General features: G+C 45.8%; 10 protein-coding genes and 1 non-coding gene across 15 annotated transcripts; 5 read left to right on the plus strand and 6 right to left on the minus strand.

Annotated features, from left to right (window-relative positions):
* Positions 1-4866: 4866 nt before the first annotated feature.
* UNC5B (unc-5 netrin receptor B) lies at positions 4867-158971 on the plus strand. The gene is made up of 17 exons (XM_065407776.1): positions 4867-4957; positions 117724-117945; positions 128303-128446; positions 131809-131912; positions 135712-135892; positions 136941-137108; positions 137800-137964; positions 142501-142533; positions 145156-145350; positions 147891-148280; positions 149107-149194; positions 150358-150526; positions 150920-151153; positions 153930-154079; positions 155357-155521; positions 157359-157537; positions 158806-158971. The coding sequence occupies exons 1-17, from the start codon at positions 4867-4869 to the stop codon at positions 158969-158971; spliced, it is 2844 nt and encodes a 947-aa protein (XP_065263848.1).
* Positions 158972-161901: 2930 nt separating this feature from the next.
* On the plus strand, positions 161902-206068 carry SLC29A3 (solute carrier family 29 member 3). Its single transcript, XM_065408190.1, has 6 exons — positions 161902-161920; positions 180535-180836; positions 196463-196545; positions 201803-202029; positions 203783-203945; positions 205390-206068. The coding sequence occupies exons 1-6, from the start codon at positions 161902-161904 to the stop codon at positions 206066-206068; spliced, it is 1473 nt and encodes a 490-aa protein (XP_065264262.1).
* Positions 206069-216698: 10630 nt separating this feature from the next.
* On the plus strand, positions 216699-764657 carry CDH23 (cadherin related 23). Its single transcript, XM_065408191.1, has 69 exons — positions 216699-216954; positions 269549-269659; positions 286659-286736; positions 364374-364516; positions 375271-375318; positions 375892-375984; positions 457470-457664; positions 461985-462113; positions 472608-472686; positions 496357-496469; positions 498988-499176; positions 518703-518852; positions 521118-521276; positions 575457-575521; positions 577049-577286; positions 579715-579820; positions 580708-580835; positions 591130-591202; positions 593563-593679; positions 595847-595959; positions 599734-599841; positions 603497-603686; positions 605404-605549; positions 606499-606718; positions 610175-610327; positions 612819-612932; positions 614464-614612; positions 636436-636496; positions 637499-637647; positions 639224-639359; positions 640015-640403; positions 640505-640606; positions 642136-642138; positions 645017-645166; positions 646657-646785; positions 647869-647997; positions 649979-650206; positions 718638-718859; positions 718963-719082; positions 722894-723074; positions 725851-725984; positions 727335-727544; positions 730577-730684; positions 732146-732248; positions 733675-733800; positions 734015-734218; positions 735592-736050; positions 737236-737352; positions 739747-739971; positions 740569-740738; positions 741511-741648; positions 741979-742098; positions 744229-744406; positions 745449-745660; positions 747148-747342; positions 750401-750511; positions 751218-751347; positions 753585-753848; positions 754546-754707; positions 755282-755538; positions 756890-756987; positions 757703-757823; positions 758585-758664; positions 759258-759298; positions 759734-759794; positions 760477-760606; positions 761180-761302; positions 761830-761943; positions 764334-764657. Exons 1-69 carry the CDS (start codon positions 216699-216701, stop codon positions 764655-764657), a joined length of 10377 nt encoding a protein of 3458 aa, XP_065264263.1.
* Positions 622283-622702, minus strand: C7H10orf105 (chromosome 7 C10orf105 homolog). The gene has a single exon (XM_065407144.1). The coding sequence runs from the start codon at positions 622700-622702 to the stop codon at positions 622283-622285; it is 420 nt and encodes a 139-aa protein (XP_065263216.1).
* VSIR (V-set immunoregulatory receptor) lies at positions 659690-707155 on the minus strand. Its single transcript, XM_065407226.1, has 7 exons — positions 706921-707155; positions 686574-687026; positions 684799-684855; positions 679879-679986; positions 670308-670335; positions 662930-663117; positions 659690-661913 (listed from the first exon to the last, which is right to left on the minus strand). The coding sequence occupies exons 1-7, from the start codon at positions 707003-707005 to the stop codon at positions 661876-661878; spliced, it is 957 nt and encodes a 318-aa protein (XP_065263298.1). The 5' UTR covers positions 707006-707155; the 3' UTR covers positions 659690-661875.
* A 17248-nt stretch (positions 764658-781905) lies between the features above and the next one.
* LOC135881424 (prosaposin-like) lies at positions 781906-824431 on the minus strand. Its single transcript, XM_065408080.1, has 14 exons — positions 824371-824431; positions 801897-802030; positions 799046-799120; positions 797732-797857; positions 795858-796052; positions 793899-794042; positions 792268-792324; positions 788640-788756; positions 786893-786991; positions 786152-786335; positions 785749-785918; positions 783865-783945; positions 783170-783277; positions 781906-781941 (listed from the first exon to the last, which is right to left on the minus strand). The coding sequence occupies exons 1-14, from the start codon at positions 824429-824431 to the stop codon at positions 781906-781908; spliced, it is 1587 nt and encodes a 528-aa protein (XP_065264152.1).
* Positions 824432-827237: 2806 nt separating this feature from the next.
* LOC135880768 (prosaposin-like) lies at positions 827238-872696 on the minus strand. 2 transcript variants are annotated; one of them, XM_065407094.1, is made up of 14 exons: positions 872640-872696; positions 847835-847971; positions 846412-846486; positions 845963-846088; positions 845182-845376; positions 843503-843646; positions 842820-842876; positions 838299-838415; positions 836599-836700; positions 836109-836292; positions 835721-835884; positions 832007-832087; positions 831248-831355; positions 827238-830537 (listed from the first exon to the last, which is right to left on the minus strand). In XM_065407094.1, the coding sequence occupies exons 1-14, from the start codon at positions 872674-872676 to the stop codon at positions 830502-830504; spliced, it is 1563 nt and encodes a 520-aa protein (XP_065263166.1). In that variant the 5' UTR covers positions 872677-872696; the 3' UTR covers positions 827238-830501. The 2 variants fall into 2 exon arrangements, with proteins under 2 accessions (XP_065263166.1, XP_065263167.1); XM_065407095.1 differs by having other exon boundaries at positions 847835-847968; positions 872640-872687.
* A 100090-nt stretch (positions 872697-972786) lies between these two features.
* On the plus strand, positions 972787-975658 carry CHST3 (carbohydrate sulfotransferase 3). The gene is made up of 2 exons (XM_065408501.1): positions 972787-972923; positions 974386-975658. The coding sequence occupies exons 1-2, from the start codon at positions 972787-972789 to the stop codon at positions 975626-975628; spliced, it is 1380 nt and encodes a 459-aa protein (XP_065264573.1). The 3' UTR covers positions 975629-975658.
* A 48593-nt stretch (positions 975659-1024251) lies between these two features.
* TRNAL-UAA (transfer RNA leucine (anticodon UAA)) lies at positions 1024252-1024334 on the minus strand. Its single transcript has one exon. It is a non-coding gene; the product is annotated as a tRNA-Leu (tRNA).
* Positions 1024335-1046083: 21749 nt separating this feature from the next.
* AIFM2 (apoptosis inducing factor mitochondria associated 2) lies at positions 1046084-1072710 on the plus strand. Its single transcript, XM_065408182.1, has 9 exons — positions 1046084-1046274; positions 1047516-1047734; positions 1050009-1050124; positions 1052430-1052549; positions 1058913-1059005; positions 1059493-1059601; positions 1067694-1067846; positions 1069971-1070171; positions 1071904-1072710. Exons 2-9 carry the CDS (start codon positions 1047560-1047562, stop codon positions 1072056-1072058), a joined length of 1122 nt encoding a protein of 373 aa, XP_065264254.1. The 5' UTR covers positions 1046084-1046274; positions 1047516-1047559; the 3' UTR covers positions 1072059-1072710.
* Positions 1072711-1073171: 461 nt separating this feature from the next.
* LOC135880952 (core histone macro-H2A.2) lies at positions 1073172-1099384 on the minus strand. Of its 4 annotated transcripts, none has more exons than XM_065407387.1 (8): positions 1099213-1099384; positions 1094120-1094226; positions 1093177-1093362; positions 1089250-1089360; positions 1087293-1087392; positions 1080845-1080934; positions 1077929-1078103; positions 1073172-1073607 (listed from the first exon to the last, which is right to left on the minus strand). In XM_065407387.1, exons 1-8 carry the CDS (start codon positions 1099382-1099384, stop codon positions 1073442-1073444), a joined length of 1107 nt encoding a protein of 368 aa, XP_065263459.1. In that variant the 3' UTR covers positions 1073172-1073441. The 4 variants fall into 4 exon arrangements, with proteins under 4 accessions (XP_065263459.1, XP_065263458.1, XP_065263457.1 ...); XM_065407386.1 differs by having other exon boundaries at positions 1089250-1089354; positions 1093165-1093362; XM_065407385.1 differs by having other exon boundaries at positions 1093165-1093362.
* Between the last annotated feature and the right edge of the window lie 48040 nt (positions 1099385-1147424).

Consider the following 1147424-nt stretch of genomic DNA (forward strand, 5'->3'; position numbering starts at 1 on the left):
GTGTATCTGGCTCTCAAGTTCTCTCACAAAACTCCCCAGTTGCTGCTCCCTGCTTGCTATCTCGGGTAGCTGAGGAGCTGTCTTTTTAAATCTCTGTTCTCCCTGAGAGAGTCCTGCCCCCTTGTCAAGGATCCTAAAGGGATTAGGGAGCAGAGTTTGGCTAGGCTCAGCACGAAGACCACACTATAAACTTCAGTCAAGTAGGCCGAGGGCAAGCACACAACTAACAGGCAACAAACTTACCCCAAGAGTCACACATTGTCTTAATGTGTTAAAATATTATTCTCTAAGTGTTTTCCCCCTTGGTAAGCACTTTTGTAGGCACAATAAATAAATGTTCAACAGGAAAAGCATCTCCCATCCCCAGGGTGCTCTCTGGCCCAGCTGAAGTAACTCTTAAAAGACCTTGTGGGTGCAAAGATAATCTTTGAGTTTTACCTGGCTCAAACTGACAAGTGGGAAGGTGCTGCGTTAACAATTCACCATTGTTAAAGTCAAATGAGTGCATTCAGACTGAAGTTTGGCTGGACTTTTTCATGCATCTCCTGAGAAACTGACGCTGACATTTTCGAAAGTGCCTATTCGAAAGTTGGTTGTGCTGTTTGATCTTCTTTGGTAGAATGATGCCTGAGGGCCACAACAAAAAAAGACACCTACTGTCTCTTGCCGGAGATTGGGAGAAACCATATACAACAGATCTAGGGACTGGATGGGAGCCTTAAAGCAGTGACTTCCCCTCTGTCCGGAGAATACACTGGAGTGGTTAAAGTTGCAGAGCTCCCCCTGGTGCTGATTTTTTACTATTGCAGAACAGCAGTAGGAAGGGGAGTTTTTAATCAAGCTGTTCTTACTGTTTTTGAGGTTCTTACTTAAATAAACATCTGCCATGTCTTTTAGCTGAGACCAGCCCAGACTGAAATGGTGCAGCGCAGAGAAACAACAGAACTGCTGGCACCAGATACTCCATTGATCATTGAGGTCCATCATTGTTTTCTGTGTTTCATTAATAACTGTGTCAGGAAAAACCCAGTGGAAACTGAGAGCAGCTTTCTCTTCATTTGACTTTGCAACAGCGCAAAGCTTTAAAATTACAAGCCAAAACTTGTAATTAGCGTTAGCTGACGCTAAATCACCCCTTCAATAAGGTCCGCAGTAATATCCCATTAGCTTTTCACTCCGCATCAAATTATGAAGGGGATCCACCCGGCTTGTCTGCGTGTTTGGCGTGGGGGAGGGGAGATGCCTCTTCTCACACAGCATTTAAAAACCCGATCCACTTCACAGTCCCGCTGGCATGTTGTAAGGATACCGCCAGAGTCAGTGAAACATACGTAACCAAGTTAGTTGCTTTAACAATTTGGAGGGGATGAATAGGGGGGTAAGTTCAAAACAATGGGGGAAAACATGTCTCTGCAATAAATATGTCGAGATTATTAATTATTATTATTTATTTCGAAATCAGGACAAAAATGCATGGACTGTATTAAACCACCGCGAAGGTTTCTTGTTTGAGAAAACGGCACACCCACAACATGCAGCGGAGTGCTCCACTTCTCCCTGGAAAGTTTGACCGGTCAGATCTTTCCCCTTAGTTTCCGGCTGGCAAGCCCAGGCTGCGCGGTTCTGTGGAGTACTTTCAAAAGTCAATAAAGAAAAAGAGCCAGGTACATCGCTCGCCGCGTCCTCCAAAGGAGTGAAACCTGACCGGGGACCCCCCCCAGAACGGTTCGCTGTAATTGCTGCCTGCTGTAGGAGTGCCCCTCTGTTGTAACTCTTCACAAAGCTGTGGGAGGAAATATGTTCCGAGCAAGTGTGGAATTGCATTGAGGGGAGGGGCAGGGAACGGGGAGTCAGGTATTAGGAGGATAAATGTAGTTATTGTTTCTCTTCCCCCAAATGATTGCTTGCGTGGGGTGTATTTTTACACTCTCCCTTTCTGCTAAATCCCCCCTGAACCAACATGCAACTAAAGATATTCGCCCCCAAGCAACCTGCAGACTCATGTCCCTGATCTGGCGCAGGCACTTGTGTTGGCGCGAGCTCTAGAGAACCCATTGGTCTGGGTCGGTGGATGTGAATGAAACTGTACACGTTGCAAGTAATTGTCGAGCTTTTTCGGTCCTAACCCGCCCTGCATGGCGCCAGCGCAATCACTTCATTCTGCACTAGAACGACATCAAGGGCAGGCATCAGATCGCTGATAACTCAGGCACCTTCCCTGCCCTGTAGAATTGTTCAGGCCAAAGGGAAACGTGGCTATCTAATCTGGAGGAGCGGGAGGCGGGCCAGGGTGTCTGGGGAATGTATAGAGAGTGGCCCTGATTCTCCTGCCACTTACTACAGTGCTGAAAATTGAAGAATCAGGCCAACTCCTGTCCTTTCGCCGGCCCCCTACTTTGGGGGTCGCTCAGAGAGATGGTGGTAGGTAAGGGAGGGGAGGAAAGGGAACCTGCTCACCAGTCTCCTTGTATTCCATGATGATCCAGTTCAGGAAAGTTGTGAAAGAGAAATACAGTAGATGCCAAGGGGAGACAAACGAAAGAAGCGTCCCCTCCACCGCCCCCTTTTAATCAAACAGAAGAGGCTTTGCTTGGATAGAGATCCAGATCCTTTTCCCCCTAAGCAATAAACAGTAGGAGAAGCACCAGACCTGCTACACTCTCTCTGCCTAGGGAACTGGAAGAATTAAACGTAACAGATACCTCGGAAGCTTCTAACGAAGGTTCAGAACAGCACGGTGTGGATGCTTATTCCGGCCAATTCTGCTACCTCCCCCCCAAATCCCCTTCACAGAAGGCAATAATTCCACTCTGGGCACGAATAAGGTCACATAAAGCGATCAGCAGAGCGCAAGCAGCCCATCAACTCACCCTAATTGTCCTTTTCTTATCCTTTTCAGATTTTTTTTTGAGGGGGGAAAGGTGGTTAGAATTTCTCTGCTATGGATTTCTCCACTGTTAATCTATTTTACTTTGATCTGTTGCAGACCAAATAAAATAAAATAAAAATAAATCAGGCAAGCTAAGAGTGCCTCCTAATACTTGGAAAACCCAGTGACTTTTTTTTTTTTTTTTTTTTTAAGTTTTAAATCTAAAACACCGTACAGCTTGTTTCAGGGCTCATCAGACCTACAAGAAAAGGAAGGGAGACCATGAAGGCCAATCCCTTTCAGGATCTCCTCCCTTCTGCTCCTAAATTTCATTTCAAGGGAAATTTGTTCGGGACCATAGGAAGGGCACCTAAAATTGACAGATCACGTTAGCTTCCCCACCCTCCCCCAATGTTTCCTCCCTTGTTTCTCCTTCTCTCAGTTGGACGTCTCCTCCTCCAGACAAAGAATTTATGTCACGTACGGGTGCTGTACTCACCCACTACAACCCCCTTCTCCCCCATACTCCATAGATACAGTGCATGTGAAAGCAGCAGGAGGGAAAGGCCAGTGGGAACTGAGGATTGTTTTGGAAACAGCTGGACTGGTTTTTTAATTAGGAAAAAATCAAATGGAAAATGAAGTATTGACCAAAGAAAAGGAAGGGGGCAGGAAGCATTGGAAAACATCACAGAATGCGCGAGGGACACATTAAGTGACTGATAGGAGGATAAAGGAAGAGAGAAATAAAAGTGTTCTTAAGGGTTTTTCAGGTGTGATGTTCTGTTCGGCTCCACCTGGAACATCCGAGGAAAGAGCAGTTCTGGAGTATGTTTGTACAGTAACCACCACCAAATCCAAGCACAAGGGAGGTGGTGTGTTCAGGGGTAGGCAACCTATGGCACGCATGTCAAAGGCGGCTCGGGAGCTGATTTTCAGTGGCACTCACACTGCCTGGGTCCTAGCCACCGGTCTGGGGGCTCTTCATTTTAATCTAATTTTATATGAAGCGTCTTAAACATTTAAAAAACCTTATTTAGTTTACATACAATAATAGTTTATTATTATAGTTATATATTATAGACTTATAGAAAGAGCCCTTCTAAAAACGTTAAAATGTGTTACTGGCACGCGAAACCTTCAATCAGAGTGAATAAATGAAGACTCGGCACACCACTTCTGAAAGGCTGCCGACCCCATGGCTAGCTAGACCCACAATGTATGGCGGGGGAGAGGCGCTAGAAGCTCACTGCATGTAATAATGTATAAAGCTGAGAGCGAGCTGAGGGGAAGGGGGGGCTTGAGGGACGCGGCATGAGGGGGGAAGATGTGGGCCATTGAGGAAAGGGGGAGGCAGAAAAGAAATTGACGGGCGAAGAGGTTCCAAGCGGACTGGAGGGAAGTGCCGAGCGGCTCCAGCTCCGGCTTTCACTGCGGATCCAGCCAGCCGGGTTTTCCGCTGCGCGTTGCTGCCGGAGCGGCGTGGGCCGTGCCGAACTCCCTGCCGCCCCCCTGCGCCCTGCCCACGCCGCTGCTGCGGCTGTCGGCTCCCCCTCGTGGCCCCCCGCCGCCCCCCTGCGCCTGGGCTCCGGCGTGCGGGACACCTTGGCAGTGTGGCAGGAGCCGGGCTGGGGGCAGGATGCAAGTGCGGTGCTAGGCGCAGCGCCCGGGCAGGGAGGCGGCGGCAGGAGGAGCCTGCAGTGATGCGCACCCAGCGGCCGCTCCTCTGACACGCTCTCCTTGGCACCCAACTTGGGAGGGGAGCTGCCCAGCCTGGCACCGGCGGGATCCAGCGGCAGGGGCGGGACCCTTCCCCGGGCTCGCCTCCCTTGCCTTGCCGAGACCCGCGTCCCCCAAGCGCGTCGGGAGGAGGCGATCCCGGGCCGGGGAAGTGCCGGGGAGCTGGGGGGCTCGGGGCGAAGCAGGCAGCCGAGGAGAAGGAAGGAGCCTGGGAGCCAGCCCCGGGGGGACGGACACAGACGCTCAGCCGGGGAGCGATGCCTTCAGCTCGGAGCCGGGCCGTCTCCGCGCCCGGGGTGCTGCTCCTGGCTCTGATGCTGCACTGCAACTTCGGGCGCTGCGGAGCAGGTAAGGAACCGAATCAACAAGATGTTGGTATGAACTAGCCGCGGCGCCTCTGCGCCCGGCCACCGCCGGCCTTCTGCCTCCGCGGGGGTCGGGCTGGGCGCCCACTGGGGAGGCAGCCCCCCGGAGCCCCTCCAAAGTTTGCCCTCGCTCTCGGCTTCTGAAGCGCACGTTTGTTCTCTTCTGCCTCCGGCTGGGTCCGCGCTGTTCCGCGGCGGCAGGAATGCGAGCTGGGCTTTAATAACAGGCTCGCCGTCAGGAAAATCGCTGCTTTGCTGGCCCCGTGGCGGCTTCCGAGGCTGAGCCGTTTTTAAGTCATTGAAAACCGAGAAACGTTCCCATTCTATTTGGAGAGGAAACTGGAGCAAATTATTCCACATCTGCACCGGGCTGGTTTCCCACTGCTCCCTAACTAGTGATTTAGCTGGAAGAAACCAAGCTATTTCAATCCGGCCAGAGGTGGGAAGAGGGTTATTCACTAACTCTTCCCGTACTTTTGGTTACCTCGTTGATTAATTTTGCACAAGTGAAAATGCTTCACACTCAAGGGTAGCCCCAGGCAGGAGGTTACTTTGGATTCGGGCTGTAGCATTTGAGAAGTGGGTTTTTTTCTTTGATTGTTGTTTTTATGAAGTTGGAAACTGTTGGTAGAAGAGGAAGGCAAATTGGACATGGATGTTAAATGGTGGCACAGAGAAAGAATGACACCATTAAATACCTCTAAAAGGGGGTTTAAAAAATGTTTGCTCAGCCCGTCAGTTACTTGTAAGACCATGAGTAAAGAAGTGGGAATAGGGCCTGCCAGTGCATTTCCAACCCCTCAAACTATGGGCCCTGTTCTTCCACCTTTGCCTAGGTTGACAATAGTCTCATTGAAGCCCTTGAGGCGATCCACGGTGAGCACAGGTAGTAAAATGGGTCTCATGCAAGGGAAATAGGAGCATGCTCACCTTTGCAGAAATACAGTTCAACTTTAGGAGCTGACTCTGCCACTCCTTACTTTTGCTGAGTAGCATCTTACTTCAGGATTAGTTCCATGTCTAATCCTGGAATAAGATGTTACTCAAAGGCCCTTGTTTGTATAATATCTTTCATATGAACTACACAACCTCAGATGCTTTCCTCTAAGGTAAATAATTACAGTGGGAAGAATTAAGAGGTCTAGGCAAGGGAGAAAATAAATATCTTCAGATGAAACTAGAAAGGAGTTGGAGAATGAATGAGCAGTATTAGTTTTGCCTTTTTAGCTGCAGTATTTACTGCTGAAGGCCTCAAATTCCAGGGGAAAGAGGGGACCAGAGTTTGGACCTTTCAGATGGTCAGATTACTTTTGCAGTAAGAACAGTGTAGAAGTTTTGACCCTCTAGTGTCAGGAGGGTGAGTCAAAGTCCTCTTCCAGTGGATCATTGACATTTTTGCCTATCCGATTGCTGATGGCTGTGTATGTTATGTTCTGTATGTATATTAAAGAGACCTTTCTGTGGTGGAAGGGAAGGAGACAGTACACTATCTAATTAGGTAGGTACACCACATGTTTTTGTGCTTCTTAATCCTTTTGTATCATGTGCTGTAGAAAAGTGTAACAGACTCTTAAGTTACTGGTCCAAAGGAAAAGGGATTCTCTCTCAGGCCCATGTATGATCTACTGTGAGAGCACTGGTCCATCTTTAAGCTGTTCTGTGTATCTGAGACCTGCTTTTTGGCAGAGCTTTAGAACAACAGATGGAATTTTTTGTATGTCAGACAATTTTGAAATCTAAGGCTAAATTGAAGGACAGATATGCAAAGACTATATTGGTGACAATTTGTGTCTGGTTAAATATTTATAATTGGCAATGGTTGCTACCCTGTGCAGCAGCTAATATTTTGCTAGTCTCATAGGCTGAGTGCCTTTCTTTTCTAGTTCAGTGTTTGTTACAGTTCTAAAAAGTTGCAACACTTATAATTTGATCTTGGCTAATTATAATTTGTCCAGAGTCTGGTATTTAAAGATGTATTTTGAAGTTGCAGTTAATGATAGGGGGAAGGTTCAGTACTGAATGGAGAACATTGTTTAAAGGGATTCAGGAATGTGAAATAAGAGCACTGGCTTAAGAACATTCAGAGTATGTTTACGAATGTGCAGTACTACAAATTAAAGAGAAGTAAAGCAATAGAGCAGATATTCCAAATCAAAGGCTCAATTCTGCATTCTTTGTGCACCCAAAACACCCACTGAACTCAATGGGAAACTTGGGTGTGCAAGAAGCATGGGATTGGGCCCCTGCACAATATGGAGACACTGAATGGAGAGAGTGGGCCTGTTTTGAATTAATATTAATAACAAAGGTGCATTCCTTTGAAAATGATGATTTGGAGGCCACGGATGAGGGAGAGGAAGGGAGACAAGGAAGCCCAACTGAGTGGGTGACTTGCAAGCTGCCCCTGCTATTAACTCCAGCTTTGTGATTCATTTGATTCTTACTGATGTTTTGTTTTGTTGGCAGGGAAAATTACATCCCTGCTTACAATTTCATTCTATTCAATAATCCGGAAAAACTAGAGGTGCAGTTCGAATTATGGGCATAGGGGCTTCTTACTGTGGGAATAAAAAAAGGCCAATGTAGTAATCATTGCAACCACTGAACTCTAGAATTACCTTTTAATTATGGACTCTGATTTCTTATTGATTCAAACATGGAATTGAATCATGTTCTTCTCATACTTGATCTTAATTTTGTAAATCAGGCTGCCATGGTCAGACTAAGTTACGTAAGCCTTTTCTAACAGCTCCCAAAATTTCCTAGGGGCAAACAAATCTGGTGATCATGAGTCATTTAAAGTGAGCCCTTCAAGTTGTTTGTGTGTGTTTGTGATCTCCCCCCCCACCCCGCAATAACTAAGGAGCATGTATCCTGCTTCCTACCCCCCCATCCCTGATTCCTATGATAAAATTCAGCTGCATGCTACCCAGAATGACTTTACTTTTGATGCCTGGCCTCTCTTTGTCTCTTGATTCTGCACCATTTATCCTTTGTCACCCTCCAGCAATAGGAAAATAAAGGTGTGAGTGTTTTCCCTTTAAGTGCAGATATAAAAAGATGTCTTCAGCTTTAGATCTCAAAAGTGAGGCTCTATAAAGTTTGATGGCTGTGGAGTTTGGAAGAGACCATAACTATAAATGTCAGACCTTTGGAGTGGCCTGTCAGCCTGTGACAAGCAGACAGCTTGTAATCTTTGTTGAAACTTTAAAGCCTAACTAACATAGCTGGTCATTTTCCTCCCATATTGTGAAGAAAGAGGATGACAATGGAATGTGGTAGGTGTGTGTCACCAGAACTGGATGTTGTGCAGATTTGTCCTCGTCTTGTTAAAAGCATTTTTTGACAATGTGATCTTACAGGAAAATGAACCAAGCCTTCATTTTAAAGGGTAATTAAAGATGAGTAGGAATTTTGAGAGTGTTTCTCAACTAGAAGATTTAACCCCCCAGCATGCTTCACTTAGGAAGATTTATCTTTTACAAAGGTACTGTTTACAATGTGGGGAAGGGGAAATAAGGGTTGGGGGGATGGACTAGTTTTAATGCACTGGACCTTTGCTTCTAGAGACTGACATTAGATTTCAGTCCTGGGTAGCGTAAGTGAAAATGAGTTGGTTGTTTGCAAGCTTGACCCATAATAGGGAATGTTTGTCCATTTAGGGGATACAAAGACAAGGAAAAAAACCACACAAATATTCTGGCACGGTTAGCACTGTGTGCTTCAGGGAGACGCAATCTATTGGAATATAATAGTGTGGTGCAAGTCAGGATTTCAGTGCGTTGGCAAAGTTGAACAGAGGCCAGGGGAACTGGGATTAGTAAGGGTGCTGCAGGTCAGGATTTAGGTGCGTTGTCAGAGCTGCAGGGCTCAGGATGGGGATTAGAATGGGGTGCTGCAGGTCAGGATTGAAGCGTGGTGGCAGAACTGTGTGGGTGCCCAAGACTGGAATAGCAGGCTGAGTGCAGGTTTAGAAAGAAAAGCATTGGATTATATCTATATGTGTGGGAAGGTCGTACAGCTCTTGTCCTGCTCTGTCTGACGCTATCTGTCCTCTAGTTTTGTGAGCACTAAACTCAGAATTAAAGTATAATTAAAGGAAGAAAAGGAATTAAAAACAGGGTGGGGAAAAGCTGAATATATGAGGCCTGACAGGAGAGATTTATTCTCTTCTTTTTAATAGAAGAGAACTTTAATATTTTTTATTGCGCTGTATTTTCTGTTAAAGAGGGAAATGATGTTTAGGGTTTTATTTATCTTTCGAGAGCTTTCAGCAGAGAAACAGTAGGAGTATTCCTTCCTTTGAGTTTTCTTTGTTGCTCCAGAAAATGTTACTACCACCCCGATCATAAGGTTTGCTTGATAGGAATTCATTGCCATTCTCTGACATGGAGCTGATTTTGTTGTGCATTTGGTTTTTATTAGAATTGGCATGTACAACTTGGAACAAGGATCACAAGCTCTCTAGGGTACATTTCCCTCTCCCTCTTTCTTCCCCCACACCTCAGTGCCAACTCTATGTGGGTTGTGTAGTGGCTGTGAAAAAATGGAGTGTGATGTTGTGACACTGACTACCATGCTGTACCAGAAACAGCGTGAACCTCTGATTGTTTATTGCAAGGTAACACCATCGCTTCTATTTGACTAAGATATGGGCCAACACGCAGATGGCTTTAAAAAAATAGATACACTGGTGTTTATCCTACTTGACAGAGATGGAATCTCTGGGAGCCTAGGATTAAAATAGCAGTAGTAGAAGGTGTGCAGGTCAGGATTGAGATGCATGAGCAGAGCTGTATGATGAAAGTTTCACAGCACTGCCTGCACCATGCTAGGTTTTCTCCAGCGCTGTCAGTTTTGCACTTTCATCACTTTTTGAAGGGGTCTTACACCTGGGTCTCTTGCCCATTAATATACAGAAAAGGTAACAGGAAAGAGAAGGAAACTTCTTGTCCCCAGCCAGGATTGCAGGCCCTTGCCTAGCTGATATATGGGTACACTAAGGTGTAGGCTTCTTCAGGCACCATAGCCCCAAATACACAGCCAGGGGCACCTCTGGATCCTCTGAGCTAGAGAGCCTTAATTGAGGATCTGTAGTTTTCAGTTTGGCCCTTTCATAGTAGGCCCCAGGCAAACTATTGGGAAGACAGTGCAGTAACAAAATAAGCTAGCACCATTATCCCAAACTAATTGGAAAGTGGATGCCTATGGAATTCTACATGCTGTTTATGTGAATCCCAGTGGAATTCCTCCCAAGTGATGTCATTGCAACTGTATGGCAAAGGGAGAGAGACATTAGATTGACCAGTCAGTGAAGCCAGAAATTGCATAGGAAAGAGACCTGCTTGGCTGAAATCAGCGGTGTTTGAACTTCTCCTATGTTGTCTATTTCCCCCCCCCCCCCCCTTATTCTTGGACTGGGTCCCCTTCCTAAAATAAAAAGCAGGTCCCCGCTTGCTGTCTCATTATACTAAATGTTTCTATTAAGAACAGTGAATCTGTGAAAATGACACCGTGGGGTTCTGTGTTTAGGACTTCAGGTGCCATTTTCTTTGCTTGCAAATCTAAAGATTTTTCTAACCAGCAACTCTGCAAACACAGCCTGAAAAGTCAAGTTGTGTCCTGTATGACTGGTGGTAACATAGGAGACAGATTCTACAGTTAGACCCTGAAGGGCAGTGCAGCTGATGCTGTACAAACCAGATTGGAATCCAGGTCCCTTTCCCTTTGCTGCACTAGCTGTGTGATGCTAACAGGAATAAAAGTTTGTCAGGAAAGAGAGCTCATATGACTGGATGACTCCAGGGAGCAGATCTGTATTGAGTAAGACGGTCTCTTTACTTAGTTTCTTTTCTGATTGTAATGACACTTTAAAGTCACTAGTTCCATGACTTCCCCCTTTATGGTGTATTTTGACATGAGCTGGCATGCAGTGTGATCCCTGTAGGTAAATGGGAGCTCCACATTCTGAGCTACTTTTTTTTCCTTTCGTTCTTTCATTCTTCCTTTCTTTCAAAAGACACACAGGCCTGGCTGAGTGGCTTGATGCGGTCACCAAAAAGGCGCCCACATGGCTAATATTTGGGTTCCTGGATTTGCTGGCAGTGTGTCTGGAGAGCAGGCAGGAAGTGGCCAGCACTGAGGTGATGATGGAAGGGGCTGTAACGGAGTCTGCGAGGAGTTCATTACAGCAGATGTTAGTGCCGTAAAGCCACAGGTTCCTGCTGTTTCTTATTCGCTTATGTCCTTTCAGCTTTAGCAGTGCTAATGTTAGTGAAAACATTTGCTGAAGTGGAGGCATAAATTACAAATCTCTTCTCACCCCAACCCCCCCAGGTCTTGTCTTTCCTCTTCTCTTCATCTTTCTCTCTCTTTTGTTTGCCTCTTTCCTTCCCTTCTACATAACAGCAGCAGAGTCAGTGGAAACTTGCACATTTCTCCCCTGCAACAAAGAGTGCGTATTAGCATCTCTTTAGCAATGTGGGTTTAATTCAGTGCTGTTCAGCAAACACCACTCTGTTACTGTCTACACACTCCCTCCTTCCCTCCCCAAGTATGCTGACACTCATTCACGTGCATCCTGCACACAATAGCACACTTCTGATCACCAGCTCACATGCAAGGACCTCGACCCCCTCCCCCTCGCTTGCCTTCTCCCAGTCTTATATAAATGATTTACCCAAGAAGCTGTGATGTTGATAATGATGCATGGCCTGGAAATAATTCTCACCTTGCACGATCTAGCTGCAATAATCTCACTGTAACTCTTTATCTCTTCCATGACAGAGATACTTGTTTCTCCGCTGATGAAGAGAGGGGTGTGCATGTGCGCGTGTGTGGGTGCATTAAAGAATAAGCAGTAGAGTTGGACTCTGGTAAAGCTTTCCCCTGTGGATGGGGAGGGTTGAAGTAAAGGGGAGTCCAAGTGCAGTAGCTGGTGTTGGGAGTGGACATTCCATCGGAGGATAACACCTCAAAATCCCTTGGGTGTTCCTCCAGGTGCTCAGGATTTAGGATTGCTGCAGAGAAAGCTGAAGAGCGACTGCCCTGGACCTTCTCGGTGACCTTGATCTCGGTTTGTTTTCCCAGTTTGAGGCTGAGCTGTTGCCCTGATCTGATTGTTAATGAAAACCTGCTTTATTTGTCCCCAAAAAGGTTGTTTTCCCCTGAGGGCCTTTCTAGGCTCCATTGTGATTGAACTGACTCGCCTCTGCTGGCTACTTGGGAAGAGAGACAGATGTACACAGGCACACACAGTACCTGTTAGAGAGGAAACAGCAGGGGTAACTTCCTTCTTTCCCAACTGGGTGTTCAATGTATTCCTATTTAAACAAGGGTGAAAAAGAGAGACCGTGGAAGTGAGTGATGGCAGCTGGGATTACTGAGCCTCAAGAAGTCTGGGCTGTGGTGGAACCGGATTCTGTTCCCGTGCTTTCACCAGTCTGTTATATTTTCACCCACAACACACTTTAAACCCTTCATGTGGTTATTCCTGGTGATGCCTGTCTTTTTTTGAGCTCCCACCCTGGAATCTGCTGTGAGCAAGGGGCTGGATTCTAGGGATGCCATTTATGTCTAACATTTAGGATTTGTATCAAAGGGTTTCATAGCCCCTAATGCAAATGAGAACACTTTCAGGTACACTTAAATTGGTTTTGTTGAATCTTTTTTAAGCCTTGTTCCTTTCAATCTGGAGTAAGTTTTGTCACTTTGCTGCAGTGTTGGGAATCCAGACACAATAGCTCTGTTGTGCTAGTGCTTGAGAACTAGAAAGGGGCTCAGTGCAAATCAGTGAAGTTGGCTAAGTGCATTGTGATTACTTTCTGCATGTCACTCAGCATAGGCAAACAGCACACATTGCTCTTCTAAAATCCCTTCTGTTCTAATAATTAAAGGTGGTACTAGGGGTGTAAGGAAAGAACATGTCTATTTCTTTAAATATGACAACTGCGGTTGAGTGAAATTAATCCTTACTTTCCCATTGTAGCTATGTTTAGAAATATTCTTTTTGTTTATGTGAGAAAAGGGAAGGACTTGGGAAAGAACAACTAGAAATTACTTGAGCAGGTTGAAAAATGGGGGAAAATTTTGTGCGGAATTCATCCTTTTTTGTCAAAATCTCAAACTTCATCCCAATTTTGAAATTCAGAAAATGTTGCTCAGCTCTATGCTTACCAGAAAGTAGAATGACTTTTTTGTGTAAAATTCATCCCATATTTTAATAAAACTTTATTGCAAAATCAAAATTTGGAAAATTTCATCTACTCTAGAAATTGGTCTACATGAAATTAAGTACTTTTTTTTTTTTTTTTTTAACAAATAAAGTGCAGTAACTCTTCGTCCCATGGCATAGCCCAGCTATCTTTCCAGCTAAGAAGGATTGGCTGGGACTCCTTTCCATGATGTTGTTTACTTGACCAGAGTAGATGGTGCTATAGACTGAACTATGGGACTCCCTTCCACACCACAGAGAGGCTGCTGATGCTGAGTGAAATCCTGGCCTTGATGAAGTCAGTGGGAGTTTTGCCACTGACTTCAGTGGGTCCAGGATTTTATTTGCTGTTTCCACAGCATTTCTAGTCCTTTGAGCTTGAGGAACGAGAGCCTAGGACACAAAATAGGGTTTCTTCCTGAATGAAGGAGGCTGTTTTGTATTTCCTTTGAATTGGTCTGCTACGCCCCAGCTGTGTGTAGGCCTGTGACTGAAGTGGATTGTGATTTTATTTTTCACCAGTGGGGCATATTTCTCAATAGAGCTCTAGATCCCCCTTCTCACCAAGCATCATTCCTGCATGAGCATTCCAGAGAGAAGGAAAGTCAAAGTGCGCTATCTTCTCCCTGAACCAGAGCTCTTCTCTATGACGACCTTATCCAAAGTCCAGACAAGTCAATGAGAGTCTTTCCATTGATTCATTGGGCTTTGGATAGTAGCAGTGCTGCTATAAAGACAGATGGATTGGTATATGCACCACATGATCTGCATGCCGTTGTTGACGTCATTAGGCCTATATATATGAACCAAAGTTCTTCCATGTTTAAACTCTGTCCTTCCATGTTTAGCTCTAATCGGCCTCAAAAGCCAAGGACAGAAATTGGAATGTGTAAATAGCCAGTTACCAATTACGACCTTGCTCATACCAGGTACCAAGCAATAATGATGAAGTTTGCATGTTTTTAGCTGGAGAAGGGGTAATAAACTAAGGGTAAACAGAACCAAATAACTGTTTAGAGGAATGTTACTAACAAGCTAGATTTATAGCCCTAGAATGATTTAGCGGCTTAAATATATAAAGCCTTCGGTAGAGAGGGGAGAGGGAGTAGAGGGGGGGCGGTGGTAGAGGGGGAGAGAGGGGGGGGCTTAGTTGTAAAAAGTATAAGAAGAGAGAAACTGTTTTTTGCTGGTGTGCTTGATTTGATACTTGCCTGTCTCCTTGCACCACTTTGAGATCTCAAATAAACTTCGATTGTTTCTCCACCCCGGTATGTTTATTGACGCGAAGCACGCCGGGCAACGAACCCCGCTGTTGCTGTCCTCGGGCCTCTGTGCCAGCAACACCGTTGCACCAAAATGTATCTGCAGTCCACCTAACACTACACAGCAAAGAACAATTGTTATCTATTTTTGCAGTGTAGACATAAAACGATCCCTAACATGGCAGGTGCAGTTGGACCTAGCAAAGAGTCAGTACATGCCTGGCTGAAGAATGAAAGCCTTGCCTGTTGCCATAAGAAATGTTACATCATGAAAATGAAGGTATTTGGTATCTGTCTTAAAGCCCTAGCTCCTGTTATTGCATGAGAATCTCATCATTTTATTTTTTTGTTTGTTTTGAAGTAAGTTTCTAGCCCTCATAGTTGTGGAGAAAAGCTAGAAAACATGACGTCCAAAAGGTTCGGAAAATGGAAAGCAAATAAGAAGAACCCAAAATATATTAAGTTTCAAATCTCATGACTTTGAGGGGGCCTGACTCAGGGCTTTGGAATGCCTGTGGTTGGCAATACTGTGCCCTACATAGTGGCAGGGGAAAGCAGCCTTCTCTTGCTCTGAAACCAATTCCCCCTTTAAAGTGCCAGACTGGGTGCAAGCACCACAGCTATTGTGTTGTGTGTGTCACACAGTGGCAGTTGCCAGAAGCCACTTCTTTGTCCCCTTTGTGTGTCTGCTAAGTTGGGGCCCTCTTGATAGGGTCTTCTTTACTGCCGCTGGTCATGGCAGGCTACAGTTAATTTGGCTCATGGGGAAGCTTGGCTGGCTGTGAAATAGGCCATGGCAGGCTGCACGTGGACACTCTCTCTCCCCGGCCATATGCTGTACACCTCTGTGTCAGTATGAGTGGAGGAGGTGGGGAAATCGGGCATGAACTCTTAGACACTGAGGACTTGCCTGCTCTGTTGAGTCTGCTGATTTAGAAAAGGAAAGATCCAGCACAAACCCCACAGTTCAAACAAGAATTCAACTGGGAAAGACTATGCAAAGCAACACTTAAAAATAGGGCCCTACCAAATTCACGGCCCATTTTGGTCAATTTCACGGTCATAGGATTTTAAAAATCGTAAATTTCACGATTTCAGCTGTTTAAATCTGAAATTTCACGGTGTTGTAATTGTAGGGGTCTTGACCCAAAAAGGAGTTGTGTGTGTGGGGGGGTGTCACAAGGTTATTGTGGGGGGATAGCGGTACTGCTACCCTTACTTCTGTGCTACTGCTGGCAGCAGTGCTGCCTTCAGAGCTGAGCAGCTGGAGAGCAGTCCCTGCTGCCTGGGAGCCCAGTTCTGAAAGCAGAGCCATTGCCAGCAACTACACAGAAGTAAGGATGACGTGTTGTGGTATTGCCACCCTTACTTCTGTGCTGCTGCCTGCAGAGCTGGGCCCTTAGTCAGCAGCCGCCACTCTCCAGCCACCCAGCTCTGAAGGCAGCAGCGCAGAAGTAAGGGTGGCATGGTATGGTATCGCCACCCTTATTTCTGTACTGCTGCTGGCGGGGCACTGCCTTCAGAGGTGGGCGCCCAGCCAACAGCTGCTGCTCTCCGGCCGCCCAGCTCTGAAGGCAGCACAGAAGTAAGGGTGACAATACTGCGACCCCCCTAAAATAACCTTGAAACCCCCTGCAACTCCCTTTTGGGTCAGGACCCCCAATTTGAGAAACGCTGGTCGCCCCTGTGAAATCTGTATAGTATAAGATAAAAGCACACAAAAGACCAGATTTCACGGTCTGACGCGTTTTTCATGGCCGTGAATTTGGTAGGGCCCAACTTAAAAAGGAGAAGGAATATGAACTAAGTATTTAATGCAGGACCTGCTCCAGGATGTCCCACATAGCTCACACCCTTCAGTGGGTCACTTAAACTGTGTGTGCTTCCTTCCCCATTCCAGCCTATCATGCACACCTACTAGGTGCTCCCTGTAATGTGCTCTTGCAATTCATTCCATTCTGTCCTTCAGGAGCTACATCCCCTCCCACGAGGTCACTCAAACTTCCTGTGTTGTTTGTTTCTTGTCCCAGAAAGTCCTTCAGGCCCTGCACCCCTTTCATTAGGTCTCTTTAGCGCCCTATTGTTGTTTATGAGAAAACAGATAAGGCTGTAAATATGCAGGATACTTTACAAACTTGTATAAAGATATGCTCCCTACTTTGGAGGGCTTAGAGTATAAATAAGATAAGGAGGACAGCTCCTCAGGGGATGGAATTGCCAGTGGTAAGAAGGGAGGGGAGATTGAATGAGGAGCGAGCTGTGTTTTAAGGAGGAGAAAGGGGGTGTTTGGCAGGTAAGGACATAGGGAGTGTAGAGGGCAAGATCTAAGGAGGAAAGCAGCCAAGAGTAAGAGGAGGAGACAAATGGAGGAGTATGGCTAGAGGACTGGGAAGAGTGTAGGTGAAGGGAGAGGGGATGGGGCAGAGCTATAGGTGAGGACAAGAGGACATAGAGCCTTGCAGGTGAAAATGAGGAGTTTGCTTTCCTGTCTCTTACAGCATCAGATTCAACAGAGAATTTCAAACAGGAAGAAAAAGGTGCCTTTAACAGTGGGATTTTAGACAGACTCTGAGGAGACAGCTGCAATGATCAAGGCAAGAGATGAGCAGCATGTGGAGGGAGTCTGTGAGGAAAGGGCAGATTTTGTGTGCTATGTGTTTTGTTTCCCCTCCCATCCTGCCCTGTAGGACCCACACCGTCTCATTAGGTCACTTACATGGTCTGTGTGCTCTGTTCCTCATACCAGCCCGCCCTGCAGGACTCCCACCCTCTTTGCTGCTAGTAGGTCACTGTAATTCCCCTTGCAATGCTTCCATATTTATTCCACAGCTCCCTTGCTGAAGACTCTTCAGTAGGTCCATAATCACCCTTTTAGACCCTGGAAAATAACAGGAGAGGAGATAATAAATTGCTGACCTTGCTCAGTGCCATCATTTGAATATTAATGTGGTTTTGTGGGAGAAAAGAGAGGGAATATCTGTTCACAAAGGCCCTGTGAGAAATCCTTGAAACTGCCTGAAGTGTGTGTGAGATTCATGTCCACATCCCTGTGCATGTGTGTGAATGTCTGTGGCTACACCTGAAGGCCTGGATTATACTTTGTTCTTGTATGACACTTTCCACCTGAGGCTCTCCAAACACTTTACCAATCTCAGAAACACCCCCCTGTGGTAAATATGATCATTCCCATTTCACAGCTAGAGAAAACAGAGGTCAAATAGCTTCTTTAGAGTCATGTAGGAAGCCTGTGACAGAGCCAGAAATAGAACCCAAGTCTCCGGAGTGCTAGTTCTGTGCCTTAACCACAAGGCCATGCTTCTTCCTGGAGCTTTGTTTCTGCAGATGAAATATTTCCAATGAGCTGGTGGGGAAGCATTTATTGTCATTGAAATGTGGGGCTTAGTTCACATAGCCATGAGACTGCAAAGGCAAACATTTTGGATCTACTTCTTCCTTCCATTCCGGCCTCTTTCCCCCTCAGCTTAGTTTATTATTGCATGTTAAAAGTACAGAAAGAAAAGAGCAAAATCTGATGAGGAGGTGGGACTCAGAAAGTGAAGAACAGAGTGAATGGAAGCCCATCTAAAGAACGTGTATCCGGTTATACAGTAGGTAGACTTGGAAGGGCTCCAACGCATCTGAATCTGTAAGCATTGAAAGACCGTTTGACTGAGCATCTACACTCTCCCTCTCTGTGGACAAGTAGGGGTCCTTTTGTTAGTGAATAACAATGCCACAGATTGTAAAGCTTCTTTCTCAGTCGATCTCCCTCCAAGTCTGGTCTGATGTAGCCCATGAGTTATTCACAAAAAAGAGAGACATATAATTAATGAACCCTAACCACCCAGACGTGTTTCCATTTTCTTTTCAATGAAGTAGAATGAGAGTTGGGGAGGGGTGCTGTTTTAGAATCATGGCATCTTCCGCTAAAATGTAATATAAAGGAAATTACCCCTGTTCCCTGCAGCCAGCGGGCCCCACCCTCCAGTGCAAGAACTCACAGGGAGATTCCCCTGCCTGCGTTTTTATTTTCTAAAACAGAGACTTATCTGCAGTGGAGTGAGCTCTCCTCCAGCTGGAGGTGGGGGGTGTAACTGCAGTCCACAGAAGGGATGGATTGCCTTCCTAATCATTACAAAATCTTCATCGATCCAGAAACAAAAACCAGATTCCAGCATTGCTTATGCTCCCAGGGGGTCTCACTAGTGTGATTTCTTTAAGGGTCCTTTGAGTGACCTTTCTTTTCCCCAATTCCCCTTCCTCACACACATGCACTGAGCTCCAAAGCGAAGGGATTGTTTTCCTTTGAAAGAGCGTGGAAAATCTCATTTTGAGAAGTTTAATGCTTATTACATCCATCTGCCTCTGGGGTGAGCTCCCTTTCTCTCACTTGGAGGCCACCAAAAGAGAAGAGCCAGAGACCCTTTAGCATAATGCACAGACAGATGCAGAGTGCTGAAACGGAGAGGTCTTTCTCTTTTTTAGGAAGCAATACTGTGGGCAAAACCTGTTATCAGCAGTTAATGTACATTCATGTTGGTAGCTAGAGGGTTAGCATGCAGATATCAAAATGAGAGAGCTGTCTTCTGCACAGGTATGTGTGTATTTGGAAATGTACAGAATTGCTCCAATTGATAAACACATGTACATGATTTAGCCAAACAAACACACACAAACACCATCCAACACTTTCCTGATTGACTTGGCTACTTCATATTGGTTACATTAATATATTGGGCCAAATCGTGCAGCTGTTACACAGGCAAAACTTCCACAGAGTTTTCTGGGAGATCTTCCGAAGTGAGGTGCAGGATTTGGCCCATTGACTAGAATTTCCTTGTGTGTGTTGTAGGCACTGGGCTGCTCTTAAAGTTGTAACTTTTCCCATTAAAGGTATGTGACTTTGCTTAAGGTGCAGCTGCTGCCTTTGTTTCAGATCCCTGGTAGAGGAAGGAACCCACCAGCAGCAGAGAACAGGTGCTGCTGCCTGGGCTCTCCTCCACCACTGACTTTGTATTACACATTTTAGCATTTTGTTATCCACTGGTCTATGCAACCCAAGTGGCTAGCCTCGGAGTTCTCAGGTCTTCCAGGGGCACTGCACTTACTTGGACATGCCAGACAGAGTCCCGTCCTGGATAACATGGTTGTGGTCCCACCTGATTCCATTACCAGTGGGCAGTAGCAGAGACTGACCTCCCTAACTGTCCTTCCCCAAATCCTGCTTCAAAAGCTGCACTTCACTTCCACCTTCTGGTTTCCCAACCCATCTAACGGTTCCTCAGAGGACATGGATCTCACAAACAGGTGATAGTTTGGGCTGGCAGGAGGTGGCCAGTGAGGGTGCCATGAGTCCATGAAGGCAAGAGGACCTGGATATAAATGGGGAGGCTGCTGGATAGGCTGTCCATGAAAACTTTCACAGAGCCCCACAAAACCTAGAGCTGGGCTTTGCTTTTCATCCTGTTGGCTGACAACCAAGGCACTAAAATAGCCTTGCCACATAGGAACAGATTCATTTGCTTTGGTATATTTTCCTCTGGCAATAGGTTAGACTGGTTACTACTTAGTACAGCTTAAAAAACCCATATAAAGCATTGGGCAAATAGCGTACTCCATGGGGAATGGGATGGGTAAATTCATTTGTAACTCAAGATGCTGTCAGCTGATGCCTGAAACCATGAGAGTTGGTCAGCCTTACAACTTTTTAACCTAGCTAATATACACCTCTACCCTGATATAACGCTGTCCCCGGGAGCCAAAAAATCTTACCGCATTATAGGTGAAACCGCGTTATATCGAACTTGCTTTGATCCGCCGGAGTGCGCAGCCCCGCCCCCCGGAGCACTGCTTTACCACGTTATATCCGAATTCGTGTTATATTGGGTCACGTTATATCGGGGTAGAGGTGTATATGACTATCCCACTCAGTCAAATGTTAGCATTGGCATTGGTTGCGAACATTATGAAGGCAGCACATTCAGTCCTTGGGGGGAGAATCCTTGCTTTACTGAACAGCTACTCTGACTGAGACAGAGATGCATTTGTGGAGTCCTACCTAATCCTTTGGTGAAATGATGGGGACTTCAGTAGGGAGGAGACTTAAAGCAAGCAGAAGGCTGGGAAGGGGACCTTGGGATACTGCATGGAGTTTGGAAGATGCTGAGGAAAGGGAGAGGATGGAAACATCTTTTTCACATCCAACTTGACCACCTTGAATTCTCTCTTCCTCTTCCTGACACATGCTTTTCTCTCAGTACCAGCTTCTCTTGGTCCAGCTGGACTCATGTCTCCTGTCTTCTGGAGACCCTCCATTAGGTACTCTGGAGGTGTGGGAGCCAAGAGGGTAGAAAACTACTCCTGCTTTTTCCGCCACTGGGTTAATTTCTATTCTGATACCAATCCTTTTCATTTAACTTACTGTCCTGGCCAAGCAGCAAATGAGCTAAATTCCCAGACTTGTTAAAGGGATGTCATTTTTCTCATGGTTTGATTGTGTAATATATTATAATAGCTTTGAAATACAGGTAATCAAAAACAAACATTGAGATGGTGCCAAGAGACTTCTATTGTCTCCGCAGGAGACACTGAACCTCTGGTATTGTTCTGTCCCAGGACTTTATTTGTTATACCCCATGGAGACTTACCCATTGTATGGGATGACTGTTAGCAAAACAGTGAATTCTGTTGTATTTTTGACAGGCCATGTTTTACTGTATCATTGATTTGCTATATTTTCATTGGCTTAGAGAACAGACTGTCCTTCAGCCAACTAGAGAGTGGTTTATCCATAAAATTGCAGAGTAAAGCCCTATGCTTACCCACAGAGTGGGTACAGCACAGGCAAATGTTAGGGCAAACTTCCCCACTTTGACCTGAAGGGACAACCTCTAGGGGCAAGGAGGTAGGCCGTCCTCTGCAGAGACTGGCAATTAGGCTGCTAATTAGTGCCAATTATGGTGGTGGTTCCTGTAATGTGGACATTCTGTCCACTGGGACCTGGCCCGAGGCCACCAACTCATTTCACACAGGCCACTACCCAGCCCAGATACAAGCCACTTTCAGTCATTTCTTCCACCCTCTGTTTACCCTAAATAAACAGTAAGAACTGTGAATACAACACAAAACATAGTTTCTAATTTGGCTGATTTATTTTTAACTCCCTTCAGACAGTGCTGCAGCGTTTTGCATTTTGGGTCATATTTTGAAGGGTTTTTTTCCCTGCAAACATGAGGGCTAGAGACTTCTCTTTAAATGAACGCTTAGACTCTCCCAGCACAATTATGCAGCAGTTATGTGGCTGCATAATCATTCTGCGTAGGCCCTGCCTTCAGTATTTCCTCCCTTGAGTTTGGTCCCCTCACCCCATTCTCAGCAGGACTCACCTAGAGGACTTCTCTTTTCAATCTTAAAATTAAGCCAGGGAGCAGTGTCCTATACTGTTGGTCTGAATAATACTAAACCTAAACCCACTGCAAACAAGCTGTCTTGTTTCTGCTGTGAGGTGTCTGGGTTACTTGCATCAGGAATTGCACATTTTATCTTGCTTCAAGGGCCCCCTTGGGAAAACATCTTGAAACCAGATAGTACAAAGTAACAACTTGAAATGGCCACTAAATAGCTAGCTAGCTGGGGCAGTGAGAGGTTAGTTAGGAAGAGACTAAGGGCTCTCTTTAAGCCTCTCACCCTGCTGCAATATTGTCACTTCTTCCCTGCCTTCAGCCAGAGAGAGAGGACTTTAAGGTCTCTAATTATATGAGAGAACATGAGGTAGGAGCCCCGTCAGTTCTGTATCAGGGGGTCAGTTCTGTATCAGGGGTAGCCGTGTTAGTCTGTATCCACAAAAACAACAGGGAGTCCGGTGGCATCTTAAAGACTAACAGATTTAGTTAAACTTCTTCGTTTTTTTATCCACAAAAGCTTATGCCCAAATAAATCTGTTAGTCTTTAAGGTGCCACCGGACTCCTTGTTGTTCCCGTCAGTTCTGTGCCTGATGTTTGCTTTTCAGGGCTGCTGAAATCCCATTAGAACCTAGAAGATGACTGGACAGTGTGTGTTTGTAGCTGTTTTCTGTTAGAACTTTGTCCTTTTATCGGAGGGCTGGTGAGATAGATTCTAGGTTGAAGGCCTGTGCCTGCCATTATTTTATGGAGCTCTTTCCTGGAATTTTACATGTTTTGGGAGGAGTCTGTTCTTGGTCCCTGCTTCACTGGAATTGAAATAGCTTTTCATGTACTGCCAGAATTACTGTTCATGGTGGTAGCAGGGGGCGGGGAAGATGAGAGTGAGATGGGGAGGGATTTAAGCAAAGCTAGAGTTAACTGTCTTTTCTCTTGTTTTTTGTTTTGTTTGGGTTTTTTTTATTTTTATTTTCCAAAAAATCCCTGACAGCTCCTCCTCCTGCCTCCCCATTCTGAACCAAAGGTCAGAATAGTCCAACTCCCAAGCATTATGTCAAGAACATTTAGTGTTAGTGATGGGCTTAGTGCCATTAGAACAAACCCACCATCTGCTGTTCCCCCCCAGAAGTTGCATAATCTTACAGTAGATTGAGTGTTCTGATAGATTCGGGGGACAGCAGTGGGGCTGTTCTGCTGGCAGATTCGTCCCAATATGCCTCTGGGTGATCACACTGTTACATGGTTTACAGCCCCCATTGAACTTCTTCCCTGGCCTGTTGGTTTTTACTGTAGTTTAAGTTCAGAGATAAGCATTAACATAGTAAGTGTTGCTGTTTTGTATGTTCATGTGTTCCAGCTTTTGTTTCAATGTTTATGAAAACAAGGAATCATTTGCACTGCCTAGAACCAAACATAGCCCAAGCAAGCAATGCGTGAGCTTCCCGCTCTCTGTCCGTGCACCTCAGTCCTGGCCTGTAACACCCATGGCATTCCAGTCCTAGAGCCTTGCAGTTCAGTTTCAGTCTTGGTTTTCTTCGGAGCGCAGGCTGTGCTGAATTGTGTTGTGTATTTTGATGGAACAAATGGGCACTAGACATTATCGGATTCCTCTGACCTTTTAACACAAGTCAGGTCTGAACTCTGGGCTCTAGAAGGAAATTCCTAGTTCTTTATCTATCTTAGGTTTTTATATAGCATCTGTCAGTGTGTGGCATATAAGTGACTGCCCAGTGAGCCTCTCCTCAAATTCCACCATTTTGGATGTTTCCTTTTTCTGCTGAGGAATTCTGTGTGAATTGTCTCCACCCTCTTAAAAGCCCATCTCTGAAGTGTCTCTGAGTAAAATGAAAATGGCAGTCTGTAAGAGTTTGGAAATGACTGGTGCTGAATTTGGGTCTTGACACTGGTCTACACTACAAACTTATGTCGGTATAGCTAGGTCGTCAGAAAATCCACACCCCTGAGCGATGCAGTTACACCGACTGAACTCCCAGCATAGACAGCACTATGTCGACGGGAGTGTCTTCTCCCATCGACGTAGCTACCGCCTCTCGGGGAGGTGGAGGACCTACACGGATGAGAAAAGCGTTCCTGTCGGCATTGAGAGTGTCTTCACTAAGCGCTACAGTGGCACAGCTGCAAGGGTACACAAGCCCATAGTGTTAGAACTCATGGAGCCAGCGGTCAGCTCTCAGAGGTTGTGGGTGAAAATCCTTGTGTTTACAGGCTAGTCTGAGACTGCCACCAGCTGGCGGCATTAGGCCACACACAGTGTAACTTTGATAAGCACCAGCTTTGTTTGTCTGTCTTAACTGATGCCTTTAATTGCAGCTTAGCAAGCTAAGGTAACGTGCTGACCCTCAAGACCTTTTCCCCTCTTCTTTTGTGTGTGCGTGAATGTGTGTTTTCTTGAAGCATTTATAAAATTGTTCTTATTACACTATCATAGCAACCCTGGGTAGCTATCCTGGATACTTGCATGGTCAGAACCTTTATTAGCCAGTCAGATTCCTCCTTTCATGCACCAGTTTTTAATAATGATAACAGAAGGCTTTGTTTCAGACCGTGGGATTTTACTGAATGGATGTCACAACATTTAGCTCACCCTCCTACCCCCGTTGCCCCTCTGGGGCAATTCACTCAACTGTCTCTGATCAGGAGCGGGAGTGTCTAATGTAGTGTTAGACCCCAGTAAGAATACTGGCATCGGACATTAGCGGTGTGTCTCCAGTTGGACAACTGCACACACGTTTTTGCTCCTCTGGTGGACATTGCAGAGCAGACATAGGACTAGTACTTAACTCAGAGCTGGGTTAGACCAGGTGGCAAATGCCTAGTGAAGCAGGCTGGGAGAAATATTTTGAGGTGATTTATCCAAGGACAAGGTTGATCTCAGACTTGGTCGTCTGTCAAAAAATTATGATTGTCACAATTTTTTTGAATCCTGAATTTAGCCATGTGCATGCTTCTTCAATTGCAACTGTGCAAGCTAGAGGGGAGATTGAGCAAAATTGAAGGCCTAGTAAGCAAATCATCCGTTTCTTTTGCTGTTCACTGGGTTTGCAAGAAAACCAAGGCAGGTGGCCCAGTTTTCATTTTCAGCCTAGATAAAATCTTCCAGGCAGCTACTCATGATTTTTAAGTGGTGTCCTGCACCTTCTCTGGCAGACATTAAGAGTGGATCACCCCCCTTCTATAGCCAGAAGGAATACTCTGAGGCTCACGTTGCTGAGTTTTCCTCAGACCACTAACTTGAAGGGGAGTAGGGTTGCCAGGCGTACAGTTTTCAACCGGAACGCCTGGTCGAAAAGGGACCCTGGTGGCTCAGGCCGCTAAAAGTCTGGTTGGCTACAGTGGCTGGCTCAGCGCAGCTCCTGGAAGCGGCTGGCATATCCCTCCGGCTCCTAGGTGCAGGGGCGGCCAGCGGGGGCTCCGCACGCTGCCCCTGCTCCTGCTGTGCCACTCCGAGCACTGGCTCTGCAGCTCCCATTGGCCAGGAACCGCGGCCAATGGGAGCTGCGGGGGCGGCACCTGTGGACGGGAGTAGCACGTGGAGCCCCTTGGCCGCCCCTGTGCCTAGGAATCAGAGGGACATGCTGGCCACTTTCAGGAGCCACCTGAGGTAAGCGCTGCCCAGAACCCGCACCCCGAACTCCCTCCCACATGCCAACAGCCCTGAGCCCCCTTCCACACCCATACTCCTGGAGCCTGCACCCCGAACCCCCTCCTATGCCCCAATCCCCTGCCCCAGCCTGGAACCTCCTCCTGCACCCAAAGTCCCTCCCGGAGCCTGTACCCCCTCCCGCATTCTCTCCCGCACCCTAACCCCCATGCCCCAGCCCTGAGCCCCCTCCCACACTCCAAACCCCTGCCCGAGCCTGGTGTCCTCTCTCACACTCTGAGCCCCTTGGCCCCACTCCCCAGCCTGGAGCACCCGCCTGAACCCCAAACCCCTCAGCCCTGGCCCACCCCAGAGCCCGCACCCCCAGCCAGAGCCCTTGCCCCCACCCCAACACCCTGCCCAGAGCCCCTTCCCACCCTCCAAATCCCTCAGCTCCACCCTTGAGCCCCCTCCTGCACCCCAAAGCCCTCATCTCCAGCCGTACCCCAGAGCCCACACTCCGAGCCGGAGCTCTCACCCCAACCCACACCCCAACATCCTGCCCCAGACCAGAACCCTTTCCCACACTCCAAATCCCTCAGCCCCACCCCTGAGCCCCCTCCTGCACCCCAAAGCCCTCATCTCCGGCCCTACCCCAGAACCCGCACTCTGAGCCGGAGCCCTCACCCCAACCCCCTGCCCCAGCCCGGTGAAAATGAGCGAGTGAGCGAGGGTGGGGGAGAGTGAGTGATGGAGGGAGGGGGGATGGAGTGAGCAGGGTGGGGCCTCAAAAAAAGGGGCAGGGCAAGGGTGTTCAGTTTTCTGCTATCAGAAAGTTGGCAGCCCTAAAGGGGAGTGATTGAGGGCTCAGTCTAAAGCCCACTGAAGTCAATGGACAGGCTGCCCTTCACTTCAGTGGGTATTGGATCAGCCACTTACTTTCAGTGGCCTTTGATTCACTTGGAAAAACAAAGCATGCTGGAGTTCTACTTACAGAGCAGATTTTCTGTTCAGCACTCACTTATTGCCTCACTTTCTCTCTGTCTCCATATACACATGACTTATTGGATGGGTTTTCATTAGTATTTATGTACTAGCTGTAAGGGAATGCAGCAGCTCCAGCCTGACTGTTAATGACCCTTCCATGCAATAGCAAAGACCACTTAGCTGACTCAGTTGAAGAGTTTTACTGCCAGCCTGTCCATCTCATTCTGCCTATGTCTGTCTTATTCCTTTAGAGAGTGATATAAAAATGTCTGTGATTTTCACTTAGAGCAAGTGTGTGTGTGTGTGTGTGTTTAGAGAGAGGATGCAAAATATGTGCCTACAAGGCTTAAGTTGTAAAGTTAAAACAAAAATGGAGGAAATGGAAATAGTTATGGTTCCTACAGTTTAGCTACACTGTATGTTTTGTGTGCATTGAATTATGCCTTTAGCCCCAATGAAATATGGGTTGCAGAATTGGACCCTAATTATGCAACTTAATATGTTGAGTAGCATTTTCCCATGCAAAGGTCCCACTGAATGTAAATGGCACTACTTGTGTGAGTAAGTGGTACTGAGTGTGAGTGAAGGTTGCAAAATTGGACCCTTAAGGAAAACAGGAATAAAAACAACTCTGCATTATCCTAATTCTTTACAATGTTAACTGTGTAGCCTTAATATCACAGGCACATAATTGCTTGTATTTAACTTCCTAGGCTTAAAAAAAGGGGGAGTAAAGGGTGGTGGTGGGGAACCATGAATAAACTATCTTAATGTGGACTTCCTGGAGGCACAGGTACATTCCTTCTATGTACTCTACTAATATGTCTTTGAAATATATACTCCTTTAACCTCGTCATTTGTACACCTGCTTTGCGTGGTTATTTTAGGGGTATTGTTTTTAAACATTTTGGGTTGTTTGTTTTTTGTTTTTCAAAATTTCTTGTGAATGTTTTTCAGTTTTTCCAATTGAAAACCGAAACTGCAAACTTTAAGATCTTTTAAAAAAGACTAAAACGTTTAAGGAGTGTGTGCTGAATGTAGCTACTAAAGCAGCATTTATTTACAGGTCTCTGTGGAGTCACACAAAAAGAGACTGCAGCAAAGGTCTGTGTGGATCCCTTGCTAATCAGGGACTGGAGGGGCCAAGAGATGCTAGGAAGCAGCCATGGAAACCAAGGATGAAATCTTGGCACTGTTGAAGTCAATGGCAATATTCCCAAAGGCCAAAATTTCACTCCAGGTCTCCAGCTGTTCATCTCATATTTCCATGGAGAATGTCTGGGGGCAGGGCCGGCTCTAGGATTTTTGCCGCCCCAAGCAAAAACAATTTTGGCCGCCCCCCCGTTTTTTTCTTACCCCACCCCTGGCCCCGCCTCAACTCCGCCCCTTCCCCAAATCCCCAGCCCTGCCTCCTCCCCCCAGGCTCTCAAGCCTAGGAGGGAGGGAGGGAGGGAGGGGGAGAAGCGGCGCGCGCGCCGCGGCCACTCGGGATCTCCCCCTCCCTCCCAGGTTTGAGAGCCTGGGAGGGAGGGGGAGATCCCGAGCGGCCGCGGCGCGCAAAACAGCTGATTCGCGCGCCGCTGCTCCCCCTCCCTCCCAGGTTTGAGAGCCTGGGAGGGAGGGCGAGTAGTGGCGCGCGAGCGGCAGCAGCAGCGGAGGTGAGCTAGGGCGGCCGGGGCACATTTTTAGGGGCGGCATTCTGGCGCCGGCCATGCAGCCCCTAAAAATGTGCCGCCCCAAGCACCAGCTTGTTTTGCTGGTGCCTAGAGCCGGCCCTGTCTGGGGGCTGTAGGCATTCTGGGGCACAGTGCTCAAGGGTCAGGGAAGTTTGAACTGAATGTGTGTTCCAGTGTTTGGATGTATGTTCATATATATCATATCTTCTTGTTATATCGCTGGTAATATTAACACTTTTTATACCATGAAAGATGGTCCCTATTACACTCTAATTCTGTTAATGGAGTTTACATTAGCTCACAGCATTGTTGAGGGGCATAGTCTTTTTGGGGTCCCCTTGTCATCCACTTAGAGGGGGCCAGCAGGAGGCCTTTTCACAGAAATGCAAGGACGGCTGTTTTCTGGCTTTACAAAAAATATGTGTATAATATGTTGGCTGCTATCCTGTTTCTAGTACAATCTGCTGAGTGATGTGATAATTGATTGAAGTTCAGTAAGAAAGAGAGAGACAGTTGCCCTGCCGGTTGCAAAGTAATCCAAGTGTTATTGTCCCTGAGTGGTTACTTTTTAAACTCGATTGGCCAGGCTTTTTGCTATATATTAAGATCTCCATCGTCTGTACATTATTGCACTCCTTTAAATCTTCTTAGCGTATGTGCAGCATGCCTCAGTGGCACGTGACTAGGATTCATCACTGCATTTGGTCCGCTGGTTGGATCATTTGTTTCCCTGGCCCGGGCTGGGTACTGAAGGGGAGTGCGATGTGAATGCCGATCCCCACCCCCTCACTCCTTTAAATGATGAAGAGCAAAGTAATCCAGTTTCTCCCCTTCCCTTAGTGCCTGCCTACTTGGACTGCTTGCTCTCTCCATGCTGAGTTACCTGGCTGCTACCTCTTCTCCAAGGCCTCCTGCCAGATTTTATTAAAAGTTATATTTGTCTTCTCTTTCCTGATTCCTGATGCTTATCTGCCTTTTTCAAATGGGTTTTCATTGAACTGCTAAGTCACTTGTCCGGAGACTGGAATGTGTCCCAGGATTCTTTGCATGGCTGCAGAATCTCTTTTAAAGAGTCCTGGTGACTGGTGCCACAGCTGAGTGGGGAACTGAAAACCCATTTCTAAGTGAGAGCCCACTTCCAAAGAGGTACCTGAGGACTAAGCTGGAAAATGCTTTTTTCTTAAAGGAGAGAGAGTTTTCTATATTAATTAAATTGGATGACCTTGATTGGGATGATGCACTGTGCAGTGGTGTCCCTCAGCTCCAGAATGTGTTCAGACCCTACATTGGGTGGAGCTCTAAGACCTGTGCTAACCGTGTGTGTGGGCACTGCCCCTTTAAGCGCTGGTACTTCCTGAGCTGGCAGAACTCAAAGAGAATAGTCAGTAAAAAGCAGTTCCAGCTGGAATTGTTTGGGGACTAAACTCTAGTAGTGGGGCTGGAAGTAGCTTATGAACAAGGATACTGCCGCTCCTTTCTTGAGTATTTTGCTGTTCCTTTATTTTATTTATTTATTTTCTTGTTCTGATCCAGTTAAAATCCTTGTAGTTAATTTAAGGGCATTGGTGGGTGGGTTGGTTTTTGAGCGACATAAGAAAATAAATAAATAAAGTTAGTTTCTAAGGTGCCACAAGTACTCCTGTTCTTTTTGCGGATACAGACTAACATGGCTGCTACTCTGAAATAAGAAAAATAGATGGTAAAGACGGAGTCCTTTTTGGAAACAGCAAGCTGATCTGAGATGCAGCACTGAAGAAGAAGAAAAAGAAAGTAAAATAATGGTAAAAGTGACTACATGTCGGGGGGAAATAGATGGTCTCTACTTTTATGAAAAAGCAAGTTTGTTTTTCCCCACAAAAGCTGTCGTAGGGTTTTTATGCCAATAACATAGGAGGAGATAGTCACATAAAAACATCCATTATCCCAACTCTGGTTGAAAAAGAGGTATTTGCAGCCCTGAAATATGTATAGGTTTCCCCAAGTGAGTGTTGTGAATGTTGAAAACTTGACTAAAGTGCTTAAACCCTCCCCCCCAAACCCCCCCCCCAAAAAAAAAACCCACAGTAAGTTCTCCAAGCAAATTTCCTAACTGCGAGAGATCTTTCATTTAAAAAACCAAAGGGATAGGGAAAATATCTGATTTTCCTGGCTAGTCCTAAAAGGCTGTTCACACCTATCATCTTGGTTACCATCTAATTCTACTAGAAGCCCTCAGGAGTGGTTCTGTATCTGGGATCAGAGTCCAGAACTAAGAGAGAGGCTGTTGAGTATTGTTCACAGAAAGAAACTGAACCTAGAAGCCGTGGTGGATATTGTCTTGGTGGTTAAGTCCCTCAGAGAAATGTATTGCAGTTCAAGAGAGCCCTTATACATCACATAAAGAAAGCAGTGCCTCTCAACCTTTCCAGACTACTGTACCCTTTTAGGAGTTTGATTTGTCTTGCATACTTCCAAGTTTCACCTTACTTAAAGCTACTTGCTTACAAAATTTGACATAAAAATACAAAAGTGTCACAGCACACTATTACTGAAAAATTGCTTACTTTCTCATTTTCACCATATAATTATAAAATATATCAATTGGAATATTAATATTATACTTACATTTCAGTGTATAGCATATAAAGCAATATAAACAAGTCATTGTCTGTATGAAATTTTAGTTTGTACTGACTTCGCTAGTGTGTTTTATGTGGCCTGTTGTAAAACTAGGCAAATATCTAAATGAGTTGATGTACCCCCGGGAAGACCTCTGTGTACCCCCGGGGGTATGTGTACCCCTGTTTGAGAACCACTGACATAAAGGAAGGAAGCCCATGGGCAAGGAAAGTGACCAGAGTTACTACCCCCAGGAAGACATCAGCAAGCTGGAGGGATCTATTTTTCTATTGTTTGGGTATCATCATTCAGAGCAATGATTTTTCAATAAGCTAAAGTGCAGGTTCTATGATAAGAGGACATCCAATTTATACAGGGACAGGAATTAAACTAATTCCTGTGTATTTTTGCATCTGTGAATATATCACACCAGCTATGGGAATTTGAAGACAAAAACTGCGCCTGTGCATATTGAGATGAGTTGTGATTTATACCACTTGTGAGAATTGTTTGTGGTACAGGATCAATGGGATGCTAATGTTCCATATTGGGTTAATGTAAATATAAATAATGTAAATAGGAGGATGGATATTGATACAGGTGCTGGAATAGCTGTAATTTCTAAAAGAAATGCACAAGCCAAAATTTGCTAATATTAAACTAAGAACTGAAGCTATATTGAAAAACTATAGTCAAGGTGGGATGAACACTGTAGAATGTCTTCCAGGTCACTGTAAAATACAATGATACTTGTTTTTTGTTTGATACCATTAATAGTTACGGAGGCAAATGGTCCTTCACTAATTAGCAGAAATTGACTTCACAAGATGAATCTGAATTGGAGCCCAATACACATCTTTTAGACCTGGTAAAGAAATTAAGAGAAAAATGTGAATCTGTTTTTTATATAGACATGGGGTTAGTAAAAGATATAACAAAGAAACTGCACATTACACTGCCATTCCAAAACTACAGAAGGCTCATCCCATACCTTATGGTTTGTGAGGACATGTAAAAAGGCAATTAGAATGGGAGAACCATGGAAAAATTTCACCTATAATTCAGTGAATGGGTTACACTGATTGTGTGTTTCTACTACTGATGGAAGAGCAAGTAGGTGTGGGTACTAGAAAGGCATTCTAAATCCCCGGATCAGGGCAGATCAGTATCCAGTTCCAAAACCACATGATTTATTTGGTTTAGATGGTAAACTCTTCAGGGCAGGATTGTCTACTATTCTGTCTGTACAGTGTCTATAGCAGTGGGTCCTTGATCTTGGTTGGTCCCTAGGTGCTACCATACACAGGGCTGCCCGGGGGGCAAGTGGGGCAATTTGTCCCGGGCCCCGCAGGGGCCCCACGGGCCCTGGCTGAAAATCCCTTCCCTAGCTACTCACCCGGCGGCGGTCCGGGTCTTCGGTGGCACTTCGGCGGCGGGCCCTTCAGTGGCTCCAGGTCTTTGGCGGCACTTCGGTGGCGGGTCCTTCAGTGCTGCCAAAGACGCGGAGCGAGTGAAGGACCCGCCGCAGACTCGGAGCGCCGCCTGGTGGCGCCTTTTTTTATGTCCACTCCCCCGCTTTGCCCCAGGCCCCCTGAATCCTCTGGGCAGCCCTGACCATACAAAACAATTAGTGATGATAAACTGGCAGAAGAGATCAAATTCATAAAACTTAACCTATCTCAAGCATATTGACAGGTGGCAATAGAGCAAGAGCCTTAAAAAATCTTATAGTGAACCCACACAAAAGGGTTAGTCAGATGCGAAAGTCTCTCAGGCAGTGTAGCTAGGGCCTAGCCATATTTCAAAGAATAATGGATCAAGTTCCTCAATCTTTGAACCATGTTGTTTATTGATATGACATTAAGAACACTTGAGAAACCTTGAAGAGATTCTAAAAAAGCCACAAAAATATGCATTTAGAAGTAAGGAAATAAAGTGTGCTTTCTTCCAGAAGCAAGTTGATTATTTAGGGTATAGCATAGATGCTATAGAGGGGCTATATCCCTTACAAGAAAAACAAAAAAACAGAAGCTTCTGAGAATGTGACTGTAGTTCATAATGTTTCAGAGTTGAGGTCATTTTTGGCTATGTTAAACTATTCTGGAGGGTTTATACTGAAATTGTATGCATTAGTAAACTCAAAGTCTTAATTTTTCTAGAAAAATGCATAATGGGTTTGGACCAACAAGTAAAATAAGACTTTTGAGGAAGCAACAGCAAAACAGAGTACTTGTGATGTGTTTGGTAATCTTTAGTCCAGAGCTTCCCTGCCTGTTAGCATGCAGTACTTTTCCAGTGGAATAGGAACCATAATTTCCAACACATGCAAAAATGGAACAAGAAACCCATAACATTTGCATGAATGAAAGCTGGAAAGAATTCACTCAAATGAAGAGGGGCACTAGATGTTATTTTTGAAGTAATTGCATTTAATGAACATTTATTTAGAAAGAAATTTACCCTGTTAATTGATCATAAGCTTTTGGAAAAGACAGTAGGCCCAAAGCAAGTATGCTGTCTCTGGGAGTAGCCAGGATTCAGAGGAGGGCTTTAATTTCAGTGGCAGATCAGTACAGTGTAGAGTATAAGTGTTCAGTGCAACTTAAAAACAATGATTAATTAACTCAATTGTCTCTAAAAGATGAGACCCAGCTAGAAATAGAATCATTGTATAGCAGTATCTCTTTCTTAGAGGATCTTCCCATTACTGCAAAAGAGTAAATAATAGAAACTAAGGAATTTCCTGTTTAAAGAGTGCAATATACTCTTTGTGGCTGGTGAAATCATATAATGAATGAGAAATTTTATCTTTGCTCTTCTAGGAAAAATTGAGTGTTCAGAGAACAATTGTTTACAATAGGGTACAAGAGTGATGATACCCGAAAGCTTTAACGACAAGATGCTGTTTGAATTATATGACTATTCCCAAGGCATACTGGAAAGAAAAAGGTTGGCTAGAAGTTATTTTTGGTGGTGAAACTTAGATTAAGATATTGAAGGAGAAATTAAGCAATGTGAACTCTCTAGTCATCACTGAAATGTGTCAGAAACCATTCCATGTAATCTGTGTAAATGGGCCACTAAGCCTTGGCAAAGAATACGTGCTGATTTTGGTAGAATACATACTGATTTTGGTAGAAAAGAATTAGCAAATGTATTTAATGGTAGTTACAACAAGGTGACCAGAAGTGGTACATATATCAACCTCTGTTGGGGATTGGAGGAAACTTTTCTTGGGAGCAGGTTATTTCATAACTGTCTACTGCTGAGTTTCTTGCCTCTCCTCTAGAGCATCTGCTTCTGGCCACCATTGGAAACAGGACAAGGGCTAGATGGACCACTACTCTGATCCAGTATGGCAGTTTTCATATCACACACACTTCTGCTACCAAGACTATGGAAGCACTATCAACTATGTCTGCTGTACATGATTTGTCTGAAGAAATAGTTTGGAATAACAGTTCAGATGGTTTCAGAAGGATTTCAGATTTTCCTCAAGAAGAATGTAGTAAAACACACTAGATCGGGGTCAGCAACGTTTGGCACGCGGCTCGCCAGGGTAAGCACCCTGGCGGGCCGGGCCAGTTTATTTACCTGCTGACGCGGCAGGTTCGGCCGATCGCAGCCCCCACTCGCCGCGGTTCGCCATCCCGGGCCAATGGGGGCGGCGAGAAGCGGCGCGGGCGAGGGATGTGCTGGCCGCGGCTTCCCACTGCCCCCATTGGCCCGGGACGGCGAACCGCGGCCAGTGGGGGCCGCGATCAGCCGAACCTGCCACGTCAGCAGGTAAATAAACTGGCCTGGCCCGCCAGGGTGCTTACCCTGGCGAGCCGCGTGCCAAACATTGCCGACCCCTGCACTAGATCATCTACTTCTTATTCAGCATCGGATGGGTTAACAGAATGCTTTGTGTAGACACTTAGAGTCATTAGAGAAAAACAAGGGTAGAACCCTCCAAAGCTGTACTGTAGACTGTGTTTTATTGTATAGGTCAGCACTACAGACCACTACACAGAAAACTCCAGCAGAGTTATTTCTTAAACATCAGTTACGAACCAGATTCAATTTGCTTGGACCAGACATAGCAAAAAAACTAGATGAAAAACGGCAGAGAGCAAGGAACCCACAACATAAGCCTCAGAGATTTTTATCTAGAACAAAGGGTATTAGTTTTTAATTACAAGGGAGGAGAAAAGTGTGGGGGGAAGAGGTTAGAAAGGTGTTGTAAGAAAGGTATTGAGATCAGTGACATGCCTGGTTGAGGTAAATGGAGCCATAATGAAGAAGTGTATTGTTACTGAAGGCTTAGAAAATAGAAGAGGAATTTAAATGGATGCTTACCATGTAATTACTATGAAAGAAAATTGTTCTCCTTTTCATTGGCCTGATGGTGGTATCAATGTCAATATAAATGCAGAAAATGAATCTAAAGATGCAAATGTTACTGTAGAAAATGAATCTGAACTGGAGAAGCAAGTGACAACTGCTCTTCCTGACATGCCCGTCCAACCAAAACAGAATCGTAAGCCTCCCAAAAGCCTAAACCTATCATTTAAAAATGACAAGGGAGGAGAGTGGTATGCGAAGCGCTAAGAACTGTGGTTACTGCACCTTTAAGACCTGGAACATTCTGGATGCAGAGCTCAAAACAAGAGTCTCGTCATTTGGAAGTAATTGCAGCGAGAGTTGGTTGGAAACCAGACCCAAGAATGCAGCAAGGAGGGATGTAGCTTGCAAGCAAGGGCCCTCTCACTGGGTTAACTGACTGAATCAGAGCAAGAAAATAAACCAAAGTCCTCGTAGTTAAATTAATGACATAGCTGGCTGACTGTTTTTTGGGAGACATAACAGCCCAGTGGAACAGCAGCATAAAAAGCCAGGATCAGAGTGTCACTGCAGTAAGGGTGTGAGCAAGCCAGACATCTTTTAGGCCTTGTCCTCATGGGAAATTTTTTCCAATTATACAGATACTGTATACAGGCATTACCCTCACCGTGTGTAGACATTTTCCTGTATAAGAATGGGTTTTTGTGGCTTAACTTAAACTCCTTCCCAAGCGACATAAACTAACCTGAAAAAGACATTTTTTACACCAGAATAAGTGTATCCGCATGGGGTGGGCGGTGTGTGCATATGTGTTCATATCATTATATCTGCTTAAATTCACACATTAAGTTATGCCAAAAAATCTTCCCTGTGTAGACACGGCCTTAGAAGAGCCTTACTGTACCATGGCTGTGGTGCGGATGAGGTAGCCTCACTGGCTGGCTGTGCCAAAGGGGAAGAGAGGCCAGTGAGGTCAGACAGCTGCCTACTGAGGTCCAGATGTGGGGAGAAGGCCAGACAGCCAGAGGTGAAGAAATTAGTGAAATGGGAGCACAAGTCTGCCATCTTCCCCTCCTCCACTCTCTGAACAACAGGAAAGCAACCTATTACCTTTTTTTTTTTTTTTTTTACAACTGTATGAACTTCGCATTGGTGGAAGATGGGAGGTTGACAGCCTTGGAGCCTTGAATCCTCTCTTACCACTAAAAATTGGCACTGCATGGATAGTAACGGTGAAAGCTGCCCCACCGTTAAGCCCAACTACTAGCCTGGAGGGGTCTCTAGTCTCCAGGCCCCCTCAGTTGACATTTCTCAGATTTGTTTTTTAAATTCAATAAATTCAATCAGTAGAACTTACTAATGCATCTTATATACACACTGAACATTTTGGCTCAGCTGAAGTGTGTTGTCAATATAGTATCTGATAGGTCCTCTGCCACAGAGTCTATATCCAGCCCTTGGTGGGGTTAGTTTAGTAGGTTTTTCTCTCTACAACTATCTGAACATACTATACTCTTGTTCCTCAGATAGGGAGCCTTACGAATGTAAATATACATTCTAGATGACACTTTACTTAAAGGTTTATGGTGTTTTACTCTGTTTTAAATGTTCATAAATTGATTGAATAGTCTTTTTTTGGCAGAGGGGAGCGAGGATATATGTGTGTGTGCTTGCGTGCTGTTATTACAGTAGACGCCTCTAAACGTGTATCAGCATTAGCCTGTGACAATTAAACACCCACAGCGTAACGATGGAAGTTTTGCCTTCATGGAAGGAGGCGTCACTGCGCCTGTTAGTGAAGATAATTGAAAAGGGCAGTGCTGGAAGACATTGTGGGTTTACATACATGTGCATTAAACTCCAGCTGGGAAAGTGGAGACCAGGAGTAAGTAAGTTGGGCCAGGTGGAAAGGGTTTTGCTGGCAGCTGGTGAAGCCTGAATGGGTCACGGAGAATTCTTTATGTGTTTTGTGAGCAAAGTGGAAGGTTGTGGTGTTGGGAAACCAGTGTAATGAATGGGCAGAACTTTTGTAGATGTTTCTTCCATTGTTTAGTTTTGGAGCTGGCAGAGCTGAAATATCTTGGCCTAGAAAGGGTGCAGGGAGTTTCTTGAGCAGGAGCACTGGGCGTTAACCTGTAGTAAGGGCCATGTAGGTTTGTGGACAGGAAGCGGTGATTTCCAACAGCTTGATTTCCCCTCCCCCCCCCACACACACATCAAGACTAGGGCTATAAAACCTCAAATTTGAATGGCCTTGTGCTGCTGTCGAGCTGGGAACTCTGTCCCCTTACGGCTTTGCATGGAGAGCTCTAATAGCAGTACCTCAAAGGAAGCCATATCATTACAAAAGAGAGAGTACAGCAAGAGAGGAGGGAGAATTCCCCTGTGCAAACGTGTTCCAGCTCTCCTGATCCCAGCTATGCCATGCCTCCCTAGGCTTCCCATTCTCTCCACTGTAGCATGGTCCCTGACACACGTTGAGCCTCTGGCTCAGATAAGGAGGGTTCTGAAGTTCCTCCAAACTGGGGCTTTTCATGTGGCAGTACATTGTGGTGATGGAACGGTAGGGCTGGCGTGCCTCCCTTCTCCTCTTGAACTGTACTTCCAGTTATTAGATTTCCTTGTACTGATGTAGAGAGAGAGAAAATCCTGGCTGCACAGCCATTTGCTTCATTGCTGTATTTCTGCTTCTTAGAGGGAGTGGGAAAATAGCCCTTCTTAATTCCGGGATATCACTAGCAGTTTCTAACTTGTACACACTCAAGTCCTGGCTGCAGTGCACCTACAATCTCCCAAGGTAAGCATGGAATTACACATTATATGACCGTCTGTGCTGTGGTTGCAGTTAGACAGAAGGATCTTGGTGTGATCCAATCAGATCTCTCAAGCTGGGCGTGGTAGCAGCCGATGAGTTCTTTGCTAGGAGGCTTTGAAGGGAACATCTATAAGCTGCAGGAATTGGAGGTGATGAATCAGCAGGTGGGATTCTTGCATGTTAATGTTGAACTACTGCCCCGGTTTGGTGCAAGGGAGCACTCAGTACTGCTGGAGGTGTCCCCCTTTCAGAGATGTAAAACTGAAGTTCTGATCGATAGTGGCCATTTTAAAGATCCCAAGTCACTTTTCACAAGGCAAGGGGTGGCTAGCTCTGATAGTCTGTCAAAATTCTAGCTATGTCACCTGCCTCCCACCACCACCACCACAGCAGTTTCATCTGGAGAAGTTATGCTTCCATTCTTGCCTAAAATTGTTGGAGTGTGTTGCACTATTAAACTGCTTCCACGCTCCACCCCGGAGGTGGCTGAAGTGGTTTTTGTGTACACTGCCCATGGCACCCAGCTCTTGGGGATTCTTTTGAGATGAAGGCACCAAAGAAAATGTAAGCTATTAGTAATATTAAGGTAGCATCTAAAGACCCCAACCCAGGTAGGGACCCCTTTATGTTAGGTACCACACAAACACAACACAAATTATGAGAGAGCCACAAAGAGCTTACAATGTAAGGGGCTGGCCAAAGCCCACTACTGTTAAAGGGAGTCTTACCATAGACTTGAGTGGGCTTTGGATTGGGGCTTAAGTGGGCAAGGCAGACCAAATTTGGGAGAAGATAATAAAAATAATATTTCCTAAGATATCTAGCCGTCTGTTTAATAAAAGGTCTGAACACAATCATTGCCTGTGACAATAAGAAACAATGCCCCAGGAGAACTAAAAGTGTATCTCATGGGAGTCATGGCATATATCGGACTGCCACCTGACCGAGTGCCCTGTCGCTATAGGAGGTGTAGGGGATATCTGTTGTGATTTACTGAGTATTCCTACGAGAAGATACAAAATAGCATTGGATGCCAAGGCAGCTACAGTGAAACAAAACAAACTTAATTTCCTTAATTAAAGTGCCTGTAGCTGCCATTTCAAGATGGGTGAAACAATAATAAATACAGAGCAAAGAAAGTCAATCTGTATCCAAAGCACTTTAATAAATAAAGGTACAAAAATAAAACCACTGTGTCCCTGTTATCTCCCCCAGGCTCTTGGTTTTTATTTGCTTTTAGATGCCCCTTAACAAAAAGAATGGGAAGAAATGGAAACTATCAAAAACCAATTTGTGTTTGGGCGAGATACTCCAAGATACCTGATGGTTGAAAGCTGCCGTGCCAGCCCCAACGTCTGCCACTACTGGGGCCTCTAGTGAGAACCAGCCCCTTCCCTTCTTGCAGGTGACTGGTCTGGTAGGTAAAAGGGCTGGACAGAGCAGAGCTTTTTTAATCAGCCCCAATAATGACAGCGGGGGGATTTTCTTAAGGACAGTTTATAAAAGGCATTTTCCCCTCCCTCCCCAGTGAGGGAGAAGGTTACAAGTAGTTTACTTGCTGTGGGGGTTTTGTTTTGTTTTGAATAAAGTGATCAAATCTTTGTGGCATTGGGGTGACCTTTCAAGTGGGCTGAGCTGCAAAAGCAGAGAAGCAGAATCTGCCTTTGCCCCTCTTTGTAATGCAAGTGGGAAGCTGCAGGTCTGCTGTTAACTTACTTTCTTTGAAGGTCAACTAGGGAACCCTTGTTGAAGTATAAAATTAAAGGAAGCCCATGACAGTTTGTTTTGAGAACATCGATTGGAGTTTGCTTTCGCATCATGCTGGAGGGAACTTCACTGCTACTGTCAGCACATAAATAAAATAAGAGCTTTGTTTTAAATTAGACTCTTTCTTCTGTTGGTTAATTAGACGAGCTCCTACCTGCAGATGCATTACCTAGGCACCAACTGTACTGTGCATATTTGAGGCATATGGTTGATGCCTATTGCTTCCAAACTTCATCAGCCCCCTATTATTTTTTTAAATGCCCCTGTTAATTGGATGCAAATTCCTTGAGGCCTGCTAGCATAAACAGAGCCCTTTGTAGATAGATGCACATGAAACCATCCAGCATTTCTATACAATCCCTTGCAAAGATTATGCAGCCGGTTGTTACCACAGATTGGGACACAGCGGCAGATACTGTTAATGGGAGCAGCGTATCTAAACGGCCACGCACAGTGCTGGAAATGAATTCATCACTGGCATGAATTTACTGTCTGTGCTGGATTGATGAGTTCTGGCAAACGGGTAATGGTCTAGGTTTCTAATTACAAGAGTAATCGCTTAGAGTTTTCAAGTTTGTTAAAATGTGGCTGAGAGTATTTGCACCAGAAGGATTGGACAGAATGGAGGTTAAGATGAGGCCAGGCTCCAAGAAATTGTTAGTATCTTCACTCCCCACAGAGTCTTTAACTACATCATCAGTCAGACATTTGGGAGTTCCTCTTGCTGGTTTTGAGTCTCTGTGTCTTGTGTGTGCGTCCAAAGCACTCTGCCTCCTGCTCCACACTCATTGGACTTGCACTGGCTTGTAAAAATCTCCGTGAACTTGTTCAGCTCTACGTCTGACCTCATATCCACCTACTCCCCTCCCAGCTCGCTCCACTTCTGAGTCTATTCTCTGACTCCTGCCACTGTTGGGGGTCTGTCCTATGTGCTGGAAACTTCCTCACCCAACCCACTCAATTGCTTTCTCTCTTTAAATCACTATTGGGCCCTTACCAACATTTTGTAGGAGTCTATATAAGTGATGCTGTTTCAAAATAATATTCATTCTATTTATTTAGTGTGTTACAGGCTGACCTCAGCTGAGGCTCAGAGGTGGCTGAGAGGCAGCCAGCCCCCAACTGGAACACTTTTGGACTCTCTCCACTTTTAGGGTGTGTGGGGAGAAAGAGGGATAAATGGTGTCACACAGGATTTCAGGAGGAGAGTTACTATCCTAGAGAGAACCTGTGTGTGCACACACAGGCATTTGTGTAGTCAGGGATGGATTCTCTTAATATTCAAGACCCCTGGCTGAACTATGCTCATTAAAGGAACAAAGGGGTGCAGGCTTTATTTCACCTCTGCACTGTATGCACTGTGTTGTACGGGCAGGCTTTACGTCCGTCCAGTCCCTAGCATACATTAGATCAGCTTTGAGGCAGCTCGAGCTTGTGCCAGATGTCAATAGCTCCTAGGGATGTTCTGTCAGTCAGGAGCAGCTGGAGCACAGTGGCACTTGCCTATGCCCTGTCTCCCCAGGCTTGGACCCCTACATTTTCCCTACCCAAGGGGTAAACCTGGCGGTCAGATATTATGGCCCCTTTGAGCCACCGGAGCAACACAGATTGTCCGGCTTGGGATCCAAGTGCAGCACAAGCCCCACAGTGCTGCCAGATGCATCCAGGATATGCTAATGGCTGTTCTACTAAAAACTTTACGGGGTCAATACACCCTCCGTCCAGTGGTGAAGGAGTTAACCTCTGTTCAGTGGTGGCTGCTGCCATGATGACTCCAATAACCCTAACCTCTTTGAACTCTTTTTATTCCCTGGGTGTTAAACCAATCCTTTATAAAGCAAGCAAGGAACATAGCATGCTGCTAAGTCTAAGTACCACTCCCCCACACCTTCCTCAGAGCACACTTTTTTTGGGAGGAGCTGAGGAAAATGCTAGTCTGAGCTGGAAATCTGTGCTCCCTCGACTGTCACCCCACGCTCTCTAGCTAAATGCTACCAACAAAAAAAACGTGCCAGATGTTGCCCCTGCTTTTCCCGAAGAATTAAACTTTTCCGTCATGCTGGTACACTAGGCACGTGGGCTGGTATCCCCACGTTTCCTTCCTCTTGTGCCCTGGCCAGCTCCAGCGACTGAGGGCTTGACTACATAGGAAAATGTAGCAGAATAATTATACCAGTATAATTATACTTCTATAGTTGTTATACTGGTAAAACTCCTTCTGTGGACACTCTTATTCCAGAATCAAGAGTGCCTTCTTCTAGCTTATGCAGCTTTAGAAGCAGTACACAGTTAAATTGGAAACGGGGTGCAGGGGAGGGGTGTTATGCTGGTATAATTACAGAGCTATAGTTATGCCAGTAAACTTTCCCATGTATAAAAGCCTGGAGCCTCTTGCCTGCTTCTTCTACTGAAAGGCAGCTCTCTTCCTCCCCCCTCCTTTGTATGTGTGTGTGTGTGTGTGTGTGTGTGTGTGTTTTTCCCCCTCTCTGAAAATGTTGTACTAGTTTCCCTGATCCAACATTCCTCTTTACAAGGAGATAAGGATCCTGTCTGGCGCCTGGGTTTCAAATCTGCTCCCTGATTATCTGCAGACACCCTGGTATGAGAGCCCCAGGCAACAGATAGAGAGAAGGGAAGGCATTCTTCAGACCACAGCAGCAGTCTCTTCCCCCAGCCTGTCTGCTCTGTTCGCTCCAGCAAAACAAAACCCCACTGGGCTATTGCTTAATGCCACCATTGTGCTGAGGAAATTGTTAGCCCTGGTAAAAAGGGTATTTTTGCTGACAGGCTTTGTTAGAGGCAATGGGAAGAAAACCAAAAAATAAAATGAATCCAGGAGGAAGAGCTTGACTGGAGCTATTTCCTGCTAGCGAAAGGACAGGGATGGCCATGAGATACCAGGTGGCCAAATGTGACTTTGGGAGTGAAAAGGCTGAAAGCTATCACCACGGAGCCAAATAAATAATGAGATGAAATCAAAGTGAAGGAAAACTATGCTGTCCAGCTCTCCATGCTGAGCAACTCCTTCCACAGATGGAAGTGAGGAAACCAAAGCCTTAATGAAAGGCAGCTGTTAGAATTCTCCGCATTTGGCAAAGGGGTTTGATCCCTACCTGCCAGGTTGAGAGCAGGCAAACCCAGGGCTGGAGGGTAAGTGTATTCCTCCTGGCATGCAACTTGGGAAAGAAAAAGGGAGGAATGGGATGGCCCGTACATAGCAGTGGGAGGCAGAGAAGAGAGAGTCTGTCTGTGGTCATTGCATTAGTTAATCATCTCCACTTGGATCCAGAAAGAACAGAGGAGATGCAGTGAAACCTACAGTCTGAGGGTTGGCATCTTGCAAAATTATGTTTTCTTGAAACCAAACCAGGGAGATGCAAGCCTTTTTGAGCTTTAGTGTTTCTCTCATCCCTCTCCAGAAGAAAACAGCAAACAGCCTAGTGCTGTGTTTCTTAGGGTTTCTTTGTTTTGTTTTGCCTGCTTCCTATCCTCTTTACCCTGATCATAAATTTCTGTCACCTACCTTGCAGCATAGTTTAAAGTGCCCTGTTTTCATTCTGGGCCTGGTGACACTGAAGTGCAGTGGTACAAGATTGCATCTTAGGGTCAGCATGCAATGCCATTGCATGCTAACCATATGAAGCCACAAGACCCTCACACATTGGCCTGAGTTATGGGTATGTTGTATGGTTTCAGAGTAGCAGCCGTGTTAGTCTGTATCCGCAAAAATAACAGGAGTACTTGTGGCACCTTAGAGACTAACAAATTTATTAGAGCATAAGCTTTCGTGGGCTACAACCCACTTCTTCGGATGCATATAGAGTGAAACATATATTGAGGAGATATATATACACACATACAGAGAGCATGAACAGGTGGGAGTTGTCTTACCAAGTCTGAGAGGCCAATTAAGTAAGAGAGGAGGAAAAAAAAAAAAAAAAAAAAAAAAACTTTTGAAGTGATAATCAAGATAGCCCAGTACAGACAGTTTGATAAGAAGCAAGTGTGAGAATACTTACAAGGGGAGATAGATTCAATGTTTGTAATGGCTCAGCCATTCCCAATCCCTATTTAGCCCTGAGTTGATTGTGTCTAGTTTGCATATCAATTCCAGCTCAGCAGTCTCTCGTTGGAGTCTGTTTTTGAAGTTTTTCTGTTTTAAGATAGCCACCCGCAGGTCTGTCAAAGAATGGCCAGACAGGTTAAAGTGTTCTCCCACTGGTTTTTGAGTATTATGGTTCCTGATGTCAGATTTGTGTCCATTAATTCTTTTGCGTAGAGACTGTCCGGTTTGGCCAATGTACATGGCAGAGGGGCATTGCTGGCACATGATGGCATATATCACATTGGTAGATGTGCAGGTGAACGAGCCCCTGATGGTATAGCTGATGTGATTAGGCCCTATGATGGTGTCACTTGAATAGATATGTGGACAGAGTTGGCATCGGGCTTTGTTACAAGGATAGGTTCCTGGGTCAGTGTTTTTGTTCAGTGATGTGTGGTTGCTGGTGAGTATTTGCTTTAGGTTGGGGGGTTGTCTGTAAGCGAGGACAGGTCTGTCTCCCAAGATCTGTGAGAGTAAAGGATCATCTTTCAGGATAGGGTACCCGCATGGCCCCACAGTATGCCAACATTTTTATGGCTGACTTAGAACAACGCTTCCTTAGCTCTCGTCCCCTAACGCCCCTACTCTACTTGCGCTACATTGATGACATCTTCATCATCTGGACCCATGGAAAAGAAGCCCTTGAGGAATTCCACCATGATTTCAATAATTTCCATCCCACCATCAACCTCAGCCTAGATCAATCCACACAAGCGGTCCATTTCCTGGACACTACTGTGCTAATAAGCGATGGTCACATAAATACCACCCTGTACCGGAAACCTACTGACCGCTACACTTACCTACATGCCTCCAGCTTCCATCCAGGACACACCACACGATCCATTGTCTACAGCCAAGCTCTAAGATATAACCGCATTTGCTCCAATCCCTCAGATAGAGACAAGCACCTACAAGATCTCTATCAAGCATTCTTAAAACTACAATACCCACCTGCTGAAGTGAAAAAACAGATTGACAGAGCCAGACGAGTACCCAGAAGTCACCTCCTACAAGACAGGGCCAACAAAGAAAATAACAGAACACCACTAGCTGTCACCTTCAGCCCCCAACTAAAACCTCTCCAGCGCATCATCAGAGATCTACAACCTATCCTGAAAGATGATCCTTTACTCTCACAGATCTTGGGAGACAGACCTGTCCTCGCTTACAGACAACCCCCCAACCTAAAGCAAATACTCACCAGCAACCACACATCACTGAACAAAAACACTGACCCAGGAACCTATCCTTGTAACAAAGCCCGATGCCAACTCTGTCCACATATCTATTCAAGTGACACCATCATAGGGCCTAATCACATCAGCTATACCATCAGGGGCTCGTTCACCTGCACATCTACCAATGTGATATATGCCATCATGTGCCAGCAATGCCCCTCTGCCATGTACATTGGCCAAACCGGACAGTCTCTACGCAAAAGAATTAATGGACACAAATCTGACATCAGGAACCATAATACTCAAAAACCAGTGGGAGAACACTTTAACCTGTCTGGCCATTCTTAGCCACCCGCAGGTCTGTCAATCTTAAAACAGAAAAACTTCAAAAACAGACTCCAACGAGAGACTGCTGAGCTGGAATTGATATGCAAACTAGACACAATCAACTCAGGGCTAAATAGGGATTGGGAATGGCTGAGCCATTACAAACATTGAATCTATCTCCCCTTGTAAGTATTCTCACACTTGCTTCTTATCAAACTGTCTGTACTGGGCTATCTTGATTATCACTTCAAAAGTTTTTGTTTTTTTTTTTTCCTCCTCTCTTACTTAATTGGCCTCTCAGACTTGGTAAGACAACTCCCACCTGTTCATGCTCTCTGTATGTGTGTATATATATCTCCTCAATATATGTTTCACTCTATATGCATCCGAAGAAGTGGGTTGTAGCCCACGAAAGCTTATGCTCTAATAAATTTGTTAGTCTCTAAGGTGCCACAAGTACTCCTGTTATTTTTGCGGGTATGTTGTAATGCAGCTCCCTGGCATTGCCACATGGCTGTTTAGTCTTGTAGACTGTCAGCGTTCTGTATGTTTCCTGCTCCAGACCTTAGAGTCTGGGTTTCACCAGCTATAGGACAAATTGCTGTACCAGATGGATGAGTCTTTAGCTGGGCAAAAATACCTATCACGTTTGGGCATCTGACCTGGTATTTCTACTACTCTGTTTAAAATCCAGGTGTCCTCTCTCTCTGCTCTGCTAGGGAATTCAGCAGCAAAGGAAGAAGTTTGCTCTGCTCATTTGCATGCTGATAACTGGAACACTTTTCCAGCTCACAGTTCTTTCACAATTGTGGTAAAATCTGAGCTCTGGGAAGAAACCAAAGAGTTATTTTCTTCTACTCTAATAGAATGTGTAAATAGTATAACATTCCAGTGTTTATATTTATTATTTCCCCTCTCAGTGGTATTCTCCATACCCCGCTCTGAACTCCCAGAAATTCCCCTCACCTCCAAGTCTCTCACTTTTTTATATACTTTCTCTGCAAGCGGGATGCTGCTCCATCTGGAGACTGAACTCTCTTTCTGACATCAGCCTCATGAGGTTGCTGGAGTGTGGTGAGGTGCTCCCCCATTCAGGGAGTGAACAGTGCTCCCCATTCCTGCTGTGGGAGAAGGAAGAAATTCAGCTTGGATCCCCCACTTTGTGTATGTGTGTCTGTGTCTTGTCTACAACTCTCATTATTTCATCATGAGTCTTGCAATATGTGGTGTTTTCCTTAAAGCCCTAGCTCCAGGAGTCAGGTGATCTCAGCTTTCATTTAAGAAAAGTAAGTTTCAAGCTCTCATCGTTGTGAAGAAAAGCTTGAAAATGTGACCCTTAGAGGCTCAAATGCCAGAAAACAAATAAAGGGAACCCAAAATGTATTTTGCCAAAAAACCAAAAAAAAAAACAACAAAAAACTCATTAGTAGGGCCCTACTAAATTCATGGTCCAATTTGGTCAATTTCATGGTCATTCGATTTAAAAAATCATAAATTTAATGATTTCAGCTATTTAGATCTGAAATTTCACAGTGTTGTAATTGTAGGGATCCTGACCCAAAAAGGTGTTGTATATGGTGGTGGGTGGGGGATTGCAAGGTTATTGGTGAGGGGGTTGCATTACTGCTACCCTTACTTCTGTGCTGTTGCTGGCAGCGGCGTTGTCTTCAGAGCTGGGCAGGTGGAGAGCAGTGGCTGCTGGCTGGGAGCCCAGTGCTGAAGGCAGAACTACTGCCAGCAGCAGCTCAGAAGTAAGGATGGCCTGGTATGGTATTGCCACCCCTACTTCTCTGCTGCTGCCTATAGAACTGGGCCTTCAGTCAGCAGCCTCCACTCTCCAGCCGCCCAGTTCTGAAGGCAGCAATGCAGAAGTAAGGATGGCATGGTATGGTATTGCCACCCTTACATCTGTGTTGGAGGGGCGCTGCCTTCAGAGTTGGGCACCTGGTCAACAGCCAATGCTCTCTGGCCACCCAGCTCTGAAGGCAACCCAGAAGCAAGGATGGCAATACCGTGACCCCCCTGAACTCCCTGTTGGGTCAAGACCCCCAATTTGAGAAACGCTGGTTTCCCCTGTGAAATCTGTATAGTGTAGGGTAAAAGCACACAAAGAACTAGATTTCATGAGAGGAGACCAGATTTCATGGTCCGTGATGCATTTCTCATGGCAGTGAATTTGGTTGGGCCCTATTCATTACAGTTAAACCAGTCTTATTTTTGAATGCTTGGGTTTGGCAGTAGTGTGTATGTCCACAGATAAGGAGGGAAGCTCTTTATAGAAACACTGGTTCTCTGAGGAGGTAATAGGTATCAGACAGACTGTCTCTTTCCAGCTCCTGGACCCATCTGTCTGTGGCATAAACTAAGCTGAAAAGAAGGTTCTCTCATCCTAGTTAATCTGTTCCCATGGGAGATGGCAGCTTCCATGAAACAAGTTCTGTGCCCTCCTCTGCCACAGAGCAATGCTGAGTCTTCCATGGGCATTCCTTTAATACTGGTTAATATTGGATATTTTACGTCAATAAATATTTATCTCCACAACACTTAATGAGAAAAAATCTGAAGACGTCTCTTAACCTGCTGCACTGCTTTGTTCAACAACATCTTTGGGTACTTCACAAAATACCGATGTGCTCTAGATGTATTTTTTACATAAATCACTGTAGTTACGCTATTGTTATGACAAAGCAGTGCTTCCTACACATATTGCTCGCCATGTTCATGTGGTATTGGGAACACAGTGCCTCAGTGAAGATAAGAGAGAGCATCCCACCTATTCCCTGGGGGAAGACCCTCTGAGGGTAATACTGTATCCCTGTAGGGGTGTACGGATACACATACACTCCCATATACCTACACTTCCATGCTAAAGGCCACATTTCCAGATACTCAGCTCCCATTGTGACCTGTTGAAAGCAGAACACTTAGGAAAATCTGATCAAGTAATTTGGTACCTAATTGGGAGCTGAGCTCTTTTGAAAATGTGAGAGGACTGGAGTGAGGGTCAGAGCACTTTTTCCAAGGTCTCCTGTCTGGCACTATAAAGAGGCAGGTGGCTATTGTGAGAACCCACATGCAATTTTGTTGCATGCTTGAGACCAAAAATAACTCTATTGATTTTGTTTGTAGTTTTTAAAAGAGGTTATCTTCCTTTGTAGCACCAAACCCAGCATCAGAGCCTTCATGTTAGCCTCAGTCATCAGTAACCCTCCTCCCAACCCACTTTTTTTAGCCAATCAACCATAAAATAAGGACTCTGAGATACAATGAAAGGGAGATCTCCTCCACTATGCATTGGGGAGGGTCTGGAATGCACACATGCTCTCGTTTCCAGTGTGGTTTCTTTGAAACTTTTCAGCATTAATGTTTGATGCATTTCCTTGGGGCAAACATTAAAAAGAAATGGCCACCAAAAAAAAAAATTTGGGGGGGGGGGGGGAAAGCTGAAATAAAATCATTTTTTATGGCTTCCCGGAGCTACTTGGAAGAGGACGGGATGGCAGTAGGTCAGAAACAGAAGGCCTGATAGCCCTGTGATTGTCTGCCTCCTTGCATCTTTCCCTTTCAGGTCGTAAATATCAAACCACTGTTTGGAAAACAAAAAGGTCATTAAGCTGTCAGCGGGCTCCTTCTTAGAAGGCTGTAAATGTTTCTTTTAGCAGCGCCTCTCACTCCTGTCTCAGCTGAGGGCTTAGGTACCCTCTGTCTCCTGAAGAAGCTGTAGCATGGCGAGGTGCTTGGTTTGAGCCTGTAGTAAGCAAGGGAGGAGGACTCAGATCCCATTCACATGGTTCCTGAATTCACACCCCCAGCCCCCAATTCTCTGAGGAGACAGAGGACTGTTACCTCCCCCTTCCCCCCCCCCATCTCCAGGTATGAATTCTAAGGAGTGCTTCTGTCATTTCCCCCAGCTTACTTCCCCTGACCACAAGTATGACTGACCCCCCTTTGTGCTTGTCCTCTGGGGCTTGCGCCTTCACCCTGTACACAACATCTTCAGGCACTGAGACAGCACCCTCCAAATGCAGACACCAGCATGAAGTGAAGACTTGCCTCCTCGCAGGGTGAGACTTGAAATGAAAGTGAAACTCTCTCATCTGCCTACAAGCTGGGTTTCAGTGGCTGGATGGGTCTCTCCTCAGTGCTGCATCCTTATTGCCCTGAGGAATTGCTGCTGAGCGATGCAAGGCACTCCCTATGCTCGTGCCAAGCCAGAACCAGGCAGAGCGCTGAGCTCTACTGAGTTGTCTCATTTTGGGATAAATGTTCTCTCAGGATGGCACAGTACTCACTCCTGTTTGTTTCTGCTAAAGAAACACATGTAGTGGGCCCTGCACATAAGGGCTGCCGGTGTACCTTGTGCATCCACAAAGCATGCATCTTTAAAGCGTCTTCTGTCCACAGCTGCTCTTTTCAGGGCTGCTTCAGAATTTTCTGTGGCTGCCGTCTCCTCGGACTGCACAGTGATGGCTTTCTTAATAAAGTTTTTAATCCTTGTGTTAGGTTAAGGATAATAAAATCTGAAATTAGATTAACTTTTCCTAATTATAGTGAGTTGGGAAGACTGTGTGTGTGTGTGGAGGGGGGAGGGATAGAGGAGTAGAGGTAGGAAAGGGAGAGGAGTGGAAGATGGAATGTTAATGGGAACCTGATTTCTGAGCCTGTTTGCATTTACAGACTTGCAGGTAATTACGACAGGCAGCCTTCATTTGCTTTCCTGTGTGTGTAGGAGGGAGGGGGGGCAAAGCAAGGGCACAGAATCCTGGCACTGTACCACCTCATTAAGTTAATTACAAATAACTTAACGCTGCTGCTTATTACTTGCTGAGGCGGGAATTAGGGACAATTCAAATAAATAAATGACATGATAAAACCAATGAGAAGGAAGAGCTTGTGACAGAGGGCACTGTAGGAGTAAGAGAGTGTGTGTGGCTAATAACAAAGTCCCACTTACTAATGTGTGGGAAAGCCAAGATGTGGTACCTCCTCAGGATCTCCTAGTGCCCCCCTACTGGTGGAAGTTGCTAGCATCAAGGAAGTTGTGAAGCAAAAGGCCAGAGCTGTCAGGTGGAATCCATGTCTTAAGGGAGAGGCATAGGCACGGGAGGTGTTGCAGCACCCTCAGGTTTTACGCGAGGCTCTACTCCTGGCCCCACATGTGTGGTCCTGGCTGCCGGCCCTGTGCCTGGCCCCACACATGTGCTCCCGACCCTGTGCCCGGGACTCCACTGCCGATCCCGTGTCCACCCCGTCCTCGGCCCCCTTACCTCTGTTTGGGTCCCCCCCTCCTGGAGACACAGCCCTGCTCCCGGCCTCAGCTCGGGGGTGTGGGGTGTGGGGCACGGACAGGCTAAGGGAGCTGGCTTTTAGCACCCCCACTATTAAAAGTGTTCCAGCGCCACTGGGGAGAGATGACCACATAGGCATAGTTTGACTTCTATATTGGGGGGGGGGGGGGCAGCTCCAGCCAGGCCAACGGGGATGAGGAGGGGCAAATTCCATGCCTGCCCAAGGCTTTCAGTTTGGGGACACAATGCCCCCATGCCTCACCCATGGGTGACCAACTTTAGTCTTGCAGGTGAATCTGAGCTAACAGGTGAAAAGCATCAGTAATTAACAGGTGTGATATGATGGATGGACTCAGATTATGGACCAGATTCTGCCCCCCTTACCCATAGTGAGTGGCACCTTGCTCTACTGCAGTAGTTCCCAAACTTTAACAACCTGTGAACCCCTTTCATGAAAATGTCAAGTCTCACGAACTCCCTCCTAAAAATGAATACTTCCAGGGATTTTCTCCTTTACCTGAGTATAAATTATAAAAGCAGTGATCTTGGAAATACACAATTTGTTTTTATGACATGCTTATTACACACTGTTTATTATTAATTATTATTTATCATTACAGTATTTTTATTACATTATGAAAACCGCAACACTCTTCCAAGATCTCGCTATCGTAGCTTGTATCACTTTGAATAAGCCTGTTATAAGACAAGGTTCCTATGTTTCATCAAGGAGTATCAGATGTGAAACAGCAGGAAGGTATTTAAGAAGTCAACTCAAAGAGTTCCTCCTACACAAGCATTCAGGTCTTGAGCAGTCCAGGCAAACAACGCACATTACAACAAAGCTTAAACTTGTTCTTCATAATAATTTTAAAAACAACACTAGCTGCCTATTTCATTTTAAAAACAGCAAAAAATATCCACCTCCCTTTCCATTTCTTATAAGGAGTCTTGAAGTTTAAATCTCCTCAATGTGATAGATAGGCTTGCTTTGATCTGCTTAGCTCTTGGAAGTCCAGGGGCTCCGGGCTGCTGGCCCCGTGCTGCCCAGGATCCTTAGGGACAGCTCTGTCCGCCATTAGGGATTTTTTCCCCGAGAACCCCCTGGAACATTTTGTGAACCCCCAGGGGTTCACGAACCCCAGTTTGGGAACCACTGCTCTACAGGTAGCTCCACTGACACCATTAATGGAGTAAGATGCTACCCAGAGTAAGTAAGAGTGGCAGAATCTGGCCCTAGATTTGGACCAGACTTCAAGGTTGAATTGTGCTCATGAGATTTTTGACCCCAAATGGCGGAAATCTCTTTGAGATCAGTTGGTCTCACAAGTTGTTTCCATTCTGATTGGAAAAAATCTCATGAAGTCAACTGTTCTTGCAAGATTTTCACCATCTTCTGCCAAACTGGGCAGGGCCTGGGTCAGATGACCTCCAGGCACAGGTATGTTATTGACCCCGCCAGAGCTGCAGCTTGACCTGCCAGTTAGTCGGTGCAACAGCACTACTTGCACGGGAAGCCTCCTGCTGCCTCACAGTGTTAGGGTAAGTCTACGCTGCAGTTAAACATCCGTGCCTGGCCTGTGTCAGCTGACTTGGGCTCGCAGGGCTTGGGCTATGGAGCTGGGCTCAAGGACCTTCCCCCTCATTTTTTTTTCCTCTTCCTTTCCCTCTCTTCCCCCCTCTCTCTTGGCTGGCTATGTCTAAACAATAAACCTGTAGCATGGGAAATAAAGGAGGGACATTGCAGAGGACTCGATTATGCAAGAGGCAGTTTTCTGGTAGCTCTTGTTCAAGTGTGCTGCCTCAGCAAACTCCCCCTCCCACAATGGGACAGTCATTTTCTTTTCGTAATGCTGTCTCTCTGTGGGTTCTGAGAATACAGCACTGACACCTGTCCTCCCTCTTCTCTCAGCTAGGCATCTCAAGCTTGTATGGTTGCATCCCTTAACTCAGTCAAAACAAATCATTAGGCTTTACTTTCACTGCCTTTGCTTATGAGGCTGCTTCCAGCTCCTATTCCCACCAGACTCTCAACCCTAACTCTGGTCTCAAGCTAGCAGTTTTCATGTTCAACTGAGTCCTAGCTAGTTAACACGTTCACCTGTTGCTATCCCAGCATGCTGCTTTCGGCAGAAAGGCTTGTTTTTATTAATAGACAGACATGGATCTGCTGTAGATTGATGTCCTTGAACCTTGAAGAATGTGCCATGATTATGGAGAAAAGAGGAGCAGTTGAGACGAGAAGTGGGACCAGGCAGCAGAAAAGCATGTGCTGGGGCAAAGGGGGAAAGAGGAACAGAACAAACAGAGGGGAGGGAGAGAGTAAATGGAATATAAACACAGTAATTTCTTCATTCTTTTTTCCAAAAACTCTTATTGATCTCTAAAAATACATAAATACTTTCCTAATGTTACTTTCCCATGTAAGCAGTTGCTCTTGGCTCAGGGATGAAATGCAATTGTGAATGAGAGGGGAGACAGTCAACACAGTTGGAAGTAGGAGCAAAGGTGTCTGGCAGACAATCTGTCCATTAAGATGGGTACTTTAGACTACAAATAAGAACTCCATCCATGCAATAGTTTTTGTCACTTATGCCCCTGATTTTCTTCCATGGTTGCAAACTCCTCAGTGATTGGTTACAGGCCACATACTGAAAAACAAAACTCCTCTCACGTCAAGTGACTGTACTTATCAGCAACTACAAAGCCATGTTTAAAATAGGAGAAGAAGGAAAGGAGTGAGAAATTAGAGATGGAAAAAACCTATTAGATCATCTAGGCCCTGCTCTAGGATTATTTCTATTGCTTTGTCCAGTTTTTGTTTTAAATGTCCCATGGGCTTCCACCACTTCCCTTGGAGACTATTTCATTGTGTATTGAAAGAGACGTGAGCCCTGATAAATTTAAAAGCTTTGTACAATAGAGTTAAAAGAAACAGCATGTGTCACTACTATTGCATTGTTTTCTGTAGTCAGCTTCGCTTTTCACTTTTTTCAAACCTATTTAGCTGGGATTTTTCAAAGGAGGCTGAGGAAGTTAGACATCCTGTTCCCATCGAAATTCAGTGGGAACTGGGCACCCAACTCCCATAGGCTCCTTTGAAACTCCCAGCCTTACATCTTTATCATCAACATGACTCCATTACATCAAACACTCTCTCAAGTGTGACTGACACTTTATTAGTGGCTTCCATGTTGTCATGTAAGACTCTGAGTCCATGAGGGAGTGAGGAAAAGGAAAACTGCCTTGTCTGGCATTGCAAATTGTACTAAAGGACAGGCACAAACAGCAGATAAAGATGCTGTTACTTGCCTTAAGTCATGCTCCCTGCTGAGTCCAATGGACCCCAAACTGCATGAGGCTTCCCATAGATAGGGTGGTGGTTTTATTTAACTAGGAGATTAGTTGTGAAGAGGCCTCTATCTTTAATCCACTGATCTGTGCTTTTAATTGAAATGCAGCATTGATGCTAACTTATCAGGAGGGCTGGTGGCCATTGTTGTGGGATCCAGTCTGGCCACCAAGGGGCTCATATTAGAAGTGAAAATGAAACCAGCTTTTGCAAAGGTGGCAAGTTTCTGGGTGAGGTCGTACAGGATTATCTCCAGGCTGTGGAACCCAAAGGCAGCAGCCAGTCTGCGTTCCCACTATTGGGCTACAGGCCTGGAGTGCATGCTGGCAAACTATATTCTGATTTCCAGTTGTCATAAACAAGCCTTTGAATTAAGCTGAGCAGTGTGGGAAAGGTGCTTCCCATCACACTGTCTGTTCTTCTGTGACCTCACGGCATTTCAAAGAAGATAGAAAGTATGTGTGTGTGTGGGGGGGTCCTTGTTCCCCCTCTCTGCGCCCCCAGGTGGTGCTCTAGCATGGCGCTCCTGGGTAGTTCTTGAGAGACTCCCAAGGAAAGCACTGCTGAGTAAAGAGTGGCTGTGTGAAGAAATCCCACCATAAGCTGTTTCTTGGTAGTCAGTTTATCTCACCGTCTGGTCCTGATCACGAATATTGGTGGGGGCTCTGTGAATTCATCCCCGTTTGAAGTGACTCTGGATCCTGGCCTTCTAGATGTTGTACTTGCCTCAGTGTGGATTTCGGAGGGGGGTGGGGGCTGGGATTTTGCATTGGTCAGGGGATGCGTGAGTGGCATAGGTGTTGAGGGTGATGAAGGATTCTTAACTGTTTACAGCTGAAATAGAGTCGTTCCAAACAGCCTGCCAGAATCCAACACCTTCTGCTTTTTTTCTTAATTGAAATAGTCTATTTGCCCTCCTGCTGTATGTGTTCAAATGTCTTCAAGAGACAGTCTGCCTGCTTGTCTAGCCAAATGTAGCTGTGGTGTCAAGCACATGTAACTTCTTCAGTGCTGTTTTACCTCCTGGTGCCAGGGCTGAATTTGGCTTGTCAGATTTCTCTGAAAAAGAAAATGTGATTTAATAGCATGAAAGGGTTATTGGGTCTGGGAAGGGAAGGGGGGCGGGAGCGCATAATCCAGTGGAATGGGCATTATACTGGATGCCATAAGGCCTGGATCTACTAACGTAGCACAATTCAAAAAGATTCAGAAAGGGATTGGATGCTGATCCAGTACAGCAATAGCTATGTCCTTGTGTTTCCTGCTTTGCCTTCAGGGGCGGCTCCAGGCACCAGCACAGCAAGCTGAAACGCCGCCGAATCCCCGTGACCAGTGGACTGCCTGCAGGTGTGCCGCCGAAGGCCGCCTGACTGCCGTGCTTGGGGCGACAAAAAACCTAGAGCCGCCCCTGTCTGCTCTTGACCTGTTGTGTGACCTTGGGCAAATCACTTCACCTCCTTGGGCCCACTTTTCCTTCCCACCCTTGGTCTGTCTTGTCTGTTTAGACTGAAATGTTTTGGGGGCAGAGGCCTGTGACAGTGCCTGACACAATGGAGCTCTAATCTGGGAAGGGACCTCTAGGTGCTACTTTAATATTACCAGTAGAGAGGGAGTTGTACCTCTGTACAGCTAAAGGCTGTTTTGGGGAGCTTCTTTTGGTGGGGAGGGTTCCCAGCCACAGCCCAACCACCATGGGTTCAAAATCTGGTGTAAAGCCAACTTTCTATGTTAAAAAAAAATTAAATAACTTACATTGCCCCTGGGTGTGTTCCCTCCCCCCAAGACTAATCTATAATTCTTACCTTTAAGTGTTTCCGTTCTGTTTCCTCCCAAAACAACTCTTCTCTTTTTGTGATTTTTTTTTTCCGTCCCCTCCCCTCCCTGTTTTTACCTTCAGGGTTTTTTCCCTCCTTCTCCTCTCAGCTCTAATCTTTTCCCTTCACTTTCTCTTTCTCTCCTGGTCCTCTTGAGGCAGGGCCTAGGTCCTACTTGCCCTCCAAACTAGTGTGTTTCAGAGGGTGGATGGGAGAGAGCCACTCTAGTACAGGCAAGCCCTGCTTGTAGTGACTCAAGCAAATACAGTGTCGTTTCCTTCTTTGTAGCACCTGCTGTACCTGTGTGCACAGGTGTGTGCACAGGGTGTGCCGGGTGTGCCTAGGCACACCCTAATGCCTTGCGCTCCGGCTGGGAAGGCTGCTCCTCCACCCTCCCCTCCTCAGCTGTTTGCGGGGCAGGCTCAGATCAACTGCTCCCTGCTCCGGCAGGGGCCGAGTGAGTCTCAAAAAAAAAAAGCCTTAGGGTTAGGTGTGGGCAGGAGTGCGGGGCTATCAGCAGCAGCACAGCCAGCCCCTGCTTACCTAGGGCCGCCCCGCACCTCTTGGGCTGGTGGCCATGGCGTCCACGTGTATGGCTGCTCCCTGCCAGCCAGGCTCGACTCCGGCCGCAGCAGGCAGCAGGTGACCCACTGGAGCCCAGCTAGGCTAGGGCTGGGTGCAATGGGAGGAGAAGCTCCAGATACCGGCAGGCGCCACGCGGGGGTGGGGGAAGAGAAGCCCTGGACGGGGCTGGAGCCACGTGGAGGGAGGGAGTGGGGGTGGAGGAGAAGCCCGGACCCCGGCAGGAGCTGCACTGGGGGTGGGGGGGGGAAGAGGAGAAGCCCGGACCCCTGCAGGAGCTGCACTTGGGGGGGGGGGAGGGGAGGAGAGGAGAAGCCCGGACCCCAGCAGGAGCTGCACTGGGGGGAGAGGGGGGGGAGAGAAGAGGAGCCACACTGGGGCAGGGAGGAGAATCCCTGGACCCTGGCAGAAGATGTGGGGTTGAAGTCCCCATCTCGGGAGCCCCAGCCACCCTAGTGGCAAAAGTTGCAGGGCTTCAGCCCTGACCCCACTCTGTGTGGAGCTGGCCTGAGCCCCTCTCTCTCCCATCCTCCCTGTGGAGCTGGGGCTGTGCGCTTCCGCGGGGAGGCTAGGAGCCTCATCTCATGGTAAGGGGTCCGGGGCCAGGGGGGTTGGATAAGGGATGGGGGCAGTCAGGGGACAGGGAGCAGGGTGGGTTGGATAGGGGGTGGGATCCCGGGGGGGTGGTTAGGGGCAGGGGGTCTCTGGAGGGGGCAGTCAGGGAGCGGGGGGGTTGGATGGGGCATGGGAGTCTTGCGGTCTGTCAGGGGGCGGGGGGTGGATAGGGGTCAGGGCAGTCAGGGGACAGGGAGCAAGGAGGGTCCTGGGGGGCAGTTAGGGTGGGTGGGGGTCTCTGGAGGGGGTGGTATGGGGACAAGGAGCTGCGGGGGTTGGATGAGTTGGGAGTTCTGAGGGGGGGGGCTGTCAGGAGGCAGGGGTGTGGAGAGGGGTTGGGGGAGGCAGGGAGCGGGGGGGTTGTATGGGTCGGGAGTTCTGGGGGTCCTGTCAGGGGGTGGGGAGCGGTTGGATAGCCGTGGGTGTGGATAAGAGTTGGGGCAGTCAGGGGACAGGTAGGGGGTAAGGTCCTAGGGGGGCAGTCAGGGGACAAGGAGCAGGGAGGCTTAGATGGGGGAGGAGTCCTGGGGGGCAGTTAGGGGCAGGGGTCCCAGGATGGGATAGTCAGGGGACAAGGAGCAGGGAGGGTTGGGGGTTCTGAGGGGGGCAGTCAGGGGGCGGGAAGTAGGAGGGAGTGGATGGGGGCAGGGCGGGGGCGGGGCTAGGGCAGGGCTCCCTGGGTGCACACCCTAATGAAATAGGCTGCGCACGCCTATGCCTGTGGGATGCCAAAGTGCTTTACAGAGCAGTGAGTTAGATCTGGGGGGTTAGTACAGTGATGGCTGGCCAATGCTGCAGCCATTATGCACTTGACAATAGTGTTTGTGTACAGCCTTGAACTCTAGAAGCTGGTTCATTAAGAGAAGGAATGTTGGGTGGGACTTTGGGGTTATCGCGCTGCACCTCACAGCAACCATCTGAGAGCTCATCTGAAGGGCCCTTGGTTTAATCTATCATCCAGAGGATGGCGTGCAACTCAGTCACCATATTCCATGGGGTGTTAGCTGTAGTGCTCTGAGGAGCCTCAGTCCTGAATGATATAGGATTGACCTCACTTGTATTGTAGCTCCCGAGAGTTTGCATGTGATAGTGACGCGCTGAGCACTGTACACCGAAACTCAAACTAGCACTGCCGGCATACATATGTACGGCATTAACAAATGAACAACAGGACACCAGATGTTCTGCAACCCGGGAGCGTGTCTATCACTTTGACACCTGTTTGGTCCAGCAAAGCTTTGGCTGTAAAATCAGGGAGCTGTCTTTAATCCTCACTGTTAGAAAATGCAAACCACTAATCCTGGGACTTTTCACAGAATGAGTCGGAACCTCCTCTCCCTGCTCAGAAAGCACAGATGCTAACAGTAAACATGAGAACCATGACTTGCTCTAAACACCTTCTAAAGCGGCTTCACTCCCTGATGATCTGCAAAAAAATCCTACCCTTATGTTAGCTGCCGACTTGCTTCTGGTCTCACCTTGCACCTAAATGAAGCAGAGTTCACTGAAAGTTCTACCTCTTTCTCCCACACCTTTGGCCAAACTGCTGCTGTTTTATACAGCAGCTCCACACATGGCAGGGTGAGTTTTCCTCTCAGTTACACCTCTGTAAGTCAGGCATAGCTTTTCTGAAGTCAGTGGAGTTACACTAGTGTAAAATGAGTGTTAAATGAGATTTCCCTGTGGGTTAAGTATCCCTAAACAGAGAAAAAGGGTTAGAACATCGACTGTGGCTGAAATATGTTCAGCACAGTTGGGTTGGGGGGGAAGAAGTGATCTTGGGGTTCTTAGCATAATTGGAAGCAGCTTTGGGGCTGCTCTACATTACACATAGCTGCCGGCAGCTCCCTGAGGGCCTGCTCTGTATCAGGGGGTTGCCAGAGTGTGAAAGAACCTGTTCACACACCCCTTCTCCCAAGATCACCCTTTTTGCCTGGGGCTGGGAGGTGGGACGATGCAGAATTGCTACACTGGCTCTCTACCACAGGAGCTTCTCTCTCACTTAAAGGGAATCCACAGGGAGCCAATTAAGCCTGCTTTCTGACTGCTTTGCTCCACTGGAGTGGACTCAGGAATCGGGCCCATAATCTCTGCAGCATCCAGAGATTTCTGATCATATGTCTAAAGTTACGTTAAATGGGCATTGAGATTAAGAAAGAAAATACCCACAGCCCCATAACTTCTGGGCAGGATCCTTTCAATCCTCCGTAGAAGGAAGCAGGGGCAGTGAAAGGTGATTTGAACATCAGGGCAACATGTGGCCAGTAGCGTAGCTAGGAGGGAGCAGGCCAGCGGCTGCTCCCCCACCGAGCACAAGTGGCGCCTTTTTAATTTTGCTCACCCGGGAGCGGGGGAAAAAAAGGCGCCACCCGCTGCGGTGCTTTTACTGACGGGGCGCTCCGGGTCTTCGGCGGCACCTCGGCGGCGGGACCTTCACTCGCTCCGGGTGTCTTCGGCGGCACTGAAGCTTCATCGCCGAAATGCCGCCGAAGACCCGCGACGCGAGTGAAGGTCCCGCCGCCGAGGTGCCGCCCTGTCAGTAAAAGCGCCGCAGCGGGTGGCGCCTTTGTTTGTTTTCCGCTCCCCCTGTTCCCTCCATCTGGCTCCGCTCCCAAATGCCAGCTTTGCTGGGGATGACATATGTGCTTGGAGTAGGAGAGAGCTCCAGGAAGCTCAGCGACTCAGAGGTGCTGTACTACTGGGGGAGACTGATTTCCCCCACCCTCCTCCGCTTGCTTTTGAGCTCTGAACCTTGTGTGCCTCGCCTCAGGAGTTGTTGGGAGAGTGGAAAAAGCTGAATGTGCAGGTCCTGCTGTGTTGCTCATCAAGGATTAGCCCATAGGGGTGGGGTTTGGTAAACCAGGGTGGACCATTTCCCCCCCTTCTGTCTCCAGGGGCTGTAGCAGAGCTTTCTCCAGGGACACATCACATGCTCCCTCCATCTCAGTACCATGCTATAGCAGGGCTGTCACAGCTGCTGCCAATGCAGTGTGTCATTAGTCCCCTTGCTGTCTCTGCTGGGCCATAGCAAAGCTGTTGCAATTGTTTGAAATACACTGCGCACCTTCCGTTATTCCATGGGGTCAGTCTGGCTGCCGGAGATATACCACGAACCCTTCATCTCACTCTCCTGTGGGCTGTAATCGTGATAAGTTATTTTAGACTCAGATCTATTGTCACTGACTGGTTTGGCAATACAGATGCTGCAAAAAGAGATGTCACTGCTACACAGCTCTCTCTGTCCTGGTGTGTGTATGTAAATGTTTATGCCAGGTGTGTGTGTATTTATAGTACAGTGGACTTACCGGTTTAACTAGGCAAAGAGAGGGATTTAAGGGTGGGCGGGGGAGGGGGGGCCTGCGGAGAGAAGGAGACCTGATCTAATCCTGGGATGTTTAGGAATTGCTGCATTATGTATCCGATGAGATGGATTGAACCAGACCCTGTCAACAGTGAGAGCCCCATACATGTAGTGCCCTTCAGAATCAAAAGGGCAGGGGTGGGAGTTTAGGGAAGAAGGGACAAGAGGCAACAGACCTATTTAGTCTTTCATTATTTCTGAGACATGGCACCAGGTACCCTGAGAATCAAGCCACTGTAGGCTTGCAACGTAACAACGGCCAGATGTTTCCCAGATGTTTTTCACTTCCTGTCTGGCTCCTCCGCATTTAGCTTTTTTGTGTGTATGTATTTGTTTTGGACTACAAACAAAATAAAAAAAGGCTTTTATAACCCTGTTCCCATGCAAGGGACAAGTTCAGGATATAATTTGAAATCTATTCACTATTGTCTTGGGGCATTTCACCTCTCCCCCACCCCTCAACACCCTACACACTTCTTTTGTTAAAGTTTTTTCCCCATATGATACCTTTTCTCAGTCGGCCACTGGGCATTTTCTGTTATCTCTTCCAGCCATCAGAGAAATGGTGGGAATGTCTTGAGGTGGTTGGGAATGAAGCACGTTTCCTATATAGGTTGAACACTTAGATAACCTGATTCTGGCTGTCATGTAGGAACTGTGGGCTATTAAACACACACGTATAATACTTCTGGATAGGATTCTCCTTCCCTGTGGGTAAGGAAAGCTCTATCAAAATGCATTAGGAGTATATTTTGGTGTTCTTGATATACAGCGTATTTTGTGCGTGTACGTGTGCAATTATGAATGAGTATATACAGTATTGAGCACAGCCCCTTTTACCTGAAATGCTTCAGTGACATCAAAGACAGGTAGGTAAATAGGATAATTAATTGTGCTTGCAACCCTTACCATATGCAATATATTTAGAGAGAGCACTGAGAGACAGAGAAATAAGACAGCCCTGGAGAGAGAGTGAGTGAGAAGGATAGCACTTTAGACCATTTTAAATAGGATCTGTGGCCCAAGTATTTTGATTTATTCATTTATGGGAATAAATAGGAAGCTGAATGAGATACCAAATAGCTAAGGAAGAGAGAAATGGAAATATTAAAGGCGGCACCATCAACTTGAAAAAAAATCATATTTCTGTCTGAAAATATTGTACCTACAATCATTACAAGTAGTCCCTAAGGTTACTATAAATATCGGCTAATTGCTTTCAGTTATAGTAATCTTAGGGACTACTTGTAATAATTTTTAGTCAGTTTCATTGTTCCTCTGTATACCCAGCTAATTAGTCACTTTTTTCCATGCTGAAAACACCCTTATAAAGATCAGTGAAAAAGTCTTTTAACAATTAAAAAAAGCAAAAAACAATTCAGGACATGTTGCTTAAAAGATGCTCTGGCTGAAACTGGGGAAAACAAAATTAAGATGACAGTATCCCTTTAATAAATGATTGTCAGCTGGTTTTTGTGCCCAAGTTAGCCTTTTCTACTTTATGGAGTTAGTCTCTATCTCTCTCTTTTGTCCCCTCCCTCTCCCTCCTTTAATTGCCTGTTAAATAATTTAAATATTTAGGACTAAAGGGCTTCAATTATCCATTAATTTACATTAGTAATTTATATATCAGGCTGAATGGACACACTGTTAGTATAATGGGCCCCAGTGGACTGGCAGAATCCACACTGCAATGCATTTTCCTGGAATATGATCTGTTTCTTTACACCTCCAGGCCTTTATTTTAAACACACGTGGGCACATGTATTTGATTGCATGCATGCACACAGACACACACAACTGTGTGCATCTGCACACACAGAGAGGTATGTATGCACACACATGGAGGTATGAACACCCGCTCTTTGGTGACTCTCCCCCTCCCCCCTCATGTACAGAAGTTTGCATAGACACACACACACACACACACACACACACACACACACAGGTAGCTCACTTGCACCTATTCACTTTTAACATGCACACATATCCACTTGTTTTAGAATACAGAACCTCCTTCCCTACGTTTCTTGAGCAATTCCAGCCCATCTTTTCCTGAGAGCTGGTGCTTTCCTGACCTGTGTAATTTGTGCAGATTTGCCTCAGTGTCCTGTTAATCAGCATCTCACAGGCCTGAGATCACTCTCTTGGCAGTAGCATAGCAAAGAAGAGAATATTTATTGTCTATTTAATATTAAAGGGGACATAAATCATAGTGAGGGAGGGTATTTTTCATCCTTCAGAGGCCCACTATGCTTCTGCCAGGGCCCTGAGGATTCCACACACCCTCTCTTTCCCTCCCCTCCTTTCAGTACTTCTTACAGTTCCACCCTGGGACTACGCACATCATGACCACCCTCCTTTTGACTAAGGAGGGTTACACTGGGCACCACATAAGAGCCCATTTTTGCCATTCCTTTATCAGCCCAGGGGGTTGCAGTCGTGCAGTGTAAGGGATTTGGTCCTCCAGCCTCATTAAGGCTGAGCATGCTGTCACCAGGACATTTCCTGCCTCTGAATTTTTTGGTCGAAACTTCAAGAAGAGACTGCTCTTTTGGGTGCTTTTGGCTTGAGATACTTCAGTTCTCAGAAGTGCTGAGCATGCCTATCTCCAACTGAAGTTAGTGAGAACTGTGAGTTCTTAACCTCTCTGGGAATCAGGCTCAAAACATGTCAAGTTGGGTCCCCAAAACCTGAGATGCCCAGAATCACTAGGCACTACTGAAAGTGTTGGCTTTAGGATTTACAGCCCTTTTCAGATGCTGTCTTCACTGCTGCCTTCAAGGGCACCTATGAGTTCTGTTCAGTTCTTCCCTGAATTCTCACTAAGCAACATCTTTCCTGCCATTCGCTCGGCTCTCCCCGCTGTTCTGGGTGACACCTGCCTGTCCCCACCTGAGTGACTGTATGGCTGTAACTTGGTTGCGGTTTGCCTGCCCTGACATGCCTTTCTCTAAGTTCTTACGATTCACAGCTGTAGGGCTAGGCTAATAACCTCCAGTGCACCTGTGGTACTGAATGGAGAAGGGCAGTGGCCAGAGACTCCCTGCCCATCTCCAAAGCAAAGAGCAATCCAGTTAGGGTGACCAGATGTCCCGATTTTATAAGGACAGTCCTGATTTTTGGGTCTTTTTCTTATATAGGCTCCTATTACCCCCCCATCCCCGTCCCGATTTTTCACATTTGCTCTCTGGTCACCCTAAATCCAGTTTTGAAGGCAGAAGCTTGGTCTTAGCATTGGTTCCGATAGCAAAGCCAGGCTCTAAAGCCAATCAAATTAGCTGTTGAAGATCTGAATCCGCTTGGATATGGAGTTCCCCATTACAGCTGTGGAGAGGGGTTGGGGGAGGATAATATAGTGATAAAAAATCCTTCTACTCTTGTATCTTAATTGTTCAGTTTTCCTTCCCCTCTAGGGTACTAGGAATGAACTCTCCTACATGATTTGCATAGCTCACTCAGTGTATCACATGCTCTGTCACAGAGATGTATCCCACCCCTGTCCCCAATGACTCTTCATCATATAGGTTATGTCTTCACTGCACAGTTAACTCAGGTGATCAGCAGCTGGGTCTGAGTGCCCGGGTTAACCTTGCCCATGTGCAACAGCCACATTGCAAAGTCACACTCAAGTTTTTGTGTCCTCTCCGGTGCTATACTCCCCTGTGTGTGTCACTAGGATTTTGGGGCATATCCCATGGGTCTTTGTGCTGCAGTGTTGTTATCTGTATTGTGGTAGCACCTAGGAGCCCTAGAGCAGGACCCCATTGTGCTAGGTGCTATACAAACATAGAACAAAAAGATGGTCCTTGCCCCAAAGAGCTTACAGTCTGGGTAAATGTAGTGGCTCCTTGACTCCTTCCCAGTGAATTGTGGGAAAACTTGTCTATCCTTCTGGGCACATGGGAGAGGGGAATTGTGGGAAGGTATTGGAGGACTCTCAGGCTAAACCACTCAAGCACTATGTTCTCACTCCAAAGTGGGTGGCTTACTAGCCCAAGTGAAAGCCTCACTTAACCTATAGCTTCGAGTGCCCTTGAAGGCGGCAGTGAAGACAGCATCTGATAAGAGCTTTAAATCCTAAGGCCAACGTTGTCAGAAGTGGCTAGTGATTCTGCGTGACTTAGCTAGCCTGAGTTTAAAACACCACCGCACTCGGGTCAGAGGGTTTTGTGTGTGTGGAGATGAGGCTAGGGGCAACACCTGAGCTCCTTGGTAGCCAAAGTCTTGATTGTGATCTGGTAAAAAGAACAACACTGGTACTGTAGCAGGGTGGCTGGGGCTGAGCAGGAATCTTCTCAGCTGACTCTCCCCAGCACAGGATTCAGAACTTCTTTGCTGAATAAACACCAATGGCCTTTTCTAGTGAGCTTCACTGCAACAGTGGAGTGACGAAACAAACTGCATCTGTTACGGCAGCACTTTTGATGACACTGATCAGATTGGCACTTAGGGCATTCAGCATTGTGAGGCCTTTGATAGGATTTTTGTGTGGTTGTGTGTCTGTTCTATAATGCATGCGTAACCTGCAGCTTCGAGTATTCCATCATACGGTTGACCATATTTTCAACCTTCTTTGTAGCAATTGTTCTCCACTATAAAACTCAGATCTAGCCATTCAGGAGTTATACTTTCAATGAAACCCAGTATTTTGGATTAGGACAGGAGCTATGAATACTATTACATGGGTATGTCTATGCCTCAAAATGAAAAAAAAAAAAGATGGTAACTCAGGTTAGCTAAATCAACTTAAAATGACAGTAAAGACACAGCAACTCTGCTCTGAACTTGGGTTAGCAGCTCAAGTTCAAAAGGCAGCCTGGGATTGAACTCACTCTTCTTACCCAGGTTAAAAACAGAGTTGCAATGTCTTCACCACTATTTTAATCTAAGTTAGCTAACGTGGGTTAGCTAACCTGAGTTAAGAACATCCCTTTCTGTGCAGTGTAGACATAGCTGTAGTAGTTAGCACTAGCTTAAGAAATGGGGCCTGCATAGACTTGTGAGAGCACTAGAACGAAATGGATAGTACTCTCACAGAATAGATTCCTTCAGTGCCTTTTATTTGAGGGGTCTAGAAACTGCTTTACAAACTCATGAGTTCTAGACAGCACAGTGGCTGGATAGACAAATAAGACAGCCATCATGAGTTCAGTGACAGTTCACACACAGCTGTAGAAATCTGTTTCAAATGGAGAGATGATAACCCAGGTGTTGTCAACAGCATTTTTTATTCCCTCTGTTGTAGAAAGGTGCCACTGGGTTGTTCGCTTGTCCCAGAGACAGGCAGAAGGAGCCTGTTTGCTCTCCTGTCCAGATACTAACACCTCTTCGCTTCAGCACCCCCTTCTCCTCAGAACTTCACTCCACTGTCGGCATGGGTTAGCCTGGGAAAATGCATTGTCCATGTAGCCAGCTCTAGCACCAGCCAATGCTAAATATCTCTCATGTACCAGGTAGGAAGAAACCAACTAATAAGAAAATATTTACATTAAACATTAATCACTGTTCTATGTGGTGCTGCATGGATAGGGAAAAACAGGAAGATTAAGGTGATAGGAAGCGTAGAAACCTCGAAGCTTTGTGTACAATGGAACCTCGATAATCTGAACCTTGATTAGACAGTCTGTTATCTGAAGGTCAGACTTGACCCCCAAGATTTGTTATCATTCTATGGAAAACTTTGTTCATTAAAGTCCTTAAGCATGTAAACCTGCAGTTTGTGAACTCCACAGCAAAAAGGCTTTTCCCTGAGGAATATGTAAATTCAGCTGCCTTTCTTCTGCAGGGTTTTTCTAAACTCAGTAGGCACTTGACTCCACTAAACCCATTTAGACAAATCTTTAATTATCTAGATAAACTTCATGTCCCCAGTTCCAGTCAGATAATTGAGGTTACTCTGTGTCTGTTGGAGAATCTCTGAGGATATGTCTACTCTGCAGTAAAACACTAACAGCTGGCCCAGGTCAGCTGGCACGGGCTATGTTTGGGGCTATAAAATTGCAGTGTAGACATTTGGTGTCCCAGAGCCAATGGTGTCCCAGAGCCTGGGCTCCCGTCTGAGTACAAACATCTTGCAATGTTATAGCCATGCAGCCTGAGTCAGCTGACCCGGACTAGCCGCGGGTGTTTTATTGCAGTATAGATATACCCTAGGCAATCATCTCACTAGTTTCTGGCTATCCTGTCCCAATTAGTGGGAGCACACAGCTTTGACACAGATTTCCTTAGCAGAGTTGTGTGCAAATTCTGTAAGGTAGTGGTATAACGTAGACAAATAGGTACAGGGATCTTGTGTTGACCAAAGTCTTTCTGAACTAAACCAGATTTCAACTCTGGTCCCTAGAAGTGAAAGGCCAATGTATTTACACCCTCTGCTGCAGCAGGCAATTAGTTAACTTTCCAGACTCAGTTTAGCATTGCTGGGTTTCTTACCGTCTCAGCTGGCTTCTCCACTGCAGAATCTCTGAGATGAAATTCAGAGATGTCAGGCCCCCTTCCTGTCACAGACTAACACTAGATTACATGAACTGCCAGTCACCCATTATTTCATTGTCACAGAGATGCTTGTTTCTGATGAGGCAGATTCAGGTTGGCAAATCGCCTTGCATTTAAATCTTAATGGCTAATGTCCACTGGAAAATGACAGCCATTGCTCTTGTCTGCTGTCATAGAAATCCAGCTCAGCATGTCCCAAGCACAATATCTAGACTCCACTCTGAGAAGGCAGGTTTCCTCCTTGAGGTGGCACACAGGTTCCATTCCAGATGGGCACCGAAATCCAGGTCTCGTAGTGGCTAATGAAATCCAGTTCAGGTTCTTGCCATTCCCAAAGAAACTGCATCAGACAAGGAGGGCTTCATGGTCTATCAGTAACTATATTTTTGCTTTTCAAATGGGGACCCCTAAGTGAAATTGTGGACTGAATTTTGATGACTTCCTGGAATGGATTTTGGATCTGCTTCTGGAACTAGCAGAGTAAACCAAGGGAGGATGAGGAATGGGGGAAGTACCTTTATGGGCCAGATGAGCAAGACTACTGCGATCAGCAGGTGGACGTGACAGACACTGATGGAGCAAAATCCCTTAAATTACAGACCTGGTGTCAAGGGAGATGGGCTAATGTGGGAGAATCAACCCTTAGGTAGGAGTGAACAGTACCTATAGTTCTGTTCTGGTTCCCTGGACAGCCAGCTGAACTTGGACATACGCAAACCGAACCTCGACAGATCTCAGAAGGTGGTCGTTAGCACTCTTGCTGGTTTGTTGTAATTATTTCCATTTATACAGTCTTGCTGCCACTAACCCAGTCATTATGGTAGTACCTCTTCTCACAGTCCAAAAGGCACCAGACCAAAGGTCTTAGAGTACATCTGCTGATTAGTAATTAGTGGCTCATTCACACCTTTGGGCCTCATACCGTCTCTCAGGCTATCCACAGAAGTGGACACAATAAGCAAATCTATTTGATTAGGGCATAAACTCCAGGAGCCTTGACTGAGGACAGCCATACACTATAACCACAAAAAAATCACAATGCTGCCTGGGACATAGACAACGTTAGTAGCTGAGTCCTGAATCGTCCCATGACGGGGGACTTGCACTCTGAAAGGTAAAATGATTGTGTGTGTTCTGAGCATGGGAAGCTAGTGTTGGGCATTGCTGGAAGTTTACCAATTCCAACTCTTTTATCCAAGATACCCAACAGGACAAATCACCAGAAGAGGCAGGAGAGTAACTAGGGTATGATTACACTGCAATTAGAGTTGTATATCTAAGGGTGCTGCAGTCACCCGAGCTAGCTTTAAATAACAATAGTAGTGAAACCATGGCAGCGTGGGGGGCAGCAGGACTGTACAAGCCCACTGGGGACACTGTTACGTTATCATGCTGCTGCTACGTAATCCATGCTGTGCAGCCTCACTGGTACTGTTCAAGCTCGCTAGATCAAAGCAAGCTCAGGTATGTCTACAGGTGCTGCAGCCACACCTCTGATTGCAGTGTAGATATACCCTAGTACGGGGGTAGTCAGTTATTTTTGTCAAGGTCCAAATTTCTTGGTCAAAATAATAATAAAGATAATAAGTAAATACAAAGATTTCAGGGTCCATTCAAAAGCGTCTGGCAGTCCAGATTTGGCCCGCAGTCTGTCGATTGACTACCCCTGCCCTAGAAGTTGGTGGAAAGTCAACAATACTAATAAAGTTGTTCAGTTGTGGTTATATTCGTGTGTGTGTGTGTGTTTCTTTCTGTACATTCAATGGAGAGTTTTGCCAAGTACCTGTCATGATGCATTATAGGAAAACAAAGCATCTCCTTCTATGCCCCGTCATGCCAACGCACCTCCTCCCGTCCTGATTTGTAAATTACTATTAAGTGCTGACGGGAAGGACATAGAATGAACTGTCAGGGGTAAGAGCAGTAATCATGGCTCATGTGTCAACATGAGTTTGTCATTAGAGTCCTTCTTCCTCCTCATTCTGGGATGCTTACCAGTTTTCATTTTGACTCTCTTAAGCAAGCTGAACAGACAGATGAGGAGAGGAAATACCAAAGAGGACAGATGAGGGGCATAATTTGCTTAATGGGCAGATGCAGGGGTTAAAGTGGTGGAGAGTAATTCCCCAGAAAACTTCAAATGGCAAAACTATTTTACCCAAACATGGAATATAAAGTGCCCTGTGGTCTTACTTCCTTTCCAACCATGGCTGACTAGAAGCAAAGAAACATGTGCTGTCTTTGCTAATTAGTTTGCTCCCTGACTGCTTCACTGATGTCATAGTCTAGTATCTGTGACCTCACAGTTGTTATTGTGGTGACACATTGGAATTGATGGGGGGGGAAATAGAAACCAGAGTCATACTGGTCCTTGCCGAACATCTGGACTGCAAGTGCTAGGCTGGGCCTGGCTGGAGGTGGATTACTTGCCTTTTTTCAGCCTTGACTGTAAATTAGTTAGCATTCCCACCATGCTTTGAAGTTCTAAAGCAACATAAACATGCTAATTATTACTTAAAATCCCAGTTAAATAAAAATGAACCAATCCAGTAACACAGTCACTGAAGCCCCTTGCCCCTCTCTGTTCCTTCTCATGGAGGCAGCACATCCTTCTCTCTGGGGGAGAACCTATGAGCAGCCTCTGCTCCCTCGTAGCACCGCATGAAGAACACTCTCTGGCAGGCCTCAATGCCCGCCCAGATCAGAGGTCGTTTCATGACCCCAGTTACCTGTCACATGGCCTTATGTAAGGCTGTTCACTATTGCCTCCTGCTTCTTCTCCTGTGCTGACAGCCCTTGCAGTTCAGAATTGTGCGTCCTCCGTCCTTTCTCTTTCCTGAAATACTTTGGGTGCATTCTAATGTACTTGGAAGTTAGGGGCTGAGGGCACAAGGAGAGGCTGGAATATGTAGATTAGGCACTACACAAGCTGCTGCCACATAGGTGCACTGGAAATTGCATCTCTCCGCACTGGCTCGCAGCACACTCTGCTCTTCCAGTTGTGTGGGGGTGATGATGGAGGCAGCACAGCTAAGCTAATGCCCCTCTGTTTTGAATAAAGCTGTTTCCTGCCATTCCAGCCCAGGGTTTTAGCAAATCTCTGCTGGTTCACAACAGTTGTGACCTGCAGCGCCTCCATCCTTCTCCGGTCTGTGAGTTAGCTTTGATTTTTTGAAAGTAGACATAGCACCCTTGGAAAATCCCCCGGATCAGACCTCAGGGCTTTGGCAGCATAGGAAGGTCCCTTTGTGGAGATGCTGATACTGATGCAACGTGCAGTAACTGTGGGAGAAAGCAGCCTGGAAGCTTTATTTCTTCCTTTGCATGGGGATACCTGTGCCCGTAATGTAAGGTTTTCAATGCAGTTGTCAGGAGCTGGAACCTGATGTAACTAGCACCTTGCTTTCTTTTTGTTTTGGTTACAGTAGGTTCAGTCTCTGTTGCTTATAAGACATACACATGTTTTCCCCTAGCCTCTTTATCTTTAGTCTGTTGCCAAACACTTGACTCTATTTCAGCTGGCAGCAGTTCTAGCAAAATGACAATATTACTAATCCCAGGCTACCCGGAAGGTGCAAGGGTTATCATGTCACCTTTGGACTCAGACTCTGGGGCTGGTGAACATTCAACTGTGTTGTTGAGATGGCGCGTTCAGAAGCAGTGTGTGTAGCGGAATAGGTGTGTATGATGAGGCTCCCTGACAAGTGGTACACTCACAGGTATTATCAGTCTTAAATCAGCTTGCGACTGGTGGGTGGGAGGCAGAGAAGCATGGCCTATGGATGACAACTTCACAGCCTGGGGATTGCTGTAATTAACACTGAGGACTGTACCAACTTCCAAATGGCCCCAAGAGTGGGGGAGCATGAGCAGGATCTTAAAGGGACCTTTGCATCCTCCTGCCCGGCTGTGCTGTACGCCCCTCAGCCGCCCTCGCAGACCTGGCCCAAAGCTTAGATGTGGATCCGTACTTTAGTGAAGATCAAGGGTGATTAGATCCAGAGTTCTCATTTGAGATGATCTCTGTCAGTAACAAACTGAACAGCGCTAAGTGAATGATGTATATTTCTAATAATAAAGTGATTAAAGTTTCTGGATTCTTTTTATCAAACTTTTATTTCACTTCCTCCTCTTTTCGCCTAGCAGGTAAGATTCCTCGTTAACACACAGAGAAGAGAAGGAAGGGCTCCAGCGTTCCTAGAGCAATTGCAGGGCTTTGGAGCAGAGCTCGGAGCTGGAGCGCGGAGCAGCTCCGGAGAAGTGGAGCTGCAGGTTTTTGCCTGGAGCTGGAGCGGAGCCGGAGCACAGCTCCAAAGCCCTGGGAGTGATAGAATGGTCCTTAGTCAATTTATGCATGCATGCATACATGTCACAAGTTTCTGGAGGTTGATGTGAATTTGCATGCTGCTGCATAGTATCATATGGACCAGCAATAATTGTACAGGTAATTTGTCTCAGTGGGCTCTCCCCTAACATTATTGGGATTCCCTGCCACAGTTGTGTGGTGGTGCAGTGCTGCTCATGCAGGTCATAGTCTTTCATATCTTTAGCACCCTGGATGTCACCAAACATCATGAAAATGAAAGATGTTCTCAGGGAAATGGAAGGTACTGGGTAGCTTTGGTGCACAAATGGGAGCTGTTGTATGAGAAGATTTACTCTTTGTATTGATATGGGTAAGAGCCAGAGTATGTATTTCCGGCTCTCGCTCATTCTCAGGAGTGCCATCCTCCATAATGACTGCCTGCAAAGTGGCTTGGGCCCAACAGGCATTATGTGCTAAAAGCTTCATTACCTACAGTCGCTGCAGTTTCATGTACAGTGTATTCCATCTGAGAAAGGCCTTTATTCCTGAGTGGCACGTGGTGGGGGAGGGGCATCGGGTGTGAGCAGTCCCAAGCTTGAGTGACCTTTTAAAGATGACGTGCAGGTAGCTTGCTGCTATTGCCCATCAGGTCTTCAAAGGCCTGTGTGGGTCTTGTGGTGCTAACAATGTCAACACGAACACATGGCAAAGCCGTGCAATTAGAACAGGGGCTCGCATGCTTTGACTGTGTTTTGGGTGGAGACCAAAACCCAAGCGTTTTCAGTTGTAGTTTGAATGCTGAGGTGTAGCGTACGCAATTGCAACCATTGCCTAAGGAGTCCAAGTCCATGTGGCTACATCAAGTACCCACATGGTCTGGATCTTCATCAGCAAATCAGCCACCTGTATTCTTTCTTCTCCGTATCGATTCTGTTTTGTGGGACTTGAATTTGGCACTCATGGACGGGGAGGGACTGGTGGCTCTAGTTAGACACAGGCAGGTGCTGTGCAAACTTCTGATGCACAGCTCTGCCAAAGCACCGCAGTCCTCATTTATAGCCCTCCTGCTGCTGTCCTGGGCTTGGGCCCACCCTGTGCAGAGAGTGTCAGTCACACTGAATTATGTTCTCCTCCCATACCTCTGAGCAGCCATTGGCCCAATCTCAGAATTACAGGGTGTGGAGATGCTGCTCACTTGGTGTTGGGCTCTGAGGGTGCCCCTGCTCTTAACATATCTTATTGGCATGTCTTTTGACTCAGTGTCTCTCTTTCCAGTGGGGATGCTAACTGCTTTGTTAGCACTCAGTTAATTTCTCCCAGGAATCTTGGAGCGCTGCCACCACATTCCACCCCAGGGAGGTGCTCTTTGCCATTTCACCTTTTGGCAAAATCAACTATAGCATTTTGCAAAAGTGACAGTGCATTTTGCAAAATGATGGAATGTATGTTTGAGAAAACTGAGTTGGGGGGAGGGGAAGCAGGTTTCTGCAATGACGTTGTGTGAGCCTAGGGAATACTGAGAAAGAGACTATGGGAGGGAATTGTTTTTTCTGTGAAAGCCCCCCCCAAAAAGTAACACAAACCTACCACAGGGTGGAAATTCCCAATAGTGAAAATAGGAAAGAAATGGCATTAAGTCTGGCCGCTGGATCTGTGTTTTGAATATATATTTTTTAAACAGTTTCTTTGGTAGCAGGTTTTGATCTGTGCTCCAGAGCTGGGAACGGAGGACTAATCATTTGGAAAATCACCAGTTAAAACTTACCGGCTCCCTGTTTCCAAAACACTAAAGGCCATGCATGCATGCAGGGAGAGAGTCTCTTTATAGCTCTGATTAGGAAGTAATCCAGTGGCACAAGAAGTGCCTGGAGCCAGTTCCTGTTTGTAAATGTTAATAATACATGGTGAAAGCATAGATGCCACATATCGCCCAGCTGCTCCTAGTGCGACTGTGGGGCTGGGTGGGAGGGAGGGAGCCAGCTGCGCCTGGCTGCAAGACACAAACCTGAACAATTCAAGGAAACTCCCAAAGGAAACCAACAGGCTGCAGGCACAGAGCGTGAGGAGCTAACTGTGAATGGAGAGGCTTCCCACCAATGGTGAGAATAAACAGCCCGCTTTAAGACTGGCTTGCAATCAGTGGGAATGGAAGTGGAGGGAAAGGACTTTGTTTTCAATATAGATTTCCTTTCTTTCAATATTTCTTTGTTTTTCTCACCCCCTCTCCCCCTTCCCTGTCTGGCCAACAAACAATAACATCAGTAACCTTAAGGAATGAGCTTTCAGCAGCAGGTGCAGTTAGGGGGTCTGCTGTAATGAAATATCTGCACTCAGAGGAGGAGAAGTCATGCAGCCCATGAGCAGAGAGAGCAATGCGAAGTGTAACTAAAGGACACATCACTCTTGTGTTTTATATCGCCAGATAGAGTTATGGAGCAACTGAGATGTTGAGTCATTTATACAGACACATGAGCACGTATGGAATGGTGGGGTGGCAGAAAGTCTGACTTTGAGATGGTCCCGTTACTTGTAGCTGAAAATGCCACAAGTGCACTATACTGTTCCTCCCAAAGCAGTTCTGATAGCACCTCGCATGCCATATAGCCCACAGATGTGACAGAAGAGCTATTTTACGAAGGTGTTCAAGAGTTTTTAGGCTGGGATTTTCAAAGGGTATTAGACACCCAAATCGCTTAAGATTCCTTGAGAACAAAAGTCTTAAACTACTCTGTATGTCTTGTATATCCTGTAAAGCTAGGTGAGGTTCACATGTACCAAATGTGCAGGGCTTAAAGGGGAAGGAAAGAATCAAACTAATAAATACTTCTGAAAATGCCCTAAAATTGCATTTCTGTACACAATCAAGGTGGACATAGTATTGACTGGAGGTGAGGTTTATATTTGGAAAACTGTTCCCTGCACAGGTGGAATAAGTGACTGACAGTGGGACAGAATGCCCAGAGCTGCATGGTGACGGTATCCATACCTTACTTAGGTTGTAAACTCTTTGGGGCAGGAACCATCTTTTTGCTGTGTGTTTGTACAGCACCTAGCACAATGGAGTCCTGGTCTATGACTGGGGCTCGTAGGAGCTATTGCAATATAAGTAATAATAATACTTGCATATACAAAATATCCAAAAGTCGAGGATGTCATTGTGCAGCTGGGTTTTCAACCCCAAAGTCAATAGTGTTCCATATAGTCGAGAACCTTCATTCTCTACGGCTGCTATCTCCCCTCCATCAATAGCAGTGGCAGCCATCTTGGATACATGCACAGGAAACTGTTAGCAATTTTTAATTTGTTTCCTTGTAGTCACTGTGAAATTTTAGTTTTGTTCAGAAGTTCCTGGTGTCCCTGGGATGGTTGAGAAGCATATTTATTTAGGGTGGGGTTTTTTTCCACAATTTTGTTCTTTATGATGTTTCTAAGAAACCTGAAAGGATACAGTAGAGCCACGATATGTGCCCCAACTACTTTATTTAGGGCATTGAGATCAGTGGGACTACTGGCATTTGTAAATATTTCTAGGATTGGGCCCTTAGGGTGGAATAAGTTTGTTTCTCAAATACACGGGATTTACCCTTCAATGCACTGCAACATCAGAGTTGCCACTCGCTGCAATTAGCTGTTCAAAAATATTTGTAGATATGTCTATATATTTGTTTCTTTTTAAATGTTTTTTTTATCGAAAAACTGAAGTAGGAGGAAAAAAACTGAATAGTCTTTTAGTTTTCAAAAAACAACATTCTGAAATATTTTGGGGGTATTAGAGTTTTTTTAACCTTTTTCTCTTTCTTCTCCCCTTTCCTCCGTTCCACCACCCCATTTTTGCTCTTTTTTTTTTGCCTTTCCATTTTGCCATTGGAAAAAGGGGAGAAAGAGATGGGGGAGAAAACAGACAACAGAAAGCTGACAATGGAAATCTAAATATTTTCAGCTTTCATTTTTAGTTTCTTAACAAAAAATAAACAAAAATTGCAGTTTTAAAAAAAAGAAGTTTAAAGTTTCCTGCAAAAAAAAAAACAATTGGCATTTTTTCAACCTGCTCTAACTATGATGTTTCTCTTTGAGAGATTAAGGGACTTGAACCCTTATCTCTGCTGATGTCTTATCTGCTAGTAGATTAATTTTGGGCACCAGATCTAGTTTTGTTTATAGGACAATATTAAAGCTAGTTGTTTGCCAATCTCTAGCTGTAATGTTTTCCGTAGCAGGCAAGGGAATGACCCTGGCTAGTGTATGTGTATTTTGTTTCCACATTTTAGGAGTGGCTGTATAAATCTCAAGCAATGGTGGAGTGGAGTGAAGTGTATCACGCTGCCTATTGCCACATGTTCTGTTTATACCACACCAGAGAGATGGGCTGCAGAGCAGCACCAGGGATAAGGCTTTTGCTATCAGTACAGTTGTTCATGTTATCAATATAGTTGCTAGTAGAAATGTAGAATTGCTGTGATTTATTGATAGCTTTTATTCCCCGCTGGTGCTATTTAGATGTATATTTATGCTATAAAGGACAGGCTGCACTGAGCTACAAGAAGATATTTCTATCAAGGAGTTCTGGTGACAGCAAAAATCACAAGAGGTAGAAAAAGGAGACTGAGGTGGTCTGCGTGTATTGGGAGGGAGAGTTTTATCACCAGCATACCAAATTAAAATGGTTGCTGTTACATTTCTGGAATATTCTCCATGGATAAGAAACTGTCGGAGCTGAGAGCAGGCATCAGAAGCTATGCAGGGATTTTATGGACCAGGTCACTTATAACATGTTCTAGAATCATAGGACTGGAAGGGACCTTGAGAGGTTATCTAGTCCAGTCCCCTGCCTCATGGCAGGACTAAGTATTATCTAGCTCATCCCTGACAGGTGTTTGTCCAACCTGCTCATAAAAATCTCCAATGATGGAGATTCCACAACCTCCCTACTAATTTATTCCAGTGACTAACCACCCTGACAGTTAAGAAGTTTTTCCTAATGTCCAACCTAAACCTCCCTTGCTGCTATTTAAGCCCATTGCTTCTTGTCCTATCCTTGGAGGTTAAGAAAAACAAATTTTCTCCCTCCTCCTTGTAACAACCTTTTACGTAGATAAAAACTGTTATCATGTCCCCGCTCAGTCTTCTCTTTTCCAGACTAAACAAAACCAATTTTTTCAATCTTCCCTCATAGGTCATGTTTTTTAGACCTTTAATCATTTTTTTTGCTCTTCTCTGGACTCTCTCCAGTTTGTCCACATCCTTCCTGAAATGTGGCCCCCAGAACTGGACACAATACTCCAGTTCAGGTTTAATCAGAGCAGAGTAGAGTGGATCTCGTGTCTTGCTTACACTACTCCTGCTAAGTATCAGAGGGGTAGCCGTGTTAGTCTGGATCTGTAAAAAGCGACAAAGAGTCCTGTGGCACCTTATAGACTAACAGACGTATTGGAGCATAAGCTTTCGTGGGTGAATACTCACTTTGTCAGATGCATGTAGTGGAAATTTCCAGAGGCAGGAATAAATATGCAGGCAAGAATCAGTCTAGAGATAATGAGGTTAGTTCAATCAGGGAGGATGAGGCCCTCTTCTAGCAGTTGAGGTGTGAACACCAAAGGAGGAGAAACTGCTTTTGTAGTTGGCTAGCCATTCACAGGCTTTGTTTAATCCTGAGCTGATGGTGTCAAATTTGCAAATGAACTGAAGCTCAGCAGTTTCTCTTTGAAGTCTGGTCCTGAAGTTCTTTTGCTGCAGGATGGCTACCTTTAAATCTGCTATTGTGTGTCCAGGGAGATTGAAGTGTTCTCCTACAGGTTTTTGTATATTGCCATTCCTAATATCTGACTTGTGCCATTTTTCCTTTTACATAGGGACTGTCCAGTTTGGCCAATGTACATAGCAGAGGGGCATTGCTGGCACATGATGGCATATATTATATTGGTGGACGTGCAGGTGAATGAACCGGTGATGTTGTAGCTGATCTGGTTAGGTCCTGTGATGGTGTCGCTGGTGTAGATATGTGGGCAGAGTTGGCATCGAGGTTTATTGCATGGATTGGTTCCTGAGTTAGAGTTACTATGGTGCGGTGTGTGGTTGCTGGTGAGAATATGCTTAAGGTTGGTGGGTTGTCTGTGGGCGAGGACTGGCCTGCCTCCCAAGGCCTGTGAAAGCGAGGGATCGTTGTCGAGGATGGGTTGTAGATCACTGATGATGTGTTGGAGAGGTTTTAGCTGAGGACTGTAGGTGATGGCCAATGAAGTTCGGTTGGTTTCTTTCTTGGGCTTGTCTTGCAGCAGGAGGCTTCTGGGTATGCTTCTGGCTCTGTTGATTTGTTTCCTTATTTCCTTGTGCAGGTATCGTAGTTTTGAGAATGCTTGGTGAAGATCTTGTAGGTGTTGGTCTATATATTAGGAATTATCCTCGACAATCCCTCCGTAATGTCTCGGATACAGGCCCCTGGCAGGTGCGTACCTCCCAGGATGCCACGTCAGGGCGACAGATGGGTGCCTCTGTCCCCCTCAGAAGAGAGTCACCAACCACGTTTCCTCCTTGGAGTCATGACTGTGATCCTCCCAGCCTTGGGGGTACATGGCTTCTCCTCCTCCACCTTTCAGGGTGATTCCTCATCGCTCGTTGCCAGGGCAGCATATCGGTTTTCCATCTCCATGGTGGGTGGGTTGGGAGTTAGGGGTGGAGCACTGCCTGCTGCCAGAAGAAACCAGCTGCCAGTGTCCTCCCTGTGACAGAGCCATATCCTCCTCCCCCAGTGGTGTGATAGCAGTCCTCTGTAGCTGGATAGTTTCCTTAGCCTTGGATGATTCCATATGAATACTCATGGGCACAGATGCTCCTCAGCCTAGCTACCTCCTCCTGTAGCTCTCCCACCTGGTTCCTGAGAGATTCCACCAGCAGGCACCTTTCACACTGGATGGTCCCCCCAGCGGGAAAGGCAGGCCACAGTCTCTGCAAATCCACACTAGGATCTGGGTAGAGGCACACATGGTTAGATTGTCTGTCTGGATACAGGTGCAAGTGGAGGGGACAGGAGCAGGCTTGGCACACAGGCGATGCAGCCCTTCCTAACCATAGTGATTATATTACAACTCCCTCTTACAAACTCCCCTGTTTGCTAGCTCCTCTTGGTTGCTTAGCCTTTAGCTTTTAAGGCCTTCTCTCCTAGGTCAGCCGTACCCCCTCATTAATCACACAGGGGTAGGCTGATCGCAAGGCTGATCAAAGATGATCAACTGACCCAGTAACTGAAAATAACTGAAATAACCTGAAAGAGAAAGAAACACACAAGCAGCCAAACAAAATCACTCACCCCAAAGTTAGTACTCGCACCTTGTTCGTTCAGCAGGGGGTAGGGTGACCAGATGTCCCGATTTTATAGGGACAATCCCGATTTTTGGGTCTTTTTCTTATATAGGCTCCTATTAACTCCTATCCCCTGTCCCGATTTTTCACACTTGCTGTCTGGTCACCCTAGGAAGGAGGTAAGTAAGATGTTGATCAGATGGCAAAGAGCAATGATTGCCTTTCTATAGTGAAGGTTATAAAACTACTGTTCCCGCTGTTGGGCTAGAGAAAATGAACACATTTAAAGTTATCCATGCTGTATATGCTGTGGAGCACACAGTTGTTCTGCCTCCTGTCTCTCTCAAAATCGTTTCAGAGAGGTATTGATTTCTGAACACTCAAATGCAGATTGTCTCTGGGCCTCACTTTCTAAATATGAATGATCTTCCTCCTCCTCCTTAGCATAACACTGTCCCTGGGGAGCTAACAGACAAGCTCTGCAAGAGTTTTATAAAAAGTGATTTGAATGGGGCTGACTCCTGTGATTGGAAGCTGAGGTAGAGCAAGTAGTCCTGCATCAGAGGGGATGATAGAACTGCAAGGCTTGTGTGGTAAAGAGAGCAATTACTCAGTGTCTGTGTATTGTACTGTACAGTAGCAGCGTCCTCTCTGGCTATTGGTACATGCTAAATGTCATGCAAATGAGCAGAGTGAGGAAGAGAGGTAGAGATTGAGCCCCATTACTGAAAAAGGGAACTGTTTAGGCAGAGCCTTACACCTGCACCAAATCACACTTGTAGTCAGTAGGGCTCTGCATGGAGTCGGGGAAGGGTCTGCTTGCTTAGATCACTTTGTAGGGTAGGGACAAGGTAGATCTTCAGGCTTGGTCAGCCACTGTATATCAGTGTGTGTTAACAGTACAATCTATATGTTTGTATGCTACAAATGAAGAGAAATGATCTCCATGATGGCACCTCTTCTAAGGGGAAATGTAAAACTTCTCTAGCACAGCACTAGTTGGCTGCACAAGTGAGGTGGAAAGGGCATTTAAAAGGGAGCGAGCTAATGAGAAATCATTTATCGAGGTAGCAGTTGAACCAGGCTTATTACTAGGGCTGGTCAGATACTAGGGCAATGATAGCTATATAAGTTTCTAGACAGACAGGAAGAACCTGGGTGAGTTTCTAGAAAGTTCTAGCAGTTGCACAAAATTGCTCCAGGTTGTTTTTGGTTCTCCAGAACGTTTAGAATAGTTCTAGAGATCTCAAGAGTAAAAAACGCTCCCTTCCGCCCCCCTCCTAAATGGGATTCTAGAGCTTGGAATTATGAGTTCCAGGTTGCCCCTCAATTCTGTGTGTCATTGGCTTTATTTGATATTGGATACAGTACAGCCCATCTTTTGCAATCTGATCCCTTGCCATTTGGATCCTGAGCCACTTTCAGCGGGATGCAGAACCCTGACAAGTCTTGAAGCTGTGGGCAAGGCAGGAAGCTGCATTGAGGTTCCTGGAGAATCATAGAATATCAGGGTTGGAAGGGACCTCAGGAGGTCATCTAGTCCAACCCCCTGCTCAAAGCAGGACCAACCCCCAGACAGATTTTTGCCCCAGATCCCTAAATGGCCCCCTCAAGGATTGAACTCACAACCCTGGGTTTAGGAGGCTAGCGCTCAAACCACTGAGCTATCCACCCCCCCCCCCCCCCCAAGTGTTGCTAGCTTTGGTCTCCTTAGTTTTTCAGTTGAGATCTGCCTCAGCTAGTAGCGAGATCTACAATATTGTGTCCATCTTCTTTCCACATGGAACATTTTTGTCTCAGGTGGTTTAAAAGCATTGGTTACAGCTTTTTAAGTCACCTTACATGCCTTAAACAAAACATGATTGCTGCCTGATTTCCATGTTAAGACAATGCATTGCAAAATAATTGCTTTAAATTATAAACTCAACTGAATGTTTGGGAATTTAATTTTTTAAATATATGTGTAATTTCCATTAATGTGAGACCACTTTGTGTGTGCAAAATGGTTCCTTTATTTTCCACGTAGTATTTTTAAAAGGTGTCACTCTTTAAAAGGTTTTGCCCATTCCTTTTGTCTGAATCATTTATTTCAATGAGATTTCATATTGTGCTTAATTTGCTGTATGTTGGATGATAACTAATAATAATGCTTTGGACTTTCTGACATTAACTGGAGCAGTCACTTCCCTTTCTTCTTCTCTTTTTTGTTTTAAAACTGTCATTCATTTCACAACAGAAGTGCAATCTAGTGATGCATGTGAAGAAAACAGAATATTACTGCATTAGTTACTGCTGGATTTTTGTATATGGCGTAAAGCCCATATAATTATTATATCCATTAAAATAATGTTGGGGCTCAATAAACAGAACAAAATATACACGAGTAAAATGATAATAGAATTAAAACAGCACAAAGAGAAGTTTCTTTTCCATAATAAGAACCAGCGCTAGATGAAATTTTGAGAGAGTTTTCAAACATAACTGCCTCCCTAAAGGAAATGTGTAAAATAGTACAAAAGAATCTAACACAATAGCAGAGTATAATATGGATTTGCTACATATTATTTTTAATCTCCCTTCCCTTGGTATTTATGGAGATTCACAAGGCTCATGGATATGCCCTGTTAAAACCAGAAACAAGGAACAATTTGCTCCAATCTGCCTGTGATGTGTTATAAATCTGTGTAATGAAAAATGAGCAGGTTCATACCATGACAAATCTCATCTGTTTACACTTCTCTGTCGGTTTCCCCTTTGATTATCATAATCATAAAGATAAACCAAAGAATAGTACTAATAGCTCTATAAATACTAAGACCTAATACATAATAAACAGGCAGTCTTCTCCTAACTCTGAATAGGGCAAGGCTCTGGCAATATCTCGTTTTTGTCTTCATTGAGGGTTGGTTTTCTTGATTTCTATCCTTTTGGGAGACAACTTGTATTTGTGGCTGTTTAGAGTTGTTCTCTTTTTCATGGTTGAGGTTTTGACTTGTGTATTGGGAGCTTTTGGATTATATGCAGAAAATGGAACTGAAAGGTTGTCACTGAGAATCTTTCTCCTCCTCCCCCTATGCCCCCTTTGGAGAGCACATGGATTAATCATTTTAATACTCTTGGTATTGTCCTTCATTGTGGTTTGGAAGCCCCAGAACAAGAAGCTGCAGACCCAGTGTTGGTAAAGGGTTACCGCAAAAGTTGATTTTTTCTTAGGTAACGTGTCTTCTCACTTGGGCCATGCCGAGAGGCCATAAAGCCAATCACAGAGATTTCGAAGCAGAAGTAAATTCCAGGTGGTTGTGTTCAGTCTTAGGAGGAGTTAGAGTGTTAGATACATCAGAACCCTCAAAATGTCTGAGTCCTGAGATACTGTTCAAATTCTTGTCACGATCCCTCCTAAGGAACTGGCCATGGATGCTATTGGGGAGCTAAAGCTCATGTCCCCTCAGAACCCAGAGTGTCATGTTAGAACGGGGCCCCAGAATATGCCGAGGCGCTTGGATGCCATTTTTTTGCAATGAGAGTAAGGGCATTTCTAGGACAAGCCTATTAGCAAGTCCCATATCTGTTGTAATGTGTGCCAGCGGAATCCCTGAGCAGCTGAAAACATCCCCATTGGGCTAAGCCTTGAGAGGAGCTGGGCACCTGCAACTCCAGTTGATTTCCAGGAGAATTGCAGGAGCTCAGCACCTCGCAGGGTTTGGTCCTGTATATGTGTGTGTGTGTGTGGTGGTGGTGGTGGGGGGGGGGGATGCATGTGCGCTAAACTTCGTTCTGGAGCAGATTCCTGTTCAGCCAAGGCCCCTTGCTATACCTGTGATCAGTGCATGGCATATATAGTGCACATGGTGAATGGTGAGCTCCCTTCTCATGGTAGCCAACTTGTCATTCCTGCTGTAGCTGAAAGTTTATGGACCTTGCCAGAGGTTAATGAGCCAAAGTGCACCATGTTGTAAGTCTGTCAGTGGTGTATATTGAACCACAGCTCCAGCATGATGGATGGTGCCAGTTCGAACCTTAAAAATATAAAAATAGAATGAATCTGGACTGCCCCACTCCTATAGTGCTCCCCAAAGAGATGGAGTGTTGTTTAAAGAGGATGGTGTGACCAGACTGGAGCCCGAATGGAAATTGCCAGGTAGGTGGGGGTGGCGCATCCCCATTGGTGTCAGGATGAGTAGTTAGATCCCTTGCTAGAGAGGCTAATAGCTAATGACTGGAGGTGGGAGGGGGAAGGTGAGAGGAAAGGGCATGGTGGATGATACCTAATCAATATACACCATTCATTAACACAGAGACTTTCAGGCTGTTTGTCCTCATTCTTCCTGCCTAGGAGAGCAATGCAAGGTCAGTTACAGCAGACACTGTTCACCTATTTTATTTTAGTTTTATATTTTAGAGTGAATGTAGGACTCATAAAAGTGAGAGAATAATAACGTTGGCTAGTGCTGGCACGCTCCTTGCCAGCTTCCCATGCACACAACTCCCCGCCTCCCCACCCCACAGCATCTTCAGTTTGTCCAGTTCTGGGACCCACTCCTACCTTTGCTTGTGCACTTTACCATTGCCAGTCATGCTGGGCTGTTGGTCCAGGTTTCTTCCACATAAAATGGCACTGATGCCAAATTTTGCAATGGTTTATGATATTCTTGTAACAGTGGAGCCTACATCGCAGCTGAAAGCAGGCTCTGATTGTGCTGTACAAACATAGCAAGAGGCAGTCCCTACCCAAAGTGTTTACACTCTATAGATGACAGGAGAAAAGTGGGGAAGAGAAAGAGTGAATCCTCTTTCACAGATGGAACAAGGCCCAAAGTCACACAGGAAGTCCATACCGGAGCCATTAATTGAACCCAGATCTCCTGAGTCCCTTTCCAGTGGCTTTAACCACACAACCATCCTTCTTCATTAAGAAGCTGATGTATGTTAACTGTTCTGGAAGACCACCAAAACAATTTTATTTGTGTCCTGAGGCAGGATTTGCATCCAGGAATCCAAAGGTGAATGATCGCTGCTGTAACTCTCCTTCCAGAAGCAGTAACAAAGCTCTGATTCAGCCAGTCAAAGAAGCAGGGGACTTTGTGTGGAATCTCCACTTAACCCAGTGCCTGACCATTGCAGATAGAGCACTAGCAGTGCAGTGTTTTTTGTTTTGTGCTTTATGTTGACAGTGTTAGATTTTAAGCTGTTCAGGGCAGAGGCTGTCTTATTAATTTTTTTGAAGCATCAAGGACATGAACATCATGTACATTTACCGTGCTATAGAAATACTAACACACAATAAGTCTGCTCTTCTGTGGGTTGTAATACTTTGGTCTAAGTTCGTTGGTGGGTTTACTGTGCACTTGCTGGGTGGTATTGGTGGCCTGAGAGACATAGGAGGTCAGACAAGACGATCCTGTGGTCTTTTCTGGTCTTAAACTCTATGACGATTTCCTGTAGAAAAATAATTTTCCCTGTCCCATCAAACGCCTTTATTATCCTTACTTCTATCCTCTACCTCCAGCTGTGCAGCACCTTGGGAGAAAGTACAGGAGGAAGCAGAATTCCTCCCAAAGTGTAGAGCATTGCACTTCCTGTGCCCGGAGGTGCCTGGCAGAGGTTCAGCCAGCCCAGCAACATGGTGAGGAGTCCAGGAGGAAGGGGGTGGAGAGCATAAAGGGGAAAGTGCAGGCCCAAGGCAAAGGAGCAGGATGTTGGGGGTCAGGGCAGTGTTATTGGTTCTTCTCATTAACAGGGCGAAAGTGACATACGCTGGAGGCAGTTACTTAGGAAGAAATCCTGAGCCCTGCCAATCAAACTGTCACACTGAATGTGGAAGATGGAGAAGAGGAGGCAGAGAGGCAAGAAGAAGTGGGTGAATCACTGTAGGGGCTATTTTTGCAAAAGGGCATCGGGCAGCTGAAGCTGGGTCAGGGGAAGGACATGGATTGGTAAAGTGTGACAGTGGGGGAGACAGAGATTGCAGCAAACGGTCAGCTAGACCCCTCCTTAGCTCAGCGCTGAACTCTTAAAGTGAAAGGGACCAGCGGGGGAAAGAACTCAACCCAATAAAACAAGAGGCTATTCAGCCAGCACTCCTGAGCGCCAGCCCCTCCCTAGTTGGTTACCAAACTTTTTTTCTCTTTCTTTGTATAGACATCCCTCTCCTTTTTTCTCGGTGTCCAATCCCCATTTAATAAAGGTGCACAGCAAGGGAGTTCATCTGCAGACTTTTAATTTTGCTTGGAGAAGAATCTGCTTATTTTAAAACTGTATAATTACTGCTGGCTTAAAGCACCCCCTCATTACTGGAGTCTGGAAGGAATGCTCTGTAATTACAGCATTCATCTACTGCAGGGAGGGAAGGAGGGAGGGGAAAGGAAGGGATCTGCTAACAGGTCTCAGAAGCTGGAGACAATTCATGTGTGAAGAATGTGTGAGAGCACACTCGGTTTTCAGCCAATCGGTCAAAGGGAGAGGCTCAGCCAGCCCATGCCTAATACTAGGGAAGTGTTCACAGGTTCAGGCTAGCTGGAGGCCCTTGTTGCCCATGAATCTGGTGTGAAATCCTGGCCCCATTGAAGTCCAGTGGAAGTTTTGCCATTGACTCCAGTGGGGCCAGGATTTCACCCTTGAAAGTACAGAAAACCCTTGGAATCAAGTACAACAACAACAACAACAGTTGATACTTAGCACTTGTATAATGCTTTCACCTGATGATCTCAAAGCACCTTGCCAAGGAGAGCAAGCATTATAATAACTGTGATACTGGAGCACGGAGTAGTGGAGTGTCTTGCAGTCACTGAAAGTGAGTCAGTGACAGAGCTGGGAATAGAAACCAGGTCTCTTGGCAGTGAGGGGCTGGTGACACAACTCCCCACCTGGCAGGGGGAGGGAACTGCAAGGTTGTCAAATTGAAGGAATTGGGAGGGGAGGTGTTTCTTAAGAGAGATCCTCAGGTTGGAGCTTCCTCATAGTGCAGCGGTGGCCTTGTCAAGACACCATGAGGAAATGGAGAGATGTGACTGGCATCATCCTCAAGAGGAGGCCCATGTAAGTGAGGTTCTTCAGGAACCAGCTGACGAACCCACTGGTTGGCTGGTGTCACCTGTTTACTGTGGGAGTTTAAATGGGCTCTAGCCAAAGGAAGAGAAGAGAAAAGTGTCATTGACTCACTTTTATGCAAAACAAGTTGTGAGGTGATACACCTCGGGAAACAGGATCTCCCAGGCCCCCCATAATCATGAGAGAGACTGTGTGCCTCCTTGCTTAAAGAAAATAGAAGACTAGGTCAGATGCAGAGGGATTTCACCCTAGCAAGTGATTCCAAGTTTGACAGAAAGGGACACAAAAGGGACTATGAAACTCCAGGAAAAGTGCAATTGGTGGAGGAAAATGAGCCTGTTATTCAGACAGAAATCCTTCTGGGAAAAGGTTAAGTGTTTTTCTAAAATTAGTTATTAAATAAAAGATTATGTAGAATAGAAAATGTTGTCCATTGTTTTGCATGAGCTAATCTTAGGGAGGAGGGAAAAGTGATATTTTTGGAAAGCGCACTTAGTGTAACAGTGGGTGAGACCACAATGCCAAGTGTGTTATACAGAACTATTCATGCTTATGGTTAGAATCACCTTCTACAACACTAGCTGCTTTTTACCATATTTCGTAGGCACACAATCAAAGGAGTAGCAATGCAAACTGCATTATATTTTGGGGCAGGCTGGAGGGGCATTGGTAACGCTGAGGGGGTCCGAGTGCTATCATGACAGAGCGTGCCGTAGGCCAGCATTGCCAGAGCTGGGTTGGAGGTCTAAGACTTGAATAGCCAGGACTGTTGCTGGCAAAGAGGGAGATGTGCTGGCAGAGTGCTGTGGGTAGAGGGGAGCTGCAGGTGACAGTTAAACCAATAATAATTGTAGCAGTCTTGCATTTGTATGGCACCGTTCGTCTACGGCTCTCAAGGCTTTACAAACAATTCATCCTCGCAGATATGCTTTGGTCTATGCAGGCTAAGAGCTGCCAGGGTAAGGAGTGCTGCAGGACAGGGTTGAGGTATGTTGGCAGCACTGTGTGCATTAAACCTTCTGCATTAGGACTGTCTCTGCCTAGTGTTACTAATCTTTTATTTCCTAAGCACTGAATTTTACCCCCTGCACCCCCCACGCCCCCAAATCAATCTAGACAGATAAAGGGGTTTAAATCTGTTTGGCTTCCTTGTACAATTGGTGTGTCACACGGCCTCGGGGGTTCCTAGCTGTCTGCCTAGTTGCGTTCAAAATATCTATCCCTTTGGGGGCTTGGAGGGATACACAAGAGGGTCATGCCCTGCTTCAAGGCATAAGACCTCACTCCAGTGATGTTCCCTGGGTCTCTGGCAGTCTGAGAGCAAAGGTACAGTGTGGTATGTTGATATAGGGCAGGATTGGGCAAACTACAGCCCAGCCCGTGAGCAGTTTTAAGCCGGCCCCCGAGCTCCCGCTGGGGAGCCGGGTCGGGGGCCACACCACGCGTCTCCCAGAAGCCTCAGCATGGCCCTGCTCTGAGGGTCTGGGGCCACTCCGTGCATAGCAGCTGGAGAAGGGACATGCCACTGCTTCCTGGAGCCGCTTGAGGTAAGCGCCGCTTGGAGCCTGCACCACCTGAGCCTCAGCCCTGATCCGCCTCCTGCTCTCCAAACCCCTCGATCCCAGCATGGAGCACCATCCTGCACCCCAAACCTCTCATCTCCAGCCCAACCCCAGAGCCCGCACTCCCAGCCGGAACCTGCATCCCTTCCCACATCCCTGCCCCAGCCCTGGTCCCACTCTGAACCAACTCGGTTCCAGCCCAGAGCACCCTCCTACACCCCAAACTCCTCATCCCCAGCCCCACCCTAGAGCCCGCACCCCCAACCAGAGCCCTCAGCCCCTCCTGCACCCCAACCCCAATTTTGTGAGCATTCATGGCCCGTCATACAATTTCTAGTCCCCGATGTGGCCCTCAGGCCAAAAAGTTTTCCCACCCCTGATGTAGTGGGTTCCTTCTTCCTTGTGTTTTAGGGCTAGGCTGTGATCTGCCCTTGCATGGGTGCTCAGGAGGAAAGGGGGCTGCAGAAAAAGCTTCCTGCACTATGCATGGCTAAGCAAGATCTGATGAGACTGCCCAGTCATTGCTCCCAGAGCCGGGTGTGGATGACACAGGTTATCCAAGATTTTGCTGGTGCTCCCCCTGGGCAGGGTAGCTCTGCACCACGCCCTGCACAGGGCTCTGTGCAAATCCCTTAGAAAATTCAAGTTTGGCTGTGAGCTGAACTAGAGAAATGAATCCCCCTCTCCCTTTGCCGGATCAGTGGGTCATTGGTTCCTAGCTCAGTGGCTTGAGACACACTGTTCTCCTTTGGTGCCCGTTCATACATGCTAACATTAAAACAGCAGAAACTGTGGCTCCATATAGACTGATCATTTTTACAGAAAGAAATGCGGTATAGACACATCCAGACAGCCAAAAATCATGAGTCAATCCCCAGAAATCTGTGAGAATTTTAAAAATAATAAATGTAGGGGTTCTCTTTATTTCCCTGCTGGTTTTTGAATCTTTAGGGTGCTTTCAGCCAGAAGGGCTAGAAACTTGGTGGTTTTTGTGTGTGTGTGTGTGTGTGTGTTAAGTGACAGTGGGGATTCCCATGTGATAGATGACAGCGGAAGTTGGTGCATCAGGGAAAACACCAAATACATTAAAGACTAACAGATTTATTTGGGCATAAGCTTTCATGGGTAAAAAACCCACTTCTTCAGATGTAAAAAACCACTTCTTTAGTCCTTCTTGCATCTGAAGAAGTGGTTTTTTACCCACGAAAGCTTATGCCCAAATAAATGTGTTAGTCTTTAAGGTGCTACTGGACTCCTCGTTGTTTTTGTGGATACAGACTAACATGGCTACCCCCTGATACTTGACACCAAATACATTGAGACTTGGCAACAATGCAACTATGTAGAGCAGTACATTGAATGACAGACCTTTTCAATTTTAGGAGCAGATTATGATTTCAGTTATAGGTCTATAAGCCTAGTAACTGTACTGCAATCGGGAGCATTACTCTGCATTTGCACCAGTGTAACTGAGATCAGAATCTGGCCTTTAATGTATAGTGTACCATTTCTTTGTTGCAATTGAAATAACTAAATCATCTTATTACCTCCCTAATACACCCAGATCATAATGTCTCTGATTTCCTTCCTCTCAGTACTTATTTCCTCCTCTCCTTCTCTACTGAACCCCATTACAAAGCCTTCGTGACCTTGAGAGAGAGAGAACTGTCCTGGGGAATGCATTCCTGGTCCAGTCTCCACTGAACCTCCTCTCTGTGACCTAACTTGTCACTATGGCGATCTCGTGAGCATTGGGAATTTGATTGGCACTTATATAGTATGTACCAGCATGAGATGTCAGATGCCAAGGGGATAGGAGCCTTGTATAAATACACAGATGGGTAGACATGCACCATGCCTCCAGGTTTCTTACTCACAATTTCAGTTTGTAGCTGAGATGTAAGGTATAAATATTTCCCAACTGTCCTTCCTTCTCTAACATCTCATCCCAGGGGATCTGTTTCTCCTCCCCAGATTCTCTCCCTCACAGCTCTTTCCTTCAGATGCAGTCTCACACCCCCCACTTGTAATCACATTCCTTTTTTTCCCTGTCACACAGACACATTTGTTTACCCTGTTGCACTGTCAGTCCTCCATGCCCTCCCACTCCTCACTTAGAAGGAGAGGTTAATGTACTCAGCACTGAGTTAATGAGGACGAGGGATTACATCAGCAAACTGCAAACAACGGCGAGAAGGTAACAGCAGCTCTCCCGGGAGGGTGGTGACAAGGCCCCATTATATCCTCTGTCTCTCTATTTCATCGACTGTTTCCAACTTGCATCAGCCTTTTGCAGCTCCTTGTCGTCAGTGGGTAGGGGCAAGCACATTGCTCACAAACAGCCACGTAGCCATGTCCTGGAAGTTTGATGCAGTCACAGACCCTTAACTTTGCCAAGCAGGATTTCTTAGTTTGCAGGCATGGCCTTACCCATAAGCAACCCTAGCAATCGATTGAGGCTTCCCTGTTGGGTGGCACCATGGTCCTGCCCAGCTCAGCTCACAGACTACTCTGGCCACTAGACCAGAGTGAGGCAACTCCCCACACGCTCTCCCTGAACCTCATAGTAGTGGGACCACAGAGGGAGACAATTTCCAGGCCATTATTCCCCCTGGCATCTTAGAGCTCTGGTCTTGCTTGGAGCCCTGCAAATTGCAAAGCCAGCCTTGAGGAAGAGTCTGCAGTTTGCTGTACAAAGGGGTAACCGGCTAGGAAAGCAATCCCTGAGCTGGGGTTATGATGCACAGACTATATAAAGTGGTTTCAGAGTAGCAGCCGTGTTAGTCTGTATCCGCAAAAATAACAGGAGTACTTGTGGCACCTTAGAGACTAACAAATTTATTAGAGCATAAGCTTTCGTGGGCTACAACCCACTTCTTCGGATGCATATAGAGTGAAACAATATTGAGGAGATATATATACACACATACAGAGAGCATGAACAGGTGGGAGTTGTCTTACCAAGTCTGAAAGTCTATAAAGTGGGGAGATCCCCACAGAATTCTGCTATGGACAAATAGAAGATTCTTGCCTTATGGAGACTTTAAGGAATCAATTGAGCATCGAAGTAGCATTGGAAATGGGCACTGAAGGAGGAATTAGTTTAGCTGACTCAGGTGCTGACACTGCAGGTATCCAAAATAACCACATGCCTTATACAGACATACACAGACAGAGAAACCAAAAGGAGAGAGACTCATGCTGCTGCCGACTCCCTGCTTGTTTAGTTAAGGCAGCGTGGTATAATGTGGAGATTGTCAGACCAGCATCTTGCATATATGTCTCTGATTATTACATATAAATATATACACCACCAATGTGGAGATGATAGCCAGGTGATGAATTGGAGAGCCATGTAATAAATAGATTTTATCATGCACTCTTTGAGCACCTCTCCTGCCTTCTGCCCATTAATCCATCTTCCCCCAGAACTTCTCTGACATCCCAAAACCTGACCAGCTCCCTGTCCTTTGCCCCACTCCACCAAATGTGCCCCTTTCTCCCTAGAATGACCATCAAGGCCAAGGACCGTCAGGATTCATTCCTGCACCATGATTCATTTATGGACCAATACCCTACAGTCCTGCACAGCTAGAAAAAGGTGCTTCATACTGTTGGGAAGGGGAGAGTCCCAGTATCCAGATGGGATCCAGCATTCACTGCAAGTCCTGGGCGGTCTAGAGGCATCAGTTGTTCAAGTCATGGCATACATGGAAAAGCTATTTTTAGTCTACTTTTTGGAAACATTTTACAGGCATTAGTTTTAATTTTAATTCCTCTCTGAGATGCACAATTGGACTCCTGGTAACCAAAGCAGTTGGATTCACAGGCAGAGGGATACAAAAATAGTCCAAGTAATGTGTAATAACTCTCTAACTCATTGGTAAGAGGTTTTACTACAGCACATGTGACATACATTGTTCATGGTGGTGCAATATGGTATGAAAGTTTTAATTACACATACTTGGGAGACCTGCAGAACTCACCTGTAACTTTGCCACATACGAGTAATGTGACCATCCCAAACTCATGCTGGTAAGACCTTTTTACCATGTCGCACCATTATGAATTCTCTCTCTCTCTCTCTCTCTCTCTCTCTGTATGTATGTATGTATGTATGTATGTATAAAATCAGCCTTACAAAATTGTCATGAGAATTTACCAGCCTAGGGACAAAATCCACCTATTTTCCCATACAACGTGGTATTGATGTTAATGAAAAAAAAAAAAGGTTCTGGTAAGTGGATGAGTAGAATTTTACCAGGCTGATATTGTAGGTATGTATGGCTAAGGACTTATAGCACAGAAATTTTCTGTTTGTCCCACTGGATCAATGCAATACAAGATGTTAACTAGCTCACTTCCCCATACTGATTACTTTAACACTGACCTGCAATTCCATTCTCTTGCATCCTTTTTCCCTCCCCTTTCTCCTTCTCTGTGTCTGCAAGTGAGAGTTCCTGGACATCTGCCTCATTTGCCAGCAGAGACTTGTGATTCCTCAGAAATAAAAGTAATCAGTGCTAGAATATATACTGCTCTGTCTGCTTGTGGGTTATAAAACACTACCTGTTAAGGGCAAGATTTCCCTTGCCACTTATAGTCAGCTCAAGAAGGAGAGGACAGCTGAGGGCAACCAGATCTAAAAGAATGGAAACTAATGGAATAATTACAAATATAATAGTTCCATAAAACCAGACCCAGTAATTGAGGATCCTGAAACAGTGAAACCTGACATACAGAGAAGTATGGCTTGAAGTATTTGAGCACCATGCCAGTTTCATATCTCCTGTTTGCATGTACCTGTTGTTACATTCCGGGGTGCAATCCAGACCCGTGAGGGGCTGTGTCACTGCTTGCTCTGCAACCTTCGATGCCTCACAATTTGGCAGTGCCCTGGTCCATGGAGTGAAAGGACTCTTTCCTGTCCACACATGTACCTTCACCCCACAAAATCCTGAAGACTGGAGAAGAGTGTAGTTCAAATCCCAGCAATAGCATGTGGTCACAGAAGAAATGAACATGTCCCGATTGTGAGGCTGAGATAGAGTGGGAGAGAAGTTCTCTGGCCCGTGCTATGCAGGAGGTCAGACTAGATGATCACAATGATCCTTTCTGGCCTTGGAATCTATGACTCTATAAGGTTTCATGGAGCAGACTCAGGGGACTTGCTGTCCGTACTTTATGCCACTGACTGTGCTTGCTTTGTTGTCTGCTAGAACCTCATGCCTTGGGGATGCTCTGAGTCACAAGGTCCAAGAGAGTTTCCTTCCGTTGTCCTCTCATATTGATGACAGAGGCATGACATGGGGGTGTTCTATGTGTTTACTTCATTTTCAAAGCCCTGCAGATCAGTTGCATCATGTGATATAGTACAGAAATAGCAAAGGGAGGGCAAGGATGTCCTGGAGCCCAGCACAGGGGAGGGAGAACAGCTCAGGCACTCCCAAAAGTTGCTACCCTTTCCCTATTCCCTCCTCTTTAGCTCTCCATCTAAACCCAGGAAATCTTGGTAGTGGGGATTCTGAAACAACCAGTCCCCCAGGGACTAGACTGCTGTGGCATCACAGGGCAGGGAGCATTCTGAGTGGTATCATCTAATAAGAACACTATACAATTCTATAAGGCCTTTCATCTGAGGATTTCAAAGCACGTTCTTACTAATTAAGCCTCACAACATCCCTGTGAGCTAGGTAAGAGATAAGGGGGGATGCTTCATTAATTAGTTACTGTTTGTAAAGTACTGTAAAGATGAAAACATGAGTGCTGAGCAGAGATGGGCCAGAACCAGAGCCTCAGATGTAAACACCATCCCGCTATGGGCAAGTTCACATCTGGATCTGATCTTAACAGCTAGCTCCTAAGGCTCCAATCCTCAAAGGCATTTAGGTGTCTATCTCTCAATATGAGTTGGGTGCCTCTGGGCCCTAGCTCTTATATGGGCCAAATCAAAACCCAAGAGCCCAACAACGACCCAGGCTTTGGGGAAATCTGAAGCCAAAATTTGTGTTGCGGGGCCTTCTTATAGTAGTATTAAACAGGAGTATTGTTTTTTCACTCCTTACTGAAATTCAGCTATCCTTCAGGTGGGATGTGGCATTTGCTTATAATAGTGCATGGTGCTACTATAATAATACAACATTGGGCACGAAGGAAGGATACTGTCTCCATTAAAACTTCAGGTAAAATTTAGGTTGCCAAATGTGTGTGGGTGATTTATTAGAGTTAGAATGGGGCCAGTACACCAAAAATTAGATCGCTGCTCTTGTAAAGAGTACCATGAGATTTGAAAATAGGCACAAGGGATCCACCCCCGGCCCCAACCCAACCTGCCGTGGCCAGGGCGCCAGAACCCAGTCGCGGCCAGGGCGCCCCGGCCCCGGCCTGAACCCAGCCCCAGCCTGGACCCGCTGGGGCCGGGGGAGGGGTGCCTATCTTGCAGTCCCAGTCCTGGAGTTGCCCCGGCAGGGAGAGGCTCCTCTCCCCGCCAGCCCAGGTGCTGCTGTGGGAGTCCTCCCCCTCCTCCCCCTGTAGCCCTGGAGCACCCTCCTGCACCCCAAACCCCTCATCCCCAGCCCCACCCTACAGCCCGCACCCCTAGCCAGAGCCCTCACACCCCTGCACCCCAACCCTCTGCCTGAACCCCTCATCCCCGGCCCCATCCCAGAGCCCCCCCAGCCAGAGCCCTCACACCCCTGAACCCCAAACCTCTGCCCCAGCCCTGAACCCCTCATTCCTGGCCCCACCCCAGAGCCCACACCTCCAGCTGGAGCCCTCACGCCCCTGCACCCCAACCCTCTGCCCCAGCCCCGAGCCCTCTCTCACACTCCGAATCCCTCGGCCCCACCCCCACCACATGAATTTTGTTATGTGCACCAATGGTTCACATAACAAAATTAATTCCGTACATAGATGGGAAAAAATAGAGGGAACACTGCTGTCCACTATCTTTTTTTAAAAGGTAACAGGCTTGGTTCACCCTAATTTGCCTCGGAAGGTGCAAATTGTTTCTCTCATTAGGGGTTGTGCTGGAGCACCACTTCAGATTACAGTCATTGGGCAATAAGAGGCTGCACTGAAGGTAGCTTGATCAGCATATACCCAGCCATCCTAACAACCCCCTGGCCTGGCACCACCCACTGTTGTGGCTGTGACAGCTAAGTCAGCGACCTCTTGCAGAGGGGAGTTTGTGGGCCTCTTGCAGAGCTTGATGTAATCCAGCAGTGAAGTGAGGTCAAATAATTTATTTTAATCACTCATCTCAACTATTAAACTGTACCTGGGGGTCATGGGAGGAAGAAGGGACCGTGTCTCTCGTTCCTCGGATCCAGAGACTGGTCTCTGTCCTGCAAGGTTAATTCTAGCCTGGTATAACTGATGGGTTTTGCTGCTTCGTCTCCCCCAACCATTCATTCATCTCATGCACAGAATGGAGACAGCATCACCAGTTGATACATTGGCTGGGAGGAGGAATCTCTCTCCTCTGTCCTCTGGTAACAGTGGTCTTGCTCGGAGGGGGAGAGGGAATGTAAGATGTGTTGTTTTTGCAGTGCTAATCCTTAAATGAGTGTTTGTTTCCCCTGAGGCAAGAGGGAGGATAGTGGTAGGGTGACCAGATGTCCCGATTTTATAAGGACAGTCCCGATTTGGGGGACTTTTTCTTATATGGGCACCTATTACCCCCCACCCTGTCCCAATTTTTTACACTTGCTATCTGGTCACCCTAGATAGTGGGGAAAGAGAAATTAGGGCCAGAGAGTCAGAGTCCTGGTCCAGACTTTCCACAGGTGCCTTGAGGTGCCTTCTAAAATAAAACCAATGAAACAGCGCTGGAAGTCTGGCCTTAAAGAGATAGCAGCCCTGTCAACTGGTACAGAGGGTTTTGAGAGCAAGGTGCATCTGATCTCTGTGGTCACACTCAAGTGAGATAAGCTATAATAATACTGTACACGTCTATGGGAATTCTGTGTGAGAATCTCAAAGTGCTTTACAACAAGGAGTGAATTTAGCCACTGCCTCACAGGGTACTGTGAGGAATATTGTTATGGTACATGTGGGGAAACTGAGGCACAACGGTTAAGTGTCCAAGGCCACATAGGAGATTTAGCAGAGCTAGCCATAGATTTCCTGACTCCTGGCCATGTGTTTAATCCTTAGACGATGTTCCTTTTCTCACTGTATGTCTGCATGCCTGCGCGTGGCGCAGTTGGAGAGGGGAAGAGAGGAAGTGGGGGATGGACACTGGGTTTCTCAGCCACTAATGCTCCCATAATCTCCCAAATGTTTTGATGGGTAACAATTGCAGGAGAGAGGATTTTAACGCTTTCCTGCTGATGTTTGCATGTGACGGAGACAATTGCCCTGAACTGTGGAACAACAAGCCAACGGGTGTTGGGAAGTTGTTTTCTGAATCTGTCTCTTGTTTTCTTTGTTTAAACTGATTTCCCTTCAGACCCTCCCCCAAAATGCCACCCCCCATGAAAGACTCTCCTTGTTGGAGGTTGTCAATCTTTTACAAGTTGAGAGAGCTGGCTGCAAACATCTCCACATAAGTCACGGAGGAACAGATGTTGCGGGTAATCCGGATCAAGTCCGTCGGATTAAAATGTGTGACATGCATCCCATCAAATATGCTGTGCGCCAACATTTCACCTACTGTCAGAGAGAGAGAGAGAAAAGTCATCTTCCTGGCTAAAGGAGACGTCCGTGCCCCTCCCCCTCTCAGTCTCTCGGATTCCGTTTACTCATTCTCTGGGCTGTGGTTTTCTGTCTCATACAGTCAGCACGCAGCCACTTTTGTCTCAAAATTCCACTCCCTGATCATCCTTTTGCATGCAATAATCTCTGGCAACAAGACAGCAGCAAAATGCTTGAGAAAGAGGTAGTGTCCCTTGCCTGGGATTGCCTCCTATTGATCCACGTATAGCAAACAGCACACATCAAGTAAAGGGTGGAGTGTCTCATTGCACACCATGCCCCTGACCGGTAACAGCAATCTAATGGATGCAATGGCCATAGGGAAATAGGGCAGTGGGTGTGAAACTGACTGGAAGAATGTCCATGGCAAAGTGGACTACCAGCACACGGCAGCCAAGCCCTGGCCCAGCCGTGACTCTGTCCCCATGCGGGTGGAGCTGCTGGGCGGCGCAGAGTGGGAGTACTTCCAGGTGGCAGTGCGGCTGCAGGGCGGCGCGGAGAACACGGCCCCCTCCCTGGGCTTCGCGGCGCTGCTGGTGGCCAAGGTGGATCAGTTTGTGCTCACTGCCCTCACCCCTGACATGCTGGCAGCCGAGGACCTGGAGAGCCCCCCAGACCTGCTGCTCTTCAGCCTCACTGCGCCCTGGCCCAGCCCCGGCAGGCGGGAAAGCGAGGATCTCCGGCTGCGGGGCTACCTGCTCAGCACCGACGAGCCCAGCCGGCCGCTCACCTCTTCACACACCCCGGGAGCCCCTCTCGCCGCCGCCGCAGCCCGGGCTTGGCTCCAGGGGACGCCACTTCCCTCCCTCCCTGGCTCCTCACTCACTCTGGGCAGGGCTGCCCAGAGAATTCAGGGGGCCTGGGGCAAAGCAATTTCGGGGGCCCCTTCCATAAAAAAAAGTTGCAATACTATAGTAACATGTATTTGGAAATGTAAAAAATAACTAGTGAAATAGATTCAAAAATTAATTTGTAATAATTTGAAAATACACTAAATACATTATTTAAAAACATTAAATGCTTTAATGGTATGTATACATTTGCAATTACATAATGGGCTGTTGCTGGGTGATGGTTGGTGCCAATGGGCTGTCGCTGCCTGGGGGTGGTGCTGCTGTTGCCCAGGGCTGGGTGGGGAGCTGGGCTCTGGGTTGGGGGGTACCCGGCTCACAGGGGCTGGGCTCAGGGCTGTGGGGAGATGGGGTCGGGGGGTGTCCGGCTCAGAGGGGATGGGCTCGGCGCTGGGGGTCAGGGCTGTGGGGGGGATGGGCTTCGGGGGTGTCCGGCTCAGAGGGGCTGAGCTCGGAGCTGGGGGTCAGGGTTGTGGGGGATGGGGTCGGGGGGTGCCCAGTCAGGGCTGTGGGGAGGATGGGCTCGGGGGGTGCCTGGCTCAGAGGGGCTAGGCTCAGAGCTGGGGGTCAGGGCTGTGGGGGATGGGGTCGGGGGTGCCCGGCTCAGAGGGGCTGGGCTCAGAGCTGGGGGTCAGGGTTGTGGGGGTTGGGGTCGGGGGTGCCCTGGCCCCTTACCATGCCGCTTACCCCTCTCCCAAACATCGCTGCAGCCGCCTGGTGTCTCCAGTGGGGCCTGAGTTCCCGCCGCTGGGCCGCAGCTTGCAGCCCCGCCCCCTTACCGGCTGAGATGCCGGGGGATGGGGGAAGACGGAGGCGGGGGGAGCCTTGGACATACCCGGGGCCTGGGGCAAATTGCCCCACTTGCCGCCCGCCCCCCCCCCCCCCCCCCCCCGGGCGGCACTGACTCTGGGAGCCCCTCTCGCCTCCACCGCAGCCCGGGCTCGGCTCCAGGGGGCGCCGCTTCTCTCCCTCCACGCTCCTCACACACTCCGGGAGCCCCTCTTGCGGCCGCTGCAGCCCGGGCTGCGGCGGTGGCTAGAGGGGGTCCTGAAGTGTGTGAGGAGCGGCGGGGGGGAAGGGAAGGGAAGGGAAGACTCGGCGCGGCAGCAGCAGCAGGACCCCATCTCCCTCCCTGCATCCCGGGCGCCGCTTCCTTTCTCTCTCTCCCCCCACCCCCCCCGCTCCTCACACACTCCGGGAGCCCCTCTAGTCACCGCCGCAGCCCGGGCTGCAGCGGCCGCGAGAGGGGCTCGGGGGGGGGGGGGAGGGAAGCAGCGCCCGGGATGCAGGGAGGGAGATGGGGTCCTGCTGCCGCGCCGAGTCTCCCCAGGGCAGCGCTGTACAGGGCGCCGCCGGGCTGGGCAGGGGGCGCGGATCCTAGCTCGCGCTGGCAGGGCGAGTGGCTGGGCCAGGGCCGGCTCCCGGCAATGCCGCCCCAAGCAAAAAAATAAAACATAAAAATAAAAAAGGGGGGCCGGAGTGCCGCCTCTTAGAAAGTGCCGCCCCAAGCACGTGCTTGGAGGGCTGGTGCCTAGAGCCGGCCCTGAGTGTTTTGCACAAGGAGCAGTCAGAGTGTGGTATAGTGTTGGCGCACTCTAAGGCTCCAGTGTCAGTAGATAAGCTCCCATATGAATATGTTCAAGGGTGCTGATACGCAGGTGAGAGAAAATGACACCTCCTGCATAGGCGCCGACTCTGTGGGTGCTCTGGGGCTGGAGCACCCACGGGGAAAAATTGGTGGGTGCTCTGCACCCACCGGCAGTGCACCGCCCCAGCTCACCTCCGCTCCACCTCCTCCCCTGAGCGCACCATGTCCCCACTTCTCCCCCTAGCTCCCAGCGCTTGACGCGCCGCAAAACAGATTTGGGGAAGGGGTCCAATAGGGGCAGGGAGGGGGCGGAGTTGGGGCGGGGACTTTAGGGAAGGGGTTGGAATGGGGGCGGGGCCGGGGGCGAGCACCAGGAAAAGTTGGTGCCTATGACCTCCTCTGCACATGGGTTTTGGATAGCAGTAAGCAAGCCATGGTGCAGGAAAAGCAGAATCAGAGGCGGATTAGGGGTTTATGGGGCCCTGGGCTGGAGCAAGTGGGGGCCCCTCCCCACCCCTTCCACCTGCAGTTTCCCCCCTTCCCCCCAGCGCTCCTGCTGGGTAGCGGGGTCATGGTGTGGGGGCTTCCCCCGCTCCCTGGCAGAAGCGCTGGGCAGGCAGATCAGGGCAAGCCCCCGCTCCCCAGCAGGAGCACTGGGCAGGCAGAGTGGGGCAAGCCCCCACGCCCCGACCTGCTCCCCAGCAGGAGCACCAGGCAGGCGAAGAGGGTCAGGCACCGGGGTGCCCATTTTTATGGAGGGTCCCAATTGGCCGAGGCCCCTAGGCATGGGCCCCGTTGGCCCAGTGGCTAATCCACCAATGTCCAGAATGGTTCTATGTTGGCCTCTTTGTGGCTGCCATGTGCTAACCATGATTGCTGTGCAGCTCTCTGACATTGCAGGGATGGACAGGATGAGGTGGCTTGTGTATAAGCCATCTTATATCTGGTATGTTAGTTATGGCTGTCCCTGTTCATCTATGACATAGTGCTCTTCCATAAGTAGGTCCCATGTTGAACGACTATATTATCTCTGGGTTGGCTGGTATGCATTTGCATTTACCCTGATCTGGTTCCTCATTAGCCTCCAGGTGGCAAGGGGCCTGGCTGTAGCTATAGATACATATTCCAAATTATGTCTGTCCATATACTGCCTGGTTTCAGAGTAGCAGCCGTGTTAGTCTGTATCCGCAAAAAGAACAGGAGTACTTGTGGCACCTTAGAGACTATATGCATCCGAAGAAGTGGGTTGTAGCCCACGAAAGCTTATGCTCTAATAAATTTGTTAGTCTCTAAGGTGCCACAAGTACTCCTGTTCTTTTTGCATATACCGCCTGTCTGTCATAGATAGAGCAGCATTAGCAGAGTTGTGTGGAGGACCAGGGCTGGTGTAGCATTGGGGGCCATTGGTCAGCATTAAGGTTCCTAGACAGAGCAATACAGAGGAGCCTGCTAACACTATGCCTGGCTCTGTGTGAAATCAGTTTCTCACTTTGGTTACCACCAAATAAGGAAGTTTAATGAATTGTATAAACCGGTGCAGTGAAACGTTTCTCAGACTATGTCTACACTACGCACCTTTTAGCAACACAGCTGTGCCACTACAGCCATGCCACTAAAAGGTGCGCAGTGTAGCCGCTGTTTGTTGGCAGGAGAGAGATCTCCCGCCGGCAAAAACCTTCCATCCCCAACAAGCGGCGGTAGCTTTGTCGGCAGGAAAGCTCTCGGCGCTTTCGTCAGTAAAACTTTTATCTTTGGGGGGGAGGGTGTTTTTTCACACCCCTGAAGACAAAGTCCAGTGTAGACAAAGCCTCAATCACCACTTGCTGTTTATCAAGCCATCAGCTGGAGCTCCTTGCACATGTTACTGCAGTCTTGCAATAATGTTCCCTTCTGCTCTGGAGGTCATGTGGCGTGGCTCTGAATCGAATCCTGGAGTAGACATAATGCTCATCAGGTGGGGCAGAAATACAGGGGAAATTGGTGGGGTATGTGGGGTTTTTTGGCTCTCACACTCTTCCATGCTGCCCATCTAGAGCTCTTGAGGGTTGCTTGCTCGAGTGAGGTCAGCGAGGCAAAAAGGACTTTGTTTACAGAAGCCAGCCGGCCTTTTGTTGCCACTCAGAAAAAGCCCCCAAATTGCCAAATGTAGCAGAAAGTGCTGAGCGGTGTCTATTGATATGTGTCACGTTCTGAAGCCTTTTCTTCTTCCCTCACTCCCTGCCATCCCCTTCTTTTCTTTCCTTTATTTTGGCCTTTCTCCTCCCCGCTCCTCAAAAATGTCCCATGACAGGACAAAACCCGGCCCCTCCCCTTTTCTCAGTGCCCCTTGCTGAGGGAATTGTCCTGTGGGGTTGAATAGGCTGATGGCAGGCGAAGGGGGAAGGAGGCCTTGACCTGCTGGTACTAGCAAAGCAAAAACACAGTGTAGGGCAAAACAATCAAAACTTCGCCAATACAGAGAGGACCTTTGTAATCTTTAGTCCCAGCTTGTGTGTGTTCTGTTTTCCTTTCAGAAAAGGAGGTGAAGAGACTCTTCCTTTTTTTTTTTTTAAACCTACTACCCCTTCACAAAATAAATAAACCTGAAATGGAAGGGAGGTTAAATTATTGCACTATGTGCAAACTTGGGGAAAGGAAATCATTTGGAGTTGTGGGGGGTGTTTGGAAAGCAGAGCATCATTAAGTCCTGTATGTTGTTAAGTCCTGGTCAGGGAGACTATAATTGTTTTGCGCTTGAAAGAGGACATGAGGCGAGAACACTCTCCCTTTGATTTAGTTAACACTTTATTGTCTTGTCAGCTCTGATGATTAGTGGTGGTGCCTTATTTCAGGACAGACACACGAAGAAACTCCTTTGCAGCATAAGGTGCCGAATGCAGCCTTTTGATTGATTCCTTATACTGATTTTTGCTGGTAAAAGATTTGTTGTAATTAAAGTCAGGATTTAGTTGGAAATCTTTGTCCAAACAAGGAAGGGAAGGGCATTTTCTTCTTTCTAGCTGCACTTTCTGTAACTACTTCAAGTCAATGTCGTACTTGGAAACATCATGTACTCATAGCTTGAAAAAAGCAGCCTTCAAAGTACTCCTGTCCCCCCTCCCGCCCCGCCAAATAAAAATGTAGGTGTTGTAGCACCAAATGTATGTGTTTTGAAATGCACCCTTTTCCCTACATGCTGGATTACTTTGGTTTATAATGACTGACATTTATATAGTACCTTTCATCAAGATCCCAAAGCACTTTGTACACATGAAGAACCAGTGCTAAATTCAACCTGACAAAACATTATTTGGCGGGGAGGGTCAGAGGGATCATTTAAAATCCTGTGGCTCTTTCCTTTTAGAAAGCACTGCAAACGTAACCCTTTCACATTATGCCTGTGTCCCAATGGTAGCTAGTAGCAAAGGGCTTGGACTTGATCCTGCGCTGCCTCGTGTGATGGCCACTGACACACTGAACCAGAGACCTCCAGACCTGAAAGGAGGAGTCGCCACAGTTTGAGCTGAAGAGCCAGGCTCTGTGTCTTGCACTGTAACTGACTCTCATCCTCCGCGGATCGGGAACAGAGGAGAATGCGTAACACACACTGACCGGGGGTAACACTTGCACCCTCTGTAATAATCACTTAGAGGTGTGCACTCATTTTGAACAAATGTAACTGCATACATAGGTGGAAGACTATAGTACAGTATCTCAGTTGTTTCTTAGGGCTGGGATATTTTAAAAGGAATTGAGGGAGTTAGGCACCTGGTTCCCATTGAAAGTCACTGACATCAGAAGAATGACATCCTCTTTAAAGATCGCAGCCTGAGACAGAGGAATCCCCCCCCCCCCCCCATAAATGTGTGCAGGAAGTAGTGTGATCACAGTCAGTGCACTATACTCTCAAATATTATTGGTTTCTTTGTTCAAGTTTTGTTGCCTGTGTGAACGGTATAGTAAATCTACTGCATGGATATGTAGGAGAATCTTTCTCATTCTTACGTAAGTGTGTGTATCTCTCTCCCGTGTGTGTATGTTTGTGCCATAAGAGAATGTGTCTCTTTCCTTCTATTCTAAGGGCCATAATGTGTTCTCAGTTACATCTGCAACACTGGAAATTAGTGAAGTATACACAAGTTGTAACTGAGACCAGAATTTGGGGTATCTTATGTTTTTAAGTATCTAAATGACTTGGTAGCAAAATTCTCATTGAGAATCAATGGGACTTGTGTTTCTATGTCACTTAGGCACTTTTGAAACTCCCTCCCTTTGTCAGGTTTATTATAATTACTTTTTATCTGCTAATAGCATTAAAAAACGTGGAGAAAGCAAGAGAGAGTGAGAGAGAGGTGCTTGTATGTTTCACCCTGAAAACATCCTAAGTGCCTGGGTTCAGAAAACATCACATTTCTTGTGGGTAACCGCGCCTACCCTGTGCTGCCATGCTTTCTGTCTTTCTTTATTTTCACAAATGTTTAGGACCTGAATGGCTTGTAAAATGACCTTCGGTTGTAGTGGAGTTTTCGCAGGGTTAAGGAACACTGTTAAACTACAGTTCTTCCCTTCTATAGTGCAAGACCAACACACATTTTGATCATGGTTGGAGCTACTGTGTTGTAACCAGGTCCCCCCATAGATTTGAAACAGTATAGACAGGATCTTAAAAACTCCCAGTACCTCTGGGGAGACCATAGTTTGACAAGGGGCAGGAGACACCCAGTGTTAACTTTCAGTCTGCTCCGTTCCAAAGGCCTGGGTTTCAGTGTAGCTAAAAGGTACGTGTGAATTTGCTGGTCTCTGTGTGGCAGATGTTTATTTAAAAGACCAGCATGTAGTTTGATGTGACTGGCAGCCTGGCCTCGGGAGGCCGGAAGGTTGGAATAGCAGGGATATTATATGTCCAGACGGAGGTGTGTTGGCATCACTGGGAAGGAGGAGGAGTGCACAGTGCTGGCTTTTCTGCTTGGATCTTGCCAGTGCTATTAGTGCCTCAATACTAGGAGCAATATGCAGCTGATTAAATGGCAAAAGGTTTAAACCTTAACCAAAATTGCATCCAGTTTTGTTTTTGGTTTTGTTTTTAACAAGGCAGAGAGCAACACATTTGCCTGATGTGCCCGAGGAGAAATTACGGCTCACAGGGGGATCGTTAAGAAGGAAGCTGTCCCCTCTGTGTTGTCTGCCATGGTTTGATAATGACTTTTAAGCTGTGTCTTTGAATGAGTTCAGTAAGCTCACCAGGTGAGTGGGGCGTGATGCTGACTGGCCTGGCTCTCTAATAGCCGCATTCATTGCCTTGTATCTCTGGACTTTGGGGGCTAGATTTATCCCTAGTGTAACACCTTTGACTTCAGTGTAATTACTCCAGGGATGAATTTGGACCTGTGTTCACAGCAAACATTTCTTCTCTAGAGGTGGAAAAGAGGGAGTCAGGAACCCGCAGCAGTTCAGATATGGAGAGGTGGGGTCTTTCCCAGGCATTACCCTCTCTCATTCTTCACCAGCTTCTTCAGCCATCATTCAGGAGAATGCCCACTCTACCCTCACCCCCCACCCCCACCTTTCTGCCCCCAAGCAGAGGGAAAGGCTCTATCCTCGACTCTGCTTCCGTATTCTGCTAAGTAGCCTTTCTTGGGACCCCTGGCTGCCCAGCAGCAAACTGAGCTTTGCTCAGGATTCCAGCGGGGGAAGTAAAGGCAAAGCGAACAATGGAGACTCTTGTTCTCCAGCTGCACTTTTCCCTCCACTCCCAGTAATCTTGGTTTCCAAGGCAGGTTGTGGAATCCCCACCATTGGAGGTTTTTAAAAACAAATTGTATAAATACCTGTCAAGGATGGTCTCTGTTTACTATACCCTCCTTCAGCACAGGGGGCTGGACTTAGTAGCCTCTTGAGGTCTCTTCCAGCCCTACATTTCTATAATTCTGTGGCTTCTCTGCCTGCATCTGTGGCTGGCTCCTTGTTCCCATTCCAAGCAGTCTGTTCCCTCTGTAGTCCTCCCTGCCCTTTTACGCTCCCTTTTCCTACTAACACCTCCTTTTTATTTGACCTTTCTTGAAAGGCTAGGGAAGTGACGACTTCCTGCTATGCCAGGTGGAAGTGGCAGATCAGGTAAAGCAGGGATCTCAAACTCAAATGACCACGAGGGCCACATGAGGACTAGTACATTGGCCCAAGGGCCACATCACTGACACCCCCCACCCCCGCTGCCCCCGGCCCTGCCCGCACTCCACCCCTTCCATGAGGCCCTGCCCCTGCCCCGCCTCTTCCCACCCCTTCCCCGCCCCCATTCCAACCTCTTCCCCAAAGTCCCCACCCCAACTCCGCCCCCTCCCTGCCCCTATTCCAACCCCTTCCCCAAATCCCCGCCCCTTCCCTGCCTCCTCTCTGCCTCCTCCCCTGAGCGCGCGGCTCCCCACTCCTCCCCCTCCCTCTTGGAAAGCGCTAAGCACCGCCAAACAGCGCCTGGAGGTAGGCAGAGGAGAGGGGCCGTGGCCCGCTGGGGGGGAGGAGGGGGCGGCAGGTGAGGGGAGCTTGGCAGCCGCAGGAAATAACTCGGGGGGAGGGCGGGGGGGGGGCCGCGGGAAGCTTGGCGGGCCGCAGCAAATAACTCTGCAGGCCGCATGCAGCCCGCGGTCCTTGTGTTTGAGACCCCTGCGGTAAAGGAGCTATAGAAAACTTCTCCTAGGGGAATCTGCCTATACCAGGAAGCGGGTGCTTCTCTGTTGCAAGTAACCCTGCTTTTCCCATACCAGTCAGCTTCCATTTAACAGGTGTTTGGTTTTTTTTAATTAATGCTCTTAGTGTTTCCCTTTTTATATTAAGAAGAGCCAGGATCATCAATCTATTCATCCACAATGAAGCTGGTGTAAAAGAAAAGGGGCTGTTTTGTGTGTGCGCTCCCCCCCCCGCCCCAATACTAAATGGATTTTTTCCCCGTGGAGAGAATGTAAGAGATTTCCCATGCAGTGGGTGGCTAGGGCTGGCTGGAATTAGCAAGTGTCAGGAAGGGGTATGAAAGGCTGTTTTGATTGCTTATGATAAATGTGCCCAGCATGGTACTCTTCCTTCTTCCCAACAAAATACCCCTCCTCTCCCCGCCGCCATCCCAAGCTCCCATTCTCCCACTCGCCATAGCTCACTGAAACATCAACTTTTGCAACCTGCCGAAGAAGCAAATGTGCTCTGTCAAGCTGCGGGGTCCTTTCTTTAGCTACGGCTTTCTTCTCTTTCATCCACACTGTTTGGGCCACATCCACAGATGCAGCAGAGCTGTGCTTCACACAGCTGGGCAGGCAGGGATGGGAAAGGTAGCCTAAAGCACTTCCCTAATAGCGGGGCTCACAGGAACCACTTTGACCTCTGGTGTAAATCAGGGCTGCTAAATTTGACCGGCTGCAATGGCTTCCAAGGGGCTGTTGCACAGGCTGGGCATCACTGGTGTCCAGTCCCTTTCAGCCATGCCCCAGTGCTGGAAGGAGGGTGGCCTTAGGGCAGCTTTATGGCCTGTGTGCGCTGCTAGAGTGGGGCAAAGGGGCAGGAGCCAGGGAGCACTGTGGGGACTGGTTTCAACAGAACAGTCCTATGTGAATATGCCACCCAGATCCTGTGCTGCTCATTAGGACTGCATTTCCGAGCCCAGTCCCCACGGCTCTCCCTGGCCTACATAAGATTCTTCCAGCCATCCCCACTACAGGGGCAAATTCTCAGGTTTGAAACCTGCCCATCTGAGCCAGTGGCAGACGTTATCCATTTTGATATTCACCTTTTTAAAGGTTTTTAGCTCTTTCAACTTAAATGTAAAACCAAACAGGATTTGAAAGCCATTAAAACCTAGACTGATTCTCAGTGTGGCCACGGGGAAATATACACATGAGCTGGAACCCTCCTCCACCAAATTAATTGTGTTCCCCATGGATAAGAAACCTGGAACATGTAGGGCAAGGTATGAAACAGAAGTAGGGAGGCCCCTGAGGTTCAGTGCCTTGTGCCGCTGTGCATGGGGCCTTGCTTTGACTTCTTCCTCATATCTGTAGGGGTTCAGAGTTCTACCTAAGAAGCTTGCTCAGCTCTGTCAGGAGGGCTCCCACTGCTTAGTGACGAAGGAGTTTCCTTGATCTGAATGGTGGTCGTGACCTGAGTGGCAATGAAAGGGGTTCAAGTAGGGAAAAATGAGGAGTCAGTGCTCCAGAAGGGGCCCTGAGGACCACAGCCACCCCATCCTGAACAAAGAACCATTAAACTTTAACAGGGACCATACCGTTGATGGTAACAGCCCAGCCGTTAACTATGGGAAAGCAAGGCCCAAAGAATCCACTCCCAGCTGAGGCTTGTTGTTTCACATCTTTTGGTGCTGCAATGAAATGACTGGAAGCCTCATGTCCCTGCTCAGGCAGGGACAGCCTATTAGATTTGTAAAAATGAACAGGAGTACTTGTGGCACCTTAGAGACTAACAAATTTATTAGAGCATAAGCTTTCGTGGGCTACAACCCACTTCTTCGGATGCATCCGAAGAAGTGGGTTGTAGCCCACGAAAGATTATGCTCTAATAAATTTGTTAGTCTCTAAGGTGCCACAAGTACTCCTGTTCATTTTTACAGACACAGACTAACACGGCTGCTACTCTGAAACCTGTTATTAGATTTGTGGCACTGAAAGGAGAAGGGGGGAGGTTAATAACACACGCTCTCCCTTCCCCTGAATTGTGGGCTGGCTGGGGGCTGGAGCACTCCGCTGTTTGATGGTAATAAAGATTGCTAGCAGTTATTCCTTTCTTCTCTTCCCTGGCCCCCTCCCTCGCTCACTTTAAGTCGTAGAGAAATAAGAGGCACGTTACAGGGGCAGGACGCCTGGCTTGAGCTGCCACTTTGTGTATTCTGTCTCTTCAATGCTGGCTGCAAGCAACAGCTGAAGTGGAGAGAGAGAGGGAGCTGTCTACCTGGGAGCTGGGCTGATGGTTTATTTTCTCTTCCCTTCTCCATTTTCAGAGGAAAGAGAGGAGCAGTCTCTTAGGGCAAAGCTCAGCCCTGGTGTAAGCAGGTACAGACACGTCAGCGGAGCTGGGCCTTGCTGACACCATGGCTGCTGGTGTCCCTCACACTGGGGTGGTCTCCCTGGTGAAGAGTTAGTTTGCTGGGTTTAGTGCTGTGCAGGTATTTATTTAAATGAACCAAATGTATGGGAGAACAGGCCAGGAGGGGTGAGGGAATGTAGCTGAAGGGTGAGCATTGCCAGACTCTGGGTGCCGGTGATACTTGGTGGGGAAACGGCTCTTTGCCCCTTCACATGAATGATGTGCACAAGCTTTGTATAAGGAGTAGAGAATTGGCTGCTTTCCCATTGTCCCATCCTCAGCAGATACCGGGGTTGGATCTAGATGGGGGCTGGACGTGCAGGAATCTTTTGTCTCTTTCTCCATGCTGCCTAGTGACAATAGTTGCTTGGAACTCATTGGTATTTCCATGGCGCAAGTTATTCCATATAAGACTAGTGTGCATAAGAAAGAGGGTTGTGAGATAATATGCTGCTATCCACATCCCCAACATCAGGAGCCTCTCCTTTTCCCCTCACAGAAACAAAGGAAGGCTGGTCACCTCGGCAATATAGTTACGGGCTGGTTCACGGAAATGAAAGGGGATTTAGGGAATCATGTGATCAAACGATTAGAACAAAAGACAAGGATAGAGATGGTCCTGTGTTCTAATTCCAGCTGAGCTGCCAGCTCTCTATGTGACCCCACTGGGCATGTCACTCAGATTCCCTCCTTGTGCTGTATAACTGGGGTGAGGAGCCTTCCGGAAAATGCTGCCTCTAGGTGGAGCTTCCTGAAGGACATATTTCTTACACCCCAATATTGTGGACTTGTGCATTAGGCACTATTGGAATTCCGTAAGTATGTTAGAAAGGGAAACGTGTTTTGAACTGTAAGTAGGGCTGTGGTTTTGTCACAGGAGGTCCCAGGAGTCACAGACTCTGACTTTCTGGTTTTGCAGGCTCTTCTTGCTGCTGAACCCCATGCAGGGCACTGACGGGCTGTCTGTGCTCCTGGGCAGGGATAGTACAGATCATTTTGCAGATAATCAAGGATGAGTCAAATCTGCAATTTTTTTATCCACTTTTGCCATGACTCATCTGTAATTCCCCCCTCTCCCCCCTCCAAAATCCTCTCTGATGACCCAAAGCCCCAATTATAATCAACAGAGAAGCAAAGTGTCTACTGCGGTAGGGAAAATGTCTGGATTTTGTTTTGGTTAATGATGAGCCCTCTCACGCACACCAGAAGGATTTGCATGTTATTCTGTAGTATGGAAGAGCGCCTGCCGTCTTACCTAGCCTGGGTTCTGGGACAAAGCAATCACATGGCAGTGCCACAACAGAACATAGAGATGTTTGCATTTGGGGTGTTGCCTTGGCATATGGTGATGTGATGTAGCAGCATCCTGTCATGACACTATGTCTCCGTGTGAAGATGAAAGGTCTCCAAGTTGTGATGTCTCAGCCCCACTGCACTTGAAGTCAATTCATGCCTCTCTGGTCACTGTATGAGCTGGGTTTATATGACATGGGGCAGGCTGGTAAGCATCAGAATACTCCCATGAATTTTGGGTGGGAGGTGATGCTATATGTAAGGTCATGAGGAAAGAATGTTGTAAACTAGAAGGCAAAGGTCCCTTTCCTTCTGCAAGTCAGCGCCCTGCTTGGAGGAAGTTCGTGCTTGTACAGCTTGTAAATTGCAGTGCTGTTAGCCCATGGCATAGGGTTTTAAATCTGACTTAAAAAAAAAAAGTGAAATAAAAAACTAACTGGCGCACATGCAACGGAGAGAAACTTAATCGGTAGCTTCAGGCCTGCATTACAACTCTGGCCAGGGATAATATATCTTTAAGTACTTGTAATCCTTTGAAATTCCCTTCAGCCATGCCTGGGAGAGGACTGGAGATTACCGGGAGGGCTAGGGTGGGGGAGAACTCTGCCAGACGCACTTTAAGAGACTAATGGATTTCTAATGTTTACATTCGGTATATACAAACCTACTTTATAAATGATCCTGGCATTAGAGTTGTAAAACAAAGTCATAAAAACGGCCTGCAGCTCAGGCAAAGAGCATAAATGGGGGAAGCAGAGCACGTCGCAGAGCACGTCGCAATCAATATTTATGTGTGTATCTGCGTTTCTGCAGTACAGGAAGGAGGTGGAGCATATGCACGATATATGCCGCGAGCCATTATGGTGGGACACTGGGATTACCTTTTTTTTCCTGGATGAATGTTGGGTCTCAGGAAAATGAGGGACAGGAAATGCTGTGGGTAGAACCAGTCAGGTTCTGTGCAAGTTTCTCCCACAACGCTCTTACAGTACGTCTCCGCTTGACCTTCAGTCTCCTTTTCCGGTCCCCAGCTGGTCCAGTGTTGGTCCAGCTCCACCAGTGCGCCTCATTCCTGACCTGTAACACACCCAGTCACTCCAGTCTCTTGCTTCTCCTAGGCAGTGGCTGCTAGGGGGATGAACTGAGATACCAGCAGCTGTCCTGTAGAGACTTTATTGAGGATACCAAATTCATTACACCTGTGATCAAGACTTCTTGTTAGGTCTCTATGAGTGAACAGTCAGTGCATCCATCCTGGGATCAACCACTTCTTTGAGCATAGATGAGTTAGCAGAGGAGACTGGGAGTCTGGAGATCTGGGTTTTCTATTCCTCCCTGTCCACAAGCCAGCTGCTCTGACACCATGGCCAAGTCACTCTCCCACTGTGTGCCTCAATTTCCCCATCTGTGTAAGGGGGGGATAACAAGAAGTTATCATTGCAGAGATAGACACTTTGTTAATTTTTAGTAAGACAGTTTGGAATCCTGGTAGGAAAGTGCTGTCAGAATGCAAAATATTATTTTAAAGGAGGTTTTCACACTTCATTGGCTGATGCTGGAAACAGATACCCTTACTATTCAGCCTCTTTTGCCAGAAAATCTAGATTTGTGGAATCAAAGAGGTTACATTATTTTGCCAAAAAGCCTGGTGATTGAACAATGGGTAAAACAGGTGAGGTTCCCTGTGATCCAGGAGCTCGTAGTGTGTATGAAAGGTGTCCGTTTAAGAGGACGTGATGTAATGCTACAGCAGCCACTGTACTGCCACCCCAGAGGTATAGGAAATTAAATTTTAAATTAAATTAAATTAAATTAATGGAGATATCCTATCTCCTAGAACTGGAAGGGACCTTGATAGGTCATCGAGTCCAGCCCCCTGCCTTCACTAGCAGGACCAAGTACTGATTTTGCCCCAGATCCCTAAGTGGCCCCCTCAAGGATTGAACTCACAACCCTGGGTTTAGCAGGCCAATGCTCAAACCACTGAGCTATCCCTCCCCCCAAGGAGGAGGAAGAAGGAGGGAGGAGGGATAGCTCAGTGGTTTGAGCATTGGCCTGCTAAACCCAGGGTTGTGAGTTCAATCCTTGAGGGGGCCATTTAGGGATCAGGGCAAAAATCTGTCTGGGAATTGGCCCTGCAGGGGGTTGCACTAGATAACCCGAGGTCCCTTCCAACCCTATGATTCTGTGAAATAACTAGAGGCAATGGAGGCTGAGCACTTAGGCCTGGTAGAGCCTCGTATGAACTCATTAGTGACAATGACCCATAAATATGGGTATGGTGATACATAATGGCATTTTTGCAGCATGCATTGGCTTTTTACGCATGTGCACGTTGTTAAGAATGTGTTGATTTATGGCACATACTGGAAGCACCCAGGAGTCACTGGGAATTCAGTCATGAGTGACTTGGCACTTCCCATCTCTTTTATCAGCTGTTCTTACCTGCTGCTTTGCAAAGGTCTCTGCAGTGCTGCACTTGACCATCCCTCTGAATCAGCAATGCTCAGCCAAATGCAGGGTAGAAGCCTCTCCGGCACTGTGCTAATCCATCCACTCACCCTGTTGCTTGTAGCCGTATTACCTTTTTCCATGACTCTCATCAGGCCAGGTTAGAGACGCAGAATGCGGTCAGGCCAGTGCCTAGATGGGAGATCTCCAAGAAACATGCAGGTTCTGCAACAGGTAGTGTTGGCGATTTAGTGAGAAAGTGATGCTCCTCCCCCTGGGACGGTGCTGAATCAATACCACAGCATGGCGCTAGGTGTGCTGCGGTTTTCAGATGTGAGGTAAAATAGAGGTCTTGACCTCCACTTCAGCTGTTAAGGATTCCACCGCACAAAGTCTCATGGTCAGATTGTGAGGACGTACAGTGCCCTATGAATTTTATACTCAAAGCCAGGCTCACAGACCTGCTCTTCTCTGTAAACCAGTAACAGTGTGTTCCCAGCGGCACCTGGTCTGGAGAGCATTGAATATGGTGACTAGGGAGGGTGATTATAGTCAAGTAAATGGTTTGTAACATGGTCATTTATTTCTTACCTTGAACATGTATCTTAGGTGCCGTGTATGTTCCACTTCACCTGGTTTCTGTTGATCTAATGCACTTCAAAAATTCGAGTGACGCTTTTTGCGATATGAACAGTTTTTAGCCTTGGCGCCTGGCTAAAATTTCAACTCTAATAGGGTCTGCTGTTGTGTTGTGTTGTGTTGCTGTGTAATAGTTGTTTTGCTTCACCCCAGAGGTAGCAGCATTTCAGTGATGTGAGGTATAAGATGATGTCTTCCTGATGAAAGGTGAAGGCTTCTCCTGTACTGCTCCTTTCTGTCCATCTGTATCAGTTGGTCTCTACTCACTGAGGGCAGAAGCCATTTTGGTCTTGCTCCTGTCCTTTGTGCTCCATAGTTGGCCAGAACCTTGCTATGCCTATCAGTTGTGTTTGGTGTTGTTCGCAAAAGACCATGGTCTAATGTCAGGCCCAGCAGTAAAATCCATGCACTCCATTGAGAACATCACCTGCAACATTATCATGGTCAGCAGTTTTGACTGTGATTCTTCCGTACCTATTTCCCCCAGTTCTGATAGGCTCTCCCCACCCCCTTGCTCCTTATCTTTGTAACTGATGGGGTGCTTATGTCACCCCCAGAGCTGGTTGTCCTCTCAGATATCCTGCTGAGCTTTGTACTAATGTCTTCTTTTTAAAGGCCAAAACAGAAAGCTGTGAACATGCTTGTTCTTTAGTCATCACTCCCCGCTGTTTATCTGTGGGATCTACACTGAAGGACACTTATTCATTAAATCCTTCAATCCTCAAGTATTTGAATGTTCATTGCACTGTGTTCAGTTCTTCACAAAAACATAATGCTCTCTTGCCTGTTTCTTCCCCTCCTACCCTGTGATGGCTTGGGGCGCCAGCCGGCAGCCTGGTGTTTGAGTTGGGCAGCAGCTCACAATAGCTCTCCAGGAGGGCATTGTACATCCTAATTATTCTGTGTCCCAGTGCAATTGGTAGGGTGCTGAGAAAATTACAGACCTGCAAATGAAATCAGAGAGGGAATGGCTGGTGGCAGCAGCAGAGAGGGGAAGAGCCCGAAAGAGAGAGAGAGAAGCTAGCCTGGAGTTTAATTCATTGTTTCCAAAAGAGCAGTTAATGGATTATGACAAATTTCTTACTGTTCTCCCTTAGTGTTGTGTTAAAATGGAAATGGAAGGTCAATTTTCCTAAATGGATTTTAAATGACTGACCTCGTGTGTTTTTTCACTCGCTGCTTTTCACTCAGGAGGCAACTTGGTCATTTTGCTTTCTTGGTCTGCTTGGCTTTTGTTTTCTTTTTACTTCCTATAACACTTTCAATGTTCTGTGGCCCTCTTTTATACCATAGCTTTTTGCTACGGGTGACTGGGGAGTGGGCTCACTTCAGCATTGCCAGCTCTCAAGATTTTATCACCAATCTGGCAACATTTACTGTGAAGCCCTAATGCCTGGAGCTGAGAATTTCAACTTCCACTTCCCAGTTGAAAAAGGATAAGCTTATAGCCCTCAGGGTTGCAGAGAAAAGCCTGAAAACTTGACCTGAAAGTTACCTAAAGGCTCTGAAACCAAAAAGTCAAATAAAACAACCTTCAAATTTTAAAAATTCATGATTTTTAAAGGGCCTGATTTTGCGATTCGTGAATGCTAGGGGTTTAGTGATTCTTAGTTTACATTTTAGGGCTCATGAAGGTGATGAACTGGACAGCATTCATTAGAGCTGGATGTAGGGCATGCAGGCAACTCTGCTCAAGCATCTTAAGCCCGACCTGCTACGTCCTATGCTGTTTCCTGGGCACATACAGTTCTGCTGTGGTAGCTCAGTGCTCACCTACATCACCTCTGTTCTGTGTCACTACTTGGCCTTGCCTGAACACGAGCTACCAATTGTCCCTTTGTGTCAACTTTTGGTATATGTGGATAAATATTCACTAAGATCATACCTGACAAACTCACGACACTTGTGACCAAAATATCATACCTGAACTCAGGTTTCTAGAGAGGAGACTAATATATTAAATCCTTGCTCCGCTGTCAAGTGCTCTAGGATCTTGCTTTCTTTATAGCTCTTGATTCCTAAAGCAAATGGCCTGGCTGGAATAGAAGTAGTCACGTGTATGTGCCAGGGAGATTGTGAGTGTGGTGTCCAAGTCCATTACCAATTCAATGGTTTTAGTCATGGAAAAAAAAGTCACTGGTACTTTGGATTATATTTGCAGCTGCTGCAAAACCTCTATTGTTGATCATTCATGAAATATTGTGATCTCTGTGTTGGAGTGTATAATCTTCTGAGAGGGATGAGCAGGGCATGGGCAGGGGTAGTGGAATGTGAGTGTTATGCAAAAGAAGCGGGAGAGTTGGCTGGTGTGGGGACCACTGGAATCCAAAAAAGAGCTGTGCCTAAAACCTGAAAAGACAGGTCTGTGTGATTTATGTTGCGGTCATGGTCAGCTTTCCCAATGCAAGCCCTGCTGGGGTTTTGTTTGGATCATACCAATGCATTCCTTTAGGCTGTGGGATTGGAGGCCCTGGGGCAGTGCCAGACCCTCTGCTCATTCTCACAGAAGGGAACCTGTGAAAAGAGCTGACATGGAACAGGAGACTGGGAGGAAGATAGTGTGAACAGCCTCCTTTCCATTTCAGCGGCTTGATTTTCTTTAACCCCTTTGGTTCTGATCCATGACTTGTAGGTACATCCTCCAAGCACCCTCCTTCAGAGTAGCCTCAAGTGCCTTGTGTCCTGATAATGCGTTCACATTGCTGTTTGGGCAATGATGAGGTAGCTCTGACATGAAGTGCCCACCCCAACTCCTGGATTTATCGTGTGTTTTCCCTATTGCAAGTACCTCCACCCAGCAAGAATTGCAGGATTAGTGTGACTTTGGAGTGCTAGGGTGCCAGTGACACACTATGGATGCCCTGGGTCTGGTTAGCAGCAGCATGGCTGTGGGTCAGAGGCACTTGGCTGAGTCATATGTTGCTCATGGCTCCAGTGAAGGGTGGAAGAGCAGGCTTCTGTTGGAGCACAGAACATGTCAGAAGTACATTTAATTTATAATCTAGTGACGAATGTTCTCTGGATTCTTAATATTTGTTTTTTCTTCTCTGAGGGCCTCCAATCTCTTTCATAACCATAAACAGAGAGATATTCCCCATCCCCTTCCCTTAAGGTACACATTGTATCAGCCTTGCTTCCAGGGGATGAGGTCAATATATGCAACTTCTCCTGAGCCGGTAAATGCCCCTCTGTGTATTAGCCAGAGGACATCACTGAAGTGTGATTAAAAGGGCTCCCTTCCTCTACAGGCACTGGCCCTCTGTAGGGCTCACAGCCTTGAACTGGTCCAGGAGCGAGGCACCCAAACTTGGGTCTCCTTTGATGTCTCAAGGCTAGTAGGCTGGCCCCTGTTGGATTCTGTTTCCACCATTTGTATGTGACACACTGAACGTTACTGAGAGCTGCCCTTGTTGTCAGCAGTGAAAACGAGCACTTCCCCACTCACATGGTGCAGGTGTCTGAGAGAGAAGAAAGGGAAAGGCTGCCGCAGAGCAGAGAAGCATGAGGGATAAACAGGGGAAGGACAAAATCTGGAAGAAAATAATCATTTTCAGGCTTCTAAGAGGGTATGGCAAACTGTGTGGAGTGGAAGTAATGGTAGTGAAGTAGCTGGCGGTAATACTTTACATAAGAATGGCCACACTGAGTCAGACTAATGGGGCTTCTAAGAGGGTATGGGAAACTGTGTGGAGTGGAAGTAGTGGTAGTGAAGTAGTTGGCAATGATATTTTACATAAGAACGGCCACACTGGTTCAGACTAATAGTCCGTCTAGCCCAGTATCCTGTGTTCTGACAGTGATTGGTGCCAGATACTTCAGAGGGAATGAATAGAAGAGGGCAATTATCAAGTGATCCATCCCCTGTTTTCACTTCTGGTAGTCAGAGGCACCCAGATCATGGGGTTGCATCCCTGACCATCTTGGCTAATAGCCATTATGAAATTATCTAATTCTTTTTTAAAACCACTTATACTTTTGGCTTCACAACATCCCCTGGCAATGAATTTCACAGGTTGACTGCATTATGTGAAGAAGTACTTCCTTATGTTTGTTTTAAACCTGTTGCCTATTAATTTCCTTGGGTGACCCTTGGTTCTTTTGTTATGTGAAGGGGCAAATAACACTTCCTTATTCACTTGTTCCAAACCATTCAGGATTTTATAGACCTCCATCATATCCCCCCTTAGTCATCTCTTTTCTAAGCCAAAGCGTCCCAGTCTTTTTAATCTCTTCTCATATGGAAGCTGATCCAAACCCCTAATCATTTTTGTTGCTCTTCTCTGTACTTTTTCCAGTTCTAATAAACCTTTTTTGAGATGGGGCGATAAGAACTGCATGTGGTATTCAAGATGTGGGCATACCATGGATTTATATAGTGGCATTATGATATTTTCTGTCTTATTATTGATCCATTTCCTAATGGTTCCTATCATTCTGTTAGTGTTTTTTGTTTGTTTTGTTTTACTCTTGCTGCACATTGAGTGGATGTTTTCAGAGAACTATTCACAATGACTCCAAAATCTTTCATGAGTGGAAACAGTTAATTTAGACCTCATCATTTTGTGCGTATAGTTGAGATTATGTTTTCCAATATGCATTACTTTGCATTTATCAACATTGAATTTTATCTGCCATTTTCTTGCCCAATCACCCACTTTTGTGAGATCCTTTTGTAACACTTCCCAGTCTGCTTTGGGTTTAACTATCTTAAGTAATTTTGTATCATCTGCAAACTTTGCCACCTTGCTGTTTGCCCCTTTTTCCAGATCATTTTTGAATATGTTTGTAGCACTGATCCTACTACAGATCCTTGGGGGAACCCACTATTTGCCTCTCACATTGTGAAAAATGACAATATATTCCTACCCTTTGTTTCCTATCTTTTAACTTGTTACTGACCCATGAGAGGACCTTTCCTCTTATCCCATGACTGCTTACTTTGCTTAAGAGCCTTTGGTGTGGGACCTTATCAAAGACTTTCTGAAAGTCCAAGTACAGTAACTCCTCACTTAATGTTGTAATTATGTTCCTGGAAAATGCGACTTTAAGTGAAACGATGTTAAGTGAATCCAATTTCCCCATAAGAATGAATGTAAATGAGGGGGTTAGGTTCCAGGGAATTTTTTTTTCACCAGACAAAAGACTATATATATATAGTCACACACACACACAGTATAAGTTTTAAACAAAGAATTTAATACTGGTACACAGTGATGATGATTGTGAAGCTTGGTTGAGGTGGAGGAGTCAGAGAGTGGGATATTTCCCTTACTGCTAAATGATGAACTAGCAATTGGCTGAGCCCTGAAGGGTTAACTCTCTCACTCTGCAAGGCAGCAGGAATGGAGGGAGGGGAGACAATTGCAGAGACACATGGTATGTGTAAGAGAGAGAGATGCGCATTTCCCCTTTAAGTACACTGCCTTGTTAATTAGATCAGCTTGCTGAGACCACAGCTGCTGCCAGCAAGCTCCCTCCATCCTGAGCCCTGTTGTGTATCCCCCCTGCTCTATGGAAGATGGGTAAGCGGGGTGCAGGAGCAGGGGGGAGGGGGACACCCTGACATTAGCCCCCCTCTTCTTTCCCTCCCCCCTGCACAGCAAGCAGGAGTCTCAGGGAGCAGCTCCAAGGCAGAGGGCAGGAGCAGCACATGGCAGTGGGGGGAGGAACAGCTGAACTGCAGGCAGCTGCTGCACAGGGAACTTAGGGGAGTGGGGAGCTGATAGGGGGGCTGCCGGTCCACCCTGGTTCCAAGCCCCCACCAGCTAGCTGCAACGGGCTGCTCTTCCTGCAAGCAGTAGACAAAGCAGGCGGCTGCCAACCGACATTAGAAGGGAGCATTGCACAACTTTAAACGAGCATGTTCCCTAATTGATCAGCAACGTAACAACAAAACAGTGTTAACCGGGACGACTTTAAGTGAGGAATTACTGTACACTATATCCACGGGATCACCCTTGTCTTATCCACATGCTTGTTGACACCCTTAAAGAATTCAAATAGATTGGTGAGGCATGATTTCCCTTTACAAAAGGCGTGTTGACCCTTCCCCAACATATTATGTGCATGTATGTGTCTGATAATTCTTAAATAAAGAGCTTATTGGTTTAGACTCTGGTTACGCTAGTGGAAGCATTTGTGGAGCATGCTCTGTAGGAGTAACTGTTTTCCTGACTCTCTCTCTTTCCTTGCAGGAATTGAGTACGGCGATGTGCTTCCAGATTCCTTCCCATCAGCCCCTGCAGAGACCCTCCCCCATTTCCTACTGGAGCCACAAGATGCATACATTGTAAAGAACAAACCTGTGGAGCTGATCTGCAGAGCCAACCCAGCCACTCAGATTTACTTCAAGTGCAATGGCGAGTGGGTCAATCAGAATGACCATCTCACTAAGGAGAGCCTGGATGAGGTGACTGGTAAGAAACCATTGCAGACCCGACTCTCTTTTTACCCCATTCCTCCCCTCCCCCCCTTCTCTTTCTTTTCTGACTTTCTCTCTCCTCTGCCACTTCATCTGTCTACTCCCTCTCTCTTTTTAAGGCTCTGTAGTGTACAACACAGTGGTATTTAAAGCACATTACTGTGCAGGCATGCTTGAAAAGGAGGAATAACTGGATCCCTTTCCACTTTGGATGAGGAACAGTATTACCGCCTCCTTTCAGCATCGCCTGACAGGATGGGTCCCCTTTAAAAGTGTTTTGTAAGCCCCTTCTCTGGTTCCACAGTCAGATTTTGCAAGTTCAAGGAAGACCTTCCCACCACGTAAGAATGAATTTCCTCTCCCTTCTTGTTGCCTACTCCATCCATACATTTGTAGACTGATATAATGCCTCCCTAGTACGCCTTGTTTGGTCAAGCTATGTGCATTTTACTTTGTCTAATTTTCCTTCAGGCCACTGAAGATTTTTGTTAGTCTTTAGTAAAGTCTGAGACTGAAGTGTCCATGTGTGAATGTAATATTGGAGAAGCATTCACACCAGAGCCAAAGAGAACAGGAGTGTGATCACCCTTCTCTGTGCTGTGAAGTGTCCTCATGTGCCACCCAAAATCGAATTGATCTTTTCTGCTGCCAGATCCTCTTGCAAGCGCATGGCTAATTTGTTGTATACTATTGCCCAGAAGTCTGTCTCAGAATTTACCACTTTCTAGTTTTCTTCCTCCCACTGTATATCTCTGTTTGAGATTATTTCCCCCAGATATATTAGCTTGTATTTTTCCAATTCATTTGATCATTTCCTGTCCATGTGTCCAAACTGTCTAGGTCACTTTTATGTGATTTCTCTGTCTTCACTGCTATTCACAGCTCTTCTCAATTTTGTATTATCTGTGACTTTTAGTAGAAAAGCTGTCCCTCCAACTTTGTTGATGAGGATATTAAATAAGACTGGACCTATCAAACTCCCTTGCGGTACCCCACTGAGAAGCAATTTATCAACATGTTAAAACAGTTGCTTCTTGGAACAGCTAGTTCTAGAGAACACAAAAGGAGACAGTGTTCCCAACTTAGTTGTATGTAACCCACAGGAGTTCAGTCAAGAAGTAGCTATAGTTGAGCCACTTAATAATAGTGACTACAATGTAATTAAGTTCAATACCCTTGTGGGAGGAATCATACCAGCATGGCTTTTTTAGATGAAAATTGTTCCTCTCCAAGCTACAAAACAGTGTTGATAAAGGAGAACTATTAGATATAATTTAGTTGGACTATCAGAAAGCACTTCACAGGAGGTGGTTGAGAAAACTAAGTAGTCAGGGTAAGGCGTAAAATACTGACATGGATTAGAAAGTGGCTGAGACAGGAACCAAGAGCAGGAATAAATGGTCAGTTTTTAGCATGGCAAAAGGTGAACAGTGGCGTGCCCCAAGGATCCATACTCGGACCTCTTCTGTTTGATCAGAGAAGGTTGGAAGATTTTTGGTTGGGATTTTTCAAGGAGCCTCAGGAAGGCCTGCAATACCCATTCAGTTTCAATGGGATTTGGGTGCCTAACTCCCTTAGTCTCTTTTGAAAATTTCAGCCTTTGGCAAAATGCCTTTCTGATAGAAAAGTGGTGCAAAATTCTCAGCAAAAATGTCAGGTTTCAGAGTAGGAGCCGTGTTAGTCTGTAGCCGCAAAAAGAACAGGAGTACTCGTGGCACCTTAGAGACTAACAAATTTATTTGAGCATAAGCTTTCGTGGGCTACAGCCCACTTCACAAGGGGCCGGCAACCAGAACCCCAGACCGGAGGTGCAGGTGGGAATGTGTGTGGGGTGTGTGTGTGTGCAGGAGCTCCCGTTTGGTGCTCAGGGTGAGGGTGGGGATGTGTGGGGGGGGTGCAAGAGTCAGGGCATGGGGTGTGGGGGGGCTGGGTATGTGTGGGGGGTGCAGGAGTCAGAACGGGGGCTGGAGGTGTGTGAGGGAGTGCAGGGGTCAGGGCAGAGGGCTGGGTGTTGTGAGGGGATGCAGGGGTCAGGGCAGAGGGCTGGGTGTGTGTGGGGGTGCAGGGGTCAGGGCAGAAGGCTGGGTGTGTGTGTGGGGGGGTTCAGGGGTCAGGGCAGAGGGCTGGGTGTGTGGAGGGGGTTCAGGGGTCAGGGCAGGGACCCCAGACCGGGGGTGCAGGTAGGAATGGGGGGGTTCAGGAGCTCCAGTTTGGTGCTCAGGGTGGGGGTGGGGATGTGGCGGGGGGTGCAAGAGTCAGGGCATGGGGTGTGGGGGGGCTGAGTATGTGTGGGGGGTGCAGGAGTCAGAATGGGGGCTGGAGGTGTGTGAGGGGGTTCAGGGAACAGGGCAGAGGGCTGGGTGTGTGGGGGGGGGGTTCAGGGGTCAGGGCAGAGGGCTGGGGTGCTCGGCTCGTGGGGGTGCTCACAGCAGGGGGCTGGAGGGGATATGCCCCATTCCCATCCCTTTCCCTAGGGCCCAGTCCCCACCTCTTCTCTCTCCCTCCCCCTCGCAAGGGCGATCAGCTGATCGGCGGGAGGGAGAGGGAGGGGGAGGGGCAGGAAAGCACCACGCTGGGGGAAGAAGTGGGGGAGGGGGGAGCTTGGCTGCCGGCATGACCAAGCTTCTGCCTCCTGCTCCTGCAGGAGAAATTGGTGGGCGGGGGGGCTGAATGGGGCCAGGACCCCGGCAGGCAGCAGCGTGCCATCAAAAATCAGCTCGCGTGCCGTCTTTGGCACGTGTGCCGCAGGTTGCTGACCCCTGCTCTAACCACCAGACATTCCTTCCTCTCTAATTGAACATATTCACTAATGGTCTGGAACAGGCTGAACAAGTAGGTGGCAAACTTTGCAGATGACACAACTTTATTTGTGATAGTCAATCTAGAGAGCTCTGAGGAACTTCAGAAGGACCTAACAAAGCTGGGTGAATGGATGGCATAATGTCAGATGAAATTCACTGTTGACAAAGACGCGTTGGAAGCAACAACGTGAATTACTCACACACTTTGCTGAGTTCTAAATTAAATGGAATCACACAGGAAAAAAAGCTAGGGGTCAGCTCATTGAAAAGCTTTGTTCCGTGTGCAGTGGCAACCAAAAAAGCAAACAGGATGCTTAGAGAATAGGATAGAAAAGAATATTGAGACTTTTATAATGCCATTATATAAATCCTTGGTATCACCCTCACCTGGAATACTCTATTCAGTTTTGCCAACCCTATATCAAACAAGGTAAAGCAGAAATACAAAGGGGTTCAGCGGCTGGCAATGAAAATGATTACAGGCAGGGGGAAAAATTGGATGAAGAGAGATTGGAAAGATCAAGATTTTTGTTTAGAGAGAAAACGAACGAGAAAGGGAGATTATACAAAATAATGGCTGGTCTAAAGAAGGTAGGTCAGGCACTGGCATTTATCTTTCTCATAATCCAGGAATGAGGGGACATTTAATGAAATTGAAAGGCATTTAAAACTGATAAAAAGAAAATACACAACACATAATCAATCCGCAGGACTCATTGGTGAAGGGTATCAGAGGCCAAGAGCTTAGTCAGATTCAAAAAACAATTAGATCTTTAATGGATAGTGAGAATGTTCATAGGTAGAATTTAAAATATATATAAGTGATATCAACTCTCTCATGCTCAGAGCATAAATCAACCAGTAGCTGCCTGGACTAGGAAAAATGTATCTTATGGGCATATTATTCCATAATTGTCCATTACTGGATTTCTTGCACTTTCTTCTGAAACCCTCGTGGTTCTGGTCACTGTCAGAGACAGGATAATGGACTGGTTGAATCATTGGTCTGACTTAATTAAATGGTTTGCTAAAATTTAAATATTTTACATCTACCCGTCTCTTCATCACTAATTTTGTAACTGTGTCCTGAAAAAAAAATAACAATCAAGTTTCTCTTATAAGTTATGGGTCTGTATAAACCCATGGATGTGGTGAAGTGATCATCACTTGAAGTCTTTAAATCAAGATGGAATATCTTTGAAAGATATGCTCTAGCTCAAACAGAAGTTACGGGGTTGATGCAAAAGTTATAGATCGGGGTTCTTTGGCCTGAGTTGTGCAGGGGATCAGACTGGATGACCATAATGGTCCCTTCTGGCCTTAAAATCTATTAATAATGTCTATTGTTCATGATCCCATTAGCCCCTAGATAATGATTTTCCCCCCCCCCCCCCCCCCAATATTTTTACCAGAACATTACTAACAGCGCAGTAATTACCAGGCTCACTCTTCTTTGTTTTTAAAATATCAGCATTATAGTTTCTTATCTCCAGGCAATCAGTACCTCCCAAAGTTTCCATTAGTTTTCAAAATCAAATGTCAGTGGTACATGACATCTGGGTCAGCTGATTTGTGCATGTTCACATTTATAAGTATTTCATTCACCTGCCTGTTATGAAGAGCTTCTTAATTGTGTCAATGTTTTCCTGTTCCATCATCCTCATATCATCACCATCTAGTTTTAACTGTGAGGTCACTCAGTTCTGTGAGTTCTTGCTTGGTTGCCTTTCCAAAACTACTCTGTAAAGGGAAGACTGTTTATTGAAACCTGAGATATTTGAGCAGTTCTTCATGAAGCCACTTTTCCTGTTCCTTGCATTTTTCTTTTCCTGAGGATTTGCAGTCCGCTATTCCCTACTTACACTCTTCCTACAGGATTCCCCAGTCACTTTCCATTCTAGTGAATTTGAATACGCCTTCCAGTCGCACCTTATTCACTATGTCCCAGATTTTAAAAGGTATTGAGGCATTGCTGCATTCAGCATTGTAATGCCTAACTGATTTAGGAGCCAAAATCTCATTTTCAAAAGTGATTTTAGGCACTTAGGAGCCAAAATTCCATTGATAAGCAATGGGGTTAGGATACCTAAGGGTGTAAATCACTTTTGAAAATGGAATTTAGGCTCCTAAATTAGTTAGGCATTACAATGCTGAGTGCAGGAATGCGCGAATACCTTTAAAAATCTGAGCCTAGATTTCCTAATAAATGCACTCAAGATTCCTTACTTATCTTGCATGCCGTCTTTACAAGTTGCAGGTCAGACCCATAAAAATTAGGATAGTTGTGCCAATTTTGGGATGGGTGGCTGCTTTGAAGGGAGGTACATCACAAGTCAGACATCTCGTTTAACCCCTCTCCTTCTGGATTCATGCAGGGCAGCTATCTCCCCCAGCTGGGGATTACCAGGAGAAGGTGTGTGGGGATGAAGTAGAGTTGTTGTTCTATCATAAGTGATGAGTGATTGTAGGAAGGAAAAATGCTTGTTCCTGAGCAGTTAGTTTTTGTTCTTGTTTGCGGTGTTCAGTTTTCTATCTAGAATGAACGTATAACTATAATTAAAGTGTCCATTAAAGAAATGCATGCTGCACTGTTGAACTTCTGCAAAAGTCCATATGAAATGGGTAAATTTCTTTAATTAGTATCTAAATTACCAGTATGAATATCAAATGAATTCAGGATGGCAGGAGGCTTTACATTTTCAGGAGGCTAGTTGCTGCGTACTGCTGTAATTCCAGCTGTGTGACCATCATACCAGCTAAAGGAGCCAAATGTCAGGTGTGATTCAGAGGTGGTGGAGCCAAGGGGCAATGCAAAGGAGTTTAGTGAAGCTAGGGAGATGGGCACCTTATATGAGCAAGGGTGTGATAACAAACTAAACCTTCTAATAAAGGTAACCGTGCATGGAGATGTACGCAACATTTAGAGCAGCGAATGCTGTAGTAACTATGTGTTTTATATCTGTAACTAGCTGGCAGTGCTTTCTGGAGTTTATAATTCCATCATGGATCTTTGCTCAGAGTTGGAACTTTACATACCACAGAAAATAGAGAAGCTGGTTGTCTCCAGTGATTCTTCTATGCTCTGCAGTTCAAAAAGGGGCTTCATTTTCTCAAGTGGAAATGTGCAGAATCTTTAGTTCAGAAGGTGGGTGGTTACCTTGGAGAGAAAAATGCAGCTAAAAAGCCCACCAAGAGCGATTTCATTGTAGTAAGGTGGTGACTTCTTGTGGCTTCACTCCTGTTGGAAGTAATGACACGTGGTGACTGCTTGCTTTTAACGGGTACTCTCCAGATGTTGCTGAAGTAGTGGCCACCTTTCTGAGGCCCATGAGCAGCTTTCCACAGTTACTGGGCAGACTGCACCTTTGACTGCTCCCGGTCTTTCTGAGCGCACTCCCTCTAAATGTCAGGTCTGTAGCTGTCACCTGTCTCTGGGAATGGAATCAGCGCAGGGAGCTGGACTAGAGCTCTCGAGGTCCTGTCCACCCCTGTATTTCTGTCATTCTCCCACTCTGACTGACTGGGCCCTGGATTGCATTCTCCTGTGCATCAACCGTGAGTTGCTTCAGTAAGTCTGACTTATGTCCAGACCCTGCAGCTCTGTTCCCTCCAGGGCAATGACAGTGGTAACTGGTGACCAAACAGCCTCCTTAAATCCACTTACTTATTTAGAACAAAAGCATTTTGGAGAAAACATATCTTAAAAACGATATAATGGACTGTACGCATGTCTTAAGCTTACCAGGTATATAACCATCTTCCACAGGGGGACCTTGGTTGGACTCACTCCATGCAGACTTCTCCCTAGAGCCTCTCAGTTTCAGCCCTGTGCCCTGTCAGAGCTCTCTGACAACTCCCTGGATAGCCCCTGGTAACTTACCCTCCCGCCCCCACTTGGCAGGAATCAAGTCACTTTAACTCTTTATAGCCCTTTGATCTGGTAATTCCGTGCTATGGCAAAACAAGGTTTGCAGCTGGTTGAGACAGGATCTTGAAGTTAACGCTTTGCCCCATTGTCTTGCACGTATGTGCTTAGGCATTCTTATCTGGGAAGCCATTACATGGCCTTCATGCATTGAACCCTATTGAATTTGAGATTATGGATATATAATGAACAGTCCACTTCCCCCAGTATAAATTAGATCGATCTGTTACATAGGAAATTCAAATAACCCCAATATACAATAACTTCCTCCTACTGACTAGTTACCTATAGTGTTCATAAAATTGTTACATCTCAATGTTCATAACATGGGAAATAGTGGCCATTTTGAGTAAGGGAGTATTGTTGATATAGTGGAAAACATAGGGAAACATTGCTAATAACTTTGCTTAATTAGAACCTAATTTCTTCAAAGGCATATTTGAAGGCATTTGGCAATGAGTTTTAACTATATGAAAAGTCTGAAGGATAAAAAACTTTCATTTATGAGCAAAAGGGGTCTGGAAAATGTTCTCATGTTGGGGAAAATTTTCTTAAAACCCCCATTTCTTATAATTTTAACTCATAAATGCAGTAACAGATTTAGTTGACAGTCCTCAGAAAATTCAATCTTCACTCACAGATTAGGTGCTGTAAATTTGGGGAGAAAAAATTTGTTCTTCACTGAGGTTGAATTGCAACTATAGGTGAAAAACTGAATCCAACTTTCATATAGAGGCAATACTGCACCTCTGTAAGAAAACTATAGGCAGCTGGCTTACCTGACCAGCAGCCATCCTGAGAAAAGAAGCTAAAATCAAGATGGCCTACTTTGCTAACAGTATGCATATCAGGTGTCCACTATGCATTGATAGAACAACTGCAAAGGGGAGAGGGGTCACAAAATTGCCCATTTCAACTTAACATAGTAAAGTTTGATTCCCTTAACACAATGTCCTTAGCTACAGATCAGAAATACGGGCTTTGAATAATAACTTTTATGACAAATTTTGTTGATGTAAACATACTTTAAAAGTGTTGTAGTGTATCTTAGTATATTTTATGTGGAAAAAATGAAAATAAGCCAAATCAGAGAATAATAATTCAGACAGAAAAATAGGTAACATCTGTACTAGCAGCCATGCTAGAAAGTGGCTCTCCATTTAAATGGCCCTGGGGAGCAAGACATATGAGTGTTAACTTTGCACTGCTAAGATGCATAAACTCGCCTTGGTCCCAATTGTTTTGTTCAACTTGATTGTTTAATGTTCTAACATGGCAGTTTAAAGCTATAACCCCTCTTTATGTGGTTAAACAATTCAGCCAAGATTTTCACAAATGACTAGTGATTTGGGGCTGACTTCTTGGGTGCCCAACTGAGATACTGTAAAGGGATGATTTTTCAGAAAGCGCTGAGCACCTCCCTCTGAAAATCAGATCCCTTTGAAGTGTGTAAAGAATCTTGGCATCCAAAATATGAGTCACTTCTGAAAATCTTGGCTTTTTTTTTTTTTTCTTCCCTAAACTTTCTTTTTTTCCCATGGGAAATCTTTTTTGTTTGTTTCAGGTATCTCATTTTTTCTATAGAAAGGTGATTACAAATAAAGTAATTTCTAATTGCATTGATGGAAATAAATTAACCAAAATTTTAATTAACAAAATATACAACTGCACATGGCTTTGAAGTCTGTGCCTTTAAAATGCAAGGCTAGCACATGATCTATTAAGTTACACAGACTTTGCTAGACCACTAGGCAACCCTTCAGGTTTCCATCTTGTTCTGTCAATGTAACAGAAATATATTAAGGAATGGAAAGAGTTATAAAAAGGGCACTATACATTTTTAACAAAGCGTGTTCCTCAGTTCATACTAAAGCCATGTCTACACTACCACTTATGTGCCAAAACTTATATCGCTCAGATGTATGAAAAAAAACCCACCAACAACCCCTGAGTGACGTAAGTTTTGCCAGCGAAAGCACTCGTGTGCATGGCGCTATATCGGCAGGAGACACTCTTCCGCTGACATAGTTACTGCCACTTATTTAGGTGGTTTTATTATGTCGACGGGAGAGCTCTCTCCCATCGGCAGAGTGGCTACACGAGTGATCTTAGAGAGGGATACATGTATGGAATATGTTGTGAAAGATAGGAAATCATTCCCTGTTTTGTTTCTTCAACAATAGATAGGAGGATGAGAATGTTCTATATGTTTCTCCATGGGTGGGACACCTACTAAAATAACACCTTTCCTTTATTTTTTAATGTGATGTAGATGTGACTAGGTTTGTACAAAAACACAGAAAGGCTACGGTATCAGTGCCTGGTATTGTTGAGGCAATAAAACAGATTCCTTAGTCTATACAGATAGTAACTGGGGATTTATTTTAAACAAGACCAAGTTCTGATAGTGACTCCTCATATAAGTTATCACACCCTGGGATGACTAAACACAGTCCAGCTGGCTAAGACATGTTCATGTGACCAGAAATAGTCTCAGAAGTTGACCCACTTGACCACTTGCCATGACCTTGTTCAGTGCAGCTAGATTGCGTTTCTCCGCTTAAGAGACAGAGTCCTCACCTCCCTCTTTCTTCTCCTCTCAGCGGCCACTTCTCTCTCTCAGACTGTGAGGGGCTGACATACTGTTCTTCCCACCTCACTTCACTACCAAATATGAGCAGTCACGTGATTTATTTCCAAACCATTTTGTGCCTTCAGGGCCTCTCTGCTGGGTGCAATGGCACCATGTGCATCATCGGAGCTTTAATATGTCCAAGGGTCCTTGTCAGCTGCAGACAGGCACTTTAAAAGGACATTGTCAGGCTGATTTTGACACAACATTTAGTCTATGTAGAAACAAGATTTAATGGGACCTAAAGTGAGCTCAACAGAAATGTGTGTAGATTTAAAAAAAAAATTCCAATGGAAAAAGATTTTTTGTTTGGATTTAAACATTCCCCTGCCTTGTTTTGGAACCCAAACTTTTCAGCATTGTGGTAGTACATAAAACCCAGGAAGGGAACCTGACAAGAACCTGGCTAGAAACAAAAGTGAAATTGACTACTTTACTTTCATTGCCCTGCCTGGGCGAAATGTAAAAAGTAAACAAGCAAGAATCAGTGGTAAAAAGCAAATGCGATGTTTTTAAATCTTTCAGTTTTAATAGGGTATGGTGGTGTTACGAACTCAGGATATTCAGCTTATTTGTTTTTGAGATGAGATTTAAAAAAAAAAAACCCTTAAATGGCAATGCAGCAGAACCACCAGCATATCCAGAAACATAGTATCATCTTTAAAACAGTGTGTGTGGGTGGAGGGGATCCTGGCATGGATCAGAATCTGGGTCAAGCCCTTAAAAAGAAGATGGGGCAAGAGAAGAAGTGGTTGCAGAGGAAGAGAGGAGATGACTGCCTCATGAAGAAGGGGTTGTGTCTCTCATCAAATGCATCCCTCTCTCAAGTTCCTTTTTCGAGCTGCAGGACCATCATTTTCCTCCCCTTCAATCAGTGCATGTGTGTGTGAGTACACACATGCTCACACACAGTATACTTCCATATGCAGCTTATTTCATAAAGGTTCAGCATTCTGGCCTCCTTAACCCTCTGTTTTGTTGTCTCTCCTTCCAGGGATGCTGGTGCGGGAGGTCCAGATCGAGGTCTCCCGGCAGCAGGTGGAGGAGCTCTTTGGTTTAGAAGATTACTGGTGTCAGTGTGTGGCATGGAGCTCTGCTGGGACCACAAAAAGCCGAAGAGCCTACGTCCGGATAGCGTGTAGGTGTCATACACACTTCTCATTCATCGCAGCCCCTGTCCCTATCTCTGTCACTTGCTCCTTCTTGCCAGCCTATCCCCACACCCTGCGTGGGAAATCCTTTTCATCTGCCCTCGTGGGGATTTTCCTCCCAATATAGTTCCATGACTCGTCCTTTCCCACTGCCTGCCACCATAAGTAAGCTTACCCAGGATAACCACTGATGTAGATGCTCCCATTTAATGAGCCAGTGGGGTTCACTCAGTGTGGCAGAGCCTCATTCCCCCATTACACCACCCTGCTGGACTTAGTGGATAGGGTCAGTGCTGTCTAGTGGTTACAGGATTAGGGCCGGGAACTCTTGAGAACTGTTCTCAGCTCTAGCATTGACTCAAGGTGTGACCTTGGGTAAGTCATGTACTCTCTCTGTACCTCAGTGTTCACACCTGCAAATGGGGATAAACTTACCTGTCTCACTAGGGTGTTGTGGTAATTAACTAGTTAATGTTTGTATAGCACTTTCAACATGCTCAGCACTTATGTGGTGCTTCATTATTTTTAGCAGCCTGACAAGTTAGCACCTCAGCCACAGAGGTGATTTGCCTGATTCAGCAACTTTAAATCCTACATCCTGGCTTGTCCTCCTGTGTTGTTTCCTTTACCAAGTGAATAGCTCATGCGTTCTTAGGGTGGGAGAACTCTACAACTGGGCTATTCTGCCACCCAAAGGATGTAAGAGGTGATTCTCTTGTCAGGGGGAGAGCTGGCGAAACAGTGCATTGCAGTGTGGAAATTTCAGTTCTGCCAATAGGGAAGTTGTTCTGTGATTAAAGATGCTTCCCTATAGAAGCATCATGCTGAATATTGAAAGTCCATATGGAAACCTACTTTAAGAATATGTTACAGTTGCACTGTGTACAGCTTGCACGAGGGAGCCCCCTTCCCCATATGCACTAGCTACACAGCTGAGCAAGGCAATATGCACCTTCCCCTTCTGCAGAGTTCCTAGGTGCATCTTAGAGCATAGCTACACTATGAGAACTATAATGGCATAGTTATAGCCAGGACTTTGGAGCTGTGCTCCAGCTCCGCTCCAGCTCCAGGCAAAAACCTGCAGCTCCACTGCTCCGGAGCTGCTCCGCGCTCCAGCTCCGGGCTCCGCTCCAAAGCCCTGGATAGCGCCGTACATCTGCCAGCATAGCCCCATAATGTAGATGCAGCCTACACCGATGGAAGGGGTTTTCTGTCGCTATAGGCACACCACCTTTTAGCACGCTGGTAGCTAGGTTGGGGGAAGAATTCTTCCACTGACCTAGCTACGCTACGGGTTAGGTCAGCCTAACTGTGCCACTCAAGGATGTGGATATCTCACCCGCTGAGTGCCATAGAGATGTCGACCTAAGATTTAAGTTTAGACCAGTCTTAGTGGGCCTCCCTCTTGCACACCTTACAAAGGGTACAGTATCCCCTTTGTACCTTTCCACGAGGCAGCTGCGTTAGCTGTGTGTGCACCTGCAGTGCCGCCTTCCCTCCAGAAGACTCGGAGGGACTGAAAGCAGGGCTATTTAGGGTGGAAACTGTTATGCTGTTTTATCTGTAGCAGTTGCTTTTCCCCTGCTGCAGCAACTGAAGTGTTCTCAGCCTTCAAGGCAGTTTTGACACAAAGTGATGCTTCCTGCTCTCAGTTGACAGTAAGGCCACAGCTAGGAAAAAAAGCTGTCTGTTTCTTAGGAACACACAGCACTTTTTTTTTTAACTTGCCTGCTTTGAGGCTACATGAAAAGCCTTCTCTTGTCTCCTTTCCAAAATGGTTCCCAGCTCGGTGACATTTGCTAATGGACTTCTGAGTTTCCCGAAGTAGCCCTGTGGCAGTCAGCCTGCGCTTGTCACACACCCCATAAAAGTGTGTGTGTGCGGCGGGGGGGAGGGGGGGGGGGATGTGGGGATCACAAAAAAAGTTGGTGACCAATCACACTTAGCTCGAGTTGGAGCAATGCTTGTTGGAAGCAATTCCTATGGATTGCAGCGCCATCTAGTGAGGAAGGGAAGGACTAATATCAGTTGCTCCTTTTCCCCTGCTAAGCGTAGGCCACGAATGTACAGCATGCCTTCACATGGTGGTGTATTGGACTGCTTGTCCTCTTTCTTTTAACATCCCATGTGATCATGAGTAAGGACATATGTGTTCTATATACATTAGGCCCAGTTCTGCTGTCCTTGTATTCACAATGAGTGGTTTCTTACTATGCAACTGGTGCCAGTGACTTCAGTGGGATTATTCCTGAAGTAAGGTGCTGCTTAATGTAATGATGGCAGAATAGCACTGTAATATATGACCACTTTCATATTAGATCCTATCTGACCTACTATGTCACTGCATATTCTGTAATTCCAAATGTTAACACATACAATATTTATGTATAATTCACTTAGAATAAAATAATTGCAATTTACGTCTGACAAAGGCACAGTGCCAGATTTTCAAAAGTGCCGAGATCCTGGAAGTTACTGGGAGATGGGCTCTTTTGAAAATCTGACCACTTCATTTAGGGACCTAAGTGGAAGCAGAGCCCTTCTGAAAATGTTGTGTCTCATTTAGGTGCCTCAGATGGAGCTTTTGGGGGCTGAGCTCTTTTGAGAATCTGGCCCATGGATTTCCTTGAAATGCACAGTGCTACCTACTAGACAGCATGAATTCCAGATCATAATGGTACATCACCCCTGTGAATTAAGCTGCTCCAACATGCACTGCCAGATGCTCAGTCCCTCTGTTCACTAGTGCAGCAAAGCAGCAAGCCCGTACTTCAGTGGTCCCCTTTCAGAAACACAAGACTTCTTCATTTTTGATTGATTTTGATGAAAGAATGTGAAGTTTCTCGGCAGGAACATGCCACTCTGGCAATAGCGGACCAGAACGCCCCCCCCTTCCGCCTGCTCTGAACAGTTCATTTAAGGGAAGGAGAGTGAATCCCATTTCAGGAATGGGAGAGCACTCAAAATCATGTTTTATCCATGGGCAAGTGGATGTCAGCCCTTGTTCTGAGACATCCTTTGGCAGACTTGGCCTCTTTCTGCTGGAATATGATTCCATCTAGAAGAAACAACAGTTCTTACATTGGCAAGGATAAACTGAGGTGCAAAGAGCCCAGCTGGGTGGGTGGGGCAGGTAGTAGTGTTACCAGGAAAGAAGGGTGGAGGTGGTAGACAGGAAATCCCTGGGAATTCTGAGGTGGCTGGTCAGCAGGCTATGTTACAGTAAACTCCTGATAGATTTTATCTCGCTGCAGGCTCCTCTGTCCATATATGGTACCCCCAAGGTTTTGTGGGTTGCTCCATTCCTGTCACTGGCTGATAACACTTGGGGCTCATTTTTCTTTCCCAGACCTGAGGAAGAACTTTGACCAGGAGCCTCTAGGGAAAGAGGTTCCACTGGAACATGAGGTGTTACTGCAGTGCCGCCCCCCGGAGGGGGTGCCAACAGCAGAGGTAAGCCATGCTCTCTCTCTCACACCTCCCAACAGCAGAGCTGGCCTGAGGGGCCACACCAGGTAGAAGGTGCCAGCATGCTGGGGATGTATTTTACTCCCACAAGAACAACTCTACTCACCTGAGTGCTCATACATTTTAGAACAGCTATTTCCCCCCAGCATCTTTGTCCAAATAGACCAGATTTTCCATTGACACTGACCCTGGCAGACAACCCTCAGCAGCACAAAACCCTCTTCCTAGCGAGGGATTACTACAGGGGAGGCTGCACCATCTCCAGTCCACTGGGGGCCTTCAGTCGAGCAGCAGCATCCCCAAAATGGGCAGCACTGGCAGGGGATGGGGCATGGTCAGATCAGCAGAGGGATGTGCTGATTTACCACAGCCTGTGGTGGTGTGGCTCTTAGGCATCCCTCCACAGATGACTAGAGCTGCCCTCCCCTGGCAGAAAACCCTAGGGAACGCTGCCTGCCCTCGGTTGGCTGTAGCCCCCCAGGGATGTAATGGGCTAGACTGGCCCAATAAAACCGACTTCCTTGCCCCAGCAGGAGCGACACCATTTCAGTTCCCAGCTGCCAGCCCCACCACTATTCAGGCTGACTCATGAAAACACTCCTGCAGTCCAGTGGGAAGGAAGGAATGCTAAGCACATTTCCTCTCTCAGCTGCAGTCTCTGTTTATGGCTGTCCTGGTGGTGTTAGTCTGGAGAGACTCCACCCTCTTAGATTTGCGGGAGCTGCTGGCTTGTTTCTGAGAGCACCTGTAACTGCTGGAAATATCTTTCCACCTGCTGGAGGCAGATGCTGGAATAGCTTTTACAAGACTCCTGGCATAGCTTGTATTTTGCCAGTTTTAGCAGACGCAGCTTTCTGTTATAGATTTTACTGCCCTGCCCCTTTTCCTGCTGTGGTTTTTGTTTATCTTTAATCAGAGGCTATGGGAATTTACTGGTAACCAACCCCTCCCACCTGCCCTCCCTGCCTCCCTCAGCTGGACACAGCTGTGGCTTCAATGAGGCCTGATCATGAAGGTGAATAATTGCTAGCCAGCTTCCTACATTCACTATCGTGATCCATTAATAAAACAGCACAAGCTATTTCCAAGCCACCTTTGGGGATGCGGCCTCCCCCAAACTCCGGTCAGCCCACAGCGCTCGCATCTTCCCCATTGTCCCTTGCAACACCTTGCTAACACCTCAGCAGTGTGCCAGTTAAGTTCCAGCGAGGAGCGAGGGAGAGAGCATATGAAATAGATTGGGCACATCTTTGCAGATGGATTGGGGCCATGATGGATGGCCTCATGTAGGCCGTCAGCTTCCATTATTCAGCAAAACTGTTTATTTTGGGCAGTGGATCTGTTATTCTGACATCTAATAACACACTTAATCTCAACACCTGTTCAGCCCATGCCTCCCTCCTGTACATGCTCATCTGCCATTAACCCCTTGCAGGAGTGATCTGGAAGAAAAGAAAGCACAGAATGATTTGTTTAAATGCTATGGGTAAAAATGAGTGAGTGAGGCCTGGAAAGAAAAGTTCATGGACTCTCCTAGCAAAGCAGGGCCTTTCCCCAAGGCCAGTCACCTTTCCTCCTTGCTCCAGTAATTCAGTGTAGTACCATTAGCATCACCGTGAGTGTGCTCTGTGTGAGATTAGTTTCTGACCTGTCATCTCTCATAGAAAAAGCAATTAGATGGACAAACCAGGCTAGTGCCAGCCCAGCTTGTAGGGGAGATGAGAACAGTTCTTGATTGGTAAACAAAACCCCCGTTTTTGGTTTTGATTGGTAAACAAAACTCACATGCCTCATGCTGTCAGCATATCTCCAGGCAACGCAAGCCTCATTCTTGTATGGAATTTGTTGACCGTTGCAACTTTTTTGATAATGTGTAAATAAGCGACACCTAAAAGGTTATTTTAAATCTTTATTTTTTTCTTTCTCTTTCACACCCGCATGTACTTTAACAAGCCCCTGCACACTGACAGATGCAGAAATACGTACACACATTAGAGAGGCAGTGTTCTTCAGTGGGGAGAGCACTGGACTGGGACTTGGGGAACTTGGGTTCTATTCCTGGTTCCTGGCTTCATCACTGTGCCAGTGACCTGATGTATGGCCATGGGCATGTCACTTTATCTCTCTGTGCCTACCTTTTCCCTCCAGCGCTGTTTTGTCAACTTAAATTGTAAGATCTTCAGGGCAGGGACCAGACTCTCACTATGTGTTTGTACAGTGCCTGGCACAGTGGAGTTCCAATTTCTTGTTACAGCCTCTAGGTGCTACTGTAATACAAACAGTTAATAACTAACACTCTCTGAGCTCTCTCCTACATATACTAATTCTCTCAGAGAAAGACACACACACACATGCACACATTCCGTCACACACAATTTGCACATACCCCTCCCAAGTAGCCTGCACTAGTGCACAGCAGAAACAAATCAGCAACACTACAACCCGAGTGGGATATGTGGTGTGCACTCAGTTGTCCCCACCGAAGGAGGATATATTACCCCAAACTCCGACAGTGGGGGGAAGAGCCATCTAGAGGGCTGGCTGCCTAGACATGGCGCTGCAAATGCTAAAGCAAACAAAGCTAAGGCAACAACTGGGCAAAGCAAGCAAAGGCACCTGTGCTTAGCAGGACCTGATTGCTGCATCTCACAGAGCACCTCCCCTCTACTGATTGGCAGGACATCTGAGTACAGGGAGATGTGCCAACTCATGCTCAGAGTGTGACCACCATGAACGCACAGTCCCAGCAATGGACTCACCGAGGAGCTGCATGATGACATCACGCCTCATAGGGCTATACGTTGCTCACTCCTAGTTCTGATTCATAGATTCCAAGGGCAGAAGGGATCATTGTGATCATCATCTGGTCTGACCTCCTGTATAGCACAGGCCATAGAACTTCCTCAAAATAACTCCTAGATTAGATCTTTTAAGCAAACATCCAATCTTGATGTAAAGATGGTCAGCGATGGAGAATCCACCATGACCCTTGGTAAATGGATCCAGTTACCCTCACTGTTAACAATGTAGATCTTATTTCCAGTCTGAATTTGTCTAGCTTCAACTTCAGAGCTCATTTCCCCCTCTCTTTGAGTCTTATTCCTGCTCGTCTCCTTCTGTGTGTCAATCAAATTACCTTCTACTCTGTAGTTTTCCTTACCACCCCAGTGCAGGGTTCTTCCTGTATAATTAAAGCAACTGGTCCCTGATTTGGTTTACACCCCGCTTACACCATTTGTAAGCCAGCATTGTGGTGGGGACCATATGGCGTTCGGATTTCTTTCCTAGCCTTGCCCCCACTCCCATTAGCCACATCCCATGTTAATTGCCTCTTCATCCCTGCACCCACTGACCAGCATTCATTGTGTGCTAGGAGAGCACAGTAGCTCAGGAAAGAGCCAGCGTGCTTCACATCTCTTTGGCCACCTGTTAGTACACCTTCCCCTTCTCTCATCCTGTGCAACGAGCAGGATGGTTGAGGCCACCTTCTCACTCACTCACCTAGCTATTTATCATTTCTTTTCCTGGGTGTGCAATGATGGATTTTGAGTGGTGTTCTCAGAGATTTAGCCAGGCGATTTCTGGTAGTGACAATGGGCGCTCGATGTTTAACTCTGTAATCTTGCTTTCTCATGATGATATCTAATTGCCTCTGGTTCTCTTTCTCTTTTTTTCTCCTTCCTCTGTTTTCTTTTAATAACTTTACCAACCCTGTCAACTCTTTTACTCTTCTCTGTCTTTCCTTTCCTTCCTTTCTTTCTCCCCTTTTTTTCTGCCTTTCTAGGTGGAGTGGCTGAGGAATGAGGATGTTATTGACACTACCCGAGACACCAACTTCCTGATAACCATAGATCATAACCTCATAATCAAGCAGGCCAGGCTTTCAGACACCGCCAACTATACCTGCGTGGCCAAGAATATTGTGGCTAAGCGCCGGAGCACCACAGCCACTGTCATCGTCTATGGTACTGACCCTTTGTTCTTAGGAAAGCAGGGATTAGCCATAGTGTGTGTCCACAAGCCCAGGGGAACCTAATATGATTATCTGTGGCTTTATCTGTAGAAGTACCAGAGTTATCAGCTAATGCACATGCCTGATGTGAGGCGTAGAACTCATGCCATTCAGCATCAGAAACGCAGACATCTTGAGCTGAAGGAGACTCTCCATCAGCTTATACCAGTACTAAAGTTTATTCTTAGGCTTTTGAAAGCAAACCTGAAACTAGGGGGGGGGAGAAAGCCTTGCCCGGTTGCTAGTTTTGATACAAACCTGGCTGGTTCACTGAAATATATACATGGTGCTTCAAGTGAAGCTGGGCTGCATCGTTTGAGCAAACCTAGACAAGTTTTGCAAGGAAACCAGATGAAATGCTGGATTTGGCTGAGCTTTGCTTTGAGTTTCACATATGAGAAACCCAAAGCAAAACTCAGAGGGTGCGAACCACAGTGAACTAAAATGAAAGGATAAAAGTCCAAGCAATGTGTGTCTATTCAATTTCTGGAGCAAAATAGTGGCCGTTTTCTGCTCTGTCCCACTGAAAAGCTCTCCAAGTCAAAAATATTTGTGAAGTTAAAACTCCTAGGCCAGCAGAGCTGGGGTAAATCAGTGCAGCTCCAGTGAGGTGAGAAACCAGGAACATTTCAAAAATGTTCAGGGTTTTTCAAGCAGCTGGAGCTGGGAGGTGGTCACTTGAAGGCACATGTTTATTTGTTGGAGTGTTGTGAATGGGGATGTGTCAGATTAAAGGAGCCTGGTGATTGGCTGGTGTGGATCAGTCTAGGGAGCTGGAAAAGAGTAGGTACAGCCCTCACCTTGTTTAGTGACCCCTCCAAGTGGGTCCATGAAACTGTAGTGTTCACTCCAGCAGTAGCTTTCCCTGTTGGCTGTAGTGACTGCCAGAGAGGGAGAGGACAAAAGTGGCTGGACTGGTGCTGGGACACGACTATGATGTTACTCCTAGGCTCTGAGTTTTTAAGCAGCATGTTTGTTCCTGTTTCCTTTTCTGTACACAGTGAATGGTGGCTGGTCCACCTGGTCAGAATGGTCTCAATGCAACAACCGCTGTGGCCGTGGCTGGCAGAAGCGCACCCGGACCTGCACCAACCCAGCACCTCTCAATGGCGGCTCCTCCTGTGAGGGGCAACCCTTCCAAAAAATCGCCTGTACCACGATGTGCCCAGGTAAGGGCAATTCATGCAAGAGCCTGAGGCCAGCTGTAATCATGGGTGTGTGCTCCCCTCTTTGGATTGTCCAGTTCAGCACTATCTCTAGCACTGCCCAGGGGCTTGTGGAGATGGTGTGTGTTGTGGAGGGGGATCTGCAGGAGGTCAGGGGGCGTGTGTCTCAGAGCAGCCTCCTTCCAACTAGTATGAAGTGACTTTTCCCTGTTGAAAACTCTCATTGTGGACTGTGAAAACTGAAGGTCCTAGACGAGAGAGCAGCCATGCACCTTACATTCCCCAGGCCACTGCAGGACTGGGCTTGACATACAATGGACCTCCATAAGACCTCCCTCAAGTACCTAGGCTGGTGGAGCTGTCTCTTTTTCTAGATCGCCCTTCTCCCAAATGATCTGCTGAAGCCCTTCTTTGCCTGCCCTGTCATTTAGAGAACAAGCCACCAGTGAGATGACCTTCCAGTTCTCAGCTCTTTGGGCTGCTAAAGCCAATTCAGATCTGCATTTCTGTAATGGCTTAACCTTCCAATTCAGAGGTTGTGCAGCAGCTGCCTCATCCTAAGGTTTCTTTTGATTGTTATCTGTTAGGATTAGAGAAGCCAAGTGACTGCTGTATATACAATACTGATTCAAATCTCTCTGCTCCTTCCTCTAAGCCTTCAGTGAATTGTTCTCTCTCTCTCTCCTGAACGCAGTAGATGGAGCCTGGACAGAGTGGAGCAAGTGGTCAGCCTGCAGCACGGAGTGCACCCACTGGAGGAGCCGGGAATGCACTGCCCCATCCCCGAAAAACGGAGGCAAGGACTGCAGCGGAGTGTTGCTGGACTCCAAAAACTGCACCGATGGACTGTGCATGCAAAGTGAGTGAGCCAGTGTGGGGACAGCATAGGAGGGAGGGAGAGGGAGGAAAGGAACAACCAGAAAAAAAAACCATGCTAAGAGGGTTTTATTAAAAAGGAAGGCATTGCAAGCTGAAGGGTTTGTTCTGCTTTTGTCTAGGCCAGGAGTTCTCAAACTGGGGGTCACGAGGTTATTACATGGGGGGGGGGAGCCTTTAGCTGTCAACCTCCACCCCAAACTCCACTTTCCCTCCAGCATTTATAATGGTGTTAAATATACAACAAAGTGTTTTTAATTTATAAGAGGGGTTGCACTCAGAGGCTTGTTATGTGAAAGGGGTCACCAGTAGAAAAGTTTGAGAACCACTGGTCTAGGCAGCAGGCACTTTACCTGGTCTTCCATTCCGGGTGGGCACAGAACTCCAGCTCAAGATCATCTCTTCCCAGGGATTGCCCCCACGGCTCATTCCAGGTGGTCCCAGAAACCCAAACCCACTTTAGAGCTCCTCTTACTGCAAGTGACATTATAGACCAGGGTTGCTGTCAGCCTGTCTGACAGTATTGCCGACTTCATAAGCTTTTTACATCGGACAATCACAGGAAAATTCCAGAGTGGATATCCAAGCTGATCTGGAATGGATTCTGATTGCAGTGATGTACAGCACACAGCTGACTTGGAGAGGTAGTGACAGCAAGATGCACAAAGCCCTTTAACTGTAGGAAATAAAGGTTATTCATACTCATTTAGGTGGATGTGGGATATATTCTTAAGCACCATTACTGGACTCCCCACCTGTTGGCAATGCTAGCATAGAATTCTGGCACAGCCCCCTAGCCCAGTCGGAGCCTTGCTACACTACTTGTAAACCTGAAGGTTAGACGTTTTTAGGGTAGGCAATTGATTACTGCTCCAAAAGGTTGATGGAAGTTGACTGCATGGGTCACTGGGTGAAGCACCAGCCTCTTTCTGTGGCACCTGGCTTCAAATCTAGCTGACACCCTAAACCTCATGGTACGCATTATCATTGAGAACACTTGGCGGTGTGCTCCCTGCTATGGAAGGACCTAGGAATGAGCTGCTAAAAGAAAGCAAAATGTTTGTCATCCCTGGTGACCTTGCCATGGCAGAGTGGAGGTCACTGGCTGCACCAAAGAGAGTGAATGTGCACAGCAGGTTCCTGGCCCATGCATGATCAATTTCCATCACTACCAAGTCCATTAACCTTTAAAAAAGCATGTGTGTTCCATGTATGTTGCCAGAGGAAAGGAAACTGTGGTAGGAGGGATGAAGGGTGGGGAACAGAGGGCCAACCACTTCTTTTAAATATGCCTCTTCAGGGGTAGTTGTAGTCCTAAATTTCCTTAGTGACTCCTCTGTGTATTTTTCCACTCTGCACGCTCACACACCACTTCTTGAGGTACAAGTGTTTAAACACAGGCCTCTCCTGAGCAGACTGAGTGCTGCCTGTCACCCCCAGGCCTGGGAAGGGTTGAATATACAGCTTGACTTCCCACAGGAGGAAAGTTCCATTTAGTGCCACAGAAAAGGGGACCATTCAGCAGTGACGAGAGGCTTGTTTCGCCTCTGATCACTGTACTTCACTGACGTGACAAGTCGTGGCAGACCTCCTGGGTGTTCCCATCCTGAACCTGCCTCTTGCTCTAGCAGAAATTGTCACCCACTCCCAACGCTGATCCAGTCCCACAAAGTGCAGAGTGCTGAGCACACACATCTCTCTTCAGACTTCATTGAAGTTGCATGTGCTCAGTACTGGATCAGGCTCTGTGCAATGTTTGTGTCCTGATGAGACCCAGCAAACTCATTTAATTTATGACCTAAATCCCCAGTGAGAAAAGATTTTAATTATTGTTTTGTTTTTTTCTTTAAATCAATTGTTATAAAGTCTATGTCCCAGGGCCTGGCGTAAAGCCAAAAATTTGAAGTCTTTAAAACGTCTCTGCTTTAAACCTTCTCCTCTAGAATTCAGATGAAGTGGAGAAGGGCTTGGATGTTTCCTGTTCCCCATTTGGGATCTAAATAGATCTAGTAAATATTCTGAAATACCAACCCTATTCTTGGTCTGAGTGGAAATGAGTGTGATACATTTCATGGGGCAATCCAGGTGGACTTCCTGGACCTGAATTTGGAATTCCTTGGACTCACCTCATTCCTTAGTGTCACTCCTGACCAGCAGCCATGGAATGGTCCCAGTTACAAACATGGGGCGGTGCTACAAGAGAAACCTGCTTTAGAGAGTATAAAAGTGTCCTTCTTAGTCTGCTTAACAGCCAGCAATAGTGCCAGTGCTGCCACCTGCTTGTTCTATAGCAATATCTGCCCTGGTGCCTTGCAGCTCGTTTGCTTAGCATAACTCTGAATGCCCCCTGTGCTGTAATCTGCTGTAAAGAATGAGTTAGGAGTGCACAACCCCTTCCTCGCTGTATGACTGCCTTCATGTCATCTTAAATAAACTCACCGTGTCGATCCATGTTGGCAATGAGCAAGGAGGAGGGGGGCGGGTTGAACCACAGAAGTGGTTTCAAAGAAACATCTTGCAAGCCAGTGCCTTCTGGGCCTGGTAGAAGCTCATGGCTGGGAAAATTAAGGCATCGTGACAGCAGAGGTCGGGTCCAGCTCGCAGGCAGAATCAAGCTACGTGTGGTGCCAACCTGGTGCTAGCTGTTAACACTTAGCAGGCGGAAAGCGCCTCACAGAGAAAAAGAAAATAGTGGAGTATTGAGACAGGGGCTTCCTGCAGCAGCGAACCTGCAGGGTGTGGAAAGGAGTGTGGAGGGTTGTTTTATATCAACGGCGACAAATAATTGTTCCCATGCTGGGGACGTCATGCTTTAGACCAAAACCAAAGGAGTGACCTTACAAAGGGGCTTCCATCCTGGATCAGACTTGGACAGTCCAGACATGAAGGAAAAATATCTGTGGGTTCCCATGTAAATCTGTCCGATTATTTGCCAACCTTGGGTCTGAACAAAGCCCTTTCTCCTGACACAGGGTCAGCTTGCTAGTGGCCATCGCCGTCCACAGCCGCTGAAACTGTTGTGCTGGCCCATCTTGTAACTCAAGGCTTCAGTCCAAGCTGGAGTTAAATGGGAGGATGGGCCAGGAGGGAGAAAGCTATTATTGCATAAGGCTAATAGCTTTGATAATCAGCAAACCAGACACAGGATAATGTTGACAAAGCCTAACATGTAACAGGACAATGCTTTTATGTTTCAACCACTGATTTCCAGCCTGGGGGGTGGGCACAAGCCCAGTGTGGGAGAGGAGGGAAGAAGAGAAGCGAAGCAGGAGGGTGTGTGGGGCGGGAGAGGTTTCAAGAACCCAAATCCTCCCCATTGCAAATGTCCTGCAAGTTGCTCCCCCCTCCCACACGCTCCTTTGGTGGTCTCTAATGCAGATTCCATGAGACAAGCTCACGTGTACAGGCTCAGACAGTAGCCTGGCAACCAAGCTTCTCTCTTCTGCACACACAGTACTCAGTGAAGCCCTGAAAGTTCACATGGAGGCTCCTCTGCGCTGCCAGGAACGTGTAGCCATCTGATGAGTGAGATGAAGGGGTACACTGGGAGTAAAAAACAACCCAAGGGAACAAGCAGAAGAATTAGAGCAGAAAGCAAACAAAGAGGGAGAAAGTGGGATGAGAGAGAGAACAGAGATGAGAGAGAAGAGGAGGAATGGAGAGAGAAGGAGAGGTGGCATAACTGTGCTAGGGGTATGGTAAGTGAGGAGATGGGTAGAGAACGGGGACACTCATCTCTCAGTCCATCACAAGGGAGTGCCAACTAAAAGACCAACCAATGGGTGGTAACCACTGGTTTTAACAGAATGAATGGTTCTCCCTGCTGCACTGGACTCATTAAAATAGCACTGAAATTCAGTGTGGCTTTCTCAGGTCTGGGCTGAGCCTAGGGGGACCCCTCTCACGCTCCACCACACCTAAAAGAGGCAGAGGCTGGCCCTGAGAACTGGGCACCACTTTGTCACTGGGGCCTGAAGTGCCTGGGGTTTTATGTCTGTTGAACCCCTTGGGAGGTGAGTGAATTTCATTGTCAGAGCAGGAAGCTGGGCAGAAGAGAAGCAGATTCTGCTCCCCTAAAACCTCAGGTGAGCAGTGGGTGGAGCGGCTTGGGAAGCTGTCTCCCCACTCGTCCTTTTGAAGTAAACGATTTAATGGGAAGAGGTCATTGTGCTCTCAGTCTCCTGCAGCCTATTGGAAATGTAGATCAAAATTTGCCATTCTGGTTGTGCAGCTTAGGCCCCTTTGGATGGGCAGCAAGGCCAGCCAGGCTTGCAGGGTGGGAGAGTGGTCACAAGCCTACTTTCTAAAACTACCACATGGGCAAGGCTTCTGCATGGCTTCACAGAGCTCCAAAGAGCCTAAGGCTCCTTGTTCTCTCTAAACTATTCACTGGTTTTTATGTCTCATGGGACCCTTCTCCTTGGTGTGCTGGGGCTGATGACTGTGTTTGTTTCCTTCCATTAGCATCATCACCATCATCATTTTCACCTTTTGTTTTTAACTTTGTTTTTCCTAACAGATAAAAGAGTTCTAACCGAACCCAAAAGTCACTGTAAGTCCTCATTTCATAGCCACTTTATTTCATTGTGATACATTACTTTGTTTTTTCTTTTGTTTGGTCATTGGCACCTCTGGTGTCAGCCTGGAACTAGAAAGCTCCATCTCCAAGAGCTTCTCTATGTAGTTGCTCTAGTGAGCAGGGGAGGAGAGAGCTGAAATACACCAGAAAGGGTTAGCAGATGTTAAAGGGACAGTTACTCCATCAAGCTTGAGAGACCTAAATTTAACTTATATTCTAGGCATCAGTTTCTCGATTTACATGGGCTAAACTTTATTCTTAGTTACAACAGAATATATCCAAAGTAACCGAAGTCCATGAAGTTATTCCAAAATGAATGAGAACAGAATTTGTTTGTATACATATAAAAAAAGTTGGAATTTTTGGTTTGTTTTTTGCTTCAGAACAAGTGCCTAGATTCCCCTGCCCTGAATTAAAACCAGTGCCAGCAGTTTGTTCGTTTCCTAGCCCTGTTGTTGTTAATGCACCCAGAGCAACTTAGGAAATAACACTTCTTTCCCGAGGAAGAGCTCTGTGTAGCTCAAAAGCTTTACCCGCCACCAACAGAAGTTGGTCCAATAAAATATATTCCCTCACCTACCTTGTCTGTTTCATATCCTTGGGGCCAACACGACAACAACAACATTGCAAACTTCTTTCCTTGCCAGTTTTGTCCTTTTCCATTTGACCAATGGTTTTTCTCTCCCGGGATTTCAGTAGAACAGAAACTAATGTGGCTGTTTTATTTACTTCCCTCTTGTGCCACTACATCCCCAGTCATGTCAGCGTTATAAGGTTTGATAGTGTGTGCTCCTTCTCAGTATTGCCAATCACAAATGTTCAAAAATCACGAGTCAGGCTCACTAAAAATCATGATACTGGCTTTAAAATCATAAGATCTGTAAAAATAATAGATTTGGTGTTCTTTTTATTTGCTTTCTGCTTTCTGAGCCTTTAGGGTGCACTGGGTCACATTTTGTAGCTTTTTCCGTAGCCACAAGTGCTAGAAACTTAATTTTTCTTTAAAAATGAAGGATGAAATCATCACATATCCACTTGACTCCAGGAGCTGGGGCTTTAAGGAAAACAATAATTATAATGAGACCAATGATGAAATCATGAGCTTTGGCAACACTGCCTTCTAAAGGTGCAGAACATAAAACATTGATCAACAGTTCTTGAAGACAGTGAATTTAACACATGTAAAGAAGAACACTTTAAAAATTGGATTCTTCCCACAGTTTAGAAGAATTTTGGAGTACACAATAGCTCTGAAATACTGTGTCCTATTAACATTTTTCAGTTGGGAAATGGGCCTTTCAGGTTCTTTGTGAGTGTAAGTTTCCAGCTATTCCCTTACCATCAAATTGGAATGTTTCTGTGATACTCCTACCCCTGCAAAGGACACACACACACACGAAATAAAAATAATCATAACAAACTAGCCTTGGTTCTGATCCATATACCTGGCACTGGCCCTGTACAGGTTAGAAACGCTGAAGCTAAACTAAACATCATCTGAGAGCACCTGGAAATCAGGAAAGGAGAAAAGAAAAGAGGGGGTAAAATAGAGAGCATGAGTGTTCAGGCCAAGCTGTTTGATGTATCTGGAGTAATTTTCCTGGAGGCAATGTTCAACTAAGACACATGTGTATGTCTCAGAAACAGCAGCATCTGATTCTCTAATATGGCCTGACTCCACGCACTTGACACCAGTCAATGGTGGGTGCAGAGTCTGTCTTTGACACTAAAATATGCTGGAGGCAAGACACTGATGCTGCAGGATCCTTGAGGAGTTAGAATTCCTTCCCTTGGCAGAGTGGTGTCATCAGAGCTCATTTGAAATCAAGGGAGCAAATACCCTGGATAAAATAGGGGTTAATTTGCTATTGAAGAATGAAAGGAAGGGAGTCAGGGATTTTAACAGCAGTCAGTGACAGAGGCAGAGATTCATGGGCCTGGTTCAAGCTTCCTCAATCCTAACATTGTACATTCCCAGGCTAATGTGACACATATTGGCTTAGGTGTCCCTGTAGCAGCAGCTGACCAAATCTCCAGAGCAGCCATTCCGGAGCAGTTGGTACTTTCCTTCTCTGAGTTGACACATCTACTGGTTTGAGATGGGAGCAGACGGAAGAATGCCCAGTGATCGCTTTATGGCATCTCTCCATGCACTATCCTATTAGCTCATTGTCATCATCTTTTCCATTTACATGTGTATCTTCTTTCAAGGCAGATTTCTTCCTTCTCCCTGGACTGGGGAGCCTAAAGATCAAGAGTCATGCTGGGTGTGGGTGTGTCTCTGTGTCTAACACACACACACACACACACACTCTGTGACTCTTGATTTTGGAGATACAGATATGCATATCCAACATGTTGCTCTCACTTTTGGACTACACTTTGAACCCATTTGTTAACTTGTTGTGCTAGCCCAGCCTCCCCCACCCAGCATTTGCCAAAAGCTTGGGTTAATCCTAGAATTTGTGGTGTTTTTTGTGCCAAGACAGTGGGTTGATCATGCAGGGATCCAACTGTGGGTGGCACAGTTCTGATGGCAGATTCGTGCAAAGCCCCTGTTTCCTTAGTTTCCCTTTTCTCATTTCTCTCTCCTAGTGTTGGAAACCACGGGGGATGTGGCCCTGTATGCCGGCCTGGTTGTGGCCATCTTTGTTTTCATCGTCATCCTGATGGCCATCGGAGTGGTTGTGTACCGGCGCAGCTGCCGGGATTTTGACACTGACATCACAGACTCCTCAGCTGCCCTGACTGGAGGCTTTCACCCAGTCAACTTCAAGACCTCCAGGCACAGTAAGAAGAAATCAGTTGGCCTGCTCCTTCATATCATGTCCAGCAGTATCTTTGCTCCCCCAGAGGAAGGAGGCTGAGGGAGGAAGGTGAAACCAAAATAAAGGGGCTCAGACTCAGGGGAAGAATAGGCCACATTGAGAGGAGTTCATTTATTATCCAACTGGGAGAGGTGAATTCAAGTTCTCCTCATCTTTCCATTGCCTTCCTGTGTGTGAGAACCACAGTCAGTGCTCCAGTACTAAAGAATCCATGATGCCAGAACCCTTTGCATACAGAAGTTTGTTTTGTGTGTGTTCTTCAGAAAACAAAAGAGGTTCAACTGCCTGCTTCACCAAAGCCACCACTGCAACTGAAATGAATTGGCACTTTCTCTGCAGTGACTTCCAGAGACCAAATTACCCTACAGGGCATTGCAGGGAAGCTTGCATTTCCACTTCCTGCACTGTACCGGCTCTGTGGGCAAACAGAGGACTTCAGGCTTCATGCTTATCAATCCAGCACAGGGGTGGTCAAACTTTTTGGCCCGAGGGCCACATCTGGGTATGGAAATTGTATGGTGGGCCATGAATGCTCACGAAATTAGGGGTTGGAGTGCGGGAGGGGATGAGGGCTCCGGCTGGGGGTGTGGGCTCTGGGGTGTGGCCAGAAATGAGGAGTTCAGGGTGTGGAAGGGGGCTCTGGACTGGGGCAGGGTGTTGGGGTGCAGGGGGTGAGGGCTCCGGCTGGGGATACGGGCTCTGAGGTAGGACTGGAGATGAGGGGTTGAGGATGCAGGAAGGTGCTTTGGGCTGGGACCAAGGGGTTCGGAGAACTGGAGGGGGATCAGGGCTGGGGTAGGGGGTTGGGGCGCCAGAGGGGGGTCGGGGTGCAGGCTCCAGGCGGCGCTTACCTCAAGCAGCTCCCAGAAGCATGCGGCATGTCCCCCTCCAGCTCCTACGTGGAGGCACAGCCAGGTGGCGCAGGTGCTGCCCCTGCAGCTCCCTTTGGACGTGGTTCCAAGGGGAGCTGCGGGGGCGGCACTTGGGGTGGGGGCAGTGTGCGGAGCCCCCTGGTTGCCCCTACATGTAGGAGCCGGAGGGACATGCTGCTGCTTCCAGGAGCTGTGCAGAGCCACGGCACGCACGGAGTGGAGCAAGCCCCCAACTGGAGCGCTGGAGCGGGGCAAGCCCCGGACCTTGCTCCCTGGTGGGAGCTCGAGGGCCAGATTAATACATCTGAAGGGCCGGATGTGGCTCCCGGGCCGTAGTTTGCCCACCCCTGATCTAGCACCTTTCATTGGCATTAAATTGCCCCCAAAACTTGTTTAAAATAAAAAATCAAATCAGAATTTCTATCTTAAATAGGCAGTAGGTCCGTTGGCTCTGAGCTGTTGGAAGCATTTTCTTCTTCCATTCACCTATTTATCCATAAATACGACAGTACCCATGGGAGAGGGATTTCTGTCTGCCCTGCACACTGACCTGACCGATCAGATTCCATTTGATTCCTGCCTATTAATTCTCAATGGAGACAGAGGGTGGGTCAAGTCTCCATGTTCCCATAGGCTGAGAACTGAAGTAACAGGCGAGTTCACAGGTCGAGCTGGTTGGAAAAATTCTGACAAAACAGTTTTTCATTGGAATGTGCTGATTTGTCAAAATCAGAACCATCTCCATGGAACACTTCATTTCTATGAAGTTCCTCCAGAAACCAGGTAGTCTTTGAAACCTGCCTGATTTCTTTCCAGCTCACCAGCCCCACCTGCAGCCCCAGGGCAGCCAGCAAGATGGACTGCCCCCCAGAGTCAGAGACGCCAGGGCTTCCTGGGTCAATGGTTCTGGGGCAGCCCCACCAGTTCTGTCTCTGTGTCCGGACCCCAGCACTTGCCTTTTCATGGAGGACTTTGAAATTTGGGGGTTTAATTCTGAATTGGGGGGAAAAAACAAATTTCAAAGTATTGAAATCCTCTGCAAAATGGAATTACCAATCTTCACCCAGCTCTGCTCACAGGTCATTTTATTTTTGAGCTTAAAAATAAGGAAACAAATCAAGGAAGATAATGACTTCATGTTTATACAGTACCTAGCACAGTAAGGCCTTGATCTTGATTGGGGCCTCTAGGCACAACAGGAATACAAATAATAAGGAAAGAGAACTGGTAGAAAGTATAAAAAACACAAAGCATTTCAGCTATTCAGCACGAAATGAAGTACCAACTCCTTTGTGAGAGTTACAGGAGAGTCAAACTACTTTCAGATTCTTGTTAAACTTTCTATACATACACTATGATGCAGCTTCTCCTTCATTCTTAAGGGAGTTTTGATCCTGATTCTCAGTCCAGGCAGTTTCCTTTCAAGTAATTGATAAAAGGGAGACAGATGTGTTCAAAGTCCATGCTCCAGTCTCTTGCTTTATAACCTGCTTCTCCCAGGGACATGTCTTACACATCCTGAGCCCATTGTTTCACTAAGGCTAGGTTTCCATGTAGGTCTCTTTTGATTTATGTTTAAATTCACAAGTTACTGAAGTTTTTGCCTTTTTCATCTTTGTTCTTCTTGCAGACAATCCCCAGTTGTTGCACCCTTCCATGCAGCCTGACCTAACAGCCAATGCCGGTGTATATCGTGGCCCGATGTATGCCCTGCAGGACTCCTCTGACAAGATCCCAATGACCAACTCCCCCCTGCTTGACCCACTCCCAAACCTAAAGATCAAAGTGTACAACTCCTCCACAGCATCCTCCTCCCCCAGGCTGAATGACGGGGCAGACCTGCTTGGGGCAGTGCCCACGGGCACCTACCCAGGGGACATTGCCAGGGACAATCACTTTATGAACATAAGGAACAAGGCCATGGGCTCTCAGCATCTCCTCACCCTGCCCCGGGAGCATGGGAACAGTGCCACTGGCACATTTGGCTGCTTGGGAGGAAGGCTCACTATCCCGGATACAGGTAAGAGCCAGAGTGGGAGGTGCAGCTTTGGTTGCTGCTGTCCCAGTTGCACTCTAACGTCAGCTAACTTACAGTTGAGTAGTGAGGCCTTGTGATGTTGGCCTCTGGGTTTGAAGACAGTGTGGTGCTGATTAGGAATGAAAGATGCATCCAAATATCCCTTTCTATAATGACATCCCCATTAAGCTGCTGGCCTGTGTATCTCCCTAAGGTAGAGTGAATGGGAATCAGTCACCATCGTGAGGTGACCCTCATTTTGTATTTTTGCTACTCCAGTTGTAACCTGTTGGAGAGCATTGGAGGAAAACAAGCACCGCACTTCTTGTGCTAAGGGTTATCCTGTCTCTGAATGCTGCCTGACTGCACGGAGTCTGGCGTGATTTCCATCTTGGCAGGCTAGAAAGTCTCTTAGGCCCTGCCACAAATTCAAGGGTGGCTGCTTTCAAATCATATTGGTGAAAGCATCTGGGCCAGTAGCTGAAATAAACCCAACACATGATCATTTCACTGCACTTGCCAATTTACAGCTCACAGGCCTTACCCAGCTGCCTCTGAAGGTATCCACTTCTGATACAGACAGTTCAACACAATGGTATCTGACTTCCAGTGGCAGTAGCAGTCCCAGATTCTGGGAAGCTTTGGGTTAGAACAGCAGGAGGCTTCAAGCTCTCACACCACTGTCTGCACACAAGGGAGGCCCCCAGTTCAGTTTGCACAGTGTTCCCACCATTTGAAATTAACCCATGAGGAAACTGGCTGTTCTCAATGGGGTTTCATTCATTATTTCCTCACTGTGAAGAATCCCCCCTTTTTTTCTTTCCCCTAGGAGTGAGTCTGCTGGTGCCTCATGGAGCAATCCCACAGGGGAAGTTCTACGAAATGTATCTGATCATCAACAAAGCAGAAAACACACTGTAAGTAGAATGTACTGTACAGCGTGCTGCAGTCTGCCATCACCGTAACTACCACCTGAAGGAGATAGCGTATCTGAATTCCCTCTGCACTGTCCTGCATCTCAGCTCTCATTTCCTGCTACTCTCTCCCTGGCTTCTTACTCGGACCAGGCCTCATGCCTAGCCACACTCCATCTGTCTCTTTTCCTATCCTCCACTTCACAGCTTCTTCAACTATGCCTTTTACACCTGGAACACCTTTCCTTCCTTCCTTTCTGGGATGAGCATCTACCTTTGCTTCATTCAAATCCGTCCTTAAAGCATTTCTTCCACTAAGCTTCTCAATTCTAGCTGCCAAACAAAGAAGAATTTATTTTTCTCATAATTAACAATAAAAAGGCGATGCTTCCTTGTGGTAAATTTCACCTGGTGCATTCTGTGTCTGAATTGGATTGCTGTGTATGTGTGCTTGTGAGCACTTTGAGTCAGCTACTATATCTTCCTCTGTGCTTTATAGATCATTGAGCATTTTCTCTGGTGCTTAGTAAATAACGAATAAGGGGTTTTTACTTCTGCACCCAAAGATGCAGAGACTATTGCTGGCGACATAGGGAAGAGGAGGGAAAGCAGTGTGTCTTGCTGTGCAGTTTGCTAATATGGCGCAGAATGAGTTCTTTTGCCACTTGTATTTATTTTGTGACCCATTGTCAGGGGATTTCTGTGCAGCACTGGGCCTCTCACGAAGGCAGTGAAGATTCCAGAAGCAATGGCTACACTACAAACTTGGAATCTTTTGGCCACTTGTCTGTCCACTGTTCAGTATGTGTCCTCTGCCAAACAACTCCCTGGCTTGCTCTTCTACAGTATTTCCGTAGGCCAGCAGAACTCCTGGTAGCAAACACAGTAGTTCGATTGCCAGTAATTGCTCATTGTCATCTACAGAGGAACCCCAGTATCTTTAACCCCAGTAGAGCTGATTCTCCACTCTATGACGTGGTTGTAATGCTGCTGGTTTCACAGTGTGGGAATCAGGCCCGTTAAGTTTAGAGGATTCCAGGTTGCCCCTCTCCTCAATTATGAGCAGCACATGTCAGCACTGTGCAGGCTGGCCTTCTTTCTTCAGGTGCATGACTTGGCTGGCATAGGCTAAATATTTTCTGTATGTGTTTATTCATCTCCTCCAGCTTACCTTCAGAAGGCACGCAGACAGTATTGAGTCCCATGGTGACCTGCGGACCCACTGGGCTGCTCTTGTGTCGTCCAGTCATTCTCACCATCCCCCATTGTGCGGACATCAACTCCTCAGACTGGATTTTCCAGCTGAAAACACAATCCCACCAAGGAAACTGGGAGGTAATGTGCACTTTAATAATACAATGGAAACAAAATGTCATCACAGAGCTCCACCTCAGTCAGCAGGAGACATGTGGGAATGCAGGCTGCAGAGCAGGTCACAGCAATTCCAGTCATAGCCTTTTGAGGAATTGTCACTGTCAGGGAAACGATAGGAGTTCAGATTGGGGCGGGAGGGGTGGGGGTGGGAAGGGGTTGGTTGTCAGGTTTACTGCAGGGATGGAGTGCTGTTTGTGTGGAAAGCTCACAGCTGTTCTCGTGCTAGCTTGCTGCAGCACTACAGAAAGTGTCATGGTGAATGATGAGTGGAAACTTTTCAGTGCCTATGCCAAACAAATTACTCTGGAGCAAAAGGGCTGACCAGGAACCTTTGTTTTTAATCCCTCCCTTTAGGAAGTTGTGACCCTGGATGAGGAGACCCTGAACACTCCCTGCTACTGCCAGCTTGAGCCTAAGTCTTGCCATGTTTTACTAGACCAGCTTGGCACCTATGTTTTTGTGGGAGAGTCCTACTCCAGGTCAGCCATCAAGAGACTTCAGCTGGCTATCTTTGCACCTACCGTCTGCACCTCATTAGAATACAGCCTCAAAGTGTACTGCTTGGAGGACACACCAGACGCATTGAAGGTAACGCTGCCTGAGAGTTTGGGGTCACGAGTAAGCAACCCCCCACTGTCACATTTTTCTATCTCCAGCCCCATTTTAGTACCTGTGGATTCATAAGATCGTTTCTCCATAGAGCAAATAATGAATAATCACTAAGCTATAAAAGTGTTTCTTTTTTGAACTCTGAATGTCTTGTCACTCTCCAGCTCTTTCTCATCCTAAGACTGCAGGGAAAAACACTGATTAACTGTGAGCATGTTCTGCTCCATGACAGGGGAAAGCAAACTAGCTTAGAGCCTGGTAGTCCCAATGGGCAACAGACATAAATCCATTTTCGTTAGCCCAGCACTAACGTTAGACAATATATTCATCAGAGATTTTCAGGTAGGTTTATCTGCTGCACTTGATCCAGAGCTGGTATAATCCTGAGGGCTTTGGAATCTTTCCATGAAGTGATCTGTAACCTGAACTATGCTTTGAGTCGGTCACCAGCCCACAAGTTTGTTAGTCCTTGTGCAAATTTCTAAATATATAGGGCCAGACCACCAGCTGGTATAAATCAGCACAGCTCCATTGACTGTGGTGGTTTACACCGGTTGTGACTCTGGCTCACAGTAGCTGGTTAATATCAAGCTTATAAATATCCTATCTCCTAGAACTGGAAGGGACCTTGAAAGGTCATCGAGTCCAGCCCCCTGCCTTCACTAGCAGGACCAAGTACTGATTTTTGCCCCAGATCCCTAAGTGGCCCCCTCAAGGATTGAACTCACAACCCTAGGTTTTAGCAAGCCAATGCTCAAACCACTGAGCTATCCCTCCCCCCTAAGTTTAAGTGCATGTAAGTTTACTTATGAATACTGCGCTTCCAGCTGCCTCAGTCTCTGTATTTGGGCTACAAATTGCTTCAGCCTGCTCCTGCCATTGCTTCCAAATGTGGTCATGCTGGCACGCAAGATGCTGTGTGGTGTCTCTCGGAAAGGTCTGGCTCCAGGGAGCAAACAACCTGATGCAACCCTGTGAAAAATGACCAAAGTTAAATAATAAGCATGTTTACTGTGTTCCCCAGAGATCAGCCATAACATTTTCCATGGTCCTTGGAGGAAATATCGAGGGGAAGGGAGGGTGTTTCATAGCCTATATTGTGTGCCTTCTTTCTGCAGAGATTACACAAGGGCTTATGTTGTTGTCACTGCTGGAAGATTTTCTCTCCTTCCTGTGCTAATGAACCCTAAATTGATATACCATGATAATACTCAGTTCACCACAGCTCCCACTGTCCCTAGCTTAGACACGTTTCCCTATTTCTACTCGAGGATTCCTTGTCTGTCGGTCTGTGGTATATAATAATAATTAATAATAATATTAAACTTAGTTCTTATAAATCATCTCTTAAGGTGGGTGCCTTGGGACCTTTGTGCTTGTTCCATTTATTTCTTGTGTTACTTTCTTGCCCTTGTTGTGATCTCTCTAGATGGAGTTCCACACTTGGCAATCTTATTGGATCTTATTTTTCTTATAAAAACAACATTGTCTTACACTGGTAAAATAAAGTTTAAAGTGGTGATGAAAAAAGAACATGCTAGAAACCAGTAGGTGTCTCTTGAACTGAAAATAACTATTGTGATTTGGGTTGTTATTGAAGCAGAGCAGTGCTATTAACACTGGTGGCACACACACACTTGTTAAAGTGCCCCACCTGTACATATTTATGAAATACAGACCTTCAGATTACCTGAAAAATACGGCAGGGTCCAACGTCCAAAGCCAAAACAATGTTTCTGGCCTCACTGTGTTGTGTGCTGTCTCATTAACTCTTATACTGCAATCAGCATCGTTCTGTTTTCAGATTCTAAAATATCCACGGGGTGACTTATGAGGATGCACAGACTTTCACATCTAGGTTACTCAAATCCAAATCAGGATGGTAGTGACTGAAAGTTGTTCCCATCTGATGACTATTTGATGGCCTCTATGAAATGAGTTGGTGGCCTAAGTCCAGGTTCTGGTGAATCGGTGTCAACATCACACAATGTACTATCATAGCTCCTTAACAGACAGGCCAAGAATGGAATGAGGGAGAAAACTGAATTCCCATCTCCCCCTTAGAGGTGATCCTTTGAGTCAGGGTTTAGTTATATTGCCCAGGCAGTATCTGGAAGCTTGCACTGTTGTAGGTCTTCTTTGGATAAGTGGAAGAATTTATTCTCCAGGGCTGTCAATATGGCACATTTCACCAGCAAAAAATTCATTGGGGTCTAGCTTAGAGAGAGTGTGTTCTGTAGAATCAGAGTAACTTTCAAATGATCAGCCCTTCATCAGGGAAGTAACTTACCCTGAAGAAGGCCCTATGGGAAGCACAGCAAGGGTTGTAAGCATTGCCTAGTCTGTTATATGTTAAAATATCGCTTTAGTGCAGGATGCTGTACTCTTGTTTTATCATTGCACCTGTGCAACTGTTGTAATTCTTAAGAGACATGTCACACCGTGGATTTGAATTTCCCTGTGTTTTGCTGATTACTAGGGCTAAACTTGGTGTCATTCTTCTTGTCATTTCAACTCTGGTTGGTTGGCTTGCATTGCAACACCAACCATTATCCATTATGTCAATATCTTCAAAACATACTAAACTTGAATGTAGTTGTTGTTGTTGTTTTTGTACTTTGTAAAGTTTTTTGGCAGAGTTCATTGAACAGTGTGGACCCTGCATTGACATAGCGCTGCCTTAAAAACTCATGTGCTCCACTTGATAGTGGTAACCTTTGATGTCATGGCTTCCCATCCTCTGTCTGCCCCATAGGAAGTGCTTGAACTGGAAAAGACTCTGGGTGGCTACCTGATAGAGGAACCCAAGCCACTACTCTTTAAAGACAGTTATCACAACCTACGCCTCTCCATCCATGATATCCCCCACTCGCTGTGGAAGAGCAAGCTGCTGGCTAAATACCAGGTGGGTGGCCAAGTGGTAATATGGGTCACATGGAATTTTCATGTGTAGCAGTACACTGGAACTTTAGCTACTAGTGCAGAGGTTGGGGGGAAGGAGAAGGACAGGGCAGAGTGATCCGAAGGTGCCCCCAAAAGGGAAACTTTACTAAAATGGTCCCTATAGAAACAACCGCTATGAAGCAATTATTCATCCATCTGTTTGTAGAAAAGAACACCCGTTCACACAGGGACCCATGTGTCATGCTCACTCATATATAATTAAGCAATAACGCATGAATGACAGTGTATATATACTCTGTGTGTGTGTGTGTGTGTGTGTGTATATATATATTATAATATATCAATATTTGAATGCCAGCAGCAATCCAGGCGCAAAAGTATGTTTGGATTATGCTTTACATGATCTGATATAGATCTGTGATCATGCCTTTGATGGTGATAAGTAAGCAATGTTCATACTATTGAGATCTAGTAATCCAGCACCTTGCCTACTCACTTTCTTATCTAGTCAAGATTTAGGGCTCCCCCATCTACCTGTGATTATCTGCTAAGAGAGTGATATATCTCTCTGCTCTCTCAGGCTGTCTTCTAAGGCAGTGGCTCTCAACCTTTCCAGACTACTGTACTCCTTTCAGGAGTCTGATTTGTCCTGTGTACCCCAAGTTTCACCTCACTTAGAAACTACTTGCTTACAAAATTAGACATAAAAATACAGTTTGTACTGACTTCGCTAGTGCTTTTTATGTAGCCTGTTGTAAAACTAGGCAAATATTTAGATGAGTTGATGTACCCCCTGGAGGACCTCCATGTTCCCCCAGGGGTACACTTACTCCAGGTTGAGAACCACTGTTCTAAGGGAAGGAGAAGGCAGCAGGGGAATTTTCACTTACCATATTTGACTCAGGGTCCCAGCATGGTAGCTGGGTCACTGTCTGTCAGCTTTCCCTGTCCCACCCTGCCAGTTGTCAGCACAGAATGATCCCTATCTCCTGCCAGTCGAAGTAGAAGCTGGGAAATCTAGAATATGACTTAAAAGCAAATCTATATGGTATTTACAGGGCTGTGTGGTCATTATTATGGTTGTTGTACAGTTAATTGTCAGGCCCCTAGAACCTTTTTGGGAGGCATTTAAAAAAATTACCACTTAAAGAAATAATAAAAATAAATAATTTCAAATGTGAAAAAACCCAATGGGTTTTAGTCAGGAAGCCCTTCCTGTATTTACGAAGGGTTGTTGAGATTTGTGTAACATTCTACTGAACTAATCTGCTGTGACAGGAAATCCCCTTTTATCACATCTGGAGTGGCAGCCAGAGGGCTCTGCACTGCACCTTCACCCTGGAGAGATACAGCCTGGCTTCCACAGAGCTCACCTGCAAGATCTGCGTCCGGCAGGTGGAAGGGGAAGGGCAGATATTCCAGCTGCACACTACACTCGGAGAGGTGAGCAAAGAGAAGGGGAAGAGAGCAGGGAGGCCGTGCCCACTCATAGTTATACCTGGGAGGGCAGAGGAAGGAGCAGGGTCTGATGATATCTCTTCTGGGGGTATTGACCTGAACTCCCAGGGGCTGATTCTGATCTGAGTTTTCCACCAGTGTAATTCTGTTGATGTCAATAGAGTGAGTGCTGATATGTGTGGTGTAAGTGAGACTGGAATCAGGCTCTCAACTAGCTCAAAGAAAGCTGGTGCTGTTGCCTCAGGGGTACACTTCCCTTTTTGCCACTCTTGTTAAATAAAAGAATAACAGCATCCTATTTCTTTAAATGTCCCTTGCCGTGTTGCTGCTGTTGCCATAGATAATAGCCTGGGATCACTGAGGCTCAGCTACAGCCATCTGTGGTTGTGTCCACTAGGCTAGTTACCAAAGAGGAAGTCCTCCATCCTCTCTAGTAACAGAGAAGACTAGAAATGGTCCTCAGATGTCCTCCATGAATCCCGGTATATCGATTTTATCTAATATAGAGGTTGCCCATCACTATAGTATCTGAGCCACTCTCAGTACTCCTCAGTGTTTTACCACTGTGGATGCCACGCTACATTAACATCTGTGTTGGCCATGGCCTCCTGTTTCTTAAGTTTGTGGTTCAGTCAGAGATTTGTCTCACAGTTGGTGGTAACTAGCTCTCTTTGTGATTCTCAGGACAATGACCAAGGCCTGTAAACCGAACTACCCTCTTCTGCTCAGAGGTGGCCCCTGTACAGCCAGTTTGTGGAATGGCAAGGCAGTGTAGGGAAACTGGCACTGTTGCTCTCCCTGCCAGGACTAGAGAAATAGTGAACCTTCAGTATCTAGGTCTGTCAACCTGCCACCTTTCACTAGCATTGCTTTCACTTCGAGAGAGAGAGAGAAAGAGGTACAGAGAAAAGCCCACTGAATTGAATGATCATCCAGTTACAGCTATTGCTGAGATACCAGCAGATCCTGGCAGTAACAACAAAGGGGCTAAGTTGTGATAAGAATTTGTTACCCTACTTTTGAAAATATCGATGAGACATTGATTTTTGGTACATGAGCAACCCCTAGAACACTCACCTGTGGATCACAAAATAATAGCACATAACCTCTGCTGTGTACGAGTTCTGTTTCCCAGAGTCTGTTTTGGGGATGACACTAAAATGCCAGTCGGCACTGTCCCCTCTCACAGCCAGGTGAAAGTGTGCACTAACCAATGAGATGGGAGTGAATGAAGAGGCCAAGGGCTGGGATTTGGTAGCCAGTGCATTTGGAAGAGTCACTGGGAATTTCAAGGCTTTAATATTTCAAGGCAGCCCTGAAAATGTGCTCTGATGCTACTGGCTCTGCTCCAAATTGTTTAGCCACATGCACTGATATTTGGAGGTTACTTCCGACTGGGTTCACTGAAGGGACCCTCAGGGGAAGAGCTTGGTGTCACTAAGAACTAGCTGCTTCACTGTTATTCTTTGTGGCATGTTATCCACCTCTCTCTTTTTGTTTCTGTTCTTAGACATCCATGCCTAATGCATTTTAGTGAATGTTACCATCTTGTATCTCTCTTTCCCTGTCCCGATCTTTTTTTCTGTCTGTCTGAGTCTCTCTGTGATCCCAAGTTATCTTTGCTGCTGGATAGTTTTTGAAAGCACTGCTGAAATTCCACATAAAGAAACACAATCATCCCTGCTCTTGGGCAGGAATGCACAGACCCTGAATTGTGGGCAGGGTAAGGTGACAAGGGGGGGACACAGTGCAGGCTGATAAGGGAGGAGTTCTCCATTGAAATCTTTTTTCTTAAATCATTCTGAAATGTTTTTTCTCCCAGAATGCCAGCTCCTTTGATGCCTTCTGCTTGCACCATGGCAGTGCTGTGACTACCCAGCTGGGACCCTATGCCTTCAAGATCCCGCTATCCATCCGGCAGAAAATCTGCAACAGCCTTGATGCCCCCAATTCAAGAGGAAATGACTGGAGACTTCTTGCTCAGAAACTTTCCATGGATCGGTGGGTTTCAGTTCACTGTATAGCACTAGATGCTCGGCTCTCACCTTCCTGCCTCACACCTGTCATTTGGGAAAACAGAGTTTTGTATTTCCTTGTTACTCTGCACTCTCCCCGCTTTCTCCTCTGAGGCAGAGTGTGGGGGCTGGTGTGACCCAGGTGTAGCATGATTATGTGCTGGGCGTTTAGTGCCCATTGTTTTACATTTATTAGAAACAATCTGAGAGAGCGGATTTACCCCAGCCTCCAGAAGGCGCTCTTGCAGCATTGCTAAGTCTCAAGGGGCAGTTACTGACTCACAGGGCCAGCCTTGGAAAGTGATTATCTTGCACAAGCCTCGAGGAGAGTGTCTGACCAACAACACAGAAACCTCTCAGGGCTTTGCAGCCCCCAAGTACAGCACTTTGGGGATCCAGCGCTGTTTCTCTGATGACACGAAGCCGGCAAGCATCGAGAACGATAGTGGGCTTATAAGGGAAGGGAGAGGGAAGGAATACTGTGTGAAAAGCCACAAAAATGAAGCTCTGGTGACTCAGAAATACCACTGTGTAGCACTAGATGTACATTCAGGAACTACTTTATCCTTGCAACCCCTTTGTGAGGTAGGGCTTTGCTATTATCCCTGCTTTACAGACGGGGAGCTGAGGCACAGAGAGGGTGAAACGATTTCTATAAGGGTGCACAGTGATCCAGTACTTGAGAGAGAATTAGAGCTCGCGAGTTTCTGATTCCCAACCCTGTGCTCCTTCCGCTCGGCCACAATGCCTTGAGACCTGGAGGGTGGGGAAGTTGATATTCCCTGTTGGGTTTGAATGGTGCTTTCCCCCCTTTAATTCATACTGTAGAGCCCTGAGTGATGTGCATCCAGTTAGATGGCTGAACGTTCCTAAAATTCTGCCATGATTGTGCAAAGCAAGTGCCTCCGGCCAGGGACCTTGATGGCTCTTGGGCTGTTCTGTTTTAAGATTTCACTTTGGGGGCAGGGGTAGAGAGAGCATTTGTAATTTTAATAAAATAAAATATGCCTTGCTTTTCCATGAATGTTTTCTGCATCAGTGCTGTATAATAAATGTAGATGATGCCCTGAGGAGCTCTGCATTTCAATTACAGCATTTCCATCCCAGTACACATCAGAGAGAATTACCCAGATTTGCTCCAGAGTCTAATATCCTGGCCTCCTTTCCCAACACCCCTTTCTGCTGCCTTCAGACCATACCAATAGGGTAAATGTGTAAAGTTAAACACAACTTTCTCTCTCTCTTCGTTCACAGGTATCTGAACTACTTTGCCACCAAAGCCAGCCCAACAGGGGTGATCCTGGACTTATGGGAAGCCCAGCACCAAGATGATGGTGATCTCAATACCCTGGCTAGTGCCTTGGAAGAGATGGGCAAGAGCGAGATGCTGGTTGTCATGGCAACAGAGGGGGACTGCTGATGTTACTTTCAAGTAGCTGGTAGTCTTTAGGCAATGGATGAGAAGGACAGAGTGGAGGGGGGAGAGAAGGAGGAGGAAGAAAATAGAGAACAGCCTTTCCTGAACTGGTAGGGATGGGTTGTGGGGACGGGGCCAATTTCTACTTTGTGTCTGGTGGGTTGCTGATCTGTAGCTAACAATGAGGGGTAAAGGCAAACTCCTTCTCCCACTCCTCCCTCACCAAGTCACTATCCGCCTTAGAGATCCAACCACACCGTTTACAAGCAATCCAAGTGTTAAACAGGCTCTCTCCTCCTCCTGGCCATCCTCCGGAGTGCGGCGCAAGAGCAGTGCATCTTTGGTGACCATGATGACAGCCATTGGTGGAAGTGGGCAGCTGCTTCCGCCATAGCATGCAGGAATATAGGGCTTCTAGAGTCTGGGTTGAGGTTTATTTTTGTTTCATTTTTGGGGGGGTTTCTTCTCCCCCTCCACCTTTGTTCTTCTTCTTTAATGGCATTTATGCTTAGAAGACTCGAGTACAATCTAGCCAAACTGCTTACTTCTGTCAAATGCTTCAGACAGCTTATTAAGGGGGAAAAAAGGAAAAAAAACCACAGTTTCTTAGGAAACGCAAATAATTTATTATCCAGATCTTTGGATGAGTCCTTTTTAAAAAAACAAAAACATTAAGTCTTTTGTGTGTGAGCAAGAGTATCAGTCTGCTTTGCGTGAGAATGAGAGAGAGAGAGAGAGAGACAGAGAGATTTAAAGTAAAACACTTGCGAGAATTAGTAATGAAAACACACACAAAAAGTCAAGAACAACTTGTTTCCATATCTCTGGACCCTTGCTGAAGTCAGATTGGTTAAGTGCCTAGAGACCCACGTGGCACAGAAGGGGCAAGCTGAGCCCTCTCCCTTATGGCTGCAGCACAATGCAAAGAGACCACTTAAGCAACCAGCTCACAGAAGAACAAACCCATTTTTGGAAACAAGGTTAAAGGGACATTGTCGCTCTTTTCATGGTTTTCTTCAAATGGCAACTAAAGTCCTCAGCGTTGTTACAGAAGCTGAAACCTCACACAGCCTTCTCTCCCCTCCTTTCAGGGATCGTTCCTTCCCAATCCCATCTCATCTCTGTTTCAATCAAAGAGAAGAATGTGGCTTCAGAGCATTAGCTTCTTTTTGTGTGCACCAGTGTCATCATTTCAATGGAATGATAATGTACAAAGGACACTTTCAGCTGCATATCAGGGGAAAGTGTATTCGTCGTTGGAGTATGGAAGTCTCTCCCAGAAGAAGCAGTAGACACCCTCAAATGAGAGATGTTTAAAACTAAACTGCAGGGAATACTCCTGCACTGGCAGGAAATTGAACAAGATGAGCATTACTGGTAATGGGCCTTTTCCTAGTTCCTAAGCAATCAGTACAGCTCTGGGAATTTCCTTTGTTAGAAAACTCACTAAACGCCCAGCACAGCCAGCAAGGGGAGGACAAGAGGCTACAGTAGCGGTTTGTTTGTTTGGTTTTTCTTCTCTTATGTGGGTTGTTTAGGAGGGAAGGTTAGTGCTTTAACACAGTGGTGAATTCATCAAAAGCTAGTTGGCATCTATGGGACAGCCTCCATCAGATTATTACAATTCTGGGGTGGGTCAGATTTTGGAGCCCAAAGTATTTAAGATCCGTATTTTTAGGAGGAAATTCTTTTGGGACATTTGGGAAAGGAAGAAAGAAACTTGTTAGGATAAATAGACCTTCATATCAACAATGTAAATACACACACTTACTGATACAGTCGTGCACTAACACACAGCAACATGCCACCATCCATAAGCCAAGACTGTAAAAAATGGGAGCCTACAGTTAGACTCCTAAATCTATATTTTGGCACTTTAAACAAGTGGTTCCCACTGGGAGGAGTGTTGAGTGAGAAGGGGTTATTTTTACAAAGCAAGGTCCAGTGGCCTGCGATATAGAGGTTAGTTTGAAGACCACATCATTTTAAAGTCCTTATAATCAAATACATCTTTTGATACAATGTTTCGCAAACTCTTACTTTGATAAATTGATTGAAATATGCTTGTACTGAACGCTGGTCGAGAGACCATAAAGAGTAGTGCAGCAAGTGGGAGAGGAGTTTGGCATGGTCGTGCAGTGGTCAATGATCTGTAAGAGAGAGTAAACAGCACATTAATGAAATTCATAGGTGGTACAAAACTAGAATGTGTTGCAAATACCAGTGAAGAAAGAGAACTAATACAAAGGGGACCCAGTGAGATTGGAAACACTGTCTGAAGATAGCAATATGAGATTAAAATTGGAAAATGCAGCTGTTTTATCTGCAGAAAAAGATCATCTGAAATACAAACTCATTGGGAAAGAGAAACCTGGCAGGCACTAATGCTAAATGAAATTGTGGGGTGGGGGAAATAAGAAAACACTGCAAATTAGACATTTGCAGCACCATGTGGCAGCAAAAATTATCAATGCAACACAATGGCATATGCAGTCAGCATTGAGTCATGAGGTCATAGTGCTACCGCTATGGCATACTGCATGCAGACTTCAGTGCAACAGTACTAGAAATACATTGACCCAACTGTAAGGAGATAGGAGACGGGCAATAAAAATGATTAGGTGTTTGATGGAGGGACTGACTGAGAAAAGATTGCGAACTAAGAACCGACTCCTCAGGACTTGTCTACACTTAATAAAATGAATTTGGATTAAACCAGGGTGTGAATTTAAAGTGCAGTAACTATTCCTGAAAAACTCCATGTGTAGACAAGCTGATGTAAATTACCATAACTCCATTGTCTGCAGTGGAGCTACATCAGTTGAGGATCTGGCCCATAATATGTCAAACTTGACTAAAGGGTGTATAAGTCTACACATATTTGAGGGAAGATGAACTATTTAGGGTGGCACAAGCAGATATAAGTAGGAGTAATGGAGAAACTGAGAAAAGGTGAGGAAAATCCCTAACAGATTAGGCTGGGGAATTTGTGGACCATTTAAAATTACACTGGACAAATATTAGAATATGTATAGTAGAAGACAGTCCCTCACTAATCTGTCTGGGTAACCTAATTTGTCTGGGAAGGATGGCATGGAGCTCAGTGGTTCTCCCTCTTAGAATTTAGCAGTTCCTTTCTTTCCTTCTTTTCTACATTAAAAGTGCTCTGTTGAAGTGAAGGTTGGTTACATAACAAAGCTGATTTTAATTAAGGGGTATCCATGAACACAACATAAGTTTCATCTCCAGGATGTGGTATTTTAATGAAGGAAAAATATTCTGAAGGGTACTTTGAATAGCCACAAATGGAAATATTTTACTCTGGTTGCTGCCTCTTAAAAGTTTCTCCTCCAGGATAAACACGTCATGACACAAACAATACAGCATTATATTGTGATGCTACTGCATCTGCTCTGAAACCCCCAATGCACTTACCACAAGATCTTTGTGGCCAATAATTTAAAACTGTACAGAATACAGTGAGCTTCCCATCATGTATTTCCCCATTCTTCTCCCTCCAGTCCACCATCTGTGGTATAGTTCTATAGCTAAAGAAAAAGTAAACACAAACTCAGGGAGCCAGTGCATAACAAAATAAGACATTGCCCTTATAAGGTAGTTTGGTATTTCCTCAGGATCTAAACCTCCAGTTGCTTAATTCTTTGGCACACAAGTACTTGGAAGCCTGTTTCCATCTCTAATGCTTCCAAATTGACAGCAGACAGTAGGAAAAGGGACCCACAGGGTCTACTTAAACAACCACATTGGGAATGGATGGATTCATTGTACAGAGGTACCATAACAGTGGCAGAACAAATCAGCCCCAGTCTTGAAACTTGATTGAAAAGGACAGTCTCAGAGCTTGGAGCCTTGCCTACATGTAGGAGAGGCTGTACCTTCTTGCCTGATTAGTCAGATGGAAGCTATTCTGGGTTTTTTTGTTTTTAAATTAATACTGGGACCATTTTTATGGTGAAAACACAATCTGTTTTCTTCAGAAGTCCTTGTATAAAAAGTTTCTTTGCCAGCACTTCAGCCATTTTCTCCTAGGTGTACACTTGTGTTGTGAATTTCAGGGTCACTAGTGTAATTCGCAAACAGAAACATCTTTTGTTTCACACGCAAAATGTGCGTTAAATATTATGTATATTAAATTTCACTTTCCCCTTTTTAATTGCAAAAAGCCGCTAAAACCTGGAAATCTGCATATATCTGTAGGTAATATACAGATCTGGATATGTATTCAGAGTTTTGGATGTATATCTTAATGAAACTTTTAAATCATCTAAGACTCAAAACTGACTACTTGGATAGATCAAATGCTCCAATGTAGCTGAAAATATTTTTGCGTGGCTGTTTTTTTAAAAACAAACAAACAAAACCTCTTAAAGCAAACAGTGTGACTGCACGGTATTCAGGAAGTTTGACAAACATGACCTTTCTCTATCACAATCCCATTTCCCAATCCTGGGAACTGCGTTGGGAGGAGAGCTCCAAGCTTATCTGACATTTCTTTGTGTTATTACATCAACAGGGTTTTCAATGTGTTGTGTAGACTTGGCTAGAAACTGAGGGGCTGATCCAGTTCCCCTTAAAGTCAGTGAATAGACTCCTGTTGGTTTTGGTGGGAGTTGAATATGGCTGTAATATAGAGAGAGTTCTACCAGTCTGTGTGACTTCATTTCATAATCTGTTTTGTTGAAATTTTGCTTGTAATCTGAACAAAATAAGCAAATATGGGAAGTAATATAGGAAGTGATAAAGCACTCAGCTAATACACAGACATTTTAACATTTTCAAAGCTACCGTAAATAACCTGTAATTGTTTATTTTCTTAGAAATTCAGTGGTATCCATGAAATTTATCCTAAATGCTCTGCTCTTGGAAGACAGGTGTAGATTGTAAGTGTGTCTGACTCTCTCTCTCTCTCTCTCTCTCTCTCTGGTTAAAGAATCACAGTGTGTTTGTCTCACTCTCAGATCAGCGTGTGGGTGAGATCAGGAGATCAATGTGTGTTTGTGTCCCCTTTTCTCTGAGTACAGAACCAGAATGTCTGTATATGTGCTTTTCTCTCTCTCAGATCCCTGTGTGTGTGTGTGTGTTTCTTAGGCTTTCTGATCAAGGGAGCAGTGTGTGTGTGCGAGGGAGGGAAAGGGAAGGGAAGGTATTTGCTTCTCTCGGATCAGTGTGTGTGTGTTGTGGCCCCTTGTCTGACTTCGTCTCTCTTGGATCATGGGATTATAGTGTATGTGGCACTCAGATCACTGGGTCAGAGTGTCCAAGTACTGTACATGCTGCCTTCTCCTTTGGTCATATGTGTGTGTATCTCTGTCCCTCGGAGATGCACTATGCTATGATCACACAAAGCAGGGTAGCAGCTTTGTGATACTGGGCAGGCATTTCATAGTTTCATTGAAAAAAATCAGCTGTTGTTTCTCTTGTTGAGAGCATCCATTCTCTTGCTCTGCATTCTGTTTGCATATTTATATGTCCAGGGGATGAGTTTGTCAGCATCCTCTAAACACACATCTGTTTATTCTGTAAACTAAGAACTGTAAATAAAGTTTAGCATTCCTATTGTAACAAAGTAATTTTTATGCAATAAATTATATTTCCTAGTCTAATAAAAATGAAATGTGGTTTGCTTCTTTATTCCTGTTTCAATTCCAGGTGGGTTTGGCTCCAGCTGGTCTTATTTCTAGGAAAATTTAATCTTGGTTTCACTGCCCAGCACTCTCGTCCTGCCATCTCTACAGGCCCTTTCCAGCCCACTACTCGGTAATGGCTTTCCAACACTCCTATCCATCCTCATCTGCACTTGTCAGTCACTGCTGGGAGAAGACCTCAGCGCTGTTCCAGCTATTAGATGGAAGGGAGAGTTCGATTGGAACTTAACTGTGGGTGGCCAGTGTGGGCTGAAGAGAGCCTGCCACTCCAATACCAGTCCAACTCCCACACTGACCTTCCCTTGTGGCTGAAGCTCTGAGAGCTGGCTTCATCAATCTCCTCACTGTCACAGATGGGCAAACTGACTTCTCTCAACTCTGGTTCTAGCGTTACCCTTGCCATCACACACCATAAGGAGACCCCGGCCACCTTACCAACCATCCAACACCCAGGTGCATCCCTGCTCCCCGTACCTTTTACAAGGTCCAGTGCTTCACTGTAACCACGTCCACTTTGTTTCCTTGAACTCTCAACCTTGCCCAGGCTGTATTGCACACCAGATTTGACATTGAAGGCATCTAGTTCCCAGTAGAGACCTAGCTGGACACAACAGTGCCTCTGAAAAGGGAAATGGCCCAGGAAGACCTAGAAAGCAGGGGTTAGCACTAGAACTGGTCAGGATTTTGTTTATTTTTCATCAAAAATGCCAATTCATTGAAACCGAAATGACATGAAACCGCGTCGGATTTGACAAAATGTCAAAAAAGTTTTAAAATTGTTAAAGCATTTTCTTTTGACATTTTAAAAATGAAAAAAAATCATTTTCTGGATTGAAAATATTTTTGTCTTGAAATGTAAGCTGCTAATTAGACTGAAAATGTTAAAGTTTGAAATCAAAACATTTGAAAATTATCACGAAACCTTTTGATTGTCCAGAAATGGGGGGTGGGAGGGAAGGGTTTTGTTTTGTGAGTACTTTTGAGCTTTTGACTTTTTGTCCTGAATCAGGATGGAAAAATATTTCAAACTCTCAAATATTTGCAAGAGGGAAAACCGGTAACCAGGAAAACCATCTCTAGTCATCATAAGCCGTGAACTGAGCAGCTTCTCCCCTCTTGAGGCCTTGACTGAGTGAATGGCTGATCTTTGATAAGCAGGTCATCTTACCCACAATTCTCTCTGTTAAAGAAAACCCATCGTCTACCTTCATTTCAGCCCAAAGCAAAAGAATATTTTGCTCTTGAACAACATGCCTTCAGCTGAGATGGAGATAGTGCCTCCCTGAGAAGATTGCATCCCAAACCAGCAGGTAAGATGCCGTACTAACGCCCAGACACAGCACTCCACTAAGCTTTTTCTATAGGAATATAGTCTCTTTTGGCAACAGTTAGCCTTTTCAACTTCTCCTCTAACCCAAGGTATATAAGGGACCTGTGTATCCAAGGGGAGGTTTTAGTGGTTAATCCCTGTTGCTGTCCTTGCTATCCATAGCCTTTCTGTCATGGAGGAGTAAGTAGGTGACTGTGGGAAGTGTGCTGAACTGTACTTTGGAGTAGAAGTCTCTTCGTTTGCCACCAAGTTCTGACCTAAAGAGAGAGAACTATTCCTAATTTATTTGTATAGAACATTGAAACCTGCGCTTTGGCTGCCTGCATTCAGGCAGAATTAGCCTATATGGCTTGGATGCTCAGGATTTTTCCACAGGTTTCAGCTCAACCAGTTGTGGCACCAGAGGAAGTGCTTATGTAGACAAGACACTGGTACTTATCAGTGCTTTTCCCACTGGGTCATTTAGACCCCCACTTAGAAGGATTAGATGACATAGTATTTAAAAATGCAGGAACATTGTCTACATCAGTACTCCTCACTTTGCTGTGACGCATGGAAGTGAACTACTGGGAATCTTGGCAAAAAGTCTAGTGTCAACACAGCTCACAGGCCAATATGCTGGTTCATTATTTCACTAACCACTTTAATGCAGCCACCTCCAAGGTGGAAAGTGGCAGCTGTTCAACAGTGCAGAGCAACACTACAAATAATTTTGGGCAGGAAGTGAAGGAAGGGTTACCTAGGGAGGTTGTGAAATTCCCATCACTAGAGATTGTTAAGAACAGGTTAGACAGGAACGTCAGGAATGGTGTAAGTATACTTAAGCCTGCCTCAGCATAGGGGCTGGATTAGATGACCGTTTAAGATATGTTCCAGCCCTACACTTCTATGATAATGTGGATTAATACTTTCAGAGTAGCAGCCGTGTTAGTCTGTATCAGCAAAAAGAACGAGGAGTACTTGTGGCACTTTAGAGACTAACAAATTTATTTGAGCATCAGGTTTTTTTCGCCTGCTGATAATAGCCCACCTTAACTGATTACTCTCGTTATAGTTAGCATGGCAACACCCATTTTTTCATGTCCTCTGTGTATATATATCTTCCTACTGTATTTTCCACTGCATGCATCCAATGAAGTGGATTTTAGCCCACGAAAGCTTATGCTCAAATAAATTTGTTAGTCTCTAAGGTGCCACGAGTACTCCTCGTTGGATTAATACTGTATCTGATTGAAGGTAAAGGAGAAGGTGCAGGTAGGTAGAAGTTATTTAATGGAACTGAAATGCAACCAGGACATCAAGGCCAACATCCCTGGCAGCTGACTCTCCACAGAGTTAGTGCTTTCCCTATAAGCTTGTCACATTTCTGAAGGGAAGAATGTGATTATTTTGCCAGGGGAGAACACAGTGAGCTGCAGAAACTCCAAGGAAAGCATCCTCCATAATATCCTCACAGAACCTGCTTGCCCTTTGAAACGTGTGCCCAGTCCAGTGGGCATCATTTCAAATTGCTTATACTCCAATATGTCTCTCCAGGGTGTTGTTGGGAAGAGGAGGATTCCTTAATTGGCTAAAGAAGTATGCTGCATCCTAGGCTTTCTTTAGGCAGGTACATCAGAGGCTGGATCTTTTTGCTTTCCTCTCCACCTGAGCTGAGAATAATGTATGTGTCATCTGTGCTCTGTCTGGGTGGTAGTGTGTAGGGGACACATTGATTGTGCTGGGTGCACTGGCCATAAGCAAGTGTGGTTTTCCCCCCTCAAATAAAGTGCACTTTTCAGTTTGAAAGATCCCAACCACCAAAGAGAGAGAGAGAATTGGGAACAAGTGACCCCCTGTTACCTTTACCATGTCTATCTTGCGAGGATCCATTTTGTTAACAGAACTGTGGAAGGTTTGTCTGGTGGCTGCTGCTGCCACCGCCTGGAGCCCTTATGCTAATTTTTTTATTAGTATTTAAAAGAAAAAAGGCTGAATCCGAAAGCCTTTCACAGCGATCAAATGCAATGCATTTTTAAAAACTGTTTTCAATTTGCATCATTTTATTCTTTCCATGCTGTGGTAATGAGACGTGTTTTGTGCCTTGCCTCAAAGTCTTCCTGTTCACTTTAGCCTGTGATTCATTTAAAATCCCACTCCCCCTTCCCTCTCTCTAGGTCTTCCTCCTTCCCCTATCCCCTCACTGTCACTAGCCTTCAAGAATATTTAAGTGCATACTTGCTTCTTGTAAACTTCCTCTATTTTTTCTTCTTCTCAGTATCTTATGATGCTTCATAGAAAGCACTGTATGAGAATAAACAGAATGTCCTAATGGGCATCCATTATCTGGAAAGGCATGGGTGCCCTGCTTGCAATGACATACATTTTCCATTAGATGGCAACATTGCTCCTCCACCCTGGAGCCGGCATCTGAAACAGCAAGTCTGATGTTTAGTTAGAGGAATGGGGGATGCATCTATTTTTCGATCACTATTATATGCTTGATGAAATGCCACTGTAATAATTAAAACATGGCTATGAAAAATATAGTAAATACGACAAAATTGCCTAATAAGTGATGAATTGATCACAGTTACTACCTGATCGGGCAGTTGCCGCACGTTGTCGTCTCAAAGGCAAACGCTGAGAACAGTGCTCCCTTTTTCTTCTTTTAAATCAACTCAAACAACCCCAGATGGCCTGAGGCTGAGCAGGAGACCTGCTCATATACAGACAGGTGCTTTAATACCACAAGTCTAATTGTCCAGGCTTCTGGGGGAGAGGAAAACAATAACTCATACATTTTAAAACCTCCAGATGGTGACCTAAACTAGTTTTTCTAAATATAAGAGTGCCTTGATTTAAAGGTCTAACGTCCTGGGGTCTTCCAGGGCTAGTGCAGTTTGCCCATTGGAAGTCTGGGAATCTCCTCTTTCCAGCAACGTACACCTCTTGCTTTTAGCACTTAAGGCTCATAAAATGTCCAGCTTAAACCTGATGCTGTTTGAGTTCTGTACATTGCCTGTGTAAGCCTTTGGGACAGTGTGATTTTTAGATGGACACCTGACCTGGGAGAGGTGACAGAGTGTCATCCACGTACATGACCTAAAGTCATGTTAACTGTGTTGAAGGATCAACAGACACACACCTCGTGCCTCCCTTCTCCTCAACCCACCATTCCCTGCCTTCAGGTGGGCTGTGGGTCTTTTTTGAGGGGGGAAGGGGATAGATATGTCGGCCCTCACACTCCAGAGCAGGATTGTGTATTGGGTGCCTCCCAGCAGACCAGCTGAGGGTTCTCCTGGCTTCCATCTTGACATCCCAGTAGAGAGTCCTGTGTGAACCCCTGATCCAGGGACTCAGGGTGCTCTCTCCTGGGAACTGTTGTTCCTGGAGTTGGGCTGATGACTCTCTCTCCAGCTGCCAGATGATAGGTGGTAGCCCCTGGCCCCCCTCCTCCCCATCCACAGGTGGAGAATTACAGTGGCAACCAGCAAGTCCCCCTCAGCCCCAAGTGCTTAACTGAGTACCTGCTCAGCTGGGGCTTCCCTCCACAGAACAAACTGCCCATGATGCATGCAGTCTGCTCAACATGTGCTCCTCAGCTGCACAAATGACATTTCTGAATCCAGTGCCAGGTCTTGAAATTATAAACAAAAGGAGAGGTAGTCTTCTGAGCGCCACCCACAAACCAAGCTCCATCCACTGGGGATGACAAAATGAGACACTGCTCATAGAAGATTGCAGGTGTACAAACTTGGTTCTGTCTGCTCCGCTGGCCTTCTCAGACTTGACTCCCTTTCAAGGGGGTCAAACACACCCATGGGCAATTTGGGTTTGGCTCTCCCTCAGTGGAATCTGGAAGCTTCACTAGACTCCTTTTTTCTCCTCCTGGTTTTTTGGCTCTATGGATCAATTTGGGGGATGCGGAGAGGAGGGAAAATTGGTGGTATTCTCCCAAATGCCACCCACTCTTCGCACCAAAATGAATCATTCAATAGTTCATGCAGATCTCCATAATATGATCCTCCTCTTTCTCCCTTACATGCTTTGTTCAGCAGTGAAATATTTCATGTTGATATCATAATTGGACATCTGAGTTTACACCCCACTGGGATGAACACGGCTGTTCATTCTTCTCAGCGCTATTATTTCAAGATGTTTGCAAACTCAGGTAGACATCACTCCATCAGTTTATATGTGGTTCATACTTTTTTTTTCTTCACACAATAAAGGACAAGGATTTACCTTTGGAAAAGAAAGCTCAGCTTCTGGACTACAAGATGAGACCCAAAACTGGGGGCTGTATGCACAGGCCCAATGGTTAAGATTGCCCTTGCAATATTCCGTCCTAATTCCCAAAACACTTTAACCCTGTGCTAGAGCAATTATCACCAGAGTTGAGCGTGTAATCCCATTATACCATATATACGGTGGTGATATCCACGTGCTAAACTCTTTTATCATGCACCTTTGACCATTTCACCTGCCTTCTGCCCAGCCATGCCAAACCCGCAAAAAAACAACAATGCAGAAATTGGGCTTGGTTTTGGCTTAATTGGCTTGTGAGTTGCTTGTTGGCTAGTTTATGACTTGTTGCTTGTTTGGCTTATAGCTTGTTGCTTCTTCTTTTTTTTTTTTTTTTGATAGGTTCCCAGCAAGCAGGGGCAAGGGGTGGGGAGAGTCAGGGGTGCACAGCGGGCCCACCACAGTCCCAGACTACTCGCCGGAGGGATCTAGGCACATAGAGTGTTGGGATTCTTAGGGACTGGCTTGTTTTGGCCTTGTTTTGAAATGGGATTAGCTTGATTTTTGGCTTATTGTGAAAGTCGGGGTGCTTGTTTACCGCGTGAAAGTTGGCAACTGTGCTTCTGCCCACTAATCCATCTTTCTCGGGGCTTAGTGTAAAATCCCAAACTTCTGAGCAGCTTCAAATGGCTGGCTATTAATTTCATTTTACTTGGTACTAAAATAGCCTCCCAAATAAATGTTTCCTTCTTAGGCCCTACACAGGCAATACACAGAACTCAAACATTGTCAGGCTTAAGTTGTACATTTTATGAGCCTTAAGTGCTAAAAGCAAGAGCTTTACACCACTAGAAAGAGGAGATTCCCAGACTTCCAATAGACTAACTGCACTAGCCCTGGAAGTTCCCCAGGACAGTAGACCTTTGAGGAAGGCACACTTATGTTTAGAAAAAGTGTTTTAGGTCACGTCTAGAGGTTTATAAATGTACGAGTTATGGTTTTCCTCTCCCTCAGAAGCTTGGACAATTAGATGCAGAGTGCTAAGGCGCCTGCCTGTGTAAGAGCAGGGATTTTTAAAAAGTCTCAGTAAATTTATTGCAATCTCTTAAAAATTATACATATTTTTTTGGTGAAACCTGTAGCACATACAGAATAGCCAAATGTGTGATACAAAGGTTTTACCAGCATGAGTTTGGGCTGGCTGCATTACAAATGGCACGGCAGTTATGGAGGTTATCCTACAAAAATACCAGTAAAATCTTTATACCACATCACAGAGCAATGTACATAAGTCTGGCCATATTGGGTCAGACCAATGGTCCATCTAGCCCAGTATCCTGTCTTCCGATGGTGGCCAATGCTTCAGGGGGAATGAACAGAACAGGAATCATCAAGTGATCCATCCCCTGTCGCTCATTCCCAGCATCTGGCAAAATGTAGTTTCTATTCATTATTATTATTTTATTTTACTTTTTATGGGCATTGGGGTAGCACCTGGGATTCCCAGGACCCCATTGTACCAGATGCTGTATAAACAGAATAAAAAAAATGTAGTTATGTCCCAAGAATCCTTTAACTGCCCTCCCCTTTTCTTCTTTGCTTAGAGCTGAGCAAAGTTTATTCTGCCATTGCCTTCAGTATCTTTTCATTTCTTTTGCCATCTCCAATAGGGGAGGGGAAGAAAATAGACTTGGGCAAGTCTGGTAGAAAATCCAACAGGACCTCCTCATATAGGTTCTGATCCAAAGTCCACTGAAGCCAATAGAAAGACTCCCTACTCCATGGGGCTTTGGAATGTGGCTATAGCTCCTGGGGAAGGCAAGTGATAGGGCTAGGCGGGGAATAGCAGTAGAAAAAACATGTCACAAGTGTATGTAAAATCTGTTCTGGTCCAACATGTAACGGTGTTACTGATTGAACACATCCATCTTTTGGCTTTTTAAACACTTTCATGGATACTATTTACTTGATAGACCATGACAGCTTCAGTTAAATACAGATTTTGTTACCAATACTAATTGTATTGTTTACCCTGGTAGGCTGTCACGGTCTCTTGTGCTAATCTGATCAGAGGCACTTTTTAAACAGTGGATTTTTTGACATGATAGACCATAGCAGCTTGGAAATATCAGGCAAATCCTTCTGAGCTGATGGATTACAGACCCAGATAGGCTGTAAGAGCTCCTCGGGTGCTTTCATGGTTTGATATGTCAATGCAGATGAAAATCCCAAGGAAAACTAGGCAGTGAAAGAACAACACTCATACAGAGTCATTCAGTCTTAGGTACATTCCATTTGGTACCGTACCTCAGGGGTGGCCACGTTTCCTTCTTGTTTGCTGGGGGAAAAAATAGAGCCCAGGGTTAATTTTACATCTGGATGACCAAGCCAGTCTGATTTATTTCCCTAAAAGGCTACGAAGAAGGTGGTGCAGTTGTGTTAAGGACAACGCACTTGTTTCCAGGCAGCTGTGGGTTGTTTTATGTATGCATGCAGTGCTGCTATGGGTAGCTGAGGTGTTTGCATATCTATTCTGCAGTAATTGTTTTATCTCTGAAAAAAATAATTGTACTAGAATTTCTCAAATCTTTCTGCATGTATGCAGTCCCAGTGGAGGGCTCTGCTGTTTCTTTGCCAGTTTTGATGTGGATGGTGACTTTCAAACTCTGTAGACAAGTAGGAAGTGGCAGGAGCCATTTGGACCTAGAGACAAGGCAGTCATGTGCAGGCTCCTGTGCTCCTGCAGAGACGGGATACTGAACAAGATAGACAATAGGCCTGATCCAATGTGATAATTCCAGTGTTCCTCTCCATCCTTACCTGTTTCCATACAGAGACACTCCCTGCCACTAGGGAAAGGAAGCAAAGTCTCTCCCTGCTCTCCCTCCTTCCCCCCCAAGCCTGAACCAGAGGACATAGAGCCAGATTCTCAGCTGGTGTAAATTGATGTAGCTCTATTGAAATCAAGGAGGATATGGGTCTGATTTTCAGAAGTACTGCTAAGCACCTGCAAGTCCCACAGTGAAGTCAATGAGAGCTGTAGGTTCCCAGCACCTCTGAAAACCAGACACGTTAGAACTGTAAAGGTTACATGTGATTGGCTGCAATTTTTACTTTCCGTCTAGGGCTCTGGTAGGAAGGAGAGCAGCAGGAGAGTAGGAATGCACAGGATGATAGGACAGTGAATTAACATAGGTTGGTTAGAATGAACAGCTGGAATGGTAGTTGGGAGTAGTCTGTATTTAAATTAATTCAATTTAAAAAAAAATGAAGCTAACAACAATGAGGTAGAGAAGCATTTGGGCATAGGTCTTGTTTTGTTTTTTTTAAAGGAGGGCAAGCCTTTAATCTCATATATTTTTAAAAGGTTAGGATATAAAAAATAGAAAGATGCCAGTGTTAAACTCTATATTTTAAACTATGCACACATATATGAGGCAAAGGTTAAGCCAAACCTGAAAAAGGTCATGTTTACTATAAGCAAAAATAGGACTAAAATTAACACAAAAATATTCAGTAAAAATCAAAGATTAACATTATTTTAGAGATTAAAATATAGGAAATGATCAAATTAATACAAACAGAAAAAAAGGGAACAAATAAGATGTGTGCCTGATCACTTTGGGCCCGATATTGCAAACATTTACAAACATTAATAAAATTACTCACCTGTGTAGTCCCATTAACTTCTGTAGGACTACTCATGCATAAAATTAAGTATATGTGTAAGAGCTTTGAAGAATCAGGGCTCTGAGTAGCCCCACTGACTTCATGTGGGCAAAGTCATTCATGTGCTTAATTCTTTGCAAAATTGCCCCCCTAGACGATAAACTTTTTGAGGCAGGAACCTTTTCTTGTGTGTTTTTTCGGTACCTTGCACAATGGGACTCCAATCCTGACTGGGGCTATTGAGTATTACCACAACAAAAGCTAATAATAATAAATAATGTTTTCAACCTTTTTTTTTATGGGTGATCTCATAAAAATCACAATCCATTTTTCTGGTGAAGCGAGAAAAACAAATGTGATAATGCTACTGTGACAGAATATACCCCTGTGTTCACACCCTACACATTACTGTAATAATGTTTATACAAGGTATGCCTAGTGAGGTATCATTTAAAAATTCATAATTTGCTGATCAATAATAACATGGCAAAGTACACATAGCAGCGTTATGTGTAAAGTTATAAACGTAAGCTGAGCTCATGACTAAAGGTATATTTTCCAGATAAGTCTGGGGAGTGGCCAAGCCAGTTTCTCACAGACAAATGGCAAGATAATGCCTCAGTCAGGTATAAACAAGTTCTAATGGACCATTACCAGCTAAGTGGCCCTTCTCTGGCAGGAAAGGGGTCGGGGCAAAAATCTCCATCTTAGCCAAGAAACAGCATGGAGTTTCCTTCCACATAGACTGCCTGCTGCCTTGCTCCCAGCTAGAAATGCTTCTTAAAAGAGGGACAGGACTATTAAAAGAAGGGGGAGACATCCCAGGCCTGCCCCTCCCCCTGCCCATCACATTCTCGGCACCTGAAAAGATAAAGGAAACAGCTGTTGGAGTCTGGGGGAGGGGTCCTGACCTAAAGAGTTTGATCAGTATGACTGCTGAAAGCATGCAGCGAGAAAACGTTGCTTTGAATTGAATATAGTTTGTTAAGGTAGGCACCAGTAAGCATTTGATCTTTATTTTTCTTGTAACCATTTCTGACTTTTATGCCTCATTACTTATAGTCACTTAAAATCTCTCTCTTTGTAGTTAATCAACTTGTTTTACTATTTTATCTAATCCAGTGTGTTTAAATTGAAGTGGCTGGATAGCTATTTAAAATAATAAACTGGCATATTATTCCCTTAAACTAAGGAATGATGGATGTAATATATTCGTATTGTTCAGAAACAGGCTTGGCAGTACAGGACATACATTTCTGTGAGAAGATCTGGGATGGGGGTGTATTGGGGTCACCCAGCAACATAACTAAGGCTGGTAAGAGCCAGGGTGTGGCTGGCTGCAGCACACCCAGATACATAGCTGGGAATGATTTGCATGCTGGAGGCTGTTTGTGAGCTGTCCAGGTTGGAGGCTACAGCAGCAAGGCATTGTAAAGGGCATGCCAGATTAGAGGGTAGGGGTCACACAGCTCCCCACTAGTCTGGATTATGCCCCTGGTATGTCATAGCTACCAAGTTACAATGTTATAGTTTTGTGATTTTAGAGGTATTTATTGATTTTCAGGTAAATATGCATTCCTGAGATGAAGGTGAAAAGCTCCCTATAAAAAGAGGAGAGAGAGAGAGAGAGAGAGAGAGAGAGAGAAAAGGAATAAGAAAGATAAATTATACTTTTATAACAAATTCATTTTTTTATTGTGTGCTCTTTTATTTGAATTGATCTTAAGTCAGTGTACAGGTATCCCCTCCCTCCCCCCACATACTGGCACCACTTCTCATTGGACTCTCAAGGGGCACTGTAAAGCCTTCATTCACATCTATAATTGGGGAACACAGCCCATTTGCTTGACAAAAATCAAAGAATTGCCTTAAAAGTGTCTGTCTTAAATTTAACTTAGAGGTAAATCAGTAACTTTACCAAGAAATTTAACACTCTTATGTGTTCAAGGAAGTGAAGTGAATAATGGGCAGATGCCTAAGACAGAAGAGAATACCTTTTCAGCTCACCAGTGTTTGGTATGTCATAGTCTGACAATGAGACTGAACGTGGCTTTTTTGGAAACACTGATTTTTGTAGTAGTTCTTCTGCTAGAGCTTATTAATTGCAAATAAAACAGCTGATACATTTAGTTGGGGTTTTTTTTCTGTTCTTGATTTGTTTGTGAGCCAATGTTCCTTTCTGCAAATGTATCCATAAATATTCACCAAAAAGTTGGACCAAAAAAATTCAGCCTTTGGGTTATTTGCAAACTTCACTTTGATTCTTCATAGTGCAGGGTCATTTAAGTCACAATATTGTTTCTGTACTGATTCCTCGTTAGATTGTTGAAACTTTAAACAGAAGAGCAACAATAAATGGCAAAAAGTGGATAATGACTAAAGACTACTCTTGCATATGCACAAGTATCCTTGTTAACAAGTCTTCATTATGTCCAGCTCTAGCTTAACAGGAGTGAGTAGAGACTAGCTGAAATTGCTGAGAGAGTTTCAAGACAGAAATTTCAGGAAATGGGGAGCAAAAGGGAAGAGTTTCACATTGAGTAAGCTTAAATAAAGATTCTTCTTCGAGTGTTTCCCTTCCTATCCTTTGTTGGGTTTGTGTCTGAGTAATCACAATAAGTAAAGGCAAGCATGTGTGTAAATTTTTGCAAGCTCAGCTCTGCAGAGTGTAATATCTTTGGGACAGGGGACTGTCTCATGCTGTCTGTATAGTGCTTAGCACACATGAGGCCTCTGGGTGTTAAAGTAAATAAATAATAATGCTCTCTTCCACAAGCAAGGGGAGAGTTCTGTAGTCAACAATTATCTTTCTGTAGTTCCCAGCTGTGTGGACAGCAAGTGAAATTTGAAAGAAATCAGATGCTTGCCCTGAACGAGGAAGAAGCAGAAAACTGAAATAACAGCAGTAAACAATAACTGGAAATAGGGAAGAAAGTAATAGAAGAAAATGGAAATTTTGTTCTACAAACAATGTTTTTTACACTTCTACAGTGCCTTTCCTCTTGAACGATTCCAAAGAGCATTGTATGATGTACAAACTAACAAGGGATCACTTTGTCCACAACCCTGCGGTGGAATGTAGAATTTCAACAGTTGTGAATAAGCAACTCTGCACAGTTGGTTGGGACAGAAAGTGACTAATACCCTATCTAACTGAAATTTCAGGGTATTTAGAGAGGCAGAAGGTAATTACATGCACTAGAATTTGGTCAGGACATTAAGGTGAACACCACTATTTTTGCACAAAGTATCCCAGGCTTTTTGATGACCACAAGCAATCAGAACTCTGGTTTCCTATTTAACCTGTAAGATGGTGCTTTAGGTGTTCCCTAACATTGGTTCAGTACCAAGGTATCTACCTACTTTTTGTGATTATAAAGGATCACTATAAATAGCATAGGACAATGCTTAATTTTAAAGGCCAGCACCACTGCGTGTTTTATTTGTGGCACAAACGCATGTGTCCCCCACTGTAAAATCCCTGCAAACAAATATTATGATCCCATGCTTATGAATGGCTCTTCAGTGGATGATGGGTGTCAGGCACCAGATACAAGCATTAAAATACAGGATAGGTAGATACCACATTTGGGGCTGACTCTGAGGGATGTGTGTCACCCGAGGCTTGTTACACATTGTGTTATTCCGGAATAGCTTTCCTGGAATAACTATTCCTGCATAACTCCATGCAGATGCTCTTATTGCAGGCTGGTTACACGGTGTTCCCATGGGCTTTAATCCAGTAGATTGAGCTAAACTGCACAAAGCTCAGTCTGCCATGAGCCCGTCTACACAGGGAGTTATTCAGGAATAAGCACTGTGTTGAATCTAGATTCACAATCTACCTTAATCCGAATTGCCTTTCAAGGGTAGACCCCGTGGGCAATCCCATCCCCCCAGTTTTTAAAAGCGTTGCCCTCTGCCCCCCAACCTACGCCCATGTTAAAAAGTGTGGGGCATGGCCCCTACTGGCTCCCCACTCCCCCGGTTTCGGAGCCGGTGGCCCCCACTTCGCCTCTGCGTCCTGTCTGCCTGCGAGCCAGCACAGGGGGACCCTGCGGGGCCGGGCACGGCAGGAGGAAGGAAGACCAGCCCAGAGCCAGCCAGCCAGCCTGCGAACCCGCCCCCGGGCAGGGCCGAGCGGGGCGGTGCTGGAGGCCGGGCCTGGGAAGCACGGCGGGGGAGGGCTGTGCGGCGTAGACCCGGCGCGGTGGAGCCCTGCCCGGCCAGGCCCTGCTGCAAACCCCGGTCTCGGAATCGTTGCTGCCCCGAGCGGGGCTGGAGCCTCACAGCAGCAACAGTGAGTGGCTGCTGGGGTCGCTTCTCTGGGGCCGCCGGGGACCCTGCCCCGCCTCCCCGCTCCGCTCCGCTCTCCCTGCCGGCCCGGCTGCCTCTCCCCGCGTTTCCCCTGGCCCGAGCCGGGCCGGGGCGGCTGTCCCTGGCTGCCGGGCGCCCTGGGCAGTAGCGGGGCTAAGTGGAGGGAGCACAAGTTGGGCTGAAAGCAACGTTTGTCGAGCTGCTTTGGGGGGAGCCCCAAGGGCGAGCTGAGCAGGCCCCTGCCCCACGCAAGGTTGCTGGAGCTGGGGGCACCCCTAGGGGCCATTTGCCTTGTGGCCACTGGCGAGGAGGGTCTGTTGAAGGGTTTGGGATTGAAGAGCTCCGCCACACACGGGTGACTGAAATGCTAAGGTCTGGTCTGCACTACTGCTTTACATCGGTGTGATGACATCGCTCAGGGGTGTGAAAATCCACCCTCCTGAGCATCATAGTTATACCAACCTATCCTCCTGTGTAGACAGCTCTGTGTTGGTGGGAGAGCATCTACATAACTACAGCCACTCGGGGAGGTGGATTAACTGTGCTGATGGGAGAGCTCTCTCCCGTCCGGCTAGGAGCGTCTTCATTAAAGTGCTACAGCGGCATCGGTGCTTCAGTGCCGATGCAGCATTTTAAGTGTAGACTTGCCCTAAGCTACTTTCTTTGTTGTCTTTCACTTAAAATGGCCCACCAGATTTCATTTTGAACTTGGTTTAAGGATAGATAGGCACAGGCTGATGCTGCCTTGTGTAGGGCATGAAATATGTTTGAGTTACTGTTCTGTGTGATGAGGGTTTATGATGGAAACATTGAAATTAAAGCAGAGGTGGGCAAACTATGGCTCACGGGCCACATCCGGCCCGCCGGACCCTCCTGCCCGGCCCCTGAGCTCCTGGCCCGGGAGGCTAGACTCTGGCTTCTCCCTTGCTATTCTCCCTTCCCTGCAGCCTCAGCTCACTGCGCCGCCGGCGCAATGCTCTGGGCGGCGGGGCTGTGAGCTCTTGCCGGGCAGTTCAGCTACAGAGCCACGGCCTGACCCAGTGCTCTGTGCTGCATGGTGGTGTGGCTGGCTCCAGCCAGGCGGCGCGGCTGTAGCGCCGTCAGCCACCGGTGCTCCAGGAAGTGTGGTAAGGGGGCAGGGAGCAAGGGGGGTTGGCTAGAGGGCAGGTGAGTTCAGGGTGGTGGTATGGATAGGGGTTGGAGCGGTCAGAGGGCGGGAAACGGGGGTTCAGTGGGGGCAGGGGTCCCGGGGAGGCAGTCAGGAAGGGGGGGGTTGGATGGGATGGCGGGGGGCAGTCAGGGGCAGGGGTTACAGGGGCTGTCAGGGGACAGGGAGAAGGAGGGGTGGATGGGGCAGGAGCCCCGGGGGGGCCATCAGGGGGCGAGAAGCAGGGGGGGGTCGGATGGGGGCGGGGGCCTGGCCACGCCTGGCTGTTTGGGGAGGCACAGCCTCCCCTAACCGGCCCTCCATACAATTTCGGAAACCCAATGTGGCCCTCAGGCCAAAAAGTTTGCCCACTCCTGCATTAAAGCATTGACATTCAAGTAATTATTTATTGGGGCTCCACCCCTGTTAGAACAAGCACAGTGATGTTGTACAATCAGACATGCCCCACATACTGCAGCGGGTAGACCTGTCTGACTGCATGACAGTTCGTTAGATACTTCTGTGTGGGGTTATTGTCGTTGGCCCAGTGCTTCTTGTGACTTCCTTTAGCCCTAGAACGGATCCATCTGCTATTGTGCCAGTGAGCAGAGCATCATGCCTGTAGCCCCTCATGCACTGCATCATATCCCTCGGTGTCTCATCTCATTCTTTGTCCCATTGTTTCCATCATCATCATCTCACCCTACTTTAAACCTTTCTCAGTCATGGTGTTTCCATCTTTCATTGTAGCTCCTGTTCACTGTGTGTGGCCAGTGACCATGTCTCCTCTTTGTCATACTTACCTTAGTCTGGAATAACATCCCTGTTCTTTGAAAGCAGCATACAAACTAACCCATTAATCCTCAACATCCTTGTGAGGTACGTTTCCCCACCGTATGGGTGGGGAAGTGAACACAGAAATCAAGTGTTTTGCCCAAGGCCACACAGTGAATTAATTGTTGGCTAAACTGGGATTAGTACTCAGGAGTTCCCAATTCCCAGTCTCATCCTGCTTTCTTTTTGGACCACACTGCCCCTCTTTCTCTATGGGCTGAGAGAGAAAACTGGGATATCTTCCTCTACAAGCTGACAGGAAATGTGTGCCTTGTGTTTCTTGACTTCCTGAGATATTTCATCCAGCTGGCATATAATTTATGATTACTTTTATCATACATAATAATCTCTCTCTTTCTTTGCTTTCCCCTGGAAGTGGCTGTTGATTTGGAAGATGGAGACGACCGATTTCAGCACAGTGCTAACTCTGCATATAAACCAGTGAATACCTCTTTCCGAGAAGAAGAGCCTCTGATTGAGGAGCCAGTGGGGAACAGATACAGTCTGCAAAAGCCGAAGGATCACTTAAATGGTGCCTATGTTATTTTTTTCATCCTGGGTATTGGCTCTCTGTTGCCTTGGAACTTTTTTATCACAGCAAAACAATACTGGATATATAAACTTCAGAACTGCTCCAATCAGCAGGATCCAAAGGGACATGGAGTCTCTGATCTCCGTGTGAGTATGATGGGTTCCCACTTAATGTCAGCGTGCTAGTGCTTGTGTCAGCCACTAAATCCAACGTGTTTGGGTTCTCTGTATTTTAATCTTAGCAATGGTTAAGAGGAATACTAGGTACTGGGGTCGAGGCAGCTGACTTCTGCTTTCATATTGTTTAAACTGCAGTGGTGTTCTCTAAAATGGGCCTGTTAGTCACTCAGAACTAAGGAGTGGCAATAGCTGCTCTATAATTAAAGGTTGAAACTAGTTGTTGTTATAAACTTGATTTCTTCCCCTCCATCCCTTTGGCACTTCTGTAAAAAAAAATAAACAAATCCCTCTGAAGTTTTACATACTGTATCTCTTGGGATAGAGAGGTTTTTTTTTTTTTTTAAATTTGCTATAAACATAACTTTCAAAACCTCTTTTTATGTTTAGAACTTTTACCTGAAGTTCACTTACGATTCCTCCCCCTACTTGAAAAGTAAAATCTTATTTCTTATTCAAGGAATCTGTCTCCAATTATAGCCTACAAATTTAATATGTTTTGACTTTTGCATATATTTTTGTAAATTTTAAGGTGAATTTAAGGTTGGGAATGTGGTGTTAAGGTCGGGAATGTGGTGTAATTCTGATGAGGAAAGAGTTAATGAGAGACAGATTATATGACATTGGAAAACTCTGGATCTCATAACTATTCCTTTTCAGACCACCTAACTTTTTTTTTTTTTTTTTTTTTTTTTTAAGGTTAGAATTTTTGTAAAGTGAGTCGAATACTGTTTTGGAGTTTTAGCTGGATTTAAATAAAATACACTTTCAGCCTTAGTTCTTTGTTCATTATGCTTTTCATTCACAAATATGTTTTAATTAAACAGAGTTGATTGTGTGCTTCAGCTTCAGTGCAAAAGCTCACATCATAAATTCTGATAGGCAGTTGGATCTGGAGTTATTCACTACATTGCTCCATTTCCTCCTAAAAGTGAACTTCCATTTCCCTTCTCCTGTAATTTCACTGTGTGTTGCTTTCCAAAAGACAGTTCAGCACAGAAACAATTAAATATAGAACTGGAGGACACCACTTTAGCAATAGTCCTGTTCAAAGTTAGGTGCATAGGTCAGACAGGACCTAATAATGCAATGTTCAGCTACCATTATTTATTGCTGTACTTGGGTCCTACTGAATGGTTGCTGCGCCTGTAGACAGTTGCCTTATGGAAACTTGCACGTGCGCGCACACAGCCCACTCCTGTCCAAAAACCAATTTTCATAAATGGTTTCAAAGTCTAAAATAGAAGCTTTCTGGCTAGTCTGTTAAGGTGTGTGTGGAAAGATAACTCTTGTAGCTGGTGGACTGTAACAAAAAAAGTAAAAATAATTCTTAGTTGTGAGAGGAGACATGGTGGATTATGGAGTTAACTTCCTGCTCTTCTTAAATTCCAGAATTAGGAATGCTGGTGACAATCTCGTTCCTGATTAAGATGTCACCACAAAATAATGGCACTTAAAGAGTATATCTCTCAGATTCACTGACTAGGGGATGGGGGGTGGGGAGGGGAGGGGAGCGGATTCCTTTGTACTGGACAGTTTCTATTCAGTGTAGCAAAATCTTGTTGTATGGAAGCATGAAACCTTGAGAAATCCAAGGCCAGCCGGCCTTCCTCAGCTGAGCTTCATCAGATAAAATTAACATCTGTTTGGGCTGTAGTTTGGAGCTGGATTGCTGCTGCACTATGTAGCTTCTGGCCGTATTCGGAATAGACGCTTTATAGTCAGTTTGGTTATATCAGATGTTTCACCATGCACAGGGAAGACAGGAGGCACACGGTGTCTGTCTGCTTTGCCGGAGACAAGATTAGTACTAACATGGCCCTCTAAAGAGGCGTTGTGCCGTTTTCGACATCTTCCCCCTGTGCACCTAGTGATGAAGCATGTACCTTAGAGGCAAAAGGAATCATGACAGCAGGACTTTGCAAATGACAATTATAGCTGAACTTCTATGACACTAAGCCTATTCCAGGTCCTGTTGTTTACAATTCTGCAGGCCACCTTATGATTCAGTACAGGTTTTTTCCAAGTGCTGGCAGGTGTGGATGTGGTACTTGCTGCAGCATTAAGCCTCTGGCTTTTGGCATGTGAGATGAGAAACTTGTCACCTCTCGATTCATGGTCCAAACCTTGAAAAGCAAACTTGCCATTGGAGGAAGTGGTTTTGTGCTTTACATTGCATTTTTCTTCTTAATTCCTTGTTTCTTCAATTCTCATTGCTGCTGGATTCTTGAGTTCCCTGCAAGAGGTGCTACTCTGATGCCCCAATCTGAAAGCTCCTGTGGGTGAACACAAACACACCTGGCATCACAAGCACCTGCAGTCAGATCATTTCTTTACACTAAAAAGAATTCATTCCAATTCTGCTTCTGAGTGTTGCTTTCCAAAGTCAATGTTGGCAAGAGAAGCTTCCCTGAGAGCAATCCTGACAATCTGAAAGTCTTCATAACCCACCTAAGCAGTACAGCTTGTAATGGCTTGGGAACTCTCAGGCTGGATGTATTTTGCTGCTTCTTGGTTTCTTCAGGTAGAAAACACATTTCTGGCTACTCCCGTTAGCATTTCCATCAATCGCTAATGTCTTTTAATCATAATGATTTATATGACTTCCATCCCAAAGGGTCACAAACCACTGCCTAAATTTAGCAAACTGATGTAAAAAATTATACATGGATCACCTCACTAGCTGCTCAAAGGCAGCAACCTCTAGTTTGAAACATAATTATTTAATAATGCACAGGAACTCTATGCTACAGTTCAGAGCAGGAAGTGTATATTACCTTTCTAAGGAATTTAGTTGGGTAGAATATAACTTGAGCCTGAAATTTGACCAGGGCACTGAGGTTAACATTCCAATGGCTTTTAACTCTAGTCCAGCGGTTCTCAAACTCCATTGCACCTCTGACAACAAAAATTACCGCACGACCCCAGGATGGGGGACTGATGACTGAGCCCGCCCGAGCCCCTTCCTCTTATTGTTTGTTGCACTTCATTTTAAATTAAGTCCTGATTCTGCAATCTGATCTATGTGGCCACAGCCCCATTGACTTCATTGGGATTCTATGCAGGAATAAGTTTACTGCATTCAGATACAAAAAAGACCTATCTCTGTCATGATTTTCCCACAGTAGTACCCTCATTCATTCATTTGTTCATTTTAAAACACCCTAAGCCTGCTTCTTAGGGTATGTCTACACTAGCCACCGGATCGGCGGGCAGCGATTGATCCAGCGGGGATCGACTTATCGTGTCTAGTCTAGACGCGATAAATCGACCTCCGAGCCCTCTCCCGTCGACTCCTGTACTCCAGTGCTGCGAGAGGTGCAAGCAGAGTTGACGGGGGAACGGCAGCAGTCGACTCACCGCAGTGAAGACACCACGGTAAGTTGATCTAAGTATGTTGACTTCAGCTACGTTATTCATGTAGCTGAAGTTGTGTAACTTAGATTGATTCCCCCGCCCCCCCCGCCCCCTCCCCCCCCCCCCCCCCCCCCGTAGACCAGGGCCTAGTGGCAGGGAAGTGTGGGGAAAGAGAGGCATTTGGTTACAGTGGTTGTGAAGGCCATAAAAGTATCCAGATACATAGGAAGATCGGGGGATGTCTATGTAAATCAGATTGCAGGATCAGGGCCTTGGATTGTAAACGCTGAGGCAGGGCCTGGGGCTTCCTATGTGGTGGCACAGCACCTAGTACAATGGGGCACCAACTGGCAGATATATTAGCCTGCCTTTGCCCAAATTAAATCCCATTTTGTTATCTTCTGCCCATGTTTCTAATCTAAAGCCTCCTTTCTAATCTGTCTCCTCAGTAGTATTTGCAACATCTCTCAATTTTGTGTTAGCTGTGAATTTCATTAACATGCTGTTTACTCTTGTCTTTCAGTGCATTAATCAAGATGTTAAATAAAGATCTGATCTAATATGATCACTAAGGTGGCACTCTATAAACCTCCCCCCAGCTTGTCACATTGCCAATTATTATTAATTTTTGATTATGGTCACTTAGCCAGTTTTCATTCCACATGAGAGTTTCTATCCAAGCCAATTGTAATTAATTTTTCAAGTAAAAAAATATTGCTATATGTTGCGTCTACCTTCCCTCCTTTGCTCCAGAGTTTAATATTCTGCTGCCACATTAGGCCCTAGCACACTCATATCACTTTGAAAGAGAAGAAATGGATTGAGCAGATGAGGCATTTCAGAAAGTAGATGATAGGACTTCCCAAAAGGAGAAAAAATGCATTCTGTATTTGTAGCATGATTCTGAACTTTTCAGCTCGACATTTGTGAGTTCATTTTGGGATACACACCCTTCCTTACTGCCTATCTTCTCATTTTGGGTGGGTTAGAACAGTGGTTCTCAACCAGGGATACGTGTACTTCTGGGGGTACGCAGAGGTCTTCCAGGGGGTACGTTAACTCATCTAGATCAGTTTCTCAATCGGGGGGTTGCAAACCTGAAGGGGGGGGGCACAAGTGCATGGCCAGTGTTAGAGGGTGGCAAACAGGGCAACTGCCTGGTGTCCCATGCCACAGGCCCCTCCGCAAAGCTAAATTACATGGTTCTGCCACAGGTGGCGGGGCTTGGATTTCAGACTCCTGAAAGGGGTACAGTAGTCTGCAAAGGTTGCGAACCAATAGGTTAGGATTTCTCTCAAACTGTTTGATCTTCTTCCCTACTTTTAAGGCAAGGCTCATCCCTAGAGCATTATTGATTAACTAATGTCTTTTTAGTCTTAATTGGAATTATCTTTCTCTCTTTTATAAACAATTTAGTACTCATGAAAAGTGCTATCTTGCCAAGCCTGAAGCCTCTACTTACCCACACACCAGCTATAGCAAAAGCAGGCGCAGTAGAAGCTTTCCCTAGTCTGTGCCCCACCCATAAGATCATATCTTTACCCCTGATTTGAAGGGACCACCCTTCTAGGGATGTGCCATGTCCATCTGACCCTTGATCTCTCTGCCAATGAAAGAGCAGTTGCATTTTTTTCTGAAGTGGACCTCTATCCACAAGGAAATGGATTGAAATCACCAACTTATTACCTAGGTCTCTAAATATCCCTAAGTGGAGTCTGGTCATTCTTCCTTAGGTGGTTTTGGGAAGGGGAAATTGTATCAGTGCTTTTAAGATCCAGGCTACTTGCTTATCCAGGAGTCAGCTCAGTGCCATTCACAGCTTCTCCAATAGAGTTCTCTGTTGATGCCGCCTTGCCCCCTGAAGATGCTGATGCAATGATCTCTTGTGGTAAGGCATTCTCATGGAGAGCAGGGATGGCAGGAGAAGCTGAGAGAGGAAGTAAAATCACCTTTGGCTTCTTTATAGGTATCAATTAATTGGAAATGTAAAGAAAGTAATTAGTCAGAATGAGGAAATAGCCTTATGTTTTCTTCTTCCTGAAAACTGTTACCCAGCACTTTTAAGGACTAGAGTATTCCTAATCGAAGGGCACTGCCCACTATTTAGCTTGAAGATCATGTTTTTTGTTTCATACTTACTTTGTTCTTCATATGGGAAATATTGAGTTCCTTCCTCATTCCTGTGTATTCACTGGTGCAGAAATGAACCTGGTTTTGTTTTGTTTACTTCCTTGATGATGCACCAATATCAGAATTTATATCCTACATTGTGGGGTCAGAGGTTTTAGTTAGCTTGCTGCAGAAGCAGTGGGATGCTTAATGCCAGTGGGATTCGCAAGAACATGAAAAAAAGGAAAGTCAATTTGTATAATTTCTTTGCAGTGGAGAGATGGGTTTCCAAGCCTTCACATCACAAAGTTGTGCTGCTTCATCACCATGTGATGGAAATTGAGTCCATTCAAAAATGAATTTTGGACTCATTCCACATTCTGCCCTTGTGGAACATGACACTGACTTTGAGAATTGTGATGAGAGTCAGCTCGTATGTCTTCATCCTCCAAATTAATTTCAGTATTTACGTCTATAATCTACATTTAATTTCCAGAAAAGCAAACCCATTTCTTAGTTTTATTCAGCCATTATAGTGAAATGACTTAACATGTTCATGCCAGAATATCAACATTTTTCTCCCTTTCATATTGTGAAACCATAGGTGCTTGGACACTGTGGGATTAGTGCTATAGATATGCCAATAAGTAAATAAATTAATGTTCAGTCATTTGCAACTGGCTTTCCTCAGATTCACCCCAGAATACTTTGCACTAGTCCTTGCAGCGCTTCAGGAAATAGTGCAGCAATTTATGTGGCGTCTGAGAAGGACCAGTTGCAAAGAGGCTGAGCAAATCCATCTCAGCATATGCCTGTGCATAAGGAATGGGAGCAGGTTTGCCACTCACCAGTGATGGCTAGCAACCTCTTAGGTGTTACAACCTATGTACTGAGAAGTGGAGCTGAGCTTTGAAAATAGCAGAAAAGATTCCAACCAGTTCTCATGGAAATCTAGCTCTTGCCAGTTTGACTAATTTAATTTTGGTTTTAAGTCCTTGTGTGGTCATTGTTTCGGTTCCTAAAGCTCCTTAAATAACAAACTCTGGGGATCAGCGTGAAGTGCTATGTCATGGTTTATTAGAAGCTCATGGGTGACTAACTCATTCATGTGGGTGAGGTTTCTATGGATATTTAAGCAAATAGAAATAACTAGGGTGTGATGGTTGCAATATAGTTGCTGACGGCTTGATATTTGCCTGGAAAGCCTTCCTCTCCGCTGCATTCAACCACGTCAGATTGCAGGAGGGTCGAATTCAAACAAGGAAATGGATTTTCTTTTTGAATACTAGTGAGATTTTCAAAATCTCCTAAGTGAATTTGGAGCACAGATCCCCTTTATTCATATACCTAAATCATTTGCCCCCTTGAGAAGCAACTGGATTTGTGCTCCTTACTCACTTTTGAAAATCCCACTCTGAGTGAATTTTGACGACTGTGAAAGGTGGTGGCTTGCCAGACCTGAAGGATGAAATCCTCTATCTACAGACTAAATATAGCATAGTCGGCAGCAGTGCAGGCTTCCAGTATCCCACCTTGTGCTGTCCTCATGACTTGGAGGAGATATCTCTAGGCGTGGAAGGGGTAGTCCAGTCTCCTTGCCCATTCTATTCTTGTGTGTCTGCTGAGACTGTAAATGGTGGTTTGGTAGGGCAGATTTTGTGGTCTCAATCTAGTTCCATAGTCAACAAGGGCTGGCAACCATATTTTGCACCAACCATCCTCAGATGGTAGTAGCCTTTGGTTACTACCAATCTACAGTCCTGGAGCCTTAAAATCCCACCTCTCTTGCAGGAAGGATGTGCCTTTTTACAACTGTCAGGGAGGAATCCCCCTTCTGGACATTGGGCCAACATTTTCAAAAGTTGGGTGCCTAAAGTTAGGCTGCTAAATTTGTATGTAGGCACCTAAACAAATGGGCTGATTTTCAAAAGCACCAAGAACCCAACAATTCCTGTAGTTGTCATTTGGGCATTGGTAAGAAAATCTTGGCCATTGAATTTTAAGGCACCAAGATTATGGGCTGGAGTCAAGCCTGTAACCTAAAGATAAAAGGCTCTGTTTGGAATTTAGTGTAAAATACGATTAATTACACTGACTTCCATCTGAGGATTTCAAAGTACTGTGGAAACCTAAATTAAGCTTTACAACATGCCTGAGAGAGAAGGAAGTATTGTTTTACAGGGGGAGGGACTACAGCACAGAGAGGTTACCTAATTTGCTCAGGAAGTCAGTGGGAAAGATGGGAGGAGAACCCAAGTTTCCCTGACTCCCAGTCCTGTGCTTTAGTCTGAGGACCATCATTGCTTTTTATTAGGATGCTCATTTCTTATGTCATATTTGAAAGGAGTCTAGTTCTGGTCACTAGGGGCATGAATCCTCCTGTCAGGCAAGTGGCATGGTGTTGACTCCCTTGCTACAGGGTTTTCCAGTGTTGCCTGCTTTGGAGCTGATACTACCCAGGCTTTTGGGGTAGGAGTAGTGTGCTACCCCTGCAGAGTCATCAGAAGCACAGCTCTGCTATCGAAAGATGAGTTTACAACTGCAAACTATTCTTGGCTCCAACCTGCTTGCTGCTGCTAATTTCATGCCCTGTGATCCAGGTAACGCTCTAGTGCCTTGAGCCGCCACCCTGGGCCTGAATTGCTTTTCTAGCTCAGCAGGAGCCAGCTGCCTCTGCTGCCGAGTTTAGGCTGTAGCTGAATAAAAACTACTTTGCAGAAGCATTTTGGCAGCACAGAGCAGAGTCTGCTGAAGCTAGTGACTAATTTGCTACTTTGGTGTTTTGTTTTGTTTTAAAGTACCCAGTATGCTGTTTGAATAACATCACGCATATGCAGAGATCGCAGTATTGTGTTTGAAGATGCTGTAATTAATATTGGTCATCCTCTCCATTATAAACCTCAGTTCTCATAGATTTTAGAATGCTGGTGATTTAGTTCCTTCTGGGTTGATGTGAACTATATTGGAGATTGGCGAAAAGTCCCCTCCCTCCTTTTATAAATGTGATTGAAATCAGCCCAGCTGGCTGCTTGGCATTCTCATTTTGCTTTGAAGAGGAAAAAACTTGTTTTGTGCTGCATACGTAGTTATTGCATCACAGAATGGAGAGGTGACAGCCCTCCCCCCGCCCCCCTGTTCTGGTGACACCATGACTGGAATATTGTATTGGGCTCTGATGTAGACAAACTGAGTGAAGCTCAGAGAAGAGAAACATATACATGGGCCTAACCAGGAAACAGTAAGAACTAAATGTATACAGTGTAGCTGAACTAGGAAGCTGGGTAGGGGTGGAGGGACAGAATATAAATCTACAGATATGTGAAGAATATAAACACCAATGCTGGGGGAAGGCTTATTTAAGAGGGACTAAGGGGTTATGAGTAGAAGCAATCATGACATTCAGAAAAGGAAAATATTAGGCTGAATTCTGGGGCATAGAAGATGGTAATTTCCCAACAGCAAAATGTAATAGTCTGGGAAATAGTCTTCTATGGAAAGTCATGGAAGAGCCATCCCTGAAGATATTTAACACTAGGCTGGTCAGGGTACTAGCAAATGTTCTGTGAGGTGCCATCCTTGTCCTTGGAGCATGTAATGCTGTAGACCTATTTCTATCTCTAGTATCTGTGATGCTATAGTATATTATGTTTTAAATTAACACAGTCAACAATTATGTTAATAACCCCTTAGATTATTCAAAGTGAAAGAATTTGAAGAATTCAATGCACAGTACTTGGTAGTGTTTGTACTCTGCTTTATACACTTTTTTGGCATGGATGCTAGCAGTCAAATTTCTTTTACTATCAGGTTTTTAGGGCCTTGAACAGCAGGATCTGGCTGTGCTTAGTGCTGTGGAGTAAAAATTTCAAAGCATCTAAGTCAATGGCAGTTAAGATCCTAAGTCACTTAGGCACTTTGAAAATTTTACAGTGTATGTAAAACAGATGAGCGCTTCAGTGTTGAAATCCAGCTACTTTAATTGGATTTTCTAAAATGTGGAAACATTTCACTGGTCAAAAGTTTAATAAAGGCTTGTTTTCACAAAACTAAATATGAGAGCGATAGTTATGGTGACAGCATCCCTTTAAAAAAAAAATCCGCAAACAAGGCTAAATTTTAACAATTAAATTTACATTTTTCTTGTAATTGTACTCTCCTGTACCACATCCCATTTCCCACAGCTTTGTGTTTGGAGTCTGTTCATTCATACTACAGCTATAGTAGATTCATGTATTTGTGTCTCGTTCTCTGTGTGAAATCGTAAGCAGTGATTATTAGATTCTTTGCTGCTTACAGTAAAACTCTTTATGGGAAAAAGTAAATGAATATGCACATAAATTGAGTAAAAGACTATAGTTCAAACTCTCAGAAATAAGGAACATTTCAGGTAAAGGGAAAATATGCCAAGTACCTTCTAATTCTTGGCCACAATATGGCACCATCTTTGTACATAGGTAACAAAGAATTATATAACCATTTCCACTTCCTGTATATACTTCTCCACATGATGACCTACACATAAGCCTTTCTATTAGCTGAGACAGCAAAGCTATCAAAACAAAACAATAATTCTGCACCCTAAAAAAGGGGGAAAGTAATGAGTGTTTTAACAGCATAATAACACATAAAATGAATTCAAAATATAAATACTGATCTGTGATGTTGGCACAGAAATCATTGCCTTCATTGTAGTCATTGCTTTCTGTGTCTCTTCTCATTGATATTGTTGCCTGGTTTCACCTCTGTATGTCAGACTTGCAAATATTGACCTAAATGTCAGCCAAGTTACTCAGGGCATGTCTGCACCAAAAACTTAAGTCAACCTATATTAGGTCGACTTACAGCCACCACATTAATTACTGCAGTGGTTCGTGTTCACACTACCCTCCTTCGGTTGGTGGTGAGCGTCTTCACTAAGAGCGCTTCCACTGACCTAAGAGGGGGAATGTGTGGAGCCGAGAGTCCAGGCTGCCTCTGTGTAGTGTAGACCATGGCTTAGATGATACATGAGCAAATACAGTAAAGGTACATTTGAGTCCAAGCCTTTGGCTCTTTCACATAGAGTGTGTGTGTGCCTGGTGTGTTCTACATGCCTTCTTTCTAGCTGCAGATGCTTAGTGTTACAGGATATGTCTTCTGCAGGGCCCAAATAACTGTGGATGGAGACGGAAGAAACAGGTTTGATTAATCATTGCAAACTTTCAGTTTAGTTAATTAACAATAATGTTTTTGTATAGTACTTCCATATAAATGAATCCTCCAACACACCTGTGAGTCAAGTAAGTGTCATTATTCCCATTTGATAGGTGGAGAAACTGAGGCAAAGTGGTTAAAGGATTTGCTCAAGGCCAAAGAGAAAATAAACATCAGAGGATTAGAAACTCTGCAGATTGTGGCTACCTGTCATGTGCTCCAGACAAAAGGCCTCATTTACATCAGTGTTCGTGAAGGGAAGGAAAGTAGGTCCAATGGTTAGTCTAGGACTAAGGATACCCACTTAGTTTCTCTCTGCCTCAGTTCCCCATCTATAAAATAGGGCTAATAGCCCTTCCCTACTCACAGGGATGTCGTGAGGATAAATACGTTAAAGATGGTGAGGTGTTATGGTACTATGGTAATGGGGGCCACATATGTATCTGAGATAGATATCAGATTAGTTCTGAGCTGGGCATATGTGCTCTCCGTGGAGGCCAATGTGAATAGGTGCAGTGCTGTTGAAGGAGACGATCTTTTGATAGATGGCAACCAGCGTTCTTTTGGGGATGGAACCAAAGGGGTACATCTGTGACACACTGTAGTTTTGGGTGAAGACTCTTCACAAACAGCTAAGGTTTTAAAAAAATGAAGGAATCCTAATAAAAGGCATCCACTGCTATTGGGAGAAGGAATGGAAAGTTGAAATTAATTGGAGTCTTGTGTCTGTTTCTACATACTCTTCATTCTGCCTTGAGAATTCTTGCAGTGGAAGTTCAAAGGTCTCCAATTAAAAGCTTCATTTTCTTTCCTAGCCACCTTGTCCTTCCCTGTCTGTCTGTCTCTCTCTCTGGCAAATAATACAATCCCAGATTAATAGCTGCTAATTCTCATGGATGTGGAAATATACTAGACTATAGACAAGGCTGGCCTGAAACACAAAGTGACCTCTGGCAGCCCAGGATATAATAACAGCTCTGTAAATTGCTCCATACCATAGCTTTGTAGCGTTAGCAGGGGAATTGGGGTGGGAGGAAAGTACTTATTGTCCAGGGTTGGATAAAATCAATGATTTAAAAAAAATACAGATTTTTAATTTAAATTAAATACAGATTTTTTAAATAAACCTATTTAAAATTAAATTTGAAGTGATGAAAACCTATGTTAAGCCTATGATCTATTAAAATCATTTATATTAAAAACAAAAAATAATATTAAGCAGTGTTATATTTGCTGTCAAGTTTTAAAGAAAATCACAGCACTGAAGTGGTGGAAGTCACTGGCTAAGCACCTGGAACCAGAGTTTGTTGAAGTGCTAAACCAGCTTTGGACAGCAATAGCCTCTTCTATAAGTGCAGAGAGAATAATTTCTTCATTTCAGTATATACAACTAGTTCAGTTCAGTGACTAATTCTTTTTAAGTTAAGAAACCAATTGGATGTTGAAAAAGCAGGAAAGCTTGTTTTCCTCTTCCAATCTATGAATTAAAAACTAGGCGTGAAAGGATGAGATCTACTCGTTTTAAAATCTTGGAGGACATGGTAACCAGAAACAATCAGTTCACTTCGCTAACTACAGACAATACTTTCTTTGTTTAATAAATCAGTTAGTTTTAAATGCACAACATGTTTTAGTAAACTTTCTGATAAACCTTTTTTCTGATGTATCCCCCACATTTAAGGTAGTTTTATTGAACTAGTAAAACAATTAAAATACTGTTTTTGTGCAGTTTAATTGAATTTAAATTTCTATCCAAATTGAGATTAGGTGACTACTTTTTTACTGTGATTTGTCACAGTCACTAAGAAGTGCATCATTCACCATTTTCTAACATGATGATAAAAATATACAAATTAAGAATCTGAATAAATGTATGTTAAGCACTATATATTTTTTTTAAGTAAATGTGTATAGCTATAGTATATGGTCCTGTTTTAGCAAAAAAAACCCACAACCCACCACATGGGGTGTAAAGGCTATATTTATTTGCAAATCAACATGTTTTAATAAGCAACAAAGAGTCCTGTGGCACCTTATAGACTAACAGATGTATTGGAGCATAAGCTTTTTCAGACGCACATGTTGCTTATGCTTATGCTCCAATATGTCTGTTAGTCTATAAGGTGCCACAGGACTCTCTGTCGCTTTTTACAGATCCAGACTAACACGGCTACCCCTCTGATAGTTGACACCATGTTTTAATGGTTCCCAACTAATGAGAAGTAAGCTATAGGAAAATAACTAAAAGTACCAGTACAAAATATGATTAAAATCAATTTTTTAAATCAAGGTTTCTTGCTTGGTGATTTTAAACATTAGTGATTTAAAGCACTGCAATTTAAATCAATCCACCCTTTCCTCGTCAGTCCCATTTATGCTCCTGGCCATGGGATTGGAGGGCCTGACAAATCACTACCTGATTGTCTGCATATACACAAGCTTTCCACACAAATACAGAGGTGCTCTAAATCACTAAGACCTCTTAATGAGATGTCCTTGCTGGCTGCTCAGTCAATTAGTCATTCCATTTGCAGTGCAGGAACATATGGGATTTCCCATACTGGATCAGACCAGTGGTCCATCTAATCCAGTGTCCTGTTCCTGCTGCAGGGGGAGGGTATAGGAAACTGTGTACTAGGCAGATATGGGATTAATTGCCCAGGAAAACCTTTAGTTTGCTCCTAACCCTCTGTAGTTAGAGGTTGGCTTAAGCCCTGAAGCTTGAGGGGTTATAGCTCTTCCACAACTTTTGTTTGTTTTTATGCTGGATATTATTGTTAGTCACATAACGTCTAATCTTTTTCTGAATCCTACTAAACTCTTGGCCTTAGTAGCATTGTGTGGAAATGAGTTCCACAGCTGCACTGTGTATGTATGTCATATAAACAAATATTTTATTTTTTCAGTTTTGAATTTGCCATCTTTCAGTTTCATTAAATGTCCCCTTGCTCTTGAGTTATGAGACCAGGAAAAAGAAAGTTTCCAATCTGCCTTCACCATCTAATTTATAAAATGCTTTGGAGCATGTGCTATGATGGAGAGAGAAATGTATTCGGTGGTTAAATGTCATGCCATATTGTAAGTAATAGAGAGGACAACTATGTTCTGAGTGAACTTTCTTGGGCAGTATATAGTGACAAAGTTGGGGTGGGGGAACACACCACAACAGCCATTGCTTGGCCCACCAGGGCTTGGAATGCAGAGTCTAGCCTGGTTAATACACTAGAAGTCAGTGATCAGTTGAGCCATTCTGGAATCAGCCACTCTGTCTTAAAGAATATGAATATATTTAGTCGCTTGTGCTGTTTCAGCCATTGATTAAACCCTTGTTAGATTAGGGCGGGGGTCGGCAATCTTTCAGAAGTGGTGTGCCGAGTCTTCATTTATTCACTCTAATTTAAGGTTTTGCGTGCCAGTAAAACATTTTAACATTTTTAGAAGGTCTCTTTCTATAAGTCTATAATATATAACTAAACTATTGTTGTGTGTAAAGTAAATAAGGTTTTTAAAATGTTTAAGAAGCTTCATTTAAAATTAAATTAAAATGCAGAGCCCCCCTGGACCGGTGGCCAGGACCCGGGCAGTGTGAGTGCCACTGAAAATCAGCTCACGTGCCGCCTTCGGCACGCGTGCCATAGGTTGCCTACCCCTGGATTAGGGGGACCTGACCTGTTGTTTCACTTCCCCAGATGCACATACTTACTCTACCCTGCCAGGGTTGAACAAATCACCATACTACACACATTCCAGAGGGATAATGTGATAAATGAGAGGGGGGATAGCTCCCTTTTGTGGACACCCAGACAGCCAGTTGGCTATGGAATCCCTCTTGGTGGTTGTTCTCTACTTGCTTTACCTGTAAAGGGTTAACAAGCTCACAGGTAAAAGGAAAGGAGTGGGCACCTGACCAAAAGAGCCAATGGGAGGGCTAGAACTTTTTAAAATTGGGGAAAAAACTTCCCTTTGTCTGTCTGTCGTTCTTAGGGAAAGAGGGGAACAGGGAGCAGTTATGCTATTAGAAGCTTTAAGCCAGATATGAAGATCATCAGATCATATCTAGAACTACTTTTAACAACCCAAATATGTAAGCAGATCAGGAATGTTTAGAAAGACACGATTAGGTTTATTTCTTATGGCTAGTGGACTCTTCTGTGCTAACCCCAGATGCTTTTGTTTGCTTCTAAACTTTAAGTTGAACCCCCAAGAAAGCTATTTTGGGTGCTTAATTTTTGGAATTGTTCTTTTAAAAATCTAGCAAAAGCCTAAGTTCGATATATTTTCTTTTTTGTTTGTTTTTAATAAAGTTTACCCTTTTTAAGAACAGGATTGGATTTGTGTGTCCTAGGAGGTTTGTGCATATGCTGTTTAATTAGCTGGGGTCAACAGCTAATTTCCTTTCTTTTCTTGCTCAGCTCAGCTCAGCTGAGAGAGGGGGGGGGCGGGCTTGAGGGTACCCCACAGGAAGGAATTCCCAAGTGTGCCTTCCTGGGTTCCAAGGGGTTTGCATTTGGGTGGTGGCAGCATCTACCCATCCAAGATCAGAGAGAAACTATAACCTTGGAAGTTTAATACAAACCTGGAGTGGCCATAATTAATTTTTTGAATCCTTGCGGGCCCCCACCTTCTGCACTTGAAGTGCCAGAGTGGGGAATCAGCCTTGACAGATACTAATGCAGTAAATATTTTAGTAGCTCATACTATTTATGGTAGCCAACACAGTAACGAGCTGGAAGATTAAGACAAGTGCATTAGAAATAAGTTTGGTAAATTGCAGCTCAGTCTGTAGGCCCACAGGCATTATGATGGTATGGCAGCTGAGAGCTTTGTCTTGGTGTTCTTGATTTGTTCGCTGCTACTTGTATCGGAGGTTTCTGAGGTAGTGTGTAGCTAGATTTGTTTCTGATTTTGGTTTTAAATGCCTTTGTTGCTTTTTGCAGGACTACTTTGAAAGTTACATTTCCATTGCCTCAACTGTGCCTTCAGTGCTCTGCCTGATTGGAAACTTTGTGCTAGTCAACAGGTAAGTGCAGTTACATCTCCAGTCCAGGATGCATTAAGCACCACCATTTCCAGGCTTGCCTGCTCCCTCTGCAGTCCAATCACTCCACCCTTTTCTCTAGTTTTTAGTGCAGCACAGCAGTGGGCTTGAAGTCAAGCTGAAACATCTAAGGGGGAACTACATTTAACCAGGAAAAAAATGTTAGCTAAACTGCTTATGAAAGAGACTCACTCTGCTGTTCTGTCTCCACAGCAAAGCCCACTCAAGACACCTCTTAGGTATTAGACCAGGCACAGATACATTTCTGTGCACAAACTCATGTATATGTTCTCTTGTGTGATGATATTTTTTCAGAGAAATAATAGCCCACTGTAGAAAAAGGTTAAATATAGTATTAAGTTCCTTGTTACATTTCCCTGTGAAATCTGTGTTCTGAATGCTACTGTAGTTTATAACATAGTACAGGTCACTGGAATCAGTGATTCTTCTTCGAATGATGGTCCCTATATGTATTTGTGGTGGGGTGACGACTCACCGGCGTGGCGCCTCCTGCTGGTCGTCTTGGGAATTAGCTCTTTCCAGCCCAGAGCGCCCTCTGCAGGCCGGTGGCTTGCCCGCCGCTGGCCCCCGTGTCCCTCCCAGACCCCGGTACCCCTCTACTTCAGGGTTCTGCCCCCAGCAGCAACCCACTGTCTCTGGGTCTCCCCTCCCAGGGGAACCTCCAACCCTCTAGCCCCACCTTGCCTCAGTGGCTACTGCCAATCATCATCTAGTCCCCACTCACTGGGGCAGACGGCAGTCTGTAAACCACTCATCATCGGCAAGGGGGGTTAGGACCTGCTGCCTTTGCCTATCTCTGGGCTGCCTCTCTGCAGACCCAGTACCCTTTCATAGGCCTTCACCAAGGCCTGCAGCCTGGGGTTTTATCAGACTGGAGCTCCCCAGCTCCCTCTACCCTTCCCCAGCCCTGCTCCACCTCAGGTACCCGTCTCAGCTCCCAAGCAGCCAGGTTCTTCGCTCTCAGAAGCTAGGGAGAGAGTGTCCTCTTTGAGCTCATGGCTCACAGCCCTTTTATAGGGCCAGTTGTGGCCTGATTGGGGCATGACCCCAGCTGTGGCTGTTTCCCCAATGAGTCTAGCTTTCCCTGCTGCAGCCTTCTCCAGGGCTGCTTTATCCCCTTCAGGCAGAAGCGGGGTGACCACCCTGCTACACACCCTCCCCCTTAAGAATGTGTGTGGGGGATCCCTATTGCCCCAGTGCCCCTCGCTACTGGGCTCACAGGGAATCCCTCTCCTGCTGCAGGCTCTCCACTATGTGGAGCCACCTGCTTCCCTATATAACAGTCTGGGTCCCCACCGTAGCCCTCTCAGCTCCCACTTGGGTTCCCCTCTCTGTTTGAGATCCCACCGTAGCCCTCCTGGATCCCGTGTGGGTTTCCTGGTTTGTCTGGGGCCTCTCTGCCACCGACAGTTCCTGGTTTGGGCCCCCAGCCTTCCCTGTCCCTCCAGCCTGGTCAGGCTCAGACTGGGCCCCTTTGTCAGTGCTCCCCCTTTCTCTTAGGGGCAGTGCCTTTTTAAATGGCCCTTGGTATGGCAGTGGAAGCACCTCCTGTACCTTCCCTTTGTCACGGCCCTCCCTTGGCCGGCGCTCTCCCTTTCTCTTAGAGGGCAGTGCCTTTTTATATGGCCCTCATTGTGGCACTGGAAGCACCTCTTGTGCCTTCCCTTGGCCACGGCCTTCCCACTGTCTGTTTCAGGCTTAACCCTTCCCTCAGGGCTAGCCTGGGCCCGGCAAGTCCCCTGAGGGCACTCCCTCCTTGTGTGCCCGGGCTCTTTACAGGCCCAACATGTTCGGGGGCCCCCCTGTTACCCTCACAGGGGGTGCGCCCTCAGTTTCTTCCTTGTCCAGGTGGGGTCCCCAGGAGGGGCACTCCTGTTGGTAATGTCCCAGTCGCCCACAGGCGAAACAGTCTTTAGGCCCCGGCACCAGCCTCCAGCCCCAGGTGCCTGGCCCCCGATGAGATCTATGTGCCCTCCCCCACAGCAGCTGAATCAGTCCCGCTTGCTGCTCGGCGAGCCGGGCCACACAGACTCTCCAGTACCAGTCCATCTTCACCACCTTCACGTTCTCCACTCTCAGATCTGGGCAGTAGTCCCACTGTCCCTGCCCTTTGTATCAGGGGCGGACCGCGTGCCCACATTCTCCACCACGTGTGGCGGGGCGCCGACTCACCAGCGTGGCACCTCCTGCTGCTCGTCTCGGGAATTAGCTCTTTCCAGCCCAGAGCGTCCTCTGCAGGCCGGTGGCTCGCCTCACCTCACCTTCAGGCGGAAGCGGGGTGACCGCCCTACTACAGTATTCCAAATGTGGGGTGTGCATGCACACCATGCACCGGAGCCAGAAGATTTTCTTAGCAGTGCCCTTTGATCCGCACATGTCGTGCATCCCCTTGTGCTTGCACCTGACGGTATAATAGGCTGTGTGGGTCGATGCCTCTCCAGTCCTTCTTACCGCCACATGGCCTGAGTCAGAACCCTTGTTCTTTCGCGCGCTTAGTTTTTACTAAATCTGTGTTCTGAATGCTACTCTAGTTTATAACCAGGGCCCTACCAAATTCATGGTCCATTCTGGTCAATTTCACAGCCATAGGATTTGAAAATTAGTCAATTTCACATTTGCAGATGTTTACAGCTGAAATTTCACAGTGTTGTAACCATGGGGGTCCTGACCAAAAAGAAGTTCTGGGGAGGTTGCAAAACTGTTGTAGGGGGGTTGTGGGATTGCTACTCTCACTTCAGACCCGCCTCTGGGTACCTTTCCCTGCTGCAGGAAGCTCCGCCTTATTCCCATTGACCAGTTTACCCCGTGCCAAGAGAATCTGAGACACAGGGCAAAGGTTTCCCCACCCACTAGGAGAAAATCTTTTAGAGGGAACTATAGCGCTGTACTTGTCTTGATTCCCTGTTGACTGGCAACTATAGTTCTATTTTCTGTACCTACGGTGTTTGCCTGTGTGCCAGTCCCTTTTATCTGCCTTATTCTGCGAGTTCTAATCACTGAAGAAAGAATGGAAATTAGTCTGAAGATGAGCCATATCAGTGCACAATGGCAGGAGGTGAGTATGTGTGTGTACAGTACCTACTTCATATTGAGTAGGTACTTTAATGTTCACCATTAATACCATAGTAATTATTAGCCAAGTGATAAATTCCTAAAATAGGTGCTCAGTTGTTACCTATTTTAGCATGTTGCATGCAAACAGGGGAAAGGGAAAGAAAGCAAAGGAGAACTTCAGAAAATAGCTCTTGTTTTTCTTGCATATCATTCAGACTGCTAATGTATCCATTTCACTAAACTATTATGTATTTAATGCATTACATTTAAATGTAGCATCTATCTCCTGCATATCACAGATTCTTCTGACTGGTGCATCTATAATCAATAAGTGTTTTATTATGTTAAATTTTCAACATCATAAATACTCATGAGGCAGATTAACATTATGAAGAATTCTGAGCAAATCGGTTCCCTGTGGTTCAAATATTATGCAGCATGTCTGGCTAGCATATGCTCCACCTTCAGTATAACAGCATCTTTGAGAGCTAACCATTATTGCTGTTTTAAAGTAGTGACACTGTCTGTGGATACCAACGCATATGAGATCATGAAAGTTTTTCTTGTACATCATTTGGGAGAGAACAACAAAACCAGGTAGTGCTGACTCCTTGTGGGTGCGTGAATACACTTGTATTCATATCCGTGCTCCTGTTTGACCAGATATAATTATTTGTGTTTTAATTGCTTTTCAAAAAGGTGTTCCATGCACACAAGGCATATTTGTCAGGAGTCCTTCATCCTCCTAAAAATGGGCCAGTCAGACTACAGTATTTGTCGTTTGGGTAACTATGAGGCATGATGCACCATATTGTGGTCCCTGGGAGACCTGCCTAGGAGAATAAGGTTTAGAACAGGAGACCTTGTATCTGAGGATGAAAGGAATATATTTCAACACTTCATCTCTAGATCTTGATTGCTAGCTTAGCTTTTCTTTTTCTTCCTTTTTCCTTCATCCCACCTCTGCCCTGAAGGTGAGCTGATAAAGTCTTGTGTGTCTATAATAAGTAACCTTCCTGTTCAGGCAACTAATTATCTTGTAGTGACAAGCATGTGATTGCTTTCACCCAGCCTGCCGTATTCCCCAAGCAGACTTTGTTGCTGCTGCGTGTTGCTCTTCTGAGGGGAATATCTCCTGTTTCTGCTAGAAATAGATATTTACAGCTTGGTTGGGTTTATAGACTTATTGAGTTGAATAAGCACTGATGGAAGATGTGGAAGTCATCAACTTGATATCAAAACACTTTAAAATAATTACTTTTTATTTCTCCCCTTTTTCTTGGACCTTCCCACCCCAGAGGAATTAGTTCATAGCAACTTCTACACTGGCTTCATTTCTCTAGGCACCTGGCTTCCTTTGTGCTCTTGTATTATCTCCCAGTTGGCTGGCACATCAGCAGCCTGCCTTAGCCAGAGTATGCATTTCTAGGCTGTCATTTGTGCTTCCAAAACAACTCCATTGTCAGTTCCCAAGTTCCCATGTTGTGGTGTGGCATCTTGAGTGTGTGCTCTAAAAAGTGGGACAGGGTGACAGCTACACACTTGTACGCTGCATTTTGACAGCAGTCAGTACTACTAGCACATGGCACTTCTTGGCTACCTTTAAAGCAAAGGTCCTTAGCTTGGGTTGTGAAAATTACTTAGTTTGTAGAGTACTTTGCATTTCTGTACCCTTTTCCACCCAAGAGTTTCAAAGTTACAAAATGATAGCCATTACTGTATTTGTCTGGAAACTTTTCACTGACTAGGGTTTTTAAAAATGAAATATGTAGAATAGAGTAGATTGTGCCAGCCTGTAGGCATTTGAAGATGAGTCACATGTAAGGAGAGGCAGTATGGTCTAGTGCATAGGGCACTATACTGGGAGCCAGGAGACCTGGGTTCTTCTGCCAGTTTGCTAACTTGGGGAGAATCACTTCACCTCCCCCAGCTCTGTTTCCACTCCCCTTCCCCATAGTCTGTGTGTTTAAATTGTGAGTGCCTCAGAAACTGTCTCTTACTATGTGTGTAAACAGTGTCTAGCATAATCGGACCCTGATCTCAGCTGGGGCATCTAGGCACTACTGTAATAGAAGTTATGAATAATAGATTTCTGTGACTAAAATAGATAGTGGGGGGGGGTCTCATTTTTAAAAAACCCCAAACCATTGCATTTCTTCTCTAGGGTATCTGCCAGCATCCGCATTCTGTCCTCCTTGGCTGTCATGCTGGCTGTCTTCGTGGTGATCACTGTGCTGGTGAAAATGGACACATCCACATGGACACAGCGTTTTTTTGTCATAACCATAGTTTGCGTGGTTATAGTCAGCAGCGCCTCGACCATCTTCTCCAGCAGCATCTTTGGCCTGACAGGCTGTTTCCCCATGAAGAATTCGCAGGCGTTGATTTCAGGTTAATCTCTCTCTGATATTCAAAATGGAATCGGTGGCAGTAAGTAAATAATTAGCTTTTTCAATGGAAAACTACCCACTCACTGAGAAACAGACTGACGAGAGCTTAGAAACTGCTTAGAATCATGGGTTTTAGTTTTGTGACCCATGCTTTCGGTTCTGTAGCACATGCTCCATCTTGGTGGAGGTTTTGCTGCATCTTGCATTTAGACGTGCTAATGAGGTCTGCATGTTAGCTGAAGTAACATGACCTTTCCTTTATTTAAAAAAAATTATAATCTGTAGACTGAGATAAAGGGAAGTTCCCAAGGAAGAAAAACAGCCAGTCATGTGAGCTGACTCTCTAGTTTCTGTAAATGTTTTGTAGACTGCCATACTTCACTGTATAAAACAGTATTTGTTCTCTCAAAAGAGACAAGGAGAATACCACATCCTTGGTATCCATATCCTGTAGGTGAATTTCCCCTAAACAATGTGAGACAAAGGACCACAGAGTTGATTTTTCTATAGGGGGTAGAACATTCTTTAGTTCCACATTTGTTTATATCTCAGGAAATATTAAACTTCGCATTGTCTCTCTTTTTATATTCCACATTTATGCTCATTTCCATAACTGATGAGGGACACGCTGAGAGTCATGAGTGATGAGGTCCCTGGAGGTTTGGCTGTTGTTGATACCTACCCTGCAGTGCATTTAGAATGTTAAGAGAGAGATGAGGGGGAAGAAATCAAGACAGTGACTTCAGAAATACTTCCTTGGGCCAAGGCAGGAATGTTTTAATGATTTCCCCCCCCCCCCCCCCCCGGTGAGGGAAATTGGCTTGTCTCAGATGTGGCTGTTCCTGTTGTAAAAAATGTGTACGTGGTATTGGCAACTTGATTTGCATTTTGGGAGGTAAAAGAGAGAGACTATCAAACTCCCAATTTTAGAAAACCAAGCTTGGGTTTCTGATCCGGTAACTAACACTCTACCCTCTGAAACTAGGCATAGGAAATCCACATTAAACCCCAGCACACCAGACCCACCTGGCCCCCACAATGTAATGTATTTGTGTACCCTTGCTGGAGGGGGGGAGAAGGATGGATGGAAAGCGGAGCTCCCATTTCACTACACAACTAGTACACAGTAGGGGTTGTGATCCAATAAATAACTGATTTGAGACCAACATAGAAGTAGAGGCAATACCAAACATGCAGATGGGCTTTCCCTTTCGAGGCTGCTGGGGTAAATAGATGATCCAACGTGTTAATGCACTGGCTTTTCACCTCTGGAGGCCGAGACTACAGTGAGGCTTGGGTCAGACGAAATGAGTTTAGAGGTTTCCAGATAGCCAAATATTTGGGGGTTTTTCTACATCCCAAAACTACCATACAGCTTGCAGCGATTGGCTGCCTTGTGTCGAGAGACCTGGCGCTGGAATTCAAGCCGTGTTCATCGGTTAGGATTGAAGTGCATTGGCTAAGCTGTGTGTGAGCACTTGCACAGCACTTGCCAGCTCTGTGTATGGCTCCAGCCAATACTATCAGTGGCTCTGTTCCAAGAGCACTGAAGTTTGCCTATACATTTCAGTTAAAAATGGTTTCTGAAATTCCTAGGTGCAAGCCTCTTACCCTCATCTCTCTAATTCCGGCCCTCTATTTCGGCTTTGAAGCTGCTGTCTACCCAAGTGTCTGGGCCTGGCTGAGCTAGTATAAGCTGGGCATTATTACCTGCTTCTTTGACACTGAATTCTTGCTTTTTCTCCCCCATGTAGGTCAGGCCATGGGGGGCACAGTCAGTGCTGTGGCATCGGTGGTGGACCTGGCAGCAGCAGCTGATGTTACAGACAGCGCCTTGGCCTACTTCCTGACAGCAGATGTCTTCATCGTTGTCTGCATTGTGGTATACCTGATTCTTCCCAAGTTGGAATACTCCAGGTAAAGCCTGTCAAGCCACCAGGCCATTGACTATGCAAATATCCTAAGCATGGTTCACCTGATATAGACTTTGGATGTGGTGAATGTGCCTCAGTTGCAGGTAGAGAGGTATTTTTCTCCCTAATAAGAGCTACAAAGTACATGATTGTAGTATGCTGAGGTGTGAAAAGCCAGCAGTAAGAACAGCAGTGCAAACGTGGTAGCTGGGGACCTACTTTCTCTTTCATTGTGTAGCGTAAAGGGTCAGGAAAATCATAGTCTTATGTGATGCCCATTTCTCCTGCCTCCTGCCATTCGGCAGTCTTGCCTTTTATGTTGTTTGCTCACATGCTTGTCTGATTGTTGCAAGAATCCCCCTTCTCTCCTACCCTGCTCGGAGGGCCATGCAACACACCCTGAGCTTTGCTGTCCTGCTGCTTGTGTTCAGTTCCTTTGCTGGGTCTCTTTCATATGATCTTCCTGATTTGACAGAAACCACAGACAGAAACTGGAGGATTTGCAGCTTGTCTTGAGTTTCTGAAAAGCTACTTTTGTGAGGAAGAGGGGGAGGGGAATGACTGAAACCACATAAGCAGCTCTAGAATTGCTTAATCAGAAGTAGTTAAACTAACTCTTATTCAGATTAACCCCTGAAACATACAGATAACAACCAAACAGGTCCCCTGGTTCATGCAGTAACCAGTGGGACATACCAGTATTTTGGACTCCTCAACATCTGGATTCTCCAAGCCTGATTGGTTTTGAAATGTCTGTCGAGCCCTCCTGTGAATAGCTGGGCATCTCTGTGCATGAGAGGCATTTCTTGTTTAATTATGACACACTCAGGTTGGGAGAAGGGAGTTGGAAAGTCCATGGGATTTGAGTAAATTCTATAGGAAGCACTAGTTAGAGTGCATTTGTGGTGATGTAGGTAGGTTCATGTGGGAGCAGGAGATAATGTTTTTGTTTTGTTCACAGCCCTCTTTTATTGTACAATGAAGAGCACAGGAAACAAGTATTTTGTACACTCCCCCATGATATGATTGACATGTGCCCATATTGTGTAGGGAGTGGGATCTTGGCAAGGAAGAGGAATGTGATCTTATGTGTCTATTAAATCCTAAGGTCATTGAAGTAGTCTGTATGTGTAGCCCTTTATTAAAATAGAATCCACTGACAGTAACTGTGGGGATTGCCACTGCTTGTGCTGAATTTCTGTTCTCCGTTTCCCTGTTGACAAGGTTTTAGGGAGTTTGCGGACATCAATCTTCCCTCTGGATTCTGGGCTGGGAAGGGGATAAGTTTCTAATGAGGTGGGCAGTACAAGCTATATAATCTAAATACTGAATTCCTTATTTGTTGGGTGCCAGCAAATTTTCCTGCACAGCCAAATTCTGTTCTCATTGCAGCTGTCCATCTTGATTTCATTGGGTTGTTGACAGTTTTCCTTCCTCTCTCCTTTCAGGTACTACATGAGAAGCCACAAGGGTAGCACACACCCAGCTGGTGTATTGCCTAGCAGTTATTTAGAGGGAGTGGATGAGTCAAAAGGCATCACCAACAGCTCATTTCCAGCCAAAGCGACTAGTGACCAAAATATCCCACCCCTACGTCCTATCCTGAAGAAGACCGCTGTCCTGGGCTTCTGTGTCTTCTATGTCTTTTTCATCTCTATCATCATATTTCCTTCCATCTCCTCCAGCATAGAATCTGTCAACAAGGACTCGGGGAGCTTATGGACCAATAAGTACTTCATCCCCCTCACCAGTTTCCTTTTGTACAATTTTGCTGACTGGTGTGGACGGCAAATCACCGCCTGGATCCAGGCCCCTGGCCCAAAGAGCAAACTGCTCCCTGCTCTGGTCCTCCTGAGGACTTTGTCACTACCCCTATTCATGTTATGTAACTATCAGCCTCGGAGCCATATCAAAATGGTAATCTTCAACAAAGATGTCTACCCGGCTGTCTTCATTGTGCTCTTAGGACTCAGCAATGGTTACCTGGGTACCTTAGCTATCATCTATGGCCCCAAGATCTTGCCAAAAGAGTTGGCAGAGGCAACAGGGGTGGTGATGACATTTTACCTGACGTTAGGATTGGCGTTGGGATCTGCCTGCTCAATTCTTTTGGTCCATCTAATATAGAAGAGAGGTGGGAGGGTGAGGGTGTTACCAGCATCTTGGGCAGCACCAGATTGAGGCCACCAGCAGTTGGCCGAAGAACCAGCTCCTTTCCCCAGGGAATCTATGAAGTTACATTCCTGAACCTCTGATCCTGATCAGGTGTAGTGGGGCTTGGAAATCAAGCTCCTGAAAAGCAGGTGGGCAGGAAAGTTGAGGGAAAGCAGTGGAGTTACTTGCTGAACCTGAAAGTCAGGTGAAATGCATCCCTCATTAAGAAGCTCATAAAAGGAGTGCCTAGCTAATATGGGGAGAAACAAAGCATCTGCAGAGATTCTCTAGGCTCAAAAAGGAGCTTGATATGTACCCTATTCATCGCTGTCACCATGTCTGTTATCATTTTGGTCTTATATTAACTATTTGCTGGCTTCCCAAGCATGAAGGCTGACTAAACTGGTTCAAGTTACCGTTTCGGTAGAGGTGAACTAATAATGAGTTTTGTAAAAGAACACGAACAAATAAACAAGCGCCCATCCCCCCCCCCCCATGGTTTGTGGGGAAGTTCCCACAGACTGTGTCAAAGGGGGTTAGTCCAGAATGCCAGTTGTGATGGTGTGAAAGCTTCATCTCCAGGAACAACTCATTAGGTCCGGTGGATGTGCACCAAATGTTGCTCTTTTCCTTCCACCCACAATTATGTCTTCTTTCATACATCTGCTGGACCCAACATTGCAAGACCTAACATTTTCAGATGCTTCAGTAAGCCCCACTATTTTCTGCTGGACAATTTAAAAGGACACTCTTGGAGGATTTGTAATTGTTTTATTACTGAATTAATGCTGTGGGACCTTGAAAATGAAATCTATTTCCCTGTGGAATACTTCCCTCGTATGATGTACATAAACACTGCTTTGTTATTTAGGATTGCTTATTACAGTTGACATTGGGTAAGTGTATAACTTTTAATGCTGTTTGTATGTGTATGATGTGGAACGAAGCAGTGAAGTGTTATTCTTGGGAAAAACCACAGCAAAGTACAATACTTGGATTTTATACACTTTTTCTAAGACAAGGAAAAACTCTGAATATTGGGCATAACTTCCTAACAATGAGATCTATCAGACTGTGGAATAGTTTCCTTAGGGATGGAGTGGAAACACCACTGCCTGCGTCATTCCAAATTAGACTGGGCAAAGCATTGATAGGGGGATGTCCTAGATCTCCTCACTCTTAACTGCAGATACTATTGGAGAGTGGGGTAATACTTTGTGCTTTACTAGACTTGACAACAGCCCTTTTCTGTGACTAGCATAGTAGAATGATTAGCGGCTTAATTGTGGGTTTGTTTGTTATTTTTAAAAACTTCCTGTGCTGCTCTTTTTACCTAAAATCTTTGAACTGGTTCATGTTGTGGCAACTTTCACAAATTCAAGTGAATGGACACTAATGTTTTTTCTCAAACCTACCAAATGGTGACCAATTAAATCTTAAACTGAAAAGGATCCAGTGATAATAAATTTTGCTGATATTTTTAAAAGTTCTACAGTGTGTGTTGAGAGGAGGAAATTTTATTTTAAAAAAATGATTTATTAGAGGGAGCGCTTTATTATGTTTACTAAATTCACTGTATGAAAAACATTGAGACCCCAGTTAATTCAAGTGGACTGGCTGTGAGGGAAGGGAAAGATTACACTGGTGATCTGGCATTAGATAAATTTGGCCTATACTGTTATCAGAATAAGGAGATGTTATAAAACAAAAAGATTGTCTCCAAATGGGATGGCTTTTTAAATTTATCTATGAAATTTAGATGAAGCACAAACTAAACTAAATACGGTTCTGATTATATTTTTACTCTAAAATTGTATGGAGATATATGCTGTAAAAGGAGATTGACTAGCAGCCTAATTTTATAATTTGGCATTACAATTGAATGCCTCTGGGGAAAATAACCATGGAAAATGTTTCTGGCCCGGGATTTGATGTCTCAAAGAATTGAAAGAGGAATATCAAACCTTTTGCTTCTAGATAACTGTTTCAAATTCACCCTCAGCTGGTAACTTCTTTAGATTTTAGTCTCTCCTTTGAGTTCCTAATGTGCCGGCGGTCATGTGCCAAAAAACTGCCACCACAACTCGTTCTCATGGTAGAGATGCTATGGGATGAATAGTCTTGGGAGTTAGAACTCGCCTAGAGTTAGTGCCGGTAAGTCATAAGATTTTGTCAGGGTGGCGTGGCCGCATGCCATGCTGCTGCCAATGCAGGGCCATTTCTGTGATGGATATTTAAAGGCTTTCAGGCTTTGGTGTGGATAGTTAAGAATTAAAACTTGAAAGATATATTTAGTTTTTTTCCTATTTAACACTCGACAGAATATTAATTGGAAAGTAATCTGGCCTAGTTGCTGAAGTCAGTGCCCTGTGTTCTGGAGTCTCTTCCTTTTTTGTGGTCTGTGTGGGCAATAACAATAGATGATAAGGTTTTAAAAATTGAAGTTCAGTTTTGATAGCTGAGAGTTTCACAAAGTGACTACCCACTGCTGGCTTTCATTACTTTATATAGAGAATAATACATGGCTAGCATATAACCTACCATGATTGACAGCAGTTATTGAGACTGAACTAAGTGTTTTTTCAGTATTTAGTCTGGGATCATTGGTAACACACATACAGTTCAGCTTTATAGGTAATTTTAAAACATAAAATCCAGACATGAGTGGAAAATTTACAGGGCATGTGATGCAGAAGGAGAAGCTTTACAGAATGTGACTTTGCATAGCATAGGCTTTAAAAAACTGAAATGAATACTGTCATTTCACTAGGAACTAATCCTTTGGCCTTCATTGCGTGGAAATCTAGTACAGCCTGGCCAAGGCTGATACATGTTCAATTCCATTTTTGTTTAGATTCTAAAGGGTAGCTAAATGACTAGGTGGTACAGTTTAAATGCACCTCTACCACTGACAACCATTCTGCAGAAGCCCAAGGCGCAGGTATGTGTGTAATATTGTTTTAAACCAAAATAGGACTTGGTTCGTACTGGTGCCTGTCACCTCTGCAATATTGTGGAGATTTAGGAGCCTTTGTGTAGTGTAGCAGGGTACTGCACTAGTCTCTCATCACTGGAGAGCTGAACTCAAATTCACTTTAACAGATAAAGGCATAAAGGTGACATTTGTGGTCGTAACTATTTCCCACTAACATTTTTGCCTATATCACATAAGCCCTATGCAATATCGGATAATTTTCATTCTCTTTGAAGAAAAAAACTGAGCCTGGAATAGAACTGTGTTGGGATATATATGTACATAACCTCCATTCGGGGTAAGATATTTTAAAAAGAGGCTTAAACCCAGCATCCAGTTTTATAGCTGCAGTCAATTGTACAGACACAAACAATGGCATTAACACTTCTAATTAGCTGATTGCAACTGCAAATCAGGTAGATGCCTAAATACAATCTCTTGTGTCTGCAAATGTAAAGCCATAATTAAAATATTGCCTGTTGATAGCTCTGGGCGGGGCTGAATGTAACTGTGACAAAGTGGGGTTTTTTTACCTTGTTATGTTGCATGTGAGTCTTACTGTCCTGTACTAATACTGTGTGTATCTCAGTTTCCCTGTGTACTGCCCCAGTGCGTAGGTGGTGGGAATTGGGTGCGTGACTTTTGCGGAGGCCCTCGAGGCAGGTGAGGCTGCCCAGCTGCCTGCACAGAGGTGATGGTCGATGCCTTTCGTAACCTGAGAACCAGGAAAGGGATGCAACCAGGTGACATTTTGCCCAGGAAGCAGGACAAAGAGCGGAGGAGGAGCAACGGGCATGTCGGAGGCCAGGCAGCAGGGTCCATGGCAGTCTGCTGTGGGGAACTGGAAGAGGGGGAGTCCAGGCCATCTGGCCCAGGGATCCCCCAAGATGGACTTGGCTAAAACTCACTGATTTCAGTGCTAACAAGTTCTGTTCTATGCTGTGTACCTGTCAACTAATAAACCTTCCGTTTTACAATGCTGGCTGAGAGTCATGTCTGACTGCGGAGTTGGGGCGCAGGGCCCTTTGGTTTCCCCAGGAACCCCACTCAGGCGGACTCGCTGCAGGGAGCACATGGTGAACGGGGATGCTGAATGCTCTGAATTTCAGACACAGGAAGGCTGAAGGCATGTAGACTTCTTGCCCTGGCAAGAGTGGCATGCTTCGCCAGAGTCCTGACTGGCTCTTAGAGAGCAGTTCCAGAGCATCGGCCCGGTGACTCCGTGACCGTTACAAGGCGCTCTTCCTAATGCTAAAATTTATTTCAAATGCTTAAGACTGAAAGGACTTCAGCTCAAGGTTTGCTCTGCAGTTCTTTAATATACTTGCTATGGGTGTCTAAAAGTGTTCTCAATGGGTTTTTAAAATATGAAGCCACCTGCTCAATGTTCCTTCTTTTAAATCTCCCTAATTGTGAGGAAGGTACATAGTATTAAGAGAGAACACGATCCTTGGGCGGGATTGCTCATTAACTGACTATTTTGAACTTACTCTGATTCTGTCCACAGTTAAAAAGGGAAATGAGGTATTATCTCTTGAAACAGAACCCTAATTGTCTCATAGCATTACTAATAAAATTAATTTAGTACTGGGTAAATGCTGGAGTCTGAAGTGCGTGAATTTTACTTTGACATATTCAGAGTCTAAGGCTATGTCTTCACTACGGGGGGCGGGGGGGGCGACTTACCCCGCTGTGAGGACGGCGGCAAATCGACCTCCGCGGCTCCCCCGTCGACTGCGCTTACTCCTACCTGCGCTGGTGGAGTACAAGCGTCGATTCGGGGATCGATTGTCGCGTCCCGACGACACGCGATAATTCGATCCCCGAGAGATCGATTTCTACCCGCCGATTCAGGCAGGTAGTGAAGACGTAGCCTAAGCAAGCTTTCCACTTCCATTACTGATCAACGGAATGCATTTTCAGCCACATCTTGTGATCAGTTTCCCCCATTACTGGTTACACATTTGGTGTTATCTTTACTGAACCAGAGGTTGAGAAGCCAAGAACAAGGGCTTATATACATACACACACAGCCCAAATGTATACTGAACTCTGATTTGAACCTGAGTATTGTCATTGTTTTGTCCTGAGAGAGCTTTTGAAATGTGACTGTTGACCTCGGTAAAGTCTTGGCATTATCTTACAGTGATTCTCCTGTATCCACTCTCAATTTATCCTCCCCTACTATGTGTTTATTTTAATGCCTTTATACCTCCCACTTCCATAGCACCTTTTTATAGAAGGATCTCTAAGATAGAGAGGTTCTACAATCGCTGTTAACCTTACAAACATGTTAAGTATTACACCAACAATATATCACAGAGATGGAGGGGAAAAATAAGAAGCTTAAACCTGGCCTCTGATTTTATGCCAGCAATTAATGGGTAGTGCAACTGACATCATTTGCCTGGCTGTTGCGATCAAAACTGTGCTCACAAAATTTGAAGGCAATGTCTGATGGAGCAAAAGAACAATAAGTAGTAATGGAATCCACAACTTCTGACTCTGCCAATCCTTCTGATTATTAGACCAGACTGCATCTCAGATAAAAACATTGTTGGAGGCTCAGAGTAATTATGGGAAGTGTAGTGAGGTAGGCTCAAAAAGAGTTTTGGAGCCAGTTATAATGCAATACCGTCATATGACCTGGAGGAAGATGCAGAGAGACTGCTTACTGAACTTACAGGTGATGCAAACGAGGGATTTCTCTTACCTTTATTGGTGTTATTAATCTAAGGGAGTTAGATAAATGAGGGGAGAGGGGAAATCAATAGAGGTTCAGTGTAGGAGACAGAATCAGACATAAATAATATAAAATGGAAGAATCCTGGTCAGAATACAACACCACAGAAGATTTAAGGCAATGACAATTTGAGCATGTGCTGTGATGCTGCAGCGAAAAGAGACACATAATTTATAGGGTATTGCATATAACAACTGGGATGTAATTCTTTCTGTATACAGCATGGGCAAAGCCACGTGATGCATTGCGTGCATTGCTGTGCTGTTTAAGAGAGATCAAACTGAAGAGTATAGAAGAATGGCAACAGAAATACTAAGCAAAAAGTGCCTTTGAAGAAGGTTGGCTTTGCAGAGCAATGCAATGACCTAGCAAGCATGTTTTTACAGCCACTGTTGTTGAAGATATTCCAGGCTAGGCCTGACACCCACTATCAGGAGGAATAATTAGTCAGGAGGCTAGAGGTAGTATACAATAGCCAACTAGAGGTTCCTTCCCAACCCAAATTAATCCAGTGTTGGTAGCACAAACCAAAAGGCTGCAGTTTACTTCAGCTCCTTTAGACACTCTGGGATGGGGAAAAGGAATTCATGCTTGTCAAGCAGGGGTAGAGAGATTGTTTTCAAGCTTCTAAGAGCAAACTGCAAATAACTGAGCATCAAAAGCATTACAAAAAGAAGATTGCCCTCTTAACAGAATGATAGGAAAGCTCTGCTGAAGAATCCAAGCAAAACCCAAAGCTATGTATATTAAGAGAGGAAGGATGGTGTAATGGTTAGGGCACTAGCCTGGGACTTGGGAGACCCAAGTATTGTTTACTGTTCTGCCACAGACTTCCCTTGTGATCTTGAGCCAAGGCAGTTAATTGCTTTGTGCCTCAGTTCTTCACCTGTAAAATGGGGACAATAGTAATTCCTTACCTTCCAGGGGTGTTGTATCAAATACCACTGTGATATGGGGAGAGGTGGGACATATAAGTTCTGAATATAGAATAATTATATTCTGTAATGCCAAAGTCATTCTTATAGATGCCTTGGTGGAAATAGTAGTAACAATAACAATTGTATTCTTGATTTTGTTTAAACAACAATTTTTTGGCACTTATAAAAATACATAAATGTTTGATGTGGAATTAAGTTGTTAAGCCTGGTTTAAAATTCAAGAATTACAAATTCTCACTGCAATCTACCAGAATCAAGACGAGCGAGCAAATTAAATATCCTGCTTCAATTTAGCATTGATCAGTACTCCAGAAATACTGAGGAAATTTTACCTTCTTCTTCGAGTGATTACTCATGTCCATTCAACTTAGGTGTGTGTCCTCGCCACATGCACCGGTGCTGGAAGTTTTTTCCCTCAGCAGTTTCCGTAGGGGACTGGCTCTGGTGCCCCCTGGAGTGGTGCGCATATGTCCCTCCATGCTCAGTTCCTTCCAGTTACGGTGCATGGAACTGGTGCTAGAGCTGTTGCTTCTCGTTCTTTCAAACTCATTTGCCTCTTGCAAATAGTATTGTATATAGTTTCCCTCTAGTTTAGTTCAACCTATTTGTTAAGTTAGAGACTAAAGAGACTTTGCCTCGGGACAGGGCATGCCCTGGTCCCCAGGCTTTAAACCCTGCGATCGCTGTAAAAGTCCCGTGCCCATTAGCAATCCACATAATAGTTGTTTACGGTGCTTGGGCAAAGGTTACGTTAGTGATAAGTGCAAAATCTGCAAGTCCTTCAAGCCCAGGATGAAGAAGGAGCGTGGCATTCGTTTGAAGGCGCACCTGATGGCATCTGCCCTTATCCCAATGCTGGAGCAGCGCTCTGATTCGGCGCTGAGCACCGTGATCTCGGTGTGCAGCGCCCCGCCAGTACCATCTACGAGCTGGCCTGGTCTCCTTCCGTGGCTCCAGCCAAGGAGCCCTGGAAGACGAGATGAGGAAGGTCTCCAGCTTCCCGCAAGGGAAAGGACAAGTCTGGGGTGGACCAAGGCCCTGTCTCGGGCGCCTCTTCACCCCCTTCGGGATCTGGGGCCCCAGCTCAGGTTGAGCAGTGTAGCCTATCCCACTCCCTGCTGGCTACTCTGGATAGTGGCAGAGGTCCTCCTCAGCTCCGGGTGCTGTCCACACCGGAGGCCCTGCAAGCCGCGCAAGACATTATGTCCCTCTCAGTGCCTCCCACTCCACCCCCTGCGGGGTCCCGGTCCCGGGGTAAACCCGCATTGGGATCACCACAGTCTCCACTTTCCGGCAGCGCTCCCCGTCACGGAGAACGTCCCGCCAACGGTCGCCCTCTCGCAGCCGACACACTTCTGACCATGACAGGCAGAAGCTTCGCAGCCCCACCTGGTCTCCGGACCTCAGACAATGGCAGAGAGGCTCGAGGCGCAGCTTGCTGGTAACCGGGCACAGACCTCTGGAGACACGCACCCCCCCGGCAGGAGTTTCGGAGTCTGCGCCTGGAATCTCTGTGGCACTGGTACTGCTCCAGGGACAGGTTGAGGGACCAACGGTACCATTCCCCGGACCGTCACCGATCCCCCAGGGCAGCATCACCGCCTGCAGCTGCATCTTCACAATGTCAAGCCCACTCTGGTTCCCGGTCCCGCTCCACATCCTGGTACCGCATGTTAAGTGTGAGGCATAGATCGCTGACCCAGTGCCGTCGTGGATCCGCCGAGTGCCACTGGTTGGCGAGGCCCTGAGCCAGATGCTGGTTGAGGTCAGCCAGATCCAATTCCGGGAGGGGTGACCGGTACTGATCGGCACAGAGCCACCAATCAGCCCCTTCTTGGTCGCAGGGGAGTGACTGCTCGGGCTCAGGTTAAGAGCAAGGTTCCCTAGCGGTGGGACAGCCTCCAGCACCTTTGGCGCGGACTACGTTGTCGGGCCCGTGGCCTCAGACTCTGTGATAGACAAAGTGGTACCCATGGAAGCCATGTGGGTTCTCTCAGCCCTCTCAGGCCGCCTGCTCAGTATCCGGAGCTTCGGAGAGACCGGCTACCACCCTGTCTCGCCCCCTCCAGCCCAAGAGGCCTCGGCTGCAGGCACCCCGCAGGCGCAGGATGAAGTGGGTGGGCGAGCAAGCCACCAGACCACCTATGGTTGCGGAGGACCCCTTGGTACTGGCTTCCTCCTCCTCGTTTCCAGACAAGGCCACATTGGGGCCCCCTCCACTGGTGCCCCAGGATGATGCTAAGGTGCATCAGGAGCTGTTAAAGAGGGTTGCCGCCAACCTCGGCCTCCAGGCGGAGGAGTTAGAGGAACCTGCAGACTCCCTCTTTAATGTTCTCTGCCCTGTGGCCCCGGCCAGAGTAGCTTTGGCCCTACATGAGGTGGTCGCTAAAATTACAAATGCCCTCTGGCAAACCCCGTCCTCCTTGCCTGTGATCTCCAAGACGGGGGAGCGCAAGTACTTTGTGCCATCCAAGGGTCATGAGTACCTTTATACCCACCCTGCTCCCAACTCCCTAGTGGTACAGGCAGTCAACCACAAGGAGAGACAGGGTCAACTGGGGGCTATGCCTAAGAATAAAGACTCAAGGAGACTAGACTTGTTTGGGCATAAAGTTTATTCATCCTCCAGTCTACAGTTGCAGGTTGCCAACCATCAGGCCTTACTAGGCTGCTATGATTTTAATAGGTGGCAGGCCATGACCAAGTTCGAGAGCGCCCTTCTTGAGGCTTCTAGGAAGGAGTTCCAGGCGATCCTGGATGAGGGCACGACTGCAGCCAGAGCAGCTCTCCAGACGGCATCGGACGCTGCGGACACCGCCGCCCGTACCATGGCATCGGCCATCTCATTGCGCCGGGCTTCATGGCTGCTCCTCTCTGGGTTTTCCTCGGAGGCTCAGCGGTAAATGCAAGACTTCCCTTTTGACAGGCACGCCCTGTTCACCGGACAGACGGACATTAAACTCCATGGCCACTAACCTCTGACTACATCCCAGGCAGGCTCAACCGGCAGTAAGCAGACGGGCAAGCGCCCGTTTTGAGGGTACGCCCAAGGGCGACCTACTGGATTGTTCCCCGGATCCTTCCTCCCCTGTTTGCCAATCGCCTTTCTTCCTTCCTCCCTGTGTGGGCATCTATAACATCAGACCGATGGGTCCTCAATACGGTGGGTCCTCAATACACTCTTCAGTTACTTCCTACCCCTCCTTCCCCATCCCTCTTCAGGGACTCCTTTTACAAGAATCTTCTTGTACAGGAGGTAGAGGGTCTGCTACAGTTGGGTGTGGTGGAGGTAGTTCCTGTGGAGTACAGGAACAAGAGGTTCTATTCCCGATACTTTTTAACCCCCAAAGCCAAGGGCGGTCTGCGGCCCATACTAGACCTGCGGGGCTTGAACCACTACTTAGCAAAACTGAAGTTCCACATGGTCTCCCTGGCTTCCATCATCCCCTCCCTGCATCTGGGAGACTGGTACGCCATCCTCAATCTGAAAGATACATACTTCCACATCGCCATCTTCAAGGGACACAGACACTTCCTCCGGTTCATGGTAGGTCCTGACCATTATCAGTTCACAGTCCTTCCGTTTGGCCTAGCGACAGCACCACAGGTATTTTCCAAGTGCATGTTGGCAATGGCGGCTTACCTCAGACATCAGGGTATCCAGATCTACCCATATTATAATGACTGGCTCGTCAAGGGCAACTCCAGGTCCAAGGGGACGTCGTGATGCTGCTAGCCACATGCCGTCACCTTGGCCTGTTGGTGAACAACAAAAAATCCCCTGGTACAGAGGATAGAGTTCATCGGAGCGGTGCTCGACTCGACCTGTGCCAGGGCGTTCCTGCCACTGGAGAGATTCAGGGCACTGACAGACCTCATCGCGGAAGTCTCCGCATTTCCCTAGACCACGGCCAGGGTTTGCCTATGCCTACTAGGTCACATGGCAGTATGTACATATGTAGTGCTCCATGCCGGATACGACCCCTGCAGCAATGGCTTGGAACAGTGTACTCCCAGTCCAGGGACCACCTGGAGAAGGTCGTCACCATCCTCACGACGGTACTTACCTCGCTGCAATGGTTGACCGACCCCGGGAAAGTCCTGGAAGGAGTTCCCTTTGTCAGCACTCCTCACTCAGTCAAGTTGGTTTCGGATGCCTCGGACCTCGGCTGGGGGGTGCACCTTGGCACCCTCCAGACCCAAAGTATGTGGTCCCGAGAGAAATTGACATTACACATAAACCTCAAAGAGCTCAGGGCAGTGTGCAGAGCATGCATGGTCTTCCTACCTCACCTGTTGGGCAGAGTGGTCAGAGACCTCACCGACAACACAGCCTCAGTGTTCTACATCAACAGGCAAGGTGGAGCGCAATCCTCAGTCCTTTGCCAAGAGGCACTCCATCTCTGGGACTTCTGCATCGACCACGGAATCCTCCCCAAGTGAATTTGTTTGCCACCAGGCAGAACAGGAGATGCCACAGGTTTTACTCCAGACAGGGTCTGGGCAAGGGCTCCCTCTCAGACACCTTCCTCCTGCCATGGGCAGGAAGCCTGATGTATGCATTCCCTCCAATTCCTCTCATCAGCAAGGTCCTAGCAAAAATCAAGAGGGACAAGGCGCAGGTTATCATGATTTCCCTGGCGTGGCCTCTCCAGCACTGGTTTGGGACGCTATCAAGCCTGTCAGTGATCCCTCCCTGGCCCCTGCCGAACTGACCGGACCTGCTGTCACAGGATCACGGCCGACTCTTGCACCCCAACCTCGCAACCCTCCATCTCACGGCGTGGATGTTGCGTGGCTGAACGGGCTTCTTTGGAGGTGGCGTCTACTTTACTTTCCACATGAGCCAGGATATCTTTTTTCCGGTCTTCTGCCCTAAGCCCCATGAGATTAGTGAAGAGCGGTGCCTTCATGCTTTGGATGTAAGAAGAGCTCTGGCTTTCTACCTCGATCGGACAAAACCTTTCCTTAAGTGGACTCAGCTTTTCATCTCTACAGCTGATAGGATGAAGGGCCTCCCAGTGTCCACACAAAGGATTTCTAACTGGATCACCTCTTGCATTCGGACCTGCTATGAGTTAGCGGGAGTCCCTCCACCACCGATCATCAGAGCCCTCTCGACTAGAGCACAGGCATCCTTGGCGGCCTCCAGGGGGCGCCAGAGCCGGTCCCCTACGGATACTGCTGAGGGAAAAACTTCCAGCACCGGTGCATGTGGCGAGCACACACACACCTAAATTGAATGGACATGAGCAACACATCTCGAAGAACACTAGTTACGGAAAAAGGTAACTGTCTCTTCCACCATTATCTGTCTTTCCCTGCAAACAGCAGCCAACAGTCCGTTTAACATAGCCATTCCCAGTAAATCTAAGTCTACCACAAAGACTAGTGTCTTTCTAAATAACACCTTTTCTTTAATAATTTAATAAAGACCTACAGGAGAATTTATCATGCATCGGTTAATCTTTTGTCCACTGCCCTCCTCTGATGGCAGGCTTATAATGGATTTGCGCAAACTTTTGTCACAAAATCAGAGATGATTGAAATTTTTCAAATTTCCAAAATTCCATTGAATTTTTTTCATGGAAAAACTTTCCCCATTTTTTTTTTTTTTGGACTAGCTCTATCCTAAATCATATGATGTTATTCAGATGTTGTGTTTCTTTGCCATCTGTGAGCTCAGCCTAGGTTCTTTGCGAGGGTTCAGAATCATGACCCTGTGTCAATTTATGATTTCACACTGCAACTGGGGAAAGCTTGTCATTTCACATAGTTTTGAGGCAAAACCAGCTGAAGTGCTGCAGTGTTTTGATTTGTTTCACTAATGGATGTAAGACCGGCGAATGATTCTTACAAAATGAATGAGTGCGAACCCATGTGAAATGAAACCAAATAAAAGATTCACGTGAACCCTTCCAAACTTCCAGTTGATATAGTCCAGTTTTGCACAGCGCTCGTATACAGTGTGGCCAGAGGATACAAGACAAAACAAAGATAAAACTGAAGCTTCTCCACGCCTCTCTGGTGAGGACAAGCCTGGAATGGTAAGGATGCTGAAATGGAAATGGCCTGTATTTTCAGTTGTGCCCAGCCAGGCAAAAATGAAGACTTTTTACCAGAAAAGTGAAGAGGCTAGGGGGGTACCTGCACTGGGAAGGAAGTTGGCTGAGGGGCTGGTGGGGCGTGGAGGAGACATACCCACTTACAGCATAATATGCCCCTGTCACCCTCCCCACAATTTCCTTACCACCATACTGCCACTCTCAAATGTTCACAAGTCACGAATCAGTTCTGCCTCCCTCCCCCCATCCAAAAAGTAAGATTGTAAAAATAATTTGGTTTTTTTAATATGCCATCTGTTTTTTGAAGTAGCTTAGGTCCCAATCTGCTCATGTGTTCAAGATTTTCTCTGCAACCACGAGAGCTAAAACTTTTACATGAAAGATATCAGGTAATTACATGACTCCAGGAGCTGGGGCTCCACATCCATGAGACGGGGCCAGTCTGTTGCAATGGCGTAGAGGGACAATTGGTCAGAGTTATTCCTGTGACTTTAGAATAAGGCAAACAGGCAGGTGTGTGCATGCTGTGGCAATTCTTGTTCTGTCTGTGCAGCCTAACCATAAAGCCTATCTGCAAAGTTCACAGGCCTCCTAATGAGCTGTATGCATATTTCTCTCCATCTAGGTCCACAGGCCAGCCAGTATGACTTCACTCCTAATTACCACTCTCCTGTCAGTTTGATTCGTATGGGAAGGGAGGAAGCATCAGTGTTTTTCATCACCACACTGATTCCAGCAGAATGTTAAGAGATTTCCTTATTACAGGTGGGTCTCTCAAGTCATTGCTCTCTGACCTTCCTTCAGCATCTCATAAGTAGCTGCATTTAGAGACTTTGCTACCTTGACCTCTACAGTCAAGGGCAATGCATGCTCCTGGGACAGTCCTACTTGTTTTGGACTATTTAAAACATTGGCCCTATGGTTTTTTGGTTCCATTTTTTTTTAAGCTATAGTTGCTTGGCAGTTGCACTCCCCCACTGCCACACCTCAAATTAGCTACCTGCTTCCCCCATCCGTATATAAATGTGCACCTAAGCCAATGTTCTAAAATGCTGGTGGTCTCTTACATGGACTGAGGGAGCACCAACACCTGGAAGTGGGGCTCCAACTCTGAAATTAGACTATTTTACGGCCTAATCCAAAACCCATTGAAGTCTATGGAAAGACTCCCAGTGTCTTGAATAGGTTTTGCATCAGCCCCCAATGATGGAGTATTCCAGGGCAGCTGGTCTGATCCCATACCCACCCAGACAGGATCGTTGTATCTTGTAGCATTTCACTCTGTAGGAAAAAAACATGCTTTGAAATGTAGACAGCCAGCTGCAGGCTCACCCTCTGACTCTCTGTTCCTGCCCTTCTTTTGCAAGTTTTATGGAGTGATTTGTACTATATTTACACAATGGTGATAAACAGTTTTTAAAATGGAACTGAAGAAAATGCAGTTGAATGAATTGCTTCAAAAAAGCCCTGTTTACCATCCAAAAAAAAAAAAAGGTATAAAAATCACCATTATAGGGACATTCTGTTAGTCAGATTTGGGTACTTTTCTGTTGATTTGTGTCTCTAATGTGAGGAGAAGAAGTCACAGATGCATGTTCAATTCTGCAGAGAACATATGCATGCATTTAAATCATTTACAGCTTTTTACTGGTGCAATTGTAAAGCACATTATTTTTTTGCATTTGTAATTAGGTTCTAAACAGATGGTGAAGGACTGTAGCTCCCAGTAAGACGGGCTAGTGCTCTGTTGGATTGCATTGGAAGAACTAACTGAGCTAGGAAAGTTTTCTAATTTATTACACCATATTGGGAGGGAGGATAGAACTATGTAACAGGGGTTGGCTAAGTACGAATTCCAGCGTGTGTATATCTATCTGGACAAAATTGAACTAGTCCACTTATCTGCTTATAATGTAATCAGCACATTTATATGAATACAAGCAGTCTTCACCCCCAAGATTTAGCATAGATTCCAGATTTCATAAATATGAGTGATACCCAGTAGCTACTGCATGATTTGTTCTGCACAGCATAGTTTTTATTATGCAATAGCATAAGACACAATATCTGCTTTGACAAATGTTTTTAATATAAAGCAGAAGGTTTTGATTTGAAAAGAGACTTTAGAATTAGAGCAAACTTGAAACATGAGATCACATACAAAGGCCAACTGTCCTGTTTATGGTTTTCACTTTGCTTTTCAGCACCGCCTTTCCCCTTCAAACCTAACTTCCCATTCTGTTTGAAGATATGGTGTAAAGTTCATTTAATCCTCTTCCGAGGACAGCCTTGTAAGCTGCAGCAATGTCACAAGCTCAGTCTACGGCTTTCATTGCAGGATTAAGAAGAAGGAACACAATGAGCTGTAAGGGAGAAAACCCTGCTTTAAACATCTCTCACTAAGGGCTGGCAAAGATGGTTCTGAAAAACACATCACATGAGCAGTTAAACTGTTGTGTGTGTAAGTGTGATCCATTTTAACCTTGCTCCCAGAACTGTACCCTTTGTTAGTAACTTAGTACAGGACTATGTCTACACAGGGATAAAAAACCCACAGCTGGCCCGGGTCAGCTGACTCAGGCTCGTGAGGGTCGGGATCTGAAGCTGAAAAACTGCTGTGTAGACATTCTGGTTCGGGGTGGAGCCTAAGTTCTGGAGCCCTGTGAGGGTGCAGGTCCCCAAGCTTGCATTCCAGCCCAAGCCTGAACATCTACACAGCGATGTTTAGCCCTGAAGCCCAAGCCCCGTGAGCCTGGTTCAGCTGACCTGGCCCAGCCGTGGCCCTGCTGCAGGGCTTTTGTCCCTGTGTTGACATACTCTTAGAGATAAACTAGCTGGATATGTAGATATTTGCCTTTACCAAGCAGCAACTGCTCTTTATGGGCTAAGTAAGCATCATTTTCATAGATGCTGTGGCTGCCAGGTGACCTCAGTGACCCAGCTGTTGTGTAAAGCAGGCATTCTTAAGATGCATTTCCTTATATTATGAATTTATACATGTCTATACTTCTGCTGCATCTGGCAGGGAAGAGAAGGAAGGGGAATTAGGTGTGCACACAGCTAGGACAGGATGAAAATAGACAGGTGGAAATGCAAGGAGACAAGAACAAAATTGAACCAGCCTATACCAAGAGCATGCATCAAGGCCGAACCACTAAAATAGACATGAATGGCTTTATAGGTAAGGCACCGGACTGGGATTCTGGGTTCCATTCTCAGTTCTACCCCAAAGTCCCTGTGTGACCTTGGACAAGTTGTTTAATTTTGCTGCCCATCACTTCCCCACATGTAAAATGGCAATAATGATACTTCCTTTCTCCCACCCTTGGCCTGGCTTGTATATTTGGATTGTAAACTCTTTGGGGCAGGAGTTGTTGCTCATTATGTGTATGCACCCAGTTTACCCCAGTGGTGCCCTGTGCTTGGTTGGGTCCTCTAGCGCAGTGGGAGCTCTAGTGGAGACAAAGTGCTGGCCGTTTTACTACCATGTCATCTCACCCTGCTCAGCGCATGTCTAAATGACAGTGACAAAAATGCCATTGGTCACCAGCACGTTACCTACGCTCGAGCTTAGGCTGTTGTTACTACTGGCAGTAGTGGGAAATCTTAAAGTGCTCAATGTAGGCAAAGCCCTGAATCTATGCAACAAGAGAGAGGCCCAGCTTCTGCTTCGTTCTGTGCTGCTCATTCCCCTTGTCCTTCGCTCCACAGCCAGCTCCCTGTTTGGTGACTCATGGAGGTTCCACTTCCCGTTTGTAGGGCAGCCAAGCAGGCTGAGCCATCACAGCAAGGGAGAATGAGAGAATAGCTGGCAGCAAAGATGCAGGATGCTCTGAACTGGTGAACAGTTCAGCTCCTTGCTGTGGCAGAGGCACTTACTAGGCAAACATTTTAGCATTTAGAGCACACCTCCGGATCAGGTGTTGCTGGTGCCATTTTAAGCCAGGTGTTTTTGTTCTACAGTGGTGCCAGTTCCTCCTCTCTGTGTTTCTCTCCCTTACCTTCAGTTTAAGAGGCCAATGGTGCCAGCGCAGGTGTTCCTTTACAGAAAGGACTTGCTGGAGGTGAGCCACTTATCCACCATTCCCTTGGGCAGGAAACTGGGCTTTATAGTGGTGGCTTTCTGCGTGCTAGAGAGGAGAAGTTGGGATGGGAAAGTGGCAGTTATAGCTTCCAAATGGCAGCCATGATCTGGTGACTGGCAAAGGAACTTTCTGAGAATTCTGCCCTGGGTCTTGGAGCTCCTGTGGCCCTAATAGGCCTAGATTGCAGAGCCACATAGGGACTTTGAGAGGGGAGCAAAAGAGATCAAGGCTCCCTCCTGCACCATGTTCACCTGGATGGGAGAACAGGGGCTACTTGTCCAATTCTCCCAGCTGTGGGCAAGGGAGGAGGAAGGGCGTGGAGAGGAGAGCAGAGGAGAATGAGGGGAGTCCTGGCCCCATCCTCTTACCAGCCACAGTAGCTGGTTGGCCACACAAAGGGAGGGGAGTAATTTACTTCCCTACCCAGCCCCAGAAAGGGGGGGAACAGGGGAGGAATTGAGACAGTTCATTCTCTGCAAGACTCCTTAGCTTCATGAGGAACAAATATTTGTTAATGGGCTCTTCAATCTAGCAGAGAAAGGTATGACACGATCCAATGACTGGAAGATGAAGCCAGACCGGAATTCAGATTCAGACTGATGAGAGTAATTAACCATTGGAGCTATTTGCCAAGAGTTGTGGTAGATCCTCCATCACTGGTGATTTTTGAATTGGACTGGATGTTTTTCTAAAAGATCTGCTCTAGGAATTATTTTGGGAAAGTTCTTTGGCCCGTGTTACACAGGCGGCCAGACTAGATGATCACAAAAAATGGAGGGCAGGTTGTCAAGTTCCAATCTAGCCCATAGCCATCACCTCAGCATCATCTCCTCACTGATTTCTGGAAGCATGCACCAATTGCAGATCTTCCCCTCTCTCTCTGCCTGACGCATCCAGCACAGAGGGATGGCATCAGATGAGCAAATGATGAGCAAAGTCATGACTTTATAATCTGATGCTCCTTTTGGATTCCACACTTCCATCCAGAGAGGGAAACGGAACTAGGGACTAAAAAACCATGTTCCTGGTGTTTATGACCGAAAGCCCAGCATACTGTGTACAATACGGGCAGTTCCGTTGCCCATATTAGGCACATACTAAGTGGAATCTAATCTCTCCGTGGTAGGGAATGCTTCATGGACAACTTCCTCAATTTTAGAAATGAGTCAGAGAAGTCCTGTGCAGCCAGCCCTTGCCAGTGCAGGATTGTTCCCTAAGGTATGTAACCTAGTGCTCTAAACCCCTCCATTCTAGGCTGACCTTTGCCCTGCTCTGGAACCCATCTACCCCTCAGCTGCTTACTCCAGTCACTTAGCACCTGACTGCGCAGAGAAGTACTTCGACTGTGAGCTCTTTGGGACAGGGACCATCTCTTTGCTATGTTTGTACAAGTGCCTAGCACAATGGGGTTGGGGCTGCTAGGTGCTACCACAACACAAATAATAATAATTATTAATACTAATAAGCAATCTCCGAGCAGACCTAACTAATCTCCCCCTGGAAATGCATCTAGTCAATTCCATCACATGCATTTATTATTAGTTAATATTTACATTATTGTGGCGCGTAGAGAACCCAGTCAGGGTTAGGGCTCCACTGTGATAGGCACTATACAAACACATGGAGTCATGGCTTACAAAGAGCTTACGAACAATCTGTGCAGTGGAAGATGCCCTCAGGCTCTGATATCCCAGTTGTGAGCGTCCTTAGCTAACAGGGCAACTCATAGGACTAGGACCTATTAAAGGAGGGGAAACCAGCTCCTTTTGGGAAGCTGAAGAGCTAAAAGGCTGTAGTGTCTACCGTCAGCCTGTAGATGGCACCTTTTACTGTGTCTGTGGTGATGCTGGAAATAAATGGTGAAAAAAAAATAGTGCTCTTACAATGTAAGGCTCAAAACTGAGGCTAGGTCTACACTACAGCGGGGGTCCGACCTAAGATACGCAACTTCAGCTACGTGAATACCGTAGCTGAAGTTGCGTATTTTAGGTCGGCTTACCTAGCGGTGAGGACGCGGGAAAGTCGACCGCTGCCGCGCTGCCGCCGACTCCGCTGCCGCCTCCTGCCGAGGTGGATTTCCGGAGTCGACGGCAGAGCGATCAGGGATCGATTTTACCGCGTCTTCACTAGACGCGGTAAGCCGATCCCCGATAAACCGATTGCTACCCGCCGGATCGGAGGGAGAAGGGAAATGTTCGGACTGTCCTAAAGTGGCATCTAATCTAATCTGGAGCAATGGCTCCAGCTTGCTGCCATCCAGATCCAAATAAAGGGACTTGAACTCCAACTCTGCCTTTCCCTGCCCATAACTCCTTCCTCACTTGAGACTTTGAATCATTGAATAGTTGCCTTTCTGTCAATCTCCTAACACTCCCCTTTATAGAAAATTACTACAACAGCTAGTTCAGAGGCTAGAGAAAAGAGGCTCTAACTACTTGGATTGGAGTTGTAAAATTATGCCGGACATAATGTTATTTAACCCCTCATGTGTTAGTTTATGAGAAATAGACTCTTTTAAACCTAGGAAATTTCTTTAACTCTATGGAAATGAATGTATCTAATGTAAATAGCACCATACAAACCAGAAAAATATGATAAATTGCTAAAATGGAGATATTCTAATCTAAATTAGATTGTAAACAAAGATTATTCCTTCAGCTTCTCTTCAATTTAGATAAACTGCAGTTAGCCAAATGTTCTCCACTGTCTACTTGGACAAACACTTTTCAGTCTTTGGAGTAAAGTTATGCTTTTGGGTCTGCAGTGGCAAAATGTTCAGAGCTGTACCTGCAAGCCCATTCCATGGGGGCCTAGAGCTCCTGTCCAAATGCTTATTCCCAGGGCAGTTAACATCTCTATGCCTCCGGTTGCATGATATCATGCTCTGTTACTGATAATGAGGCACATTCCAGAACATCTAGCTCCTGTTACCAAGGGACTCTGAGGGATCCCTAAAGCAATGCAATGCAGATGGTACCATCTGTAGAATGCAAGCCATCCAATCGCTGGCCAAGAACTATGGGATCCATGAGGATAGATAGATATCCCAGCACGAAGGTCTTTTGTGTACCCAGCCTTTAGTCTTTCCATCATGTTTAAATATGTGTGATTTTCACAATGGATACTTTAAAATTTTATAAAGATAATTACTTTCCCAAAGAATAAAAATATCTTTTTCAGTGCAGAAAGATCAGCTTATATATAAGGAATATATATTCCATCCCTTTAATCACCAGAGTGGACTATCCCTTAACTTTGCACAGGCTTCTTCTTTGCCTCATTCATTTATAATTTTCCAAATAAATAGCATGATTCTAATACTGGTCTTAAAATGCTGCATAAAATTAACCTAGAAATTCATTTCACGCAGGAAGAATGGGTCACTGTCAACCATAACATTCAGATATGTTGCATGGACTATCAAATCAAGCAAGTTCAACACAAAGTCGTTCACAGCATTTAGTTAACCTGACTTGACTGTACCAAATGGGTTGTCCCAGATGTGAGGGGCTGAAGCTGGGGTGGGGGAAAGACACTGTAGTGGGGCGGCTGCCCCACTCCATGAGAAAAAGGGCTGGAACAGGCCAGAGAGGCTGCGCAGCCCAGCAGCCAATCAGCAAAGTCCTGTGGAGAGCCAATCAGGGCCAGGCTGGGCCGTATATAACTTGCTGCTTAGCAAAGGAAAGGGCAGTCTCTTCCCTCAGGAACCAGTCCTCCTCCCTTGCTAGTCAGGAAGGAGGTAGCACCTTGGACAGAGCAGTGCTGGGCAGGCTTGGGGGAACAGAGGAGAGCTCTGGCCCAGTTACCTGCCAGGCTGTGGCCCCTGCTAAAAAGGGTCAAGAAGGTGCATGGGGCCAAAGGGGAAGTGGCCCAGGGAAGATAGGAGGACAAGAGGGGAGAGAAGGAGGGCAGAAGGAAGCTGTCGCTAGAGGGTCCCTGGGTCAGGACCCAGAGTAGCGGGTGGGCCTGGGCCCCCCCCCCTTCCCTCCTAGCACTGCACCTGGCCACAGAGGAGTGTGGCCGAGACTGACTGCAACTTGCCCCTGAGGTGAGAGACTAGACTTTGGGGTTGTGGTTGGCCACTGAGGCAGATGCAAGCCGAAGGACTGTCGTTACCCCTCCCCCCACCACCCCCGGAAGAGGGGTGAGAGTGGAGTAGTGGGCACTGCCGGAGGGCAGTGTCCTGAAGCGGACACCGCCGAGTGAGGAGCAACATGGTTCCCAAATCAGCAGAGCAGACAACGGGTGAGACACCACACGCAGAGGGCACTCCACAGCTGACAAGAGCTAATTCCCGGAGCAACCAGCAGGAGGCGCCAGTGGTGGTGAGGCAAGACCCGGTTACAGACACCATCACCCACGTGCTAGTCCCATTTTAAAGTGCTGTTGAATGAAGAATAGCATTAATGCTGGGAATTTCTATGGATCTTGATCTATTGGCTTTTCTACTGGGTAATGCCAGTTCTGTGCATTTCTTGACAAGTTGGAAGATGTAGCTTTCTGGTGCCCCGTGTGGTCTTCAAATGATAGTTCTGATGAACCTGGATGGGTTAACTGACTATTTGTGTAGAAGCAAGAAATGATGCTTAATTCCATGTTGCTGAGAGCAATGGTCCTCCCTTTGTCACCAAAATGAGGGATTATGATGATTACAGATGGTGGAATTATTAATAGCAAATAATTAACTGATCAATTTAGCTCTTTTGTCTGCTCCTATTCATATAAATTTTCACCTATGGCTTTTCTTTACTAACTGGTTGCTTATGAAGTGTTGTTGTTTGGGGCTTTTAGGCACTACTGCAATACATTCAGGACCAAGACCCTCTTTGTGCTGGGTGCAATAAAACACATAGGAAGACAGTCCCTGAAATGTTTACAGTCTAAAAAGACAAACAGCGATGAAAGGTAGGGGAAAGGGCTAGACCATACAAGCAAAAGGATCAGGGAAATGGCAAGGCATGACAGGTGTCCTTAGTTTCATGGCTTTAGTTTCATAGGTTTTATTGATTGTACAAAAACATTTTGTGGGGGGTGAGGTGGTGAGTGCTCTGGGTTGGAGAGGGGGTGAGCAAGGGATTGTTGGAGTAAGCGAAAGGAGTGGGCAGAAGCAAGGTAAGGAGAATAAAGGAAAAGTGTAGTTGCAGTATTATTCAGCAATTACATGTGTCTGTGTGCTGCACAGGATTCCAGACAGGATGTCTGGAAACAAGGAAGACCAAGTTGGAACTCAAGCTGTGTGGGCGCGTGTTTGTACTTGTAGCTGTTTTCTTTAATACATTCCTCCTGGTAAATACAGACTATGATTCCACATGTTATGGCAGGAAGAAGGATGAGAAGCATCATGGTCAGGGAAAATGAGTTTGGACAGCTGAAGGGTTGCAATGGTAGGAGAAAGGTGATATGAAATGGGCAAGAACCAACTTCAATGGCTAGACAGCAAATGAGAAAAAAAATTAGAGTTCAAATTCCAGGGTTGACTGAGTGATTTCAGGAAGCTGTGAAGGTTCTTATTAGCTGCTGCTCTTCTCCATACTGAGGGGAAGCTACTGGGACCATTGCTACCAGGGTCCAGAATGGGGTGGGTGAGAAGATTAGGGACATCTGGAAGGTTCCGGTACAGCCCCCGTGCCCTTGGCTGTAGCTTGTGCTAGCTGCTTTGCTTATTTGCGCTGTAAGCCTGGTCACCTAAGTCTCATGGTATAGTTTCTGTTCCCTGTTTGAATGACATGACCAGATAGCATCCTTTTTTTTTTTTTTTTGCAAATTTTTTACAAATATTTCATAATTTCAGTATCAGAGGGGTAGCCATGTTATTCTGGATCTGTAAAAAGCGACAAAGAGTCCTGTGGCACCTTAAAGACTAACAGATGTATTGGAGCATAAGCTTTTGTGGGTGAATGCCCACTTCGTCAGACACATGTAATGAAAATTTCCAGAGGCAGGTATAAATTTGCAGGCAAGAATCAGTCTAGAGATAATGAGGTTAGTTCAATCAGGGAGGGTGAGGCCCTCTTTTAGCAGTTGAGGTGTGAACACCAAGGGAGGAGAAACTGCTTTTTTAGTTGGCTAGCCATTCACAGTCTTTGTTTAATCCTGATCTGATGGTGTCAAATTTGCAAATGAACTGAAGCTCAGCAGTTTCTCTTTGAAATCTGGTCCTGAAGTTTTTTTGCTGTAAGATGGCTACCTTTACATCTGCTATTGTGTGGCCAGGGAGATTGAAGTGTTCTCCTACAGGTTTTTGTATGTTGCCATTCCTGATATCTGACCTGTGTCAATTTATCCTTTTACATAGGGATTGTCCAGTTTGGCCAATGTACATAGCAGAGGGGCATTGCTGGCACATGATGGCATATATAACATTGGTGGACGTGGTGAATGAACCGGTGATGATGTAGCTGATCTGGTTAGGTCCTGTGATGGTGTCGCTGGTGTAGATATGTGGGCAGAGTTGGCATTGAGGTGTGTTGCATGGATTGGTTCCTGAGTAAGAGTTGTTATGGTGCGGTGTGTGGTTGCTGGTGAGAATATGCTTAAGGTTGGCGGGTTGTCTGTGGGCGAGGACTGGCCTGCCTCCCAAGGTCTGTGAAAGCGAGAGATCATTGTCCAGGATGGGTTGTAGATCACTGATGATGCGTTGGAGAGGTTTAAGCTGAGGGACTGTATGTGATGGCCAGTGGAGTTCTGTTGGTTTCTTTCTTGGGCTTGTCTTGCAGCAGGAGGCTTCTGGGTACACGTCTGGCTCTGTTGATTTGTCTCCTTATTTCCTTGTGCGGGCATCGTAGTTTTGAGAATGCTTGGTGAAGATCTTGTAGGTGTTGGTCTCTGTCTGAGGGGTTGGAGCAAATGTGGTAGTACCTCAGCGCTTGGCTGTAGATGATGGATCATGTGGTGCCATCGATTATGGAGACATAATTTCAGTGTCTCTCTCATGCCAATTATAGAGGTTTTTCAAAATGGCCATGATGGCACATCCTCCACAAATATTCTGGTGGACATTTTTTTCATTATAACATTCACAACGCCTTTGTTTTCTTCAAACCAGAGCTCATGAACATCAACAAAGCAAATGAGTCTGATTTGCAAGAATATTGCCAAAAATTCCTCTCCCCTTTTACTCAGACAACATGGAGACTTAATTTAGGTTTCATGATGGGATCTGCACCATGGATAACTATTTCAATTTGGGCCCATACAGTCACCTTGGTTGCAGTGATGGTGTCTGGAGATGTATTTGATCTGACTATGCTTTTATACGTAGCAAAGAGTCTTTAACAAAGTCCCAATGTTTGGCTGTTTAGCAATAGAAGAGTTGCAGACAAACAAGGTAAAGGAGCTGTGCATATGATGCAATATTTAGTCATACCATAGTAGTGTGGAGTTCCTTAGGATAGTGTTTCCCAAACGGTGGGTTGCAATCCACCAGGGGGCCATGGGAAGTTTCTAAATGAGTTGTGGGCCAGTGTGGAGGGGAAGCCTTGGGGGAGGTTGGAGAGCAAACCTTCCCTGCACTCACCCCACAGAAGCAGCACCTTTCCCGCAGGCCTGGGCCAGAGTCCCCAACCCAGCCATTGCAACCTGTGCATGGGGTCACACTACCACATTGTGAAGGAGGGGCAGCCAGGCCACATTTGAATGAGTAGTGTCGTGACATGGTGCCAAACTTAATTGGCACCGTGACCCTGTGAGTCTGGTCGGAATATGCAGAGTGGGGATCCAGGTTTAGCCCCTCCGTCACTGCACTGAGAGTATGGGTGGGTTTGCTATCCAATACCCCTTCCCCTCGGGGCTCCTCTCCATATTGTGCTGGGATTCGGGGTGCAATGCCAGGGTGGAGGGTGCTGCTGCAGGTGGTTGATGGCCCTTTGACGGGGCGAGGAGGAGGCACTGGTGAAGAAGGATGACACTGGCTCTGAGATGCACCCTCCCTCAAATTTGTACCCTGGGTGGGTCAAAACAAAAGGCAGTTGGTGGGTCACCTTAGGACAAAGTTTGGGAACCACTGACTTAGGAGGATACTTAAAAAAAAAAAAAAAAAAAAAAGAGAGAGAGAGAGACCTGCTGGCTGGCTTAAACAGACCACAGCTCTGTGTATATGACCTAAAACAAGTCAGTCAAGGTTATATGGTGAATGGTGTTCTGTGGTGCTGTAGAATATGAACGAGAGGAATAGGACAATGATTCTTAAGTGTAAGAGAGCTGCACTTTAAATAGAAACACTGGCCTGAATTTATCATGGCGAGTCATTAAGTGAGCCATCATCTGTGTGAAGTCCGAATGACTGCAAATGGCCAATCCTGAGCCTGGTCTGCAAATAGCTTTGTGTGGAATTTTTTTCTTAATTATTTTGTCTCTTGCTGTTCTCTACTTTAATTATTTGTCTGTGTTCTATGGATGTGACTGAAATCCATCTATACAGTTTATTTGTGTATTCCAGCAGCACTTAACATGGGGTAAGGGCTGGACCACTCCTGCCCCAAAGAGCTCCTAACCTAAGAGAACAAGCAACATGTGAAGGGTGCAGGAGAGAGACACAATCCAGCATGTAATTTATGTATATTAAAGTAAGTCTCAGCAAGACCTAATAGCAGCACCTCACTATATTCATTATTAGTTGGCATTTCTTTTTATTCCAAGTGAATTAAACTCCTCCCTGGTTCTGTGCGTGCCTGGCCCCTTTCACAAGCAGAGTCTCCACCTTCCAACATTAAAGGGCAAGCAGATGCTTCTCTCTTGGTCCAATCCTAGTGCAGGGTTTGAGTGACCACTCGTCAGCAGTGTGACTTCTGGAGTAAGGGATTCTTCCACCTGCTAGACACTAAATGATGCTTGACCATCATAACATTACTCCAATCCAAGATGGGCAGTTCTCCCTATGACAAATCACCTGCTCCTCCCTGCAGTGCATGGTTCTAATCTGCTGTTGCAGTACATCCCCTTCTACCAAGGGAGTGACTACCGCCTTCAACACTACGTTTGTGCTCCAAGCCAAGCACAATGGGGGTTGATGGAGGGGGTGGTGAATAATACAAAGAACACCCTTTGTCCCCTCCTCTCTTAGATATGGGAAAGGTAAACTCCATACCATTCAGCTTGTCCAGTGCTCCTATAGCCACTCTTAGGGCTAATCTACACTTGTAGCTACTCACTACAGCAATGGGAGGGGCTCTCCCATCAATATAGGTAATCCATCTCCCCAAGGTATAGAATTTCCCGAGTGTGATACTGTAAGTATTTAAACCCTGAAACCACTGATTGGGGCTAGATCAATGGTGTTTGTTTTGCCCATTAAAACAGATTAGATGATTGTATAGTTATCACTGTAGGGGAGGTTCACGAGGGAGGCAGGAAGCTGGATGGGATGAGCCAGGAAGTCTTGTCCAACCCTGTCACCACTCTTTACCTTTGGTGTAACGAGGAACTTTCTTGCTGCAGACAACTGTTCTTGAGAAGATGTTTTATAATGCTGGTTTCATAATTCAAGGTCTAACAGGTCTGGTAACAGAGAGACGCTTAGATTTACAGTGTGGCTTGCTCTAAGGTACAACACTGGACTCAGAAGCCCTAGAATGGAAGGTTATATATAGGCTCCCGTTTGCTTCTCCTTCCCCTGAACTAGTAACACTGCTCACAGCGTCTGAGCCTTCAAGAACCTGCGGAGCCAACAGCTGCATCACAGCAGAGAAGCAGATTAACCTGAGGCTATTGTAAACAAAGGCTTGTGTGATTTCCCTTCTGGAGCAGGTATTTCACACATGCACTGTGGAGGCTAGACTGCACAGTTACAGATTATATACGTGAATCACCTCTGATACCAGACCTGTTTGAAGGGTTGTCGGTGTCATGCAAACTCTTACTTCATTTACAATTCTTGGGGGGCTTTGTGATATGCAGATTACCAAAATCAAACTGGCTTGTGGATGTCAGAGTAAATATTTGATTACATCTAGTCAGATGCACTATTATTTTGTGCTTTTGAAAAGGACAATTATTCAAAATGCTTAATTAAAGAGATCTCCATGGTGCAGCAAATGAAGGCTCTAGTCTAACCTTTCACCTTCAGTTCAAATTTTGCTCACAGGCAAAATGATTTACTAACATCAGTTTAGACCACAGTAGCTATTTGTCCACTCCAAATCAATAAGCACCACACAGTTTGGTAATGATATAATTGTCCACAGATGTTCAGGAGAGTCCTAGGATTAATCAATGCTACCAGACCCTGACTTCAATAATCAGTATGAGTCACTCATCCAAAGATGTTCTTAAAGGGGGAGGGAGTGTTTGAGTAACAAAGCATCCAGGAAGAATTCTGTAACAGTCTAAAGCTGAATACAGATGTAGGTTTACCAAAATTACTAGTGTTTATTGGGTGCTTAACTTGAGACACCTTAAAGGGGCCTGCTTTTCAGTGGGTTGGTGCTCATTGCTTTCTGAAAACCCGTCATCTTCAAGCTGGGCCCCCAAGAATTCACTTTTGAAAAATTAGGACATAATTTTTAGAAAGGAAAGTTAGAAGTCTTTACATTTCACTAAAAGGCTAGGCTATTCCAAGTTTGCTTCCATGATTCTTGAGCCCCTCATGAGCCCAAGTGTGGGGTCAAAGGGATAGAGTTGGCCGTCTCTACTGAAAAGAAACTCTGGGCTAGTGCAGTGAGGACATTAAAGGTTAGGACTGAAGTGTGTTAGGCCTTGGCTACACTTGCAGCTGTACAGCGCTGTGAGGTAAACCTGTCTTCGTGCAGCTGAGTAGGGAAAAGCGCTGCAGTCTGTCCGCACTGACAGCTGCCAGCGCAGTGGTGTGGCCACACTTGTAACATTTGCAGCTGTGTTGGGAGCGGTGCATTATGGGCAGCTATCCCAGCATTCATGTGGCTGCAATGTGCTTTTCAAAACGGGGGGCGTGGGGTGGATTGTGACAGGGAGTGTGGGGGGAGAGAGAGTGCTTTTTGGAGCATGTCAGCTCTCTATTTTGCAAGTTCCGAACTCCCGGCCCCCTGCTCATTCATTCACTCACTCAAAGCAAGCTGCAATCTGTTTACTTTTCTCTGTGGTAAGAGCTTTGAAACCGGCACTTCCGCATTCCTGCAGCCGGTCACAACAATGGAGAGGATTGGCCACTTGACAAGGTGATTAGTACAGCGCTGCAAGCCGTTTACACTCACACCCGTGAGTCCTAGCCACTCCGCTGCAGCTGTGATTCCTCTCGGGGAGGTGGAGTACCTGCAGCGGTGTACCCAGGGAGATACAGCGCTGCAAGTGCCCTGCCAGTGTGGACGGGGAGTGAGTTACAGCGCTGGGAGAGGCTTTACAGCGCTGTAACTTGCAAGTGTAGCCAAGGCCTTAGTAGAGCTGCAATGTGTGAGAATTCAGTACTGGCATAATAGAGGCAATACCGAGTTATTAGCAGGCCTAGGTGTTGTGCATTAGGATGGAGGTGTATTGTCAGTGTGGAGTAGGGAAGGTTGCCCAGTGCACCTAAGTGATTAGAGACTTTATCCTGGGAAACAAATGAGTCCACTGCTGCATTAATTGCATCCGGAAATGCTCCTTCCAGCTTGATTCCCTTTAGTCACCTGTTGCTTTTGCTTGTGTGATTAAAGTTGGTCCTATGTGCAAGCAGACTGAATCCTGTTGTCACATTGTATCCTCACTCTGCCAACATGCAAGAAAACACAGTGATTGAGATGGTTTTACTGTACACTTGGCTAGTCCTCAGACAAGCCATGTTTAGTGGATGCAATTTATCATCATTAAGAGAGTAACTTGTCATTAAATGTAAAACTAAATCTCTCTCCATTACTTGTATTGAGAGTTACTGGAAATAACTTACTTTATGACATTCATGGAGCAAAACAGGTGCAGAGAAGATTTAATTGCCCTCTTCCTTAGTGGAAGTCAGGTGCCAAAATCAAACTGCCGGTAACAGGCAAGATAGAAATAACAGTAAGGGGGGAGGCATTGCCTATAGAAGCCAGAACCTCAGGCACCAGAGAGCAAGAATACAGTTCACCTCCTCCTTGCAACATTGCATTATTCCAACTGCATGCTCCTGTATGCTAACTGCCAGGATCTGCTATTTCATGTTCATCTCTGATTCATGCCTGTCCCAATAATCCAAGTCATTCTATGCCCATTTTTATTTGCTTTTAATATTATGGTTGTAGACCGGCTTATAAATAGATAATAGTATAAAGGCCAAGATGAACTTTACGTACATGCACAATGCCTAGTTTAGACTTATGGGAAGAAGGGTGATGGGGTTGTTAGAGACAATTGTTTTCCAGTGCAGTTTATGCTACTAACAAAACCTAGCCCCTTTTCTAGGTGATTTTTGTTTTAAATGCTGAGCTATCAGCCAGAGGCCAACCTAATTATTTAAAAAAAAAAAAAAAAGTTGGATGCTTTAGATTTTCCAGACTCCACAATTGAAAAACCAAATTTCTATTCAAACATGCTAGTTTAATGGAGACAGAGATGATTGAGGGAGAAGGAGCCAAGGAAATAGGAAATGACTCTAGTTGCTGATGTTTTTTAAATCATTGCATACGTCTTAAAAAATAATCCAAGGTCTGGGGAAATTGTGCATGTACTCTTCAGACAGGAGAGTGACTAAACTGTTCTAGCGGGAGGGGGTGGGGGGGTTACACTGAAGAGAAGCGGAGTACTGCTGAGAATATTGGTGGATGCGAGGCAAGATTGAATTTCATACATGTAGCTCCCCTCCATGCTAAAATGTGAACTTTGAACCCCAGCAAAAAGGCAGCGGCAGCTGGTCTCTTGATTTCCCCCCAGCCTGTTGGGGGATTCTTCAGCCCCCTTTACAAACTGCAGGTACCGCCTTGCCAGGTGCTTTGGGCTAGAGCCTGCTCTCCCTTACAGCCCTGTAAAGCCGGAATAGCCCCCGTGGCATTGATGGAATTGCTCTGGCTTTACCCTGGACGCTGGAGGGATCCGCACCTGCCCCTTGGGTACCTGGGTTAGTCTCAGGGCTTTGCTCTGCCAGCTGCTTCCGTCGTTCGGCAAACTCCCAGAGCGGGCAGGGGCTTGAGGAAGGGACGATCGCTTTACATCGAGCAGCGTTATTTAAATAACTACATTCCTGCTCCCTAGGCAGATAAAAAGCAGCAGTCGCCCTGTGAGTGAGTGAGAGCAGAGACAGCCCGTGCTGCCGCCTTCTCCGGGCAAGGGGAGGATCGGAAAGGCAGGGAACTCACTAGCAAACAGCATCAGCTGCTGTACCTGAGTCTGGTTTCTGCGCTCCGCTCGGCTTCTCTCTGGGGGATTTGTAGAGTCACCAAAGCAGCAACTACCATGACATCAGCTGAGGGCAGTTTAACGCGCACTGAAATATTCATTACCTGGCAATGAGGCGCTGCCGCCTTGCAAAGTGATCAGCAGCAGCTGTGCTGCTTGCACTCATTCGCCCATCCCCTCTCTCGTTTGCATTCGAGGGGCTCAGTTTACTCCTATTGTTTCCAAAGCCGGGGTGCGGTCGAATCCCCGGGAGTCCCTGATGGCGCTGCCCCCGCGGAACCCCGCAGCACCCCCTTCCTCTGCCCCGCGGCTCTCGCAGAGGGGAGCAGTGTAAACGGACCTAAGGGGGGAGAAAGAAGCTAAAGTTGCCCGCGGCCGCCATGGCCTCGGACAGAGCAGTCAGCGAGGCGCTGGGCTACAGCAGGACTCCTCCAGGGTGCGCTGGGCTGTGAGGGCATCGCTCTGCCGCGGGTTGGCTTGCGCCGAATCAAGCCGTGTGAACGTTCCCTACGCGCAGCGGACACGCCATCGTTGTTGGGCAATGGAAACGGGCTGGAAGTGGCGGGGAAGGGCTCCGAGCTGGAGTTGATGACGGATCTCTCCCTGCCGGCCTTGAACTTTCCATCCTTTGCAAGGGACTCGTTAGCCTGGAGGAGGGGACGGGGGGAAGAATTTCCAACCTTGCAGCCTCTGAAGGGGTAGAGTGAGCCTCCTCCCGCGTCATTACAGAGCAAGCGGTCCCCAGACGCGGTGCGCTCCCGGGCGTCAGGTAAGGCAAAGTTTTACAGCCTCGGTAGCTGTCGGTGTGATCGTGTCTAGTCCGGAGCGGACGGGAGAAACACTTGTTACCTCGCAGCCTGTTTCTCTGGATCGCATCCCTCAGCTGTTATGTGAAGAGACACCCCCCCCCCCATTTCGTGTCTTTGTGTTGCGCTGTGTTTTGGTGGGGGGTGGGAGGGAGGCAGCCAGCCTACCTTGGAAGATCAATATTTTAAATAGAAAGTGAAAGCAACAATCGATTCCCCACTCTCTCCCTCGCCCCCATATCCTTTCTCTTCTGTTTTGCAAGGAAACTTTTTTTTTTTTTTAAATTCTCCCTGTCAAATTGCCCAGGGAGAAGGGGCTTTTTCGGCGGGGTTGCCCCTATTTAATTTCTGTGCCTGCGATCATTTAAAAATATCTGTTAACCCCCCCAGCCCTTCCCGTGACTTGGTGCCCTGGCAATATGCTGAGATGGGGCATCCCTCAATGGCCGCACGTTGTAAGTTTCTGACAACTTGTAGTTACCTTCCAAACGCAGTTATCGCTACGGGCATGATCGATCTCGCGGTGTGTGCGGAGCATGCCAGGCTGGTGCCATGCCAGAGAGCTGCATGAGTTTGGCTAGGGATTAGCGGGCCTGGCATTCCTCCCCCCGCTTACACATGGAGTCCTCCTAGGTAATGGGCAGAAGACACCCTCCTGCCCCCCCCCCCCCCCCCGGACAAGTTGAATCTTATTTATATGGTGCCATAGATGCGCATCGCTCTTCAGGTGCCTGGTTCATTCACAAGGTTGGCGCTGCAGAGGCTGTCTGTAGTATAACACACCCTCTCTGGGGAGGGGTCACAGCACAGACACCGCCTGTCTATGGCCAGCGCCTCGGTTTCCAGCCGAACCTCTCGGCATGCCAGAGCAGGGGAAATCTTCGCCCGCTCCGCTGGGCTCCCAGCTCGGATAGGCTGAACCGGCGAGCCGCGGGCTGGGGGAAGGTGCGAGCCATGTCCTGCCAGCTGGCCAAGCGGCGTGTCCCCCGGCCCGGAGCGGCACAGCCCCTTACCGGGCGGGAGGTTCGCTCGCACAGCTGGCGGCTCGGCCTCCAACCCCAGACGGGGAAGCCTTGACGTACAGACCAGGGACCCTGTAGCGCCGCGCTGCTTGTCCTGCGCTTGAACTAGTTGTAGGGGTGGTGGGTACCTGTTGCAGGCTAGTCTGTGTCCTGGCATGCGTGTGTTGGACGTAGGGAGCCGTTCGGACCCCTTTCTCCAGTTCGGGGATGCTAATGGAGCGGTATCAAACTGGGACCACTCCTCCCCGAGCGCGAACAAGGGGGTAACCCCGCCAGATCGCGGAAGAGGGTCTGTTTAAAAAATAATAAGCCATAGGGAGAGAAGGTTCTTTGCAAGGATAGTTTGATAAGCGGATTTTATTGCTTAACCTACCACTAGTTCCAGTTTCAATTGCTTCTGTACAAAAAGGCTAATATTTATTATTTCTATAGTGCCTGAGGGGTACATGATGATTGAAAGGCAAAGTCTGTCCTGAGGACAGTCTAAGCTAGACAATGGAGGGAAAGATTAAAACGAAGATGGATGAGGACCAGGAGAGAGGCTTTCATTGTGTATACATTTCGGCCCTGATTCTGCAATGAGAACCATGAAGTGGCCTTCTGCCTGCATGGAACTCATGACAGATGGTTCCTGTTTGTTTGGAGTATCTTTTTTGGGTGGGGAACTGAATTTGATATTAATATGTCAACATACTAACAAATCAAAATAGAAACGATCAGTTTGTGAGGGTAATAAGTAATAGCCAACATGGATTTATTAAGAATAAGTCATGCCAAACCAACCCACTTTTCTTATACTCAAAGAGTATTTTTCAGGTATCTAAAAGGGTGTCATAAGGAGGTGGGAGAAAACTTGTTCATCTTAGCCTCTAAGGATAGAACAAGAAGCAGTGGGCTTAAACTGCAGCAAGGGAGGTTTAGGTTGGACATTAGGAAAAAGTTCCTAACTGTCAGGGTGGTTAAACATTGGAATAAACTGCCTAGGGAGGTTGTGGAATCTCCATCTCTGGAGATATTTAAGAGTAGGTTAGATAAATGTCTATCAGGGATGGTCTAGACAGTATTTGGTCCTGCTATGAGGTAGGTCTCTCGAGGTCCCTTCCAGTCCTAGAGTCTATGAATCTTATTTGATAGGGTTAATAGCCTACTGCATAGGAGGGAAGCCATAGTTGTGGTATATCTTGATTTTTAGTAAGGCTTTTGACACAGTCCCGTATGACATTCTCATATGCAAACAAGGGAAATTACCAAAAGCTGGGTGCATAACTGGTTGAAAGAGCATACTCAAAGAGTATTTATCAATGATTCACTGTCAATCTGGGAGGATGTATCTAGTAGGGTCCCCAGGGGTCTGTCCTGTGTCCACTACTAGTCAGTATTTTCATTAATGACTTGGCTAATTGTCACGGAGTATGGGGGGACTCAGGGCCCTGCACCCCCGGCGTCCTGCGATTCACCATGACTCTCAGCCAGCCAGTAAAGCAGAAGGTTTATTTAGACGACGGGAATACAGTCCGAGACAGGTCTTGCAGGCACAGACAACAGGATACCCCTCAGTTAGGTCCATCTTGGGGTCCTTGGGCACCCTAGCCCCCCTGGGAGGTCAGAGCCCCGTCTGCCTCCCAGCCATGGTCACTAGCCAGCTCCTCAGACTCTGCCTTCAGCGACCCCTCCCACAGCCTTTGTTCAGTTTCCCGGGCAAAGGTGTCACCTCGCCCCAGCCCCCTCCTGGGTTCTCAGGTTACAGGCTCAGGTATTTCCCTTCAGTCATTCTCCCATCCCCCAATGGAGACCATCCTAGCCACACTCCCCTGTCAGCACTTACAGATCACAGTAAGAACAGTCCCAGTTCGTCACATCTCCCCCCTTCGAGACCGAACTGAGCGGGGTCACTTTAGCCAGTGACCCGGGGAAGTTCGAACCTACCCCCGTTCCCATGGATGCCCCAGCATCCCTCCCATTCCTGGGTGAGAATTACACCAGGCCCCTCCAGTTTCACTCCCCCCCTTAGGTCGGGGGTGCTCGAGGGCATTTGCAGCTCGCATGTGGGAAGGGTTATGCGGCCTGTGCCCTTTTCCCACCCCAATACCCCTGGGGTTCCAACTGGGCTGCGGTCTTCTCCCAGCGCTCCAGTCTGGAGGTCTGTGCTTCGGGCTCTCTTGGTTCAGAGCCCCCCTTTTAACCTTGGCCACCCTCTGGAAAGGCTCCTCTATGCTGGGCAAGGGTCCTAAAGCCGTTTTCCCCTTGTCCCGGGCCTTCCTTCCCCTCTGACAGGGGTCACAGGATCGGCAGTACTGCCGGACAGTAACAAAGACCCCAGGCCAGTAAAAGCTCCGTAGCAGCCTCTGCTGGGTACGCCAGGTTCCCTGGTGCCCTGAGAGGGGGGTGTCATGGGCCCGGTACAGCAGCTGGCGGCGATACTTCTGGGGTACCACCAGCTGCCTCCTGAACCCCCCTGACTCCATTTTCCCTGGGGGAGCCCATTCTCGGTACAGGAACCCCTTCTCCCACAGGAACCTTTTCCGGCCACCTCTCCCCATGGCCTGTACCGCACCGAGGTCGGCCAGGTCCCTTATCTTCCGTAAGGAGGGGTCTTTCTGCACCTCGGCCTGGAACTCAGCAGCTGGGACAGGGATGGCCACCTGCTCTCTCTTGCCGGCTGGGTCTGAGGCCGCAGCCTCCCTGAGCCGTGTCCCTGGGCGTTCCCTCCCCACCAGGTTAGGGTCCTGCACCTCGGGCAAGGCACCCTCCCCAAGGCCAGGGCGCAGTGCCCCTCGCCGGCTCTGACGGCGGGTCACAACCAGTGCACTTGGTGGGTTGCTTGACCAGTCCTCCAGGTCCCCCCCCATCAACACCTCAGTGGGCAAATGCGGGTGCACCCCCACATCCTTGGGGCCCTCCTTGGCCCCCCACTTCAGGTGTACCCTCGCCACGGGCACTTTGACTGGTGTCCCGCCCACCCCCGTCAGGGTCAGGTAGGTGTTGGGCACCACCTGCTCTGGGGGCACCACCTCGGGCCGGGCCAGCGTCACCTCTGCGCCCGTATCCCAGTATCCATCGACCTTCCTCCCATCCACCTCCAGGGGAACGAGGTACTCTTTCCGGAGGGACCGCCCCGCGCCCACCGTATAAACCAAAAACCCTGAGTCTGGAGCATCCCGCCCCGCAGAGGAGCAGGCCTGGAGCTCTCCTCCCTCCTTAGCAGGTGGTACTCTGCCAGCCCCCCTTCCCTGGGAGTGCTGCCTCTCGCCCGGCTGGGTCTCTACCCAGTCAACCCTCTGTGGGTTTGGTCTGCTCAGTCTGTCCCTGAGCCTGGGGCACTGGGCCCGTATGTGACCTCTTTGGTCACAGTGATAGCAGACCATGTCCCAGGGGTCCCCTCGAGTGGGTTGGATGGACCTGACGCTGGATCTTCCCCTTTGGTGGGGTTTCTCCGCATTTTCCCGCTGGGATGGCCCATGGTGACTCTCGCTCTGCGTTGAGGTGGGACTGTTCCTTTGGGACTCCTCCCTGCCAGCCCCCGACCGGCTCTTTACAAACTCATCGGCCAGCCGGCCTGCATGTCGCGGGTTCTCTGGCTTTTTGTCCACCAACCACAGCCTCAGGTTGGATGGGCACCGCTCATACAGTTGCTCCAGTACCAGCAGTTTAACCAGGTCCTCCTTTGTCTGGGCCCCAGCAGCCCACTTGCTGGCGTATCCTTCCATGCGGACGGCTAGTTGCAGATATGAGATCTCCGGGGTTTTATCCTGACTCCGGAACCTTTCCCGGTACATCTCAGAAGTCAGCCCAAACTCACGTAGCAGGGCCTTTTTGAATAGTTCATAGTCCCTTTTTTCCGCCTCTTCCAGTTGGCGGTACAAGGCCAAGGCTTTGGGGTCCAGTAAGGGGGTGAGAGCCCGGAGTTTGTCTGCAGGATCAACCTGGTGCAGCTCGCAGGCCGTCTCAAAGGCATCCAGGAAGTCATCCATGTCCTCCCCCTCCTTACGTGGGGCCATGATGCACTTATCAAAGCTTTGTGCAGTCCTGGGTCCCCCCTCACTCACCGCAGCCGGGGTCTCGCGGCCCTTCAGCCTCGCCAGTTCCAGTTCATGATGCCTTTGTCTCTCATTCTCCTCCCGTTCATGCTGCCTCAGTTTCTCTTTCTCCTCCCGTTCATGCTGCCTCAGTTTCTCTTCATGCTGTCTCTGTCGCTCTTCATGCTGTCTCTGGTGTTCACGATCCTCCAGCTCTCTCAGTTTTAGCTCTTTCTCCCACTCCAGCCCATTCCGCTCCACGGATGCTGCGCGTGGCCGGGAGGATCCCCTGCTGGCCGGCGAGCATCGCCGGGAGGATCCCCTGCTGGCCGGGGGGGACCCTGCGCCCTCGGTATTTGCTGGGCTCCTCCCCACCCTTCCCCTAGGCATAGGAAGGAGGGGTCTCGGGAAGCCCTCAGCAGCCGGCTGACCACTCCCAGCTGGGACAGACACTGGGGCCTGCGCTGCATCTGCCAGGCTGCTTCCCTCAGAGACAGGGATCAGTTCATTCGCGCGATCTCCCTTCTCCAGCTGGGCAATGAGCTGTTCTTTGGTGAGCCTCCCAATGCGCACCCCCCTCTGCTTGCACAGCTCCACCAGGTCGCTCTTAAGCCGCTTGGCATACATCTTCCTGCTGGCCACTCACAGGCCTGTTTGCTCACCGCTCCCCACAGTCTCCAGGGAGACCCCTAGTGTGCCAGCCCTTCTCGAGGTCACCACCTCTCTGCCAGGGTCGAGCTGCAGACTCCTCCGCCCCTGGGACCACTCGCTGCGATCCCCCGGGGGACCCTGTTACTGCAAAAGTCCTTCTCGCTGGTCACACACTCCCAGGGGTGATAACCGTCTCTCTCTGACTCCTCAGCACGCCTGGTCCCCGTCAATCCCCCTTCGTTTTACTTCTCCCCAGTCACTTACTGCAGGAAGCGCCGTCCACGGGGTGCAGTAGATCCCACCGCTGCCACCAGTTGTCACGGAGTATGGGGGGACTCAGGGCCCTGCACCCCCGGCGTCCTGCGATTCACCATGACTCTCAGCCAGCCAGTAAAGCAGAAGGTTTATTTAGACGACGGGAATACAGTCCGAGACAGGTCTTGCAGGCACAGACAACAGGATACCCCTCAGTTAGGTCCATCTTGGGGTCCTTGGGCACCCTAGCCCCCCTGGGAGGTCAGAGCCCCGTCTGCCTCCCAGCCATGGTCACTAGCCAGCTCCTCAGACTCTGCCTTCAGCGACCCCTCCCACAGCCTTTGTTCAGTTTCCCGGGCAAAGGTGTCACCTCGCCCCAGCCCCCTCCTGGGTTCTCAGGTTACAGGCTCAGGTATTTCCCTTCAGTCATTCTCCCATCCCCCAATGGAGACCATCCTAGCCACACTCCCCTGTCAGCACTTACAGATCACAGTAAGAACAGTCCCAGTTCGTCACACTAATGGAATATAGAGTATCCTTAAGATTTGTAGATAACTCCAAACTGGGAGGGTTGCAAGCTCTGTGGAGGACAGGATTAGAATTCAAAATGAGTTTGACAGATTGGAGAAATGGTTTGAAATCAACAAGATGAAATTCAATAAAGAAAATTGCAAAGTACTAGAATTAAGAAGGAAAAAAACAAATGCACAACTACAAAATAGGGAATAAGTGACTAGGTAGTAGTACTGCAGTATAGTGGATCACACACTGAATATCAGCCAACAACGTGATGCAGTTGCGAAAAAGGCTAATATCATTCTGGGGTATATTAACAAGTCTGTCATCTATAAGACAGGCAGGAACTATCCTGCTCTATTTGGCACTGGTGAAGCCTCGGCTGGAGTACTGTGTCCAGTCTGGAAGCCACACTTTAAGAAAGATATGGACAAAGTGGAGAGAGTCTAGAGGAGAGCAACAAAAATGATAAAAGATTTAGAAAACCTGACCTGTGAGGAAAGATTTAAAAAGAACTGGGCATGTTTAGTCTTGAAAAAAGAAGGCGGTGGACAGGGGGAGTGGAGGGGGAACCTGATAACTGTCTTCAAATATGTTAAGAGCTGTTTATAAAGAAGACAGTGATTGATCGTTCTCCATGTCCACTGAAGATAGGACAAGAAGTAATGGGCTTAATCTGCAGTGAGGTAGATTGATGTTAGATAGTTGGAAAAACTTTCTAACTATAAGGATAATTAAGTTCTGGAATAGACTTCCGAGGGAGGCTGTGGAATCCCCATTATCTGGAGCTTTTAAAGAACAGGTTAGACAAAAAACTGTCAGGGATGATCGAAATGTACTTGCTCCTGTCTCAGGGCAGGGGGCTGGACTAGCTGACCTCTCAAAATCCCTTTCAGTCCAAAATGTCTATGATTCTATTTTTGCTTATATGTTGTATCCACATCCTCCATCCTTTGCTTGTTTGTATCTTTAGACTGTAAGTTCTCCAGGACAGGGATGATCTCTTCTATGTTTATGCAGCACAATGGGGTCTTGCTCCTCCTCTGAACCTTTGGGCACTGCCATAACATAAGTACTTACTACTAATAATTAATATTTGAGAGAGAAGCAGAGTCTGGCAAGAGGTCAGCCATGGAAGAATATCTGAATGGAGACCAGATTGAAAGCTGCGTGGTATGTAGACTCTTGGAGGGTATTCCAGTTCTGAGGGTTCGTAATCACCTGTTTAATGTGGTGCAATCTGCCAGTAGCAGAGTTTCCAGAAAAAGCTGCTTAGTGCCACAGGGTCTTACTGAAGTGGAGATATTGTTTGTAGGTGCGCCCAGCATAGCTGTACCAGCACATGAAAAATTCAGAGAGACCAAAATGATCACAAGACAAAGAGTATTTCTTCTTGCCTTGAGATCACGATGACAAAGATGAAACCATTAAAGCACCTGGAGAAGTTTTAAATCGCAGTGTAGAAAAGAAAACGTGAAGGAGTACTTCCCTGAGGCAATGACAGTAATGGAATAATCAATCTATTGTTACTATTGCATGAGCCAACTTCTTTTCTCCTTTAGAAAGATATCAGAAAGTTGATTCACTCAAACTGAGGTCCTATAGAGGCCAGCATTTTCCCATGACTCAAGATCCCTGGTTGGGTGCCAAAAGACATAGCTATAGATTTTTATTTTTAACTGTGAGCTTTTCCTGGGGATTTTCATTATAATGATAAAGCTAAGTAAAGAAGTCTGTCCTAGTGAGACAGGGTAAGTGCCACCCTCAATCCTTCCTGTGCCACGTGGGTGTAAAACACTACTGCTGGTATGAGAACCAAATTCTGATTTGGGAGTGGCTTACACCCACTTTGCACAGTTGTAAATGGCTATACAAGGTGCAGAGAGACTGGCGAATCAGGCATAATATTCAGCTGTGGAATACTTCAGTTTGCCTTCTCATATCTGAGATGTGCATGAGGAAGAGGCCAGTCTAGAATGTGGCATGTCTAGTGATTGACATGCCAAGTTGCAGTAATACCTGCCTAGTGAAAGTCTTCAGGAAAGGGACAGACTAGGAAGAACACACCTGTCCCAAGGCTGCAGCAAGCTGCCTGTGTCACCACGCAGCAACAGTGACATATTGGTGAGTGGAAGGGAAGTTTAGGAAGTAAAAGAACATGAATAACTTAGTGGAAATGTCAGTGTGAGGACTGTAAAAGCAGCAAAGAGTCCTGTGGCACCTTATAGACTAACAGACGTATTGGAGCGTGAGCTTTCGTGGGTGAATACCCACTTCGTCGGATGCATGTGTGAGGACTGCTCTGCATGCCAAGAAATCAGCTGCTCTGATTGCTGGAGTATATGTTTGCATTTCTTATTACTGAACATTGTGTTTTTTAAATATATATTTGCTTCCATGATACGGGCTGTAGGGAGTGCAAGTTTCTTCTGGAGTGAGAATTGAGGTGAGCAAGGCTGCCACTTGAGTAGATGACAGAGACCAAGTTGAAGGGGAGGATGCATAGTGATTACAGAAGAAATGACATGGTGGTTCTGATTTTGACAAATGTCATATTCATGTCAATTTCCTTGCATCCAAGACTTTGCAAATCAAAGGCCAAATGACTCCTGGTTTTGATTTTGGATGCCAGGCAGGAAGCAGGGAAAGACTCCAAACTTTTTAAGGCAGATAGTAGAAAAAGGAAGAGGACTGAACTTCCAAAAACGCATAATGTACAGGAATGTGTCTGTACCACAGGAGCAAGGGTTTGAATTAGGCCTCCTCTGCAGTGGTTCCTAAGAACAGTTTTTAAAAAATGATAACCAGACAGAACTGCTTTCTAGCTAATGAGAGTTGGGGGTATCTTAAAATAAAGAAAATACAATATTGAAATGGAAAATGTCTTTTTTGACAAAACAACTTTTTACAAACGAGTTTTTTTTTTTTAAAATAAATTATTGGGTTTTCAGGTTGTCTTTTTTAAAAAATTAAAAACAAACAAACCAGTGGACCAAAACAAACAAAAATAATCTTTCATTGAAGTTCTTCAGTGGAAAACAAATCCTTTTCTGACCAGCTCAATTTGACTGGCCAGTGTGGATGCCCCCAAATTATATAAGAACAGTGGCTCTCATTATTTGGTTGGTTTGTTTTTAGTGGGATGGGGACACAGTAGGAGCTTTTTTTAGAGCGTCCTCTAGTCTCAAGAGTATTGTTTTGACAAACTCTTGTAACACAATTTGGTCCCTGTTCATACTGTCCGGTCAAAATGTGTTAGCCTCCCATTTGGCTACAGGGGAGTTCAGGCCTAATTTAGATGGTAAACTCACGGGGGCTCTTTGTCTCTGCTCTGTGTTTGTACAACACCCAGACAATGGGGTCCTGGTCCATGTCAAGGGGTCCTAGGTGCTACCGTAATACAAATAATTAGTAGACCATGCTTAATTGCCATTTTAGACATGGCTGGGGAAAAACAGTTTAGTTATTAACATTAAATTAAAAAGTAACCAGAATTCTTGACAGTGTAAGTTTTATTTTGCATAAGTATGAAGAAAGAAGGTGATGGGCTGAGGCAGCCTGGTTGATGAGACGAACTAAGAGACATGAAACAATTTACTGCCTGTGTTAGATTAACAACTGAGCTATGTGAGGGGAAAACAGCAACTCAGAAGCTCTATTGCAGGCAGAGAGGGGAGGAATAGCAGAATAAAAGTTGGCTCTGTGGATACTGAGAGCCCAGAGAGGGGTAAAGGCCATTGCATTAATTAGCTCTATCTAGAGTCCTTGGGAGTCTGGAGTTCAGCTACATGGCCCCTTCTTTATTGTTCAGCACCAAACTGTGTGCAGTGCCTGGGGACTTCCCTGTGTAACTCTTGGGTTCTCTGGCACAAGGCAGGGTCCCTTATGTAACTGGAGAGTTTACAGTTAGGCACACATTCAGACTCTTCAGAGAAGTCCCAAGTTAAGTGGAGAGGAGAATCGCCTTCTCTTTTTCTCTCTCATGTCCCTCTTATCTCTCCCCTTATTCCCATCTGCCTCCAATTTGTCTGGTGCTGCTGCTCCTTGCCACTGCTTAGTGATGCTGAAAATTTCATGAGTTTTCAGGCCCATGTAAATCAGCTGTTTCTGATCTGGAACCATAACTGTGTTTGAGGGGAAGAGGGCACTTTGGATCTGGGTTCCTCAAAATTAGGGTGTGGGGAGGTTTGGAGGACCCCATCTCTAGTAGTGCTGCAGGTAGAGCTTGAGAGATCGTGTGTGTCAGAGAGCAACTTAGATTTCACTCCAAGTGCAAAATGGGGTGAAATGTCATCAGGGCCCGTAGCTCCCTGTCATCTGCTCTGTTCCTCAGTTATTCTGGCAGAGGATGTCACCTGCTCTGTTCCTTTCCAACAGATCCCACCTGACATGCTGCCCAGTAACAAGGAGGCTGTGAAGGCAGCATAGTGTAATGAGTAACTACAGCTGGCTGAAAATTTTCCAATGGAACGTTTTTCCATCAGAAAATGCTGATTCATCTAATCAAAATGTTCTGCTGTGTAACAGTGTGTCCTGCCCCTTTAAGGGCCAGGAGGCATTGGGTCAGCCAGCCCTGTCTAATTAGCCCTGCCACACTGCACCTGTGTTGGGGATGGGACTTAAAAGGGGCCAGAGTAGGAGCCAAGGAGATTCTAGCTAGGTGGGACCAGTTGTTCAACACAGGACAGAAGCCTGACAAGCTGCAGCTGGGCTGAGGAAACAGCTGTAGGTGCATGTTGTGGGGAGCAGGACTAGCTCCTGCTGGAGGAAAGGAACTGAAACCAGTTCTGAGAAGGAGGACGGGGGGGGGGGGTCTCCTGACTCAAGTGTGGGGGAGATGCACTAAACTGGGGCTGGAGCCTGGAGGGCAAGAGTGTAAGGACTAAGTAAATTGAACCCCAGAAGGGGAGAGTTTTAATTACTGTTGGATTGTGAGGTGAGGTCTTGTGAGAGAGGGAAACTGAGGCAAGATGCTGCAGTGTCACCTCTGGCCAGAAGGGGGCATGTGGGAGGCAGCCCATGGGAATGTGTTGGTTCAGAAGACATTTTGTTTAGAAAAATATATCAAAACATTCCATTCTGGAACCATTAAAAGGAAAAAAAAAGTTGAAATGACTTTTTCATTTTTTAAATGTTGCTACCCATTATAATATAAAATAAAGACAACACTGAAATGAAATGTTTTTATTGTAATGAAATGGTTTGTTTTCAATGACCCCCCCCCCTACCCCCCAATCATTTTGTGGGAAACTTCAAAATTAGATGTTTCATTCCTATTTGGAATTAAAGCAAATTTCAAAAACATGGCATTTCCCATGAAATAGAAATTCTGGTTCCCACACAGCTCTGAGAGTAACTGTGGGGCTTGTTGGGTTTGCCTCTGCATGCTACTAGTCCTGAATGATTTGCGGGAGAGCTGTGATCAATTGGTTAACAAGGGACCCAACGCACCGATTGTATTCTGCCACCTTTCAATCCCATTAAAGGGCAAGATTGTTCCACAACACTACACTACATGTATATTGCTTAAAAAAAAAAAAAAAAAAAAAGCAATGAGATGTTTTCTGTTTTTTTTTAACCTCCCTCTCCCTCCCCCCCCCCCATGGCCTCCAAGGAGTACTGAGAACTCTATCTTAAAATTGATTTAATTTGTCAAGTTTCTTAAATGTATTGGCTGCCCTCTGTGCAGATGACTTTAAACGCAGATCCCTTTTAAATTTAAATAGTTTAGGATACAAGATTTGCTTGATCTGGGGCTGTGCCTTTCTCTTTCTTTAGAACATAAAGAGTCCCAGCTGTTGCTGCTGCTGTTGCCATGAGTGTATATGTGCAGGCACAACATATGTCTTGACATCATCACTGTAGAATTTTAAATGTAGTGCTTGCTCTCTGATTACATGTCCTTTTATGCTCATTGGGCAAACTGACCCCAATTGTTCATAACAGCCACTGGAATTTTTCTCCTGTAAAATTCCCTTCACTGTACTAGTGGCAACTACTGTAATAATGCTACTTTGTGTGTTTAGGGCCTGGGCTTGCATGCATGTAGGCCCATGCTTAACTTCAAACACATGTTTGTACAGCGCCTAGCACAAGTGGGGAAAGACAAACAGGGTGTCTCGCCAAGGGCTGGGCTGGGCTTGCTCTGTGTGTGGGCTGCACCACCACAGTAGCTGAGGCTTGAAGTGGAAGCCTTTGGCTTGGTCTACACTTACCCCCCAAGACGAAGTAAGGTACGCAAATTCAGCTACGTGAATAACGTAGCTGAATTCGACATACCTTACTTCGAACTTACCGCGGTTCAGACGCGGTCCACACGCGGCAGGCAGGCTCCCCGTCGACTTCGCGGTACTCCTCTCGCTGAGCTGGAGTACCGCAGTCGACGGGGATCACTTCCTGGTTCGATTTATCGCGTCCACACCAGACGCAATAAATCGAACTCGGAACTTCGATCCGCAGCCGTCGAACTACCCGGTAAGTGTAGACTAGCCCTTAGTGGTCCCTGGGCAGAGAAGCTTCTCTGACTGTGTTGAGCTAGTAGGAGCTGTACTGAGCTTCTATTAGATCCCCCCTCTTTTTTCCAATAACTTGCTAGTGGACAGACCTGCAGGAACACTGGGGCATTTTGTTCTCTTTCGTAGACCTGGTATATTGGAGGCTGGGGGCTAATTCCTCCAGAGCGGGGAGAGAAGGGTGTATGTGTGTGTGTGGAGGGAGAGCTTTGAACAACAGGCTAATCTTGACACTGTCTTTGCTGGATTTAATGGACACAAGCAAGGATCTGAAAGTCACTGAACTGTCACAGAAACATACTTAGGTGATGAGTGTCTCTCTTGGTGTATCTGAAGTACCAGATTTCAGGAACTGCCGTGTGGGGCAGGGGTGAGCCAGAGCTACCGTTACAGGGGACCGCCCTCAAAGAAGTAATAAAAGCCATCCATTAAAACATTTAAACAACAGTACATGAGACCAGCCTTAGCAGTGTGCTCTTTAGGTGACCAGAGGTGGGTTTCTTCCACAGATACAAGAGCCTCTGCCAGACATTGACAACTTCTAAAAATAACCTGTATCAGTGAAACCCCATTAAACCTTGCTGCCCTCTTTCCTGTATTTATTTCCCCATTTTTGTTTGTTTAGCATCCAACACATGCTAGGGGCTTCTCAAACACAGGGTGTGGCGGTGCTGCCTGTGGGAGCCAGCTGAGGTCACTCAATTAGGGTGAACTGCAAACAAAACGGGGCAGACAAACCCCAAAAGCTGGTGGATATTCCAATGCTTAGGTTTACCAAGCCAGCACAAAACAGCTCCTGGTTACTGGTTACTCACTGGTTACTCAGAAGTCCAAACAACGCAGTTCCCTTAAAGTACCCAGCCTCAGGCCTCCGTCCAGACACACCTGTCAGATATGATGATGATTACTGAAAATCTTACTTCATCATAAAAAAGAAAAGGTTCTTCCAATCCCAAAGGATCAGCCACATACCCAGCTCTAATTATAACTTAGAGCTTACCCAAAATACATGCTATAGCCAATTCTTATTAACTAAGCTAAATTTATTAAAAAAAGAAAAGAGAGATAGTGTTGGTTAAAAGATCAATATACATACAGACTTGAATTCAATTCTCGAGGTTCAGATACATAGCAGAGGTGAGCTTGTAGTTGACAAAAGTCCTTTTAGAAATAGTCCATAGGTTATAGTCCAATGTCCATATTCAGGGTGGCTCCAGTCAGTGACTGGGGATCTCAATCCTTGTGGCTTAAGGTTTCCCCCTCTTGAAACCCAAAGCAAATCTGAGATGAAGTAGGATCATGTCCCAGGGTTCTTGTACATTTCCAGCAGCCTTTCGGCCTGAGAAAACAATAGGCTTAACTCTCCTTCTTCCAAACATCCTGGCAATAAGCACAGGATAATTTATCCATTAAACAGTTCAGATACAGGTTACCACAACCTTCAAAGAGACATAGAGACAATAATACTATTTCACTCAAGTATCATCATAAATGTTAATATTCCTTTTTGATCTTTGAATTTAAAACTATAGCAATAGACAAGACTTGTTTGCTTACATCACAAGCCCTGAGCAAACATCTACCCTTTTACCTCTAACAATGCAGACTTGCATTTCAAAGCTCTATTCATTTACATATCTTCCTAACCAGTCTAGGTTCACCCATGGGTCAGGTCAGTCTGAGTTAATTAACTCTTTTTGGCCCTGTCACCTTCCAATGAAATATTATATCACACTCATAACGTCACACAGGGTCAAGATTCCTGCTCTAAGGACCTACTGTCCAGATACAATGGGCACACAAGAGATGGGACTCAGCTAAAGCAAAGGATTGAGGAAGTGATAATTCTCTCCTCTCCCCACACCACCACTTCTCTCTTAGGCTACGTCCTCACTACAGGTGGGGGGGTCGATTTAAGATACGCAAATTCAGCTACGTGAATAGCATAGCTGAATTCGATGTATCGGAGCCGACTTACCCCGCTGTGAGGATGGCGGCAAATCGACCTCCGCGGCTCCCCTGTCGACGGCACTTATTCCTACCTGCCCTGGTGGAGTACAAGCGCCGATTCGGGGATCGAATGTCGCGTCTCGACGAGACACGATAATTCGATCCCCGAGAGATCGATTTCTACCCGCCGATTCAGGCTGGTAGTGTAGACGTAGCTTTAGTGTTCCTTTTTCTCTCTGTTCTTCCCTCCCCTCCCCTCCCCTCCCCACCCCTTCCTTAGTGATTACCAAGAGGCTGGTGGTGTAACATGATCTTGTGCAGATCCTCTCCCAATTCCTGACCAGGGGTCTGGAACAAGTGAAGAAGGCTGTCCCTCTTTTTAAAAAAACACAAATTATCCCAAGTTTCATACTGGACCCATTGTATATGGGGTTAGGACTTGGGTAGGCTTTGCATTGCTTAGTTGGATGTCCATGCAGCATGGACATTTCAATAAAGCTGATCAGACAAGGCTGCAATGAAAATAACGCAGTGTCTGAGACTCATCTTGGGCAAGCACCCAAAGGCTCTGACGTTCATGCAAACTATCAAAATCTCCTCTTAAGCCTGAAGGATTGGGCAGAAACAAGAACAGCTTTTCTTTTGATTGGAACTACAGAGCCAGGAATGTAGTGAAAAGCTAACCGATGGCCTTCAAATCTCAACAAAGGCTGAAGTTTCAGGTGTCCTGTCTTTAATCCACATTGATTTGCCCCATTCCTCAGCCAAGTCTGAGGGTTTGACATCACCACCACTTCTGAGAAGTGAATTGTGATCTCACCAAAGTGTCATAAATGAAAGACTCGAGGAAGAAATGAGGCTGAAGAGGAAGGAAAAAGACTATTTTATACATAAATCTTGGTAGATTGTAATGATGAGGAAGGAAACATGGGGAAAAAATGACTGGACAGCTTAGTGGGACCTCAGCAACTGATCAGGAATGTTTGCATAAGTGTGTGTGTTGTGGCTGTTTAACTACTGAACATCTAATAAGTTGCAAAATAGTTTGTTTCATGGTAGGTATTTTGTTTTTCATTTTGTATCTATCCTTCTTTGAGCGAACGAGGCGGCAGGTTTGGTCTGACTGTTCTAAGTAGCCCCTTCTTCCCTTCCTCTTACTACCCCCAATTTTTAAAAGGTTTCAACGAGCAAGTGATTAGCCACAGCGTGCCCACAGTGTTACTATATCAGGCAAAGTGTCAGTTTCATTAGCTTGAACAGCTAGTGGGCCTTGGAAAGGTCTGTAGCAGAAAAGTGCCTCTCCCTGAGAGTTAAGTGAGCTTTGTGCAAAATCAGCAAGGACACTCTCTCTCTCTTGATTTGGATGAAGAGAAAAATGGGTTGAAAGCTTTTGCAGCTGAGACTGCCTAGAGCGACCTGTGCTTCTGGAGCACCCTTTGGGGTTTTTTGAGATTTGCCCTTTCAGCCCCCTGCTCCACAGCTGTAGGAATGGACAATACGCCACATAGGTTGTTTATTGCAAACACCAAATGCAAACACCCAAACTGGAATTGCAGTAGTTAGAGATGGAAAAGAATGATGAAATCCTTGGAGTTCATCCAACTGCATCATCTGCATGTGTCTGGTTCATATACGGATACTGAAATGGAGTTTAGATGGAGTCTGGGTATTTGGGGGTAGGGAGAAACAGAAATTTGGAAGGGCTTTAAAATATAGCTTGATTTCTGGTATTTGTGAATTTCCAGTTTTTAAATCGGTAGCTTTTTTTACTGAATTTGCCATGTTTAGCATTTGCATCCAGAATTCTTTACAGGGGAAAGCACAACTTAAGGAAAATAGAGGCGGCTTTTCTTTTTGCTGGGAGAGGGAAAATGTTAAGTGTTTGATGGACTGAAACAACAGAAAGATGTATTCTAGGCTAGTGTTTCTCAATGACTGGTACCAGTCTCTGAGATCTCCCTGACACAGTTTAGGAAGGCAGTAAGCTGGCCCCTGATATCAAAAAGGTTGAGGAACACTGCTCTAGGCAAGTGCAGATCAAATTCACCCCACACAGTGCTGTCAATGCACAGCAATCCTGGCCTGCAACTCCCCGCTGCTCTTCCAGTGCTGCACCTCATGCCAGTAACGCACAGACTACAATCCTGAGTGATTAGCGATCTGACTCGTGTGCATTTGAAACTAAGACGACAGTCTTATTCAGTACATAAAAAATGAAGCTGCTGCCTCTGAGTCAAGTCCCCTCTGTGGATGTCTTCGAAAGTTGCAAAATAAATTATTGTATGACTCTTGTTCATATGTGGAGTAGCCAGAATTTCCCATCCTGGAAAGCTTCCATGCGGGATATGTGTACGTACAAATACACTGCCAGAGGGTGATAGATTCTAGGCCAATATATGAGCATTCAGGGCTCCTCTTTGAGTCATTCTGATGATAGCTGCTTGAAACCAGCATGAAAGTGCAGTGTAATTACGGATGAGTCATATGAGCAGGTGGATCTTGTTAGGTCCCACCAGGGTATAAGAGGAAAGGATGTAGGGTCTGGAACACAGAACTCCTGCAGGGAAAATGCTATGAACAGCTAAATATAGGGAGGAAACTTAGGCTGAAGTTTGTGTGACCTAGTGGATAGGTCACTGGACTGGGACTTGAAATCGGAGTCACAGTTGTGCCTCCATTTTCCCAGCTGTGAAAGGGGATGATGCTAGCCACTTTTGTAAAACACTTTGAGCACTGTGGGGAATTGTGGGTGCACACAGAGCCCAGGCATGGGTGGCGGGGAGCTATTGGTATGGATGGGGGAGGGACATGGCACAGACAGAGCCTCTGATGTGGCAGAGGAGTGAATGGGAGGGCACAGATGGGGGGAAGGGGCTGCAGAAAGTCCCTGAAATAGAGAGGGATGGGAGGGTGACCCACAGGGAGCTTATGGGGGCAGGGGGAGGGAATGGAGGGATGCAAGAAGCCGCTGGTGTGTGCAAAGAGCTTGGTGTACATACGCAACCAAGTATGTGACACTGTAGTGAAGCCAAAGCCCAGGAAAGGGTGAGTTTGGACTACATGTAGTGTGTGTAAGTATCCAGTTCAGAGCAGGAGGGGGAATCTACCTCCTGACAAACTGCTGTTCAGGTCGGGTTGGATCCTGCTCTCTGTGAGGTAAATAACGAAACTCCCATTGACTTTAAGCAGAGCAGGTTTAAGCTCTAAGAGCCTGGAGAGTCTCCCATTGAGTTCAGCGGCCTTTGTATCAGGCCTCAAGTGCCTAGCCTTTCCTGAAGCTGTTTGCCCCTCTATGGCAGCAGCACAGTGCCCGTTTGTGTGTTTTAAATACAGCCCCCTCTGCTGAGTAGAGTCCGCCCGCCGTTCAAAACACAAACCGACGCAAACCGCACACACTGACTTCATGCGTGTGTTCATCTTCTGTGTCGCTTGAAGGAAATGTTTGCCTTCCAGAGAGAGGGAGGCCTCCCAAGTGGAGGCTGATTGCTAATGACAGTAGAATTAGATGGTAATTCGCAGATCAACTGCAGAGACACTGTGCTGGCAACTTTGGATTTTACCCAAGGAATTGATCTCGTTTCCCTCTGTGTATTGTGTTGTATTCACAGCATACACACAAAGACAGAGATGAAAAACAGGAATACTCTTGCTGGAAAGTTGCAACATGACACACTTATTTCTTAGAATTCAAAATTGCACAAGAACCTGAAAGCGCAGAGAGGGAAAACTGGCTGCTTCCTAGGCAGTGAGGCACAACTCACCCCACCTTGCATGAGAATGGCTCTTTACAGACTGACTGTGCAAGGGCCCTATAGCCTGCAAGCAGGACCAGGACCGTCCCTCTCCCTCTCTTGAAGTGATAGCTTACAATACACCACATACTGGGGCAGGGTTGCTCTTTTTTCATTCTGTGTGTGTACGTACAGTGCCTGACACAGTGCGGCTCAGACCCCTGAGTGGGGTCTCTAGGCACTACCACGGTACAAATAATAAATAGCAGTAATAATACCCAATATTCCTATTAGCAGCCACCTAGCACAGCAAGGAGGTGGATCTTTCTTACCTCCCTCAGTCTCCCGTTGTAAATAGTGCAGAGTTGGGGGGGAGGGAGGGGAGAAGGAGATGTATCTTACATTTGGCAACTCAGCGTTACAGGAAAAATGGCTTTCTGAACAGACACTGTGCTTCTCAGTGTTAGTACAGTGTTGCAGCCAATTGCATGCCCATCATAGAAGGAGGAGGTCATACACTGCAGATTATTCCGAGGACACCCTCTTTTCCCCTTTCTTTTCTGCCAAGATGGGCAGGGGAAAGGTGCAAATGTATGTTTCCCCCCTGCCCACTTTAGTGCACTGGTCAGGAGTAGGGTGACCATATTTCCCTATGCTGAAAATATGGGACACCTGGTAAAATTATTTGTATTCGAGTGAGTTCAATGGCAATCAGTCAGAACTAAGCAGTACAAACGTTCAAATTAACATCAAGTTGCATAGGTGCTGACTTGCCCTCTGCCTGGTGGGTGCTCGACCTGCTCCTGCCCTGCCCTCGCCCCGCCCCGCCCCCATTCCACCCCTTCCCTAAAGTCCCTTCCCCCAAGGCCCTGCCCCTACCCCGCCTCCTTCCCTGAGCATGCTGCATCCCTGTTCCTCTCCCTACCTCCCAGAAAGTCCTAAGCACTGCCAAACAGCTGTTAGGTGGCAGGAAGCACTGGGAGGGAGGGGGTGGAGCAGGGACATGACGCGCTGGTGGCAGCAGAGAAGGAGGTTAGGAGGGGGGAGCTTGGCTGCTGGTGGGTGCAACCACTAATTTTCCCCCATGGGTGCTCCAGCCCCGGAGCACCCACGGAGTCGGCGCCTATGTTAAATTGACTGAGCCCCTGTTAAAAAGAAATACTGCGTAGTTGGATTCTTTTTATTTACCTTCTTATCTTTAAGGCTTTAGGGATCACATGGGGAGGGGTCACACACACACACACACACACACACACACACACACACACACACACACACACACACACACACACCCTCTCTCTCTCACACGGGGGGGTGACCAACTGACCAGACCCTCCCTACCCAGCCCTCTCTACCCTCCATGCCTGGCTGGACCCCTGGGACAAACCCGCCTCTCCTGGTACTCGCCACCACACCTTCCCAAGTCAACCCACTGGGGGCGGGGCGGGTGGCACGCCAGGTCACATGCCCGCTCCCCAGATTTCTGCCAGGGTTCACACCAGAATGTGGCCAGCAGCAGCCTTTAAGCACTGTGTGGATGGGAAGGGAGCTGCTTCGAGCTGCAGCAGCGGGGGTAGGAGGGATGACCTGGCCTGTGTCTTTGCAGAACTCCTTTCTCCCCCCTCCCCCCCCCCCAACCTTCTCCTGTGGCTCGAAGCAGCTTGTCCTTTCCTGCCTGCACCGTGTGGAAAGGCAGCTAACACCTTCAGGCTGCTGCTGGCCAGGGCCGGCTTTAGGCCGATTCAGCCGATTGGCCCCGCAGCTGTCCACCCCTCCCCCAGCTCATTTTCCCCTCCTCCCCTTCCCTGAATGCTCCGCCCCCTGCTCCTCCCCCTCCCCTGCTTCCTGCGAATCAGATGTTCGCGGGAAGTCTGAAAACAAGCAGGGGCAGGCGGGCAGCAGCAGGTAAGCTGGGGCGGAGGGGGACGCGAGGAGGAGGGCTCTGGGGAGGCGCGGCGCGGCCCAGTCCGGCCCTGGCCAAGCGGCTCCCTCCGGCCCCGGCCCGGCCAAGCGGCGCCGGCCCCGCTTCCGGCCGAGCGCGCCGGCCCCGGCCCCAGCGGCTCTGGCCCAGCTCGGGCCCCGGGGCGCTGGCCCCGGTTCCAGCCAAGCGCGCCGGCCGCGGCTCCGGCCCCAAGCCCCGCGACCCCGGCCAGAGCTCCGGCCGGAGCACAGCCTGATTCCTGGAGGCGGGGCTTGCCGGTTCCAGGAATCAGGCCCCGCTCTTGCTAAAGCCGGCCCTGTTGCTGGCCACCAACATAACCCATCCGCCTCTTGTCACTCGGCTACAGTGTGGGCAGAAAGGGGTTAAGCCCTAAACAGTAAGGATGCATTGTGTACCAGGGCCTAGGGAACCTGACTGTAGGGGCTTCAGCAAACCCGGCCAGACAGGTGGGTCAGCAGAGGAGGGTGCCTAGAGGACGGAGCAGCCCGTGCTCCCTGGGGGCAGGAACCGGGGTAGGGGTGGGTGAAGAGGGTGCTATGCCCCTGTTGAGGGGGCTGCTGTGGAGCCTGCAGGGTGGGGGCATGAACAGGCTGGAAATTGCTCCCTCCTCCCCCGCATTCCAGAGCTTAGCTGAGGGGCGGAGAGGCTTCCCCGTGCCAGCCCTGAGTGCACCAAAGCCCCGCACAGCTCTTGGCTCCTCCTGGCCAGTGCCCCGCGCTGGAGGGTCTTGGGCTTTCCCGGGGCACTGGCTCAGCCAGAGGCAGTCGGGGAAGGAAGGAACCTGCCGGCCAGGCTGTTGGTGAGCAGAGTGCTCTGACCAGGGGCTGGTTCTCCGCTCAGTGCTGGGTGCAGGACGTGCAGGAGGGATGTGGAGGAGCAGTGGGGCGGGGCGGGGGTGAAGGGGCAAAGCAGGGAGAGGACAGTGAGAGGGGAAGCACATAAAGGGTCGATGGGTGGGCAGCAGAGGTGACACACAACCCGCTGGCACCTGCCTGCACTCACCAGCCAGTGCAGCTTGCAGCGGGCAGCCAGTGGCGGCCGGAAACAGGACGGGGGCAGGGACCTGCTGGCCGAGACCTGCTGGCCGAGAGCCAGCACACAGTGGAGGCTGTGCTGATGGACCAGAAGGGGGAGTAGCTGGCCCTGCCCTGCCACCAGCCTTGCACACCCTCCCACATCATCGGCCACTGGACCCACTCTCCGCTGGTGAGCAGGGATCTGGCCAGCAGCAGAACCCACCTGTACTGATGGGGGAGGGCAGAGACGGACAGAAAATGCGGGAAAATTTACCTGTTATTAAGAAAAAGTCGGAACACCTGCAGGAGGGCTTTAATATGGGACTGTCCCTTTAAAAATGGGACATCTGGTCACCCTAGTCAGGAGGGAAGGTGAGGGAGTTGATTTCATAGAAGGTTTTCAAATGTGCTTTTTCTCCTATGATGCATGGGACTGTCTGTCATAGCCACTTGCTCTGACTCTGTTTGGGACATAGATCTTGGGGGATGTGCTTTGTTGTAAGATTTAAGGGTAGATTGCTGCGGCTCCATTTTGCAAGGTACAATTCAGGAGGGGACTTGTTGCAGTATCACCCCCTGGACCAGCTATCCTTTCCCTCCTTGCTTCCCTAGCCCTCAGCCATGTTGTGATAATTTTAGAAGCGGGTGTATCTTGATCATTCAGCCCATGGGGTAACCAGCGGATCCCAATTCTTCTGTGAAATTGCTTGCCTTGTCTTGCTATCCAAGAGAGAGAGATGTGGTGGTGAAGGGTACATAGATGGGAGACTAGACTCTATATATTAAGCATCCCGCCCCCCCCCCCCCACACACACACACATCCGCCGTGGCATTCACAAAAAAATTGTTTTATTCTTGCCTCCCAAAACACACTGGCCATATTCATGCTCCCTTCTCTCACATCCCTGTGCCTTACACCCCCATCAAATGTCTACAGATATGTTGGCCCGTATTTATTTAACAAGGGAAGGTTTTTTTTTTTCTTTTTTCCCCACCATGGGGTTGGAGGTGGGGGGTGGAGAAAGAGGGCAAAATTCTTCACTGGGAACAAATCTCATTTTCAAGAGTCCTGACAAAATGAGCCATAAAATTACAATATTTCAAAGCGCTCTGTAATTCCAGTGCAGATGGCTCTTCATCATGGAATCTGAAAGCTCAGAAAATCTAAAACTCATTAGATTAAAATAAACCACCTACTGCGAGGAAGAAAAGCTTATTTATCAATATCAATTTACTTCTGATTACCCTGCTCTGCAATTTGTTATTTTCAGGAATTATGACTTGTGTATTGCTCATGCCAATGTAATTTTTTTTAAACTTTAGTTTACTTTTCTGAAAAATGTATTTATTTTAAACACCTAGCTAGAAACTAGTGGTAGATTCCTGAGCAGGAGGAGCTACTAGCAAATTGTGACAAAAAGTGAACCATTTGTGTTGCAAAAGCTCCACAAGTTATTGGAGGAAGGGGGGAGGGAACTGTGTGCGTTAGTAAGAACTGGGGCTCTGATGCAGTAGTATAATGGGGCAGGGATTTGACCAGGGAGCTGTGGCAGGCACATAGTAGAGGTGGGAAAAACATTCCGTTCATAGAATTGGCCTTGGTTGGAGCTGGACCCACATTTATGCAGCATCGGTGGTTTGTACAAACTTTGCACAAGTTTCTTGTCAAGTTGGATCCAAATGTGTTTGCAGTCTGTAGATACTAGCGAATGTTCGCAGGCTGAAATTTGCTGGTGCTTTTGGAACACCGCTTGCATTCACAAGGGGGAGGGATAGCTCAGTGGTTTGAGCGTTGGCCTGCTAAACCCAGGGTCGTGAATTCAATCCTTGGCTACTTAGGGATCTGGGGCAAAATCAGTACCCGATCCTGCTAGTGAAGGCAGGGGGCTGGACTCGTTGACCTTTCGGGGTCCCTTCCAGTTCTAGAAGATAGGATATCTCCATATATTATTATTATTAGTTAGAGGTCACATGGGGAAACTGGTGTCTTTCAGTAGCACCACTTCTTGGTTCTGTCAAAGCTGACAGGTTCTGTCCCACATGTTCTCACCAGGATTCAACATGAGGTTAATTCAAAGACTAACCGTTTTAAAAAACAATTTCCAGCTGGACTTGGTCATGGTTGCTTGGCTTTACTATGCACAAATCTCTGAATAGAAATTCATTATGAGGCCATGTCTACACTGCATAACTATGCTGGCATAGGGTATATCTACATTGCAGCGGCTGCAGCAGCAGAGCTATGGAGCCACAGCTGTGTCACTGTAGCATCCTACATCGATGGAAGGGTTCTCTCTGTCAATGTAGGTAATCCACTCCTCTGAGGCCTGGTAGCTAGGTCGATAGAAGAATTCTTATGTCAACCTCGGTGCATTTATAGTGGGGGTTAGGTTGACCTAACTAAGTTGTGTACACAGCATGAAATTGTTCACAGCCTTCAGCAATGTAGTGAGGTCACCTAAGTTTTAGGTGTAGACTAGGCCTTTGATGCAGCCTGTGCCAACAGAAAGAGGAGTTGTGCCAGCATAGCTACACCACTTCCCTAGGCAATGTTTAGCTATGCTGACAGAAGCACTCTTCTGTTGGCATAGGAGTGCCTATGCTGGGGTTTTGCTAACATAGCAATTCAGCTGGGCCTGGGTGTCTTTGTGTGCTAGCCAACAAAGCTATGCTGGCATAAGTCTGTAGTGTAGACATGGCCTGAGGTGCCATGGGATCACTTGGGATCCAAATTTAATTCTGCGCCGATTAAGTAGTTAATTGTGGCAGTATCTTAAATAGTTGTCTTAATGCACTTGGTGATTTCCCAGTGATCATCAAAGCTCTGGACAAACATTAACTAAGACAAATGTCCATAGAATTGCTAGAGGTCAAGGGACATCCTTCATTTATGTCTGAAAGAGGTGCTTGAAGTTCAGAACTGAAATCTGATTTGAATCCAAACTTCTACCAAATTTGAAGATGTTTAGGTTAATTGTTTTGGCTCAAACCCGTTCTAGAGAAGCTTGAGTAGCAAGGCAGATCCAAAGTTGGGGACCAGAGTGAGGGGCTTGTCATCATGCATATCGAAGATCAGATTTTGGCCCTAAATGTTTAAATATGGGTTAGAATGTGTTGAGAAGCCCAATTTAAAGTTGTCTTTTGTCTGTCTGTCCATGAGTGGTTCTGTATGTGGCTATTTAATAACAGGGTTTTACAAAGGAAGTTCTCCTCTCATAGCCTACTGATGTTTCTGTATGTGTGTGGGGTGGTGGTGTTTTTTTTTTTAACATCCCTGCTTCATACTATGATTCCATTGTGGCTATTTTGTTGTTGTCATTGCCAATGTGTTTCCCCATTTAGGGGTCTTTCTGTCTACATTTTAAAGACCATCGTCATGTTGAAATCTCCATGGGTTAGAAAGAGGGATGTGTTTTCCACTTCCTTTGTTCCTGAATAATTGGGAGCAGAAGGAAGAGAGAGAGCCAGGTGTGATGGGGAAAATCACTGCAATGGTGGCAGTCAGAATGCCACCGCAGAAGAAGCCGCCTTGACAGGTGGATGAATGCCACATGCGCACACACACACACGCAGATCCCTATTGGGTTGCCAGTGATCTTTTTTGTCTTGTCTTTTCTAAAGGAAGCAAATACCATTAGTGGGTAGCCCCAGCTGTCGTTTTCCAGCTGCAATTATTCTGTGAATGGGGGGAGAAGGAAAGGGCGTGGGGCGGAGGCTCATGAATTGCTTGATGTGCGTCTAGAGAGGCGGTTTGGGGAAGGGGGCTGAGAGGGGCTGTGTACTGAGCAGTTCCTCACACAAAAGCCGATTGGGAGACACTTTTGATTTATACTTTCATTTCTTCTTTATGCTCTTGGAACAGCATGCAGCAAACAGAAAGACTGACACTGTAAATTAAAGACACAAATATTGTGGTGGTGTTCGGGAAAGAGAAGACCAGGTGGGGGAAAGGGAAGAGGCGATTGTAGGTTTGGGATTATAAAAATGCCAGCAGCAGCCCAAATGTTTCTGCATGGCTGCCAATAGGGCACAGGCAATGCAGAAGCTGCTGCTGTTCTGACTAAGGCAATTAAGGGTACTTTGTATGTATAACAACTCCTCTCGCACAGAAGTGTCCCAACAGTGCATTTTAAATAACCAATACAGGTGCACAGCCCTATCAACTGCCACTTCCCAGCCTGATAACAATACACAGAACAGCAAATCCAGACAGGCGTGAGCGGGTGCATCAAGTCCATAATTCTTCTAGATGAAACGCTGGCAGCTTCTCCACAACTTGTTGCCAATTTCACCTTGATTAATTTACAGAGAGGGCATGGGATGGGGAACTGGAGCATGGGCCTCCTGGGGTGACTGCAACTCAACATAACAAAGTGAAGACTAAGTCCCTTGAAAGAGCATTTTTATCATTGCACTCTCTGTCCCATAACGACAGGCTTCTGAACCAAAGGCAGAGATGACCTATAGTGATTTCTAGGTAGGCACTGAGCCAAGACCATAAACCCAGGAGATGTACCTCTACTAATTGCAGCCCCAATCCTGCAATCTGGCCCATGTGGGCAGAAAGTCAATGAGGCTCTGCACTCTGTGAACACAGATCTGATTGCAGGCTTGGGGCCTGTTATCTAAAGTGCTACCCCCACTTCTAGCTAAGGTAATCCGGGTGCTGCATATGTCACAATAAAACACTCACATTTCTCTATCAGAATATGCAGCACCGAGTCACCACTGTAGACCTAGGAACGACTGAAAGGAAAAAGGCTATGAGTAAGGGGCCAATATTGTCTCACTAAAAGTCTCTGTGGGAGCACAGATGAACACATGTAGCGAAATGGGTGTCACTGGGGAGTGAGTTGTACATCTTCAAAACACACCATAGTTGGATGGTCAAAGTACCATAGGTGGATGGTCAAAGCACCAAAGTCTGAGCAGAAGTTTCAATTAACATGCTGAGCAGGTGTGTCTGTGTCACCCTCTAGTGGCTGGATTGCTTAGCAGCTTGAGTTTGCTACTGCCCCTAAGCTAATGGAGCTTGTCATTTAACTTAAACAGTAGCGCCCAGGGCTGGCTCCGGGCACCAGCAAAGGAAGCAGGTGCTTGTGGCGGCCAATGGAAAGGGGCGGCATGTCCGGGTCTTCGGCGGCAATTCGGCGGCGGGTCCCTCAGTCCCTCTTGGAGCGAAGGACTTGCCGCCGAAGAATGAAGCAGCGCGGCTAGGCTGCCGCCGAACTGCTGCAGATCAGGGCTTTATCTTTTATTTTATTTTTATTTTTTTTCCCGCTTCGCCGCTTGGGGCGGCAAAAAAGCTGGAGCCGGCCCTGGTAGTGCCTCATGCTTTTAGATCCAGAGGTCCCAGTTTCAGTTCCCTCGGGTGACCCATCCAGAGCCCTTATTAGATTTATATATACAAGAAACTATATTTCTACAGTGAATTGTTTTAGCAAAGAATCTCTTTCAGGGACAAGGCACAATTAAATATTCTCTCCAACGCAGAATTTTAAAGTTCTCCCTTGAAATTCCTAAATCCACAATATCAAAACAAAACCATCTCTGGAAACCAGTGTGGAGAAATGCAATATTAATGAAGACAATCAAAATGGCATTTCAAGCAATTACTTATGTAATGAAAAAGTGACTTAGAATATACAACATTCAGATTATCATTCAATTTAAAAGGGAGGCTGTCAACTGTCTTTATTTCTAAATAATTTGAATGGTTTTTCCACTGCCAGTTGTTTTAGAAACACACTCTGAGAAGCTGGAAAATAACATTTCACCCTCTCTGGCTTGTGGTGGCCACAGTTCAAAACCACAAACACAGTTTCCTCCTCTTGCGAGTCTCATGCAGCAGACGGCAGCAGGATGGGATGTTTTGTTGACGTCTCCATTTGGGCCGCAGCAGCATCCTCTCTGGTGCCAGCAAAACGTGCGCCGCTCTGGAATTAGGGTTACTTGACTGCATGCTGGAAAGGGACACTCATACTTTGGTTATGATGTGTCACACCACAATGGCAATGCTTTAAAGGGGACCTGCAATGGAAGAAAATGGGTTTGTGGCTTTTTGGATTTTCCTCAGCCCGGTAATGTACAGCCTGGTAGGTTGGGGGGGGAGGGAGGGAGTAGAAGGCACTAAGAGGGGCTTGTGACAGAGTGCAGGGCAATAGCAGCTGAGCCAGCACTCTGGTCACTGCAGGTCTAATTAATTACTGCAGAGCAGATCTCACTTAAGAAGAGCTGTACCTAACTGATGGGTGAGGAGAACTAAGGCAGATGGCACAAAAGGTACAGGAAGGAAGTGGAATGGGAAGAAGCAGATTGCTTTCCCCTGCTTGTCTCAGGAGCTGAGGGCTCCCAGGGGCTGTAGGTGTAAAGCTCTATAGTGTACCAGGGTTATGGGAATCCACACGGTAAACAAACTGCATGGGGTGTTTACCAGCAAAAAGGTCTCTTAGCTGTGTGTGTGGACTTGAGCAGAGGCAGAAGCGAGCAGGACCTGCCACACAGCTTAAGACTGGTGTGTGTGGGGTGGTTTGTTGTAGGTCTTGTCTAGCCTGTTTTTCCTGGTTGACTCCATGGGGACTGAACTGGTAAGAAATACCATGTAAGTAAAACCTGATGAATTGAGAGAAGGAATTTATTTATATTCGAACATTTCAGACTTTTGTTAATATCTATAACTCAGATGATTGAAACATTTGGGAAAAACACTAGCTTATTTAAGATTCAATATTCCTGCTCTTTCAGTTAAAGGCTGAGAACTCTCAGCTCACATCTGAGACCTCCACCGAGGTTCATGATTTCCAAAGGTTACATTTTAGAAAATAAAAAAGGCAGAATTGATCCCAGTTTTTTCCTGAAGTGTTGCTGCCTATAGAATATCCGTGTGTGCTCTAGTTTTATGAATCAGATAATGGTGTATCCATCACTACCCTTGGAGGGGAGCTATTCCACACATTTGTCTGATAGGGGAGCACTTCCATTTCTAATTGTGATGAGGGGGCCTCACAAGTTTTGGCTTTTCAGATTAGCGTGGATCCTTTAGCAAACTAACTGGACTTTTTTAGTTCTGTTCTGGTGGGCTGGAAATCTCCAAAGAATAGCCTCCTAATGGTTTCTCAGCTTCCAGTCCCAGCTGGACAGGTGAATGAAAAATGGGAAAATCAATCAATAAATAAACGCTTACATACCTTTCCATTTTTAAATTAATGTTGGTGCCCAAACCTACTCTTGCTCATTTTCCTTGCGTTATTTCTAGTCTCCTTTGGTCTATGTTGTGATGTTCCTTTAGAGAAGGAGAAGGGAGGATGCTCTTTGGCTGAGGGTGTGTGAATATTAGCCTGGAAACTTTCATCACAGATGAGGGAGATGAGTATAAAGGTTGCTCCACAATCGAGAGAGAGCCCCTAGTATGTTCATAACTCTGTCTGGTTACAATCTGGGTTGAAGGTGCTGACAGTGGAGCTGTTCCTGGCTGACCTTTAGCAGGACCACAACAGAAGTCCCTCTTATTGCATTGTGATCACTCTCTGCCCTCCCCCCCCGACCCCCCCAGTGCAAGCTACTAGCTGAGTTAGAAGCCTTGCTGGATTCCACGTGAGTTCACTTCCTCCTTGGTCACAGCAGCAGGTTTGAAAAAGCAGCAATACTGAGGGAAAGGATTCGGGTGTACAGGATTAGTGAGAGTGGGGGAATTTGCACCTTGCATGGCCTTTAGGAATGGAAGAGCAAGGGAATGCATGATGAGAAGAGGAAGTTCTTTGTCCTGTGATGGGCTAAATATGAGTAATAGCAGTGGAAGTTGCTCAGTGGGTTTGATCCTGCAAGACGCTGAGCACTTTGGTGGCAATTGAGAAAGGAGCACATAAGCACATGCCTCACTTCCCAAGGGCTGCTCATATGCATAAAAGTTAAGCGTGTGCTTAAGTGAGTTATTGTACCACGCAGGATTGACTTCAATGTCTTGTTGTGTAGGAAATCTTCCCAGAATTCGAGTGGGACAGAGACTTTCAGGGCCCTCACAGCTTGAGGCACAAGTTATCTCAATTTTGGTAAGATGGTGACACCCCCCCACCCATCCCCTCCAGCAAGTAACTTGATGATGATAATATAGATTCATTTGCACATACACTGAGCTGTCCTCATGAGGTGAGGTGACGCAAACCAAATGCGAATATGCAGTTTGGAGCGAGGGGGAAGAGAGAGCGAGCCTCTATATGATAAGAGGTGCCATTTTACTGATAACTCATTAAAGTAAGGTCCTGTCTACCTGTTTGTGGTGGTTGCAGTCCAAGTGGGAGTTCCCCATATCAAAGCACTTCATCCAGGATCCACTGCTTTATTAATCTACCCCTTGAGTACAACAGGTGTTACATGAAATGAAGTTTAGCACATTTTAGTATCAATATACATGCTTTTATGTCAAGCTCCAATTATTGGACCGTATCCTCCGTTAGCGTAAGCCAGTGTAGCTCTGTTGAAGACTGTGGGGAATGCTGATTTACAACAGCTGAGGATCTTGGCCTTAATTTTACAGCATCCAGCAATGTGGTCAGTGGTGTACAGATAGATCAGTCAGACATGGGGCCTATCCCCAACCACTTAGTCTAAGGCCCCCAGCCCCTCAAAGGAGAATCCTTACCCATGCTGAATCAGTGGGACTCCATGGCGGCTTGAGTCTGCCTGATCAGATTGTTTGCAGGATGTAAGATACTAGACAAGACGCAACAAGAGAATATAACAAAGGAAGGAGTGGTAACGTGGGATGGAGATGAGAATGGTTACAAATAAGAATACTTGATTGTTACATATACATTTTGGTTTTTTTCTGTTTAAATGTATATACATACACACATACTCTCTGTGTGTGCATAATACCTGCATAGTGTATACTTGTCTCCAGGACAGTATATATTTTACTATCAATCATATAATTTGATTTTATTTTTCTCATTTTAAAATACAAATTTTCTGTGGTTTGGAGGTTTTTGAGTCCTCCCCCCCCGTCTCTTTTATTTAGTCATCTGAAAACAATATAAGCATCTGACCATTCTAACCATTTCTGTTTGCATTTTTAATTCTGTGGTTTCATTGTAAGAAGCCATGTGCTCTGTTAATACTAGCCTGGGAAATTCTAGAAGCTAAGTGGGGTGCTAGAGTGCTTATTTGCATGCTAATGTATTCAATGTTCTTCCAGCTCATAACTATTTCACAGCAGTGCTGGTGTTTGAGAGCTTTGGATGTGCTCATGTGTTCTCTGCTATTTTCTACATTGTACTTCTAAATTCCTAGTGAATTTTTAGTGATTCCAGTCCTGGTCTCCCACACAGTTCTGCCAGTACAACTTGATAACTCACTGCTATACCAGTACTGGGCTCCCATACCACACTGCAACGCAACTTTAATCCTGACCTCCAGCGTTTCACTGCTATCCCTATCCTCTCCTTCCTAACAACGTGTCCTGTGCATCTCAGCCCAGACATGCAGCCCCCATGCTGCGCCAGTCTGGAGAGCTGTCTGCTGAGTAGACACTGCTGATCATGCTGAACTGTGTAATGATTCTTATGATGTGAGCAAACATCCACTGGAGACTAAGAATAAAACATTGCTCTCATTTTGATTTGTGACATGAGCAGTCATTTGACCCTGTTTTCCAGCTACAATGGGACAAATTAATCTCTGGTGTAACTTCATTGACTTCATAGAATTAAATCAGGGATGACTCTGACCCAATAATTTTAACCCTTCGATTCCCACACCTGGTTTGCACGTCGGTGTGCGAGGTGGGGGAGGAATGAGGTCTGCCATAGAACACAGTTATATGGCATACAGTCATAAAGCTACTACCTCTAATACTTCTAGACATACCCTGATTGGATCAAGACAGTTAAGAGTAGTAAAGTATTTTGTCCTAATGCTATTCAGATGCAGATTGTCAACTGAAAGGAGGAATTTGGAAAGCATTGGCTTGTCAATCATAGTGGAATTTTGTAAAGAATGCAGGGTTTGGACTACCTGGAGCAAGAAGGTGGTAATCGCTCTCTTTGGCTATAGTGAGCCTGTCCCTGGGATACGGGGTTTTGTTCGGGTCACCTAGTAAACACTAGACAGATTCCAATAACTATTATGAAATTACTAATGTAGCAAGGTTAAAAGAGCTAAATATAGTTTGGGTTACTGAAGGGAGACATGATGACTGTATGTGAAGAATTTAAAACCAAAGAGGGAGAGGAGTGGTTTAGAATAATCCAAAAGGCTATAAATAGGAGTAATGAAATTTAAAATGAGCAAACGAAAATTGTCTGGGCATCAGGAAAGATTGTCCTAACAGTGAGATCTCCGATTGTAGGGGGGAAAATCTCCCAAAGGAAACAGCAAAAGTGCCATCTCTTGGGACATGTACAGTTGCTTTTAATGCAATATTAAACTGTAAGGTCCAATCCTGTATAGCCAGAGTTATGGACAAGATAATCGGATGTAGGTCTCTTGTATCTCTAATTTCCATGAAGCTGTGTAATTTAGCATTATGGACTTGATCAGTACTTACTGTGGCTTATAGATATCTCTGTTCACCATCATCTGAATGCCCACCAAGAGGCACCCTTCTGCTTCCTGTGCCCAAACAACGTCACCATGCACTGCCAGCTTTAACCAGTTTCTTGGGTGAGGCTGGTCATGACTGCGGGATGGGCAGCAGTAACTGTCAGATGGTATTTTTCATGGACTGACAGTATTTCTCTGTCTCCCCATACTTGTTGCGTGGGGTGAAGGCTGAGGCTTTCAGTGATTACCCATCTCCTAATAGAATGACCCTGGTTTATCTCTTTCAGCCAATACGTTTTGGACTTGCTGCCTAGGTGCGTCGTAATTGTGTTTGCAATGTCGTTGCTGTAACCCAAGTTGGGAAGGGATTTTGCCCCCCACCTTAGCTGCACAAGTGTGCTTTGGGGGAAAGATGTCACCCACAAAATTGACTAGACTTGAAATATTTAATTTGCCTCTCCTCTTCTTTGTCAGGAACCATGAAGTGTCACTTTCCTGCCAGCAACTTTCTGCTCTCCCTCTTGATCTTGGAGCTAGTCTGTTTGGGTAAGTAAAGTTTCTCTCTGTTCAGTTATCCTTTCCTTTTCCCTGACCCATCTTTCTATTTCAAGCGTTGTGGTAGCACTTAAAAAGCTTAACAGTTGCATGTCTGGGGGTTTATCTCTGGGGGCACAAAGGCTTCATCTTTCTACTGAGTATGTGATCTCTCTAGCCAGCGACACTGTGATTGAACCTATTGTTAGATAGATGCCTTTAAGAAAAGTCACAGAAAAAACCAGCCACCACTCCAGAAAATGGGGGCTGGGCAGTACATAGATGCTAAGCGCTGTGGGGCAGGGACTGTCTTATATGTTTATATGCATAGTATGATGGGGCCCGGCTCTGTGATTGGGGTCCCTAGGCACTACCACAAGAAAATAATTATTATATTGGGGGAGATCAGTTCTGATTGAGTCTGTCAGTTGTTGATAGTTGATGCTTATCTGCCAACAGGGTTTGCTGTCACAGTAGTCCTAAAAGAGAATCAGGACCTGCAGTTTTATGTCAGTTTCACACTGTGATATGTTAGATTGAGAGAGGAAAATATGTTCCCTTATGAAAATAAGACCTACTTAGAAACTACAAGCAGTGTGTACCTTGTTTGTTGCATATTGTTCCGCTGGAAGGTATTGAATGAGGCGTCAAAATCCTTGCAGACTTTCTCACATTACAGATGCATAGAGCCCTGAGCAGATACAAAATTTGTATCCGCATCTGATCTGCAAAAACAGTCCGTGGCTATAACGTGGATACCCGTGGATTTGCAGGGCTCTGCAGATACATGCCAAACCAGCTGGCAGCTCCTGCCGGCAGTTTTTGTACCAATGTTGGTAGTGGGTGTTTACTCTCTGTTTATGCACTGTGGACCAACTACATCCCAAATACTGTATGGCATGCTATTCTGTCACAGCCTCCCACTGACCAGTTTTCAGATTTAGAGGGCAGCACTGGGCCACTAAGGATATGTCAACACAGGGATAAAAAACCTGCGGCTGGCCTGTCAGCTGACTCTGGCTCGTGGGGCTCAGGCTCCAGGGCTGATTGAGCTCAGGCTGGAGTCTGAGCTCAGAGATCCTGCCAGGGTGGAGGGGCCCAGAGCTCAGGCTCCAGCAATTTTTAGGCCCTGTGAGCCCGAGTCAGCTGGCCCGGGCCAACCATGGCCATGCTGTGGGGCTTTAATCCCCAAGTGGCACTGGCACTAGAAAGAACTGTAGGCTAAATCCTTCGTCATCTGGCATTTGGGAGGGTGTTAAGTGTATTACACCCATTGTCTTGCATCATGCCTCTCGCTGGCAGGCAATCAGCTGAGCTGTTGAACGTGGCCATTCATGCTTAAGGAGGGAACTTTGGCTAGGGTGGTGAGAGCTCCCCCATAGGTTTCAGTCTGTTTTACCCAGGGGCTGTCGTGCTTCAGCAGGCTCACCCTTACTCCGGAGTGGTTCTCCTTGGACACGCCACACACTGGCAGCAGAACTCAGGCTGGATGCAGAGCACATGAGGATCTGGCCCACCGACTTCATCTTTTGTGAAACAAACTTGCAAGCGGTTTTACGTCGCTAACATTCAACAAACCAAAGTACCGAGACAAATAAGCAAGGTAACACCCTGCCACAGGGTGATCGGCCCTTTTAAGAGGGAGCAGGGCCTACTGCCCTTGTGATTCCTCCTGACTGTCCCCCAGATAGGCTGAAGAGAGTGCACCTAGGTTCTGATGGAGGAGACCAGGAGAGTCAGAGTCCGAGGTAGGAGAGAACTGTCTGAGTGCAGACCTAGAGAATCAGGAAGAGGTAGGTGAGAGCTGAGAGAGCTGCTGGAGCAGGGAAGGAGTGACAGAAGAGCAGCAGAGAGCTGTCAAGAGGTGGTTGGGAGAAAGCTCCAACAGACCCAAGAGAGAGGATTTCTGATGAGACCTGGAAAAGAGCTGCTCTTTGGAACTGACCAAAGCTGGAACCTGACAAGCAGCAGGCTTGGGCAGTGGCTCCCTGGGAAAAAGGAAGATCCAGCTTGGCCACGGGAAGCCGAGCCCAGAAGCAAGAGGGCTGTTGCTGGAGGGTGGATCCCCAATGCAGGCACAGAAACGACAGGCAGGGAGGCCAGGGTAATGCAACACTGCAGGAGGGGGAGTCCTCTGGATGAAGACCTGAGTGAGGAGCTGCAGGAGGAGCCTGGGAGCAAGAGCTTGGTCCCCTAGGGATGTTCCCTGAGCAGGGGTTGGAGACTCAGGCAGGGAGGCCTGGGGAGTGGAGCATTAGGGGGAGCTCATTGCAGGGAGGCAGTGGTAGAAAAGTCGTGAGATTGGTCACTCTCAGAGGGAGGCCTGGAGCGTGGGGCCCGGGAACAAAGTACTGCTATTGACTCTTGGCTGGGTGATTTGGAGGCCATGTTTTCATTCCTGGAGCGAGGAATGAAAAACCTGCCATGTTTGTATCTGCTTACTGTGGGAGTTGGAGAGTGGGTTTACTGTAAGGGAATTACTGCACTTGTGTATATTAATAAATTATGCCCAGAAGCAGGCTTTGTGTCAAACACAGAGAGACTGTGTTCTTTCTGTGGACAGACAAAAAGGGAAACTGAGGCTGGGTACACCTGTCATCCTGCAGCCTGCCTCTATAGGGCTGCCCTCCTTAAGTACCCAGACTATAAGATCATGTCCCTCTGACTGCTGTCTTGTTTTTCTCCTGAACTTCAACTCCAACATGATTTTAGTAGCTCCTCTCCTCACGATTTCCTAGAGTTAGGATTAAAGGCATTAGAAACTTTCAGATGCTACACAGCATGAGTTCTAGCTCTCCATTCTCAAAAGAGTGCCCACTAAAAGCTGCTGAGAGTTGAAGGAGCAGTGAGACAAGGAATGTGGAGGAGGAGGCTCAGGAAATACAGGAGCTGGTCCCCTACCTCAACCAATTTGAGGAATCTGGAGGTACACCTCTGGAAGCCTCTCATTCTGTCCAGTAGAGGGCAGTGGTACACACACCTAGACCCAGAGGGACTGGTCTTTCTCTGTATTGGGATTAAAGAGCGCACCAGCCAATTGTGCTAGAACTGTTATCAGTATAATAGGTTTCCCTTTAGCCTTGTGTCTCTCAAAAATTAATATCACTGAATGTGTAGTACATATCTAATACTAAAGCAATATTGCTAGGGTGGAGGGGCGGCAATACCATTGGCACTGATAACTGAATTGTCTTTCATTTCAGTGTATAGTCTCTGAATATCACATCTTCTACCCTCCTCAACAGCCACATGATCTACCTGTATGCTTCTGCACCGCAGGGTTTGTTAACAATACTGTAAGAAACATGTCTCAAAAGGGAGCGAGCACAATATGGGAGATTTCCCCCGTCACCTCTCCCCGACAAATTAAATTCAAGACCATTAATGCTCCCCCACTCTGCCTTTTTGGAAGGGGGTTGGTGGGAGTGGAGGATGATTTAAGTGAGGGGAGAGACTTCTAGCTGAAGCTGGCAGTGGTGGAAATCTCTAACATGCTCAAGTTGGAAGGTTAGCTCAAAATTTTCAAATGTGGGTACCTAAACTCAGGCACTTACACCTACATGTAGAGATTTAAATATGTGGCATGATTACCAGAGCTGCCCAGCCCCCACAAATTGTCCTAGCGGACAAGCATTCACATCACAAAAAGACACTCCTAAAAGGACCAATAAACAGGTTTCCACCCAGCAAAATTCTCAGCCCCCTTTCCCAGTTTCCTTCTGTGACCACCATTATCTTAATCATAACTGGGAACCTCCAGAGAAACAAGCAGAAGCCTCTCCAGTCTGAAGTAAAGCACTAAGCCCTAGAGCTGGGACTGTAACAGACTCTTGTCCTCTGTGGATCAGGCCCAGAGGGGAATGTGTGACACCCAGTGAACATTAGCATGCCTGCTAACTTCTAGAAATGCCAAACTGTCCCTTAGCAGGGCAGGAAAGGGAGAGGTTGGGGGGTGGCATTGGCTTTCTCACTTCTGGTCCAGACTGAGAGCTTCTAGCCAGGAAGCCTTTCTTTAATGATGTTACAAATGGTGTTGTCCTGTATAAACTAGGAAATCATCTTCAACCCCAGTGGAGAAGGGACTGGGGGAAATCACTCTCCAGTAATACTTGTTAGCAACAGATGATCATTTTCCTTGGGTAGATAGAGTCAAAAGCCTTTTCCAGTAAGAGGGTAGGGCACAGGGCCTCTCAGTTAGCCACTAGTTCTCAGCTATCCCTGATGATCTTGCGGTAGGTAAGCACTGTGCTGAGGGAGTGTGGGTGGAAGGGAAAATACTGTTTCTTCCTTATGATGTTTGTTTGACTGTACAGCAGGATTAAAGGGTGAGTAAATAAAACTTAAAGGAAATTAAAACAAGGAGACAAAAGTCTAATATGTAAAGTGGAAGCCAACAGTAGCTACATAAGAGTGGGACCATTACCACAGCATGTGGCAGCACTTTCTCCTCACTGTTTAAGCAGACTTCAGCAAGAAGATTATTAAACTAATTGTTTAATATATTCCATGCAATAACACCCATTCCTTAACTGTGAAATAGCTTTATAATCCCAATGGGATATTTACAGGTTCATGTAAACCTCACAGCAAGAAAAGGAGACTGCTCTGCTGTGGGCCCCCTGAAATCCTTCTCTTTCCTGCTAAACTAATGATGTTAGCAGCAGTTTGGCTCATTCCTCACATGCACAAAAATGGTTAGTGACAAAGTGTCGACAAGATCAGCAGCAGCTCTCGAAAACACCCACCTGGCAAAACTCCCACATGTCAAGGTAACAATGTAACACAATGCAGATCCCAGGCAACGTGAGAAGGCTCCCAAGCTTCACACCAAGGCTTAGCTTTTCAAGCAGATTATTTTTGTCTGTACTTAAACCATGTGGTAGCCATAAAAGCAGAGTGGCAGTGTCCAACTTTTTGGGAACGCTGATGTGTCTTCAATGCTGGGGATATAGGAGATGCAGCTCCCGTTCCTCCCTGGTGTATTGTTGCATCTGGAGGCTCAGTGGCTCTAATGTTGCTGCCTAGAATAAGCTTGTTGTGATCTCTGTATCGTCATGTCAGGCATAGGTGCTGGAACTAGGGGTGCTGGAACTAGGTGCACCCCCTAGCTTGTAGTGGTTTCTGTCATATACAGGGTTTACAGTTTGGCTCAATGACTTTCAGTGCCCCCACTATACAAATTGTCCCAGCACCTCCTGATGTCATGAGCCTGCTGCAAATGGTACCGGGTCATGTCAGACTCAAATAAGTTTCAAGTGGCTTATTATCTGTTGTAAAAGTGTACGGCGCCACCCCATGAAAATTGGGGTTGGTGCAGGAATAATTGGTGGAGTGGATACTCTTAGCATGGGGGTTTATTTGCCTGTATGTAACTCTCTGAGAAACAACAGCAATCATGTCTCCCTTTGATAACACTGCACTCTTAAAGTAATTGTTGTTTCCCCACTAAGCCATAGTAGCAAAAATATAAGCCACATTCTTGGCCCAGATTAAGTCCCCTTTGTGCCACTCCAGTGAGGATTTAAAGCTGACCTAAAGGGAAAGACCTGATTTCCCTCAGCAGCATAAGGCCTACATAGTTGCCTGACACCTGCTTCCTTTCACACTGGGGACAGACAAGGGCATGGCTAGGGAGGGGAGAAGGGATGGTCAGGAGTGCAGTCCCTGCCAGCCATCCCTGCTCAATAGAATGTTCCCTAGATCAGGGGTTCTCAACCTTTTTCTTTGTGAGGCCCCCCCAACATGCTAGAAAAACTCCACAGCCCACCCATGTTACAACTCCTGTTTTTCTGCATATAAAAGCCAGGGCCGGCGTTACGGGGTAGGAAGCAGGGCAATTGTCGGGGGCCCCATGCCACAGAGGGCCCCGCAAAGTTAAGTTTGGTCAGGCTTCGGCTTCAGCCCCTGGTGGTGGGGCTTGGGGCCCTGGGCTTCTGCCCCACAAGTGGGGCTTCAACTTTCCACCCTGGGTCCCAGCATGTCTAATGCTGGCCCTGCTTGGCAGACCCCCTGAAACCTGCTCACAGCCCTACAGGGGTCCCGGACCCCTGGTTGAGAACTGCTGCCTAGATGGCTCTAACATGCTCTGGGGGGCTATTTATCTCCTGGCTGGCCCCAGGATTTAGGGGAGTGGAAAGGTGCATTACAGCCATTTTTGCTGCCTTCTCCTGAGCACTGTGCCTACTGTGAGCAGCTGAGAATCAAGCCTATATGTATGTATTTAAATTGATTCCAAACGGTTTCCGGATGACTCCTGTTCTTCAGGCCCTGTATCTCTGACCTACATTTGTTTGTATCCCAAAGATTTCTCCCTCCCCCACCCACCCCCCCAGCACTTCTTTTTCCTTCTCATCTGAATTTTGACAGCCCATCTTCTTGGGGACAGCCATCATGTCAGAGACCCAACTCGCTCTTTACACTGGGATGCACAGAAGAGAGAAGTCCTGCTTCAGAACCCCATCCTAGCTCTGTCTATCTCAGGTGCTTATCCCTGGGGTATCTAAGCACTGTAGCTGGATCATGGATGGTCTGTGATCTGGCAGCTCAAATACATCAAACATCCTGATACAGCTGGTTTAGAAGCTGTAACCATGATTTCTAATATACTGTATAATATAAATAAGACATCACACGAATCAAGACGAATCTCCTCTACAAAGCCAAGGCCACTCAGTCTTTAGAAAAAACTGCCCACTAGGGGCTTGAAATGAAATGCCTGTTACTCAGAGGTCTGCTTTATATGTGGCAGATGATCTCAGAAAGCTGCTGCCCAGCAGGGCGTGCAGAGACTTTAGTGGTCGATTATCGGCAAGTACTTTCAACTACCATTTTAAAAAATTGCATGGCCACAGAGAAGGTCTTTTTGGTCTTGTGAATTTTATCTTCCACCTCGTAAGCTCCCACCCTGGAACACCAATCAGTATGCATGGACTTCTAACCCTCCGGAAAAGTAATTAGCATTGAATGAACCATTTTGTCTGTGTGTGCTGCTATTTTTCCAGGTGCTTAGCACTGGAGTCCTCAAGGTACTTCACAAATACTGATCATGTAACCCTCCCTATGCTCCTGTCTGGTAGCCATGGGAAAAGCATTATCTCTATTTTAGGGAGACGGTAAGTGACACAAGAGGTAGCAGTGGGAGCCCAGATGAGTGAGTACGTAGGTTTCCCAACTCCATTCCTGTATGCTAAATGCTTGATGCTCCTTAGGTTGCTTTTGTTTCCGTATTTCTAGAGGTGAATTTTGGCACTTTGGAAAGTGTGCATCCAAAAGCACCAGCTAGAACCAGGCACATCAAAGCTTCCAACACAGATCTCTGAGGTGCTGGAACAATGTTTATAAAAGGGGAGCTGAGAGCCATTGAACTGAACCGTAAACACGGTATATAATGGAAACTACTTCAAGCCAAGGGGTGCAGCAGCACCCCCCCAGAAACTCTAGTTCCAGCACCTATGAGATCTCTGCCCCTTCACTTCACTGCAGCTCTAGGCTGGGAGCCTCTCCCAGGCTGTCTGTCTGTCATGCTCACTTATGTGGGGATATCAGACACTTGGGAATAGACTGAAAGCACCAAGCTTGTTTTGGCTGGTGTTGTGACAATCTGAATTTGAATCCAGTATTTAAAGAGGTAAGACGTTGATGTTAGCTATTGCCCCCAATCCCTTCTCCACTCTGTATCTTTAATTTGCAAGTGCTAAATCTTCCTCTTTGCCCATTTTTCTTCCCTGTTATAAGTTTGTCACCTTAAGGCTGCTGAGGCTTTTTGTTTTCCTGCCTGTTCTCGCTCCCTATAGGTTTTGGCAGCTTGGCAATGCATCACTTTCCTGCAGACACATGATTGTGAGCTTTTCTCACTCCAGTTGCCCCTTTGCCCTTTATCTCCAATGCTAGCAATTCACCATTCACTGCTATTAAACATCCCCAAACTCAGAAACTGAAATCAGGGCACCTTGTTCAAGCTAGTTGGTCCTCCCCAGAATCTTTATTTCTGGCTTTCTTTTCCTTTTAGTTTTTGCTGTGTAATGAAACCAGTACTTCTCTGTGGTTAAGTGACAACCCTTCCCTGCTCCTTCCCATCTTCTCCACCAGGCTAAGGCCAGCATCTGTGTCAGTCAGCCAACCTCTTCTACTGGCAGCATAGAGCACCCAGTGTTTATACCTCCTCCTCCTATCAACACTTCATGGACGTTGTTGTAAGCTCACAAACTATGACATCACAACTGATCAGCCAATGGAAAGACTTGGTCTAGGGTAGCCACCTGAGGTGAGAACCAAGATACTAGTTGGGGAGAGAGAAATGTTTCCTTATAACTGGTTTCACAGGTATTTTGGGAGCATGTAGGAGCAGTGTAATGAGGATCCTGTCTCCCTCTGGTGGCTGGCCCTAGTGACTCTATAGCTGTTACTCAGAGCTAACGGAGTTCTCAGTGTTAGAGCCCTGTGGTGTGGTGGTTGATTTTGTTTGTTTTTTGGGGGAGAGGATGCTGATGATCCTGGGTTCAGTCCCCACTGACTGTGGTGGCTGTCGGTGTAACAGGCATTGTTTGTTGCAAGAGCACCAGGGACCAACAGATACTTCAGCTGTAGAGTGTCTCTAGTACAGATCAGCCATCAAGAGGTGGGCCTGTGGAGATAAGGAGCTGGGGTGCGCTGTGGGAAATGGAGGCCATGAGCCTCCAGGTTCAGAGGCATGCAAATGTATAAGGGATCTAAGCACACAGCTCTCCTTTCATCCTGTGTGTGCAGCTAGCATAGAGGCTGGAGGTTTCTCCCTTAAAAATGAGTCCTATCAAATTTGAGATGAAACAAATACATTTCTACAGAAACTTATTAGGGTTCTATGGAAAATACTTACAGTAAAGATATTCTTCTCTATTACTTACACAGGGTTTTTGTTACTGTCCTGTAAAATTTTATAGCAGAGTCACTTCTCTGTCAGGTTCTATAGAGTTGTTCAAAAACCCTATAGAAAAGGTATAATTTTTTTATTACCTTCTACTTTTCCCTAAGGGAAATCCAATAGGAAAGTGAAGCCAAGAAAACTGCAGAAAGATGAGTCTGGTGCACAAGCAGGATGCTCTTGTCTTAAAATGAGTGTGACCTTGCTAGTCCATGCAACTAGAGGGCATTAATGATCCTTAGGTGGCAACTGAGTGTGTTGAAATGTCTCCTGCTGCAGGGATGCTAGTGAACAGTATTGAGGAAGCAGAGAAGAGCTAGGAAAGCAAGTGCAAGCTGTTGCTAAGCTTTGCACTAAGCTGGTTCTTCACAACCATTCTCTGCTGAATTAGCAGTTGGCTTGCTGGAGAGTGGAGGCTCTGTTCCTCTTCTCAATTTCGTTGCCACTATCGCCTAACAATCAAATGCCCAGAATTTCATGGTTTTCTCTCTTGAGAAAGAAAAGAAAAGAAATATCAATCCCAAAAGTTGAACTCTCCAGACCTGCCTTTTTTGGGTGCCTGATGCCTAGGCTCCAACGTGCTCCTGAGACGTATGCTTCTGTCTATCCACCTGTCTCAGACATACACAACCAGGATTTGATGGGCTCAGCATGGCTGTCAAGGCACCTCCCTGTTGGCTTCTCTTTAGCCAGCTGGCCCTATGTCCTTCTGAATGCAAGCTCCTGCCTGTGGGGTCCTCCCTAGGAAGGCATGGAGAGCATGTATTTAACACTACAAAATTATTTTTATTTAAACCTGGTATAAGTTTAACACAGCAGCCACCAGGGCCTGGCGTTTACTGCAGCACCCTGCATTCCAGATCCCTGCCTTGCAGCTCCTTACAGGGTTGCCAATTCTTGTGGTTTTGTCACAAGGCTTAACTTCCTTAAAGCCTCAGCTCTTGGAGTCATGGCGCTAGTAAGAATTTCAGCTTTCCTTTTTTTAAACCCCGCTTCCTCCCGCAAAACACCTGGATCGATCGGTCTTCAGCTGTCGTTGAGACTGCACTGGTCACAACACATCCGCCATTCTCGCACTCTTGCCTTTCTTCTCCACGTTCGTCCGAGACATTTAACAATGTCATCTTCCCATCTTCTTGGAGGCCGACTGGGTGGTCTTTTCTGTTCTCACGGGTACCACTTAGCAATGATTGCGGTCCACCTATTGTCCGTGAGCCATGCTGTATGGCCCGTCCATCGCGACTTGTTATATCTGCTTTCCATGACAATATCTTTCACACCGCTGCATTCTCTGATCATTTCATTTGGGATGCGATCCAGAAGGGAAATTCCCAACATAGCTCGTTCCATTGCCCTTTCAGCTACCAACAGCCGCTGCTCTTCTCTTTTCATCAGTGCCCACGTTTCACTGCCATACGGCATGGCTGGCAGCACTGTTGAATTGAAGATATTTGTATGTGTGGTCTTGTCAATTTTTCCTTTGAGGACATCCTTGATGGAATTAAATGCACACCATCCTGCCCGAATCCTTCACGAGAGTTCTCTGTTCAGATCTTGGCGCATATTAACTTCTTGGCCCAAATATATGTACTGTTCCACTTCTTCGATTTCTTCTCCTGTTACCGTTATTTGGGCTTTTCATAAGATGTCTGATCGCATGTATTTCATTTTGCAGTGGTTCATTTTCAGGCCGATCTGACTGCTTTTCTTGTCGAGTCTTCGTAGCATGTTTTGGTTGGTGCTTTCGGCAATTAGTACGATGTCGTCCACGAATCTGAGATGAGATAATCGTTCTCCGTTTGTTGACACCACTCCTCCAATTGATCTTATTCATAACCATTTTGAGGCAAGTGGTGAATAGTTTTGGTGAAATCGTATCTCCTTGTTTTACGCCTTTCTCGATTGGGATGTTGAGGAGAGTAATGTCTGTTGTACATCCAGTATTCGCTTCCTTCAACAAACTGATGTACTGCGTGTTAATGTCCTGCTCTGTGAGCGCGTTTAATATTGCATTAAACTTGGTGCTATCGAAGGCCTTTTCATAGTCGATGAAAGCAATGCACAGCGGGAGTTTGTATTCCCTTGTTCTTTCTAGGAGCTGGCTAAGGGTAAATATATGGTCGATCGTGCTAAAATTTCTTCAAAACCCTGCCTGTTCTCTCGGCTGTTGTTCAACCAGACTCTGTGAGAGTCGGTTCGTTATCACCTTTGTAAAGAGCTTGTAGACATGAGAGAGCAGGCATATAGGGTGGTAGTTCTTAAGATTTTCTCTATCGCCCTTCTTGTACAGCAAGATGGTATTCGACTCCTTCCTGCTTGATGGTATTTTTCCTTCTTCAAGATATCAACTGAATCTTAAAGCGAGGGCCTTCCAAAGTTTTTTCGCCTCCTGCAGAAATCATTTCTGATGTTATTCCATCTTTGCCTGGAGCTTTTCCCTTCATCTGGTGTAGTGTGCTTCAGACTTCGCTGACGATTATTGGGGGGATGCGTTCTTCTGACTCTTGGAGCATTGGGAGAGGGATGTTGATTCTTGATTTGAACAGTTCTGTATAGAAGTCCTAGCAGACCAACTCCATCCCTGCTCTGTTGGTTACTGTCTCTCCGTCCTTGTTCTTCAATGCTGTTACGCTCAATCTATTCTGTGTCAATTCCCGCTTGCATGTCTTGAGGCTCTTGCATAATTCAGCTGTTTTGAGGATCTTTTCTTTCCAGAAGTTCTCAAAGTCATCCTTCAGTTTTCGCCGTATAAGCTTGCACAGAATGGAGTACTCGAGGTTGTTATCCGAGCTCCTTTTCATTTTTCTCCGCTTCTCCAACAAGCTTTTCGTTTCATTCGAGATTCTTCCCTTTGCCTTCTTCAGCTTTTCAATTTCAGCTGCTTTTATGCAACATCTCAGCTTGTCAGCAAAGATGCTATAGTCCTCATCACACTTTTCCGTCTGGCTCCAGTCAAACCCAGAAATCGCTTTCTTCAGCTTTGCTTCATCGAATGTCTTCGGCCGCTGTTTCCTGTTTGCCATCTGTAATGCCTTCTTTTCCACCGCTTCATCGAAAATCAACTTTGCTCTAAGCAGGCGATGGTCACTGCCGGTGTTGAAAGGCTGCAACACAGAGACGTCTTGAACGATGCACCTTTCATTGACTAAAATATAGTCGATTTCATTCTTGCTCTTCGCGTTTGGCGCGACCCACGTCCACCTTCTTGCGGTCTTCTTTTTGTACTAGGTGTTTGCCGCATACAGTTCTTTCATTGCTGCCATCGCTACCAGCCTTTCTCCTCTTTCATTCCTTTCGCCACTGCTGTATCTCCCTATGAACTTTTCACCAGCTTTCCCTCGCCCAACCTTGGCATTAAAATCTCCCATCGTGATAGTGTAAGTGGACTTTTGCATGAGGGCTCTTTCGAGCTCTCGGTAGAATTCTTCCACTTCTTCGTCCTCACTTGCACTTGTGGGAGTGTAGGCCTGGATGACCTTGAGGGTAGCTTTTGACTCCATCTGAAGATGCAACACGCCAATATGTGATGATATTAGCTGGCATGATATGACTTTCAAAGACCAATCCTTACTGACGATAAATCTGACTGATTTCTAACTCCATCTCCCTTTCCAAGCCTCACAGTGCTTCCATCCTTCCAGTTGACTTCCAACTCCTTCTTTCGTCAGGTTTCGCTGACACCAAGGATATCGCATCTTATCCTTTTCTTCTCCCCATCAGATGGTTTAACGTTTCTTCCCTCACCAGCAACCTACAATTGTAAGTACGCACAGCGAGGGTTGTTCTTTTCCATGTTGGCCTAGCACCTGACATTTTTAGCAGCCTTTCGTCGCTCAATTTCCACTCCGCCACTGTAGAATGGTTCGATAATGTGCAGGGAACTAAAACCATTTACTTGTGTTGTTTTAGCCATTAACTTCAAGCCATCCCACTGGCTAGGCATGCAGGCATGCATACCTCCTCAAGCTTAGCTAGCCTTCAACCTCTATGAAGAAGGAAAAGCACTCTTTCTGAGAGAGCAATCCCCCTCCCTGGATTGGATAGTCCGACACCTTTGTAGCATGATTAGACCTACCAGGGCATATGCACCGCTACCATAGCTGTCAGATGGCCAGGGTCACTGCTACACCACGATGTGGCGCTGAGGTAGGATTTTGCAGCGGCCCGCAAAACAACAAACAAACTTTCTAGCCCTCGTGGTTAAGGAGGAGAGCTTGAAAATGTGCCCCCCTAAAGGCTCAAACACCAGAAGGCAAATAAAACATCCTTAAATGTATTATTTACAAAAATCTCATGATTTTGGGTTGTCTGACTCATGATTTTTTATTACCTGGCATTAGCAATACTGCTTACGCAATGTGGCTACTTCGCACATTCACAAATTCGTATTTCAGCATGGAATTGACTGGGAGCATACAAAACTAATGGGCCGTGGGGCAGAGGACAGTGCAGGAAATTCAAAGGTAGGGGAACTATTCAAAGGCACTATAGCACATCCTCTAGCACTTCCTCTCCAGCTTTTTGCTGCTGTTAGATAAGACCTAGTTTCAGTGTGTAAAGTGACTTTGAGGGAAATCTCTATTACTTTGTTTTCCAATAGTGCCTGAAGACCCTAACCAAGATCCAGGCCCTGGTGTGCTAGGTGGCCCTGAAGAGCTTGCAGAATAAACAGACAAAGTGGTAGAATGAGAGTATAATTGTTCTCGTTTTTAATGCTGGGGAGCTGAGGCACAGAGAGTGATGGGCAGGAGGTTATTCAGGCAGTCTGTGCACAGCAAGGAAATTGAACCCAGACCTCCTCCGTCTCAGTCCTGGGCCATGCTCATGCTTCCCCCTGGATGGCATCTGTGGCATTTCCTTGGCTTTTCTAATAGGGCTGGGCTAACGATTGAGGCAACGATCTGGACTGGCTGAGTTGACCCCGACTGGTTTGGTAATTGCTTCCAGGTCAGACTGCACGGTGCTCCAAGAGGCAGCCGGACATTGTATTCAGAACCTGACTCCTGCAGTCACTCACCCCTGCTTTCCAGGTGAGCCAGAAACTGGAGCCCACAGAAATGCAAAACACTTCTGACGGGCCAATTAAAATCTCCACTTCCCTTGTTCAATAATGTTTGTTGTCAGGCAGTTAAACTGCATCTCTTAATAAGCGAGTGTACTGGCTGTTTCAGCCCTGGCTGGAAATCAAGGAAAACCCATCTGTCAAATGCACTAGGCCCTCTTGGAAACCTGCTGCATCTCTCTCCTGCCACCTTGCATCCCATCTCTGCCCTTGCTCCCATGATAAATCCGCAATAGTTAATCTTTCCCATGGCTCGGGCAGCAGTTGTTGGTCCACGTGGTCTGGCCTGAACTTTCTCAGAACTAATGAGCCCTAGCCCGTGGAGTGGCAACCGCTGTGGTTTTGGGGACGGGTGCACGTGCTCTCAGCCTTGCTCTCGCTAAGTAAACGGGGTTGAAATAACTGAGCCTGGTTATTAAAGGCGAAAGGAGGCAATTAGAACAGCGCAACGAGGAAAAAGTGACGCTTTGGCAGAATTAAGGCTGACGAGGCAAAAGGCTCTCAGCCATGGGAACAATGCGAGATATTAATCATGCACTAAAACAATAATTGCTGTCTCCCATCCCTGTGCTGCTGCTCCCGCCTCCTTCACCCTGCAAAAAGGCCCTGGTCACTGGCTGCATTCTGAATCTCTATCTCTGTGCCCCTCTTAAATCAATCTGGTCTGAGTCAGCCGCAGGCACAGCGCAGTGACAGGTTTGGGTATTCTTCCCTTTGTTTTGTTCTGGGCTGCTTTGTGCTTTATCTACTCTGCATCCTCATCTGAGCCCCCGGGGCAGGGGAGAGATGCAACTGGATCAAAAGGCTCCTGGCCATGTCCCTACCAACCCTTCCTCCCCTGTCATTAATTTCCTTTGCGTGGTGTCTCAGGGTCTATCTACACTCCAAGTACTACAGCTGCAGCTATATGGCTGTACTGTAGACACTACAGCGACAGAAGGGTTTTCTCTGTGGCTATAGTAAATCCACCTCTCTGAGAGGCGGCAACTAGGTCTAAGGAAGAATTCTTCCATCGACTTAGCTGCATCTACAGCGGGAGTTAGGTTGACCTAATTACATCGCACAGGGCATTGACATTTTTCAGAGCCCTGAGCAATGTAGCTAGGTCAATGTAAGTTTTAGGTGTAGACTAGGCTTAATGGGGTGATCAGACAGCAAGTGTGAAAAATCTGGACGGGGGTGGGGGGTAATAGGAGCCTATACAAGAAAAAGCCAAAAATCGGGACTGTCACTATAAAATTGGGACATCTGGTCACCCTAAGGCTTAAGTATCTCTGCAGTTCTCCCCACTGGGATATCTGAACACCCTGTGTGTAAAATGAAGCTTCCCACTTTGTTCAGCAGCTTCTGGTTCAGTCATGAAACCACGAAAACCAATTTAAATAATGGGCCCTATTTGTTTCTCAGGAATGAGACCGTGTAACCCTAGAGAGACACGGTGGGTGAGGTAATATCTTTTATTGGACCAATTTCTGTTGGTCAAGCTTACACAGGTAGAGTGCCCCATTAATCCCTCTGCAGTCATAGGACAAAACCCATAAATCCAGTGCCTCTGTTCAGCCCATGATTTTTCGTGCAGAGTAATAAATGTAAGCTCCCAGGCTCATCTTTTGAAAGTGTTGTGCAGGTTTCCTTTGAGGATGGGGACTGAGAGGTCAGATATAGAGTGATCTGTGTCCTATGACTGCAGAGGTGTTAACGGGACACTCTATCGTGAATGGTCCCTTACAATATGTGCTAACTACATACACTAAACAGTCTGCTTCCCCTTGCATTTAGCTGTGACTCTGGGGGTACCTTTTCCCAGACCAGATGAAGAGTTCGGTGTAAGCTCGAAAGCTTGTCTCTGTCTCTCTCTCTCTCTCTCTCTCTCTCTCTCTCACCAACAGAAGTTGGTCCAATAAAAGATATTACCTCATCCACCTTTCCTCTCTAATATCCTGGGACCAACATGGCTACAGCTACATTGCATACAGTGTGACCCTGTCTGCTATCACAGGCAGTTGGGTGAGGAATAGGACCAGGTGAGTCCCTCAAGTTGTGAAAACAACGAGGAGTCCTTGTGGCACCTTAGAGACTAACAAATTTATTCGGGCATAAGCTTTTGTGGGCTACAGCCCACTTCATCAGATGCATGGAGTGGAAAATACAGTAGCAGGTATAAATACAAAGAACATGAAAAGATGGGAGTTGCCATATCAAGTGGGAGGTCAGTCTAACGAGACAATTCAATTAACAGTAGGATACCAAGGGAGGAAAAATCACTTTTGTAGTGGTAATGAGAGTGGCCCATTTCAAACAGTTGACAAGAAGGTGTGAGTAACAGTAGGGGGAAATTAGGTTTTGTAATGACCCAACCACTTCCAGTCTTTATTCAGGTCTAATGTGTAATTGCAAATTAATTCCAGTTCTGCAGTTTCACGTTGGAGTCTCTTTTTGAAGTTTTTTGTTGTTGAAGAATTGCCACTTTTAGGTCTGTAATTGAGTGTCCAGGAGGTTGAAGTGTTCTCCTACTGTTTTTTGAATGTTATAATTCTTGAAGTCTGATTTGTGTCTGTTTATTTTTTTGCGTAGAGACTGTCCGGTTTGGCCAATGTACATGACAGAGGGACATTGCTGGCACATGATGGCATATATCACATTGGTAGATGTGCAGGTGAACGAGCCTCTGATGTGGTTAGGTCCTATGATGGTGTCCCTTGAATAGATATGCAGACAGAGTTGGCACTGGGGTTTGTTGCAGGGTTTGGTTCCTGGGATGGTGTTTTTGTTGTGTGGTGTGTAGTTGGTGGTGAGTATTTGCTTCAGGTATGGGGGCTGTGTGTAAGCAAGGACTGGCCTGTCTCGCAAGGACTGGTCTGTCTCGCAAGGTCTGTTGATTTAAGGCGCAGGAAGACTGAGTGACTTGCTGCTGGCCTCACAGAGAGTTAGGGCTGATCCCAGGGCACTGCCAGCTGTTTGTTCCGAGTACTCCTCTACCACAACCTCCTTCCAATCAAATTAAATAGGATAAAATAAATTTAAAACCTTATTTTTCTTCATCCTTTCAGGTCTGAGCAATCGGCTGCCGTACTTCATCAACTATTTCTTTGACACGTACCTGCTGATCAATGAGGATACCCCCGTGGGTGAGTGCGCCTCACTTATGTTAATGAGCAGATTGCATTGTGTTTCCAGGCCGGTTTGGGGTGTGTGAAAGTGACCGGGGGAAGGAGGAGGCACACAGAATGGCTAACAGGCACCCATTCTGGCTATGAAGTGTGTTTGAAGTTGCCCAGCTGGGAAAAAGATCCAGACCACCTGGGACAATGGAACTTTTTTCAAAAGAAAAGAAGTGGGGAAAATATGCAACATTCACTTGGGAAGCGTGTGATGTGTTTGTTTAAGATATCAATTCAGGATACCAAACTATGTGGCTCATTCTCCATCAGATCCTGTGTGCCTTCTCTCCTGTAGGGAAGCTGGAGTGGCTTTATATGCAAACGAGGGAGGAGAGGGTGTCTTTCTGCCGTGAAATCTTCCAGAGCAAGGATCTGATCTTGAAAAAGTGCTGAATGCCCTCCACTCTCAAAGTAGCATCGCCCAGGGAGAGCTCAGCACAGCAATTTGAAAGATCAAGCCTCAGCAGAGACCTCTTGACGCTTGAGGGCCTAGTTCTCCATTGCCCAGCAACATGTTTAGTCACTTACACCAGTGCAAAGTGTAAACTGTTACCAGACCAGAACGGTAGTGTCTGACACCCACTTTGCACCAGTTTAGGTCTAGGGCAACAGAGAATCAGAGTCCTGGGTGTTAGTGGAAGTTATCTAAATGCATTAGGGGATGGAAATAGACTTAAATAAAATTATAGCTCATAACTAGAACTGCTCTGAGAGGTGCCAGTGGAGGAAGATTACACACGGAAATAGGTTGTAGCCCAGTTGCACTTCATACTAAAATACTATTGTGTAATATACAAACTGCATGTGTGCTCTCAGATTTCCTCAGTCTCCTTTTATTTTGGCTGGCTTTCCATAGATAGTATAGTAAAATAAATGTTTTTATACAGTGCCTAGCACAATAGGGTCCTGGTTCATGAGTAAGGATTCTAGGTGCTTTGGTAATATAATAATTATTCACCTGGGTTTCTTGTTGCCTACTTCCCTCTCTTTTCCTGCTTCCCATTGTAGCAAGTAAACAAATCCTAGAAGCTTTCACAGCGCATGCAGCCACTCAATCCTGCTGCCAGAGTCAGTCAGGAAAGAGCTGAGAGTTTGGGTAGAGATGAGATTTTGTGTATAGTGCCCTTGGAGATAATTGGCAATTTTTTGATTGACAGATGTAGCTTTTTATTTTATTTATTTGTTTTGCTAGTGATCAGTTTTAGTAAATGTAGAAATTGATCGGGCCTTTCTTGGCCTCTTTCCAGGCTCTCAGTCCATTAAACTTGTACTCTTCAATCAGGGCCGGTGGCTGGCTTTTAATGCTGAAGGAATTGATTGTAAGCCCAGTGTGTGCACAACTGTGGGTCTGGGCCTCCATCTGCAGGCTAATAGCTGTGATCTTATCGGGGCCCCATTTACACTGGCCTGTTCCACCCTTCCTCACCCTTATACACTGCAGATCCATGCAGCAGGAACCTAGCAGCTACTGAAACATCAGCAGGGCTTTCAAAATTTAGGGGGGACCCCAGTCAAGGGTGCTTCTGCTAAGAGATTAAAACGGCATGAATCACCAGAATCAGGTCTTTCCAACCACCTCGCGGAGAGACCTCAGTTTTGTATTCAGTTGTTCTGAGGACCTGTCACGAAGTGGGACTTTTCTGTAATATTTTTATGAATCCTGTGTGCCTCAGTTTCCCTCTGCGCTTTGCACAGTTAAGAGTGTGAGCTCTGCTCTTGGGGGCAGAGCAGAACATGAGGTGAGTGAGGGTGTCACATTTCTGTCTGGGCTGCAGTGAATAGAGCTGTTCAGGGACTGGCTGGAACATGCTGAAAGCGACCCATATCGATGCAGAATCCCAAAAAGACAATGGAAAAGTCCCAATGACCAAACAGTGACACCTAAAACCCACTGAGCAAGAGGAAGGCAGTTTGCCCCACACCTCTCAGCAGGGAAGCTGAGCAGAGACTCCAGCTCAAGAACAAAAGACTGAGACACAGGCAGGGAATAAGGAGTTGGCTCCTGGAGGAAGCTGGCTGCAAAGGAATCAGAGAGAGAGAGAGAGAGAGAGCCGAAGACGCGATCCACTATAACCTGGCTGGTAGTTTGTGCTGGTTTGGCCAGAATGGACTATGCTTTAACCTTTATTTCTCTGTGCTAACTTAGGGACTTGCAATGCTGTGTGCCAGCTGTCTAATAAATCCTACTCTGTTTTGAAAACACTGCTTGAGTGTCACTGTAAATACCTGCTGAGGTGCATTAGTCACGGAAGAGCGTACAAGTCTCTATCAAGAGTCTATTTCATCTGGACTCGCTGGACAGAAATCACAGCGTGAAACAGGACTACTGGAGCCCAAATGCTCATCTGCAAGGCGGTGAGGCTGCCTGGCCTACACTGAGGGAAGGAGTGGGACCCCTGGGAGGTCTGCCACATAAAAGGGGTTGCTTCAAGAGACTGTTTAAAAGATGGGGCGTAGCACAGATCCAGTGGATCCATGACAGGCCCCTCAAATAGAGTCTTGCCCACACCCTATGGTGTTGCACTTCATTTATACATTTTCTGGGACAGTGGCAAAGCCCTCCTGGAATACACCCTAGAGAGCCTATGGACCGGGGACAACCTTGCTTGAGAAGCTCTAAGACAGTGGTGCGCAAACTTTTCCAGTTGCACCCCCACTTGCCATTAACAGAATCTGCGCGCGCACACACACACCACACACACACACACACACACACACACACACAAAATCAGGACCCTGGTGAAAAATATTTTTCGGACCCCTCAGCAAGGGCGGACCAGCTAAACAGGGCCAACGAGGGTGGGGGGGGAAGCCGGGCCCCAGGCCCCCTTCTGGACTGCCGGGCCCGAGTAATTTGTACCGGCTTCCCCACAGAGCTAGGCCTGGGGGCAGTGTGTGACTGGGCAGAGCAGGGCTGGGGGCAGAGCAGGGCTGGAAGCATGCTGCTTCATCTTTGTCCCCACAGTTTGGAGTCCACTGATCTAAGATGATCCTTCCCCAAATTCACAGAGGACTAGTAGGATCCAAGTAAAGACGGTCACTTGACTTTTAGCCAATCACAGCTATTTATTTTAGCACCAGTTTTAACTTGGTGACTGTCCAGACAAAAGCATGCAATGGGTGCTGTGGTCTGTCACGCGGTGTGTGGGAGTCAGGGCCCTGCACGCCCCCGCTTCCTGCAAATCACCAGGACTCTCAGCCAGCCAGTAAAACAGAAGGTTTATTAGATGACAGGAATACAGTCCAAAACAGAGCTTGTAGGTACAGAAAACAGGACCCCTCAATCAAGTCCATCTTGGGGGGTAGGGAGCCCAGACCCCAGTGCTGGGCCTCCCTCCATTTCCCCAGCCAGCTCCAAACTGAAACCCCCTCCAGCAGTCTCCACTCAGCCACACCCCCCCCACCCCCTCCGGCTCCTCCTCCAGTCTTTGTCCAGTTTCCCTGGCAGAAGGTGTCACCTGGCCCCAAGCCCCTCCTGGGCTCAGGTTACATGCTCAAATATCATCCCTCAAGTGAAGTCACACCCTGATATCCCACCACCATCCAGCACCAATGCAGACAGTAAACCCGTAAAACTCCCACGCAACATTACCAGGTCAATACTCCCCAGTCCCTACTCCGTCACATGGTCTATCTGAAACATAGCACCTCATGAAACAATGGCTGCCTGCTCCCATTGAACCAGCCAATACCATAGTGGAATGTGAGCCATAGGTGTGATGGTTAGCATTGTCGGTAGCAGTGCCTATCAGTGGTTTGTAATGCAGTGCAACAGAACAGAATTTGGTCTTTGTGATTTTTGGTCTGTTGTGACTCTCAAACTTCTTCATATGGTGGACGACCTCTTAAAATGGATTTTAATGGGCACCTCCTTTCACAACCTTTGAAAATGCTAGATGAAGATGGTATAAAGGAAACAAGAAAAAAATCCTTTAAATATGATGCTATCCTGCTGTTTTGTACCTGTGCAGTTCTACTTGCACTCCTTGTGTAGGACTTTGCTTATTTGCATGTGCTTTATCTGCAGCCTCTACTGCAGCACTAATATCTGTAGATCACTTTACAGATTATTTCTATCTTCTTGTGTATTTGCCACCCCTCTGCATTTGAAGGGGCTAACAAAATTAATCACTAGTGAATTTGCCCTAGAGAAACTTCTGATGAAGAAAGCAGCTACATGGAGTAAATGGAACTGGTAGGTGGAGCTGACTGGAAAAACTTTGATTGAATGTTTTCTGATGGAGAATGTGGTTCTACAGAAGTTGAAACAGTTTATGAAATTGTGTAGATTTTGCCCCAGTTTTGTCAGAACTTTTTTCACATTTTTTCTCCTAATGTCAAAACAGGATGTCTTGACGACATTGAAATGAAATATTTTGACTTTGTTTCATTTTGAAGTGACTTTTCACTTCAAAATTTTTATTTTGCATGGTTTTGCAAAGCAAAATCAAAAGGACATTTTTTTTAATCAGTCCAAAACAACAATTTTTTGAAAATTTCTTTTCTTTTATGGAGAATTTTTTGAAAATTTCAAGTTTTGTTCCTGACTGGAACGAAGACGAATATCAAAATCCTTCACAAAACAGAATTGTCATCATCCTCCCTGGTCTAGCGTGTTTCTCCCCCCCACCTTGCATACATTTCTCAAATTAAAAAAAGTCGCCTGGAAGCCATAAATGTTCTGGACTGGGGCACAACTAGCTGGAAGCAGATATTTCACCACGGTGTCAGAAGCACAGCCCCCAGGTAGTGAATGATAAAGTGCACATTATACTCATGGACTCCCAAATGCTATACAAGGAGTTACATAAATAGGGTCTGTAGGGACTATAGACAAACACAGCTGTCATTATATACTTGGCAAGAGTTGCCACACTGTCTTGGATATTGGAACCTGTATTTCCTATGGGAATTTTGATCATGGTTACCCCAGCTGCTTACTCAGCACTGTTATGGTATCTTTAAATTCTACCAGCAGTGGGTATGAGGGTCCTTGCTTTAATGTTGCATGCAAAGGACAGCATAGCAGTGCTGCAGTATCCCCTTCTCCCACATTGAGGTGTTACTACTACACATGAAATTACGGTGTGGGGGATTTGAACCTGTGACGTTGTGACACTCTCAGGGAAGAATGACTTACTAAAGAATCCAGTAATCATTCCAATAGCTGCACTCATGCAACAGAAATCGAACTGTAGGCTGCATCTTTGAATGGATACTTTCTCAGATGTTCAGTTGATTCAAAAGGTAACCCTTTGTCATCAGGACAGTGAATTCAGTCATCCATCGGCAGGACAAATCCCCTCCAAACTGCACCCAACTTGGAATACCCTAGATGGGGGAGGGAGCGGGGAGGAAGTGCCAAAATATCTGCATCATTCCCTTCTCTTTGTTAACTTCTTCCCTCCCAAAAAAGTCCCCTGTATTCTCGCTTACCCGACTAGAAATTAACAGCCTCCTCTTCCCTCATGTGATGCCTAAAAGAGTCTTAAGCAACAATTAAAGAGATCATTCCCTCTCTAATCACTTACATGAGTAAATTAGTCTTGTCAGGAGCTATTAAGACCGAGAGCTTGGAATTCATTAGTCTAGATTGGGCCTATGGAGCTCCTGGCACCGCCGCCAGTCCAGGCTGATTAATTTCTCTGAAAACACCATCAATGCCCATCTGTTTCATTTAAGTCCAGGGAGAGCAATTTTCAGGTGGACTGATCCCCCTCGTCAGTTATTTCACCCAGAAGTAATGAAAAACACAAACACACTCTACAGAATTGGGGAGGGGGAGAGTTGGAGGGGGAATATAAAACACAAATATGAGGAATACAAAAACAATTGAATTTGCTAGGCAGCAGAGAAGAAATTGAAGGACAATAGAGAAATGAGTGAAGTGAAGAAATATTAGGTACTCTGATGTGCATGACAAGAGGCTGGTTTAAAGAGAGGAAAGGAGGGGCGGGGGGAATCACCCAGCCACAGGGCTGCCGGCCTAGAGCCATGGCAGAGGCTTCTTACTTGCAAACAAGTGGGTAATGGCAGCACAGGGGACAAGGAGGGTCTGTTTGGAAATGGGTGAAGTTGCAGGAGCTATGGAGGGACTGGTTGCAGATGCTTGGGCCCCTCACTCCCTGTGATGGGCAGCAGGGAAGACAAAGTAGAAGACAAAACTGTGGGGCATAAACTTGGACTCAGATGTTTAATCCTGGTCTCATTGGTTTTACCTTGTGGAAGGCAAGTTGTGGAGAACCAGAATTTCCTATTCATCGTTCCTATACCCTTTAATGCAAAGTCAATAGCTAATGAGGTTATCACCATCTATGAATTGATGAAGGACAAGGCCCCTGACTTTGCATGTATAACTGAGAACCGGTTCAATGATGATGCAGGACAAATATTTGTGCAGCTGTCTGTGATTAGGTGTATGGTTCAGCATGATATTAGGGGGGATTGGGTAGGAGGTGCTGCTGTGTTTGCATCTGCCTCAAAGTGGAATGGAGTTTGTCATACTATGGATATCCACAAATATAGTGACAATAGTTAGCAGTTGCTTTTACTCTTAAAATCACTTCTGAGACATTTTGCTAATTAATCCTCACAAGAAGTAGGTAAGTGGTGTCATCCCCATTTTACAGAATGGAATGAGGGCAAGAGATTAAAGCCAGATTATTAAAGGTATTTAGGTGCCTAAAGCCCCAGATGGACCCTTTTGAAAACCTTCTCAGGAACTGTCTGCAACTTTAGGTGCCTTTAATCCTCCCCCCCCCCCCAAAACAAACAAACAAACAAACAAAAACTGGCCCTTAAGTGTCTTGTTCAGAACTACAGAGGGAATCAATGTTATGATGGGATTAGGATCTGGCAGTTCTTGGCTCCTAGTTCTCCCACGCTATACAATGAAAAACAAAATGTACAACCCCTGAACCTTCCTTTGCTGTAAGAAATGGGGAACATCACCTCCTGGTGTCACATTTGTGGGACAAAATAATCACATGATGCTGCAGCCTGATTACACTGGTCTACAATTTTTGAGAAGTCGTCTGCTTCCGAGATAAAATGTGCTATTTATTATGTATTTTGATGTGCTGAATTCAAATATGACAATTAAAACAACTGATTGGCTACTGTTTCTAAGATATTTAAGTTTTTACATTTTATGTCTATGTATATTGTGTAGACAGTAGAGTTTTAATCATAAATTGTAAACCTAGGTCTTTTCATGTGTGTTTGGTTGCTTTACATGATAATATTTCACCTGTCCTGTTTATGTAACACTTTAAAAATCAGCAAAAGGGTTATATAAATAAAATTTATTATGAAACAAAAGGCAAAAAACTATTATGTACATAGTTTAGTCCTATTCAGTGTCTACTCGGCGCTTCTTGGCTTGTCTCTTGTATTCATTAAATGGAGCATCTCTTGTCACTGTCCAGCAATAGTCTGCAAGCATTGATGGGCTCCATTTGCCCTGATAGCGTTTCTCCATTGTTGCAATGTCCTGGTGAAATCGCTCGCCGTGCTCGTCGCTCACTGCTCCGCAGTTTGGTGGAAAAAAATGTAGATGAGAGTGCAAAAAATGTATCTTTAGTGACATGTTGCAACCAAGGCTTTTGTATGCCTTGAGGAGGTTTTCCACCAACAACCTGTAGTTGTCTGCCTTGTTGTTTCCGAGAAAATTTATTGCCACTAACTGGAAGGCTTTCCATGCCGTCTTTTCCTTGCCACGCAGTGCATGGTCAAATGCATCATCTCAAAGAAGTTCACGAATCTGAGGACCAACAAAGACACCTTCCTTTATCTTAGCTTCACTTAACCTTGGAAATTTTCCACGGAGGTACTTGAAAGCTGCTTGTGTTTTGTCAATAGCCTTGACAAAGTTCTTCATCAGACCCAGCTTGATGTGTAAGGGTGGTAACAAAATCTTCCTTGATTCAACAAGTAGTGGATGCTGAACACTTTTCCTCCCAGGCTCCAATGACTGTCGGAGTGGCCAATCTTTCTTGATGTAGTGGGAATCTCTTGCACGACTATCCCATTCGCAGAGAAAACAGCAGTACTTTGTGTATCCAGTCTGCAGACCAAGCAGGAGAGCAACAACCTTCAAATCGCCACAAAGCTGCGACTGATGTTGGTCATAGTTTATGCACTTCAAAAGTTGTTTCATGTTGTCATAGGTTTCCTTCATATGGACTGCATGACCAACTGGAATTGCCATTATGCAGTAAAACAGCTTTAAGACTCGTCTTCGATGAATCAATGAACAGTCTCCACTCATCTGGATCGTGAACGATGTTGAGGGCTGCCCTCACACCATCGATGTTGTTGCAGGCTACAAGATCACCTTCCATGAAGAAGAATGGGACAAGATCCTTTTGATGGTCACAGAACATGGAAACCCTAACATCACCTGCCAGGAGATTCCACTGCTGTAGTCTAGAGCCCAACAGCTCTGCCTTACTCTTGGGTAGTTCCAAATCCCTGACAAGGTCATTCAGTTCACCTTGTGTTATGAGGTGTGGTTCAGAGGAGGAGGATGGGAGAAAATGTGGGTCCTGTGACACTGATGGTTCAGGACCAGAAGTTTCATCCTCTTCCTCTTCCTCGTCTGACTCAAGTGAGAATGATTCTGGTGCATCAGGAACCGGCAGTCCTTCTCCGTGGGGTACTGGGCGTATAGCTGATGGAATGTTTGGATAATGCACAGTCCACTTTTTCTTCTTTGACACACCTTTCCCAACTGGAGGCACCATGCAGAAGTAACAATTGCTGGTATGATCTGTTGGCTTTCTCCAAATCATTGGCACTGCAAAAGGCATAGATTTCCTTTTCCTGTTCAACCACTGGCGAAGATTTGTTGCACAAGTGTTGCAGCATATGTGTGGGGCCCACCTCTTGTCCTGATCTCCAATTTTGCAGCCAAAATAAAGGTGATAGGCTTTCTTAACCATAGTGGTTATGCTGCGCTTTTGTGATGCAAAAGTCACTTCACCACAAACATAGCAGACGTTATCTGCACTGTTCACACAAGTACGAGGCATCTCTGCTCACTTTGGCTAAACAGAAATGTGTCCCTTTGCAAAATCAAACACTGACAAATAAGAGAGCACGACACTGTATGATTTCTAGAGCTGATATAGGGCAATTTCTTCAGCAGAGTGATGTAAGCTTCGTTATGATTGCATCATCCATGACTTCTAGGAATAACATGATGCAATTCATATCATGTATGACGCAATACCAGCTTCAGATTGCATCATTCATTGTTTTGCCTAAAAAGCAAGTACTGTCCAAACCCAGTCATAGATTTATTCATAGATCCAGTCAAAGATGTATTTGAGTCATTTCTGGTTTAAATTGAGATCCCTTCCCTTTATAACTCACTTATCCTCCGCAATTCCCAAGTCAAGGGTCGTATATACTGACCCAATAGCATATCTTGAAAACTAGAGCCAATCAACAATTTTAAGCATCATTTTCGTTCTCAGTGACCCAGAATTAGTAAAGTTTGACTACATTTATTTCAGAAGCATTTTGGCTGTAGAGCAGCGTTATATGACATTTGTGTTTTCACATCATCCTGGAATATCATCACACACTGGCATGCATGATGTCTTCACCTCGTTACAATGTAATCACTGAGAATCAAGTCATGACTCTCTAATTGCCCGGCAAGATGGATTTACAGGATGTGGAACAGACCTGAGAAAACTGAGATTGCCTAGCAAATTTCAGAACAGGGAGTAACCTTGTAATTAGCTATGTTGCCTTTGCACATGTTTCTGGGAAAGTTGCATGCTTTGGAGCCTTGCAAATACCCAACCGAAGAGGTAGCTCAGGAAATAACTCAGGTGGTAATACTTTTGAGTCTGGTTCTGAGTTCCCTTCATCTTGGCTGCTGCATTTAAATGTAATTGGGGGATAATGCCATCTTCAAGTAGTAGTAACTGTTTGATTATGCTGTCAGGATGGACTCCAACAACATACTTTAGGACTGTTCCATTTTCAGGGTGAGAATGGTGAAGGTATATTGTGTGTGTGGGTAACTACAAGGTTTGGTATAGGAGCAGAGGATGGGAGGGATGGCCAAGCAGTGCTACCTGTGGGGTGCTCACTCCTTTCACAGGTTGGGAGGGCCTATTCAAACCACAGCTATAAAACCTGAGGTTGAAACTGCTATACTAGAATGGCAAATATAGATGAATACTCCAGAGTTTCACTGTGCAGTCTGACTATCCATGGGTAACTTCAACATGAAAAGAGGCCAGGGTATGGTATTTTGATTGTTCTTGCTGGGACTATCTCTTCAGTTGTATTTGGCTCTGGATGAGAAACCTGTCTGTTGCTGGGAGATTTGCCCAGGAGAATATAGCACACCTGCTGGTATTTCAGACAGGTGGAGAGAGAGAGCTTGCCACTGGGACATCAGCAAAAGTCAGATCCTACCTAGATATTCGAGTTCATCATATATTTCTGGGCAGGGAAAATGAACACAGCTGATGTTCCCCAGTCCTAGCTTGCTGCATTCATGATGAGACATTGGCTCAATACCTCTAGCTTTACACATCAAGGCTCAGGCCTCTGTGCACTCTTCAGGAGCAAACTAGCTAAGCTGCTTGAGTGTGCTAGGCTGATCTCAAGGGAGAGACAGCTGTGAGGACAGTGGCTCAGCACTTCTAGCTTTCTGGGCAGATTTAGAGGAACAGATATCTGAGAGGTATCCGCGTCAACATCTATAGCTTGCTGGGCTGATGTCAGGGCGCAGGTCTCTGAGCTCATTGACTCGGCATCTCTAGCATTCCGATCTGATGGGAAAGCATAAGTCTCCACAAAGTTATTGGCTCAACAGTTTTAGAGTGCTGGGCTTGTATCCAAGTAAGAGTCTCTGTGAGGTCACTGGAACAGACACACTAGCTTGTTGGAATTATGTGAAGGCCCAGACCTCTATGAACTCTCTGGCTCAGCACCTCTTGCTTGCTGGGAAGATGCCAAGGCACTGGACTTTCTGTGGGGACTCGTTCAGCACTGCTGGCTTACTGGAATGAGCTGAAGCCATGATAGCTTGCTGGTATCTGGTTCAGCATCTCTCTGCATGTGAACTGATGGCAAGTTACAGGCCTTTCTGAGTTCACTGGTTCAGCACCTCTAGCTTACTGGTCTGATGTGAAGCCCAGGTCTCCATAGGATCTCGGGCATTCAAGTCACGGTTCTTGAACGTTAGTTTAGTGTGTAGGTGGTCTGGTCTAGTGGTCACGGCTGGGTTGAGGTCTGCCCATCAGTGGATGGTGGTAGCTGGGCAGGAACTGGAGGAATAGCAAGAGACAGGTTCTGTAAGCAAGAATCAGGGGCAGGGGCATGCCGGGATCAAAGACTGGAGATCAGAGGCAGTACCAGGTTAGAATCGAGAGGCAGGAATCTGGGTCAGTCAGGCTGGGGTCAGAGGTTGGAGATCAGGAGCTCAAGCAGGGTTTGGTGTTACAAACAACTTCCCGAGGCAACCCCTGGGGTTAAATAGAGTGCTTGGCTAATCAACAGGCTGCAGGGTACTGTCAATCTAGGTCTCTTGGGCGGTACTTCCTGCAGCGCCTACTCTCCATCGTGCTCCTTGGCTGTGCCTCTGTGTGGCCTCCCGGTGGCACGGTAGGACTACCAGCTGTCCCAGGCTCTACAGACCTGGGCTCTTGTCACATGCATGTAGCTTGCTGGATGTCTGACATCTGGTCTTGTGAGCTCACTAACTCAACAACTCCAGCTTGCTGGCCTGAAGTTGAGGGATAGGAAACTGTGAGGCCACTAGCTCAGACCCTCTATTTAACTGAGCTGATGTTGAGGCACAGGCCTTTGTAAGGTTATTGGCTCATCATCTCTAATTTTCTGAACTTGTCAGATATATTGTCATTGGATCAGCACACAGCTTGCTGGGCTTATGTGAAGGGACAGGCCTGTGAGACCACTACGTCATCAACTTTAGCATGATGTTCTGATGTCATAGTACTGGCCTTTGTGAGGTTATTGCCTCAGTAGCCGTGGTTAAAGTAGATTAAAAACTCGAGGATGAGCTCATACATTTTGATGTTTACAAGTTTAGATGTTTTTTCAGATAACCTAGAAACCTTCCATCGGACACTGTGACACAAGGACCAGCTACTGATCTTATGGAAACATCCCATGGAATTTGAGAGAATTTTAACTTTTCTACAAAATTTTTAAACCAACCTATAGAACTCAATAGTGCAGAGATAATTCTCTACTAAATTCTGTGGGTCAGATCCTAGTCTCTATTATGTCTGCTTTGCACTGCTTGGGCTGCACAAAGGAGACTTTAAAAGAGGCCTGAATGGACATCTGAGGATTCTCCTTGCATAGAGGAATCTTCCTGTCTATGGTGTAAAGCTGGCACAGCCTGACCTATAGCGCTTGTTGGTGGCCAGATATGATGGCATGAACATAATGCTGGTGTACTCTGGTGAGCCTTGGCTGCCAGAATAGCCCCTGAGTGGCATTGCATCTCAGCATAACTTTAGAACTTTTTGGGAACCCTGAGTGTTCCAATAAGGAAGGGAATTAGGATTTAAGGTTCCAATCCCACTTTAAGAATAACAGGGATACACTCCTGCACCTGTAGAGCCCCATTCAAGCCAACAGCATGCTGCAGAGCAAAGAACTGGGTCTGTGTGTATTCAATTCCATGTCCTGTTCAGGCCATTCAAAGGACCCAAAGGTCACATTATTTTACTTTGTTGCTGTCTCGGGCTGCATCACCAGGATTCCTGGCCTGATACACTATTTCTTCTGGATTCTAACACCTATCTCCACTGTGTCAGGTAGAACAAATGAAGTAGGAAATGTCAATTGAACCATTTTGATGAGTTTTCAAATTTACCTTAAGAGGTTCTGTTATATGTAAGCTCAGAGAAGGGATAGCTCAGTGGTTTGAGCATTGACCTGCTAAACCCAGGGTTGTGAGTTCAATCCTTAAGGGGGCCATTTAGGGATCTGGGGCAAAAATCTGTCTGGGGATTGGTCCTGCTTTGAGTAGGGGGTTGGACTAGATGACCCCCTGATGTCCCTTCCAACCCTGATATTCTATGATTCTATGAAAATGGAGAGTCTGATGCAGTGGGATGGGGTAGGCACTGACCTTGATTGGTTGGTCCTCCATGAACACCACAAGAAGAATGGGCCTACCTTCTGCCCAAGACTCCAGAGCAAGGGAGTAGGCCACTCTATTCTTACGGGGGTGAGTAGAAAAGAACAATGCCAAACAGGAATGATGGGGACTGTCTGGCCTGATGGAATCTTTCATAGTTTTGGATAATGGAGATATCCAGAACTTTGGAGGTGTAGCTATGTGAACTGAACTCTCCATCTTTGAAGTTCGCAAAACTCCACTCAGTCTTACCTATGGAGCTGCAACTGTGGCTCCATAACTTAGTTGTGCTATGATGAGGCTAGTTTGCTGTGTGTGCTTATGTTTATTTTGGCTGGATGTATTGTTGGAGATTTTATCACATGACATAATCTTTAATTAAAGATGAATCTTTAATTCCTGGGGACTCCAGGACAATCCTGTAGGTTGGCAACCCTAGTTGCTGCTTGGTTTTGTAGGATTCTTACTGTATTCCCCCTTATAGAACAGGAATCAAGGCAAGAATTATTTAATGTGGGAAAAGAGATCAGTTTAGGATTCACAAAGGAGGATGGGAAAACCACAACTAGTGGCTGTGTGGAGTAAGGTACTTGACTCTCAGTTTGTACTCTCTCTCTCTCTCTCTCTCTCTCTGTATTAAATGCAGCATGTGATGCTCAGATTTAGCAATGCGTTGGCTACATGCCTATGACAATGAGGAGAGATCCTGGATAAGGAGCAGACCCAAAGGTCTATGCAGCACAGGGGCAGCTGCCACTGCATTATCCTGAATTTAGTATCTATCTTCCTGTCCATGTTCATTAATGGATCATCACTCCTGTCATTCTTTTTGTGCAGTGTTCGGGTCACAAGAATCATTGATGCTCTGGGAGTCATGTGGGATCCTGGGGGGCAACAGGCCACATTATCTGCTGCTTCTAGTGATGATATCTCCATGCAGTTGTGCATATACTTTCTCATCTATTTTGTCCCCCCCCCCCAAACACACACACACTTCTGCTGGCATTTTTTGCTGAGTAATACTGTACTGATCTTGGTGTCTGGTCCCACCATGGTGCTCTGCTTACTGCAAAGCTGGAAAAAAATGGTGGTATTCAGTTTATTCCTATTCCCATTTGTTGACTTTTGGAATCTCTGTGGTAAAACAACTCTCCTCACAATACACTTATGAACCAGTTGTTGGACCCTTAGCTACTGTATGTGTGTGAATACCCAATGGCAGGGGGGGCGGAGCTATGTGGGATGAAATTTGGAGAGGAGAAAGGGGATCATTAGCAGCATAATACTTCTTTCTTCTGTCTCTCCCTGCCTCCCTTCTCCCCTGCGAGTGCAAAAGTAACATGGCATGTGGCCACTTGAACACTGCCACCAGATATTTCACGAGCACAAAGTTATAAGTCAAAGGTGTTTTTATTTGAATTTTCTCATGTTACTTTGTTTTAGCATGTATCATATTGAAAAACAGCCAATGCCCCGAGAGTCAGCAGAAAAGCAAAACTACCTGTTCCTGACACCACCCAAAACAAGATGATGAAATGGGTTCCCTGCTGCATACGTCAGTTCATAATCTTCCCAGTCACCCAATGTACTAGATGCTTTAGGTGAAATACTAGTGACATAACCGGGGAAATCATTATTTGTTTAACAATTCAGTGACAAAGATGTAGCTTGTACTCCAAGACCTAGCTGTTCTCACCTATAAATCATGCCCTCCCCTCTCCACTGGGTGGCCTTCTTGCAGGGTATGAGGCTGTAAGAGCTATGGGGGAACTGTGCCAGTGAGAGGATTTGAATATGAAGAAAGGATGCACATAGGGGCCTGGGCAAAGTATCCCACAAGAATAACAGGAGTACTTGTGGCACCTTAGAGACTAACAAATTTATTAGAGCATAAGCTTTCGTGGGCTACAACCCACTTCTTCGGTTGTAGCCCACGAAAGCTTATGCTCTAATAAATTTGTTAGTCTCTAAGGTGCCACAAGTACTCCTGTTATTTTTGCGGATACAGACTAACACGGCTGCTACTCTGAAACCTATCCCACAAGGTACTTGCTGAGCTGGGTAGAATTCCCTGGAACAGCTGAGGTGTTGAGTAAAGGAAGGTACTTGTTGGACCTGAAATTGTTTTATAATTGTACAGTGCTGATAAGTAGTAACTGCATGACTGGGTCTAATCCTGCCATGGGATGCCTTCAGCTCCCATTGGTGTGGAGGGGAGTTGACAGTGCTCTGCCAGTCCCAGCACTGGGACCCGACTGCACAGTCTTAGAATAAGGTATGTATGTGTGGATGTTGCTAATGGTGCCTAATAAGTGTGTGAAAAGGGCTAAAAGCCTCAGTGTAAAGAAAGTGCTTCAGGCATACTGTTAATGAGATACTAATTGGGTACTAACCAGGTGTGAATTAAATGAAGCACAGAGGATGGTTGCAAAGCTGTTGTAAACTCATTGTTGAGACAAGCTGCAGTTCTTGTTACTGTGCGTATTTGTGGGCATGGGGCACACCAAGACCACCCATTTGTGGGTCACCAAGCTATGTTCTCTGCACTGTTTCTTTGGTATTTGCTAGGAGGGGTGCAGGGTTTGCTTTGTTAAAAAGAAATGTTTAGCAAAGTTTCACAAAATGATTTTGAATTTGCAAACTTTGATGAAACTGGAAGAAAAATTGAGAAGCTTTAGAAAATATGCTTGTTTGTAAGAGGAAATATATAGACAATAATTACCACACATCTTCCATGAACATCAAAGGGCTCTTCCTCCATGAGGCTAAATACCTGCATACTGCATTTAAATACTCTCCAGTAAGGGACCCAACTGCATTACAAAACAAGCAGATCAGAGGACCCAGTTATTATATGGTTAAAATGTGTTGTGTGGACAGGTCCTAAATGAGTTGTAACTTGTTTACATGTAACTGGGGCAGTTCCACCAGTGCTAACAATTGTGAGACCCCTAATGTAGACCGGTATCAGAGTAGCAGCCATGTTAGTCTGTATCCGCAAAAAGAACAGGAGTATTTGTGGCACCTTAGCGACTAACAAATTTATTAGAGCATAAGCTTTCGTGGGCTACAGCCCACTTCTTCGGATGCATATGTAGACCATCTCTACTGTCTTCTCTAACCTTGCCCACAACCAGTCTAGATGACAAGGTTGGCTAAAACGTTGTCAGTTGCCAGCGTCTTGGCTGCACTGACAATTTTGTCCCAGTTGCAGCAATTGGCGGCCAGCCACTGTTATAGCTGCACCAGAGCAAGCTCCAACTGTAGATCAGGAAAGCTGTGATTTGCACTGGTGCAGTTTATGCCACTTTCAGCCATGAGGAAAGCAAGCAGCTCTAGATGTTAGGTGGAGGGGGATGGAACCTCTGCTCCCTCTACACAAGAAAAGGGGAAAGAAAAGCCAGCTGTGGCCAGCCCCAATACTCCCCTCTGAATACTGTGGAGTGTAACTAGACTCGTGAGTAGGGATTTAGGTGAGTGTGGATTGTTGTGCGACTGAGAAAGCTGAAGCTCAACAAGCTGAATGGTGAAGCTGGACTGCGGGGTCGGTGATCCTCCCAAACCCCGGATTTACTCATTTGGTTGTATGTAAATATATAGGTGGTTACTGTTTCTTTTTTTTTTTTTTCTTCCTCTCTTAGCCCTAATATTCCTAGACTCCTGAGTGCTTGCAAGTAGGAATGAACCACCTAGAAGAGTGACTGGGGAAGTTACATTTTAATTGCCATAGCCAGAAATAGGAGTGCAGCTCTGGTTGGAACCTGGAGCCATGCTTTTATTTACTGTAGAAAGGATCATAGAGAGATGGAACCTGGCCCTTGGCTGCTGCCATTGGCACCTAGGAGAAGGATTACATAGTGCTATAGAACTTAATAATTTTTTTTTAACATCATCTTATAAAGTATCTAATGTAGATCAGGCCTTTGTGCAAAGCAGTCTGGCTGCCTCAAGTTCTGAGGCTCTCCTGGGGGCTGAGCCTGATGGCAGAAATGAGCAGTCTGTGCTCCATTCAAAGGATATGGCTTTCCCATTCCTGAGAAGTGATACCAGTTATGCCTGAGATTGTATATATGTTCATCACCCCCCGCACATGTGTGCCATTACTCTGAGTGTGTGTGTATGCATTTAGCAGAATTGATTTGGCATTTACAAAGGGTAATTCAAGATGAATAGGCTGGTCTCTGACTGTGAGAGAGATTGAGGTATTACTGAATATGAAATCTGCTTGGATAGCTTCACAAAATGCATTTCAGGTATGTCTGAAAAAAGTTATCAATAATCTGGTGTTTAGCAGGGAATTAGAAGGAACTTAATCCCCACTTCAGTATTTGTTGTTAGGTCACAGTATTGCCCTCAAACATTATGTTCTGTCTAAAACTACACTGCAAACTCTTTGGGGTAGGGACCGTGCCCTCTTATTTGTTCTGTGAAGTGTCAGGCACACTTGTGCGTGCTATAATGATAATAGATGTGAATATTCTAAACATACAGTACTACAAAACAGCATAATACAAGGATATTTCATTTCAGTTCTTGTGACACAAGCTCTTTTCTCATGGTTTCTGATATCATTAGAGGGTTCCTTGATGGCATTACATTCTTGTTCTTCTATATTAAATTAAAAAAATCCCTATAGTGTATATAATATTAAGGCTGTGATCAAATATTCAGAAAGTCAGGCAACTAAAAATTAATCTTTAAAATTGTGAAATCAGCAGTTTTGTGTATGCTGTTTATTTTGTAGTCTACTAACAGAGCAATACATTCATGTTTACATGTAACAAGGAAGAGTGGAATAAAAAATACTATATATGCAACCTGGACCAAATATCAGACTGGAGTAACCTTTATCTTTGTAATTCCTGATCTTTGAGTGTTAGATCTTACAACTTCTTATGTTACACCGTGACATTTTTGTATTTATTTTGTCTTTTAAATAAAAATTGAAACAGTTGATTTATAGTAACTGGTTTATACACCTTACAAACTCTGCTGACTTCACCAGTCGAGCCCCAGAGCCAGCTGCTTGGGCGGCCTTGGGATCAGCCACCCTGGCTGCTGCAGAAATCACGGAGATTGTGGACAGTCGTGGAATCCATGACTTCTGCAACCTCTGTGACGGACACAGAGCCCTATGTATAACCTCATCTTGTACTCTTCCTTCCCCCATCTCTGTGTACTCCTCCTTCCCCGCACTGCTCTTCACTGAAATTGCAGTTGAAATGACAGATGTGGAAAATGAGAAGTGCTAGGAATAGAAGGTTGAGAGTGGTGCTGACATGCAGTAATTCACAAGATTATAAATTTATCAATTAAATAATGCAAAAATGTGCATTGAGCGTTTTTTTGTTACAGTGCAGGTGCTGTAGTGAAAACTACTATTAAGGCTGCAAGCTAATTTTAATTACATTTTTACACAATTTTCACACTCTTAACTTTCTAAAATTAATCTTTTAATTAAACTTTTTAATGCTTGTGCTCAATTGAAATGTGGGTTTTTTCTTCAATAGCTTAAGCAAAATCCTTTCAGTTGCCTTTTAAACTGTTTCCTGCTGATTTAATATATAATTAAAGATCACACTTCTTTTAACACAACTCAAAGATGGCTGAGCTTTAAAACTTGAAAACTAGAATGTTACTAGTCCTTGTTGAGGAGAATGGCCATAATCAGGTATGAAAATAATTGGGTGAAAATGAACAGTTATGAACACTTTAAATTGTTTTGTACTGAGCATGTCTACAAAATGTCATTGTCTGGGAGTTTATACTCAAAATAAACCACACACATGATTAGTGCATATCTGTAGATGTGGACATTATATTCTTAATTCCTTATAGCTGTTAAAGGGCTTATGCCACCTTCAGTGCTTAAAATAGCTTAATGATAAAGTTTAATCCTTTCCTTGTTTTAAAGAAATAGGGAAATGTAAACTTTTTAATATATGAAAATTTCACAATGTTATTGTACGACCTGGAAATACAGTAGGTGCAATGTGCCCAAGCTAATATTGCTGCATGAGTCAGCATTTCCTAATGTTTTAACTGTGCAACCTTAACACAAAACTAACATACTCTTGCATTTAACAGATGAATACGTTTGATTGGCAGTATAAGTTAATACATTGGTTCCTCATGTCAGACTACTCATACACACTGATGGCTTTTGCATTAGCTGTAACCATTTGGGGAAAAAGATTGAGACAGAATTGTGAACAATGCAGTGAAAACATCTCCTCAGTTTGCAGCAGCTGTATTAAAAAAAAAAAAAAAAAAAAAGAGAGCGAGAGAGAGTGAATAATCTGTGTATCCATTTCTTAAAGATGTATTAATATTGCATTTTACACAAGGGGAAAAGATTTCAAACACTTGACCTTTAATGGCTAGTAACTCAATTTTATTCCATTCATCTGTATTGCTTTGTCAAATTATTGCTCTTTTGAATCTCCTGTATTATACTGTCTAGGTTGTCTTTCTGTGTGTGTGCAATTAGGAAGGTAATTCAGTCATATTTTTCTCTTGTTTGTTTACTACTTGAATATGATATATTTAAAAAAAATGAATATTCAGCTAAAGGGACATGATGGGATGTGCTCCCCAGACAGGCCCTGAAGGGGTTAATGTGAGCCTGAAAGGCCAATTACGGTGCCTGGCTGCACCTGGAGGAGGAACCAGGCTTAACTGAACATCAAGCCAAGCTGGGCAGGAGCAGGCTGGTTAGTATAAAGCCAGGAAGTTGACACCAGAAGGAGGCTGAAGGGGGAGAGGCTGAAGTCACTTTCTGGAGCAGAGAGGTGGGGAGATGAAAACCTGACAGGGAGAACAAGCCCTGGAATCCTAACCCTGGAAGAAGGGTTAACCCCAGAGGAGTTGTGGGGAAAGAGAGCCTGAGAAGGCAAGGTAGGAAGAAGCCAAAAGGAAACAGCAGCAAGGAAAGGGGACTGCACAGACCTTGGCTGCTTGTTATAGGGTCCCTGGTCTGGAATCCAGTGTAGAGAGCAGACCTGGGTTCCTATGCCACCCACTGGGAAGTGGCACAGTATTGGAGATGCCAACCGGACAGCTGGTCTGGAGGGAGTTTGATTCCTCGGAAGGAGAGAACCATACAGTGATCTGGCCAAAGGACCAAGTCACAAAGAGGGAACACCCTGAGTTCAGAGAGCGAGACACCCCATGGGGTGAGAAACTGAAGAAGGCACCAGATGGGAGAGAGCTAATCCCCAACCCCAGATGAAGCCACAAGGTGGCACCCTATAGTGAGTGAACAAGGAGATATAGAATATTATGGATTATGCCATAATGCCATTATATAAATCTGCTACAGCCTCATCTTGAATACTGTTGTTAAATTTTGGTCAGGTAATTTAAAACAAAACAAACAAAAAAAAACCCCCCAGACCTTGCAGAAATGTAAAAGGCCCAGAGGAGGATAACAAATGATCCAGGCTCTGGAAGGGAGGGGCTTTCATACAGGTAGAGACTAATGAGTTTGGAAATGAGAGGAGAAGGAATAGGTATAGCAGAGAAATATAATGATCGGGGGTATACAGAAAATCAATCCGCTTACTGGAATTTACCTTTTACCGTAATACAAGAGCAATGAAATGTAATCAAATTTTAAACAGTAAAAAATAAGCACTTCTGTTTGCAGAGTTTTAACATGTGGAATTCAGTGCGGCAGGATATTAAGGCAAATAGCTGAAAAAAGTAAGCAATGAGCCTTAAAAAGTATCAAATGTTCCTGACCCTGATTTCAGCAGGGTATATGGGCATATGCTTAACTTGAAGCATGTGGGTAGTCAGATTGACTTCAAAGCTAATCATGTGCTTATGAACCTTGCTGAGGTCTGGGCCTAACAGTATAATAACAGCATGTGTTTAGCTACACTTTAATGGCTGTTAGTGCATATGCTTCAGAGAATAAACTAGTTAGGAAGAAATAGGAGACCAGGACAAAATGTCCTGTTGTACAGTGAGATGCATTATGGTATTTAGACCTTCTTCCAAAGTTCCTGACTTTGGCTGAAGTCTTGGGCAGTTCCATGTAGCTAAGATCCCTGAGACCTAGCTCCTCAGCTGGTGTAAGTAGGCATAGTTCCATTGAACTCACTCATCCAGACAACTAGAAAGTCCATGGACTTTGCAAGACTTTAATCACTCTGTGTTGCTGACAGTAAGCTGGCAACACAGAAGTGATAGACCATCTTCTCCTTTCTATCTTGGCGTCCAAGATCTTCCCCCTTTATGCCACTGCTAGCATGTGTGGATCTAATCAGTGAAAGACCAAGGTCAGTTTAGAATTGTCTTCCCACAGCAATGCCCCATTAAAGCAGCCTGTGATGTCTGCAAGAGACACTTCTATTGGCAGATGACTGTGCACGGCTCCCATAGGCCTAGACTAGAAGGGTTGCTCTCTTTAATTCCCCAGACAGAGCTGCAACCGGTAGGACCATGAAAGTCAGAGTCTTGGATGTGCTGTTGCACAAACATACAGAGCAAGTTCCTAGGAACTGGGGGGACTCAACTCTCCAGTGAAACCCATCTGGATTTTCTGCTTGTCCAAATGGTTCATGCAGTAGAGCATGTCAGACTTGAGGTCTGATAATTTTCATAATGTCTCAGCTTGACTCTGCTGAACTGCTTAAGGATGCAACTATGCAAGAGATTCCCCATGCAGACAGCACAGTCCTTCTGGTTATCAATTTTTACAGCTGTTTACTTGCAGTTTTGCTGGCATGAAAAGGGGGGGGGAAATCTCCATGCCAGATATGAATTCTTCTTCGCTTTCCTGGAGAAATTGTCCCTATGATTGGGACATTGTCTGCTGTCCTGTCAGGCACATAGCTGTGAAAGGCAGGTTATAGAAAGCAAATCGTCTAAAAGCTATTACCTTTTTACTTCTGTGGAATTGGAAAAATAGTCATAAATTAATGTTCCATGCTGAAGAGGAGAAGAAAAATAAAACTCCCAAACTGGTAAAGTCATAGTTTTTTTGGGGGGGGGGGGGAAGGAATAGGATGGTCTGATAATAGCTTTAAACTTCTGATGTCTCTTCCAAATTTACATACAGTCCTGTCCGTGGGGGGCAGAAAAGAGTGGGGGGGGGGGGGCTACAGAGCATGGGCCACTTCACAACAGTCTGGCAGACAGCAATGGTGAGAAGAGGTTTCTCCTGGCAGATGGCAAGGGTGGTGTTGTTGCCTTAGTTTTTTTAATAGGTGCTTTGTATTTAAGATTTTTTCCCTTCCCCTTTTGCCCCCCTTCACACTGCTTGCTTTACACCTAACGGAAGAAGAGACAATGTATTCTAGTCTGTTGCAGAGAAAGCATTTGGCTTATCTTAAATACTTTTTGTTGGTTTGTGTTTCTTGATCTGATGAATAAGAGATGGTATCAGTTCTGTCAGGTGGATTGTATGAATTTCAGTGTTTTTTAAAAGCTTTGGACTGGGCAGGTGTTCTAGGCCTGGTCTAATCAAGTGGTGTCAGAATTTATGGTACTTTTTGTGACAGTCAGGCCTCAAAAAATCTGGCACTCTTTCTGTTGGGAAAATCTTCATTCGTGCAGATATCCACTGTGTATGAGGAAAGTGGTGAGTCCAATACCTTTGCCATTAACCTACTGTGTGACTTCATCTCTCTGTGCTTCTGCTTCCCTTCTCACCCTTTGTCTATCCTGTCTGCATAGACTGGAAAACTCTTCATGACAGGGACCGTCTTTCATTACGTGTGTCTGTTGTATGGTGCCTAGTACAATGGGCCCTGATCTTACCTGGAGTCTATGTGCTAGTTGTAACAAACTGGGAAGTTGTTTTTTATGACTGTGCAGGCCTTTATGTGTTTGGTTATGATGGGTTACTTGAAATGGAGTTAAATCAAAGGAGATCGTAGATGGGGAAATCACAGGAAATGGCACAATGGCAAAGATAAGACAGCCTCAGGTATAGTAGTCCTTCAAAGCAACTAAGGGTATGTCTACACTGCAGTTAAAAGCTTGTAGCTGGTCCATGCCAGTTGACTCAGGGTTGCGGGGCATGGGATAAAGGGGCTGTTTAAGTGCGGTGTAGACATTTGGGCTTGGGCTGTAGCCTGGATGCTAGGACCCTGTGATATGGGAGGGTCCCAGAGCTCAGGCTGCAGCCTGAGCCTGATGGTCTACACTGCAATTAAACATCCCTTTAGCCTGAGCCCCATGAGCCTCAGCCCGAGACAGATGGCACGGGGCTAGCTGCGGGTTTTTTATTGCAGTGTAGAGATACCCTTGAATAACAATGGCTGAGCCACCAATGGGGAAGAAGCTACCTGACAGACTCCAACCAGGCTAAAATAGTTTACTCTTCCCAGGGCTTAGGCCTGATATACACCTAAAACGTAGGCTGACCTAGATACATCATGCAGGGGTGTGAGCGATGTAGTTAAGCTGACCTAAAACCCTAGTGTTGACACTGCTAGGTTGACAGAAAAATTCTTCCATGGACCTAGCTTCCACCTCCTGAAGTGGTGGATTTACTAATGTGATGGAAAACTATTCCATTGCTGTAGTGAGTGTCTACACTACAGTGGTGTAGCTGTGCTGCTGTAGTGCTTGTAATGTAGACATACCTAAGCCTGGGATCAAAGGAGACCTACACCTCATAGACCATGCGTCGGGGCCGAGACATAGGTGTCTGTGTTTAGTGAGTGGAGTAACAGTCTGAGTCAGGGAGTCAAGCCAAGGGTCAGAAACATATTTGAGGACTAGCTTTAAATAGGAAGTCCTGACCAATCAGAGTTCACGGTGTTCCTCCAGTCAGGCCCAGGGAAGCTCTACCTGATGCAACTTCAGGTTTCATGGTCTCTCCTGCTCAGTTGGTTAGTAACAAGCTGCTAGGTGGGAGCAGGGAGGCAACAGTAGGTTCAAGATCTGCAGGGTCATGCCACAGTGGAAAAGGGAGGGGCTTTGGGTGAGCTAGGAGAGGCTGCCCAGTGTGTGTTAACACTGACAGGCTGGCAAAACTCACGTGGACATAGAGAGCTACAGATGTTGTGAGCAGGGGCAGTCTGTTTCTCCCTGTTAGAGACGGAGTTGGCTGGGCTGAGTGGAACTTACAAAGGTGTAAATCATATCAACGCAAGTAGGCTGTCTATTGTTTTTACCCTTTGCTCGATATGCTTGTACCCTTTGAGGAAGCAATAAATAATGCTTTGCAGGGGCACAGAAACAGCATCTTCGTAACAAACATATGCTGTCACAGGCTGCCAAAGGGAAACTCTTACAACCAAGTTAGGCCTGTGTCGTTCACGTGGTTGGGAACCCAGGCACTGCTGCCCAGAGATCTAGTCTGAGTTCTACCCAGAGCGAAGTGCAGGCAGCCAGGCCTATCACATGAGTGATGTACTTAAGAGGGACTAAAAGGGGTCTAAGGCACAGTCCTCCCTGAAGCCATGAAACTACTGTAATAAAAATAACTGGCTACTGTCCTCTTTCCTTTCTCACTCTTTACTGGTAGCTCAATATAAAACAATGTCATTATGAGCCTGAAATAACAGGGATCTGCACAGGCTGCATTTTAGAAGAATACCATCATATTAGAGAAAACTTTGGGGAAATCGCAAGGGAACTATTGTGACAAAGATAGCAATTTCCTGCAAAATCCCTGAAAACCCTTTTTGAATTAAGGTTAAGTAGCTTGGAAGTCCATTGTATTAAAAATGCAAAGTTTTTATGTATTATTGTGGAATTGTGTATAAGGTCTCTAGGGGGGAGACTTGACCACTGTAAACCCAGATAAGTGTTATGAGCTTCAAGGGACTATTTGAAACAATGTGCCAGACAAGAATGGACTTCTGGGACAAAGTTGAGTGGTTTTCGCAGGAAATCTGTAGGGGGAGGTGAATGGAAATGTACCACCCAAGGTTGTACAAAACCCCAGCCTTTTGAAACTACAGCTTGAGGAAAGAACCATTGTCTGGCTGGTTACCTGTTCATGGTCTCTGCAGATCAAAGACCCAGGCTGTATAAAAGAAAGGCTAACCTATGCATAGAGATGCTTGTTCTGAGCTAAACACTGTTATGAACTTGTAAACCACAGAAAAACTCCTTTGTGGGAGAGAACTGACTCCTATCAGAGCCATTGGGGTGATCTAAGGTAAGCTTATTAGCATGTGTGTAGGTTCTTTTATTATTTTTAATATATTTTCTCTGTAATACTTTCACCTTTAAGAATAAATGTGCGTGCTTAGAGAGGGCTGTGTGGTACCGTATAACTCTGGCCAATTATGCTGTTTATAGCCTCTGAAAAGCAAGCAAAGCAGGCCTGCTTTTGCAGTCTGACTTGCTGGGGGAACTTGCAATATAGGCAGGGAACTATGCAGCCTGGGAAAAACCCTGGTCAGGAGGGGGAGAGCCGCAGGTCTCTGCCCAAGAGATGTGACTACTGAGAATCTGGGAGCCTAGCATGGGTGCCTTTGCTGGACCACAAGGGGGGAATACAGGTCCAGTTGCCCTGAACTGGGACAACTACTTCAGATAACCGAGATACTTACTGCTGCATCTTGTCTTGCTGTCGAGTGTGGGATTACTAGACTGAATATACCCTGACGGGTTCGGTCAGAGAGACTCCCCTTGAGACTGTCACTCAATGAGCTGGGATACCACTGAGAACAGGCACCCTTCCACTCCTGTCTTGCTGAGTTAGACACTCCAGTCAGCTCCAGCACAGACCCAAAGGTTGGGCCATGCCTCTCTGTAGTTCACTGAAACTGAGATTCACTCAGCACAGGGGCTTCTCAGTTAACAGGGACTTTCCCAGCGCCCAGTGTTCAGCCTTTTTGGGAGCCTGAACCCCAAATAAATCCATTTTACTCTGTATAAAGCTTATACAGGGTAAACTCCTAAATTGTTCACCCTCTATAACACTGATAGAGAGAGAGACACAGCTATTTGCTCCCCCGGGTATTAATCACTTACTCTGGGTTTATTAATAAACAAAGTGATTCTTATTAAGTATAAAAAGTAGGATTTAAGTGATTTCAAGTAATAACAGACAGAACAAAGTAAGCCACCAAGGAAAATAAAGCAAAAACACGCAAGTCTATGCCTAATACGTTAATAAACTGATTACAAGTAATATCTCACCATGTCGCGAGGTGATCACTCCGCTCCAGCCCTGGAAGGGTGAAAGCAGCCCTGGAGAGGGCTGTAGCAGGGTAAGAGAGATTAAGAATGGCTGGGGAAGCTGAGTGGGTAGCTGACCACAGCTGTGGCTGGCTTAATGCGGGCCCAGCTGGCCCTTATAAGAGGGCTGTGGGCCAGAAGCCAAGAGAGAGTCTTTCTGGAGGTTGAGAGGGCTGGGCCTGGCTGCTGGGAGCTGAGCAGGGTACCTAAAGTGGAGGAGGGCTGGGGAAAGGCCAGAGGAGCAGGGGAGCTCCGGCCTGGAAAATCTCCAGGCTGCAGGCCTTGTTAAAGGCCGAGAAGGTACTGGGGTTGCAACGGGGCAGCCCAAGGGTGTAGGCAGAGGCAGCAGGTCCAAACCCTCCGTGCCAATGATGAGTGGCTTATACTGCAATCTGCCCCAGTGAGCGGGGGCTAGATGGTTACTGGCAGTAGCCAAAGACTAAGGCGAGGTGGGGATAGGGGGTTGGGGGGTCCTCGGGGAGGGGAGACCCAGTGAGATGGTGGGGTACTGCAGGGGGCAGAACCCAGAGAGAAGGGGCACCAGGATCCGGGAGGGACATGGGGGCCGGCGGCAAGGCGAGACACCGGCAGCAGAGGGTGCTCCGGAGGCTGGTGAGCTAATTCCCTGGACAACCAGCAGGAGGCGCCGCAGGATGAGTCGTCGCCCCATTACATACCTTCAGAGATGTTCTAATAAGCTTCTTTCACAGACTAGACTCCTTCCTAGTCTGGGCCCAATCCTTTCCCCTGGTACAGTCCTTGTTAGTTCCAGTAGACATCTTAGGTGATAAGCAGGGGTTTTCTCATGACTGGCGGCCACTTTTGTCCTGATCCACCCCTTTTATAGCTTTGGCACAAGGCGGGAATCTTTTGTCTCTATGGGTCCCCACCCCTCCTTCTGAATGGAAAAGTGCCAGATTTAAGATGGATTTCATTATCAGGTGACATGGTCACATGTCACTGTAAGACCCCAAGTCTCCATTCCCCAGGGGCTGGCCCAAACGTACACAGGAAGGCTTTCAAGTAACTACGGCCATTTACAACTGATTGTTTCTGGAGCACCCTTAATGGACTCCACTTAATATGTTTACATCAGTGATACAAGTTTATCTTCTTCTCCTAACTCCAGATATAGAAATAATACATGCAACCAAATAGGATGAACACACTTAGTAGATTACATGCTTTCTAATGACACCATACAAGGGGTATTTAGCATAAAGCACATTCCAGTTATGTCATATCCATAAGCATATTTCCATAAAGCATATGGAGTGCAACGTCACACACCGTATCCTCCTCGCGGAGATAGGATGCACTGTCTTTGTTTGCTGTATAAATAGTAATTAAATATTAATATGGGGATGCTTCCCATAAACTCCTAGCATAATATTGGTCCCCCTTTCCAGGGAATTTAACCAGGTCACCTTTCCCTGGAACCCTAGATTAGCTGGGACAGTGCCAAGTGAGGGGACTGTTTCTTGAACAAGAACACATCTTCCAGCCCTTCCTCCTGGGTTCCACTTCCCCTGGTAGCACAGGCGCAGTTGTCCAGAGCCACAGGGGCGATATAATCAGGCACAGCTCCTTGAGAATTCTCCACAGTTGTACATGTGTTGGATGGGACAGCAGCAGTATTGCTGTCTTGATAGGTCATCAATTAAATTTTCTAGGGACTCTTCGACACTGCACAATAAAACCCTAAGGGTTGCCATTTCCTCAGAACTTTAACCCTCCTCCTCTCCCTTGCTTGACAGATTTGTGAACAAGGGCACTGTCCCAGTAACCCTGATCTAGAAGGGACTCTTCCTTCCCAAGATTTATCTGACTCTTTCTCTACCTTGCAGCACCCTTTTCACAGGGAATACCAAGATAATCAAGTCATCCAGAAGTTAGTCCTTGTGGTTTGCATTTTCATGTACTCTCTCTTAGAGACTGAGCTGAGAACACCAAACTCTGCCAGCTCAGTGCTTCCGTTGGTTTCATTAGCAATCACGAGGAGAGAGCTTGGTGTCCAGGTCTTATCTATAAAATACCTATTATTTTGGTATCCAAGCACTAAAACCACTGTTCTCAGTGGGCACCTGGATGTAAAGTCGACCTGAGAGAGTCTCTAAAAACAGGGATGTTTTCTGGTTCTCAGAAACTTATGATGACTCTAGATACAGGCAGTGATTTAATAATGGCACAAGTGATTTGATGATTTTCATAGTTATCCACAATGCCTCTTATCGCTGATAGTGTCTGAGTCGTCCAAACCAAACCGAGAGCCATAAATGGCCTTCGGCCCAACCAGATCCCCTCCCCCCGACATCAGCTGGAATTCCACGTTTAAACAGAGGGTCAGCTTGCTTTCCTTGCTGTCTGAATCAGGCATCTGCTTAGAGACACTTTCCTTAAGTAACTCTCTGAGCATCCTCTTAGCTGTGTAATTAAATGCTCTTCCTGAACAGCTTTAGTAGTGTTACTCTGTGTGGAAATTGTTTTGAGAAATAACAACAAAATAAATATTTTGCTGAATTGGCTGGAGAGCGGCAGTTATGATTACAAGTGATGGTTACAAGGGGCTCGGCTGTGCAATCCGCTTCTCCAATCGTGTTCTCGTCCCTTTTATCTATTAAACCCGCTGTGTTGTAAAAGCAGAAGTGGCCCCAGGTGGCAGGATAATAGCATCTTTAATTGTGCTCTGAATGAGATTAACTTCTTATCTGACAATTTGACATCTTTATTATTATTAATGTGTGAATAACACGTTGGTATTTTGATAAACTCTGTGCTGGCAAATATTTTCTCTGTGTTTCAATGTAACGGTTACTTCCTTAGTTATCCCAGGCTGGATTCTGAGCCTGCCTCAGCGAATAGAACTGGGCTTAGCTAACACTTCTCTTTTTCTTTTCTTTTTAATTTCATGGCTCCTATTGCTCCTGCCATTGTTCCTCAGAAAGGTGCAGGTGCTGGCAGTGAGCGAGCCCCAGTGCTTACAGCATAGCAATGCTAGAATTTCTGAGCCTAAGAAAAGGAAGTCACGCTAAATGTGCTCCTGGCTGGCTGAAACGTCAGAGAGCGCTGCTCACATGCCCTGCCGCTAGAGCTGGCTTATCGTTTTAGAACAGCAACACTGGTGGGACAGCGGATTCAGGGCATCACAGCAGTGGTGACCTGAATGGGATGCTGGCTGCAGATCTCCACAGTCACCAGTGGTACAGACAGGGCGCTGGCTGAATAGTCATGGCTATCATACATGGTACTTTGGCAGAAATGTGGATAGAACAGCAGTGACTGCAACATCAGCACAGTAGCGAATGTCAGAGATGGGACTGGATAGAGGGAAAGGCGATTGTGCGGTGGCTTGCAATGAGCGGCCAGGCCAGGGCCGTTGGCATGTGTGGATCCTACTCAAACCAGTGTTGCTACTTAACTAGCTATTTAATAGAATGACAAGGTCAATAATGCCTTTGCCTCTGTGAGCTTTAGCCAACATCTCTATCAAAACCAACATTAATTTTCAGTAATTAGGAGCTGCTACTAATGAATGTCACAGCTAATTAACTCATCTGTAACTCAGGCAAGGAGCAGATCACATGCCCAGCATCTGAGAATGAGAATCTGGCCCTTATTTGCCTTTCCTTCATCTCTGCCATGCTTTCATTTATCACTTGCCTGCTCTCTGCATCCATTCATTCTATGAAGACAATTCTGTGCCCATGTGTGAACTTTCTCTGCTCTGTGTATGTGCGCGTGCATTTCTACCTTGCTTCAGTGGCAGGTTTGGGAAGGGTGGGGAGGAACTTCATTGAACGACTGCAGGGGTTGCCTGGTTCAATCTGAAAAGAATTAGTGATTTAGCAGTTGATCAGGTGAAGCAAGAATGGTTGGAGGGCGGGAGGGGTGGGGGAAGCTGTAAAAAGGACTTCATATGTTGGTGCATTTAAGAGCCCGAGCTGGCCAGCTGTGAATCAACAGTGCTTGACAAAACAAAATTAATGCAAAGGGGATGAGGACAGTCAAGCCTGCTGGATGTCACTAACTATAGAGCTACAAAGTTAGCTCTCTGCAAGTGGTTCAGGGAAGCTTCTTCCCAAAACTGCGACTGCAATAAGAACCATATGGGATGGGGAAAGAATGGGGAGAGTTCTCAGCAAAAAGCATAGGGAGAAAGGTGGAAATGGCCCTGAAGGGGAGTTTTGGCAAAGTGATTTATTCTTCTCCTTACTGGGAGCTCTTGAGGAATATTTTGAAGCCCTGTGCTATATATTCTGTGTTGCCCTCCCCAATCTCTGCTCAAATTAGTGACCTATGACAAGGCAGAGAAGCTGGTTTGGAAAATGTTCAAAGCAGGAGATGACAGAACAGCCTGCCTGTACCTGGGCATGTTAGATGATGGTGGCTTTTACAGGGACTCCTTTTCTCCTTCTAACTCCTTACAGTGGCATCTCTATCATGAAATCCTATGGCTGGGCTTTTATCTTCTGACAAGAACAGGGCAGCCACTGGCAAGACATGATGTGGGAATTTTGGGTATATTTTTATGATTCCAGTAGGCACCTCAAGTTTCCCTCAGTGCTTGGTGTTGCTGTGCACACTGAGTGTAAAGAGCACCTAATGTTTCCTGCTTTGTCATATAATTGTGTGCGGTGATATGATTGGATTGTTAAGGGCTGACTGGGACCCTACAGGGTTAATGGAAACCCCAAAGACTGAATAATTGACACCTATCAATGTGAGGTTCCCAGCTTACCTGGGTGGAGCACACATGAACACCGGCTATGTCTACGCTACAGAGTTTACAGTGGTGCAGCTGGGGGTTAGGGTTGATATAACTATATCTTTCAAGGATGTGGATTTTTCACACCCCTGAGAGACGCAGCTATGCCGAGGTAAGTTCCCAGTGTAGACGAGCCCTAAGACAAGGGGACGGAGACAGAGAAAGGAAACCAAGATGGTCACTCAGGCATCATGACTCAAGGGAGTCCATACGGGCCTATGCCAGGGCTATATCTTAACCTTTGCTTCTCTGTGATAACCTAAGGACTTCCTGATGATGTACTCCAGTTGACTGTGTTAAACCCTACCCTGTTTTGAAAAGGTTGCATGGAGTTGCTGCAAATACTTTCTGAGGTGCATTGATCCCTGAAAAGGGTAAAAGGCTGTACAGGAGCCTATCTCAGTTGGACTTGCTGGTAAAGCTCCTGGGGAGAAACAAGAGTGCTGTATCTCAGAGGCTCCGTCTTGGAGGTGCTGAAGCCATGAGATCTGGCACATTGAAGCACAGGCTGTTAAATAGCACAGATTCTGTAGATCCAGACACACGTCCACAAGTAGTCTTTGGAATTTGTAGTGAACAAGCTCAGCCAGTGTCTGCACCCCATTTGTGTTTGCTTTCTGCTGAGGATGCTGGCAGGGCCAGTCCATGAATACCGCAGAATATTCATAGAAAGCACATTTCAAATTGATAGTCGTAACTCTTTGCACTGGAAATCACAGTCTCCGGTTCATCAACTCAGGGAACAGGACCATATCATATGAATGAATGGTACCAAATTTTGAAATCAACTGCTCCCCAAAGAGATACAGGTCAAGAATTATTCAGAGAGTATTTGACAAATAGTTCTGACAGTATGTTTGAGACAGTTGTAGTCTGTTTGCAGACAGTTTGCCAACAGAGACAGAGTCAAAATGCATTGAGTAAATTATTTGTCACAGTTTATTTACCTTGTTCTAACCACCGTACTGCTTCTCAGTATTCTCCTGTGTCTGAAGGAGGCTGTCCTAGGGGCAGAGGGTGAGCAATACTTTCATTGCCATTGCATTTTGAAATTTACTTTGAGAAGGTTAGAAGAGCTGTTCATTGAGTTGTCTGATGAATTTCTCTAACTGACGTCCTTGTACTTGTACTTGTGCCTCCCCAAAAGCCAGAAAATAGATGGATTTTTCAGTGTGCCTGTACCCTGAATATCACCAAATCAGGCCGTTTTGGACCAAAATGGGGAATGAGCTCTAAAGGCAAGAGCCCCTCATGGAAAACGCTGTGCCAAAAGTGGCTTTCTTTTTGCAATCCTAGCCCTTGGGGCCCTGCTGGTTTTGCTGGAGTGCTGTGGTCAACGATCTTGGTCCTTGGTAGCATGTCACATGTACTTAACCTTGGAATGTGCAGTAGGTTGCTAGGTCCCAAGAAGCAGTCTGCCAGTTGCCTCCAACCATCAGACTCCTTGTAAGGCCCCCAGACACCTTCTTGACCTACTCCTCACCAGCCATCATTCTCCCAGTGACCTAAAACTCTCCTCAGCAGGGAGAAAAGAGCAGCAGCAGACTGACCCTTAGCAGATTTATCACATTATGCTCTGCTGCCCTAAGACAGCCTCTGAAAACATGAGGCTAATTGCTTTACTGTTCAACACAAATGATGTGATATTGTCTAGGGAGAGAGGCAGGTTCTCAGCTGGGCAGGTTCCAAACCATTTAGGCTTTTATAGTTTGAAAGCAACACACTAAACCCACATGCAGATTAAGGTTTCCCTCTAGGGTTGGCCACAGCCAGAGAACATGTTTTTAAATGTGTTCAATCCTGTCTACACCTGTGTGTGAAATGTTAGTTAAAATATGTTGACTAACACTTTTAAAACACTGTTTTTCCTTGTCTAGATATGGTCTATGGAGTTGATTAGGAAGCTCAGAGAGCAGCCTAGAATTATGGAGGCATGTCCTGACTGCTGGGCTTGTTGGTATAAGCTCATATTTCACAGGCCGGTTCCTTTCCAGAATAAAATCCGCAGATGTGCCATACTGTGGTCTCAGTCCTGAGTGCAAGTGTGTAACCACATTGCCTGGAGTCTAGTTTGAGTCAAACTTGAGTTAAACGTGTGCATAGTCTAGGAGCGGAGGATTTGCCTTACTGGAGCAAATCACGGGTCCATCAAGTCTGGGGTCTACTCAATCAGTGTTGGACTCTGCCACTTTTAGAAGAAGAAAACCCACTAAAATGCACTTAACTGATTGTGCTGACCTCTGCAGGTGATCAGCTTCAAGCTCTCAAGTATGAAATCTGAACACTCTTATCTAGATCAGTTATTGACAGTGTGATTATTCAGCTTTAAAAAAAAAAAAAGGCAAAAAGAAATCCAGCCACAGGCTGCATCAACACCAAGATTTGTTCCCTAAAATTTTACACCGCTACAGTCACAGTCAGTAGTGATAGCAATAGTGAGGATACTAATATAGACTGGGCTCCAGGTCACTGCATGTGTTTTAACTACCATGTTGATACACCTTACTTAGAGCAGGTCTAGACAACTTAGTAATTAAAACGCTGCCACCTTGTCTAATCTAGAGCGCCCACTAATGGGAAAACTTGGGAAAAAAAGACCTAGTGTAGGCCAGGCCACAGTGTGTGATTTGGGGCAAAGTTTGGACTATGGGGTGTGTGCAAAGCAGGTGCTGTAACTCCCTTGTGTGGACACTGAGCACAAACTAAAAGGGACTGACTGCATTAATGTAGTCCTGTTTGAAGGGGACCACACTAATGCGAACTAGGAACCTTTTAGTTCGTGCCCACAGTGTCCACATGGGGGAGTTACAGCCCAGCATGTTAGTGTGTACTGCTATGGGTGCCCTCATAGTCTGACTTGAGGGGCAATGTAGACATGCCTTTGGTTTCCTTTCGTGGTGAATCCCTTAGGATGATGTTCACTGTGAGAAGACGTCTTTCCAAGATTCGCCTAAGCTTCTATTGCATCTCTTGGTTTTGGGAATCTCAGTGCCAGTCACAAATGCAAAAATACTGAGATTACAGAGGTGGCAAATAACTAACTACAAGCACCCAATGAGTTAAAAAAGTTTCCTATAAATAGTAGCATGTGTGAGCATCCTGCCTGATGCATCAAATGCCCTGTGGAAATCAGTGTCTCATCCCTGGAAATACAGAGTTTGTGAGAACTTACACCAACAGAAGGCAGAGCACAGTAGCTGGCAGCATGCCCCTGCCTTTCCTCCAGCATGCTGATGCTCTCTTTGCTTGGGGGCGTGGTGCATGAGAGAGTTTCTTTGTACTTAGTACCCAGGAAAAGCGACCTTCAGGCAGAGTAGTTCTTTGGAAAAACTTCCCCATCCGTGACAGATTTGACTATAAATCTCCAGTATTAATGCCCCGGTTCCCAAGGTCTGTCATCCTGCATGCTGGTTAGGCACGCGAGTTGCTCGAAAACAACGTACTGATTCATCAGTCATTTCTGAGACACGTCGGATCCTGTTGCTGCTACCAGGAGGTTGAAGGAAGACTGCAAGCTGTGTTTCTGTGTGTGCACGTGAGATAGAAGGCTGCCTTGGGGTTGCCACTCCAGAGAGAAGAAATAACGGGGTGTACCTGTGCACTGGGAAAATTATAAATGTAAAGCAAGAAAATCTGCCTTAATATAAGAGAAGCCAATTTGTACAAGGTTTTGATGCACTCACCTTTCACCTCTGGAGTCCTAGCTCCTCATAATAAGAGGCTAAGGTTTGAAACATTGGAGGAGAGCTTTGTGTGGCTTTCAGAATTGAAGTGGCAGGACTGAGACAGAGCAGTCCTGAGGTACACATGCATAACTGCCTGAGGGAAGTTTGTACACCACTTCATGCTCTACCCCACTCTAATCAGTGCTAGTGGCAATCTCTCCCTTTTGATCTGTCCTCAAAACTTCCAAGCCACAGGAATGCTGCTGCAGGTACTAGTCATTTCCATACATTTGTCTATTTCTTTGTTGTGTGGTCAATAAGATGCTAAATGGGTTTCGTCTTGGGAGGGTCACCATGTTGCATTAGTGGCAGTCATGGGCTGAGTAGCCTGCCAGGCTCCTTCAGTTAAGACTCAATTGTATTAGAACCAGAAAGCTATTTTTTTTCTTTCAAAAATGCCTTTGTGAATAATTTCTCTAAAAAGGAAGAGAGGAATAGAAGCATTTTCCTGTTGAAGATGGAAAGAGTAAGGTTGATTGCAAAACAGATGCAGTGAGGGTATCTGTTTTATTTGTATAGGCATTAAGAAAGTTATGAATCTCTTGCAGTTCTTTCTGCTAAGAAAATCCTTTTTTTATTTCCTTCTTATTCACTGCTGGTTAATAGGGCTTATTACTAGTCTTTAATAATGATAGTGATAATCTCAGGCTTCACACCAAATCTGAGAAAATTTGGGAGGTGCCGAGGCAACAGTGCTCTCTTCATTCTCACAAGGACAAGGGCCAGAATCAAGAGGTTTCAACCATTCACCTTTTTGCAGTGCTCCATATCTTAGCTACCTCATACTAAAATGTCTAGCCTTTAATGGGAGGGAGGAAAAGGGGTGTGTCTCATGTTGATGAAAAGGGAGTGATAACTGGCTAGAATGAGGCACTGTACAGGCAGGCAATGGGCAAGCTTCTGTTACATTGAGTGAGGCCATATGCCTCAGTCCTGCCATGAAGCAGTAACATAAACAAAAGTCCAATAGGGGCTATAGACAGGCTGAGCCTGCCATGTTTGTTTCACTTGTGATTCTAAGTCACAATTGAAAGCCCAGGTTTCCAGAGGTGAAAGGTTAGTGCATTAATTTACTGTGCCATTTAGCCTCCTGCTAGTGCATCTTGCCCTCCAGCAATAAAAATCCTGAAGGGGACCTGATAGCAGTCTTCAAATATGTTGAGGACTGTGATCAATTGTTCACATGTCCCCCCTTAGAAGACTAAGGGGGGACATGATAGAGGTATATAAAATCATGAGTGATGTTGAGAAAGTGGATAAGGAAAAGTTATTTACTTATTCCCATAATACAAGAACTAGGGGTCACCAAAAGAAATTAATAGGCAGCAGGTTTAAAACAAATAAAAGGAAGTTCTTCTTCACGCAGCGCACAGTCAACTTGTGGAACTCCTTACCTGAGGAGGTTGTGAAGGCTAGGACTATAACAATGTTTAAAAGGGGACTGGATAAATTCATGGTGGCTAAGTCCATAAATGGCTATTAGCCAGGATGGGTAAGAATGGTGTCCCTAGCCTCTGTTTGTCAGAGGATGGAGATGGATGGCAGGAGAGAGATCACTTGATCATTGCCTGTTAGGTTCACTCCCTCTGGGGCACCTGGCATTGGCCACTGTCGGTAGACAGATACTGGGCTAGATGGACCTTTGGTCTGACCCAGTACGGCCTTTCTTATGTTCTTATGTTCTTATGTTCTTATGTTCTTATGTTCTCTATGTCCACTGGAAGTAGGACAAGAAATAGTGGGCTTCGTCTGCAGCAAGGGAGATTTAGATTTTAGGAAAAACTTTCTAACTGTAAGGGTGGTTGTTGTTGTCCTTTGTGACTGAAGATGATGCTGAAGATGGTATTCTGTCTGGAGAGTAGTGTGGTTGATGTGGCTAAAAAGACTGATGCACGAGTGGCGGTCCCTCCCACATGAAGTGTGTAGGTAGCTCGATGCCGAGGAAGGGAGTATAATCTGTGCTTGTTGAGTCTGACACTGTGTGCCTCAAGATCCACAGGGCAGTTAATCTTGAACTGGGTAACCCCAATGTTGACTACTTCTCACCAGCCTGATCTATCTGTGGCTGACTCCCCCGAGCTGTCAACATCAATGTTGCACTGTTTCACATTATGTTTCGGTGTGTCCTCGAAACATTTCTTCTGGCTGCCTCATATGCAGTTGATCACTTTCAGATCGTCATACAGCAACTGCTGTGGTGATCTGGTGTCATCTGTCATGACTGGAATGAGGTCAGATAGATCTAGTGGCCAGAGCAGGAGTTGGGAGTAAGGCCGAGTCAGATACCGGGAGGTCGGAGTCCAAGACAGTCCACAGGGCAAACAGAGAGTCAGGCAACGGGAGATAGGCAAGGTCAGGTTACCAGGAGATCAGGGTCAGGTGCTAGGTTGCAAACAGAAATTGAAGCGCAAAGTCAAGGACAAACCAGGGTCAGAAGTTGGAGTCTAGGGTCTGTCGCGAGCAGGGTGTGGAGTGGACGCAGGCAGTCAGTCAGTGTTGCTCCGACAGCTTCCCATCACGGCTTCCCAGTCTAAGTACTGGTACCAGCCCTGCAAGGGACCACCATTCAGGTCTTGCTGGGTTGTACTTCCTGCCAAGCCCAGCCTCATAGGGTCCTCTCATGGGAGTCCAATTTAAGCCACAATGGTGATGTGGTGACGTCAGCAGCACAGAACTCCCATGGTCCCAGGTTCGAGTCCTGTAGGTTCTTACATCATCCGTCCTCAACACATGACCAGCGCAGCGTAACTGTGATGCAATAAGCATGGTTTCAATCCCTGTGGCATGACTACATTCCAGAACCTCATTATTGGTACTTTTATCCTGCCATTTGATGCAGAGTATGGCATGCAGGTGTCACAAGGGGTAGTTAAGCTCTGGAATAGGCTTCCAAAGTAGGCTGTGGAGTTCCCACTATTGGAGGCTTGTATAGCACATGTTGGAAAAACACCTGTTAGGAATGGTCTAGGTTTACTTGGTCCTGCCCCAGCGCAGGGAACTAGACTTGATGACTTCTCTAGGTCTCTTCCAGCCCTGTGTTTCTATGAACCTCATGCAAACAAAGACTCAGTCCAGTGGAGTATTGTGACATGAAGAGGCAAAAACATGAAAATCAACCGACCTTCCCTCCTTCCCTAAGAAGTGTGTCCATTTGAGAGAATTTGTGTGGTTGTTCTTTGGCATGACACTAGGTAGCTGTGCTTCTAGTTGGAAACTAACGGTTGAGTGAGGCAGAAAATGTAAAGGTGGAATTGAGCCACGTTCTGAGCTATACCAGGTGTGATGTTTCCTGTATGACAGTGCTTGTCTCAGGACAATGCCATGGCCCCATACTACACAGTCCTAGGGCTCCACCTTTAGCCTTAAAATGTTTACTAGGTTCCTTCATCTTAGCACTGGCTGATTTTTATCTAGGGACAGAGCGAAGCCAGAGCCAGATCAGGGTTTTATACCAGACTTCAGCTTCTGAGCTCAACTCTATCTTCCAATTGTTGGGGCTTTTTAACACTACTGATAACTACTTGAGCAAAATTCCAGAATGCCTATTGGATTGATATTCCCTTCAGTGACCCCTTCTATGAACTACTACAGCCAGTATTCATGCATTGGAAATCATCATAGGCAATTGTGAAAGAAGCTAGGGCTGGAGTCAGTGAGCTTCTCCATAAGGAATGTGGGCACTGAGTAGGAAAGGACAAAGTACTAAATACAGATTTGCACTCTGCAAACCTAGTTAGATTTTTCTCTTCACTTCAGGAATGGCTAAATAGCACAGGAAGGGTTCAGTTTCCAGCAAATACATGAGTTTTCAGAATTAAAATCTGTATTCAAAACATTTTCTCTTCCTTTCTGCTCATGTGTCATATAGGGGAACTCATTAATTCAAGTCCCATCTTAAACCTCTTACTCTCGGGAATGGTGCTGGAACATAGCCAGTACAGGGAGTTCATATGGACCCTAGTCCAGGATTCTCATCTCTGTTGGCAATGTACATGTAGCGCAGTGTTCATAGTGTGTTAAGGAATTGGCCTTTAGGAGCTAACTGGCTTAGCTGAGGGGCACTTCAAGATACAGTAGACTTATGAGGTGCTGGGAGTGAGCTGGTTTGACACATGAGTCAGCGGTGTTATGGAAGCTGATAGTATTGAATGAGATGGAAAAATACTCAACACAGCTATCAGTACACAGGCTATTGTGTGTTGTACTTTTCTCCTCTCTGATGTTTACAAGTAGCTGTTGGCAAGCATATACTGAATTTAGTGGTCAATACCCATCTCTCTCTTAACTACAAGCAATTGGGGCTTCAAGGGGGGAAAAAAGCTTTTACTCTGAGAAATTGAAGAAAGAAAAGTCTAAAACGGTGACTTATTGGATCATTTTTCCCTCCACAGATTTCTATTTTTAGAATAGTCCATGAAACCAGTGTGTTTACTTCTGCCCCCCCTCCTTCAAACATCTAGACAGCTGGGATTTCATGTGGATTTTGTTTTTTTTTTACTTTGGTTTTTTTAAATTTTTGACTGAGGCAGTTTTTATGCTGTGGCTGGGTTGGGCACAGGGGAGAGACACGTGCATAGAATCAAAGCTACATGTTGGAGCTGCAAACCTGAGTGCAGTAGAAGCTGCATGACTTGCTTCTTATAGTCTGACTTTTCTAGGTCACCTTGGCCATTCATTGGTCTGAAGTCTCTCACCTCTTCCCAGGGTCAGGATTCCATTGCATTAGTTTATTTCACACTTAGGGCTTGTCTACACTTACAGAGCTGTAGCTGCAGTGCTTAGTGAAGATGCTACTTACGCTGACAGGAGAGCTTTTCCCATCAGTGTAGGTACAACACCTCCCCGAGCGGTGGTAGCTGTGCTGACGGGAGAAGCTCTCCCATTGACATGGTGCTGTCTACACCAGTTGGTCTAACTACATTGTTCAGAGGTTTGGAAAATCCACATCCCTGAGTGACGTAGTTATACCAACAGGAGTTTGTAGTGTAGACCAAGCCTCAGTATTGTTACAGTCAAATGGCACCAGAGTGTAGTGACTCCTTTACTCCATCCTCTCTGTCTCAACAGGGCTAAGAGAGAACCAGGCGGAGGAAGGTTTAAACTATTCCCATTGCTCCAGAGCCCCTATTTCGCCCCACATTTAAACTGCTACTTCTCTTCATTCTATAAGAGTCACATTCCTACATGTTCATGGAGGTTTATATGAAGTATGAGATGTTGAGTATATGTCCCTAGACATGCTGTTTTGTGAGAAGAAGAACCTGACTGGGTAATACCTGTATCCTCCAGTAGGAATAAGGAATGGAAATGCAAAGTATAGTAGCTCCTGCACTAATGTCTCTAGGGACTGGGCACTGTCCTACTTTTCAAGCCATCTGTCCACCCCCTGACCGTTATTTTTAACTAACTGTTGATGTACAGCACAGGTTTGCTACTTCTGAGTGCTGGACTAGAAAGCTGTGAGCTCCACTATTGTCAGAGCTTCTCCTGTATTCCCTACAGCAGCTTCTGCAGTGCCTGAAGAAGTAGTTAACTTTCCCTGCAGATGGGGGACACTCCCTATAAATATTAGGTAAAATTCTGGACCTACTGAAGTCAATGGGGCAGGATTTTGCCCACTATCTTTCACTTGCATAACCCCTTTATTTCTGAGGTAGAGATACCTCAAGCTTGCAATATTATGCAAATTTACCAGTCCATGCACAAATCTTTCTCCACCTTTTACCACAGTGATGAAGATAATGAAAAAGCAAATGATTTCACTTGTCTGTCCTAAAAATAAAACGTACTTGCTCCAGAATAGTAATGTTTTTCCAAATCTACTTAGAATGCTTTACAAGCCATAGAGGAATAACTTCACCTTCTACTGAAAGCAACTGCATCTGAAGTGAAGCCTGGTAATCAGTTGGGCAGCTGGCACAGAGCAACAACGTACAAAAGGTGCCACGGGTTTAGTTAATATCCAGGTAGAGCGGACACATAGTCCTATACACATTACTACAGTTTATCTGCTTCAGAGAGTTGAAGGGTTGAGTCAGTCCTGCAGGGGTTAAAACCTGTGGTTCCAATGGAATTAGGTATTTCAAACCTGATGTTTGTACCACATAACCATAATACCTAGCAGCACTCTAGCTGAGGGAGGCTGGGACTAGTGTAACACTCTGAGGGAGCTGGCATATTGATTATTTTACATGGAGATTTGATTACTGTAGAGTTGATGGGGTTCTTCCATGGAGAATCTCTTGGTGTTTTGAGGTTTCTCTTACGAGTCTTTATTGTTTGCATTCCTGATTTCCTTTCCTATCCCACTGTTGTGCAGTAAATGTTTGTTGGGTTGTTGAGACAAAGAGCTGAGAGAACAAGATAGGGAAATCAGAAATGTATAGCTGGGATGCTGGGTAAGGAACCACAGATGGGTGAATGCTTTAGTGAGATGTTCATGAATGTTCTTCTGAATACAACAATGTGACTTCATTTTGGTATTTCACAGTTCCTCTTACTCACTTTGTATTCATATTCATGCAAATGACATTTTGTTTTCAAAGAAATTCACAGAAAGACAGTGTTGTTAATACTCCCCATGTTTGCATAGATGTTCACATGGCCATCTTGGAAGCTGTTTCTGGATTTAGACATCATTCAATATAGAGGCAGAAACAGTCTCATGTGCCTTAGGTGACCAATTGTGCAATGTGAATTGCAAATTGCCAATACTCAGAACAATAGTCATAATGAGCAGTTAGCAAGAAATCCATAGACTGAAATATGTTTTTAATAAACCACTCATTCAATATACTCAAATAACGAATACATTCGTAAGAATCCAAACCTATTTGAAGATAGCCCTTCTGACTGTTTGAGTTAAATTCACTGAGTAAATCATTCACTGTAACAAGGACCTCCAGATGTTTGTTTGCAGTAGTATACTCTTTCATGGATAAAATACTTCTGGGTACATTAACTCAGAAGCAGACTTCTGGTGCATACTTGTATGTTTCCACACCCTCACCAGCACCTGAGAAGTTCTATTGTAAGAGAGCATGTTCCAGCAAAAACTCTTTATTTCCTATTTATTTTATTTTATTTCATCATTCTTCTGGCCACATTTGGCATTTGACACATGCAAACTGATGGAAGAGCCCTGTGTGAGCTTTCAATGCTTCAGCTAATTCAACCCTCCATGGCACACCTCACATTATTAGTACATCAAGAAGGCTTGCTCCTCTAACACAGGCCAACTGTTAGGTCTTGACTTTTGTTTTATTTGGTTGGGTTTTCTAGATATAACTGTAGGCGAGAGGGATGATGAACTCCCCAGTCTGTCAGCTTTGAGAGGGTTTGTGTTTGTCCTGCTCTTATGCATTGTATTTATGAGTGGAATTGTGGTTTCTTATGGGATGTGGGAGGAGGGCTTGAATATGAAGTTGTTGAAAGGTGGAATGTCCTGGACTTGAGGTCAGCTGGGGACCAGAACTCTGACCAGCCCACTCTAAAGGAGGAAGGATTTATCAGTTCATTAGTGAATCATCAGTCCAGTGTAATCCATTCATTTCCCCCAGGTTTATTTTGTTTCTGGTGTTAAACACCCCAAGCTGGTTTTTAAAGTCCTGTAACTGAACTGCCCCATTACTCACATGTGAGAGGACAATAGAACACCAGGCCGCTCTTAAATGTCTCTCCACATCGGTGTCATTAATAACCGTAATGTTGGCATCACTCGCTCCTAAATAGCCTCATTTATCAACAAGCAATTTACCGTGGAGCGGTGGCAGGGACGCAGATAAGCAGTCGTGGCTGAGATACCATGCGCCACCTGCAAAGTCTGTCTCCCCACCTTCTCTTTTGGCACTTCTGTGCTGGAGAGGGGAAGAAAGAGAGAAACACTGGAAAAAAACCTGAAACGTGACTTCCATTGTGAGCAGCCATCTCCTCCCAGCAGCCTTGGAACTAGCTTCTGCTCTGCGCAAGGCCACTTCAGAGCTAGAATTGATAGCTTAAGGTGTTCCTGAGTTCCACACACAATAGTAGCATAGAAGCATCCACATGCAAGGTGTGGTTTTTGTTAAAGATGGTGTACGTGCATCTCCCTAGTCTGTAATCTCCCTCAGACCCTCTCACCTCCGTCTTTGTTAGGTATTCATCTACACTCCAATTTGTTAAATTAACTGTCCAGTGGCTGGTTATTTCTGTTGGTCTTTTGGTTGATTTGTTTTTGTGGTAGGGGAGGAGAAGGGGATATGGAGGGTATATAGCTGATTAACCAAGAATTAACTCTTTAAAAGTGAGTCCTGCCAGCTCCTGGTCTATTCCCATGGGTCCCACTCATACTACAGCTGTAGCTTGGGGATCATGGGTTGCAGACTCTCATCTGTGCAGTGGGTGGAGGAAGGATGCAAAGCAGTAAGGTTTTTGTTGTATCTTAAATACATATACTTCATAATAAGTGGATTGAATCATCTAGTGTAAGTTCAGGCACTGAAACCAGTTCAGTAATGGTCACTACTTGTAAAAGCCCCCTTTGGTTAAGGACTCATAACCTTATAGTACAGCTCTGGCCATTGACCCCAGACCCTTTTGACTTCAGCCAACCAGCATGACTTTGATTTCTCTAGAGAGCTTTTCCTTCCCCCCCCCCCAGTGCACTTTGCTATTGCACCAGAGTACACTCTGGCCACCAAACCACCATATTGGCCAGCCTAATGATGATGTTGCTGATTTTGCTCTAAAATAGGGATTTTAGCTGCCAGTTGAACAGCAACCACCAGTTGTCAGCAGAAGGGACCTTGTCCAAAGGACAGTACTTCTAACACTATGCCATATGCCTAATAGTAGACTACACCATCCACACTGGATAGAACCAACCTCCTGGTTGGGAATACACCACACAGCTTTCTGGCCGATGGAGCCCCTTTTGAGGCACTCTGACAAATGCCAGGGCCTGCCTGTATTGGAGCAGAATATCACAATATAGACAGAATACACAAGCAGGGTGAAAATGCCACCAGCTAGGAGTGCACTAATCTTGTGTGTATGTGTATAAACCAATGCCCCCTCTCTTCAACAGTTCAAACTAGCATAGTGGAGAGGCAGGGCTACAGGTAAGCTCTGCAGCACTGTGGCTTTTCTTCCCTCTGACAGAAGTAGGAACTTTAAGGCCACTTCAACTTCTTGCCAGGCAAAAAATAAGATTTCTGGGAGAGCCATTGCTTTGGAGCATGTGTAATAAGAGCTGTACACTGCCTCCAGCCGAAGCATCTCCAGAAGGGACCAGCTCACTTCCTCTCCTTCAGCTCAGGTCACCAGAGCCAAATCTTGGTCAATATTATATGAACCTGAGGGTGCCAGATCAGTCTGCTCTTTCCAGAGTCCATTTCACATTGAATGCACAGTACTCAAAGTATTGTGATATGAGAGAGGTGACCTCCAGTGGGGAGAACCGCTGTGCCATGCCTGCTGGTTCAGTGTGCCAATGGATAGAGTGGATGATTGGGAATTAGGTTGCCTGGGTTCTACTCCCAGTGCTGTTCCTCACTTGTTTGTATCACAGCAGCACACAGTGTGCTACATGTTGTCTAAACAATAGAAAGACACAGTCCCTGCCCTGAAAAGTTCTGGGCTCAGTTTCTAGGAGGGATAATCACTGAGTTACTTTGCAAGAACATTGAGGCTAAATTATTTGTTTGTAATGCACTTTGAAATGCTCAGGAAGAAGATGCTGTAAGCCTGCAAATGATTAATAGTCTCCATTGGTTCACCTGGTAAAGCTGCTACCTCCGGTCTGTGAGGATCCTGACTTTGAGTCTTGTTTGCAGAATTTTGGGTCCAAGGTCCTCTATGTGCCCTTGAGCCCTTGCTAGTTGGCAATTACCATAATGAGCACAATCTTCCCAATCTGAATCTAGAAAACCTTTGTCTCACCTCTCCAGTTTCCTCCCGGTACTTTCAAGCTGGAACCCTTCACAAGTATTGCAGTTCTGCCTATTAATAATCTCTGTGATTCCTTGTACAACTAGCCTTGTGGCAATCTGAATAATTTATACAAATCATCTTTGTTTCTGGATGTTGGTGCATAATGAATCCAAAATAACATCAACCACTACAAAACCCAAGCCAGTTTGGAAAGTCTACTGAGAAATAATCATTTTGCAGTTGCTATTTGATATGAGTTTTCCCAAATGCAAAACTTGGTCACTGCAAGATGACTTTCTGACATAGTTGGCAAAGCCATGCCTTTAAACACTTGGGGGACTGAATAGCTCAGAAAACCTCTAGTTCAATATGGAAACTCTGCTGAGGCCTGACACAGGTGGGTTGTGAATGAAAGTCATTTGCTGTCTGGTGCTTGGGGGTGCAAAGTTAGTCTGTGGACTCAATCCAGTTCTCAATGGATTGGTGTGTTTCTTCTGCCTTTGTCTGGCCACCCCACATTTTCCCTCCTTCTTAGTTTCTTTCTCCTCCTACCTACCCTCCAAAGGACACCAAACTCAATTGACCTCCTTCTCCTACCCATTCCTCAACTCTCCAGCCTTCTGCCCTCCTTCCTTCCCTCTGTTCCTCCCCCTCCAGACTTTTGGGTCTGGGCCCAGCTGGTGCTGCTGATTTTCCCACACCACTCTTGCTGCTGCTGCTCCTTCCCTTCCTTCTGTTGGTGCTGCTGCTTCTATTCCCGTGCTGTGTCCATATGTGCCACCCCCATCTCTGCCAGCCACCATCAGCTCTAGAATTAATTTACCATATAGAAACTATGGGATGTGCATATGCTTAATGGATAGCATGACCTAATTTAGAGAGGAAAAAATGGCTGGCCATGAATACATCATTACGCTAGAACCCAGGACAGAGATCCCCAAGGAAGGAAATAAGGAAGTATGAGGGGTTCTGTAGTGGGAGGGGAGTTGAAACAGTAAAAGTGCACTTGCTGCATATTGTGAGCTGCCCTCAGTTGTGTTTGAGCAGGAGTAAACAGCAAGATCTAATCAGTGCCAATATGGAGAGCCGTCAGTAAGTGCTGGTGTGCTGTTCCACACACTGCCCTTTCATGTCCCACTTCAGATCAGGGTTGAGGCACGTTCGTCGGAAAGATCATTCTACCTGTCCTGTGAGCAAACGGGACTTTGTCAGTTTCCAGAGCTGTCTAGTACTCTTCACAAGCACTATTCACTGATAATTCACCCAATGAGATTAAAATCACCCTAGGCACGGCTTTATGCAAATGATAAAATTGGATCTTGGTGCTCTGTGTAACTGCCACAGGGAGACTGTGGAAATGAAGATTTTATACAAGTGTTGTCTCTTCCCAGTGTTTTGCCCTCCATTGTTTGTAACTTCAACTTAGAAGTCCTGCCCCCTCTCCCCCATATCCCACACATGCCATGTGGAACAGAAGAAAACTTGAATGAGGATCTGTGTGAAGGAAAGTGTAATAGCAGCTCCAGTTTCTTCCTCTTCTTTCAGGTCTCCACTTATCCCCACCCCATTTCATTTTATGAAACTTCACTGTGTAAGCAGAAAGGCAAGTTAGTTGTGGAACCAGCCAAGAAAACTGGTGATTAGATGAAAAACTGTAAATTGGCCTGGATTCCTAATTGAAGTGGAAGAGGACAGCTGTTCAATTCCCTTATTGAGAAATATCTATAATTGATTATGTTGCCCTTTGAAGAACTGTTGGTAAGAGGAGCTCTCCATCTCCATTAAAGAACTGACTTGGCAGAATGATGGAAGAAGGGTGTGATGGTTGAAATTTGTGTTCCAAAGGATTGGTAGGGCTTGCTCTCCTGTTGCTGTACCTGTATGTCAATAGTAGGGTTGGTGCTTTGATAGCTATGTCTGTATCTGCTGTTTTGTTGCTGCTGTGTTTGATATTATGCAAAATAAAGCTCCTAGGAATGATGTCCTGTGTGGTGCTTGAAGGTGTATCCCTGCTCAGAGGTGCAGGTGCAGGGGCCCAGTTCTGTTATGGCAGCAACATCCGATACCACTTGTCAGTCTGACAGACACTTTTCTTTCAAGCAAAGCTTGTACTTTACTGTTCAGGAAAGCCCAGCATTTCTCCACAGCACTGTCAGCAATATTGTAATGGACTCTGAAGGGGACATTAGTGTCTTTCCAGCAGGGGATCAAGCTGTTATCCTTGGATTGGTCAGGATGTTTTGATGGACCACTAAATCTGTCCATTATTGGAGTCCCATCCCAGAGTAAGGTCCCACATGCACAGAGGTGATTCACTAGTCATCGCCCCCTTGTAGCTGGGTGTGGGGTTGTTGGGTCTTCCCCTTGGCTTCCGCCTCTTGTTGGTCACCGTCATCTGGGTCTATCATAGCCTAACCCTCCAGCCAAGTCACTTAAAAGTTCAGTCCCCCTCTGGGATACTTGTATTCCCCAAATAAACACCACCTTCCACAACAATCCCATGTTAACATAGGTCTTGCACCCCTCCTGGGCTCAACTTGCAGTTCTTCTCACTCTTATCAGAGCACAGGCTCTGTGGACTTTTGCCCACTGGGAGTCCAAGTACAACATAAACCACAATGGTCTTCTGCCCCTCCTGGGCTTCTCTTCAGTTCCCTGTTCCTCTTGCGGAACACTGGGTCACAGTTCAGGGCAACCGCACCTGCATTTCCCCTCAGTGGTCCAGCAAGGGTACCCACTTTCAGACCTCCAGCTCCCCAGCTGTTGTCTTGCTCGGGTAGAAACCTGCGTCTCGCTCCCTTGTGACCGGGATATTTCCAGGCTGGACTGTTCCTTGCCTTCACTGTGTTATTCCCAGCAGAGACAGGCTGCCCAAGCACACCTGCTTGCTTTCTCTTCTGAGACTGCTGACCAAGTAATTGTCAACAGTTAGAAGTACCACACAGCACTTCCTATGCAAGCCCATTTATTTCTGAAGGTAAAAAGCACTACAGAGAAAATGTATTAAAACCAAGAACCTACAAGCATGCTAATAAGCTTACCAGAGATCACCCCAACCCTATCATGGATTCTGCCAGAGAAGTCCTTCAGACCTCCACTCAAGAGGATTCCTTGTGGTTACTGCTTCAGCTCAGAACAAGTACCCTCATGACATGTTTAGAACACACTTACATGGTTTGGGGTGGGGTAGGAGGCTGATCTGGAGTTTCCAGCAGTAGGTAACAGACACCCGGTGGAGAAAAACCCTTTGAATCCACCCTTTTGAAGATACAAGTGGGTCATTTGCATTCCCCTTACCCCCAAGTACTTCGTAGGAAATCCCCTTTATGGGTATTATTCCAAAAAGCCCTTTGAAGCTCCTAATACCTTGCAGAGATAGCGTTAGTCAGTCTCCTAGAGTAAGTATATACAATTCTACAATAACACCTACTCAGTTACATTTTTAATACAATATACCCCAAAAGTATTAAAACTAATTTAACAAGGTTTAACTTAATTGTTAAGTTATGTTGTTAGTCTGTCGCATAGTGGCTTGAGGATTGCGTCTCTGGATCCCACCCCATGTCCAAGGGGCTGCCCTCAAAAATTAGCTCCACTCCTCTAGCTCAGCTCAGTTCTCCAGCCACAATCTAGGTCAACTCCTCTCCTCCACAACCAGCCCCTAACTGGTGGGCTTCCTCCTTTTTTAAATCCTATGCCCAACATAGGTATGCAGGACATGGCTAATTAAACAGGGATGGCTAGCCCTGGACCACCTGGTCCTTAAAGGGGCAGGCTATCCTGTTACACCCTCCCTTGCAGCCCCCACTCAGATTATTTCAGTATGTATCCAGCATGTACAAGGAAAGACCTGAGTTAAACCTGTTTAAGGAGCTTCCTTTCTTGAAGAGTAGGGCAAGCACAAAAAGGATACTTGCAGAACTCCCATCTAAGGCAGTTTTTCTTGGAAGTCTCTGGAGAATCTTAGAGTTAGAGTTCAGAGGCAGCTAGAGAGCTGGGTTAAGGCTCAGGACTAGAGGAAGGAAGTTTTTAGCCCAGGGATGTCAGCAAGTGTTGTTTCAAAGTTCCAGCCTGCAGGAAGCACTGGAAGAGACAGCCCAGAGAGTAAGGACGACAAGGGTATAATGACATCTGCCTGTTACAGATAAGCCTTGATTTCAGAAGGATGCTCATAACCAACAGCCATATTTTTGTTTTGTTTTGTTTGTTTTTTTCCTGGAGGAGCATGCGTTAACCACCAACATTGAGTGGACACTAGGGAATAGAACTGATCTGGTCCACAAATGGTCACTGTGAGCCTTTGTTGTTTTAAATTTGTTGAGTGTAACCCCTTGAGTTGAACTACCCTGCATTCTCTCTAACCATGCTGGAGGCGCCAATCACCAGCCTGGGACAAACAATCGGCCACGTCCAGTTCAGTTTATAGCCCTTGCCTCAGAGCTCAGTTTATTACTGCCTCTTTATAATCCTCTGCTGTAGCTACAAGAGTGTGCTCGTACCTTTCTTCGGGTCCTAGACTCTCGCATGGACCTGGGGGCCTCCTTTATATCCCACACCTGGGACTCCTCTGTCCCAATCACTTGACGCTCTACAGCTGGGTTGGCTGATGCCCAGCACTTGACTGCTGGATTCCTCTCCTCACTCTTAAAGGGGAAGACCACCCTGTTACATATGACTTTACTGAGTCTCGGTTGGTCTGAGAGTAAAGGTTAATTAAATTACATGACATGGAAGAGAGAGTGATCCCCTCCAGGGATTAGATGCCCACATAGTGATCAGTGGCTTGATGTCTAGTTGGCAGCCGGTATCAAGCGGAGTGCCTCAGGGGTCAGTCCTGGGGCTGTTTTTGTTCAACATCTTTATTAATGATCTGGATGATGGGATGGATTGCACCCTCAGCAAGTTCACAGATAACACTAAAATGGGGGGAGAGGTAGATACGCTGGAGGGTAGGGATAGGATCCAGAGTGACCTAGACAAATTGGAGGATTGGGCCAAAAGAAATCTGATGAGGTTCAACAAGGACAAGTGCAGAGTCCTGCACTTAGGACAGAAGAATCCCATGCACCGCTACAGGCTGGGGACCGACTGGCTAAGCAGCAGTTCTGCAGAAAAGGACCGGGGATTACAGTGGATGAGAAGCTGGATATGAGTTAGCAGTGTGCCCTAGTTGCCAAGAAGGCTAACGGCATATTGGGCTGCATTAGTAGGAGCACTGCCAGCAGATGGAGGGAAGTGATTATTCCCCTCTATTCGGCACTGGTGAGGCCACATATGGAGTATTGCATCCAGTTTTGGGCCCCCCATTAAAGAAAGGATGTGGACAAATTGGAGAGAGTCCAGCAGAGGGCAACGAAAATGATTAGGGGGCTGGGATACATGACTTACAAGGAGAGGCTGAGGGAACTGGGCTTATTTAGTCTTCGGAAGGGAAGAGTGAGGGGGGATTTGATAGAAGCCTTCAACTACCTGAAGGGGGGTTCCAAAGAGGATGGAGCTCGGCTGTTCTCAATGGTGGCAGATGACAGAACAAGGAGCAAGGGTCTCAAGTTGCAGTGGGGGAGGTCTGGGTTGGATATTAGGAAACACTATTTCACTAGGAGGGTGGTGAAGCACTGGAATGGGTTACCTAGGGAGGTGGTGAAATTTCCATCCTTGGAGGTTTTTAAGACCCAGTTTGACAAAGTCCTGGCTGGGATAATTTAGTTGGTGTTGGTCCTGGTTTGAGCAGGGGATTGAACTAGATGACCTCCTGAGGTCTCTTCCAACCCTAATTTTCTATGATTCTATAGCACTAACAGAAGCAACCATAATGCTTGCCCTTTAGGATTGTGATGTGGTTGTCATGTTTACCAGCACTACAAAACTTCTGGGCATCATTTTTTTTTTGCACAGTATCAGGACTATCTAAGACAAGACTGGGATCCGTTATAATACAATTCTATGTAAATGAGTTTCAGGGTGTTCTGTAGTATGACTTCAGAGCCCGATTCTTGCCACAAAACTGAATAAAAATAAAGGAAGGAGGAGGCCCCAGGTAAGAGCAAACAACATAATCACTTTTAAGAGAGAGATGGACAAGCTTATGAGTTCAGTTGTATGATGGGGCTGCTTGTGATGGTAGGGGGCAGGGCTCAGCAGTCCTGGGCTCACTTCCAGTGCATGTTCCGAAGAGCTCATGCTTCAGGGCATCAGGAAGGGATTCCCCGCACACACACAATATATTCTGGGAGGAATGTTTTAAATCTCCCTCCTCTGAAGCTTCAGAGATGGGCATGGATGGAGATGGGACATTTTTATCTGCAAAATTAAATTTAAAAAAAGGATATTCTGTGGATTTAGGGTTCAAACTTTGTGTCAGAAATGTTAGTCAAGACTTCAAGTAGCTTTGCCAAGAGGAGGGGGTGGGTGTGTATATAGAGCACTTAAGTAGGATATTTATAAGGTTCTGTTGATGTAGGTGCAGGAATATATGTACATATATGTATGTACACGTGTACAGAGGAGCGGGTTTCTGTATTCACAGGTGTAGGATTTGATCTCTGAACCTCTTTTCTTGGCCAGCAGGCCAAAGGCATCTCAAGTAATGCAAATTAGCCCTAACATTCATTAAATTTCTTTTCCTCCAAAAAAGCATCCAGAGTCCCAGGATTCTCCCCACCCACGCTGCAAACAGCCATAGGTCCCTTATTTTTGAGTCTCTGGTCTGGAGGGTTCACCAAAAAGCAATGCAAGGTGGACACTCCATGCCAGGCAAGTTTTCTGATTTGATATTTCCAGTAGTAAATAGGGATTTCTGCTTTCATGTTAAGTCAGTCCTAGGATTACCAACACCACCCTAACACCTACTCCATAAAGAGGGTGCTGCCACATCTTGGAAAACACACAATCTCCTTTAGAGTTGAAAGCCAGAGGGATTTCACTCTCCATACTCATTCAGTCCCCAGGCAAACCCTTCTTTCCCACTGTTTCTTCTCTGCCTCCCCTCCCCCCGCCCCGTGCCTTAAGATGGAGGGGAGGGGACCTCTACTCTCTTAGTGTGAGAAAGGGATTTCAATCTCCATGTTGATTTCATTCCTGGATTGTAATTTCTGTCTCTGTCATCCCCTCTTCACTGCAATGTTCACAGCATAATAGAAATTAGAGATGGAAAAGACTATGCGTCTAATCCATGCATGTGGGGACAGATCAGGATTGTTCCCAATGGTGTATACTCTAGGTTTTGTCTTTTTTGTTTGTCCCCCTGCCCCGTTTAGTTTTAAAAGTTCCAAGTGAATAGGGCTTTTTCCACTGCTTCCTGGAGACCCTTCAGCACCCTAATAGATCTCACTGTGAGGAACTTTCTGCTAATATCCCATCCACGTTTTTTCCTTTACTTCTAGTCACTCTCCTCCCCCCAGCCTAAATCATCTTCATCCTTGGTGGAAACAAATAGTTGTAATAGTTGCAAATAGTTGTATATGGCCATGGTATTTCAACAGGATGGCCCCACTGAAGCCAATCTCTATGTAGTTGATTGATTTAAAAAGAAAAGAAAAAGAAGCTCTCGCCCAGCCCTCTAATCACTTTTGATACTGTTCTCTGCACACTCTCAGTGCTTAATTTGTGCGGGGGCTTGCCAAGGCTGAGCCGGCACCTCTGGGCTTGCCATGTCAGTTATGAAAGTAAAAAAATTACTTGAGCCCCGGCACCTAATTACGTGAGCCCTGGCACCTCTTTCATTACAAATTAAGCACTGCACACTGTCCAGTTTGAGATGCCCAGAAACCAATGCAGTAGTCCAACTACAGTTGAATTGGAGATTATCACACCCCCGCTTCGTGGCATGGCACCTTGTCTATGCCCTTCAAAATCACATTTGCCTATAAGAAACCTTAGGAACTGCTAGAGCTGGGGAGAAGCTTAGGCTGAGGCTTGTGTCCGGTCATTGTTTGAGTTACCAGTAAAGCTAACCCAAGCTGGGGAGTACATTTGACTTTATATAGCATGAGCAGACTTTACCCAGAACAGAGTGGGAATATCACCTGCTCACAATGTCCTTCAGTGAGTCTTCATGCCCTGAAACAGTGCTTATAACTGAGCCACTTTGAATTAATTTTGTAAGACTTTGTAAGATAGTACAACTGATGGTACATCTTGTACATTCCTTTCCTCCACTCATTTTATAGTTCTGTCATAAAAATCAAGTTTATCTGGAGTGATTTCTTCCTTTATAACTCCATGATGCTCATTGCTCATGTTTCTTTATACGTTTACATCTTTTTCTCATAATATTTATTCTATTACTTTACCGGGGACTGACTTTAGACTTTCTAGAGGGTAAATATTTGTTTTTTTCCAATTCTCTGGTACCTCTATAGTTCTCCAACCCTTCTCAGAAGTGGTTTGTTAGCTAATTTCCTTCAGATTAGTTTAAAATGTTCTCCTGAAGACCCTTGAAATGTTGTTCTTATTAAGGGATCCCAACCTTATCCTAGATGAGCCATCATCCACTGATAGGAGAATATAATTTTTTATGCTTGTTTTGATGGCTAATTTTGGAACTATATGATCATTCTGTGGTGCATACGGAGATCTAAAATATAGCCACCCTCTGATCAATCATCTTTTCAAGAGACTAAAGGGGCAAGGATGGATATCCATAAAAGTGAATGAGATTGTTTGACGGTGCAGCTTCTGAGACGGAACTTTTTATGGCACAAACAATGGATGGAGCAATATTTGCATAAATCTCATTAGAAAATGTGCAAGTTTCATAAATCTTGTGATAAATTAGTGTGATATCATTCCAAATGTGATGTATTAATTTTAAGGTAAAATATATGGTTCTGTGATCATTGTTGGTAATTAGGCTTCCAGGCAGTATGAAGAGGAAATGAATTTTTTTAAAGGGGCCTTTTAGCATAGGAACTCCTATCAATCTGGGGATGGTTAAATAGACACGGACACCGTCCTTTTACTGTGTTTCATTTTTTCTGCTCCTTATTGTTCTGTAATTTGATCTTATTGTTTGACATGCCTGTGACAGGTTCCCCCCAGGGTGCTACCTGGAACTGGGGTACCACTGAGCCCTCTGACTCACCAGTCTGGGCTCCCTCTCACACTGTGCTGCTGTGACAAGCAGGAGACCACTCCCAGTCCTACAGTCCCACCACCATTCACACAGGCAGGGACACACCCAGCTGCAGTTACATGCAGGTTTTGGCCAGCCACTGCATGAACCAACAATAGAGAGGCTATCATAGGTGCTGACTCCGTGGGTGCTCTGGGACTGGAGCACTCATGGGGAAAATATGGTGGGTGCTGAGCACCCACTGGCAGCCCCCTGATCAGCTCCTCCCCCCCCCAGTGCCTCCTGCCCACTGGTGGTCCCCGCCAATCAGTGCCTCCCCCTCCCTCCCTGCACCTTCCGCCCGCCACAGTAAGCTGTTTCGCAGCATGCAGGAAGCTGGGAGGGATGGGGGAGGAGTGAGAGACGCAGCGCGCTCAGGGGAGGGGGCAGAACTGGGCGGGAAGAGGCGGGGTGAGGGTGGAGCGGGGCCAGGAAGAGGTGGGGCGTGGATGGGGCCTTGGGGGAAGGAGTGGAGTGGGGGCGGGACCTGGGGCAGAGCTGGGGGTCGAGCACTCCTCGGCACTTTGGAAAGTTGGTGTCTGTGGAAGCTATAGCTAAGATAATCACCAGCTCCTCAGGCACGCACCCCCCACTGGAGTATACACCCAGGATTATACTGCCGTACATTGCACAGGGATCTGTACAAAGTAAGCTCATTAATATATAAGTTTGCCTTCCCCTCAATGTGGGGAGCTGAGATTTCCCCCCAGACACTTCACTTAAAGGCACACTGGTTTAGATTAAAACATAAAACAAGTTTATTAATGACAAAAATTGATTTTAAGTGATTATAAGTGATAGCAAACCGATCAAAGCAGATTACTTGGTAAACAAACAAAACCTCAAACTAAGCCTAAAATACTAGAAAGATTGGAAATGAATTAGCAATCTCTCACCCTGACAAGCAGACTTGCAGATTCTCAAGGCACAAGCTGCACTTGCTTTGCAGCTTGGGATCCCCACCTCCATTCCAAGTCCTTTCCTTTTGGAGCTTCTCTCAGGTGTTGAGTTGTGCGGGAGTGAAGAACAGATGATGTTACTCCCTGCCTTACATAGCTTTTCCATATGGCGGGAACCCTTTGTTTAAAAAACAGTTCCCAGCCCACTTTGTGGAAAAATACAGGTACCCAAAATGGAGTCCAGAGTCATGTGGTCTGGTCACATGCCCTTGCAGAGTCATAGCAGCCATTACTTACAGGCAGTCTGGAGCATTCTCAGGGAGGCTCATCAGGTGGGGGATAAGCTTCTCCTAAGGCATATTGTTTTTTCTAATGGACCGTTACCCTGAATAGGCCCTTCCCCACCAGCTGTCTAAGCTGGAAGCACTTTGCCTAGTGGGTGTTACCCAGGTGTACCCACATTTGAAATACACATACACAGTCAATATTCATAACTTCAGATACAAAAATGATACATGAATACAAATAGGATAATCCTACTGAGCAAATCATAACTTTCCAATGACCCCTTACATGACCCATCTTGTACAAAATGCATCATAATTATGCCATAATCATATCATATAATAATATTACTGTGATGGATATGGGGTATAGTTTCACAATGCCTTCTTTAAAGCTAATAAGTCTTTCAATTTTTTAAAACTTTTTTCAATTTAGCAAAGTGTTTATATTCTCCCCCATCTCACTCCAGCATGCCAGGGTGTTTCTAGTGGAACTGGAATCAATAATGCTACATGTTACTTCCTTATTTGTGCACCCACATCATTGATAATCTCAGCAGGAATGTGCCAGTTTGGGAAAAGGTTTCAGAGGGGTAGCTGTGTTAGTCTGTATCAGCAAAAACAATGAGGAGTCCTTGTGGCACCTTAGAGACTAACACATTTATCTGGGCGTAAGCTTTCATGGGCTAAAACCCACTTCATCCGATGCATGGAGTGAAAAATACAGTAGGCAGGTATATGCAGGGCCGGCTCTGGCTTTGTTGCCGCCCCAAGCGAGAAAAAAACAAAAAAAAAAAAACTTGCGGCGCGGCCGGAGCCAGGGTGCAGGGGGACTCCCTGTGCTGGTGCCCCAGCTAGCGGGGGGGAGGGGGAGGGAGCGGGGGGAGAGAGAGAAGGGGGCGGCCAGGGCTTCAGTGGTGCGCTGCCAGCGGCCCCAACCGCCGAGCCGCCTGCCGGGAGGGCTCCGTGCCGCGGTCGGCTGGGAGGGAAGGACGCGGGCTGCCCTGCCGGGCTTGCTGCAGGGCGCTCCCCTCCTCCACACCACTGCCCCCTACAGGGCGGCCGGAGCGGAACAAAAAAAAAAAAAAAAAAAAGCGGCCGTGCCGCCCTAGGATTGTGCCGCCTTGTACAATCTGCCGCCCCAAGCACGAGCTTACTCGGCTGGTGCCTGGAGCCGGCCCTGGGTATATGTATATTACAGCACATGAAAAGATGGGAGTTGCCTTACCAAGTGAGGGGTCAGTGCTAACCTGGCCAATTCAAACAGGGTAGATGTAGCCTATTCCCAATAGTTGATAAGAAGTGGTGAATATCAAGAGGGAAAATTACTTTTTGTAGTGACCCAGCCACTCCCAGTCTTTATTCAGGCCTAATTTGATGGTGTCAAGTTTGCAAATTAATTCCAGTTCTGAAGTTTCACATTGGAGTCTTTTTTTGAAGGTTTTTTGTTGAAGAATTGCCACTTTTAAGTCTGTTATTGAGTGTCCAGGGAGATTGAAGTGCTCTCCTACTGGTTTTTGAATGTTACAATTCTTGATTCTTGTGTCCATTTATTCTTTTGCATAGAGACTGTCTGATTTGGCCAATGTACATGGCAGAGGGGCATTGCTGACATTGGGAAAAGGGTTTCTTAACAAACTGCTACTGCACAACCAGGAAAATGTTAAGGGTTGTTTATAAAAAGGGCTGTGATCCATTGTTCTTCCTGTCCCCTGGACCTGGGCTTAATCTGCAGCAAAGGAGATTTAGGTTTGATATTAAGAAATACTTTCTAACTATAAGGGTAGCAAAACTCTGGAATAGTTTTCTAAGGGAGGTTGTGGAATCCCCATCATTGGAGGTTTTTAAAAACAGGTTAGACAAACACCTGTCAGGGATGGTCTAGGTGTACTCTGTCCTGCCTCGGAGCAGGGGCTGGACTTGCTGACTTCTCAAGGTCCCTTCCAACACAATACTTCTATGATTCCATGAAAGGGGGAGCTGACTGGGAGAGAGGACAAATCCGTGCAGTTAAAAAAATGGCAACTTTTTAGTAAGATTTTTTTGGGGGAGAAGGGGAGAGATTTTTCCATTTGCTCAGATGCCTGGACCCAGAACAGGAGATGGAATGAATAAGAAAGAATACATAATTCCTCAGTGGTATATTTTTTAAACTGAGATAGTCAGTGTAAGTAAGGAATCCAGTCTGGAAATGCTTAACATAAGTTTTGCTTATGAGAATGTCATGTGGGACTGTCAGGTTTTGTTATTAAATATATCAATATCCTTTACCTAGATTTTACCACCTGGTTTATTCAGTTGCATTTGCCTATCTATCTAGTGTATATATTTGGGGTGATAGTTTTTTGTGAGCCTGCTGTGCTGATCCCATATTCCTGATACATTTTTTTGCATCTAGAAGGGCAACTCCCATTCCCCATGTAGCTGTATCTCCTAGCACTGTGCCATTCATCTCTGTGAGCCTGACAAAAGCAGAATAAATCAATGTACAAATAGTGGGAGCATTTCTTGCTTTCTGTGTCGTTTAGCTGGAAACCAGATTTTTTTCCCCCTCAGAGAATTGTTGTCCCCTTCATCCCTCATGGGCACACAGGTTGGCTGTCGTAGGATTGCCCAGTGATGCAGAAATGTTGGCATTAAATTATCTTTAGGGAAAACATCAAAGAAACATTTTTCTTAAAGGTGAGGGGAGGAAGCATTTTTTTTAAGGTGTGCTTTGGGGGGAAAGAATTACATGGATTGTGCAAACATAGAAGGAAAATGGACAGGTGAAGAATTAGGAACATTGGAGTTGCCTTTAACGATTAGATCCTGCAAACTTAGGCCTGGTCTACACTAACCCCCAAATTCGAACTAAGGTACGCAACTTCAGCTACGTGAATAACGTAGCTGAAGTCGACATACCTTAGTTCGAACTTACCGCGGTTCAGACGCGGTCCACACGCGGCAGGCAGGCTCCCCATCGACTCCGCGGTACTCCTCTCGCCGAGCTGGAGTACCGCAGTCGACGGCGAGCGCTTCCGGGATCGCGTCCAGACCAGACGCAATAAATCGAACCCGGAACTTCGATTGCCAGCCGTCGAACTACCGCGGTAGTGTAGACCTGGCCTCAGTCTCCAGGGTGGAGGTGTATTAGAAGCTTCCCTGCTATAATGAACTGGGCAGCTTGTGGAATGGGGATTGCTTCTTTGCCCCTACAATGATCATCTTATGTCCGAACACTTGAGATGTGTTTGTCCTGATCACAGCATGCATAACTCACACCTCAGTCCTGCAATCAGAGTCACTCAAGTGAGGGCTGCCATGCCAAGCCTGGATTGCCACTGAAGTCAATGGGGCTCTGCATCAGTACACAGGCCCTAAATGATGTTGTTCATTATCCAGTCCTAAAAAAAGAAATGCAGAAAAGCCAGCACCAGTGTTTGACTTGCTGATCATCTCCAGCAGAGAATTTCGCTGACTCTGCCACCCCCTTTTAACTTTGTTTTGACAGGAAGCTTTTACTGGAGCAAGATATTTTGTAATAAAATGAAGCCCTGAGACCTGGTGCTGTATGTATTGAGTGCTCCTCGGGATTGCCCTTTGCTGGGGAGGGCCACATAGTGATATTATTATATATGTCATGTGTAAGACTCTGCAAAAAGATCTGAAGTATCTTGAACTTACATTTATGCTTATCCAGAGTACTCTAATAGCTGTTGTCTTAAAGAGCTCTCAGACAGCCCCCTTGGAAAGCAAATATGGGCAAAGGCCATGGTACAAAGAGCTGCTTCTGCCTTCTGTCCCCTTGCTCAGGGTATGTCTACACTACGGGATTAATCCGAATTTACAGAATTCGAATTTTGGAAACAGATTGTATAAAGTCGAATGTATGCGGCCACACTAAGCACATTAATTCGGCGGTGTGCGTCCATGTACCGGGGCTAGCGTCGATTTCCGGAGCGTTGCACTGTGGGTAGTTATCCCATAGCTATCCCATAGTTCCCGCAGTCTCCCCCGCCCATTGGAATTCTGGGTTGAGATCCCAGTGCCTGATGGGGCAAAAAACATTATTGCAGGTGGTTCTGGGTACAGCCTCACCCCTCCCTCCATGAAAGCAACGGCAGACAACCATTTCGCGCCTTTTTTCCTGGGTGAACACTGCAGACTCCATACCACGGCAAGCATGGAGCCCGCTCAGCTCAAGACAGCAGTCATGAACATTGTAAACACCTCGCGCGTTCTCGTGCAGTTTATGCTGAACCAGGACCAGAAAAACGAGGCGAGGAGGAGGCGGCGACGGCAGCGCAGCGATAAGAGTGATGAGGACATGGACGTGGACACAGAATTCTCTCAAACCGCGGGCCCCGGTGCTTTGGAGATCATGTTGTTAATGGGGCAGGTTCTATCCGTGGAACGCCGATTCTGGGCCCGGGAAACAAACACAGACTGGTGGGACCGCATAGTGTTGCAGGTGTGGGACGATTCCCAGTGGCTGCGAAACTTTCGCATGCGTAAGGGCACTTTCATGGAACTTTGTGACTTGCTTTCCCCTGCCCTGAAGCGCCAGAATACCAAGATGAGAGCAGCCCTCACAGTTGAGAAGCGAGTGGCGATAGCCCTGTGGAAGCTTGCAACGCCAGACAGCTACCGGTCAGTCGGGAATCAATTTGGAGTGGGCAAATCTACTGCGGGGGCTGCTGTGATGCAAGTAGCCAAAGCAATCACTGAGCTGCTGCTACGAAAGGTAGTGACTCTGGGAAATGTGCAGGTCATAGTGGATGGCTTTGCTGCAATGGGATTCCCTAACTGTGGTGGGGTGATAGATGGAACCCATATCCCTATCTTGGCACCGGAGCACCAGGGTACCCAGTACATAAACTGCAAGGGGTACTTTTCAATGGTGCTGCAAGCACTTGTGGATCACAAGGGACGTTTCACCAACATCAACGTGGGCTGGCCGGGAAGGGTTCATGATGCTCGCGTCTTCAGGAACACTAATCTCTTTAAACGGCTGCAGCAAGGGACTTACTTCCCGGACCAGAAAATAACCGTTGGGGATGTTGAAATGCCAATAGTTATTCTTGGGGACCCAGCCTACCCCTTAATGCCATGGCTCATGAAGCCATATACAGGCAGCCTGGACAGGAGTCAGGAGCTGTTCAACTACAGGCTGAGCAAGTGCAGAATGGTGGTAGAATGTGCATTTGGCCGTTTAAAAGGTCGCTGGCGATCGTTACTGACTTGCTCAGACCTCAGCCAAACCAATATCCCCATTGTTATTGCTGCTTGCTGTGTGCTCCACAATCTCTGTGAAAGTAAGGGGGAGACCTTTATGGCGGGGTGGGAGGCTGAGGCAAATCGCCTGGCTGCTGATTACGCGCAGCCAAACACCAGGGCGATTAGAAGAGCACACCAGGAAGCGCTGCGCATCAGAGAAGCTTTGAAAACCAGTTTCATGACTGGCCAGGCTACAGTGTGAAATTTCTGTTTGTTTCTCCTTCATGAAAACCCGCCCCCTTTATTGACTGATTCTCTGTAAGGAACCCACCCTCCCCCTTCCCCCAGCTTGCTTTCAAAGGAAATAAAGTCACTATCGTTTAAAAATCATTTATTCTTTATTAATTGATAAAAAAAGGGAGAGAACCCGGGTGGGGTTTGGGAGGAGGATCAGCGGGAAGGAAAAGGCCACTAAAAAAAGGTTTAAAAAATGACAGCCTTTTGCTTGGGCTGTCCACTGGGGTGGAATGGGAGGGTGTACGGAGCCTCCCCCCCGCGTTCTTACACGTCTGGGTGAGGAGGCTATGGAACATGGGGAGGGGGGTTATACAGGGGCTGTAGCGGCACTCTGATATCCTGCTGCCGTTCCTGAAGCTCCATGTCTGTTTGCTCACGCAGCAGCCCCAGCGTTGCATCCTGCCTCCTCTGAACTTCCTGCCACCACCTATCATCTCGAGCGTCTCTCCTCTCCTCACGTTGGTCCCTCCTGTCCTCATGTTCACTGGCATCTTTCCTATACTTTGAAACCGTGTCCTTCCACTCCTTCAGATGAGCTCTTTCACTGCGGGTGGATTCCATGATTTCCGTGAACATCTCGTCTCGCGTCTTCTTTTTCCGATGCCTTATCTGAGATAGCCTTCGGGACGGAGGAGGGAGGCTTGAAAAATTTGCAGCTGCTGGAGGGAGAGAATTTTTTAAAAAGATACATTTTACAGAACAATGCTTATACTCTTTCACGGTGACCAACACTATTCACATTACATTGCACATGTGATTTCTATGCAAGGTCGCATTTTGCCTCTTAATATTGAGTGCCTGTGGCTTTGCTGCTAGAGATCACAGACGCAGGTCCAGGCAACAGAATTCGGCTTGCATGCGGCCATGGTAAGCCACTGTCTTTCGGCTTCTGCGCCCTCCTTTCCCACATACCAAGCAAAGCCCGTTGAGTGCTGCGGTTTTCCTGTTAACCTTCAGCAGCAGAAAACAAACTAACCGCCCCCATCCAATTCTCTGGATGATCGCTTTATTCCTCCCCCCACCGCCTGGCTGGTATCAGGGAAGATCCCTGCTAGCCAAATGCGAAAAGCTCAGGGCCAATTCCGCACCCCCCAGCGCTTGGCTAACTGCAGGGAAGGATTTCTTTTCAGCCACAGGCAAACAGCCCAGTAGGAACGGCCACCTCTGTCCCCTTAATTAAATTCCCGTGTTTCAACCAGGTTACCATGAGCGATATCACTCTCCTGAGGATTACACAGCGAGATAAAGAACGGATGTTGCTTGAATGCCAGCAAACACCGGGACCATACGCTGCCAGGCTTTGTCATGCAATGATACCAAAGTACTTGCTACTAGCATGGCGTGGTCAAGTGTCCTACCATGGAGGACGGAATAAGGCTGCACTGCCCAGAAACCTTCTGCAAAGGCTTTTGGAGTATCTCCAGGAGAGCTTCATGGAGATGTCCCTGGAGGATTTCCGCTCCATCCCCAGACACGTTAACAGACTTTTCCAGTAGCTGTACTGGCCGCGAATGCATCCCAAGTCCTCAGGGCAAAGTCATAATTAAAAAACGCTTGCTTTTAAAACAAGTTTTGTATTTTAAAAGGTAAACTCACCTGAGGTCCCTTCCATGGGGTCATGGTCTTGGATACTGGCTTGGGAGGGTACTTCAGTCAGGCTGAGAAAAAGATCCTGGCTGTTGGGGAGAACGGAGTGCTGTGTGCTCTCCGCAAGTGCTGTGTGCTCTGTGTGCTCGTCCTCCTCCTCCTCTTCCCCGTCCGCAGAATCCTCAGGTGTAGCTGATGAGATTACCCCCGCCTCGGAATCCACGGTCAGAGGTGGGGTAGTGGTGGCGGCCCCCCCTAGAACTGCATGCAGCTCGGCGTAGAAGCGGCATGTCCGCAGCTCTGACCCGGAGCGACCGTTTGCCTCCTTTGTTTTTTGATAGGCTTGTCTGAGCTCCTTGACTTTCACGCGGCACTGATCTGAGTCCCTATTGTGGCCTCTCTCCATCATGCCCTTGGAGATTTTTTCAAACGTTTTGGCATTTTGTCTTTTTGAACGAAGTTCTGCTAGCACTGAATCCTCTCCCCATATAGCGATCAGATCCAGTACCTCCCGTACGGTCCATGCTGGTGCTCTTTTTCGATTATCGGCCTGCATAGTTACCTGTGCTGATGAGCTATCTGTGGTCACCTGTGCTCTCCACGCTGGGCAAACAGGAAATAAAATTCAAATGTTCGCGGGGCTTTTCCTGTCTACCTGGCCAGTGCATCCGAGTTCAGATTGCTGTCCAGAGCGGTCACAATGGTGCACTGTGGGATAGCTCCAGGAGGCCAATACCATCGAATTGCAACCACACTAACCCTAATTCGAAATGACAATATCGATTTTGGCGCTACTCCGCTCGTCGGGGTGGAGTACAGAAATCGATTTTAAGAGCCCTTTATTTCGAAATAAATGGCTTTGTTGTGTGGACGGGTGCAGGGTTAATTCAATTTAACGCTGCTAAATTCGAATTAAAGTCATAGTGTAGACCAGGCCTCAGTGTGCTTTATGCAGTTTGGGAATTAAGTGCTGGTTCCTTCTTTCCCACCCCTCCACTTGGGAGTATTTAGTTTTATTTAGTAAAGCTTCTTTTCCATAAGCTGAAGCTTTGCTGAGTTAGCTCCAGATTGTGGCGTGTCCTTGGTATAAATGACAAGAAACAGCGGTGTAAAGAAACTGTACAGAGAATGCGCTAAAATATTCAGTCATAAGGCCAGGTGGAGTGAGACCAATGAAGGGGCCAAGGCTACGGAAACAAAGTGCCTTTTTAAAATGAGATTTTAAAACATAAATATTTAAACGTACTTGGGGTCAGAAGACCTGACCCAAAGCCCACTGAAGTCAGTAGAGAGTCTTACACTGACTCCAATGAGCTTTGGAACAGGCTCATTGAGAGTGTTTTTTAAAACAAATAACTAAAAATCCAATCTTTGGTATTGGTTCCCAGCGTCCTCCCCCCCCCAATTTCCAATACCAGTGCCCTGTCCCACCTCTTGTACCAGTTCCCAGCATCCTCCCCAGTCTCCATACCAATGCCCAATGCCCTGTCCCACCTCTTGTACCAGTTCCCAGCATCTTGGTCCTCTCTCTGGTGTAATTCTCCATGTTGTACCCTCTGGTTCTTTCCTGCTTCTGAGGTTCAATGTTTTTGAAAACTCTGCTGCATTTTGAGGATTTTTATTTTTCTCAGGGAATTCATTGTCTCTTCTTTCAAATACATTATTTTAAAAAAAAGGAAAGTGGTTAATGGTGATGCTAGAAAGTCCATTCCAGGCAATTGGACACAAAGCAGCACCTTTTTCTCACTCCTCTGCAGCTCTGATGCAGGTGGAGGGAGGGGAAGTTATAAAAGCATTGAGTTACCAAGCAACACCTCTCTGAAGAGAGTTCTTAGTTTCCAGGGGGAAGGGTGGGGGGCGGGGGAAACTTGGCAACCTTTGAAAGGTCATTCTGTCAAGCCCAGCGCTCTGTGGTCCGTGATAATCGGTATTTGCTGTGCTAGAAAACCCCAGATTTAGAGATGAAAGCAAGACGTTGAGATAGGAGTTTTCTACTTGAAAAACTAAAAATCCCCAGAAAAAAAAATCCCCTGAGGTCAGTGTAAGTTCAAGAATCCAAGATGAAGAAAGTGAGAGAGAAGCAGCCATGATTGAAAGAGGGAAAGCAAAAGAAGACAAGATAAATTGTGATTATCTGGGGAAATCAAGACACTTAACTGCCCTGTCTGATTCCTGAGGGGAACAAATGGAGCCTATAACTTTGCACTACAAAAAGATTATTTGTCCTGGTTTCCTTTGTCCTTCTGCTAAAGCAGCTGACACATGTAGACTACTCCGTGCTTCTCAATGTCCAGCACGTTACTGGTGAGATGTCATGTTCCTTTTCCCCTCTAGCCCCTGAAAAGTGGGCTCTGCACCAGCTGTGCACACATGGAGCTGGGTTCAGTCCCTGCGTAGCCCATCTAAGAGGAAATACGACTCCTTGTAACGAATCCATGTTAAAATTTTCCAATGATACAGGAACCATCATCTGATGATCTCGAGCCCTTTCTTAAATATTCATGAATTATGCCTCTGTCCAGCAAGGAAATATTAATATCCCTGTATTACAGATGAGGGCAAAGAGGGGGTGTGCACCTTGCCCATAGCCAGACTGGAAGTCTGTGGCACAGTCAGCAGTAACAGCTAGGTTTCCTGAATGGCCGTCCTTTGCCTTGCCTCCCAGGATGATCCTTCCTCCTCGAAAGTAGCACTGATGACTAGTAACCGAACTGGCGGGCCTTGGGGGTTAACTAGGACTTTTTCAGACTGGACAGTGTGTATTATTTGGCATTTGAGCTCACTTACAAAGTCCCAACCTTTGCATTGCTGGTAACTTTCCTGTACTGGGCAGCCTGAGAGTGAACATAGCAGCAGGCTAGAGAAGTACCTACCAGGTATAGCAAGAGATGAGTTACAATAATTCCATAATTGAGCTAGAAAAATCCCAGGTTCAGCAGCAGCACAGAAGGCCAAGAGCGGAGCAGGATTAGACGTTGGGATGGGTGAGAAGACTACCCAGAGTTGGTATTGTAATTGTTTTTAAATGCAGCCCCCTTCTGGAATATCCCTGTTTGCCAGGAGGGGTAGTATCCCTAATCTTGGCTCTGTGGCCCACCTTGGGATCAATGGGCCCTGGGTTCTCTGTGCCAACTCTGGGTAGTCTTTTAACCCATCCCAACATCTAATCCTGCTCCGCTCTTGGCCTTCTGTGCTGCTGCTGAACCTGGGATTTTTCTAGCTCAATTATGGAATTATTGTAACTCATCCCTTTTGCTATACCTGGTAGGTACTTCTCTAGCCTGCTGGTATGTTCACTCTCAGGCTGCCCAGTACAGGAAAGTTACCAGAACTGTCATGGGGTAGCTCAGAACGACAGAGCGGCAAAGGTGGGGGCTCTACACACCCCGGCTGAAGTATCTTAAACATGTCCCCTGGTTGGGGACCAGCAGTGGAGAGCCACAGCTAGTGCAGCTGATAAACAGCACAACAGGGGAAGTGAGAGAGGGAGAAGAAAGGGTGCCCACAGGTCCCACAGCAAGGGTGATAATATGAATTGGAAAGGTAGAAAAAACCCTGCACTAATTCTGGATTTCGCAGTTGTGTCCTGTCTTCTCAGTGTGTGTCTTTGGACCTGTAAGCTCCTTGGAGGAGGAGTTATTGTTAGCTTTGTGCTTTCTTCAGCACTGAACACATTGTTGACACTTTAAAAAATGAGATGCTAAGTGAAAATTGTCTTTTTGTTTGCTCTTTTGTGGGCATGAACCAGAATTGCTGGGATTGGGTTTTTGTGGTTTGAGTTTTTTTCTACTTGTCCACCAGCAATGAGAAATATTTCACATCTCTCCCTTTCTTTCAAACAGATGTGCCATTACTCCACTGCTACATCTCATCCTCAAGTAAACTTTTTTCCTAGGAATTTTGGTAAAAAGACAGAGCTGAGTTATGCAGCTTAGAATATGTTTTAAAGTAAACTCCAGGTTCATTTGCAAAGTTTTTTCGTGGCTCATCATATATTTAAGATGGCTTGGCCTAGAAACTACAAATCTGCTTTTGTAGGTCTTGCTGGCAAGAGTCTTTTAGTACTTTTGGAAAGGCTGGTGGGAGATTAAAAAAATATAAAGACTTGTTTTTTCAGGTTAGCGAGAACAATATTTGTTGATAAATATGAAGTGAGCTCCTGACTCCAGAATGTATAATACATATAATATAAAATTGTGGGGGGGAGGGGGGGAGGGAGGACACCTGAGGGAGAATTTGTGAAGGGGCATGGAAATGAGGCCAAGGATGGGGCGGGGGAGCTTGGGGAGAAAACATGGGGGGTGGGGGGCAGAAGACTGAGGTTATATGGTGGGCATAGCATGGCACCCATGCTTCCCTAGCTCAGAATGGGAGGGAAGAAGCTCTAGGCAAGGCAGGGGGAGGGGGCACATGGATGGGGGCAGGATGGTAGTGAGGTACGAAGGAATGATGGAGACTGCAGAAATCTTCAGGAGCATTGGCGGGGGTGGGTAGGGGAGTTAGTTTAAAGCTTTTATATGGGTAATTTTTTCCCCCTCCTTTGCTGTCTACCACCTCTGTATTCCACACGTCCATAGCTGTGTAACAGGCTCCTTGCCCCCTTGAAGGCCTAGAGGCCTTGGGCTAACCAACCTTGGTTACTGTGGAGTCACAGGTGAGCAGGGATCAGGTGATTTCTCCTATGAGAACAGCAGCAAGCTGGAGAAAGGGGGCTGTGATAGCCAGGATATTATCCAGACCAGTGAGGGGCTGTATCATCACCTACACTGTAACGCCTTGCTGCTGTAGCTCCCAACCTGGAGTGCTGACCTGAGTGTCTGTGTATAACTGCAGCCTGCCAGCCATGCTCTGGTCACACTCTGGCTCTCACCTGCCTTGGTTACTACTACAAGGTGACCCCAGCACTCCCCCAGTCCTGGATTCCTCCCCCCCCCCCCCCCCGCCGCCCCCCCCCCCCAAAATGTGTGTTCTGTACTGTCCAGCCCTTTCCTGGAAAGTCCAGAGATATTAGGTCTATTATCCTTCTAAGCGAACAATCCACAACAACTTGCCGCCTTAAATAGAGCTACCCAGACAATTTAACTTAAACACACTGGATTGGATTAAACAATAAAACAAGTTTATTAACAAAAAAGATGGGGTTGTAAGTAAGTATAAGCATAGGCAATAAGGTCAGAAATGGTTACAAGGGAAATAAAAAGAAAATGCTTTCTGAATCTAAAACTTGACAAACTAGACTTGATTCAAGGTAAGGTTCTTAGTACATGATTCCAACAGCATTGCTGACCAAACTCTTTAGGTCAGGATCTCTTCCAGAAAGTCCAAAGGCTGTTTCTTTTGGCGTCTTAGGTGCAGAGAGAGCGAGTGAGTGAGTGAGTGACAGGGAGAGAGATTTGGGATGTTTCCCCTCACTTTTATAGTTCATTCCCCCTTTGAAATGCAAGCTCTTGAGAAGAAGAAGTGGGTTGTAGCCCACGAAAGCTTATGCTCTAATAAATTTGTTAGTCTCTAAGGTGCCACAAGTACTCCTGTTATTTTTGCGGATACAGACTAACACGGCTGCTACTCTGAAAGCTCTTGAGAGTGACTCCTAGGTAAAAATTCTTTCCAGCTGAGAGCAAGGCAGCATGAAGTCCCCCAGTGAAAGATGGCCCATGCTGTTTTCCCTCCCCTGTTTGCTGATATGCAGATTTTCTTTATCTCCGGCCTTCCCCCTTTCCTTGCCTGAGGACTCTGTTTACAGTTGAGATGCAAATTTGAGGTGAACACATCCCTTTAAGACCTGCTTGGCCCATTTTGCCTTAATTGGTGCTATGGGAGTTTGAACATGTGCCTTTCATGTTATACAGTGGGGATTTTGTAACTTTACACACATTGTTGCTACAGACATTTCATCATGATATGCATCCGAAGAAGTGGGCTGTAGCCCACGAAAGCTTATGCTCAAATAAATTTGTTAGTCTCTAAGGTGCCGCAAGTACTCCTGTTCTTTCTGCGGATACAGACTAACACGGCTGCTACTCTGAAACCTGTCATCATGATATTGTTGACCAGTGAGTTATGAGTTTTCAAATGATACCTCACAAGGCATATTTTATACAAAGATTATTACAATAGTGTGTAGGGTGTGAATACAGGAGTGCTTAGTGTCATAGAGGCCCAGGGAGAGAGAACGAGAGGAAGCTGTGGCAGAGATTGCAGAAGAGCTGCAGTGAGCAGGAGGCCCTTGCAGGAGACCCTTGACCAAGAAAAAGGGTTTGGACCCTGGGAGCCAGAGCCAGAGGGCTGAAAAGGGCTGAGGGCCAGGGAGAGAAGACTTCATGGGAGTAGAAAAAGACTCCCACCAGGAGTGTCAAGGCAGGGAAGTGCTGCAATGAGCAGATTTGGGGAGAAGAGAAGCCCCTGGACTGAGTTTTGTTTGTGGTCAATAAATTAGACCTGGGATGAAGGGACGTTATTGGACAAAAACTGACTGTGAATTTTATTTAAGGAGCCCCTTGAATGGGGAAACTGAGGCAGGCTGCCTGTAGCGTGACCTCAGGACATGTGGGGCATGCAGGAGGTGGCCAGCCAAATGGCACACTTCCACCATCACAAACAGCTGTAGAGTTATTAACGTTGGGAAGAGGGGAAACCTAATTTGGTGGGCCTCATTAGTTCTATCTGGACCAGGCTCCCCTCTTGCAGAACCACTGCTACTAACTCTCACAATTTTATCAGACTCTTGCTACTTTTGATGTTTTTTCTTAAAGCCCAACCTTCTGGAGTCTTGGGATTACGTGAGAAGCTCAGCTTTGAAAGTAAGTTTCTAGCCCTCCTGGTTGCAGAGAGAGTTGGAAACATGACCCCTAGAGGCTCAAAATCAAAAAGTCAAATAAAAAGAACCCTAAATTTTTTTTAAACACACATGATTTGGTGGGTTCTGGCTCAAGATTTTTGTATGCTTGGGGCTGGCAAGGGGCATTTATACATCAAAATAATTTAAATTCTTTGCACTCACTCAAAAAGGGAAAAGGAGAATTAACAAAAAGTTGGATTAAAAAAGAATTAAGGTTGAGTTAGTCTCATTGGAGTCTAGCTCAAACCTAGGGCCTAATATTACACTTTCTTTAGAAAAACTTCTATAACTTTTGAAAGAGCCAAATGTGAGAAGGTCTGACAGTAAGCAGTGAAGTTCCCCACCACTCTCTAATCTGTCATCCCTCATTCTTGCCACACCTGATTTACACAGCATACTGGAACTTAACACGTATTGCTAGTAATATTTGCAAAAATATATGCAGAGGTCAAAATAACAAATGACTAAGAATTTATAAAATCCCATTTTTTTATTCAAGGGATCTATTTCTAATAATCTCCTAGTCATTTGTTGTTTTGACTTTTGTGCATTTGTGTGTGTGTGTATCTGTATGTATGCAGGGCCGGCGTAACCACTAGGTGAACTAGGCGGCCACCTGGGGCACCCAGATTTGGGGGCGCCAAAAAGCGGTGCCCAAAAATTTTTTTACACTATTGCTTAAGGGCATGTACCTGTCAGTCTCCAGCGCTCGGGCCGCGCCAGCAGCCTCTTCCCCTCGGAGTCTCCCCTGCTTGCCCGGGGGCCACTTCTCCTCTCAGGCTCCCCGGCCGCTGTGGCCGCCCAGGAGGACATGGGCAAGGGGCGCCACCGCGAAGGAGACGCAAGGGGCCGGGCTCGGCTGGGGCCCCGCACCTGCCGGCCGAGAGCAGCAGGAACCGGGCGCTGCTTGAGGGGAGCCAGGCGGCCCGAGCCCAGGGTGGCGGCAGCCTCCGCGGCAGCAGGGGCAGGCGGGGAGCGTAGCCCGCCATGGGACAGGAGAGGCCACACTGCTGCTGCTGTTTCCCGCTTACAGCCGTCCCTTACACCGCGTGGCAGGGCCGGGGAGCCTGTATTTACCTGAAAAGTCTGCTTTATAGACTTGGAGTAGAAATTAGTCACCAGGGGATAATGGCCCTTTGGGGCAAGGGGGATTTGTCCCCCTGCCTAACATGGCTGGTGATGCAATGCAAGGCTCAATTGTTTAGCTTTGCACAATAGTAAGACTTTGAATGGGACACCATCAGAGGCAATGGCAAACAATTGAAACGCCTTAAAGGTAAAAAAGAAACATTACAACAGCCGTTACCCGTTCTGACAGGCTGTTTATAATGCTACGTTTACTAGTTTTCAGAGGTTGTGGAGGGGGGTGGGGCTGGATGGGGAGGTGGCGCAAGGTGGAAGTTTTGCCTAGGGCGCAAAATATCTTTGCACTGGCCCTGTATGTATGTATGTATATATAATTGGGAGAGTATGTGAAGTCTGGGTGAGCGGTGTGGTGGTGCTGACTGATGAAGGACTTTGGCACTGGAGAAATGGTTCTGCCCCTTAGCTGTTCATTTCCAGGCTCTCCCTTTTGAGGGTTTGTCTTTGAGGTAGAATTCTCCTATGGAAACTGACACTGTAATGCATTTTCTGTATTAAGTAGACTTTGAACCTTAACTATTTGTTAATGACGCCTTTTGTTTTCTAGTGCATTTAGAAAGATGAAGAGGGTGTGAATTTTGAATTCTCTGTATGTGTTTCTCTGTTTTGGCATAAGCTTTCGAGTAGTTGCTTCAGGTTGGGGGACTGTCTGTAAGCGAGGACTGGCCTGTTCCCCAAGGTCTGCGAGAGTGAGGGATCGTCCTTCAGGGTAGGTTGTAGATCCTTGATTATGCACTGGAGAGGTTTTAGTTGGGGGCTGTAGGTGACAGCTAGTGGCGTTCTGTTACTTTCTTTGTTGGGCCTGTCTTGTCGTAGGTAACAGAACGCCACTAGCCATCACCTACAGCCCCCAACTAAAACCTATCCAGCGCATCATCAAGGATCTACATCCTACCCTGAATGACGATCCCTTACTCTCACGGACCTTGGGGAACAGGCCAGTCCTCGCCTACAGACAGCCCCCCAACCTGAAGCAACTACTCACCAGCAACTACACACCGCACAACAAAAACACCAACCCAGGAACCAAACCTTGCAACAAACCCCGGTGCCAACTCTGTCCACATATCTACTCAAGGGACACCATCATAGGCCCTAACCACATCAGCCACACCATCAGGGGCTCGTTCACCTGCACATCTACCAATGTGATATATGCCATCATGTGCCAGCGATGCCCCTCTGCCATGTACATTGGCCAAACCAGACAGTCTCTATGCAAAAGAATAAATGAACACAAATCTGACATCAGGAATCATAACATTCAAAAAACAGTAGGAGAACACTTCAGTCTCCCTGGTCACTCAATAACAGACCTAAAAGTGGCAATTCTTCAACAAAAAAACCTTCAAAAACAGACTCCAACATGAAGCTGCAGAACTGGAACTAATTTGCAAACTGGACACCATCAGATTAGGCCTGAATAAAGACTGGGAGTGGTTGGGTCATTACAAAACCTAAATTTTCCCAATACGAATTTCCCCCTACTGTTACTCACACCTTCTTGTCAACTGTCTGAAATGGGCCACTCTCATTACCACTTCAAAAGTTATTTTCCCCCCCTTGGTATCCTGCTGTCAATTGAATTGTCTCATTAGACTGACCTCACTCTTGGTAAGGTAACTCACATCTTTTCATGTATTTATACCTGCTCCTGTGTTTTCCACTCCATGCATCTGATGAAGTGGGTTCTAGCCCACGAAAGCTTATGCCCAAATAAATTTGATAGTCTCTAAGGGGCCACAAGGATTCCTCGTTGTTTTTGCTGATATAAACTAACGCGGCTACCACTCTGAAACCTTTCTCTATTTTATTTCCCTTGAAAAAGCTCTCCCTGTTGCTGAAGATATGCAGGTCTGGGGGCAGCCTGAGTTACGCAGGCCGGAGGGCAGTCTAGCACAACATGATGCTTTGCAGGGATCTGAGTTTGTCTTCCAGTGGCAGGGGCTAGGAATGCTGAGGAGGCAGCATGCTCAGCCCCTGCAGGGCAAGGAGTGCCTCCTGTTGATCTCCAGGGTGTCTCTGGTGGATTTCAGGACTAAGCAGAATGACAAGCTATGGAAGGAATTGTCTCCTCCCTGTGGAGCAGGGGTGATTGCTTGCAGCTGATATCTCACTCCTGAAGTTAACCAAGGCTGCAAGGGTCCAGCTCCAGCATGCATGCGGCTACAGACAAAGACTGTATGCTGCTGCCCTGTGTGCTGCTATGGTCCCTGCTGAAGTAATTGCTGAGTGGTGTGGCAAAGTTTTCTTCTGGGGGGAAGAAACAAAGCAGCCCTCCCAAGAAACCTTTGGCAGAGGATTGCAGGTTAGCTCCAGAAAATTTTTCCTAGAGATCTCTATGGAGGATTCATGGGACATCTCATTCTGCATAAACAAACTTTTCTGCAGGGCCCCCTCTGCCTAGCTGTACAAGGAAAAGAGAAGCAGATAGAAACTGTTCCTGTGTTGGTTATTTCACTACCTCTTGTAGCCCAGTTAAAAAAGCAGTATATGACCGGATGTGTCCCTGCAGTACTGAAGCAGAGAAATTACCAGAGATTCCCTCCCCTGCATCAGGCTCTGCAGAGCTGGGCTGCTGGGACTGACTAGACTGCTCAGGACTCACAAAGAAGTCCTGGCTTGCCATGCCATTGGATCTCCCTGTTGCCTATCTACCATCCTCCTCTGCCTGCACTTCCTTGTCCAGCACAGCATCCAGTGGGTTCACTCCAATGGCCAGCAACTCTAGCCCCTCCAAAGTATCCAGGGGGCTCTTGGCAGTAGAAGTGGGGTTGCCTCTGAGGATGGCGTGTAGCTCCTTGTAGAAGCAGCACGTCTGTGCTCCGCACCAGAGCATCTATTTGCCTCTCTGCCTCAGCCCCTTGATTTTCACATGGCACTGCTGGGTGTCCCTGTCATAGCCCTTCTCCACCATGCCTCAAGCGATCTGGCCATAGATCTCAAAGTTCCTGCGGTTGGAGTGGAGCTGTGACTGCACAGCCTCCCCTCCCCACAGACCGAGGAGATCCACCATCTCCCATGTGCTCCAGGCAGGAGCGTGTTTGCTGTGTGGAACTGGCATGGTCAGCTGGGCAGTTGCTCTCCACTCTGAGCAAACAGGAAAAGCAATTTTAAAACTTCCTGGGGCTTTAAAGGGGGAGGGGCATTCACCTGTGTACCTGACTGCAGGGTAGCAGAATTCAAAGTGGTGACCAGAGTGGTCACGGTGGGCATTGTGGGACACCTCCTGGAAGCCACTTAGGGCGATGTAAGCAATGCAGTGTCTACATTGACACTGCATCGCTCTAACTACAGCGCAAAAAGCTCTATGCCTTTCGTCCAGGTGGTTTTATTAGGTTGGGGTAGCAGGTGAGTTAAAGCGGCAGAAGGAGCATTGCAGTGTGTACACCTCCATAGTTAGGCCAGCATAAGCTGCCTTACACCAACTTTGTAATGTAGACAGGCCCTAAGACTTACCAATGTGTTTAGATTTGTACCAGGAATAGGTAGGAATGGCCTTGCTGTAATACCAAGGCATTTTTGCCCCTCGCACTGTGCTACTGGCCAGCTGTGCACTGTTATCCGAATGATTAAAAACTGGCTGTCACTTGTGCTATCTTTCTTTCATATTTGAAAGATCGGTCCAACTCTTGTAGGTGCTCCTATTGGCTCTGATTATCCTTTAGATACTCACCCACTAATGCCATTGGCGTCACTGGCAGTTGCAAGCAAACAAGCTTCTGAGGGGGTAGTCAGGCCCATTAACTATACTCTGATCCATAAGAATATTACTGCAGTGTTCTCTCCTTTTCTGCCTTCCTTGTCTTTACTTGCCTTAATATCACTCTATGCATATGCCTTCCTGACTTCCACTCTAGAAACCAAGTTTCACCCCTCCATTGCCTCAAAATCCAGCTCTCCTGAGTGGCAGTACAGTGTGCCAGTGGAGGTGAGCCAGAGAGTACCAGCCTCATATAGGATCAAGTACCTGCTTTATACAGTATTGTAAACAGATGTACAGTTTAGGGGAGAAGCAACCTCTAAAACCCCACTAGGAAGCAGAGATCTTTCTGCAATGCCTTATGCAAGGGAGAGAGTTTCCCATGCAGGCAAGAATTAGCAAACTCAGCACGTTGGGCACAGGCGGTGCTTGGAGCGTCAGCCTCCACTGAGGTGTGACCTTCCTGACCTTTCTTCCTATGAATGTGAGGGGGAATCTAAGCTCCCATTTGCGTGCACAACCCCCACTCTGCTTTCCCTTGGCTGAGAAATGGCCTCTGGCAATATAGGGGGCTTTATGTATGTCACATGGTCTGACCGAGGGCTGGAATTCCTCAGGGCTTCCCTGACTTTGATACAGAAACATACTGTGCATTTTGATCCATTTCATTCCTGCTCCTGATGTTTTTGCCTTCTCTTTACCAAGCATCTGCGGAAGTTTTCTCTCTTGCAGTGATGAAATCAAAGTCATAGCTGTCTTCCTCTTGCTTCCACTCTTTTTTGTAAGACTGCTTTATACAAAGCATACCAAACTTTTTTTTTTATTCCTAGTTTAGCATCTTGCCTTGAATGCATGAGGAAAAAGGTTTGCAACCCTCCAGCCACACACGAGCACAACTCATATGGATGGCAAAACCATGCACACTTATACTAATATGTGCATTGCACACACAACCTGCTATCACACATCTCCACCCTCAAAGGCAGATATGTACAGACTTTCATACATGTCACATTCATGGAGCAAGCGTAAACTCATATATGCCTGGTGCATGTATAATATCTATGACTCTCTCGGCATGTTGCCTGCACGCACACAGATATCAATATTACTTGACCATAGAGCAGATGCTGGACATTTTTGTTTTTAAGCTGAGGTAGGGTTTTGGCAGGGGGACAGAGGGTAGAGTATTTTTTTTTTTTAATAGTGTAAATGAGAAATGAACTCCGTTGCATTCCGTGGAATTACTCTTGTGTACATTTAGTGCAAATAAGGGGTGAATCAGGCCTATTCTCTTTAATCGGTTTTTAAATGTAGGGCATGGGGTTGCACAGGTATAACTCAAGGCAGGATTAGGCCATGTTGTTTGTATTGTACAATATCAACAATATCGATAGGCAAAGTTCTGAGCTGCCTAATGGCAACTATTCCTAGAAAGTGAGTTGTTTGATGATTACAGAGACAGCCATAAAGGGAATCTAGTGAATGAAACTGTAAATTATGTGGAGTGTTTGTTAGCATTTTTGGATAATGCCTCACCAAAGCAACATGATGAGCCTTTCACTGCACAAGATCTGGGTTATGTGTTGTAGGGGGAAAAATAAAGTCCTGGGTCTAATTCTTTCTTGTCCACATCACAAAACTGCTGCATGATTTGGTCTGACTCCCAGTTCAGAAGGTGACCAAGTCTGGAACAGCAGACCGTACCGAAGGATGGGACAGAGATGCAATGCAGAAGCTCAGGTAGTGCTAACATCTGGCTCTAACCACAACTAATTGTCTCTCACGTTGGGCACTAGAATTCCCTCACACCACCCAAATCTCCCCTCTATTCAACGAAAACACCTCTATTACTCTGCTACTCGCTAACAAACACAATTATGTTATTACCAATGTACCTGAGGAGAAGGAAAGAGCCTAAATGTTCCAGTGCTAATATTTCTGATCCTGTTTGTCTGCACTGATTCCTGACTCTAGCACTTCCTGTGGGTGGTGCTGTTGACTAGGTGTGACATTGCCCAGGGTACAAGGTGGACTGCTGTGTCCTGTTAGGGGCTTTCCCTTCGCCTCTGCCCTGGTTCTTATCATGCAGACAGAATAAATAATAAAATAATATAATATAATAAAAGTAGTGAACATGGGGTACAGGGTGTCACCATAGGATATATACTTGATGGATGAGGAGAAATGCAGGAAGAGCCTATGTTCCCAACATCCTATGTATCTAACACCAGCAGGAAGTTAGCAGCAACTCCAGGCAGTTAGACCATTTAAAATCTTAAATATAATATTAAAAGTCCATCTTCAATTAATGTACTCAGGAAAGGTCACTTGCCATTACATGCACAAAGAGAGGTGTGAGCGGAGGCTCTGAATACTATGCTAAGCTATTCAAGACGCTGAAAAGGATGGCTTCTGGCAGTGGATAATTGCTGAAAAATGGATAAAAGTAATAAAAATTGCAGGTTTGGTGACAACTGATGATGGCCATGTCCTAACTCCCTTCACATTACTGAGGTATTTGGGCTCTAAATCCTCTAGGAAGATCTGCTCTCATTATGAACATTCCAACAGATGTTTGCATTTATCCCTCTCTAGCCTCCTGTATAAAATCAATGTGCTGTATGCTCATGCCTCAGTGACTAGCGAAGCACCTGAGTAGTGGTTGTGTGTGCACCCTTGTTTTGTGGTGGTGGTCTTAGCGTGGGATTGTTAATGTGTTAACTGTTCTTGTGCTGCCTTCCTTGCAGCCGGTGGCATGGAGGGAGGGAGGGAGGGATGGAAGGAGGAGGTGTGTCAGGTGTGGGAGGAATTGTCTCCCTATCATTGAGTGTTAGAGATGCTGGACTGCTTTGAGCTGTGGGGCAGCCTATGTAAGGCTATTGTAAATTAGAATAGCCCCCAAGGCTGCTGTAATTTGTTGTGGGGGCCACTCTATGTGCTCAGGCAGCCCAGAATCTGATTGGCACATAAGTGGTTTAAAGCCACTTTTGCTGCCTATCCTCCTGGGCTCCACGTTCAGTTTCTTGGGTACTAATTCTGTCTCAAGCATAGTGAAAATTTAGTCTGATATCCCCATAATCCCTAGTGGGTGTCTGTCCACAAAAAACACCCTGAAATTTGATACAATTTAGTGTTATTGGCAGTCTCTGCTCAAGGCCCAGAAATGCAGCGAGAGCATGTTGCCAGTGAAGACCGAGAGAGACATTGGCAGATGGGTGAAATGGGGCTCTAGGATTGAAATGAGAGTTGATGCACTGGCAGAACTGAGTGAAGGAAGCACGTATAGTAGCTGTTCAGTTGTCCGCGTCTAGCGATTATTATTGTTCCTATTACTTCCATAAGCACTAAAACTCAGTAGCAACAACTTAAACAACATGAAAGTAAAGTGCCTGACAGCTCTGAGGATGGATGTTGTTGGCAGATTTTTACCAAAAAAGATGCCTGGATTATCTCTGTTTCTAGTGATTGGCACAGCTGGATGCTGCCACTTTTACTGAACTAATTCGACTTTCCCATATGCAACAATTCCTTCCCTACAAGGGGTGCAGCTGTAGGAAATGTGGACTCAGCATGGCAGTGGTAGCTCTGCTGAAGAGAGCAGTAAAGCCATCCTCAATTCCACCCTTGCTACTTAGAGCATGGATTGTTTGTTAGTCATTGCAGCATACTTAAATATCTTTTGAGGGTAAATTTTTAAAGTGAGCAGAGATGGGGCCGCAACACAGACTTTCTAAAAACGAACAATGCCATTTGGCAATAAGAAGCTGATTAGTTCCATGAGTCTGACATTTCCCCCCTTTCTTCCTCTCATCCACTCATCCTTTTTTTCTCGCTTATGTTGTTCTAGGCTCATCAGTGACCCAGTTGCTTGCCCGGGACCTAGACAACGACCGTCTTGTGTTTGGTGTGGTCGGGGAGGAGGCCAGCAGGTTCTTTGCAGTGGAAAGCGTGACTGGAGTTGTATGGCTCAGGCAGCCCTTGGACAGAGAGGTAATGTCATTTGCTGCTAGAAGACAAGCTGTTACACCTTGATGTGTTTTTTGTCAGAAATATTCCCTATTGAAGGCACCTGGTAACTGGAGGGCAGGGGCAAATGGAGAGGATCTTGACCAAACATCAGAATGGAAATTATTGCTCATCTTTCTGTCTGCCTCTTGTTTGGGGTGATCAGGAGCCTTCTCAAAGCCCTACCTGTGAAGAGTGAGCGCTCCTTGTGTGGTAACTTTTTGAGGTTTAGGCATTCATTTAAAAAAAAAAAAAAAAAAAAAAGATCAATCGAAATTTTCCAGAGACAGCCGACACCGTATGTGATGAAAATTAATTTAATTGAAAGTCCAATTTTCTGTTGGAAAAACTTTCAATGCACAATTTTTGTCCGGCCCTAAATGAGCCTTTCCATAGCAAGGTGGGCACGCATCCCCTTCTGATACTCTGAACCCTTGATCCAGATCTCATGGTAGTGTTAGGAGCTATGTTGATACCCAGTTCTGCAAATGTGTGTCTGGACTGGGCTGTGGTTTATATACCAGCATGGAGCCAATCAGTGGGCAGTGGAAAACGATCCCACACTCTCACAGACCTTGGGAGGCAGGCCAGTCCTCGCCCACAGACAACCTGCCAACCTTAAGCATATTCTCACCAGCAACCACACACCGCACCATAACAACTCTAACTCAGGAACCAATCCATGCAACAAACCTCGATGCCAACTCTGCCCACATATCTACACCAACAACACCATCACAGGACCTAACCAGATCAGCCACAACATCACCGGTTCATTCACCTGCACGTCCACCAATGTTATATATGCCATTATGTGCCAACAATGCCCCTCTGCTATGTACATTAGCTAAACTGGACAGTCCCTACGTAAAAGAATAAATGGACACAAATCGGACATCAGGAATGGTAACATACAAAAGCCAGTAGGTGAACACTTCAATCTCCCTGGACATTCTATAACAGATTTAAAAGTAACTATTCTTGAACAAAAAAACTTAAGAAACAGACTTCAAAGAGAAACAGCAGAACTAAAATTCATTTGCAAATTTAACACCATTAATTTGGGCTTGAATAGGGACTGGGGGTGGCTGGCTCATTACAAAAGCAGCTTTGCCTTTCCTGCAATTGACACCTCCTCATCAATTACTGGGAGTGGACCACATCCACCCTGATCAAATTGGCCCTGTCAACACTGGTTCTCCACTTGCGAAGTAACTCCCTGCTCTTCATGTGTCATTATATAATGCCTGCATCTGTAACTTTCACTCCATGCATCTGAAGAAGTGAGGTTTTTTACCCACGAAAGCTTATGCCCAAATAAATGTTAGTCTTTAAGGTGCCACCGGACTCCTTGTTGTTTTTAAGTTGATCTGCTGGCATATCAGGAAAGATTCCAGGAACTGGTGGACCAATTTCCAGAAGGGTCAGCTGGTGTGGAGATGCTTGGTGGGGAGCCACACCTTCTGGCCTAATGCAAATGTTGGAGCTTCTTGTCACTGATGATCCGCATGCCTCTTGAAAGCCTTCTTTGCCTCTTCTAGATGGTTCCTGAGCTCCTCCTGAATGACGTGGATCTTTTGGACCCATTGGTGGCTGCTGGATTCAGGGAGGCTGCTGGTAGTCCCTGGTGAAAATGGGGGTGGAACCTGTAATTAGCCAACAGGGGGCTCCGACCTGTAGAGGCATGGTCAGTGTTTATATGAAAACTCTGCGTACGGCAGGAGTCTCGAGGTGCTGAGGGGTTTGGTCCAGGGCATCTTGGTATGTGCACAGGAGTCTATTATAAGCTTGGACTTTGGCCTGCATGTGAGGCCATCATTAAAAACAGGCAACCATGAGGGAAATATTAAGGTAGCCAAAGTGACCTGCCAATGGAGCATCATGGCACAGCCATAGCACCTCCAGTTAGGGATGTCCCGGGGGGGACATATATGCACTTGTTGAAGTATGTTCTCCTATCCCGCACGGAACAATGCATCTTAGCTCCTAATGGCATAGACTGTGTTCCTTGGGCAAGCAGGGTCGTCTTTTGAGGCAGACTGGATGAGGGAGAGTACGTCTTGCTGAATTGTGACTTTGACAAAATTTCTCTGTTTGAGGAGGTAGGGAGGTTGAGAACTAGGTTCCTTGTTTTCCAAGTAGTCGGCGGCGGCAATCCCTTGAGGTCGAAGATGATCTCTTTCACAGGTTTTATTTTTCATGGGTCCTTTGGTGACTGAGGAGTCCAGTTCTTGAGCCACAGGCTCATTGGCAGACATTGAAGGTGGTGTTGGAAAACAGGGTCGGGCCACGATTGTTGTGTGACAGTTGTCTTTCCTCTCTTTTCTGGCATTTTTCTGCAACCAAGGCAAGGTGATTTTCCTCAAAAGTGGATGTTCCCTCTCTGACAAGTCTTCACCAGTTATTCCTATCCTGGTCTGCTGTCTCCCAGTGTGTTGTGTCGATGCCACATCTCTTGATCTTTATCTTGAGGGTGTCTTTAAAGCGTTTCTTTTGGCCTCCCCATTTCCTTTCTGCTTTGGTGAGTTGGGCATACAGCAGTTGTTTTGGTAAGGGTACATCAGGCATGTGCACACAGTGCCCGCTCCACCTCTGCTGGTGCTGTATAATCAGGTCCTCAACACTGAAGATGTTGGCCTCTGTGAGGACACAGACATTGCCTGATCCCTCTTGCAGAGAAAGTACTTCCAGAGTCCCAGTGTGGCGACAGACCATCACGAGGCACAACCGACATGATTTTTGTAGCCAGGCAGATCCAGGAAAAATGTGAAGAACACCAACAGGAGCCGTATATGGCCTTTGTCGATCTGACAAAAACCTTCGATTCTGTCAGCCATGAGGCTCTGGGGAAAATCATGTCAAAGTTTGGCTGCCCAAGCAAATTTATCACCATTGTAAGACTCCTCCACGACCAGATTACTGAATCCATCCTGTGCAGTGGCTCTACCTCTGAGCCCTTTGTCATACGAACTGGGGTAAAACAAGGTTGTGTACTGGCACCCACACTTTTCTCCATTTTCTTAGCAGCTATGAAAACACTAACCCAAGACCATCTACCGCAGGGCATTGGCGTCCAATATTGGATTGACGGCAACCTCTTCAACCTTTCTTGTCTCCGTGCCAGAACTAAAGTAATATTGGCAACAATAACTGAACTCCCGTTCACAGATGATTGTGCTGTAGTTGCACACTCAAAGGAGGATCTTCAAACAGCCCTTAATTGCTTCTTTGAAGCTTACAACAGCCTAGGGCTAACTCTGAACATCAGCAAAACAAAAGTTCTCCACCAGCCGATCCCCGGTCAATCATCAGACCCAGCAAGGAAGATCTACATTGACAAAGAAGAACTGGAAAATGTAGACTACTTTGCCTGTTTGGGCAGCCATCTCCCACAGAGGGCAGACATAGATGTTGAGATTCAGCACAGAATTCGCTGTGCCAGCCTTGCCTTTGGCAGACTGCCTTGCTGGGTGTTCAACCAATCACAACATCAGAACACATACTAGACTTTTAGTTTATAAACCGGTGGTAATCGCAACTCTCCTCTATGGCTGTGAGACTTCGATGCCTTACAGAAAACACCTGAAAAACCTGGAACACCAGCACTTTCTTTGGAAGATCCTCAACATAAAGTGGGAGGATCACCACACTAATGTCAGTTTCCAAATAGTATTCCTCCTTTCGTAATAGTGTTAGCTTTCCCATTTCAGTTTCCCAGGCAGTAGGTAGTTGTAAACTTGAATTGAGAGAACAACAAGGCTCATTTTAACTGCCTCTGGTTCAAAGCGCATGGGCCTTGTGAAGGTACACAAGATGCTTGTGCTCTGTAAAAACCTGTACTGGGTGCTGAGCTCCCTCAAGGTGATGACTCCATACTTCAAATACGTTTTTTCTCCTAATCCAGTATTTCATAGTCCATCTCTGTGGGGGTGAGTTTTAGAGAGTAGAATGCACAAGAGTACAGAACTGACTGTGGTCCAAATCGCTGTGAGAGTGCTGCCCCAAGATCTACGTTGGATGCGTCTGCTTCCACTGTAAAAGGGCACATTGGGTCAGGGTGTGCCAGAATCAGGGCTATGGTGAAGGTGGTCTTGAACTGGTCCAAAAGCAAACTGGGCTTTAGGCAGTCACATGAATTGAATGGCTCTAGGAAGGAGGAAAGTCAGTGGGGCTATTTATTTAGAGAAGTTGGCGATGAATTGCCTAGAAAAATTCATAAGGCCCAGGAAGCACTGAAATCCTTGGAAGGTCCATCTCTGCTGTCCGGTTGTGGATGGCTTTCACCTTCTTCAGGTCCATTTGAATGCCTTCCGAGGAGATGATGTTGCATAGAAATTCAATGGTGGTCTGGTCGAAGGTGGACTTCTGTAGTTTGGCTTACAAACGATGCTTCCATAGTCTCTCCAGGACAGACCAGACATGATGTCAGTGCTGCTCAAGGTTCTCAGAAAACACCATCAAGGTAGATGATCACATACTGGTCCAGGATGTCCCTGAACACATCACTTAGGAAATGTTGAAATGTTGCAGGGTGGGGTATTGGTTAATCCAAATGGCATTACTAAGTATTCAAAGTGCCCATATTGGATATGAAAAGTGGTTTTCCATTCATCTCTAGGTCTTATTCACAGTAGATTGTATATCCCTCAAATATCTAGTTTAGTGAAGATCCTGGTAGTCTTCAGGTGGTCCAACAATTCTGGGATGAGGAGCAGGGAGTACTGGTTTCGAATAGCCACCTGTGTCACTTTTTTTTTTTTTTTTTTTTTTTTTTTTTTGCATAAAGAGGACTGGTGTCCCCACTGGAGAGGTGGATCTCTGAATGAAGCCCCTGAAAAGATTTTCCTGGTTATACGCACATGGTGCCTCTAGCTCTGATTTAGACATGGTGTATATCCGTCCATAGTATCAGAGGGGTAGCCGTGTTAGTCTGGATCTGTAAAAAGCAACAGAGAGTCCTGTGGCACCTTTAAGACTAACAGATGTATTGGAGCATAAGCTTTTGTGGGTGAATGCCCACTTCGTCGGATGCATGTAATGGAAATTTCCAGGGGCAGGTATAAATATGCTGGCAAGAATCAGTCTGGAGATAACGAGGTTAGTTCAGTCAGGGAGGGTGAGGTCCTCTGCTAGCTACAACCTCACCGGTTCATTCACCTGCACGTCCACCAATGTTGTATATGCCATCATGTGCCAGCAATGCCCCTCTGCTATGTACATTGGCCAAACTGGACAGTCACTACGTAAAAGGATAAATGGACACAAGTCAGATATCAGGAATGGCAATATACAAAAACCTGTAGGAGAACACTTCAGCCTCCCTGGCCACACAATAGCAGATGTAAAGGTAGCCATCTTACAGCAAAAAAACTTCAGGGCCAGACTCCAAAGAGAAACTGCTGAGCTTCAGTTCATTTGCAAATTTGACACCATCAGATCAGGATTAAACAAAGACTGTGAATGGCTAGCCAACTACAGAAGCAGTTTCTCCTCCCTTGATGTTCACACTTCAACTGCTAGCAGAGCACCTCACCCTCCCTGATTGAACTAACCTCGTTATCTCCAGATTGATTCTTGCCAGCATATTCATACCTGCCCCTGGAAATTTCCATTACATGCATCCGACGAAGTGGGCATTCACCCACGAAAGCTTATGCTCCAATACATCTGTTAGTCTTAAAGGTGCCACAGGACTCTCTGTTGCTTTATCCGTCCATAGGGCACCTTTCCCCTGGGTTATAGGTCTATTGGACAGTCATAGTCCCTGTGTGGGAATAACAAATCCACATTTTTCTTTCCAAACACATCCAGGTAGTTTTGATACTTGGGGAGCCCGAGGTTCTGGTTTGGAGCTGCTCCCTTCTGGTTAGCCCCTGTTGTCCAGGGTTTCACTTCTGTCATCTCTGGAGGGACTGCATGGGGTTGGGAGTGGGTAACGCTGATCTGAGCAAACTTTTCAGGACAAGGCGGTGAGTGACCTATGTGCACTGGTCAGTTACCAAGCTGAAGGCAGGAGAAGAGTAGAGGGGTCAGGATTGAGTCTGGTCAGGATACCAAGAAGTCAGGGTCAGGTACCAAGTTGCAGCAGAGTCGGGGACAAACTATGGTCAGAAGCTGGACTATAGGGTCCTCAACAAGGCAAGGTGTGGAGCAGAAGTCACTAGTTAGTTCAGCCTCGTTACCTACCCTGGATTTCACAATTGTGATCTACTGTAATATTAATAAAAAATTAAATTAACACGAACTGCCAGAGAGCATAGCACTCAGAGGCTCAGGGAAGATTACGTGCTCAGCCTGTCCCCTTTTAAGCCTACACTTCTAGTTCAATTTTCACTTCTAAAGAAAATCTGAACCTGCATTTAGGATCTTATTTAAAGAGATACTGGGTATCACTATTCATATTGACTTCAACTAGGTGTACACGGCTTCTTCTCTCAAGATCAGGCACTTGGATACTAAAATTGGCATAATCTCATACATAAATGACCATTGTACATACTCACAGTCAATGCCTATTTGAGTGCCTAAATGCAAAGGATAGATGTCCTATTTAGGTGCTCATCTTTGAAAGTTGAGCTTTGCTGGTCCCTTGGCTGCGGCATCTCCCCTGTTTCTGATGAGAGGGAGGACGGGTTCATATGATGAAGTCACTGGACTGGAATTCAAGAGATTTTGGATCTCTTCCTGCTCTGCCACAGATTTCCTGTGTGACCTTGAACAAAGGACTTAATCTTCCCTGTGTCTCAGTTCCCTATCTATAAAACCGAGAAAGTACTTCCCTACCTCACAGAGGCGTGTGAGGCTAAAATCCACTAATGCTGGTGAGCTGCTCAGATACCATGACCTCACAACTGCTGGCATCAAACTCCCAAATCTTCCCATATTCAAAGTGGTCACCATCCGTCAAGGCTGTATCCCCACTTTGAACTTTAGGGTACAAATGTAGGGGCCTGCATGAGGACTTCTAAGCTTAACTACCAGCTTAGTTCTGGTCCGCTGCCACCATTCCCTACCCTGGGAAGCTTTTAGAAACCTCTCACCAATTCCCTGGTGAATACAGATCCAAACTCCTTGGATCTTAAACAAGGAGAAATTGACCCTTCCCCCCTCCTTCCTTTCACCAACTCCTGGTGAATACAGATCCAAACCCCCTTGGATCTTAAAACAAGGAGAAATCAATCAGGTTCTTAAAAAGAAGGCTTTTAATTAAAGAAAAAGGTAAAAATCATCTCTGTAAAATCAGTATGGAAAATAACTTTACAGGGTAATCAAACTTAAAGAGCTCAGAGGACCCCCCTCTAGCCTCAGGTTCAAAGTACAGCAAACAAAGATAAACACTCTAGTAAAAGGTACATTTACAAGTTGAGAAAATAAAGTAAAACTAAGACGCCTTGCCTGGCTTTTTACTTACAAGTTTGAAATAAGAGAGACTTGTTTAGAAAGATGGGGAGAACCTGGATTGATGTCTGGTCCCTCTCAGTCCCAAGAGCGAACAACCCCTTAAAACAAAGAGCACACACAAAAGCCTTCCCCCCCCCCCAAGATTTGAAAGTATCTTGTCCCCTTATTGGTCCTTTGGGTCAGGTGTCAGCCAGGTTACCCGAGCTTCTTAACCCTTTACAGGTAAAAGGATTTTGGAGTCTCTGGCCAGGAGGGATTTTAGTACTGTACACAGGAGAGCTGTTACCCTTCCCTTTATAGTTATGACACCATCTTTCATTACTTTCAATAGGCCTGAAACCAAACAGTCTTTAGTCAAGATGGCCATTATTTCCCTGCAGTTTTGCATATGGAAGCAAGGCTTCCCTTAGTGAAGATGACTATCCTCTTCCATTGTCTTCAATGGAATTGAAGTCAGGGTGCCCTTAGGGGAAGATGTCTGCCATGTTATGAGTGAGGGGCTGACCAGGAGTTATGAGGAGATGGGGGAATGTGAGAAGCAGGAGGGGACTGAGAAGTTGCAGGGGAGAGCCTAGAAAGTTCAGGGAGATGTGGGGTGCGTGAGGGTCTTGAAGAGTCAAGGGGAATCAGTGTGCAAGGAGGGAAACTGAGGGCTTGTAGAGGATATAGGATGCAGGTGGAGACTGGAAGGAGGGGAGGCTGCTTGTGTCAAGGAGTTGGAGTGTTTGTGAATTTTTTGAGATTAGCCTTGTAACAAATCCCACGTGGGTTGTGGTTGGGGAGAGCCTGTATGTATGTATGTGACTGGATTTGGGGGGAGAGGAGTCTGCATATATGAACTGATCCTGGGGGCATCAGCAAGTGTTTATGTATTGGCTTGATTGTGAGGGCAAGTCTAGTGAGTGTGTGTGTGTGAGAGAGAGAGATATTTTGGGAGTGCAGGCAGGAGTGTGTGTGATTTCCGTAGGCAGGAAAGAAGTGTGTGAGAGAGTTTCTGGTGGGGTAAGCAGGAGAGAGTGTGTAAGAAGATGAAGGTGAGAAGAGTATACAGAGCCTGGAAGTGGGGAGCATGAGAGAGGAAAAGAGCGTTAGAGGGAGAAGGGAGGAGAGATTACAAAGTGGGAAGAAGAGAAAACCACATAAGAAAAGCAAGGTGGAGGGGCGCAAAGGAAATATATCAATTCTTGCACAATGTAGGAAAATGAGATGGAGGGGCAAAAAGACAAAGGGCAAACTAATATAATAAATAGTAGTAGAAAGGGAACGAACAGTGAAAGGGAAAAGAACAAATAAGAGGGAGACAAAGTAAGCTTTAAAAGATTTACTGAATAGAAAGAATTAGATGCAAAATAATGCAATAAATAACTAAGTCTGAAAAGGGATGTGATTGAAATGAGCTGTGGGGACAGAAATTAGGCTGGGGGCAGCCCTGTCTGTCTGTCCTGTCTCTTCCCTGGCTTATCCTTTTCTATGTTCAACAAAATCTGATCTTGGTCCCCATTCCCCAATCTTTTTTCCCTGTGGTTGCACTTGTGGGTCGAGAGGGTGGGAGAAGTGGTGATGAAAAAGCTGATGTGGGAGAGTCTTGCAGCAAGGAAAATTGATCTCTCTCCTGTGTCCTTGGCATTTGGGCTGCTAGACTGGCTACAGGCATTGCCCCGGGGCCTTCTCAGATTGCATTACCTGAGCCTTCATGGAGGGGAATGTATGCTTTGGTAAACTATCCCTGAAACCCCCTCCAAGGTAAACCGCTATCCTGATGTAAGAGAGGTTAAGTTGTAGTTTGAGGAACCAGAGCCTCCTGGCTATCCCTGAGCTTCCTTACTAAGAATAAATCAACCAAGTCTGTAGCACATAGAATCATTCCAAGCTTGCTTTCAGATCCTTCCTATGCAATGCTTCCAGAACACTTGTCACTCCACTCACACTGCAGTAGTGGTTAGGGGGCAGTGAAGCTGTAAAAGGCGGAATCGGAGAAGGAAAGGAATTGTTCGATGGCTGGATGGGACCTGGGTTAAATGAAACCAGATGGTACCCAGGTAACAGATAGTTCTGTTGTAATATTTTATGTCACACTCCACAGCCCCACATGATTTCTTTGTCAAGATTTTATGGCCCTCAAATGGGACAGTCCCTGGTGGAAAAGAGGAGGTCTGGAAGGAAAGTTCCTCCCCACCTTCTTCTTAAGCACCCAATGCCATCCATTGTTTGGAGGCAGGACACTAGAGTTGGCAGACCAATAACCTGATCCAGCATAGAAAACACATTCTGTATTCCTGTATAGAAGATGTCGATGCACTCACATCCAGGAGTCGGTGGGGTGGGGATGGTACATAGGGAGGGAGAAATGGTATGGAAAACCAAAAGTTTATGGAAAATTGATGGGGCTTTGCTTCCCCTTGACTCTTTAGAGTCCTTCTGGATTAAAGTCAGGGTCACAGGGTCAGTGCTGGGTTTTCATTTATTTCGTTTTGTTAGACTAAGCTGTTGAATTAACTGGGATGCTGAGAGGCATAGGGCATTTGACTTCTCTAGCCCTTTCCCCTATGTGGGGCCTCAAACCTTTGTATACTGCAGACCACATCTTGTTAGAGAGCTTGTCTCATGGACACCTCCCCTGGCATTCCCAGTAGCAGAACATCCCGACAGTTGGAGTGTGTCAGAGTAATATTAGGAAAGCAGTGCTGTATTTTAGCAGACTTTAGTGAGATAAGTGTGGTGTCTGTTTTGATAAAACTTCCTTGTATTGTTTGCATTTACTCTTCATTTCATCTCCCCCTCACATTTGTTCTGGAACCAAAGAGGACAGGCAGCTCTCTGCAGACCACTAGTGGTCCATGGGCTACAGCTTGGGAACCCCTGTCCTAGAGGAAGTCTGTCTCTCCCTCGCTTACTCCTCCTCACTGCCATTGCAAACAGCCTTTGTTGCCAGGGTTACAACGTATGCCGGAATAATGCTGGAGGGGGTGGGCACAACAAAGGAGGTTAAACAGCAGATTTCTTAGATCTGTATGGCTTTCATGAAGTACCCGTCTCTGGTTAGAGTACTCGGCTGCCAGTTGGCAAGCTGGCTGCTTCAATACCTGCCACCTATTGACACAGGGGAAGAGCTGCTCTTGTGTACAGATAATGTACAGGAGCCCCATGTGGTTAATATTTCTGAGCAATTGCACTCATATACAATGTATGTAAGTGGGCTTCTGACCCCTCCCTGTTCTCTTCAAGGCCACGGCAGTATTTTGCATGTAATAATACTCGGCTAAAGTTCAAAGCCTGCCATCCACTGATAAACGCTACAGTACCTCTAATTATATGTTTTTCTTCTCTTTTCATTTCAGACTAAGTCAGAATTCACGGTTGAATTTTCTGTCAGTGACAGCCAGGGGGTAAGTGTGACTTTTTTCATTTCGTGATCTGAGACCAGAGAAGCATGGAGTGGGACCAGGAGAACACTGGCTGTTGAGGAGTTCACAGCCACTGCAATCCCAGCCTCTCCCCGAAAGGGGCATTAGAGAGAGAACAGGAGAGCACTGTAGGCCATGATGTAGAAATACAGATGCAAGTTGTTTTACCATTACATAAAAGCTGTGGAGCTGCAGGGAGTAGTGGAGAAGCACTGGCTCAGGAGACCTTGCAGCTACAATGCTACCATCTCCTAGAAGGGGAGCTGTAAGGAGTGGAGTGGCTGCACTGGTTACTGGGGAATGGAGAAGTACTTTAGTCCCAGCATCTACCAGCAGGGGGCATTGTAAGTCCCATTGGACCTCAGGCTGTTTGGGATCTAAAGAGAATGATGTACAGGAGCTGTGGCTCTAGGGGAGTGACAGGTGCTGAAGTTTTAGTCTCTTCCTGCCTGGATCTTCAATTTTACATCTGTCCCTTCTGTGAAATCCTTTGAGAATGAAGAAAATACCCAGTAGCCTAATGCCAGCTGTATGTTTTTATCCTTCTGGCCACAGGTGATCAAGGGGACAGTGAATATCCAAGTGGGAGATGTGAATGACAATGCTCCAAGGTTTCACAATCAGCCCTACAGTGTTCGCATTGCAGAGGTAGGAGCCTAGATTTCCTCTGGAGAGACCTTTTCCCTGGACACTTTTTCTTCTTATGGGCAGAGCTTGCCCATTTGTTTCAGTTAATTGTAAAAGGAGCGGAGCTCTCTGTCCAGCTGTGTGGTGATGGTGATGGCCCCCTGGGGTGTTTGGTCTCTTCCACCTGTCCTGTCATCGGGGTTCAGGGAAGGCTGAAATCCCTGAAAGTCTAGGCCATTTGTTTCCAATGGGTAGTAGCGGAGTGATAACGCTCCAGAGGCAGAGTATATCTGTTGGGAAAAGGCAGGTGGAGGAGTGGGGTGTGAGCTCAAAGAAATGTAACGCACACGCACACTCCGTGTGGGGCTTTAACTCAGGAGCAAGCTTTGGGAAAGAGTGAAGATTGAAAGCAGCCCAAAATAGGAATCTGGTTTTTGCTTCTGCTTTCTTTTGGGGACAAAGGAAGAGGTGTCTCCATGGAGGTAATTTTGTGGAGAAGTAAATGTTCCCTCAAGCCTTTTTAGATTAGTGGCAAACGCTGGGAAAGCTCTGCCTGAATGGCTCTGCCCTCTCAGCTATTTAGTCTCCTTGTAGACCTCTCTGTAGTGACGAGCTTCTTCTCCCCAGGAGAAGACTGTCACGCTCCTTCCAGGGTGGCTTGGCCATGCTGGCTGCCAGGAAGAAAAGAGCTCCTATATGGTCGCTAAACTTGTATAAAGTTGTGTAAAATCAGTCAAGTAGAATGATCAAGGAGCTTCTCACTCTGGAGATTTCGGGCTGATTTCAGGCTTGTTGGGTACAGCCTAGCAGCCAGTGTTTAGTGAGGGAGAGGATGGAGACCGACAAGCTGCACCATGGCTGGTACTAGTCTTAGTCAAATGATTAACAGTTTTGAAATGGAGAAATGAACTGATGGAGCCTTCTCCCTGTCTGACCCCGGGCCCTGCTATTCACAGACTAGGGGAGCCCTCTCCCTGTCTGACCCCGGGCAGGCCCTTGTTATTCCTGGAGCATGCGTCTGTGTGCAGATAAGGGAGTGCATCAGTGTATGTGAAACTGAGCAGCCTTTGGTAATTGAGAATTACAAATTATTGGATTACAAATGTTTGGTTAATATGCTGGCTACAGGCTCCCTGCTGTGCTGGAGCTTGGATCTTTCACTGTCCCTCTCCTGTGTGGGTGAGTTTCCTTCATTAGGCTGCTCGTGATAAATTGGCCTGAAGTTTGTCTCCCATTTGCTTTGTCTGCTTCTATGAGAAACAAATAATCTGAAACACCCCTTTGAGAATGACAGTGCGTCAGAGGCATTTCTTTTCCTTTTTAGAGTGTAAACTTAAAAAAAAAAGTCAGCAATACTTGTATTACCCATTCCCTGCTCCCTTTGTATGCCCAGACCTCTTGAAATGAATGAGGAGTGATTGGATCTCCATCCTGCAGATCCTCTGTACAGTGATATGTCTGAAGGGGAGGGTATTTTAGTTGGTCTGCGAAGTGAGCAAGCAATCCGTGTTAGAACTGCATGTCCTGTCTCCACAAGGCCACTCTAGGATATGGGAGAGAAGGAAATTGGCTTTTAGGTGACTTCACCTAAATCCTTGAACACATAGACCCTTGTTTTCTATTGCTCTCCTCCTTTTCAAACTATTTTTCTATCTACAGAAGCAATGTACTCCCCCCTGGAACACAGGTAAGACTAGAAGAGAATGTTCTCTCCTTCTTCCCCATCCCAACATCACCCCATAAAAACCTGTTAAAATATTTATTGGTGTGTGTTAGTGAGAGGGCTCCCTCCTGGTCATGAAGAAATGAATGGAAACTGCATTTCTGTACCCATCTGGAATTGACGCTAGATTAAGCTCCTATATTTATATAGCTGGAGCAGCCACGCCATTTCTCCTCTCACTTGTCGCCTCCATCTTGAGAACTAAGATCATAAATTTCAGATATATGGAAGGCTGGAGATTTAACTTACTGGCATCGAGTATGGGGAGGAAGGAGGAGGGCCAAGGTTCAGGAATGGATGTGAACGTTAAACTCGGTTGGGAAAAAGGCATAGTGGCAGCAGTGCTGGAAGAGATAAAAAAAAATAATCTGTCACACGTTCTCTGCTGGCCTCTTCTGGAGTGAGGGGTCTTTCAGCCCATCTTGCTGGATTTGGTTATAGTTGGCATCGTGTTACCCATAATGGACCAACATTGAAACTTAGTTTTCAGAGCTCATGCTTTTTTGGAAATTGGCCTAATGTAATTACGTGTGTTCATGTGCCAATTTGTAATCTCTATCCATGATCTTTAAGCAAGGACATGGATCAGAGGTAATGAGCCACATACTCATCATTCAGCCAGTGTCCTGAAAGCACTTCTTTTCTTCTAGCAGGAGATAACATTTCCGTGGTGGCTTTTTAATTTGTTGTAAAGTACTGAGAAAAAGGGAGGGGGTGCTTCCTTGAATCCAATAGGACCTTCTAAAGGTATCAGTACGGTAGAAAAGTCATCGCTATTGTTTGTCCTTTTTTCCTCCATAACACTGCTGGTGGAGTCACTTCTAGCTTATTATACTACAGGTTCTGGGGCCCTTGGGAGGCCACCGTCTGGCTTCAAGCTCATGCTTTTTTGTGGAGGGTATTTTCATTTTGTAGGAACTTTGGGTTGACAAGAACATGCCCTTCTTGCCGCCACAGTATCACATTACATTTTCCAAAACCTATCAGTCCATCCCTGTTCAGGTGGAAATCCTAGGGGGAGGAGTCACAAGCCCACCTACTGGCCAGAATAGAGTAAGCAAGAGAGATGATACCTTCTCATTTTTAAAGCTGATAATTGGGTGTGTTGTTTAGCTGTGTGCTGCTACAATCACCTGGTACTGAATGCCTATAGCTGCCATTGACTTCACAGGGAGGTGTAAGTTCTCTTGGAAAATCAGGCCCCTGGCACAAAAGGGTGGCTTTGCTTCATGCTAGGTATGTTACTTTGAAGTGCCCAACGTTTCACTGAAAGGACAGTAGTTCCAAGGAATGTAGACACATTGTTGCTATGGAACACAGCTGTGAAGGGTATTAGCAAACTCCTCTATGATATTGCTTTTGATAAACAGTGAGGTTACTAATAGTCAGAGATGATCCCTGCCCTAAAGAGCTTACGATCCAAGTTTAAGACCAGACGTGAACAGACAAAATGAACAAATGGGACTGTGAAGTTGGAGAGGGAGACTGGGCTAACAGTAATGCAAATGCGATTTCCCCTAGATTAGCTGTTGGCACACTTTGTAGATATTGAGGGCTTTCCCTGGTTCTATTCCTGTATTTATTTTGAGATAAATGAACATATTGGTAGTAGTGGTCCCAGCTAAGAGATGGAGCAGCAGGGGAAGGGCTGTTTAAGCCTACTACCATTGTATGGCAATAGAGAATTCAAAAATAATGTGCATAAATAAATGGAACATGAAAAAACACCCTTTAAAGGTAAAAAGCAACAGAGGGTCCTGTGGCACCTTTAAGACTAACAGAAGTATTGGGAGCATAAGCTTTTGTGGGTAAGAACCTCACTTCTTCAGATGCAGAAGTGAGGTTCTTACCCACGAAAGCTTATGCTCCCAATACTTCTGTTAGTCTTAAAGGTGCCACAGGATCCTCTGTTGCTTTTTACAGATTCAGATTAACACAGCTACCCCTCTGATCCTTTAAAGGTACTGCTTCTGAATAGGTATACCAGTGCCTTACAAAGCCCATTTGTTTCAAGAATGTAAATTATTTGGACATGAGCTGTGTAGTGCAGTTTGTGAGTGCATGTGAATGAGGGAATGTGTGAGTGGGATTAGTGGGGAAGCAAATGCACCCTTTAACGTTAAGCTCCGTGTGTTGCGCTGATTATTGGACTGGCAATCACGCCTCTTTGCCTTATGCTTTTGTATGGTGCCTGTGGCATGGTGGTCTTCAGTGCCTGTCATGTCTTAATTACATCACAGTCACCTGTTTGGAATAGCAGAGCAGGTGTGTGTGTTTGTGGAAGGAGGGAGGTCTCTCCCCGAACCCCTCACTATGCTGTTCCTGTGCAATTATCCATTTTATCTGGACAAAAGGGCCTACAATTCACTTGTCGAACTCTAATGAGGCAGCATGGATGCTTTCAAGTCTGTAAAGAAAGGGGAATCCAGCTAGAATTGGCAACTTAATTCACCAAGCTGGCCTTGACAGACCTCATTAAGTTCCCGTGTATTCATTTCAGGCTAATGGCTGTCATGCTGACTGCTGTTTGATTTGCTATAATAGACTTTTATGGTTTTCCAATTTGCTAAAATGTGTTTGCCTGTGTCTGTGCCCCGCAGTGCTTCGGTAGTACATTAGTTAGGCACCCATGTGCATGCCACACTGACCTTCAGGGTTTGTTCTCTAAGATGCATTTTTTCACTGTGTTCTCCTTGTCCCTACTACAGAGAATCATAGACTCATAGAAACATAGGGCTGAAAGGGACCTTGAGAAGTCATCAAGTCCAGCCCATTGTGTTGAGGCAGGCCCAAATATACCTAGACTATCCCTGATAGGTGCTTGTCCAGCTTGTTCATAAAAATCTCCAGTGACGGGGATTCCACAACCTCCCCATGAAGCCTATTTCAGAGTTTAGCCACCCTTATAGTTGGAAAGTCTGTCCTAATATCTAACCTAAATCTTCCTTGCTGCAGATCAAGCCCTTACTTCTTGTCCAACCTTCAATGGACATGGAGAACAACTGATCATTGTCATCTTTTTAACAGCTCTGACCATATTTGAAGACAGTTATCAGGTCCCCCTTCCGTCGTCGTTTTTCAAGACTAAATGTGCAGTTTTTTAACCTTTCCTCATAGCTCAGGTTTTCTAAACTTTTTATCATGTTTGCTGCTCTCCTCTGGACTCTCTCCAATTTGTCCAAAAATTGTGACTCCTAGAATTGGACACAGTACTCCTGATGAGATCTCACTAGTGCCAAGTAGAGCAGGACAATTATCTTCTGTATTTTACGTACAACACTCCTGTTAATACATCCCAGAATGATATTAGCCTTTTTCGCAACTGTGTCACATTATTGACTCATATTCAGTTTGTGATCCTGTATAATCCCCAGATCCTTTTCAGCAATACTACTACCAATCAGTTATTCCCTTTATGTAGTTGGGCATTAATTTTCCTTCCTAACTGTAGTACTTTTCACTTGTTTTTATTGAATTTCATCTTGTTGAATTCAGACCAATTATCCAATTTATCAAGATCATTTTGAATTCTAACCTTGTCCTCCAAAGTGCTTGCAACCCCTCCCACTTGGTGTCATGGACAGATTTTATAAACGTCCTCTCCACTCCATTATCCAAGTCATTAATTAAAATACTGAATAGTACCACCAGCCCCGGGACTGACCCCTGTGGGATCCCACTAGATGCGTCATCCCAGTGAACCATTGATAACTACTCTTTGAGTATGGTCTTTCAACCAGTTGTGCACTCACTTTAGAGAAATTTCATAATCTCTTCCTTCCCCCCTCTCTGTATTTCTGAACCTTTTCCAATTCTAATATATCTTTTTTGAGATGTGGGCGACCACATCTGCATGCAGTATTCAAGATGTGGGCGTACCATGGATTTATATAGAGGCAATATGATATTTTCTGTCTTATTACCTATCCCTTTCTTAATGATTCCCAACATTCTGTTCGCTTTTTTTGACTGCTGCTGCACATTGAGTGGATGTTTTCAGAGAACTATCCACAATGACTCCAAGATCTCTTTCTTTAGTGGTAACAGCTAATTTAGACCCCATCATTTTATATGTATAGTTGGGATTATGTTTTCCAGTGTGCATTACTTTGAATTTATTAACATTGAATTTCATCTACCATTTTCTTGCCCAGTCACTCAGTTTTGAGAGATCCTCTTGTAGCTCTTCACAGTCTGCCTGGGACTTAACTATCTTGCGTAGTTTTGTATCATCTGCAAATTTTGCCACCTCACTGTTTACCCCTTTTTCCAGATCATTTATGAATATGTTGACTAGGACTGGGCCCAGTACAGACCCCTGGGACACCACTATTTACCTCTCTCCATTCTGAAAACTGACCATTTATTCCTACCCTTTGTTTCCTATCTTTTAACCAGTTACCAATCTATGAGAGGACTTTCTGTCTTATCCCATGACTGCTTACTTTGCTTAAGAGCCTTTGGTGAGGGACTTTGTCAGAGGTTTTCCGAAAATCTAAATACATTATATCCACTGGATCCCCCTTGTTCACATGCCTGTTGACCGCCTCAAAGAATTCTAGTAGATAGGTGAGGCATGATTTCCCTTTACAAAAACTATGTTGACTCTTCCCCAACACATTATGTTCATCTAAGTGTCTGACAATTTTGTTGTTTACTATAGTTTCAACCAGTTTGCCCAGTATTAAAATCAGGCTTACTGGCCTGAAATTGTCAGGGTCACCTCTGAAGCCCTTTTAAAAAATTGGTGTCACATTAGCTATCCTCCAGTCATTTTGGTACAAGCCTGATTTAAATGATAGGTTACCAACCACAGTTAGTAACCCAGAAATTTCACATTTGAGTTCCTTCAGAACTCTTGGGTGAATACCATCTGGTCCTGGTGACTTATTACTGTTTAGTTTATCAATTTGTTACACGCCTCCTCTTATGACACCTCAATCTGGGACATTTCCTCAGATTTGTCACCTAAAAAGAATGGTTCAGGTTTGGGAATCTCCCTCACGTCCTCAACCGGGGGAAGACCGATGCAAAGAATTCATTTAGTTTCTCCAAATTGGCCTTATCTTCCTTGAGTGCTCCTTTAGCATCTCGATTGTCCAGTGGCCCCACTGATTGTTTAGCAGGTATCAGTCCTTTGTCCATCCCCTCCCACAAATCAAAATTCCTAGAGATTTTGGCCGAGTGTCTCAATGTTGCTAATGGTACCAGCCTGTGTGTGTGTGTGCGCATAAGTTTATTGTGATGTCATGTGTGACAACAGCAAAGAATGTTCTGCTGCAGCATTCTTGCCTTGCGTTCAGTCTGCAACTTGCTTTGTTGACAATGGCTGATGAACCAAGGAGCTACTGATAGACATGTACTAACCATCTGTCAACAACTTCTTGAATCAGCTATTTCCACAGGTTTTAGAAAAGAGGATGGGTTTTTACAAAAGGTAATCCCCAGATTAATTTCCTGCTCATTGGATCACACATTATAGGTTGGTGCCTCCTTGTCCTAGGGACTGGTGGGGGCTAGTATTGCAACAGTCAGTTCTCAACGTTCCATTTTGATTTGAATGTGGGCATCTTTCAGTTCCCCTTCTGCTTCGGGATTTTAAGTTCCTCGGAGGCAGATTTAGATTATTTTATCTTTCTGAAGACTAGTATGAGTCTGCTATATTCTGTTATATTTAACACATTGGATAATTTATAGAGTAATGTGTATTATTGGGTTACACCTTCTGGCATAAGACTGTCTTCTCGGTCACGCTTTAGGTGCCAGACTGCCACTTAGTACCTCAACCACCCATGAGATGACACACCAAAAGAAGTACCTGTAACTTGACAGGGCATATTAATTTATACTAGGGATTTGTTTACAGCACAAGAAGCTTCCACTGCATCTATAACCATCTGCCTATTGATCTGTGAGAGAGAGGCGCAGAGACCAATAAATCATCTCCAAATTTCTCTGCTGCTGGATTGAGCCATTCAGCTGCCAGTGCCTCTGGGCTACAGAATCTAAATATCTCCCATCCACTCCAAAGGGCATTTTGTGGGCTAAGGTTCTTTGACCTTTCCCTCCTGTTAGTATGGTGAGGAGGTAATGAGAAAACTCCTCTAAACATCAGATAGGTGGCATCATTTAGAAAACTGCCATCTTTGGCTTTGTAGCCCTGTGACTTTTGTCTGCAGCAGTTTAGCATATTAAAAAGCATCAGGCATAAGCAGGGATGTGTGTGTGTGTGTGTGTGTGTGTGTGTGTGGTGTGAGCCTGCATGCATATGTGGTTTCCAGTAAACTCCCCACCACAACAAACACAAGTATCTGCATTGTAAGCAGCAAGTCTTTCCGCTATCAACTCGCTAGTCTGTATTCTAGCCTTTGCTCTACAGACCTCTTTGCAGACTTGAACCATCTAATGTATCTGTCTCATTCAAAGCAAATAAATAAGAACAAACTCCAGTATGAGACAGGGCTGGAAGAAAAGGAAAACTCTAGCCTGCTTTTATAGATAGAAACATAGACAAAGGAAGTTTCTGCAAAGCAGAGTCCTGCCTCTGCAGTCACAGTCCATCTTGTCAGTGTTGTGTCCCCTGACCATGGTTTTGATTGCCATTTATTTGATTTGGGAATGTAGTGGCGATACAATCACTTGCCATTTACAGCAGTTATTTCTGTTCTAGAAAAAGCCTCTGGGAATGAGACTTCACAAGTCTGGGGTTACCATTTTCATTTTTAATGTATTGATGCTGCTGAAGCAGCATTCTCTCTCTCTCTCTCTCTCTCTCTCTCTTTTAAATTGGGTGGAAAGGTGTGCTGCTGCCCAGAGTGGGGGCTGCAGGAAAGGGTCGTCATCACACTGCCTTACCTGGAATGCGATCGTGGTAGGAGAGGGTGGGGAGCAAAAAAGCCAAAGCCCCAGATGTAATTAAAATTATTATTTTGTTTTAATGGTAATCATGTTAGTAATTACATCCGTTTCCCAGCCGATCCTGCCCAGGAGTCTTTGGAGACCCATACAATTCTATTGCAATGGCTACAAGGCCTGATGCTGTGAATATGAAGCAGTTGGAATGAGTGTGAACTTCTAGTTCAGACACATTAGTAATTCTCTTACATACTCCAGGCCATCTTTGATTATTTTTTTCTTTAAATAAAAAACCTTTAACTTGAAGGAGATGATAAAGCTCTGATAGGACAGAGATTCCTGCTACTCTGTAGAGCTGTCAGTAATCAGTGCTGGCCGTTTTCCTCTCTTTTCTTTTTTTATCCCTGCTTGCCGCCTTCTTCTCTATCCACTCTTTTGCTTCTGTGTGTTTTTTAGAGCTGCATGAATAATTGGCAGTGAATAATTTATCTGGCAAATCTATCCTCCTACCGTTGGCCCAGCCCCCCTCACAGGATACCTGTAAACAGATCAAGATTTCCTTAGATGTACTTAGTATGCAAAATTATCTGACGGAGGTTTTTAAAACTTTCTAGATTGATCACAAACAGTGCTGTGGAATATTCACTATTCAGACTGTGTTGGTTAATTGCGATTGGTCAGAAATCACATGGTTCTGTTTCTGGGATTGGTATGCAAGCACTTCCAGCACAAATACTCCCTTATGTGAATGTAAACTTTGGTTTATTCAATTACTCATCTTGTAACTTTGTAATTCACTTTCTGCAAACATCAATCCCAGTAACACTCAGTGGCACAAATGTCCATGGGACGTGAACACCAAAGAAGGATGCAAGCATAGCCTGAGAGAATGAGTTTAAACATTCAAAAGAATAGTCTTTGGAAAATAGTTTTTGTAGAATCCACCTGTGACGGTGCCCCCCCATAAGGCTTTATGGAATATGCTTATGAATGTATATATGACATAACTAGAATATGTTTTATGCTACATGTGCCATGTAACATATCTATGTAAAGGTTATGATCTACTGAATACATTCTTCCTATTTGTATGCATGTATCATTTTTGTACTTGAAGTTAGGAATATTGGCTGTCTACTTGTTTGATAGCCTTAGTAAAGCATTTGGCCAGCAGATTAAGTGCCCAATCAAGAACCACTTAAGCCAACAATGAACTTGGAGATGCCAATTCACATCGGAGATTTCCCAGGAATGTGGCTTGGCTGGTAAGAAACTCAGTCATGCATGGACATGTGACTTGCCCATGTGACTCCAAAACTCCATCTTGGAGCTGGACTTTGCATAGGAGAGAGGAGGTGGTCTCCACCCATAAGAGACAGTCTACTTAAACCCCTGGGAGACTCCTCCATTTTGTTTTCATCTGGCTAAAGAGAGAGCCTCTCCGCCCCCAAGGATACCTGAAAGAAACTGGAACAAAGGACAGTAACTACAGGGGATGTGAGTGATTGATTGCTGGACCCAGACTAGCAGGAGACTAGTATGTAAAAGGAAGCTTACTGGAACTGGTGAGGTTATATCTGTATTCAGTTTTCTTAGACCTAGACTTGCGGGTTCTATTTTATTTTACTTGGTAATTCACTTTGTTCTGTCTGTTACTACTTGGAACCACTTAAATCCTACTTTCTGTATTTAATAAAATTACTTTTTACTTATTAATTAACCCAGAGTATGTATTAATACCTGTGGGGGTGGGGGGTGGGGGTGGAACAGCTGTGCATATCTCTCTATCAGCGTTATAGAGGGCGAACTATTTGAGTTTACCCTGTATACGCTTTATACAGGGTAAAACGGATTTATTTGGGGTTTGGACCCCATTGGGAGTTGGACATCTGAGTGTTAAAGACAGGAACACTTCTGTAAATTGCTTTCAGTTAAGCCTACAGCTGTTAGGGGATGTGATTCAGACCTGGGTCTGGGTTTGCAGTAGGCTAACGGGTCTGGCTCAAACCAGGCAGGGCACTGAAGTCCTAAGCTGCCAGGGCAGGAAAGCAGGGGCAGAAGTAGTCTTGGCACATCAGTTGGCACAACCTGTCACACCCAGGACCAGCTCTAGGTACCAGCAAAGCAAGCACATGCTTGGGGCAACACAATTCCAGGGACGGCATTCCGGCCTTTTTTTTTTTGCTTGGAGTGGCACATTTTTTTCTTGGGGTGGCAAAAAACCCAGAGCCGGCCCTGGTCACACCACCCAACTCTCGCATATTATTTAAAATATAATAATAATCCCTGCTCAATCACATGGGGATTTAAAAGCCCAAAGATGAGGGAAAGACATTTGTTCACTGGTCAGGCAAATGAATCTCTCTGTTTTGATGTCACTTTCTTTATGAGAGAGTGAATTTAGTTCTGGTAATAAGTGCCAGAGTGATAGCCCTAAAAATTGATTTCCTCCATGACAGCATGTTCTTCAACCCTGACCTAGTGCTGAGATGGGAGGCCTGTTGGTTTACTACTGAGATTGCAGTTGCACTGTTGTCTTGTTTGGGTATGGACACCTCTCTCCTAGGAACTAAACTGAGCCCTTTGGTTCATTTTACACATAAGCTACTGAACAGGGGCTAGAAGGTGATAACTTTTGGACTTCAGAACTAGTGCCATCCTGCTGAAAGAGCTTGTATCCCTTCACGAGCCCCTGTACCATGCCCAGACCCTTGGTGGTCTAGAGACTTGCTGAATTCTCGTATCATTAGATCTGTTGTGTCCTATAACGTACTGAGATCCTGTACCACTAGAAATTCCAGGTTCAAAAGTTCTGTGACTTGCTAACATTATTGACCAAAAATGTTTCCTCATTGTTGCCTTTAAATGTTGTTTGAATTTTTAGTGCACATGGAAATGAGGAACTGCATTAGCTAGACATGCTCTATGCAGGCTTTAGTTTTGACAGCACTTTTTAATCCTGGCCTGCAATTCTTCATACTATTTTAGTTCTAGGAATTCTCAGAGCTCTGCAAAAATAGTTCAGTTCTGACCTGCAACACCTCATCACTGTTACTTCAGTCATAAATCTCTCTTTAGCAGAGACTGCCAGTTATTCCAAAATTTGTCACTGTGAAATGTTTTTGGGATGCAAACATGGGAAAAACTATAATTTGAGAGGATAATTTTGAGTAATAAATACTAGAAAGCGGGACAGTTTGGAGTTTTATAAACTTTACACAGAGAGATGTTTGCACAGGTTGTTACGGAATCATTTATACAGCACGCAGTCTGACACATTGAAAGTCCCAGAGAGGGCTGGAAGAAATCGGATTGCATGCAGAAATCTAGGGAGATCAGTCAATAGCTCTTGTTCCTTGTGATGGGCTGTTCACCCCACACCAACCCTGAAGGGGTTAGGGTGGTTCACAAGGGGCCAATTAACCTTACAGGCTGCACCTATGAAGGGTGGGGGGAAGTCAGGCTTGATTGATAAAGTTAATTGATGATGAAGCCCAGATGGGCAAGGGCTGGCTGAGCTTGTATAAAGCCAGGAAGTTTGCAGCAGAAAGGGGCTGTCTGGAAAGAGTCTGCAATCACTCTCTTGATACAGACAGATGGATAGGAATAAACCCAAGGGGGAGCAAAATTCCTGAAATCCTAGCTCTGTGGGAAGGGTTTTCTCAGAGGAGTTTCGGGGAAGAAAGCCTGTGGAAGGCAGAGTAGGAAAAAGCAGCAAGGTTTGAGACTGTGTAGACCTTGGTTGCTTCTGATCAGGTCCCAGGACTAGAACCCAAAGTAGCGGGTGTGCCCGAGTTCCTTTACCAGCCACTGAGAAAGTGGCACAGACCAGGAAATGCCAAGGAGGACTGCTTGGAATGGTATGCAGACACTTGGTCCGGAGGGACTTTGATACCCCAGAAGGGAAAACTAAAAACAGAAAGCACCCCGAGTCCTGGAGAGTGAGAGGGCCGTGGAGCAAGCAAGAATTGGAAGGAGGTGCTCGACCGGATGAGGGCTGAAATATTTGTGAGCTGCCAGTGCTGTGGTGCTTGCTCATTGGAGCTACTTGTACTGCTGTGTGGGAACTTTAAGAGTGCAGTCAGCAGAGCTTCCCTGTTGGGCCAGAGATGAAAGTAATAGAACATCCTCTAGGAAGATGCTGGAGCCCACTAGACCTCCCCATCCCCAGTGCACACTCTAGATATGAATGTCTTACATGGACCTTAAGGGTAACAGTTTGTGCTGCCCCATACACCCACACCTAGAGTCCCCGGGCTTGAGTGCTGAACTCTTATGTTAGTTTTATGCTGGTGAAACATGAACAAGTCCAGTGTGCTTACTCTGGAATAAAGCCCACATAGTGAAGTGAAGGGTAAGACTCTCTAAATTGGATTCAAACTGCTGTCAGGGGGAGAGTCCTTCAACCTAACTACTGCTCCCTTCCAACTCACAGATTTAGTTTCTAAAATTTTCCTGACAGTCCTGGTAGGCATAATAACCTCTGCTTTGTAGTTCATATTCATGGCTGACTCCTTTTTTGATACTGTCTGATTCCCCTGACACTGCTGTTTTTTGACACTCTAGGCGATTGTCCACACCATCCATAGACTGGCCTTAAAGCTCTGTTAGGCAGAATGAGCCTAAAGGAGGCATTGCCTTTAGATGATTTACAGTGAGCGCCTATAGTGTTAGGTGAATAGTTCACTATGTCTGAGGTGTGTGGACTGTATGTGAGAGAGCAAACTGGGAGCTGTGTGCACACAGTGTCAGGACAAGGAGTTTATTTAGATTTTAGTGCCTTCAAACCCTCTAGAAAATGCTATTGGTTTGTAAAGTGTCTGTTTGTTAGTCTTAGTTTTGTGATTGCTGCACTTGGGCTACAGCCCATGGAAAGGATCTCTGCTTATACTTTGTGAAAGGAGGTGGAGAGCACAAAGTATGGCTAAAAGTATATCACACTGTATTGACATACTTTGGGTGTGCTGGGAGGCAAGAAGTTGACTGCTGAGTACACTTGATGGGCGTGCATGTGTGTGACACAGATAGACAGACAATGTAATTACATGCCCTGGTCCAGCATTATTGTTTTGATAAAATATTTCCACATCTTGCCTACAGCTCCCTGACCCATTCAGGCTTTTGTGCTTCACCACTTGGAAATCCTCCTCGAGCAGTGCTGCTTCAGTCTGGCCAGTTCTGGAAACCAATGGAAGTATCCCACTCTTGGTTGCCTGGAACACACGTAGGAAGACAGGACAGTGATGGATTCCACTTGTGCTCACAGGAACTCCACATTGTGACATGTCCCCATTTCACAGAAGTGTAACAATCCCCTGCAGCAAGTGAATGTTAGACAATTTCCAGTGCAATGTCCCATCCATTCAGAATGTGTGTGAACTTTAGACATATCATGGGCTTAGATTTGAGTATTTTGTTTACATCATTGCAGACCTTGGTGCTTTTTTTTATTCTATACTGTATACTGCTGCTGTGTTGTTTTTAATTTGTATTTATTTTTGCTGGGTTTAAATTCCAGCCCCTATTAGCTCTGACAGGTTAATTTGTGGGCAAAACAACAAGATAGATCTACATCTTTTCTTGCAGACATTTGAAGAGCTGGTCACAATGGGCTCACTTTGATGTGTTTTTTTGGGCACCAAGCTCCTTCCTAGCTGATGGAATGGTAATAATTTCTTTGATTTCTTAAGTATCAGAGGGGTAGCCGTGTTAGTCTGAATCTGTAAAAAGCAACAGAGGGTCCTGTGGCACCTTTAAGACTAACAGAAGTATTGGGAGCATAAGCTTTCGTGGGTAAGAACCTCACTTCTTCAGATGCAAGTTTGATTTCTTAGCAACCTTTAATTACTTCCTAACTTTGTACAGCAAACAAGTGGCAGTGTGAGGCATGCAGTGAGAAGGATGTGCTTTCCTTTAATAATCTTAAATGGAAGCATAATGTCCATCTGTAAAAACCCCATCTCTCAGCTAGATAAGGTTTTTGAGAGGGTTTCATTTGATCTGTAATCACTAGGTAGAATATAATATCCCAGAAAAAGCAACATTCATAGCTCCCCTCACCCTGCCAGCTTGTGTGTGATTCATGGAGACTGGTCAATTTCTGTACTGCCCTGATTGTTTGAACACTAAAATGTGTCTTTACATTAGAAAAATTGTAAAAGTCAGAGTTCTGCCAGTAGAGGCAAGGCAAGGTCCCTTTCATAGGTTATTGAGAGACTGTGCTATTGACCACATCCTATCCCCACTTCTCCAGCTCTCACATGCGCACACACAGACACTGACAAAAAGAGCAAACAGAATCCAGCAAGTGTAAATAGGGAGCACGGAACCTGAATAACGCAGAAATCAGCAGGCTGAGTTTACTCTGATGTACCTCTAGGGTGACCAGATGTCCCGATATTTGGGGTTTTGGCCCAAAGGATTCTGCACCCTTCTTGTCAGACATATGTGCACACGATCAGTTTGCAGTAGGATCCAAATGTCAAAAACTTTGAATTGGGTAAGTAGTTTATTAAAAATGTGGTGAATTGTGCTACACAGAGAAAAGAATAAATGGGGGAGAGGTTAGTGATGGGGATGGATACTGGATTGCAGGAAGATCTTTCACATGATTCAGAGGTTATCAAATATCCCTGCTCCATCACTCAAATCCTGATGTCTGTATAAGAAGCTCTGGCAAGGTAGAGTGCCTGGTAAGCCTGAGAATTTCCAGACCCTGAATATTGTTGCCATATAGGTTTTCTTGTCTCTCTTGGTGGTACTTGCTCTAATAAATCATAGCAAAAACTTCAAAACCTTTCTGGAAACTTACTCCTCCCTGAATGAGCTATTTCCTCAAAATCAGAGGGTAAAAATTCTCCACCTCTGGGAGTCCTGCCATTTGTCCCAGTTCACTGGCATATACGAGATCCTGACTCTTTAAAACATGTACCCATGAAGTGAAATGAGAAATGCAACAGAAACTACTGGGGCGGAAAACTCCAAATGGCGTGGAAGTAATGTCTAAAGTGCGCTGGAGATTACAGTCATTTCCACGAGACAACGCTTTGACTGTGTGGGGAGGGATACTGCAGCAAAAGAGGAGGGAAAAACAACCTAAAAATTAAAAATAATCATTCCATTCCAACCAACGTAATTCCCCTGGGTGGACGTAGGGGGACAGAGAAAGGTAGAAAGGGGAGAAAATGGCAGATTTGGATGTCAAGGAGAGGAGTATGTGGGGCAGCAGATAATTCTATGCATCTGCAGTGAAGCTGTCAGCTTGGGAAAATAAGATTCCTAGAGCCAAAGGAATCATTACAGGGCAGAATAAGAAAAACTATACCCAGAAGAATTCTTCAAACAATGCACACCTGAAAGAGAGAGGGGAAAGGTGAGAGCTGAACCTGGATAAACAGGCAGTCCTCCATCTAGCATTAGCATAGTGAGGATAAACACACTTTCCAAGCCCCTCATCCCCAGTACATATATACTCCATATTAATCATTGCACATAAAGCTAGCCCCAATTCCTCCCTCTTATTGGCTTCCAAAGCTGTGACAATGTCTTCTTCTCCACATAATCTTCTTAGACATTGCTCATGACTCTGAACACTTTTTTGTTTTTTGGGGGTTGCAGTAAGCAAGAGAGGGGGAAAAAGGTAGTAGGAAGTTAACAAACACTAAAAGTCACCCAAAGTATAGCTCCTTTCAGTTCCCGGGAAAAACAATGCCTGTCTTTTCAAGACCCACCTGAATTCATGGGAAACCTGTGAGCTTGGCATTACCACTTATTTCTAGCCTTGGTGGCTTCTCAGCAGCCCTCAGCCCAATTGGAAGCAAAGCATTCTTGTTAAGACCTTGGGTTTGGAGCCTGGTGATAGCCTGTGGTATTGACACTTTCTATGAGTGAATACAGGCTAGTTCAAGCCCATGATGTTGCAGACCACACAGCACCAAGGAAGACTTATTTAGTCTAGAAAAGGCTAGAGATGGAGTGACTAAGTACTGGAGAAGTGCTGTTGGCTATTAGTTTTGGTTTTACATTTTTGCTCTGCACCGTTTATAGCATGCTCCTAGTAGCTTGAAAAATGAAATATCTTTTGCTACCAGTTGCCCTTTTTTTCTAATCCGTAAACATTGATTCCTTGCACTGAAGTTTCTAATGGAATAGAAATGACATGGTTCCTCTTTGTTTACTTCTCTTTTTGTGTATTGGCATCAGCATTTATGTCCGTAGGTGTGTGGCTTCCGCTGGAAATAGGTTTGCTTGTTAACGGTTTGTTGCAAATCAGGCAGCAGGGGGAGCTTGCATGGAGTAACTACATGGTGTGGAACATCAAAGAACTTTACCAAAAAAAAAAAAAAAAATCTTTTGCCTGTTATATGATTTATTCTAACAGAAACAGATACTTTGGGGATATCTTTTCAGGCTTGGAGCCTAGATTGGTTGCACACAATATGCGTGTGCATACACTCTGACACAGGACTCTGTGAATGAAACAGACACTTGGGTATGGAGATCAATACCTGGTCTGTGTACATGCAGATATATGGTTGTCCTGGGTCTGTATTTTGCAGGCATAACTTAGGTACCAAGTTTTGAACATTTAACCTTTGAATGTCAAGGACACTTGAAACCATTATTATTAGGTAGATCAAATTTGGGACCAAATTGCTTTGAGTGCCCATTCAGCATGCTTTACAGAAGATCCACCACCACTTCTTAAATATGCACCCATCTCCTTTTAAAGATTTATGTTGTGGTGATCTTCCTTGGGCAAGAGGAGCAAGATGACTCCTTTTCATCAACATCCCACCTACAAGGGGAAGGAGATTTATTTCAGCACAGCAGCAGGTGATCCCCATCGTTTCCAGGGTGAAGTATGATTGATTGTGTGGTGCTCCCATTTGGCTGGCTAAAAAGATGGAGATCTGACCTGAAAACCAAACCTTGAACTAGATTTGCTTGGGCCTCCCACTCTTTAACACATTTTTACTTAAACTATTGATTTTGTTTTTAAACACTCCACCTTCTGCTACTCATCCCTTCAATATTCCCAGTATCTAGAGTTCTACCCCTTTAATTATGAATTCTGTGCACATATGTACAGTGCCTTCCATCTTAGGATATCAAAGCTCTTTACAAATATTAATGAATTGAGCCTCACAACAGTCTTTTGAGGTGGGTACATATTATCCCCATTATATAGATAGGGAAGTTGAGGCACAGTGAAGTTAAGGCCAAAAACTTCTAAGGCACCTATAATTTCAGGGTGCCATAATTCTTAGGTACCTGACTTGAGACACTTTCCTCACTTTCAGTGGGGCTAAGCACTCACAACTTAAATTGACTTTAATCAGAGTTGTGGTGAAAATCAGGCTGTGGATCTTTCTGGTAGAGCACCTAAAATTAGAAGTCACATTTGAAAATGTTTGACCTTTTGCCTTGGAGATGCCAGTCTTGTATGTCCATTTCTCACAAATGTGAAACTGTCCTCAGTGATCGTGTTCACAAATGCCCTCTCACAAATTTCACAGTCACAAGGTTCTGTCCTTCATTTACTGCCCAGTTCAATCCTGGCTTGTTTACGTCTCATTTTGCTGAATAATTTGCTGCCTGCACTTAAGGATGAGTGGTCCTGTACTGATATTCAGCGTCACATGAATACTGGACCAAATCTCAAACAGAACCTGGACTTAGAAGCAGAAAACATTTTTTAGACTGGGTTCTTTAGATTTCATCTGCCTAGTCTCCTCTTATCCGCTCTACACCCCCAGCCCAGTTCTTGCAGCCTCCTCTAGTTTGTGATTCCCTATGCCTCACCTTGCTCACCCTGGACTTCTTGGCCTGATTCACTTTTACATCCATCCCAACTCATCTGTCCTTCCTATTTATTACTAATTAAATAAAAATGACAATGTCAGTTAGTGCCCAGACCAAACCAAAGTGACTGTTCAAGCTTTATCTAAAGTGGGTTGGATCTAAGTTCAGGTATTTGTTTCCTACAAGAAGGCCTGTCTTCATATCACCCCATCCGTGGCTTCAAGAAAATTTGATGCTGAGCAGCAGTGCACACACCTCTTTGATCATCCCAGTGCTGTGGTGCTGATCTCAGATCCATTCCCTTCTGAGCAACAGAACTGGGCAAATGTGCAGTAAATGAGCTTTGTAAATATGCTTTTTCAGTTCTCTTTTTTCCCTGTCTCTTTGCTCCTGCTGTGTCTCTGCCACTCTGCCTTACTCTCCAAATGTCAGACTCTCTTCTTATTTTTCAGCTCCAGTGGTTCCCATTCTATTGGCTCAGTCACCAGCACCAGCTCTCTCCCCGTTTTGGCTTTTTGATCTTAGTTTAATAATACACAATGGGCTTTAAAGGTAGCCTCCCACAAAAAACAAAATCTGGACAAATGCTATAAGCGAGAGAGACTCAAGAAACCAAAAAAGTGCACCTGCACACAAGCTTTGTGTTTTAATACAATCCAAATAACTGCAGACAGGATTAATCTGTCCTGGTGACATGGGCAGAAGACGAGAGAAGAGGAGCTGTGCCCCTAGTTTATTGCCATTGAAACATCCATTATGCCATGTTGAGGTGATGATGGGTTTTTGACTCTAACTTGCAAAATCAGATCACAGGATGGTATTTGGTCCTTTCTGTGTCAGGTGCTTCTGTTCCTTCCTCTCAGATGGCATTGAGCAGCACTTCATGGTCTGTAGATTGAAGGCTCTGCTTCTGGAGGTGGAACAGAAGCAGAGGGATTATAATCTGTGGGAACTCTGTAGGACCTACTGCAAGGATAGTATAAAATGCTGTTGTAAATCAAACTGTGAGGGAAGCATGGGAGCTAGGGAAGAGAAGCAGAGGTGTAATTAGGTTGGCCACCTTCTGTTCAGTCAGTGTATGAGTGGCTTTTGCCACCAGTACATACTTGCATGCATACTCCATATTGATAGCGCTCGAGCCTAGACATACTATGTCTAGCTTAAGCCAGTGTTACCATGAGCACTAAATTGACTCTCAGATTTAGGAAGAGAATAAGTGTTGGTAATGAATATGCTGATAAACCTATCAGATTAGTGACTCCAGTTCCTGTTTCTCTGCCAGAGTAGACAATGTGCTAGTAGAAAACACTTGCGTCTTTCTGTTAGGGGCGGGTCCAGGATGAAACCCCAGGATCCAAGCCCCTCTGAACTTTGGAAAAGTGGGGCTCCAGAGCAGAATTTTGCAGCTTGGGCCTATCCCTGCTTCATACCATGGCTTGGAATAAGTGAACAAACTGAATGGCTAACAGAAATCCTGATCTGTGTAATTGTGAGATCGAAGCCCAACATGGGGCAGGAACTACTGAGCCAACACATAAAAATAACTATTATATATACTAAAGACACATGGCCAGATGTGCAGTTACAGAGTCTCATTTGCTCTCATGTCCCCCTGGAGTGAATGTTACCCACCCCGAGAACTGCATGCCAGTCCTTATTTCTGAAGATTGGTCAAGGGAGAGCAAGACTATTAAAGCATAAAGCTGTTCCAGTGCAGTGGCTAGTTTATAGTCCGTGAAGTGTCTGCCCCAGTTTGCAGTTGGCTGGGAGGCTGGGAGGACAGGTGGTTATTCTTTTGCTATGTGTATTTTATGCATTTGATGAGGGTGATTTTGTAAAAAGGCTGCTACCCCAATTAATGAATTCCCAAGGCAATAGGAGATCCAGGGCCGCCCAGAGGATTCAGGGGGCCTGGGGCAAAGCAATTTCGGGGGCCCCTTCCATAAAAAAAAGTTGCAATACTATAGTAACATGTATTTGGAAATGTAAAAATTAACTAGTGAAATACATTCAAAAATTAATTTGTAATAATTTGAAAATACACTAAATACATTATTTAAAAACATTAAATGCTTTAATGGTATGTATACATTTGCAATTACATAATGGGCTGTTGCTGGGTGATGGTGATGGTTGGTGCCAACGGGCTGTCGCTGCCTGGGGGTGGTGCTGCTGTTGCCCAGGGCTGGGTGGGGAGCTGGGCTCTGGGTTGGGGGGTGCCTGGCTCACAGGGGACTCAGGGCTGTGGGGAGATGGGGTCAGGGGGGTGTCCGGCTCAGAGGGGCTGGGCTCGGAGCTGGGGGTCAGGGCTGTGGGGGGATGGGGTCGGGGGTGTTTGACTCACAGGGGCTGGGCTCAGGGCTGTGGGGAGATGGGGTCAGGGGGATGTCCAGCTCAGAGGGGCTGGGCTCGGAGCTGCGGGTCAGGGCTGTGGGGGATGGGGTCAGGGGGGTGCCAGGCCCCTTACCATGCCGCTTACCCCCTCTCCTGGAGCCTCAGCGCGCCGCGTCCAGTGCTGCAGCGGCGTGGTGTTTCCAGCGGGGCCTGAGCTCCCACCGCTCGGCCGCAGCTTGCAGCCCCGCCCCCTTACCAGCTGAGACGCCGGGGGATGGGGGAAGACGGAGGTGGGGGGAGCCCTAAAAGCACAATCTATCTCTAACTGCCCTGCAAATTCTACATTTTTCAACCAGCTCGCATCCCTAAGGCTTGTCACACTGGGCACGAATCCTTGTCATGTACTGCTCCTTACGCAGGCTTGTATTTGACCTAGTGTATGTTTTTCATAAGGACACGTGAAGCTGCCGGTAGGGGGTTAGCATTCATTTAGAAGATGGCAGATCCATTTCCTAGTCGTGCTCTACTTTTCTGAAGCTTTGCCAAGGAGTGAAGGGTCCATGGTGTGTTGGGTTTCCTGGCCAACCCCTTCTGCAAAGGTCTGCACAGTAGAGCATGAGTGGCCGTGTCCTGCTGGAGGGAGCATTCTTGAAACATCCCAGCTGGGGATATAAATCTCTCTGGGATATACGTCCTGTTTGGTGTCAGACACGTTACCAATACAATGGGGATAGCACCTCCTCCTGGCCCCAATCACATGACTTTAACACGTGTTTCTAGAACCTGGTTCTCCCTAGATGGGATTGGGGTCAGGTGGAGGAGCAAAGGCTGGAGTGTAAGTGAAATGATTGCATTCTGGGCTCCCCCTGGGGAAGGACAGCTAGGGGATGGAAGGGAAGAGAAGGGGGAAACTGAGGCAAGTTGGGTAGAAGAGAGGGCAAACAAATATCTCAAGGCCAGGGAGCAGGCTTGGCAAGCAGCGAGGTCTATTAGTCACGTCCATTCTGCACGTTTGCGCTTCAGGCTGGGCTGCAGCAGACATGCTTTTTTTGTTTTTGGTTAAAAAGCCTCATTGGAGCGTTATGGAATTGGAATGTGAAGGGTAATTGAGCTGAAAGTCATTCTCTTCCTGCAGTCGGCGCGATAGGAGTGATTGAAGCTCCCTCAAACGCCAGCCTGGGAATCCTGATGGAAGAGCGCGTGGCAGCTGGAGAAGAGGGGGAAGGGAGGAGTAGGAGCTAGGGAGAGGGAAGCACAGTTCTCTCCTGTATAGTGACTGTCTCCAGTTCATAACTGCAGAATGCCGCCCAGGGTTTTATTTTCCAGTCTGTCCTGTCCCCCGAGGTCATGCTGAGTCCCTGTACCCCAAGCTTTTAGTTCCACAAGAGATGATCTTTAAGGGAACAGAATTTGGGAGAAGCTGGGTTAGTGACAAATGAAAGTTTTGTGTGTAATAAGCACACAAAGGTAAATAGACTCCCTGGACTGTAATCTCCATTTCTGCAGCCACAAGCTTCACAACACTTGAATTAGTCCCTTCTCCTCTCACTGCATCTTCCTTTGTTCTCTTTTCGGTGATGGTGTCATTGGTTCATGATTAAACCCTCCTGTTGTATCCTGTCACCATTTCCAGAGCCTCCCCTTGACATCCTAGTGCTGGTCACACATCCCTTAGGCCACGTACATTCTGTAAAAGGCTGCATAATATTGACTAGATCAGCCAGATGCATTATATTTTAAATGATTGGAAGGGCTGGAAAAAAAGATGGAATCTGACTGGCTAGGATAGGTGCTGTTATTGGGTATAACTGGTTGAGAATGAATGTGGTAGTCCCGTTCCCTGCCTTTAATGCAGGTGAGTAACACGCTGAAGCAAATGAGGTTACACAGCTACCGGCACTACGTCAGAGGAGGGGGTTAGCAGAAAATTCCTGTCCTTCAAGCCCACCCACTGACATGCAAACGCTTGGTATGACTGTGCACCTTGCCAGGTGTTATTGATTGCAAAACAGGCTGAGTTAAATGTGTCTCATTAATATTTGTTTTGGTCCCTTCCCTAAACTCCGATGTGTGGAGAAGATGCTTCTTATCTCTCTCTTGCAGGTTTTCTTTCTAGAGGATTCCACTTGCTGGTGACAAGCCCGATCTTTGTAACAGTTGGGCCACTTTCCCTGATTTCAGAAGGAAGAGTGAGCTTGAGAAGCTGACACAAAATCACAGAAATTCAGTTGAAAGGCTGTTAAGGCTATTTTTTAAAAGCAGTGTTCAATAATGTGCAGCTGAAATATTGATTGCCTTGCTCGGTGAGATTAATCAATCTATCAAAATAGCCAATTTGCATGTGCAGTTAACTTGGGGTAAACTTTTGAATCATCATCTTCTTAGCATATGCACAGTGTGCCTCAGGTGGCACGTGATCAGGATCCATCACCCAATGTGGTCTGCTGGTTGGATCATTAGCTTGCCCGGGCCAGGTACTGATGTGGAGTGCAACATGAATGCTGATCCATGCCCACCAACTTTTGAATGTATGTGCATGAGCTGGATAGTGGGATAGCTGATTACTCAGTCATTATCTTTGGGTCTGACTTTTTAGACCAGCAGACAGTATTAAGGATTTTGATACCCTATGGTCATCCATTTTCTATCTTTTCTTGTGCCATGGCCAGGCCACTGTCACTTCTAGTCTACAAAATATCCCTTTGGTTTGTTCTCATTCATTTTTGTTCTCCTACTGTATCTATCTGCAGGAGGCTCAGTTGACCTTTTTACATACTTCGATGGCCACTGGCTAGCTCCCATTCTATCTTTCTGGTGAGGTCCTTGTAATAGTTACTGAGGAAACTGCACCTCTGACCCCTTTGTGGCCTCCTTTAGGGCACCTGCCAAAGTCTCAGGTCTCTGGCCATCACTTTCTTGGGGCGGGAACCTGTGTTCCTCTCCCTCCAGACTGGGGGGGATCCAGTCTGCAATTCTTCCTGCCATTAATTCACTGTGCTCACCTTGGCAGGCCTGACTTGAGTTCAGTCCCTGTAGTCCTGTTTTCTCCTGAGCAGTGGGCAATAACAGGGTTAACCAGTGACCAGCCAGCCTTCACAAAGCAGAATACCATTTATTCAGAACAAAAACATTGCAGAGAAAACATATCATAAAACAAGAAACAGCTGATACACATGTTCACCAGGTTGTACCTGTCTACCACATAGGAATCTCGTGGGTTTCAAAATACCGCAGGCCCTTTCTGCAGAGTCTGACCCTGTAGTCACAGTCTCATGTCAGGTTTCAGAGTAGCAGCCGTGTTAGTCTGTATCCGCAAAAAGAACAGAGTACTTGTGGCACCTTAGAGACTAACAAATTTATTAGAGCATAAGCTTTCGTGGGCTACAACCCACTTCTTCGGATGCATATAGAGTGAAACATATATTGAGGAGATATATATACACACACATACAGAGAGCATGAACAGGTGGGAGTTGTCTTACCAACTCTGAGAGGCCAATTAAGTAAGAGAAAAAAAACTTTTGAAGTGATAATCAAGATGGCTCAGTACAGACAGTTTGATAAGAAGCAAGTGTGAAAATACTTACAAGGGGAGATAGATTCAATGTTTGTAATGGCTCAGCCATTCCCAGTCTTTATTTAATCCTGTGTTGATTGTGTCTAGTTTGCATATCAATTCCAGCTCAGCAGTCTCTCGTTGGAGTCTGTTTTTGAAGTTTTTCTGTTTTAAGATAGCCACCCGCAGGTCTGTCATAGAATGGCCAGACAGGTTAAAGTGTTCTCCCATTGGTTTTTGAGTATTATGATTCCTGATGTCAGATTTGTGTCCATTAATTCTTTTGTGTAGAGACTGTCCGGTTTGGCCAATGTACATGGCAGAGGGGCATTGCTGGCACATGATGGCATATATCACATTGGTAGATGTGCAGGTGAACGAGCCCCTGATGGTATGGCTGATGTGATTAGGCCCTATGATGATGTCACTTGAATAGATATGTGGACAGAGTTGGCATCGGGCTTTGTTACAAGGATAGGTTCCTGGGTCAGTGTTTTTGTTCAGTGATGTGTGATTGCTGGTGAGTATTTGCTTTAGGTTGGGGGGTTGTCTGTAAGCGAGGACAGGTCTGTCTCCCAAGATCTGTGAGAGTAAAGGATCATCTTTCAGAATAGGTTGTAGATCTCTGATGATGCGCTGGAGAGGTTTTAGTTGGGGGCTGAAGGTGACAGCTAGTGGTGTTCTGTTATTTTCTTTGTTGGCCCTGTCTTGTAGGAGGTGACTTCTGGGTACTCGTCTGGCTCTGTCAATCTGTTTTTTCACTTCAGCAGGTGGGTATTGTAGTTTTAAGAATGCTTGATAGAGATCTTGTAGGTGCTTGTCTCTATCTGAGGGATTGGAGCAAATGCGGTTATATCTTAGAGCTTGGCTGTAGACAATGGATCGTGTGGTGTGTCCTGGATGGAAGCTAGAGGCATGTAGGTAAGTGTAGCGGTCAGTAGGTTTCCGGTATAGGGTGGTATTTATGTGACCATCGCTTATTAGCACAGTAGTGTCCAGGAAATGGACCGCTTGTGTGGATTGATCTAGGCTGAGGTTGATGGTGGGATGGAAATTATTGAAATCATGGTGGAATTCCTCAAGGGCTTCTTTTCCATGGGTCCAGATGATGAAGATGTCATCAATGTAGCGCAAGTAGAGTAGGGGCGTTAGGGGACGAGAGCTAAGGAAGCGTTGTTCTAAGTCAGCCATAAAAATGTTGGCATACTGTGGGGCCATGCGGGTACCCATAGCAGTGCCGCTGACTTGAAGGTATATATTGTCCCCAAATGTGAAATAGTTGTGGGTGAGGACAAAGTCACAGAGTTCAGCCACCAGGTTAGCTGTGACATTATCGGGGATACTGTTCCTGATAGCTTGTAGTCCATCTTTGTGTGGAATATTGGTGTAGAGGGCTTCTACGTCCATAGTGGCCAGGATGGTGTTTTCTGGAAGATCACCGATGGATTGTAGTTTCCTCAGGAAGTCAGTGGTGTCTCGAAGATAGCTAGGAGTGCTGGTAGCGTAGGGTCTGAGGAGAGAGTCCACATAACCAGACAAGCCTGATGTTAGGGTGCCAATGCCTGAGATGATGGGGCGTCCAGGATTTCCAGGTTTATGGATCTTGGGTAGCAAATAGAATGACCCTGGTCGGGGTTCTAGGCATGTGTCTGTACAGATTTGTTCCTGTGCTTTGTCAGGGAGTTTTTTTAGCAGATGGTGTAGTCTCATGTCAGCTCTTGCATCAGGTGAGAGCAACCCCATCTCCAGTGTCAGGCTAGTCACTTTTTACAGCTTTTCAGTCCTTTGCCAAGTTTCTCTAACCAGGTAAAACTAGTCTGTGCAATTTCCCCCAGCTGAGTGATGCTTCTCCAGACTTGTTTACGTGCCTAGGGACTTGCATTAATTATCCCCCTAGTCCATACAGACACACACAACACTTTTATCAAGTTGATGCAATGATCTTTGGATATTCTGTGATTCTCAAGTTCATTCATGGTTACCTGATTTTCCCCCAGGCACTGCGTGGCTTGTCTTGTTTTAACCTCTTCATGCTTGGTAGATAACAATACCGGGTGAGAGGGGATACTAAGTCACACTTTTTAAATAAAAATAAATCAGAAGTTTCCCAGTTCTCTCCACAGGCTCATGTTTTAATTCCTGAGCATGGCTAGTTGGATATAGGCATGTCAAGGATGTAAATGTGTCAGCAACCATTTGTGTCAATTGTTTCTTATTGTAATGCACCACGATATATTAAACTGTTGGAAATCTTTGTTCAAAGACTTTCACCCCATTTGTTTAGTTTGCAACTTTTAGATGCTAAATAAGAAGTAAAAGAAATGGTTCTACCTGCTGTATCACATTCTATTTCTTTGGAAGCTGGTTTATCACATAAACAATGGCTCTACGTTTTCCCCTTCCATGCCTACATCTGGTCTTCAATGCGGACACCTTTGCTGTACTGCTTGAAGGTGGCTCTGCCATGGTGTCTGTAGGATAAATGCAGAACTAAGGTGCTGTTATAGACATCACCACATGGTAACCCCATGTCTCCCTCTTCCCATTTTATGAGGGAGCAAGGACAGTGTTGTATGCTAAACATTTGCTTTACCGTAACTTTTCTGTGTAAACCAAACCTATAAACCTTGACTGCAGTTTTAACAGGCAAGGTACTAGTCCACCTCTTTATATGTCTTGTATAACCATGTTTTGTTGTTGGGCTGGAGATGCCTGTAGTAACCAAGCAGTCACCAGAGGGCTGCGTAAACAATTTATTGTGCGGAACAGTTGTTGATGTCATGAGTGGGAAGTATTTTCAGATATTCTCTAGCTAGGTCAGAATCATCGGTGGTATATCAATAGGATCTTATTTCCCTCGAAGTGTTATCCAATAAATTTGCTGCATCCACTCCCAGGCTGCAAAGCACAGGGTCTGTGTTTAAGGTATTTATCCAGCCGCATTCCCCATCCATTAGAAATGGTTCCTGAAATCAAAGATGTCCAAAAGCAATGAAGAAAGCTGTTGTAACATGGTTACTTTTCTGGTATTTTGGGTTCAAATTTGCTATGAAGTGATATATAGCCTGTGGAACATGAAAACTACTTTTTTCCCCATAGTTTACAAATGAAGACCTGTCAAAAACCCCTTTAAGTAGAGTCAGAACTTACTTTTCGTGATACATTGAACCTTTCAAAGGCTTCCCATCAATCTCAGTTCCTCTCTTCACCCTACTTCCCCCCACACACCCCAACTTTATCTCAGTTCTTCCTGGTTTGGAAGGCTATGATCTGGCCTAGGTAGTCATCCCCATTCTCAGCTTCTATGTCTTCCTATCCACTAGGATCTTTTCCTTATTTGGCATTTATTTTGTGGGCAACATTGATATTCACTATGTTTATCCTGAGTGCACATTCCTCCAAAAGCACATGGGAGTGGGGAAGGAGAGGAATGTGGATAGGAAGGAAATGCGAACCACCCAGACATTAACAATTTAAGTAACCATTTGGTCATCTGGATCCACAGCTTCCTTTAGGAAAAGATTTGGTTAGCCAATTGGTATCTGGAAGTTTTTCAAAGGGTGTATGTGTGTACAAACTCACACTCCATCTCCGAGAGAGACGCACCTCTTTGTCAGAAATAATAGGACATCATTCCTGGACGGTGTCATTTGCCTAATCTGCATTTCTGATGCCACTGCTTTATTCCTAGAAGTGTTATGAAAATGATGTGAGAAATATGGTGACAGCCTCAGTGGTTAGCTAAACCTGTGCCTTGATTAACCATAGGAATCCACCACAGGTTAGGAAGCTGTGGTGTATACACTTTTCTCCACACCCCTGCCCCTGAAATGTGTTTGTTGCTATGTCTTGTGCAGTTGAAATATTACTCTCTGGCCAGCTGTGAGCTTTGACGCATGGTGCAGCCTGTCACAAACTACAGAAAGGTGAATGTAGTGAGGGTGACTTTGTCAGAGTTGGTGGGGTTGTTTGTTCCTTTTCTCCAATAATTCATCAAATTCCAGATCAGGTGTTTTGTTCTCAAAGCATTTAGGAAAAAATAAAAGTAAGAAATTGTGTCAAATTGTGAAAGGTGCCAGACTGAGAGCCCTGGATGGATGCTGACTATATCCCTCTGACTATTCACTCAGTAGGTACAGAAGGTGCCATGGCAATGGGTCCCAGTCTTGATCTGGAGGGACCACATCTAGTTCAGGCTCAGTGCCCATCTGATTAGTGTTCTCCATGTGGGGATTGCCTACAAGAGCACCAATGAGATGGTGATATTAGTTATGTGGGTCCTTGTCCATTGAGAACCGCACTGACACCCGCCAAATAGCCAGCAGGTGGTAACAACTTTCCATCACTACCTATCAGAGGGAAATTCAACCTCTCAATCTTCAGTGAAACTTCAACATCTCATTACCAATCCGTCCCATTCCCCCATTTGGAGAAATAAGTAGTGACTCCCACTTTAACTGCCAGACACATAAGAAGTTAAGATATAGTGTCATCTTACAAATAACAAGCATACATTTTAGTGAAAGAGGAAATGTTCACTTCCTGCTCCCCATGCTGTGCAAGATACCCAGAAAAAGAAAAATTCTTCGACTTAAAATGCCCGTGTGCCACTTGGACAAACTGATATTATTTCACTATACTTCCATTGAACCTTTGTTCTTTTTTTAATTTATTTGTTTATTGGTGCTAATTGGCAAGGTATATTTGTTACTAGTGTTTTATTGCACCTAACAGTCAGCCTGCTCCTGAGCCATGGGTCAGTGCTTTGATTGTGACATTGCAATTATTTCAAATGATTTCACAAATGCTAGGCTGTGGCATCACTGAATGATTCAGGCTTGAGCATGAGACTGAGGAGAGCTAGTCTGTACACAAATACCCTGGCTATTAGCAAGAATGATGAAGAAAATACAGGGAAAAGGAAAGGGCAGTTTAGTGAAATGTTGATATTTATTTTAAAATTTGCCTGACTCTAACAAAGGCTATTGCAATGGAGGAGGAGATGTGGTATGATTGTTCAGGCTTTCTAACACGCCAATGGGAATCTGTTGAATGGAAATTGTGTTGGTGACAAGTGCATGTGGTGGCAGAATGCAGACCCCTAAAGATCTGAAGAAAGGATGCCTTAATTCAGTGGTTCTCACGATTGGTACGTACGCAGAGGTCTTCCAGGGGGCACATCAACTCATCTAGATATTTCCCTAGTTTTACAACAGACTATGTAAAAAGCACTAGTGAAGTCAGTACAAACTAAAATTTCATACAGACAATGACTTGTTTATACTGCTCTATATACTGTGTACTGAAATGTAAGTACTATATTTATATTCCAATTGATTTATTTTATAATTATATGGTAAAAATGAGAAAGTCAGCAATTTTTCTGTAACAGTGTGACACTTTTGTATTTTTATGTCTGATTTTGTAAGCAAGTAGTTTTTAAGTGAGGTGAAACTTGGGGGTACACAAGAGAAATCAGACTCCTGAAAGGGGTACAGTAGTCTGGAAAGGTTGAGAAATACAGCCTTAATTTATTGATCTGTTCTTTTATAGATGTCACACATCTTCAGTTTGCTACAGATCCATCTGGTTCTGGGTTTTTGTTTTTGTTTTTTTGATGCCCTGTTTTCAAATATACAAGAGAGGAGAGCTAATGGGATGTTGCACTTGGTGTGATTGCCTTGGAGAGCACAGTCACAAGAATGGAAAGTCTCCCACCTCTCTTTGTGAGGATGGAGTTTAAGGGAATTAACTTGGTTGTGGATGAGCCAAGCTGGTAAAGATAATAGGTTATGTATGAGCCTTTCACTATGATAAGCCAGGGTTCAAATATTGCTTTGGCCACAAATAATTTGACTTTTCTGTGGCTACTGTATACTACACAACCAACATACAGTTCATCCCAATTGCACTGAGAGTTGCTCAGGAGAACTCCAGGACTGATATGGCAGGGGCTGAATATAAAGTAGATGATTATCTGAGCACCTTTAACATTTCTACATATGTGTGCAGATGGGTGAGCTGGGCCTGCCAAAACAGAGAGGAACTAGATGAAATAATGGTAGTTTCTTCTTCGAAATGTGTGTCCTTATGGGCGGTCTGCTGTAGGTGCACTTGCATCCCTGCGCTGCTGATCTGAGAACTTTGGTAGCAGTGTCTGTTCAGCCCACACATAGAATCATAGAACTGGAAGGGACCTCGAGAGGTCATCTAGTCCAGTACCCTGCACTCGTGGCAGGATTTATTATCTAGACCATTCCTGACAGATGTTTGTCTAACCTGCTCTTAAAAAGGAGATTCCACAACCTCCCTAGGAAATTTAATCCAGTGCTTAACCACCCTGACGATTAGGAAGTTTTTCCTAATGTCCAACCTAAACCTCCCTTGCTGCAATTTAAGCCATTGCTTCTTGTCCTATCCTCAGAGGTTAAGAAAAACAATTTTTCTTCCTCCTCCTTGTAACAACCTTTTACATACTTGAAAACTGTTATGTCCCCTTTCAGTCTTCTCTTTTCCAGACTAAACAAACCCAATTTTTTAAATTTTCCCTCATAGGTCATGTTTTCTAGACCTTTAATCATTTTTGTTGCTCTTCCCTGGACTCTCTCCAGTTTGTCCACATCCTTCCTGAAATATGGTGCCCAGGACTGGACACAATACTCCAGTTGAGGCCTAATCAGAGCGGAGTAGAGTGGAAGAATTATTTCTCGTGTCTTGCTTACAACACTCCTGCTAATACATCCCAAAATGATGTTCACTTTTTCTGCAACAGCGTTACACTGTTGACTCATATTTAGTTTGTGGTCCACTATGACCCCAAGATCACTTTCCACAGTACTCCTTCCTAGGTAGTCATTTCCCATTTTGTATGTGTGCAACTGATTGTTCCTTCCTAAATGGAATACTTTGCATTTGTCCTTATTGAATTTCATCCTATTTATTTCAGACCATTTCTCCGGTTTGTCCAGATCATTTTGAATTTTAATCCTATCCTCCAAAGCACTTGCAACCCCTCCCAGCTTGGTATAGTCCACAAACATTATAAGTGCACTCTGTATGCCATTATCTAAATCATTGATGAAGATGTTGAACAGAACCAGACCCAGAACTGATCCCTGCGGGACCCCACTCATTATGCCCTTCCAGCATGACTGTGAACCACTGATAACTACTCTCTGGGAACGGTTTTCCAACCAGTTTTGCACCCACCTTATAGTAGCTCCATCCAGGTTGCTTTTCCCTAGTTTGTTTATGAGAAGGTCAAGCGAGACAGTATCAAAAGCTTTACTAAAGTCAAGATATACCACATCTACCGCTTTCCCCCATCCACTAGACTTGTTACCCTGTCAAAGAAAGCTATCAGGTTGGTTTGACACGATTTGTTTTTGACAAATCCATTCTGACTGTTACTTATCACCTTATTATCTTCTAGATGTTTGCAAATTCATTGCTTAATTATTTGCTCCATTATCTTTCCGGGTACAAAAGTTAAGCTGACTGGTCTGTAATTCCCTGGGTTGTCCTTATTTCCCTTTTTAATAGATGGGCACTATATTTGCCCTTTTCCAGTCTTCTGGAATCTCTCCCGTCTTCTGTGACTTCTCAAAGATAATCACTAATGGCTCAGATATCTCCTCAGTCAGTTCCTTGAGTATTCTACGATGCATTTTATCAGGCCCTGGTGACTTGAAGACATCTAATTTGTCCAAGTAATTTTTAACTTGTTCTTTCCCTATTTTAGCCTCTTCTGATCCTACCTCATTTTCACTGGCCTTCACTATGTTAGATGTCCAATCACCACCAACCTTCTTGGTGAAAACCAAAACAAAGAAGTAATTAAGCACCTCTGCCATTTCCACATTTTCTGTTATCTCCCCCCCTCCCCCCATTGAGTAATGGGCCTACCCTGTCCTGGGTCTTCCTCTTGCTTCTAAAGTATTTGTAGAATGTTTTCTTGTTACCCTTTATGTCTCTAGCTAGTTTGATCTCGTTTTCTGCCTTGCCCTTTCTAATTTTGTCCCTACGTACTTGTGTTATTTGTTTATATTCATCCTTTGTAATTTGGCCTAGTTTCCACTTTTTGTAGGACTCTTTTTTTTATTTATTTTTAGATCATTGAAGATCTCCTGGTTAAGCCAGGGTGGTCTCTTGCCATACTTCCTATCTTTCCTACACAGTGGGATAGTTTCCTCTTGTGCCCTTACTAATATCTCTTTGAAAAACTGCCAACTGTCTTCAATTGTTTTTCCCCTTAGATTTGCTTCCCATGGGATTGTACCTACCAACTCCCGAGTTTGCTAAAGTGAAATCCTTCTTGAATTTGCCTTCTTGAAATTCATTGTCTTTATTTTGCTGTTCTCCCTCCTATCATTCCTTAGAATCATGAACTCTATCATTTCATAATGACTTTCACCCAACCTGCCTTCCACTTTCAAATTCTCAACCAGTTCTTCCCTATTTGTCAAAATCAAATCTAGAACAGCGTCTCCCCTAGTAGCTTTCTCCACCTTCTGAAATAAAAAATTGTCTCCAATCCAAGAATTTATTGGATAATCTCTGCCCTGCTGTGTTATTTTCTCAACAGATGTCTGGGTAGTTGAAGTCCCCCATCACCACCAAGTCCTGTGCTTTGGATGATTTTGTTAGTTATTTAAAAAAAGCCTCATCCACCTCTTCTTCCTGGTTAGGTAGTTGGTAGTAGACCCCCTACCATGACATCACCCTTGTTTTTATTCCTTTTATCCTTACCCAGAGACTTTCAACAAGTCTGTCTCCTATTTCCATCTCAATCTCAGTCCAAGTGTGTACATTTTTAATATATAAGGCAACACCTCCTCCCATTTTTCCCTGCCGGTTCTTCCTGAGCAAGCTGTACCCTTCTATACCAATATTCCAATCATGCGTATTATCCCACCAGGTCACTGTGATGCCAACTGTGTTGTAGTTGTGTTTATTTACTAGCATTTCGAGTCCTTCCTGTTTATTCCCCATACTTCTTGCATTAGTATACAGACATCTAAGATACTGATTTGATTTCTTCCCCCCCACCCAGTTCTGTCTTGTCTCTTCTTTATCTCTGCTATAACAGCCCATGCTCCCTCCAAATTCCAAACCTTCTCCCAGGTTTCCATGTTCTTGACTTACCTGTGGGCTTTGATCACCTGCCCCCTTCGAACCTAGTTTAAAGCCCTTCTCACTAGGTTAAACAGTCTGTATCCAAATATGCTCTTCCCCTTCCTCGATAGGTGGACCCCATCTCTGCTTAGTAGTCCTTCCTCCTGGAACAGCATTCTCTGGTCAAGGAAGCTGAAGCCCTCCTGGTGACACCATCTTTGCAGCCAGGCATTCACCTCCAGGATGCATCTGTCTCTGCCTGGGCCCCTACCTGTAAGGACTGAAGAGAACCCCACCTGCGCTCTGAACTCCTTCACCCGTACTCCCAGAGCCCTGTAGTCACTTCTGATCTGTTGAGGATAATGCCTCGCAGTATCATTAGTGCCCACATGGATGAGTAGCATGGGGTAGTAGTCAGAGGGCCGGATGATCTTTGACAATCCCTCCATAACATCTCGGATACGGGCCCCTGGCAGGCAGCATACCTCCCAGGATGCCATATCAGGGCGACAGATGGGTGCCTCCGTCCCCCTCAGAAGAGAGTCACCAACCACCACTACCCTACATTTCCTCCTTGGAGTGGTGGCTGTGATCCTCCCAGCCTTGGGGGTACATGTCTTCTCCACCTTCACCTTTATTGAACAGCTCAATAAAGGTGTTGAGCTTTGAATAATTGACAGTCAGTCATATTTTGTCATAGTTTCCTTGTGGTAAAATGATTAGAGTTTGCACTTTTTTTTAAAAATCCAAGCATTGCAAAGACACTCGTAAAGATGTGATGGAAAAGCCCTGATGAGAGCAGGTCTGTTGGATCCTCAAGGGGTTGTAGTTGGCCGGTCTGTGAATAGAAGTCTTTGTGCAGCAGAACAACAGGTCGTCTTTTAAAAGCATCTCTCTGCTCCCCACCACCTTTTTACTGCTTGTTACAAATTTTACAGCATGAATATCTGGGTTTATGAGTCGGAAGAAAGACAGTCGTGGTAGTGAGGGAAGGGCAGGCATGTTTTATTGACCTCTCAACAGGATGGAGACACTGTGTAAATTGCACCATTTGTGTATGCTTTGTGAGGTCACAAATGGCAATGTTGCAAGTACCATCAAGAACCCCACTAAACAGATAACCTTCCTGCCCCAAAATACTTTCTTAACCATTTTTCCAGCAGGGGTTTCTCTCAGAGGGCTTTGTTGTTTCATGTCATATATCTTGGTTTGGTGCGTGGAAAGTGCTTTCATTTAACAGATCTTTTATTGGGTCGATTTCCTGTTGCTTTTTTCCTTTGGGCACACTTGGGGGAATTTATTTGTTTAACAGGTTTATTCCTGTGTCAGGTATTATTTTAAAGGGCTTCTCTGTATTTCTGTAGACAGTTTGATTTTCTGTGTGAAAAATTTATTCTGTTACTGGCTCGCTCCTGTGACAAGGGTACATCTAAGTGGGTTCCATTGTGCTACTAGGCAGCTTGGTGTGTATTTTACAAACCAGCTGACATCGGAAATGAAAGACAATGATGACCTTATATTAGGGCTTTACAGCCTCAGTATTCTCTTCCTAATCACCAGTAGGGTTTGTTCAGTTTGGATAGTTGTAGTGATACCATATATGGGAGAAAGAGTTTAAAGGGACACTGCTAAATATCTTTTAGACAGCTTTTTAACTGTTATAAAATCACCGGAGAAGCTGGAAAATGCTATTTAATTGTTTTTTTGATTTCCCCCCCCCCCCCTTGTGTTTTGCACAGAGTAAATGGCTAATATGTTTTATACATTTCCTTTATTTGGGCATAGAGAAGCAACACCTAATGTGTGGAATTAGGAATCTTCTATATTCCCCAGGATCTAAACTTTTTTTTTTTTAATAAAACAAGTTTTTATCCCTTCTGGTTGCATGGAAGAGGCTTGGGGGGGGGGGGGGGCCGGAACTCTACTGCGTTTTTATGCTCCACATTTCCCTCCATTATCTCTACAGTTCAGCTCCGTTGGTGGCACTAATGCTGGGAACTCCAGTGTAGACAGGGCATCAGATGGCTGCTTTGCACTTGAAGCACTGTGTTCTCCATCTCTGTGCAGAGCAGATCTATATGACCAGGTGGTTTCAGAGTATCAGGAGCTGCTGGTAACTACTCACATTGTTACTACCGGGGTGGAGCTGAACTGGTGTTATTGACAACAAGCGTTGGTGTAGAGATAAACTTAGAGTGGACAAGGCTTTGCAGATGTTTTCTGAATCTGCAGACCGAAAACAGAATATCATTGGAGAACTTGCCCTTTTCACCTAAACATGGTGTTTACATTGTAAGGTCATTATCAAGGAGAATGTAAGCATAGGTGCAGTATCTTCACATTAGCCATCCTGTTTGGGGTGTAATTTTGTCCCACATTCACCACTGCAGTTGCATTGCTCTCTGAGTATGTATTCTACAGTTTGTGATAAGCAGTGGCTTGTGGAAGATTTTAAATAGCTTTCTAGGAGCCCAAGAGGACTGTGGGACAAGAAATCAAATTCCCACAGTTCTCTCAGACACTCCCCTAAGTGCCTGTAACCCAGTGTTACTTCCAGATTGTCTTCTCAAATTGAAGGCCAGGGTGAACACTCACCTACTCCTTGATGAGGAAGAAGTTTGCTGTCTGACCTTCTGAAAAGCAGTCACCAAGTGGCAGAGGTTGTTCTGCGGAGTGCACCTCAGTTCTACTACTCAGTGCACTGAGTGGGTGCTGCAGTGGCCACACACGTCCTACCCCTGAAGAGTAGCCTGCTTTCTGCAGTACCTGAGGGTGAAGTTCATTAGCTGGAGTGCCACTTTGGGGTTTGGATAACAATGACAAACATGTGGCATTGAGTTCCTCTGAGGACGAGCAGCAATGAATGCAGAACTTCAGAATGAGGAAAGAGTCTCTTTTCCAGTCAGCTAACCCTGACTTTGCAGCGCTAGATTACCAGGATGAGAGCTCTGCTTCTCCCCCCCCCCCCCCCTTTTTTTTTTTTGTAATGTGGCAGTTGCTCTGTGGAAGCTGGCTACCCTGAGTTACTCATTGGTTGGGAAGTCCACAGTGGATGGGGTTGCCGTGGAGGCAGGGCCGGCTCCAGGCACCAGCCCACCAAGCTTGTGCTTGGGGCGGCACCTGGAGGGGGGTGGCGCGGCGCTCCGGCTCTGGCCGCCGGGGGGGGGGGCGGCCGGAGGCTTTTTTGCCTGGGGCGGCAAAAAAGTCAGAGCCGGCCCTGCGTGGAGGTGTGAATGACAATATGCAGTATGTTGCAGGGACATGCAGTCAAGGTGGGCAAGAGATAATTGAAGTATTCATATAGTTGGGATTTCTTAATTGTCTAGGAGCTATTGATGGAAACTGTCCAGCTCTGAGCCCTTACTCCTCCTCAACAAGTTCCAGAGGACATTAACAGGAAGAGGTATTAGCCAACAGTGACAAAGGCCCTAGTGGAGCTTTCTGACAGGTTCATGAAGGGTGGCCAGGTAAAGTACTTGATACTAGAATTTAAATAAAACTCTTGACTTTTCAAGAGCAGTAGGAGGAAGACTCTCTTTCCACTGCCTGACATTAACATTAATGGCATCTCAGCTCCCACTGTGATTCCCAGAGACCTCTCATATGTGCTTTTGCCATAACTAACGAATCAGGATTACACAGACCTGAAGAAACATCTATTCATTTGCCCACTCAGCGGGTGCTGGATTAGTGGTGTTCCTTACATAGGGGAGGGAGGAAGCAGCAGGATGTGAAGCAAATTAACACCTAGCCAGACAGACAACCTGTTGCACCCGAGGTTGGTCTGATTATTAGCAGTCTGAAGGTGTCATGCTTTGTGCTCACACGCTCAAAAATGGGTGATGAATCCTGTGATGTAATTGTTGCTGTTTCAAGGCATCTCAAAATTATGTAAATGAGCTCCATGGCTTAAACTGTGCTTTTGTTACAGGTAAGTGGCTTCTGGCAGTAGAGTGCAGCAGAGCGCAGAAACCAGATCAAACAGGCCACTTGAGTAGTGACTGGTGCACTGTGGGTTGGTAGTGGGAGGACTGTTTGTATTGTTGGGGCTATTAGATCAGTGATCCCTGTCCAGGATGGCATTGTGCAATGTACATCGGCATGGTGGTAGACAACACTAGGGTTAACCTTGCTTGAAGCAAGTCTCATGCAAGTGATGGCATGATTGACTCCATGTGCTGTTGGGAACATCTTTGTGCTTGGATGTGTATGGCCTTTTACAGGGGTCTAGGACACCAAGCAGTGATTATTAGGTGTTTTTTACAGTGCCCAGCATGCTGGGTTCCCGGTCTTGATTGGGGTCTGTAGGTGCTACTGTGATATAAAGAATAACTAATAGTGAATTTTGGGTCCCAATTTTGCTAATGTAGACAAGGGCAGACAGAATCCAGTTAGCTAGGCAGGGCATGAATTATGCACCATGGTGCATATGGATTTCCTATTTGGTGCTTTCCTTTTGTTAGGTTACCTACCGTTGGATCAGAAACAGACCATTTAAAACATCGTAACCATTTTTTTCTCCCATTGCCAATAAAGCTTCCTGCACTAAGAGGGGATTCACCCGTGCAATAGAACAAGCAGTATTTAGACTTCCTTTCTCCTTCAGAAGCTGTGCCATGGGAAGGCAGCTTTTGTTTCCTTCTGGGGTTCCATCAGAGCCTTTCTGGTGGCATGCTGCAATGGGGATGCCGAACTAGGAGCTGTGCTGCCACAGAGTTACCTAGTGCCTGATGTCTCTGGAACTACTTGGAGGGGGCTCCAAACAGTGAGAGATGTGCAGTAGTAGAGCTGTGCCAAGATAGAAGAAACCCAGGTTACTTAATGCTGACAGGGATTTACATGTGATAAGGTTAAGTGAGAAGGGTGCTGCCTGCACAAGAATGTTGGTTTCCAGCTTTGCCATGAACTCAATTGAGTCTCCCATATAGAGTTATGGGGCAGTGGAGGCAGCAGTTCCTTTTCTGGGCTTTGTTGTCACTGGTTTCCCCCCGTTATGTTCTTTAGTCTTGGGCTTCCTGTGCACGGAAATAGATAGAACTGGGTTTTGTCTTGGTGATTTGGCTAAATGACCAGTGGGATAAACGGAGACCCATTCCACTCCTCTCCCTAGCGACTGAAGGTCAGTTTAACCTCTGATTCTAGTGCTTCTTGAAGCTGCTTTGTCTGAAAATGAATTTTGGCACCCAGAAGTTCAGACATTTGTCCTGAGCCAGAAATATACACAGATTTGCTCTCTAATTTAATAAAGCCATCCAAATAATATGATTTCTCCCATAACCATCGTTTGTTTCAGAGCAAAATGATAATGAGAAAGTCATTAGAAGTAATAAACAAAACAAACCCCACACAGCATTAATCCTTCACTGAGCCTGACTGATGGGGAGAAGAAGAATAACACTTGAATCTTAGTTAGTCAGTGCAATGTTTGCTGGCTACTGCTGTTTTTTAAGCAAATGTAAAATGATGCTTCAAGAAAAAAATAAATATATTTTTTAAGGGATTTTTGGTGCCTCAGCAGATGGAGACAGTGAGGCCTGTACTAACTTTCCCTCTTGCAACTAGGTTTTTATTTTTAATTAATACTGTATTGTCATGGTAGTTTCAAAATCCCTTCTTTCCCCCTATACGTGTAGTGGTACAATAGATAACGGGCTATCCTCTGTCACTCGCCAGAAAGCTTTCCTTCTCAGCATTAGTTTGTTGACTAGTTTTTTTCCCCAGTTGTGCCAACACCCAGTGCTTTAAGAACCGCACCTGCAGGAATGCCCGGGGGTGCGTACATGCACATGCGTCTCTCATTATCTCTCAGTCTGGTCGGGTTAATAAATCCTTATTTAAGGCTCACTCCCCTTTCCTTTGCTTGACCCATATCACTGTAAAATGACTCTTCCTATAAGAGTTTGATTTTTTTCTCTGTAGATATTTAAGGGGGAAAAAAATAAACTATTCAACAGAAATACAGGAAAACCCCTTGAGGGGGAAGCTGTGTCTCCAAATCTCCGAAAGGTTTTCTCTCTTGCGCACACACTCTTACCGCTTGTGGCTTTGTTTGTTAGACACTTGTCAGGCCCGATGAACTAAATGATGCAAAACCAGAGATATAACAGCTCCTTATATCTCCCTCTGAAAAACCCAATTTGTCCCTGCCATCTCTGGGGCAAGCCACTGTAAACTCCTGTGCGCCCCCCCCCCCTTTTTGTGGCATTTCAAGTATTGCGCTATTCCTCCCCCTTCCCTCCTAACGCGGGGACATTTTATCTGTTTTGCACTTCCACTAGATGGTGAACAAGCAGGTGTGCATGCAGTGCAGCCACTGGCATGGTTGCAGAGAGTTTACCTAACCCTTTGGGATTTTTATTTTTAACCCTTCTTCCTCCCAGATGTACCCTGAGCATATGAGCTTCTCAGGTTTAATCTGCTGAGTGGAGAGAACATTCTGTGAGAAAACGTTGTTCTCTACACCCACATCCTCCCTGCCACTTTCTTTCCCAGGAGAAACTGTGATGAAAATACTTAATGCTAAGTTGAACAAAGATTTTCTTCAATGCAAAGGAAAAGCTCTTTGGGTCAAATTTTCCAAAGTACCTTTTGTGAGACAGATGACTGCAAGATGCTTAAATCCATGCAAAAGGGATGTACCTTGCTAAGTCTTCCCAGCTCTTTGGGAGCATGGCCTCAAACACTTTGTGGGCTTGATCCTCAGTGGAACTATGCAGACTTCATCAGCTGAGGCTCTGAACCTCAGCCCCCCTTTGAGGTCTGTGCAGCTGACACATCTGGAGAGACAAGGCAACCTTTTTGACCATTATAGACACTGTAGAAGTGTAGCAGTCAGGATATATTATCAATACATTTTCTATTTATTTTTAAAGATATATATTTTAATGCCACCTGCTGCAGTCCTGAAGGACTGCCTTGGAAGAAGACATTTTTCCTCATGGTGCTTTTTCTTTTCCTTCTGGGAAATTTATTTCTTTGATACTAGGTTCCTGGTGGCACCAGGTTAATTGGGAAAAGCATGATCTTGTAATTATTTGTCTTTAAGGTATATTGCAACGTCTTTGTGCCAGACTGAAAAGCTGGAGGCACTACAATCCCTGGAGGACAGGGGGAAGTGCCTTGTGTGTGCACCAATGACTACTTTTTGGCAATAAAATAAAATAAAATAAAAATAAAGGGGGGGTGGAGGGGACATCTTTTTATAGTTTTGGAAAGGAGTCCCATGCTGTCTTCCTGAATCAGGATTATGGTGGCTACAGTATGGGGTTTAAGGACTGAGGGGAAAAGTCAGGAGATATGGCGAGATACTCATTCTTCTGTAGGGATATAAAAAGTCCCTGCTCCCTGCAAAAAGTGCCTCATGTACAGTTACCACTTTTGGAATATGAACAAAATTAAGTCTCCAGATAATTCTAAGAGGTTGACCAAACATAAATGGGTCCTTTCAAAGATAACAAACACAGATTATGAATAAGATTTGTTAATGCTTGTGTGAAAAATTCAAGTATGTTAATTATGACAAAATAAAAAATATAAAACGTCAACATCATCATCAACAATAGGGCCTCCTTTGTGCACATCTGGGGTGTTTCCTAATATGCATGCCAGAAAGAGAGCCTAGCTGGATAAGACAAATAGAACTCACAGGGAGGTGTGTTAAGTTGGGGGAAATAGTTTGTTCTATGGAGGTCCTGTGGTGGGGCAGAGGCCTACACCAGTAAACAAGGAGTTAAAGAGCTCCTCTGGGAATCAGCCCCAATCCAGCACCCCAGTGAGGCTTGTCACGCTTGGAGTCCTTAAAAGGGAGGATCCCTGCACAGCTTGGGGTGGCACTCTGGAGGAGTAGGGCTCCAGAGCTCCCTAGCCCCTGGAAGCAGGAGTTGCTGACTGTGGAAACCACTTGGCAGCCTTTCAGAAAGGAGAGGAGCCTGTTCTTTTTACTTTTCTAACAGCCCTGGACTCTGCCTTTTGTGGGCCATAGAGGCATCCTGCATTTTTTTTGTTTGGACTGCGTTACCCTCTGTACTGGGGCAGATGCCCTGAGCAGCACAGCTTGAGGGCTGTGCCCCAGACTCCAAGACAACCGTACACCAATGCTGTGGTGAGGGGAGGGATCTCCAAGATGGCAGGACCGCTCACCTTGTCCCCAAGGGGGTTCCAGAAAGGTCTAACCTACTACAGGCCCACAGGGGGACATTACTTGGCATCGTGGGACATTACTTGGCATCCTTTCAGAGGGTGAGAGAGTGAGAGTTCAATAGTGGCAGTGGCCTGGCTGCTTTTCCACCCAGCTTTTCCAGTACGTCACAGAAATGTGATGGTGGCAGTCATTAGATAGAAAAACCTTAGGAAAGGGCATGCTGGGGAGGGGGATGGTGGCTCCTGTTCTTTTCTCTAGGGATGTGAGTGACACAGTTCAGCTGTCTTGTCCTCCCTCCTTTACCCAGGAAGGGCTGTGGCACAGCTCTGAAGGCACTTATCATTCAGCTGATGGCTTTTTGGAAATAGTCGGTCATCAGACACTTATGGATCTCTCAAGCCCCTTTCTCTCCCTAATAATCCCACCTCTTGGGAGGTATTGATTCCCCACTGTTGGCTGTCACTTGGTATTCCATGGCCCATTTTTGTCTGTATAAATTGCTGTGCTATTATTTTCATGCAGCAATCACCTGCTCTGATTTCTTTCATCCTGAGTCCTTTGCCAGAAATCTAAACTCTGTGTTGACAAATCACAGTAGTGGGTGGAAGGTGGGAAGAAGTTTAAAGAACAAACTTTGAGAAGAGTTTCCTCCCATGTAAAATAAATACATAAAAATTTAAAAATATATATTCCATGGATCGGAGTCACAGTGCAGTTCAGTCATGTCACTTTCTCCTCTTGCCACTGTGTGGAACCTACATGACCAGTGAAAGAGGAACAGAGAATTGTATGGGGAACAGAGCCCTGGAGAGGCCTGTGAATCAGGTTATTGAAACTTTCCCCACCTCCTGTTCATACTGAAAACATAAGAGATTCTTAACCTCCATGATCACACCATTCTGCACAGGATTTGCCTGGAGACTTTGAGACTGGGATTCTTTGGGGGTACTCCCAAACTTAATTGACTTATTTTATATTAAAATATGGGGGGAGACTGATCAGCAGCAGCCTCCAGTTACAGAAGGAATGGAACCTGCCTGCTTGTGGTCTGTGCATTGCTGCCATCAGTTCGAAATGTTACGCCAGGGGCAGTTATCCAAGCTGTGGTTCTGTGGGTTCATAGAAGAGCACTTGGAGGATACACTCCAGAATTTTAGCACATTGCAAACGTTAATCAATCAATAAACCCCTTCAGTGACTGTCTACACTAGACTTTTGGCCAACATTTTCTCATCCTTGCTCATGCTGGGTCAGCTCCACTTATGGTAGCAACAGTAGGCTAGTGCAGAAAGGACTCCAAGCTGCCGCTGGTGTTTTCACCATCATGTCGTCTCACCTTGCTCAGAGTAAGTCCAGAGATCACACTGGTTGGACTTCTGGGGTTTGCTGACATCTTTTCTACAATAGAGCTCCCACTGTGGTTAGCATTGGTGGAGCTGGACTAGTGTTAGCAATGGTGGGAATGAGATAATTATCTGTGTTTCACAGATGGGGAAATAAAGGCAGAAAGATTAAGTGACCTGACTATCTCCACAGAGGGAGTCTGTATTAGAGCTTGGATTAGTCCCTTGCTTGAGCCACTAAACATGCTGACTCTCACGCTATTAAGCTACCATGCTTTGTGGTTTGAGGTCATACTGGCTGCTCTCAGAGGTGCCGACTTAGCTGCAAGCGGTCTGAGGGAGCTTGCAGCCGCCTGGGCAACACTCCACCCAACAGCTGCAAACTGAAATGAGTTCCAAAGTCAAAAGGACCTCTGAATATGGCTTTTTCAGGCAGGAAGGCCAGCCGTGGGCGTGTGGTGGTGTGGGCGGGAGAGAGGTTAGGAATTTGAATAATCTCTGATAATGAGGAAAATATACTGATACACTTTCAAGCTTTGTGATCTGTTCACGTTTTTACTTCAATTACAAGGAAAAAGGGCTAGAAACTTAATTTTAAAAATAAATGAAAACTGAGATTAGTACTGACACTTCTAGGTCCCTAAAATCCTGTATGAGAGTGGGGTGGCCACAGTTGCAGGTTTCATGTGCTTCAGAGGCCTTTTCTGATGGAAGTCATTTGCCCAGGGAGATTAATGCACTTCTAGTCCAAGTCAAAAGATATACATGTAGTGACCAGGAAGAGTTCAGCGTCAGGCCCTTGCACAGCAGATTTGAACTCTTAACCAGTATTGGTAACTGGTATCAAAAGAAGACTGACTGAATAAATATGGAGTTCATGAGGTATCCTTCCTTTTGTTTCCAAGGAGAGGGTGGTCCCTTTTGAGCCAGGGTTAGGGTCCGGGTGAGAGACTTGAAAGCCTGAGAGAGAATGAATTTGGAATGACTACTATACAACTCCTATTGAGATGCATCTGTTCAAGGTAAATGTAGTGGAGGACAGTGAAGTAAATGGAGAAATAAGGCAGTGGGTTTTCCTTTATTCTTTGGATTTCCATTCCTGTACTCTGTACCATATAACTTGCAGCCTTCCAGAAGTGACAAGAATTTTCCCTAACATGGCACAAAGTTGCACTTCCAAACTTGAAGGCATTTTGTTATTAAAACGGTACGCCTGACCAGTGAGAGCTCTCACTTGAACAGAATCCCCATCCTAGCAGAGAATAAATTAAAACGCCAACTGGCCGAGTCTGCCTCAGGAGTGCAGGGAGCAGAGATAGGGCCAGAAGTCAGATAACAAACAGTGTCCAGAGTTGTGACACCTGGTGCAAGGCGTGAAATTAAAACCTTTTCTCCCTCCTCCTTCTCCCTGTAATAAAACAGTTCCTTCCACAGTCTGGCGATACGGAGAGCGAAGAGGAGAAGATTTAAATAATTGGAGATTTTGTTTCTGAAGGAAGGTCTTCCAGGGAAATGTTCCTCCGTCTTGGTCTCTGCTTTGGACACCTGCTGCTAATTTTGCAGCATTGCCCTGTGTTACTGCTCCTCTGCATAGTATCTTGAACTCAGGCATTAGCCTGTGACAGGATCTGTTTTGCCTCTCAACACGGTAGAGAATGCTCTTAAAGCATCTAAGCACCTATTTCAGCCCTGCACTTAGTTAACAGCTGTGTTTCTACCGACAGGGGTGCAGGGTACACCAAGCTTTGGAAGCAAGGTCCCAAACCCTCCTAAAACAAGCCCAAAGATGTGTACGCATTGTATCAGACTTTATTTCCAAAACCTTTAAGCCTTTTCAGAGCTCTGAAAGGACGAACTCCTGTTGCTTCTCTGGAGTTACCACAGAGAAGTGATGAAGCAGGCAGCACTTTTTAATCAAAGTTACATTAGGTGAAGCCTTATATTATTCACCCTGCTTTATTACAGCTATTTTTACACCGGGGTTAGAAGTTAATACTATTCTGCAAGCCTGGTTTTACTGAACTCTGGCAGCCACTGAAATCCATCAGCAAATCAAGACAGTGGAGGAAAGAGCCAAAGTGGAAAAATAAACTCACCAACTGAACTGAAAGAGCTGTTAAAAACAAACTTAAAAAAAAACCCTTTAATAATAGAGGGTAGGGACTGAAGTGGCAGGAACAAACTAGTGACATCAGTTCTAATCAGCAGAACTAAGAGGGTCTGCAATCACTGCAGTGTGGGAAACAGGGACTATAATGGGAGTGGTGAAGGGGAGGAGAGGAGAGGGGGTTTCAGTGCTGTTCTGCAGGCAGGATGCTTTTCATGGGCTGGAAAATGAATCAGAACTCTATTATGGTCCTCAACTACACACCTGGTTGAAATGATGAGGTTTCAGACTGATTCTATTGGCCGTACATCAGAACTCAGGGGAGACTGAGATGTTGGCTGCTGTTAACTGCTTAGTGTCAGAATTATACTTGCCCGGGGTCCAGACTGATTTCTTGGGAAGTTCTGGCGTCCAGGTGTGTTTTACCCGGGGGGGGGGAGCTGTTGCAAGTTGAGCACTGTTTAAAAAGAGCCCCAGCCTCACTGTGTCATCAGCTGACTGCTTGATGCCCACCTTCAAAATCAGTTCGAAGTTAGCTGTTTGGTCTTTTAAAGAACAATCCCTTTAATAACTTGCTAAATGCTTCTGCCCCCGTCTTTTTTAAAAGACTCTGCTGCTCCCATTTTAAACCAACTATCTTGCAATAGGTAACAACATATATTTGCCAAGGCCTCAGTCAGTCTCTAGCCTTCACTCCCAGAGCTGATTGCTCACTAGGCAGCAGCTCAGGAAGAGTGGGATAATACAGTATGCTACAGGGGACTGTGGGGAGAGGAAAAAGGAATGGGTGCTTCCAAGGGGGAGCATAGAGGGGACGTCATGTGGTGACTATTGGAAAATGTGCTTCCTGGGGGAAGAAATGTGAAGGTGGGTTTCTGGGAGCAGGGAGCTATGTGGTTTCTGAGGTTCCCTTCTCCTCATCTCATGGCCTTGTCACCCCAACCTGTGTGTACCCCAAATGGTAAGTGCAGATCTGTAGAAAGACCATGGAATTGCCCAAGAGAAGTGGAACTCATTAAATTCTGTGGCAGCTAATGCTGCTGCCAGGGCTTTGGAGGGTCTATATCAGCTGACATCAAAGAACAATGAGAGAATATGGCAGTCTGCACCTATGTGACAGTCCATATTTGGTGTGCAGTCCACCACTGCAGCAACGTGTTGCTATAGGAACTCTGGCTGCAAAAGTGATCGTAGGTATCACTGCCTCAGCCTCTCGCAGTAGTGTACATTTATAAGAATGGTGTCTGGTTCAGGCATTCATGATTTATTATTTGTATTGCTGTAGCACCCACAAACCCTAGTCAAGGACCAGGTCATCATGGTGCTAGGGGCACTGTACAAACACAGAACAAAAAGATGGTCCCTGCCCCCAAAGAGCTTACAATTTGAGTATAAGACAAGAGATAGTTAGTGGGTACAGACAGATGGGGGAGTGCAAAGAAACAAGGAGACAGTATTGGTCAGTGTGATAGGTAGTGGTCTCAGCATTCTGGAAGCCTAACCGTGGTCAAGTTTCTGGAGGTATCACAGCAAAGGAGAGTTTAAGGAGGATTTTGAAGAAGGATAATGAGGTAGCTTTGCAGATTTTGGGGGGGAGCTCCTCCCAAGCATGAGAGGCAGCATGGGAGAAAGAACAGAGGTACTTGCTTGAAAGTTTAATGAATGGGCAATGGAAGCTGGCATCATGGACTGAGCAGAGGCAGGAGTCGACATCTCGATAATGAATGAAAGGCGATAGGTTTAGTGGGGACAGACTGCTCCAGTACCATCCTCTCCCAGCAGGAGTCAATGGATTGGAATAGGGAGTGGTGTAGGGTTTCTGGCTGTGAGGGAGTTCACAATTACTGTACTCTGGTCCAACTGGTCAGGCCAAGAGTAATGTATAGGGGAGGGTGAGTGTTTGAAGCCTTTAGCTACAAGATTCTACCATCTTCAGTCAGGGATGAGCCTTTACAGAAAGTTCTCTTATTGTAGGTGGGACTGAAAGAGAAATGAATAATTCAAGCTGTTTGTTTGGTTAGGAGCTTGTGCCCATGGCTGTGGCCTGGAAAATAATAATATGAAAGAGAAACTGGCTACTTCTTGCTGCCTGTCACTGGCTTTATGAAGAAGTGTCTCTCTCACATGTAATAGATTTTTTTCTTAACAGTAGGTGCTAAGTGTCTTGTGCCTGGCATTCAGAACAGAAAAGTGGGCAATGGCAGGTGAGACAAATGGGGGTAGAGATGAGGAGAAACTTTATTTCCTCATCTTAGTCAATGTCTTGGCTTACAGCTAGCCTGAATAAATACATGTTTACCTGAATCATTACTACTGAAAGCCTGTACAGTCACCTCAGCCAGTCCTAGTATTTCATGTCGCTTCATTCTCTCTTGGAATGGGGACCCCGGGGGGACAGGGAAATGGTGGGGTTGGAAGGAGGAAACTAAGGTATGTTAGCTGGGTGTTGAGAAATGAAATCAAGAAGAAATGTTTTTCTGCTGTGTGTGTGCAAGCCATGCCCTACACGCTATCTTTCAGGTTTCCCTCTGATAAACTAAGATTTTAAATACTATGGCAGGGTTTTGTGATAGTTACCGTATATACTCATTCATAAGCCAAATATTTTTGGTAAAAAAGTTATGCATCAAAGAGTGGAGGTCGGCTTATAAACGGGTCTACACCAAAATTTGATGATTTTAAACTCTATGGAATCATTGAATTGAATATCTAATACAGGGATCGGCAATCTTTGGCACGCGGCCCTCCAGGGTAAGTACCCTGGTGGGCAAGGTGGTTTGTTTACCTGCCATGTCCGCAGGTCTGCCGATCGTGGCTCCCACTGGCCGTGGTTCGCTGCTCCAGGCCAATGGGGGTGGCGGGAAGCGGCGGCCAGCACATCCCTCGGCCCACGCTGCTTCCCGCTGCCCCCATTGGCCTGGAGCAGCGAACCGCAGCCAGTGGGAGCCACGATCGGCCAAACCTGCGGACACAGCAGGTAAACAAACCGGCCTGGCCCGCCAGGGTGCTTACCGATCCCTGATCTAATACATTGTCGTTTTGTTTACCTGGAGCGTCTGTAGGCATGGAGCCCCTCAGCTCCCTGTGGCTGCGGGTCGCCGTTCCCAGCCAATGGGAGCTGTGGGAAGTGACGCGCCACTTCCCACAGTTCCCATTGGCTGGGAACGGCGAACCACGGACACTGGGAGCTGAGGGGCTCCATGCCTGCAGACGCTTCAGGTAACCAAAACGTCCCGACCTGCCAGCAGCTTACCCTGACGGGCCGGGAGCCAAAGTTTTCCACCCCCTGAAATATAGGGTCGGCTTATGAAAGGGTCATACAGTTTTTGCTATTTTTACTTATCCATTTTGGGGGGTCGGCTTATAAACGAATGGGCTAATGAACGAGTATATACAGTACTTAACAAACCAAAATTCAAGCCTTGGAAAGTCCCCAGTATCCAACCATGGTGATTCTGATGTTTCTGGACACTCTTTCCACACTCCTGGTGTGGCTACAGCTGCTCTATTTTAGCCTTAAACTTCCCTAAGGTTTAAAAATTCTCCCAAGCTTCTGGATGGGTTGTGCTCCCGGGACTTTGGATCAATAATAAAAAATAGCTGTTAATGTTGCTGTAGAAGATAAAGCAGTGCCTCTTTCCTTTCTTTCCTCTGCTGCTCTGAGAGGCAGGGAGGGTGGATTTAGACGTCCTGTTGTAACCATCCAGAGCTAGACCTCTTCCTCTTAACTTCATTTCTTAGCTCTATAAAACCAAGTACAGCTGACGTTCCTTATTTTCTCTTCCACACCTCATCCCATCCCATAAAATTCCCTTCACAGCAGGCACCCGTTCCAATTCTCTGTGAAGGGACTACAGCAAAGCTCACTTACTTGAACTGAGGGGAAGTACTGATGGAAAATATAATATTTATAAAGATCAGTTCTCTATGTCCATGTTCACCTGTAGATCCAACACCAGTCATCAATGGGTTACTTGTTTCTCAGTGCAGCAGTGAAGGGGACAATGCACAGCATTATGTTTCTATGAGTTGGGGCAGGTGTACGAGGCAAGCATATGGCTGTGAAACTTAGATCCTCCAGAAATCAGGTTGGCACAGGAACTTCCTACATTCAGGATCAAATGGGCTGAGCACCCAGCAGCTCACATTGAAGTGAGTGAGCCTCAGGGCTTTTTAAAAATAAAGCCACTTATACAAATCCCTGAGTATGGACTTAAGCACCTAATGTTCGTCTCCCATTTTAAAGAAATTATTTCATTCAGTAATAGCCTGCGGTGGGAATGAGCAGCACCACATGCTCAGTTCAACATTGTTTTGAGAGTAAATGCCCAGAAATATGCTTAATTTGGTCAATGCTAGTTAATTGTGCCTGCTGCCAACCACAGGACAGACTGCAGGGGGTTGTCTGGAATCCTGTCTTTCTCCTCTTGGCAGTGTTCTTTTGAAGACTGAAAGGAATGGGTGAAGACAAGCTTTTATAAACGTTGGCTGGCTTTACTGTTGCATCCACACACACAACATTGCTGTCAGACATCAAGAACAAGTTTTGACAGTGATGGGAAAAAAAGGGAGAGGCTGGGAGGGGGAAGAGAAGGCAGAGGGGGAAGGTGTGATTTATTTATAATTGTTGTGCCTCTAGGTTTTGTTACGTTTATAACCTACAATGGGCTTTTTGCAGGGCTGTCAAGTGATTAATTGCACTGTTAAACAATAATAGAATATCATTTTTATATTTAAATATATTTAAATATTTTTGGATGTTTTCTACACCTTCAAATGTATTGATTTCCATTACAACACAGAATACCAAGTGTACAGTGCTCACTTTATATTTTTTTTATTACAAATATTTGCACTGTAAAAAACAAAAGGAATAGTATATTTCAATTCACCTAATACAAGTACTGTAGTGCAATCTCTTTATCATGAAAGTTGAACTTACAAATGTAGAGTTATGTACATAAAATAACTGCATTCAAAAATAAAACAATGTAAAACTTTAGAACCTACAAGTCCACTCAGTCCTACTTCAGCCAATCGCTCAGACAAACAAGTTTGGTTAAAATTTGCAGGAGATAATGCTGCCCACGTCTTGTTTACAATGTCACCTGGTGTTCGCATGGCATTGTTGTAGTCAGCGTCATAAGATATTTACGTGTCAGATGCGCTAAAGATTCATATGTCCCTTCATGCTTCAACCACCATTTCAGAGGACATGCATCCATGCCAATGATGGGTTCTGCTCTATAACGATCCAAAGCAGAGCAGACTGACGCATGTTTATTTTCATCATCTGAGTCAGATGCCATCAGCAGAAGGTTGATTTTCTTTTTTGGTGGTTCGAGTTCTGTAGTTTCCACATTGGAGTGTTGCTCCTTTAAGACATCTGAAAACATTCTCCACACCTCGTCCCTCTCAGATTTTGGAAGGCACTTCAGATTCTTAAACCTTGGGTCGAGTGCTGTAGCTATCCTTAGAAATCTCACATTGATACCTTCTTTGCGTTTTGTTAAATCTGCTGTGAAAGTGTTCTTAAAACGAACATGTGCTGGGTCATCATCTGAGATTGCTATAACATTAAATATATGGCAGAATGTGGGTAAAACAGAGCAGGAGTCATACTATTCTCCCCCAAGTAGTTCAGTCACAAATTTAATTAACGCATTATTTTTTTAACAAGCGTCATCAGCATGGAAGCATGTCCTCTGGAATGGTGGCCGAAGCATGAAGGGACATATAAATGTTTAGCATATCTGGCACATAAATACCTCGCAATGCCGGCTACAAAAGTGCCATGCAAACGCCTGTTCTCACTTTCAGGTAACATTGTAAATAAGAAGCAGTCAGGAGTATCTCCCATAAATGTAAACAAACTTGTTTGTCTTAGCAATTGGCTGAACAAGAAGTAGGACTGAGTGGACTTGTAGGCTCTAAAGTTTTGCATCGTTTTGTTTTTGAGTGCAGTTATGTAACAAAAAAAAATCTACATTTGTAAGTTACACTTTCACGATAAAGAGAGTGCACTACAGTGCTTGTATGAGGTGAATTGAAAAATACTATTTCTTTTGTTTATCATTTTTACAGTGCAAATATTTGTAATAAAAATAATATAAAGTGAGCACTGTACACTTTGTATTCTGTGTTGTAGTAGAAATCAATATATTTGAAAATGTAGAAAAACATCCAAAATATGTAATAAATTTCAATTGTTATTCTATTGTTTAACAGTGCGATTAATCACGATTAATTTTTTTAATTGCAGTTAATTTTTTTGAGTTAATCGCGTGAGTTAACTGCGATCAATCGACAGCCCTAGTTTTTTGCTTTTTTCCCCTATCTCTAATGATGAATTATTCTCTGGAGGAATCCCATGCACATTTGACATACAGGTGTCAGCAGGAGCACATCTGGGTAAAGAAGAGAATCTAAATTACCTATCCAACAAGAGTAGTGTTCACCTTATTTCCTAAATGGGTGCCAGAAGGGATGACACTTAAAACATACCTATTTCCAGCCAGAGACACCCTCCTGAGTCTGGATTTTATTGTTTAAAATGAAATATAGGAATTCCAAAACATTGCTGCTTTAATTCACATATAGGCATAAATCAATGATTAAGGTTAAAATTCTGTCACAGTTATTTTCAATAAAAGTCAGGGACAGGTCGTGGGCAATAAACAAAAAATCACGGATGCCTGTGACCTATCCCTTTTACTAAAAATACCACGGGGGCTGGGAGAAGGCAAACAGAGCACTGCCAGGACTTGCAGCTGTTCCAGCCCTGCTGCCGTTGCTACTGCAACAGGGGCTGACTGCTGCTGCTCCATCCCCAGGGGGGCTGATCCAACCCCAGCAACTGCTCTGGTGGGCCCGGGACTGCTGCTCTGCTGCGCCCAGGGCTGGCTGCCGGCCATTTGTTCTGGTGGCCTTGGGGCTGGCTGCCAGTTGGCTGTTCCGGCAGCACCGGGGCTGGAAGCTGCTCCAGACCTGCCCCAGAAGTAGTCACAGAGGTCCCCAAAAGTCATGGAATCCATCATCTCTGTGACAGAATCGTATCCTTACCAATAATGTATAGGCATTAATCAGTGTGTTGGATCCTCTGGGAAATCCTTTTAAACAGGAATCGTGTTAGAAAAATAAGGTCAAGTGAACACAAATATCTAAGGTGGCATGTAAGATCCTATTTATAAAGTGTTGTTGTACCTGTGTTGGTCCCAAGTTATTGGAGACAGGGTGGGTAATATCTTTTATTGGACCAACTTCTGTTGATGAGAGAGACAAATTTTGAGCTTACACAGAGCTCTTCTTCGGGTCTGGGAAATCTACTAAGAGTGTCACAGCAAAATAAAAGGTGGAATGGATTTTTTAGCATAAGTAGTTAAGGAGTGGTGGCTAGTTAACACATCTCCAGTCAGAGTGGAGAAAGGAGAAGAAAAAAACTTGGGGTGGTGGTTAGTGGCCGGGTTATAGATTGGTGTAATAAATCATAAATCCAGTATCTCTATTCAGTCCATGATTTTTAGTGTCTAGCCAAATTGTGAATTTAAGCTTCCAGGCTCATCTTTTGAAGGTGTTGTGCAGATTTTCTTTGAGGAGGACTGAGAGGTCAGTGATTGTTTTGTGAAAAGTGTTCACCCACAGTGATGTGGTTTTTGTTTTTTATAATTTTTTCCTGTGTGAGTTCATTCGAGAGCGTAGTGATTGTCTCATTTCATCCACTTAGTAGTTGTTGGGGCATTTAGTATCCTGGTCTGCGGGGAGCTTGCTTCTGATAGGGTTACCATATTTAAAAAATAAAAAAAGAGGACACTCCATGGGGCCCTGGCCCCGCCCCTTTCCCACCCCCGGCCCGGCCCCAACTCTGCCCATTCCCCACCCCAACTCCGCCCATTCCCTGCCCCTTCCCCAAAGTCCCCGCCCTAACTCCCCCTCCTCCCTCCCAGCCACGCGAAAAGGGCTGCCCAAGCGCTACCGGCTTCACGGTTTGCCGGGCAGCCCCCAGACCCTGCGCCCCTGGCCGGCACTTCCCCAGCGCAACTGGAGCCCGGGAGGGGAAGCACCCAGCCGGGGGCGCAGGGTCTGGAGGCTGCCCGGCAAACCGTGAAGCCAGTAGCCCTCCGGCTTCGGGCAGCCCCCATGCCTCCGGACCCTGCGCCTCCGGCCGGGCACTTCCCCTCCCAGGCTCCGGCTGCTGTGCTCCTCCCCTGACTCTTCGGCTCTGTTTAAGAGCCGAGCTGCCCAAGCGCTACCGGCTTCGGGCAGCCCCCATGCCTCCGGACCCCAGCCGCCGGAGCAGAGCAGCTGGAGCCCGGGAGGGGAAGTGCCCGGCCGGTGGCTGGGGTCCGGAGGCAAGGGGGCTGCCCGAAGCTGGTAGCGCTCGGGCAGCTCGGCTCTTAAACAGAGCCGAAGAGTCAGGGGAGGAGCAGAGCAGCTGCGGGAGGGGAAGTGCCCGGACGGTATTTTCCCGGACATGTTCGGCTTTTTGGCAATTCCCCCCGGACAGGGGTTTGATTACCAAAAAGCCGGACATGTCCGGGGAAAAAACGGACGTATGGTAACCCTAGCTTCTGATGATGAATTTGGGGAGGTTGGGGGTTGTTTGAATGCCAGAAGAGGGGATTCAGGAAAGATTTCTTTCAGAATGTGGTCCCCATTAAATATGGATTGTAATTGTTTAATGATACCCCATATTGGTTCCAGTGTGGAGTGATAGGTAACAACTATGGGTGTGCAGTTGTAAGGGGTTTTATTTATGTGTTGAAGCAGGTTCTCTTGGAATATTTGGGTGGCCTGTTCCATTATCTGATCTACATCTCTGGTGGAGTGTCCTTGCTTGGTGAAGGTGGTTTTCAGTATGTTAAGGTGTATATCCTGGACTTTCTCCTTGGAACATATTGTGTGGTATCTGAATGCCTGGCTGTAGAGAACAGATTTCTTGGTGTGTTTGGGGTGGATACTGGATCTGTGAAAGTAAATGTGGTGATCTGTGTATGTAGTAGTTGGTAAGGTTTCATTGTTGAAGCTGATCATGGTGTCCAGGAAGCTGATGCTTGTGTTTGAGTGTTCTAGAGAGAATATAATGGATGGGTGATGGTTGTTGAAGTTGTGGTGGAAATCTATGTAGGAGTTTTGGTTGTCTGTCCAGAGAATGGAAATATCATTGATGTATCTGAGGTATATAATTGGTTTCGTGGTAAGATCCTAGACTAGTTAAAAGCCAGAGTTTGAATCATTCAAAGAACCTTGTTACCATGAAGAAACTTTCCACATGTCAGTCTCAGCCTGAAGGGAGTAGCACTGACCAGGCTGAGGGGAAAAGTCCCAGTTGGATTACTTGCCCAGAGGCAGTTAAGATTACGTTGTCTGACAAGAACACCTACCCAGGGCCGGCTTTAGGCCGATTCCCCCGAATCGGACCCCGCGCCTAAGAGGGCCTCGCACTCGAGCCGAAGAGGGCCCTGCGCTCTAAAAAAGAGTTTCGACGGGGCCCCGGCAGGGATGACTCACTCAGCGGTGCTCCAGGAATGGTGGCATTTCGGCGGTGAGTCCTTTAGTGCCACCGAAGACTCGGAGCGAGTGAAGGACCTGCTGCCGAAGTGCTGCCAAAGACCCGGAGCGCCGCCGGGTGAGTCATCCCTGCCGGGGCCCCATCGAAACTATTCGAATCGGGCCCCGCACTTCCTAAAGCCGGCCCTGAACCTACCTGCACCTATTTTCAGGCTGTTGTATCACTCACTCAAATTAAAAGGAAACGATGTTCCTGCTGTGGTTGCCTGAGGCATTTCTCTGCATTTTGCTTGTTCTGTTGGGCCAGAATCTGGCCCAGTTTGAGGCTCAGCTGGTCACTTTTCCCAAGGCATAATTTATGTGGATGACATCAATTAGGATGATGAATTCCCCTCCCCTCTGACTAGCTGCTCAGCTGTATTTACTCTCTTCAGTTGCTTTTTCTCTCACTACTTCTGAGACAGCTCGGTTCCCTTTGCTCCACTTCCACACAGTCCCTCTGGCCACCCTCCTCTTTGACTGATAGCTCATTGCTATTGTCCCTGATGTCACAAGCCCATGTCCAGTCTTGCCTGGCAGTGGTGTTACCTGGGGTCTTTGACTCTGGCCTTCACAGATGTATGCAGTGCATTATCATCTATGGAACTGTATGTTAAGGGGGAAATTTTGTACTCAAATACCTTGGCTGGACACTGGGGATCTCTGCGAAGAAACCTTGCTCCCATGCTGGTTCATCTTCAGCACTGACATGCAGCCCCCACCAATCTTCAAGTCCCCTCTTTTGATCCGAATATTCGCTATTCAGATAAATCTGGAGATTGTGCACTGAGACTCTCATATACAAGTGGTAATGTTGTAGTAGAGAGGCTGAAGTCCATGGGCTGCATGGCAGAGCTTGCCAAGCCATGCTTTAGTTACACCTTTTTAGACTGTGTGTATTGCTATTCATAGTGCCATAATTCTCCTTTATATGAACAATTTCTTTGCTTTGTACTGCTGTTTGCATCATTCTGAATAATAAAGTCCTCCTCCTTTGCACTGACTATATGCTCATTTTTATTCTCCACTCATCAGTGCCCTATCTTCCTTTCCCCAGATCACCTAGAGACAGTGCAATTAATTAAACATATATTTTGTAACACTTATTTAAACAAAGGTTGCTAAGGCTCTTGGCAAAACTGGTGGATGTTGTGAATTGGAGTGCATTGGGTGCCAGCTCTGTCTCATGCAGACCACTGGCTAGAAGGAACTTACAGAACCCACCTGCTAGTCTGTCAGGGTACCCGGAATTTACAAATCTGACAAGGAGTGGGTGTGAGAGTTTGTGAAAGTGTTTACCTGAAATACCCACTCCTGTCAGTAGGTTTTGAATGTTGATCCTGCTGGTACAGGATTACGTGTGTGTGGCTCTGAGCTATTGGGGCAGGTGGCTCATTACTCTATTTGGATATAAGGAATAGATAGGAATGTGTCTATAGGAGCAGAGAGAATGAATAGCCTAGGGTTGACCCTTTCTGAGACAGGCATCTTAGGGGCAGCTAAGCCTGGTGAGAAGGCCTGAGCTGAACTTTATTGATAACTTCTTTGTCAATAAAGCCATCCCCAGGAATCTGAGTTTTTTGACTCTACCCAATGTATGGCTTTTGTTTTAGTTAGAGCATCTTGGAATTGTACCTGTTCACAGTCTTCCAGAGATTTCTCAATTTAAGAGGTTTTCTTCAGACTGGTTTATCCAGAACGTACAGGTCCTAAACTTCAAATAGATTTTCCATCTCTGATCAGAGGTAGAACATATATTTTGTGCCCATGAAGGTGGAACATCTTTGCACAGCTCTTTGCTAAGGTGAAAGGCAGTTTTAGCCTGTGTTACCAGAGCATAAAATTTATTGGGGGGTATGGTTTTTCCCTTTTTGTGTGTCTGGCAGAAACTTTGGTGAAAGAGAGATGGAAATCATAACTCATCTTCTGCAGTGTTGCTTGTTACGCTCCTTAGTCACTTCTGCTGTTTAGAAAGCTCTTTTAGGATCCCTCTGGCTTCATAAATCAAGGTACTGCTTTGTCACCTGACCTTGGAATATTGCAGTCATTCAGATCTGACAATTCTTCTTGTACCCTTCCACACAGGAACATATCAGCAAAGCTAGGGCGGCTGCTGGGGCTTGGGGAGGAGGACCCTGGGGTCCTGTCAGAGGGGCAGCAGGGTGTGGCCTTTGCAGTTTGTTTGGAAAAAAAGAAATGCAGGTGTTGAGGGGTAATAAAGGCAGTTAGAGGGCCATGAAATAGGAGTTGGAGGTAGGGAATCCTCATGGGAACTTCCCCTGGAAGGAGACCTTTTCTTGTGGATTTGCACTGTGAATAAAATGTAGCGCCTTGTCCTATTTTTTAGTTACTCCTTCGAGAGTCATGCTGTGCAGGAGACCAGGGTTCAATTCCTCTCAGCCCAGGTGGAAATGTGCCAGGAGTCCTGCAAAGCTTTCAGTGTGCAATCCTTGGTGAAGAGGGAGAAGTACCCTTCCGGGTTTATTGAGGATGAACTCCGAAGGGAGTCCAAATGCTCCTCAGCCAGGATGGATGGTGGTTGCATCCTTAGGAGTGGGAGGGTGGAAAAGAGGGAATATACTTCGCTGTCGGAGGAGTACAGAGGCACTTTTTCAGGGAAAGCAAATGAGATACCAAACTACTGTGCAAAGGAAAATGTGTTCACAGACAAACATCCTTAGATTTTATGTATATATTTGCAATATGTTGCATAAATGAATGTAGTACCTAATGATTCGTGATTATTATTTGAAGGGTCCCACTGTTTCAGATTTATTTGTCATTTCTTGTAATAACACAGATGATAATGAATTCATTTGTATTAATGTTAGGTGTCATGTGGACTTCCGCTGAAATTCTGCATTAATTAATGTACCATTAAAATAAAGTGTCACCCAATTAATATCAAGTAGAGGTAATACTGCTAGTGTCCTATCATTAGGGATTCATTTGTAAGTTATTGTATTAACACTCTGCTTAATGAAAGTCATTTGCAATCCAGAGTATCACCCCATAGGCTTCCATGAGAGTGCCAGCATTAAACATGAGCTAATGGACCTATCCAGAAAGGGTTACCCAGATGAATTGATAATGACAGAACACTGTTAAAAGTGATACTCATTATTGCCTCACCTCAAGTCCATGTCAGACTGCTTAGAATTCCAATTCTGGCCTTCTTCCCTCTCCAGAACTGTGCCGAGTGTCCATTTCAGGTGATTAGAGAAAGCTGGTTCTGGTTTGTTTGTTTTTTAATTGTCCTTCATTCCTGACCTGTAGCATCTCTGCTTTTTGAATCCCTGAGCTTCACCCATTCTTGCTGAATTGTGCGGCAATGTTGGGATTTGTCCCACTAGTGACTAGGGATGGGTCCATTCTTTAATTTTTATTTGTGTTGCAGTAGCATCTGGGGCCCCAATCAAGAAACATGGCCCCGCTTGTGCTAGGCGCTGTACAAATGAGTAATAAAGACAGTCCCTGCCGCGGAGAATTCACAATCTAGGTATATGACAACATGCAACGGAGTGGAATGGAAGAGACAAAAGGGTGGGGGAGGGGGCTGTAGGAAGTTGAGCTAAAAGTAAAGTGATAAGCAGTAGTTTCAGTGGTGACCTAAATCAACATTTACATTCTGGTCGGATACATTGACGTTACCCACTCTACAGCCAATAGCCATTTCCCCTGCCCCATTTTCATAAGGCGCGTGTGTTCATGAATGTAACCAGCCACTGCATATAAAATATTACCTAACGAATAGGATCTAGCTGTTCATGACACAACCCTAATGCAGGGATCAGTGAAGAAGTTTGTCTTAAAAGCGCTTTGGTCTGTAGGGGGAAATCTTACTGAAGACTTGCCTTTGCTTCTTGAATTATGATATTAGAGGAAGAAGGACTGTAATGAAATTTCACTTGTTGGTATAGGAAGACAGCAATGTCATCCAGTGGTTAGAGCACAGTACCAGGAGTCAAGGGACCTGGGTTCTATTCCCAGCTCTGCCACTAATTAATTGGGGGAAGTCACATTCCTATCTCTCTGTATCAGTCTTCTGCATCCAAAACCCGGGTTAATAGTACCTGCTTCCCAGGCATGATTCGACTTCAGTGGGAGCTGCAGGTGTTCTTCACCCCAGGTGAACAGGGGGAGAAAGTGATGCTGCTAGCCCAGCCCGTCTTGCCACTGACTTTACCACAAAGCTGAGTCTGGCACCTGGTGGTATTACTTAGAGGTTCTTTGTCAGACTTTTTATGGCCACACACCATCTGACTCTGAGGTAGGTTGTCTATGAGGTCAGAAGCTAAACCAGAGACAGGCTCTCTCAAATCTTTCTCTCTCTCAGAACAGCATTCTACCTAGGAAGGGGGGTTGGTTTGTGCATGATTGCATGAATGAGATAAAGCTGTTGTGACATGACTGGAAACCTAAATCTGGAGGCAGAAGCTGAAGGAGGGAGGAGGGTTCCCTTTCCCCATCTGAGCGGAGGGCTTGCTGGGACAGTCAGAATGAGCTCTCAAGCAGAGCTTCCTGAAACTGAAAATCCACTGCCTTGCTTATAGTAGGGGACAAGAAAGAGCAAATGAATTGCCATTGTGAGGCCCTGAGCTTTGTGACTGACAGGTTTTCACATTCTCAGCATTTGCTTCTGACTTTCAAATGTCTCATTAGGCCAGCCTGAGTTCCCATCTGGCATGTCCTAAATCAGGGCTGACATGATAGCAACTCAGAACATTAAAACAGGCTACCCTCACAGTCCTTCCCCAGCCCCCCTTCTAGCTTCTCAAGGGCTGGAACCTGTTTATGGACTTCACCTCAGAAAGGGTTTGCTTCCTTAAATATGCTAAAGATGAGGGCACTGAGAGAGACAGTGAATTAATGAACTTTCCTTTAATCTGTGGAGACTGGTTCAACTGAAAAGAATCTGGAGACTTTCACCTAGTCCAGAGTGCAGGCTGTCTGCACCAGAATTTCTTGCATCATGTACATCTCTACTCACTATTCAGTCTGTCTTCTGGAAAGAACTCAGACATAGAATAGTGGGGGATGCTTCCTGTCAGTATTAAAGCTGGCGAAGGCTGGAATTGATGGGGCAATATAGAGACTGGTACAGAGGGGCATGCAGCAGAGAACTGTATTGGAGATTGCGGCCCATCCTCTTAGGCCTGCTTCAGTCTGTCACTTTTACTATCCTGAGAATACATCTTTAATTACAGAAAAATGCTTAAAATTATACCAGTGGGGATGGAGGAAAGGGCATGAAGATTTGATTTAGTAGTTTGATCAAACATCCTGGATAGCCCCTTGGTAGTATATCTGTAATGTGCGAATTTCTTGTCAGGGGTGCCTGATTACTTACTTTCCAAGAAATCCCACCTGGACTTTGGTCTTTCACAATTGTGTCTGATGCTATATCTGCAGATAACCAGAACTATACTGACACTCCAGACAGGTGCTCAGGCCATCCTGAGGTACAGTATGTGAGGGGCATTGTGAGGGTTAATTTCAGATGAGGCTGCCACTCCAGAATTTTCCTGTGACTATTACAGCTGACAACTGCTACCAATGGAAGGCTGTCCTACTGTCAGAAAGGGAGTAGGATCCCCTGGCCTGTTTGTATGAGGAAAAAACTAATGTGCTATCTTCACAACAGTCTTAGAATGAAGTGCTCTTTGCCTCACCTGCTGATGTGAACTCTGCTGATACACTGTAGACTTACACAGAGACAGCTACAGGGGAAGAGTGTGTTGCGGGGGAGAGGGGGGAGGGACTGTGGGTAGACTGGAGGAGAGAACAAAAATTCCATTTCATGGGGGATTTTGAGATTTTTGAAATTTGTATTCTAATTTGAAACAAAGCCTGAAAATTTTAAAATTCTCAGTGAGAGAAAATTCTGGGGAAAAAATATTTTGGGGTAGATCAAAATATTTCTTTTGGACAAAATAAAAATGTTTAGTTGTGATTTTGACTTTTTAAAGTTTATATTGTAATACAAAATATAAAACATTTTGAAATGAAAAGTTGTTTTTAAAGGAAAAACTGAAACTTTTCAATCTGACATTGTCAAAATGGGACATTTCAAGTCCTCTCTTGACATTATCGGAATGCCCCCCTTTTTTTCCTCCAAAACTAAATTTCAGCTAAATCAACATGATTTTGTGAAGTGTTTAGATTTTGATGGAACCGAGTTTTCTGATAGAAAACTCTTCCATTGAAAGTTTTCTGACGCAGATCTAACTGTAGGTGTGTTTATATGGGCTCATGTCTGTTTCTGTGCACAGGTTTATAGGCTCGTGTAAATAGAGCGCTCTGAGCAGCACATTTAGTTTCTTCAAAATGGCGGGGGAAATAGACTTTGATAGACAAAAGTGACTGGTCTGCTTAAGGTACAGTGCGGTGGGAGGATATTTTAAAAAGCTGGTACATCACTTTTGTCCTTTTCCATTTGACCACAACCAATCATTTTCCCTTTGTTTCTTATGGTGCTAACACAGCTGCCTTTTATTTACTTCTTTGTCTTTGCAGCAGTTGTTAAACAATGTGGTGTTCATGTTATAGAGCCATTTGGTTTTGGTGCAGAGAGAGATCCAAACACCAAGGAGCAACAAGCAGGGCCGGCTCCAGGGTTTTTGCTGCCCCAAGCGGCAAAAAAAAGAAAAAAAAAAAGAAGCCGCGATCGCGATCTGCGGTGGCAATTTGGCGGAATTGCCGCCGAATAGCTGAACGTGCCGCCCCTCTCCAGAGTGGCCGCCCCAAGCACCTGCTTGGCAAGCTGGTGCCTGGAGCCGGCCCTGGCAACAAGAGTTCAGTGAGAGAGAGAGAGAGAGAGAGACACACACACACAGACACAGACAAAATAGGTGCTCCTTTTCTCTTTGCTTTGGTTTTTAATGCAAAGAATCTTTAGGGATAAATTTTGTTGGTTTGGAAAACTTATGTTTGTAGCAGTGACTAGAACCCATATAAGAAGATGCACATTATCCCTTCAGTCATGACCTGCAGCATCCTAGCTACCCCAGTCCTGGGCTCCCACATGTATCTGTCAATGCATCTCTGTCCCCAGCTATTCTGATCTCTAGCCTGGCTTGAACAGAGTCTGCCAGTGATGCTGAATTGTTCTTAATAGTGTGAGGTTTGTGTGATGTGGGTGAACTGTGGATGAGACTTGAGACTACCATAAGACTCATTTCATTTGTGACTCAGGCTAGACTTGAACCCAGGCCTATGATCATAGAATCATAGAATATCAGGGTTGGAAGGGACCTCAGGAGGTCATCTAGTCCAACCCCCTGCTCAAAGCAGGACCAGTTCCCAACTAAATCATCCCAGCCAGGGCTTTGTCAAGCCTGACCTTAAAAACCTCTAAGGCCTGGTCTACACTACCCGCCTGAATCGGCGGGTAGAAATCGACCTCTCAGGGATCGATTTATCGCGTCCCGTCAGGACGCGACAATCGATCCCCGAATCGACGCTCTTACTCCACCAGCGAAGGTGGGAGTAAGAGCCGTCGACGGGAAGCCGCGGAGGTCAATTTTGCCGCCGTCCTCACAGCGGGGTAAGTCGGCTGCGATACGTCGAATTCAGCTACGCTATTCACGTAGCTGAATTTGCGTATCTTAAATCGACCCCCCCCCGTAGTGTAGATGTAGCCTAGGGAAGGAGAATCCACCACCTCTCTAGGTAACCCATTCCAGTTCTTCACCACCCTCCTAGTGAAAAAAGTTTTTCCTAATATCCAACCTAAACCTCCCCCACTGCAACTTGAGACAATTACTCCTTGTTCTGTCATCTGGTACCACTGAGAACAGTCTAGATACATCCTCTTTGGAACCCCCTTTCAGGTAGTTGAAAGCAGCTATCAAATCCCCCCTCATTCTTCTCTTCTGCAGACTAAACAATCCCAGTTCCCTCAGCCTCTCCTCATAAGTCATGTGCTCCAGCCCCCTAATCATTTTTGTTGCCCTCCTCTGGACTCTTTCCAATTTTTCCACATCCTTCTTGTAGTGCGGGGCCCAAAACTGGACATAGTACTCCAGATGAGGCCTCACCAATGTCGAATAGAGGGGAATGAGCATGTCCCTTGATCTGCTGGCAATGCTCCTACTTATACAGCTCAAAATGCCATTAGCCTTCTTGGCAACAAGGGCACACTGTCGACTCGTATCCAGCTTCTCGTCCACTGTAATCCCTAGGTCCTTTTCTGCAGAAATGCTGCCTAGCCATTCGGTCCCTAGTCTGTAACAGTGAATGGGATTCTTCCTTCCTAACTGCAGGACTCTGCACTTGTCCTTGTTGAACCTCATCAGGTTTCTTTTGGCCCAATCCTCTAATTTGTCTAGGTCCCTCTGTATCCTATCCCTACCCTCCAGTGTATCTACCACTCCTCCCAGTTTAGTGTCATCTGCAAACTTGCTGAGAGTGCAGTCCACGCCATCCTCCAGATCATTAATGAAGATATTGAACAAAACCGGCCCCAGGACCGACCCTTGGGGCGCTCCACTTGAAACCAGCTGCCAACTAGACATGGAGCCATTGATCACTACCCGTTGAGCCCGACGATCTAGCCAGCTTTCTATCCACCTTATAGTCCATTCATCCAGCCCATATTTCTTTAACTTGCTGGCAAGAATACTGTGGGAGACCGTATCAAAAGCTTTGCTAAAGTCAAGGAATAACACATCCACTGCTTTCTCTTCATCCACAGAGACAGTTATCTCCTCATAGAAGGCAATTAGGTTAGTCAGGCATGACTTGCCCTTGGTGAATCCATGCTGACTGTTCCTGATCACTTTCCTCTCCTCGAAGTGCTTCAGAATTGATTCCTTAAGGACCTGCTCCATGATTTTTCCAGGGACTGAGGTGAGGCTGACTGGCCTGTAGTTCCCCGGATCCTCCTCCTTCCCTTTTTTAAAGATGGGCACTACATTAGCCTTTTTCCAGTCATCCGGGACCTCCCCCGATTGCCATGAGTTTTCAAAGATAATGGCCAATGGCTCTGCAATCACATCCGCCAACTCCTTTAGCATCCTTGGATGCAGTGCATCTGGCCCCATGGACTTGTGCTCGGCCAGTTTTTCTAAATAGTCCTGAACCACTTCTTTCTCCACAGAGGGCTGGTCACCTCCTCCCCATACTGTGCTGCCCAGTGCAGCAGTCTGGGAGCTGACCTTGTTCATGAAGACCCAGGCAAAAAAGGCATTGATTACATTAGCTTTTTCCACATCCTCTGTCTCTAGGTTGCCTCCCTCATTCAGTAAGGGGCCCACACTTTCCTTGACTTTCTTCTTGTTGCTAACATACCTGAAGAAACCCTTCTTGTTACGCTTAACATCTCTTGCTAGCTGCAACTTCAAGTGTGATTTGGCCTTCCTGATTTCACTCCTGCATGCCTGAGCAATATTTTTATACTCCTCCCTGGTCATTTGTCCAATCTTCCACTTCTTGTAAGCTTCTCTTTTGCGTTTAAGATCAGCAAGGATTTCACTGTTAAGCCAAGCCGGTCGCCTGCCATATTTACTATTCTTTCTACACATCAGGATGGTTTTTTCCTGCAACCTCAGTAAGGATTCTTTAAATTACGGCCAGCTCTCCTGGACTCCTTTCCCCCTCATGTTATTCTCTCAGGGGATCCTGCCCATCAGTTCCCTGAGGGAGAGTCTGCTTTTCTGAAGTTCAGGGTCCGTATTCTGCTGCTCTCCTTTCTTCCTTATGTCAGGATCCTGAACTCATGGTCACTGCCTCCCAGGTTCCCATCCACTTTTGCTTCCCCTACTAATTCTTCCCGGTTTGTGAGCAGCAGGTCTAGAAGAGCTCTGCCCCTAGTTGGTTCCTCCAGCACTTGCACCACGAAATTGTCCCCTACACTTTCCAAAAAACTTCCTGGATTGTCTGTGTACCGCTGTATTGCTCTCCCAGCAGATATCAGGGTGATTGAAGTCACCCATGAGAACCAGGGCCTGCGATCTAGTAACTTCTGCTAGTTGCCGGAAGAAAGCCTCGTCCACCTCATCCCCCTGGTCTGGTGGTCTATAGCAGACTCCCACCACGACATCACCCTTGTTGCTCACACTTCTAAACTTAATGCAGAGAATCTCAGGTTTTTCTGCAGTTTCATACTGGAGCTCTGAGCAGTCATACTGCTCTCTTACATACAATGCAACTCCCCCAGCTTTTCTGCCCTGCCTGTCCTTCCTGAACAGTTTATATCCATCCATGACAGTACTCCAGTCAGGGCCGGTGCAACCACTAGGCGAACTAGGCAGCCGCCTAGGGCGCCTAGTGGTTGAGGGCGCCTAAAAGCCCGCTCAGGCGAGGAGGTGGAGTGGAGGTGAGCTGGGGTGGGGGGGCGCAGGGAGGGCCGCCCGCAGTAACGGGGGGGGGGCGCACAGGGGAACCGCTCCCCGCCCCAGATCACCTCCACTCTGCTTCCTCCGCTGAGCACACAGCCCCCGCTCTAATTCTCCTCCACTCGGTGCCGCAAGCCTGGGAGGGGAGGAGAATTAGAGCAGTGCCGGCTTGCTCAGCGGAGGAGGCAGAGCGGAGGTGAGCTGGGGCAGGCTCCCCGGGCTGGGTTAGCTTCCATGGGGGGGCGGGGTTAGCTGGGGCGGGGGGTGGCACAAGGTGGAAGTTTTGCCTAGGGTGCGAAACTTCCTTGCACTAGCCCTGACTCCAGTCATGTGAGTTATCCCACCAAGTCTCTGTTATTCCAATCACATTATAGTTCCTTGACTGTGCCAGGACTTCCAGTTCTCCCTGCTTGTTTCCCAGGCTTCTTGCATTTGTGTATAGGCACTTAAGATAACTTGCTGATTGTCCCGCTTTCTCAGTCTGAGACAGGAGTCCTCCCCTCTTGCACTCTCCTGCTCGTGCTTCCTCCTGGTATCCCATTTCCCCACTTACCTCAGGGCTTTGGTCTCCTTCCCCCGGTGAACCTAGTTTAAAGCCCTCCTCACTAGGTTAGCCAGCCTGCTTGCGAAGATGCTCTTCCCTCTCTTTGTTAGGTGGAGCCCGTCTCTACCTAGCACTCCTCCTTCTTGGAACACCATCCCATGGTCGAAGAATCCAAAGCCTTCTGATGTTGCAAAGCTGATGCATCAACTCACTTCGTCCTCTCCCCCACCCTCCCTTTTTCACTTTTAGAATTGTAACTGATCCTGTTACTTTCCCCAAGCTCACAAGACTTAACGCTGGAACTGGCAGGCGCCACTCTTTGTGCCTGGCTGGCAAACTTGCTGCAATCTTGGTCAAACAGAGCCCCTCTTTGAAGTTGCATTGTTTGTCAGAGATTTACTTTGCTCCTCCCGCCCCTGGATATCTTTTAAAAAGGTAAATAGATTCCAGAGGAGTGCGTGAACCTCCATGCAGCTTTGTTGCTCCCAAGGGTGGAGAGTGGGCAAGTGACAGGTTCCACTTATCATGTCACTTCCTAGGAGGGACAGCAGCAGGAATAATAAACAAGAGAGACATTTTTATTTCTTTCTCTTCCATCTTCCCTCTTTCTTCTCCCTGTCCTGCCCCTACAATATGCCAGACAAACAAATAGCAGATGGGTATGATGTTTGGAGTAGTATTTAACTGCCTTCCCCACAAATAAACCAGTGAGGTGCTAGCAATGGAGACCCACCAGCTACTTGGTGTCATGTGCCTTGTGTACAATAGTGTGGCTTGACAGAGATTACTGTTGCTATATTGGACTTGGTTTATGAAGGACTGTGCAGCAGGCTAAGCACCTGAAAGTTGTGCCATCAGGGACAAAGATAACTTCCTTTTCCTCCAGGAGAGGATGTGAAGCAACTGCATAGGGTTGAACGAAGAGGGATGTTCTGCCCACACAATAATGGAGCTATGACCCAAACTAACTTCCCCCTCTTGCCTTTAGTCGTCTAGCTTACCTGCTAAGTTCTGCTGCTGTTGGTATCTATGAAAAGTGTGGCAGAGCAATGTGCAGATTATGTATTGAGAAGTGCTTTGGGAGTGTTGGAAGACCATTTATCATACTACAGCAATTTTTCCTTTCCCACCCCCTCGACAATGGAATGCTTGTGAGAAGTTATGTGCATGTTACAATATTTTACTACATAGGGGACCATTATATCCTTGTAATCCATGACTAATTGCCAGCATGCAGTCAGACGTTCTAGTAATTGCTCTGACCAGTGCACCATAAGCAGCATTCCCTGACACCAGATGCAGAACAAACTGGCTTCCAGTGTGTCGAATTCCTGCTAAGGCCTGCTCATTATGATGTCTGTTTCTTTAACATTTTGCATTGAATTGGACTGTTTATGTTTTGAATAACAGCACACTGAGATGAGAGCAGTTAACCAGGCTGTAATTCAACCTCGAGTTTTGCTAACATGTATACTCCAGCTGTGTTTATTACGTTTTCAGAAGCTCCTCAATTGAATTATTGCTCTGTAATGGCTGCTTGCCAATGCCACCCTATAAAGAGAGAGGTCACTTAGCAGAGATAACGGTAGATACATATTAAATAGAGTTGGTGTGAAAAAAGGGACAAAATTGTCACCAAAATATTTGTCCATTTTTTAAATCAATTTTGTTTTTGAAATTTTGAATTTCTTTGACCAGGTCTACTATTAATGCATGTGAAATAATAATAATGCAAAAAATCCTTAACAAGTAGATTGGAAATCTCGGAGAAGGTGGGGGGAGTGCGTGCGTGCGCGCGTACTTTCAGTATACTGTACCTGTATAATGCATGAGGCAAGAGGCTGATTCAGTGTGGCAGGCAGGTGGCCTCCAAGACGGAACCAAGGAAGGGAGATGAATCTTTGGATCAGGACTCATTTTTCCTGTCTGTGGAGTTTAGAGAGAGGGATCTCAGGGTAGAGGTGATTCAGATTCACAATAAGGCTCTCCCTCTGCTTTTGTTTGCTAAGCCCTCCAGGACCAGGGGAATTGGAGACATAGAATGAACGAAATCTGCAAATCTGGGAGCTGGGGTGGATTCTAACATCTCACCAGTCAGTCGGGGGCATATGCCTTGCATCATGGAGCTCTTAAGAAATAAACTAATAATCCCTCTTCCTCCCTCTCTCATTTTCTCTTTGTTTCCCCCACCTTTGCTTCCTTTGGTTTTTTTCCTTGCCCCCTCTTTCTTTCTTTCTTTCTTTCTTTCTTTCTCTCTCTCTCTCTCTCTCTCTCTCTCTCTCTCTCTCTCTCTCTCTCTCTCTCTCTCTCCCCCTCCCCACTCCAGCTAGTCATCTTAAATTTCTGTCTGGCATGACTGGGGGTGGGTAGGTAGGATTCTGTTGATGATGCAGCAGGAGTGGAGTACCAGGTCACAGCAGAGCAGTTGAATTCGGTTATCTGTTGCACCTCATACTGTGCCTTCTAGGAACATGGCCTGTGGTTAAAAGGCTCCCTCCTACCTTGTGATCTGAGATGAGACAGACTCAACAAGAAAGCCCTCCAGTTGAGCACTGGGAGGCCTAAGGAGTCTTTAAAAATGTTCTATGCCTCCTCCATCCTCTCTGCTCCATGGGAGTGTGGTAAGAAAAAGAAAGGCGTGAAAAGGGATAGTAGGACCGAGAGACATAGGGAAGGGAAGCAAATCCCCTTTTATTTTAGAAATACACTATTAATACGTGCGAAATTTGTGATCCTTTATAGGAGAGACAGACCCTGGCGAGTGTTTTGAATCAGAGGAGTGATCAGCTATCCACTTGATATGTGGGATTGCTCTGGGAGGGGAGAGGAATCCAGTATATGATGGAACCTGTCTGGCTGAAAGCCTCAGCTGGGCAGAAGCCTGCTTTTGGAAAGAGTAGAGCAAGGCCTGCTTCGTAAGCTACCTGTTGTCCTAACCCCAATGCCCATCAGTGTGCACCCATCAGTCTGTTTCTATTACTTTCTCTAATTTCATTGACCTTCAGGCAGCTGTTTGGCCAGATTGCCTGCTGTTTTTACACATTATTTGCATTGGTACAGTGAGTGTGCATTCGCATCCTAATCATTTTTGCCAGCTTCTGTTCCTCCATGGTTGGGTGACTTTGCCCTGGGCGGTCATATGGTGGTCCTGTGAGTTCCTCTTGTTGCTGGTGGGTGAGGCAAGCCACATTTTACTGGATCCAATTCCTGCTGGCATGGTAGGCTGAATAAAACACCTGCAGTGACTCTACCACAGGAAGATGCCCATTCTCTTACCCAGTCAAGCAGCTGGCCAGTGACCTTGTCATTCACTTTTCAACCCGGTACACATGCAGGTCCTCACTCCATTCATCAATCTCCAGAGGAGTCACGGACATGACCCACAGTTGTGCTAGCAATGAAACCCCAGACCACAGCTGCAGATGTCTCCACAAGGGAATGGCATGTCTGAGTAGAAGACTGATCCTGAACAGAACTCCCTCTCCTCCCCAGGCAGTGTATACATGGCATTAAGTATCTTCTCCCTTTCAGCTGCTACATGAACCTGCATCTCATACTGCTTAGGAACTAGGTGAGGCACAATTATGCCTCTTCAAAATATGGGTCTGCCTTTCGGGCTCAGTGGGGCAGGGTTGATGCCTGGCCTTAAGTCTTTGCAGACCTGGTGGCAACAAATTTGGTTTTCTTAGTCAACAAGGCACAAGTAGATACCTGCCATTATGTCAAAACCCCAACACTGTGAGGCACAATAGGGCGTTCTTGTTCAGGAAATGTCCAGGATTGGAATAGTGCAATACCAGAGCTCCGATAAATATTTTTAAACCCATGGGGCAGAAGCCTTGAGCCCTGGCGCCTCCTGTGGGACTGGAGCCCTGAAACCCCGCACCCCATAGCTGAAGCCCAGAGCACCGAATGGGGTGAGGAGGGGAACTCCAGGAAAAACTATATGAGAATTTAAGCCCTGTGCAATATAGAGTGCTGAAGTGCAGGATTGTGGTACAATGGCAAAGCTGTGTGGGGCACATGACTCAAACAGCAATGGGGTCTTTGAGATCAGGATTCTGGAGCATTAGCAGAGCTGTGTGGAAGAATTTGCAGAATAGTTTCCTGGCATTCTACTTACTTCAAATCAGAACTGCCTGTTCCTCATCTTCATGAACACAGTATTTGCATTGAAAAATTATTTTGTGTGTGCGCATTTGCATGTTTCACAGGGTTGTGGGTTTGGTAGTTCCAAAGCTCTTTCTCTACCCAGAGCTAGAATGCCCTCAAGGGTTTTCAAGTGGCTGGCCAAAATTTGCAAGAATTAATTTAAAGCAAAATCTGATTCATATAATGAAGGGGGCAACTGGGAAATCTACTTTTCAAAGTCTACCTTCTCTTCCCCCAAATAAGAATCAACTCTCTCTTTCTCTCCTCTTCACATAGATGGGCAATCGGCAATAGGCCAGTTGGACGAGTCTGGGTTGGATCAAGTCATGTTTTAGGTGTTCGTGGCTTGTGGCCCGTGAAATGGTTTTGATACGGTGGAAAGCTCTTAAAAGCATAGTGTGAATCTATTCCTTTAACATGTTTATTCATTTAGCTGGGCTTCCCTTGTACCTCTCTATCTACCTTAGGTTTTTATAGAGAATTGGAGCTTTGCCCCTGAGAATGTCTTGGGCCTTGTGAAGGGCTCTTGATGCCAGGTTTATATTGTGAAAGGGTCTCTTGATTTAACTCAGTACCTGCCTGTTGTCAGAATACACAGCATAGGGAATGTTCAGAACTGGGGGTGACGGAATGTCAGGAAGGAAATTCTGATTCCTCATGCATTTAGTTTGTTTCAGGTTTTCATAACAGAAGAATTCAGCTTCAGCACTAAAGGAGACAAGGTATCTTAGGAATGGTATCCCCATTACCAGAACACCTGAGCACCGCACAGTCTGAAAGCCTGTGTTGTTACATGCATATAATTTTTAAAGTCATGTGTGTATTAAAAAAAAAAAAAAAGACTGAAAATGGCTGAGAACTTAAAAATTGGACAGTAACAGACTGCAAATCCTAGTGATGATTGAACCTGGTGATATTCTGAACAAAAAAGAGCCCTCAACCATGCTTCACTGCTTCACATTGACTCTAACATTATAGTCTTCAGAGTGATGTTTGGGGTTATTGCATGCACTGATTCTGTTGTTGGGAGTGGTTGTGTTGATTTGCATGTGGGTCGTTGTGCTGGGAGATTTGTGTTGATAGGTTTGGGTGGTGAATGAGGGGTGTGTGCTGCAATGAGGGGAGTGGTGTGTGTTTGGGGTTATTGTATGTGCTGACTGTGTTGTTGTGTGGATGGTTTTGAAGAACTGTGGCAGTTGGGCCAAGTAATCCACGATCTGTGCAGTCTTCCTTATGCAACCAATGAAATGATTGCATGTAAATTAGTTGCAGAGTAAGGGTGGTGACTGGTTGAGTTATCTCTGATATCACAATGTCTAGGATTCTTTTCATGGCATTTGCTGTTGCATGTGTGTAATTTGTAAAGTCAAAACGGCTGAGAACTTAAAATCAGACAGTGACAGACTACGAATCCCAGCGATGACTGAACCTGGTGGTATATTGAACAACAAAAGTTCTCAGTCATGCTGGTAGATGTTTCCATCACTTTGCACTGACTCTACAGGCATTCAGGCTTCAGAGTGACAATCCTGAAATCTTATTATGTAGATCCTCACTTTTATCCTTATTTTACAGATGGGGAACTGAGGCACAGAGAGGCTATGTGACTTGCCCAAGGTCACACACACAGTCTGTTGTGGAGCAGAGAAACAAGTCCATAGAGAAATGTAAATGGAACTATTCCTGGAAAAAGACCCAAATTAATTGTATTTAGACTGAGTAAGAAGTTAGCTCAACAGACTTACTGATGCATTGGGAGAACTGACCTCTGAATTTTCCTTGTATTTGCAGTTTCCTCTTTGAAGAATTATTGGCATATTTTGGTGTCCATTTTAGAGTATTCCGTTTTCTGGGCTGTTGTTTTTAGAAGGTGGTTGTACCTGATTTCTGGATTGGTAGAGTCCATCCCTTCTGATTATTTACATGGCAGAGCTAAACTGGATTCCTTCCCCCCCCCCCCCCCCCCCGCCGCCCCTTCCTGCTTTCCCTCCCCTTTTCTGAAAAGTGAATTTTCTGTGTCCTGATCCATGTTCTTGTGGGACACATGATGCTAGGGCTTAGGGCTGTCCTGGATAAATCAAAATGTCACATTACTGGCTTCTCCAGATTTGCCAGATCACTGTGCAGTTTGGCTGTCAGCAAAGATGTCCACTTGGAATGATCTACAGATACAATAAAGCACAACATGGATCAGAGGTGTGTACTGAAGAAAGCTCTGACTGGTGATAGGATGGTGCATGTAGAACAAGAATCAATTCCAGGAACTCCAGCTCTGTGCATACTGTGCAAAGCTATATCCTGGTATCTATTCAGTCAGAGGCTGTGAATATTGTAACTCAATATCTGCTAACTCAATGCGTATCTCAGCTTTTGTTGCATTGTAACAGGATCTATGATTAGCCTTTGAGAGATGAGTCAACTTTCAACTTATCTGTGCTTCTAAGTAGTTCACTGTGCATCATTTCACAACGTTCTTGGGCCACTCCAGTCATGGCGTGTCGCGTTACACTGCATAGGCACAGGAATTTCAAGAAAATCCTATCCACGTACTCATCACCTCCAGTTCATCTGCAGGCTCAATGTAGCTGGTATTTCAGAATGCAAACCACTTGAATTTGCTCTGGGCAGCTCAGAGATCATCAAGGTATGTTTAGAGTAAGAAATGATGGATAAAACTTTCAGGGGAATCTTTACAATATCTATCTGTCTAATCTATTAAATCTGAATTATGTAATCTATCTGGTATTATGGCACATGCATGTTGAAAGGATACCTTTTGTCTACGTAATAATCTGCTATATATTGTTACACCTTGTCAGAATATCTTCTGTCAAATATTGATTACTAATGCATTTTATAGGAGGCTTTATAATAAGATATTAAACACTGTAGTTGTGTCTCCTGAGCATATCATAAATATTTTAAAAAGGTCTTTATATGTAGCACCTTCATGGAATGTCAGTTTGCAGGTGCCTTTTGTTTAGGATATTGTATAGGGTTTTCATATCCCAGATATTAACATAACTGTGTGCCTGTATGCCTTACAAAATTTGATTTGCTCATTCAAGATATAGACGTACATAAGGGGTGAAATTCTGCCCCAATTGAAGTCAATGGGAATGGGTCCAGCAAGATTTCATTTTATATATCTGAGCTTGAGCAAGTCACCTACGCTCTGTCTGTTTCCTCAATTGTAAAATGGGGCTTTAGTATGTCAATTCAGTTCATTAAAACTTTATTGGCAGCACAAGCTATATCAGTATTGCTGAAGTGTAAGAGACAAACACCCACCCTGTGCTCCGCCAGAGGAAGGTACAGTCTGCTTGGGGCTTCACACTGTGTTTGGGATTTGATCTCCTGTGTCCATTTGTCTTTGTGGTCCATTCCTGGTACAGGGGGAGGCTGCTACATAGCGTAATGCCATCTCTGCTGGGCCTCCCCTTTCCCTCATGGCTAGACACAGCTCTTCCTTATAGCTTCTTGATGAACTCTTATTTCTGATCATTTAAAGAAATATCTTTTCCTTGTATTTGCAATGTACCCCTGTTGTGTTGGAATGGAAAGTGTCTGTCTCTCCCAATCTCTCCTGAGTCAAACTGATTGCTCCGCCACTCTTCTCTGGGTTTGGACTGTTTATGTATGTCTCCCTGGTTCCAGCTCTAGTTTATGGTCACTGATGCTGTGTTTGATAAGAGTCTGTCCTTGCTTTGCATATTTCACTGCGATGAGGTAGGCTGCTAGTTTAATAGTTCTGTTCAGAGATCTGTAGTAGTGTAGCTTGTTGTTTTTGATTGGCCTTCCCAGTGACTCATATATTCAGGCGTTTCAGTGTGGTTCTAGTCTCTTGATCATTTTTCAGTGTGGAGTGGATTGTGTGCTCTGCTGCCTGGGAGGTTAGTTGTTGATGACAAACAAATGGAGCATGCTTTGATCTGTATTTAGTTTTTGATCCTTCGGTGCTCTGCTGTGGAGTGTTTTGCTGCTTTGGTTGAGATGACACCGGAAGTTCAGTATTCTTTTCTTTGTGTTGATTAAGATGGGGAATGAACACAGTTTGGCTCTGCAGCCATTGTTGCTGCAGTTCCTGTATACACACAGTTGTATAAATACTATATGTATAGGCTTTCTGCTGGGAATTTGTCCTAACTGGTGTAATTGTCCATTACAATTGGATCCCAGATTTTACTCCCATGTAATAAAAGCACTTGAAATATACAGCAGAATAGTTCTAGCCATAGGTTCAGTGGCAGACTATCTTCTAGTGGCCCACATAGCTCTTTCTTGCAGTGTTTTCTAGCCATTCTGAAGCTGTGGATGTATTTATTCTAAGGCTTGGGCATGTTCAATATCGGTGTGTTCAACTTTGGGCTTTGTACTAAATTTTGAGTTTGTGGTGGTGATTTGGGGGCTTTTTCTGCAATACTGTGATTTTTGTTCTTTCCAGGCTGTCCTGTAGGGCCATGTACTGCAATATGGTCCTAGCAGGTGTATGTTTCTTTGGTGACTATCTTATGTAGGTGAAAATATTGCAAAGAACCTGCTGACTCATTACTAGGCACAGTATTAACCTCCAGCGCAAGATCCAGCCAGTAAAGGACTCCATGACCTCCAGAGCACAGAAGAGGGAAGTACCACTAGAGGTCAGGGGAGCTCTGGCTCAGGAGGTTGCTGGAGGCTGAGTGGGAACAAGAGCTGCTGCTCCTTGAGGCAAGGGTCTGGGAGCTGGCTGTGGAGAGAAGGCCAGGCTGCTTGGGATCTGGGATTGAAAGGCTGACAGCTGCTCTGGGAAGCAGCTTTTACTGGCAAGGAAGGCAGCTGTAGCCATAGCAGGTGGATCCTCAGAAATAGCCTACAAATGAGGGTTGTGCAGACTGTTCCAAACAATATGGACAAAATAACTGAACTCTGGCCAGGGATCGACAAGCCAGTGTCTGATTGCCTCCAGGATGGAGCATCCCTGGCATTAGGCCAGAGAGACTGCCCTGAGGGGCTCAGTTTGAAGCTGTTGGTTCATCTTTTGCTTGTAACTTAAAGTCATTGTGCTCAGGGTTGTTGCAGTGTTTTTCTGACAGCCCTAATAAAACAACCCTTTGTTATTCACCAGACTAAGTGTTTATGGGAGGGCTACAGCGGAATGTTAGATGTGCCGACTGCACTTACTTCTAGGTGTTCAGTACACACACCTCTGCCAGACATCTAGGCACTGGTATACCACAGCACTCAGCGACCCCTTGCAATGACTCAGTTCAGCAATGACCAGGTCACCAGCATAGAGGAGGCATTTTATCTCCAGGTTGTTTAGTGGAAGTCCTGAGTTAGGGTATTGATGTATATGTTGAGGAGGGTCAAACATAGGATACATTCCCATTTACACCTCTTAATTGCCCGGAGGAATTGGTTTGCATATTTATTTCTATCCAGCATCTGGGGGAATGGTACATGGATTTAATGACGATGCATATGCTTCCCACCAATTCTATTTGGTAATAATTTTAAGGTTCAGTTCTGAGTGATGGACTGAGTGAAAAACTTTTTTAAAATTTTGTGAAGCAGGCAAATATTGCATCTGTTTTCAGTGAGCATCTGTAGGGTCTAGACTTGGTCAGTGATTCAATTCTTTTTGGAATGCATTTGAGTATTTTGCATTTACTTTGACTTGAGATAAACAACTCTTAGGCTACATCTACACTACAGGGGGGGGTCGATTTAAGATACGCAAATTCAGCTATGCGAATAGCGTAGCTGAATTCGATGTATCAGATCCGACTTACCCTGTTGTGAGGACGGCGGCAAAATCGACTGCCGCGGCTCCCAGTCGACGGCGCTTACTCCCACCTCCGCTGGTGGAGTAAGCGCGTCGATTCGGGGATCGATTGTCGAATCCTGACGAGACGCGATAAGTCAATCCCCAAGAGATCGATTTCTACCCGCCGATTCAGGCGGGTAGTGTAGACCTAGCCTTAAATCAGTGCTGAGGAAGCAGAAAGTTACAAGGGAAACATGTAAGTGTTTTGTAATGGGGCAGGCACTCAAATGTAGAAACATGACTCATCTTGGGGGTGATTTACTGATTACACACACTCACGATTTGTGCCTTCAGCCAGCTAGTTATGAAAAAATACTAAATCACTCCAGAATGTTTACCCAAATGCATCACACCATTGTTTAAACATTGTGATGCCTCTTTGTAGACATAAGATGCCATCTCTTGCTGTGGAATATTCCAGTGACCTGTTCCTTTGTCACTCTTGGGAGGGAATGGAAGAGGATTTTTAACGTGTTTTGTTTATTTTAAGAAATACTAATGGACATTCCTCTAAGATCTGGATCTATTCTAGCACAGGCATAAATGCTGCAGACAACATCTCCTTTCCTAGGCCTGGTCCACACTAACCCCCCACTTCGAACTAAGATACGCAACTTCAGCTACGTTAATAACGTAGCTGAAGTCGAAGTACCTTAGTTCGAACTTACCGCGGGTCCAGACGCGGCAGGCAGGCTCCCCCGTCGACTCCGCGTACTCCTCTCGCGGAGCAGGAGTACCGGCGTCGACGGCGAGCACTTCCGGGATCGATTTATCGTGTCTAGACAAGACGCGATAAATCGATCCCAGAAGATCAATTGCTTACCGCTGGACCCGGAGGTAAGTATAGACGTACCCTTAGTGGAGTGTCGTCATTTTCTCAATCTGTGCCTCCTAACTGTTTTGGTCTCACCAGAACTGCTCACTTCAACATGCTCTAATATGAAAAGAGACTTTTCCAGGAACATTTATTGGTATAGGTCCAAATCCTTGACCTGCATGCAAGCCTGAGTAAATAGGCTTAGGGCAGGCATTCTCAGCAAAGCATGGTTTGATGGAATTATCCCTGAGACTCATGGCCATGGAATCTTAATGGAGATGCTCCATAATTTCTCTACAATCTCAACAGAAGTAATAGCAGTGGCTCATATGCTCCCCTTTCCATAGGGTGTTTGGGTCAGTTAGTCCATGTGGTCGTGGACCTATTGGCCATTCTGTTGCCCCTACCTTGCTCCCAATAAACCTCTCTGTGTTGGTGTGGTGCACAGTTCTATGGTTGGCAGGGGCACAGAGTGCCCGGAGAAAAATTTTCAAAATCTGCCCTTTAACGCTTCTGCTGAACTTTGGGCCAATCAACGTGTTCAGAGGAGGAAGCAGGATTTTACCTATATCATAAAACCTATGCACACCTCTACCACTTGCATCAAATATGTGACTGTCTCTGTCTACATCTTAGCAAAGATTTAATAGCACCTTAGTACTCAGGTTTCGTGCTACTAACACTTTGTTGCTTAACCAAATACACTGCAGCAAGCCTGTTTTTATTAGCCTGTGCTTTGGTGTGTAATCAATGGTTAAAATGGCGTTAAAAATGTCAAGCACAGCTTATTTTCTGATGCTGCATCCTTGACATTTTAAGGATTTGCTCTTATTCTTTCATAAAATTCATTGATTTGCATTGTGTCTCCAGTCAGTAGTGTGAATTACTGAGGTTCTACACTTGTACTGTAGCTTTCGTTTCTGCCCATGAAGGGAGCAGATGCTGAATAGTAAAGCTAACAGAGGTCGTATACCAAGGAGAGTGGCTGTACCTTAGCAACAGGACAGTTAGATTTGTAGAGGTTTGATGCCCATCACACTTTCTGCAGCATTATCAACCTTTTGGCTTCACAATCCCGCATCCTTCCTGCTGCCTAGTTTGAACAATAAAGGCACCTGAAATAACTTGGGGAGCCTGCGTAATGAATGACATTGTGATGCGAGGTCACGATTAGAGCTGGCCAAAATTGGTCCACTAGGTTGTTCAAAACATTTCATAAATTCATGTTGAATTCAGAGAATTGTTTCAGTGATACACAAATTCAAAAATTCAAAAAAAAAAAAAAACCAAACAAGCCCAAGATGTTTTGCTTCAGCATTTTTTAAACAAAACATTTCAGACTGAAACAACTTTTTGTGACAAAAATTACTTCAATTTCATTTTTTTAAAATTTGAAGCTTTTTTGTTTTAAAAAAAAAATTGTGGGTCACTTTTTGGTTCATCAAAAAATTTGAAAAACTTTTGTTTCTGACTGACCCGAAACAATTTTCTCCCAATTTGGAGTGGCGAGCGAATGAAAAATATGTTGTTTTCAAAGCTCTAGTCATCATGTGGTGGTGGTTTGTGCAATGGGATATTTTGACACCACCATTGCATTGTAATGTGGTGATGATGATAAATGTCAATGCAACTTGAAGCAAGTTAGATAAACCGAATAAGCAGCATTGTTGGTCTGTTTCAGGATGCAGCTCTTCTATTCTGCTTGTCTTTTAGTCATATATCTCACTTCTTAAAACTTCACCAGCACAGTTTACCTCTCTCCTACCTGTAGCTGCATGTCTCCTTGAGGTATTTATAGCTTTAGCACAGATGCACAGGGCCCCCTTCCTTGTGGGTAACATAAAATAAAAATACAAACTCTGAAGCCCTGTTCAAGTGTAACTTTCTATACAGACCAAGTACAAGAGGGAGAGATGGCCAGCGAATTTCTGAGATAAGAGAATAACTGATTTTATCCCCAATCAGAATCCAGGCTTCATAGCTGTCTTGATTCCAAACTCCTTTTCATGTCTGCTGGTGCCTTAGTTGACAAAACCAAAACTTATCACACCCGTAACCCCAAATCCTCAGTGTGGCTTCTCTTTTGGAGCAACTGTGCTGCCTTGGGGGCTAGAGAATGAATTCCCTTCAAAGCCTGTTTTTGGCTATTGTATGACATACAATACCGGCTAAATCAAACTCTCCTTTTTCACAGCCAGCCGTGCAGCCCGATAATTGTTGGTGACCAGAGCAGATTTGCATGTTAAAAGGAGTGACTGGAGACACTTAAAAAGAAGAGGAAATGTATTCATCAAAGCTAGCTTTATCCTTATGAATATTATTATTCCCAGGGACAATACCCCCAGACCTCATTAGAGCAGGCCTGCATTTAGACTCCTTTTTTCCCATTAATAGTTAATTTGTAATGGTTTGAGTCTTAATGCTGATGCTGTGCAGCGCACCAGAAGGAATTAAAGAAGGAGCCTGTAAGGCGCTCTCTGACAGTAGCATACTGCATTGTCAGGGTAGCTGGCTTCGAAAGGATCCTGTTAAGGGGAAGGGCAGGCGGTGGGTTAGTGTATCGGAGTGCTGCCGTTTGGAAGCTCGTAATATGAGAATTATAAATGACACTGGTAAGGACACTGTTCTTGGGAAGCGTATAATACTAGAGTCGTAGCTGATGCAGATGTGACTATTGAACTGATGGAATCCCAGGTGACGGTGGTTAGGCATTTTTGAGCAGGCAGCTCACACTGCTAGACTCCCATGTGGTACTAATTTAAGGGGACTAGATTCCCAAAATAGAAATTGGGGGCACTGTGACTCCCCCTGTCAGAGGGGGTGGTTCAGCAGGGTTTTGGTGAGGGGTCGGAATGGAGGCTCTTGTTATGATGGTGAGTGAGAGGTGCCTGCTTAATAATCATCACTCCCCACCCATTTCCCAGTCTCTGCACTCAGCAATTTCTCCTTCTCTTACTCTGCAACTCTCATTCCTGCCTTCAGGGTTCAATCTGGGGCCTAGGTGTGCCAGTGTTGGGGGCTGACATGGGATCTCCTCACTGAGTTGCTGCACACTCTGGCACTAGGGTTGCCACCCAGAGGGTTTGGGTTTCGGCATGTGTGTATGGGTGCCATCTGACAAGTCCTGATGTCTGTTTTTTTTTGATCCGTGGAAAAGGTGGCAACCCTAAGCGGAAGGAAGGAGGCAGAGCAGCAGCCGCCACCTCCGGGGCCAGACTGCTCACGCAGCTCGTAGTGGCCTCAGCTGTGCTGGTGAAGACCTTGCCAGCGACAGAGGCAGAGCCTTGGGGGGAAGAGGCGGAGCAGGGGCAGGGTCTTGTGGAGAAGAGACAGACTGGGGTGGGGCCTTGGGGGGTCTCCTTACCAGCCATTAGAAAGGTAGCAACCCAGTATGGTACAGAAAGGAGTCTGGAAGGCTGCAAATCCCAGAGTGCTTGGGACCATGATACAGAGTATATGTTCCAGAGGCACAACACTTTCCAGACATAGCTGGGCCAAAAATTCATGTTGATGGATGGATCTCTGGCCAAAGGAAGCTAGTTGATCTGGCTGATTCATATTGCAGTTATGATGAAAGACCATTCAGTCAGCCAGGATTCCCTTCACAAATCCTGGATGGTCCCAGAAAATCAGGCCATGACTTATAAGACCTTCAGTATTTTCATATTTAGTAAAGAAATTAAAAGCAAAAAAAAATCTATCTGCAACTCCTCACACTTCAGAGAAGTGAGACTGTAGCAGAAAACTCTAGCCTTTTGTTTGAGCCTGGGGCAAGTTAATGTGTCAAGACACTTACTGTAATGTTGTATTACCCTTCTGTGCCTATCCTCCCAACCCTCAGAAAAAAGCAGATATGGTGTATTTGTGTTAGCACCTTGCTAACTGACATTGTGTTTCTTGTTCAGATCACAAAAGCCCACAGTCCCAAATGTAAGTTACAGGTGGTGTCCTAAATTACCACTCTCAACTGGCCAGGTCCATATGAAACGTTGTGGGTTTTGAGGGGTATGAATTCACATGCCTAAATTCTTTTTTCTGAGTTGTTGTTTTGAACCCACCCAAGAACTAAAGTAAAGTTCAGCTGAACCTCTGAGTTTTGCCTGATTTAGGGCAAATCAGAATTACTGGTATGTGCAATCTGGTATGTGAAAATTTCTCATGTTTTCAGTCAAAACATATGACTCTGACCAGGGTCGCTGCAAACTTGGCTCTGATTCATTGGGTGGTTTGTGAACATAAACCGTGGCTGGAGGAGGAGATTTGACATGGAACGTGACAATGGGTAGGTTTGTTACAAAGCTCCGGCAAGTCTGCACCTGAACAAAGGACCGGTATCAACTCGGGTTCAGAATTAAACCCCGGAATCTGCAGTCATTTGTACTTCGCAGTACCTCCATTTGGATGGAGGAGGAATGATTTCATGTAAGTGAGGTAACCAGTAAAACAGGGAGCCTTTAGAAGGGTTTTGAAGAAGTGATTTGTATTATCCAAGCTGGGTATAATCAGCCACTAATAAGCCTGTTTATGTTATGACCTTTGCTGTCCCCTTTCAAGTGTTAGAGCAATGTTAATCCTGCCCATTGTTCATTTCTTAACACAGTTAGGAATGCTGTATAAGTATACGTGTCTACCTCACGTGGATGCTGTGGTCTCAAAGTAGCTTTAAATTAGCCCTCTTGCACATATATAGCATTTTTGATTGCTGCATATTGTATAACTTTTCTGCCTTTAAAGATCCACTTCCAAGAATATGTATCTAAGTTGCATGTGTACAAAATGCAGTAGTTCTGCCCAAAATGGATAATTGTGCTCCTACCGCTAATTAACAATAGGAAATGCCAAACTGTATTTGTAGTTGCTGATTTTGTATGCTTAGCTGTGTATATGCAGATTAGTTATTCATTTATAAAAATTTAGACTTTAATACATATGTAATCTGGCCAGGTTTCAGTTGCTGTGGGAACTATAACTCTGAATTTCATGTAAAATTCCAACCATAGTGTTACATTTAATGCAATTATTTTTGCTTTTTTTAAAATGCCGGAGGTGAAAAAGGGAGTGATTTAATGTTGAAATAAATGTGGGTCTGAGAACAAACAAGAGAAGTTTCAGCTAAAAGAGTGATTTTTCTGGAAAGTCGTAAGTGTCTGAAAATAGGTGTTTAGAATGAAATTGTCTTCTCGACCACAACTGTATAATTATTATTATAACTATATTTGAACTATTACAACTATGGCAATGCTGTAATAAAAGTAAGCAACTGTATACCATATAAGCATCCTAAAAACACAGAGAGCTTGTTTATTGTATTTACTTCTTTATTTCCAGAACACACCAGTGGGAACTCCAATTTTCATAGTGAATGCCACAGACCCAGACCAGGGGGCAGGAGGCAGTGTGCTTTACTCCTTTCAGCCTCCATCCAGCTTCTTTGCCATTGACAGTGGCCGCGGCATTGTGTCGGTAATACGAGGGCTGGATTATGAAATCACTCAGGCCTACCAGCTCCAGGTCAATGCAACGGTGAGTCAGGCCATCTGCTTCATTTAATTCTTTTGCTTGGCATTTAAGACTCTTCAGCTGCAGTGGAAAGAATCTATTATTGCCTTGTTTTATCTCCCCTCATTCTACTTTCCCTTTGGAATCCTAGTTTCCTGTGGATTGCAACAGTAAAATTCTATTGTAGAATATTTTAGGTGGCCACATAGGCATGGGATTGACTGCCAAGTGCCTCCAATATTTTAAGTGTGTACATGACACTAAAAGCATACATTTCTTTCAAATATTTTATGCTTATAAATTCATTATTTTACAAATTGACTAGTGGCTTCCAACTCGTGTGGGGACTTGAATCTCCAAATTGTGCCTTTCAGAATCTTTTGCCTGCATTTAGATAACTCCCTTAATCCAGGAAACCCTGTATCAAGATGGTCTGTCCCCTTTGGGTATGTCTACAGTGCAGTTAGATGCTCATGGTTGGCCAATGCTGTGGGACTCGGGCCAAGTGGCTGTTTAATTGCGGTGCGAATGTTCAGGTGTGGGCTGGAGCCCGGGCTCTGGGACCCTGCAAGGAGGGAGGGTCCCAGAGCTTGGGCTCCAGCCTGAGCCCGAATGTCTACACCGCAATTAAACAGCCCATTTGCCCGAGTCAGCTGGCATGAGCCAGCCATGGTTTTTTAACTGTAGTGTAGACATACCCTTTAAGGGCAGTTGGGCCCAGACCAGCCAACAAAGGACCAGCATGACCCTTTAAAGAAAGGTGTTCCATGAGAGGATCAGTGGTGCAGCTGGGAATGGGGACCAGGTGTTTTAGTCAGATGACTATAATACTCAGGTAAAGAGACTGTGTGGAGCTCAGTGCAGGAAGCCTACAGTCTGGAGATGAGTGGAGGGGGAGGCTTCCTGGAGCAGAACATGACCCTGATGAGGGAGAGCTAGGGATGTTAGTGAGGACTACAGCACTATCTGAGAAAGCAGGGCTGTGGGTACCCTGTCCCAAAGGAGAAGACATTTGAGCCCCGGAGTGAAGGCAGCAAGCATAGGAAGAGGCCCTAGGAAGGAGAAGCAGGGTAGTTTGCAGCTATGTGGGGCAGAGAGGTTTTTTTGCCAAGAGCAATTCATCTAATAAGCTGGGTGTCTGAGAGCCATCAGCCCCCTCTCCCCCCCAGCTGCTGGAGAGTTATGTGCAGGAGCTAGTTTTCTTGGAGGGGAAGGGGCTGAAGAGACATTGACCAGTTCCCCAGGACAATACCCGGGACCATTTCAGCTAAACTGGGACTGTTAGCATGTATGGAAGATTGAGCTGCTTGGGTTCTCCCCACAGGTACCCATGGCTGACAGGAGGGCAGAGAGTGGAATGGAGTTGCAGAGACAGTAAATAATTACAGTTAGGCATCCTGATTCTGGCTCGTGATCTCTGCCTTGGGATGTGTCAATCAGTGATGCTGCAAGTCATGAGGATACAATGCCATGAAGTAAACATTGCAACTCAATGTCAAAGCCATGCTATGATTACATTGTGACCTCCTACAACTCTGTTCATTAATGACTTGGCTTTCCAACTCCTGAAGGACAGGGTCAGGGCCGGCTCAAGGGTTTTTGCCGCCCCAAGCAGCCAAAAAAAAAAAAGTCGCGATCTGCGGCGGCAATTCAGCGGGAGGTCTTTCGCTCCGAGCGGGAGTGAGGGACCGTCCGCCGAATTGCCGCCGAATAGCTGGACGTGCCGCCCCCTCCGGAGTGGCCGCCCCAAGCACCTGCTTGCCAAGCTGGTGCCTGGAGCCAGCCCTGGACAGGGTGCCACTGCCCACGCATTCCATATCTAGACACAAGTGAAGTGAGTTTAGTGATCTCCTCCTCAATTTGAGTGCCTATTTGTCATATTACAAAACCACATGTGCTATAGCAGAATTGTCTGTGTGTGCTCAGGAGAGGTCCAGAACTGCAGTTCAACAATGCTGTAGATTAGGTTTGAGCTGTACAGGCAGAGCTGTGTGTAGGTCAAGGTTTGGGATAGACAGGAGCACTGAAGTGGGGGTCTGGGCTTCTATTTGACAGAACTGAGGTTGCACAGGCAGAGCCTGTTCAGATGCAGAAGCCTGTGTGATGCCGGCCTGCACTGTGCAGGCCACCAGGCCATATTATCAGTCCAACTTCACCAGACTTAAAACCAAAACCAAAAACGTTGAAGTTTTTATCTGAAGAAAATAAAATCCTCAAGCCCAGTAGTGATAATGCCAGCGTAGCAAAAGAGTGAGTCAGAAACAAGCATCCAGCAAGGCCGTAAACACCGAGGCCTGTGTATTGAGGGTAATGTGCAAGCTGTGTTGTTGAATGCAGTTTAAATTAACATTAATCTCCTGGCAATCAGTCCTAGCTGCTGTTCAAAACCATTTGTGGAAGTGTGCAGTAACCTCTAATGTTTGCCTTTCACCACTGTGCCTGATGGTTGGTATCAAGAGACTTATTTATCTCCCTTCATATGTCATCCATGCTGATTCTCTTTGGTAGAATATGTAACACAGCGTTAGTACTTTATCTGGCAAAGGGCTACGTGAGCTAGCATGGCATTGGGTCTCCCATGGTGGAGGGACTGGTGCAAGAGAGCTCCCACTACGGCAGACCTCACCTGATACAGGGCAGTGCTGTGAGGAAGTTCAAATGGATGTCGTTCCAACTATTGCTCACAAGACCACTGTAGTTAGGAAAAAGAACAGGAGTACTTATAGCACCTTAGAGACTAACAAATTTAAATCACCGGCTCATTCACCTGCACGTCCACCAATGTTATATATGCCATCATGTGCCAGCAATGCCCCTCTGCTATTACATTGGCCAAACTGGACCGTCACTACGCAAGAGGATAAATGGACACAAGTCAGATATCAGGAATGGCAATATACAAAAACCTGTAGGAGAACACTTTAACCTCCCTGGCCACACAATAGCAGATGTTAAGGTAGCCATCTTACAGCAAAAAAACTTCAGGACCAGACTCCAAAGAGAAACTGCTGAGCTCCAGTTCATTTGCAAATTTGACACCATCAGATCAGGATTAAACAAAGACTGTGAATGGCTATCCAACTACAGAAGCAGTTTCTCCTCCCTTGGTGTTCACACCTCAACTGCTAGCAGAGCACCTCACCCTCCCTGATTGAACTAACCTCGTTATCTCCACACTGATTTATACCTGCCTCTGGAGATTTCCATTACTTGCATCTGAAGAAGTGAGGTTCTTACCCACGAAAGCTTATGCTCCCAATACTTCTGTTAGTCTTAAAGGTGCCACAGGACCCTCTGTTAAATTTAAATTTGTGGATACAGACTAACACGGCTGCTACTCTGAAACCTGTAGTTAGGAAGTTCACATTAGTGGCATTTCAGGCACTGCGGCTGTAATAAGAGTGCATACTGCGGCAGTCCTGGTTGGCAGTAAGAGGACTCAGTAGTAAGGGTGCCTACTTCACTATCTTGAGACCATTGAGGTTATTTCTCTTGCAAGCTAAGCCATGTTTGAACCCAGACTTCCAGCAGTGAAAAGCATACAATAGCCCAATCACCCTCCGGACCCCTGGCTTGAAATGTTCCAAGGCTGTTGCTTTAAAAGGCTTTCATAACAGGACCTCCTGCATACTTGTTCCAAGCACTCACCTCACTACAACACAGGAAGCAATTTGCCTTACATAGAAAGACAGCTGCAGTTGTACTAATCTTGCCCAACTCATTTATAAATATAATAGAAGTGGGTGACTTTTGACTTCTTTAAACTAAAAATGTAACCTACTTGCAAGTGATTTTAATATCATGAGAGTATGTTGTCCTACGGCTAAATGTTTTGTATTTATTTTTAACCCATTATTCCAATTGAAGAAATTAAAATCAATGGTTGCTATTTATGGAGCCCACATAAATGACCATGTTATGAGCCCTTGTTAGTCACCGGCTGGCGCTGCAGCAGCAGTTAACAAAATATATAGCCTTAGTTAAAACTAAGACATTTCAATGTAAGAAAACAAACTATGGATTGAAATATTTGTTAAACAAAAAGCAGAGTCAAAACACAGTGAAAAATACATGATGTCTACTAAATTGTTAAGGGCAAATCTTGGGGAGAAAAACATATTATTTTCCAGCTCAGAGATACGTACTTCAGACAGTAACTTCACAACATAGTTTTAAGAAAAAGCGATTTCCTGGAGTATTTATAGATCCCAACCCGATGGTGGGTGAGATAGCAGGAATTCTGTAAGTGCAAATCTGAGAGACTTGACCATTGTGTGGGATGAACTATTGTTCTGGGTATTTCTCTTCCTGTCATAAATGATTTTTTCCTCTCCGGGTTTCAAGGACCAAGATAAAAGCAAGCCCCTGTCCACTTTGGCTAATCTGGCAATCACCATCACAGATGTGCAAGACATGGATCCAGTCTTCATCAACCTGCCTTACAGCACAAACATCTATGAGAACTCACCTCCGGTAAGGGCCTCTTTTTCTTGCAGTGAGAAGGGAAGGGAGGTATGGTTAAGGGGATAAAGAACACTAGACATCATAATGCTGGGGGTGGATAATCCTCTCCTGTCAAGTACTGTGGTTTCCTCCTCTCAGGATGGTTTCTTTGGTTCTTCTGTCCCAATTTTCGGGTGTTGAATCTGGGTTGAGAAGGAACACTATCTTCATTGCAGCTTCGTGATGTTCAAATGCAAACACCATAGCATAGTTTTTGTTCTGCAGAACAAAATAGGGGAAATGGCAGATAGTCCTTGGTCTGAGGTTTGGTAAAGGTGTTATGACAGTAGCAAGGTATCTGCTCATTCTGGGGAAGGGTAGCTTGACATATGGTAACATTTTCAAAAACCTCTGTACCCTAAATACCATTGAGAGTCAATGGTACTTACATTCCAAAATAACTTTTAAGATTTTACCGATAGAGCATGTGTTCTCTACACTTGGAAAATGACATTCTGTCCTAAAATCATCATGCTCTAGACTTCCACGCACTCACATACCACTTCTGGAATCCTGCATTCAAATGCCTGATTGGGGCACAGTTTAATGCATTCATCTCATCCAGCTACACAATTTAACATAAACATGCTCGAGAACGACCAAGGACTAGAATAAATGTAGTGCAGGATTGGAGTGTAATGTCCAAGCTGTATAAGGGCTCATTACTGGCATAGGAGCAGTGGCTGCAAATCGACGTTAAGGTGGATTGGTGATGTTGGAGAAGGTTCATCCAGTGCCAGGCTCCACTCTCCTTAACTCAGGCTTGGGTCACATGTGCCACGCTTTCATAGCTCTACATTCATCTACATATGTTCTCAATCCTCCCCTACTGCCAAGTAATTTCTTCTGCATTCATTGTATGCTCATACTGAGGAATTTCCAAAATACTACATACTGACTAGAACATTTCAAAGTCTGTATGGATGGGCCTTGTAGTCCTGCACACTGGGCAGGAAATGTAGGATTGACACATTTTTAGCATTCCCTGATTGTCTAATGCCATCAGAAAAAGCACAGAGAAAAAGTTATAAATCAGACTGGAAATAAGGTGTAAATTTTTAACAGTGTGGGTAATTAACTGTTGGAACAATTTGCCTAAGGTTGTGGTGGATTCTCCATCACTGACAATTTTTAAATCAAGATTGGATGTTTTTCTAAAATATCTGCTGTAGGAATTATTTTGGGGAAGGTCTATTGTCTGTGTTATATCGGAGGTCAGACTAACTGATTGCAATGGTCTGTTCTGGCCTTGGGATTTATGAATATATGAAGGTGGAAAATCTTTTAGGCGTGTGTTTGATTGGACAAACGCAGATGTGATGACATTATGATGTCATGTCAGCACATAGCAATGCAATGTACATGTTTGGGTGAATGTAGTCCATGTTGTGAGGATCTTATAAGCAGTGCTTGTGAGATTCAAATCACTCCTTTGAAAATAGGACAATCCTAGAAATACTAGGACATATGGTGGCAACTCTAAATAATAAACCATTGCAAAATCAGTGGGGCTGAGACCTACGTGCACAAATCACACAGTGGAATAGCCTCTTCAAAATGGCCTCCCCCAAGCCCCCTCCCCCCAAAAAGAAAATAGGAAATTACAATTAATTCAAAGCCAAAATGTCCTTGTTTGTATACGGTAGAACCAACCCCCCTACACACACAAACAATAAATGGCAGCATATAGGAAATCAGTAAATAATATTGAATATACACATCAAAAGCAGGAACACATACGTAATATATGACGGGGTGATGTGCCAGAATACTACTACTAGGATCATAGATGTTAGTGATGGCAAAGCTCTATTAAATTATTGATTGTCTTCCTGGGCAAGGGTAGGATATAGTTTTCCCTAATAGAAGATGTTTTAGATATTTGACTGATAGAATTTTTTTTATTAAAGCTAATGTTTAAAATCAAGTTTACAAAAGTTAAGAAGGAAGGTACTGTACATCTGGGGTCAGGCTTGAGTTATGAGAGATTACAAGTATCAGTTACAAGGTGCACAAGATACATACATAGCACATAACCAGCATAGACCCAGATTGGGGTGCGGGAGTTTTTAAAGCATCAATGAAGAAGTGATCTCGGGTACGCCACCCATTGAATGTATTTAGAGTCCAAGTCAGTATTGGTGTAGCGAATAGGTACATAGGCAGGGTGCGTCCCTTGGTTCGTCAGGGAAGGAAGTGGGTCATTTCCCTGACCGGCGGTCTCGTTTACTCGTCCTAGTACTGATGGTGTCCCGTGATGTGCTCCGTGTAGATGTCTCTGGACCACCTGATGGTGTCGGACACCATGAACTGTCTCATGAGCCGGGCGTAGTGCCAACCTACTCCGCACACTCTCAGCACCCGCTCGTTATGGGGGTCCCACGTGCCCAGGGCTCTATTACATTTGATCTGAGCCAAAAGACTGAGAAGTGATTCAAGAGGGGAGATGCAGTTGATAGATACAAATGGCTACATGAATTACACTCACATGAAATCCTGTCCTGTTTATATTAAGCATTTTCCCAGCACTAGACAGTATACACAGTGAAGAAGAAAAGTTCCTATTTAGAGTGTTGTTAGCAAAAAAAAGAATGATATGAAATGAAAATCCCCACTATCATCAAAGATTATAGACTGGATCATCTTCACAGAGTGACCTTGTATCCATTAAAGGACTCTCTCTCTTAAATTAAATGACAGTATAGTAAGACTGAAGCTAAATGGTCCCTTCATGTTGTTACTTACACTAACATACATATCAATTACTTTCTGAAAGTATAGTACTCAGCCTGGATAAAATAACCATAAAATCCATGTCTAAGGTAAAATATGAAATCAACCCACAACTACTAAGCCACAATCTATCAGATTTCCAGCTTGTTTATAGATTTAATTTCTCTTGTTCTTCTATTGCATCTGAAAAAGCATAAAATAGAATTCAAGTGTAAAACTGGGGGAAACACAATTCTGATCCATCAAAATGTCCTCATCCTCCATAGAAAATATGTGAGTGTACAGCTTGTATTGAGTGATTTCCCCTTCACTTTCTCCATTACATGGGTGTGTGCAATAGATGGGAGTTCAGAGAGGATCTGTATTTGATTGAATGATGGAATGTAAAGACAGGTGTATTTTCCCTTCAGGGAACAACTTCTGAAGTCTGTAAAGAGCATAAGAACACAAATCTCTGTGCACATGCTGAAGTTTGGCTATGCCACTTTTGCAAGACAAGAAATGGCTCATCAAAGCACCAGCCTGGTGCTGTTGTTATCTACACCACCTGTGACTATTTTTCTTTTCCTTTCAGATCTCCAAGCTGTCTGCCCGTAGGTCTGGTTTGGAGATTTTGTGACCTAATAGTCTCAATGCATATGTGAACAGGAGACTAGTGTGAAGTGAATTCTGATATAATCATGAAAAACTGTAGTAAGAGGTTCCACTAGAATTTTCTCTTACAAGAATAGTGATCATGATTAACAGTGAAGTGATTTTTTTTTAAAGTACCAGTACAGTAGCTTGCCACTTACTTCTACTTAAAAAGAACAGGAGTACTTGTGGCACCTTAGAGACTAACAAATTTATTTGAGCATAAGCTTTCTTACTTCTTTACTTCTACTTAGTCACTTTTGAACCTCATGAAATCAGGCACCAATATAGTGTCTAGAACAGTGGTTCTCAACCTACGGCCCAACCAGCACACAGCTGTGGCCCATGTGACATCCTCAGGATAATACAGGTAGTATTGGATGCGGCCCACAGTGGTAAATAGGTGAGAACCACTGCTCTAGAACCTATTATGATGCGTACATGGACTGTGAAAGCCTCCCAAATGCACCTCCATCCTGACCTATAACACCCTGGGTATTCAGTTGTGGATGTGCCGAATAAAAACGGTCAAATTGTGTGGTGGTTTTGTTATGTGAAAAAAGAAGTCCACTAGGGATTTTGATGAGACATCTGGGCTTATTTCACTTCTGCCACAAAATGGGCTTCAACTTGACCCGGACACTGTGGTCTGTGTACCGTGCACTCTGACCTGATATATGCATCCTTCTTCAGGCACATTGGGCTAATATATACACAAGCTGTTTCTGCTATTGTAGACATAAGGGTGCATACAAGGTTTGGACAAGGTTCCTGATAGTTTCCCCAGCCTCTCTGGCTCTGTCTGTCTCTCTCTGTTTATCTATGGTGCACAGCATAACTGTGTTTCTCTATCTACGTATCAGGCAAGAGTAACTAATCTAAAGTGTATATGTTACCTAATAAAATCTTCTTATTTGGGATTACTGCATCAAATTTTAATTTCCTCACTCAAGCAACAGCATGTCAGCCAGCCTGTCGGTGAAGAGCCGATAGAAGGTGAAAGGAGTGGATAAACTGCAGCAAATTACTGAAAACAGATCCCTATCAGCCCTTTGACTAGAATTGACTGGAAATAAAGAGTGAGAAATAGGATTTTTTTTGCCTCAGATTCTGCCATGGCAGCTTTCTGAAGTGCATCCACTCCCCCTCCCACTGGCTCCTCCTGCCTTGACACGGGGTTAAGGGTCACCTTTCAAATCCTTAATCCTGTGACAAAAGAAGGAAGAGAGGAGAAGAGTGCTGCTGTGGTTCTTATTTTTCTGAGCTCGGGATACTGTACTAGAATTCAAAAGCATTTTGCATATACTTATTCAGACTGTGAAGAAAGAAATTTCCTCCTCCCCTCACCTCCACTTAGAATTCATTAGCAGGCAAAGATGGGGAGAGCATTTGTCTTCTCATTAGGCTTTGCATATTCTTTCTTGATGCACTGTGTATTCTCAAAGGGGACAGTACAAATTTCCCCTGGCTCCTGGACAAACCAAAACAGAATACATACAGTTACAGTAATGCTCAGCATGTGTGATATAGAGTTCTTTTCTTCTTCAAAATGCTTTGCAGATGTTAATCCTCACAACCTGTATCATTTGGTAAGTATGTGGCCATTTTACAGATAGGTAAATGGATTTACCCCCAGTCATAAAGAGGACTCACTGTCCAATAACCCAGGACTTCCAGGCTCCTAGTTTTGTATTCAGACCACAGCTCACTCTTGTCCAAGAACTTTAAATCAAGAAACCATCAGCTTCTTTTCCAGAGGGGACATGGGAACAATCCACCCAGCAAGAGGTAAGCTGAGGCACACCCGAATGCATTCCACACTGGCATACCAGACAGGAAACTGTGTAACAGTGAGAGATGCTGAGACCCAGTAATTTTTAGTCCCTGACTGGGTTTTCCAAGGTGAGTGAATAACGTGTTCCTTATTGTAGCATGGCATTTATCCGCCTTAAAATAGAATTAAAATACTTTTAATTCTTTGTCACCTCCAAACTCCCGACCCTCCACCCCCCAATCAGTAAGTTAAAGAAATAATGCAGAAGCAGTACCATCTTGGCTCCAGAGTATCGATAGCTCTCCGTTAATTCCTTCTTAGACTATTTCCAGCCCATCCGTGTGAACACTTTATTAAAAGCTCAGGGTTTTATTAAAAAAGGATTTATTTACCCTCCCCCAAACCCCTCAAACTTTATTTGGCTAATGTAAAATTCTCCTTTTTCTGGTTTTTAAGCATGGGGCTGTTTCAGATTATTGCTTTTTAAATCTTCTCCTTCCATCCATGTGGGAGTGGGTTATTCTGTATTCCAGCACTCTGCTTCCCATTTTACACCCTCTACTTTGGGGCCTTACGTTATGGCCTCACCCCTCCTTGACAGTCAGATGAGTTGTTAATCCCTGTAAGAATATTGGGAGCTTTTAGGAGTAGCTGCAGCCACCAGTTTACCTGACAGATACATGGATGATTACCACCAGTAGACATGAACTTCCTGATTCAGCTTGGGAACCTCACTAGTATATAGTATATAATAACATGGACTTCTCCCAGGTGACAGTGGCAGAGTTACCTCTGGTTTAGAGATGGAGGTAACTGCCTGCCTGGTATTGGAGTTTCCTGGACAATAGGCTTTCATCTTGTGATGATCCAACAGACAAAGTTAGGGTGTCTTGTAAGAAGAGCCAGGGAAGAAACTAGCTGCCAATCCAAGAGGAGTTGAGAGAGACAGAGTAATCGAGGAGGAAACTTACCAATTACTTAGGCCAGGTCTACACTAACCCCCAAATTCGAACTAAGGTACGCAACTTCAGCTACGTGAATAACGTAGCTGAAGTCGACATACCTTAGTTCGAACTTACTGCGGTTCAGACGCGGTCCACACGCGGCAGGCAGGCTCCCCGTCGACTCCGCGGTACTCCTCTCGCCGAGCTGGAGTACCGCAGTCGACGGCGAGCGCTTCCGGGATCGATTTATCGCGTCCAGACCAGACGCGATAAATCGAACCCGGAACTTCGATTGCCAGCTGTCGAACTACCGCGGTAGTGTAGACCTGGCCTTAGTTTCTTCATATGAGGGAGCACCTAACAAGGTTGGAGCTGTCAGGACTTTCACTTTCACTCTGTACAGCTACCATGGATTGCCTTTATATTTATTAACATACTGAGGATGTTTCTGGATGGGGCTCCAGAAGTATTTTTTTATTTCCCATTTGATCTTTGCAGTAAATGGAGAAATTGCATCAATTTGCATTTCTGCTCCCCTTACGTCTACACTGAGACACAGCAGAACATAGGTGTAAACAGAACCTGCTCCAAGTTGGTGCCAAGTTTCTATTGGAGCGTCAGAAATTAGCTATCATGATTTCAGATATGTCTATCATTCCTGAAATTCGCCAACTAAACATGGGACGGATTAGGGCAAATTTTGGGGGGGAGGGATTTCTTGGCTTTTTCAGGACATCAGAATATGTAATAAAAGCCTGGTACATGAGGATGCCTAAAGAAAATATAGGGTGTAGAGAGAGGCCTTTTTTAGGGCCACATAGATCCAGCTCCCTTCCAACCCTCTGCTACTTGGCTCTAGAAGTGCTTTTCTGCAGATCACAATTTGCTCTGGGATAGTGGATAAGTGCTCTGCATTTGAGGCTGTTACCCAGGTGCTCAGCTGTGAGGGCAGGTCATGACTATATTGTCATGTTTCATTTCACACAAAGCAATTAATTGAAGATGGACATTTAGGACCTGATACTTTGAATTCAGTGGAAAGACTTTCATGACTTTGATGGGTTTTGGATCAGGTTATTAGTGGGAGACCTACAAACTCCTGGGAGTTTCATTCCACTCGTCATATTGATGTTGGAGCATCATATAAACAGGACTGCACGAAAGATAGTCACAGTCTGATAGGCCATAAAGGGAAGTGTAGCAGGTGGCAATTGCTGTCTCTTCTGTGCTTTCGGGAAACGGATGTCTGAGCAGTGGAGGTGAGGCATCATATCCACTGTACTGTGTGTTTCACTGCCATGGATAAAGTGTGAATCCTTTTCAGCAGGGCACAGGGAGGGGCTTGTAAACTGGAGTGGGGAGAAGTAGAGAGGGTTGACCCACAGTTGCAAAAACAACTCCATGAAAACCTGTGTCAGACCCTCCAGAGCCAGCCAAAGCCCTAGTTTCCAGTGTTGCCAGTCCTTTAATCCTCATGACCAGATGGTGAAATACCATCTATCTTGTGGGTTACCCCATGGCTCTTGCAGGTGGGTTTTTCTAAAAAGAAAATCCATAAACCCTGACAGCAGCATCAGTACTCTTAGCTTCTGCCTCTGGCTACGATCATCCCACTTGGCACCCACAGATGGTGGATTTTCGTAGGATAAACCTGCACCAAAATAAACAGGGCCATTACTATTCCTGTGCCATCACTAGCCCCCCTCCCCCAGCTGTTGCTTTCCCTTTGAAATGTATGGCACAGCTTCTGACACTTATCATTCTGAGCTGCTCCTTCTCTTTTGACAGGCGATGAGTGAACTGTCAGATAGGCCAGCGCTGCATCCAGTGTCTTTGGAATGGAGAAACACTTTAGTTTGCCATTGAGCAACTGGAGGCTCCTCTCCGGTGGGAATAGTGAATTGAAGTGTACCATCTTTAGGAAGTGAGCACTGAATTGTGTGCATTTAAGTCTTGCTCTCTTTCTCTCTCCCTTCCTCTTTTCTGCTTTCTTCCCTCTCCTCTCTAAATCCCAGCTCTCAGCTCCCATCTGCCTCAGTTTCCCCTTTCCCTGCTGCTTGTAAATACCATCTTTAGTTGTACTTGCAGAGTTGGAAATCACAATTACTCCTGGCGATTTAAAGGCTCTCTAGTGGCTGCTGGATCCCAGCGGCTGAGTGCTGCTCAAAGGTCAGTGACCTGGGGGTTATGCTTAATGCTATCAAATAAAAGTGCAGATTTACTTGGAGTTTATTGAAATGCCATGGAAGGTTGAGGAGAGAAATATACACGGCCCAAAGAACTTCCCTTTTATTATAGTCAGTTCCATTTATTCTCCGCTTAGTCCCTCTGTGCTTCATGGAGTCAGAAAGATTGCTGCTCTGAAAGTGGGGGACTGAAAGTCTGAATTTCTGTGGGAGAAGCTCTCTCGGTGGTTTCTCCAAGGTAGCTCAAGGCTGTTTTTAATTTCTAAATGAGATTATTTTGATGTCATGGGATCACTTCCATCTCCTGCACTGTCAATGAGGTTCCCCTCTATTTGACTTGTGTACTTTGTATGATTTGTGCACACACACAGACACTGACAGGTATTGCATCTTTGCATGCTTAAATATTTGCACATGCTTAGGCAGGCATGCACAGACACATATATGCAAGCACATACACAGGAGCAAGTATGCATACACCTAGCCACCCCACACCGGGGTACATCATTATACCAATAGGGACCCAAATATGCACATATATGCACTGCATGCACACTTACATGCACACATTGTCATGCATGCACAGTGGCACGATTTTTTAAATTCAGTGCAGTTCATAAAAAAAGCTGTAGTTGTAAAGAAAAAACCAAACAGTAAGGTTGGTTAAATAAATGGTGGAAACTCTAGGGCTCCAACTTTCGGCCTTCAGCTGATGAATTGTGACATTGGTGGAATGCAGCCAATGCTAGCGTGTCGCGCTTCCTCATTAGACATGCAAATGCCACTGTTGACATTTTCTCTCAGGGTGAAATAAATGCCTCTTTTCCCGCTCTCAATAAACCAATGAAAACAGAGCAGTTTAAAATCATAAATGTGTGCACACTACATTAATTACTATGTTGTGCGTGCACGATGTGTCCATGCATGGACTCACCGCAGCCTCATAAGTGAAGCCAAAGCTAGAGAAGCCAGATAGTGAGTTCACCTACATGAATAACATTTCTGGTTCAAAAACTAAAACTAATCCTTGGTCAGTCTTTGTCCATTTACTGTTTACTTAGGGCTCTTGGGCTTGTCCATGCTTTTGGCTTTTCACGGGACTGCTCGTCATGTGACTTTCCTGAAGGAGCTTGTGTAAGTGGCTGTCTGACAGAGGCAACCATCCATAGACAGACTCCTGTTCTGAGCTTTGTTCTGACCCTCATTCTGTCTATAGCTTTCGATTAAAATGTAACAAACCTTTGTAGTTCTTCCAGTCAATCAGGTAGCTGGCCAGCCCTGATCAGTATCTCTGGTTGCCAAGAAAGCCTCATTCAAAGAACACTGAAGACAAAAACCAAAAGAAATCAGAGCTGAATATCAAATGGGCAGGTAGAATCCGTGTATCGACCATTGTTGAGATGTATGGTGGGAAAACGATTGCTTTGTGGGATATGAGTCCTGATGTCCCAAGTTGAGGAAATTATTGCTCAATGGAAGTCCTTTTTCTAAAATTAAATAGTGTATAGGTTTCCTTATAAACTAAAAACTCCAGTCCGTGTATCTGTTATAGTCTGTCTTTTTGCCTTAAATGTGCTACAGCTTCCTTTACCCTCTGCTGAGATTTCTCTGTTTTAGCTCTCAATGTTAAGTGACCCTTTCAGCTCAAGCATTAATTGCAACATTCACCTTGGTGACCTAGCTTCAAATTCATCTACTATAGGTAGGTGGCAAGTGACAGTGAAATGAGTTTGTTGGTGTCATCATAGTCCCTGGTGGACATTTGCTCACTTCACAAAACTACCACATGATTCGTCTCAGTCTGCTCAGACGACCTTGTGTGTTACAGATCTAGTTCTGCCTTGGGTATTACAGGTCAAGACCAAGGTATCTTGGCAGAGTTTTGTGGGGGGCACGGGACTTGAATAGCAAAGGGTGTTGCAGGACAGAAATAAGCTGCTTTAGTGGCGCTGTATGCAGGAAGCTCCTGATTCTCACAAATACTTAGAACATTATAAAAAAAAATTACATTAGCAATGTAGTTCAACTGTTATACTTGCTTTGTCATGAAGTTCTGTGATACACTCTGTTCTTCTCATCCCCTGAGTGCATGTGAGATAAGTCTTACACATCCTGCAGTACAATAAAGCACAGGAAAATGATACAATGGAAGTCTACAAGGCCTGGAACGTTGACATCTTCCTTTCCTTCCTAGGGTACAACTGTGCGTATGATAACGGCAATTGACCAGGACAAAGGACGGCCCAGGGGTATTGGATACACCATTGTCTCAGGTAAGTCATGTGGAGACCGTATCATGAGCCCATGGTTGGCGTATGTTGGAGGTGAGGGAGAATTGGCCTTTTAAAGAGCTTTCACCTACTCTGTCCAAACTTGAAAAACTATTTTTATTAAACTAACCACTTAATTGTGATGTTATTGGTCTGTAGTCAGTTCTTTAATATCAAACATGGCTAATTACCAAAACCTACCGGAATAACTGAAATCTCTCTGTTTTCTGATGAGTCTCTTTTGCCTTCAGTGACGTCACAATCCATTGTTAGTGACGTCTCAATTCTCTTGAGTGGAAATAGTTATTTTGCCTACTTTTTGACAATGTTTTATATTGTGACCTTTCAGAGTTTAGTAACATGCAAGGTACATGCAGCATGACTGCTATATGCATTTCCATGTCCTCAGCACCGACTCTGCGCTGCTTGCTTTGTGCACCTTTGGATGCGTCTAGCTCATATGAGAATGCAGTTCACCGTTCTGGATGTATTCCACTGGCTCAAGGCTGTATGCAGTTCACCTTATATAAAGTAGCAGGTCTGCAAGGGGATTAGGAGAGCCCTTAGGCATTTGGCCATGATAGTGTTGCTTTTAGAGAGAGAATATATGTAATGGTGGACAGTGTGGTACATGGTTATTTTCATGAGTTAAGGATCACTGCATAACTTACAAGTGATGGAGTAAAACAAAAGTTTAAGTATGGTCATCACTAAGGAATAGTTCCATTTCATACTGCACCAAAGGGGATGTCTGCAGATGGTTAGGCATAAGCATTTTGTTATTGATACAGTTGTCATTTTATTGATATAGTTATGGAAATAGTGTGATGTATTACCTGCTGAATTACTGAGACCATTTTCTGCAACACCTAAATGTTCCCTAGTCATCTCCCATCAAAGTATTGGCCTGGCCCGGCATGACTTTGCTTAACTTGTGAGATTTAGTAGGATCACAGCACAAGCTGGTATGGCTACTTGCTATTTTTTCAATGAATTTAGTACTGGTGAAAGAAGCTGGATTAATAGTGTAAGAGCTGGCTTTCACTTCCCACCTCCAGTCTCTCTTAACCCTACCTGTATGTGCCACCTCAAAGGGTGAGGGAGTAATTCACTCCCCCATACATATTCTTCTTTCTCCTGGGGCTGCCATCATATTATGCCCTCAGTTCTTCTTCTCCTTGGTCAGTAGGCATTTCCCATGCTTCATTGGGACAATGGGCCAGAAAACAACTCCTTGTGGGAGAGGTTTGCTTAATCTATGCCCTTTAATTGCTTCTTTGAAGTGATCTGTGTGAAATTCCCAAGCAATCTAAAACCACTTGAGTTATAGTAAAACTTGATTAATAAAGATAGAATCTGACTTCAGAAAAAACCGGAATGCAATTCTCCTTTCTGCATGGATTCCACTAGCTCAAGGCTAAGATACATAGAGATAAGATACCTGCAACAGCTCCTCTAGATAGATACCATGCAGGTAGTTACAAGGAAATAAGCATTATCTTCTGTTTCCCATACATACATCCTTTCTCTTCAGCTTGACAATGACCCCTTTTGCAGGCCTCTATTTGAGGGACATGGCCTTGCATTTCAGGTGTCCCATGTCGCCCTTCCTCTCTCTTGTTCTCTGGGATCCCAGCCCTTCATACTTTGTGATGCCTTTTAATAATGGTGGTTTGGACAGAATCCAGTGGCATATCAAGTATGCAGGACTAGGTTACAGCAGCATTTCAGCAATGGAGTGTTTGAGCAGGTGTCTCCTCTTTGGTGAAGTGTAACAATCTGTGTCCTCCATGCAATGACTATTGTACCCTGTGTCTGCTCAAAATTCCCACCCTCCCCTCCACATCTCACTCTGGAGTTACTTCAGAGTTTTCTTTCTCAAAGCCTAGTGTTTCAAATATGTCTTTGATATTGCCTGCACCTCAATCAGCCTGAAGGGTCAGGGTGGCTTGATCCTGGCTTTCATGTCCGTTGTCCCTGGCTGGAAGTTTTAGTCTGAATCCAGCTCAATCTACCTTTAAAGATACTGGGATTATACATTTGTATAATTCCCTTCTAACATTTTTTTCTGATATACATACAGTATGTATTAACTGACCGATTGATGCTGACCTGTCACACAGGGATATCAATCAGAGCAAATTGCAGTGGTGGGTTTTTTGTGATGTAGACACTGATTCACTGGGAACTAGACTGGGACCACAAAATCATTTCACAGAGGCCATCAAGCAACCTTCAGATGGCAAAGACTTTCTGCAACTGCTGACCTGTGCTGCATTCAAACCCATGACCTAGAAGTGAAAGGCTCTGTTATTCAATTACTCCTCTCCCAAGATCCATTCTGTAGGCTAATCCTCTGGAACGTCATTTTCTGAGTGCTGCTCAGTATATAGCTATCACCTTTAAATTTCTCCGCTGGCTTGGCTGTTGAGTTTGTCTTGGGATAAATGTGTATTCCCATTAATAATGACACTTGGTTTTCCCACTTGCAAAATTGTAGCTTTTGCCTGTGTTCCTAATTGACAGCTTTGCTGCTCCTATCCCTTTCATTCGTTCCTATGTGGCCAGCGTGATGCCCGGAGATGTTGGGGAGAGGGGCAGGTTCCTCCTCGGCCTTTTATGCACTAGACTTTTAGGGGAAATCTCCCCCTAGGGTTGGCAATGCTGGGAACACAAGTGTAAACAAAGCACCGATGATCACAAGCATTTTTACCCATTTGATCTGTAGGCCTGCTCTAAGGAGCATTAGACTATGCGGTAGTAATATCCCCAATGCCCTGCCTACATTAGTGCTACTGCCTACATTCAGAGTCGCACTGGTAATAATGGAACAGTGGGAAACTACCCAATAAATCTAGTGTAGACTCAGCCCTTACATGATACTGCATGTTTTCATTGCTTTCGGCAACCTGTTATGCTCAGCTACATCATGCGTGAGCAGAATTTCCAACATTTCTCTCTTTCCACACAGGTTGCCTTGTGCTTCTAAAATCAAGTTCCCTGAAGCACAGCTATGGATTGGCCTTGAAAAATGTTTAGGGTTGAGGGAAATTTGTGGTGTGAACATGGCCTTTCTCATCCCTCTGACTTTTGGGGAGTATTCTGTAATTGCTGTCAGCCTGGAGGTCACTCTTCTTGCCAAAAGGCTGGACACTGACAAGATTTTAGCCATGAACCCCACTTGGCCTGTTCCCTCTGCTCTGAGAGGTTCCGAAGCGATCTCAAGCTCTTTGTTGTGGCCTGGTTTTCTCACACATCCATTCTTTACTTTGAATTTTGATTGATTTTTATGTCACAGAAGAATTCTTAATAGCTTATCCCCTTCCTTCCCCTCAAGTGGACGATCCTTTTAAAAACAATACCATATGATATTAAAACACTGTGTGATTTAATTATTAACCAATCTAAGTTATTAACCAATCAGGATGCTTTTACTATGTTATTAACCAATTGCAGTTGATAAAATAATACTTAGTCATTTTGCTGTGAGAATAATATATATATAAACTAAATATTTCCCCTGTCATACTGTTTAAATATGAATCTATAGTACTATAGTAAATGGGACAATAAATTCACACTACTGTGGCTCTTTTGGGTAGTGTTGATTGCTAATTTGGCTCCTGAACCACTGAGGTGTCAGTATCAGTGTGAAAGGGAACTAAGAACAATATTACAGACCCATCTGGGAAGCCTAAATTTTAGCTTTGAAGAAATGTGATTTTTCATTTCACTTCACTTTTAGGTATTTTCCTTTAGCTTGTCAACTGCTATACAAAACAGACTGTGCCTAGATTTGAAATATTTTTCTGTCTGCTGGCCCAAATCTGCAAACCAAATGAGCATGCATGCATTTTACAGGTCAGCTAAGTTTGCTCATGTTCACATCAGGCTCTCTACTCTATTAAAACCCCATGGCTGTTTTTTAAAAGCAAGCAAACAATCCCCAAATTTCAGCTTTACACATGCTATGTTTATACTTTTGTTTTATTCCTTTCTTACAAAGTAGCCATTAACCTGTTTTGGGAATGTGTTCTGTCACCTGGCTAGTGTAACGGTCTTGTCTGTGCTGGTCCAACCATTACCCAGTCAAGATATAGTGGGAATAAACCAAAAATGCTTGTGTGTGTGTGTGTGTGTGTTGTGAATTGACAGTCACAGTCAGACACAAAGACACTTGGATTTGCTTGAATATGCCAATAACTTAATGACTGCCCATGGATCTGGGTGGGGGGGGAGCTACTATAGGAGACAATCATTAAGAACACATCAAAGCCACAAGCGATTAAACTGTTTTGCATTTTTTGGGAAAGTCGAAAACACAGGAATTTAAAAATATTTTTGAAACTGTCCATCTGTCATCCCTCCTGATAACCTCAGCACTTTCCAGTATGGTAGTGTTGCTGAGGTCTGAGGAGCAGCACATTCATGGACAGATTAAGTGCCCAGTAAAAGAGAAGGATTTGAATTTAAAGGTATGTATGGAGCACCAGGCGAATGGATTGTCTAATGTATGCCAGAGAACAAGTTGAAGCATATTGGGCCTAATTCTAATCTCATTTACGCCGGTTTCAAATGGCATATCTTTAATTTTGCTCCTCATTTACCCCAGCGCAAGAGCAGAATCAGGTGTACCATGTTGAAACACAAAGCAACGAAGACTCCCAGTAATCGGTGTCCTGAGATGGGATAAAGGAATGTTGCTCCCTCACTCTGAGTCCCTCACTGCCTTTGCCTTAAACCAAAGATTTCCTGAAAACTGTATTCTGGGATAAAACCTCTAGATTCCCTGCTTCTGCTTTTAACTGAGTTGTAACCAATTACTGACGTGGTTTGTGTTCACAAACAACATCATGACTGAAGCTTGGTTAGTAACCTCATCTGCTAACAGTGTTTCATCCATGCCAGAGACCAAGGCTAAGCTCACGGGAATCTATTACCAGCACAGCATGCTCTATTTGTGGACCTCCTAACAGTGCCTATGGAATGGGATTGGCCAGATTGTGACACCGCAGAGTGCATTGCCCCATGTGTTGCTGGTACTGCCCTATGTTCATGTCTTTGGGGCACTCTATTTCCTGCTGACACATTAGGGGATAGTTACCAATACAAACATAGTCAGGAAGTGTATGGTATGGCTGGGTGCACAAGTTTAGTTTTAATGGCAGAAAAGCTATGATGTGGCCACAGCCTGAACAGTTACTTGTAACTTGTTAAGAGGATGCTTCCTCTAGCCAGTTACAAAATCACAGTTGTAGATGACTAGCCCTCTGTCTGTTCCACTTAAGAGAAAGGTACTTTAAATTCATGATTCATTAAACTCATGCTGGCAGGTCAATTTAGGCTCAACATTTAAATTTTATAAAAATAAGCATGAACAGAAATGACTCTGACTTCTTTTGAATCAAGTCTCTTTAAAATTTCCATGCCAATAGTTTTTTTTTTTTTTTTTTTTTTTTGAAGGAATACGTTACCTTCTCATGTTTTATATTCCAAACATTGAAACATTCTGTTAATGCATCCTTGCAAAATTCTACTCACACAAGGCGAATAGTTTTCTGGCAGTCAAATAAAACATCATTAATTCGTCATTATCCTTAATCATTATAGTAAAAGTCAATGAGTAGATTTTGTGCCTAGGCAGGTAAATTTTCATGACAATTTTGCAAAGCTGTATAACATATGGGTATCAGGAAGTTAATTGAATTAGCAAGTGACTGTAAGCAAAAGTGAAAATGAATAATAATAATTGCTAGCTAGCTCTTATACAGCACATCTCATCAGTAGATCTCAAGGTGCTTTACAAAAGAAGATAAACCTCACTATCTCCACTTGACAGATGGAGAAACCAAGGCACAGGGATGGGAAGTGACCTGTCCCAGGTCAACCAAAAGACTAGTGGCAGAGCTGGGAATAGAACCCAGGTCTCCTGAGTTTGCTAGTGCTAGTGTCTAGGCAACACTATCTCTGTTTTTATTGTCCACACTGTGAAAGTACAGCAACAAGTAAACTGGATGTTTATCATTCTTTCCGTTTTAATAAGTTATGGTGTTAATATCACTGGGAAGGACATTTAAAAAAAAAAATTCTGAATCGTAAGTTGACATTGTCCATTTCAGCCCCCCACCTCTGTTAGATGTGCATTAGATTGTTCTTCAGGATATACTGCAGACGCTCTTATTTATGCAGCTATCTACAAGCACAAGATTCTCATGACAGGAAAACAATAAAACTACAAGATTAACCATATAAAATAAGTCTTAAGGTGTAATCATATACTGTTTGGTTACAAAGATATTGAAGTCTGAAATCATACAGAATCCAATGTTCTCATCCGTACGCCTTTTTTCTTGGTTGGCATAGCTGAGGAGTCCACTGTTTCCAGCTAGCTGGCTGGCTTGGCTACATACTAGTTTAAAGATTTCTTCCCTCAATGGAGAAATCCTTTTTTAAATTTGTTTTTCCTGAGTCAATTAATATGCTTCTCTCAATGAAAATAACTATTTTGACAATTTTTTTGACATTCAAATTTTAATGAATAATTTCATTGAAAAATCCAAATTTTAAAACTTTCTCTAAACTCTACACTTAACCGGTATGGAGATAGCAATATCAGAAGCCACCAGAGGCTTGTCTACACTAGGGCTTCCATCAGTGGAGCAGAACCATGGTTAGCAATGATGGGAATTTTTCTGCATGTTTTCATAGAGAGGTCATGGCCGTAGAATCAATATAATGAAAAAAATGTTGGAGAGGGGCAAGGAGACTGGCTGCAGGCTGTTTTTCTTGGAATTCTGCATGTGGGGCTAGACCTGTGCAGTGTAAGCTTTGCTGATGATTTTGGTTATATCCAACATTGTTCAGGGTAATACGGATCCCTGTGCATACTGTAAGTGGAATTCAATTAGGAAAAAACTGGCCTTGATCTAAGTCCACTCATTTCTCTCCTAACAAGCAATTAACACACACAAACTCAGAGTCAAAACCTTTCTTGATTCCTCACAAACCGGGTCAACAATACTAAAACCAAGAGAAAATAAATAACATCTGAGCCTGAAAGAACGGGAGAGAGCTTCTAGTAGGGAGCAGTAGTGAAAATAATGATGGTTGTGTGGGTACATGCCAGTTAACACTGAATGCCATCCAAAAATCAGACTGCAACCAGCCTTCTCACACTGCTGTACAGAATCTCTCCCTTATCGAAGTTCACTAGCTGCCTTGGCAGGTTGGTGATGCTCAGCAGTTGAGGTCAGGGCTCCGTTTGAAGGACAGATCATTAATTCAGCAAAGTAATCCATGACTCCTTTTGTGGCAGATTTATGGAGATAGCCTCTGTCCCGAGGACTCTGCCTCATCATCTTTCATTTTCCAGGCAAAGCAAATGACTTGTTATATAACATGACATGTTCTAGATAAGACTTTTCATTTAGGGGAGCTCTCTGGGCTAAGGGTGATTGATTTCCTGGAACCATCCAGGGTGCACCAGGTAATGGGAAGGCAGCAAAACTAGTGTTTGGGTGTTCAGGGCCTCACTAGCCTCTAGAAAGAGAGAAACTAAAGCTGGCTGGACATTAGCTGATGCATTTACAACTCTCAGAATCCCATTGTGCCATTTTAACTATTGTCTCTCCTCTGAGGGAAAGAGGAGCTGCATTTCAGAACAGAACCTCACCTACCAGTTCCTTACTTAGGAACCAATTGTATGGTGCCGAGCACCCCTTGTTAGATATGGAGTACCTTTAACTACTCTTGAAGTCAGTGGGAATGGAGGTTGCTTAGTATTTTGCAGGATCAGGTCATTGGAGAGCAGCACGTTTTCATACTAGCAGCTACTGAATCCACCTAAGATATGGTGATTTTAATGGCATTTTAACAGCAGGATTTTCATAATTAACTAGACACCAAAGGAACTTTGATGGTACTCAAGCCATGATAGGCAAACTTAATGCCACCCCTCACCCCCCATATGTAAAACCCAAATCCAGTGACTTACGCATCAATGGGCATCTGTTTCAAATTGGGTCTTTCCCCACATCTCCTGGCCTGCCGTGTGATGCCATGTGTATTTACAAGGGGTGAGAACTACAAAATTGGTTCCATTCTGCTACCCTAAAAGCTTGTGGGATGGTAAATGCAAAAGTGCAGAGGCACAAGCATGTGTATGCTTGAACACCATAAATTAGAATGAGGAAAGCCTATTCCTTCACCTGTATAGAATAACTTCCAGTGATTATGGGGGTAATGTCTAAATGGTGTATCTGATAAAAGTACCACTAGCATTTTGTGAAATCAGGTAAAGTGAAAAATCTACAGCACTGGGGACTAATCCATATCCAGTGGAGAAGGACTTGGACAGTTGTGGTTTGGTGTATGCAAAACTCAATCATGTTTCCCCCTTTCAAGTGGCATTAAACAAATCATTCAGGTTTTGATGTTTCATTTATGGGCCTGCATCCTGAGTTGTGACTTGGAGCAACTGAGGAGGATGTGGTTGCTCCCCTCGTGTTGGGGCTGTTCTGTGCTGGGCCAGTCCCCCATCACAGGTGAGAGAGCTGTCTACAGGCTGCTAACTTACACTGGTTGCCAGGGACCCCAAGTAGTTGTTACAGCAATCTGGGATTCCTGGGGTGCAGGGATGAGTTGGTCAAGGCGCTCTTTCCCCCAGCCACATCCCCTGTACTGGCTGTAGGGGGAAGGGTAGCACAGAAGCCAGTATGGCAGCTCAGTGCTACCTGAGAATCCTTTTACACAGGGCAGATCCTCCTTTGACTGGTTAAGCGGGCTTTAGGGAGCTTTGTGCTGGTAGAGCAGTTGAGGGGAGGATCCAGTCTATGGTCTGTGGTGACATGGTATGTTTCCATCCTCCTTTGTAACATTATTAAGCTAAAATAATAACCTCCTTTTTCCCTTTGAATAACTTTGCTTGTGTTCTAAAATGGAGGGGGTGATAAATGAAAGGAGGGGGGTAGCTTCCTTTTATGGACATCCAGCCAGCCAGTTAGCTGTAAAATCCCTCTTAGTTGCTGTTATCTACTTGCTTTACCTGTAAAGGGTTAAAAAGCCCATAGGTAAAAAGAAGGGAGTGGGCACCTGACCAAAAGAGCCAGTGGGAGGGCTAGAACTTTTTAAAATTGGGGGGGAAACTTTCCCTTTGTCTGTCTGTTGTTGCTCTTGGGAGATAGGAGACGCAAAGCAGGAACCAGGCTGAACTATGATGTAGGAAGCTTTAAGCCAGGTACGGAGGAACCATGAGATCATACCTAGAGGTTGCTTATCTGAAACCCCGATATGTAATAAGTCAGGGAAGGTCTAGGAAGACGCGATTAGGGTTAATTCTTTTATTTCTTATTGGCTTGTGGATTCCTCGGTGCTAACCCCAGGTGCTTTTCTTTTGCTTGTAACCCTTAAGATGAACCGCAAGAGAGCTATCTTGATGCTTAATTTTTGTAAGAGGTTTTTTTTTTTTTGATCTAGCAAATAGCCTAAGTTCCAGATGTATTTTCTTGAATTTACCCTTTTCAAGAACAGGATTGAATTTTTGTGTCCCTAAGAGTTTTGTGCATATGCTATTGCACAATTATTGCATATGTTGGTGGCAACAGCTGATTTCCTTTGTTTTTCTTTTTCAGCTCTTCCCCGGAGGGGGGAGGGGGGTGAAAGGGCTTGAGGGTACCCTCAAGGAAGGAATTCCCAAGTGCGCATTTCTGGGTTCTCAAAAGGGGTTTTTTTGCATTTGGGTGGTGGCAGCATCTACCCATCCAAGGTCAGAGAGAAGCTGTAACCTTGGGAGTTTAATATAAGCCTGGAGTGGCTAGTATTAATTTTTAGAATCTTTGCGGGCCCCCAGCTTCTGCACTTGAAGTGCCAGAGTGGGGAATCACCCTTGACAGAGAGGTCTGAAATAAATATGCAGAACCCAGACTACCAATGTTCATTGTGACTAGGAAAATGCAGTAAACCAGTTCTCAAACCTCCAACATCTGCCATTCAGCTAGTCAGCCCCCCGGCTTGCTAAAATCAGGGATGGGTCCAGGTGACAATGTTTGGATCTAGACACTCCCTGCGAAAGGTTAATATTCAGGATTTGGGTTCCCCCCTGAGACATAGCCCCATTCAGGATCTGGATTGGAGCATCAGAACCAAACTGGCGGAAATCTCACAAGAATATTTCCCTCTCTTCTCTACATGCTTCGGTTCCTCCCTCCCATCATCCCATTTACCATCTCTTTATACATTTCCTCTTCTCCTGAGATCATCTGGGATATCGCATAACTGCTCCAGGACTTCATGAGGTCTTCTGGACTGGGGGGTTGTAAGTGTTCCTGACCCCTCCTCCTCTAAATGGCTGGATCTGACACCCTTCTGTGATTGCTAGGAAATTATAGAAGAGATGGGTGGAGGTGGAGGTGGGGAAGCTGTAATGGGAATTGGGACTGTGTCAATCTCTGCTGGCCTATTGGGAAGACACCTACCACACACTCAGAAAACAGCTTGGAATGGTGTCCCTGTTTGGTAGTCTCCCTACAGGTCTCAAAAGAGTAGCCAACTGTCTCCCCCCATCAGAGAGTGGAAGGAGTTGCAGGAGAATAAAGACCACTGTGCCCCATCTCTCTGATGATTGTTATGTGGAATGGAGGAAATCCAGGCCTGTGATGTGATGTCAGAGGGAGGTGGCCTTAGGAGCAAAGGAAGGATATGTTGGGAACCAAAAAGATTGAACCTGCCCAGTTGAGACTTGGTTTTAAAGAGTCAAAGCCTGTAAGGTGGGCTTGATTCCAATTACCCAAATCAAGCCCATTTTCACAGGTTACTCAAGGCTTGACTTTTGAACCCAGGTCTCCACAGGTGAAAGTAAGTCCAACCCTGCCTGTTCCTAATTAATCCACCCCTTTTGCTCCTCCCTAGAAAAAAACCCTTTCACTTTGTTTTCAAGTTGATCTTAAAATAAAAAAATCTGCACAAAACTTTTATCTTAATATCGTATAGAGATGCAGGACTCTGGATGCACATACATAGGACCGACTTGTACCGTAAGGGTGGACACCAAAGAGTTAAATCAGACAGAAGGATTCATAGGCTCTGGAAAAGCAGCGGCTACCAATGATGTCAAAGTGTCAATCTCCATGTGATTGACAAATTTCAGGTTCAGTGATGGATGGACAGCAGGGAGATTACACAAGGACAATCAATATGCCTTTCTCTGTACTTGAAGAGCCTTTGTAGAAGACAGTAGAAGAACGAGGCCCAGGGCTGCAGGGAGCTGGTAGGGCTTAGAGATTTTGTGAAACCTTTAGAACATTGTTTTTAAAGTTGATTTTTATGAAACTTGCTAAATTTTTGGGGGGGAAAACATCCCCCCCCCCCTTTTAATTAACGCTGTTGTACTCCAAGGGAAGTGTGAATTAAAAAATATGATGCTGTGTTTGTCCAACTAAATAGAAGCCCTTGATACAGAAACAGTGTGGATATTGCTTGAAAGTAGTGCTTCCCCTGCTTCTTGTACTATTGAAGAATAATAGTTTTAAAATCATGCAGTAGCTCATGCAGCACCTTTCTCCAAAGGCAAATAGAACTGAAGCCCCCGTATTTTCCAGTTGTTGTGCAGGTTTTTAAGTCAGTCATTTAGCCAAATAATATCTCTCATCCCCAAATTAGGAGGTTGTTTAGCCTTCCCTTGGTAAATCCCACTAGGCACCCATCTGCATCTTTAGGTGTCTCAATACCTTTAAAAATCTGCCCCCCCCCCCCGAGTCCCTAAACTGGACTTTAGAAGGGACAGCATGTCCTGGAAATAAGACCGATCAGTTTAATATATCCATTGTTGGTTGGCCTAAATTGTGCTGGCTTTTTCCCCATATTCAAATCACTCCAAATTACCAGTGTGTTAAAGTCTTCTCAAATTATACCTGCCAGGGAAGGACTTCCTATGTGATTTGTGTGATCAGAGCAGAACCTTTTTGTAGGAAGACCTGCTGATATGAAGAAATACACCAAATTATTGATTGAAGGCTGTTTTTCCACACTGCCAAAGCAAGGTAATGTGACTGAGTGTGAGGGTGAGGTGGCGGCTGATGCTCTGGCCCTAGTTTACTAGGTGGCTTGGGTGTTTCTCTGGTGCTGTGAACCAACAGGCTGTGTTGTTACTTTGGCATCTTTCTTTGGCCTGCTGTCAATCCAGGAACAATCATAGTAAATACGGCTTTTATAATAGCTGCTTTCATTTCAAAGTGCTTCCCCAGCAAATGGGCTTCAGTAATTAAAACTATAAGTCAGCATGAGTTTGGGAAATGACTGAAAAGAGTGTGAAAGGGGCTGGCAGGCTTTTTTGGAGGGAGAAGTGGGGCTGAAGTCTGCATCTAGAAAGGGGTTTGGTGTTGGCATAGGGCCAGTTGATTGCAAGTTTAATGGGAAATAATACCAGGCAGTACCTCACACTTTTTTATTGAATATATCAGAACTACTCTACCAGGAATTGAAGAACTTAGAAAAGGAGACACACTGAGTGACAAAAAAGAGGAGTGTGTGCACACCATCTGGATTGGAGAGAGACTGCACTTTTTCAGTAGTCAAGGCAGAGAGCTACGTTAAAATGTTTTTTTTCCCCCCCCTTCCCTAAAGAATTTTGAGTCTAAACTGTGTGAAGTTATATTGTACTAGGTGGGCAAGATGCAAATAATTACACAGTGACCCAAATAGAAATAATCATCATTCCATCTGACATTTTAAAAGTCAGATCCCTCAGTAGAGAGTTGGGATGTTGGATTCTGGCTTTTTTGTTATTTTTATTTAAAAACAACACACATGCAGAAGAAACATTTAAAATATTGAAGACTGAATCATAGTGGGATTGCAATGTCTGTATATGTTTCAGGGGACTAGGAAAAATAGAAGAGTTCTTATGTTTTTACTCAGGCCTTGACTGGAAGAGTTTCCAGAAAGATAGCAAGGAAGTGGATTTATTTATGTTAAAAATGTATCCAAAGAAGCAATGACAAAGGTAGAAATGCCATCTGGGGGTTATGTTGAGTCAAATGGCCCCCTGTATGGCTTCTGATGTCAGCAGGAAGCAGCTGTTGGGTATGCGGAAGTGAAACCCATCCATAAGTCCCTGTATGAGTATGTTTGCTGCCAGAGGTGGGGAATGAGGGATATTTTGTGAACCTCAGAAGTCCAGTGCAGAAACAATCTGCATAAAAATCCCCCCCCGCAGTTTAATGTGTGTGTTTCTTTTGTATGCGGGGTTGTGAAAATTCATGCTATAAACTCCAGTCAAGCTATAAATGCATGAAAGTCCAAATGTACAAGGAACATGCTCTCTTTGGGACTATATTTGCCTTCTGCTCCCTGTTTACTTGGATGAAGCCCTCTGCAAGTTAAACAGGAGGCTAAATAAAAGGGTGAAATGAACATTTATGAGTTATGTCATCCTTTGGGAATGAGAGAAAATTGTGTTGTACTGAGAGGGAAATAGAACAGAACTGAATGGAATCTTGTGTTGTATCACTACGAAGTGGTGTGAATATTTCTCATTAAATTTTTTCTTACTGTTAAAATGTGGTTGAAACAAGTTTGAACTGGTTAATACTTTCTTATACCACACTGGTGTACTCTTTCATAATCCCTTATATTAGCGTCACACACATCATGGTGACTGCCACCGGCAGAGGACACAAACAGCCCATTGTAAAAGGTAATATTTTATTTGTACACGAGTTCTGCAAGTTCATTCATGATGATAATTTCTCAGGGAACTTTCAGGCTTCTGGACTGAGCAAATGAGTACAGCTTTCCGGCAATAGGTTTTCATTGCCTTCAGTTCATGGAATCATGGAGGATAGAGGAGGAGAAAGACCTATTGGTCTTGATTCTTAAAATCTTTTAGGTGCATATTTGGATATGTAAGCCTACCATATTGAACGATGCCTCTAATGAAATGCCACCCATTAAGGTGTTGTTTCAAAACAATGATGTCACAACCGTAGTCAATCCATGACTGCTATGTTGTCATCTCTCCCTGAAGTACCACCTTTGAGGGGTTGTACTATACTTATCATGCTGTTATGTGTACCCGTGTTGGGGAGGAAGAGTGGATACCTCCATATAGAGTTGTCCACAAATTTCAAAAACCTATCTCCAGATAAAGCAAAAGTGACTTTGCTTTAGGGAAAGGCAAAAAAAATCTCCTGAGACGACATAATTAATGTAACAGTCTCAAGATTTCTTCATCCACTCTGGATGCCAGCAGTCTAGATTTTGCATGAAAGCGTGTAAATGTGATACCCAAGATTGCAAAGCAGGTCCAGGGTCCAAAGCCGTGCTGGTTATTTACCTTCAGTTCTAGACCACAGCTGAATTCTAATGTGTGCTTGTAAAAGAATATTGTGGTTTGGGATTCAGAATCCTTGAATATGATTGGCACCGGGTGGCTGGCCTGTTTAAATGAAGTAGCTCCTGTGCAAGAACAGGTGCTCTCAGTTTAGCCAGTTAAGAGAGCGTGAAAGCACATGGGACTATAAAGAGCAAGGCTGTCAATAAGGAGGGCAGAGCAACAGGAGCTTCCTAGTGAGAGTTCCCTGGGAGGCAAGACCGTGGGAACCCGCTGAGGAAAAAGGGCCTCCAGGGATAAAGCCCTGGGATGTGGTGTTTAGTGAAAAAGACAAGGAAGAACCTACACCAGGCCCTGAAGCAGGAAGGACAGAGAGAGGCAAAGGGGAAAATCCTTTGTAGCTTAAGAAGGAGTTTGTGTTTGTGTTTTTCCTACATTTGGAAAATAAAACTCTGACTGGAAAGAGACCCTGGGTTTGTCGCTAGGTCCTTTGTGGGCTGGGGAACAGCCAGCACCTTACAATGATAAACTAGGGTTGGGACTACAATTTTGTCACAGAGGTTATGGTGGTCATGGAAATCGTGAATGTGGATAAAGTCCATGAAATTGGGCTCCCCCTGCTTTGGAAATGGCTGGGGAAATGCATTTGATTAGGAGTGGAATTGCACCCTTGTGACTGGGGTCACAGTGCCTCTCCGGCTTGGTCCTTTGTCTCCATCTATGGAGTGATGGCAGGGCCAAACCTGAGTGGTATTGTGCCCTTGTGTGCTAGGCACCCGTGGACTCACCTTTCAGCACCCCCACTCTACTCTTGTATATGTTGAGGTACTGAAAACTACATTATTTGGTGACCTTTCTGTGACTTATAGGTTTTTTTCTTCCACACCTCTGCTGTGAAATTTGTTAAAAATTTCCATGCCAAAATCATCGCCTCAACTATGATTAGCTCAGAAATCCAATATCTTTAGAATCTATGGACTTCTTCTCTCCAATACATGACTGCAGCTCCTATTAACTTTAATGGGAATTGTGTCCGTATATCAGATGGTAGAATTGGTCCTTGTGTGTACCTGTGACTCTGTACAAGGTACATTTTACCTGTGCTTGTTGCAAGGAAGGGTTATTCTTTTTAGAAACCACAAGATTAGAAATTATGGATCTGTTGTGTTTAGAACAGGTGAATTAACTCTCCCTCAGACAAGGTACCAAAATTGCTGGTTCTAGAAGAGTGTGTGTGTCTGGGGGGTTTCTACAGAATTCCCAATCTAGAGTTGAGTGCCATGGCAGGAATCAGTGTTTCTAGAAACAAGCAGTAATCTGATTCTAGATCAAGGAGAACACATGCTTTTTTCTAGAACTGGAGATGATGAATTTGTAATCTCTGTTCTTGAGGGTGTAGTTTATGAAATAAAGAACACAATGTAATCCTCTTCCCTTCGGAAATGTATTGTTCCCTTCAAAACTGAGTGGGGGCAGAGACCAAGGAATGCTCTTACTGATAGGTTATGGATGTGTTGATGAAGACAGAAGAGAAGCTGCCCTGAAGCACTTGTCTCCATATTGCATGGGGGCAAAAACTCAAGGTGAAAAGCAGTGAGGTGGTCAAAGCAGCTGATGGACTATTTATATAATGATAACTGTGTCTGTTGCCGACTCTATGAACCACATCCAACAGCATCTATTTCAGTGCAGAGGAGCCCTGACGGAGCACATTTTGATTAATAAATTATCCAGCACAAGGAGTGTGATGGGTTCCCCTTTCACATCTCATGAAAGTCATTCACTCCAAGTTCAGTGGCTCGGCAAGTCTCCACCATTCTGACAATGCATCTCTCAGCCACAAACGTCCCTTCACAGGGGGACTGTTGGAGCGTTCACCTAGGCATAGAGGGTTGGACAGTGCTGGCTCAGAGGCAGTTCTTAATTAAAGATGGAGAGTAGCCAAATCTTTCTCTGTGTGCATAATTTGAAAAGTAATGAGCTACCAATAGCAAAGGAGGCAGGGAGGAGACTTCAATATCTTTCTCCTTTTTCTGGAGTCAGCCCAGTATTTTTAAATAGCGTCTTTAAACTGAGAGAGTCAGCAGAAGGTATTAAGAATCATGGTCCTTACCTACAAAATCCCACTTTATATCATTGTTTCTCCAAAATGGCATCTACACCAAGACCCATTCTTCACAATGAGACTAGAAGAGACCTGAAATTTTGCTATTGTGATATAGCCCTGCTGCTCCTGATCTGGCTTCCTTCCTGCTCTTTTCTCTTCATCTCACTTTTCCTCACCCCAGCTGATGAAAGGAACTCATGAGTTGGATAGGATTTATAACTGACAATTCCCAAAGGTGACTTATATTTTAGCCAGATTGACCTGATCCTTGTTCTTGTCTTTTTAAATCTCCATACCCTACTGGAAAAATTCTTATAGACCAAGAAAAACAAAATGATACATGAAGAATTTAGTAGCAATGGTGCTGATTGCATATATCTGTCTAAGGTATTATGTGTTTGCAGTGTTGTAGCTGTGTTGGTCCCAGGATATTAGAGGGACAAGGTTGGTGAGGTAATATCTTTTATTGGACCAACTTCTATTGGTGAGAGAGACAAGCTTTCGAGCTACACAGACCTGAATAAGAGTTCTGTGTAGCTTGAAAGCTTGTCTCTTTCACCAACAGAAGTTGGTCCAATAAAAGATATTACCTCACCCACCTTGCCTCTCTAAGGTACTATATGGTTCCCATTACCATTGTATTTGTGGGCCTCTTAGTCTTTTAATGTATTTATCCTCACATCTGCCTGGTGAGGTAGGGAAGTACTATGCTCCCCATTGTACAGATGGGGAACCGATGCACAGAGAGAATAAATGACTTGCTCCAGATCACACAGGGAAGCCGGTGCCAGAGCAGGGAGCTGAACTTGGTTCTTGTGAAGCTCACTCCAGTTAAAATGTGTATGTTACAAAGTTAGCACATGGTCTGGGCTTTGGAAAAGTGGGCAGGGCTCACTCTAGGTTTTGAAGGCCCTCTTATGAAATCTTGTGTCATGCCTCAGACAGACTGCCATGGAACCCATGGAGAGATTTAGTACGGTTTTATTTACTATGGAAGTCTGTCTCTTCTGTTCACGCACGTCCCTTTTTCTTCTATAACTTAATGCATCTTTTCTTCCCTGACTTTCAGTGTCTCTATTTGCCTATTTTACATTTTTCAAATTTCAATATATTATTTTCTGTAACAATTTTCAGATTCTTCCTTCCACCCTGAGCTATTTTACCACCACTTTTTCAAAATATTTTTTTTTTTAAATCTTACACTCCGTTTTAATTCTTGCTCCAACCTCTTTGACCACCCCTCCTTTTATTCCTCTTTGCCTCTTACCTCAACTGGATCCCCTAGGTTTCCTCTCACTGCTTTGCTCTCCCCTCCGAGCCATTCAGTCTGCCCTCCTGGGCTGTACTCTGCTCCACTCCAACCTCTTCCAGGTCAGCGGGTTTTCATTTGTGTTTCAGTGTAGGGGAGGAAGAAAGGGAGGTGCCCTTCCCAGGAGGGGTAAGGATCTCTGTTGCCCACCAGGAGTATAAGAATCCCATTCAGTCTTTTGCTGAAGGACCCATCAGTTCCTGAAATTTGCCAGCTCAGTTTGACTGAGCCAGAATCGCTCCTGCCTATGATAGATGCTCTGCTCACAGGCAGAATGAGCAGTTTCTTATTATGAGCTCTCCAGGCACTTTGCAGGGAAAGCAGCTGGGTGGCTGTCAGGCTCATTTCAAAGTGCTAATGGTACTGGGGGTTTTGGTCCTTCTCAGGTTTTGTTTCTTCCTGTTCCTGTTTAGTCCAGAGTTAGACCTAGGCCAGCACTCCTGATTCATTCCTAGGTGCAGCCATGGGAGAGCACAAGCCAGAGAGTGGGTTTGAAGACCCCTTGCAGAACTGATGTGTCAGAGATTAGATAGCAGCTCTTTTTTCAAAAGTTCTTCATAGCTTTGGAACAGACTATCTCATAGCTAGTGGAAATGTATTAATAGTGAACCTGCTACCTGTTAGTGATTCCTGAACCTATTTGTGATGACTTAATTCCCTGGTTGGAGTAGGGATACAGCAGAGGAAAGCTAGCTCTCTGGCTGGTACATTAAATGGTACTGGAATTTTTGTTTACAAGTGAGTGTGTTGTGTGACAGTTGTGGCACAAAATGTTGAGAGAAATATAGCAGAGAGGGCTGTGGAGAGAGGCTTTGAACAGTACAATTTCCCCCTGAAGAGAAGTCCACTTTGAACATTTTGCTTTCAAATATTCATATGATCATTCCGTATCAGGTGAAGTTTCGGTTTCAGGTGCTGATATTCTTTGTCTGGGTCACAAAGGGTTTGTGTACTGCACTCTAAGATAGCAATAACACAGAATGAAAAGCCTGCTCCATCTTACAGCCTCCGAGCAACAGAATTATCTTGGTAGATCTGCTCCGTTTAAAATACACTAGAGAGGATTCTGTGTATCCACTGTGTTCTCTCTCATGTCTGGGTATTACAGTGCTGCTTCAACAATATAGTCATCAGAGGAACAGCAATTCGTTGTATTGGCACACCCATTAGACAGGGTCAGGGAGGCAGGATAGGATGAGTAGCACTAGCAGCATCAGTCAGACAAGACCAGGGTCAGAAGGACATGACAGTGCAGGTAGCATAATACGGGCAGGTAACACCGGTCTGAGCAGCAAGGCAGGGCCAAAAGAACCAGGGATCTTTGGACAGGCAGGCAGCACTGAGAGCAGCAGACAGGATCAGAGTTCAGAGCGCCATGAAACAGGCTCCGGATGTCTTTGTCAGGCATTGTTAGATTGAGATAGTGGCATAGAGCAATGCAAAGAACACTGGCACCAGATCTGCAACTGTGTCTGAATATGGCAGTATATGGATGAGTCACTTGCCAACATTATATAATAGAGAGACAAACCCTTGCTAACTCATAGGATTTCATTGGATAGTTATTATCTGCTTCAGAGGCCATTGGAGACTTATCCGTGGATGAATGTCCAGCAGCTAGCGATTGGAATCTGAGCAGCAACATGCCAGACTGCCATCCATGCTCCTCAGCATCTCCACATTGTGTGGCTCTGTTGCATCCATGGAATCCCTATGCCTCCGAGTGGGCTGATGCAGAGACCTAGTGGTTTGGAATGGTTTCTTTGTCTTTCCAGACACAGAGGGAAAGGAGAAAGAGGAGTGAAAGTAATTGCTGTTAGAGCAGTGGAGCAGACAAACCAATTGAAAGCCATCAGCCTGTGTTGCAGTACGCACAGTCAGCCACACACTAAACTGCAGTTAACCCAGGCTGGGACTTTTTACTGGGTCAAAAGACTGACAGATAACGAGAGGACAAGGGATGAAGGAGAGATTTTATAGCGAGAAAGGGTGGAGAGAGTGGAAGGCTGAGTGACAGCAAATGGGGAGTGAAAAGCAAAGATGACTATTTTTCCCCCCCATGAAAAAGATGAAGAAATTGAAAATGTAAAGCTAACGAGAGAGTTTCCAAAGAGAAGCACCGAGCAGGAATTTGCATTGTTCTATGGTGCAGTACTTCATGGAGGACCATTGGTCAGAGGACTAATGAATTGATGATTGAAGAGGCTTTGTAGAGAAAATTATGAAAAGACTTTGAATGACAAATTTGGAGACATGTCTTTCCTACTCCACGGCTGTTTTTAGAGCCAACCAACTCTGTGTAAGCAAAAAGGCTCCCCAAAGTACATCAGATGCATGTCTTTTGTTTGAACAATATTTGGGAGGCTGAGCTAAAGGAAAACCTCCGATGTGCACATCTGGAGAGCATTTGGGTCCTTAAGATCCCTTTCTTCTTAAAAATCACCTTACGTTTGCTCAGATTCTGGTTGTGAGCCGAATTCATGGTGAGTCTTGGAATGAGGGGTCCAGTGTTCAAACTGTAGGGCTTTGTTAGGTCCTTCATGCTCCTGCCAAATTCAGAATAAGCCCCACTGACCCATTTCCACTAGAACATATTAGTATGAGGTTGAAGTTGGCAATAGCACCAGTTGGCAGATTGTTAGTGGCAGGACAATTTTTTTTAATTAAAATATATATTTATTGCATGTAATGTTAGGGGAATGTACAAAGGCTGCCCCAGTATATAATTTACCAGGGCAATATGCAACCAAGGAAATGGCTGGCATCTTAGGAGAGTTAAACTTGTTTCAGTACAATACGATATATTTTTATACATTGTTCTTCAAATGTGAAATCACAAAATGACTTTGAGTCAGACATAACTAAAGAGAAAAAACCTGACAATCAAATTTCAAAGAGAGGAAATGACTCTGTGTCTGGGGAAGAAGGTCACAGAGTTCGTTGAATGGCAGCACAAAGTGAAAACATGAGCCCGCCTGACTCCACCTCCTTACCCCGCTGTTGGAGAAGGAATAGGGGAGGAAGCCCAGACTGGAGAAGCATAGGGAGTGCAGGGAATTGGTGGATATGAAATTGGAGAGGTAGCATGAAGTATGTGAAGACTTTGAAAATCAGGAAGACAGTTTTGGATTAGATTTGGAGATGAATAGGAATCCAGTGAAGATGAGGGGGGCACTGGCAAGGATAAGATGACTTAATACTGTAGGCCTTTTCTATCTCTAATTATGATTGGTTGATCCTGGTGAGCAGGGAGAAATTTGAAGATTTCCAAGGCTCCCAAAACATTAGAGAGAGAAAAATCTAGGAAGGAAGGTGATGTGTTACTTCGATAGCTCTAGATAGGAAGCACTTTAAGGCACGAAGAAGGATTTCAGCAGTGCTAAGGACAAATTTAGAAATGTTTTGAAATGTGTGCTGTAATATTTAATGATCCTGAACTTTTTCTCCTCCCACATCTTTCTTGCCTAACGTTATAACATTTTTAGCCTAGGTAACAAAGTTCTGGCTTGACTTAAGAGGAGGTCAGTGGGTTAAGTAGGTCATAGGTTAAGTAAGATCAGTGATGTGGGGCAAGGGTGTTTTCTCTCTCCCTCAATTCTGAAAGAGGATTTAATCAACCATGCAGTAGCCAGGAACTGACAATCAAGACAGACAAGTAGATGTTAGTTAGAGAGGTCTGAGAATAAGCTCAAAAAGAAAGACTGTAGAGTTGGGTGATCACCACATCGAGGTAAAGTCCAAGGTGGAAACTATTGGTACCTTTTATGATTTGCTACTGAACATCATTTAATATTTGTAAGTAGATCCTTAACAGTTCATTAAGCTGTGAACTCTGTCACTGAAGCAATCAATGGGCCATTTCAGATGGAATAGAGAAGAGGACCCAAGGACAGAATCATGAGGCACTCTGTAATTGGAGGTCTGAGGGAAAATGTAAACCCTCCACTACAAAGGAGAAATATACAATTATAGAGTTAGAACTTGATCCAGGACAACGAGGAGACACTGGTTTGTCTTCACTCATGGTGCTCCTGGAAGGTAAAATGTCTGCCAGGATTGAAAGCTAGACTGCAACCAAGTCAGATGAGAAGACAGCTGTAACTAGAAGCAAGAAATGGGTCATTAATCACCCAATGTAAGGGAATATTAATATGATGAAAGTGATATCAAAGTGGCTAGGTCAGGCAGGCAGAGGTACAGGATCAGAATAGAGCAAGTTGGTCAAGAGCTAAGGAAAGGATACTTTTGTAATGGCAAATTTTTTTGAAGTGCATTTCCAGAAAATTGGCAAATAGTTTTTAACATAGAAAGGTAGTGAGAAGTTGGGTGTCTTTTCTCTTCCCTCCCCTGCAGCTGGATGGAATGTAACAATCCCCCTCCTCCTCCTTTATCTTGGTGTTTGGGATCAGGAATTCTTACACACTGTGAGAGTGCAGGGAAAGTGGTGTGTGTGTGTGGGGGGGAGGTTTGCAGGAGTGTATGTCTGTGCAAGCCCCTGATCATTAATTCAATAGCCTCCTTCTTGGATATCACACAAGGCAAGCATCAGATATCCAAGGCTCCAAGTGACAACTGGTTTCTTTGTCTCAGTTGACAAAGGTAAAGGAGATGAGATTATAATGAGGGTAGTCCCAGTCCCGTGAGATTCAGTTTATTAATATCTGCTGGTAAGTAGGCTGTATGACTCAGCAATACCGTGTTAACCTTCTGCCAGTGTCTATTTCTAAAGAAGGAGAAAACTGACCCAGGTTGCCATGAGAGCAGGACAGGCTCTTCTGGATGAAGCACAAAATAGTGAGGCATTGAGGACAGCATCACGTGTGGCTAGTCACACATGTAACCTTCGGGGATACCAGATTTACAAGCTTGTAGAAAGGCATCCAAAGGCATGCAACAAAGAGCATCTACAAACTAGATGGGAGCAAATGAGAGGGTCCAGCCCACTCCCCAAGGGAAGTGGGGACACCGAGAAGGGGCAATCGGCCATCCAGGGGACACAGCGGCAATGGCAGAGTTCAGTCGAGGTGATATGGAGGAAATGGGAATGCAGCGCTTCAGCTAAAGGAGGAGGAGTCTAAACCAAACCCTGTTCAGTAACTGGATTTTGCCTCTTCGTTGTGCTGCTTTAGCTCTGTCCTAAAACCATGTGGGGCTAGACCATGAAGATACCGTATCACAAGCCCTAAGTCAAGGGTTCCTGTTCCAGGAGCAGGCCAGGTCCCAATTGGGTCCCTGCTTCCCCTTTGCTTCAGGGGAGAAACAAGCTGCACCAGCGCAGCATACTTCCCACCCTGCACCACCTATGCTCCGCAGCTGGTGCATGAGGGGGGGATGGAGCTAAGGCTCTGCTCACCCCCAGCCCTGTCCAACCATTTCCCTCCCACCTTCATGTGATGGGAGTAGCTGCCCCACTGCGGCTGCTCTTGCTTTATGCTCAGACTTCGACGCTTGCTAAGAGGTAAACTGCAAAGTGTCATTCTGTATATGCTGTCTGAGATCCCAAGTCAGTAACAGAGTAGATGTGGAGATAAAAATGATGAATACATTTACATTTTAGCAGAAACTCTTTGAAATTCCTACACTGCCTGAAGTGTTTGTGATGCTATCAGCTCTTGCAAGAAAAGCACAGTTCTGAGCCCAATATTGGGTAGGTAAGTGAAGGAGGAACTGATTTACAGCCATTTAATTTTAAAATGCATTTATAATGCTTTAAGTCTGCACATACTAGTATAATCTGTTACCCGGCTGGGGGTCTTAAACCAGACTACAGTTCTGAATTCTAAAATCGCTTTTTGCATCTGATCTAGTCATGCATGGAGGATAGGGAGAAGAGGCTTGTCTCATCAGGCTTTCCTCTGTGTTAAATCCATAGTCTCTGTGTCTTTAGCATTATGGGCTGCTTGTGCTCATCCTGTTTGTTTTCATTGCCAGGTAACACCAACAGCATCTTTGCACTGGACTACATCAGTGGAGCTTTAACCCTGAATGGGCCACTGGACCGTGAAAACCCTTTCTACAGCACTGGATTCATTCTCACAGTGAAGGTGAGACACTGAGAGCAATATCCTTTTGGGGAGACGGGGGGAAGGATCAGCATAGCTGAAGGGAGAGGAAAGGCACTTCAACCAGAGGATCATCTGTGAATGTGTTGCTGCTCTGCGCTGCTTAATACTGTCTTATTTCAAGTGAAGAAGCACACTGGAACTACTCTTTCCCTATCTGACACCAGGGCAGACCTCTGCTATTCCCAGTGCAGGACCTCTCTCCCCCCGGTCTGGCATCAGGGCCAGACACCATTATCCCTAGATTGGGGAAGTGGGATGTAGAATTAACATGTTGTATTTCCTGTGATTCACCCTGACTTCTGCTAGCTCAGTTAGCCCTTCCAAAGCTCTGTGAACTTCTGCTCTGGGGTACTCCTCTTATGGTGGTTTCTATCTTCTGCAGTGTATGTACAGCTCTGTTCTGGCTCAGTGGTACTCCTTAGGGTGGGAGGAGGCTAGACACATACACACTGCATGCCTCAACCCCTTTGAGCAGCAGGATGAGCAGTGTGCTGTGGATTAATGAAGGGGGAATGTATTGATGGAGCTAGTAGGGGCTGTGAGATGCAACAGAATTAGAAGGGCAGAGACATGCTGCCATGACAAAAATGGGTCTTTTTTTTTTTTTCATCTCACTGGGCACCTGTATTTTTGTGTCCAGCAGATCCTTCAGCTGCATGTGTGTCTGTGTTGCATGGTACAAGGATTAAAAAGAAAAGGCTAAAAGTGGCTTCATCATGAAAATGCATCGAAGCATAACATTCCGATACCATGAGGCCCCACCAGAGAACTGCTCCCCCAACTCCGATTTCAGCCCTTTAATCAAAATCAATACCAAGCCAGCCAGTGGGTTGGAAACGCATTTAAAAGTGTGGATTCCACTGGGCCGGTGGAAAAAATCAGCATGTTAGAGAGGTCATTGATTGGGAGGATGGCAGCCAGCACTGGAAGAGTACAGCTCACCTCCTTGCTGTGGTAGGGGCAGCGCTTTGTCAGGGAGAGAAAATGACATGTAATTACTCTGCTTGACCTGTGGTGAGGGTCTTTCTGTGAAGTTCTACACGGTCAATATACTATTATCATCCCTTGGAATCCTGCTTCTTTCCCTTGATTCTCGGCGGGGAGGGAGCGGGGTTGATTTTTGGGTTAAAAACTAGAGCGTTTGTGTGTGTGTGTGTGTGTGTGTGTGTATTAGAGCACACTACAACACACATAAACTCTCTAGTTTTTAACCCAAAAATCAACCCCGCTCCCTCCCCGCCGAGAATCAACGGAAAGAAGCAGGATTCCAAGGGATGATAATAGTATATTGACCGTGTAGAACTCCACAGAAAGATATATATATATATATATATATAGGCCCAAATGCCAATCTATGGAAATGCTGAGTTCTACCAACTCCACAATCATAGCCTCAGGGTGATCTTTAGCAGCCCCATCTGCCTGCCCTCCAGTGCTCCATGGAGCTGCAGGGGGCTCTTTCCTCCCCAAGCGGTCTTGTCTCCGTTTTTTTAGCTTATACAAAATACAAGAGGAAGAACTCTGTTTTCAAATGTCCTTCACCACTCTCGTTTCTGTGACAATAAGGTTCATCCTCCAGCCACCCACCTCTCTTCTCTCCTCCTCCCCCTACCCGCACCAAAAAACCCTGTATAAGTTAAGATGTCTGGTGGGAACTTATGACATAGAGTGCCAGTGCACTGGCCCTTCATGTCTAGTAATTTGCAGCCAAACCTATTTTAAGTCACAAGTAAAATGAGTTTACTGGTCTTGTCCTATTTTTCTAGTGGACATTTGTCTCCATCACATCACAGCACGATTTTCACTGTTGCTAATCTCAGTTCAGGAGAGGCCCAGGAATGAACCTGATGTCACCATCTCCCTCAGATGTCCTGGGAAAACCCTGGTTTTGAGGAGTGTCACCCATGTCTTGCCAGGCTATTTTGCAAGATGTTAACAATCTTGACATTAATGCTAGTGGAGGAAAACCATCTCCTATATGCATCATGCTGGTATGCGTTTGTGTCATTACAGTGTGCAGTATCATAATGAGAGACAACAGTTTTGGTCCCACAAGGCAGATCTCTAAAGGTGGCAGTCCAGATGACAGGCAGATTTGTAGGTCAGTAGTAACGAGTATAATCAAAGCAATAGTTACTGGAGTAGTAGAGGTGGTGCAGGTAAAAATTCAGTGTGCCCATCCTTGGTAGACCTCGGAGGTGAGGGAACTTGCACAGCTCCTAACTACGTTATGCCTGACTAAAGCCATAGTTATCAGTCTATCACTTTCAACACTAAACTTGTACCACAAATGCACATTTAAAGCCTCGGTCAAATCATGCTGCATCCATGACGTGAAAGACAAGGGAAGGTTATTACTGTGCCATTGACTTTGTCTCAATGACAGCAGTCAACTGCACAGCCTGTATGCAATTTCTATATGATGGTCCACAATCTTCTGCATTTCTCTTATGCTTGTTCTTTGAAATAAAGGCCACACTGATATTTTCCCTTGCAGGGTACGGAGCTGAATGATGACCGCACCCCCTCCAATGCTACAGTGATCACCACCTTCAATGTCCTTGTCATCGACGTAAATGACAATGCCCCCGAGTTCAATAGTTCCGAGTACAGTGTTGGCATCCCCGAGCTGGCCCAGGTGGGCTTTGCCCTTCCTCTTTTCATCCAGGTGCAGGATAAAGATGAGGTAAGACATCAGAATAATATCAGTAGCCACTTGCTGCAGATACACCCTATGGGCACCCCGGGTGATTTCACGAATCCTCTGTCCTGTACCTCTGATGCCTTCTGTTTCTATATATTGCACATTATACTTAGAATAATACATGGACCGTGGAGAGAGAAGTGGGCACTAATATGTGCATGGTTATACCCATGATATCTGCATACCTTGGGTATTGTTCAGTACCTTCTACAGCCGTCACTCTAGCCTGTCAGTCCCCGAAGTGTAAACACTTTCATGAGGTCTCTTGTTGTTTTTGTAAAATAAGGATAATGTGACTGATGAGTTCCAACAAATATGGTTGTACCACGTACCAGTTCTTGTGTACTTCAGAGCACCTGTCAGGTAATCAGATAGCTTCTTTTCTCCAACCTGTCTTAGAGATGGAGAAGATTCCAGGGAGGGATTCTGGTGGTAACATAAACTGTGAGGGGGCAGGGAGACACAACCGAGTCACCAGAACCCTACCATACAGTTATCTATGCATAAAATATCTACTAATACAATATGCTCATTGAACACTAGGTGCTGTTGTAGGAAGTGTATGGAGAGAGGTAGCGATTCTCAGAAAATTACTTTAAAATTTACAGAGTTAGAATTTCAGCCAAAATACACAGGCTCTTCTAGAAACGATAATGAACAGACAAGCTTCCAACCCCTTTATCAAACTTCTTTCAGTTCCCATTGTAAAGAAGGTGAAGTAAAAATAAATATGGAGCAAAGAAAGTTCATCAGTAACCAGAGAACTTCAACAAATGAATAGTGTTAGAAGGAAATCAGTGCAGACCCTCTGACACTTGTTTCGTTTCCTGCATCCCACTTGCCCTGCGTAAGCAGTTTTATCCAGGAGAGGGACCACAGACTTTAACAACAGACATCCCAGAAGCAGCTACAAGTGGGTATCTGTGTACCCCATCCTCCACCCTATTAAACCTTTAATCCTAAATGACGATTGCTTGATGGTCTGACAGGAGGGGAATTGGGATACTTATTTTCTTACTACTCTTCAGTGGCTGCAGTTACCCCTAGTAACATTTGCCTGCAGCATCTGTGGCCTGTTGTTTGCTGCTGTTAATGGACCTTCTATTTATCATAGCACTGAACCATTTCACTTAGGAATTCCATTAGGTTTTCCAGCCCTAGGGTTACACTCTTCAATTACTCCTCATATTTGACTCATGCAATTCATGTCTTTTTTTCTCTACTATCCTAACCTACAACCATGCCACAGTCTACAATGCCTCCTTTAAAAAAAAAACTGCTGGCACCACATAGAGAACTTTCTAAAATATCTAAAAACAATCCTGCTTCTGTAGCATAGGGTATCTATATTTCTCTTGCCTTGGTGTTTTTTGTGTGTTTTTTTTTTTTTTGGTCACAGTATAAAGAATATTTGCAGGAAAATGGGATCTTTATTTTTTTTTTTTAAATTATTCTGTTCCTAGCATTTATTAAATTTACTATATTATAGTATTGGAGGGGGGGAAATCAGATGGCTGATTAAAATGTACAATGTCTCTGTAAAAATAGCAAATTTTCACTTGTTTCAAAAGTATGGAGATTTAAAATTTGTTCTGAGGCTGTAACTCCACCATTGTTTATCACAAAAACTGTGTTTGCTGGTGGCAATGGCAGATTCCCCTCCCTCCCCCGCCCCTTCATGAAATTCACAAGTTCTTGTAAGAACTTGCCAAAATATTTGTTTTCATGTGTGAACCATTATGACAAAGCACTAATCCGAATAGTCTACTTGTGACGTATATCGTAAACAGAGAGTTATGACTACAGCTGGGAGACATGCAGGTGAGAACTTAAACAGCTAACAGGATCATGTTTTCTTGCAAATGTCCTTAGCAAACAAAGAACAGAATTACAAATAAGATGACAGGTAGTCAGGATTGTTTCTCAATTGAATATTTGTCATGGTGTTCCATGAAGTGTCAGCAGCTCTTTAATTGAAGGACATTATGGTAGGACTGTTTGTGTCAATAGAGCGAAGGCTGTGTCATTGTTTCTGCTTCAAAGCTCTGTTTATAGGAGTGTATAACGCATCTCTGCAAATTCACTCCAATCTTTCAGCCTCACTAATTTTAAAAAAGGGGTGGGGGGATTCATGCATCCATTTAAGTAATGAGAGCAGAAAATAAACTAGTTTTGTGGTTTGCAATGAAGTTTCTTTAAGCTTCTGTAACTCCCAAACAGATTGGTTGCAGTTGTCAAAATCACTTGGCCCTGGCCTAACTCTTCTGCCATTGAAATCAACGAGATTCTTACCATTGATTTTAATAAAACCAGTGGAGTTACTCTGTGTAGAAATGGCATGATATGTCTCTGCACTCATCATGTTTTCCAAATGTAGCCACTCACATGCTTACCTGCACATATGCAGCAACTAGATTAACCAGGAAGTTGATGCTATAAAAATCTATTGGGGCAACAGTCTGGGAAGTGAGATGGGTTTAAACGATGTGGCGACTGTGTGGAACAGTCAGGTCAGGTCATGCTTTCTAGTATGGCTGCAAATAGGTGCTTGCAACCTGCAAAGCTGCAGTGTTGTAAAGGGTAAATTACACAGGCTGTCATGATGAGCATGCATTCGGAATGGCAAGATTACCCCTCTTGGGGAATGAGACTCATTTTAGAATCTTTCATGAACAGTTTGTTTACTCTGCTAACCCCCCAAACCTTTTTTTGCATTAAAAGTAGAATATTAAAGTTGTGATTTACATGAATACAGTAGTTTCAAGGTACCAATAAACCTGCTGGCTTTGAGTATTCCCCCCACACATACACACACACACAAGTCTGTGAGTTCAGAGCATTAGCTTTGTCTTACAGGGTGAAAATCTGGCCCTGTTGAAGTCAACAGCAAATTTCCCATTGCTTTCCAGGGTCAGGATTTTATTCCCAGTCTCTTGGCATGTGATGATTCTGTCACAGCTATAAAGATAGCTAAATGTAATTGTTTGCAAAATATTAAGGTCCAAATCATGACTTTCTCCTGTCTCTTCTTGTTTTCCTGTTAATTCTTTCTTTCTATTTCCCTTTTTCTTCTCCTCTATTTGCCTCCTTACTGCCTGAATACGTCCACATGGGTCTCCTTTGGGGGCTTCTGATGGAGAAATGGAGGTCCCCTTCTTCTTTTAGCTGGTCAAATGGCTCCTAGATATGACTGAACTACAGGCCCCATAGCCAAGGGCAGGGACAGTAGTTTCCACTAAGGGCTTGTCAACACAAACATTTAGTTCATAGCAAGCAGGGCCATGAATCCACTCCACACTAGCCTGCTGTGCACTAACTGTCCAGATGGACCCTGCTGATGTGCATTAACAGTTTGTTAATGTGCTTTCATCCAGAGCCATTTCAAAGAGGACTAGATCAAAGCACATTAACAAACCGTTAATGTGTGTCAGCAGGGTCCACACAGACAAATAATGCAAAGCGGTTTAGTGCCCAGTAGATTTACACCCCAGCTTGCCAGGAACTCATTGTGTTGACAAGCCCCAAGAGAGCCCCACTCTCCCTTGTCTCCGATGTTATCATTAGCAGTGGGGATTTCGAATGGGAATGGGGGGAGCATGAGGGGAAGAGATCTTTAGGCACAGAGGTGAATGAGGATGCATCTGACAGAAGCTATTTCAGCACCATGGCCTTCATGCAGGAGATGACATGTATGAAAGGCAAAGGGAAATGGAAAGAGAATTCTTCAACTCACTGGGGAAAGTGTCTAAATAAATAAGCATAGACAGAGACAAAATCAAGGCAAGATTTTTTTAACAGATTTAGAAAGACCAATTCTACCCCTTATTTTATGCCCCATCATCCACCCAACGTTATAATTCCAGGGACGGTCCCTTAGTAGTTGTTTAAACAGACTATAGACAGGTGGATTTTTTTCATTCTTTCCTCACATCTCCAGCCCCTTTGTGATTTTTTGTTCCCGGTCTTGGAATTCCCTGCAGTTTGTTGACATCTTTCTGTCATTGAGGTGCCCAGAGATGAGCACAATATGTGTCATCAAGTTGCAGTCTCACTAGATTATGTGGAGGGGAGGGAGAATTACCCTCTGATCTGTGACGTGGCTGTGTAGGCAGCTCTAAATCACATCGGTTTATTTATTTATTTTTGGTGCCACACTGGGTACTTACTCTGAGCAAGGCTAGGCAACATGGTAATAAAAACTCCAGGAATCCATCCCACCATTGCTAATGCCAGTGCAGCTATACCAATACTGGACCAGTGGTGAGAGAATTGTCTATTATTCTACATCTCACTTCCCCTATCCTACAGAAAGACGGGGACAACCAGTGCTATTTCTCCCCCTACATGGAAGTAAGGAGGCAAAGGATTGATGAAAGAAAGAGCTCCCTATCTAAGGCCTAGTCAGTCCCTTCCTTCTTCCATTTTAAAAACAAACCCCAACCCTGTCACGAAATTGGGTCATGCTGTCTGCAAACACAATTAGCCCTGGATTCAAATCAGAGTCCCACTCTCCTGCTTGTAGGGTTCCTCGCTTTGTGTGTGGCCTTTGAGCACTTGTAGAAGGGGCGGTTATGGGTGGGGTTTCCCCTTTTAAAATGTTTTCAATGCTATTATAAGCAAGAAAGGTTTTAATATGTTGATGTGTTTCATAACTAGAACTGTGTGACATTTTTAAAAAATTGGTGGAATTTTGCTTGTTCCACTCCTCCCAACTGATTTTGCACACATAATGTTGATAAAATGATTATGGTCCTGATTCAACAAAACACTTACGTTTGTGCTTAAATTCTACTGAAGTTAGGGACTTAAGCATGTGCATAAAGTTAAGCATGTGCTTAGGTGCTTTGCTGAATTAGCACTAGAAAGACAAACAAAGGGAAAATCTGGATGTTTTCAATCCAAAACCACCTCCATTAAAACATCAGCCCATTGCCATATTGAAAATCCATCTACTATCACTCAAAAAAATGGGCACAGTTTAGCTTGAAAAAAGCTTGTTCCTTAGCAAAATTTTCACAAGTGGCCTCTTTGCATGTGCACAACTACACATGGAGGATAGGACTAAAATTCAAAATGATCTGGACAAACTGGAAAAATGGTCTGAAGTAAATAGGATGAAATTCAATAAGGACAAATGCAAAATATCCTATTTAGGAAGGAACAATTAGTTGCACACATACAAAATGGGAAATGACTGCCTAAAATAATATATGGAGATATACCTATCTCATAGAATTGGAAGGGACCTTGAAAGGTCATCGAGTCCAGTCCACTGCCTTCACTAGCAGGACCAATTTTTTGCCCCAGATCCCTAAATGGCCCCCTCAAGGATTGAACTCTCAACCCTGGGTTTAGTAGGCCAATGCTCAAACCACTGAGCTATCCCTCCTAAGAAGGAATACTGTGGAAAGAGATCTGGGGGTCATAGTGGACCACAAGCTAAATGAGTCAACAGTGTTGCAAAAAAAGCAAACGTCATTCTGGGATGTATTAACAGGAGTGTTGTAAGCGCAGAGACATGCCAGCAGCAGCCGGCCACTTCCGGGAGCGGCGTGGTAAGCGCCTCCCAGTCAGAGCCTACACCTCGAACCCCCTCCCACACCTCAACCCTTTGCCCCAGGTCAAAACCCCCTCCTGCACCCAAACTACCTCCCAGACCCTGCACTCCCTCCTGCACCCCAATCCCCAGCCCAGAGCCCCCTCATACACCCAAACTGCCTCCCAGACCCTGCACCCCCCACCATTAATATATTAGAAATGTGCGGCCCATGACGACTTACCAAAATTTGTGGAGTGACCCCCCTGCGAAAATTATTGCCCACCCCTGGTCTAGATAATACTTAGTCCTGCCACAAGCACATGGGACTGGACTAGATGACCTCTGAAGCTCCCTTCCAATCCTATGATTCTACATCTGTTTGTGCAGTCACAACCCACATTTTTGCCTGCAAACAAGAAATAGTGAATGTAGATCGGGTGATGGCAAATTTAAGTACCCATTTGTGTACACAGCTATGAGGTTTTGCACACACAAATTTGGTGTGTGCAATAACGCCAAGTGTGTTTGTGCTTAATCAGATGTTGGTTTGAGGTGACATGAAAATGTGAACAGTAAAAGCGGCATCACCAGGTGTAGGCAGTGCTGAATAGGGCGAATATAAGAAATAACCTACATGGATTCTGCTTCAAGTTCAGCCGTAAAATGGTTTTTACTGACTTTCATTTCCTGATGAATACTACACTTCTCTCTCCACCCTCCAGAGCAGAAAGCTCTGAATGGGTGAAATGAGAGAGTTGTTTCTGCGTCAGAAGAAATTATACCAAATTTGGGAACAAAGGGAAAACAGCTGGGTGTGAGAGGTATCAGAGAGGAAAATCTGTTAGAGAATTAAGAATGACCTCAGACATGGATTCCGGGTACAGCCATGTGGTGTTAATTGAGTTGGCCTGTTTTCACTGCACAAAGCAAAGGAGGGAAGGAGATTGGCATCTGATGAGATTCCTGTAGGAGCATGGCTCAACCTCTGCCCATATGATTGATTTTTCTTCTGGAGGAGTAATTAGCTAGGGATTTCCACGTGTGTTAACACTCCCCTGTGCTATCTTAATTCAACTGGCCCTTTTTGCTTTTCCACTGATAGCGCAAGTTCAACCATCAAGTCATTATGCAGCCTCCAGTGTGGTCTAGCAGTTAGAACAGGGGCCTAAGCATCAGGAGACCTGCATTTTATTCTTGACTTTGTCACTTGCTCACTAAGGGCCTGATCCAAAGCACGGTTAAATTTAATTCCAGTCTTTTCACTGACTTCAGTTTTCTTTGGGTCAGGCCTATGTGAACTTAGGTTAACACATTTTCCCATCTGTGACTCAGTTTCTCTATCTGCAAAATGGAGAGTGATCTATCTGAATATAAAAAAAACGAGGAGTCCTTGTGGCACCTTAGAGACTTAGATGTTTTCTAAAGCTGATTGAGACCCTCTTCTGAAAGACAATGGAAGTCATTCCCACCAGCACTTTACTAGGTGCTTTACAGAAGAGTAATCATATATACACCAAATATAGGCCTTTGGTTGGCTTCTCCTGTCACATACTGCTGGATTGACTCACCAAAAGAGTAAAACCTGTATGAGTGAGAGGGGATTCAGGCCTAATATTATTTATTATTACAAAAAGGATTGTTTCAGTTCTGAGACCAGGAATCACTCTGTGTGGATCAGGTTCCAGTTAGTTTATAGAGTCATTCAGCCAGCACTAGTCTCTGGTGAAGATGACAAGGAAGAAGACACCTTTTAATACGGTATTGTTACTATTTAATATCATCATTTTGTGTGACACTTTACAGAGATTAGAAAAGTAAAATCACTGCACCAAAGAACTTTGTCTAAATTAGGCAAACCTAAAATGTGACGATAACAGAAAAAGGAGGGGGTTAGGGGAAAAGAGATGAGTGTTACAATACATGGAATAAAGAGAGGCTTGTAGCATGTAACGTTCTGATATTTTAAAACTGAGGTAAGGAGACAGAAAGGGGGATGAGTACACAGCAAAGGGGTGGGAGTCAATTTTGGAAAGAAAGACGAAGTCGGTTTTGAGGAAGGTTTCAAGAAGAAGAGTAAAAACAACGAGGAGTCCTTGTGGCACCTTAGAGACTAACAAATTTATTTGGGCATAAGCTTTCGTGGGCTACAGCCCACTTCATCAGATGTATGGAGTGAAAAAAAGTAGGGAGGTGTAAATATACAGCACATGAAAAGATGGGAGTTGCCCAAAATAAATGATGGGAGCTTATGCCCAGATAAATTTGTTAGTCTCTAAGGTGCCACAAGGACTCCTACTTGGTTTTGCTGATACAGACGAACATGGCTACCCCTCTGAAAGAAGAAGAGTGAGCATGTTTGGCACACTGGAAGAGGGATGTTGTTCCAGGTGTAGGTAGCAGTGTGAAAGAGTGGGCAGAGGAGACAGAAGGGCAGAGTGCAGAGGGTGAGCAAAGAGATTGGCAGGGCTGAGCTGTGAGACAGTGTGGACAAAGGGCTCAAAGTTTTATGTGGGGAGAAACAGGGAGGCAAGTAAAAATGCTTGAGATGGGGAAGGGACCCAGGCAGACCAAGGGGACAAGGGGGGATTATTTTAGCTGCTGAATGCTGGCTAGGTTGAAGAAAGGAGTATGCACAATTAGGGAAGCTAGAGATGAGGCAGTCTCAGTGGTCTGGATGAGAGGGGCTGAACTATGGTTTTGGCAGTGAGGATGTAGGATAAGGGTTAGAAATGCTAGAGGGACAAGCAACAAGATTTGGCCACAGCCCAGTGTGAGGAGAGAAGGGAAAGGAGGAGACAGGCATGTAATCTTTGAGGGTATAATAATTGTCAGGTATAAGCCAATCTTTATATCTAGCCATTTCCCCCATGTATTTTGTACAACATTTATTTGAACTACACATTTTTCTTACTGTTTTTCTTATGAGGTAGTAACTCAGGGGACTTCTGAGGAGATTTTGCTGACTGAAGTAACTGAAAATCTTATTAAACAGATAGGGTGGGATTTTCAAAAATTGGCTTAACTTTGCTCCATCAAAGTGTTCCAGTTGCAATACCAACTCCCGTAATAATCTGTTTGACACTTGCAGCATCCCTCATGTAGCTGTAAACCCTTCTTCCCCCCAAATTATATTCTGTCTAGATTCTTAAACTGTCGTCATCACCCTAGTATCTGCAGAAGTACATTAAGTAAAATGGAGGATGTCCTAAACAGAAGGTGGAATCAGGTATGAAGAGAAACAAACTTTTCTATTCTGGCTTTAATTTTATTTACTGATCATGGTTGACTGCAGAGAGAGGGAGAGAGAGAATGTATCTAGCACATGAACCACTGCAACTGTTGATTTGATATTTTTAAATATTCATTATAAAAAAGATTTTAAAAAACACTATAGGAATCTAAAAATATATGGTGCATAAAGTAGCCTCAGACACTGTTGTGTTATGTGTATATGGATATGAATATATGCATGTAGTGTATGAATCTTATATATACTATATGTATGCATATAGACAGACACACACTATAAATATGATATACATAGTGCATAATTATAAAGGAAAATTGACAGCTCTCCAGTATTCTTTCCCAAAAGTACCAGCTGCCAATTGGATTGAATTAGATTTCACAGGGTTTTTTGCAATACATGGAATTCACCAGCAAATTACCCTTAAAGAGGGAAAATCAATCATTTGGAGCAGAGATAAGCTGAAGGCGAGTCAGCCTCGGATTGATCCCGTCTGTGCAAGCGTGTGTGGAATTCAGCAGATAACTGGGGGAAAGCAGGAAAGGAGGGAGGGGGAGAAAGGCAAGGAGTGTGGAACGAGGCACTTGAAGCAGGCAGAAGGCTACAGAAAAAGGTGTGTGTGAGAGAGTGTTGAGCAGCTGGAAGGCTTAGAAGGGGCTCAAAGTGAGGGGAGAGGAAGTGAAAGGCTGAGTGAAGCCAATGCACGCAGGATGTGGGGAGTATTCCCTTTTGGGCTCTGGAAATAAATGTGGATTCTTTTGGTCTCTGACAACAGCCAGATGACTACAGGCACTGTCCAGTGCAGACTGTTTTTCTTCCAAACCTCAGGCTGACCAACCTTTGGAGAGAGAGTCTCTACTTCTTCTACCCTACCCTCCATTCCCTTCTCACTGAGCTCTGTGGTCAGGACAGTGACTGGGAAGGGAAAATGTGCAAATGCCTTTCTGGTGCTGAGGGGAAAGGAATGAACTTCATTTGTAATGTTTATTGAAAAACTGGAAGAGAAGTCGAGGGCAGTGGAGGAGAGGAGCTCCAAATAGGAGAGCGAGGGTGAGGAAAAATGAGGGGGAGTGTGGAAATATTGGATTGAATAGGACATGGCAGAGAAGGGAGTGGGGGAGAGCGGAGGGAAAGTGGGAGAGTACAGTATGACGGGGAATTGAAAAGGCACCAAAATGTGCTCTGGCCACCCACTCCTGGTTAGTTGTGAGAGGCACTGTGATACAATGGTGGGTGCCATAGGAATGCCTATGGAAACCGTGAAGTGCTACTCTGGAGGATGGGCATTTTCTGTGGGGAAAGAGGGAAAGGGTTCTGATGATATTCCAGAGGCCGTTCTCTGCCTCCTGTGGTGCTGGCTGGGAAGGGGTTTTGCAAAGAGACACATGCAGGGCGAAAAGAGATGAAGGTAGCGGAGCAAGAGAAATGTAGGTGTACGTAAAAAGCTACATAAGCACAAGAGAGTGGTAGTGATGGCAAGAAGAGAGGGACCTAAATGATACACTCCCCTGAAAAATTCACCACCTCTGGAACAGCATCACCACCAACCCTACCCTTTACCCCCATCCTTCCCAGAAAGAGATATCAGACAAATAGATTAACAGCTTTTCCCAGCTTGTGCCCCTTTCTCTCTGGCACAGAGCTATGCAGAGGTCAATAGACCATCTCCCTTCCTCGTCCCCATCTCTCCCTCTCAATCCTGGACTCTTAGTGCCTTCACCTATGCCCTGTCTGTAGTTCAGTGCAGATGCACTGCGATCGTTGGTGGGGAAGGCTAGTTCAAGAAGACACTCGGGTCGGGTGTAGCTGTACTGCCATCTGCTACTGGATGAACACTGAGTGAATAGGCCAGATTGTTGCCAGCAGCCGTTCCTCTAAGCTATTCAGTCACATTTCCGGTGTTAACTCTTTGTGGTCTAAATATACCTTGAAGGAGTGCCAAAGGATTTGAATATTAGGAAGGGGAGGGATATTCTCACTCAGAGGGGCAGCTGTTTTCTTAAACATTTTTTTCAGAGGTCTGGTAATTTTTCCCCCTTACCAAAATATCCTTAGCAAACTCGTAAAGACAGCTAGACAATTTGTTTGCGAGCCTTGGCATCTCCTCCGCCTCTTGCTGGAGACTGCCCTCCTTGCAATAGTCTTGTGCCTAGGATATGCACATCACCATCATGAGGCTGTGATAGGATGAGGAGTATGAACTGACCTTGGGCTCCAAAGACTTGGGGCCCTGACCCTGTGAACTGAAGCGACAGCTTAGTTAGTGTAGAAAGAACTTAAGAGAGTTACACTGAATCAGTATGTGTGTGTACGTCTTTTGAAGGAAATGTAAACCTGAGTCCTGGTTATGGTAATTAAAGATCCCATACTATTTTCCCTAAGAGTGGGGTGCTGACTCCTGTGTCCTGGCCATATTCTTGTGTAGTTGATTAGTCTGCCTCCCTAAATTTCCCAGTAATTTCAGTTGGATACAGGGGTTGTTTTATTATTTATGTATTTGTTTGTTTATTTGCACTAAATTCTTGTGTAGCAATTGCTATGTGCTGTTAGTCTGCTGCATTTTACCCAGAAGTGGCTGCATTTTGCTGGCAAATAATCCGTTTGTAAATCATTTCCCAATCCTTTGGGAAAGCACTGGATAAGTACAAGAATCATATAGGATGTGTTCAGCATGCATTGGGATGCTGAAGCAGGGTATGGGTAGCAATTGGAGCACAAGGGTTATCTCCTACAAGCCAATTTTGAACACATGCAATGTTCAAGGGCAATCTGTACAAAAAAGGTGAGAGCAACATTCCCTTCTCAGATCAAAATGGAATGGTGGAACATGACTGACTTTCTGTGCTGCCTTCTTGAGCACGGGCCCTGTTGTCAGGGGAAGTTCCATGCACTGAGAGAGTGGAATACTAGAGCCAGGATCTATCTAGAGCAGAAATTTGTCCATGACTCATAGGGGGAACAGTTATATTAACTAGTCTCTTATTCTGCTACAGAGCACTTGTGTACACTTGTATACACACACGCACATGTCAATGTGTCACAGGCCTGAATGCCTGATCTGAATCCCTTCCTCTCTCTTTCTTAGGAACAACAGGGACTTTCTATAAGCTAATCACCTCTGCTTTGTTATTGAACAAAAGAAAAAAATAGCTAGTCAGTAATTTTGGAGAATAAAATGCTGCTTATGCAATGAAGTGGTCTAAAATGGTCCTCTAATCCATTCTTTATTTGCCTAAGATCCCTCTCACCTCCTCTTCCAAGGCAATATGGCTTCTTATTTTTCAACTCTGTATGTGGTCACTCTGGGTGTTTGATTGGGCTTTAATTAAACGAAGCAGAGATTGGAGTGATGAAGAGCAGAAATACTGTATAGTTTGATTTTCTGTCACTCTGCACAATAGATTAGGAAGGCAGGAAGTTGTTAAGCAAGTAATGAGCACCATACAGATACATGTAGACATCCCTCCCCCCCCCCCCCCCCCCCAGCACACTGACATTTTAGACACTCAGGGCTTGTCTACACTGGCACTTTACAGCGCTGCAACTTTCTCACTCGGGGGTGTGAAAAAACACCTCCCTGAGCGCTGCAAGTTTCAGCACTTCAGCCAGTACAGATAGTCCACCAGCGCTTGGAGCCGCGCTCCCAGTGCTGGTAGCTACACCCCCCGTGGAGGTGGTTTTTTTAGAGCTGGCAGGTCTTTTAAAAAAAAAAAAAAAAGTGGCAGCGCTTTAACGTTGCCAGTGTAGACAAGCCCTTAGAGGTGGCCACTGCATTCTTGTTCACTTGTGAACTACGCCCAGAATTTTGAACCCAAGGCTCACGTTCAGAGACAGCATGTACCTTAGACCCCCTTGTGTTCAATTAGACTTCTAGATTTACTTGTACCCACACTACACAGGTCTAAGGGAGGCTGTGTTGGCATAATGTACACACTGAGGGAAGCACAAGAAAGAGTAAGCCCAGCTAGACTCCCCTCTGGATTTGGTACAAGGCCTCCAGAGTGACAAGGCCCATTCATTGTTCCCTGGCCTAGTGGAGCCCTAAGTGGTTTGAGTTGTCTCCCTTCATGCCATGCTGCAAGAGAGGCAGCCGGAAGAGGTGTTCAAGTTGGACCCTCTTGCTGGAAGAGGGAGGGGGCTGCTGGTGGTTTTTCTCCATGAAGGTGTGTCTGACACTGGAACTCATTTGCCTCATTGGTCCATCAGAGTCCTGTTCTCTCACTGTCTGCACACACAGCAAGGCTCATCTTTCTCCCTCCCCCGCCCCCAGGAATTTGAGGAGTGGACTTTCTGAGGGCGATTTTTCATTGGTTTTGGCATAGGCAGTTGTTTGTAGCCACTTCCCTGACTTGTATGTATCCTATTGCCTTTTTTTTTTTTTTTAAACATTCTTTGCTGGGGGGGAAGGGAGCACCAAGAATGACCTCTGTCTTCTATGAATGGTTGGTGTCTTGTATTAGGCGGTCCAGGGACAGAAGTTGAGGCCCTGCCTCCTTGTTTGTATTGGGCACATGAAAGTCATGGTCTTCCTTGAGCAGGACAAGAAAGCCCAAGGACCCTGTGCTCTATATAGTGAGTGGAGTGCTTCACAGTTTAAACTAATTGTAATTCTTAATTTTGCATTAGAACCTACCACAGATACTAGAGTGATTGAGTGCATTATTAAAATAAATACTAATTGCATTTTCTAGCTTTTTCTTGTTAATAATAAGCTTATTTCTGAGCTCTGTTTCTTTTTGGAATGATTTGTTTTCTCCATAGAATGTAAACAGGCTGGTTTATTATTATAGGGTTACACACAAGTGCTCGGCTATTCATGCTGGTTCATTATTTTACAGTTGTTTATAAGCCGACCTCGATTTCTTTTTTTCTTTAAAGAAAGAGCATTAAAGCATTTACTTTGCAGGAGTGGAAAAAAAATCTAAAGCATTATATGAGCTTTGAAAACAGATCAAGTATGAAGAACGGAAAACGGCAGAAAAAGGTTGAGCCTCCAATTTCAACAGCATTCCTTTACAAGCCAGAGACATGGGCTAAACCCACATGTACTCAGGTCACAAACAATTGATGCTTCTAATGCCCATGTATCCTTTACTGATCTTATAAAGCATAAGTAACTTTGTCTTCCAGAGCTGATTCATTTGTGAACCTGCCTTTATGAGAGAGAATCTTTACACAGTCCAAAGAGACACTGTTTATTTCTGCTCGTCTCCCCATGTTTCGCAGGTCCTCACTTTGCTTCATATGTAGGAGGGGTGAAGAAGGGGGAAGATGTCTTTTTTAAAAACACAATAGAGAAAAATATTTCTCCCAAATCTCCCTCTTTTCCTGTAGGGTAATGTGTGTATTGGGAGGAGATAGCTGTATTCCAGTCTAAGCCCACCCCTTCTGGTGGACAGCTGATAACAATTTGAATATTTGGATTTGCTTTCAGCCATCTGCAGGAGGTTCAAAGGCTCCAGTAACTAGGAGCAAGGAAAGCAGCATGGGGGCAGAAACCAAAAATAAATAAAATAAATAAATAATTGAAAAATTATAGCAACTTTCCCAAAAGGCAGATGAATTCCAGTCCTCAAGACTTCATGTGGGGAGGCTCAGGCATTGGAGTGGTTCGTAATTAGGGATGGCAAATATCAACAGACTGATCTGCTTTCCCAGCTGGAGGGGAATTAATCCACCCCGCTCCTTTTCACACATGCTGGGGTTCCTTTTGATGTTCAACTTTATCTCGCATCCCAACAAAATCACTCCTCTTCAGTTCCAAGAAAATCCACAGCATCTTACAGTGATGAAAGGCGCCTTGGCACACAACGATGATGGTACAAGATACCAGAGAGAGGTTCCAGCTAGGTGTGGGGAGAGGGCTTTCTTTGACACCGCCCTGGCTGCCTTGGCCTCCACCTTAAAGGACAGCTGCAGAGCTTAGAGGGAAAATTGGAGGATGCAGATCAGTATCCTCTTGATTTCTCCAAGTTTCCAGCTTGGGACACTGCAGACTCAGGTATGACTTGTTTGTAGTCACTCAGATGCTATGCTGCTAAACACTATAGGATTGCCAATAAATAAATAATTTTAAAAAAAGTAAACTCTTTATTTAAGTGCTCAGTGCAAGTGAGGGGCTACTGTGAAAAACATCTGAGAGCCCGATTTGGATACTCTAGCGCATGCTGGATGGTACACAGCTCCCCATGTAGCTCTACTGAAGGCAAGGGGACCACTTGTGAAATAAGGTGCTACTAAGTATAAGGCAGGATATCAAAATCTAGCTCTCTGTTATGAGTCATGCTGGAGTAGGCAAATCATTGCTGTTGCTCCGAGTTAGTAATCCCTTTCTGAACTGAAAGAAGGACCTTTGTTCAAATGTGTTAAGACTGAATATGCTCTAATGCAGAGAATATAAACTGAAGTAACATATATATCTTCTTAAACAGATGCCAGCTTTTACTGCTTCATTACTAACCATCCACCTCTCCCGACCACCTCCTCTAAAAAGCTGTCCTGAAAGGCTGGATTCAGAACCAGTGTGTCTAGAGTGTCCTACCTGTGTTGATAGGTGTATACTCAGCATTCAGTATGTAGGGATGAGCGTCTGCACGAGCTCCTCCAAACATCTGGCAGTGCATTCACTTACCTGCACTGGCATTCTTAAAAATAGCACAATTTAGAAGTTGGTTGTGGTTGTTAATGTGTTTGTTTCACAGTAAGTATGTCAATTAATCCCTTGTCTGCCCCTGGCAGGCTGCACAGTCTATTCATTGAGATGCTAGAATGTGACAAATGGTATGCAAGGAGGCACATGTGGTGTATGAGTTTGCTGGGCATGTGCCCTATGCGCCAGGGATGCTGAAGGGGTTAAAGGCAAACAAGCAAAGGGTATTAAGCACTAAATTCCTATATTAAGCTAGGATTGAAAATTGAATGGAGGGACAGAAAAAGAGCCCCCCGGCATTTGTCCATGAAGCTATAGAAATAGGATAAGTACTCTTATTTAAAGGTAACCTGCAAAAGAATAGTTTTTTTTTTCAATTGGGCTTGTGCCCTTTTTGCTGCTTTATGATGTATCTAGAAGGCTGAGAGAAAGGTATCGACACATCCATACATTCTTCGTAAGCTGCCTGCTCAAAGGAAACTGCAGAAGCCAAGCAAATGTTGTTTTACGCTAGTCACTCCTGCTGCAAGAGTTAGTGTCTGATTTGGTCTCCCTTCCTTGTCCTCATCTCCCTTCCTGCCTCCCCCTGCCGCCCTCCCCAGTGTAGCAAATATAAAGCTCATCATAGTTAATGGAGGCGTATTGCAGATTCCTCTTTAGGACTCAATAGAGTCAATAAACCCATCGGATGAGACTAGTGATGCTTGTGTTTTACTGAGAACTGACAGCAGACACCAGACATACCATAGCTACCATAGAAGTGGGCAGCTCCCGATGATCCAACTCCATGTGCTTTCAAAACATTTTCAAATTCGTAGACCAACAGAAAAGGAGGGGTCACCCGTTGGGTTACATTGCAGCCTTTCTCATTCTGAAGTATCCATTCCCCTCCAGTGTAATTGCACAGTTGTCTTCACCTTAGGTAGGGGCAGAGACGCTGTAGGAGTAGCCCCATTAGTAGAATTGGCTCTGATATGAGGTCTGCAAGTCATCATAAAACCCTTTTGTCTCTTTTCTGGATGTAGCTTCCAACTCAAGTGAGAAGACCTCAGAGCAAGGAGTCTGTTAATAACTTTTCTTTGTTCTTGCTAAAAGCCTGGCCTCCATTTGGATTATACATGAACTCTCTTACCTCTCCCCACTTCCTTCAAATAATCCACTTCCCCCAAACCCAGTTTTGGGGTCCTTTACCTCGTCGTCCTCATTCTAAGGAAGTCCAGTGGCATCCAGTTGTTCCAACCAGTGAAAAAGCCTCCCTCATCCTCTTACTTCTTCCAGCTCACCATCCTTCGCTTATCTGTACTCCAGCACAAATCACATCTTCTCTCCCTGACAATGTATTTAAAAAAAAAAAATTCCAATGGGGCATTTGTCAGGGTTCCCTCCCAACTCTGAACTCTGGGATACAGATGTGGGGACCCGCATGAAAGACCCCCTAAGCTTATATTTCACCAGCTTAGGTTAAAAACTTCCCCAAGGCACAAATTTCTTTCCTTGTCCTTGGACGGTATTGCTGCCACCACCAAGTGATTTAAACAAACATTCTGGGAGGGGCCACTTGGAGCCCTATCCCCCCCCAAAATATCCCCCCAAGCTCCTTCACCCCCTTTCCTGGGGGCGGGGGCTTGAGAATAATATACCAACCAATAGGTTAAAAAAGTGAGCACAGACCAAATCCCTGGTTTTTAGGACACTGAAAATCAATCAAGTTCTTAAAAGAAGAATTTTATTTTAAAAAAAAGGAAAAGAATCACACCTGCAAAATCAGGATGAAAGATAACTTTACAGTTGAAAGATGAACAAAAAAAAAAATCAGGATGAAAAATCAGGATGAAAGATAAATAAAAAGATTCAAAACACAGAGGATTCCCTTCTGACTCTGCTTCCCAGTTACAAAACAGGAATAAAATTACCTCTTAGCATAGGGAAAATTCACAAGCTAAAACAAAAGGTAATCTAACACATTTCCTTGCTATTACTTACGACTTCTGTAATTTTAGATGTATCATTTCAGGATCTTGTTAGGAGCTGGTTTACCTGCTTGGTCTCTCTCTTTGTCCCGAGAGGGAACCAAACAAAAAAAGCACCAACAAAACCTTCCCCCACCCCCACCAGATTTTAAAGTATCTTCTTTCCCCATTGGTCCTTCTGGTCAGGTGCCAACTAGGTTAATTGAACTGATTAACCCCCTACAGGTAAGTGATTCTGTACCTCTGGCCAGGAGGGATTTTATGTTACTGCATACATAAAGGTTGTTACCCTTCCCTTTATATTTATGGCAGCATCTCTAGTGTACGTGAAAGTAGGAGCACTCAAAATTGCAGTACTACAGCCTGTAACCAGAGCTTTCCTAAGAGCAGGCTGCCTCTTGTTTTCTTTATTGTTGTGTACATTCCCCATCAACTGTCCTAGTCTAACAGTTTTCAGTCTCATTTAGCTTGTTAACTCCTTGGGGCAGAGATCTTGTCTTCTTAATTTGTCTGTGAAGTGCCACGCATACCTCTGGTACTATAGAAGTATCAGGAATATTCAGATCTCTCCCCACCTCTGCATGGGAATATCTTTTTTTTTTTTTTTTTTTTTTGGTAGGGGGAGGGGGAAATAGAGAGGGGACTTTCTGGCATGTCACCTGCTCTCAGCGGTCACGCTCAGCCAGCTTTTGCTATTAGTGCCCCTTCGTGCATTTAATTGGTCCCTCCTTCTAACAGGCCGGAGACCATTCGGGGGAAAATTGGAAATTCGGCTCTGGCAGTTTCTGAACTTTATTGTAATGTGCTCTGCTGGGTTACACCAAGGGAAGGAGCTTGCTGCTTGGTTGGAAGGTCCTGAAGTGTCACTATCAGTATTTGGGAAAAGGCTCCTGCTTGTCTCCCAAGAAGGCTTGGGGAGAGGGGAGACCTTGAGTCCCCAGTTTCAGCTGTGCCTTAGGAAAGTGAAGCTTTGTCTATAGAAATAACTGTTTAGAATCAATATTTGCATTTCTGGAGGTTAAAGGATTCCCTCAGTGATGTAGCCGGCTGTGTTTTGGATGAATTCAGGCTCAGCATGCAGGCTCTGCACTGGATATGTGTAGACAGCAGTCTGGACATGTGACATCTATGATCTCTGCATGTGTGTAGTATGTTGGACATGTGGTATCTGTGGGCCTGAGACGTGAGTGGCATGCTAGATGTGTGCCATCTATGGGTTTAGGGTGAGCACGGCATACTGGAGATGCACTGTCTGTGGCTTGGCATATGGGTGGCACACTTCAGTGTGTGCTGTCCATTTGCCATCAGGCTTTATTTTCCCTGGCATCCTGCCACCTTGGCAGTAAAGGATAGGATTGGTAATGCAGATCCAGGCTGAGATGGCGAAGGTCATGCAGAGGCTGAGTAGTGGAGAACAGTAGTATTCCTTGGAAGGGAACACAAGTCTCCAACTACAGGTAAAACATATGGGGAAGCACATCTGCTGTACTTACCATAACATGGTGTATGTAGGTAAAATATGTGTGGTGTGTACAGAATCTTCCTATATCTTTAAATATGGCAAGCTTCATTTCTTACATTTATATACTGTGCAATAAGGTTAGGATTATACAAACTACATATATTTTGCATCCTGCATATGTACAGTGGCACTGATGAAATATTATTATTTTTAATATGTATTACCAAAGGGGCTAATCATGGACCAGGACCCCATTGTGCAAATTGCTGTACAAACACAGAACAAAAAGGCACAGGAAAATAGAGAGGAAATAGTATATTTTTTCCAGGTAGACATCCCTGTCCCTGGCTGTGAGACTTCTCCCCTGTCTTTCCATTCTCCTCCCTTGTGTCTGACTGGCTTCTCCATGCCTCTCTTCCTATTTGTCTTTCTGTCTCTTCTCTCTACCTGTCTCTTGATTTCATTTCTCTTCACCTTTTATTCATATGTATAGTTGGATTTGCCACCATTGGATTATCTTTCAGCCTATCATGCATTTAGCCTGGGCTGTTTATCCCTGCATTGAGCTGGTGACCCAGGTACATTTTGCATTTGTCATTGTTAATGTTCCTCTCTTTATTATTTTGAAATATTGTTCTTAGGGACTCAACAGTGTTTTTGAGGTCTACCTGGTGGGAAACAACTCCAATCACTTCATCATCTCCCCAACCTCGATCCAGGGAAAGGCAGACATCCGCGTTCGAGTTGCAGTGCCGCTGGACTTTGAGACAATTCCTCGCTATGAATTTTCCGTAAGAACTCTCCCAAATATGGGGTGAATGGGCAAAGGGAGGAGGGGCTGGAAATGGGAGGACCCCAGGGCTACATTATGCAGTAAAATAATGCATTAGCCCACGAGTGGCAAATTCACTCAGTGAGAAACTGTCGGCCTGGAGTAAAAAGTTCACTGTCAAGAGGGTAATTTGCAGTTGTGTCCAACTGCAGAATGTGCCTCTTCATCCAGCAAAGTTAAATACTGCATTTAAAGACCATTTAAGATATTTTAATTCTCCCTCAGAGGATCCTCCCATGACCAGTCACACACCCCATCTCTCTTGTGTGTGTCTGTCACCCTTTCTCACACACTCACGCTCTCTCTCACACATACACACACTTTGACCTTCACCCCCTTTCATTGCATCCCCCCCCCCCTTGGATAACCCCTTCCTCTCTCTTCTCCTACTGCCCCCCCCTTTGGGAAATTTCTCCTCTTGGGGACTGTCCCTTGCTCTCCTTTTTTTTTTCTTCCACCCTTGGAGAGTTATCCCTTTTCCCTTCTCTTTTTCTTCCCCCACCTCCGTTTTCTCTTCCTCCTTGGCGATTCCCCTCCTCCATTGCGGGGATTCTTTCTACGGGTCTTGTTCTCTGGAAGAGGTGGGGAAGTGGAGAAGGAGCTGCTTCCCTGAACCTGGTCCTGTGAGGCCAGCATTGGAGTGGGGAAGGGAGCTCTTCTGAGCACAGGGCATGGATCACTGGGGGATCTACAAAGGGTTGCTGTGGGGTGAGAAGGAGGAAAGGGAGGGATGAGGGCCTCCATTGCCTGTGCCCAAGCAGGCATAATTTCCTGCCTCCCTCTCTGTCTCCAGGGCCTTCCTGCCTTCTTTGAGCAGCATTATCCAGCAGCTGCCAACTCTGTATGTTGTAGAGGAATCTGTGGGCCAGCCAAACGGGTCCTGAGAATGAGATCCTGCCTACAGGCTGTATATTTGACACCCCTGCCTTGCCTGTCACCTGTGGGGAGCCAAGTCCGACAGCTGACTTAAGTGATATGACTTTGATTGTGTCAGTCGTTCTGGCTGGCAGTGGACATTGGTTGATCTCACAAACCTACCATACTGTTTGGCAGCATAGAGATGGAGTGGCCGGGCTGTGGGGGCAGCCCAGGATTAGACTGTCAGACTTGCCAAAGCTCAGAGATGGAGTGTTCTAGTAGAGTTGCGTATGCAAACTTGCATAATACCTGCCCAATCTGCTCCTGCCTCTAGTCAGAGCTATTGGATACAAAAGTATTAAAATTTATCCGGCCACCCCCCAAAAAGGGAAGAAAAAAAATATTTGCTCTGAGTCTTTGCTCTTCTTTCAAAATTTAGAGCCTCAGCTACTAGAGCTTAAACAGAACATGTGTCTCCCCACCACCCTCACACTGTGGGACCATAAAAGCTTTATAGAGCATAAAACTTTGTTTTAAATGCACCTATCAGCCTGCAAAACTCTTTCCAGCCACCTGCTTGAGCTGTGTCCCACTGTCTGGTTCAGCTATAAATTCTGGCAGGCAAAGCAGCTTCCTGATCATGCCAGCAGCTCCTATTGCTATTAGGCCTGGCAGAGGGGCTTTTATACACCAGTAAAGAAACAAATAAAAACCTGCCTTCCTTGAACAGTGAAAAGTGTAAACCAGAAACTCCAATGCTCCAATCCCATTCAGCTAGCTGGTTAGATGGTGAAATAGTGGCAGCTCCTAATGCCGTGAGCCCAGGGGCTTGAAGCTTAGATATATCATGCTCAGGGTGTCTTTAAAGGGTGAGGATGAGTAGGAGACAGTAGCAGTGCTATCGTGCTCATAGAACAGATGGTTGCCACAACTGGTGTGCATACAAATACTGTATCCTGTGGTACGTGACTGGTGATTCTAAACTCCTTACCCTTGGTCTCGCCTGCAGTGGAGCTTGGCGTATTCTCAGGATTGGAAGGCTGAGATTTGGTGTCATTGCTAGTTAGAGTGCACAAAAGAATGGGGGGGAGGGTATTTGACTCTGACTAGTATAACCAAGGTCTTCTAGTCTGGTAAATGGGCATGGTTGCCTGGAATGGTTGGGAGCGATTTGCCTTGAGCCCCTCCAGCATCATGTTCAACGTTGAGTTAGCTGCACTGTTTGTGCATGGCCTACCAGAGGCATGCTGCTGTAGTAACAGAGCATCAGAGGAGATCACGAAAGAATGGATGCTTTTCTCGCTTTAAAAAAAAGACACATAAATGAAGCCTCCAACTGTGTTGCTTGCCTCTTGTCTCTGCGCAGTTGTTCGCAAACGAGAGCATGCCAGACCACGTTGGCTTTGCTCGTGTGAAGATTAACCTCATCAATGAGAATGACAACCGCCCCATTTTCAGCCAAGTCCTGTACAACGTCAGCCTGTTTGAGAACGTCACAGTGGGAATCACTGTCTTGAGGGTCCATGTAAGTAGAAACAACCTTGAATTTTCTTAAGTTACAATATGCATTTTATTACATCTTGTCCTCAAAGCTGTGATACATTGACCCCACCGAATGCATCGCCAGTGAAAATGAAAGCTCTGTGCATTGTTCTGTCAGAACAAATGGGTGATGGACTGGTCACATCCTGAGTGCAGGACGCTTTTATCTAGCTATTCTTGGGGATTGATTATCCCTGTTGTGGGTGCCACATTCATAACAAGGCAGTCTGAAAAACTGTGCCCAAATATAGTAGGCCTGGCTGGCACAAAGGAGCCACAGGGCAGTCACAAGGACCACCTAGGGAATAGCCCTGCCAGCTCCATAAAAGCCCTAGGCACAAGGGTTGTTTGGGGGCACGCTATTGGCAGAGCAAGGGTGGGGGTAGGTGGGCCTGATAAGGGGTGGGCATATCAAGGGCTGGAGGGGGAGCAAGGAGGGCTGAGGTAGACCTGAAATTATATGGTCCTACAAAGCCCTGTAGGGGCCTTTGTCGCAGAACTAGCTATCCTAGCCTGTGCTAAATCAGGAGATTTTCAAGATGCCTTCCGTCATCCCTACCCTGACACCTGCATCGTTGCAGAGATGAGCCTGGCTCCTGCTCCCCAGTGTGTGGTGCAATACCTAGGCAAAACAGGTGGAGCTAGAGACTGAAAGAAAAGGTATATGCATGCCCCTCCTGTTGGGTTTCAGATCAGAATTAGCTAACAAATATCATTGCCAGAGCAAGGCACGTTCCGAATGACCTCTTGGCTGGTGCTGGTGCACAAAGGATATATCTACATTTCAAGCCAAGGGTGAGATTCCCAGCTTAAGGAGACATTTTGTGCTAGCTCCCACCAATGTAGTGTGCTAAATAGGAGTGTAGCCACAGCAGTGTGGGAAGTGGGTGGGGCTAGCCACCCCATGTATATGCCTAGGATGTGTGGTGGGCACATCCTTGGGGTGGCTAGCCCTTCCCACTCCTTGCGCTGTCGCAGCTACCGTCTATTTTTAGCACACTAGATTGATGTGAGCTAGTGCGAGTATGTCTCCTCAAGCTGGAAATCAGAGCCCCAGCCAGAAGGATAGACATACCCGAGCAGAAAAGTAACTAAAAGGCAGGGAACTGGGTTCTATGCTTCATTTCACCAAATGGGGAATGAGAAAATTAGAAAGGCAAGAAAATGCATTTTCTAGCTTCCAAGAAGGAATTATTGATGGCACAGAGTAAACGGGCAAACCAGAAACCAAACCCCATCTTAAAAATTATTTAAAATAGATGTTAATTGCCATTTAGGAAGAATAACATCACTGGAAACTCAAAGTATTTCTGGTTGGTGGGTGCTCCTGTGCTGCTTTAGTTAAATATACATGGTGTGACAAAGTTCCTCCTCTATCTTGGTGGGTCCTGCGCTTATTGGCGGATTTTCTTGCTTCAGAGATTCACCATGTGGGTTGGGGAACAGCCCAGAGACCTTCCCCTCTGGAAGAACCCACAGTCCAGGTCAATTGGGAGGTTTGGGGGGAACCCGGGCCCGCCCTCTACTCCGGGTTCCAGCCCAGGGTCCTGTGGACTGCAGCTGTCTATAGTGCCTCCTGTAACAGCTGCATGACAGCTACAACTCCCTGGGCTACTTCCCCATGGCCTCTTCCAAACATCTTCCTTATTCTCACCACAGGACCTTCCTCCTGGTGTCTGATAACACTTGTGTTCCTCAGTCCTCCAGCAGCACGCTCCCAGCTCCTTGCACCTCTTGCTCCCAGCTCCTCACACTCACACCACAAACTGAAGTGAGCTCCTTTTAAAACCCAGGTGCCCAGATTAGCCTGCCTTAATTGATTCTAGCAGCTTCTTCTTAATTGGCTTCAGGTGTCCTAATTAGCCTGCCTGCCTTAACTGGTTCTAGCAGGTTCCTGATTACTCTAGTGCAGCCCCTGCTCTGGTCACTCAGGGAACAGAAACCCTGTCTGACCTGGGACTAATACATCACTCTCCTGTAGCCCTCTGGCCTGCAGGGAGGGAGGTAGGGGGCTGCTCCTCCTCTTTCTCTGCTACCTGCTTGCTGGCTGGCTGGCTGCTAGACCCACCCACACCCTTGGTTGCTGCTGCTCCAGCTACAGCCCCTTGGGGGGGGCCTGCTGGCCCACTCCCCAGAGGAGGGGAGGGAGAGACCCCAGCCATTGCTCCTGCTGCTGGGGATGCCACCACCACCTCCACCTGAGAAGGGTCCTTCCTGCTGGCCACCAGACTGCCGCCTGGAGCTGCTGCGTTTGCTGCTGGAGCCCTGAGGAGAAGAAGAGGACTATCTGCCAGTGGGGGAGCGTGTAGGAATTCTACAGACCACCATGGAGGGGGCCCTCCCGGACTGAGTAACTTTTGAACTGTGCTCTTGTGGTGGGGAACTAGATTGTGTTTGTGGAGACACAGGGGGTGTGGCGTGGAGCCTGCCCCCTGGTCCATCTGTGTCCCCCCCCCAATCCCCACCACCACCATCATCGTTGCCCCCTCCACCACCCCCACTGGCTACTTACCATCTACCTTGAGCTCCTGTCTCTGAGATTTCAGCTGCTCACCTAGGCTTGCTACGCCCTGTTGCCACCATTGGGCCTGATACAGCAGCCAGCTTCCAAAGACTTTCTTTTTGTTACAAGCGCACGTGGGTGCACGTACCCCCACTTTTGGACTGACCCCCTCCCCCCTGCAGCAAGCCCCCAGCTTTGCCCCTGCTGCCTACCCATTTGCCCCTTGCTGCCTTTTGCCCTTCCCCCTTGCCCCAGCCCCTCGCTAGCTCCAGTTTGTTTGCCTGCCCCGCTCTTTCCCTCTGCAGCCTTTGTTTGACCCGCCCCAGCCTCTGAAGCTAGCCCCGTGGTTCCTCTGCCCCATTTCCCGCCTGGTTGCTCCCTTCCCCCTGCGGTTCCCTTGCCCTGATTAGCCCCTCCCCTAGTGCACCCATGTCCCCTCCTATGCGCTTGTACCCCTCCCCATTTTAGTTTGATTCTGTCTCACTGCACCCCCCAATGCTGTTATATCCTCCCTTCCTTGGTGCAACAAGAGGAGCTGGAAACCTTCCCTGAGTCGGTGACTGACCCCTAGCCCTTGATAGCCCCCCCATCCACACACACACCCCTTTTTTTTTTTGGCGCCCTCCTCCCCTGCCTACAGCCTAGCGGGGAGGAGTGGTCGACCTGCTTCCCCCTTCCCTACCCCCCCTCCAGTGTTTGCTCTCCCCCCGTCCTCATTATGGCAGGGGACGAGGAGAGTGAGACCCCTCGGGCAGACCCTGCTGCCCCTCCTCCACCTGCCCCACCATCGTCCCCCCTGGCCTCTACCTCAACCGCCGCTGCCGAGCCACCTACTACCACCCCTGCTGGAGCACCGGCAGCGGTGGGTAACGAGGTGACCTCCGCTGCTGCCACGTCCCTCGCCCCCTCTGACTCTAGGGGAGTCCCTCCAACCGGCAGGAAGGGCCAGGGCACAAAGAAGGGTAAAGGCCCCGCTAAAAAAGCCAGGCCCTCCATGGCAGGGGGTGCCCCCACTGCCACGGCCCTACAACCGGCCACGGCGTCGCTCCCTGCTGTTCCCTCCACCAGCTCTGTGGGTGTCCCTCCCCCGGCCCCCAGGGCATACGCCCAGGTGGCGGCGGCCCCCCCGCCTGCCGCTACGTCATCTCCCCCATCCACCGCCTCTGCTACCATCTATAGCGGCCGGGGCCCCTTCCCCACCTTGACCAGGAAGCACGGCGTCCGTTGCCTCCTGGTACCCCGCCTCGCCCCACGTGGAGACCTACGTGCGGGCGTTGGCGAGGGTGATGGGACCCACGGCCATTGTGGCGGCCTCCAAGATGTACGGAAAGGTCGTCTTCTTCCTAGCATCGGAGGCCGCCGCCCAGGAGGCGGTGGAGAAGGGCCTGGCGGTGGGGGGCGTGTACGTCCCCCTGGAGCCGCTAGAAGACCTGGGCGCCCGACTGGTCCTGACTTCTGTCCCTCCCTTCCTTCCAAATGCCGCCCTGTTACCCGCCCTCTCTACCCTGGGGAGGCCGATCTCTGTGGTCAGCCCTCTCCCATTGGGCTGCAAAGACCCCGCCCTCCGTCACGTTCTCTCGTTCCGCCGGCAGGTACAGTTACAACTGCCGCCGGCGGCACGTGATGGTGAGGCGCTCGAGGGGTCCTTTTTGGTCCCCTACCAGGGGTCCCGCTACCAGGTACATTATTCAACAGGGGAGGCCCGGTGCTACCTCTGCCGGGCGATGGGACACGTCCGGAGGGACTGCCCCTTGGCCCGGCACGGAGGGACATCCGAGACCCCCGAGCCCCGGCAGGGCGCCGGCCCCGTCATCGCCGGCGCCCCTAGCTGCCCTCCTCCTTTCCAGCCCACCAAAGCTCCCGCTCGGGCCCAAGGGGTATCTCCCCCAGTGCGCCTAGACGAGCGGGAGGGCCCCGCCTCTGCCTCCTGCGATCTGGCAGGGCCTGTAGAGGAGGGTGAGGTAGGGATACCGCCGGGCATAGAAGAGGGCATGCCCCAGGGAGAATCCTCCCTCCTACGTGTTACCCCACCATTACCTCCCCGAGTCCCTAAGCTTTCGTCCTTGCTCCCTGACCCAACACCTGTTAGCCAGCCCCCAGATGATGCCATGGAGGGCTGGTCCTTAGTACAGAGGAAGCGGGGCAAGCAGAAGGCTCGAGCTCCGCTCCTCCCATCTGATGCGGTAGCCCCCCGGAAGACCAGGAAGGGGGGCACCGATGCTGAGCCTTCCGCTTTGCCCCCGGGTGGGTTTTGTCCACCATTACTGGCTAGGGAAGACGTGGCAGCATCGGAGGAAAGCACTACCCCTCCTCCGGTGTCCCTTCCTATGGAAGCCCCTGATGGAGCCCCTCTCGTCCCCTTACAATCTGAAGCCCCTGTATGCACCAAGGCGAGCGTCGCTTCGGGTGCAGACGGGGAGAGCCCTGAGGTGGTGGAAGGTGATCTCCCCTCCATTTATGAGGAGATCGAGGCCCTGGGTCTGACCCCGGTTACCCAGGGGGAGGACGACCCTCTGCCAGCGGGCCTCGATCTGAGCGACCTCGCCTCAGCCTCCCTTTCCCCATGTTCCGTCCCCTTACCCACTGCTTCCGCTCCCGCCTCCGAGGAGCCCCTGGACTCTTCCACCAACCCGGCTGCAGATGGCACCCCGCTAGCGGTCGCCGAGCCTCTTGAGGCGACGGCCAGTGCCATGCAACCGGGACCTGAGTCACAAGGGGACTCCCTCATGGCTGAGGGGCAGCCGACCTCCTTCCTGGGTGGGGGCCCCATCGTTGTTTCTCCACCTACAGATGCCGTGGCCTTACCATCTGCCTTGGAGCACGAGCCTGGCATCGCGGAGGGCCCACCTCACTCCCCGCAAATCCCTGAGCCCATTTGCGGGGTGTTACCCCCCCACCCAGTGGCCTGGCTGCTGGGACCCCCGATCCCAATATCACCCCTTCCCCTGTCCCTATTCCTGATTCCAGCCCTACCCTTGACACCGACCCTGTCCCTGTCCCCTCCACTTCCCGTGATGCTTTTGCCGCCCCTGGGGCTGTCTCCTTCCTTATCCCAGAGGATGACCCCCAAGGAGCGGCCTTTGTTTTTCCCTGTCCCGACCCACCAGGGGCTGCTAGTTTCCCTCCGCCGCCCCCCAGTGAGCCAGGATCTGAGGCAGGCCACGTGGCGTCGGCCCATCGGACGCCACGTCGAGGGTCTGCCCCCTGTTTGCCCGTCTCGGTGGGCCACGGGGCTGTAACAGGGGCCCCACTGGGGGAAAGCCTTAGGTCAGTAGCCCCACCCCCCCATACGCTGAGAGAGGAGCTACGGGAGTTCCTTGAGGACGTCCGTGGCTCCCGCAACAAGGTACAGCTTGCACTCCAGCGATGGGGGGATTTTCATCAGATCCTCCGGGCCGCGAGGGCCCTCATGGGGGAGGGTAAGAGGACCGGGAGGCAGGCCGCTGCGGCCTACCAACGGGTCCGCCTCTTCCGTGACTCCTTAATCGCCCACGGGGTAGGTCACGGATTGTTGCGCGGCCCGACGGAGGCCGTGAGCATCTCTGCTGGCGAGGATCCCCCCCAGCCCTCCTCATGGCACCGATCATCTTTGCAACATTAAACACCCGGGGCTGTAGGATGGGTCTCCGCAGGAGCCAGGTGCTCTCCTTTCTTCGGGAGGGGGGGTACTCTGTGATTTTCCTGCAGGAGACCCATACGGATCCGGCCGCTGAAGCTAGCTGGCGGCTGGAGTGGGGGGACAGGGTCTATTTTAGCCACCTCACAGTTCGTACGGCTGGAGTGGCGACCCTGTTCTCCCCCGACCTACGGCCCGAGGTGCTGGGGGTCGCCGAGGCTGTGCCAGGCCGCCTGCTACACCTCCGGGTCCGCATGGAGGGGCTTGTGGTTAATCTCGTCAACGTTTACGCCCCGACATTGGGCCCGGAGAGGTTGTGTTTTTATCAGCAGGCGTCCGCCTTCCTCGGCACCTTGGATCCTCGCGAGTGCCTGGTCCTGGGCGGGGACTTTAACGCCACCCTTGAGGAACGGGACCGCTCGGGGACCGAGCAGCACCAGGCCGCCGCGGATGTCCTCCGGGAGATCGTCGAACATCACTCCCTGGTGGACGTCTGGCGCGACCACCACCCGGATGACGTTTCTACATTCACTTTTGTCCGGGTGGAGGTCCATCGGTCGTACCACTCCCGGTTGGACCGCATCTATATGTCACGCTTCCATCTTTCCCGGGCCCACTCCCCCAGCGTCCGGCCGGCCCCTTTTTCAGATCACCATCTAGCCACCGTGACAGCCTCTCTTTGCGCGGAGAGGCCGGGGCCGGCCTATTGGCATTTTAATAATAGCTTGTTGGAGGATGTGGGCTTTGTGGCGTCCTTCCGGGAGTTCTGGCTGGCCTGGCGAGGGCAGCGGCGTGCCTTTCCCTCGGCGCGGCGGTGGTGAGACCTGGGGAAGGTGCACGCCCGGCTCTTCTGCCGTGACTACACCCGGGGCGCCAGCCGACGGAGGGATGCGACGATAGGGCAGTTGGAACGGGAGGTCTTAGAGCTGGAGAGGCGTCTGGCTGCCAGCCCCGGTGATCCATCCCTCTGCGGAGCGTGCCGGGAGAAGCGGGAAGAGCTTCGGACCCTCGAGGACCATCGGGCCCGAGGTGCCTTTGTTCGATCCCGCATCCGCCTCCTTCGGGAGATGGATCGCGGCTCCCGCTTCTTCTACGCCCTGGAGAAAAAGAGGGGGGCCAAGAAGCACGTCACCTGCCTTTTAGCAGAGGACGGCACCCCCCTCACGGATCCAGCGGAAATGTGCGGGAGGGCCAGGGCCTTCTACGCAGGCCTTTTCTCCCCGGATCCGACCGATCCTAACGCTTGCAAAATGCTCTGGGATGAACTCCCGACGGTCAGCGCGGGCGACCAAGACCGGCTGGAGCTACCTCTCACTCTGGCCGAGTTCTCGGAAGCCCTCCGTTGCATGCCCACCAATAAATCTCCAGGCATGGACGGGCTGACCGTGGAGTTCTACCGCGTGTTTTGGGATGTCCTCGGCCCAGACCTTGTCACCGTCTGGGCCGAGTCCTTGCAGGGCGGGGTCCTCCCTCTTTCGTGCAGGCGAGCCGTGCTCACCTTATTGCCGAAGAAGGGGGACCTCCGCGATTTACGGAATTGGCGTCCCATCTCGCTCCTCAGCACGGACTATAAAATCATAGCGAAGGCCATCTCGCTGCAGCTAGGGTCCGTGCTGGCGGACGTGATCCACCCAGACCAGACCTACACCGTCCCGGGCCGCACCATCTTCGACAACTTGTATCTGGTCCGGGACCTCTTGGAACTCGGGTGTAGGGATGGTCTGTCGTTCGCCCTCCTGTCCCTGGATCAGGAGAAGGCGTTCGACAGGGTGGACCACGGGTATCTCCTGGGCACTCTGCGAGCGTTTGGCTTTGGGCCCCAGTTTGTGGGTTTTCTCCAGGTGCTGTACGCCTCCGCAGAGTGTTTGGTCAGGCTCAACTGGACCCTGACCGAACCGGTCAACTTCGGGCGAGGAGTTCGTCAAGGGTGCCCCCTCTCGGGCCAGCTGTATGCTCTGGCGATCTAGCCCTTCCTCTGTCTCCTCCGTAGGAGGTTGGCAGGGTTGGGGCTGCGGGAGCCGGAGCTGCGGCTGGTCCTGTCGGCGTACGCCAACGACGTGCTCCTCGTGGTCCAGGACCCGGGCGACTTGGTGCGGGTGGAGGCTTGCCAGACCATCTATTCGGCGGCCTCCTCCGCCCGGGTCAACTGGGTCAAGAGCTCTGGCCTGGTGGTAGGGGACAGGTGGCAGGCGAGCTCCCTCCCACCCGCGCTTCAGGCCATCCGGTGGAGCGCGGGTCCGCTGCTCTATCTCGGCGTTTACCTTTCTGCCACGCATCCGTCTCCGCCGGAGAACTGGCTAGGTTTAGAGGGCAGGGTGTCGGAGCGGCTCCGGAAATGGACAGGACTGCTCCGGTGTCTCTCCCTTCGAGGGAGAGCACTGGTGCTCAATCAACTAGTCCTGTCCATGCTCTGGTACCGGCTCAACACCCTGGTCCCGGCCCCGGGCTTCCTGACCACCCTCCGGACGTTGATTCTGGAGTTCTTTTGGTCAGGACTGCACTGGGTCTCTGCGGGGGTTCTCCATCTACCCCTAGAGGAGGGAGGGCAGGGCCTGAAGTGTCTGCACGCTCAGGTCCACGTCTTCCGCCTCCAGGCCCTGCAGAGGCTCCTTTATGGTGCAGGTAGTCCGGCATGGAGCGTATTGGCGCACGCCTTCCTGCGCCGCTTCCGAGGGCTCCGATATGACCGGCAGCTCCTTTGTCTCCATCCGAGAGGTCTTCCGCGAGGCCTCTCCGAGCTGCCGGTCTTCTACCAGGACCTCCTCCGGACCTGGAAACTGTTTTCAGTGACCAGGTCCGTGGCGGCCACCGTGGGGGCAGATCTCCTCGCGGAGCCCCTGCTACACAACCCCCAGCTTCGTGTGCAGGTGGCGGAGTCCCCCATGGTGCGCCAGAGGTTGGTCCTAGCAGAAGTCACCAAAGTCGGAGACCTCCTGGACTACGACCGAGGAGACTGGCTGGATCCCCTGACGCTCGCTCAGCGCATGGGGCTCTCCAGACCTCGTACTCCCCGGCGCGTACTTCAGGAGGTGAGGGCCGCTTTGCCGCCCGCTGCTCGGGACTATCTCGACCAGGTCCTGCGAGAGGGCACGCCCCGCCCACCCTCCACTCCGAGCCCTCCAGACTTTTTCATCGGGCCCCTGCCCCGTGGACCCAACCAGCCCCCTCCCCGTCCATTCGCCATGAGCCGGCTGCACCATTTGCAGCCGGTTCTGTTCCGGACCGCGCCAAGGAAACATCTATACACGCTCGTGCTACATGTTCTTCATGTCCTCACCCTCGCATCCCGCCCCGATACAAAGTGGCGGGACCTTCTGCCACCTCTGGAGGGTGAGGAGCCCCGGTGGGCCAGCCTTTATTCTGCTCTGATCCCGAAGCCCACTGGGGACATCAGTTGGCGGCTCCTTCATGGAGCCGTAAGCACGGGCGTGTACTTGGCGCGGTTTACCCCTATCCCAGACACCTGCCCCTTTTGCAGCGTGAGGGAGACCCTGGCGCATGTTTACCTAGAGTGCGCCAGGCTGCAGCCCCTATTCCGGCTCCTCACAGATATTTTGTTAAGATTTTGGTTGCACTTTTCTCCACACCTTTTTATTTATGCACTCCCTATCCGTCGCCCCACAAAGTTGCGGGACCTCCTGGTCAACCTCCTTCTGGCCTTAGCAAAACTGGCCATCTATAAAACCAGAGTGAGGAGGTTGGCCGATGGAGTTTCCTGTGACTGTGGGGCGTATTTCAGGTCCTCCGTTCTTTCACGTATCCGGGCAGAGTTCCTCTGGGCGACGTCCACTGGCTCCCTTGACGCCTTCGAGGAGCAGTGGGCGCTGTCCGGGGTTCTCTGCTCGGTGTCCCCGTCTGGTTCACTTCTTTTGACCCTTTGACCTCACTCCTGTCCCTGTTCTTTTATTAGTTGTCCCCCGTAATTTTTTGGTCTCCAGGTCCTGTGGACCCCCCCCCTTAGGCTGGGGGGGATCCTTTAGCAGTGGGCGGGCTTTGCCCGCCCACTTCCTGGATCCCAATAGGTCTGGTCACTCAGGGAACAGAAAACTACTCATCCAGTGACCAGTATATTTGCCCTCTACCAGACTCCTGTACCCCACTGGTCTGGGTCTGTCACAATGGATTCATCCTCTCACATGTGTTTAGTTCTCACTCATTCCATTCCCCAATACATGTTCTCTCCCATCAGCCCCCACACCTCTGGACAGACATACTCCCCCAACACACACACGCACAGAGATAAGAGAATGAAAGCTCTGACAAAATGATTTGGGGTGTGTAAGTGTGTTTACTCTACAAACAGATGGTGTGAAACTGTATAGAGCCCCTGAGCAGTTCCCATCTGACAGTTATTAATATTTCAAACAGATGTTTAGCTAGTCAGGCCATCAGACACTAAACAATGAGATTGTTACAGCATCTTTTTTCCAACTTCCAGCTATGCCAGCATTTTGGAGCAAACACAAAATGCCAGGAGTTGAATCTTCTATGATAAATCAGAATGTATGCAATTAGCGTTGAAATCCAGATTGTCCTCCCAGCTGATCCCAAACTTCTAACAACCCTCATAAAATACTACTACTTCTTGTATATGAGATGCAGCGCTCTGTATGTGTCAGAAATAGTGTTTACTTAACATGATTGTTCCACCAACTGTCCCACACTCCACGAATAAAATGAACCATGCGAGGAGGGCTGCCTTTCGTCATGATAAACTACGGTTTTTCAAAGAGTTTCCTGGGTACCTGAAGTGGGTGATTATTAAGGACAAATTTTTAAAACTGGCCATCTAAATTTAGTGCACATTCCGTACACCTCCCCCAAAAGTACATAAAATGGATTACACGTGCAAAAGGCCACTTATGTCTATTATTCCCCATTCTGTGTTGAAAAATGCCCTTTTGCACAAATGAGCCTATATTTTGTATTTGCAATGGATGCGTGCACAGATTTTGGGGTGCATTTTAGACAGCTAGTTTGAAGATGTAATTTCTCTAAACTTAAACTCCCCTGTACTTTGAAAGGTAGAGGGAAAACACTTATAAAAATGTTCTGGAGAGTAGAAAAAACTGGTCTCCAGGAGATTAGCCCTATAGCAGAGATAGTCAGATGCTGGGACTGAGTTTCCAAAGGGATTAGCTTCCATCCCAGTTACATCAGCACTGAGCAGTGGTTTCAGGAGGATTAATCTTCAATCATAGATGGTCTTGCACTGAGGGTAATAGTCCCATTGGCATTATCCCACTGTCGCAGACAGTCTAGCACCAGGACAGAGGTTTCAGAGGGATTGGCCCTTTGTCACAGAGGCCTTATCTACACTAGCATTATCCCTCACGTTCTCCACCTTTGCACTACCACTAATGCAGCTGGTAGCAAGAGCGGAAACACTAGTGTAGATCAGCCACCAGAATTTAAACCACCGGGTCATCTAACCCCGCTCAGTGGAGATTTGGTTCAGGGTGTCAAGGGAGCAGAAAGGGATGAGTTCAAAATTAGTCCTCAATCCCATCAAAACAGAGAACAGAACATTCATACATTTCAGGGGAATAACAGAAGTCTAGATGGATACAAACCTAATACAGAAACCAAGCCACATGTTACGGAATCAATGTGAACAGGAATTCTTTGTGTCTCCTCCTGTCTTCCCAAATTCGGAGGTGATCATCTGATTCAAATAGCTCTGTATGTCCTCTATGGGCTTCTAAGAGTGAACATAGTAACTTTTCCTCTGTTCACTGCAGCATTCATTGTGTTTGGTGAGTGCATATTCCCTGCCTTGAATAATGGAGGGCTGTCTCCAGGACCCCAGCGTACATGTGTCAGCCTTTTTCTGGAGATGGCAGAATGGCAGCTGGCGCTGCAGCGCCTAAAGCTTGTTCCAGGCAGAGACATGGACGGCTCCAAAATAGGGGAGGTCTGGGGAACAGGAAATCTCTGATCTTCTGCACGATATAATAGTGATTAAAAGCCACTTTTCTCTACTTCCTGAGGAGGGGAAGAGTTTACTCCCAACTGCCCTGAAATTCTGGGCTTTCTGCCCACTTTCCCAAGTCCCCAGCCTGACACACCTCCCATCACTGTTATTTAGCTATTTGGGGATGGGGGGGATGGGGGAAGAGGAGTCCTTAGTGAGGCAGTAAGAAAATAGAGCCTTCCAATCAAAACGTGCACATGCACAAGTTCCCTACTGCAATTCCCCCTTTCCCTGGACCTCATCCCTAGGCTTGAACATCTGAAAATGTAAAAGAAAGAGAAAAAGAGACTTCACTTGTGATGACAAATGGCCATTCGTTTCTGCAGCGTTTGACCTCCTAATGACACTGACAGCGGAGTATGTATGTTACCCATATAAATCATCAGTAAGTGCAAGCAGCAGAGAGTCAGAGCCTCCTTTTACTCCCACTCCGTGCTCTCCGCTATCCCTTCCCTGCACAGAGTATGTGCAGGTTCAAATACACGTCTCCACATGAGGCTCTTGGTGAACGTCTAGCTGCTTTTGCAGAGCCCCCAACCTCCTCCCCAGTCACCATGTAACGTTGTGCGGTCGTCTAATATTTTGTTCACATGTGCTGCACTCTCTTTCTAGTTCATGTTCTCTGACTTCCCTTCCCTCTCCCATCCATCTGTTTAATTCTGTCCACATGATACATGTATCATATAAATTCAGGGAATGATTTGCCTGCATGTGAACAGCTGGAAAATACAGGCTCCCTGGAAGCAGCTCCTCAGTGTGCACAGGAACCTGGAACATGCTGGAAGGCACGTCCCTTGGGGCATGAAAAATTTCCTTTCAAGAGACCCATTTGTTTATGGAGCTATATTTAAGCGTGGAGAGATATTGGGCCAAATTCAGCCCTGATGGAGCATGCTGCAACCCACTTAAGTCAAGGGAGTTGCTTCCTCTTACAGTAGGGCTGAATTTGGCCCATCTTATGAATAGTGCCTGGCTTGAAGGGCAACAATAATAATTGTACATAGTGATTTTCATCCAAAGATTTAAAAGTGCTTTTAAAAAGTTGGAGAAGTGGTATGGTCCAAGGAGAGGGCACTGGACTGGGACCCAGGAACCAGGGATTCTATTCCACACTCAGCCACTGACTTGCTGTGTGACCTTGGACAAGCCACTCCACCTCTGTGCCAGTTTCCCCTGTTGCCCTTTGTCTTGTCTGTTTAGACTGTAAACTCATTGGGTCAGGGATTCTCTCTCACTAGGTATTTGTACAGTGCCCAGTACAAAGGGGCCCTGATTTTAGTTGAGGGTTTAGATGCTATTGTAATAGAACACCAAAGTATTGTTTATATTTATAACCGTGCCTCAGTGGGGGTCACAACTGAGAGTGCCAAATTCAGGACGAACTGCTGAGAAATAGGGCAGATACACCCCAAGACTGGTGGCTAATCCCCCATAGGATATACCAAACCAGCAACAAAAGTAAACTTCTGTTTCACCACACTGGCTAACAAGAAGACATAAAGGCAGTTTTCTCAGGCATTCCAGTTCTTATATCACCACCAAAAACACTGGATTCAGAGATGAGCGGTTCTTTACAACCAGTCTCATCAAATAATAGGTTCTTCTGATCCCAAAGGACCAGCCACACACCCAGGTCAATATATAACTTAGATCTTACCCAAAAATCATGCTGATGCTAATCCTTTTGTATCTAAAATCTAAAGGTTTATTCATAAAAAGAAAGAAAGAAAGAAAGGTGAGAATTAAAATAGGTTAAAGGAATCAGTTACATACAGTAATGACAAAGTTCTTTGTTCAGGCTTGTAGCAGTGATGGAATAAACTGCTGGCTTAAGTAAAGTCTCTGGAATACATCCACAGTTTGGATGGGTCATTCAGTCCTTTGTTCAGAGCTTCAGTTTGTAGCAAAGTTCCTCCAGAGGTAAGAAGCAGGATTGAAGACCAAATGGAGGTGTTTCCAGGGCCTTTTATAGCTTTTGCCATGTGGAGGGCAACCCATTGTCCTTACTGTGGAAAATTACAGCAACAAGATGGAGTTTGGCGTCACATGGGCAAGTCACATGTTCATGCCCAATTTCGCTCAGTCATTGCAGGAAGCCGTTACCTAAATTCCAGACAGCACAGGACAAGTCCACTCAGTGTAGATGAGTGTCTCCCACAGTCCATTGTCAGCTAAGTGTCTTTTTGACGGGCCACTCAATTTGAATAGTCCTTCCAAGATGTGCTGGCTAACTACTTCATGGGCGTTACCCCAGGAGCAAACATTTGAAATCCAGGCATAGAGCCAATATTCATAACTTCAAATACAAAAATGATACCTGCATAGAGATAGCATAATCATAACCAGCAAATCATAACCTTTTCATAGACACCTCACTTGACAACCTTTGTACAAGATTTGTTGCAAATATATAACAGTGGTTGCAACAATGATCTATATGGTTATATTTTAATCAGATAACGTCACAATATTCATTATACAAATGGGGAAACTGAGGCACAAAAAGGTTAAGTGAGCTGTCCAAGGCCACAACGTGGCAGAGCGAGGAAGAGAGCCCAGTGAATTATCAGGGAATTATCCCCTGGACCATGCTGCCTCTTACAAACTTGGGAGACTGAGCCTCAGCCATTTACAATAATAATGTATTTTTGAATTGGACCTTACTTTAGGCATGCAATTTTGCATCTGCACATTTGTTCATGCATCTTCTTGGCCATTCGATACATGTGTAAATTTATGAGTGCTATTTATTGCAAGCAACAGCTTGCACTTGCAAAAATGGAGGCTTTGTTTGAAAGAGAAACTCATAATCTCCTTACCCCTTTTGCATTAAAATATTTAACAAAGGGCAAAATTTGCAGTGATGAGCTATGTTGTAAGGGATGAGACTGGAAGCCAAAGTGTTCTGTTCTCCCCACTGAGGGCTGCAATTATTCCCATCCATCCGTCTCACTAACTCAAAGTTTGGAGACCAGTTTTCTTCAGAGGTTCTGAGCACCCAGAGCTCTTATTGACTTCAACTAGACTGCTCAGCCCTTCTGAAAATAAGGCTCTGGGGGGGGGGGGGGGGGGTGTCAGAGGTTAGTGTGACTACAGAGACCTGCCCTGGCATGGTTACTCAGGATACCTGCATGATGAGTGTGTATGTGTGTGCAGGGCCGGCTCTGGCTTTTTTGCTGCCCTAGGCAAAAAAGCCACCTGCCACACCCCCCCCCCACACCCCCAGCACGGCAGGGGAGGGCGCCGAGCCCGGCCGCGGGCCCGCAATCCCCGACCGGCCAGAGCGCCGGGAGGAGGGCGGCGAGCCCGGCCGGGGCTCTCCGCTCTCCCCGACCGGCCAGAGCGCCGGGGGGAGGGCGCCGAGCCCGCCGCGGCTCTCTGCTCTCCCCGGCGGCCAGAGCGCCGCGGGGAGGACGGCGAGCCCAGTCGCAGCCCCACTCTCGGGCCGGAGCGCCCCGCCGCGCCACCCCCCTCCAGGCGCCGCCCCAAGCACATGCTTGGTGGGCTGGTGCCTGGAGCCGGCCCTGTGTGTGTGTGTGAGAGAGAGAAGGCAAAATCAATTTCCCACTCCATCCTTTTTGCATTTTAAACTCTATTCTTTTTAAAAATCTTTTTTAAAAGGTCTCCTTGTTTGAAAAGAAAATTAGTTTCCTTTGTTACACTAGATGTGGCCCTTTTTTGGTAACTCCCCTTCCAGGCTACCTCTGGGGAAAAGTATACAGCTGAAAATGTTGACAGTGCAGAAATAGCGATGTGCCCTGTATCATTTGCACATGATTTCTCGATGTATAACTTCCCTCCTTACCACCTTCATAACACCTGAAAATAACCACTTTACAAACACCAGCAACAAAACAAAGGGGGAGATTGGCCAAACAATTCCTAGCACTTGGTCCCGGGTGTCAAAGGACCCCCGTTGATTTAGGGAACTGTATTTGTTCTCAGCACCTCTTGCTTCTTGGGGGCATGAAGTTATACCAGACCAGCTTGCTCAAGAAGTGTGAAATTCCTGCTCTGACCTTTTCTGTTATGTTATTAAAAGGTTTCACGGCCAGTTGTTTCAGGGGGAAAAAAACCACTTCAATATCTGCTGGTAGCTGGGGCAGAACCTACCAATCCTTCTAGCCTAGGGACTGGATAGCTGACTCTGCTTACACCCTTTGCTTTGCTCCTTCGTCACTGGATGTAGCATTGCATTTCAGTCTAACTCATTGTCCCAGAGTACAACCTTTCGCAAAGGAGCACAGTTTAGGAGCAGACAGACAAAGAAGTCTGGATGCTGGGTAGAGAGACTTGCTGGAACGTGCAGTGGGAGAGAGCAGAAACAGTCCCAGTGCGATGAATGGAAGCATGCGCTTTAAAATAGTGGTTGTGAGTGAGCCTGGTGACTCTGCTGTGTCTGAGCAAAAAGAACGAGGAGTCCGTGTGGCACCTTAGAGACTAACACATTGATTTGGGCATAAACTTTCGTGGGCTACAGCCCACTTCATCAGGTGCATGCAGTGGACAATACCGTAGGAAGATATATATATACAGAGAACATGAAAAATGGGGGTTGCCATACCAACTCTAGCGAGACTAATCAGTTACGGTGGGCTATTATCAGCAGGAGAAAAAAAAACTTTTGTAGTGATAATCAGGATGGCCCATTTCAAACAGTTGACAAGAAGGTGTGAGTAACAGTAGGGGGAAAATTAGCATGGGGAAATAGTTTTTAGTTTATGTAATGACCCATCCTCTCCCAGTCTTTATCGAAGCCTAATTTAATGGTGTCCAGTTTGCAAATTAATTCCAGTTCTGCAGTTTCTGGTTGGAGTCTGTTTTTGAAGTTTTTGTTGTTGAAGAATTGCGACTTTTAGGTCTGTAATTGAGTATCCAGGAGGTTGAAGTGTTCTCTGACTGGTTTTTGAATGTTATAATTCTTGACGTCTGATTTGTGTCCATTAATTCTTTTGCGTAGAGACTGTCCGGTTTGGCCAATGTACATGGCAGAGGGGCATTGCTGGCACATGATGGCATATATCACATTGGTAGATGTGCAGGTGAATGAGCCCCTGATGGTGTGGCTGATGTGGTTAGGTCCTATGATGGTGTCCCTTGAATAGATATGCAGACAGAGTTGGCAACGGGCTTTGTTGCAAGGATAGGTTCCTGGGTTAGTGTTTTTGTTGTGTGGTGTGGGGTTGCTGGTGAATATTTGCTTCAGGTTGGAGGCCTATCTGTAAGCGAGGACTGGCCTGTCTCCCAAGATCTGTGAGAGTGAGGAATCGTCCTTCAGGATAGGTTATAGATCCTTGATGATGCGCTGAAGAGGTTTTAGTTGGGGGCTGAAGGTGAGGGCTAGTGGCGTTCTGTTACTTTCTTTGTTGGGTCTGTCCTGTAGTAGGTGACTTTTGGGTACTCTTCTGGCTCTGTCAATCTGTTTCTTCACTTCAGCAGGAGGGTATTGTAAAAAATAAAATAAATAAATAAATTAATGGAGATATCCTATCTCCTAGAACTGGAAGGGACCTTGAAAGGTCATTGAGTCCAGCCCCCTGCCTTCACTAGCAGGACCAAGTACTGATTTTGCCCTAGATCCCTAAGTGGCCCCCTTAAGGATTGAACTCACAACCCTGGGTTTAGCAGGCCAATGCTCAAACCACTGAGCTATCCCTCCCCCTTGTAGTTTTAAGAATGCTTGATAGAGTTCTTGTAGGTATTTGTCTCTGTCTGAGGGACTGGAGCAAATGCGGTTGTATCTTAGAGCTTGGCTGTAGACAATGGATCGTGTGATGTGGTCTGGATGAAAGCTGGAGGCATGTAGGTAAGTATAGCGGTCAGTAGGTTTCCGGTATAGGGTTGTGTTTATGTGTATGAGTGAGAGCACCAGGTTACAGGCACTAGACAGCACCAGCTTGGGAACAGTTTTGCTCCATATAGGGGGTTCTGCAGAAGCAGTGAAGAGAACTCTCTAGTTGTAGTCCTCTTCTCAGGTAAGGACAAGGAGAGACAGACTGAGCTACTGGTCTTTGCTTGCTCTGGGAACCAGCTGTACAGGCTGTGTGAATACCAGATGATAGGCTTGTACAATGACTAGAGTTGCATGTGGGTCTATGCCCCTCAGGCTGCAAAAAGGGTATTACATATAGTCCCAGGACCAAATCATTGAAATGTCTCCAAAACAACTACAAGGCCCATAACCATCAATACAGAAGAGGGCATGTATGAGTACTGGTATTGTGACCACCCTCAAAGCAATTCCCAGCCTTCTGTTGTCTTTACTCCTGTGTGTGTATAGCAAAAAGCAGGGCAGGGGAGTATCTTCCAAGCCCTGCCCTTCCCAGCTATGAATCTGTGAATGGATAGACTAGAAGGGTTGGCGGGTGGGTGGGGAGAGATAAATTGATAGACTAGAAAAAATTCCCAAGACATGAGCAGCTGTAACATCAAAGAGAGGCACATAGATAGACCTTAGACCAGATAGGAGGATAAATCCATTGAAGAGAGAAACCGTTCAATAAATAGAGGAAAGAGGGGTAGGTAAAACTGAATGGCCAAAAATCCAAAACTCCATCAAATATCAGCCCAAGCCCTACAGAAAAGTTATAGCACAAATGGCAAATTCCCCCCTTCTCCCCCCATGTACTGTATATAGTAGAGGACACCCAGTGAATGGAAGAAGAGAGAGAATCAGCCCTTAGAGAAGCAGAATGACAAGTCTTGGTAATGTGGAATGTAAGATCCCAGAGTCCTTGATGGGCTCCCTATGGGAAGAGAAGTGACACTGTGAACATGGGCATTGGATGAGAATTGAGCTCTTGCCCCTTGATGTTCCTCCCTCTGCCTTTTGTGGAAGCTACCTCCAGAAGGTGCAGTGAAGGGGTTTTTGCAGGTGGAAACTAGGGGCTGTTTAGAATAAGCTATGGAGTAAAGTGTCTGGAGGAGTTTCTGACCCATCCAAGATTTGGGGGAGGAGGGAGGAGAAGTGTTTTGCCACCAGATGGCATTATCTGAAGAAGGCCCTTTTCAGTGGTGAAAGGGGGAACTAGAGCTTCTGGCAAAGATGAGGATATGGTGAGGGGAAGTCATAGAAGAACAGGACATATCTCGGTTTCAATTAGCCTACGCTGTCTAGACAATTCCTACAGAGAGAAGAGGAGTGGCAAGAGCCCTTTCTGTGTCTCCACAGCTTTCCTGGCTGTCTCTTCTGTGGTGCATGTACATGGCTCTGATCTGACCTGAGAGATTAGCAGATGGATGCAGTAGAAAGTGTGGGAGAAGAAGCAATGCGTCCATCTGAACTTATGAAATAACCTAGGTACTCCCCTTGGTTTTGCTCCTATGCAATAAGGAGGGCCAGTGTTTCTCTCGATAGTATTGTCACCGAGATAGAAGCTAGGTGGTTGCATATGTGGTTGGTGCTTTAAGGGCAACTGACCCTTTTCTTTCTCTTGCATGTAAGCAAAAATAAAACATGTGAAAGAGCAGAGGAGAGTGGTAACAGTGTGGGACTGTCAGACTGGCCCTGCTGGATGCCAAATCCAGGAGTTCAAACAGCAGCCAGCAGTCCATTGCCAATCTGATCAGACTGCAGTGCTGTACTGTTGTGCTAAGTCGCAGAGCTGTCTAGGCCTCAGTGAAGGACACTGATAAATCGCTCCTGCCATTGTGTGAGGGTCTGAGTCTATGTCCACACTTAAAACATGACAGTGGCACAGCTGCAGCGTTGCAACTGCGCCACTGTCGCACTTCACTGTAGACACTACAGCGACGGGAAGGTTCTCCCATAGCTGTAGTTAATCCACCTCCCTGAGAGACTGTAGCTAGGCCGATAGAAGAATTCTTCCGTTGACCTAGCGCTGTCTACACCGGGACTTATGTCAGCATAGCTACATCTCTGAAAGGTGTGGATTTTTCACACCCTGGAGCGATGTAGCTATGCTGATGTAAGTTTTCCACGTAGACCAGCCCAGATCACTATTCCAGCATAGCAGGAGTATGGTGCCCCTCAGAGTTTCTTTTTCTTTTTCTTTTCACTCCTATTGCTGATCTTTTTGACCTATCCAGCTGCCTAGACCTTTGCCTTGCTGTACCACTGCTTTCAGTCACTGAGGTTGTTTGCAGTAGCCTTTTTCCTGACAATTTCCCTCTGTTGTGACCACTGGTTCAGCTCCGCACATGGGAGCAATGATGGGAGTGCTAGTGTAGCACACCCACTAGCATTTTAACCACCATATTGTCCCAGAGCCCGTCTAGATGAGACAGTGGCTAGAGTTCCAGTCATCAATCTGTAGTAGTGCTCCCCCTGATGCTAACACTGTTGGAGCTGCACTGGTAGCAACAGTGGGGTGTAAGGGGTTCATGTATACAAGCCCCGTCCCAACACTAGTACCCCGGTGTGAATAGGAGTACGAACCTTCCTCTGTATGATTATTTCTACTTTAATGGATTTCCTATTCTTCCCTCTCATTGAGGCCACAGTTGTTCCTTTTGTATGATCAAGAACTCTAGGCCATTCCTCTCTGGTCCATGGCTCTTATACATGGGACAGAGGATGTGGAAACACAGATAAAACTCCAGTCCTGGTAAGTGCAGATTCCCTACACCCATCCTGTCCCTCTTGTTTCATGAATAAGAAGAGCTTTGGGCAGAAAATAATTAGTCACACAACAAACCTGCCTTCGGTGCATTCATGTAGGACATCACTATTCAGTCAGTCAGGGGTTGCCAGGAGCTGGGACCAATCAGGCGCTTCCTCTCTGAGGTTAGGGATGTACAGAATGGCCTAATTTGCATCTTGTTAGGATTTGGCAATAGTATTAGCAAAGCCTACAGGGATGGGGAATGGATGTAAGGAAGCCTATAGGAGACGAGAATTAATGGGCAGGGAGGTGGTCTTAAGACTCTCATTTCCTTAAGATCTGCACAGTTGAATCTATCTGAAAAATGCTGATAACTGAAATATTTAAAACGGAGATGAACCAATGAAGTTTGTTTTTAACTCAACATGCATTCAATTTGCCTAGCCTTAAATAGTCTGCAGAGAAACGATTCCACAGGAAAGCGTTATTTTATATGGTAGCATTGAGTCCAGGATCTCTCTCTAGGATTTTTAGGCTGTTTAGGCTCAGATCAGTTGCTTTAGGCTGCCTGAATCAGCTGGTACCAGAGTAAGTCAGCCGACTTGCTCTTTAAGCCTCCAGGAACTCTGCTGTGTATTCCCCACTGAGCCTATGTTTTCTTCTTAGTCAAAAAATAATAAGTCGAGAGAAATTACTCTGGAAAAAGTGAGAAGATGTGTTACAGTGACAGAGCAGGAGCTTCAGTGCCCCTCCTCCTTCACCTCAGTTCATTACTGCTCTTTTTGAAACAATACACAAGAGTCTTACACTCATGGCCCAAAACTGTACATTTTACAATAGACTCACTACATTGTTTTGGACTGTTCCTATAGAGAAAACTAATATATAGAAACGTAGGAATTGCCATACCAGATCATACCAGCATTCAGACCAGTAATCCATCCAGTCCTTTAAGTTGTCTCTGACACTGGCCAGAACCAGATGTTTCAGAGGAAGATGCAAGTCACTTCACAGAGGATAATTATGGAATGATCTGTCCTTAGGGAAAGTTTATTTTTAGTCCTTTCAGTTAGAGGTTGGTTTATGTCCCGAAGCATGAGGGCTCACCTTTCCAAACTTTTAGGGATTTTTTACAACAAGGCTCTACTAATGTAATTCTGGACGTTCTTATTATCCATATAAATGTCCAGTAATTTTTTTAATTCTGCTAAGATCTTGGCCTCTTGTAGCAATGAATTCCAAAGGCTAATTCTAAGAGATGTTTTAGTTATTGGACTTGATGTATAAATGACATTCTATAGCCTGTGTTAAGCAGGAAGTCAGACTTAATGATCATGATGGTCCCTTCTGGTCTTAAAACCTATGAATCTAGAATAATGTTTTATATTTAAACAAAAAAAGCATTCATTATTTCAGTTTTAAATGTACTGTCTTTCAGCATAATTAACTGTTGCTTTGCTCTTGTATTACGAAAAAGGATAAACAGAAATGCCAGATAAACCACCTTTACGCCATTCATTATTTTGTATACCTTCATCATAGTCCTTCAGATTCAATACTTCTCCAAATAGTCCCAAGCTTTTAAATAGCTCTTCATTAAAAAGTTTTCCATGTATCTAATTATTCTTCCACTTATCACTGACACCATTCTATTTCAGTTATATCTCATTTGAAGCACAGTGGCCAGAATGGAAAATTAGTGTTCCATGGGAGGGCACCGTATTGATTCATATAATGGCATTCTAATATTTTCAGTATTATTTCTGACCCATTCCTCCTGCGTCCCAACATTTCACTGGTTTTTGACAGCTGCTGCACATTCAGCAGTGGCACATTTCATTGAGCTGTCCACAATGATGCCCAGATCCTTTCTTGAGTTGTTGCAGTTAATAGAAGCCAATGAAGTGTATGAATAGTTCAAAGTATTCTCTTCAGTTCACATTGCCTTGAATTTGCCAACATTGAACTTCCTCTGCCATTATGCTGCCTATTCACACTGGCTTCCTCTGAAAGTTCCTCACCGTCCTTCCGATTCGGAGAAACCTAAATAATTTTGTGCTACCTGTAACTTTTGCTACCTTACTGCTCAAATTAATAACTGCATTAAACAGCTCTGGTCCTAGTACAGAGGTTTGGGGTACCTCACTCTTGTTATTTTACTCCTTGCTTAGACCCACCCCCCTTTATGTGCTCCACATCCTTCCAGCACGCAGGCATGTTATCTGCTACACCCTCCCTCATACCAGTGTCTGAATGTACACACACTCACACACTACCTGGACTCATGTTTACATATACACCTTTCTCCATGTTCACACTCATATTCGCGCTCTCATACATGTATGTTCCCCCATACTTGAAATACACACCTGCTCAGCTGCCCGTATTCTCTCATTTCTCTCCCCCCCCAACCCCGCCACATAACCCTCTCCCAATATCTGTGTATAGTTGGGAGACGCCTTGTTAGAATGATCCTAGTGCAGTAAATGTGCTAATTAACCTTTCATTGCTCCCCTCATTATGGCATCTTTAATTCGGTTGACAAAGTCTCTCCCTTTTACCATTTCGGCCATCACTTTTCTTCTGCCACTTCGATCTCCCTTTGGCCTCCCACCAGGGACAAGGAAATCAATCCCAGTCCAATTTTTTTCTTTTCTTTCCAGCCAGCCGTAAAAGCCAGTCAACAAAAAAGTAATAATGTAGTCATCCCACACTGGGAAAGAGAGCACCAGACATCAATAAACTCATATTTAAAATGCAAATCACTTTCTCAATCAGCTGTCAGTCTGCTATCGGCTCTTACTTCCTGACAGCTGCATAAGGGGCTTTTGTGACTTGGTGCTGGGGCCTGCAGGGGGCCGGCACAGTCTTAACCCCCTGTAAATACCTTCCCCAGGGATTTGTTCTGTCCAGCAATCTCAGCTTGGTGACTGAAAAGTAAATAAGGCATAGTTTAGCAAATGGGAACATGTCTGCTGGATGTCAGCTATTCCTGCAAGTGGGCTTGATACAATGGACTTTTCTTGTTATGTTTTTGCTGCTACTCCATCTCCTGTCGTCCCAGATTCTGATCCAGGGTTTCATCTGTTCTCAAGCAAACACAGGAACATACGCTTCCAGGGCTGCTGCCAGTCCCACTCTACACTCCAAACCTGAGGCCTTCTGTAATCAGGTTTAGCACCCTTAAGGTGGTTCAAATCTCCCTTTGCCTACACTGGTTCTCTCCAGCTTCCTTTCATTCAGGAAGGGGGAATCACACCTCCCTTTCTGATATCACATGCATCTCCATTACTGTCTTTGTTCAACATGACTCCCAAAAACACATGTAAGGAAAATCCCTGGTTGGTGTGAGCTGGCAATTATATCTCAAGAAGTTGTGAGTTATAGCAGGTAGAAATAGTATAAGATGCTAAGTACTAAACATAACAATACCATTCTGCAGGTAAAAGTCTTAGCAGATGGGCTAGGTGTAGTCTGTCTGCTTCTGAGTTGAACCTGTAGTCTGGAGTGTCGCTAGGGTTTCATTGGATCCTTTCCCACTGTGCTGTTTCTACCTAGGTTTTTTTCCCCTTAGCAAGGTTTGCTCCTGTCCCACAGGACAATAATGTGGTGTATTGGTCCTTTGAGACCTTAAGAGAAGCCTCTGGGGCCAGCACTACCCCCATTCCATGGTTTTGTGGAAGATTACTGTGGAATGAAGAATATGACCACTGAGGGAGAAGTGTTTTCAGGAGGGCAGTGGGAATTTGGGAAGAAATCCCACATGGCTGTTTCTCTTCAGGGCCTGAGACCACAGTTCTCATGCACAGAGTGGTGGGCTGGAGTTCTCTTCACTCCTGAGGGCCTTCTGGGAGCTGTAGTTCCTGGGGCTGCTGGGACTGTAATTAAGTTTGGCAAAGCATGCTGGGAAAGGGTAGGGTATTTAAGAAGCTCCCTCTGCTCAGAATAGGGAGAGACTTGCAGAGAGCTAAGAGGTCTCTCCCAGAAGAAGGGGATGTAACTCGTTTGGTTTGCTTGTTTGATGTATTATTATTCTTATCTGGGGAGAAAGGAACTGTTCAGCAAACAAGAGCAAGACCTGCCAACTTTTTTGCCTGAAACCAGGTTCTTTCTGCCTCTTGGGTGCATCACAGCTTCAAGACTCTTAATCTCTGGGTGCCTGAGCACTAGGAATACTGAAGTGACTAGGTCACTCTCTGGGAGGATAGTTAGCTTGCCTTTCCTAGAGTTTGCAGATGAATATTCGACTCTAGAAGATACAGAAAGTGGAGAGAATCAGCAGTATGATGGAAAAACAACTTCACTCAGTAAATGGTTGGGTGAAAAATGAAGGAAAGTGCAGAAAGGCTTGTAATCATGAGTCTCTGCTTTAGGGAAATGAATGCTCTTTTGGCATTTCTATGGAAGAATGGAAATTGGATGGGAGAGAACCTATTCTCTGACTCCCCTACCACCTAGGAGGCTTTCTTAATGTTTAGGACTGAAGTGTAGTACAACACCTCCTATCCACATAGATAATGATATCTAGTAGCACAACATTCCCTGACACCATGATGGCATGTAGGGTGATGAAAGATCAGGTATAAGGCAGTGCACCTTCAGCTGTATAGTGACCCAAACATCATGCCTAAGAGTTGGAAGACAGAATTCGTCTCGTTCCTTTTTTTACTATAGGTAGACAAGTAATTTATTCATATTCAATGGGAATTGTTAGGGAGTATGGATGTGACGAACATGATGGGTAAGGGGATGGGAGACTAACCATCAGGGGTGATAGGGTGTGCTTTAGGTGCGAGGCCTGGGGTAGCTAGGACTGGGGTGAGGGGGTGTGTGGTTAGGGACCATAGCATATAATTTAAAACCCAATGTGAGATGATAAAGAAATCCTGATGTGTTATGGAAGGTAGCTGGATTACCTGTAACAGGATAGAGAGGAGAAGGATGAGGATTTGTGATTGCAGACAGGAGATAGGGTGGAATGGATATAATAGACTAGCTTTCAGGTAGCATCTGAAAGCTCAGGTATGTAAACTGGTTGTAAATGTTTTTCTCCTGTCAGAGTGAACCCCTGGAAACCTCTTGGATAGAGCAGCCTGAGTCCTCTGCTGCAAACAGGAAAAATGGAGGTGTGGGAATGGGTCGGGAGGGGCTGTTCTGTTCAGATGTCCTCTGAGCCCTGTTCTTTCCCCTCTCACCACCTCTTCTTTCCTTTCTGCCCACTCTCTTCTCCACTGGCATCTTAATTGATCTCATTGTTCTCAATCCCCCTGAGTCCTGAGACTCCAGCTGTGCTTAAACAGAACAAAATCTCTTCCAATTTCCCCACCGTTTAAAAGAAAATTGAATTCTTTATCTGCGATAGGAGAGAGAAACTGCAAACACGTGAAACAGTAAATAGTTAAGTAATCAAAGAAGAGATTCCAAATTGTCTGGAAAGTTAAATGCAATTTTTTTTTATTGTTATTTGGTCAAGCCCCTTGTTCTTTTTAAATATTCTTATCAATTCATCTTGGTAAATAAAGCAAAGGGGGAGAGAGAGAGAGAGGGAAAAAGAGGAATTACTAGGTAGCAAGATGATTGACGGATCTGAAGTTCTCGTCTGTCTGTCAGGGCCCAGTGCTCTTTGGTTGTGTTTATCTCTTTAATCTAAATATCAATCCGTAAAACCGAAATGGGATGGAATAGGAATCATGACAGCCCAAGCGCTAAAGAGAGAGACACTTATTGCAGCCTTTGCAGCCGCCGTGTGTCCTGATGGAGCTGTCAGGATAAATACACACTTTCACAGTGCATAGGCAGAAAAAAAATGAGAAGGGAAAAGGAATGAAACAAACCAACAAACACACGTTTGCACCTGTCCAAATTATATCCTTTAAAAAACAAACAAGTGAACAGGAGTCACTCATTGAGTATTGTGATTTGGAGTTTGCTCCCCATTATTATTTTTTGCTGTGCTGGTAGTTTGGGAGCAGCTGAGAGTTGAAAGGAGTTCTTGTTGAAGGAGAGGTGTTGCTCTGTTTTGGGCTATTGGTGGGCTAAAAATTACCAAAACCCAGGCTTCACAAATACAAGTAACAGTCCTATATGGCAGTAATAATCTTTCAATTGATTTTCCTCATCCAGATTTATCTGTCCCTTTGCCCTGCACCAGGCCTACTGTATGATACCCCCCCACACACACACACGGCCCCAACAATACCACTGTTTGTATTGGTTTGAAGGGCAGGCAGCTCTCCTTAGAGGCAGGCACAATGCAGGGCATGTATTTTGCAAGATTTCCAGTGGCCTAATGGATAAGGCATTGGCTTCCTAAGCCAGAGATTGTGGGTTCAAAACTCCCCTTCACTCTGCCAGTGCATCTTAGTTCCGACCTGCAACAACTCTTTGTTATGAGACCTCCCATAGGCAGTCTGCCAGGTGTGCTGTGTATTTGTGATGTGGACAGGTGCCCACTATTGAGAAGGCTGATCCCACCAAACTCATTTATATTGGAGGCCTAATCATAACTTGAATCCAAATCTCTACAGGTTCAGTTAGTACATTAATATCATAGAGGGGAACAGATTTATTCATTAATGCATGGCCCACCAAGCCCCCAGACACAGTTTTTGTCTGTCTGTTTCTGGATTCTGCTGCTCTTGTCCACTGGTAGAAAAGCAAATCGTATCTTTGTTTTAAATGAGTTCCTTTAAATAAACACTTGGACTTGGGAAAGGAGGTTTTTCCCTCCAAAAATTAAAAGAACTTGGGGACCCTATCTCTCTTTCCCTGGGATTTAGACCCTTTCCTGACCAAAAATCCCATCTGGAATTCCTCCACAGCACCTGATGTTAGTGTGTCTTGTAGGGCAAGACTGACTTAATTGGCCTCAAGTGAAAAAGTCGCCTGTGAAACTGATCTCCAGGAATATATCACATACAGGGATACAAAAGATCAAATGCAGAAGTGATGCCAAAGGTGCTGTAACTTAGGCCTTGTCTACCCTACAAAGTTTTGTTGACAAAAGGCAGCTTTTGTCAACAAAACAGTGGATGCGTACGCACTGCAATGTGACTTTTGGCGGCAAAAATGCCCTGTTTTGGCAACAAAATAAAACCACCCTGACAAAAGACGTAAGGCTTTTTGCGCAAAATTTTTGTCAACAAAGTGCCAGTATAGACACCACACTTGATTTCATCGCTTTAATTGGCCTCCAGGAGGTATCCCACAATGCCCATTGTGACCGCTCTGTTCAGCAGTTTGAACTCCACTGCCCTGCAGCCAGGTAAACAACCATCTGCCCCTCCCCCTTAGAAGCCTCAGAAATTTTTGAAATTCCATTTCCTGTATGCTTGGCATGGAGAGGTCTCATCGCATCTTCCCAGGTGACTACAGCAGGTTATCGCAGCAACGCTCTCCTGCTTGGACCACTGCAGAGCTGTTGGATCTGCTCAGTATATGGGGAGAGGAGGCTGTACAGTCCCAGCTGCACTTGATCTGTAGGAATTTTGATACCTAAGGGCAGATTTCTCAAGGCTTGTGCGAAAAGGGCTATGATCAGGACATGCTGCAGTGCAGAGCGAAGATAAAGGATCCAAGGCAGGTGTACCATAAGGTGAGGGAGGCAAACCATCAGTCTGGTGTTGCACCTAAGACCTGCCAGTTCTATAAGGAGCTGGACGCTATCCTCTGTGGAGACCCCACCTCCACTGCCAAGAGCCCCATGGATACTTTGCCCCATGGAGGCAGCAGAAAGAGGACCTAACCCGGAGGACAAAGTTATTGATGAAGAGGTGGATGGAGTTAGATGATGATGTAGAGCTCCCGGAGGGATCGCCTGGTGGGGCAGGCAGCCAGGAACTGTTCACCACTCCGGAGGTGTCTAGCCAGTCTCAGCAGTTGCAGTCTGGTGAGCAAGAAGCAGGAGAGGAGATGCCTGGTAAGTGGCTGTGGTTTGTGTAGTGCGGAGGTGTGTTCAAGGTATAGAAATGTACAAGGGTGGCTGTGTTTCTGTGAACTGGGCATTTCCCTGTGTAGCTAATTGGTACAGCAGAACAGGATGTTTATGCATGGTGAGATCTCACAGGAATCCTCCAGAAAGATCTCTAGGAAAGTTTCCTGGACTGTGCAACATACAACACATGGCTATGACCATGGGAATATTATCCTCACTGAGGTCTCACCTGCCATAAAGATATCGCCAGCGCGCCTTTAATCTGCTAAAGGCACATTCAACTGTCATCCAGCACCTACTCAGCCTGTTGTTGAACCGCTCCTTACTGCTGTCCAGGTTTCATGAGCCACGGCTATAAGGGGTATGCCGGGTCTTCCAGGATCACTTTGGGCATTTCAACATCCCCCACTGTAATCTTCTGGTTTGAAAAAAAAGTCCCCACTTGTAGCTTTCTATACAGGCCAGTGTTCCTGAAGATGCAGGTGTCATGCACCTTCTTGGGCCACCCCGTGTTGATGTCAGTGAAATGCCCACGGTGATCCACAAGCGCCTGCAACGCCATGGAGAAGCACCCCTTCCTATTGACGTACTCCATCGCAAAGTGGTCTGGTGCCAAAATTGGAATATGTATGCCATCTATCGCCCCATCACAGTTAGGGAAATCCATTTGCAAAGCTGTCCACTATTTCACGCACATTTCCCAGAGTCACAGTCCTTCATAGCAGGATGCATTTATTGCCCTGCACACTTGATTTGCGACCAACCAGTAACAGTCTGGAGTTGCCAGCTTCCACACAGTGTTTGCCACATGCTTCTCTACTAATAGGGCAGCTCTCGTTCTGGTGTCCTTGCGCCGCACACAGTTCCAGGGAGGTGGTTTTCCACATACAAAAGTTCTGCAGCCACTGCTCATCATCCCACAGCTGCATGACGATACGATCCCACCATTCAGTGCTTGTTTCCCAAGCCCAGAAGCAACGGTCTACCCTATGCAGCTGTTCTGTGAATGCCAAAAGCAATCTAAAGTTGCTCCTATCCATATCACATAGCATGTCAGGCAACTGGGAGTCTTCTTCAGTTAGGAACTTTGCGATTAACTGCACTGTCATCCATGATGTTTTCATGACAGTTATCAGAGCATAGGAGAGCAGAGCGGGATCCATCCTTTCTCACAAAGATGCCGGGATGCACAGCAAAGAAGGGCCGTTGAACAATGCAGCAAGCCCATGGAATACTGGGACAGAAAGCAATGCAGCATGGGACATGGAGCCCAGTCCCAAGATGCACCATGATTCGCTCCGCCTTCCCACAAGACCTAGCAGCAGAAGGAGTCGAGTTGGACTGTGGGATAGGTACCCACAGTGCACTGCTCACGCTGTCGATGCTAGTGCCTCAAATGTGGATATGCTCCACTGACAGAGGGAGTGAGTGTGAACATGCAATACCGATTTTTATTATAGCGCTTTTTGAGTGTCGACATAACTTTTGTTGACAAAACTCTGTAGTGTAGACAAGATCTTAGGCACTACTCCCAACCCCCACATGCTTGCTCACCTACTCTCTGAGACCTGCTTACACACACTCTGTGGTTGTGTAAGAGAATCTAAATTAGTGTACACTGAGGCGCTCATAAGAAGGATACATTAAAGGGCGGGGGAGGACTACTTTAACTTGCACCTTCTTTCAGCTCCTCGATGTGGAAATTACACCTACTTAAACTACTTTATACTTCTGAGATTGATTCAAGGACATTATCCACCTATCAGTTCCAGGCTGGTATGTCCAATAACTAGGCTCAGGCTGCTTTTTGGGGAGGTGCCCAATCATGGGAACAAACCTGAAACTGACCCCACACCTGAATGACACTGAAAAGTGTTGGGGGGTGGGTCCCTTCTCTCCCCTTCTCTTTCTTTCAGATATTTTGATACTGCCTCCTCTGCTGCTTCTGTAGTTTCTCCATGTCCGCTAGTGCAATGGGCTGTGCCTGGCCTTGCCTGCTCCATACACCTGACCCACAGTCGGGGCCAGTTCAGACAGTGCTGGCAAATCTGCAACTTCTGGTGCCCCCACCCCACCATTGAGAGGTTGAAATGTGTATGGTCAAGTTGATCCTTACTGTGCATACTCCAGTGCTGCTTGGTGTGCAGTTCAGGCTGCTTATGTACAACTGAGATCTCTGTGTGGGTAGTAATTTCAGGCTCTTGGGGAATCGGGGGATGTCACCCCAATGCCCTAGCCATAGCTGGGTGAAATCACAAGTTCCTCCTCACCCCTTCCTGTTTATCGTTAAACTTCCATCCACTGTCTCCCTAACTCGCTCCAGAAACGCACACTCCAGTTCTGAACATACTTTCTGTTGCCCCTCTCTCCACTCCCTATGCAGTTGGCTTGGCGGGAGGCTGCCCATTGACTCTTGGGCTTCCTCAGTCTGTGCAGGGAAATTGAATTGCTTTGTAGGAACCTCCAGCTTTGCTTGAAGCAGCCCTGGCCATAATATAACTTTTTCTGCTTCTCTGACGGCAGGCGGCAAATGTTTATTAATGTAGACATTAAATGATAAAGTTCCTGTTGAAAATTATACCTACATGCTGCTTAGGATAAAGAGGGGTTATTAGTTGTAGATGATCGCAGGCTGAATTACCTTCATTCCTTTTGCACAAAGATTGGGCCATGTCCCATTCCTCCCCACCAGGATCTGACCTGTTCACACCCACCTTCAGACTAGGACTGGTTCTAGGTCTCTGCTCCTCTGGGTGGGATCTTGTTGTAATTTCACTCCTGCTCCAAAATGGGCTGCCCCTCCCACTCCTCAGGCCAAGACAGAACTCCTGATTCTTAGTGCTTAGATAAGATGGAGTTGCTAATGGCGGCAAAAAGGAGAGAGGCAAGCGAAGAATTATATGTATGAGCGCTTGTGAATATTTCAAAGATTGTTGGTGATTTATATTTCCTGCATCGGACTTTGACCTTAATTTCTTTCGTTTTCCTGGGCTGTAAAATTCATTAGAGACCTAACAGCAGAGTGATTGAGATGTCAGCCAGGCAATTGTGTGGTTATTTAATCTATCAGATGTGCTGCTTGCCATTTAGGTGGACAACAAGAGAATATGAAATCAATACGGTTCATTAGCAGAGAACTTGTGCCTGGCCCAATAACAGAGCTCCAATAAAACCTGGTGAGGCGAATGTCTAAATTGTATTGGTGTCACCTTGGGGAATAAAATAAAAGGGGGGGAGAGAATGAGTGTATATGGAACCTCTGAGTAAATGTCTACTTCTCTACTAAAGGGCTGCCTTCAGTATAGCACGACTATTGAATAAAATTTTAGACCATAATCTCCAACCACTAACAGCCTGACTGCAGTAAATTACTCAGTGCTAAATCGAGGCGGCTGCTGCATGGATAACAGAACTGACTGCTCTAGTGGCTGGCTGATGTTGAGGGGACTGCTGTTAGAAAAAACAGCTTCCCTTGATTGTGTTTTATAACAGCTGGGAGAAGAGGTGGAAGAGCCTTTGTAATTCCCAGGGGGGTTGATTGGCCTTTTTCCCCCTGCCAGTCTCAGCAAGAGCTCTCTTGGGTTGTTAGTTTAGTTTTAACCCCCCGCATCCTTTCAGACTCTGCACTCTCAGGCTGCTCAAGAACCACTTTAAGTTTTCACAGTGTCCTGCTCTTAGCAGCCCTCTATCTCCTCGATTCCCTGCTTCTTTCCTCTCCGCCTTCGTCTCCCCCAACCAATCACCTTTATATGGCTCCAGCTTGCTAATTCTGATCAGCAAGTCATCTCTGGTAGCACCTGATTATAATCTCTTGCCCAGGTTCCACTCTTTAGATGACACAGAAAGAGAGAGGTTCCTGAAAGTGATACTGGGGAAGATGTAGTTTTCATTTGCAGAATTTATAATAGTTTAAGTGGAATTCCTACCAGGCATTGATCTGTTTTTGTATCCAAATGATTATTCCTACGGTTAACTATTCAGTCTCGATATTTCCAAATATCCAGTGGTGTTACAATCAGTGTCTGTGCTGCTTTTCAGGGAGTACAATATTCAGTAAATATCACTAGAGCTATTTGCTAGGACACCAACTTCCGACAGATATTTTATGGAAGAGCCATTTGTTCACTAACATTGTAGAAACAATGATGAAGTTTGGGTGATGCTGGAGACTGGTAGCAGGACATAGAAGAACTAATCATCACTAGATCCTGGTTCAGCTGTGGCCAAGATCCGGGAAGTGGATGGCTGGGGAACAAATGGTGACATCTGTAGCCTTTTTTACTCTAGGATGTTGGTTTGAGTCTGGTCAGTTGTGACCAGAAGTTGTCACGTAAAATGTTTCACCTTTCGAATATTGCTTTGAAGTTGCCCAGTGGTGTGGGATTGGATGGCTTGGCAGGCTCATATGGAATTCAGAGCTTTTCATTTCTAAGTCACTGTCATGAATTTGGCTTTGATCAGTAACGCAAGGGTTTACTACCTGATGATGGGTCATTCACTGGTCAGTGTGACTCTCAAATCTAGTTCCTAGTGGAAAAATATCCATACCATGAAACTCCTGTTGGAACTGGTACTGATTGCCCCTTTGTCGGCAGTCTTAGAGTAGAGTTAACTCCTCTTTCATCTCTGGAAATAGTTCCTCAGATCAGTATTGAGGCACAGAGCAAAGTGGCTGTGGTACAGAGCACAGCTAACTGTGTTGTACATCTGAGTTAATATAAGACAACGCCTTTGTCCAATTTACTTCCTAAAAAAGCCTACAAAAGGGGCGAGGGGGAAATCTTCCTTTTGCCTTCTTCTTTTCATGGCTAAGACCCGACATTCCATGTTGAAGATTAAGGCTCTGTGAGAGGTGGACTGGAGTATTTTCAGCCAGGCAGGCAATTTGGCATATTGTACACAGACCTCTTTCCCATTTCATGGTCCCATTTTGCTGCTGCTCACCCCACAGAGTATCACCGGGAGGCTGGCAGGTCACACTGATGCTTTGACAGGTTTTTGACGTTAGGTAATTGCTTTCTTGCTACAACTCTTTTAAGCAGAGAGCTTCTGGCCAAAGCAATTTGCTCCCCATCAATTTTTATTTCCTGGTTTTTAAATAAAAAAGAGAATAAAAAACCCCAACAATAACAAACAAACAAACCTGGGAACTCCTTTATCTAACAGCCCTAGTGTCAGGCTTCATTCCTTTTGCCTGGGCAGCCCTGCCTGGCCTGCAGAGTGACATCTTAAATGGAATTCTCTCATCAGCTGGGGTGGTTGTGGCTGCTGCCTCATTCCTTTCTCTCCCTAGCCCTACTCCTTGTAGCCTCCAGTTGTGGCATGAAAAGAATCCCCCCTTTTTTTAAACAGATACCATGGCCATACTATCAGCAGCTGTGGACTTTCGGGGCTGGGGTGGGGGGAGGGTTATATTGAGTTGATATGTATTGTTTAGGATTGCTATTGATTAGGAGGAGAGGCAGGAAGGAGAATAAAGACACGCACACACACACACCTCCGTAAAGATCATCCCTGCCAGGGCCATTTGTCATTCCTGCAATGCGGGCTGCACAGGAGAGGCCACAAGTGTCATTAATTTGTTGCCTGTGTCCAGCAGGGGTGCACCAGGTATGACAGAGCATACTTTTCCTCCTCCATGCAGACTCTCTGTCTCTCTTGCTCCCTGGACAAAGCTTGAACCAAGCCTCCCCAAAGGCAGTGACAAAAGAGTAGAATTTCTTTGACTGTCAATGGGACATAGGCTCCTGAGTCACTCAACCCCTTTCTAAAATTTTACCCTTAACATTTCTGGGTGATAGACCTAAGGCTTTCTGCACCTCATTCCTCTTGGGACATCTTTTCCCCAGATAATCCAACCCCTTCTCCCCATCTGCCTAGCTGCTGTGATCATCACCCCAACCTTATTATTATGATGTCCATGATGTATCATTTATTATTAGTTGGTTGGTTGGAGTATTCCAGTAGCACTCAGAGTGCAACAGGATAAACCATTTTCTGATGTGTATGACCCTATAATGTCAACAAGAAGGGAGACTCCAAGATGATTTCAGAAGTGGAAAGGTTGGGAGCTCCTCACTCCCCAAAAAAGATGCCCAAAACCTTTTCCTCCAGTCTCAGTATTTTTCTGTCCTCTTTCTTCCAGCAGTTTCTGAAAGACAAATGAACAGAGGGCTGGTGTAAGGATGTCAAGTCACCATATCAAAGGCCTATGCTCTTTTATAACAACGGCCTGTGTCAAGCGACATGGGTCAGGCTACAAGAGGTTATACCCCTACTAGGTTACATGATCCATATCCATTGACTAGTGGCTACTGTTACATCTGGTGGGTGAAGCCTGTGTGAGTTATGTTCGGGGAGCAGGCAGTGGAGGAGAAGTGTGGGGGAGGAATTGGGGTTTGACTTTTGTCATTTAGCCTTCCCCATTTCCCTAAACTAGACTCAGAATTAATAACAATAACATCTGAAACTGGACCCCTTCCCTCAAGGGTGTGTGCACCACGAAGGGAAAGGGTGGGTTGGTCACCTTCTCTCTCAGAAAAACATGCATTCCTTTTTTTTTTTAATTACCTGGTCAAGGAACTGCATGTGAGGGCCTCAATTTCATTTGATTTGCTGAATTAGATCTCCCCAAGGGATGATTTTATTTATGGCTTCATTATACAGTATGTGCTGTGTTCCAGATTTGGTGAGATGGTTTTTAGGATTAAATTGCAAACCTGCAGCAACTCCCTGCCATTTCTTCTCTCACTCTCCCCATCCTCTCTGTCTTCCCTTCCTTCCTCTCCTCCCACCTCTTCCATTTCCTCCCATTAGTCCATCCTTTGCCCTCTTCTACTCCTTACCCTACCCCACACACTTCCAGCTTGTGGCTATCCTTCTCCCCAATCCTAGTAATGGGGATTCAATAGGAATGGGAACATTATTTCCCTAGATAAAATTTTCTCCTTCCACCTCTTCAGGGCTTTTTTTGTTTCTAATTATGAGAACATCTTGTAGCAGGACCCTACAGGTTCACATCCACTCCATAGCATGTTCCTCCAAGTCAAAGGGAATTAATTATTCTTCCACTGTGCTTTTGCTAGCCAATCACCTCAAAGATCCATTTCCACTGCAAACCATGTTTAACTTGGGGTGGGGGAGGGAGGAGTTCCCATCTCATTCCAGGAAAAGTGAGCTGGGGAAGGTTTCCCTCTAGGTTACAGCTGAAATCTATAAGCAGAAAGGGGGAGCCCAGACCGAATGAGCAGTGAGGCTGAATTCTCTCACCCTGGGGCAGGTTGGTTCAGGTAGATCATCTGTTAGATCAATGAAATTATCACAGGAGGTTCAGCAAAGCTGCAAGGAAGTATCTGCCCAGTATGCCTCAAACACAGTGGTACTCACAAGCACAGTGTGCCCCCTGTGACTCAAACCCCTATAAGGGGGTAGGTCCCAGAACCCAGGCTTCAACCTGAGCCCAAATGTCTACATTGCAATTTTACAGCCCACAACCTGAGCCCCGTGAGCCCGAGTCAGCTGACAAAAGCCAGCCGCGGGTATTTAATTGCAGTGTAGACATAGTGATGCACACAACACTGGTTGCAGCAGAGGATTGTGCATACGTGTGTCTGTCTGCATTTTTGTGTCTTATACTGAGGTATGTTCAGTGTTCCACCCCCACTCCCATGTCAGCATGTTTCTGAGCATTGGGGAACCTCAGAATATACATGTTCCATAAGAGATCCTGTAGATGTCTTTGGAGAGTTGGTCACAGGAGATTCAGTCAGGGGTGGCGAATAGAAGGCCGCATAGTCTAGCAGATTCAACATAGGGCACTCCTGGGTTTTAATCCCCACTCTGCGACCTTGGGCACGTTACTTGAGCCTCTTTCCTGAGCTATAAAATGAAGATGGGGATTATATTCCCTCCCTCACAGGGATGCAGCGAAGATGAACTGATGTCTGGGCAATACTTTGAAAACATCCAGTGCTTCACATTGTGACCACATAAGGGTTAAGTGTTTATTACAAGACTGTTAGTCTAACCTTTTAATTGGGAGAGCCCCTCCATATTGATGATCGGTGAACATGGCAGTGGAGGAAGCATTCAAGAAGCACTGTCAGAGCTCAGAGGGTGTATTTTAAAGAGCTCTCACAGTCTAGGCATTCTTCTGCTCCCATTGTTTGTAGAAAACGCTCCTGTATCTTTAAACTCCTTCCTTCCTCATCTCTTTGTGCCTCCCTGAAGCTGCTGTGAGTAGAGTTAATCTCATGTAGTTTAAGGAGTTACTCAGTGGGGCTCAGTGAATGATGAATGTTGAAACCATTACCGGCAAAGCACCAGGGCTCCATGGAGCTGTTTAAAAATGCATTCTCCCATGTAAATTTCTGCTCCATCAATCCTTATGACATGTCAAACATTGCTATTGTTTCCTGAACAAATTGTACGACATGCCCTTTTCTGCAGATTTGTGCACAAGAGCAGAACTGCTCTACAGCTTTGGCTTCCACTTTTGTCTTGTAGCAGGTCTAGAGCAGCAGCTGCTCTCATGCTGATTCCCATCACAAGCTTCCTGCTGGTGTGTATGGCTGATAGGTGCCTAGGAATGGAGGGGGGAAAGTCTATGCATGTGTGACAGGTGTAAGGTGTTGCGAGAATGCACACGTGTGTAAAATAGGTATGTTTTGAGAAGGGAATGTTTGTACATTGGCTGGGGTGTGTGAATGTGTGAGGGGTTATTTTTGAATATATGTATTACAGTGTGTGTGGTCTGTGGGAGAGTACAAGAGATATTTATATATTAGGATAAAACTACACAGAAGAGAAGGGGATGTGCCTCTGTGTGTGTTTGTATATATGTATGCTTTATACACACATACATGTAAAATTTGTTTGTATTATGGTAGCACCCACAATATGCTAGTCTCTAGCCACAAATATAACTCTCAGTACACACACATAATACAGTGTAGTTGCACGCTGTCTCATGAGCATATTAATTCACTGCAGTGTGGTTCAGGGAATTACTCCTGTGGCTTCTTTAGCTCTTGTCTTTCTGGCACTCTTCTGGAATTTGGTTGTACATAAATGGTCTCTAGAAATGGACTGCAGCGGTGACAGCTCATAAAACTACAGAGATAGATCCATGTTTTCAGTTTGACCTTTGCAGGTGACACTGGGCAGACCCTATTTGAATATTTTGTGCAGGAAATGAACAGCCATAAAAACATTTGATTCTTGATGTGGATCCCCTAGAATCTTCTTCGGCTTTTTTCCCCCCTCTTTTGTCTGGTGTCAGATTGTTAGGGCCATGTGTGTGTTGGGGGGGGGGGCGCGGGGGGAAGAGGCGCAGAGCTGAAGCCCAGGAATCATGTAGGGATATGTAAACTGAGTAAGTGGTTCTGTATGTGTTTGCATGTCCTCCAGTGTGAGTGTGTGGGTTTCTTATTCAATCCTTGGGGTAGCTTTGCTAATCAGATTTAGAATCCCCAGTGGTTCTATGTCCTTCTCTGTGGGTTAGGAACCGCTAAGGAACTTCATCCTTAAAACTAAAAAGTTCTGTAAGGTAAACATTATGACAACCATAAAAATTAAATATGTCCAAAGTGTGTGTTCTTCCTTTTCTCGTGTCTCCTGTCACACACAGCAGGAACCTGCATTATTTCCCTGGTTGCCTTTGTGTGATATATGAGTGTGCACATCACATGACATGGGCCTGTCATCACCAGAACATCAACTGAGCCTGATTCTCCTCTCATTTACACTGTGTAAATCAGAAGTAATGCCACTGAAGTTACTCTGGAAAACTCGTTTAAGGGAAAAGAGAATTGGGCTCATTGTTTCCATTAGAAACAATTACAACTGAAAGTGCCAAGTGTCGATTACCTCAGCAGCTTGCTGGTATTTTAGCATGGCAATAACACATACTAGCACTGTCCCGGGGTAGCTAGCACATGTAGCATAAACTGTTTCTGAGCCAGCGGGCTGGGTGGGTCAGAGCTACTACCTGGCCTTGCATTTCTGCCACTCAAGGGTGTGGAAGATGCTGGAGCAGGAGGAGGGTTTTTTTCAGAAGGAAGAACATCAGCCATGAAAATTGCCAACGACTCTTTCTGTGCGATATGTTAGTAGTTTTGTTTTACATGCTGGGAAATCACAGAATTAAGCTCTGTACAGAACGTGGTTTTGATCCCTCTAGGGGCTGCCAAAGTTCACATTCAACATGCCGTGGCCCCATGGAGCAGCTCACCTTGTACTACACTAACCTTCTTTTAACCTTCTTTTTTCCCCTAGTTGTTTTTTTGTCAGCAGAAGAAAATTACACTTCCCAAGCATTGTCCATCACTGAAATAAGCACTTACAAATGCAATTATAAAGGGCCAAATGAGGGAATTAGTTTTGCTGGTAATGCCAGCCCTCGGTAGCATTGTCAAGCCTGTTATAAATCATTACCTCATCACCGGCCAATCCAAGCATTCTGAAAAGCCTTCTTATCTGACTGTTACTGTCCTTTTACGCTGCACTTGGGGTTTAGGAAACAAAGTGCTGGCTGGTTAAACACTGGGCTCTGACAGGCAAAAAATACCCCTCCTCCTTCATTGTTTTTAAGAGTTTATGGAATGTTCCATTATCCTAATTCCTGAGGGGAAGCTCTGTGGGGAAGAAATTGTCTATACTTTATTTATTTTTTTTGAAAGATTTTATCATAGCAAATTGTAAATATAGAAACCTTGTAAATTAATATCTAAAAGTTCATGCCCCCTCATATCAGACCTCAGTGTCACTTGATTGGCAAGCTGGATGTCAGGGCTGTTCAGCTTGGTTCTGTAATTTTCTCACCTAAACAGCTGCCAAGATGACTCTCGCACATCTGATAAGAGTCTCCCACAAAGCAAGACATTAATGAATATAATACATCTAAAGAACATGGCAGGATGAAGGGAACACACCAAGCATTGCAAATGGAGAGCAAAAGTATTTGAAGAAGATGGGCACCCACAGTGAATATCCTTTGAAAATCCTTGGCATGGCATACATAGGGAAAATCCTTTTCCTGGATAGGCATGGTAAAAATCTGGCTTATTGATGTGCACACAGAAAACTAGAGTGGATCAGGTTTTCAGACTCTGTAAGGTCGAAGAGTGTTCAGATCCTAGGTTTTGGTGTAATGTCTGTTGAAAATGACAAGTAGTACCTATGTGTGTATATGGGGACTTTTTAATAATAATGGTCTGATCTTTTCACAGTAAAATATACCCATACCAGATGATATAGCAATGATAATATCTGTCCTAGAGATGTCATAGTGCAAAGATTCAGTTGCATCAAGCTGTTTTATTACTAACAAAAAATGTTTGGTACCAAAATGTTTTTAAGAGTGTGATTTTTCTAAAGCACCTGAAACTAACAGGAACACACATCTTATTAGGTGCTTTAGAAAATCCCACCCTTAAAAGCATTTTGGTACCTAATATAACTGTGTTTAAAAGGTCCCTTTTCATTATGCAGCTAAATTAACCCCCCCCCCCCCCCACACACACACACACACTGCAGCCTAGGTTGGTTCACAGGACAAGTTGAGTGACAAAATCCCATTCTAATTGTGCTTCATATGTGCAAAGTGTGAGTTTTCATTGGATCCTAATGTGGTGAATTTAAACCCTGTTGTCACTAGAAACACTCCAAGGGCAGGTCTTCACTACAGGGGGGGGGGGTCGATTTAAGATACGCAAATCGCGTAGCTGAATTCGACGTATCGGAGCCGATTTACCCCGCTGTAAGGACGGCGGCAAAATCGACCTCCGCGGCTTCCTGTCGACGGCGCTTACTCCCACCTCCACTGGTGGAGTAAGAGCGTCGATTCGGGGATTGATTGTCGCGTCCCGACGAGACGCGATAATTCGATCCCCGAGAGGTCGATTTCTACCCGCCGATTCAGGCGGGTAGTGTAGACCTAGCCCAAGGCATTCATGCTTAGCACTGACTTTTATTTCCCAAATTTAATCTTTCTACCCCCGTCATTTCAGCTGTAGAGCTCTTCAAAACAAAACAAAAAACTTAGCAGCAAGATTTGTATGTGCTGGGGAGCAGAGGCATTGTTTTGTTAAGAATGAGTAAAGGGTAATTTTTCACTCTTTTTGTTTTTAAATAAAGGGTAACTGATTTTTGTGCAGATTTATCTTTGAGCAGTGACCATTCTTAGAAAATTTCAGTGTAATACATGGAAGTTTGGGAAAGTAATAATCAAATGGAAGAAGGTGCAATTAAAATGGGAAAAAACATGAAACTTAACTGTAGCAATCACTACCACTTAAAATGAAGACTTGAACATGCATGGTAAAAATGTATAGATGTGGGCATGCATTATAAAGTGTAGTTTACCCCAGAAGGGATCTGATTCTGATCTCAGTTTCACCAGTGTAACTCCATTTACTTCAGTGAAGTTACTCCTGATTTACATCAGTGTAAGATAAGAATTGGGCCCTATGAATCCACTCTACAAGTGTAGTATGATTGGCAGTCTCTGCTCAGGAGAGGCCTAGGGCTGGACTATTAGAGTGCTAAAGATTGATGTGCATTGGCAGAGCTATGTGGAAGCCCAGGACTGAAATAATAGGGGATATTGCATGTCAAAATTGAGGTGTGATATCAGAGCAATGTGTGTGAATCTTGCCCACCATTTGCTATGCCTAGTGCTATTACTTCTTCACTCTCAACAGCAGTAAAAATCCACCAACCTAACCCCAGAAATAGAGGAGAAACAATGAAGATTTCTGCTGAGCGTGTGCAATTTCAGAGCTATTCCTTTCCTTAACACCAGCAGAAGTGATATTCTTCCTGGCCCAGGAACTAGAGCTGGTGCCTCAAACTGAATTGCAGTGTGTGACAAAGTTCCTCCTCTATCTTGGTGGGTCCTGCGCTTATTGGCGGATTTTCTTGCCTCAGACATTCACCATGTGGGTTGGGGAACAGCCCAGAGACCTTCCCCTCTGGAAGAACCCACAGTCCAGGTCAATTGGGAGGTTTGGGGGGAACCCGGGCCCGCCCTCTACTCCGGGTTCCAGCCCAGGGCCCTGTGGACTGCAGCTGTCTATAGAGCCTCCTGTAACAGCTGCATGACAGCTACAACTCCCTGGGCTACTTCCCCATGGCCTCCTCCAAACACCTTCCTTATTCTCACCACAGGACCTTCCTCCTGGTGTCTGATAACGCTTGTGCTCCTCAGTCCTCCAGCAGCACACCCTCTCACGCTCAGCTCCTTGCGCCTCTTGCTCCCAGCTCCTCACACTCGCACCACAAACTGAAGTGAGCTCCTTTTTAAAGCCGAGGTGCCCTGATTAGTCTGCCTTAATTGATTCTAGCAGCTTCTTCTTAATTGACTCCAGGTGTCCTAATTAGCCTGCCTGCCTTAACTGGTTCTAGCAGGTTCCTGATTACTCTAGTGCAGCCCCTGCTCTGGTCACTCAGGGAACAGAAAACTACTCATCCAGTGACCAGTATATTTGCCCTCTAACAGGCTCCTGTACCCCACTGGTCTGGGTCTGTCACATATCCCTCCCCCCTGCTCAACGCCAAGGGTTTGGGCAGCTTGGGACGCCAAATAGTGCACACGTGACAAGCCATCGGCGTTGCCATGACGGCTCCCTGCTCTGTGTTGCACACGGAACTGGAAAGGTTGGAGGGATAAGAACCATCTTGTCACCCTTGTGTTCTTCTCCTTGTTCCGCTGCATCCACTGAAGAGGGGCATGGTCGGTCACGAGGACAAATCTGCGCCCGAGCAGGTAGTAGCGCAATGTTTCCATGGCCCATTTTACAGCGAGGCATTCTCTCTCTACCACTGCATATTTTTGTTCCCTTGGAAGGAGTTTCCGACTGAGGTATAGAATTGGGTGTTCCTCCTCCCCGACCATCTGTGATAGAACGGCCCCCAACCCTACTTCCGATGCATCTGTCTGCAGGATAAACTCCTTGGTGAAATCAGGGGCTATCAGTACGGGGTTATTGCAGAGGGCAGTCCGTAGGTCTGTGAATGCTTCCTCTGCTGCGTCAGACCATCTCACCAGATCAGGTCCACGGGCTTTCACTAGGTCTGTCAGGGGGCTTGCCCTTGTGGCAAAGTGGGGGATAAATCGTCGGTAATACCCCACCACACCTAGGAACGCCCGGACTTGTTTCTTGCGACTTGGTCGGGGCCAATTTTGGATGGCCTCTAACTTGTTCACTTGGGGTTTTACCAGACCTTTTCCCACAATGTAGCCAAGATATTTGGCCTCTGTAAACCCTACAGCGCACTTGGCAGGGTTTGCTGTAAGGCCAGCTCGCCTGAAGGTATCGAGGACTGCCTCCACCTTCTCCAGGTGGGTTTCCCAGTCTGGGGTATGAATGACCACATCGTCCAAGTAGGCAGCAGCATAACTGTTATGCGGGCATAATAGCTTGTCCATGAGGCGCTGGAAGGTAGCTGGGGCCCCATGTAGTCCAAAAGGGAGGACAGTATATTGAAAAAGACCCTCTGGTGTAGAGAATGCAGTCTTTTCCTTTGCGTCTTCTGCAAGGGGAATCTGCCAGTACCCCTTTGTCAAGTCTAGGGTAGTCAAGTACCGGGCATTACCCAGACGGTCCACTAGCTCATCTATGCGAGGTATGGGGTACGCGTCGAACTGGGATACTTCGTTTCGTCGCCGGAAGTCATTGCAAAATCTTGTGGTGCCATCAGGTTTGGGCACCAGCACGATTGAGCTGGACCACTGACTGTGGGATTCTTCGATGATCCCCAACTCCAGCATTTTTTTTACTTCTGCTTTTATTTCCTCCCTTTTTGCCGCTGGCACCCGATAGGGCCTCATTGTTACTCTGGCCCCAGGGTTTGTGACGATGTGGTGATATGTCTCGGTTGTTCGACCTGGTTTTGTCGAGAACACATCTTGGTTCCGGAAGATCATCTCAGACACCTCATTCTTCTGGTCTGGTGTTAAATCGGGAGACACTCTCACCTGTTTGGAAGGCTTCTTTTCCTGGGTTAGGTCTTTTTGGACCTTTGTGCATGCCTCTTGTGCATGCCAGGGTTTCAGAAGGTTAACGTGATAAATCTGTTCTTGTTTTCTGCGTCCTGGCTGCCGCACCTTGTAGGTTACTTCCCCCATGGGTTCAACCACCTCATAGGGCCCCTGCCATTGGGCCAGAAGCTTGCTTTCTGCCGTGGGTACCAACACCATAACCTGATCCCCTGGTTGGAACTGTCGCACTTTTGCCTGGCGATTGTAATGGGTTCGCTGGGCCTCCTGTGCCTTCTCCAAATGTTCCCGTACTATAGGGGTAACCCGGGCTATCCGGTCTCGCATCTGCATTACATGCTCTATTATATTTCTCCCCTCATTGGGTTCCTCTTCCCAGATCTCTTTGGCGATATCTAGTATGCCACGGGGGTGACACCCGTATAATAACTCGAAGGGGGAAAACCCAGTTGAGGCCTGAGGTACCTCCCGGATAGCGAACATAAGGTAGGGTAGTAGGGTGTCCCAATCCTTCCCATCCCGACTTACCACCTTCCTTATCATAGCCTTGAGGGTTCGGTTAAACCTTTCTACCAACCCATCAGTCTGCGGATGGTAGACCGAAGTTCTCAGGGTATGTATATGGAGCAGCGTACAGAGGTCCTTCATTAGCTTCGACATAAATGGGGTTCCTTGGTTGGTTAATATCTCCTTTGGTAGCTCCATTCGGGCAAAGATCCCCACCAGCTCTTTGGCTATAGTTTTAGAGGCCGTGTTCCGCAGTGGGACGGCTTCTGGGTAGCGAGTAGCATAGTCCAAAACAACAAGTATATATTGGTGGCCCCGAGCCGTCTTCTCCAGGGGTCCCACTAGGTCCATGGCTATTCGCTTGAAGGGGACCTCTATGATGGGAAGGGGTACTAAAGGTGTCCTCAAGTGGGGACGGGGACTGTGCAGCTGACACTCCGGGCAGGAGGCACAGTATCTCCGCACTTCTTCATGTACTCCGGGCCAGAAGAACCGTCGTAGGACTCGTGCCAGGGTCTTCTCTACCCCCAAATGCCCCCCCAAAAGATGACTATGAGCAAGACTTAATACAGCGTTCTGGTGTTTTTGAGGTACTAGGATCTGCTGTACCTTCTGCCCCTGTACTGGTGCAACCCGGTATAAGAGATCCTTCTTCATTATGAAGTAGGGTCCTGGTCCCTGGGTTTTCCCTTCCACGGGGACCCCATCTATTTCAGTCACCTCCTTCCTAATGTTGTCGTACCTTGGGTCTTCTGTCTGGTCCCGTCCAAAATTTCCTCTCCCGGGGCTAATCTGCCCAAGATCTAGGGGCCCAGTCTCTGTTGCCTCTTCTGGTTCAGAAGCATTAGGGTGGGGGTCAGACTCAGGTGCTTCTCCCTCCTGCGTGGCCTCCTTTTCAGCTGCGCGGGTCCGCCTACCTACAAGAGCGACCCTCTGGCTTTGGGTCAGTATTCGGGTTCCCAAGGCCTTAGCTGCCCTTCTTTCCCTTTTTGTCTTTATACCCTGTCTGGGAGTGGAGAACAAATCTGGGGATATTTCAGAGAAGATTGGGGGTTGACAGTCTGCTGTGGATGCCTCACCAATTTTAGGGTCCCCATCTTTCTCCAATCCCCCTACTGGGAGTAAGTTTCCAAACCCTGGGAAGTCCCTCCCTATGAGCACCGGGTATGGGAGTTTAGGGACTACACCTGCTGCTACCTCAGTAGTGTTCCCTTGGATCTCTATTTTTACTGGGATGGTGGGGTAGTAACTAACTGTCCCATGGACACATGTTATCCCCGTACGTTTAGCCTGCAGCAGTTGACTACGCTTCACGAGCTTCCCTGAGATAAGCGTGATAGCACTCCCCGAATCAACCAGTGCCATGGTGCCTACCCCATTTAGTTTCACTGATCTGGTATACATATGTGGGGTTAGTGAGACCCCCACAAGGTGGATTAGGGAGCATGGATCTGCCCAGTTCCCCAGGTTACACTGCACAGGCTCCTCAGCATTGGGACACTGTGCAGCTATGTGTCCCCACTCCCCGCAGGCATAACATCTGTATGGAGCCCTAGGCGTTCCCCGGTCTCTTGGTTTGGGCATCTAACATCACGATCCTCTTCTCCCTCAGTGCTCCGACTCTTTGTGGCCTCTGATGGGCCTTCAGCCTCTCTCTTTTTCCACCTGGGCCCTCGTGGTGGCCCAGTCACCCGAACTTTAGGGCTTGGTGCTGCTAGTTTAACCCGGTGTGCCTCTTCCTTAACTGGTCGGGTCAGCTCCCTCACTGTCCTTCGCCTCTCTACCAGGACGACAACCTCGTCATAGGTGGAGGGTTCGTTCTGGCTTACCCAGGCATGAAGGTCTGGTGGTAGTCCCCTCATGTATCGGTCGATGACCAGAACCATTAGTATCTCTTCCGGACTCCGGGACTCTGTTTGCAACCACTTTCGTGCGAGATGGATGAGGTCGTACAATTGGGACCGCGGGGTTTTGTCTTCCTGGTACCTCCAACCGTGATACTGCTGGGCCCGCACTGCTGTCGTTACCCCAGATCTGGCCAGGATCTCTGCTTTCAGCTGGGGGTAGTCTGCCGCAGCCTCTTCAGGTAGATCATGGTAGGCCTTCTGGGCCTCCCCACACAGGAATGGGGCAAGGATGCCAGACCACTGATCTCGAGGCCAGGCCTCCCGTAGGGCTGTCCTCTCAAAGGCCAGAAGGTAAGCCTCTACATCATCCTCCTGTGTAATTTTCTGCAGCCAATGGCTGGCCCGTATGAGCCGCGTCCCATCATTGCCGCGATTCAGCTCTGTAAGGGATTTTACCTGGTTTACCAGTTCCCGCAACATAGCTCGGTCTTGAGCAGCCTGGTCCATCAGGAGGCGATTAGTCTCTTGCTGCAGCCATACTGCCTCCTGTTGGGCGGCTGCCTGGACACAGGTAGCCTCCTGCTGGGCCGCCGTAGCTTGTATCAGTGCCCGCACTACGTCATCCATTGTGGTGAAAAAAATAAACCCTCTCCCTTTTTTTTGTTTTTTGTTTTTTGTTTTTTTAAATCACCCTCCTTCTTCCGCCGTGCTGTGCACCCCAAGATCCCACGCCTGACACCAGTGTGACAAAGTTCCTCCTGTATCTTGGTGGGTCCTGCGTTTATTGGCGGATTTTCTTGCCTCAGACATTCACCATGTGGGTTGGGGAACAGCCCAGAGACCTTCCCCTCTGGAAGAACCCATAGTCCAGGTCAATTGGGAGGTTTGGGGGGAACCCGGACCCGCCCTCTACTCCGGGTTCCAGCCCAGGGCCCTGTGGACTGCAGCTGTCTATAGAGCCTCCTGTAACAGCTGCATGACAGCTACAACTCCCTGGGCTACTTCCCCATGGCCTCCTCCAAACACCTTCCTTATTCTCACCACAGGACCTTCCTCCTGGTGTCTGATAACGCTTGTGCTCCTCAGTCCTCCAGCAGCACACCCTCTCACGCTCAGCTCCTTGCGCCTCTTGCTCCCAGCTCCTCACACTCACACCACAAACTCAAGTGAGCTCCTTTTTAAAGCCCAGGTGCCCTGATTAGCCTGCCTTAATTGATTCTAGCAGCTTCTTCTTAATTGACTCCAGGTGTCCTAATTAGCCTGCCTGCCTTAACTGGTTCTAGCAGGTTCCTGATTACTCTAGTGCAGCCCCTGCTCTGGTCACTCAGGGAACAGAAAACTACTCATCCAGTGACCAGTATATTTGCCCTCTACCAGACTCCTGTACCCCACTGGTCTGGGTCTGTCACAAGTGTTTATCAAAACTGGGGACTGTGCCTGTGATAACGGGGATCTTGAGTAGGGTTACCATATTAAACAAATAAAAAAAGAGGACCCTCCACGGGGCTCTGGCCCTGCCCATTTCGACACCCCCAGCCCCGCCCCAACTCTGCCCCTTCCCCGCCCCAACCCCGCCCTAACTCCGCCCCCTCCTCCCTCCCACTCCCAGCCACGCGAAAAGGGCTGCCCTAGCGCTACCGGCTTCACAGTTTGCTTGGCAGCCCCCAGACCCTGCGCCCCCGTCCGGCGCTTCCCCAGCGCAGCTGGAGCCCGGGAGGGGAAGCGCCCAGCCGGGGGCGCAGGGTCTGGAGGCTGCCCGGCAAACCGTGAAGCCGGTAGCGCTCGGGCTTCGGGCACCCCCATGCCTCCGGACCCTGCGCCCCCGGCCAGGCACTTCCCCTCCCGGGCTCCGGCGGCGCAGGGTCCGGAGGCATGGGGGCTGCCCGAAGCCCGTAGCGCTCGGCTCTTAAACAGAGCTGAAGAGTCAGGGGAGGAGCAGAGCCGCCGCGGCCGGAGGCTCTGCTCCTCCCCTGACTCTTCGGCCCTGTTTAAGAGCCGAGCTGCCCGAGCACTACCGGCTTCGGGCAGCCCCCATGCCTCCGGACCCCAGCCGCCGGCCGGGCACTTCCCCTCCCGGACTCCGGCGGCGCAGGGTCCGGAGGCATGGGGGCTGCCTGAAGCCCATAGCGCTCGGGCAGCTCGGCTCTTAAACAGAGCCGAAGAGTCAGGGGAGGAGCAGAGCAGCCGCGGGAGGGGAAGTGCCCAGCCGGCATTTTCCCGGACATGTTCGGCTTTTTGGCAATTCCCCCCGGACGGGGGTTTGATTGCCGAAAAGCCGGACATGTTCGGGAAAAAACGGATGTATGGTAACCCTAATCTTGAGAGCCTAACATAAAAGATTATCTCTTTTTGATGATGGATGGCTGCTGTGTGGTTACAGAGTCACCATAGCACAGGATGTTTTCAGTAACTGTACAACATGCAGTTTTCTGAGGTCTGCTTTGATTCATCCTGAATTCACCATCCGTGGGCCCACAACAAATATGGCTGGATCACCTTCCCATTTAATCCAGTTTAGCAAAAACAGATCCACTGGGCCACATGGTATGCTGGTGAAACTCCATTGATTTCAGTGGCATGAATTGATACCATAGACATGAATTTGGCTTTTATTTTTAACTTATTTTATGTTTTGAAAATATTTATTTATTAGACACTTTGTAACAGCAATGTCTCAAGTGTGCCTGGCATTTACAAGCTTGGCCTAAATAAACTCTGACTGAAAGCAACAATAATTCATGGAGATTCTCTTGTCCCTCAAGGTACAGAAGCCTGTGTTTTTGGAGCAGAAGGTCCAGGGTTCTGTTCATTCCCAATGCCACATTTGTGTAATATAGCTAGCAATCATGGTGGATTTGTTAGAGAGACTGACAGGAAATTAATCTGAACAGAGCAAGAGACAGGAGCAACAAGAACCGAAGTTAGAACTGAAGGGATCTTAATTAAAACAATAGTACTAACAGTATATAAAGGGAACCTGGAATGTGCAGCATTTGTCACCTTGTGCTGTTTCATTTGTGAACAGCCTGCTAAAGTGGGCACTGATGTGCTGTGTAAAGGTGTAGCCAGAAATCCATTCCTTCTCAGTGAACAGTTGGGGCTCTGAGAACCATTTGGCTGAAGGGCCATCTGGACACCTGTGGATAGATGTACTGGCCACATTAACTCAGGGCAGCCTGAGAGTTCTCTGTGCAAAGATGAGGTTGGATCAAAAATGAGGAATCTGCTGCTTGTGTGACTGCTCATTAGCCTTCTCCCTAATGGGGTGGAATGCATTTGGTCCAAGAGTTCAGAGAACCCTTTCTCAAAGCCAAGTTCTGAACCAAGAAAAACTGAAGCCTGATGCTGAAAGACCATGCGGGACGATTACCCCAGCAGGAAATTGCAACCTCTCAGCTTCCAGCTGGCAGGGGAGGATAAACACCTGGAAGGCTTGCTGCGGGGAGCTGAGCTGTTGTAAATTGATAGGTATGTGGGTTTCTTACAGGGAAGCCCTGGCCAGACCAAACAGCAGTTCTGCTGAATACTGTAGAGGGATGGGAGGTTGAACGAAGAAAAGGGAAAGAAGGAACAGAGTCAAGCAGCAATTACTTGTGTTTGTCCTCCTTCCCGTCTGACAAAGCTCTGATCCTCTGCGTTCATGGTGCCTCCTTAATGCAGAATGATTAGGGATATGGATGCAGCACTGTGATGTGCTCTTCAAGAAGGGTGCTGTGCATTAGAACAAAACCAGAGACATTTCCTGCAAAGTTTTCCCTTTTGTTGCTTCATACTCCTCCTCTAGGACTTTCATTCATAGGAGGGAAAATATGCCGGTAGTTTGGTAAGAAACCTCTCCTTGCTTATTGTGGCAGGTGCTGTGCTTGTAAGAGAAATAAATGTTTTGTGTCAGCTACTCCCCACTGTGAGGGGAAAATGAAGTGAGACACGTGCTTGGACTAAGGAAGGGGAGAATGACTGCAACACTGTCCCCTGCTACATGTAGGGATCTGGTTCCCTTGCCTCAAAGTGGAACTTAATGCAGTGAAGAACCCACTTCAGAGAGTTTGCCATCACAGCTTCAGTGTAAATGCTACATCCTGCAGCACCAACTGCAAACAAAGCAGCCAGGACTGCACAGTTCCCCAGAACATCCAGTTCCCCATGCAGTATTTGCTGTGTGCAACTGAAAGATTCCCGCTTCTCTCTAGAGGCAGGCTGTGTGTGTAGTAAGAGGCCTCCTCAGTGATCTCAGCCTGGATTGATAGAGAGAGATCCTTTCAGAATCACTGGTCTCCTGGTGGGATTCTCCCTGGCTACTTGGCTGTAATTAAAGGCAGGGGGTGGTTTGCTTAATGAAATTGTATGTACAGAATAAATAAATCAAACATTACAGCATTAGTAGGCAGAAGGCTGTTCAGCTAAATGTACCAGCAGGTGTTAAAGGTGTGCACTGCTGGAGTGTCACTCAACTAGCATTAGGCATTAAGAATTCACTGCCTGAGTTGGGAAGACATTTGAGAAATATATGATTTCTCTCCAGTTCGTTTTCACACTTTCTCCTCCTCTTCCTTCTCTCTCTCTCTCTGTGTGCCTGTGATGCCCTCTCTGTTCATACCCCCTTCTTTTTCCCCACTCCCATAACTGTTAGGCAAGCTAAGCACCTTTAAAAGGGTTTCCTCCCCCTGTGATACTCTTGGACAACTGTTCTATCAAGGATAATCAAGGGCATATAAATCATGAAGGTTGCAGGAGAGTGTTCTATTCCACCCCAGCCCTAAAATACAGCCCTTTGATGGCATTATGAAATGAAATGTGTTTCTGCCCCTGCCTTTCCCTGTTCCACTGGAACCAAAGAAACCCAGACAAGGGATCAATTTAGAAAAGACATTAAAAAAAAAGATAGTTTGGGATTTTTATTCCACTTTTCTCATTTTAAAATAAATTTTTCTGGTCCTTTTCCTTTGCTGCCATTCATACATATTTTATATATTCATTAGAGAAAAGACTTTAAAACATCCACAAATCTTGCCTTGCTCACCCAGAGTGACACTTTGAGCTTTACACATTTTGCTGGGAAGGTTGTTATTATTTTGCCATGGCCAGCCTGCGAAACCTGTCACAGCTCCAAACGATTTACATGGATGGGCTGTTGATGGGGAAAGGCCTCAGATTCTGCTAGGAGCTAAAAGCACAGTAACGGCGCTCAGCCCCTCTTTCCCCTTCTGTCCTAAACAAACTGCTTCTTACATAAAGAAAATTTACCTTTCTAAACAAAGAGGTGTTTGCAACATTGCATAATTTTCCTTTTAGAACATTGTGTGGTGCTAAAAGAGGTTGTACAACATTCATGTGTGTGACCAGGTGTGTGTCTCATACAGCCATGCTGTCCCTCTCTCTCTCTCTCTCTCTCTCTCTCTCTCTCTCTCTCTCAAAGAATGTGTCAGCATTCCCAGATAATTAAAAACAATGTTTTTGGGGTAGTTGGTGCAGGCACTTGACAGTGACATTTTACATTTTGTCCCCATATATCTTCTTATGCATTTATGAGCTACCATATATGCGTGAGCATGATTGCAGTGCACATCCCTCTGGGGCACTCAGCACATCAGTTGAAAAGGGGAGACTTCGGAATAAGAGCAACAGGGCATATCCCTGCTGTTACTAAAAGTACTTTGGGATCCTTAATATCCAGGGTGAGGAGATGAGACACTTTTTTTTTTTTTTTTATTGTTAAGGTTTCGTTTGAAGGACCCCATACACAGAGAAGTGCATGTCACTCACTTTAGCTACCTTGGAAGGGTAAAAAGCTGAGTTGACCCTACTATGATTTGAATCTTTTGTTGTAACGAGATTGAGTTTTCCAACCTGACCTTTAGACCATGAAGCTGTCCCTTTCAGAGTCTGCATTTTATTGTTATGGTGAAATATTGACAGTGAATGGTGTCTACTGTTGTTTGGATAATTCAGAAACATAAGGGTGCAGAAAAAGTGATCATGGGGGTATTGAAGTAGGACAATTTTTGCAAAGGTTTCTTATTACATGTCTGTTGCTACTACAAAAAGGGAACCTTAAGTATCCAGTTAGGATTCTATCTGTGCATCTTATTTGGCTCCCATAATCATGGTATCTCGGTGCTTTTGATGTATTCATTCTCACAACACTCCGGTGAGGTAGGGGAGTGCTAATAGTGTCGTTTCAGAGAAGGGGAACTGAGGCAGTGAGAGACTAAGTGTTTTGCCCAAAGACTCACGGTTCCTTGCTCTGCCACAGAACTCCTGTATGTAGGGTGTCTAGAGTCCCAGGCCCTAACCACTGGAGCCACCCTTCTTTTCCAGGAAAATACTTTTCAGAATTAGGTTCGTACTTGTCTGAGAATTGGTATTTTGGCTCCTCTGATTTAAAAAAAACCAACACCATGGAAATTGTGGGCTGGGGTGAGTATTTAGCATTGACCAGTGGTGACTTGTCCAGAAGTTTAAGGGAGAAAATTGACTGTCTAATCCTCCTCAGTCATGGAGAGAGATGTTGGTTGTGAAGGGAGTGTGGATGGTGAGCATGGAGGTTACAACTATGGGAGCTTTCTCTGTCCTCCAGCAGGAATCAGAAGAGCCCCTGAGTGGGAAAGCAGGATATGATTTCATATTTCAGATGCATGAATAGGTTTTGCGTCTTTCCTTCATACGGCAGCACATTCTACTAGGTATTTGTATTGAATAATAAACCGCAGTTACTCCACTTGCTATCAAGGAAAAATAAAACAATGTGACAATGGACTTGTCCCAAAAGACATTGAATGCCAGATCTGTTGTAAAGATCCAGGCTGAGTGAAAGCCAGTTTTCATGTGCTTGACCTAGTGCTTTGGTCACTTTTAAACACCAGAGTTATTTGAACAGGGAATAGAAAATGTAAATGAGATTATACAAAATGATGAAATCTGCTGTGGTACATGCCTGTTGGTATTTTCCCTCTACTTTTATCCTTGTAAGGCCACGTAAAGTGAGTTGGCATAAAAATCAAGGCTTTAAATTGTTCCCTTCTCTGGGTTGCCTAGAGTATCTGTATTTTGGACTGTAAGAGCTTTGGGGCAAGATCTGTCTTCATGTCTGTGTTTTGTACAGCCACAAGCACATTGTCAACGCTAAGTAAATAGTAAAAATGTGCCTCAATCTCATTTTCGGTACTTCTGCATCTTCACATGATTGAGACTGGCGTCGCTGGGTGTTGCCACTGAACATGAGAAATGAGGACAGTAAATTACCCAATATGTGGGAATGCCCTTTTACCTACTTTTAATTGAGGATTGCTTGACCCCAGTTATATGGACTGTGACTCCCTTCTGTAAATGCCACACTTTTATGTCTTATTTCCTTTTCTTGGCAAATCAGGCTTTGCAATTTTCTCTGGAATCATTCCCCACCCCCACTCTATGTTAGTGTAACTGCCCCTCATTATTGTGTGGATTTTTGTAATGCTTTTTTTCTGCAGGATTGTATCATGGACAATTCAAGCAGCTTTTCTTTCATAATCATTGTATTAATTTTTTTTTCAATTTTCTATGTCTCTTACTATGCCCCATTGTTCACAGATATATTTTTGTGTGTACTATTTACTGTGCCAGCTGCTCTTGGTATGTAAGTTAGAGTATATGAAAAGTTTCCTACTGCTAAAGTTTTGTGGACGTGGTGTAAAGAGGATTTGATGGAGTGTTGTTATCTAGGGCAGACTATGAATCAGGGACATACACAGAATACATTTCAGGAAAGCAAAAACATCTGAGTCCCAGATTTATCAGGTGAAAAATGTCAGCTAACAAAATCTGCACTGGTGTTAGCCTATTCATTCACTTGTAAGGAGAAGGGGCAGAAAGCAGCACTGGATTTGTATATCCACTTGGAACGGATTTTGGGTGCAGCTCCTGCTATAGGTAGCCATGGCAGGGTGGAGGATCAGAAAAGCAGAGTTAAATAGTTATCCCCTCAGAGGAAGTCCTGAGGGGAGTGTAACAACCCCGTACCTGCACCCTTTCTGCAAGATATCCTAGAGAACAGGGAGCATATAGGTAACCTAGAAGGATGTCAAAGGAACCATCTGGCCAATGCAGCAGCTATATGAAGGAGAGGTTGAATTAAGATTCCTATAGATTTTTTAATGTTTTCCTAATCAGAATTTACTTTTTAAGTTGAAATTCTCATAAACATCTTTGTTATTAATATTCCCTTTGTACTTAAACTTTTTAGGCAACTGACAATGATGTGGGCACTTATGGGAAAGTCAGCTATTTTTTCAGTGATGATCCTGACAGGTAAGTGCGACAAAACCTCTCAGATAGTTTCAGTTCCTTAAAATCCCCTTTCAGTCTTGCCATGAATTTACAAAATTGGAATGTTGGTAACTTTAATCTGTGAAGTCTTTCTTGAAAGAGAGGCTACCATAAACTGTCGCAGGGAGGGCGAATTGATCCTAATAGAAGGCCTATTCCAGTTTTTACATGGCTTGTTTTCTGTTTAAATTTCTCGTGTGATTTGGGTGCTCATAAATTGAGGGACAGACAGGGCTGGATCATACCAGAGGGCTTAATCCTACACCTATTGAGGTGAATAGCAAAACTTCCATTGACTCCAATGGGATCAGCCCTATACTAAGTGCGGATACTGTTCAAGCCATCTCTGCCAGTTCATATCAGTCCAGATCTGTATCTGGTTTTGGTGTCCACACTTGGAAAAAGGATAGTGGAAAATTGGAGAGGGTTCAGAAAAAAGCTACAAGAATGGTTTGAGGTTTGTCAGGCACAGCTTAAGATGAGAGATTTACAGAACTCAGTCTATTTAGTTTATCAAAGAGAAGACTCAAGCCGTCTATAAGTACCTGCACAGAGAGAAATTTTCTGGTACTAGACTGAGGTTTAGTATATCAGAGAAACGTGTAACATCATCCATGGCTCGACATATTCAAAAGGGAAATAAAGTGCAAATTTTAACAGTGAGGATAGTTAACTTTTGGAACAAGTTACCAAAGGATGTGGTGGATTGTCCATCACTTTGAATCTTTAAATCTGGGCTGGGTGTTTTTTAAAAGATAGGCTTTTGTTCAGTCACAAGTTGTTGGGCCCCATACAGGCTTGCTAAATCAACAGGACTAAAGCCTGTGCTTAAAGAGAAACACACTTAAATTGCTTTGCTAAATCAGGACCTAGCTGCACAAATATGTAACTTGAGGCCAACACATACACGTAATAACAACTTATATGATAGTATTAGAGCTACACATGGGACTCACTTCTGCCGTGGGTGAGTGATTGGGAGTCCTTTGCTACAATGGAAGGAATATGGTATTGACATTAAGGTGTAAAAGGGGTAAAATTCATCCCGGGTGTGATTCCATTGACTTCAATGGGAGCTGCAGCTGCTCAGCCCCTTTGAAAATCAGGTTGCTTATTTAAGTGTTTAAATGTGGATTTGGATGCCAGAGTTTGAAAATTTTGTCTTTGACCTCTTCGTGCCTCAGTTTCTTCAGGAGTTTGGCTTTAACTTTCCTGGTGCCTCATTTGCTCTGTCTGTAAAATGGGGTAAATAACACCTACCACCCAGAGGCTGAGGGTGCATCAGTGTCTGAAAAGTATGATGAGCTCTTCAGTTGGAAGAGGCTATAGTACTGTGAAATGTTACGGTCAGGAGGAACCTATGAGATGATACGCACAGCATCAAACCTTTTCCAATTTCCCTCTATGCCTCTTTCTTACGGTGTTGTTTCAGGCTGCTGTTTCCTGTCTGCCTGAAATGAGGGTTTGATTTGGTAACTCCTCTGCTCCCCCTCTCTTTTTGCTTGGCAGGTTCTCCCTGGATAAAGACACAGGCGTGATCACACTGATCGCCCGGTTAGACTTTGAAACGACGCAGCGCTACACACTGACTGTGATTGCCAGGGACGGGGGTGGGGAAGAGACTACAGGGCGAGTGAGGATTAACGTTCTGGATATCAACGATAATGTCCCCACCTTCCAGAAAGAATCCTATTTGGGGGCTCTCCGGGAAAATGAGCCTTCGGTCACTCAGGTGGTCCGTCTCAGGGTAAGAAATGGAAGCGCCGATTCACTTTCTACTATACTTCCCTTTCTCCAGATACACAATGGTCAATATTATTAGGGGGACCTGTGATCCAGGATTTCTCCAGCTAGGGTAAGTCTCAGATGGACCAGGAAGAGGAGAGAAACAGCAGGAAGTGCATTTTAAGTCTTTTTTTCCTCTTCACTCTTTTAATTTCTCTTTTACTCATCATTGCTCTCTGTCATCCCCTCCCGTTTGAAAGCAGTCTGAAGCCCTGGTGGTGAAGCCCCACGGAGAGAGCTACCCACTATAATTAAACCCTTTATGAATGCAATTAAACAGGAGTATTACTGGTCAGGAATATGGGGGGGGGGGAGGAGGAGAAGGAATTGCAGACCATCTGCTCCTTTGCATGCTTTAATTGCTCCTTATTGTGAAATGCAACTGACTCTGCTTCTCTAGCTGCCTAGACTTTCCCCATGTCCCTTTCCTCCCCTCCTCCTACCCTGGCTTCCTTGGATGTGTGCAGGATTTACTGTATCAGACTTTATTACACTGAGTGATTGGGACTTCCCTGAAGGTGCTCTGGATTTTGTGACAGGATTGGAAAGATGCTAATGAATTCAGCTAAGTAAAGAGAAGAAAGTGTGTGAGGTTGGGAGAGCTGAGTTTCCATTATGAGTGTCTGTATAATCATCGCTCCGGAGTTCCTGTGAAATGCAGGGCTATAGAAGGACAGGAACGTACTGTTAAAGGGAAATGTAGAATTACTGAAGGCAGTGGAATTTCCATTTTGATAGGTTTGAAATTTGAGACAAGCTTATTCAACTTCAAAATTCATCATTGGCATGACAAGCTGTACACGGGTGGACAAGCTCCACAAATGTAGACAAGCCATGCTGAGCAAAGAGGAGGAGAGTCGCAAGGATTTCCCATCCCAGCTGTATCATCGCCAGAGCTACCCCTGGAGTATACCATACCCACTAGCAAAGCTTTCTCCAGAATGCAAACTCATCTTCATTATCATCAGATCCCTTCGTGATGAAATCTGCATTTACCTGTGGGAGTTGAGCAGTTTGTTGCTGATCGAATTGTAAGCTTTTTCTGTTTAAAAAAAGAGACAATGGAACCCACTTGTCTCCTTGAGCATGACAAGAATAAACTAGGCCTTTTGCAGTTTTCTTCAAGCTGGTATCTGTCTTCAGTAAACTCAGGCTGTGTGAGTACTGTAAGAGTATTGTGGTCATCTCTTAGATATTTTAGATCTAAGTGTCTGTTCTTTATAGGTGTGAGGGAATGGAGAGGAGGAGTTTAAGACACAGTGACTCTTCTCTCTGAGGTGGGATGTGAAGAGAGATGATGATTTCAAAACTCTGTCAGCTCTTGCTGCTCACCAATTCACAGAGCAAGGTGGTGTCTATCATTAGGGAATATTTCTGTCTTGTCCTCACAAACTCTGGCAAGCAGTCCAGAAAGAAGGAGGACACCTTATCCAAGGCACACATAAGTGAGAGGAGGAAAGGTTATTTGGCATAAACATGAAGATAAAAGGGTAGTCCAGAAGAAAACAGCAAGTGGAAACCAAGCCTTTCTGCTCCTTACAAATGTAAGGGACCCTGTGATGCAGTATATAAACTCCGCCCTAGCGTGGAAGGGGTTAAGAAGTTGCTTTGGGCTGGAGGGGCCCCGCCTCACCACACCTGCAAATGTGCCAGGACTGGAGGAAGAGTTAAAAAGAGGGAACTCCACTCAGACCAGGCAGGCCCGGAGAGAGCACTGACAGCTGCAGAGCCCTGCCCTCGCAGGAGGAGAGTACAGAACCCCTGAGTTGAAGGGGGAAAGAATTGAGGCTTGCACTGGATCCCAGAGAACTCTGAAGTGGACACTGATACTCCCAGGCCCCTCTGAAGTAAGAGACGCCCCTCTCCTAGAGGGAGCTACCTGCAGGTTTTTCTTTGCCTTTCTTTTGTTTAACCCCATTTGCTGACTATGGGCTGTTTGGTGGCATCACTGGGGACACAGAGAGGGAACGAGAGGCCCCAGCCTGAAGGTGAGCACTGGCGTGCTGAAAAGACCCCATAGCACCCGCTCTGTGGGTGAGGATGGAGTAATTGGACATGTGCATGCACTTTCCACGTAGCCTAAAGGGGGCACCCTGCCACAGACAGATCTGTGACAGACCCCCACACTCACCACCTAGAATTAGTTATGACCATAGTTAGACTAGGGCAAAGGCTGATATAAACCTTAGGAACATCCATTTACAGATATCCATTCCCTTACCACTACTGCCTCCCTTCTACACTGTTCATTTCCCCCTAGCCCCTTCTCCTCCCATCTTTTCCCCAAAATTGTTTGCCTTCTTTTCTCTGCGTATTAGGTTGCAGCATTTCTCAGAGACAGCGTCTGTGTTTATATGATAACACTGGGGCTTTTTTCTGCTTCAATCTAGGCAGCTGATGAAGATTCCTCTCCGAATAACCAGATCACTTACAGCATCGTGCAAGCTTCAGCCTTCCGAAGTTCGTTTGACATTAGTGTCTCTGAAGGGTATGGAGGTGAGCGCTGTTGGGGCACTGGTAGGGTGCGCCACGAGGGGGAGGGGCAAGGGGCCGAGTGGCACTCACGTGGGAGTGGTGGCTTGGTTATATACATTACGCTTCTGCTTGGGCATGGGCTAGAGCCTGCAGCACTGGCTGCATACAGAAGGTGGTGTGTGGACGTGCCATTTGGTGCTGTTCTTCTGACTCCTGGTATCAGGAGAGGAATCAACCAAGATTTTCAAAAGTGACTAGTGATTTTGAGTGCTTCAGGTGTTGGGTTCCCAACTCGGGCCACTTTACTGGGGGCTGATTTTCAGGAAAGTTTGGGTCCCTGCCTCCCCCAAAAGGTGCAAATCAGGCCCCTTTAAGGCGTCTCAATTTTGGAGTTCAAAATTGAGACCTCCCCCCAACATTTGTTACTTTTGAAAATCTTGGCCTTAATCAGGACAGTTCTGCGAAGAAATGCAATTGCTTTACTGGGAGGGGTGGGAGCTGGTGCTCGCTCTGAAGAGTGGCTGGCTATACCTCCATTGAGTGGCTGAGGCTGACTCAGAGTAAATGCTTCTGTGGATTACATGCATCGACCCTGGAAACATTTGTGGTTATCTGCACTGGAGCAACTGCACCAATGCTAGCCATGGTGGGCTCTGGCATTGTATGCACGGTGACCAACTGTTGCCAGTGGTAGCACAAGTGCAGTTATATCAGTGAGGAATAAAAACTCACAGATTTTCCTAGCATAGACGAGATCTAAATGCGTTGCTCCAGGAGTTGTACCAGACCGACTTCTGCTGCTGCTGTTTGATGCGTGCGTGCGTATGTGCGTGTGCTTGGGTGTATATGTTAGCTGTTAAGTGGGCTAGTACCAGCTGCATTTACTCCAATGCTTTATGCCATTTCAGTGATAAGTGTGACTCGTCCTCTGGATTATGAGCAAGTCTCCAATGGAGTTATTTATCTGACTGTGATGGCCAAGGATGCTGGTGTCCCATCACTTAACAGCACTGTTCCCATCACCATAGAGGTGTTTGTAAGTACCAGCTGTGCCTACCATTGCACTCTTCCCCTCCCCACAAAGTCCTACCCCAAGCAGGAAATTCTCATCATGGCATACTAATGGCTAGTAGCATGGGCACTGCCAGATGAGTATGTCCACATGCTTGATGTCAGTGCCCCAGCCATTTTTCTACTTTAGTGAGAATACTTACTCCTGAGGGCATTCTGCACCAAAAAAATAAAAATTCTGCGCACAATATTTTAAAATTCTGCAAAAATTCTGCAAATTTTATTTGTCAAATAAATGTGGAGGCTCCAGCATGGCATTAGGGAGCACAGGCCACTGGCTGCACAGAGGTGGGAGATCACTGTGCAGCTCCCCCCAGGACACGGACTCAGCGATGAGGCTGCATCCAACCCTGACACAGAGCTAGGACATGGCCTGCCCCAGAAACACCCCAGAGCCCTGTCCCTCCATGTCAGGTGCATCAGGTGTGGGCTGGCAGGCTCAGCAAGGCAGGATACAAGTGTGGAGAGGCTTAATGTGGGGAGATACAGGTGTGGTTGAGAGGGTTCTGTGTGGGGCAATCTGGGTCAGGCAGCTCAGTGGGGGATCTGTGTGCAGGGTGGATCTGGATGCACAGGGGCTTTTTGGGAGGTTCTGGGTGCAATGGTAATGGGATTCTGCAGGGGGGTCCAGGTGAAGGTGGCTGGGGCTCAGCGGGGGAGGTGTCTGGGTGTGTGGGGGATAGAACTTGGCAGGGAGGTCTTGATTTGGGGGACTCAGTGGGGGAGCCAGATGCTGGGGGAGTGAGCTCAGTACGGTGGGGATCCAGTTTCAGCTGCTTGGGGCTCGGTAGGGTGGGGATCCAGGTGCAGGGTGAGTGGGGTTTGTCAGGGAGGGTTCTGGTTGCAAGGGGGGTGAGGCTCAGCAGGAATGTCTGAGCATGAGGGGGTCTGGATGCACAGGGATTGGGCAGATAGGGGAGCCGCTCCCTGTACAGTGATCGCTCCCCTTGCAGCTGAGGTGCGATGGGTGCAGGAAGCATGCCAGGTGGGAGAGTTTGCAGAGCTTCCTACAGCCAGGGGAGAAAACTGGGGGTGGGTCTGACCTGGCTCTGGATGCTGTGCTGGGGAAGAGGAAGTCCCATCCTCCCCAGGCCAGCTGGGACTAGCAGCTGAGCCTGGTGCAGGGTAGGAGCCACCAGCTGAGTCTTCCCCAGTCCCATCTCCTGCCCCACAGTGATTTACCTCTCTGCCAGCTGCCCTGGGCACACGAAAAATCCTGCTGGGGAGGGTCACATGACCACTCTTGTGTCTTCCCTTTGCTTCCCCATCAGAAAGTCATTTTTCTGCGGGGAAGCAAAGAAATCTTCGGTGGACATAAATTCTGCACATGCGCAGTGCCACAGAATTCCCCCAGGAGTAAATACTGCTTTGCATTTACATAGCACCTTTCATCCAAGGATCTTAAAGGGCTTTACAAGCCCTGTGAGGTAGATAGGTACCATTCTGCTCATGCTTTGGATATGTAAAATAATACACAGAGAAGTTAAGTGACCTGCCAAAGCCCACGGACTACGTAAGTGGCAGAACCAGAGTAATGCTCCAGGGTTCTGTCTTGCAGTTTCCTGTTGTAAATACCAGATGTTGCCTTTATATCATAGAGCGAGATCACCCAGCACCTGTGGGTATATACGTAATATATCGTGTGCATACGATACAGTACATGTGTTGTATTTATATGTACAAACATGTAAATATATATGCACGCACATACACTCTTCTCTCCATTATTTGAAATTCCCTCTTAAAAGCAACCTAAAGAAATAGCGTTCCTTTCCCTCTCAAATGTGGGTTGTTTTTTTTTAAATAAAACCCACCTTACCCCACCCCTTGTGTTTCTAATTGAGAAGTAGCCTTGTATGAGCACCAGCATCGTCAGTGATGTTAGCAGGTACATGCACATCTAAGGAATAATTTTTGTTCATAATCTTCTCTTGCAGAGCTAGCGGAAGCAGCTCATAAACTGATTTTGGTGTGAGCCGCAAGCAGAGTGAAAAAATTCTTGCCGAGAGTTCCTTTACAAAAATAAAATTAGTAATGTAGGGCTGGATTTTCAAAGTGCCAAAGGGAGTTAGGAACCCAGTTCATTGAAAGGTAGAGCGCCTAACTCCCTTAGATGCTTTGCAAACCCAAGCCTTACGGGCCTATAAGATACTGCCCAATACATTATAGTAGTTTTGAGGAGAGAGTTGAAATCTGGTGGCTAAATAAACTCAGTCTGTCTCTAACATTTGCTGTGTCTGAGCGACAGAGGGTGATGCAGTGGAGAGACCTAGCTGCTCTCTGAGGTCTCATGGAAACAGTCAAACAGAAGTCAATCATCAGGACCCCATTCACCTGTTCTCCTCTCCTTTCACTGCGTGAAAGCCATTGAAACCCAGGCATGCAAATCTAATTGTAAAGGGCTTGAGCTTACAACAGGGTGAGGAGCACGATAGGGGTGGTGGTTAGGAGTGCAAGGATAATACTTAGCAGTTATAAAGTGCTTTCTGTCTTCAAATAGCTGAACAACACGAATTATTATGCATATTTTACAAAAAGAGAAACTAAAAGTTTAAGTAAACTTGCCCAAGTCTACAGAAAGAGTCTGTGATCACTCAGGGTTAGACCATAGTTCCTGCTCAGAGCCTCTTCTCAGCCCACTAGATTCCTGGTGTAGTCTTTATAGGTAATGTGTATTCAGCACCTGATGGTGATTGCTTTGGGAATCTGACTCTTCTTCATGGAAACTGCTAGGTCTCCCCAAGGTGTTATCAGCTCAGCATCCTGGATCTTACTGTAACTTTCTTAACTACTCATGCTGTGGGCACTTGGTGTTACACAGAAACAGAAGGTGTAACTTCAGCAAAGTGTAGTATAGATGGATTCACCTAATATAGAATTGGTATTGGTAATACCCCAGGAGCTGACTGGTAAGAGTGATGTCTTCCTTTTCTCCTTCTTATGCCAACTAACCTGACAAGAAGCCTTGGGAGATTCCTCCACTGAGTTGCTTGCAAAGCAGTGGAACACGGGGATCAGAATGGGGTGAAGAGAGCAGATGCCTGACAGGAGAGTGTCTTCATTCATTTCCATCTTTGCAAAGTTCAAAAGGATTAATAGAGGCTCTTTTCCTTTTTCTTCCCCCATTTTCCTCATTTTTAAAGAGCTAAAGGTGCCTGAAACCAAATGGCACAGAGTCTGACATGAATATCAAATGCACATTAGCACTTCCAGTGTCTGAAATTATCAGTCACTGAATCAGTCACATTCAGTTGTTTATTTTTCAAATGCTAGCTGTCTTGGCTGGATAAGGTTTGGGTTGCTGCATTGTACCAGATGCTTTCCTTTGCCTTCTGCATCCTGATACAGATGTTCTTATCAGAGATGGTATGTGTGTGCTGATGGGGGAATTAGCTTATAAATGTTGCTCTGCAGGATTAGATCAGATTGTCGATTTGCAACATATTGTGATTTGACAAAGTCTCAAGGAAGGTATCAGCAGTGGAGTCTGTTTACTTGATAACCCTTCAGTCTTATTGTGATCTGATCTGATCTTGTTTGTAAGTGGCATCAATGCACGGACCAGAAGATGGAGGAACTCATTGCTATAACAATTGAGTGATTTCTTCTTCCCTCTTCTCCCTCCCCCACAACTCTTTTTATAATATTAGGGGGGGGAATAAGAGGGAGAAATAAGGGAATTTAGTAGTGGCTAAATACTTCCTCCCCTGGCTGTTCTATGGACAGTGTAATCACATCTGTCTAAAGACCACACTTGAAAAGGTCATCTCCTTCTGGCTGATTTTGTACATTGATGATTTTTAAGTAGCTGTCACTTTCTCCACTTTCAACCAAAGGGATTTTCTCTCAACTGAAAAAAAAATGATGATGATGATGAAGTGGCTCACAATGGCACTTAAAGCAAAAAAAGACAGAACAAGAGAGTGACTGAGAGTGTGGAGGGAGGTAATTTTTTTTTCATCCTTTGCTTGTTGGTTTTTAATAAAGAAGTCAAACTCGCTTTGTAGATTTCCCATTAGGGGACAATAAGCTTTTGTAGAGGGAGCCGCTGAATTAGAACTAATAGCAAGTGTGATGCCAGGATCCCAGGAAATATCACCACTAATAAGTTTCTGCCTAGCTCTCCGTCACTGACATTCTAGACGCTGTTTTGCGCAGTGAGCCAGTAACTCTAACTATATATAAGTATATAATAAAAGAGGTGTTGGTGATTGACAAAGTCTCCCCTTAAGAGAGGTTGCTAGTACTGGCTGTTTGCTTTGAGAAAGAAAATAGAGCCTTTGGCAAGGAAGGTGGAGTGATGGGGAAACATTTTAAATCAGTTTCTCTGAAGCCGATGAGTCAAATATAATGAGCCTGGGAGCAGGGTTGATGGTGGGCAGAAAGTGAGGCTCTTCCCCTGTTTGGGTGAATCAGTTCTCTTGAAGGAGCTTAGGAGTTGCCATACTGCTCAGACCAGTGGCTGTCTAGGCCAGTATCCTGTCTCCAACAGTGGCAAGCACAAGACGATTTGGGGAAAAGTGCAAAAAACCTAGTAGTGAAAAATGACAGAATAAGGTTTCCCAGAGTTGGCGGGAATTTATTCCATAATCTCTCATTTATTCACTTGCTTTCACCATCCATGTTCAGACAGCCCCCCCACCTCACAATATGCAAGTTTGTTACTGAGTTCCCATAATTAAACACTAAATGCAACACTAATAAATTTGATACGTTTTGATGGATGGGTTTCCCAATAGCCATGCCCTCCAAGAATGAGAGTATAAAGTGGAGGGGATTTCCACATTAAGGTTCATCATGCTGTGAGGAGGACAATGTGCAAAACTGAGCATCACAGAAGTGATGCAAAGGCTGATTAAAGATCACCTGCTTCCGGCAAAGATAGCAGAGGATGGCAATTTAATTAGAGTGTGATGAGCATCACTGGCATGTGAAATGGCCTCAAATATCAAGTTCAATGGCAAAAGCATCAGTCATGGCTACAGGGCTATCAGAGGCCTCTGGAAGCTCATAGGGACTCAAGCAAATGGGGTATTTTATTTTGTGTCAGTTTTTATTCTTTAACTCCTTTCTGTTGTTGGGTTTGGTCAGTTTAACATTATTTGAATGGCATTTAAAACACCTTTAAGCTGATCCTTCTTCCATTTTTAGGAATATTTTAAACCAAGTGGTGTTGATCTAGTTCATCAGGACAGCGGTTGTCTCTGTCTCCCAGCAGAGACAGGCTTAAAGGGACACCATCAACATGAAAATCATATTTCTTGTCTGAACCTTTTTGTATCTACTAGTAGAGATAGGATCACTTAACATTACCATAGCTGAACATGGTGGTGGCAATCGTCAGTCTTGAAAGACTATTGTGTAAGTGCAAAAGCTGTTCACTTATTGTATGGCATGGTGCAGCATCACAAGTGGCTAAAAAGTCCAATTCTCATGTGACCAGCCTTGTCACCAATAGTGTAGGCATAAGGTGCAGGGTCAGAGGATATAACTAATTTACTACTAGCACTTGGAGCCTGTTGCTCTTCCCTCTTCTCTCGCTTTGCTTTCCTTTCTCTCAACCACCTCTCTTCAGCCTCTTTTGGAGGGCTGCGCTGCACCAGGGAGTCAATGTAGCCTGTTGCTAGCTACGTCTTCCCAGCTTGCGGTATTGATGTAGACAGTTTTCAAGTCCCTTTTGCAAACATCCTCGAACCTGAACCAAAGTCATCCCAGTGGCCGAGGAACATCTGCAGGTTCTCTGTACAGGAGATCCTTTGGAATGCATCCTTCATATATCTGACACAGATTACTGAACCACCAGAGACATTTGTGTTTGAGAATAGATTAAATTGTACAATTTTGCTTTCTCAAATGCTTTGAGTTCCCACTTGATGTTTAGAGTACAACGAAGACAGCAGGTGTGGAAGGTGTTTAGCCTTCCCTCATGCCTGCTGTAGGAGGTCCAGATCTTGCTGAAAACACACGTCTGGTAGCCCGGTAGCTTGGTGTTCGATGTTAGTTTCCTGTTATCCCTCATATTCTTGGTCAGTTGGTCAAATGCAGTAGCTGCCTTTCTGATGTGAGAATCAGTTGAAGAAAGTGAGCAAAAAACCTGTTTTTTGAGTTTATTTATTAGGTACGTTTGCTAGCACTTTGTGTGAAGTAAGCTTCACTGCTTCTCCTGAAGTCAACAAGTTGGGTTCTCTCTTGCTTAATGCACCCCCATCCCCACCAAAAAAAAAAAAACCCCTCATAACCACCAAGAAATGAGCAGAAATTCTTTGATGAAAATGTTTATAGGGATTTTGTGTTTAATTTGGTTCTGTTATGTACAGGGGGCTCACTGAGAAATGGAAATCTTTAAAAATGAGTCTGTTGAAAGTTGTCAGTAGACTCTGCTGGCTGCCTCTTACTGCATCTGGCAAAATCATCGCTTGTGAATCATGAGCCTGATTCACCGTTGTCCAGTGGCCCCTTTATGCTGGCTGAGATGGCTCTAACTTGCACCTGCCATTGATCCACTGCCTGGGTGGACCCAGAATAAGGGAATCACGAAGGTTGTATAAAGTCACCTCCCCTCATCCCCTATGCTGTAGGCCCTGCACTGTGCAGAGCTCATGTGCACCAGTATCAGATCTTGTCTACACTGGAAGCCATACATCAGCACGGCTGCAACTGCCCAGCTGAATTCTTCTGTCTACGGGGGTTAGGTCAGCTTAACTGTGTCACTCAGCAGTGTGCATGTTTGGGGTGGAGGGGAAGGTAATTTAATTTAAATATATAGCAAAATGTATACAGGATTGAACTATAAATTACAACAAATACTGGTAGTTATTAAATGTGTATTGCTCACATCCATTGTATTTCAAAAAGACATCAGCAGGATGGGCACCTTAGAAGTGGTAACTAGAAATATTCATGAATATATTATTTTATTATTTCAACAATATACCCTTTCAGAGGTGAATGTGTCCTAGGTATAGACTGTATTCAGGGATCAATATATAACTGGTGAAATCATTCCAAAGCTAAGGAACTGTTTCTTCTTACCTTGGCGGACATTATGTTTACATGCCCAAAGAGCAGAGTAATAAAGTAATAGGCTATAGAAAACATGACCTATGAAGAAAGGTTTTAAAAAACCTGGGTATGTTTAGTTTAGAGAAGAGAAAACGGATGGGGGAAACTGATAATAGTCTTCAAATATGTAAAGGGCTGTTATAAAGAGGACAGTGATCAATTATTCTCTGTGTCCAGATAGGGCAAAAAGTAATTGGCTTAATTTAGCAAGGGAGATTTAGGTTAGATATTAGGAAAACCTTTCAAACTCTAAGGGCTGGTCTACACTGGGGGGGATCGATCTAAGATACGCAACTTCAGCTACGAGAATAGCGTAGCTGAAGTCGACGTATCTTAGATCGACTTACCTCCTGTCCTCACAGCGCGGGATCGACGGCCACGGCTCCCCCGTCGACTCCGCTTCCGCCTCTCGCCCTGGTGGAGTTCCGGAGTCGACGGGGAGCGCGTTCAGGGATTGATTTATCGCGTCTAGATGAGACGCGATAAATAGATCCCTGATAGATCAATCGCTACCCGCCGATCCGGTGGGTAGTGTGGACGTACCCTAAGGATGGTTAAGTACTAGAATAAGTTACCGAGGGAGGTTGTGGAATCCCCATTATTGGAGGTTTTTAAGAACAGGTTAGACAAGTACCTGTCGGGGATGATCCTGCTTCAGCACAGCGGGATGCACTCAATGACTTCTCGAGGTCCCTTCCAGCCCCACTTTTCTATGATTTTAGATTTCAGCATCAAACATTCTGGCCAAAATTTTCCAAAGTGGCCACTTGATTTTTAGATGCCGGACTTGATGTACCTTGCTCTCTAATTTTCAGAAGTACTGGGCACCCATAACTTCAGCTGAAGAAAATAGGAGCTGTGGATGCTCAGCACTTCTGAAAACTAGACCCAAGGTGTCGAGCTGTGTGTTCAAAATCATTGGCCACTTATTTGAAATTTTGGGCTAAACCATTTTAAAGTTAGAGGAAAAGGTGAAAACATCCAGGGGGGTTGGATGACTCAGTGGACTGGTGTTATGCAAGTCTCCGAGCTGATCACTTCTATCTCATGGGTCCAACCTGGCACAGGTTAGTTATTATTTAACATCTGACAGCCATTGTGAAATGAGTCAGCGATCTTCCTTTACTAGTAGACAAGTATCCAAGGCACAACTACTGCAGAGTTCTTTGGGGAGTCTTAGTAGAACAGTACTTGGAGACTGCACTACCTTCTCACCCTTAGCAGTGGTCTCTGCATGTTTAGGTGAGTGTGGCAGTGTGGGCAAAATTGCACTGCCACTGTCTGTGCAATGGTTGTCCTGTGAACAGAGGATTTGTTGTCCCAAGAAATGTCATCTTTCATCAGCACTATATTCACTTTTGTAAAAGAAAGTATAAGTCCTTTCCTCCTCCTTGTAATCGGGAATCAGATGTTTCTTGTTTTGTGCAAAATAAAAAGATAACATGACTTCCAGGACCATGTGTCATTGGCCAGTGTGATCCTGAATGATAAAATCTTTGTGTGCAGCTCTGAGGAAGAAGAGGGAGGAGGAGATGTTGCTTGTATTTGTTTTTGGCTCTTGTAATGTTTTGCTCCCTTCTAAAACTGTGTGCTGGAGGAGGAGGAGGCGCTCACAAGACATTCTCTAATGAATAACAGAAAGAAAGCAGTTTATAGCACCAGACTTAATTAATTGAAAATGTTTATATCAGAGAAGGAATCTCCTTGGGATTCTGTACATCAGTTTCCCACTCCATCCCTCCCAGAAACTGTAAGCTCGATCAGTAGCAAAACAAGAGAGAATCCACCACTTTTCTCTGCAGAGGCAGATAATTAATAGATATTCCTGTTAACATCTGTACTGGTACTTGTGCACATGCAGAGAAGCTAACGAAAGGAAGCCACTATGGCTTCTGCTCCATTTGAAACGACTATAGATGAAGGATGTGAGTGGTGGAGGCACAGGCACTGGCTTTCTCATTTCCCTGGTGGTGCTTGATCCCTGCTCTGCTCCAGGCCCTGCCTCCACTAAACCCTTCCCCCAAGGTCCCGTCCCGTCCCCACCCTGCCTCTTCCCGCCCCTGCCCCGCGTCTTCCCACCCTGTTCTGTCCCCTCTCCAAGCGTGCCCTGCCCTCACTCGCCCCCTCCCCCCAGCGCCTCCTGCACACTGCTAAACAGCCGAGCCGCAGGAGACGCTGGGAGGGAAAGGGAGGAGCTGATCACGGGGCCCGCCAATGGGTGTTGAGGACCCACTATTTTTTTTCTGTGGGTGTTCCAGTCCCCATACACCCATGGAGTCGGTGCCTATGGGTGGAGGGAATTGGTGTTTATCAGATGTGTTTATTTTAAAAAATCAGTAGGGAAAGACACTTTTGGCCAGAGTCTCATTTCCACTCTAGCCACTTTGAACCATTGAGTCAGAGTGGCCAGCTCAGGCCAAAGTGGCAAGCAGAAATTCCCTTGTGGGGGGGTAAGCTGTCTGCAGGCATAAAGCTGGCTCCTTTGCCAGCTGTGCAATCCCTACTCATGGTATGAAGAACCTGGGGAGGGAAGGAGCATTGCTGGAGCTATGTTTTGCCATGTCGATGCTTTCTGTTTGACTGGCGTAAGGTCCCAAACAACACAGAATCAAGGCACCGTAAGTGGCTCCCTTATGCCTGCCCGCTCCTTTTGTGCTGACCACAATTTGGAAACAGAGAAGAGATGAACCCTTTGTTTTCAAGCTTCTTATGAGAGCAGTAGAGAAAATGGAGTAGAAAAGAAATGTTCAAAATAAGGTGCCTTTCCTTTCCCAGCATATGCACAACCCCTAGACAGTGTTAGCAGATAACTATGCCTACCCTTTACATAGCACTCTCATCTCCAAACAACTTTCTTATTGTAGCTAATTAACCTTCACAACACCCCAAGGAGAGAGATGTTATTGTCCCTGTCCTATGGATTAAGAAACTAAGGCACGGAAAGACAAAATATCATAACTTGACCAGAGTTGCAATGGAAGTCTGTGAACAGATCTTCCTGGTTGTAGCCTTGTGCCTTAACCACAAGACAATCCTCCCCCTTTCTGTACTGTTAAAGCAGCAGTGTTCTGGTCCAAATGGGGCAGCAAGTCAATTGGAGGTAGACATTTCCATGTCCTATCACACCAGAGTTTTGTCATTATTCTGTTGTCTTTTTCCAAGTCAGTGTCTTCCAACATCTCTTATTTTCTCTTTAGGATGAAAATGATAATCCACCCACGTTCAGTCGGCCATCCTACGTCATTACTGTCATGGAGGACATCATGGCAGGTATGGAAAATTGTGCTCTCACTCTCTTTATGTGGCTTCCCATTTGTAGTGTCTTACTGGTAATATTTTATATGACCGCCTACTCGGCCAATGGGGAAGTGGCACTAGATTCCAAAAGAGCCCAACTACCTGGCAGAGGCTGTCAGCATCCCATGAGAAGCAAGTTTGCAGAGAGAGAGAGAATTAGCTGCCTAATGCCCAGGCCTCCTGATTTCAATACATACATAATGCATTGCACACACACGAGATGTGTGCAGTCATGCACATTGCCTCTCTCCACACGTACCGTTGTAGCAGCTTAACCCGCTCGGGTGTTTTAGCATCAGACAGGGACGGGGGGGGAGTTGAAGGAAGGGCATTCTGAGGAAAGGCCATTGGTTCTGGGTCTTGTTTCCCCTGCTGATTCAACAGATTTAAACTGTTAGGCCTTCCACTGAGCCATGAAGAGTATCTTTTTGTTCTGGCATTTGCCTAGTGGGTGAGATTTGGGATGGCGTATAGCTCAGTGATGGATGACAGCCTTCAGGGTTGACACTTATGAGCACATTACTAAGTGTATATGTGACAGCCTCCATCTCAGCCAGCACTGGGGATTGAACCAGGGAGCTCCAGAGCTGAAAGCCTGGGTCTCGACAGCTTGAGCTAAAGAGCCAGCCTCTGCAGCCGGCGCTGTAATGCTCACATCCTCTGGATTGGGAACACAGGCAGAGACACAACACATACTGACCAGTGGGTTACATATATTTGTTAACATTATTCACCATCCAGAATTTGTGTGATGGGCCCTTTTTTAAGTTGAAAATTAAAATACATCCCTTACATATAACTCAGATAAAACTATTGCAAATCCCACCCTGTACGTGTCTCAAGCGCTCTGTGGTGGTGGGGTTATTTATTATTTGTAATGCTGTAGTGTCTAGGAGCCCTGGTCATGGACCTGGGCCCCCATTGTGCTAGCACTGTACAAAGTCAGTCCCCTGTTGGCCTAACTCTGCTCACCCTGGAGTCAATGGTAAAACTCCCATAGAGTTCACTGGAAGCAGATATAGGCCAACTCTGAGTGCTTTTGAAATCACACCCACAAATAGATTATGTACTTACATCCATACAGGATTCAATGAAGGCGCCTATAAGTAGGGTGGCATAAGGGTTGGGAGAGGAGCTGTGCTATCCAAGGAGTGCTAATTGGTGGCATTGTGCCTGCCTAGAGCAGAATCTGTGATAATACCTCCAGGAACACTGGTAGGGGGGCACATGTCGACTGACATACATTGCTGCATCGTTGGAAAAAAGAGTTGCTTGTATTTCTCCCAGTGCCATCCTAGGCTGGCATGGGTAGGGGCAGTCTATCCACACATGTTTCCTCTTGGATGCTCAACCATGCTAGTGGGCCTCCAACCTTATAATTGGCAAATACTGGATGCAGAATTATTGCTCCTGCCTGCATGGTAGCATGAGGCTGACAAACTCCCAAAGCACCTGTGCTTGGTACAATCCTAATTTTCCACACAGTGTGTCCGTGCATACTGTACCCAGGGAGTAACTGGGCTTCTGCTCTCACCAGTCAGTTGCATTAGGAAGCAGCATCACCCTGTTCATAGCTATGCTGGTAAATATCAAGTAAAGCATGTGCTCGATTTGTGCTTATACAGTGAAAATCAGAAGAGCTAGAGTAAACCTGTAAAAGGTAAAATTGACTTTCTATCCAATTGGAGCTCAAGCTCCCCCACTCTTCACTTTCCCATACAGTTCACACCCTTGTCTTACTGAGAAAGCAACTTGTGAAAGCAACAGCTATGCAACCAAAGGTCCTCACTGTGGCACTTAAATCCCTTCAACATTAAATACCTTTTTGTTAAAGAGTTTATCCTTGTCAGCTTTCCTGGGGCATGTAAGTAGCAAACCCATCATGAACTGCTCGCTGGTCATGACCGAGCTGGTGGTGGTAGTGATTACACATCCGACCAGAGCTGGCTCATGCAGCCTCCTTCCCCTGGATTAACATTAAAATGCCACTAACATGGCACTTAAAATCCCTGAGGGCCTGTGTACTTTCTTTAAGAGCTGCCAAGTGATTAAGTCTCTCACCTTGGGATTCCTGGACACAGTGACAAGTTTGAATTGGGTGTTAGAGCTGCTGATAATACAACAGTCAGTTTGGAGGGATGGACCAGTTAGCAGGATAGGAAACGATAGACCTATTAAAAGAGCAGGCCGGGAATAGATATGAACGTGCTTCCTGGTTTGGAGTGACCACTGGGTCTAGTGTTTGGGGGTGCTGTGCTTTCTGACCCAGCCCTTGTCCATCAGTTTGCTAACAAATATGCATCTTTTATTCCTCATTTCTGGTGTTTTCAAAGGAGCCACAGTGCTATTTTTAAATGCCACTGATTTGGACCGGTCCAGAGAATATGGTCAAGAGTCAATTATCTACTCCCTGGAAGGTTCCTCTCACTTCCGGATCAACGCTCGTTCAGGTGAGCCTGCCCACGTGATCTTTCTCTCCCCCCCCCCCTTCTCCTTCCAGCATCTTTCGTATTCTCTCCTTTTCTGTCTCTCTCACATCTTTCTTTCTTCCCTCCATCCTTTTATTCTTGTCATTTTCCTCCCTCCATTCCTCCCCTCCCCACGATCTTTCTCTCTCATGTTCCCCACTGTGTTTATTGTAGGAGAAACGCAGCCTAAGGGAGTATAAAGTGCACCTGGTCCCAGGACGTCAGGCACAATTACCCATCCTGCCACTATAGTACGTGGTGCCCAAATCCACAGTCATTTTCTAGAAGGAAGTGGGAGAGTGACTAGTGAACAAAGGGCCCTGGTCTAAGGGGAACTCTAATCAACATTCTACTCTGTTATTCAGTCTAGGAGAAGGGAAAAGGGGTTCTTTCCCTGGGCTGCTTGGGGATTAGTGTAGATGACATAACTGGCCACGATTGTGAAGAAGCGCACACCACATTGTTCTAAGCTGTTGCTGACCTAGCAATGCTGGGAGGAAGCTCTCTGGAAAAATCTGGGTATCCAGTGCGATCCAAGAACTCCTTTCACTCACAGCCTCATGTCGAATCCCGGCACATTGTAGCATACATTGGTACATAGGGGCATGTAAAGAAAGGATGGAAAAGTAAGATACTGCAGAACTGTGTCTGCTTGCTCAGTGCCTTCGAGGTGTATGCACTTTCTTGAGACGTTCCTGATTCAAATTAGCTGAACCTGCTCTGTAAAGGTGCGCTTAATTAGATGCAATTTTGTGGACAGGAGGAGTGATCCATCATTGCGACACATTCATATTTAAAACTTTTTTACTGATTACTTTTTTCAGTCTGTGAATTAATTGATGCCACAAAACTTTGGAAGCAAATATATTTTAAGAAGACCTTTTAACTTTTTTAATTTCTCTCATCTAGATTAATTTTCCCTCTCCTCCTGCTTCCTTCTATTGCTGCCTCGGACAGCCCCTCACATAAAAGCTCCTCCATAGGGGAGCACAGTCCTCCGTGCTGAGCTCCTTTCAACAACTGGAACATGGAGTAGGGGGAGAAGAAGAGATGATTGGCGGGAAGGTGATTTGGTATTGAAAGGCGATTACAGATGGTTGAGGAGATGATAGAAATAATGTCATTGTGGTCTGCCACAGCGTGGAAAATTCTGTCCAAATCTAACTAAGGCTTGGCTCCTTCCTATGAGCTGCTATTACCTTGGGAATATCAGCCGTTAGATTCTTGTGTTATTTTTCTACATGTTGGTTAAGAGACAGTGATGTCCTCACAAGGCTGTGAAGTCACTGAGCTCAAGCCAGGTAACATTACAGTGATATCATAGATTACCTGTCATCTAGGTTAATATATCTGAACTTTGAGAGCAACGAAGCAGAGCCTGAATTCATCCAGATTATTTCCAGACTGTGCGAAGCTGATTCACAAGCTTTGCGCAGCCTGAGTCTGCAATTGCAGAGAAAAGACGGACAAGTGCATTGCAGAGTGGAACTGTTTGTACAAGTGTTCCATCACAGAACACGCTACTACACAACCGCATCACTGATCTGGTCCTCACCACAGCTGTTTCAAAGGGATCATTGGTGTCACCATGACACATTGTCCGTAGGTCATGGCTGGAATCTCAAGCTCCAATAGCTAATTACAAATATAGACCAGTCACTCATCTAGTGTCACTGACGTAACCGTATACTCTAATGCCCTCACACAAAACTTAAAACATGGCCTTTACTAGGAATACTTAAACGTATCGGGGGTGGGAGGGTACCAGTCCCCTTAAGTACCCTGGCATTGCCGGGGGAAGGGATGGAGTGGACCCCTCTGAGGATTTACAAAGATTGCCCTAGAAAATTATAGTTGTCTATTTTAAACAGAATCATGGAATTGACATTGCTTCTCTTTCAGTGTCCATGTCTCTCGGCTCTCTCTGCATGTGATCATTTGTGGAAGAAACTGATCGTGTTTCCAAATCTGAATTTTTCACCCCTTCACAATGATCTCTCTCTTTGTACACACACATTCAGGCTTGTGTACACTTTTGTGCATTAGTATTTCCAAATGTTCATGCCACTCTCCTCATCCCATCTGGGCATGTGCCCAGGAATCACTATTATCCCATATCTCTTTTCTCTCCCATTTTCCCTTTCTGCAGGTGAAATCACTACAACCTCTTTGCTGGACCGGGAGGCCAAATCAGAGTACATACTCATTGTCCGGGCCGTGGATGGTGGCGTGGGTCACAACCAGAAAACAGGCATTGCCACTGTGAGTTCAAATGCTTTTGGTCTCAGCCAAACTGCTCCTTACTCTGATAGTACAAGAGATGTAATGAGCAGCCGGTACTAATATAAAGATGACAATCTTTCTTGAACCTGTTCTTCCACTTGCGAGTCACTGGAAGTGTCTTTGCACTGCTAAAGGGGAGAGCTCTTTGAGGTAGTTCTCACTGGTGCTGGGTACAATTGGTCCCTTGATAACTTGATGTTTCCTGTTGAATCTGGGGCAGGCAGGTTACAGTCCTGCTGAGTCTGAGGTGGCTGGCATGTCTGCTGCTGTGTCCTCTTTGAGGCTCCATGGGAGTGCGGACCAGTCTCCTAATAGATTCATTAAAAGGCAAAGAACAGTTTCTGGAATGGAGAAAAGTTACGTTAACATATGTCCTAAAAGTATCTGTAATTAGAGAACCTGAAAACTCGGTGGGAAGTTGGTGTCTGATTAAAGTTTGACTATTGCATTTAGCTGGAATACACACCCAGGATTCACCAGCCACTGCACCACCTTTTGAATAGGAAAAAAGAGCCCAAAACCCAGTGCTCCATAGGGCATACGTGCCTGGGGTTCCCTAACAAACCACGCTAGTGCCGTTTAAATAGCAAACATTGCCTGTAATAGCCCTAAAGAACGCACATGTTGGGATTCACACCAGCTGACCAGCAGCTACTGCACCACCTTTACACACCCCCAGAAATCCACACAGGGAATGCATGCACACCCCAGAATAAGCGGACATGCCACTCCGGTGTCTTGAAATAGAACAGCACCTGGGAGAAAGGGAACAGTTTGGCTGTGGATTAATATCCCAAGGGAAGCAGTGTAAGCTTGGAGCCTTAAAATGGGACTGGAAAGGACATGAAAGAGAGAGAATGTGCTGTAGAGAACAATCCTGCATCTGTCCCTAGGTAATGGAGTAGTTGATCTGCTAGGTCTTTTCTTTCTCAGATGTTATGAAACAGCCCTAAAGAGCCTATGCTTGTGATTCAGCTACACCATCAGCAGGCCCCATGTGCACATCCTCTGGGATAGCCATTGGGAATACACATCTGAGCTTCACCTAACAAACCTCTTCTGTGCCTTAAATAGAAAACGGTGCCTGGGATAGCCCTGGAGACCACAAACTTGAGATTCTCCTGACCTACCACTGGATGGCACCTGTGATCCTCCTGTGTGTGGCTGAAGGAATGTGCATCTCTCTGAATTGCATGATCTGACCTTAGTCTCCTTTTGAGCTAAACAGACACATGCACGGTTTGCTTTGGTTTGTTTTAGGAGAATATTTGCTAATATTAAACCCCTGATCTTGACTTAGCCTCTCTTGGAGCTTTGGAGTGATATTGTAGAAGCAATCAGCAGCTGGGGACAGCTATCTGAGCCCTGAATGCTGGGACAGACATGATAGGGTTCCTACATCCCACTCTGCATTTAGTAGGCCATCTCTTGCACATGAACGATGATAAAGAGAGCTTGTAAGAGCTTTTACAATCAACAGCTTGTTTACAGTCAGTGAGTGTATGTATGCTTGCTTTCTGGTGTGCATTAGGACCAGAAGAGTGGGATTTGGCACTAAGGATAAATGTACTGGAGATTTTAGGAGGATTTGTGCCCCATGAACCAGGGCTTGAAATTCAATAGAAGTGGTTACCTGACAGTGTTTTGTTGTGTGCCTGCCCAGTTAGCTTAGTCACCCTCCCAAAGCTAAACACACTTGGATTCAGGTTTCCTCAGCAGCAGCATTCTGCCAGCACCTCCTTCCCTCACAGATTGGCAGAGATGTGGGACCTTTCCATACAGCCCCAAGGTGAAGCTGGAAGCAGAATGTGCACATAAATGTATAGATGTAATTTCACTAACCCAAGCACTGGGTGGGCCTTTTCTTGTCATCCCTCCTCCCGTTTTATTTTATTCTTCCCCCTGAGACTTTTTATTTTGATCGCTCTTGACTTGGCCTGGATTTAAACTGGAGAACTAACGTGTGAAAGGCTCTGCATCCCACCGTCAATCCCATGATCCATCTGGACCCTGTGTAACCACCCCCAGCCACCTCCTTTACTTACATTGGGAAAAATAAATAGTTAACACTTCAGAGTGCCATTCTCTTCCTGCTTTGTATTCTGTACCCTTTTCTGCTTCTCTGTTGTTCCCTGCTTTGCACCCACCATACATGTTCTCTTACCCCTTGCCTATCCCTCGCTCATTCCCTTCTTGCTTCTTCCACTTAATGGTCTTGTTCTTTGCTTTTTCCTCCCTTTCCTAACATTCTTTCCCTGTTATCCCTACATTCTGCCACAATGCCTGAGTCAGGTGCCTTGCTGGGAAGAGAACTTTTCAGAAATACAGTAACATGCCCTGTTCAATAAGCAGCAGCCCCAGGCCACTACATTAATGGGAATTTCAAACTCTGTAAATAATTTACCAGGATAGGGAGAGATCAAGGAAATTGCTCAGACTGCATCGTGTAGTGTCTCTGATTAGCGTTTATGAGGGAAGCAGCTGCTCTCAGCCCTGCCAAAACTTTTTCAAACAGAGAATGGCTAACTTTGCTACAATACAATTCTTATAGGGCAGTTGTAATGAACAATGGCACCCCAGCTACAGCCCCTACCAACACTGGCTATCTTGCATTGCACTGCCTGCCATGGGAAATCAGGCAGCTCCCCTTGGCCTCCCTCAAACTGCAACATCTGGAGGTCCAGTTTAGGTTTCCATCCTGCTGGCCTTACTCATGGAAGTAGTGCCATTACTGGGACCGTTCATGTAAGGTGAGTAGGAGTTGTTTGATTCTGGGCCATAGCAGGGAGTATGTGGACCAGAGCCCAGGCAAGGCAGAGAGTTTGGGGAAGAGTGTAAAAAATGTCCTGCAAATATTTGTTTGAATGTTCAAACAAATTCCCTTTCCCTGTGCCTTCAGCGTCCATTTTCCATGAATCTGCTAGTATGTTGTTCTTAACCCAGCGATCACAAGAACCCTCCCTTTATGATTAGGCATTAGGAATTCTGAAATGTTCTTCTGTTGTAACATGGGGTCCCAGTATGGAAAATGCCCAAACCATTGTCCTACTCAGTGAGTTCACTGATAGGAGTGTTTGTGGAAACAGCAACTTTTAAGGGAATGTAGAAGAATATTCATATAAAACTCACTCTGAATTCATCAGCGCAAGGATTCACTCTACACCTGAATCGAAGTGTTATGTTTGTCCAGTCAAGGAAAGGAAACAGCGCCATTCGACCTATATATCCATACAAAATGAACCAACTTTTTTTGGATTTCAGATATGGAACGTGCCACCCAACATACAGACTGAGACTATTCCGCAAATAATTTCAAATAATGAAAAAATTGGAGAAAAGGCTGAATTGGTCAAATTTCCATATTTACGGTGACTGTTTCACTTGGCTCTAGACAGCAGTGTTTATGGAGAGGAAAGTGGCTCTCATGACACTCAGCACAGTGCTCCTGAAACGGTGCATGGTGAGAAGTACCTTCTCGTCTGGTAGAGACAATGAATTGGCTTTAAGAAGAAATCCTTTTAATTACACTCATCATTTCGGAACCACCCACAGGGACAGCCATCTTGCTAAAATGACATCATTTGCGACACTGGCTCAGAGGGAAAGGTGAAGGGACCAGGGTCAGACATTGTAAGCCCAACCCTATCTGACATGAATAAGCAGAAGCACTGAGGTAGATTTGCAGTTACTCTAGGGTCATACCATGCTGGTTACTGGATAGGAAAGTCCATATTCACACTTACCATTTTGCAGGTGAACATCACTTTGCTGGACATTAATGATAACTATCCCATGTGGAAGGATGATCCGTACTTCATTAACCTGGTGGAAATGACCCCCCCGGACTCCGATGTCACAACGGTATGTGCCATGACAGCCAACAGAATGCACCCTCTGAATCCAGAAGCACAAAGAAACTAGTTTTAATCTTTGTGCTGTCTGGACTGACTTTTAGCATGTGTAATATTGAAGGGCTGATGCCTTTAACTGGAGACAAAGATCTGTGCATGCTTCTGCCTTGCAGTGCTGCCAGGGTACCTCAGTCCTGTTATACCAGCCCTGAGTCCTGCAGCACCTTTGTATATGTATCTCTCCATCCTGACCTGCCATCTTCTGTCCCCTCCATCGTGCCAGCCCTGGCACTCTCCCAGGCAGGAATTGGCACACTGTGCCAAATTCATTTTCGCCGCATTCACTGTGTTTGGCCCAGTGAAGAGAACAGTTATTCTAAGAAGTCTGTTCCTTTAATCCAATGGTGTTCGCATGGCCAGAGAGTGGATACAGCCAGGAAATCCTGGTGCTTAAAGTCATGGAGTTAACAGGCCTTTGTTGAAAGAAAAACTGCAGTTTGATTTTAAAAATGCAATAACCACATCATCTGGTTGGATCAATCACCAATAAGGTTAAATGGTTATAAACTATAATGAATGAGACAGCCACCATCTTGCATATCTGCTGAGAAAATTTGAATTGCTGTTTAGCAGATGAATACGGGAATAAGACTAGAGGCTTTTGTGGCTGATTAAAGGCAAATTTTGCTGTCTATTAAAGGATTTTCTTGTTAATTTAACAATGGTTTAAATGTCTCCACAATGTTTTGTACCATTTTCTAATAAATATCAGTATGACCTTAAAACAGAAGTCCCCAGCCATTCCACTCATGTATCTACTAAATAGCAGTTGCTTTGTCTCAAGCTACTTGACGTCAGTGGGACTCCATGTGGGTGAGAGGGTCTGCGTGAGCAGATCCAACTGCAGAAGAGGGGACTCTATCAGCTGATTGGTTTTCCTGCTGGAAAGTGCCAGTGAAATGGCAGCTCCAATTCAGGGACCCCAGCACTGTTTAAAATTATGAAGATCTCAGCATCATGGCAGATACTTCTCATTTAAAAAAAATGAAAATTGAAGAGTGGGTCCTTAGCTGGGGTAAATCAGTGTAACCCCACTGCCCTATGTGGATTTGTCCATTTGCACCAGCTGAGGATCTAGCCTGGAGTTATCCCACGTACTTGCTTCCTCTAGTAAATATTCATTTAGCAATCTAAAGCCCTGATCTTGCCAAGACTTATACATGTGCTTAGCTTTATGTTCTGTAGGTAATCTCATTGAAGCTAATAGGACTATTGTTACAATGCAGAAAGTTAAGTCTTTGCAGGATCAGAGCTTAACGTGTTGAGACTACAGCAATCACTGCAGTTTCCTTACAGATAGCGCAGGCTCTCTACAGCATGAGACTGGAATCTGATCCATGTGCAGTATGGGACTTGAACTTTGTGTCCTCCACTGTGCATCTGGGCCCTGATATGATTATAAAGGCATGAAAGTCCATTTGGAGAACACAGTCCTTGAACTGCAGCCATGCTTCCCACCCCAAGCATGTTGCAGTCTTTCCTCTGCGCGCGTGTGTGTGTGTTTCTTTAAAACAATGTTTTTGGCTAACTTCTGCTTTCCTAGCCTCGCCTGTGACCTCCCTCAAGGACCTCTCTGAAAGGCATTGATTTAAAGTCTTTCAAATCTCTTCAGCAAAATAAAAGAGAGGAGGAGAGAGAATTATTTTCCATCATGCTGGGAGAAAAATGACGGGCGTGAAACAGAAAATAAATGAGGGAAAAGTGAAGAGAATCCACAAAATCATCAAACAGGAAAGACTGGGGGAAAAAATCCTGTAGTGAAACATTAATCTTGGAGCAGGAGGGGGAATGGATTCCATTCCAAGTCCACCTTGCAGAAATTAACTCTGCATTACCGTAGCTGGCCTATCTGCTTCCCCTTCCCCATGGGGGAGCAAGTTGTGCTTTCTGAGTGCACGATTCACTTGGGCACATGGCTGTGGCTCCTTCTGCATCTGTTCTTATTGGGAAGAATCTGTCGGCAGCAGGATATGGGAAAGCAGAGGGGTTTAATAATATGTTAAATTATTATTATTTATGCTGAGCAAATATAATGTATTCCTGTGTAATTAAAACGAAGCATTGTGGCTGATAAAGGCAAACCGGACTGGTGGTTTCTATGGCATATTGGCTTGTAACCCTTTTCTCTGCCACTGTATCTCTGCACTTGTAAGGACACGCCTGAAGGAGTTAGAACAGACACTTAGATCACATGGAGAGACATTACCTGGGCAGGGGCTGGCTGGGCTTCCTTCCATCTCAAAATATTCTTGTGCTCTTTGTTACTATGAAGCTTCCATCAATGGTGATCCTCGGGGACAGGGTACTGGACTTGTTGACCGTTGGTCTATTTGTATGGAGCTTGAGGACTGGTAAAAGCTATGATGTTGCAGTTTCCACTCTGCCCATAATTCCACCCATTATCCATTCCATAATTTACAATACCTACATTGTATAGTATAGCACAGTGTTATGGTACACTTCTATGTATTTTGGTGCATTACAATTGTGCTCAGGGGCCCCAGTCAGGGCCTTATTGTGCTAGGTGCACCATTGTAAAGCACCTGGCATGTTTTGGGGCACAGTACAAATAATAAATCTCTGCCATTGGTATTGCTGTGGCATCCAGTCAATGTTATCTGCCATTTGTGCTCTGATTTCTGTGTAAAATGGGGGGAGGTGAGCAGAAAGATTCAGGGTTTAGAGGTTTCAGGACTGGCCCCTAAAGATCAACTGTTGCCAGTTGGCAAATCCTCCAACTTCTATATCCCAACACAGATGAGCTGTAAGACCAAGGCCCTGCTCCTTTGTGGCAATTAAAACTCTGATGGAACTTTTTGTAAATTAACCCCAGTGTCCATATCAAATTGCTGTGGGGGTAATTTGTCTGTCTGAATTCCCCCTGCAGTTTGAGTCGGATGCCGTATTCTTCTCTACTTACTCTCCTAAATTGGTGTATGGGGTTGCTGTGCTCTGTTACAGCACCCACCTTCCACCCAAGAGAGAAGCTGCACTTAAGTGGTGGGCAAATAATCCTTGTCTACTTCACAGGGATATTGGGCAGGTTGATTAGTCTCAGTAAAATGCTGTGATGGAAGGTGCCATATAGGGGTTCCATATTTCTTTTCCATTATTTTTGCTCTGTAGGGATGTCTTGTATGAAACAAAATCTGTATTTCTTCAGCATGCCACTGCTCCTGCTGCTTATTCCCCACTGAAAGTCATCTTGCATTTGACATCACAATTAGTTGCTGGAAAAATAATAATTATATCACCAACATAGTACTAAATCAGGTGAGTGACAAGCAACAGGAGCAGTGAAGTCCTAAGTAACAAAGTTTTTATTTTTATGTAAATGTCCCTGGGAATTAAAAACTCCGAGGGAGAAAAATAAAACAGAAAATGTCTGACACAGAAGAGAATGATGCCTAAAGAGGGTTATCTTCAGAGTTTCCCATGGGGCAACACAAGCTCTTTAGTGCACTTAATTTTTTATTTCTTTTTGGTTTGCTTTAATTTCCTTTTCAGTTTTTCATCTCAGATCCGAGAGTTGACTGCGTGGATGCGCTGTACTGAACAGGGTTCCCTTGATTTAGCAGACTGACATCTGCACTTGGTCTCTCCAGGTGGTTGCTATTGACCCTGACCTGGCTGAGAATGGCTCCCTTGTGTACAGCATCAGGCCACCGAATAAATTCTACAGCCTCAACAGCACCACGGGGAAGATCCGGACCACGGGGGTCGTGTTGGATAGAGAGAACCCAAACCCCCAAGAAGCTGAACTGATGAGGAAGATCATGGTCTCCGTCACTGACCGTAAGCTCCAACTCAGTTATTCTGCTCCATGTTGCTTCTCATTACTTACTGTATGCCTTTGCCATTTGTCTCTCCTGTTGCTCCAAATATAGGATTTATCTATTTTCGCATCCTGTTTCTTCCTCTTTGTACCATTATCAAGCAGAGTGTAAGTTACTGGAGTGGCATAATAGAATTCCCTTAAATTATCATGCTGCATAATTGTTTTTGACATAGCAGGACTGGTAGCAACCACTGTGGCTAAGGTTACATAAGCATTTCCATTCTAACCTTCTGTTTTCACTTGCATGTACTTTTCTGAAACTTTCACATATCAAGCTAAAATTTTCCAAGTCTGTTCTCTGCTTGAAGGCAACTTAGGGTTTTTTGTTTTTGTTTTTATTTTGAGCAAATTAGATGAGCCATTTCTGAGGAGAAGAATGGGGAGGGAGGGGAAATACTTGCCCAATTATAAAAAAAAATACAATTTTTGTGATTTCGTTTAACAGACCAGACAAATTAGATGAGAGAGGTGAAATTTGGCCTGGAAATAGCCCTTACTGAGGAGAAGTGCTTTTGAGCGCTGTGGTGAAAACTGGGTTTTCTTTCATTGAGTTATGACCAGATTGTACTTTGTGCATGTACAGTGTGTTTCGGAAGGATTTGCTCACTCAGCGTGTACAGTGTGCAGCTGGCAAAGGCTGTGGTGTTTGCACACATGGTTAATTTAACTGGGTCCTACAAATCAGAAGTTAGGGAAATTTTAAGAGCCTTTGCCCCAACCCAGGCATTCTCTGTAAGTGTTTGCGGCAGGGCTTTTATAAACCTCCTCACACCCATAAGAAGGATATGAGAGGAGCTCCTCTTCTGCAGACTGTAGAAAGTCAGCAGGAGGGGACCTCTGCTACTGCACGCCATTCAAGGGGAGCTGCTGTCATGTGCAAGAGGGAAACCCTGCTTCTGTGTTCTATATCACGAGGGCTGCAGCCCCAGGCTGGTGTCCCTTCTTTGGGGGTTGTAAGATCCCTGGGGCACAGGGAACTGCTCTGAAGTCAGGCATGCCACAGCCCTTAAGGTCTGCAGGAGAGGGGGCTCCCTCCTGCCGGACTTGCAGGATACATGGGGCATGACATTCCAGTGATCTCTAGCTAAATAATGTTATTTAGGGGGAAAGGGCTGCTGAGTGATTAAAAAAAATCTTTTTCTCTGAAAAGAATATCCTATGAGGACCGTTTGTTTTTTAAATTTAGTTAAATGAACATTCTGGTTGCACAGCTAAGTACTCAAAAGTCAGGCAATGACAAAGTAAGGTTGTATGTAAGCCTTAACCCTGTCCCTTCCATGTTTGCATTACTACTGCACAGTGTTAATTACACCAGCACACATTTTTCAGCTGCGCTGTATGATGAGGATCATATAAGAACATAGACATTTTTTGTTCTGCAACCACATACACATATTGTCATCACATTGTCTGCTGTTCCCAGGGGATTATTTTAAACGGTTAACTAGCTCTGATGATTAGTTTTCAGCCTGGGGACTCAGTATCTGAAGTATGTGGCCTGCCAATTCTAGTCCTAGTGGTATCTCTGCTAGATCCAGCCAGGGGAGAATCATACTACGTCACTCTCCTTCCGAAAGAAAGGTGACCCTGTCAGTAGAACTGTCAGTGGCATTCGTTCTGGAGGATTTCTGCCGTTAACCTTGCTTGTCGATTGAAGTTGTGCCTTTCCTGCAGGTGGGAGACCGCCTTTACGGGCTACTGGTAGCGCCACAGTTTTTGTGAATTTGCTGGACCTCAATGACAATGACCCCACCTTCCAGAACCTGCCTTTCATTGCTGAGGTCCCTGAAGGCCTTCCAGCAGGCTCCTCCGTCTTCCAGGTGAATGTGCTGCTTTCATCATTTCTGTTTCAACCTGTATTTTGTAGTGGTGGTGTAGCCGTGTTAACCTGTATTAACCACCATTTGTAAAAGTGCTATGGAAGTGCCAGTGCTATGGAAGTGTTTAGTATGATTATCATTGCTGCATTTTGGTGAGAGCCTTCTGTGAAGTCAGTACCCTCCCCCAGATAAATATGGCCAGAGTCAGCAGCCAGCATTATATAAAATGGGGATGCCGTAAATGATCATTCATTTCTGAGCCCCAGACTCCATAAGACAGGCAATCTTAGGGACCTAACCAAATGCCAGGAGACTGGCTCAGGTTAATTTACATGCAATTGTGTTGGTGATTAAGGGGTTATTTTCTCCTCACTCAACCTCTGTCTCTCGCTGGCCGCTTTCTCTGTGAGAGAGGTGTGTGTACAGTTGTTTAAGCACAGGGCTAAAAATGGGGAACTCCTGAGCTCAGGTCCTGGCTCTGTCACTGTCTCATGCTGTGGCTTGGGGCAGGTCACTTGCCGTCTCTGTACCTCCATTTCCCCATCTGCAGAAAGGAAACATCAATATTAGCCATCCAGGAGTTGTGCAGGGGTTAGGTAATGTTTGCCAAGCACTCGCTGTAAGTACTAAGTAGCAGAACTCCCACTCCTGGAACCTCTCCCCACAGATGTGACACGGATACTTTAACTCAAGGGGAGTACATTTCACATGCAGCCCTGTGTTGTCACAGCATGGGTTCTATGTACTGTAACCACTAGCAGATGTGACGGTCAAAGTACCCTTTGTGTTTAACTCAGAGTCTGTGGGAAATGGAAACTCTCGCTCTCTGGGTCTGAAGTTTATGTATTTTTATTTTATTTTGACCAAGGCAACACATTCAGGACTCTAATATGAGACGTGTGATGTTGGTTTCTTTCTCATGCTTGTTTCTCCCCTCCATCCTCACTAGGTGGTGGCCATAGACCTGGATGAAGGTCTGAATGGGCAGGTGACCTACCGCATGCAAGTGGGCATGCCCCGAATGGACTTCCTCATCAACAGCAGCAGTGGGCTCGTCAACTCCACAGCAGTGCTGGACAGGGAGAGGATCTCCGAGTATTACCTCAGGGTGGTAGCAAGTGATGCGGGAGTACCGTCCAAGAGCTCCACCAGCACCCTGACTGTCAGAGGTGACTGCAGGGCTGAGCATCCCAAGGCCCTTACACTCACCCCAACACTTGGCGTTCTTTCCTAGACCTGGTTGTTTCCATACCCCTAGTCCCAGAATCCCCACTGCCATGCATCGGGAGGGGGCTATCCTCGTACTGCTGTCCCCACATGGTTTGGGTGTATATCTTCCTCATAAGTGAGATCAGCTGGGGTGCTCACGCTAGCAGTGCCCAGACATGAGCACTGAGACAACGAAGGCATGGCACTGTCAATGGGGGTGGGGGGAACCTAGATTTGTGGATCTGTTTCCTCCGTTGCTCTCACAGCCCTGGCATTTCTGTTCCTTTCAGGGTGTGCTGCAAGGACAGTCTGTTTACCTGGATCTTTGCCTGAAGGGGACTGAGTTTCTGCGTTGCTTGGGGGTTGGGTTCTCAGAGCTGACATTTTGTTAATTAACCTAGTGTTTTAATTCATGTGAGTTTACTTAATAGCCATTCATAAGCCTAAGAACAGCCATACTGGATCAGACCAATAGTCCATATAGCCCTGTATCCTGTCTCTGACAGTGGCCAGTGCCAGGTGCTTCCGCAGGAATGAGCAAAGCGGGGCAATTATTGACTGATCCATCTCCTGTCATTCAGTCCCAGCTTCTGGCAGTTGGAGGTTTAGACATAACTGGAGCATGGGGTTGCATCCCTGATCATCTTGGCTAATTGCCATTGCTGGACATATGCTCCATGAACTTACCTAATTCTTTTTTTAACCCAATTATGTTTTTGGCCTGCACAACATCCTATGGCAATGAGTTCCACAGGTGGACTGTGCATTATGTGAAGAACTACTTTCTTTTGTTTGTTTGTTTTAAACCTGCTGCCTATTAATTTCATTGGGTGACCCCTAGTTCTTATGTTATGTGAGGGGGTAAATAACACTTCCCAATTCACTTTTTCCGCATCATTTATGATTTTATTAGCCCTCTATCATATCCCCCCTTAGTCCTCTCTTCTCTAAAATGAACAGTCCCAATCTTTTTAATCTCTTCTCACATGGAAGTTGTTCCTACTCCTAGTCATTTTCATTGCCCATCTTTGTACCTTCGTCAGTTCTAATATATCTTTTTGAGATAGGGCGACCAGAACTGCATGCAGTATTTAAGGTGTGGATGTACCATGGATTTATATAGTGGCATTATGATGTTTATTATCTATCCCTTTCCTACTCGTTCCTAACATTCTTTTAGTTTTTTTGACTGCCGCACATTGAGTGGATGTTTGCAGGGGAGCATCCACAATGACAGCAAGATCTCTTTCTTGCTTGATAACAGCTAATTTAGATCCCATTATTTTGTATGTATAGTTGGGATTATGTTTTCCAATGTGCATTATTTTCCACTTATCACCATTGAATTTCATCTTCCGTTTTGTCACCCAGTGATCCAGTTTTGTGAGATCCCTTTGTAACTCTTCACAATCTGCTTTGGACTTAACAATCTTGAGTTATTTTGTATCATCTGCAAATTTTGCCACCTCACTGTTCCACCCCTTTTTTCGGATCATTTATGAATATGTTGAACAGCAGTGATCCCAGTACAGATCCTTGGGAACCCTGCTATTTACTTCTTTCCATTGTGAAAATTGCCCATTTATTCATATCCTTTGTTTCCTATCTTTTAACCAGTTACTGATCCATGAGAAGACCTTCCCTCTTATCCCATGACTGCTTGCTTTCCTTAGAAGCATTTGGTGCAAGACCCTGTTAAAGGCTTTCTAAAAGTCCAAGTACACTATATCCACTGGATAACTCTTGTCCACATGCTTGTGGTCTCCTTTCAAGATTTCTAATAGATTGGTGAGGCATGATTTCCCTTTACAAAAGCTGTGTTGACTCTTCCCCAGCATATTCTGTTTGTCTGTGTGTCTGATAATTCTGTTCTTTACTATAGTTTCAACCAATTTGCTTGGTACTAAAGTTAGGCTTAGCAGGCTGAAATTGCCAGGATCGCCTGTGGAGCCTTTTTTAAAAATAAGTGTTACATTAGCTACCCTCCGCTCATCTGGTACAGAGGCTGATTTAAGTGATAGGTTACATACAACACTTAGTAGTTCTTCAATTTCATATCTGAGTTCCTTGAAAACTCTTGGGTGAATACCATCTGGTCCTGGTGACTTATTACTGTTTAATTCATCAGTTTATTCCAAAACCACCTCTGTTGACACCTCAATATGGAACAGTTCCTCAGATTTGTCACCTAAAAAGAATGGCTCACCTGTGGGAATCTCCCCTATATCCTCTGCAGTGAAGACCGATGCAAAGAATTAGTTTAGCTTCTCTTCAACTACCTTGTCTTCTCTGAGTGCTCGCTTAGCACCTCGAGCATCCAGTGGCCCCACTGACTGTTCAGCAGCCTTCCTGCTGCTGATGTACTTAAAAAAAAAATTGCTGTTAGTTGTTATTGTCCTTAGATAGTTGCTCTTCAAATTCCTTCTTGGCCTGCCTTATTGTACTTTTACTCTTGACTTGCCAGAGTTTATGCTCCTTTCTATTTTCCTTACTAGTATTTCACTTCCAATTTTTAAACGATGCCCTTTTACCTCTAACTGCCTGTTTCACTCTGCTGTTTAGCCATGGTGGCATTGGGGTTTTTTTGTTTTGTTGTTGTTGTTGTTGTTTTGGTCCTCTGACAGTTTGGTGTATTTTTGCTTGTTTGTTTTAATCTGGTGCATATGTTTAGATTGAACCTCTATTATGGTGTTTTTAAATAGTCCGCATGTAGTTTGCAGACATTTCACCCTTGTGACTCTTCCTTCTAATTTTCATTTAACTAGCCTCCTCATTTTTGTGTGGCTCCCCTTTTCAAAGTTAAATGCTATGGTGGTGGGTTTCTTTGGCATTTTTCTACCTACAAGGATGTTAAATTTAATTACATTGTGGTCGCTAGAGCCTATGTTAAATATAATTAAGAAATGAGAAAAGAAATAACCCCAGAGTTCCTTCAGTCCAGTGTGTGGAAGGATCTTTGTCTGCACCTATAGCCCCAGCATCCTCTCTGCCATGCACCAGGAGGTGGCTAGGCCATCTACCTCTAGGCTCCAGATTCTCTTCCCTCCTCCCCTGGGAAGCAATGGGAACTGTCTCTGTATGTCTGTCCCTCAGAATGTCTCCTGTCCTGTGCTGATTGAGAATCTACTTGTACTGTAAACTCTTGTATGCCTTTCAGGGCAGGAATGGTATTTTCATTCTGTGTTTGTAAAGCACCTAACACAATGGGGCTCTGATCCTGAGTGGTACCTCTAGGCAACCCCTCAGTACAAATAATAAATAACAATAAAGGAATTGTAAAAATGGAAAGTTCAGAACAGTCACCAGTGAAGGGATCTGTTTGAGAGCTTGGTAGTTGGCAGTGGCCTTTTAAGAACAGCAGACTAGACTGGGTGCATAGGCAAGGGGCATACTTGACCCTCTGCTGTCTGTTACAGTTCTGGATGTGAATGACGAGAACCCCACCTTCTTCCCAGCTGTCCACAACATCTCCCTACCTGAGAACATACACCGGGACTTCAAAGTGGTCCGTCTGAACTGCACTGACGCTGATGTGGGTCTGAATGCTGAGCTCAGTTACTTCATCACTGGTACCAAATATTCCTATGCCTTCTTATCTCTGATATATCTTGACTGTACCGTTAATCTCTGTGCAGTGGAGAACATCAATCTATCCTTAGACCTGTTCCAGAGTCATGATGCAAAGCACTGTGGGTAAAACATATGCAAATCAGACAGCCAAAGGGGCTTTTCATCCTGCTGTTGCTTTGCAAGGCTGATTTGCTTACATTTTCCTATGATGCTTTGCAAATGACTGAAAAACTGTTTGAGGCTGAGAATTATCTATGCTTCTTCAACCTGAAAGCGTAATCAGTTGTGTGTGTCTGCGCAACATGAGCATGAGGGCTTGAAGCAGGAATTGTTGGTCTCCTTTGCAAGGTCAGGTGAAGCATTGCCAAGGGAGCTGTATTCAGGCAGGCATGGAAGATGACATGAAAATGTGCCGCCTCCTATCTCGTAGGGCACCGTTGATATAGCTGTTAGATTCAGGTCCCTTTCCACTCCCATTTTTCTGGAATATTCCTGTCATAACTCCAACTATTCCTAGCACTGAGTAGACCAAACTCTCTGGAGGGGAGGTATGAGCTGTGGCTGGCCACAGTGACACCCAGGGATGGGAAAATAGATATTTGAGACTCCCCCTTATTAAGATGGCTCCACCCCCATGGAGTAGTGGGAATGCTGGCAATGGCATGGGGACAGAGGAGCTAGAGGGAGTGTGAATGTGCTGATGTGTTCTGTATGGGAGAGGTGGAGAAGGATGTTTTGGTTTGCAGAAGTGGCGCTTGTCTATTCGATGGCAGTGTTGTTGTGGCGTTTGTAGGTGTTGTTGGAGATGGTGCTCTCTGAAGAGTTTGCTGTCGTTCTGATATACAAGACAGAAAGTTTGTTGTTCACGCTTCCGAAAAGCTTTGGAATGATGTTCCACACATAAGCGCTGCTTTCTCCAGAGGTTCCAAACGTTGTGCATTATCGCCCTCTTCTGTACAGAAGTGATGATGATGCCCCAAATTTGTTTAGCTTTATATTAGCTTTAGCTATTAAGTAGTCCCATCCTTTAGCCGGGAAAGAAGTGCTATACCTGCATTACTTCTCTGCATTCTTCTTATACATTCTGATTTTCACTCATATGGTTTTGATTGAAATCAGAACCAGAACTCTTTTCAGTTCTCCCTCTGCCACATCTTCCCTCTCAACATCATAAAAGCAAAAGGATTGGCTTAGCGCAGCTGTGAGATATGCAACTAAGTCATAAGGCACAATTCATTTACAGTGCATTTATGGTTGGAAGCATGTCTGTAAAAATAGCACCTTATACAAAATACCATATTCCCCCCTCCCAGGTCGAATCTGCTCCCATTACTGAAACAAACATGCTTTTATTTCTGTTAATACTGCAGAGCCAACAGAGTGATGGGAGAGCAAACTGGATTCTAATCTGCCTTGTGCGTCATCACCAAAATAGTCAGTTGAGTTCTAGTTGCAGAATCTCTAATACTGAAAGTGAAGAAAAAGGCCAAAAATAAACCCCACAACTTGGTCTTCACATCCCAAGCTGAGTTTTCTGCACCTGCAGTTTAAAAAAAAAAACCCTTCCAGTACTTTGACTTGCAAAGTGAGCACATGTGACTTGGACATGAAGAGGGAAACACAGAGAAACCAGTAACATCACATTATGCTCACTCTTCTTACTATAGCTGCACTGTGTTTTGTCCCACAACCCTTATGGTCCAGCAAGAAAAAAATACATATGTGTTTCCCCATGGACACTATGAAAACTGTATGAAATGACCCACTTTTTTCTTCAGAGGCAGAAAGTCTCCATTTGGACTTTTTTAACTTAGCACAGCATTCCCCATAACCTGTGTTGGGCTGTAACCTGTCTAATAAAGGCCCTCGGCCAGTAGTTGGAGGGATGGGGAAAAGGGACCCGTTTACTTTAGCAGTTAGTGGCCCGTTCATTCTTTACCATATAAAACACTCCCATCTTCTTCCAAAGAGTGCAAATACAGAGTTGTTCTGGTATATCCGACTGAGTCGCAGATCAGGTCATGCTGTGTTGGTTTGCACTGATTAATCCATAGCATTGTGACATTTGGTTTGTTACTTGGGTAGCAATGTGTTGCGCTGAGTAGTGTGAGGGATTGAGTTAATTGCATTACATTGGGCAGCCGTGAGGGTTGTGGGAAACATGCTATGTTTCATACAGTTGACATAATTTGGTTGCGTTACCTTATCCAGTATCCTGGAGACTGCTTTCTTCATGTGATCTGGCAGAATAGGTACAAGACAATGTTGTGCAATAATGATTTTAAAAACATGTCTTCCCAACAACTTTCAAGAGCCAAACAGCGTAATAATTATGTTGTCATCCATTAGTTGGAGCCATAACTAGAAAGCACTCGTTGGTTTTACTGTGGTGTTTTCCCAATAATATACTGGTTAGGTTTCCAGTCACTTTTTAATTTGTGTCTGTTTTCTCGCTCTGTCTTTGAAACATTTTCATTTGCTTTTCTGCAGGTGGAAATCAGGATGGTAAGTTCAGTGTTGGCTTCAGAGATGGTGTGGTCAGAACAGTAGTGAATCTCGACAGAGAAACTATGGCATCATATACCCTAGTTCTGGAGGCCATAGGTAAGGATTTCCCTTAGTTTTTGTTTTTGTTATTCAAACAATCAATTTAGGTTATATACAAGTCTTCTTTGGGGTGCATTGGAGAGAGAGAGAACTGTCTGCCAGCACCATGTAAATCAATGTCAGTAGATGTGTTTTAATAATAATGATTCATATCCCACTTCTGTTAATATATCTCAGCCCCAGTGTGGAGGGATCTGCCTTGACTGAGTGGTAGGGGGATTCCTTATTTGTGTTCATTCAGTCCAGGGCTTTCCCTGCACTGCTCTACTGTGATCTGGGGGGAAAAGCCCTCCCTCGGGTAAGGAAACAGTTCAATCTCTTGTTACTGTATATCCTGCTGTAATGAAAATATTCACTATGGAGTTATGGTGCAACAATATCAGTCTGAAAGTGCCATGCCAAAACCTGGTTCACTTGCTGCCAGTTGACACTGTGGAGCCAGCTGGCATGATCAAAGGGACTCAGTGCCAACTATTTTCTGACCATGATCACCAAGGGTTTACAGTTCTGTGTTAGTTTATAGGAGCCTTGGCATTCTTTGGAAAGGGAGATCAGTGGCAAAGTAGGGATTTTCTATAGACCACAAAATTGTTGGAATGCATGTGAAAACCAGATGATATAGGGGGCGGAACAATATTAGGAGACCAGCAGTTCCCAGTGTTTGCAGCTGTGGATAATATTATCTCCCTCTTATGGATTTTGGCCCCCTTCTAGCTTCAGAAGCAGAGGAAACTCCTCTGTCTCCTCCCATCTCCAAAGAACCCCATGTAGGGTTACGTTGGCACTTGGTAATACAAGTCAGCTGGATATTTAGTGACCATTTCTGAAAGAACAAAGGATAAGCACTGATCCTCAGGCAGTTATCAGAGTGTCTGTCTTTCCACATTGCCAGGTCCCCTGGCCCCCAGTTTGCTGTACTTAAAACTGATAAGTGTTAAGGTATGTTTTTAAAAACATGTTAAATTCTTATTTCCCATTGCTCATGGTAACCCCTTGGAGTCTTGAAACCAAACTGCATTTTCATGCCATCTTTTTGTTTCCTGCATTGTCATGCATATTGATTTATGCTGCTGCATCAGAGCTGGGCATCTGATGCTGTTTTCCTATTTTTCTTTTGGTTAATTAAAAAAGAACATTTGCCTTAAAAAGGAAAAATAATTGCATGGATTTTGAAATTGCATAGATGGTGAAGAAGAAAAGAGAGTTTGGGGGCAGAGAGAGAGAGAAAATGTGGGCCTCTTACTTTTCAGTTTCTTTAATGGGTGATTAATTGGCCACTCCGTGTAGAATATAGGTGTGTGTGCATTTTTTATGATGCCATAGTCTGTTTCCCTGTGGAAGGTGTGGCAGAATTGGAGCTCCCTCATTTGTGGCCTGCCTCTTGGCGTAAGAAGAGGAAAGGCCTTTTCATCTTGTAGAAATGTAATCCTCAACGACTAGTCAACACCTGACAAGAGAATTATGTGCTTCCTGTCTGTGAGAAGGAGAGAGGTGAGATGGACCCCCTTGTGTTTTCTGTTCTTCACAGACAATGGCCCCACAGGGAACAGGCGGACTGGGACAGCCACCGTGCACATCACTGTGCTAGATGTCAATGACAATCGGCCTATCTTCATTCAGAGCAGTTACGAGGCCAGTGTACCTGAGAACATCCCAGACTCCAGCAGCATAGTGCAGGCATGTATCCCTCCTGTTCCCCAGGCTCCAAAGGTAGAGTGTTACTGTGTGAAAGGGAATCTCACCTCCCTTCCCTCTTGCCACGTTCTGACTGTTAGCTGGAAAGACACAGATGTATAGAACTTAACAGATCTTTCCACCTCTGGCCATGATCCATCTCCCTGCTAGTCTAGGATTATTCCTTACTGTACACTCAGTAGCCAGTCCTTCCTCTCCTTTGATGGACTAAAAACACCAGAGAGAGGCTGGGAGAGAGGAAGCTGGGCAAGTGAAGTCATTCGTTTTTTGGATGCTGAGCAGAGACATGGAATGGGAGGGAACCCTGGAAGAGAAAAAACAGGAAACTGCTTTGCCCCACTTCTTGAGAAAAAAACTCTGCTTGTGAAAGCCTCTTCTTTTCTCTTTCTTTGGCTTTTCTTTTCTTTCCCGCCCAGCTGGTATATGTGGCTAAGGACACAGCAGCAGCAGAGCTGCACTCTGCAAGTTTCCAGTCTGCTTGGATAAAGTAACATTTTCCATGGTGAGGAGGGAAAGGAGACAGGCCTCAATAGCAGGCAGCTAGTGCCCCAGAACAGAGCTGCTTTCATTGCAACACTGGCTGAAGCTGCAGTGTCTTTTCTCTCCTCCCAGTGAGCTAAGAGGCTGAGACGATATAGAAGTCTTCAAAGAGAGAGAGAGAGGAGTTTGGAGTCTCATTTTTATTTTTGTTTCCCCTTTGGAACTAGCCATCAGTAGAGCTGAATGGCTGAATGACCCGGGGAATGAATGCATGTATTCACTCAGCCTCTGAAGGTTTCCAACCTCACTTCAAATCCAAATGTTTTCTGGAGTGGGCACTAACGAGTCTTTGCAGTATGCTCTGTGAGGCCTTCTTATGCCTTGAATGCATTTCTTAGTGCTGGAAAAGAGGCAGTGAGGTGACAGGGCTTTGTCCGTCACGTGGAGGGAGAAGGAGATGGCAAAGTGATTCGCTGGGGAAAAAATAGTGGAGCCTTTCACCTGTTGGTCACTAGTTGAATCCCACCCAGGTTGGTAGTAACTGAAAGTCACTATCATCTGATGGCCCTTATCAAAGGTGCCATCTGTGAAAGGAGTTCCATCTGAGTAGTTCCTAGTGGACATATGACCCTACAGAAAAAAAAATCACAAGTGGTGCTCTTGGTTGTCTGAATTTTAGCTTTTTATGTGCCTGGTTCTGGGTTATGCTGACTGGCTTTGCTGTGCCTTAGCTATGCTGCAGTGTTATTTCTGATGTGGGTAGTTTTTAAATTATGCCAGTGTGCTCAGAGCATAACAGTAGGTTCCCTTTTTATTCTGTGCATATACATCTAAATACATAGGTAGAGAATCCAAGGATGGAACAGGCCTGGAGACTAAGTTGCTCTTTTACCCTAGAGCTGATCCCTCTAGATCAGGACCAAGTCACGTTGCCAGGGCAGCGTGGGAAGAAGTACTGGGCTCTGTTGCTGCCCATGTTGTGCCTGTTCTCTGAACTCATATGGGACCCTGCTCTCCAGGTTGTCAATTCAGCTCCACATCCAGAAGCAAACTTTTAAAAGATATAATCAGTAAAAAATGGATGACTCCAGCCTTTACCCCCCCATGGATGAAAGGGAAGAGATTGCAAAGCATGTCTGATTGCCTTGAGGGAATAATGACGACATTCTTAGTTATGGGGCTGGTGACCAGTCTGTACTTGGACACCTGTAACTCCCAGGTTCTTATGGGTAAGGGTGGAAATGTCCCTCTCTCAAGTGTGTGTTCACGTACGCCTGCAGACTCCTCTTCGACCTCCCACTTCCAGGCAAAGACCAAGAATTATAATGCTGCACTCAAGCCCCATGAAGCTCTCTCGTAATGCATTTTCTTTCCACCTGTCCTGATCTTAGGGTTGGCTAGGCGACAAACCAGCCCCGGTGAAGTTAGAGCAGCCTCCAACTTCCAGGGACTGGGGACTGTGCTGCTGGCCCAGGATTGCTGAAGTACATTATTCTCCATCTCTGCCCCTGCTGCACTGGCCACACCCTCTGTACCAGGAAGTGAGGAGCAGGTGGTATAAAGCTCACTGTGCAAGTTTTGCAGGGCTGAGCATTCACCCACGCAAGGGGAATCCTCAGTTTCCCACATAGGCCAGACTACAGGCTTCTTTTGTGCTACTCTGGAAACACAAAGGAACCTTGGTGGGTGCCAAGGACTTCCCCCCATCTTTGTAACCAGCCCTCTCCCTTCTGGAGGAGCAGCCACAGCATTAACTTTCTGCTTCGGGGTAATGTAGTGATGCTGTTCAGACCCCCTACGGGAAGTCAAGTAGTTTGCACAATCCCATAACTTAACCCTATTTTCATTCATTTGCTGGATTTGCTCTGGGTGAGCATAGACTGATCATGCTTTACCTTCAAAATGTGTTTTATTTTGTTTTTCCTAATCAAACTTGCCAGGCCCCTGTCTCATCACGTGGATTAGCCCCTTTTGATGAGTTTGAAACAAAAATATGTTTGCAAATCAAAAGATGTTTTTAAACAGAAGGAACATACATGCTTGACAATTGCCCTGTGTTTATGCAGAAACTGTTCTGATTGCCTGTCTTTTGATAATAACATATTGTGGAGCAATACAGTAATAACTAGGAAACAAAACTGAACCTGGTAGTCATGGCTTTCCTACAGAAGACAATACAATGTTTTCTAGAATACTCCCTGAAATGAAATGCACATGAAAGTCTGGAAAGAAAAGAAGGTGGTAACCCCAGAGAATTTGCCTGTAAAACAGGCTTTAATGACCTTCCAGGAAAGCTTGTTTTCCCTGAAACAAAACCAAAGGGAAATGAAATACATTAAACTGGATTTAAATGATGTCAGAGTGATGATATAAACAAATCCAGGAAACAGATAATTTTGTGGGTTTTGTTTAAAATAAATGTTTATAGCTGAGTAAGTTAAAGAAGATGCATTCTCCTTTCCCTTAATGTTTCCCTGTGTTTTAAATTGTGTGTCATGAACCCTTAGGGCTAAATGGGAACCTAACAGTTCTCATTGTTCTCAAGATGCTAGCTGGAAAGAGTGCTGCTCCATTGCTAGGCACTGGGCACTTTTGAAAAAATGGCTACTTTATTTAAGTAGCTAAATGGGAGCGGTCGGGTGTGGAGCTTTTTGGAAAACCTGGCCCTAAGATACTAACATGCTATTTTTATACTGCTTTTTTAAGAGAACCCCTTTGTAAAAGGGAAGGCAGATTACCGTGCCAGTCATATGTCCTTCACAGCAGAAATGAGGGGCTCATCCTTGCACAGTCAACTTGCCAGTTGAAACCCTCCAAAGACCCTTTTAATGCATTCACAAGCATGTTTACCTGATCCTGCTGCTTATTTATTGAAGTGGTTTTTCAGTAGAGATTTGTGGAGTCCATGATTACATAGAAACGTATAACAACCTACGGATTATATCATTGGGATGAGTACATAGACATTACATGGTGAACAGAGAGTGAGTGCAGTCAAGCTTATTTAGCACACACCTGCTTAGGAATAGGCCAGCTGAGAGAAGACATTTTCCATGCACAAACTCCAAATCATTACAGAATTATAATGAGGCCCCAGTTCCAGAATAAACCAGCTAAAAGAATAAGTTTACAAGGGCACGAAAATGTAAAGTAAAATAAAAAATGTAAAGGAATACATCTGCTTAAAAGGAATACACTTCTGTAATAGCTTTACTCTGGGTCACTCATCTTAGACGTGGTGTTTGTTAGCCAGTGAGATTGTTGCTCTCTTGCCCAAGTCATTTGTTACAGATGTTACATGACTTACCCAACGTTCTTCAAAAGAAACCAAGCAGCACCTTCTGAGCTATCTGTAAAATCTTCCCGTGGGTGTCATTTGGACCTACCCCTTTCAGGCCAGGAAACAGGAACCCTGAATATTTTAGTTGCAATATTCAAGACACATATTAAAACTGAAGTAACACAATTTCACATCCTCAAGTTCCATTTCTCACTGCGTCCCAGAAAGGGGCATTGTTAGTGGTTAAAAGACAAAGATCCCACGGACCCCAGTGTTAGAAATTCTCAAGGCCTCCAGCAGGAATGCTTAGAATAGCATTTATTTCACTTTCCTTACTAGTATTAAAGGCTAGTGCTTAAAGCAGATGGTGCAAATAAGTGAGCCCTCAAGAAAATGTTTTAATTTGGTGTATTGGGGGGGGGGGGATGAGCTCCCTATTCTCTGTGACCTAGAGAGGGATCCAGTGTCCCCACTAGTTTTTTCCCTTCTTTGTCTTCTCCCTGACAAAGCCCAGGCGTCCTCCACCGCAAAAGGAGATCAAACAGCACCCTTTGGAGCCCAGCTTGTATGTCCTTGTTTTAAAATGGCACACGTGTTGCAAGTGAAGATTGAAGGACATTATTGTTTCCTAGAAAACATCCAGACTGACATAACATCAGCATGTTATGTTGTTACCCAAGGTGGCAGTGATGTATCACAGCATTGCGGGGTGGCGTTGGTGGAGGTGAGGGAATGTGACACTATGGCTCAGCATCAGGCCATGACCTGTTTGTCCCAGAGAACAAACTTTAAAATGGTGGCAGCCCAAGTGCCACTCCTGAATCAGCCATTGATGAATGTTTGAAGGGAGATCTGGTCTGAACGCAACACCTGCAAGACACTTCCTCCCATCACCTCCTTGCAAATTCAATACAGTGCCTTGCACTGGGGCTGCTTCCTTCCACCTATACTGGCTCAGGGTATATACAGTGAACTGAACACGGCCACTTAGCCACGGCCCCACACCTACAGGAACCATGTGCTTCTTCATACGTAAAACAGCTGCGTTTGGGGTCTTTATCTGACTTTGGCAAAACCTATGAGAGCTTCTATTCTCCATGAATTAAGAGCTGTAATGGCTAAGGCCTGGTCTACACTAGGAAATTAGGTCGGTATAACTATGTTGCTCAGGGGTGTAAACAATCCATACCCCTGAGTGACACAGTTAAACCGATGTACCCCCTGACCCTAGACAGCACTGGGTCAATGGGAGAATTCTCCAGTCGACCTACCTACTGCCACTCTGGGAGGCATAGTACCTACGCCAGGCCTGCACAACATGCAGCCCATGTGGGCTCACTGTGCGGCCCGCGGGGGTTGCGTAGATGGGCTCACTGTGCGGCCCGCAGGGGGGTGAGTAGGCAAGCGGCGGGTGAGGGAGGGGGGCTGAGTAGGCGAGTGGGCGGGCAGTGGCGGGGAATGAGTAGGCGAGCCGGGCGGGTGGAGGGCTGAGGAGGCGAGTGGGCGGGCAGTGGCGGGGGGACAGGTGAGCCGGCGAGCCAGAGGGGTGGGGGGCTGAGGAGGCGAGCAAGCAGGCAGTGGCGGGGGGTGAGTAGGCGAGCCGGGGGAGGGGGGCTGAGGAGGCGAGTGGTGAGTCGGTGGCTGACCTGTTCTACTGATCTGGTCTGGCTCCCATCCCCTCTCCCAGGGCCGTCTCCAGGCACCAGCAAAACAAGCAGGTGCTTGGGGCGGCACATTTCTAGGGGCGGCATTCTGGCACTGGCCATCATAGATGCCGACTCTGGGGCATGGGGAAAAAGTGCCCTCGCTGCCCCAGCTCGCCTCCGCCTGCTTCCCTGAGTGCGCCGCCGCCGCTCTGCTTCTCCCCCCTCCCTCCCAGGCTTGCCGCACGCGAAACAGCTGTTTAGCGCAGCAAGGCTGGGAGGGAGGAGAAGCCGAGCGGTGGGCGCTCGGGGGAGGCAGGGAGGTGGAGCGGAGGTGAGCTGGAGCGGTTCCTCTACCCCCCCATTACTTCCTGTGCCCCCCCCACCCTAGCTCACCTCTGCTCTGCCTGCTCCCCTGAACGCGCCGCTGCTCCGCCCTCCCTCGCCTGAGAGGGAGGGGGGAGAAGCGGAGCGGCGGCATACCCAGGGGAGCAGGCAGAGCGGAGGTGAGCTAGGGCCAGGGCCGGCTCTGGCTTTCTGGCCGCCTCAAGCAAAAAAAAAAAAAAAAAAACCTGTGGTGCGGCCGGAGCCAGGGGGACTCCCTGCCCTGCAGATGTGCCCCGGCTAGCCGGGGGAGGAGGAGGAGGAAGCGGGGGGAGAGAGAGAAGGGGGGCGGCCAGGGCTTCAGCGGGGCGCTGCCCCGCGGCCCCTCCGGCCGTGCCCCCTGCCGGGAGGGCTCTGGTCTGGTCAGGGAGGTCTGCTGGGAGGGAAGGACGCGGGCTGCCCTGCCGGGCTTGCTGCAGGGCGCTCCCGTCCTCCGCGCCGCCGCTCCCCCCTACAGGGCGGCCGGAGCGGAACAACAACAAAAAAGCGGCCGTGCCTCCTTAGGATTGGGCGGAATGCCGCCTCCTACAAGCTGCTGCCCCAAGCACCAGCTTGCTCGCCCGGTGCCTGGAGCCGGCCCTGGCTAAGGCGGGAGGTCACGGGGGGGCCGCAGGAAGCAATGGCGGGGGAGAAATGCGGCACGCCGGGGGAGGAAGCGGTGCTGGGGATTTGGGGAAGGAGTTCGGAAGGGGTGGAGTTGGGGTGGGGCCGGGGGCAGAGGGGCATGAAAAAGAAAGGGGAGGCGGCCAAAACATTTTTTGCTTGGGGCGGCAAAAATCCTAGAGCCAGCCCTGCCCTCTCCAAGGGTTGCAGCTGTCTGGAGGTGCCTGCCTTCCATGCCTTCCTCATTCACACCTCATTCATTCAACAGGGCAATTGATTACAAAGTGGGGGGAAGATCTTATTCTACTTCTAGCAAAAAGACATTTTTCTTTTACCTTAATTATACTACCTTAGGGACCCGCTATAACATATTACCGAGGTTCAATACTGCTGTTTCGGTGGGGCGGCACTGGGGAAGGAGGGTTTGTTTCCGCGGGGCAGGTGGCGTGGGGGGGGGGGGGTGTTTCGGCGGCACTGGGGGGGTTGTTTCTGTGGGGTGGGGGGTGTTGTGTTTCGGGGGGGGGCTGGATGGCGCTGGGGTGGGGGAGGTTGGCGGCGCTCGGGGGGTTTCGGCCCTCAGCTGTTTTCTTTGGAGTAATATGGCCCTCACCGCTTTACGAGTTGTGCAGGCCTGACCTACGCTAATGGGAGAGCCCCTCCCGTTGTTGTAGGTAGTGTCTTCACTGAATCCCTATAGGAATGCAACTGCAGAGGTGCAGCTGTGCCACTGTTGTGGTTTATGTGTAGACATACCCTAATGCTTCTGTTTGTGAAGAGAAGGCAAATATTTTAATATCAGCGTGGGCACCCCTTGGTCTTTATAGTAAAAGAGATGGAGGAAAAACTTCAAACTACCAAAACTTGGAGAAATAGACACCTTAGCCCCAAGGAGACGGAGCTTTAGAATTAGTTATGCCTTCTGTCAAATGCTTTCCCTAGCAGATGTTGCTGGTCTTATGGCACTCACTGCTGGTTAGTTCCAGATTGTAGGGCCCCAAGAAATAGTGCCACATTGGTGTAATCTGGTTCCCTCAGCCAGTCTTTACAAACGTCATGCTCCCACATTGTGGGCTGTGGAACTCCTTTAGAGATTTCCGTAGGTACGGGAATCGCTGCCACTCTGCTCTCCCAAGGTCTCTGTCCTGACACTGTGCTCAGCAAAGTGGTATTGGATGATTTGAGATCTCATTGACAGCAGTGAATGGGGTGTTTGTGCAATGAGGTGAGTTGGTTTTTGCAGCAGAATGGTGGAGAAACAGCTGTCACATTTTAGTGGACTCCATGAAGTCCCAGTCCTGGGTGGCTGGTGGCATCCTTGAGCAGGTCCGATGGCACTGGGAGACAGGCTGGGTCCGCCTGAAGCTGTTTATGGAACGCCTTAGGGAGCCCAGTCGCTTCCAGAACCTTAGCTGTGGTTCACTGGCATCCTCTGGGTGGTAGGGCATGCACTCGTGTGGCCCATAGCGGGCCTGGTCGAGTGCTGTTGGTTTGCAGAGAGTGATGAAGATGAGACAGGTAGCCAGGAGGAGAAAGATGCAGATGAGTGCGATGATAATAGGCAAAGGGTCTGGCTTCTCCCCTGGGGGCATGGGACTTAGTGGGACCAACTTGGTGGTGGTTACAAGGAATCCAAGGATACTAGGTGTTGGAGAGGTCTCATTCCCAACATCCTCTGTGTTCATCTTTCCTGCAATGCAGAAGATTATCAGAAATAAGATGATTTAAACTATTACCATCTAGAAGCTGTTCCATAGCTGAGGTAAAATTGACTGATGGCCTCAGTCCATAGAGGTGCACACATCACCAAAACCACCCTCATGACCAGGGCCGGCTCCAGGCACCAGCCCACCAAGCTTGTGCTTGGGGCGGCACCTGGAGGGGGGCGGTGCGGCCGCCGGGGAGAGCGGGGCCACGGCCGGGCTCGCCGCCCTCCCCCCGCCCTCTCGCCGCCCTGCCCCCTGCGCTCTGGCCGCCGGGGGGAGAGCGGAGCCCCGGCCGGGGCTCGCCGCCCTGCCCCCGGCGCTCTGGCCGCCGGGGGGAGAGCGGAGCCCCCGCCGGGGCTGGCCGCCCTCCTCCCAGGGCTCCGGCCGCCCTCCCCCCGGCGCCCTCCCCCCGGCGCCCGCCCCCCGGGGGGGGCGGCCGGAGGCTTTTTTGCCTGGGGTGGCAAAAAAGCCAGTGCCGGCCCTGCTCATGACTGGTGCCAGTTAGCACTCATGTGGGTAACATCAGCAAGGAGGACAACGACTACTTGGGATTAGAGATGGAATGACCTTCTTATCCTTAGAGGATGGTTCCTCCAGAACTGGGCTGAGGCACATCAGTGGGCCAGTGTGTGAGAGTCATGTCTTATACGTGTTCCTTGGTTAAGGAGAAGACTTCAGTTTGCTAGGCTGCCAACCCAGCACCTTTCACCGGTACTAAAATGCACCTAAAAACATGATGCAGGAAGCTTCCACTGGCCCCAGTAAAAGTGAGGGTAGGGGAAGTTTCCATGAGGCCCATCATCACATGGGCAAAGTGCACCTCTTTGCATTCCACTCGTAACTCTGACACCTTCTAACAAGCAGCTGGCTTTTTATTTTTAAGAAATTGAATTACCCTGGCTGATAGTCCAGAGTTTGGACTCTCTAGAAATGAAGTACGGGGCTGGAAGCCTGTGAGAATGAGGTTATGGAACTGTTTGTTCCAATACACCAGCAGGGACAATGCAACAAAAGGTACCCTATTGTGGGATTTAGATCTATTAAATACAGTTTCTGTGCCCTGAACTAAAATACAAGATATAAAACAACAGAGCCCCCTGACAGGAATATCTGTTAAAGGGAATATATAGCCACATACTGGTATGTGGAGCAAAATGCACCCCTCCCCCATTGCCCCGGGTAATTAGCATGTCACATCTCTAGTGCTACTATTCCAATAGAGCTCCATTATGTAAAGCTCAGCAGCGAAGAGTAAGGAAGGCAGGGCCAGTGCAAGGAAGTTTCCCGCCCTAGGCAAAACTTCCACCTTGCGCCCCCCCCCAGCCCTGCAGCAGCTCCCCCCCCCCCCCGCCCTGAGGCACCTCCCCCCGCGGCAGCTCCCCCCCCAGCCCTGAGGCGCCCCCCCCCCCCGGTGAGCTGTGCGGCACTCCCCACCCAAGCTCACCTCTGCTCCGCCTCCTCCCCGAGCACGCCGCCCCCGCTCTAATTCTCCTCCCCTCCCAGGCTTGCGGCGCCAAACAACTGATTGGCGCCACAAGCCTGGGAGGCGGGAGAAGTGGAGCAGCAACGGCGTGCTTGGGGAGGGGGCGTAGGAATGCTGTAAAAAAAAAATTAGGGGCACCGCTTTTTGGCGCCCCCAAATCTTGGCGCCCTAGGCAACTGCCTAGTTTGCCTAAATGGTAGCACCGGCGCTGAAGGAAGGGAATACTAGAGCTGGTCGAAACATTTCCATGAAAACATTTTTAAACAGAAAATGTCTTTTCAATTCATCAGAATTTTTCATCAAATATAATTGGGGGTTGGGGGAAAATTTTGGATTTTTTCAATGAAACTCCAGAAAATGTTGCTACCAAGGCCATTCTAAAGGCATTTAGTACAACCATGCAGCTATGTGAACTCAGTCTCAAACACTCATTTTAACATTCGGATGTATTTCTTTTCATCACTGAGCTGCTTGGATTTTCAAGAAATATAAGGGCTGGGTAAATATTTTTAAAATTATTATTAATTGGTTTATTATAATTATATTACAGTAGCCCTGAGAAGCCCCAACACAGTAAATAATACATGGGGCCACATAGTGAACAAGAAGGAGAAAACAAAATCTTAAATAAGCAGTTCATCAAGTGAGGACTGTCTATCCTGTGCACTGAATGGGGCAGGGTTGCTGTGGAAAAAATAGTTTGTAATCATGTCATTTAAGACTCTCACATAATGCATATGCACAGGAAACCTTAATTCTGGCATTTTCTTGGTTTTGAGTGCTAGACTTTGCAAACTTAGTAATGTTATTTTTATGTAGTTTTTATGGATAATGTCCTTGTTTTTTTTTAAAAAAAAACGCGAACTGAAAAAACAGAAATTCCATCATGTGGCATCAAAATGACACCCACATGCATTGTCAGCGGGGATGGACTCAACCGCATGGACCTGAAGTAATTGATAGCAATAGTAGGTTGTCATCCTATATGTGGATGAGCAGAAGAGGGAGATGGGACTCTTTGCCAGTGGGTTTCATAGATATTACTGTGATTTTTTTTGAAAGGCTTATAACATGGCCAAATTGAGGCAGATTTTCATGGGGATGGCAAAGGCACAATCCCTGACAGAAAGGCCATCTCCTGCCAAATTTCAAGTCTTTGCTCCAAAGGGGAGTTAGAGCTTTTCAGAGAAAAGGTCTCAAGAATTTAACATGAGCAAAACAAAGTATTTTTCCATAGCCTCGTTCCCAGAAATGGGTGACCCATTTTGGCTGAAATTTTCCAAACAAATTCAGTCTGAGGCAGACATCCAGTAGGGAAAATGTCAGCCCAGATGGTTGAAGTTTGACAAAGTTATAAGTAAGTGAAAACAGGGACTTATAATGCAAAATGCCTGGTACACTTAATAATAGGCAAGGCTGCCCCCTGCCTATAATAAGCAAGACAGACAAAGGAAGTATTGTTATCCCCATTTTACAGATGGGGAACTGAGGGACAGAGAGATTCTGTGGCTTGTCCAAGGTCACACAGGAAATCTGTGGCAGAGCAAGGAATTGTACCTAGATCTCCTGATCCCGTTCAATGCCTTAGCCACAAGACTATCTTTTTCTCTCTCTTTGTCTTTATAACCCTGTTTTTCATATCATGCTAATGAGTTAGTTTCCTTCAAAATTTTTACACCTTAGCCAGCTTATAAAAAAATTTCCCCAGCCATGCCCCCTACACCGAGGACCAGTAAAGGAGTTAGCTTAGGAGCAGCTACAGCAGCTCGGTATCACTCAGGAATCCCCCATGCTAGTGGAATCCTTCACAAGCCATCTAAGCCAGCATTATTGTTGCTTTGCATTGCCAGAGCAGTGCAAAGCAGCCATAGCTAGGCCAACATCTAGCCCACAGATAAGAGTTAGCCTGCAGTTGGTGGTTTTCAGTGGAATTGCTGGTAGCCATTGTTAAAGAGGCAACTCCCAGGTGTAAAAGTCAGTGGAGGGACTTAACTATATAATGAATTTATCCAAACGAAAGTTGAATCAAGCAACATGCACAGAACGATCTAGGATATTTCCCACGTATATCCTTGATGATTTATATACGAAGCTAACATTTAAATGGCTGTTTCTATAGAAGCTTGAGGCTTATGCTGTTGCAACAGTCATGGTGGACAGTTATCAAGATGGCTGTAGAGGAGCTATCCAACTCACAGTCTAACTCCCGATTTCTGTGAGAGAAGCAGGAAAAAGTGAGTGTGCTAAGTCATGCTTACTTGCAGCTTTTAGTTTAATCCCTACATCCAATATAGAAAATCCATTCTGCAGGTGAACTACACTATATCCTGACACCAGTGACACTGAGAGTTGGAAAAATATTCTGCTGCATATTTCTACAGAGATTAAATCACTATTGCAAAATGTTTGCTATGCAAATACTCTAGGTACTAGAATGGCACAATATGCAATCATAACATTTTTAAATACATGAAAATATAAAAACCCACAATTTTTTAAATTGTCTATAAAGCTTTAAGGCATATCTATTAATTATAATAAAAAAGACAACAGCATTTTACATACATGCACTCTCTCTCTCTCAATCATTCAGCAATCACATTATATTCCAGCATTAATAGTGACTTAACCAACCAGTCCCTAAAAATACTTGTGGCTGACGGTGTCTATTTAGTATGATGAAGAACATATGGTGAGTGACTAGACTTAAGATTCAATGTACACAGCTATAATTCAGTCCCCCTGTGACACTGTATCAGAATCTCATTCGCCTGGATCGCTTCTTAGGCCCATTTATCTTACTAAATGTCATGTCAGATCTGAGGAGGTCCCTTCTCCCATCAGTAGAAGCCTTTTTTCAGGTTGGTAAGATATGTGTTTGCTTTTGTTTCAGCCTCTGCCCTTCCCGCTCCTTCTGGTGGTGGTTCTCATGAAAGAGGTTTATTCACAATTCTTTCAGATGGAGAAACTTCCCTCAATACATGTAGGGAAAAGCCACCACATTCCCTGTAGTTTCCAAAGCTGCCCTGCTGCAGCCAAAGCAGCTCAAACTTCACCTGGAGAGCTCCAAGAAAACCACATGAACCGAATTATCTACACAAGATCAGATTATTTCCTTTAGCATGTGGCAAAGTGAAGGGTCAGTAGTCATTTTCACAAAGTTCAGATGTGCTTCTGAAGGTTTCCAGCTGCCTACCTTCAGTGGAAAGATTTTTCATGTTAAAAAAAAAATGCAAACTTTCCAGACTTCACACCCCTCACCCTGGCATCACTGCAGTGCTACCACAACTCCATTGGAGAAGTGGCTGAGGGCCCCCGAGGGATACTACCAGGATTATTGTCAGTGTAGTGACCCAATGCACTCCTTTCACATGGCCTCAGTGGCAATTCCATTCCCAGCCATCCAGGGGAGTGAGGGAGGTTTTGAGTCATTTTCCTTCTTTCACTGACTGAGTCAGTTGAGGTATTCTCAGCATGATTCACAGGGTTCTGGCTCACATGAACACTACCAGAGATTATTCTTGCCAGCTGTTGTGATTCTGTTGCAAATCTTACAATATTTGGTATTTTTTCTTAAGGACCCAGTCCCTGGATTCAAGTCATTACATGAGAATCTCAGCTTTCCACACACAAAAAAAAAAGAAGAAAGGAAGAAAGACAAAGAAAATTCCTAGCCTTCACGGTTGCAGAGCCAAGCTTGAAAACATGAACCCATTACAGCACAGAGGTTCAAAAACCAGAAAGCAAAGAAAAAGAAACCAAAATGTGTTAAATTTTAAGCCAATTTCATTTGTGGAGACCTGTCTCAAGAGCTTTGAATTCTTGCGCTTGACAGTATAGAGCGCTGCACAGCCAATATCCAGTACCTCAGGCTGAGAATACACTAAGGGATTTGCAAACATAAGTCACTTGTGCTAGCAGCTGTAGGCCATATTCTGCTCTTGGTTACAACCAGTGTCCTTGCAACTCCCCTGACATGAATGGAGCTACTTCAAATTTACACTGCTGTAATTGAGTCCATTTGGCCTCTGAGCTCTGAACTGAAGAGTGGAATCTCTCTGATAAATCAGACAACTTTGTGCACAGTCTGTATTGCCATTATGTCTATTTTCCTCCACTTTAATGTCCACTCCCAATTTAATGTCCACTGTTATTTTCCTGAGACAGTGTATTGATTTCCCTTCTCCCGCCAAAGCCTGCTGAATGCTCATCCTAATCCACAGGTAAACTAAAACAGACTCACAGGTCTGAGAAGAAACATTCCTGCTCTCTTTCTGCAGGTCCTCTCCATATCTCAGCCTTTCCACCCCTAATTGCTTGTACCTGACAACTCTCTCATCCCTTCCCCAGTTGCATGCCCTTCTCTCTCTCTCTCTCTCTCTCTGAGATGGTGTTGCCAGAGCCTGGACCCCAAACCAAGCTAGTGCTGGGAACTGCTGTGTGGTACCCACTAGAGTGAAGGACTTCCCATGTTAATGGCTTTCAGAGCAGAAAGGGGAACCTCCCCCATATACCACATACTAAGCGGGACACTTTGCTACCACACAAAGTCAAAGGCCTTCATCAGTTCACTGTTCAGTGCAGGGGAAATGGCTGTTCTGGGTAACAGACAGATTCAGGCCAGCGCTGCAGCTAGCAATTTGAAATTAGTTTTGTACTACTGCTGAGCAAATTGTGCCTGATATATATAAAATTGGCATGTATCTATTTGAATTGAAAGTGGAATTCAGTTTCGCCACATACGCAACTAGAGGTGGCAAATAATTTAGAATTTAATGTATTTATTTTTTAAATCTCATGAAATTAATAGGATACGTTATTCTGTAAATATGTTAACCAAGCATTTGCCCAGCAGTATTTTTAAACATACTAGCCACTTCTTTTCCCCCCAGCCCTGCCTGCATACCAAAGTTACCATTCTGTGATTGCTCCCACGGCAGGCACAATTAGCTAGTGAAATCCAGCAGTGTTAATAAAAGGCCTGTTGAAGAAAAATCAATCTGCCAGTAACCATGCAAAACATTGCCCCTATCTGATTAAATATAGTATGAAGTGACTGGCATAGACCCATGATTCAGACTCAGATCACATCTTTGTAGCACATAGATCAGGGGTTCTCAAACTGGAGGTTGGGACCCCTCAGGGGGTCGCGAGGTTATTACATGGGGGGGTCGTGAGCTGTCAGCCTCCACCCCAAACCCCGCTTTGCCTCCGGCATTTATAATGGTGTTAAATATATAAACAAGTGTTTTTAATTTATAAGGGGGGTTGCACTCAGAGGCTTGCTATGTGAAAGGGGTTACCAGTACAATAGTTTGAGAACCACTGACACAGATGAAGGTTGTGAAGGGTTTCATTTTGTAAAATGTTCGCAACAAAAGTGAAAAAGTCATAGTTTTGGAACATAATAAGAAATGGAACAAAAAGTTCCTCTCCTCGATCTCACCAAATAGCAGGTCTGGGGTGGGTTTGTGCATTTTTGCAGTCGTTTTCACAAGTTCTCATCACCTTTTCTGATCTTTTGCTAGGAGAAAGTCGTTTTCAGTGGCTTGTGCACTTGTGACACAGCGCTGATGAAAAGAGGCTTTCCTCTTCCCTTCTCATTGTATCTTGAAATTGGTGAACGCTAGGAAAGTGTTCCCGGCTCTGCTTAATATGCAAAAAAACCTGCCCCTTCCCCCCAAAAGCCTTTCACCTGTCTGGAGAAGGATGTAAAATTCAGTGGCTCAGTTTTGTACTAACAAGCACAAAGTTTCAGAAAACTCAGTATTAAAACCCTACCTGCAGATCAGTAAGTGATACATTCACAGAGCTGTTTCCCTCCTCCATTGTTGGGATACCCCAGCAAACAGACAGAGACAATGATCATGAATGATCAGGTTTGACACTGACCACCTTATTTTAGCAGCATCCCAGACCATCTGACACCCTCATGCCCTGGCTGCTTTAAAGCCTTTTGCTTTTCTCCAGATCTTTGTGAAATCAAACTTGAAACATGGGAAGAGGGGATAGGCTGTCCAGATTAGAAGGACCTGAGAGCACTGACCTTTCCCTTAGAAGCTGTCAAGAAATGCTGCATAACACAGGCTGCAGGATAGCTCTTCAGAGTTGGCGCAGATCATTGATTGATCATTTCCCCCCTTATGTGCTTCTACAGCTGCTGTTATCCTTTCAGGACAATCCCATGAGGCTGCAGCCGGTCCCCTGGCTTTGTACCTCTCTGACTAATACTCAAGCTGAACAGGGGTGTCTCCTTCTCCTGTCTTTTCCCTCTTGCTGTGCGCCCTTCCATAGCTCTCTGTTGTCTTCCAGTCCCTTACTTCTTGGGGGAGGGGAAGAGGGGGGTTAAGGTAGGATGGGGGGAGAGGTGGCAGCTAGGATGGGAATAGCAGAAACAGACAAAGCCAAAACAACTTAAATGAACCAGCCAAACCTACAGAGCTCCTGCACTTTAGAATCAACAAACTCGTTTGGTCGTTCTTTAGGATTGTGTATTTTTTTTTAAAAAAAATTTTTTTTTTGAGGTTTGGATGTAGTCCCTTTAGGGAAGGGATATTGGATTAAATTGTAATTCTTTGAGCAGCTCTCACCTTCCCCTGCAGAAAGTTTGAATGGTACAGTCTGCTGGCTAGATGCTATTCACTGAATGCCAGCCTTTAGGTTGCTCTGGGAGCCGATTTGGGATCAGCAGCTGGGGGAGGGGGAGGAATGGAAGCAGGCCTCTTTCCTTTGCACTCTCTTCTTCTCTCTCAAACACACTTACTCTTCCACTCTTTTCATTCTTCTATTTTCCTTTCCTCAAAATAATTCCCTAATCTTTCTTTGCTTTTTCTTTCTCCCGCTTCACTCTCTCTCCTTTTACTACCTGTTTTTAGCCTCACTCTTCTGTCCTGTATCTATTGGTCCCTCTTTTAAAGGTAACCTGCAAAAGGGAAATTCTTTGTGTATTCTTTCTGCTTTTTGATATACAAGGAAGCCCTGACAGTTTTTTTAAAGGTGGCTTTTCCCTGCTTTCTCCTTTAGAAATACCAGGAGTATCTCATCTTGTCTTGTCAGTTTGTTCTGGAGCACTCACCACAGGACTAGCTGCAAAAGAAGGAACGTTGTATCTTTCAAAAGAGAGCTTTTCTCCCAAGTGTTTCCACCCTTTTGAATTAAATGGGTTTTAACATTTAAGCAGTCTAACTAAATAGCCCTGCCCCTCTCAGCTGCTCAGCTTTGTCTGTTGTTACTTGTGATGTCCTAATCCTGCTGCTTCTCCAGTCCACAACAGAATCTTTCGGGAGAGAACAGGGAAGACCAGATCTAAATTTCTAATGTGGAAAACAAGCAGAAAAGGTCACAAATAGTTGTGGGCAAGTTGCCTTTAGCAGCTTTAAAGCAGGATTTTCATACTGTAGAAAACTTTAAAATCTATCTTATTAGGAAAGTGGATTTTGGTTTTGTGCCTTTCCTACATTTTGAGAAGTATCAAATGTATTTGGGCCAGATTGTTCCACCTTCATTCCCCAGGAGGAGTAGCTTACTGCACAAGTAGCTTTTGTTGAAATCAATGGGACTATTTGAGGAGTAAATTACTACTCAACATGAAAAAGGATATTTGAATCGGACTGTCTTTGTTTAACCAAATATTTCCCCCCGCCCACCTTCCATTCTCCTTATTCCTCTGCTTAAAGTCCATCATGCTGGATTTGTTGCTTCACAGTTATTTTAGGGTATGTCTACACCCAGCCGCTAGTTCGGCGGCTGGGAATCGAAGTTCTGGGTTCGACTTATCGCGTCTTGTCTGGACGCGATAAGTCGAACCAGGAAGTGATCGCCGTCGACTGCGGTACTCCAGCTAGACGAGCGGAGTACCGCGGCGTCGACGGGGGAACCGCAGCGTCGACGGGGGAGCCTGCCTGCCGCGTGTGGACCGAGGTAAGTTCGAACTAAGGTACTTCGAACTTCAGCTACGTTATTCACGTAGCTGAAGTTGCGTACCTTAGTTCGAATTGGGGGGTAAGTGTAGACCAAGCCTTAGTGGCATCACAAGCACCTGATTGCGACTTCACCAGAAGTTCCAGCAGAGGGAGAAGCTGGGCAGTGCAGCCGAACAAGTTTATTGAAAACAAGTAGCTTAACAAATACAGATGGAAGCCAATCGCTTTAAAGCCAAAGCTCTCTCTTTTCACCTGCTGACCCATTTTGCACATCTCCCTGCAGGGCATACCTGCCCTTGTGGCTTTATCAAATAACCTGGGATGAGCTGTGAAAAAACATCCTGTGCAGAAGGTGGATGAGAAAATCTTTCTGGGTGTGATTTTCACCTTGGCCAAGGAGATTTGGATGCCCAATTCCTGTTAATTTCTATGGGCTTTGAAAATCCCACCTTTTTGTCTTCACTGTAAAACTGAAATCTTTTTCTCATTACACACACCCACTGCTTGGCGGCCCAAGGAACTGCATTAAACTCTGCTAAGAATCTTTATCTTCTTCCCTTTCCTCTGGTTTTCCTCACCACTGCCCTCTTCTGACTCCTCTCCTTCGTTCAGCTTTTCTGAGAAGGGACCTCCAGTGTCTTAGAAGGCAAGCTGATATCACCACTTAGACATTCTGGATATGCTTAGGAATTATCAGCCGGCAGAAATAGATCTCTGATTCACACTGCCCTCTTTTTATCTGGTTTGTCAGATCCAGGCATGGTAACAGAGAGCCAATGCAATCCTGTCCCAGAAATGAGCTCACAGACTCAAAGCCTGATGGCACAGGCATGTTAAATAGTTTGCTTGGCAGGAAAGTCAAAGCTGCTTGAAATGTGAGCTTTCCCCCCACTAATTTGAAAATAGTTTCAGGTCACCCCCAAAATATGCTATATTTTACACACTTTTAACTTGGAAATAGGTCCCCTTTTCAGAGAAAATGAGCTCACGGGTAAGTAAAAATTGGCCCAGACCAAGCTAAGGTTGGTTTTGAAAATCGGACCATGCCAGGATAGCTGAGAAGGCAGCAAAGTGCATTGCCAGCAGAAAATCTAGCTTTGTGCTTGCAGTTAGAAGTGTCTAACAATTGTGTATTTCTCAGCATGGAGGAGAGGGAATGGGAGCGCTTTGAGTTGTGCTATAAGGTGAGTGTCCGGGGGATATGGACTGGACAGGCACCGAGGAGGAGACATGGGTCTGAGTGTGACACAAGAAGGAAAGCTGGACGATTTGAGGTTGTGGTGTCAACATTTGCAAAAGTGGCCACTAACTTGGTCTGTCTTCACTTTTTGGGTGCCCCATTGATGGCACCTAGGACCTGACTTTGAGGTTCTGAGAGCCTTTGCTTCCTATTAATGTCATTTAGAATTGGGGCTGCTTTGAAAACCAGCCCAAAGGCGTCTGAAGCTGGACACCCATGAATTGCGGCACCCCAATGCAGTGGCCGCTTCTGATCATTTGGGCCTTACATCTGTTTTGCAACAAGGCAAAATAAAACCCTTTGTGTAATGCCATTTTTGGAGTTTTTGTTGCATATCCTCTTTCTGCTTTGTTAAACCAGAATATTCAGCAACATTTGCAGCCAAAAGATACAGCCTTGACCGAATGAAACCTTTATACCTACATGGCAAAACAGACCAGGAAAAATGTTTGAGAAATTCCCCAAATTCCTGCGCATTCATGCCTTTTTTTCACCTCAGTTATTTTGCAAAGCAATAGCCACAATTTACACTTGTTTTTCTTCTGCATATTGGGGAAAGAGGGGCATTTGTTTCTCTCCTTGAAAGGAAATTTAAAAAATTTGATTCATCTGGTGTAGGAGGCATTAGACACTCATGCCCTCCACCCCCTCAGTATCCTGCTTGAAGGCTGCTAATAGCTTTGATGTTGGCAGATTTGCTGTAGCAGCTCTGAAGGTCAGGCAGAGGCGGAGCAAGAAGGATGTTTGGGGGTGGGTTCCTGGAAAGTGCTCATGGGGAGGGGAAACCCTGCAGTGTTCCATAGAAACACCAGGTGGACCCATTATGTAAAGTCTCCCCAAGTGTTTGGCAACATTTCATTCAACACTGTATATCTAGGACATAGGAATTATCCTCCCGTGATCCATCCAGTCCAGTAACTTGTCTCTGATACTGGCCAGAACCAGATGCTTCAGAGCACGATGCAAAAAAATCCATAATGGACAATTATGGAATAACCTGCCCAGAAAGGACATTCCTTCACAATCCCCTCAACTAGGGTTTGTTTTTGCCCTAAACCATAAGGAGTTATATTGCCTGTATATAGCATAATATATATACTATATCCTACCTAATGTAACTGTGGATAGTCTCATCATCTACATGAAGCTTTTATGATAGCTCTATGATTTGAGTCCAAAGGTTGCTGGCTCTATTGCATAAATAATATTTCTTTCTATCAGTTTTAAATTTTCTGCCATTTAAGTTAATTGACTGTCACCTTTATTTTGCATTATGGGAAAGTTCAGGTGAGTGCTCCTATTTACCCTTTTGAATACCATTCACTACTGTATACTTCCATCATTCCCCATCTTATTCATCCCCAGTCTAAACTAAGCAGCCCCAGTCTCTCTTCATCTGGAAGTCATTCTATGTTGATAGTCATTTTTGTCACCCACCTGAGCACCTGCTCTGTTTCTGCTGTATCTTTTTAGAGATAGGTTGACCAGAACTGAACACAGTACTCCAGGTGATGGCATACCATAGACATATATTATATCATTATAACATTTGCAGTGTTATCTTCTATCCTATTGTTTATGTATAACCTAACAGTCTGTCTGTTTCTTGACAGCAGCTGCTGCACATTAAGCAGAGGTTTTCATTGAGCTGTCTGTAGTGACACCCAGGTCTTTTTCCCAAATCATTAGAACAATGTGTTGGAGAAATTCAACTTATTTCTTCCAGTGTGCATTTCCTTGTATGTGTCAAGAATAAATTTCATCTGTCATCTTGCTGCCAGTTCCCCGAGCTTTATTAGGTCCCTCTGAAGTTCTTTGGCATTTTCGCTAGTCTTAGCTAACCTAAATTATTTTGTGTTATCTATAGATGTTTCCCCCTTTTCCAGATAATTGACAAATGTGTTAATGAACATCAGTCATGTGGAACCTTGAGATACCCAATTAGCTTAGGCTAATTATATATATCATAGGACTGGAAGGGACTTCGAGAGGTCATCTAGTCCAGTCTCCTGCACTCATGGCAGGACTAAGTATTATCTAGATCATCCCTGACAGGTGTTTGTCTAACCTGCTCATAAAAATCTCCAATGATGGAGATTCCACAACTTCCCTACGCAATTTATTCCAGTGCTTAACCACCCTGACAGTTAGGAAGATTTTCCTAATGTTCAACCTAAACCTCCCTTGCTGCAGTTTAGCCCACTGCTTCTTGTCCTGTCCTCAGAGGTTAAGAAGAACAATTTTTCTCCCTCCTCCTTGTAACAACCTTTTATGTACTTGAAAACTTATCATGTCCCCTCTCAGTTTTCTCTTTTCCAGACTAAACAAACCCAATTTTTTCAATCTTCCCTCATAGGTCATGTTTTCTAGACCTTTAATCATTTTTGTTGCTCTTCTCTGGACTTTCTCCAATTTGTCCACATCTTTCCTGAAATGTGGCGCCTAGAACTGGACACAATACTCCAGTTGAGGCCTAATCAGCGTGGAGTAAAGAGGAAGAATTACTTCTCGTGTCTTGCTTATCACACTCCTACTAATACATCCCAGAATGATGTTCGCTTTTTTTGCAACAGTGTTACACTGTTGACTCATTTAGCTTGTGGTCCACTAGGACCCCCAGATCCCTTTCCGCAGTACTCCTTCCTAGGCAGTCATTTCCCATTTTGTATGTGTGCAACTGATTGTTCCTTCCTAAGTGGAGTACGTTGCATTTGTCCTTATTGAATTTCATCCTATTTACCTTCTGCCATAGGCAGAGCAGACCAAGGAGCAACACTTCCTCTCTCACAGTACAGAGCAACAGAAAGGTCTAGCCATGCACTTAAAACTTAAACCATAGTTGAGCTGAGATTTCCAGATGGGACAGGCACCTCTGATTCTGAACCCACTGGGAAATGGGGACATTTAAAGATGTGCCCCTGTGACCCAGAGGACTTGGGGAAACAAGACAATCCTGTGTATCTGAGGACTGTTGCTTTTGGCCTTGCATAAGAGCAGGAGAAGGAGATAGCTTTTGGTACAATCTGAAAATCACTGGCCTTCACTGGCTTCTTTTTTCTTTTCAAAGGTGAAAGCCACAGATGCGGATGAAGGTGTTAATGGGAGAGTGTGGTACAGGATTGTCAGGGGTAAGTCTAGGTGCCTCTTTGCAACAGGGAATCGTGTGTCCATGTGATTTGGTTAACTGAAGTTTTGCTATCACCTTTTGGCCGGATAAGCACACTGGCAAACTTTCATGATGTAACTATTTCATCACATTGTGGCCTTCTTTGGCCTGCCCTACAGCTAACAGAAACACCCCTTTCCCTATATATTAAATTTCATCATTCTCTCCCCCATCCATTGTAATACTTATGGTCGGAAGAGATAAGTCCTTGATAATTTGGGTTCTGCTATGGTAACTGTAGTTAGACTGCAATTACACTCTAGTTGCATTGTCGTTTTGGTTTTTGATACCTGCAATAGCTATCAGATAGACATTGTTACCTATATGACTGAGATGGATGACAGCATAATAATGTAGTTAATGCACCTAACTTCTAACAACATATGTGTTAAATATAAATCCAAAGGAGTAAGGATAAGTAATTGCATGTTGATGTAAAACTTCCAGATATATGAATTAGTGGTAGTTAGGTCTCAAAAAGCACCATTACAGTGTAATTCCCCTGCATTTTCACTGACCCATCACAGCCTGCTCCACATTACTACCTCTTAAGCCTTTTTAGGGAATTAATGTGATATGCATCCACACAACATATTTTTTTTAATTTGTCACAACCACATTTTAGAGCCTTGATTGGGCCCTGCAAAGGGAAAGGAAGTCTCCTGAGCACATTTTTGTTGAAAACGGTTTAGTTAGTACGGTTTCTCTGTAGTGTGGATGGGGATTAAACTCTTTTAGTTGATCCAGCTTTAAAAGTAGTTCTGAGTTGTGCTTAGTATGGATGAGGCTTGGTAATCAAGGGCAATGAACAATATGCCCATTCCAATACTTAACAACACAAGTATCACCTCCGAGTCACTTTCCCACAATTCTACTTTGCTGTATGTGGGGATCCCATGATGTTTGTTCCACTTGGAGAACTGATTGATATGTACTTTGTTGTGTTTTGTTTGTTTACTGACAGGAAACAATTATAACCACTTTCGGATCAACCCCAGCAGTGGGCTGGTCATGCGGGGCTTACGGCACCTGGACAGAGAGCACAATTCCTCCCATGTCCTGGAGGTGGAAGCCTACAACAGTGAACAAGGATCAATGAGGAGCTCCGTTAGGGTAAGGACATCACTGCGGTTGAGCTAGAGGGGTGCAGCAGAAGCAATGAGGAGCTACATCAGAGTAAGGTTGGCACTGAGTGAGTGAGGGGGATCAGCAGAAGTGATGAAGCACTCATGACTGGACCTTGAGTAACAAGAGGGTAATGGTAAAACCAGACAAAACTTTGTGAGACATTTTTTAGTGCAAAATATTAGAGTGGTTTCATCAAATGTTGGTAATTTCCACGCATTGCGGTGCAGAGTCAGCAGAGATGGAAATATCAGCAAAGTGCTGTAGAAATGACTGATGGAAATTCTATGGGTACTGCTTTTGGGTGGAGGATATTTTTCTGTGCCATTTCATAACGTAATTAGGCTGAAAATTGACAAGAGAATCATCAGCAAAGGGAATTTTTTTTTCAAGCAATTAGAAATGGGTTATGCTGAATTTATTTAGTTACAAGTTAGAAAAAAGAAGATACATAATCAATTCAGAACACAATATACATACACAGACAACATGATATTGAAAAACTGTTTAACTGTATGGTTACATTTGCCCAATATTTGTCCAGGTATGGAAATTTCCCTCCTCCTTTTTGAATATACAGTCTTGCTTACTTAGCTTCCTTTTGCTATTTTCACATTGTGGCTTTGTAAGGCAGCTGTACTCTTGATCTGTCTGAAAATACAGGTGTGTGGCCAGTGGCATATTTAAATAAAACAGACCTCAGTAGTAGTAATATTTGTTATAAGTACAACTCCATTCTTCTTGAAGGATCCCAAAGAACTTCTTCCCCAGTCCTGCAGTCGGATCCGTATAGGTGAACCTCTGTAGCATGCAGACCCACTGACTTCAGCAGAGTTCTGCATGGATGCAGGAATCTGCCTACGTGGATGCAATTATAGGATTGAGGCCTATATACAAACACCATCAATCAGCTGTGGAAGAGGAGGCCAGGAATAAGCTGGCAGATAGCCAGTCTGCAGCACACCATTCGTGGAGAAAGGATATTTTGGCCTACACACTGGAGTGGACCGCAACACTTACAAAATTTAACACAGGATCATTAATGCCTATGTGGCACAAACAGGATCTCACTTTTTAAGGTCTCGTCCCGATGACTCTCACACAGTAAAGTGCATAGAATTCAAATTGTGTCTACTTCATAAGGAGGCAGGGCTGAGTCAGCTCTACCAGGATTTGAATTAGTGGTTGCCATCTTCCCAGCAAATAAAGCAAACTCACAAAATTCACAAATGTTGTGACAAGTTGGCAAAAAAACACAAAATTGGGCAATCACTTTATTACTGTTATCAACTTCCCAGCTATATTTTTTTCTTTTTATTGGAATTACGTGAGATGGACTCACAGGGGAATGTCATGATTTGTACTTGTAACTTCTCCTAGTGGTGTCCACTGAAGTGGGGAGTATCTATGTTCTAATAGTACTGGTCTGTGGAGAGGCTCCCGGTCCTTGAAATGCAAGAGAGCAGCTCCTTCTGCCAGGAAAGCCTCTTTCTCATTGTTTTCTTCAGGACAAATTCCAGGCAGTGTGCAGTACACTAATGGTTTGTTTTGGGGATTCCTCCAGGTGATAGTGTATGTGGAAGATGTAAACGATGAGGTGCCTGTGTTTACCCAACGGCAGTATAACCGTCTGGGGCTGCGAGAGACTGCAGGGATTGGAACTTCTGTCGCAGTTGTCCGGGCAACAGATCGAGACACAGGTAAGGAGGTTGTGGTGAGCTGCAAAAATCTGCCACCACTGCTCCCCAGCCTCTTGGAGGATCACACCATCTGTCTCTGGTTGTGTGAGTGAATTCTTGCCTCTCCTTCCCCACTCTTGGTATGGGAGTGCAAAGGATGCAGATTAGTGCCTGAAATAACAGAGAGAGTTTAGGGAGACTCAAGCCTGCAGCCGCTGACCTGTCCAGTTCCTCTGATTTGGGGTTCTTTTACTCCAGACAGCAGGGGCCAGTCCATTGATAGATGGACAGTTAGTCATTGCTTTGTCCCAAGCCTTCTCAGGGAAGGGAGGAGGTCTGTCATACCATCTCATTAGTACCTTTGGGCAGCTTAGAGGAAAAATCACTAAAATAGTAAAATAAATGGTAAAACCAGCTGTGCTGTGTGTGGGGTTAACCTGTCTTGGCTTAAAGTGCTTCAGCTAACTCAGATTAAGATGGAACATACATTCTGGGACTCGGGCTGCACCTCTATATTAGATATAAGAATATCTGTAACCTCTTCCATTTTAAGTAGATTAGGGGCACCCCTCAAGCTTTCAGCAAGTTGACCTGCTGGGCAAAGTTAGGGGTCCTGTGGTCTTGTCTGCTTCTCTGTGAAGTCCAGTCTAACTCTGATCATTTGTTCCTCCCCCAGGGAATGGAGGTCTGGTGAATTATAAAATCCTGACTGGCTCTGAGGGGAAGTTTGAAATTGATGAGAGCACTGGCCTCATCACCACCATCGACTACCTGGACTATGAGACAAAAACCAGTTACCTGATGAATGTCTCTGCCACAGACCAGGCACCCCCCAACAACCAAGGTTTCTGCAGTGTCTATGTCAGCCTGTTGAATGAACTGGATGAGGCTGTGCAGTTCTCAAACCTCACCTATGAGGCAGTGATCACAGAGAACATCCCCACAGGCTCGGAGGTGCTGCGCGTCCTGGCACGCTCCATTGACAACCTGAACCAGATCACCTACAAGTTTGATCCCAACACCAATGCTCAGGCACTGTCCCTGTTCAAGATCAATGGAATCACTGTACGTAGCTAACAATGGCTAATCCGGCCAAGGCTTTAGGTGCTTGAACAGTAAGCACGACATGGGTATTCACAATCTTTGTGGTTGTTTGTCCCTGGTAGGGTGTCATCACAGTCAAAGGCCAGGTGGATCGAGAGAAGGGGGATTTCTACACTTTAACAGTAGTGGCAGATGATGGGGGACCAAAGCTTGACTCTACTGTGGTGAGTGGATTTTAGCTGTTTTTGCAGTAGTCCTTTATCCTAGACTTGGTACAAGCCAAACAAGAGCTGACTACACGAGAATATCCTTTTATTTCTCTTGTTTGGGAGGGAATACCCCAGCCAACCATCACTCACCTCTCCTTTTGAAGGGTTGCCTTTTGTTTCTTACTTCTGACCTGCTTAATCTTTATCCACCTCCCCAGGATGCAGCTGCCCTGCTGGGAGGACAGACTACAGTGGCCTTCTCAGAGGCTTGCAACTTCAGCTCCCTAAGGAGCTAGTGCTCTAGTAGTTTTGCAACTCACAATCTCACCTCTCTCCTCTCCACTTCCCCAAGGGCCAGGTGAATCCCCACTGCAATGTGCCTGGTCTGCATCCGACCAGGTACTTTCAGATGTGCATTTTCTGCTAAACATGAATCATTTTTGTGGCCGTGCCCCTCCTCTAACAGTGGTAAGACTTGGGACTCTGCTGTGGCAGCATCATGCCCACCACACCACCATAATTGGGGTCTTCACCATGCCAGCACAGTGCTCACCACGCTTACAAGAGTTTCCCCCATACCAACAGAATGCCCACACACTATAAGGATGGTCACAGAACCTTCTTTTTTCCCCTTTTCTCTTTGCACGCGCCTTCCTCTCTCTCTTCCTGTCAGCTCTCTGCAGTGCTATCTCCTGAACTGCTAACTCATGGGTTGTATGGTGAGGTGATTGTTAACCTGAAGTTTCCTTGAATAACCTCCGTGAGGTCTCTTGGTTGGGTTCTAGGCATATGGTCTTGATCCCACTCCTAAACTAAGCACTGCACTCTTGCCAAGCCCTCCAGAAAATTAGTGAGTGCAAGAGCCCTGTATTATAGGGTCATGTACATAAACATGGGGTGTGGTGCTTTAATTTCTACATAAGAGGGTGCTGGGCTTTTCAAAAAAGGAACTATTTAGCGTTTGGACGAGATTACTCACCAGATTAAAACAGTTTTCAGGTAGGTAAAATTTGGGGTCTAAAATATTTGATAGTGTAACTGTGTGGTTGACACTCCTTCCTGAATACCCCCACTGTCCTTGGGGTTGCAAAGATTTATGATCTGCAAGCAACTTGTAGGTCATATATGCTACAACGCCTACCACAAAAGGTCAGCTAAGGATTGGAACTACAGGTCAGGTCCTTGGTGTAAAGGTAATGGAGTTATGCTGATTTACACTAGCTGAGGATCTGACCTAGAGATTTTAACTCCTAATTTTCTTCTTTTTGTTTTAAATCAGACACTGAATACCATTTGAGGATTGTATGCTGTGGTTTAAAGGACTCCAATAGCTTGAATTTTGGTACATTTGTTGCCTTTAAAAATGATGTCTGCTCAGGCAATTGATACTGGCCTCCAGCAGTCAGGGTGTCAGCTTCTTTTCTCTCTAGACACTCTCATGGTAATTTCTGGGTTAATTCTGTAGTCCGAAGATTGAGGTTTTAGAGCAAGTGGCCAGGGTTGGGGTGAAGCGAATTACCCATGGAATGTTCATTGGTTTGCAGAAAGTGTTGGGGGGGGGTGGTTTTCACACTGATAAAATCATCTGAATTTTGATAGAAGTGTTTGCCTTTCCCCTCGGGGGTCCTGCCTCCACATCACAAAGCTGCTCAACAAAAAGGAACCTTGCCCAGCGCAATCTGCCTGGCAGTCCCTGCTCAGGAGAGGCTCCGAGATGGAATAGCAGTTGGGTGCTCTGGGCGTGGATTAAGGTGCACTGGCAAAGCTATGGAGGGGAAGTTTGCACAGCACCTGCCTGCACTGTTCTGGTTCCACCAACCTCCCCTTCCCTCGCCTTTCTAAAGCACTTAGCTCATACCATGTTTTTAAAAGAGAAGGGAAAGATCTGTTAACTGTATTTTTTTCTTTTTTTTCCCCATTCTGCTTCCCTCCAACAGAAGGTAAGAGTGTTTGTTCCTAGTTCTGTATGCCTCCCTTCCTTCCTCCTGCCTGCCTTCCTCTCTGATAGTCACTGCATAGGTAGCTGTGCAAAACTTGTGTCTGGTCCTGAATAGGGGGCAGCTCCAGGAGAACTGGGCACCACACAGAGTGGTAGCATCTACTCTATCCTTTAACAGGTACAGCATGTACTCCCAGTGCCCCTGCCCAGCTCCACCTGCCAAGGCTGGGGTGGAGGGGAGCTAGAGCCTTGGCCCTTTCGACTCCACTCCTGTGAGGTTTCTAGCGCTGCTGCTGGTACTAGGGTTCCCCAGTCCTTGTGCTTTGGGAATTCAAGGACTATGATCAATCCTGGCCTCTGTGCAGAGGGTGGGGGAGGCCCTTTGAACCCTCTTTACTCTTCCCCCCACCCTTGCAGCCTCGACTTTGCTGTCTCCTGACTCATGAGTACTCAGCAACACAGCCTTCATGTTCGCTTCACCTGGGTTTTTTGTTGGAGTATTTTAAAAAACACATCTGGGGCCGGATTCTCAGCTGGTATAAATCATCATAGCTGCATTGAAGTCCAGGAACTCTCCTGATTTCTACCAGCTGAGCAATCTGGCCCCTCTGTGGCCATCCAAGTAGGTGTACAAGGAAGGTAAATTAAGTTTACTAAAGGGTCTGGAAAGAAGGTAAGCCAGCTTCCAAGAAACATACGCTCCCTTGTGTAGTGGGAGCTTGCCTCAGCAACTGCAGATTTTCTTCTTGAGCCGACTGGGTTTTCCCCTCTCCTGCCTTCTTTTTTAGCTATAACAATAACAGTCACCCAAACTCAAAAAAACCCCACAGGTTTCCTCCAGGACGTGATCACATTGACTAGCTCTGCACCTGGGGACTGTTAGCACCCATAAATAGAGCCTCAGGAACAAAACTGTTCTTCCTCTCTTTCTCTCCCATTATATATAGTGTCTAAGTTTTTAATTTTGAACATGATGACAGCATTTCCTCTGGCTAGTCACAGAAGAGGCCGCTGCTTGTCTCCTCTTTGAGTTGTTGACCACAGCTGAGCAACATCTGTATCTAACACTTCTCTTTCCTGCTGATGTGCTGATGTTGCTACTACTGTTGCATCTTAGTGCTGCATCTATAAATATGAATGCTGAATCACAACTGATTTTATTTATGGAGCTTTGTGTATTAGGTTTCTCTGTATCCATCCCTCCTGTCTCTCTGCATTGCTGTTTACCTGACACAGCTGAATGGTACACAGATTGCAGCTTAGGCATGGAACCCATCTGTCCATAGAATTGTGGATCCATCTTGTGTGGACCAGGGTATCATCCCCTCTAATTGGGAAGAAATGTATCCATTATCCCAGGAAGAAACTCTGGGCTTGTTCACACCCAAAACTTGCCCAGGTTGCAGCAGTTTAGTTAAACGGATGCAAACTTCAGTGTGAACACTCAGGCCAGCTTATAAATGGCTTATGTCGATTTAGTCTATATCAAATCCTTCCCAGTGTAAATGAAATCAAAATAAACCAGTGCAAGCTTGTGTGTAGACAAGGCCTATGAATTTTCATGAGTTTAACAGCAAAGGCCTGGGCCTGCACAATACTAGCAGAGCATCCCCTGCCGGGATGGGTCTATACAATTTCTAATTAGCCAGTTAAAACTGAGAGCTCTGAGTGGAGGGGACCCCCTCAAGTGCCACACTGTCTTCCCCCTCTCACGCCAGCCTTCACCCCTCCCTTGTCTACCTTACGTGCATATGCAGAAGATTCATGCATTATAGGTTATAAGGCCAGAAGGGACCAGCATAATCCTCTAATTTGACCTCCAGTATAGCACAGGCCATAGGACTTCCCTCAATTAATTCCTGTTTGAATTAGACATCTTCAATAAGTTTGAAGGAGTTAGTGCAGCAGCCTTTCAACACTTGAGACCTTGGACTCAAAAAGTAAAATGAGCGTCATGGGTCCCATCCTTATCCCTAGCGGAGTGGACATTTGTCCATACTCCTAAACAACAGTAATATTATCATGGTTGTTAATCCCTTCTCAGGTGAGTCCCTGAACTGCACCAGCTCCCTCAGTAAGTCAAGCTTGAAATCCATCAGCAGCACCAAGTGAGGAAGGATTGCATAGGGCCTGCGGTCAGTGCGTCTGTCCCTCCCTTCCAGGAGCTCTCAAATGCACTTAACACTAACCGCATGCCAAAGATTGTGAAAAGGGGGAGTCCCCAGCCACTCAGCAGGGCCTGGGTTTCCACGGCTTTCATTGAAATCTATGGTTCTTCTGACATTGTCAGCACACCTGGTGAGATTTAATACAATGGGATTGGAAGGCAACACTGGAACGCCAGCTTATGATCTTTAAGATACTCTACACATATCTCAGTTTCACCCGAAAGGCTATCCCATCCAGCACGGTTGCCGTCAAGAAAATTATCAAGAGCCATGCTCCTGATAAAGCCTCTTGTTAATCTCTGCACTCACGTTCAACAGGTAACAATCACCGTTCTGGATGAGAATGACAACAGCCCACAGTTTGACATCACCTCTGATTCTGCGGTGAGCGTAGCAGAGGACAGTGCCATTGGGAGGCGAATTGCTGTAGTCTTGGCCAGAGACCCAGATGCAGGAAGCAACGGGCAGGTACCAATGCTTATGCAGCTACAAACTATACTGGGACCTACAGAAAGGAAGATGGGTGAGCAGGTGGGGTGGAGGGGGCAGATTTTGCTTATTCCAATTTATGAGGGAATATTTCCGTTCAAGCTGTGAGGCACTGTGAGCTGCTGGTCTGAGCACATGACCGACAGATAGGAACTCCTGAATTCAGATACATGCTTTGACAATGACTCAGGCCCAACAGTGGAACAAGCTTCATGAAGAAAGGGGGAGGATGGAGTTCCTAATTTATACCTCAGCATGTCTGCTTCCTGAACACCTTGCCCATATTTCCAAAGAGCTAAACCTTTTTATGGCAATCCTACAAGGCCCCATTAGTGTTTCTCAAGCCAGATTTATCTAGAACCTCTTCAGCAAGCTCCTTTCCAGCTACTCCCTGCTCTGGGTCTCTAAGATCAGGGTACTGAACTCAGATCCTTATGAACGCGAACACCATAATCTTTGGCAATGGGGCTGCTCTTTAGTGTGGGATGGATAGTGCCAAAAACACTAATGGTAGGGGCTGCTTTGGTGACTGTGAAGGGTGTCAGAGGAAGGACATATTAAGCGTTCCCTTCAGAGCCAAGATTCTGTGATAGCTGCCATGTGCAACAGTGGGCCTGAAAATGTGTGTGTCGGGGCGGGGGGGGGGGGGAAGGGGGGAGATGTTGTTTTTTCTATCCTCACAGTGGACAGCAGGAGATTTCTATCAAGATTAAAACAGGAAGCTCTGTCCACTTTGTTACTTCCTTTAATCTGCTGGAAGAATTAATTAGATGCTGTGAGATTCCAGTGAGTTTCTTACTCAAAATTAATCAACCTAATCCTTTGCAGTGTATTTCCAGAGTAACTCTGCTGAATTCAGATGTTACTTCCCATTTACCACATTCTAAGCCTGTTGAAGTCAGAGAGTTCCTTTCTTGAGACTGAGGTCTTCCAAGGCGTGACCATCTTTCTTTAGTGTTTGGAAAGCATGTAGCACACACTGGGTGCTACTGCTAATAAATAAATAAAGTGTTTATTATTATCATTATAAAATAATATCAATTTGGTCCTGTGTCTATATGCCTCAGTGACAGCCTCAATTATGCAGAAACCTGGAACATCTATTCAAACAAAGTAGAGATGAGCAAATAAATTCACATAGAATAAAAACGTTCTCAAATTGAGAACTCTCACAACGTCTGAACTGGAACCTGGATTGGCGTTAGACGTTTGGTTAATGTTTCTAAGAGCTATTTTTCTGAACTCTTTCAGGTTCCCACGCGAAACCAGCAGAACATGTACAAAATACTGAGAGAGAGAGAGAGAGACACTGTTGTGTTAGATTTTCAGCACAAGGGCAAGCAGGAGCCAGGTTTAATAAGAACTAGTCTCTTTGTAATGACTGTTTCTCTCTCCCTTTTCTTCCCCCTTCCCTAACCTCACTGCTCCTCACTTCCCCACACTTCCCATTATTTATTTCCTTCTTGCAGGTGACCTTTTCTCTGACATCAGGAAATATAGGTAACATCTTTGAGATCCGCACCAGCAACAATACCTATGGAGAGGTGTTTGTGAGAAGGCCATTGGATAGAGAACTGCTGGATCACTACACCTTAAAGGTAACTTGGAGTTTTCCACCATCTTAGCTGCATTTTCTGCAATATGCACCATTCACTGGGCAAGGCAAACAGTCAAGATACAGAAACTCATTACCCATCTAAATGTTGCCTTTAGTGAGTGAAGTTTGACTGCCTGAAACTGTAGTTTCTGACTGTCATTCATGTGATGCTGCAGGTACTTTTGTGGCTGGTTGTACTAATCATTGGAAAATTTTCCACACCAAAAATATGATAGTTTCCCTGCATGTGCTGCTTATTTCATGCAAAGTATTACACATCTGTGTGTGTGTGTGTGTGTGTGTGTGTGTGTAAGTGTAATGACACAATGCTGTGCATTGCTGAATAGATGGTGGTACAGCATATATTTTGATTGTCACAAAATTGGCTGGTTTGTAATATTATATAGTTATGTACAGCTCAGTATTTTAACAGCTGGCGCTCCAGGTAGAGGTGCAAAATTGTACCACAGCAGCAATTTTAACATTCTATTCTAGTTTGTATGGGTTCTTATAATGCGCATATCATCACAATATCTGAGTGCCTTACAGTGCATTAAGAAATGACATCTGTCACGTGTTTGTTCTCTCATCCTCTCCCCTGGTGATAGCCATGGTTCCTCTGCTCGGAGCTAGCTAGAGAGGGCTGTACATTAGAAACAAAAATATATAGACACATTTGATAGCCTTACAAGGTGGTTCTCCAAGTATTTTAAGGAGCACCATCATGTAAAAGGGGAATCAAAGGGGGGAAAATGGTGTTTCAGTGCTTTTTTTTTTTTTTTTTTATGCTAAACAGAGACAGCTGCAAAGGTTTGTTGGTGCAATGGAAGAAGAGTTCTTAAAAATCATATAATTTTAAAAATTCAGTTTCTTTTTAATTGGTTACACTGTTTTTATTGCTCTTAGATTTTGTTAAAACTTTTTCTTTTAATGCAAAAATTAAATTTTGGATCTGACCTTTGGGCAGTGCCTATTTATGGAATATTTTTTGGTTTTGAGGCACTATAGGTTTCTTTTTTTTTCAATGAGATTTGACCAAAAAAAAAAGCTTCTGCCCAGATGTAACCATTATGCTTCACTGCAGATCCAGGCATCTGACAGCGGAGTCCCGCCTCGGAGAAAAGAGCACACCCTAAGAGTTAATATCCTGGATGTCAACGATAACCCACCAATCATTGGGAATCCCTTTGGATACAATGTTAGTGTTAATGAGGTAAGCAATTCTGCTGCCTTATATAACAGAGTCTCAGTTTTCCCCCCAAATGAAACATGCCTGCACACAGGACCCGCTGCAGCGCTGTATGCTGATTTCCTGGGAATCCAGCCTAGAGGCTGTAAAGCCAGTGGATCTTCTCACTGGGGAATATTGTCAGTATCAGTAGGATTCCTCAGTGGTATAGAGCCAGCTGTATGGCTCTGCTACCTCTCTTGCAGCCCTCAGCATAGGTACTTATCAGAGGAGGCATGACCCAAGCACAATGCACTCTTCTTGTTCTTGGCTAATGGACAGCTCCACAGGGAGCCGTTGGGGGCAGCATAAATTATAGAGCAGTCTCTGGGGTGGCTCTAACTTACCACAGGGACTTGTTCAGTCCCTAGCCACCTATAGGATCCAGGAGGCAAAAGGTGGCCCACAGCCCTCTTCACCCCTCTCAGGTGTCATTCTGAGCTTGGCCCTAGCCTGGAATCGGACTCTCAGACTCTTGTCCCAGTGTATGCTGAGATCCATGCTGATCTGCCAAAAGGGACCATGTTTTCAAACAATTTCCTCCAGAAAACAGCTCACCAATTCCTGATTCCTCTGAACAAGAGACATGGATAACTTAATTTGGAACAAAATTATTTGAAGGATGTTTTAAACCCATTGTCCTGCTCATTCAGTGGAATCATACAACTGCCAGGAAAAACTGAATGACCTAACGGGCTGATGAAACTTCCAGAAAATCACATGTAATTAAAGAGAATTGCCTCCCCAGAATATGAATTGCTATTGGGAAACAGTCTCTGAAAGTTTGGTAATTAAGCAATAAAACACAACCAAGCAGGAAAAAGGAAACTTATTTCCTGAACTGGGGTATCCTAATGTGATTATGAAAAATAAAATACGAATAATGTGTGTGTAGCCTGTGACATCTTGTTATAGCTGCATGGTGTATATGATTTATAGCTTTGAATTAAACATAATCGTTTATCCGAACACTCTTCTCTATTTAATTTGTATCTGAATCATTTGTACCACTGGCCCTGGGAAATCAGCTGCTTGGCTTTGCCTTTTGTTTGGCTTGAGCTACCCTAGAAGTGTTACCCATTGCTGACAACAGGCTCAACATCTGTTCAGCTGCACATGGCTTCAGGGCAAGCATGGGCCAGAGCAAAATGTGTTCAGTGCTATTCCAGCCAACTGAAGCCATTTTGTGTGATTGGTGGGACGCGCCTAGGCCGTCCCCTGGGCACTGTCCTTACAGGCTGGTTTGTTTTGTAAATGGCTCAAGTTATGAAATGACACAATGTGAAATTTCATTTTAAAAGTTATTTTTTAGTTAGAGTCGTACAAAGGTGAGGATTTGTAACAAGGTACGAAGCCTTTCCCTGCCAGCTCAGCGGTTTAACTCTCAGCTGAACAGATAGTGGCAAAATGTGGTTTCCATCTGACCGCTCTTCAGGTCTGTGTGAAATGAGCTGGTAGTCATGGTCTCACTTCCTACACTGGAAAAACCACAATCACAAGTGGCAGTAAAGTAATTATCACCTTTGCTGGCATGTCTCAGCAGCATTCCTGGATTGATCTGGTAACTGAACTCATATTTCAGCCCTAGAGATAATCCTTGCAAGTTGAGGTTGAAGCACATAGGCAGAGTGGTGTGGGGAGAACTGTACTTCACCTGTTCATGCTCTATCTTCCCCAGAGAGCTTTGATCTCCAGGCCTGGTAGGTACCATGGAAAAATATTGAGAACATTGTCCAATTTCCCTCAAGCTGACTCTCTGTTTGTCAAGTTTTCACCTAGCGTAGAGCTGTACAGCTTAGGTACCTGGAGATTTACAATGAAAATGCTGGAAGGAGTCTTACCCCAATCACTGTGTTGGTGGGTACTGCTGAGAGCTGTTTCGCTGTGAACCTTTTTGTTCAGATGAGTCTGTGCCGGAAGCTGACTTTTCTTTCTTTCCGTTCTCTTTCCCCCCATGGATCTCCAGAATGTTGGTGGAGGCACCGCTGTGGCTCAGGTGCGAGCAACCGACAGGGACGTTGGGCTCAACAGCGTCCTTTCCTACTACATCACCCAGGGGAATGAAGATCTCATCTTCCGCATGGACCGAGTCACTGGGGAAATCGCCACCCGCCCATCCCCTCCAGACCGTGAGCAGCAGAGGTTCTACCGGCTGGTGGTCACCGTGGAGGATGAGGGCAACCCATCCCTTTCAGTAAGTGCTGGTGGAGGGGCTCTTACAATTGTGTATGGAAATGCGCTTGGAATTGATTGGGAAGTGCTGTTTGTTCACGAGGTTACCCCTGAGAAACTGTATGGGTAAGAGGGTGCATATCTGTATCCAGGGCTGAAAACAGGAGCTTATTTTGTGGATATTGATCAGTGTGGGTAAATACAAGTTTAAGTGTAAATAGTTCCTCCTCCCTAATAGCTGGCTACCCCTAATAGCCCACAGCGCACCCACTTCATGGTGGTTATTTTCATTTCCGTGATTTACCCAGTCAATATACAGGGAGTTAAAGCATTCAGTAAAGATTCACCTCACCAGTAGTGATATGCATATTAGAACTCAAACCTGAAGCAAAATGAGGTCTCCCTCCTACGCAGTCCTGAGTCACAACAGCCTTTTGCTTCCTGTATGTATGACTATTAGAGAAGGGGTGGAGTGTGGGGGGGGGGGCGAGTTGACATTAGTATTCAAGCTCAGGATCTGCCAAGTGAGCCATCTGACTCAGCGACCCCAAAAGCCTCTGGGTGTCCTTTCTGGAGAAGCACAATGATGAACCTCTTGACAAAGGTAAATGCTTTCTGCACTGTATTTGCAGTGGGGAGTTTCAGCTCAGCTCATCTCAGGCAGAGCAGCAGTTCTCTGTGTGTGTCCAGAGTCCTCATGTAAGTTACTCCTCATGTGGAGCTTTCAAAACCGAATCTACTGAGTACTGTCAGCACACAGCTGCAACATCATCATTCAGTCTCCCAGCATACCCTGGTGTCACTGCTTTTTACCTTTTATAAATCTGTTCTGGCATGGTTCCAGAATAAGCCTTGAATTGTTTACCTCCTCCTTGTGAGTACTAAAAACACAAGCAAAGTCCCCCGTGTGCCAGCCACTACAGGGGTCATCCTGCTCCACAAGCACTGTTTGTGCTCTGTCAGACATGCAGGGCTCCGTCTACCCAGAGCTTTTTGTCTTGCTTGTCTCCACTGCGCAGAACCACTAGGGACAGAAGTGGGCATTGGACTCTCTTAAAAAACATATAGTTTGTCTGCCTCACAGACTGCAACACATAACTCAGAATCAGTAACCCAGCCGCTGACAGCCATGGTCTATTAGCAGAACTATCCTAATGCCATTTTGTTCATCAGTCTCATTTCTGCTTGGTAGTAGGAAGCAAGTTTCCAAGTTTGGAGACCACCATAAGCAGTGAGAATGGAACAACAGCAGTTTGCAGCTGCTGTCCCATTTTTATAGCAACGTGAGAATCAACAGCAGAAGAGAGTTAAGAACCATGTTATTTTATTTATTTCAGTTTAGACATACAGGGTATTTCCCTACCTCCAGGTGCTTGTACGGTGGTTAAAATACACGCAGAATAATAATCATCCTGATGCAAATGAATATATATTAGGTTTCCCAAGCTATTGTAACTCCTACCCAGGAGGCACTCTCTACAGGATTAACACACACCAGCTGTGGTTATTCTACATGCCAAGTCATATTTTTACATTCCAGTGTCCAGATTGTTGCAGAATGTTTGCATGTCATTCTCATACCTGTCCATTTCCAGCACATATATAAGAGTACTCATTGGTGGCTTGTAAGAAAATCTAATTCCATTTGTTTCTAGCAAAAGAGAGGCTGCCAGGTTGTGGGAATCAAGAAAATATACTACCAGTGACAAATTTTAAATCCCAAAGCCACTTTTACCATTTGCAGTTCCTGAGCTTTTGATTGGTGCATGCCGAGTTGTATATTTGTATGCGTGTGTGTGCGCCCCTGTATCTGATACTTTCCCCTTGTGGAAGAAACGTTAGATGAGCCCAGATTGTTAGACCACAATATCAAATGGACATACTAAGACACATTGATAAACTAATATTTGTCAATGGGAAATAAAAAAATATTATTTTACTATAAATATTTTCACTTCCCTTCCTTCCCTGGGCCTGATCCTTAAGAGTGGGCTCTGTCACATGGTATCTCTTCCTCTGCCTGATCACTCTGGTTTTTAGATGTTTATACTGAATTCATTCACTTAGGGTATGTCTACACCCAGCCGCTAGTTCGGCGGCTGGGAATCGAAGTTCTGGGTTCGACTTATCGCGTCTTGTCTGGACGCGATAAGTCGAACCAGGAAGTGATCGCCGTCGACTGCGGTACTCCAGCTAGACGAGAGGAGTACCGCGGCGTCGACGGGGGAGCCTGCCTGCCACGTGTGGACCGAGGTAAGTTCGAACTAAGGTACTTCGAACTTCAGCTACGTTATTCACGTAGCTGAAGTTGCATACCTTAGTTCGAATTGGGGGGTAAGTGTAGACCAAGCCTTAGACACTTTTAGTAAACAAGTATTCTTCAGGATCACACCTTCAAACCCACAGAGAAAAACTGACAAGCTTCTTTCTTTCTGTGGCCCCATCTCCTGCTATCTCATACCATCTCTCGCAGGTATTTGTGAAACTCTTGGAGGTGCAGAAGCCTGTTCTACTTTTGAAGGAAATGTTGCAACAAGCATGAACATTGTGAGTTTGCAACACTTGCACCATGACTTGCATTTAGACCAGCTTTCGATCCCAGGCATTTGACAAGTCTGTCTAGCTATCAAACCCATTGCTAATGAGGGTTGTATCAAGTGGTTGCAATGTCTGAAAGAAGGTTGTTAGCTTAAGTTCAGCTGAATCTGCACTTTCTTCACAAAGGGGACAGGATGCCTAAAGCACTGGATGCCAAAGCACAGTGACTATGTTGAGCCCTGTGGGACAGATGCTTCAGGAGTCCCAGAATGCACTGGTACAAGCATTCATAATGAGGAATGCTGTGCATGGAGGTAGCAAAACAGTTCTGGCAGAAACGGTGTTGCTATGGGGATGTGCTAAGGACAAGTAAGACAACAAATTATTTCACACGGTAAGGGCTTCCCAGGACACACCCAAGGAGAATAGTCACAGCAGCCATCCCTCTCTTTGTCTGTTATTGGATGATGATTTTGACTGGTGACCCTAGGGCATGGGACAGCAGTGGCCTTAATTTAACCTCTCTGACAGCATAAAAAAATAGAAATAAAAAGTTCTTGTGAGGCTGAGGATCTGCCTGCTTGAGTTTTCATTCTCTGCCCAACCCCTATACCAGAGGTGGGCAAACTACGGCCCACGGGCCACATCCAGCCCACAAAACCGTTCTGCCCGGCCCTTGAGCTCCCGGCCAGGGAAGCTAGCCCCCGGCCCCTCCCCTGCTCTCCCCCCTCCCCCGCAGCCTCAGCTTGCTGCACCGCCAGCGCTCTGGCCCGCCACTCCTGCCGGGCAGCGCGGTGGCGTGGCTGGCTCCGGCCGGGCAGTGGGGCTGCAAGCTCCTGCTGCTCTGAGTGGCATGGTAAAGGGGTGGGGAGCAGGGGGGTTGGATAAGGGGCAGAGGGTCCTGGGGGGCAGTCAGGGAACAGGGAGCAGGGGGCGGTTGGATGGGACGGAGCAGTCAGGGGACGGGGAGCAGGGGGAGTTGGATAGGTGTGGTAGTCCTGGAAGGTGGCCTGTCAGGAGGCGGGGGTGTGGATAGGGGGCGGGGCAGTCAGGGGACAGGGAGCGGGGGGGTTGGGTAGTGGGTGGGGTCCTGGGGGGCGGTTAGGGGCGGGGGTGTGGATAGGGGTTGGGACAGTCAGGGGACAGGGAGCAGGGGGCGGTTGGATAGGCATGGGAGTCCCGGGGGGCCTGTCAGGGGGTGGGGATGTGGATAGGGGTTGGGGCAGTCAGGGGACAGGGAACAGGGGGTGGGATCCTGGGGGCGGTTAGGGGTAGGGGGTCCCGGGAGCGGGCGGTCAGGGGACAAGGAGTGGGGGGGGCGGGCTTGAATGGGTCGGAGGTTCTCAGGGGGGCAGTCAGGGGGCGGGAAGTGGGAGGGGGCGGATGGGGGGGCAAGGCTGTTTGGGGAGGCACAGCCTTCCCTACCTGACCCTCCATACAGTTTCGCAACCCCGATGTGGCCCTTGGGCCAAAAAGTTTGCTCATCCCTGCCCTACACCCTATCCTGGTCAAGTCGGAGATAAAATAATGAGCGGAGCTGTACTTCTTTCACTTTTCATTTTGGTAGCTTCAATTTCAGAAGCCAACTTGCAGTAAGTCTCCAGTGAATCTGGTTTAGGATCTTGGCTTGGAACATAGTAAACATGTTCAGGCAACAAAGTAAAGCACCTTGTGGATCCGAGTCAGATGATTTGTGTGTGGATGGTCGGGGGTTTGGACTAAAACTGAGTCTGAGCCCAGGTTTACAATGCAATGTAGACATACCTGTAGAGGCATGGGACTGGGATAGTAAACATTGCTGCAAGACATAGTGGATAGCTAGAGCTGTTGCATGTAACCAATTTTTCCCCTTCTTTATTTCTCATTTGCCCCCTTTCTATTTGCAAGTGCATTGTTTGTTCCCATGGGGATGGTGGTCTGTGTAAGCAACTCCCTGCTGCCCCTCTCTGGGTGGATTTTCCTTACAATTACAGAGTGCAGAACTCAGTGAGTCAAACTTCTATCCTATTCCATGCTTCCACTTTCTTAAATTGCCTAGTAACAACTTAGTTTTGTAAAAATGCCCTGAAAGCAACCTTTGATATCAAATCACATCTAGTGCTTTAGCACTGGTATTAATAACTTAATGTCTGCGTTCATGCTCTCTAAAATCTGCTTGCTCCTTTTATTTGTGTGGAGAAGCAGCCTGTATTTGTTTGCACAGTTTTCCCAGCTCATTGCTTATGCTGCTAATGGGCTGAAAGTAGAATGTGTGCAAGCAATGGTTAAAGTGTACGTGTGCATTTCTTTATGCCGTATCCCCTGATTCGCCCCATCTGCGTGTGAGCTCAGCCACTGTTGGCAGGGTTCTTTACAGAAAGTTTGTTTTTTGCACTTGTATATCTTCAGAAGTGCAGTAGCTGCTAATTTTCTATAGTGTCATTCTTACTCAGAGTGGAGTGGGGAGGGAAGTAGGAACCTGGAGGGGGAAGCAGGCAGAGTGGGGATTAGGAGGAATCAACAAGGCCAAAGGGGTTGGGGCAAAGGATGCAGGAACCCAGAGGGGACTGGAGAGAGTTAGGGGGTAGTTGGTGCTGGTGGAAGCAGGAACCTGGTATGGGGGAAGTGGAGCTGAGGGCAGAGGGGAAAGCAGGGACTCGGAGAGGGGGAAGTAGGTGGATGAGGAACAAAGGTGATGGCGGAGGTGCAGGGCAGTGGTGGTGATGAGGGAGGCAGGAGCCAGGGGGTGGGAAGTGGGTGGCTTGGTGGACATGGAATCAGGGACCCGGAGTTGGGGCAGAGGAAAACAGGGACTGGGGGGAGCAGGGACCCACAGCAGGGGAAAGTGGTGCTGGGAAAGAGGGAATTGCAGAGGGGGAGGGGAAACCGATACCATGCCATAGAAGGGAGTTGGGGTAATACCGAGCCCCTGCCAGGGGGGGTTAGGGAGACATGCGGGACAACAGGGAAGCTCTTTCTTTGATGTCATTTCCCACATTGGGAAAGTGAGGTGTTAGTATCTATGCTCCATTGCCACTCGGATGGAGGGGCACAGTGCTGGTGCTAGCTTAATGCAATGCCCCTTGCTAGAAATACAGGGTCCCTGTGCCCCAGCAACAGTCGCGGGAAGGGCTCACAGCTGTTGCCACTTTCATTAGTCTCCCTTACTGCAAAAATGGGCTGTGTCCTTTGCCAGTCACAAGAAGAGCACATTGCTGTTGCCATTGTGCTGAAGTCTTCCTTAGTGGAGCACTGAGATATTGCAGGGCCAGCCTTAGGGGAAAATGGCGCCCTGGACAAACTTGTATTTTGGTGCCCTTTCTTTGAGTATGAGAATAGCAACATGGGGCGCAGGGTGCAAGGACCAGGTCCTGGCTCCGGAGCCTGGTCAGGCTGCACAGGGAGGAGTCTCTGAGCCTTGGGGCTCCCCCGATCATACGCCCCCTGACCACCTAGCAGGAGGAGAGTGGGTATGCAGCCATCACCCGTGCCCGTGGGAAGGGGGGATCCAGGGGCTGGCCCACTTGCTCTGCAAGGGTGAACCGTGCTGCCTGTGACTCCCTGATAGGCTGCCAGCTCCAGGCGGCATCACTTGCCCCCTTCCCGGCTGGCCAGGGGCTCCAGCCGCGGACTCACTCGCACTCACCCCCGCTCCGGCAGCCCAGGCCCACCAGCTTGCGGCACTTGGATGGCACCCCCCTGACCGCGGCACCCTGGGCGGTTGCCCACTCGTAAGGCCAGTCCTGAGGCCATGTCCCTGTGCAACAGAGAGAAGGGGATACTGTCAGTGCCATCTTTCTGAAGTCTCCACTCCTTGTCCGAGTGATCGCAGAAAGGAAAATGGCTGGAGACCAGTCAGGGCTACAAAGAAGACTTAGCAGGCTGAAAACAGGAAAACCACAATGCAAAAACATGTTCAAAAACAAAAGAGGAAACAGAATAAAGGAAGTATGGCAGCACTTCTCTTCCGCCCTCCTCCCTACACACTTAGCACGGTTTTTGGAGAATCAGGGCAGTGGATTTTTAAATTAAGATAGATGTTGGGTGAGGTGCAGAGTGGAAAGGGGTGGTTCCATTAAGAAGAGATTATTCCACTTAGTCTGCTGTCCTGTTTGTAACATGGTTTGTAGCACCCCAACACAGTTTTCCACCAGGCTACAAGTGTGCAACAGAACCCCATACAGAAAGGGGGGGACAGTCTTGTACAGTTCTGGCTAAAGACTTGTCATTTCTGGAAATGATCTAAGACAATAAAGAAAAACTATTCCAGCAAAAGAACTTTGGTTTTGCCATGCAGGCCACTGTGCCCTGGCAACTTGGAGCTTGTCTCTTCCCGGTTCCCATTCCATTCTTCCTTCTGCTTGCCCAGCTCACATAGCATCATCCCAGCGCTGTTAATTACCTCGCCGTCATCTTCGTAGCCCCTGATATTTGATGTCATTGGCCTCTCCGTCCCTGCAGCTGGCTAGATTTTGAGCTATTGTTTGTGAATCCCTTTCTGTTACATAAGAGAACAATATTTCCAATAAAACTTTATTGTATCATCAATCAGTATTTTTATAAACAAATGCATACAAATCTGGAGAAAATTTCACAGCAATCAGAATGTACAAATAGCCTAAAGCAGTTGATTATCCCCTATACCGTTCCCTTAGTTTTACTCTCTTCACCCCCTTCAATCTCAAAACATGCCACTCTGCTATCAGTGGTCTCAGGAGACAGACAATGTGAGCATTTTATGCTGGCCATGGAGAGAAGGAGGTTGGTTGGTTTTTTTTTTTAATAAAGAATATCAAAATTAAAATTAAAAAGCAGTATCGAGAGCCCTTTTCCAGATCTAACACACAGTTCTTTAGTCGTGCATTGTTCCATCAGGCTCATGTCTTCCTTTTGAAGGCAGAGACATTATCATGCCTTTGCACGCTTCCCACATGCTCTGCTCTTCTAGTCTCTTGCTCTGGAATGATTAGCAGAACCTCAGGGAAGACGGGAATTGGCCCTTTCAACCCCATCCTGAGCCCTTTATTAAATGGAGCATGAAGTCACATCACAGAAACGGGGCTAGCTTGTGTGGCCATATGAACCAAAGGGACTTCGGCCCCCAGAGAGTTTTTACCTGATTTTTATTTTTGGTGGCGAGGAGGAGAGTTGGGAATTTAGATAGCTAGTGAAATCCTTTGAATTGAAATTTGAGTGGGAGCAAGTCAGTGAGTGGGAGCACACAGCTGGGTACCTTCTGCAACCAGGAGGTTATTTTGTAACTTTTGGGAGGAGTGGCAGCTGGTTTGCACAAGGCCTCCATGCTCCCATGGCTTCTCATTTGCTTCTTTTTTTAAATCTCTAGCCATGCAAGGGCTTGTTTCTCAGAATTATCCAGTGCACTGCTCAGCAGGGAAGCAGTTAACAGCTGACACAGGAATGGACCCATTAAGCAAATAGATCCCCAGATCAGATATGTATACACTTGTCATGCTGATGTCCCCATGCTGTGGGATCCACAACACCGGTGATGATCATGCAGAGAATTTTGCTAATCAGTAGAAGATTTCAGCTTTCACACAGATTTTCAGGTTTCCTCAATGGGCATCTTTACATGGGGTACAGTACCTCTAAGACGAGCCCACTAAAGGAATTAGCAGATTTTGCCCCTAGCCATGTACCATCAAGTATCACCCTGTTAACAAAGAGAAGGACTGTGTAAGTTCTGAAAGGCTGCAGCTTCTCAGATGGGCAGAGAGAGACAATGTGGTTCAGGAGCATCTTTTTGCTGTGGTGTACCATGATGTACTAGTAACAGGCCTTATAGTTTCAGTCTATTTACATTATCTGAGATTTTTTTCAGAAATTAATCAAACCCTTAGGTAGCAGTTTCTGCCGCAAGATTTTATCCTGATATATGTTTGGAGTGTTGAAGAGACGTTTTGGTCATCCCAGGTTGTTATGATGACTGCTGGGCTGTGATGGCTGCATAGATAAGGTAGTCAGCTACACCCGTTCTAGTCGGCGTCATCTCAGGATGCGTATCTAACATAAGGTGAGATCAAACACAACTGGCACAGTAACTGGATTCCTAATGGCCTGGAGCCAGCCCACACACCATGACAACCAATGAGTCACAATAATGACACAATCATCACAACAAGTAGCTTTCAGGCCTAAACTTTTCCAGACTTGTCAGTAGGCTGGAAATCTACCCAGGAGCATATTCTCTTCTCTACATGACTTTTTAGAATTTTTTATTTTATTTTTAATGTCTGCTGGTAAGCGGTAGCTGTGCGACTCTGACATGGGAGTCAGTTGGGCATGACATCAGACGCTGTGGGAGTCATGTTGCTGATTTTGGAATCATTTCAGGAACACTATTTGTGTTCTGTATTTTGGTGGTGTTTTGTGTAAATTACATGTTATGATCTTACTGGAACTCCGTTTTCCCTCTGGTCATCTTCACCCTAGCCTATAGATGGCATCTGAGGGTGTCAGGGAGCAGACACTCCTAAGAAGTTTCCCTCCTATGACCTGCTTCTCTGTGCTAGGTGGCAGGGAGGATAGGGTCTAGGTGCCAGGGAAGATAGGGTCTAGGTGGGAGATGGAGACTCCCTGGCATTCCTCTGGACTGGAGGACACTGAGGAAGGCTGCCGAGGGGAATCTCTTGGCAACAAAATGTAAAATATGCTTTTAAACAGATGGTTCCCACTCTACTTTTCCACCTTCCTCATAGTATGAAAGGCATAGGGGGAAGCTCAGTTCCAAGCTGCATGTCTTTCTCCATGGTTTAAAGAAGTTTCTAAACTTTACAAAGTACCAAATGGGCCCCTTCTCGCCTCCCATCATCCTTTGCCATGAGCCTCTAGTGCATATCACAGACCCATCACCTGGAAAGGGTTCATTTAAAAAAAAATTGTTACAGCTGGGGGAGGGAAGGTTGTTTTTTAAAGCATCAAAATCTTGATTATTTTTCATCAATGCCTATGATTTTTTTTTTTAAAGTACGAAAATGAAATATTCTGCTCCCAGGCTGAGACCCAAGCTGCCAGCTGGAGTGACTCTCAAATAGAGATGGATGGGTTCTGAACCAGCTGAAAAACTAGCCTCAGAATGAAAGCATCAAAAGTTCTTCTTGGCTACATTAAAAACTATTGTTGGTGTGATTCCCACAGTAGGACAAGACCTTTTTCTGTTCCCTTCTGCCCACCCCTCCCCCTCCACCTAGGATTTGTTCATGCTGAGGGGCTGCCTCAATCTACTGATGGTGACTCTCTGGTTGTATAGTTCCAAGCTGGCATCATTAGAGTGTGATAGAATAACTGAGATGCCGTCCCATCTGAGGGAATATGAGCGAGACGATGGGAGAGGATTGGATCCCGGGTGGCGCTGACTGCCCCTTATCTATGCAGCCATCATGGCCCAGCACTCAAAGTCAGGGCTTCATTCATGCTTGGCAGTGTATATTCTTTCCATGACCAGTCTGTACCTTGCTTGAAACTCTCACAAAGCTGGGTCATTTACAGAAAGGTTATATATGTTATGGTTTCATTGAGACTCATGTATTCCTATTGTACATCTACGCCAAACAGGGCAGGTGACCCTTGAACAAAAACTGTTTTTTCCATAGTGTTCTCTCTGTTTCTCAAATCTCTTTAGCTCTTTCCACATTGTACCTTTTTCAGCCATGTAAAGAAACTCAGAGTAACAAATCTGAAAATGGTTATCGTGGTTTGCATCATGACTGCCGCTTTTAAAATCATTTTATGACCTGCCAATAGTCATCTGACCCCCTCCATGAGACCTCTGCTGAACACACATTACTTTAATTCAAGTTGGTTCTCATGGGCATGCCTCTAACTGGAGTGTATTATCGAGCAGGGCGTGTTAGTTCTCCTGGCAATCCCACAGGAGACAATTCTGAGACACTAAATGCTTGCAGAGTTTCTGAGGTACTCTGCCTATGGATATTTGGTGTGGTCACTCAGATAGTCCCAGATGAACATATCTGAGTGATGGCAGAAGATACTATTTTCTCCCATGATTGCATGTGGATAAAGCATTTCAAAAGTTGTTCCCAAACAGGGGGCGTGGATTCTCTAACATGGCTATGAAAACAGAGGAACATAACACAGATTAAACCATGCTAATAAATTAAATCACTTGAAATGTTTACTGGTGTGGTTGGTCTCTCTCTGACTCAGGCTCTCTGTGAGATGTTTGCCACATTTCTAATAGAGATGGGCTCAGACTGGAAAACCAGATTCCCACCCACTTGGACTTCAGGCAAGTTGGAATCTGAATCTAGGTCCAAACTCCACAGCTCAGGTCCATCTCTACAATAGGACTGAATCAGAGCAGTGATTCCCCACACTTTCCTGGATTTTTGAAAAGTTTGGATCTCGATTTGAATCCAGATCCAAACTCCATGACTTAAGCCAGATTTTTATTTCTGACTGACTCCTTATTCTTTAGATATTGTAGCTGGCAGCTGATATCATTTTTCTTACAAATCTTCCCGTCATACATCTTTTCATAAAGGGACACAAGTTATAAACACACCATATAGTTTCTATGCAATGACATCAAACAGTGCAGGCAAAATAATAATATATATATATATATACACATACATCTCTAAGAAAATAGGTAGCAAAAATCTAAACCCATTGAAGAGGAACTTGTTTTCCTCTTCACAAATTTCCATTGGGGCGGGGCATATGGAATGTGGAGAGTGGTTCTCTCACTCCAGTTCAGTTTGTAAGGCTTCTTTTTTTGTTCAGCCTCTCCCTCCAGTTTAATAAGTCATCTTCTTATATCTGCTCTAGGTGCCAGTGTTGTAAATAAGCATGGTGTGGGGAACTGCACACCAACAATGAGTTTAGCAATGTATTGGTCATTAAATTGTAAGCTTCCTTGTGCAGTGAAGAAAAACCAGCAAGAGTTTCAACAGTTGTGGTGATCTTTTTTCTTTCTTTCTTGTTTTTTTTTTCTTGAGAAACTTTCTAAGGAAGATGAGCGCAGCGATGAATTTGAGGTGCCAGGGGAAGCATTGAATGCTAGAGAAAGTGTTGGTCATTTTTTCCGCTCAGAAGTGGCCTTGCCTATAAAGCCTTTGCTTCAGCAATAGCCAAAGCTTCTTCCATATTGCTGACAACAAATTCAGTGAAAGTTGTTCTTCTTCAGCAATTTTATACTTTCATGGAATTTGGAGAATCAGGAACAGGCTCTGAAAAGGAGAGACAAATCTGTTAATTTTTGGAGGTTATTTCTGGATGTGGAGCTCACTGGGCTCCTCTGTAGTTGTGGTTTTATGCGCTTAACAGAAAATTCTTCCCCACTATAGACAAGTCTCTAGAAGATCCGAGCTGCTGGAGGTATACATTGCCGTTTGCAGAATGATTCAGCCAAATGTCGCCAGGTGCAAAGGTGGCAGGGAAAGGGAACTAAGGGCCTGACCCAAAGCCCATTGTTGGAGTTAATGGAAAGACTTCCATTGACTTCACTGGGCTTTGGGTCAGTCCCTACTGTTCCGTGGCTCACAATTTTAAATCTCCTAGAGGCAACATTTCTTAGGGCAACTGGCAGGATTTTTTTTTCTCTAGCTGGTATTGAGTTGAATTAGCTTTCCCTACTTGTAACAGCATCTACTGTATTAGTAGTAACAGGGTGTGAAATGTCAGGCCAGCTCTGGGAGATTAATATGGGGATACTCTGGGGGCAGGGATAATGGACTGACAAGTGTGTCCACCAATTTAACATTGCTAGCTCACACCTGGAACTCGAGTACTGCAGAGACTCACCGGCTGGTGAGAACCCCCTGTATGAAAGAAAAATTCCTGTATGAAGGGCAAATCTCATCATTACCCCATGCTGCAGGACAAACAAAAAGAGCCAATCGTGCCACAGCTGTGTTTCTTTCCCCCAAAAGCTGAGCTCTTGTCAAGTTCCCCTGTCCACCTCCAAACCAAAGATTTATTATTTTTTTTTGGTTTGTATCAGCAATTTCTCGAGACACCAAATAACTATGAGTAAAGGTCAGTGGGCCAAATTCAGGTTTCACTGACATCAGCATAAATCTGGAATAACTTCATTGGATTAAGTGGAATGACTCCATGTCTATGCTTTTGTAACTGAGACCAAAATTAGGCCCGGTAGGTATAAAATGAGACACTACAGCAGAGATGCAGTGTTTTTCCCACTCCGGGTTAACCAAGGAAATAGTTTTGTAAAATGGACACTTACCCAGTGTTGGGAAGAAACAATCCCCTGTGCCTGGAGGAGACAGCGGAGTGTTTGGTTCTGAGAGAAGGTGTCGGCCCGATTCTGACTGCTGGCGGCTGGCCATGTATGTCATCTGCGGCTTGGGCCTGGACTCTGTATTTGTGGATGGAACCGCCTCAAAGACAGGGTTTTCAATGCCTTGAGCATTACTGCAGGAGAAAATACAATGTCAGTCCTCGGTCTCCCTCTTTCTCTCTCACCCGTGGAGAACTCCAGAATTATAGACTTTCTTCCATTCTAACAGTAGCATTTATTGTTCTTAGTATGGAAGTTCCTATGTATCTGACTTAAACATAAGCTGGTGGGTCTCTCCTGTATTTGTCCTTTATCGTTTTTCTAGGGCTTGCTTCCTAGCACCTGGTTTTTCCCCTGTAATACCACCATTGTTTTGTACAGCAAACAACTGTGATGTGATACAAGCACAGGCATGGGATCTTGCTGGCGGAAAACCTGGATTCTGAAGGAGGCAAGATCTCAATAAAAACATTATAATGAGAAGTGGTGTAACCCTTGTCATGGGGTCACTGGCATCTTTAAGGGGAGTCCGGGCCCAGGTTACCATGATAATCAAATTTAAAGGGAATTAGTCCATTTAGGAATTTAATTGAATAATGAGCACCTGGGCCTCATAAAAGGCTATCACGGCTCAGTTCCAGTGAGGTGCTTTTAGAGAAATTCTCCCAATGGACAGGAGCTTCCAGAGACCACAGGTCCCAAGGAGGAGGGCTATGCACACACCCCTGAGCCCAAAGAGAGAAACAAGGGGCCAGGACTGAGGCAATGCATACTTGCAGCACTAGGTCAGCAGGGGGTGCTACAGGGCAGGCCCTACAACAACAGGTGCCAGAGTGGGATTCCGAGACACACACCCCCCTCAACGAGGGATGACTGAGCAGCACAGTGTAAACACCTGCCTTGGCTGTGAGATTTGATCCTCCCACATCAGCATATAGAGGGGCTGCCATAGCTGTGGGAGTTCCAGCTCCAGTTTTTAGGAGTGCCCAAGCAGCAGCAGAGGCCTGTCAAGGAGGTTCCATGATGGGAAAGAGTCAATCGCCGTAAAGGACTGAGGCACAGGCTCGACCAGCTATATGTATTGACTGTGAAGAAGTGGGGCATGCAGGATGGGTTTTCGCCTATATGAACAATGATTATAAGGGTGGCCTGATTCCTCTGAGCACCAGAGGAAACAGGGAGAGCCAGGCTATCAAAGATACCCTGCCAAGAACTGCTGGGACCAAGACTATTGTGACGTCTGAACAAAGGACTGTGGGGACCCAGTTGGGGCAAGGAAGAGTAATACCACAGGGCCGGTCTGTTTTGGCTGTGGAGAGAACAGGTACATAGAATGGTGTTGCCCTGCTAAAAATGTCTGCTTTGGGTGGATGGACTGTAATTATGAGGAAGCAAGACCCTACAAGAATAGGCAAATGGGTGTAAAATTAAAGGTGGGAGGCTGTGGGTTTCACCGTTGCCATTAGTTAGGAGAGACACCCTTACATGACTCTTAACCCCAGAGTGTGGGAGCTTGAGGAACTTAAATAAAAGAACCAGGGCAGGCCCAGGAAGCAGAAGGAGTTCCAGTCAAGGGGGGGTCCAACTAGCTGCCCTAAAGGATGACAGGATTCTGGGGTTGAGCAGCCCAGAAAAAATATGGAACTTGACTCAAATGATCTGGAGGGCCAGGGAAATAGAGGCAACAAGAGCCATGATGTGACTGTTAAACAATTCAATAAACTACAGGTCCAGGTGATAGATATCTACCAGGAATTGGATGGCTGTACAAAGAGTTAGGAGGCCCAAATTCAAGAAATGAGGTGGGAAACACTCTCAAGCTACAGATGGGGCTGATCATACAGTAGAAAGAAACCAGGCCAATAGAAGCAGAGCTTGAAAGGGCAAAGCAACCATGGCAGAGCAAATGGGTAAGGCTGACCAGTGAGAGAAAGATTCCTCTCCCTGGCAAAGGCAACACTTGGCACTCGCGGAAGGAAGTGACAGAGCTCTAAGTCATCTTGAAAAGTGACTCTGGACAGCCAAAAAGGAGCCAGTGGATGAACTGGCAGACCTGGGAGCTCGACTGTGGATAATGCAGGAGTTACTGCAGGAAGCCAAACACCAGAAACTGAGTCTCCATATCCAGGTGGAACAGATGGAGGATGAGAAGATAGGTGAAGGTGTCGAGCTAAATCAAAACCTTGAAAAAGAAGTCTTCAACCTAAAAGACAGACCAACAGGAGTTGGAATATCCGCTTGTTTTGGAGAGGGAATGCTCTACTTACTACATAGACAAGTAGAAAACATATTGAAATAGAAATACAGGAACAGGTGAGACCAACCCTCTCTTTGAGCAGAGCAATGTGGGAACACTTGAAACAGAAACTGGAGCTAGAGAATGGCAAGCATACCTTGGAGCAGCAGGTTACTAAGATGGAAAAGGAGCTGGAGACTGACTAGTGAGCTCCAGGAACTGGCCATTGAGGCAGTAGCCTTACACACCCTGGCAGAAAAAGCTGGTTTGCAGGGAAAACTGGCTGGGGATTGTAGGAGTGCAGGACCAGGGTGCTGAAGCCCATATAGAGACATGCAATAAGATGGAGAGCACAGAAATCAATTATAGGGAGGCTTGTATTGATACAAAGGACCTGACTGACAAGCACGGCCTCCAGAAAGACCTTCCAAGAGGAGCAGTCAACTGTTTGACAATGGATTGGTGTCCTGTGGCACAAACCCTGAGATCCAAAACACAACAGAAGCTTCAGTAATGCCAGTTGCCCTCTCAGCTACACAGCAGACCTCTCTAGTAAAGGACTGGAGTGAGCTGGAGGAGAAGGCTGCTACTGCTGATAGGAATCCTCGAACTGCAGGCACAGATGGCTGAAGAATGGGAGGCGCTGGAACAGATGTGCTCCTCAGGGGGAAGGATCATAGTGCAAGCTGTGAAGCGGGAGCAGCAGCAGCTGATCTGCCTCAAAGTTGAAAATGAGACTGCAGAACAGCGGTGTTTGCTGCTGCAGAGGCAGTTGACTAAGTCCAGAACCTGCTTAAGATCCAGCTGGGGTTGAGGTCCATCTTGACTAAGGATAAAGAGCTGTAATCGTGTGGCGTGAGGCCACTACTACAGGAAAATGGATTGAGCAAGAAGTTACAGCAGCTGCAAGGCCAACCCCCAGCCAGACCCCGCTAAAAAGAAGGGTCCACCCCAAGAAAAAAGGGAGACTCAGATAGTGCTATGGTGCAGAATGTCATTCAAAAGCTACTCTAGGTCCAGGAATAGCAGAAATGCGTGCTGCTGAGTGGATTGTTAAGAACTGTAGGAAAAAGGGTCCAGTCCTTAGAGGCTGGAAGCCCTGAAAGGAAGTGGGACTTGGATAGGGCTATTTTTAATCCCGATGGCTGTGCTTGTGTTTGTATCCAGGGAGGCTCCCCCAAGAGACCAAGTAGTAGCCTTAAGTCAGTTCAACTGTGGTGAAAGCTTTGTGTTGTGGATCATACCAGAAGTAGCTGGGGTACTAGGCTTTCAGGGGGTACAGCATTTGGTGAACTATGACATGCCGAGAACTATGGAGGAATATGATCACTGCATGAGGTGCTTACAACCAAGTCCTGATGATGTCATATTTTACAGAGGGGGCCAAAAACATTGCCAAGGCTTTAATAGATTTCCTAGTTGCTTCTAAACAGAAAGTTTCCCCTGACTGGAGAACATGACCAACCATTAGCCATTGTTGAGCCCACATTTCGGTATAGGTTGGCTTTGCTGGGGGAAGGTATGTCACGGGGTTGCTAGAGCCTTGTTTGCTGGTGCTTATAGAGAGAGAAACTCTCCTAACGGAGAGGATCTTCCAGAGATACAGGCCCTAAAGAGGAAGGCTGAGCATGTCCCTGAGACCAATGCGAAAGACTTTATTTCAAGTTGATTTGTATTTAATAAAGTAGAACCCCAGCAGGAGAATTTTGTCTTACCCCTTTTTGGACTGTGTGGAATTGTGTCCTTGAGAGAAGGGAAACTGAGGCAGGGAGTGCCTGCAGTGCCACACTAGTTAGTAGGCAGCGCTACAGTGTAGGTACATCCTGAGATACCCTACCCCGGCTGGCTGGAATTTAAACTCTATATTATGTTTGTCATGGACCCAACACTGCTAACAGGTAAAGGAGATTTTTCTTTAGCTCAAGTTGTGGGAGCCTGAGTCTTTGGAGCACCAGGATATGAATTCTAATTCCATTGATAATGAAAAGTTCCAAATGACCATAGCATGCAGCATAATCACAATCATGAAGCTCTAGTTGGCCCTAGATTAGGTATAATATATTTATAAGGGCTCTGATGCCTCTTTCTAGCAATATAAAATGCTAACACAAACTACCTGAACACCATCAGCAACCAGGAAATGCAGCTGAGCAGTTCTTGCAATTACTGGTATTATAAATGAGGGCAGTTTATAATACCTGAAAGAGAGGGGCAGGGGAGCCCCTACAAATACAGTGTAATAAAGCACTGAAACACGGGGAGAAATTTGTAAATAAATTAATTTTCTTTTGCAGACCAGGAGAGAAGGAAAATAGTAATTTTAACCCTCCCTTGCCGTCACTGACCAAATGGAATGTCACATTTCATCAGTTCCAATTTGCATCTCTTTTCATCACGCTTGTGATTGCTAAAAGTACCCCCAATATCAACCTCAACCCTAAGCTGCTTTTCAGTTCCTTCCGCATGCGATGCTATCCCTTTGGAAGGAAGAAAGCATGTAGCTCCCTAGAGTGTCTTGTGCTGTGATTAGCTGACTGAATTTCAGCACTTATTAACAATCAAGACAGCTACAGAGGATTACAGGCCAACTAAGTGTAACACCAACAGACCCCGTTGTCAGCGGGCAGGATCGAACCTGGGACTTTTGGAGCTTAGTGCATGAGCCCCTACCGCATGAGCTAAAAATCAACTGACTGTTAGCCAAGACTGTAGAGCAGACTCATTTTATCTCTCTCTCTAAGTGCTCTGGCGCTACTAGATAGGACAAAACACCACACCCAGGAGGTGTGTGGGTTACATAAGTGTTTAATTTTTGTTTAAATGTTTCCTCCTGACATTTCCTCCACTATGAGAGATGTTGTTTATTTTAAGGCCAATAAACAAAACCAAGGTTAATTTGCATTCTTATTTCAGTTTCTGATTTATCCTGCCAGTTTCAGTTACTGCTTGAAACAGCTCAACAGGGCAGGCAACAGGTTTAGCCTTTCAGTCAAGGCCTGTCTGGCTAAGTTGGTGAGACTTTTAAAATGAAAAAGTAGGAAATCTGGCACAGGGCCAGATGAAGGGTAGTTGGAGAGTTCTGCATGTAGGAGATTGGGGGTGGAGAATGCTGTCCCCAAGCTACCAGAGTTCAAAATGAAAAGCCAGGAAGCAAGCATTAAAGTAAAAGGTAGAGTGGATGGATACCGTATTTACTCCTCTTGTAGATCAAGACGTCAACCACACTTTCTGTAATAGGTGGTGAATATAGTTTGGCTTAGTCTGCACTAACAGATCAAGAGGAAGATACAATTGATATCTATTGTCAACAATGCCTCTAATTAGTCACTGTGACCCCAATTCCTTGTTCTTCTTTCTTCCCACAGCCTAATGCAGTATTGCCAAACACAAGAGATAAAAAATCTCGAGTCAGAGCACCCAAAACCATGATTTTTTTTTAAAATCAAATAATATTTTATAGTCTTTTTTTTTTAATTCCTCTCTATTCCTCTGCCAGTGTGTGTGTGTGTGTGTGTTATTATTTCAGGTTGAAAAGTCAACCTTTGATGAACACAAATGGACTCCTATCCCCACTACTCAGATGTATACTCCACTCACCCGCTCCTCACCCCTAAGACAGGGGAACTGCTATCAAATTCCTATTGCTGATCCAGCAGCAATGCTTCCCTGACTCCTGCTGCCTCAGGACTTCTCCAGCTGGGACTCAGCAGCACCTGACTGCTCTCCTCCCCTGCCCCTAGGTTTCTCCTCTGCCTGGGTCGTAGCAGCACCACTTCCCTGCCTCCCACTGCCCCAGGTCCCTCACTCTGCTATAAGGACATACCGGAAGGCAGGTCCCAGTGGTGGAGCAGATCTGTGTCCCCAGTCCTGAGGCTCTTGCACAGAGCTCTGCCCACATGCCCAGCCCTGAAAACTGCAGGATTGGGGGGGCTTCTCGGGTCACTGCAAGAGCTCCTCCTGCAGGTGCCAAAATCCTGTGACTCCAGATTAGTCCACAACACTTGGCAACACTGCCTTCCCCTGGCTGCTTGATGGGACTCCCCTTCCCCACCACTGCCCCCAGGCTGAGGGAGCTGCGAGTCTATCCCCCCCCATTCCCATGCCCATCACTATCCTCTGCACCTCCAGGGCCTCCCTCCTGCCCCTCGCATCCTCCTGTATCCCCTAAATCTGCTTCCTGCTCCCCCAGTGTCCTGCTCCTCCTCACTTTCCTCATTCACCTTTCACAGGGTCTCTTCTGCTCTTTATATTCCCTGTCTCCTGGCCAGCTCCCTGAACTACAGAGCGGTAGCCATTTTGCCTGTGGGCATGGCTTAAGTTCAGTCTCACTGGAAGAAACAATGGGAGGTGGAAGCCAATGTTATGAAGAGCAGCCTAGCTGCCACATGCAGATAGACTGTAGGGAAATGGTGACCATCTTGCTGGCTTCAGCAATAGAAGATGGTGGCCATTTTGAGCAAGCAGTTGGCAGCCTTGGTTAAAAAGAAAAAACAACACCCAAAATCACCAGAGACGTGATGAAATTGTGAGAGTCAGCACTACTGCCAATGCTGTTTACATTCTGTGGCTCCCCCTCTGTCCTCATTTCCCCCCACCACTCCCATGCCTCTTCCTTTTCTCCTTTCCGTTTGGTCCAGGAGCCAAGCCACTGTACCATGCTGGAGCCTGGAGGCCTCACACATGTCCTTGACATCTCATTCTCTGTATATTTTATCTGACACCAGTAGGAACAACAGGCATAGAACGGATACCTTGAAAACTTAGCAGTGGGGATTTGGGAGCCTCCATGGTGCAGGGAGACTCCGACTCTGACATGACAGAGTTAAAAAAGAAATAGGTAGTTTCCATTTGGGAAGAGGGAGTAGAAGTTTGTGGTAGTGGGGCAGTTATCTAAATGTGGATTCTCCATCATCCCTACCCCTGTGCTAAGGACGTAAGTACAGCCCAGAGTCACTGGCAGTCTGCCAAGCTAGCGTTTAGGTCATTATCTGAGGAAGGAGAGGAAAAGCAGGCCACTTCCAGGGTCACAAGGAGGGAAGGGAGCATGAACAGGCTAGTGGAAAATGGAAAGACTTAAGATTTCCTCACCTCTCCATTCTTACAAGTTCATGAGCACCTGCGAAAAGACAAAAAAATGTTTTATTATAGTAATAAAAAACAACTGTTGCTATTTACAGTCAATTTCATGGCAAAAATATTAATGCTGTAAATTCAGAAATTCCTCTGCCTAGTTTTCCCCTAAAGGTGAGCGCTCTTGCTGCTTTGTAACTGAGACAGTTGCCCAGGGCTCTCATGTAAGGTGTCAGATATAGAGTTCTGTGTTACACACAAAAGGCTGGGACATGGGCACATTCCATCAGCAGTGTGAAAGGATTAAGTGTGGGGACCTATTCCAGCCCTAGCCATGTGACCAGAATGCATTGCTGAAACTGAAGCAATAGGCAATGCAATACAATAGAAATGAGGTGCTCCAAAGCGCAGCACACGAGCGGTTAAGTCCTCAAGTTCCTTTCCTTTCCTCTTCACTGATTAGCTTGTTTTTTGTTTTCCTGTGCAACTTTTTCTGTTCTCATAAATCTGTGATTTGGTGGTTTGGACTAGGGGAACGGAAACTGCCAATTCATCTGGAAAATGGAGACCAAATCGAGTGCTCTGGAGCTTGCCAGGAGCGGTCTCCTTTTTCCTCTTTGATTTCCTTCTTCATTAAAATGTTTTAAAGATGAATAAAAGTGGAAGCAGGCATAGCACAGGCCTTTTTATCTCACTGACACAACACTGACCTGCAGCTCCTCCTGGGTCCTCCTACAGCTTTACTACTGGACCTTGACTCTGACTTGCAGAGCTCTCTTGGATTTCAACTCTGCATTGTCATGAGGAGGAGGAACCCTGTCAACTTGTAAAAGCAACAGATACTTGCTATGGAGCAGCCTGAGATCTCCAAGCTCTCATTGTGCTTCTGATCTCAATCATGTTTTGAACGTAGGACTCCAAAGGAGAAGAGAGGCTCATAATGCATGAACCCTTTCTCCAAAGCTTGCTGGTGCCCTTTTCAGAAGGCATGAACTCTGCTATCTAGGCACAGACAGGTATAAACAGCTGAGTTTCTTTGGTGTTAACCTTTGAACACAGCACTTTCTGTGGGCAGTGTAACAAGGTTGTCCTAATGGAAAACATCTAGATAAGGAGAGTGACCCATGATGATTCTTGTGTGGCCGTTATAAGTAGTGGGGGGCTTTCTGGCATTTTGTTTTGGATTTGATTTCTGTAGTGTGCTCAGATTTCTTAGGGTGGGTGTATGCAGTTAATGCTCTGTGCAAACACAGCACAGCTGCTGATTTCCCTAGGAAAACTAAATCAAAGCAAATTCTGATTCAGCCGCATTGGCACTCAACTATACCAATTAGAGCCATCTTTTCAAGGCAATTGCATTTTACGGTATTTGTTCTCCATTAGGGCTTATTGGTGAGAGAGTCTCACAATTTGGCCATGCTCTCAACAGGCTCATGGCATCAACAGGAGTTTTGTCTGAGCTTGGACTACAGAATTGGCCCAATGTTAGTAATGTCAGTATTAGTGTTAATAAAGTTGACTTCAACATCAGTTATTTCAGCCCACCCCTATTAATAGTAGTAATATTAGGACTAGTACCATCACTATTACTACTGTTTAGTTTCCAGATCATAGTAACATCAACGGAGCAGATGCTTGGCCTACTCTGCCAGTTTTATGGGAGAATTCACACTCTGTGCCCCATGCGTGTCATATCTGTATAGGCTCTGCGCATTGTGGCCATGTAGGTGTGCAAGGCAAGCTGTACAAACTCTGCAGAGAGCTCTCTTGGGACTGAGGGGTACGTTCACTTTGCTGACACACAGCTGCCTTCTGAAGCAGCATTCGCTCCCTCAGAAGGTTTTTGTCGCAAATGTACCGATGCTTTTTGACGTTGCTTTCAATCCCTGTGACAAAGCCCCAACAAAAGGTCTCTTTTCCATAAAGACGTGAGTAGAGGAGCTCCTCTGTTGTAAACTGGCATGACCTTTACACATGGTTAATTGTCCGCAATAAATATAGAGCAGGAGTGATGTTTGGCTGTTCTGCAGATTATTTCATGACTGGAATTTCTTAGTGCAATGAAAATGGAGTGGATTTCATTATACATCAAGTGTAACAACTATACTACTTTGTCATAAGAGCAATCAGTATTTCTCTCAGCTTCTCCTCCTCATTTCTCTCTCTTGCTATGTCTCCTTTTGTCTAGCTTTCTGTGCCTCTTCCCTGTTCATTTCTCATTGCTCGTATCCTTCCCTTTCTCCCATCTGTCGATCCATTCTCCCCTCTCAGTTTAAGTGGGCTGACTCCTGGGCCCCATCCTGCTCATTCCAGGCCCTGATCTTCCATTCAGTGAGTGTTCTGCAGGCTTGTAGGACTGGACTGTGGCAGGCAGATTTCCTAGTATTAACCCTGAAAGTTTTGTGCTCTAATTCCATGATGCAAAATTCATCAGCATTAACTATTGTTTTCACCAGCTCTCAAGAATCCCAACTCCAGTGGGTTAATTTAAAGTGCAGCTGTTGCCCGTATTTTCACTTGTTATAACAATAGCATGACCCTGCAGCAGTGCCATTGATGGGAAGATCTATGTTCAGGAGTGACCTGAGACATCTATCACTCCCCCTCACCTTGCCCTAGCATAGAGGAGTGTACTCATTGCTGTCGTGTGACCCCTTCTGGCTTTGGGATTAGCGGCAGCTTTGTAAGAGAATTTGAGCCACACTTGTTGAGAAAGACATGATGCTGTGCTAAGTATCAATCTGGCTAGAAGGAAACCCTGCTCAATGAAAGCCTGGAATAAAGAGAGTGATGGGAAGGGACAAGTTGAAATGCAGGTCCAAGAATGAAAGAGTAGATTACATTTGCCAGGATCCAATTTAATATCCTGATTTTCTGCACTGGGGTGAAGGGGGAATCTTTGCATACAGAGTGGGTTGGAGGTGTGCGGAACGGGGCACACTTTAGGCACAAATAAATAAACTGCTTGGAGCATTGCCCAGGCTTACAGATTCTTCCCCTCTGAGGAAGGCAATTCATGTCCTGATCTTCCTCCCCTCACTCCGCAGGACATAAAACCAGCTTAGGAGGGGGAGAAGAGGAGGAATATTCTGCAGTATGGGAGTTGAGGGCTTTTTTGTTTGTTTGTTTTTTGTTCATTGATATCTTCAGATCTTAAAGTCTCCAGTGTTCAGCTGCCACCTCTTGAACTCAAAGGAAATGAGAGGCCCTGATGTTTGTGTCTTACTGTGTTGTTAGTTCTGAAGAGTGGGGCCATCCTGGATTGAAACTTAATAGAAGGGGAAGGAGGAGCTTCCGTTTCTGAAGTTAGCACAGTGTGAAATGAGGTTGCAGCTGGGCTACTGCAGGCTTGTTTGTACCTGGGTGCATAGGCGCCAACTTTCCCCAGCACCGGTGCTCGTGCCCCCCTTGGCCCCGCCCCAACTCCACCCTTTCCCTCCTCCCCTGAGTGCGCCACATTCTCCCCCCTCCCTCCCCGTGCGAAACAGCTGTTTCATGGTGCAAGCGCTAGGAGTCGGGGGGAAAAGCGGGCATGCGGTGCACTCAGGGGAGGAGGCGGAGGCGGAGATGAGCTGGGGCGGGGCGGGGAGCTGCCGGTGAGTGCTGAGCATCCACCAATTTTTCCCCATGGGTGCTCCAGCCCCGGAGCACCCACAGAGTCGGCGCCTATGCCTGGGTGCATGCTCTATACCAGCGGTTCTCAAACTTTAGCAACCCAAGGACCCCCATTTTTATATAAAAATTTTTGCGGATCCTCAAGTCCCCTGCTCAGCCCCAGACCCCACCCCCACTCCACCCCTTCCCCCAAGGCCCCGCCCCACCTCTTCCTGCCACAGCTCCACCCCTGCCCCTCCTCTTTCCCACCTCTTTCCACCCCCTCCCCCGAGCACACCCTGTCCCCGCTTCTCCCACTCCCTCCCAGCACCTCCTTCACACCACTGAACAGCTGGTCCCCAGCGTGCAGGAGGCGCTGGGAGGGAGGGGAAGGAGTTGATCCGCAGACACCCTGGAGTACTCTCCCAGACCCCAGTTTGAGAAACGATGCTCTATACAATGTATTTATCCAGAGCCGACTTTACAGGTGGGCGACAGGGCCAGGGGAATGCCTTCCAAGTGCCACAAGCTGGCAGGCCTGGGCTGCTAGAGCAGGGGTGAGTGCGGGCAGGCCAGGGGCTGGAGCCAATGCCACCCACAGTTGCCAGGCTGACATGAAGGGGCAGGCAGCAGGGCTTGCCCCTGGGGAGCCAGCATGCCAGACACTGGGTCCCCTTGCCCATGCCCGCGCACCTGCTCTCCTCCTGTTAGGTGGTCTGGGGATGTATGGCCAGGGGAGCCCCCAGGCTCAGAAACTCCTCCCTGTGCAGCTCAGCCGGGCTCCGGGGCCAGGAGCTGATCCTCGCTCTCTGCGCTCCATGCTGCTGTTCTCAAACTCAAAGAAATGGCACCAAAATACAAATTCTCCTAGAGTCCCATTTTCCCTAAGGCCGGCCATGCATTTATCTGCACACATGCAGGTAATGTTTTAATAAGGGGACCCTAAAATATTTATGTCCTTAGCCTGTGGTAAACTTCATGTCCCCTGGTTGCATGGCCGTGCAAAAAATAGTGGTGCAGGACAGGGAAATCTGTTTGTTTTCCCACTTTAAAAATACAAAAACAACAAAACACTTTCTCATGACCACACTTAAAATGCAACACCTCTTGACAAGCACACTTTATATTAAATGCACATACTACAAATATTTGTACTCTGCTCCTGAGCAATATATAGGTAATAGAGGTGGGATTAAAGGCCTAATGAGATATCAGGGGGATATAAACTCTGAGATTTAAAAAAAAAAAATACTTGACACTTGGTGCAGTCTGGTGTATTCCAATTTCAAAATCCTTGCTCTTCAGAAGTACTTTTATAAGCCCCAGGAATTAGTTACCTCTGGCAGGGATGGTGAATTCATTCACAGACAGCGAAATCATCTCACTCCTCCCTTGAAATGGGGGAGGGGGGGGATTTTAACAAAGGTTTCCAGAGAGCCTCATCCAGTAAAACTCTTTGTTCATACACTTGTATATATGCACAAGTTCATACAACTCCAGTAGGTATTGTGCATACAAGTGTGCACTGGCTGTGTATGAGTACAGATGTATATGGCTTCACATGCACATGTGTGACGGTCTGTGTGCAAATGTTTTCATACCTATAGGAATGCGATCATGTATGTTCAGTGTGTTTTATGTAAGAGTGTGGTGGAGGTGGAAAAAGCTTGATAACAATTCTAAATGATTCATTTGGATTTTAGAACATTTGGCTTTGGCTGTGTACACACCCCTCTGTGCCCTCTTCTCATGAGTATTCCCACAATGAAACTCACTAGCAGGAGCTGCCTGAGTCATTCCTTCTATCTATTTATTGTGGTACCACCCTTACTGAACCATTGCCAGCTAAAGGAGAGCAGCACTGAGGTTGTGTGGTAGCCGTGGCATGCACCTTAACTTTGTTGGATGGAATCTTTTCTTTTATTTCCAGAGTTTCAGTATAGGTGTATTTAATGTTCTGGAAGGGTACGAGATATTGCCAGTCAAACTTAAGTCTGTATTAATTAAGTTTTTGGACAGTGAATTTTAGTTGTTATTGGTTTGGGGTTTTTAAGAAAGTGGTGCTATGGAAGGGGTGCGATTGTGGGTCACCCGTGTATAGAGCTGTGTGATTTTTTTTCAATTTGTCAACCATACTGAAAAATAGTTTCAGGCTGACCCAAAATGAATTTTTTTTGACATTTTTAGCAAACTGAAAAGTTGGGAGGGGGGAATTGTTTTGGGTCAAACAAAATATTCTCAGGATTCTGCCAAAGGCATGACTCAGCCTCACAGTACATGAATTTAGTTCAGGTTCAGTGGCCACAGCACATCACCTTCAGCCACCAACAGAGCACCAGACCTGCTGCATATTCACAAATGACTTTCTCTGGCTCTTCAACTTGACTTGAGCCACACTTCTCAAGTCAACTTTTACCTTGAATAACTTTTAAAATATTGCGGGGCAGTGGGCACCGGACACTAATTGAGATCAAACCTGAACAGGCGATATCTTTTGGGGAGGATCAGAGCCATAGTTTGAGCTCCAGGTGTGTGCAAGCTATAATAACTGTAAATTTTGATGCCTTTTTTTTTAAAGAAGAGCTGTATCTCTGGAGCCCCTTGCCCAAATGACCCCAAACTTTGAACACTAACTCTACCCAAAACCCTGATGAAGCATAGCAAATTTCAAAGCAATCTGGATATGCATGTGGATTTTAGACCACTGAAAAAAATTGTCTGTCAGACTGTAAATAGTCCCACCCTGGTATAATCCCATAGGGCCTGTCACCCTGGTATCTGTGCTCTTATGTATTAATTCAAAACAAAAAGGATTTTGAACAACAAATTCTCACCGACCATACTAGAGAACAGAGCTAAGTTTTACCATTTAGAGTAAAACTGCCATGCATGGGGGACTGTACAGAGCCACAGTCCCTCAAAGGACAGTTGCGGAGGCATGTTTCTACTCCAGACTCACAGGTGCACAGAGGGACTTTAGAGAATTTATCTTGTTGAACTGTTCCTCCATCCAGACATGACTTTGGAAGCTGCTGTTGTTGATTCACATTCCCCTACCCCTGCCCTGAGTAAGACACTGAAATGTTATTTGGGAGGCAGAGCATTCTCCTTATTAATTTGTTTTGTACAACCTCTAACTTGCTAAGATTCTTTCAGCCCCAAATTTCCTCAAGATGGTAGTAGCTGGTTTTCGCAGTTCAGTGAGAGTGCACGTTCCTGGCCCTGCCTCCTTTCTGCCTTCCCGTTCTCTCTTTGGGATGCTGCATCTCCCTGGGAGCACACAGAAGACGCAGTCCTTCTGATTCCCACCAATGGCAGTGACTGTAATTGTGTGGGAGTGGGAAGGCTCCAGGTGCCCTCCCCCTATTATGCACCAACACAAGGGCAATGGGCTGTCGGGCCCTGAGAATTCTGTTGACTAATGTTGAGTAATTGGGAGATTGCGCTGAGTTCTGTGGACAATATGCATACAGGAAAGGTGGCAACATTTGTCTATTGACCAGTTATGAAATGTTTGCCCCCTCTTTAGCCTGCAGTATGCGTTCATGTTCATTACATTCTGCCTTTGTAGAATGGCTAACCATAGGCCTGTGTGGATGAGCATTCATACTGCCTTGTTTTGTGAGGGGTATTTATGCTGTACCCATCACCAGGCCCCTCCCCGAGTCAGTTTGTTCTGTCTTTGCTGCCTACCACTTCTCCTGGACCTCTGCTTAAAGGTGGCTTGCAAAGCAAAAGTTGACCCAAGTTAAACTCTGATTTCAGTCCCAAATGGAGCAGGGTTGTGGGGGAGCATTCAGCAAAGAAATAAATAAGCTAATCTTTTCAAATTCATTTCTTCCCCATCCCACCTCTATCAAATCCTAATAATATTTCTTGGTTCAATGACTATATCCCAGAATGCATTGTTCTGTGACATCATAACAACCAGGGCTGGCATCGATTTCAGTCAGACTTTTGGTATTTGTTGATGTCACATTTTGGGGCATATGTCCAGTGAATCAGGATCTACCAAGGCATATTTGGGGGATATGTCCAGTGAATCAGGATCTTTCAGAAACAGGAGAAAAGATACTGAAATAGATAAAACTTACTTCTGTACCGAACACTCCCTACAGCCTGGTTAGCTGGGACATTCAGCAAATCAGTCTCTGTTAACTCAATGTTCATTTTTGCTTTGCCATTCACTTTAAAACAACCTCAAGTTGTACACAGGGCAATATTCCATGTGGCAGGCAGTAACTCCTGTACTCAGGATTATAGACATAGTGGTACAGAAGCACCAACACAGGCCCATCCTTTCAGCTAGAGATTGATGTTGAAACTTGCTGCTATATTTCACTAATTACATTTCACCAGATTGTGCAACACAAATCATTTCTCTAATTTATTGTAGTCAGAGCTACATAGTTACCCACTGGCTCAGTCAGAGAAACTATACAGTTTCCCAGTTTGCCAAGGACTGATGAAATGTCACCACAACCAGGGTTTAAATTCTCATAAACTATTTCTCAAAGTCCCCCTCCCCCAACACAGTGCCCTGTGGGCTGAATTTAAGCCCAGACCACAACAGAAGGTGGTGTCTCTCGCTCATTAAAATGAGTGATAGCCCTAGAAGAGTCTGAGCAGGGCCCTGCCTGGGTCCCAACTCCTCCCTGGAGCTACATGTTTTCCTAGGGCTGGAGGGAGTGGGAGGGAGGAGGCATTCCTCTGGGATTCTGTTGCCATAGAAATGTGGAATATAGGGAGTGTTTTGTTTTTTTTAAAGAAAGTTATAGTAGTAACTAATTTTTTCAATCACTTGAGTAGAAGAAAAGCAGAATAGAAAAGCTATTTCTGTCACATAATGAAGCTCAAATTAAGGGGTAAGAAAATTAACATTATATTTCAGCAAATGTTGATGCAACAGTGTAAGAGATCTGATGTGACCAAGAATTGGTGTCATGTAATCAAAGTACCCCGCCACACCCAGGCACACTTTAAAACATGCTGTTGCATATTTACAGTTTTATTAAACTGCCCTGCCCTCAGTCTGTGTTCCCTACCCCATCATTAATCCCCAAGAGATTTATGTAAACTAGCTTGTTTTCTCCAGGCTAGACAGCCTCCTCCTCATATCTGATAGCTTGCTAAGACCCAGATGTGTAATGCTGGCCTTTAGGATGCTTAACAAAATTACATAATGAAGGCCGCAGCACAGAGCTATAAAGGAGGAAGCTGAAACTGATGAGCTGTAGTTCTTTAACATACAGTATGTGCAGCTTTCCATAACCACAGTTGCAAATTAGCATTTCTTTTGCACAAATGCAACCACTGGGAGATGTGAGGATGTGATCCCCTCCCCCAGGTTTTATTGGTTTCCCACCATTTTTAACTTGCTTCTGCTTACATTCTGATGTATAATTACAGTAAGAAGCAGTAAGAATACACAAGCTTGTGTGGAACAGAGATAAATATGGGTCTAGGATGAGTGACATCCATTGCTAATAATGTGGTGACCAGAATTATCTTCCTGATGCCCAAGTCATTGTGTCTCACAGTCCGCATCTTAGTACATCACGGTGGACTTGGTAATGAGTCTTTGCCTGTTCTAGCCCTGAATGCCTCCTATGGGCAATATGAAAATGGCTTCAGAGGGCCTGATTGTTTATGCACACAGGTGGCTAATGGATACATTTTCACTGGGGGGGGGGACGACAGGGAGGGCGTTTAGCCACACAGCACACTTTAATATTGACAGGGATCATTTGGCTAACTTCAGTTCAACCCCTGAAAGGCTCAGTGACAGAGCTGACTTATTCCTGCATTGGTGCAGATATTAGGGCTTTCTGAGTGTTGTGTCCTCTTCATGAAAGGTCCTAGCAATAACCAACTAAGAGAGAGAACCCACGAAGACATTATCCCAACATCAGTTAATGCTAATCATTTCAGTGAGATATTGAAATAAAAGTGAGGAAGGGAAGGAGTGAGGGAATGGGAATGTTTTGATACATACGCCTGGTGTTGACTGCTTGTCTCTGCTTGTAAATGAGGATCAGGATGAGGGGCAAGCAGAGAATGCCCACAATGCATGCTCCTGTTGCCAGCGCAGCTGCTGTGATGTCTGAAACAGAACAAAGAAGCCAGAGGTGAAATAAGTGAGGCAGCGAGAGCTGTTTCAAACTGCATGGCCTAAAGTCAGGCCCTCTTCTGAATGAACAGTTAAAAACTCCTAGTTCTAATTCTCAGGAACCTCTAATGTGCTGAGGCATTCAAGAGTAAAAAGGAAAAGGTTCTGTGGATTCAGGCCTCCCATCATACATAAAGTGCAAAGTGAGAATGAAAAACTAGCAATGTACAAAACATTGTACTGAATACCCACTAAACAGGCCAATGAGGGAATTCAGCACTGAAATAAGATTTAACTTACCGTTTCCTGTCTGTGAAATCCTCCAGAATTTACTGGTTTTCTCAAGATACCCCAGAAGCATTCTGTAATACTGATGCTCCCAGAAGTCTCATGCAAGCATGCTACCATTATTCCTGTGAAACCTGGGTAACCCATCAAACTTCTCATAACAGAAGGCTTGACATTGCTTTGGAGGAGTAGCAAGTGGCATTATTTCTTCTGTCTATAGAATTGAGCTGGGTCTAAGCCATGCAATTTGGTTCCCAAACCAAACTTCTCCAGGTTCTGGGGGTACTCAGATACATGGGTTTTGTTCAGTCCCAGCTGTGCTACAGATACAAGTGAAAATTATTTAATAAGTGATAAGACGCCTGATCCAAAGTCCATTGAAGACTGTGGAAAGACTCCCATTGACTTCAATGAGCATGGGACCAGACCCCCGGTCAGCTAATAAAAATTAATCACTCTTTGTCTTCACTAGCCAAATCAGCATTCAACTGTATGTCAACATATTGTGGTGGAAAAATTTCTTCAGTCATATAGCTTGGTGCTGTTTTTAATATGGAGAAGAGGTACAGGACCACTAGCAATAGTTACAATTATGGGCAGTAATAAGTAAACTGACTGTATACTGGAAAGAACTTTATAACCCAGATCCAGCTAAGGAATTTCCTTGAGTTTCTGTGGAAAGCTAAAGATTTGATCTCTGGCCTTTGTAATTTTTTAATGAAATTTACTGTAAGTTCAGCACATGTAATGGGAGTAAGTCAGGACAGATAGGTGAGCTGCAGAATTGATAGGCAGAGATTGTGCAAAAATATTAAGTAATTAGATTGGGATGTAGGTTTGGAGTTAATTCAGCAAAAGATTCCTTTCAGGACTGGCTAGTGACCCAGCAAGTTGCATATGATTCAGAATCAGTCAGTGGCATTCGTTGGACCTGCAGAAAAGTGAGAGCAGATTTGATACATCTTCTCTGAGAATGCCCAGAGATTCAGAAGAAGGGAGGAGGATCATGCTGATGGTGATATTCCAAATGATCTAGGGTGTGGGAGGCTAGCTGCAGAAAGCAATGCATTGCAGGATGTAGAAAGCAGTGCATTTTCAAGCTGTGCAGACCATTCTTGCTGAGAACATCTTATAACAAAGAGGAACATATTGAACAAGTGAACGTCAGGATCTGGGCTAAATATACCTGAGTGGTATAGTGGTATGAATGCTCTGGCAAATTTAGAACTGATTTCAGGCAGTGTGACAGAAAGGAGATTTTTTTGATGAAGTTGGTATATATTTTTGAGCTTTCTGATTACGTTATCCTTATTTATAGTACAGAATATATTTAATTCTAAATGGACCATATTCAGCTCTTGTGCAAGGGTTAAAGTTCTACTGAAATCAGTAGATTTCCTTCTATTTTCTCTAGGTCTGAATTTTGCTCATGATCTTTGGACCTGACTCATGTTTTTTGAATGCCTGGCCTTGGCAGTACTATAAATTCACAGAATATATTTAGTACTGCCAACTCCAGGCATTCAAAAACCATGAGTCAGGCCCAAAGATCATGAGTGTGGTTTAAAAATAATAAATGAAGTTATTTTTATTAGCATTCTGGTTTTTGAGCCTTTACGGGTCATGTTTTCAAACTTTTCTCCACAATCATGAGGGCTAGAAATTAATTCATTTTAAAAAATGAAAAAAGAATCTCATATTGTCACTGGGGACCCTTCCCTGACTGACTCCTCTTCCTGAGAAGTCAGGTTTATTTTAAAATGGGTCAGAACAGGATTTTGATAGGCGATATTATCAATATGCAGCCAAATGTATTACTGGTTCATGATTCTGTTGAATTCAATATAAACAGATTTTCAGTAGGACAATGATTTCCCAGATTTCTTTCTATAGCATCTGGTTCAGAATTAGCATTTTCTTGCAGATTTAAGAATTCTGGGTGGGGGCGGGGGCTGTGCTGCAGAATACAGTTTAGTTTTACATAGCATCTTCCAGTCTCAAGGTGTCTTCAAAAAAAAAAAAAAAGTTAGATACCTGGAGTTTAGTGACTGCATGGACAAACAGATAAACTATTTTGTGCCCAGCAACAGCTCAAACCCACAGGACATTAGATCCCTGTTGAGAGAGAGAATGTTGGCTAGGGCACATTGGTGATTATTCCCCATCTCTTCTGGAAAGTGCCATGGGATATTTCATATCCATTTCCACAGCCACTAGAGACAAGTAGCAGAGGCTTTGATTTGCTATCTCCCAATCTAAAGGATGACAAGTGAAGGCATCAGGCCTGTGACTGATGTAATTGCAAAGCACAGAGTGGTTCAACCCTCAGAATGACATGACAGGATAAAAATAAAAAAGGTCTGAAAAGCACAAGGGGTAAGTGAAGTTTTCCTTGGAACTGCTCTATGCATCCAACTTGATGCTTTTTCCCCCTGCAGGATGCTGGACTGTGCTTGAATGCATTCTGCCTGACAGTGGGGGTTTAAAGTCAAATTCAAACAGGTAGTCCCTTGGCTGCCATTAGCCTTTTGGTGCTTGATATTGGAATTTGCCCACTGCTGCAAAGTCTGATGGTGACCTTTAGCATAAGCACCAGTTCTGCAATGTTCTAGGGCACAAGGCTAAAACTGGAAGGAGAAGTAACTTGTACCCGAAGGGGAAGCCATCTGTATTAATACAGAGGTCTCATTTTTGAATGTGGACATCGTTTTTAGGACACCACATTTGAGGGTTCAAATTGGCATTTAGGTGCATAAATAGGTTATTTACTGATGTGAGGTATTGGTCTGATCACTCATGTGAGATTTGGATTTCCTCTTTAGATACTTATGTTTTCAAATTAAAATAGTTTCTGTGTCAGAAGAGAGATGACTCAGTCTCAGGATAGTAACAGAGTTTTCATGGTATCACACAGGAAAAGGTTTCTCTCTGACACTTCAGCTCTCTAAAATAATTCGCTGCTCAATTCTCTGCTTGTGGCAGTAGCAGTTAAATCTCAGACTTCTGTTCTGTGTTTCCCTGAACTGGATTCTCGTATTTACTCCATCCAGGCCTTTTGTGTGTATGCGCTGCATAGGGCAGTTCGCAGAATAGCACGCTGCAGAATTCCTCTTTCTAATGGCTCACTTCCTACTTTCACTGCTTGCGCAGTTTGGGACCTGGACCAGCAATCACAGATCACTGGGTGATAGTAAACCAGTCCAGCCAGTCAACCACAATGAGTTATTCCCAAGACGGTTCCAGCTCTTTTGTATCATAAGCTCCTCAGAAAGGGGCCTTTGTGTTTTATTTCTCTGTAAAGCACCATGCACATCTCTGGTGCTGCAGAAATACTAACCACTACGCGTGAATAAGTGAGCATCCAGAAAACACTCCAAAATACACTGATGTGGAGAAAGGGGCAAAACAGAAAATAGCTGGGGGGCCAAAAAGTATAGTAGCTACAGCATTTTCACATTAGACTCTACTAGCCATGTGGGGCCTTATCCTGCCATTGATCCACAGACTGAAATCTGTGTAAAAAAGGGAGTTCTGTGTAAAAATAAATGGCTGGATATGGCTTCAGGTGTGGGGTTAGGGAATGCCGACCAGGAGTTAGAATGGACATGATGGGATACTGACAGGAACACAGAGAAGGGGGGAAGTGCTGCTGTCCTATCTGTTGTTTTGGGAAGCAGGGCCGGCTCCAGGCGCCAGCGTAGCAAGCAGGTGCCTGGGGCAGCCAGTGAAGAGGGGGGCGGCACGTCCTGCCATTCGGCGGCAATTGGGCGGCGGGGCCGTCACTCCCCCTCGGAGTGAAGGACCTGCCGCTCAATTGCCGCTGTAGAATGAAGCGGCGGTAGAGCTGCCGCTGATCGCCGCTATTTTTTTTTTTTTTTTTGCTGCTTGGGGCGGCAAAAACGCTAGAGCCGGCCCTGTTGGGAAGACCCATCTCCACATTCTTCACCAGGACTTTGCAACAACAGGCAAGACCACCCCCAAATAATTTATCCCAGGTTTTATGTGCGTGCTGGGACATAGCTTTGGGAGGTTAGTTAGCACTGTGTGTAAAATCATGCAGTGAAAGCCAGCAGTTGTATATTGTACCACAATAAAGCCTCAGGGCCAAATGCTCAGCTAATGTAGATTGATGTAGTCAACGGAACTATACTTAGTTACACCAGCAGAGAATTTGGCCCAGCATGCTTTGTTTCATAACCCTAATTCTCTCAGTACGTGCAATGAGTGATTTCCGTTGAGTTCAGTGGGAGTTATTTGTAGTCTGCACAGAGAGTCTGAGCCTGAGGAGATTCCAGGAACCTAGGACACAACTGTCCTGCAGATTACACAGTGTCCCAATGGCTATTATTGTGTAGAAGCTAGGGAATAACCGCCCAGGGATTTAACTGGAGTTTGTTTCTTGCAGCCACATTATTTTGTCCAAGTTTTGACTGAAATGCAAATGTGTAAAATGAACACCTGTACCTAGGAAAATACATAGAACAGGATAATAAGCAGGGCATTATAGAGAACACTTACTTTCTTTCTCTTTGTTGGCACCAGGATGAAATGTGCAGTTTGGAAATGCTTCTCTGGCTGTGGAATTAAAGAGAAGAATTGGTTAAATCTCCTGGGATTCAGTTCTCATCCAGTAATAAGTCAGATAGAAAATCCTACTTAAAAATTAAACAAGGAATTTCATTTAACTTTGCTTCAATTGTCTTTCTTTTTGACAGAGAGAAAATCAGCTAGGGTTTAAAAATGGCAATGACAATTAGTTATAGCTGCTATTTCTGACCTGCCCTCCATCTAATCCACCTACAGTGCAGAGAGAAGATGTGGTCTACAGGATTTATTGATACACATTTGGGATATGACAGTACAAATTGTTAGTTGCAGAGCTACCAATGTGTCACTTGCCACTAGCAACTAGCACTACACATTTGCCACTAGCAATGTGTACAAGTGCAAGTTAAAATAATTGTACCAGGGATTCTCAAATGCTTTTGCCGTGAGGCCTATATCTTAATGGAGGGATTGTCTAGTGACAGCCAGTTTTCCTCTCAGTTGTGATCACATGGATCACTGCGCCCATTCTTGACCACCCAGACCTCTTAACCGCCCATTTGCAATTGTGTAACATCCCTGTGGCAATGATGGTAATTGTTTGCATGGAAAAGTAATACTGATATTTAGTTTTCTCTGAAAGCAGTTAAGGAAGTGATAAAGAGAACGAGCACCATGTACCCAGCCAGTTCTCTGCATACCTATAGCATAGTATTCCATGGACCACAGTTTGAGACTTGCTTTTTTTATGCTACACCACTCTCACTTCTGTTGTGCTTTTAAACCCAAATTATCTTAGTTGCCAGGAATCACAGTAATTAAAGCAAACCGTTAACTAATTTTTCTTAAATCCAAAAAGAAATGATAAATCAATTATTGCAATTTTAAAGATAGTGATGCTTTCTACCATTGGAATGTTAAGCCTTCTAGCTGTCCAGTAAGATACAGCTTTAATTTCTAGCTCTTGATGCTTGCAAGATATTGGACAATCAAACTGTCATTGGTCCAGGACTAAATATAACTTTTGCATCCAAAAACATTGTTTGATATTTCTCTGTCATTTTTGGCCTGAAAGTAAACTTTTTTTCCAAAAAGAGATTGAAGAAAATCAATGTAACTATGTAATTTTTAACAGAGGGTCCTGTGGCACCTTTAAGACTAACAGAAGTATTGGGAGCATAAGCTTTCGTGGGTAAGAACCTCACTTGCATCTGAAGAAGTGAGGTTCTTACCCATGAAAGCTTATGCTCCCAATACTTCTGTTAGTCTTAAAGGTGCCACAGGACCCTCTGTTGCTTTTTACAGATTCAGACTAACACGGCTACCCCTCTGATATGTAATTTTTGTTTTTATTATCTAAGCTTGGGGGGAAAGTGTTTTCCAGCTGCTTTTTTTTTTTTTTTAAAGTTATGATCTTTTTTTCCTTTTAACCCAGACCTATGACATCTGTTGCTCTTCCAGGCTTGGGCCCCACATAGTTTTGCAAATGCACTTTGATTCTGATTACAGCACCCCCTGACCTTCCAGTCCTGAATGATAAATAAACTGAGCCTGTGCTCCTCAGTTCTGACCTACAGCACCATCTTTATCTATTGACTTTGGGCCCAGTCCAGTTCCCACTAAAGTCAGTGGGAGTCTTTCTACTGATTTCAATGAGAGTTGAAGTTGTACAGGAATTTAGCTGCTATTTTTTCTTTGTAAAGGCCTCTCCCACACACATTCTGCGCATGTTTCCCAGTTACATCTACCTTTCTGTATGCGGAGTTCCATGAAGCCATGAGCCACTTGCTGGTAATTCTGTTTGCCGTGTTCCTTTTTAGTCTCTACCACGTAACAGCAGTAATTGCCACTGTCCTGCAGAGTCAGATTCATCATGATAATATGAAATGTCCCATGGTGGTCTGAGGTGGTCTCCAGCCCATGGTGATTTGCTCGTTCTCCATGGAAGTACCTTTCCGTGACATTATGTGTCCCATGATGCTTCCCTGGCTCATGATGCAGGTCCCTTTCGGTTACATTGCGGATATGTTGCTTCTCAGAGCAGCTTTGGTCTCCGTTGCTGCTGAAGTACCAAATTTTGTAAAGTAAGTCATGCCGAGCAGCGAGTGGCCCAGAGAGCTTGCATGTCAAGGTAACATTCTGTCCTTCTGGGCAGACGTAGAGTGAGTAAGGAGTGGTGATCATGAAAGCTGTTGTCTGTTCTACATGGAGAAAAGAAACACTAGGCAATTAATATGTAAGATAAATGACGAGGTGTTTGAGAATAGCAACTCTTTGCGCTGCTTTGAAGATATAATTAAACAAACACCTGCAACAGCCCTGTGTAGTAGATGAGCGCTATAACCATTTTACAGATGAGTAAACTGAAACACACAGAGGTTAGTTTAGCAATTCACACAAGGTTACACAGTGTGTCATTGCAGCTGATTTGAGATTAGAATCCAGGAGTCCTGATTCAGTCCTGTGCTCTAACCACTAGTTTAAGTGCATTAGATTGGGCAAACATTGCCTTTGGTCAGGCAAACACGCTATACAGGACATCACCAATGTTTGCAAATCCTCTTTCCCCTAAGAATTAGACCGGAGGTCTCACTGTGTATCTTGTCATTCCACTGTGCTGTAATCACTTTATATGAGTGACCAAACTATTCCACATTATAGCCTCCTTCATTCCATGTAGCTACTACTGTTCTTTGGTGCAAACTATTAAAGATGTTCTTTTAAAAAAAAAATCTCACAAGACAGATTTCACCAAGAGGAGCTAAAACTTTAAGGTATCTCCAATGCTGGGTAACTCTACTCCATTTCTCTCTCTGTGTGTATGTATCCTTTATACATTTGGGTGGGGGGGTAGGGAGAGAGAGAATTGGACAGGGTAAACTTATGCTATAATATACAAAAAGGCAATATGTGTTGTGGTGCAGAATTGTATAAGAAACCTTAAATCAGTAAATGTCAAATTCCTTTCACAGGAATTAGATCTGTGAATCAAAGACAGCAGACACCAATGGGTTTCTTTTTCATAGACAAGTGACTTTCTGATAATCCAATTAATGTTATACCTGTCAGATTCTTAAATATTTTGCTACTATTTCACCCAAGCAGAGTCAAAAATCTTGTAATAATGCAACATGTTTAATACATGTTTTAAAAAAACATGATAATGACACCTAACCTGTCCACTCTGGAGTTTGGATGCACTCAAAGGAAGTGTACTTTGAACAGACAGCACTTCGTTTGGACAGTTCGTAATATACAGGACCCATAAAATAATCCAGGTTTTTTTAGATGGTCCCAGTAAGCAAAAGGAGGAGAAATCTCTTAGATCTTAGGGCTAGGTCCTGTTTCCATTTAAGTTGGTAGCAAAACTCCCATTCAATGGCAACAGGTTTGGTGAACACCAAAGTGTTAAAAATATGTAAAAAAAATGTAATTTTATGTAAATAATGTAGTGGAAAGGTTGGAAGTGTACCTTAACCTTATAAATAAGACTTATTTTCAGTAGGCAGTAGGCTTAATGTACTTGAACCATAACAAGTTATTATTTTTACTCCTGTCATGTAGCAAGGAACTTTTGCCCTCTTTTTGATTTGGGTGGCAGCAGTAGTGTTATGCAGGTCACTCGCTTACTGGAACTAGGGCTGTGGGATGCAGTTCTGTGATGTCTTAGCACTGTAAAATTTGCTGCAAGAGATGAAAGTGGATCAGCAGCCTCTGTGTTTGTGAGGGAAGGATGATGGGAGGGGGAGTACATGGTTCTCAAATGAGGAAATTTCACAATGCCTATGATTCAATTACAAATCCTCATCATTGGCATTATATTCAGTTCCTTCTTTCCCCCCAACACCCCCCCCCCCCACCAGGGCTCTGTCAATGCCTGTTAAAAAAAAGAAATAGCAACAGTTTATGTCCCCACCCCCACCCCAAGATCAGACTGGTTTTTAACCCCACCCTGTTTATGCAAGACTGCCTGTGTTTTCCGTTTTCTCTAAAGGCAGAGGTGGCACAGTCTGACACTCAAATTCCGTAATGGGAGAAGTTGTTCTCTGCAGAGTTTGGAAATCCCTCATCATTGTTTACTGAAAATTATGCTCAGAAGAGGCCCAGCAAAGGAACAGCAGGGAATGATTGTAGCTCCAAACTGAGGTGTATTAGCAGAGCTCTTTCTGGGGCTTGCAAGGTGATGAAAGTCAGGATTAAGGTATATGAGCAAAGTTGGGTGGGGACCCAGGACTGGAATACCTGGGGTGCTAGTGGTAAACTGGCAAATCTGTGAGGAACCATGACTGACATGGTGAGGCTGGGTACTGTAGGTCAATACTGCAGTGCATGTGCAAACGTGTGGAGGAAGACTGGAACGGTGCCCCCCTAGGTTCTGCCTAACTGAGCCTCCAGCCAGCCCACTATCCCAGAAGCACTATTCCCAGGGGCTCCTTCAAAAACTGGAGAGAGAGAAAAAAGAGGATTTCTTTATTGTATTTTTGAAACTACTGATAAAGGGGGACCACTTGGTGAGGTGTCTCTGGGGTTTAATTTGTTACAGCTATGATGGTGTCAGGGCCGCCCAGGAGGGGGGGCAGTGGGGCAATTTGCCCCAGGTCCCGGGCCCCGTGAGCCCTGGCCGAGAATCCCTTTCCTCACCCGGCGGTGGTCTGGGTCTTCGGAGGCATTTTGGCGGCAGGGAGCCCTTCAGTGCTGCCGAAGACGCAGAGCGACTGAAGGGCCCCCTGCCGCCGAAATGCCGCCGCCGCAGACTCGGACGCCGCCCGGTGAGTACAAGCTCCCCCGCTTTGCCCCAGGCCCCCTGAATCCTCTGGGCGGCCCTGGATGGTGTTGTGAGGACAAAATGTTCTCTTACTGCTGTTACATCCTGTTGTTCTGTTGGCTCCATCTTTATTTGCTTTGAGGTTTTTCATTTGATGTACTTCGCAGGAGCCAACGAAACACATTGCTTCGAACTACCACAAAAGTCTTTCAGGATTGAAACAGGCTCAAGTTCACTCGGTTTACATACTACCTAGCCCCCCAGAAGACAGACAAACCTTGTTCAAATAGAGTTTGAAAATTATGTTCTAGACTAGGTCCCTACATTGTCAAGAACTTAATTTCTAATGCAGAACTAATGTTAACCTATGCAGGGTCATGTGACTTTCTCAGCCAATAACAGACCTCCAGCTCAAATAGCAGAGTTGATCTTGGACAAATGGAAGTGAAAAATGTCCTTAAAGTCTTTCAGTTTTTGTCCTTTACTTGTTGTATTTAGAACACTGTTGGACTCTGGACCTCCTGGTGCACCTGAATCATTTAAGTGTATTATTTAGTTTTATTTTCATACTATTTTTTCTAAATTTCAGAAGACAATGCAGGGAGTGGGGGAAATAAAGTCAGAGGGGCTCTGATACAGTGAAATTTCTGGGTGGGTCTCTGCGTGCCGGTCTCAGTACCTTGGGCACTCTGGATATTTTTGTGCAAATGTCGAAGAGTGGTTCTTAATCCTGATTCCATGAGGTCTGAGTACAAAAGGGGCCTCCAGGGAGTGAGGGGAAGGTAAGGTAGAAGTCTATTGGAGGAAACTGCACTTGCAACACCTTTGACAAGTGTCCCATGGGATTCTTTGTGTTTCTTACCTCCCTAATGAGGTCCCCTGAAAATCAGAGGAGTCCCGCTCATCCCCACCAATTTTCCCCCTTTAAAGCTGGACTATCAAACTGTGAGGCCCCACATCAGAGGGACTCATGCCATGGCTTTCTCTCTTTGCACACAGTGGATTCAGCCATAATATCAGGATTGGTTTGGCACTGAACAGCAGTTCCTAGAGGCTGAGAAATGGATGGCCACTCCACCTAAAAGAGTCAGCCCTATGACAGAGCACTCTGCATTGCCAGCATGTGGAATGGACTGGATGACAGTCCAGAAGGGATTTTCTATCCTTCTCTCCTATGAATCTGTGATCACAGTTGCGAGCTTTGGTGTGGGAAGCTCTCACCTATGGACTGGGAAGCTGAGTTCAGCATCTGGGCTTGTATCTCATATGGACATTGTATTACAGTACTACTGGGGTGCTGCACTGTTTGAGGTGCCATCCTGCAGATGAGGCAACATCTCGTCTGCCTTCCTTTTAGTGGCTGCTGTCTAGGTGGACATTACAGATCTTTGTCGCTTATTACAGATCTTGTGGCATTTTATTTTAAGGAGTGAATGTTTGCCCCAGTGCCCTGCCCAATGCTCCCTTACTGAATAAGAAAAGTTATAATGTCCAAGGCTAGGTCTGAGCTATTGTTGAGCATGTTTAAGTTGCTGTTTTTGCCTACACAGTCACTGCAATGCTAGGATCTGCCTAACCACTTTGTGACACTTGTCTATGAGGAGAGCTAGGGAAGTCCACGTAGTGTGTGTGTGTGGGTTTTTTGGTTTGTATATTTTTAAATACTGAAAAGAAAGTACATATGTTTGCCTACTCTGCATCTTAAAACAGCTCTTGCTTCACCCACAGGATTTCATGGAACCCATTTACAGTGGAAAATAAACACAACCCACATATTTGGTAAGAGATCCTATGCCAGCCGTCATGCGGGGCAGAGGTTACCATATATGTGAAGTGTTTGCCATGGGGTGGTGGGTATAATAGGCCAGGGAAGGCAGAGCCACAGGTCGCTGGGCTGGAGCTGCTCAGGCTCCCAGGGGCTAGGGCTGCTGCTCTGGCCGGCCAGCCTAGGGCTGGGGCTGGGGCTGCTTGGGCCAGCTGGCTGGTGCAGCTGGGGTTGGCTGGCTGGCCCGGGACTGGGGCCAGCCCAGGGGTCCTCTGGTGGCAGGGGTGGGGTGGGGTGGCGAGGGGGCTCAGGGCTCCTGCCGCGGAGGGTGGGGCCTCATGCAGAAAGAGTGGGGCCGTGGGGCTAGCCTCTCCTAAGGGGGGGTTCACCCGCCACCCACAGTGTTTGGCTTTATGTATTTTCCTTCTGTTTTCTAAGCTCAAAGGGGAGTTCTTTAAAGCTATCTAATGGATTGTGTGATAAGACTGGGGGAGGGGAAAATGGCAGCTGGTAGCACTGGTACTCTTTGCATTCTTCCTGTACCAGTAGCACAAGGCGTAGTCTTTAGGAAACTCTATTGTAATTGGTGTTCTCTCCCCAAAATGATGCATGGCCTCGTTAATGAGGATAATTCCCTTTACAGTTCAACTGATTAACAAATGTCATCCACACTGTACAGATAAACAGTCTTTTATCATGCTTCTCTCTTCCATATGGCATCAAAGGTTCATGTATATTCAAACATCCAATCACTCTCCCCTTGTCTCTATTATAGCCCTCTATACGTGTATATTTGGTACCTTAATATTTCAAACAATCCTAAGTGACTGGTGGAACAATTCCTGCTTGCCTCCATCCATCTCATTGCCCTGACTTTTCTCCTGCCTGCCCCCCTCATTTGGAGTTAAAGGCCCCATGCAAACAGAAAGGACGCAGCCTAGCACCTGAAAGTATATATACATCCACAGTTATATCCATCACACTGAACAGATTAGACAATGAAAAGGCACCAAAGGAGCCATTGCTCAAATTTTTTCATGCAAAAAGGTTTTTTATTGAAAATTGTCTTTTCTAAAATTAATTTTTCACAAAAAAGTTTATCAGTGTTATAAAATATTCCATTTTCTCAATGTTTTAAATCAATTTTTTTAATTAAAATAATTTTAAAATGTTTTTGTTTACCAAAACCCCAGTTTTCACTGAGAAAACACAGTTTTTAGTAAACAAAGCATTCTGTAAAGATTTTGATTAAAATGTCAGTAAAATAAAATCATGGACAATTTTCACAAAATGGAAAATTGGTCCATTTTTAATTTTATAACATGGAAATAATTTGGAAATTTCAACATTTTTTTTTGGATAAATCATTTTACTGTTTTTCAATCCGTTCTTGTTGACTGAATGAATAGAAAAATCTACAAATAGAAACTAGTCCCACCTTGGTGGCCTACCACTTATCAAAAATCCTCCTTCTGAACTAAATTGTCTTGACATAGATTCATAGATTCCAAGGCCAGAAAAGACTATTGTAATCATCTAGTCTGACCTCCTGTATAACACAGGCCATTTAACTTCTCCAAAATAATTCCTAGAACATATATTTTAGAAAAACATCCAATTTTGATTTAAAAATTGTCAGTGATGGAGAATCCACCATAACCCTTGGTAAATTGTTTCAAAAGTTAATTACTCTCACCATTAAAAATGTATGCCTTATTTCCAATCTGAATTTGTCTAGCTTCAACTTCCAGCCATTGGATCTTGTTATATCTTTTTCTGCTCGACTGAAGAGCCCATTATTAAATAGTATTCCACATGTAGATTCTTATAGTCTGTAATCAAGTTACCCCTTAACCTTCTCTTTGTTAAACTAAATAGATTGAGCTCTTTGAGTCCATCACTATGAGGCATGTCTTCTAATCATTTAATCATTCTTGTGGCTCTTCTTTGAACCCTCTCCAGTTTATCAACATTGTCCTTTAACTGTGGGCACCAGAACTGGACACAGTATTCCCACAGCAGTTGCACCAGTGTCAAATTTAGAGATAAAATAACCTCTCTACCCCTACTCGAGATTCCCCTGTTTGTGAATCCAAGGATTGCATTAGTTGTTTGGGGCACAAAATAAAACTGGGATCTCTTGTTCATCTGATTATCCCCCACACAAATCATTTTCAGAGTCACTGCTTCCCAGGATAGAATCCCTATCCTGTAAGTATGGCCTGCATTCTTTGTTACTAGATGTATACATTTACATTTAGTCATATTAAAACACACATTGTTGGCTTGCGCCCAGTTTACCAAGTGATCCAGATTGCTCTGGGTCAGTGACCTATCCTTTTCATTATTTACCACTCTCCCAATTTTTGTGTCATCTGCAAACTTTATCAGTGATGGTTTTATGTTTTCTTCCAGGTCATTGATAAAAATATTAAATAGTGTAGGGTCAAGAATCAATCCTGCAAACCCCTCTGGAAACACACCTGGTCGATGAGAATTCTCTGTTTGCAATTACATTTTGAGATCTATCAGTTAGCCAGTTTTTAATCTATCTAATGTGTGCCATGTTAATTTTATATTGTTCTAATTTTTCTTAATCAAAATATCATGTGGTATCAAATCATGTTGTGACATCTTGACATGGCATTGGCCTCACAGTGATTTCAGGAGGTTTTGATGGCGCAGAAGGCCTAGCTGATAGTGTTGTGCTGCCCCATCCTAATCAGGACTTTCCCACTGGAATCAGTGCAGGTGGTAGATCTGACACAAATATAGCAGGGGCGGATCTGTGGCTTTCACTAACCCCTACTCAGACCTAGTTTTAGAAGTAAGGGCACAAAATGACCTTTGCTTCTGTCCGCTCGCAGGAAGCCCTTCTCTTAGCAGATAACTAGCACCATAGTAGCCCAATACAAATCTGGAAAAAACAGCTTGTAGAGTAGTATGCAAGTGGTGTCTAGCTGAGAGAAATATCCTGCTAGCTTAGACAGTAATGTGGGGTTCCTTCTGCACAGCTGACAGAGCTGCTGCCTAGAACTCACAGTAGCCCTTGTTCTCATAGGGAGGGGTGCAGGTCATACATTGAGCCTATCTAGCCCTGAGAATACAGTGAGGCTGCTGGAGTCTCTGGTAGCTGGTTGGTGGTATTCAGGAGCATCTGGACTACAGTTGGAAGAGACGAGTGTCTCAGTGCATCCCACCTCACCTCCAGCATTTCGGTCCGAATAGTTTTGCCTCAGACCAACCAACACACAGCTTTGTGCCATTGGTTGTGTAATCTAGTTCCGTGTTCCTGCAATCTGTGGTGAGCCAGTGCAACAGAGAATGATGCAAGCATCCTGGGGACATCAAGGAAGGCATGATTTCTCCTCACCATTCAGTTCTAAATTTGCAAGATGTTTTTAAGACAATAAGCAAAATGCAAAGGAAAACCCTAAGGTCACTTAATTAACTTTGTATCACTGTTGAATTTCTTAAAATAAAATTAATTTTATTTCATCTAGAATTTTGTTTAAACAAATGAAAGCTCCTCCCCCTCATTTCTCTGAGAATTTCTGTGCCCTCTGAGAGATCTTCCAAAGCTCTTCCCTTTTCAATCCCCCTTGTTTTTTGCTATTCCCTTCTCTGCCAGCATCAGCATAGCAACATTCTGCTCACTCACTTTCCCAGAGCGGGTAAATACAATATTTTATTTATTTATTTTTGTAACAATTGAGTAAAACATCATCAGTTTTTTCATTATCTTCTCCATGACCAGTGGTTGAAGTAGATTTTAACAAGAGGATGGAGATCCTTTAGCCCACCAGCCAAGGAGGAGGGGGAACTGTGAGGAAGGAGTGCTTTGCTTAGCCAGGGAGAGGAGGGGTGCTCTCTCTCTGCTGTTAGTGGGGGAGGGAAAACTATTATGCGCCTCCTGATCATGACAGTAAGGGTAGGCAGGTAGATTTTGTACTCAGGCTGTACATTTTCATGAATGTTGCAAGACTTAATTTGTTATCACTGGGCTTCAGAGTTTTCACCCCAGTGAGATAAATGTGGGGAGTTCATACTTCTATTAGAATACATCTACATTGGGAAAAGCATCTTGTATTGACAGTGCCTCTCCTGGCCTCCTCTCAATTGTGTTGAATACAGATCAGCTGCCAGTGTAGATTGGACCAAATCATTACAGCAAGTGAGATTGTGTTGATAGGTTTGACCCATCTACACTAGCAGCTAAACTGTTTTCAAAATTGCTTGGAAGGGCCAGGGAGGAACCATTGTCAACTATTAGTCATTTTCACAGTGCAGACAGTCACTGTAGATCTATTCTTTTAATATGTCTATTGATTCATAGGCTTTAAGACTGGAAGGGGCCAACATGATCACCTAGTCTGACCTCCTGCATATTGCAAGCCACAGAACCTCACTTAGCACTCCTGTAGAACCTTACCCATCCATTCCTTCACTGCATCAATCCACTTTCAGAAGAAACCCTGCAACCAAAACTTAGAATCCTGTGTAAATTTGTCAATGGAAATACACCAAATACACAAAGATGCTCTGTGACCTAGCATAGAATTTTCCATGGGCTGTCTCTCTGGTGGCCTCGTCTTTTAGTTTTGCTTTGTTTCAGGTTCCAAGAAAAAATTCAAAGTGAAACTCTGCTGAAACTACATGTGAAACCGCTAACTTTCTCATTGTTTCCACCTGAAGTGTTACCTTCGCTCACAATGCTGCCCAGGCGTGGCTTGCTGAAAGGTTAATGAGCAATAGCAAACGTGACCTGATGTTCAAGTGTCTGATATATTTAGAAATCATGAGTGTTACTTCTTTTGGGGTTTCACAAAGAAAATTGCATGAGCTCTAGATGGAATCTAATTGACTTTGTGTGACAGAAAAAGAGATGGGCAAAATTTTGTGACCAACCCTATTTTTTCAGCAAAAAGTGCAGATTCAGTTACACAAAAATGTTCTGTGAATTCATATTGGCTTTACCAAATTATTCATCTAAAAAAATCCCCAAAAATCTAAATGTCTTGTTTTGAAATTTTTGAAACAAACCTTTTTTAATTTTTTGGTTTGAAACTAGCTTTTCTTTCAAAATTTCCAGTAATTTTATTTTTTTAAATGTCAAATATTTAAAAATGCGCTAAACTGAAACAAAATGTTTCATTTCATCTGAATTACATTTTTAAAACTTTTCCATTCATTTCATTTTCTGTCCACCCTGAAATTTTTTGGACATTTTTAAATTGCCAAAAAAACAAAAAAAATATGTTATTTGCCTGGCTCTAGACAGAGATCCCTTTGCCATTAGAACATAAGAACGGCCAGGCTGGGTCAGACCAATGGTCCACTGAGCTAGTATTGTCTCTGACAGTGGCCAGTGCTAGATGCTTCAGAGAGAAGGAACAGAACAGGCCAATTTCAAGTGATCCGTCCCTTGTCGTCCAGTCCCAGCTTCTGGCAGTTGGAGGTTTAGGGACACCCGGCGCATACGGTTACATCCCTGGCTTTCTTGGCCCTTCCTCTGAGCTCTGTCTGTTCTTATGGCTTGTCTGTATGAAATTAAGGCACAGCAAACTGGCGTGTAAATCTGCCTTTTCTAGCATACCGTGCACTGACTGCCTTTGGGAATCCTGCTGCCACACACTAGAAGTTCTGTCGTGCGCTTTAATCTATCCCACTTTGAAACACGAGTCGAATAAAGTGCACTATGGAAGTTTTAGTGAGCAGCAGCAGAGTCCACAAGGGCACTCACTTACTGTGTGGCAGGCTGGGTCAGGGTAGATTTACAGTTGAGCTTGCTGTGGACTGTTTGTATAAACAAGTAAAGCCCTGCACAGATACAAAATTTGCATCCACATGCGATCTGCAAATATGATCCGCAGATATCTGCAGATTTGCAGGGCTCTATAAACAAGCCCTTAGACTGGCAACCCTTCAGGACAGGGACTGTCTCTTCTCATCTGTCTGAAAAGCATCCAGCCCATCATGAGCGCTACCGAAGACAAATAATAATAAACTTGAATTAGCATATTACTTTAAACGCGACCTGATGTTTAGCTCCAATGTCCTCGATGGCTAAAAAAAGTGAATCCCTCACTTAGAGCCTAATCCAAAACCCACTGAAGACATTACAAAGACTTCCCTTGATTTTAGTGAGCTTTGGATCAGGCCCACAGTAAAGTGCATTTTAATCTACACAAGACACTATAAGCAGAGCTTCACTACCCTGGAGTCCCTTCCACTCTTTGCCCCTTGTGTAGTGCTGTCTTCACCCCCTTTAGTAGCACAGGGTACCATCAGCTGGGTAGTCTCTTCTGTTCCCCCTATCACCCACAGAGCGGTGGACACTCCAGGTCCATTCCTGTCCTAACCAATGCTCTGCAACCTGCCCTTCCACTAATCTGTTCTGTGCAGAATGCCTGGCAGGGTGATACTAATACTGGATTGCAGGAGGCCTGACTGTTGGCACGACACACCTTTGAAAGAACAGTGTTTGCAGGGGCCTCCCAAGAACCTGAGCCCAAGACAGGATGTCTGCTCTGAAAGGCCATGCCCAGAGTGTGAACAGCAGAAAAGTTACCTTAGAGCAGTGGTTCTCAACCTGGGGCCCAATCAGCACACAGCTGCGGCCCATGTGACATCCTCAGGACCATACAGATATTATATATATTGTATGGATGTGGCCCACATAACACATATGCAGCCCGCAATGGTAATTAGGTTGAGAACCTCTGCCTTAGAGGTACAGGTAAGAAGTGTTATGTTGGAATCAAGGACTAGTTTTAATTTCTGTTGAGCTTTGAAAATCTTTCTTTGTTTGATTACTTAAATATCCACGTAAAGGTGTCCAGAGGAAGGTGCAACTGGCAATTTCCACAAGGGCAGGCAACCGTCCCTCTTTCACCAGGGTAACATTATTACTGGTGCTATATTAACACCCAGAGCCCCCAATCAGAAACAGGTCCCTAGCTTGCTGGGCACTGTACAGACTGCTCAGTTTATTGGCTGAGCAAAGTGAGGTCTAACACTCAACTCAGTGGCACTTGTCTGCCTGTAATGAGATAACTTTTAAAGGCAAAGTCCAATTAATTCCAAAATGTCAGGGAACATTCTAGGTGTCAGTGGGGGAGAATCCCATTGATTTTTGGTGACAATGAGGAAAGTGGAACATGGGAAAAGTCTGATTTCCACACAGTGCCCATTTGGTGCTGCATTGTGACCTCAGTGGTAACTCAGTCTGTCATTAAGCACTCCTTCCAGGTTCTTTGCATGCTTCAATCCCATTGGTTGAAATGAGTCAGCAAATGAAACTGCAGGCCAGGACTGAAGTGCTTTGACATAAGTGTTGGAGAGTGCAGGGCCTGAAGACTGAACTAGTATTCGAGCAGCGGCCCCCAGGAGCCGGCCAACAGGGCTGCTAACAGGGGAGTTTAAGTGGGAGTTTACAGGGGGAGGTGGAAGGGGAGGCAGGTGTGCTCTGTTCCCTCAGAGGCTGCAGGCAGAGACCACAGCAGCCATGAGCCAGGCAGCAGGGGACACAATGCAGATGAAAGCATGTAGCAGCTGCGGTATGTATATAGTCCTAGCAGGTGCACCTGATCAGAGGTATGTCTGTATGAAATGCCGCCTACTTGCCCTGTTAGAGGAAAAGGTTCGGGGGTTGGAGATGCAGGTAGAGACCCTGGTAGAGTTTAGAAGGGGGTTTGAGCAGCTAATGGAGCAAAGGCAAGGGGTGGCTGAAGGGGCATGCTCGGGGGTGCAGGTGGAAGCGGGGGCTATGGTCTGTGAGGGGGGAATGTCGGGGGGAGAACAAGAGCAGTGGAAGCATGTGACCGTGAGAAGCAGGCCAAGGAAAAGGAGGGCTAGTGAGGGGGAAATAGAACTCAGGAACAGGTTTGGGTGTTTGGCTAACGAGGAGGGGACGCAGCAGGTGGTACCTGATGGTGGGAGGCAGAGGAAGAAAAGAAGGGCAGCTAGTCCAATACACAGGGGGGAAGAGTTGATGGAAGTAGCATCAACACTTGGCCCCGGGAGGATTCAGGATGGCAATAGGGGGACTATAAGGGAAAATAGAGACAGACAGGAGTTACGGCCGCAGGGAACAGGGGATAGATTGGTAGATTGCGCTGCCCCCAGGCAAAGGCAGGTTTATGTGATTGGGGACTCCTTACTGAGGAGGTTAGACAGGCCTGTGACCAGGGCGGACCCGGAAAACAGAAGGGTGTGCTGTCTGCCGGGCGCTAAGATACGGGATGTGGACCTGCGGTTGAAAAGGATCCTAAAAGGAGCGGGTAAGAACCCCTTGATCGTCCTTCATGTAGGAACGAATGACACGGCTAGGTTCTCGCTAGAGAGAATCAAGGGAGATTATGCCAGGCTGGGGAAGACGCTTAAGGAAGTCGAGGCTCAGATTATCTTCAGTGGGATTCTGCCTGTTCCTAGAGAAGGACAGCAAAGGGCAGACAGGATTGTGAGGATAAATAGCTGGCTAAGGGAGTGGTGCTATAAGGAGGGCTTTGGGATGTATGGCCACTGGGAGGCTTTCGGGGACAGACAGCTGTTCTCGCGGGATGGACTTCACCTGAGTAGGGAAGGAAATAGACTTCTGGGAGGGAGGCTGGCTCATCTCATCAAAAGGGCTTTAAACTAGGAACTTGGGGGAGACGGTTGGGAGATGTCCAGTTGATCTCCACGCCAGATTCCAACACTGAAAAAGAGGGCGAGGAGAAAAGCACAGATATAGGTAGGGGTAGGGAATTGGACATAAGAAGGAGGGGGCAGATGGACACTACTGGGTCCGTACCAAAGTGCATAACTAATGGGAGAATGGATAGACAGCATATGGTAAGATGTTTATACACCAATGCGAGAAGCCTAGGTAACAAAATGGAGGAATTGGAGCTCCTGGTCCAAGAAATGAAACCTGATATCGTAGGAATAACCGAAACGTGGTGGAATGGTAGTCATGACTGGAGTACAGGTATCGAAGGGTATGTGCTGTTTAGGAATGACCGGAAAAAAGGTAAAGGTGGGGGTGTGGCATTGTATGTCAATAATGAGCTAAAATGTAAAGAAATAATAAGTGATGGAATGGATAAGACAGAGTCTGTCTGGGCAACAATTACACTGGGTAAAAGAACTACTAGAGCCTCCCCTGAGATACTGCTTGGGGTGTGCTATAGACCGCCGGGATCTAGCCTGGATGCGGACAGAGAACTATTTAATGTTTTTAAGGAAGTAAAAACTAATAAGAGCTGTGTGATCATGGGGGACTTTAACTTCCCAGACATAGATTGGGGAACAAATGCTAGTAACAATAATAGGGCTCAGATGTTTCTAGACGTGCTAGCAGATGAATTCCTTCATCAAGTAGTAGCTGAACCGACGAGGGGGGATGCCATTTTAGATTTGGTGCTGGTGAGTAGTGAGGACCTCGTTGAGGAAATGGTTGTAGGGGACAACCTTGGCTCGAGTGACCATGAGCTAATTTGGTTTAAACTAAATGGAAGGGTTAACAGAAATAAAACTATGACTGTGACTAAGGTTTACGATTTCAAAAAGGCCAACTTTAATAAATTAAGGCAACTACTTAGGGAAGTGGATTGGGCTAACATACTTAGAGAGCTAAAGGCAGATGAGGCCTGGGATTATTTCAAGCTGAAGTTGCACGAGCTGTCCGAGGCCTGTATCCCGAGAAAGGGGAAACGGTCAGTAGGCAGGGGAATTAGACCCAGCTGGATGAGCGGGCGTCTCAAAGGGGCGATTAAGAAAAAACAGAAAGCGTACAAAGAATGGAAGAGAGGAGAGATCGGCAAAGAAACCTACCTTATTGAGGTCAGAGCATGTAGGGATGCGGTGAGAAAGGCCAAAAGCCGTGTAGAGTTGGACCTCGCGAGGGGAATTAAATCCAATAGTAAGAGGTTTTATAGCCATATAAATAGGAAGAAAACAAAGAAAGAGGAAGTGGGGCCACTGAAGCTTGCAGATGGAGTGGAGATTAAGGACAATCTAAGCATGGCACAATATCTAAATGAATATTTTGCATCGGTGTTTAACAAGGCTAATGAAGGGCTTAGGAATAGAGGGAGCGGGACAGAGGGGAATAAAGGAGGGGCAATTGACATTAAAGTATCAGAGGTGGAAGCCAAACTTGACCAGCTAAATGGGACTAAATCGGGTGGACCGGATGATCTTCATCCTAGAATATTGAAGGAGCTGGCGCGAGAAATTGCAAGCCCCTTGGCGATAATTTTTAATAAATCTGTAAACTCGGGGGAGGTACCGATGGACTGGAAAATAGCTAATGTGGTTCCTATTTTCAAGAAGGGGATAAAAAGTGACCCGGGTAACTACAGGCCTGTTAGTTTAACTTCTGTAGTATGCAAGGTCTTGGAAAAAATCTTGAAGGAAAAAGTAGTTAAGGACCTTGAGGTGAATGGCAATTGGGACAAATTACAACATGGGTTTACGAAAGGAAGATCGTGCCAAACCAACTTGATCTCCTTTTTTGAGAAAGTAACAGACCTTCTAGATAAAGGAAATGCGGTGGATCTAATTTACCTAGATTTTAGTAAAGCGTTTGATACTGTGCCGCACGAGGAATTACTGGTTAAATTAGAAAAGATGGGGATCGATATGAAAATCCAGAGGTGGATAAAGAACTGGTTAAAGGGGAGACTGCAGCGGGTAGTACTGAAAGGGGAACTGTCGGGTTGGAGGGAGGTCACCAGTGGGGTTCCTCAAGGTTCGGTTTTGGGTCCGATTTTATTTAATCTATTCGTTACTGACCTCGGAACCGAATGTAGGAGTGGGCTGATAAAGTTTGCGGATGACACAAAGTTGGGAGGTATTGCCAATTCGGAGAAGGATCGGGATATTTTGCAGGGAGACTTGGATGACCTTGTAAATTGGAGTAACAATAATAGGATGAGATTCAATAGTGGGAAGTGTAAGGTGATGCATTTAGGGATGACTAACAAGAATTTTAGTTATAAGTTAGGGACGCATAGGTTGGAAGTGACGGAGGAGGAGAAGGACCTCGGAGTCCTGGTTGATCGCAAGATGACTATGAGTCGGCAATGTGACGTGGCTGTGAAAAAAGCTAATGCGATCTTGGGATGCGTTAGGCGAGGTATTTCTAGTAGGGACAGGGAGGTGCTGCTTCCGTTATACAAGGCGCTGGTGAGACCTCATTTGGAGTACTGTGTGCAGTTCTGGTCTCCTATGTTTAAAAAGGATGAACTCAAACTGGAACGGGTACAGAGAAGGGCCACTAGGATGATCCGAGGAATGGAAAACCTTTCCTATGAAAGGAGACTCGAGGAGCTCGGTTTGTTTAGCCTAACCAAAAGAAGGCTGAGGGGGGATATGATTGCTCTCTTTAAATATATCAAAGGGATTAATACCAAGGAGGGAGAGGAATTATTTCAGCTTAGTAGTAATGTGGATACGAGAACGAATGGATATAAACTGGCCGTGGGGAAGTTTAGGCTTGAAATTAGACGAAGGTTTCTGACCGTCAGAGGGGTAAAATTTTGGAACAGCCTTCCGAGGGAAACGGTGGGGGCAAAGGACCTCTCTGGCTTCAAGATTAGGCTTGATAAGTTTATCGAGGGAATGGTTTGATGGGATAATGTGATTTTAGTCAAATAGGCATTAACGGGCCATCGCGGGTAAAATGAGAGTCCGGCTGTAGAATCTTGCCTGTATGCTCGGGGTTCTGCTGATCGCCATATTTGGGGTCGGGAAGGAATTTTCCTCCAGGGTAGATTGGCAGAGGCCCTGGAGGTTTTTCGCCTTCCTCCGCAGCATAGGGCAGGGGTCGCAGGCTGGAAGATTCTGTTGTGGGTGAGTCAGCTTTTGTGGCCTGCATCATGCGGGAGGTCAGACTAGATGACCATATTGGTCCCTTCTGACCTTAAAGTCTATGAGTCTATGAGTCTATGAGTCTATTCGGCTGCTTCAAATCAGGAGCAATATTGGCTGAGTAGGAGTGAGGCTGGAGATTTCCGCACCATTCCTGGCTGGCTCCGGTGAATTCTTTTATCTTTGCCCAGTCAAAACGGTTTTATTTCATCTATAGAGATTCCTCTGCCTGCAGCACTAGGGTTGCCGGGCATCCAGTTTTTGACCGGAACGCCTGATCGAAAAGCGACCCTGGCTGCTCCAGTCAACACTGCTGACTGGGCCGTTTAAAGTCCAGTTGCCAGCACAGCAGGGCTAAGGCAGGCTCCCTGCCTGCCCCGGCTCTGCACAGCTCCCCGGAAGCAGCCGGCATGTCCAGACACTAGGCGCAGGGGCGATCAGGGATGCTCCGCGTGCTGCCCCCAGCGCCAGCTCCGCAGCTCCCATTGGCCAGGAACCACCGCTGATGGGAGCTGCAGGGGTGGGCCACAGGCAGCGCATACCACGCAGGGAAGCTGCCTTAGCCCTGCTATGCCACCAACCAGGAGTCACCTGAGGTAAGCGCCGCCCGGCCAGAGCCCGCACCCTGAACTCCCTGCCCCAGGTTGGAACCCCCTCCCGCACCCTAACTCCATCCCAGACCCTGCCCCCTGAACCCCCTGCCCCAGGTCGGAACCCCCTCTCGTACACAAACTCCCTCCCACACCCTGCACCCCCTCCTGCACCCCAACCCCCTGCCTCTACCCGGAGCCCCCTCCCAGACTCTAAACCCCTCGGCCCCAGCCCGGAGCCCCCTCCTGCACCACAAACCCATCATCCCCAGCCCACCCCAGAGCCTACACTCCCAGCCGGAGCCTGCACCTCCTCCCACACCTCAACCCCTTGCCCCAGCCTGGAGCCCCCTCCTGAACCCTGAACCCCTAATTTCTGGCCCTACTCTGGAGCCCGCAACCCCAGCTGGAGCCCTCACGCCCTCCCACACCACAGCCCCCTGCCCCAGCCCAGTGAAAGTGAGGGGGGGGGCGAGCAAGCGATGGAGGGAGGGGGGCTGGAGGGAGGGGGCGGGGCCTCAGGGAAGGGGCAGGACAGGAGGGGCAAAGGTGTTCAGTTTTGTGCAATTAGAAAGTTGGCAACCCTATGTAGCACCAAATGGGCACCATCAAGGGGGGAGATGACCATGAAGGCAGCAGGATTAGGGTTTAACGTTGGGGTTAAGGTTTCTGGAGGGAATCAGTGATGACTGGCTGAGTTACCTCTGATTTCACAATGCTACTGCTCATGCTCCTCTGCCCGCAGCACCTTGTTGTTAATATGAAACAACAAGGTGCTGCAGGCAGAGGAGCCTGAGCAGTAGCATTGAGATTGATAAAACAAGGTAGAGAGGAAGAGCTGTGGCTTAGACAACCTAACAATCAAATATTAGGTTTAGTGGAAGTATGCTGTATAATTAGGGCCCTTCGTTTACCAAACCTGGCATTTTATTGGTAAAAATCAGTTTAAACTGAAAACGAAGGGGCTTATGTATAATTGTTATAGGCTCAAGGCTAGAGATTGTGTTCCTGCCCTTTCTGACACCTGCCAGCTCTACTCCTGAATTCCAGTCTCCTGCATGGTCTGTGTTACACTCTCATCCACATCCCAGCACTCCACTGGTCTGACTGGCATAGTTTTGAGCTAAAAAGCATGGCAGCTCTATGGCCTGATCTTGCATTTACTGATGTGTGCCAGTATCTGATCAATTTCCAGCCAGCTGCATGAAGTTTCTGGATTTTGACATTTTTGGCTGAGCAAAGCGAAGTCTTGCACTCACCTCAATGCCACGATCGGCCGAACCTGCGGATGCGGCAGGTAAACAAACCGGCCCAGCCCGCCAGGGTGCTTACCCTGGAGGGCCGCATGCCAAAGGTTGCTGATCCCTGCTGTAGATCAAAGAACCAGCTGATGGAAGCTTTTTACACCTCCCAGCATAAATGTACCCCATCTCAGCTCTGCCCTTCTTTTCAATACAGTTTTAAAATGTTGACTCTCTGAATGACTTATCTCCCAGACAGAAAGAAAAGAAATAGGAGTGGGGGGGGGGGAGAATACACACAGAGTTCCTGGCACAGGGAGGAAAATTGGGGACCCTGGTATGGCAGGGAGAGGAGAATTGGGGGTCACACAGAGTCTCTAGCATAAGAGAAGGGGTGGCAGTGCAGAGAGCCCTTGAAATAGAGGGGCATGGGAGGAAGGCACAGAGAGTTTACAGAGGGAAATGAGAGGGATGCAAGGGGGCTCTGGTGTGTGGCATGCAGAAACAACGATGATAACAGTTATTTATCCCCCCCAAATCATAGGAGTTCTTAGCAATTATTGTCTGACTAAAAAGACCTATTTTGTGGCAGATTTCTCCTTTCACACACCACAGCCATCAGTAAATCTGCCAGTCAGTAACCAGGAAATGGGAGATGAGGTGTGTGTGGGGGAGAACATGAGGTTTTTTTCTTCTTTATATGAAACAAACATTTGTGGCTGCCCAGCATTAAGCTGATTGCCAGATTTGGAGTCAGGGTGGATTTTTCCTTAGGTCACATTGGCAGCAACAGAGCAGGGAGCGTGTGTTAGGCTCAGAGCATCATGTCCCACACAATCATTTCCCTGCAGTTTCAGGCATCATTATAGAACCCCACTTTCAGCTTGTAGCCCTTTATTTGTTAACCTGTTCTGTCTTTAATTTTCACTGAGCAACTTTTACTTGCAGACATCAGAAGCCCCAATTACAAAACTCTTCTCTGTGTTCAGCGAAGGCCGTGAGACATCACGCATGAGATAAGTGACCCTGATTCGAGGCCAGCTGAGGGCACCAAAGCAGCAGCTGAAGGCTGGCAGCTTGGCTGGTATCCAACTTATTTGGAAATACTCAAGACTATTGGAGTAGGGAAAACTTCAGAGCCCGACAGTGATCTCTCGACAGCTCAGTTTCTGAAAACTGGGAAGCACCCAGTTAATAGATCAATGCAAAGTCTACTCTGGTTGGTGTCCTGTATGCCCAGAGAAGCAGGCAGAAGTGACAGCTTCCTAATGTGTACACACAAACACATGCGCAGTAATGACAGCAAAGATGAGCATCTCTATAGACTACAAAGATGGTCTTCTTTGAACTCAAACAAACTGCCTCTATCTGCCACTCTGTTAATAATGAAAGACTCTATTCACCTAGAACCCAGGGCAAATGTGCTGTGCTTACACCTCCAAAAGAGCTGGGGTTAAGCAGCAAATAGAAAATAATCTAGCTCTTCATCTCTGCACATTCTCGATATCCCTTTATGGGACCAGCACTGTTGTTTTGTTTATCATTTGGCTTTGTTCTGACACACAAATTAGTTCAAAGTGAAGGAAAAGGGAGGACAATAATTGCAGGGAGCAGAATTTAACAAACACAACAGCTCCCCTTCTTACCCCCACATAAACAGCACTCTTTAGCCATCCCCAGAAGAGAGCCCCTTCCAGAAATCTCCCTTGAACCTTAACACAGGGAGGAAGGTGAGAAAGTAAATAACACATATCTACCTACGCTGGAATTCCTCTGACTTCTGAGCAAACAAAAAGAGGGTGGATACAGAAAGTGGATAGAAAATTAGGTTTTCCTTTCCTCTCCTTTTTGGGGAGAGGAAAACCAATCTGACTTTACCTTGGTAGAAAGCCAGGTAGAGAGCGATGAGCAGCACCCAGCCCTTCCACACGCCGTTCATTGCATGACTGTGGTAAACATCCATCTTTACTCACTGAAATTGGAGCTAGCCCTTCTCCAGGATTTTTCTGTCCTGTATCTTACACGCGCACTCGGAGCAACCCTGAGACAGAAGGAGCAAGAGAGTTGCATACACAGGAAATTTCACTGAGATAATGCATACTGTAATTTGAGAGAGGAGCTGAGAGCACCCCCAGGAGGTCAGAGGAAGAAAAGAAACTTTGTGCTGCTCAGCACAATGGTCCAATCCCTGCAGGTTTCCTGAAATCAACAGGGGACTGTGACTGGGCAGGACTGCTAAATTCAGCTTGTCTACTTCCATGGCACACAAAACACATGCACTGAGAGATTAGGTGGCCACATGCACACACACAACTGTGAAATGCAGCACTTCATTCTGTTTTCCATTTATATGTTACTGGTTTTAAAATAAGTGGATTAGGGTAGCAGGAGGCTGATTTGTTACATTTGGAGGTAGCTAGTTAGACACTTCAAAATATGCTTTTCCTCACAAGAAAGTACAACTCAGATGCACTATCCAGGTTTCAGTGAAGTTTGTACTTTTTTAAAGAACCCAATTTCTAGCTGAGTTGATTGAAGCACAAATTGTGTGAGGGGCTCATTCAGGATCAGAATCCAGAGTCCATTTTGCCTGGTAAGTGACCCTTTCCTAGCGTAATCATGTTTTTTTTTCCCTTCAGGAGATACTATTGGATCCTGTAAGGGTCCTGTGTCTCGGGGGTAGGGACGGCCCCCTTTGGCAGCTGCGGAGAATGGGTACTCATGCCGAGTTGGTCTTTCGGGCACCCGGGCTTGCAGCTGAGTCATGAGCAAGTGGTAGCTCAGGCCCCCTGGACAGGGGAGAGATGGGGACATGCAGAGCAGACAGTCAGTGGATCAGTCCTTCGGGCTTAAGGGTTGAGTATTCAAGCAGTCAATGGCTCAGGCCTATAGGCCTAGGGTTAGTGCTCATCCAGCTCCGAGTGGGGGGCCAGAGGTAGGGAGACCCAGGACCACACTGCTCCACTGAGTCCCACCCCAGGGCCCTGGAAGTGACAGGTTATCCCATCACAGGGTTGGTGCGGAAGCGTGGGGTCCCTGCCTTGTCTCCAAGCACCACAGCTGAGTCAATGCCTCGTTTCCCTGGGTTACTTCTTACTGTCATTTGGTGGCCCTGTTCCGCAGCATCAGGGACCTTGTTCCTTATCTCTGCACCAAGCAGTTCATTCTCCACTTCCTCTCTGGGTCTCTCTGTCTCCTGGGGCAGCAGCTGGCTCCGGGGAATCATCACCCGCCACAGCCGGTCATGGGCTGTGCTGGCGGTTCGGCTCCCTGAGAAGGACGTCTGGCTCCAACAGAACTGCAGGGCCCTGCTCTTATACTTCCGGCCCTGCCCCCATGCTTCCTGCAAGGGTTTAGCTGAGGCCAACAGGGTGAGTTAGCCCCCTCTGTGCGAGAGTGAGGCCATTCCACCTCATCTCACACACACACCCTTAAGTCCATCCCCGAGGAACTGAGATTCACTTTCCCCCTACCGGGAAAAGAAATCATGTTTGTGTGCCTTTACTGGCTCAGTGTTGAACTGAGAAAGCATATGGTAAGAGGATCAGATGTCACCTCATTAACCATGGTTTGGTCTCCTTTGCAGCATGCAGTGATCAGTCACTAGAGGAAAGGGGGCTCTATTGCAGGGCTTCTGCGGCCCACTTGACAGTGAGGGCCTCCTTTTCAATCACGGAGTGGTTGCACTTGTGTGGAAACAGCTTCCAACTGATGTAAATCATGGGGTGCTATTCTCCCCTTCTCAGGAGAGGACTGCTCCCAGAGACACTTCTTAGGCATTGGTTTGAAGGACGAACTCTTGAGAGAAGTCAGTGCTGAACAGCATGGGTTGTCACAGGAGGTCTTTAAGTGCCTGGAAGGCTTGAGCACGGTCTTGTGTCCAGCGAACTCGTCAGGGCTGTCCTTCAGAAGTTCTGTCAAGGGGGCTAGGATCAATGAGAAGTTGGGGACAAAGCGGCAGTAATAGCTCGCCAGCTCCAGGAACTTTTTTCGTTGCAGCAGCGGATAGGTCTGAAGGGCCTGGACTTTACCCACGAGGGGTGGTCTTGACCACGCTCCAGAATGTATCCTAGATAGGTGGTCTCCTCCCAGCCTAGTTTGCATTTGCTGGGATTCACCATGAGTCCAGCTGTGCGTAAGGCTTGAAGGATGGCCGCCACTTGTTGAGATGGTCCTCCCAGTTACTGCTATACATGACCACGTTGTCCAAGTAGATGGCGGCATAAGTGCCATGGGGCCATAAGATATGGTCCATAAACTGCTGGACGGTGGAGGGAGCCCCATGGAGCCAGAAGGGCATCCTGGTAAATTGGTATAGTCTCACTGGGGTGGCAAAGGCTGTCTTCTCCTTGGAGGCTGGATCCAGCGGAATGTGCCAGTACCCTTTTGTGAAGGTCTAGCAAGATTTGCTGAGCCAGTCAAGCAATTCATTGACTTGGGGCATCGGGTATGCATCGAACTTTGATATGGCATTCACCCTCCTAAAGTCTCTACAGAACCTGAGGGACCAGAACACTGGAGCTACGCCACTCACTCTGGGACTCCTCAATCACCCTCAGTTCTACCATTGCTCAGACCTCTTTCTCCACCATCTCTCACATTCACCACGGCAGGGGCTGAGTGTTCTCTCAGACGATCTCCCCCGGGGTTCTCAGGATCACATGCTGCACAAGAGTGGTTTGTCCTGGCCAGGCCATAAAGGTCTTGGGGAATGCTTTTAATAGACTCCTGACTTGCTTCCTTTGTTTGGGAATCAGGGTGTCACCAATTTGGGGTTCCTCAAAGTCTGTCAGGACTGGAGCCCTTGGGCCCAACTCTGGCTCAGGGCTATACTGGGCAATCAGCAACCCCTCTCAATCACATCAGGGTTTCAAATGATACATCTGTAGTTTCTTTCTCTTGTCCGGCTGCCAGATTTCGTAGTTAACAGGCCCCACTCGGAGGATAACATTGTAGGGCCCCTGCTCTCAGGGCAAGCAGTTTTGAGTTTTCAGAGAGGAGCAACAGGAGAGCCCTATCTCCAGGCTCAAAGGCCCTTTCCCCAAGCTTCCTGGTTGTAAGCCTGCTCCCGTGACTTCTGTGCATTGTGGAGATTCTTGCATGCTAAGGCCCCCACCTTCTCAAGTCAGTCCCACAGAGGATATAGTGCAGGAGACCTTGCGACAGAGACGGTGCCTGCTCCCAGTTCTCACCCGCCAGGTTCAGGATTCCCCATGGCTGCCTCCCATAAAGCAGCTCAAATGAAGAGCGCTTAGTTAACAATTGGGGAACTCCCTGGATTGCGAGTAGCAGAGTGGGGATGAGCTGGTCACTGTAGTGGAGCTCTCTTGGGGAGAATCTCCAAAGCATGCCCTTGAGGGTTCAGTTGAACGTTCAACTAAGCTGTCCATCTGAGGGTGATAAACAGACATCCAAATCATCTCAATGCCCAACAGGTTGCAGACTTGTTTAAGCAGCTTTCATGTGAAGTTCATCCCCTGGTCTGTCAAGATTTCTCAAGGAAGGCCAACTCAAGCAAAGACCTTGAGTATCTCCACAGCAATGGTCCGGGCTGTGGTATTACAGAGTGGGCTTGCTTCAGGGAAGCAGGTAGCATAATCCAGGATCATCAGAATGTACCTGAAACTGGCCATGCTCCTCTCAAGGATTCCCTCCACCTCCATGGTGAGCCTCTCAAAGGGAACCCCCACCATGGGTAGTGGGAGAAGCAGAGCCTTCGGTGCTCCCTGTGGAGTGACAAGCTGGCACTCTGGGCAGGAGCTGCAAAAGTCTTTGACTTCCTAATGGATTCCTGGCCAAAAAAAACAGGCCAAAATTTGGGCCAACTTCCTTTTGTGGCCCAAATGCCCAGCAGTGGGGACATTATGGGCGAGCCTCATGACAGTTTGCCTGTGGCATCAGGGGACTACCAGCTGGGTCTGGGCCTCTTGCATCTGCGGGTTGTGGTCCGCTTGGTATAGACAGTCCCCTTTTAGCTCAATCTAAGGGTACTGCATTGCTCATTGGGGCTCCGTGACCCTCCCGTTTATGCTGGCCAGTTGCTCATACTCCCAACTCCTCAGAACAGGGTCTTCTCACTGATCTCAGCCAAAGTCAGCGCTCGAGTTTGGTGGATGCTCCCCATGCTGGTGAACAGGGCCTGCCTTCTTGTCAGGGCTATCAAGCTTACCATCCCAGGCTCCCCCGATGTCAGTGTCTGGATTACTGGATGTCTCCCCTTTTTCCTTGAGGAGGTCCCACTTGAATGTGGGCTTCAGTTTGCCTGGCTCGAGGTTCTCAGTGCATAGAATCTTCATAAATCCTGTCCAGCCCCAGACGAGGATGACCGGGTAGGCCAGTCTCGAGGCCAGACCAACTGTCATGGTTCTGGTCTCACCATTCACTCTCATGGTGGCCCCGACACTGGGGTACAGCTTCATGTCCCCACGGACACATTTAAGGAGATGACTTCCCACTGCAGATTTGGGGTGGTGATGAGGTCTTGTCGGACGAGTCTCTGCAGCCCAAGTCCACGAGCATGGGGACCCGTATCCCGTCAATTTCCACAGGGCTCGTCAGTTTGCTGGAGGGCTGTTTCCAAGCATGAGCCTCCCTGGTCCAGACTTGCCCGAAGTCACAGTCCATCATGGGGCACTCTCGGCAGAGATGGCCGTGGCGGCTGCAGGTGAAACATCGGCCCATTTCTGACCACTTAAGCCGGTCTCTGGGACTTGTCGAGAAGGTCGGGCTTCCAGGCATCTGGGTTTCCCTCACTAGGTCAGTGGACCCTGTGGCCCTCCTTGACTCTCCAGGTGACCGCCGCCAATACCTAGGATCCTGTTGGTATGACTCTCACTCAATCTCGGCCAACAGCTTGGGAAGTTCCTTGATTTGGGGGTTGTTCCTCTTTTGGCTGGAAAGTCTGTGGGTTGGGTTCTGATAGCAAGGGCAGACTGGGCTTTCGGTGGCCACATAGTTTTCCATTAAGATGACCGCTTTGCTCAGGGTCTCCAGCTGAAGACAGAGGACCAATGCCCTTCCTTGTGGCGCTAGGATGTGATTAATTGCTCCAGGACCACCCGTTTGGTGACCTCGACCCTGGTGTACTGCTTGGGCTAGAGCCACCACCAACAGGTGTCCTTCAGCTGCTGCGTGACCATGTGCAGTCTGGCCCCCAGTGGGTATGTCTCTCCCCAGAAATGTTGCCAGAATGTATTGGATGTAATGTCAAAGGTGGCGAGGATCGTGCTTTTCAGTTGCCTGTCAAATATGGTGCTAGGAGACTGGCCCACTGTTCAGGGAGCCACTGTGCCACTGAGGCAACCCACTCAAATGTGACCAGAAAGGCCTCTGGGTCATTGTCAGGCACAGAAGAGCAGGAAGGGCTGCCGGGATCGCCCCTCCCATGGGGCCTGGTGTCACAGGGGCCGGCAGCATGGCAGCGATTTATTGCAGGCATTGCTGCTGTTGATCTCGATGCTGGGCAGGGCCGGCTCCAGCTTTTTTGCGGCCCCAAGCAGCGAAGAAAAAAAAAAGAAAAACCCGATTGAGCTGCCGCCAAAGAGGAAGAGAGGGAGTGAAGGACCCGCCGCCGAATTGCCGCCGAAGTCTGAAACGGACAGATTGAGTTGCTGCCGAAGTCTGAAGCGGAGCGATTGAGTTGCCGCCGAAGTGCCAGCAAAGAGGAAGCGAGGGACTGAAGGACCCGCCGCCGAATTGCCGCCGCAGACCCGGATGTGCCGCCCCAACAACAGACGGAGTGCTGCCCCTTTCTATTGGCCGCCCCAGGCACCTGCTTCCTTCACTGGTGCCTGGAGCCGGCCCTGATGCTGGGCCCCCAATTCCCGAATCAGCTGTTACTGTTGGTTGCCCAGCTGTTGGAGGAGCTGCTGTTGCTGCTGGAGCTGGACTGCCTGTTGCTGTCGCTAGCTCTTGGAGAGCCACTTTATCAGCTTCTCCATCTCCATCAGACTGGGAGGGGAACTGAGGGCTACATAAATAAGCAGTCAGTGGCCAAGGCCTTCTGGGAAAGGGCTAAGCAAACAGCAGTCAATGGCTCAGGCCTAAGGGTCTAGGGGTTAGTGCTCATTCAGCCCCAAGTGTGGGGCAAGGGGTGGGAGACCCAGGCCCACCCTGCTCCACCAGGTCCCAGCCCAGGGCCCTAGAGGTGATGGGTGATCCCATCACAGGGTAGACAGGGAAGCGTGGGGTCACTGCCTTCCACCCACACAGCTGAGTCATTGCCTCGTTTCCCTGGGATCCTTCCTACCATTGTCTGGTGGGACTGCTTTGCAGCCGTGGGGGCCTGGCTCCTCGTCTTTGCACCATGTCGTTCATTCTCCACTTCCTCTCTGAGTCTCTCTGTCTTCTGGGGCAGCAGCTGGTCTTCCTTCCAGGCTGGCTCAGGGGAGTCATCACCCGCCGCAGCCAGTCATGGGCTCCACTGGTGGTTCAGCTCCCTTGGAAGGACGTCTGGCTCTTTACCTGTTCTGGCTCCAATGGAGCTGCAGGGCCCTGCTCTTATACTTCCTGCACTGCCCCCTTGTAACGGCGGGACTCACCCCTGCGGCACCTCCTGCTGGTCGTCCAGGGAATTAGCGTTTCCAGCCTCCGGAGCACCCTCTGCAGGCCAGTGTCCCGCTTGCCGCTGGGCCCAAGTCCCTCCTGGACCCCGGTGCCCCTTTCAGGCCGGAGTGCTGCCCCTTGGCCGTATGCTCACAGATCTGGGTCTCCCACCCTCTATCCCCACCTCGCCTCAGTCTATGGCCACTGCCAGTCATCACCTAGCCCCCGTTCCCTAGGGCAGACTGCAGTGTAAGTGCCACTCATCACTGGCAAGGGGGGTTTGGACCTGCTGCCTCTGCCTACCCTTGGGCTGCCCCTCTGTAACCCCAGTACCTTCTCGGCCTTTAGCAAGGCCTGCAGCCTGGGGGTTTTCCAGGCTGGCGCTCCCCAGCTCCTCTGGCCTTCTCCAGCCCTGCTCCAGTCTAGGTACCCTGCTCAGCAGCCAGGTCCATCCCTCTCAAAAGGCTAGAGAGAAAGTGTCTCTGTGCTCCTGGCCCATTGCCCTCTTATATGGGCCAGCTGGGCCCTGATTGGGGCATGGCCGCATCTGTGGCTGGTTCCCAATCAGCCGAGGCTTGCTGCTTTTCCTACCAGCAGCCCTTTCGCAGCCTCAGCCCTCTCCCAGGGCTGATTTCAAGCCCTTCAGGGCAGGAGCGGGTGATCACCCTGCTACACCCCTGCACTTCCTGTGAGGAGGAAGAGGTAAGTTTAGCTGAGCCCAACAGGGTGAGTTAGCCTGCTTTGCGCTGGAATGAGGCCATTCCACCTCAGTACAGATCCCAACAGAACCAACCTTCAGAGGATGAGAGAAAATAGTTTGCCTTCTTTGGAAAGAGCATCTCAGAACACATGAAGAAAGGATGATAGAAGGCAGAAAAAGGAAAGAGTAATTTGAAATGTGGGTCAGGAGAGCTGGACTATGAAAGTCAATGGAGGTGCTGGCAGGAGACATTGGGCAAAGACTCTATGAGTGCGGCATTGCAATACTGATGTTGTCTCATTGCACTGTAATGCATCATATGGCACTATTCCAAAGGCAGGCCCATAGTGGCCATTGTGGGTGATGTTATAATGCAGGTGTCACCCTGCTCAGTTTAGGAGATATGACTGGGCTGTGTGACATGGTGAACTGGTGAGTGGTAAAGGAGAGACCCTCCCCCATGCCAGGCAAGCTTCTAAATGCATTTGGAATGAAACTGTGCCAAGATGCTAGTGGGGAGGCATATAATGAATCCTGTCCCTTGTGTTTTGCCTGGAGAGAAATCTTGTACCCTACTGAGAATGGGCCTAACTCGTGCATAGTTTCAGATGGCAAGCAGGAATGGGAAAATATACGCAACAGCAAATGAACCTTGACTAATCAACCTCCCCTTCCTCCTCCTCCAACCTCACTACTTGTAACAGTAGTGTCAAGAACACATGTCCCACTATGTGTAGTATTTGCATTTAAAAATCTCTCAGTTGTCCAGCCACATACAGTATCCCCCCTTCGCTGTAAATCACTTAAGTTTTGATTGTATATACTGTAGATGTTGTGAGGTTCAGGGGGGCTCAATTTCTTTTCTCCCACTTCCCACTCCAAGTGTTCTGTAATGTTTCTCTTTAGCTGTCTGAAAACAGTAGCTGCACAATCACTGCATGCCAGTGCGCAGCACTTTATAACCCAATTCTCCCCTCAAAGAACTACTTCTATATCACATCCCCCAGTGCTAGAAAAGTACTCATAACAGGAAGCACCATCCTCCCAGCTCCGCCTGGGATCCAGATCTGCTGGCTTGGTTGGTATGTTTGGAATTTTGTTTGTTTGTTTTTTCTTTAGACTGTTCATGAGGTGCCCTTGTGAAGAGCCTTACGCAGGCAGAGCAAATCTCTGCTTCAAAGGACAGAGCATCCTAAATCCTTATCTTTTATTAGAATTTTTGTATTCCACATCTTGACTTATCCATCAGATAAAAGCTATATTATTACAGGCTGTGGCTTCAGTTCCCACGTCATCCTACAAGGTGGAGATTGGGGCAACTGCCTTCTTTGCACATCATTGCATACGCAAGTCACATTTTCACTTCTTTTTTTTTTTTAAACCTAATGTCCTCTTTCTGTTTAAGTATTTGGAGTAAGATAAAGTGATCTCTCTGAGGGGCCCTGCTGTTTTCCCCCTGACCCAGTTACCATTCCATTTTTGTAGAGTAAAAAGGGCCTTCACCTTGTTCCCAGTCTGAGCGAAAGTTTTGCACTCACTGCTTTTGCTTCACGGTGTGTCAAGAAAACATTTGATTTTGATCCACTTAAGTTTGCAACTTCCCCATCTGTTGTCTGAGTTTCATTTTGAATTGCAGGTTCAAACAAGCTCAAAATCTCAAAGTAAAATATAGCCAAAATTGATGAATTCCACTTGTTTCATCTCAAAATTGTGACTAAACTAATCAGCTGGAGTTACCTAGAAACTGGGCCCAAGGATCAAACAAGGTTAGCGAAGCTAATTGGCCAAGCAAAGTGGAGCTTAACACTTAGTTCCTTGGCATTTCTCCCTTTGTCTGTCTGTCTGTCTGTAATGCAGTAACTTTAGAAGACCAGGAATGAGTCAACTCTAAAATGCCAGGGAATGCTCTAGGCATCAGTGGGAAGAATCCCTTTGATTTTGGTGACAAGTCAGAAAACCGGAAGAGCAGAAAAGTCTGTTTTCCACACAGTGTCATTTGTGGCTCCAGGCAGAGGAACACTATGGCATCAGAGCTACTTGTCTCTCACTCCTTCCAGTTGCTTTGCATACTTCGATCCCATTTGGTTGAAATGAGTCAGCAAATCACAGTGCAGGTCAGGACTGAGGTGCTTTGAGAGAGTTGGGGATATGTAGCGGGTCAGGATTGGAATAGCAGGGGCTGCTTCTGATCAGAAGCAATATTGGCTGGAGATTTGCACTGTGACTTCCTCCACACAATGGCTGTCTCAGGCAATATCATTTACCTATTCCTGGTCAAAACGGGTTAGGTTAATCTAAACAGTGCCTATCTGGCTACAGCACCGAATGGGCACTGTCAAGAGGAGAGGTGACCAGGGCAGGCATTAGGGTTGGGGGTTAAGGTTAGTGTTTGTGTAGCATTAGGGTCACTGGAGGAAGAAAGTAATGACTGGCTGAGGCCTTGTCTACACTACAGGGGAAAGTCAATCTAAGCTACGCAATTTGAGTTACGTGAATAGCGTAACTCAAATCGATATAGCTTAGATCTATTTACCGCGGGGTCCACACTACGCGACATCGACGGGAGATGCTCTCTGGTCGACTCCCCTTACTCTTCTCGGTCAGGTGGAGTACAGGAGTCGAAGGGAGAGCGATTAGCGGTCAATTTAGCGGGTCTTCACTAGACCTGCTAAATGGACCGCCAATGCATCGATCGCCGCAGCATTAATCCTCCGGTAAGTGTAGACAAGCCCTTAGTCACAGAGCTCCTCTGCCTGCAGCACCAGACAGGCACTGTCAAGGGGAAGTTGTTTATGAACCTGATGAAAGAACAAAGAGAAGAGGAGGAGTGGTTGAGATATCTTAACAATAAAATGTAGGTTTAGTGGCAGTGTCCTGTAAAACTGCAACAGGTTATTGGGTAGAGACTGTGTTCCTGCCCCTCCCGCTGCCTGCCAGCTCAGTGTGCATAACCAATGAAGTGTACGACCCTGTAGAGAAACTCTCCAACTCGCCCCGTATTTTGAGTCTGTAATGGAAAGAGGAAACCACCTGACTATTGTGTGGTTTGAGGTTTTGTTGCAACATTTTTACAGAGCTGTTGTGAAAACTATTCCCTGAGGGACAAGAGGCTTCTGATTAGGGAGAGATTTAGCACAAAGTCGAGTGTTTTTTGCAACTAAAATCTGGTCAGAGGGACCCACAACTGTCCTGTTTTAATTTACCCTAACTCTTTCCTGTGTCACATGCACAGCTGCTAATGTCACTGCGCCCACCCTATCATCGACCTGTGCCAGGGTGAGATTGGCACATTCCGCTTTCATGCCTTTCTTACAGAGTGAAATTTCCTGTGGCAGGTGACAAGACAGAGTAAAAATGTTTCTCTTGCTCAGAGACTGGGCCGGTGAGGACAGGAGCATTCCATTGAGACATAGGGGGAAAGTCAGCCACCCTGCCAAGTGTCCCACCTGAGAAATGTTCTTGTCTATCACCAGCCACTGGGATAAGAGAAACTCATCTCTGTGTGACTTACGGTGCATTTGCCATTTGTCAAATGTTTCTCCTGTTAAAAGAGGAAAGGGCATAATTAAGAAGACTTTGATGGATTTACAGTTCTTATCCTGACAGTCCTTGTGCACTTCAGTTATCATCTACCATTGAGATATGACTGGAAGAACTTACAGTGATTCGCTGACCACAAAGACTGTGCAATAAAAATTTCCAGACACTTGGGCACTGTTATTAAAAGTTGGAAGAGTCCTAAGAACACTCTGCTTAAACAGTGGACGAGTGTGGCTTAGCGGTTAGATCATGTGACTGGAAATCCATCATCCTATTTCCAGCTCTTCCCCTGATTCACTCTGGCAGTGCCAACATTAGACTTCTTTTTTCTATCTATTGTTGCTGCCATCACTGGTAACAACAATAGAAGCTCTGGTACAGAACAGTGCCTCCTTTTTAACCACAGTGTCCTGTAGGCCTGTTCTGAGCAGGGTTAGACAGCAACGAGTCTCCAGTACAACTCCCAGTGTTGCTACCAACAATAGTAAAACAGTTGAAGAAACAAAACTAGGCAAGGTCTGTGCGACAACAGGCACTTAGCCTCTGTGGGCCTCAGTTTACTGATTTGTTAAATGCTTATCTATTGTTTGTAAGGTGGTTTGAGATCCTCAGATGAAAAGTGCGACAGATATGAAAAGCATCGTTTTTTGTTGGCAATAATTCACATGTACTATTATTATCTCTAGAAGAATTCTCCATCCTGCGATCATTGCACCACCAACCCCACTCTAGCCAGATCATTGATTTGCAGCCAGGACTTGTACATTTCTTTTAGCACATGACGCTAACTGCGTTAGTTCTTTGCCCACAGGCCACTACCACAGTGTGTGTCACTATCCTGGATGAGAATGATAATGCTCCAGTGTTCCAGCAACAGCAGTATGAAGTCACACTGGATGAGGGCCCGGCCACCCTCAACGCCACCCTCATTACCATCAAGGCACTGGATCGTGATGAAGGGCCCAACGGCACAGTTGCATACGCCATCGCAGAGGGAAATATCGTGGGCACCTTTCACATAAACAGCACCACAGTTAGTAAAACTTCATCTCTTCATGCTGTTACCCTATTTCTCCCGTTTGTTTGGTTAGTTTCCCTCACACTAGACAACCCACCACTCTTGTGCGTCTTTTCAGGGGCAGATCTGCACTGTGAAGGAGCTGGATTATGAGATCAGCCATGGACGCTACACCCTGGTTGTCACTGCCACAGACCAGTGTCCAATCCCATCACGCCGTCTCACAACCACTACAACGGTATGTAGCTGCTATGGGAGCACTGTTCCACAATTACTCTAGACCATTAGAGAGAGGGGTGTTGTGGGAAGCTGGAGGGGTGGGGCTTGCAACATTCTGTGCAGTAGTGCCCCTTTGAGAAGTTTCATATCCCCCTTCTATGGAACGCAAATAGTTCTACACATCTGGGGTGATTAGGTCATTTTGTCTAGTAGTCCTTGCTCAACAATGTGTGGCAGCTGCACGCTATTATCCACAATGTTGTTGCAAAATATGCAAGTGAACAGGAAGGGGGCGAGTTCATTGTGATGATCCCCCCCCACCCCCAAAGGGAGCAGCAGATTCACACTGAATAAATGTGCTGAGACATGAGCCATTTCTGACCCGTCATCAGAGCACCCCACATTTTCTAATATTATCCCCCACCCGTATTACTTTGTAGCCCCTGGTTATATCCATCAAAATTCCCCCTGACTTTTCAACTAACAGCTTCATTCTCCATCACTTCCTGATCTAAGCTGTTGTGCAGGATTGTTGTGTCCTGTTAAACAGCTGCTGTGTTTCCTTGATGAAAGGAAGTGTGTTTTTACATGTCTGATTAACCTGATCATTTGTGTGTTATTGTGTTTAGGAAAAAAACTGTTTCCTTTGATCCTTTTTAAATTTCTTTTCTTTGGGTGTCCCCTTTTTCTTGTATTGGGGGAGGAGAAATAACAGAGCCTGGCTGAGCTTTTCTACATCATCTGTTACTTTACGTACCTCTATCAAGTCACCTTTTTATTCATCTCCTTTCTAAACCTACCATTCCCATTCCTTCTAATCTCACCATGTGAAAGTCTGTGCAGGCCTCCAATTGCTTGTTGCCTTTCTCTGGATCATTTCCATTTGTGCTATATCCTTATTGACCAGAATTGGACTTGGTTGTCAAGGTGAGCGTATAAAGGGGCAACTTATGGTGAGACTGTTTCTTTACTGGAATTGAATAGATCAGTGGTTCTCAAACTTATTTGTTTGTGCCCCCCTTCTTTGTGTCTGTAGTCGTTTACACTCCGCCCCCACAAGTACATATGCTGCCACCCAGCTCTGAAAGCAGCGCTGCACCAGCAGCAACACAGAAGTAAGGGTGGTGATGTGAAAATTGATATTCGTCAATATCGCTTTTCACAGCCGACTTAGTGCCCCATTACCACCCTTACTTCTACACTGCTGCTGCCACCCGAGGGCTGACAGCTGGAGCCCCGCCACCTCCAGGTGAAGGGTGTTGGGAGGGGAGCGGAAAGCCCAAGCTTGGGTGGTGGGGCCAAGGCCGGCTCCAGTGTTTTTGCTGCCCCAAACGGCGAGGAAAGAAAAAAAAAAAGCCACGATCAGCGGCACTTCAGCAGCAGCTTTACCGCCGCTGCTTTATTCTTTGGCGGCAATTCGGCGGCTGGTCCTTCCCTCCGGGAGGGACTGAGGGACCTGCCACCGAATTGCCGCCGAAGAGCCGGACGTGCCGCCCCTTTCCGTTGGCCGCCCCAAGCACCTGCTTGGTGCGCTGGTCCCTGGAGCCGGCCCTGGGTGGGGCTCCAGCTGTCCCCTTGATCCCCGCCTCCCAGATATGCACAGCCCTTCTGCACGATCCCCAGTCACCTGGGGCTGACAGCCAGAGTTCTTTTTAAAAAAAAATTGTTTTTTAAAGCACAGAGCTCATGCCTCCCTTTACACATTCCCACTCCTCCCTTGGGAGACCTGCCCCATAGTTTGAGAACCACTGGAATAGTCCATCCAACTTTCTTTTGCAACTTAAAACAAAGAAGTCAAATGGCAACATCTCTCTGTGTCCAGAATGATATCACATCTCCCCCGACCTTCAACCAAATTCTTAAACTGGCCTCATCGCTGTTTTTACCATGTGCAATTGGAATAGCTGTTTGTTTATATTTCAATATGTAGTTAAATTATAAGCTGTTTGGGGCAGAGGCCATCTTTTTGCTTTGTCTTTGTACAGTGCCTAGCACAGTCCTGATCCATGACTATGGCTCCTAAGTGCTACCACAATAGAAGTAATAAATCACAATAATAAATAATAACAATGGGAAAACCCAGCCATCCAGTCCCAGACTTTCATTTCCCTAATACTGTTTTAACGTGCTAGAACATTGTTAGGCTTTGTATCTAACAAGGGCTGAGTATCTACTGTGAACAACTTCGTATAAATATTCACCTCCAGTTTGCAAATCTCTTGTCTTCAGCTGTGTTCCCTCGCCCGTAGTGTTCATTTTCTGTGAATATTCTGGTGAATAATTTACTGGCAAGAAGGTTTGTGCAAACAGTGAATTTTAAGTGTATTCTTTGCCAAATATTTGTAGAAAGTGAATCTCAAATTTGTTACCTTGAACTTTCGCATGAGAAACCTGATTGTAAGAAGAAGGGCAGGCTTGTGGTGAAGGCACTGGGCAGAGACTAGGGAAATCTGGGCTCAACTACCAGCCCTGCCTACAGGCTCCCTGTGTGATCATAGATAAGCCACTTAATCTCTCTGTGCGTTGGCCATCTGTGTTTAAAAAAAAAAAAAATTCAAACAGGGCTAATAATACTTCCTTTCTGCAATCCTTTGCAAGTCTTGTCTGTAAGCTCTTCATGGCAGAAACTCCCTCTTGCTATACCACTTAGCACAATGGGGGCTGATCTTGGCTGAGGCCCACAGACACTGCTGTAATATTAGTAAATAAGAATAATAAAAATAACTCATCTAGTCAGGAAAAAGAAAAACATAGCACCAAGAGATTCACATAGTGAGATACGCTTCAGCAAAGTAGCCATGTCTTTCAGTTTGTTTTGGATAAGCACCCAAACTCCAGAGGTTTTAACGTTTGCACAATGCTAGAAACAACTCTTGAGTGTATGATACATAAAGGAGAAGTAAAGCAACGGACTACTAAAAAGACAGCAACATGCAAACTCATATGGGGACCTGGTCTTCCACATCAAGCTGATGATTGCTGTGGTCAGAGGAGTTTTTGAGATTGTTACTGTCTGTCTGTAAGGCCTAGGATTCCACATTGCCCATCCATTTTTCAACATAACTCAGGTAGTCAGTTTGTCCAGCTTTGTATCTGTATGTGCTGCAGAAAACGTGTAAATCATCTGATTTTTGCTTTAATTTGCTCCAACATTTAGAATGGAGTGGTGGTGTCTGTTTTTAAAGTACCAGAATAACATGTCAGTGGTCAGAAGGAGCTGGTGCTGTTCTGCAGAGCCAATCAGACAGCAGGGCAGTGATTTACTTGGACTTTGCTAAACAGCAAAAGCTTCAGGGACATCACAAATCTGTGGGCTCCGCAGATTCTTTGCCTGCCCATACAAACTTTGTTTTCCTCATATTATATTTAATTTGGCTAAGAACACAGCCATAATATGACCAGCATGCTCAGGGTCAAACCAGCATGTTAATTTTAAACTTAGTGACTCTACTGAACTTTGGAGAATTCAGTAAACCAGAAAGAGGAAGATAATTTGCTGTCTCCTTGGTCAGTATGTTCTGAAAACAGCAAATCCGGAAGCATTTTGCTTATGCTTCAGACTGAATACGACCTAGACACCCTGGAATGTTTTAAACAAACATACAGAGACCTTTAATAAAGTGAGATGACAAAGGAGGTGCCACCATTTTAGTCTAAGAAAACAATCTGAGAAAGAATGTTCCCTGACTCCTCTGTCATGGTGCCTGCTTCACACCCTCTAACCAGGATATTAGATACCACAGGCTTGGACTGAGGAAAAAAGGTGGGCTCTGCTTCCACTGTTCTCCATGGTTTCTCCGTTACTGTATACATTCTTGTCTTAACTGCAGGTGTTGGTGAACCTGAATGATATCAATGACAACCAGCCTACTTTTCCAAGAGCCTATGAGGGACCCTTTGACATCACAGAAGGTCAGCCTGGCCCAAGGGTGTGGACTTTCCTGGCCCATGATGGGGACTCCGGGCCTAGTGGACAAGTGGAGTACAGCATCATAGGAGGGGACCCTCTTGGTGAGTTGGGATGGAGAGGAGAAGCAGAAGCTAATATCTAGGATTCCTTTGGATTGCTCCCACACCCATCAAACACACATGCCTGTGCACTACCTCTTGCCCACATATGCACAAACAGGTAAGTATAGGTTGAGGAGGAAGGATGGTCTTGTGGGTAAGGGGCAGGACTGGTACTCAGAAACTGTCTGGATTCTATTCCTGGCTCTGCTTCAGACTTCCTTAGGCAGGTCACTTCAAGTGTCCTTGCCTCAGTATATAAATGAATAACATTTCTCTACTTCCCAGGGGTGTTGTGAGGGGGACATTATTATTGTGTGTGAAGTGCTCAGCTACTGCAGTCTTAAGTGCTGTAGAAATGCCTGTAAGTAAATGAAATGCATATACACACTTCTTGGTGCACACGCCCATGTGCGTATATCCCTGTGTCCACTCACACAGCTCCCTGTGTATACACAGCTATTTGCTAACAAACACCTCTCTGCACATACACTCTCTCTTGTCCACTGAACGTGCACCTATATGCTCGGATACAGGTCCAACTCCATGTATAAGACCAATAGAAAGTCCAGCTGTACAATCTGATCATTGAATAAAGGGGGTCAGGCTGAAAGTCCAGATCACAGCTTTGTGTGGACAGGTGCAGGCAGAGGGAGGGTGTAAAGAAGAATGTCTTTTCCTAGAGATCCAGACCAGACCAAGTGGAATAGGCAAAAGCATCCATGATTTCTTTCCCCTCCTTGTTCAGATGACCCCATTGCCCTGGAAAGAGAGAGCCCCACACTAGCAATTTTATTCAAAATATACTTTTTTTTTTCAAACACAAACCTTTCAGAGACCTGGGGAGAGAGTGGAAAAGGCTGCAGTGGTTTAGGAAAGCTCAGGAAGCATTTCAAAAACTATGTCCTCAACTTGTTTCTCTGAGAAATTGGAGTTTCTACATCAGGAAATCCTGTTACAAGAAGCATCCCCTCTGTGAGGAACCATTTCAACCTGTTATTGCCTATTCATCGGGGACTCGGGCTTGGGTTTAATCCAGGGAACAAAAAGAAGGGCACCAGCTAGGGAGGGGCTTTGGGGAAATCCCAGAGGAGCATGGAAGCTGTTTTAAAAGAAAAAAAAAGACCACACTTTGAACTACACACACACAGCAGGATCTATTCACCACATCAGTACAACATGCAGTTCTAGTCATCTGAGAGTCGCTGTGCTGCTGGGGCTCATGCAGGAGTTCTGGCTGTGCCTTGCAGAGCAACAATCTGAGATCCCCAACGCTCAGTCTCTAGCAGGGCCACCCAGAGGATTCAGGGGGCCTGGGGTCTTCGGCAGCAGGGGGCCCCCACCGCTGAATTGCCGCCGAAGACCCGGCACTTCGGCGGCGGGTCCGGGGCAGAAGGACCCCCCGCCATGGGTCTTCAGGGCACTTCGGCGGCGGGTCCCAGAGCGGAAGGACCCCCCACCGCCGAATTGCCGCCGAAGACCCGGAGCGGAAGAAGCTCCGGGGGCCCGGGCCCCACGAGAGTTTTCCGGGGGCCCCGGAGCGAGTGAAGGACCCCGCTCCAGGGGCCCCGAAAAATTCTCGTGGGGCCCCCTGTGGGGCCCGGGGCCTGGGGCAAATTGCCTCCCCCCCCCCCCCGTCTGGGCGGCCCTGGTCTCTAGCACCAGCATCATATACCCCCACATCTAAGGAGGAAAGAAACATTTCACTTTGGGCTCATTTGTCATTCAGCCCCTAGGGTGTTAAAGAAGGACAGGAGAGTTTCTGATTTGTCATTATAGGGACTGAATTTCAAAAATCTTATGGAAAATGAGTCTGTTAGCCCTGGCTCCAGCCAGGCCTGTTGCATGCTGCCTTTGTGCAGGCTTCCCACAGATATACACAGTTCTGCCAATACACCTCAAACCAGAACTACAGGACCCCTGGAATCCCAGTTCTGGGCCGTTGCTCAGAACAGACTCCTAATCAAGGCAGACTGTGTGTGCAGCGATATGTACTAACAAACATCCGGGAATAGATTTACACCACCATTTTCATGGTTACTTAAGTCAGGTTTCTGGAAGGAAGGACAGCCCAAGTGCCAGCTGGCCCACATTTCAGAGTCTCCTAAATAACCTGGGTACAGTACGTTTGCCCTGAGAGGTGATGATTGTGCCACTCCAAATCTCTTTGGAAATGTCCTATACATAAGAACACAATAACTAAGCCATTGTCACAGAAATGGCTTTGATTCATGAAAGATTCAGCAGACTGGTATTTACACCTCTTGCTCACCCCAGTATATTCACAAGTCCTGGATGGGGGTACCTAGCACATCCGAGTGCCCAGCCACTCCCACGATCAGGTTCACTGTTTGGGGAGAGTCACAGCAGTAACCACTGCCCAAGGTGACCATTTGGGGAAAGAGTATGGTGTCTGCTGGCTGCCTGCAGAGCTCAGTGTGGATAGGAGGTTGCTGGGAAGTGACCCTCTCCCCTTTATTAACACTTTAGTTGGCTAAAATAAAATAAGACAAGGGAGGCAATATTTTCTTTAATTCCACAGACCCAACTTGACTTTACGTGTCTGGTTGAAACCCTTTCATGGCCAGAGCCTAAATTCACTGGTGACAATCAAGGGAGCTACATGCCCCAGAGCCCTACCCACTCCCACTTGAGAAGCCAATGCAAAGTCTTGCCTTTTTATCCTGATGTGAGTGCCTCATTTCTCACTGCTTGGTGCTAGCAAACCTCCTTTGGAAAATATCCTGACCCCCTTTTTCTCCCCCTCTCTCTCTTATAGGAGAATTTGTAATCTCTCCGGTGGAGGGGGAGCTGCGAGTTCGGAAGGACGCCGAGCTAGATCGAGAGAACATTGCATTCTATAATCTCACCATTGCTGCCAAGGATAGGGGGATACCTCCTCTCAGCTCCACGGTGAGTCCTGTTGGCAGGTCATGAGGCTGGGATCATAGTGGGGCCTCCCTGACGTGTCTCACTCCCAGCATGCTTTGTACACCAAATGGGAAAAGTGAGGGGACAGAGAACAAAAAGGAATCCCTGATCCTCTCTCCTCTCCCTCCTTCCTCCGCTCACCTTTTCCATTCTTTTCCTGTCAAGTGACAACCACCACCCCTTTCTTTTCCTCCACTAGGCCTCAAATTGGAGCTTGAAGAAGTTCTTCCTACTCGAACCTATGTCACCTAAAAAAGTGCTGGCGTATACTGAAATTGGGCACAGGAAGCCCACTAGTTAGTGAACTAGAGGTTGTTGAGGCTTGTGATTTGGGGCATGCCAATAGCTTCATAATTATGGCATCAGTCTGGTCATTGCATTGCAGGAGACCCCTCCTCCCACATCATAGGAGACATGTCCTGTCCCAAGCGGGGCTCAGGAGGCCACATTTATAGAGCTGGGATCACCACTTGATTACTCTATTCCTATTTAGGTTTAGCCTTTGGTGCTCTGCTGTTTCTGTTATTTATCATTAGGCCAAATCCCAGGCTCCTCAGCCGCAGTCCAGGAGTATGTGAAGGAGATGAAGGAAGCTCTCAGGAGAGAAGCTTAGACAGAGTCTGGGATGGGAGAGTTTTGAAGGAGATAAGAGCAGAGATGTTGGTGGGGCAGAGTTATGGATGCTTTGAAATGGATGAGAAGCAGATTTATCATTATTTATTGAATACCCTCCATGTACTAGGCAAAAATAGATAAATACAGATGATTCCCGGGTTATGCAAACCCGACTTATGCAAATCCGCACTTACGGAAAAAGTTCCGTAAGATTTTCTTTTGTTTTGGTTTGGTATATTTGCGTAATTGTCAGGTACATGTTCCCAACTTACGCAAGGCGTTCCGGAACAGAACGTTTGCATAAGTCAGGGAGCATCTGTATGCAGGCAAAGTCGCTGATCCAAAGAGCTTGCAATCTAACTAGTGAAAGGGCTAAGGGGATATGCTACCGCAATGACTGAGTGGTGGGGTTAGCATGTTCTTTGTAAATTCCATGATTTTTATTTAGAGATTGATTTCTGTTTTATTTATTTGTGTATTCCATTTTCTCTCACTGTCCTTGTGTGTTAAGGAGTGACTTGAAGCAGGTGAGGGAGGAGATCATGGCAGGTCACGTAGCAAATTCCTGGCATATGAGGCTACATGGAAGGAAGCACAAAGCTTGAATGTAATATGGAAGAAGAGTGAGAGTCCATTCAGGAATTCAAAGAGTGAGGAGACATTGAAATGCAGTTGGTGTTTGCCTTGCTACCCAGAATCCTCTTCTCCATATTTCAGGTCATGGTGGGAGTGTGCGTTCTGGACATTAACGATAATGATCCTGAGCTCCTCAACCTGCCGATGAATCTCACACTCAGCGAGAACACCCCCATCTCCAGCTTTGTGACCCGCATTCTTGCCCACGATGCCGACAGTGGGCGGAATGGTCTCCTGACCTTTAACATAACAGCCGGCAATGCAGAAAACGTCTTTTACATCAATGGCACTGTAAGTCTCCTGGTCTCATTCCTTCTACACGTAGCAACTCACGTGACTGTGTATAGGCCTTCCCACACTACGTGTATGGGTACAAACATGCACTATGCAGAGGGCTTTATTCGCTACATACAGTGACAGGTGTTCCACATGCTGTGTCATATGCCCTACACGCAGTGGTGCAAACATAACTGTATACAGAATAGAGATGCAGATGTGTTCTACATGCAGATACTGCCATGCATTGGCTAGAGAACCACATACCAACCCAAACCTTGCAGACCTACATGTTACCTACATGACACACCAGCAGTTCATTCAGAGCTTGATTCTGCACAGCACGGGGTTTGAGTGTTGCATGTATGAGTGCAAGGCCAAAAGTGATTAGCAAGAAGGGTATGCAAAAGACCCAGATCCTACATTACTGAGAGTGACACTACGCATACATCAAGGAAGGTACTCCTTCCCAGTAGCAGCTGAGAGGCCTAGGAGGGGAGAGAATAGCTAAACAACTTATTTGCATGCCGAATATGGCACTTGCTCTAGTTTCTCTTCAGAAATGCTCATGTAACGCTAACAGATCCCGGTTGTCGGGATCGAACCTGGGGCCTCTGGAGCTTAGTGCATAAGCCTCTACCACATGAGCTAAAAGCTAACTGGCTGTTAGCTAAGGTTGTAGAGCAGACACATTAATTGCTCTTTAAGTAGTCTTGGTGCCACTAGATGGGACAAGTATAAGAGGGGTAGCCATGTTAGTCTGGATCTGTAAAAAGCGACAAAGAGTCCTGTGGCACCTTATAGACTAACAGAAGTATTGGAGCATACTTTCTTGGGTGAAAGAACACCACACCCAGAAGGTGTGTGGGTTACACTCACACCTGTTTCTTTTTTACCTTGACCTCTTGAAAGTAAGGGAGTTGGTGGGCAAAGGCTTGAGACTGACTTCCACTCAGTGCAGGGGACTGTGCACATTATCTGCACCAATTTGCACTGGAGCACAACAAACTGGTGCTTCCTGCTTTGCACTGCACAAGAACTGGCATGTTTTAAACATTAACAAGCTACAGATTACAGGCATAGTGTGCACTGCATGCCAGTCATCACATGCTGTGGCTGGAGAGAGAGACAACTCTCTGACACAGACCTCCATCTCTTCATTATTTATAACAAGAATATTTAAGGGGCATACCACATAATAATGCCTTCCAAAATGGGGAACTGACTGTTTCTCTAGACCAGTGATTCTCAACCTTTCCAGATTACTGTACCCCTTTCAGGAGTCTGATTTGCCTTGCGTACCCCAATTTTCACCTCACTTAAGAACTCAGACTTCGGCTTCAGTCCTGTGCAGCGAGGCTCGGGCTTTGGATTTCTGCCCTGGGCCCTAGCGAGTCCAAAGCTGGCTCTGGTGACCCCATTAAAACGAAATCACGGTTTGAGAACCACTGATATATATAGTATATAGAACAGTATAAACAAGTCATTGTCTGTATGAAATGTAAGGCCATGTCTACACTAGCACTTATGTCGGCAAAACTTTTGTCACTCAGGGGTGTGAAAAAACACATCCCTGAGTGGTATAAGCACTCATGTGCGCAGCGGCGGGAGACACTCTCCAGCTGACATAGCAACCACCGCTCATTGAGCTGTTTTTATTATCTTGACGGGAGAGCTCTCTCCGGTGTCAGTATAGCTGTGCCACTCTAAGCTTGTAAGTGTAGACGTGGCCTTCGTTTGTACTGACTTCGCTAGTGCTTTTTATGTGCCTGTTGTAAAACTAGGCAAATACCTGGATGAGTGGATGTACCCCCTGGAAGACCTCTGCGTACCCTCAGGGGTACACATCCCCCTAGGGGTACACATCCCCCTGGTTGAGGACCACTACTCTAGACCACACCCTGCCCTCCCTGCAGAAAAATTCCCCAAAAGAACGTCAGTATAGAAATGCCCAAAGGGGAGAGAGAAAGCATGTACCAACCATGGTAACAGTAACAACACACACAGTCGGGGCACGGCCTGACCACAGAGAAACTTACTGCATGAAAATTCAAACCTGGCATGGTCATTTAGGGCTAGGATTGCCAACAGTCCCTTATTTCTTCATCTCTGTACAAAAAGATTGGGAGTTGCTGAGTGCTGCAAAAAGCAGCAAGAAATACCCCTGGCGAATGCAGGTGAGTACTGCTTATTATTAATAATAATGATTAATAATATCGAGAGGAGGAGTGGATCTGGGGTGCTAAGAAGAAAGTCCGTTATTTTTTAAATACAATGTTGGCAACCCTATTTAGGGCCAAATTTTCCAAGCAGCCCATCATTCAGGATGCCCCAGTTGTTGGTCTTAAGGCATGGATTTCCCAAGGCAACAAGCATCCACAATTCTAGCTTCAGTCAGTTCAAGTGGTAGTGTTCAGTATCTCTGAGAATAAGGCTCTATTGGGACCCAAAAGTCGAGTGTTTCATGAAAATGTTGGCCTTGTTACCATTCACACACATACAGTTCCACTTTTGCATGTGCATTATTTACAATGGGCCAGATTCCAGCTAGTCTTGTATGGGTGCACAACAGGGGGTAGACAGAGCAAAGAGCAGTTTTCCCCATCTCTTGCTGCTGCTCCAGTCACACTAGAGGGTGCAGGACAGTGTGATTGTCTAGCACCACTGCTGGCAGTAGATTCCTGCTCCTGAGAGGAGCAATAGTGAAGCCATGGTATACCAAACCTCTGTGCACACTGGTCAGCACAGCTGGACTGGTATGGAGGGGAGCGTGCATTGTGCCTTTTCAAAAGGTGACACAGCTCCAGCTCTGGTGTGCACTCCTCTTGCGGAATTTCAACTGAGCCAGCCAGAATTCCTCCGGAGAGTCCCACTGACTGCTGTGGCCTGACCATGTGGCAAGTCACTTAGAGACTCAATGTGGCCCACGTACTGAACCTGTAGAGCTCCGCGTTCTCCGGTCCTCATCCATAGCTGGTTCTTCTCATCAGTTTGGCATGGGGAGGCCCATCTCTATTTGATCTTTCTCCTTCCTTTTCTCTCACCAGACTGGCATCGTCTATGTAAGCCGTCCCTTGGACAGGGAGCAGGTGGCTGAGTACAGACTGACTGTCACAGTGAAGGACAATCCTGAGAACACGCGCAATGCCAGGCGGGTAATTATGGACAATGCTGGGGTTCTCCATTGAAGCAGCAGGGGTGAAGGCTTCTTATGTTATCAGGGGATGGGTGGACTATTCACTGAAAACACTTATATGACAACCTCCTCCCCCAAATTAACTTCTGAATTCCAGAGGCAAATGGCCCAAGCCCACGCATTTCTCTGTGATTTCCCACCTAGGTAAGAAAACCAGGCCAACATTTTTTCTTGCAGGATAGAATTTTCTTAATAGACCTTTACCCAGCCTTTACTTCAGTAATGGTGTCCCAGGGACAACTCGCTTCACCTGGCCTTTCTGAAATACAGTGAGATACAGCACAATGGCAGTACCAGAGAGAACTAGGTGCTATGTTACTAGAAGAGATAATGCAGCAATTCTGTGCTATGAATTCCTGGGCATCATTCTGGAACATGGTGCAGGTGATATACTAGCATGTGGCTCTGTAGTTCCAGGATTCTGTGCTGTAACATACCGGGGGTATTGCAATTGTGGCTGAGTAACATGGTTTACTGGACCCACTGTTGTGTTATAACAGAACAGACGTGGTATGGCCTGTGTGTCCAGGTTCTCCTGTAGAAGGTATCTTTAGGGTGGAGGCTTCTGGGGGAGCCAGCCCCCTCTCCTTTCTAGAAAGAAGGAGTGGAAACTGCAAGTGGCCTGCTGCCATCTCTGGAAGCAGCACATTCCTCCACCTGATTGATCTCACAATCTCCCAGCCTCCCTTAAAGGGGCACAATGTATAATTCTGCTCTTATTGTTTAAGTGGAGGAATATATTGTTACATAAGAGTATCTGTCTGAAGGTAGCAAGGCTATGTCTTTGCATTGCAGACTACGTTACACAGTACTGCAGTATGGCAGCAGTAATGGAGTCAGACCAAATGGAGTGGTATCATAGGATTGCAGATGGCATCCATTTGCTGCCTGCAGAGTTCAGTGTGTGTAGGAGGTTGCTGGGAGGTCACGCTTTCCCCTTTATTAACTCTTTAACTGCCTGAAATAAAATAGGACATGGGAGACAATATTTTCTTTAAATCCACAGACTCTGTGTATATGGTTTAAACCCTTTCATGGCGAGAGCATAAATTCCCTGGTGCAAAGCCTATATTCCAAATGGCATGGTATGATAGTAATGCAGAATCTGGGCTGGCCATGTTCAGCTATGGAACTGCATTTACAGAATGATACCATAGGATGTGTAATTCCCCTACCCTGCTGTCCCAGACCTCATATTGCTATATGATATTGGGAATGAAGCCCAGGCATCTGGGTAAAGGCATTACAGATCCTATGGTATGTTCTGGTGATGCAGTTCCATGGTTGCACATGGCTTAGGTTCTCCATGGTGCTGAATTGGAATAGGTGGTAGGTGTCAGACACTGATGCAGGAAGTGAGTTGAGGATTGGGTATCGTAGTCACTGTCCCCTTTTCTCTGTTTTATTCATACACCCTTAGGATTTTGACCTGCTGGTGATTTCAATAGCAGATGAAAATGATAACCGGCCGCTTTTCACTCAGAGCTCTTATGAGGCAGAAGTGATGGAGAACTCTCCAGCAGGTGCGTTTGTCCTCCCTTTAATACATGATTCTAAACTTGCAGGAATTTTCTTTGATTCCCAACCCATCCCAGTTACCTCCAGCTAGATGAAGAGGATGGCCATTAGGGAAAAAAGTCCCTCCTTCATGAGCTGTCCTATATAACATCGTTAACTGAACGCCAACAATGTCACTGAGCAGTGAAACATTTTAGATCAGCCAGAGGGGGTATTAATGTGGGCTAGGATGTTGTTACAGGGTGATGAAGATAAACATGGAGAGAAGGCTGGGTCATAGAATCACAGAAGAATCATAGAAGATTAGGGATGGAAGAGACCTCAGGAGGTCATCTAGTCCAACCCCCTGCACAGAGCAGGACCAACACCAACTAAATCATCCCAGCCAGGGCTTTGTCAGGGTCAATTTATGCAAGTGGATATTTTTCCCACCAAAGTAACACTCTGGTCAGCTGCTTGTCCCACAACAAGACAATCCCTTTAGAAATCATACGTCTGGGTGGCATTAGGCAAATGTGCTGTTCTGTTATCTAGCCGATGAACTCCATGTCCTGAAGTCATAGACTGTGGTGCAAAGCCTGCCGTGTATTCTGAACTGAAGCTAATTGCCCTAGTACAACCAAACTGCCCAACTGTCTATTGTCATGTTTTGCTGAAATATGGCAGCATTTTGTTCTAGTTATTTCAGACTAAGTGAGTTCTGTCTGCCATAAAGCAGGACAAGTCGAGCAGCTTTACGTTTCATTAGTGTAGGGAATAGCCTTCTGTAACCCTCGCTGCTGGAACTGTGTTTGCTTTTAGAGGTAGTCTAGTAAAATGTCTGGCTTCTGCAGTTTATACCAGATAACTACTTTGTTCATCTCCCCCAGTCGCTAGTAATATTTCCCCTTTTTCCCCTTAAAATAACTCCCACTCTGAGATCACAAGTGTCTTTGTTTGGCTTGGAACATAAACTCCTTAAAGGCTCTTGTACACTGGTAACAACTTGGCTGATCAGTGCATTTGCAAAAATACTCTTTGAGACTAACATGCATCCAAAATAGTTAGCAAACTCCAACAAGCCCCAATCCATGTCCCTGCCACACATGCTCACACACACACATGTATATTAGGATGAGTTCAGGGACAAATCAAGTAAACAAGACCCTGCTGCAAAGCATGCTGGGAAGCACCTTTCAAGTCACCGTGGTCGGTTCAAAGGGTCTGATGGCTTTGTTTGTTTGTTTTTAGCAGGGTGTTAGACTTCTCCCTACGGGCTTCTTGAGTCAGTCTGCCAAGGCTGCAACAGTCATTATTTCACTGTCTCATGTCGCCTCACTCTGTTTGCCTCATTCATTTGTTGCTATCAGTCACAAGTCACTGCGGGGGGGAAGAGAGGAGGTGTCCATGAAGGGCTCGCCACCAGTTGCTAACACTTCTTGTTTGATTCAGGAACTCCCATCACAGTGCTCAATGGTCCAGTTCTAGCTTTGGACAATGATCAGGGCATCAATGCACTGGTGAGGTACCAGCTGCTGGGGATGCCAACGGACCTCTTCATTGTCAACAACAGAACAGGTAAGCTAGCCACGTGCACCCTGGTTATAAGGTGCCCTGTCAAAATAGGCTCTGTCTGAAATATAGAGCTACTGGGTAGCATTGTCAGTTCCAAGGCACAGATGTTTCCAGTGTTTGAAAGTTGTTGGATTACACCTGAGTCCAGTCTGCACCCTCTCTTGAAGTTGCCTCTTGGTGGTTGTTTTTCTCCTGGCTGACTTTTACTATCCTCCAGGTGTCATTTTGGTAAAACCTGGCAGAGTGATTGACAGGGAAGCTTTCCTGAACCCACGCCTTGAGCTCACACTGGTGGCAGAGGATGTTGGCAAGCTGAACAGCACTGCTAGGCTCACTGTGACCATACTGGATGATAATGACAACAGGCCATCGTTTAACCCAGCGGTGGTGACAGTGCAACTGCAGGAAAACAGCCCCCCAGGTCAGACTGATACCACTGTGTGGGAAGGAAATGGGACAGAGATGGAGATGGGGACTGGGATGGAGAAACCAGCTGTGGGGACATCAAAAGGACAGAAGATATCAGAGCTGGGAGGATTCAGAGTTTCAGTCTGTGAGGGCGAAGGGATTTTGCATAAAGGGAGTTTGGAGACTTGTGGGCTATGTTGGCAGTGCCCCGCCAGTAGCATAACAGCTTACAGGTGAGGGGAGAAAGTCTCTTCTGTCCATAGTAATAATCATGGGCTACAAGACTTCAACTCCATCAAGGAGCTGACCTACCAGAGTGAAGCTCAATTTTATTTTTTTCAAGGGTTGCAGGTTTTCCTCATTTCATAATGTAGGTGTGATGTGTTTGCATTGTGCACCGTCTGATTGCACACTCCAGACCACTGATGTCGCCATTGGCATAATGGGGTTATGCACAGTAGGGCACTTCTCCATACTTCCAGTGACACCGAGAACATGATGTTCCTGTTGCCATCTGACTAATGTGGATTTGTACAGATAGTTCTGGTACTGCATGTCAAATGTTTACATACATGTATCAGAGTAGCAGCTGTGTTAGTCTGTATCCGCAAAAAGAACAGGAGTACTTGTGGCACCTTAGAGACTAACAAATTTATTTGAGCATAAGCTTTCGTGGGCTACAGCCCACTTCATCAGATACATAGAATGGAACATATAGTAAGAAGATACAACTTCCACCTTTTCATGTTCTCTGTATGTATATATATTTTCTTACTGTATGTTCCATTCTGTGCATCTGATGAAGTGGGCTGTAGCCCACAAAAGCTTATGCTCAAATAAATTTGTTAGTCTCTAAGGTGCCACAAGTATTCCTGTTCTTTTTACATACATGTATGTTGCTCAGTTTTCTCTCAATATCATGGGTCGGACCCAGTAAGGAGAATTTGCCGATCATCTTTACAAAGTTGTCCAGGTTTTTCTCTTGTTTGTATTACACCAGCAAACTGGGATTTCCCCTCTGCACTTTCCTCTGACACCTGATGAATAAGCCAGACACCAGTTTGATTTTATCTATGCCTTTATTTGCTTTGCTTGCAGCTGTCCCTTGGTTTTTATCTGTGTGCTTGCAAGGGCTATCACTCCTCATGCTTAGGGCATAGCTTAGGGAGGAGGAAATTTCCCTATGTGGTAAAGCGTTACACAGTTAGTCTAGTTATAGAGGTACTAGAGCTTCATTTGCAGCCTCCAGCATTAGCCACTCACAGCGAGAGGATGGTGGACTAGATGAATCACTGGACTGTTCCAGCCTGGCGGTTCACTTGCTGAAAATGACCTAGGGGAATGAAAAAGCCTCAAATGTCAGAGTATGGGTTTCCTCCCCCCCAGGTTTTTCTGTCCTTCAGGTAATGGCTACAGATGCAGACAGCGGCCTCAACCAGCAGTTGAGCTACCGGATCGAGGGTGGAGCTCAGGATAAGTTCCTGATCAGTGCCAACTCCGGAGTAATCCGAGTGGCCAACATCACCATAGATAGGGAAGAAAGGGACACCTACAGACTGACAGTGCTGGCTGTGGATCGAGGCATGCCCCCTCTCTCTGGCACCACCACCATCAACATCCTTGTTGATGACGTCAATGATTATCGGCCGGAATTCATCAACCCGATCCAGACGGTCAGCGTGCTTGAGTCAGCAGTGCCTGGCACCATCATTGCTGAGGTCACAGCAATAGACAGAGATCTCAACCCCCGGCTAGAATATTACATCATTGAGATTCTGGCCAAGGATGACACCAATGCTCTAGTGCTGGGCCAGCAAGGAGCATTTGCTGTGGATTTTAAAACAGGTACAAGAACAAGAGAAACTGTTTGTATGGCTGTGCCTCTCTCTTCCCCCTTCTACTTCTTCCCATCCCCGTCTGCTCGCTCCCCCTCCCTCCCCCGTCATGCTTTCTCTCTCTTTTTGTCTTTCCTTAGCCCTTTCTTGCTCTTGCCACCCTTCTCTGTCTTTTTCTTCCTTTCTCTTAAGTCTTTCTGACTCTCCTTGTCCTCTCTCTCAGCTGCACTTTGACAGCACTGCACTGCCAACTAACTAACTAACTAAGCCTTTTCTTTTCCTTATGGCTCCCAGCCTGGCAGGTTTGATCTCTCTGTTTGTGTGTCAATCTCAGTCAGTCCTCTGTCCGCTTCATCCATTGTCTCCCTTCCATCTCAGTCATAACCATGATCACTCTCATCACTGCCTGGGTGCTTGGCTGTCTCACGCTGTGAGGGAGCAGCCCTGACATATGCAGCTGACTGTTGTTTAGCCTTCGCAAACTGAACGCAGACACCCCCTCAGCAGTGTCTTGCTGGTGGGTGGGGGGAATCTTTCGGGTAAGTGATCTCTTGCTTGCCATGTTTTGGTGTATAGAGAGGTGGGCGTAAGGGACGTCTCACTTGCCGGTGAGACCGCAGTCCCAGATCGCACGCCTCCGGTCTCTTCGTGACGCAGGGCCTTGTGCTATGGAACAACAGGACTGACTCAGGTGTGGAAAGCTGACTCATAAAAAAGGCAGAAGAGACCTGCACGTCTCATCCCCATGGCCATGACGAGGGCTTTGAGTGAAATAAAGGGCTAGATCCCCATCAGTGTGAAGCAGTGTCACTCTGATGGCTTCAGTGGAGCTACACAATTGACACCAGCTGAAGATCTGGCCCCAAAGTTCAGAATTCACTTCCCGTCCCCAGCACAAACGCACCAGTTGCTAAAACAGACTGATGTCTACTTAGCTCCATCCTGAGGCAGGGTGGTGTGGGGGTGCTTTTAGCAGAGAGCTGGATTTTTGCCTGTTGACTTTTTTCCTTTTAATCTATAAATGACATAGGGAAAGGCAGGAGGCCACCACACAGGGGCAGAGAGGCTTGTGGGGTAATAGAAGGCTTCCTGGGGTTGGTACTCTGTGCCCCTCTGCCTAGAGGAATCCGGCAGGGCCGCTGCGGAGTTTACAATCTATGTAAATGGTGGTTTTCTTTCCTTTTCTGCTTTGCAGGAGCTGTGAAGGTTAAGTCCTCCCTAAACAGGGAGCTAGTGGCCACGTATGAAGTCACCATCTCTGTCCATGATAATGCCAGCGATGTCGTTGACCGTTCCGTCAGCGTGCCAAATGGTAAGAGAACTCCTGCTGCAGACAAGCCCAGCCAGCTCACATTCCAGTGTGAGAGTCGGGCTGGGCCGCAGTTCAGTTCGGCATTGGCATTTTTTGGCTAAGGACCTGGCTTCAAACCCTGTTGGTGGTTATGCTAGAAGGAAGTGATGGATTCTCAGGCACGGCCCCCAATGGTTGTATTTCCACATTATCAAACCATGCTGCAGTTTGGCATGATTGCAGCCTCTGCTAAAGGAGATCCCAGGAATAGAGTAAAAGCGGGTGTGCAGGTCAGGGCAAAGCGGGGACCCAGAACTAGAAAAGCAATGAATGCTGCATGAGGGAGATGATCTGATGGAGAGCAGGATTGGGGGACCAAAACCTGGAATAGCAGAGGATGCTTCCTCCATTTTATAGCTGCATTATTCCTCCTGCTGATCCCCATGGGTTTATTTTTGAAATCTATTTTTTCACTAACAAAACAGCCCCCTGTTATATTGCAGGCCCCATGCTGAAAGAAAGCTCACATGTGCTATAACAGCAGTAGGTGTTTTGTGACTATGAGCAAAATGCTGTTAGCCGGAAGGGTATATTGTGATCCGAGGGTATGCTTCATTGCGTCTCTATTTCTATAGGCTGCTGGGAGGTCTGCTATTGGTAAGATACATGCTTATAATTGATCAGGCTGGATATCCCACCCATTCTAGCACTGCCTTAACCATGGCTTTCTTAGATTTTGAGTACGACTGAACTGGTATTTAATTTTGTATAAATAATGTACCACACCTAGTAACGCCCATTACTGAGGTCATTGGTCCGGAGTTCTTGGATGCCTTGATGACCTACTACCTGTTGGGTAGGAAGACTCAGGCTCACCAACAGGGGGGGCGGCAAAGGGGGCAATTGCCAAGGGGCCTGGACGATTTAAAAGGGCCCGGGAGCCCCTGGCCACCGCCGACAGCGCAGTGGGATTAAGGCAGGCTTCCTGCCCACCCATGCGCTGCACCACTCCCAGAAGCGGACAGCACAGCACGTCCCTGCAGCCCCTGGTGGGGGGGTCTCCGCATGCTGCACACGCCCCGAGCGCTGACTCTGCAGCTTCCATTAACCAGAAACTGTGGCCAATGGGAGCTGCAGGGGCGGAGCCTGCAGGCAGTGACGCGCAGAGACCCCCTGGCCCTCCCACCTAGGAGCTGCTACGAGAGGGGTGTGCCAGTCGCTTTCGGGAGCCACCCGAGGTAAGCGCCAACCCTCTGACCCCTCCTGCACCCCAGCCTAGAGCCTGCACCCTGCACCCCCTCTCGCATCCCATCCCAGAGCCCATTCCCTGCACCCAAACTCCTTCCCAGAGCCCGACCCCTCACCCCCTCCCACACCCAAACTCCCTCCCAGAGCTTGCACCCTCTCCCACACCCCAACCCCCTGCCCCAGCCTGGTGAAAGTGAATGAGGGTGGGGGAGAGCGAGCAACAGAGGGAGGGGGGATGGAGTGAGCGGGGCGGGGCCTTGGAGAAGGGGCAGAACAGGGGAGTGGCCTCAGGGCAGGGGCGGGGTAGAATCTTTGGGTTTTCACAATTAGACAGTTGGCAACCCTACCAGATGGGCATGTGGAAACCCTGGCCGTACCGGCAGCTCACTGGGCAAAAACAGTGCAGCCAGCAGCTCGCTGGGCACCAGCCAGCACAGGCGCAGCACCGCTCAAATATCAGGCGGACCACATCCGCGCGGGCATGGCTTGTGCGTGCTTGGGGGCCCATTGACTGTTCTGCCCTGGGGCCTGGAATTGCTGTCAGCGGGCCTGGGAAGACTCCATTGTTCTGTCTAACAGCAGCTCTTTGAGAAAGCTGTCAGTGATGGCAGCCTTGCAAAATTCTTACAAGAGTTTACCAGCCCAGGCCCAAGTGCCTTTACCAGGATCATGGTGATGGAAAAACTACTCATCTTTTACTTTCCTATCAGAGAAAATTACTTGCCCTGTGCAATGTGAATGACTAGAATTGTTCAAGTCTGCTGTAGGGTCTTTGAATAAGTCAGGCCCATCTTATTTCTGGAAGCAGCTGGTGGAACTTCGCTTCCCTTCTCCCAGCAATGAACTAGGCATCAAAAACAGGCAAAGCGAGGGCTTCAGGCTGCAGGTAGAGCAGCTCCTGCAAAAGCCCGGAGCTCTCCATGAAGGAATGAATATTAAACTTAAACTTTCTGGTCAGGTCCTCAAATCAACTGAGCTCCGTTGACTTTAGTGGAGCTGCATAATTCCATCAGCTGAGAATCTGACACACCTCTTACTTACCTTCCCTCCTTTCTTTCTCTCTCTCTCTCCCATTCTCCACTTGCTTCTCTTTCATCCTGTCTCTTTTTCATCTGGTCCCCATCCATCTACTCTCACCCCCCATCTCTGCCTCCCCTGCCCTCGCAGCTAAGCTGACAGTGAACGTGCTGGACGTCAATGACAACACTCCCCGATTCCGTCCATTTGGGGCCACCTATTTCACTGAGAGGATCGTGGAAGGAGCCACGCCAGGGACCACCCTGATTTCCTTGTCTGCGGTGGACCCAGACAAAGGTGCCAATGGACAGATCACCTATGAGTTGCTGAACCTTTCACCTGAAGGGTATGCCCGACTTGAAGACCTCTCAGCAGGTAGGTGGGGGAATTTAGGAGTCCCTCTTCTCACCTGTGAGCCTCTAAATCTTATCAAAGGGACAGCAGGGAGGGGATGAATGCAGATGCTGAGGTGAGGACTAATCTGTTGGTGACCTTTGTACAATTCTGACACAGCCCATTTCACAGAGGACCAGATTACAGCCATCCTTACTCACATTGAATGGTTCCTTATTTCACATGCCAAGAGATCACTGAAGGCATGACACTAATCACCAAGGCTGTCTCCTTACAGCTGTCAGCACCAGCATTGAACAGCTAGCACGTTCTTAGACCAACTCTCCCTGTTCTCCCCCACCCCCGGCCCCCACAGTGGCTCTGCTCAGAGAGTCTTGGTCAGCCTTGTTGAGCCTGATCCCACCAGTGATGGTGAGGAAGTGATTGTCTCAAGCAGTGGAACCCATCCTATGGGAGTTTTCATGATCCATGCATATGTAGAACTATGGGAACATCCTCTCCCTCCCTCCATAATGGACATTATAGAAATGAGATGACAGTTATCGGCCTGTCTTGTATGGCCAGGCCAGCGGTGAAAGGGCTCGGAGGGGTTTTCATTTCAGAGTCTGCTCTCTCTAGGGAAGGTTATTGCAAATAGCACGGTGGACTATGAAGAGGTGCAATGGCTGAATTTCACTGTCCGGGCCTCAGACAATGGCTCTCCTCGGAGATCAGCTGAGATCCCAGTGTATCTCCAGATAGTGGATATCAATGACAATAATCCCATCTTCAGCCAGACGTCTTACCAGGTGAATGGGATTTAACAGTCAGAATGTGTGTGTGTTGCTGGGGGCTGACAAGGTGGGAGGGGCACATACCTGGCCATTGCGGCAGGCTGGATGTTTGCAGGCCAAAATATTGTGTACTACACGGTGCTTGCTAGTTAAAATCCCATGAGAACCATACACAGGGGAGAGCAAAACACTAATAAAACCACGGGCAAAGCTGCTGATTAGACACTTCTTAAGGGGTCTTTGTGCAAATGACAATCAGGCCCTGAATGTTTAGCTAAGAGTCAATTGGCAGAATGTTAACTGTATGCTTCTGCTAAAATGGTAAGAAGTGAAGTAGATAATAATGTTGATATTTACCTTGTCATCATTAGGTTCAGAGTGAGCACCTAGTGAGGTGTGTATTTCATTTCCCACCTATCTCAGGGCCATTATTTCAGGCTCTCTCTCTGCAGACTCAGGATTAATAGGTGCTGCACTGAGTTCAGTTTTGGGGGGGTTGTTCCCATACAGAAGGGTTGAATGTTCATAGCATTTAAATGAAAGCTTAAAATTTTAAATGAAAGCTTAAAATTTGCAGAATCTGGTGGTTAAAATTCGGAGAGCATTTTAGACCCCACCCTCAAGCCCCAGAGCAGTACCTCCCCTGCATAAAAAGAACAGAGGCCATTCACTCATCCTCCAAACACACTGATTTTTCTGAATGCTTTGCTGGTTTTAGTGGTGTGTGGATGGGTCAAACCCTCACTCACCTGCCCTCACTCTCCTCCTCTTCTTTCTGCACTTGCAGAAGCCAGTCTTTGAGGATGTCCCACTGGGTACGGTCATCCTAAGGGTCAGGGCCACTGATGCAGACTCCGGGCGCTTTGCCCTCATCCAGTACAACCTGGGAGATGGAGAGGGCAAGTTTGGGATAAACCCCAACACGGTAAGAGGTGAAGAATGGAGCTGTACTGCACTAACAACAGGGATATGGGACAGGAGCACTTTAAATGGGAGGGGACTGCTGCTGACAGAATGCCCTCTGGGGTCAAAATCTCATTATATATCGTGGGAAACTGGGGGGAGGAGGAACTCTTAAAGCCCCCCTCCCCTTTAAAGGGAAGAGGAGTCAAGCCTGAAGAAGGGGATTCTCCCCCTCCCTTCTGTCCTTCTCCTATTTCTGTTAAACTAATCACCTGGTATTAACCAGCAGTCAACTTACCATAGAAATGGCATGCAAACAGCCACTCGCTTTCTGAAGGTCTGTGTATTGCAGGGTGATATCTATGTCCTGTCGGCCCTGGACCGAGAGAAGAAGGATCACTACACGCTGACTGCTGTAGCAAGGGACAACCCTGGGGACATTTCTAGTAACCGTCGAGAGAACTCTGTGCAGGTACCACGCCACAACACTGGGATGGGTTTAAGATGCATCTTTATGCCATAGGTGTAAAGCTCCATGGGTTTGTGTGCATTCTTCGGACTGTAGAAGGCTAACGGCATTTTGGGCTGTATAAGTAGGGGCATTGCCAGCAGATCGAGGAACATGATCGTTCCCCTTTATTCGACATTGGTGAGGCCTCATCTGGAATACTGTGTCCAATTTTGGGCCCCACACTACAAGAAGGATGTGGAAAAATTGGAAAGAGTCCAGCGGAGGGCAACAAAAATGATTAGGGGTCTGGAGCACATGACTTATGAGGAGAGGCTGAGGGAACTGGGATTGTTTAGTCTCCAGAAGAGAAGAATGAGGGGGGATTTGATAGCAGCCTTCAACTACCTGAAGGGGGGTTCCAAAGAGGATGGAGCTCGGCTGTTCTCAGTGGTGGCAGATGACAGAACAAGGAGCAATGGTCTCAAGTTGCAGTGGGGGAGGTCCAGGTTGGATATTAGGAAACACTATTTCACTAGGAGGGTGGTGAAGCACTGGAATGCGTTACCTAGGGAGGTGGTGGAGTCTCCTTCCTTGGAGGTTTTTAAGGCCCGGCTTGACAAAGCCCTGGCTGGGATGATTTAGTTGGGAATTGGTCCTGCTTTGAGCAGGGGGTTGGACTAGATGACCTCTTGAGGTCCCTTCCAACCCTGATATTCTATGATTCTATGATTCTATGATTCTTTGCAGAGTACAGAATATGGGAAAAGAGAGCAGCAAAGTGTATATGTGTGTGTAAGAGAGAGAAAGAGAGAGAGAGAGCATATGAGTTCAAGAAGGAAGTGGCAAAAGAAAAATCAGAGAGCAAGTGAATGAGGGAAATAGCACAGAAGCCCGAGGGGAAAAAAAACAGTATAAAAGAGGAAGCGCCCACAAGAAAGTGCCAGCAGTTCAAGATGGGATTTGGGGCAGAGTCACTGGTATGTTATACTGTAAGGGGACAATGTAGCATTTGAAGTGGTTGCATGCCAGTGTCCAGACAAGCCCAGCAGTGCAGTTGTGATAAATGGATGCAGCTGTGATCATATCACATCTACTCTCTAGCAATATGACTTTGCAAGTTTACTGCAGTCTTTATTTTAAACAACCCCAGAAGATACAGTGTGGCCAAGAGATAGGAGCATGCAGAGTGCAGATCCCTCTGGGCTATGTAGTGAGTGTAGTAAGATACAGATCTCGGCTGTAATGAATATAAAGAGGGGTGTTGGGTTTTTTTTGAGGCTACTGGACACAGACTGACCCTGTAGTTCTCTCAGGATCTCTAGCTCCCAGAACTGAATACAGCCAGAGCTGCCTAAAGTCACTGCACAGACTCTCTCTAAGTCCTGACCTTGGATCATGGAAGGGACTGCTGACCATGCTACAGGCTGCAGCTTCTTGGAAGTCAGGCATGGTAGAAAAGAAACTCAGCGGCTCTGAGCTCTCAGTTCTGCCCTTTCACGCCAGTGCCAGAGCACTTGCCACAATATCTGGAGCAACCTCCTCTACCCTCTCCTGCTGACATAACTGCCTGCGAATCAGTTATATGTGCAGCAGTTTCAGCTGGTTATAGGGACAAGGCAGTTTCTGAAGGGCCTGTAAGGAGCAATGGATTTCAAGTTTTCTGGGCAGGGACTTCTGACAAGGCCCCCTGCTTTTCTATTAACTAGTAAAATTATCTCGCCTGGTTGTCTCTGAGCAATAATCCACCGCCTGACCCATCACTGGAGAAGTCTGTCGTGCCCCCTACACCATTGCTAAGGCACCGTTTTCCTTAGTGTGAGTAGAGAGGCTGCTGCTCAGCTTGGGGAGAAGCCCCTGATGAGGGGCTGGGCTGTCTGGTAACTAGCAGGCAGCTTCTGTTGAAGCAACTATTTCCCTTCCTGCTAGGTGTGGGCTGCTGTAGTCATTGTTCCTAGCGGTGCTTGGAGACCTGGCAATGGCCATTGTTATTGCTGGAGTCAGTCAGCATTTTGTTTAACAAAATTAAATAGAGAGCAAGAAGGGGGATAAAAGTATTATGGAAGAGGAGGTATTATTGTCTGATAGGGTCACTGCAGGTTCTCTGCCCCTTTATGTGCCTTTATCCACATGACCAGTTTGCTTTCACTTAAGGTGTTGATTACGGTTCTGGACATCAATGACTTCAGGCCCCAGTTTGCCAAGCAACAGTTCAGCACCAGTATGTATGAAAATGAGCCAGCGGGGACGTCTGTGATCACCATGACAGCCACGGACCTCGATGAGGGTGACAATGGAGTGGTGACCTACAGCATCGAGGGTCCTGGAGTGGGTATGCAGCCCCACTAGCAAAACTAGGCATTTAGGTGGTGGGAGAGGCACAAAGGATGTTTCCAGAGAGATATGGAAAATACAGAAACACAGAGTTAAAATTGGAGAGATCTAAGAGGACACAAAGACCAAATCATTTTTCCCATTTCACGTGCTAATAAGTTAGCATTGGGGCCATATGCACACACAACGGCTGCACCACAGAATATTCTGTTCCCTTCGAGGTCGTGCATTGCAGCCCTGCAGACCTTTCCACTTCTGCTCAGTCTCCGATTCTCTCTTGTCTACCACACCCAAGGCTGCCACTTCCCAGACTTCCTAGTTACACAAATGTTAACTGTTTCCCGAGTTCCTGCTCCTGGAGTGGGCCCACTGTACATCCTCTTACATAAATAAAAACCAGGAAAGGGTGGAGGGCAGGTTGTTTTTTGAGGTGGATACTGACAGAGCATGAATTCCAGAGTATTAAGTATCACTGGGGGGTGGTAGGTACAAGGTCAGAGCCTGCATATGTATATAGAAAAGGGAGGGAAAACCCCACTTTTCTGAAACCTGTGAGTTCACCCCCAATTTGCCGCAGTATCAAGAGGGCTGCAAGTAGAATAGAGGAGGAATTGAAAATAACATGAGAACACCTATGAGCTTTAAATCTTTCAGTGAGATCAGCCACAGCCTCTCTGCGGCTTTAAGGGATTCTCTGAAACTCCAACATGCCACTAGGATGTCAGCACTTCAGAGCATATGTACTTGGAACAGGGATAGCAGTGGGAAGTGTTTGTGCTCTGTAAACAATATACTCATGGTTGTAGGGTCCTGAAGCCTACAGTGATTCAGATTTAGTGTGTTGATATGACCGAGGGTGCTGCAGCCAATGATTTTCAACCAGTGAATTATGGTGTATTCAGCTGTCTGCCAGAATCCCTTAGATGGCTAAACTGCTTCATTCTCCCAGCCTGGTTCCTAATTTATACCATACAATAATTTATAATACTGTCTTTCCTGCAGAGAGCCCAGAGTGATAGATTTGTCTCTTCTGTCCCCAGAGGCCTTCAAGATTGATAAAAACTCCGGGCTCATCACATCCCGAAGACACCTGCAGTCTTATGAGAGGTTCAACCTGACAGTGGTGGCAACAGACAAAGGCAGGCCACCTCTGTGGGGAACCACCATGCTCCAGGTGGAGGTCATTGACATTAATGATAACCGGCCAGTGTTTGTCCGGCCACCCAATGGCACTATCCTGCATATTAAAGAGGTAAACTCTGCTAACATGGTGCAGTGGTGTAGATGTCTAAACTGGTGATTACTGGCACTGTGTCATTAAGATGTCAACAGAGGGGCTTGTACTGGAAGATGTAAAACCAGGAGAAGCAACTGTGTCCCCACTAACTTGGACAGTAATGTCATTTAACAAGCCAGATTTCCAAAGGAGCAATCCATTAGCTATTGTGGTCCTAGTTTTGACTGACTCTTTGATCAGATATCTCACTCCCTGGTCTGGCTAGCACTGGGCATGATGCCAAGGTAGCTCTCTAGCCCAGATGAGGCACTGGAAAGAAAATTGGAGAGAATCCCCTCACCTCCCTCAGCAACACCCCCAAAGGCTAATCAGTGCACAGCATACACAGGTTTTTAAGGAAGCCCTGCCCAGTCCTTCTTAGCCTGGAATTGGTGGCTATGTCTGCATCTGTGACACTCCTGGATTGTACTTTTGAAAGTTGCTGTTTTGCACAATAGACAAAGGAGTGAGAGAGGGAGATAATGGCTGCCAGCCTAAGGAAAAGAGGAGACTGAAAAGTCCCATTTGTCAACACCAGGATGCCCTTCTCTACCTCAGGTTGTTAGTCACTGCTGTGGGGGTGGCCTCATGCAAGAGCACCCAAAAGCACAGGAGCACTGCCAAAACCTTCATTCTTACCCCTGGTGGACAGCTCGCACTCACCTTAAGCAAAGGGGCTTCATCCTATAGTCAGAAGAAGTCCCCACTCAGCCATCTTGAGAGGCTCCACTGTTAAGGTCCTCCTTTCTCTAAAGACCTTTACTTGAAATATTGGAAAAATATATCACTATAGCCTGCTAGAACCTGTCCCTATCACAGGGTCTCATGAGGGGTTCAAGGAGAGCAAATTAATGGGGACTCTCAGGGTAGCTTTAGAGAACTGAAACTTCAGGAGACAAGCAAAATAAAGAAACCACTGATCAGAGTGTGCCAAGTGTATTTATAAATGAGGTCTTCAATCTGGGGACTGAAACACTGATATTTTAAACAGTTTCTTGTCTACGTAAAGCTCTGCTTAGCTCATACAGAGCCCAGATAGACAATGAGGCTGTTTTTCAGGTGTAGAAAATGATGCCTTTGTTTGTGTTCCCGGACTCCTTTGGAAGCTATCCCGTATACTCCTGCATGTCTGAAGCTGTAACAGCAGCCTTGGCCACCAGATAGAAGCATTGCAAACAGACAAGAGAGCTAGGGATATTGTCAGCAGTGCAGCTGTACAGTGGAGATGTGCATGAATTTTACTGGTGTGATTTAAGCCAGCATTTTGTCCTGGATCACCTTACAGTTCATAGCAGGGACTCTCTTGAAATGTTTGTGGGTGCTTGCAGAAATGGACAGGGTTCCCATTAAGTAGTTTGCAGGCCACTCTTCTTGTCATGGTCTGTAGAGAGGGGAGTTGGGAGATTTATTGGTGTGTGTTCTCCCTGTACATGGATTGATATTCTGCTTGTGTGTGTGAATAGGAAATACCTCTCCGGTCCAATGTGTATGAAGTCTATGCCACAGACAAGGATGAGGGTCTCAATGGAGCTGTACAGTACAACTTACTGAAAACTGGAGCAGGGAATAAAGACTGGGAGTACTTCAGCATCGACTCCAGCAGTGGACTCATCCAGACAGCAAGGAGGCTCGACCGAGAGAAACAAGCAGTGTACAGTGTAAGTCTGGGAAAAGGAGTGGTGGCTGGGACATGGATGTAGTCCACATGCTTGTTTGTCCATATCACAAAACTGTTACCAAGTTTGTCCTTCTCTGTCTCAGACCTGGCATCACAGGAAATGAAACATATTATGATTGAGGGAGAGTTGTATGGAGGCTCAGGACTGGTCATGCAGCAGAAAAGGACAGGGGTACACTGGCAGATCTGTGGGTGGAGACAGAACTGCGATAGCGGGGGTTGTTAGCAGGTCAGGATAGAAACCTTCCCCCGAGTGGTATGGGTGAGTCCTGCACAGTGGTTGATCTCACTGTGTTAGGCTCTCTCTCTGTGCATTTCCCACTTTCACAATTAAAATCTCACCTCTCAAATAATAAAAATAGCAGGAAGCAGTAACTTAGAAACTGCAAGTCCTGATGATGAACTGTTTCTCTGACACTTTGGTGTATTCCTCCCAACCCTTGTCCCTGTCCAACTGTGGTCATGGGCTGCTGTGTGCCATTGCAACTCCCCCCCAAAGAAATCATCTGCAATCCAGCTACCTTTAGGGTGATACGCATGCCGCACTCAGGCCTTTGGAGGGGGGGGTTAAATGTTGGGGCTGTACGTTTTTCAACTTGTAGTAATTTTAGGTCTACAGCTCACCCCTGGCTGCTGAGCACAAACCTCCCTAGTTTATCAAATGTATCAAAAGATTTACCAGCCTGACAGCTGAGGGGAACATGATATTAATACGTTCTCCGATACCACTCCGTTTGCTCCAAGACATAGGGTCACTGTTATCTTTCATTTGCTATACCTAGCCCAGAAAAAACCTCTTTTATCAGCCTTCACCTTTTTCTCAGTCCCTAACTGTCCCCGTGCCTCAGTGGGTGACAGCTGAGAAAGCCAAATTCAGGACAAAGTGCTGAGAAATAGGGCAGACTCACCCCAAAGTGGTGGGTATTCTATCATTAGGTTATACCAAGCCAGTAACAAAAGTGAACTTCTGTCTCACCACATTGGTTAGTAAGAAGCCAAAGATGCAGTCTCCTTAGGCAGGGCCGGCGCTTCCACTAGGCAACCCTAGACAGTCGCCTAGGGCGGCAGGATTTGGGGGGCAGCATTTTGCCGTCCTCGGCGGAAATTCGGCGGCGGGGGGTCCTTCCGCTCCGGGTCTTCGGCGGAAATTCAGCAGCGGGTCCTTCACTCGCTCCGGGACCTGCTGCCGAATGCTCAAAGGAAGAGCACTGCCGCCTAGGGCGGCAAAAACCCTGGCACTGCTCCTGTCCTTAGGCATTCCAGCCCTTGTCTCACCACCCAGACACTGGACTCTATGATGATGGTTACTGAAAAGCAGTTTAATCACATATAGGGTCCTTCTAATCCCAAGAGATCAGCCACATAGACAGGTCAATATATAACTCAGATCTTACTCTATAATCACGCTAATGCCAATCCTTTTAGTAACTAAAACTAAAGGTTTAAAAGAAGAGAGTTAATAATGGCTAACAGATCATATACATACAAATAGTTGCAAAGTCCTTACATCAGGTTTGTAGCAGTGATGGAATAAACTGCTAACTTGTAAAGTCTCTCTGGTAATTTCCAGAAGATTGGAAGGTCCTCAGTCCATATTTCAAAATGGTCCTTTTAGTTGTAAGTCCATAGTCCACAGAATCAGAGCAGGAAAGGGCAAAATGGAGATATCTCAGGGATCTTTTATATTAGGGTTACCATACGTCCGTTTTTTCCCGGACATGTCCGGCTTTTCGGCAATCAAACCCCCGTCCAGGGGGAATTGCCAAAAAGCCGAACATGTCCGGGAAAAATACCGGCCGGGCACTTCCTCTCCCGCGGCTGCTCTGCTCCTCCCCTGACTCAGACTTCGGCTCTGTTTAAGAGCCAAGCTGCCCGAGCCAGCGCTACCGGCTTCGGGCAGCCCCCTTGCCTCCGGACCCCAGCTGCCGGCCGGGCACTTCTCCTCCCCGGCTCCAGCTGCTCTGCTCCTCCCCTGACTCTTCGGCTCTGTTTAAGAGCCAAGCTGCCCGAGCCAGCGCTACCGGCTTCGGGCAGCCCCCGTGCCTCCGGACCCCGAGCCGCCGGCCGGGCACTTCCCTTCCCGGGATCCAGCTGCTCTGCTCCGGCAGCGCAGGGTCCGGAGGCATAGGGGCTGCCTGAAGCCCGAGCGCTACCGGATTCATGGTTTGCCGGGCAGCCTCCAGACCCTGCGCCCCCGGCTGGGCGCTTCCCCTCCCGGGCTCCAGCTGCGCTGGGGAAGCGCCGGCCGGGGGCGCAGGGTCTGGAGGCTGCCCGGCAAACCGTGAAGCCGGTAGCGCTCGGGCAGCCCTTTTCGCGTGGCTGGGAGGGAGGAGGGGGAGTTAGGGCGGGGACTTTGGGGAAGGGGCGGAGTTGGGGCCGGGGGTGGGGAAAGAGGCGGGGCCAGGGCCTGTGGAGTGTCCTCTTTTTTTATTTTTTAAATATGGTAACCCTATTTTATATCCTCTACCATGTGCCTGGAAATTTATTATCTCAAGATGGAGTCCAGGGTCACCTGAGCATATCACATGTCCTTACAGGGCTTGATGATTCACAGGGTGTAGCCATTGCCCATATTCTTGCTGAGGCATCCACAGGAAGATCTATCTGGGCAGAATGAGGTTCTTCTATGGCCCATTGTGAGGGCCAAGTGTCTTTGATGGGCCATCAATACATTACTCTCTGGCCTTAATGTAAATTTTACCTGGTGGGTGTTACCCAGGAATACAATACATATGTATGATGTCACTACATAGCCAATATTCATAACTTCAGATACAAAAATGATACATGCATATAAACAGGATAATCATACTTAGTGAACCATAACTTTTCCATTGACACCTTACATGACATACTTTGTACAAGATCTGTTGCAATTGTCTAACAGTGATAATATCAATGATATAAATGTTCATATTCAATCATACAGCATCACACTAACTTCTTGGCTTGCAGTAGGGCCCCCCCATTTGCTAGTGTTTTGCAAAGTCTTAAAAGGCAAGCGTGTGACTAAAGTTGCGTGTGTGTTTCTCCTGCAGCTGATCATCGTGGCATGTGACCAGGGCCAGCCCGCGTATGAGACCATGCAGCCTCTCCAGGTGGCACTGGATGACATTGATGACAATGAACCCATCTTTCTGAGACCACCTGTAAGCAGAGCTATCTTGTCCCCTTGCAGTGGACAGTTCTAGGTGAAGGGATATGGACTATCCGAGTACGTCTACACAGGGATAAAAGACCATGGCTGGCCTGGATCAGCTGACTTGGGCTCGGGCTGCCGAGCTAAAAATTGCTGTGTAGACATTCAGGATCAGGCTGGAGCCCAAGCTCTAATACCCGCCACCTCCAAGGGTCCCAGAGCTTGGGCTTCAGCCCAAGCCCGAGCATCTACACAGTGGTTTTCACCCCCGGAGCCCAAGCCCCGCAAGCCCAAGTCAGCTGACTCAGGCCAGCCGTGGGTTTTTAATCCCTGTGTAGACATAGGACACGCTGAAGTTAGTGAGACAGCAGACAGTTAATGTGCTAAGTGAAAATGAACATTAGCCACAAAAACAAAAATTCTCATCTCAATCCAGCTGCCAATCCGGAGCCTTCCCTATGGTGCCTGGGGGGTGCAATGTGTAGTATATGCTATGAGTAATGTGGTCCCTGGGGATTAACTGAGGAGCTTGGTGTTACTTGAATGAAGTTTGTTATGATTTGTCTATTATTAGCATTTTAAGGCAAAGAGAGAAAAAGTCTCCAATCCGTGAGGTCAGAGTGAGCTCTATAACATCATGATCGTTGTTTATTCTTACTACTCTACTGCCTTCCCCTGTAACACTCCTTCTCTTCTCCCTGGGCCCACGCTGGCAGAGAGGGAGACCTCAGTATCAAGCTCTGTCTGTTCCTGAACATTCCCGCCCTGGTACCATTGTGGGGAATGTCACTGGTGCTGTGGATGCAGATGAGGGCTCCAATGCTATCGTCTATTACTTCATAGCAGGTAGAGTTGCTTCCCTTCCCAGTTTCTCTGTGGGGTGGTTTGTTTTGTGCTGCTGCTTTAATTTTGGATGAATTAAGGGCTTGTCTACACTTAAAACGCTACCGTGGCACAGCTGCACCGCTGTAGCACTTCAGTGTAGATGCTACTTATGCCGATGGGAGGGGTTCTCCCATCGGCGCAGGTAATCCATCTCCCCAAGAGGCGATAGTTAGGTCAATGGAAGAATTGTTCTGTTGACCTAGCACTGCCTACACGGGGACTTAGGTCGGTTTAACAAGGCTGCTCAGGGGTGTGGATTTTTTACATCCCGACCGACATAGTTAAACTGACCTAATTTTCTAGTGTAGACCAGGCCTCAGTGTTGGTGAAGGTGCAGGACAGAGAGCAATACCTTGAGCCAGGTATAATGACAGCTGCTGTGCAAGCTTCCTCAACACCTCTCTGTCACAGCACCTACATCCTGATCTTCATCAGCCCCTGGCTATTCCAGCCTTGTGACCCCTAAACTCTGCTATTGCATCACTATCTTGGCTGGGAGCAAAGCTGCTATTCTAGCCCTTGGACCATCACACAGGCCTGAAGATACTCCTTGATCTTAACTTGCAACTATGCTGCTGTTCCAGGGGTGACTTAAAGTGGCTTAAAATCGAGGTGGCTGGGCAATCATGTCAACTCACTGCCTTTAGAAACTTGCAGCATGTGTGTCCAGGTTTCTACCTAGATCTCTTCAGATGGGCCCCACAGACTCCCCTCCTCCCCCATTTCCTGCCTCACGGGGGCTGTACTGTTATTTTAGCTATTGCAGAGGCAGAGGGCATCCATGGTCCTAAAATAAAATCCATAAGATATTGCTTTGCCCTGGCATGAACACAACATTGCTTCTGTAAATGCAGTAGTGGCAGTGCCTGCTCTCCTTACCCTGTGAAAAATGCAGCTGTCACACAGAGCAGGTTGCTAGCGGCACAGTATCACATTCCATCTGGCAATGTGACACTCCGTATCAAGGACCCCAACACATCTTACCAGGCATATGGTATGAAGCTGCATCGCTAAGCCAGAGAAATACCATCCTGCTGTTTCATGGGTTAATTAGGAGCTGAAAAAAGGGGATGTCAGGAAAGTTGCTTGTAGCAGGGTGCCATAATAAGGCAACCGGCGTGTGTGTGTGTGCGTGCATTGACAGCTGTTTAAACCTTTGGTAGGGAGATGTCAGTCCTTACGTGAACTCAGTGATGTTTCACACAGTGACAGCCTATTCTGGTGAGCACACTTCTTGGGGGATAGTTTTTAAACCTCTTTCATAAGATGAGAAACTCAGCTCATGAGTTGAATTAAAGAAAATGAAACAATTAAACTGAAAGGCCAGTTCAGCTGGGAGGAAGGAGAAGAAAGGGACAGGGAAAGTTGGGTGGGAGAAAGAGACAGACAGACATCCACTTTATAGGCTTGGCATTCGTGGAATAGACACACACACAGAGAGAGAGACACAAACCTGCACAGCTTGTGAGCCCTTACCCAGCACCCTCCATGCCACACAGGAACATCCCAGGCGAGAGCTGTGATATCAGTTGTGTGGCCTTCATGTGTGCATCCATGGGGGACTTGTTGACCCCTCCCATCTGCTTTTTCCTAGCAGGTTTAGAGGTATTTATGCAGAGGACTATTCATACATAAGAGGCTATCCAAAGAGGGACATTACCAGTGGATGTGAGGTAGCGTGGTAAGGGGAACACGAGGAGCCATTGTCATGGCATCAGTGGGGCTAATTCTAGGAGATACAGAAATGGATCCAGAGTGTTCCATTTATATCCTGCTGTGTGTTAAAATATCATATGATTTCCTAAGAACTGGTGATGTTTTAGAGCTCAAGATTCCTTCGCGTTAGCAGAACCAGAATCAGGATTCATGAGCAGACTCAGTGAGCTGGTCAGGGCAGGGAATGTATCTTACTGGGTGTTTGTAAAAGATCTGTGAATGTATGGAACTAGATACATTATTTTGAAATGTTTTCCTGTGAGGACAAGGAGACCTGGACACCATTTCTGGGCCTGCCTGGAGTGGACCCAGTGTAATCCTGTGGGAAGGGAGGGCAGTCTGGAGAAAGGCAGGGAAAGGCCAGGTTTAGGGTCTGAACTGGATTTCTGTGCCCATCTGTGCTCCTCATTTATGTACCAGATCCAAAAGGGAAGTTTTAGGGCACAGGTAAGACTGACCTGCATTCCATTTACCCTTCCTAGCTGGTAACAGGGAGAACAATTTCAAGTTAAGCCAGGAGGGGAAGCTGCAGGTGCTACGAGACCTGGATCGAGAGACAGAGCCCTATTACTCCATCATTGTCAAAGCCTCCAGTAACAGGAACTGGACACCTCCTAGAGGTCACAGGGCAGCCAGAATCCAGGCCTTGGACCCCAGCACAGACACCACTCTGCAGGAAGTCCGGATCTTTCTGGATGATATTAATGATCAGCCTCCTCGATTCTCTAAATCAGAATACACGGCAGGTAAGAGAGGTGGTGTTACGAGAAGATGGCCAGCTGGTTGGTTGACTGTTTTCCCTGGGCTAAAAACAGAGGTTGCCATTCAAGGATACAAGCTCAGGTCCTGAGCATCCTGGGCTGGCGAGGGCTGAGATCACCGTGGCCTGGGATGGGGACTATTGGAAGGAAAACTGTACAAGAGGAGAAACCCAAACTTCTCCAAGGAGATAGTGAAGGGGACCTTGATTAACCCACCAAGCTAAGCTCCATTCCCAAAACCTGCCATACTGCACAGCCAATTACAATCTACCAGCAAAGCCCTGGACAGCAGCAGGCGGTTATACTGTCAGCTGCAAGCTTCCCAGGGAGGTTCACTTGCTGATGAAGACTATTTGACACAAGAGTCTGGCTGTGCAGCTCCATAATAGCCCTGGCTTCTCTCCCTCTTTGGGAGGGTTACTGGCAAAGCCAGGCAAACTGAATGGGTTCAGGGGTCAAATGGGCATATTGTCTACAAGACTGGTAAGGAAACTTCTTGGTGAGGGGTTTATTTTGGTGGGCGGCAGGGGTGAGGGATCCCTCTTTGCCATGATGGCAATTGGCATTTTCAGGGGAAACTCTTCCTTACAGTACCTCCTCACTCCGGGGTGTGGCCCGAGATTCGTGTTACATACCCTACTCCATTTCCTTCTCTTCCTTTCTTGCCCCCCACCTCCAAAAGGGGTTGCGACGGATGCCAAGGTGGGTTCAGAGCTGATCAGGGTAGTGGCACTGGACTCCGATGTGGGGAACAATAGCCTGGTCTTGTACAACATCCTGGGGATCCGTTACATCAAGCAGCACTCCAATGACTCGGAGGAGGTGGCCAGCGTCTTCAGTATTGGTAAGTACCCATTTGTCACCACAGGAGCCTCAAGCAGAGATGTTCTCACTAGACAGCACAGAGATCCAAAGGTTCTCATTCCCCTCCTTCCCACCCATAAGCAGGGACCGAAATGACAGTTAGCTAGTCCGAGTGGGGAAGTTTAAGGGTGTCATATGTTTACAGCCAGACCTCCCATCTCAGATCTCTTTGGTCCCACATGTGATCCTCCCACAGCAGTGGCTGAAATTGATGCACTGTTTCTGTGGCTCAGAGTAGGTACGCAGTGCTGTCCATCACACAGATAGGGAGCACCTTTTTCTTTTTCTCATTTCTTCTGCTGTGGCTTCAACAGTCCCTTGCTGGGGAGCCATTTGAAGTAGGAGTGGGTTTGCGTGAGGAGGCAACAGCCTTCAAGGCACAAGAAGAGAAATAACGTTCACACTGGAGATAATGTTATGGGCCAGGTTGTCTGCTATGGATAAATCCCCACCCAGCCCAAAAAGCACAAAGGAAGCTGAGAGTCTATTTATTTACTGATGGTCATCTAAAATTATTGGGCTAATTCTTGACTTGGGATTGGCTCTCCCCAAAGGTAACTTGGATGGGATCCTGCGAACCTTTGACCTTTTCACAGCCTACAACCCTGGCTACTTTGTGGTAGACGTCATGGCTTCAGACCTAGCAGGGCATAATGACACTGCCGTTGTCGGAATCTACATCTTGCGGGATGACCAGCGGGTGAAAATCATCATCAACGAGATCCCAGACAAGGTGCGGCAGTTTGAGGAAGAGTTCATCAGTCTGTTGTCCAACATCACAGGAGCCATTGTCAACACGGATGATGTGCAGGTAATAACAGCTCCTTGGCTATGCATATACTCTGATGTGCCATAACATGGCTCACGCTGCTCAGAATCTGGGACTAGATGATGGAGGATGGATCACTTGAAATTGCCCTGTTCTGTTCATTCACTCTGAGGAACCTGGCCACTATCGAAAGACAGGACACTGGGCTAGATGGACCATTGGTCTGACCCCGTGTGGCCATTTTTATGACTTACAACATAAATCCAGCCACAAAGTGATTGATATACCACTGATGGTTCAAGAACCCCCCTGGTTTTATTTTTAACTGGTCTCCCCTGAAACAGGAGCAGAATATGTGCCTTGTTCCTCCACCACCCACCATCATGAACTCTAGTGGCAGCAGAGAGGGATCCAGTCTTCTGCAGCATTTTTGACTGACATCTAATGTTTGTGTTTAGAAAGTTAGCATGTTGGGATATAGCCAGACTGGGGACACTTGATCATTGTGATTTGTTAGAATGTATCAGCTCAGTGGGAACACTGCAGGATAGAGCTAACAAAAATATCAGCTTATCATTGTTCTGGAAAGAGGAGAGTGCTTATGTGAGAGGTTCCACGTCCCCACCACCACCACCACCACACACACACTTCTCTGCTGGTCTATTATATGAATAATTCTTAGCAGTTACATAAAGTATGGGCATCTTCAAAGTGCCTTACAGACTAATTCAGTCTCCTAGCATGGCTGTATGGGAGGTAAGTAATATTGTCCCCATTTTACACATGGAGAAACTGATACGTAAAGGGGTTGTGACTAGTCCAAGCTCACAGAAGAAGTCAGTGGAAGATCTGGGATTAGAACTCAACAGCTCCTGGTTTCCTCCTCAACCCAAATGCCTGTGCTGCCCCTGCATGCACGGGCAATGACAGCAGCCCTTTCTGGGACAGCAGTTCGTGTCTTTGTGGAGCAGGAAAGGAGGCATAACAGTTGAATAAAGGAAGAGGGCCTCAGCCATTTATTTCAAACCCAAAGTGGCCTTAGTTTGCTGGCTAATGGTGTAGGACCTCCTGACTAAGGTGAATGGCCAAAGCAGTAGGCGAGCAAATTGCAGAGATGGGCCCAAAATGAAAACTTTAAAAAGACTAATGGGGCATCGCAAGAAGCCCTGGCTTACAGTCTCCTATTAGTGAGATCTTTTCTGGGATGTGTTCTGAACTGGGGTTTCAGCCCCATCTCTGAATTCCTGACAAACTGTGCCATGAAAAAACCAATATGGGCATGGCCTGATAGCATGCACAAAGCCCTTTGGTGCGCTAGAACCTGGGGTGGCTGCCCTAGAAGGTGACTTGTTCCCTGTGGCTATATCATGAGCATCTGTTTTCTCTCTCTTAGTTCCATGTGGACAAAAAGGGCCGTGTGAACTCTGCCCAGACAGAGTTGCTGATCCACGTGGTGAATAGAGAAACCAATAGGATTCTGGATGTGGAGCGGTAAGCTACTGTCTCTCTGTATGCATAGATGGGAGAGGGAAGGAAGCAGGAGGAGGGGCATTCATGCTTTTGGAATCAATAAGGAAGTTTTATATCTCAGTTGCTTCATTTCAAAGCACTGGAAGGTTGATGCCAGTAACACTGGGTCTAATGCGTCTTTCTGTGTGGATGGGCTTGTCCTCCCAAAGAAATCTTACTGTGTTTAAACATGCATTAGTGGACCCAAGTCTGATCATGACTGACTGGTCGGTGTAAACAAGGTGAAGTCATATTCGGCATTGTTTCCAACTTAGGCATCCTGTCCCCATCTCTAGAGCAGTGAGGACAATGAAGTAACACCTGCACATACCCCACTTTGCCCCAACTGTTCATGACTGCTGCCTTAGCTCCACCAGCAAAGTTTGTTGCCAGCACCAGAACAAGTGGCTATCACATTCCAATACTGAATTTTTAAGAAACATCTGCTAGCCTTGAAATCTGGTTAGCTTGCTACACAGCCAGGACCTTGCTGATCAAGTCATTTACAAAGACGCTTCTGGTACCATCCAAGCTGCCCAAAGCAACGTGCACTTCTGCCTCCCAATGCCATTGTGCCCTGGACTATCTGGAGGAGGGTTCAGGATCTCCTGGGCTAAACTCTTAAAAGGTATTTTTGGTGGTCAGGAAATGAAAGGAGCCCCTATTCAAACATCCGCTCTCTTTTCTTTCTTCCTAGAGTGATCCAGATGATTGATGAGAATAAGGAGCAGCTGCGGAATCTCTTCAGGAATTACAATGTGTTGGATGTGCAGCCTGCCATCACTGCCAGGGCCCCAGATGACCTCTCAGCGCTGCAGGTAAAGGAGAGGGGCATCTTTGATTCCCCGCCTGCCTGTGCCATCAACCCTTTCACTTCCCTGAGAATCATTTGGCATGGCTCTCCAGCCCACCCACTGGGTGACACTAAAGGAAAGTGCCTCTTGCATGATTGCCTCCAAATTGCCTTTTTTTTAAAATAGGAAAGTGGTATTTACAGCTGCTGACATGTAGCAGAAGGAATTATTTCTCCAGGAATCTACTGTCACCTAGTGGAGTGGGATGAGTTGACAGCAGGACATGTTAAACCTAGAGGCTAAGGATATGTCTACATTACCCGCCGGATTGGCGGGCAGCGATCGATCCAGCGGGAGTCGATTTATCACGTCTAGTCTAGATGCGATAAATCTACCCCCCGAGCGCTCTCCTGTCGACTCCTGTACTCCACTGCCGCAAGAGGCGCAGGCATAGTCGACGGGGGAGCGGCAGCAGTCGACTCACCGCAGTGAAGACACCGCGGTGAGTAGGTCTAAGTACATCAACTTCAGCTATGTTATTCACGTAGCTGAAGTTGCGTAACTTAGATCGATCCCTCCCCCTCCCTCTCCCCCTCCCCCATGTAGACCAGGCCTCAGTTGCTCAGTCACTAGCAGGTGATGGACTGTCCCTTCTCTACAGTATGTACTTTCTTCCTGTGGGCCCAGGCTTGTCTAAAACTTGGAAACGTTTCCTCTTGTTTGCTCTCCATCTGCAGGTTTAAAATTGCTCACATCTGTTACAAATAACTTGTTATCTTTTCTAGATGGCAATTATCATCTTGGCTATTCTCCTTTTCCTGGCTGCCATGCTCTTCATCCTCATGAACTGGTACTACAGAACAGTGTGAGTAGCCCTAAGCGCCTGGGACTGCAGGACAATGCAAGTATATAAATAAACCTAACTGTTTGGATATTATAGAGTAGAATAAATGACAACAATAACCTGAAATGATAGAACATCATGAGTAACCCATGCAACCTGGGAACGATAGACCAGAATGGCTAATCTAAGATCCTGGGTACTGCAGGGTGAAATGATGGGCACCAATTTTAAATGCAGCTAGTCTTTCAATGGATTTCAGGCTCCTAGCTCACATATGCTGAAAATATTACCTAAGCGCCCAAGAAGCACAATCCTTTGAGTAGTCCTGACGTAAAGGATCTTTCTGCAGTGACTGGAATAATATACCTACAGCAAGAGACTACAAATGTTAGAACTCTAGCCAAGAGAAGAAGGCACCACCTGAGCTAATAGATGGTTTTTGAGAATGTCCTGAAACCATAGGCCATGTCCTTGCTGTCTAGTGACCTATGACTGTACATGGGAAGAGATTTATTTGCAAGCACTGTCCCATTTCACATGATTGTTCCTCACACTCCTCACTTTAAGTCTTTCTTTCTTTCAATTGACTTAATTTTTTTCCTTTTTTCCCCCAGACACAAAAGGAAATTAAAAGCTATCGTGGCCGGCTCAACAGGTGGGAGACCTTGGTTTTTTTTGTTGATATAACAATATGAGATTCTTCTTAAAGACATGCAGGCTAATAAATATGGGGGAAATAGTGTGAAACACAGATACTGGGCAGTGGGGAGAAACCCAGGAATCTGTTGAAAGAGACTTTGGGCTGCTAGTGGGCAATATATTAGAAATGAGTTTGCCTCGTTATTGGTAATAGATGCATAGATATGACATTGGGAGAATTTTGTTAGTTGCCAGAGCTTTGAGTTATCAGCCCCATAATATCTCCCCCATTGGCATTGCAGTTGTTTCCTTCAAGATCTAGGGTGCTGGGCTGTCCGTTCCCCATCTCTCCCTCCAAATAGAAGTGTGGATTTGTGCCCACAGCCATGCTGTTGTCTGTTACTTAGCCTATATAAATGTCAGTCTAACCTACACCTGCTGCCTTCCACAGGAAACCGAGGCTTCATGGACATCATGGACATGCCAAACACAAATAAATATTCCTTTGATGGGTGAGTTCACAATACTTTTTTTGCTTTTCACAGTTCATTCTACATGACACAGCAGGAGGAATCTCTGATATTCCATGGGCAGAACAAGTGTTTTAGCACCACCACTGGCTTCTGCTAGCACTTCCAACACAAATCATCTCTGTAGTCACTTGCCACTGAAAGCTAGGATTCCACAGCCTGGTAGTATCAGGAGACACCATAACATTACTTAGACCTGGACCTCTCTTGCAAGTCACCCTTCGTATTAATCCAGTACCTAAGCAGTGCAGACTTGTGGCACCTACTGATGAACGGCAGACACAACGGAACTTTGAAAATCACCTGCAGGCAGATGTTACAATTCTACAGTTTATCACCTATAGATTCTTACAGGAAGGGGTCTGGGCCAGGTGGTTTTTGCTTGAAGTTGTTGTTTAAATGCCTAATCCAGGCTTTTAGAATTAATCGTACAGAAATGCCTCTTAATTTAACTACAGCTTGAAGGCAAATGGAGGATTGAAGCAAATTCATATTTTGTTTATGATGGAAGGAGGAGATATGACCTTGTCAGAGTCTGGTTTTTGGAAGGAGTGATTACAGTGCATAAATCCCTAGAGTAGAACAATGTGTTATTTTCAGAGAAGCAGCTATAGCGGGCCCCAGTCTCCCTTCATTCACCTCGGCCCTTTGTGTGTCTGTGTAGGGCTAACCCTGTGTGGCTAGATCCTTTCTGCAGGAATATGGAGCTAGCAGCGCAGGCAGAGCATGAAGATGACCTGCCTGAGAACCTGAGTGAAATCACAGACCTATGGAACAGCCCAGCCAGGACTCACGTGAGATACTGCCAACTTATTCTTACCTTGGGTGGGGGAAGTGACAGTTCAGTCAGGATTCAGATGGACTGAGTTCACATCTCACTTATACCAGTGCAAATCAGGAGTAATTCCATTGTAGTTAATAGAGCTACCCCAGCCCAGCCCGCCCCTTCTGCCTGAAGCCCCGCCCCTTCTTCCCAAGGCCCTGCCCTTCCTGCCCCTCTTCCCCCACCGGAGCCCAGAGGGCGCACACACCCCTAGGCTGCCCAAGCATCCCCGGCCCCTGAGTGCACAGCGTGGCCCCCAGCCCCAGAGCACAGGGAGAGTGGGCAGCATGGCCCCCAGCCCCAGAGCTCAGGGAGGGTGGGTAGGTGGCACGAGTACAGCTCCAGGGCTCTGGGGGAAAAAGCCAGCCCGCAGCCCCGCAGAGCACCAGTGGGAAGCAGGAGGGGGCCTGAGGGCAGAGCGTGGGCGGGACCACACAGGGCTGTTTGGGGAGGCACAACCTCCCCCAGCCTTCGATACCCGCCGCCCATGGTTCTGCCCCATTTTTGCTGAGGTTGTGTTTTCAGAAACTCCCGTCCATTGTAGGGAACATTTGGAAGAGAGCCCTCTGCTGCCAAACCTGACGATGACCGTTATCTGCGAGCAGCCATCCAGGAATATGACAACATTGCCAAACTAGGTCAGATCATGCGGGAAGGGCCCATCAAGGTGAGTGGAGCTGGCTTCCTCCATTTCTGTCCAATAGCCTTCACATTTCGGTCCTATGCCATCTTAGTCATTGTCCTTCTTCGTGAAAGGAGCAGGAGAAGGCGAGGTTTCCAAATAGCTCCAGATTCACCGCAGCTGAGAAGAACGTTGCCCTGACACAATCCAGTGCAGACTAGTCTTTGCTGTGTGTACCTATTGGAAACCTAACAGGAACACAGCTCTGAAATTCACCCAACTAGACACAGCACAATCTTTGAGCAGAAAACCAGCCTTGGCATCTAACTGTTGGGACAGCCATAGCAAATGCACTATGGCAAATTCCATGTTTAAAACGTGATGGCACTCGAGTGACGTGAAAGCACGTAGTTTCTTTTGAGATCATTTTTTGTTTAGGGGAAGGTGCCTGCCTGGTTCCTCTTGGATGGGGTGAGCTTCACACCTGGACTCCCTCACTGAGGTAGTTTCAGTGTTTGGGGCTGGTGGGGAGAAGCCCCTGTATAATCTCTCCTGTTGCCCCCTCCATCCAGGGCTCTCTCTTGAAGGTGGTCTTGGACGATTACATGCGGCTGAAAAAACTGCTTGCCCAGAGGATGGTGCATAAAGCCACCACCAGTCAGGGGGACCAGTCCTCGGTTACCGAGGTAGAAAGCGTGTGCATGGACATGAGAGGAAATGCTTGCTGTGCCCTCTGGAATGGAGTGTCTGTTTCCATGCCTTTGACCTCTCTAAACTCTGCTGGGTGACCTTTTTGCCCCCTAAAGCTGTGTGAGCTGATGGCTGCCAGTTTAACCAGACACAGGGGAGGGGTCTCCCTCCACCTTTTACTGGAGGCCATACTCACAAAAACACTCTGACTTGGCACAAAGAGAGATTCCAGCCGTAGCCACGTTCCTGGCCATCTCATCACCAGGGTGCAGAATGGAATGGTGCTGGAATACAGTGGAGTTGATGGCATGCCACTCACCAGAGTATGTCTCCCCCAGGATGGGTCTGACAGCAAGATAGTGTCTTTCTTTCCTCTCTAAATGTCCACACTGACACTTCTTTTCATCCCCCAGTTAATGTGACATCCCACCATTCACCAGTTCCCCCTTTATCCTGTTTTGCTTGGACCATTTGCTCTTTGGAACAAGCCTTTAGAATATATCATTCCAATAATAATACACCTCTACCCCGATATAACGCTGTCCTCAGGAATCAAAAAATCTTACTGCGTTATAGGTGAAACCGCGTTATATCGAACTTGCTTTGATCCGCCGGAGTGCGCAGTCCCCCCCCCCCCCCTCGGAGCACTGCTTTACCGCATTATATCCGAATTCGTGTTATATCGGGGTAGAGGTGTAGTTAGCTGATCAGCCTTTCCGTTTCTCCATCGCTCTGTTCTCCTGGTTCTCCGACATTGCTGCCTGCTCATTCCGCATTTCATTTGGTTGCTCTCCTCCTCTTGGCCCCACACATGTTGGTGTGACTCAGAATTTGTCCCCTTCTCTCGTGGCAGCGTCTTCGACTTTCTCAGCTTCTAGCTCTGTCTCTGTGAAGGATTCCCAGGCCTGCCTCTCTCTGGGTCCAGTCTCACATCTCCTCCTGCACTTCCAACCAAAATCTCAAACGGTCTCTCCAAAGCACAGGTTTTTGTTTTTCCTTCCCATGCATGGCCATTTCATTTCCTATGCCCCCTATGCTCCCGTCTGCCAGGCTGGCCACCTCTCTCATTCAGCTCCTCTTCTTCCGCCTTCAGGCCAGACTTCGACTCCTCCCTGGTGTTTGTTCTGTAGAATATTGTCAAATATCCATCCTTCCTCCTTTGTGCTCACAGCTAAACCACGGCCAGTGGCTGCTAGTGCCTCCAGTTAATGGTGGGGCTGCAGGTAGCAAAGCCTACTCCAAAGCTTTTTTCTATCCCCTCACCATCCTCTCCACCATTGTAGGGTAAGCAGATTTTCAGAGTGGAAAAGCTGAGACATGGTTGTGGGGGTTATGGGGAAGCGTTTGGGGGATGGGGGTTGATGGAGAGGTGAGAGGAAAAGAGGCCCCTCTTCTACCACCTTCCCCCTTTCAGAATGAAAATCTGAGAGCCCTTACAGTACAGGGCAGGGTGGGAGACAACAGGAGTTAGCCTCCTCCTCTCCCTCCCCACAGACCCCCAGCTCAGAGCCAGTTCTTACTTTCCTAGCTCCCTTTAATCTCTTTCCCCACAACTCTGAACCCTCATTCACACACAGCACCATTTCCCTGACACAGCCCCATTCCCTCCACTCAGAATCCCACTCGCTTATCCTCAGTCATGCTGGCAAACCCACCCCTCCCACTTAAGCCTCCTCCATTCCCAAAGTCCTCTCAGCTCCCTTCAACCCAACCCCAGATTGTGCAAAAAGCTCCTTCCTCCTGGCCTCCCCTGCCTTCGTTGGCCTTCGCTCCCCCATCTGCCCCCAGCCCTGATACTCTAAAACTAGTGGAGTCTCTTTCAAGCTACTTAGAAGAAAAAAGTATCTGAAAATCTACTGTTGAAATCTCCCACTTGAACTCACCACATTTGCACTCTCCACTGCACAGTATTTTGCTCCAAAACCAACACAGCTTAAAAACCAATTCCATGATCTTACTGTAATACAAAAAATAAATACTTCATAATTTACATTGCAGCTCCTTCTGGGCAGGGACTGTCTCAGTCTATATTTCTGTACAGCCTCTAACATAACTTAGCCTGGTCTCAGCTGAGGCCTCTGGGTGCTACTGAGGAGGAGTAGAAGAGTTCATAGTTACAGATTTTGTGTTAATGCTCATAGATCATGTAGGATCTACCTCAGATTCCAGTTTAGCTTTAAGATGTAGCAAAGAAAACACTGCTGTGAAGCAGCCTACAAATATAACTAGTGGAACCTGCCCCTCATGCTGACCCCTTCAGGAAAAGCTGTCTAAGGCCTTCAAGGGGACAGCTGGTAACCGACAATGATGCTAGGGGAGGCAGGGGAGGGAAAGGGACACAGGTATCGGAACCCATGTTGTTGATTTGTGCTTGGGCTTCTTGCAGCTGATCCAGAATGACCTGGATGAAGAGGAGGAGCAGAGCCCAAGCCAGGGGAGCCTTCGGTTCCGGCACAAGCAACCTGTAGAGCTCAAAGGCCCAGATGGTATCCATGTGGTGCATGGCAGCACAGGCACTCTGCTAACTTCTGATATCAACAGCCTGCCGGAGGATGACCAGAAAGTGCTGGGTCGGTCCCTGGAGACACTGAACACAGACTGTGGAGGCTATAATGACCGCAATGCTCGCACCGAGTCTGCCAAATCCACCCCCATGCACAAGATGAGGGAGGTGATTATGGAGAGCCCACTGGAGATCACAGAGTTATGACTAGAAGTGGCGTCACTTGTCTAGCATTCCAAGAAAGCGTGGCCAAGCAGATAGTCACTGCAAAAAGAAAACACAGACTCGGGGCAAGAGGGTAGAAGAGAACCTGGTGGCCTAATCACAGCCCCAAAAACTAATCCTACAGAGATAGCCAACTGTTTTGTTTTGATACAGCAGCCTTGGGGAGCCTTACCTTGGTGGAGGGCTCTCAGGACTGTGCTTTCCTAGAAGCGCACATCATTTGATCATTAAATTCATATTTTTTTATTTTTTTAAAAAATATGAAAGATTCAAAGTTTCAAAACAGAAGAAGGGAAGCCCTGTGGAATTGAGACATGAACTACTAATGTTTAGGGTTGCAAAAAACCTGCACCAAGTAGATACAAAGACTCAAGACTTGCATATTTCCTGGCTCCTCAACTCGCCCATGGCTGCATCAGTGCATCCTCCTACTGTGCATGGGACGGGAGCACATCACACCAGGGTGGGGGAAGAAGGCTCTGGGGCTGGTGTGGCATTCCAGGAAGCCTATAAAGGGAGTCTGAATCTGTTTGGCATTAATCTGTGTCATCACCTTTACAGGAAGAGAAAACAAACCGAAGACATTTCTCCATTTTGCTGGCTTACCAAATCATATACGACGTCAACCAGAAACAGACTGACATTAACTTGGGTTTTGAATGTAGAGTGTTCGTGTGTAATTTTGTTTGTTTGTTTGTTTGTTCCGTTTCTAATAGTAACTTGTTGAGAGTTTTGGGAATGGTCTGTTAAATGAACCAGAAATACAATATGGATTTGGTTAACCTGTCCATTGTTGTTTCTTTCTCACTACCAAGGGGCACTTCACTGGGGAAGATGTTGGGTTTACCTAGCTCTCAGTGTGCACTCATCTGTGCATACACTGCTATATAATCAGCAAAGAACTGTTGTGACTGAATGTCTTGTTGTGGATTAAACACAGAACAGTGTGTGGCCTCACTCAGTTCCTCTGCTCACCATTTCTATAGTGTCTGAATGCCCAATCTGCAACCCTACGTGAAGTGGCAAGAATACTTTAATCTCTACCCCCACAGAACCCTACCAATACTACCCAAAGAGGCCCCTTTCTAACAGACTTCTAGCAAAGGAATGTAATCCCTTGGAAAAAGTCAGTGTTATTCCACAGTCCTGCAGGCATGCTGCTGAGCAATAGCATGCACATGGTGCATACTGGAGCCAGCGGTGTAGCATGGCATTGGCTTTGATGTGGGAATCACCTGGTGAAGTTCTATGGCCTATGTTATGCAGGAGGTCAGACTCGATTATCATAATGGTCCTTTCTGACCTTCAGAATCTCTGAACACATTAATCTGTAGGACACATGGTAAGATTCAGTTTTAGCTGAAGTCAGGCCATAATGGGGACATCTAGCAGAAGAACATGGTGATCACAGTAGATGCAAGCCAGAAAGAACTTCAACTACTACTGCATATGACTTGGGGGGAGGGAAGCACAAAGCTTGTCCCACTTGCAGGAAGTTTTTATTGGTAGTGAAGTTTTTTTGCAAAATCAAGAGACTGTAGAAAGCAACTGCATCTCCCTCCCCACTTCCCGGCCCCCGTATCTAAAGCTGGGCAGCAGCTACTGGAAAAGGCTGATCTTGAAGGGTCCTGACTTTTGAGTTAAAGTGCACCAGCTCACAAATAAGTTCTGAATCCACCTTATCTATACAGGTGCACCTCACTGTGGTATCCGAGTGCCACTGGTGTGGTATCCCTGGCACAAAAAGGCAGGAAAATTGAAACCTCCCCTCAGTATGATTCTGTCCAATCATAATGAAAAAAGACAATTGGGGGGAGGAGCAAAGCCTGATCCCTTTGAAGGCAATCGTGAAACTGACTCCCTTAAGGCATCAGGTTTCAGCCTATAGTCTATAAGATTTACTTTCTAGACAAATGTCATACACAACACTAGAGTTACTGGATGACATAAGGAAAGCTGGATGTTTTCTATACCTTTTCCCCCATGCCGCAAAGGCAAACCCCTCATGAGGCAGCCATTGCAGTCTCTGCCCAATCCTGCATTATGTGCAGAGAAAAAACTGCAGTTGCTTTCAACACAATCACTATTTTCTGTCCCAATTGATGTAAATACTAATGTAAATATCATCTAAATATCTAAGACACTAGAAAAAGTAACAAAACTAAGGAAAGCTATGCCTTAACCTGAATAAAGAGTTTGCATATGGCTAAATTGTATAAATGAAAATTACATTATCCAGAAAAACAAATATACAAGACAACAGTCAATAGCAACTAATTCTGAATTAGCTGTGTCTTTAGATTCTCTGCACCTTGGTTATAATGTGAAGCAATTAAAAAATTTAAGTATTTGTGACGTGAGTGTCTTGCCAAGTTTAAGGCAAAGCACTCTACCATTACCAGTTATCCTAAGGAAAACATTTAAATGTCCTCTTGGTTTTGAGCTTTTTAATTACTTTTTTTAAATATCAGATGCCAGGCTGTTTGTTCACATTGAAGAGTTGGGTGGGGGGAGAATATACATTTTGCCCTTTTCAATTTCACTGCCACTTCCCCTACATAATGATATATCATGCTCATGCTCAGAATCCACCACATAATTCAATTGCCAATCAAAAAGAGCTTTATGTCATGTCTCCATTGCAGACCAGATCCTCCAAGAGCAGCAACATTGCAACAGCAATTAATCTAAAGGAACATTTGAGAAGACGACAGGGGAGAGACAATTCCCTTTTTTGATGTAGGCAATCTACCTTGAAATTGCCAGAATATTCATAAAATCCACAGTCAGAAGGTTTTCTTCTAGTTCCACATGTGACTTGACCAGAGGCTAAGAGTCTAGGAGAAAGTAGAAGTGAGACTTTTATAGTAAGTCAGATGGCATCCATTGTGACTTTCTGTGAGCAACTGGGAGTGCCAACTGCAGTCAGGATTTCAGATAATCAGCCCAAAGTATGACCATTATCCAGAGATCCCTCTTGATCTAATTTTGTGCCCTAATCTCATGCTCACTGAAGTTAATAGCAAAGCTCTCATTGACATCAATGGGGTAGGACCAGGCATTTAATCAGCATCATCTGGTGCTTCACAAGACTATATTGGAACAGATGGACACACAAATGTAGGGACCTTGGTCTGAGTTATGGTCCTAACCCCAAGTCTCCATTTTGGTTGATATTGGGAGTGCTGCCAAGGATTGCACCACCAAGGCAGGCTAGGAGGGAACAGTAATTCCTCCAGCTGTTTAATGGATGGCATTTAGTGACACCAAGAAGGCCCTGTGGTTGATTCGCATTGGCTTCTGGACTGATTTATAAGGACTGATTTATACCTTAACAAAAATGCAATTATGATAAATTGGCCTCCCCACAGTATCATGTTATATATTAGCATAGCTATATAATTGGTTATTTACTAATCTTTGTTGCATTAATCCCCTCAACTGGGGTTTGCTCTGTGAATCCTCTCCCTCCAAAGTGCTCTCTGTTCAGTGCCAGATTCTCTATCACACCACATGCTAACGTCTCTTCCTTTATGGTATACCCCACACACACACACACTTCAGTCTTGAGCTGTTGGACTCTCTTACCTCAGGACAGTGATTTACATGGCCAAACCACGTGAGCCCACACTTCCTCGTTTCATGTATGGGTTAGGTCAGGCCCATGAAATCTGACAGGGAGGGGCAGGGCTGGGGGCACCCCACCCAGGACTCCTACCAGGTACTGGGCTCCGGCTGTCAACCCTGCGACACTGAGGAGAAATGGGACTTCCTCTTCTCCTGCAGGAGCTGCTCCTGGGGCCAAGTCAGCCCCACCTCCGGAACCTCCCCCTGGCCACAGGAAGCTCCACACCCCTGCTCCGTTTCCTGTTCGCATCACTCCCCAGGCATGGGGGTGAGGTGTCACTGTACAGGGAGGTTCCTGGAGGTGGGTGTGCCCTGGCCCCTACAGGAGAAGAGGAAGTCCTAACCCAGCCTGGCTGGGACTAATAGCTGGAGCCCAGCGCACCGTAAGAATCCCCAGCAGGGGTGCCAGAACTAGGGGTGGGAGGGCCAAGGGTGTAGTTGTGGGGGTGGCATGGAAAACCAAACGTGGGCAATCAAAGGTTGATGGCCTTTATCAGAAAAAGCCCCGTTTTCAGTAGGCTCAGTCACATGCTGTCCAAGTTCATGCAGCATTGGCCATTTTGTGGCTGAATTTGTCACTTGATAGAATGAAAGAGAAACTTGCATAATCAAGTATTAAATAACTGACATAGTCTTCTAGCTAGCCACTGAGCAGATGGACTTCAAGCGTCTGCAGCATTAGCTTGCCAAGCTGCCTAACACTATGTCCCAAGCCGTGGAATTGCCTGCGTTGCATGGGTGCTCATCCTTTTAGGCTACGCTTTTAACCAAAGTCTCCTGAATTAGCATTTGTGGGGTCCCTTACAAAAAAAGCTATTAGATATTACAGACCATTGGCATGGATTGGTCACACCTGCCCAACCTCTCTCTCTTTTACACTGATTCTGCATTGTCATATGGCGCTCCTCTTCCCCAGCCTCTCTGCTAATACAGCGCCTCCTGCCAGGAAGCAGGAGATGAGTTGTCAGCCCTGTTAGCCCTAAAGGGATTGAGGCTGAGCCCACTTTCACCCCGGGAAGCATGGAGATAGCATGCACTTTGTTTCTCTGCATAAAAAAAGAATGAAAGTGAAGCAAGGACAGGAACACAGTGAAACCCTTAGGAAAGGACAGGGGAGTCTGCAAGCCTGGGGACAATTAGCTGCTTCATCTCAGGACATAGTTGCAGGGGTGGCATCAGCCTTGCTTTCCTGTCCACATAGGACAAGTAGCTATCACTAGGTCTGTCTGTCTGGCCTCATGGGTTCCTCCTTGCCTCACAGTGGGGGCCCCTCTCTATGTACACACCTAGAGGCCTTCCTCCTTGACCCCCCCCCCTCAGGGTATTGTCCTATTTTCCAGCCAGCCTTGTGACCACTCAGGGACTGCGTTTCCCCTCAGGAGAGCATCACACATCTACTGGGCTTTTTTGTGTCCTGAGTGGACCTTGTCAGCACCTTCCTGTATGCCCATAGAGTATGGGCTGCTCGCCCAGGGACACTGGGTAGAGGCCGTTCTTTTTTGTGCAGGTTTCGCACACCTGGCAACTTCAGTACTTTTGGCCACCTGAGATTTCAGTCCCCAGAGTCCTACTCTCTTAAAGAACTACAGCCACTGCACCCTCTCATGAATTGCCTATATTTGCCCTCAAACACCCAAGCAGCAAACCAAAGTAGCTAAGTTATTTGGAAAGCACTGGTATGGTGTTAACGCAAAGTAGACACTCAAGCCTTATAAGCTGATGACATTTTGACTGTTCCTGTGCTGGTCAGTCAACACCAACTGGTGAACCTGATAATTAGCTGAAAGGTTTCTGAGGTGACAGTTGAACATCACAGCTGCAAGTTGCCGGATGGGCACCAGCCCAATCATCATTAACAACATGAAATGTGTATTTCCTCATGGTGGCAACACAAAAGTGGAAGCTCTTGTGAACATAATCAGAAACAACAGTTCAACCAATGTGTGCATGTTTAAAGTGGGGAGACGGGATGTAATCATCACACAAGCCACCACTGCTGTGAAAGTGGTAGGTATTGACCAGGGAATTAATCAATCAGCCCAACTCTGACCATGCTCTACTGGTGGCTGTAAAAACGACTTGCCCTTGACCAGGGTAAATGCCCTGGGACACCAGTTGCATCTCCCCCCGTGTCAGCAGAAGTGAATTACACCATCAATCAAACCCTCTTTAGGGCACCTTCCCCCCCAGCCTTATAGCAGAACACCATAGGAAAATGTGTACTTAGGCTTGGTAGGTCATTTAGCCTTGCCACATAAATTATGAGCCAGTTTAGTAGCTATAGTCGAATTACAAGAAAAGCTTGAGTCACCATTAAGTGGGTGGCAGGATGGCCCGTAGGAATGATTCTGGATAAAAGCTGGTCACAGTAGCAAAGAGCCAGTGTCCTCATTGTAAACACAAGTCCAGTTAGAGTGCAACATTTGTCCTTTTGTTTTGTAAACTGGCCATCACCAAAATGATGGAGAAGAGGCAGGAGGCCCATGGGCCAGAGCAGCTATACATGGCAGTTGCCTTAGTAGGGCTGCAGCTGCTATGAAAGTGAAGTGGTGGGAGCAGTTGTTACAGGTAGTGACATGGCCTCTGCCCTGATTCCACTGATGGTGAGGATGTGGCTGAGGTAGGGTGACCACACCTCCCATTTTAGCCAGGACAGTCCCCTTTTTTTAAGCTGTGTCCGAGCTGGTCCAACATTTTTGACAAAAGTGGGCATAGGTCCCGGTTGCTCTTGCCAAGCTAATCAGTTGTTGTCAAAAAAGTGGGGTGAGGAAGAGCATGCCAGGACGCAAGCGGCGATGCCAGCCCTGCACGGGGTGGGGGGGTGAACAGGCAGGGCAAGCAGCGACGCCAGCCCCAGCCTTGTGCAGGGGGGGTGGGGTTGGGCAAGCAGCTTGGGCCAGCCCCATGTGGGAGAGGGGGGGGGTTGGCCCAGCCCTGCATGGGGGGGGGGGGCGCGAGCAGCTGAGGCTAGCCCCACCAGGTGTTCCATTTTTCCCTTTGATCACCCTAGTCCAAGGACACTAATAAACAGCCAGCTGACAGACCTCCACCAGAGCCTGCTAAGGAGGCCTCAGCTTTGGTGCTGAAATAGTTCAGCTCACTGATGTGGGAGACTGAAACACAGGAGGGGGTTGGTGGCAAACGGAACCATAGACTCAGGCGCACAGAGGCAGTGAGGAGACCAAGAGCACAGCAACCAGCGGGAGTGGTGTGGCTGCTAGACACAAACTGAAATGAACAGCATTTGCAAACCTTCCCCAGGGACCACACCCAATCCCTAGGGTACACTTTGTCTTGTTGCAACAGCCGTGAGTAGTGTCCATCAAAGATTGGGGACTGTGGTTAATAAATTCAAATAGCACCACCTGGCTGTCCAGGTGCACTCACGGCTGCCAGGTCAGCCTCCATGTTTCTAGTGGGCCCACCTGGCCTTAAAATCTCTGAATCAATCAGTTTGGCCACAGCCTTTGATGGTACCCGCAGCTACAGTCGCTGGTAAAATTTGCCACAGTGACGAGCAGCAAACAATGCTCTACAGCCACAAGGAACCATTTTGACTCACCCCAGTGGCCAGAGCAGAACAGGCCTTGGTTCCAGAAACTGCCTGCTTATTTAGTTACTACCATGTTCAAAAACCAGTGTATTGCTTGTCACTCTGACCCATATACACTGCGGGGGCTGAGTTTGTGCTTCATCCACAAAACCAACAGAATGGCTTGGGGGGGGGGGGGGCGGGGGGAATCCTGTGCGTGTGCTTTCTATTTAATTACATTTGTTCTGAGGAGACACCCTTTTGTTTGCTTGAGTAATTTTTTCATCTGTGCCTTAAAAACTGCTGCTACATGACCTTACCTGGTTGGTGCCCATTTAGAACGTAAGAATGGCCATACTGGGTCAGACCAAAGGTCCATCCAGCCCAGTATCCTGTCTGCCGACAGTGGCCAATGCCAGGTGCCCCAGAGGGCGTGAATCTAACAGGTACTGATCAAGTGATCTCTCTCCTGCCATCCATCTCCACCCTCTGACAAACAGAATCTAGGGACACCATTTCTTATCCATCCTGCCTAATAGCCATTAATGGACTTAACCTCCATGAATTTATCTAGTTCTCTTTTAAACCCTGTTATGGTCCTAGCCTTCACTACCTCCTCAGGCAAGGAGTGCCACAGGTTGACTGTGCGCTGTATGAAGAAGAACTTCCTTTTATTTGTTTTAAACCTGCTGCCCATTAATTTCATTTGGTGGCCCCTAGTTCTTATATTATGGGAACAAGTAAATAACTTTTCCTTATTCACTGTCTCCACACCACTCATGATTTTATATACCTCTAGCATATCCCTCCTTAGGGTACGTCTTCACTACCCGCCGTATTGGCGGGTAGCAATCAATTTATCCGGGATCGATATATCGCGTCTCGTTAAGACGCGATATATCGATCCCCAAACGCGCTCACCGTCGACTCCGGAACTCCACCAGAGCGAGCGGTGGTAGCGCAGTCGACGGGAGAGCCACGGCCATCGATCCCGCGCCGTGTGGACCCCAGATAATTCGATCTTAGATACTTCGACTTCAGCTACGCTATTCGCGTAGCTGAAGTTGCGTATCTTAGATCGATCCCCCCCCAGTGTAGACCAGCCCTTAGTCTCCTCTTTTCCAAGCTGAAAAGTCCTAGCCTCTTTAATCTCTCCTCATATGGGACCCATTCCAAACCCCTAATCATTTTAGTTGCCCTTCTCTGAACCTTTTATAATGCCAGTATATCTTTTTTGAGATGAGGCGACCACATCGGTACACAGTATTCAAGATGTGGGCGTACCATGGATTTATATACGAGCAATAAGATATTCTCTGTCTTATGCTCTATCCCTTTTTTAATAATTCCTAACATCCTGATTGCTTTTTTGACTGCCGCTGCACACAGCGTGGATGTCTTCAGAGACTTATCCACGATGACGCCAAGATCTCTTTCCTGATTAGTTGTAGCTAAATTAACCCTCATCATATTGTATGTATAGTTAGGGTTATTTTTTCCAATGTGCATTACTTTACATTTATCTACATTAAATTTCATTTGCCATTTTGTTGCCCAATCACTTAGTTTTGTGAGATCTTTTTGAAGTTCTTCACAGTCTGCTTTGGTCTTCAGCAGTTTAGTATCATCTGCAAACTTTGCCACCTCACTGTTTACCCCTTTCTCCAGCTCATTTGTGAAGGAGTTGAATAGGATTGGGCCTAGGACTGACCCTTGGGGAACACCACTAGTTACCCCTCTCCATTCTGAAAAGGTACCATGTATGCCTACCCTTTGTTCCCTGGCTTTTAACCAGTTCTCCATGAAAGGCTCGTCCCTCTTATCCCATGACAACTTAATTTACGTAAGCGCCTTTGGTGAGGGACCTTGTCAAAGGCTTTTTGGAACTCTAAGTACACTATGTCCACTGGATCACCCTTGTCCACATGTTTGTTGACCCCCTTCAAAGAACTCTAATAGATTATTAGTAAGATATGATTTCCCTTTACAGAAACCATGTTGACTTTTCCCAACAATTTATGTTCTTCTATATGTCTGACAATTTTATTCTTTACTATTGTTTCAACTAATTTGCCCGGTACTGACGTTACCAGTCTGTAATTGCCGGGATCACCTCTAGAGCCCTTTTTAAATATTGGCATTACATTAGCTATCTTCCAGTCAATGGGTACAGAAGCTGATTTAAAGGACAGGTTACAAACCATAGTTAACAGTTCCGCAATTTCACATTTGAGTTCTTTCAGAACTCTTGGGTGAATGCCATCTGGTCCTGGTGACTTGTTACTGTTAAGTTTATCAATTAATTCCAAAACCTCCTCTATTGACACTTCAATTTGTGACAATTCCTCAGATTTGTCACCTACAAAGGACGGCTCAGATTTGGGAATCTCCCTAACATCCTCAGCTGTAAAGACTGAAGCAAAGAATTAATTTAGTTACTCCGCAATGACTTTATCGTCTTTAAGTGCTCCTTTTGTATCTCGATCGTCCAGGGGCCCCACTGGTTGTTTAGCAGGCTTCCTGCTTCTGATGTACTTAAAAAACATTTTGTTATTACCTTTTGAGTTTTTGGCTAGCTGTTCTTCAAACGCCTTTTGGGCTTTTCTTATTACATTTAGCCTCAGAACCTTTGTTTGCCTCAGGTGCTGCTGGTGCCTAAGTGTCACTCCCAATAGCAACTACACCTCTACCTCAATATAACGCTGTGCTTGGGAGCCAAAAAATCTTACCGCGTTATAGGTGAAACCGCGTTATATCGAGCTTGCTTTGATCCGCCTGAGTGCGCAGCCCCGCCCCCCCCGGAGCACTGCTTTACCGCATTATTTCCGAATTCATGTTATATCAGGTCGCGTTATATCAGGGTAGAGGTGTAGTTTGAGCAACTGAGCTTGAGCTTTCACTCTCTGCCTCATTGGGAGGAGATGAGCCACAGCTCGTTGTAGTGCTACGTAATGTGTAGCCTGCCTTCTGGGGATGGCACTGTAATGCCCGACACACCTAGCCTGGCCCTTTACAAATGGTCACATGCACTTTCACTGTTAGCACTAGTGGCTCAGAGTGCAGCATTATAAATAGCCTCAGCCAGCACCTGGGGAAGAGAACCAGAGTCATCAGCCATGTCTTCAGCAATGCTCCCCACACAATGGCAAGGCTGCTGATCATCTAGATATCAAAGCTCTGAGGCAACCCAACTGACCCTCTCCTACTTGACCAGCAAAGTAAACCAAGGCTAGCATATGAACTTGCCAGGCCATCCATTTCCTCCTCTACCGGAGAAAATGCAGAAAAAGAGACTTGTCGTCTATGCTGCTCGTTACTTGATGAGGATCTTACAGTCCCGACACCCACATCTCTCCGTCTCCAGGTCAGGGACTTCAGCTGGGTGAGCTCCTTTGGGAGTGTCAGCAAGGATAACACTCCCATCCTCAAATGTGATTCAACCTTCCAGGGGTGCACTGGCCACCTCCTGCATGACGTGAGCATGCACATGCCTCCAGTCTCAGTGGTCACTGTAGAGCTGAGACATATTTATTAATTCTTAGAGCCCTTTTAAAAATGGACACTGTCATATTGAAACATGAGTTATGTTCTCCTGAAGGCTGGGTGTGAACACTGCAGACACCTCATGGGTCAAGCAGAGAAGGGCATTAGACAGTAAAAGAGATAGCGGGGGATGTCAAAGACATTCAGAGGGCTGAGTGTGAGAAGCTGAAAATACTGTGTTAAGCATTGGAATAAAATTGTTCCATAAAGCGTGATTTGAGTGGTTAGTCCTGTCTAAAGCCACTTATGACATGTTTAAGGTGAGCTCTGGAAGGGATAGCCACTGTTCTGGTTAAGTCTAATGAGCCGCCTTCTCTAACCTCTTGACTCCCTGATACACAGGAAGCACATATATGAGTCTTCTTTGTGACATGTATGATGGGTGCATATGGTATGTCCTGTTATTATCCAGTTGAATCAACACTTCTGGCATGAGTGCCAAGGAGAAGAACTCGGCCATGTAGATGGACGTGTGAACCACAGCTGAGCCCAGTTACAGACTCCAAGACCCTGAAGTCATTTATATTATAAATAGAACTTGTCAAAAAAAATGAGGTGTCCCTCTCGCCCAAACAAGGTCAATTTTCAGCAAAAATTCAAATTCAGAAATATTAAGGCTGAAAAGCAAACTTGTTTGATTTGGAAAGGCTGGTGTGGTGGTGCCCCATGCTCCTAGGCTCTTCTGGAGGCAGGGCTCCCTAGTTGGACTATGTCTCATCGTCTCCTATGACAAAACATGATTTCCTCTGTTGGTGAGGGGATGCAGTTGACCAGGGGAGACCCTCGCCACAATGTGTTATGGGAGAACTAGTCCAACAGTCCCTCCACCCCATAGAGGAAAATGAGGCTACAAGATAACTGAATGACACCTCTCAAGGAACTGCAACAGCCATGGTTTTGGCCAAAATATTTTGACCAAAAAATTGAATTGTTCCGTAGGAAGCAGATATTTTTGTGAAAAATTTAAATTAATCAAAAACCTCAATTCTCCATCGAAAAACAGCCCCGACTATAAACCTGTTGGGACCTCAGACCTCATGTGGGAGCGAGGCCACCACTCAGTGGGAATAACCTGCTTCAGCAGAATAAAGGCTGCAAGAGGAAATGGCCAACCGCAGGTTTTCACTGTAATAAGGCAAGTGGGACAGCCCCTTCCCTACCACGGACAGGCCCACAGAAGCTCCTTGAAATGGAACCCCAAAAAATGATTTTTTCAAGTTGCAAGCCTATATCTAGGTTTTGCAGTGTCAGGGCCCTGAACACTAGCATTAGGGACATTGGCAAGATGCACCTCACCAGTGATATGCACCCGCATTCTCCAAAATGGAGGAAAATGAGGCTGAGAGGACTATTTCTTTCCCCAAAATAATGCTCACGAAAAGAGACATCCTTATTGTTAATGGAACACCTCCATGTTTCAATCTTTATCCTATTGGCTTTACTGTCCCATTGTCTTAGACCATGTCTCTGCTCCCCAAGCCTCGTAGAGTCCCTCAAAGCAGTGTCTGTGAGCCTCACCTCTTCACTGCACTGTCTCTTTAAACATGAGAATGGCCATACTGGGGCAGATCAACGGTCCATCTAGCCCAATATTCTGTCTTCTAACAGTGGCCAGTGCTCAATGCCTCACAGGGAATGAACAGACCAGGGCAATTATCGAGTGATCCATCCCCTGTCATCCACTCCCAGCTTCTGGCAGTCAGCGGTTCTGGCAGGCAGGGACACACACACCCCACCCCCAGAGAATGACGTTGCATCCTTGACCATCTTGGCTAATAGCCATTGATGGACCTATCCTCCATAAATGTATTTAATTCTTTTTTGAAACCAGTTATACATATGGCCTTCACAACAGCCCCTGGCGGATTGTTGACTGTTCAGAAAACTATTCACGATGACTCCAAGATCTTTTTTCTTCAGTGGTAACAGCTAATTTAGATCCCATGATTTGGTATGTATAGTCGGGATTATGTTTTCCAATGTGCATTACTTTGCACTTATCAACACTGAATTTCATCTGCCAACCTCATCTGTGCCTGTTATAGGAAGCAAGGGTGAGGGAGAGTCCACTAGCGCCTACATGGTTATGATTAGAAGTTCCAAGCAAATATGGTTCAAGCATACAGGCAGTACAATGGGAAAACACAGACTATTTGGATTTCTTCAGGGCAATCCCAAGCTGCCTTATTAGAGCAGAACAGTGCAATTCCATCCAAACACGCTAGGTCTACTGTTTAGTTTGTTTAATTATTTATTTAAATATGAAGTATTAACAGGGTTACAAATCCTTGCCAAGTAAATATCAGAATCGAAAAAAGAGTCATTACAACACTCGGCTTCTCTTTAGAGCAGGGGTCTCAAACTCCCGGCCTGTGGACCATCTGCAGCCCAAGAAACTCCCCAATGTGGCCCGCGGGGCTCCAGCAATTTTGGGGCCGGGTCTCTCCCTTGGCCCCGCTGCTGCCTCCAGGCGCTCCCCCAACCTGCATGTTGCCCGGGGGCCCTGCCCACCACTGCGCGCTCTCTCCAGTGGCTGCCAGCCCCTCCCTGCGGCCCCGGGGTGGGGCTGTGCCTCCACGCGCTGCCCCCACCCCAAGCGCCCCTGCGGGCAATAGGAAGCTGCGGGAGCGGTGCCTGGGGGCAGCAGCATGCGGAGGCCCCCCAGCCTGCCCCACCTTGGATCCCCAGATAAGCACCGCACTCCCCGACCCCCTCCCAGAGCCTGCACCCCCACCTCCTTCCCACACACCCCCAGCTGCCAAACTCCTTCCCAGAGCCTGCACCCGCTCCCCACATACCCCCTCCCTCCCCCAAACTCCCTCACAGAGCCTGCACCCCCTCCCCTCCCCACATACCCCTCCCGCCTCCAAACTTCCTCCCAGAGCCTGCACCCCTCCCCGAGCCTGCACCCCCTCCCCACATACCCCCTCCCACCCCCAAACTCCCTCCCAGAGCCTGCATCCCCTGCCCACATAACCCCTCCCACCTCCAAACTCCCTCCCAGAGCCTGCACCCCAATCCCCTACCCCAGACCTCCTCCCCCACCCAAACTCCCTCCCAGAGCCTTAGGCAGGTGGGGGGGCAGAGTTTGGGGCGGGTGGAGTTTTGGGGGTGGGTTCTGGGCAGCATGAGTGACATTATTGGCCCGCTGGGAGGATTTGAGGACTGGCACTGGCCCTAAGGTTCTGTCTATACTCGTTCATAAGCTGAATATTTTTGGTAAAAAAGTGACACATCAAAGAGCGGGGGTCGGCTTATAAATGGGTCTACACCAAAATGTGATGATTTTAAACTCTATGGAATCATTGAATTGAATATCTAATACATTGTCATTTGGTTTACCTGGAGTGTCTGCAGGCATGGAGCCCCTCACAGCTCTCTGTAGCCGCGGTTCGCCGTTCCCAGCCAATGGGAGCTGCGGGAAGTGGCGCCACTTCCCGCAGCTCCCACTGGCTGGGAATGGCAAACCGCGGACACTGGGAGCTGAGGGCTCCGTGCCTGCAGATGCTCCAAGTAAACAAAACGTCCCGACCCGCCAGCAGCTTACCCTGATGGGCCAGGAGCCAAAGTTTGCCAACCCCTGAAATATAGGGTCGGCTTATGAAAGGGTCATACAGTTTTTGCTATTTTTACCTAACCATCTTTGGGGGTCGGCTTATAAATAAACGGGCTAATGAACGAGTATACACGGTAAATTGAGTGTGAGACCCCTGGTTTAGAGAGCCATTATACAGGAATATAGTCATTAGATCTCTCTATTTAACAGGATGTAACCCTTTAACAGAGTTAGCATCATTACAACACCTGTTGCATGTCACTTCTAGTGATCTTATTAAATTGAGTGAAATCTCTTATTACACATTTAACAGACCAGACATGTCAATCAAATGTTAATATTCAAAAAAATTAACCAGGTGAATGTATTTTGAGTATTGACTAAAAGGTAACCAAATATCTATGTATTTACTTGTCCTTTGTCCATTTTGCTATTATTTTCCATAGCAATAACCTCCCATATTTTTAACCATTCCTCCCTGTACAGCTGGATTATTTTTCCTTTTTCCATCAAGAGGTTACCAATAACCAAGAAGCTACTACCAGATGAGGAACTCATTCTTTATTTCATTTTGTGTGACAATTTCCTCAAGGAACCCCTAGGAGGATTACCAAAGGGTCATTTGGTAATAACTATCCAACAATTTATGATATTTGGTTACAAATTGCATCCCAATGCTTTCTAATGACTGAACATGTCTACCACATATGCACAAAATCTCCTTTTTCACCACAGTTTCTCCAACATTTATTCTAATTCAATCTCTCTTTATATAGAGTATGTTTACCTTGACTGCTATGAGATACCAGTGAAACAGTTACTGGTCCTCTTTTCCACATCAAATCCCATTTCTCTGGGATAATTTGTCTATCCAGGAGGACATATTTCCAGCATGCCATGTATGGACGTTTCTTGGTTTGGAAAGTTGTCTGCAAAGATTGATAGCAATTAGTTATAAGTTTTTTGTTTCCTAATTGCCAAAATGCCATCACTTCTATTCAAGTTAGCTTTTGGTACGAAACCAGTTTTTCTAGAAAGTTGAGAAACAATGCCTGACTTGAAAGTACTGGTACCATGTTAAGTTAAAGTTAGTTTTGATCTCTAAATAAGTTAGAAAAGTTTCTTTACTGGATTGTTGGCCAACTGTATGTATTCAACAGTCTACCCTTTTTTGAGCAACACCCTGGGGTCAGTGCTACCCTATGTTCATGCAGATTTGCTGCCAAGCAGTAGAAAACACACCCTTCATGTTCAAGCCACCTGTATAACACATTCAGCCTTTAGGAGTTTATGGGATGATTTGACCTTTATCTAAATTCAGATGATAATGAGGACTTGCAGCAGCAGGGTGTATAATGGATGGATCACCCACACATGAAAGCCAGTGAGAGACTTCAAGACTATGTACAAAGGGAAAGAGCACAAAGATGTCAGGTTTACAGGAAGTCTTTATTTTTAATTACAGAAGCTTTCATGCACCATTAAGACCATGTTCTATTGAAAGCAGCTGCATGTTTTCCCCTCACATCTATAGCCGGGCAGAAGGGAAGATCAGGAGTTCTGCCTGCTGAGTTAAAATGGCTCCTCTCACAAATTTATACCGAGCTTGCCATAATAGAATCTGAATGACTTGAAGGAGCATCCTTGCCCAAGTTTTTTATGCCAATCATTCCTGACAAGAAGGAGGAACATTTTAAAAACTCACTGACTTCAGTGAGACCAGGATTGGGGCTTGGATCTAGTTTAATAGACATGTGGCTGCACTATCAGGGTAAATGTCATGCAGCCAGTAATGCTAGGGGAAAGATGCTACAGCTAAGGAGAGCTGGATGTTCTCCCCACTGATGCACAGGGAAAAACCCCATATAAGGCAGATGCTTTGGTAGCCACTACAAACTTTCATCACATGGAGTGAAAAACTGCAGCTGCTTTGTATCTTTCTATGCTTTTTGAACACGAAGTACTTTCAGATCCTGCACTAATTCCAACAGAAAAGCTATACATCATGGTTTTGTATCTCATTCAACTTTAAAAAAAAACCAATATCGAGGCTGTACCACCGGAGAAAGTAATGGAAAGGTAAGAATTACAGTTAAATTTAATCAAGTTAGTTTCCTAAGATGTCTACCCAAAAGCACCCCCAACAAAACAGGAACATGTCCACATTGAGACAGCTTCTGCAGCTCTTGCCACACAAGCTGTGCTTTTAGATTGCCCTTTTCTTTGCTACGATGACGAGGGACTTAGGACCAGATCATCAGTTGGTAAAAATCAACATCTCTCCACTGACTTCAGTTGAGCTATACCGATATACACCAGATGAGGATCTGGCTCTTAAAAAACTTATTTCCAGTTGCAAGTGGAGTCAAACCCCAAGCCTTCCTTCTCTGGATTATACAAGAAACATTTCAAAAAGGCAGTTTTACTCTTCACTTACAAGGCAGTAAAATTTAGAGTGGGATGTTTAAATAAACCCAAGGGACTGAGAGGCCCAGGTCACATTCACTTGCAATCCCTAAATCTCTCAGACTGCTTTAAAAATCTGAGCCTTTATTGTCTTGCCCCAAGTAAGGGCAGAGTGCTCAAGAACACTGCAGGAAAGTCAAAACCAACCAACCATGGAATTTCAGTTTAGTAAGCCTATTCTGGTTTATTTATTTTACAATTAGACACAAGGCCGTTAATTCACAATAGAACAAACCCCACGCTACACCACTCCCCACCCAACAACTCCTCTGCTCCAAATGCACAAAGAACGGTACAGTTTTAAGGCTTTTGTTGAGTCAGCATTGCAGAGGAGTTCCCTAAATGGCAGCAGCACTGCGAACAAACCTGAAGGCACAGGACCTTCAGAAGGGAGAGGAGAGAGACAGTTCTTGAACCGACCTGGACCTCTCACCCGTCCCCACCCAAACAAATCCAGGATGCTTAATCAAAACCATGGCAAACATTTTCAGCTGGAAAGGTTTCTTCTAGTACCATATATGACGTGTGCAGTGCTCAACAGCCTAGGAGAAAAAGGAAGAGAGGTGTGAAAGAGAGGCCTGTATTGTCATATTATAACATAGACAGCGTCAATTTGCACAAACAGCTTGGAGCACCAGCACCATTCAGGCTTTAAGGGCAAACTAATATTAAATTTGCAGCCTATATAGGCATCTGTATGCACCAGCAACCATTCTGTGACTGAAACAGTCATCCAGTATGAGGGTGGAGCATGGGAAAAGAGTAGAGACTTGACCATACAGGTATTCAGTAACTGAGAGACTTTCTACCTAGCCAGTGAAGAAGGGAGGCTCATGGAGCTGCAGCATTAACTTGTCATGCTACCTCATCCAGTACTCCCAACCCTGGTTAGGGCAGGGCAAAACTTTGCTCTCCATAAAACCTCCACCCTTGCTTTTTCCTGGGCAGAGCCAGACAATTGGCACAGGTCATGAAGATGCTTTATACTGTGGACTGTCCTTTAGACAGGTAAGAGTTCCAAGTTCTAGAGGAAATGGCCAAGCCAGACATGGGCTAATCTAGCTCCTTCTATTTCATCTATGGATGTGACCAACCTTCTTCCCAGCTGATCTCATTCCTTTAGGATGTATTTTTAGTCCCATAGTCAAAACTCTAATCTAACTCCTCTGATAAAAGAAGATTAGCATGTGTGGATTTCTCCGAAATAATCTGAGTTTCCTGGCCTCCAAGGGGTTAAAAAGCATTCGAGTGGGCCAGTTACAGCTTCTGAGCCTATCAGCTCAGAGTCAGCTGTTCGAAATTGCACCAGTGAATTGTTAACAGTGAAGCCTCGGGTTTTAGAGGCAGAAGAGTCCCATTAGGTCAATCTCACTGCCAGCACAGGATGGTCACTCCAGTAGAACCTCTAATCCTTTGGCCAGCGTAATTGTAAGGGTTCTAGCAGTGGCACATTTACACTTCTTCTGAAAGGACCTGAGAGGTAAGCAAGAGCCGACAAGCCTCTATTCCCACCAGGTAAACCTCCCTTTCCCAACAACCGGCGGCCAGGCATTTGTAGTTCTTTCTCACAAATGTGGCTTGATTCTCCTCTCATTTATACCAACACTACAATGATGATAATCCACTTCATTCAATGGAGTTACTCCTCATTTAGGCCAGCGTAAGCGAAAGGAGAATCAGGTTCAATATTTTTAAAGTACTTTAGTTTGTTGCCCATTAATTTAATGGCATCTCAGACTCTCCCCTCTGGGGGAATCTTTGGTGACTTACATTGCACTGAGCTGCAGTCTCCATGTTCTTACACCAGTAGCTTGGGCCCCACACACATGGATCTTCACCCATGAGATCCTCTTTGGATGAAACACAAGCTCCTATTTTCTGTGCAGTGAAAGAAGAGAGAGAACAAAAGGTGCAGTTATGTCTTCCTGCTTACCATTGACATCAGTGATCTCACTTCTCCCTCCCCGCCCACCCCCATGATTCAGTGCCTCCTGCACAGCCATGACTATGTCCAGTGGGAGTTGGAGTGTGTAGACAAAGCAGAGGCAGTGCTGGGAGTTTCCAAAACCACAGTGCTAGACTGCTATAGACAGTTGGGTCTGTAGCTGAATGAACAGACTTGTGAGAAGTCCCTTGAGAGGACACCAAATTTCACACTAGACAATTTCAGCTTCTACGCTGGCTGCAGATTTGTGGATCTAATATTGAAGATCCCATTTGAAGCAGGGACACGCACCTCACACTGCATTACACGACAGTTACATTTCCTGCATTTGAATCACAGGGCAGGGAGGAGAATAACGATTTGCATGTTTAATCTTTGCAAAAGGTAAATACTGTAAATCTATTTCTTCTTTCCTGGCCAAAAAACAATAGTCTATGAACAGCTTTCGTGAGACCATGCAATTGGACAGCTAAACTGATAGTATACTTGCCCCATCGCATATGCCAGCAGAACTACTTACAGTGCACACAAAAGAAGGATCCAATATCTGTACCAGGAGTCGTAGGGCTTCTGGTTCATACTGCAGCACAATCTCATCACACTGTAACAAGAAGAGATGACATGAGACTGAATGCTCTGCTAGACCATCACAAGACGAAGACAAAGTACCCTGATTCAAACAGGGGAACCCCAGATTGTCTTGTGCTTTATAGATGAACACATGTTTCCATTGAGATTGGGGAAGAGGTGGTGCTTGGGGAGAGTAGTTCAGTCCTTTAGAAATGTGCAGTGCATTACTACAGGTCAGGACGATTGCCCAAGAAATGTACAAGCTATCGCTTTCCCTCCTTCCCCACCACACACTCTGTATGCAGTGAGGCAGGTAGGAGAAGGGGAGGAAGCGAGGAAGCTCCTATGACCTTATGCTGAAACACAAAGACTTGCACTCCTGTGCAGGAGCTGGCCAAAAGGTGGCTCTGCCCTGCACTCACATGCTATGAATGTGTCAGTTACTCTCAGCAGCAGTGCCAAAGTACTGAGGCAGCCAAATGCTCTTAGGCAGCTAGTCTGTAGTTCTGGTATGACTTTTCCCCCCAGAGGTAACAGTGTGCCACCAAGACTGCAGCCATGACAGGTTTTACCCAGACAGCAGACAGCAAAAGGATCCACAAACTCATATTGCTACATAAAGGTGGATTTTTAGACTGCTGACAGCTCAGGATGGGACAGGTGCCAACTCCTTTAACCCTCAAGAGAAGGGCTTGAAACTCCTCCACATGTCCCTCTGACTGTTATTGCAAATGACTGAACAGCTCAGATACGGCGCAGTGCCAATAAAGGACAGTATACGATACATTTCCGGGGCATGACGACGTACCCCTGAGTTAGCACATGAGGCGTCTATCTCTAGAACAGTTCTGCTGTGATGCTGGACTAGGTGGCTTTATACCTTTGTCCATTTTGTATTACGCTCTGATTTTGATTGGGAGGCAGCCTGCCACATATCCAGGGACAGGTGCCGCCATCTGATCTGCCAGAGATCAACTTGCTCTGTGCACATGCAGTTTATTTTGAACAAAAAGAAAGTCTCTCTTATTTGGTGCCGAGTAAGAGGAGAGAAATCCCAGCAGGGACTTAGAACTAATACACATTCCAGAGTCTCAGCTGCACTGTGACCAGTTTCAAAGCAGAGTCACCAGCCCATGAACCTTTCCATGATTCACCTGCTGGAGATAGAGGCAATCAGCCATTTCAAGCACAGAAGCCACTGCGAAGACTCGGACATTAATGTCCAGCCTCAGTGCATGTGAATTTGTTCCCATTTGGATTTTAGAAAGGATAATCTAAAATATATAGGTGTAAAGCATTAAGGGTGGGGGGAAGCAGCAGATAGGTGACAGGCACTGCGGATGGGGCACAACAGTGGTTCTCAACCAGCAGTACAAGTACCCTGAGATTAACGCAAAGGTCTTCCAGGGGGCACATCAACTCATCTAGATATTTGCCTAGTTTACAACAGGCTACATAAAAAGCACTAGCAAAGTCAGTACAAACTAAAATTTCATACAGACAATGACTTGTTTATACTGCTCTACATACTATACACTGAAATGTAAGTACAATATTTATATTCCAATTGATTTATAATTATATGGCAAAAATGAGGAAGTCAGGAATTTTTCAGTAATAGTGTGCTGTGACACTTTTATATTTTTATGCCTGATTTTGTAAGCAGGTAGTTTTTAAGCGAGGTGAAACTTGGGGATATGCAAGACAAATCAGACTCCTGAAAGGGGTACAGTAGTCTGGAAAGGTTGAGAGCCACTGGGGCACAAGACATGTTTTAGCCAGCTGGGTAGGGGACATCAGATCTTCCATCCCCACAATAGCTACTTGCAGTTACCTGGTCTGTCAAGGGTTTTGGCAGTAAATGACAGCCCCTCACAAGCAGAGTCCCAATTTCAGCCTGTGTCTCGTTCTCCTCCAGCTCATTGTCAATATAAGTTACAACAATCTGACACACGTTGCAGAACTCGCCAGCATTTACCGGTAACGGCTCCAGAGCACGTCTCTCTAGCAGACACACAGAACATTGGAATGTTAGATATCCAGCTTTCTAGTGAGAGTTCTCAGCAGCTTAGTGTGCTCGAGTCCCAGACCTAGGAACCAGTGAAAGGCTCCTGTCCTCCAACCCCAGCAAGGGGCCTCAGGTGAATACTGCACTAGTGCCATATATAGCCATAGATTGGACTCTTCACAAGTAAACAAGCATGCTTTGGACAGGATACTGGTCACCCAGTGCTTACCAGTGTGTGAAGGGCTACTCTTGGGGCAGCATTTCAGCATGATGCATACAACTTCGGGATTAGTTGCTTCCAACAACATGACAACGACAGCCTTGCCATAGGAGTCCACAAAGTCCTTACACTGCCCTAAGACACCATGAGGTAGCATGTAGCAGACCTTCTCCATGTCATGGACTATTTGCTCCTGGAAAACAAAAGCAGCAGGTGTCAGGAGAAGAGAGAATAAATCTATGCAATCTATCCTCGATACTACCTCAGTATGGGGCAGATAGATCTCAATCTTCTGTGCTATTCTTCCCTCTCCTGCAGACAAATGTTTTACTGTGTTGAGTCACCCACTAACCCTAAAAAGTGTCTAAGCCAAGGCCTGTCCCGCACCAATCCTTGGGAGGAGCTTGCAAGCAGCATTTAGCCATTTACAGAATTCCCTCTCCCCCTAACAACCCCTAAACGACGGAAATGAGAATACAGGGCACTATTAGGGCTATTGCCAGGGCTACATACCAACTTTCTTGCACCTAGGGTGAACAGATGTCCCGATTTTATAGGGACAGTCCCGATTTTGGGGTCTTTTTCTTATATAGGCTCCTATTACCCCCACCCCCATCCCGATTTTTCACATTTGCTGTCTGATCACCCTATTTGCACCCCCATAGCAGCAGCAGGACATGTTCCAAGCTGGGAGCTGCACTCGTAAATAGCCTATGCAAGCTCTGCATCACTGAACAAAAGGCCACATACCTCTGTCATGTTGTTGTTCAGCAGGCTCTCTGCTGCCTTTACCGCAATCTCACACATACCGCACAGGGGAGCTTTATTTTCTGGTCCCAGGTTTTCCTGCTTATTACAGCACAACAGAACGTTCATGTAAAACAATGATCATATGGGGTGGGGGATACCGTCATTTCTAGAGAACCCTATTGCTTTCATCCCTATTAAATTCTGTATGGCGTGTTCCCCAGTGATCTGAAAGACACTGCTTTTGCACTGAAATCTCTCAAATGATAAATTGGAGAATTGGTCTTGCATCAACAGGATGAAATTCAATACAGACAAGTGTAAAGTACTACACCTAGGAGGGAAAAATCAAATGTACAACTACAAAATGGGGAACAACTGGGTAGGTGGTACAGCTGAAACGGATCTGGGGGTGACAGTTGATCACAAACTGAATATGATTCAACAACGTGATGCAGTTGTGAAAAAGGCTAATAGCAAACTGGGGTGTGTTAACAGAAGTGTCATCTGTAAGACATGGGAGGTAATTGTCCCACTCTGCTCAGCACTAGTGAGCTCTCAGGGGGAGTACCGTGTCCAGTTTTGGACACCACAGTTTAGGAAAGATGGGGACAAATAAGTCAGAATCCAGAGGAGAGCAACAAAAATGATAGAAGCTTTAGAAAACCTGTTCTATGAGGAAAGGTTAAAAAAACTGGGTACATTTAATCTCGAGATGAGAAGGCTCAGGAGACGTGATAACAGTCTTCAATTATGGCTGTTACAAAGAGGACTGTGATCAATTGTTCTCCATGTCCACTGAGGGTAGAACAAGAAGTAATGGGCTTAATCTGCAGCAAGGGAGATTTAGGTTAGATATTAGGGGAAACTTTCTAGCTATAAGGATAGTTAAGTACAGGAAGAGAGTCTTCCAAGCGAGGTTCTGGAAACTCCGTCATTGGGATGTCAGGGATGTTTTAAGTTACTTGGCCCTGCCTCAGTGCAGGGAGCTGGGCCAGATGACTTCTCAAGGTTCCTTCCAGCCCTACTTTTCTATGATTCTAAAATATAAGCTGATCTGACTGAGTTATGTGCATGTGAACACTGTACATTTACAAAAAGGTGCTTCTGGGGTTCTGACAACTGCAAATTCAAACTAAATTTCAACCTTACCAGAGATTAGCCCTCACTAAGGGCTAGTTCCTCTGATGATGGTGTAGAATTGTATATCACAGATAACGTTTGAAGCAACTGAAAGTGATGTCCTGACTAGAGCTGGGGAAGGATGTGGGGGGGAGGGGTTAAGTGAAAGCATTTTGGCAAAACAAATCAAAGATCAAAATTTGTAAAATTTGAAAGTTTTGATCAGTTCTAATCCTGACCAGGCCCTAGTTCTGTATTGCATTTCATACCACCTCTACAAAGAGAAGCTGTTTCGCAATCTAACCCCAGAACAGTGAGATCTGTACTTTATACCAGAGATTCAGGCTGTTCAGTACACATGGAAGTCTGTATTTATTGCCTGACTTTGACCCTTCCTCCAGTTTAGTGCTTCTCAAACTTTTGTATTGGTTATAAATGCTGGAGTTAAAGCAGGGTTTGGGGGAGGAGGCTGACAGATCGTGACCCCCCCACATAATAACCTTGCAACCTCCTGAGGGGTCACGCCCCCCCCCCAGCTTGAGAACCCCTGCTCCAGCTCATGTGGGTAATACGCAAGCCTTGCTCTTTCTTCAGCAAAACAGTAGAGGGCGCTAAAGACTCATTTTACCTCCACAGGCTCCTTCATATTGGACATATGCATCACTTTAGCTGGTCCCAGAGACTGGAGGGGCACAGATTTCAGGGAAGGACAGAATCCAACTCTGCCACAAATATCCTTCGGTTGCTGGAGAGAGAGATACACAAATCAAGTAAGGACAAGCTCTATCCGGTTATACTGGCTCTATGAAGAATTCCCTAAAGAGGGAGGAGACAACCCAAATAAAGGTTTCAATACACCTGGCAACTGTAGTTTCTATACACTCTTGGAGGAAATGATGGTTGAAGGTAGGTTACCAGGTCAACGGTCTGATCAGATTTCCTTTGTAATATACTGTCAAGATGACACTAGATCTGTAGCTAGTCTGGATTTAAGGCTAGCTCCTAGGTACTATGTGCAGTTTTGCAAAATGTCTGTTTTCAGTACCCCACATCAGTGCACCAGCAAAGCTATGTAGTTCCTGCTGCATCCTCCCGATTAATACCTTATTTCTCAAAGTATAAGACATCCTTGTCATAGAGAAGCTTGTGCAACCCTCAGATAAATAATAGACAAGTTATCCAGACTCCATAGACTGTGCATAGAGAGAAGCAATACCTCCAAGATGTAGCCAAATTTCTGACTACATGGCCAAGCACGGTCTTTCCCTGGGTCACACACTGGGATAAGCATTTCAAGAATTAATTCTGCAGCAGCAGCACCATGTCCCTGCAACATGATCCCATGCTGCACCATGACAGACATCCTGGTTTTGCCCCAGTGTAACCCCATTAAGTTCCATGGCGTTATTCTTCATTTACTCTTTGTAAGTGAGAGCAGAACAAGCCCAAGGGCTCCCAGGAAATTACTAGTTATAAAACAAAGGCACTGGGAAAGCTGGAACCTAAAGGCCCCATTTTTAATTCTCAATTCAGACTCTCACGCTACCCATATTATTGCTCTTAGCCATAAAGGTTACCCTAGAGGAGAGCCGGTCAAAGTTTTCAAACATGAAAGTGAAACAAAAATGTCAACTCCAAACCAAACAAAAAATCGTGTTTCATTTCAAATATTTTTCACTGAAAAGTCGAAGTGGAACTGTTTTAGCAAAACATTTCAGTTTCAGCAAAACAGCACTTTTCATCCAAAAAATAATAATAATAAAGAATCAGAAAATTTCAATCAGCTATAGTTTGGGCCCTTCTTAACTTCAGAGTTAAAGCAAGGAACTGATTGGAGCCAGCAGGGAGATTACCCTATACCCTCACCTTTATCATAAGAAGGCCTTCACACCTGCTTCCAAGCTCGCCTCCTCATCATTAGACTGAAATCTTAACTGACATCTGGGCTGGGAGCAGGAGCAGGAGCAGGCGCTGGGAGCAGGAACCATGACCTACTCATAGGAGATCTCTCCCTAACCCTCCAAACATCCCTTGTATCCGTCAAACCTGACTGCAGCCACACCACACCTACAACTAATTAGCAAGAGTTGAACTACACTTAGGAAGGAAAATCAAATGCACAATTACAAAATGGGGAATAACTGGCTAGGTGGTCGTACTGCTGGAGAGGATCCCAGGGTTATAGTGGATCATAAATTAAATGAGAGTCAACAACATGATACAATTGCGAAAAAGGCTAATATCATTCTGGGGTGTATTAACTGGAGTGTTCTATGTAAGACACAGGAGGTAACTGTCCTCCTCTACTCAGCACTGCTGAGGCCTCATCTGGAGTACTGTGTCCTATTCTTGGTGCCACACTTTCGGAAAGATGTGGACAAGTTGGTGAGAGTCTAGAGGAGAGCAACAAAACTGATAAAAGGTTTAGAAAACCTGACGTGTGAGGAAAGGTTAAAAAACTGGGCATGTTTAGTTTTGAGAAAAGAAGACACAGGGGGACAAATATGTTAAGGGGTGTTACAAACAGGATGGGGATCAATTGTTCTCCATGTCCGCTGAAGGTAGGACAAGAAGTAATGGGCTTATTTTGTAGCAAGAGCAATTTAGGTTAGATATTAGGAAAAAACTGTCTAACTATAAGGGAGGTTGTGGAATCCCCGTCATTGGAGGGTTTTAGAATAGGTTGGGCAAACCCCTGTCAGGGATGGTCTAGGTTTATTTGGTCCTGCCTCAGCACAGGGGGCTGGACTTCATAAGGTCCCTTCCAATCCTACATTTCTATTAATCTTTTAGATGAAAAGCAAAAGAAATGCACCAGTGCAGGTAAATTTAACACATAACTTATAGTTCTGCTGGTGAAGAAGCAGGGTTGTTGAAAGACAAGATGAAACAACAATTAGAATTCAGAAGAAATAAATCAAGCAGTCAAAATATGTATAGAAATTCCACAAATAAAATGAACCTGCTAAGGAAGCCACCTCTCCCCACCAGTCCACCTGGATCCCAGTCATCTTTATTAGAAACGTAAAGCAACGGTTTCATTGGCATTGTCCATTCCAGACTAGCTCCCTGCATGCGAACAGCCAATTTTCATGCAATTAAAACAGGGACATCCCTCAGTCAGAAGTTGAGCACTGCCAAGGGCAAACCCAAGATTTTCAGTGTGTTCTTTTCCTCACCTAAAATATTACCCCCAAGTACTAGTTACAATCCACATTTAATTGGACCAAATATATAAATATTTGAATGTTCTTGTTACTATATAAAATAATGTCTCCACATCCCCAGATGGCACTGAAAGAACAAATCCCAAACAGGACCTCATAACATCCCTTTGAATTTGAAATCCGGATTATTCTTTTAAAAAAAGATTCTTTACTTTAAAGGCAGCATTGCTGTCTAGCAATTAGAGCTGGAATGAAAGTCAAAGTGGGGTTCTGTTCCCCACTGACTCAAAGTGACACTGGGCAAGTCAATCACCATGCCTCAGTTTCCTCAACTCTACAATGGGTATAATAATGCTTATCCACCTTTCTAGAGTGCTTTGAGATCTTGGGTGAAAAGTGCTGTGTAAGTGCAAAGTGCTACTTTGAACAATGATTTTCATCTCGCAGCAGACGGCAGGGCCTCACCATCACTGCCATGATGTGTTTCTCCTCTTTTCTCCATAACTTTCAATCCAACCCACACCACCCACATTCAGATTTCAGCTGCCTCAAAGCCTCCAAGGCTGTGAAGTATTTTGGGGGATGTGCCATAGCAGCTCCATTTATCATTTGTTCCATTGGGAGGGACTTACTCAGGTACATGTGTAAAACTCTCTGTTTGCCTAGAGAGCTGAAAGTGTGTAAAATATAGGAGATGAAGTCTACAGAGTGGGAAATTTAAAAGCCACACTAGATGTAACTCTGACAACACAAGAAGGTGCATTCTGCACCCAGAGTGACAGAGCTACCTAGAATTGAGACCGTGGCAAAACTAGACTTTTTTTTTTTTTTTTTTATATATGAAGTCTGCTAAATAAAAAAACTTCAGCTGTTATTCTTTCCAAAATCCACAAGCATTCCTGCATGGCCTAAAAGGATCCGTAGGACATTTACCATGTAGTTTTCACACTGCCTTAGGATTCCTCAAGGTTCATTCTGAAGGCTTAAAGGTAATAAGGTAACTTTTTCCAGAACGAGCTCTGATGAAGAACCAGCACCAAGAATAGAAAAGATCTAAAGAAGATGTATTTAACATCATATTCAGCTTACCATGTGCATCATAAACTGGATGGCAAACTCTGAGTATTCAAAAATATAGCTCTTGCACTGTGGGAGAGACAGACATCCCAGTAAATACCAACAAACCATTCTTGCCCACATCACTGTTAATGCCACATTAGGAAGGAGATTACATGTGTGTGGGAAAATTCAAAACAATGGTTCCCACAGAAGCTAGCATGACCTCAAGGCACATTTTGAATTTGAATGGTATTTTGAATTATTCTATGTGTTACCTATCAAACCTTATCAGAAGTGTGCAGTGTGAAAGAGACACAGTCACAGGGCAGGGGGAGGGATCAGAAATGAAGTGCCGAACTTCTGCATGTAATGTTGCATTTTTGGGCCTAGCTTCTGAAAGAATCCCTAGCGTTACCTCACCTGGCTCTGGAATTAATTGCCACTCCCCTCTAAAATGTATCCAGCATTTTAGATGCTTTCCATGTAGAGCAATGACAGAGGGGGGAGGGATAGCTCAGTGGTTTGAACATTGGCCTACTAAACCCACGGTTGTAAGTTCAATCCTTGAGGGGGCCATTTAGGGAACTGGGGTAAAAGTCTGTCTGGGGATTGGTCCTGCATTGAGCAGGGGGTTGGACTAGATGACCTCCTGAGGTCCCTTCCAACCCTGATATTCTATTATTCTAATGATGATATTTTAGGAGTGGGGAGGGAGAAGGAAGAGGAAACTAAGACCTTTCAAAGCCTATGGGAGTCAGGTGACCAATTCTGACAGTGTTGACCTCTTACCAAGGACCAAAGGAGTTGGGCACTAGCTCCCACAGATGCCTTTGAAGATCCCAGCCTTAACCATTTAGAACTGATAAGTTGGCTCAGTAAATAAAATGGTATCATGTTACCTACACGCTCAACAGTATTATTATTTATTTGTATTTCAGTAGCACCTTGTGCAAGGCACTGTCCTCACACATGAAGACACAGCCTCTATCCCAGAGAGCCCCAATCTATGAACATAAGCAAGCAAGCAGGATGGTGGAGAGGGATAACACACAGTCAGTGTATACACAATTTCTTTAAAACCAATCATTTTCGTCTCTCCCCAGTTCGCCCTCAGCCTAGCTAATGTTAATTGGTTAACTTCTTGTCAGGGTCTCGGCAGAAGTGGGTGGAGAAAGGAATTGAAGGAGAAGAGGACAGAGGCCTTACAGACGTTTCATCAAGGACATTGTTCAGCATTTTCATTAAGGACAAATCCAGCCACAAACGTTCTGTCCACATGGAAGAGCAGGAAGGGAATGGATGCAGACTGTGAAGAAAGCAGAGCCGGCTCCAGGTACCAGCTTGCCAAGCAGGTGCTTGGGGCAGCCACTCTGGAGAGGGGCGCCACGTCCAGCTATTCGGCGGCAATTCGGCGGACAGTCCCTCACTCCCGCTCGGAGCGAAGGACCTCTCACCGAATTGCCGCCGCAGATCGCGATCGCGGCTTTTTTTTTTTTTTTTTTTTGCGCCGCTTGGGGCGGCAAAAACCCTGGAGCCGGCTCTCGAAGAAAGACTCCAGAGCAGAGCACTTATGGCCTCTACCAAGCAAACAGCTGCTCAGTACCACCCTGGCCACCACTGGAGGCAGTTCAATTATCTTAGTGAAATCAAAATTCTGTTACCCCTTCAGCCATGTTAGGTCCCAAGTGTTCACACAGTTGCTTGGCAGTAGCAACTAAGTACTCAGTGAAGAAAGGCCCGGTTCTCGCTTTCTCCTGAATGTCAGCAACCAGCTGAACACAGTCTCCACACAAGTGTCCTCCCTCCTGATGAAAGATAAGGGGAGAGCCAAAAATTAAAACACATGGCCATGCACTAGTGGCACTGCTATGTCCTCACTACTAACAGAGGAAGCATTCACTGCAGTTTTGTTATCAACGCTCTTTATAACATAGCTAATTTTCACAGCACTACAAGGAGGCGGGTATTATCCCATTTGACAAGTGATGAAAAGCAGACAGGTTAAGTCATTTGTCCAGGAAACAGAGAGAGGCCATGTCAGAGCATTAAGGCTGTGCCTACACTGCCACTTTCAGCGCTAAAACTTTAGTCGTTCAGAGGTGTGAAAAAACACACCCCTAAGCGACAAATGAAAAGCGCCGGTATAGACACTGCTTTATCATCAGGAGCCATGCTCCTGGCAATAAAGCTACCATCCCCCCTCGCTTGGGGTGGTTATTTTTTTATCGCCGGGAGAGCTCTGACTACACTGGAAAGCGTGACTACACTGCCCACGTCACAGCGCTGCCATGGCCACGCTGTAACGTGGCAGTGTAGACATACCCTAAAACTCAGCATTCCTACCTTCCACTCCTGTGCTCAACCCATGTTTCTCTCCAATGAACAGCCCCCTCAGAAGACTCAGGTAAGACACAGACTCTTCTCCCAGGCTTCCCTCCCGTCCAATTTAAATTCCACTGCTGCCTTGCCTGGGCACATACGGGGCATGCCAACTGAGCCCTGACATTCCTGATTTTAACAAGCTGCTGACTTCCATCTAGCACTCTGTGCACAGGGTGGAATCTTCCCTTCCACATGCTGTCTGCGTATTGCCCCTCACCCCAGTGGGAGCACTGAGAATTAGTGTAGCCCACGAAAGCTTATGCTCTAATAAATTTGTTAGTCTCTAAGGTGCCACAAGTACTCCTGTTCTTTTTGCGGATACAGACTAACACGGCTGCTACTCTGATACCTGACTAGATACTCTCATTTTTAGATAGCACAAATGATCGTAACACTTGAGTGAATAGAATCATAAAAAATTGAGGTATGTGCAACACAAAAGAGCTAGTAAAAGGTACTGTGTAATTATACACTGGGAGGGAATAAGAGAGTCAGAGACAGAAAGCAGGGTACAAGTTCTAGGAGTGGAGAAGGAAGAGTAAAAAAACATTAGCATAAGCCAGGAATGGTCCCATATCTAATCAAACTGGCCCTTGTTACTTGCTAATCGGTACATTGTTACTGTTTAACATTGATATGGTGGCAGCATGTAGAAACCAACCATTGTGCTAGGCCCTGTATAAACATATAGTAAATGACAATCCTTGCCCAAAAGAACATTACTCAAACAATCCAAATTATTGTATGACCAGCAATGTTGCTAATTTTCTCTATTATTGACACCACCTTAGCTGTTGATTTTATTTATTTTTAAATACCCACTAACGTGCATTTTAAAGTCTGTTTGTGGACAGTCACATACTCTACCACTGGCCACTGCAAAGGGAAGGGAAGAGACCCCATTAATTCAAAGGGCTGTCATTCATTCTAAACCAAAATTGGAACAGTATTTCAGCCAGCGTCAATCAGTGTGGCTCCATTGCCTTCAGTGAGGCTATGCCAACGTACAGCAGCTCAGGAACTGGCCCAATATGTTTCTGAAGTCCAATTGGCAACTTGCAACCTAAGTGGGCTTCCTGCTCTCTTGCATTCTAAAGCCATGTGTTTGTGCTCCCAAGTGTAATCAGTTTGGTATGTGTTATTGAGAAGCATTGTGACACCGAAACAGAACACAGCATGCTTCCTTTGTGTGCAGCTGATTAACCGAGGAAGCTAATCTGTCCATATTGCATCCTTACCAAGGTCTCTTGCTGAGTTTTGTCCTGGGGGTAAAGGAGAAGAGGGACATTAGCAAGGAAGGGAGACACCATTTCAGGGAAGTCCATTACAGGTATCTCATTGGACTGCAGTGGCTTCTGAATCTTCAGAGCGTCCTCATGAGTCTCCATGGATTTGCACAAGGTGATGGCACGGCATACTACGTCAGGGTTGGACTAAAAAGAACAAAGGAAGGCCAAGTCATTGATCAGTCCTAATCAAAGTTAGCCTTGCACCTTGGGGGAGGAGATAGATACAAATAAAAAGCAGCACCCATCCCTGCTACTTAGTCAGAGCAGCAAAAATCTAAGTGAACAAAGCAACAGTTGCTAAGATACCCAGCAAGGAAACGGTTTACAGAATGGAAAGGTTTATTTTCCCCTAGCAATCCTCACCCCCCACTTGTGTACACCGGAACCTGTTTCATTATTCCATTGTAGTCCTGGTGCAGTCCTATACAGCCCCCTGGCTTTCTTCTGTATAAAAAAAGTGACAACTAGAAGATATGCAGCCAGCCAAGCTAAGTGCTTTAAAGATGAACGGAAATGAAATTTTAAACACCATACAATGGGAAAAGGCTGGTGCAGGCATCAAATTGTTGTGCAGAAATAAACACTGGAGAAGAGGGGAAATTAAGTTAAAGACTTTTCACCACTAGACCCTGAGTCAGGACATCTGGTCTCTGTGTTGCCCTTGCAGTGGGCTGATAGAAATATGACAAGTATTTTCTATGAAAAATTTTTAACCAAAAAATTGATTTCATCTGAAATTTTACTAAATTTTCTGGTGGCTTTTTTTTAACTAAACAAAATTGAATTTTTTTGTTTCAGGGGTTTTTGTTTTGGGCTTTTTGTGGTGGGGCAGGCTGGAAAATAAAACAAAGAAAATTTTCAAATTGAAATTAAAGTAAATGAACATTTTTGTTTCACTGGAGGAAAAAAACTAAAGATGTCAAAGGAATCAGAAATGTCCATTTCCTACAAAAGGCCATTTTTCATCACAAAACTTTTTGACCAGCTGTAATGGTAAGTGACCTCACTAACACATAAAGGAAACCTGCAAAGAGGGAAAGGAGGCATTTGTGCCCCTTTTTGCTTCATTATGATGTATGAAGAGGCCTGGGAAGTTTGTTTTTTTAATATTAGAAATGCTGGTGTTGTCTACCCTGGAAGTCTCCATGGTAGCTGGAAAACATAGTGACATCACAAGTACCGAGGACATGAAACCTGACTAACTGAGAGGGGGAGTTTCTTCAGACTGTTAAAAAACTTAAATGACTAAGAAGCACTTTGAGAAGGAAGTTTGGAAAATTCAACACCCCTCTTACCCTCCAGCTAAGGTCCAAGAAAGTTCTACATCTACATTCCTGAGACCTCCAACATGACTCTGCAAAATCAGAGAAGGCCTTGACATTTAACACTAACATATTTCTAGTGTTAAAAACAAGCAGAAGTTATTTTGTTTTGTAAAAACCTTTTCAGAACCTCTGTATACATCTTAAGAAGCCAAAAATGGAGCAAACCTATGTTTTATTTTCCTTTGGAGGTCACCTTTAAGGCTCCATTCCTTAAGTAATTTAGGTTTTAATGATGTCATCAATTGCTGCAGGTCAAATAGGATCCTGAATTCAAATCTTAGCAGGTAAGTGAAGAATTTGTTTATCAGCTATCTACAGTTTTTGTTTTTTTATTACAGAAATTAATGTATTGGACTGGAATCTGCTTATATGCTCTCTCAGAAGCCTATTACCGTATTATTTATTATTATTGTCCTAAAAGGGACAAAAAATGCAGAAAGTCAACCTAGTAGTTTTACACCATAAATCTGTACCATTGTTTTTCCCCCAACCAATTACCAATACTTGTTTGCTCAGCTCTACGATCATTATCATGCCAGTGTCCACCATCTTCTTGCACTTGACTGACCAGTCCTGGAAAGGAAGGTACTGGCATGACTTTTCCAAGAAAGCACGGATCCTTTCCTAGGAGACAAGAGAAGAGGGGAGTGTTATGGGCTGTGTTCACATACACCATGGCAAAAAGCTGTGTATGTTCTTCACATTCTTAGGAGAGACTATGGAAAATCTGGGCAAATTCTTAAGCTCCACCCTGGGGGAAGACAGACTTTCAGCAGAACTGGAGCATGGATGGATGAAATATGTTTATTTCTCCAGTCTCAAATTTAAAAACAGACAATCCCAGATCTTCTGGAGGATGAAAGGATGCCGGAGTTGGCACCCACTACACTGTGGTAAGAGGAAGATTTCTTGCAAGACCAGTCACTATAAGAAAGAATTCCTATAGGTTTAAAGGCTTCATATGAAGCAAGCTCTCTAGCTTATAAAATACAATCCAGGAGATCCACTATCTGTTCTCTTTGTTTCATAGACACCCAAATTCCAACTAGAGATAAGAAAGGAGGCTAAAAAAACCTGACTACATGGATGGACTGCTGACCAGATGGAATGGCACTTGCATCAAAGGGAAAGAGGGGAGAGTGACACATAGCTGCTCCAAAATCCCCTTGCCACATCACACACCAGATCTTTGTGGCTTCTTCAGAGACTGCACGGTAACCCACCATCCTACCCAAAGCTAAATGAGTGCTCCAAGAGGATAAGGGAAGAAAGCACAAACATTCAAACAACAGTGTTTTACAGCAAGTCAGTGGCATATCAGGGGTAAGTAAGACCTCTAAATTCCCAATGGGAGAGACAGGGAAAGGGACCCCCTTTGCTAGAGATGCTGAAGCCCAAGCCCCCTCCCTGTATCCCATGATTCTCACCTTACACCAATTCCCTTTTTAGGCACCTTTCCTCTGCAGTGTAACCATTTGCACTGCCAGAGACAGCACAGTGTAAAGGGGCCTTTACATACATGACACTCTTGACCAATGTCTGCATGGAAATTCCTGACTAGCAGGTAGGTAATAATAAGGTTAATCTACTTCCAACCCCCAAGTCATTCTCAGGTTTTGTGACCATCCTGATCATACACTGGACAGAAGATCTTACAGTTGCTTTCCTTTTCCTCCCTCTGTGAAACTCAGGTAACAAAAGCCACTCATGATATTCTTCCCCTTCCTTGCCCCTCCCTGGGTCACCACGATAGTTGTAAAGGCATCTAGTGCCCAAAGCCAAAAAGGTTGCTGGGTTCTTCAAGCTACTTACATCTGTGCGATTGTCCTGCAAGATCTTCCCAAGCATTGATACCACCACTTTACACATATGGCAAGGGATGCTTTTCTGGGGATAGAAAAGAGAAAAGAGTTACTTGAGAGGGACCTGCATGTTGGTATATAAATGAAAATTTTCCTTTCCCTTTCTTGTCTCTGTATCATATAGTGAAGGAGAAAGCTAGCTTCACATAAGCCCAAGTTTCAACCTCTGCTCCCACAATTTCTAAAAAAAAAACAAAAAACAAAACAAAACAAAAAACTATTCCCCTGAAATCTCACATGCCCCATCTCATCCCAGGATAGAATTTTTCTGGGAAGGTTTGTTATGTAGGTTTTTGAGGAGAAGGGGGCAGAAAAGGAGTTTTAAAGTTACCATGCTTTCAAAAATTCCTGTTATCATTTAATCCAAGAAAGTTTTCTTAACATCTTTTTGTCCTCCCATCTCCAAACTCATGTTTACTTTGCCTGTTAGTGGGGTCTTTGGAGTAGGGGTCCAGTTGGGGGAATGACAAGAACTGGTTTTATCTCCATACAGAGGTGAATGTTATACAACATGAACATTTATAAATATAAAACCCTTTACAGTACACTGACCTGCTGCTGGCAGAGGTGGAAAGGCATAGGTGGGCATGGTGAGAGGTGTAAATAAGAAGGGGCAGGAGATTGGGTGGGGTAAAGAGATGGAGGCACAGAGAGGAGAGATTGGGGACTGGAGATAGAAGGGGTGGCACGTGGAGCCATGCTTCTCGGTCTCAGATGGGGTGTGGGCAGGGAAGAGGAGCTTCATGGAGAGGGGACAGAAGACTGAAAGGGGGGAAATACAAGGGGGTATAAGGTACCTGGTGATGGGGCTAGGAGAGGGAGCATGAAACAGAGGCAGAAAACAAGTGGCATGGAGTGGGCCTAGGTGACTGCAGGAGACAGAAAGATGGAGTCTAACCCCGTTAAACACTTTGAATTCCTAGACATTTTAGATATAGAAAACTTCAAGCACTTAAGTTTTACAGAATGGATAACAGACTCCCCGTCTCATCTGCCATCCCCATGCCCCCAGCTTTCTACCACTCCCAGACCCCACCCAGGTGTCACACCCTCCCCTCCCCCCACACACACACGACTTGCCTGGACTAGCTAACACCTGCAAGGGGGAGCCCAGCTCTGATGGGCCTTGTGAAATCTGTCAGAACAGGGATCCTGCCTGCAGACTTTATACACCAACCTAGCTTGCACTTCTGGCACTAATACAAAAAACCCCAACAACCCACAGAGAAACTCAATCAAAAAGGCTCATTATTTAAAAAGAGCACAGGACAAAAGTGCACCTCAAAAGAAGCATGCTAACCCTCCAAAACGGTATCAGACTTCCTTTACTAAAGTCCTACACCTTCACAAAATACAGCCCAATATGTTAACAAGTCTAGCAATGACCAGGTAAGGCCTCCAGCCAGCGCTAACTGCTTCTATGGGAGAGTTTGGGGGTTTTAGTGCATTTCCCATTTAGGAAGGAGGTGGAAAAGAAACTGTCTCTTGGCCTGACTGACTGGTGTGCAACGTGACATTCAGCATGGAAAGAGGAAGGAGGGAATTAAACACAAGGTTGGGATGAGTCATAAGGTTATAGAAAAGCAGATTTTCCCCACACCGGGCTGAGGGAAGAGAACAACTGGTGTGGGAGGGTCATCACTCTTTGCAAACCAGTTTTTTATAGTTCAAAGTGACCTTTACACTTGTTGCCTGTTTCCCCACGCTTAGCCAGATGGTGTCCCCCTTCTCTTTAACCAGCTGACAAACACAGGGCCCAATTCCCAATTACACCAAGGCCTCTCGACACTACTCTAGCGGCAGAAAGAGACTTTAAAGGAGCCATGAGACTGACAGACAGGGGGTCCCCACTGACATAGAACTGGTCTAACGACTCTTTGCCAGCCCTGCTCCCAGTCCCCAGTATAGGGGAACTTTGGGGGCATGTCAGTGCAGGCCAGGGACATGACTGGAGTGCACTGCTTTTCAGCTAAACTTTGGGAGGCAGAGAAAAGGAGCCATGGGAAGCAGAGTGTAACTTAGAGCAGCCCCAAGGCTAACTCTAGCTTACACCAGAGACTGAGCAGTGCCCTAAACATCCCCACAATATGGAGGACATACAGGTAGCTTAAAAGACACCTTAACCATCCATCCTGTTCCTGCCCCAAGTGCAAGGATGAGAATCAGACCCTCACTCATTATGTGCACAGAAGTCAATACATTTTATTGACCATAGTAAGTTGCAGTTTTTCCAGTACACACAGTGATAATTGTGTAGTTAGAGAGATCTAGGCTAGTCCAACAATTATCTTCAGTTTCTACAGAAAAGTTCCATACATGGGAACTCTTGGGAAAATGCATAGGCATCTGTACATACTCACAAGCTTTTTATGTTTATTGGAAGGCCTGTAAATTCTCCAGCATAAGTTTTACAGTGGCCTAACGTGACCTCTGGAATTATGCATTGTTTCGAACAGGTGCGAGAGTTACATGTTCATTCCTATAAACGTCAAAGAAATAGGGCTGTCTGTTAGATTGGTGGCAGCCTGTCGTAGAAAGGGTATGAACCATGCAGAGCAAAGGGACTGAAAGAGAGAAGTCAGCCAGTCCCTCTCTCCCTTTAGTTCATTCACATTGTGCAGTCCTATTGGTATCAAAGAAAGACATGATACAAAATTTTTGGAGGACACAAACAGTTACAGAAAAGTGCAATGCAGATGTCAGCTCATTCCTGTAAGTAGGGCCTGAACTTTACAGAGCTGCACGTGGGAATACAAGGGCTCTGACAGAAGAGAACAAGCCTGTTCAGACTACACACTCACCACAGGAAGCTTGTTCCAAACAGTCTGCTGGCAGTGCTCCACAGCCCCACACCGCAAAGCCGTCTGCAAATCCTGACACCAGTTCTCAGGCCCCTTCGTGCACTCTTTCTGCCAGGAGAGGGGGCTCGCCACAGCTGCCAATGAGAGAGAGAGAGTCCATTTTCAAACTGCACAATTCAGAGGATATTCAACCTTTGAAGAAGAGTTACAACACATTGTCCCATATGGAGGCCTTGCCCATATGTCTCCATTCTAAGACATTTGTATTACATTTTATCCTGAGGTGTTAGACAGCAGTGTAGGCCAATTCAGCATGTCTTATGTAGGCTGCCCCACGTAGCTCTGTAGGTCCTATTAAGCCCCCAGCCTCAAACACTGATTTGTTTCCTTCTCCAATTGCTAGATTAAATTATACCTCCAGCACACAAGAAACCCCTGGTTCTAATATGCTAAAAACCATGTAAGAGTCAACCCAAAAGAATTTGGAGGCATCAACGAGATAAATTAGGTGAACTTTAAGAAGAGGATTCCAGAAACTTAAGCCCCAAAGTTCCTCCATTAGATCTCAGTCTCCCAGGACTCCCTGCCACTGCCTTCCTTCACACAAAGGATGCCTTGAAAAGGAAGAATATTAAAGACTTTTCACTATTATTGAAGGGCTAACATTCCTGGCTGGTATGCATTTCAGCACTGAACTAGCTAACTAGAGTACTAGTACTAGAGTAACTTCAGGGAAGTTTCCCTGATATTTTCCTGTGCAATGTATCATTTTCTCATAAGGAGGGAATGAAACCAATGCAGGCTAGTTCATTTCAGGACAAAGAGTGCACATTGCATGTGGATAGCATCTGAACAGCAGCGTGCGAAACTCAGCCATTGTATAAGATACAAACTTGAGCACTTGCCTTCAGAAACTGCTCTTTAACCTCTTTAGGGTTTATCCAAAGCCCATTAGCAACCAAACCCTACCAGACAAGACTTCCACTCCCTCAGGCTGACTTGAAATCAAGTTTTGCAGTGGGAAGCAGTTCAGGACTGTGGATAAGCACGTTAGCAGGAAGTTTCACATAAGTGATGAGCAATGAAACTGTGAAAAAAATTCATTTAAATAGGCATCTTTAAGCTTCAGGGTGATCATCCTCTCGGAGCTCTTGGTTCAGACTTTCTGCAGATTCAGGAACACGTAACCAGAACAAAGGCCTCATTTACTGTTGTAAGATGTTTCCCCTGTACACAGAACATTAAACTCTGAGTCCAACTGGCTAAGGAAAACCCACACTTTGATGCCTCAAACCTACTTCTTACCTTCCCTTCTAGTTGAAAAACCCACCTCCTCTCACTCACAATTAGCACCTTAATGTGTTATTCACAAAAGGCTAGTGAGGAGTGTTTATTAACAATTGACCCCTTTAGGGTGTCTCTCATTAAGTCCGCTGAAGAATTACCAACCCAGTTTTAACACAAATAGCAAAAGTGTGTGCCAAATGCTGTGGTGAGATCTCTGGGTCCTACGCACTCTGCTGCAGCACATTGGAAATTCTATTAAAGTTTCATTTTAAAAATGAGTTTTTTAATGAATTACATAAATAATGAGATCCAGGCCACGCTCCCTGAGTTATTCATTTGATTGCATCCGGCATACTTTATGCTCTCCAGACATTTTTGTATTGGCAACCTATAACTGCATTACAGAAGTTGTTGGGGAGAGACAGGAGATTTTTGCAGCTAGGTAGAGGACAGAACAGTTGGAGCTTTTTGCAGACAAGATGCAGTGGGAAGCAGCTCAAGACAGTGGAATAAGCATGTGAGCTGGAAGTTTCGGATAAGTGATCAGCAGTGAAACCGTGAACAATTTTTCATTTAAATAGACGCCTTTAAGCTTCAGGGTGATCACCTTCTCAGAGCTCTTGGTTCAGACTTTCTGCCGACACAGGAAGACATCACTGCATCCAGTTTTGCAAATTTTTACCTTAATCTCACTGTGCCTCAGGTCCCAGTCTGTAAAATGAGAACAACTCCTAGCTCGCAGGAGTGTTGTGAAGATAAATCCATTAATGTTTATAAAGTATTCGTATACAATGGTGATCAAACAACACAGAAAAGCCCATGAAGAAATTAGTAATTACATATTCAGTGTATACTGTGGATGGTGTCCAGTAAGTAACACATGGGGCCATTCATTGAATGAGGATAAAAGAAAATATTGAACTACCTCATTCTCTGAGCACTGAATGAGGCAGGGCTCCTGTAGATAAAAATACTATATGATCATGAAGACTCTCTTATAATGCATTATGGAAGGGGGCAGAACTAAGGTTATGTAGGCAACCACAAATCTGGCAATTCCTAACTTGAGTGATTGCCTTTCCAACCTTAAAAATGTTTTTTTAATATACTTTATTTGTATAGAACATGTGCATAGAACCATGTAAATGCTCAGTAGATGAGCTGTACTAAGTCGGTAGCATAGGCTTTGATCTAGAAGGCTCCTGCCAAAGGCAAAGAACAGGAACTGGAAAATCAGAAGTTACAGGAAATTGGGGAATTTAAGACTCTCCCATACTCCAAGGAGAGGAGGTGATGGAGGACAGAAGACACCTCCCATCCTGCCTCTTGGCTCTTCTGTGGTGGTATTATAAATAATTGTCAAATAAACTACTCAGTTAGCTTGATCCTCCTCTTAGTCACATTTTGTTTTCCCTGGCCCTCTCAACATTCAGGACCTGTTTTAATATTACAACTCAACCTACGCTGTTGGCTAAGAACAGGAAGTAAGTCCAGAATATACAAAGTGAGGTTTGCTAAAGCCAGAGTGGGACTGGCACATAGCAAATTTCATCTTAAACACAACAGTGACAAGTCAAGGAGAAAATTCCACTTGACCCAAATATATGCTAGAGCTCAATTACCAGGGTTTGGTCCACATCGCAACTTCCTTGCAGAAAGCAAAGAGGTTAGAGCTATTGACACATTACTGAGCCCTGACACAAGCAGTAATTCATACAGGTGAGTTCTAGATGAGCTAGGTATTATTATTACAACTACTACCCCTGCTTTTATTAGATATAATGGGAGGGACAGAATTGTGAGTTTATTCCAAAATGGAGGGTATGATAAGCTATAATTCTTCCAGGCTAGAGTGAATGACAGTCTAATTATTGTTTTATTCCTTTATTTTAGGAGTGCAGGACAATGACTCAAATCCTTAGGTACCAGATTTTGTAGGTATCTAATGGAGAGTCTTCTTGACCTACTAAGATACAACCAAATTTGCTCCAACCCCTCAGACAGAGACAAACACCTACAAGATCTTTATCAAGCATTCTTAAAACTACAATACCCACCTGGGGAAGTGAGGAAACAGACTGACAGAGCAAGACGGGTACCCAGAAATCACCTACTACAGGACAGGCCCAACAAGGACAACAACAGAAGACCACTGGCCATCACATACAGCCCCCAGCTAAAACCTCTCCAGCGCATTATCCACGGTCTACAACCTACCCTGGAAAATGATCCCTCACCCTCACTCTTGGGAGGCAGGCCAGTCCTCGCTTACAGACAACCCCCCAACCTGAAGCAAATACTCACCAGCAACTACACACCACACCGCAGAAACACCAATCCAGGAACCAATCCCTGTAGCAAACCTCGTTGCCTACTCTGTCCCCATATCTACTCTGGCGACACCATCAGAGGACCCAACCACATCAGCCACACCATCAAGGGCTCATTCACCTGCACATCTACTAATGTTATATATGCCATCATGTGCCAGCAATGCCCCTCTGCCATGTACATTGGCCAAACCGGACAGTCCCTCCGCAAAAGAATAAATGGACACAAATCAGACATCAGGAATGGTAACATACAAAAGCCAGTAAGTGAACACTTCAATCTCCCTGGTCATTCTATTACAGATTTAAAAGTCACTATCATTGAACAAAAAAACTTCAGAAACAGACTTCAAAGAGAAACAGCAGAACTAAAATTCATTTGCAAATTTACCACCATTAATCTGGGCTTGAATAGGGACTGGGAGTGGCTGGCTCATTACAGAAGCAGCTTTTCCTCTCCTGGAATTGACACCTCCTCATCTATTATTGGGAGTGGACTACATCCACCCTGATTGAATTGGCCCTGTCAACACCGGTTCTCCACTTGCGAAGTAACTCCCTTCTCTCCATGTGTCAGTATATAATGCCTGCATCTGTAACTTTCACTCTATGCAGCTGAAGAAGTGAGGTTTTTACCCACAAAAGCTTATGCCCAAACAAATCTGTTAGTCTTTAAGGTGCCACCAGATTCCTTGTTTTTCTTGACCTACTGTGACAGTGGCTGTAGCACGAGTCCCCGTTCCCCAGATCAATCCAGGTGTGGTAAACATACAAGATACCCCGTTGCACATCACTGAATAATCTGTTCAGAGGGCATTGCTGTCTAAAGCAAGATTAAGTGGACTGTGGAGAACCAAGTTAAAAATCCTGGCCCCACTGAAGTCAAGGGCAAAACTCCCAGTGACTTCAATGGGGCTAGAATGTCACACCAAATGTGCTGCTGGTTACTTCTGATTTAAGTCTCATACTTGTACCAACTCCATCCTCAATAGTTTGTCTGCCCAAGTACCAGTGATGTTTGCTGGTTAGCTTTCTGTCTTAGGCTACATCTACACTACAGGGGGGGGTCGATTTAAGATACGCAAATTCAGCTACGCGAATAGCGTAGCTGAATTCGACGTATCGCAGCCGACTTACCCCGCTGTGAGGACGGCGGCAAAATCGACCTCCGCGGCTTCCCGTCGACGGCTCTTACTCCCACCTTCGCTGGTGGAGTAAGAGCGTCGATTCGGGGATCGATTGTCGCGTCCTGATGGGACGCGATAAATCGATCCCCGAGAGGTCGATTTCTACCCGCCGATTCAGGCGGGTAGTGTAGACCAGGCCTGAGAGACTGGATGCTGAATCTACTTTGGAAGCCAAAGGGAGTGTTAACTGCTGCTTAGAAATAGCCCAATTCATTTAGACCCAGTCAGAAAGTTAAATGCAAGTTGGGACAAAGACAAAAAATTAGGTACAGAAGGAAGATTTAGAGTGAAACTAAGAGGAAACAAACTGATATCACAAGCCAACACAACCAGGTCCTGGGTACAGAGAACTAAGGGAAGCAGATGGTGTTTAATATAGATAATGGGCATCAGTCACTGGTTCACCCCATTGGAATTGCTGCCAGTTTAGCACCATCCCTAGGGGATTCTTCTGTGTCCCACCAACATTCGCATAAGACAGAAATTTAAAACATGGCGTGAAGTCCTGGCCCCACTGAAGTCAATGGGAATTTTGCCATTGACTTCATAGTGGCCAAAAATTGATTTCATTGAGGCCAGAATTTCACCCCTTGTATTTACTGTGTTAAGCTCTGACAGGGTGCTCAGTGCTGTCCAGAATGGGAAGGAGACAAAGACCCTGCCCTCAGAGTTTACAATCCAATGAGCACAGAAAAAGTACAGTGTGAAGAAAACATACTTCCCGCATCTAGCTTTAATTAAATCCACCCAATGTGCATTATTATCACAGGCAGTGGAAAGTCAGAAGGCAAGTAGTAGGAATAAATAAATCCCACAATTTTAATGTCTGCCGCAATTTTTGCTTCTTTCCACAGAATCTATTCTCATTTATTAAAATCTGATACTCCAGAGATCACCTTCCCAGTTTAAACCATTACCTTGCTAACATAGCCCACAAGAAAACCATATTGATCTACACAGCAGAAGGAAAAGCCTCTGTTCTACTCCCTACACTCAGCAGGTCCTTTGCCTCAATAAGGTGTCACCTCACAAGCCTAGTTAGGACCCTTGCAATGTGCTATTGCATAGAACTTTAACGGCCTCCAGGCTCTTTTCCATACCCTGTGTTTTGCTCAACAGGAGGCATTCTTTGGTGACTCATTCTCCATAGTAAGCATTTCCTGTCACAATGGCAATGCTGGCAAAGAGATTACAGGCCTGCACATGTTTATGTCATTTGCCCCACCTTGGTTTTCCAATCTGCTGTGTAGCAATTGGAGTGAAGGCTGGGCACACAGCCAGCCCCTGCATCTTAACCCGAAGAAGACTCAGTGAAACTGGTTCTGCTTCCCAGGTCTTCAGGAATGGACATGGCAGAGTCCAGAACCAAGGCTGGGCCTCACTCTTTACTGCCTGCTGAAGCTTCTGCTAACTGCTACATGTGCTGATCTGATGTAGGGATTGCGTATGCCATTTTGAAAAGAGTGTCATGTAAGTAACCCTCATAAGGCCAAATTCATCCCTGATTTCATTCTACTGACTCTGATGGGCTTCTACTAAGGATAAATTTGGCCTGCAACATTTAACATTTAACCTGTCTCCTTAGTTATTCCACTGGTACCAACAACATGAGCAACTGAAACAGCCGCACCAATTGACTGAGAAGACGACTCAGAGCAGAGAGGTAACAGAGCATTTGGAAAGTGGCTCCAGTACTCTTTGCAGAACCCAGGTCTTCACCTTGCCAGGAGAAGAGAGTCAGGAATTCAGGTCAGAGCTAGTCCCAGGCTGTCTCCTTTGCTGCGATCTCTACAAAAGACTTGGACAATGGTTAAGGCAGCCGACGTGCTGAGACCCCTGCCCATCATGCTGATCAGTAACGTCTCAGTGTTTTCTTTGGCTCCCCACATCTGCCTGGCTGTATCCACTCAGTGCCTCGTGTCTTATACTTAGTTGGCAAGCTCGCTGGGACAAGGACTATCTTTTTGCTCTGTGTTTGTGCATCGCCTAACACAATGATGCCCCAGTCCCTGGCTGGGTCTCCTAGGTGCTACCGCATTACAAGTAAATAAAGAGTAAGTATAGCTGTGCGCTAAATTCTGTCTGACAGCAAGGGGCAGAAGGCACTGAGCAAATGATTGTAAACCAAACTTTAAGAAGGTCATGTCACATTCCCAACCAAATCTCACCAGCCGGCTCTATTGTGATGGCCCATATGCATTTTTGTGATGCCAGGCTACTGTGACGTCCAATGAAGCAGCAGTTGACCAAAGGTGCCAAAGAGAAGAGGCGGTTTCAGTTTACAGTGAAGTTTGAAAAAGATTGAATTATGTTGTTCCCATGAGTGAAATATGAAAAAAATCTTAAATAAACAAACTCCTGTGAAATGAACCTTTTCCCTGGAGCCTCTGTGGGCCATTGCCATGGCTCCAGCAGAGTTCCTAGTAATTGTGACAACAGCGAAAGATGGCCAAGCCAGTGCATGGGGTGACAAGCTCTTTTTGTTCACGAGTTATTTGCTCAGTGAACTCCACCTTTTGCTATTAGGGCAGAGGTGGGCAAACTACAGCTCGCGGGACCCTCCTGCCTGGCCCCTGAGCCCCTGGCCTGGGAGGCGAGCCCCCGGCCCCTCCCCTGCTGTCCTCCCTCCCCCGCAGCCTGGGATCACTGTGCCGCTGGCGCAATGCTCTGGGCGGCGGGGCTGCGATCTCCTGGAGCAGCACAGCTGCAGAGCTGGGACCTGACCCGGTGCTTTGTGCTGCACGGTGCGTGGCTGGTTGCAGCCAAGCAGCGCGGCTACCTGTCCTGGTGCAGCCGCGCCGCCAACCACCAGTGCTCCAGGGAGCACGGTAAGGGGGCAGGGAGCAGGGGGTTGGATAGAGGGCAGGAGAGTTCGCCGTGGTGGTGGTCAGGGGGCGGAGGGGGGTGGATAGGGGTCAGGGCAGTCAGAGGGCGGGGAACAGGGGGGTTGAATGGGGGCAGGGGTCCCGGGGGGGAGGGCAGTCAGGAAGGAGAGGGGAGGTTGGATGGGGTGGCGGAGGGCAGTCGGGGTGGGGATTCCAGGGGTGGTCAGGGGACAGGGAGCGGGGGGAGGGGGGGGGAGATGGGGCAGGAGTCCCGGGGGGGGAGAAGTCAGGAAGGAGGGGAGGGTTGGATGGGGTGGCAGGGGGCAGTCAGGGGACAGGGAGAAGGAGTGGTTGGATGGGACAGGGGTCCCGGGAGGCAGTCAGGAAGGGGGGGTTGGATGGGGCAGCCGGGGGCAGTTAGGAGCGGGGGTTCCAGGGTCGGTCAGGGGGGTGGATGGGGCAGGGGTCCCGGGGGGGGCTGTTAGGGAACATGGGGGGTTGGATGGAGCAGGAGTCCCGGGGGGGGGCTGTCAGGGGGTGAGAAGTAGGAGGGGTCAGATATGGGGCGGGGGCCGGGCCACGCGTGGCTGTTTGGGGTGGCACAGCCTCCCCTAACCGGCCCTCCATACAATTTCAGAAACCTGATGTGGCCCTCAGGCCAAAAAGCTTGCCCGCTCCTGTGTTAGGGGCTCTCAGCATACAACTCACAGCTGTCATTTCCCCACCAAGACATTATGGAGCTCGCCTGTTGTGTACCATACACAGTGAACTGTCTATAACTAGACCAAAAGCTGCACAAGCCAGTGAGCCTGTTCACAAAGATCTCAGGGGATCAACTGGGCTGTGCACATAACACATTCCTCTGTGTAGAGCAACCAGCCTGTTCCCGGGAAACATTTACTCTCCTGAGACTTCAGTATCAAGTGGGCAATTGCCTATTATTGAGGCCATCCCCATAAGCCCCTCAGAAAGAGGAGGCTCAGACCAACCAATAATTGGAAACAAAAATGCTGTGAAATAAAGACAATGTCCTTCCGTAGATCTTGATATTAAAGCATGCTGAAAGTAATGAATGCTGTAGGAATGGTACCGTAGGCCTCCATGTCTCTCCCATTAGTTTCCTTGTAAGATACGTGCAGTGTATAGTAAATATATATATATTCCCCCCCGTTTGTTGGTCTTGCCAACTCACGCTGGGCTCTGAAAGGCAAGCTGGGTTCTTTTTCTCTCTCACATTTTATCTATCACCATTACTAAAAGGGTCTGCAGACCAAGCAATACCCTCAGTTACGCTTATGCAAACCTATTGCCTGCATTTGGTTTGCACAGGTTGGCCCTGTAATTGGAACTTAGTAAATAATTCTGTTGATGACACACAAAGAGGAGAAAGTCCAGATCACTCTGCATTAGGTGTGCTGATAGCAGATATGTTGAGTCAGATGGTTGTTTTTATATGGTCACTTTTCATACTAAAGCCACAGTAAAGTGCCATTAACATTCTGCCATCACCTCCTCTCTCCCCCACAGTGCTGCCAGGAATTTGCCAGAAATGCCTGTTTGATTCATTTTAGGACCTGAGTTTCATTTACAGACACTGCCTGTAAATTCATCTCTTGCTCACTCCTATAAGTCTCCCTCAGTCTCTTCCTGAGGGAGCAGCAACCCCTTCCATTTGTTTCTCTCTCCTGAATGCCCCTCTTCTCTTCCATGATCCCCCATGGCTCCCCTTCCATCCTTGTGATTTTCATTTGTGCCCTCCACTTGTCTCTCCGCTCCGTCACCTCTCAATCCGTTCTGCTTTTTGGATACTTCAAAGAGAAACCTACCAGTGACACGCATAAAGCAGAACAGGAGTGGGAGAGAGAAGAAGAAAATCTCAGCAGAGCTGCAAGAGTAATTCTGTACATGAGGAGGGAGAGGACAGATGTACCGAGTTAGGTACCCTACTGAGCAATAATATTTTAAGAGCACCTATATTTGCATTGCAGACCTGCCTTGAGACATGCAATAGGAATTTCAAGCCTTGCTCTAATTTTATTTGGTTCTCTTTAAAATGGCTGGTGTGCACCCAAGGGTTGCAGTCTGTGTAGTTCAAATAGTCCACCCAATTACTTTACACTCCACCACCAGGGCCATTAAATAATCTTCCAAGTAAGTAGCAGGTGCAACATTTTTTTAAAAGCCATCACCCAACACCATCCACAGGAGTAGGCAAACTGTCAGGGACTGCCTATCAGATGTTGCAACACTGAACTAAACCCAGATGGATCTATCCAGGGCAGAATGGTGCAGATTGCAATTAATGGCTTCAGCAAGACTCACATGTGTTAGCCCAGAGCTCTGACTGATACTGACATGCTATTACAGGAGAAAAACAGGTTTAGCAACAAGACTCCTTTGCTGTCCTAGATGGGAGCATACGCCCTGAGCTTTTAGAGTCAGCCACTGGTCTAGTTACAAAGAGGCTCCATACAAACATGGATTTATCTGTAGTTGCCTAAGGGCTGCAAAGTGACAGAAACCCTCCAAAACAAATTTCTGACCATTATTTAAAGTTATAAGGATTTGGAAGAGTAGTTTTCAAAGCCAATAAAATTAGCCAGGGCCAGTCTGCGTATGGCAACCTTTCTTTACTCTTGCAGTTCCTTGTAGTACCGACCCCCCACAACGCCAAGATCTCTCATCATTATTCCCTTTCCCCCTACATTCCTCAGCCATCTATTAGTTGCACATCAGGTGGGGATGGCTCCTAAAGGAGCATTGCCTAACTGTCTCTTAAAGCTGATCTGCTCCAGTCCTCGGTGGAGTAGTTCTATGTCTTTGCAAGATTTTAGTTATCCACTCCCCTACTGAAGCATTAGAGCGGCAGCTTTAAATCAATTTCTGGGATTTACTGTTTGCATGTTTATATTAGGCGAATTATGGTACATTTGCAAGCTGTATATTTCAATATCTAAAACCTACTAAAAGGTAAAAGCTAAGCAGGATTTTTGGGAGATATGAATGTATTTGCAAAACTTACATCAACATTCTAGTTCAAATATTCATGCCGCCTATAATTTTTTTACACACACAAAAAAAGATATAAATGTTTCCTTAGAAATAGCTCTCTCCTGCTCTTAATGTTTTATTTAGTGTCTCAAAAATGAATCAGAAGACAAAATCCAAAAACAGAAAAAGTCAAGAGTGGGGCAGAGGGGAGAAAAAATTCCAAATAGCAATTAAAAAACTTCCCAGTGTTTATGTTCAAAATGCTGCATTGTGGAAATTGGCTTTGGATTAGCTTTAACGGTGCCTAGCACAATGAGACCTGGGTTCTGGGATGAAGCCTCAAGATACTACTGTAAATACAATTAAAATAGTTCTGATAATATTAACAAACCACAAGCTAGAAATTCTAGTCAAAATGTTCAGGCTTTGGATGCCTAAAGTGAGATGCCCTAAATCCATGTTTAGGAATCTACATTTATGACTTGATCTTTAAGAGGTGCTGAACACCCACAAGACCTATAGAAGTCAGATTTGTAGTCAGTGAGCACCTTTGAAAAACCAAGCCACTTACCAGGCCTGTAAGCACCTAACTTTAGCACCCATGTTGGAAATTGTTTCTTCACTACTTTTATTCTCGAACGTCTGGTAGATTTTAAATCCGAATGAATTGCACCATAGCTCATACTGGAGCATCAATGGTAGGATTAAGGCTCCAGGTTAGAATTAGTAATTCAGGTTTCTCACAGAAGACCTCCCACACACTTTTCCGATGAGTGGCGTATTTAAGTAATCAACTGAGCCTTCTGCCAGGTCCCCAGTGCTGGGGGAAAAAATTGACAGGAACAGTGAAAAGGTTAATGATTTCAGAACACCTGGAAGAAAAAAAAAAAAATAAACAGCAGGAAGGAGAAGAGGGGAGAAAAGGAGCTATGGTTTGTTTTTTAAATTTAATTGAGGTCTCATTCTGGAAGAGGCAGTAGTACATACCACTGTTCAGTCTGGTTACAAATATTCATCTGCAAGGATGACACCCTTATTCATCTCTTTCTCCATCAGTTATACAAGCGAAGGGCAAAGTAGCTAATCATTGTTGTCCATTTGTTTTCAACCCAGCCAGTCTTACAAGCTGGGTGCTGCAATCTGTCCCATGATCAAGTTGTCCTCCTTAAAGCCTAATCACAAGTCTGCCCTGGCTTACCTAAGCAGTCCTTATTTTCAAAATGCTCATTTTGCCTAGAACAGACAAGGTTTCTAGCTAGGATGGAAACGGTAATCCAGATCTAGTCCTATGGTCATAGACTCAGACTTTAAGGCCAGAATGGACCACCATGATCATCTAGTCTGACCTGCACATCACAGGCCATCAGAACCTCACCCACCCACTCTTGTCATAGACCCCCTAATCTCTGGCTCTCATCTTGTATTTTGTTTGGAAGTACCTGTGCCATTTGACAGTTCCACAACAGATAATACAACGAGCTCTGTTTTAGTGTTTTAGTGTTCACACAATTTTCTTTTTGTAGATTCTGAATGTCAAGACCATAAATTCAAAGAAACTGCCTGATGACACCTTGTCACTGCTGAACATTTTGAAATATGTGCCAATTACCAACCCCCTTCAGATTTTTAAGTGAAATGACGGTGAAAGCAATTTAATTGAATTTCAATTATATTTTAATGAAAGCTTCATGCTAATATTTTGTTAGGGAACATAATTAGCTAGGACGTATATATGTTAGGTCTGTATTAGCAGTATAGCCTGCTAGTACCCGTCTCTCGTCTTCCCCTCCCACCTCTTCCAAACCAAGACACAAGGTATATTTTTCTTATACTCTCATAGCATGCTTATGACAAAGTCTTACATATTCACTCATGAGAATTAATTTTCAAATATTGGATAATTATAGACAGTAACAGATTATAAACCAAATACATGGGCAGCAGTGTTCTTCTTTTACCTTTTGTTTTCTTTTTATGCTTCTCACATTGCTTACTTTCCATGCCAGCTATTACTACCTGCTTGCAGTTTGCAGCTTGTTTACTCCTCATTCGGTATGTGTGTTTGGTTTATCTTTGACAAGAATTTGATTAGAATAATACGGGCATGTTGAATCTGTTTTTGTGATATATTTTTACAAAAATATGGTAGAGAGTGTACTGAGATGCACTTTCAACTTTCAAATCTTGTGACTGATTTTTTCAGAAACATAGAAGAGTGGTTTTTCAAATGGATATTCAACTGCCAGCCTGATCCACAAAACATGACTGAGAATAAAGATAGTCAGAATAAAGTGCAGTGAGAATAAAGACAAACATCAAATATAAGGACTTTGGTCGGTGATAGTATATGTGAGCAACTCCAAGCATGACTTGATGCCGATATATAGCACTCTCGCAATATAATGTCACAAAGTGTGTCTAATTACACATCATCCTTAAAAGTAGAGAGGCACCTCAAAAGACAGGGACAAGAAAAGAGCCCCATCCCACCAAACAAGCAATGGCATTCTGTCATCTCTGACTTCATCTTCCTACAGCACTGCCTCTTGACATCAAAAATATTTTGGTTGACATCAAGAACACTGGTAGTCTGATAAGTTGACATCAAAAATATTTTGTCACGCGTTGGCTCCTGTACCAGCCACAGTGTTCACTGACTCTGGTGACGAGGATTGCCAAGGCAACAGCTGCAGACAGAGTTATCAACTAGAGCTACTTCACAGAAAGTCATCTGCACAGTCATTGATGGTTCCGCAGGTCTTTGGGTAGTACGCTGGCCAACAAATGGTATCATCAAGAACTTTGTGACCAATTTCAGAGTCTATGCTGAACACAAGTTAGCAGCACATGATGTATTCCTTGTCTTAGACAGGTACAAAGAATGCCACAATATCTAGCAGAGCTACAATGGCAAGCAGAGTGCATCAGTTGAAAATATGTACACAGCTGCCTCCACATAAAGTTGTCTTGACAGTTACTGAAAATAAGAAACAGTTGATTGACATCATTTGTACAGCACTCATTCAAGGCAAGACGTTTCCCTATCAACACACACTAAAGCACTGAATGAACACACAGACAGAACCCCAGCTGAAATAAACCTGTGAGATGTAGTGATCAAAGATATGGCCACCTCGTATGAGCAAGCCAACATCCTTGTACAGTAAACGGTGATGGTTGCAAAAGAGAAACCGGTAGGAGTAGCAGTATTATCAGATGACACGGACATTCATCTTACTCTTGCATCATTCATCTTACTCTTGCATATCTGGAACACGGCCTAATAACTTTAGTGATTATGAAACCCTCAGTCCGAGAGAGCTGTAATAGACATCGTGCTGCTGCAGAGCAGCACAGGACCATTGTACCAGGACTGTTAGCTGCCCCTGGACTCTCAGGCTGGGATACAGTAGCAATGTACCTTGTAAATCTATGAGCTGTGAATGCAAGAGTGCCAAACTGCCATGTACCATATTGTATGCATGCTGAGGTGTGGTGTGTTGCAATGACGTGACAAAATCAGCTTCAGCATTTGCAGATGAAAAGAGCAATGACAAGTAGTAACCTGTATTACTCATATATTAAGGCACTCAACTTACTTTGAATGGGGAAAAAACATTAGTAATCATTTATAATGATTCCAAGATGAAGTATTTGGTTAAAAATTATAATTATAACTTTGTTGAATACATATATTTATGATTTGTTGAATTATTTCACATTAAAAATAGTGGTCACTATCAAATGAAAATTGAGGTCTGTGCTATACCCCAAACCACCCTCCTCATATACTCCTATTCAAATATGTATCGTTATTGATTGATGTTGCAAACCTTCAATATATTCATTTCATGTATTAGAACTCTTCTGCTTTGATTTTGTTTGACCCAAATCATGTGAACTCTTACTGATTATGGGTGGGAGTGGTGAAGATGCGATGAAATTTCAACATGCTCAACAGTGGTAACGTGTCATTAGGCTGATTCTTAAAGTATATGATCTTGCAATACAGAATCCACACACACAAAAAATACAACCTCATATGGACCCTAAAGCGAGGTTGATCAGATTAGCTGTTGAACTAAAAGCCCCTTGTCCCTTACAATAGACAGGGTGAAGTCTTACATCGATCAGATATCTAGTAGCCAGAGGTGGATATGAACGATTGAATCTGGTCTGGGGATAAGGACAGCACCATTGCTGGATGCCAGTATCCTCACCTTCCAGCAGATGGAGGAGGTAGTGGAGATGGGATTCTCACCAGGCAATACTAGTGGGGCCTTTTCCTCATCTTTTACCTTGGCCTCAGTGGGGTTACCGCTCAGTTGTGTAGGTGTCATACCTTTTTTTGAAGCCTTGGCTTTGAATTTTGTGCTATACACCCACTCTCTCAATGAAGCAATTGTTCATGTTGCTACATTACAGGCCAGGATGTATTGCATCTTACACGTAGGGAAGCTATACAAGTCTCATACTAAAATGGATGCCTTTTTTCTAGTTTCAAAGCCTTGTCCTGGCAACAAGCTATCACATACTAGCCTATGGCAAGGCCATAGAAATTCAGGGGCATTTCCCTGATGAGAAACCTGCCCCTCAACCCACTTCCAGCTGCTGGGAAGGACGAGGGTGCTGGGATTCCTGCCAGGCAGGGTGGATAAAAATCTATGATTTAAAAAACAAAATTGGATTTTTTATTTAAATGGGTTTTTATTTAAATTAAATACACTTTTTTTTTTTTAATAAAATTTTTTAAAATTAAATTCAAAATGACAACCTATGTTAAAGCCTAAACTTATTACAATCTGTTAAAATCACTTAAATGCAAAAACTAATACTGAGAAGAACATGTTGGCACCAAGTTTTAAAGCAAGTCAGACCACTGAACTGGTGGAAGTCACTGGCTAAGCACCTGGAATCAGAGTTTGTTGAAGTACTAACCAAGCTTTGGACAGCAATAGCCTCTTCTGTAGGTGCAGAGAGAATAATTCCTTCATTTCAGTTTATTCAACTAGTTCAGTTCAGTGATTACTTAATTCAATGGTAAGACGCCAACTGGGAGCTGAAAAAGCAGCAAAGCTTGTTTTCCTCTTCCAGTCTAGGAATAAAAACTAGGTAAAAGGAGGATCTGCTCGTTCTAAAATCTTGAAGGACAGTGACCAGAAATAATCAGTTCAATTCACTAACTACAGATAATATTCCTTTTGTCTAGTAAATAAGTTAATGTTAAATGCTGAACCTGTTTTGGTGAACTATTTGATAAACAGGTTTCAGAGTGGTAGCCGAGTTAGTCTGTATCAGCAAAAACAATGAGGAGTCTTTGTGGCACCTTAGAGACTAACAAATTTATTTGGTTTCAGAGTAGCAGCCGTGTTAGTCTGTATCCGCAAAAATAACAGGAGTACTTGTGGCACCTTAGAGACTAACAAATTTATTAGAGCATAAGCTTTCGTGGGCTACAACCCACTTCTTCGGATGCATATAGAGTGAACCATATATTGAGGAGATATATATACACACACATACAGGTCTCTGTATGTGTGTGTATATATATCTCCTCAATATATGGTTCACTCTATATGCATCCAAAGAAGTGGGTTGTAGCCCACGAAAGCTTATGCTCTAATAAATTTGTTAGTCTCTAAGGTGCCACAAGTACCCCTGTTAAATTTATTTGGGCATAAGATAGCCCAGGAAAGCTTATGCCCAAATAAATTTGTTAGTCTCTAAGGTGCCACAAGGACTCCTCGTTTTTATTTGATAAACTTTTTTCTTATGTATCCAGCACATTTAAGATAGTTTTAATAAAAAATTAAAACGCTGGTTTTGTGCATTTTAACTGAATTTGAATTTCTACCCAAACAGAGCTCGAGAGAAATCACAAGTAAAAATTAATAATCTAGTACATAAGTATATCATTCACCATTTTCTCACATAATAAAGAGAAAACTAAAAATGATGTAGAACTATATAATTGCTTAAGTAAATGCATATCGGTATGGTGTATCCTCGTGGTTAGCAAAAAGCAGCACCACATTTAGTGTAAAGATTATATTTAGTTGCAAATCAACAATGAGAATCAACCTTTCTTTAGGAAAATAATGAGAAAGTATGAATGCAAAACACAATTAAAACTGCTGATTTTAATCAAGGTTTCCTGCTTGTTGATTTAAATTGCTTGGATTCAAATTAATCCACCCTCCTGCCTAGGTGATGATCCTGACACCTGCTAAAGAGCTAACATCTTGCATATCAGCCTCTTGTTGGTGAGTGACACATTTGATTTCCCTTCTCTTCCAAGCTGCAAGAAGGAAGGACTGATCTCTCTCTCACACACCCTTTACTCTTACTTCCTTACCTAGAGCCCCTGACAGTTCACAGGTCTCTGCTACTCTACCCCTTCTGATTATGAGAGGGGAACCTCCAGTGCTCTATCCCTCCCCTCGCCTCTATTTGTTGGGACTTCCTCCCCTATGACTAGGTCCAGCACCGGCCGCAGGAAGATAGCTGCGTAACTGAGGCTATGCTAAGTGTGCAGAGTCCACTGCTTATAATGCTACTCATAACCCTCTCCCTGTTCCCTTGTGCTCCCTGTTTATCTATCCACCTGTTGTCTCTCCATGTAACTTTATTACACACAAACAAGAGATACTGCTCTTAGGGTAAGGAACCATTTTTTTCATTATTTAGGTGCATTGCACCTAGCACAAGGAGGCCCTGCCGCCTAGTGGCCCCAGTACAAATAATGCTGAAGTTACCATTGGGAAGGTTCTCTCTGCAGCCATAAAGCCTACATAATTAATTTTTTTTTTTAAATGAAAAGTCAGTTCCTCAGTTCAGGGCCTGCACTCACCAGGGAAAGTTCCCACTCGTGAATGGATTTTCCAAGCCTTGTCTATAGATTTGTTATAAAGCCAATGGTCTGTAGTCAAAAAGAGGAAGTAGCAAATACTAACTAGGCCATTGGGCCAAACTCCTTGGCCGAAGATTTGAAGTCCTTTCTTCCCCATACCCCCACTCAGAATCATTTGGGTTGGAAGGAACATCAAGTGTATCATTGCATTCCTCCCTCTGTATGTGGGGAGATCTAATCCACTGTTCCTATCCTAGCCAGGCCTAATACATGGTGCCTAGCATAACCCTAACTTTCCTCTAATAGTGGAGGCTCCAGTCTCCACTGGCAGTTTGTTCCTTTGCCTAATTGTACTCACAACATTCCCCCTGGTATTTAACACTACATGCCAAGGAGGATTTAGGAAGACCGCTGACCCTCTTAGTCATTCCCAGATTTCTGGGCACTGACTTTCAGATTTGCCAACCATCCACAGCTACCATTCACTTCCAGGGGAGTTGTAGGTACTCAGTAATTATGAAAGTCAGGCCCATGGCATCTCCTTGCCTGTTGAAGTAGGAGATCACTGTAGCATTATCCAACAAAGCCTTAACCACTCTGTCTCTTCAATGGAACAAAGCACCATGAACAACCTGGTAATTTATTTTATCCAGTGGAAACTGTAGTTAATAGCAACTGGGTGTGTGCTATTACTGATTTAATCATGTGATTGGTGAGCAAACCAAGCCTCTTCACCCTAGTTAAAATAAACTGAGCACACCCCTACTCTGATATTACTGTGCATTTAAGTGGGATGCCTTAAGCAGCACCCTGCCTCCTCGGTATTAGCCAACATGGACAAATTGGTCTTACACCAACAACAGAGCACAGCCCAGTTTGTCAGGCTACATGATCCATCAGCGACATTATTGGGGAGAATATGCTCGGCCACCAGGAATTTGTATTGCTCCCCCCACCCCAACACATGGCCCTCCCACCAATCTGTGGGTTCATCGGTACATTTTTCCTCCCCCCCCACCTAGGACACTTAGGCCTGGTCTGCACTTGAAAGACTTACCCTGTAACAAATAGTTTTACTGGTGTGATTTTTTTTTTTTTTTTAAACCAAACATAGTTATATTGGTACAACTCCTAGTGTGGACGCAGTATGATGATGACATACTAGTATAGCTTATTCTCATATGGGAACAGCTATACCAGTATTAGAACCTTTATGCTGGCCAGGGGCGCCGGAATGGGATCCGGGGCGGCGGGGGGAGGGGGATGGCCATAACTTTTTACTCACTCTTACAGCTGGTGACAGGAGGCAGGGGGCAGAGAGCAGGGTCGGGAGGGTGGGGGGGGAAGAGAAGAGAGGCAGTGCGACATGAGGGCAGGGCCACAGTTCAGGTGCCATTGACACCCCCACTTTTAGGGAGCTTCCGGCCACTCCTGATACAGGCATAACTGCATCCACATTAGTAGTTAAAGCAGTGTAGCTTTCTAGAGTCGCTTAGACAAGCCCTTAGCGTTTGATAGCCAAAGCAGTTTTACAATCCTGCATCAGCCATAACAGTGAGTCAGTATGTTCTTGTCAGTAAATCAATGACACTATGTCTATTTACATCTGCCAAGGATCTGGCCCTTCAAAAAAAAAAAAAAAAAGGCAAGTATTTGCTATGAAAGATTTGAGAAGGTGACTAATACAATCCACAACCACCCTCAAACTAAGAAATCCAAAATAAAGCATTTCAGAGGGATAACAGAAGCCAAAGCTATTTTCATCAAACGCAGTGAGGGCAAAATTCAGCTCCCTGAAGAAGACAGCTCAGAGCAGCATTCAGACATGACTAAGGCTGTGTCCACACCAGAATTGCTTTACCAGGATAGGAATGCCAGTAGTGTATACCAGCGAAGTGTCCCTAGTGTGGGCATAGCTAGACCAGCAAAGCTATGCTTTGTACTGGTCTAGTAAAACCTCAGCTCATGAGCAGAGCAAGCTACATTGGGAAAGATGCAGTTTTGCTAGTATAGCTGCATCTACACTAGGGACTTCTGCCAACACAGCTATGACAGTTGGGGATCACCCCTCTTCATACCCCTGACCCACATACCTATGCTGGCAGAAGTCTGTAGTGTAGACCTGACCTGAATATATGCTTCCTCCATTCACCATGGGTGCCTGGAACACTGCAGTTACATCAACCCAGAAAATTATGCTTTGAGAGCAGTTTTGATTAGTGAGGTCTCAACACCACTCTTTTGATCTTCCGTGTTTGGTATTGTATTTGACTAAATAATACTAGGTTCCTCGAGGCAAGGACGTGTCTGTTCAGCTTGCAAAAGCATTGTGGGCATGTCTGATGCAATCTTGTGATGGTGGTAGTGTGGTTTATGCAGTTCAGAATCGTCAGCTAATCTTCAGTCTTATAGACTCAAGGAGCTCAATATATTTAGCTTCTCAAAGAGACGTTCCAGGGGTGGCTTAATTACAGTCTATACATAACTAGATGGGGAACAAATATTGGATACTAGATAACATGATCTAATGGCTGGAAGTTGAAGCTAGACCCAATAAGGTGTAAATTTTTGACAGTGAGTGTAATTAACAATTGGAACAACTTACCGTGGGTCGTGGTGGATTCTCCATCACGGGCAATGTTTAAATCAAGCTTGGATTTCATAAAAAAGTATCTGCTCTAGGAATTATTTGGGGGAGGGGGAAAAAGAGTCCTATGGCCTGTGTTACACAAGAGGTCAGACTAGATGATCACAGTGGTTCCTTCTGGCCTTAGAATCTATGAATATGGATAATTAGATCACACTCCCCACAGATGGCTCTGTATAAACTCCCTCCACAGACACCCATCCCAAATCAATCTGTGCACATAGAGCCATGCTTCCTGTTATCCCAACTACAGGTTGTAAAAATGATCCCCAAATCATCACCCCAATATGGGGCTATGTTGGAGGCAGAGATGGGATGTTTAGGTTCTCTCACTTAAGAGTAAGCCTGACTCCCCACTACGAGAGCTGGAGGAGAGGGCACAGCTGATCAGGCTCTCAGACCTTAAACTACAGAGAACTCAAGGTTTATCTATATTACCTTAAATGGCTGATCGGTGCAAATCCCTACAGTACTGAATAAACCTGTGAGCTCAGAGATTTCTTTGGGTTACAGACCTGATGCTTAGGATCTAACAGAGACACCAGGTACCCAAACATAAGATATACCCAATATCTTGTTTGACCTACCACTACCCCACAGTATGGCATTTACCCAGTATATAGAGGTGAGATCTCAAGAGCATAGATAAATCCCCAAGGAGTTCTATGGGGATCAAACACCTCCCGCTTTCCTTAGTTCCATGTCTGGCATCTACACTGCACCAAGTACCTAGCTCTTTATGTAGGCACTCAAAGAGCCGTAAATGCAGATAACCTAATCTACCTATGCGTTCGTAAAGGTGCCAGCTAAGGCTTGTCTACACACACGTTATTCTAGAGTAAGATTGAATTCACACCCTAAGTGCAATAGCTATTGTGCAATAGCTTCCTGTGCAAATTTATGGGACTGGTCTATACACGGACAACCAAACAAATTAATCAACTAAAAGGAGTGATTTTAAAGTGGATTAGTTAAACTGCATTAAACACCTGTGTAGATCCTCTCATTCAGAATTAGAATGGCCTTAATTTGGCTTAGTTTAACTCACTTCCTGACTCGGAGTATCCTGCATAGTTGTGTGTTACACACCCTGCTGCCTTGCATCACCCCACTGGCCAGACTAACACAGGAGGTTGAAAAGCACTCTAGCTCTGGCGGTTGGCTTTGCAGGCACTGACATGCTAGCTGCTGACAAACTTTCCTGAATTTCCCTGCGAGCTGCTTCTGACTCTGCTTTTGATATTTTTATTCTCTGTTCCTCAAACCAGGGGAGGTGCTCTTGGCACTTGTCCTTCTCTAAAGGTCAGTGTTTGGGCAGATTGCCACCCCCAAACAGCACACCCCAGATATCAGGCAATCTGACCGGCAGGACCAAGGAAGTTGGAGGTGGGCTGGGAAAGGATTTTCGTCTCCATTTTAAACAAGTATTTCTGCCTACACAGAGTAAAACAGATTGCCAGCTTTGGGACTGGATGCGATTTTCCCTTGGGGAATTTGGTGTTTCTTTGCCTCTCCCTAATGCTGCAACAGGGATGACATGTTCAGATCAGATAAGCATATCTCACAATCACTTTCCTAGTATTACAAGGAATATGGTGGATTTGGGGTTCTCTCATAGTCCAAGTCTATTTACTGGTAAGTTACAACTTTAATTTTCAGTGCATGACTTTACTAGCAAATATCCAAAGCTGCAGGTATGAGATTTCTCTATAGCCAGTGAAGTTCTGGAGATGCCACACGACATAGTAACACTAACAAGAACTCACCCAAACACCCGCTGAAGTTTGGCAGCATGACCAGCATTAACCTATATGCAAGTATTCATAACCTTATCAGGAGAAAAAGCTTCAGAGTTGATAGTTCAGCATTTTTTTTTTTTTTTTTAAATAAAAACTAGGGAGCAGATCGTTCATGGATCAATGCAAAGGCAGCTCTGAATGATGTTCTACCCACTCACAGAATCAATCAGAAGTGACATCTCCTAACTTTCCTACGCACACACCGCCTCTGCAGGAATGAGAAATCGAGCAGCTCTCTAGACCGCAGGGAAAGTCTGCTATGAACTCAGATGCTATTGTCCCTGCTCTACTGCTCTGGGAACAAACCAACTACATCCTTCCCGTAGAATGCAGGGCAAATGTGCTGTGCTCACTTCCTAGCTGGGCCAGGGTTAACCCACAAATAGAAGCTATAGAATACTGCACATCCTCAGTATCTCAGTGCATGATTAGGGGGCCTGAAGAGGGTCAGAAAGCAAACACTTATCTTTCTTCTAAGAGCTGACAATAGCAGATACAAAAAGAGGGGAGGTTTTTTGGTGCTCTCTTTTGAGGAGAGAAAAAACAGCCTGACCTTACCTTGGGAAGAAGCCAAGTAGAGAGCGATTAGCAGCACCCAGCCCTTCCACACGCCGTCCATGCTGTTTCTGGGTTAAAAATCCTTCAGTGGCTGGAATCAGAGCTAAAGCTTCTCCAGGGCTTTACCCTCTGCTATGCCTCTCCAACACTGAGCAACCCCGAGACAGGCGGCAAGGAGTGAGCTGACACCCACAAGATCATCGCCACACCCATTTCCCTGCACATCATTGTAATAATTACCAAAATTATGCTGAGGAAAGAGCGAGAACTGAGCACGTCCCCAGGAGAGCTAAAGAAAAACCTGATGCTGCTCAGCACAACGGCCTGTTCCCTACAGGTGGAAGGAGACTGTCCTACTCCTGTCATGGTTCCTGCAATCAGTGGGGGTGTGGAGGAACAGCGGCTAAAACGAACTGGCTATTTCATACTGAACGCAGCAGCACACAAGCCTCCCCCGCCTCACCCCATATTGATAGGTCACTCTCCATACTATTTTTGTTGTTGGGTGCACAGCAAGCAGATTCTTGGTGGTGAAAAGTTATGAGGCAGTCAACTCGCTACTTCCCAGATGACTAAAGACATTTCCCCCCCTGCAGCGCCTACGAAAACCCAGTTCAAATGTTTGAGACTAAGAGCATCCCTCTGACCAGGACACATCCAGGTAAGAGACAGCAAGGGTGGAGGGCAGAAAGGGGAGTCATTTGAAATGACCTGTAGACTGATATTGCCTTGTGTCTCCAGCAGACTCCCCACTCCACCCCCAGAGGACAGCAAAGGCATTGTACCACCTTAATGTTGCTTTGGGGTCCTGTGACACAACATGCACTAGATGAGGGGTCTCAAACTCAAATGACCACGAGGGCCACATGAAGACTAGTGCATTGAACCGAGGGCCACATCACTGACACCCCCCCTTTGCTGCCTCTGGCCCCGCCCCCACTCCACCCCTTCCATTAGGCCCTGCCCCACCCCATTCCAACCCCTTCCCCAAAGTCCCCACCCCAATGCTGCCCCCAGGGGGTGCAGAAAGGGTGCAGGGTGTGGCAGGGGCTCAGGGCAGGGAGTTGGTGGGTGGGGTGCAAGTGGGTGAGGGGTGCGGCAGGGGGCTCAGGGCAGGGAGTGCAGGAGGGGTGTGGGATGTGGCAGGGGGCTCAGGGCAGGGGGTTGGGGTGCATGAGGGGTGCGGGATGTGGCAAGGGGCTCAGGGCAGGGGTGCGGGAGGGGTGCAGGGTGCGAGCTCCAGCCCGGCACTGCTTACCTAGAGCGGCTCCGGGGGTGGCAGCGGTGCGCACTGGGGCCAGGGCAGGCTCCCTGCTTGCCTGCCCTGGCCCCCGGCCCCGCACCGCTCCGTTCCAGGAATCAGCTGGAACTCTGTCCCTGCAGCCCCTGGGGGAGTGGGGGGGCTCAAGGTTCCATGCGCGCTGCTCTTGCCGCTCCTCTAGGTACCTCCCACGAAGCTCCCATTGGCCACGGTTCCGTTAATGGGATCTGCGGGGGTCGGTGCCTGGAAAGAGGCAATGCAGGAGCCCTCTGCCTCCTTCCCCCTCCTCCCCCAGCCTGAAGGGGCACGCTGCCAGCTGCTTCAGAGAGTGGCGCGGGGCTCGCAACGCCACAGGGGGCAATCCCGCAGGTAGGCAGAGGGGCGGGGAGGCCCGGGGAGCTTGGCGTGGCCCGTGTGCTGCGTGTTTGAGACCCCTGCACTAGACCCATGTTGGCAATAATGGTTGAGCCTGCTAATCTACAGGCATCTCCTGCTCAGTATGGAAGACCTGACTGGCCCATGTGACACACTGGACTCCTGCCAGCCAATCGCAGTGTCTGGAATCTTTGTACTGGAGCACAGAGGAAAGGACAGCATATATGGACTCCTCACTACTTTTGTCCCTGGAGAAGAGTCTTCCATCCTATTGTGAATGGATACAATAGGTCCATAGTTTGAGATCTCAAGAACGTGATTTATACCATAAACCCTTTCAATTCAGCTACGAGCTTTGAATACCTCCCACCCAAGATTTGGGCTGTTTCTGTCCTTCCTCGCCCTACCTCAGTGCCCTATGTCTCTCTTAAACTGAATTAAGACAGTGACTAGATAGCTGGCACTTGTACTGGTGCACATCAGTTGCTGTGCCAGGTCTCCGCTTAGAAAATACTTCCAATCACTGGGAGATGTGATGTAGAGAACAGCTATGGAGGTCACAACAGGAAGCACCATGCCCCCAGGTCTCTGTTTGCTCACTAGAATGGTAGACATGCTTGGAATAGTTAACCTACCTATGGCCATGTGACCTTTCTTTATATTGCAACATGGCACTCCAGAAGGGAAGGTGCGGGATTTGCATAGCTCCCAATCCTTTGTTGTCCAAGTATATGCTGCTTAGTTAACAAAGAACCAGCCTCAGTGGCTTTAAGGTCTAAGGTGTTACTTAAGCAATTATTTGAAAAGAAGTCCAGCCACACTGAATTCCTCCACTCAACAGTACATAAATCCCCATTCCATAGGCCTTGTGTTCCAGATAAAGTCACAAGAAAACTTTGATCTCTAAACCATGACACCACTCAAATAGGTTGATGTGTATCCTTCTTCCGACAAGGATGGAAACCCCATCAGAAAGTGTCAATGCTGTTCTATGTTCCAACAGTTTTGGTGAGAAGCTATAGCATGTACTCCCCTTCATGCAAAGGGAGTTCTAGCAAGACATCTAACCCTTAGGGGGATATGGCAAGATCTGATCTCGAAATTCAGGCCCTCCTGGGAACTTCCAGCAGAGGAACGTCGTACACAATGTTTGGATCATCAACAGACCAAAGCCAGTAAAAGATTTCAGGAACTACTATATTATAGAAAAGCAAAAAAGCACAAAGATGTCAGGTTTTCAGGAAGTCTTTATTGTTAATTACAGAAGCTTTAGTGCAAAATCAAGACAATGTTCTACAGAAAGCAACTGCATGTTTTTCTCCTCCAGTCTAGAAGACAATGCTATCATTCTACAGGAGAAACAAAAACTAAAGGTTCCTAACACCAGAATTGAAACACTACACAGAACAGCTCCCAATTCACCTTGTGCCAAGTGTGACTATGTTAATCATTTGCTTCCCAAAAAAAAGCAAGACAATTAAAACCTTGTCACCTATAGAAAACTAGCGTGTTACCCCCAGCCACAATAAAAAGGATGCCATGTAGTTTAAAAGATGTAAAGTTGCAGTATCACACATCCTATAATTCTAGGGCAGAGATGCTACTGTTAAGGAGAGCCCACTGTTTCAGAAAACCTCTCTCCCCCCAATTCTGGGCAGGGAAACTCCAGATGAGACAGAAGCCACCGTAGCCACTGCACAAACCTGCAATCATGGAGAAAAACTGCAAATGCTTAGTATTTTTACAGCACTTTTTTGATAAACAAGAACTTTCGGAGTTCTATATAGATCCAAACAAAAATACATAAATCACTGATCTCAGTCAACTAGGATGTACAACTAGAGAAAGTAAAAGCTGCAACTGAGTGGTTTTAAGTTAACTCAAATCATTAGTTTGCTTGTTCCTGAAGTGTGCTGCTAGAACTGCCCCCCACTCCACACTCCCACCCCAAAAGAATGCCCTGACAGAGAAGCAGACTATCACTGGCAGCTCTCTGAATAAGTTGAAACTGGAATTTTCAAAGTTCTAGCTATGTCTACTTTGAGAGTTATGTGCTCAGCTGTAATCTTCTTTTCTCCAGAAACATTTTCAACGGTGCCTCTTTTTGACAAATTCTGTTCAGAATTATGCACTCAAATCTGGTAATTAGTTGTGTGGTCCAAAGCCAAGTGTTTGGGGAGCCAGTCAATGTCCACATAAGTGGGATTTTTCCAATGGTTTATGACAGTTGTCTATTCTCTAGAAAAACAGAAGGCTGAGGTGTTCTGTGCCTGTTTGTTCCTCACTGCATGCTAAGGGAATGTATGTCATTGGATTTGTTATGTGCTCTAAAGAAATGAATATGAAAAAATGCTCAGGAAACGTTACAAATGAAGGAATGTATTACCACATTTTGCTAGGGTTTAATGTACCCTGACATTCTTGAAATGTCTTTCCCATTATTCTAATGCTCAGGCTATAGAAAGGACCCCATTTCTTTGGTGTGCAAAGAACCACTGCTCTAATATGGTACTATTACATTATCCAGGTTCTGTGTTGCATGAATCCAGGCAGGAATGTGGTCTTCTGCGTAGGCTCAGCATTAACACAAACGTTTTTTTCCTCGCAAGCTAACAGAGCTGCCAGAAACAGATCTATAGTACAAGTGTCTCCTATTATTTTCAGTGCATCTTCCACAGGCAGAGCACTTCTGTATATTAATGGGTGTCCTGCAGGGCTTCTCCTGGTGCATTGGTGATGCTGACAGATAGAGGGGCGGATGAAAGTGAGTGGCAGCTCTGGGCAAAGCCAGGGAGCCTGGTGGCTGTTCTGGAGTCGGACCACTGAAAAACATACCATCTTAACACCAGCTGTCTGGGTGAACCTCAAAACAAGGATCAGTGCCCTTTTGAAATAAAACCTTACCACTCTGTTCCCACCCTTGAGATTAATCACTGCCCTCTTTTCTCATCCCTCTTTCATACACTCCCTCTAGCAAAATGTGCTAGATCCACTGATTTAGCTTACTGGGACCATTTTGTACATAGATATGGGTGCTACAAGGCTGGTGAAAAGAAGCAACAACAACAACAAAAACTAGTTTAGAGTCTTTCAATGGGAGTGGGATGACCTGTGCCTTAAAGGTTTGCCTATTGCCTGTGGCGTGGGACACTCTAGACTGGAGCCTCTAGAATGAGGTCCAGAGGAAATGGCCAGGATGCTCCAAGCGCACGCAGGTCGATTTTTCCACCCACGTTAAGGTCCAGCACTTCACCATCAGGCAGCTTGGAGGATATACAAAGGAGGCAGACACGTACGCACTCCCGAGTAGTCCAGCAAGTCCCCCTCTTGGTAGTGATGGCACCACAATGCCCCAGATCCAGACTTCACGAGGTGAGCAGACACCTCTGGTTGTGCAGCAGATGAGGAGAGCTTAAGTCACCAAGGCCCTCATCATGGACCCATGGAAGCAAACATGAGCACTGCTCATCCACAGGGCTTTGTGTGTGGAGACCTAACCTCAATCCCTCCTCTCTCTTTTCCCTCACCACATTTTTAGCTAGAGCTCACTTTCATAGCACACAGCTTTGCTTTTGTTGTCTCACATTAACCCTCCCTTCCTCCCCCAACGGATCATAAGATATATTTGAAATTCCCCACAGGCAGTCTCTGTAGCACTGGCAGGGTCCAAGGAGAACCCACTGCCCCAGGCATGGTCTGGGATTTCTGAACTTTTCACTGCATAAAGCCTTTTATGTGGCCCATCCCACTCGCACAACTTGTTTGGATCAGGCCCTAAGTCTCAGTCTACAGAAATCAATGATCTGTTTACACTGGATCACATCTTTAAACCTTGGCCATGAGCTCAACACAAAAGCTGCCCCACCCCACACAAAGACCTTACACACACTTATTACTGAACATTTTCTAGGTGCATATTCTTTACATAACTATAAAGCTTTGAAGATTCCAGCCCAAGGGATTTGTGGACTTATTTACTCTAACAGTTCCCTCTGAAGATTACACAAGGAAAGTGTAACTCTTTACAATTAGTGTATAATTTAATATTCTTGCCAGATGTGCAGAGCACTCGAGACCATATGGAGGTCTTCCCAACCAGTGACTACAAAAACATTTAAAATTTAGACACTATCCTGATCCTTTTTAGAATTGACACAAGAAGGTTGTGTCTTCATTTTACTTTCACTGTATGCCACTCCTCCCAGGACTGTCAATACTCCACCCTACTGGTCAAAATCCACAGTGTAATGCATATTCTTTTAGCATATAATCAACTAAACTGTATGATCAGAAATAGCCTCTGTTAAGTCAACATTGCAGATCAGAACCTTCCACAGCACTACTATAAAAGAATGACAATAAAGGAACTTCAGGGTTGGGAAGTTAAGAAGGCAAGGAGAGGAGGGAGATGCAGCTCTCCCGCCAACCTTACCCCACAATTTAAAAAACAAAAACAAAAACCCTGCGCAGACATTTTCAGAATTAAAGATTTCTTCTAGTTCCACACGTGACGTTTGCAGTGCTCGACAGCCTAGGAGAGAGAAAGGAGTAGTAGTAGAAGTGCAGAAGACAGCTTGCTAGCTTTAAATGAAACCACCCCCACCGTGAACTTGCATGAACAGCTTGGGGCCTCTCCACAACACCCTGGACTCCGGGGGCAAAGATTGTTTTGTATTGAATCAAATTCATTGTGGGGGGCTTCACAAGGAAAGACTGGGGGACAGGAACTCAAACATTAGAGGCCTCTAAGTTAGATTTCAGCTGCTGATTCTTCAGTCATTTTCTCATCAGGGCCCAGAGATTGCACCCCGCCAGAGGAAACATGCCCTACCAACGAACAGCAATACCTCCCGCCTGTTTTTGTTGCCAGTTGAATCCATCTATTAAGGAGTCATGTTAAATCCTCCTTAGCTAAAAGAATACATGGCTAAATACAAGGCTCGTTTTGTACCATATGAAGGGTTGGGGGTGGGAAATGAAGGCGATAGGACACATTTCTGCTGTAATTCAACAGGTAAGAAAGAGCCTATAATTAAACCCAGGGCACCCTGGTCTAATGGGACCCCTTGTTTACTTTCTGAAACTGGAATTTAGGATTTGAAGGATGTGTTACAGAAGCCAGAACATTGTATTTGTAGGACTTCTAACAAAAGCGGTTGTATTTCTCTTCAACTTTCTGCGCATTAGTTTTCCAGCACCCCCTCAGAGTGGTTATTGAAGAGGAAATCCCTAATGACTTACATTGCACTGAGCTGCAGTCTCCATGTTCTTACACCAGTAGCCTGGGCCCCACACACATTCTTCTGACCCCAAGAGATGCTGTTTAGTCGACACACAGACTCCTAGTTTCTGTGCAGTGAAAGAGGGGAGAGAAAGGTGAGTTGTGTCTTCCTATTTACATTCAGCGATCTCACTTCCTCTCCCATGATTCAGTCCCTCCTGTACAACTATGACTGTTGCCAACAGGGGCTGGAATACGTAGCCAAGCAGAGGCAGTGCCAGGAGCTTCCACACCCGCAGTGCCAGACTGCTACTGACAATTCAGTCTGTAGCTGAATGAACAGACTTCTGAGACACCCCTTGAGAGGACACCAGGTCTCAGACAGACAATTTCAGCTTCTATGCTATTTTCTGGTCTCGACTTAATACACAAGACCCTACCAGAAGCAGGAGACCTCACATGAGCGAGTCTGAGTTATTCACTAAAGGTAAAATTCTTGTACTTAAGATTCTGGAAACACAGATCTGATCATTTCACTTATGCAAAGGGGAGATACTGAAACCCCCTGCTCTCCTTCATCCTTGCCAAAGACCAGAAGACTACAGTCTTGCAAGGCCCAGTGCACTCTGCTGATGGTGTACTTATTATGTGTATTACAGCGGAGTCTGTGCATGCTAGGCACTGTACACACACACACACACACACGAAGGTCCAGCCCAGACCCTGCCTTGGAGAGCTTATTCTACACAGAAATTTTGTTAGCTGCATGCACTACTTACACTGCACACAAAAGTTGGGTCCATGATCTCTGCCAAGAGTGTCACAAGCATTGGCTCATATTGGTCCACAAACTGAACACACTGTAACAAGACATAGGTGGCTGAGACATTTTGTATTAATTTAGATGGAATATATGAGTGAAAGGTGTTAAGACCCTGTCACTGTAACATTCAATTGTGTTAAACAAGATTTGGGGTTTGATGTATAGAGACTTTAGCCCAGTGGTTCTCAAACTTTTGTACTGGTGACCCCTTTCACATAGCAAGCCTCTGAGTGCGACCCCCCTTATCAATTAAAAGCACTTTTAAATATATTTAACACCATTATAAATGCTGGAGGCAAAGCGGGGTTTGGGGTGGAGGCTGACAGCTCGGGACCCTCCCATGTAAGAACCTCACGACACCAAGGGGTCCCAACCCCCAGTTTGAGAACCCTTGCTTTAGCCTATTTAGTACCATGGTAAATAACTTTCTTTAAGTTACAGAAAAGAAGAAAAAATGGTTAAAGCATTTGAAATGCAAAGTATTAAGTAAGGCTTTTATTGTAACAACATTGCTGGTTGTTCCTTTTCCCTTCAGCTGGAGAGAGTTTATAGAAGGAAATCTCCCCTTGTTCGACTGTCGTTTAGATAGTACTAAGATGGCAATAACTGTTCTTTTGAGGAAAGGGGAAGAAATTAGTCGAGATTGGCTGGAGCTGTTGTTGCTTAAGTCCAATCCACTTCCTTTAAGACGAAGCAAGACAAAGCCAAAAGGGAAGAGAAAAGAACAACAAAGACAGAAAATGCAGCTTGTGTCTCTGATGTTAACTTTCAAACTCACTGCTGAAAGACACACACGTATAGCGCAGTCTTATCAGTCACCCTGAGACCTGACAAACTCATACCGGCATCAGGCTGTTTGGGGCATTGCATTTTATCTTTTTTGTTTAGAGGCCTAAAGCCAGACTTATTAGACAGAAGGAAAAAGGAGAGAGATAGGAAACAGAAGAAACAAGGCAGGGAAGGAAAAGGATACATGGGGACAGTGGGAAGAGACAAAAGTTATGTCTACATTACAAAGGTAAGTTGACCTATTTAAGTCAATTTACAACCACCGCATTAATTTATACTGCAGTGGCCGATGTGCACTCTACCCTCCATGGATCAGTGTTATGCATCCTCACCAGGAGCGCTTCCACCGACCTAAGAGGGGCAGCGTGGGAGCCTGGTCTCAGCTCTGCTGGCAGCTCCCTACCGGGAGCTTGGCTGCCCCTCCAGAACCACAAAATTAATAAGACAACCAACGTTCCCCAGTAGGAGCGGGATCCAGCAACCCTGGGACTCCCCACTGGGAGCAGAGGGTCGCTGGACTCTAGCTGCCCGGCTTTCTTGCCAATTTCACCGTGAGCGGTGAAACTGACAAGAATGACAGCTAACAGCCAATGTAGGGAACATGGTGTCTACACAAACACTGCATTGCCCTAACTATACAGACATAAGCCCTACACCTGACATTGAGGTTGTTTTATGATGTTGGCATAGCAGGGGAGTTACATCGGCATTTCAGTGTGTACACCGCCACTGTTTTGTCAATGAAAGCTGACTTTTGTCGACAAAAAACAGTGTAGTCGAGACAAAGCCAAAGTTTCACATCCCAGGTGGTGTTCATGATTCAGCCAGAGTTGGTGGAGGCAGCAATGTGATCTGGTCAGGACACCTCTCGGGATTGGAATAACAAATGCTGGGGGTGCAGGAGATGGTGGGGGGAGGCAACCAGGATGGTGAGGCTTGCACCTGTAGCCAATTTTCTCCCAAAAACGTTTTCTTTAAGGACCCAAATGCCGAGTGATGTGCAGACTAGCCCATCCTTTTGTTATTCTGTCCACCAATCAGGCCTCATTTTCGACACACCAATGTTGGCATATTGATTTCTGCTTGGTTTTTGTTTATTAACTGTAATTTTAACACAGTCCTTGTGTTGTATTAACAGGCCTTTTATCTTTGGTCTAATTTAAAGTCTTTCCCCTCCACCCTCAACCTTTTTTTTTTACTAACATTTGTTGTCTTAGATTGTGATATGTGAAGGGATTTATTGAAAAAAATTTACAAGACACGCCTTCCCCTCCTCCAAACAGCGTTCACTAAGGCAGTAAGTTTTACCATCATAGTGTTTGCCATTAGATAGCTGTATGTTATTTGGAAGGAGCACCAAATCGGATCTGCCACTGAAGCTAAATCTCAGAGCAGTAACTTAGAATACAATCACAAGCATGAAAGAACTGAGAAGGGTGGAGGAGAGGCAGAGTACACAAAAGTATTCTAAGGACAATCACAGCACTATGAAGAGAAAAGTCTGCTCAACTTTAAAGCAAATTTTAGTGCAATTGACGAGATTATGCCAGTATCCGAAATGGAAACTCAACAGATTGAACATAGGCAGCAGCAGGGCAAGCTCCACTGCACCAATACCCCTCAGCCTTCTACTGGAGATACCATCTTTAAAAGTGAGAAGATGATCAGTCTCCATGACCATTAAGTCTAGGATTTCTGCTGAGAATTCCAACAAGGTTGCCAATTGTGACTTGGGCTGATTACCAGCTCACTTTACAGGAGTCACTGGACAGCGAACAACTTAACTGCTTTTAGTCACAGGTTACCAGTCCAAATCCATTACAGGGTCTATGTGAAAGACTATATCCCATTAGCACTCTTCAGCCGTCCAATCAAGATTTACCAGAATATCTTCAGCTGTGTACTACCACATTGCCTTTTGCTAACTCACAAGCCAGTATACTACCGACAACTTTGTTAATCCCCTAAACTGTACCAAAAGGCTGAGGCATTCTAACATGTGATCTGTTCCAACCCCTCCACCTCAGATACAGGGCATCACAAACTGCAGTCATTACAAGTTTCCCAAGAAAGCTAACAGAGAAACAATCCAGCAATTTGCGTCTCAATATAAAAAGTGTTTTTTTAAACTGCACCCAGTTCAGGATGGGACAGCAGACAACCCCCCAGCTCCTTTACCCGCCAGAGAAGGGACAAAATTCCTTCACTGTAACCATTATACTTACTGCAATTGACTGATCATCAATAATTGCTTTAGCATGACAATGGGCTGTATTTTCATACAAGTCAACGTGTGAATTCTGTCTTTCTACTGTTTTGCTGGGCTAGTTGGTTCTATACATTTATCCAATTTGTACTGCTCTCTTTTCTGATTGTAAGGCAGGTGCTGCCATCTGATCTGCCAGAGATCAAGCTTCCTCCTCACTCGTGCAGTTTACTATGAACAAAAAGGAAGCTTACATCCTTTCATACCAAGCATCAGAGAAATCCCAACAGGGATCAGGCTGCCAATTTGGGGCAATTTAGAACCACACACACTCCAGAGTCTCAGTTGTACTGTGGCTAGTTTCAAAGCAGTCAGCAGCCCATGAGCCCTTCCATAATATTTCCAATATCACCTGCCACAGATGGAGGCAGTGAGCCATCTCAAGCACAGAAGAAGTCACTGTGAAGACTTGGACATTAATAGCACAGTGCACAAGAATTTGGTCCCAGCTGGGTTTTAGAAAGGATAATCTATTGGAGGGTAAAGGATCAGGGTAGAGAAAAAGCACTCTGATAGGTGACAGGGCATAGATTTTAGCCCTCAGATCCTCTAGCCTCATAATGGCTAAGTTATCACTTTTATGTCTATTTACCCTCCCCGCATGAGGTACTTTACCTCCTCGCTGATAGATTTTGGTAGGAAGTGACAGACTTTTTCAAGTGCAGCCTCAATTTCAGCTCCTGTAGCATTCTTCTCCAGTTGCTTCTCTAAGTAATGTACAACCATCTTGCACACGTCACAGAAGTCACCAGCCTGTAATGGCTCCGAAGCAATTCTCACTAATCAAAAATAGACAGACTGACAATTAGCATTTTTTGTTAGAATGATTATATTGAAAACCTCTTATCTTGCAGCTGGTCAAGTTCTTAGACTAAAGAGTAGCCAAGAGGCTAACAATTAAGGTCCAGGTAAATAGTATAGTAAAAGATAGTCCCTACAGGGGAATCTGATCACACACTAAACAAGTGTGTTTTATACTCAATACTGGTTACCCAGTGCTTACCTTCAGGAGAAGACTTGCGGCTTGTGCAGCATTTCAGCATGATGCATACAGTTTCGGGACTAGTTGCCTCCAACAACATGTCAATGACAGCTTTGCCATAGGTTTCCACAAAGTCCTTACACTGGTCTTTGATACTTTGAGGGAACACTAAGCAGAGCTTCTCCATTTCAAACACTATTTCCTCCTGGAATAAGAGAGTGGGAGACAAGGGGAGAAGGAAGAACTCATGGAATCAATCCCAGTAGTACCCATTTATGCCCTTGATCTCACTTAGGAGGGGGACAGAGATCTCACTGTTCCAGGAGCATGAGGAACCCAGAGAGTACTATTAGGGCAATACAAGTTACCACATACCAACTCTCCCTCCAACCCTGTAACAGCAGTGGTACATGCTCCAAGCAAGGAGCTGCATCATTCCAGCAAGTATTTAGTACAAGTTCTATTTCAAAACATCACAGTATAAGAACTGTCCTTTGCACCAACACCACACCTCTGTCCTGTTGTTCTCCAGCAGGTTGGTCACCTCTTTCACCATTGTCTCACATATATCGCAGACAGAGAAGGTTTCCGCTTGCACCAGGTTTTTCTGCATCTGAGCATAAGGCAATATTTATAGAAGATGATTATGGCATTAATATTTTAAAGTTAAAATTATCCAGAAAAGACTATCACCAACCAAATGTGAAATTTGTTCAGGTGTAGCATGACAGCTTGTTTCCTATATTAGACTTTCATGAGCTGACAAAGTAAATGGAAACTAACACTAATTACCACTGATAAATTGCTGGAAAGTGAGTTGCATATGATGGAGCCAGTATGGACAAAGAGCCACAGGTGAACTGAAATTTAAAGTCTATTTGTAAGTTCCAAAAGGGTCTTCAAAAGAAAGGAATGGCTCTTGGAAAGGTCACTTCTTGCCCAGTTTAATACTGGATGAAAAGTTTATGTGAAGTGGACTGAAACCTGCAAAGGCAGGGAAATATAGGTCTATCTAGGCCAGGGGTTCTCAAACTTCATTGCACCGTGACCCCCTTCTGACAACAAAAATTACATGACCCCAGGAGGGGGGGGACAGAAGCCTGAGCCCGTCCAAGCCCCGCTGCCCTTGACAGGTGGGAGGGGGCAAAGCCTGAGCCCCACTGCTCAAGGGGGGTGGAGGGGAGGGGAGAGCAGAGCAGGCGGCGCACTAAAGCTGAAGCCCAAGGGCTTCAGCCCCAGGCACGGGGACTGTAACCTGAGCCCTGCCACCCAGGGCTGAGGACCTCAGGCTTCAGCTTCAGCCCCGGGCAGTGGGGTTTGGGCTTCAGTCCAGGGCCCCAGCAAGTCTAAGCCAGTCCAAGTGACTCCATTAAAATAGGGTCCCGACCCACTCTGGGGTCCTGACCCACAGTTTGAGAACCACTGATCTAGGTGATTTTTCCCCATTCCAATTACTTTGATTCTATTATCAGCACTGATTTTTAAAAAGCTACAGAGCTCACTGGGATCTTCAGGACCAAATCAATTTGAGCTACAAGCATCCTCCAGTTTCCTGTACTAGACAGAATACTGTCAAAAGACATTCTTTTCAAAATCCTCATTTCCAGTGCATTGTAACTATCTGAAAAGACTTCTCTTTTGGGCTCAAGTTTCTCATCCTTCACCTCAGACAAAAAGTGACAGGGAACTGATTTTCAGAAAGTTTGAACAAAATATAAATTGAGCTGATTGAGTTACATGTATGAATACTGTCTTTTTTAAAAAGGTAAAAACATCAAAAGCATCCAACACCAAACATAGGCTAAACTTCAATTTTATCAAAGGTTTAGTCCTCAATGAAGCCTAGTGCCTCTAATAATGCTTGAAGAAACGTTGTTCAAAATTCAAGCTATAAGCAACTGAAAGATGTTCTGGCCATAGTCTAGTACTGTACTACAATTCATACTTGACTAAAGGTTAAAATGGTACCTCATAGCTTTATTCTGTGCCCGCCCCAAAATGCAACTCTCCAAAAGGAAGCAGCTTCGTAAACTAAAATACCAACCAGTGATGGTCAATAGTTTAATATGCTAGGAGACGTGTTATTCTGTGCACTGAAATGGAAGTCTGAAAGTCTGCATGCATCTATATAGCTTTACTTCATCATCTGGCTCAAGTAGCCTTGGTCCTTTTACAAAAAAGCAGCAGGTGGTGTTGAAAGCCCCATCTTACCTCCTCCACAGACTCCATCTTCACTTCATGCATCACTTTTGCAGGCACTAAAGTCAGGAGGGGCACAGATTTCAGGGAAGGACAGAATCCAACCATGGCACAGATAGCCTTTGGTTGCTGGAGAGAGAGAGAGACACACATCAGCTAAAGTCAGAATTTAAGAGATCCTACACAGATTCTATTTAACCTCACAGACTCCATCAAAGGGAGAATTGAAAAAGCAGTAATACAACTAGGAGCTTTAAAAGTGCAAGAAGATTGTTCTCAAATTCAAATATTGTGGAAGGAAACAAAAGTTTTGGCCATTACTGTTATAGGCAGGGCAAACTGATCAGGTTTAGTCATTTTTAATCTGAAACTAGTGGGGATTTAGGGCTAGTTCTTAGGCATTTGCAAATGACCAACCCCTTAAAAGACATGCATCTTCTTCAGTAGCCAATGTGACCACAGTAGAGAGGATATTCTGCTATTCCCCCTTTAATCTTATGAAGGTTTGAGTGAAGAACACATTTTATCTGGACTCTATGGAGTTTGTGCAAGATCCAAGAAATGCTGGGAAGTTCAAGCCTGATTGACCTCCACGAAATCAACTATTTTCTGTAAAAGCATCTGTTACTTTCATTAGATGCCATGTTATGTGATTAATTCTGTAAATAAAGTGTTGGCATGAAGAGATGCTTCCAACAAGATCACTTTTATGCAGTTATAATGTACTATCCCTACAGTAGCAGGGAACGTAGCCCGTACTTCTCTAATTTATCAAGAAATGCAAAAAAACAAAAAAGCTAGGCAGAAACCAGTTATTTGTACACAAGGCTTTGGGTTTTATAGTATAAATCTTACAGATACTCAAGTTACTAATCAAATCATACAAAGGAAGGAGCAAACCAAACAAGCAAAAGCTCTTGATCATCAGCAAACATGGCTCTGCAAATATAGGTTCTTGTATTGCACCCCGCCCTGTGGTACAGGAGCCGTTCTGCTACAGCTCTTTGCAACAGTGCAATTATTCCAGATCAGCAATATCAATGATGGTGAATAGATTACAGCTATCTGCTCCAATCCTGCTGCAGTACAGGGCAGCAAAGCTATTCAAATGGGCACACCAACCATTTAAAGAGAAGTCACTCCCCTACCTAAATTTTAGTTACTATTATAGTGGACACTTAATATTGCTATAACAAAGATTAGAGGAAAAAATTTATTTCTTCTGTTTATTTTTTGTGCATTTTACAACTCTTACCAACATCCCATTTGTGTTGATTCTTCACAAAGCACTAAAGGACAGCATTTTTCTTTAGACTGACTAAATTTCAAAGTGATGGTGCTCCCTTAAGAACTTGCACCTACATGACAGTAACCAAGTGACTGAACATGGTTTAGCTGATTCTGTGACCTTCGTGCTCAGACCACCACTGGGGGGGGGGGGGGGGGCGGGCTGGGGGGCGGAAGTCAGCAAGACTGGAGCTATTGTATCCGTAGTTCTATCCACCACAAGCAATGAACTATAAATAGACACTAGACCTGGAGAGCTTATTGCGTAAAAGGGACTGCATTCTCTCCCACCCACCCCCTTCATGGACGTTTCCCACATACCTGGAATCCAGAAAGAAGTGTTTGTGAAGGGTTGGGGGAGGGAGCAGTGAGATGAGAGGGGAAGAAGGATGGACGGGCCTCTTAGGCTGATGTCCCATAATGAACTGGGCTGAAATTCTTAAAGACTAGTTTATTCTTTCTCTGAACTAAGACACTTCCTGCCCCACTCTTCTCTCAAGGTAGGTTTACTACAGTTTGCTCCATCCTGTGTATGGTTAATACAGGATTAGGGAAGGGTCAGGAGGAAGTGCTATCTAAACTTTAGTAGAACCCAGGACCCTATGGCCTGCCGTACTAGAACACTCATAGCCGTAAGTGCTCTTTACGATGCCATAAAAGTGTGTTAGAAACATGTCCAAAATATTTTCCTCCTTCAGAAGGGGAGGTTTTTAGAAGCCGATTTCCTGTTTGACACCCACAGATGTAACTAGAAGCCCCGAGTCCTTTGAAACTGGTGGTACTACTAACTACAAAAAAAAAAACCTAATGCTAGACATGTGAAACAGGGAACAATTGTTCAAATAGGATACCTCATGCCAACACAGTGAAAACAGACAGCACTTACAACAGCATAGGGTACAAAGCTAGAGGGTTGTGTTTCCAAATAGGTTTTTGGCAAACTCTCGTCAGCACCAGAGGCTAGCAGAAAAAGCAGTCTAGATTAGATGTGGTCAGACTCACAGACTGCCCTCTTCCCCCCACTACATGAACAGTCTGACTATCAAATAGTAATGGAAAAACACCTTTATCTCCCTTCTATCTCCATCCTCTAACAAGTCAAACAACTTCAGACAATGGAGGTTTACTGTAATGCCATACAGTTTTATTTATCATGCCCCTCGCCCATAAGACTTCCATGCACAGGTAGAAGCAATACCTCAGACAGAGAGCACCGCTTCAGACTACAGAGATTCAGGTCAGCCAGGCACTGCCTTTAGTTGAGTTCCCTGGTCATGCACTATAATAAGCGTTTCAAGGTATTAATGCTACAGCAGCACCACATACATGCAACATGTTCTCATTGAAACATGACAGACACAAGGTCTCCCCCAGGACTTTTCTAAATAGGAAACTAAGAGGCACTGGAGGAGTGGAAATTTGAAGGCCCCCTGTATCTTCTTCCCAATTCACATACTGTGGCTGTCTACAACTATTGCCCTGGCCTATAAAGGTTATCCTAGATGAAAACCAGTCACAGCACTGACTTCATCTTAGAGCTCAAGGACTCAAGAGTGAAACCAGAAACTGATTAGAGGCAACGTCAAGATTTTCCTACATCTTCACCTCTACCCCAGGAAAAGCAATCCGCTCCACTGGCGGTTCCACCATTAGGTTGAAATCTTAATGAAGAGCTGATATCAGGAGCAGGAACCATGACCTATTCATTGGAGATCTCTCTCCCCCTTCTCTTTTTCACTCCACCCCCAAACATCCCTTGTATCTGTCAAAGCTGAGGGCAGTCACACCACATACACAACTAATTAGCAAGAGGTGAACTACAGCCCTGTAGCTGAAAAGCACCACCACAGGCAAGTTTCTCACATACCTGGTCCTGCTGTTGATAGAGGAGATTGGCGACAGAGAAAGAAAAAAAAAAGAAATGAAAGACATAACAGTTTGATAAAGGAAAAAACCTCAAGCAGTTGAGCTGTGCATATGGTTTTTACAAAAAAAAAAAAAAAAAAAAAAAAAAAATCTTGCTAGTGCCCCAACCTCTATGCATGAGGTAGGCAGTGCAAGGACGACCCTTCATTTAGTTAATTGCTCACTCCAGAATAGCTCATAGCACATTTTTCAAGCTATCACATTGATAAAGCACCCTAGGAAAGATTACATCCAGACAATATGCGAACACTGCTCAGAGCAAACCAGAATGTTAAATGTGTTCATGTTCCAATTTTGAAGTACTGTCAAGATGCAATAGTTACAATTGAAAATTTGAAGCCAACTTTAATTGGAAAGAACATTTTAATTTTCTTTTTTGCATAAAGTGTGCCCTTAACTCCTGGAAGTCATTTCTAACTGACAAACTCCGAAACAAGAGGCCCACAATATACTGTCAAGTTCAAGCCTTTGAGACACGCTGAAAACAATTTAAGTAAGGCTATTTAAAGCGAGATAGCATGTCTATTGCTTAGAACAAGTGTTCAAGTCAGTCATGGGCTCTATTCATAGATCTACCTTGCCAGTGAATGTGTCACTTCGGACACATCCCAGAATCTCAGTTCCTCTATTTTTAAAACAGAGATAATAGTGCTTACCAGTCTTTGTAAAGTGCTTTGCAATCCCTGGATGAAAAAGTGCTATGTAAGCGGTTGCAAACAAAATTTATGCATTTTTGTACACAATATCCGTATCAATGGAACAAAAATTTATTCTCCACTGCATACGCCCCAACCTCAGATGCATTAGAACTTCAGCTATCTGAAACCCCACTCTTCTGACAATGTTTACTACCGTGGGGATGTGCCACATCCATGCCAGCAACCAGGTTTTGTTATCAAGTCAGGTCCCTGGGAAGGACCAGCTCAGGTATCTGTAAGCAGCATTTTTGGCATAGAGGTGAAAAAGTAGCCACGTTCGAGAGAGCATACACAATGGAAGATTTAAAAGCCATTTATTACATGCACTCCGAGGTCTGCAAGAACAAAGATGTCTATGTATCCTTAGAATGGCTGTGACAGATACATAGGGGAAACAGCTAAAGAATGAATTCAGACTTTAGTCGGCAAGTATACTAATATGACTGGATTAAGGATCTCAAGACCTCAGTTATGAAGTTTACACACTTCAAAATGAATCTGGAGGAGTCCTGATGACCTTTAGAAGGCTTAGGGTATTAACATTCTCCAGAATAAGTTAAGAGGAAGCTACACAAAACAGAGAAGTTATACCAAGAGGAGATTTGAGGTCATATGATCTTACCATGTGCATCATCATTTGAATAGCCAAGTCTGAATACTGGGAGATGTAGTCCTTGCACTGTGGGAGAGAAATACAGGCCAGTAAACAAAACCACTTTACCCATACAGGCAACTGTTAATGCCACATGATGGTGAAATTACATACATCTTGTAAAATTCAAAGCAATGTTTCCCACAACAATGAATTTGTCCCCAGCATATTTGTACTATTTTGCCACGTTATGCAGTTATCTTTGTGTACTTACAGTTTCTTGAACGTGGCATTTTTGGACACAGTCAAACAAAATGACTTGTGCACATCATGTGTTTCCCATCACCCCATTTTGTTATTTAATGAAAGAAAAATATATTAAAACTATTGCAGCATTACCTCACCCAGTAATTGCTATTAGCTCTGAGATTACTTGCCACAATCCTCTAGGCTTTTCAAAACATTAAGACGCTCACCTTAGAGTGAGGATTTAATTTTGAGAGAAGGAAGGAGGTAGAAAGCTTTTTTGGATCAGAAACCTTATGGTTTGTAAGTGCTGGGACAGCAAATTAAGTCCAAGAGCCGCACCTAACATTATCTACCTTGTTCCTACCAAATATAAATCCCATTGAAAACCGACATTTACAGAGGTCATTTCATGTCTCCACTATGGACAATTTCCTTAATCAATCAACAGAAGATTATTTTGTTACCAGGTCAGCTGCGGCAGGTCCCAAGCGTTCACACTCCTCCTTGGCATGAGCAATTAAGGAAGTCACAAAAGAGGAGTTGGTCCTTACAGCTTCCTGAACATCAGTGACTAGCTGAACACAGTCTTTGCACACGTCCCCAGCCCCCTGAAAAGGGAGAAAAGGAAAATACTACCTTAAAGCTTGTTATGCAGGAACATCTGCCAGACTTGTGTTGCTGGTAGCAATTACCACGTCTACGATAAGAACTTTAACACTTCTTCTAAAGAGTACTTTATAAAATCATAAGTTCTACTAATACACTTGAGCTAATGGAGAAACTGACAGGAATAGTCTGTTGCCCTCACTGTGTGTTCCAGCCATTTGAGGGGAGATGAGGTATACACGGTCAGCAGGTGTCATAGCTATTTGCTGACAGCTCAGGAAAAGGGGACTGGATAAATTCATGGTGGCTAAGTCCATAAATGGCTATTAGCCAGGATGGGTAAGAATGGTGTCCCTAGCCTCTGTTCGTCAGAGGATGGAGATGGATGGCAGGAGAGAGATCACTTGATCATTGCCTGTTAGGTTCACTCCCTCTGGGGCACCTGGCATTGGCCACGGTCGGTAGACAGATACTGGGCTAGATGGACCTTTGGTCTGACCCAGTACGGCCTTTCTTATGTTCTTAGGAATACTGAGACTCCTGGCTCTGGTGGGGAACGTTTGGATAGTCACAGGCCATTCTGCCTCAGGCCCTTCCAGTCTGTCCTCTGCAGCTCCCGTTCTACTCCCTATACAACACATCTTGTTCCTTTCCTGCAAGGCAGTTCTTGTTGCCTCAGCATTGGACTCAGGTTACTTCCTCTTCCACAAGGTATCAGCAGGGAGATTCTTTCCTGGGGTCTCAGTAATCTCCTTGCTTTCAGGTCTAGTGCCACTGGGAGAAGCAGTTGCAGGGAAAGTCCTGCTCAGCTCCTGCAGGCCTGGGCTGCAGCATGCTCAATACAGACAGAATCTTCAGCGAATTTAGTTGCTAAACTCTAACAAGGTTTTACTGAGCATTGCAAACTTAAGATTTTTCAGAGGCTTATCACTTGGTCAGATATGGGTGTTTTTTTTACTGCAACAGCAAAAAAAGCACTTCCCTGACAAATTTCAACCCTTTGTTCGAAAGCCTGGAGAGGTATTAAAACTTCACTAAAAACAGAAGTTTTGTTTTTGGTTTGTTTGTTTTTTTTAAAACGGGCAAAACATTTTCCACTCATCCCATTCTCTGAAACAGCTGGACCTTTTTTGTTGACGCTTTCAAAGAGAACAATTCTGATACCTGGCCTGGAAGAGTTTCATCCCAAAGAGTTAAAGTTTGGCAAAGTTATAAGCAACTAAGAAGCAGGATCCTGTAATGGAAAGTGTCAGGCAATCCTAATTATAGGAAGTATCATTACCTCGGACTATAACAATGCAGAAGACAAATCATAACAAATATTGCATAGCCAGCAAAATGGCTATTTCACACTCATATGTATAACACAATTTATTTGTAGTGCGGCATTCACTTAGTTAAATGAATGTTGGCTTTCCAAACTTCTAAAGTTGCCTGTTAACCCAAATTATCAATAAACTGTTATAAAGACCACTGAGATACTTGAATGGAACACACATTCACTTCTACTGTGCCCAGAGATATGCTGAATCCTTACCTTAGACTCTTGCTTGGGCTTGTCCTGAGGGTAAAGGAGAAGAGGCACATTAGCCATGAAGGGAGATGCCAGTTCTGAGAAGTCCAGTTCAGGTATCTTGTTGGACTGGAGCTGTTTCTGAAGTTTCATTGCAGCAAGGTGCTTCTGAAGGGATTGGCACAAGCAGAGGGCACTGCACAGTACTTCAGGATTATCCTGAATAAGAGAGAAAAAATTAGAAAAACAAAGCACTAGTCTGATGCCATATTCAATCTCACAGGTTGAATGCACCTTAAAAGTGAGCAAAGATTCACTGCAAGAAAGTGGTTTTAGAATTTAAACTGTTAATTGTTTCCTTGTAATCCCTAATCTGCACCTTCCTGAAATGGAAACACTTCCATTGGATTTATAATGCAACACTGTATAGGCAAGTAAATAGAACTTTTCTGGCTGTGATTTCTATTATTGTATTACCCAATTTATATCAAAGACATTTCAGGACATCGGGAACATTTATATTATCAGGAGCAGTGAAATTATGAGAGACTGAGGACAAAATTTAAGAACAGGGAGTTTTGGATGACAGGAGTTCAAAGATAAGATCTGGACATACACCACTACTTAGATTTGTTTTCTTTTATTGTAATGACTTAACGGTCTGCACATTAGGGAAGTTAGTAAATCTCATTTGTATCTTCTTAAAGGATTACACCCACCCACCACTTACCCTACAAGGGACAAAACTCAGAGACATGGCATAGTTTTTCAATGTAAGGTTTTCAAAAATTTACAGTCAACTTACAAACTCTTCTTTGATCAGGTCCATGACAACTGGTAGGTAAGCATCCACGGTCTCCTTGCACTCAGATACCAGGCCTTGGTCAGGAAGGAACTCACATATCTTCTCGATATAAGAACGGATCTCACCCTATGAGATGAGAGGAGGGTTATTGGCTGTGTTCATGCATGCAGCAGCAGCGAGATGTGCCAGTTCTTCATTCTCAGAGAATGACTATACGCAATCTGGAAGCACTTGAACTCTGAAGTGGGGTGGGGTGTGATGATACAGGTCTTTGCTCTCCAGTACGAGATCTTCTCAGAGCCACCAGTGTTGATACTCACTGCACTAATACTTCTTTCAACACTAGTTTTTAAAAGCGTTAAGCCCCATTTGGAGATCACTCCCCCTCCCTGGGGGGATCACCACTACTACAATGAAGTCACATAGTGCCCTTAAGCTTAAAAGCTTACCTCTGTGCTATTGTCCTTCAAGAGATTCCCAGCCACTGTTACAACCTCTTTACATAAGTCACATGGGATGCTTTTCTGAGGAAAATAGAGTAAACAAAGGTTACTTCAGAGGGACCTAAAAGTTAGTAAATATACTAAGCTTTCCTTGTGCATTGCATTTTTCAAGCCTTTTGTGCTTTATTTCCTCTCTTCCAAAAACAGGCCAATTCTCTTCCTGTTTGATCCCAAAAAGTCAAGGCCATTTCAAATGTGTCAAGTTCCAGTTTCTAGGATAGACTGATGTCAGATACAAAACCAACATATGTGGGTGGAAGAAAGCAAAGCAATAGCACATCTACTGCAGTAAGAAATATCACTAATACAACATGTTCTCTTTCACATATGACTGTGTGAAAATTTGCTTTTGATATGCCCATCTTAGAGGGACTTTCCTGTTCCACCTTCCCCTTCAAGACATTAAGGCTCCGGAGATTGTTTTTGACTGCTCTGTTTAGGAATTAGGTGGAAAGCATGCCACCATTTGATTTTGCGTTGAGGAAGGAGAATAATAGAAATAAGATCAGAAGGACTCAAAAACTGTAGTCCAAAACTAGCAAGAGTGGGGGGTCAGACGGCCAAATCTTCCCATAACCAATTTTTTAATCAAGCTAAAACACTGCCTCTGGGGGCATGGTATGCAGTCAATTTTTGGTCCTGTCTGTAGCAAAAAGAGTAAAACTAGGTGGTAGGAGGTGGGACCAGATGGTCTAGTAGAACTAGCCAGTCTTGTACCCTCCAACACATTTCCCGATGCATTTATACACAAATGTTAACCATATTAAAACATACTTTCTCAAGCACACGGATTTGGAAGGCGCACTGATTATACCATTATGGAGATGAAGGCCATTGCCACAATATAAGTTTCCACAGAAAATGCAGTACATGGTAAGTTTTAGGAAACACTGCAGGCATATATACAATTACAATTTTACTTATTTTTCCATTGTGACACCTTCAATGAGGTCTCTTCAGCCATAATGGATGTTAGACAACAGGCATTAAGTTTATAGGATTCACTCCTGGAAGCATAAAAGGAATAAGTTTACACAGCTCATTCAGTTTCTGTCCAGGAGGTCTTCCCTCTCCTGCTACCCTACAAAACAGTGATTGGACTGACACAGGCAGAAGTTAGCAGAGTGCTCTTCCTTTCCCTCCATAGGATTTTCTTATGCAAGCTATTTCTTTTTAAGATCTGAGTTAACACATTGTAGCCAAGTCTTTGATGCAAAAATTTTGGCTGGCCTGAACATCTAGAAAAAAGTGTGATTCAAATGGCACCTTCCTTCTCCAAGTCAGACAGAAACTTTAGAAACAGTTAAGCAGCACATGAAAATACAGATGAGCTGAATGTTAGAGTGGAACAAGTCTCAATTACACTCACCACAGAAGGCTTGTTCCAGACAGTTTGCTGACAGTGTTTCACAGCTCCACATTGTGATGCAGTCCGCAAATTCTGACACCATATCTCAGGACCCTTCACGCAGTCTTTCTCCCACAAGAGGGGGCTTGCCACAGCTGCTGAAGAGAAGTAAATTTTCAAAATTGCACATCTGAAGGTCTCTCATACCCTAAGTAGTTACTCCACATGAATTTCTAAAGAAGTTCAATTAGCTTTTTAAAATAGATTTAAGACACTGATGCCCTTACATTTTAGGGTAGGAACTTATGCAGATTGTAGTCAGATTTATACACAGATATCACCCACCCACCCACTACCAGTCCCTACCCATACTTCCAACACAAACAAAATGATAAGTTCTCATACATATTTTTAAATATCAATTAAGCACTTCTTGAACGAGCTTTCTAAAGTGTGGGTTTCTGAAGAACCACAATGCTTCGACTGGGCTGCTTTATTTCCCCTGCTTCCCCACCTTTCCTCAAAGCAGATTAGACTTGGAAAACTGGTATGGAAGAGCGACGATCGAACATTGAACTGGTTAGGGGCAGTATTAACATTTGGGAAGCGGCCCCAATACTTAACCTGTGTGATCTATAGTCTTCTCATAAGGAGACCATGACACCAATGCAAACAAGCTAGTTTCATACTAAGGCAGAGGTGGGCAAACTTTTTGGCCCAAGGGCTACATTGGGGTTGCAAAACTGGATGGAGGGCCGGGTAGGGAGGGCTATGCCTCCCCAAACAGCATGGCCCCCGCCCCCTCCCACTTCCTGCCCCCTGACTGCCCCCCTCAGAACTCCCAACCCATCCAACCCCCCCTGCTCCTGGTCCCCTAACCGCCCCCTGACAGGTCCCCCGGGACCCCGGCCCCCTGACAGGTCCCCCGGGACCCCGGCCCCATCCAACCCCCCCGTTCCCTGTCCCCAACAAAAAAAATTTCAAAAACAGACTCCAATGAGAAACTGCAAAATTGGAATTAATTTGCAAACTAGACACCATTAAATTAGGCTTGAATAAAGACTGGGAGTGGATGGGTCATTATACAAAGTAAAAACTTTTTGCCCATGCTAATTCTTTTTTCCCCCCCCTACTGTTACTCACACCTGCTTGTCAACTGTTGGAAATGGGCCATCCTGATTATCACTACAAGTTTTTTGTAATAGCTCACCTTAATTAATTACTCTCGTTACAGTTGGTATGGCAACACCCATTTTTTCATGTTGTGTGTGTGTGTGTGTGTGTGTGTGTGTGTGTGTCTATCCTCCTACTGTATTTTCCACTGCATGCATCCGATGAAGTCGATTTTAGCCCACGAAAGCTTATGCTCAAATAAATATTAGTCTCTAAGGCCTGGTCTACACTACGAGTTTAGGTCGAATTTAGCAGCATTAAATCGAATTAACCCTGCACCCGGTCCACACAACGAAGCCATTTTTGTCGACATAAAGGGCTCTTAAAAACGATTTCTGTACTCCTCCCCGATGAGGGGAGTAGCGCTGAAATCAACACTGCCAGTTCGAATTAGGGTTAGTGTGGACGCAATTCAATGGTATTGGTCTCCGGGAGCTATCCCACAGTGCACCATTGTGACCGCTCTGGACAGCAATCTGAAACTCTGATGCATTGGCCAGGTAGACAGGAAAAGCCCTGTGAACTTTTGAATTTCATTTCCTGTTTGCCCAGCGTGGAGAGCTGATCAGCACAGGTGACCATGCAGTCCCAGAATCGAAAAAGAACTCCAGCATGGACCGTACAGGAGGTACTGGATCTGATTGCTGTATGGGGAGACAAATCCGTGCTATCAGAACTCCGTTCCAAAAGACAGAATGCCAAAACATTTGAAAAAAAATCTCCAAGGCCATGATGGACAGAGGCCACAACAGGGACTCAACACAGTGCTGTGTGAAACTTAAGGAGCTGAGACAAGCGTACCAGAAAGCCAAAGAATCAAATGGATGCTCTGGGACAGAGCTGCAGACATGCCGCTTCTACGCTGAGCTGCAGGCAATTCTAGGGGGAGGGGCCGCCACCACTACCCCACCCCTGTCCGTGGACTCCGATGATGGGGTACTCTCAATCGCAATGCCTAAGGATTTTGCAGACGGGGAAGATGAGGACGACGACGACGAGGTTGAGGAGAGCACACAGCACACTGTTCTCCCTGACAGCCATGATCTTTTTCTCACCCTGACTGAAATACCCTCCCAAGGCGGTATCCCGGACCATGAAGCCGTATAAGGGACCTCTGGTGAGCGTACCTTTGTAAATATAAAACATGGTTTAAAAGCAAGTGTTTTTTAATGATTAATTTGCCCTGAGGACTTGGGATGCATTCGTGGCCAGTACAGCTACTGGAAAAGTCTGTTAACGTGTCTGGGGCTGGAGCGGAAATCCTGCAGGGACATCTCCATGAAGCTCTCCTGGAGTTACTCTAAAATCCTTTGCAGAAGGTTTCTGGGGAGAGCAGCCTTCTTCCTTCCTCCATGGTAGGACACTTTACCATGCTATGCTAGTAGCAAGTAATCTGGTATCATTGCATGACAAAGCCTGGCAGCGTACGGTCCCGGTGTTTGCTGGCATTCAAGCAACATCGGTTCTTTATCTCTCTGTGTTATCCTCAGGAGAGTGATATCGTTCATGGTAACCTGGTTGAAATACGGGAATTTAATTAAGGGGACATTCATAGGTGGCCGTTCCTACTGGGCCGTTTGCCTGTGGCTGAAAAGAAATCCTCCCCGCAGTTAGCCAAGCGGGGGGGGGGGGGGGGGCGCTGATCTGTTCACGTTTGACTAGCAGGGATCTTTCCTGACATCAGCCACGCGGTGCGGTGGGGGGGAGGGTTAAAGCGATCATCCCAGAGAAAAGGATGGGGGGGGGGGTGTTAGTTTGGTTTCCGCTGCTGCACGTTAACATGAAAACCACAGCCCTAAATGGACAACTCAACGGGCTTTGCTTGGTATGGGAAAGGAGGGCGCTGCTGTTATCAAGGTTGCAGAAGCCGAAAGACTATGGCTTACCATGGCCGCCTGCAAGCCGAATTCTGTTGCCCGGCGTGTTTGATCTCTAACACCCAAGCCGCAGGCACTCAATGTAAGATGCAAAAAATGACCTTGTACCGAAATCACATGTGCTATGTAATGTGAATAGTGTTGTTCACCGTGAAAGAGTATACCCATTGTTCTGTAAAATGTATCTTTTTTCCTCCCGCAGTTGCAAATGTTTCAACCCTCCCTCCTCCATTCCAAAGGCTATCTCAGATAAGGCGGTGGGAAAAAAAACATACACGCGATGAAATGTTCTCTGAGCTCATGCAGGCGTCCCGCACTGAAAGAGCTCAGCAGAAAGTGTGGAGGGACACAATAGCACAGGACAGGAAAGCGGCCAGTGAACGTGAGGAGAGGTGGCGGCAAGAAGATCTGCGGGAACAAACTGACATGATCCGGCATCTGGTGGAGGTTCAGGAATGTCAGCTGGAGAGACTGCCGCTGCAGCCCCTGTTTAATTGCCCTCCCTCCTCCCCAAGTTCCATAGTCGCCTCCTCACCCAGATGCCCAAGCACGTTGGGGGGGGGGGCACCCAATCACCCCAGTGGACAGAAGGCTGTCATTCAACAAGTATTGAAGTGGCCTTTTTCTTCCCTCCACCCCTACCCCACCAGGGCTACCTTGTGAGTTATCTCCCTATTTTTATAATCAATTAATAAAGAATTGATTTTAAAGGATAGTGACTTTATTTCCAAGCTGTGATCGAACGGGGGAGGGCAGTTGGCTTACAGGGAATTAGAGTCAACCAAGGGGGCGGATTTTCATCAAGGAGAAACAAATAGAACTGTCACACGGTACCCTGGCCAGTCATGAAACTGGTTTTCAAAGCTTCTCTGATGCGCAGCACTTCCTGATGTGCTCTTCTAATCGCCCTGGTGTCTGACTGCACGTAATCAGCAGCCAGGCGATTTGCTTCAACCTCCCACCCCGCCATAAATGTCTCCCCCTTACTCTCACAGAGATTGTGGAGCACACAGCAATAACAATGGGGATATTGGTTTCGCTGAGGTCTGCGCGAGTCAATAAACTGCGCCAGCGACCCTTCAAATGTCCAAATGCACACTCTACCACCATTTTGCACTTGCTCAGCCTATAGTTGAACAGCTCCTTACTACTGTCCAGGGTGCTTTTGTACGGCTTCATGAGCCAGGGCATTAAGGGGTAGGCTGGTTCCCCAAGGATAACTAGAGGCATTTCAACATCCCCAACAGTTATTTTCTGGTCTGGGAAGTAAATCCCTTCCTGCAGCCGTTTAAACAGACCAGAGTTCCTGAAGATGCGAGCGTCATGAACCTTTCCCGGCCATCCCACGTTGATGTTGGTGAAACATCCCTTGTGATCCACCAGTGCTTGCAGCACCATCGAAAAGTACCCCTTGCAGTTTATTCACTGGCTGCCTTGGTGGTCCGGTCCCAAGATAGGGATATGGGTTCCGTCTATTGCCCCACCAGTTAGGGAATCCCATTGCAGCAAAGCCATCTGCTATGACCTGCACATTTCCCAGAGTCACTACCTTTGATAGCAGCAGCTCAGTGATTGCGTTGGCTACTTGCATGACAGCAACCCCCACAGTAGATTTGCCCACTCCAAATTGATTCCCGACTGACCGGTAGCTGTCTGGCGTTGCAAGCTTCCAGAGGGCTATTGCCACTTGCTTGTGAACTGTGAGGGCTGCTCTCATCTTGGTATTCTTGCGGTTCAGGGCAGGGGAAAGCAAGTCAAAGTTCCATGAAAGTGCCCTTACGCATGCAAAAGTTTCGGAGCTACTGGGAATCATCCCAGACCTGCAACACTATGCGATCCCACCAGTCTGTGCTTGTTTCCCGGGCCCAGAATTGGCGTTCCACGGCATGAACCTGCCCCATTAACACCATGATGTCCACATTGCCGGGGCCTGCGCTTTGAGAGAAGTCTGTGTCTATGTCCTCATCACTCTCATCATCGCGCTGCCATCGCCTCCTCGCCTGGTTTTTCAGCTTCTGGTTCTGCATAAACTGCACGATAATGCGCGAGGTGTTTACAATGCTCATAACTGCTGTGGTATGCTGAACGGGCTCCATGCTTGCCGTGGTATGGCGTCTGCTCGGGCAATCCAGGGAAAAGGGTGCGAAATGATTGTCTGCCGTTGCTTTCACGGAGGGAGGGTTGACTGACGACATTTACCCATAACCACCAGCAACAAATTTTTGGCCCCATCAGGCATTGGGAGCTCAACCCAGAATTCCAATGGGCAGCGTGGACTGCAGGAACTGTGGGAGAGCTACCACAGTGCACCGCTCGGAATGTCAACGCTTGCCACGGTTCTATGGACACACACCGCCGAATTAATGTGCTTAGTGTGGACGCATGCACTCGATTTTATACAATCTGTTTCCAAAAATTGATTTCTGTAAAATCGGAGTAATTTCGTAGGGTAGACATACCCTCAGGTGCCACAAGTACTCCTCGTTCTTTTTGCTGATACAGACTAACACGGCTACTACTCTGAAACCTGTCACTGTGTCTTCTACTTTCAGTATGATGTGTAAATTATGTTTTGCAATACATTTTCGCCTAGTTACCACCACCCTGTCACCCACACCCTCTCCAAAACACTCTTGTTTGCTCTAGCTCAATTGCATTAAGTCTTTACAGAACCAAATAGATTAAGGAAAAGCCATACTTTAGCTTCAAGGTTCTCTTCAGTTAAAAAACCCCAGCCACCATCATAGCACACAATGCTAGCTAAACAAGCTATTCATTCATGAGCAAGATCTCTTAAAAGAGGTTAATTGTGAAGTACTGGAGAGACTTCATCAGGAATTATTAATCCAGTATTTACAAAAGTGCAGAGTGCCTGCTGATCAAGAATCTGGAATTTCATTCTGCTTATTCATTTTAAAGGGACACCCCCACCTGTAACATCCAAGAACATGTTGAAGTATCTCCACACAATGTGTTTTCCCTCACAGGACACTGAAAAATAGGGGACAGGCTAAGCTAAAGGGTTAAATACGCATCCTGACGGGAAAGCAGCAGTTCTCACAAGGGGGCACTGTCAATCCACCCAACCTTTTTGGGTTCATTGCCAACATTTGCCAAGGCTCCTACTACAATTCATTTGCATACACCACATCTAGCTTCCATCTCACGTACTTTACAGCACCTCTAGACCTGTACAGCTGCATTGCAACATCTTCTTTGAGAATGGTTTCAGGGCTTTCTTTGAGAATTGTATTAGATAGTGAAAGCCCTGAAACCAAAAGAATGCTCACATCTTTTACCTGAATCCACTAAAAATCTGTATTACAGATATAATGGCACTGTTGCCCTTACTGGTGGCCCATCATGGGACACCACAGTGACACAGTCTTCCTGATCAATTTTACTCTACAGATTAGAATATTAAAGGTACTTACTGAAAAGCCAGCTGTAAACACTGGTAGAGAGCAATGGCGATTCTCAACATTACGTCACGCCAAGTCCACTCTCTCCAAATCCATCCAGCCTGAGAGCAGACAGCAACTCCAGCACTTAGCCTACATGCCCTGGATTACAAAACTCTAATCCCAGCAGAAGCAGGATTTTCATTTGAGGAACCAGAGCTATGTGCATGTGCTCACATACACCTCCTTCTAGAGAAACATAGCCCTGGCTACAGCCTGAACTACGAAGTGATCTTGACCCAAATTCTGCAGCACCTGGTGAAAGATCAAACTATGTAGCAGCTTCAGATTATACTAAATAAAAACCTTTTACAAAAATTAAATTTGTATATCATCCTTTGTTATTTGTACACTGATTTCAATTTTATTTTTTTTTAATTCTCCCAGATTTTTTGCACATTGCAGCAGGTTGCACTGAAAACACACAACTGTACAGAAGCCATTCAGGGCAGGGGCCAAGAAGGTTTCGTAGCTACATAGGGGCCATCTGAGGTTTTGGCAAAGAGGAAGGGATGACACTCTTCTTTCCCTCCTCCTCCTTGAGGCTAGGACAGGAGTGGGCTGGGTTTTTTTTTTTGTTTTAAATTAAATTTCCAATCCAGTTAACGGCTACTCAATGACCTAATATATAATCAGTCAATTATTACAGTTACAAGTTTGTACTTATCACAACTGTGATTTTTTTTAAAGCAATGTTTGCATTAGATTTCAGAATGGACATTCCCTTGAGGAGAATGGGGAACAGTTCACACCTATCAACTATAGTTTGAGGCTGTCTACAGACTCAGAAAAACAATTTTAAATAACTTTACACCAATGACTGTCTGGAAGATTATGTTTACAACCGTAAGATCTAAAAAACAAGTTTTTGGAAAAACAAAAACTTGTATTCAGAGTATGATTCTGCAGAAGTTCATAATGTTTTCACCTCTCCACAGGCCCTTGCTTATAGGCAGACTGTTTGGATCAGAGAATCTTTAAGACCAGTAAGCTATTCACAAGACTTACTAAGAAAGTCTTGTGAAACTGCTTGCTCCACTGGTCAGGAGATTCATATTGTTGAGATTTGGGAATAATAAGAGTGGATTAAGTTTTTGGTTGGACTTTACTTTTTGAGTCACTAGTGGATAGTTACTGACTTCTATAGATGAGTTATTAGAAGGTGAATGTTCTTTTCTGCCCACTGATTAGTAAGGGGAGCTGTCCTCATTTTGCTCTGTAATCATTGTTGCTAAAGCCCCCCATGTCTATTTGTTTGCAGAATGCTACCTGTCAAATTTCTATTGGCGTTTTAGTCAAATTGGCATAATGGGCTATTAAAACTCAGGCCCGACTGCTCCCATCTACTCAAATTATACTTAAAAACAGATACAACCCTCTGCTAAAGCTACAGCCTTTTCTTTGACACAGACTTGATTAGTTTTCCTTGTAATGTTTTTATGAACAGTCTGATGTTCCCTCATGCATTTATTATGAGAGTCAGGTTTAGCATATGGCGTCCAATTTACATGTCTAATGAAACTCTGAACTTTACTGGCTGACTTAAAAAAAAAAAAATCATTCAACTGCAGTATACTTCTACTAGGTGTAAGTTTCCTTGGGAAAGGATCTCAGGTGGCTTATAGGATGAGAATCTACAGTGAGGACATTTTTTTCTCCCATTTGTTTAGCAAAATCTTTGATTTGGCAGCTGATTTGGTAGAGGCATCAGCTCCTGGATGTGAATACATTGCCACGGAATGGTTAATTATGACATCCCTCTTCCTTGCTTGTGCTGTTTCTATGTTTTTTGAGGAAATCAGAGTCTTAGTACAAGGCAAAGCATAGCAACTGCTGCTATGGAGCATGACAAGACAAGTGATATCTGTTACAGATATTTTACTAATTCGTCAATATGATCGATGTAGGTTTTGTGAGGAAAATATGAGGAGGGAAGTCTGAAGGATACCAGCACCCTTTAGAGTAGTTTCAGGAACTATTAGATGGCATGTTATTTTAATGGCATTAGATTTTAATGAGATATTATAAAGTTATTACTAGATAAATTCATGGAGGATAGGTCCATCAATGGCTAATAGCCAGGATGGGTAGGAATGGATCACTTGATTACCCGTTCTGTTCATTTCCTCTGGGACACCTGGCATTGGCCACTGTCGGAAGACTGGGCTAGATGGACCTTTGGTCTGACCCAGTATGGCCTTTCTTATTCTTCTCTCTCTCACAATCCTGATTTCCTAAACTTTAGTTGGCTCTAACCATTATAGTTACCAAGCCTCAGCCACAGACACTGCTAAAAGGCTCCCCATATCCTATGGAACTGAAGTACAACTTGTATTTGGGAATCCTTTCATGGCAGGAAAAACTCAGTTCAGGCAGAAGCCAGGTGACAAACAAGGCCGTCTACTGGTCCATACTACTGAAACAACATTTGAAGTAATGAATTCAGAAGATTTTTGAAAAGCACAAATGTAGTAGTGGATCAGTTTAACTAGACAGGGATGCTGGCAATACAGCGAACAAGAGCCCTAGATTAACGGCCAGTATTTAACCTATTGTGTTATGTCAGTGCGATCTTCTGTGCAGACTTTTAGTTTTAAAACCAGGCTTGCTATGGTTTAGCTTATATCAATTAGATTAGTTTAAAAAAAAATAATAATAATAAAGTGCAATGAGCCTGCTTTAAACCAAAACTAAGTCAGAGGGGTTTGCACAGGTTTAACAGGTTTGTTTGGTTTTAAAAACCACCTTTTGTTAAACCAGGATAATTGTGTTTGAGTTGTACTTAAGTTAAGTTCTTATCTAGATACAAGTCCAACAGAGCTGTTTCACAAACTTCTTTCTGCAGGAAGGTTAACAGTCAGTCCTATTCTTTTTGTGCCTATGTTGCTTATGTGGCTACTAGACTCTTGACAGAACAAACATTTATTAACCACACATTAATTGTTATCAATTTTCAGCTGCATGCCTTTAATATAAATTTCTGCTCCTTGGCTCTATATTGAACACAGATTCATAAAATGGGAGCAGCGTGGACTGCTCTATTTGCCAGCAAGGCATGTAAGTAATGAGCAACCTTTGATTAGAAAGAGTGGGAATAATATGCTTTTTTCAGGTTACCAGGTTGGTATAGAGAACACCAACAGCGTGATGCAAGTCTTGTACTTCTTACAGTGAGCAGGACCCAGCTGGAATAAAATTTTTAAAGGAAAACCATCCAATAATTTTATGGTGCAAGTAAAAACAGAAGACTTACAATAATACAAAATATGGTTTTCAGTGTATCCTATGCATTTGACAGCACTACTTCCTTTTTAGCAAGTTCCCGTTTGCTTGGAACATCCCCAAAATTTGGAAATACGATTGTAAAAACCACAGAAACTGGTAGGTAAAGTACCCAAAAATACATTTAGCTCATTTTCTAATGATGCATAGATTATGAGTTTGCTGCAGTGCTTTTACCAATAGTCTGTATGGACACTCAAATTGAGCCTCTAGGTCACAACAAAGCATCCCTACACATCTTTCCACCAGTAGCTTTAAAAAAAAAAAAAAAAAAAAGTGAACTTGGTTTAGTATCTGCTCTTCACTCCTGAATGCAGCAGCAGAGTAATGCAATGCAACACAAGAGGGGCTATAATCAAGTGCCAGTCAAGTCAATCATGGCACACAGAACTTTCCTGCAGAAGAACAATCCTCAGTCAGGTATCAGGAGAAGCCACAAGCTTTAGAAGGTGAATGAATAAGACGTTCATGTGGGGAAGATGAGGCAGGTGGACAGTCAGCTGACTAACAGTATCCTTTCAACTGTAAAGAACAAAAACAGGAAAGCACAGGATGGAAGGCGAGATTAATAATGAAGATATGAACTACAGAACCAGTCACTCATAGTGGCTACAGGGATGGTGACTAACCAAATGAGTTCTTTGTGGGCACAGATCATTGGTTTATTCTAGTTCTACCAATCTCCACTGAGCTAAAAGCAATCAGCTTTTAGCTCAGTGGTTGCAGTGGCTCAGTCTACTGCAGGCACCGCCTCCCGCAGCTCCCATTGGCTGGGGGAGAGGGACAGAGATACCATCACTAGTCACCAGGCAGAGTCAGCCATGGAGGCAGCGTCACTTCCCCCTCCCGTGAATATAAACAAGTCAAAATACCTAACACAACTATCTGATGCACACCTTGCTGCAATCCTGAAGGTTTCAACTGCTCAGTCACTGAGGCCAAATATCAACTGACAGAACTGAAGTGTTGCCAGGTGTCTGGCAAACACTAAAAACTCTCTGGCAGGCGACGAATTGTATAAAGTTTGTGATACCAGAGAGCCAGGGAGCAGTGGTAGAGTATTCGAGGGGAAATATATAAGCCCAAGGCTAATTAAGGTGTGGTTCCCTGTAGACTAGGGAGGGTGGCTACAAGTTAATTGGAGCACCTGCAGTCAATTAAGGCCCTGTCAGGAACCTAATAAACCCCCCCAGCTTCAGGCAGACAGGGAGAAGGAGGAAGGAGAGAGGACTGGAGCATGGAGATGTGCTGTGAGACTTGAAAGATCAGAGAACCGAAGTAAGGGAGACCCTGCCCCAGCAGGGGAGGGAGACTTCCTCCCCCAGCATCTAAGGCAGAGGTAGGCAACCTATGGCATGCGTGCCGATTTTCAGTGGCACTCATGCTGCCCGGGTCCTGGCCACCGGTCTGGGGGGCTCTGCATTTTAATTTAAATTTTAAATGAAGCTTCTTAAACATTTTAAAAACCTTATTTACTTTACATACAACAATAGTTTAGTTATATATTAGAGACTTCTAGAGAGAGAGAGAGAGAGAGAGAGACCTTCTAAAATCGTTCAAATATATTACTGGCACACAAAACCTTAAATTAGAGTGAATAAATGAAGACTTGGCACACCACTTCTGAAAGGTTGCTGACCCCTGATCTAAGGACTGAAGGTACCCCACCCAAGGGGGAAGAGGGGAAGAACCCGCAGGGGTTGAGAGGGGCTAGGGGCTCAGAGTAAGGAGCAAAGCCAGACCCCTCCCCCGCTTCCCTCCTTTACCACCTTCCTGGGCCACTAGCGGGGCCCTTGGTGCCCCAAGAGCAGGTGCAAGGGGTGGCATCTTAGCTCCCCACCAAGAAAAACGCAGGGCCCACCATACTAACATCGGCCATCTTGTCACAAGTTGTATGACAGTTTTATTATTTCTAAGAAATTTGAAATAAAAAAATATAAACATTTTCTTTTCTGAACACCATCTTCAGTGACATTGGCCCGCTGGGAGGATTTGAGGACTGGCACTGGCCCTAAGGTAAATTGAGTTTGAGACCCCTGCTTTAGTTGGTAGCAAAGACTACCTTGTCTAGCCAAACACACATTCCCCAACTCTACACTACAGAATAGCCATCTGCAGAATTTCTGTTCCTGGATGTACATTCAATATGCTCAAACCACCCCTTGCAGAACAACTTGAAATGTTAACTATTACCTTCATCATCATCACCAGTGGCCATCATCTTGGCACCTCCCAAGGGCTACATCTCTCTTCCCCTCCTGCCCACAAGCTGGGATACAACTTTTATAATATGTTTTGCTGACACCACTATGTCTAATGCCTATTCAGTAGGGGGTTTCTCCCCTCTTCCTTATTTGTATTCCTCACCCTACTAATGTTGGGGTGCCCTTCTTTAGATTAGTATATTAATTATTTCAACTTATCATATATGTCAATTTGTTGCCATGGCACTCTTACAGTCAAGACATCTGCAGATGTTCCCATCCTAAAATGTCCATAAGCTGGTGTTAGCTCACATTCCTGTGGTTGCCTGATGTCGTTATGGACAAACTTTCCCCTTAAACATTCTATTCCCAATTCCCCAAAACTCAGGGGTGGCCATTACACCATTTAGCTGTGTCAAAGTTCACAGGCCTCAAGCCTTATGCAAACTGCTGAAGGCAATGTCTTACAGGATACAGGCCTGTAGGTTCCTTGCATTATTGCTGACTAATATAAATGCTAAAGCTGGGTCTATGAGCTACAAGTTTCCCCCACTGTACTTCTGTTTCTACAGCTACCAGTTTCAGGATTTTTCTCCCTTTACACAAGTCTAGTGTTGTAATTGACTATTATATAAAATGCAAGAAGGAAACCCACAACAGTAAGATTTCTGCTCCTTTTAAGATTTATTTAATTGGGGATGATAGCAGGGAGAAATTTAAAGTTTATAGCCCTGAAAAGAGTTGCCCTATTCAAGTCCCTATTCTCTCATAATAGCCTCTGTCACATGAAAGGAGGAGTGAATCCTCACTGTGACAGCACTTGGTTTGTTGCCAGCACTGGACAGGCCAGGGGAAAAGTGAGGACAAAGTGCTGTTCATTACAATCATACAGCTTTTAGTACTTGCTGGATAAACCCAATGAGATTAACCTTTTAGTTATCTATAGTGTCCTTTTAATTTGTATATTCATTTATTTTTGGTGTCATCCACTTTTAGATGTTTTCTTCTCTTTACAAAGGCTCCTACATTGGTTCCCCCTTCCCCACCTGAAACTTTTACAATCTGCTACTTTTTACAACTAATGGTTTACAGCAAAGCTGTGAAGGATGATGAACTTGGTCAATAAGTAGGTATTATTATATTTAATTTTGTGAGAACTGGCTCTTCTTTCCTTTGTCTACAGAGGAGATCTAGGGGCCATATTTTCATCTCTGCTTTTAGAAGGCAGTTCCCTGTGCTCTCAATTGCTTCAGATATATATGGAACAGTGTGGGTAGGGTGGTGTGGACAGGAAGGAGTTCCAAGCCTTATGAGGTCCACAACTTAGGTCTTTGGAAGTTGAGGAACAGCTGCATAACAACTAGGATCAAACCCCAAAGGTTAAGGTCCAGAGCCATTTCAGGGTATTTCCATTTACACCTGCAGGTTCCTGAAGCTACGATAGAAGTGTTAGGTCAGCTAGGATAAGTATGGAAGAACTTCCTTTGTTGATGGACAAAAGGTCATCTACCAGATCAACAAGTTCAGTTTCAGTACCACACACTGCAGCCTGACTGGAAGGAATCTAGAACTCTGGAAGATGAAACGTAACAGACTTTTCCTTCTTCCCTTCTAGCAGCACACACAGAAAAGTGACATCATAGCTGCTAGAGTGTTTAAAAGACATTCCCTCCTATCGAATGAGAATCCTCCTCCTACCCCCAGCAGAAGCCGTGGGCTCCTCCCCCAGCATCAGGACAAAGACTTCTTAAAAGAATAGGTGCTAAGAAGAGATGTGTAACCTAATTTACATGCAATCCTTTGACACAGCTAAGGCACAGTGCCCAGATATACTGAGCACTCAGAGCATGTGAGGGTGCACATCATCTTCAAAAGCTAACCCTAACTCAGACCGTGGACTTAAATAGCCTTGTCACTCTTAAGCTAGTGGGTGAGCCAATAAAATTAACTTACATGTATCTCTGAAAAACGAAGACTACAGAAGATTCCATTCAGTGGCTGGAAAGGGGATTCACAGAGAGCTACAGCCAGCTTGCTGACCGCACCAAACAGCTACTTCTCCTGGGCTCAGAAAAAGCTATCAGGACTTCAGTCTCATTCTGATCAGTGTGTGTTAAACCTTCACCAGCCCAACTTTGTCTGCATTATAGAAACCTTCCATTGTTGTATGCACTGTTGGTCCCTGGCTAATACCATAGGTTTGGCACCTTGTTCCATCCTCAAGATACTCTATTTGCTAGATACCCAGAGGCAGAGTAGCAACTATTCCTGCATTTGAACCCAGCAGCAAAAGCTCACAGGAAATAAAGTTCTTTGAGCAAGTCCACTTAATCTTTAAGACTACAGAAGATATCAGCTTGGGAATCTTGGTAGTCTACAAGCCTCCAAACCCCAAAGACTTTCCAGAGAAACCCTGAATTTCACTGGTGTGTTGACCAAGACTTGTGCTGGGATATTTGCAGCATCCACAGACGGTATCTCTGATAAGACAGCATAAAGTCCTCAGACTCAACTTTAGATTTCTGCAGAGTTGTCTGACAATCAGCTATAACCTGACTGAATCCCTGAGCTGACAGATAGAAGAACTCTAAGAATGACCATTAATCTGAGTCAGACCACTTTCTTCTCCAGGCAGAATAAGGACACACATCACAAGAGAAAGAACTGCCATGGTCTGCTCCTCAACTCCAGGGAAGTTTTGTCCAGCCAAGAGGTCCAGGAGCAGGAGTGTTAGTGAAACATTACCACTCCAACTACCACCTTCCACCTTGTTGCCCAGGAGCACTGTTGTGTATTACCTGATCACTATGTTCGAGCATTCATATTTCCACCCTTCAAAAAGTACCAGACTGAACAAAAGGTAGGGCAACATCCATCTCGGGAGTCCATGTCCTCCATTCTGTTTTGAGGTTACAGGACAAAGAGCAAGCAGGAGTAACTGCTGAAATTTATAGCTATGCTGCACTTTGGCCATGCCTCCTTCCTCCCCCACTCCGCCTCCCCAAATAGCAGTGGCTGCAGGGGAAAGATGTTTGAACACAAAGTATTTGGATTCCCCTCGCATCAAGACTAGTCACCCATCCACAGGAGAGCCGAGATTTTAGGCCAGTAACTGCAGACTAAGATAGAGTCCTAGTGTGGCAGGTTGAGAGCAGGGATCCACCACCTCTGATCCCAGAACTACAGAGCAGGGCATATACTCCCGGTCTGAGCACAGAAAGACGGGAGAGCAGATGGACCCCAGTAGTGCAGCTCCCCTTTTCACACCGCCACCCACAAGAGCAGCTTCCCCCTATAGGCTAGGCAAGGGACATGGAAAGAGAGACGCTCGAACCTACCATAAGGGAAGAATAGCATGAGGCCTGGGAGCAGGGTCAGGAATACAGCATGCCAAGGGAAGAGGAAAACTTTAAGGCCAAAGACTGGAGAGGGGAGTAGTGGGGTGGGGGAGAAGATATCTATAGGAATGAGACTAGGGAAAATTGCTGGAGACTACCAAGTAATGTAGACTAAGGAGTCAGAATGAGAGAATGTCATGCCATGGGGGTGGGGGTAGCCCATAACAGGAGGAAGGACATTTGTGTGCACATTTAAGAGTTTTCATCCTAACTCAGGAGTCTCACAATGCTAAAAGTTTTTTTTTTTTTTTTTTTTTTAAAGAAACAAGACTCCCAAAATCAGAGGCTGGTAGTTCTCCATGCCTGCTAGTTCTCCAGTTACCCACATTTCTCTAGAAGATCATGCGTATCAGAGACTGGAATTCCTAAAGCAAACAAAATCAGGGAGAGATTTTTATTTATTTATATACATATATACATATATACATATACACACACACACACACAGATAAAGGAGCAAAAAGTGCAAACACTCAAGTTCCCCTTCATATTGGGATGAAAGGATGTTACCTTTAAGTTGCTATCGGATGCTTAAAGTTAAGCTTTGCTCTTTGGCCTTACCTACACACAAGAACTGCTTCAGTTTAGCAGTGTTTAGAAACTCTTTACTACACTGGTTTCTAAACAGATAGTTACATACAAAAATGTTCTGGAAGAATCAACTCTCACTGAAAAAATTATGAGACAAAACACACCCATCACCCGTGGACAAACGCTTTTCACAAGATGACCACTCCATCTCTCAGTCCTCAGCCTCAAAGGAAACACCACCTTCAAAAAATGAGCCTGGGATCTTAAATTCAGAACTCTGCCAAACACCAAATATCATGACCTTAATAAAGGCACTAGATTTATGAATCATTACAACAATCTGTACTATGACTGTAGAGGTGCTAACTGCTGCTTCACCCTGAATGGTCTCCTGCAATGGGTGTTAATTCATCTGTTCCACCTTGTCTTTAGCTGTGACATTCATAGGCCTGATCTACACCAGAGTTAGGCTGACATAAGGCAGCTTACGTTGACCTAACTGTGTAAGCATCTACACTACAACATTCCTCCCACCGATTTAACTTGTGATGGCTGTAGGTCGAACTAACTTACGTTGACCTGTAGTGTAGTGTAGTGTAGACATGCCCTGAGTACGTTTCCCAGACCTGAAGAAGATCTCTGTGTAAGTTTGAAAATCTGTCTCTTTTACCAACAGAAGTTGGTCCAATAAAATGTATCACCTCACCCACCTTGTTTCTAGAAGAAAAACAGGACAGTTGTACAGTAATATGCTAACTGTTCCCTAATCAGGAAGGAGCAGAATGGACTGAGAAATTGATTGTAAATTGACCTTTTCAGAATTCCTGTCCATCATACCCTCTGATTCTATTGCAGTGTTCAAAATTATATATACTTTGTGTGTCACAGCTAATACAAAATTTGCTGAAGCAGGAACAGCCCATGGAACCAAAGGCAGGCAGTAGTAATAATTCATATATCCCAATGGGTAAAGCAGGAACTTTCAACATACACATGCTAAAAACCCTCATTATCTGAGCCACCACAGACCAGACTCCACTGTTCGTAGAGTTCTTGCTAACTGTAATATCAAAGAGGTCAACACTACCTGATGGAGGAAGACAAGCTTTTTGTTAAGTTTCTATTCAGTTGTTTGCTTAATGCTTCCTCCCCTTGTGATTTAGGAATACTCAGCAGAGTTTATAAAACTGTTATTTTGATACTACGTACACAACTTCCGCTGGCTTTTGTATAACCAAGAGCCTAGAGAGTCAAGTAGTTCTGTACAAGTGGCAACAGTTCACTACACATAAGCAGCCAACAAGTTGCAGGGTTACTTTGCTCTCCAGGAAACTCAACACGTATTATTTAATTTCATGTTTCTGAACTACCCTCTGAAAAAACAACAGTTCTTTAGCCCTAGACCTACCACTTTAAAACAAAGGCATTTTGAAGGCTTGTCTACACACAAGTTGTACCATTTTAATTACGCCAGTATGAATGCAGTACATCTCCCCTGCACAGATGCTGTTATACTGGTATAAGGTGCTTATACCAGTTCAGTTTATTCCCCCTTCCCTTATGGGACTATGCGACACATTAGGTATACAATATCTTTATAATAAGGTAACTGCATCTAGCCTAAGGGGGGATTGTATCAGTACAACTATTTTGGTAAAAAGTCACATCCTGACCAAAATAGAGGAGTCCGTACAAAAGCCTGTTTATACCAGGCCTGATTACCTGAAGCAGGACTTAAAAGCAACATCCTCCAACAGATTACTACTAGGGCCCTATCAAATTCACAACCATGAAAAACGTGTCATGGACCATGAAATCTGGTCTCCCCCTGTGAAATCTGGTCTTTTGTGTGCTTTTACCCTATACTATACAGATTTCACAGGGGGAGACCAGCGTTTCTTAAATTGGAGATCCTGATCCAAAAAGGAGTTGCAGGGGTCACAAGGTTATTTTAAGGGGGGGGGGGTGTCGCAGTATTCCCGCCCTTACTTCTGTGCTGCCTTCAGAGCTGGGAGGCCAAGAACAGTGGCTATTGACCAGATGCCCAGCTCTGAAGGCAGTGCCTTGTCAGCAGCAGCGCAGAAACAAGGGTGGCAATACCATCCCATGCCATCCTTACTTCTGCGCTGCTGGTGGCGGTTCTACCTTCAGAGCTGGACTCCTGGCCAGCAACCACCGCTCTCCAGCTGCCCAGCTCTGAAGGCCGGGCCGCCACCAGCAGCAGCAGAGAAGTACGGGTAGCAGTACCCCAATCCCCCCTACAATAACCTTGTGCCCCCCCCCAAACTCCTTTTTGGGTCAGGACCCCTACAATTACAACATGTGAAATTTCAGATATAAACAGCTGAAATCATGAAATTTACAATTTTTAAAATCCTATGACCGTGAAATTGGCCAAAATGGACCATGAATTTGGTAGGGTCCTAATTGTTACATTGGAAAGAATGCTCAAGACCCATTATGTTGTCTTCAACTATTGCCCCTTTCCTTCCTTCCTTCCTCCCACAAATGAATTCACTTGTGCCGTTTGATATAGTTTCATGTAATATACGAAACTAGAGGAAGTACAGTCTGTCTAGACCAGGGGTGGGGGCAAACTACTGCCCACGGCCACATCCAGCCCACCAGCCGATTTAATCTGGCCCCCAAGCTCCTGCTGGGGAACTGGGTCTGGGGCTTGCCCCGCTCCCACGCTCCAGCCAGGAAGCAGGGTCAGGGGCCACTCTGCACGTGTGTGCCGCAGCTCCCGGAAGCAGCAGCAGCAGCAGCAGCATGTCCCCCCTCCAGCTCCTATGTGCAGGGGCAGCAAGGGGGCTCCACACGCTGCCCCTGCCCCAAGTGCCGCCCCTGCAGCTCCCATTGGTCGGGAACTGCAGTCAATGGGAGCTGCAGGAGTGGCGCCTGCGGACGGGGCAGCACACAGAGCTACCTGGCCGCACCTCTGCATAGGAGCCGGAGAGGGGACATGCCGCTGCTTCAGGGAGCTGCTTGAGGTAAGCGCCGCCTGGAACCTGCACCCGAGCCCCTTCTGCACCTCAACCCCCTGCTCCAGCTCTGATCCCGCTCCTGCTCTAGCCCTGATCCCGCTCCTGCTCTAGCCCTGATCCCGCTCCTGCTCTCCAAACCCCTCAATCCCAGCCCAGAGCACCCTCCAGCACCCCAAACCCCTCATCCCGAGCCCCACCCCAGAGGCTGCACCCCCAGCTGGAGCCCTCCCTTCTGCCACAGCCCCAATCCCCCTCCAAACCCCTCAGCGCCAGCCAGGAGCACCCTCCTACACTCCAAATCCCTCATCCCCAGCCCCACCCCAGAGCCCGCACCTCCAACCGGAGCCCTCCCCCCCCCCACAAACACCCCAGCCTGAAGCCCCCTCCTGCACCCTGGACTCTTATTTGTAGCCTGCACCCCCAGTCAGAGACCTCACCCCCTCCTGCACCCCAATCCCAATTTCGTGAGCATTCATGGCCTGCCATACAATTACCATACCCAGATGCCTTCAGGCCAAAAAGTTTGCCGACCCCTGCTCTAGACAGTCTTAAAAGCTTCTTCACTCCACATTACCTGCCATTTTATCTTGTTGATTAAGTCTTTTATAGGCAAAGCAACATAAAAGCCTCACCCAGATGCCCAGATCTTCAGGGGTTGTCTTCACATACAGCGCTTCAGCTGCACTGGTGCAGCTACATTGCTGTAGCACTTTAATAAAGACACTACTATGCAGACGTAGTTAATCCACCTCCCTATGGTACCTATGGGCTTGTCTACATTACCCGCTGGATCGACAGGCAGCGATCGATCTAGACGCAATAAATCGACCGCTGAGCGCTCCCCCGTGGACTCCAGTACTCCACCAGGGCAAGAGGCGCAGGCAGAGTTGATGGGAGAGCGGCAGCAATCGACTTACCGCAGTGAAAACAACGCAGTAAGTAGATCTAAGTACATCGACTTCAGCTACGTTATTCACGTAGCTGAAGTTGCGTAACTTAGATCAATTCTCCCACACACACACCCCACTTCCCCTCAGTGTAGACGAGGCCTATGTCAACTGGAGAAGCTTTCCCTCAACATAGTGCTGGCTACACCGGGGTTTAGGTCGGTATAACTACAGTAACTCCTCACTTAACGTCCTCCCGCTTAACGTTGTTTCGAAGTTACATCACTGCTCAATTAGGGAACGTGCTCATTTAAAGTTGTGCAATGCTCCCTTAGAACGTCGTTTGGCTGACTTTACAAGGGAGCATTGCACAAGTTCCTCTTCTCCGCCTCTTCCCCCTCCCTTCATTCCAGCGCTTCCCCCGCTGCCAAACAGCTGTTTGGCAGTGCTTAGGACTTGGAGGGAGGGAGCGGGGAAGCTGTCCCCCTCTGCCCCCCAGGCAGGGCCACCCAGAACGCAGGGGCTTTAAGGGGGCCCCAGCCTACAGCTCTAAAGCCCCTTTCGGAATGCGGCCCTGCAAGCATGGACCGGAGGACTCAGGAGGAGCAGGGGCAGCCGTGCAGCCAGCAGCCGGAGAAAAGCGGCGATTTCCCCTTCAAAGCGCCGCTTCTTTCCGGCCGGCTTTGAAGGGGAAGCGCCGCTTCTCGCAGCTGCCCACGCAGCTGCCCCTGCTCCTCCTGAGTCCTCCGTCCCGTGCTCGCAGGGCCGCATTCCGAAAGGGACTTTAGAGCTGCAGCCTAGGGCCCCGGGGCCCCCTTAGCCCAGGGCCCTGCAGCCCCTAAAGCCGCTGCATTCCTGGTGGCCCTGCCTGCCCGGGGGCGGGAGGGGGTGGCGGCTCCTAGAATCGCAGCCATGGGGGCGGTGCCGCACTGCGCAGAGCCACCTGCACACCCCCTGCACCAAACACGAGCTGCCCCAGGTAAGTGCTCTGCACCTCCTGCCTGCCCCAGCCCTGAGCCTCCTCCTGCACCCCCACCCTGAGTACCCTCCCGCACACTAACTCCCTCCCAGACCCTGCACCCCCAGGCATGAGCCCCAGGGTAAGCCAGGGGCACCTCCCCACCACAGTACAGTACTGTACAGAATATAATGCTTTTTGTCTGCCCAAAAAAAAATTTCCTTGGAACCTTAACCCCCGCATTTACATTAAATCTTATGGGAAAATTGGATTCGTTTAACATCGTTTCACTTAAAGTTGCATTTTTCAGGAACATAACTGCAACGTTAAGTGAGGAGTTACTGTACGTTGCTCAGGAGGGTTCATTTTTCACACCCCCAAGCGACATAATTATACCAATATAGACTTGGCCTCAGTCTTCTGACTCTTTTCAGCTATAGGTCCACCTCACATACTCCATACCACCAACTGATACCTGCCAACCGCATCCAAAAAAACAGAGCAGAGATTGCTCAAGGATTGAGGAAGTAAAGCAGCGGCTGTCAGAGCTACACAACAAAAGACCAAGATGATTAGTGGGGCACTCAGTTTAGCAAGTATATTTTAAAGGCACCTGTATCTGAGAAGCGTACTTACTTTGTAATATCCAACAGGAATTTTAAGACCTGCTTATTTCTATAGTGTCTTCTTTAAAATTAAGGTGGTGAATGCATGTGTACAAACAGCCGCCTTAAGTTTTTACATTCCATCAGCCACATTAAAATGAGCTTCCAAACAATTCCTTTGAGACGTGACAGCCAAAGCTAGACTTTAAAAAGACTAGCTCATGAAGTCAAACTATGCTGCAACATTTTCAATACTAAGGAAACTGATTGGAATCTGCATAATTCTTCCATAGAGAAGTAATTAGTGACCATAGCAAGACTCAGACCGTTGAGTGGTGTAAGAACAGTATTTATAGAATAAACAGGTCTAACAAAAGTCCTCTGTTGTGCTCAATTGTTTCACACAGAGGCAGCAGAACCAGGCAGGGCCCCGCCCCACACACACTATCCCACCCCAATTGAAGTATAGGAGGCTGATCTACATTCCCTCCCTCGCAAAAAAATGTTTTCCAGCCCCACAATAGCTCAGAGACCAGTACAGGACCCAGCAATGTTTACACACACATAGGCGAGAGAGTAGGACTCAGGAAGGGCTGGAGTGGCCAGCAGAGCTTGACTTCAGGCCAGCTGCTGGGGAGCAGGTTGAAACAGCTCTCCTCTCCCCACCTTCCAGCCACTGTAGTCAGACACCCAACCCAGGGGAAGGGCAGGAGCATGCAGAGGTGAGGGGAAAGGCACCAGCACCTGGGCACGGGACATCAAGGTACCGAGAAATAGCAATAGGAACTAACAAGCTGCCCCTTCCCAGCCTGTAGCAGCCCCCTCCCCCCCCACACCTACACCCACCCCTTTTATAACCAGACTAATTCACCCTCACGATCATAGTTACCTAAATACCGTACATAAAGTCTGAAACTTTTCTGAAAGCATTTTTCAGAAGGCAGTTACATATTAAAACATAAAAAAGCTGTGTCATATAGCAGTGTGACCTGCTGCGGTCTCCTAATCAGTTATTTCTATGGATTTCTAAACAGCCAAAAAGTCACCTAAAGAACAATTTGTGAATGAATTATGGCTTAAAACCTTCGTTGTACTCAAGGGTTAAAAATCCATTTGCTCATTTACAAGTGAGATGCTTCTGGATGCGTGGGGGGACCAATGTCATCAGTTTCTGCAAACTATAGTTTAGAAGAGTTTTTAGCCATTGATTGCAAAAATACTTTTCCAATCAGGGTGATGCTGTGCTATCTCCCCCTAGTTAGTCTACAGACAACTGCAATATTTCTGCTGCTGTTCAGAGCTTTCCCAAGCTACAGAGTGAGGATTCACTGAGTATTCTCAATTTTCACTTCTACCATTCATAACCCTTTCAGTAGCTATGAAACTGACAAAAATAATCTCATTTTCACTTTGCCAACACTTGGCAAGGCTATGAACAGTAGCAGACAGAGGCATCAGAGCTATTCACTGAGGGGAAAAAAGAACTCTAAGCCACAGGGTAGATTAGAAACACCTCATCATCATCTTCAGCAAAGAAGCTGACAGAGGAACAGAGTAATGGACACAGCCATTAGCAGGAGTCTGGGTTGGCAAGTGGAAGAACAAAGAAGGGCTCTTTGCCTTTACAGTAAAAAAGAGTTGGTAGGATTTCCAAACTTCAAGTATATCTGCCTCCAGCCAGTAGCATGGAATCCCTGATGAGGTACAGTATCCTGCTATAAGTCTTAGCACAATCCCATTTTTCAGTAACTGGTGTGGAGGTTGGCCTCTCCTCATCTGCAGTTTGTCCCCAGACAGTGCTCTCCTATTTAGTGTATTTGTTTTTGAATTAGGTATCAGGTTAATTTTTCGAGATCTGTTAGTTTTTTTGGGTAGATTTAAGATAGGTCCTTCATAAAGTCATGTGATGAACACTACTCCGCAAGAAACCCCCCAAATCTTTTCTGTGTATTCCTTTCTTCATCTATCACCTTGTCTGTCAACTCCCCCAATATTTTGTTTTATTAATACAGACTGTTCGGGGCACAGAACATTTACTTACTTGCTAAGTAAAATACTAAGCCCATAGCACTATGGAAGCACTGAATATCAAACTAAATTGCATCATGGTGAGGATTGCAGTGTTATTAGTACAGTAATAGTAAGGCTCCAGGCAAGATTTATTTTCTCCCGACTCTCCACCCACACCATTCTCTTGAATGCTTTTTCCTTTTCTTCAGGGTTTTGGCAGCCAACAGTGTTTTACAATGTTGTGTCATTTACCGCAAGAGTCAGCATTATCTTTTGAAGAATGTGCCCATAAACTTGATACAAAAAATTTTTGTAGACAAAAAAACTTTGAACATTTAAGGTATAAAGCTAAAGAGTCTAGTGCTCGCTAGAGATAAGGAGTTTAAGGTGTTATGGTCATTTGGCAGGCTTGTTTTATTCTGGAAGTACTGAAAATCAAACATGTATTAAGTTTAATAGTCAATACTGTTAGCATTCAACGGACATCTGAAAAATCAAAATTAGTAAGAACACACCAACCTATTGCCCTGGCCACCTATTCAAAATAAGGAGTTGAGTGTAAACAACATCAACAAAGATATTACAAGAGCTACAGCTATTTTCTTCAGACTGGGAGGGATGCGATCAGTCATTTCTCAAGCCAGTACTCACACAGTTAGATGCGTGACACTGACTCTGCCTACTCGCGGCTCTCACTCCACGGAAGGTCTGATTAGTTAGCGCCCATCTCTGGCGTTTACGCGGCCATGGCCCAGGCTGTATTTGCTGAATCTGACGAAGCTCTGAGGACGGTATTTACCTAGTCTCTTTGTGTAGCACCGACTGCACAGAGTGCAAGAGACAGCGCAGACTTTGGCCTGGATCACCCAGCTCTGAGCCCTCCCGCGACCCACTCGCACGGCGGCGGGGAGGCTAACTCCCATGCCCTCCCCAGCGGCGGGGAGGGGACCCGGCCCAGCGCTTCCGGGCGCCAGGCCCGGGTGTCTCTGCCCAGCCCCCCATACATACACACACCGGCCCCACTGCCCCTGGGCAGATCCCGCTGCTGGAGCCGCTGCCCGGCCTCCACCCTATATCCAACCGCCCCGCTCCCTCCACCCGCAGGGGCGAGCCCCGCCGACCCGGCCAGCCTGGGCACCAAGGAAAGCGGGTTCGCCCCAGCCCGGAATCTGCCCGGAATCTACCCGTGAGCGGCCCCCAGCAGGGCCCCCACCCAACGCGCGCGCGGCCCGGCTCCAGCAGATCCCGCTGCTGGAGCCGCTGCCCGGCCTCCACCCTATATCCAACCGCCCCGCTCCCTCCACCCGCAGGGGCGAGCCCCGCCGACCCGGCCAGCCTGGGCACCAAGGAAAGCGGGTTCGCCCCAGCCCGGAATCTGCCCGGAATCTACCCGTGAGCGGCCCCCAGCAGGGCCCCCACCCAACGCGCGCGCGCGCGGCCCGGCCCCGCTTACCAGCGGCCAACAGACACGGGAAAAACAGCAGCTTCATATCTGCGTCTCTGCAATGCGGAGCCGGTCAGCTGATTGCAGCCTATATAAGGCCAGGCCGAGCCCCCGTCACTGCGCATGCTCTGCCCACCCTGCTTGGGGGACCACCAGTACGCATGCGCTCATCACTCCACAGGGACCCCACCCCCCGCAGCGTTTTCACAATCGCGCATGCTCCTTTTCTCCGGGTCTTCTGACGCTAAATCATCTCGCCCTAAGGGCGACGGGGAGGGGGATTAGTGGAGAAGGTGCATGCGCAGGAGGGAGTAGTGTGCGGGGATTGTATGGGGGGGGTGTGCTCAGACACCACGTGACGGGCAAGCTGCGGGTCGCAGGCAGGGGCGGTTGGCTCAGCCCGCGCTGCCCCGTTATCTCTGTGCAGGGACGTGCCCTGGGGCGCCTGCAGAAGGTTGGCTGCGAGCGCCCACCCCCGGACGGCTCCTGTCCGTTGCCGCCTAGCCCTGCAGCCAGCAACGGCCGCCGGCTGGAGGGAGCCGCGCAGGAGCGTTCAAGGGAGGGGCCCCGCCGGGCTGGGTGAGCCGGGCTTGCTCCGCAGCCCAGCGCGGTCACCCAACGGCCCTTATGCCAAGCCAGGGGCTGCCCTCCTGCCCCGGGGAAGGAGACCCAAAGAAGAACTGGAGTAGCTGGAAAACAGGCGTTGGTCCAGTAAATGCTATTCATCCCCAGCGTGGCTCTCCGCCTCTGTCTGCGCTGCGTTTAGGCACCCCACACCTCGCCCATGCAGCTGACTCGGGCTAAGGGGCTCTTTCATTGCGGTGTAAACATCAGGGCTCAAGCTGGAGCCTGAGCTCTGGGACCCTCCCTAGAGCCCAGAGTCGCATTATCTACTCTGCAATTAAACAGCCCCATAAGCCCAGTCAATTGACAGAAACCAGCCCTGGGTTTTTAATTGCAAGGTTAAGAAGAGGAAGTTTTCTAAGTTTGATTACCGCTACCTGTCAGGACTTCTTTGTCAGGGTCGCTATAGTTGATCATGCTTGACTATAGGTTTCAATATGTACTAATGTGGCCTCCCTTGCTAGTATCCAAGTGCCTCCTACAGGAATATACAACTATAAGCCTCTCTCTTCACTCCATGAAGAAAGACAGAAGAGGGGTTGTTTTGTTCCAGATATGCACAAGACCAAGTAGTGAGCTGCTTATGAGAAAGGTAAATCAAGGATCAATTCAGCACTTGGTTCTGAACAGTCAGAGGTCATGCTCATTCTTACCTCTTTCATGGGCTGGCTCCTTTGAAAGTTCTGCCTCCCTCCTGCCCTTATAAATCTCTGCCTATTAGTCATCAGTTTCATTGTGTTAGCAGCATATAACTGCCATGGGAGTATAGGCAGGCAGGCAACCTTGTAGAGGCTCTGAATATTAAACAGAACCCTTGAAAAACATCTCAGCAGAATCCAAAATCGTGTCAGCCCTCTTTTTTGCCCCCATCCCCAAATACAGTGGCTTCAAAATAGAGATTTCCAAAAAAAAAAAAAAAAAATGGGTTTTATGTGTCTTCTCCTTCTTGAGCCTAAGGCTATGTTTTCAACCTTTACTCTGCAACTTTTAAAAACAAAACTGACCTGAGATTTAAACACATTTAGTGGGGGAGGTTTAAGAAGAAATAAAAAACTACTTTCAATAAAAAATAACCACTAAAGGTAGTAGTACTGTAGTTCCAGGGGAAGCCAGTATGCAGAGCAGAAGGTCAACGTGTTTACAGCAGCTCATGTTGCTGAGTAAGCAAGCAGGTGCTGTACCAGCTCATGCTTCCTTAGGCTGTCTGGCTTCATTCCCGGATATGGGAGTTGCAGTTATTGGGCATGGAGGTCAAAATTGTGGATCACTGTTGCTAGTTCTAAGTCTTCTGGCCCAGTGCAAGTGGAAATGAGCCACATTCAGGAGCCTGAGGCTATGAAATTACAATGAATAGGTAGATGCCTGAAGGGGTAGCTATGGAGGAGGCAAGTTTTTCAAACTGCTTCCCTTTCCCCACAAGTATCACTTCTCTCTTGTCTGGGTTCAATTTCAACCACATGCTCCTCAGCCAGGCACTGATCTTTTCTGTGTATTAGAAGTAGAAAAAGTTATTTACATCTTTTATATCAGATGTAGAGCTGTGTATTACCTGCACATTGCTGACAACTCGGCCTATTTAACCAACTTATACAAGGGCTTCACATAGATAAGGTGTCAAGTATCAGAGGGGTAGCCGTGTTAGTCTGAATCTGTAAAAAGCAACAGAGGGTCCTGTGGCACCTTTAAGACTAACAGAAGTATTGGGAGCATAAGCTTTCGTGGGTAAGAACCTCACTTCTTCAGATGCAAGTGCATCTGAAGAAGTGAGGTTCTTACCCACGAAAGCTTATGCTCCCAATACTTCTGTTAGTCTTAAAGGTCTGAAGAAGTGAGGTTCTTACCCACGAAAGCTTATGCTCCCAATACTTCTGTTAGTCTTAAAGGTCTGAAGAAGTGAGGTTCTTACCCACGAAAGCTTATGCTCCCAATACTTCTGTTAGTCTTAAAGGTGGCACATAGATAAGGGACAGCTGAGAACCACAACCACCTGCAAGGGCAGTGGGATCATAGGATGGTGTCCTAAGCAGTGCTGCATTGATTTTAGAAGTGGTCAAGGGGTGGTGGTTCTGCTTAACTAGTTCTTCCACTCCTAGGTTACTTGGTTTGATAGAGTTTGCTCCCACACAATTTGGGAATTTGTTTGAATCCATTTGTGTGGGGTGAATCATGGTGATGGTTCATGGTCTGAGTAGGAGAGGGAGTAATTTGTGTGTTTTGTATAGCTATATCCAATCCCAGAACCCAGTGGCGAGGACTAGTCTTCTAAGGAAAAACCTAAAAAGGAGGAAAGATTAGCTAAGATTTCAGGTAGCTGAAGCAAAGGCATTAATTTTCTTAGGCCTGGTCCCCACTAACCCCCCACTTCGGACTAAGGTACGCAAATTCAGCTATGTTAATAACGTAGCTGAATTCGAAGTACCTTAGTCCGAACTTACCGCGGGTCCAGACGCAGCAGGGAGGCTCCCCCGTCGATGCCGCGTACTCCTCTCGCCGAGCTGGAGTACCGGCGTCGACGGCGAGCACTTCCGGGATCGATCCGGGATCGATTTATCACGTCTAAACCAGACGCGATAAATCGATCCCAGAACATCGATTGCCTGCCGCCGGACCCTCCAGTAAGTGTAGACATACCCTTAGTCCGGACAGTAAAGTCTCCCATCAGCCATGTACATTTTATCATCATGGACACCATCTTAGATCCTCTTGGAAGCCTTTTGTATGGGGAAGTTTGTAGATTAATAGGATAGCTAGGTTAGTCTTATTTTGATTCACAGTATTAAATGGATGTGTTTGAAGGATTTTGTTTTGCTAGAGCCTCTCTAGCTTTTGAGCTCACATACTATATAACAATACAAATTGTAAGTGTTGGCAAAGTCTGCATGGGTTTTCCTGCTCAAATCAGCTGAATTTTTGCTGTGTTTTGCTCTGAAATTTCAGAGGAAGCAGTGTGAGTTTTGTTTAATTACACAAAACCAAAACAAAAGGTATAAAGTAAAAAGCAACACAAACACATGTGTATGCCTAATGTCCTCAAACTAAAAATCCTGCATTCTCCCAAACTGTTCCATCTCTCCCTCCCCAGACTCCATAGTATTGGGAGACACAAGGATCATTTCACCATATTTGTCAGCTTGTTCAGGTGAATTACCTCTGGTTCTGAACCACATTTATGGAAACCCGCAGCCCACACCAAAGGAATATACTGTTATCAGCTAATGATCAGAGATAAAAGTATGTAGCATGTCATTAAGCACCTCCGTTGAACACTCAAAAGAATATCTGGTAGTCAAAGCGTACCTTATTTTCAAGAACTTTCCCTTCATATGAATAAAATATTAAAACATTTGTCACCATTGCATTAGATTATTAGCTGGATATTCCTGATTCAAGGATAAGCAGAAAAATGGTTAACAATATTATTTAAGTTGTGAGTTTAAAATACACTTTAAGAGTTAACCCTTGGGACAAACAAAAAAGTAAATTTCCCATTTATGTTTCATTTTGTTTGGATACAGACCAAGGTGGATAAAAATACATAATATTTTTTATTTAAATCTTATTTTGATTGTTACATTTTTCTGTTGAAATGAAATCTGAATTTAATCCAAAATATGTTAAAGCCCAAACTTATTATACTCCTAACATTTAAGTAAAAAAAAAAAAATGCTGACTCCATGAGCCTCTATCAAAACCTTTGAGTTAAAGTTGGCTTTTCTATATAAAGATGTTTTCCCCATGATTCTAACTTTTGAGGTCAAGCTTTATAAATATGGCACAATAAATCAGCCTAAGTAATTTAGGAGAGTATCATTTTCAAGAGACTAAGGTGAGTAAGAACTTAAGCACCAGTCACTTTCATTTAGGCATATTTGAATATTTTCCCAGGATGACCTGAAATAATCAATTTAATTCACAACTACAGTTAAAGGAACTGTGGGATTAATAAGACAATTGTAAATGTGAAATGTGTTTTGATAAGAAGTTTGTGTCCCAAACATTTAAGGTTGTTTTGTTTAACAAAAATAAATTTTATATGGTGGTGTGTAATTAAATTCCAGTTACTATCCTAATGCAGATTGACAGTAATTCATGAGCAAAATGTTATCTACTTAAGCAATATCATTCACCATTTTCTAACTTTCTAAAAGTGTACAATTAAGAATCTGAAAATATTAAGCTATATAATTGCTTAAATAAATGTATATAGTTATAGTGTACCCTCCTACATATCAAAAAGATATGTACAAAATCTAATATAAAGGCTCTATTTGTTAATCAACATGTTTTAATATTTGTATCAACCAATGAGAATGCACCTTTCTTTAGAAAATAGGGTAAATTAATATGGAAAAGTTGATTAAAAATCCATTTACATTGAGGCTTTCCACTTGCTGATTTAAAATCAATCCACCCTGAAGCAGACTCACAAGGTCAACACTACATATGTTTGCATTGTGAAAGTTCTCTTCAGCTAGTGTCTATTCTAATCAAGGAAACTCTTGCAGGGATAACAGTTGCAGAAATAGGTGGCTGCCTTGCTTGTCTTTGCAAGATATAGCAAGTCCACAAAGCAACTCTGGTTTTGACAAAAAAACAATTTGCTGAGTCCACATACAACTCCGCTTACAATTGTTAAGAAAGAAGAAGCACATTATCTTCCATTGTGTTCACCTGTTGCTGGAAACAGACTCCAGGAATTCAATAGGTGTTGCTGAGAGCAGGAGCTTTTAGATGCTTTCTGCAATGTGAGTTAGATCTCACTGAACATGTGCAATCACATATTTGTAAATTCTTGTCTACAAAGGGGCAAAACCATTGCAGACTGCATAGATTTAGCCAGACTAAACAAAAGACCTCCACCATGGCATTACAGCCCTCTAACAGCTGATATAAAATTATTCTACTTAACTGCCAGGGGGCAAATTTGTCACGTACACATGGAAGATATACAGCACAGCTATAGGTTGTCTTAACTCAGGAAGTTACTTCAAGAGGAAATGTAGCCAAACTCCAAACCTGGAGACAATGGACCTTTCTATACCTGCGTCCTGTAGATAACTGCTTGGTTTGCAAAATAAGCAAGGAAGAGGGGGCCAAGTAGATGAACAATAAGGGGTCATAAGGGGGGCAGATACATGTAGCTTGCTAATTATGTATGGTAATGATAGCAAATTTTGGCCAATCATAGAGCGATAGATTATCATAAGCAACTGCATATAATGCTTTGGTGTAAGTGTTTTCTTTGTTCTTGCTGACTTATGAGCTCGAACCCAATTGCAACTGAAATAAACGGATCGCCCCTCCCGGGGCTCCTTGCTTGATTAGCTGTGTCCGTCTCTCCTTATTCCTCAGCTGGAACAGACAGAAATTTCTATGACACAGCCAATGCTTCTAAAAGGCCAAGGACTGCTGATGTGTGTGGATACAATGTGGTATATAGATGTTGCTGATTAAAATACCTTGAACTTGCAATTTGTTACAAAGCCATTTTCCCCAGCTAATACAGAAAAGAGAAGAAAAAGAGGTTTGGGGGAAGAATTTGAAGGAAGACAGTGCTTGGAACACAGGAAGTAGCAAGATATTCTAGGAGGCAACCTGAGAAATGGTACAAAGCCAACAGTATGGTAAGTGTATTTATACTTGCTGCTTTTGGAATCTAAAAATATCTTGTTCCCCATTGTACATCAGGACAGAGCTACCCAGTGCTGTTCTACAATTTCATAGTCCAGGGTCAGCAATAAGAATGACATGACTAATGATAGTGAAGAAGACTTGGAACTGTGCCAATCTGAGCAAATTTCTTCCCCTCCTGCAGTCCTTTAAAAAAAAAAAAAAAAAAAAAAGTCAGCAGGAGATCTCTGTGCTATTGTCCTTCTCTATCTTGCAGCTATTCTGGACTTGTTGCTTTATTTTTTATTTATTTTAAAATAAAATAAAACCAGAACTGTCTTCCAAAGCCTAGCAATGTCCCTTTATCACCCTTACAGGAACATTAACAAACATCAGGTTCCATTATATAAGTTGCCTCATCTGTTACCTAAAATCACAAACATGTATCCAGCCAGCCTTACAAACAACATACACACAAATCAAAAGTATGTTCTTCAGATATTCTCCAACTTGAAACTAAGTTGTGCTTTAGTTTGTTTAATTAAGTTTATTGGTCAGATGATGCTTCATGAAAGTGACTCTATGGTTTGACTCAACACACACAGGTTTTGGAGCAGATATCTAGATAATTGCTCTGTACCCATCACTGAAGTATGGTACCTGAGCCCTTACCAATTTATCAAACTAGCCATACAGTGATCTTCTGTGCCACTGCTACAGCAAAGGACAGCCCGAGGGCTTGTCCTCACAGGGAAAAGTTCAGTAACCCACTTCTGAAGCATCAGTTACCCTCTTGAGCCACAAAGAATTCTCTCCCTCCTGGCCTTTCTTTCATATCCCTCAAATGTAAGGGCATGCTTTGATCTCTCTGACTTGAGGACAGACTTGCAGATGGTGGATTGCTGTCCACAGGACATTCCCTCTTCCAAATAAGCAGCAAAATAACACTCTCAACTAGTCTTTAGAGAGGAGATGCAAGTGCAACACCTCACAGGCTCAGAAGCCTTGCAGCAAAACAGGAAGAGCCCTTGTTTTGATCCAAAGCTCCTTTTCCAGCTGTAGGCTGCTGGATGAGTGTCAAGGGAGTCCCCGGTTTGGAACATGACTCATTCTCATGGGATGAATTCAGCAGCACAGCTTCTAATGTAATTTCCTACCTAGACTGACAGATCCAATACAAGAGATCCCAGCTGGCATGAGAAAGTAAAGAGAGTATGCTCTCTGCTGAGACTTCATGTGCTGCCTAGGGCACACAAATTGCCTTTGCTGCCTCCTCAAACTCCTCCTGGTGATCTCATATATTTGCATATGCAGCATACATGAGACAGCAATTTGGAAACCCTGGGAACACATCCAAGGACCCTTGTAGCCTCAGGTTTTGCAGCCTGCCTGAACAAGCTCTATGCTGTAAGCACTTTAAAAAGCACCTTCACTTAGTGTTAGAGAAGCCAGTCTCCATTGCATTAACAACTAAGTGTTCTGTGGTGACCGCACTGAGCCAGTGGGGGAGAGCATGAAAGAACTGCAAAACTAGAAGCTGATGCCTCAGAAGCATTTGAGGCTTTTTCTAAGAAGGGAAGTAAGATTTCCCCTTTTTACAGATGGGGAAACAGAGGCAAGGTGAAGGGGCTTACCCACTCTCGTGTATCTAGTCAATGGGAGAGCCTGTAACAGAATAGAGGTCTCTACTCCCGACCAAGTGCCCTGTCCTTTGTCATTATGCACAAACAAGAAACAAGTGCCCTGTCCTTTGTCATTATGCACAATAAAGATTTAACAACTGGAAAGGTCACCATTAATGCAGAACCATTCTAGTACTGAACTTTCAAACATGAGTTAACAATATCAAAGCAAAGATGCCAAACTAGCAATATTTTCATCTCCAGTGACTCAGATTTGACAACTGATGTCAGAATAGTTGAGTTTTACATGTTACCTAGAGGGTGGTAATAGTGTAAGCAAAGTGCTGGGTGAATCCTATTCCAGCTCAAAGCATTTGCTGGATAAGCAAGAGGAAGATAGCCTGGAACCAATACACCCTTGACAGGTTCAGGAGCATGTAGTACAAAGTTTCCCCCTTTTTGAATCCTGCATTTTAGCAACCAGATTGTGTTTGCAAGGAAAAGAAGTCTTGAGAACAAGCCTCAATGATTGGCTCTTAACCAACCCTTAAAGATGATCTGCAGAGGGGGAAAAAAATGTTTCTGCTTGTCATTGCCTATTTGTGATCTATAAAGACAACTGCATTTTTTTCATTACAAGTTTAAATTTGTTTATCCTGGGAGATCTTATGGATGACTGGACAGGTAGTGGTACTGTGACATTACAGTGCCAAAGAAGTGAAGCCTGAGCAATTGAGGGAAGGGATTTTTATTAATACTGTTTATCCTTAGTTTTGTTCATACAATTGGAAGAAAAATTCTTTTCCCTGAAGGAGTCGGCACTCCCGCCTCTTCAGTCAGGGGTTAAGGAAACTCCCAGTACATACTGAGGGCTAGGCTACACTAGCAACGCTAAAGTGCTGCCGCGGCAGCACTTTAATGTGCCTTGTGTGGTTGTGGCGCAGCGCTGGACAAGAGCTACCAGTGCTCTAAAAAAACCCACCTCAACGAGGGGTGTAGCTCCCAGCGCTGGGGCACTGTTTACACTGGTGCTTTCCAGCACTGCAACTCGCTGCGTTCAGGGGGGTGTTTTTTCACACCCCTGAGCCAGAAAGTTGCAGCGCTGTTAATTGCCAGGGTAGACAAGCCCTTAGTCATCCAAGTCCTCTGTCAAGTCTTCCCCTTTATCATTCTTGAAATTTCTAAGGTGAAATACAAGCAGAAAAAATAACCTTAAAACCCACCAGCTTTCAGGCCTTCACAGTAGATCATTTAAAAAGCAGAAGATGGCACAGGCCTAATTTTCCTCCTTGCAAGCCACTTTTAAAGCAGCCAACACTGTTAGATTGAAGCTCAGCCTGAATTTCTGGAGTGGCCAACATACAATGGAACAGCACTGCTGCATTCCAGGCTCCTACAAACAGCTGATTTTCAGTACATGCCTCTATCACAGCCATATTATCTCTGTAGACAAGGTGTAATTTGGGCTAGGTCCACACTTAAAATGCCACAGTGGCACAACTCCTTTAAATGTAGGCATTAACTCTAGTGACATGAGGTGTTCATCACTGTAGTTAATCCACCTCTCAGAGAAGCAATACCTAGGTCAAAAGAATTCTTCCATCAACCTAGCACTGTCTACACTGGGGGCCAGGTCAGTTTAGCTACATCTCTCAGCAGTGTGGATTTTTTCACATCCTTAAGAGAGATTGCTATGCTGATGTAACTTTTCAGTGTAGACCAGCCCTTGGTGTGACGGGTTGGATCACAGAAACCCCCTTGGGAGCTGCCACCCGATGTGCAAAGACTACCCCTGCTCCTGTTTTCCCTGCCAGCTCAGGACTCCAGCACCCTGTCTTGTTGAGCCAGACACTCCTGTCTGCTCCAACACAGACCCAGGGTCTGAATCACTTGCCCCAAAGCTGCAAGTTTACGTGAAAACAGCTCACAGAAGTGTGCTTGTCTTTAGCACTCAGATGCACAACTCCCAATGGGGTCTAAACCCAAATAAATCCGTTTTACCCTGCATAAAGCTTATGCAGGGCAAACTCATAAATTGTTCGCCCTCTATAACACTGATAGATATGCACAGTTGTTTGCTCCCCCAGGTATTAATACATACTCTGAGTAAATTACTAAATAAAAAGTGATTTTATTAAATACAGACAGTAGGATTTAAGTGGTTCCAAGTAGTAACAGACAGAACAAAGTAAGTCACCAAGCAAAATAAAATAAAATGCGCAAGTCTATATCTAATTAAACTAAATACAGATAAGATCCTCACCAGTTCCAGAATGCTCCCTTTTACAGGCTAATCTCCTTTTAGCCTGGGTCCAGCAATCACTCACACCCCCTGTAGTTACTGTCATTTGTTCTAGTTTCCTTCAAGTATCCTGGGGGGATGGAGGGGCTCCTTCTTTAGCCAGCTGAAGACCAAAATGGAGGGGTCTCCCCCGGGTTTAAATAGACTCTCTCTTGTGGGTGGAGACCCCCCTCCTCCCTCCTATGCAAAGTCCAGCTCCAAGATGGAGTCCTGGAGTCACCTGGGCAAGTCACATGCCCCTGCATGACTCAGTCTTTACAGGCCGAAGCCATTGTCCACATGGTATCTTGTATGTCTTCAGGGAGACTTCTTATGTGGATTGGAGCATTCCAAGATGCATTATTCCCCAAGTGTTTCCTGATCAGGTACTTAACCTGGTGAATTCCTTCCTAAAGAAGCTGACCAAATGCCTCACAAAGCTTACTTAGAAACCAAGCAAGCATACAGCCCATATTCTTAACCTCAAGTAGAAAATGATATATATGTACAAATAGGATGAATAGATATAGTAGACCATAACCTTTACGGAGATATGTTACATGGCACAGGCAGCACAAAACATATTCCAGTTATATCATACATACATTTATAAACACCCCCCCATAAAGCCTTATGGGGTACACTGTCACACCCTCCCCCTGAACTTACTGCCAGAGACTTGGACACTGTCCATGGCGGAGGCAGTATACGTAAAGTTCCTCTTTTCTGGACAGGGCATCTGCTACCCAGTTCTTCTTTCCTTTAATATGAGTAATCTCCATGTCAAACTCCTGTAGGACCAGGCTCCAGCGTAGCAGTTTGGAGTTTGTGCCCTTAGTTCGGTGAAGCCATACTAAAGGTGAATGGTCAGTTAGAATTCCGAACCTCCTATTAAAAAGGTAAGGTCTTAATTGTTTGACGGCCCACACAATGGCATAGTCCTTAAGAGAGATTGCTATGCTGATGTAACTTTTCAGTGTAGACCAGCCCTTGGTTTAAGCCATCTCAGTGTCTTTTGTAACCAAGGTAGGCCCTATGAACAGAAGCACCACAGCCACGTCAGCTGAAACTGTATATAAAATCTATTTTTTTTTAAAGGTCATTTTTTCAAATGGCTGTTTTTGCAGTGCAGCAGGGCTCCTTCACTTTCAAAAGGAACTGTCTGCTAGTTACATTTCTGCTTGGCCTGGCCTTTCGTCATTCTTTGATGAGGGTTCGATAGCAAGATAACAATAGCAAGAAGTACTGTATTACTTAATCAATATCTCAGGACATGGAGTACATTAAAGGGCCCTTAATGCATACCACAGCTGTGTTTTGAGGCACAGGGCCAAAACTGAATGAGCTTGTAACTGCCCCAGAAAGGTATTAATGGAGTATTAACATGCGGCCCAGAGAACATTGTGGCTAACAGAACATGTGTCTTTTGTATTTAAAAAGAAGTTTTACAAATGAAATTAAAAAGAGAGTCAGTCCTGCAGTCTTTCCCAATTCCCATTAATTCCCATGGGAATTTCAAGAGAGTAAAGCCTGCACAATCTGGGGGAGGAGGAAGGAGGGTATATGTACTTCTTTCACTACACTGTTCTGCTCTGGGGGGGGAGGGGAAGTTCATAGCTGAAAGGCAGCAGGAAACAACAGAAGAGAGAAATTAAAAGCCTTTTCTGTGGCATGTGTGTTTGTTTTGGTGGAAATCTAGTGGAAAGTTCTCTATGCAGGAAAACTTCATTCTTCCTGAAGGCCTTGTTGTCATTCTTTGGATGAGTAGGGCTGCAGGGGTCTCTCTTCAGAGCTAATTAATAATGCTCCTGGATCAGTGCAGAGCAATTTATTTGAGGCACTCCCAATCTCCAGGGGATTTGTCCCATGATGTATTTCACCTTGAAGGAAATCTGTTTTAAAGACAAGTTGCTATATCTCCATGGCTTTATTTACCCAGTGGATGAAAGACTGAATCTTGGATTTTTGTGTGACAGAGCAGAGGGTTAACCACAATCAACAGCCCAATATTCTCCACCCCTTTGTTCCTCCTTGTAAAAGTGCATCAGACATACAAGGTTTTTTTATTTTTATTTTTTATTGTTACTGCTGCTGTCACCTTTTACAGCCCTCCTCTGGCACTGCCCTCATTTACAGCTTTTGACAATGTATGAGCTGCCACAGCACTGCTTTGCACTATCAGTACTGCCAAACCCAGCTTTCAAAAATTGAGAGTCAGACACAGCCTCCTACCTCAATTAAAAATATATTTTAGGTTTTTATTTTCCTCCTGGTGTGTGAGTCTTTCGGGGTTACGTTGTTGCAAGTGTCTCAAAGCTTGACAATTTAGGCTAGAAACTCACTTTTTAAAATAATGAAAATGAAGTTAAGTTTACAAAAGACTTTCACCTGACTCCAGGTAGTGAGGCTTTACAAAAAAATACCACGACAAATATTGGAAGATTTGCAATAAAAATCAAAAAAGAATTGGCAACACTGCTGGAAAAAGCTATGATCAGTAGTGACTTTACCAAGACCGTATAAAGGACAGAAGCTAACACTGCTTTCCCTTCATCCATGTGATTTGCCACCCCAGCAGAAACCTTTGCTTTCTGCTTCCCCAAGGGTAAGAAATTCTGCTATGAAAAGGATGATCCCCAAACCAGGTGACCTGACAGAGCCTAATTCCTATGTCTATACTAGTACTTTTGTTGGTAGAACTTATGCTGCTCGGGGGGGGGGGGGAACCCTGAGTGACATCGTTTTGCCAGCATAAGTGGTAGTGGGCACAGTGTTATGTCAGTAGGAGAGCTTCTCCTGCTAATATAGCTACTGCAACTTGTTGGGGGTGGTTTAATTATGCCAGCAGGAGAGCTCTCTCCTGTCTGCATAGAGCGGCTACATGGGAGACCTTATAGCAGCACACCTGCATCGGTACAGTCTCTTGGTTTTATACTAAACAACTCCCCTGTATCCCTAAAACAAAAGAGCAAAATAACCAAACAAGTATAGAGAATTGAGCTGGTTTGCAGAGATAGGACAAGTTAATCATATGATCTGAGATTTTAAAAATAAGAGGTCCCAATGAAGGAGTGGGAGGTCAAACAAATTCCTTTTTGGCTCCTAGACTGTTGTGAAATCTGCAATCAATTAGGTCAGGGTTAAGCAAAGATGTAAGCAAGAGTTATTCAGAAAAGCAATGCCACGCCATCAAACCATACTCAAACATTGTAAATCAAAGACTTTGATCCAGATAACAATGTCCACTGGAGCCTATGAGAATAAATTGATTTCTAATGGCCAAAACTCTGACATGAGTCAGAATGAAGCAAAGCTACATGGGTAAAATGGAAGAACTGATGAGTCTAGATACTCACCGCAAACTTTAACATATTTTCTTGCTGATAATTATTTCACTGTGTCACATGACAGAATACACACTGCCATGATCTATGCCTTAAGGGTCTGAGGAGTCAAGCTCAGCATTTCTGTAGGAAAGTCTAAAAACACAGATTTGTCAGAAGCCAAGATTGTCACAATTGAATCTGGCCTTTTAGGCCAGAGAACTCAACCCCCAAATTCTTCTGGAATTGGGGCAGAGCTCAAATAAGTCTATCTGCTTTGTGTTTCACCTTCAAGGAAATCCATTTTAAAAACAAGTAGCACCACACAATATTATGGGTTTTCCCCCCTAAATCTGCAACATAGAAACACCCCATCAGGTTGGTTTTCAATTTTCAGTTCTGCAGTGCAAAAACAAAGTTAAAATCAGGAAGAAAATTGCTCGGTTTTTGCACCACAAATAAGGAAGCCAGACAGTTATAATTCAATACCCTTCTGTTTGCATTTCATATGAGAACATCCAAAAATACAGCAGCTGAACGTGCAATAGCAGGAAAGTCATATACATTCTGCAAGCCAAGTCCTTAGTGTGACGTTGTGCAGTCTACATGGTTTTATAAAAACATGATAATAAGTGAATATAATGTAACTGGGATAGTTTTATAAAAAATTTGATAATAAGTGACTATAATGCAAATGGGATATGCTTTGTGCAAAAGGTCTCTTGTAAGGTATCATTACAAAGCTCATAATCTACTGAGTGTGATCATCCTATTTGTAGAAATGTACCACTCTTGTATCTAAAACTAGAAATATAAAATGCAACTCTGAGGGCCTATTGTAATTATGTAAAGTGTGGGCCATTAATGATGGTTTGGAATCTTGATGACTCCCATTGTCTGCAGATGGCTGTTTACCTGTGAGTCTCCCTGTATGTGTGTGTGCTGGCAAGTGAGTAATGAAGTCTTGCAGTGACATGTGATCATGTCACCTGAACTGGAATCCATCTTTAACCTGGTGCTTTTCCAGTGGGGGGGTGGAAACCCAGAGGGACAAAGGGTTCCCGCCTTATGCAAAAGATATATAAAGGGGTGGAAGAGAACAGAGAGGGAGAGGACCCATCATGAAGAATCCCCTAGCTATCACGTGAGCTGCAACAAGAGCTGTACCAGGGGAAAGAATTGTGCCCAGGCCTGGAAGGTGTCCAGTCTGAGAAAAGCTTACTGAAGCATCTCTGAGGGTGAGATTATCTGTATTTAGTTTGATTAGGCATAGATTTGCGCATTTTATTTTATTTTGCTTGTGACTTACTTTGTTCTGTCTGTTACTACTTGGAACCACTTAAATCCTACTGTCTGTATTTAATAAAATCACTTTTTATTTAGTAATTTACTCAGAGTATGTATTAATACCTGGGGGAGCAAACAACTGTGCATATCTCTCTATCAGTGTTATAGAGGGCGAACAATTTATGAGTTTGCCCTGCATAAGCTTTATGCAGGGTAAAACGGATTTATCTGGGTTTAGACCCCATTGGGAGTTGGGCATCTAAGTGCTAAAGACAAGCACACTCCTGTGAGCTGTGTTTAGGTAAACTTGCAGCTTTGGGACAAGTGATTCAGACCCTGAGTCTTTGTTAGAGCAGACTGGAGTGTCTGGCTCAGCAAGACAGGGTGCTGGAGTCCTGAGCTGGCAGGGAAAACAGAAACAGGGGTAGTCTTTGCACATTAGGTGGCAGCTCCCAGGGGGGTTTCTGTGATCCAACCCGTCACACTTAGTATGTAGATTTACAATTTAACCAATGTTGGTATTCAGCCGACAGAATTCAAAGGGGTCTTTTTTAATGTAGTCTGACAGTGACCCAGGAGAGGTATCGGGCACCTTCTTATATTAAAACCATCAGACTTGATACTGACCCAATATAGATTCATGCCAGCAATGCAAGTGTTATGGCTGATGAGATGAGACAATACTATCCTAAGATCTTCTTTTCAATAGCTGTAGTAACTTTCCTAAGAGATGTTCTGTGAAGAGATGAAGGATGAAAAAACTGTCCCAAAAAGTTAATGTATGTAGAGAATATTTATGGTTAAGTTATATAAATATAAATAAAAATCAGATCTGAGAAAACTCATCATTCACCACCAATGAAACATAAATATTTACTGAGTATAAACTAAGGTATTAACCACCAGGAAAGAATATCAGAAAGGAAACCTGAAAGCTCTGTTTGTCTGTTCCTGTACCAGGGACAGAGAAGTGTAGAGAGTCACACTGCCAGCTACAGACACTGTGGTCCCACCCCAACAAAGCCTTTTGCAGGGTAAAGGCCTAAAACAGAAACAGATAAACACAAGAAGTTGCAACTTGAAGAATCACAAATATCAATCATCGCAATAAAACACTACATTTTTCTATCTGATCATCCGGATGCATCAAGCCAAAGTTGCTGTTAATGCAACTATATTGAGATTAAAATGGCCCAGTATTTCAAATCAGATTGGTACCAAAGAAGTGGAAAACAGAGCACCCTCTGTCATTGACCTGTTTGTTGCACTGAATCTACTCTGTAAATCTTCTCCCGGTCTGTACCTTGTATTGTTCAGCTGCAAATCCGCTCTCTCTCTCTCTCCATATGCTTGATTAGATAAGGTGCAGCAGAGTCTTGATCCCTCCTCATTACCAGATCTGCAGGTGTGGGTTAATGAGCGATTTAGGGAAACACTTTTCCATAGAAACAAACGTTATTGGGCTTAGCCTCTCCTGTTTAGTGGGCACCCTCAGAATGCAAGTGTATTCTGCCCTGATTTGGTTCTCCTGACACTGTATTGCAGTCAGAAAGTTCCTTGGAATATTTCACCAATTTTAAATGCATCAGATTCTACAGACATTTATAGATTTCCTCCCCCCCCCCCCATGCTCCATTTTATTTATTTTGTGTGTGTGATTAATGTGCATAAAGACAGTAAAAAGTACAAAAAGTAAATTTACAGCTTGTATACATCTCTAATAAAATTACAGTTTTACAACTTGTCAAAGCTGCAAGACCAGACAATACTACATACACATAACATACTAGGGTGAGGATAACCAATAAAGCAAGACCTACATGAATAGGGAGAGGAGGAGGGGAAAAGAGGAGGGGTTAGGTGGAATAGAAGTCTGGTATTCTTTGAGCCACCTCAACATTTTGTATCCAAGTGTATCTAGAAATGGGGACTAAATTTCTTGTAATTGCTGTCTAAAGCAATAAGCTAGTCTTTCTTTGGCTGCTAACTCAGACAGGTCTGAATACCACTGCTCTATTCCGGGGATAAACCAACCCTTCCCCCACCACCACTTAGTGATCTTTGCAAAAAAAAAAAAAAGCTTCCTCCACCCCCACTTAGTGATCATTGCAGCCCTCAAAAACCAAAGTCTTTGTGGCAGAGTTAAACTCAGTTTAGCAGGTAAATAACCTAGGATATAATTTCTGGCTGATGTTTGGCTGCTGAGGCTGAACACTGTTTTAATTCTTGTGCCCACCCCTTTCCACTGCTGCCTGACCATTGGCCAGTCTCATAGCATACATATCAGGGTACCTTTTTCTTTGTTGCAAGGCCAACAAACTTCAGAGGGTAAAGCCTAGCTTTTGTGCAACCTCTGTGGCATCCAATGCATTTTGAATACAATCTTTTGGTGTATCAAGCGGAGCCTGAGATCCAGAAAAGAATTTTTAACATTATGGAATATGCTCTGCCACTGGGATTCTATTAGGGATTGTGATGAACTCCAAACTAATGGTGCTCTTCTTCATTAGCAAAGTATACATAATGGACATAGGCCTGCAGAGTTTATGAAACATTTCTAAGGTGACCAATAGTTCTGGGACCTTTGGCATTCCTTGGGATTCCAGACTAAACTGATACGTTAGCTTAGCAATGTCTTAGTTGTTAAATACTGCTACTCTGCTCAGGATGGCAGGTCATAACATTGCTTTGGTGTTAGAAAAGGGACCAAGTTCTCCCAAATTACAGGTTTGTTCCCAATTTGCAAGTCTGGGTTGCACCAAATAGGTGCTTGTGCATGACAATAAGGATGGAATTGGTACCTTTTAGCTAGGATAACCCAGACTCTTCACACAGCAAGGTCAGGGATTGGACACCTGAGCTTCCAAACTCTTTGCCAGGGAGCAGAAAGCCTGGCAGCCCTGGAAACCCTGGGAGGCCCAATTGGAGCAGGGTTGCCCCCAATTCTAAGGCCTGGTCTACACTAGGAGGTTATGTCGAATTTAGCAGCGTTAAATCGAATTAACCCTGCACCCGTCCACACAACGAAGCTATTTAGTTCGACATAGAGGTCTCTTAAATTCGATTTCTGTACTCCTCCCCGACGAGGGGAGTAGCGCTAAATTCGACATGGCCATGTCGAATTAGGGTAGGTGTGGATGGAATTCGACGCTAATAGCTCCGGGAGCTATCCCACAGTGCACCACTCTGTTGACGCTCTGGACAGCAGTCCGAGCTCGGATGCTCTGACCAGCCACACAGGAAAAGCCCCAGGAAAATTTGAATTCCTTTTCCTGTCTGGCCAGTTTGAATCTCATTTCCTGTTTGGACATCGTGGCGAGCTCATCAGCACTGGCAACGATGCAGAGCTCTCCAGCAGAGGTGACCATGCAATCTCAGAATAGAAAGAGGGCCCCAGCATGGACTGATCGGGAAGTCTTGGATCTGATCGCTGTGTGGGGCGATGAGTCCGTGCTTTCGGAGCTGCGATCGAAAAGACAGAATGCAAAGATCTACGAGAAGATCTCAAAAGCCATGACAGAGAGAGGATACAGCCATGATGCAACGCAGTGCCGCGTGAAAATCAAGGAGCTGAGACAAGGGTACCAGAAGACCAAAGAGGCAAACGGACGCTCCGGATCCCAGCCCCAGACATGCAGTTTCTACGAGGCACTGCATTCCATTCTAGGTGCAGCCGCCACCACTACCCCACCACTGACTGTGGACTCTGAGGATGGGATATTGTCGACGGCCGCTTCCTCGGAGATGTTAGCGGACGGGGAAGATGAGGAAGGAGATGAGGAGGACGAGGCAGTCGACAGCGCTTACAACGCTGATTTCCCCGACAGCCGGGATCTCTTCATCACCCTCACGGAGATCCCTACCAACCCTCCCCAGGCGTTAACCCGGACCCTGAATCAGGGGAAGGATCAGTCGGTAAGTGTTTTAAACATGTAAACATTTATTTTGAACAGAACAGGAATATTAACAATGGGTTTTTCATGATTAGTTTGCCCTAGGCGCTTAACGTTTTAGTCCTTGGCAGTGCAACTACTGCAAAAGAATCTAACAATGTCCGGTTTAGCATGATTACTTTGCCCTAGGTGCTCTACTTTTTAGTCCTGCCAGTGCAGCTACTGGAAAATAAGGTCTATATGTCCGGGGATAGAACTGAAATCCTCATGGGACATCTCCACGAAGCTCTCCTGGAGGTAATTGGAAAGCCTTTGCATGAGGTTCCTGGGGAGAGCGGCCTTATTGTGTCCTCCGTGGTAGGAAACTTTTCCGCGCCAGGCTATCATCAAGTACTCTGGGATCATTGCCTTGCAGAGCATGGCGGCATATGGCCCTGGTTTTTGCTGGCTTTCATGCAGCATGCGGTCTTTCTCTGTTTCAGAAATCCTCAGCAGAGTGATGTTGCTCATGGTGACCTGCTTTGAATTAGGGGAATGTTTAGTATTGGGACTGCTTGCCTGTTCCTTTACATAACTGTAACCGGCGGTTTACAGCCACGCGGTGGAGACGGGAGAGGGGCAGCATACAGGGATCTTTCCCGGGGACAGCCGCGAGGGGGTGCGACAGGGGCAGAGTTCATGCTTGCCGGATTGCCGGCAGCAGGAACTGGCCAACGCTAGGAGCATTGCTTTGAACGTGAAAGGAGGGCACTGCTATAATTTAAGTTTTAAGCAGCCAAAAGTCTACGGCTTACCATGTCAGCCTGCTACCCGAATTCCGCTGTCCTGCCCAACTTGTCTGATCTCCACTGCAAGACCCCGGGCACTGAATGCGAAGGCCGAAAATTCGACCTTGTCCTGAGTGCGTATGTGATAGGTGCTGTGCATGGTCTTGTTCACAGAGAAAGACTATGTTCATTGTTCACAAAAATTTATCTTTGTGAGGAATTCACTCCCTTTTTCCCATCCCACAGCTGCGACTGTCTCCCAACCTACCCCGGCATCCCCCTCCCAGAGGCTGGCGCAGATTAGGCGGAGAAAGAAAAGGACACGGGACGACATGTTCTCAGAACTTATGGGCTGCTCCCAAGCCGAGGCGGCCCAGCAGACCCAGTGGAGGGAGAACATGTCGCAATACCAGCGATCACACAGCGAACGGGAGGAGAGATGGCGGCAGGAAGACCAGCAGGCGACTCAAACGTTGCTTGGACTAATGAGGGAGCAAACGGACATGCTCCGGCGCCTTGTGGATGTTCTGCAGGACCGGAGGCAGGAGGACAGAGCCCCGCTGCAGTCTATCTCTAACCGCCCTCCCCCGCCACAAAGTCCCATACCCCCCTCACCCAAAGTCCCAAGAAGGAGGGGCGGCAGGGGCCGTGGAAACTGTCACTCCACCCCTGCAGACTGCTCAAGTACCAGACGGCTCTCATTCCCAAAGTTTTGATAAGTCCTTTCCTTCACTCCAAAAGCACCTCACCCAAGCCCCCGTCCCAGTGTCATCCCCTAACTGTGTAGTTGCTAATAAAAAATACGTTTCTGTTAAGTACTGTTTCCGTCATGTTCTTTTAGAGGAGAGTGTGTTTGAAGGGGGGGAAGGGGGTTGGTAATTGGAGAGGACAGTCACCTTTACCAGGGTACAGACACGGGGGGCAGGTTCAGCAGAAGGTCACACACACATTGCAGTCACTAGGCACCCTGGTCAGTCTGGGAGGTGGTTTTCATGTTCTGTGTGGGGGGGGCTATGTGACTTTGTGGCGGGGGAGGACGGTTAGAGATCTTATGCAGCGGTCCTTAGCCTGGATCACAGAGCCACGCAGCAGGGGATCTGTAACCGTCCTCCCCCGCCACAAAGTCACATAGCCCCCACACACAGAGTCCCGAAAAGTAATAAAGAAAACGGTGTTCATTAACAAAGTTCCATTTATTTTATTTTTAAAGGTGTGTTGGAAGGGGGGAAACGGGGTGAAGGGGGTATGTAACTGGAGAGGATAGTCAACATTAACTGGGTAAAGAAACGGGGGCAGGTTCAGCTTCTCTTTAAACAAACTTAATAGTCACAGGTTACCCTGCTCACTGAGAAACCTAGCTTTCAAAGCCTCCCGGATGCACAGCGCGTCCCGCTGTGCTCTTCTAATCGCACGGCTGTCTGGCTGGGCGTAATCAGCAGCCAGGCTATTTGCCTCAACCTCCCACCCCGCCATAAAGGTCTCTCCCTTGCTCTCACAGAGATTGTGGAGCACACAGCAAGCTGCAATAACAATGGGGATATTGGTTTCGCTGAGATCAGAGCGAGTCAGTAAGCTTCTCCATCTCCCCTTGAGACGTCCAAAAGCACACTCCACTACCATTCTGCACTTGCTCAGACGGTAATTGAAGAGTTCTTTTTCAGTGTCCAGGGCGCCTGTATAGGGCTTCATGAGCCAGGGCATTAGCGGGTAGGCTGGGTCCCCGAGGATGACTATAGGCATCTCCACATCCCCAAGAGTTATTTTGTGGTCCGGGAAGTAAATACCTTCCTGCAGCCGTCTAAACAGACCAGAGTTCCTGAAAACACGAGCGTCATGAACCTTGCCCGGCCATCCGACGTTGATGTTTGTGAAACGTCCCCTATGGTCCACCAGTGCTTGCAGCACCATTGAAAAGTAGCCCTTTCGGTTAATGTACTGGCTGGCCTGGTGGTCTGGTCCCAGGATAGGGATGTGAGTTCCATCTATAGCCCCACCGCAGTTTGGGAATCCCATCACGGCGAAGCCACCTATGATCACCTGCACGTTTCCAAGGGTCACTACCTTTGACAGCAGTAGCTCAACGATTGCGTTGGCTACTTGCATCACAGCAACCCCCACGGTAGATTTGCCCACGCCAAAGTGGTTCGCGACTAACCGGTAGCTGTCTGGCGTTGCAAGCTTCCAGAGGGCTATTGCCACTCGCTTCTGGACAGTCAGGGCTGCTCGCATCCGGGTGTCCTTGCGCTTCAGGGCAGGGGACAGCAACTCACAAAGTTCCAGGAAAGTTCCCTTCCGCCTCCGAAAGTTTCGCAGCCACTGTGATTCATCCCAGACCTGCAGCACTATGCGGTCCCACCAGTCCATGCTTGTTTCCCGGGCCCAGAATCGCCGTTCCACAGCATCAACATGACCCATTGCCACCATGATGTTCACGGCGCGGGGTCCCGTGCTTTGTGAGAGGTCTGTGCCCCTCTCAGACTTAATGTCCTCACCGCGCTGCCGTAGCGTCCTCGCCCGATTTCTCAGCATCTGCCTCTGGAAAAGGTGGATGATAAGGTGCGAGGTGTTGACAACGGCCATAACTGCAGCGATGGTTGCAGCGGGCTCCATGCTCGCAGTGCTGTGGTGTCCGCGCTGTCACTCACCAGAAAAGTGCGCGAACTGATTTCCCACCGGCGCTTTCAGGGAGGGAGGGCGGGAGTGACGGTTGGATGACGACAGTTACCCAAAACCACCCTCGACACATTTTTTGCCCCAGCAGGCATTGGGGGCTCGACCCAGAATTCCAATGGGCAGCGGGGACTGCGGGAACTGTGGGATAGCTGCCCACAGTGCACCGCTTCCAATGTCGACGTTTGCCCCGTTAGTGTGTGTCACGGAGTATGGGGGGACTCAGGGCCCTGCACCCCCGGCGGCCTGCGATTCCCCATGACTCTCAGCCAGCCAGTAAAGCAGAAGGTTTATTTAGACGACAGGAATACAGTCCAAGACAGGTCTTGCAGGCACAGACAACAGGACCCCCCTCAGTTAGGTCCATCTTGGGGTCCCCGGGCACCCTAGCCCCTTTGGGAGATCAGAGCCCTGTCTGCCTCCCAGCCATGGTCACTAGCCAGCCTCCGAGACTCTGCCTTCAGCGACCCCTCCCACAGCCTTTGTTCAGTTTCCCGGGCAAAGGTGTCACCTGGCCCCAGCACCCTCCTGGGTTCTCATGTTACATGCTCAGGTATTCTCCGTAGGTCAGTCTCCCATCCCCCAATGCAGACTATCCTAGCTACACTCCCCTGTCAGCATTCAAAGCCCACCGTAAGAACAGTCCCAGTTCGTCACATCTCCCCCCCCCTCCGAGACCGAACTGAGCGGGGTCACTTCAGCCAGTGACCCGGGGAAGTTCGAACCTACTCCCGTTCCCATGGATGCCCCAGCATCCCTCCCCTTCCTTGGTGAGAATTACACCAGGCCCCTCCAGTTTCACGCCCCCCCTTAGGTCGGGGGTGCTCGAGGGCATTCGCAGTTCGCATGTGGGAAGGGTTATGCGGCCTGTGCCCTTTTCCCACCCCAATACCCCTGGGGTTCCAACTGGGCTGTGGTCTTCTCCCAGCACTCCAGTCTGGAGGTCTGTGCTTCGGGCTCTCTTGGTTCAGAGCCCCCCTTTTAACCTTGGCCACCCTCCGGAAAGGCTCCTCTATGCTGGGTAAGGGTCCTAAAGCCGTTTTCCCCTTGTCCCGGGCCTTCCTCCCCCTCTGACAGGGGTCACAGGATCGGCAGTACTGTCGGACAGTAACAAAGACCCCAGGCCAGTAAAAGCTCCGTAGCAGCCTCTGCTGGGTACACCAGGTTTCCTGGTGCCCTGAGAGGGGAATGTCATGGGCCCGGTACAGCAGCTGGCGGCGATACTTCTGGGGTACCACCAGCTGCCTCCTGATCCCCCCTGACTCCATTTTCCCTGGGGGAGCCCATTCTCGGTACAGGAACCCCTTCTCCCACAGGAACCTTTTCCGGCCACCTCTCCCCATGGTCTGTACCGCACCGAGGTCGGCCAGGTCCCTTATCTTCCGCAAGGAGGGATCTTTCTGCACCTCGGCCTGGAACTCAGCAGCTGGGACAGGGATGGTCACCTGCTCTTTCTCGCCGGCTGGGTCTGAAGCCGCAGCCTCCCTGAGCCGTGTCCCTGGGTGTTCCCTCCCCACCAGGTTAGGGTCCTGCGCCTCAGGCAAGGCACCCTCCTCAAGGCCAGGGCGTAGTGCTCCTCGCCGGCTCTGACTACGGGTCACAACCAGTGCATTCTGGGGGTTGCTTGGCCAGTCCTCCAGGTCCCCCCCCATCAACACCTCAGTGGGCAAATACGGGTGTACCCCCACGTCCTTGGGGCCCTCCTTGGCCCCCCACTTCAGGTGTACCCTCACCACGGGCACTTTGACTGGTGTCCCGCCCACCCCCGTCAGAGTCAGGTAGGTGTTGGGCACCACCTGATCTGGGGGCACCACCTCGGGCCGGGCCAGCGTCACCTCTGCGCCCGTATCCCAGTATCCATCGACCTTCCTCCCATCCACCTCCAGGGGAACAAGGTACTCTCTCCGGAGGGACCGCCCCTCGCCCACCGTATAAACCAAAAACCCTGAGTCTGGAGCATCCAGCCCCCCAGAGGAGCTGGCCGGGAGCTCTCCTCTCTCCTTAGCAGGTGGTACTCTGCCAGCCCCCCTTCCCTGGGAATGCTGCCTCTCGCCTGGCTGGGTCTCTACCCAGTCAACCCTCTGTGGGTTTGGTCTGCTCAGTCTGTCCCTGAGCCTGGGGCACTGGGCCCGTATGTGGCCTCTCTGGCCACAGTGATAGCAGCCCATGTCCCATGGGTCCCCTCGAGTGGGTCGGATGGCCCTGATGCCGAATGTTCCCCTTTGATGGGGGTTTTCCGTATTTTCCCGCTGGGAGGTCCCATGGTGACTCTCTCTCTGCGTTGTGGTGGGACTGTTCCTTTGGGACTCCTCCCTGTTATCCCCTGACCGGCTCTTTACAAACTCATCGGCCAGCCGGCCTGCATGTCGCGGGTTCTCTGGTTTTTTGTCCCTCAACCACAGCCTCAGGTCAGATGGGCACCGCTCATACAGTTGCTCCAGTACCAGCAGTTTAACCAGGTCCTCCTTCGTCTGGGCCCCATCAGCCCACTTGCTGGCGTATCCCTCCATGCGGACGGCTAGTTGCAGATATGAGATCTCAGGGGTTTTATCCTGACTCCGGAACCTTTCCCGGTACATCTCAGAAGTCAGCCCAAACTCACGTAGCAGGGCCTTTTTGAATAGTTCATAGTCCCCTTTTTCCGCCTCTTCCAGTCGGCGGTACAATGCCACGGCTTTGGGGTCCAGTAAGGGGGTGAGAACCCGGAGTCTGTCTGCAGGATCAACCTGGTGCAGCTCGCAGGCCGTCTCAAAGGCATCCAGGAAGTCATCCATGTCCTCCCCCTCCTTACGTGGGGCCAGGATACACTTATCAAAGTTCCGTGCAGTCCTGGGTCCCCCCTCACTCACCGCAGCCGGGGGCTCGCGGCCCTTCAGCCTCGCCAGCTCCAGTTCATGATGCCTCTGTCTCTCATTCTCCTCCCGTTCATGCTGTCTCTGGTGTTCACGATCCTCCAGCTCTCTCAGTTTTAGCTCTATCTCCCATTCCAGCCCATTCCGCTCCATGGATGCCGAGCGTGGCCGGGAGGATCCCCTGCTGGCCGGGGGGGTCACTGCGCCCTCGGTATTTGCTGGGCTCCTCCCCACCCTTCCCCTAGGCATAGGAAGGAGGGGTCTCGGGAAGCCCTCAGCAGCCGGCTGACCACTCCCAGCTGGGACAGACACTGGGGCCTGCGCTGCATCTGCCAGGCTGCTTCCCTCAGAGACAGGGATCAGTTCATTCGAGCGATCTCCCTTCTCCAGCTGGGCAATGAGCTGTTCTTTGGTGAGCCTCCCAATGCGCACCCCCCTCTGCTTGCACAGCTCCACCAGGTCGCTCTTAAGCCGCTTGGCATACATCTTCCTGCTGGCCACTCACAGGCCTGGGTGCTCACCGCTCCCCACAGTTTCCAGGGAGACCCCTAGTGTGCCAGCCCTTCTCGAGGTCACCACCTCTCTGCCAGGGTCGAGCTGCAGACTCCTCCGCCCCTGGGACCACTCGCTGCGATCCCCCGGGGGACCCTGTTACTGCAAAAGTCCTTCTCGCTGGTCACACACTCCCAGGGGTGATAACCGTCTCTCTCTGACTCTTCAGCACGCCTGGTCCCCGTCAATCCCCCTTCGTTTTACTGCTCCCCAGTCACTTACTGCAGGAAGCGCCGTCCACGGGGTGCAGTAGATCCCACCGCTGCCACCAGTTGTCACGGAGTATGGGGGGACTCAGGGCCCTGCACCCCCGGCGGCCTGCGATTCCCCATGACTCTCAGCCAGCCAGTAAAGCAGAAGGTTTATTTAGACGACAGGAATACAGTCCAAGACAGGTCTTGCAGGCACAGACAACAGGACCCCCCTCAGTTAGGTCCATCTTGGGGTCCCCGGGCACCCTAGCCCCTTTGGGAGATCAGAGCCCTGTCTGCCTCCCAGCCATGGTCACTAGCCAGCCTCCGAGACTCTGCCTTCAGCGACCCCTCCCACAGCCTTTGTTCAGTTTCCCGGGCAAAGGTGTCACCTGGCCCCAGCACCCTCCTGGGTTCTCATGTTACATGCTCAGGTATTCTCCGTAGGTCAGTCTCCCATCCCCCAATGCAGACTATCCTAGCTACACTCCCCTGTCAGCATTCAAAGCCCACCGTAAGAACAGTCCCAGTTCGTCACAGTGTGGACTCACAAAGTCGAATTACTGTCCTTAGTGTGGATACACACGTTCGACTTTGTAATATCGGTTCCACAAATTCGATTTAAGTAAAATCGAACTACTCTCGTAGTGTAGACATACCCTAAGAGACTGCCTCAGCTGCCCCTGGGGAGTTGGGGGCAGCCAGCTGCTCCATTTTGGTGGGGGGGGGGGGAGTTCAAACTGGAACAGTTCAATTTTTCCAAAATGAAAAAATTTGGAGTTTCCTTTCTGTGAGAAATTTGTTTCAGTTTTCTTGCCTGCAGGCCACCTCCCCTGTCCCAAGCCAAGGATGTTGGCCCAGCATTGCCTGACGTAATGTTTTAATGGCATTGTCTTTTAAGTACTGGGTTATCTAAAGCCAGTGCCTGCCTTCCAGCACTGGAGTGCTGCAAACCTAAGAACCTTGCTGCAACATTTAGGTCCTGCAGTGCTTGCTTCCCTGTCCGCAGGGCTTTGGACATAGCATGCTAGAGACAACTGCACCCATAGTTCATGACTCTGGCTTGAAGATCGTAGCCATGTGCCTCATTAGGACTATATGGGTTGTATCTGAAGTAGGGACCATGTTTTAGGCACCCTTCTGCCCCATATGAGGAATGGAGCATCACAGAAAAGCAACAAAGAATATCCTTGTGTACTGTCTATTGCTGAACTGTGCTCCTGGCAGCCAGCCCAACTCCCATTAAAGGAAATAGGAAAACTCTCACTGATATTAATGACAGTTGGAGCAGGTCTCTGGTCACACACAACTCCACTCAGAAGATCTTCAGAATCAAAGATATTTGTGTATTTGACAAACTGAGGGCACACACAGTCAATATATGAAAAAATATCTTGGTTCTTCTAGCTTTGCCCACTGACCCAGATGGCATCTGGGGCATCAAGGGACATTTTATCCAGGTTGATTTATCCTAACCTTTACAAATACAGTTCTTCATATTTTCTGTGTTAAAAAACTACAGCAGGGAAAGGTCACAGAGAAAAAGCAAGTTGTGTAAGAGGCACTGCCTTTGCCCTTCTGATCTTGCATAGTTTCTGATTTTTCTTCTCAGCTGTGGTTTGGGGAATGTGTATTGTGAAAGAAGAAAAAGTCTTGCAGTGACTTCTTTATTTTCCTGCAGTAGCCTTAAAGAAGCAGAAATGAAAACGGAACAGAAACTCTATTACTGAGTTATTTCAAGAGCATACATGTGAGTGTGTGGGTGTGTGTACAGCTAGGAGAGGACAATTTGCAAGGTTCGTTAGAGACACGGTTAGTGTTGATCACACATGTTGAACCTATCCTACCCTAGAATGTACATTTTTAAAAAAAAAAAAAGGCAACACTTGCTGAAAAATATCAACTGAAAATCTTGCTGATGAGCTGGAGATGATGGGATTTGTTGGGATTGCAGATATGGATGACAATCGGCAAGGCATGCAAGAAAAATAATAACCAGAGACTGGATATAGGATATCCCAGCCCGATTGCACTGTGGACAGCAGATATTATTTACTTGTTTCATACACTGAAGAGAGGGAAGCTGCCCTGAACAAGTGTCCTGGTGAAAATACTGTCTTTTTGTATGAGACATAAAATGAAGGCCCTGACAACTCAAGGTAATCAAGCATCCCACTGAGCTTTTCACAATAGTGTGGGTTTTAGCCCTGAACTGTGGCACATATATTATCTGCACCTTTGACCCCCCCTCTCAGTTTGTATGAGTGCAAGTCCCTCCAAGTGACTGGCCTCCTGCCTTCACCTCTCAGGGTGGATTCTCCCTAGGGATGCCAACTTTCTAATTGCACAAAACCGAACACCCTTGCCCCGCCCCCTGCCCCGCCCCTTCTCTGAGACCCCGACCGCCACTCACCCCAGCCCCCCTCCCTCCATCACTCTCTCTCCCCCACCCTCACTGACTTTCACTGGGCTGGGGCAGGGGGTTGGGATGCAGGAGGGGGTGAGGGCTCTAGTTGGGGGTGCAGGCTCTGGGGTGGGGCCAGAAATGAGGGGTTCAGGGTGTGGGAGGGGGCTCCAGGCTGGGGTAGGGGGTGCGGGGTGCAGGCTCCGGGAGGGGGCTCAGGGCTGTGGTGTGGGCTCTGGGAGGGAGTTGTGGTGTGGGAGGGGGTTCCGACCTGGGGCAAGCGGTTCGGGGTGCGGGCTTCGGCCAGGCAGTGCTTACTTCAGGCAGCTCGCAGTCTGCAGCGCAGCGGGGGTGTGACATTATCTGATTAAAATACGACCATATAGATCATTGTTGCAACCACTGTTACATATTTGCAATAAATCTTGTACAAAACGTGACATGTAAGATGGTTATGATTTTCTTAATATGATTATGCTATTTGTACGCATGTATCATTTTTGTATTTGAAGTTAGGAGTATTGGCTCTATAGCTGTATTTCAAATGTTTGCTCCTGGGGTAACGCCCACAAGGTATTTAGCCTTCACATCTTGTAGGGACTATTCAAATTAAGTGGCTCATAAAAAAACACTTAACTGACAATGCACCATGGGGACGTCCATCTACACTGAACAGACTGTCCTCCAAATACTGTCTGGGGTATAGGTAATGATTTCCTGCTGTGACTAAGCAAAATTATGCATGGACATGTGACTTGCCCATGTGATTCCAACTCCCATTTTTTACCTGTAATTTTCCACTGGCTGTGCTGAGGGCTTTGTTTGAAACAATGGGCTTCCCTCCAGATATAGCAGAAGCTATAAAAGGCCCTGGAAACACCTCAATTTTGCCTCTTTCCTGCTCAAACCTCTGGACTATGTACTTGTACTAATGGGAGCATTCTAACCAAGGGACTGAGGACCTTCCAATGATTTGGAAGCAACCAGAGACTTATTAAGCCAGCAGTTTATTCCATCACAGCTACAACCAAGAACTTTGCATTTATTGTATGTATTTGATTCCTTTAACCAATTTTAACTCTCACCTTTCTTTCTTTTTATGAATAAACCTTTAGATTTTAGATAAAGGATTGGCATCAGCATGATTTTTGGGTAAGATCTAAGTTATATATTGACCTGGATGTGTGGTTGGTCCTTTGGGATCAGAAAAACCTTTTATTTGATGAGACTGATTGTAAAGAGTCACTCATCTTTAAATCCAGTGTTTTTGGGGGTGATACAAGGACTGGAATACCTAAGGAAACTGCTTTTATGACTTCTTGTTAGCCAGTGTGGTGAGACTTTTGTTGCTTGTTTGGTATATCTTATGGAGAAATAACTACCAGTTTGGGGTGTGTCTGCCCTATTTCTCAGCAGTTTGTCCTGAATTTCATTTTCTCAGTTGTGACCCACGAAAGGCACAGTTACAGGGGGTAAGGGGGGCTCCCTGCCTGCCCTGGCTCCGCGCTGCTCCTGGAAGCAGCCGGCATGTCTGGCCCGTAGGTGGAGGCACGGCCAGGCGGCTCTGCTGCAGGTACCACCCCTGCAGCTCCCATTGGCCATGGTTCCCAGCCATCTAGGGGCTGCAGGGACACGCTGGTCATTTCCAGGAGCTGCGCTGAGCCAGGGCAGGCAGGGAGTGCCAACAGGACTTGTAACAGCCCAATCGGTGATGCTGACCAGAGCCACCAGGATCCCTTTTTGACTGGGCGTTCCGGTCGAAAACCAGAAGCCTGGCAACCCTAATTCTCCCACTCTTCAGTCTGGGTCCCAGGGTACCCTGTGTACTAACCATATTAAGCATGATTACTCAGCAGACCCAACTAGATTGGGCTGCCCTTCAGGTCTGTGGGAGCTATGACCAGTGGTGAATACAATGACAGAAAAACAGCCAAACAAAATATTATTTGGTCTTACAAGTAGGAATAAAGCACAACAAGAAAAAAGGGGTTCAACGCAAACAGTCTAAACTAGGGCGGTAGCAATAACAATAATAGAGTACCATTTATTTAAATATTTTTGGATGTTTTCTACATTTTCTAATATATTGATTTCAATTACAACACAGAATACAAAGTGTACAGTGCTCACTTTATATTTATTTTTTGATTACAAGTATTTGCACTGTAAAAAAAATATTTTTCAATTCACCTAATACAAGTACTGTAGTGCAATCTCGTTATTATGAAAGTTGAACTTACAAATGTAGAATTATATACAAAAAAACCTGCATTCAAAAACAAAACAATGTAAAATTTTTGAGCCTGCAAATCCACTCAGGCCTACTTCTTGTTCAGCCAATCGCTCAGACAAACAAGTTTGTTTACATTTGCAAGAGATAATACTTCCCACTTCTTGTTTACAATGAGGAGTCTGGTGGCACTTTAAAGACTAACAGATTTATTTGGGCATAAGCTTTCATGGGTAAAAACCCACTTCTTCAGATGCATGGAGTGAAAATTACAGATACAGGCATAAATATATATTGGCACATGAAGAGAAGGGAGTTACCTTACAAGTGGAGAACCAATGTTGAAGGCCAATTTAGTCAGGGTAGATGTAATCCACTCTGTGACGTTGTGCAGTCTACATGGTTTTATAAAAACATGATAATAAGTGAATATAATGTAACTGGGATAGTTTTATAAAAAATTTGATAATAAGTGACTATAAAGCAAATGGGATATGCTTTGTGCAAAAGGTCTCTTGTAAGGTATCATTACAAAGCTCATAATCTACTGAGTGTGATCATCCTATTTGTAGAAATGTACCACTCTTGTATCTAAAACTAGAAATATAAAATGCAACTCTGAGGGCCTATTGTAATTATGTAAAGTGTGGGCCATTAAAGCATGTTCCACACCCCATCACAATCAGATTTTGGAAGGCAATTCAGACTCTTAAATCTTGGGTCCAGTGCTGTAGCTAGCTTTAGAAATCTCACATTGGTACCTTCTTTGCGTTTTGTCAAATCTGCAGTGAAAGTGTTCTTAAAATGAACAACATGTGCTGGGTCGTCATCCAAGACTGATATAACATGAAATACGTGGCAGAATGCAGGTAAAACAGAGATGGGGACATACAATTCTCCCCAAGGAGTTCAGTCACAAATTTAATTGACGCATTCTTTTTTTAACGAGCGTCATCGGCATGGAAGCATGTCCTCTGGAATGGTGGCCGAAGCACGAAGGGACATACAAATGTTTAGCATATCTGGCACGTAAATATCTTGCAATGCCAGCTACAAAAGTTCCATGAAAATGCCTTGTCAAGGCTGATTCCCCACTCTGGCACTTCGAGTGCAGAAGGTGGGGGCCCGCAAGGATTTTAAAAATTAATACTTGCCACTCCCAGCTTGTATTAAACTCCCAAGGTTACAGCTTTTCTCTGACCTTGGCTTGGTAAATGCTGCCACCACCCAAATGCAAAACCCCTTTTTGAACCAGAAAGGCACACTTGGGAATTCCTTCCTGTGGGGTACCCTCAAGCCCTTTCACCCCACCCCACCCCCACTCCGGGGAAGAGCTGAGAAATTAAAACAAAGGAAAACAGCTGTTGCCACCAGCTAATTAAACAGCATATGCACAAACTTCTTAGGACACCAAAAATCCAATCCTATTCTTTAAAAAGGTAAATTTTATTAAAACAAAAAAAAAGAAAATACACCTGGAACTTTGGCTTTTGCTAGATTTTAAAAGAGCAATTCTAAAAATTAAGCACCCAAAATAGCTTTCTTGGGGGTTCATCTTAAAGGTTACAAGTAAAACAAAAGAATCTGGGGTTAGCACAGAGGAGTCCACAAGCCAATAAGAAATAAAAGGAATAACCCTAATCGCGTCTTTCTAGACATTCCCTGATTACTCACATATTTGGGGTTTCAGATAAGTAGGGTTGAGGTATGATTTGATGCTTTTTCATACCTGGTTTTAAAGCTTTTTACAGCATAACTGCATCCCTGTCCTGCTCTGTTCCTTCTCTCTGGAGAACAACAGACACAAAGGGAAAGTTTTTTCCCCATTTTAAAAAGTTCTAGCCTTCCCATTGGCTCTTTTGGTCAGGTGCTCACTCCCTTTTCTTTACCTGGGGGACTTTTTAACCCTTTACAGGTAAAGCAAGCAGAGAACAGCCACCAAAAGGGACTTTATAGCTAATTGGCTGTCTGGGTGTTCATAAAAGAGACCTATCCCCCTCCCCCTTCATTTATCACATGCCTGGTCTCACTTTCTGGTGACATTGTAAATAAGAAGTGAGCAGCATTATCTCCTGTAAATGTAAACAAACTTGTTTGTCTGAGCAATTGGCTGAACAAGAAGTAGGACTGAGTGGACTTGTAGGCTCTGAAGTTATACATTGTTTTGGTTCTGAGAGCAGTTATGTAACAAAAAAATCTACATTTGTAAGTTGCACTTTTACAACAAAGAGATTGCACTACAGTACTTGTATGAGGTGAATTGAAAAATTCTATTTTTCATTTTCACAGTGCAAATATTTGTAATCAAAATATACACTTTGATTTCAATTAGAACACAGAATACAATATATATGAAAATATAGAGAAACATCCAAAATATTTCATAGAATCATAGAATATCAGGGTTGGAAGGGACCACAGGAGGTCATCTAGTCCAACCCCCTGCTCAAAGCAGGACCAATCTCCAACTAAATCATCCCAGCCAGGGCTTCGTCAAGCCTGACCTTAAAAACCTCTAAGTAAGGAGATTCCACCACCTCCCTAGGTAACCCATTCCAGTGCTTCACCACCCTCCTAGTGGAAAAGTTTTTCCTAATATCCAAGCTAAACCTCCACCACCGCAACTTGAGACCATTACTCCTTGTTCTGTCTTCTGATATCACTGAGAACAGTCTAGATCAATCCTCTTTGGAACCCTCTTTCAGGTAATTGAAAGCAGCTATCAAATTCCCCCCTCATTCTTCTCTTCTGCAGACTAAACAATCCCAGTTCCCTCAGCCTCTTGTCATAACTCAGGTGCTTCAGCCCCCTAATCATTTTTGTTGCCCTCCGCTGGACTCTTTCCAATTTTTCCACATCCTTCATGTAGTGTGGGGCCCAAAACTGGACACAGTACTCCAGATGAGGCCTCAGCAATGCGGAATAGAGGGGAACGATCACGTCCCTCGATCTGCTGGCAATGCCCCTACCTATACAGCCCAAAATGCCGTTCGCCTTCTTGGCAACAAGGGCACACTGTCGACTCATATCCAGCTTCTCGTCCACTGTAAGCCCTAGGGTCCTTTTCTGCAGAACTGCTTCGTAGCCACTCGGTCCCTAGTCCATGTCCCTCTCTGGCCATCCCCTCTAGGGAGTATGTCCCCTAATATCCACTCCCAAACTCCTTTATCTCTCTGTATCACATCACATGTTCTCAAACTGGTTTATGCAACCCTGGGGGTTGGGGGAGAGACTTCACAGCCATTGTTCTCTACATTGTCTTTTGAGTATTGTTAAGTAGGGGGCTATCAGAGGTATTTGTCTGCTTTCCTATATGGGCTGTGTGCTCCTGTTGGAATTAACCCCTTTGTAATAAACCCCTTCACAGCAGCCAAATAAAAATAGAAGACCATACAGTATTCATAAAATTTTATTAAAGTTAATGTTTAAAATTAAATATACACAAATTAAGAGGGAAGGTACTGTGCATCTGGGGTCAGGCTTGAGTTCTGAGGGATTACATGTATTGGTTACAAGGATCACGAGATACATACATAGCACATAACCAGCATCGACCCAGATTGGGGTGCGGGAGTTTTTAAAGCGTCAGTGGATAAGTGGGCTCGGGTATGCCACCCATGGAATGTATGAAGAGTCCAAGTCAGTATCTGTGTAGCGAATAAGTACATGGGTGGGGTGCGTCCCTTCGTTCATCAGGGAAGGAAGTGGGTTATTTCCTTGGTCGGCGGTCTCGATTACTCAACGTGGTATTTACAATGTCCCGTGATGTGCTCCGTGTAGATGTCTCTGGACCACCTGATGGTGTCGGACACCATGAGCTGTCTCATGAGCCGGGCGTAGCGTCGACTGGCTCCGCACGCTCTCAGTACTGGTTCGTTGTGGGGGTCCCACGAGCCCAGGGCTCCCACAATCAGGGCGTGTATCTGGACCTGGTAGCCCTGGGCTCTCAGGGTGTCAGCCAGCGGGGTGTACTTCAATGCCTGCAATGCCCTTCATAATAGGTGTCCTGACCAAATTGGGTAATTACATTCTTCCCTGAATACCTTCCACATTTCCACATCTACACAGTTTTCCGTCTCCTGGCCTAAACTTCTGTACAGAATTATAAATAGCTACTGCATTCCACCCCAAACATGGGTGCATACAAACAGGAATCACTTAATTCACAATTTAAAAAGGGCTTTTTGTAACCCAGAAGGAGGAAAATCAGTGCATCCTTCAGCAGAGGCTTAGAATCAAGGAATTAAAAGCCACACTGTAGAATGTGGAGGATCTTGTAAATTCTTTGATCTGGATAGGGTGACCAGATGTCCCATTTTTATAGGGATAGTCCCGTTTTTTTGGGACTTTTTCTTATATAGGCGCCTATTGCCCCCCACCCCCTGTCCCATTTTTTCACCGTTGCTATCTGGTCACCCTAGATCTGGGCCTATTATTTAGCTTAGAAATTTTACAAGCTCCAGGTATCTCCCCCGCCACACACCCCTTTTGATTTTCCTACCACTCTCCCACTTGTTTCTTTAAGCAAACAAACAAAGAAACAAAATGCAATACATTAGCATTAATACAACATTAAGTTGAAATATCAAGCAGCTAAAAAAGAGAGGTCATTCCAAAAGTTAAGGTGGCTCCACAACATTAATTCAGCTGCTTTGCACATATTTAGCATTTTGTATTTCTGTTTGCTTTAAAATGTAAACTTTAATGTATTGTTGTTCCCTACTGAGGTAAGTCTACCATTAAAATATACTGTATGGTGAAAGGCTCCTGTTGACCTTAGATCAGGTCCTAAACCAATAGGTGCAGTACTACCCTCTGGACTTACACTGTAGCAAAAACCTGAGTTTGCATGGAAAGAACATCTGGCTTCTAATTTCTCCTTGTGAAGGTGCTGCTGGATTGATGAGTGAAGCAGCTCTGAGCAGCTACCCTACAGCAACCATTCACCACACAGCAATAGGAAGTTACAGAGACAGCTAGAGATTAATCCTTCTGCTAGCTTTGCCTTCTGGCTGGGCTGCTGCAGTTAAGGGTAGGAAGTGAAACAGGGAAGTGTTGCCAAACTGAAAGTTCCTGTCCAGCCCTTTGTACCCAAAGATGGCACTTTTATTACTGTATTTTTGTTGTGCTAGATAAGGGGGGATGTAGGGAGCCAGGGTGGCTGCCCTCCGAACCTGAGGGTAAAGGGCCTTTCTCTCAGCCTGAGTGGGCGCGGCCAGCCCAAGCTCGCTCCACCCCCCGGAAGGGGAGGGGTGGAACAGGAAGTATAAAGGGCGGGGCCCTTAGCTCAGTTAGAGCAGCACCAGGGAGGGAGGCAGACGCAGACTGCGGGCTGCTCCCTTCAGACCCTGCTGCCACGCCAGGGGAGGCCCTGGACCAGTGGAAACCTCACCTGGAGGACGGACTGGGGCTGCCAGGACTGCCCGCTGCCGAGTACCCAGAGGAACTGGAGGAGCCGGAGGGGGAGCGGGAGCTGCCAGCAGCCACGGACCGGGAGGAGCTGGAGGAGCCTGAGCCTGACGGGGAGCTGGAGCTGCCAACAGCGGACTACCCCGACGCACTGGCAGGACCAGAGGGATTCGGACGAGCAATTGGGTAGGAAGTAGCCCAGGGACAGAGCTGCACAGTGGTGAGTCTGTATCGCGGAAGGACCCCGCTGATCCAGTGGCGGGACCCTCGTCCTGCCAAGGTGAGGGCCCTGGGCTGGAACGCAGTGGTGTAGGGTGGGCCCGCGTTCCCCTACCCGGGCGAGCCACGCTGGGACCTGTACCGGTGCTCCCCTGCCTGAGGGGCGCGCTATTGCCCTGTGCCGGCGCTCCCCTGCCTGAGGGGCGCGCTATTGCCCTGTGCCGGCGCTCCCCTGCCTGAGGGGCGCGCTATTGCCCTGTGCCGGCGCTCCCCTGCCTGAGGGGCGCGCTATTGACCTGTACCGGCGCTCCCCTGCCTGAGGGGCGCGCTATTGACCTGTACCGGCGCTCCCCTGCCTGAGGGGCGTGCTATTGACCTTTGCCGGCGCTCCCCTGCCTGAGGGGCGCGCTACAGACTCTGGCTGGCGGCCCTCCCGCTGCTAATTCCCCGCTGGCGGAGGCGTGACGCAGGCCGGCCAGTGACGTCGTAGCTCCCCACCGCCCCCTAGCGGGTAGGTGGACCGACATCGATCACAAGTGGTGGAGAATGTGGGCAGCGCCCCCATCCCTGCCGGAAGGGATTAGAGCAAGGAGGCGGAGACAGCCCCTAAACGGAATATGGAGATGGAGAGGCTTATCAAGGTGCTGGCTGAGACTCAGCAGCAGCAGCAGCAGCAGCAGCAACAACTCATACAGCAGCTGGGTACCCACCAGCAGCAGTTGCTTCAAACCTTGGGGGCCCAGCACCGCGAACAACAGACCCAATGTTTCCAGCAACTTGCCACCCTGTGGCCGAGCCCCGGTGGAGCCCAGCCGGGCGGGGCAATCACCCCGAACCCCCCTGCTCCGCCAATCCGTCTGGCCAAGATGGGGCCTGAGGATGACCCAGAGGCTTATCTGGTGACCTTCGAGCGGGTTGCTGCAGTAGCTGGTTGGTCTCCGGACCAATGGGCAACCCTGCTTGCCCCCTATCTAATGGGGCCGGCCCAGAAGGCTTACCGGGGGCTACCTGACGATGAGGCCCGTGTTTACGCCAGCGTGAAAGCGGCTATCCTGGATGCCTTCGACATCACCCCAGAGACCTTTCAGCGACGGTTTCGGGGAAAGCTTTACTCCCCGGGTGCCCGGCCCCGGGCCGTGGCCCAGGAATTAAAGGATGCAGCGTGCCGATGGCTACAACCCGAGCATCGAACTGTGGCTGAGGTGACAGAACAGATCATCCTCGAGCAATTCGTGCATATCCTCCCGACTCCAGGGAGGGCGTGGGTGTTGCGGCACCGACCTCAAACTCTAAGTGCAGCTGTCACACTTATGGAGAACTTTCTAGAGGCCGAGGCCCCAATAGGACCGACAGCCCGACCCCCAAGTTCGGGACCCGGCGCTCAGAAGCCGGAAAGGGGGTTCACCCCCAAAGTCGACGTGCCAACTCGAGCCCGACGACCAAACGGCAGCGGCACTACTTTTTCCCGACGGCCCGAGGCTCCACAACCCGCGCCGTCCGGACACTTGACCCGTCCATCGGGCCCCGGCCAACCCCGCGGCCACCCGGGTGACCCTGCACGGCCAGGGCGCACAGAGGTAGGACCTTGGTTTCGGTGTGGCAAGTACGGTCACCTGCAACGAGACTGTACGGCGATGGAATGCGATTTTGGCCGGGTGTACACTGGGGAGCGCCGGGCCCGCCCGCCGTCCGCGGCCAAATTGACGGCCCCCATGGGCATCGCCGGGACACCCGTTGTGGGTCTAATTGATTCGGGCTGTGGGCAGACTCTCGTCCGCCAGTCCCTCCTCCCGGATACCGAGCAGATCATCGGGGAGGTACGGATACAGTGCATACATGGAGATGTGAAACCGTATCCCACGGTTCAGGTCCCTCTCACGGTAAACGGGGCAACTCAGTTAATGAACGTGGCTGTGGCCCCATCCCTTGCCTACCCAATCATCCTGGGCCGGGACTGGCCAGACTTCGTCGAGGTGCTCCGGTCCCTATCTCCGGAAGAGGCGTTCGAGGGAGCCTCCTCTGCGACGGACCCAGGCCCCGGGCTGTGTCCCGACCCCGGCGTTGACCCATCCCTTTCACCCGGACAGGACGGCCGGGAGACGGGGGGCCCCCCGGTAGACATTATGGACTTTAGCCGAGACCAAAGGGAGGACCCTACGCTCCGGTTTGCCTATGAACAGCTGGCGCGGGTAGAGGGGAAGGTCGTGGAGGCCCAGCGGGCTACCCAATGGCCTAGATTTGAACTTGCTCAGGATCGTCTTTTTCAAAGGGACACTATTAAGGGCCCAAAAGCAAGCTATTCCGTTGGTTAGGAAAGATAGAAAATGTGGCAAAAGACCACCTTGGCTTAACCACGAGATCTTGCATGATCTAAAAAATAAAAAGGAGTCATATAAAAAATGGAAACTAAGACAGATTACAAAGGATGAATATAGGCAAACAACACAGGAATGCAGGGGCAAGATTAGAAAGGCAAAGGCACAAAGTGAGCTCAAACTAGCTACAGGAATAAAGGGAAACAAGAAGACTTTTTATCAATACATTAGAAGCAAGAGGAAGACCAAAGACAGGGTAGGCCCACTGCTCAGTGAAGAGGGAGAAACAGTAACAGGAAACTTGGAAATGGCAGAGATGCTTAATGACTTCTTTGTTTCGGTCTTCACCGAGAAGTCTGAAGGAATGCCTAACATAGTGAATGCTAATGGGAAGGGGGTAGGTTTAGCAGATAAAATAAAAAAAGAACAAGATAAAAATCACTTAGAAAAGTTAGATGCCTGCAAGTCACCAGGGCCTGATGAAATGCATCCTAGAATACTCAAGGAGCTAATAGAGGAGGTATCTGAGCCTCTAGCTATTATCTTTGGAAAATCGTGGGAGACGGGAGAGATTCCAGAAGACTGGAAAAGGGCAAATATAGTGCCCATCTATAAGAAGGGAAATAAAAACAACCCAGGAAACTACAGACCAGTTAGTTTAACTTCTGTGCCAGGGAAGATAATGGAGCAAGTAATTAAGGAAATCATCTGCAAACACTTGGAAGGTGGTAAGGTGATAGGGAATAGCCAGCATGGATTTGTAAAGAACAAATCGTGTCAGACCAATCTGATAGCTTTCTTTGATAGGATAACGAGTCTTGTGGATAAGGGAGAAGCTGTGGATGTGGTATACCTAGACTTTAGTAAGGCATTTGATACGGTCTCGCATCATATTCTTATCGATAAACTAGGCAAATACAATTTAGATGGGGATACTATAAGGTGGGTGCATAACTGGCTGGATAACCGTACTCAGAGAGTTGTTATTAATGGTTCCCAATTCTGCTGGAAAGGCATAATGAGTGGGGTTCCACAGGGGTCCGTTTTGGGACCGGCTCTGTTCAATATCTTCATTAACGACTTAGATATTGGCATAGAAAGTACGCTTATTAAGTTTGCAGATGATACCAAACTGGGAGGGATTGCAACTGCTTTGGAGGACAGGGTCATAATTCAAAATGATCTGGACAAATTGGAGAAATGGTCTCAGGTAAACAGGATGAAGTTTAACAAAGACAAATGCAAAGTGCTCCACTTAGGAAGGAAAAATCAGTTTCACACATACAGAATGGGAAGAGATTGTCTAGGAAGGAGTACGGCAGAAAGGGATCTAGGGGTTATAGTGGACCACAAGCTAAATATGAGTCAACAGTGTGATGCTGTTGCAAAAAAAGCAAACATGATTCTGGGATGTATTAACAGGTGTGTTGTGAGCAAGACACGAGAAGTCATTCTTCCGCTCTATTCTGCGCTGGTTAGACCTCAACTGGAGTATTGTGTCCAGTTCTGGGCACCGCATTTCAAGAAAGATGTGGAGAAATTGGAGAGGGTCCAGAGAAGAGCAACAAGAATGATTAAAGGTCTTGAGAACATGACCTATGAAGGAAGGCTGAAAGAATTGGGTTTGTTTAGTTTGGAAAAGAGAAGACTGAGAGGGGACATGATAGCAGTTTTCAGGTATCTAAAAGGGTGTCATAAGGAGGAGGGAGAAAACTTGTTCACCTTATCCTCTAAGGATAGAACAAGAAGCAATGGGCTTAAACTGCAGCAAGGGAGGTCTAGGTTGGACATTAGGAAAAAGTTCCTAACTGTCAGGGTGGTTAAACACTGGAATAAATTGCCTAGGGAGGTTGTGGAATCTCCATCTCTGGAGATATTTAAGAGTAGGTTAGATAAATGTCTATCAGGGATGGTCTAGACAGTATTTGGTCCTGCCATGAGGGCAGGGGACTGGACTCGATGACCTCTCGAGGTCCCTTCCAGTCCTAGAATCTATGAATATTAGACTAGGTCAAGCTGTAGGAAATTGAATCTTGCTGGATCAGGCTTCACGGGACTATACCAGGCTGCATGAGGCTGGATGAAGTATTATACCTACACAGCTGAGGGGAAGTTCATGTGGAAGAAAGGGCTGCCTCAAGAGACTGTATTTTTGATACAGTTTTTTCCAGCCTCTACAGGTTTAAAAAAAAAAAGAGCAGCCTGAATCCTCTCTGTACTATCCCTAGTTCTCAGTCATTGCAGATTTCATATGAGCCCCTAACACTATTAGCAGCAGCAAGGCAGCCCGACCTAGGGGCCACAATACTGGTGCAGCTCAAGAATGGCCCACTGCACCCCACACAGCCAGGACTGCTCCCCTTCCTGATCAGGTGGTAGGAATGGAGAAGAAGCCTGTGTTCAAAACAAGGGCAGCCCCAGTATCAGAAGATGGATATTGAAACCTCCTGGGCAGCCTCACTTTATTTATACCGTAAGTCAAGAATTGTATCATTTCCTGGTACCTGCATCAGCCACCAGACGGCAGCAGAGCACAATTTTATTTGATAACCGGGACTGATTTTATGCTCAGCATGGAGCTGCAGTTCCTCCCCGCCCCCAGTAGAAAGATTTCTGATTAGGTTTGGGAAGCAGGAGTCTAGTGGTTAAAGCATGGCACTGGGTGTAATGGCTGCTGCTGCTATTTTAGCTTTACCAACTGACTGTGAGAAAGCATCACGCTATGTAGAACCTGCTTCCAAATCAGGCCTGGATGACAGTAATAAATGGACATAGGGGATAAGTCGCCAACCAAGCACCCCATAAAGCCTATCCTGGGCAGATTGTATCTATCTTTGACATATACCTGAGCATTCCCCCTCTCTTTTCACATTTGCATAGCTTGCCATGTCAATAACTTAGTCCAAGCTCACAATTCAGTACAAGTCACCACACCTTGGAGCCTCAGCTGAGGGATAATACAACTTCTCTGTCTCACAGGGGTGTTGTGAGGCTTCATTCATTACTGTCTCTAAAGCACTTGGAGATCCTTAGAGGAAAAGCACTTATGTACGTGCAAGGTACTATTAAAGATTGTTGTTCTAGTCCAGAGAATGGTGTACCAGCTCTGGCCTTAGCCTGTAAGAAGAGAACAGCCCCCCCCCCCCCCGCCCCGCCTTCCCCAGTAGCAGTCTCTGAAGGAAGTGGGCTGTGCACTGTGGTGGAGTGGAGGGCAGAGGTCATTGCTGCCCATCCTCCCCCAGAATGGAGAATGATGAAGAAACACTTGCTCTCCAGTCTTTCCATATCGGTCACATCAGAAGTCAGTCTTCTGAGGTGTAGGAGCAACAGCAGTCCCAGCAGGAGTCAGCCTAGACAATCACCTAGCCAGGGTGGCTATGGGAACTTCTCAGCTATTGTACTTTGATAGATCTTAGCTAAGGCACAATATTTATTTTTCCCACCCCAGCCACGAGAGCAGCTTACAATGCGTATCCGTAAAGAATCACAAGGCATTGTTTCCTTGCATTCAGCACCAAATAGCAGCTTTTTGCAGAGCACAGAAGACGCCACAACTTTCCCCGGTGTCAGATGACAGCCTGGCCCTGGAAGCAGCAGGGCTAGCCAAAGAGTAAATGGATCCTAAAGAAGTGGGTTTCCAATAGTGGAGTCACAAGCCTGGAGAAAGGAATAAGAGTGCTGATGTGTGGAAGGACAATGTAATGAGTCAGGGGAGCAGTCACCAATAATCAGCATACAAGGATGAGCCATTTATCACATGATTATCTGCCTTGTCACTGAATCACATAGCTCCGAGTTAGAGACGGATCAAAACACCATTGTGTGCCAAAATGTTATTGCCGTCATTTTTTAACTTCTGGGAGGCACTCAGATACTGTGGTGATAGGCATCCAGATACTGTGACAGGCACCTGGATGGATGGAAGCCAACAAGAGTCATTACCCGCCTCACTCCCCAAGCTTTGGGGGGTCTAGATAAAAATGAGACCTGTACAGTGTCTGACACCCTCATGTGTTTTGCAAACACAAAACTCTAGTTTTGCAAAATCTCATCACTTAAGTCACCTGTCGTTTTGCCATCTCTGCTTGGAGTATCGGACTTGTGTTTACCCTCACATCATCCCCCACCCTTGTGCAGTTACATACCCACAGGGCAAATAAAGACCTATATATTTTATATGAGTGGCTCATATTTAAAATGTTACATCGCTGGCTAATTTCAAGCCAAAATAAGATCAAACAGGGTAAATATATTTCAAGAGACATGTTTCAAATGTCTTGCTACACACCTTACTTTTGGAACAAATCCTGCTCACAGTACTCAGGCAAATGGTCCCACTGATCTAAGTGCAATTATTATTCCTCAGGTGAAATTCGCCCCTATGCAGAGTCCAGCACCAGGCCCAAGCACCATTTGAGTCCCCCAAATCATATGTGAGACGTAGGTGGTACATAGACCTTATGTTGGACCCTGCAGCACAGGGGTGAATTTTAAACCCCCTTCCCTCCCCCCCAATACAGATAAAGGCAAGCAAGTTTTGGCCATTTAATCTGACAGTAGCCAGTTTGGCAACATTACAGTGGGGGGAAGTGGTTGTGACTATTTCCATTCTCATCCCATATTCCAGTAGGTCCTAATGTCTGAAATGTTTCCCCTTTGGAGCGGATGTTTTCCATGCTTAGTCTCTGCATGAGAGTGAGTTGATTTAGAAATATTAATTGAACTGGCAATAACTGCTGCTCTGCAGAGAGGCTATGGACTAACCGGCCACGGAGACTGAACTCTTCTCTGACCAACTGGTGGCGTCTCCAGCACAGGGTTAAGGCATATTGATAGCACTGTATAAGGAAGCCTGCACTGCTGTAACACGTACTGTGCCTGATTTGTGGACTAGCAGAAAACTGTTTACTCAGAGGCCACCACCAAGGCACTTTCAAAAGCACTAAATTAGTTTATGGTTTTAAGGAAAAGTTCTCCAGATGCATTTCATACCATTGATCGTAAAGTCAAATGGTAGCTTTTGGAATCGGTTGGTGTGACAGGAGCTGCATGTGACTTTATGAAAATATGCTAATGAGTGTGAATATAATGTAACTGGAATATGCTTCATGCAAAAGGTCTCTTGTAAGGTATCATTGCAAAGCTTATAACCTATTGAGTGTGTTCATGCTATTTGTATGAATGTATTATTCTTGTATCTGAAACTAGGAATATAAAATATAACTCTGAGGTCCTATTGTAGTTATGCAAAGTGTGGGCCATTAATGGTGGTTTAGAATCTTGATGGCTCCCATCAACTAAGACAACTGACTGTAGATGGCTCTGTTTTGCAAGCCTTCCTGTCAGTCAGGCCAGGAAGAATGAAGGCTTGGGGTCTCCCAGGACATGTGACCATGTCACTTGGTACTGGAATCCATCTTAAACCTGGTGCTTTTCCATTAAGAAGGAGGGGTGGGGACCCAGAGAGACAAAAGATTCCCACCTTGTGCCAAAGCTATAAAGGGGATGGAACAGAACAAAGGAGGCTGCAGTCATGAGAAAGCCCCTAGTTACCACCTGAGCTGGAACAAGGACTGTACCAGGGGAAAGGATTGTGCCCAGACTAGAAAGGAGTCTAGTCTGTGAAAGAAGCTTATTGGAACATCTCTGAAGGTGACGTTTCATCTGTAATCAGTTTCTTACTGTTTAGGCTTAGACTTGCGTGTTTTCATTTTATTTTGCTTGGTAATTTACTTTGTTCTGTCTGTTATTACTTGGAACCACTTAAATCCTACTTTTTATACTTAATAAAATCACCTTTTGCTTATTAATTAAGCTAGAGCAAATAATTAATATGTGGGGGAGCAAACAGCGGTGCATTTCTCTCTATCAGTGTTATAGAGGGCGGACAATTTATGAGTTTACCCTGTATAAGCTTTATACAGAGTAAAACAGATTTATTTCGGGTTTGGATCCCATTGGGAGCTGGGTGTCTGGATGCTAGAGACAGGAGCACTTCTTAAGCTGTTTTCAGTTAAGTCTGCAGCTTTTGGGGGACGTGGTTCAGCCCTGGGTCTGTGTTTGCAGCAGGCTAGTGTGTCTGGCTCAACAAGACAAGGTTCTGAAATCCCAAGCTGGCAGGGAAAACAGGCTCAGAGGTAGTCTCAGAACATCAGGTGACAGTCCCAAGGGGGTTTCTGTGACCCAACCCGTCACACTGCACTTGCTTGATTTCAGTCCTATCTTTCCAATTAGGCACAGTATGTCACTGCACACACTGCAATTCCAATCTTGCACCCAGCCCAGTTTCTTCTGATGTCTGTTTTGGTCCTTTACTATTCAGCCTTTCTATGCTGCTTTGGATGAAGTGGTCCATAGGTGAGAGGCCATATCTCATCCCCAATACAGCCCCTGTGTACTATTTTGCCAGTGCAATGTGGCCATGAAGCTCCCTTAACCAAGCAGCTGAGAATTCCCCTACTGTGGTGTAAAAGCCAGCATAGCAACTCTGTCACCCTGTCACAGTGTGGCCACTTACAGAGCACCCCCTCATGGTCAGGGGTCATTTTACAGGCACCCTACCCCTATTAGCCCTCTCTTGCCAGCCCCTTGAGCACTCCAGAAGTCCCTGTTGTGGCTCACAGCACCTCTTTTGGGGGCTGGTTTAATATCAAGTAAAGTTCACACAGTCCTCAGAGTCCTTAATCACAAAATAATCCAAACAGTCCTCAACATAAAGTCCAAAATCATAGCTCACCAGTTCATACCTAGCTCCAGTTCTTCAGCCACACCCAGAGCTCTTCTCTGTCAGTCTGCCCCACCTGAAACCACCAATCCTTTCTAGCTAGAGAGCTCAGCCCTCTGGCCTTACTTCCTTCTGTTAGTATCTCCTGAGCTTCTCTCACCCACCCCTCCTCTGCACCTTCCTGCTGCCTTTTACCCTGGGAGCACCTGATACAACCCAGGTGTGGGTTGTCCTGCAATCAGGAATGGCTAAACCCCAGGGTCTCCAGCTCATTGGCCATGCCATGGCAGTCAGGTGGCTTTCGGCGGTATGCCTGCGAGCGGTCCGCTGGTCACGCAGATTCGGTGGCATGCCTGCAGGAGGTCCGCCGGTGACGTGTCAGTGTCCCCGCTGCCAAATTGCCACTGGAACGTGGGACCGGCGGACCTCCCGCAGGCATGCCGCCAAACGCAGCCTGATTGCCGCCTTCACAGCAATCGATAGGCTGCCCCCCGTGGTTTGCCGCCCCAGGCACACATTTGCTGCACTGGTGCCTGGAGCCGCCCCTGACTGGCAAATGAGGCAAAACAACCATATGATGTGGGAAAGAACCTTCCAAGATGAATTCTCTCAGGACAATTGAGCTCATGTTTTGAATAAAGTATGAAATGTGGCATTGTGGCCTGCAACCTAACAAAATGATATTTTCAGATTTTATCTCAGCTGTATAATCCCCCATATAGAATCAGTCACATCAACTGTTTTACATAAACTTCCACAATTGCCTTCTTCCAGAATGTTAAGTATAGACAATGGACAGGTGAAGAAGACTGGACTAGTTGGAAAAGTATCTTTTCAATCAGAGGTTTCTCCATCAGTCTCTGGTGAGATAATCCAAACCAGCTTTTCTGGATCATTAAGAAGTCATTATTAATGACTTCCTCCTGGTAGTTAGAGTCAGTATGCTATAAATCACAATATGAAAACACTCTTCCACTACAGAGAAAGTCTGGTGGTGGAAGGTATGGTTAGTGGTGGAGGTGATGAGATTGGAAAAATTCTGCTGAGATATTCTGGACAAATATATGGCCTTTTATAGCATTTATACGCTTTTGATGTTCTTAAATATTTGCTATTCATGGAGAATTATTGATGCTCTTAGAGACAGAAAAGCTCAAGGATGGCATAGGGGTTATTGACCATCTCATAGCAGCTTCAAAATTGGTCCTAATTTTGCCACACTGTTGGCATCTTATTGTTAGAGATGAGAAGAATGAGCAGGGGGACCCAGAGACGGATTGAGTAAATGGGCTTCTTTATTACAGTACTTGTTCCCCTTGGCCCAACTGTCGAGTAAGCACTGAGTTAATCACATCACGCTCTTTTATCTAAGTTAATATGTAAATACCCACATTTACTACAACACCCCCAAAACTCTTATTTAGTAATATAAACGCCCATATAATGAATATTAATAGCTATATACTGAATATAATTATACCCGCCCCTGTTTACTGTTTACAGCATTAAGCATATTATACAGACATTTTTACCTTGAAGATACATTTCTTTGCAGTAATTGTAGCCACAAGTTCCCTTAATCAGCAGTTCACAGAGGAGGGAGGAAGGGGCCATGACCCCGAGCTCGTTTATGTAGCTGGGAAAGGAAGGGAGGGGGGAGATAACACTTCTTCTCTTAAAGGGTATCCCTCAGACAACCACATTCCTTATGCAGCTGCAACACTTATCTATCCTTAACAAGCAGAAGGGGAGGGAAAAGGGTGGCATCTTTATCTATCAAGCGAAGAGATATTGCCTGCCTGTGTCTTCCGCCCTAAAGGGGTTAGCCAGGTTTTTACTTAACCCTTACATACCCCAACACTTATATATATAGCTATACCTATGACTATATATATACACACACATTAAATATTTGAAAATACATACATTTAAAGTGTGTATTTAAGAATATGTATGAAAAGTGTATTTTCATATGCTGAATATAAATGTCTGGGCAAAGTGTACTATATACTTCCACAGCAAGTATTAGGATTTAGTAGCGATTTAAAAATAAATGTATATTATTAATAGTATAATAGCAGCTAGAGCCCCAGCTGAGATCAAAGCCCCATTGTGCTAGGCACAGTACATACATACTGCAAGAGACCGCTCTGCCTCAACGGTCTTCAAAACTAAATGGACAAGACAGACAAAGGGTAGGAGAAAGAAGGATTAACACCATTTTGCCAATGTAAAACTGAGCAAGATTAAGTGACTTGCCTGAAGTCATACAGAAATTTTGGCATAGTTGGGAACCAAACCCAGATTTCTCAAGTCTCCAGTCCAGGGCCTTAACCATATGACTATTGTTCCTCTTAATTTAGCTTGAAAATATATACTTTAGCCATACATACATGAGATAGGCCTTCTAATATACCAGTATATATTAAACTAAGTAAAAATAACAACTGATCTGCTAGACTTTTTAAACGCAAAACTGCTGTGACTTCAATGGAAGCTGTGTACACATAAGGACTAAATGGATGATATTAACTTTCTTTAGAAAAAAAAGCAAAGATACTGAATCTAATAACAATACTATCGTGTTTATAATGCATTTCATCTCAAAGGTTTCCACAGTGCTTTACAGACTATGACAAACATTTTCAGAGGTCGAAGCCTAAGGTTTGGCACCTAAATCCATAGGGAAGTACCTAAGTGAGAGGCCTGATTTTCAGGGCTTGAGCATTCACAGATCCAACTGAAACCTAAGTTTAGGAACTCAGGTCTGAAATATTGGGCTGTGAACATCCAGTACCACTGAAATGCAGACATCTCTGGTGTGGAAGGTATGAGACAATAGTATAACGCACAACAGCAAAGAAAGAAGACAATTTAGGCAAAAACACCTGGGCAAACTTCTACTCTTATAAAAAGAGCTGTGGGATCTTTAATATCCACACACAGCAGACAGGACCTGAGTCTTAAGAGTCTCATCCCGAAGAACCTTTCACTGTAAAGTGGGTGGCACTCCGTTTGTCTACACTGAAAGGATAGTTTCCAGAGAGCTCACCCTGCAAGACTATCTGTGAAACAGAGACCCCTTGGCAAAGGGTTCCCTGTTCCTTGCACACAGCTCTCAGCTAAGACCTGGCATACTTACTATACCAAACACATCTTACAAGATACTTATCCATAAAGAGTAACACATATGGTATTTATAGAAAGCTCAGAACTTTTCAAGACTCATAATCATTGTGAGATTTATGTATGGATAATATTTAAGGAATAATGTATTTATATTAAAAGCATGTTTTATGGACTTGGAGTAGAAATTAGTCAGTAGTACAGAGGTGGGCAAACTATGGCCCGCAGGCCACATCCGGCCCGCGGGGCCATCCTGCCCGGCCCCTGAGCTCCCGGCTGGCCCCAGCCCCTCCCCTGCTGTCCCCCCTCCCCCACAGCCTCAGCTCACCATGCCAGCAGTGCGGCGGCATGGCTGGCTCTGGTGGGATGGCGCGGCTCAGAGGCAGATTTAACAGTGAACACAGGGTGCCCCGGCACGGGCCCCCCAACAACAGGGGGACCCAGGGCCAGGCACTCGGGCAGCTCAGCACTGGCGCCCCCTGTGGGGGGGAAGGGGCTGCACTGCGCGGGTAGGGGAGCAGGCGGGCAGTGCGGGTGACGGGAGTGCGGGGAACGTGGGCAGAGGACTCAGGAGGAGCACCGGGCGGCCGCACAGGTGGCCGGAGAGAAGTGGCGCTTTGAAGGGGAACCTGCTGCTTCTCTCCAGCTGTGCGGCTGCCCCTGGTCCTCATGAGTCCTCCACCCATGTTCGCAGGGCCACATTCCGAAAGGGGCTGGGGGAGGGGTTGGATGGGGGGGGTCCCGGGGGGAGGTTAGGGGCAGGGGGTCCCGGGAGGGGGCAGTCAGGGGACAGGGAGCAGGGGGGGTTGGATGGGTTGGAGGTTCTGAGGGGGACAATCAGGGGGTGGGAAGTGGGAGGGGCAGATAGGGGGCTGGAGGCAGGCTGTTTGGGGGCGGCACAGCCTTCCCTACCCGGCCCTCCATACTGCTTCACAACCCCGATGTGGCCCTTGGGCCAAAAAGTTTGCCCATCCCTGCACTAGTAGGTGCCTCTGTGATGACCCATTCAAGCAAAAGTCCATTGTCACCTCTCCCAAATCAGCTGGAGAGGTAATGCAAGATTCTATTGTCTACTCTTGTCACAGCTAAGGGAAAACCATCAGAGAAAATGTGAAACAATCCCAACCACTTAAAGGTAGGAAAGAAACTCTACAACAAGACAGGGGTTCTCCCTGTCTGTGAATAGACACAAAAAACTGTTTTCAGTATAACAGAACATAGGGAAAGGCACTCTGGATGCATTCACTGAGGAAACCCCCAGTTGAACGGGGTGCTTTCCTGAACATTTGGCTCCTTGTTCTAGTCTAGAGAAACCAGCCAGCTCTGCAACAGATTGAACTTTGGGGAGTGGGGGGGGGGGGAATCTACTTTATTAGACAGGAAAGATAACTATTGATAAGTGTAGACCTAAGTTCATGTTTTATGTTTTTGATTTGTATTGTAACCACTTGTTTCATTAATTTTTATTCTTTCTTAAAATTAAACAAAAGAAGGTTTATTTAAGTGCTCACAAGTGCTGTGTGGTTTACAGGAGTGGGGATTTAAGGTAAAACTGGTAAACTGGGGTATGCTGCACGTTTGGGTGTAGATGTTCTGTGAGAAGCAAATGTCAGGGGCTGCATATCACAGGGGAACTATTCAAAGGGACTCAAGAATTGGCATGCACCTAGTGTTAACCTCTCTGGCAAAGAAAGGGCTGGCATAAGCCCAGAGGAGGGTGCTTGAGTGGCCAAAGCATTGGCAGTGTGAGGGAGTTGACACCCAGATACCACAAGAAAGACTCACTCTCATTGGAGATAGAGGGGTAACAAAGTGAATCACAGTCCTGGGTACCCCAACAACTGATACACTACCCTTCCTGTGGCGTGTGAAGAATCCTCAAATTACACACTTGACTTTATTCTGAAAAACATCTGCATGAAAATGGTACTTCTTTTCTCACTGGATCTGCTCCTTGTGTGTCAATTCAGAGTCACATCTGCTGATTCTAGTGTCAAACGTACATTTTTAGTACCTTTAGTTAGCCCTGCAGAGCCAACATAGCTAAGAAGGAGTGAGCTGGATTCTGTTCCATCTGTGCATCATCAACAAAACTGGCTACTAAATTCTAGTGATAGATATAAACAGTTACCCCGGTGCAGCCCCAAAGAAGGCAAACAGAGATTGCACAGTTGTCTGTGAAGGTATAATCTAAAGATAATGGGGTTACATAAATATCATTTGGCCTCCAAAATCTTTATTACTGGTGATGATATATAAGAAGAAAAGAAACTGTTTGGTTCTCAGATCCCAGGGTGAGTTTGTAGGGTTGGCAATTAGAAAAGGAAATGTATTTTATTGCAAACTGAGAACATTTGATATGGAAATTATTGAGAGACAGTAAACCTGGAACCCCATACTGGTACTTTTAATGAGTCGCTTTTCAGAGCAGAACTGCTCTTTAAACTTAAACATGTTAAGTTCTTCTTTTCCTTCATTCTGACCAGAATTGAAATTGGATGTCTATCATTTCCATATCCATAAGCTTCTCTACCATACACAGAAAGACAAGTCTTCATCATATTACTGAGAACAGATCAGCATTGAAAGATAGCTATCATGGACTGTGCACAAAAATGTGCTTGTCTAGTTTGTTCCTGCCACTATCACAGTTATGCACACAAATGGTGAGTTAGGTGTCTAATTGGTCATTTGCACATGGATTTGTGGTAATCAGCTCTTTGCTGCTGAACTTTTGAAAATCCAGTATAGCTGATGTGTCTTGGTTAAGCCACTAATGAATTTCAATTTTCAGTGCATATTATGAAAGGCTATAAATCAGAAGAAAATTGACATATTTGTACCATTTGGTCCCAGTTATTTTTTCCATCACCAATATGTCCTAAACTCTGACACACCACTCTGAAATGTTTGCTGCAGACACCTGTGTCCATCATGAGGAACACTAAACTGTTTCATCTGAACTTTGTATGCATCTATGTTTGGTAGGTGTGGTAGCCATCCTTCTGAACTGCTGTGAGCCTATGATGTGTGAGTCTTATACTTTCTTCTGTGTGAATGCCACAAATTCCGTTATGTGTGTGGAACACAAGCAAACCTTGCTCACAAAATTAAGTTTCAGAAACACAGGGTTAGTGTTATTTTTACTCACCTAAATCATCAGGTTGTTTTCAACCATGTAATTTTGAGCCTAGCTGAGTTTTTCCCCACTGACTGACTCACAGCCATGGTGAGTTTGCTTCTGTGTCACATGACTTTCCAGTGTTCCTGATGAGCTGTTAAACTGTCAACCACTGATGCAAACTAGGGGAGCACATACGGAGTAAAAAAATTCAATGAATTTTCAGTGAATAGCTTGAAAACATAAAGTACCCAACTAGCAGCTCTGAAAGCCTCTATTTATCCACCAAAATGTATAGTACAGGGAGCAACCATGGAGCATGACCCTACACTTCAGGGGTGAAGCAGGTTTGAAAACTTGATCTGGACAGAACTCCCCTAAGGACAAGACAATAGTTCCCTCCTGTCTTCATTCACTTTTTGAGCTCTTTGATGAAACTGCCAATAAGGCAGCCAGCTGTGATGTGGACAGCTCTCCACTAGGAGAAGAACGGAGACCACCAACTAATTTTAAACAGGCCACTGAGCAGCCATGAAATGCTAAATGATTTGATGTCACCACTGATTTGGGCTGAGTTTGGAGTTGTGACAGGTCCTATAGCTCATTACCAAATCCCAGCTATCTGGCCTGACTTTTTCCAAGTGGCTATCTCCACAGCCAGACTACCATCCACCATAAATATAAAAGCCAAAAGTGACCACATGCTCAGGACAACCATAAACTTCAGTGACAGAAGCCAGGAGGGAAGCTGGGTGGATTACTCTAACTGCCCTGTTCTGTACACTACTCTGAAGTTCTGGCATTCGCCACTGTCACAGACAGGATACTGGGCTAGATGGACCATTGGTCTGACCCAGTATGGCCATTCTTATGTTCTTATGACTTTAAAGTGAATGAAAAAGTGGGAAAGAACTGAATTTAATCTATCCTGCATTTTTATGTATACATTATTTACAAATGCAGTATATTAACCCTGTACTATCATGTGACACCAAAAAGGCTTTTAAGGAAAGTACAGAGTGAAGACTATTTGGATGTATATAAACTGTTGTGCTATCCTATGCAATCGGTAGGGAATACAGGTTCCTGTATCTGGACAAATTCGTGCAGTAGCTTGGATAGGATTAAATACCAGTTGGGTAAGGGTTAATTTAAAAACAGCCAGCACTTTTAAAAATAAAGCTGAGTGATGTTGCAGACACATCATCAGCTTGGACCAAGTGCAGGTATCCAGAGCTCCAGCTAGATAATTGGAATCAGATGGGGTCCCTCCCCACACAAGACCCAAGCATTCTGGTTTCTGTAACAACTTGTTCCCCATGCCTCTCTTCTGATGTCATTCTTGGAGGGCATTGCTTTGGAATGTAGTAGGGACAGTAGCTGGGATAAGGAGGCGTGATGCCTGGAAATAAAGACCGTAAACTTGCTCTCTGGGCTTTGGGGAGATTTTATGTTTGAATCCAGACTCCAAGAAAGCAGTTCCTGCAGGAACTGAAAGGTGATCACTTTGGCCTGGTCTACACTATGACTTTAATTCGGATTTAGCAGTGTTAAATCGAATTAACCCTGCACCCGTCCACACAGCGGAGCCATTTATTTCGAAATAAAGGGCTCTTAAAATCGATTTCTGTACTCCACCCCGACGAGCGGAGTAGCGCCAAAATTGATTTTGTCAATTCGAATTAGGGTTAGTGTGGCCGCAATTCGATGGTATTGGCCTCCGGGAGCTGTCCCAGAGTGCACCATTGTGATCGCTCTGGACAGCAATCTGAACTCGCATGCACTGGCCAGGTAGACAGGAAAAGCCCCAGGAAAATTTGAATTTCATTTCCTGTTTGCCCAGCGTGGAGAGCACAGGTGACCACAGATACCACAGATACCTCAGCTCATCAGCACAGGTAACCATGCAGGCTGATAATCGAAAAAGAGCACCAGCATGGACCGCACGGGAGGTACTGGATCTGATCGCTATATGGGGAGAGGATTCAGTGCTAGCAGAACTTCGTTCGAAAAGACGAAATGCCAAAACTTTTGAAAAAATCTCCAAGGGCATGATGGAGAGAGGCCACAACAGGGACTCAGATCAGTGCCGCGTGAAAGTCAAGGAGCTCAGACAAGCCTATCAAAAAACAAAGGAGGCAAACGGTCGCTCCGGGTCAGAGCCGCGGACATGCCGCTTCTACGCCGAGCTGCATGCAATTCTAGGGGGGGCCGCCACCACTACCCCACCTGTGACCGTGGATTCCGGGTCGGGGATAGTCTCATCAGCTACACCTGAGGATTCTGCGGATGGGGAAGAGGAGGAGGAGGAGGAGGAGGACGAGCTTGCAGAGAGCACCCAGCACTCCGTTCTCCCCAACAGCCAGGATCTTTTTCTCAGCCTGACTGAAGTACCCTCCCAAGCCTCCCAAGCCAGTAGCCAAGACCATGACCCCATGGAAGGGACCTCAGGTGAGTTTACCTTTTAAAATATAAAACATGGTTTAAAAGCAAGCGTTTTTTAATGATTAATTTGCCCTGAGGACTTGGGATGCATTCGCGGCCAGTACAGCTACTGGAAAAGTCTGTTAACGTGTCTGGGGATGGAGCGGAAATCCTCCAGGGACATCTCCATGAAGCTCTCTTGGAGGTACTCCAAAAGCCTTGCCACAAGGTTTCTGGGCAGTGCAGCCTTATTCCGTCCTCCATGGTAGGACACTTCACCACGCCATGCTTGCAGCAAGTAATCTGGTATCATTGCCTGACAAAGCCTGGCAGCGTATGGTCCCGGTGTTTGCTGGCATTCAAGCAACATCCGTTCTTTATCTTGCTGTGTAATCCTCAGGAGAGTGATATCACTCATGGTAACCTGGTTGAAATACGGGAACTTAATTAAGGGGACAGAGGTGGCCGTTCCTACTGGGCTGTTTGCCTGTGGCTGAAAAGAAATCCTTCCCTGCAGTTAGCCAAGCACAGGGGGTGGGGGAATTGGCCCTGAGCTTTTCGCGTTTGGCTAGCAGGGATCTTCCCTGTTACCAGCCACGCGGTCGGGGGAGGGGTACATTGATCATCCCAGGGAATTCATGGCGGGAGGGGAGGGGCGGGGGGGTTAGTTTGGTTTCTGCAGGGATCTTCCCTGATACCTGCCACGCGGTGGGGGGAGGGATAAAGCGATCATCCCAGAGAATTGGATGGTGGGGGGGGTTAGTTTGTTTTCTGCTGCTGAAGGTTAACAGGAAAACCGCAGCAGTCAACAGGCTTTGCTTGGTATGTGGGAAAGGAGGGCGCAGAAGCCGAAAGACAATGGCTTACCATGGCTGCCTGCAAGCTGAATTCTGTTGCCCGGACCTGCGTCTGTGATCTCTAACACGAAAGCCACAGGCACTCAATATTAAGATGGAAAATGCGACCTTGTACTGAAATCACATGTGCTATGTAATGTGAATAGTGTTTTTCACCATGAAAGAGTATAAGCATTGTTCTGTAAAATGTATCAGTTTAAAAACTTCTCTCCTTTCTTTCAACCCTCCCTCCAGCAGCTGCAAATTTTTCAAGCCTCCCTCCTCCGTCCCGAAGGCTATCTCAGATAAGGCGGCGTAGAAAGAGGACGCGAGACGACATGTTCACAGAAATAATGGAATCCACCCGCAATGAAAGAGCTCATTTGAATGAGTGGAAGGACACTGTATCTAAATTTAGGAAAGATGCCAGTGAACGTGAGGTCTTGAGGGACGCTCGAGATGAGAGGTGGCAGGCTGCAACGCTGGGGCTGCTGCGTGAGCAAACGGACATGCTCCGGCGTCTGGTGGAGCTTCAGAAACGGCAGCAGGATGACAGAGTGCCGCTGCAGCCGCTGTATAACCTTCCTCCCCCCTCACCATGTTCCATATCCCCCTCACCCAGACGTGTAAGAACGCGGGGGGGGGGAGGCTCCGTGCACCCTCCCACTCCACCCCAGTGGACAGCCCAACCAAAAGGCTGTCATTATATTGAATTTGTTCAGTGGCCTTTTACTTCCCTCCTATCCTCCTCCCAAACCTCACCCAGATTACCTTCTTGGTTCTCTCCCTATGTTTATAATCACTTAATAAAGAATACATGATTTTTAAACGATAGTGACTTTATTTCCTTTGAAAGAAAGCTGGGGGAAGGGGGAGGGTGGGTTGCTTACAGAGAATGAATGAGTCAATAAAGGGGGCTGGTTTTCATGAAGGGAGAAACAAACAGAAATTTAACACTGTAGCCTGGCCAGTCATGAAACTGGTTTTCAAAGCTTCTCTGATGCACAGCGCTTCCTGGTGTGTTCTTCTAATCACCCTGGTGTCTGGCTGCACGTAATCAGCAGCCAGGCGATTTGCCTCAGCCTCCCACCCTGCCATAAAGGTCTCCCCCTTAATTTCACAGAGATTGTGGAGCACACGGCAAGCAGAAATAACAATGGGGAGATTTCTTTGGCTGAGGTCAGAGCGAGTTAGTAGCAATCGCCAGCGACCTTTTAAACGGCCAAATGCACATTCTACCACCATTCTGCACTTGCTCAGCCTGTAGTTAAACAGCTCCTGACTCCTGTCCAGGCTGCCTGTGTATGGCTTCATGAGCCATGGCATTAAGGGGTAGGCTGGGTCTCCAAGAATAACTATTGGCATTTCAACATCCCCAACGGTCATTTTCTGGTCCGGGAAGTAAGTCCCTTGCTGCAGCCCTTTAAACAGAGTAGTGTTCCTGAAGACGCGAGCATCATGAACCCTTCCCGGCCAGCCCGCGTTGATGTTGGTGAAACGTCCCTTGTGATCCACAAGTGCTTGCAGCACCATTGAAAAGTACCCCTTGCGGTTTATGTACTGGGTACCCTGGTGCTCCGGTGCCAAGATAGGGATGTGGGTTCCATCTATCACCCCACCACTGTTAGGGAATCCCATTGCAGCAAAGCCATCCACTATGACCTGCACATCTCCCAGAGTCACTAGCTTGTGTAGCAGCACCTCAGTGATTGCTTTGGCTACTTGCATCACAGCAGCCCCCACAGTAGATTTGCCCACTCCAAATTGATTCCCGACTGACCGGTAGCTGTCTGGCGTTGCAAGCTTCCACAGGGCTATTGCCACTCGCTTCTCAACTGTGAGGGCTGCTCTCATCCTGGTATTCTGGCGCTTCAGGGCAGGGGAAAGCAAGTCACAAAGTTCCATGAAAGTGCCCTTATGCATGCGAAAGTTCCGCAGCCACTGGGAATCGTCCCACACCTGCAACACTATGCGGTCCCACCAGTCTGTGCTTGTTTCCCGGGCCCAGAATCGGCGTTCCATGCCTATAACCTGCCCCATTAACAGCATGATCTCCAAAGCACCGGGTCCCGCGGTTCGATAGAATTCCATGTCTATATCCTCATCACTCTCGTCGCCGCGCTGCTGTAGCCTGCTCCTCGCCGCCTGGTTTTCCAGGTTCTTGTTCAGCATAAACTGCACGATAAGGCGCGAGGTATTTACAATGTTCATGACTGCTGTCTTGAGCTGAGCGGGCTCCATGCTTGCCGTGGTATGGCGTCTGCACTGTTCACCCAGGAAAAAGGCGCGAAACGGTTGTCTGCCGTTGCTTCCTGGAGAGGGGGGAGGATATACCCAGACCCACCCGCGACAATGTTTTTGGCCCCATCATGCATTGGGATCTCAACCCAGAATTCCAATGGGCGGAGGAGACTGCGGGAACTATGGGATAGCTATGGGATAGCTACCCACATTGCAACGCTCCAGAAATCGACGCTAGCCCCGGTACATGGACGCACACCGCCGAATTAATGTGCTTAGTGTGGCCGCATACAATCGAATTTATACAATCTGTTTCCCAAATTCGAATTATATAAATTCGGATTAATCCCGTAGTGTAGACATACCCTTTGTCAGGGACACTGAAGGCTCGTCCAGCAGAGTGGAGAGCTGTTGTTGTCATTTGAAGGCTGAGTAGTTTAGGAAAGGAGTATGATGTAGTGGCTAGAATAGGACAGTAGAAATCCAAACTCCTGTGCTCTTTTCCTAGCGCAAGCCCTAATCTACTTTTTGGAAAAATCACTTAAACCTCCTGGGCTTCAGTTTACTCATCAGTAAAATGGGGGAAGTTATCCTTATGTCACAGGGGGGATTGTTAGACTTCATACATGTTTGTAAAGTACTATGAGATCCTCAGAAGGAGGGTTCTATAAACGGGAAGAGAATTGTTGTTATTTTTGTGACTGAAAATACATTGAGAAGAGGCTTGCTCTCAGTATTTCCATATTAAGTGAGTTGAAATCTGGCAAGAATCATGCAGATTTAAAAGTGAAATAAAGCAAGGGCACGCATTCTGACTTTACAGAACCTGAGTTCCAAAAGATTTTGGCTCTCCTTCAACTCCCCAAGTATACTGCTACTACTGTTGATAGCGTACTAAAAGCCTACACAAGTCATCACTCTCAGATAACATGCGTGGCCAATTATATTCCCTCTTCCTTCTGCATTTATTTCAAAATTATAATAATTTTAAAATATATATTTTGATTAGAATCTTCTTTAACCACAACATACACGACATACCCCCTTGTTACAATGGAAACAATAAGTGAGAAGTTCAAAAATCCTGTAAGCTTAACTATGTCTAGAAATCACATATAGATCCCAATGGTGTGCAGTCAATCCAGATAACGATCATTTTTCACATATATCTAATCATAATGATATCTACGTAGACCCAATCCTGCAAGCCTTCTGCATAACTCCCACTTGCTTCAATGGGAACACTATACATGAAAGGCTTACAGGATCAGGCCACGTATGTCTTTCATTCTTTAAATATAAACCCATAAATATATAGTCCGTCTCTCTCATCCTCCCCACCAGCATTCTGTACAAGACTCTGATGACTGCATAGTGTCCAACCACACCATTACAGTACCAGAATTTTATTTGTGCTACCATATCTAACTGCAATGTCATTCAATACCAACATTTTGGCTCCTTGGTATGAACTGAAGAAAGCAAAATAATACAACCAGTAGTAGGTTCACTGGTCCAACAAGGTGGGTGTGACATGAATGAAGAGGCAGGGTCTTGTTGTCAGATGCTACCGATGTGGTGCTCTGCTTTCTCCTATGTTGATATCACTCGGCTGTGTGCGTGTGTTCCCTCTGTGTGCTGCCCCAGCTCTGCAGATAGCTGACACAGCAGACCCGAAGAGAACCCCCAATAATCACAGAGTCTAGTAAGATGCAAAGTCACATCGACTAGGTTTATTGCGATCTCGGACACAATTGCAGTTCCCCATAAATTATTTAGTCTACCGGGCATACTACGAGAAAGTGCCTCTTGGCAAGGACCCGGCTCAGTGGCGGGACTTTCCACTGCCCCCGTGGCCGGACAAAGACACCACCCCAGGGATACATTCTTATACACGGGTACAAACAAGTTACACATCACTCCTGACGTACTGAGGTGCAACCCCTCTACGTAGCAAGGTGCCGCCTCTCACCTTGTACATGTTGGTTCGATCAAAACAACTCTATCCATTATTTTACCCTTTTGCCCCTGTCATTGGGATGGGTCGGCCTGTTCCATGTTATCTGTGGAATGTTCCAGTACAGTGTATACTCTGATATCTGGTGTCCAGTACCTGTTAGGTATGTCTCTTTTTGCAGCATCAGCCCTTTTCCTTGCCAGCTTCTGTGAGCAGAGCCTGCCTCTGGCTCACAGCTTAACTTTGCTTTATGTTAGCAAAGTCTTGACCATTACTTTAGTTCAGGCCTTAGGCCTCATACCGGGCCTCTGATACCAAGGTTTATATCTCAGGGCCTCCTCTTACTACAGGTCTAAGAAAACAGCACTGGCTGTAATGTAGACAGGAAGGGTAAAGAAGCCAAGCTAAGGAGCAGGTGGTTGTTAGAGGATGTGGAAATATCTTGATGCTTTCCATCTAATACAACAAATCCTTTTCCTAACATGCTCCCCATTACCTGAATCCATTAAACAGCCTTCTTTGTGGAAGACAAGGGTAGTGAGCTGCTAATAACCAACCAGCACTGATAGGTGGAGGCTGTAACCTGACACGCAGTATGCTGAGGCTGTCATATACACACTCTCACGTTCATGTGTATTGCACTCACCAACCCAGACACCCGTGTACACCTCCATGTACAAACACACAAACCTAAACACATACCTAAAGACAAACCTTCATACACAAGTGCACAACACAGTTCCCTAAGACACACATGCTTACATTAAACACACATACACACACACACAGATTTTATCAGCCTGAGTTTGGGATGGGTACCCTACCCAGGAGTAGCAAAGCCACTAGTAAATTATGCTGGTCATCCCAAATGAATGCCAGTAAAACCTTCGTTCCACACCACACTATTAGGCACATGCATTCTGCATATGCCATGTGTTTTAAAGAAAAAATATTTTAGGAATGTTAAAGAGTGCTTAACTTTTTTATTGGGACTATTTGTTGTATCCCTCTCTCTATAAAGCCAGACGCCTTAGTTACCACGAATCCAACCATACAGGGCTCAGAGGGAGCTTGTTAAACAAGATCTAAAATGCCGTTTTTATACAGAGAAACATTGTAGCTTTAAAGTTTGATACTTTGTGGCTCTGCAAGGCTAGAAATGAGTGCTGTGCCCCCCATTAGTAAGCTGGGAATCTCCCTTTCACAAAGATAAATAGCTCACATTTCAAGCACTGTGGGGCTGCAACATTTTTATGTACAGAAAAGCTGTCACTGGCTCAGGCCTTAATCTAGCCTGTCCTAGGCCTCAGGCTGGAGTACTTTGGGTGGAGGAAGCAGAGAACATTCTTGTGGCACATGGATTTTTTTAAAAAAAGAAGTTGTTAGCAACTGTTCAAGGGGTTGGATGTTAGAATAAATCCTGGGGAAGATAGATTAGTGGGCAGATGGCAGGTAATGCAGTCCTAGGTGAATGATAACTAAATGTATCATGTCTGTGCTATTTATCACATGGAGGGCATGGTATATATTATACCAAAAACACACATTCACATACGCACATATACACACTTGCACAAATACACACACTTGCATACTCATGCACACATACATATGCAGTTACAAACTCGCTTATGTATACACACACACACACACCATAACACAAACATATGCTCACACATACATTCACACACATTCCATGTGCATAACTGTGAACATATACAAAGCAGTGTACGCATATAAAGCTGCATATGCATTAATGCCCACACAAATTCTCAGACAATCTCATTTACAGTGAGAAACTGATGCAGCAATTTCAGAAAAAACATTACCATTACAATATGTTTCAGCAGCTTGCTTAGAGTCTGCATTTGGAGCCAGAAGCCAATTTAAATAGGAGCTAGGGAGATAAATTGAATTTCCTGACCTCTTGGTGGAGCAGTTTTCCATGTGGTTTATTTATTTATTTATTTATTTGAGGATCTCACCTCATTGTGGGCTTGCAGACTCGGGTTTACAGTGAAAGGAAGAGAGAGTGGCAGCAAGTTTACAAGCTCTGAAGGGTTTTTACAAAAGAATACAAGGAAAAATACAAAAAATACAAAAATCTAAGGCTCATGTGTTTGCTGAATCTTTGGTATACATCCAGCTGTTCCAAAATAACTGCCTTGCTGCAGTGTCACACAAATAAATTCCATCTCACAGGTACTGGTGATCTGAATGCTGCTTTGTGGTTTATAATGTAATCTGAAAGCTCAAGTGGAATTAAAGTTGTGTACACATGGTTATATACCTATTAATGTTATCCCCTGAAGTCTTTCAATAAATGGGGTGAATATACACCTTATAGTGCTAGAAGTATAATGTGACAATGCAAGATATTTTTAATAACTACAAGTTTTGGGTCACCACATCAGTAACAACTAAAAATGGGCCTGAATCTAAACCCTGTTTCTAAGGCCTGGTCTACACTAGGAGTTTATGTCGAATTTAGCGCCGTTACATCGAATTAACTCTGCACCTGTCCACACAACGAAGCTATTTAGTTCGACATAGAGGTCTCTTAAATTCAACTTCTGTACTCTTCCCCAACGAGGGGAGTAGCGCTAAATTCGACATGGCCATGTCGAATTAGGCTAGGTGTGGATGGAAATCGACGGTAATAGCTCCGGGAGCTATCCCACAGTGCACCACTCTGTTGACGCTCTGGACAGCAGTCCGAGCTCGGATGCTCTGACCAGCCACACAGGAAAAGCCCCGGGAAAATTTGAATTCCTTTTCCTGTCTGGGCAGTTTGAATCTCATTTCCTGTTTGGACAGCGTGGCGAGCTCAGCAGCACTGGCAACGATGCAGAGCTCTCCAGCAGAGATGGCCGTGCAATCCCAGAATAGAAAGAGGGCCCCAGCATGGACTGATCGGGAAGTCTTGGATCTGATCACTGTGTGGGGCGATGAGTCCGTGCTTTCGGAGCTGCACTCCAAAAGACGGAATGCAAAGATCTACGAGAAGATCTCTAAAGCCATGGCAGAGAGAGGATACAGCCGGGATGCAACGCAGTGCCGCGTGAAAATCAAGGAGCTGAGACAAGGCTACCAGAAGACCAAAGAGGCAAACGGACGCTCCGGATCCCAGCCCCACACATCCCGTTTCTACGAGGCACTGCATTCCATCCTAGGTGCGGCCGCCACCACTACCCCACCAGTGACCGTGGACTCTGAGGATGGGATATTGTCGACGGCCGCTTCCTCGGACATGTTCGCGGACGGGGAAGATGAGGAAGAAGATGAGGAGGACGAGGCAGTCGACAGCGCTTACAAGGCTGATTTCCCCGACAGCCAGGATCTCTTCATCACCCTTACAGAGATCCCCTACCAACCGTCCCCAGCCGTTAACCCAGACACGGAATCAGGGGAAGGATCAGTCAGTAAGTGTTTAAAACATCTAAACATTTATTTTTTACAGAACAGGAATATTAACAATATTAACAATGGGTTTTGCATGATTACTTTGCCCTAGGCGCTTAACGGTTCAGTCCCTGGCAGTGCAACTACAAAAAAAAATCTAACAATGTCCGGTTTAGCATGATTGTTCTGCCCAAGCCGCTCTACTGTTTAGTCCCTGCCAGTGCAGCTACAGTAAAATCCTGTCTATATGTCCGGGGATAGAGCAGAAATCCTCCATGGACATCTCCACGAAGCTCTCCTGGAGGTAATTGGAAAGCCTTTGCATCAAGTTCCTGGGGAGAGCGGCCTTATTGGGTCCTCCGTACTAGCAAACATTTCCGCGCCAGGAGACAAGCAAGTACTCCGGGATCATTGCCCTGCAGAGCATGGCGGCATACGGCCCTGGTCTTTGCAGGCTTTCCCGAAGCATCCTTTCTTTTTCCGTCTCTGAAATCCTCATCAGAGTGATGTCGCTCATGGTGACCTGCTTTGAATTAGGTAGGGGAATGTTAGTATTGGGACTGCTTGCCTGTTCCTTTACAGAACTGTAACCAGCGGTTTACAGCCACGCGGTGGAGGCGGGAGAGGGGCAGCATACAGGGATCTTTCCCTGGGACAGCCGTGAGGGGGTGGGACAGGGGCAGAGTTCATGCTTGCCGGATTGCTGGCAGCAGGGACTGGCATTGCTTTCAATGTGAAAGGAGGCCAGTGCTACTATTAAAGTTTTAAGCAGCCACAAGTCTACGGCTTACCATGTCGGCCTGCTACACAAATTCCGGTGTCCTGCCCCGCTTCTCTGATGTGCACTGCAAGACCCCAGGCACTGAATGCGAAGGCCGAAAATTCGACCTTGTCCTGAGTGCGCATGTGATAGGTGCTGTGCATGGTCTTGTTCACAGAGAAAGACTATGTTCTTTGTTCACAACAAAATTTATCTTTCTGAGGAATTCACTCCCTTTTTCCCATTCCCACAGCTGCGACTGTCTCCCAACCCAGCCTGGCATCACACTCCCAAAGGCTAGCGCACATTAGGCGGAGGAAGAAGAGGACACGGGAGGACATGTTCTCGGAACTTATGGGCTTCTCCCGAGCCCAGGCAGCCCAGCAGACCCAGTGGAGGGAGAACTTGTCCCAAATGCACCGATCACACCTGGAATGGGAGGAGAGGTGGCGGCAGGAAGACCAGCAGGCGACTCAAACGCTGCTTGGACTAATGAGGGAGCAAACGGACACGCTCCGGCGCCTTGTGGATGTTCTGCAGGACCGGTGGCAGGAGGACAGAGCCCCGCTGCAGTCTCTCTCTAACCGCCCTCCCCCGCCACCAAGTCCCATACCCCCCTCACCCAAAGTCCAAAGAAGGAGGGGCGGCAGAGGCCGTGAAAACTCTCACTCCACCCCTGCAGACTGCTCTACTAGAAGGCTCTCATTCCCCAAAATTTGACAAGTCCTTTCCTTCCCGCCTCACCCAAGCCCCCGTCCAAGTTTCAACCCCCAGTTTCATGTGTAGTTGCTAATAAAAAATATGTTTCTGTTAATTACTGTTTCCATCATGTTCTTTTAGAGGAGAGTCTGTCTGAAGGGGGGGAAGGGGGTTGGTAATTGGACAGGACAGTCACCTTTACCAGGGTACAGAGGCGGGGGCAGGTTCAGCAGCAGGGCACACACACATTGCAGTCACTAGTTACCCTGGTCAGTCTGGGAGGTGGTTTTAGTGTTCTGTGGTGGGTGGGGGGTGCTCTGTGACTTTGTGGCGGGGGAGGGCAGTTACTGATCTTATGCAGCGGTCCTTATCCTGGATCACAGAGCCACGCAGCAGGGGTTCTGTAACCGTCCTCCCCCTGCCACAAAGTCACATAGCCCCCCCACACACAGAGTCCCGAACAGGAGGGGTGGCAGGCTCCGTTGAAACCACCAGTCCACCACTGCGGAGCCTGTCATTCCTGGAGTTTAGAAGCGTCATTTGCATCACTACACTACACCCGCTCCCCACCACAGTCTGCGTCCCAGTTTCAACACTTTCCCAGGAAAACAGTAATAAAGAAAACGGTGTTCATTAACAAAATTCAAGTGATTTTATTTTTAAACGTGGGTTGTAAGGGGGGGAACGGGGTATGTAACTGGAGAGGATACTGAACATTTAGTGGGTAAAGAAACGGGGGCAGGTTCAGCTTCTCTGTACACAAACTGAAAAGTCACAGGTTACCCTGCTCACTCAGGAACCTAGCTTTCAAAGCCTCCCGGATGCACAGCGCGTCCCGCTGGGCTCTTCTAATCGCCCGGCTGTCTGGCTGGGCGTAATCAGCAGCCAGGCTATTTACCTCAACCTCCCACCCCGCCATAAAGGTCTCCCCCTTGCTCTCACAGAGATTGTGGAGCACACAGCAAGCTGCAATAACAATGGGGATATTGGTTTCGCTGAGATCACAGCGAGTCAGTAAGCTTCTCCATCTCCACTTGAGACGGCCAAAAGCACACTCCACCACCATTCTGCACTTGCTCAGCCAGTAGTTGAAGAGTTCTTTTTCAGTGTCCAGGGCGCCAGTATAGGGCTTCATGAGCCAGGGCATTAGCGGGTAGGCTGGGTCCCCGAGGATGACTATAGGCATCTCCACATCCCCAAGAGTTATTTTGTGGTCCGGGAAGTAAATACCTTCCTGCAGCCGTCTAAACAGACCAGAGTTCCTGAAAACACGAGCGTCATGAACCTTGCCCGGCCATCCAACGTTGATGTTTGTAAAACGTCCCCTATGGTCCACCAGTGCTTGCAGCACCATTGAAAAGTAGCCCTTTCGGTTGATGTACTGGCTGGCCTGGTGGTCCGGTCCCAGGATAGAGATGTGAGTTCCATTTATAGCCCCACCGCAGTTTGGGAATCCCATCTCGGCGAAGCCATCTATGATGACCTGCGCGTTTCCCAGGGTCACTACCTTTGAGAGCAGTACCTCAACGATTGCGTTGGCTACTTGCATCACAGCAACCCCCACGGTAGATTTGCCCACGCCAAAGTGGTTCGCGACTGACCGGTAGCTGTCTGGCGTTGCAAGCTTCCAGAGGGCTATGGCTACTCGCTGCTGGACAGTCAGGGCTGCTCGCATCCGGGTGTCATTGCGCTTCAGGGCAGGGGACAGCAACTCACAAAGTTCCAGGAAAGTTCCCTTCCGCATCCGAAAGTTTCGCAGCCACTGTGATTCATCCCAGACCTGCAGCACTATGCGGTCCCACCAGTCCGTGCTTGTTTCCCGGGCCCAGAAACGCCGTTCCACAACATCAACATGACCCATTGCCACCGTGATGTCCTCGGCGCTGGGTCCCGTGCTTTCTGACAGGTCTGTGCTACTCTCAGACTTCAGGTCCTCACCGCGGTGCCGTAGCCTCCTCGCCTGATTTCTCTGCATCTGCCTCTGGGAAAGGTGGATGATAAGCTGCGAGGTGTTGACAACGGCCACAACTGCAGCGATGGTCGCAGCGGGCTCCATGCTCGCAGTGCTGTGGCGTCCGCGCTGTCACTGACCCGAAAAGTGCGTGAACTGATTTCCCGCCGGCGCTTTCAGGGAGGGAGGGCGGTAGTGACGGACGGATGACGACAGTTACCCAAAAGCACCCTCGACACATTTTTTTACCCAGAAGGCATTGGCGGCTCGACCCAGAATTCCAATGGGCAGCGGGGACTGCGGGAACTGTGGGATAGCTGCCCACAGTGCACCGCTTCCTATGTCGACGCTTTCCCCGTTAGTGTGGACTCACAAAGTCAAATTACTGTCCTTAGTGTGGACACACACGTTCGACTTTGCAATATCGATTCCACATATTCGATTTAAGTACAATCGAACTACTCTCGTAGTGTAGACATACCCTAAATGTCCATAACCTCTGGGATGTTTGAAATTCAGATCTGCATCCTGCATCTGCTCCATCCAGGTATTAGACTAAAACCACAACACCTGAGTGCAAGGAAGTGTCCTCTTCCAACAGCAGTTGCTGATGTAACACCCTGCACTCCACTGGAAAAAAGCACGTTCACAGTACTGGATCACATCCCCTTGCTCTGGGATGGAAACAGTGGAAGCATTATTACCATGAATTGGCAAAAGCTGAGCAAGGAGGGCTACAAATTCAGTCCATCATCTAGAATCAAAAGAGCCCTGGAGCATTAGAAAATACACAAGAATGAAAATACGAAACCCAGCCCCACTAGTATGGACACTGTTTAGTCACAAATGCACTTTCCTTAAAAAAAAAGAGAGATGATATGCACAACTTCCCCCTTTTACTTCTATGTAATCTCTTTCCCTTTGTGCATGCTACAGCGAGGAGAAGGGCGTCATATCCCACCCATGATCCGTGTGCAAAATTACCATTGATACAATTGCAACAAATGGGGTAGACAACGGCCTTGGAATATTCAGATTGAAAAGGAGCTTGAAATCCCTCCTACTACAGTGGGAAGTCACGATCCGAGTGACTTCAGAGATTTGGCTCTCACCGACGTGCGATTCCCTCCTAAATTATTTCCTCGCTTGCAGAGGGGAGGGATCATGAAATTAGAAGTGCGGAGATAACACAGATGAAGTCTGTCCTGTCCTTTCGCTCCACCCCCCCCCTCCCAAGTTTCCTTTCCTGCAGCCTCTGCACCCCTCTGCCTGTCTGGCCAGATGCGCACTCGGCCACCTCCGCCAGCGCGGAGCGCAGCTTTCCGCCTCGCAAGCACCAAGCGCGGCAAGCGCACGACTTCCCCGAGAGCCTGCAAGCGGCAGAGACGCGAAGGGCGGCGTTGCGCGGAGTGTCTCGAACAAAGCCAACAGAAGGGTCCTTGTTAGCGGGCTGCTCCCAGGAGGGGGCGAGCGGCGAGGGGAGGGGCGGGGCAGGCAGCTCTCCCTTCCCCGGTCTCCTCCTCTAGCCCGGGGCCCGCCGCCCGCCGCAGGGGGACCCGCTGGTGACTTTGGCTCACTTGAGAACTCTCCTGCGCCGCCCGTCGCGGGCTCGCCCGCTGACTCCGGCCCAGCAGCGACTTTCCGAGGGGCCAGGAGTCGCTCCGGCGGCGGCGTGAGGCTCGTGTGCCTGTACTGGGGGGAGGCCAGCTCGCTCCTCCGCCCCCGGGGGCTGCTCTGAAACCGACCCGACCCGCTCGTCCATTGCAGCCTCCCGGCATCCAGCCCTGGTGCCTGCCAGGGGCGAGAGCCCGGCCGCCGGCTGGGGGAGGCAGCGAGCCCCAGCCTGGCACGGGGAAGCAGCAGCGCTTTCCCCGGAGCAGGCGCTGCGCCGCTGGAGGAGCGAGCGCGGATGGTCCCCTGGCCGGAGCCCGTCCCGCCGGGCAGAGCTCCCCGCGGCCGTCCCCGGGAGGAGCGAGCCGGGTAAGGCAACCGGTCGCGTGCACGGTCCCGGCGCCTCGCCGCCGCTGCTTTTGTTCCTTGGCGGGGCGGGGGGACCCTTAGTGCGCTGATGCCCGCGGCGCGCTCAGCCTCAGCCGGGACCGTGAGCGGGGGAGGCGCCGTCCAGCTGCGCCCTGAGGAGGGCAGGAAACGTGCCCCGAGGAGCGCGGCTGGGCCCCGTGCCCCCCCCCCCCCAGACACGCCCAAGGGTCGTGAGAAGAGCGAGCACAGGCCGGGCGCGGTGGGCCGGGGAGAGCCGGGCTGCACCGGCTGGGGGCAATCCGGGGGGCGCGCGGCCCCTGGTCTGTCTTGTAGTCCCGCGGCACTCCGCCTGCTCCTAGCGTTCCCCTAGTGACTAACCAGTACGGCCAGAAGGAAGGGAGAGAACAGAGCCCAAGAGCAAGCTAGACACGGTGGGTCCCTGGGAGCAACTTGCCGGATTTTGGCTTTGCAGAGGCCACGCTGCGAAAAGGAATAAGCTGCATGAAGCAGAAAGAGGAGAAGATAAAAAGCCGTTCAGCCCAAAGCCCAGGCTGCGATTTGGAGGGTCAGGCTCTCCTGCAAAGCCGGGAGCAGTGGTTGCAACCCTCGCCGGGCAGGAGTCATTGCACTGATTGTCCTTCCAACTTTGGGATACAATTCGGGAAAACTTGTGTGTGTGCTGTGCAACGCGGCCTGTTCAGATGGAAGTTTTAGGGAATGATTCATGGAACCTCCTTCCAGAATGTAAATTGCCAGCAGATTTAAAATGAAGCAGCATTGCTGGGAGTGAAAGGCAGTTCAAAGCGCAGGCTAAAATGCGTGTCTTGAATATGCTGGGTCAGCACAGAGCTATGCTAGTTACACCAGCTGAGGATCTGGCCAATTAAGGAAGACCCACACATCCAGGTAGGTGGAAACAAAGAGACCGGTGCTAGGTATGGCTTCTTTTTCCATGACATGAAGAATAGGGAAGTGCAACTATATCAGAAACCCTGCAGTCCGTTTATCTACAGTAGTCCAAAAAAGGATATTACACAATGGTCAGATGCTTTAGAGGAAGGTGTAAAACCTCCTTAATGCACCACATAGTGTTATACAGGGAGAGGGAGGAGGGATTTCTTCCTGATCCCAGCAGAAAGGTTGGTGATCTTTGTAACTAGGGTAGCTGCAGATGCGATTCCTATTTAATATCGATAACTAAAACATTGTATGTTCCCCCTTAGCTCTTTACTTTATCATGGGCTCGCCCACCCACCTCTGCCAATTCACTTCAGTCTTTAGTTGCAGCATCTTTCCTGGCTACTAGAGACAGCTTTGACAATCTACCTCAGAAATCCACCTCAGGTAGGCCTGGCATGCAGCACCTTCTGATAATTCCTGGGCTTCTCATGGGCAGAGAATGTCAGCTGCCCTAAACCACGTCTTGGTTTTGTAGACAAATGCCCATTCACGACTTCATTTCACTACTGGAGTTAGTTAGATCTGAATGCAGTTCTTCAGGAGAGAAGATCTTGTTAGCTCAGGAGCCTCCCACACCATGTAGTTCAGGGGTTCTCAAACTGGGGGGTCGCAAGGTTATTACATGGGGGGTCGCGAGCTGTCAGCCTCCACCCCCAAACCCCGCTTTGCCTCCAGCATTTATAATAGTGTTAAATACAAAAAAAAAGTGTTTTTAATTTATAAGGGGGGGTTGCACTCATGAGTTTGCTGTGTGAAAGGGGTCACCAGTACAAAAGTTTGAGAAACACTGATGTAGTTCTTTTGGTTACTTTGTTAAAAATTAAGGACAGACAGTCCAGCTCTAACTGAGCTTCTGTCCAAGAAGAGCAATGTGTCTGGCTCTAGGAAAAGGGAATTTACTCATAAGTTTCTTGGAATCGCATCATTTTTCTTGTCAACCCTGTTTTCTTGCTCAGAAGTGTGGAAAATTCTCCTCACTTCTCTTTCTCCCTGGTGCAGACTGGCACTGAGCACCAGTCCATGTCTGAAAGTTCCATCCAGAGAGTTCTGATGCAGAGTTGGCATTGGCAGGTCCACCGCAAATCTTGCTAATTCCTCCATTTTAGACTTCAGCCACAGGGATCGGAAGCACTGACTCCTGTTGACTTAGCTGATTGCTGTAGCCAAACTCCGAGATGGAGAAACACATAGGTGTATTCTTCTGTCAGAGCACGTGAGGCTTTCTGTGGATAATTCCTGTTAATATTCAGAGGTCTTATCCACATAAATCCCTCATTCATCAGTGGGAGAATAGATCCCTATATGTATAAACCACAGGATTTCATCTTGACTTAGATCCCTTGGGGAAAGGAGCTAAGTCCCTTTTTGCATTACTCGTCCTTTTCCACTACGAACTGGGGTGATTTATGGGTCCAGAGCAGGGTGATGAAGAGATAATGATGTTAGTCAGTAACGCACACACCCGACTTGTTGCTTTGGGGGGACACTATGTTTCCTGGAAATGTGCTGTATGCACACAGATGCATTCTGGGATATTCATTCCAATTCCCCAGGAGCACAACAACAGATTTATTTACTAGCTGGAATTCTCTATTTCTTAACACTACTTCTTGCTTCCTGTCCTATCTGCAGGAGTTTGGATAGTGGGATCAGGGTAACATACTGCTTTGTTTACACAATAAAACTGGAGCAAATGCAGGTCTCAGACTAGCCTATTGAACAAGCACAGTGCTCAGCAGTTTCTCTGTTCTCTCAATGCAGGAATGGGTCAAGGGGATTATGAGAAATAGAAAAGGACATTCCATTCCCATAGAAGCTGGGCGACTGTCTAGAAGGGCATTTTCCTAGAGTGGGAGAGAGGGAACCTGAGTTGTGGGAGGGTTTGAAAGCAATACATAAAATACATATCCTTGAGAAAGAACTTACTGAGACAAAGGCCTGGTCTACACTAACCCCCCCAATTCAAACTAAGGTACGCAACTTCAGCTACGTGAATAACGTAGCTGAAGTCGACGTACCTTAGTTCGAACTTACCGCGGTCCAGACACGGCAGGCAGGCTCCCCCGTCGACTCCGCGTACTCCTCGCGCCGAGCAGGATTACCGGAGTCGACGGCGAGCACTTCTGGGTTCGATTTATCGCGTCCAGACAAGACGCGATAAATCGAACCCAGAAGTTCGATTGCCTGCCGCCGAACCAGCGCGTAAGTATAGACAAGCCCAAAGACATACATTCGTTGTTCCAAATGTGTTCTGGAGGCAGAGCGAGAAGAGCGTGCACACACCAGTCAACATTGTATCTTGTGCTAGAGAGAAAGAGCAGCAGCCAGGCACAACTCATTCCCTCTTTACCTGCACGTATGCTGGGGTGTAAGCCAGTAGTTCTCAGGCCTACTCTTAGCCCTTCTTGGCAGTCTGCAGAGTGAACCACTTTGGGAACCAAGGAGGCAGTGATTGAGAGTTGGGCTGAGAGCAGAGATGGGTCCAGCAGATGATCTCTCTTACTATGTAGTCTACAGAATAACTAGTAAACTATATACTGAATCGCTTTTTCCCCTTCCCAAACCATTTCCTGTATCATGCCCTTTTAGAGAAATCACATATCTGGATAATTTCTTCAAGGGCATATGGCCCAAGAGGTGAACAGGAGAAGCAGCCTCCTGCTACCCTTGCTTTCTAATAGATAGAAGAGTAGAAACTGAAGCGTTCATCAAGACTCCCAAACAACTCGCCATCTCATTCCTGGTCCGTCCGTACTGCTCCGTCTGCCCCACAAAGACCTCACAGTTGTAGAGAGTTACATTCTCTGTTACTTGAGTGTTTTTCATTTCTCCTGCTTAAAAGCTATCTGATGGCAGAACCCTTAGCTTGAATGTGTCCAGGGCACTGAAGGGGTGAGGTAGGGTCTAGACTTTCATATTTGTAAAACAAGGGGAAACCGAAGCCCTTAACTCTGTCTCCCGCATCAGTTTTTCTTCTATTAAAATTGTTTCCTAGCCCCCCCCCTTACTCCTATTCCTTCTGAGTAGAGGGTTTCTGAGGGCATAATTACATTGCCTGGACTTGTAATGTTATAACATGAAATGAGATGGCCAGTGCATATAATGAGCTGGTATGGCACACTGTGTTTTAGTGTTTCGTTTGTTCTGGAGTGGATTTGAGACATTGTGAGCTCTTCCACAATTGCAGTTCTTTGTCAGAGCTTCCTGAACATGAGGCACTTGGCCACTACGTTTTTGGTTCTACTTTATACCACGGTTATAACATAGCAACATAGTGTGTGTCTACACCAGAGGATTTTTAACTCCAATTGGTTGATTATATCAGTTAGCTTAAGTTAGCTAACAGTCTGGACACTCCCCAAACCTTTGTTCCAGGACACAAACATTTGTGGTGTCCAGGCTGACATGCACAAATGTGTTTGCTAACTTGAGTTAATTGGTAATGCTGATTAAGACAAAACCAGAGCGCAATCTGCTAAGGGCTGCCTCCTTTACACCAGTTGGAAGGTATTTACGGAGCCATGAGCGGGATGGAGGATTGGAGAGCAGCTATCAAAATGCTACCTGGAACAAGCCCTCTGTCCAGTGTTGATGTCTTTCCCTGAAAAGTTCATCTTCATTTAACTGTGGTTGAGTCAAGGGAGTATTTTTGGAAGCAGCAAAAATATCCAGTGATGCACATTTCACTTATAGTCAGATCCAGCAAACAATAACAGGGTTCTGCTTCATTTCAACAGACTTTTCTGGCAAAAATCCCAGTGGAGGCAACCATAAATGGGGGGCAGATGACAAGCCAAACAGAATTGCTAGAGAAAGGCAAAACTGCTAGAGAAAGAAAGGAGAGACAATTCCCCTTCTCAGGTGTGCACTATGGGTATGTCAACACGGCATTTTGGAGCAAGCCTGCCAGCCCAGGTTGACAGACTTAGTGGGGTTGCACTAGTGCTCTAAAAATAGCTGTATAGACAGCGCTTTGAACTTGTGGCTTGGGCTGGAGGCAGGGCTTGGAAGCCCATCCCCTTCCTTAGTCTTCAGAGCCTGAGCTCCAGCCCCAGCTGCAACTTCACAGTGCTGTCTACGCAGCTTTTTCTAGAGTGTTAGTGCGAGCTCTGCTAGCCCAGGTCTGTTCTCAATGGAGAAAGGGCCAGCATCCTGCCATAGCACAGCACCTTATCAGACTGGTGTACTTCTGCTGTAGAGGAAAGAGAACACACAGTGATCCATCTGAACTACAGAGTCATGGCAGCACTACCATTATTAATAAAGCCCCTCATGTCTAAGTCATTGCTTAGTAAAGCCTTTTGGGATTCCACGAGTATAAAAGGCACGATAGAAAAGCAAATCCCATTCTGGTAATCAAAGCGATCAGTTCCTATTTCAAGGCAGACACAATAATAAATAATGGGCCTAGAAAGTCCATCTGTATCCAGAATTTTGAAGTAAATACATAAAAAGATTTTTATAAAAATGCCAGTACAGATCTGCTGGCGTTTACCAGCACTTTTTCCTGTTTCCCCAGTCTGTGCTGGGTTGGGAGCCAGAATGCAGCTTCTTTTCTTACAAATGCTCATCTCACTTGCTTTTCTTTTCTGAGTGGATGCTACCGTACCCAGCACACTTAGTCAGTTTAACAGGGCAGTGGAAAACCTATCCAGAGTGGTCTGGAGGAGGACTGTGAGGCAAAGTGAGGAAAATAAATAAGCAAGTCCCCAGCTTGACCTCCCACGAACCCCAGTGAGTAAACAGGCTCAGAAGAAAACCACTGGCATCTATTTTAAAATTAAGTATAACCCTTGCGCGCTCTCTCTCTCTTTACACACACACACACACACACACACACACACACACACACACACACACACACACACACACACACACACACACACACACACACATATATATTCTGGAGTCCTTACTTAGCTACTGAAGTCAATGGGAGTTTTACCTGCAGGATTTGATTCTTTATGTAACACACAACATATAATAAATAATAATAACTAGCTCCTAAATAGCAGTTTTCATCAGTAGGTCTCAAAGGGCTTTACAAAGAAGGTGAATACTATTATCCCTGTGTTTTACAGATGGAGAAACTGAGCCACAAAGAGGGAGGAAGTGACTTGCCCCAGGTCACCCAGCAGGCCAGTGGCAGAGCTGGAAATAGAACCCAGGTCCAGTGTTCTATTCAGAAATTTTGGCATGTGAGTCAGAAACAAGTCCATCCTTTTCTCTTTCTACACTCACCAGGGCCAGATGTGTTAGAATTGAGGAAGGGAGGAAGTGGGCTAAGGAGTGAGCCACAGAATGCCCATGCAATTTTCTGGGAAAACTGCAAAGAGTCAGATGCTGTTATAGAATATGGTTGGTTCATGGTTTTATTTGTGAGCTTCATTTCTTGCGGTATGAAAGGTACAATTGGATTATTTTCATTCTGAGGAACCTTGGGATGTGTGCTCCCTCTCTCTCTCTGCAGGGTAATCTCAACTTTCTCTTCAAACAGCAGTTGATAGGGGTTGGGAGCTTAACCAAGACAGGAAAATATTTCATTTTTCTTTCCTGACATGTCTCTAAGCCCTTCTCCAGTCCTGTTGGGAGGGGATTTCCACTGCAAATTTAAAGCTGCTGAGAGTGGGACTTGTAATGTTCTTTTGTCAGCTTTTTCCATAGGCTTTTAAGAAGTCTGCAGTCTTTGTAAGGGCAAGGGAGGAGCTGGTCTGGCTCATGTACTGTAGTAGGGGAGAGCAGTGGACAGTTTCTCCTGGTAGTACTGCTAGCATAACCACTGAAGAAAAGAGCAGCTATCAGAGAGGAGTGGGTGGGTAATAAACACTCTGATGGTGCCTGTCGTCTTTGGCCTGGCATGGGGTGCACCTGGAAGGAGAAGATGTCAGTAGCAAGTGAGTGAGTGAGGAGCCTGGGCAAGGCCATAGCTAACAAGGGGGAGTGGGCCAGAATTTTTCTGTTCTTTTACCATTATAGAGTTTAAGGCCTGAATGGACCATCAGATCCTCTAGTCTGACCTCCTGTATAGCACAGGCCACCAGCCCCACTCAGCAGCCACACACTAACCCAGCAACTGACATTAGACCAAAGTATTACTGCCACCAGGAGAATAGACAGTTATGTCCCATAGGCATAGAATAGGGTGGACCAAGGTGCATCAGTGCCTGAGACTCTCACAATGGCAGGGAAACAATTAATCAAGATATACTCAGATAATCCTGGCAAGTAACCTGCTGCAGAGGCTGGTGAAAAGACCCCAAGGTCTCCGCCATTCTGACCTGGGGGGAATTTCTTTTTGACCCCCACATAAGGCAATCAAGTTAGACCCTGAGCATGTGACCAAGAACCAGCCAGCCAAGCACCTGAGAGAGAGAGAGAATACTCAGTACCACCTCAAAGCATTGGCCCACCCCACCCAGTGTACCATCTCCTGCCATGGCCATCTCTGATGTTTCAGAGGAATTCATTACAGAACTCCCAAGCAAAGAATTTCCACTTGGAAGGCTCTCTCCACAAGGAGAAGGGTTAGAAACTTATTGAAAAACAACAAAGAAAGCTTAAGTCTGCACCAGTCAGCTGATAGCCCTTTACATTCTGTTGGAGCCTGACACCTCATGCTGACAGTCCTTATTTTGCCAGTGAATAGCTTACAAATATGTCTTTCCCTGTGTCAGATTTGGTCGTGCACACTAGACCTTGCCCAAAGCTTCTGAGTAAACTTCATCTGAAGTTTCTAGAAGAAGCTATTTCTGAGATAAGATGTGGCCAAAAAAAAAAAAAAGACATTTTTAAAAACAGGATTAAAAATTGATTGTCTGAGTTATGGATCTCAAAACATCTCAAATCATTACAAGTTTCGACAGAAATTGTCTGCTGGCCACAGACCATGTACCAAGATATAGGATGTAAAAACCACTACCATGGAGTTTTAAAGCAACTAATTACTATACATTGCTAGAAGAAGAAGAATAGACATGGATATTGGACTGGACTGGGCCTCAGGAGATCAGGATTCAATCCCCAGCTCTGCCCCAGACTTCCTGCCTGACTTTGGGTAAATCCCAATCTCTCTGGGCCTCAGCAACCACCTGTGAAACAAAAGCCAGAACACGCCCCTTCTCTCACTTGCATTTTTCTTTTAACAATGGCTGCTGCAGTGTCCAGGGCTGTCAAAAACCTATTCAAAGTAGTCTTCCTGTCTCGTCTATCCTTACACAACGTGTAAGGTCTGTGGGGCATGGACTGTCTTTTGCTGTGTGTACATATGGGTTCTAGCACAGCGGGGCTCTGATCTCAACAGGGGCCTCTAGCTGTTACCATAATACAAATAATAATATTTGATATATTTACCCTAGCAAAATAATGGAACAAATATTAAAAGAGAGAGAAACAGCTGTTAGCCTGTAGTGGATGATGGGAAAATGAGCAAATGAGAAGAACAGGGCAAGCAATATCAAGGAATTAGTAGCTTTTTAAAAAAATCTAATTACAAAATGTATGAATAAATAGACTGCAACATGAGTGACTTGTAGAGCAGTTAATATTCTGTCTCCATAGTTTGCTTCTGTCCTCCAGAGTACTGCAGAGAACAAAGAGGAAGCAATGGTCCATTCTTCTCTTTTGTGGCCTTGCATGGACTACTTTTATTTGAAAACAAAACCAAAAACAATGAAAGAAACAAAAAACCCGAACTGCCCCAGATGACAGAGAACCTAGAACTCAGGAGAATTGTTAAGCTTTAAGAAAATTAGCAGCATAGACAGAGGAAGGCTGACTGGTGTGGGGAAGATAGGGAGGGAAGAAGGAGTTTTAAAGGTTCAGTTTCTTTTTCTGAGCTTGCTAATAACAATTCAGAAGTGACAAAAGTCTGCCCATATCAGACATCTGCTGTGCTCTCAACACTGGGTGCACATATGCTGTCACTCTTATATCTCTACTAAGAAGACTGCCTTTGATCATCCTTTATGCAAGGCCACTGCCATGTGGCAGCATCCAGACAACTTGTACATTCCCACTCAAACCCATCCCATCCACCTATATATCCACCTACGTACTCCTTCCCTATATTCCTCTCCTACACATACACATTACCATCCAGCCCTCTAGATGTCTGGCAGCTAGGGAGATCCAAGTTTAACTCATGCCAAAGCTGGGTCAAAACAGAGGAGTCATTGAGAGTCTGAGGACTTACTCAGACTGGATCCTCTGACTCTTTGCTTACTGGAATCAATGCTGTAAATGATGTGTGGAAGTTGTGTGTGTGTGGTGTGGGGGTGTGTGTCTTGTTTGCTTGCACTGGCCTATACAGAGATACGCCAGAATTCTTTTTGCTCAGAGGAGAGATGATATAAATCCATCCAGTTTCTCTCCCTGCAGCAAGAGATTGCATCAGAACCAAGTAGAGGAGAGAGTAAAAATGCTCTTAACCTAAAGTTACAGAGTCCTGGGAGTTTTCCAGGGATGCCACCTTGAAAATCCCTGAAAGTCAGTCCCCTATATCCATGCTGAGGAGTCATAGGTAGGGTGGGGCAGCAGTTATTTGTACACTCACTAGCTCCAACTTTTCTGCTCTGACTGAGGCTTTCCAGGGTAACACTGGCTACTTAATTTGGATGGGAGTTGGTCCTATTTCAGGAAGCTTTAAAAATGTACAGTGAGACAACTTTCTTTTACTCACATATATACTCTTTGATTTTAATTTTTAAATAAAATTCTGCTTGGCCATCATCTTAAACAAAACAAAATGGTCGTGTCAGTCAAACATGGCCCAAGGCTTTCACCCTGTGACCAAGCGACACTCGTCCCATGTTCATGCTGCTTCATGTTATGCATTTCCTAATGGGACCCCTTTTTGCATGGCTGCTCCCAGCTTAACTGGCAAGATGATGGCTACAGAGTAGATTGTCTACCTAACAGTGAGAATGGCCTAGTGACAGGGCCGGCGCAACCCATTAGGCGACCTAGGCGGTCACCTAGGGCACTACAATTTGGGGGGCGGCGACCGCGGCGGTATTTCAATGGCGGGACCTTCCGCTGCCTCTGTGGGGGGCGGCATTTCGGGGCGGGACCTTCCGCCACGTAGGGCGGCAGAAAAGCTGGCGGTGCTCCTGCCTAGTGAATATAAATTCACACACACCACTCTCTCTATCTAGTGTTCCTATTTCGGGGGCATGTCGCCACATTTACATGCTTAGAATTCCTAAGTCAAGCTGATATTTCTGAGGATGTGTTTTGAAAACAAGCTGTACAATCCACCCAGACTTTATTTTATTTTTACATTAGTAACATCATAACTTGAGAAAGTCCAGAGGCAGCATGAAAGTTTCACTTAAAGAAAGGGAGCGGGAAAAATTTGTCATGTGTTTCCGAAGCAGGCATATGAGTTTGAACAACCACTAAAGTGGTTAATACAATGTAGTCTGAAGAGGCAGTCGGGTTAGAAGCAACTTGTAGGCTACAAGGTTTTCTTCCGACTGTGAACAAAAGTAGCACCAGAAACCACAACTAAGACTACACTTCTTATCACACTGCTGTTTTCACAGTGTTTTTTCCTCATTAGCTCTTGTTGTTTTTTTAAATCTGATAAAGTAAAAAGATGAAATATATATATTATAAGCAACTGAAAACAGAGTATTATAGTGGAAGGAGTTGGTCAGCCTTAACTATTGCAGTGCTACCTGCAGCACTTACAATGTACAGCCAGGAATTAGAAACAAAGCAACTCCCACTTGGCAGGAATATCCTAGTCTATGTATTCTGTTCCATACGATTCTTTGAAGTGGGAATAAGTAGCACAGTGCATTAGTGTGTAAGACTTTCCTGTTGGTGTGCAAGATTTAAATCCTATTTAGGCTTACAAATTAAATGTTTGCTGATTTCAGCGAATGTTTGCTCACATCACAAAACTACCATCCAGTTTAGCACTATACCTCAGTCTGGTGGTCTGTTTGGTGGAGGCCCAGGCATGGAATATCAGGAATGCTGCAAAAAAGATTGAACTACGTGGGAGTTATTGCATTCTGCGTGGCTCTGGCTGCCACTAAGTCCTGCAGTAGCCCCCTCAAAACCTACATGCTGAAGGCAAGACCTTTGGGCTGGGGCAGCAGTTCCCTTTGTGATTGGGTATGTGTCCTAATAAGCCCTCCAATATACTCCTATTCAAGGGTATTCTTGCCTCAGGTCTTTGTTCCAGGCAATGAATCACATGCAGTCCACACAAGTATAAATAGTCTACAGCCAATCCATCCATTAAGTGGACTGCTTTTTTGCCATTTATGGCATTAGGAGAGCCTCTCAAGTGAACTATGCTCTTGCAGTCACTCCAGGCGGTCTGTGAACTTATATATAATGTAAATATTTCCAGGAGCTGTAGCCGCAGTTCCAGTTTGACTGATGGGATGAAATTCAGAGTAGGTTCAAGCAGGCTGCAGTTTCTCTGGAGTTACACCCTCTTACATGGGTCTGAATTTGGCCAATGTAGTCTGCAGTCAGCCAGTTCAGCTGTGGTTTGAAGAAACATCTCTACCCTGCACTAATCAAGCAATAAAACATCATTGATTATTTAGCCACTGAGTGCTGCTTATCCCTGGAGAGTGTGTCTGAGAGGAGCGTTGGGGATGGAGAATGGAAGGATGGAGAAGTGCACAGCAGAGGAGATGCGGAGTCTATGCAAAATGAACAAATAGAAACCCGTTCAAGATTTCTTATGCTAGATGAATTTCCATAGGTAATCCTCGGCCCAACTGACACCAAAGCAGATTCCATTACTCCGAGACAAGGGAGCCTTCGCCTGTCTGACACTGGAGTACTCCGATTCTAGAACATTAATACTCTACGGCAGCATTAACCAGCTGGTACCACAATCAAGTTCAAAGAAGTTGCACCAGGGCATTGGAGAGGAGTTAGTAGTGCTACAGGTTCATTTCCATTGAGTTTTAATTTGTCTCCGATTACAGTCATAAAAGCAGGGGTTGGAGGTGAAAGAAAGGATGAATGAATAAAGGAATCCCAGAAAGAAGTATATTCAGATGGTATTTTTTTCATTTCTTGTGTAACCTGTGCTGGCTTTCGTGTACTATACAACGTGCATATGTTCCCTGTGCCTACTCTTGTTACAAATTTGGTTGCCAGGATACTTGGTTTTGTGCTCCATCTACACTTACCATCCTCAAGTTTGGGTTGCAGTATGATTTTACCTAAACGTGTTGCAGACCCAACTGCAGAACCCTTCTCTTTTATCCAGGCTTGGGACTGGCACGGCTTAACTATTTTAAAAGAAATGAAAAGCAGACAAAAAAAAGAATCTCTACAAATCATTATGCTGTGTAGGCTGCTCAGAACAGTTCTGTAGGCGTGTCTGCAAAACTAAACTCTTCTCAGCTATGTTGATTCAGTGGAGTGGGGATCAATGTAGACATTGCAGTTAGGGCTGGAGCTCGAGCTGTGAATCCCCTCCCCCAGGCTTCAGAACCCAAGCTCTAGCCCAAGCTTGAATGTATACACAGTTTTAGCACCATAGCGTGAGCCCCACAAACCCAAGTCTGTAGATCTGCCCTTTGAGACTTACTGCCATGGGTTTTAAAACACAGTGTAGACATAGCCTTAGATGCCCTATCATGCAGATGCCATTCTCTCTGGAGGAAGTTTCCCCTAATATGGTGGCAGGAATTCTCAGCTGGTACCATTTTGGCCTCATGTTCCTATATCAGGAATTCAACTTATTCCTAGTGTAGACACTGCAGTGAAGTATAAGGGCGGGGTCTGGACAAGCTGGAGGTGTGGTCGTTCAGATCAGATGTTTGGCAAACGTTTTCTCAAGACATTGGCTCTAGCTGCTGTGCAAGTGGAAGTTGAAGAATTCCCAGCACTTTTCAGAAAGTAGAAGCATCATCTTTGTGGGCAGCCTGGCCAGAATTCTCTCTTGTTAAGGGCCTGCACAGCTAAGAATCCTGGGCACCTCTCAGGATCAGTCCCTTAAACTAGTTTTAGTATTCAAGGCAGCACGTGAGCTATTGCTGAGCACATAATAATGGGCGCTGGTTGTGCCTGTATAGTCGCTGCATGCCCAGTGTCTTCGTAAGATATTTGGAGATATAAGAGGTGATCTAGGGGGGGAAAAAGGTTTCATTCCAACATTCTTTTTCCCCCCCAGATGTGGCTAAAACTAGTTACATCTGTTTCTTACTATCATCAGTATTATGTTCAATGTCAACTCTGGCTGACAGCTTTCTAAACCCCAGAGACCTATGAAAGATTGTATGTTCTGGTGCCTGATGTAACCCTTCTCATGCCAACTCTTAGTAACCCATTCCATGGGCTTTTGTGATGATTTGGTTACATCAAGTGTCAAGCAAGTGTCAGTAATTTTCCACAATGCTACTGTACCAGCCTGTCCTTTTTGCCTGGGGATGTATAGCTGTGTGTGTCCCTATCTGCAGGTTTGCCTGTAAGAACTGCATTTCTTTGACTTGTATTTATTAACTCTTTTTTATCTGTAAGTTTATTAAGTCTTGACCTTCTTGTCAATGTCAATTGTAACAACCTGGGCCATAACTGAAAAACATTTCTATCTCTAGTTGTGGAGAGAGCAGCAGTCAGTAGATCGGTCAAGCACAGGATCATCACAACCAGGGGAAAGCTCACCAAACCACCTGTACTTAGTGTTATGAGTTTTCTTTCTATTTCTAATGTTGTACGTTCCTTTTGTTTGCTCTGAGACACCTCGAATAGCATGGTATGCGGCTGAGGAAAGCTAACAATGGCTTGATAAGACTGTCCAGGGGTGTAGATGATGTGGCAGAAGCATTTAACAGGGATAGACAATGCTAGTTATTTCTGTTACCTTCCAGGAGTGTGAATACACGTTTACTTCTGTTTTCAAAACATGAAAAATTCCTGTCATCTGCTTGTACAGAATACAGAGTCCATGTGTAGTTTGTTGCCTAGGGCTTTTGAAATCTCTCTGCTCTCAGCTGCGACAGGGCCAAATACAAGGGGAAGAAACGAATGTGTTTGCTGGAATCAGTTCATCTTTCCATCTGCCAGGATATCCAGTGAGCCCAAGGTAGTATTAAAAATGGCAAGAAACAAAATATAGGTGTCCTCTCTTTTCCGTGCAAGCAGATGATAGCAATTTTTCATATATTTTTAATATAGCAACAAATAGAAGTACATTCACACCTCTTGGAAGGTGATGAAAATAGTTTAGAAATTGGGTACACTGAGATCAGTTTATACCTTGAAAGAGAAGAAAAGCACAATTCATCCCATTTATTATCCCCTTTTGGGTGCAGTTTGATATCTCTCAGACAGATTTGGATTAACAACAGAAGCATTTAATCAGGTTAGATACAGCCATGCTGGTGCCCATCATTTTCCTTTTCCTGTGATCCCAGACTAGCCAGCCCCTGGGTTTTTACAGATTCACAGATCTGTTGCATCGCACCTCCAATCTGATTGAGCTACCAAGGCTGCCGCCCCCACTCCTGAAGTACCAAATCCAAAACCTTCATCAGCAACACGAACTAACTTTGATTTGCAAGAAAACACAGTCCTCCTCCACCCAGAAAACTTAAGTCTCATGGATAAAACTAACTGAGTTAGGAGGTTGAAAGTCAGCTGGAGTAACTTATCCAAGAGGGAAGTGTTAAATGTGCACAGAGCCCCTCTCTGTTTCAGCTAACAATGGGCCATTTATGACTTTTCATTCTGTTTCGTCTGCCAGCCGGTAGGCAGGCACACATGCTCAGGATTTACTTCCAGTACTGAAGAAGAGGAAATAAAAAGTGGGAGGGATAGAGTTGGGCCTTGCATTCTCTACTGAGGATGACTGTTAGGGAGACCATCTGTCCATTTTACCTAGAATTTCCTCTTGTCCCCAGGTCCTCTGTTCTGTAATGAGGTCCCAGTATGCCAGCAATGAGCACACTCTTCTTTTCACCAGTTTTTCCCCCCGGACTACATACTCATGTGTTGCCCAATCAGAATTTCACTCTCCTTTGCATACTATCTACATAGGTATTTTTGCTATACTGAGTAGGGGAGAAGAGCAGGAGAGCAAATTGTTACTCTTCTGCCTCTCCCCTGCAATCACAGGAACAGCAAGGCCCAGTCTGTGAATGATCATCACTGTGGTGATAGAGGGCTGACCTCTCAGTGCCTTGTGGCTGTCAGTACAGACTTGTGGTGCTCACATCTCATATACATTGACATACAATTTTCAGTTTCCTAGAAATAGGTGATGATGTAGTCATATTATACGATACCACTCTTTCCATTCCACTAGTATCTCAGAATGATATTAAACAGCGGCTACTAACATTAGACATTTTAAAAATCAGCAGGTCCAGATAACTTGCATCCAAGAGTTTTTAAAGAGGTGGCTGTGGAGCTCTGTAGAGGTGCTGGCCAGGGCTCGACCCTCTCCAGGGTGGAGGGGAGCCACAGTGGCTCACTGCACACTGCTGAGGTTTGGTGAATTAGTCCTGCCGCGGGAGTCTTTCCTGGCAGCCCTTGCGGTAACTGGATAAGCACTGTAAGCCCAGGCCCTGGGTCAGGGCGGGGCAACAATGAGTCAGAGGCTCAGGAGCTGAGCAGTGGCAGTATAAACAGTAGCAATAAGCCCAGGCCCTGGGTCAGGGCAGGGCAGCAATGTGTCAGAGGCTCAGGCCCCCAGGCAGGGCTGAGCAGCAACAGTACAAGTACTATCAAGCCCAGGCCCTAGGTCAGGGCGGGGCAATACGGAGTCAGGAGCTCAGGCAGGGCTGAGCAACAACAGTAGGCCCAAGCCTCCAAGGCCTGGGAGAGGGAGGGAGACTGCCACCCAACTCATGGATGGCAGGGGGGACGCAGGCCCTCCGACTCCACTGCGTCCCAGCCTGGGGCCCTAGCAGCGGCAGAAGACCCGCTGCTGTGTCAGTGGGGATCCTGACCGCAACACACTGACATGGGCTCTGGCAGTGCTGCAGCCAGACAAGGCTGCCCCCGGGCTACTTCCAGACTCCCTCTCGGGTAGTACCTGGGTCAGGGTGTTGTCCTCCGGGGGGTCTAGCACCATGGGTTCCTCAGGGTAGCGGGCAAGCAGCAGGCCCAGCAACTCCTCCGGGTAGCGGGCGCAGGGCAGGTCCAGCAACTACTCCGGGCAGCGGGCGCAGGGCAAGTCAGTGGCGTGCACCTTGGGCCACGGGGGTTTCCCAGTCATGGGCTAAGCTGGAGACATCTGGCCTGCCCAGCGGCTGGCTCCCTAGTGAGCGCTGAGGGCGAGCCTTTATACTTCCGGGTCGCCGCCTGACCCTCTGAGGGGCGGGCTCCGAGCTCCCTAGCTCCACCCACTCCAGTCTCTCCCGCCCACGTCCCAGGTTTTTCCAATAAGGCCTCACTACACGCTCACTGGACTGTTAATGTTGATTTTCAATAAGTCTTGGAACACTGGGGAATTTCCAGAGGACCGGAAGAAAGCTAATGTTGTATTAATATTTTTAAAAGGGTAAATGGGATGACCTGGGTCATTATAGACCTGTCAGTCTGACATCAATCCTGGGCAAGATAATGGAAAAACTGATACGGGACTCAATTAATAACAAATTAAAGGAGGGTAATATAATTAATGCCAGTCAACATGGATTAATGGAAATAGATCTTGTCAAACTATCTTGAGATCTTTTTTTGATGAAGTTACACATTTGATTGATAATAGGCAATAATGTCAACATAACAGACTTATGTAAGGTGTATAACTTGGTGCTGTAGGATATTTTGATTAAAAAACTGAAAAGATAAAATTAACATGTCATACATACAGTGTATTAAAAGCTAGCTAACTGTTTGGTCTCAAAATGTCATTGCAAATGGGGAATTATCATCTAATGGGTATGTTTCTAGTGAGGTGCCACAGCATCAGTTCTTGGCCTTTTGCTATTTAACATTGGTATTAATGATCTGGAAGAAAACGTAAGATCATCACTGATAAAGTTTGCGGATGGCACAAAAATTAAGGGAGTGGTAAATAATGAGGAGGACAGATCACTGATACAGAGCAATCTAGACCACTTGGTATGCTGAGCTCAAGCAAAAAATATGTTTTTAATATGACTAAATGTAAATGTGTACATCTAGAAACAAAGACTATAAGTCATACTTACATGATGGGGCACTCTATCCTTGGAAGCAATGATTCTGAAGAAGATTTGGGGATTGTGGAGGACAATCAGCTGAACATAAGCTCCCAATACGATGCTGTGGCCAAAAAGGCTAATGTGACATGCTGGATCAGAAAGAACACAGCCTGTTTACGCTAAAAAACTCTTTGTCTGTTGGTCTCTGGACAGACCAGTTTGAACCAGTATATGAAACCTAAGAGTGATTTGCGTTAATCACTGCTCCCCTGCCCCATACAGTTTTGTAGTTCCTGTAGGAGCTGTGGTAGCCCTCCCCCATAGAGTAGAACACAATCCTACATAAACCATTCATACGCTATATACAGTATGGTCCCCAAAGATATAACTGAGATAATTTTTTCACATCTTAGTTCATAGAGCCGAGAAGCAGTTTCAATATCTGTCACAATCCCTATTCTTGGCAGAGGTGAATGAATGGGAGCTAAATGAATACCAGAAGTCATGACTCTCACTTTTTACATCTCATCTGGAAGAAGGTGGCTCAACTGTCACTTAATATTTTCTGAAATTTAGCACACACAAAATGTACAATGCTCTCATCCATCAAAAATGCACACACACACACACACACACACACACACACACACACACACACACACACACACACACACACACACACACACACACACACACACCCCAGAATGCGACCAGTCACTATATACTCTACTTTACCAGATCATTGGCCCATCCAAGCTTGTAGCCTGTCTCCAGAAGTGGTGGGCATCTGATGTTTCAGGGTCAGGCACAAACCATAATGCACTTGGATGGCTGTGTAACTGAGGGGTTGAGAGTGGAGATTTCTTCCTGAAAACAAGCTCTGTGTGTGTCTGGAATGGCTCGAGTTTCAAAAATTTCTTTTGCTGCATATACAGAAAATGAGAGGGTCAGCAGTTCCATTCTAGAGTGAAGTGACGTTGGTCCTGAGGCACAGCACTGCTTCCTGTTCTGTCTGATCATCAACTATCTCAAATTTCTCTGTACAGTTAAAGCGAGGGGGCAATAGTCTACATAACTTTTCTCCCCCACAATACCTGACGACTCATTCCTTTTCTGGGGTATCAGCATAATCTTCAACCTGATGGATAGAACTGCGTGCATATTTTGTAGCAAATAATTTAATTATTGTTGCCTCTTTTTCAGTTTGGAACTTGTCTGTGAATAGATCAGTTTTCTCAAACATAGTCATTATTTGAAATAATTCACTGAATAATTTCAGGGAATAATTTTTGGCTGTGCCTTATTTGCAAGGAGTTTGCTGTGAGTATCAGAAGTTGAAGCATCGTTAATTAGTTTTGACTGGCCACCCAGGATTTATAGTAATGTTCAGTTCCCTGAGTGGATGAGTTTGACGCTTAGAATCAAGTTTCTGGTGCAGATATCTGTGATTATGGGTTTGAAATTCATTTTCTTTAAATAATCTCCCATATACTCTTAGAATGCCCACAAAAACAGTGAATTCTTTGCCAATAAACGCATTTGCAGCAATATCCTCCACAAGCAAACAAAAAAGTACCATAAACACAGTCACAGCAAATTTGATTATTTGAGCAACTATTTGCAAAAAATGCTTTTGTATTTGCTCAGCTCAACTGATGTGATGCTCCCCATGCTGCCCTTTGGCCTGCCCACCCAACCCTACATGAGAAAGACAGAAGGAATAAAGCACAGTGCACTTTTGCCCTGGTTCTTGACTGCACTGGGCTCCTTAACTCCACAATGAGCTATTTTTATTTTTAATAACCTAATGGAAGGGAAAACAAAATTTCTCTCACAACAAAGAAATCAGAGGCTCAAAAGAGATTTTTAAGCCTTACTAAATTTAGGAGCAGAAATGGAGTTGAGGGGTTATTTAGAGAGGTTTTGTATATTTTATTCCTTTTTTAGTTGCTCAAATATTCTGACAAGTTCTGTCATCACTTAGACACTGAGCAGAACATTGAAAGTTTTACTGTCTGGCTGAAACTGACTGGTGGCAACCCTAGAGTCTAGTAAACCAAAAGGCATCTGTCCCAAACACACATTCTCTCTGAATGGTTTGCTGACAAATTAAACTAACAAAAGCTTTAAATATACAAACTGATGCATGATTCTTTCACTACTGATCACTCCAAAGGTAAAGCAACCAAAATTTCAGAAACCAAGTGGCAGACATACACTGAGCTTCTCAATAGGATGCTTTATACACATGGAGCCAGGAAGTGGAAGTACTCTAACAACCTTTGGATTCAGTTGTGTTCAATTGACTAGTACGACCCAAAGTGAAATAACTGCATATAGTTGTTTCTGCTGCAGCTCTTAAATGAAGTGTTTCTTGAAAGGGCCATGTATCACACTTGGCCAAGATTTGTGGATTTATTATTGGGTAGTTGTGCTGTAGTCTTACGTTTGAAAACTAGAATGTGATTTCCATAAATCATTTGGGTATATGGAGATCTTGTGCCTATATCGGGTGTCTATATCCTAAGAATTAGAGCCACAAGGGCAGGTTTGCACTTCAAACAAAAGTAATTGAATTAATGGACTTTTACCACCAATGGAAATAGTTCCTTTGTCAGTGATAGTATAAAACTTTGCACACATATACACATCTTTGTCAAATCTTCAAATCTCCCAGAATATCTCCAAAATATGTGTGTATAAAGCTAAATATATTTTTGCCAAGCTCATTCTTTAACTGAAATACACTAAACCCAGTTATAGCTCTGATGCATAGCAAAAATCCTGAATTGTTCCCATGCATTGCAATGTGTAAAACTACAATTGCAGTACACGGATCCTCCACTTATAGCAGTTTTGTTTTTACACTAATCTTAGCATAATATAAGCAAGCAACTCCCTCTGAGCCAATTGATATTCAGAAGTCTGTATGTAAATATAAACTTTAAACCCAGTAACAACAATCTGTGCAGTTCTGGTAGTTACAGAATACCCATCAGTCAATTTTCCCAAAGGTTACAAAATACATTGTGTGCACTACTCCTTTCTTTGGAACAGCCAGACTTTCCATGGCATTAGAGCATCAGTTCATGATGACACTGATTCGTTGATTGATTTTGCGCCTTTCAGTCACGAGTGACAGCTATTTAAAGAGAAACAGAAAGCAAGGAATGGGTTGGGAATCAAAGGGCTCAATTCTCCTTTCACCTGCACCAGTGACTTTGGTGGAGTATGCCGGTTTTACACTGGCACGAGAAGAGAATGGTTTTGGGTCTGGGTAGAAAGACAGTTACTTGGCTCTGCTTACACAGTATATTATGCCTTGTGCATAGAACTGAACAGTGATGGGAAAAGGATGGGGGCGAAACTTGTTGGACCAGGGCGGAAAAATGTCCACAAAAATAGTAATTTGCATTCCCCAAAGTTATTTAGTAGACAATCCTTTTGCACAATGGAAAACAAATGCTTTACCAGGCATCACGTATCTGGTTTGAGAAAAGTTGCCTCTCAGAAGGGGGAACTTCTAATCTCACTTGCTATGCAAATCTTTTTCTTTTGACTAAAATGCAGACTGACTATTATTATGTGAATTTTCTTATGTTACAAAGGGCTTTTCCACCACTGACTTTATTTTGAGAGGAAAGCATCTGTGTTTTTGTTTTGTTCTGCTTACCATCCTGAGTTTGCTGTTTACTTCTTCATTACTGAGTAGGGACCTGCTCCTGCTTTCTATTCAGTTCAGTGGGAAATCTTCCATTGACTTCACTCATGCTGAACCAAGCCTCTAACACAGTAAATCCTCATGTCTGTCTTTGAAGGTTCTTCTGCGGAGAACAAGGAATCTCCACTGTTCTGGAGAATTGCAATTGGTGAATGAACCTTTGTTCTTTCTGCAGCAGCTCAAAACATATCTGTCTTTCTGTTGCCTTTTTTGTGACCTTAAAAAAATATTGCTGTCTTCTAGGAATAGCTCTTTTGCACTGTCCCTTACCTAAGGGTATGTCTTCACTACCAACGGCAGTGCTTTAACGTGGCTGTGTAGTCACGGCACCAGCGCTGGGAGAGCTGGTAAAAAACGACCCCCACGAGGGGAGTAGCTCACCAGTGCTGGGAGCCATGCTGGTGAGCTTTACAGCGCTGAAACTTGCAGTGCTCGGGGGGAGGGGTGTTTTTTCACACCCCGAGCGAGAAAGTTTCAGCTCTGTAAAGTGGCAGTATAGACAAGGCCTAAGTCAGTCTTAGCTCTCTTCTTACATCCCTCTCCATCTGACCCTTTGCTCTTTGTTCTCTGCATTGTTTTCTTTCTCTGTTGTTTCTCCTTGACAACAGGAAGGGTATATAGTGAGTGACAGCTGATATACAACACCAGAAATGTATTTTTTGGCTTTAAGACCAAGTACAAGAGTTTTCTGGCCTGATGCAACGTCTAGCAGAGTTTTTTAGTTCACATTCTGCTGCAGGACACAGCCAAACAATAACTATCATACAGGCTTGGCCCTTCCCCTACTAGATAATGGGAATAACTTATATCCAATTGCACTATTTCATCAGTGGTGACAATATAAACCACAAGGGTAAAGCTCAAATCATTGGAACCTTGAGATGAAATTGAAGCCACGTGTTATATTCAGTTTGTGTGTGTAACCTTGTTTATAATATTTTGATGCAAACAAAAAACAGACACAGAAAGAAAAATGTAATTTGTTTTTTATTTAGAGAAGTTAAGGGAAGTTTTTCAAACATGTAATGGGAGTGCAAGTCCCATTTCAAATCATTGGGACTTAAGCACCTAAGGGAGTTAGGAGCACTAGAAAATCCCACCGTTTATATAATATGGTATCTTAGTGTATTTATGTTTATTTGCTCATCTACACATCTTTCCCTTCCCTTCCCCTCAATCTACCCTCTCCCTCTTGAGAAAGAGTGCTAAATCTGGAGATATTTGAAGATGATTTATAAAAACTAACACTGCACACATATGTAGCACTTTTAATATCAGGGATCCCAAAGCACTTTACAAACCAGAAAAAGCATCAGTGAACTCCACCTGCCTCTGGGGTGGGAGGGGATATTTTGCTGCAGCAGAGTGACTGAAATTAGTAACTATTAATATCCTTAGGAAAGACCTGTTGCTTAGGGCATTTGAAACCAGACTGAACAGAGCACTACAAGTACAATAGGGAGAAATCCTGCCTTGGAAAGGGATGAAATAGATGGTCTTTCCCATTTCTAGAATTTCTGATTCTCATGTAGAATACTGTTTAGAACTACATGATGTGCTAATTATGACATCCTTTTCTGAAACAATTTGTTGCTCTGTTGCAGTTTGTGACATCAAGCTGCAAGAGTGTCACTTAGATCTACTTATATAGATATAGATTTCATGGGGTTTTGTAGTCATAGAAACTGGACTCTGTAAATAACTTCTTGGATATGTGTTAGATTGACACACTGTATGACTTTACTCTGTATTGCTGAAGTCCTGCCTGATAAATCAATTCCTCATTCTTTTGCAACAATTGCTATTTTGCTTCACAGACTGTCTTGATTGTCAGCTGAGACTTAGCTTTGTCCCTCCTGGCAACTGCCGTATCCTGGCATTTCATCTGCATCTCTTCAAAAGGGTCAGATTGTGATACAGAGAAGCATGGTTAATCAGGGGAGTGCAGAGATACAGTATCTCCTTCTGGGCATGTTGGTGGTGATACATTGGTGGAGCCGTGAAAAGGAACTGGGGAATCTGTGTGCAGACTCCTCCCAGAAAGGAACAGTTATAGTTCAGGGCTATTGGAGGAGCAACATGAGCGGAGCTGAATGAACATGGAGAATGTATCTCCTCTGACCACAGCAGAGGATAACTATTGAATTGTGGGGTTCCTGGCTAGGACAATGAAAAGACACGAGGGATTCTCAGAGTCAATGCTGGAATTTGCCTATTTCTGGACACAGAACTGCTGACAAAACTGGGAATTTTTTCAGCTGCCACTCCTCTTTGCATCCAAATATTTTAAAATACAGTCAGAGGAACAACGGCCTAGGGAAGGTTCTGTCTGGTCACTTGCCCTTGACTTTCTCTTTTTTCTAGGAGAAAAGCTGTTTGGAGGCACATCCTCAAGCAGAGCCTCAAATTAAACTGCAGATCATGTTGCTTTGTGAGCCGCTGCAGACTTTTAACGATCCATAGTAAAGCTCATAAACAGAAATATGACTTTTAAAAGGAGGCCTGTGGTGAGACAGAGGTCAGGGAGGCTGCTTTTCTGTGAAACCCTGCCCTGGAGCAACAGACCGGGCCAGAAGGATGTGGGGGCAGAGAGGCTAGTCCAGTTTAAAAGCTTTGGCAAGGTGAGGGGTAGCTAATTTCCTCATGATATGTTCTCCGCTCTCTAGAGCTCAGTACTTCACTTTTGACTTGCAAACTTCCCAGCTAACCACAGCTATTGCATTCCCAAGCTGAGTAAGATATTTGTTATCACTCTGATTTAGAAGGAGACCTGAGTTTGGAATTCATCTTCTAGCCATGGCACTTTTGATATGTTACCTGGTTTAGACTTCTTATATGCTACCCATGTTAGACATGTTCTGGCAATATTGTGAATGGAAAGAAGCAAAACACTCTTGCTGGTTTGTTTTTTGTTCCATCCTTAGAGCTGTTCCTCTGAAGCAAAGCAGAAGGCCAGAGTTAATTAAAATCAAACTCACCATGAACAACCTGTCTCACCTTAAATTTGTCCTCATTTCAACCCTGACACATGGGATGTTAACTAGCCTCTCTCCCTGCATTAGAGGGAAATTGAGTTTCCATGTTCATTCAGTTCTAGTATTCTCTCCAGCCTCCACTGGTGGGGATTTGATCTTTATGCTAACATATCCCTGAATTTCTCATGCTACAAGTGGACAATTGAATCTACAAGCCACTGTCCTCTGAGCCTTCCCCCACCTCTCTCTGTCACAAAACACTTCCCTCTGAAAATCAGCGTAGTCAAAGCAAAGAGTGACTGGCACACTTTTCTAGTCTTTTTGGTTGATCTCTTGCAATAAGCTGTTTACCAGGTCAGTGTTAGGATTAAGGAAGGACAATATTTTTATTGATTCATTAGATATTTTGAGTGAACCTGGAGAGTATTGAAAAGGGGTGTGTGTGCATGAGAGAGAGAGAGAGCTGGGGCACTAAGGAAACTTGCTCTCTATTTTTCTGTGATAAAGAGCAGAACACAGGGCAACACAGAGCATGTTGTACGAGTGAAGATCTGAAATAAGAAACGTAACATTTCAGTCTCTCTCTTTTGCTTTTTAAATTACTTTGTATTCATGGCTGTTGTGTGTAACATTGTCTCTGAGACGCAAGTTGCCAAAAGAGACTACTGAATTTGATGTCTCTGTGCTACTTTCTAGATGTTTGTTCTAGGGCCAAGCTGTGTCATGTTACCAACAGCAAAAGCTCAGCCTGGGAGTGCATGCACAAAACTGTTACTGCAGCATTAAGGTTGAGATCTTAGGCCTGGTCTACACTAGTGGGAGGGATCGACCTAAGATACGCAACTTCAGCTACGAGAATAGCGTAGCTGAATTCGACGGATCTTAGGTCGACTTACCTCGCGTCCTCACAGTGCAGGGTCAACTGCCACCGCTCCCCCGTCGACTCTGCTTCCTCCTCTCGTCGCGGTGGAGTACAGAAGTCGAAGGCAGAGAGATCGGGGATCGATTTATCGCATCTACACTAGACACGATAAATCGATTCCCGATAGATCGATCACTACCCGCCGATTCGGCGGGTAGTGTAGACGTACACTTAGTAGCACAATAGCCAGAGTAGTCAGAGCCATGGTTTTCACAGCAATTAGAACTCTGTATCCTTGCTTATGTTCTGTACAACAGGCTCTTTCACTACTGGAGTTGGTTATGTCATCATCACAGGCCAGGAGACTAGTTGGAAGGCTAAAAGTTGGTTCTCATTGAAAGTCATGCTTAGCAGAATATGGAGGAGCCTCAAGGCTAACACCCAGGTGTTTTTTTTTTTTTAATCAATACCTTTATTTTAGATTGAAAATGAATTTCCCAGCCCTATCGCTGCTTGATGGTTGAGGCAGAGGCTGGAATAGTGCAGTTCTGATTATACCTGGGCCAGGAAATCAGAGTAGCATCCAGGAGGGGAAAGGCAGTGTCCGGCCTCTAATGACAATCAGGGTCCAGTGTGGGAAGGGGCAGACAAGGCTGCTTTAAACATTAGCAATTTTTCAGCCTAAAGATAAGTTTCTGAGAAAGTTGTAGGTGACTGGAAAGATGGGATTTAGAATGGAAGTGCCATTGCACTCATAACTAGAGCACAGCTCCTGAGATGCTGTAATAGCAAGTGTAGCATTCACTTACTAGCTGTAGCAGAAATAACTATGCATTAGTAATCAGGTGCCTTACACCAGAATTTCAGTCATTTACAACCAGACCCTTCAGCTTTTAAATAAACCAAACTTGGCCCTATCTCAGCCCACGTTCAGTCCTTACTGAAAAGGGCTATAGAATTTAATAGGCATAAAAATCAATAATGCAATATAAACTTTAATAGAGAACAATATCCTTCCCATAGGTTTTTAAACCATCCTGTATAATTTTATAGCAGGGATGTAATTCTCTGTTAAATTCTATCAGATTAATAGAGAGCGATAAACTTTCTGTAGGTTTGGGAATAAATTCCAGACAAGCGAGGGGGGAGGGATAGCTCAGTGGTTTGAGCATTGGCCTCCTAAACCCAGGGTTGTGAGTTCAATCCTTGAGGGGGCCATTTAGGGAACTGGGGTAAAAATCTGTCTGGGGATTGGTCCTGCTTTGAGCAGGGGGTTAGACTAGATGACCTCCTGAGGTCCCTTCCAACCCTATGATTCTATGAGTGTTACCAAAAACAGTTTACAGAATCCAAACAGACTGAAAAATGTCTTCATTATAGAAAATGTGCTACCATTATAACCCAGCCTCCTTGCCATTTTAGTTAATATATACACCTCTACGTCGATATAACACTGTCCTCGGGAGCCAAAAAATCTTACCGTGTTATAGGTGAAACCGCGTTATATCGAACTTGCTTTGATCCGCCGGAGTGTGCAGCTCCCCCCTTTTCCCCCCCCGGAGCACTGCTTTACCACGTTATATCAGAATTTGTGTTATATCAGGTCGCGTTATATCGAGGTAGAGGTGTAGTTCGTTTGAAAAAATAATTGAAATGAAATGATTTGAACCTCACAGAATCATAGCTGGAATGGTCAGAAGGAATTTCTTTTATTATCTGCTGCAACCCCCTGCCTCAGAACATATGTAAGGTTTTTTGCCTTCCTCTCTAGCATGGGGCGTGGGTCACTTGCAGGTTTAAACAAGTGTAAATGGTGGATTCGCTGTAACTTGAAGTCTTTAAACCATGATTTGAGGACTTCAGTAACTCAGTCAGAGGTTGTGAGTCTATTACAGGAGTGGGTGGGTCAGGTTCTGTGGCGATGTGCAGGAGGTCAGACTAGATGATCGTGAATAGTCCCTTCTGACCTTAAAGTCTATGAGTCTATGTGTCATTTTCTTCAACAAACATATCTAACTTTTATTTAAAGATGGCTAAGGATTGACTCTCTTAGGCAAACTGTTCCACTCTCTGTCCCTGACACACTTACTCCTTGTCTTTTAGTTTTAAACACTGAGGGTGTGATTCTCAGTTGCTCAGTGCAGGCATTTACACCAGTGCATAGGTGGATGCAAAATACCAACCATTCCAATATGGCAACATTTTATATCCACTTTTCATTTATATTGCACTGGTGTGAACAACTGCACAAGATGCAGGGCAATGGAGAATCAAGCCAAAAAAATTAAAAAAAATAAATCTAGGTGACGTTTACCCCCAGTACATAGAGGGGCAATGGTTTTTCCGTGTACTGTCAATAATTATTTTATTAATTATTTGTTGATGGAGTAGAAAAGGGGAATAAAAATACTGTGTGAAAAACAGTATCAAATAAAATGTACTGAGATATTTTAATCTCTCTATACCCCTCCTCCACCACAACCAAAGCTGCTGCAAAAAACTAAGTGCCTTTGCTCTTAGACACTACTCAAATAGAAACGTTTCCTGTGACTGAGGTGTATCATCATAGCCACACAATGAGAAACTGACAGAAATCTATAGCCCGGGGGGGGGTGGGGGGGAGTGGCTGTGCTCTAACTAGTGGGAAATTGAAAGAGTGTTGCTGACAGACAGTTTGTACTGTGGAAACAGGCACCCATATAAAAAAAAAAGAAAAGAGAGAAAATGATTTAAGTCCAACAGCAAAACAAAAGTCTTTGTGACACTGTAATTGCAGGGGGCTCCCTGTTCTGTGCAGTTGTGTAGCAGGACAAAGCAGAGTCTCCACAAAGCAGTGTGTGTGATCTTCCCAAGTATCAGTTTCATAATCTCCTCTGTAGGGACAGTGACACAAATGCATATTTCTGGGCTGTGCTCTTCACGAGTCTCTCCTGCTCTCACCTAATGGAGAGAGACTGAGTGCAAATAACAAATCAGACACCTCCAAACACTTTTATGCAAACAAAAGCCAAGGAGAAAATGCCCCAGGATGCTCTAGGTTGATTTGGTGACTGAGATGCTCACCCTAACTGTCCTGTATTCACACTGACAGACAATGTACAAGCAAAGACAAAAAGAGGGTGGATTAGATCTGAAAGCACACATCAGGGAACTGCAAAGAAACTGTAACTAAGGCCTTGGCTACACTTGAGAATTCACAGCGCTGCCGCAGCAGCGCTGTGAAGCGCGAGTGTAGTCTCCGAGGGGAATAGCTTGCAGCGCTGCGAGCGAGCGTGCAGCGCTGCAGGTGCTGATTACACTGGCGCTTTACAGCGCTGCACTCGCTGCGCTCGGGGGGGAGGGCGTTTTCACACCCCTGAGCGCAGCAAGTTGCAGCGCTGTACAGCGCCAGTGTAGCCAAGGCCTTAGGGTACGTCTACACTACCTGCCAGATCGGTGGGTAGTGATCAATTTATCGGGGATCGATTTATCGCATCTAGTGTAGACATGATAAATCGATCCCCGATCACTCTGCCGTTTACTCCTGTACTCCACCGCGGCGAGAGGCAGAAGCGGAGTCGACGGGGGAGCGGCATCAGTCGACCCCGCGCCATGAGGACGCGAGGTAAATCGACCTAAGATACTTCGACTTCAGCTACACTATTCTCGTAGCTGAAGTTGCATATCTTAGGTTGATCCCCCCCAGTGTAGACCAGGCCTAAGGTGCCAGTTCTAAAGAGCGGAGCAGTCTGTTTTATTGATGCAGGAGGATCATGTCTGTAAATGATAATTGCCCTTAACTATCCATATAGGAACTTACATTGCCCTCATCCCTGTAGTATCTGAGCACCTCACAGACATCAATGAATGGGGAGGTTACATTGTAAGACAGGGCGGTATTATCCCCATTTACTGATGAACTGAGGCATAGAGTGATTATGTGACTTACCCAGGTCACATAGGAAGTCTGTGGGAAAGCAAGGAACTGAATTTTGATCTCCTGCATTCCAGTCCCATGCCTTAATCACAAGACTAACTTTACTCCTTCTTCCTCACGTTCTCGTAATAAGGATACTTTGCACCTACATCATGTAGTGCCTTTCATCTTCAAAGTGGTTTACAAATATAGTGTAATCTAAACTCTCCTTTGTGGTAGCTAAGAATTATTATCCCCATTTTGCAGTTGAGAAAACGGAGGCAGCAAGGTTAAGTGACTTGCCCATGGCAACAAATGGAATCATGGTCAGAGCCAAGATTAACATGCAGAAGTTCCTGGTTCCTTGTCAAATGGCCTGAGTGCAGGACAACACTGCACTGCAAAGATTTAACTGCTATTCATGTCAATGGCAAGACTCCCATTGACTTAAATGGGGGTTGACTAAGCCATATGAGAGACTGGACAGTTCACAGCTTGCCTGGATATTTGCCTTTTTTAAATGTGACAATACCATTAGGAACATTTGGGGAACAGCATAATCTCGGGCATAAGAAAATATTAGATGGCTTCCACATAATTAAAATGGAAAAACACTGTATGACAATTGTTATATTAATATCACCAAAACAAGAAGCTGCCATTAGTTAAGAAAAAGTCTCCTTTAAATCTGCTAAGCACATGGCTATGACTTGCAAGATAAACACATGTGTTAGGCCTACCCTACAATATGCCTTGTCCCCAGGGGATGAACATGCTGTGTCCACAGCATTTGTGTATAACTTTTTAAGAAGTACTTTTAATCCAAAGCAGGAACCATGTACTGTGTAACTTCATACTTGTGATCATATGGATCTGTAGCTTGGAATCACAATTGGAGCTGCGCACACGTTTGTACTGAAACACAAACCCAAGCCAAATCTGCCAAGTGTGGTGGTTTCATTACTAAACCAGTGCTTGGGCCAGCATTCACTGAAAAGTTTGCTGCGTCTCACAAATCTCTTGGTGAGCCTAGGCAGAGTTCTGTTGAACTGAAGCCATAGAAAAGGTATCTGAAGTCTTGGTAACAGAGAGAAGTCATACACAGCTCCAGTCAAAACAGTATAAATTTGGACATGTGTACGAATTACGACCCCTGTACAGGTACTGAGTTCTAAATTAGCAAAAAAGCATTTTTAAATTATCACTTAGAAAAAATAAAAACCCAAACGGAACTTGTCTATACAACAGGCAAAGAACTGGTGAAATTTCTTGGGAAATGAGAATGCTGTTTGTGTTCTAGGATATCAAGAGAGAAGGATAGAACAGAAAACTTCGATTCTCCACACTTGTTTCCTTTTAATAGTTGAAAATCTGTAAAACTCCCCTCCAAAAATATATTGCCCCCAGGCTGGGGCTTGAGCATAAAACAGCATCAGGCTGGAATGGTGACTAATGTAACAGGAATTCCATTTGCACCAAGCCTGTCAAGAGATGGCACTTTCAGGTGCTCTCTCTTTCCCAGGGCTAGTCCTGGCAGGCAAGTGTGAAGGGAACAGGGCCTTTACTCGAACACAGAATTTGTTGGATCTGGAACTGTTCCAACAAATCAGAGTGAGCAATGGCTGTTGTCCATTGGCAGGATGAAGGAGAACAGGGCTGCCTTCCTTTGTCTGTTCCATTCTGGGATTCCCCTTTTGTGTCATCCTGCCCCCCTTTTCCAGCCCTTCATTAGTGATTCACAAGGAAGCCTGTAGGTAGGGTGACCAGATAGCAAGTGTGAAAAATCAGGACGGTGGGTGGGGGGTAATAGGAGCCCATATAAAAATAAGCCCCAAATATCGGGACTGTCCCTATAAAATAGGGACATCTGGTCACCCTACCTGTAGGGCACAGCAATTGAACAGCTGGTGGGGTGGAAAGCTGTGCTTGTAAAATGTAGGTGGTTGTATTCAGTTCTGGGAACTGAGACTCTGATGGGGGCAGGGGAGGGATGCTGCCAGAGGGGAAGTACAGCAGGGGGTTTCTCACAAGATTTATTTTGGGAACGGAGATATGAGGGGCAGAGGTTGGTGGATGCTCTCAACAGCTGTTCCTCCCAAGCAGGATGGAGGTTATAAAGAGAAGGAGGCCCCTTGCGTTTTTATTGCTCTCATTGTTAGTTGAAATTTTGTTCATCCAGGAGAAGGAAATTGTTTACAGGCCCTTAACACCAGCTCTCCAGATGTTGAGAGCAGCAGATGTTTTCCTGGTTGTTGGAGCAGTTCTCTCCAGGGACTAAACAGAGGAGTATGTTTCCAAAACATCAAATCTTGACATTTTTGATTCACTTATAACTAGGGGAATCCCCCTCCCCACCTTCCTCTCTTACTGCAGTATGACAGTCATCGTCAGGTGACAGGAAGCATTATCGGTGCACTGCAATGCTGTCTCTGCTTCCCCAGATCTGAGGCCCAGAGATGCTTTTCATTTCCCTGACCTCTGCTTTCTATCTATCTATGTGAGATGTGTAGAGTACTTCAGCCCATCCATCCTTACAATTCAGTGAAGATACAGCAGGGGTTAATTTGGCCCCTTGCATTTAAGGTCTGTGTTTAGAGAAAGGCCAGTCCCTATAGGGAAAAGATGAGGATCCCCTACGGCTGCATTTGATAAATGCCCAACTGCGAAAGTAAAGTAAATCCACTGGGAACAAGCATTACAGTTGCACTGGAAGGACTTGATGTTTCTCAGGAAAGGTGTCATAGCTAGAGGCACTGCATAGTCACAGTAGTGCAAGCTGTCACACATGGGTTGAACAATGTGCCGCAAACCTGACCTGAAAGGCCTGTGTTTGGGGCTGAGAGAGTGGCTATGGGGGGTGAATTATTCAGAATCCTTGGCTCCTCTGCTGAGACTGTCTGGAAGCATGCTACTTAGTGCAAGTTGTGTTGGTGGGTTTTTGATGCAGACCCCCAGCTTACCGATGGGAGACTGCCAGTTGATATCCAGAAAAGCTAAGCAGCTGCGCTGGTGCAGTGATTTCTGACATTACTGACCTGATCCAAATTTGCCCCCAGGTGATCCTCAGTCACCTGAGCCAGCTAGTCCTACTTCTATTTAAAACTACTGAGAAACAGTCAGGGCAGGAGAGATGAAAGTGAGGACAAGAACTCTAATAGCAAAAGGCCGTGTCTTTGAATTGACAGCTTGATGCCAGGCAAAGCTTCTAGAGAAGTGAATATGAATCCTGTGCCCCTCTTGACTATCTAAAATATATTACATTTTATCATTATTCATAAGCACTGACCGTTTGCTTAAGGCTCTGCAAGACACAGAAGATGACATATTGGCCTGATAATGAACTGGGGTGAAACTAGTGTGAGGTCAGAGACTTCAGTGGAATTGCTCCTGATTTACACAAGTGTAAGACCAGAATTAAGCCCACAGTTGCAGTCCTGAGGAGCACACAGTCTACTGTAAACAGAGACAGACAACATTAGGGATGCTTTACTGCCTTGGGGAGGAGTGAGAGACTATTTTTGACTGCAGTGGGTAGCATTTGTGGGCTTGGCAGGAGTGAGTTTTGATTTAAATTGAGAATTGCCAATTATAATCAGTGTTACTTGAAATCCTATTCTTATAGTGCAATGGGATCATGACCAGGCCCTTGATGTAGAGCCCTGCTCTCTCGCTCTTTAATTCCTGAGAGAGGAAAGAGATGCTTTATTGACTGTCCGAGTCAGCAGCGGGTGAGAGGGAGGAAAAGTGCTTTCTGTTTGTATGGTGCAGTCCTATTAAAGCCTCTGAGCAGATACTGGAGAAAAATATCACCCTGATTGGGTGGGGGATCAATCTCAATGGAGATTTCCCTGGGTCAGCATTTTGTGTAACTCTTGAAATCTAACTAAAGCATCCACCATATGAAAGATGCTGACCCTTCAATAGTTAAGTTCTTAAATTGGTTTATTCCAGGCAACCAATCTTCTCATTCCCAGCACTAACACTTGCCCTTTTCTCTCTCTGTGCAGGGCAAGGGTGTCACCTGTCTGATCAAGAAGTATTAAAACTGGGCAATGCCTTCTATATAGCTGCAGAGCACAAGGAGCTGGGGAGGTGCTCCTTTATTCTCCTTGGAGGGGGAGAGACTTTGAGGTAAAACCTTGGACTCCCCAGTCTCTCCCCATGGATAAAGGACACACTTTACCCCAGGATATCCGGGATCTGCGGCACTGCCTGAGAATGAAGAGCAAGTATGCCATTCTCCTGGTGTTTGTTGTAGCTCTTGTCATTATCGAGAAGGAAAACAATATCATATCAAGGTAGGAAAAAAGGGAAAGCAAGCTCTTGCTATATTGGGAGGGGATTTCTCTTCATCCTTGATGTAGCCTTCACCTCACCTTTCTGCTTTCTGGCCATGTACAACTAGATACATTTCTCCCTCACGGAACGTGAAGCCCATTAATGCCTATCACCTTCTTTCCATTACAATCCCAGTCAGTCACTACAACTGCCTACAGTGAAAGACCTTCTTCCCAGCAGTGCTTAGCGTTGGTTCCTCCAGTTTTTTCCTCTCTTTCAGTAAACAGCCTGCCCCATCAACCAAACTTTTTTATGCCTTAGTTTCCTGGTTATCTCCAGTGACCCCCAGGACAAATACACAGGAGATGGGCATCATAGAAGATCATAGCTAGGTAGGCTATGACAAGTGAGGAGATGCCAAAGTATCTAGCTGAAGCTGCCAACTTGCCCATACCGAGGGAATGAAGAGGGTTTTTATGTAGGCTATGTTTACACTTAAAATGCTACTGTGGCACACCTGCAGTGGTGCAGCTGCAGCAGCGTTTCAGTGCAAACACTCACTATAGTGACAGGAGAGTTCTCCCTTCACTGTAGTTAATTCACTTCCCTGAGAGGCAGTAGCTAGGTCAACGGAAGACTTTTTCTGGCCACAGTGCTGTCTATACTGGGTTACGGTCAGCTTAACTACGGCCTTGGCTACACTGGCGCTGTACAGCGCTGCAACTTGCTGCGCTCAGGGGTGTGAAAACGCCCCCCCCCCCCCGAGCGCAGCGAGTACAGCGCTGTAAAGCGCCAGTGTAATCAGAGCCTGCAGCGCTGCACACTCGCTTGCCGCGCTGCAAGCTATTCCCCTCGGAGAGGTGGAGTACATACAGCGCTGCGAGAGAGCTCTCACAGCGCTGGCGGCGCGACTACACTCGCGCTTCGCAGCGCTGCCGCGGCAGCGCTGGGAAGTCCCGAGTGTAGCCAAGGCCTTTGTCTTTCAGAGGTGTGGATTTTTCCCACCCTGGAGAGATGTTGCTATGCCGATGTAAGTTTCCAGTGTAGACCTGCCCTAGGGCTTTTCTTTTTTAAAAGCTGATAAATGTTAGCAATTGAGAAAACAAAGGATGAATAGAGTGGACATATGCTGTGCAAACGTCCCTTAAGCATTTACACCAAAAGCACCTCAGTCCTGACCTGCAGCATGTCCTGCTGTTCTACTCCTGGGTTCCCTTACAGCCCCGCCACTGCCCATTAATCTCGACCTGCAGCTTACTGCTACTCCAAAACTGGACCTCCCCTGAAGAGACTGCCAGTTGTGCCAGTCTGTGTTGGCTTTGCAATATGGACAGAGGGGCACAAGGGAGTAAATTGAAACTACTGAACTCGTTAGGCCTCAGGTGAAATAAGACAAACTCAGGTGCTTAGAGGTGAAAATCTAAATGTCCCCCTTTTTAACCACTGCCTCATTGTTTGTGGTTTTGTTCTCTTTGTTTGCAGGGTATCAGACAAGCTGAAGCAAGCCCCACAATCTCTGATGGAGGTCAACAGCACAGACCCTGGCCTAGTGCTGTCAGAAAATGAGTCCCTCTTGTCCCTCAGCGAGCTGGACTCTGCCTTCTCTCAGCTCAAGAGCCGGCTTCAGAATGTCACCCTGCAGCTGGGAGGGACCAGGGAGACTGCTGTGGCACAGGGACCCCGGAGACATGTGCTCCTGATGGCCACCACCCGCACAGGTTCCTCCTTTGTGGGAGAGTTCTTCAACCAACAGGGCAACATTTTCTATCTCTTCGAGCCATTGTGGCACATCGAGAGGACAGTGTCATTCGAGCCAGGCGGAGCAAACGCGGTGGGATCGGCCCTCGTCTACCGAGATGTCTTGAAGCAGCTGTTGCTCTGTGACCTCTACATCCTGGAGAACTTCATCACCCCTCTCCCTGAGGACCATCTGACCCCATATATGTTCCGGCGGGGCTCAAGCCGCTCCCTGTGCGAGGACCCTGTTTGCACCCCTTTCGTCAAGAAGGTCTTTGAGAAGTACCACTGCAAGAACCGCCGCTGTGGCCCCCTCAACATTACCCTCGCTGCAGAAGCCTGCCTGCGCAAGAATCACATGGCACTCAAGACAGTGCGAATTCGGCAGCTGGAGTTCTTACGACCCCTGGTCGAAGACCCTCGCCTAGACATGAGGATCATCCATCTGGTGCGGGACCCCCGGGCGGTGCTGGCCTCTCGCATTGTGGCCTTCTCGGGCAAGTATGAAACCTGGAAGAAATGGGCTTCAGAAGGAGCAGCTCCCCTCAACGAGGATGAGGTGCAGAGGCTGCGGGGGAACTGCGAGAGCATCCGCCTCTCGGCTGAACTTGGCCTGAGGCAGCCAGCGTGGCTGCGGGGCCGCTACATGCTGATCCGCTATGAGGATATTGCCAGGTCACCTCTCCAAAATGCCAAGGAGATGTACAGGTTTGCTGGCATCAGCCTCACCCCACAGGTGGAGGAATGGATCCAGAAGAACACCCAGGCGCCTCAGGACAGCAATGGCATCTACTCCACCCAGAAGAACTCCTCAGAGCAGTTCGAGAAGTGGCGCTTCAGCATCCCCTTCAAGTTGGCCCAAGTGGTGCAGAGTGTCTGCGGCCCAGCCATGAGTCTGTTTGGCTACAAACTGGCCAGCAACCAAGAGACCCTCACAAACAGATCCATCAGTTTGCTGGAGGAAAGGAGGGCCTTCTGGATCACGTAAGATCTCTCATCGCTGGGTTTCCGAACGGAAACATATGGTTAGACTGAAAAAAGAAAAACCTGAGCACAAGAACAGCTGGGGAAGCTGGAAAGGGGCCACTGTCCCCTGCTGACACGTAACACACCCTCGTTTATAAGGCTTGCGTTTGCCATGCACTCCTCATCCTAGCGAGGTGCTTCCTGATTCTCCAGTGGACAGCAGGGGGAATGCAGTAACATCCAGGAGCTCTATCTAGATGGATTATAACGTGGCCACCCTTTGAAACTAAATGGAGCTCAGAAGCTGGCAGTGGGGAGAACCAAAGCAGTAGGTACTAGCTTCCATACCTCACCTCTTAGCTTTCTTCTCTGCACAAGCGCCACCCTTCTTTCAAAGGGCATTTCTGCACTAAACCTCCAAAGAGAGAATTGTATGTTTTAAAAATCTTCGTACACTTTAAAATCCCTCATCTCGCCGAGCGAGGAGGTGAGTGGAGCCGAGGGTTGCACTGATATCGCCTTGGGCAAACGTAAAGACCTCGCTAAGCTGTATTTGGTTGGGTTGATGGAACTGTCAGAAAGGGACTTGGTTGGGGTTTGTTGCCAAGAAACCTCTTAGTAAATCCCCAGTGACAGGATCTGGGAGACTCTCTCCTCCCATTCTGACTGCTGCTGCCTTACGCTGACAAACACTCATGTCTCGGACACTTTGTGCATGTCTGTGGACCTTTAAATATACCAACAGCCTGTTAAACGTTGAGAGATGTGACTGAGTCCTACAAGGGTGAGCACACTCCCTCAGACCATGCTCTCGGAAGAGCAAAATGCCAGGACATCGAGAAAACATGTAGCAGAGCCAGCAAACAGCCACACCATGATCACTGGCACTGGTGCAGCATTTTCCACCTCAGCTGCTTGTTATCAAGTGCACCAAAGCCAGCAGCTGAGAGATGGCAGGGAGACAATGAAAACACTATTTAAAAGAGAGAGAGAGACTTAGAGAGAGAAAGCGAAAGCAATGCTCTCTATCCCTGGGGATTCAACTGGTCTCCTTCTAAGGTGCCATCAGCTGTTTTGTCTTCCACCACCACGGAGGCTGGATTCCTCAGTGATCATTTGCTGGTGTCTAGAAATCGATACTGAAAGCTTTCTTGGCTGGTGGTGGCAGGGTGTTTCTGTAATGGTATTTATATTTTGTCCTTGCTATTGTTTGTATATCTTTGGAAGTGCTAGTTGGAGGCTGCCAGCAATTCTCCTGCCCAAAGTAAAGGGGAGTAGTTTGTACCAATTAGCTTTTTGTGGCAGGAGAGGGGGGAGGAGAGAGACTGGGATGCAGGCAAGTGGGAACTTATCCAAAATTAGGCAATAGGAATAGTTTCCATAACAGAAAGAGATGGTCTCAGATTGCAACAGACGAATTCCTAGCCTGTGCCGCCCCTTATCCAATCCACAGTTAGGTTAGGTTTGGTTTTTGCTTCCCGGAGTTTGATCTCTTCCCGGGGCAACCCAGAGACTACTCCAGAAGAGATCTTCAGACTCCTTTTCAGCCCCATCATTATTCTGAGATACCCATTGAGTCCCCTCACCCTTAAATACATCCTCAGGGAAGAAACATGGAACAAGATCTGAGCTGGGAGTGGGGGTTTTTTTAGTAATTTTTGAAGGGGCAGCATCAGTTTTTTGTTTTAAATCAGATTTAAAGGGATACTGTCAACGCAGCAAACTTCTCTCTGAAATTTATCTTTACTTCCTGTTGTCACAGATTATTCAAATTTAGAGAGATTGCAAGAGACATTTCTCTGTTTTTCAGTGTGTTTACTTTGTGCATTTATCAGTACTTTAGGCAGTCAGTTTCATCCGTGGTTGGATTCACTTCCTAATCTCATGCACTAGCATGAGAGAATATCAGAATTCTCATGCACAAGGGTGGGGGTGGGCACAGCTAGGCAGGGGAGCAGTCCTCCTAATCTCCCATGGATCCATGGACATGGCCTGGGAGCACTGGTAAACTGGAGCTGGACAGCAGGTAGACGGAGTAAGCTGTTGCTGACATGGGTGATCAGCATAGGGGAGACGCTAATGCAGGAGGGGGATCCAGGCACGTCTTGTTTATGGCCATTGTTGTGCCGGAGCACACCCCCGTTTGAGCAACCGATATGAAATCGACAAGGGAAAGAGAAACATACAAAAATAAATGCAGGATAATGGCTGAAATTCTCAGCCCTCAGTGTACTTTAACATAGTGTATGCCCCCAACGTACACCCATGTAAAAAAAGAAAAAATTGACAGTGTCCCTGTCACAGGGAGAGCTAGGTGGCACCTCCTCCTGGTCGCTCTGGGGAACAGCTCTGTCCAACTCCGGTGCCCCCTTCCGCTGCTCACTGCATGCTCTGCTGTCTCTGACTCTCTGTGACTCAAGGGGCTCTGCTTTTGTGGTTTGGCCCTCCGGCCAGATCACTATAGTCCTCCCCTTCCAGGGTAACAAAATAAATCTCCAAACCAGCTGTCCTGAGCTCCTCTCCAGTGCTTCTGTGCCACTTCCCAGTGGTTGGTAGGAGAACCCAGGCCTGCCCTCTATACTGGGTTCCAGCCCAGAAACCTTGTAACAAGCAGCCAAGGTCTGCATGGTCCTACCCCTTGCTGCTGTTTTCCCTGGGCTTCTTCCCATCTAGCTCTCTCAGGCTTCCTTTCCCCACAACTACTCTGGGGTTGACCCTTGTTCTAGGGTTAGAATCCTGGTGCTTATTCTCCCTCTTGGGTTTTCACCTCCCCTCCTCTGTGCTCCCAGAGAGCAACCTCAGAGTCTCCCTGCAGTCCCCTTCTGCAGCAAACTTCCTGGCTTTATAATCCAGTCTGCTCCAGCCCAACTGAGTCTCTTGTTCAGTTAAGCCTGGCTTTCCCTCCAGGTACAGCCAGGTACCTAGGGTAACCAGACAGCAAATGTGAAAAATCGGGACGGGGGTGGGGGGTAATAGGAGCCTATATAAGAAAAAGACCCAACAATCGGGACTGTCTCTATAAAATCGGGACATCTGGTCACCCTACAGGTACCCTAATTGGTCCCTGAGGCCCACATTAACCCTTTCAGGGCCTGTGTGGAGTACATACCCATCACAGTTCTCTTTTTTTTTAAAAGCAACAATCCACATCTCCCTCCCAGGGTTACTAACAACACCTTATATTGTTAAACTGAAATAGTTTTTTAAAGATATGAATTTATTTTACGCTAGTTATGCAGTTTGTCCAAACTGAGATGCAGAAAGTAATCAGTGAAAACAGACCAGGCAGCTGGGGTGCTGGAACAATTTTTATAGTGGGGCTGTTGAAAGCCATTGAACCAAACAGTAAATGATGGAAACCTCTTCAAACCAGGGGGTGCAGCAGCACCCCCAGTTCCAGCACTTATGCCGGGCAGTTTCATTTTTCAGCTCCCTTGTACTAGCACAATTCTTTCTGCAGTGTTTCGGTTGCAGATATTGCAAAGAGAATGTTGCTACAAAAAGGTTGAAACTGTTTCCAATTGAGCTTAAAAATAATCATGAAAACATTGACTAATAGCAGGTTTTGTAAAAAAATAAAAATAAAAAAATATATATATATTTTTCTATCCCTACATTTTGGGCCTAAACTATCTTTACAGTTTTTCAAGGAATTACTTATGGCTAAATGAAGCTTAGAGAACTGAAAAGAAATTAACAAATATATGCTTCAAAGGGTGCTTTTCTATGTATGCCCTTGCAACTCACGTGTGGAGTTGTTTGTGAAACCCAAACTCTGCACCCACTGAAGAGCACTTTTTAAATTACTACCTATAGGTATATAAACCATAAAGGGCAACTATACAACAGCTTCCTCCTTCAAGCTCACAGACCCTCTGGTGCAAACAATCATTTTTGACCTCTCTTTCTTTAATATTCACATTATGTCTTCTATCTGACTCATCCTATATTATAATTTGTTTACCTTTGGAAAGGTAGCAGACTTAGGCCTCAATTCAGGAAAGCACTTTAAGCACACCTTAATGTTAAGCATGTGCATAAAAACTGTCCTGAACAGAGGTGCTTTCCAGAATAAGGGCCTTAATGCATACTGGAGCATTTCTTCAATATACTCAAGACAACAAGAGCTATAGGTACAGCACGAGGGGCCCTATTTGCAATTGCCTTCTACCTTGTGTCATCATTTGCATCAGTGTAAAGTGGCTGTAAAAGGTCCCCAAACCAAAATGGTAATGGTTTACACAATATGACCATCCAGTGGACCTGAGCCAAGGCCCATTTAAATCAATGGAAAGACTCCCACTGACTTTGACAGGTTTTGGATCAGCACCAAGGTGCAGGGTAACCATGAATCAGATCCATACTGCGCCTTGATCAAACTTACTTTGCCAGCTCAAGCAGGGAGCCCCCAGTGGAAACAGTCCTGGTGCAGTTGGTAGGGGAGAGTGTGTTTACCTGGAGCTCCAACCAGCACTTTGGTTCTGAGAAGTGAGGCGTTATTATTGCTATTGTTTGTTTTGTTTGTGCTTTTCAAAAGTTTATTTTTATTTTTATTTTTATTTTGTCTACAAGGGCTGCAGTCTGGCAGGAAAGAAGCTGCCACTTCCTGCAATATGTAGAACTGTTCAGAGAATGGCGGGTTTAATATTGTAAACTGCAAGGGGAATTTATTTATTTATTATATGAAAAAGAGGGGAAATATTTTATTAGCAGGGAGTCTGAGCTACACCCAAAAACAGGCAGACAGCAAATATCCCAAGAAATGGAAAAAAGGTGAACAATTAAACCCAGAGCAGCACAGTTATGATTTCAAACAAAATGCTGTTGTTTTGAGAAGTCTGTTTTTCTTAACACCCAGAAACAAACAAAAATCACACTTCTGTCTCAAAACTGCTAACTGCTGTTGTTACAAGTAACACCTACACACTCTATAACTGAACCAGATTAGGTTCACTGATCCCTGTTATTGGGGGAGTCGGGGGGCTTCGCACAGCAACAGGAAGAAAGAAAATGTCTTTTTATTTTTTTAAGGAAAGCATGGTTGAAAAAAATCTCAAAAATTGGCGAACTCACGCTGAGTAGGGCATGAAACTATTTGTAGCACTTTTAAAATGACAGCCTTTCAAATGGCCCATTTCACAAGCTGAGAGCTTGTTGACACTGCGTTATGTCGGTACAAGTTATCTTGCTCAGCGTTGTGAATAAGCCACCCCCCGCACAACGTAACTTATACTGACCTAAGCGCCGGTGTGGACAGCACTCTGTTGACATAGCTACCGTCCCTTGTAGAGGGAGTTTTATTGTGCTGACGAGAGAGCATCTTCACCAGACATGCTACAGTGGCGCAGCTGCGTCGGTGCAGCTGTAGCGTTCTAGTGTAGACTAGCCCTGAGACACACAATAAATCCCAGACAGGACAAAGGCTTTGGATATAATTTTATGGCCTGGGAAAACACAGAAATGCACAGGAAGTGAAAGGGTACATGCCGCCGTGGCATAAAAGAATGGCTGTTGCCTCTGGGGAGCCCATCTGGAATCAGACCTGTGCATAATGAGAAGTAAATATAGGGGTTTCAGTCCCCCCCAGGGGGGAGCTGATACCAGGTGCCCTCATCCCAAGAGATGGGGAGAAAGGGTGCAATAGTCAGAGCTGAGGTTATTTGGTAGATGAATGTGGGATATGTGACTAGATATGGAAAGCCAAATCCTGCCACGATTTACACCTATTGCAATCACACAGGACTTCAGTGGGTCTTAAATCAGGCTAGGATTTGGCCTAGAGACTGGAATTCTGTCTCATTGCAGGAGAAGTCCCTCAGGGCAGGGCTGAATTCATTAGCAGCTCATGGGAATCACGCTGGATAGCTGCCTTCTCTGTACATAGCCCTGGGATAGACAGAGGGAGTCAGTTCTCTGCTCAGCCAGTCACTTGACCTTCCCAAGCACAAGAGAGTCATTCACCAGTTATTTGTTTATTTAAAGGTTTTTTCTCTCTCCATGAACATATCTTCAGGCTGGAGGAGAGAGACAGTCTCTGACCTTGGCACATAAAAGGACTATTCCTCTGTGTTCCAGTTATTAGACCTGGAAAGGCAAATTTCTAACACCACATTCTTTCTCTGGTGTGTTCGATAGAGCTACACATTCTCTCCCCCTTCTCTGTCCTATAGGACAGGGACCAGGCTCAGGTGCTAGAAGAAAGCACTGCATGCAGTCAGCCTGTCGTGCTCTCCTGAACCTCAACTCCCTTGCGGTACTGCAGCATAGCAACCTCCAGCTATCAGGCTAGTTCATGGAGGGAGGGCCCTTCACTCACCAACGTTTCAGGTGTGGAGAAGCGTGAAGAAAGAGCAGGAGCTGGCAGCAGGGTCTGAATGGAGCCTTTGACTTGCGGCTATGCTGCGTGTCACCCCAGGCTCACAACTGCCATCTGTGCTCCTAAGGCTGTAAAATGGAGAGCTGCTTTATTACTTCAGCTGTTTTCTTCCTTCCCTTCTTCCTCCTCTCATCCGTCTTTGCTTGTCAACTCAAAGGGAGGAATCTCAGGCGCCTGGCCCTCTTCAATGGCTGACATCACACCGCCCAGGAGAGCTGTTCCATGTGTTTAAAATCAGAACGCCCGCCTCCAGGAAAGTCGACGTAACTTTAGCTGCAGGGGCTCTCAGCATTGTCGGGGAAAATCCAAGGAGGCAGGAGGCAAGGGAGGGTAGGCCACGGCATCAGGCAAGCTTCAAAGGGAAATGCACTGGGATGGGGTTCCTTGGGCAGCTGGAAGTGTGCAGCTAAGGGAGTCAGGCATCCCTCGATTATTTATCTGGATGCAGAGAACTCTGTGCTGCCACCTAGGAGTTTTTACAAAACTAAATTAACAGCTAAACCAATGTCCAGATATTTTCTTACTGGCCCTGTGTTAAGGGTTTAGCTTGAAGGCTTGCCTGGCTCCATAGCAGTGATGTTACACAGGGTTTTTTACACTCCCGGAGCCACTGTGGTCTGCAGCCCCTGGAAGCGCTGACAGACACATCCTCTGAGGAGAGTACTCAGTACTCTAGTTTGAATCTTCCATGCACAGAAATGAATGTGAACCTTGTAACCAGTTAGAAGATGGTTGACTTGACTTATTTAATTAAAAACACAATGGAGCAGAATCCAAAAAGGCATCTCTTGTCTCTCTGGCATTTATTCACTTGTTATTTTTGGCAGCGGGAGAAGTGTAGACATTAACAGCAGCAGATGCAGCAGCTGGTAAGAGTCTCTGTGTAACATGCTCCCCTGGGGTAGTGACTTGCTCTCCTTATCTGTGTAGCAGCAGCAACGGCATTCAGAGTCAACACATTGGAAGACGCTCGGGAAAATAAGATCTGGGGATGAAAAAGGAAACTGCTCTGCTGACAAGAATTTAAACAAGAGCTAGTCGCCCTCCCCTACCCCAGTGGTACTGAGCACTCAACTCCCATTCACTCTAATGGAAGTTGCAGGTGCTCATTTCCAATCAGGAGGGCTGTGTGGCAGCTGTTTAGCAAACCTTGGTATCAGAGCTTTGTGCACAAGGGCTGGTGCTATCTCCAATACCGCAGAGATGGAGAGAAAAGTTGGTTTCAAATCCATCAGAAATATACAGAGGAATGTTACCACTCATCAAAGGGAAAAGAAAAGGCTAAAATGAATGTGGGAAATATCATCTTCAGGAACCCCTAAGAGGACTTAACAAACCAGAGAGAATCATTGGGCTCCACCCTGTTTCTTTTCCTCACCCATAATCAGGCATCCATGGTGGGACTCACTGCAGCTCAGAGGCAGTGGGAGGAAGGCAGCCCGGGTTATTCTGGGTAAATGATGGGATGGAGACAGCCACTGGCTCAGTCTCACTTTGCTCAGGGTTTTGCATACCTATGGCCAGCCCTGGAGCTGGTGTAGGAAGATGCTGCAGTGAAGTGTTGGACCTACCCAGCCCCAGCAAGCATCTAGCTGGAGGAACACCATTAACTCTGGATTTTTAATGAGGCTGTTTCTATCTCTCAGCTCCAAAATGTTCTGCCCAAGTATCCAGTCATTTGTGAAATATCTATGTTCTGGGATGTTGCTGCCTCGATTTCAGGTACAAGTGTTTTACTGCCAAAATTGTGCAGGCTAGAATCTGAGGGCACTGCCCCCTTTGTCCTGCCAGGCTCCAGGGTGTAAAGAAAAGAGGCTTCTTTGGGTCATGGGGCCTTACATTAGGCATCTTTCAGCTGCAAATCTTGTCACGCTGCCTAGAGTGGCTCACGAGCAGGAGTGCCGACCTCAGGGCTAACGGTTAAAACCAGGGCAGACACCCCAAGCTAGCGGTATGTTCTGTAATTAAATTTCACCAGCCCAGGAACAAATGTGAACTCCTGGATTGCTGTAACAGTCTTACCTCGGAGCATACCTTTATGCTCTCCAGTCTATCTTGCCACCCAGGCAAGATGGACTAAATGATAAATGGTCACTTACACCAAGAATCACAAAATATTCAGGTTTCTCCCAGTTCCAAGAGACCAGTCGCTTACCCCAGATCAACTTGTATCTTAGTTCTCACACCAAAGACAATGCCTGTAGCCAACCCTCTAATAAGTTAATTATAGGTTTATTAACTAGGGAAAAGAAATGAGACCATTATTTACAGGTTAAAGCAAGCAAGCATATACGCACAAATGCGTTACCATCTATGGCTCCTAAAGATGACAGAGATGTAGTAATCTGTCAATTCAAAATGTCTTTCAGGGTGGACCCAGGGGTAACCCCTGGGGATCTCTGCCTTAATTTAGCATCTCTGGCCCTGTGAAAGTTCAAACAGCAAAGAGAGGAAAACATTTATTGTAACTCTGTTTTATTTTACATTTAGCCTTCCAGTCTATGGGCTGGTGCACACTACACAGTTAGGTCAACCTAAGGGGGGGAGCCGTGAAATTGACAAGAAATCTGGTTAGCTAGAGCCCAGTTGTCCCCGGCTCCCCTGGAGAGCCAGGGCGAGAATGGCCCTTGCTTCTGGCTGGGAGCTGGGGTGAGAAGCCTGGGCTATCCCTTCCCCCCCACTCCCAACTGGGAGCAGGGGTGAGAAGCCTGGGTGGTATTATCCCCACCCCCGACTCCCAGCTGGGAACATTAGCTGTCTTGTCAATTTCACAGCTGCCTGGCTCCCAGCGGGGAGTGGGTGGGCCAGGGGGTGAGAAGCTAGACCCCGCTCCCTGGGGCAAGAAAACCCAGGCAGCTTCCCCCCACTCCCAGCGGGGAACAGGGAGGCGAGAAGCCCTGGGCAGTTTCCTCCCCACTCCCAGTGGAGAACGGGAAGGCGAGAAGCCCTGGGCAGCTTCCCCAGCTCCCAGCGGGGAATGGGGAGTGGGGGTGGGGAGGGCAGCCCACTGGGTGCCTATGTGACAGCTGGTAGGGAGCTGCCAGCAGAGCTGAGAGATCAGACTTTCAATTCCCCACACTGCCCCTCTGAGATCGGTGGAAGCACTCCTGGTGAGGGCGCGCACTACTGCTCCAAGGAGGGTAATATGGACATGCATCACTGCAGTAATTACTGCAGTGGCTATAAATCGACCTAATATAAATTGACTTACGTTTCCAGTGTAGACATACCTATGAGATGAGCTTCTTTGCATGTAGCATTTCCAAGGTGTGATGGGGCCATTCACCAATCTTTTGTATCCTGATGGCCTGTTTAATCTTGATAGGCATCCTTAATGGGCGGGGGAGGGGAGGAGGAGATGATTAATGTGCCTGGGTTCACAAGTTCAGTGCAAACATTTTCAAAGTTATAAAGCAAAACTTAACAGGAGTACTTGTGGCACCTTAGAGACTAACAAATTTATTAGAGCATAAGCTTTCGTGGGCTACAACCCACTTCTTCGGATGCATATAGAGTGAAACATATATTGAGGAGATATATATACACACATACAGAGAGCATAAATTTGTCGTTCTACCACAGACTTACAAGTGAGATTAATGCATGCAGCAACATACAAGCATTTCATAGAATCTAAACACTAAATACATTCTTACAAAACTAATACCTATGTTGAACAAAACTAACATACAGAGAGCTGGTTTGGTTTCCAAATATGAGTTTGTTAGTTCTTAGCTAACACCTACGGCCTTGGCCAGAGCTGGCACTTGGTTTACCAAGGTCACAGGCAGATTTCCCAAAATGAACTAGGGCTCAGCAGAAAGGGTAACACGAGCTCTTGCCTCCAGAGTATTTTGTCCTCACCTCACAAATGCAACAGCAAGCACAACAGAAATGGACCAATTTTTTTAGAGAAAGGGTGATTTTGCCTGGAGAATGGGAAAATTCACACATTCCTGTCTTTTCATTGCTAACATAGCCACTTTACAAACATTGTCAATAAAATTCAGCCACAAGGAGACACCAGTGAAAGTGTTTGTGCCAAACTTTGTGAAACAACAATTGTGAATTTCACACAGTTCTATTAATGAGCTTGTATACAAATGCTCGTAACGGGTATACATTTCAAAATGGCTGGACACAGGCTCCAAATAGTAAACAGGTCCCCTGGAGGTGTAATCTTTTAATAGCTAGTAAAAGACTTGCTAAATGCAGCCCTGCAGTTTATTGAGAGAACAGGCAGGTAGTAAAAGCTCAGCAGGACAAGGTTTACCCAAGTGCTCATAGCTTGGAGAAGAAAGGACGAGCACGTCTCATTCACTGGGACAGGTGGACAAGGGATGGCTGTGTATGACTGTACTCCTTGAAAGAGAAAGTAGGTGTGGACTTGCTGGTTTGTTCAGGTGCATGCATGCCTGTTTGTGTCTGTCTTTGTATGAAAGTGTATGTATGTGTCTGTGAACATGTATGTGTATCTGCAGGCAGATGTATGTCAGCGTGTACATCTACAAATAAGCAAATCCATGATCGTGTGTATGTGCATGTACACAAGTCTGTGTGTATATCTGTGTGTGACTGCGATCAATTGGGAATATGCATAAACAAGCAAATGGCGGGGTGCATGTACACATTATGGGCCCTCGCAGAAGAAATAATGTACTTAAAAAATGTCTGCAGTGATTCACACGTAACCTACACATTGGGGCACTATTAATTCCTTCCACTGTGATAAAGGAAGATGTCTGCAGTGTGAACACTAACACCTCATTCAACACCTAGATCCAAAAATCACAAATTGATCCTACAGGCTGTCTCCCTGCTGCCTGGTATTTCCACAGCTAAGCAGCAAAAGTGACTTGTCATGTGATCCAAAAAGCTGCAGAAGACTGGCGTTAGCAGGCCAAATGGTTCAGCTGGGGCATAGGGCAAGTAATTCTCCCCATTAAGACAGGTCAAACCAGCAAGGAGTGGCAGAGCAGTTGATGATTGCTGAGAAAATGCCTGTGATGTCAGGCAGAGAGGATTATGATTTAAGATGTAGGATAAGCAGTAGGGCAGATGGTCTTTTCCTGTGCCACTGCTCCTGCTCTCTTCCTGGCTTCTGTTCCATTTCCTTAGACTATATTGTACACGCTACACTGATTCTGTCTGCCCCCTCCCCTAGGGTGACCAGATGTCCCGATTTTATAGGGACAGTCCCGATTTTTGGGTCTTTTTCTTATATAGGTGCCTATTATCCCCCACCCCCTGTCCCGACTTTTCACATTTGCTGTCTGGTCACCCTCCCCTCCCCCCATCTAGATCATACATCTCTGTTCCATTGAATTCCCTGAAATAATACAAATCTCTCCAAACCCACTTTCCTTCCAACATTTCAGTGAGCAAATCTCCAGTATAGTAAATTAGTACACAAAAACCTTCCATAGGAAAGAGTTAAGGTGCAAAGTGTGTATCAATAAAACAGGCAAGGGATGCAGGTTCACCCCTGTCATATATTCCTTCTTCGCATAGGCCAGGGTCTACACACACTAGTTTAACTAAGGGTATGTCTACACTTGCAGAGTTTTTGTGCTGCAAGTTTCACTGGTGATAGGGAACCGGTGAAAGTAAAGTGCTGGTTTGTGTTCTCACTTACTTCCTCCAGCATCAGAGAGTGTTTCCATTAGCAGCACTTCCATCACCTATGAGAACAATGCTCTAGGGCAGCTATCCCACAGTGCAGCTCTCTCCAGTTTGACGATGGTTCTTGTGGGAAGGGGGGGGGGGGATGACGGGGCATCCTGGATCCCTGCACAGCCTCCTTTCCCCAAACACTGATCAGCTCCAGTAGCTCAGCATTGCTCCAAGCAGGGGATCGTTTGCTCCGTGGAGCAGGCATTGTCACCTGGCCAGATAAGTGAGCACTTGCCAAGAAAACAGGAAGGGGAGTTTCAAAGTTTCAGGGGCTTTACAGGGGGAGGGGTGGATGTCTGTTTACCTGGCAACAGAGCAGCGGAGCTGCTGGCCAGAGTGGTCACCTAGGCACTGTGGATATCCTCCGGAGGCTAAAAGCTCTGTAAATGGGAAGAATGCGTCTTCACTTGCACATCACCGCAAAAGCGTCACCGATAAGAGCTGTATGCCTCTCGTGGAGGTGGTTTTCTTTTTGCGGTGAAACTTCTGAGTTTCACTGCAAAAAGTCATTGGCAAGTGTGTAGACGCTTCCATGGTTTTTGCGCAAAAAAGGGACTTTTTCTGCTTTAAATGGCAAGTGTAGACATGCCCTTAACATTGGGAGCGGATACCAATTCAGTTCCACCAGCACAGCTGTGTGGGGACACTTGTAAATGGTTAGCCTGGCATACATCACTGTGGCTTGCCTCAGGAAATTCACAGGCACAAGCTAATCTGATAGAACCAGTTTTATACAAAACAGAAGAGAGTCCATGCTCGGATTTGCACTGTTGTAACTTGCTGCTAAATCTACCAACGTGACCCTCGGAAGCCTGAACAGAGCAGCACAAGACAGAAATAAATGATGGAAACTGACGGATGCCTGTGCGCCTGGTGGTGCGGGAGGATGAAGAAGGAAGAACACATTGATTTAAGTTAAACTGGGGCAACTTCTCTCTTTAGACAAGCCCTAATAGTACCTCCTGTAAGTTATACCTCCTCCCCGCACTTGCATGGAGCTTTCTGAAATCGTGCCTTGCCTACGCTTGCAGCTAAACTATGTTCAGCTGCCCCAGTACAGCTGCACCCACTGCTAACACCCATTATCGGTAACAGTTCTCTATGTAGCATAGACAAAGTTGAAAATTAAGCTTTCATGTAACACTCTAATGGGTCTTTTTTGGGGGGGGGGGGGGAGACAGTTCCAGTGTGTCTAGAATGATCATTTACATTTACTACACAGGCTTTCTTGCCCAATTTCATTAAGCCCCAATCCTGATTGGGGTCTGTCTGCATGGAGCTCCCTGCAGGAGGATCAGGTGCTAAGTTGACCTCATGTGTTCACCTAAAAGCATGATTCCCTGGTAATACCCGGAAGGAATATTTGCATTACCATTCAACTGGACATGAGCCTTCTATACAGGCAGGTTATGCAGCACAGCTTCCAAACAGCTAAATATTATCCTCCTCACTGTCTGTATAGCATATATGATCCAGGCAAGACCTTGGCCATCACAATAGTAAGCTGGCTGCAGTTCAAGAAATATATGCCAGTTGCCCCTTGTGGTAGATCCCAGGCTTCACAAGCGTATAATGCTGTGCTACTTCTCTTTTTCTCACCCACTCAAGGACCCCAATCCCCTCCCGACATCCTCCTGCCTTCCATCCCAGAATGACATGTCAGGCACCACTGGAGAGGGTGTGGGGATCAGCAGGGAGGGGACTTGCTGGCCATATAGCCCTGGGAGGCCAAGATGGCAAAGCCAGTGTGGCTGCCTTGCTTTTTAAAAAGAACAGTCAGGCCACATTGAAAGGAGACCAGAACAGTGTCACGAATAAAACCAAAACCTTAAACAAGACCCAGGGAATTCTTCCAAAGCCTGGGCTGGCTCCTGCGCCGAGGCTGACCACCAGGGCCGGTGCAGGAAGTTTCCTGCCCTAGGCGAAACTTCCACCTTGCGTGCCCCTCCCCCCCCCAGCCCTGCGGCAGCTCCCCGCCCTGAGGCGCCCCTCCTCGCGGCAGCTCCCCCCCCCCGGGGAGCCATGCAGCAGCTCCCCACCCCAGCTCACCTCTGCTCCGCCTCCTCCCCGAGCACGCCGCCCCTGCTCTAATTCTCCTCCCCTCCCAGGCTTGTGGCACCAAACAGCTGATTGGCGCCGCAAGCCTGGGAGACGTGGAGCAGCGACGGCGTGCTCAGGGAGGGGGCGTAGCAGAGGTGAGCTGGGGTGGGGAGCCCTGCGGCAGCTCCCCCACCCCGCCCTGAGGCACCCCCGCGGCAGCTCCCCACCCCCCCGGCCCGGGGAGCCGTGCGGCAGCTGCCCACCCCAGCTCACCTCTGCTCCACCTCCTCCCTGAGCACGCCGCCCCCGCTCTAATTCTCCTCCCCTCCCAGGCTTGTGGCGCCAAACAGCTGATTGGCGCTTCAAGCCTGGGAGGCGGGAGAAGTGGAGTGGCGACCGGGTGCTCGGGGAGGGGGCATAGGAACGCTGTAAAAAAAAATTGGGAGCACTGCTTTTTGGCACCCCCAAATCTTGGCACCCTAGGCAACCGCCTAGTTTGCCTTAATGGTAGCACCAGCCCTGCTGACCACCACTCATTCCTAATAACAGCGAGACCCATCCTTGAGCAGTTCAGCCTCGTGGCCCCCTAATCAAGTCCAGTCTGATCCAAAAGCCCCTCTGAATCCCTTCCACCCTTTGTCCCGAAACACAGTATCTAAAAGTAGGAACAGCCACCAGTAGGGCATCTGGCAACAGGCAGCCTGAAAAATGGAGCCGGGGCAGCAGAATGGGGGTTGGGTTTCCACTGGGTTGGCTGCAAAGCCCTCCATACCACAAAGGGACCTCAGAAAGAGAACGAGAAGCCATTGACTCCGAGGGGTTAAGGAAACACATTAATGTCCATTAGTGAGAGAGGCTTTGCTGACTGCCTAATGGAGGGTTAACATAAGAAGCAGCCAAGAGAAGAGGCCGAGGAGGAGCGAGGGGCAAGAATAACACTATTACCAAAAAGTGTGAAAATACATGACTGGGAACCAGGCCTGGGTTTTAACCACTCACATGCTGCTGTTTCCCTCGTGTAAGACAGAGCTTCTGCATTGATCGTATTCCCCACTACCCAGTCTGAATCCCTCCTGGGGAACTCCATGTTATTTTCTGAATGCTGAAATTGTAGATGCTATACACAACGGGGCTGAGATTTTCAGGAATGAACCTGGCCCACATGGAGAGCTGCCAGCAGAGTTTGAAACATTTTTACAAGGGCAATTTTCCAAATAAGCTGAGTGTCCTCAGTCTCTCAGATGCTGGCTAGGTCTTGGCTGCAGTCAGGTGACTTTTAGATGATTGTTATACAAATGCAGGGCTGCCAACTCTTGCAATTTTATAGAGAGTCTCACAAGATTTGGTGTTTTTCTTTAAGCCCCACCTTCTGGATCCATGTGACTGAGTCAGAATCTCAGCTTTCATTGAAAATAAACCCCAAAAGTTCCTAGCAGAGAACTCTGCACAGTTGCAGAACAAAGCTGGAAAACGTGAGCTGAGTGCACACTACAAATTCAAAAACCAGAAGGTAAATAAAAAACACCCAACTTTTTTCAGAGTAGCAGCCGTGTTAGTCTGTATCCGCAAATCTCTTTATTTGAGACTTAACTCCACTAAATATTTGCCAGCTCCCCTTACTTCTAGTTTATCCAGGCTGAACTACCTCAAGCACAGAGATGATCCTTTCAGGTTAAAGCTGAGGAGTATGAGCAGAAAGGTGCAGGGATCCTTTCATGCTCGCCTGTGAACCAAGAGGGAGCTTCCTTTTCCAGGGCTGAAAATCCAGCGTGTTTCAGCAGAACTGAACTCCTCATTTATACAGTGCCATACGCATGAATGATTACATTCAGTCATCACCCATTTATCTGGGCATCAAAGAGAATCCCTTTAACATACACACATCACACTAGAGTGACTGTGACCATGAATGGACATTTTGTTTTGATGCTCTAGTCTAGGGGTTAGAAAATGCCGGCCCAAACCATGTGATTCAGTAGCACAGATTGCTTAGAGCAGGGGAGACTGTCTACTCATGGAAAAAAGCATCTTTGACCTCCATAAGATCTACCAGCAGGATGCAAATTTCAGTAGAAACCTGCAAGGAATGACTGGGAGTAACTGGAACTTGCCGTCTCAGCTGCAAGCCAGGAACAGCTGCTGAGGCTTTCTGTGCAGGTCATGGAATACCAACAAGGAGATATTGACCTTGATCCAGCACAGAGTCCCGGGAGTTTTCTGGGTCCCTAGCTATGAAAACACAGCACATTAAAGAGGCATTAAAGTGCATAATGGTGTGCCAGAGCACAAGGCATTTGCTGGTTGGCTGCTGTTCCTGCCAGAGCACAAGGTACTGACTGGTTGGCTGCTGTTTTGCCTTCTAGGGCCTAGTCCTGCAGATCTTTACTCACTAAGTCCCCTGGAAATAATTGTATGAGAAGGTTTTGCAGGATCAGCTCCTTAATGGTTCATTTTGAAAATACACCTAATAACTCACTTTGTCTAGCACCAAGGCCCCTCCAACATTACGGATTTGAAAATTTAATTCACACTCAGTTATTATTAGGTTCCCATTTCACCTTGGAGAAACTATGAAAAAAGGAGCAGAGAGGTGACAGAGAAAACTAAAATCCAATGAAAAAACAGGGTGAAAAACAGGTCAGCAAATGGGCAGAGTGCAAAACAAATCAAGAGACTGAAAGAAGGAGCAGAGAAGGGGAGGAGAGAACAATGCAATGGAAGAGCTGATCCAATCAGGGTCAGATTTTCTAAAGGGCTCAACTACCAGTGAGACACCTAAATGAAGTCTAGATTTTCATGCTGAGCTCTCTTGGATATCTGGCCCTGGAAACACCATAGATAGGTCCCCCACTTGTGTCTTCTTTCACCCCAATCAAGAAACTCAGGCTTCCCATTAGCAGAGGTGCTGAACAACTCCAACAACCTCTGGGAACTACAGGTGCTGGGAATCTTTGAAAATCAGGCCACTTCCTGTTAGGTGACTAGACACGGATTTAGGAGGCAGTTTTAGGCACTCAGGTTTGAACCTCTTGGCCTTTATTTCTTCAGAGCTCATCGGCTCTTGCTGTTTATTCCACTCCTCAGATAATCCCCTCTTTGTGACTTCATGAACATTTCCTCAGAAGCTAATTGTGACAAAGGCTTTAGTTAACGAAAGCCATAGGAAAAGTTGAACTTTCAAGAGCAGACTGTCTATTTACACTGATGGATGAAAAAAGAGAAAAATCTAATATGCTCTATATATGAACGCCCTATCCAAATCACTGCCCTTCCTAGGACCCTCTCTTCCATGCTGTCTATAGTAAACTGCTTAATTATGCTGACTTGGCAGGTGGCCAGTTAGTGATTCGTTAATATCTTTTCCACCTAACTTATAAGAAACAAACGTTTATGCCTCCAATTTGTTCACTTAGCTAAGAACATATTCAAGCTTGTGTTCCTCTTGCACTCACCTTTGTCTCCCCTCTTTCTCTGTCCATTGTATTCTACTCCTCTTGTTGCCTCTTGACTGTATTTAGGCCCTGGTCTTGCAAACACTTGCACACATGCTTCACTTTAAGGACTTCAGTCAGACTATTCACATGCTTTAAATTAGACTGGGCATAAAACTTTCCAGGCTCATGGCTTTTGATTGCAAACTTCTTGGGACAGGGATTGTTTTTTATTGCATGTTTGTACAGCACCCAGCACAACGAGGCCCCAATCCTGACTAGGACCTTTGGGCACTACTGTGGGACAAATAATAAATTTCAATATTGTGAAGGGCTGTTTCTCTATATTTCAGTTTTCTACGAGGCGTCTTTAAACAACTACATTTTTAGCACCTTCCTTCCAGTCCTTGCCCACTCCTCCTGCCATGCAGCTGTAAGACTTGCACTTGAGGTCATTGCTCGATGGTGTTTTTCACTCCAAGATGCAAACAGCTCAGTTTCAAATTTCCGGAGAGAGGGTCATTAAATACAAAATTTGTACACACTCCACATCCCATATTTTCTGAATACTCCATATCCACTCTAAGGAAACGGAATGTGTTCTCACAGCATGGGCTTCTGTAGTGAGCTGGGGTTTGAGTGAGACCTGGAAGTTTACAAAATTGTATTTTAGAACAGTGTGATTGAATGGGTAAGCAGGAAGAATAGAAGAGGTACTGAAGAGCTGCAGGGAGAACTGAGTGGGAAAAGCAAACCAAAATATATAGAAGGCTATCCTGTCATGCCTGTTAGATTTTTCTCTTCCCCATTGTTAACCATGACCACCTCAATTGTTGTGGAACATGTGTTCTCAATATGTGACTGATTTTAATAAATTCAAGACTTCATCTTTAATCTGGAAGGTTTGGAAGATATTACAGAGAGAGGTTTCTCTTTGTATTTAACTGGGTGAGAGTTAACATCTTCTCTGTCTAGGTTTCTATCTTAGGTACTTATACTGTTTCTATTATCACAGTATCTGAGCACCGAACAATCATTAATATATTTATCCTCATAATACCCCTGTTATTATTCTCATATTATAGATGGGGAGCTGGGACACTGGGAGGCTAAATGACTCACCCAGCATCACATAGGAAGTCTGTAAAAGAGCAGGGAACTGATATCACACGTCCTACACTCTGTGGTTCTCAACCTATTTATCATTGTGGGCCGCATCCAATACTACCTGTATGGCCCTCAGTATGTCACATGGGCCACAGCTGTTTGCTGATTGGGCTGCAAGTGGCCCATGGGCCACAGGTTACGAACCGCTACTCTAAGCTGACGCCCCAGTCACTGGATCATCCTTCTGCTCACTCTTCTGGAAGACTACAGCAGCTTCTCAGATGATGTCAATCAGCATAATATCCCTGAAGTAAATGGACCTATGTTGATGTAGGCTCTAGGTCTTGGAATCTGTAGAAATATTTACTTTTAGAATTGTGAAAGAGCTCAGATACCACTCTGATGAGGGCAGTAACAATGGATAGATAAATAGATATCTCTTGCGCCATGGTCTTGGATTGTTCAAGTTAACTGCTTTTGTTGTTTGATTTCATTGTTTATTTTGTTTGCACAATGATTCTTCTGCACTCACACACGCAGCCTTGAATTCGTCCTGAAATGACAAGCAGCCATTCCAAAGCACAGCTTGCTTCCCAAGTTTTTGTTTTTAACTATCCTACTAGGGAAGCGGAAATGTCATTGAATTCAGCTGGATATCCCACAGATGTGTTCAGGGATGGGAAGAATTTGTAACTATGTCATTTGAAATCTCTTTAGCTATCATGAGGGGGAAAGCACTGCTAACCCCAGAACAATACTTGTAGAAAATACAGGATATGAATCACATACAAAGAATGAAAAAAAAAGAGGGACACACTCCCCAGAGACAAAAAACAGATATAGATCCCAGAATAGAAATAGGGTTCTACATCTCAAGACTAAAAATTGGCAGCATAACTTCTCCAAACAATGCCTAAAAAATGTGGCTAAATCCTCCAAGTTGTAAAGGATTTGTATAAACAAATCCCATAACAACAAAGGCACCGATCTTCCCCTACGCTCCAGCTGCACATCAAGAAGCTGGATGGCCAGTTTAACTGGTCTGCAGAAGATTCCAGGGCAGCTCTTCCAGGCATACAAGGCATGGTCAGGGTGTTCCTGGTCTCTGTCAAACTCCGGCCACCAGAATTGCCCTTGTGGGTTGAACTTAGAGCAGCCCTGACTACGGGTGCCTGAACCCCAGTACAGAAATGTAAATACCAGTCCAAGAGCAATGGAAAGAAGAGGAACATGCTCCCAAACCCTGAGGTAAAAGCAGTGACCAAACTCCTCCTTGTTCAGAACAGGCCCGATGATATGTGAACTGTGGTGCAACACTGCTGGCAGTGACAACCCCACCACAGACCTCCAAGACAAGTACTGTAGATGCACCAGGTGTTGTAGAGCCTTGTGGGTCTCCACCACTTGGTGGGTTCAGCAGGAGAAGCTGGAGCCATCAAGCAAAAGGAGCCTTTATCCTTAGCCTGGCAGAGTTAAGGTAAGAGTCCTGAGCTGACAAGCAGGTAAATGCATGGGACCAAAGCATTTACACTATACAGACTTCAGTGACCATTAAACAGACACTTAACCTTTGCACCTTGTGTCTTGACCAGGCTGAGCACTCCTGGGCTGCCCCCTCCACATGAGAGACAAAATCCAGCCCTGGTGCAACCAGGGCCGGCTCTAGGCACCAGCGTTCCAAGCATGTGCTTGGGGCGGCTCTTCTCAAGGGGCGGCATTCCGGCCCTTTGGGGGCGGCTCTTTTCAAGGGGTGGCAAAATTTTGTTTGTTTGTTTGTTTGTTTGTTTTGCTTCGGCGGCGGCACTCTGGCTCTTTTTTATTATTATTATTCTTGTTTTGGCGGCGGCAGCAGCACTCCTTTTTTTTTTTTTTTTTTTTTGGCTTGGGCCAGCAAAAAACCTGGAGCCGGCCCTGGGTGCAACTGCAGTGAAGTCAGTGACATTATTTACATCAGGGATTTATTTGGCCCTTTCAGGCCATTTCAGGAGTCATGTCTCTCCTAGTTCACTGGGCTGGATGTTCCTGCTGTTGCAGACCTCCTTTGAGGATGACTCATGTCCCTCCCAATGTCTGGACCTTCAGCTGTCTGGTAGATTAGACCAGTGGCCTCAAGGGCACTCCCTACATTGCAAAGGAGACTGCTCAAAACTATTTTTAAAAGCTAGATTTTGAACGTGGCATGAGTTAGCTCCAGGTTGGGTAAGAGAACAAAGCCATTAAAATTGTTTTAAAAACCCATTAGCAGGACTGGGCAGCAACCCGGTTAACCATGACAATGGGCAAAGCTTTCTGGTTAATTCTGTCCCCCACAAGATTGCTGCTGGGCTGCTCTGTGTATCCTGATTCCTTTGCTATGACTGAGGACATGAGCTGAGCTGAGAGCAGCTGCCTCTGCTACCTGCTCAGTTCCAGGCTTCACACTCCTCTCCACTAGATAGTATTCTGGCCTGGTAGCATCAGTCGGAGAGCAGCACACGAAATGAGAAACCCCATATAAGTCTGTGACATTATGAGTGTAATATAATATCTCATTGAAAGATGACAGGGCCAGAAAGAGTTAATTAACTCACAGACTGACCTGACCCATGGGTGAACTTTAGAGACTGGCTAGGAAGATAGGTAAGTGTAAGTCTGCATTGTTAGAGATAGAAGGGTAGATGTTTGCTCAGGTCTTGTAATATAAGCAAACAATTCTTGTCTATTGCTATAGCTTTAATTTAAAGATCAAAAAAGGAATATTAACATTTATGATGATACTTGAGTGAAATAGTATTATTGTCTCTATGTCTCTTTGAAGGTTGTGGTAACCTGTATCTGAACTGTTTAATGGATAAATTACCCTGTGCTAATTGCCAAGATGTTTGAGAGAAGGAGAGTTAAGCCTATTGTTTTCACAGGCAGAAAGGCTGCTGGAAATGTATAAAAACCTTGGGACACGATCCTTCTGCATCTCAGATCTGCTTTGGGTTCCAAGAGAGGGAAACCTTAAGCCACAAGGATTGAGATCCCCAGTCATTGACTGGAGCCACCCTGAATATGGACATTGGACTATAACCTATGGACTATATCAAAAAGGACTTTTGGCAACTACAAGATCACCTCTGCTATGTATCTGAACCTCAAGAATTGAATTCAAGTCTGTATGTATATTGATCTTTTAACCAACACTCTCTCTCTTTTCTTTTTTAATAAATTTTAGTTTAGTTAACTACAATTGACTATAGCGTGTATTTTGGGTAAGATCTAAGTTATAATTGAACCTGGGTATGTGGCTGATCCTTTGGGATTGGAAGAACCTTTTCTTTTATATGATGAGATAAGATTTTCAATAATCATCATCATATCTGATAGGTGTGTCTGGATGGAGGCCTGAGGCTGGGCACTTTAAGGGAACTGCGTTGTTTGGACTTCTGAGTAACCAGTGAGGTACTACAGAAGCTGTTTTGTGCTGGCTTGGTAAATCTAAGTATTGGAATATCCACCAGCGTTTGGGGTTTGTTTGCCCCGCTCTGTTTGCAGTTCACCCTGATTGAGTGACCTCAGCTGGCTCCCACGGGCAGCACCATCACAAAGTCTTTCAGCTTTCTATTCATGATAGGTTAAGACTTGGCTCAAGGAAAGTTGACCCAGAGTTTTTGGTAAGAGCAGAGGTCTTAGGGGAGCATGACTGCAGAGACCTACAGTGGACACAAATGTAAAGGGGTGCAGGGAAAAGCTATTTAGTTTCACTTTTTTTTTTTAATAGAATGGGGGTGGAGGTTGCTTCACCTTAGCTGGTTCTCCTCTTCTTCCCCATGCCCTAAGCGCTGCCAACATGAAAAAGACCCTGTTGTGATACCTCAAAGTCCTCTCTTGACTACCTCCCCTTTCACCTGAAACCTGGAGCCCTTCAAAGCAGATCTGCCAAACAGAACTAGAAGGCTGCTCTTGCCACTGATTGTCCTGCTTCCACATTACAGGCAAGCCTACCCACCTCAGTGCTGTCACCAGAGACACCACTGACTACCACTCTCACTGGGTGCCAGACTCTGAGAATTTAAATAGGCTCAACCCATAGGAACCAATGGTGTGATAAAAAGAAACTTCTCTACATAATTCTGACCTCCTAGCATTGTAGAAATACAGCCAGACCCTTGCATAATAGCCCATGAATAAATTAAGGACAATTGGTTTCAGAGCCAGACAACCCATTACTTGCAGGGAGAGTTTCACAAATCGGGAGCTTTTGCAACCTTTGACAGTAGCAATTCACACACACCCCAGATGCTTTTGTTTGCTTGTAACCTTTAAGATGAACCCCCAAGAAAGCTATTTTGGGTGCTTAATTTTTGGAATTGCTCTTTTAAAATCTAGCAAAAGCCTAAGTTCCAGATGTATTTTCTTTCTTTTTTATTTACCTTTTTTAAGAACAGGATTGAATTTTTGGTGTCCTAAGAGGTTTGTGCATGTTGTTTGATTAGCTGGTAGCAACAGCTAATTTCCTTTGTTTTCTTCCTCAGCTCTTCCCCGGGGGGGAGGAGGGGAGGAGGGAGGTGAAAGGGCTTGAGGGCACCCCACAGGGAGGAATTCACAAGTGCTCCTTCCTGGGTCCAAGGGTTTTTTTGTATTTGGGTGGTGGCAGCGTTTACCAAGCCAAGGTCAGAGAAAAGCTGTAACCTTGGGAGTTTAATACAAGCCTGGAGTGGCAAGTATTAATTTTTAAAATCCTTGCGCGCCCCCACCTTCTGCACTTGAAGTGCCAGAGTGGGGATTCAGCCTTGACAGATGGAGTTATGCCTTTGCTGTGACCGAGCACAACTTGATGGGACTGGCTAGAGATGCTGAAGCTGCTTGTGAATTTTAGGCTCACAGGATTAATTGTTCTCCTAGAAGCTGTTACCATATTTGCCCGTTACTTTGGGGTATGCTCATTTATTCGGGTTACTCTTCTGGGGCGGGGGGTGTTCTGTAATTCTATCAATGTACTGCCTGTGTCAGTTGTGTTTTCATATGGAGCTTTACTTCTCCCTTCTGCAAGTCCCCTCCCAATGGAGCTATCCTGCAGGACCTAGGCTCCCTAGGGCTGGGTTACTCCAGCCCCAGAACCGGATGAACACCCACCCACCCACACATACATTAACAGAGCAAGTCTGAGCAGACTGGGTCTCTGTTCTCCATTCCATATGCAAATTGAGAGATCTCCCTGTCCCATCTTTCATGCAAGGAAGTTGTCTCTGTTCTTCATTCTGTATGCTAATGGAGATGTCTTAATTTTGTCACCCTTGTCAGGAGGGGTCTAGGTGTGTCTCCCATCCGCCCTTCACTGCTCTCTGCAAGTTTTTTCCTCTGATGGGTTTTGGTTTAAGCAGAGGCGGGGGGGGGGGGGTGTCTTTCATGAGTCAGGCTGAATACTGCACCCTGGTTCCCCACGAACACAGAGCTGACTGGTATCAAAGCACACCTTTGTAACTAAAAGGCTGCTTTCAGCTTGAGTATTTGCATGAGGGTGAATGTTAAACAAGCCCGGGTCCTTTCAATGGTGTCTGTTATTCTTACTTTCAGGGCGGGGGCATCATTTCAGAAAAATTCTTGGGGGAGGCAAAGTTGTATCAGCATGTAGAACATTATATGTGATTATATTATGTCCTGCAAAGTTGGGGGAGGAGGGAAAGAAGGCAGGGTGCAAGAAATGGAGCATAGAGACCTATGAAAATTCAGGGGGGACCAAGGTTGGGAGGGCACTGTCCCCCTTACCCCATAGCAAATGATGCCCCTGCTTAAGGGCAGACCAGAAACACACTGACACATGCTTTCTGTTAACACAGCATGTAGACTCAAGGAAAAACATATCTGAATGCCCCTCCTCTACTTAAAAACCTCCATAACTGAATCTCAACATGAGAAGAAGCTTGCCCTACATGTGACACTTGGGATGAATAAGAGGAGCAGTGTTTTGTGGCTGAGAGTTGGTGGCAGCAGCATTGGAGACTTAGAATAGTATTGAGAATAAATTATCCTCTCATCCTAGGAGAACTTCCAGGTCATGTTCAAGATACAGAATTGAGTCAGTTTTGAAAAGGCCTGAAGACCAAATTCCTCTTCTATGTGTAAAAAGAAACTGGTCCTGTAAAATTAAAGTCTCAGACCCAGACCACACAATGTAGGACTTATAGACAATGTTGTACTACTCTGCGTGGAATGAATCATGGACATTATCCATCAGGGCAGCTTGGCCAGCCTTTCATCTTCTATGTGCAATAGAGTCTGTCACAAAAGCAATGAACACAGGAAACCTGGGTCTTGTTTTTCATGCTGAGAACTGCAAAGGTGAAGCTCCTTTTTGGCTGCAGGGATAGGAAAGGGACCTGGGAATGCTTAAAGTAATGAAATGCAGATGCAAATATTAGTGATGACCTCATGGGGGACTGTGGTCCAAAATATTATTAGATACAAAGTTTCAGAGTAGCAGCCATGTTAGTCTGTATCTGCAAAAAGAACAGGAGTACTTGTGGCACCTTAGAGACTAACAAATTTATTTGAGCATAAGCTTTCATGGGCTGCAGCCTACTTCATCGGATGCCTAGAATGGAACACACAGAAAGAAGATATTTATACATACAGAGAACCTTTTCATGTTCTCTGTATGTATAAATATCTTCTTTCTGTGTGTTCCATTCTAGGCATCCGATGAAGTAGGCTGTAGCCCACGAAAGCTTATGCTCAAATAAATGTATTAGATACTAAGTTATTTGCCCATTTGCATTGCTGCTAACTTTAACTTAATAGAGGACACATTAGCATTCACGTAAACAGGCTTATATTAAATAGATCTTTTGATAAGCTACACCATTTAGGAAGGCAGCAAGCTGCTGCCTGGTATCAAAAAGGCTGAGAAACACTGTTCTAAAGCACTTGTGCCCTATTAAAGAGGAAACATTTCATATCTAGGAGCTTTCACTGCACTTTGGTCTGTTCCAAGAAAGACTAAATTCCCTGGGGTCTGACTTAAGAATTCCAATACATGACTCCATTTCACTTTCAGTCAAGAGAAAGGGGAATTATTTCCTTTGCTTCTCAAGACAGAGGCTTTTTCCGTGGGCAATTACATGATACTATTGTTACATTTATAGCTGGGCATGGGAACAGTCCAATTAGAACAGTTAAAAAGTGTGACTCTATCCTTAGAATTCCTCTTTCCCAGAAAGCTCACTAACTTCTTTGCTTTCCAAAGGAACAGATCATTCTGAAGATCTCTCTCCTCATATGGCGATTAGGGAGAAGAACTCTGTATTTTCCAGCTAATTTGAAATGGGTGGTGGGCAGGAAAATGGAGGATTAGGTGTCGTAGCTGATCAATATAGTTAGGCCATTGACATAAAAGACTAAACAAACCACCCAACAGTAAACACGAGGGAAAGGATGTTTAGGCTGAAGAACACCCCCCTTCTCTATGCTAGTGTGTCTTACGCAGGAATTCCTATTTTGGTTTGTATTAAGTTAAACAAGCAAACAGGAAGATTAAATTAAACATTAATATAAATCTGATATTAACCCAAGCTGCACATCCTTGCTTGCTGAGGAAGGAGTGCTTTGCATTGCTGAGTGTAGGCCGTGCACCCTGTCAATGTGGTCTGGAAACACGCATTCAAGATGTGTGTGTAAATTGGAGAACTGCATCACATTATCATTGGTTTACACAGCTGTAAACTGCATTTGTCATGAAGTGTTTCCCTGTCTGGGTCTCTCTCCCTTTAGAAGAGTTCAGTTGGCTTTGCATGCTGTACTAGCATTTAGCTTTGAATTCAGCTGAAATTCAACCCTAATTAGTCTGCCTTGGCCAAACTCTTTAACTTAAATCTGTTGGAAGCCAGCTATTCCTGCAGCCTGCACTGGTCTGGAGCTGGGTGCTGTACGAGGCTTTGTGAGGTTTTAGGGGACATGTACTGTCCGCTTCACAGGGGGCGGGGCTGAGGGAGGATGTCGAAGTAGAGCCAGGATCTGAGTTACGCAGTGCCTAAGAAGGCAGATTGGGATAGGTGGGTTTGGGGGGCCTTCTCTGGTCTGACATCCCTTCCTTACCTTAATGGATAATGCAGGGCCCAGCCAAGAGCTGTGTGGCTGGATCCCCATGTGCTGCTGCCTTTACAGTTCAGTTGTGCTCCTTGCTATGATTTCTGGATAGCTAGGGTGACCAGATAACAACTGTGAAAAACAGGACAGGGGGTGCGGGGGAATAGGCACCTATATAAGAAAAAATCCCAAAAAACGGGACTGTCCCGTTAAAAACGGGACATCTGGTCACCCTATGGATAGCTCCAAATCCAGAAGCAGAACCAATCATGTCATGGCTATGCACTCTAGGGCACACGAAAACAGCTCAGTTATATGTTATATAGAGTTATATATATTTGTCCCAGTGGGTTGACTGTGTACATGTGGATGGTGAGAACACTTTCAGTTGTGTTGTGTTTGCAAGAGACAGTATCACTATCTTGGAAGTTCTTGTGTGTGCATGATGCAGCAAGAAAAATAAATGAACTATAATTTCCCTTGGAAACCAGCTTAGACAGAACAGCGGTTGGATTAATAAAATATCTGTCAAGAACACAACTCCCTTCCTCAACAGTGCAGCCAAATCCAATGGTGAATCACTTCTGAGACCTTTTTAAAGCTTCCTTATCTTCTTCCTGAGGGTGTTTGGACAAATTCCAGGCATGTGTGATGAACCAAGCATAGAATAAAATTGTAACTTGTCTAGTTCGATATGGAGGTGTATCTAAAATTCCTGGAGACTAAATACTTAAGCAAAGTTCTGCTCTCTGCCATGTTCCTTGCAACATGGAGATTCTGGGTCTGACGTGCCACTCCCTTGCACCATTTACACCTGTGCAAAATGAGGGCAAAATCCCACCAAAAGAAATGGCAGCATTTTATACCCACTTTTCACTGATGTAAATGAGTGAACAATGTACCCTATAACCCTACTGCCGCATGAGTGGGGCAACTCACTTTGAAGTTGTGGAAGATGTGACTGCTGGCACTATGCCAAATTCACCCCTTGGATATTTCCCATAAGACCTGCTAATTATGCCAGTGATTCCAATTCCACTGGTGTTCTTTACTGAAAAGCCAAGTGCTGCTTTGTCACCTTGTTCAAAATGCTGGAAGTTGACAGCGTGTCCTACTGTCCCTAAAGCTGTAGCCTGAAACTGAGGGCTAGTCCAGACTAGAAACACTACATTGGTGCAGCTGTGCTGCTGTAGCACATCTGGTGAAGACGCTCTATGCCGACGGGAGAGAGCTCTCCCATCGGCATAATTACTCCACCTCTGTTAGAGGTGGCAGTGACCAGGCTGTGTAACTGTAGTGTATAGGTACAGGGTAGTATCTCTTTAAATAGTTTGTGAGCCCTCTAGTGTGCTGACTGTGTTCTGTGTTTTAGAAGCCACTAGAAACTAGTTGGAGCAGCAATATATATGTGGCTAAGCCTTGTGTATTTGTGTACATTTAGAAAACACAGTTATTTGGGGCCCAGTTGTACCCATGGGGTTTCGACATATTCTTTATTGTTCTAAGAGTAAAAGACACGAAACAGTGAATCTGCCGACTACGCCACTGTGACAGGTTGGATCACAGAAACCCCCTTGGGAGCTGCCACCCGATGTGCAAAGACTACCCCTGCTCCTGTTTTCCCTGCCAGCTCAGGACTCCAGCACCCTGTCTTGCTGAGCCAGACGCTCCAGTCTGCTCCAACACAGACCCAGGGTCTGAATCACTTGCCCCAAAGCTGCAAGTTTACCTGAAAACAGCTCACAGAAGTGTGTTTGTCTTTAGCACTCAGATGCCCAACTCCAAATGGGGTCTAAACCCAGATAAATCCATTTTACCCTGCATAAAGCTTATGCAGAGCAAACTCATAAATTGTTCGCCCTCTATAACACTGATAGAGAGATATGCACAGCTGTTTGCTCCCCCAGGTATTAATACATACTCTGAGTTAATTACTAAGTAGAAAGTGATTTTATTAAATACAGAAAGTAGGATTTAAGTGATTCCAAGTAGTAACAGACAGAACAAAGGAAGTCACCAAGCAAAATAAAATAAAATGCGCAAATCTATGTCTAATCAAACTGAATACAGATAATCTCACCCTCAGAGATGCTTCAGTAAGTTTTTTCTCAGACTGGACACCTTCCAGGCCTGGGCACAATTCTTTCCCCTGGTACAGCTCTTGTTCCAGCTCAGGTGATAGCTAGGGGATTCTTCATGATGGCTCCTCTCTCTCCTTTGTTCTCTTCCACCCCTTTATATATCTTTTGCATAAGGCGGGAACCCTTTGTCCCTCTGGGTTTCCACCCCCCTCCCCCCACTGGAAAAGCACCAGGTTAAAGATGGATTCCAGGTCAGGTGACATGATCACATGTCACTGCAAGACTTCATTGCCCACTTGCCAGCACACACATATACAGGAAGACCAACAGGTAAACACAGCTATCTGCAGACAATGGTCCTGGTAAATGGGAGTCATCAAGATTCCAAACCACTATTAATGGCCCACACTTTGCATAATTACAATAGGCCCTCAGAGTTATATTTCATATTTCTAGTTTTAGATACAAGAGTGGTACATTTCTACAAATAGGATGATCACACTCAGTAGATTATAAGCTTTGTAATGATACCTTACAAGAGACCTTTTGCATGAAGCATATCCCAGTTACATTATATTCACGTATATTTTTATAAAACTATTCCAGTTACATTATATTCACTTCTTATTTTGTTTTTATAAAACCATATAGACTGCACAACGTCACACTAGTTGGAGCAGCAATATATATGTGGCTAAGCCTTGTGTATTTGTGTACATTTAGGAAACACAATTATTTGGGGCCCAGTTGTACCCATGGGGTTTCGACATATTCTTTATTGTTCTAAGAGTAAAAGACACGAAACAGTGAAGAGTCTGATGGGGAACAAAAGGGGAAGGAATCCCAGGCTGTGGCAAGCCATTAGAGCCACTTCACAGCCACTGCTGCCCTTACCCCCCACTGCCACATCCACGGGGAAATGGATCAGTGTCAGCTACTCTCCCTTCCGTGAAGGGAATGATTGCTTCACACCCTCCCGCCCTGAGGCACACCCCCGCACGGCAGCTCCCCCCCCCAGCCCGGGGAGCCGTGCGGCAGCTCCCCACCCCAGCTCACCTCTGCTCCGCCCCCTCCCCGAGCCCTGCGGCAGCTCCCCCTCGCCACCCTAAGGCACCCCCCCGCGGCAGCTCCCCACCCCCCCCGCCCGGGGAGCCGTGCGGCAGCTCCCCACCCCAGCTCACCTCTGCTCCGCCCCCTCCCCGAGCACGCCGTCGCTGCTCCACTTGTCCCGCCTCCCAGGCTTGCGGCGCCAATCAGGTGTTTGGCGCCGCAAGCCTGGGAGGGAGAGAAGCAGAGCGGGGCAGCGTGCTCAGGGGAGGAGGCAGAGCAGAGGTGAGCTGGGGCGGGGAGTTCCCCTGCGTGCTGCCCCCCCCGCTTACTTGCTGCAGGCGGCCCTCCCCGCGCCCCCCTGCCCCAGCTCCCTCCACCTAAATGCCGACGATGACCGGGGCGGCTGAAGATCCGGCCGCCGCAGTCGCCGCCGAAGAACCCGAAATGCTGCCCCACAAATGCTAGCGCCCTAGGCAACCGCCTAGGTCGCCTAATGGGTTGCACCGGCCCTGCCCAAGATGCCTACTCCCCGCTGAGACACAGGGAGCCCACACATACCTGTGCTCCACATTGCAGACATCACTAGCAGCTACTTTTAAAATAAGGGAAAATTCTCACAGGTGCTCTAACATTTGTGAACAGTGATAGTGCAACAATACTGGGTGCACTTCCAGAGCCCCTTCCATCCACAGACCTTAAAGCACTTTACACACACTAATGAATTGAGCCTCACAACCCCTTTCTGAGAATGGGAAGTATCATTTTCCCAACCTTACACATGGAGAAACTGAGGCACAGACAGGTTCATTGACTTGTCCAAGAACCCACCCAGATCACCTGACTCCCAGTCCTGCACTTTACCCATCAGACACTACTTCCTTTAATAAATTAAGTATTGTAATCCTTGGTGCTGTTAAAACTGCCACTACACATAGTATTTATAGCAATGGCCTCAAACACTGTAATGACACGTAAACACTTTTGTGAGCTGTTGTGGTTTGAATCATTACTGTGACCTATTTCTATACTGGTAGCTGTGGTCAATTAGCAAAGCAAAACATATCGACTGACATCGTGATCAACCTTCTCTGTGCACCAGGCTATAGAACTTCATTGTGAAAAGCAACTCTGACCAGCATATAGCAATGGTTCTCAAACAGGGGTATGCGTATCCTTGGGGGTATCCAGAGGTCTTCCAGGGGAGTACATCAACTCATCTAGATATTTGCCTAGTTTTACAACAGTCTACGTAAAAAGCACTAGTGAAGTCAGTACAAACTAAAATTTCATACAATGACTTGTTTATACTGCTCTATATACTATACACTGAAATGTAAATACAATATTTATATTCCCGTTGATTTATTTTATAATTATATTGTAAAAATGAGAAAGTCAGCAATTTTTCTGTACTAGTGTGCTGCATCAATTTTGTATTTTTATGTCTGATTTTGTAAGCAAGTAGTTTTTAAGTGAGGTGAAATTTGGGAGTATGCAAGACAAATCAGACTCCTGAAAGTGGTAGAGCAGTCTGGAAAGGTTGAGAGCCACTGGAGTACAGCAAATGCTTTATTTTTATTCTTTTACAGTGTGGAGCTTGGTAAGTGATTCTATTGTTCTAATTTTCCCAAGATATAGCAAACCAAGGGTTAATTCTGGGCCATGTTCCTTACATCCACTTTTTAGAAGCATTTAGCACAGAGTTTCATATCATTACCCCCCTTTTCTGATCATGCAGCCAGGGCCGGCTCTAACTTTTTTGCTGCCCCAAGCAGCAAAAAAAAGCGCCGCCCCCTGAGCCCCCCTGCTGAGCGCCGCGCCGCGCCACCCCCCCCCGCCGAGCTGCGCCACCCCCCCCCCGCCGAGCGCTGCCGGAACCCCCCCCCGCCGAGCGCCGCGCCCCGCGCCGCCCCCCCCGCCGAGCACCACGCCGCCAGAAACCGCCCCCCCCCAGCGCCACACCCCGCGCCGCCCCCCGCTGAGCGCCGCCAGAACCCCCCTCCGAGCGCCACGCCGCCGGAGCCCGCCCCCCCCGCCGAGCGCTGCGCCGCCGGAGCGCCCCCCCCCCCCGCGGAATGCCGCGCCGCGCTCCCCCCGCCGCCCCTTACCAGGTGCCGCCCCAAGCATGTGCTTGGTTGCCTGGAGCCAGCCCTGCATGCAGCACTTCAGCTCTTACAAAGTGACACCTTCTGGTCTGGAACTGTGCTGCAGCTTTTCCATTAAATGCATTTTTGTCCGTGCTTTAGTCATGATCACATTGTGATGATATACCACAGCCCATCTGGAGGCTGCTCACTAACAGATTTTTTAAATAATAGAAATGATATCACAAAAAGACTGCAAACTAATGTATGTTCCTTAAAGGCAACATTTTTTATTCCAGAGTGGAGGCTCTTCACAGAGCTAGGTCTGCATTTTTATTTCATTTATATCTGCTCTCTCGGCCTATTGAATATGGAGAGTGGCAAAATATTTATTTTGCAGGAATGGAAGGCTCTGGAGTTAGTCTTTGTGGGCTGGAGTGTAACTTTACAACCTGTCCTGGGTAAGGGGTAGTGCATAGCTGCACTGCCACAGGAACTGTCTGGGCCCCAGACCAGAGAAGGCATTCTGACTCACCAAGTCACCTGTCCACCCTTGCTTTCAGGGAGAACTAAGTTATAGCCCCATTAGCTTATTCCTTCATGTGCCAAGCCAGCTTCTGTGGCTGGTAGATGGGGAAGAGGGAAGGAGGAAGTAGTGCCAGGCCACCCTGCCCTCTCCCACCATGTCCCTGTGCACCTGCCCACAGCAGGGAGTACTGGGTGAGTAGATCCTACAGTCCTTACTGCCCCAGACTCTGTCTGAGGAAGACTAAGCAGGAGGGGCAAAATGGACAAAGAAGGGGCATGATAATGTCATCCTGTAGACATAATTAAAGTCTTATAACTGACCTCCTCAGGAACCTTGTGATCTTCTCTGCCTGGGGGAATCTAGCTTCTGAGTATAGTATATACTACGACTAGCCAGTGTTAGCGTGATACTGCCCTACTCCATTTATAAATTTACTAATGTATTGCTGTTTCTGAAGGGAGAACAATACATCTCTGGGCTATGATTAATTTCCTTTTATCGTCTAACAACACATTTTGGGCCCAATCTCACATTGAAGTCAATGGCAAACTTCCCATTGTTTTCCAATATGAGCAGGCTCAAATCTTGGCTGCTTTCTGGGGAGGAAGGATGGGGAAGGTCTGAGAGTAGCAGGACACCTGGGTTCTGCCCTTGGCTCTGCTCCCCACTGAGTGTGTGGTTTTGAGCAAGTCATTTAACCACCTGAAGAGAGTGACACCTCCCTTATCTCACAGGGGATATTTACAGCTCGCATTAAATCGATGTTTGCAAAGCACAGTGAGATCCTGCCATGTGTGCTATATAAAAACAAACTTGTATTACAATAGACTGCATCATCATACTTATGTAACCTTGTCCAATCCCTTCACTTTCTGTTCTCTCCCTTGCTTGGAATTTCCAATCTGAGACGGTCAGATCTTTGATATAAGGACCACGTCTAACTATCTGTTCTACAAGGTGCCTATCAGATCTCTGGGCACTGTAATTAATAGTAACACTATTAAAGGAAGAGCTAATATTTTGCTGATCAGGAGACACAGATCAATGGCATCACCTTAGTTTAACTTTGGTCATGCTGGTGGAGGAGTGGCACTATATATGTGAAAGAAAGCATAGAGTCAAATATAGTAAAAATCTTAAATGAATCAAACTGTACCATAGCACCTCTATGGCTAGAAATTCCATACTTGAATAATAAGAGCATGGCAATAGGAAATACACTACCAACCACGTGACCAGGATGGATATGGCAATTGTGAAATGCTCAGAGAGATTACAGAAGCTATAAATATAGAAAACTCAATAATAATGGTGGATTTCAACTATCCCCATATTGACTGGGTGCATGTCACCTCAGGACAGGATGCGGAGGTAAAGTTTCTAGACACCATTAATGATACTACCTGGAGCAGCTAGTCCTGGAACCCACAAGGGAAGAGGCAATTCTTGATTTAGTCCTAAGTGGAGCACGGGATCTGGTACAAGAGGTGAGTATAGCTGAACCACTTGGTATTGGTGACCATAATGTAATTAAATTTAACATCCTTGGGGAGGAGGGGAATACCAAAGAAGCCCAACATAGTAGCATTTAACATCAAAAAGGGGAACTATACAAAAATGAGGAAGCTAGTTAAACAGAAATTAAAAGAAACAGCCTGTGATACAGCAGGGCCAGGGAGCAGTGGGAGAGGGGAGATCTATAAATCCTAGGCTAAATAAGGCGTGGTTCCCTGTAGACCAGAGAAGGTGACTACCAGTTAATTGGAGCACCTGTAGCCAATTAAGGCTCTGTCAGGAACCTAATACCACTCCCCCCCCCCACACACACACTGGTTCAGGCAGATAGGGTGGAGTGAGGAAGGTGAGAGGACTGGAGTTTGTAGGTATGTTGCTGAGAATTGAAAGACCAGAGAACTGGAGGATGTGAGATCCTGCCCCAGCCTCGAGGACAGAGGGTAACCCTACCCAAGGGGAAAGAGGGTAAGAAACCCGCAGGGGTTGAGAGGGGCTGGGGCTCAGAGTGAGGAGCAAACCCAGACTGCTTCCCTTCTCTACCACCTTCCCAGACCATTAGTGGGGCCCTTGGTGCCCTAACCCAGCCCCTCCCCCCCGAAAAGCATGGGACCCACCATACCAACATTGGCTATTTTTGTCACAAGTTACAAGAGTTAAATGCCTGTAAGCTACATGGAAACATTTTAACAACACCATAAAAGAGACTCAAATTAAATATATACTCCAAATATTTTTTAAAAAAAGTTAGCGGACCAAAAATGCCACCATGGCTAAACAATAGAGTAAAACAGACAATAAGAGGTAAAAACACTTCCTTTAAAAACTGGAAGTTATATCCTACTGAAAAAAATAAAAAGGAACATAAACTCTGGCAAGTCAAGTGTAAAAGTATAATTAGGCAGGCTAAAAACAATTTGAAGAGCAACTAGCAAAAGACTCAAACTAACAACAATTTTTTTTTAAAGTACATCAGAAGCGGGAAGCCTGCCAAACAATCAGCGGGGCCATGTACAATCGAGAAGGCCATTGTGGAGAACCTAAATGAATTCTTTGTATTGATCTTCACTGCAGAGGATGTGAGGGAGCTTCCCACACCTGAGCTGTTCTTTTTAGTTGACCAATCTAAGGAACTGTCCCTATTGGGGTGTCAATAGGGGAGGTTTGGGAACAAATTGATAAATTAAACAGTAATAAATCACCAGTACCAGATGGTATTCACCCAAGAGTTCTGAAGGAACTCCAATATGAAATAGCAGAACTACTACCTGTGGTATGTAACCTATCATTTAAATCCATTTCTGTAACAGATGACTAGAGGATAGCTAATGTGATGCTAATTTTAAAAAAAAGGCTCCATAGGCAATCCTGGCAATTACAGGCCGGTAAGCCTAACTTCAGTACCAGGCAAATTGGTTGACACTATAGTAAGGAACTTAATTATCAGATACATAAGTGAACATGACTTGTTGGAGAAGAGTCAATGTGCCCTTTGTAAAGGGGAAATCATGCCTCACCAATCTATTAGAATTCTTTGAGGGGGCCAAACAACATGTGGATGTAACAGGAGGCTTAGAAGGCCAGGTGACCTAGGGTGACCAGTCAGCAAGTGTGAAAAAACAGGACATGGGGTGGGGGATAATAGGCACCTATATAAGAGAGAGCCACAAATATCGGGACTGTCCCTAAAAATTCGGACATCTGGTCACCCTAAGGTGACCTAGTGGTTGGAGTACTTAACTTCCAGCCCCCTGGTCAGATACTTCAGCCTTTAAGGCAGGGAGGGTAGGGGACCTCCCAGCGGCAAGTCTATGCCCACTGCCCTGGGCTACTTCCTACTGCTATCCCTTCAGTTTGGGGCATGGCCACTATAGTCCAAATTGCTGTCTCTAGTAGTGCCCCCTGGTGAGCCCTGGGCAGCGTCCTGCTGCGGTCCCAGATTCCTCCAGGTGGGGCAGCCATAAGTTTGATGGGGTCGGAACCCCCACAAGGTCTCTGCACTTCTATCACCCAGGTTCCTCTTAGGCCGGGTGCTCCTAGGAATCTTTCTCAGTGGCCAGGAAGACACTGGCCAGGAAATCTTTGGCCAGGAAGACACTGCTTGTTTCCTGGTGGCTTCCTTGGCTAGGCTGGTGATCCATCCCTCAGGTAGGGAGGCAGCTAGCACCTGCCTCTTCGCCTCATACTGAGCCAGGCTCCATACTTTTCTCTCCCCTCCAGATCTGGCATTGCTGCAAATATAATAAGGTGGGGCTAGCTGGGCCCACAGGCTCTCTTTAACTGCTAGTGTGCTGGTCAGCAGTTTCTCTGCTTCACGACAGAGGACAAGGGTGATCCCATGGGTATAGTATACTTGGACTTTCAGAAAGCCTTTGACAAGGTCCCTCACCAAAGGCTCTTAAGCAAACTAAGCAGTCGTGGAATGAGAGGGAAGGTCTTCTCATGGATCAATAACTGGTTAAAATACAGGAAACAAAGGGTAGGAATAAATTATCAGTTTTCAGTATGGAGAGGTAAATAGCAGCATCCCACAGCGATCTGTACTGGGACCTGTGCTGCTGTTCACCATATTCATAAAAACAACAAGGAGTCCGGTGGCACCTTAAAGACTAACAGATTTATTTGGGCATAAGCTTTCGTGGGTAAAAACCTCACTTCTTCAGATGCAACTGAAGAAGTGAGGTTTTTACCCACGAAAGCTTATGCCCAAATAAATCTGTTAGTCTTTAAGGTGCCACCAGACTCCTTGTTGTTTTTGTAGATACAGACTAACACAGCTACCCCCTGATACTTGACACCATATTCATAAATGATCTGGAAAAAAGGGATAAACAGTGAGGTGCCCAAGTTTGCAGATGATACAAAATTACTCAAGATAGTTAAGTCCAAAGCAGACTGTGAAGCATTACAAAGGGATCTCACAAAACTGGGTGCCTGGTCAACAAAATGGCAGATGAAATTCAATGTTGATAAATGCAAAGTAGTGCACATTGGAAAACAATCGCAACTATACATATAAAATGATAGGATTTAAATTAGCTGTTACCATTCAAGAAAGAGATCTTGGAGTCCTTATGAATAGTTATCTGAAAACATCCACTCTATGTACAGCAGCAGTCAAAAAAGCTAACAATGTTAGGAACCATTAGGAAAGGGATAGATAATAAGACAGTAAATATCATAGTGCCATTATATAAATCTATGATACACCACAGCTGGAATACTGTGTGCAGTTCTGGTCATCCCATTAAAAAAAAAAAAAGATATTTTAGAAATGGAAAAAGTACAGAGAAGGGCAACAAAAATTAGGGGTATGGAACAACTTCCATATAAACACAGATTTAAAAGACTGGGACCATTCAGAGATGACTAAGGGGGGATATGCTAGAGGTCTGTAAAATCATGAATAATGTAAAGCAAGTAAATAAGGAAGTATTATTTACCACACCACATAACACAAGAATCAGGGGATCACCCAATGAAATTAATAGGCAACAGGTTAAAACAAACATAAGGAAGTACTTCTTTGCACAATGTACAATCAATCTGTGGAACTCATTGCCAGGGGATGTTGTGAATGCCAAAAGCTATAATTTGGTTAAAAAAGAATTAGATAAGTTCCCGAAGGATAGGTCTATCAATGATTATTACCTAGCGACACCCCGTGACTGTCAATAGTGGGGGGACAGAGTGAGGGCAGTCAACTGCATCAGTGTTACTGAGCATGCTCAGTCCATGTTAGCATGCTCGATACAAGCCAAGCAGCAAATCTGGTGGGACATGTGACACTCTCTGCATGTCCCCACACAGGTAACCTCTGCTATTAATCAAGATGATCAGGGATGCAGCCCCATGCTCTGTGTTTTCCTAAGCCTCTGACTGCCAGATGCTGGGACTGGACAACAGGGGATGAATCACTTGATAATTGCCCTGCTCTATTCATTCCATTCAAAGCATCTGGCATTGGCCAGTGGTGAAAGACAGGATTCTGAGCTATCTGGACCATTGGTCTGACCCAGTATGGCCATTCTTGTGTTCTTTTGTTATTTCAGAATGAAATAGAAACGGCAGCTTCTGCATATGATGGAGAGAGAGAGATTAGCAGAAGGTGAGGGTTTTCTGTGAGGCAATCAAAAGGTAAATTGCCAGTGTGTGGTACAATCACTAAAGGCTTCCAAGGTCAATTCTCACTGAACAGAACAGAAGTTGCTAATGGATGTGTAATGAGCCGTCAAAAGTGAATTCCAGCTGGCAGTGTCCCATAGTGAGAGCAGCAGTGGTATGTGCCTGATCTCATGGCTAATATAATGAAGCTTTATTCGGCATACTTATGGCTTTTATGCATTAGAAAGGGATACGACAGGTGTCAAAACCAAAAAAATATAGCCTTCATTACAATTCAGGCTGAGTGATTTGCACTAGGAACTTAAAAGGAAGTTGGAAGCCTTCAAAGGGAGCCCAGGCCTAGCAGTCCAGGGAAACCAAGCCAGGTTCCATCTAGCTTTACTATTGTATTCACAATCGCAAGAACTACAATACAATACAATACAGTCCTAATACAATACAAAACTGGTCGCTTAAACAGTGACAGTAAAATAATTCTTGGGAGTCATCAGTAAAGTCAAAGAGAAACTGATTTAAAATGGAGATGTCACAAAGGGTGTGATTTTTCAGCAAGATGGAAACTGCCAACAGAGTGTGCAAGAACTCCAGTCCTATTTGTTTTATTGGCAGTTTCCATTCACACTCCACCCAGGGCGTGAAGCATTTTTCACTTGTACCTTCTGATCTTTCCAAATGCTGGGTTCAAATCAAAGGGCAGAGATGTCTTAGGGCTTGGCTACACTTGCGAGTTACAGCGCAATAAAGGAGCCCCGGGACCACTAGCTCACTCCCCATCCACACTGGCAAGGCACGTAGAGCGCTCTGACTCCGTGGCTACAGCGCTGCTGGTACTCCAACTCGGCGAGTGGAATAACGTTTGCTGCGCCCCCGCTGGAGCGCCGCAGCACCAGTGTGAACGAGGTGTTGCATTACTGCGCTCTGATTGACCTCCGGAAACGTCCCATAATCCCCTTAAGTCAAGTGGCCACTCATCATTGTTTTGAACTCGCTGCAGGAATGCGGATATGCCCTTTCAAAGCTCCGTTTCTGACAGCTGGCTGCTTTATCTGCTCTGGGACAAAGGAACCGTTACTGAGGAATGCTGCTTGCTTTGAGTGAGTGAGAGAGAGGCGGGGGGGGGGGGGGGGAGGTCTGCTGCTGTCTGAACTTACAAGAGAGCATGCTGACATGCTCTCAGCCCCCCAAAACCCCACTCTCTCTCCCCTCACATACACACAACACATTCCCTGTCACACTCCACCCCACCCCCATTTGAAAAGCACGTTGCAGCCACTTGCATGCTGGGATAGCTACCACAATGCACTGCTCTTTGTGGCATTGCAAGAGCTGCTAATGTGGCCATGCCAGTGCGTTTCCAGCTGAGAGTGTAAACACTCGGCAGCGTTTTCCCTGTTGCTGTCTCCGAAGGCTGGTTTAACTCCCAGCGCTCTACAACTGCAAGTGTAGCCAAGCCCTTAGAAGAAAGCTTAAGACGTTTTAAGACTATAATACTGAGCAGCAATAATATTTAGTAACACAAACTTCACTGTCATGTACATGAATAAGAAGCAGTAGCTTGTTTTTTTCTGGGCTGGCTGCAACCTGCCCAAGCATACATGTTTGGAGGATGAAGATTCTCTCCAACATCAACAATGATTATATCTGTTACCTGGAGAGGAGCAACAGAGGGCTGCTTTCATATGGTGAATTACAAAAGCCACAGCAAGAGGCAGCGATCCCAGGATGAAGGAGGCACACGGATGTTTAGTCTTCTCCAAACCGCTGGTCATAGTTCAGATGAGTATTTTCACTAATAACATGTGATTAGTGCAGTGTTTCTCAAACTGGGGCCGCCGCTTGTGTGGGGAAAGCCCCTGGCAGGCCGGGCCGGTTTGTTTACCTGCCCTGTCCGCAGGTCCGGCCGATCGTGGCTCCCACTGGCCGCGGTTCGCCGCTCCAGGCCAATGGGGGCTGCTGGAAGCGGCGCGGGCCGAGGGACTTGCTATTTATTTTAACTGTGGCAAAAAGAAAAAACACCCATGAAGATGATAAAACAGCTGCTCTCAAAGTGAGATACATGCTTTGACAGAGTCCACCATGGTATCCAGGGTTAAGGAAATACTTTGCACTTATACAGCACCTTTCATAGGCCTGACCCTATATCACTTCAATGGAGCAGAATCAGAACCTAGCTGAGGAACTTCACGCATTTTACGCACGTTAATGGATTAAGCCTTACAATACCACCAGTAGGGCAGAACAGTATTATCACCCCAAAAGAGAATGAAACAAAGGCTGAGTGACTTGTTTAAGGTCACACAGGATGTCTCCAGAAGAAGTAGGAATAGAACCCAGATCTCCTGACTCCTAGGCGTGTGCTTAAACCAGAAAATCTTTTGTCCCCTGCAGTGATTCTTTGTGATAAGACTATGTACATCAAATATGTTAGGCTTGCCTTAGCATACCAGTCTCACTCAGATAATCATTATTACTCTATATGCTATGCTACTCATTGCTATGGCAAGGAATGCCAGACAGTGCAGAAGAGATTGAAATGGAAGTGTTGGTGTATGCTGGGAAGTAAATAAACCACAACGGATGGGTGAATGGGAAATACACCACAACAGATGGCAGGATGGGTGAATGATACTGTGATGGGGTATACAGGCCCTGCACTGGAGATGAAGGGGTTAAGGCAGCACTCTTGACAGCGGAAGCCACGCCCCCCATCCCTGCTGAGCATGCGCCAACTGCTCTAGCAGTATAAAAGGGAGAAGCCCAGGCAGGGCTGACTGCAGAGGAGGAAGGATGCACCTCGCTGGCTCCAGCTGAGGAGCACTGGAAAGCTTGGACTGCAAGAGCCAGAGGTGCCGCGCCCCAGACTGATGCCCAAGTGTCAGCAGATGCCCCAGGGAGGTTGCAGTTGCCAGGAGCAGTGCAGCCTGCTGAGCCCAGAGACACTGACACCCAAATCACGATGCTAGGACTCATGGTAGGAAGTAGCCATCGGGGGACTAGGCATTGTCCCCTGAGGAGCTGGTGTGTTTGGTCGTACCCCCCCACTGACTCAGTAGCAAACCTTTCACCACTATCAGGGCCCTGAGCTGGGAGTCGGTGGAATTGGATGGGCCTGTGTCCCCCTATCCCTTGCCACCCCACCCCTGGGGGTGGCAGTTCCCCCATTTGAGGCCAAGATGCCTGCATTGGTCTGCCATCCCTCAGAGATAGGATGGCAGACTGTTTGCATTCTGCCCCACCAGAGAACTGATCTCCCTAGACAGATAATGGTTCTGCCCAGACCGCAGGCTGGGGTCTCTTCCCCCCCACCCCCCAACTGTTTGTGGTGGTGGCCCACCAAAGCCCTATTGCCTCTGGCCACTAGGCCCCGCAGCCTTCAGGCTAAAGGCAGCCCTAGTGATGCGATTGCGGTGCCTGAATGCCCTTCCCCCCCCCACACCCCAAAGGGTGACAGAGTATACAGGCCCCACAACAGATACAGAGAGAGAGAGAGAGAGAGAGAGAGACACACACACACACGTTAGAAGCAGATATAGTTAGGCTGTAAGATAGAGGCAGATAGTTAAGGCAATGGACACAGATTCTCCAAACATCTGAATGCTAATGGCATATCTCCATGATATCATTTACCTCACTGTTCCACCCACAGAGAAAGTTTTGCCTAATAAAGGGAACTATTTATGTCAATAAGAAGTTAGTTTTTTACTGTTAGGAATAATGCAGAAGTGCTGACTGTGGGGAAGCTATACAGAAAGGTATAGGAGCATTGGGGAAGCTATACACTATGGTATAGGAGCAATGGCTATGGGGAGCTGTAGGGACTAATTTAAGAGCATGGGCTCTGCGGGGGCTGTACAGGACGGTATAGACTCTCTGGGGGAAATGTCAAGAATAGTATGGGAGTACCGATTGTGGAGGAGCTGTGTAGGATGGTACATGAGCATTAGCGGTGGGGAAGGAGTTGGCATAGGTGCAATCTAAAAAGAAATATTTTGGGGTGGGTGAATGAGAATTCATGAGTGCTTCAGCCAGTACTTCAACATGACAGTACAAAACTAGAGAACCATGTTCCCTTTATCACCCCTGCGAGGGGGGGAGTGGGTGTATAAGAGCAACAGCTGTGATGTAGCTGTAGAAGATTTAGGGGGCTGTATGCAGCTACACAAGTCCTAATGTCTCCTAACTGGAGTCTATGTAATAGGAGTGATGGTGTTCACAATTATTCCAGTGCCATCCCTTTCCAGAAGGAGTCATTGTGGGAGATGGTGTAGGAGTGCTAGCTGAGAGGAGCTCACAAATACCCTTGTTCCAGCCTAAATGTAACCTTTCTGTCTGGTGTTTTCCCCTTACCGGTCTAATTCAAACTTGCCACTGGACCAGCAAATATGCCCTGCCTTTTCCCTCCCTCCTTCTCTCAAAGACACTCAGGGTTTGTTCTGGAGCTGTCCTGGCATTGCTAGGTTTGCCATAAAGTGGACTATTCTTGTTTAAGTTGGCTCTAGCAGCAGGTTCTGGAGAAAATTCCAAGGATCCTTCACCTGCAGGAAAAATATCAACAGCCATTTAAAAAAAAAACCTCATTAAACAATTTAACGAGACCAAGCAGCTTGGAGAACATTAGCATTTTCCTTTCCTTTCAAATCCAAGTCCAGTTTCCGCTCGGCTTTAAACTAGGAGGATATTTCTTTCACTCATGTTATTTATTGTTTGAATCCCTTTCCTACAAGCCTCTGAAACGAATAAGATGAGCCAGGACTCTAGTCTACACGCTCAGGTAAAGTAAGTGCAAGGTAGGGAGATCAGCAGGCACAGGGACGAATGGCTAGCTAACCGCGAGTCAGCCAGACAACTGTCTAGGCACATAGAAAAATACAGAATACAAATACATAATAGTAAATGGACAGAAAGAAAAAAAGGTGGAGACAGGCATATTGTGCACAGTTTGGGGATTCTTGTTGAGGGAAGGATATTGGAGAACTGAAAGGTACAGCTGATGTTAGGGGTGATTCAGGAGCTTGGGGGCTATAGTCATGGTGAGAAGTTAGTGGGGGAAATCAGGCTTTTCTTTTTTTTTAGACTAGAGGAACTGAAAAGAGCAGTTAGGGAGATTCTGAGCTGTATAGGGAAGGTGGATGATGAACAACAGTGTGAGGGGGAACAGGGTCATAACCAAAACAGTTTAGGTGAAAGCTAAGTAAGCCTTGATGAGGAAAGGAATTCAAGAGAAGCTTCTTTAGACAGAGGGCAATTAATGTGTGGGATGCATTCTGCCAAAAGCAGCAACTGTGCATAAAGGAATTATGCAAACGCATAGGGAAAAAAACATTAGAAGATGCCAACATTAACTATGTAAGATGAGGGACCTACATGGACAGCTCTAGGTATAGAGAAATATTGTCTGGACAATGGGTCAAAACAGCTCGTTGACTCAGTTATACTGGATTATTAATGGTATCATTTCAAAAAATGGAGATGTCATGGTTCATAGGGATTTGTGCTGGATTTAATATTATTCACCACAACATGGTGGAGTATGTAAATACAACAGTGATTGCGTGTGCCGATGATATATAAAGATGCATGGCAAATACTGAAGATTATTATTTCATTGAAGGTGTGGTAAAGTTTTTTTAACTTTTAAATGGTGAATTTTTACAATTAAGTGTTTGTGTTTGACATACTAGAAGGTCAAAAAGAGGCTGATCTGGACAAGTGGGGGATTTTGCCAAACTTCTATGAGATAAGCTTTCAGAGAAAGAAACACTCCACTTCTCACCCCATCCCACCAGCACCTCCACCCCCTCACTTCCGTTTGATTAAGAAGGATGGCCTAGTTTAATTCTAGGTCCCTCTCAACATTATCAAGGTGGGTTTCTATATTGGGCAGTTTGATAAACACTTTTGAGAAGCAATTTATTTATTAGCATCTGCCTGAAGCAACGGACATGTCAGATCCATAATACAAATCCAGTCCTGAGGACCTCCACTCAAGTGCCAGCATGAGGCCAGGGGAAGATGGAGGTTTAGCCTGAACCTTTTCATTTCCAACACTCATCCTGCTTTGGCTGCCACACACAGGAAGTGACCTTGGAGGCACAAGAAAAAAGGGATATTGAACACCATGCAACAAGAAAACTGTTTGCCCAACTTCAATGCCAACTGTTCCTAGTTAAAAAGTTAAGGTCTATCTGGGCTGGAGTATCTCTTTGTTTCCCATCCAGTCCACAGAGAAATCAGCTTTTCCCACTACCCACTCTAGGAAGGAGGAGAAGAACCATTGCATGCTGGCACTTGGAACCTGCACTGCCCTACCAAGCTATATTTTCTATTCCTTTTGGTTTAGAAACATAAAGAGCATGCTAAGCAATGTCTGAAAGAGGAGCATAAACTGCCTCACTCACTCTTGGAAATAGCTAAGCATTCCCGGGCAGAAAACACTTTAAATGTGCATTATCCTGACTAGAGTTCATTTATTTATATAGTAACACCTACCCCACTGGACTTTTGCTTCCTCCTGTGGGTCAGAGATAGGACCTTTGGGCCAAAGAGAGACCAGTGGCTGCAGCACACAGGAATATGCCAAAATTAAATGGCAAATTTATCTATTTAAAGAGACTGCATGCCTCACCAGACCATGTTTCTTGGTCAGCATCCCATATTTATCCTGTAATTACACCTTCACACAAAGGACATCTGTAAGGCTGACTTTTTTTTTTTTTTTTTTAAAGGGCACAGTTTTATTATATGCCCTGTTTTCACTGTAATGAAATGCTGGGGGGGGGGGGGGAGATCCCTTAACGGGGGAATGAAACTTTCTCTCATTGGAAACTTTCCACATGTGGAGAAGAGAGTGCAGCAGGCACCCCAGTCCCTCCTCCTCCCACTTCTCTACTCCTTAGTGAAAAGCACCCCCTGACACACCTTTAGCTCTCTACTTCTTAAGGATAATTAATAGCGGATATTATCTTGCACCCCCAGTCAGTTCTCTGTCCCTTAAGAAGAAACATCAGCTAACTAGTCTACTTTCTAGTTCTTCACTCCTTAAGTAGAACCATGATCAGAATTTCTTCTCACCCCCACTCTCAACCCTACTTCTAGTCCTTAACCCCATAAGGAAAATTAGCTCAATTCCCTATGTATCCCAATCATATGGGGCCTGACTTTCAGCCATGTCAAGCACCAAAACTCCATTTGAAGTCAATGCAGGGGATCAGCACTTCTGAAAATCATAGTATTTGGGTAAAGGAGCTTCTGTAGGATTGTGTGTGTGTGTGCACACGCAGTACGTTGGCACTGTTTCCCTCCTCTGTGCTCTCCATCTGCATGCATTATGCCATGTCCTTCTGCATCTTAAAACACGAGCTGCTCCCGCCTGAACTAAAAGACCCAGGTCTGTTCGCCAAAGCTGTAGCAGACTCGTTAACTTGTATACAAGTTGAGCAGCACCAATAGAGGGAGACAGAGCACCACATGGAGTGGGTGTGGGTACATCTGACCTACTCACATTTTGCAGGCCCCTGAACTTATTTCCTCCCCTCCATACCATGCAGTGTAGGGCCACAATAAGTAGAATCATAGAATATCAGGATTGGAAGGGACCTCAGGAGGTCATCTAGTCCAACCCCCTGCTCAAAGCAGGACCAATTCCCAACTAAATCATCCCAGCCAGGGCTTTGTCAAGCCTGACCTTAAAAACCTCGAAGGAAGGAGATTCCACCTCCTCCGTAGGTAACCCATTCCAGTGCTTCACCACCCTCCTAGTGAAAAAGTTTTTCCTAATATCCAACCTAAACCTCCCCCATTGCAACTTGAGACCATTAGTCCTTGTTCTGTCATCTGGTACCACTGAGAACAGTCTAGGTCCATCCTCTTTGGAACCCCCTTTCAGGTAGTTGAACCTGAAGCTATCAAATCCCCCCTCATTCTTCTCTTCTGCAGACTAAACAATCCCAGTTCCCTCAGCCTCTCCTCATAAGTCATGTGCTCCAGCCCCCTAATAATTTTTGTTGCCCTCCGCTGGACTCTTTCCAATTTTTCCACATCCTTCTTGTAGAGTAGGGCCCCAAACTGGACACAGTACTCCAGATGAGGCCTCACCAATGTTGAATAGAGGGGAATGTTCACATCCCTCGATCTGCTGGCAATGCCCCATCTTATACAGCCCAAAATGCCGTTAGCCTTCTTGGCAACAAGGGCACACTGTCGACTCATATCCAGCTTCTCGTCCACTGTAAGCCCTAGGGTCCTTTTCTGCAGAACTGCTTCATAGCCATTTGGTTCCTAGTCTGTAACAGTGAATGGGATTCTTCCGTCCTAAGTGCAGGACTCTGCACTTGTTCTTGTTGAACCTCATCAAGTTTCTTTGGGCCCAATCCTCTAATTTGTCTAGGTCCCTCTGTATCCTATCCCTACCCTCCAGCGTATCTACCTCTCCTCCCAGTTTAGTGTCATCTGCAAACTTGCTGAGAGTGCAGTCCACGCCATCCTCCAGATCATTAATGAAGATATTGAACAAAACCGGCCCCAGGACCGACCTTTGGGGCACTCCGCTTGAAACCGGCTGCCAACCTGACATGGAGCCATTGATCACTACCCGTTGAGCCCGACAATCTATCCAGCTTTCTATCCACCTTATAGTCCATTCATCCAGCCCATACTTCTTTAACTTGCCGGCAAGAATACTGTGGGAGACCGTATCAAAAGCTTTGATAAAGTCAAGGAATAACACATCCACTGCTTTCCCCTCATTCACAGAGGCAGTTATCTCCTCATAGATGGCAATTAGGTTAGTCAGGCATGACTTGCCCTTAGTGAATCCATGCTAACTGTTCCCGATCACTTTCCTCTCCTCTAAGTGCTTCAGAATTGACTCCTTGAGGACCTGCTCCATGATTTTTCCAGGGACTGAGGTGAGGCTGACTGGCCTGTAGTTCCCCGAATCCTCCTTCTTCCCTTTTTAAAAGATGGGCACTACATTAGCCTTTTTCCAGTCATCCGGGACCTCCCCCGACCGCCATGAGTTTTCAAAGATAATGGCCAATGGCTCTGCAATCACATCCGCCAACTCCTTTAGCACCCTTGGATGCAGCGCATCCGGCTCCATGGACTTGTGCTCGTCCAGTTTTTCTAAATAGCCCCGAACCACTTCTTTCTCCACAGAGGGCTGGTCACCTCCTCCCCATACTGTGCTGCCCAGTGCAGCAGTCTGGGAGCTGACCTTGTTCATGAAGACAGAGGCAAAAAAAGCATTGAGTACATTAGCTTTTTCCACATCCTCTGTCACTAGGTTGCCTCCCTCATTCAGTAAGGGGCCCACACTTTCCTTGACTTTCTTCTTGTTAATAATAATAATAATAATAATAATTAATTAATAATCATTCAGTAAGGGGCCCACACTTTCCTTGACTTTCTTCTTGTTGCTAACATACCTGAAGAAACCCTTCTTGTTACTCTTAACATCTCTTGCTAGCTGCAACTCCAAGTGTGATTTGGCCTTCCTGATTTCACTCCTGCATGCCTGAGCAATATTTTTATACTCCTCCCTGGTCATTTGTCCAATCTTCCACTTCTTGTAAGCTTCTTTTTTGCATTTAAGATCAGCAAAGATTTCACTGTTAAGCCAAGCTGGTCGCCTGCCATATTTACTATTCTTTCTACACATCGGGATGGTTTTTTCCTGCAACCTCAATAAGGATTCTTTAAAATACAGCCAGCTCTCCTGGACTCCTTTCCCCCTCATGTTATTCTCCCAGGGGATCCTGCCCATCAGTTCCCTGAGGGAGTCAAAGTCTGCTTTTCTGAAGTCCAGGATCTGTATTCTGCTGCTCTCCTTTCTTCCTTGTGTCAGGATCCTGAACTTGGCCATCTCATGGTCACTGCTTCCCAGGTTCCCATCCACTTTTGCTTCCCCTACTAATTCTTCCTGGTTTGTGAGCAGCAGGTCTAGAAGAGCTCTGCCCCTAGTTGGTTCCTCCAGCACTTGCACCAGGAAATTGTCCCCTACACTTTCCAAAAACTTCCTGGATTGTCTGTGCACCGCTGTATTGCTCTCCCAGCAGATATCAGGGATTAAAGTCACCCATGAGAACCAGGGCTTGCGATCTAGTAACTTCTGCTAGTTGCTGGAAGAAAGCCTCGTCCACCTCATCCCCCTGGTTTGGTGGTCTATAGCAGACTCCCACCACGACATCACCCTTGTTGCTCACACTTCTAACTTAATGCAGAGACTCTCAGGTTTTTCTGCAGTTTCATACCGGAGCTCTGAGCAGTCATACTCCTCTCTTACATACAATGCAACTCCCCCAGCTTTTCTGCCCTGCCTGTCCTTCCTGAACAGTTTATATCCATCCATGACAGTACTCCAGTCATGTGAGTTTTCCCACCAAGTCTCTGTTATTCCAATCATATCATAGTTCCTTGACTGTGCCAGGACTTCCAGTTCTCCCTGCTTGTTTCCCAGGCTTCTTGCATTTGTGTATAGGTACTTAAGATAACTCGCTGATTGTCCCCGCTTTCTCAGTCTGAGACAGGAGTCCTCCCCTCTTGCACTCTCCTGCTTGTGCTTCCTCCCGGTATCCCAAAAGAACATTGCTATCAGAAGTGGGGTTTGAACCCACGCAGACACATGTCCATTGGATCTTAAGTCCAACGCCTTAACCACTCGGCCATTCTGGTAAGTGCTGGGCTTCAGCTGCAGCAAGGGAATTTAGGTTAGTTATTAGGAAAAACTTTCTAACTCTAAGGGTAGTTAAGCTCTGAACTAGGCTTCCGGGGGAGGTTGTAGACTCCCCGTCACTGGAGGTTTCTAACAACAGGTTGGACAAACACTTGTCAGGTGTCGCCTAGATTTATGTGGTCCTGCCTCAGTGCAGGGCCTGGACCTGAGGATTTCTCAAGGTTCCTTTCCAGCCCTACGTTTTTATGATTCTGTGAAATTGTATGCCGCTGCAGTAAGCTCCGGGAATGTTCCCACAGAGGATGTGTCCTTCTCATACATGGGAGGGAAATTCTACTCCATGGTTTTATACCTCTGGGTTTCCTTAACATGATACTTCAGCAAATGCCAGTCTTGACATGGAGAAACCAGTTCTTGCTAGAGTGAAATGAGATTCACTCTCTGATCTCCATGATCATTCCATCTTCAGCTTCCTCACTTTTTCAGCTCTTTTCAGAAACACCAGCCTTTCTTTGGTGACTGGGAAGGACTAGTAGGCATCTGATTTGATTCAGCATAATATCGGGATATAAACCAAAGAGGGCAGTCCTATTCTGTTTCTAATGCAGATGGCCACACGCAGGGTTCAGCTGAGTTCGGAAAACTCATCATATTTGCAACAGTGGGTTGGATTGAAACTCAGATGCTCAGTCACAGCACAAGGAAAGCTAATACCCATAAAACAGCTATCAGCTCTCCTGTTTTATATAGGGGAAACAGAAAATAGGTGCTGAAGGGCCAAGGTAGGGAGGGGCATTTGATTTTATAGCATGTGTTTTGCAATATAGAGTGGAGGGAGGGGAGACAGGAAGAGTGGAGGGACTTCTTAAGAGCCCTTCTGTCTCAGCAGTCTAGGCCAGCCACAGAGTGTACAGTGAGCTCCTTCCTACGTCCATCCTGCTGCACAAAGCCTTTTTCATAGCACTGGAACAGGGAGAATAGTCTTGTGGTAAAACTGAGGACAAACCAGACCCCCTGTTGGCAAATAACCCAGGCCATTTTTTTCACTGCATATTAGACACAAAGATTAGTTCAATATTTTAGAAGGGGCTTGATTCCCCCTTTGGGTTTTTCTGTGTCAGAATCCCTTTTCCAGTGGGATTTCTGCAACCCTGTATGATCTCTCACAGACACACATGCTATCTATAAATAGATGTACCATTCCTAACCTCACCCAACAAATATAGGACTATTTTGGCCTAGGAGTGTGGGATGTAGAAATGAGCCTATGACTAGGCTGATGTCACAGAAAAAAATGGAAATGAGAAGTGAGTTGTTTGGAAAAAGAAAAAGAATAAATAAATGAAGTCTGTTGGTTTTTGTTAAAAGTGGGATTTATTTATAAAGCAAAAATAGCCAGTGTTGATTTTGAGAGAACAATCAGAAACTAGGCTGAACTTGTTTTTTTCCAGAGAATTTTCTGTCCTGCTTTAACCTGATTCGATCCCCCAGAATATGGGCACACAGGGGCAGCTCTATGTTTTTTGCCGCCCCAAGCACGGCAGGCAGGTGGCTTTTGGCGGCACACCTGTGGGCAGTCCACTGGTCACGCGGATTCGGCGGCATGCCTGCGGGAGGTCCGCCGGTGCTGCACCATTGGTGTCCCCGCCGCCAAATTGCCGCTGAAGCTGTGGGATCAGTGGACCTCCTGCAGGCATGCCGCCAAAAGCCGCCTGCCTGCTGCCCTCACAGCGACCGGCAGGCCGCCCCCCACGGCTTGCCGCCCCAGGCACACGCTTGCTACACTGGTGCCTGGAGCCGCCCCTGCGGGCACAGATGCCAGAGATAGCAAAGATCTATTAGATCATCACATCTATTCCCAGGCAAAAGCAGGATATAGTCTCCTGACAGTTGTATCAGACAGTATCCGTGATCATAGCTAACAGGCCAAGAAAAAACAATGCAGTTGGTCAAACAAAATTAATCGCTACTTGGTTGATCTGCATCCCCAGATACATAAACACTCCTTGCTCCATTTCCCCAAATAAATCTACATGCCACAAAATGCATAGCTAGACTGTCATACAGTCCCCTGTTGTGGTGATGAACCTGACATTGCAGTTCATTAACAAATTGATCACTAGAAACGAGTCAAACATTTGTACTCTATACTGGTGAGTGGGCTTTTTTTCCTTTCCTTCTTCAAGACAGGAAATGATGTCCATTTGAAGAAGACCCTTTTGTTTTTGTTGCAGTGAGGTCTATAGGTCACCAAGCATGGACTGTGATGGTTCAGTCTTAGCCAATCCTAGGACGTGGCATTATAGGGATGCAGGCTGTGAGGGAGCCCAATCCCTTGAACATTGTTAACAATGCCATACAAACGTGGTAGCTCATTTCAACATTAGGGAAAGAATCATAGAAACATAGGGCTAGAAGGGACCTTGAGAAGCCATCTAGTCCATCCTCCTGAGCTGAGGCAGGACCAAATAAACCTCGAGACCATCCCTGACAGGTATTTGTCCAAAATGTTCTTAAAGCCCTCCAGTGATGAGGATTCCACAACCTCCCTAGGTAACCTATTCCAGTATTTAGAAATATTTTTCTAATATCTACATGAAGAACATTTGATCACCATCCTCTTTATAACAGCCCTTAACATATTTGAAGACTATGAGGTCCCCACTCAGTCTTCTCAAAACTAAACATACCCATTTTTTTTATAAAAACCTTTCCTCATCAGTCAAGTTTTCTAAACCTTTTATCATTTTTGTTATTCTCCTCTGAACTCTCACCATTTTGTCCCCATCTTTCCTGAAGTGTGGTGCCCAAAACTGGACATGGTACTCCAGCTGAGGCCTCACCAGTGCTGAGTAGAGTAGAACAAGTATCTCCCATGTCTTACATGCAACACTTTTGTAAATACATTCCAGACTGATTAGCCTTTTTCACAATTGCATCACATTATTGACTGATACGCAATTTGTGATCCAGATCCTTTTCTGAAGTACTACTGTCTAGCCAGTTATTGCCTATTTTGTAGTTGTGCATTTGATTTTTTTCTTCCTAAATGTAGTACTTTGCACTTCTCATTATTGAATTTCATCTTGTTGATTTCAGACCAATTCTCCAATTTATCAAGGTCATTTTGAATTCTAATCCTGTCCTCCAAAGTGCTTGCAACCCCACTCAGCTTGCTGTCCTCCTCAGATTTTATAAGGATACTCTCCACTCCTTTATCCCAGTCATTTATGAAAATATTGAATAGTACTAGACCCAGGACAGAGCCCTGTGGGATCCCACAAGATACATGCTCCTAGTTTGACAGAAAATCATTGACAACTACTCTGAGTATGGTTTTACAACTAGTTGTGCACCTACTTTATTGTAATTACATTTAGACCTCATTTCCCTAGTTTGCTTATGAGACTGTCATCTGGAACTGTGTCAAAAGCTTTATTAAAATCAAGATATTACATCTACCTATTCCCTACATCCATTAGGCCAGTAACCTTATGAAAGAAGGAAATTAGGTTGGTTTGGCATGATTTGTTCTTGACAAATCTGTGTTGACTATTCCTTATCACCCTATTATCCTCTAGGTGCTTACAAATTGATTGTTTAATAATTTGTTCCAGTAGCTTTCCAGGTATCGAAGTTAGGATGATGGGTCTATAATTCCCCAGGTGGTCTTTGTTCTCCGTTTTTAAAAGGTACGTACTATGCTGTTGTTATTATTCATAATAATAATAATAATAATTAATAATAGTAACACCTAGCTTTCATAGAGCACTTTTCATCAGTAGATCTTAAAGAGCTATACAAAGGAATTCAGCATCATTTCCCCCATTTTACAGATGGAGTTTGTGTAAAAGGAACAGACAGAAATACGTTTATCTAACAATGAGCAGATAAGGAAAATATGACATTTAGCAACCAGAATGAAAACAAGGATGAGTGTTACAGAAAAGGGTGGGAAGGGGCAAAAGTGGGGTAACCATCCTACTATACACTACAGTGTATTCCTGTGTGTGCATGTTCATACATCACTGGGGCTGAACCTTGTAAAGAGAATGAAGCAGACACTGCTTGTTGCAGAATTTGGTATGTTATTAGATTGCTAGTCAGATATTTTCATTGATTTGTAGATTATAAAGACAGAAGAGACCATTAAAATAATTTAATCTGAACTTTTGTATATCACAGGCTATATATAGAAACTCATCCAGTAATTTCTGCATCAAGCTCATAACATAGGCATCATTTGCATTTCTACTGGTTTGGTGCCAGTTCATAAATTCAGGCTACGGTTAAACTGGAGCTGGCTTGAGAACCTGGAGTAGGATTAGTGCCAGTTCATTGCCTTGGGCTAGTTTGAGGGCCAGATCTAATTGCAGAGTGGGGACAAGATTCTGGGTCTGGCTAGAACTGAAGTTGGAGCTAGCCTGAAAGCCCAAGGTAGGGTGAAGATTGAGACCATCTTGTGGGGTCAGGCTAAGATAAGGGTCGGGCCAATTTGAAAGTCAGGGCGAGGTATAGAGTTGGGAACAGATGGTTAGCTTAGGTGACTTTTAGGATTGGGTCTCGCTTGTGGACTCAGGCGAGGGTGATGGTGGGGTCAGTTTGTGCCTCCAGGCTTGGGTTTGAACCAGTTTGTGGGCATTGGCTGTGGTTAGAGTTGGCACCCATTTGTGGGCCTGGGCAAGTGTTAGCATTGGGCCTGGCTGGAGATCCCGTCCAATGTTTAGGGTTATCACTCGGGAGGGTTGAGGATGAAGCCAGTTCACTGCCCCAGGCTAAGTTAAGGGTTGGGGCCAGGTCATGGTCTCATACAGTGGTCACACTCCAGCATGCATCACACGCATGTACTCACAGCAATCTGCATCACACTTACAGCTTGAAGCAGAGAGGAAGGGAGTGGGGTGGCACAACATTCTTCCTCCTTTCACCTGAGCTCAGCATGGAAGCAGAGGTGCTATGCAGCCTGTTGCACCAGTGCTCTCAATGTCAACAAAGAAGGGGACAGGAGTGCTCCAGATATAGCTCTTCCTTTTGCCCCGCTCTTTATCTCTGGTTCAGATCAGTGCAGTGGGGAGCAGGTGGAGCAGGGGGGAGAGGAAGCAGGGAGCCCCGTATTTTACTTTGTGGGTGTGACCAATCCGGAATTCTAGGATTCTGAGCACAGCAAATGTGAGTCAAAAATAGATGGCTACCCATTTCCCCCAGACTGTTCCTGATCTCACTTGAAGTCCAAAAATGTATTTTTGCAGTACTACAGACCATTGAAATAAGACAAATCTCTCTCTGAAGCAGACTGGCCATTACTTAAGGTGTCTTGTTTGCCGACTGTAGGAAAAATAACATCAAAACAAGGAGGTATGCAACAATATTTGAAAAGCATGGAAAGACACCTGCAGAGTGCACATAAAAGTCTTCCGTCCAACCACACTATTTTCTGCATTCTGAGTTTCTTACCATTTGCCTGTAGTTTGATGCTTTCCCTTAGAATCTGGGGTTCCTATTCCTTTCATAAAGACTCCTTTTACATCAGCTGTTGTGTTTGGGCTCATTTTTTGACATTGGCCCTGTCTCCCATGTTGGTTGAGCTCCAGACCTACAGCTCGCAAGTTTCATAAGGTTGTTTTGACGCAGCAAAAGTTGACCTTTGCCAAGTGCTGAAAGGGGGCACTGTTGAGTAGTTTTGGTTTAAAATTTGATCTACCTTAAAAATATTTATTATCTAGTTGGAGAAATGCCTTCTGGGTTCTAAGGATCTATTTATTTTCACTTATATTGTATTGACTTTAAAGGCAGGTTAAGAAAAAAGCATTGTCAATACACAAGCACATTTTTTGCCTTTCTGAGAGTTGATTATTGGCTTGCATAAGTGTTCCCAGGTTGGAGAAGTCTGCCATGAGTTTAGTTAATAGGATTACAGGGATACAATTGAATTAGATTTGAAAACTCTGTGGGGCAGGGATTATATCTTCATGTAAAGTCAGATCCTCTTAGCTAGTGTACATTGTCATATGGAGCTATGACCATTTAAACCAGCTGAGGATCTGCCCTGTAAAGTGCCATGCCATGCATGGAGCTATATAAATATTAAGTTCAAAGTCTTTAAAGTAGCCAGTGAGCTGGCATACCTCAATTTGTAGGTGCCCTTCTTGAGCAGGAGAGCCATTAGCAGAATTCTGAACAGTACTCACTTCGGTGTTCCTGCCAGGAGGATGGACATAACGACAAGTGCTGTGCACGTGGGCACAGGAGTATTAGGATAAGGGGAATAGTTAGCTGTCAAGAAACTGCAGCTTCTTCCCAAACCCTGTCATCATTACTGACCAAGCCTTAGGATGTCATGGCCTAACCAGTTTCCCCAGCCTGGAAAGATTACAGCGGGGTGAAATGTTAGATGGGTGTTTTGAGGGTAAAGCACAAACCTATTGTTAAAGGAGATGGGTTAAAAAACACAGGGTGGAAAAACAAATGTATTTATTCTCTTTGCAGGAAATGATTACATCATGTGTAAGATGTTAAGCGACACGTTCAAAGCTCTGAAATGCTTCAAAAATAGTTAGTGTTGGGTTTTTTCAATTATTCAGTAAAAATCAGAGTCAAATCTTTGCTTTCGGTGCTCCTTGACACTTTGTTGTATACCAGTATTTTTTAAGACTACTTCAAAAGCCTCCCTTCACATAAATGATGGATCATACTAAACAGACAGCCAGATAATAGAGGTATTTGTAGCAGTGTTTTCCTGGTCATGTCAAATCCCTTTTGCACTCAGGGGAAATTCTAGGATGAATCTGTTGTTGCCAATTGTAGCAGGGTGGCATGCCCCATGGCCTGAGGCTAAGCCAACCCTGATTACACCATGAGCCCCCCTTGAAGAGAATAAGGTAATTCAAATATAAAAGGCTGCAGAAAACTATGGGGAGGGTATGGTTGAGAGAAGCTCAGGAATTAGAAGATGCAGGAGAAGGAAGCAAGGTCAGACAGCTGAGTTCTCTAGCCGGAAAGGGCTGGGGAGTCTCAGCTTCAGACGGAGCAGACTGATGGAGAAAGAGCTCTAGATGTGGCTGAAGAACTGGAGCTAGCTCTGAACTGTTGAATTATGATTTTGGACTTTATGCTGAGGACTCATTGAGGACTGGTTGGATTATTTTGTGATTCAGGACTCCGAGGTCAGAGCTTTATTTGATGGCTGGTCCGAAGGTAGTGGGTTATCTCAATTGATTGTTCACAATCAGTTACAGATTGATCTCCTTGTTTCCGGATTATTTTGTGATTCAGGACTCCGAGGTCAGAGCTTTATTTGATATTAAACCAGCCCCAGCATGGAGTGCTGTGAGCAACAAGAAAGACTGTATGGAGTGTTTAAGGGGCCTCCAAGAGTGGGCTAACAGGGGCAGGGTACCTGTGAAGTGACCCCTAGCCATGAGGAGCACTTGCTAAATGGCCATGGTGCTACACCTGGGAGCTCTCACCAGAAGTGACTCCCCTCTGAGACACAGCTCAACCCCCTCATGCAAATACCCTTGCTTACAGAAAGCACAACACATCTCCCTCCCCTATGAGAACATGCTGCCCCAAGGGCTTTGTGGAGAGAGGGAGGAACCCTGTTCCTATAAAGCCTACTCTTGGTGGCTCAGGAGTGTCAATGATGAACCAAGACCATGCACTTACAAAGGGGGGGGGGGCAGAATATGGGGGAAAGATAAGGAGAGGGAAAGTGGGGAGAAGAGAGGGCCTGAGGTGCCTTGCTCACTCAGTGGCTAACAAGGAGATCTCGGAAGTTGAATTCAAAGGCTTTCACTTGCTCGGAATATCTAACACAGGCATTGCCTCCAATTCTCCATCTTTAGTATTTAAAAAAAAAAAAAAAAAAAAACAACCCTCCACTGAGCCTAGACACCAGATTGATATACACCAGATTTTGATTTTTGACTGACAAATACAGACCTGAGCTGACCTCAAGTCTCCTTCCCAGGCTGAACCTGCCAAGAGTGTGATGACTCTGCTGCAGATGGGTCAGTTATGCCCTCTGGTGGCCATGCTCCTACAGCTCTCCTGACAGCACAAGCCTCCCTGTATTGTGTCTGGCATTTTCTCTTGTTATTCTCCACTCCCCGCCGCCAACTCCTTGGGACTCTTCATACTCAGGTTCCTCCTCTGTGCAGTAGAACTCACTTCTCCGTGAGCAGTAGTTGTCAGAAGAGGTCTGCAGAACTCCCAAGAGCCATACTCCCAAGAGGCCATATGTGGCTATGACCCTGTGCAGAGGCACTGGGCCTCCATGTGACTTGCCTTGGCCTCCAATATATTCCCCCAATATCCATGGGGATCTTGTGGTTTGGGGAATGGGGGAAGTGAACTCTGTTACATCAGGGATGCAGGGTCAACCCTATCCCCTGACAGAATGAGGGGCAAGCTCAGTTGCCAGCCCTTTATACAGGTGCAGCCCACTTAAGGGAACACAGGAACCTAAAGAAAGACATTACTCCTGTCACTTCTCCAGAAGGAAAGGAGCAAGTCAGGATCCACAGTTTCACCAGCTGACTTTTGATTCCAGACTTCTTAGACCATAAGCCCAGAAAACAAACTGCCCTCTGGCTAAAAAGGGCCCCCTAACGACAGGGTTGAGGCATAAAGGTAGGAAGCTTCTTCCACGTTGTCCCTTCTCTGTGGCAAAAGAACTTCTGTTCCGAGGGGCTTATCAATCCACTGCCACTCTTCTCTAGCACAAATGAGGAGGAAGGGGACAGAAAAGAGGAGAAATGAGAGCAGGAGGAACAGCCAAATTCTGTACTGACTTAGACTTTGTGCAGCCTTCTTAAAGATAAAGGGTCAAATCCTAGCCCCATTGTAATCTATGGGAATTTTGCTGTTGCCTCAATGGTGACCAGGGTTTGGCCCAAAGTTAGTGGGTTTGCACAAGGTGTAAGTGCAGAACTTGGCCCTTAGAAATTGGAGAGAGAGAGTGCCTCTGTAGAGTGATTCATATTTAGAATTATCAGCCCACAATAACTGCAGTGTGGAGGAAAACTATGTTTATCCAAGCGACTGGCTACATTTATCTGGAATGCCACAGGACCTGGATCTCTTAGGGATAATTTCTGTGCTGCAGAACAACATCACAGACCCACATTTACCACTTCAGGACCTGATTATACCCTTTTATTGTAAATTTCTCTCTCCACTCCTGCCACCTCCTCTCCAGAGGACTGAGTTCCCTGTCAACACTGAATGCCTTCAAGGCCCTGCAGAACTCTGGCGTTTCCTCCTTATCCACCCTTGTTTCTTATTGTAAAACCCCATCCCCTCCATTCTGTCAATGGTGCCAGCCTCACTGTCCTATCTGCCAGTGTCAGGGTTCCCTCCCCACTCTGAACTCTGGGGTACAGATGTGGGGACCCGCATGAAAGACCCCTAAGCTTATTTCTACCAGCTTAAGTTAAAAACTTCCACAAGGCACAAATTCTTCCTTGTCCTTGGATGGTATCACTGCCATCGTCAAGTGAGTTAGACAAAGATTCAGGAAAAGGACCACGTGGAGTTCCTGTTTCCCCAAAATATTCCCCCAAACCCCTTCACTCCCTTTCCTGGTGAGTCTTGAGAATAATATACCAACCAAATAGCTAAACAAGGTGAGCACAGACCAGACCCTTGGTTCTTAAATCAGGTTCTTAAAAACAGAACTTTATTATAAAGAAAAAAAAGTAAAAGAAGCACCTCTGTAAAAATCAGGATGGAAGGTAATTTTACAGGGTAATAAGATTTAAAACATTGAGGATTCCCCTCTAGGCAAAACTTCAAAGTTACAAAAAACAGGAATAAACCTCCCTCTTAGAGTAGGGAAAATTCACAAGCTAAAACAAAAGATAAGCTAACGCATTTCCTTGCTATTACTTACAATTTTTGTAATCTTGGATGCTTATTTCAGGTAGAGTTTTAGGAGATGGTTTTTCCTGCCCTGGTCCCCGTCCTGGAGAGAACAACAAAGAGAGCACAAACAAAACCTCCTCCCACAGATTTGAAAGTATCTTCTTCCCTTATTGGTCCTTTTGGTCAGGTGCCAACCAGGTTATTTGAGCTTCTTAACCCCTTACAGGTAAAGGAGGGATTTTATGCTACCCTTAGCTGTATAGTATCAGAGGGGTAGCTGTGTTAGTCTGGATCTGTAAAAAGCAACAGAGAGTCCTGTGGCACCTTTAAGACTAACAGATGTATTGGAGCATAAGCTTTCGTGGGTGAATGCCCACTTCGTTGGATGCATCCGACGAAGTGAGCATTCACCCACGAAAGCTTATGCTCCAATACATCTGTTAGTCTTAAAGGTGCCACAGGACTCTCTGTTGCCCTTAGCTGTATGTTTATGACAGCCAGTTTCTTCCACAACCTTCTCTCTGCTTTCTTCCCTAGCTCTCCGATGCTTGACAGGCCTTTCCTGAGCTGGTCCACAAAGGCTCTATCTTCTCCTCATTTAAATCCCTCTTGATGCCCCAATTCTTCCAGGATGCCTGCAAGGAACTAGTCTGATCCAACTCTCATTGAAGTCAATGGGAAGACTCGTATAATGTCAGTGGAAGTTGGAACAAGCCTCCAGTTCTTTATCTATCTGAATTGAACTGTTCCTCTGTGTGGAGGAAGGAGGTTGAAGTAGGGAATTAGTGTGAGAGAAAGATGAGAGCTGAATTATGGGGGGGAAGCCAACCCCAAGATCAAAAAAACCTATCATATCCTAATTGCTTTGCTTGTCCATTGCAACCCTAGCCCCATCCTCTGCCTGCCTTTTTGTTTTGCTCCTCAGGATGTGATGTCTCCATGGTTGGAACAAATTTAGCACCCAAAATTGTGCTACCACAATCTAAATAACAAATTATTATAACAGCAGTGGGACTGGTAGGGCTCACCTCACTAAGGGTATGTCTACACTACGAAATTAGGTCGAATTAATAGAAGCCGGTTTTATAGAAATCGGTTGTATACAGCCGATTGTGTGTGTCCCCACATAAAATGCTCTAAGTGCTCTAGTCGGCGGACCGCATCCACAGTACCGAGGCTAGCGTCGACTTCCGGAGCATTGCACTATGGGTAGCTATCCCAGAGTTCCCGCAGTCTCCGCCACCCATTGGAATTCTGGGTTGAGATCCCAATGCCCGAATGATGCAAAACAGTGTCGCGGGGGTTCTGGGTACATGTCGTCAGGCCCCTCCCCCTCCGTCAGAGCAACGGCAGACAATAGATTCTCGCCTTTTTACCTGGGTTACCTGTGCAGACAACATACCACGGCAAGCATGGAGCCCGCTCAGCTCAGCTCTCCGTCACCATATGTCATCTGGGTGCCGGCAGACGTGGGACTGCATTGCTACACAGCAGCAGCAGCTAACTGCCTTTTGGCGGTAGACGGTGCAGCATGACTGGTAGCCTTCATCGGCGATCTGGGTGCTGGCAGCCGTGGGGCTGGCAGCCGTAGGGCTGGCAGCCGTAGGGCTGCATTGCACCAGCCCTTTGCCTTTTGGCAGTAGATGGTGTATTACGACTGGTAACCAGGGCCGGCTTTAGCAAGAGCGGGGCCCAATTCCTGGGGGCGGGGCTTGCTGCAAGCCCCGCCCCCAGGAATCGAGCCGCGCTCCGGCCGGGGTTGCCGGGCTTGGGTCCGACCCGGAGCCACGCCGCCGGGGCCGGGCCGGACCCGAGCCGCGCCGCGGGGGCCGGGCCGGGGCCGGGCCGGACCCGAGCCGTGCCGCGGGGGCCGGGCCGAGCCGGAGCAGGGCCGCGCCGCGGGGACCGGGCCGGACCCAAGCCGGGCCTGCGTGCTCGGCGGGAACGGGCGGCGCCTCCCCGGAGCCCTTCTCGCGCCCCCACCACCGCAGCTTACCTTGTGCTGCTGCCGGCCCGCCCCTGCTCCTTTTCAGACTTCCTGCGAATCTCTGATTCGCGGGAAGCAGGGGAGGGGGCGGAGCGTTCAGGGGAGGGGAGGAGGGGGAAGTGAGCTGGGGGCGGGGTGGAGAGCTGCAGCGCGGGGCCCTCTTGGCGCGGGGCCCAATTCAGCCGAATCGGCTGAATCGGCCTAAAGCCGGCCCTGCTGGTAACCGTCGTCATCGTACAGCAGTGGCTGGAACTCCGTATGTCCCCCAGTCCCCCATCCCCCCAGTCATATTCTGCTGCCTTCACAATGACGATGATGGCTATCAGTCGTAGTTACCTATTACAAGTTGGATCATCGCACATTAGCGCATTTGCTGCCAAGCACCCAGAAGATGCCGAGGGCTATCAGTCATGCTGCACCGTCGTCTTAAGATGTAAAAAATAGATTTGTTCTGTATTCATTTGCTTCCCCCTCCTTCCGTCAAATCAACGGCCTGCTAAACCCAGGCTTTTGAGTTCAATCTTTGTGGGGGGCCATTCTGTGTGACAGTTGTTTGTGTTTCTCCCTGATGCACAGCCACCTTTGTTGATTTTAATTCCCTGTACCTGTACGCCATGTCGTCACTCGCCCCTCCCTCCCCTGGTCCGTCAGATACTAGTTTCGCGCCTTTTTTCAGACCAGACGCCATAGCTAGCACTGGGATCATGGAGCCCGCTCAGATCACCGCGGCAATTATGAGCACTGTGAACACCACACGCATTGTCCTGGAGTATATGCAGAGCCAGAACATGCCAAAGCTAAACCAGGACCAGCCGAGGAGGCGATTGCAGCGCGGCGATGAGAGTGATGAGGAAATTGACATGGACATAGACCTCTCACAAGGCACAGGCCCCAGCAATGTGGAAATCATGGTGTTACTGGGGCAGGTTCATGCCGTGGAACGCCGATTCTGGGCCCGGGAAACAAGCACAGACTGGTGGGACCGCATCGTGCTGCAGGTGTGGGACGATTCCCAGTGGCTGCGGAACTTTCGCATGCGTAAGGGCACTTTCATGGAACTTTGTGACTTGCTTTCCCCTGCCCTGAAGCACCAGAATACCAGGATGAGAGCAGCCCTCACAGTTGAGAAGCGAGTGGCGATAGCCCTGTGGAAGCTTGCAATGCCAGACAGCTACCGGTCAGTCGGGAATCAATTTGGAGTGGGCAAATCTACTGTGGGGGCTGCTGTGATCCAAGTTGCCAGGGCAATGAAAGACCTGGTGATATCAAGGGTAGTGACTCTGGGAAACGTGCAGGCCATAGTGGATGGCTTTGCTGCAATGGGATTCCCAAACTGTGGTGGGGCCATAGACGGAACCCATATCCCTATCTTGGCACCGGAGCACCAAGCCACCAAGTACATAAACCGCAAGGGGTACTTTTCAATGCTGCTGCAAGCCCTGGTGGATCACAAGGGACGTTTCACCAACATCAACGTGGGATGGCCGGGAAAGGTACATGATGCTCGCGTCTTCAGGCACTCTGCTCTGTTTCGAAAGCTGGAGGAAGGGACTTTCTTCCCAGACCAGAAAATAACCGTTGGGGATGTTGAAATGCCTATCGTTATCCTTGGGGACCCAGCCTACCCCTTAATGCCATGGCTCATGAAGCCGTACACAGGCAGCCTGGACAGGAGTCAGGACCTGTTCAACTACAGGCTGAGCAAGTGCCGAATGGTGGTGGAATGTGCATTTGGACGTTTAAAAGCGCGCAGGCGCAGCTTACTGACTCGCTCAGACCTTAGCTAAAAGAATATCCCCATTGTTATTGCTGCTTGCTGTGCACTCCACAATATCTGTGAGAGTAAGGGGGAGACATTTATGGTGGGGTGGGAGGTTGAGGCAAATCGCCTGGCCGCTGATTATGCGCAGCCTAACACCAGGGCGGTTCGAGGAGCACAGCATGGCGCGGTGCGCATCAGAGAAGCTTTGAAAACGAGTTTTGTGACTGGCCAGGCTACGGTGTGAAACTTCTGTTTGTTTCTCCTTGATGAACCCTCCCCCCCCCCCCCGGTTCACTCTACTTCCCTGTAAGCCAACCACCCCACCCTCCCCTTCCCCCTTCGAGCACCGCTTGCAGAGGCAATAAAGTCATTGTTACTTCACATTCATGCATTCTTTATTAATTCATCACACAACTAGGGGGATAATTGCAAAGGTAGCCCGGGATGGGTGGGGGAGGAGGGAAGGAAAAGGACACACTGCAGTTTAAAACTTTAACTCTTATTGAAGGCCAGCCTTCTGATGCTAGGGCAATCATCTGGGGTGGAGTGACTGGGTGGCCGGAGGCCCCCCCACCGTGTTCTTGGGTGTCTGGGTGAGGAGGCTATGGAACTTGGGGAGGAGGGCTGTTGGTTACACAGGGGCTGTAGCGGTGGTCTCTGCTCCTGCTGCCTTTCCTGCAGCTCAACCATACGCTGGAGCATATCAGTTTGATGCTCCAGCAGCCGGAGCATCGACTCTTGCCTTCTGTCTGCAAGCTGATGCCACCTATCATCTTCAGCCCGCAACTTGCTCTGTTCATCCCGCGATTCAGCACGCCACCTCTCCTCTCGTTCATATTGTGCTTTTCTGTAATCAGTCATTGACTGCCTCCACGCATTCTGCTGTGCTCTGTCAGCGTGGGAAGACATCTGTAGCTCTGTGAACATGTCATCACGCGTCCTACGTTTTCTCTTTCTAATCTTCACTAGCCTCTGTGAAGGAGAAACATTTGCAGCTGGTGGAGGAGAAGGGAGAGGTGGTTAAAAAAGACACATTTTAGAGAACAATGGGTACACTCTTTCACGTTAAATTTTGCTGTTCACATTACACAGCACATGTGCTTTCGTTACAAGGTCGCATTTTCCCTCTTATATTGAGGGCCTGCCGGTTTGGTGTGAGAGATCACTCACGCAGTGCCAGGCCACAGATTTCAGCTTGCAGGCAGCCATGGTAAGACAGTCTTTTGGCTCTCATTTCCCATACCAAGCACCCGTTGGGTTGGCCATTTAAAATGGGTTTGCAATGTAAAAGGAGGGGCTGCGGTTTCAGGGTTAACATGCAGCACAAACCCAACTAACTCCCCTCCCCCACACACCCAATTCTCTGGGATGATCACTTCACCCCTCCCCCCCACCGCGTGGCTAACAGCGGGGAATATTTCTGTTCAGCAGAGCAGGAACGGGCACCTCTGAATGTCCCCTTAATAAAATTGCCCCATTTCAACCAGGTGACCGTGAATGATATCACTCTCCTGAGGATAACAAAGAGCGATAAGGAATGGATGTTGTCTGCATGCCAGCAAACACCGGACCATACGCTGCCATGCTTTGTTATGCAATGATTCCAGACTACGTGCTACTGGCCTGGCGTGGTAAAGTGTCCTACCATGGCGGACGGGATAAGGCAGCCCTCCCCAGAAACCTTTTGCAAAGGCTTTGGGAGTACATCCAGGAGAGTTTTCTGGAGATGTCCCTGGAGGATTTCCGCTCCATCCCCAGACACGTTAACAGACTTTTCCAGTAGCTGTACTGGCCGCGATTGCCAGGGCAAATTAATCATTAATCATTAAACACGCTTGCTTTTAAACCATGTGTAATATTTACAAAGGTACACTCACCAGAGGTCCCCTGTGTGCCCTCAGGGTCTGGGAGCACGCCTTGGGTGAGTTCGGGGGTTACTGGTTCCAGGTCCAGGGTGATAAACATATCCTGGCTGTTGGGGAAACCGGTTTCTCCGCTTCCTTGCGGCTGTGAGCTATCTACATTTTCTCCATCCTCATCTTCCTCGTACCCCGAACCCGCTTCCCTGTGTGTTTCTCCAGTGAGGGAGTCATAGCACACGGTTGGGGTAGTGGTGGCTGCACCCCCTAGAATGGCATGCAGCTCCGCGAAGAAGCGGCATGTTTGCGGCTCTGCCCCGGACCTTCCGTTTGCTTCTCTGGCTTTGTGGTAGGCTTGCCTTAGCTCCTTAATTTTCACGCGGCACTGCTGTGCGTCCCTGTTATGGCCTCTGTCCTTCATGGGCTTGGAGACCTTTTCTAATATTTTGCCATTTCGTTTACTGCTTCGGAGTTCAGCCAGCAGTGATTCGTCTCCCCATATGGCGAGCAGATCCCGTACCTCCCGTTCTGTCCATGCTGGGGCTCTTTTGCGATCCTGGGACTCCATCATGGTTATCTGTGCTGATGAGCTCTGCGTGGTCACCTGTGCTCTCCACGCTGAGCAAACAGGAAATGAAATTCAAACGTTCGCGGGGCTTTTCCTGTCTACCTGGCCAGTGCATCTGAGTTGAGAGTGCTGTCCAGAGCGGTCACAATGAAGCACTGTGGGATTGCTCCCGGAGGCCAATAACGTCGAATTCCGTCCACACTACCCCAATTCCGACCCCCTAAGGCCGATTTTATCGCTAATCCCCTCATCGGAGGTGGAGTAAAGAAACCGGTTTAAAGGGCCCTTTAAGTCGAAAGAAAGGGCTTCGTCGTGTGAACGTGTCCAGGCTTAATTCGATTTAACGTGGCTAAAGTCGACCTAAACTCGTAGTGTAGACCAAAGAGGTTCACAACTTCTCCATCACAGATCTGGCATTAGAGTTTTGTGTTTGTCGCCTGCAATGGCCTCTGGCAAAATCCTTGTTGGTCGTTGACACATCTAAATGAGAATTCCCCCAGGAGCTCAACACATCCTTCTCAAGGCACACATGACTTGCAGGTGTGGTACCTGATCCAACTGCATCAGGAATTTACTTGTGTTCTCTAGCTTCTGAAGAAAGCCTTGCCCCTTCCAAGTGCATGCATTACTGCAAACTCCCCTGCGCCCCATAGTTTTCCTAAAGTATTATTCTTCACATGAACTCTTAGCAATCCACATGACTTCAGTATTAATGAAGCCTGTTGTTTCTTCCCTCACCCCCCCAGCCAATGTAGAGCTTTGGGCAGAAAGTGAAATAGCTGCCCATTGTGCAGCAGGACAGGAAAACAACGACATGCCTCTGGCTCAGCAATTGTGCTGAGTTAGCAATCTCTCCTGCTGGGCAATTACAATGCAGAAAGCTTCAATGCCAGCAGCATTTGGGGACTACTACTCGTATATGTCAATTGGATCTTAACTACAATGCATAGTTTTTAACTGTAGATGTCTCAGTAGGATGTCAGGCTGCTTGTCCTTGGATGTTCACATTGTCACTCATGTAAGGTGGGCACTTCCCTACCTATGTGCTGGTTTGAATGTCCCAGCTGTGGACATCCTATTAAAGATAATTTAGAAAAGTACAGAAACTGTTTGTACCCTTTTGGTTTATTTATGCTGCATAAAGAGGACCTGAAAGGCCTTAACACTTCTGGCTTGTCTCTTACAAAAGGAGTTCAGATCTTATCTATGCTGTCTTTCCTGAAAGACCAGGGGTGAAAGTAACTTAAAGGATTTACCGGTACTCCGGAGTCCTTAGGAGGGGGCGGGGCCTCAACCAGAAGAGGCGTGGCCTCTACTGGAAGAGGCGGGGCCTTTAAATCCCCAGGCACTTTAAATCACCATCAGAGGGGGCCCCGTCCTCTGGTGGAGCTTTAAAGGGCCCAGGGCTCCACTGCAGTAGTGGCAGCTGGGAGCCCCTGGCCCTTTAAATCACTGCCAGAGCCCCACCGCCGCTACCCCAGGGCTCCAGCAGCGGGGCTCAGGTCACAATTTAAAGGGCCCCGGAGGGTAGCGGCAGTGGGAGCCCCGAGCCCTTTAAATCACTACCCCAGCCACACTGCAGGAGCCCTGGGGTAGCAGCAGCAGCTGGGGGCTCGGGCGGTGATTTAAAGGGCCCAGGGCTCCGGCTGCCGCTACCACCCCGGGCCCTTTAAATTATCCCCAGAGCCCTGCTGCCAGAGCCCTGGGGTAGTGGCGGCGGTGCTCTGGCAGCAAATTAAAGGGCCCGGGGCGGTAGCAGCCGCCAAGCCTCTGGCCCTTTAAATCTCCGCCTGAGCCCTGCCGCCACTACCCCAGGGCTCCGGCAGGCTCCTGGGATGATTTAAAGGGTCCGGGGCTCCGGTAGCCGCAACTGCCCTGGGCCCTTTAAATTGTCCCCGGAGCCTGCCGGAGCCCTGGGGAGGCAGCGGCGGGGCTCCAGTGACTATTTTAAGGGCCGGGCTGGTAATGGCTGCTGCAGCCCCGGACCCTTTAAATAGCCGCCAGAGTCCGCCGCCACTTCCCCAGGGCTCCGGCAGCAGGGCTCTGGGCAATTTAAAGGTCCCAGGGCCCCAGCCGCTGCTGGGAGCCCCAGGCCCTTTAAATTGCCACCAGGGGAAGCCAATCCGCCCCGGTACAGAGTACCGGGGCATACCGGCTTACTTTCACCTTTGTGAAAGACTCAATGGGTGCAGCTACACTAGTAAATTTAGTATCCATCTTACAAAAGAGCTGGCATTGATGCAGCTTCAGCAGCATTAAGGTGCTACTGTAGAAAGGAATCTAACAATCGGTTGGTTTTCATCACCTGGTAGAAAAAACATCTGAGTCCTGTCTATACTGACACTTACAGCTTTGTTACACTGGTGCTGCTGCACTGTTGGGGGCAGGTGCTGTGACACAAATACTAATTTCTGTTGTGTGTGTAGACAAAGGCTTATGCAGGATTGGCAAACTACCAGGTTTAAGACCTCACAGATACCATGGAACTAAACTCTGATTAACTGAGAGGGGAAAGGATAGTTAGTCAGGCTAAGCCCTCTTTGCTTTGGGTTTGCTTTTGTTTAACTCAAAGGCCTGAGATGGAAGGAGAGTTATTCTATTACAGTTTCAGCACCCTGATCTTGCAGTTAAGGGTTGAGAGGGCTCCTAGGCCACCTCTCTAGGCCCTCTGAGAAAGACCTCTTGCACACCAGGAAGACATGGCCTGACTTTTCTGATATTTCTAAAGGGGGGCAGGGAAGGAATCTTATCTTTTGAAAAAAGAAATCTTCAGGTCTCCTTTGTTTGTGTTGCTACTCTGGTGCTGACCCTAAGCATAGGGCTTGGCTACACTTGCAAGTTACAGCGCATTAAATCAGCCCTGGGCGCCCTAACTCCTGAGGTGTCCACACTGGCAAGGCACTTAGAGTGCCTGAACTCTGCAGCTGGAGCACTCCTAGTAATCCTCCTCCACGAGAAGGATAAAGCTTGCTGTGCCCTGGCTGAAACGCCCGGGTGTTGCATTACTGCGCTGTGATTGGCCTCCGGAAACGTCCCATAATCCCCTGAAGTCAAGTGGTCACTCTGGTAATTGTTTTGAACTCAGCTTCAGGCATGTGGATATCCCCTTTCTGACAGCTGGCATGCTTATCTGCTCCTGGACACAAAGCAAACCATTACTGTGGAATGCTGCTGCTGCTGAGGGGTGTGTGTGTGAGTGAGTGAGTGAGTGAGAGAGAGAGGCGGGAGGGTCTGCTGCTGTCTGAACTTACAAGACAGCATGCTGACACAGTCTCTGCCCCCCAAAACACAGTTTCTCCTGCCACATACACACAACACATTCCCTGTCACACTCCACTCCCCCACCCCCATTTGAAAAGCACACTGCAACCACTTGCACACTGGGATAACTACCACAATGCATTGCTCTCTGTGGCATTGCAAGAGCTACTAATGTGGCCACACCACTGCGCTTGGAGCTGACAGTATAAACACATGGCAGTATTTTCCCTGCTGCTGTCTCCGAAGGCTGGTTTGACTCCCAGCACTCTACATCTGCAAGTGTAGCCAAGCCCTATAGACAAGGGAAAATCAGGGCTGGCAGTACTTGAGTTACCTGGTTAATTAGCTCAGCTGATGCACACCTTTGCATGCCCTTGTCTATACTAAGAGGCCAGCAGTGCACCAATGCAGCTACAATGATTGCTGAATCAGGGCTGCTCCTAATTGGCTGTTTACATTTAAGCAAAAAAAGTCACAAACCCAAGCTTGCCTCTTTAGGTCACCTTTAAGGTGCTCAAATAGCCTAATGACTCTATTGTAGAGGAGATGGCAGAGCTGTATGGTTTGGCCTCTTTAACATGCAAGCATTTTAAAAAGCAGAGGCTGTGAGATAAAGATTCCACTCCAGGTATCCTGAAAGGCCATTACATGGGGCAGCCTGTTCACTTTCCATTTTCCCTGGGGCCTTTCCAGAGGGGACTCAAAAAGGCCAAAGTGTCTGGAGAAATACTTAATATACAAGATTTCAGTATTTGCCAGATGGTTTTGTTTTCACTGAAAGCAAGAGTGAAGCATCTGTTTATGTTCCTTATCTCAGGTTATCCTGTCTTCCTTGAGAGAGGTCAGATTCTCTTTGAAGGCCAGCCTCACAGCTGGAGAATTAAATCTGCTCTAGCCTTTAGCATTGTAAAAGAACTGCCGTGCCAGCTGGCTAACCCTGGGAATGTGACAATAGCACAAGATGTGGCAAATACAACATGGAAAAGAAAAACCAACAAATCCAATCAAATAAAATTAATCTGTACAGAGCTGTGGAGGGAAGCGCTTGAGCTGGCTTGCTGTTTGACCTGCTGCCTTCCTAGGCAGGCTCGGAGCAATTCCTGCCTACCTGTTAGATAGGATGCCATTCACAAGACTGTATGTGTCATGTAACAACTGGTCTTCTGGAATAGCTTGTGTTGTAGAAGCCCAAATTACCTGCACTTAAATACAACTGCTAACTGCACAAATGGCCTCTGTGCTCTGCCTCTGTCAAAGGAAATTTAGGAGCCCAATTCAGCTCTGGTGGTGGTCGTTTTACAACTCACAACTGAAGTAAACAGCAGTTTACTCTCCAGCTGCTCACCAAGATCTACTAAAAAGGAAGCTGTTTGGTGTTTTAAAATGTTTATTATGGTCTCTGAAGTCTTCCAATACATTCTTCTTGCACTTTTACCTACTAGAAGTGCCATTAGTATGATACAGATCAGAATGGTGATGGACACCAAATACCTCCCAGTAGTTTGGGCCAAATGCTTTCCGCACACAGGCAGTTTAACCTGTGGACATTCTGAATGCTGAGTTTTGGGGAGTGGTTTATCAGGGCAAAGCTAAAACTTGGGCATGGTAACAGGCAAAAGTCACACATTCAGAATAAATTACCATTAGTCACTGACTGAATTATTTTAATGAAAATATCCTTTATTTGCAATGAAACAGCACAGCATAAATGCATGTATTGGCATCCAGTTAGCAGTGTAAAATCACTTCAGGCTGGTGCCAGTGGATTTAGCCCCCAGCAGCAATGCAGGAGGTAGAGGCAGCTGCTTTTGCTTCAGTGCTACTTTCCTGCCTCAGCAGCTTTTGCAAGGTGCAAGGCCATGCTGCACGAGCCTTGTGAGTGCTGTGAGTTCCCCCTTGAGCCCAAATAGCATACCGCCTAACCCCACTGCCACACAACAAACCACTAGCTGGACTCAGGCACCCCCTCATAGCTATAATTCAGCAGCTGGTTCAGTTGTTTGCTACCTCATCCCCATGCAAAAGTAACCAGCTAGCTTAGACTAGTGACCAGATAGCAAATGTGAAAAAATCAGGACAGGGGGTGGAGGGGAATAGGTGCCTATATAAGAAAGTCCCCAATATTGGGACTATCCCAATAAAATAGGAACATCTAGTCACCCTAGCTTAGACTAGTGTTGGGCATCTAACCAAGCAGCCCCCGAACAATCCTGGGTAGAGCCCATGACTCTCACATGCCTGACGGACAGGCAGCCGGCGCAGAGCGCTCAGCTGAACTCTCTCTTTTGTATGCGTAGGAGGCGGGCTGGGCTGGGCTCCGTCACGGCCTCTAACACAGGAGACTGTGAGTATCTGCGGCCTCAGCTTTCCCCTGAGGCCCTGCAGCGCGCCCGGGGCTCCAGGAGAGGGCGGCAGGAGTCGGCTCCGTAGGGGAGGGAGCGGGTCTTCCGTCCGGAGGGTCCGAGCCACCGTGAGAGGCAAAGACTCGGCTCAGACCACGCCCGCCTCCGTGCCCCGCGGAACGGCGTGGTAGCTCAGCTGTCTCCTCAGCCGTGTTGCCTGGCATGAGCGGAGAGTCGGGGACGCTGGCTGCGGTTCCTCCATCGCCCTCCCGGGTCTGCAGTGGTGCGAGGAGGGGGTAAGTGGAGCAGTCAGGCGCTGGAGCCAGCCCTTGCTCTGCACGCCAGGGCTCCAGCAGGCGCTGGCCCCGTGTCCTCGTTGTGCTCCGAAGGGCTTTCTTTGACTCCCCCGAGGGATTGTGCTGGGTCCCGCAGTTCGGTTTCACATGGAATTCAGGGCTAGCCGAGCAGTGCCTTATACAATGTACTCTGCGGAGAAGTGGAAGGAATGGCATGTTTTGGTTTAAAAAAAAAAAAAAAGTTTCCTCCGACTCCTAAAAGTGTGCGGACCCCGGACCACTACATTCTGAATGGAGGTGCAGATCCCTTGGAAACTTTAGACATAGTCTGAGGCCCCCCAGGGGTCTGCAGATCACAGGTTGAAAACCATTGACAGAGACAGGAAACAGGAAGTGCTCTTCTAGGACAGTGGTTCTGAACCATGGGTCTGGAGCCCCCTGGGGGGGGGGGCACGAGCAGGTTTCAGGGGGTCCAGCAAGCATAGCCTGTGCTAGACTTGCTAGGACCCAGGGCAGAAAGCCAAAGCCCTGCTGCAGAGGATTGCAGCCCCGGGACCCCCAAGCCCCACCACCCAGTGCTAAAGCCGAAGCCTGAGCAAGTTAGCTTAGCAATGCCCACTGTGGCATGGGGCCCTGCGCAATTGCTCTGCTTGCTACCCTCTAAAGCCAGTTGTTGTGACACTGCTGGGCCGTGGAGTTTTTATAACATGTTGAGGGGGCCTCCGAAAGAAAAAGGTTGAGAACCCCTATTGTAGGAGATATTGGTACATTCAATTAAAATATTTTCTTACAAACATATTATCCTTCTCAAAACAGATTTCTGTTGACAACAAATCTCTAGCATGTAGGGCCGATTCCCCTCTGCCTTTTCACAAGGTGCAGAGTGATGGCTTTTTGGAGGAAGAATAAAACTCGTATCTCAAGCAACTATTCCTGTTGCTTAAAATTTCTGTGATGCTGTTTCCACTGCATGTTCTTTGCTGCACTCCTGTCACCTATCTGGGGGGCAAGATATAATCTGTAAGAAGCTGAGCTGTACAAGTGCCTGTTTCAAACTGTTCTGAAAGTTCGTCGTCAGACCATACATATTCTGGCTTCTGTTTTACTCATTGTTAGTACTTTGAGTATATGATTTGTCTCAGTGACTTCAATGGTACTATTTAAGTCTTTGCAGGATCAAGTCCTTATTTTCCACAGGTAAGGAGCTCTTGTGACACCCTTATTGTTTCCCTTGTTCTTAGTGTGGTGGGTGTTTTTTCCCGAAGAAGCAGCTTTGCTATCTAGGATGGGATCCAAGCTCTCAGTGGACGACTCGGTGCGTGTTGTGATCATTGGAGGAGGTTTCGGGGGAATCGCAGCTGCCAGACAACTGAAGTCCTGGGGAATCCCCTTTGTTCTTGTGGACATGAGAGATGCATTCCACCACAATGTGGGTGCTCTCCGGGCCTCTGTAGAGAGTGGTAACTTTGCTTTTTCCTAAAGTCTGTGGACCATCTCTGGTCCCTTGAGATATGTTTACCCTACTGGGATATGTGGAGCTTCTTTCTGAAAGATGAACTGCACAGGTTTAAAAAACTCTTGTAAGATTCCAAAATAGAAAAATATCTCTAGCTGTGGTTAAACTAAGTTATTTCTGTATTCTGATAAAACTTGAGACCACTACTGCTTTCTGAGAAACCTGAGCTGTGATTCACTTGCACAGTGACAGCACAAATGCAGTTGTTCCCACTAATAGTTATCTGCAAAGGCAAATTTGTAAAGTTATGCCAGTTGCGAGTTTGCACAGGCATTTGTGAAGATTTAAAGATACCATAAACAAGAACGTGAAAGATGACTGCTACTCTAAATTGCTATCTTAAGCCTCTTTGATACTTAGAATGTTACTCTAACAGCGGGGGCATGAGCCCTGTTGCTGAGATTCCTCAGGAACGTAGGGCTCATCTGCACTGGGGTTTTAGTGACATGGTTTTGCTGAGGGCCTTGCAATATTAGGCTTTTTCCTTTAGAGCCCCAGCTCCAGTAGTAATGGAATTACTTGAGAATCTCAGTTTAATTACATTGAGTTTTAGCCCTTAAGGTTGGAGAGAGGCGTGATAATGTGACACCGAAAGCTCAACATCCCAAAGGCAAATAAGAACTTTCAGCTTAACTTCTAAAAAAAGCAAATGATTTTAGCGCCATTCATCTTTAGTTGTTTTTTTGGTGGCGGGAGGAGGGGAGGAAGGACAGGGTAGGGTAGGGTGTCAGCTGACTTGTGTAGCTTAGTGTGAGAGAATGCTTGGGGCTGGCAATACTGGTGTAGCTATGCCAGTTCAATCCCCCTACTGAAGACATGCTGCCTGGGTATAAAATATGACTGGTAATGTACTGACTTTCTCTTCTCAATAGTGATCAGTTAGTTTAAAAAACAAAAATCCCTTCCTCTCAGCCTGCCTCAGTGTTCCAGTACATATCCCGGTCCTGGACTTAATGTAAAAAGTCATAAAAGAAATGCTGTCAAATAGCATGAGACCAAATTTAGATCTACATTAAAATGGTATGCCTCCCAACAGCTAATGTCTTTGTCTAATACATTACTCTGCAGCTGAGACAGTTTAAGGGAAAATAGCTCCTGTTGTGGCCCATGATTACCCTGCAAGGAATAGCATGGTTGTTCTCCAACTCTTTCATTCTAAATCTGACTGCACACCTTGAGAGAGACTTTCAGGGGCCTACCTCCCCTCCAGCGGTCTGGTGTCAATATTCATTCTGTGGTTCACTGTACAGGGTTCTACTAGAGGTCCATGGACCATAGTCTGAAAATTGCTGAACTATCCCAAAAGTTAAGATGGCTTTGCCTTGTTGGCTTGAGTTGTGGTTTTCTTATGAAACACTTCTTCCCTCAGTCACTTGATTCCAAATGAGATTTCTGGCTTGGCTACATGAGGACTTCCAGGAAAACTAATGCAAATTAAGTAAAGGTGTGAATTTGAAGTGGATTAGTTAAACAGCAGTAAACCTCTGTGTGAACATTGTCATTGAGGCTAGGTCTACACTACAGACCTATATCGATTATAAAATGGATGAAAAATCCACACCTGAGCAACATAGTTATACCGACTGAACTTCCCTGTATAGACAGCATTATGTCAATGGGAGAGCTTCTCCTGTGAATGTAGCTACCGTCTCTTAGGGAGGTGGATTAACTATGCTGATGGGAGAAGCTCTCCTGTCAGCAGGGGCATCTTCACGTACAGAGTTACAGCTGAACCAGTGCAATTGCACCACTGTACGTGAAAATAAGCCCTCTGAATTAAAGTGGTCTTAATTCCTTTTAGTTTAATTCACTTTCAAAGTGAATTAAACTAAATTAAAGGTACTTTAATAAAAGCATGCACACAGGGATTTAATGCAGTTTAATCCACTTCAAATTCACACTTAACTTAATTTGATTAGTTTTCCAGGATGTCGCTGTGTAGAGACACCCTTAATTGTATGCCTGCCTTTTTCAGTTCTTGTCAACTGAAGCAAAAACTTCCTGGGTTCTACTGTGTGGCAGAGAGAATAGATGTCAGGACACTAGTGCCATGGAGCAGGCCTTTATTTTGTGTAACAAGAAAACAAATTCTTATAACCAAAGGAGGGCCATTTGAATAGGACTTCTGGAAACATAGTGGAAAATGGGGTTTCTAGTCTCCCTACTTTCCTTTTTTCTTAACCAGTATATAGGTGGCATTATCCTCCTTTCATTGCAGGATTTGCCAAGAAAACCTTCATCTCTTACTCTGTGACCTTTGAGGAGAGCTTCCGACAAGCCAAGGTGGTTGGAATAGACCTACTGAGACAGAAAGTCTTGCTGAATAATGATGAGGTGAGTGCATTGGGGACAGACTGACTAAATGACTTCCAATGAATAATTTTACTCTGCAAATGCAGCAGTGAGCAGATGATTTTCTTCTCACTCTCGTGTTCAGATTTAATGTTTCTTTACAGGGTTTATCTCTTTGGACTGATTGCAAACTACTAGCTGAGGGAATACCACCTGAAATTCAAGTGGTGTTGAAGTTCCAACTCTTTTGAATTTCAGACGTATCACCTGGATAATTGGGGTTTGCCTATGTACCCATGTGTGGTGCAAATACTCACATAGGTGCTGATTTACCAAATTGCCAGGGGTATGTGCACAAACCCTGCTCCGCCCAGGCCCTACCCCCACTCCACCCCTTTTCCTCCAAGCCCCGCCCCTGCCTCTTCCCGCCCCGCTCTGCCCCAGGCTCCGCCTGTGCTCCACCCCTTTTCCTCCAAGCCCCCACTCTGCCCCAGGCCCCACCCCTTTTCCTCCAAGCCCCCACCCTGCCTCTTCCTGCCCTGCTCTGCCCCAGGCCTCACCCCTGCTCCGCCCCTTTTCCTCCAAGCCCCCAAGCTCAAGCTCCGCCCACCCCTCCCAACCCCGGCTTGGTGTCCAGCCGACTGACCACATCCCTCTCCTACTGGTGCTATGTGCTGCTGCCCTGATCTTAGGCCCCAGCGCTAGCCCTGCTCCCACCTGCCCCCACGAGGCACACTCAATGCACCTGGGGCCAGAGACTGGGGCAGCAGCGCGTAGCGCCAGCAGGAGAGGGACATAGCCAGGTGGACGGACACCAAGCCAGGGTCGGGAGTTACAGCTTGTGGATTCGGCGGGCTCCGGCCCCGATTTGGGTGGGCCTAGTTGGATGCTAAGTGGGTGGGCTGCGGCCCCCTTGTGGTTATGCCCCCCACCTCTTTCCACCCCCGCTGCTCCCCCTCTTCCCCAGCACCTCCTACACGCTGCGGAACAGTTGTTCTGTGGCAGGTGGGGGGTATGGGGGAGGTGCTGACCTGTGGGGCTGCCAGTGGATGCTGAGCACCCACTGTTTTTTTTTCCGTGGGTGCTCCAGCCCCAGAGCATCCATGGAGTCAGTGCCTATGAGTACTCAGATGTTCAAGCTAAAAACTCACTTTATGTGAGCCTCTGCAAATAACTCCCTTGTTGTGCAAAGTGACCATACAAAAGAGGGCAGGGCATGACCCAAGCAAACTCACTTTAAAGCTCAAGCCAATGATTACAGAAGAGTTCAGAGTAGTTGCCCATCTTTAATTGTAGTGTTTCACCAGGGAGACATCTGCATCCCTTTGTTCCCAAAACACGCCTCATGTGGCAGCTTCCTACTTATCAAAGCGACAGGGCGTAGGGTTGAGCTGGGAAGCGGAGCACAGCAACTACGCAGTAAGTTAGGACTGAATGCTGCACCACAGGTCCAGTCAGGCCCTCAGGCAAGCCGTTCCCTTCCTTGTTGCTGGTAAGAAATGCTGAATTAACAGTGCAGAAGTCTCTCAATCACAGGATAAACGTATGGACAGCAGCAGTGTAAGCTTCCCAGGACTGCCCGGCCAAAGCATTTTAACCCTGTTCTGGAGGGACCACCCTTAAAAGGAGAGAGTAGCTATGTCTGCACCGTTTCCATTCAGTGTCTAGACCAGGGGTCGGCAACCTTTCAGAAGTGGTGTGCCGAGTCTTCATTTATTCACTCGGATTTAAGGTTTCGCGTGCCAGTAATACATTTTAACGTTTTTAGAAGGTCTCTTTCTATAAGTCTATAATATATAACTAAACTATTGTTGTATGTAAAGTAAATAAGGTTTTTAAAATGTTTAAGAAGCTTCATTTAAAATTAAATTAAAATGCAGAGCCCCCCGGACCAGTGGCCAGGACCCGGGCAGTGTGAGTGCCACTGAAAATCAGCTCGCGTGCCGCCTTCGGCACGCATGCCATAGGTTGCCTACCCCTGGTCTAGACTCTGCAGAGATGGCCAGTAAGAGGGCCAGCTCTGCTGGTAACTTTGTCTGTCACAACTTGGACTGAAGCCACAATACCCATTTTGCATAGCGATTGCACCTAGAAAAGAGGCTGTGATATCCCATTACAAACTCAGACTCATCCAGTCCCCATTAATATCTTCAGATTAAATATAGGTAAACAATTATATGAATCATTTAGTTCTGCAAAAGATGTTTGTTTTTGAACTGAGTGTTGCTATTTAGTTCCAGGGCAGGGGGAGGTGTCGGAGCACCACCTGCAAAGCGACTTCAGTGTTCGGTATCCTTTACCTTGGACTTCTCAAAATGATGTCTGATCCCACTCTCTCCCCTTGTAGGAGCTTTTCTACTCTCACCTCATCCTTGCTACAGGCAGTGATGGGCCTTTCCCTGGGAAGTTTAACCAGATCATTGACATGGAAACTGCCATTCAGACTTATGAAGACATGGTCAAGGAGGTGAGATTGAAAACCATCAGTGGAAAAAGTGATGGGTGGCTCTGTCCTTTTGAGAAAGATATAAGAAATTATAGTTATGGTGAGAGCTCTTATTGGTATCCAGATGAGGGAGGATGAAACTAACGAGTGCTGGCAACATCCAAATTTGGAGTTATGGGGTGAGTGGGGTGTTATAATGCAGTGGTGCTTGGATCAGAGAGGGGGCTAGCAAAATGGATACATTTTATTTAAATCAGATTGAAGTTTCATTTTTTTCGTTTTAAAAATGAAACTTTAATTATTATTTTAGACCTTAACACATTTTGCATTAATTTCAAAACTTTTAAATAAATACTGAATCCATGATCCTCCATCAAAAGTTGAGTTAAAAGCTGCTTTTTAGAGGGAACCAGGGGAAAAACATTCTAACTTTTGAGATCAAACTTTATAAATATGGCACAATGGTCCATGTAGTGTATTAAGGGATCGGTCTTGTGAGGGACCCTGTGGCTGTGCTGATGGGTGTGAGAAACTGGTAAAGTCATCACAGGTGTTGGGACCCAGCCTCACTCACTCTCTCCAGGAGTCACCATCATGTATCTCATCAGGATCATCCGCTGAGCCCACCTGGGTGGTCTTCTACTCTTATTTTATAGTGTCTCCCTACCTGAGTGCTGATAAGCTCCGATCTCAAATTAGGAATACATATGACTCCACCCGCCATCAAAACTTTCCAGCTCATGGAAAAACATGGATCTGCCCAGTAACTACCAGCCCTTGCTTCTGGATGGTTCTGGGCACTTCAAGTAAATGGCCTTGTCCAGTCTCCTTGCCTATATATGCAGACAGATATAAATCCATTAATTTCTCAACTGCCTCCTTCTGTCTCTAAACAAATAAAATATTGGAGTGCAAAAGAGATTTGGGTTACACAAGCAGAAGTCTTGGATTGTAAATTTTTTGGTTTGTGTGGGGATGGGGCCGGGGTGTGGCAGAATGCACCCCTGAATGCACACCCTACACACTACTGTAGTAACCTTTGTACAAAATATGCCTTCTGAGTATCATCTGAACTAACTCACTAAACTTCGGTAATATCATGATGAAATGTGTGTAGTAACAAATTGAAATTAGATTTGAAATGTATTTACCAGACAAGTCTGGGTAAACCAGTTTCTCAAAGACAAAGGACAAGCTGATGCCTCTAGATGGGTGTCGAAGTTGATGTGCAATCTCGTGTCAAGTGGCCATTGTATGGCAAGAAAGGGTAAAGCAGGAACAAACAGATCTGCATCTTAGAAAACATGAAACCTTTCACCACAAGACTCCGTAACTCCAGCCTCACAGCAGTAATGAACTTTATCTAGGGGTAAACCTCAGGAAAATGCATTTTAGAGGGGGACAGGACTACAAAGTGAGGGGCAAAACACCCGAAGATACCTTTTCCTATAAATCTCTTTTTTTCACTTCAGATAACAAAAGGAACAGCCTTTGGGAGCAGATCCAGGCCTGAGAATTTGGTCAGCAATGTTACTGGGAACATGTGTAAGGGACTTCACCTTGAATCAAGCCTAGTTTAAGTTTTAGTACTAGGAAGTGTTTTACCTTATAACCATTTGAGTTTGATCCCTTATACTTGTATTTAAAACTTAGCTCATTGTAGTTAAACTTGTTTTATTTTTTAATTAAACTAATCCAGTGTTGTCTAAACTGAATTGTGTGGGTAACACCATTTATGGTAGCAAATTGTTTAATATTGATCCCTTTAGGGGAGCAACAGATCTAGTATCTGGGCTGTTCAGGAGAGCACTAGACAGGGCAGAACATACATTTTGGAGGAAAATCCAGGACTCGGATTGTGCTGGGGTCACTCTGCAAGTGGGAACCATGGCTGGTGGAAGCCAGAGTGTGACTGGTGTGTGGCTGACAGGCTGCAGCTACACACAGACACTTGGGGTGTAACCTGCATACTAGAAGGCTGTTTGTGAGTGGCTCAGGTGGGAGTGCTACAGCAGCAGAGCACTGTGAGGCACCCAAGTTTGCAGGGCAGGGGTGACACAGCCCCTCACTGGTCTGGAGTGTACCCTGGAATGTCATGAGGGGAGTCTATAACAAGGGAGCAGGAGCAGAGTGTGCAACCAGAAAGGAGCAACACTGGTGTCAAAACAGGATCGTGGGGGGAAGGGATAGCATTCTTCAGAGTGCAGTCTCTAGTGTTGATTTCCACACCTGAGAACTGGGGGGGTGGGGAGAATAGGGAAGGCCTGCCATGGCTGCGGATCATAAAGAGATCCTATCTGGGAAAATTTTCAAGAAATTCCTGTACCCCTGAGTAAAAAGGAACATGTGCCAAATGTAAACAGAGCTGCAAGGCCTGATTGTCAGAACAAGACACTGTGAAAAATGCTCTTCAGAAGGCAGTGACTTTGTTTAGCATGTCTACATCAATCTGGATCAATTGGTTAGCAAACTTTATTTTTGCCCCAATCTTATGGACTGTCCACCATGTCTTACTATGCTAGTAAACAACTTAGATGGTCATAAGCTTATGCTTTGAATGGATTGCTTATGATTTCAAGATGTTAGCATTCAAAATATAATTGGTATGCTAGTTTTTTGTGGGAATATATTAATTTCACTTTTACTGTTACTGCTGGACTTCTGAAATGATCTCTCATTGCTCAGTATAATCCAACATTCTAGTTTAACTATTCCTGTTTAAAGTTTTATTAGGCATTTATGAATTTAAACCTTTAAACTCAAGATGTTTTATGTTGCTAGGGTTAAGGGTTTAAATAGACAGATAATCCTTTATTTAATTTCCCTATAAAACTGGGTTTAGACTAAAGCATCATTTAAACAGTGGTACACACAGCTGCAGTAGGAGGGATCTCAGGTTTTTTTAAAGCTGTGCATTGAGTAATACTCAGTGACTGACTTTGCCATTTTGTTTCAGGGCCTAGCTTAGATATACAGTAAGAGGTTATGAATTTCCATCATCTGCTGGTATCACTAGCAGTGCTGCAATTAAACATACAGTCAGTTTCTTGTACCAGAGACTTTCTTCATCCAATAAACCCATGGTAATCAGGACCAGCAAATTCCAGCAAGACTATATAAATGAAAAGATTACTTGGTTCATTTATGCAACAAGTTCTCCTTTTCATCTAGTTCAGAACAAACACGTCATTAGCCTGGTCCATAATGATTGAATCATGTCACTCTCCACCCAGCAAGCAGACATTGCTAGAAGACTTCTGGATACAGTGTATGAGAAGGAAACTGAACAGTGTGCAAAAAATTGACAGGAAGCTTGTTAATCTGAGCCTTGATGGGTGGAACAGTGTATACAATGGTCCAGCAATATGTGCTTGAGACAACCTTATTTTCTGTTGTCAAACTTACAGAAACAATTAGACACTGCCCATACAGCAGAATACTTACAAGTAGCAGTAAAAACAATAACAAACTGAACAAAAATTCAAGTGTCAAGTATATAGTTTTGTCACAGATAATACTGCAAATGTAACACAGATGAAAACAAATCTAGAAGATAATGAAGGGAACCTGAAACTTATAACATGTGCAGTACTCATTTGATGCACCTTTTAACCAAAGACTAAAGTACAACTCCAGGAATTAAGGAAAATTTTGAAATTGCAAAATACTTCCCATAATCACTTTGCTTCAGCTTCACTGAAGAGAGCAGGAAGATCCAAACTAATTCTCCAAAATGTACAATGGAATTCAGTGGTTGGCTGTTTTGAGCTACTTATTACGAACTGGCCTATTCTGATAACTTGTGAAGAATCATGGCAAAATAGATGGAGCCACAGTAGTCTACATTGGACTAAAGAGAAATGTAGAGGATATGCTGAATATACTGAAACTTCTTTTGATAACCTTGGACAAACTCTAAATATCAACCGTGTCAGCAGTCTTTCTGTAAAGAATTTCAAGAGACATTGAAGAAATACCCAACAACAGTTAGATTGCCGGCAGTGAAGAAATGGGATGGATGGATCAATCACTTACTCCACCTCGTTTTCAGGCCAACATTCTCTACCCAAAGTACCAGGGTAGATGCCTAACTGCAGAAGAAGATGGTGCTATGACATGGGTATCTTATCACCCTCAATCATATCCAACCAGAACAAATTTCAGGACTGGAGGTGAACCATTCAAGCAATATGTTTGATCTTTTAAAAGTCGCAGCTGAACTGAAAGTCACTAGCTAAGCACATGGAACCAGAACTGAATATGCAAAACTAGCTCTTGACAGCAGTAGCCTCTTCTGCAGGCACAGAGGATACTTTCTGAATTTGGACTAATTCATTTAAAGTTGAGAAATTGGGAGTTGAAAAAGCAGGAATACTTGTCTCTTCCGGTCTGTGAACAAAAATGAGGAAGACGTTGAGAGCTACTTATTGCAAAAGTTTGAAGGACAGCCTAAGTAACTGTCTTATTTTCAAAAGACTTAAGCAGTAAGGAACTTTCACTTAAGCATATTTGAAATTTTTTCCAGGCTGACTTGAAATCTGTTTAGTTCCATCACTATATAGTTAATGCCTTTGTTTAATAAATCATTTAGTTGTAAATGTGAAATGTGTTTTGATCAAGTTATATATCTAAAACATTTAAGATGGCTTTGTTTAATAAACATTGTGCTGTTGCGTGATGGATTAAATTCCAGTTACCATCCTACTGCACCTTGACACAAAATGGTGAATGATATTGCTTATTTACTAGATAACCTTGTTTGTGCTCATCTGTTACAGACTGAATGTACAATTAAGGATCTGAAATTATTAAGCTATATAATTGCTTAAATGTATATAGTTAATACATCAAATCTAGAGTAAATGCTCTATTTAGTTGTAAATCAACCAGTAAAACATGTTTTAATCTCAATCACTGAGAGAGCGGTTTTCTTTAGAAAAGTACAAATGAAGAATCAGTTTAAATCAAGGCTTTCTACATGGTGATTAAATCAACAGTGGAGTCTGGACCAAGGGATGAGGGCTAATAGGGAATATTTCCTGTAGCATCCTACCTACCACAACTGAAGAATTGTGGGTCAGGGCTCCAATGCCTGTATCAGTAGTGAAATAGGCCTCCTTGTAATACAGGCTATGGGTGGGGATGGTGACCATACAAAGCTATGGGCAGATTAGACCATTGGACCTTGTAACAGGGCAGCTGCCAACAGCACAGTCCCTCATGGCCAGTGGTCATGCTTCAGCACCTTCCCTCTGTTTCCTTCTCTTCAGGGACCTCTTTAAGAACCGTACACACCGTCTGCCCTGCCAGGCCCTATGCCAGTTCAGTGTGTCCTTCTTCCCTCCACCCCCTCTCCTCAGAGCTATTGAGTCACTACTCCCAGGCTTTACTTAGCTGGAGCTCAGCTTTCAGGCTCTGACTGCCAAAGTCCCCTGGTATCAGGGTCTCGCTCCTGCCTTAGCAGGACCCCTTAACAATAGTTGGCTGGCACCAGGCCTTCCAACCCTAATGGGCAAGCCACCCTGCTAAACACCTCTTTGGTGATATCACAGTCAGGCATCAGCCCAGGCTGCACTGTTGGGATCTCATCCTGAAAGAAGAAAATTCTTCTACCCATTATATTAAAAAAGTGCGATGATTTTTAAAGCAGGATATGTAAAATGCTGGACCCACCGGATCCCATAGCAGCCATTTCCCTTTTGACTATTAATTGATCATCCTCCAAGTACTATTTTTCATAGTGGAAAGACATATTGCACAACACTCCTGCACTCCTCCTTCCCCCTGCCCCCAACTTATTTTTCTTTTTAGATCTAAATGAATGGGCCTTGCATTCTGATGGTAGTAAAACTGTGCATTAATAGGTGATCGGTGCACTTCTTAGGTAGATGAAGGCACATCACCTCATGCCTCATAACAGGCTGCAGTGCTGCCCTACTAATGAGCATCTTGGAGTGGCTTATTGTTATAGTAAATATTCACCTGAAATCTGGTAAACAAGCTGCATTTGATGGTTGCCAGCCCTTCCCTAGGACTCAGGTATCCTAATCAATGCTTCCTATCGAAATACAAGATTTTTTTTTTTTTTTTTTTTTTGAGGGCCAAAATTGCCAAGGGTGTTTCAAGGTTAGGATGGGATTTAGAAGGTGCTTTTGGTGGGACAACTCCACCTCTCATTCCAGAGGGTAGAAGATAAAGGGTGTTCTATTGATAAGTTTCTGTGTGGACACCACTTTAATAAGAAGGTCTTCCTACATGTTGGGAAGGTGCACGGCTGGTGCTGCCAGAATGAGTGTTCTGGCTGAATGCCTCATTCTAGGTTACTTTATGTATGAAATAATGCAAAAAGGAGATATGATTTTGTTTGTTTTTTGTTTTTGCAAGCTCCAGAAATCTCCACGTATCGTGATAGTAGGCGGTGGTGCTGCTGGAGTGGAGATGGCTGCAGAGATCAAAACAGAATATCCAGCCAAAGAGGTACAAGAAACAACTTGCACAATAATTAATGCTCCACCAGCTGCTTCCTTCTTCTGGTGACTTAAATGTGTTCTTCCACAATGCCCCTGCTAGAGCAGTTTGGGATTGCCGTAGCTAAATTCCTTCACAACCATTTTCCATAGAGCCTCATATTCAGCAAGGTTGGAAGTGGAGCAACTGTGAGCGCCCTCGCAGCCAGCATTCCTGCAGTGCGTCCTGATGCTGGGGTTGGCTGGAAGCAGAATAGCTTAGTGTTCTTCCCGAGATCCTCCACTCACCCATCCACCCTACTCTGCCTTTCTTGCCAAGAAATGCATGCTGAAAGCCAGAAGCCTAAGGCTTGGCTATTGCTTTTGCCTGCTTGCTGGGACAGCAGTCAGACGCAATCCTGTTTAAATAGTATTTGTTCCTGGCTGACTCAGATTTGTTTTTGTTTTCTTATTTGTTTTTCCCCAGTTGGCTGTAGTTATTTTGCATTTGTCCGCAGGTCACCCTCATTCACTCAAAAATCGCACTGGCTGATGTGGAGCTTCTGCCAAGTGTCCGGCAGATGGTGAAGGAGATTCTTCTCAAGAAAGAAGTGCGTCTCTTGTTAAGTACGTTCTTAACCAATTTCATTTAATATTTCTCTAACTCAGATTGAGTCTCTAAAAATCCTCAAAGCTTCCTCCCCTACTCCCCCATCTCTAACTCCTTCTCCTATAAGGAACCGTTGTCTCTGATGCTTGTTTTTGGTGAGGAAGACTGAACAGGGCTCTCATAGATTCATAGACTTTAAGGTCAGAAGGGACCATTATGATCATCTAGTCTGACCTCCTGCACAACGCAGGCCACAGAATCTCACCCACCCACTCCTGTAACAAATCCCTACCCTATATCTGAGTTATTGAAGTCCTCAAATTGTGGTTTAAAGACCTCAAGGTGCAGAGAATCCTCCAGCAAGTGACCTGTGCCCCACGCTGCAGAGGAAGGCGAAAAATCTCCAGGGCCTCTGCCAATCTGCCCTGGAGGAAAATTCCTTCCCGACCCCAAATATGGCGATCAGTTAAACCCTGAGCATGTGGGCAAGACTCACCAGCCAGCACCCAGGAAAGAATTCTCTGTAGTAACTCAGATCCCACCCCATCTAACATCCCATCACAGACCATTGGGCATATTTACCTGCTAATAATCAAAGATTAATTAATTGCCAGAATTAGGCTATCCCATCATACCATCCCCTCCATAAACTTATCAAGCTTAGTCTTGACCCCACTACTCCCCTTGGAAGGCTGTTCCAGAACTTCACTCCTCTAATGGTTAGAAACCTTCGTCTAATTTCAAGTCTAAACTTCCTAATGTCCAGTTTATATCCACTTGTTCTTGTGTCCACATTGGTACTGAGCTTAAATAATTCCTCTCCCTCCCTGATATTTATCCTTCTGATATATTTATAAAGAGCATTCATAACTCCCCTCAGCCTTCTTTTGGTTAGGCTAAACAAGCCAAGCTCTTTGAGTCTCCTTTCATAAGACAGGTTTTCCATTCCTCGGATCATCCTAGTAGCCCTTCTCTGTACCTGTTCCAGTTTGAATTCATCCTTCTTAAACATGGGAGACCAGAACTGCACACAATATTCCAGATGAGGTCTCACCAGTGCCTTGTACAGTATAACGGTACTAACACCTCCTTATCTTTACTGGAAGTACCTCGCCTGATGCATCCCAAGACCGCATTAGCTTTTTTAACGGCCATATTACATTGGCGGCTCATAGTCATCCTGTGATCAACCAAGATGCCAAGGTCCTTCTCCTCCTCTGTTAATTCCAACTGATGCGTCCCCAATTTATAACAAAAATTCTTGTTATTAATCCCTAAATGCATGACCTTGCACTTTTCACTATTAAATTTTATCCTATTACTATTACTCCAGTTTACAAGGTCATCCAGATCTTCCTGTATGATATCCCGGTCCTTCTCTGTATTAGCAATACCTCCCAGCTTTGTGTCATCCGCAAACTTTATTAGCACATTCCCACTTTTTGTGCCAAGGTCAGTAATAAAAAGATTAAACAAGATTGGTCCCAAAACCGATCCCTGAGGAACTCCACTAGTAATCTCCTTCCAGCCTGACAGTTCACCTTTCAGTATGACCAGTCTCCCCTTTAACCAGTTCCTTATCCACCTTTCAATTTTCATATTGATCCCCATCTTTTCCAATTTAGCTAATAATTCCCCATGTGGAACCGTATCGAATGCCTTACTGAAATCGAGGTAAATTAGATCCACTGCGTTTCCTTTGTCTAAAAAATCTGTTACCTTCTCAAAGAAGGAGATCAGGTTGGTTTGGCACAATCTACCTTTTGTAAAACCATGTTGTATTTTGTCCCAATTACCATTGACCTCAATGTCCTTAACTACTTTCTCCTTCAAAATTTTTTCCAAGACCTTGCATACTAACAGACCTATAGTTACCCGGATCACTTTTTTTCCCTTTCTTAAAAATAGGAACTATGTTAGCAATTCTTCAGTCATACGGTACAACACCTGAGTTTACAGATTCATTAAAAATTCTTGCTAACGGGCTTGCAATTTCATGTGCCAGTTCCTTTTAATATTCTTGGATGAAGATTATCTGGGCCCCCTGATTTAGTCCCATTAAGCTGTTCGAATTTGGCTTCTACCTCGGATGTGGTAATATCTACCTCCATATCCTCATTCCCATTTGTCATCCTACCATTATCCCTAAGCTCCTCATTAAAGACTGAGGCAAAGTATTTGTTTAGATATTGGGCCATGCCTAGATTATCCTTAACCTCCACTCCATCCTCAGTGTTTAGCGGTCCCACTTCTTCTTTCTTTGTTTTCTTCTTATTTATATGGCTATAGAACCTTTTACTATTGGTTTTAATTCCCTTTGCAAGGTCCAATTCTACATGGCTTTTGGCCTTTCTCACTTTATCTCTACATGTTCTGACCTCAATAAGGTAGCTTTCCTTGCTAATCCCTCCCATCTTCCACTCCTTGTAGGCTTTCTGCTTTTTCTTAATCACCTCTCTGAGATGCTTGCTCATCCAGCTTGGTCTACAACTCCTGCTTATGAATTTTTTCCCCTTTCTTGGGATGCAAACTTCTGATAGTTTCTGCAACTTTGACATGAAGTAATTCCAGGCCTCCTCCGCCTTTAGATCCACGAGTTCTTCAGTCCAATCCACTTCCCTAACTAATTTCCTTAATTCTTTAAAGTTAGCCCTTTTGAAATAAAAAACCCTAGTCCCAGATCTAGTTTTGTTTATCCTTCCATCTAGTTTGAACTGAATTAGCTCATGATCACTCGAACCAAGGTTGTCCCCTACAACCATTTCTTCTATGAGGTCCTCAGTACTCACCAAAACCAAATCTGAAATGGCATCCCCTCTTGTTGGTTCAGCAACTACTTGGTGAAGGAATCCATCAGCTATTGCATCCAGGAAAATCTGAGCCCTATTATTATTACTGGCACTTGTCCTCCAGTCTATATCTGGGAAGTTAGTCTCCCATGATCACACAATTCCCATTAGTGTTTACTTCATTAAAAACATTAAAGAGGTCTCTATCCATATCCAAATCGGATCCCGGTGGTCGGTAGCACACCCCAAGCACTATCTCAGGGGAGGCTCTAGTAGCTTTCTTCCCCAATGTGATTTTTGCCCAGACAGACTCTGTCTTATCCATTCCATCACTTCTTATTTCTTTACAGTCTACCTCATCATTGATATGCAATGCTACTCCACCACCTTTGCCTTTATTTCTGTCTTTCCTAAACAGCACATACCCTTCAGTACTCCAGTCATGACTACTATTCCACCATGTTTCTGTTATCCCTATAATATCTAGTTTCACTTCCTGCACCAGTAGCTCTAGTTCTTCCATTTTGTTACCTAGGCTCCTCGCATTAGTGTACGAGCATCTTAATTTTTGCCGTTTGCCTTCACTGACATTCTTTACCCGATTAGGCACAGACATTCTACCACCAGTATCACCTATTAGACTGGTATCTACACTACCCTTCCTCCTTATGTGCATTCTCATACCCACGGCTGTATCCTTTCTTACTTCGTTTTCTTCCCTCTCAATGTTAAATTCCGGGGTGGAGATTACCTGGACATCTCCCAACCATCTCCCCCAAATTCCTAGTTTAAAGCTCTCTTAATCAGTTGTGCCAGCCTCCATCCTAGAAGTCTATTTCCCTCCTTACTCGGGTGAAGTCCATCCCGAGAGAACAGTCCTCTGTCCATGAATGCGTCCCAGTGGCCATACAGCCCAAAGCCCTCCTTATAGCACCACTGCCTGAGCCATCTGTTGATCACCATAATCTTGTCACACCTTTGTTGCCCTTCTCTAGGAACAGGCAGAATCCCACTGAAGCCTGAACCTAAGCTCATCTTATGCCAATTAACTCTCACCCTGTCCCTGCTTGCGCTTCTGCAGCCTTAGCACCTCTTTCTGAACTCCAGCCCTATCATTTCAGTGTCTCCATCTCAACTGAGCTCGCTCTGCCAGACCAACTCAGTGCCTCCCTCTCACCCTAAACCTTGTTCCTGCTTGTGCCACATCAGCCCCGCCCTCTCACCCCCATGTCCTATTTCCACTTGTGCCACCTCAGCATCTCCCTGGCACTTTCCTTTATAAAGAAAATTAATATTAATATAAGATTCAAATGAATAAGGAACTAAATCTGAATGGCTGGGACCAAATTTTGACTCTCTGTGATTTCTTGGGTCACCCCCACAGTGACCCAACCATGCAAATGTGGTATGTTGTGAAGTAGATGTGACATGCCATTCTCTAACCCAAAGGTTTTATTTCTACATAATATGCTGCTACATACCATGTATCCCTCCACACCTTCTATTTTACAAATAGCACTTGTAGGGTGTTTTTGCTTGCTTAAACATAGTTGTACTAGCTATCTTTGAGCTAGCCCTCAACATGTAGCAGTGTAGCTGCGGTAGCATGGGTAGCATTGAGCAGCAGCATAGGCTGTGCCAAGTACAAACCCACCTGAACCCCTTGGGCATGTAGTCAGTGTGCCTATCCCATCCTGCTGTTCGCCAGGACTCTCACTACCCTGGCTACACTACTATTTTTTAGTGCAGGGGTCGGCAACCTTTCAGAAGTGGTGTGCTGAGTCTTGATTTATTCACTCTAATTTAAGGTTTCGCGTGCCAGTAATACATTTTAACGTTTTTAGAAGGTCTCTTTCTATAAGTCTATAATATAACTAAACTATTGTTGTATGTAAAGTAAATAAGGTTTTTAAAATGTTTAAGAAGCTTCATTTAAAATTAAATTAAAATGCAGAGCCCCCAGACCGGTGGCCAGGACCCGGGCAGTGTGAGTGCCACTGAAAATCAGCTCGCGTGCTGCAGGTTGCCTACCCCTGTTTTAGTGTACTAACACGATGGGATTATTTAGTCTGCAGAAGAGAAGAATGAGGGGGGATTTTATAGCTGCTTTCAACTACCTGAAAGGGGGTTCCAAAGAGGATGGAGCTCGGCTGTTCTCAGTGGTACCAGATGACAGAACAAGGAGCAGTGGTCTCAAGTTGCAGTGTGGGAGGTTTAGGTTGGATATTAGGAAAAACTTTTTCACTAGGAAGGTGGTGAAGCACTGGAATGGGTTACCTAAGGAGGTGGTGGAATCTCCTTCCTTAGAGGTTTTTAAAGTCAGGCTTGACAAAGCCCTGGCTGGGGTGATTTAGTTGGGGATTGGCCCTGCTTTGAGCAGGGGGTTGGACTAGATGACCTCCTGAGGTCCCTTCCAACCCTGACATTAAAAAAACAAAAACAAAACAAGAAACAAAATGTAGAGATGACGTGCATGTGCCTCAGCCTACAGTCTTGGGGGTGAGAAGCAGCTAAGGTGGGGATAAACACTTCCAAAATACCGGAGAGATCTTATGTTGGAAAAAGGAGTTGTTGCCACAGGCAGTGCAGGAGAGAACCATTTTTGCACTGGCAGAGCTGGTCCTGTGAGCCATGCATGCCTTCGCCATTTCTCATCTCTCTGCATTCAAATCAGCTGCTTCCTCCTCCTTTTCCTTTCTGCCTGGGCTCTAGCAGAAGAATTGAGAGCACAGGAGGGACAGTCTCCTTGCTCAGTTTCCATCTGGCACCACAGTATCCCATGACAGCTGGGAGGAGCAATTACAGGAGAGTCCTGCTCAGCCCCTAAAGGGTTGGAATGGAGCATGCCCAGAGCAGATGCATATGAGAATTTAGCTGACACACTCTTAAGGCTCTACTGAGTATATGCAAACTGAGTTTTTCAGAGGTTTATAACCTGGATACATTTTGATGGCTGGTCACAGGAATGGCAAAAGGCATGTCTCTGACACAAAGGCAGCCCTCCTGGCTAATTTCATGTCTTTGCTCCAAAGCATGGAGGGTCTAGAGTCAGGGCCGGCTCCAGGCACCAGGCAACCAAGCTGGTGCTTGGGGCGGCACCTGGAGGGGGGCGGCGCGGCGCTCCGGCCGCCGGGGAGAGCGGGGCCACAGCCGGGCTCGCCGCCCTCCCGCCGGCGCTCTGGCCGCCCTCCCGTGGGGCTGCCGGGGCTCGCCGCCCTGCGCTCTGGCCGCCGGGGGGAGAGCCGAGCCCCAGCCGGGGCTCGCCGCCCTATCCCCGGCGCTCTGGCCGCGGGGGGGGAGCCGAGCCCCCGCCGGGGCTCGCCGTCCTCCCCCCCCCCAGGGCGCCCTGCCCCCGGCCGCCGGGGGGAGAGCGGAGCCCCCGCCGGGGCTCGCCGCCCTCCTCCCAGGGCTCCGGCCGTCCTCCCCCCGGCCGCCGGGGCTCGCCGCCCTGCCCCCGCCGGGGCTCGCCGCCCTGCCCCCGCCGGGGCTCGCCGCCCTGCCCCCGGCGCTCTGGCCGCAGGGGGGGGGGGAGCCGAGCCCCCGCCGGGGCTCGCTGCCTTCCTCCCAGGGCTCCGGCCGTCCTCCCCTCCGGCGCCCTCCCCCCGGCCGCCGGGGGGAGAGCCGAGCCCCCGCCGGGGCTCGCCGCCCTGCCCCCGCCGGGGCTCGCCGCCCTGCCCCCGGCGCTCTGGCCGCCGGGGGGGAGCCGAGCCCCCGCCGGGGCTCGCTGCCCTCCTCCCAGGGCTCGCTGCCCTCCTCCCAGGGCTCACCCCCCCCCGTGCCCTGCCCCCGGCCGCCGGGGGGAGAGCCGAGCCCCCGCCGGGGCTCGCCGCCCTGCCCCCGCCGGGGCTCGCCGCCCTGCCCCCGGCGCTCTGGCCGCCGGGGGGGAGCCGAGCCCCCGCCGGGGCTCACTGCCCTCCTCCCAGGGCTCACCCCCCCCCCGGTGCCCTGCCCCCGGCCGCCGGGGGGAGAGCGGAGCCCCCGCCGGGGCTCGCCGCCCCCCCGGGCTCCGCCCCCCCCCGCGGGGGGGAGGGCGGCCGGAGGCTTTTTTGCCTGGGGCGGCAAAAAAGCCAGAGCCGGCCCTGTCTAGAGTGTCTCAACAAAACAGGATGATGATTTTGTTTTTAACACTGACAAAACAATGTGTCGTTCCCCCCCCCCCCCCCCGAGTCTTATCTTCTGAAATTGCATGAACAATTTTAGCTGAAGCTTTGGGGAGGGGGGGGGGGGGGAAATCAGTTTGATGGAGGCACCCGGCATGGAAAATTTCAGCCTAACAGTTTGGCAAAGCTATATATAAGCAATTGAAAAGAGGGTCTTAAAACAGTGTCAGGCTACCAGCTCTGCTTATAATCATATATATTGGCCAACATTTTTAAATGTTAGGTTAGGTCCTAAAGTTAGGTTCTGAAATTCACATTTCAACACCAAAGTGATTTGCAAAGTTGCTGAGCATTGGCAGCTTTCATTGACTTCAATGGAAAGGAAGGGCACTCAGCATCACCCAAGAGGTACTCCGCATGCTACAGGATCAGGCTTTTCTGGGTAATGGAAAAGTGACTGGACTATCTGCAGAGACCAGAGGCTTTGCCATTGGATGTGGAGGCATTTCACAGAAGATAAAAGGGACAGTGGGAATTCAGGATGAAAACGCGATAAACTCCAGGAAAGGAACAAATGGAGGAAACTAAATATGATTCTCTGAAATGAAACTTTGGGAGATATTTTAGTATGCCTTGCGTAGAACAGATATTGTAATCTGTGTTCTAAATGTACAATCTTTATAAAAGTATTTTTGTTAAAAATGACACACTTTGGACTCCTTAGGCTTTGGTGCCCAAGGAAGCAGCTTACGCTGCTTAGAGCAGTGGTTCTCAACCAGGGGTACACATACCCCTTGGGTACGCAGAGGCCTTCCAAGGAGTACATCAACTCACCTAGATATTTGTCTAGTTTTACAACAAGCTACGTAAAAAGCACTAGCTAAGTCAGTACAAACTAAAATTTCATGCAGACAATGACTTGTTTATTCTGCTCTATATACTATACACTGAAATGTAAGTACAATATTTATATTCCAATTGATTTATAATTGTATGGTAAAAATGAGACAGTAAGCAATTTTTCAGTAATAGTGTGCTGTGACCCTTTTGTATTTTTATGTCTGATTTTGTAAGCAAGTAGTTTTTAAGTGAGGTGAAACTTGGAGATACACAAGACAAATCAGATTCCTGAAAGAGGTAAAAGGTTGAGTCACTGGCTTAGAGGGTAGCAGCATCCCTGCTAATTATCACAAAGACCTATATGCTGCTTCTTATGACAGGTGACAGAGTCAGCAACCTGCATATGCTGACTTTAAACCGATTCCAAGAGAATATGGCAGTCAAGACAGAAAAGGGCACAGAGGTTGCTGCTGACATGGTGATTCTCTGCACTGGTATAAAGATCAATTCATCAGCATACAGCAGTGCATTTGGTAAGTTAGCCCCACCCTGTCCTATGGTTTTAAGATTCTTCAGCACAGGTAATAAAATGTTTTAAACTTGATCTCAATTCCATATTTTAGAGACCGTATGCAAGTGGTATTGAAATTTAACTTGGTATAGTTAGAGCACATTTAATCTCTGTGGTTAAAGCTTACACTTCAAAAAAGAAAGTGGCCCTTTGGTGGAAGTTTGTGGAAGAGGACGTATATTTATGTACTAAGTGGTTTGTATTATTTCTTCACCTTCCCCAACCATTAACTTTAGCTAGACACCCAATATGTCCTACTATTGTGGTCCTGGGTGAAATCCTGGCCTCACTGAAGTCAACGGCAAAACTCCCACTGACTTCAGTGAGGCCAGGGTTTCACTCCTGCTGCTAAACTCATCTGTCAGTGCACTACGGTCTTGAGCCCCGCTACCCGTTGTTCCAGTCCTGGAGCTATCCTGTATAGAGAATGCCAAATGTGCTAAATTGTGATTGGTAGCGTAAGAACAAATATTCTCCATGAGTGCGATGAATCCATCAATGTGCTGGTAATACTGTGCTCTAGAGACACAGCATTTGGAGGTGAATGGGGGAAATTAGGATGAAACTTTAGTAGCTGGTGCACTTAGCAGTGGGCCTATAACACTTGTAGGACTCTCCACCTAAATGTGAAGGGTTAACCCCTACTAAAATGCCTGGGTGCAGATCTTCAGCTGTTATAACACTGTCATTGAAGTCAGTGGAGCTATGACATTTTACGCCATTTAAGGATCTGTGCCCTGGTGTTCAGCTAATCCTACTTGGTGAATTATTTAAAAACCTATGCAACAAAATATTTCTAAGGGTATTATGTTTCAATTAAAGTATTTTACATTTTAAAATTAAAAGCCAATTGTATTATATAGTAAATATCACTCATCTGTCTTCTGTGTTTTCAAGGGGAAGACAAATAAAATGTGAGAATTAGTGCAACTGCACATGTGAATGTGCATTTTCTTAAATGTGTGATTTAACAAGTGCACATCTAATTCAAATTTTAATGCCCTTAACCCACTCTTCCTTTAGACAGCATTAGAAAGGACGTAGGAATTTTATATTGTATCAGTTGCACATTCAAATGATCACCTTCTGATAGAAATGGTAAAAGGGATTTGAGGGGAGCAAATGCTGCCTATTGTGCAAGGAGGATCCAGAATAGTCTGGCTCAAACTGTATTACAGTTGTGTATCTGGAGAATTGTATCCTATGTGGCCAAAATAGAAACTAGTGTATTGTACACATATAATGAACAACTTTCAAAGGAAATTCTTTCAAGCAGCTGAAAGGCACTAGTCCTCAGAGGATGAAACCCATGCATTATCTACTGTTTTAAAAGGGCAATTGAGTCATCCATGTGGAAAAAAGTTCAGATGCTTTATTTTTTTTAAAAACCAGTGAAAATCACGCTTTGTTCATGGAAAAGCTATTAAAATTTCCGCTGAGAAAATTCATAAAAAAATTTCAAGTCTGAAGTGTAACTTATCACCTAGAAAAATATATAGGTGCCTGAAAATCGGAGCAGGGATATGTGTCTGTGTTAGAATTAATGTGCTATAATATAGATTTGAAATTCTGTAATTCTCACTAGAATGACTTGTTACCATTTGGCAAAACTAGGAGTGTTGTTGTTCCTCAACAACCAAATCTGTTCAGGCCACCCTTTGACTCTAGCCCTGAAAGTCAATTCAGAGAGCCTGATACTGAGAACTAAAGTTAGCATTTTCAGATCAGATTCTTGACTTGTGTAAATTTTCATAGCTCCACTGACTTCAATTGAGTTATGACTATTTACAGTAGCTGAAGACTTGGCCCTTTCTTTTCCTAGTTTGCATACACTGTTGGCTCTCGGGTGATATTACCCACTGAAGTATCAATTAAACATGATTTATCATGCATCATATAGGAGTGACTTCTTACATGGCGAGTGTCATTCTCTTGCTGTGGCAAACATAAGTTACACAACTACTTTACTGAATAGTTAATGATCTAGCTTTTGGTAGTGATTCACCTGAATGCGCTGTGTCACTGGATATGCATTGTTTTTCAACTCCTCAGGCCGTAAGGTGATGCACTTCTTTTTTTTAAACAGGGGACAAGCTGGCGAGTAATGGTGCTTTAAAGGTCAACCAGTACCTCCAGGTGGAAGGGTATGATAACATCTATGCTATTGGTGATTGTGCTGATGTGAAGGAACCGAAGATGGCATACCATGCTGGGCTCCATGCCAATATTGTGGTGACAAACATCATCAACAGTCTGACACAGAAACCTCTTAAAACCTACCAGCCAGGTAAAACTGGGCTCTGCTCATAACAAGTCTTAGCTGATGAGATTCTTTCTTCATCTCTATATAGAATTACTTTGTAAGAAATCCATAACTTGCACAGGACTGTATTTAGAGTTGAAGGAAATAATTTTGATTTGAATATTATGTCATTGATATTATTCTTAAAAAATATTCTTGCCAACTCTTCAGCAATTCTTTTGACACAGAAACAAAACAAGCACACTATTTGATTATTCTGTACTTTGAAATGTTCTTCCCCTTCGCTGCTGATTGATTACTGTTATATTGGTGGGAGGATATGGTGGTTACAGTTTATAAAGGAAACCATTATCTTAATGAGTTGTTTATCAAACTATGACATTAAGTCCTTGGAACAGCAGAATATCATGACTTAACTCTTATGACCCGAACCTGCAAAATCTTAATCACATGCATAGTCTTTTATTGTGCAATTAGTCCCATTTAAGTCAGTAGCATTTCTTGTGTAAATATTTACCAGTAGCCTTCCTTGCTAGTTGCTGTAGCAGTGGGATAATAGGATATCCAGAGTGCATTGCCCACTTGCTCTTGATGCCCGTCTGTATATATTCTCTGGAATCGCTTTCCAGATCTTCTTAAATTACATTTTAGGGGCTTGGATTGACCCACTCTAATGCCAAGGCTTAGGACAAGAGGTGCATACATGTCACGATGCCATGTACCTAAGTTTCCTCTGATTTATATTACTCTAAATCATGAATAATTCCATTGAATTCATGGAGGTGCAGCAGTGTAAAAGATAAGAATCCGTCCTCTATAAATGGAAACATCTGTTACCTGAAGGTTACTCTGGTTTAGGAGAGAGGGAGAAAACAAGGTTCTCTTGTTTCATCTCCCACCGTTATTTCCAAATTATAAGAATAAATGATATAGCTGTGCAAAAGCATCATCAGAGTCTTGTGTATTCTATGGTTCCTTGGCATTTGCAGCAGAATTTGCCCTTTGTTGGAGAACTAGGCTCCAGAATCTCAGCTTTCATAATAATAATTAATAATAATAACAACAATAAAAAAGGTGTCTACCCCTGTGGTTGCAAAAACATTAAAAATGTGAATCGAGTGCAACTGATGCCCATTTAAGTCTGAAAGGAGCCTGAGACTCTGATTGTGAGGTTGTGAATTGACCAATTTAGCTAGTGCAGGGCCCCATGGACTTTGTGATTCCACAGCTGTGGAATTTAGCATTTGTCCAAGATACTATAGAATTAATTCATTTTGCTGCAGCCTGGTACCAAACATTTTGTTTTCTCCCTCCTGGCCGTGAAGGACCTGTTTGGAAGTCCTCCTTGCTCTGTACAAGGGGGAAGTAACTGGATAGCAGTGCATGCTTCCTTCATTGTTATGTAGAACCAGCCAGCGTGGGGTCTGGGAGCCAGAAGTGCTGGCTGGACAGCTAGACTAGCTGGCGAACAGAGCAGTGGCTGAGGTCCATGGAGATGAGAAAATGAATTGTTGAAACTGACAAGCTTCCCACTTCCCTGGCATACAGGGAGGAGATTCTAAGCCAGGCTGCTCGGAAAACCCTATGACTGAATCCCATAGACCTGGGCATTCTAGAGAATCAGCAAAAAGAAATCTTTTATTTCTTGCCATGTAATTTGGTCCCATTGTGCTATGAAGCACACGGGTGCTGATCATGCTGTTTGATCTCATTTACAACTTTTTGACGGCTAACTGTGTATGTTTCTCACTTCTAGGATCACTAACCTTCCTGCTGTCGATGGGCCGGAATGATGGGGTAGGCCAGATTAATGGATGCTACGTGGGACGTCTTTTGGTGACTATTGCCAAGAGCCGGGACCTTTTTGTTTCTAAGAGCTGGAAGACTATGGGACAGACTATGCCCTGCTAGATAGAAAGGACAATGATGAAGTAGCAAGAGAATACATGTATCAACTGGCATGAACAAAGCTGGAAAAGAGTAAAAGGTGCATAATTACCAAAATGACACAAGCTATATGGCTATTTGACTGATATCAATACTGCACCAAAACATCATGTATTACGAATGCCATTCTTTAGCATGGTGCATAATAACACAAAGCCCTCTTTTTAAAGTGGCTCTCAGTTATGTTAAGTGGATCCGCACAGAAACTGTATTTCTTGCTGAAACGTTTTCAAAACACAATTCACGTGCTAAGATGAAGCTGAGAAAGGAATCCAGTTTAAATGGATTTTAAATTCAAATAAGTAACAGAATAAGCTGTTTTCAAAAGTCCATTCTTTTGTCTACCAGTCCTCTTTTTGAGTGAAATGTGTGATTGTTATCTCTGCAAGTCCACTACCCTCATTTGCTATTTTTGCTCAGTTTGGTTCAACAGCAAATCCTATCTCTTCACAACATAGAGAGCTGCTTTTGCAGAATTTATAGTCCAAGTGAAGGCCTTGGGTTGCCTAAGTCTTCAAGACAATAATACTCTGAGTCTGGCCCTGAGACACACTCAGAACAGATGGCTGCCATCCTGAATTGATGCACAGCCCTTGCACCCATTACCTGGCAAAAATTCCACACAGGGTCTAATTCAGTGTCTTTTATATGGAAGTATTTTGTGGCCACAGATTTGGTACTATCTGTACACTAAGTATTCACATGTCAAATATTTCCACACACTGGAGGTATTGTTGACTTTCATTTTAAGGCAAAAGTGTCTGCAGTTAGGGTACGGTTTATAATAAATACACTTGACACATCTTTTCTTTTCTTTTTTTCTTATAAAACAAAAAACAAGATGAAATATTCTCAGTAATTACAGAGATTATTATGGGGTAAAACAAAATAGAAGGTCCTAGTACATCTTTAAAATTCTCTCTCCAACATGGAATGTAGACAAAAAAAATTAACATTTTGCCATCCACCCTCAAAAAAAGAAAGGGGAACAAAGAAGTGTGTGTGTGTGTGTGTGTGTGTGTGTGTGTGTAAAATTCAAAGCTACAAATCTAAAATGAGTCCTAAACTAAAAAAGCAAGACACATTTAAACAAACTTTTGAAGAGAGCTGGCAAATTAACTACTCAAGATTTCTTTAAGGTGATATAAAATGGTAGGGGGTATCTATAGCAAGAATTAATCACAGACTAAACCCTCTCCTCCATAGCAAAGCTCTCCATTAAGTCACAAAACATCAAACGACTAACATTCCCCCTCTTCACCACATTTTAAAAATAAAACCCACCTCTAATTCTTTAATGCTACTCAAATTTATGTTGAAAAATAAAGCTTCATTTGGCTGCCATAGCTACTTGGTGTCTAGCTTGGCCATTTCTTGCACGTAGATTCCGATGCTCTCACTGTCAAAAAGCAGAAAGTAAATGTTCTTCAAGGAGGAAGAACTAGTGTCATCAAAATGGGTGGAAATGGCTTTGAGAGTCACCTGGGCTGCGGTCTGTTTTGGGAAGCAGTTTCTACGCAGCAGAAGAAAAGGAAAAGAGGAAGTTAGTCTCAAATTCAGTCATTCTAATTGTGCATGGAAACACTGTACTCATGACACTGAAAAGAACAAAATGCATTTTCAAAATGAGTATATATACTATTACATGAGAAATCCTGCATTAAGGCAACACTAATTGCAAGTATAAAACACACAAGTCAAGAAATAAAACTCTAGTTTTTCATAGCAACATGAAGTCAATGACACTGTATTATACTCACCAGCAGCAGTTACTATAATGTTGCAAAACAGTTTCAATTAACATTTGTTTTCACACATCTTTCTGAAATGTTCATTTTTAGGGTTGACCTTTTCCATCAATGGTCTATGCCTACATATCCCACCTCTCTTCCCCCCCCCCCCCCCCAGGCATAGAAGTTCAAGCAACTTCCCCCCCCACTCAAAGGGGAGTGGAAAAAATATGTTCTCGTTGTAAAACAACCCCCCCTCCCCCTTCTCCTCTTAAAAAAAAATGCCAGCAAAAATCCCTAACATTCTTTTGAACAAAACTACAACAAAAATGTTTGAAATCTGAAACTTGGTATGGATATAATTCTCAGGACTAGTTCCTTTGCTTGTTTAGCAGGATGTATTCTCAAATTTAAGTGTAAGTGAAAGTAAAAGTTACTTACCTTTTTCAGTAACTGAAGTTCATTTGAGATGGTTTGTCCATATATATTCCACTCTTGGTGTGCATGCTCCCTATGCAGGTGAGATTGGTGTCTTGGCCAGCAGTGTCTGTGGGGCTGCGCCTGTGCCCTGCATGTTCTCATGCTCCCATACGGAGGACATAAAGGATGGTGTGGGCCCAATCGTCACTCAGATCCTTCGCCACTGAGTTCCTTCACCACTGCAGAATCCCAGTGCAATAGGACTCCATAGTAGTGGGAAAGGAGGGTGGGTCAGGCAATATACATATGAATAATACATCTTGAACTCCAGTTACCTGTAAAGGTAAGTAACTTTTCTTCTTCGAATGCTTGTCCATGTATATTCCATTCTTGTTGACTTCCACGTAGTGATCTGATGCGTGGAGGTGGGTGCTCAGAGTCCATTTAAATAAAGATTGCAGCACAGCTCTGCCAAAGGAAGCATGAGACCTCAATGCTTCCACTATGAAGTAATGCTTGGTAAAATTATGCACTGAATCCCAAGTAGCTGCCTTAAAGATGTCCAAAGTGAGAATGCTTTACAAGGAAGCAGCAGAGGCTGGCTGTGCTCTAGTAGAGTGAGCTCTAATATAATTGGGGATTCTAAACTAATTAACTCATAACAAAGCTTAATACACCCTGAAACCCATACACTGGCCTGAAATCACTTGACCGTTTCATTCTTTCAGCTAATTCTATAAATGATTTTGGGAAAGCTCTGAAGGGCTTGGTCCTTTGAAAGCAAAACGCTGAGGCCATGCAAACGTGTAAAATGTGCAACCTCGACCCTCCTTGATTAGAATGCCATTTGGGAAAGAATACTGGCAGACAGAACATTTGATTCAAATGGAAGTCTGAAACTACCTTGGGTGGGAACTCAGGAACTCTTTTCTCTTGGTACCAGGTGTATGAACCCTAAGACAGTGAAGTGTGATTTGGGAATCTTTCCACGTGTGGAGCATATCGGCAGTCTTAAAGCTAAGATGGTCTGAGCCCTCAGAAAGAAGATTCTCCACAGTTATTTGCCAGAACTTTGGAGCCAGGGTGCCCATCCCATAATTTCTGGTGTTGCTGTGGATTGTAAAGCAGGGTCAGAAGCGCCTAGAGGTACCTGTAAGGATGTTCTAGCTATTAAGTCTCCCTTTGTAACTAAAGATTTAAATTCCTCTCTGCTTTTCTGAGGTAATTTATCAGTAAAATCCAAAAATTTGTTTTAGTTCAAAAAACCATAACCAGCAATGCTTGATAATTCAAATTTCTGAATTGTAAGATGGTAGAGAAACACTCATGACCAAATAAGTCAAGGAATTTTGGGTCCTTTTCACTTGGAGCAATTCTTGGTTGACACTCGGTGCTCAAGTAACCTCTGATGCTCTAGTCTGAGTACCTGAGGCAGCTAACTTTGGGTTGTCATACAATACCAAAGTCTCACACCATTCTCCCTCTAAGCTCCCACAATACCCAATTTGGGCCATGGAGCCTCTTCTGAATCGGAGCAGTACGTAGACTTAGACATCTTTTTAGAAGTTCCCGGAGAGGATCTATCTTTCACTTTAGCAAAGCAGCAATGCTCCTTTTCCTCTGAGGACTTAATAATCATCCTACTGGAATCTGAAGATGGAACCTTGAATCTAGTGGATCCATAATTCACTGGAGCACTTCTGGATTATGGTGGAACTTGTCCAGCTGTGCCCAGATCAGAGGCTGGTCCCATGGAGCAGTCTAATAAAAACATTTTTAGATTTGCCTCCCTAGATTTTAAAGTCCTTTTAGAAAAGGATTTGCACACCAAGCATTTAGTGGAGATATGGGATTCCCCAAATAAAAAAGACTTCGAGAGACACAGGAATTGCTGCCTCATGAAAGAGGCAATATTTAAAATCATGTGCTTTAGGATGAGACATCCCTAAGTGCCACTAACAGGAAAAAGATCTCAGGGAGGAAAATAATAATGAAGGAACATAAAAACTTCCCAAACTATCAACAAAAGAAAGCCTATTCAGAATGTTCCAACAGGTAATTATCCAACTAACCCTATCTATCCTAATGAACACTAATAAATACCTTTTACTTTTAGAGATTATGAAAGAAGTGATACATTGAGAGGGAGACACGGGGGCTCCATCTCACAGCCATGGATGGTGAGAAGTGGCAGTTGGGCCCTTCCGCCCCTTATGTCTTTAGGACAGAAGCACCAGGACAGTTGGCACATGTGCAGCCCCAATAGACACTACTGGCCAAAAACTCCAATCTCGAGTGCATGGGGTGCGTGTGCACCAAGCATGGAATATATATGAACAAGCACTCTAAAGAAGAGGGTCACAGTGGAGATTACACTAATTTGAAAACTAGAAATCAAATTTATTTTAAAAGCTACAATTTAATAATAGAAAGAGAACACTATTGACCTATCAAACCTGACTGACTAAAACACAGTCAAACCAAGGACGGAAACAGTGAATGAAACAACACATGCATTAAATTATACTCCATTTCCATTTACACTTATATCCTGATCCCTTTAAAAATATGATCCTAGTTTGAAAAGTGATTATGTAAAAATAGCATATTACTTATCAGATCAGCTCTTTCTGTGCATTCAGCGACACCTGCTCATTTTAGGAGTAAAAATAAGGGGTTTTTTAACCTTTTTTATTCCTATTAACTCAGTAGAGCCCACACAATGAGAAAGAGTAAGATAGCATCTACTCCTTCTTGTAAGTAACCAACAAAATCGTTTACTTTGGTCCAATCATTTAAATCTCTACAAACTCAAACATAAAAGATTGTGCAAGTGTAACTAAGAGCATCTGCTGCAGCCAGCAGGGTTGCATAAATGTAAATGAAGACTTAAATTGGCTTGCATAAGCTTTGTTACTGACAGAGTCCAAAGTGGGTTAGTGGGCAGGCAGTTAAAAAAATAGCAAAACACTGTTTTTTACTTGTCAACCAAGCACATTTGATCTGCTAATTATTGGGAGACAAACCTGCAATCCCACAATGATTTTTACAGTTGCTTTTCAGAGCAGAATCAGACTCTAAAAACAAAACAATTTTTATCTAAAAGAAAAGATTTTGAACAACTATCTTGTTTAATGGGTGTTCTTGGGAAAACCTATATAAACAAACCAAAATTTACCTTCTTCTATCAAACTGCTCAGGCATAGACTAGGCGCTTGGTTCACTATTATTTATATCCAATTTTATGCTGGCATTGAAGCTAACAGAGTTTTATAGTGAGAAACATCATTGTGAGATTAGGTAGCATAAAACTGAAATAACGCAGTTGTAAATTAGGCCCAGAGACTAAGAGAATTATTCACCAACAACACAAAACATAGTTGGTAGGCCCAATTTTTGATCTACCAGATTTGGATCTCCTTTTTATTAGATTATGTTCTACATAATTTATTATAAAGTTTTTTTTATTGATAACTTCATGCAAAAATGACACTTCATACCATTTTACTCGAGAAGAGCACTTTGTGCCTGAATCTGCACCACTGAAGTCAACTGGAGTTTTGCCACTGACTTCAATGGAAGTAGAATCTGGCCTCTATAATAATCCCCCTTCCTGCCACAGATGCCCCTTACAATAGTCAATTTGCAATAATATATCAGCCTCTTCTGGGTAAAGATTCATACCTGCCACTGGGGAGAGGTGGAAAAGCCACGGACTTCAACTTCTTGTCTTCTGCAGCTGTTAAGCAGTTCTTAATAGTCTCCTCAAGTTGCTCTTCACATTTGTCTGAACCCCACTGTGGGATGTGACAATGGATCACAAACTTTGCTGCTAGTCCACTGGACTGGCTGAGGGCAGCTAATACATAAAGAAAAAGTGATGATTAGTTTCTAATATAATCATTTTACAATTATCACATCTTCCATCCCAAAGCACTTCACTCACAACACTAATTATTATTCACTCCAGAAAACTGTTACAAGAACATTAAGGCTGCAAAATCAAGCACTCAAAAATTAGGATATGTTCCAGAATTAAGGTTGCACTTGCAACTTTAATAGCCCCCCTTGTGCTATATGTTAAGATACAGTTATTTAATTACATGATCAGATACTTGTCTTTATCCTCATTCAGTGTGTGGTCTCAGGCCTTATTTAACACACATCATTCAAACTCTGTACTGAATACAGTATTACTAATTTTCTGATGGGCATTTCTATGGTATTCTCTCAATTATATCTGAAAGCTTCATAGATTTTTAATGAATTTATCTTCACAGCACCCCTCTGAGATTAGATAGTCTTATTATTCCCATTTTACATATGGGAAATAGAGGCATAAAGAGATTAAGATCAAAAGTGTCCAAGAGTTTTGAATGTCCAGCTTGAGGCACCTAGGTGGTGATTTTTCAGAGTACTTAATATTTTGATAGCACTTTATATGTTGAAAGTACAGTTCCAACCAACCTCAGTTGCAGTTGTGAGTGCAGAGCACTTCTTCAAATCTGTCACCAGGTGTCTCACATTGGCCACCCAGAAAACGAGGAACATACAATTAGTGCCCAACTATGAAAAGTATGGTTTAAATGACCCACCCAGGGTCACATAGGAACTTGGTGGCAGAGGCTGCAATAGAATCCAATTCTCCGGGGTCCCACTCAACTTCAAGGAAATGGATAAAGTTTGGCAAAGTTGTAAGCAACTGAAAACAGGGTCTTATTTGTAGATTAGAAGGCCAGATGAAACCATTGTTATCATCTAGTCTGATCTTCTTTATAACATAGGCTATAAAACTTTCACAAAATAATTCCTTGACTATATTTTAGAAAAACATCCAATCTGGTTTTAAAATTGCCAGTAATGGAGAATCCACCAGGACCCTGGGTAAGATGTTCCAATGGTTAGTTACTCTCACTGTTAAAAATGTGCACCTTATTTCCAGTCTGAATTTGTACAGCTTCAACTTCAAGCCATTGGATTGTATTATACCTTTCTCTGCTAGATTAGAGATCCCATTATTAAATATTTGTTCCCCATGCAGGTACTTATACACTGTAATCAAGTCACCCCCTAAGCTTCTCTAAATACATTGAGCTCCTTGAGTGTTTCAGTATAAGGCACGTTTGCTAATCTTTTAATTATTCTCGTGGCTCTTCTCTAAACCCTCCAATTTATCAACATCCTTGAATTGCAGACACCAGAACTAGACACAGTATTCACAACAATGCCAAAAACATAGGTAAAATAACATCTCTACTCCTTACTCATATTATAATGGAAATTGTTGAGAAACCTTACCTATCAGTGGTGCTGCTTAAAATATACACAAGAATTTTCTGATCTATCACTTTAACATACAGTCAGTCACCTTTGGGATGGAGCACAGTATTTACAGGAGAGCTCCAGCCATTTTAAAAACTTTTAGTATCATACATTAGCATCTAAAATAATGAAAGTGGCAATTTTAAAAATACCGACACAGCATGTGACAACACAAATGGGAAATACATTCATTTCATTGGGGTTGTTATCTTCCCTAGCAACAGGTTACCTGAATGAAGACCATTTATTTTCCATTGATGTTAATGGGTAAAAAAGTAGTTTACTCCAAAAGTGTTTAGGAATCAGTGTGATAGTGAGGTAAAATAAGTTGTAGCAAGTCTCTCAAGAGTAGTGGTGGATGGCCCTTTGCTTGGGACTTTTAAAACTAGGCTATTTATTTGTGGGATTTTTAAAATGAGACTATTTACGACATCCAGTCTCTGGTTCTGAGACACAAGATTGGACAATGTATTAGAAAATATATTATAGGGAACATTGGATATAATCTTTTTTCCATCTTCAATCCCTATAAATCAGATAATTTTGTTCACAAGTAAGATGCAACCTCCACAAAGTAAGCTCAGAGCTATACATTGCCACAGATATTTTAAAATTTCCACAAGTATTTCTTTCATAATTATATTTTTGATAATATAGCTGTTGTGCCGGGGTGGAGAATAGCAATTTAAGGAAAAAGATAATCACAAGATTTACATCTATATTTATATTCAAACAATTAATGTACAGTTAGGGAAAACTTCTGCTTTGATTATTAGTTCTAATAAAATTGGTTTAATACAAGGTAACTTATGAATACTGCTCTTTTTATACTGAATATATTATACTGTGAGCTAGATCCTTAGCTATGGCTGAGGAACACACAATGTGCAAGTCTGGGGGTGGAGGATAGGTCAAAGGTCATAAAACTCACCTTTGCATTCCCCCAATCTTGGGGCTGCCATGGGCAGAAATGGTCCCCTGGTGTAAGTTAAGGCAGCCTAACTACTACCATGGGGCTAAAAAACAAAGCCATGTGATGGGCACAGAACAAGGGGATCCTAGCCCCCTCCGTGTCATCCAGGTATATCCCCAGCACCAGTTAGGAGGAAGGCACAGGAGCCTCTACATCACCAAAGAGATTTTAAAAAAAATATTTCCTAGTGTAGACAAAGCTCTAGATTAACCCAAGAACAGATCAGAGTGGCAGGAGAAAGGAATGAGTATTTGGGAGGAGGAAAAGCTGATATATTCAAAAAGATAACATAGCACCCTTTTTACCTTCAGCAACTTCCAAAGGTCCTTGTGATTTGCGGAGCTCCTTTACTGTTTCTAAAAATTCTTTCCCTCCAGCCTTTTCCAAGGCCTTGCCTGCAAGGAAACAAAGCAAAAGGCTTTTATTTGAAACAAACAAAACAAACTATTTCTTTTTAAAAGAAAATACAACTGCAGATTGTTTCAAGAACAAAAATTATACATGTATTATCTTGATTCACTCTTATTCGCCAGGATTTATTTATCAATCCTAAACTGCCTGTTATTATTAATATTTATTTTTATTAACATTTATGCATTTTACAAGAGCCAAATGAATAAATGTTTGTTAACATGTGTGAACTAAAAATGTACAAAATAAACATTGTATGTTTAAACCATGTGGAATGATCACGTATTCTTCACCTTGAACAAACTAAAAAATTCCCTTTTTCCTACTTCACTCAGCAAAAAGGTTAGTATATAAACAACCAAGAGGAAATAATGTTGTATTTAACTTTTTAAAAATGCATTTTTGTAAGTGAAGCCTGTTCAGTTCTCCGGATATATCGTAAAAATGAGATTCTGACATCACAAACAGAAAGCCACCTCTATTTTTTTTCCTGATATTATGATAATGAAAAAGTGAGAGGATATACGTGAATGGGAAATTTAAAAGGTTTAAATGTGCTAAATTTTTCTAAATGCCAGTTACATTTGACCATCATTGTTCTTACTATGCATAATTAAATTAAGTCATCTCCCGATAATATGAGATCTTAATAAATAAGATAATAAAATCTTGAAGTTAAGGTATGCTTTTTTGTACTGTCCAACACGTCTGCTTATTATTTGAGTTCTTGAAAATAACACAGCATGTAATACTTTTTTTTACTGGTTTTGGTACAGTGAGTTAGTATTTCATTATCTGAAGTACCTGAACTTTAGTTCTCTATAAAATATGCCATCTTTTTTGTAGTATAGGTTTACTTTAAAGAAAAGTGTATAGTAGGGTTTGCAGTACTTGCTCCTCAGATAGCCCTGAGAAGGATGAAAGCATGGGAACCAGATATCTCATACTAGAAACTATCATAAATAAGTTGTGCACAGTATATGAAAAAATTCTAATCAAAATACAAAATGTGCCTTGCAAGAATTTTCCAAGAATACCACAAAACTGCTAACCTAAAAGCCGGGTTCAGCCATTTAGAAGATGATACAGTGCTTATTGGCAGAGATATCGCTACTCTGCAACTTCACTTCAGTTCTCTGGTGGAGAAAGTGAACAATCGGGAGAATTGTGCCAGCAGAAATTGTATTTTATTGGACTTCCAGAATCAGCTGAGGTAACTCATCCAATTGTTTTTCTGCAATCATTTATAAAATAAACAAACAGTTGAGATGCCAATGGGGATGAAATCCTTGCTGAATGATTGTATAAAGCCCTGACCCTATGCCTATTTCTGGGATCCTGACTGCAACTGATCTTGGGCAAATAACTTCACTGCCCTGTGCCTCAGATTCTCCACTTATTAAATGGGGATAATGGTACTTCCTTATCTCACAGGAGTGGTGTTAGGCTTACGACACTGATGTTTACAAAGCATGTGAGATCTACAACGAAAGACATAAGTAGTATTATGAATACATTTCATTTCCTTCTGAGCTTTTTCAAATGCAAATACAAAATAATTGTAATACAGAAAGGGATATATGAAGAGATTACTCACCTTGTGCAGTAACGGCGGTTCTTCGAGATGTGTGTCTCTATGGGTGTTCCACTTCAGGTGCATATGTGCCTCTCAAGCCCTTGATCGGAGATTTTTAGTTAACAGCATCCGTTTAGCATGCATATGCACCCAATGCCTCCTCATGCTGAACACCAAGGCTATATAGGAGTGTGCAGGCAAACCACACTGAGTTCCTTCTCTACCCAAACATCCCTTAAGGAACAATCTGAAGCCGAGGGGGAGGAGGGCAGGCAGTGGAGCATCCATAGGGGGACACATCTTCAAGAACCAGTTACTGCACAAGGTGAGTAACCTCTTCCTCAAGTAATGTCCCTATCGGTGCTCCACTTCTGAGCAGTATCCCCAAATGGAGGAGGGAATTTCAGAATAGAGTCCAGAACTGAAGACAGTACTGCAGAACCAAGTGCTATATGGAATCTAACAGCTTGGATCAGGGCCTAATGTTTCAAAAATGTATGTATTGAAGCATGTGTAGTGGCTCTACATATTTCAGATATTGGTACTGTGACAAAGTTCCTCCTCTATCTTGGTGGGTCCTGCGCTTATTGGTGGATTTTCTTGCCTCAGAGATTCACCATGTGGGTTGAGGAACAGCCCAGAGACCTTCCCCTCTGGAAGAACCCATAGTCCAGGTCAATTGGGAGGTTTGGGGGGAACCTGGGCCCGCCCTCTACTCCGGGTTCCAGCCCAGGGCCCTGTGTACTGCAGCTGTCTATAGTGTCTCCTGTAACAGCTGCATGACAGCTAGAACTCCCTGGGCTACTTCCCCATGGCCTCCTCCAAACACCTTCCTTATTCTCACCACAGGACCTTCCTCCTGGTGTCTGATAACACTTGTGCTCCTCAGTCCTCCAGCAGCTCACCCTCCCACTCTCAGCTCCTTGCGCCTCTTGCTCCCAGCTCCTCACACTCGCACCACAAACTGAAGTGAGCTCCTTTTTAAAACCCAGGTGCCCTGATTAGCCTGCCTTAATTGATTCTAGCAGCTTCTTCTTAATTGGCTCCAGGTGTCCTAATTAGCCTGCCTGCCTTAACTGGTTCTAGCAGGTTCCTGATTACTCTAGTGCAGCCCCTGCTCTGGTCACTCAGGGAACAGAAAACTACTCATCCAGTGACCAGTATATTTGCCCTCTACCAGACTCCTGTACCCCACTGGTCTGGGTCTGTCGCAGTACATTCTTCAGTAGTGCCATAGAAGTTGCTTGTGATCTGGTTGAATGTGCTATAACCCTCTGGGGGGATGAACACCTGCAACCTTATAACAAGCAATAATACATCCAGAAATCCACTTCAATAGTCCTTGACTAGAAATTGAGGATTCCTTGGATCTATCTCCAAAGGAAATGGTGACTTTCTAAATTGCTTGGTCCTATCTAAGTAAAACACCAATGCCCTTCTAACGTCCAGGTATGTAAGCAGGATTCCTATAGGGAACTATGTGGCTTCGGGAACTCCAGTAGAACTTCAGGCAAGAATTTATAGACGTTAAGAGACCTTGTCCTTAAAGAATGCCGTGAGATGGCAGGGGGCCTGCCATCAAGCTCCAATCTCCCTGACCTTTCGGGCCAATGTGATGGCTACTAAGAAGACCGTCTTCATGGACAAATGCAAGAGCGAACAGGTTGCCATAGGTTCAAATGGAGATCTCATAAGGTATTTAAGTACCAGGTTGAGGTCCCACATTGGGATGGGGTCCCTAATCTGGGAATAGAAATTCCCCAAACCCTTACAAACCTAGATGACACAGGGTGAGTAAATATGGAGAACCCTTCTACTGGAGGTTAAAAAGCGGATATTAAGGCCAAATGGTCCTTAATTGAGCTAACTGATAACCCTGCTTTCTTTAGATCCAATTGGTAATCCAGGATGACTGAAACTGACACAGATTCAAGCAGAAGGCAGTGACAACACAAATGGAAGAGTCTCTTCCATTTCTGCAAGTAAGTAGTACAGATTGATGTCTTTCTACTATTCAGTAATACCTGCTGTACTTCCGAAGAGCAGGAGGATTATAACCCTGTGAACCATCGAGGAGCCACGCTCTGAGGCCGAGATCCGCTAGGTTGGGAAGAAGCATGCGACCCACATCCTGTGATAGGAGACGAGGAATGGTTGGGAGCTTGAATGATGGTTGGGCACATGGGTGAAGCGGGTAAGAGTACCAATCTTGTCTCAGCCAGGTCAGCACTGTAAGGATAACTCTGTTCAGATAACTATCTGATCTTGTTCATCACCCTTAGTTTAAGTGGCATTGGAGGGAATGCATAGAACAGTCCCCTCCTCCAGGATAGAAGAAAAACATCTCCCAAGGAGTGGTGGCCTCGTCCAGGGACAAGGATGAAATATATATTTGAGGGGTAATCTCCTTACTCACCTTAACCTCCTGTTCCTCAATTGTCTCCTCCTGTGGGGGGGACAGGTTGGGGATGGGAAAGTTGAACAACTCTGGCCTCCCTATGAGATGGTACCAGTGGTCTGGCAAATTGCTTTTAATAGGCAGCCCAATATGCCCCATTGCGGGGCCCATATAAAAGTGGGTGTGGCATGCAGGATTGGTTCCACCACCCTTGATAGCAAGTGCTATCCTCCATATAACTATCAGACAAAGGCTTCCTGGAGAGACATGTCTGAGAATCCTGAACAGAAATAGAAGAGACCAACTGAAAGTCTTCCTCATCTTCCTCCATCAAGTCCAATGGGGTAACATCCACAGAAAACGGTGGAAAGTCCTGCAGTACCAGAGGCGGTAATCCAGAGATCAGGGTCTCAGCACCTACAGATGCTCAGTACCCAAGAGGAGTGGGGATTCTTGCTCATCCGTTATTGAGAGGTCCCTTGTATACCTAAACTCCTGCGATCCTGAGTAAGAGATCAGTACCGATGCAGTAGCTGCATTGACAGAGTTGCTGATGGTACCATTGGTGGGCGTACAAAAGTTGATGCCAATGATACCTGGCACTGTTACATGCTTGGTGCCGAATGCATAGGTACCGACGGCTGGGCAGAATACGCAGGTAACAGCTGGGATGAACGCAAAGGTACCAATGGCTGGGCCAAACCCAATGGTTCTCGTCCCAAGTGTCTATGCTCGCCCTCCTTGCTCCAAGATGGTAATGAAGTTTTATCAGAGCAATGTCTCTGGGACTCCGGGACTTCACGGACCCGCCGGTACCAGAGGAGGAGTCCTTCCAGTCAATGGTATCAAGCCAAGAAGCTGAGGCTTCAGAGACTGTAGATCTCTCCAGAGACCTGGTCATTTTTGGAGCTGGCTCCTTCAGGTGAGAGTCTGTGCTCCTGTTTTTGGAAGCTTTCCCTGACACTTCCAATGTCTCCCCTTTCTTAGGAGAAGGTTGTGTTAAGATAGAAGAGGCGCTGGATCTATCCTGAGATAGATGAATGGGGGTGGGTGCAGAGGGAGAGGGGTTGGGAGTCTCCTGACCTGGCTCAGACGATGGTTGAAGGGAGCGCTCCATGATTAATCTGATCTTAATCTCCCTGTTCTTCCTCGCCCTGGGTTTGAGGGCTAGACGGAAGTTGCACTTCTTGGTGATATAGGACTCCCCCAAGCAATGGAAGTATTTAGAGGGGCTGTTGCTCACCGGTATGGTCTCTGAGCATGAAAGGCAGCGTTTGAAGCCTGGAGAAGTCAGGCATGCCCTGCCAGGAGGAAACAAGTACCCTAGAGGGAAAGAGAGGAGAAATGATCCTCTCCCTACTTAACTGTACTAACTAACTATAACAACACTGAAACTAACAACTAACTACACGAAGTATTCTAAGAAAGATAAAGTGAGGCATGCTCAAGGAGGACACATCAAGGCTTCGTCTCAGACCAAGGCAGTTGAGAAGGAACTGAGGGCAGTTCATCCGCGCACTCCTTTATAGCCTCAGTGTCAACACAAGGAGGCATAGGGTGCGTGGGCTGAACAGGCACTGCTAACTGAAAATCTCTGATCCAGGGCTACAGAGCTGCATGCGCACCTGAAGTGGAGCACCCACAGGGAAAATACTTGAAGAACAATTGATTATTTAACTGCGTTAGCACCCATGGATTCTAAAAAGATGAAAACTTTTAAAAGGCAGTAATAAAAGAGAAAGAAAGGCAGTAATAAAGGATCAACTAGGTTCACAATTAGGCTGTCTATACTACAGCCTATGTTGGCATAACTTATGTCGCTCAGGGGTGTAAATATTCCACCCCCTTAAGCGACATAAGTTACACCAACATAAGCATTCATGTGCACAGCCCTATGCTGGTGGAAGAGCTTCTCCTGCCAACGTAGCTTATACCACTCGCAGAGGTGGGTTTTTTATGCCAACGGTAGAGCTCTCTCCCGTCAGCATAGAGCGTCTTCACCAGATGCACTGCAGCAGCGCAGCTATATTGGTACAGCTGCGCCGCTGCAGCGCTGTACGTATAGACATACCCTTAGTCTTAATACTACGGACCACAGAAGATTTAACAAGTCTTGACTTGGAAGGGAGAATGATAAGATATCAAACCTATCCTATTTTGATCATGGCATTTGTCATCTCATCTGTATGTTGGCTACTATTAGCAAGTCACTGATTAGCTGCAAATATCTGGAGCCTGCCATCCCTGCTCAATTCCAGCCTGGTTTTCAGGACAGAAATGAAAGAGTATTAAATTTCAGCAGTCAGCCAGTAGACCAGATATCAGTCCAATGCTAGATTTGCCTTTGCTGCTTCCAACAGAGCCTTACCTATTTCCTCCTTGAGGTCTATTTCAGCAGTTGTTGGGTGAACAATGCCTTCTACTTTCATGGAGCCAATATGGCTGACGTCACTTTGTGTCAGAGAAAGCTGCAAGATGAGAATGAGAATGTAGAAAGAATTAAACTAATAATTTTAATTGTGAAACCATTTTCATACCAAATTACTACAAGAGAAGACAGATGGACCCCACTTTCATGGGTCATTCATTTTACTGTAGTCAAGTTGTCTGATTCCAACTTTTAAACTTTACTTTTATATGCTCTTAGAGTAGACCAGGCCTAATTCCCCACCCACACATCAGAACTGGAAACAACCAATAATTGAAGCCTTAATGAGAGTTCAAAAAGCTATTCTACAGACTCTACAGTCTCATTTCTCTCTTTGTTCAATCTCAACAACAACAAAAAGGACAGAAATATTGAGATTATCACACAAAAAATGACATCACAGCTCTATAAGCTTTGGAAATTCACCATTTGCACGTTAAGTAGAGTTTGCTGGAGATTTGCTCTTAAATTCTGTGAGTACTTCATTTGCAGTGAGCATGCTCCCTAACCTCACTGAGTCTCCCTACTTCATTCTGAAGCAGAAATTCAGACCTGAACTTCTGGATGATACACAATTGAATCTTCTGCTGTTGAAAATGCCCTTTGGTCTGGAGAAGATATGTGGGGCTGGTAGCCAGAAAACAATGAGTTTTACCAATTCCACTGAGTGGAATTCTGTGCACTTCATTATTGAGCAAGGCCTAATAACTTTACTCTAGGAGTAGGGTAAATATCAGCCCTCCCCATTTTACAGAAGTAAATGGGAGGCTGCACAAAGTCACATCTGGTGGAATTGGGAACAGGACCCAAATCTCAAACAGAGCAGACCCAACACTCATCCACTTAGCTACACTATTGCTCCAAAAGAACCTGCCAGATTTATGTGCTGTGGTATGCAATCTGTAAATTGGGGCTACTCCTTCATATGCTAAAGCACTGGCTTAGCAGGGGCTGAAGAACCAGAAGGAGTGGGGGCTAACATGTCCAGTTTCTGGTGAATCAAACCAAATTCACACTGGAGTACTGAAACCTGGGAGAGGTGCTGTTGACTTGGTGCACAAGCCTACATGGTCCTTGTGCCTAAGGGGCCCAGGCCAACAGCCGTAGGTGCTGATCTCAAATGGAGCCAGTGCCAAAGAGGGCCTGATAAAGCATACATATGGCTCCAATTATTGAGTATTTTTAAAAGGTTCTGAGATTCATAAGGCAGGGCATGCAACTCCTATGGGGGGATTTTCAGAAGAAATTTCATGAAATATATTTTTCTTTGAAAGATCCTATCCTTTAAAATGAAAAAGCTTGAAGGATATCTCCATAGTTAAGTCTGTAAGAAATTATGCAGTATCTTTCAAATAGAATGATAATAAGAGGTTAAGGAAGCTAAAAAAAAATCCTGACCACCATGCGAAAAAAAAGAGGAAGGAGAGAGTTTTGTTAAACAGTTTAGCTGGACAATGTGGACATGGCAAAATCCTGTTAGAAATATTTTAGAATTCTGGCCAGCCAAACTGTTAGAAATCATTTTAGCTGGAAGATTAAAACATGGTTTGTTAACATAACGAGAAGCAGCATAGCTAGGCCTTAACTAAAACAGCCCCCTCTTCTCCTATAGCTATACTGGGAGACCCAAATCATCATTTCACTCTCACCAGGAAGAAATAATATCCAGTCTTGATCTTGTAAATCTTCAGTCTGCAGACAAATCTTATAAGGGCCTAATCCAAAACCGACTGACTTCAATGGGGTTTGGATCCATCTTTAAATCCCAAACAACTGAGCCAGAATGCTGGGGGAGAGCTTGTGTTCATGCATGATGGGAAATATTCTTTTGCTGATGTTAGACTCCATGGTGCGATCATATTTTACTATATAACATCTGTTCTCTGACTTCTATTACCTTCTGTCCTGGAATGAGGCTCTTAGAAGACAGGATGGTGAATCCATCCCCAGGTCCATCCTCAGATGTTGAATTTGAGGCCCCCTCTTTTTCATTCTCCTTCTGCTTGCTCTATTGGGGGAAAGAAGGTAAAATGAAGCAATAACAGTCAGGAAAAAGAAGTCTGTGATTATAATCTTTCAAAAGATAAAAGCAATAGCCTTTTCATCTAAACTTCATAGAATGACAACCAAACCACAGCTTTTTACTACCCCAAAGTTATGTATTAGAAGACTTTTCTACTATTTACTAAACATAGTAAAAGTAAAGATGGAGCACAGTGGAGGTTTGTGGTACTGTAAGATTTAGTAATACTTACATATGTCTGCAGCTTATTGAGGATTTTTGTTTTTGTAATTTTACTTGTGCTGCATTAATTTATGAGTATTCAAACTAAATAACAGCGAAATGCTCTAATTTATAAGAAAAAACAAACTGGGAGCAGCCACTAGAACTTGAAAATAAATCATAATCCAATGGCGCCTTTATCACATAATTACCCATCACACAACCACTCAGATGACCTAGATGAAAAGTTACTCACAAGTAACTACAACGAGGAGTCCTTGTGGCACCTTGGAGACTAACACATTTATTTGGGCATAAGCATAACCCACTTCATCAGATGCATGGAGTGAAAAAAAGTAGGCGAGTTCAAATATACAGCACATGAAAAGATGTGTTATGTGCTGTATATTTATACCTGCCTACTTTTTTTCACTCCATGCATCTGATGAAGTGGGTTATAGCCCACAAAAGCTTATGCCCAAATAAATTTGTTAGTCTCTTAGCCCTGGTCTACACTACGCGTTTAGATCGAATTTAGCAGCATTAGATCGATTTAACCCTACACCCGTAGCTTATACCACTGCTGATACAGACTAACATGGCTACCCCTCTGAAACCTGTCACCAGTAACTGTAGTTTTTCAAGAGTGTTGCATCTGCAAATTCACACCTGTGGGATGCACCCCTTGGTGCAGCCTAGCTTAAGGAGTCTTCTAGGAAAAAAACTATGCCCCTCACAGCTCTGAACATTCAGACCAAAGGATGTAAGAGGCCAAGTAAACTAACACCTCAACTCCTCCTGCTAAACCCCAGAGTTTTGAGAATGTAGAATTCAGAATAAGAGGGGAAGGTGGCTAGTGATGTGAATATGTAGAGGTATTATTTTCAGATACCTACAGTTACTGTTAAGTAATTCTACTTTCTTTTTAGAGGTGGTCTCTGCATTTTCCCAGCTCTGGCAGAATGGCAAGCAGTACAAACCCAGAAAGACAGGCTGAGCAATCCTAATTAAGCAAGGATTGCAAAGTAAGTATTGTATCTAAGTGCCAAGTCAACAACATAGTACTGCATAAAGGTGTAAACAGAGTAGTTTTCTATGATGAAAACATTATAGAAGGATGAATTGATACCACTGTAGCCTTTGTAGAGGGAGCCCTAAAGTGCTCAGGTACTCTAGCTAAGATGTAAGTGCATAATCTCATCCATTTCAATGGATGATGTACGGAAATGGCATTAACTTTACATTTATCCCCCAATGCTTCAAAAAGTCTAGGTTATGACCTAAATGACTTAGTCCTATCCAAACAAAATCTCAGAGACCTCTTAACATGCAGAGTATGTAGTCTCATTAAGTTTTGGAAAGAAAAACCAAATGAGACTCAAGAGTAATGTTTTGAGTTAGGTGGAACTCAGAACCCCATTCAACTTCTAGCAATGGGGAAAACAACACAATTAGATACGTGCTCTGCCTGAGGGGTGATTGACTGATGGCCTCCTGCTAGACAGGGACAGAGGTAGGTGATGATCAATTAGGTACCTGGACCTTATAAGCAGACTAAGGAAGCTCAATAGGGGAGAGACTGCAGAGAAGGCAGGACTCTCCTGCAGGACATACAGGGAGCAGGGGCGGCTCAAGTGGTGGAGAGCCTTAAACTAGGGCCTGCATGTAGCAGGGAGCTCTCTAAGCAGGGGCGGCTCTATGTATTTTGCCGCCCCAAGCATGGCAGTCAGGCAGCCTTCGGCGGCATGCCTGCGGGAGATCTGCTGGTAACGCGGATTCAGCGGCATGCCTGCGGAAGGTCTGCCGGTCCCGCGCCTTCGGTGTATCTGCCGCCAAATTGCCGCCGAAGCCGCGGGACCAGTGGACCTCCCGCAGGCATGCCGCCGAAGGCTGCCTGACTCCCGCCCTCACAGTGACCAGCAGGCTGCCCCCCGTGGCTTGCCGCCCCAGGCACGCGCTTGGTGCGCTGGTGCCTGGAGCCGCCCCGTCCCTAAGGGAAGCAACTAGAGTCCCCAGAGAGAGGAGTCAGTGAAGGAAAAAACTTGCTAGACAAGAAGCAACAGAGAAAGAACTCTGCAGAAGCAGGTTAGGGTCCTGTGTGGGAGGCCCTGAGATAGGTCCAGTAAAAGCACTTCAGTGGACCCTGAGGGGGCAGAAAAGTTATTAGTTTAAAGATTTACTTGGCCTTTGTTGCACCTTTTTGCTACCGTGGAATGGGTTTTAAACTTCTAAGTGACTTGACTAGAAGACCCTAGAGGTGACCAGTGTGCAAAGACTAGTGGTCTGCAAGGAGTGCTAGAGATAAGGATCTCTGGCAGCACTGCACTCTAACACAAGGGGGTACACTCACGGTGAGTACGTTTACTACTTTTGGTAAAAACTTTAGGTGGGGACACAGGACAGCTTTGTCCCCATGGCCTAGAGGGTGAAGGAAAGTTTAGCAGTCAAAACCTCCCATTCATTCTTCTCACAGATGTAATTGCAATTAAAAATATATACAGTGAAACCCCGCTATAACGCGATGATTGGGGTCCAAAAAATTCGATCGCGATAAATGCGGGGTCGCGGTATAGCGGGGTTACGAAAAGTTTAGCATTTAAAGCCAGTCAGTTTCAAGCCTGTCAATTTCTCTTGGGCAGAGAGCAGGGGAGATGTGCAAGTGGCAGAGGAAGAGTGAGGAGCAGCTGGGGAGGAGAATGGCTCTTCCTGCCAAAAGGAGAAGCAGGGGTAAGGGGTAAGAGGCAGTGGGGAAGGCACGTTCCCTTTTTTTTTTTTTTTTTTTTTTGTGCGCTTGGGGTGGCGGGAGCCACCTTATGATCGTGCTATGTCCGAATTCGCATTATCGCGGGGCGCGTTATAGCGGGGTTTCCCTGTATTTTTAAAAGCATTGAAATCATGTCTCCAGCAAGAGACCAAAAGGTAAGAGGAGAAGATGGAGACTGATGTGAATATGCAGAGACATTACTCTGAGAGAATTACAAAAGTCTGATATAATGCATCCTTTTCAGCACCAAATATATATCCCATGTCAGGACAAGTTCTCTGACCACTGGAAATCTTTACCAAAAATCCTGTCATAGTAGTGTGGCTGAAAACTTTACAGTTGTTAGCTAGAAGGTGGTGATGGTCTGCTGCTTTGTTGTTGGACTTCTTGGGAAGGAGGGTGGAAAAAATAAGGGTGGGTGATGAGGAAGTGTGTTTTATATGCTAGAGCATCCTTTCCACAAAGATGTTCCAGGATCCTAGTGACAGTATGGGTTTTCGTAAAGGTATTGTAGAAGGTAATGTGAATGTACCTGAAAAGTATCCTCTAAGCAGTGACTGCCACGATTCTGGAAGCTCATTACAGAAATAATCTGATGGTTCATTTCTCCACTATCTTCTACTATTTTGAGAGAAAATCCTGGACCATGTACTTCTCACTCATTATCAACCCCTACCTCCCACTTCCAGTTGTCACAAACAAGATACCAATCAACTAATAAGCAATGGGAAGGCACCCATCTAATTTCTCCTATTCCCCTGTATCATTCTTCATTCAACCAGTCTCTCCCACCTCCCAAAACACCAAACCTAGTTTTTGCTTACCTTTTTGGGTGCCCGGGCTTTGGTAGCCTTTGCTTTCTTTCCACTCTTCTTGCTCACCAAGGATTTCCTCCCTCTCTTTTCAGGAGACGGGGAAAGGATAGTTTCAGATTTGCCTTTGGCACCTCGTTTTTTGGCAAGAAGCTCTGGCTGAATTCTGGGCAGGACCCCTCCACTTGCAATGGTCACTCCTTTTAGCAACTGCAGGGAGAGGCAGTGTAAAGAAGCATGACTTATCTGATTAAAATCCCTCATTCTTGACTAGAACTGTCCTCATAGACTGCACTGCACTATACACAAGTAGAGTATACAATATTTAAAACACTCATTTTATTCTATTTGTTGCATTTGTACTGTAATGATTATACAAAAGTAACAATGCACTTCACAATAATTATTTAATAGCAAAGGTAAACAGCCTGAAATTAAAGGATGCTGGCTAGGGATACAGAATTATAGACATAAAAGCAATTAAGGAATTCTCCATCTGCCAAGCCTAGTATAAAAAATAACTCAGCTATGGATCAGATTAATAAACTACAGATAGAGTACTGCTGAAACTCTAAGTGACAATGATAGATTCTGGCATTATTTATGGGAGCACTGAAGGAATGGGATCCTGAAGTACGCACAATAAAATCTCTCCCACAAAGTCAACTACGCATTCATATATTACTGGCAAATTACTTGACAGAACATGCAGGTGGCCATTTAAGACATAAAGAACAAGGGATTACCTACAGTTTCCTTTTCCATTCCTTACACAAATAAGAGTCCATGGCATAAAAGTAGTTTTTGTCCTTATGTTGGAGGGCAGATTCTTGTTTCATTTTCTGTTGTGGGAACCATCTTGGACTCATCGGAATACCACACTGGACTGTTTCTAAACTTTAAGTATGGCAGCTGTACTTGAGCTACAGTGTACAGACAACCATACACTAAAATTCTGAAAGCATACCTGGTTCAGTTCCTCATCATTGGCAACTGCCAGGAGGATGTGTCTGGGGGCAATTCTTCCCTTTTTGTTGTCTCTTGCTGCATTCCCCGCTAGCTCTAGTATTTCAGCTGCAAACACATTGGGGGCAAAAATCAGCAACAGAAAAGCAACAAATCTAACAAAATTGGAGTGCAGGCTTTCTTCAGGGAATAATCAAGCATCTTGTTCCCCACTCCAGAATCTGATGTGCAGTATCACAGCATCTTTCTGACCAACTTCTGTAAGGTATCGTTTCCAGATGTGGGGTTTTTTTTGGCTTTAAAGGGACAATAGCAAATAACTGAAATCCCAGGTTTGATCTACTTAGAAATTATCCTATTATGGTGGCAAATGTTCTCAAGATAAGAACAGCCTGACTTTCATTTACACTAATGCCACTTTATATCGCCAAAGCAGTGTAAAGTGGCTTTAGTGTAAAGGAAAATCAGGCTAAAAATCTTTTTATTACAAATACCACTCCTTACTGAAAAACAGAAACAAAACAAGTCAATGTTTATGTAAAATTACAAAAAATATTTTGTGATCCTTTCCTACTTTTCTAAACAGACACTGTAAAAAGCCAGGGTGCTAAAAATTGGTTCATATAATTCTATATTGCTTTCTTCAAATCTCAAGTTAAAATGCTCTTTCAAAAAATGTCAGCAGCCCAAAATTCACAAGTAATCCTACAACAATAAAACAGTGTGAGCATCCAACGGAAAAAACAAAAATCTAGTAGAGAATCTTGATGGTGAGGATTCTTAGGACTAGACAAGTAAAAGTGCTGCTGGCAAGGAGTGAGGTGCATTGATAGAATTATGGTGAAGGCCAGTAGAATAGAACAGAAAGGAAATGCTACAGGTCTAGATTGAGGGGCACTGACAAAGCTGTGTGAAGATTCATTTTACAGAAGGAAGAGTTTTGGTTTGGATGCAAGTAGGTAACTTGCTACCCAGATTCTGACTGCATGAACTGTTGTGAATCCCTTCCAGAAATTTCAGGGATTGATGGTCATGCCATAGTTTATGTGAAAAGTAGTTTCTCTAGATTTGCAATAAGGTTTCAGCTGTGACCTACCACCTCAGTTACCTTTTTTGTGATTTATCTAGATGTAACACACAGGCAGATGTGATTTTTTTCTTTATTTGCTACAATTTTTTTAAAACGATGTTCAACTCAATCAGTGGGACTCATTAACTTCTCAAATTTAACCTTGTATATAGTGAAAAACAGGAAGAACCTGTTCCTTGGTTCCTTGTACCTCTACTAGTATATTAATGGGGGGCGGGAGTTATTTGGTTGGGCATCTTTTTGCATTAAGCAAGCATAAAAATAATATTGGAGCATTGATTCATTTTAAGAATGTCCAATGTCCCGCTCTTCTCTTGCTTTTTAAAATTTTGTTAACTGGGGTTCAAGTCACAATTGCATCAGTCCTTCATTGGTGATGTTGTACTTTTTTCTCATAGAAAAAAAAATAACCGCAAGAGGTATAAATACAAAAATCTCCAAGGAAAACTCACTGGAAATCTATAGAAAACTACTTGGCTTATCATCCAGGGACAACAGCAGAAAGCACAGGTGCTGGAACTAGGGGTGCTGCCACACCTCCTGGCTTGAAGTGGTTTCCATCATATACTGGTTTACTATTTCGTTGAATGGCTCTCAGCACCCCACTATAAACATTATTCCAGCCCCCCTGACAGGAGGTTTAACTCCACAGGAGGAAAAGAGGTCTTCAATACTGCAAACCCGTCCTCCCGTTTTTACTACTTCTTAGTGTACAAAATAAACCCTAAGCAGCAAAATATGAATGTTAAAGCTGTAAAAGTTGTTTGGAATTATTAGTAATGAGTTATGTAAAAAACTATTAGCAGCTGTTTAATATATGAACTATTAAACACTACCTATGTTAAAAGAACATTATTAAAGTTGCAAAATCAAGCACTCAAGAATTAGATGCTAAAATTAAGACTGCCTGTGTGACCTTAATCTGACTCCCTTGTACATATACATTCATCCCAGTGCAGGTTCATCCTGTGCACTGAAGGAGGCAGGGGATCTGTGGAACATTTAGTTTGCACAGGCAACCTTCATTCTGGTGTTTCCTAAGTTCTGATTGCTTGATTTTGCAACTTTAATAATGTTCTTTTAAACATTGGCTCCTCATCCAATCCCAATCTCCCCCTGGCTCCTGGTCCCAGTAGCTCTGCCCAGCCAGTCTTATTTTGCCCCCAACACTCCATCTCCTTGTCAGATCTGTCTCTCCCCCCTACCTGCCCATTCTTCCTGATTAGTTCCTAGCCCCAGTCTCCTTGTCCAGCCAGTTCCAGTTTCTTCTGTCCAATCTCAATGCTCCTTCCTCCCCTGCCAAATGGCTCCTAGTCCCAAACTGCCTCCCATGACTTCCAGTTCATCTCCTAGCTCAAGCAGTCCAAACCTCCCTTCCCCCAACTTCCAATCCCAATCTTTTGCCCAGTTATTCCCAGTCTGCCTTCACTCCCCCGGCTCCTAGTCTCCTATCCTAACCAGTCCCAATCTCTCCCCACCCCTCCAGTCCCAATCTCACCAGATTGCTTGTACCAATATACAGTAGAACCCGTTTATCTGACCTTCCATTATCCAGTTCTCCTTATTAATTGAACAACCAGCGCACATAGGTCCAGAAGTGGGCGATCTCTCCTGTGGCTGCTAGACGGTGCTGCAGCCTCGCACTTTCCCATTCTCTGGATTATCTGAATTTTTGATTATCTGATCTGGCTCTGGTACCAATTGGATCAGATAAACAGGGTTCTGCTGTACTTCTTCCCCCTCCTTCCTTCAGTCCAGCTTTTCTCCCTTCTGTATTCAGCTCAGATGACTTCCTCCTCCACACAGCCTGGGTACCAGCAGAGGGATCATTGTGAGCACAGGAGAGACAGGCTCCTTGTTCTCAGTTCCAGTACCCAGCTTCACCCTGGTCAGGAGCAGTAATTACAGGGAAAGTCCTTCTGAGCCCCTGTAGCCCTGGGCAGTAGCAGGCTCAGGGCCAGTGTGGGCATGGTGAATGCACAGTCCAGTCACATGTAGGAGCTGTGAGACTGGAGCACGCTACAAGGATTTTAACTGTTAAAAATCAAAGACCTTTCTACTGAGTATATGCAAACTGCAGCTTTTTCAAAGGCTTACAACTTGGCCAAATTTGGACAGAAGGCCCAAGGCAGCTGCTAGGAAGGGAGGAGAGATTGGAGGATCCATGTAACAATGGATCCTCTTGTCCTCACTCTTCCCAATCTCCCTCTCAGCTATGCAAGTATCCCCTTAGAGCTGTGCTCCATGCCACAGAGGGTTAAGGACGCTCTGCAAGGTCTTCCCAAATCATGCCCCTGCCCTTGTATAGCATAACTTCACCATATCCTTCTAAGAGGGATTTTGGCGCCTACAATGGTCAGGGAAACAATGTTTCTTTAATATATAAAATAGGACAGTGTAAATATGGGTTTATTTACGAATGCACACTCGAGATTTTGGAACAACTTAATTGATAATATATTAGAAAATGAAAGAGAGGAAGGCACAACCACCATTTCAGACTTTGAGTCTGTTTCTCTGGAGGTTGGATCTTTTTCCTGTGGCATTTCATTCTTAACTTATTTTTCTGGATTTATTATTTCTTGCAGTTGGATGAGCCATAGGTGAACAGAAATGCTTTATTTAAACTTAACTGTATTTGTACCATATAAACAATATTTTTCCTTTTAACTTCAAAACCAGTGTTAGATAAAGGTGAATTCTGATTCCAGAATTGCTTTATGGCGAATATGAAAGTGTCACCAGCATTTTGTTCCCTCCTGTTATACATAATCAAAAGCCTGAAAACTAGACTTGCTTATTTCTTCAATGTCTCAAAATAAGCCTTCTGTATTATGCATTTGAAAAGGAAACTTATTCCTTATGATTTTTTTGACAAGGAGAGGAGTTATAACGGAGGGTGCATCAAATATGTGTAAAAGGGACTAGATAGCAATTGCTACAGACACATATGCTGTTTCGTGGGCAAGCAGGCTCCATGCAAGTTTCCCCCATGCAGCTCTTGCAAGGAACTGTAATTGTGAATTGCAGCACACTCAACAAGTCCAGGCCTCAGATTCCTCACAGTTCTCCTAATACACCTCAGTCTTCAACTGTGACATCCCTGTAATTCCAACCTGAACCTTCCCCCCAACAGGTACAATGACATTATGCTAAGGGACTATTTTGTGATGTGGACAAATTTATATTATGGTGAAACTGAAGCTAAATTCTTCTAGATCTTAATAAGAATATGAACTTGAATGTCTTCATAGGGGAAAACCTAGTGCAGCAATAGCAACCTGTGTCACCTCCCCCACCCCCATCCTTGGTGCATTATGTTCAATTTCATGGCACCACATAAAGCTTAGGTATTTACTAAAGTTAAAACACATTCTCTAACATCATTAAAGGTAGGTGTGTGGGGGGGGCGGGGAAAGAGGGGGGGTGGTTGGGTTTTTGTTTGTTTTCTGGACATGTAAGCAAGCAGAAACTGTTTCATAACAAAGCTGAACCACAACCACATTTCACAGCCACTTTAACAAGTTTTGGTTTTTTTGTTTTGGGTTTTGTTTGTGGGCTTTTTTTTGGTAAGGGTAGATGCGGTTAAAGAGAATGTAGTTTAATTTAACTAGAACATGCTATTAGAGTAACGTGAATTCTCCTTTTTTCTTGTCTGTTATACTCATCCAACTCTCTCAAAGTCCTACATTGGTCTCTCTTTTGTGAAAAAAGTACTCAATGCAACACCCTTTATGGCCCATCACACTTTTAGATCAGGCAAAGAGATCATTGCAGAACAGTTACACGATCCTTCCACATAGAGATCAAGCACGCTGCCCCTGCTGCTCCAATATGTGAAGGAATCCACCTCATCCCATTAAATGCATTTTGGTATATTCTATACTCTTTTAGAGCTTGTTCTCCCCCCCCCCCCCCCCCTCCCTCAGCCAGTGTGCATAGCCCATGGACTTCACTTGGCTCTGTACATGATCAGCACTTCTAAAATGAGGCTCTTAATTTACCTGCTAGGTATTCTATGACAGCTGCCATGTAGACTGGCGCTCCAACACCTATCCGGTACTTGTATGTTCCTTTCCTCAAGTAGCGCATCATCCTCCCCACAGGGAAAATAACACCTGCCCTGCTTGAGCGTGACATTTTGGACATTTTCTTTTTCCCACTTCGGGCAGACATCTTGCTGCTATATTCCTTTCAATTTGCTGACAGAAAGTTTTTATTTACTTGCACCTACACAAAGCTGCAAGGGAAAAGAAATGGATTGATGGTGAGTATAGCAGAAACTTCTACAGAACAGTATCAATATAGACTTGCTTGTGCTTTCTCACAGAGACATTGATCTGGCCACAATAAATACAGATATTAAAGCAGAAGCATCACTTATCAAACAGCATACAATCTGAGCACTCATCCTATAATCTGTGTTCTTTTGCATACTGTATATTAAGACAGAAATAGATCAGGAAGAGCAGTTTGGGGAATACAAGAAAATTGAATGCACATTAACTGATTATAATATAGAAAAAAACTGCTGCTATTCAATATATCTGTAAACATCTCTTTGTTGTGTATAGCAGGTGATGATGCATCTGCAGTGGAAGGATTTAATTCTTGCTAAATGTCTTAAAATCAATTTACAAAGTGAGGGGAATATTTTCAGCATACCATGGTGGGAGATAGGCATGTAGCACTCATCATTATTTAATGAAGTTTCATTTGGTTCTGTTTGTTACGGTAAATAAAACTACATAAATAAACTACATTAAAAGAATGTTACGGTAAAACACTCAAAAATTAGGGAATACCAGAAGTGAGGTTGCCCATGCAACCTTAAGTCAGCTGCCTTATGTGGATGCATTCTTATGCAATCTTGCATTAAATGGCCACATACTTTTATTTATTTTTTCCTTTAGGGCCCCATCTCATTAGTACACAAAAAAAAAGGCAATGCTTATTGAATGGGTAGCTATTAATATTTCTTTTTATCCTCACCATTTAGTGTGTGGCTACATGCTTTAATTACTGTATACCATTCAAAACCTGTGTATGGGCTTTTTTATGGCACTCATCATTGCATCTGAGTGATTCACAAACATTAATGAATTTCTTTATAATACACATATCAGATGGGGTGGCATTATTCCCATTTAATAGATGGGGAACTGAGAGATTAAGGCCTATGTTGTCAAATACGTCCACTAATTTTGCTGCCCAAATTTAGATGCTTAAAATCTGATTTTTCAGAGTAGTTGGTATTTTTATAGTACTTCAGATGTTCAAAGCATAGCTCGCATTAACTTCATTTGCAGTTGTGAGAGCTCAACATTTTTGCAAATGAGGCCCCCAATGTCTCAATCAAGTTGGGCACTCAGATAGGGAGGAACACACAAGTGGCCACCTGTGGAAAATTTTGATTTTAGTGACCTGCCCAGCATTCCATTGGAACTCTGGCAGATGCAGATAAAATCCAGTTCTCAAAAGTGGCATTCAACTATCTTAACCATGAAACCATACTTCCTCCTCTTGCAATTCCATGCCTCATTTACTAAACACTTTCCCACTATGACAACAAATGTGGTCAGGGGTCCTACAGACAACAGCCTAATTCACTACTCAACCCTGATTCATTCCTTGAACTCCATCTACCTTGTGCACTAAATGAGGCAGGGTTTGGTCAAAGTTGGGTGGATTTTCAAAGGTCTCCTGGCACCATAGCAATCCTCCTGTCACACCTCAAATCATGGAGGAACTAGAGTTTCTCAATTAAAAGGCTGTAAGAATTTTTTTAACATGGGCAAAGCAACATATTTCTCCCCAACCTCATTCTCTAAAATGGCTGAACCATTTGTTAAAAACCTAGCCTGAGGGCTTGGCTACACTTGCAAGTTAGAGCGCATTAAAGCAGCCCCGGGCGCCCTCGCTCACTACCTGTCCACACTGGCAAGGCACGTAGAGCGCTCTGACTCCAGGGCTAGAGCGCTCCTGGTACTCCACCTCGGCGAGAAGATTAACACTTGGTGCGCATTGGCTGAATCGCCCAGGCGTCGGTGTGAACAAGGTGTTGCATTACTGCGCTCTGATCAGCTTCCGGAAACGTCCCATAATCCCCTTAAATCAAGTGGCCACTCTTGTCATTGTTTTGGAATCGCTGCAGGAATGTGGATATGCCCTTTGAAAGCTCCATTTCTGACAGCCGGCATGCTTATCTGCTCCGAGACAAAGCAACCATTCACTGTGGAATGCTGTGTGTGAGAGAGAGAGGCGGGGGGGGGGAGAAGGAGGGGGTCTGTTGCTGTCTGAACTTACAAGACAGCATGCGGACATGCTCTCAGCCCCCCAAAAACCCACTCTCTCTCCTCCCACATACACACAACATACTCCCTGTCACACTCCACCCCATCCCCCTCATTTGAAAAGCACTTGCATGCTGGGATAGCTACCACAATGCACTGCTCTCTGTGGCTGTTTCAAGAGCTGCTAATGTGGCCACGCCAGCGCGCTTGCAGCGATCAGTGTGGACAGATTGCAGCGCTTTCCCTACTGCGCTCTACGAAGGCCGGTTTAACTCAAAGCGCTCTACATCTGCAAGTGTAGCGATGCCCTGAGGTAGACACCAGCATGGAAAATTGCAGCCCCAATGATTAAGTTTGGCAGTTATAAGTAATCAAAAGCAGGGTGTTAGGCAAGCTGAACTACCTGTAGTTCACTGTCTGTTCACTGTTCACAGTAGTTCACTGTCGGTTCTGCCTATAATAACTACAGGGAGCTGGATCATCCCTTGTGAATGTGTACATAGTTAAATTTGGAAGGATTAGATGTTTATCGGTGAATGTTGGCAAACGTTGATTTCAACATACACACGCAAACCAATGAAAAATATTTCTATCCATAATTTACAGATAGGCAAAGTAAGAAATATGCTGCTGAGAACACAGTTTCATTTAAGGATATTTATCTTGTATATTTTGACATGTGATATTGACAATTTGTCTTTTAACAGTTATACAGCTATAACCTTTTGAATCTCAACGTCTACTGTCACTTCATAATTTTTATCTTACCCCCCCATAATTTCCAGCAATTGTGAAAATTTAAATTGATAAAAATAAGTTATAAATAAGCATCGATTTTTATCCACTGAAATTATATTTAAAAAAACCCCTCTAATTCTGCCAAGGCTATATTTGGCGTTCCTCCTTTCCATGTGGCAGAGAGTGAGAGCCACCTCTGTAACACTCCTTCTTGCTGTGTCTTATGTGAATGGAGGTCCATTAAGTTCAGGAGGTAGAACTGAGCTGGGAGAAACAGGGAGAAACAGGGAACAGGCTGTACTCCACAAAACCACCCCTCTTTGTTCTGCTCCTGCTTTTTCAGCTGGAACTCTGGGAGGCAAATTATATGGGTCAGAGGTGTATTAACACCCTCCTCTGGGTCGCCTTCACAGCTGCTACTGGGCAGCCACAGGAGCCAACCTCCATGGAGCTGGGAGGAGGTCCCGCATCTCTTGCCCTAAAGGGAATGATTACCAGTTTTTCTGCCCCTCTGGCTTCCTCCTGCAGAAGTTTTCCATGGGAAGAGACAATCTAGGCTAGGCTTAAGGAGCAAAGAAAATAAAAACTAGCTCCCTCCTCGCTTCTTCCTGTTTTGTGGAAACAATAAACAAGTTTCCCAGGTAAATGTTATGACGACTCTGGAATCAGCCATTTTACTTAAACAGTATAAAAGGCTTTTAGCTACAGATACAGCTTCAGCTATTAGTCAAGTAATTGCTACATTTTAATTTTGTAAAGATAGCTGTCCACCTTAATGCCTAATTCTGATCCCAGTTACTCCACAGTAAGGCCTGTGCCACTCTACTGAAGTATATGAAGAATTTGGCTGCAGCACCTGATGCTTCTGCTGATGAAGACATATGTACAGAATTTCTCTTATATGCATTCACAGCAAAGGAACAAGAAAAAAGGAAAAGGTTAAGTTGAAAAGGATTGTGGTGACATGAAGTGAGGCACTGTGGGAAATCTATTCTATGGCTGTAGATAAGGGCATTTCTGAGTTCCAGAGCATGATGAAGGCACAACACAGAACTCTCTTCCCACTCCATTCAAATCTTTTTATTTTTTAACACCCACATTTTTCAGCCTGCTTTCAGTTTTTATGCCCTAAAACGGGGGTTGCCACAGACAACCTGATCTTTTCCAATTTTACATGTGTAATTTCAAGGTCCTACATTGTCATGACCAAACTTGCTGAGGGGGGCTGCATGTGAAACCCCAGACCTCTTGAATTGAGGCGAGGGCACTGCTTTGTGACATGTGTTGTTCACTCATTGCAGGAGCTAAGCTTGTTGCCTCAACAGCTCTTGCAATCCCTGACAGATTGGGAGTGAAGGACAAAACTATAACCGTGAATAACAACATAATATAGTGTGCTTCTGTGATCAGGATCTTAACAGCCTTTGATATCACTGCATCACAAAGACACATTCAAAATCCATTTGAGAACACTGAAATCCAGGTATAGTTCTTCTGTTTATTCCAAGAGAGTGACTATATGAAAAGGCCCACCTGTCCAATACTAGTCTAGATGTTCTAAATTGCTCATCTTTAACAGCCATCAGGAAATCAAGGACACTTTCTTTGAGAATCTAAATTGAATTCTAGCTACACTTATGCCACATTTAAGAAAGAAAAACACCAGACAATCAACAGTGGTCTAAAATACCCCCGGTTTGTCCTTATCCACCATGCTGCTGATTTTCTTTTCTGAATGTGTTTATTAATAGGTATAGTAACGAAAACTAAGGGAGAATAAACTAATAACCTTGTTTTATTATTTATTTTATTAATAGACATACTAAGAATTCAAGATACACGTGACCTCATTATGAATTCCTAAATAATTACCAATTTTGAATCAAGTGCTGTTATATTATGGGAACTAATAAAATTGCCATTTGATCTAAAATCTAATTACTGGATAAATATTTGCTCTAAAATGTCAGTAGTGGGACTACCGAATGAAAAATAAAAAACCCCCACAACAATGCTATTTTATGATGTCATTAGCTGATTTCTCCCCCCACCCCCCCTCCTGCCCCCTTTTTAATTCTGTGGCTGAATTTAACACTCTGGCAGCAAAGGATGAATTGCATTAGGGATATCATGGTAATGGATGCAATACTGTGATAAACACTATGCCAGGCTTCAGGAAACAGCCATACACTGCCACACAACTGTGCCAATGCACCTCAATCCTGAACTTTAGCAGTGCTGCACAACGGTTTGCAATTTTATTTCACAACATTTTAACAGAATTTCCCCTTGGTAACTGTTCTGTGTTTTCAGGCCCAGTGACTGTTCAATAAACTTTTGCTTCTTACAAAATAATGATGAAAGCAAGTTCTCCGACAAGATGGAAGGAGTATTACATAAGCTACTTTACAAATTATGTTGACCAAAAGAGGACATGAGATAGCATACTGCAATAAAAACCAAAATGAAACTGCCAAATTTATTTAATTTGTCACAAGCCAGTCTTAAACTCAGCACTTTATCTTATAACATTGAATAATCTCACTAACACATCCTTTTTAGTTCTTATAATTGTCATTCAAATGGCTATCAAGTATCTAACTAGCTCAAACTCACACTAAATTAATCTCTCTTCCATTGTTTTTGAAGGACAAAATCCTGCTTCTTTCTAAGTCAATGACAAAACTGCAATAGGAGGAGGATTTGGCCCATCAGAAATGTTGTGGTTGCATTCAGCATCTGTGTTAAAAGATCAAAGCACATTGGTAGAGCTGTGGATATGAAAAAGTACTCGACTACAAAGTAATGAGAGAAATTATTACATTATATATGTTCTCTCATTGTGCAATTAAATCATTTTCCTGACTCCCTCGTCCCTCACTGTGTCTAATTTTCCATCCTCTCCCTTTACCTGATCATTATTTTTCCTAATAGTCCCACAACTGTCACACACTTCTGTGCAACTGTTCCTTGCACTTCTCCCCAACTGCTGTTTCCCAACTGTCAAGGAACCGTTGGATTACAACACTCTTTCCTTCTTATTCTAAAGATTTTTTTTTTTATGAGCTTCAGGTCAGGGCTGAGATACCTTAACAGAACCTTGTGAGAACCTGAACATGAAAGAGGTGTTAGAATAGGTCAGGATTGAGGTGCATTGGCCAAATGGAGTAAAGAAAGCTTAAACATATGTACCATGCCTGGCTCTAGCTAATGATGTTACCCCTCAACAGCATGATCACTAAAACAAATCAACCTGATTTGCATGCGTGTGCACATATGTTTGTGGGACCAAAGCTTCAGTTATGAAAGTAACGAGGAGTCCGGTGGCACCTTAAAGACTAACAGATTCATTTGGGCATAAGCTTTCGTGGGTAAAAACCCACTTCTTCAGATGCATGGAGTGAAAATTACAACATGCATCTGAAGAAGTGGGTTTTTTACCCACGAAAGCTTATGCCCAAATAAATCTGTTAGTCTTTAAGATGCCACCGGACTCCTTGTTGTTTTTGTGGATACCGACTAACACGGCTACACCTCTGACACTTAGTAGTTATGAAATAGGACTTCCCTTTATTTCATCCAGTCCCAATCAAAGTATGCTAATTTAAGTGAGCTCTGAGTTTCTGTTTCTCAAGCTGTTTTGCCAGCATGAGTTGAGTTTATAGGACTCTTACCCCTGACTGACATAAGTTTCACTGACCAAAGTGCCAGTGTGGACAGCGCTGTCAGTGGGAGACGCTCTCATGCCGACATAGCTACCGCCACTCGTTGGGGGTGGTTTAATTATGCCGATGAGAGAGCTCTCTCCTGTTGGCATGGAGTGGCTATATGGAAGACCTTTACAGTGGCGCAGCTGCAGCGGTACAGCTGTGCTGCTGTAAGGTATGTAGTATAGACATAGCCTTAGACTACACTGCAGTCTACAAAATTTGTGCTGAAACCCGTAGGCTCCTAAACTTGCACAGTATCTATATTTTTCAGGGTAAAAGTTCCCTTGACACCTAAGTTTCTGCCTTTGAGCATCCACAATGTTACCTCACTCTAGGCCTTAGGACACCTATCTTCCACCTAAGCACCAGAGCAATCTACAGGCCCAGGGAAGATAGACATTCATCTGCCTAACTTACATGCAGGACTCAATTCAATAGGTGTGCTCAGAAGCTGCCTGCCAGATTTGGTCCCATTTAAAATGTACTGGTAGTGGCTACTGCCACCCCTATTATAATTTTTATTCCAGTGGTTAAAGTGGGGAAGGGGACAAGTTCAAAATGTATCTTGAATGGGGGGGGGGCGGGATTTTGTAGTGGACTCTACAACAGACAAGAAACCTGTTAAAATTTAACAGAAAGGGAAGTTATTTTCCTTTTTATAGGCACCAGTAAGAAAAAAAAGTTGTTGCATGTACAGGAAGGGGGCTTGGAAAACTAGGACAACTAAAACCATTATTTGTCTGAAAAAATGTTTACCTACTACTGCTTCACATAACACCTAAGATTACCATATCTAAAAGTGATTCAAAAATATTGTTTTCATTTTGCTTAATTTGTGTACTTGGTAATATATTGTTTGTTTTTATCCTATTACTGAATTATTTCCCCTTTTTGTTTAGGTATGCTTTTCACACAGCAACAACAGTGATAGAAACTTATAAACAAATAAGATTATAAATCCACACAAATCAGCAGTGGTATACAGAGGCAGATATAGTAACTGCAATTATTTCTAACTCAAATTTTAAAACTAACTGGATTTCAAGTTGTGTGCCGTGTTTTAGCTGTGTCAATCCCAGGATATTAGAAAGGAAAGGTGGGTAAGGTAATATCTTTTATTGGACCAACTTCTGTTGGTAAGACAAACAAGCTTCTAAGCATACACAGAGCTCTTCTTCAGGTTTGGGAAACATACTCAGTATCACAGCTAAATACAAGATCTGAACAGATTGTTTAGCTTAAGTAGTTACTACACATTTCAAGGGACTATTCAGGGTGAATCACCTTGAACAGGACACTTCACCCTGAATAGTCCCTTGAAATATGTGCAGTTATGTGCAGTACATTTCACAGACCTGCGTATGATCAAAAGCTTGTCTCCGGCTGTCTACACTACGGACCTTGCAGTGGAGAGAGCTCTCCTGCCAGCATAATTAAACCACCCCCAATAAGCGATGTTAGCTATGTCAGCAGGAGAGCCTCTCTTGCCAACATAGAGCTGTCGACACCAGCACTTTTGGCGGTGAAACTTATGTCCGTCAGGTGGCGGGGGGTGTTTTTATTGGACAGAAGTTCGTCCAATAAAAGATATTACCTCACCCACCTTGTCTCTGGATTTAAAGTTAACAGTATCCCTTTAAACAGGCCCTAAAGGAAGGCCACTGGCCAAAAATGAGAGTAATCATAAGAAAATATGGAGTTAGTAGGAGCTTCAGCACAAGAGTAACTGAGATAACTGTGAATGTTTGAGATGTTTTGAAGTTGGTGGCAGGCAAATTTCTGACCCCAATGATGGAGATGAAGTGAAATGTGGGAGTTGAAGAGTTGTAGAAGAGGTACAGGAGTTGATGAATATGGCTGACCAGAGGGTAGATAATCAGCAGCCCCCTGATTATCAGCAGCCCCCTTTCCCCAGGTGAGTTTGTAGGAGGCTGGCAGCAGTTTGCAGCACCAGCGTGCCTAATGGCACGTGACATGCTAATATAGACATTAGCCAAGAGAGAGCAGCCGCCGCAGCTCTGCCACAAAGGGAAACTGAGTCTGTACTAAGGGGAGGGGGGGTCATTTTCAGCCCACGCGGGCGCCCCACACGCTGCCCCGGTGGAAAGGGCAGCCCAGGGCGGGCGGCTCCGAACGTGCCTGTGCACAAGACATGTTTCCGTTAGCTACCCCGCGCTCAGCCCCCGCAGGGTCCGAGCTCAGCGCAGGCGGGGACCCAGTGGTGCGGGGCGGGCGGCGCTCTAGCCCAGCGAACGAGAACAGGCTCTGCCGTCTCCCCGCAGCAGTGTCGGGCTGCGATTGTTTTGTTTTCCCCGCGGTAGCCTGTGCGACGCTTGTCTATTTAAGGGGCCGGGCTTCTAGTCCAACAGCAGCCTTTTGTCAAATCTGAACCCGCCTTTTTTTTCAAATGCAAACTGCCAAGGCCCCTTCCCCGGCACCTCCTGCGCGACTCGGCTGTCTGCGCTCTTCGCCAGACAACAGACCCGCCCCCCAACGCATGGTGCGCGCGCTCATTGGCCGAGCCAGAGATTAAAGCACCGGCGCGCACCGCGGGAGAACTAGGGGGGCGTGAAGTGATTGGCCGAAGGGCTAGAGACTCGGACATCCGAAGGACATCTTCTCTGACGTGGGTGGTGAAAGTCGCGCGCCGACTAGGGCATAAGGGGGCCCTGGGTACGAGGCGCGCTCCGAACGGCTCGGGGCTATACAAGCGACCCACTGGGGCGTGCGCGCGCCAGAGGAGAGGGGGCTGTTAAAGGGCGCGCGCCCGCCGGAGGGAAGGGATCTTCCCGCGCAAACCCCAAAGATCGAGTCTCAGGTGCCGGTCGGCTGCCAGCCCCGCCCCCAAAGCACGGCTCCGGGGGGCCTGTAGGCTTAGCTCGATGGAGGCTGCCATTAACCGGGCTCCGACCGAAAGGGCGTCCCGGAAAGGGAAGCGGAGGGGGAGTGCCCTCGCCTCGCCCCACTCCCCCGGGGAGAGTCACACAGGGAGGGAGAGAGAGCGCACACCCCCTCCGGACCGAGCCGCTGGGAATCGCTCCTGGCGCCGCACAGCGCAGCCTATAGAGCACCGGCTCCGCATCCCCGGGGTCCGGTCACCACCCTGCGCCCAGACCTCCCACAGCTGGGACCCGCCTCGGCCCTCCGTGCCCCCGGCCAGGCCTTTCCCTGGGGTCAGCCCGCGCCTAGCGCCGGCCCGCCCCCATCCCTCGGAGGATTCCTTCACCCCGGGCTAGCGGGTTGGGGCAGCCGCCCTGCCTCAGCCGCGGGTGGAGAGCCTGGGCAGACGGAGCGTCCGATCGTTCGCTTTCCTCGCCCTGCCCCCCCAATGCTCCGCACCCGCCGGGCCTCTCTCCTCACCTGCCCGGAGGTCGCCGCCGCCTTCCCCGCCTCGGGGGGCTCCTGCTGCCGCTGACTCCCCTGGGCTGCTCTCGCCTGCCGCTAGCTTTCTCTTGTATTGTATGTTTCAATGGCGGCGGCAGCTCTGGAGAGGGACGGAGAGGGGGGGCTCCTTCTTCTCCACATACCGCCTCTAGGAGGAGTCACTGCAGCTTGCCTGTAACAGCCCCTGCCGCCCGCACACAGCGCGCTGCCTCTCCCTGGCCAGGCCCGCTGGCTCCTGTCTTCCAAAACCGACCCGCTGATGATGAAAGGGCTCCCCGGCCTTGGCTGCGGGGGTGCAGTGGGTCAGTGCATAAATAAAAGCAGGCTTTCCTGAGTGCAGGGACAGTCTGGGCTGCCGGAGGGGGGGGGGGGGGAGGCAGAGAGAGTTGGCGCCATTGTGAGGTTTAGGGGTCCTTTAAATGACATATTTGGTGGGACATTAAATAATATCCAGGGCTGGTTCATAGCACCCAGATCCAGGGTTTGGTGCCCCAATTGGTATTAAGGGAGCCACTCATCCCAAAATGTGGGGGAGAGTGATCTGCCAGCCAGTCGAATATTTTGGGCATTGCGTGAGGTCAGTATGCAGTATTGTCAACCCTAAATGTTCAAATATCACAAAATCGGCTTTAAAATCATGAGGGTTTTTAAAAATAACATCTTTGGGGTTCTTTTTATTTGTCATATGGTGTTAGAAGTGTTTAGGAATTCAAGCTTGTTGCCATAACCACAAAAGCTACAGACTTGCCTTTTTTCAAAATGAAAGCTGAGCTGTTCAGTCACACCAATTGAGGAGTTGGGGGTTTTGAAAAAGCAACAAATATTGTGAGACCTGTGATGCAGTCACAAGAGTTGGCAACATTGCTTAACCATAATACAATACACACCTTTTGTAAATAAACAAGAAGGGTCATAAAATACTATTTTGAGACAAGAAAATAGGAAACGTTTTCAAATGTTGTTATAACTGCTCTAGATTAACATCAGGCAGGTGCTATACAGTAACAATGGAAAAAGAGGGGGAAACTGGAACAGAAAAATAAATCTAGGTCTCCTATGTAGCACCAAAAACTTCTGTCATTAGGCTGAGCCATTTTATTTGTATCAATAAATAATTTTCTCTACCTTATTTTGTTTATATACATATTTTTGTATTTTGAATTATGTACAAACTATAGATGCAGTGTATGCTATCACAAAATGCCATTCAAACGGATTATATAAAACAAATTGTGCTGGATTGCAGTTATAATTATTAGTGTTTGCCTTTGCATGAATATGGAGTCACCAAATATTTATAGTATTTCCATATATAAGTTTTAAAGGAGCATAATTGGGGATAATTGAACAAACTATTTTTGAGTTAAAGGGTTGTGGAAACTCAATACTTTTCTCACCTCAAGAAACTGCTTGTTCTGTCATGGCGTTCTTCATGAGAACAAGGGCACAGGCCAGGTTTTATTGAGTTTGAGAAATTGTCATTAAATTTTCAATTGCTTAATTAATGTTTGAACAGCAGTGTGAATATTTAAAGCATCATATAAGAAGTAATGGTGAAATTATGATCCTATTGAAGTAAATAACACTCCCATTAACTTCAGTAGGGCCAGAATTTCACCCAAAGAGTTATCTCCTATGTGTGAATTGGGGATAGCAGAGATCACAGTCTGTGTTAGGCATTTATGAATGTTACATATCTAGAAGCCGTTTCCAAGCTCCTCTGGCATCAACTAACAGATGTTACAGCAGAAACCTGGAATAAAATAATATAATATTTGCAAGTGTCTTTTGAGAAGAGCTGGCAACCTCTATGGGAAGCCTGGTTCTGCCCTTTCTATAAGAAGGGATAATGCAAGCCCTAGCATAGTATAGGAATCTGGGGAGGGTATGAAATTGAAGAGCTTTACAGTGTGTTCCTGGTATTATTGAACTTGTCCTAGGTGTGGAAATCTTAATTGAGAATTCCTTGCCTTTTTAGTGTTTAAATTATCAACTACCACACTGTAGTAAGTTTAGATTTTTGTAGGTAGAACACATTCTCATCCTTAAATGTGCATTAACAAAGTTACAGGTATTACATTTCTGGAAGGCATTCAGATACTACAGTGATGAGGGTAGTATAAAAACATGAATAGAATAGAGTGACGAGAAAAGTTACTAGTGGATAAGGAATGTATTTTCACTGAGTTAAAAGCAAACTGCATTTCATTATACATCAGCAATAGGAAAAATGACATTTGATGGCTTATTAGTATTCTTTGATGATGGATTGCTCTAGGCAATGATCCTGGAGTCTTGGCATATATTTTCATTTGCTATTATGCAGAGTGTTATCAAGCATCCAGGGTTTTCATGACACAACAGCTATAGTACAAGGAAGAGAGGCAGACAAAAACATAACATTTGGCTCTCCACCCAAACAAATGTTCCTTGTCAGTTATCTCTATCTTAGGGAAAGATGGTATTACTGTTTAGCAATCTTATAAGATTAAAATTTACAAATTTTGGATAATAGAAATTTATTCACACAAATGGAGTCTGTCCCTGTTTATTTCTATAAAGACCATCTGCCAGTTGACTTCCTAGTACAAAACAGATTTGTTTCTTTGTAAAAATAAATAACATCTATTGAAGGGGGGTTTATGAATTGCTGATTGCCTAACTCCTAAGCTATTGGAGTCACAGTGTTTGTATATGGCACACTTACTGGTGAATAGAAATTGTTACTCCTAAAGAATTGTAATGACTATTTCATAACTTCAGAATCTTATTAACAGTATTAAAATTACTTCATTATTAGGAGGTGGTTTTTTTTTTCTTCTTTTAAAATCCAATCAATTTTTTTGTAGACTTTAAAATAGTAGTTGAAGATTTTTCAATTAAACTACAATTTTGACCATCACAGTGGATTTATGATAACTCGGTGCACTGTTATGCAGGAAATGCAAGTTGGGATCTGAATTTGGTGACTTAGGCCCAGATCCTCAAAGGTAGTTAAGTGCCTAACTCCCATTGAAATCAGTGGGAGTTAGGGGCTTAAGTACCATTGAGGATCTGGATCTTTCTCCTTTATGTGGGAGGGGAGCACCGTACATGACTTGAATGACACTGTTGAGCTATTCCAAGGGTACTGTTAACGCTCTCCTGAGGGAATTCTCTTATAGCCTTTCTCAACCAAAAGGATAGGTGGATTTTATGCTTGACCTTATAAGGTAAAGAATAAAAGAGGCAAATGAAATATAGCTCACCAAAAAAAACCACCTCAAATATAGTCAGGCTAAAAATCAGACTACCTTGGAGATCTGACCTGAAGTTTTAATCTTTTTTCTTTTTTCTTTAATTTATGGCAACAATAGAAATTACAAAGGGAAGGCAGAATGGGGTAGTACATCTGTACCATACTTTGTGTGTACATCTGGTTTTTGTATTTTTCAGTATAATCAAATCTCTATCAGCACACATGAATGATCTAAATCCAGACATAATGTAGGCAAGTGCTGTGTTATCAATATACTCAACAAAAGTATGCTAATGCACTTAAGTTCTGTCTTGTAATACCACTCCTTTTCTTTTCCCAGGACTTTCCTGAGCACAGACTGCCAGCTTTTGGATGAGGCCCAGTTTTAGTTTTCTGTTGAGGCCAAAATACTAATTTTGTTCCCTGCTCTGATCAAGACAAGGGATTCAGAGGAGTCTTGTCTTCCATCCTCCTATTCCTCATGGTCAGCTGGCTTTCCCATGTTCCTACTGTCTGCATCTGATATTGGGTTCATTTCTTGGTGAAGGTTGAGTTAACGGAGTGGTCAAGACAAGGGACTGTTTTCTTCCCAACTGCCTCTCATAAGTGGTCCTAACAACACATACTGCAGTCAGGGGCACCAGAACAGGGGAGACCAGGAGCCATGGCCCTCCCACTTTTTACAGGTTGTAAGGGTGAGTGACTGGGGCAGGGGTTGGAGAGGAGCGAGCAAGGGGCAGGGCCTCAGGGAAGAGGTGGCATGGGACTGGGGGGTGGGGCCACTGTTTGGGCAATTTCCCCCCCCCCACACACACTTTTCGGCTGCTTCCACCTCTCCTGACTGCAGTGACCTTACCTCAAAGCAACCTAAGACTCAAATGGTCTACTTAAAAAATAGAATTTATTAGGAATAGCACGTTCAGATTAAAACAAAATAAATGGTTTGTATAAAATATCTAGTCATAAACTATAAGAGCTCAACTAGATAGGTACAGGAGGGCTAGCTGCAGTAAAGAAACAAAAGCCTTATGTTTCTAGAGAATATATTCTGTTTCCCCCAGCTGGTTATAGGAATATAGGAAATCCCATATTGGATTTGGATTAGACCAGTGGTCCATCTAGTCCAGTTCTGTCTGTAACGGTGGCTAGTACCAGATAGTTCAGAGAAAGGTGTAAGAAACCCTTCAGTAGGCAGTAATTCCATAACTTTCCTGTGTTTTCTAACACCCAGTAGTTAAAGAGCCCTGAAGCATGAGTGGTTATATCTTTTCCAAAAGTTGTTCATTTTTTGTTTTGTTTTTAGTATTATTCATGTACATATCTAATCTTTTGAATCCTAAGATACTGGCTACAATGATATATTGTGGCAATGAATTCCATAGGTTAATTATAGATTATGCAAAAAAGGTATTTCCTTTTATCAGTTTAAATTTGAATCCTTTTCTTCCCTGATTCTTTTTGCACTAAGCATATAAAAGACACACCTTTCAGTTTGTTATCCCTCTACCCTCTGATCCAGCTTATAGCACTGTTATACTTTTCATGTTTCTTTGACGTTCCTAGCTTATTAATTTACCAGCATCCCCACGTGTTTTTGCAAAGGGCCGTACTAGTCTGCTTCACATGCTTTTATCAAAGTCATTCATCACTGTAATTTTCATGTTAACAAACAATTTAGGATCCTCTTTTTTTGTACAAATTCCATAATTGAAAATGTTCCTTGAAGGTACATAAGAGTTGTTTCCCAGTCCACCTTTGCATCTTTTTACCTTTTTCACCCCCTCCAAGGACTATCTGCACTTTGTCTCATTTTGCAAGTTTTGGTTTTGGTTGGAAATGTCAACGTGAAGCTGAGGCCTTACCTATGCTTGGGTCAGCGGCACCACTGCAAGTCATGGTTTACACTGGCATGGTGTGTTTATGTGAGGGGTTTGCACTGGTGCACCTACATCAGTATAACTACATCTGTGCAATGCCCTCACCTGCCCACAGTGTTTACAAGGTCTGTTTGTTTTTAAAGATACAGTAATGGGTTTATATAATTCTGATAATTAATTCTGCTCTATATCAAGTTTGAATTGAGGACAGATTAAAACCAACCTATCACAAAGTCAAAGGTGCTCCCCATAGCATTTCAAGATACATAGAGTAAGATTGTGCTGCTCTTCTCAGGGTACATCTACACTGTAGCTGTGAGTATGCTTCCCAGCTCAGGTAGACAGATGTGTTAGCTCTTCTTGTGCTAGCATGATAAAAAATAGAAGAGTAGATGGGGTTAGCACTGACAGTGGCTCAGGCTAGGTGTCTGAGTACAAACCTGCCCTCACCCATTGGGTACATACTCAGGCTGCTAGCCCAAGCCACTGCCTGAGCTTCCTCCAACTACACTGCTGTTTTTAGTGCACTAGCTGAAGCAGACCTAGTGTGTGTCTGTCTCTGAGCTGGGAAGTATGCTTCCAGCTTCAGTATAGACATACCTAAGAGGCATAGCACACAGAACTCACAGCCCAGGGGAGTGGGTGCTAAGGTGGGTTTAAGCCACTTTTGCATCGTCCCAAATCTTTGGTGACCAAGCCCCTGGTTTTATATAGACAGCTCTGGGACTGCCCTATTGGTAGCAGCACTGGCCCCACCCCTAACATGCCTTCCATCTTGAGCCACATCTCAGTACACAGTGTATATGTTAGGGCTTGCAAGGGGGTCCTTTGAAGGCAGCCTGTGGCTGTAGTCAGTTCTTGTGTTGGAGTAATTAATTCGCCCTTGGCTGGATCAGGAGGTTTTAGAGCCCCTTTATGCAACTCCAGCCCTTTTATCCAGCGTAAAGGAGCTAGAGAGGGTGAAAAATCTCACCTATAATTAATTTATTTGTATACATATATGGGATCATTTCTATACTATTCATGGATGACACATACATAATGTCTTATGGACCATTTTCTGTCCATCTTTGTATGTCCTTGATTGCTGTTGGAACAATGGCTTTAATTATACATGACAAAATGCACCAGAGGTGTAATATGGCTAGCTAGAGGAAAGTGGCACAGTTTAGAATTTGCTTAAGAACTTTTGGAAACCTATATCTGTTCAAAGCAGATGCTATGACCACTGCTCAGCAAGAAAGGAAATCAAAAACTTAGGACAGGTGTGAATAGTAGGGTGCTTTTGAATACCAGTTCATCTATTTTCTTTCCTGCTAAACAATGGCTGCTCTGTTCAACATGCAGAAAAATTCTTTTATATATGATTTTGTGGGATACTGGACACCGTACATATAATTTCTTATGGCTGTAGAAGGTTCTTGATTATGGGGGTATTGCGGATAGTTGGCTAGATACTACTTCTAGAAAGTATCCTTATATACTTCTCCTCTCTCAAGATAGCCAAGACATGTAAATACTTCAGCTATTTAATTTGGTGCTATCCACCATTTCTATAGAAATTGCTCATAGAAATCACAATATGTTTTTATATATGTTTTTATTATGACTTCTTGAAGTCCCGGATGACTGGAAAAAGCCTAATGTAGTGCCCATCTTTAAAAAAGGGAAGAAGGAGGATCCGGGGAACTACAGGCCAGTCAGCCTCACCTCAGTCCCTGGAAAAATTATGGAGCAGGTCCTCAAGGAATCAATTCTGAAGCACTTAGAGGAGAGGAAAGTGATCAGGAACAGTCAGCATGGATTCACCAAGGGCAAGTCATGCCTGACGAACCTAATTGCCTTCTATGACAAGATAACTGGCTCTATGGATGAGGGGAAAGCAGTGGATGTGTTATTCCTTGACTTTAGCAAAGCTTTTGATAGGGTCTCCCACAGTATTCTTGCCAGCAAGTTAAAGAAGTATGGGCTGGATGAATGGACTATAAGGTGGATAGAAAGCTGGATAGATTGTCGGGCTCAACAGGTAGTGATCAATGGCTCCATGTCTAGTTGGCAGCCGGTATCAAGCGGAGTGTCCCAAGAGTCGGTCCTGGGGCCGGTTTTGTTCAATATCTTCATTAATGATCTGGAGGATGGCGTGGACTGCACCCTCAGCAAGTTTGCAGATGACACTAAACTGGGAGGAGTGGTAGATACGCTGGAGGGTAGGGATAGGATATAGAGGGACCTAGACAAATTAGAGGAATGAGCCAAAAGAAATCTGATGAGGTTCAACAAGGACAAGTGCAGAGTCCTGCACTTAGGACGGAAGAATCCCATTCACTGCTACAGACTAGGGACCGAATGGCTAGGCAGCAGTTCTGCAGAGAAGGACCATGGGGTTACAGTGCATAAGAAGCTGGATATGAGTCGACAGTGTGCCCTTGTTGCCAAGAAGACTAACGGCATTTTGGGCTGTATAGGTAGGGGCATTGCCAGCAGATCAAGGGACGTGATCATTCCCCACTATTCGACATTGGTGAGGCCTCATCTGGAGTACTGTGTCCAGTTTTGGGCCCCACTCTACAAGAAGGATGTGGAAAAATTGGAAAGAGTCCAGAGGAGGGCAACAAAAATGATTAGGGGGCTGGAGCACATGACTTATGAGGAGAGGCTGAGGGAACTGGGATTGTTTAGTCTGCAGAAGAGAAGAATGAGGGGGGATTTGATAGCTGCTTTCAACTACCTGAAAGGGGGTTCCAAAGAGGATGGATCTAGACTGTTCTTAATGGTATCAGATGACAGAACAAGGAGTAATGGTCTCAGTTGCAGTGGGGGAGGTTTAGGTTGGATATTAGGAAAAACTTTTTCACTAGGAGGGTGGTGAAGCACTGGAATGGATTACCTAGGGTGGAAACTCCTTCCTTAGGTGGTGGAATCTCCTTCCTTAGAGGTTTTTAAGGTCAGGTTTGACAAAGCCCTGGCTGGGATGATTTAGTTGGGGATTGGTCCTGCTTTGAGCAGGGGGTTGGACTAGATAACCTCCTGAGGTCCCTTCCAACCCTGATATTCTATGATTCTAAGTGATGCCATAATTGGTTCCTGTGGCTTGTTGCCCTATGCTGCTGCAAAAGGAGTTCCTAGTCTGCAATAAAAACATGATATAAATTGTGGATTAAAAAACTGAATAAAAAAACATGCATCCCTAATGGAAGGACAGGCTGGCTCAAGCAAAGTTAATTGGACAAATTGGCTAATTTGTGAGTGATGCATGTGATCACACGGATTAGATGAACAGCCATTGCCACTCAAAGAGGCAGAGGTCCAGATCTACAAAAGTACTTAGGTGCCTAAGTTTCAGGTTTAGACACTTAAGTCCCAGTTTTGGATCCACTGTGATCAACAAAACTCTCACTTGAACCAAAGTGATTGGAGCAGGGTGTTGGACCCAGGGTCTCCCATTTCCCAGGTGGTACCCTAACCGTTGGATACAGAGTCATATTCTTTCTTTCATTGGCCCAATGTCCGATCCACTGTGGATAAATACTTAAATAGTCACTGACACAGAATGACTAATCCAGTCCACCTGCTCCAACTACTCATTATTTATTCACCATGGAATGGCTTCAACAGGAAAGACTGAGGGAGCCCCACCTCAGAATGTCCCATATATCAGTGGTTCGAGCACTCTCTTGAGAGGATTTCATCAGCAGTCTCCCCTCTGTCAGAGACGGGGAATTGAACCTGTGTGTTCCACATCCCAGGTAAGTGAGCTAACCCGTGGGTTAAAAGGGGGTGGGCACTTCCTCCTTTTGGCCATTTTGTGTAGAATGAGACAGGCACCTAACTCATTCCTGCAAGAAATTACTTAGGTGCCTAAGCCACCTGACTCCAGGAGATGGGTTCCCATTCATGGATTGCTAAACAGAGTTAGGTGCCTCCCTGTAGCCTGATCGTAGGAGCATATCTTCGAGAGGGGCAGGGCTTAGAACATAACCCTCTTGTTGGCATCTCCCATTAGCTAGCTTAGATGCCTCTGGACCGGCCATGCTGGCTTTGTGAATCATATTTGAAGGTTCCTGTTGTTCCCCATTCATTGTATAGGGACCTAGGTCTCTAACTCAAGTCTTTGTGGCTCATAGTGAGTTTGTGTGATTTTTCTAGTTGCTAAAAGTTAGGTGCAGTGACATGATATTCAGCATTTCAGCATCTACATCCCTGTGTGGAGCTGTGCCAAAGAATCCAACCAACCATTTCTCAACAAGGTAGCTGAGCCTGCCCTTCTGCTGGGCAACTCTAGGTGTTTTCAGTACAGATTGGAGAGCATATGGGGAGTGATGCAGAGTCCTGCACATCCAAACTGTGTCTGGTCTAAACTAAAAAGTTAGATAGACTCATCTATGTCACTCGGGTGTGAAAAATCCACACCCCTGAGTGATGTAGTTAAGCAGACCTATGTCCCCGTGTAGATAGCGCTAGGTTGACGGAAAAAATTCTTCCATCAACCTAGCTACTGCCTGTCAGGGAGGTGAATAACCTACACTTATCGGAGAACCCCTCCTGTTGGCATAGGTAGTATCCACATTGAATCTCTACAGTGCCATTGTAGCATTTCAAGTGTAGATGAGTCCATAGCATGAGTGGTACTGGTTGCACTCACTTCCTGTGAAACTATATTTTAATTTTCTTGCATTTTTTTCTTCTTGGTAAAGTCTCTACATGGTGTTAAAGTTATTTGACAGTCACTCTCTGTAGTTGCGCTGTTTGTTATATTCTGGTACTGCTGATGAAGTGATGTTTTTTCTCTCTGATGAAATTTACAGGCACATTATCTTGCCTGAAAGGAACAGTGTGCCATAAAGATTTCCTGCAGAGAAACTTTGCAGTGTAGTGTGTTGACCACTCTGATTTTCCAGCTATAATAATTACGCCATACCTATGATACACAATTACTAATTAATCAAATAGCCTGTATTAAAATCCATGAAGGCTTTATTTCAGAGAAATAATTGTGATCTTTAAATAAATCAAGGAACAATCAGATAATGCATTCTGCTGAGCTCATTGATTTGTGGTAGCATCCACCGATGCTAGATGTTCTCCAAATACTTTTTCCTTTATGCCCAGTGCACAAATGCAAACATTTTTTGAGAATAGGGGAGATGCTCAGTTCTTGACAGATGTGTTTCTCCTCAATTGGGGAATAGATTTGATCTATGCTTTCCTACTTTTTCTGTTAATATTGAAGGCTGTAAAGAAAATCAGGCAGGACTCTGCCAAAAGTGTTGCTCCAGCATGGCACAGGCAGTAAGAGTACCCAGGACTTGCTTCTCTTCTCCAAGGGGAAATTCAAGCTGTGACTGAGGTCCCAGGGAGCCACACTGCTGTTACTTAATTAGGGCAAACTGCAAGGAATGGGGCAGACAATCCCCAAAGATGGTGCTCATTCCAATAATTAGATCCACCAAACTAGCCACAAAACAGCTTCTATAATACCTTACTGGTTACCCAGGAGCTAAAACAGTTCCCTTAAAGCAACCCAGCCTTGGGCTTCCACCCAGATAACCCAGTCAAATATGACAAGGATTACTGAAAATCTTGTTCATCATATAAAAAAGTCCTACCAATCCCAAAGGATTGGACACATTACCTCCCAGGTTAATGAATATTTCAGATCTTACCCAAATACACATTTCCAGCCAATTCTTATTAAACTGAAATTTATTAAAAAAGAAAAGAGAATTGGTTAAAAGATCATTATACATACAGACATGAATACAGTTTGGAGGTCAGTTTCATAGTAGAGATGGTGAGCTTTCATGTTGCAAAGAGTTCTTGGATCAGACTTGAAGCAGTGATGGCACAAACTGTTAACTGGTTAAGTCTCTGGTTGCTCCCAATTAATTGGAAGGTTCTCAGTCCCTTGGTTAGAATGCTCCCATTAATATAAGTTCATAGTCCAGAGATCAGAGCAGGAAAGAGGCAAAATGGAGATGTTTCCAGGGCCTTTTATAGCTTCTGTCCTGTGGAGGGAAACCCGTTGTTCCAAACAAAGCCCTCAGCCCAGTTTGTGGAAGAATACAGGTAACTAGATGGAGTTTAGGGTCGCATGTTCTAGTCACATGTCCTTGCATGCTTTGCTAAGTTATAGCAGAGGCCATTACCCATACTCTAGTTAAAACATTCACATGAAAGTCCATCAGATGTGGATAAGCCTCTTCTATAGTCCATTGTGAGTTAAGTGTTCTTTGATGAGCCGTTCAGATTGAATAGTCCCTTCACAATGTACTGGCCAGACTGAATGCAAATTACCCTCAGGGTAATACCACAGGAGCAAACACATTTGAAATATAGGTACATAGCAATATTCATAACTTCAGATAAAAAACAATACATGCCTACAAATAGGATAATCCTATTCAGCAAACCGTAACTTTTCCAGTGACACCTTACTTGACACACTTTGTACAAGATTTTTTGTGATTATATAACTGGTACCAATAATGATCTACATGGTCATATTTTAATCATATAACATCACACGAGTGCTTACTTGTATCAACAGATCTACTATCATAACAAGGGGAACAAATGTATCATCCAGACTCTCATTCGCTGCACCTTATGGCATGAGTGGTTGGACTCTCAGATGATTAATTCTATAAAACAATCTACTAGAAAATACTGATTAAAAATGGAGGCGATTTCTACTGTGGGTATCAGATAAGGGTTTTGATCCAGTATCCACTCCTATGCAAGTGTTTTTAGAGTACTTGCTGTTTCTAAAGAATAAGAGATTCTGTTTGATTCCTTACAGCACATATAGCTACAAGGGAGGCTTTTCATAGTCCTGTGGAGGATGTCATGGGGTCCCATGAGAGTCTTTTCCAGCCTCTGTAACTGACCACCAAAACACCAGGTGTTCTTAACCACCACACTTTATTATATCACTTCAGCAGGCCACAGCTATATTTACTGTCAGTATCCAGCTTTCCCCACATGTTTCTGGGGAAGGATACAGTAGTAGAAGCCACCAGTCCTGTCAATTCTTCCCTTCCTTCAGGCTCCTTACTCTCCTCCCTAGCACTTCCTTCCTGTCTGCTTATATAATACCAGCTGCTGGGGGGTTACTTCTACTCAGTTAGCCCCTCAGTTGTATCTCCATTCAGTTAATAGGCAACTTCTGCCCACTGCCTGTCTTTTAATCAGGTCCCAATTAATGTATACTGGTGGGAATTTGAGTGACAAGGCACCGAGTCAGCTCCTGACTCAGCAAACCCTATTCAAAGGGGAAATCTTTTTTCTCTCATTATATTGTAGAAAAGTTTTTAAGAGGTCTGTTGAACCGCTACTTGTCTGTAAGGGACCCAGTTTCTCTGTGAGACTTAAACGTAGTATTAACACAACTCATGTCTCTGCCATTCAAACTTTTATTAACTAGCTCTTTATTTCATCCTTCTGTTAAAACAGCTTTTCTTATAGCAATTACATCAGCTAGAAGGATTAGCAAACCGCATGCTTTACTGGCAGATCCTCCATTTATATTCTTTTATAAATACAAAATAGTGCTCTCGCTGCACCCTTAGTTTTTACCAATAGTAATTTCTGGTTTTCATGTTAATCAATGTACCAACTTAACCTTCCAGTATTCTTTCCAAAACTTCATACTCAAGAGTGAATCAAAGCTACATTGTTTGGATACTAAAAGAGTTTTATCTTATTACTTAGATCAGGGGTCTCAAACTCAAATGACTACGAGGGCCACATGAGGACTAGTGCATTGGCCCGAGGGCCGCATCACTGACACACACACCCCTCGCTGCCCCTGGCCCCGCCCCCACTTCACCCCTTCCATGAGGCCCCGCCCCTGCCCCACCTCTTCTCCACCTCCTCCCCTGAGCGTGCGGCTCCCTGCTCCTCCCCCCTCCCTCCTGCAAAGTGCTAAGTGCCACCAACAGTAATGCACCTCACTCAAAGGACAAAACACGCACTTAGTTAGATTTACTTCTGTTAAAGCCCCCCACTGCACTGGGTGCACCACCACTCCACCCCTGCTCTGCCTCTTCCAGGTTTGTAGAAATTTTGGTGGTACCCAGAACCTGTCCCCCCCAAACTCCACCCCCACCTGCCTAAGGCTCTGGGAGGGAATTTGGGTGGGGGAGGGAGTCTGGGGTGCAGACTCGATGTAGTTTGGGCGCTGTGTGCAGGCTCCGGGCTGAGGTAGGGGGTGGGGGTGCAGGCTCTGGGATGGAGTTTGGGGATAGGAGGGGGTGCAGGTGTGAGGGCTGTGGGGCTGGGGATGAGGGGTTTGGGGCATTGGAGAGGCTCAGGACTAGGGCAGAAGGGCAGGGGAAGGGCAGCCTGCCCTGGCCATAGTGGATGGGGGCACTAGGACCCTGCGGCAGCAGGTGATGCCAGAAGCCAGCAGAGCGGAGTGGAGTCAGCATGAGCTGCAGGCTCGGGGGCGGTGAAGGGGCAGCAAGTGAGCCCGGGGGACACTCGGGGGAGACACGTGGGGGTGGCAGGCGGGGCCGGGGGAGAGACCCAGCCCCAAACATTGGGGAGCAGCGAGCAGGGAGCTTAGCTGCCACATAAAATAACTCGGAGGGAGGGGGGCGCGGGGAGCTTGGCGGGCCCCAGGGAAGAGCTCCGCGGGCAGCATGCGGCCCACGGGCCGTGTGTTTGAGATCCCTGACTTAGATAGATCTGAAATATTCAAGACCTCACATGAACTGTTTGTTTCCTATGCAGATAATTGTAAGGAAAAGCTGTTTCTGCTCAGACTTTATCGGAGATGGGTCAGACAGTGCATAGAAGAGAGATATAAGAATGTTTCAAACAATCCTCCTCTTGCATTAAAACACATTCTACCAGGACAGTTGGGACTTCAGCAGCATGCTTTGGACATGTTCCATTAACTGAAATCTAAAACAACCACATGGAGCTCGATACATACAGGGCCGTCCTTAGGATTTATGGGGCCCTACACAGTATTATTAAACTGGTGCCCCTATGCCCGGCTGGCTCTTAGCAACACAAACATAAGCTTACAGTATTGGAAAACTTGCCACATGCACTTTATTAAAAACAGTTTAATTGTGCCGCCTTCACCCCTAACCTCTGCACAGTGCCGCCTTCACTCCTAACCCCTGTACTTCCCTCCCACCTGCGCCCCCAATCCCAGCCCTGCGCTGCCAGAGTGCCATGCCACACTGCCCCCCCTACCCAGTTCCCCCCACCCCCCCATGCCCAGCAACCCCCATGCCCAGTGGCCCCTCACCCAGAGATCTCCACCACATAGGGTGACCGTACTGCCAGTGTGAAAAATCGGGACGGGGGTGGGGGGTAATAGGAGCCTATATAAGAAAAAGACCCGAAAATCGGGACTGTCCCTATAAAATCGGGACATCTGGTCACCCTACCACCACATCCCTATGCCCAGCGATCTCCGCCCCACAGTCTCTCCCACTGCCCAGTGCCCCTCTCACAGCCCCCCCAACTGCCCAGCACCCCATATTCCTGAGGGAATTCAGCACCAAAAAATTAAATTCTGTGCACAATATTTTAAAATTCTGCAAATTTTGTCAATAAATAAATGTGGAGGCTCCAGCATAGCAGTGGCAAGCATAGGCCACTGGCTGCAGGAGATCACCCTGCAGCCTTCCCCCTCCCCTCCCCTCCCCTGCTGGGAGAGGGACTTGGCAGTCAAATACCTCTGTGTGCATGTCAAAAGGCCACAGGGGAGCATTTTACATGATGGCTGGGATGTCAGCCATGACCCAAAATCCATTTGAATGACAAAAAGGAAATAGCTGCTACCAATGGCTGAGTCCAGCCCTCATCAGGGCCCTTGCCTGCCACCGCTCTGGGCCATCAACTCCCAAATGGCCTTTCATTCTCCCTAAAATAGAGCATTTCCCTCAAATCCTGAAAAGTAAAGGGGTGCTTGGGATGTGCAGTTTAATAAGAAAAGGAATTATATTCAGGCATCAGTCTTTTTTTCTGCCCTGATTTACGTTCCTGGTTGCCACACATGGCTCAGTGGGATTGAACTGGGTATAACTAAGCATGCAATTTCAACAGTGAGGCTGGAGCCCCATAACCAGCCAAGTCTCATTTGAACAGTGGCTCTTGTTTTGGATTATTTAAGGCAGTTTTTAAAGGTCTTTCCCACAGGTGAGGAAGAAGGTGCTACATTCTTGAAGGGACCTTTAAAATCCCACTCAACTCTGCACTGTTTAGAACTCTCCCTCATTCAAAATGGTACCAGCTTGAGAGACAGCCCTGGAGATACTTGGCTCCACAAGAAAGAAAATCATGTCCCTTTCCCCTAAATAAAAGTTTTCAGCTACTCCAGTCTTTTCAAGTGTGAGTCCATCTTCCTCCCCAGCTAAGAGGTCACTCCCTCCCTTGCATTCTGCAGCCCTGATTGCTGCTTTTCTGCTCCTGGTACATCCCCTTCCTCCTTTTGTTTTAGTGTCAGTTTCCTCCTGTTGAGACCAGAATATTGTGAATGCAAACGCCACCTTCTTTTATTTTCCTTTAACTTTCCCTCCTCCCCAGCCAGGTTGTGTGCGTGCCTCTCCCTCCTCCCAGCCCGCATCTACTGCTGATCCCGGCTAGGGAAGGGAGGAGAGGAAAAGGTGACGGTCCAAAAGGGATCCTCGGCATCTGGGCTTAAACTTCAGAGGAGAGGGCGGTGAAGTGAAAAGGAGACTAGGGCCTGGTCTACACTGGGGGGAGGGAGGGGATCGATCTAAGTTATGCAACTTCAGCTACGTGAATAATGTAGCTGAAGTCGACGTACTTAGATTGACTTACCGTGGTGTCTTCACCGTGGTGAGTCGACTGCTACCGCTCCCCCGTCGACTCCACCTGCGCCTTTTGCGGCGGTGGAGTACAGGAGTCGACGGGAGAGCGCTCGGGGGTCGATTTATCACATCTAGACTAGATGCGATAAATTGACCTCCGCTGGATCGATCGCTGCCCACTGATCCGGCGGGTAGTGTAGACATACCTAGGAGAGATTGCAGGGCGTTGCTGTCGGGGCAGAGCATGTGGGCAGAAGAGGGGAGAGGTGCAGGTACAGTGTGGGGCTGCTCGGAACAGCTGCTCTCCCCTGGGGCCACGATCCTGCTCCCCAGGAGGCCCTAGCACGTTCACTGCTCGCTCACTGAACCAGACAAATAACCCCATCTTCTCTTTTCCCTTCCCAGCCCAGCTCCCCCAAGCCATCGTCAGCTCAGTTCCTCCTCTGCCCCCCCCCGCTCCCCGAAGTCCCATGCCCAGCTCTACCCCCCGAGCTCGGCTCCTCCCCTCTCTTCCCAGCCTCCGGGTATCCTCCCGGCTCTGTTCCCAGCCTTGTCCGGCTCCCCCCTGCTCACTCACATGCAAATTTTCATTCCTGGCCCTGTGAGGCCCCGCCCGAGCTGGAGCCCTTAACCAGCCGCCTGAGGAGTGAGTGGGTGGAGGGGAGGGGCCAGGGCGTCTGGTCGGGGAGAAGCCTGCTGGCCCAGTGCAGGGGAGGGCCGGAGAGGAGAGGAGTCCGCACCACAGCCAGTGAGGATGGTGCCCCAAATTTTCGGGTGCCCTACACAGCTGCGTATGCTGCATATGCCTAAGGACAGCCCTGGATACATACTTTTACTAAAGATTATGCATTAGACACAGCTACTAGGTCTAATGCACAGTTTGGCAGGGCTGTTCTCCAGTATCTGTTTAATTACGGTACCATGTCAGTATGTGGTTGACCAAACTATTGCAAGAGTGGAAATATGCAGAGGACACTCAAAGAAGAAGGTTACTTCGAGATTGACTGCATATTCACGCTCCCAACCTGCCTTCCCCACTTCTGCAGAGTCCTAATTAAGCAAGGCTCCGCATTAGTGGTGGAAGGAACTGAGGCGGTACTGACACACCCTCTGAATGTGCTGGAACTCTGAGGGGAGGGGCAGGAAGGGGCACTCGAGTACTAAGGCACTGCTTACAGTGCACTGTTTACAGCGGTTCCACCGTTCAGCTGCACCAGTCAGTACATATCCCAAGAGATTGAACATGCTCAGTCCATCTTGAAGAACCTCAGTTACAAGAAAGTAAAAGACGGTTACTTACCTTCTGTAACTGTTGTTCTTCGAGATGTGTTGTTCACGTCCATTCCACATTAGGTGTGCGCGCGCCGCGTGCACGAACGTCGGAAACTTTTCCCTCAGCGGCTCCCGTCGGGCCCGCAGGGTCTCCCTTCCCGCCAGAGCGGCGCCCCGCCCTAGCGTATATATATCCCTGCCGGCCCGACCCTCCCTCAGTTCCTTCTTGCCGGTGACTCCGACAGAGGGGAAGGAGGGTGGGAAGTGTAATGGACGTGAACAACACATCTCGAAGAACAACAGTTACAGAAGGTAAGTAACCGTCTTTTCTTCTTCGAGTGCTTGTTCACGTCCATTCCACATTAGGTGACTCACAAGCTTACCATTGGAGGAGGGTAGGAGTCAAGGAATAACTGATTGAAGCACCGCTCTGCCGACCATCGCGTCATCTCTGGACTGATGGTGGATCGCGTAGTGGGCTGTGAAGGTATGCACCGACGACCAGGTGGCTGCCTTGCAGATCTCCTGGAGCGGGACCTGCGCCAAGAAGGCCGTCGAGGACGCTTGGGCCCTAGTAGAGTGAGCCCTGATCTGAGGTGCAGGCATGTTGGCGAGCTCATAGCACGTACGTATGCAAAGCACAATCCATGCCGACAGGCGTTGCGTCGAAATAGGCTGGCCCCTCATTCGTTCCGCAACGGCCACAAACAGCTGAGATGATTTGCGGAAAGGCCTGGTACGGTCCAGATAAAAAGCCAAGGCCCGCCGAACATCCAGGGTATGCAGGCTACGATGGCTTGGGTCCGTATGGGGCTTGGGGAAGAACACCGGTAAACAGATGTCCTGCCCCATGTGAAAACTCGTGACCACTTTAGGGAGGAATTTAGGATGAGGTCTAAGCTGCACCTTATCCTTATGAAAGACGGTATAAGGAGGCTCCGAGGTGAGGGCCCTCAACTCCGATACCCTCCTAGCCGAGGTGACAGCCACGAGAAACGCGACCTTCCAGGAAAGGTGCATGAGGGAGCAAGAGGCCAGGGGTTCAAAAGGCGGCCCCATGAGCTTAGTGAGGACCAGATTGAGGTCCCACGGGGGTATAGGTGGGCGCGAGTAGGGGAACATCCTCTCCAGCCCCTTGAGGAATCGGACTACAGTGGGATTGGAGAACACGGATATCCCCGATTCCCCAGGGTGGAACGCCGATATGGCGGCTAGATGCACCTTAATAGAAGCGGGGGCGAGGCCTTGACACTTGAGGTGCAGCAAGTAGTCCAGAATCAGTGGTATCGAGGCCTGCAAGGGCTGGATGTGCTGAGGCCCACACCAGAGGGAGAAGCGTTTCCACTTGGCAAGGTAGGTCGCCCTTGTGGAGGGTTTCCTACTACCAAGGAGGATTTGCTGGACCTCCTGAGAGCACCTGTGCTCCACCTCACTTAGCCAGAGAGAAGCCATGCCGTGAGATGTAGCGATGGCAGGTTCGGGTGGAGTAGGCGACCCCGGTCTTGGGTGATGAGGTCGTGATGGAGGGGGAGGGTTATAGGAGTGGTCACGGACAGTTCCAACAGAGTTGTGAACCAGTGTTGTCGTGGCCAAGCCGGGGCGATGAGAATGACTGTCGCCTTGTCCCTGCGGGTTTTGAGGAGGACCCTGTGGATGAGAGGGAATGGGGGGAAGGCATACCTCAGGCTCCCGCCCCACGGGATAGCAAAGGCATCCGCCAGAGAGCCCGGACTGCGTTTCTGGAACAAGCAAAACTGCGGGCACTGGCTGTTGTCCATGGTGGCAAACAGATCCACCTGGGGAAACCCCCACCTCAGGAAGATTGAACGGAGGATGTCCCGTCTCAGCCTCCACTCGTGCATGAGATAGGACCGGCTGAGACGGTCCGCCAGCCCGTTCTGGACCCCGGGGAGATATGCAGCCTGGAGGTGCACTGAATGGGCTATGCAGAAGTCCCAGAGGAGGAGTGCCTCGCGACAGAGGGGAGAGGACCGGGACCCACCCTGCTTGTTTATGTAAAACATAGCGGTAGTGTTGTCCGTCAGAACCGACACGCTGTGTCCTCTTATGGATGCGTGAAAGGTCTGGCAGGCGAGGCGAACCGCCCTCAGCTCCTTCAGGTTGATGTGAAGCAACTGTTCCTCCCTGGACCACAAGCCCTGAGTGCGCAGGTCCCCTAGGTGCGCCCCCCAACCCAGGTCCGACGCGTCTGTCACTAGCGTCAGAACTGGTTGTGGGGCGGCGAACGGGACCCCCGCACAAACCTGCTGTTGATCGAGCCACCAACAGAGGGCGCTCGATACCCGAGCTGGGACCGTGACGACCATGTCTAATGGGTCTCTGTTGGGGCGATATACCTGGGCCAACCACAGCTGCAGAGGCCGGAGTCTGAGACGGGCGAGCCCGACTACGTGTGTGCATGCCGCCATGTGCCCCAAGAGTTGTAAGCAACATCTGGCCGTGGTCGTGGGGAATCGCTGAATGGAGGTCACGGCCTCCTGGATAGCCAGGAATCGCGATACGGGAAGACTCGCCCGTGCCGCCACCGAGTCCAGGACTGCCCCTATGAAGTCCAGTCTCTGTGTGGGGACTAGTGAAGACTTGGGCACATTGACTAACAGACCGAGTTCTCGGAATACTTGTAGCACCAGTGCCACGTGGGCGCGAACCTCTGCCTCCGACCGGCCCGCCAGGAGCCAATCGTCCAGGTACGGGTAGACGCGCATCCGTCTTTTTCGAAGGAAGGCTGCTACCACGGACATGCATTTCGTGAAGACACATGGGGCTGTTGCCAGACCGAAGGGCAAGACCGTAAACTGAAAATGACGCTGTTGGATAGTGAAGCGCAGGAACCGCCGGTGGGCCGGGCGGATGGCGATGTGAAAGTAGGCGTCTTTCATATCGAGGGCAGCGTACCAATCCCCCGGATCCAGGGAAAGAATGATGGTACCAAGGGAGACCATACGGAAACGTGGTTTTTGCAAGTACTTGTTTAGCTTGCGAAGGTCCAGGATAGGACGGAGGCCCCCTTTCGCTTTGGGAATGAGGAAGTATCTGGAATAGAACCCTTTTCCTCTGAGGTCCAGAGGAACCTCTTCCACCGCCCCCACAGCGAGGAGGGTCTGTACCTCTTGCATGAGGAGTTGCTCGTGAGAGGGGTCCCTGAAGAGGGACAAGGGTGGTGGGTGGGAGGGAGGGGGTGAGGAGAACTGGAGGGTGTAGCCTGACTCTACCGTGCGCAGGACCCAGTGGTCTGATGTTATATGAGACCAGGCACGGAAAAAATGGGACAGGCGGTCCCTGAAACACAGGGGGGGATCCGGAGAAAAGATGGGTACGCTGTCCTCGATCGCAGCTTCAAAATCCCTGTTTATTTCCCGGCTGCGGCTTGTTGTGGCCCTGGTTTTTGGCCTTGGTTAGGCGTATTGTTGCGCCTACGCCTATTGTCCCTGCCCCGTCTACGATATGGTTCGTGCCGAGGGCGAGGCTGGTACTGCCTCTGTGGAGGCTGTGGTTTGAAAGGCTTCCTCTGCGTTACAGGGGTGTGCATCCCCAAGGACTTGAGGGTAGCCCGCGAGTCCTTGAGGCCATGGAGTCTGGCATCCGTTTGCTCCGAAAACAACCCTGAACCCTCAAACGGAAGGGTGTTTTGCACCTCTGGGGGAAGACCAGAAGCCTGTAGCCACGCTGAGCGCCTCATTACCACGCCTGACGCGATAGTCCTAGCGGCCGCATCAGCCGAGTCAAGTGAGGCCTGTAATGAGGTCTTGGCCACCGCCTTTCCCTCGTCCACTATGGCCGCAAACTCGGGTTGCGATCCCTGAGGCAAGGCATCCTTGAATTTAGACACTGATGCCCAGGAGTTAAAATTATGCCTATTGAGGATCGCTTGCTGGTTCGTGATCCGCAATTGGAGGCCTCCGGACGAGTAGACCTTTCTGCCAAACAAGTCTAATCTCTTTGCCTCCTTGGCCTTGGGGGCTGGGGCCTGCTGGCCATGTCTCTCCCTCTCGTTGACCGCCGAAACGACCAGCGAACATGGGGCTGGATGGGAGAATAGGAAGTCAAACCCCTTGGATGGGGCAAAATACTTTCTCTCGACGCCCCTTGCCGTCTTTACCGTCTTTATGAGCGGAAGTGCGATCCTGGAGGGACCCTCCGGGCTGAGAATGTCCACCATGGGGTCCTCCTGCTCAACAGTCTCCTCTGCCTGCAACCCCAAATTGAGGGCCACCCGGCGGAGCAGGTCCTGGTGTGCCCGATGGTCAATCGGGGGAGGGCCGGACACTGTTGTGCCCGCCACGGCTTCATCCGGTGAGGAGGAGGAGGTCATGGCCTTCTGTGCGTCCTCGTCCTCCTGCAACTCCTCCTCGGCGGGACGGTCCCCTGGGGTGTGCCCCCTGCCCTGGGTCAGGGACGGTGCCGGGCTCGGTACCGAGTCCGTCCTATCCCTGTCTGGCGGCCTGGAGACTGTGGCCTCCGCACGGGAGGCAGGGCGGTACCGTGGGGAGCGGGACCGGTGTCCTGAGGGGCCCGATCTCGAGGTTCTGGACGGAGGGCCTTGTTGATGTTAGGCCCACGGGGTCCAGAATGGCCATTGTCCAGGATGGCTCCAATGTGGTTGCCAAGAGGCCTCATGCTCCCTAGTGGCGTGCACTCTGCGGCCATATCTGCTGGAAAGGCCCGAGCCCTCCTCCGACGCTAGGGACGGCGATCTAGAGGGCCACGGCGGTGCTGTTGGGTGGTGCCGTTCCGGAGTCGGGGAGCGGTGCCTTCTGGAACGGGACCGTGAGAGGCGCCGTGCAGACCTGGACCTGGACCGGTGCCGTCGATCCCGGGACCGGGAACGGCTGCAGGAGCGCGGTCTCGGGAACCTTGTGGCCGACGCGTCCCGGTGCCTGCTCGAGCCGGGCTGCTGGGACGGTGCCTCGCTCGCGTCGGGGCCTGGCTGTTTGGTGGCCCGTTGCGCGGCGGGAAGCCGGGAGTCCACCGAGGCGGAGCTCGACCGGGACCGGCGCCGTGTTCGGTGCCGAGATGGCGACCGCGATGGGAGCATCATCGCCGGCTTGCCTTTGGATGGCAGTCGTGGCGGAATGTCTTTAGCGCGGAGGGTGCTTTCGGTGGACAATTCAATGAGGTCCTTTGCTGCCTCAAATGTGTCCGGGGTGGAGGGTTGTTCCAACAGTTCCTCCAGCCCTTCCTCCTCACTCGACGCGCTTATCCCGGGGCTCGACGGGCCCTTGGGCGCCGGAGCCACTGGTACCGGGATCTGTACTGGGGCCGTAACGGCCTTGGCAGCACTCGCGGTCTGCGCCGGTGCCGGCTTCTTGTGCGGGGAACGTCCCCTGGCCTTAGGCTGGCTCTTTGGCCTGGCCGGCGAAGAAGAACGGTGCCGGGTGTGTTCCCGGCGAGGCGGCACCGTGGGCTTAGGCTGTCCTGCCGGCGTCGGGTCGCGGACCGATGCCGGGGCACTCCGGACCGAGGTCGACGGTGCCGCGGAAGAGGCGGGCTGCAACGCCGCCTCCATGAGGAGCTGTTTCAGGCGAAAGTCTCTCTCTTTCTTAGTCCTGGGCTTGAAAGCTTTACAAATCTTACAGCGCTCCTTTTGGTGGGCTTCCCCCAGGCAACGAAGACACGAGTCGTGCGGGTCGCTCAACGGCATAGGCCTGCGGCACGTGGCACAAGCCTTGAAGCCTTGGGCGTGCGGCATGCCCCGCCGCCCAGGGCCGGTGCCGGGGTCGCCAAACCCCTATCACAAAGAGATTTAGGTCTTTGTGAGGGACTAATAAACTACTATTTACACTAAACTTTAAACACTTAACTATTAACGAACTGATAACTATCACTAATCACTTATGCTAAGGGACACTCTCAGACGAGAGATAGAGTTGTTCCAACGTCGCCACGGGCGGTAAGAAGGAACTGAGGGAGGGTCGGGCCGGCAGGGATATATATACGCTAGGGCGGGGCGCCGCTCTGGCGGGAAGGGAGACCCTGCGGGACCGACAGGAGCCGCTGAGGGAAAAGTTTCCGACGTTCGTGCACGCGGCGCGCGCACACCTAATGTGGAATGGACGTGAACAAGCACTCGAAGAAGAACCTTAATTTCACTCAGTTAGAATGCACCTCTCATCCCTTTATAGGTTCAACAAAATAATTTTCCTGATAGCAGTCCCAGGATGCTGACTCTAGCAATATATAAGCTGAGAAAAGAGGACATGTCATTCTTTCTCCAAGCACAGTCGGAAAGCAAGGAAAGCCCACATGAAGCTGTTCCTCCTCAGGAGACCAAGCAAGCCTCCTCTCATACAGACAGGAAGGCTGTAGCCAGGTCCCAGCCCTCTGGTCAGTCTCTCTCTCTATTAGTGCCCCAGTGAGTCATGATTCCACCCCAAGCTTCTGAGCCACATTTATTCAAAGGCCCCATTTGCCTGCCACTACATTGGTGCTGACCTCTTCTGACAGGGGCAGAAAGGAGCACTTGGTGTAGTTCTAAACCTGAAGGTACCAGAATGCCACTGACTAAAAGGGACAGAAAGCAGGGGATGAGGCTGGGGGGTGGGGGGGACAGAGAGAAGAAGGGGAGATTATACATCGGGGGCATAGAGAGTAAAACGTGGGCCTGCCTAGGGCTAAGGCTACCAGTGTCTGGCGCAGGGGGCTAAGGGCCAGGGCAGAGCTGGGAGGTGGGGAGCAGGTACAGTTATTTCGGGCTGGTCCAGGTCATGTCTCCCCAGGGAGTTTACCCAGCGTGATTCAGAATCCTGGGGAAGTTTCTCCTGTTTGCCCCAGGGAAGTGCTGTCTCCAGCACCTGGCTCCAATTTCAGCTGGTGTCCAGAGAGACTTCCCCTACATTCGGTTGGCAGAACAACTCAGCAAGCAGTTCTCAGACAACCACAAAATGGTCTGTCAAAGACCCGGTCCTACCCAGTCTATTGCAAGTAGGAATTCCCAGAACTAGACCTGTCATAGGCCAGAACAAGAAGTGTTGGACATGTTGCTCCAGAGGGTTTCCACTCAGACTTCCTGACAGATGTCTTCCTCCTTCCCTGGACACCAGGACTGATGTATGTCTTTCCACCAATTCCCATGATACTGAGGAAACTGAGACAAGATGTAGGACTGGTAATTATGATAGCCCCAGCATGGGCCAGACAATTCTGATGGATCACTCAGCCCCCCTATCACCCTACTGGCCCTGCCTGACATAGTCTGACAGAAAAATGGTCAGATTCAACACCCAGACCAAGCTTTGTTACATGTAACAGCCTGGATGATGTACACCAAACAAAGCTGTTCAGTTGAGGTTCAGACATTCCGTTCTAAAGCAGGAAATCTTTAGCCAGACTGACTTAAAAGGCTAAATTGAAGAGATTTCCTATTTGGGCATCTCAGCACCAGCTTTCTCCCTGGTGTAAGCATGAATGGGGCGGGGGAGTGTCAATTTTTATGCATTTGCTGAGGTGCCAGTTAGATTTTAAAGCTAAAATCTAACAAACTAGGTTTGCCAATTGAATAAGTGTTTATAGCCAATATAGAATGGAATCTAATAGGATAATCCCTTTTATTGAGTTCAGGGAGCATTGCTTACTAATTCTAACTCTGGGTTCTTTTCAGGTCAACTTTTATCTTGAACAGTATGTCTCAAATCAGGACACTTTCTTATTCTTAACCAACCAACAATTTATGAATTCAGACCCACATTAGTATACAACAGGGGTCGGCAACCTATGGCACGCGTGCCAAAGACGTCACGAGAGCTGATTTTTAATGGCACACTGCTGTCTGCTGGAGCAGCGTGCCATTAAAAATCCTGCCCGACCCGGCCTGGCCCGCTCTTCTCCCCTCCCTCCCCCGCAGGGGCAGAGGGCAGAAGCATAGGCGTGCGCACGGGGTGTGCCCAGGCACACCCTGATGCAGGGGTGGGCAAATGGCCCCACTCTTCCAACGCAGCAAGCCGCGGGGTCCGCGCTCCCAGGCCGGAGCACCCGGCCGAGCGCAGCAAGCCACTGGTCCCTCCCCTGCCTTCCCCCCTCCCCTGGAGCCATGCTGCCGCGCGTGCAGCGCTCTGAGGGGCGGGGCAGCGTGTCTGGCTCTGCGCGGAGCAGAACATGCTGCTAGGAGCCTCATGGTAAGGGGGCTGGGGCCGGGGGAATTGGATAAGGGGTGGGGGCAGGCAGGGGACAGGGAGCAGGGTGAGTTGGATAGGGGGTGGGATCCCGGGTGGGGTGGTTAGCGGCAGGGGGTCTCTGGAGGGGGCAGTCAGGGAGCAGGGGGGGTTGGATGGGGCATGGGAGTCCCGGGGGTCTGCAGAGAAGAAGCGGGGGCAGGGCCTTAGGGAAGGGTGGGTGGGTGGAATAGGGGCATACACACCCCAACCCCCTGCCCTGACCCCCCCACACACCCCAGCCCTCTGCCCTGAGCCCTGACCCCCCCTCACATACACCCAGCCCTCTGCCCTGAGCTCCACAGCCCCGCACACCCCCCAGGCCCGTGCCCTGAGCCCTGTGCCCCGCACCCCCCCCAGGCCCCTGCCCTGAGCCCTGTACCCCTCTCATACACACCCAGCCCTCTGCTTGACTCCTTAACCCCCCCCACGACCCCAGCCCTGACTCTGGCACCCGCACACATACCCAGCCCCCCCTGCCCTGACACCTGCACCCCCCTCACATGCCCCCAGCCCACTGCCCTGACTCTTGCACCCCCCACACATACCCTGCCCCCCCACACCCCATGCATCCCCCCACATCCTGACTCTTGCACCCCCCACATCCCCACTCCCACCCTGAGCACCAAATGGGAGCTCCTGCACACACACACCACATTCCCACCTGCACCCCTCGCACCAAATGGGAGCTGCCCAGGTAAGTGCCCCACACCCAAACCTCCTGCCCCAACCCTGAGCCCCCTCCCTCATTCTAGCTCCTGGCCAGACCCTTCACCCCCAGCCCTGTGCTCAGTGCACTCCCACCCTCAGCTCAGAGCAGAGAGAGGAAGAGAATGGGCCAGAACCAGGGAGAAGGTAGGTACCCACTGTATGTGGGCAGGGCTGGGACCCCAGACCGGCAGCGGGCTGAGCGGGTCTGGCAGCCGGGATCCTGGCTGGCAAGATGGAACCCCTGAGCGGCAGTGGGCTGTGCCGCTCATCCCACTGCCGGTCTGGGGTCCCGGCCACCGGCCCCGCACAGCCTGCTGCCGGTCTGGGGTTCTGGCTGCTGGACCCTTGCCAGCCGGGGTCTCGGCCGCAGGCCCCACTCAGCCTGCTGCCGGCCTAGGTGAACAGAACCCCAGACCAGCAGCGGGCTGAGCGGGCCGGCGGCGTAAGATCAACATTTTAATTTAATTTTAAATGAAGCTTCTTAAACATTTTGAAAACCTTGTTTATTTTACAATACAACACTAGTTTAGTTATATAATATATAGACTTATAGAGAGAGACCGTCTAAAAAACATTAAATTGTATTCCCGGCATGCAAAACCTTAAATTAAAGTGAATAAATGAAGACTCGGCACACCACTTCTGAAAGGTTGCCGACCCCTGACCTATAGTTATTTGTATTAAAGAACAGAAGGGGAAATACAATATTTGAAATGAAATCTCACCACTCCTTATCCTCTTAACCCTGGGTTGGGGGAGAGTCCTTTCCACATGGATAGTCTGGGTGATGGTCATACTTAGGATTCTTGAGCTGGTTGCTGAATTCAGTCAGCTCTCAAGTTGCATGTGGTTATCTCAGTTTTATCTCAGGGCTTATTGCAGGGGACCACTCTCTGATTTCTATAGGACGCTTGCCAAGTGAGTGCTCAGTTTTCAGCTCAGTTTCTCTGCTGCTTCCATTGGTATCCAGAAGATGGCGCTGGTGTATAACCAATTTCTTCAATCCTTTTCTTATCGGAGGCTTTTTATGTTTGATTCATTTCAAGGATTGCATTTCATTATTAATCCCTACTAGCAAGCTGGATCCCCCTTTTTAAGCAATTTCACTTATTCCAAAGTTATATGCTGGTTTATATCTTTCAATATTCCTTTTTTCTTGTGCCAGACAATTCCTATTATTTCCGGAGTGCAACAATTATTTACAATGAAAACCAACAAACTGACTTATATCTTTTAAATTTGGCAGACATATGCCATACAGTTTTTGATTGTACATAAGCATTTCACATTATTTGGGACTTACAATAGAACAAGAGACATTATCCATATATAGAAGGATGTAGAACTGACTCACAAGGCAAAGAAATGGCAGCTTCTCATTTGAGGTGAAAGACATATTATCCATGGTATATTTGATTTACACAAAAACAATATATAGTTAATAATTTGGGGGTGAAAACATGTGACTTGGATTTCTTGGGGTAGCAAGTAGTTTGCCCAATTTGACCTTCAATTTTAAGCCAGTAATTTCAAGTTTGCTTAACTTGCCCACCCATCAGGAGCGGCGGAAGCTCCCCAAAACTAGAGGGGCCACTGGCACCCAAACCATGCCCCCCCCATACTGCCCCTTCTCCCCGAGCCCCTGCCTTTGCGCTGCCTCTTGTCCCCATGCCCCTGCCTTTGCACCGCCTCTTCCCCCCAAGACCCTACTCGCTCCTCTCCACCCCTTCTTCCCCCATCGCTTGCCCTTATGGACAGTAAAAAGTGATGGGGCCATGGCCCTCTGCCTCTCCCCCCCCATTTTGGTGTCCCTGCCACCCATCCCTCAATCCACTCAGAATGTGCAATGGGCCACTGCATAGGAAAGCAGGATGTCACCCTTGCTTGGTAACTTGGAGTTCTTTTTAGTTAAGTTGGGAGGGAGAAAGAGGTGTTATCTATATGCACATTCTGAGAGATTCTTGCCTAAGTGATTAACAATGCTCTCATTTAGCCACTTTAATTTTTATTCTTATCATAGAATCATAGAATCATAGAATATCAGGGTTGGAAGGGACCTCAAGAGGTCATCTAGTCCAACCCCCTGCTCAAAGCAGGACCAATTCCCAACTAAATCATCCCAGCCAGGGCTTTGTCAAGCCGGGCCTTAAAAACCTCCAAGGAAGGAGACTCCACCACCTCCCTAGGTAACGCATTCCAGTGCTTCACCACCCTCCTAGTGAAATAGTGTTTCCTAATATCCAACCTGGACCTCCCCCACTGCAACTTGAGACCATTGCTCCTTGTTCTGTCATCTGCCACCACTGAGAACAGCCGAACTCCATCCTCTTTGGAACCTCCCTTCAGGTAGTTGAAGGCTGCTATCAAATCCCCCCTCATTCTTCTCTTCTGGAGACTAAACAATCCCAGTTCCCTCAGCCTCTCCTCATAAGTCATGTGCTCCAGACCCCTAATCATTTTTGTTGCCCTCCGCTGGACTCTTTCCAATTTTTCCACATCCTTCTTGTAGTGTGGGGCCCAAAATTGGACACAGTATTCCAGATGAGGCCTCACCAATGTCGAATAAAGGGGAACGATCACGTTCCTCGATCTGCTGGCAATGCCCCTACTTATACAGCCCAAAATGCCGTTAGCCTTCTTGGCAACAAGAGCACACTGTTGACTCATATCCAGCTTCTCGTCCACTGTGACCCCTAGGTCCTTTTCTGCAGAACTGCTACCTAGCCATTCGGTCCCTAGTCTGTAGCAGTGCATGGGATTCTTCCGTCCTAAGTGCAGGACTCTGCACTTATCCTTGTTGAACCTCATCAGGTTTTTTTTTGGCCCAATCCTCTAATTTGTCTAGGTCCCTCTGTATCCGATCCCTACCCTCTAGTGTATCTACCACGCCTCCTAGTTTAGTGTCATCTGCAAACTTGCTGAGAGTGCAGTCCACACCATCCTCCAGATCATTAATAAAGATATTAAACAAAACCGGCCCCAGGACCGACCCTTGGGGCACTCCGCTTGAAACCGGCTGCCAACTAGACATGGAGCCATTGATCACTACCCGTTGAGCCCGACGATCTAGCCAGCTTTCTATCCACCTTACAGTCCATTCATCCAGCCCATATTTCTTTAACTTGGCGGCAAGAATACTGTGGGAGACTGTGTCAAAAGCTTTGCTAAAGTCAAGGAATAACACATCCACTGCTTTCCCCTCATCCACAGAGCCAGTTATCTCATCATAGAAGGCAATTAGGTTAGTCAGGCACGACTTCCCTTTGGTGAATCCATGCTGACTGTTCCTGATCACTTTCCTCTCCTCTAAGTGTTTCATAATTGATTCCTTGAGGACCTGTTCCATGATTTTTCCAGGGACTGAGGTGAGGCTGACTGGCCTGTAGTTCCCCGGATCCTCCTTCTTCCCTTTTTTAAAGATGGGCACTACATTAGCCTTTTTCCAGTCATCCGGGACCTCCCCCGATCGCCATGAGTTTTCAAAAATAATGGCTAATGGCTCTGCAATCTCATCCGCCAACTCCTTTAGCACCCTCGGATGCAGCGCATCCGGCCCCATGGACTTGTGCACATCCAGTTTTTCTAAATAGTCCCGAACCACTTCTTTCTCCACATAGGGCTGGTCACCTTCTCCCCATATTGTGCTGCCCAGTGCAGCAGTCTGGGAGCTGACCTTGTTTGTGAAGACAGAGGCAAAAAAATCATTGAGTACATTAGCTTTTTCCACATCCTCGGTCACTAGGTTGCCTCCCACATTCAGTAAGGGGCCCACACTTTCCTTGACTTTCTTCTTGTTGCTAACATACCTGAAGAAACCTTTCTTGTTACTCTTAACATCTCTTGCTAGCTGCAACTCCAAGTGTGATTTGGCCTTCCTGATTTCATTCCTGCATGCCTGAGCAATAGTTTTATACTCCTCCCTGGTCATTTGTCCAATCTTCCACTTCTTGTAAGCTTCTTTTTTGCGTTTAAGTTCAGCAAGGATTTCACTGTTTAGCCAAGCTGGTCGCCTGCCATATTTACTATTCTTTCTACACATCGGGATGTTTTTTTCCTGCAACCGCAATAAGGATTCTTTAAAATACAGCCAGCTCTCCTGGACCCCTTTGCCCTTCATGTTATTCTCCCAGGGGATCCTGCCCATCTGTTCCCTGAGGGAGTCAAAGTCTGCTTTTCTGAAGTCCAGGGTCCGTATTCTGCTGCTCTCCTTTCTTCCTTGTGTCAGGATCCTGAACTCGACCATCTCATGGTCACTGCCTCCCAGGTTCCCATCCACTTTTGCTTCCCCTACTAATTCTTCCCTGTTTGTGAGCAGCAGGTCAAGAAAAGCTCTGCCCCTAGTTGGTTCCTCCAGGACTTGCACCAGGAAATTGTCCCCTACACTTTCCAAAAACTTCCTGGATTGTCTGTGCACCGCTGTATTGCTCTCCCAGCAGATATCAGGGTGATTAAAGTCTCCCATGAGAACCAGGGCCTGCGATCTAGCAACTTCTGCTAGTTGCCAGAAGAAAGCCTCATCCACCTCATCCCCCTGGTCTGGTGGTCTATAGCAGACTCCAACCACGACATCACCCTTGTTGCTCACACTTCTCAACTTTATCCAGAGACTCTCAGGTTTTTCTGCAGTTTCATATCGGAGCTCTGAGCAGTCATACTCCTCTCTTACATACAACGCAACTCCCCCACCTTTTCTGCCCTGCCTGTCCTTCCTGAACAGTTTATATCCATCCATGACAGTACTCCAGTCATGTGAGTTATCCCACCAAGTCTCTGTTATTCCAATCGCATCATAGTTCCCTGATTGTGCCAGGACTTCCAGTTCTCCCTGCTTGTTTCCCAGGCTTCTTGCATTTGTGTATAGGCACTTAAGATAACTCATCGATCGTCCCTCTTTCTCAGCATGAGACAGGAGTCCTCCCCTCTTGCGCTCTCCTGCTTGTGCTTCCTCCCAGGATCCCATTTCCCCACTTACCTCAGGGCTTTGGTCTCCTTCCCCCGGTGAACCTAGTTTAAAGCCCTCCTCACTAGGTTAGCCAGCCTGCTGGCGAAGATGCTCTTCCCTCTCTTCGTTAGGTGGAGCCCGTCTCTGCCCAGCACTCCTCCTTCTTGGAACACCATCCCATGGTCGAAGAATCCAAAGCCTTCTCTCCGACACCACCTGCGTAGCCATTCATTGACTTCCACGATTCGACGGTCTCTACCCAGGCCTTTTCCTTGCACAGGGAGGATGGACGAGAACACCACTTGCGCCTCAAACTCCTTTATCCTTCTTCCCAGAGCCACGTAGTCTGCAGTGATCCGCTCAAGGTCATTCTTGGCAGTATCATTGGTGCCCACATGGAGAAGCAGGAAGGGGTAGCGATCCGAGGGCTTGATGAGTCTCGGCAGTCTCTCTGTCACATCGTGTATCCTAGCTCCTGGCAAGCAGCAGACCTCTCGGTTTTCCCGGTCGGGACGGCAGATAGATGACTCAGTCCCCCTGAGGAGGGAGTCCCCGACCACCACCACCCTCCTCCTCCTCTTGGGAGTGGTGGTCGTGGAACCCCCATCCCTAGGACAGTGCATCTTTTGCCTTCCAATTGGTGGAGTCTCCTTCTGCTCCCTTCCCTCAGATGGGTCATCTAGTCCACTCTCCGCATTAGTACCTGTGGAGAGAACATGGAAACGATTGCTCACCTGTATCTCCATTGCTGGTGCATGGACGCTCCTCTTTCTCCTTCTGGAAGTCACATGCTGCCAAACCTCTTCACAATCCTTCTGTCCCTGCTGTGCCTGCTCTGAATCTTCAGAACATTGTGGCCGTAGAAGCATCTCCTGACGTCTGTCCAGGAAATCTTCATTTTCCCTTATGCAACGCAGTGTTGATACTCGTTTCTCCAGCCCTCGAACCTTCTCTTCCAATATGGAGACCAGCTTGCACTTTGTACAGACAAAGTCGCTTCTGTCCTGTGGAAGAAAGACAAACATGGCACAACCTGTGCAGGTTACAACAGCTGATCGCTCTTGGGGATAGGGACTCCAATCTTGGCTGATTTGTGGGTCCTTAGCATAGCTGCTGACTCCGTGGATGCTCTGGGGCTGGAGCACCCATGGGAAAAAAATAGTGGGTGCTCAGCACCTACCAGCAGCCCTGTGCATCAGCTCCTCCCTCTCCCTCCCTAGGGGGCCCCGCCAAGCAGCTCCTCCCCCTCCTTCCCAGCACCTCCCGCCCACCACGATCAGCTGTTCAGCAGCATGCAGGAGGCGTTGGGAGAGGGGCGCGCTCAGGGGAGGGGGCTTGGGGGAAAGGGTGGAGTGGGGGCAGGGCCTGGAGCGGAGAGGAGGGTCAAGCACCCCCTGGCAAATCACAAAGTCGGTGTCTCTGGTCCTTAGAGAAAGTGTCTCACATGATGTGAATGTTTTCTTATTGTCTTTACTTCCTAGGTGTATCTTATTTTGGGATAAACAGAAGTGGATAGCTTTTCTCATTGTGAGGGCCAGAAGGAATCACTAGTTATTAATCATTTTAAGGCATATCTCTTCTATATATCTCTTAAACTTGTCATCATCACCAATTTCAGCAATACTGGAATATTTGCTAACCCTGAAAGAATCTAGGCTTTCCATCAATTCCATAAGGGTCAATTTAGCACTGATATCTGTGCAAAGCCATACTGTTTTTTCCCACTCTAGAGTGGCAAAATTCCTTTAGGGCCTCATTCTTGGGTCTTCCCTTGGTTCAGGAGCCCCTTCCCTTCGGAAACTCCATTGGGTTGATGGATCCTGCCTCTTTGAGCCCTTAGCAACCTGTACCCTATACTACCTTCTCCATACCACCGATTAGGGAAGTCTGCCTTTTTAATATCCATTACATCAACTTGAAGGATAGGGGAGATTTAGGCCCTCATGGCAGGTCCCCCTTAAACAGTGTTTAATAAGGAGAGGGTCACTCTCAGACCTCACCCCAAGTTTGTGCCCAAGGTTGTCTTAGAATTCTGTATAAATCAAAGCATTCACCTCCTGTTTTCTTTCCTAAGCCGTACTCAATCCTTCGGGAAGCTGAACTTCTCACACTTATTGCAGTAAGGTTACCATCTTTTTACATCCACAGGAAACAGTCATTCAAGAACATGCCCAGGCTATTTGTGGCCTTTGCTGACAGAGTTAAGGGGCAAGCCGTATCCTCACAGAGGTTATCTAAGTGGGTCTCCAATTGTATAAGGACATGTTATGAGTTAGTCAGGTTAGATTCACCTAGCCGCATTAGAGCTCATTCCACTAGAGCTCGGCCTCTGCGGCCCATTTAAAGAATGTCGCTATACCTGAAATTTGTAGGGCAGTTATGTGGCGCTTTACAAGACACTATTCTTTAATAGAGGCTTCCAGACTTGGTGCCTGTTTTGGTAGGGCTGTCCTGCAATCATTGTTTAAGTAGGGCTCCTTGTACCTGCCTCCAAGCAAATAGGCAACTGCAGAGTAGAGTGGAATCCATGTGGACAATCACTTGAAGAAAAGAGAATGGTCACTTACCCTGCAGTAACTGTGGTTCTGTGAGATGTGCTCACACGGATTCCATGACCCACCTTCCTTCTCTGTTACTACAGAGTTCTACCCTGCTGGGGTTCTGTATTGATAAAGGAACTCGGGGACAGTTGGGCCCCTTTGCCCTTTATACCGTCAGATATGGGGGACAGGAGGACAGTTAGGGTACAAGTGTGGCCAAAAGAACCGGATCTTGCATGCACAGGGAACATGTGCACCAAGAGTGGAATTCATGTGGATAACGCATATCAAAGAACCACAGTTACTGTAGGGTAAGTAACTGGTCTTTATTTTACCTATTTGTTTTTAATGAAGTTGAAATTAAAATGGTCCTGTTAGAGGGCGTTATAGATCTTCTGTGGAGCCATGCAGGTATTGGAACCCTGTTGAGAGATACTAATCAAGTCCTGCTGATTCACTAGGGCATGTGTGGTTTGTTAAACTCCACCCTGAATATAACAGAGTTGGGAGTTGTCCTCTGGACAGAGGAATGTAGGATCTGGAGCAGAGAAGTCAGAAGGGAGGAATCCTAGGAACACTCAAAGGGAGACAAAATTGTCTGGCAGATAGGACACTGGACTGCAACTCAAGGTTCTTTTTCTGACTAGGTCACTGACTTGCTTTCTGATCTTTGCAAGTCACTACATCGCTCTGTGCCTCTGTTATCCCTGCCACTATTTGTCTGTCTGATCTACCTAGGTTGTAAACTGTTCAGGGCAGAGATTTTCTCTTGTTATGTGTTTGTACAGTCCGTAACCCAATGAAGTCCTGATATCAGGCAGTCTTAGGTCCTACTTTAATACAAATAATCCAAAAAGCCTTGAACAAGAGTTTATTTTAATACCTCTTTATTAAAGCCAGAGCCCAGGAAAAGGTGAGTTTTGACTCTGGACAATGTGTACTGCCTTTGTTTTGGAGCAGAATGGGAACACCACATGATTTATGGCTTTTTGTTTTTTTTACTTTCTATTTCTGCACCAGCTCCCCCAATTATATAAGCACAACTTGGGCAAGTGTTAGTTACCTGAACTTCTGCGGATGAGACTGCAGTAGACAATCATGTGATTTATTTATTTGTTTCTTGCAAAATGGTTTATTTTGAAAAATTTCTTGGAGTGTTGAATTTTTAATTTTTTTTTTAAAAACTTAGTTATTTACAATATAGAGAGCATTTCCCACAATTCCATAACATTTGTAAGGCATGCCAGTGAAATTTGTGTCCTAAGCTACTTGAAAGTCCTTCTAAACAACATATAATAATTACATAATTTAAAAAGTAATTACAAAGAAAAACTCGTCCCAAAATTGAAACAAGACATGTAAATGGTTTTATGATTTATTAGTTAGATCAGCTGCTCTTTACAAATTATACGAAAAAATATAAGTAAACATTTACTTTACAAAAGGAAAAAGGAAAGTATTTACAACATATGTAACAAACAGAAATAGTACAGGAATACATACACACACTAATTGAAATGGCAATCCCCACTGCTGCTCTGACACTGAGGAGTAAAGTTTCAGCATGATGCATGGGAATTAATTGGACTTTTCCAGTTATGAAGTCATAGTCATGGCTCCATATTTAAGGCTGAGACCAACAATCCATTCTAAGTCCTGTTTTTGACACCTTGTACTGAAAATTTTCAGAAAAATCTCCTTTGTCCTGGAAATTCTCGTATTTATTCTTAAAATTAAGTGCAATGGCTAAGTCATTTATAATAATAATAATAATATATAGCTCTTATATAGTGCTTTTCATTCATACATCTCATAGCATCTTATAAGGAGGTAAGTACCATTATCCCCACTTCATGGATGGAAGTCCTTTGACTAAATCTTTATTCCCCCATACATGCTGAATATTTAAACCTTTAGTCTCTTTACTATATATCATATAGTAGATATGGCACTGGACTGTGACTCTGGGTTCTTTTCCTGACTAGGTTACTGACTCTGTTAAATGTGAATCGGTAAAAAACGTATCTATTTATTAAAAAACAAACAAACCCTGTCTTACATATTGATACTTAAATATACTGGGAGATTTTTAAAATACAATATTTCAAATTCCATGGCCAAGGTCAACTCCTGGAGATGTCGTTCAGGGTCTATTCCTTCAAAATATCATCTGTACTAGTCTAGAAAACCCTCTTAAAAATGTTCAGACTGGCATAATAATAATTCTGAATAATGTTCTGAATGATTGAGATTAAAAGCAAAACATAAATCAGTGCTCTTACATCATCAAGAAGAAAAACAAAGGCTTGATTTGGCTGAAAAAGCATATAATAAGGTAGTAAAGGATATAGAAAAAAATAAACTTTTGCTCTCCTCCTTCTAGCTATTATTTAAGTAAAGAATCTGTATTAAAGCTTAGACATTTCTAGCTATCTGAACTAATTCAAAAGGAGCAAAAATCACCTATCTAAATCATCATAATTATAATAAAGATTATTATTAATAAAAAGTATATTACAGCACTTACAATGCCAGTGTATTCCAACATCTAACATACAAGCTGAAAACTTCAGCGTACCAAATGTAAAAAGTATATAAAGATTTAAATGTCTTAGAAATCAATTGATGTCTACAAGAAATGTGTAGAAACAATGCCCCATCACAACATATCCATAACTCATCATTTTAATACAGGTACATTTAAATATTGTACATTCTATTAAAAAAAAGGTGAAACATCTCTTGTAAGAGTCAAGAAAACTACATATATAACAACAAATTGCTTCAATAAATAATTCTCCTGCACAGATTAATTCCATAATTAACATTTGACTGACATTAGTGGGTTGAAAAGGAAATCACTGACTTTTAACTGCAAGAGACCCAAATTAGATGAATTTGGAGCCCAAAAGATGTAGAAATAATAAACTGCAGCAATGTAAATGATGTGACTATAATTTATACTACTGAAAAATACAATGATATTTTTTCTATTGCTTCTGGGACTGTAAAGACTAAAGTGTGTCATTAGGTGGATGAGACCTTAAAAACCAAGGCCCTGTCGGTTCTGCATGGGCATTAAAGATTCCATGGCAGGTGGATCTTCCCCATTTTTCTTGGGCAAAATATCCCCTCCTTACACTATTGTGCAGAGTCTGGTCTACCAGTTGCCAATTTGGGGGTTTATCCTGCACCATTGAAGTCAATGAGAATTTTGCTGGGTTGGGCCACTGGTTCCTATTCTCCATCACAGAGGTGGCTGCATGATTTCTTTGTCTATAGGACAAAGATCTGTCTTAACTTATCCTGTTTAAACATGGCAATTTAAATTCAAAGTAAATGGTGGGGCAAGAGTAAATAACATCCTATTTGGCTAGACAAATGAGAAGGATGACGGAAAGAATCTGTCGTTCTGTAACACACGCTAACGAGGGCTCAATCCTGCAAGGTGTTGAGCACTCTGGGGTACTTTGGCTCCAGTCCATAGTTATCTTTAAGCATGTGCTTAGTTCTTTGATGGAATGGGGCCAGAGTGCTCAGCACCTTGAAGGACTGAGCTCCAAATGTTTCTCAAATTTTCATCTTCATTGATTTAGCATTGCTACATACTAGTTCCGAAGGTCCATAATATTATGGCATGGATGTAATCCAAAAGGAGTCAAATGTGACTGAGAGACCAGGGGCAAAATTCTCACGCCCACTCCAGCACCTTTACACAGGATAAAGTGGCCAGAGTGGCATAAAAGAGCTCTAAAAGCCCTGCAGTCTTCTGAGGACCCTCTCACAAGCCTGGGCATAGGGGTATGCGGGGGTCGGGCTGACGCAGGAGGGGGGTGGCTGCAGAGCTACAAGCTGGGCAAAAGGGTGCAAAGGTGGCCGAAAATCACCATAACCACTCCCCCCACAGGCCTCAAGTTCTGTGATGCACCTGTTAGACATGAAGCACAGACTCTTACCCTGTTATCAGTGACTGGGATAGCAGAAGTACATTCTATTTGTGGTCTCAGGATCATTGTCATAGTAAGACTAGTATCAGAGGGGTAGCCGTGTTAGTCTGGATCTGTAAAAAGCAACAAAGAGTCCTGTGGCACCAGTCTTTAAGGTGCCACAGGACTCTTTGTTGCTTTTTATAGTAAGACTAGACACTTGTCCCGTACTGAAGATAGGGAGGCAATAGATAATCTAGCAATTGCAGTAAGGGCTATGGATTTTAAGTAAAAGTGTGCTTTGTTTTGAAAGTCTCATCACATGAGGAGGATACACTGCTTGGTTATTGCTCTGTCCATTATGTGTAACAGCAGGGAAAACATGAGCATTTGCAGGAGAGTGGAGGGGAGGATTTATTGAAGCAGTTGTTGAGATGTTACTGTGAGAAAACAATGGAATTATCACAAAATGGAATTCCACACTCCCCAGCATGCCCTAAGCCAGGGACACTGTATTTGCACACAGAGCCATGCAAAAGAAAGGAAAAATCCAATATAATCTCTAGAAGTTTCACCACCAAGTCGTCACACATACCGCCACCATCTGACCTACTGAAATCTCAA

Source organism: Emys orbicularis, chromosome 7 (genome assembly GCF_028017835.1).
Source record: "Emys orbicularis isolate rEmyOrb1 chromosome 7, rEmyOrb1.hap1, whole genome shotgun sequence".
In the NCBI taxonomy this organism is placed as follows: Eukaryota; Metazoa; Chordata; order Testudines; family Emydidae; genus Emys; species Emys orbicularis.

What these genes read in the sequence shown, in the direction of transcription:
- C7H10orf105 (XM_065407144.1), bottom strand. Translation starts at nt 622,702, where the DNA reads ATGAACACAGAGGATGTTGGGAATGAGACCTCTCCAACACCTAGTATC.
- LOC135880768 (XM_065407094.1), bottom strand. Translation starts at nt 872,676, where the DNA reads ATGAAGCTGCTGTTTTTCCCGTGTCTGTTGGCCGCTG. An exon ending in ACCTGATCAAAGAAGAGTTT is followed by an intron (nt 845,377 to 845,962) that starts GTAAGTTGACTG and finishes TCTCTTATTCAG; the next exon opens with GATAATCCTGAAGTACTGTG. An exon ending in CAAAATCTATCAGCGAGGAG is followed by an intron (nt 832,088 to 835,720) that starts GTAAAGTACCTC and finishes GTCTTGTTACAG; the next exon opens with TGTGTTCAGTTTGTGGACCA.
- CDH23 (XM_065408191.1), top strand. Translation starts at nt 216,699, where the DNA reads ATGTACATATGTAGTGCTCCATGCCGGATACGACCCCTGCAGCAATGG. An exon ending in TTCACATAAACAGCACCACA is followed by an intron (nt 718,860 to 718,962) that starts GTTAGTAAAACT and finishes GCGTCTTTTCAG; the next exon opens with GGGCAGATCTGCACTGTGAA. An exon ending in AGGATTCTGGATGTGGAGCG is followed by an intron (nt 756,988 to 757,702) that starts GTAAGCTACTGT and finishes CTTTCTTCCTAG; the next exon opens with AGTGATCCAGATGATTGATG.
- UNC5B (XM_065407776.1), top strand. Translation starts at nt 4,867, where the DNA reads ATGCCTTCAGCTCGGAGCCGGGCCGTCTCCGCGCCCGGGGTGCTGCTC. An exon ending in AGGGGGTGCCAACAGCAGAG is followed by an intron (nt 131,913 to 135,711) that starts GTAAGCCATGCT and finishes CTGCCTTTCTAG; the next exon opens with GTGGAGTGGCTGAGGAATGA. An exon ending in AACAAAGCAGAAAACACACT is followed by an intron (nt 149,195 to 150,357) that starts GTAAGTAGAATG and finishes CATCTCCTCCAG; the next exon opens with CTTACCTTCAGAAGGCACGC.
- VSIR (XM_065407226.1), bottom strand. Translation starts at nt 707,005, where the DNA reads ATGGATGTTTACCACAGTCATGCAATGAACGGCGTGTGGAAGGGCTGG. An exon ending in ACAAGCAGTCAACACCAGGC is followed by an intron (nt 670,336 to 679,878) that starts GTATGTATCAAA and finishes GTCTTTTCGCAG; the next exon opens with GTGCTCATGAACTTGTAAGA. An exon ending in GAACTTGTAAGAATGGAGAG is followed by an intron (nt 663,118 to 670,307) that starts GTGAGGAAATCT and finishes TTTCTCCTGCAG; the next exon opens with TAATGCTCAAGGCATTGAAA.
- CHST3 (XM_065408501.1), top strand. Translation starts at nt 972,787, where the DNA reads ATGGATAAAGGACACACTTTACCCCAGGATATCCGGGATCTGCGGCAC. An exon ending in GAAAACAATATCATATCAAG is followed by an intron (nt 972,924 to 974,385) that starts GTAGGAAAAAAG and finishes CTTTGTTTGCAG; the next exon opens with GGTATCAGACAAGCTGAAGC.
- LOC135880952 (XM_065407385.1), bottom strand. Translation starts at nt 1,099,384, where the DNA reads ATGTCTGCCCGAAGTGGGAAAAAGAAAATGTCCAAAATGTCACGCTCA. An exon ending in TGTCATAGAATACCTAGCAG is followed by an intron (nt 1,094,227 to 1,099,212) that starts GTAAATTAAGAG and finishes ATGTGTTTGCAG; the next exon opens with CTGAAATACTAGAGCTAGCG. An exon ending in AGACCTCAAGGAGGAAATAG is followed by an intron (nt 1,080,935 to 1,087,292) that starts GTAAGGCTCTGT and finishes GTTTCCTTGCAG; the next exon opens with GCAAGGCCTTGGAAAAGGCT.
- SLC29A3 (XM_065408190.1), top strand. An exon ending in ATGGAGTCTCTGATCTCCGT is followed by an intron (nt 180,837 to 196,462) that starts GTGAGTATGATG and finishes TGCTTTTTGCAG; the next exon opens with GACTACTTTGAAAGTTACAT. An exon ending in TTCGCAGGCGTTGATTTCAG is followed by an intron (nt 202,030 to 203,782) that starts GTTAATCTCTCT and finishes TCCCCCATGTAG; the next exon opens with GTCAGGCCATGGGGGGCACA.
- AIFM2 (XM_065408182.1), top strand. Translation starts at nt 1,047,560, where the DNA reads ATGGGATCCAAGCTCTCAGTGGACGACTCGGTGCGTGTTGTGATCATT. An exon ending in CCGGGCCTCTGTAGAGAGTG is followed by an intron (nt 1,047,735 to 1,050,008) that starts GTAACTTTGCTT and finishes CTTTCATTGCAG; the next exon opens with GATTTGCCAAGAAAACCTTC. An exon ending in ATGAAGACATGGTCAAGGAG is followed by an intron (nt 1,052,550 to 1,058,912) that starts GTGAGATTGAAA and finishes TGTTTTTGCAAG; the next exon opens with CTCCAGAAATCTCCACGTAT.
- LOC135881424 (XM_065408080.1), bottom strand. Translation starts at nt 824,431, where the DNA reads ATGGACGGCGTGTGGAAGGGCTGGGTGCTGCTAATCGCTCTCTACTTG. An exon ending in GACCTAACATGGCTGAAGGG is followed by an intron (nt 792,325 to 793,898) that starts GTAACAGAATTT and finishes TCTCTCCCACAG; the next exon opens with TGCAAGAGCTATATTTTTGA. An exon ending in TGAACAACAACATGACAGAG is followed by an intron (nt 786,336 to 786,892) that starts GTATGTGGCCTT and finishes TTTGTTTTCCAG; the next exon opens with GAGCAAATAGTCCATGACAT.